Genomic DNA, 1153433 nt, shown 5'->3' with positions numbered 1-1153433 from the left:
TAAGCCAGTCAAAATCCAATGAGAGCTGCAGTCAGAAATTAACAAAGAGTGAAAAACTGAATAATTTAGAGAATGATGATGAGCCTGACATTAACACTGAATATACGGGTAAAGGTAAGGGCTTTTATATTAAAGCCAACTGTTATTTTTGTACAAATCAAATTTGAGGAATTTCGTTTTTAAGTCAGAAGTTTACAACAACAAATTGTACTTTTTTGCAACAGTACAGGATTGCGTTTTCATGGGGTTATAAAGTAATATTTGCTACATGGTTTACCTTTACCTTTGACTGTTAACCCAATCTCACTTCCTGTTACAAATAATGTTGATATAGGCATACAACTTGATGGAATAGAAACAGTATTAAAAACCAATGGAATATTAATTAGTGTAATGCCGTAATAACCAAGGTCAGTAAAGGCTTTAGAATTGCAGCTATTTACAGGATTTGAAAATATTTACTGAAGAAGGATTTTGTACTGAGGAAGCTGCCGGAAATGTAATCTTGCTTTGTGTAGACTCACAATTGATGGTTTATTTGCAATAGATTATTACTGCAACCAGAAATCCACTGACCCAATGCTTGATAAATTATTCTCGTTCCTGCCAACATATCAGATGCCTGTTCAAATCCAGTTGCACTTACTTAAATTTTGCTGCTTTGTCTTCAAATTGAAGGCCATTGGTTTAATAAAAGATAATGACAAATTTGGCCACTGTTTCCTACGCATCTATGATGCACATACAACATAGTTAATTTCCCACTAAAACTTACCAACTACTCTATTATTCTATCATACGGTTTGCTGCAATGTTTTGCAGTTGTAAATCCCCAAAGGACAACGTGATTAAGTTTGCAGTTTTGAAGAAAAAAGTCATGTGATCAGTCAATGCATAGCATGAACAAGATATGCAACAGGATTTTGTGATGTCTGGAAACATACAGCGTTGGACAAATCAAGTCCACATAGCTATCTGTCCTACAGACTTACAGTTAAGAGACTTGATAGTTCTTTGTGATAGAGCACTGAGTCACATTTTGCATCCTGAAGCCATTTCTTATCCTGTAGAAGTTTTGCAGCAATGTTATTTTACTGTATCTTCACAACGTTGCCTATGATTAAAATTAAAAATCTAATAACATGTCGTACTTAATGCATCTGCCAGAAATTCCATCCTGTGATATTTTCATCAAGTTATCAATTCATTTATATTAAACATTACACTGAAGTAACAAAGAAAGGAATTTCTGATGAGATGAGTTATACTTTTGTGCACTTTGTACCCCAAAAAGTAATTTCAGGACCATGTTATTTTGATGTACTTTTAAAACATATAGCAGATAGGACGAATAACATTAGCTGCAAATGTAAAATATTACTAAAGGTCCATTGTTTAAATACTATTTTGTTTAATTTCACAGTAACTTTTGATTGAAATCAAAGCTTCAAGAATTAGCCCACCCATTAACAGCAATTTATTTATAGCGAGGTGCCATTCTTGCAACTGTGTTGGGGACAGCAATGCATTTTGCTATCAGAAGTTCAACTCAATGTTTTGACAGCTGTCTCAGTAAATTTATAGGTTGAAAGATACATTTGTTACAATGAGAGGTAGGGAATAATAAATTCTGCCAAAATAGGTTTTTGACTGATCTATCCCTTTAAAAGGGCTCAGAATTAACAAATGTCTGTTAGATAGAAGCTAGTGAATTTGGCAATGGACCAGCGACAGTCGGAGTAGAACTGGCCCACTGGATCAGTGAATACATCCTAGCGCTGATCCACATTCAGTGCACTGGGCTTTTGCGTACAACAACAAGCTTCTTGTGTAGGCTTCAGTAGATAGCAGTGCGTTTAAAGGTGAGAAGTTTTTAGTTCTTACGATGTTGGCAGAATTGATTTTTGCTCTGGACCAGCACTTTTTGTGAGATGGTTGTCCTGAGATCGTAGTACATTAATAGTGTGCCATGAGTTCTCAGAATTCATTGAGTGATTGCAAAGAGTAAATATTGACTAAAGTTGTCATGCATTTATTGCCGGGCTAGATATTAGATATTCAAACTACATTGTTTTCAGTATGATTATGTAGCTTTGACATAATATATTTCAGTTATATTTTACAATATACTGCTTGGGAGGCAAACTAAACAGCTTCAACAAAATGATTTAATACATTACTGGTCCAAATTACTTTAACATCAAAGAACATTGGGCTTTGTGAAAATTCAACATAATAAGTAATAGCTGAAGGAATGGTTGTGCGGGCAGGAGAGGCAATTGGTGGGGACTGGGGGGGTGAGTGGAGGTAGACAGGACTTAACAGCTGGTATTAGTCAGGTACCAGGTTCTTCTGAAAACCGTAGCTATCATCAAATTGTTAATAATCTAAATTTTTGTACGTTCATGTTTAGGAACTAAGATTTTTTAAAGCGTGTCTAAACCCCTGAAACTTTTTCACAGGTGGTTCTCATGGCTATTATGTATTTTAATTGTTGCATGGAAGGCACTAAACACTCTGCCTTACAGAAAAAGACAAAGCAAATATAACGCTGAGGAATGTTGTCAGGTCAGCAGAATGTAAATCTAAGGCTGTCATGCTGGTCCTCTGGTTAGGCTGAACCTTAAGTGCTGCACTCAATTCTGGCTACTGAAGCCATGCAGTAAAGGGCAACAAGTCTGACCCTCAGTGCCAGAGAACTGAGAAAAGGGATAGAAAAATTCAACCACTTCATCCTTGAAAGGAGTTGAATCAGAGGGGACCTCAGGAAGATATTTAATGTACTAAATGGAAGGTTCATCGGGAATACGATTTCAAGTTAAACCACAATTACAAGACAAGGGGCATAATTAGTGAAAAGCAGAATCAGTCGGGAAGCACTTATCACAAAGAATTATCAATGCCAGGAATGAAGGCAATGAATTGCTTCATGTGGTGGTTAAACAAGTATTGGAGAGACCGTAGAAGCATGAAATAATATCTCACTTTATCATATCTCTTAGAAACTCCCAAAATGTTTCAAGGACTGTGAGTTACTTTACATTGCAGTCATGTTACATGCAACAAGCTCCAACAAACTGCATAAAAACATGAATGAGCTGATAGTCTATTTTTGATAGTATTAATTGAGAGAGATTTGGCAATAACAATAGGATTTCCTTGTTTTTCTTCAATTTGCCTTGATAAGTAACTTTAAAGACCACCTTAACCATGAGATAGATGAAACAGCTGCAGTTTGACAGCTAAGCTAAAGAATAATGGGTGCGATCCAATGGCCACACCGCACCTGAAAAGCTGCTCGCTGCAGTGCAGTGTGGCCGATAAGAGCTGAGACACCCCGCTCCCGGGATCTACCCGTCTGGCAACGCCCCACGAGATCAACGCGATCTCCTGAGACATTGTGATAGGCGGGATCACTTGTTAGCAAATCTGCATTTCAGAATGAGACAGTTAGTCTCACTCTAATGTGCAGATTTCGGAGGTACCTGAGGCTTTGGGATTCATCCCCTTTGCCTCGGAAACCTTGGACGAGCGCTGTTCAGAACTGGTCCCCATTTGTGGAATGGCACTTGTGGGGGTCTCCCAGGGGATCGGCGGCCCCAAGCTGCATGCTGTTTGAGCAGAGGGGTGTCCTGGCCTGCTGGTGCAATACTGGCACCCTGGCAGTGCCACCTGGGTGCCAGCCTGGCACTGTCAAGGTGTCACTGCCAGTTGTCAGGGGCACTGCCAGGTTGGCACTGTCAAGGTTCCAAGCTGGCACTTTTTGTGCATGCGCGATCGGCTGGGGGTGTCCTGCATGGGTGTTGAGGGAGTGCTGGGGACCCTCCCATTGTGCGTTTGGGCTGGGAGAGAGTTTGGGGATCGTTTCAAGGGCTTTGGAGATTAGACACCATTTTTAAATGGCATCCCAGTCTCTAGCTACACTGGGGGGTTTCCAGCGAGCAGAGCTCCCAGTGTACAAAACGGGGCTATGTGTGGCCTTTGCCGCACGTTCCCCGCTGAGGCCCCTTACACAATGCAAGTTGTGTTGAGTAGCCATGGAGCTGCCGGAGGTCACAAGGGGCCCCAATGATTGAGCTCCCCTTTTATCCTACGTTGGGAATGTAGCAGGTTGGCTACATTCCTTCCGCCGTTCCTCACCAACTTATTATGATGAAATGAAAATCGCTTATTGTCACAAGTAAGCTTCAAATTAAGTTACTGTGAAAAGCCCCTAGTCGCCACATTCCGGCGCCTGTTCGGGGAGGCTGGTACGGGAATTGAACCGTGCTGCTGGCTTGCCTTGGTCTGTTTTCAAAGCCAGCGATTTAGCCCTGTGCTAAACAGCCCCTCTAATGGTGGAGGATAATGGTGGAGGAATGAGGCCTTTGGTAACTTAAAGGCCTCGACAGGCTTAAGGGCAGGGGAGCTAGCTGACACCTTACCCATCTTCAAATCCCACTTTCAAATATGCCACACGGCTAAATGCGCTCACTATGGGACTTTGTTCCCATTTGGTTGAATCGAGCCCAACATCTGACAATGCAGCACCCCCTCAGGACAGCAATGAAGGGGGGGAAATTTACAACCTGCTCCACTGGTATATTTAAAAGTGGGATTTGAAGGTGGGTAAGGCCTGTTGAGGCCCTTAAGTTGCCAAAGGCCTCATTCCTCCACCATTATCATAATAAGTTGGTGGGGGGGGACGGAAGGAAAGTAGCCAACCTGCTACATATCCAACTCAGGATAAAAGGGGAGCTCAACTATTGGGGCCCCTTGTGACCATCGGGGACACCTTCCCCCAAAAGAAGGTGCCTTCACCCCTGGTCTCTCAAATCTGATCCCCACTGTAATATCCCGCATGGGACCTATGGGGAGGGAGTGCTTGCCTTTCCCATGCTCCTTGCTGAATTTGAGCTCCCTCACCAGGGCAGGGTATTTCAATTACACAGAGTATATAAGGCCGGCCAGTGAGGCACCAACCAAGCAGGAAACCGGTAGGTGTCTCCTGCACAGTGTATGTATCGTTTGTGTAAAGAAAACGTTGTTATTTGACTCGGTGTGGACTCCCCAGGTTCTTATTAAACCCCGTTCCCTCCCTTGCTAAGGTCTCTGATCCATTCCCGATCAAAAGTCACAGATTGTCATCTTGGGACTCCCCGTGTAGCCCCAGCAACAGCCACTACTGCGTTGTGGTGCTGTTGGGATGATTCGGCTCTCGAGGATGGGTTTCCTGTCCATGGTGCACGGCAATCCCACTCTCACCTTGTTAAGGCCACCCCTCGCATTAAAATGGACAGGTTTGGGACTGATTTTTCTACGGCGGGGTGGGGGGGCGGAGCAATACGCCCCTCCATAAATTTCACTTCAAAGTGTCAACCAAAGGTTTATACAGAAGGATAAGCCACTGAATGTTCTGTCATGTTTTGTGATTTTTTTGACTATCTTGCCTAGATAAATTTTAACTTATGTTTTATTAGGTTATTGCTATTCATTTAAAATAAAATCACACAGGATTAAATACATATGACGTACTCTGCTTCAAGGAATATGGATTAGATTCAGGTAGAGCATTTATCGAGGTTGCTTTCTTTCACAAACTGTATCAGTTCAAGACTGTGATGTTTATTAAGACATTCCAGTGACATTCACCTCTACATTTGTTGTCACCTGCCAGATTATTATTGAGTGGGGACAAATAGCAATCCCACAATCCTTAGTGAGTATGAGCTCCCTCAATGAGGAGGGCAGAGAAATCATTAGCAGAGTCACCTGCGTAAAGAGCTGGCCAGTGTGGAACCAGCTGGAGAGGAGTGAGCAGTGGTGGAGTACTGCTGTTGTCTATATGTAATTGTAAATAAATTTATTTCTTTTAGATTCTACAAATTCGTACAGGATTCTTTGTGGCCCTCACACAAATATTTAAATAGCTTTATTCCGGTTCTTGGTGGGGTGGGTGGGAGTGGAGGGAGGAATTCAAATTACCTTCCAGAAAAGCAATAGCAGACTTGATTGACTGTTCAACTGGCTAATCCTCAGGTATGGCGAGCTTAGTGAGGAAAAATGGGACTTTGGTGGCAGGCGTGTTGGAAGTGGAGTCTTTGCTTTCCTGTACAACAAAGACAAAAAGGACAGTCTGCAAAAACCTACAGTGGAAAACAGCCAGAGGAACATTCTCTTCCTGGTGGTAGGGCTCTCTAGCTTTTGGAGAATTTGCTCGTCTGTTAAGTTAATTTTAGCTCATTAATAGGAGAGATTGCACCATGCTTCGCTATTTTCTTTGTTATGAGTGATCTTAAGAAATTGATTTAAATTAACTGAAACTATAGTCTATTCATTCATCTATTTTGTGTAAACTAAACATGCTCATCAAACTACAATGCTTTCAGGATGGCAGAAGACATGCACATGATGACACATGCAAGATTTTAAAAATTCATTCATTGGATTTGGGTGTCATTGGCTAGGCAAATGTTTATCGCTCGTCCCTAATTGCTCTTGGGAAGGTGGTGGTGAGCCGGCTCCTTGAACTGCTGCTGTCCTAGTGTAGGTACATCCGTAGTACTGTTAGAGAGGGATTTGGACCCAGCGACAGTGAAGGAACGGCTTTCTAGGTTGCAGAGGTCATAGTTTTGGAAGGTGCAATCGAAGGAAGGTTACAGCATTCTTAAAATAAGGAGGGGTTGGCTTCATTGTTTTGGCGCCAGGATCAAACTGCCGTAAGATTAAATATTGGGAAATCAAGGTGAATTCCTGTTCATAGGGATGCAGAGGCTGTCCATGCTGCACTGCTTATGCTAAACACAAGACTATTTAATGCTGAAATTTGTAACAGTCTCCTTCTTTTGGACTTGACTTCTTTGACCTTCATGAAAATGTTCATTGTAGAAGTTTCTAACGGAAATAGCACAAAGATTGAAACAAAATGTATTGGGAGCCAGCTGCTAAAGCACTAAAGCCTAGAAGCTACTATTGACAATATTAGCATGTGAAGATTTAATGTATTTGAAACAAATAGGGTAAAACCTCTTTGAAATAGAAATGGAAAAATGCATTATGAATACATTATGAGGGGCTGGTTTAGCACAGGGCTAAATCGCTGGTTTTTAAAGCAGACCAAGTCAGGCCAGCAGCACGGTTAGGGAATGTGGCGACTAGGAGCTTTTCACAGTAATTTCATTTGACGCCTACATGTGACAATAAGCGATTTTCATTTCATTTCATTTTATTTCATTTTCATTAAGCATTTATACCTTAATATCTGAGAGAGTAGTTTCTAGATTTAAAACAGTTAGGGAGAAAGTTTTATAGTTTGTAGAAAAAGCTTTATGGCCCTGTTTAAAATTTCTCTATATGTTCCCAGTAGCATCCCTTGAGTTTATTTTGAACAGATTAATTATTAATCATGTGAACCTGCTATGCATTTGTTCACTAATGTGACCGACAGTAATTTTTAACATTGTCTTCATATTAAGTTACAAAAATCAGCTAATGCTTTGATTAATGTTTTTATTGCGTATTATGTTTTTATTTATGTCATAACTTTTTAATAATTGCTCCTGATTTAGGGCTTGGAATTTCAACTTTCTCTAATTCTCAGTAAATTTTCTGAGAGCATTGGTTTTCTGTAGGCAACTCGCTGCAAGCTGCAAAATCACCAAGACCCTGAAATGACACCAAGGGATACTAATGTGCAAATGATTAATGTCTGAAATCTCTCTCACCGGTATTTTAGTGGAGATGTTAACAGATGTATTTTAAACACATTAATGTTTCTGCTGAAATAGCAACCTAAAGAATTTCAGATGAACACAATCGGTATTCGTATATGTATATCTCACAGCATAATTTAAGACTGTTTTTATACAATTTTTGTGCAAAATCTGGCACATTGACAATTGTGCTAAAGTGAAGTATTAAATAGAATGGTAACACAATAACAATTTGCATTTATATAGCATTTCTTCAGGAGGACAAGTCAGTACATTAGAATGAGGAAGTGATACTGTGGACATTCAACATTCAGGAATGGGTGACACATGTAGAGGCTAGAAAAGGGAATCAAACCCTGAATGATTTGCAATGGTGTCTACCAAAAACTCAGCGACAGAGCGTGCTTTTCACAGTTCCAGAGTTGGTGAATAGCTTACACCTACCAATAATTCAGAAACACTAGGAACATTTTCTGAAAGAAAACTGGACCGGGATTCTCCCCTACCCGGCGAGGCGGGGGGTCCCGGCGGGATGGAGGGGCGTGAACCACTCCGGCATCGGGCCGCCCCAATTTCTCCGCACCTTTAGGGGCCAAGCCCTCACCTTGAGGGGCTAGGCCCGCACCGGAGTGGTTGGCGCGCCACCGACCTGCAGGAAAGGCCTTTAGCGCCACGGCAGCCGGGGCCGAAAGGACTCCGCCGGTCAGTGGAAATCCGCGCATGCGCGGGAGCGTCAGCGGCTGCTGATGTCATCCCCGCGCATGCGCAGGGGGGGTCACTTCTGCATCGGCCTTCGCGGAGGCTATGGCCGAGGCGGAAGGAAAAAAGTGCCCCCATGGCACAGGTCCGCCCGCGGATCGGTGGGCCCCGATCGCGGGCCGGGCCACCGTGGGGGCACCCCCCGGGGCCAGATCGCCCCGCACCCCCCCCAGGACCCCAGAGACCGCCCGTGCCACCAGTCCCGCCGGTAAGGTAGGTAGTTTGATTCATACCGGCGGGACTGGCATGACAGCAGCGGGTCTTTGGCCCATCGCGGGCCGGAGAATCGCCTGGGGGGCCCGACGACCGGTGCGGCTCGATTCCCGTCCCCGCCGAATTTTCGGTGCCGGAGAATTCAGCAACCAGCGGGGGCGGGATTCACGCTGCCCCCAGGCGACTCTCCGACCCGGTGGGGGGTTGGAGAATCCAGCCCCTGATTTTTACTGATTCACTGAGATCACCTGATTATGGAATCACCTCTTCACTTTCCGAGCACATATCTTTCACATTCTTAAATATATATGCTTCATCCAAAGTCTGTATTTACATTGTGTATTTATAGTGTGTCCTATGTTTTTCATGTATGGAACAATCTGCCTGGACTGTACACAGAACAATACATTTGTGACAATGTACCTTGTACAGTACACTGTACCTTGGTACATGTGACAATAAATCTAAATCTAAAAATCTAAACACTTGCATGAGCACTTCTATTTGGACAGCAACAAGGACCCTTGGTTCGTATATTAATTACGAGTGCTCTTTTTTGTCCCATTGGTTGAGAATGCCTCTGTGGAAAATAAGGGAGCAGGTCCGTTATTTGCTTTCTCAGCAAGAAAGGGAAAGTCAAGAATGCTCTCTTTTGATTGTTAATAGCATGTGGGGAACATTTTGACCTCCAAGCAAACTGCTCGCCCACATTCTAGGCAAAGGAAAAATAAAACTATGAACATGGTGTACCTCACCAGTTTAGATGTTTCCCAACATTAGTGCTTTCCAGGGCTGGAGTTGACGCCAGTGAACATTACATCCTGTAATGTTTCTTACAGGTATTTGTTGAAATTATCAAAACCCAAACTTTTCCTGTTGAAAATAAAGCTAAATTAAGAAGCATTCGCACCCAGTGATCGCTGGACTGAAGCATTGGCTGACCAAAAATGGGCTTTATCATTAGACAGATCTTTGTATTGGGAAGAAATTGTACTCTTGATATTTCCGGCTAATCATGCCTATGGTTAATTTTTCACTCATTGATATTCTCCAATGTCACATTAGAGTGGTAGTCAGTTATTAGCAGATCTCAAGTGAACAGTCTATAAATACTGACTTGTGTGCTGCAGGGTGAAGAAATTGCTGTGATAAATTCCCTCTTGCCCTGTTTTGGCAAGAATGTATTTGACTCCCTTGGGGATAAATACATGAATTGAGTCAAGGCATTAATCTGTAGTATTGTAAAAAGTCAGCAAACTCGATCGAGTTCTCGTGGACATGGCCTGTTCAGCAGAATCAATATCTGACAAGTTAAGTTAAAGAGTTGCAGCAGTTGCAGAACAAATAGACAAAATAACAAATCTGTGTCATTATTCTGAAGAGTGCAAAATTAACCTTGGACAATGATGCCAGCATGAATTAATACATGATTACATTAAATTACATGGAATGTACAGTACAGGAAAAGACCATTCGACCCAGCTGGCTTATGAGTATTTATGCTCCCCACAAATCTCCGCACACCACTCAGCATATCATTCTTTTACTATATCCCTCTATTTCTTTCCCTTACATTATAAATTTACTGGGGAAAACAAATTACTTGCATTTAAGTAGTGAATCCTCAATCTTTGAACAAAGGGATCTTCCACATATCATTCTTCCTAATTTTCTCATTTCTGGATTTGGGGCAGAGCGGTGGCACAGTGGTTAGCATTGCTGCCTCACGGCGCTGAGGTCCCAGGTTCGATCCCGGCTCTGGGTCACTGTCCATGTGGAGTTTGCACATTCTCCCCGTGTTTGCATGAGCTTCGCCCCCACAACACAAAAGATGTGCAGGGTTAGGTGGATTGGCCACGCTAAAGTGCCCGTTAATTGGAAAAAATGAATTGGGTATTCTAAATTTATAAAAAAATAAAAAGAATTCTGGATTTGCTGTTTGGGGTTTTCTCAAGTGTGCACAATTTCTGGATATGCTTATTAATTTATATATTTTTCAATAAGGATGATTTCCCTCTCCCAAACACAAAAGAGAAAAAATAAAATCTTGCAAACAAGGGCAACAAATCATGGACAATTCCAACAGGGAAGTATTTTAAGATACTTCCTGTAGTTAAAAGTTTTGAATAAGTTTTTTTGGATTTCTTTTAAAGCAATCAGAATCTGACCGATCTTCGTTTTGGATCAGTTATTTACCCCTTTTAAATATGGTGCAAACTTAGAAGAATGATTATTCTATTGAAAGGACTGTCATTTATTTTTTCACTTTAATGCTGGCCCCAAATTGTTGCCAAAGCAATACCTCTGCATCAGGGCAGCGATGTATTTTGAATAAATTAAGTGTGCAAGTGATTGCAGTTTTGTTGCTTTGTTGATAGCACTGAAACCACTAACAGCAATGGGCATTTACGAAGAGTTTCAAAGAGTCAACCGGCCTGTGCCGGTGTTTATCTCCACATGTGTCCTCCCACTCTTCTTCATAACTCTTTTAATATACCATTCAATTCCTTTCTCCCTCTTGTGCTTACCTCGCCTCCCCTTAAATGAATCATTTGATATTAAAAAGTCCCAAGTTGAAATACGGGCCGAAAACTCAGCAGTGAAAGGGAGGTGTAGGTTGCAAGCTCCACAATCTAACTGCCTTTTTCATCACTCCTCACGGGTCAGGAGGAGAAAATAAGGCTGTTCTTGAGCCCATGAAGGGAGACTTCAGTCTTCCCAGTCCTGATTGCAGAGCTGTCTCTCTAGCAGACATCCAGATTGCCAGAGACCTCCACAGGTTGCGATTCCTTCCACTTGCCAACCATTTGGCCAGTAGCTGAGCAGGAAAAGGAATTTAAAAATGTTACGGGGAACTGCCATTAAGGTTGCATCCCCAGGCTGAGCTCATTCAGCCTTGGCCACACTGTCCCCACATCCCCTTATATATTGGAACTTTTGAGTTCAAATAACATCACCACAGTTTGAGAATTTGTATTTGGTTGAATGAAGAGTTGGCGTCAATAGAAAAGTGATCATGATTGACCTTAAAACTCAACTGCTTCACTAAAGCTTTTCAAGGATGTAAACCTACTGTTCTCACCAAGTTGGGCTAAAAGTGACTCCGATCCCGCATCAACATGATTGAATCTTAACTACTTTCTGAAGTAGCCCAACAGGCCATTCAGTTGTATCAGATCTAGTGACTCGGAAGGACAATAAATCCAACCTTTCCAGTGATGTACATATCTCAAAATTTAAAAAAAGCTATTTCAAATCAAAGGGCGAAAGCTGGCTTTAAGATCAAGCCAATGAAAAAATTAGGCTTTCATTCCTGGTAGCATCCTAAGAAGCAAGGCTAGAACTGTAAAATTCAATCCTAACTAATTAAAGTAAGTTACTTTCTTTCTTGTCATATGATTGAAGATTTATTTCTGATATGACAACGTCAGTGATGGGAGTAGGACTAATAATTTTTAAATGTGGTCAGAAAACATAATGTAAGTCTGTGGTATTTCTGTGTTTATTGGTGCACAGAATCATAACACAAAGCAGTAATTGACTATTTGTTCCTTCAAGATTTTTCAATTTTCATTATGTGATTGTTTTTCCATGCTGTAACTCATATATTAACAAAGTGATCATATTGCAGATGTCATGCATAAATCGTAAAATTTATTTTCCCAAATGCCTACCAGAAACTTGATTATTCGATGCTTTAGTGCTTGCTTTATAATATTACTTGAGGGTATTAATTGATCTTATGCTGTAAGCCACTTGCATCTGAAAGCTTTCCTATAATAAATGTTTCAACTAAAGGAATTTTTGTTGTCTGTTCCCAAGCTGCCGACTCGACCCCTCTCCCTGGCAATAATGTAACATTGGGCCAGTCTGTTCGCAACCTTGGTGTCACGTTGGATCCCAAGATGGACTTCCAACCTAATTTTTGTGCCACCACTAAGGCTGCCTATTTCCACCTCCATAACATAGCCAACTTTGCCCCATCTCAGCTCATCCATATGTTGTTGACCAGGAGCCGTTTTAGGTCAGCAAGCACAGGGGTGACAGGGGAACTGAACCTGCTGCTAGTTAAGACATGGACAGCAGAGCTTTGGATGACCTCAAGTTATGGAGGGTAAAATGCAAGAGACCATCCAGGAGTGCATTGGAAAAGTCCAGTCTAGAGGTAACGAAGGTATTTGATTAAAAAATTCTCACCCTGATTTTCAAATTCCCCTCAATGGCCTTGTCCCTCCCTTTCTCTGTGATCTTCTTTAGCCACACAATCCTTCGAGTTATCTGCACTCCTCTAATTCTGGCCCCCTGAGCATTCCCAATTATAATTCCTCGTCCAATGGTATCTGTGCCTCCAGTTGCCAAGGTCGCAAGCTCTAGAATACTCTTCCACCTCCACCTCTCCATGTCCTTCCTTTGCTTTCATCTTTTAACACACACCTTAACACCTGTTTCATTGGCCAGCTTTAGGTAATCTGACCTATATATCTCCTCACATGGCTCGGTGTCTGTAATAATTCCAGGAGGCACGGAGTGAAAAGTCAAACTGGTTTATTTTAAACTGAAAATAAAGCCTCTGCCGTGGCACTCAAAAAGACCGTCCCGGCCCAGGACGATCAGGAACTGCCGGTCTGGGTGAGGAGCTTCATTTAATGATCCCGCAAATGAGCCCCACCTGGGTGGGCCTCTGCCAGCTCATCACAGGAAGTGGGATTCTACAAAAGCCTGTGGGGAGATCAATCAGCGATCTCTCATGGTCCTCCTGAGGGTTATCACAGTGTCATGCTTTGTAAAATACTCCTGTGAAATGCCTTGAGACATAAATATCGGTTGTCACTGTTGCTGCTAAGTATTTGAAATTATCCTCAAACTTTATAATAGGCAAAATATTCACAACAGGATTTAAAGGCTGGGTTGTATCATTGTTTCTGCCAGGAATTGGGCCTTTGGCCTGCGACTAAAACTTACAAAATGCCTGCATCAGATTTTATTTCATTATTATTTATAGCTTCATTGATCTTAGTTGGGTGAGGTACCAGTGACATCACATGGTCTGGCCAGCTACTATAACCTATTCGGCATCCTATTCTCTTCAGCAAATGTCCTCTTGGGTAAGGGCAATTATAATCTGCGCCTCCAACTGTCATACTGGACAGGATTGTACATTTGGGAGACAACAAGCGCGCTCTAACGGCCGCTACGCGCCGAACTCGGGGCACGTCACAGCCAATAAATCTCGAGAGAGAGGCCTTTTGGAGATTTATCCGGCTCATCATGCCTCGTGAGATTTAATGGGATCTTGGGAGACATCGCATTATGGATCCTGCCTGTATTTGGCAAATTTGCATATTAAAGTGAGCAGCTAGTCTCACTTTAATATGCACGCGCCAGATCTACCCAAAGTATTGGAATCGAATCCTGTCACCTCAGAGACCCCAGGCAGGAGCCGTTTAGCACTGGCTCGACAACCCCCTGAGAGGTGAGTTGGAGGGTCTGGGGATCGTCTTGTGGGTCTCGAGATTACGCGCCATTTTTAAATGCAACTAAGTGTGGTCTCAGCAGGGTGATCCCCACTGAGACCCCGAAATAAAACAAACTCCCGTTAGATAACGGGATCTTTCTCCATGCTCGCAGCACACAAAATGCGCTCGTCACGGGACCCTGTTTCATTTCCGCTAAATTGCAGCCTATGTGTTGCCGCCGGGACTGAATAGCGTGTAACTCGTGTTCCCATTGATGATGCTATTCGGAAAGAGAGTCAGGACATGCAAATGTGCCAGCATTCTGCTAGCGCGAATTAAGAGCAATTCACAGCCCAGCGGCATTCTAAATGCTGGGGCCGGAGTTCTCGCCAAAGAGCCTGGCAGCTGGAGCTCATTTTAAGCACTCCACTTAGCATAAATTCATGGCAGCCACCAAGATGCCTCACAGAACACCTGCCCCCTGAGGTTGGGAGTCTGATGTAAACCCACAGCTTTATGCCAGTGAGGAGCGGAAGGACACCCTCTTTCCCGGGTAGGCCGCAGACTCAGGCCTGCCCCCCCTGAACACCGTCTGGGAGGTGGTGGCAGAGGCAGTCCCTGCTGCCAATCTCATCAGGAGGAGACAGCTGGTAGTCCAGAGAGGTGGAGGTCTCTGGTGAGGCCAGGGAGGGTTCTAAAGGCCATGTTATAGGCGTCCTTTGTTTGGGGTGAACTCTGCTAATCCCCTTCTTCCTCTTGTCAAGTAAGGTATCAAGGGATATGGAAGCTAGATCTGTGGACCAAGAATTTAGTCCATGTAGCACTTGTTTTTTTGTGTGCTTCTCAGACTGTTAAAGGGCTTAAATGCATTGACTACCATATCGAGTAAGGCAAGACAATGTGCCCTTTCCTTATGCCTGAAACAGCAATTAAGTAATTTTTTAATGCAAATGCTTGCCTATTGATTTGATTGTGCTGAAGCAGCCAACCGGAAATTTAGGGATACCAGGCTGAGGGATCGTCTGCTGGCTCCAATCGAGGAGATAAGTGGCTCAACCTGATTGTGGATCCTTTATGTGCCTTTAGACATTTTAAGAACTTAAAGGTGCTGCATAAATACTAGTTGTTTTTGTAGGTGAACAGTGGCTTGCAGTGGCCCATGCTTTTAATGTGGACCTTCTCCTAATTTCATATTCAAGTAAATATATATTTTTAAAAGCTAATTTTTGCTGGCAGCCTGCACCCTTTAAAGACTTGATATGGAGATGCCGGCGTTGGACTGGGGTGAGCACAGTACGAAGTCTTACAACACCAGGTTAAAGTCCAACAGGTTTGTTTCGATGTCACTAGCTTTCGGAGCGCTGCTCCTTCCTCAGGTGAGGACTATTTAAAGACTATTAAGGGTGTAGATCTGGCATTCCTAATGGCCGCATTCAGGGCAAACCAATTTGGTTCAGGAGGTACCAAGTAGATGTTGGACCACTAACCTGTAGCTACAAGGAAACTAAAGTTAATGTCTGTATGAGCCACGTGGCCTGGATGCCTCTCCTATAGCCTATACCAATATGGCGGGTTGTGTACTTCTGGCTCAGAATGGGTGCCTTAGGCCGGATTCTCCGCGTTCGGCGCGATGGCCGGTGTCAAAAAAGGCGCGAACCACTCCACACTTCCCTGGGCTAGGCCAGCGCTGGACGGCTTGGCGCCAGCCGGCGGCGAAGGGACTGCGCGAGTTAGCACATGCGCAGAACCGCCGGCGTGGTTCCGCGCATGCGCAGACAAGCCGATGTATTCTGGCGCAGGGGGGGTGTCTTCTCCGTGCCAGCCATGGTGGAGCCCTAGAGGGGCCGGCGCGGAAGGAAGAAGTGCCCCCACGGCACAGGCCCGTCCACAGATCGGTGGGCCCCGATCGCGGGGGCCCCCCCCCGGGATCGGATCCCCCCGCGCCCCCCTCGAGGACCGCACCAGCCAACTTACCTGCCAGTCCCGCCGTGTGGGACCATGTCCAATCCACGCCGGCGGGACTGGCCAAAAACGGGCGGCCGCTCGGCCCATCGGGGCCTGGAGAATTGCCGGGGGGGCCACTGCCAATGGCCCCGAACCGGCGTGGCGTGAATCCCACCCACGCCCGAAAAGCGGCACCGGAGAATACGGCAGCCGGCGTTGGGGCGGCGGGATGGGATTCACGCCGCCCCGCGGGGTTTCTCTGACCTGCCAGGGGGGGTCGGAGAATCCCGCCCCTTAGCTCTCACTTTGCAACTATAAAACAGATGCCGCATCATTTAATTTCAAGGCCATAGTTTATGCCAGCATGTATTTTTCTGTCCAAAAACAGAAAGGCAGATTCTTAGAAAGTAAATGATTTTGTTCCCCTCACTCACAGAACTGTAGATACAAACCCTTAACAAAGCTTTTGGAACTCTAAATCTAAATAGCAGAGAGAGAAGTAGTTCCAATCAGTGTTTTTGTGCACATGCGTGTCTCACAGGAACAGGAGTAGACCATTTAGTCCTCAAGCCTGTTGCTTAACCTCTGGCCCAGATAGTCGCTGAATCAGAACAACTTGGGAGCTCTGTAAAAATTATGGGCAGAACCCAATTCTGGGATTTCCGCCACGCCTCCCCCACTCCAGCCCCACCCGCACAATTATTGTGGAGCCTAGCTCCTTCTCTGAGAACACATGGCTCACGCACTCAGAGGAGTCGTGAACCATGGGGGAACCCCAATCCCAAAAAGGGAACCAAAGAAACGTCAACTGCTCCTGGAATTCTTTAATTAACAAGACTCAAAATATAAAAAATAATGCCCTTTCAGTTTCAATAGTTAGAAGCTGTATTGTAAGTTAGATGTGTTTTTACTGCAGTGATTGATAATAAGGTTCACATCATGTAAGTGTTGGGATGCATTTGGGTACTCTTCCTATTTGGAAAAGTAATATTATGCACTCAAAATGGAAGAAAACAATGCCTGGGAACTCTGAGTGTCATGATCTGAAATGATATGAATGAGATTGAAAAAGACTGCTCTTCAGCTTTCCCTTGGAGGAAAAGGGCAGGTTGGTGGAGTGTTAGAGGGTCTTGATATTCATCACTACAACTAGGACAGTGCGACATTAAACAGAGCTGGATGCTCTGTCACATAGTCCCCTGTCTGGCCCCCGTCCCCCGTGGTGGCATGACATCATGTTGGTGTGGTTTGCAAAATGTTTTAAAAATGGGGAACTGCTGAACAGAACCCACTGGGGATGCACGGGTGAGTACAGCACCTGGGGCGGGGGGGGGGGGGGGGGGGGGGGGGGGGTTTGCCCCCTGACGCTGCTGGATGGCACGGCATTCTGACACTGCCCCAGCACTGCCCAGCAGTGCCAGGGAGGTTCTGTGCAGAAGATGCCAGGGGTTCTCTTTCCTAGGGGGCAGGGTCCATGTCCATGGTGGTGGAATGTATGTGTGGGGGAGGGGGATGTGTGACATGTATTTTTTTCATGTCAGGACACCCTTTAAAAAAGGTGCTCCAATCTCCCAAGAGCCAAGGTGGGGCAGACACATTCAGAGCCCACCCTGCCAGCGTGACATTGTGGCACCTGCCTCCTTGATTTTTTTGACTATGTGACAAAAATATGGCGGAAAAAGCCGTCCGTGCAGCTGGCAGCGTTTCCTGCCTCAGTTGACACTAAGTCAAAAAAAGGAGAAAATTCCTCCCCTTACCTCTAAACACATTTTTAATTCATCCTCCAGTTTCTATTCAAATTATTGTTTCAAAAAACAGCGACTGAAATGACGATTAAAGAAAATTGGTTTATCCACTTAGAAAAATAAATACAAGATTGCTTTGGGAGTCAAAGATAAGGGAAAGCGAGTGCAGATGCAGTTGGCACTGTTGCTGTACTATCTGTGTCTCTTTCTGTTTTCTTTCTCTCTGTTTCGCAAACAGCCTCAGAAATGCATTCGAAATTTGTTCTCAATTTTCTTCAAGGAATTTGAAAAGCTAAACATTGCTAGAGGGCAAAGGGAAAAATAATCCCAGCTGGGCTGACAAAATTCTATTGATGTTTGCACACACAGAATGCAGGATCTCCTTTCAGTTGACAAGGCTAAAGCTCTGGATCCAAAATGGTTAAATGGAGGAAGTGGAGTGACTTCCTTGTTCCTCCTCCTGGGCAGCAGAAGTACTGGGCACCTCATGAATTCATGATTCGATGGGCTGATATTGTGCCTGCCCGAATCCAGTGAGGTGTTAAGAGCAAGCAACTCACCTTATTTATGTTAATGAGACCCAGCACTTGAAATGGATCAGATATTCCGTCACAGTTCCTGCTTGCCTGGTCTGCTCATTCCACCAGCCTTCAAGTAGAACTTGACCAACAGCAGATTAAGGCATCTTTGGTAGAGATGCAAGAATGTTTCACTGTTTTTTTTGACACAACAAAATTTCTCCGCAAATAAATTATTCTGCGTATTCTTTGAGTGGCCACTTTAAAGAATGCCAGTTCAGTCACTTACAGCCCGCTGTAAAAAAAAACAGACTCAGGAGCACAAACTGTAAGAGTTATCCTTGCAGAATCTAATGCTGCAAATTTTTTGAGATCAAGAAATGCCTTTTCTTCCTGTGCAGAGATGTGCATAACGGTGTTTAAAGCCATTTGGTGAAATGAGAAAAGATCTTGGATTCAAATTATCCACCGAGAACAAGCAAATACAGTGTTCATTACTTGCTCGTGCTGCTATACTCCAAGAATAATGTAGAAGCTAACTTTCATTGGCTCATTTTAAATCTCATTCCATATTTATTTACTGAGATGCTGCAAGCAGTGCTTTAAAAATGCATTAGTAGTACCCTCAGATTACTTCAAAGGAATGAAGGTCATGGTGCAAATGCATTTACTTTGCTTTGTGCTTTGAAATACAATCGCACTGTGTACAAATTTAGTGTGAAAAATGGAAAATGGTTACCAAGACCCAGAGCTGGAAAACAAGGTGTCTTTGGCACATCTTCAGCTCTTGGCCAGTTAGTATTATCTCCGAAATAAATAGCCATGCACTGAACTAGCTGAATAATTGATGAGCTGGAAGAGCTAGGGTTTTTTTTTGCAGGAAGTGAGGATTTCAAGAACACTAGGGCCTTGTGTCACTGTCACAGCTGGCAGCTGTACTTTTACTGAGGTAATCTGCCTTGACTTTAGGTCCTTACACAAATTTGTGCATCCTTCTTCGTGTCTGACAAGTTATCACTTTGAATTTTCAACTAGTTTTTGAAACTTATCAAAGCAAGATAGATTGCTTTAGTGGGTCTACATCAGTGCTTTCTGTGTGTGTCAAAACTGCTGTGCACAACAATCTGTTTAAAGTTTATTGGCAATGCAGATAAATTAAGAAAACACTGTATAAGCATTCATAGTATGTTGGGTTTTGAATGGGGTGGTAAAAGTACCTACATTTAAATTCAGATGTGAATGGAATGTATTGTGTAATATGCTGCTACAGATAAAATGCAATGTATTTACAGATGAATGATAAAACAAAATTCTCTGCAATAGCTGGTGTAAAATTTCAATTGAATGGCATGATTGCTTAAAATAACTCAATGGATAAAGTATACGGAGAAGCCAGAGCAGCATTTCTAAAGAGCTGATAGGTGATGACTGTGTGAAGTTTAACTTAATGTACAGCACATTAAACAAAATATTCACAGTCTGTAGAATCTTTGTTACAATATCCCGCATGGGACCTATGGGGTAGGAATGATTATCTTCCCCATGGTCCTCGCAGAGTATGAGCTTCCCCGCTAGGGGTGAGAGAACTCTAATTAACCATTGTATAAAAGTAAGGTACCAACGAGAAAGAGACGATAGGGATATACTGGGAACTGTATTTTTCATATTGTAAATAAATCCAGTTCTTTACTTTACTCAGCGTGGACTCCCCATGTTCTTATTAAATTGGCGATGAGGAATAAACTGGTCTGCTGTTGACGCTGCAACCTACTTGGTTGAGCTACCTCCTCGATTTTATAGTCGCAGGTTGGAACAAATTATTTTGCCATGCCTCTTTTTGGGCAGTTAGCTGCATTTGACGCCGGTGTTGAAAACTGGAACCAATACGCAAAATGGATGTGTTACTTCTTCCAGGCCAACAACATCACGAAGAACGAGTGGCAGACGATCATACTGTTGAAAACATGTGGAGCACACACATCCAGGGTGATCCGGAGTCTCACATATCCAGCGGCTCCAGATGCGCATTCATTCAACCAACCCGTGGCACTTGTGGCGCAACACTAACCCAACCCCATCAGTGATCGTTCAGAGATTTTAATATAGCGGAGAGGACCCCGGTGAGTTCATCACCCAGTTCAAATCATGGCTATGAATGATAGCCGTGTTTTGTGAGTAAAGAACTGTTTTATTAGATATGCTCCTCAATCGTTTGGTTTGTGATATAAATAATATGGAAACAGATAAAAAACGTTTGGGCGAAACCCAATTATTTCAACAGGCACCACAGATCTCTTTGTCCCAAGAATGCGCGGAACGCAGCATCCAAGAGATACAAGGGACAGAGGTGAACATTTTGGGGCGTCGGCCCTCAAATGGTATACCCACGACTCAGACTGACCGCCTCTAGAAGAGCCAGCCGTCGAGACGCGGGTCATCCCCTGAATCAGCTAAAAGCAATTCCGGCCTGTGTGTGACGTACGGGTGCCGGTCTAGGCGTAACCGCAGGCAGCAGGAGGGCCAACCCAACAGGCGTCCCAGTCGAAGTAGGCGTCAGCCCCAGGGAAGGGCCTTGCATCTGGATGAGTCAGAAGAGGCTGAACTATTTGGCAGTGCCCCGTGTGGCCTCTATTCATGTCCCTATACAGGCCATATGCTCAAAATTCTGTGGTGTTGCAGAGCACCTTTGATCTTAACAAACTGGGTGTGCATACTTTGACTTTGACTAACACGGCGGCTTGTTTGGCCACTTATACAGGGGAACAACTGAATATTGTGGGCTCCATCTTTGCTCTGGTAGTTTATGGGCATCAATCTATTTGCCTTCCCCTCATTGTTGTACAAGGAAGCGGCCCTAACCTGTTCGGCCGTGATTGGCTGCAGCAGCTGCAGTTGGATTAGCAACATATCCTCCAAGTGGGATCTGGTGGTCTGTGGGCGGCACTGAACAAGTTCCCCGAGGTTTTCCAGCCTGGTTTGGGTACAATTAAAGGGGCCATAGCCAAGATCCAGGTGGACTCGGAAGCCCAGCCCTGGTATTTTCGTGCCCGCTCAGTTCTCTACTCTTCAGTGGAGAAAAACACGCCTGAACTTCATCGCTTGGAGAATTTGGATATCATTAGACCTGTGCGCTTCGCCTATTGGGTAGCGCCGGTGATCCCTGTCGTAAAGCCAGATAAGACAGTATGCCTCTGCGGAGACTATAAATTGACGGTGAACAGAGCATCAAGGTTAGACCGTTATCCTGTACCCCGTATTGAGGATCTTTATGCTACATTGGCTGGTGGCTGTACATTTACAAAATAGTAAATGAGAAATGCTGATCTGCAGCTGGATATCGACAAATCATCATGATCAATACGCACAAGGGACTATGAGTACACTCATCTTCCATTTGGAGTATCTTCAGCAGCGCAGTCTTTCAGTCCGTCTTGGGGAACATCCTGCACAGATTGCTGCACATTACAATTTATTTAGCCAATGTGTTCATCACAGGGACCATGGACCAAGAACATTTGCAGAACCTCAAGGTGGTGTTGAAGCGTTTTTCAGAGTATGGGGTCTGCCTGCACCTCGCATTGTGTGTGTTTTACGCGAAAGAAGTTGTATATTTGGGGTATCGGGTGGACCAAGACAGCTTGCACCTGCTGAGAAAGTGAGAGCCATCAAAATGGCCCCTGCCCCACAAGATGCCACGGAGCTTCGCTCTTTTCTTGGAATGGTCAATTAATATTGAAGAGCAAGTGAAGGGGGGGGCGGTTCATCCTGAATTTGCCGATTGTCCTGGCTCCCCTTGTTCTTCAAGAACCACCAGCCTTGGAAACGGAACATGGCCCAGGATGAGGCATTTAAGAAGGTGAAATGGCGGTTGTCCTCCTCGGGGGTGTTGACACATTTTGACCCTTTGAAACCTTTATTCCTCAAGTGCGATACATCACTGTATAGGATTGTGGCAGTCCTGTCTCTTTGCATGAGCGATGCCATGATTGTCTGCTAGCCTTTGCCTCCCGGACGCTGGCTGCGGCTGAGCGAGAATATGCTCAGATTCAGAAAGAAGGTCTAGATGTCGTATTTGCTGTAAAGCGGTTTCATCATGTCTATGGCCGCCATTTTGCTATCGTCACGGATCACAAGCTGCTACTGGTTCTCTTCCGCGAAGACAAGGCGATCCCGCCGATAGCTTCCACAAGGATTCAGCGCTGAGCCTTGTTATTGGCTGCCTATGAATATTCTTTCGACCACCACCCAGAGACCCAGATTGCACATGCTAATGCGTTGAGCGGTCTTCCACTGCAGACCGAATCTGCAGAGCCCCCTACGGTGGAAAAAGTGGTCACTGTCATAAATTTCATGGACTCCTCGCCCATCGCTGCATCGTGTATTTGTTACTGGACACTAACCGACTCCGTACTAGGCAAGGTGTGGCATCTGATGCTCTGCGATGGCCAGCATCTACAGCTACTAGGAGAGCTAAAGGCTTTCTCCTCAAAGTTCTCAGAGCTGACCGTAGGAAAAGGTGTCCTCCTGTGGGACAGGACGGTTGTTGTTCCAGTGAAGGGCCAGGCAATCGTGTTGAAGGACCTTCACAACGGGCACCACAGAGCGTCCAATATGAAGATGCTGGCTAAGGGCTACGTCTGGTGGCCAGGTTTGGATATGGCTATTGAGACGTTGGCCCAACAGTTCTCCATCTGTCAAGAGCATCAGAGGTTCCCACAGTGGCACGCCTACACCCTTGTGAGTGGCCAGGGAACCTTTGGGCTAGTGTACAGCTGATTTTTTCGCTGGTCCATTCCTGGGTTCGATGTTTCATGTCCTGGTGGATGCCCACTCAAAGTGACTGGAGGTCCACAAGATGGTGTCGAACACTTCCCAGGCGAGCAGCGAGCGATTGCACATTTCATTTTCCGCCCATGGGATCGCTAAGGTGCTCGTAACCAACAACGTGGCCTCTTTCATGAGCGAGGAACTTGCTGCTTTTGTCTAAAGCAACGGGATTCGGCATGTCCGCAATGCCCATACCATCCAGCATCGAATGGCTTGGCAGAGCGGGACATGCAGATGGTTAAGCAGGGCAAAAGAAACAAAGTCGATGGACACCAGGCTGCCATATGTTTTCTATTCTCATGTAGGACCATGCCGCACGCGGTGACTGGGGTGGCTCCCGCTGGCATGTTAATGGGTTGTAGGCTTCACACACGATTGAGTTTCATTTTCACGGACATCGACACAAAGGTGTGCCTTAACCAAGATTTGCAGGGATGTTGCCCAGTTCGATGTCAACCTCTTTGTCACCGCACCCGACGACGCAGTGTTCATTTTTAACTTCAACAACGGTGCTCACTGGCTCTGAGGGATTGTCGTCCATAAAACAGGACCAAGTTTGAGTCTCTTGCCAAGCTCGAGTCCAGGGGAAACTACTGGGTCGGCATTTGGATCACATTTGCTCAAGGGGCTTGCTCCCTCGTGAGGTTCATCAGAAGATACTTGTTCTGGATCCTCCGGCTCCATTGACGAACCAGCCTGCTGTGACGCATCCAGTCTCTCTCAGCGGCAACATGCCCGACATTGTATCTTCCGACTCTGAAATGGAGACGCAGACGTCTGCGGTCTCTGACACCGATTCGACAGTTCATCCGTCTCCTGCCGATCATCCACGACAGCGTTCCTGCCACAGGCGATGTTCGCCGGCGAGGTATAAGCCAACTGATCCGGAGCATCAGGTACATGACGATTTGTCGGAGCCGAAGGGAGTCCAAAGACCTCCACCTTCTTCTCCTCATCGGTCGTCGAGGGGATCTTCGGACTTTGAGGGGGAGGAATGTAATATCCCGCACGGGACCTACGGGGTGGAAATGATTATCTTTCCCGTGGTCCTCGCAGAGTACAAGCTCCCCCGTGGGAGTACTTTCATTATCCAATGTATAAAAGGCACTGACCAGAGAGGGACCCAGTAGGGATCTGCCGGGAACGGCACGTACCGTATTGTAAATAAATCTGGTTCTTTACTTTACTCAGTGTAGACTCCCCGTGTCCTTGCTAACTTTTGTGTTCCATTCTTTTTAAGACAACTGTTTTGCAGATGTTCTTGGAAATAGTACTATCTTTCACAACTTTACCTTAAGCTAATCTTTGAAATTCTTCACAATTTTTTATTCAGTGATATACATGAATATGCTGAGCTGTTAAAAAAAAATCATTCATTTTCTTTTCTGGAGTTTTCAAGGAAATATCTGGTGGCAATACAACTCAACTTGGCATTATGACAGGTTTAATACTTGGGAAGAAGTGACTCCCAATGGAATTTCTGCTCTGTCCTTTTTGTATCATTGACCTTGTAAGAGCCAGGTGCAGGTGCTAGCACTAAAAAGACAAGGGGCGAAATTCTCCGGAAACGGCGCGATGTCCGCCGACTGGCGCCCAAAACGGCACCAATCAGACGGGCATCGCGGAATGCTCCGCAACTTTGGGGGCCGAGCCCCAACATTGGGGGACTAGGCCGGCGCCGGACGAATCTCCGCCCCGCCAACTAGCGGAAACGGCCTTTGTTGCCCCGCCAGCTGGCGCGGAAATGACATCTCCAGGCGGCGCATGCGCGGGAGCGTCAGTGGCCGCTGACCGTTTCCCACGCATGCGCAGTGGAGGGAGTCTCTTCTACCTCCGCCATGGTGGAGACCGTGGCGGAGGCGGAAGGGAAAGAGTGCCCCCATGGCACAGGCCCGCCCGCGGATCGGTGGGCCCCGATCGCGGGCCAGGCCCCTGTGGGGGCACCCCCCGGGGTCAGATCGGCCCGCGCCCCCCCCAGGACCCCGGAGCCTGCCCGCGCCGCCTTGTCCCGCCGGTAAGGTAGGTGGTTTAATCTGCGCCGGCGGGACAGGCAATTTAGCGGCGGGACTTCGGCCCATCTGGGCCGGCGAATCGAGCGGGTGGGCCCGCCAACCGGCACGGCGCGATTCCCGCCCCCGCCGAATATCCGGTGCCGGAGACTTCGGCAACCGGCGGGGGCGGGATTCACGCCAGCCCCCGGCGATTCTCCGACCCGGCGGGGGGTCGGAGAATGTCGCCCAAGATGTGAACGTCCAGAGTCAGCAAGGCTCGAGCTGTCCTGCATCACTTTCAACACCCATGGACCTATATTCCACATATTATCTCCCTATATTATTAAAATACTTGTGTCCGTATGATTCCTGTGTCATTGTCTCGTAGAGGTTTTTCTCTTCCATCAGAAAGATTACAGAACCAGACACTCTTCGATTATTCACAGTCCAGAATTGAAAGAATCAGATCCTAAGGATCACTATCGCTTTAATCTCCCTTTTCAGCCAGCAAAAAGTTAGATCCGAAAACAAGTAGTAGGAAAAATATTTCCCTTGGCACACAGCTGCCAAGGTAATTGCTTATCCAATTTCTTCATACTCTTAAAGGTAATAGCTCAAACCATCCTCCTGAGGTCCACAGGATTCCCATCATAACTTCAAGGGAGTCCAGCTGATCATCCCAGAGATTAGCAGGAATCTGGATACACTGGGTTTGTTCTGACTCTGGAAGTCGACAGCTGCCAGTTTACTCCTCGTTGCCAGTTCGCTAAGGACACAGGGTGTGCACACTGAGTAAAATAAAGAGCTTTGATTTATTTACAAGTACGGAACATCCACTTCCCCATAGATCCCTCCCGGATGTCTTTCTGTTCAGTGCCTTAATGGTCGACGTTTTATACAATGTCAAATAGAGTTCCTCCACCCCACAATGGGGGAGCTCGTACTCCGCGAAATCCCGGGAAAGATAATCATTCTCACCCCGTAAGTCCCCTGCGGGTTATTACAGACCACACTCCCTTCAGCAGTTTAAGCAGGTAAAGTGTGAAAGATTACAGCCTGATAGAATGACAAGAGGCAAGAGACATTGAGGAGTCAATTTTCTGTCAGAGCAATGATGTTAAAGCAACTATCCACAACAAAGGAATTGTTGACAACCAACGAAACATTCTGGGGAAAATTATGGAGGGGGCAAAGTAATTGTTCGTCCACTGCAGAGTTCACAGGGACAGTGATGGGCGGGGTGAGTGGAATGGAAAGGTGATTCAGGAGTGAGCAGTCAGTGAAAAGAATGTTTCCAACTGTCATTTACAAAGGGGCAGAGATGGGAGAATGCTGAAAAAGGCACATAGTAGGCCAGATTTTCCGTTTCTGAGTCTTTGACATCGACGCAGAATTCGTGGAGTTCCACGACAGCAAAACTGGCGGCGCACCAGGACCGATTTAGCTTTTGTTAAGGGGCTAGCACGGCACCACGTCAAACACAATAGATTCAAATCATAAATGCTGCTGGATTCACCGGTTTCGCGATTGACACTCAAGAGGCTGACAAGCTGCGGCCGTACATACACACTCCACTCCCCACAAACACCATCACAGCCAACAAGATGGCAGCAAGATATGTGGCCCCACGCTTCATGGATGCAGAGCTGGAGACCCTCCTGGATGCGACGGAGGAGAGACGGATGACCCTGTACCCTGGCCCGGGAAGGAGGTTGTCAGGCCCTGCCATTCGCCGCGCCTGGGCGCAGGTGGCAGAAGCAGTGAGCGCCGTGGGCAACACCGTCTGGACCAGTCAGCAGTGCTGGAAAAAAACGCACAACCACCTCAGGGCAGCCATGGTGAGTAGGCAGCATTGTGCCTGATGCACTATCAATTACAAAGAGACGAGAGTAGAGAGTATTCGAGGCTTTATTACACAGAGATGTGTGGCCTCCTACAGCTGCTGCCGAAATGGCTGCAGTTTGGAGAGCACACACATTTATACTCCGCCTACTGGGCAGAGCCAGCAGGCAGGGATCTACCCCGTACCTGTAGTACAGAGTCCTCTTGGTGACTCCGGGAGCATGTCGACATCCTCTTCATCCCCAGGTGGGACCAAAAGGAGGACGGATTGTCCTGGAGTGGGGGCTGTGGTGGGGTGCACTGGGGGAAGGGAGGGCGGTGCTGGGGCAGAGTGGGGGGGTGTGGGGACCCAGCTGGTGCCAGGTCCCTGAGGGAGACTGCGTCTTGGCGGCCGTCGGGGTACGCTATGTAGGCGTACTGCGGGTTTGTGTGGAGCAACTATACCCTCTCAACCAACGGGTCCGCCTTGTGGAGCCGCACGTGCTTGCGGAGGAGAACAGGTCCTGGAGCTGCCAGCCACGTTGGGAGCGAAACCCCGGAGGTGGACTTCCTGGGGAAGACAAAGAGACGTTCATGGGGGGTTTCGTTAGTCGCCGTGCACAGGAGCGATCGAATGGAGTGAAGTGCGTCGGGGAGGACCTCCTGCCAACAGGAGGCCGGGAGATTTCTGGACCGTAGGGCCAGCTGGACGGCTTTCCAGTCCGTCCCATTCTCCCGCTCTACCTGCCCGTTTCCCCGGGGGTTGTAGCTGGTCATCCTGCTCGAGGCAATGCCCCTGTTGAGCAGATACTGGAGCAGCTCATCGCTCATAAATGAGGATCCCCGGTTGCTGTGGACGTAGGCGGGGAAACCGAATAGAGCAAAGATGATGTTGAGGGATTTGATGACGGTGACAGACGTCATATCGGGGCATGGGATGGCGAAGGGGAATCTGGAATATTCATCGACCACATGAGAAAATACGTGTTGTGGTCGGTGGAGGGGTGGGGCCCTTTGAAGTCCACGCTGAGGCATTCAAATGGGCGGGAGGCCTTCACCAGGCGCGCACTGTTTGGCCGGTAGAAGTGCGGTTTACACTCCGCGCAGACCTGGCAGTCTCTGGTGACAGCCCTGACATCCTCGATGGAGTAGGGCAGATTGCGGGCCTTAATGAAGTGATAAAAGCGGGTGACCCCTGGGTGACAGAGATCGTCGTGCAGGGTCTGGAGTCGGTCCATTTGTGCGCTGGCACATGTACCTCGGGTCAGGGCATCGGGGGGCTCGTTGAGCTTATCGGGGCGATTCAAAATCTCGTAATTAAAGGTGGAGAGCTCGATCCTCCACTGCAAGATCTTATCATTTTTGATCTTACCCCGCTGTGTGTTGTTAAACATGAAGGCAACCGACCATTGATCAGTGAGGAGAGTGAATCTCCTGCCGGCCAGGTAATGCCTCCAATGTCGCACAGCTTCAACGATAGCTTGGGCCTCCTTTTCGACGGAGGAGTGCCGAATTTCGGAGGCATGGAGGGTGCGGGAAAAGAATGCCATGGGCCTGCCTGCCTGGTTGAGGGTGGCGGCCAGAGCGACGTTTGATGCATCGCTCTCAATTTGGAAGGGAAGCGTCTCATTGACCGCGTGCATCGCGGCCTTGGCGATGTCTGCCTTGATACGGTTGAAGGCCTGGTGAGCCTCGGCCGTCAGTGGGAAACCGGTGGAGTGGCTGAGTGGGAGGGCCTTGTTCGCATAGTTAGGGACCCACTGGGCGTAGTGCGAAAAGAACCCCAGGCATCGTTTGAGGGCCTTGGGGCAGTCGGGAAGGGGGAGATCCATGAGGGGGCGCATTCGATCGGGGTCGGGCCCTAGAACTCCGTTCTGAACCACATAGCCAAGTATGGCTAATCGGTTCGTGCTGAACACACACTTCTCCTTGTAGGTTAGGTTGAGGAGTTTGGCAGTGTGGAGAAATTTGGAAAGGTTAGCGTTGTGTACCTGCTGGTCGTGGCCGCAGATGGCGACATTATCCAGGTATGGGAAAGTGGCCCGCAGTCCGTACCGGTCAACCATTCGGTCCATCTCCCGTTGGAAGACCAAGACCCCGTTAGTGATGCCGAAGGGAACCCTTAAGGAAATGGTAAAGGCGGTCGTCCGCTTCAAACGTGGTGTACGGGCGGTCCGCCTTGCGAATGGGGAGCTGGTGGTAGGCAGATTTCAGGTCCACTGTCGAGAAGACCCGGTACTGTGCAATCTGATTGACCATATCAGATATGTGTGGGAGGGGGTACGCGGTGAGCTGCGTGTAACGATTGATGGTCTGACTGTAGTCAACGACCATCCTGTTTTTCTCCCCCGTTTTCACCACGACCACTTAGGTTCTCCAGGGGCTGTTGTTGGCGTCGATGATACCTTCCCGCAGCAGCCGCTGGACCTCAGACCTGATGAAGATCCTGTCCTGGGCGCTGTACCATCTGCTCCTGGTGGCGACGGGTTTGCAATCCGGGGTGAGGTTTGCAAACAGAGAAGGCGGGTCGACCTTAAGGGTCGTGAGATCGCATACAGCAAGGGGTGGTAGGGGCCCGCCAAATTTCAGGGTTAGGCTCTGGAGGTTGCACTGGAAGTCCAGGCCGAGTAGCAAGGCAGTGCAGAGGTTGGGGAGGCCGTAGAGCCGGAAGCAGCTGAACTCTATGCCCTGGATGGTGAGGGTGGCGATGCAGTACCACCGGATCGCCATGGAGTGGGATCCGGAGGCCAAGGAGATTCTTTGGTAAATGGGGTGTACTGCGAGGGAGCAGCGCCTTACCGTAACAGGGTGGATGAAGCTCTCAGTGCTCCCGGAGTCCAGAAGGTAGGATATCTCATGCACGTCGACCTTCACCTTTGTCGATGCGGTCGCGAGGTTGTGCGGTCGGGACGGGTCGATCGTGACGGAGGCGTGACGCGGCTGGTCGTCGGCAGTTGCAGGCAATGAGCGGCCCGATGAGGTGCCCGAATGGCAAGGGTCCTGAGGCAGGGAAGATGGCGGCGCCCGCGGGCCGCACGTGTTCTGAGGCAGGTACGATGACGGTACCCTCAGGCCGCACGTGTCCTGGGGCAGGCAAGATGGCTCCGCCCATTGGTTGAGAGGCAAGCAAGATGGCGGCGCCCACGGGCCGCACGTGTTGTGAGGGGAGCAAGATGGCGGCACCCATGGGCCACACGTGGTCTGAGGCGAGGAAGATGGTGGTGCCCACTGGCCGCACGCGGGGGTGCATGGACAATAGCGGCGATTGAGCGGGCCTGGCACACTGCAGCGAAATACAGGCCTTGCAGAGCGCGCACCGTGCCGGGCAGCGCTGCCGGGGGTGTTTTGTCTGTCCACAGAAGTAGCACTTGGGTCCCCCGGGGTTAGTTGGCTGCCGCGGGCCCAGGCGTGGGGTTGGCTAGGGGCGGTCGCTGATGGGGTCCACGATGCGGTGGCCGCTGGCGGGGTCCACGATGCCCAGGAGGGGTGGGCCGTGCGGTCGGGGCATACGCCTGTATTTTGCGTGAGGCGACTGTGAGCAAGAGCGCTAGTTTCTTGGTTGCCGCGAGGTTAAGCGTAGCCCCTTCTTTTAAAAAAAAATTAATTTAGAGTACCCAATTCATTTTTTCCAATTAAGGGGCAATTTAGCGTCGTCAATCCACCTACTCTGCACATCTTTGGGTTGTGGGGGCGAAACCCACGCAAACATGGGGAGAATGTGCAAACTCCACACGGACAGTGACCCAGAGTCGGGATCGAACCTGGGACCTCGGCGCCGTGAGGCTGCAGGGCTAACCCACTGCACCACCGTGCTGCCCCAAGCATAGCCCCTTCTAAGAGGCGCTGGCGGATGTAGGCCGACCCTATGCCCGAAACGAACGCCTCTCTCATTACCAGGTTAGAATGTTCAGTGGCCGAAACGGCCCGGCAATCACAGTCTCTCACCAGGGCAAGCAGGGCACGCCAGAAATCTTCCACAGACTCACCGGGAGGTTTTTGCCGCGTGGACAGAAGGTGCCTGGAGTATATCTTGTTGGTCTGCTGAGCGTAGTTCTCCTTCAGTCGCGCCATGGCCTCTGCGTAGGTAGGCGCGTCCTGGATGAGGGGAAAGACACCGGAGCTCAGCCGCGTGTACAGAATCTGGAGCTTCTGTGCTTTTGGGATTGGGTCTGTCGCAGATCCGATGTATGCTTCAAAACAGGCTAGCCAATGTGCGAAGTCCTTTTTGGCGTTGTCTGCTTGAGGATGCAGCTGCAGGCGATCTGGATTGATGCGGAGATCCATCTTTGTAAAATCTCTGTGTAATAAATTGATGCTCCATCAATTAAGACGAGAATAGAGAGTAATCGAAGCTTTATTACACAGAGATGTGTGGCCTCCTACAGCTGCTGCCGAAATGGCTGCAGTTCGGAGAGCACACACATTTATACTCCGCCTACTGGGCGGAGCCAGCAGGCAGGGATCAACCCCCGTACCTGTAGTACAGGGGCCTTACCGTAATACCCTCGTCGTATGCAGTGCAATATATACAATATAATACAACAGTGGTGACTACCACAGTGCCCCTGGCACCAACCACCCCCCACCCCCACACGCACGTAACCCTACCCCCCCCATAACCCGGAGAGCAGCAGAACCCCCACCCTGCAACATACCAGCACCCATACTGGTCGCCATGACCACCAACTTCCCCCCCCCCCCCCTCGGCTGCATGCGTAGACTGTCTAACACTGTCATTTTCTGTTTGCCCCCACCACCGGCAGCGCCAGGTGCCCACAACTGCCAGGAGCAGCAGAGCACTGAAGGAGGACTTGCAGCCGCTAACCATGGCAGAGCAGAGGGCCCTGGATGTGGTTGACCGCCTGGAGGAAAGGGAGGTCGCCGGGGTGGACTTCGGCCGTGGGCGAGGAAGTGAGACCCTGCTGAGTTGCAGTTCCGTGTGGCAGGTGTGTCATACCCCCCACCAACACCACCCTAACCCCCACACAACCCTCACCCACATCACCCTCACCCCCCCCCCCCCCAACACCCCCACCCCGTGAGCCAAGCAGTGACGCTGAGAGCAGCCCAGACGCCAGCTCTCCACCCGAGGCACAGGACACCCTGAAGCCCAAGTCTGATGGTGACACTGACTTTGCGTCACAGCTGTCTCCAACACCCTCCACCATCCCAGTGGCGGCGGGTTTGGTGACAGGCAGGCATGGTAGACCTGGCGGGAGCCAAAAAGTCAGAAACCTGCCAGTGTAAAATCACATTTCAATTCTCCCAGTAGCGAGTCGCACTACCCACTGGCAGGTGCAACAAACACCATTTGCATTCATCTGTATCTCATGAATGCTCATTAAAACAGGGGAGGGAGTGTGGTGCGGAGTGGGGTTGACATCAATGGGGTCTTCAAGGACTTATATGAGGAATTGTATCAGTCCAAGCCCCCACTGGAGGAGGGAGGGATGGGCCGCTTTCTGGACCAATTGAGGTTTCCGAAGGTGGAGGAGGGACTGGTGGCGGGACTGGGGCCCCGATTGGGCTGGAGGAGCTGACCAAAGAGATAGGGAGCATGCAGACGGGGATCGCACCGGGGCCGGACGGTTTCCCGGTCGAATTCTATAAAAAATATATGGACCTGTTGGGCCCGCTGTTAGTCAGGACCTTCAATGAGGCAAGGGGTGGGGGGGATTTGCCCCCGACGATATCCCGGGCACTTATCTCCTTGATCCTGAAGCGGGACAAGGATCCCCTGCAGTGTGGGTCTTACAGGCCGATTTCGTTGCTAAACGTAGATGTCAAGGTGCTGGCGAAGGTCTTAGCCACGAGGATTGAGGATTGTGGTGCCGCAGGTCATCCACGAAGACCAGACGGGGTTTGTGAAGGGGAGGCAGTTGAACGCGAATGTGCAGAGGCTTCTGAACGTTATCATGATGCCGGCGGGGGAGGCGGAGATAGTGGGGGCGAAGGACGCTGAGAAAGCCTTCGGTAGGATAGAGTGGGAGTACCTGTGGGAGTTGCTGAAGAGGTTTGGGTTTGGGGAGGGGTTTGTCAGGTGGGTTAGGCTGTTGTATGAGGTCCCGATGGCGAGTGTGGCCACGAACAGGAGGAGGTCTGAGTACTTTCGGTTGCACCGAGGGACGAGGCAGGGGTGTCCCCTGTGCCCCCTGCTCTTCGCACTGGCGACTGAACCCTTGGCTATGGCACTGAGGGAGTCGAGGAACTGGAGGGGATTGGTGCGGGGTGGGGAGGAGCATAGGGTGTCGCTCTATGCGGACGACTTGCTGCTATATGTGGCGGACCCGGTGGGGGGAATGCCGGAGGTAATGAGGATCCTCAGGGAATTCGGGGATTTCTCGGAGCGCACGCTCAACATGGGGAAGAGCGAGCTGTTCGTGGTTCACCCAGGGGACCAGGAGAGAGGGATTGGCGAGATCCCACTAAAAAGGGCGGAGAGGAGCTTCATGTATTTGGGGGTCCAGGTGGCGAGGAGCTGGGGGGCCCTGCATAGGCTTAATTTCACAAGGCTGGTGGAGCAAATGGAGGAGGAGTTCAAGAGGTGGGACGCGATGCCGCTGTCCTTGGCGGGTAGGGTGCAGTCAGTCAAAATGACGGTGCTCCCAAGGTTTTTGTTCCTGTTCCAGTACCTCCCAGTGTTTATCCCGAAGGCCTTTTTTAGGCGGGTCAACAGGAGCATAATGGGGTTTGTGTGGGCACGAGGGACGCCGAGGGTGAGAAGGGTGTTCCTGGAGCGGAGTAGAGATGGAGGGGACTGGCGCTGCCCAACCTCTGTGGGTACTACTGGGCCGCCAATGCGACGATGGTGCGCAAGTGATGGTGATGGTGATGGAGGGGGAGGGGGCTGCATGGAAGAGGCTGGAGACGCCGTCTTGTGTGGGTATGAGTCTGGGGGCGCTGGCAACGGCGCCGCTGCCGCTCCCTCCAAGGAGGTATTCCACGAGCCCGGTAGTGGTGGCTGCCCTCAAAATCTGGGGGCAGTGGAGGCGGCACAGGGGGGAAGTTGGGGCCTTGGTGTGGACCCCAATACGGGGGAACCACCTGTTCGTCCCAGGGAGAACAGATGGAGGGTTTTTGGAGTGGCACAGGGCAGGGATACGAAGGTTGGGAGACCTGTTTGTGGACGGGAAGTTTGTGAGCCTGGGTGAATTGGAGGAGAAGTATGGGCTCCCCCCGGGGAACACCTTCAGGTACTTACAGGAAAGGGCGTTTGCCAGGCGGCAGGTGGTGGAATTCCCGCGACTGCTGCCACACACCGTACAGGGCAGGGTGCTCTCGGGGGGGTGGGTGGGAGTGGGGAAGATCTCTGAAACTTACCAGGTGATGCAGAAGGAGGAGGCCTCGGTCGTGGAGGTGAAAGGTAAGTGGGAGGAGGAGTTGGGAGAGGAGATCGAGGAAGGGACATGGGCAGATGCCCTAGGGAGGGTGAACTCTTCCTCTTTGTGCGCGAGACTCAACCTCATACAGTTTAAAGTGCTGCACAGGGCACACATGACCGGGACAAGGATGAGCCGGTTCTTTGGGGGCGAGGACAGGTGTGTTAGGTGCTTGGGGAGCCCAGCGAATCACACCCATATGTTCTGGGCATGCCCAGTGCTGGAGGAATTTTGGAGGGGTGTAGCGAGGACGGTGTCGAGGGTGGTAGGTTCCAAGGTCAAGCCGGGCTGGGGGCTCGCAATATTTGGGGTGGTGGAGGAGCCGGGAGTGCAGGAGGCGAAAGAGGCCGGTATTCTGGCCTTTGCGTCCCTGGTAGCCCGGCGGAGGATTCATCTTCAGTGGAAGGATGCGAGGCCCCCAAGCGTGGAATCCTGGATCAACGATATGGCGGGGTTTATTAAGTTGGAGAGGGTGAAATTCACTTGAGAGGGTCGGTACAAGGGTTCTTTAGGCGGTGGCAACCGTCCTTATATTTCCTGGCAGAACGGTAGACATTGGTCAATGACAGCAGCAACTCCGGGGCGGTAGGGGGGGGGGGTTACTTTATTTTTGTTTTTGTTTATTTACACTGGGGGGTCTGAGGGGGTGTATATATTTGCTATGTTTGCTTTGTGTTAAGTCGGGGTGTTAATTTATTATTTATGTACGGGGGGAGGGGGGTATGGAGGGTTGCTTTTTTGGACTGTGTTTTGTACTTAACCCTGTTGGGTTCCTTTTTCATTTTGTTACGGATATTCTGTGAAAACCTTAATAAAATTTATTTGAAAAAAAAAAAAAATGAATGCTCATTAAAACAGCTGCCCACCGGCATCCCGTCAGGCTTTTCAATCTTTCTTCACGTCAACGGGAATATACGTTGGCGTCAAACCCGATTGCTAATGAGTGGCATGCACAAGGCGGCCTTCAGTTGTCCAGAGACTTCAGTGTGAGTGCAACAATTTTGTGCCTCAGTGCTGCACTGCGCTGAGCCCCTCACCGGTGATGGGTTTGGGGGGAGGGTGGTTGAATCGAGGAACAGGCTTCTTGTCGAGGCTTGCTAACCTTTTTCCACTGGGTTGCTGACATCTTGCGTAGTCTGGTGAGGACAGTGGGGCTGGAGAGAGCGATATGAGTATGCTGGACTGGTATTTAAACATGGCGTCGGGACCTTCGAACCCGCCAGCTGAGGGTGGGCAGGTGAGTCAGCTGCCGGCCTGCCAGGAGAGTCGGAGGGAAACTCCCTCCCTCCCTTGGTACATAACCGATGAGCTTCCAAGCACAGAGTCTGACTTTGGATCCCGCTATTCTGATCAGCGGGACAGGCACCACCGGAGCCACCCGCTACTGCACTTAGTCACAAAATGGGAGGATTCTGCCCATTGATTCATTGAAGAGGAATGGATGGAAGCTGACCAGCACCTTCCCTGTGCATAGGGCTCTACGCTATGAAGAGAGGCAGGACTAGAATACATTTGAGAAGAGATTAATGTATTCAAGCATTTAAAGTGATGAGATGAGCAACCAGAGAAGCATTTTTCCACATTGTGCAGCAATTACTTTGGTGGGAAGGTAGAATCCCACTGCCAGCGAACGGCGCGTGGGGGGGACCAGAGAATCCAGGCCAAAATTTCTACATACTATTTCCTGTCCAGCGGAGAAATTACAAAACGTATCTTTCAAAGATACATGTTTAAGTTAATGATTTCCATTAGCAGAAGAGCTTTGACTACTCTTTCTCCCATTGTGAGTCTCTTGATGTTACTCAGGGGAGGATACATTCTGTAGGAATTTGAGACGGCCCACTGCTTTAGCCAATTCCCCTCACTTATGAGATCAAAATCCAGAGTCGACGCATGGCCAAAGAAAAAGAAAAATCAGGTCTACTATCATGCTAATCCTGTAAAATAGAATGAATTGATTTGCCCTAAAAGCATATATAATAACACAGTGGTCTCAGTGCTTCTCCCATGTGGTGCAGAAATAATCTTACTCTTCCTGCTGACAGAGTGTAACATCTTTAATTAAGTCGGACTGAGAGCCATGTAATGGTTTAGTGCCCTCAGACTGGTGACTATTGACCTTTAACCCTGACCCCTGTCCTTTTTCCAATCATGGCAACATTTTAACACCAGCAAACACAAAGTGAAATAGTCTTCTAGTGACCTTATAATACGTGCAACTTAGAATGTTTAAACCTAAAGGTCGACTTTTCAACTGGCAGCGAGCATCACCTGCCAGCAGCTCAATTCAGACGTTTGGGCACAAACTGGGAATGATATTCTGACCATAAAAATTCACAACAATCAACTGCACCTTTCTTCTGACAGCCATTATCCTGCAACAACATGGGCAAAATTCTCCCCAAACGGCGCGATGTCCGCCGACTGGCGCCCAAAACGGAGCCAATCAGACGGGCATCGCGCCGCCGCAAAGGTGCGGAATGCTCCGCATCTTTGGGGGCCGAGCCCCAACATTGAGGGGCTAGGCCGCGCCGGAGGGATTTCCGCCCCGCCAGCTGGTGGAAACGGCCTTTGTTACCCCGCCAGCTGGCGCGGAAATGACATGTCGGGGCGGCGCATGCGCGGGAGCGTCAGCGGCCGCTGACAGTTTCCCGTGCATGCGCAGTGGGGAGAGTCTCTTCCGCCTCCGCCATGGTGGAGACCGTTGCGGAGGCGGAAGGGAAAGAGTGCCCCCACGGCACAGGCCCGCCCGCGGATCGGTGGGCCCCGATCGCGGGCCAGGCCACCGTGGGGGCACCCCCCCGGGGTCAGACCGCCCCGCGCCCCCCCCAGGACGCCGGAGCCCGCCCACGCCGCCTTGTCCCGCCGGTAAATAGGTACTTTAATTTACGCTGGCGGGACAGGCAATTTATCGGCGGGACTTCGGCCCATCCAGGCCGGAGAATCGAGCGGGGGGGCCCGCCAACCGGCGCGGCCCGATTCCTGCCCCCGCCGAATCTCCAGTACCGGAGACTTCGGCAACCAGCGGGGGCGGGATTCACGGCGGCCAACGGCCTTTCTCCGACCCGCTGGGGGGTCGGAGAATGACGCCCCATTTCCTTTTACAGCATTAGCCATACTGAAGTAGAGGAAACACATGTACATGTAAACGGTGGTTCAGCTCAGTTGGCTGGGCAGCTGGTTTATGATGCAGAGTAGTTTAATTCTCATACCGGCTGAGGTTATTCATGAAGGCCCCACCATTCAACCTTGCCCCTCGCCTGAGGTGTGGTAATCCTCAGGTTAGATCACCACCAGTCAGCTCTTCCCCCTCAAAGGAGAAAGCAGCCTCTGGTCAACTGGGACTGTGGCGATTTTGCAGGAATATAACCTTGTTAAACATGCAACTAGCACGAATCACAGTAAATGCAGAAGTTCAGAGAAGTTGAGAGAGGAAGACATATTGAACACAAATAGAAAATGCAGAATAAACTAGGATAATCGTAAAGTAACAGAAATGATTTTTAGCGGAAAGAAAAATATCTTCAAAGGGTACAGATGGACTCAGAGAGGGATAGTGTAAACTAGGACAGATTATAAAATTCTTAATTTAAACATTTTGAGTTATTTATAGCAAACACCTTGGCAGGGATTCTCCCCTACCCAGCGGGGCGGGGGGTCCCGGGGGATTGGAGTGGCAGGAACCACTCCGGCGTCGGGCTGCCCCAAAGGTGTGGATTTCTCTGCACCTTTAGGGGCCAAGCCCTCACCTTGAGGGGCTAGGCCCGCGCCGTAGTGGTTGACATGCCACCGGCTGGCGGGAAAGGCCTTTGGCGCCACGCCAGCAGGGGCCGAAGGGACTCGGCCGGCCAGCGGAAGTCCGCACATGCGCGGGAGCGTCAGCGGCTGCTGACGTCATCCTGCGCAGGGGGGGGGGGGGGTCACTTCCGCATCGGCCATCGCGGAGGCTATGTCCGAGGCAGAAGGAAAAGAGTGCCCCCACGGCAGAGGCCCGCCCGCGGATCGGTGGACCCCGATCACGGGCCAGGCCACCCTGGGGCACCCTCCGGGGCCAGATCGTCCCGCGCCCCCCCCCCCAGGACCCCGGAGCCCGCCCCGCCGCCAGATCTGCCGGTAAGGTAGGTGGTTTGATTCATGCCGGCGGGACTCGCATGACAGCAGCGTGACTTCGGCCCATCGCGGGCGGGAGAATCGCCGAGAAGGGCCCGCCGACCGGCGCGGTGCGATTCCCACCCCCGCCGAATTTTCGGTGTTGGAGAATTCGGGGCCGGCGGGAGCGGGATTCACGCCGCCTCCCGCCGATTCTCCGACCTGGCGGATGGTCGGAGAATCCCGCCCCTTAACTTGGAATTGGTTTCACGTGGGCAATGAACAAAGAACAAAAAAAAGCACAGCACAGGAACAGGCCCTTCGGCCCTCCAAGCCTGCGCCGACCATGCTGTCCATCTAAACTAAAATCTTCTACACTTCTGGGATCCGTATCCCTCTATTCCCATCCTATTTATGTATTTGTCAAGATGCCCCTTGAACGTCACTATTGTCCCTGCTTCCACCACGCCCTCCGGCAGCGAGTTCCAGGCACCCAATACCCTCTGTGTAAAAAACATGCCTCGTACATCTCCTCTAAACCTTGCCCCTCGCACCTTAAACCTATGCCCCCTAGTAATTGATCTCTCTACCCTGGGAAAAAGTCTCGGACTATCCACTCTGTCTATGCCCCTCATAATTTTGTAGACCTCTATCAGGTTGCCCCTCAACCTCCATCGTTCCAGTGAGAACAAACCAAGTTTATTCAACCTCTCCTCATCGCTAATGCCCTCCATACCAGGCAACATCCTGGTAAATCTCTTCTGCACCCTCTCTAAAGCCTCATCCTTATGGTTGTGTGGCAACCAGAATTGAACACTATACTCTAAGTGTGGCCTAACTCGGGTTCTATACAGCTGCAACATGACTTGCCAATTTTTATACTCAATGCCCCGGCCAATGAAGGAAAGCATGCCGTATGCCTTCTTGACTACCTTCTCCACCTGTGTTGCCCCTTTCAGTGACCTGTGGACCTGTGCACCAAGATCTCTCTGACTGTCAATACTCTTGAGAGTTCTACCATTCACTGTATATTCCCTACCTGTATTAGACCTTCCAAAATGCATTACCTCACATTTGTCCGGATTAAACTCCATCTGCCATCTCGCCACCCAAGTCTCCAAACGATCTAAATCCTGCTGTATCCTCTGACAGTCCTCATCGCTATCCGCAATTTCACTAATCTTTGTGTCGTCCGCAAACTTACTAATCAGACCAGTTGCATTTTCCTCCAAATCATTGATATATACTATGAACAGCAATGATCCCAGCACTGATTCCTGCAGAACACCACTAGTCACAGCCCTCCAATCACAAAAGCATCTCTCCATTGCTATACTCTCTGCCTTCTATGACCTAGCCAGTTCTGTATTCATCTTGCCAGCTCACCTCTGATCCCGTGTGACTTCACCTTTTGTACCAGTCTGCCATGAGGGACCTTGTTAAAGGCCTTACTTAAGTCCATATAGACAACATCCACTGCCCTACCTGCATCAATCATCTTTGTGACCTCCTCAAAAAACTCTATCAAGTTAGTGAGACACAACCTCCCCTTCACAAAACCGTGCTGCCTCTTGCTAATACGACCCCTTGCTTCCAAATGGGAGTAGATCCTGTCTCGAAGAATTCTCTCTAGTAATTTCCCTACCACCAAAGTAAGGCTCACCGGCCTGTAGTTCCCTGGATTATCCTTGCTACACTTCTTTTAAAAAAGGAACAACATTGGCTATTCTCCAGTCCTCTGGGACATCACATGAAGACAGTGAGGATCCAAAGATTTATGTCAAAGCCTCAGCAATTTCCTCTCTTGCCTCCTTCAGTATTCTTGGGTAGATCCCATCAGGCCTTGGGGACTTATCCACCTTCATATTTTTCAAGACGCCCAACATCTCGTCTTTTTGGATCTCAATGTGACCCAGGCTATCTACACACCCTTCTCCAGACTCAACATCCACCAATTCCTTCTCTTTGGTGAATATTGATGCAAAGTATTCATTTAGTCATTTAGTACCTTGCCTATTTCCTCTGGCTCCACACATAGATTCCCTCGCCTGTCCTTCAGTGGGCTAACCCTTTCCCTGGCTACCCTCTTGCTTTTTATGTACGTGTAAAAAGCCTTGGGATTTTCCTTAACCCGATTTGCCAATAACTTTTCGTGACCCCTTTTAACCCTCCTGATTCCTTGCTTAAGTTCCTTCCTACTTTCCTTATATTCCACACAGGCTTTGTCTGTTCCCAGCCTTCTAGCCCTGATAAATGCCTCCTTTTTCTTTTTGACGAGGCCTACAATATCCCTCGTTATCCAAGGTTCCCGAAAATTGCAGTATTTATCCTTCTTCCGCACAGGAACATGCCGGTCCTGAATTCCTTTCAACTGACATTTGAAAGCCTCCCGCATGTCAGATGTCCTGAACAACACCCCTGTTTGCCTGCCCCCTCCCCATCACACCATTCCCCAACCTAGGTACCCTGAGGCCTGGGATATTTTAAACTGCTGAGGCTCATCTGCTTGCCACCATTCTATTGTTTCGCTGGCTGGTGGGCCAAAATGGAAATTTAAATAGGAGGGAGGCTTGCCAGCAAGAGGGTAATTCGTAGGGACAGCTTTTCAAGATAGTCTCCCAGGAGGTAAATGGGTATGGGGAGTCTGAGTCAGGAGAACTCAAAACCTTTCTAATGGAGCAAGGAAGAGCACTCCTGGTTCCTCCTACTCCAATAAGGAAAGTAAAAGTACTTATTTTAAATGGCCTCTTCACATCTGGAATCTTCTTTCCGTTCAGGCCAGGGTTAAAATCAGGGGCCAGGATTCAAAACTTGCCAGTTGGATGGAAAGAGGGAATCCACTCAGGGTCTCGCTTCTTTAGCTTCTCATTTACTTGTGCTCCGGCCTGCAGACAAATCCGGTGCTTCAATACACAAAGGGTTAGCTGTGTCGTCACATGAACCTCTCTTTCCAACTGCCCAGTGATCGAAATTTGGTCATATGTAGTGGATTCTGGTTGCCAGGCTTATATGGATTAAATTATGTCTGGGAACATTCCTTCCATGGCCAGTGTCAAATTGTCAAAGGGATTACATCTAGTGGTTTTTCTTCCCCAGTTGAGTAGCCGTCTCAATTTCAATTGTTTTGGAATGTAGAAGACATTGAGAAGCAAAGACAAAGTCACATAATCTATCAATTTAAGAACAGGTAAATTAGAAATAAAGAGAAAAACTCTTGCATTTCCATGGGGCTTTTCTAGATATCCAGACATTCTCAAGGTTTCACCACTGAATTAGTTTAGTATTATTATGTAGGTAAACATCTCAATATGAACTTATCAGGGTCCCGCATAGAGCAATGAGTTCAATCATCACCTATTTTGGGGATAAAAGCAAATTACTGCGGATGCTAGAATCTGAAACAAAAACAGAAAATACTGGACAATCTCAGCAGGTTTGACAGCATCTGTGGAGAGAGAAGGGTGCTAACGTTTTGAGTCTGGACGACTCTTTGTCTATTTTGGGGATATTGGTTGTGTTATGGGCCAGGGTTTAGAGAACCCCAAAGTGTATCATGGAGTTCACCTGACCCACAACGTTTAATAGATTGTGGTATGGGGAGCACACGGCCCACTCTACAGGTGCGGCACAGCAGAAATGGAAAAGTATTTTTTAAAAGCAAAACAACGTTTATTCTGTGAACTCGAAGTTAACCTTTTTAAAACATAGTGAACATCTTAGCAACCATCAATTCAAATACAACCCCCAAAGAATACAACACTAAGTAATCCTTAATAACTTCCCAAACAACATCCAGAAGACAAAAGAAACACCTTTTAACAGAAGCACATTAGGTTTACATTCACTACTGAGAACATTTATAATTCTGAATTCACCAAATGATCAAGAGATAGTATTTTCAAGGCAGAGAGATCAACCGTACACCTGCTCTGTCTGGCTTTAGCTCCAACACTGAAAAGGAAACCAAAAACACACCCTGCAGTAAACAGCCTAAAACGAAAGTAAAAAGCTGACAGACAGCCCAGCTCCACCCACACTCTGACATCACTGATAAACACCCAATTCTTAAAGGTACATTTCTTAAACACCCATTTCTTAAAGGTACTCTCACATGACAGTTGAGGGATAGATTTTGTCCAGGACACTTGAAGAATTCTCCTGCCCTTCTTGAAATAGTGCTTCTGGATGTTGTATGGATTGAATCTCGATTGAATCTACCATTCAAAAAAATTACACCTGCAGCTATCAGTACTTGTTAGTGTTACACTGAAATGCCACTTTAGATTCAGGTTCAAAGTTGTGCAGTGGGACTTGAAGCCACAACCTTCTTACTCAGGGGCAAGAGTCGCACCAAGTCACCATGTGTATAAGGAAATAATGATTAAAGGGTGATAAGGATAATATAGAGAGGAAAGTTAAATAAATTTCAACAAATAGAAATAGATAACCATCCCAGGACACTTGGCTCTACCTCTCCACCACATTTCCTGGCTTTACAATGACCTCTGTGCTGTTAAGTGGCCTGTCCAATATCAAATCATGGATAAATCAACACTTACTTTCATTATAAAAGCAATATTTTGCAAATGCTGAAGATCTGAAATAAAAACCTAAAGTTCTGGAAAAACAAGGCGGGTTTGACAGCATCTGTAGAGTCAGAAAAACAGTAAACATTTTGAGTCCAATGTGACTCTTTTTATAATAATTAGACATTGGAAGATCAAATCCATGGTTTCCTGTCCCTACTGTAAATTCTGTTCCCTTACCATCGACACCACCCTCCTGCCATTGTAGTTTAAGACTTGCTCAGGCTTAAATAGGGGCTGGTTTAGCACAGGGTTAAATCGCTGGCTTTGAAAGCAGACCAAGGCAGGCCAGCAACACGGTTCAATTCCTGTACCAGCCTCCCCGAACAGACGCCGGAATGTGGCGACTTGGGGCTTTTCACAGTAACTTCATTTGAAGCCTACTTGTGACAATAGGCGATTTTCATTTCATTTCATTTTTTCAAATAGATCACACAGAAAGCTGGTACCCTATTCTACCCACAGCTTAGCTTCAGATCCCACACAGCAAACACCATGGCCCCTAACTTTATCAAAATTATAATACATAAATACTGCCTTGTTACAAAGTCCACTTTCCCATTTTCGCTCTCTTTGCTGACCTACATCGACTCCGCCTCTCAGATGTATTCGATCTATAATACAGGTTCTCATCGTTGAATGTCACCATAGTTTCAACAGATTCCTCCAACCTAATATGCCCTCCTGAACTCTGCAGTCCTCCATCACACATATATCCTGCCCATCTTTCACCTCATATTGACCACTGAACCGTTAGTCCTACTCTTTGCCTAAAACCTTTCTTCTCATTTCTCTCTGCTTTGAAACCTTCTCAAAGCTCAATTTTGCAATCAAGCATTTAGAAGGCTATCCTAATTCTATTGAGATTGATTTTTTGAGGCAAATGAGGAATTGACTGAACGTGTGGGACCTGGAACTTGGAGACCTTTATATAGTTTGCAGATAACATCTGCCTCATTAATAAAAATATATGGATGAGATGCAAAAGAAGATAAACAAATTTGCAGATGCAGCTAGAAAAATTAGGTTAGACGTTAGTGGTGCTTAACGCATGCTGTGAAAGTTAATGTTGACTCTGAGAAAGAAATGCACCTGGTAGGTGAAGTGTTGCAAACTAGGCATTTTTACAGGAACTTGGGTCGTGCGTTGTAAGATAATGGAGATTGCACGTCAGATGTCAAAGTTCACATTAGAACAGCGAGTGTAATTGGAGAAAAAGCAGAGTTGAGAATTTTGAAGAGCAATGTGCTGACTGTATGTGGATCAGAAATACAGCAGTCTAACAAAGCCACCCAAAAGAAATTCAACTGCATCCAGTGTAGATGCCTGTCGCAGCTTGTTAATATCGGAGTGTTTAACAAAGTGACAAATGAAAATGTAATTCAATCAACACAGATGCCACTCCTATCTGTTGCAACTTCGAAGAGAAAGTGGACCCACATTTGTCATAGCCTCAGAATGACTCACACAAAGAACACTAAGCAAACATAGAAATGGATGCCACAAGAGGAAAAACATAGAGGCCGACCAAGGAGGTTTGGAAAGCTGAGTGGCACAGTTATTTCAGATGCCAAGCTCTGAAACCTGACTTGCCCAGCATTTCCTGCAGAGAATTCTCATGCACAGCACTCCTCACACCAACATATCTTGCAGCTACACTCATTCCTCTCTCTCTCTCCCAATAGGCACCACTTCACACCCCCATCTGAATAGTCAATAGTCACGTTCACCCTCAACTTTGTGCTAGCCCACAACCATGCCTTACAGTTACCCATTACAGATGGTGTCCTACCCTCCTCTCCACACAAACTATTTATAATTGTCTGTAAGAATTCTTATTTTTCACTTCCAAAAAGAATCAGTAATCCGGTTGATGATGTTCAAAAATACGACTTTATTGCTAGTTACTTCACTGGTATACACTTGAATAAGAACTGCAGAACTCAATAAAACTTGGCCCATGGGTGAGTACAAACTGAATAAAACTTAGAAATTAAAAATCAAACAATACATAATTATGTGAGGGCCACGAAGAATCCAGCACGAGTTTTAAGGATGCAAAGTAATAACATTTATTTACAATAACATATATGTATATAACAGCAGCAGCAACTTCCCTTGCTGCACACTCCTTCCTGCTGGTTCCAAACTGGCCAGCTTTAATTATACTTGGGGTTTACTAATGGTTTCTCTGCCCCCCTCATTGGGGAAGCTCATACTCCCACAGGATTGTGGGATTGTCATTAGTCCCCAGCCAATGGTAAGCAGGCAGGTTATAACATCCCTCCCCCCCCAAAGTCCAAGGAATCCACCGAAGACCCTGGCGAAGGAGGGCGTCGGACTCGTTTTGCCGCAGGCCGGACACCATTTGCACGCAGCGCTGGATCAGGCAGCGTGTAACGAGACGGAGACCGGCGCTTCCGTGATGAACGGCGCAACGGTTGTACATCCACGGCCCGTGGACCCGAGGATTCCCCCTCTGATGCGTCCTGTGTCTCCATCTCGGAGTCAGAGTCTGCTGCCTCCGTCATGTCAACGTCTCTATCTCCATTTGGTTCTGTAACGACCTGCGCAGGCATCGAGTGAAGCACCAGTGGAAGATTGTGAGGACTACCTTCCCTTGTCTCTGGTCTCTGCGGCTGTAGAAATGAGCTCCGGGGGCGGGGAATCTTTTGAGGGGATAGTCTTCTGGACCGAACGTGGTCTACATGTTTGCACTGGAGACGACCCAGGGCTTTCACCTGGTAGGATATAGGGCCCGTTTGGCGAAAGATTACGCCAGGAACCCACTGGGCACCACCAGCAAAATTCCGAACGAACACTGGGTCACCGGGCGCAAACTGCCGAACCGGCCGATGCCGAGAAAATCCCTGTCCCTGCCGTTCTTGTGTGCAGCGTACTTTTGCGCCAATGTCCGGGAAAACCATACTAAGGCGGGTGCGAAGTCTCCGGCCCATTAGGAGTTCTGCAGGAGCTACCCCAGTCACCGCATGGGGGGTGGTCCTATACGTAAACAAAAAGCGAGCCAGTCTCGTGTCCATTGATCCGGAAGACTGCTTCTTTAGGCCTCTTTTGAATGTCTGCACTGTGCGCTCTGCCAACCCATTTGAAGCCGGGTGGTAAGGGGCAGTGCGGATATGGCGTATGCCGTTCATCTTCATGAACCTCGCAAACTCCTCACTCGTGAATGGAGTGCCGTTATCCGTGACCAGCACCTCGGGGAGGCCATGCGTGCTAAAAGACAAACGCATCTTTTCAATTGTTGCGCAGGACGTTGTCCCCTGCACCTTATGCACCTCTAGCCATTTAGACTGGGCGTTGATTAATAGAAGGAACATGGATCCTTGAAAAGGGCCTGCGAAATCTGCATGCAAGCGCGCCCAAGGCCGCCCTGGCCATTCCCAGTGATGTAGGGGCGCGGCCGGCGGAAGCTTCTGATGCTCCTGACAAATGAAGCAGCTTTGGGCCACCTTCTCAATGTCGGTGTCGAGGCCTGGCCACCAGACATAACTCCGGGCCAACATTTTCATTTTGGTCACACCTGGATGCCCATTGTGCAAGTCTGTTAGTATCAGCTCCTGGCCTTTTTCCGGGACAATCACACACGTCCCCCACAAGAAAATGCCGTCTTCCACGCTGAATTCTGACAGCTTGGAGGAAAATGCCCGCAACTCGCCTGGGAGCTGTCCATGCTGCCCGCTACACAGGACTGTGCCGAACCTTTGACAGGACTGGCTCCGTCTGGATCCACTCACGGATCTGTGATGCCGTGACAGTCAAGGTGTCCATAAAATTTAGGGCTGCAACCACCTCACCGGTCGTGGGGGTCAACATGGGGCCGGTCGATAAAGACAATCGGCTCAGCGCGTCGACATTTGCTATCTGCGTTCCTGGTTTGTGCTCCAGAGAATACTCGTATGCAGCAAGCAACAAAGCCCAGCGCTAGATCCGTGCGGAAGCAGTGGGCGGTATTGGCTTATCCTCTCTGAAAAGTCCCAGCAGAGGCTTATGATCAGTCACGATAGTGAAATGGCGGCCATACACGTACTGGTGGAAGCATTTCACCGCAAAAACCACTGCCAGGCCCTCCTTCTCGATCTGCGCGTACTTTTTCTCCGCTGCAGTCAATGTGCGGGAGGCGAAAGCTATCGGTCGCTCGGCCCCATTCTCCACCTTGTGGGACCGGACGGCCCCAATACCATACGGGGATGCATCACATGTGACGAGCAAAGGCTTTCCAGGATCATAGTGGGTTAGTAACCCAGACGACGACAATTGTTGTTTTACCCGCCGGAAAGTGGTTTCTTGCGGCTGACCCCAAACCCAGGGGTGATTTTTCTTTAGCAGAAGGTGCAACGGGGCCAGCGTAGTTGCCAGATTGGGGAGGAACTTCCCTAATAGTTTACGAGACCGAGAAAAGAACGAAGATGCGAAGTGTCAGTCGGGGCGGGGGCCTGTTGGAATCGCACGCACCTTCTCTGCGATGGGGTGCAAACCTTCGCGGTCCACCCGAGAACCTAGGTAAACTACTTCCTTAGCCTGAAATACGCACTTTGTACGACGTAAACGGACTCCAGCCTCCGAAAAGCGTCGAAGGACAGCCTCCAGATTTTCCAAATGTTCCTGCTCCGACGTCCCTGTAATCAAAACGTCATCTAAGTAGACAGCAACACGTGGTAAACCTCTCAAAATGCCCTCCATAACACGTTGAAAAATTGCGCAGGCAGAGGATACTCCAAAGGGCAACCATGTATATTCATACAGGCCACGGTGTGTATTAATCGTTACGTATGGTCGGGAGGCAGGGTCCAGCTCCAACTGCAGGTAGGCGTGACTCATATCTAATTTTGTGAACGAGAGTCCACCTGCAAGCTTCGCGTAGAGATCCTCTATGCGAGGCATTGGATATCGGTCGAGTCGGGAAGCCGTATTCACTGTAAGTTTATAGTCGCCACACAAGCGAACTGTGGCATCTGGCTTCATTTCAGGTACAATTGGTGCTGCCCAGTCAGCAAAACGGACGGGCCTGATAATACCCAAACTCTCCAAACGAGTGAGCTCCCCTTCTACCTTCTCGAGCAAGGCGTAAGGCACCGGGCGCGCCCGGAAATAACGCGGCGTGGCTCCTGGTTCGACTTGGATACGGGCTACGACACCTTTTATTTTCCCCAAACCAGGCTGGAATACATCTGGGTATCGTCCTAGCACCTCAGTTTACCCTTCAGAAACTGTTTGGAGGATGTGCTGCCATTGCAACCGCAAATGGCGCAACCAGTCCCGACCCAACAGGCTGGGCCCCTGGCCGCGCACCACGATAAGTGGGAAACGCCCCTTCTGGCGTCCATAAACAACAGGGGTCATTGTAGTTCCTGCAATGTCCAGTGGTTCCCCCGTGTAGGTGGCCAACCTGGCCTGTGTGTCGGTTAATGTAAGGATCTGTATACCCTGCTTGATGCGGTCGAATGTCCTCTGGGCGATCACGGAGACCGCTGCGCCGGTGTCCAACTCCATCTCAAGCGGGTGACCATTGACCCGTACTGTCACCTTAATGGGGGCCACACGGGGAGCTGCCACACAATGCAGCTGCAGGCAGTCGTCCTCCGTCTCCACGTCCTCAGGAGTAGTCGCCGCAGGTTCATCTACATGGAAGGTACGACCCCTGGGCTGGTCCCAGTTTTGGTCGGAACAACGGCACCTCTGGCGCCCCCAGGACCGGCGTCTGCGACGGGGTCGGCGCCTACAAGTCTGACACGGACATGGCTCCTCATCCATTGGTTCTGGAGAAGGCTCCTTTCGGGGAGGAATGTCCGACGGCCACTGGCGTCGGTCCGGACGTCGCCTCGTCCAAGGTACCGCAGGAGTGCGGGAGGACGTTTTTGGACGGAAGGGGTTGCGCCCCAAGGCATGCACTTCCATTCCCTGTAGCTCCTGCACTCCTCGTTCTGCGCTCTCTCGGGACAATACTATTTGAATGGCCTGTTGAAAAGTCAATGTTGGCTCAGCTAACAACTTTCTCTGGGTGGCCGCATTGTTAATACCGCAAACCAAACGGTCGGGTAACATTTCTGACAAGGTCTCACCATAGTCACAGTACTCCGCAATCATGCGTAACCTGGATAGAAAATCGGCAAGGGATTCTCCAGGGGTCCTCTCAGCGGTATTAAACCGGTAATGCTGGACTATCGTGGACGGGGTTGGGTTAAAATGTTGCCCCACTATATTCACAAGTTCATCAAACGTTTTCGTGTCCGGCGCAGCTGGGTACGTAAGGCTCCTAATCACCCCAAACGTATGCGGGCCGCAGGCGGTGAGCAATATGACCACCTGGCGCTCGTTTTCGGTGATATTGTTTGCCCGGAAATAGTAACGCATCCGTTGTGTGTAGTGGTTCCAGCTTTCCAGCGCAGCATCAAAAAATCCAAACGTCCGTACAGAGGCATGGTATAATAGAAAACAACTTCCAACCTGTATCCAACAAAAACCCAGGGAGGTGGCTTCAGCAGTGTAGACAGCTATTCACTTTAACCCTCGTCGCCAGTTTTGTGAGGGCCACGAAGAATCCAGCACGAGTTTTAAGGATACAAAGTAATAACATTTATTTACAATAACATATATATATAACAGCAGCAGCAACTTCCCTTGCTGCACACACCTTCTTTCTGGTCCCAAACTGGCCAGCTTTATTTATACTTGGAGTTTACTAATGGTTTCTCCGCCTCCCTCATTGGGGAAGCTCATACCCCCACAGGATTGTGGGATTGTCATTAGTCCCCAGCCAATGGTAAGCAGGCAGGTTATAACACATAAAAAGTCAAGCACGTAATTAAATATCAAACAATACATAAAACGTCAAGCACGTGGCAAAAGAATAAGCACTAAAGAAATCACTAAAGACAAACAAACAGACGAATGGTTCAAGAATTCAAGAACAAAGAACTTGAATCACGAGGTCCTATTTTTAAGGGAATTCTTAATCTCTGGTTTAACCCCTCCTTTGCGTTCATTGGCTTCTAATTTTTAGTTGGGACCTCCCGGTTTGTTCAAATGAATGTCTGTTACTTGGAGAAAAACTTGGTAATCAAACATTTGACATTACTTGAGGTTGATTGGTGCCTATCAAAACTAGTGTAGTGTTTCCGTGCGCAGCCTTAGGAAAAATACTGAGTTACTATCAATGTATTTCTCACGATTTGTCATATTTCATAGCTTGGCGGAGATCTAACTAAAAATTGATTAGTTGATTACACAAGGAACACTGTTCTCAGTATTGAATACAATGGAATACAATGGTTAATTCATTATATGAAAAATTACTGGGTTCCCACAGTCAAGACACTCTTAATATTTTGCTTATTGGTTATATGCATTGAACTAGCCCCTATATGAATAAAACTAGACTCCATCATTGTCATATAATTGTCTTTCAGAAGAGGACAGTGCACAACTTCAGGGAGAGGCAAAGACCCAGGGGTGGAGGTGGAACACATGCCAACCTGGTGTGCGGGGAAGGAAGTCTTGTTCCAGGATGCTGCAGATGTCATCGGTGATCCACTGTGAAAACCTGAGCCTTGTGAGGAACTGGTGCTCAGACATGTCAAGAGAGCTGATCCTCTGTCTGCTTCTAGACTATGTTGGGCACATCGCCCCTTTTAAACTGCATCTTTGTGTCTGTTCCTCTGCCCTTTGGAGTGGCAAGTGCCTGAGAAGCAGGTGGCTGGACTGCTGTTGGTAGTGGCCTTGTTCCACATCAGAGGTGCAAGCAAAAAAAAAAGTAGAGGTGAACAAGTGATTCCTAAGCCATGGTGCAGACTGACACCAGGATAAAGGGCTGACAGACAGGGTAAACCAACTGATATTGAAGAAGTTGGCAATTGACTGTCAAGCAGCGAAAGCATACTCCCGGGAGAGGTGTTGTGAACAGCAGCCTTCTACTTGGCGTGGCTGAAGCTTTTCAGATTCATTGTCCAAAGCTTTCCAGCCTCCCAGTTGCACTGAAGAAGCACTCACTTGGTTGGCTCTGGGGTAGTGCTGACAGTTAAGGTGTGCTGGCTGTTAAGGCTGGAATGATTGGTTAAAACAATAGTTAAGTAGTTAAGGACCTACTTGCACATGACACTTGCTTACCTGACAGCTGCAAGCAGGCGACGCACTTGCCTGCAAAGCCATTTGAGTGAAACCTGGAGGTGGGCGGGATATGATCATGATCCTGACCCAATTTCACTCTTAAGGGATTTAACTCTGCCCCCCACCGTGCCAGTTAAAATCCTACCCGAAAAGTGATATTGCAGCTGTGAGGAAAGGTTTTTCGCCTGGCAGCTTGATGTAATTTATCACCTTTTTCTGTGGCCACAGTTTATTTTGAAGCTGTTAAAATGGAGAAACGATTTTTTTTAACAAGCTGAAATTTCAAAAGAAATTAGGTGACCTGTAGGGCGGAATTTTCCCATATTTTTCCGAGAGTATCATGCTCTGACTGAAAACTGGCATGTAGCACTCCAGCTGCATAGCCGAGTTTTTAGCCCAGATTTTCAGAAACTCTGAGGAAAAGAAATGAATGGGCAGGGCCTTATAGAGCCAGTAAGGTTGGCTCCACAAAAATCGGGGTGCCCTTTAGTTTACTTTCTGCGCACGGTCAGCAGAGAAAGTTAACTACCTCAGTGCCAGGTTGGCACTGCCCATGCTTGCCCCTCTCCCCCGGGGTTCTACTTACGTTGCACCTCTGGAGTTTTCCCCACGCCTGTTTCACACCTTTAAATAGCTGCTGTAAACCTCACCAACGTAACGTCACATTGACGAGGTATGAATATTCTTTTTGGGAGATCAAGTGGTGGGAGGGCTCACTAATTATATGGAAATGCATTAGACTGACATTCTCTCCCTTTGTGGGCAGAACCTCGTTATGCCATCGGCAAGGGGCTTGAAAACATGATTCACGCCAACGAAAGTCACGATATTTTGTGCCCCCACCGCCATTCTCATTGACGTCTTATGCGGAGTCAAAATCGCTCCATTAGTTTCATGTGAGATTGTGGTTTGATCTGTCCCGCATCAGCTGGCAAAGTGGATACTCTGATTAAGTATTCAGGTTTTCTTTAAAGATAGCCCAATACTTGTGGTGATATACATCACTGTAAGTACACAAAGGGTTAATGTACATACACTACACCTAGCTAGACACTAGAGGGAGCACCAGAGACATGACACACAGACATTCAACCAATAGGTCAGTAAGATGGGACACGACCAATGGGCATTCACGATACACACAGAGGTGACACTACCACAGGAGGGCATTACACCAACCCATATAAAAGGACATATCACACATGCTCAGTCTCTTTCCAGTGGAGACACTCAGTGAGTACAGACACAGGGTTGATTGAACATCACACCCACCACGTGGATTGTAGCAGACTGGTTCATCAGTCTGAGTAGCTATAAAAGGATTAACAGTAGCGTCGAATCCAAGTAGGAGAATTGTTAATAGTTTAATAAACATGTTAAAGCTATCTCCAAGTCTGAACCTTCATTTGTCAGAGAGCACATCAAGGAAGCAGCTTATGCTACGACAAGAGCATAACAAAACAATACCTTTCTCTGTTCTTTTCTGTCAAAACCTATTGTGCTAAGTGTACAATAATAATTGTAATTTTGTGTTCAGTGTGTATTTTTGCAGTCCACCAGTTCCACCATTACATTGGTCTCACATCCAGCTGACATAAGTGTAATGCTAAATAAAAAGTGGTAGGAATAACAGAGGGAAGTCAGTTATACTGTACTCCTAACAAGAGCACATTGAAGTTCTTATTTTAGTGTGTGAGGGATGGAGAAATGGGGCAGTGTACAATAGAAACTGCTCCAATTCTGCCACCTAGCGTATCTTTGATTTTAATTGTTCCGCCATTGGTGGCTGGGCCTTCAACTGCCTAGGTCCTGGCCTCTGGAATTTTTTACGGTCTCTCCACCTCTCTCTTCCTTTAAATCTACTGCTGACCAAGTTTTACTCATACCTGTCCTGATATCTCCATCTGTGATTCAGGGTCCAGCTTTGTTTGATAACTGTCCTGCGAAGGCACTTTGAATATTTTACTATGTTGAAGATACTGTATATCACAGAATTGTTATGGCGGAGAAGGAGGCCATTTGGCCCATTGGGTCTGCACCGGCTCTCCGTATGAGCAAATCACCTAGCACCATTCCCCTTACTCCTCCCTGTAATCCTGCACACGCTTCATTTTCAGATAATAATCTTATTCCCCTTTCAATGCTTCATTTGATCTTCCCTCTGACGCAATGCCAGGCAGTTGTTAAGAGCATGGCTGATGGTAAACACTGGGTTATTCCAAATCCCAGAAGGGAAACTTGAAACAACTGCCCTCAACTATATTTTGCAATTTGTTATAATGTGAGAGAAAAAAGCTGAAATCAAAACAATGATGTCCCAAAATTTCCCTTCTGGGATGCTTTTAAATAAAATAAAGAACAATAAAGTCAACTAGAAGTACACTAAACTAAAACAATAGTTATATACAGTATCACTGACTTTATCCAGTTCCAAACAGGGTGGGATTCTCCGAGCCTCTGCGCCGAAATCGCAACCAGCGCGGGGGCGGAGAATGGGCGTTCACGCCAAAATCCGGCGCAACGCTGCTCCTGCGATTCTCCGGTCCCCGGAGAATCACCGTTAATCAATCGCGTGCGCTCTACACAGCGCGGGTAGGGGGCCATTGACAGAGGCCCCCACGGTGATGGTGATTCTCCGACAATGGAGATTCCCAGACAACTGGCCGAGTTCCCGATGGCGTGGTTCTAACTACGTTTTGCCTGTCCACGGCCGTCCTGGCCGGGGGGTGGGGGGGGGGTGCGAGGGGATCCTTCACCGGGGGGTGGGGGGCCTCAAAGACAGCCAAGGGGGGACGATCGGGTGGCACCAATCCACAGACGTGTGTGATCTCACGGGTCCTACGTTTTTGGTGGCGCTCCGCAGTCCGAGTCTGCCATCACGTGATGCACAGTGCAGCCGCCACCGTGCATATGTGCGGACTCCCGACCGGAAGTGCAGGGCCTCATATCCACAGCCAGAGCTGCGAGAAGCACTCCGGGGCCCTGCTCGCCCCCTGCAGGTTGAAGAATCACTCTGGACTTTCTTAAGGAAAGTCCAGAGTGAAACACCCACGTTTTGGCGCTGGCGTGGGGACATAGCCCTATTATTGGAGAGTTCCGCCCCTGTATTTTATTACCTACAGAGCGAATTCTCCCCGAACATCCACAACATCTTATAGGTTTTTAAAAAGAATAAACATAATCCAATAACAGTTACCATACCAGGCAGTTATATCTCTTTATGGATTGCTTCTGCAGTAGAACAAAGCATCTGGGTTTTAAAGGCAGGATTTCTTCTCAGCCACGGCATGCTGGGAGTTCTGGGAGCTTGCTGGGTGGCACAGTAGCACAGTGGTTAGCATTGTTTCTTCACAGCGCCAGGATCCCATGTTCAATTCCCAGCTTGGGTCACAGCCTGTGCGGAGTCTGCATGATCTCCCCAGACATGGGTTTCCTCGGGTGCAAGCTAGCCTTGCATAGGTTGAAAGGGTCAGATATACAGTTTTCCCTTTTGATCTTCCCTAATCTGAACTAATCTCTTCAGAAATCAAACGTAATACCTTAATTTCCTGGGTCTACCTGTTAGAATGTAAATGCAAAATTCGTACATTGTTTACTCCTTTGAACCTCTAACAACATATTCCAACCATTTATGTTCCATTCCTCATTATTACCAGCCAGCCTGAGGTATATATCTTTTTGCAGTGTTACTAGGCTCATCAACACATCAAAGGCACTAGTGTCATTAACCTAACCAAACTGTCCCCTCCTCTAAGCAGCTTCTGTTTTTCAAAAGTTTTTTAATATATATAACCAGCAGAAAGCATTCCACAGAATCCCTAAAGTGCTGAAGGAGGCCATTTGGCTCAGTGTGTCTTCTGACAATTTGAAGATTTTAGGAAAATTGGATTATAAATGTATTGGACAATTTAAGGGGTAAAGCCTGGGGTTAGAATGTGTTAGACTGCAATGGTCATTTTTTTGTTCTGCCGGGTCTGAGTGGTTTTAGGAGCCAGCAGATGAAATTGATGATGGGATGTGTTTTTCATACTGGTGGTTTGCATAGTGGTTTGCATGGGGAAGTCCCTGGGAAGTTATTGTGCTTTTGCAGTACATGGAAAGTTAATTTGGTTTTTAGCTTGGGAAGATAAGGCCAGTTCTGAGTGGAGCCAGGGAAGGCAGAGAGACATTTTGAAAGCAGTAGAGAGACACTTTTGGAGAAAGGCTTTTAGATGTGAAGTCTGAGCTGGCAACACTTGTTTTTTTGAATCACAAGTAAAGGCAGTTTTCCTTCCTAATAGGAGAGTTACAAAAAGAGTAATAATATTTTTAAAACAGAGCAGTCTTGTCTGAAGACAAGAAGAGGTTGAAACAACCCAGTTGAAGCAGATATTTGAAGACATTCAGCCAGGGTGTGAAGGGGTTTTAACCAGAGCCAGAACCTGTTCTGTGCCGCAAGTATTACTCTTTTCCTGCTGATTTTTACGCTGCATTGAGAGCTGCATTTGTTTTCTTGTTTTTTAATGAAAAATTGAGTAGTAGTGTTAAGGGGTAAGCAATTCCTTTTTTGGATACAAAGCTTAAAACGTTTAATATGGAATTTATAATAAAGTTTTGTTTTAGAAATGCCACAGCCCTGTTTTTTTCATGCAATCACTCCTGAAACGAATCATTCTTTCTGCACAATCTTAAAATAAACTAAAATATTGGGGTTTGGTCCAGTGTTGGAGTCTGGTCTGGGATCCTAATAAAATTGGGGGCTCATCCAGGATCAGGATGGGAATCAGATTCTTAAGTATAATTCCTTGTTTGGTTTTGGGTTATTGAACTTAAAGACAGTGAGTGGGTGTGATTGCCTTCCTTCAGGTTTTGAAATTTAAACAGGCAGTGACTGAAGATGGCTCTTTCATTTGCAAAACTTTTCCTGGGTATGGAAGCAATTACTCGGGATGGTTTACAAACTTAGACTAAAGCAAGACTTATGGGTTTGGCGGAGAGGCTGCAGTTAAGCTTATCAAAAGAGGTGAGGAAAGTAAAGATAATACAAACCACGGCACAATATTTACATTTGTCAGAGACGCAGCCTAAATCATGAGAATTAGCTAGAATACAATTGCGAATGAAACAACTGGAAATTACGGAAAAAGAGAAAGAGATAGAAATAGAACTGAAGAAATTGGAATAAAAGGAAAAGGAGCGATTGGCAATGGCAGAATTAAGGGAAAAGGAGAAATTGGCAATAGCAGAAGAAAAGGAAAATGAGAAATTGGCAATGGCAGAGGCAAAAGAAAAAGAGAGGTTCAGAAAAGGAAAAAGAGAGAGCTTTTCAAAAGGAAATGGAAAGGAGGATGATTGAGGTCAAAATTCAAATTTTAGCAAAGTAAGATTGGGATAAGGAACGAGCAGGAGAATTTGAACTTTGGGAACTGACACTGCAAGGAGAACTTCAACTTAAAAGGTTGTAGTTAAAGGCAGAAACTGAGGAAGGTCTAGTAGAAGAAGACATACTTCCTAGTCAAAAGCTTAGTTGGGATATGTTTAAATATATTCTATCATTGCCAGGATTTGATGAGAAAGATGTGAAAGCCTTTTTCATTTCATTTGAGAAAGTGGCTAAACAGTTGAATTGGCCAAAGACCATGTGAGTAGTGCTGGTTCAAACAATGTTGGTAGGTAGAACTAGTGAAGTGTTTCCATCATTATCAGAGGAGGTATCTAGGTATTATGAAGAGGTGAGAAAACCCATATTGAGTGCATATGAACTAGTGCCAGAAGACAAAAGTTTAGAAATCTAAGGAAAGAACCAGGTCAGATATATACAGAATTAAAAGAATTAAACAAAATAATGTTGATAGGTGGAGAAGAGAATTAGAAATAGATCATCATATAACGCTTTTAGGGAAATGATTATTTTGGAGGAATTTAATTATTCACTTCCCACAGTAGTGAAAACTCTTGTGGAAGAACAAAGATTTCAAACTGCTAGACAGGCTGCAGAAATGGGCGATGATTTTAAATTGGTTCATAAAGCAAAGTTTAGTTTTCAACTTCAACATCAATTTCAATCTGCGATGGTTAGAAACTGGCGAAATGAGAAATTCATGGGTGGTCAATGCAAAAGAGGTTTAGTTAGTGATGTTAAAGAGAGTGTGCCTCAGAGTAAGAAGGGAACCTATGATAGCGGTAGAGTAGAGAGATAAGAAAACTTAATTCTAATAAAGTTGGACATGTGAAGTCGCAGTGTTGGTGTCTTAAGAAAAGTACTGGGAAAAAAGACTCAGTGAAACAGGATAAACCAGTAGGATTTATTAAAGTGGGAGGAAAAAACATTGCCCCAGTGGAAGAGATGCAACAGAGTGTACAGCCTGTTTAGAGATTAGTGCATAAGCAGGTACCAGAAGTGTTTCAAGATTTTATTTGTGAGGGTATGGTTTACTTATGTGTACAAGGTGGAGTAGGTAAGGAGATTAAGATCTTAAGGGAGACAGGAGCAAGTCAGTCTTTAATTGGGAGAGATAAGGAGATATGTAGTTTGGAAGGAGTATTGCCAGAGAAGGCGGTAATAAGTGGAATCAGTGGTGAGAGCCGTAATGTGCCACTATGTAAGGTAAGGTTAAAGGGTCTGGTGGACTTCCGGTTGCGGCTAGGCGGAGCTAAGCCGCACTATTCGGCAACGCCCGCGATTACGGACTTTCGGACTCGCTAAAGGAGCCCCAACGGAATTTGTTTTACAGACAACCCGTGGGGAAGAGGAGAGAGAGGTCCCCTACCGACTTTTATGGACCGGACCCGAAGTGCAACGGCCAAAAAAGCGGCATTGGAGCAGCGGGAGAAGCGAGGGAAAAAAAACAAAATGGCGGCGGCCGGGGACAAAGAGGAGATGCGGGAATTCATCAAGCGCTGCTTCGAGGAGCTGCGTAAGGAGATGCTGGTGCCTATGCTGGCAGTAATTGAAGGACTAGGGATAACCCAGAAGGACCACAAGGTGAAGATCCAGGAGGTCCAGAAAAGAGTGAGTGAGAATGAGGATGAGCTCTTGGGCCTGGCGTTGAGAGTGGAGCGGCACGAGGCGCTACACAAGAAGTGGGCGGGAAGACTCGAAGACCTGGAGAACAGGTCGAGGAGAAATAATCTGAGGATCCTGGGTCTCCCAGAAGGAGTGGAGGGGGCCGATGCCGCGGCATACGCGAGCACGATGATCGGGGCGATGATGGGCGCGGAGGCCCCTTCGAGGGCCCTGGAGCTGGACGGGGCGCACCAGGTGCTGGCAAGGAAGCCCAAGGCAACTGAGCCGCCAAGGGCGATGGTGGTGAGATTTCACCGGTTTACGGACAGAGAGAGGGTCCTTAAATGGGCCAAGAAGGAGCGGAGCAGCAAGTGGGACAATGCAGAGATCCGAATATACCCGGGCTGGAGCACGGAGGTTGCCAAGCGGAGAGCAGGTTTCAACCGGGCCAAAGCGGTGCTGCATCGGAAAGGAGTGAAATTTGGAATGCTGCAGCCAGCGCGACTGTGGGTTACATACAAGGACCAACATTACTACTTTGAAACGCCTGAAGAGGCGTGGACCTTTATACAAGCTGAAAAGTTGGACTCTAACTGAGGGTTTGTGAGGGTGGGGGGTGTTTAAGGGTTGAAGTATGATGGTTGTTGTATATAGGGGGTCAGTCATGCGCAGGAAATGTTATATGGGCTGGGGGAGAGAGACTAGGCAGCGACAGGAGCTGCGCCAGAGGGGGCGGGGCAGGCTTTGGAAAGCGCGTTTCTTTTTCCCGTGCGCGGAAAGAAAGGCGGGAAGGGGAACGAAGGATTGATTGGGAGATTCCCACACGGGGGGGTCAAAGGGACGGCGGGGGAAGCCGGGGTCAGCAGGTGTCAGCTGACTTACGGGAGTGATATGGGGGGAGCAAGAAAGCTAGACAGGGGTCTAGCGGGGGGAGGGGAGTGGGGGAGGGGGGGAAAGGGGGAATGGGACACAGAAGAGGTGGTCGGGGCGGAGGTCCCCCGGGGCGAGGGAGACGCGGACACGGGACTGGCCCAGAAAAGGTGATGGCTAGTCGGCGGGGGGGGGTGAGAGCCCCTCCAATCCGGCTGATAACGTGGAACGTGAGGGGCCTGAATGGGCCGGTGCAGAGGGCTCGAGTGTTCGCGCACTTGAAGGGACTGAAGGCAGACATGGCTATGCTCCAAGAGACACACCTGAAGGTGGCGGACCAGGTCAGGTTAAGAAGGGGATGGGTAGGACAGGTATTTCACTCGGGACTGGACACGAAAAATAGAGGGGTGGCAATTTTGGTGGGAAAGCATGTGTCATTTGAGGCCAAGACTATCGTAGTGGATGAGGGAGGGAGATATGTGATGGTGAGTGGTAGGCTGCAAGGGACGTGGGTGGTGTTGGTAAATGTATACGCCCCGAACTGGGATGATGCTGGATTCATGAAGCGCTTGTTGGGGCGCATTCCGGACCTGGAAGTAGGAGACCTGATAATGGGAGGGGACTTCAATACAGTGCTGGACCCAGCACTGGACCGCTCCAGATCAAGAACGGGAAAGAGGCCGGCGGCAGCCAAGGTGCTTAGGGGGTTTATGGACCAGATGGGGGGAGTGGACCCATGGAGGTTTGCAAGACCGCAGGCCAGGGAATTTTCTTTCTTCTCCCACGTGCACAAAGCCTACTCCCGGATAGATTTCTTTGTTCTGGGCAGGGCGCTCATCCCGAGGGTGGAGGGGACGGAGTATTCGGCCATAGCCGTTTCGGACCATGCCCCGCACTGGGTGGAAATGGGGCTGGGAGAGGAGAGGGACCAACGCCCGCTGTGGCGGCTGGATGTGGGACTGCTGGCAGATGAGGTGGTGTGTGGGAAGGTGAGGGGGTGTATCGAAAGGTACTTGGAGGCCAACGACAACGGGGAGGTGCGAGTGGGGGTGGTATGGGAGGCGTTGAAGGCGGTGATCAGGGGAGAGCTAATCTCCATCAGGGCTCATAGGGAGAGGACAGAGGGCATGGAAAGGGAGAGGTTAGTGGGGGAGATTTTGAGAGTGGACAGGAGATACGCAGAGGCCCCGGAGGAAAGATTACTTGGGGAAAGACGACGGCTCCAGACGGAGTTTGACCTGTTGACCACGGGGAAGGCGGAGGCACAGTGGAGGAAGGCGCAGGGGGCGACCTACGAGTACGGGGAAAAGGCTAGTCGGATGCTGGCACACCAGCTCCGTAAGAGGATGGCAGCAAGGGAAATAGGGGGAATCAAAGATGGAAGGGGAGCCACGGTTCGGAGTGTAACGAAAATAAACAAAGTATTCAAGGCCTTCTATGAAGAGCTGTACAGATCCCAGCCCCCAGGGGGGGAAGAGGGGATGAGACGATTCCTAGACCAACTGAGGTTCTCGAGGGTGGAGGAGCAAGAGGTGGCTGGTTTGGGGGCACCAATCGGGTTGGAGGAACTGAGCAAGGGTTTGGGGAGTATGCAGGCGGGGAAGGCCCCGGGGCCGGACGGGTTCCCGGTGGAGTTCTACAGAAAGTACGTAGATCTGTTGGCCCCGCTACTAGTGAGGACCTTTAACGAGGCAAGAGAGGAGGGGACGCTGCCCCCGACAATGTCGGAGGCGACAATTTCCTTGATTCTAAAGCGAGACAAGGACCCACTGCAATGTGGATCGTACAGGCCGATCTCGCTGCTCAATGTGGATGCAAAGTTGCTGGCAAAAGTGCTGGCCACGAGGATCGAGGACTGTGTCTCGGGGGTAATCCACGAGGACCAGGCGGGATTTGTAAAGGGCAGGCAACTAAACACCAATGTGCGGCGGCTCTTAAACGTGATAATGATGCCATCGGAGGAGGGAGAGGCGGAGATAGTGGCAGCTATGAACGCGGAAAAGGCCTTTGACCGAGCAGAGTGGGAGTACCTCTGGGAGGTGTTGCGTAGGTTTGGGTTCGTGGGAGGGTTTATCAGCTGGGTTAAGCTCCTTTACAGAGCCCCGGTGGCGAGTGTAGTGACGAACTGGCGGAGGTCGGAGTACTTTCGGCTGTACCGAGGAACGAGGCAGGGGTGCTCCCTGTCCCCCCTGTTGTTTGCATTGGCGATTGAACCCTTGGCCATATCACTGAGGGAGTCTAATAAATGGAGGGGGGTGGTCCGAGGGGGAGAAGAGCATCGGGTGTCGCTATACGCGGATGACCTGTTGCTGTACGTGGCGGACCCAATGGAGGGGATGGTGGAGGTCATGCAGACTCTTAGGGAGTTTGGGGAGTTCTCGGGCTATAAGCTCAATGTAGGGAAGAGTGAGCTCTTTGTATTACAGGCAGGGGACCAAGAAAGAGGGATAGGGGACCTACCGCTGAGGAGGGCGGTGGGGAGTTTTTGGTATCTGGGGATCCAGATAGCCAGGAGTTGGGGGGCCCTACATAAACTGAATCTGACGAGGTTAGTGGACCAAATGGAGGAGGACTTCAAAAGATGGGACATGTTACCGCTCTCGCTGGCGGATAGAGTGCAGTCGGTCAAAATGGTGGTCCTTCCGAGGTTTTTGTTTGTGTTTCAGTGCCTTCCCATCGTGATCACCAAGGGCTTTTTCAAGAGAGTAGGTAGGAGTATTATGGGGTTTGTGTGGGCGAATAAGACCCCGAGGGTAAGGAGAGGGTTCCTGGAACCCAAACCTGCCAAACCTAGGGAGCTACTACTGGGCAGCAAATGTGGCGATGATCCGCAAGTGGGTTATGGAGGGAGAGGGGGCGGCATGGAAGAGGATGGAGATGGCGTCCTGTAAAGGAACGAGCTTGGGGGCGTTGGTGACGGCACCGCTGCCGTTCTCGCCGTCAAAATATACCATGAGCCCGGTGGTGGCGGCAACGCTAAGGATCTGGGGCCAGTGGAGACGGCACAGGGGTGCAGTGGGAGCCTCGGTGTGGTCCCCGATCAGGGGTAACCACCGGTTTGTCCCGGGGAAGATGGACGGGGGGGTTCCAGGGCTGGCATCGGGTGGGGATTAGAAGAATGGGGGACCTGTTCATTGACGGGACATTTGCGAGCCTAGGGGCACTGGAGGAGAGGTTTGAGCTACCCTCGGGAAATGCATTTAGATATATGCAGGTGAGGGCTTTTGTGAGGCGACAGGTCAGGGAATTCCCGTTGCTCCCGGCACAAGAAATTCAAGACAGGGTGATCTCGGGTGTATTCGTCGGGGAGGGCAAGATTTTGGCAATACACCAAGAGATGAAAGAAGAGGGGGAAGCGCTGGCAGAAGAGTTGCAGGGTAAATGGGAGGAGGAGCTGGGGGAGGAGATCGAGGAAGGTTTGTGGGCTGATGCCCTGCGTAGGGTTAATTCCTCCTCCTCATGTGCCAGGCTCAGCCTGATACAATTTAAGATGGTTCACAGAGCGCACTTGACGGGGGCGAGGCTGAGTAGGTTCTTTGGGGTAGAGGACAGATGCGGAAGATGTTCAGGGAGTCCGGCGAACCATGTCCATATGTTTTGGTCATGCCCGGCACTGGAGGTGTTCTGGAGAGGAGTGGCGGGAGCAATATCTCAGGTGGTGAAAGTCCGGGTCAAGCCAAGCTGGGGGCTAGCAATATTTGGAGTAGTGGACGAGCCGGGAGTGCAGGAGGCGAAAGAGGCCGGCATTCTGGCCTTTGCGTCCCTAGTAGCCCGGCGAAGGATCTTGCTATTGTGGAAGGAGGCAAAGCCCCCTAGCGTGGAGGCCTGGATAAACGACATGGCTGGGTTCACAAAGCTGGAGAGGATTAAGTTTGCCTTAAGGGGGTCTGCGCAGGGGTTCTACAGGCGGTGGCAACCGTTCCTAGACTATCTCGCGGAGCGTTAGAGGAAGTTCGGTCAGCAGCAGCAGCAACCCTGGGGGAGGGGGGGGGTGGGAAATGGGGGATTGCTTGGGGGGTTGGAGGAGCAGGAGATAACATGAAGGGTGGGGGAAACTGGCACGGGCGGGAGAGAGCCAGTGTTTCAAGCTATGTAAATACACCATTTTGCCATGTATATATTTTGCTCAGTGCGTTTTCGTGTTATTTTATTACGGGGGGGGGGGGGGGGGTTATTGTTTGTAACGGGAAAACATTGTGTTGGTAAAAAACTTTAATAAATATATATAATTTTTAAAAAGGGTCTGGTGAAAAGTGTGAAGTGGTAGTAGGAGTAATAGAAAAAAATACCCTTTTCAGGAGTACAATTTATCCTGTGTAATGATATAGCTGGATCACAGGTGGAAGTGCAGCCTACTGTGGTTGAAAAGCCAGTGGAAAGTAAAACAACAGATGTTGCAAGAAGTATATCCGGGCGTGTTTCGTGTTTGTGTGGCCACCAGATCACAAATCCACAGGGTGAGACTGGAGAACTTGAGGAATGCCTATAGGGATGCTGAGGTTCAGTTGCCAGAAACCATGTGTAATCAGATAGTTAGTAAAGAACAAGAGAAGGTGTTGATGAAGTGGATATCTTTAGTTCCAGCAAGTTAGTTGAATTGCAACAGAAAAATTCAGAGATAAGGCAGTTGTATTAGAACGCCTATGCAGAAATGGAATCTGTGGGTATATCAAAGTGTTATTACATTCGAAGTAATATATTAATGAGAAAATGGAGTTCATTACATATTCAAGCAGATGAGAAATGGGCAGAAGTTCATCAAGTGGTATCACCAGTGGGTTATAGAAAGGAGATTTTGCAGGTAGCTCATGAGGTTCCAGTAGGGGGTCATTTAGGAGTAAGGAAAATTCAAACAAAAATACAAAAATATTTTTATTGGCCTCGACTGCATAAGGCTGCAGTTGAATTTTTCCAAACATGTCACACATGTTAGGTGATATGGAAACCTCAAACGATAATCAAACCAGCATCTTTAATACTCATTCCAGCATTTGAGGAATCTTTTACTAGAATCCTAATTGATTGCGTGGACCCCTGCCTAAAACCAAAAGTCGAAATCAATGTCTGTTGCCCACAATGATTGTGTCAACTAGATTTCCTGAGGCAATTCCATTAAGAAACATTACATCAAAGAGGGCTATTAAGGAGTTAACTACTTTTTTTTTACCAGATATGGACTGCCAAAAGAAATTCAATTCGATTAGAGATCCAATTGTATGTCAAAATTATTTTAACACAACGGCATATGAAAGATGGCAACAAACTCTTCAGACCAAGTTGAGGGCCTATAGTTAAGACTATCCAGAGGATTAGAATAAAAGAATTCCATTTGTATTATTTGCAATTAGGCATGCACCTAACAAATCAACTAAATTCTGCCCGTTCAAATTGTTTTTTGGTCTGGGCAGCACGGTGGTGCAGTGGTTAGCACTGCTGCCTCACGGTGTCGATGTCCCAGGTTCGATGCCAGCTCTGGGTCACTGTCCATGTGGAGTTTTCACATTCTCCCCGTGTTTGCGTGGGTTTCGCCCCCACAACCCAAAGATGTGCAGTATAGGTGGATTGGCCACGCTAAATTGCCCCTTAACTGGAAAACATTAATTGGGTACTCTAAATTTATTTTTAAAAATAGATTTTTGGTCATGAGGTGAAAGGGCCACTTAAATTGATAAAAGAGAAATTAGTGAGTCAGTGGTCAGAGTCGACATTGTTGGACTATGTATCAAACTTTAGGGAGAAATTAACTAGGACTGGTGATTTGGCTCAGAAACATTTAAAATGGTCACACCAAGTAATGAAAAAAGAGATAGATAAGAAATTTTCAAATTGTAGTTTTGTTAGTGGGGAGAAAGTACTAGTGTTGTTACCAATGGTAGGTAAACCATTAAAGGCAAAATCTAGTGGTCCTTATCAAATTGAAAGAAAATTGAATGAGGTGAATTTTTTGATAAGAATGCCAGATAGAAGGAAAGCTCACAGAGTGTGTCATGTTATATGCTCAAATGGTATTTTGATAGAGAAGGAAACAAGGATGTGTCAGTTGTAGCTCAGGGAGAAGAGATAAATCCAGACGATTCTGAATTTGACATTCCTCAATTAAATTGAATAATGAGGAAGTATTAAAAAGTTGGGATAAATTATTGAGTTACCTTCTGGAGAAAAATCAAAATGGCCTAAAAGAATTATCAAAGTTACATAGAGCTGTAAGTGGGAATAAATTGGGAAGTACGAAAGTAATTATGCATGATGTAGATATAGGAAATGCTATTCCCATTAAACAACATCCATACAGGCTCAATCCACTAAATTTAGCACGCGTACAAAGGAGATCAACAACATGCTGAAGGAGGATAGCATCGAAGTGAGTCGCAGCAATTGGAGCTCACTGAATGTCATGGTACCAAAACCAGATGGAACACATGATTTTCTGTGGACTAGAGAAATGTCAACTCAGTTACAAAGTCAGATTCATACCCTATTCCTCGTTTGGAAGACTGTGTTGAAAAAATGGGACAAGCACATTTTATTACCAAACTTGACTTACTTAAAGGATATTGGCAAGCACATTTATCAGACAGGGCAAAGGAAATTTTGGCTTTTGTGACCCCAAATGATCTGTATCAATTTAAGGTCATGCCATTTTGAATGAAGAATGCACCAACAACATTCCAAAGTTTAATCAACAAGGTCATCTTGGGCTAAACAATTATGCAGTATACATTGAGGATTTGGTGGTGTTAAGTGAAACATGGAAGGAACATTTGGAACATTTAAAACAATTGTTTGGACAATTAAAGGAAGCTGAATTGGTGGTAAATTTGGCAAAGAGTTAATTTGCAAAAGCTCAAGCCATCTTCTTAGTCCATACTGTTGGACATGGTTGGATAGCTCCACGGAATGTGAAGACAAAAGCTATTGGAGAAGTGGGTCAGTGCAGACTCGATGGGCTGAATGGCCTCCTTCTGCACTCTATGTTCTGTGTTCTGTGTTTTTTATGCAGAGGGTGGTGAGTGCCTGGAACGCATTGCCAGGGGACGTTGTGGAAGCAGATACATTAACGCCGTTCAAAAGGCATCTTGACAAGCACATGGATAGGATGGGTATAGAGGGATATGGCACAAGGAAGTGCTGAGGGTTTTGGCAAAAATTGGTATCATGACCGGTACAGGTTTGGAGGGCCAAAGGGCCTGTTTCTTTGCTGTATTGTTCTTTGTAATTCCCAATACCATTGACCAGGGGAGAAGTTCTGAGATTTCTTGGCATGAGTGGTTTCTTCCGGAAATTCGTGCCAAATTTCTGCAGCTCCAATGAACATCTAAAAAAAAACCACAAAATGTTTCAGTGGACGGCAGAATGTCAGGAGGTATTTGATAATCTGAAGACTGTGTTAACCACCGCACCAACGTTGATGCCATCTGATTATGCCAAGTAATTTAAGGTGGCAATTGATGTAAATGATGTGGGTGTTGGTGCTGGACTGCTGCAGGAAGATGATGAAGGAGTTGAAAGATAAATCAACATTCACCAAAATAAATATTCAACCATCAAGAAGGAAATCCTGAGTTTGGTATTGGCGGCACAACATTTTAATATCTATGTTGGTAACAATTCATCTGGCACATGTATACATGGATCATAATCCATTAAAATTCTTGGACAAATTTAAAACACAAAACACAAGACTATTCAGTTGGAGTTTATTATTACAACTGTTCGATTTACGAATTCTCCATGTGGCAGGAATGAAAATGTGATTGCTGATGCTTTATCATGACTAGAACGTGTGAGAAGACTAAACTGGACGCTATTCATGTTGATGTTTGCCTGTTTAAAAATGTAAAGTGATACATCTTATAGTGTATAGGTTGTTTGTAATATTTAGAAATGTTTAAAGTTACAATGGTTTTAAAAAATGAAACCATCTGTCAATATTGCTGGTTCATTATTTTTAAAGGGGGAGGTGTGATGAGTGGAAGCTTTCAGGAAAATTAGATTATAAATGTATTGGATAATTTAAGGGTTAAACACTGGGGTTAGAATGTGTTTGACTGTAATGGTCATGTTTTATTTTAAAGAGCTCTGATCTGCAAGGCCTGGTGATTTTAGCAGCCAGCAGGTGAAATTGATGAAGAAATGTGTTTCTCAGCCTGAGCTAATGCACAATGGTTTGCCTGGGAAGTCCCTGGGGAGGTAATGTGCTTTTGCAGTCCCTGGAAAGTCAATTTGTTTTTTTAGTTTGGGGAGATGAGGTCATTGCTGGGTGCAGCCAATTATAGAGACAGAGTTTTGGAGAAAGGCTTTTGGAAGTGAAGGTTGAGCTGGCAACTCTTGTTTTTTTTAGACCACAAGTAAAGGCAGTTTTCTTTCCGAGTAGAAAAGCTACAAAAAGAGTAATCATATTTTAAAAGCAAGGCAGTCTTGTCTGAGGCCAAGGAAGAGGCTGGAACAGCCCAGTTGTAGCAGCTATTTGAGGGCATCATCCAGAGATTCTAACCAAAGCCAAAAATTGTGCTGTGCCGCAAGTATTCCTCTATGCCCTGCTGATTTTTAAGCAGGATTAAGAGCTGTATGTCTATTTTCTTGTTGTTTGATGGGAAATTGAGTAATAATGTTCTGGAAAAATTGTAAACTGTTCTTTTTTGGGTGTGAAGTTAAAAAGTTTAATATTGTATTTAAAATAAAGTTTTATTTTAGAAATACCAAAGCCCTATTTTCTTCATGCAATCATTCCTGGAACGAATCATTCTTTCTGCACAGTTTTAAAATATTGGGGTTTCGGTCCAGTATCCTAGCCCACTGTTGGGGTTTGGTCTGGGATCATACTGTTCTGCACCAATCCTACCATGAGCACCCTACCTAGGCCCACTCCCCCACGCTATTCCCCTCTCCCCACCTAACCTGCACATGTTTGGGCACTAAAGGGCAATTTAGCATGGCCAATCCACCTAACCTGCACATTTGTGGACTGTGGGAAGAAACCAGAGCACCCAGAGGAAACTCACGCAGACACAGGGAGAACGTGCAAACTCCACACAGGCAATTACCCAAGGCCGGAATCGAACCTGGGTTCCTGGCGCTGTGCGGCAGCAGTGCTACCTCTCTGCCACCATGCCACCCCAGTTTATTGGATTTCCCTGATATTTTCATGTCATCGCTATTTTTCCTGACACAGTGCATTTCAAACCCAAACCACCCACTGTTTAAAACGTTTCTCCTCATATCAATTTTGCTTCTCTTATTAATTTATTTAAATTTGTGCCCTTTGGTTCTTGATCCTTTCACCCATGGGAATAATTTGTCCTTATCTATTCTGTCCTGATCCTTCATGATTTTGATTGCCCCCTTATCAAATTTTCTCTCAACCCTTTCTCAAAGGAAAACAACACTAACTTCTCCAACCTATCTTCATAACTCAAGTTCTTCATCCCTAGAACCATTCTCTAGTATCTTTTCTGCACCCTCTCGAATGTCTTCACATCCTTCTGTAGTTTTATTAACTGCTCTCTCAACCTGTACTGCCACCTAAATGCAAGAGCAGAGAACTTACAACACAGTAAAAAGCCATTTGGATCAATCATTCCCTGTCAGCAATTACCCTTTGCAGGAATTTGGACTCTTTCCTAAACCCGAGAGTAAGAAAATTCTAGTTGAGAAATAACCATATTGGAGGAAAAAAAGGACAATCACTCAATTAGAATGCAACCCAACAAAGTTTATTGGACAACAAAAATTGCTACTTAAGGTTTCATTAGTCAAGGCAGGGCATGATACACAACTTCGACAAGTTCAATCTTTCCCATGGATCCCAGGGGTGGAAATCTCCAAAGCCCCCACCAGTGGGTTCAATAGTGGGCGGGGCAGAGACTTTGACAGGATACCCAAAAATCAGTTTTATGCCGTCGCGAATTTCATCAACTGGCAATGCCTTATGCAAATGCTAAATTCCTAGAAAGTACCCTGGCAAATGCCCTTTCCTAAATCTGTCTCCCAACAAATGTCCTGTGACAGATACTAACCCTTGGCAAGTGAAAACATCTCAGTGATGCACCCCTATTTTCATGCCCTTTTTACAAGTTGCTTTGTAAAATGTAACCTAAGTATGTGCAGGTAGATTAACACAGCTAATCACTGCTAACCCAATATTTGCAACTGTTGACCAATGGGACTAGTGCCCCTAGCATCCCCACAATAACCTAACTTTTAATTGTTTCTCTAATCGGAGGTCCTCAGAGCATTCTGGACCCAAAACCGTTCTTCTAGCATCCAGCTTTACGGCTTTGACATCACTTCTAATTGCCAAATTATAACATGTATCATTGACCAGAAGTCCTAGAATATATATTCCCCAAGCCACTTTCCTGGCCAATTGGTATTGTAGCTTTGGCTTCATTTTGCTGCAAAGCTGGATTCACTGGAGTCCAAATCTGCAAATGTGCTGAGCTATCACTTCAGTTTACAAGGACCCACATGTTCTTCCTTAAAGTTACATCACAGTATTTGGCACTTAAAGAGATTCCAAATTAAAGAACTCTTAACAAATACCCCAAAATTCATAAATCATCCCAATAATGTATACAAATGATGACTGTTCATCACCACCAGGCTTATGTAACAGCACAGTTTGAAACTGTAATTCAACAAATTTGCCAACAAGGTGAAATCTAACACCTTTATTCACATAAATAATTCGAGTCACATTGCACCTTTCCTAAATCCCTTCAATGCATTTTTCTTTATCCATCTATACAGTCTAATCTTCAATGTTGACACGAATCAATCCGTAATATGCCTTGTTCTGATGAAACAAAGTTGTCAGAGTAAGTTTCACAAGTTTCACAAGGGGCAGCACGGTAGCACAAGTGGCTAGCACTGTGGCTTCACAGCGCCAGGGTCCCAGGTTCGATTCCCCGCTGGGTCACTGTCTGTGCGGAGTCTGCACGTTCTCCCCGTGTCTACGTGGGTTTCCTCCGGGTGCTCCGGTTTCCTCCCACAGTCCAAAGACGTGTAGGTTAGGTGGATTGGCCATGATAAATTGCCCTTAGTGACCAAAAAGATTAGGAGGGGTTATTGGGTTACAGGGATAGGGTGGAAGTGAGGGCTTAAGTGTATCGGTGCAGACTCGATGGGCCGAATGGCCTCCTTCTGCACTGTATGTTCTATGTCTAAGCTGCTGCAGTGCTTCCTTTGGATAGTATATATTTTACTCACCGGTCCTGGATGCTGTCGAGTATGTCTAAGAATTACCAGTTATACTCTACAAGATGCACCCCATTCAAAAATCTAATAAAAATTAGAAATTGCAGTTTAGTTCTTTCAGTTTACACTACTAGCAACATACAAGAAGTTGATTTTTAGTCAACAATCCTCAATATGTGCTGAGCAAATCTATAATATACTGGGATTTGTCGCACGCATTTGTGTCATGTTTAATAACAAGACGGGTAATAAACATAAGAGAGAACTAATCATTCCCTGGTACTTGCAGAGAAACCTATCCAACAACAGAAAATACCCTTTAATTGACCTCAGGAAATACCTATTTACCGCAATTAGACCAGCGATATGGCAGATTACATACAATTCCACTTTAGAAACAGCATAATCATTTATGCATTACATGGTGTTATGCTCCTGCTGCAACAAAATAATATGGTCTAGAAATTAGATCTGAAGGGCATGCAGCGTGCGTGATTTAATTCTGCACCAGGTATGGATCAGAAGCTATATTTATTAAAGTGCCTTTTAAAACCCAGAGTGCCTGCTTCAGGTCCATTCCCTCGGACAATCAGGGACCTAATGCCGATTTCTGATATTGATTGCCGTCGGCGGCACGTGTGCTGCAGTTTTCTCAGGTGAACAACGACCGAGCCATTGCTTTTTTAAAAATTTATTGGGGTTCACTGGTTGCGTTTTTGCGGGCTCCGGCTCTGCTCATCTTTTAATCCGTCTTTTCATCCTGTTGCACCTTTAATATCTGTCGATTCTTGGGGTGCATGGCTTGTGTTATGTCTCAAGAAGTGTTCGGTCGATGTTGTTGCAAGAAAGGGCCGAGACAAAATGCTAATGTCCTAATTTATCCTTGAAGGCAGGAGTAGGCTGGGCTGGGGCCCTGCTTTCAATGGGGCAGTTGCTATTGAGGTGCCGTTGCTATTGAGCAAGCTCTGGCCTTGGTAATGCTGTGTGCATCAAAATGATGATGACCAAAGGTCATTGGCCAAAAGTCTTGGCTGTGAGGTGCAGGTCATCAGGGCTCACTTCCAAGAACTGCGGGTTACCCTTACGGAGGCTTTAGAAGCGCATGAGGATGTTCTTGTACTTGATAGAGCACTTTCCCTGGTGGAAACCTGCCTCCGTTTTATCAAGTTCCTGCTGCATGGCTTGTCGTCCATCCTGGAGAGAGAAGGAGAGGGAGAGGGAGACCGGGAAGTGCACACCACTGTACCTGGTCCCTGGCGAGAGGTGGTGGAAAAGTTCTTGCGTGAGTTGAAAGATTGGCTTTCATGTTTCGGTAATCTTGAGTTTCTTGACTTGAAGACTGGGCATTTCAGATTGGATGGGGTACAGTGTATCTTGTCTTCAAAGCTGGAGATTGGCCTGGCCTACCAATTTCTGGTCCTGTAGAGTCCTATTCCTGATGCTCTTTGTGACAGGTTGGAGGAGGCCGCACCAGTTGAGTCACCCCGCCACGGCCTTGACTGCGGATGGCCAGGGTGTTGGTGGCATGGCATGGTGGAATTAATGGTGTCTCATGCTTAGAACGTTGGAATCCTTGGTAGATCCTGGAGAGTGCTCGTTGATCTTGCTTTATCTTTGGCATTTGCTTTCTTTGTGCGTTCGGGAAGATGTCTTTATTCTGAGGACTGCTGTACAATTCAGTTATTAACCTGGACATTGCTCCCTTTTGAAAATGTTGTTGTTTGCTTGATGCTGTCTCTTTTCCTGCAGGGGAGTGTAGATTATCGGTACGATGACCTGTACCTTTGGTTAGAGGTAGTGTATTGGGATGGATAGAAAACTGGTTGACAGACAGGAAACAAAGAGTAGGAATAAATGAGTCTTTTTCCAAATGGCAGGCGGTGACTTGTGTGGTACTACAGGGATCAGTGTTGGGACCCCATCTATTCACAGTATATATTAATGATTCAGATAATGTAATATCTCCAAATCTTCAGATGTCACAAAGCTGGGTGGGAGGGTGAGGAAGGTGCGAGTGAATGTCAAATGGAGTATAATTTGGATGAATGCGAGGTTATCCACTTTGGTAGCAAAAACAGGAAGGGAATGGCCAAAAATTAAGAGAGGGGAATGTGCAACAAGACCTAGATGTCCTCATATATCAGTCGCTGAAGATAAGCATGCAGGTACAGCATGCAGTAAAGGAGGCAAATGGTATGTTGACCTTCATAGCGAGAGGATTCGAGTACAGGTGCAGGGATGTCTTGCTGCAATTGTACAAGGCCTTCGCGAGGCCACACCTGGAGTATTGCGTACAGTTTTGGTCTCCTTATCTTTGGAAGGATGTTCTTGCTATAGAGGAAGTTTATCAGGCTGATTCCTGGAACGGCAGGATGGACGTATGAGGAGAGATTGAGTTGGTTAGGATTGTGTTCACTGGAGATCAGAAAATGTGGGGGGACCTCATAGAAACCTATTAAATTCGAACAGGACTAGACAGGTTAGATGCAAGAAGGATGTTCCTGATGGTGGGGGTGTCCAGAACCAAGAGTCACAGTCTGAGGATACGAGGTAGACTATTTAGGACTGAGATGAGGAAAATTCCTCACCCAGAGAGTGGTCAGCCTGAGGAATTGGCGACCACAAAAAAATTGAGGCCAAAACATTTTCAAGAAGCAGTTATGTGTGACACACGGTGCAAAGGGGGTCAAATAACGTAGGGGTTAAGGCAGGATCAGGCTACTGAGTTGGATGATCAGCCATGATCATAATAAATGGCAGAGCAGGCTCGAAGGGCCGAATGGCCTTCTCCTGCTCCTTATGTTTATGTTTCTTTGTTGTCCTGATTTAGCAAGTTCACGTTTAGTCGAATATGAAAATGGGATTTCTGCATACTTTTAATCTGAAAAATAATCATGCTTTGTAGACATCTGGGATGGCCACTTTTAGAACACAAAATGGACGCTCACAGAGAATGTAGGGAAATGTGGACAATGCTAGACAACAAGCAGGCACAGAGCCTGAATGTATATTTGGGAAGCAGTTACCAGACGGAATCGAAACTCTGGGTCGATTAACATATTGATGGCCCATCTCCGAGGAACAAAGGACTAACACTCAGGTAGTTGATACTGTCGCAGACATCCCGGCGCCAGTACCCCAATCGAAAGACACAACCAAAGCAAGGCCAACGGCCACCTAAGACATGCCCAGCCATCAGGGCACCTGCCCTTTTATTGGTTAAGATCGATAACAATGATCGAGAAGCTGCCCAATTAATTGGGACCAAGTTTAAGGCCCGCCTAAAAGCGCGCGAAGCCCCTCCAAGTAGAAGAAGGAACCCGTGAGAGATTCGCTCTCTTGGATTTGGCTCTCAAGCGGAGAGACCCATCCACCAGCATCACCGGAAGCAAGTAAGTTCAAGGTCAACGCTCGCTACCAGACGGGTGACCTTAGCTGTTCTCCTGTATCTCTTCGAACCCAACAGCCTCAGATTCAAGCAACGGCCATTGTTCCTCTGACTAAGTGGGCACCCGAAGTTAAGTATAGGCGTTAGCGTTAGAGATAGTTTCATTTGTAGTACTGTTGTGCATGAGTAGATCTTACTGTGTGTGTAAATAAATAGTATTGACTTTGAACTAACTAACTGGTGTATTGGCTCTTTGATCAGTATTCGGGTTTGAACCTTGTGGCGATATCGAGAGATAACTGGTGACTCTGAAAGTAAACATAATTAGGATTAAGGAAGGCGACCATATTGACCGCCATATTTATAACCAAATAAACAGAGCAACGTTACTGGCGGCATCTGACGGGACTCGACCTAGAAGTGGCTTTGTCACTCCGAGAGAACCCAAATTTGAATTAGAAGTCCAATTGGAAAAAAAGGAAAAACCACAAGCGTAAGACCAATATCGATCAAACCATCAAGATTCGGAAGTGTGTTATTTGCATGCGTACTAACAAGGGATACAAGTTAAACTTGATAGATTTTGTTGCGTAAAACTGTCGGGAGTTTTGTAGACCGGAAAATAGCGTAAGCCGTACCCGTGTTTACATCACCACTTTAGTCACCCCTGTTCCAAATTCGGTAGAAACCCAGAGATAGCAGTAGAAATGGCAATGAAAACAATGGAATGCCTTATGAACCCCCAGGAATTCGAGGTCGCAGCAACCAGTAGATCAGGGCAGTGTCCCGTATGGGATGAGGAAATTAGAAAATGTCTCAAAGGGAAAGGATGGCCCCTTTGGAGTGAATTTTGTGCAAACGATGAAACAGGTCCTGGAAGTATAGGGCATATTTGGTGGGAGAACCTGACCGAGATTCATAAGAAAAGCTCAGGAAAAGCTCGTAAGCCGATGGCAATCGTGTCCTGCTTGGCACAATTGCGAGGCACAGAGGAGGTCGTGAGGACGCTCTGCAGAGAGATTGAAGAGAGAGATAAGAATAGTGAGGGAGACGTTAGCGAGTACGAGAAAGTTAACAGACAACTTAGAGAGCAGTTAGCGGCGAAGGACAAGGAGATGGCTGATGTCAAAGGGGCACACCAATCTTGTCTCGCCCATTTAAGCAGCTTTCAGTAGCAATATGATAAGGCCTACCAAGACACGCAACGCGCGGTGTTGGTAAGAAAAGAAACAGAACACCAAGTCGAGCAATTACAGAAACAATGTAACAATTTAAAAGCAGCCCTACGAGCACTCCACAGTTCTACGACGGAACAAAGGCAGAGCTCGGTAGATCAGGCCAAATGCCGAAAGCAAATTGCAGACCTGCAATCCCTGCTTTCTGTACAAGATGGATTCCAGAATACACTTGACCCCGGTTAGACTAAGAAAATGGCCCCGATTGGCAGGAGTTAAATGAGACTGTCCATAGATATGTACATGGCACATGTACTCAGGACAAACCACAGAAAAGCACCCCCACCCCCGACTGCACAGGCAGAGCACAACCCTATGAACCCCGTCACCGCACAGCGCAGGGCCACAACCGACGGAGACCCAGATTTTCCGTCCACCACCCCATTAACCGTCACTCAATTAAGGGATGCGTGCGATAAGATAACACCTTTCCTACCCACATCAGACCCACACCATTAGTTCCCAAGAGTCAAACAACAGGTGACCATGTACGGCCTGGATGAAAAGGAGCAAGTGGAGCTCACAGTTTTGAGCCTCGACTCTTTAGTCGTGGCAGCCCTTCCCAACCCACAAAATGTCAGGGGAGGCACCCTCCAAGAAATGCATGCAGCGACCCTAGATGCGATCGGCTACAATAAGGGAGACCCCGTAGAAGGCCTAAATAAATGTAGGCAGAAAAAGACCGAGCACCCCACAGCGTTTGCTGGACGCCTGTGGATTCATTTCACAGCGGTATTCGGAGAGTTAGCCCGCGCCCATTTGACCCCAGACAATATGGCCAAATGGACTTGAATCCTAGTCTTTCACGCGACTGAAGCAGGACAGAGAGCTTGAGCAAATTACGACCCCTCAGACGAGGCCCACAATGAGAAATGGGTACTAAAGAGATTGTCCCGAGCTTGGGAACAGCCCATTCAGGGAAAATCAGCTAATGGTAAAGTAGAGGAAGAGCAGGCAGATGCTAACATGCATCCAGGTAGAATGCACCAGAACCCCGCATGGGTAAATGAGGGAAGAAACAGCCCAGCTCGCCGCAGCCGTTAGGCTTGGGACATGAAAGAAGCAAAGTAAAGTTTGTTTTGACAAAACAGTACATGCCACCGAATTTGTCGCAGGGCAGCAGGTCATGCTATCCCTATACAACCCCAGCTCATTCCTCTCCCTCAAATTTGCAGGACCCTACTCCATTTCCGATAAAGTCAGCCCCTCCATGTATAAGATCACCTATCCCAATGGCAAGTCTGGATGATTTCACATAAACCAGCTTAAGGCTTATGGCACACAGAACAACCACTCACACCACATCTCACTTGCAGCAGCAGACAAACACGTCCCGCCCACGGACGACCTATTCCTACCCTCCCCCAACCAGTCCAGCCCATCCTCAGACACTACTGTGACTCCACCCCCAGAGGCACGACTCCGCCTCTTCCTTCATTCAACCAGCACCAACAGCGATGGCGACAGCCCCATAGCACCGCGACACGATTACATTCCTGCACCAGGCCCCACCCCCAGCGACTCCGAACAAGATCCCAGCGACCCCTTTGAGACCACGTATATCAAAGCGACTGATCCAGACCCACCGCCCGACGACTATGGATTGCCCCCTACCACCTCCAACCTCAACACAAAACATTGGCACCGTGACAATTCGTATAGACTCATCCGGAATGATGAGATGGACCCCAATTCGCCCCAAGCAGCTTTGGCACGACTACTCCAGTCACGTGTATGGCGACCGGGAGAAGATGATGACTTAGAGCCTGACTCCCACCAGACGAGCCCCTTTGCGATTCTGTTCGCTATAGAGTAATGAGGTGTCCAGATGATGGTAAAAATGAACCGATGGAGATTTACGGTGTCCTTCTGATGGAGCCTGCACGATTTTGTTGTGTTAGTTTGTCACTTTAAATGTTTGTTACTGTAAATGTTAAATGTTGTTTGTTCACCTAAAGTTTATTCATGGCCCCATGCCACCACTCTTTTAACGCCCACTGGCAGTTAAAGAAACTAGTTTGTTGGCAGACAACCGATCGTAGCTACTCTTCTGATTCGAAGGTAATCACAAGAGGCAACATCCACGGCGAACATAAATCCTTTCCGTTCTTGTCCGGTCGCTCAGGCAGTGGAGTAACGGCACTGGTCCCCGCCCAGCCTAAGGACCCCAATCCGGTCAGCTATGCTCGGGTAGTGCACTTACGGCACTGGTCACCGTCCTACCCGGGGACTCCACCCATTCTTACCCGCCGCGGCCCATACGCACCCCATTCGGAACTTTTGGTTCAAAATTCTTTTGTTTGTTTTCCGGCGACCCTTAGGTTGCTCTCCCATATGCTATTTACATCCTCAAACACTTGGATGGAACACTTTGCTGCTGGACGGAGAGATTGTCCGCCCACTCACCGCATCACTCACATAGGCTGCGAGACTGCTCGCGCTGTGACAGTATTTTCTTCTCGGATGTCTTGTCCCAAAATATTTGGTTTCAAAAAAAAAAATGTTTTAAATGAGGGAGTCACATATGGTGACCAATGATAATGGGCAATTGTATTAAAAGGACAGACAGACAAACATATGAGACCTTAAGCAAGATAATAGCAGATATTATGCTTGTGTCCACAGGAAATTCAGGACAACAGAAGGCACAGGAAGACCAAGAAGGAAAAGAGACCATGAAGACAGACATCATGGTCTACATTTGGATCTTCGTGGGATCCCTACAATTGCGCGCGGACGCGACCCCCCGGACCCCTACCCCACAGGCCGTGAATGTTTCCCATCCCTGCCATACACCACACCCAGAGACAGCAACTGATGCACCAACCTGGTGTGACAAATCTATCACATGGTATTCCCTGTCCTACATTGTGGAAGCACTGTTAGTCATTGCAATACTCTGCAGTGTCATCCAGACACTGAGACTTAGGAAATGGCGAAGGAAAGCCTCCCGCACTCCGGTATATACCTTCAGACCCCCTATTTTCGGACTTCAGCAAACCCCCCACTCGACACGAAACATTAGCCTAATTCTGCTTCTATGTCTGATGGCCTTATGGCTCCCCCAGGCTCTGACCTTGGCAGTGCCACCATGGCACTGGGCACCCTGGCACCATGGCAGTGCAGAGCAGGATGATTGCTCTTTATAGGGAATACAATGGCGTTCCGCCCTCTACAAATAGCAATTTTCAAAGTGTGAAATAAATATATATGGTAGAGGTCCAAGGATTTTTTGTCATTGAGAGATGTCTACCACAGAAAATGAGGAGCCACACATAACGTTTCAATCCATATTGCTTCAATTTGCATAAATTGCAGATGCCAACAGATTTTGCTGTTGCAAGTTAGAATTTATTGACCAATGAATGAACAGTTTTCTCTAAATCCCGCAGGCTATTGTGATTCAAACCAGTGAGTAAGAAAAATAAATTCAGTAGGGAACGGAGTTGTTTTGAGTCTGGAGTTGCTGGACATCAGTGGCATAATGCAGGGGGAAAGCCAGCACAGCAGCACAATGGTTAGCACAGTTGCTTTACAGCTCCAGGGTCCCAGGTTCGATTCCCGGCTTGGGTCACTGTCTGTGCGGAGTCTGCACGTTCTCCCCGTTGATGTGTTGAGTGTTCTGGATTCGTGGAACCCATACAGGCAACACTTAAAATAGTGCAACACTATTTTATTAAGTCAGAAACTGTTGAACATACTTTCACTGTGGGTTAACACGATGTTAGATTAAACTAAAGACCTATGCCTGTCCTAACCAGTCTATGCACTCAGCACATGTTGAAGATCTGTGCTGTAAGCTGTAAGCTCTGTCCTTCAAGGAGGCTGCATCCCGAATGAGCGGGAACTCTGATGCCCCCCTGTCGTTATAGTGCGTGTGCTCTAACTGGTGATTGGCTGTGGTGTTGTGTGTGTTGATTGGTCCCGCTGTGTGTCCATCAGTGTGTGTGTATCTTCACCATGATATACTGGTGTATATTATGACATCCCCCCTTTTACAAAAGAATGTATGTGTGTGGCAATAAATAATATATAGTGAGAATGTTCCTAACTACGTGTGGGGTGCGAAGACATATTTACAGGACATATTTATGTTCATGAGAACTAAGCTATTTACATAGGAAGGTGCATGGTGCAGAGAAGCAGTATGCAACAAAAATAATGAGATCAACACTATATACAAACTAGGGAAACGATCAAACAAAGCAACAAAACAATTCAGAGAGTCTATAAGTCCGCAAAGTTCATAAATTAAGTCTCTGAGGTGGGCGACGAATTCTGGTTGACCGCCTCAAGGGTGGGTCGAGAGCCGCCGGTTCAGGAGCGGGCTGGACTGCATCAGAGTCAGGGGGATGCAGAGTGACAGAGAGCTCTGCATATTCCGTGGCAGGGTCAGCAGGAGGGCGAGGCGACAGTGGAGGATCACGTGGCGAGCGTGGAACGAGACGAAGGGCGCGTCGATTGCGGCGCAGAATAGAGCCATCCGGTAGACGGACCAGGAACGAGCGGGGGGCCACCTGCCGAAGGACAACAGCGGTTGCAGACCAGCCACCATCCGGAAGATGGACGCGGACGTTGTCATCTGGAGCCAGAGCAGGGAGATCAGCTGCACGGGAGTCATGAGCCGCCTTGTGCTGTGCACGAGACAGCTGCATCCGGAGAAGGGCCGGAACGTGGTCGAGGTCTGGGACATGAATGGACAGCACCGTCGTCCTCAGGGTACGACCCATGAGTAACTGGGCTGGCAACAGGCCAGTGGACAGTGGGGCGGAGCGATAGGCCAGCAAGGCAAGGTAGAAATCGGACCCAGCATCGGCAAGCTTGCATAGGAGCCGTCTGACTATATGTACTCCCTTCTCCGCTTTGCCATTGGACTGGGGGTACAGGGGACTGGATGTCACATGGGCAAAATTGTACCGCCTGGCAAAGTTGGACCATTCCTGGCTGGCGAAGCAGGGGCCATTGTCCGACATAACCGTGAGCGGGATGCCGTGTCGAGCAAAGGTTTCTTTACATGCACGAATGACTGCAGACGAGGTGATGTCATGCAACCGTATCACCTCCGGGTAATACGAAAAGTAGTCCCCGATCAGGACATAGTCTCTACCTAGCTCGTGGAACAGGTCGATGCCCACCTTGGTCCATGGTGACATGACCAACTCATGGGGCTGCAGGGTCTCATGTAGTTGGACCGGCTGGAAGCGCTGACAAGTGGGGCAGTTGAGCACTGTGTTGGCTATGTCCTCATTAATGCCGGGCCAGTACACTGCCTCTCGGGCCCGTCGGCGGCACTTTTCCACCCAAGGTGGCCCTTGTGTAGTTGTTCCAGGACAAGCTGGCGCATGCTATGCGGGATGACAATGCGGTCCAGTTTTAGAAGAACCCCGTCTACTACCGCCAGATCATCTCTGACATTATAGAACTGAGGGCATTGGCCCTTGAGCCACCCGTCCGTTAGGTGGCGCATGACACGCTGTAGCAAGGGGTCAGCCGCCGTCTCGCCGCAAATTTGGACGATGCGTTCATCCTTGGCAGGTAGATTGGAGGCCGCGAATGCCACATGGGCGTCAACCTGCCAGACAAATCCCGCTGGGTCACATAGAGTGCCCTGGAGAGAGCGTCAGCAATGATGAGGTCTTTGCCTGGGGTGTATACCAGCTGGAAGTCATATCGCCGGAACTTGAGATGAATACGCTGGAGGCGAGGCGTCATGTCGTTCAAGTCTTTCTGTATTATATTGACCAGCGGGCGATGGTCGGTCTTGACGGTGAATTGAGGAAGTCCGTAGACATAATCCTGAAACTTAACCACACCGATCAGAAGGCTCAGGCACTCCTTTTCTTTCTGCGCGTAGCGCTGCTCCATGGGGGTCATCGCACGTGACGCATATGCAACGGGGGCCCATGATGAGGCCTCATCACGTTGAAGGAGCACTGCCCCAATGCCGGATTGACTGGCATCGGTCAAAATTTTGGTCTCCTTTGCTGGATCAAGGAAAGTTTTGTTTTGAGTTCTCTCCATTCACGCTCGTGGGCAGGGAGCCATTGGAAGTCTGTCGTCTTCCTGACCAGGTTCCTGAGAGCCGTGGTATGAGAGGCGAGGTTAGGGATAAATTTCCCTAAAAAATTGACCATGCCCAAAAATCTGAGGACCGCCTTCTTGTCCTCTGGTGTTTTCATAGCTGTGATAGCAGCTACCTTGTCCGCATCCGGCTGCACACCCAATTGGGAGATGTGGTCCCCGAGCAACTTGAGTTCTATCTGACCAAAAGAGCATTTAGCTCTGTTGAGGCGGAGGCCATGCTCATGTATACGTCTGAATACGCGCTGGAGGCGACTAACATGCTCCTGCGGGGTGGTGGACCAAATGATTATGTCATCGACATAGATGCGAACACCTTCAATATCTTCCATCATTTGTTTCCATAATCCTATGGAACACGTCTGATGCAGATATGATCACAAACGGCATCCTGTTGTAACAATACCTGCCAAAGTGGATATTAAATGTGCAAAGTTTCCTGCTGGATTTATCGAGCTGGATTTGCCAGAATTCTTTTCAGGCGTTGAGTTTGGTGAAGAACTTGGCGCGAGCCAACTCACATGTGAGCTCTTCGCGCTTGGGAATTGCATAATGCTCCCTCATGATATTGCGATTTAGATCCTTGGGATCAATGCAAATTCTCAATTCGCCGGAAGGCTTTTTTACACATACCATGGAACTGACCCAGTCGGTTGGTTCCGTGACTTTGGAAATCACTCCTTGGTTCTGGAGGTCCTGCAGCTGCTGCTTGAGGCGGTCCTGAAGGGGTGCTGGGACCCTGCGAGGTGCGTGCACCACAAAGCGTGGCATTCGGTTTTAATAAAATCTTGTAGGTGTACGGGAGCGTGCCCATGCCCTCGAAGACGTCGTGGTACTGGTTGATAATGGCGTCGAGCTGCGCCCTGAAGTCGGTGTCCTGAAAGGCAGACACGTCAGCAGGAGAGAGAGAGTGAACTCTCTGAACTAGGTTCAACAGCTTGCATGCCTGCGTGCCAAGCAGGGAGGCTTTCGAGGAGCCCATGATTTCAAAGGGAAGGATGGCTTTGCGTGACCTGTGCGTCACTTCAAGTTGGCACGAGCCGCTGGCAGCAGTGGCATTGCCATTATAATCTAATAGCTGGCAGGCTGATGGGAGGATGGCTGGTTTGACACGAAGGCTTTGGAGGTCAGACCGTGCAATGAGATTGGCGGAGGCACCGGTGTCCAGGTGGAATCATATTTGGGACCGGTTGACCATCAGGGTGGCACACCACTCATCATCTGGATCGATGCTGTATACCGATAGAGGCTGGATTCTTTGCTTCGGGGACACCCTGTTTTTTGTAACGATACCGACTCGAAAAGGCGCCTTTGGGTCCTCGGTGTCAATATCGGGTAGTAGGTCCGCATCAGACTCGGTGACCGTGGGTTGAATGGCCCGGACATTCCTGCGAGGCTGGCTGGAGCGATATGAGTTGGCAGGCTGAGCTGATCTGCATAAAGCAGCATAGTGGCCAAGTTTGCCACATCTCAGGCATCGTCGGGATTTGGCAGGGCATTGCCGCTTTAAGTGGGCGGAGCCACAGTTGACGCACGTTGTAGCGTCAGTACGTTCGCTGCGCCACTGCGCATGCGCGGTGCGGTCGTATGTGGTGTGCGCCTGTGCAGTACGTTCGTCAACGTCGCCGTCCCCTCGTTCGGTGCGCACAAGCGAGGGAGTCCGCGAAATCGCCGCCCTCATCCAGGCTGAGGCCCTGGAGTTGCTCGATTGCTTGGACTCGTTCTGCCTCGTGGGGACCTTGCCGCGCCGTTTCAGCCGCTTGGATGTGGGAATACCGACTAGTGGTGTGTTCGTGTAGCACGCAGGTCTCGATGGCGGTCGCTAGGGTAAGCTGCTTTACCTTGAGGAGCTGCTGACGTAGGGGGTCCGACTGAACACCGAAAACGATCTGGTCGCGTATCATGGAGTCGGAGGTGGGCCCGTAATTACAGGACTGCGCAAGGATGCGGAGGCGGGTGAGAAAGGACTGGAAAGGTTCATCCTTACCCTGCAAACGCTGTTGGAATACATAGCGCTCGAAACTTTCATTCACCTCGATGCTGCAGTGAGTGTCAAACTTGAGGAGGACCGTCTTGAATTTTGATTTATCTTCATCATCAGCAAAGGTGAGAGAATTGAAAATGTGGATGGCATGTTCCCCGGCCGTGAATAAGAAGAGGGCGATCTTCCTGGTGTCTGAGGCAGCTTCCCGGTCTGTGGCTTCAAGGTAGAGCTGGAAGCGTTGTTTGAATATCTTCCAGTTGGCCCCTAGGTTACCGGTGATGCGGAGCGGCGGCGGCTGGCTGACGCTGTCCATTTTGCAGGATGACTGTATGCTGGTGGAAGGCAGATCACTTGCAGGTAGGTCTAAGAAGTTCTAATATCCCTCAACTCCTGGTATCATGATGTGTTGGGTGCTCTGGATCCGTGGAACACATACAGGCCACCAACACTTAAAATAGTGCAACACTATTTTATTAAGTTAGAAACTGTTGAACATACTTTCACTGTGGGTTTGCAATATGTTAGATTAAACTAAAGACCTATGCCTGTCCTAACCAGTCTCTGCACTCAGCACATGGTGAAGATCTGCGCTGTAAGCTGTAAGCTCTGTCCTTCTAGGAGGCTGCATCCCCAATGAGCGGGAACTCTGATGTCCCCTGTCTTTATAGTGAGTGTGCTCTAACTGGTGATTGGCTGCGGTGTTGTGTGTGTTGATTGGCCTTGCTGTGTGTCCATCAGTGTGTGTGTATCTGCACCATGATGTACTGGTGTATATTATGACACCCGTGTCTGCGTGAGTTTCCTCCGGGTGCTACCGTTTCCTCCCACAGTCCAAAGATATGCAGGTTAGGTGGATTGGCCATGATAAATTGCCCTCCGTGTCCAAAAAAAAAGAAAGTTTGATGGGGTTACTGGGTTACCGGGATAGAGTGGAGGCGATTGCTTATGTAGGGTGCTCTTTCCAAGAGCTGGTGCAGACTCGATGGGCCAAATGGCCTCCTTCTGCACTGTAAATGCTATGATTCCATGAGGTGACTTCCGCTGGAGTACTGTACCGTTTGTCTTTTTTCTTGGTACCATGGATTTTTTTTTCTTGAAAACCCACACAGTTAATGTATTATGGATATTCTTTGACTGAAAGGCCAGAAAAGACAGGGGAAGAAGGTGGAAAGCAGATGTTCGTCAACAGAGTCTGAGGCCTCTCTGAGTCCATTGACCGGTAAAATAGCGGAGTCAGTCTCTGGTGCTCCGGCCACCGCACTGGCGGCTGAGGTGCTTTCTAATACCTTGATGAAGGAGTTCGAAAAGCACCGACAGATTGTGCGGGTGGTCCTCCTGAAATCAATGGAAGAGGCCTTGGCCACCATTCGAGAGGTTCTGGGGAAAACCAATGAAACCTTAGAAGCCCATGGAGCTCAAGTTCGATCAAGTGGGTGCGGAGCTGGCAAAGAAGTGGGCTGCATTTAATAGAGCCAAGGCCACCCTGTATAAAGGTGGAGTCTGGTTTGGTGTGGTTTACCCTGCTCGGCTTAGAGTAACTTTCAAAGGAAAAGACTATTGCTTTGACGCACAGGGGAGGTGGACCATTTCCTTAAAATGCACAGGTTGGGCGAGGTGCAATTGGGTTTTGGGTTTTGAAGAAGAACATGTTGTATTGTTGGGGTTTCATGGGTGTTCCTGTTTCTTCTTAGTGCGGTTGAAATTGTATGGTTCTTGTTTAAATGTGAGGTTTAGTTTTGTGTGGGGTCCTGTTTGGTCTGATAATATATAGCTTCCATTTAGAACTCAATGTTCATGGGGTTTGAGTGTTTTGTTGGTATGTAACCATTTTGCTTATCTCCAGTCAGGAGCCTCCCTGCCATCCTCAGAGTTAGCAGTTTTGGGAGCAGTTTTGAAGGGTTGGATGCAGCTCATAACAGTCGTTTTTTTCTTGTTTTGTTTAGGTTTGCTAGCAGTAGATTTTAGTATTCTGCGTTTGCCTTGCCTCTATTTGTATTTGTATTTAGGTATGATTATATTCAAGGGTGGTTGTGTCACGGAAAGGGGTGGGGTGGGGGTAGTTTGCTGATGGTATCCACAGATTTCTCTTTGTTCAGTCTTTTGATTTGGTTGGGTGGCCATCTTGGGTGGGCCTGCTTGCTGGACCTTTTAAGTATACTTTGGGTCATTTCTCTTGATGGAAATGGCCGACTCCAGCTTGAGGGAGGGTGGGATATCCCTAATTTGTTTGGTTACTTGGAATGTTGGGGGAGTTGAATGGCTCGGTGAAAAGATTGAGGGTATTTGCTCACCTTAAGAGTTTAAACTCTGACACGGTGTTTGTGTAAGAGCCCCATTTGCGGGTCAGGGACCAAACCAAGCTGCAAAAGGGGTGGGTAGGACAGGTCCTACATTCGGGTTTTGAAGGGTGCAGCGGTTTTAATTAATAAAAGGGTTCAGTTCTCTGCCTCTAAGATTTTGGCTGACCGTAACGGCAGACAGGTTAATGTTTGTGGTTCTTTGGTGGGCACCCCGGTGATTATGGTTAATATTTACGCCCCGAACTGGGACGATACAAATTTTATTAATGCCCTGTTGCCCTCCGTCCCCGATTTAGACTCACAGCAGTTCATTTTGGGGTGGGGACCTGAACTGTGTCTTGGGCCCTAGTCTGGATCAGTCCAATCCCAAATGCCTTACTTCTCGAGGATGGTCAGGGCTTTGCTATCTTTCACGGAGCAGATGGGGGTAGCTCGGTGCTTGCTGCTTCTTGCCCCCAGATGATAAAGATTTTTCTTTTTTTTTTTGCATATTCAACAGGTATATTCATGGATTTCTTTGTGGTAGATAGGTCTCTCCTCCCTTCAGCACTGCCGGCTGAGTACTCATGATTGTTATTTTGGACCATGCCCCGCACTGTGTGGATTTGGCACTGGAGTCTGGTCCCACCCAACGTCCACCACAGAGGTTAAACACAACATTGTTCGCGGATAGGAAGTTTTGTGAGCGCATGTCGACTGCCATAGAGGACTATATAAAATTCAACAAAACTGAGTCACTCTCACCCTCCAAATTGTGGGAGGCCCTCAAGGTGGTCTTTCAGGGGGAAATTATCTCCTATAATGTGCAAATGGTGAGGACAGCGAGAGTGGAGCAGCAGAGGCTGGTAGACCCCATTCCTGAGGTGGACCACCAGTACTCATTTGACCCTACCCCAGAGTTGCTGGCAAGTAGGAAGAAGCTGCAGACGTAGTTCAAGCTATTGTCAACTGACAGGGAGAAGGCCAGTCATCTTTTGGCTCACCAGCTAAAATGGCACGCAGCCTCTCAGGAGATCATACAATTGCGTAGAGCAGGACTCTCCATCGGCCGCTGCCAGAATTGGTAAACTCTATTGGGCAGAGAATCACACATGAGACGAAAAGCATGGCCGGCGCCAGGCGCTCCGGTGCCTTGGCAACAGCGTCAATACAGTCTACTCCGCACGTACAGTAAATGCCATTGGCATATCATTAATGGGCCTGACCACCGCGGTATTCTCTGGGGCTCCCGCGATGCTCCACCTCCACCAGGAGGAATTACCGATGGTGAGTTTCACTTGTGGTTTTAAAAATCGGAAAACAGGCGCCATGGCAGATCAGGGGGAGCGAGGGGATACGGAAAGTGTCTAACATCGCTATAGTGTGCTGACAGGCGTGCTTTTGGCTGGGGGGGCTTCTGTCAGGGCCGGGAGGAGCAGCAGTGGGGGCGGGGGGGGGGGAGGGGGTGGGGGGAGGGGAGCCAAGAGGTGAGCCATGGGGTCAGGGTGAACAGGCATGGAACACCATTGCTGCAGCCTGCAAGGCAACCATGTGGCTGTGCATGCCAATGACTGCCCACTGTGAACTTCGTGCCACGGGTCTCATGGATGTCCCCCCAGGTCACCCCCTAGACATCCTCTGGCCCCAGCTGACCCATCAACGAGATGGGCACGCGTCAGCGCAACCAGCGCCATCTTGTTGGCTGGAACGAGTGTGTGTGGGGAGTGAAGTGTGTATATGCAGCTGCAGCTTGACAGCTTCCTGAGTGTCAATCATGGGCCCGGCGAATCCCGCACCATTTCTCATTGGAATTGATTGTGTTCCACATGGCGCCGGGCTAGCCCCTCCCCGGTTGCTGAATCAGTCCAGGTTCGGCGCCAGTTTTGCTGTTGTGAAAGTCCACGAATCCTGCCCCGGCGTCAACACTTAGTCTCAGGAACGGAGCATCCAGCCGAGTATTTTTGCCTATGTGACCAGCTTCTGTAACTGATGCAACTGTCTTCCCTTATTTAATGAACACAAAATTTAATACATCAAAGGCCATGGATTTAAATCTCAATAAGGTGATCACAAAGAGCTAGACTTCCTGCATATTGAACAAAAGTGAGTTAAAAATTTAACACAAATAATTGGGTCCAATTTTCCTGTGTATTGTTTGAGTGATTTCATATTTTCTGGGCATATGAAATAGGGGTGAAGACCTGTGATCTTGGTTCTCTACCCCTGATATTTCCAAGGATTGCCCAACTGGAGGGAGCAGCAACCCAGCATCTACAACAGATGCAGGCAAAGTGTGCCCATTTAAATGAGGCAGGAGCAGGTGGGGTTGATTGGCTGTGCAACCTAACTTTCCTAAAGGCTTGTTGGAAAAGTATGTTACGCAGGGGCATCTAAAGAAACTGGCATTTTTAGGCACCTTTCTCAGTTATTCCGATCTTTGGACCTCACTTCCTGATTTGTGTATCTAAGCTAGCAGAAAAGTAAAAGGAGGCCCTGAAAGGTAAGAATTGTATTTCTCCTCAAGCCTGGAGGCCTTCTAGGTACTGCTTTCCAAACAGACGCAGAAGTTCCTATGATCAGCGACCAGGCACGGAGCTGCACTTCTGGGCCGCGACTCAGACATCTCTGCCCGAATCTCAGATGTACTCCTGTCTAGCAACGTTCTGCATTGGGAGTTCTAATTGTATCCAATGTGTTCTCTCAGTGACCCAGCAGGCAGAGGATCTGTGCCACTTTTGTGGATTATAAGGCACGTTTTTGCATGAGAATTACCTATGAGCAATGCCACAGGAGATTGGCTAGTATAAATATGAAAAGGGTACATGAAATGTGAGTGCTAAATTCATAAATACTCCAGATGTGAGTGAGATTTTAGGCAACTGAGCAACCTTTTTTTCTGAAGCTGCGAGGTTCTATTCTCTATTCTTTTTCATTTTCAAAAAAAGGAATGTTGTACAGGTTGTATTTTATGCTAGCTAGTTACTGTTTTCAGATATAATTGCAAAGATATATTTCATGAATTTGTACTTCCGGCGCAGAACTTCGCACATAGCAGAAGTTTGGGTACATCCAGGAAGTCATGCAGGGTATGCCGACTTCTGCAGGCAAATTTCTGATATGCACTGCCAGCATATGAAGTTTGACACCAGCATTGTAAATTTAAAGTCTACTTTGTTTAATTGAATGATACAGGTGACGAGGCCATAGTCCTCCCTTTACCTCCTTTTACAAGAGATATACTAACTTCTCTGGGATCTGCATGTCAACTACCTTTTGGAAGTGAGTATTCCACCCCACCCCCCCCCCCCCCCCCCCACCACCATCCCCCCCACCCCCACACACACACATCCTCCTCAAATCTCTAATTAATCATGAGAATCATAAACCATTATGAAAAACTGCACTTTGGAATTCACAGCTACTGTATAAAAATTATTCAGTATTTTCCATATTTTTACTTCTCTTATTGGAACTAATTTTTCAAGTTTTTGCCTTTTTGTGCTAAATAAGGTGAGGAGGTTTGTGGTGGATGATGGAACTCTGTGGGATTCTCCGTCGGTGGGATCCTCCGCTTCACCAGCAGCGCACCCACGCCCGCTGGTTTCCCAACGGCGTGAGGGTGGCCACAATGGGAAACTCCATTGGCCGGCTGTGGGAACTGAGAATCCCACCCATTTTGAGGATCCAGTGTCAGCATTGCGCATTTATATAATTATATCACAGCCAGATGCCGAATAGAGTTCAATAAAACTTTGTCAATGGAGCAGTTTTGTGCCTCATGGAAACTAAATTGAGACTGACAAAAGTGCTACATTTGCAGCCTGAAGACAGAGGTGACTTCCACCCCATTTTAGATTTGAAAATAGGCCCCAAAGGGGATAGGTTACCCAGTTCAATTTCCTTCATAATTTCATAGTGTCATGATATCCACATCAGCAATCACACACACACTGATGGACAGGTAGTTGGACCAACCAACACACACACAACATCGCAGCCAATCACCAGTGAGAGCACACGCACTATAAAACAGGGAACACCACAGTTCCCGCTCATTCTACCAGGAGATAGCTCAGAGCACAGAGCTCACAGCGTGCCACTCAGACATACACCGTGTGCTGAGTGCCTCACCAAGATAGTGATAGGGCTGGGTCCACAGGTTACCTAGGTGAAGCACGGACCTCAGCCAGCAGTTAGTAGTTGTTATTGTTTAAGACAATAAAACAGAGTTGTACCATCTACAGCCGTGTTGGATCATGTGTGCATCGTGTTGCTCTTTCTAGCTTTAGTCTATTTGCTCTGTTTAGATCACCTTTGCTCATGAGTCGCCAGGTATCTTTATGATACCGCCACGTGGTTCAAGTTCAGGTTATGATTAATAACAGCACACCGCTTAGTAAGGATTAAAACGGTCATTTATTATATACAACAAGCAATATCAATACCCTGATACTACTATTTATATAATAAACCTATCACTACTGGCCAATACTTAACTTAGGAAGAGCCCACCAGGTCAGGGAAACAAATGGCTTGTCCAATCAAATCTGGCCCGCGGGATTCAAAAGGCTGCTACAGGTCGGTGGCTAGGTGTCTCTATCGGATAGCGATCGTTGGATTCACACTTACGGTGGCCGGTGGCTGGTCTTGTGAAGGTCTTGAGCAGGCGAAGATGAGAGAGAGAGAGATCTGAACTTGGGCCTTTACTTTTATAGGGCCCAGGGGCTTCCCGCCTCCCGGGGCGGTCCTTGACCCTGAGTCCCAAGTGATTGGATTCTGTCCCCAGTCTCTGGGGTCGATGTGTCCAATGGTGAGGCGATTCCTTGATCGGGGGGTGGTCGCTCACCTGTCTTTGTTTCGGCCACTGCAGGCGCCGACAGGTCTGGCCCGGTATTCAATTGCTAATATGTTGCAATTGTTCCCGGGGATAGCCGATTTAACTGTGGATGTCTGAGTTGATTAGGTGTAAATAGTCCTGAATGCAACTGCGGATACCTGGGTTGATGGGCTGTTGATAGCCCTGAGTATCGATCTGGGCTACGTTCCCAGAGCTGAAGCTGCAAACCTGTCTGCAGCTGCCTGCTTGTGTCTTTTTGGCTGCTTTTCCCAGCAGTCTTTCGGCTTAGCCATTTTAAACTGGGTTTTGGCCAGATTAATCGGAACGCAGCCATTTTACATGGCTACAATCGGAACATCCAACACGACATGATACCAGTAGTGGACGCTAACCAGCGACTGTGAGACCTACCTGCACCCTTTCAGAAATCCGCCATCCTGCTCCATGGAAAACGTCAGCCCGCTGCAGCCGCTCCGAATCGCTGGACATCTTGGCGTCAACTGGAAGCTGTTTAAACAGCGCTTCCAGCTCTTCCTAGAAGCCACAGACAGGGAGAATGCATCGGACACCAGGAAGATCGCCCTCCTCCTCTCCACGGTGGGGCAACACGCCATCCACATCTACAACTCCCCGGCATTCGCGGAAGGCGAGGACAAGACAAAATACAAGACGGTGTTTCTAAAGTTCGAGGAACACTTCAGCGTGGAAGTCAATGAGAGCTTCGAGAGGTACCTCTTCCAGCAGTGCCTGCAGGGTAAGGATGAGCCTTTTCAATCTTATTTGACACGCCTCCGTATCCTCACGCTGTCCTGCGGCTATGAGGCCACCTCCGACTCCATGATACGGGATCAGATAGTTTTTGGGGTTATCTCGGACACCCTGCGCCAGCAGCTCCTCAAAATAAAGCGCCTCACCCTAGCGACTGCCATCGAGACCTGTGTCCTCCACGAGAACGCGACCAGCCGGTACTCCCAAATCCAGGCGGCCGAATCGGCACGGCAGGGGTCCTAAGAGGCAGAGCGGGTCCTGTCGATCGAGTTCCTCCCGGCCCGCGGCCCGGACGAGAGCGGTCATTTTGCGCGCTTTCCGAGGCCTCCCGCGCTTGTACGTGCCAAAAGAGGGGACGTTGACGCAGAGGGACGTAATGCGCAGGCGCGCTCTACGCAGGACCACACCGTGCATGCACGGTGGCGCAATGAACGCCATGACATCACGACATGCGGCAACTGTGGCTCCGCCCACTTAAAGCGGCAATGTCCAGCCAAAGCGCGCAATGCCTCCGCTGTGGCAGGATGGGCCACTACGCTGCCTGCTGTCGGGCAGCTCAACCTGCCAACTCTCAACAATTCCGCCAGCCTCGCAGGGACGTGCGGGCTATTCAGCCCCCATACACTGAGTCATATACTGACAACATTCAGATCAGTGATACCAAAGACAGGGAACCCTTCCGCGTTGCGGTAATACACAAGAACCGGATGTCCCCAAGTCGGAACCACCAGCCACTGCCAGTGCACAGCATTGATCCGGGCGATGAGTGGTGTGCCACCCTAACGGTCAACTGATCACAGATCACATTTCGCTTGGACACTGGTGCCTCCGCCAATCTCCTTGCATGGTCAGCCTTCCAGACCTTGAAGGTTAAACCACCGATTCTGCCATCCCACTGTCAGCTTGACTATAAAGGAAACGTTATCCTGGCCACGGGTCCTGCCAGCTCGAGGTTACACACAACTCACATAAAGCCACATTGTCTTTTGAAATAGTTGGATCCTCGAAGGACTCTCTGTTAGGCGCACAGGCGTGCAAAATCCCCCACCTCGTTCAGCGGGTACACACTCTGTCTCCAGAAGGCGCGTCCGATTTCCCGGATGCAGACTTTAGGGCACAGCTCCACTCACTCCTCGCGCACAACCAGGACGTTTTCGAGGGCATGGGCACACTGCCCTACACGTACAGAATACGGCTCAAACCGGACGCCACCCCGGTCATTCACGCACCTCATAGAGTCCCAGCACCACTCAAGGACCGCCTCAAGCAGCAGCTGCAGGACCTGCAGGACCAAGGAGTGCTTTCCCGGGTCACGGAGCCAACGCCATGGGTCAGCTCCATGATGTGCGTCAAGAAGCCCTCCGGCGAGCTCCAGATCTGCATCGACCCAAAAGATTTGAACAACAACATTATGAGGGAACACTATCCCATACCCAAACGAGAAGAAATCACGAGCGAAATGGCTCGGGCAAAATTATTCACCAAGCTTGATGCCTCAAAGGGGTTTTGGAAGATTCAACTGGATCAGTCTAGCAGGAAGCTATGCACTTTCAACACTCCATTTGGCAGATACTGCTACAATAGGATGCCATTTGGCATCATCTCGGCCTCCGAGGCGTTCCATCGCATCATGGAACAGATGATGGAGGGTATCGAAGGGGTACGCGTCTATGTAGACGACGTTATCATCTGGTCCACCACACCACAGGAGCACATCAGTCGTCTCCAGCGTGTCTTTGTACGGATACGAGATCAGGGCTTGCGCCTCAACCGAGCCAAGTGCTCTTTTGGCCAGACTGAGCTAAAGTTTTTTGGGGACCACATATCCCGGTCAGGGGTGCGGCAGGATGCCGACAAAGTGGCAGCCATCGCAGCCATGCAGCAGCCGGCAGACAAGAAGGCAGTGCTGCGCTTTCTCAGGATGGTCAACTTCCTGGGGAAGTTTATTCCTAACTTTGCCTCGCACACGACGGCTCTTCGCCACCTGGTCAAAAGGTCAACGGAATTCCAGTGGCTGCCCGCACACTAGAGTGAATGGGAGGAGCTCAAGGTCAAGCTCACCACCGCCCCGGTACTGGCGTTTTTCGATACCACACGGGAAACAAAGATCTCAACTGACGCCAGCCAGTCCGGCATTGGGGCGGTACTCCTGCAACGGGACAACACCGCATCATGGGCTACGGTCGCCTATGCCTCGCGGGCCATGACCCCCACAGAACAGCGCTATGCGCAGATTGAAAAGGAGTGCCTAGGGTTGTTGACCGGCATCGACAAATTCCACGATTATGTGTATGGTCTTCTGCAGTTCACTGTGGAGACTGACCATCGCCCCCTGGTCGGCATCATTCAGAAGGACCTCAACGATATGAACTCTCGCCTCCAGCGCATTCTGCTCAAGCTCCGGAGGTACGACTTGCAACTTGTCTACACCCCGGGGAAGGACCTCATCATCGCAGATGCTCTGTCCAGGGCGGTTAACACACCGCCTGAATCGGAGGGGTTCGTTTGTCAGGTTGACGCACAAGTAGCCTTAACATCGGCCAATCTACCGGCCACTGACGCACGTCTGGCCCACATTCGCCGTGAGACTGTGGCTGACCCCCTTCTACAGCGTGTAATGCGCCACATGACGGAAGGTTGGCTCAAGGGGCAGTGTCCACAATTTTACAATGTCCGGGACAACTTGGCCATCATTGATGGTGTCCTCCTGAAGTTGGACCGGATTGTGATCCCACACAGCATGCACCGGCTTGTCCTCGAACAACTACACGAAGGCCATCTCGGAGTTGAAAAGTGCAGGCGGAGGGCCCGAGAGGCCGTGTACTGGCCGGGCATCAGCGACGACATCGGCAACATGGTGCTCAACTGCCCCACCTGCCAAAGGTTTCAGCTGCCGCAACCCGCTGAGACACTTCAGCCCCATGAGTTGGTCACGTCCCCCTGGGCGAAGGTGGGCGTCAACCTCTTTCATGCGCTCGGCAGGGACTACATCATTCTGATTGACTACTTCTCAAATTATCCGGAGGTCATACGCCTGCACGACATGACATCATCAGCTGTCATCCGGGCATGCAAAGAAACCTTTGCTCGCCATGGAATTCATGTCTGACAACGGGCCTTGCTTTGCGAGCCAAGAATGGTCTTCCTTTGTCACTTCATACAACTTCACGCATGTGACGTTCAGTCCCTTGCATCCCCAGTCGAATGGCAAGGCGGAAAAGGGCGTCCACATTGTGAAGCGGCTCCTCTGCAAGGCTGCTGATGCCAGATCGGACTTCTGTTTAGTCCTGCTGACCTATCGCTCGGCCCCACTGTCCACGGGCCTCTCGCCAGCACAACTGTTGATGGGCCGTACCCTCAGGACCACTGTCCCGTCCATTCATGTTCCTGGACCCGACCATGCTCCAGTACTGCGAAGGATGCAACAACAACGTGCTCAGCAGAAGGTGGCACATGATGCTCGGGCAACTGATCTTCCTGCCCTGGCGCTGGAGACAACGTCCGCATACACCTACCGGAGGGTGGCTGGTCGGCAACCGCCGAGGTTCTCCGCCACATGGCTCCCCGCTCGTTCCTAGTTCGCATGCCTGATGGCTCCATTCGCCGCTGTAATCGGCGGGCCGTTCGTCTGGTTCCGCGCTCGCTACGAGATCATGAACCGGTGCCACGCCCTCCTGTTGTCCCTGATGTCGACTTCATTGAGATTCCTGTCACTCTGCCTCTTCCTCTCTCACCCGTGGCCAGGCCCATTCCTCAGCCGGTGGATCCTGACCCACCCTTGAGGCGGTCAACTCGAATTCGTCGCCCACCTGATAGACTTGACTTATGAGCCTGCTCGCACATTGGACTCACTGAATTGTTTTACAGTACTGTTAATGTGTTTCTTTCTTGTCATTCCAGAAGTTCTCTCTCGTCGTTTGCTGATTGCTTTTGTTTTGTTATTGGTACAACCTCATTGCTCTGTTGCATCTGATACCTTCCTCTGTATATAGTTTAGCCTCATGTACATGTTGTAAATATTGCACACACATACTCAGATGCACTCAGTACACACGTATATTTATTAGCATGTAGGCACATATCCTTGTGAAAAGGGGGGATGTCATGATATCCACATCAGCATATCATGGTGCAATCACACACACACTGATGGACAGGTAGTTGGACCAACCAACACACACACAACATCGCAGCCAATCACCAGTGAGAGCACACTCACTATAAAACAGGGAACACCACAGTTCCCGCTCATTCTACCAGGAGATAGCTCAGAGCACAGAGCTCACGGCGTGCCACTCAGACATACACCATGTGCTGAGTGCCTCACCAAGATAGTGAAAGGGCTGGGTCCACAGGTTAGTTGGTGAAGCATGAACCTCAGCCAGCAGTTAGTAGTTGTTATTGTTTAAGACAATAAAACAGAGTTGTACCATCCACAGCCGTGTTGGATCATTTGTGCACCGGAACACCCAACACGACACATAGAACTTTTATTGGTGCGTTTCTTGAGTCTCGTGTCATTAAAAAGTGATTCATATGAGAAAAAAACATTGAAAAATTAAATTTAATTCTTGCGCTGAGAGAAAATTTGAACTATTTATGAATCCTTCCTTGGTTCTTATCATTCAGTGTATCGTTTGTGTTTTCGTTCCCCCACTGAAGAGCCTCGTGGAATTCAAATGACTGGAATGTACTGTACTGTAGATTATAATTGTATTTGCCACCTTAAATTAAATATTATTTACCATGACCTCTATGATTTGAAAATTATTAGAGATTTATTTCAGTGTATTAAAATTACAGCTGAATGTCTGCTCAGCACTAAACTCAAAAGAATCGTCAGGTTCATATTGTTTCTTTATGGCTGAGTGCACGCAAATGTATTCAATAAGTTTCTGTCCATATATAACTAGAAATAACTTTCTGTGCCTCTGATGCGGGATTCTAATTTTGCTTTTCAACTAAGTGAAATGATGGTTAAAAAAAATTACAGCCATAAAATCTGAATGATTCTGTTAACTTGAGAAAGTAATAACCTGTCATTAACAGTTATTGTTGGAAAATATTTTTTTCACTGTTTCAAACCCACCGCTTACAATACTCTAAAGTGGATTTTAAATGCTGTGTAAATCAATGTACAGTCACTTTTTTGTGATTGCTAAGCATTTGTTTGCTGTTCAGCTGGAATGTGACCAATGTTTTAAAAAACTGCTATTCGAGGTTAATGTCATTTCTTGGACAATATGCAGAGTTATTAGAGTGTGTTCATAAACCTTATAGTTTGTTCACATTCACTCTTATATGCAGTGATTTTTATGAAACATGTTGAAGAAACTGTCGGGTTGCTGTAGCTGCTCTATTTCCTTTTTACGAGTCTGTTCAAATAGACCATTGTGAAGAGTAAATAAATTACGCGCTGCTTTGTTGGCTTTTTGCAGCAGCAGGCATAGTTCCAAGCAGCTGCTTTATTATAGATGCAGACCCAGCCGAACACAAAACAGGCAGCAGGCCGCACACTTCAAGGTCAAAGGTTTACAAACTGATGGCCTCATGCATCATTGAAAAGTTTTGTTAGCTATACACCTACATGTCTTCTGTAGGAGTTTTGCTTGTCTGTCAGCAGCTCAGGCTCGACAGCTGAAATTCTTGGGGGCAAGTAAAGATAAAGAAAGAATAATCATGACCAAAAGAAAAAGTTTGTTTGCTTGTTCTAAAACCTACGTGTTCACTTGTGATGATTATTACTCGTGGAAACAAAGGCCCTTCGTGTGCAATTTGGTGGCAGGCCCTGGTTCACTTTTAGTGCAATGTGGCATTTGATAACATGACAGAGCAACCTATAGCACTGAACTGTATACAATTTAAGTGTGTGTTTGTGGTGCCTCTTTTCAAACTAAATGTTTACTTCAGAGAAATAACTCAACAAAGGCTTTTTTTTTTTAAATTCTGCATCTTTGATATCTGGCTGATTTTCTAACAATGGCATTAATTTCAACATTCAAAATAAAGTTTGGCATAGAAGTTCCCTGAAATCTTTCAGAATTTTATGGTGATGTAGTAGGAAAACAATGTTGCGAACCTATGACAGACAGTGTGAATACTTACATGTGGACTGACACTTAGAATTATTGTAGAATAATAAGCTTTCTGTTTAAAACAGTGATAGTGAACACAACAGCCTGGCAATACCAATGTACATCAAGCATTTAATACCTAATCCAAGTCTTCGCTATTTTAATAGTGCAGCAAGTCATTTAAAATAAACAGATTAACCCATCTTTTAAAATAGCACAGAATGAAATTTGATATGGGCAAATCAGAGTCCATAGAATGATCTCAACCACAAGGGGTAATCTTACAAGCCTGAGCTGCTGGCAGACAGGCACATCTGATGGCAGCATATAGACTCATAAAGTTACGCCTACTGCGTCAAGCAAAATGGTGAAGCAAATCATCTGTTGATAAAAAGTAATTAGTATTGAGTGCACTTCTAACAAAATTACTGGTTTCAGTGCAAGCTGCAACGAACTTTATCTAATTTTTATCACCTGCAAAAAAAAATGTTTCTCGCTTAATGTAGCAACTAAAACTGTTGCAACAAAGCTGTGGGATTTAATTTGGCAGTTCATCTACAATCTTTAGATAAAAGAGAACCAAGCCCAACCTAACTATCGTGCTCAGTAATGCAGGGCTGTCTTTACATTATTGTTCTCACTTACTAAAAACTAGATGCTGCACGCTTTGCTTTCAATGGAGCTAATAAACCAGGAGGTTAAACTAACAAACTTAGTATGATGTATGAAAAAAAATCCGTGAATTGAATTGTAAACAATACCAATGGCAGGTGCTGTCCCAAATTTGTTCCAGATGGAATTATTTGGTTTGTAGCTAAGTTTTTGAAACTTCTTTGTGTAAGTTAAGACTTTATTGTGCAAGCTAAATGAAAGCAACCCCAGGCAAAGTTTTCTGCAACAGGTGTTTTATAAGGCAATTAACACCTAATACTTTGATGTGATTGGTGAATGACAGCAGTCACCTGCAGAACAGGATGAAGAAAAAAAGTGTAAAACTTTGAGTGTTTCAAGAAGCTGTTTACAGTATCTATTCTACGATTTAGAGTAAATGAAGGGACACTGAGTACTAAAAGTACTGCACCTACTTAGGACTTCAGTTGAGTTTAGATATTCTTTCTCTTTATTGTCAGTGAAAACTTTTGAACAGTGCTAGAAGTTATACACTTTTGGGGAAAAATTCGACTAGGCCTATTTTTCTGGCAAGGGGAACGTGATTCACAATCTGCTCAGATCCCATTCCCTTTGAGACAGGCAGCATGCAAGCTTCATGCTGGCTTCTCAAATCCATGGGGCTGGATTCTCTATTCCTGCGTCTAAGGGCTGATGCCAACGGAGGATCCGTGGAGTACCACGATGGAAAAATCAGCACCATACCCGCACCAATTCTGCTACCGGTGAGGGGCTAGCACCGGTACCACGTGAAACACATGCAGAACACGTGAAAAACAGTGGGAGAATCGTCGGGTCCATGCTGGACACGCAGAGGGCTGACAAGCTGCAGCTGTGCATATACGTACACCCCGCACACACGCACCGATCATGCCCGAAAATATGCTGGCGGTTGCTGGATCACATACCCATCCACCACAACCCCACAGCGCACCTCCCAGCCACCCCCCATTACTCCCCCCAGACCTAGCAGAAGCCCCCCAGTCATTGGCACGACTGTCGGCGAAGTATGACAGTGCTGGATACTGTCCTTATGCCCTCTCTCTCTCCGTAACCACCACGCCAGGCCCACGACTGTTGAGACCACACGTGGCCCACATCATCGGGAACTCGGCCCATCGGAGGTGGAGCATCGCAGGTGGGCCCGATAATGAGATGCGAAAGCGGTTGCAACTGCGTGCGGTGCAATGACGCCGATTTGGAGAGAGCAGAGGATCGCGACTCGGTGTAAACTAGCGTCTGCCGCGACTTCAGCGTCGGGAGCTATTCTCTGCCCGATCGCCATTCCCGATTTCGGCATCGGGCAACGGAGAACCCCGCCCATGGTTTTTGCGTGACCCACGCTGCTAGCTGACTGGAGGCTACATCTGTTGCAGCTAGCCTCCAATGTTTAAAGGCAGTCTTCCTTTATTAAAGGTAAACTGCACTGATTCAAAGGAGGCAGCTACTGACTGCCAGTGCTCACTAATGGCACAAAGAGGCGGTCTTCCGGTCCAGCCGATGTCTCCGGTGCTTTACATGGCTTGCCTGTCCACCGCTAGGGAACCCACCACATGGATCGCCTTTGGCAGGACCAGCAGATCCTGCTGGCAGGAAGGGCCAGAAAATCCAACCCAAGGAGTTTTGTGCCAATGATTTGGCAGCAATGCTTGCAGAGGGTTAATAGCCTCAGGTAAGGGCAGCATGGTAGCATGGTGGTTAGCACAATTGCTTCACAGCTCCAGGGTCCCAGGTTCGATTCCCCGCTGGGTCACTGTCTGTGCGGAGTCTGCACGTTCTGTGGGGGTCTGCGTGGGTTTCCTCCGGGTGCTCCGGTTTCCTCCCACAGTCCAAAGATGTGCAGGTTAGGTGGATTGGCCAAGCTAAATTGCCCTTAGTGTCCAAAATTGCCCTTAGTGCTGGGTGGGGTTGCTGGGTTATGGGGATAGGGTGGAGGTATGGACTTGGGTGGGGTGCTCTTTCCAGGAGCTGGTGCAGACTCGATGGGCCAAATGGCCTCCTTCTGCACTGTAAATTCTATGTAATTCTATGTAGACGATCAATGTCAGTGAATAATCCTCGCATGAAATCTCACTCATCCCACAACACCAACTTCTCACCCTGCCCAATACACATCCTCACCTTCAGTCGTCCCTAGCACTCAGGACTCAGGCCTAACATTCAGATGCTTCAGCTCATCTTCACACACCTTCCGATGATGCCAGCCTCACACCCACCTCTCATTTCCTGCACATAATTAGCTATTCAGCCCTGTAAGCCACATCACCCAAATACATTGCAACTCACTAGTTGTACTTAGCTCTCTCTTACAAGATAATATGTGGGGTGAAATATAGGGGAGCACCAGAGAATCAGGTTGTGGGGCCAGGCATGCTTTCATCTCTGAGCCTGATGGAGGAGATTGTGCTCTGCATAATGGGACTCACTGACCAAGCCCATAGCATTCTGCATACCAAGGGCTTTTAGGATGATGGTGTATTCCTGTCTTATACTCCTTCTCAATTCCCAGCTCACCTTCATCCTGAGTGTCTGACATGATGTGCCATCAGCGTCATCCCATCACCACTGCCACCCTCTGCACCCCTTCTAATTTTATATTTGCAGAAATGCAGGAACTGCCAGCAGGCCAGCCGTAGCAAATAAAAGCATTGCACATACCTTAGAGGTAGCGTAGAGACTGGATCAGCTTGTGCTGAGATACTGGGTATTACTGGGCTGTGGCAAAGCAATTGGAAAGGATAGCACACTGGCGGACAAAATCCCAGACAAGTATTGAGATATGCAACTCACATAAGGAGTTCAGTGGGGCAGTATTAAGGAGAATGTTGATAATGAAGCACTCTGAGATGCTTGGGTGCACTGACTGGCTTGCCAGACAGCCTTCTGTCAACATCAAGGAGCACAGGGGAGTTCAATTCCAACATGGCAGTGGCTGTCAACTCCGTGACAAAACCAGCCGATCCAGATGTGATGCAATGTCTGTTAACTGCTGTCTTATCTTCCTACGCAATGCAGGAGGAGGCTATCCAATGTATCTGTGATCTATATGCTGTAATAGAAACTTAGACCGAGGTCATGACATTCATGGTGCTGCTAGGCAGACTCAGAATGCTGCTATCATGTCTGTAGGTCTCATTTCCAAAGCGGCGTACACGTTCTCAAATCCAGCAATCTGTGCTCCAACAGATTACTAGGATTGCTAAGGTGCCGCCCTGTGAGGACAGCACGTGTGGCACTGTGGAATATGATCCCTGAGCATGATAACCACCACTGCCTTGCTGTTGCCACTCAGTGAGCAATCCCAGAATACTGCTAACCATGCCAAGATGTGCATTCCGAAGTTGGGCCCTCAAGGCCCAGAGCTGCTTTCGCCTTATCTTTTACACTGATGTGCTGAGCTCCCCAGCTTTGTGAAGTTGGTATAAAGTTAAACATGCAATCTCATGTGGATTTGCTGCATTAACACAAGCAACATTGCTTATTCCTGAACTTAGATACACTGGGCGAAATTCTCCCGAAACAGCGCGATGTCCACCGACTGGTGCCCAAAACGGCGCCAATCAGACGGGCATCGTGCCGCCCCAAAGGTGCGGAATGCTCCGCATCTTTGGGGGCCGAGCCCCAACATTGAGGCGCTAGGCCGACGCCGGAGGAATTTCCGCCCCGCCAGCTGGCGGAAACGGCCTTTGGTGCCCCGCCAGCTGGCGCGGAAATAACATGTCGGGGCGGCGCTTGCGCGGGAGCGTCAGCGGCCGCTGAAAGTTTCCCACGCATGCGCAGTGGAGGGAGTCTCTTCCGCCTCCGCCATGGTGGAGACCGTGGCAGAGGTGGAAGGGAAAGAGTGCCTCCACGGCACAGGCCCGCCCGCGGATCGGTGGGCCCCGATCGCGGGCCAGGCCACCGTGGGGGCACCCCCCCGGGGTCAGACCGCCCCGCGCCCCCCCCAGGACGCCGGAGCCCGCCCACGCTGCCTTGTCCCGCCGGTAAATAGGTGCTTTAATTTACGCCGGCGGGACAGGCAATTTATCGCCGGGACTTCGGCCCATCCGGGCCGGAGAATCAAGCGGGGGGGGCCCGCCAACCGGCGCGGCGCGATTCCCGCCCCCGCCGAATCTCCGGTGCCGGAGACTTTGGCAACCAGCGGGGGCGGGATTCACGGCAGCCCCCGGCGATTCTCCGACCCAGCGGGGGTCGGAGAATGACGCCCACTGTAACTGAACTTATGATCCCACTAAAGAACTCGTGGATCAGCTGCCCAAAAACAACCAACCTGGGATTAGAATTGGAAGTGGGCATGCCATCAGTTTTGTGCTGTCAGCCACCATGCTGGTCTGGCACTACAGTCCTGACTCCAAGTTATTTTTGGACAGGCCAGGTTGGGGTTGTACTGGCTGCCGACCATCCAGTGGCAGGTAACTAATTAGGGTGAAATAAGGCCAATTTAGGGCCAATTATGGGTCGTATTAAGGCACTGTTCTGCCCTGACTGGGATTTCCAGTCAACAGTGTGGGTAATATACACCGGCCCTGACCATGGCCAGGAAGACATGGAGGTTTCACATCAAGAAAGTGGGGAGTCCATGATTAGTCCCATGAGGGACCCACTCTCTCCCTCCCCCCCCCCACCCCTCCATCCACCCCCCACCCACCCGCAACCATCCACACCGCCCCACCTGCATCACCCATGGCATCCAGACCACTGCTGCAGCCACTGGCATGCCTTGAAGTGGTTGTCTTTCCACAATCATGCCAGGCAGCTATGGCCATTTTAAATTAAAGAAGAACAGGCCTTATTCAGAGGGTACATCCCTGTTAAGGCTCTTTAATGAACAGGAAGCCGATGGTAGGAATAACAAAGGATTTATTTTACTTAACATAAAGGCTGCCCACGGCAATAACTACTTACACTTGTCCCTGTCGGGACAACCAACATGCCGGTCCCTGCTCGGGCTGGCTTTTATGTTCGATCCTACAAAACCCAACTGAGTGGCCACCGCTCACTACGGGGAGGCTCGTATTCCACAAGCCCCATGGGGAGACCAATTACCATTTCCCCATGGGCCTCATGGGGCTTATTACACCCTTCCAACCCCCCTCCGCTCCCAGGACGATATCTGATATCGTAATTGTAGGTGGAGAGTTCGATCCTCCACCTCAGGATTTTGTCATTTTTTATTTTGCCCGTTGTGCGTTGTCAAACATGAAGGCGACCGACCGCTGGTCGGTCACGAGGGTGAACCTCCTACCGGCTAGGTAGTGCCTCCAGTGCCGCACGGCTTCCACTATGGCTTGTGCTTCTTTCTCGACCGAGGAGTGTCGGATTTCGGAAGCGTGGAGGGTCCTAGAGAAGAATGCTACTGGTCTGCCCGCCTGGTTGAGGGTGGCGGCCAGGGCGACGTCTGTCGCATCGCTCTCTATCTGAAAGGGGATGGACTCGTCCACCGCGTGCATTGCGGCTTTGGTGATGTCGGCCTTGATGCGGCTGAAGGCCGAGCGGGCCTCATCCGTCAGGAGAAAACTGGTGGTTTGAATAAGTGGGCGGGCTTTGTCCGCATAGTTGGGGACCCACTGGGCGTAGTATGAGAACAGCCCCAGGCATCGTTTTTGGGCCTTGAGGCTGTGGGGAGGGGGGAGTTCTGTGAGAGGGCGCATATGGTCGGGGTCGAGCCCTAGTACTCCGTTCTCCACGACGTAGCCGAGGATGGCCCGTCGGGTAGTATGGAAGACACACTTTTCTTTGTTTTATGTAAGGTTGAGGGATTGGGCGGCCTGGAGGAACCTCTGGAGGTTGGCGTCATGGTCCTGCTGATCATGGGCGCAGATGGTCACATTGTCCAAGTACGGGTATGTAGCCCTCAAGCTGTACTGGTCCACCATTCGGTCCATCGTTCTCTGAAAGACTGAGACACCGTTAGTGACACCGAAGGGGACTCTGAGGAAGTGGAAGAGTCAGCCGGCTGCTTCAAAGGCAGTGTAGTGGTGCTCTTCCGGGCGGATTGGGAGCTGGTGGTAGGCCGACTTCAGATCGACCGTTGAGAACACACGGTACTGCACGATCTGGTTGACCATCTCCGCTATGCGGGGGAGGGGGTACGCATCCAGTTGCGTGAACCGGTTAATTGTCTGGCTGTAGTCCAGAACCATCCGATTCTTTTCCCCGGTCTGGACGACCACCACTTGCGCTCTCCAGGGGCTGTTGCTGGCCTCTATGACCCTTCACTCAACAGTTGCTGGACCTCCGACTTGATAATCGCCATGTCTAGCGAGTTGTACCGCCTGCTCCTGGTGGCGATGGGCTTACAGTCGGGAGTGAGGTTTGCAAAGATTGAAGGGGGGGAGACCTTGAGGGTCGCGAGGCTGCATACCGTGAGGGGGGGGGCAAGGGTCCACCGAACTGTAGGGTCAGGCTTCGGTGATTACATTGAAAGTCCAATCCGAGCAGTAGGGGGGGCGCAGAGGTGGGGGAGGACGTAGAGCTTAAAACGAGTATACTCTGCGCCCTGCATCGCGAGATTGGCAATACAGTACCCCCGGATCTGAACCGAATGGGATCCGGAGGCAAGGGAGATTGTTTGGGAGGCGGGGTAGGTGTGGAGGGAGCAGCGCCTTACCATGTCGGGGTGGACAAAGTTCTCCGTGCTCCGGGAGTCGAAAACGCAGGGGGTCTCGTGCCCGTTGACCCGGACGACCATCATGGAGTTCTTCAGCTGTTTCGGCTGCGACTGGTCGAGGGTCACTGCGCCCAGCTGTGGCTAGCCTGCGTGGGCGGTGGTGTCACAAGATGGCGGCCCCCATGAGTCGCATGTGTCGGGCTGGGTCGAAGATGGCGACCAAGATGGCCGCCCCCATTGGTCGCACGTGTGGGTCGGTGCCGGAGCCGGCGGCCAAGATGGTGGCCCCCATGAGTCGCACGTGTCGGTCGGTGTTGGGGCCGGCGACCAAGATGGTGGCCCCCACGATTCGCACAATGCCGATGACGCATCTGGAGGGGGCGTTCCGGGCAGGCACGCAGTCACATTGTGGGGTCTGCAGGGCTGCGAGTCCATTGATCGGGCCTGGTGCATTTTCAATTTCTGGGCCTTAGGTCGGCCCAGACAGACTCTAGCATAGTGCCCCTTTTTCCCACAGTCACTGCACGTCACTGTGTGGGCCGGGCAACGCTACCGGGGGTGTTCGCCCTGGCCGCAGAAGTAGCATTGCGGTTCCCCGCATTAAATATGTTTTAGAATATGTCCTTGGTATCAGACGCGCGGGCGTCGAGTTCGAGCCTGTCTGGCTTTAGAGCGGCATCCATGGTGCTGTCTACGATTAATAAATTGATATACCTTCAATTCACCGAGAGGCAGAGAGAGCGAGTGAACATTAGGCTTTATTAATCGTGAACTTGCCTAGCCAGAGTCGGTTGTACAGATGAGTGCCACCCACAGGTGGCCGATCTATACTTAGCCCCGGTGAGGGCGGAGCCATAGGCGGAGCCCTCCGGGGTTACAGTACAGTACCTGGAAGCAGCTCGTATCACCACTTCCAGGTCATAGGTTACAGTATCCTACATTAGGTGAATACCATGGTTACAGTGTCATGCATTAGGTGAATACATTCACCACAAGTTGGTGGTCTGTTTTTTTCCAGATGATCTCCGGAGGGCTATTGCTGGTATCTCGCCCCCGGACACAGCATCTCTGTCCATCTGTGCGGATGCCTCGGTGTCCGTTTCTGAACCAGAGTCGTCTTCGTCCCGATGGTCCGGGTGTTGGGCCATGGTTGGATACATGCCCTGGCTAGGTGGAGCTACCAACGTCCCTGGTCAGGCACCCTCTTGAGCAGGCTCTCGCTTCTTCAGGTGAGCCACTTGTTTATGTAGGGTCTTCCCTTGGACCTTAACCCTGCATGAGACAGGCCATGTTTTCTCCACGATGACCCTGGAAGTCAGAGTGCACCATCTTTGAAATTATGGGCATGAACTGTGGCACCCGGTTGGTAATTCCTGCCTTAACATTCATGTGGTCATGATATCGTTGCTACGAGTCTTGCTGCAACTTTACTTTCCTGTCCAGGTTTGAGAATTTTGTGAGGGCCACAAAGAGTCCAGCATGGGTTTGTAGGGTCAAACAGAAAGTAACTATTATTTACAACAATATTTACACAGCACCAGTACTTCGCTCCTGGTCCTCTCTCTCTAGCCGGTACCACGCTGGACAGCTCTATTTATACAACTGAAAGGTTAACGATTTCACCACCCCACTCATTGGGGGAGCTCATATTCCCCAAGAGTCTTGGAGTAACCAATTGTCCCCAGTCAATAGGATCTGGGCAGGTTATAACGGAGAAGATCAGGCTTAATCGGGTTCTGAGGCGCCAGCCCATCAGCAGCTCTGCTGGTGCCACCGCTGTTGTAACATGCAGCGCAGTCCTAGTTCCTCATGCTGCTGTGTGAGTCCGGATTTTCCTTTTTCGTCATTGCCAGTTTAATGACCAGGAAACCAGCGGTAGGAATAACAAAGGATTTATTTAACTTAACATAAAGTATGTCCATGGCAGTAACTATGGTTACTGTCACTTCACAGTCCCTGTTGGGACAACCAACATGCCGGTCCCTTCTTGGGGCCGGTTTTATCCTCGATCGTATGAGTGCCAGCCGAGTGGGCCTCCACCCACTACCAGGGAAGCTTGTACTGCATGAACCCAACAAGGAGATCAATTATGGTTTCCCCATGGGCGTCGTGGCAGTTATTACAGGCTCCATTACTCTCCCATCACAAGTCAGCGGCTCCCATTTTGACCTGTGGAGCTGCCAAGGTGTCAGTTCTGGAGGACCTGCTATTGATCACCAGCCTGGGAAACACAGGAATTGGTCATTAATTGGTCAAGCCCTTTAACAATCCATGCCAGGTACACACCATGGGGGGCCGTGACCCCAAAACTGGTCCCAACTTTGGGTTTCCAAATCCTGACTGAAAATCCAGCCCCTGGTATCTGCAGAACCCCGCCATCTTAGTTATGGTAACTCATCCAGCAGAGGGCAGTAGAGTGGAGCTGCTGATTGGCTGTTGCAGGGAAAATTTGCATCCGTGCATTGCGGTCACTGCATCCAGAACATGTACCTGAGCAAGACACCCTAGGTGTTCATGTCAAGGCAAGCATCCAGCAGAAGGCAGTAGAGCGGAGCTACTGATTGGCTGTTGCGGAGAAAATTTACATCCGTGCATTGCGGTCACTGCATCCAAAAGGTGGTTTGTGGAGGAGCTGTTGTCAAGTGACAGTTAAACCCAAAACACTTCTTCAGTGTTTCCCTCCCTACCTCCTCCTCCAAAAAAAAAAAGACAATCACTGTAAGGATCCCAGCCGAGTAAAGATCAAGAGGGAGACTCGAGGGCAGGTAGAAGTAGAAAGAAGTTGAACCGTGACATCACAGCCTGCAGGTAAGTGATTGGCTGTGACTGGTAAGTAGTTTTTCTTTTCCCTGAGGTGTTATCGTGCGGGGCGCAGTAGTTGCTAAGTGAGTGCTTGCTGAGAATGGGAGTAAATCTTTTTTTTTTAAACTTACTGTTGGGAGTGTAAAAATGGCAGGAGATCCCAGACCCGTGTTATGCTCCTCTTGCTCAATGTGGTAGTTCAGGGATGCGGCCGATGCCCCTAACTCCTTCATGTGCGGGAAGTGTGTCCAGCTGCAGCTCCTGTTGGACCGCATGACGGCTCTGGAGGTGCGGATGGCCTCACTTTGGAGCATCCGTGGTGCTGAGGAGGTCGTGGATAGCACGTTCAGTGAGTTGGTCACACCGCAAATTAGGATTGGTAAGGGAGACAGGGAATGGGTGACCAAAAGGCAGAGAAAGAGCAGGGAGGCAGTGCAGTTGTCCCCTGCGGTCATCTCCCTCCAAAACAGGTATACCGTTTTGGATATTGTTGGGGGAGATGACTCACCAGGTAAAGGCAGTAGTAGCCACACTCATGGCACCGTGGCTGGCTCTGCTGCACAGAAGGGCGGGAAAAAGTCTGGCAGGGCTATAGTCATAGGGGATTCAATCGTAAGGGGAGTAGACAGGCGTTTCTGTGGTCGAAAACGAGACTCCCGAATGGTATGTTGCCTCCTGGGTGCACGGGTCAGGGATGTCTCAGATCGGCTGCAGGACATACTGAAGGGGGAGGGTGAACAGCCAGTTGTCGTGGTGCATATAGGCACCGACGATATAGGTAAAAAACGGGATGAGATCCTACAATCAGAATTAAGGGAGTTAGGAGATAAGTTGAAAAGTAGGACCTCAAAGGTGGTAATCTCAGGATTGCTACCAGTACCACGAGACAATCAGAGTAGAAATTCAAGAATAGTCAGAATGAATACACGTGGCTTGAGAAATGGTGCAGGAGGGAGGGGTTCAGATTTTTGGGACATTGGAACCGGTTCTGGGGGCGATGGGACCATTACAAATCGGATGGTCTACACCTGGGCAGGACTGGAACCAATGTCCTAGGGGGTGCTTTTGCTCACACTGTTGGGGAGGTTTTAAACTAATGTGGCAGGGGGATGGGAACCAGATTAGGAAGTTAGAGGTCAGTAAAGAGGCAGCAACTAAAGCCAGTAAGGTACTAGATAATAAACTCAAAGTGACTAAGGGGAAGATTAGATAGGGAAGAGATGATGAACACAAAGGGACAGGTGGTCTGAGGTGCATTTGTTTCAATGCGAGAAGTGTAGCAGGTAAGGCAGATGAATTTAGGGCTTCATAGATTATCATAGAATTTGCAGTGCAGAAGGAGGCCATTCGGCCCATCGAGTCTGCAACGGCTCTTGGAAAGAGCACCCTACCCAAGGTCAACACCGCCACCCTATCCCCATAACCTAGTAACCCACCCAACACTAAGGGCAATTTTGGACACTAAGGGTAATTTATCATGGCCAATCCACCTAACCTGCATATCTTTGGACTGTGGGAGGAAACCGGAGCACCCAGAGGAAACCCACGCACACACGGGGAGGATGTGCAGACTCCGCACAGACAGTGACCCAAGCCGGAATCGAACCTGGGACCCTGGAGCTGTGAAGCAATTGTGCTATCCACAAGGCTACCGTGCTGCTTGGGTTAGTACCTGGGAATATGATGTTATTGGTATTACTGAGACTTGGTTGAGGGAAGGACAAGACTGGCAACTAAATATCCCAGGGTATAGATGCTTCAGGAGGGATAGAGAGGGAGGTAAAAGGGGTGGAGGAGTTGGATTACTGGTCAGAGATGATATCACAGCTGTGATTAAGGAGGGCACGATGGAGGATTCGAGCACTGAGGCAATATGGGTAGAGCTAAGAAATAGGAAGGGTGCAGTAACATTGTTAGGACTTTACTACAGGCCTCCCAAAAGCGAGCATGAAGTAGAGGTACAAATATGTAGACAGATTATAGAAAAATGTAGGAGCAATAGGGTGGTCGTGATGGGAGATTTTAACTTCCCCAACATTGAATGGGACTCATGTAGTGTTGGAGGCGTAGATGGAGCAGAATATGTATGGAGCATCCAGGAGAGTTTTTTAGAGCAGTATGTAAATAGTCCAACTCGGGAAGGGGCCATACTGGACCTGGTATTGGGGAATGATCCCGGCCAGGAGGTTGAAGTTTCTGTCGGTGATTACTTTGGGAATAGCGATCACAATTCCGTAAGTTTTAGAATACTCATGGACAAAGACGAGAGTGATCCTAAAGGAAGAGTGCTAAATTGGGGTAAGGCCAAGTATAACAAAATTCAGCAGGAGCTGGGGAATGTGGATTGGGAGCAGCTGTTTAAGGGTAAATCCACATTTGAAATGTGGGAGTCGTTTAAGGAAAGGTTGATTAGAGTGCAGGACAGACATGTCCCTGTGAAAATGAGGGATAGAAATGGCAAGATTAGGGAACCATGGATGACAGGTGGAATTGTGAGACTAGCTAAGATGAAAAAGGAAGCATACATAAGATCTCGGCGACTTAAAACTGATGAAGCTTTGGAGGAATATCGGGAAAGTAGGACAAATCTCAAACCCGCAATAAAGAGGGCTAAAAAGGGTCATGAAATATCTTTGGCTAACAGGGTTAAGGAAAATCCCAAAGCCTTTTATTCGTATATAAGGAACAAGAGGGTAACTAGAGAAAGGATTGGCCCACTCAAAGACAAAAGAGGGAGTTTATGCGTGGAGTCAGAGGAAATGGGTGAGATTCTTAATGAGTACTTTGCATCGGTATTCACCAAGGAGAGGGACTTGACGGATGTTGAGGCTAGAGATGGATGTTTAAATACTCTAGGTCAAGTTGGCATAAGGAAGGGGGAAGTTTGGGGTATTCTAAAAGGCATTAAGGTGGACAAGTCCCCAGGTCCGGATGGGATCTATCCCAGGTTACTGAGGGAAGCGAGGGACGAAATAGCTGGGGCCTTAACAGATATCTTTGCAGCATCCTTGAGCACGGGTGAGGTCCCGGAGGACTGGAGAATTGCTAATGTTGTCCCTTTGTTAAGAAGGGTAGCAGGGATAATCCAGTGAATTATAGGCCTGTGAGCTTGACATCAGTGGTAGGCAAACTGTTGGAGAAGATACTGAGGGATAGGATCTATTCACATTTGGAAGAAAATAGACTTATCAGTGATAGGCAGCATGGTTTTTTGCAGGGAAGGTCATGTCTTACAAACTTAATAGAATTCTTTGAGGAAGTGACAAAGTTAATTGATGAGGGAAGGGCTATAGATGTCATATACATGGACTTCAGTAAGGCGTTTGATAAAGTTTCCCATGGCAGGTTGATGGAAAAAGTGAAGTCGTATGGGGTTCAGGGTGTACTAGCTAGATGGATAAAGAACTGGCTGGGCAACAGGAGACAGAGAGTAGTGGTGGAAGGGAGTGTCTCACAGTGGAGAAAGGTGACTAGTGGTGTTCCACAGGGATCCGTGCTCGGACCACTGTTATTTGTGATATACATAAATTATCTGGACGAAGGTATAGGTGGTCTGATTAGCAAGTTTGCAGATGATACTAAGATTGGTGGAGATGCAGATAGCGAGGAGGACTGTCAGAGAATACAGCAAAATATAGATAGATTGGAGAGTTGGGCAGAGAAATGGCAGATGGAGTTCAATCCAGGCAAATGCGAGGTGATGCATTTTGGAAGATCTAATTCAAGAGCAGACTATACGGTCAATAGAAGAATCCTGGGGAAAATTGATGTACAGAGAGATCTGGGAGTTCAGGTCCATTGTATCCTGAAGGTGGCAACGCCGGTCGATAGAGTGGTCAAGAAGGCATACAGCATGCTTGCCTTCATCAGACGGGGTATTGGGTACAAGAGTCGGCAGGTCATGTTACAGTTGTATAGGACTTTGGTTCGGCCACATTTGGAATACTGTGTGCTGTTATGGTCGCCACATTACCAGAAGGATGTGGATGCTTTAGAGAGGGTGTAGAGGAGGTTCACCAGGATGTTGCCTGGTATGGGGGGTGCTAGCTATGAAGAAAGGTTGAGCAGATTAGGATTGTTTTCGTTGGAAAGACGGAGGTTGAGGGGGAACCTTATTGAGGTCTACAAAATTATGAGAGGTATGGACAGGGTGGATAGCAACAAGCTTTTTCCAAGAGTTAATTGCAAGCTTTTTCCAAGAGTCAATTACAAGGGGTCATGATTTCAAGGTGAGAGGGGGAACGTTTAAGGGAGATGTGCGTGGAAAGTTTTTTTACGTAGAGGATGGTGGGTGCCTGGAACGCCTTGCTAGCGAAGGTGGTAGAGGCGGGCACGATAGCATCATTTAAGATGCATCTAGACAGATATATGAACGGGCGGGGAACAGAGGGAAGTAGATCCTTAGAAAAAAGAAGACAGGTTTAGATAAAGGATCTGGATCGGCGCAGGCTGAGAGTGCCGAAGGGCCTGTTCCTGTGCTGTAATTTTCTTTGTTGTTCTTTGTTCTATCCCCGTTTGTCCTGGACCATCCACCTTCCTGCCTATTCCAAAATCCATTGCAATGGGAGAGGAAGGTCTGTCCTTCAAAGGCTCTTAGTTACATGTTAAAATCGCAAAGATTAAGATGTTGATTGTCAGGTAGAGAAGCTATTGGTCAACCCCAACTTCAAGCATGTGTTCCACTTTTTCTTAATTGCCTTCTGCTGGAAATTCTTACAAAGGCGATATTTTACGTAGCTTTAAATGTGACTATTTTGTTGGGAAAATGTAAGAGGATCAACACGTGCTGTCTAAAATGCAGGAATTAGAAAATGCCTGTAAAGACTACATTCACTGTTTGTTTAATATTGCGAGCCCAATGTGAGACTGCTAAGACTGGCCCAGTATAAGGCTCACTTTTTAAAAATGTGTCTGAGATGTAGCGCTATTTCTCACAGAGAATATTCTGCACGATGGAACTGATTGGAGGTCGATCAGTAAACCTAACATCTCCTTCCAGGATCACAGACACAATCTGGAAATTTCATAGCAATAGCACAAAGCTGGTTTTAATACATATGGAAGAAACTACCTACTACAATCAGACATGAGAAAGAAAGACTTCATTGTAAGAAAGAGTACTGTAATGTACCGTATTTTTTACCTGGTGTGAAAAGGGCGGCACAGTGGCACTGCTGCCTCACAGTGCCAGGGACCTGGGTTTGATTCTGGTCTTTGTGACTGTTTGTGAGGTTCTACCCGTGTCTGTGTGGGTTTCCTCCGGGTGCGCCAGCTTCCTCCCACATTCCAAAGATGTGCTAGGTTAGGTGGATTGGCTATGATCAATTGCCCCTTAGTGTCCAAAAAGGTTAGGTGGGGTTACGGGGTTATGGGCATGGCGCGGGGGAATGGGCCTAGTCAGGAGCTCTTTCGGAGGATTAGTGCAGACTTGATGGGCCAAATGGCCTCCATCTGCACTATAGGGATTCTATGATTCTATGAAAAGCATTCTCAGCTCAAGCCAGTTTTGCTATATTACCATGTCAGAAAGCCATTCTAAGTGTTCTGTTCACACTGTTATATAATCTGCTCAGAATAAGGCAGTGCTGTAACCTTCTGCAGCTCTGGGGAACCAGGCTCAGGTCCTCAAAAAGACTCATCATTATTCTGTTATTTGTTTTGGTGTATCATCTGAAGAAGAGTATCTGCTGAGGTCTTGGATGTGCCTAAGGTTTTGGGTGACAACAGCACCTTCACCAATCATTGCTCCTTGGACTAACGTCAATCCTCAGTCAGTATCTTCACAAATGTCAGTGAAATCTTGCATCTGTCCCTAAAGGCACAGGCAGTCTCGGCCCAATGAGCATTGGTCTTTCTAAAGAACCTGGAGAATTTCTAAACCAAATCCACAAGGATATTAGTTTTGCACAGATCACATCCTAGTATCTCCCAATGTACCTTGACTGGTTTGCTGACTTTCCCTCAAGCTTGTCAGTAATGGGAAGTCAGAGCAACTGTGTTGACGGGTTTCAAAGTAAGACAACATTTTGAGAGTCCTTGTGTCATAATTGTCGCACTAGCTTTTAGAAATGGAGGAGTAGCATAACAAAGATGAAGCAGTTAAGACCGCTGACTTACTATTGAATTAACAACCATTTTGGCAAACTTGTATGGTGGCAGCCAGAAATCTAAGCTGAAATGGCTCAAAAATATCTGTTCGACCTTGATGCCATTTTTGTCTCTTCCGTGTTACTGCCACTTAATGCACACCAGCCAGTCATTTCCAGTTATATTTAATCAGATAGTGACTTATCTTTGGAAATTTTGGTACAGAATTCTGAGAGATTTTTTTCCTTGGAACAGAAGGGTCGGCATGTGGCGCAGTGGATAGCACTGGGATTGCCGCGCTGAGGACCCAGGTTCGAATCCCGGCCCTGGGTCACTGTCCGTGTGGGGTTTGCACATTCTCCCCATGTCTGCGTGGGTTTCACCCCCACAACCCAAAAGATGTGCAGGTTAGGTGGATTGGCCATGCTAAATTTCCCCTTAATTGGAAAAAAAATAATTGGGTACTCTTTAAAAAAAAATTTAAAAACAGGGGAAAAAAAGAAATAGTTGATGTTTTTTGAAAAACAATTTTAAAATGCTTGTAGCTGCTGCTGGGTATTCTAATCTGTAAACGGGTGTCACACATTTCATTTCTTTCTTCATGGGAGTCCTTCTAGAAATTCCACTTTGGGAAGGAGAGCAGGAGGATAGAGAAAACAGATCTGCGGCCGGAGGGAGCAAATGGAAGAAGGTGTGCTTTCAGGAATGTTTACCCTCTCAATAGATCCTTAAATGCTCATTAAAAAGCCACCTTGCTGGAATTAAGTTCCCCTTCTTCCAAATTAAGTTCTCCTCCAGCAAGAAATTAGCACGTCCACTTTTTAAGACTGTACATAATTGGCGAGGTTGACTTCTTCCATGAGTAGCCATGATGTGGTGATGCCGGCGTTGGACTGGGGTGAGCACAGTAAGAAGTCTTACAACACCAGGTTAAAGTCCAACAGGTTTGTTTCAAACACTAGCTTTCGGAGCACTGCTCCTTCCTCAGGTGAGGAAGGAGCAGTGCTCCGAAAGCTAGTGTTTTAAACAAACCTGTTGGACTTTAACCTGGTGTTGTAAGACTACTTACTGTGCTCTTCCATGAGTGACAGTGAGTTGCAGTGCACTGTCCTCTTTGGGGAGCATCTGTAAATACCAGCCTGTGCTTCAGACCAGGTGCTGGCAGTGAAGGATGAGCAAAGGAGGGAGGAAGCGGTGTAGGCTCAATGGGGAAGGGTAGAGCAGTGACCAGGCAAAGGTGGACGGGATAGTGCAGGCTGTCTGGGGAGGGAGAGTGCAGAAGGGATAATACACAGACCAGGTCTAGGAGAGGCAGGTCGATCCGCTCAAGTGGGCATTAGTGATGCATTTGGTTGGGGGAGGGGCTGTCTGGGTGGAGGTGGTAGGAGAGGGAAGTGCCGAAAGGATAGGGCCATAGATGACGAGGTTTGTCTTGAGGGTTGAGGTACTGGGAGGCAGAGGGTATGGTGATAAGATGGGTGTTAGATCCAGGAGGGTGGTAGTGTCAGGATCACGGTCAGGTACTGTAGGGTTTCATGGGGGCGATCGTAAAATGTCAGAATAACAGTGACCTCAACGATGGGAGGGGTCAGAGTCAGAATGAGCATCTGCGCTTGGATGGTTGAGGGTTCAGGAGGAGAGCAGAGATAAAAGTATAAAGTATTAAAGGGTGAAGAGTAACAGGAGGAGGTGCAAGGCGAATGGAAGGAGATGAAGGATAATATGGCGAAGGAAGATAGCGGGAACGTAGTGGATGACAACGAGAGAGTAGAAGGTGATGGAACTTCATCAGTAGGAAATGCACACCATTGTTTAACTGGCAATGTTGCAGCACGGTCCCACACTAAGAGTCAGGACTCAAAGTGGGAGGAGGGTCTTCCTCGATGGGTGGAGTTACCTGGGTGCTTAGTGGGCCAACTAGATGGGCACCTGATAATCATTAGTGAGCAGGATTGAGAACCATGCTCAGGTGCATTCTCATCTCTATGGTCAAACCCACGAGTAGGCAGCATTCATCGATAACTCGTGGGTCTCATTGCAGCATCGTTCCAAGGCAGGGACAGATGTGGAAGAGGGAAGTGGAGTTTTGCAGGTTCCAGTTCTGGAATGACCCCATTGTGCCAGGTTGAAACCTTGAGTACGTGGGCATATAATGGCTGATAATTGGGTGGCAAGGACAGGAACTACCGGATGTGTCTCCAGGGTTTTGGAGGGGAGCTCAGTGGTGTCTGAGGGAGTGTGCGAGTGACATTGGCTTTCATAACCCTAATCCAGGCAGCATGTATCCAGGCACATGGATGTCCGAATGAGAGGAACACTCATATAATAATAACCTTTATCGTCATAAGTAGACTTACATTAACAATGCAATGAAGTTACTGTGAAAAGCCCCTAGTCGCCACATTCCGGCACCTGTTCGGGTACATGGAGGGAGAATTCAGAATGTCCAAATTACCTAACAGCACATCTTTCGGGACTTTTCGGAGGAAAGCATGGGCAGCACGGTAGCATTGTGGATAGCACAATTGCTTCACAGCTCCAGGGTCCCAGGTTCGATTCTGGCTTGGGTCACTGTCTGTGCGGAGTCTGCACATCCTCCCCGTATGTGCATGGGTTTCCTCCGGGTGCTCCGGTTTCCTCCCACAGTCCAAAGATGTGCAGGTTAGGTGGAGTGGCCATGATAAATTGCCCTCAGTGTCCAAAATTGCCGTTAGTGTTGGGTGGGGTTACTGGGTTATGGGGATAGGGTGGAGGTGTTGACCTTGGGTAGGGTGCTCTTTCCAAGAGCCGGTGCAGACTCGATGGGCCGAATGGCCTCCTTCTGCACTGAAAATTCTATGATGTCTTCTATGATGAAACCGGAGCACCCGGAGGAAACCCACACAGACACAGGGAGAACGTGCAGATTCCGCACATGCAGTGATCCAAGCCAGGAATCGAACCTAGGACCCTGGCGCTGTAAAGCAACAGTGCTAACCACTGTGCTACCATGCCTCCCAATTTGTGGCCCTCAAGTAGGGGCTTCACCATGCCGGGTATGTGTGTGTGTGCGGTGGGGGCATGGGTAGGGGTGGACGGAATGAAGGAGTATACCAATGCTAGTTACAGGCTCTCCGATTGGCTGAATTGATCAGGGGCTGAGGGAACGTTTCAGACAATGTGATGACTACAAGGATCACTGCGATGTGTTCACAGAGCATCTAAGGGATCTTCTGTTGATGGCTGAGGGCAATATTGCCATTTTGCTATTCCTGGTGTAACTGAGGAGAAACTAGCTCAGTATGATCCAACACTAGGAACAGCAACAGCCAGAGCAGCAAGAGGCAGTGGCTGTAGAGACTGCTCAGAAGGATCCTAATCAGTTCGCCTTTACATGTTGAGTGGCCAGATTCATACCAAGGCCTCAACATCAACAGTAAGGGTGCCACCTACACAGATCAGGAACCTTGCACAACAGATGATGCAAGACAATAAATGGTGATCAAATAGGCCCACGTCATCTGTGGTTGCTCAACAATGAAGTGCAATGGCCTTCAATGCACGCGATCATTTCAGCTACTAGCAGTATAATGAAAATGCCACAAGCATAAACATGGTACGATTATACATATATTTACAACTTTGATTAATATTTACAGTGATTATATGCGTGACACCTTTGTGCCCTTTAATGTTTCTTTATCTTTCTTTTCCTATTACTACATCTCGGTGCAGCCCAGACATCCACAGCTGAAGTAGAGGTAGCCTGCTGACTGCTATGCCCTGTCGACTGTGTAGACTTTGGCGGGCATCCTCTGGTGTCCCAAGGCCTTGTGGGCCCTAGCCTCCTGAGGGTCTCCTGCAAAGGTGCAAATGCACCTCCTCAGCCTGCTGGAGGTGATGGGGTCACTGACAAACGGGAGGTAGTACGGCACGGTGCTCTTGGATTGGGTCACTGTCTGTGTGGAGTCTGCACGTTCTCCCCGTGTCTGCATGGGTTTCCTCCGGGTGTTCCGGTTTCCTACCACAGTCCAAAGATGTGCAAGTTAGGTGGATTGGCCATGTTAAATTGCCCTTAGGTTTGGTGGGGTTACTGGTTTATGGGGATAGGGTGGAGGTGAGGGCTTAAGTGGGGTGCTCTTTCCAAGGGCCGGTGCAGACCCGATGGGCCGAACGGCCTCCTTCTGCACTGTAAATTGTATGATCTATGATTCTATGATTGTCCTTGGTTGAAACCCCTGGGATGCCTGGGTGACACTACTCCTCTCTGTGGATGCCCAATGCCCCCTCCCTAACTCCTTCAGAAGGGGCACCTGAAGGGAGAGTGAGGTGCCCTGTCCTTCTCTCAAATAGTCACTGCTGCACTACATCCATGGCTAGAATGCCGGAGTGCAGGTCTGAGCACATATCCGTTTGTTCCTGTGCTTTCTGCTGGAGCTGTGTCTCCAGGGTGGCTGCCACCCTCTCCTGCATGTCTGAACCATGACAGCAGACAGAATATGGACAGACTTCTCCCCAGCCTTTGGTCAATTCAACGCATGGCGTCTGGTATCTCTGATGTTCCCTTGCTGGTCTCTGCCTTACCATCAAGTTTCTAATGGCCGAGTTCAGAGGCTGGTCATTTGCATGGGCAGGGCAGGGGTCTGGACTCCAGCAATCCTTCAAGTGTCAGCAGTGGACCCGTGTTAGTGATGTGCTCACCAAATTGTGACCCTTAAGCCTACTCTGGAACTCCCACTCAACAAGATGAATGTTTGATTAGTAAGTTCGCAGACGACACAAAAATTGGTGGAGTTGCGAATAGTGAAGAGGATTGTCAGAGGGTAGAGCAGGATATAAACTGGTTGGAGTCTGGGGCGGAGAAATGGCAGTTGGAGTTTAATCCGGACAAGTGTGAGGCAATCCACTTTAGAAGGTCCAATGAATGTAGGAATTACACAGTAAATGGTAGAACTCTTCCGAGTATTGGCAGGCAGAGAGATCTAGACGTGCATGTCCACCGATCATTGAAAGTGGCAACGCATGTGGATAAGGTGGTCATGAAGGCATATGGCATGCTGGCCTTCATCGATCAGGGCATTAAATATAAAAATTGGCAAGTCATATTTCTGCTGTACAGGACTTTAGTTAGGCCTCATTTGGAATATTGTGTACAATTCTGGACGCCACACTACCAGAAGGATGTGGATGCTTTGGAGAGGGTACAGAAGCAGTTTACTAGGATGTTACCTGGTATGGAGAGCATTAGCTATGAGGAGAGGTTAGATAAATTGGGTCTGTTCTCTCTGGAACGACGGAGGTTGAGAGGCGACCTGATGGATGTCTACAAGATTAAGAGTGGTATGGACAGAGTGGATAATCAGATACTCTTTCCTAGGGTAGGAGAATCAAGTACTAGGGGACATGGGTTTAAAGTGCGCAGGGAATAATTTAGAACAGATGTGCGAGGCAAGTTTTTTTATACAGAGGGTGGTAAATATATGGAACGCGCTGACTAGGGAGCTGGTGGGAGCAGATACGATAGCGGCATTTTAGGGACATCTAGACAAATATATAGATCGAGTGGGAATGGAAGGATACGGACTCAGTACATGCTGACTGTTTTAATTTAGGTAGGCACCATGGTCGGCGCAGGCTTGGAGGGCCGAAGAGTCTGTTCCTGTGCTGTATTGGTCTTTGTTCTTTGTCTCTGCGCTGATGGACAATACAGGTGAATGGTGCATCCTCTGAGGATTCAGAGGCAACATCCTCAGGAATGTGGTTGGCGCTGGTTCAGTGGCTGGTCTCCCTTGTTGGTCTCCCCCTTGTTGGTACCTGGAGTAGAGAAAAGAGAGGTTTAATGATCGACTAACAGGCTCCTTAATTAAAGCACTGTCTCAATCTCTGAACACAGCTGACAACTGCAAACTGGAAGTATCTTCACTAACTTTCTGACAAAGTCCTATCACGCCTTCAACACAGGCACTATCCAGCTCCTTCCCGGCTAACTCAACAGGCTGCACATCATATAGAGTGAGGACTCTAATGTCCACAATTCCACCTCCAATCTTGGATCACTCCCGCTTATTGTGGGCCTTCTTGTCCAGCAGTAAGACAGAATGATTGAGTGCCATTTCAATGGTTGCATGAACAGTACAGGAGCATGCATGCCAGTGGCAGCGGCGGAGTCCTCCCCAGCAAATGACTCAGAAGTATCATGTCCTGTAACTGATAGAAGATTAAGAGCAGGAAGTGGCTCTTCTGCAACCCAAGCTCCTACCTGACATCCCTGTGCACACACACACACTTACACTGTCTGATGCCCTTGTGAGTATCTTTTTGTAATGAGAGTAGATGGTGCTTCTTACCCAACAGTGCATACCAGATCATTCACCTTCTCCTGACACTGCTGGCCATTTCTTTGGTGGGTCCCACAGATGCTGACTTCTGTGACATCCATCCAGGCTGCAGTGGCCAGACGGGAGTGAGTGTCTGGGAAATCCTGGGAAAAGAGCATCTCCTGCCTTTCCTGGACAGCCTGAAGAAGAGACTCCAGGGAAGCTTCGCTGAACTGTGGGGCCACATTTTGTTGTCTTCTGTGGGACAGTAAGGACAGCCAGACTGAAGCTTCTGGCCTGCAATGAGTGATTGGCTACTCATGTGTCCTTTACGTATGGCTCTCAGACCTTTGAGCCAATAAAGTAACAGTGGGGATGACAACTTCCCACCACAGAATTCGTTGTGCTCTGCATGGATGCATATGTAATGAGCTGAACAATGCAAGATTGTGCATGGTCAGCCGTCCCCTCACCCAATCACCCTCCCCGGCAGAAATCACTCCAACCTCCACACCCACCATCGAACTTAGACTCCAGAATGGAAGATTCCGCTCTTGTGTCTGCTAGGATGGTCTGGCCTATCCGGTTTACTAACACCAGTCATACATTGGTTCAGGGTGTATTTTTCTTGCGAAAGGTGCCATAATTTACATCTGCCTCTGTTACTAAGTTCCAGATCAGGAAAGCGTAGTCTTTGGGACATCCAAATGAAGGTACTATTCTTTTGATCCCAAGCCTGTCAAGACAGAGATATGTGAGTCAAGACCCTTGTATAAGTAAGCCTACAAGATACTATTAGTGGTGTTAAAGACACCTGCGGTGGGGAAACTCAGTTGCTGTATCCAGTGAAGTTGCTGCAAGCTACACGGTTGACTGCAAAATATCAATGCCATGTGCAAGAACCTCACACATATTGGTTAAGGACTCTGCCATACTTTGCTAAATGTTTCTGAAACTTCTTGGCAGGCAGACCAATGCATTCAGCAATCATTGGTGACCTGAAACCATCTTTCTTCTAAAGGCCAGGCCCACAAATTCTGCAATGTGTGCCCTGTTCAGCAGAGCTGACGGATGGTCTGCTCCTGGATTGTTCTTGATACCACTACCTGCTCCTATTGACTTGTGCTTGGTGAAACTCACTGTTCACATCCTTCTAACTCACTAAGGCACGCCAGCAATATCACCTTTCAGGAATGTTTGTACTGAGGGCACAAAGGCTCAACTCTCCCCTCAGCCTTTGACAGGCCGGGAGACTAAATGATTAAAGGCTTCTGTCTGATCACAGATACCCTGCAGCTCTGCTGATTGGCTTCCTCCTGTTGCATAACAGTTTTCCTGAAAGAATGGAAGTGGGTTAGTACATGAGGCCGGTTAACATAGTTTGCATGATGACAGGAAGAAGCAGCAAGTGAAGCCAAGCGGGAGAAATTGTTGTGAGATACGTAGGGTATTACTTCTCAAATAGACAGGAGGTAGAGCTTTGTTTTCCCTCTTGACGTATGGGAAGCAAGGAGTAAAACAAAGTATTAATAGTGCTGAGGCAAGTGTTTGGTTGCAGAGGATTGTAGAAATCCTGAGACATGTGAAGGGTTGTCTTATATTTGTTGCTCTAATCAGATCATTAAATTTCTTTTTCCATTGCAGCCATGTCCTGGTGACAATGTGGATTTCACCTCTCAATATGCCCGTTCACTAATTTGCGAGGGAACCCATCAAGCATCTGTGAGGATGATGGTGATGACTTGCTCTGTCAGCATCTCCAGTGCTATATCGGATAACCTCAGGATCCTATTAGAGCGCATATTTCCTGCTGCTTAGCTCTAGTCTTGATTTAATTCTCATCTATGTTTTCAGATCTCCCCCCTACGCCTCACCACTCCGATATGTCATTCTTCTTCCCGACCCCTCCAAGATATCTGAGCTCATCCAATTCTGGTCTCTTCTACATCCCTTATTTTAATTGCTCCACCATTGCCAACCATACCTTCAGCTGTCTGGACCCCAAACTCAAGAATTCACTTCCAATTCACTTCACCTTCCTCTCTTCCTTGTCCCTTTTGACCTGTCTGCAGGTTTAACATGGTTGACTGCACGATCATCCTCCATGCCGCTCTACCATTGTTCAGCTGGGTGGGACTGTAATTAACTGGTTCCATTCCTGTCTAATTGTAGACTGAGAACCATCTGTGATGGTTCCTCTTCCCCCCCTTCTCTCCATTACCTCTAGTGTTCCCCAAGGATTTATCCTCCTATTTCACATTCACATGCTGCCCTTGGATGATATAATCTGAAATCACAGTCGCAGCTTCACAGATACTCTGGCAACACCCTGTTCTATCTCACCACTACCTCTTTCGACTTTTCCACTGTCTCAAAGTTATTATATTCCTCATCTGACATGAGCAGAAATTCCCTATGATTAAATATTGGGAAAACTGAAACTATTGTCTTGGGTCCCTGCTACAAACACTTTTTCCTAGCTATACCATTCCTCGGCACCAACATACTTAAGCAGACTGTTACAGTTGAGTTCAGCTAAGCCTCCAACTATACATGTGCTCAATCACAAAAACTCACTATTTCCACTTTCATAACATTACTTGATTGAGCCCCTGCAGTAACTCATTTACTGATAAAACCCTCAATCATGTCTTTGTTACCTTTAGAATTGACTATTCCGATGCACTTCTGGCTGGTCTCCCATATTCTACCCTCAGTAAACTTGAGATCATCCAAAAGCTAAGCCCATATTCTTCTTCACAGCAAGTCCTGTTCACCGATTGCCTCTACGCTCACTGACCTAACCTGTTAAACAATGTCTTTATTTTAAACTACATGTCCTTGTTTTCAAATTTTCAAATCCTACAACGGCTTCACTTTCCCTATCCCTGTAATCTACTCCAGCACTACAAATTTCCGCAATATACTGTCCACTTCCTCTTGACAATCCCCAATTTTAATCGCTCCACAATTAGTTGCCGTGCCTTGTTGTCAAGGCCTTAGGCTCTGAGATTCCCTCCAGAAAATTTAGCACCTCTCTACATCTCTTTCCTTCTTTAATATGCTCTGTAACACCGACCCCTTTGAAGTTTTTGGTCATCTGCCTCAATACCTCCTTCTGTGTCTCTGTCAAAGTTTGCTTCATAATGTTCTTGTGAAGTGCCTTGGGATGTTTTATTACATTGAAGGCACTATATAAATGCAAGTTGTTTTTGTTTCTTCAGACCTTCCTTAAAACCTATCGCTTGTCCAGGATTTTGGTCACTTGTCCTAATATCTTCGTTTGTATCTTGATGGTTGACCACGCTGTTGTAAAGCAATAGTCCCACCCACCAGGTTGCCACGAGCACATGAAAATGCCCTCCAAATTCCTTAGGACTCATCGGAGATGTCTTACTTTCTGATCATAAAGAACTCATAAAGCTAGAATGCTTGGTATCATTGACGATTGTAGTGTCATATTAATAAATTGTTGGCTGTGACTTTATTCTAGATTGTTTTCAAAAGGCAGAGAAAGAGCCACATGCAAAATGAAAGATAATTCTGTACGCATTGTACTTGATATGCAAGATATGTTGAAGCATTTGCAGTACAATACATTACAACAAAACATTACTATCTCTACCTGGTTGCGAAGGAGAATATACATCTTACTTTAAGGCAGAATTTTGATTGCTTCAGCCTTCACTCCTGAACAGAGAAGCCCTTTTTCTCCTGAAACGGTATTGATTTAGGACAATTGCCCATGGTATTTCAAACAATGTTAAATAAATCACTTTTTGTACTGATAGTCTTCATTCCCAAGGTATGCAACAAATTTCCAATCCCCCCTTCCTTCCATTCCACAAATTACAGTTAACAATATTGATGGACTAACATTCAACACATCCTCTGCATTATTTTAACTTATTTATTTTAAATGAATTGATGCCTCTGCTAAAATATTGGAAAAAGAGACAATTTGTGTTTTTTAATATTGTAGTTATTTGGTGGTTTGGGAATTTTAAAGTTATTCTACACATGGATTGTTTATTTTGTTATCTATATTAATGTAATCTTTTGCAATCCAGGGGTTGAAATTGGTCAACATCAGGTAGACAGATTGTGATTCGGCTGCCATTTTGTACCACGCCAAATTTTCATTGGCCGTTGACTTCAATGGAAAAGGGAATCAGGTATGTTGTGAAATGGGCTACTGAGTCACCAGTTATGTCCTGCCACCGTTACATGTTACCAATTACATGTTCCCTCTGCCCTCGGATGTTTTTAAAAAGGTTTCATGCTGTCCATCATTGCTTTGAACCAAGTACTGGTGTGTTTGTTTCAAGATTAAAAAGTGGAACTTCTCTTGTGTACCAGCTAGCTTTACGTTATCTTGGATAACGGAAGTAAATTCTTGGATCTTATCAACACCTTTAGGGGTTCGCGAAAAAGCATTTCGCCCATCCTCTCAAGGGAAATCCAAAAGTTGTTTATTCCAACTTGGCACAAGAGTAGAAAAGGAACCATGGCCAAACCGTGGCTTATAAGGAAAGTTAGAGATAGTATTGGATTCAAAGAAGAGGCATACATGTTAGTAAGAAAAGAAAAGGGCAGCACGGTAGCATTGTGGATAGCACAATTGCTTCACAGCTCCAGGGTCCCAGGTTCGATTCCCGGCTTGGCTCACTGTCTGTGCGGAGTCTGCACATTCTCCCCGTGTGTGCGTGGGTTTCCTCCGGGTGCTCCGGTTTCCTCCCACAATCCAAACATGTGCGGGTTAGGTGGATTGGCCATGATAAATTGCCCTTAGTGTCCAAAATTGCCCTTAGTGTTGGGTGGGGTTACTGGGTTATGGAGATTAGGTGGGGATAGGGTGGAGGTGTGGACCTTGGGTAGGATGCTCTTTCCAAGAGCCGGTGCAGACTCGATGGGCTGAATGGCCTCCTTCTGCACTGTAAATTCTATGTTCTATGTAATTAGACCTGAGGATTAGGAACAGTGTAAAATTCAGCAAAGGCAGACCAAGGGATTGGTTAAGAAGGGGAAAATACAATATGAAAGTAAGCTAGCAGGGGGAACATAAAAACATAAAAATTGACTGTAAAAGTTTCTATGGGCATGTAAAAAGAAAGTGATTCATAAAAACTAATGTTGGCCCCTTACAGTCAGAAACGGGGTAATCATAACAGGTAACAAAGAAATGGCTGAGGAACTAAATTCGTACTTTGCTTCTGTCTTCACAAAGGAAGACATGAATAATGTACCGGAAGTTCTGAGAAACACAGAGCGGGATTCACTCAGCCCTCGCCGGGTCGGAGAATCTCCGGGGCGGCGCGAGAATCCCGCCACGCCGCTCCGACGGCGGGACGCGATTCTCTGCGAACCGGAGAATCGCCCGCCAGCCGTGCGCCGCGGTCCATGCGCCACTGGTTGAGGGCCGTTGTAAAAGCCCCCTGCGGCGATTCTCCGGCACTCGATGGGCCGAACTCCGACGAGTCCCGCCGGTGTGGTTCTAATCTGATACCACCCGGCGGGATCTCGGACTCGGGGCCATGGTGGCAGTCCTGGGGGCGGGGTTGGGGGGGGACCCTGGAGGAGGGCCTCAGCGGTGGGCAGGTCCACGATCGGGGGCTACCGATCGGCGGGCCATCGTGATCGGAGGAGGGCCTACCTTCCTCCGCGTGGCCCACCGTCTCCATCTGCCATGTCAGCGTCGCCTGCACCAAAGTGTGAAGCTGCGCGCATGCGCAGACCCGCTTGCGGAAGCCGCGCACATGCGCAGCCTGGGCAGCCGGCCCCGCTGGCAGCCAGAGCTGCGGGACGCAAGCCGGGACAGTGCTAGCCCCATGGAGAATGGAGAATCCCCCTGGACTTTCTAGGAAAAAGTCTGGAGTGATTCTAGCCCATTTTCCATGGATGTGGGGACTTAGTCCCCAAAAGGGAGAATCCCACCCACACATTTTAGTGAGGAGCTGAAGGAAATTAGTATTAGTAGAGAAATGTTTTTACGGGAAATTAATTGGATTTAAGGGGATAAATATCCAAGGCTTGATAATCTTCATCTCAGAGAATTTAAGAAAGTAGCCCTAGAATTAGTAGATCCATTGGCGGTCATTTTCCAAAATTCTTTGGACTCTGGAATGGTTCCTACAGATTGGAGGGTAGCTAATGTAATCGCACTATTCAAACAGGGAGGTAGAAAGAAAACAGGGAACTATAGACCAATGAGCCTAATGTCAGCAGGGAAGTTGCTAGAATCCATTCTCAAGGATTTCACAGTGCAGCATTTGGAAAGCAGTGGTATAATCAGACAGAGTCAGCATGGATTTACAATAGGAAAAACATGCTTGACAAATCCACTGGAATTCTTTGAAGATTTAACTAGCAGAGTTGACCAGGAAGAACCGGTGGATGTGGTTTATTTAGACTTTTAGAAGGCTTTCTACAAGGTCTCACATTGCAGATTACTATGTTAAGTTTAAGCGCATGGGATTGCAGATAGTTCTTGAGATAGGTAGAAAGCTGGTTAACAGACAGGAAGCAAAATGTTTTCCGACTGGCAGACAATGACTAGTGGGGTACTGCAGGGATCTGTACTGGAACCCCAACTGTTCACATTATGTATTAATAATTTGGAGAAGGGAACTAAATATAATATCTCCAAATTTGCAGATGATACAAAGATGGGTGAGAGGGTGGACAGTGACGAGGATGCAGAGATGCTTCAGTGGGATTTAGACAGCCTGAGTGAGTGGTAAGCATGGCAGATGCAGTATAACATGGATAAACGTGAGGTTATCCACTTTGGTAGTAAAAATAGGAAGGCATATTATTATTTGAATGGGTGTAAATTGAGAGAGGTGGATACTTGGCGAGACTTTGATGTCCTCGTGCATCAGTCACTGACAGTAAGCACGCAGGTACAGCAGGCAGGATAGAAGGCAAATGGTACGTTGGCCTTCATAGCAAGAGGATTCGAGTATAAGAATAGGGATGTTTTACTACAATTGTATAGGGCATTGGTGAGGCCGCACTTGAGGTATTATGTGCAATTTTGGTGTCCTTATCTGGGGAAGGATGCTCTTCCTATGGCGGGAGTGCAGCGAAGGTTTACCGGGCTGATTCCTGTGATGACAGGACTGTCCTATGAGGAGAAACTAAATTGGTTAGGATTATATTTATTGGAGTTTGGAAGAGCGAGAAGGAGCCTCATAGGAACTTATTTCTATCAGGATTAGAGGGTAGATTCAGAAAGAATGTTCCCAATGGTGGGGGAGTCCAGAACTGGGGATCATAGTTTGAGGATAAGGGGTAAACCTTTTCGGACTGAAGTGAGGTGAAATTTCTTTACCCAGAGAGTGGTGAATCGGTGGAATTCACTCCCACAAAAAGTAGTTGAGGCGAAAACATTTGGCGCAATTCTCCGGCCTCAATGCGCGCTCGCTCGAGCACAACAAGGCCAGTGAATAGTGGGAAAGACTGAAAATGAGAACCGCGCCGGGCGCCAAACCATTTACGATGCAACTGGCCCACTCCCATCGGCAAAACCGGGATTCCGCTGTGGCCTGGCAAGAAACCAATTATCACCACTTAAGCCCTATTTCCACACAATTGACGGGAGCCTCCCCACATCCAATGGCCTCCCGTGATTCAACGGACTCCCCAGCAAGTGGTGATGCTGGCGCTGATTAGTAGTCCTTTTGACAACCATGAACCTGGCGGATGGGTTGCTGGGGGGAGCAATGAGCTCGGGGGTGCTGGGCAGAATACCCCAGTGCTCGGGGGATGGGGGGGGAGCAACCGTGGGGGTGAAGCCCCAGTTGGGGGTGGGCCGCCATGGGGTGCTGGGGGTATCGAGGTTGGGGAGGGCTCTGCCTAGGGGGAGACCCACGTGCGCGGGTCCGCCATGCCAATCCCTGGACTGCTTGTTCCCATTCCGGTGGCAACCCTAGCCCCTGCCTGTCTGCCCACCGACCGTCCATAACTCCCACTGACTGCGGATACCTCTGGCTCTGCGGCTGAAGGCTATTGCTATATGGGAATTTGCACTCGTGGTTAAGTGCGCACTTCACACATCCCAAGTGGGTCCCCATGGGTGGGCTTGTCATGTTGCATGTGGGGCTCATTGCCCATCATCCTAATCACATCTTGATGCTTGGACACTGTGCTTGAACACTGCGGGAGGCAACACCACACACGCAACAGCCAACCTTTGATCACCCAGGGGATGGGCCCCAGGCACATGTCCGCGGCCAGGTGTGTGAGGGCGGGGTGTCTAAGGTGGGGGGGAGGTCTCCATGTCTGGGGCATGGGATTAGTGGTCCGCCAGCAGCATGGAACAAAGAGCCAGAGGCGTCACACTGGTTGTGGTGAGAGAATTTTAATGTTCCTCGTACAGGTGTATTTGTATTGTATTGTATTTGTTTTATTGTCACGTGTACCGAAGTACAGTGAAAAGTATTGTTATGCGTACCGTCCAGACAATCATTCCATACATGAAAAAAATTTAAGGGCATACAGAAATACACAATGTAACTACATCGGCACAGGAATCGGGTGATACATACAGGAGTGCAGTACTCCTCAATAGAAAAGATGTGTGAAGAGATCAGATTAGCCCATAAGAGGGTCATTGAGGAGCCTGGTAACAGCGGAGGAGAAGCTGTTTTTGAATCTGTTAGTGCGTGTTCTCAGACTTTTGTATCTCCTGCCCGATGGAAGAAGTTGGAAGAGTGAATAATCCGGGTGGGAGGGGTTTTTGATTATGCTGCCGGCTTTCCCAAGGCAGCGGGAGATGCAGTCAATGGATGAGAGGAGGGTTTGTGTGCTGGACTGGGCGGTGTTCACAACTCTCTATAGTTGCTTCGGGTCTTGGGCCGAGCAGTTACCATACTAGGCCGAGCAGTGCCATCTGATGCAGCCAGTTAGGATGTTTTCTATGCTGCATCTGTAAAAGTTGGCAAGAGCCAATGTGGACATGTTGAATTTCCTTAATTTCCTGAGGAAGTATAGGTGCTGTTGTGCTTTCTTGGTCGTAGCGTCAACGTGTTTGGACCAGGACAAATTGTTGATGATGTGCACACCGAGGAATTTTAAGGTGTCAACCATCTCCACCGCAGCACCATTGATGCAGACAGGGGTGTGTACGATACTTTGCTTCCTGAAGTCAATGACCAGCTCTTTAGTTTTGCTGACCTTGAAGGAGAGATTGTTGGCATTGCACCACTCCACTAGGTTCTCTATCTCCCTCCTGTTCTCTGACTCATCGTTGTTCGAGATCCGACCCACTATGGTTTAGTACTGATTAGTAAGTTTACAGACGCCACAAAGGTTGGTGGAATTGCAGATAGCGATGACGACTGTCAGAGGATACAGCAGGATTTAGATTGTTTGGAGACTTGGGCGGAGAGATGGGAGATGGAGTTTAATCCGGACAAATGTGAGGTAATGCATTTTGGAAGCTCTAATGCAGGTAGAGAATATACAGTGAATGGTAGAACCCTCAAGAGTATTGAAAGTCAGAGAGATCTAGGTGTACAGGTGTACATTGGAGTTTAGGAGGTTGAGGGGAGATCTAATAGAAACTTACAAGATAATGAATGGCTTAGATAGGGTGGATGTAGGGAAGTTGTTTCCATTAACAGGGGAGACTAGGACCCGGGGGCACAGCCTTAGAATAAAAGGGAGTCACTTTAGAACTGAGATGAGGAGAAATTTCTTTAGCCAGAGAGTGGTGGGTCTGTGGAATTCATTGCCACAGAGGGCGGTGGAGGCCGGGACGTTGAGTGTCTTTAAGACAGAAGTTGATAAATTCTTGATTTCTCGAGGAACTAAGGGCTATGGAGAGAGAGCGGGTAAATGGAGTTGAAATCAGCCATGATTGAATGGTGGAGTGGACTCGATGGGCCGAATGGCCTTACTTCCACTCCTATGTCTTATGGTCTTATGGTCTTTCAGGTCCACAGGTCACTGAAAGGGGCAACACAGGTGGAGAAGGTAGTCAAGAAGGCATACGGCATGCTTGCCTTCATTGGTCGGGGCATTGAGTCTAAAAATTGGCAAGTCATGTTGCAGCTGTATAGAACCTTAGTTAGGCCACACTTGGAGTATAGTGTTCAATTCTGGTCGCCACACTACCAGAAGGATGTGGAGGCTTTAGAGAGGGTGCAGAAGAGATTTACCAGGATGTTGCCTGGTATGGAGGGCATTAGCTATGAGGAGCGGTTGAATAAACTCTGCTTGTTCTCACTGGAACGACGGAGGTTGAGGGGCGACCTAATAGAGGTCTACAAGATTATGAGGTGCATAGACAGAGTGGATAGTCAGAGGCTTTTCCCCAGGATAGTGGGGTCAATTACTAGGGGGCATTGGTTTAAGGTGCGAGGGGCAAGGTTTAGAGTAGATGTACGAGGCAAGTTTTTTACACAGAGGGTAGTGGGTGCCTGGAACTCGCTGCCAGAGGAGGTGGTGGAAGCAGGGCCGATAGTGACATTTAAGGGGCATCTTGACAAATACATGAATGGGATGGGAATAGAGGGATACGGACCCAGGAAGTGTAGAAGATTGTAGTTTAGTCGGGCAGCATGGTCGGCACGGGCTTGGAGGGCCGAAGGGCCTGTTCCTGTGCTGTATTTTTCTTTGTTCTTTGTTCTTTGGTTGTGTCATCAGCAAACTTGTAGATGGAGTTGGAGCCACATTTTGCCACACAGTGGTGTGTGTATAGGGAGTGTAGCAGGGGGCTTAGTACGCAGCCTTGTGGTGCCCCGGTATTGAGGACTATCGTGGAGAAGGCGTTGTTGTTTGTCTTACTGATTGTGGTCTATGGGTCAGGAAGTCGAGGATCTACGCAAAGGAGGAGCCAAGTCCTATGTTTTAGAGCTTTGATATGAGCTTGGCTGGGGTTACGGTGTTGAAGGTGGAGCTGTAATTAATAAATAGGAGTCTGACGTAGGAGTCCTTGTTGTCGAGATGCTCCAGAGATGAGTGTAGGGCCAGGAAGTGGCATCTTCTGTGGACCGGTTGTGGCGGTATGCGAATTGCAGTGGATCTAGGAATTCTGGGAGTATGGAGTTGATGTGCCTCGTGACCACCTTCTCGAAGCACTTCATAATGATCGTTGTCAAGGCCAGATAGTAGTCGTTGTGGCACGTTGTCTGGTTCTTCTTTGGCACCAAAACGATGGTGGTTTTCTTGCAGCAGATGGGAACCTCTGCCCCACCACTGCCCCACTCTCCCGATGCTGCCATCCCACTATTCCCACCCTCCCTCCCACCTCTCTAAACCCCCCACAATGCTCCCTCCCCCAATGTATACTGCACTCCATCTCCCTCACCTACCCTCGCTCCCCCCTCGTACCCTCAGTGATCCGCAATGTGCTGAGCCTTGCTGACTCTACTGCTACATCTAGGTGTATCCCAGCATGCACATCCAATGAGCGAGCTACTAACCTCATCCCGTGGCCTTCGATACCCCTCTGGAGGCTCTGGGGCGAGAGGGCCCCACCGCACTTGTCGGCAGCACATGCACAGCCATGCCGTCCTGTTCCACATGCTGGCTGCGAGATGCGGCCCCATCAGACGGGTTGAACTCGGGGGAGAGCTGGTGGCCACTGTCACCAATCCATAGGATGGGTCCAGTTTGCCACCCAGCGCCCTTACTCCCGGTCAGTGCCCATAGGGCCCGGGAGTTCACCTCGAGATGGTGGGCCGCTGGATTGTACCCTGGCTGCCCCTCCGTCATCTGGCTCTGCCAGCCCTAGCGACTGCCCAGTTTCTGCACCATGGTGTTGATGCCCTTGGCAATGCTCCTCAGTGATTGAGCCATGCTGTGCAGTGACTCGGCAATATCCACCTGTGACTGGAACAAGCTCCGCAGCACCTTGGCCATTCCCATCTGAGACCAGGACATGTCCCGCAGCAACTGATCAAGGTCAGCCTGGTACTGGGTCATGTCTCCCATCGAGTCGAGGTCCTCAGTCATGGCCGTCATCGACTGCGTAACACCTTGGACACCTTCACTCATGCTGCTGACGTTGTGCACCAGTCTCTCCACAGTGGTCACCAACCGAGCAGTGTTGACCTCGGTGTCACACATTGCAGGCGACATCTCCCACGCCTCTGTAACTCCTCCAATCGGCCAAGGACCTGCTGGAGTGTCATTGACATCTCCCTCAGGACGTCCTGGCCGCTCCCTAACATCTCCATCAGCTGTGGGTAAATCTGTTCCAGAGGATCAGCATTGGGCTGGGACCCACCTGCGTCCTGGCATCCAGCAACCCTCCAACTGCTGTCTCGCCTGGGCGATACTGCCTCCACCTGATGTGCATCAGCGACTGCGGTGCTCACCAGATTGTGCCCCAGAAATGTGTCCAGTAACGTTGCCCACCGAGGTGTATGTATCCACTTCTTCCCAGGTGGCGCTGGCTGCCTTGTGGCTCACCCTTCAGGACCGTTGGGGAACAGGCCATCCCTCCTCGCCTCGACCGCATCAAGGAGCTTCCCCGGGTCCGCGTTTCCAAACCTTGGGACTGGTCGTATTGGCGCCATGCCTGTGAGCTGAGTGGGGTTGGCTATGCAAGTGCCGTTTAAGTGTTGCTGGACCTTGTTAGCTGGGGGGCCTGCCAAACACGGTGCTGGCGCATCAGCTGGTGAGCCTTCATTTGCAGCGTGATGCCCGTGGGGCCTCGTTCAGTGGACGAAGCAACGTTAAATTACAATGCCGGTCGAGCGTCAGCAAGCCCGCAGCAGTTCCTGCTCGCTACCACACTTAGAATTCTATCTGGAGAATTGCGCCCATTGTGTAATTTCAAGAAGCAATTAGATATAGGTCTTGTGAAAGTGATGTGGGGGGGAAGGCAGGATCAGGGTATTGATCTTGATGATCAGCCATGATCATAGTGAATAGCAGCGCAGGCCCAATGGCTGAATGGCCCCCTCCTGCTCCTATTTTCTATGTATATTTCTATGTAAGTCGTCAGGTTGCCATTAATTATGTTATCTAGCCTGCCCTGGTCTCAGAAATCTGAAGCTGACAAGGTGAGTTGGACTATCCTATGAAGCATGCGAGCAGGGAAACCAAATGGCACAAGATACGCTGGGGATTATTTTCCAAATGGCATTATTGAAAAATTAGCACTATCAACATAATTTTGTGTACATTCCAAACCACCATGACCAAGGATAAAATTCAGATACTAATATTGTTATAAACCTTTTGGAATATATATGTGGAGCATTCCATATTGATGAAATTTTCATAACGTAATCTATTAAAAACAAAGCGTTTGCAGCAGAAATGTTTTTGTAATTCTCTGAACACAGGGCTAACTCTTCAAAGGCCTCCTTAGAATTATTCATATCTGCACCACATCCGTGTTAGAATAATCAATTTTCCTACTCCAAACTACTATACGTTTCTTAATGCTGCACTAATTTTCTCTAAACTTTCCACTGTGAATTCTCACCAGCCCTCCAACCAGAAAACTTCTGGATCCTTTCACCCAAAACAATTCTAATAAGTGAAGCAAAAATTTGGCGGAACTTTCAATTGAGGGGTGAACAATGCAATGTCAGATCAAGCCCTGGATCAAGTTAATGCACCCACTCAAGATTTTACTTGAAAGAAGTTGAAACCCCCACAAGTTGAAAACATGTCTTATGCCCCCTGGCCGAGCCGGAAGTTCCAGTCTATGAGCATTGCAGATAATGTTGAAGTCATCTGGGCACATCATGGTGTCAGTGAAATAGGAGAGCATAACGTTCTTGCTTACAATCAAACACCATGAGCAAAAATGCCTTGAGGATAATGGGCTAATGATCACATTACTGAAGACTGATTCTTAATAGTAGTGTCACTTTGCAAGTTGCTTTAATGTGGTCAGTACAGATCAAGACCTCAGGTCTCAGGAAGTCCTGACAAAGGTTGTTTTTTAAACAGAAGGCACTCACTAGATCAGAGATATCGAAGCTCTGCCCTGTGAGTCCTATAGAGACCCTGAACAAGGCCTCATGATGAAAATAGTCAGCAAAGGTTAGGATGGGTGTCAAGCCTTAACCCTTAAAGGCTGGACAACTCACTTCTACTTGTACTAATATTCCTTGTTCCCTGGTTCAAGTCTGGAAAGGGCTGTTCTCTCATTTGTGGCAGCATGGTAGCACAGTTGTTAGCACTGTTGTTTCACAGTGCCAGGGACCCAGGTTCGATTCCCGGCTTGGGTCACTGTGTCTGTAGAGTCTGCACATTAATCCTGTGTCTGAGTGGGTTTTCTCCGGGTGCTCCGGTTTCCTCCCACAAGTCCCGAAAGACGTGCTCGTTAGGTGAATTAGACATTCTGAATTCTCCCTCTGTGAACCCGAACAGGCGCCACAGTGTGGCGACTAAGGGATTTTCAAAATTAACTTAATTGCAGTGTTAATGTAAGCCTATTTGTGACACTAATAAAGATTATTATTGAACAAATTCTAAATCAGGACAGTAATATCCTTTATTACTAGCAACTTGATGACTTCCCTTGAGTGGATGGTGTTATGGGCCAGTGTTTAGAGAACTCCAAAGTGTATCATGGAGTTCACCTGACCCACAACTTTTAATAGATTGTGGTATGGGGAGCACACGGCCCACTCTACAGGTGTGGTACAGCAGAAATGGAAAAGTATTTTTTAACCTTTTTAAAACATACAGTGAACATCTTAGCAACCATTAATTCAAATACAACCCCTAAAGACTACAATATTAAGCAATCCTTTAAGCTTTCCTTTTAACATCCATACGACTTAAAACACTTTTTACCAGATGCACATTAGGTTTACTTTCATGACTGAGAACATTTATAATTCTGAATTCACCAAATGATTAAGAGATAGTCTTTTGATGCAGAGAGAATAGCAGTACACCCGCTTGGTCTGGCTTCAGCTCCAACACTGAAAACAAAACTAACACACACCCTGCAGCCTGCTCAAAAACGAAAGTAAAAAGCTGACAGACAGCCCAGCTCCACCCACTCTCTGACATCACTGCGGTAGTAAACACCCATTTCTTAAAGGCACTCTCACTACAGATATTTATATACACACCCATTTATAAACACCCATTTCTTAAAGGTACTCTCACATGACACCTCTCCCCAAGAAAAAAAAATAAACCATCAACTTCAAGATGGTTTCATTTTTCACCTTTTCACTGTCCTTTAAGAAATGCACACAGTAAATATACTTTTTTTTTCAAAAAACAACACACGCAAACAGGTCCTTTTTTTTTTTGTTTTTCTTCCTCCAACTGAAATTGCTTCTGTTCATCACATTCGTGACAAAGCACGGCTATCATGTTTTCTCGTCCTGCCACATGTACTATTTTTAAATGAAATAAACAATAAACTGCAGCGAAACAGCCGTGCATTGTAATTCCGGAATCGCTCCAAAAACGTCACCGGATTATGATCAGTCTATATAACGGTGTCAGACGGGTTGCTGGTCACATAAATGTGAAAATTTTGCAAAGCCAACACCAAACTCAAAGTCTCCTTCTCAATCGTGGAATACTTTTTCTGGTGAGAAATCAATTTCTTTGAAAAATAACCAATAGGCCGCTCCAACCCTTCGTTGTCGTCTTGTAGAAGCACCGCACCTACACCCACATAACTCGCATCAATAGCCACTTTGAATGGTTTTGTATAATTTGGGATGGCTAACACAGGAGCAGTGGTTAACACAGCCTTCAAGAGGGGAGTTAATCTCTATTAGGTCCCACAGAGAGAAGAGGGAGAGGGCGGAGAGGGAGAGGCTGGTGGGAGAGATGCTTAGGGTAGACAGGAAGTACGCGGAGGCCCCCGAGGGGGGGCTGCTAAAGGAACACTGGAGATTACAGTGTTGGATTTGCTGACCACGGGGAACGGCGGAGGCACAGTTGAGGAAAGTGAAAGGGGCAGTCTACGAGTATGGGGAGAAAGCAAGTAGGATGCTGGCGCTCCAACTTCATAAGAGAGAGGCGGCCAGGGTGATCGGGGGAGTGAGGGATAAGGAAGGTAATACGGTGTTGAGCCCAGAGAGGATCAATGACGTCTTCAAGGAGTTTTATGGGAAGCTGTACGAGTCAGAACTCCCGAGGGGAGGGGAAGGGATGAAGCAATTTATGGATCGCTTGAGGTTCCCAAGGGTGGGCGAGGATCGGGTGGAGGGACTGGGGGCCCCGATTAAGTTGGAGGAGATAGTTAAAGGACTAGCAACTATGCAGTCGGGCAAGGCCCCGGGGCCGGACGGCTTCCCCGTAGAATTTGATAAGAAGTTCTCGGAGCTACTGAGCCCACTCCTGCTAAGAACCTTTAACGAGGCAAAGGAGAGAGGAACCCTCCCCCCGACGATGTCGCAGACATTGATCTCGCTCATTTTGAAGAGGGAGAAGGATCCGCTTCAATGTGGGTCCTACAGGCCGATATCGTTCCTGAATGTGGATGCCAAACTGCTGGCAAAAATTCTGGCTACCAGAATATAGGACTGTGTCCCGGGAGTGATCGAGGAGGACCAGACGGGTTTCGTCAAGGGCATGCAACTCAACACAAATGTGAGGAGGCGCCTGAATATTATTGTGATGCCCTCGGAGGGAGGGGACGCAGAAGTAGTGGCTGCAATGGATGCAGCGAAGGCCTTTGACAGGGTGGAGTGGGAGTGCCTGTGGGAAGTGCTAGGGAGGTTTGGATTCAGGGAGGGATTCATAGGGTGGGTCAAGCTACTGTATCAGGCCCCCGTAGCAAGTGTATCCACGAACCGGCTAAGGTTGGAGTATTTCAGGCTGCACCGAGGGACGAGGCAGGGGTGCCCCCTATCCCCGTTACTATTTGCCCTGGCAATTGAGCTGTTGGCCATAGCGCTGAGGACTTCGAGGAACTGGAAGGGGCTGGTCCGGGCGGGGGGAGGAGCACCAGGTTCCCCTCTACGCGGATGACCTGTTGTTGTATACTTTGGACCTGCTAGAGGGGATGGGGAGGTCATGCGGATCCTGGGGGACTTTGGGAGCTTCTCGGGATACAAGTTGAACATGGGGAAAAGTGAGCTGTTTGTAATCCACGCTAGGGGTCAAGAGGAGAGACTGGAAGAGCTCCCGCTCAAGATGGCGGGGAGGCTTTTATTATTTAGGTATACAGGTGGTTAGGAACTGGGACGCCCTGCACAGGCTCAATTTATCTTGGCTTGTAGACAGATGGAGGGAGACTTTAAAAGGTGGAACATGCTCCCGCTTTCCCTGGCGGGAAGAGTACAGACTGTGAAGATGACGGTTCTTCCCAGATTCCTGTTGGTTTTTCAGTGCCTCCCCATTTTCGTCCCCAAATCCTTCTTCAAGCGGGTGAACAGGATTATTACGGGATTTGTGTGGGCAAACAAGACCCCACGAGTCAAAAGACTGTTCTTGGAGCGTAGCCGGGGGAGGGGGGGTGGCGGGGAGGGTTGGCACTGCCGAACGTCTGCAGCTACTATTGGGCGGCTAATGTGGCCATTATTAGGAAATGGGTAATGGAGGAGGGGTCAGCATGGGAGCGGCTAGAGGCGGCGTCATGCAAAGGCACCAGCCTAGGGGCACTAGTAATGGCACTGCTGCCGTTCTCGCCGGCACGATACACCACAAGCCCGGTGGTGATGGCGGCACTGAGGGTCTGGGGTCAGTGGAGGAGGCACAGGAAGGAGGAGGGGGCCTCAGTTTGGACCCCGATACGGAACAACCATAGATTTGCTCCGGGCAAGATAGATGGGGGGTTTCAAGGCTGGTATAGGGCAGGCATTAGAAGGATGGGGGTCCTGTTTATAGAGGGGACTTTCCCTTGCTTGAAGGCGCTGGAGGAGAAGTTTGGCCTGCCCCCGGGAAATGCTTTTAGATCCCTCCACATCCGGGACTTCCTCAAAAAACAGGTGGGGACTTTTCCGCTGCTACCCCCTCGAAGGGTACAGGACAGGGTAGTGTCTGGCATCTGGGTAGGAGAGGGGAAGGTGTCAGACATATATCAGGAGCTGCAGAAGGCAGAGGAAGCCTCAGTGGAGGACCTGAAGGGCAAGTGGGAGGAGGAGCTGGGTGAGGAGCTAGATGAGGGCCTGTGGGCTGATGCCCTGGGCAGGGTGAATTCGTCCACATCATGTGCCAGACTCAGTTTAATTCAATTTAAGGTGGTACATCGGGCACACATGACGACGGCGAGAATAAGCAAGTTCTTTGGGGTGGAGGACAGCTGTGCGAGATGTGCGGGGACTCCGGCGAACCATGTCCATATGTTTTGGGCATGCCCGGCGCTTGAAGAATTCTGGCAGGGCTTCGCGAGGGCTATGTCCAGGATTTTGGACACGCGGGTGAAGTCGAGTCCAACAATAGCGGTATTTGGGGTGTCAGGAGGATCCGGGTGTGCAGGAAGCGAAAGAGGCCGAGGCGTTGGCCTTTGCCTCCCTGGTAGACCGGAAACGGATCTTGTTAATGTGGAGGGACTCAAAACCCCGGAGCGTGGAGACCTGGGTCAGTGATATGGCTGGGTTCCTCAGCCTGGAGCGAATAAAGTTTGCCTTGAGAGGGTCCTTGCTGGGGTTCTCCAGGCGGTGGTAACCTTTCCTTGACTTTCTAGGGGAGCGATAAAATGTCAGCAGCAGCAGCAACTGGGATAGGGAGGGTTGGGGGGGGGGGTTTGGGGGGGGGGAGGGGGACTCAGGTGGGGGGGGAATTGTCTAGTTAATGTGTATTTGCGTTTTGTATAATGATAACAACCACCTAGTTTTGTTAAATATTTTTTGTTTATTTTTCTGTGATGTAAAAATATTGGTTGAAAAAAGCTTTAATAAAAACAATTTTTAAAAATACACAGCCTTCAGGCCGTCAAATGCCTGTTGATACCGGACCGCTGTGCACTGGAATTTGATACACTTCTTGAGCAAGTTGTCAGTGGAGCGAGCACACTGCTAAAATTGGGTACAAATTTCCGGTAAAATCCACTCATACCAAGAAATCGCATTATTTCCCGTCGTGTCGAGGGTATCGGAAACTCCCCAATAACTTTTGTTTTCACAGCCCGTGGGACCAATCGACCCTATCCGATTGTATGGCCAAGGAAAGTGACATGGGCCTTTCCAAATTCACTTTTGGCTAGGTTTATCACCAAACAAGCCTCCTGAAGTCGATCGAATAACTCCATCAGATATTTCAAATGTTCTGTCCATGCCTGGCTGAAAATTACCTGATCGTCGATGTATACTGCACAATTGAGTAATCCTGAAACGACTTTGTTAGTTAACCGTTGAAATGTTGCTGGGGCGTTTTTCATGCCAAATGGCATAATTTTGAATTGCTATATACTATCTGGAGTCACAAAAGCTGAAATCTCCTTCGCCCTTTCGGATAAAGGTACCTGCCAGTAACCTTTAAGTAAATCCAGCTTGGAAATAAAAGCTGATTGTCACACTTTCTCAATGCAATCCTCCAAACGTGGGATAGGATAAGAGTTTGTTCTTGTAACTGGATTAACCTTTCTATAGTCCACACACAACTGTTGGGTACCGTCTGGTTTAGGTACCATCACTATGGGTGAGCTCCATTGGCTGCAACCCACTTCAATTATGCCATTTTTAAGCATACTCTCAATCTCTTTGTTAACCTGTGCCAATTTTAAAGGATTAAGTCTGTATGGATGTTGTTTGATTGGAACAGCATTTCCCACATCTACATCATGTATAGCCATTTTAGTACATCCCAATTTATCTCTACAAACTTGCCCATGTGATATCAAAAACTCTTTCAAGTCAGTTTTTTTTTCCTCTGGAAGGTAACTCAACAATTTATCCCAATTTTTAATAACATCCTCGTTTTCCAATTTAATTTGAAGTATTTCAAATTCACAGTCATCTGGATTTGGTTCGTCACTTTGAGTTAGAATCATTAAAACTTCCTCCTTTTTCTCTCCTTCCCTTTCAAAGTATTTTTTACGCATATTCACATGACACACTCGGTGAGGCTTCCTTCTATCTTGTGTTTTTACCACATAATTCACCTCACTTAATTTCCTTTCAATCTGATAAGGTCCACAAAAACTAGCTTTTAAAGGTTCACCTGCCACTGGTAACAATACTAAAACTTTATCTCCACAGGCAAAACTACGAACTTTGGATTTCTTGTCCTCTACCCGTTTCATCCCATTTTATGCAACCTTTAAATGTTGTCTAGCCAATTCACCTGCTCTATTTAATCGTTCCCTAAAATTTGACACATAATCCAATAATGTAATTTCCGATTTCTCTCTCACCAATTTTTCCTGAATCAATTTAAGTGGTCCTCTGACCACTTGTCAGTTGTCTGATTTTCCACAAGTTTATCAACCACAGTAGGCATCATTCCCACCTGCGATCCAGCTATATCATTACCCAAGATCAACTGTATTCCTGGACAAGATAGTTTCTCTATTACTCCTACTGCAACTTCACCACTCTTCACTGGACTTTCCAACCTTACCTTATTTAATGGAATACTTCTCCTCTCACCCTGAATTCCACATATCACCACCTTTTTTGGCACCATTCTTCCCAAGCTACATAACTCCTCATCTCTTACCATTAAAGCTTGACTAGCTCCTGTATCTCTTAAAATTGTGACTTATTTACCTGCTCCTCCTGATACACATGAGTAAACTTTACCCACGCAAGCAAATTCTTTAAAGAGATCTGACACCTTCTTATCAATCACCTCTTGATCAGGCTATACAATCGTTTGCTCCTCCTTCGCGTCACTTGGGCTTTCCTTTACCACTTTAACAAACCCTACTGTCTTATCCTGTTTTACCACATCAGCCTTCCCAGTGCTTTTCTTCAACCACCAACACTGTGACTTTACATGGCCTAGTTTATTATAGTGAAAACATTTGAAACTTTTCATTTCTTTTCTACCCTCCTGGATTTCTTTTTTTAATCTGAGGTACACTCGCCTTATTATCTCCCATCAGATGACCTTTACCTTTACCACTTGAGGCTTTCTCATGTCCCCAGTTTCTATCCCTCACAGGCTGAAACTGATGTCGGAAACCAAGCTTTAATTTATGAACTAATTCATAATCATCTGCCATTTCTACTGCTAATCTTGCAGTGTTAACCCTCTGCTCTTTCACATGAATTCTCACTACATCAGTAATTACATTTTTTAACTCCTCCAAAAGTATAATTTCTCTAAGAGCTTCATACGTTTGATCTATTTTCAAAGCCCTTATCCACCTATCAAAATTACTCTGTTTGATCCTTTCAAACTCCATGTATGTTTGACCAAATTCCTTCCTTAAATTTCTAAACCTTTGTCTGTAGGCTTCAGGCACAAGCTCATATGCACCAGAGATGGACTTTTTTCACCTCTTCATACGTCCCAGATACCCCCTCCGGTAGTGATGCAAACACTTTACTAGCCCTACCTACCAGTTTTGTTTGAATCTGTAATACCCACATGTCCTGTGGCCATTTCATTTGTTTAGCTACCTTCTCAAATGAAATGAAAATGGCTTCCACTTCCTTCTCGTCAAACCTTGGCAATGCTTGGACATATTTCCTTGATCCTCACCAAGCCTTCGACTATGACGCTCTTTCTCACTATCCTCGTCACTATCATCCAATTGTACGTTTCCCTTTATGCCTGCCAATTTTAACTGACTGTCATGTTTCATGGCCATTTTCTGAAGTTCAAACTCTCTCTCTTTATCTTTTTCCCTGATCTGTATCTCCCTTTCTCTTTCTTTTTCTTCTCTATCTCTTTTGTATTCAAGCTGCTTTAATTCTTTCTTATGTTCCATTTGTTTAATTTGCAACTGAATTTTTGCCATTTCCAATGAGTCAAACTGTATCTCAGGCAACTTTAAATGCTTAGCCACCGCCATAATTACCTCATCTTTTCGCATTTTCTCAGGTAATGTTAACTGCAATGTTTTTGCCAAATCTAACAGTCTGCTTTTAGTCTCTGTCCGTAAGGTACTGCGTGTGACCGTCTCCACCCCCAAAAACTTCAGAGCCTCTGAAAGAGCCATTGTCCACAACACACTCCCCACTGAAACTAGAATACCACTACTGATAAGCAACCACAATATGCTCACCCCCTCACTGTCTTTAAGTTCACTAAGCCAATCCAATAGTAGGGGCCAGGGTTTAGAGAACCCCAAAGTCTATCATGGAGTTCACCTGACCCACAACTCTTAATAGATTGTGGTATGGGGAGCACACGGCCCACTCTACAGGGTGGTACAGCAGGAATGGAAAAGTATTTTTTAATGCAAAACAATGTTTATTCTATGAACTCAAGTTAACCTTTTTAAAACATACAGTGAACATCTTAGCAACCATCAATTAAAATACAACCCCCAAAGACGACAACACTAAGTAATCCTTTAAGCTTTCCTTTTAACATCCATACGACTTAAAACACCTTTTACCAGAAGCACATTCGGTTTACATTCACGACTGAGAACATTTATAATTCTGAATTCACCAAATGATCGAGAGATAGTCTTTTGATGGCAGAGAGAACAGCAGTACACCTGCTTGGTCTGGCTTCAGCTCCAACACTGAAAACAAAACTAACACACACCCTGCAGCCTGCTCAAAAGCGAAAGTAAAAAGCTGACGGACTGCCCAGCTCCACCCATTCTCTGACGTCACTGCAGTAGTAAACACTCATTTTGTAAAGGTACTCTCGCTACAGATATTTATGTACACACCCATTTATAAACACCCATTTCTTAAAGGTACTCTCACATGACAATGGGCAAACAGCTTCGCCGCTCACCCCAAATGTGTTGATGGGGCCTGACAATCCATTCCCAATTACCTTTAGGTCTCTTAGGGGGTCGTTCTCTGGCCTTGTTGCATCTAGCGTAAATCCTACTTTGTCGAGGAATTGCGGGAGAGCCTCAAAATGGGATTTGCACCAGGTAATAATTAGTTTCCCATTCTCCCTGCCCGCTCCAGCATGCGTGATCAGGATCCCTCCCAAAAAAGGGAGAACCTGATCACAACTCATTTGCATTCACCTTAATCTCATCAGCGAGAATAAAGATGAATGCATCGGCCTCCCAGAATTCACTGGCAAGTCACCCGGGTGTGAATCATTACTAGGTCCCTCTCGAGCAGGAGCAAGAGAGTGAGTACCCTCTCTACACTTACCTCTAGGGTGATGAGGAGGGTCCTTTAGGGGAGGCGCGGTTGTAGGGGCTTGGGCTGGGCTGGAGGGGCTCAGGTCGGAACTCATTCCCGAAATAGGGATCGGGTGGCAAGTTTTCCCTCTGTCGCCTTGAAAACCTTTAAACTCTCTTTCAGTCTGTCAATTTAAAAGATTTGTCAAATTAAGGTAAATGTCTTCGCTCTGTAGCCGTTAAAATCTTTGATGTCTTTCCCAGCATGCCAATTTGAAAGATCTGTCAGATTAAGGTAAACCTCTTCCCTCTGCTGCATTGGAAACCTTTGGGGTGCTTTTGTCACATTAAATGTCATTCCCATTTAACTTTTTCTAGCCTCAGGGCTTTCTGAGAAGCCTAAAAGCTTTGAATTTTATTGTTTACATTCAATTGCACAGTCCATTACTAATTTACTAACCTCTTGATTGACTTGTCCAGTCTATTTCAAAGGAGGGATTAGCTTTGTTTGGTTTTATAGCTCTTCATGGCCCAGTAACTTTGAAGTGCTTCCTCTTTTGAGCAGGTGTTGTTTCTAACTTCAGTTTTTTAAAGAGGCCGTTTCTTTGTTCTGGGGTGTTTCCTAGAAAGGACAGGTGTTGTTTCTAACTCCAGTTTTTTTTCTGCTAGGGTTTCCTCTGTTCTGAAGTCCTTCCTAGACAGTACAGGTGCACTGCCTGAGTCTTTTTTTCACAGGATTTTTTTCAACCTCTGATGCCTGAACAGCATGCTTGTACTGGAGGAACTTTCCCAACATAGAGGCAGCTGGCACCACTCAGTCATTGAAGTGTAAGGATTCCTCAGAGGACCTTTTTGCAGCCAAATATTCTGTGGTTAGACATGATTACCACACCGGGTTGGGGGGGGGGGGGGAGGGTTGGGTGCGGGGGGGCTCATAGGCCTTTGTAGCCCCGCGTGGTCAGGGACATGGCTGGACATTGGCACCCTTGCAGTGCTATGGGGCGGGGCCTGAAGGGTGCCCTGAGGCAAACCCATAGAGGGGTGTCACTCACTTTGGCTAGAGGGGGGGGTTGCCAACACTTGGGGGGGATCTTGCCAGGAATTGGTGGCGGGGTGGGGGCAGTCCTTGTCGGCAATTGAGTGGGGGGGGGAGGGGGGGAAGCCTTGCTAGCAATTGTGATGGGGCGGTAGCCTTATTCTGAGTTCGGAGTGTCCCGATTTCTGAAGAAAAGCCTTGCCAGCTTCTTCGGTCCCACGGAGCGAATTACTTCTGGTTCCAAACCAACATCTAAGTGTGGGTGGAATGTGATCTGGATCGCACCGATCCACCCGGCGGCAATCACACGTTGTTTCCCACAAGAGACCACACTTACACATTTTTTGAGAGATTCCACCCTTAGTGTGGATACGCACTGTTCGTGAAAATGCCCGCAAAGAAACATTTACTCCTTGTTCGGGGCAATGAATGCTGACATAATTCCATTTGTGTTCTTCTCAAGCAACTGACAAATGACATTATGAGAATATACACATCACATCCATCAGCAACTATAAAGAGAAAAGACAGGTAAACATTTCAACTAAGTTCTGATGAAAAGTCTATACCCAAGTTGTTATTCTGTCTTTTCACATGCTGACAAACCTGCTCATTGTTTCCAACCTATTTTTTATTATTTTCTTTGAAATCTTCAACATATCTCTTTATTTTCATTTTCTACACTTATTTATCCCACTCCAAGCCGGGGTTTTCTGTGCAACCCATCACGTGTTTTGTGGTGGCGGTGGCAGCCCACCATTAGCCACCAGCAGGATCTTCTGGTCCTGCCATTGTCAACAGGGTTTCCCGTTGCATGCACCCCTCACTGCCGGGGAACCTGAGGCGGGGTGGTGCCATCGTTGGGACCGGAATATCCCGCCTGCCTAAATGGCCAGAAAATTCCAACCCAAATTCCTCAACACAGATTGTATTATCAGAATTGTGACATGATGCTAGAGTGAAGAAATATTGGCTGAATTCTCCCAAAAAGTGTCTAAGTGTGGTCATCAGCGGTAAATGAGGTGTAATTCCCGCCAGGTCGCGATTCAGAAAGCAATCTACCCATACTTCCAAACTGTTTGGGAGGGGGGGGCGGGTTTTGCACCAACACTGAGAGGGCTGGGGCTTAAACAAGTTGGCAAGTCCAGCTTCACTGAGATTGGAGCATCTTTTACAAAAGGGCACCCCGATCTCAAAGTGACAGGAAATGCACGGTCCCCAACAACCCCAGTATCAGGCTTCAGTGCCTCCCACGCCCCATCATTCCTGCCGACATTAACCCCCTCTACCCCCTCCAAGAATCACTGGCATCAGGGTCCCCATTGGGTCTACCTTCCTGCCGCCACAGGTTTTCCCCCACCACCCCATCATTGGTTCCAGGACCACCCACCCAGGTGAGCAACACTCCGCTATGGGACCCCTTGATTCATCCCTTTCAGGCCTCTCCCCTTTTTGCTTCAGCCCTTGGTAGTACCAATCTGACACTGCCCCGGCACCCTTCGCAGTGCCAAGTTGGCACTGCCAGGGTTCCAGTGGGCAGTGCCGGGGATCTGCTCTGCCATGTCCCTGACCACCCGGCCTCGAAGCCCTCCTGTGTGGTCATCATGTCTGATCTCCAATGGTGAAGACCAGTAGTGATTCCCATTGGCCCCAGTTGCATCGACCGGGGGTGGGGGGGGGGGGGCGGTTACAGCACTGGGAGCCAGGAGAATCCGGCTTTAAACTGATAACGCATATTTAAATACTTATTTAAATATAATACTTATTTAAATATGCTGATCTGGTTCACGCCCAGCAAGGGAGTGAACTAGATCACGACAACTGCAATGGGCCAGGCATATCGTGCTCCGTTCGACGCCCAGTGCAAACCCCGTTTAGCGATTTTCCTGTTATTCGGCTAGCATAGCAGGATGTGCAGCTGGCGCAGCAGGGGCAGAGAATTGTCCCCATTGTCAAGATTATGTAAAATTATAATTGTGCTTTTCATTCTCAGACCACAAAACGCCTTGACAGGAATGTGAAAATAAAGCACAAATTCTCCCATTTTGAGACTTAAGTGCCATGGTGGGGAGCAGGTACGTGGAGAGTTTCCCGCTGTGGTGGCTGGTGGGAAAAATAGGCCCAATCTTCCAGTCCTGACCTCATTAATTATGCACCTTGAGTGTTTCACACTTTATTCAGTGGTGGGGTAGTCTTAGACCACACGTAGTCTGCCATCGTGTCATTGAAAAGACAAAATGCAGATAGAGCTCCGTGAGCACTCTGAGACCAGAAGTGGACCACCTGAGAACAAAGATGGATCTCCAGGAACATTTTGAAGTTGGAGGGTAGACTCCTTCCAGGACACCCAATCTGGAAGGTCCACCTAAAGTTGCTTCCCCGAACCACTGCTGTGGTGTTCCAGAGCCTAGTATTGCAGGCGGCCTCTATCCTGAACTCCGGAGACAGCCCCAGTCATTATTCAGATGAGTCCTGACATCTGCAAGTTTTTCACGCTAGTGTGTCCGCATCCCAGAGAATATGGCATGGTGGTGGGGATCAGGCCTTCTTCGGTATCCCATTGACAGGATGCAAATGAGGTTCACGCTGACCACTGGCGGATATTCTGACCTGCCACGGCGGGCACCAGCATAAGATCCTGCTGCAAATTCATGCTTGCGTAAAACCAAATTCTGGGCCTTCCACCATATTCCCCCACCATGCCTGCCATTAACCACCGGGACTTGAGAGAATTCCGCCCTTTAGACCACAAAGTGCCTTGACAGGAGCGTCAGAATAAAAGGTTGGGTATCAGTGAACCTTTCGAAGACTCCCAAACATTAAAGCATTGTTGCCAAAAAAGAAATCTTGTCCCAAAAATATGTTTTGAAAAATCATAGTTTAAGTTAAAAACCATATACATTTTAGTTTAGTATCTTTACCTGATGGTAGTTAAAACAGCTTTACTTGTTCCAAAATTTAACTTTCATATTTTTTAATTTACTTCTGTGACTACTGAAATTGTTAGTTATGGTCTTAGGGGTATAAAACACTATTAAAGGAAAAAATATGTAGCTCTATCCTGAAAGTGCATTAGAACACAGCACTTTAGAGAAGAAACTGGCTTCAGTACAGTTGTGATGAATAATTCATGTTGTATTTTGAGTGCCTTCTGCTAAAATGGATAAAAGTGGTAGCTGCGTTTAAGAATTTGAATAAATTAGAGATCTGAAAAAGGAACAGTATAAAAATAAGACTCAGAAACAAAATGCTGGTCGAAGGAAAAGGGCTATCACTGTGGAACCAGAATGGTACTAATAACTTGAAAAGTACCATTGCATATAAAATACAGCAGAGAGAGTATAAGAGTACCGCAGAAACATCACACGCGAGAAAACTGTTGGAATACTAGCTTGGTATAGCACCTCTGCATAAAGTACTCTCACATCGAACTACAAGGCAGAATGTGATTTGCATACAGATGCCAAAATCTCTGGCTCAGTTAAAGTTGAGAGTTGCATGTGTGGCCACCTAAATCCCCTGTAGTACATGAGCGTGCTGACTCAGGGTGTCCAGGTGGCTGGACAATGACCATTCATTTGGAGCTATTATTTTCCCTGGGGTTCCCCCCTTGCTTGTAGTTGGTAATCCTAAAACCCAAGATGAACACATGGCGAGGCATTATGTTTTGGTCTGTGCTGATTGCTCTTGATTTTTATCGAGGGGTGTGGAGGGGAGGGTGGGGAGAATGGGTGGAAGGCGGTGGTTAGTAGGAAGGAGACGTTGTTGGAATAATTGTCATTGGCTCATAGGCTGACAGTCTTAATTCACTTTCTTCCATGACTGAAATTTGAAAGAATGCAATTTTCTTTCTCTGAAGTGTGCCACCATTACTTTAGGACATCTGCTAAGCTGATTTATGGGGCTTAACTGCAAGACTATCAAACAGATTATGTGTCACTACAACTAATACGGCAGCAATTTCATTCTTTTATATGGAGCAGGCAGCAAAGTTTGGTTCTTTCTGAGCACTGTAGTAATTTTATAAAAAATACAGTGCATTTACTCTGTTACAGAACAGCAATTTATTTGCCTTTGTACTGCTTGTTTCTTTTAAAATATCAAATATTCATTAAAAAGATAGACAAGCTCATCAAAGAAATAATTCCCACTACACTTAATTCAAAAAAAGTGAAGACGATTCAATGGGAACACACCATGAAAAATTTATCTCTTTTATAAATAACAATTAGATAAAATATTTGCTTCATTTTTCAATCATACAGATATGACTGCTATTCAAGTTTATTGAGCCTACTTGTCGCAGATATACAGCAAGTGACAGTTTCTGCCCATAGAGAGCCATGTTAAACTTGTACTGTGCTTTATATCCTAAAGTGGTGATTTGAGTAGTACCCTTGACCAACTAAATTTTCTTAGTCTCTTTTGATTTATCATTGGACACAATCGGTAAATTGTGCTCAATTCATTTGTTTTTGTATTAATTGCTCCCTTTCACTGGCTGTCCTTAAATCCACAGTCTGGATCATTTTGCTATTCTATAGTGACAGCTGGTAATGGAAGCCTCGGCTTCTGTAGAAAGCCTATTAAGTATGCCGCTCACTCAGTGGCCTGTGGTCCGGGATAGAGAGCTCCTCCCATAAGTGTGGCAGGCTTTTGTCATTGTAATTGGGCTCTGTTTGTAGAGTGCTGTCTGTATTTACTCTTTGCCAAGGCTCATATTTACACAGCCTGTTAGGGGGCTTGATGTCTCCCTGCCATGCCACAAATGCATGCAAATACTGTTACAATGCCTTTCGGCACTTCTGCTTTCTTGTAGATCTGCTAAGTTACTCTGTCAAAGGGTACAGTATGTGTGCAGTAGGGGTAAAAGGCCTAGAGGGGTTGGGGAAGTTAAAAGGTTAATGACCCTTAGACTTTGGGAATAATATTAAAGGTGCCTGGCATTATGGGATTTTAAAAAAGCTATCCAGATACATTAGCTGGCCATACCTCTTTCACTGAGCTCATTCATTCAGGAGGCAGAAAGCACAGAGCTAGCAAATTTAATAAGCGCTGCATCCATTACACATTTAGCTTCTGCCATAGCAACAGAGTCAGGGCCATTCAATCTCCTATGCTCAGCCATCATTATCTCCTGAGCCATCTGTTGTAGAGGAGTACAATTCCATCTTATTTAAATGAAGTGAAGCTAGCATCTATTTAGCAGGACATATGTCACAGAAAGCATGCAACTAGAAATATAGCTGCATAGATTTGGCTTGTCCTTTCTTTCGAAATGCTTGTATGCTATTGTGTTTTATCTGACAGACCAAGAAGAAATTCAGGAGTAACTCTATTACAGTAAGGTGTTCATATTCTGACGTAAAGTGGGATGTAAAATGAGTGTGTGGTGACTTTGCATTTAACTATGGTGTGTGTCATATCCTCGGGAGCTGCCGTGTGAGCCTTTGTAAACCTAAAATCAACAAACAGCATAATAGGAGAAGGGAAGTTTTTTACGTCTATGGTGAGGCTGAATGTAGTTTTTGTATTGTATTCTTCTTGAATGACAATTGTGTTGTGTACACAGCATTGCTGCAACATGATTGGCTCTTGTGTGTTGCATTGAATTTTAATTATGTGCAAAATTGGTTGTGATTGGTGCAGCTGTCAGGCTGTGCTGCCCCTTCAACTGATAAGTTGCATGCACTTGGCAGTAACTTTCCAGGAATGATACTCACTTCTATACTGATCTTCCAGATATACAGAGACCAGCAAGAATGAAGCTGTGTGGAACATTTCTTGGTTTGTACAAAACATAACTTATTTACTTTCCTTACAGCCGTTCCTCTTATAACACAGCTAATAATTCAGGGAGTTGATCAAATTGTGAGGATTAATTGTGGATTTGTTTGCAATTGCTAATTATAATTTATTTCATACAGTTCTGTGCAAACCAAAATATGTACTTTTGATCTATTTCTTACATTAAATATTTTGCAGTCTCTTAACGCTACGTTCCAGATTATATTTGTTTATTCTTTTTTCAGATTAGTTTGGAGTATATTAATTTACATTGGAGTGTTTAGAGTTTGTAATCCTGTGCAGTGGGGATATGCAAAATTTACTTTAAACTTTAGTTTTCTTCAAATTAATCCTCGTGTTGAAATTGAACAGGGATATTGTTCTTGGAATTTTGACAAAGAAGTTTTGTTTCTTCCGTGATTCTGATATGTCCCTGACAAGGATCATTAAGACAATGTTAGCCTGAAGGCTTATTAAAAGTTTCTGTATGCTGCTTCCATCTGCCAGGGTCTGCCACAGGCAGGTTTCACTCCAAATGTTCAGCTGTTACGTATACAATATTAATGCTGACCAGTTGCATCCAGCATACAACAGGACTGATTGTAGTCTGGTGAATTAGGGTTGCCCATCTGCATAGGTTCAAAATCTGTTGTGAGACCAAAATGAAAAATGAATTCAGTCCCAGCTGGTAATTGAAGGAGTTACCTTAATTAACTATACAAAAAGTTTAACTCAGAACTTGCTCAAAGTAAAAGCTCTATTTAGCAGTTATAGAACTGAAAATACTTCAGCCATGAGCAGTTCATTTTTTTCAATAAAATGTTTTAATATTTTTGATTAAAATAATGTTGTTTTTCTAGATGTATAAACTCATTTACAATTCCTATTACAATATTGTGTAAAATGTTCAGCTTCAGATACTTTATTGTGGAAAAGTTGGGGAAACCCAGACTGAGAAGTGGCACATTAGTGAGTATTGTTCAAAAGAGTATAATAATTTTGCTTTCCAAGAGAACTCCACGCCTGAACTATTCATTTAAAATGTATAAGCCTAAACAATACTACTGATAAAGTTATCGTATCAATGTTTAAAATACTCAAATCAAGTTGCTCTCTCTCTCTGTATTTTAACAGAAGTATTAACCCATTTATTGTAAATATTATTTAAAAGTATTGATATAATCGTAAAATAACTAGTAAAAATAGTGAAAGTTTTTGAAAAGTTTGGATTTGCATAGGAGCTCAACACATCTTCAGAAACTACTTTTACCAGTACTTTCAATATAACCTTTCAATGGATATTAATATTCATACTTTCTTTTTGACAATATTTCTGAAATTAAAGTCATGTGTACAGTAGGAAATTGAGGTTTGTGCCAGAAGTAGAAATCCCTGGAGCTGACTAAAGTGCTGAACCATGTTTTTGTCCTGTACTGATCATACAGACTGAAAGGAGCTGTCCAAGGTATCCACCTTGTAGAAAGTCTCTCATAGGGATCCTTGTTTTTTTTAAACAAAAACTTATACATAACCAGTCTAGTTAAGTTTATAAAATTAGAAAGTTTACTGATTTTGTTGTAAGTATTTTCATTTAATTTCACGACTCACTTCAGATTCCTTCCGAATGTGATATTGTGTGGAAATATGTGTACTTTGTCTCTCTGTGCTATTGTTCTAACCGTGGTTTGTGTAATTGTACAGTCAGTAGTATCAATCTGAGTTAAATGTATATTGTAGCAAACCAAAGTTTTCTTACATCTAGTAATGTCCTTTGGTTGAGGCTTGTTTCTGTGCTTAGTGGTCTCTGCTAGTTGTTTGTTTCTTTGTTATTCTTTTTAAAATGGCATGATACAGCTGATCCACACCAGACACTGCTGATTGATTTCAGCCATAATGCATAACAAAAGAAGTGCAATGTATAATACTGCCTGGTGCTTTGAGATAAGAATTTAATAGAATTTTGGCAAGAGGAGATTGGCTTGTAGAAGCTTACTATATGCACAACCTGGTAAAGTGAGATAGAAAATGACATTTGAATGCAAATCTCAAATGATCTTAATGAATGGCTGCTGTCCTTTGCCTCTAATAAGGTTTGAAGCCAACAAAGGAAGTAGCTTTGATAACCTAGGGCATCTGTCATATCCTGGGCCGCTTACAGTGTTTCTAATAGGAATCCTAGGACTCTACCACAAGTATGGTTAGAGCGGGGAGGTTGACAGTTGTGACATTAACAAGCTTTTGGTTCAAAGCATAAATTAAAGTAAATAATCTTACCCATTAAATTTTAATCAGACTGGGTCCGTTAGCCAGTTCTGTGTGGTGTTCCTTTTTGAAGCAGTAAGTACAGGAATATTTGAAACTCTAGTTCTGAAATGTTTAAATTTGAAGGCCCACCTATTAGATAGTATACAGTAAATTCATTTCTCCTCATAGAGTAAACAGATATATTGCAACCCCAAGGGTTTATGGGTAGTGTATTTACACAGAAAATGCATCAAGCCTTCTCTGCCATCTAACTAATGAGACTGGTCATTAAGTAAATGACACACAGCCTTTAGCAGGTTTATACGACACACTGGAGTATCAAATATTTAATTCAACCACCACATGCCTCATACTCCGTTGTGGACTGCCGTGGCCCAGCCCCTGCTGTAGATTTCATTATTGCTTTCCGTGATGTCATTTCACCGAGGTGGACAATAGCTGTGGGGAAAAGGTAAGTCAATATTAATGTTCTCCTCCTGACAAAGGAAGACAAAGCTTGTGTTCTTGCCCTCCGTTGAAGTCTGATAAATATAACTGAAACTGCTTGTCCTGCCTTGTTGGGAAAAACTATTTGTTTAACTGGGACAGCTTGGCGAGAGCTTAATTTACAGCTACATCCAGTATGTTGTTGGATCTCTTCTGTTCTCTAAGCTTTGTACGGCCACAGCTGATCTGTTTGTCAATAGAAGCCACTTCAGGTTGAATTTACATCACTTTAGCTGCATCTCGTGAATCTCCTTTTCCTCATCTGCTTCCTTTATCATCATCTTCCATATGGTCATCTTAATTTTGAAAACAATGACCAACACATACTTATTCCAGAATTACCCTTTCGATGAAGTTGATCTGTGCACTCTAAAGTAAAAAAAAAAGGATTGTGGTGCTGTTTTGACATGTCAGCTGTTTGTTTGAACTAACAGGCTCTTGGTGCTGCAAAAACTATATAACACGACGATAAGTTGCTTAGGTGCAGAATCAAGGCTTACTTTTTGTTGTTCTTCCTGTGAAAGACTTTTTGTATTTGATAAATTGGGTCCACCAGTAAGATTATTTTCCAAAGTAAGGCAGAGTAGTAGAGATCTCAGATAAACCTCGAGTCCCAGCGTTGGATTTACTCCTTAGTTCTCTGCATTTTCCACTTTGACTCCCTGCTCTTGGAGAAGTCGTTCTGTGCAATTTTTAAGCAGGATAGTAATATCTGTTCAAATAAGAATTCATTAAAATATTCTGCATTTCTGATGGAGTATTTCGAAATAAAAACTCCTTGTGAATTAACCTTGAATTTAGAAAAACGTTGATTCAACACACAAAAATGTAATTTAGTTGATGTAGGTTTCCTGCTTCAGAATATTGCAAAATTAATACACTTATTAATCAAATGTATTCTAACTTATTACAAGCTTAATTTAGCTACTCCAATTTTATTTTACTACCTTAAAGTTTCACTTTTCACATGAACTTTAAACAATATGTTATACTCTGATAAGCTGCAATCACAGTCTTTCAAACATGCAATACAAAATCATTAATTCCATCAGAAATTCACGGTTTCACTTGTAAGTTCCATTAATTTGCTGCTTCTTAACAAAGTGCAAATTTCTTGCTTAGGGCTATTATATTTTGTTCTAGTGTTAAAAAACAATAACTGCTTTTATTTGGAAGCCTTGCTCGATGTAAACTAGCTTGAATGCTTCCAATCTTCTAATTGTTTTGTATGTTAGTTCAAAGCTATTTGGCAGAATGTTTACGATGCTGACAGATAATTTGGTGGTAGGTGTTTTCTGGGACCAGCTTTGCACAGATTTGTTTGCATGATTTGTGAGAAAGTGCTGATTTCCATCATTGATTACACAGTGACAGGAACAGGTGACTTGCTAATAAAGACCTGGAAAAAAAGCAATTAGCTGTGAGAAAAGAACAGCTGTTTCAAGCAGCTCCTTGCTTCCCAGAGAACGTGGTCAATAATCGGTGAAAAAAATGCTTAACCTATAGAAAAAAATCCTATCATTGCAGCAAAGAGTAGTAGCCCTTTATTGCCATTCAGCCGCCTGTGCATGTGTTGTAAAACAATTAACAAATTTGTTTCTTAAAACCATCTGATTTGTGAATTTGCTTTTAGGAATTTTCACTTTTTTGGGGGGCTGTATGATAGAAAATCCTTCTTAAAACGATCGTGATACAGAATAAATGACTCACTAACAGTTGTGTACAAGTGCTGAAACTGCTTTTCACTTCAAACAAGCAACGAGTAACAAAGTTTTATCAAAGCTGTTTTGAGTATTCTTAAAGATTAGATCCTTCAGTTATAATATGAAATAATAATTTCACTGCCACTGTTTAAAAAAATTCAAGCACAGGGTGAAGTGTAAAACATGTGTTTTACTGTATATCCCCTGCAAGCTGTAAAGGAGCCATTTACATTTGTAAGAAAGGAATCACGTGGTTTCTGTAAGTGTAGTCAGCAGGAAGCCTTTGTTTAACCTCACCATACTTGTCACATTACAAATTGAAATCTGCCGAACATGAGAAGAGTCACAAAGGATTCATTTTTAAATGTGTATGCAATTGGTCATTTATTTTTAATTTGATCGAGTGATTTGTATATAAATGTTACTATTTTCAGCTGGTAAAAGTTTTTTCTTATATGTATTAAAACTTCAACCAGCTAAACATTATAACTTTTATATATATATATATATATATATATATATACACACACATATATACACATACACTGTGCACCACAGTGTAAATGGAACAATTTAGGGGACTACTATTTTGTACCATATAGCCATTTAAGAAACTTGATTTTATAGTTTTGTGCATTTTAATACTGGTCAGAGCAAACAAATTAGAATGTTTATCTCAAATTGAACAGACAATGTAAGATTATTTAAATCTTGACATAGTTTTGGTTGATCTCAGGATCACTTCCTCCGATTGTCACAGCATTTTAGATAAAACCAAACTGTAATATTTCCTGTTTTATAATGAATATTTTAAAGCTATTCACAGTATTTTCAAAATCAAGCATACAAAATTTAGCCCAGAACTTCCAAAATCAGAAACTAGGGGTGGAATATTTTGCCCTTCCCCCATCGTGACAGGGTAGCATTTCAGTGGAAAGGTGGCAGGTGGGTCCCATGGATGGTCTTCCTGCCCACCCATCATTAAAGCCCTTAAGTGGGCCCATTTAAGGACCTTATTCTACCACCACTGATATTACCCAGCAGCAGGAGAGGACTCGTAGGCAGGGAATCCAAAAAGCAAATCTGTCAGGGTTGCTTGCAGGCTCCGGGGTTTCTCGTTCAAAGCAGCTAGTGCATAACCAAAGGATCCAGCATCAGGAAGGTGGGGGAAGCGGTCTGGTGGTGGTGGTGAGGTCCCACTGAGCGCCATCCCCTGTCCTTGCTGCTGCCACTATCACTCACCTTGATCCAATGTCTTGTGTGGGTGTAGTACTGATAGAAGCCACCGCTGCCAAAGCCTCTGATTGGCTGGCAGCTCTTGGAAGGTGGGAATTTCACCCCCATGGCTCTTGTTCCTAAGGAAGGTAATTTTTTGGCCCTTCCTGGACAGCGCTGACATGGGAGTCTCACCTACCACCTCTATTAAATAACGTCCTAAGTTTATGGTTTGTTGCACTGACAAAGTTTTCCAATTTGTCAGGACAAATTTACTGATGTTGGCTACTAAAAGTGTTAAGCAGTGACTGTGGAGGATAAGAGAAAACAGACAACTTTGAAGAAAAACACCAAGTTAGATAAAGCTACTGTTAACAGTATTTCCATGTATTCACGCAGCATGTATTACCAAATTTCAATTTCCATTAACTAATCATTTGGCAGGAAAGCTATATTGGACGCAGTTTTGTATTTTGTAGTGTGCGCACTTTGGTTGTGAGTGTGGTATAATGCATTATGGTACAGCGGATTGTTAATTGGAGATGAGAGTTCAGTAAGTGGACTTCAGCTCAGTACAGATGTCTGAATTCCTAAATTCCCAAAATGTAAATCAATACATGCCAAAACCATGTTGCACAATGGAAGGTGAGATGAGAGGACATAACCATCCTCAGTACAGATCGGAACTCCAAAATGGTCATGGGCCGTCATTCTCCGACCCCCCACCGGGTTGGAGAATCGCCGGGGGCTGCCGTGAATCCCGCCCCCCCCCCGGTTGCCGAAGTCTCCAGTATCGGATATTCGGCGGGGGCGGGAATCGGGCCGCGCCGGTTGGCGGGCCCCCCCGCTCGATTCTCCGGCCCGGATGGGCCGAAGTCCCGCCGATAAATTGCCTGTCCCGCCGGCGTGGATTAAACCACCTTTTGAACGGCGGGACAAGGCGGCGTGGGCGGGCTCCGGGGTCCTGGGGGGGGCGCGGGGCGATCTGGCCCCGGGGGGTGCCCCCACGGTGGCCTGGCCCGCGATCGGGGCCCACCGATCCGCGGGCGGGCCTGTGCTGTGGGGGCACTCTTTCCCTTCCGCCTCCGCCACGGTCTCCACCATGGCGGAGGCGGAAGAGACTCCCTCCACTGCGCATGCGTGGGAAGCTGTCAGCGGCCGCTGACGCTCCCGCGCATGCACCGCCCCGAGATGTCATTTCCGCGCCAGCTGGCGGGGCAACAAAGGCCGTTTCCGCCAGCTGGCGGGGCGGAAATTCCTCCGGCGTCGGCCTAGCCCCTCAATGTTGGGGCTCGGCCCCCAAAGATGCGGAGCATTCTGCATCTTTGGGGCGGCGCGATGCCCTTCTGATTGGCGCCGTTTTGGGCGCCAGTCGGCGGACATCGCTCCGTTTTGGGAGAATTTCGCCCCAGTTGTTTATTGTTGCAGTGCCTGTAACTTAATGTGCTTAAAATACAACTAAAAAGCGGTGCAGACCTGACATACATGGTGACGTGTATTCAGTAAATAACAAATCAAAAACACTTTTTAAATCTGTTAAAATCAAGCTTAAAAATCTGGGTTACCTTTGCGCTGCGATTAAAAATACTGGATTGATTCAAATTGGAGAGTAAATTATATTAATAATAAGGATTAGGATGACCAAGTATGGAGTAGTCCATTGTTAATAATTAGTTTAAGATCTTAAGTTAATTGTTGAAATATCGGGTGAGGCATAACTTTTTAAATTGTTGTTGGTGCCACATTTGTGCAGGAGGTAGTTATCAGCTGTGTCCGACTCCTTTTTTGTTTTCTGGGGAAAAGAACAGATGGGGTTGCAGCCAAGATTACTGCTGCACCCAGAAAATTAACCAGATGCAGTGCATAAGAAATGATTTCTGGAAATGTGGTTTACCCTGGGGAGGAACAAGAAAAAAAAGTTGGTGGAGATGGGAAATAAGTAAAGAAAAAAAATATGTAATTATTTACACACAAAACATAGACCACTGAATATGCATGAAATGGAGGAGAAAATAGCAATCCACATTTTGTGGCTCATATACTGTTAATATGATAATGGTATGACAAATTACAACAATCTTCAAACAAATTGGATTATTTTTCGGCAAATGTCACATTTATACTGAGCGTCCCATATGCACAACTAATTGTTTTTAAGATATATCAGTTAACTGATTCTGCGTATAGAATTTCAATCAATTAAATGAAAAATGACCGTTCAAGTAATTACAATAATTTAAGAAAGGGTAAAGCATTCATATGTTTGCTGTTCACCAACACTCACTGATCTGTTGGTCTCACAACAAAATGAACAAAATCAAGGAATACTGCAAAAACACAACAAAAGTAATCCCTGAAATTGTTTTAACCCCATGTAAGAAAAACAGGTGTTTTTTCAGTCAGCATAAACCAATGGAACTAAATTCTTAACCTATGGAATCATGTATTGTGATCCCCAAACTGATAAATATCACACAATAAAAATAGAATTTAATGTCACTGAATGGAATAGTTGTCCTGGGTATCAACAAAGAAAGACAAAAACAAACTATCCTGCTAAAATAAAAGAGAAAGACATGTTCATTTTGCAATGCATCAAAACTTTGGTAACCCATTAAATTCTCTAGCTATTGTCCAGTCTTGCTGTTTTCCTAGTGAGAGTAGCACTTGTTAATTTTGGAAATCTGTACCTTGTTTTGAAGATTTATCATGAATAAACAGTTTCAGTAGTCATCCTGGGCTGAGATTTGAACTGATAGTGCCTAGGTAGGAGTGCAATGCTGCTATCAAGTGACCTCTCAGTTTAACTGTCTCTAACAAAATGCAAGTTCAAGTCCTGTATCAGTTACTTTGGAAGTACTTATTATTTGAAAAAATATTGGCAGTATGACTAGTAAACATTAATTTTAAACATTTTTTTCTTGCCAATTTAAGTGAGGGGCATGTGCAACGAGACCTGGGTGTCCTTGTACACCAGTCGCTGAAAGTAAGCATGCAGCTACAGCAGGCGGTAAAGAAGGCAAATGGTATGTAGGCCTTTATAGCGAGAGGATTCAAGTACCAGAGGAGGGAGGTCTTGCTGTAATTGTAAGGGCCTTGGTGAATATTGTGTGCAATTTTGGTCTCCTTATCTGAGGAAGGATACTCTTGCTATAGAGGGAGTGCACCGAAGGTTTACCAGATTGATTCCTGGAATGGCGGGACTGAAGAATGAGGAGAGATTGAACTAGTTAGGATTATATTCGCTTGAGTTTAGAAAAATGAGGGGGGAATCTTATAGAAACCTATAAAATTCTAACAGGACTGGACAGGGTAGATGCAGGAAGGATGTTCCCAATGGTGGGTGTGTCCAGAACTAGGGATCATAGTCTAAGGATATGTATTAAACCATTTAAGTCTGAGATGAGGAAAAATGTCTTCACTCAGAGAGCAGTGACCCTATGAAATTTACTACCACAGAAAACAGTTGAGGCCAAAACATTGTGGGCGTGATTCTCCCAAAGAGAACAAAGTCCCATAGCGAGCACGTTTAGCCGCGTGTTTCCTGGTGCTTGCAGTTCCGAGAAACACATGGCTACTCTATGCGACTTGCATTGTATAAGTGGCCTGAATGGGAAACATGCGGCCGAGGCCACACATAGCCCCATTTTGTATAGTAGGCAGTTCCGGCGAACAGTGTAGCGAAAGATAAGGACGTCATTTTTAAATGGCGTCCCGATCTCCAAGGCCCTCGAGGCAATCCTCAACCTCTCCCCCCCAGCCTGATCACACTGTAGGAGGGGCCCCAGTCCCTCCCCCCGCCACCCCCCCCCCCCAACTCCCAAGCAGGGCACCCCTGGCCCGATCGCGCACACACAAAAAATGCCAGCTTGGCACCTTGGCAATGCCAACCTGGCACCCTGGCAGTTCCCATGCCATCTTGGCAGTGCCATCTTGGTAGTGTCAGGCTGGTACCCAGGTTGCATAGCCAAGGTGCCAGGCTCATGTTGCCAGGGTACCCAGGTGGCGCCAGCAGTGTGAGGGCACCACCGTGCCCAAGAGGCCTGCAACTGGGGGCCTCCGATCCCCTGGGAGTCCCCCACAAATGCTGGTGGGACCAGTGATAATCAGTGCTCATCCGAGGTTTCGCTCTAATATGCAAACTTGCCAAAAAGTGATCCCGCCCACAATAAGTGGGATTTGCATCACAATATCCCGCGAGATCGCTTTGGACCTCGGGAAGTGTTGTGAGCTGGGTAGATCCCGGGAGTGGGGTCTCCTGGCTTTTATCAGCCACGCTGCGCAGCAGCGATTTTGCTTTTCCGGCGCAGCGTGGCTATTGGATCATGGGATTGTGCCATGTGCGTTTTCAAGAAGGAGGATAATAGAGCTCTTGGACGAAAGGAATCAAAAGGTATGTGGAGAAAGCGAGGACAGGTTACTGAATTTGATGGTCAGCCATGATCACGATAAATGGCTCGAAGAGCTGAATGGCCTGCTGCTCCTATTTTCTATGTTTCTAAGCAATATGTATTTATCTGATCACACTCAATTATAATTGCACTAAATGGACAAACTGATCAGCACTACATGAGACACAGCTACTGATATCTGAGTTATATCAGAGTTTAGGTCACGAGTACGGTTTCCATTTTGGGCAAGACCTTCTGGCTCTTCATGCAGGTGGCAGCTTCTGGCCCTGCCAACGGGGTGGAATCAATGGGAAACCCCATTGATAACAGCGAGACCAGAAGTCCTGCTGCCGGGCGACAATGGGCCACCTCCTGCCACTGAGAAACACGCTGTGTGAGGCCAGAGACCCCTGCCCAATATATTCATCAGAATTGGCTCATTGGGGAAAAAGGCAATATAAAACTAGAATATTGGACCTTTTCACGAGGGGGTTCAAAACTATCGGGCGGAATTTACCGGCTGTTCACGCCGGCGGGATATTCTGGTCCCACCAATGATGCAACACCGCCTCCAGTTCCCCGCTGACAATGGGTGCATTCAACTGGAAATGCCATTGACAACTGTGGAACCAGAAAATCCTGCTGGCGGGCTGCCTGCACGACCAAGAAACACACAGCGGATTGCTCGGTAAATCCTGCCAAACATTTTATTTTGTTTTTTCTTTAAAGCGGAAGAAAACATTGCAAATTAGTTCCCACTTACAACAGGAAGTGATTTATAACAACCACCAGTGTACCACTGCAAGTATTGGACAGACAAAAAACATTTGCTGAATTTTTTCCTTTGTCTGTCCAAACGTCTGTTGATGCTCAGTTTGTCACCTTGGCTCATGAAGAAAGTTAAGAAGCAAATCTGTCAGCAAGGGCTAAAAAGTGTAGAAGAACACTTTGAATTTCTTGTCTTTCTTTCAACTCAACTAAGCTTGCGGTGTATAGACACCTCCAAACAGTTGACCCTTATAGTTCAGAAGAAATAGATGTGAAATAGAAGAGTTTACTTGAAACGAAATTAAAATTCCAAGATCAACTGTGCCATGTATTTGAGTCCAAAGTGAAACAATTGTAGGGAAGGCAACAATCCTGGCCTCCCTGTCATTGAGTACTCTTGAGGAGGAGCCAGCCTCAGAGTGCACATGTCTCTTTGCCAAAGTCCCTCACTTGAGGACTTAGGTGAACCAGTTAGAGGTGAATATGCCTGGTATGTGGCCCTGAACTTGGAAATCAGGAACCATAAAGTTGACTGGTATGTCACAAGCTGCTCCTTGCATGGTACTCCACTGCACTGATGCAGTTGTCTGCCATATACCTTATGAAAAAACTCTCAGACTTGAGATGGTAATTGCTGGGAAGTGTTACCTACAGATATATGATTAGGCTAGACAAACAACTGCTGCCAAAGTTCCATATCTCCAACTCGTGAAACTTGTTCGATAAGTTATGGTATGTGTCCATGTTGTGCTAAGAAGGTGGCGGAAATGTGCGCTTAAATATTTTATGGCAGAACTACGGTGCTCATCAAGCCACTCTTAAGGAGGCCCGAGTGCAAGATAACCAGTTAGCAGGGCTCACACCTGTACTTATCAGTTGTCCTGTGATCAGTTCATGACTGTCCACGTTAAGAGGAAGAAGGAGGGATCTGTATGAGATTGCCGTGCCTCCAAGTAGATGTAACTGCCAGTGGAAGTTTAGAACTCTGTGGCAGATTCATTAATCCAGTACTTAACCTGGACATGTCTATGGTACTTAAGATACAGTTGATTGTCCTGACAAGCTGGTTCATTAATGAAACCTGGAAGGAGAGACTTATCACTGCGGCCTGAGATTCTTCCCATTTGTTTCCACAAACCCCGCAAGTCAGTGCCTTAATTGCTAAGGTGATCTTGCCATTGCTCCATGCTCGTAGAAATGTGATCTTAGCTTGTTAAACTGCAACAGCATCCTTGCAATTGTCCCTAAACCTTTGCTTTGTCAACTTGCATCAACATTTTCTGGATTTGCAAATGCGCTGTATGTCTACTGCAACAGAGCTGTTCTCAGGCAAATAGAAACTTATATGGATTTCTCAATAATTTGTATTTTAGAGTCTTAAGCATGGTACTAGATTTCTACACATGTTGGACATTCAACTGTCCAAAGGAAAGTGTCAAGTATGCTTTCTGACACCAGCAACTTGCAAAATCACTAGCACAGCAACAAATCTACGGATTTTATGGAGTTCCATGTAGCGAAGACAAAACTTCTGAAACTTTTCAGCCTAATCCAAATACATTTTGCAGTTTTTCCATCTCCATGACATTTTTACTCTGTATTACAACTGCCTTGCTTGTTGCAAGGTACAATTACAATAGACAGGTGTACTTTGTAGAATTTTGTCACACAACCGTCAAATCATGTGAGTAAGTTACTAGTAAATGTTATTGCTTGATATGGATTTAAGATGCTATTTCAATCATTTGTACAATGAGCTGGAAAAATAATTAAAAAGAGATAAGTGATCTCATTAATATTATGCAGGATTCATGGGGTAGCAGCTGTGCCATGATGGCCAAATAGATAGTTTGCATGTTACTCACCATACACTAAGCATGATTCTCGTATGAAGCTTGGCACGTTTTCAAAATGTGTTCAAATTGACTGTAAATTGTCTTTTGAGCAGTTATGTTGTGCTTTTTTTTAAAACATATATATCTTACTTTAAATCACACAGAAAATGAATTTAGAGGTGAGCTGCTGAATCAAACTTGGACTCAAGGAAGTACTGAAAAGCTCAGAACTTGTGAAACACCCAGTAACCTGCATAACAAACACACCAAGGTGACAAAAAGGTTTCCACTCTCTCAGTGAAACATTTGCTGTAGTCATGCTGTAAATAATAGTGGAGCTCTGCAATGGCCCCAACTGCTGCTGAGGCAATCAGGCATTTCAACACTACAAATAACATAATGTATATTGTACATATTGCATATAATATGCCTGGTTCCCAGAAAACCGCTGCACGTGCTTGCTTTAGAATTCTATTCAGAATAGCAATCTGAGAATTATTGCATCTGCATCTTTTCCTCCGGCACATAATGCAGAACCAGAGCACACTGAAAATTCGGAAAATTTAAATTCTGGGATGCTGATGCCCGACATCAATTTACGTATTATTTCCCATGGTCATTTGTTAATTTCCACATTATGTTTTTATTCTCTGTTTTCCCCCAGCCGCCCAAAGAAGGAAAGTCAGTAGAAGAATTAGATATGTAAGATAATTTAAGTGGGATGCTACAGCACTTTAAATCAATAGATCACTTCCTGCAAAGTACCGTAATTCAAAAGACCGAAGAGTGTCTATATCTAGAACGTCTGTGGCCTCATATTACATATAAACACTTAAAACCTATGGGGTGCTTCAATATAAAACCTTTATTAACAATCATCCTTCTCAAACCTTCTTTGCCTCTTTTCTGTTAATATTCAGGGAAGGAATACTGTCTTATTATTTGTTTCTGCCAGATCAACACATATATATAAATTTAACATATCGTGTGTACTACACATTAGAGTTTCATGTGGCATCTATTTTAATAATTTATTTGCTGAAAGCAGCAATTGCCAAGTCATCGTACATATAATTTGCATTGCTGCCAAATTTCAAATGTATGTGAATAAAATGCTAAACAGAGATTTAGCTGAACTTAGGCCTCCATAATGAAAAGTAATATGTCTATTGTGAAAAATGCCGCTGAGATCACGGAATTGCTGAAGTCCTCTATATTGAAAACCTAATAAATAGAATTGCAGCGTATCCCACACCTGCTCCACTGCAGTAAGTGCAAGGCATGTTACCAATGGGAATTTTGCACTAAAAATAGAAATTAATTGTGTTTTCTAGTATTGCTGATGTGATAATACAGTATTGCATCTTTCTGTCTTTAACATAACATATAGCATAAAATATGATAGTATGTCATGTCCACAAAAAGCAGGACAAATCCAACTTGGCCAATTACCACCCCGTCAGCCTACTCTTGATTATCAGCAAAGTGATAGAGGTGTGGTCGACAGAGCTATCAAGTGACACTTACTCAGCAATAACCTGCTCACTGACGCTCAGTTTAGGTTCCACCAGGGCCATTCAACTCCTGATTTCATTACGACCTTAGTTCATACATGGACAAAAGAGTTAAACTCAAGAAATAAAATGAGAATGACAGCCCTTGATATCAAGGGAGAATTTGACCATGTGTAGTAGTATCCAGGAATCTAAGCAAAACTGGAGTCAATGGGATCCGGAGAAAATCTCTGCTGGTTGGAGTCATACCGAGCACAGAGGAAGATAGTTGTGGTATTTGGAGGTCAGTCATCTCAATTCCAGGACATCTCTGGAGGCGTTCTTCAGGGTAACGTCCAAGGCCCAACCATTTTCAGCTGCTTCATCAATGACCTTTCCCCCATCATGGGGTCGGCACCAGGGATGTTGGATGATGATTGCACAATATTCACCACCATTCGTGACTCCTCAGATACTGAAGCATTTGTCCATATGTACATATGCAGCAAGAGCTGGACAATATTCAGGCGTGGGCTGATAAATAGCAAGCAACATTCACACCATGCAAGTGCCAGGCAATGACCATCTCCAACAAGAGAGAATCAAACCACCTCCCCTTGATATTCAATGGCATTAATAAGGTGACTGACCACCACTTTCTCAAGGGCAATTAGGGTTGGGAAATGTATGCTGGCCTAGCCAGTGATACACACATCCCATTAACAAATATTTTAAAAATTAACCAATCTTAAGTATATCAGTTACTTTGAAGAGTAACTTGCTCTGCAAAGTAAGTAAGCCCATAACTTACAATCAATGATGTTATCAGAAAAATATTTCGGTGCCAGTTGTTTAGATCTGAAGCCCCATAATTTCCTACATAAACACATCTGCTCCTCCAACTTCTTCTCCTTTTTGACTCTCATTAAAATCTACTGTTTGGCCCAAGCTTTTTTTTATCACTACTTCTAATGTATTTTTTGTGGCTGAAAACTCTTTTTTGCCTGATTACATCTCTGTGAAGTTCCTTGCGATATTATAGACAGTTGCCATTGTTTGTATCAAATTCCTCTTTCTGCTATTTTATCAGATAAATAGATTAAAATAAATCGGTTGATGGCTCCATTAAAATAGTGGAAAGAGGATTTTGGTATGAGTACCTTAAGCATTTATAACATAATAATTTAGAATAAATACTACAGTAATTCCTTTTTTATGTCTTTGGAAACCGATCTGATCATGCATAGTATAAGCTGCATGTATTTGAGGCAAATTAAATCTACAGTCCATTAACTGCAATTTTTTTGTTTCACAGATGAACCAAGATGTTGATGAAAAGAGGCTGCGCACCCGCTCAAAGGGAATCAGGAGTAAGTATAACTACCTTTCACTTTCTGTAATGTTTTGGTACACAATGGTAGCTACTGGAAGTTTTGCAATAATTTTACTGCAAATATTATGACTGCAAGTTTCACCAACCAATGCAGGTACAATGTAATTTAGTACGATTGACCTTAGAATACCCTATAAAACCTATATATACTGATGCTGCAATTTTCATCTTGCTTTGCAATGCAATATCCTATCGCAAAGATTTGTCCATCTATTTCAATGTTACTTTTATGGTACTATGTTTGAAACTTTATTGCATGATTAAATTTAAATGTCAGTTATATCACAATATATTGTATAATGGCTCATTAGCACTTATCTTTCATATCAAGCGCCTCTTAAAACTGAATTATAATTATTCACTCTTCTTTTTCATCAAATTGCCCAGTACCCGTGGAGCCTGTGGGACAGGATATAAGGTACGATGAATTCTTAATATTCAATTGGATGGTGCCAAGCTTCTTGAGTGTTGTTGTAGCTGCACACATCGAGGCATGTGGAGTGTATTACATCACACTCCTGACTTGTGCCTTGTAGATGGTGGACAGGTATTGGTAGGGGGGTGGGGGGGTGGGGGGGGGGGGGGTCAGAACATGAATTATTTGCTGCAGAATCCCCAACCTCTGACCTACTCTTGTAGCCACAGTATTTATATGACTGGTCCAGTTCAGTTTCTGGTTAATGGTCGCTCCCAGGATGTCAGTAGTGGGGATTTTCAAGGATGGTAATGCACTTAATTGTCATGGGGAGATGCTCAATGTTGTTTGCTCTCAGGATAAAAAGTCTGTTATACATATAAAGAAGTGCTGTACATTGGGAAGGATAAAAACTCAGAAACAATAGAAGTCCAGTGTCTCTAATAACACTTTTATGGGATGTTTGAATTCTGAAAAAGTTTTCTTGTTGGCATAGTTGCTCACCAAAATATAAATTCAAACCTTGATCTAGGTGGATGTAGTAATTTGGCAAGGGGAAGGAACCAAGGGACTATAATCTGTGAAGTGAGTGTGACCTCTTTTTTAAAAAGGTGAGCGTTGTCCCAATCTCAAAGGTAACCAATTTGGCTTGGAGCATTGGCTTTTTTATAGGTACAATTATAACAGCCAGGTAAAACATTGTTAGAGACAGGCTGTATAAAATGTCTCCAAATACTGTAGGGCATGTAAATAAGTTGTATCTGTGGGCAGTAATTCAAAACTGCAGGCCTACCGACACCCAAAACAGTGGCAGAATTGAAACTTGTGACATTTCTTGTGCATCAAGGTCCTAAGAATGAACAGTGCTCAACATTAAAAATGAAAGATTGAAAATGATTATTATTTTTCACACATTTTTGTAATGTAAGGCTAGAATGGGCACAGAAGTTGGAATTTCCATCTTATGCCTATCTCGCTTTTTTCATTAAAATTATTGACTGGAGTTTTGCCATCCCCAAAGCCAAGAAGAAGATTGCAATATTGTATTGTGCTCTAATTTACAAAAGTGTTGATCTTGTATTCACTTTATTGTTCAGCTGCCCTACTCCAGGATGTAATGGCTCAGGTCACGCTAGTGGAAAATATGCACGGCACAGAAGGTAAATATCTCTATTTTTCCAAAGTTAAGGACCATGGCCCTAAAATTGCATCATTGGATATGAGTATGTTCAAAATGGGATAGCAGAGAGCGGAGTTTAAATGCCTTATATCTCATGGTGTAATTTAGGGGCCTGGATTTGCTGACAATGTTCCTTCAATATTTAAAAACTTGGAATAGTTGAAGAATCTATTTAAAGCACGTTTACTCAAACTTTTATGTTTAAAAAAAGATGCCTTTCAATCAACTGTAAAATGATGGTCTTTTTATTATAAGTTCACAAGGCTGCCCTTTGGTCAAGAAAAGGAAAATACAAGACATCGATTCTGATCAACCCCTAACCAAAAGGAAATCCCACCCATTAAAACTCGCTTTGGATGAAGGTTATAATGGAGATAGCGATGGAGTAGTTGAATTGGACTTAAAGGAAGAGTCGGTTGTAGATGAATCAGAAGAAGCACTTGAGGTCGAAGACGAAATACAAGAAGAGGAGGAGGAAGAAGAAAAAAATATGGAAGAAATTGAAAGCACTGAATCAGTACCAGGTGCAGTACAAATTACAAAGATCTAGGGAAATATTACAATTAATTTTGAATCAATGCTATAACATCATAAAGTAATTTCCAGATCACCATGATAAATGCAGCAAGACCTTAGGGCATTTATAAGGCAGCACGGTAGCATAGTGGTTAGCACAAATGCTACACAGCTCCAGGGTCCCAGGTTCGATTCCCGGCTGGGTCACTGTCTGTGCGAAGTCTGCACGTTCTCCCCGTGTCTGCGTGGGTTTCCTCTGGGTGCTCTGGTTTCCTCCCACAGTCCAAAGATGTGTGGGTTAGGTGGATTGGCCATGCTAAAATGCCCTTAGTTTCCAAAAAATGTTAAATGGGGGTTACTGTGTTACAGGGATAGGGTAGATACATAGGATTCAGTAGGGTGCACTTTATAAGGGGTGGTGCAGACTTGATGTGCCAAATGGCCTCCTTCTGCACTGTAAATTCTATGATTCTATAACAGTTTGGTGAGCACCTGTTGCAGTCCATATGTTCCCATCGCTGTTTTTTTCTGAGCTAGAACCAATATTTTACAAGCACCTATTGTTACGTGGAATTTCTTAGTTAGACCTCTTCCTCTGTGGAGTACAGTAAGAAGTCTTACAACACCAGGTTAAAGTCCAACAGGTTTGTTTCGATGTCACTAGCTTTCGGAGCGCTGTTCCTTCCTCACCTGAGGAAGGAGCAGCACTCTGAAAGCTAGTGACATCGAAACAAACCTGTTGGACTTTAACCTGGTGTTGTAGGACTTCTTACTGTGCTGACCCCAGTCCAACGCCGGCATCTCCACATCTGTGGAGTATGTGAGCAATGGCCTTGAAGGGGCAAGCCAGTCTTAACAACATTCAACTTTAGCAGCTCCATGCTCCAGACCCCAAACAATCATTAGTAGTGCTGAGAGATCTTCTAGAATAATAACTCTGTGTAAATTTATGTGGGTAAATTGGATCTGATGACCATTTTGTGCAGGATTATAAAGATAAGTATGAGAGTCGTTAACATCTACCCATTTTGCACTGCAAAAAACATTCAAAAGATCAGTGTAATCCTCAGAAACTAAATCTTAAATCTGTTTATTAGCTTAATGTAGAATGATACCGTAGTGCATTTTGAAGACTGCTGCACTTTGGGCATCACACTGCAAAGTGCTAGAAGTGTGCATAAAGAAAGACTGTTATTTGATGCCAGTTTCTTCTGACCCAGAGCTAGGAATTTACAGATACCTGACAATCTGAAAACTTCATTCACCAACCTCTAATTTCTCGAACCAGCCTCAAGATTTTCAGCATGTACTCAATGTGGCTTTAAAGGGACAGGCCATTTTAAACAGTTTCATTTCAGTAACAAAGGTAACACATTGCATGGTTATCTGATATAACACTCCTATCATTATTAAATGGATATTATTTGACTTGCCATGAACAGTGTCACAGGTGATCAACTAGTATAAGTGCAGTAAAAGATTTAATGATACAGTTCTGGGATATTCTTCTGAAAGTACACAGTCATAATGGAAACTAAACATATATCATTTTCCTTTATTGCAGATGCCAGGCATAAAGGGAAAGATGATAGGCATTATTGGGAGGATGGAGCCAAGAATGTCAGTACTCGAAAGGACGATTTTGTTAACTATCAGGAATTAGTTGCCAAATCACTTTTAAATCTTGGCAAAATAGTAGACGATACTGCAATTCCTTCATTCTCTGATAAAAAGCCAAGTAACAGTGAGTCACAACCTCCAGAAACTTGCATTTATACAAAAGACAACACACATCAGGAGACAACGGAAGAAGAAAGTGATTCTGGGAAGGAAATTATCGAAAGTGAGACTGCAACTGAAGATTCTGAATGCGAAAAGGAAGTTGACCAGGACCATGACTCAATCGAAGAAAACACAATTGAAAATGTCCTTCCATCTACCGATGAAACAAATGAAGAACAGTGTAAAGAATTTAAGGACACAACTGATTCCTCTCACTGCAGTGAGCGGACAATTGTTTTCCACCAAGAGGTTGATGGAGCTGACAAGCAGGATATGGAGGAGAAGAAGTCCACTGATGTGCAATACAAGGACAGTGCTGAAGTAATAGTGCAGCTATCACAAGAGAAAGAACAGGACATTCATTGTGAAGGACAACTAAAGTCAGAAAGCTCAGCAATTGCAGAGGACAATCTGGAGGAATGCACTGATGAGAGCGAGAGTTTACCAAAGTCTGCAATCACTGAAGAGTTAGAAATTTATGACATGATGACAAAAGGAAATCTTGGACTACTAGAGCAGGCCATTGCTCTGAAAGCTGAGCAGGTGAAGATGAAGAGAGAAGATGTAAACAGAGAGCCCAGCAGGATATCAGGGGAACAAATGAGGCATATTCACATGGAAGACAAGCCAAATAAATCTTTGGATTCCATCAGGAAGAACCTTTATAGTAAAGGTAAGTGGCAGGTTGTTGCCTGGATGACAATTACTTGATTATTCTATGTACATGGATTTAATTTTCAGTGCAGTGTACATTGTTATTCCACCACATTGAGCATAAAACGTGCTGTACCGTATGCATAAAATAACTGATCACACACTGAGCAAATTACACAGGCTCTGCAGCTGTGCTAGTACTGAAGCCAGAGCTATTAAACACACTGAAATAATTCTTTGAATAATTCAACCTAATGCAGTATAAAAACACAAAATATTGTAAAAACAGCAATTGATTATAGCTTTTTGGTATTTTACATTTGTGAAAAGTGAAGCGAACTTAAAAGTGACTTATTATTTATGCATAACATATCCAGCTGGTAGTCCACAGGATGACTTACCGGCTAAGTGCATTTAGTGATGCTATGTAGATGAGGAAGGTCCAGTGTCTCTTCCGATCATGCAGTGATATGCAGGGCTGGTTTAGCTCAGTGGGCTAGACAGGTGGTTTGTAATGCAGAACAAGGCCAGCAGCGCGGGTTCAATTCGGCTTACCCGAACAGGCGCCCGAATGTGGTAACTTCATACTTGTGACAATAAAAGATTATTATATTAGGAAGGGTGCCAGTGAGGGAAGTCAGAGTTGGCCTCTGCACATGGGCAGTAGGGAGGGTGTGGAGCTACCAGATATTCTGATTTTGATCTCTTATCAAGCAACTTCAGTTGAAAGTCTAGCTGTAAACATTGGTCTGTACATGATTAAAAGGTCCTGCCGACACTTTTAGTGTCCAGGGTTATTCTGTAAGAAAAAAAATTCTCTCTCTTCGAGGTACAAATCGCTGTTGCTGCCAAAAGGGCCCCAACGTTTACCAGGCGAGAACAAATAGGGAGAAAAAATAAATCAAAGGCTTGTAAATTGAGATGGCTGGAATTCTCTGGTCTTTGCGATTTACTTTTCCCGTTGGCAGCGCATCCCCATCAGCGGGTTTTGCAGCGGCATGGGACGGTTGCAATGGGAAATCCCATTGACAAGCGGCAGGAAGATAAAATCCCGCCGCCAGCGAACGGCGCGCGGCCGAGAAACACATGGTTGGGGTTCCAGAGAATCTAGCCCAATGTATAGTCCAAACAATTTGTGTGCTTTTTTTCCTGTATTTCCTGACTCTACTATTTTGTGGAGTCAATCACCTGTTCAGGATCAATGGACAGTGCCTCTGCTGAAATAGCAGAGAAGAATGCAGACAAAGGCACTAAATGTTTATATGTTAGTGTCACGTTGTAATTTCAATATCAGAGATTCAATGCATAAAGAATAAGCCATTTGTGATTGTGGTTGGAACAATAAATTATTGCAGGGGGCTTTGATACAATTGGAAGAACATCAGTAACATAACAATGAATAATGCAGTAGTCTATTTATTCCACGTGTGATTTATTTTAAAGATTTAAATCCTTCTTGAAATGACCATTAAGTAACAATTTGCTGGAGTGAACTATATATATATATTTTAATTTCACATTACTGAATAGTGAAATTATAATTCACATCCTTGGAATAATGGACTTTTACCCTCGTTATTAACCATAATCAACTGCAACCCGTGTAATTTTCCATATTTAATTGAATTACATTTTGTTCAGTGAAGATTGTATGAAACAATTATCATTTAAAATGTATCTTCAAATGTTCATTAGCATACAGTTAGCTGAATGTTTTTATACTTGAATGAAACTTTTTAAAATTCACGAGCAAAAAATGTACCTATCTTTGTAGATGATTGAGGGGCTCTGTAGTTTTGTATAAGATAACAAACAGCAGATAAAAGGTCAATCCTGAACTCTACTTCAAATTAAACTCAGATAGTAGGACAAGGAGAAACAAAATCAAATTAATAAAAGATAAATTTCTGACTAACGTCAGGAAGTTCTTCACACAAAGAGTAATGGACATATGGAATCTGCTTCCAGGTAAAGAGGTGAAGGCAAAAAGCCTGCTTTTGCATGCTGCTGGGAGACCAGTAGGGGATTTCTGGATGGAGGAGATGGCCGGGTCACCTTCAGCATGTGAATCTACCTTGTGTTCTTCCCTTGGATTAAATTGTTGACTGGTTTAGTTTACTAACGAGAAAGAAAAAAAGGCCTGTACCAGCAAAGTAAATAGATGTTAGTATTTTATCCAAAGCAGGGTTGTGACAGGGTCTGCAGCTTGCACAAAATCATGCTTTACGAGCTCCCTGTGACCTTAGAGGACAAGCTAACGACAGGGAGCACACAAAGGAATTCTTAATGTTGGTGCTTTTATACACATGGTTGTATAGATCCCTCAAGGTCGGAGAAGAGGGAGATCAAGTGCCCAACGCCTGGCTGTGATGGCACCGGTCATGTGACAGGATTGTATCCACACCATCGTAGTCTTTCTGGATGTCCACACAAGGATAAAATACCTCCAGAAAGTGAGTATCTGCTTTTTGTGAGATTAAGCTGTTTAATTGAACTTCACAGCGCTGCAAAACAGGGTTTGATTTACCAATTAGTACTTCCAATCCAGAACTTCATAGATTTACCTAGGCGATCTTACATCTCTTATTTATAATGGACGGAAAAGCATGGGAGTTTTCACCCAAAGTTCCCAAATTCACTCCCAGAAGACAAAGCTGTGACGCAGGAGTACCAATTTGTAAACTTACCCTTGTGTGTCATTGACAGCAAAAATCATTGGCAGCAATTATATTGTACAAACAAATTATTTTCTCACATTAATTATCTCTCTGGTATTTTAAATGGAAGTGTGAACCCATTTAACATAAACGGGTGCATGCCTCCATTATAATACTGGAGGAGTTTGATATGACTATGCAAAGTATTTGTGCATTTATGTTTCTGACAACAATTGTTAGATCCAACTTAGTAATTTTCTGCTACTCATGGGTTTCGGGTTGATCATGATGAGTTATTATTTATAATTTTGCAATGCAAAATGTGTAAAGGTCAATATTGGTTCAGCTACTGATAATGAAGATCACTTTTAAATCAAATTAACTGTGTGAAAACAGCCTATTTTGTTCATAAAAAGTAGCCTTAAAGCAGTGAGTACATATTACATAGAATTACACAAAATATGCAGCACAGCAACAGGCTATTTGGCCCTACCAGTCGACACCAGCATTTATGCTTCACTCAGGCCTCCTCCTATTTTCCTCATCCAAATCTATTAATTGACCCTTTGGGCGGGAGTTTATGACCACATTGCCACATTGCGCTTGAGCGGGAGTGCGATGCGGCCGTTAGATCATGGGAGAGGCCGAAATCGGGAACCGCACAATCGGTTTACGGTCTAACCGGCCCGCACCCGTCGGTGAAATTGTGGCAAGAAACCAACAATCGCCATTTAAAGCCAATCTCCATACAATTAACGGGAACGCCACCCTATCTAATGGCCTCCCGTGACCTAACCTTCTCCCCAGAAAGTGGTCATGCGGGTGACGATTAGTACTCCTTTTTAAAGATGTGGAGAGTTGGAGGAATGGATGCTGTGGGGATCCGAGCCCGGGGGCACTGGGGTTGCTGCCCCAGTGCAAGCGGGAGGTGGTGGGAAGCCCCCGTAGTGGGCGGCCTCGGTCGTGTGGGGGGGGGGGGGGGGGGGGGGTTGGCCGCCATCAGTGGAGGGGAGGGACACCCCTGGGGTGGTGGGTGCCACAATCAGAATGTGAAGCCTGGATTGCAGGAAGAAGGCCACGGAAACAGCAGCCAACATCCGAAAAACCAGGGGCTGTGCCCCAGCACCGGGGACATTTCCATGGCCAGAGGGTGGGTGTGTGCACCGGGGAGGGGACCAGCGCCTGGTAACATTACATGCGGGTGTCTGGGACACAGGGTCTGGCAGTCTGATGACCAGAGGCCCCACTGCAGCCGCGGGTGTGTGGGCAGGGCCTGTTGAATGGCAAGGTGTGTCGGGTGGGGGTGGGAGGGGGGGATCCCGGGGTAGAAGACACCACTGGTTGTCAGTCTCTCACCCTCTCCAACTCCTTACAGATATTACACAGGGTGGATGATATCTTGGATCCGCGGAGGCTGCCTCGGAGGCGGTTCACTCGGGAAAGCTGGTGGCCGCCGTCGCCTCTTCGTAGGGTGGCTCCAGGTTGGCATCCAGCACTTCCTGCTGTTGGGCGGTGCCCGTTGGGCCCTGAGTGTCACCTCAGGATGGAGGGACAGCTGGATTGAGACCTGGTTGCCCCTGCATCTACTGGCTCTGCCAACGTTAGTGGCTCCTCAATGTCTGCACCAAGGCGTTGATGCCCTCGGCAGTGCTCCTCAGTGATTGGGATATGCTCTGGAGTGCCCCGGCAAGGTCCACCTGTGACCGGGACACTTCCTCCAGCGACCAGTACATGCTTTGGAGTGCCTCGGCAATGCCCACCTGAGACTGGGATATGCTCCTCAGCACCTCAGAAAGGTCCACCTGGGTCTAGGACACGTTCCCCAGCAAGTCAGACAAGCTACCAAGACCCTCAGCCATGGCTGTCACTGACTGAGCCACGCCTTGGACACCACCTCTCATGCTGCCGACGTAATGCACCAGGCTCTCCAATGCGGTCGCCACTCTAGCAGCGTTGGCCACAATGCTATGCATTGCCGGCATTATCTCCTGCACCCATATCCTCTGGGAATCCTTCCATCGACTATGGAGTCCCGCTGACATCCCCCTCTGAATATCATGGCCTCACCCTATCGACTGCATCAGCTCTGGATAAACCTGGTCCAGAGGCTCAGCATCTGACGGGGCTTCAGATGGTCCTGGAAGCCAGCTGATCTCCGACTGCTGGCTCGCCTGGGCGCTCCTGCCTCCACCTGATGTGCCTCAGCAACTGTGTGGTGCTCACCAGAATATGCCCCAGAAGCCTGACCACTACTATCACCCATTGAGGCGTGTGTCTCTGCACTGGTGGAGGGTGAAAATGACAGTGTACAGTTAATATAGTGGTCTCCTTGGAGCTCTCCTCCGAGGTGTTCTCTCGGGACGCGGGGAGAGGGGAGGGCACTCGAGTTGGGCCGGCACCGCCGGATGTTGGTCCTGCGGGATAATAGACATGTGGAAGGGAAGGATCGTTCTGTATGGTATTAACAACTCACGTGTGACCGGTCATCTGGGCGGTGGCCGGTGGATCCTCACCTCAGTTTAAGTGCTGCTCCCCCTTGTCGGCGACGAGCAGTGCCAGTGAATCAGCCGTTGGGACCATCATTTGTGGCATGAAGCCCATGGGCCTCGTTAAGTGGACCAATTAATGTTTGATACTGGTGACCGGCTCGCTGGGTCGAGTGTCGGGATGCTCACGGCAGTTCCCACTCGCTACGACTTAGAAACCTTTGCGTAAAATCAGGCCCTATATTTCATTCTTCTTCCAGGGTGGTGGTGACATATTGGTATTGTCACTGGACTAGTAAACCAGAGAACCAGGTGTAACACTCTGGGGGCCTGTCTAGTAATGGCCATGACACCATTGTCAATTGTCATAAAAACCCATCTAGTCTTACTATTGCCCTTTAGGGCAGAAAATCTGCCATCCTTACCCAGTCTGGCCTACATGTGACCCCAGACCCACCGCAATGTGGTTCGCTCTTAAACACCCTCTGAAATGGCTGAGCAAGCAACTCAGTTCAAGGGCGACTACGGCTGGGCAATAAATGCTGTCCTTTCCAGTAACACCCACATCCAATGAAAGAATATTACAAATGTGTTATCTAACTTTCCATTAAACAAATATACACTATTCATCTCAACTACGCACTCTGATACATGTATGATAATAGTGAAAAGTTCTGTATGAACTGAGCTATTTGATAAATAACAATAAACAAAATCAATACCACTGAGCTTACATTAACATAAATGCATTTGTCCCAGTGATGGAACTATTTGCATGGTATTATCAGTGAGCTCCTGTACCTTGATTAGTTGAAAACAGTGCCACTAATGACAGCCAAAGAGATATGGGGGGTGATTCTCCAATATGGAGCCCAAGTATTCGCGCCATCATGAACACCGTCGCGATTCAGAACGGTGCGAACCGGGCCCGAGTACGATCGATTCTGGTCCCCACAGGGGGCCAGCACGGCACTGGAGTGGTTCACGCCGCTCCAGCCTCTATTCCTGGCGCCAAATGGGCGCCGCGCCAACCCGCACATGCGCAGTTGGGCCACGCCAATCGGCGCATGCGCAGGGGACTTCTTTAGCGTGCCGGCCCCGACTCAACATGGCGTCGGTGCCGGCCACGCCACAAAGTAGGCCCGGGGGAGGGGGGAGAGGCCGGCCCGCCGATTGGTGGGCCCCGATCACGGGCCAGACCCCATCGGAGGCCCCCCCCCCCCCCCGGTGAAGGAGCTCCTCCCCCCCCCAACCTCCCCCCCCCCCCCGCCCACAGGCCGCCCCCCGACTGGTTGCGGCGCCGATTCTCCGGCTCGGCGCGGGGCTCGCAGAATCGCCCCCATGTTTCTCTTTTTGTTCACTTCTTGTGTTGTAAAATATTCATAATTTAAATTGGTGCTATTCACTGCCTCCGTGGTTTACTTGTATGTAAAATAAGCTTAGAGCTGAGTCATACAGACCCGTAGGTTCTAAGTCCCCTTGCTAGCCTGTGCTGAGTTCATAGTGGCTATAAGTGGTACAATTGGCCTCAGTATTCCTGAGCAAGGAAGAAGAAAATCATTCAGGGTTCCTATCCTTGATTGCTATCCAATGACCCCTGCTGGAAAACTCTGAGTGTGAATAGTGTGTGAGGATAGAATCAAATTCCCCCGTGATCCCCTCCTCCCAAGGTTAAATATCCTGCAACATTCACATATAAAGAATAGCCACTTACCTATCTAATGCTTCTGATTTGGTGCATGAAACGAAACCTCGAGCCAAAAATAAAACTGCCAAACAATTTACATTTTACAAGCTTCATCTGAATGCCAGCATGACGTAATGATACTACTTATAAAAAGGCAGTCAGTGTTTGATACTTTTTGTTTTGCAATTGCTCATTCAGTCCTTGCCATGCATGAAAATGTTTTGAAGTGTCCCACACCAGGCTGCACAGGACAAGGGCATGTCAACAGCAACCGAAATACACACAGGAGGTAGGGACGCTTTCTTCATTGAACTGATTCATTATACTTTGACATAACTTAGAGGTGAAAGATGCTGCAGAACAATTGTACAACAGTGTTTTAGAATGGATGTTAAATCTAGCTATTAAAATATTTGATTATTTTCAAAATCCTTTAGTTCTTTATTTAACTTTGGGAAAAGATGGCTTGTGTCAATTCTTTTGGATTTTCAAGGATTGAACAAATGATTTCCTAATTTAGAGAGCAGGCAAGTAGTTGGTATTGTACATTAATGCTTCAGTGCACTATACGGTGCAGTCATGGTTAGTCTGTCAGCAGGTGAAATGCTGGACAGTTCCCTCATGTAAGGGAGGAGAATCAAAACGTTACCAACAACTACCTAAAGGCAGAGACCTGCGGGCACATTGTCACCTGTTTCATTAGTACGATAATATCTGTGCTTTCTGAAACCAATTAACAGTAACATTAATTATGGTAAAATAGTTTTTAAAAAGAGACAGAACAAATTGCCTTCTTTCAGGACCTACTATCTTAGAACAGGTTTCTAGAAGCTATGCAAGACTGATCGGGTTAGAGTTCCCTGGAGGAACTTCTGCAACCTGAAGCCCCAGCCAACCTGGAACTCTCATTAGGTTGACACAATGCGACTCATTCACACTGTGCATGGCTCAATGCAAGTACTCAGTGAGGGGTTCAGCCATAGAGAGCCACAAGTTGCCATGTGCCACTCTCAGCCAGTGTTGACTTTGCGTATGTCCACCGGGGGGTACATTTAGACTCTGTCTTTGGTTTCGGACAGAGGGGGAAAATTTGCTGTTTCTGATCATTGTCCAGTACCTCCTGAATCACAACTGAACCTGATCTTGTCCTCACCTAACATTTGGGCACACATATGGAGCAGAAGCCATGGTTTCAGGCCTTGGTCAGCTGGTCCAATTGTCACACATTCACCTGCATGTCAGAAAGTCGTGGGTTCAGTTTCAGTAGTTTGCAGGACCTGAGGTGCATATGCCAGGGAAGTATTTTGGAGCATTCTGGAATCATGAAATGTGCTATATAAATACAATTTCCTTATTTTTTCTTTATCATTAAGTTTCTGCAATTAAATATAGAGTTAAGTGTACAGAATCTGGAAGGTAATTTAATAGTTACCTTGATGGATAAAAGGAAATACTGAAGTAAGTTTATTTATTTGCAGCATTCTAGAAATTAAGGAACATATTTCCTGTCTGGTATTTTTTCTGTGTGGCATGCTTATAATAAATGGGTTAATCCTTACATTCAAAAAATGACAGATGGATTAAGTACAAGATGTGAAGGACCATTGACACAATGTAGCCCAAAATAGTTTTAATGCAGTTTTTAAAATATATTTTTGATGCAAAGCAATCCTCAAAAGTGTAGCTAACTTAAATTGCTGCCTTCTTTGTCGCAGCCTTTCTGGATGTCCCATTGCTGCTGCTGAGAAGCTGGCAAAATGTCATGAGAAACAGCATAACACTGAATCTCCCAAGAGCAGCCAAAGTTCTGACAGAGTGTTGAGGTAGGTTTACTACACCAAAGGGCCAAAGGCAAATCAGTGAAAGATGCAAAGGCTTGAGGAAACACCTTCTGTGCGCCACTATTTAGTTAATCAAAAAATCAATACCAGATATCCTGTTTCCGTACACAGATCCTGAAATGGCATGGTCTGCAAATTATTCTTTACGTTGACTAATAATATATTTTTTGTGTTATTAATTTTAGCATGGAAACTTTGCACACAATTTTGCGAAAGCTGATTTTTAAAAAGCAATGTAAACAATATCTTTGAATATGCAAATACATCTGCATACGGGTATATTACAAATTCACACTCGCAGTACGTAGCTTTCCTAGCCCAGGAGCGCTTAACGGGAATATGGGCACAGAAATCAGCATATTCTGCAGGATTTTCCATCCATTGGAGAACAATCCAGCAGATTCACTGACCTTCATCCTTGAATTGAATTGCGGATATTCATTTCCATTGGGGAAGGTCAGCATCATGTGTACAAATTTGTAAAGTATCAGAACAGCGGATATTGCATTCATTTACATGTTTTCATTTGATAGAAACTCAAATAATAAATCTAATAAAATATGAATGGAGTGTATCAATCTCAGTAAAGTTTCCACATTTGGCATTCAGGTAGATTACTACAAGGTGCAGCCATGATAATACAAATTGGGACAGAAGAGCTATCTTATTCTTATGACAGTCTGAAAGTGAGCTGAGATCCAGAAATGTCCATTCTAGGAGAAACTGGCAGGCATTGTCAGCTTGATTAAGTTTAAAATTCTTCTTACATTTTTGCATGAACTAATAATGTTTGCACAAAATTAATAAAATTAAAGGTGGCTTTGCTCATTCAAAATGGCGGCCACGATTCTCCGGAGCTGCTAGCCTCAGGCGGGATTCACAGTGGCCTGTTGAATCGGGTGCAACCGCCAAAACTGGATTCTCGCTGGGCATCAAATCTGTCGCAGGTCTCCCAGCTGCTGCTCTTGGCCCGATCATTGGCCACAGCGGGCAAGAACCTGATTACACCTCATCTACATAAATTTAAATATAATTACCGGGTTTGAGGCCTGATGCACTGGCCTCCCGGTATGCAGCGCTCCTCCCCCCTTCCCAGCTGGATGTCCCGCAGGCACCAATCTCTCCTGGTCCTGATAAGCGGGGACCAAGCGCCATGCATTGCATGGGGGAGGGGAAAGAGGTGAGTACCCTCTCTACACTTGCCTCCAGGTTGCCAAGTGGAGTCCTTTTGGAGGTAGGGGCCAGGCTGTGTTGGACTGCAGGGGCTCAGGTCAGGGGTCTCTCCTTGAATAGGGTTTGTGTGGCAGGTCTTTCCTGTGTAGCTTTAAAAATCATTAAACTCTCTTTCAACATGTCAGGTTGTAGTTAAAAGTCTTCCCTCTGATGTGTTTGAATCCTCCGATGTCTCCTCCAGCATGTCAGTATTAATATGTCATATGAAGGTGAACGTCTTCCCTTTGATGTGTTTGAAACCTTTGAAGTGCTTTTTTCACAGTCAATTTCAATCCCCTTTAACTTCCTCAATCCTCTGAGAAACCTAAAAGCTTTAAACTTCATTTTTTACATTCAATTTCATGGTCCGTTACCTTTTACAAGCCAGGTTCAGATTGACAGGTCCAGGCTAGTTCAAAGGAGGCATACTGTCTGAGAATTATGGCAGCATTCTGTAAGAGTGCTGCTTCCACACTTGGTCTTTCTATGAAGCTCTTCAGAACAAGAAAACAGCCTATTTAAAATAATCGTGGTTAGAAGTAATACCTGCTCAAATTGGAAGCACCAGAGTTAATGAATATGATGAGCTATAAAAACAAACAAAGCTAATCCCTTCTTTGAAATAGCCTGGCCCTGTCAACCAAGGAGTTTGTAAAAGATAATGGGCCATGAAATCGAATGTAAACGATTCAGTTCAAGGTTTTTATGCTTCTCGGCATGCCCAGAGGCTTGAACAAGTTAAAAGGGAACGAAATTAATAATAATAATAATCGCTTATTGTCACAAGTAGGCTTCAATGAAGTTACTGTCAAAGCTCCTAATCATCACATTCCGGCGCCTGTTCGGGGAGGCTGGTACGGGAATTGAACCCGCGCTGCTGGTATTATTCTGCATTACAAGCCAGCTGTTTAGCCCACTGTGCTAAACGAGACCCTTGACTGTGAAAGAAGCACTTTAAAGGTTTCCAAGATATCAAAGGGAAAACTTACACCTTCATCTGACAGATCATTGAAATTGACATGTTGGGAGAGACATCAGAAAGTTTCAAGGCTGCAGGGAGAGCTTTTAACTACAACTTGACATGGTGAAAGACAGTTTAATGATTTTCAAAGCTACAAAGGGAAGACATGCCACTCGGGCCCCATCCCGGAAAAGACCGCTGACCTGAGCCCCTCCAGTCCCGTACAGCCCAAGCCCCCCTCCGACTGGGCAGCACGGTAGCACAGTGGTTAGCACAGTTGCTTCACAACTCTAGGGTCGCAGGTTCTATTCCCGGCTTGGGTCACTGTCTGTGCGGAGTCTGCACGTTCTCCCCGTGTCTGCGTGGGTTTCCTCTGGTGCTCCGGTTTCCTCCCACAGTTCAGAGACATGCAAGTTAGGTGGATTGTCCATGATAAATTGCCCTTAATGTCCAAAAGGGGTTACTGGGTTACGGGGATAGGGTGGAGGTGTGGGCTTAAGTAAGGTGCTCTTTCCAAGTGCCGATGCAGACTCGATGGGCCGAATGGCCTCCTGCAATTCTATGATTCTATCACCCCACCTCCCCTGCAGGACCCACCTTAGCACCCTGGAGGTTATTCCAGAGAGGGTGCTCACCACCTGGCCCACCCCACCCTTAATAATAATAATAATAATCTTTATTAGTGTCACAAGTAATCTTACATTAACACTGCAGTGAAATTACTGTGAAAATCCCCCAGTCACTACACTCCGGCGCCTGGTCGGGTATACAGAGGGAGAATTCAGAATATCCAAATTACCTAACAGCATGACTTTCGGGACTTGTGGGAGGGAACCAGAGCACCCGGACGAAACCCAAGCAGACATGGGAAGAACGTGCAGACTCCACACAGACCAGTGACCCAAGCCGGGAATCGAACCCGGGACCCTGGCACTGAGAAACAACAGTGTTAACCACTGTGCTACCAAGCCACCCTTGGAGAGAACAGCACAAGGTTGGCACTACCAAATCGCGGGTCCCGAACGGGGACTGGGAGGGGGTTGAAGGGGGCAGGGAATTTCGGAAGCCCATAGCAGGATGTCACTTACTTTGGGGGAAGGGGGTGGGGTGGGGTGGCTTGCCAACCGTTTAAAAAGGGTGCCCTTATTTCTGAGGAGCGGGTGGGATCTGTCAGCAAGTCTAAGCCCCACCCCTCTCAACACCAGCACTAAACCTGCCGCTGCCCACCAAGGTTACAAAAGTGAATTTGAATCCTACCTCAGCAGCGCCGCCAACAACAGTGGAAAGCACATCGGTTTTCCCGCTGGTGGCAGCACTTTGAAATGGATTCGGGAGAATCGCGGCTGACTACTCTAAATTAATGGAATGTGACATTGTTTGGACATTGTTTTGCAATTAAATTTTAACTCCTTATGACTTATAGGCCGATGTGCTTTGTGAAACAGTTGGAGATTCCACACTACAGCTACAGGCCTAATATGCTGCCAGTCACACCTCGTGCTAACCTAGCGAAGGAGTTGGAGAAGTACTCCAAGGTTACATTTGATTATGCTAGTTTTGATGCACAGGTATTTGGGAAACGTGTGATTGCTCCAAAACTTCAGGCATCTGAAAGCTCACCCAAAACGTTTAAATGTAAGTATGTATTTGGAAACCTAAAATGATCAAACATCAAGATTGAATGAAAGCTAGAAACCGCAGCCTCTGTCACTTGATATTAGGAATGGTAGAATAGCAATTTATTTCACACTTCAGATTAAGTACTATTGGATTGATTGTGTTATTAGCAATTTTAGCGTGAAAATTCTGACTAACAAAATGACAAAGCGGATTCTTAAAGGGCAACATAAATAGTATCTTAAATATCTGCATTTATGATTATTTCCAATTGTCAGCCACATATACCTGCATTATACCTGAAAAGGTTAACACTGTTCAGAATCTACATCTGCTGAAATCAGCTGTACTCTCAATATGATCCTTATCATTTTGTGAACCATGGAATTAATATTGAAATAATTTGAAATTGAATCTTGCTGACTTATTTAATACCCTACATTTTCCTGTACAGCAAAACCATTCCCAAAGGCCTCCTCACCCAGTCACAGTCTGTCTACTAACTATGTTAAAACCTCATCCTCATCTGGTGGCTATGACTATGCACATGATGCAGAAGCTGCACATATGGCTGCCACAGCGATCCTCAATCTATCTACACGTTGTTGGGAAATGCCAGAAAATCTAAGCACTAAGCATCAGGATCATCCCTCTAAGGTAAGCCACTGCATTCCGCTAACTATGTCGCTAGATGTGTTGCTTAAGACAGTGTTTTTCAAACTTTTTTCCCAAGACCCACTTTTGCCAACTGACCGCTCTTCACAACCCACGCCGGCCGACCTTTGCGACACATGACACGATCACGTATCTTTAATACAAAGGGGAAGCCTGCTTGGTCCTCATGATCACACTTGAATCAGGTTCAAAGGTGAAGAGGGCAGTGCGCATATCAGGTGCAGACTTCACCCAATTCTTTTGTGCCATAAATACAACCTCACACATCGTAAAGGGTAGTAGCGACAAAATGCTTGTTCTACTCAGCACTGGATACTCCTGGGAGATGCTACTCCAGAATGCTGACAACCTCATTGGCTTTTGATATGTTTTTAATGTGCTGTCACAAGTCAGGTACAGCAACGTAGTTTTTTAATTTGGAGTCAGCTATAAGTTAATAATTGATTGTGGGGTCTCAACCTCAAAAGGAATTTGCCACCCAGGACTACTCTTTCAAAATATGAAACTTCTCCTCTCATTTTCCAGTACTTCCCTGCATATAACACAGATACGCTTTGCATCCCTATTTGCATTGGCACAATTGACAAAACCATACCTCAAGAAATCATCTTTATACTGCTTTGTTCCCAAGTTAAGTTTCTTCTTTGTAGGCTGTTAACCAGTGGCCCTGGAGCTCTGTACAAAGCTAACACTAGCACTACTTTCTCCTGCCCGGGATTCTCCTGAGCAGCTCTCTCCAGCAGATTCTGTTGTGAGATCCTGCCCAGTAGGACAAGGCACACTGCCTATTTGTGTCTCTGCCTGTCTCTTACTTGTAAGAAAACAATCCATCCTCACAATCCTCTTGCCTTGCCTGCTCGCAGCTGGAAAACAAAAGCAGCTCTCCTCCATGACACAGCGCCAAAAGCACGTACATGCAGGGCATGTGACCTGCTCACTGCGGTCGCTTCTGGCCAGTAGACTGCAGACAGGCTCATTTATCTTTATTTAAAATGGGGCAACGGCCATCATTCTCAATGTACCAGCCGGTAGGGCCTTGGGTGCTTATCCTGCAATCGGGACCACCACTCGACACCCGCCCATGACCCAGCCGCGGGCTGCGACCTGCACTTTAAAAATCTCTGGTTTAGGACAAGGTAGGCAGAATTGAAGGAACATCTTAGAATTCTTCAGCGACAAACAAAACCAACAGTTAAAACTACCAAAATATGTGTATATTATTATCATCAGCTCACATATTTAACAGCAGTCTATGTACAGGAATGTTTTGAGACATGCCTGTCACAGTTGTCACCAATGCTAATTTTTATGTCACGTTATAAAAAGATAAACAAAAAAAGAGCTATCCTGAAAACCTGGTTACCTCTGAGCTGAGGAATGGCCAAGGATTTGCAAACTGTTGTTCCGTACAGAAACATACACTCCTTTAGTTAACCTCAGCATGAGGCTAGACATGTAATTCTGGCTTTGTGGCCTTAAAGGAGCGAAACAGTTTACACACAGCTCCATTGTATGACAGAAAAATGCATTGTATGAAATATTGTGTCACCCTCTTGCCTCATATAAAACAGCATACCCACCAATTTACCATGAGAAAATATATGTGGAGATCTCTTCATAATATCAAACTATGGCAAGAATTCTCTGGCCGTTCACACCGGTGGGATCCTCTGGCCCTGCCAGCAGCACACTCCCGTGCGGAATTTCCAGCGGCATGGGCTTACTTCAATGGGAATTCCCATTGACAGCAGCAGGAGCAGAGAATCCCAGTGATTGGCCCGCCGCCTCCCGCTGCCGAGAAACACAGACCTGGGAGGTCGGAGAATCCCGCCCATAACCACCGTGACCAAAATAACTAAACATACGGTTGAATTTTCAAAAATAGGAGAAAGAGGTTTCAGATGAAACCCTTATTATTTTTCAGAATATGGATATTGAGGTGGATGAAAATGGAACCCTGGATCTCAGCATGAATAAAAATCGTAAAAGGGAAAATGTATTTTCTGCAATCAGCTCGAATGTCAGGTCAGCAGACTTATCTTCCTCCTACCTTCATGGAAGCAACAGCACATGTAGCAGTGTAATGGGTTCTCCACAGTCCAGTCAAACTTCTAAACAGGATGAATATGATGGCCCTATTGACTACACAAAGCCAAGCAGACCAAGGGAAGAAGAGTGTGAAGAGGTGAGTTCTTGGACGGGTCACACTTGATTGACCACTCATGAGAAATGTGCTCTGTTTCCCACAAAATCAGTGACACCACTGAACCAAAACTACACAATTTAGTTTATGAACACATTCAGTTATCTGATAAATGATGCAACTGGACGGCATGGTAGCACAGTGGTTAGCACTGTTGCTTCACAGCGTCAGGGTCCCAGGTTCGATTCCCGGCTTTGGTCACTGTCTGTGCGAGTCTGACGGTTCTCCCCGTGTCTGCGTCGGTTTCCTCAGAGTGCCCGTGATGCCCAATGCGTCAGTTTCCTCCGCACACACACAGTTCCTCCGCATTCCTGGGGCCTCTGATTGGCTGGCTCGCTCACGCTAGCTTCTGTCCCCAGGATCTTGATTCCAGCAAAAGGCCAGCCAGTGACCTTACCAGTACCTGATTCGCTTGTGATGAGTGGGTCTTCCCAAAAAGGGACACCGTGGGTCTCTCGTCACCTCTCCAACTGCTGGAAAGACCCCAACACTGCAAAAGAATTCCGCCCCTCATTTCAATCGCACTTTCAGCGATTTCCCTTATCTCCTTTATTTTCCTATAAGTGATGACTAATTCATAAAGATGATCAAACGTTGACTCAATGTCCAATTTCTCTTTCCTGCCTTATGAGTCAGCTCAAATCTAGAACTATCCAAGCGGGAAATTTTAATTATTGTTATTCTTTGACTCAGTGCAAACATGTATAAGTGTCTTGGCATATTAGATCATCTTGAAATGTCTTATGTACAAAAAGAGGAAGCTTGATACACGTAACTGGGTCTTAACTATCTCCAATCCTGGTATTCATTTGTGACTGTCAGTGGGGAAATATGGAACATGAGCACAGTACGTGAACAGGTGCTCTAATTTCAGCTATTCTTTACTGTTCCTTCAGTGAAAACACCTGCCAAGCATGAAAATCTCGTTTTGCATTTAGACCCAGGCCACAGTGGGGGAAATTGGACCCCAGAGATTGTAACAGCTGGATAGAAGGTGTTTTATGGTGGCATTTACATTGTATGCTGATATAACTTAAATATCAAATCACAGCATTTTTCAACATGGAACATATGTGAATTAAAAATGTAATATTGAACTAAAGTAGTACCCCAAGGAACATTTCATTTGCAGTTAGCACCGAGTGTGGGCACGATCTAACTGAATTGCAACAGAGTGCCGTGTCGAGCGTGTTTAGCCAGGTGTTTCCGGCGCTCACAGCACCGAGAATGACCACACTATCGAATGGGGCTCTTTTGCAATCCAGGACCTCAGCGGGGAACACCCCGCTAAGGCTGCACTTAGTCTCATTTCCTGCACTGAGGAGCTCCACTTGGCAGAATTTCTCAGTGCAGGAGGAGATCGCGATGCTATTTTTAAATGGCGGGCCAATCCCTCGAATCCCCGAAAGTGACCCCCGGGCCACCCAAAGCCCCAACTCAGCTATAAGGGGGCCCTTGGGCCTCGCCGTACCCCACCTCACACGAGAAGGGCACCCCAGACCCGGTCCCTGGCACGTGCAGAATGCCAGCATGCCATCTTGGCACTGCCAGCACCACATGAGCACCTTGGCAATGCCGTTCCACCTGGTCCCCATTTGTGGGGACCAGTACTGAACAACATTTGCCTCAGGTCTCTGAGGCGAAGGGAGCGATCCCAAAGCCTTGGGTAGATCAGGAGAGCTGCATATTTGAGGGAGACCAGCCACTCACTCTAATATGCAGAGAAGCCAAATACTGAACCCACCCACAGTGGGCAGGATCCAGTACGCGATATCTCACAAGGTCCCATTGGATCTTGTGAGGCATGGCGAGCCGGGTAGATCCCGGAAGGGACCTCTCCCGGCATCTCGTCCTGTATCTACACCAGACCGCAACCTGTATCTACACTGGAGCAGTTCAAAGTGGTGACTGACCAACATCTTTTCGAGGACATTCAGGGATGGGCAGTAACATGTGGCCGAGATTTCACATAACTCGCTCGATGGTTCGTGGAGGCGGGCCGCCAATGGCCGGTGGCAGGATCTTCTTGTCCCACCATTGTCAACGTGCTTTCCCGTTCAATGCACCGCTCGCAGTCGGGAAACGCGGAATGGTGTTGCGCCATCAGTGGGACGGGAAGATCCCGCTGGCGTGACCACCCAGAACGTTCCGGCCTCTGGCTTTGCCAGCGGTGTCCACAAATGAACACAAAATACTTATAGGGAGGGTAGTGCATGGAATATGGCAGCCTTGTTTCAAAGTTTTATACTTGTTCTATAGTTCTGGGTACGTATACATCTATACAAAACAGTTCTGCATGCACAGTAACAAAAAAGTGGCAGCATTATTCCATAGCCCAGGACTCAATCTGACCCTGGACTGCAGCGAATAATAACTTCCCAGAAATCTAACTTTCACCACTTAGCCTGGTAACATGTGACACATATCAGAAGTGACAGGGGAAGCCAGGTTTCAGCATGGCATCCTGACCAACTGTACTGTCTCCACTTCACTGACCTGAAGTCTTTTAAATTATTATACAATGTACACATTGCGCACATCAACACGTGTTGTGCCTTCCACAAATGCCATGTTGAGAATGTACAGCAGTACAATATATGTTATATCGTTCTGTAAAAAAAAAATGTTTTTCCAAATTTATCATCTGAAAAGTGTTAATATCTGGGTCATTAATTGTTAAATAATTCCCTGCTTTTACTCATAATATATTTGTGTTCTTTAGGTTCTTAAAATAAAATATAGTAAAACAAAATACACTAAACACTCACTGCAGTTTTATAATTTTCAGAATGAAAATACACTCGCCTGCATTCTCAAATCTACCAGTCAGGGAGAAGAGCCTTATTCCACGTTAAATTATTATTGAAATAAAACCTCACTGCACCCTGTGTGATTTTTTTAGTGAAGAACCAACAGGTGATGCTGTTTGGACTTGGTTATGCGAGATTTCTGGTGCCTTGTTTAGACTGTTTCATAGGCTCCTAGCTCCCAGCTATCCCTGACCTTCTACTTTACTCCACCTGTGACACCGCCTGTTAAACAGTATAAAATCCATCACACTTCCCCCTCCCTTCTGCTCTGAAGAAGAGTCATATGGACTTGAAACATTAACTCTGCTTTGGCAGTATTTTCTGTTTTTATTACTGATGACAGAGTATTTGGAAGACAGGCTACAATCTAAATATGGTTTTGGCATCAACTTAAAATATGAAGTTTGCATACCAAATTCCCATTCCGTAATAAGGCTGTTATGTAGCTGTCACTCTAAGAGATTCAGAATTGAATGGATCATCATTTCTGACAAGAGGCAGCCAACTCGCGATCACCAGAGAACTTTGAGATAATGGAAAATAAGGGAATATAGCGACTTGTAGAGTACTTTTGAAAATAATTATATTCTGTGATCCTAGATGGAACCTGCCACCTCTTCATTCCCCTCATCGGAGGCAGGAGATTTGGAAGTGATGGATGAAAGTATGGAAGATAAAAAGTACCCAGGAGAGGTCACAAGCTCCAGCCTCAAACTGAAATTTTCATGCAAGGATGCCAAGAAAGAATTAATAACGTAAATAACTTCACTGCTTGAGAGCTTTGTTACCTGTAGACAGCGAATAAACAAGAAGGATTGGCACGCCTGAAATGTTGTTAAGTTTCTCTTAGTGCCACAGTGATAGAGTATCTGCTTCCAAAGCAAATTGTTATGTTTCTGAGGCACAGAACTGCTTGGTATTTTATCATACCTGTCTCTGAGACCAAATTTCTACATTCCTATTGTGTCACCAATGATACATGGATGTGTTATCATGAGGAAATTGAGATGGGCAGCTTACTGTATAGTAAACACCTTTTATCAAATCAGTCACAGATATCAGATTATTCGCTCATTCAAGCTGGTAGTAATAAGTAGCTAGTCCAGTGAGAGAAGATGGAGAAAGAAAAAGTACATTTTGTATCTGAAAAACATTTTGTTAAACGCAAATTAATTAGGTCAAGAGTGAAGACCCTAATGGATAAGTAAGCTTTATTTAGTTTGATTCAGACACATTTCTGTCACAGTTTCTGCAAGTAAAATAAACTGGTGCCATTCTAACTACTCGGTGTTCCTTCAATTTCCTCTCAGTTGCCCAACACCTGGATGTGATGGCAGTGGTCACATAACTGGAAATTACGCCTCGCATCGCAGGTATTTTTTGCGATTTATTTTTTCCATGGAATGACATGGAATTTTTACACTGCAGTAAAGATTTGGTAAATGACTCACTTGGTGTTTAAAAATACATTTTATTCAACCTATTGAATTCTTCTGTTGCAGTCTTTCTGGTTGTCCTTTAGCAGATAAAAGTCTAAGAAACCTCATGGCTGCCCACTCTTCAGAACTCAGGTAGGTTAGATTTTTATAATTCTTGCATTTCAGCCACATCACATCATTTCCTTACACTTACACCCGTTTGAACCATTTGCTGATATCCTGGAAAATATATTTTGCAACAACTCATGATGACTATATTATTCATTCATAAGTGAGATAGTCAAATTTGCTTCGGTGCAAATCTAAAAGAAGCAATTATTTTAACAAAGTCTGTGCTTTTTCAAAACTCTTATATGAAAGATTGTTGAACTATTAAGATCCAGAGGTCTTTTACAAGTATTTATATGATCTTTTATCTGTAAATGGCACTGTTGTTGAATCAGACACCTATTATAAAGTTTTGCTGAATTGTTAAATGCCTCCTTCTGCAATTTTCCCATAATTTGGCAGAAAAGGAAATAGCATTTCGCCAGATCAATAAATCTTCTGTGAGTTGAACATCAGTCGTTGCTGTTGTAGCTATTCTTGTGTGATTCAACTTCTAAGCAACTCTTTTGTCTGTCCTGCCTGATTACACGTAAAAGGATTCTACTAAATATGCTAAAGTAAGTTTCATTTCATTTTAAGGTGCCCAACTCCTGGTTGTGATGGGTCTGGTCATGTGACAGGGAACTATACTTCTCACAGAAGGTGAGGCCCAGAACACTGATCAGCTAGAGTGCTTTAATATTTGGTGGGTTGTCTCTTGGCCACAGATGCTAATGTAGTTCATCAGTTTTTAAAACCGGTGTCCGCAAACCCTATAGGATCCATCTTACCATGTGCCAGCAAGACTCAAGAACTCTGAATTCTATATTTGTTCTGTACTTGTTGATCCGCTTTTGTTGTTGTATACTAAGAAAATGTATTTCTACAACGAGAGCATTGGTGTCCTTTAGTTAGCTGACATTGGGTGGAACTGTCCCCTGTTTTATCAGAGTGTCAGGCTCCGACCGAAACCCGGCGTGTCACGATCCAGCTGCACAGCTGAGGTTTTAGTCAAGATCTTCAGCCTCTCTGAAAAGAAAATCATGGGGTGTGACTTACCACAGCTCTAAAGGGTGCCCCCATCAGCACAGAAAACATCCCCTCCCAGCGACCCCCTCCAACTCCACGGATATGGGGGACCAATCCCCGCCCCCATCACATGCATCAGGGAATGCCCCCCACCACCCCTCCCCCCACCACCACCATCAGCATCGGGGCTCTCAACCCCACCATCATCAGCTGTGGGGCCCTCACCCCCACCCCCCCAACCATCACCACAAGTATCAGCATCAGGGCTCGCAACCCCACTCACCCGCCCCCATCCACAAGCACCAGCATCGAGGGCTCACCCCCCCCCCCAACAAACGTAATGTGAACCCTACACTCAATGGGGCTCCCCAGAGTGTCTGCCCCGGCACATGTTGGCACTGCCAGGCTGGCACTGTGCCAGGGGTTTTGCCAGAGGGCAGTGCCAGGACACTGCCCAGTCATGTCCCCCCCCCCCCCTGGGGGCCTAGACCTACCTTTGCATCCTTGGGGGGCATCTCCTCGACTGGTTCACATGTTATTCCAAACCTGTTGTAAAGATTTGAATATTCAGTGAGGGGAACCATGTGGCAGGGGGGCTCGGTAATAAGATTAAAATGTATGTAAATCTGGCCTTTATGGGTGTGAATCACGTTACATCACCGAGGAGGGTGTGTGGTAAATCTGGTATCGAGATTTCACCGACGAGAATCCCGTTTCCCGATTCTTGCAAGATTTTGTACCCACGTCGCCATTCCCGTTGATGACGGACACGGGTGCAGATCCGCCCCTCCCCCACTGTCTTTTCCTGTGGTTAGCTGAAGGAATCTCAAAGTGTGTTTCAGTATTTTAAGGGATTCCCACATAAAAATGTTTTGAAATCACCGTGTAGGTTTGTTACCATGTTGCATACAGACCTGAACCTGACTATTATGTGCTGAACTGTTTAAAATTCAAGGGTGAATCAAGAAATAGAAAGAAACCTTCCATCTTTTTCAGAATGAACAAGGTATAGGGCTTCTGAGTGATGATTCTCCTTGAAAGTAGTGGTCAATTCTCATTTAAATTCTGTATATTTTTAAACTGTTTAAGTACAGGATGGTTTCATTATCTTAGCAGCCCCTAATCTGCCTTATGCCTAGATGTCTTGAATTCGTTATTCATTTTTAAATTAATGACGAGGCCTTAAAGTAGTTTGCAAAAAGACATCTCTTCTGTACAATCTAGGAATCAAAAGCTTAACAGGATGACCCCCTCCCCTGAAAGGCTTTGTGCTGTAACTATGGAGTGGAAATTACTGTTGGCAATAATAGCACATTAACACTTAACATTATTGTATGCTCATTATTTCAATGGAGATAGCCTGTTTAATTTAAATGGGTTTGTACACCTCTAAAAGAGCTGACAGAGTAATGGTACTCAGACCAATTGGGGCCAATTTTAATTTGCCCTACATGGCCTTAATGGGGCAATGGGCTACTAACACAGGTGCTCTGGTCAGCACATTTGTAAGGGAGCCTTCCATTGGGCAGCTATAAGACCCATCTGTTTCAGACCGTAGGCCTCTTTATTGTGCATATCAAAATACTATGACATAGTTAGGAGGCCGACTACAATTATCAGGGGGGCGTAGCTGAATTGGGTGTCACCCATGGATCCTGGCATTCAGCAACTATAAAGGCACTAATGCTGTCTGCTCAAAAGGTTTCTAGGTTAAAATTTTGCAGCAGCGAAAGGAGTGGGAGTGCTCGCACTGACGTCGCAACAAGACTGGGTCACTGCCGCATCTGCATTCACCTACCTGGACCTACCCATGGGCTAGAGTGACTGCCTGATATTCCACTGGCCCAGAGTCAGCAAGATGTAGCAGGACATATCCAGTACCTGTAGCTCGCCAGAGCCATGGACATGAAGCCCAGCCTTCTGAAGCACTCAGGCTTCCCGATAGCAGGAATGGGCAGAAATCCATTGTACACCACCAGTCAGCCAACCCGAAAGTTAACGTCCACTCCATTAAGTGTTCATAAGCTGTTATTGCAAACAGTTTTTACCCATATATCTTCTCAACTATCACACAGCGACCACAATTATTCATTTGTGTGAGATGCGTTGATATCAAGCAGCAGCAGTTCATACCCTACATTGTGAGTCAGTCCCATTCTGGTTGTTTTTACAGCTTGTCAGGGTGCCCACGAGCAAAGAAAAGTGGACAGAAATTAACACCGACCAAGGATGATAAAGAGGACCCTGAGCTTATGAAGTAAGTTTTGAACATATTGCTGGCTCTGCTCTCCTGTGGCAGAAGCTAATTCAGTTATGTTTCATAACTTGCCCCACTAGAAGCTGAAAAACTGCTAAAACTCTGAACTACCTACACATCCTGTAAATAGTTAGAGACCAGTTTGTTTTTCACTAATCATACTAGTGCTAGTTGCAGGTCAGTCAATAGTAGAGTGGCAACAACTTTAACTTATGATTCACCATTGACATAACAATATTTTCCAAGGCATTTTATAAAAATAATTTGGGAAATAAAGTGGGCTGAGTAGAGGTAGAGAAAGTAACCTCAAGGCTGCCGAGATGAATTGTAAAGGTACACTTGAAGGTGAGGAGAGATGGAGTGAGATGCAAGGAATTTACTGAGAAAATTCCAGAGTGCAAGGCTGTGGTGGTTCAAATTGTTGTTACTGCTAGGTGCACGGTGAGCTTGAGTTATAAGAACAGGGAATGTGAGTTAATTCCTATTATTAAGGAAATTGCAGAAGGTGGATGAAATGTGACTGTGGAGATTTTTAAATAAGGGTGCGGGTTTTGAAATCATTCTATTGGTTGAATGGTTGTCAGTAGCAGTTATTTAATGGTCTATAAAAATTATGATGGCAAAAGTTTGTTGAGGGGTGGGGAGGAGGTGAAAATGGAAAATGTTGTTAAGAATTGTCCAGGTACATAGAGCATAGGAGTACTTGATTTTAATAGGCACACCTCTTGATGAAGTCATTGAAGGCTCCAAACTAAAACTAAAAGTCTTTCGAAAACCGTCACCACATTATATCTTGAATCTTCTCCTAGCCCAGTTCCGGAAACCTCCCAGAGCTGGTAAGCTATGGATGGTGAACGAGATACACTTAGAGCATTATGTCTGCTGAAGGTTAACGGTGAGGTGGAGGTCAGGCACAAATGGTTGGGTTGCAATTATTGCTGAAACAAAGCTTTCTTAACCTCTGAGGTTTTAAATCAACGCTTCAAACCTTTGCCCCTTCAAGCATTTTCCCTTTGTGGACCACTGAGGTACATACTATAGATCCTTGCAAAATGCATCTACAGTTTAATCCATTTTCTCACTAACTTGCATTTCTATCCAACTCCGGAGATAGAAACTGAGTTGCTTGAGCATTGTGGGTCAAATTGACAGGAGCTCATGTCTACAAGAAATCTATGGGCCACAGTTTAAATGCCACATTTGTCTGTCTTTGGTAACAGATATACAGATTTTGAAATCTGTAAAACTCGGCTTTTTTTTGACCAAAATGTACCAAAATAAACATAGGTTTGTGTCAATAATGAAGGAAGAAGTTGAATTCCTTCGCACCTCCAGTATTAGGAGAGGCAGTAAAGGTAAAAAGAAGGCCAATTTGGAATGAGTGTGGGTTATAAATCATCACTCAGTGCCAGGGTATGGTAGCCGAATGGTTACGCTTCTAGACTAGCAACCCAGGGGTTCAAAATTCCCCATAGTAGGTTGTGAAATCGAGTTAGTAAATCGTGGCATGGTAGCACAGTGGTTAGCACTGTTGTTTCACAGCTCCAGATCTGGGTTCGATTGCCGGCTTGTATCACTGTCTGTACGGAGTCTGCATGTTCTCCCTGTGTCTGCATGGGTTTCTTCCGGGCGCTCCGGTTTCCTCCCACAAGTCCCAGAAGACATGCTTGTTAGGTGAATTGGACATTCTGAATTCTCCTTCAGTGTTCCCTAACAGGCGCCGGAATGTGGCGACTAGGGGATTTTCACAGTAACTTCATTGCAATGTTAATGTAAGCCTATTTGTGACACTAATAAAGATTGTTATTATTAGTCATTTTGAGCCTGGAAGTAGCTCGGAATGATTGAGAAAGGACCTGTGTAACTAGCATGTGCTACGTGTGACTCACATCCTATGTTAAATAGTGTCTCTTAATGTCCTCAGGGCAAGCAGGCATGTTTATCCACATGCCAAATGCAAATTTTAAAATAATTAAGCATTAATTTCAGAAAAGGATGAACAATATGCACTATCTATTGTAAAATGAACTGATGCAAGTTGTATCAAGGCCTTCCATTCACAATTTAGAAACAATAGTTGTTATAGACATAAATATGACATTAGAGGATTGAAACATTTCCTGGTGGTGATCACTGTCTTCTGAAACTGGTGCTACATTGTTGACTGCCTTTGCTGCTGACGTGTACAACATCCCTTCTAAAAATAAATCAGTATCATTCTATTCACCAATGTCAAATCTCAACATAACCAACATCCAAAAAAGAAACAATTGTCAGTTATTTCAGCTGCTTATATCTGCACAAAATCAGCAGTCATTTGCATGTGAAATACACACAGTACGTGCAAACTGTGGTCCACTAATTTTGAATATGAAAGTGAACTATTTGCAGTAAAACATTTTAATTAGTGATAATTTTTGCCTGAAGCATTAGAAAGGCCTTTTTCCAAAATTTCCTTTGAGATTATTTTCGGATGGGAAAAAATATCGTTTTTCTTTATAATGTTTGACTCAATTTGTAAAGTAAATGGTTTTGAAATACATGCGAGCTTAGAATGTGGTATTGTCAGTTGGAAGACTAATATTTAATCACAATGCACAGATAATAATTATTATTTTGATATTGCACAAGCAGCTGCTGGCTTATTCAAACCACTGAATGTTTCAATGTCCATTAATCCAGCTGTGAAGGATCCAGTTATTGTGTTAAAAATTGGACAAATGTTAGGGCAGCATGGTGGTGCAGTGGTTCGCATTGCTGCCTCACGGCGCCAAGGTCCCATGTTCGATCCCGACTCTGAGTCACTGTCCGTGTGGTGTTTGCACATTCTCCCCGTGTTTGTGTGGGGTTCGCCCCCACAACCCAAAGATGTGCAGGGTAGGTGGATTGGCCACGCTAAATTGCCCCTTAATTGGAAAAAATGAATTGGATACTCTAAATTAAATTTTTTTAAATTGAACAGAAGTTGAGAAACCTGAATTAATCTAGGGAGACTTTACATTTCCATATATAAAGGGGTTAAAACCTGTTTTAAGGGAAGACAAATATGTGGTCTCGCCCTTTATCAGTGCAGGCATCTTTCAACTGGTCTTGAAGCACACGATGCTGCTCCTCTAAACTGGCCCTTTTTAGATCCATTTTATACCCATAAAATGTATGTAATGGAATCAAATTCCTCATCCCCACCCTCCCACGTCACAAACTCTCATCAAATCAACACTCACAGAACCACCTGTTTAACAGGTAAGTTAGATTACTTCCACATTCAATATTTTTGTGGCAAGATTTGCCTGTTTTGCAGTACGACAGCAGCTTGCATATGTGTCTACACTTTTTAAAATGTTCTGTGGTTTGCATCCGTACAATTAACGATAATGAAATAGGAGTGCCATTAATGTGACCTTCACACCAACATTTTCCCAAATTAATGAAAGTGGTTAATAACTGATTCAAGGCTCCAACCCTGAACTCACTTCCACGCTCCTGATTGATGAAATTCATCATTAAAATTCAATTTTGAATTATACTGTTAGGAGTTACTAAACTGCATGACCAAACATTTCTGAGCAAATTATATTCTAAAGCAGGTTTATACAAGGTACAGGATAAAACTCCAAATTCAACTGATGTGTTATTAGAGACAATACTTTGGCTATACTATATCATGTGGTTTTACAAAGCAGAGTTCATTTTTAAGCTTATACCATGCAAATCTATTAAATCAAATGACCAGACTGACTGTCAGTTTCAAAGTAGTGTGTTTATGTGTTATTTATGAAGCTACTTTTTTTTTCACATGTTTGCAATCTTAAGTTATGGGTTTATTAGGATTTGTTTTTCTTTTGTAGAACAATGCCCGTTTCACAATTATATATCTTTATTTCCATTGTGAACCAAGCAATATTATGCCAGGCATTAATGCAACATGTTATGGTATCGCAGTGAGATGCTATAGTTAAGTCTCAGACTGAGCTAAAAGCAGCAACTTCTGTCTTCTGAGCCACAAACTGTTGCCACTTTCAGGGATTCTAGCCTCTCGCCAGCATATGGGCATTTCCTATTCACCTCGGTTACTGCAACAGTGTCATTTCAAAATCTTCCTCCTTGTTCAGGCTTGTTCTAGAGTTCTATGCAATGTTTGATTTAACGCAGCAGAATGCTATGTCTTAACAAGGCTAAAACCAACAATAAAATAGACACGTTGGAGTTTTACACCCTCCCCAAGGAGGAAGCCAGTTTGTGATGCTACTGCCCAAGACCAATTTCACCTCTTTTAACTCAAATTTGCATTATCCTTGTTTTATTTTCAGAATGAAGTAAATCCTAAAACCACTATCAAACAGATTTTGGTCTGCATTTTTACTGACACCAGACCCTTCTTTTATTCACATCTTTTTACAAACACTAACAAAGAGAAAGAAATCTTACCTGTGTTAATGAGGGCAGAATGGTACTTTAGGTAATGAACACAGTAGTACCATAATATCCGGCACAGTTATCTTAAGATAGATTACCTTGTACTATATGAGAGGGGCAAACATATGGATGAGAAATGTTTAACAGCCTCTTTCCCAGTTGCAACTCTCAGTGCATTTTATATCAAGGGACTGCTGTTTAATTAATCAATTATCTCTGTGCATGCTAAAGGAACAATTTACACCAGATGCTAAATATAACAAGTTTAGCTTTTCTAATTGCCATTAAAATGATGCTAGGTTTTCCATTAATTTCTACTATAGCTGCTATATATATCATAAAGCAAGTGTAGTCTTCACATGAAAGTGTTAGAAGATGATGTAAATAAACCAGGACACGTAATTAAACCCACATTTTAAAGTCATACATTCTGCCATTTTATTTCCATTATAAATGTTTATGTCCATATTCGGGAAATTATTTGCTGTAGTGAGTTTCTGATCCACAGTGGGTGCTGTCTTGGTTCTTGACAAAATTTTCACGTGTTTCTGGCCAATGCAGCAAATGCCATGACTTCTTATGCATATGTCCAGGGATATGTTTGAATAAAATCTTCTCAGTCCAACCATCCTGGTGGATCGGTATCTGTGAGATCTTCTGCAGTGTTGCATGTAAATCTAGCCTCCCTGGTTCCTTTAATGTTCCATAACCTCTCCATTCTCCAATGTATATAATAGTAAAGTGGGTAATCCCCATTGGGTAATCCATGCAGCACATTTTAGGGAAATTTTCCAACAACAAAAAAAATGTCTCGAGCGATTGTTCTAAACAAAACTAGAAGCTTCAGAAGTAGAGAGCAAAGAAATTTGACAAAAGACCAGCTGATAGTAGAATTAAGAGTAGGCAGTGATGTAAATCTATTTACCTAGTCCCCTCCTTTCCATTTTCTACATGTCTTCCTTGGGCAACTTCATCCTCAAGTATGTTGGCAACATCAAGCTCTTACCTCTCTACCACCTCCCTTGACCCCTGCACTGCTTCTGTGTTATAAGGCTGCGGACAGAGTCTTCCATTCTGGGGTATACGTGGGGTGGTGGGAGTGGAAATGAGAGCGATTTCCATTCGGAGGCTAAATGGGGCAGCCATTCAGCTTATTACTTTTGCATACGTAGGGAGCATGGAACATCTTGCGCTGGGCAGACAGGAAGTTGTCGTCCCTGCTTTTAGTTCATGGGGTCAGAAGTCCTCGATCCTTATTTAAAGGGAAAGGCATCCAGACAATCATCCATTCACTGAAAACCAGGAGCATCAGTCTGGCTATCGTTCCAGAGGGGGAGACTCACTGCAGATACCAGAATGTCACAGAGCAGACAACGTGTGGCCCCACAGTTCCACTTGCCTCCCTGCAGGACCTGCTCCAGGTCGTCCAGGAAAGGCGGGCGGTCCTGTTTCCAGCATCTGTTGGAGCCCACTCCAGAACCAGCTTGCAGTGCAGGAAAAGGGTGGACGATCTGCTGTGCTCTGCAAGTGTAAGTGGCACAGTGTACTCACTTCAAAGTGACATTCACAAGGACATTCACTGTATGAGTGCAGAGAGATGTCAGACAGTAGTTTGGATTGGCAAGGCTCAGCAGCAGATGGGATATGTACACTAAATGTGTGACAGTCACTTCATACTGTCAATGTTCTATCTGTTGCAGGCCATGCTGCTTGTTAAGCGCTTGTTGAGAAGGGCGCAGGTGCTGCATAGACATGAATGTTCCCAAACTGTGCATTAGCCCATCAGGATGGCACACAATCTTCCTGTCTGTCTCCAGGACAAAACCAATGCCAACAGGAGGGAGTGGGCAAAGACCGGTGGCAGACTGCCGGATATTTAAATCCTCACGACGCTTGAGGAGGAGGCTGCACAACTAGCCGGGAGGAACGGGACCGTGCCTGTGCCGAAGGTGAGACAGGACTTTCCCAAGAAGCCAGTGAGGATGCCTCCAGTCTGTAGTTGTCAGATGCACCCACAGAGTGAGACATTGTTTTAATAAGGCATCCACTAAATCCTTCTATTCTTCACTCCAAATACCAACAAGAAAAGGGGAGGAAAAGAAGATATCCTACCCACAGTTCCAACTGCACCTCCACCAGGGTGATGACTCAGGATGCAACGTCACGCATTGACCTGCACCTTCCACCAGCGCAGACATTCACCTTGATGATGCACGTTCTAGACTAGACTTGGGATCACTTCCTTGTAAGCACCACAGACTCGGGTCCACAGCTCACAATGGAAGTGACAGCTGAGGTCTCTGACTCTTGGGGGACGTCTGAAGACCCTGGATGCTCCTGAGTCACATGCAGATGAGAAACACCTGGACTTGGTCATAAAAGATGCAGTGGAGATACAGAGACAGGCAGGGGAACATCAGACAAATATGCCGGAGGCCATGTGCAAACTGGACTGAAGGTCCAGGAGTCAGGGAGTTGCCATCACACACTGACAGGGAGGAGGAGCACCAGCGAGGCACCCCGGGGGCTTCACCCCAGGACTCTCCAAGATTGTCCTGCCACCCAAACTACCCTTGCCACTGACCCAGCAGGTGTAGCCAAGGAGGGTGCCCCTGAACATGCGCAAGAGACCCTTAGCAGGCCTGCTAAGGGCCTCGGGCCACCAGAGGTAGACTTTGTCTCCCTGTAGCCCTGAAACCCTCTGATGTCTCTCACAGCATGTCAATATCAATGATCTGTCAGATGAAGGTGAAAATTTTCCCTTTTGATGTGTTCGAAACCTTTAAACCTTTAAAGTGGATGGCACGGTAGCACAGTGGTTAGCACTCCAGGGTCCCAGGTTCGATTCCCGGATTGGGTCACTGTGGAGTCTGCACGTTCTCCCTGTGTCTGCATGGGTTTCCTCCCACAAGTCCCGAAAGACGTGCTGTTAGGTAATTTGGATATTCTGAATTCTCCCTCCCTGTACCCGAACAGGCGCCGGAATGTGCCAAATAGTGGCTTTTCACAGTAACTTCATTGCAGTGTTAATGTAAGCCTACTTGTGACAATAAAAATTATTATTATGTATCAACTGCACTTTCAAAGAGTGGAAACATTTCCTGTTGATGAATGTGACTGGCTGATTCCTGAGAGCTCTTAACGTCACATGTACAATCAATAGCCCCTTGAATTTGTGAAAATCCTGTGATTGCTGCAAAACACACCTGGCCTGGGATCCAAGTGGAATTTGACAAATTGGTGTACTCTCCTGAAAAGGGCTTCTGTGACTTCCTGGATGCACTACTGACTGGGTGTGTCATCTGCACTGCCAGTGACATAGCCGTGTTTGGGCTGCTGCTCGCTGTCACACTGGCCGCTGGTCACCACTATCCTGACCTTCATGAGGCCTCACTGCCTCTTGCTGCTCTGACCATTTCTTCTCTTGGCCTTGAACTAACCTGCACCGGTTCCTCTTCATCTGGATCAGAGCTCGTAGAAAGGTATGGTTGCCTGCAGTCTGCATCATCTATGCCTGAGTGGATCTGTGAACAAATTGCAATGATCCATCTAGTCAGCATATCCTTTGTAAATTGGCCTTCAGCTCTGAGTCTTTAAGTGAATGCTATGGCATGTGCTGGAATTGATCTAGGTATGGCCTCCCTACCCCACTCCTTCATGGTAAAGGAGATCCAGGAGGACTACAGAAGAGTGTTCCTCCCATTCATACCTGGATGTGCATGGAGACATTGTGCCTTGACCAGGATATTGAACCGTCCCTCAGACATTGTTCAGTTTCTCCCCATTACTTTCGAAACTTTATGGAGAGACCATTGGCTTGGCAGCATAGAAGGACTTATCGCCCATGTGAGCCATGACCATTTACCTGGGAGACTGGAGGTTTGGAGCCTAACAGTTTAAATGGGGTACAGGGAGCTAGAAGGTACAGTGACAAAGGGAAAAATTGGATGAGGTAGGGGGAATAGATAGTGGATGATCTCATGGTCAGGGTTGTGTTAAGTTAGAGTAGGGGCGGCACAGTAGTCAGACTGTCGGGGCATGTTGGAAAGTGGTCTGGGGTACGAAGTCAGACTGTCAGGGCATGTTAGGAAGGTGTCTGGGGCAGGGCGTCAGACTGTCGGGGCATGTTAGGAAGGTGTATGGGGCAGGGCGTCAGACTGTCGGGGCATGTTAGGAAGGTGTCTGGGGCAGGGCGTCAGCCTGTCAGGGCACGTGAGGAAGGTGTCTGGGGCAGGCCGTCAGACTGTCGGGGCATGTTAGGAAGGTGTCTGGGGCAGGGCGTCAGACTGTCGGGGCATGTTAGGAAGGTGTCTGGGGCAGGGCGTCAGCCTGTCAGGGCACGAGAGGAAGGTGTCTGGGGCAGGCCGTCAGACTGTCGGGGCACGTTAGGAAGGTGTCTGGGGCAGGGCGTCAGACTGTCGGGGCACGTTAGGAAGGTGTCTGGGGCAGGGCGTCAGACTGTCGGGGCATGTTAGGAAGGTGTCTGGGGCAGGGCGTCAGCCTGTCAGGGCATGTGAGGAAGGTGTCTGGGGCAGGCCGTCAGACTGTCGGGGCATGTTAGGTAGGTGTCTGGGGCAGGACCGTCTGACTTCCTTCTCTGAACACCCTCCTGAACAGCTTTCGTGAATCTGGCATCCTTCCCCAGATACCCTCCTAACTTTCTCCAGCCACCCTTACACACCCGCGATGACCCTATTGCCCTTGCCCTGCGTCCACTCAACCCTTCCCCGCTGACCCTGCCTTTCTTGCTCAGCCTCTGCCTGTCCATCTCTGCTGACCCTGCCTCCCATACCCAGCCTTCATTCTGCCCGTCCCCGCTGACCCTGCCTCCCATGCTCAGCTTTCGCTTTGCCCTTCCCTGCTGACCCTGCCTTTCTTGCTCAGTCTCTGCCTGCCCATCCCCTCTGACCCTGCCTCCCATGCCCAACCTTCGCTTTGCCCTTCCCTGCTGACCTGCCTCTCTTGCTCAGTCTCTGCCTGCCCATCCCCTCTGACCCTGCCTCCCATGCCCAACCTTCGCTTTGCCCTTCCCTACTGACCCTGCCTTTCTTGCTCAGTCTCTGCCTGTCCATCTCTGCTGACCCTGCCTCCCATGCCCAGCCTTCATCCTGCCCCATCCCCACTGACCTTGCCTCCCATGCCCAGCCTTCGCTCTACCCTTCCCCGCTGACCCTGCCTCCCATGCCCAGCCTTCATTTTGCTCTTCCTTGCTGATCTCGGCCTCTCTTGCTCAGCCTCTGCCTGCACATCCCCACTGACCCTGCCTCCATGCCCAGCCTGAACTCTACCCTTCACCACTGATCCAATCGCCCTTGCCAGCCTGTGTTTCACTCTTCCCTGCTGACCCTGCCTCCCTTGCCCAGCATCCGCTCCACCCTTCCCCACTGACCCTGCCTCCCTTGCCCAGCTCGATGCAGCTTGGACTACTGGCAGGAGATCTCAAACAATAGGCTGTCCCTTACGAACAATCCCCAGGAAGGACAAAGCATTGTCTACTCACCCCAAAGTTCAGGAAGAAGATTACTACACCTGGGTGCATGCCACTTATGGGCAGTCATGAATCTGAACGCACAAATTTCTCGCTTGTGGGGAACTGAATTTGAAGGGGGCGCTTAATTCTGGTGATCTGTCGTTTTATTGGGCATGTATGATATGCAAATGCATACAAAACGGTTTCCTGATTGTGAAATGGATTGTTCTGCATACAGCTCAGACAAATCATTGCATACATGAAAAAACATAGGACATACATAAATACACAATGTAAATACATAGGCACAGGCAACGGGTGAGCATACAGAGTGCAGTACTTAATTGCCAAAGTTCAGAATACAGTTCAAGGTTCTGTGAAAATCATTTACACAATCACAAACGTAAAATCTTCCATGAATCAGTGCAATTGGCCAGTGTAATAGAACATAATTGTTTCATTTTTTCCCATTAAAAGGTATTCCATGATGGATTAATAATGGTAATTTGATGCAGTTTTATTTATACAGCTCAAAATGGATTCATTAGCTAAAATGAGCATTTTTAATTTGTGTGTCCAGTCCATCACGTTTGAATAACCTGATTTGAAATCACTGAAGTCGACTTACAAAAACGATTTGACAGATGCGCAGTGTTCACTAGTCATGTTTCTGCGTAAATTAAACAATTTGTGATGTGGGAAAGCTTTTTTAAAAGTGCTGATTGGTGCCGGTGCACTTCAGATAATGTAAGAGTCTTCCTGAACTAGCACAGTTGGCAGAACTCAACTTGGGGCATAGCCAGTTTTGTGGGCGAGGCCTGATCCAGGCAAATCGAGCATTAGATCAGCGTAAACGTTCATGGAACATGTGGGGGTAAGCAGTTTGGGGCATAACTCGCTTACGTAGATCATTTCTCGATATTCTGCAATGGTTTTGCCAACCAGCTGGGCACCCAAAAATCAAAATCAACCCCCAGCAGCCATTGCAGGCCGGGTCCTTAATCTGACCTGGAATTGTAAATTGGCAAGCAGCGGCAATCACCCAACTCCACCTGATTAGTCCATCTTACCACAGGGACTACTTGTGCAGCGATCTTGCAGAGACATATCAAATTAAACACAATTCCACCTGAGCACTAATCATCACAGCCTTGCCTGTCAGAAAAATCAGACATGCATACAAACAGACTGACAGTGTATTGCATCTTCTTGGGGGGAAAAGTATTTACATAAAGCTAAGTTATACATCTTATTTGCTTCAGGATCATATATATAAGTAGATTTGACTGTCCAGTCAACATTTGTTTAATGGAGTTCATTGTAACTGTTGAAGAAAATAATAGTCAGCACTTCGAGTTTTCGCGAAAGGTCCTTTATTTAACACGAAGTTCGTGGGGGGATTAGATAGACCAAAGTCATTCCAAATGTCCCCTCTCTACAGAGGTAAGGCAAGCAATTTATATGTTACAGTAAGCAATATCTCGGACAAAATGCATTCTTTGGATAAGCAGAAAGACAGAAAAAATGAGCAGGCCTTGAGTTCCTCGCCTAAGAAAAATAATAATTGTCTGCTGTCAGCAAAACAGTGTGCAGCTGTATGCTTATTTACATTGTATGACCTTCTGACTGTTTCGTACAGAACCTCTTGACTACAAAATAAGACAAAAGATCCATCATGCTTTGCCAAGTGCCTATTTCCATGAAATATAGTCAAGCAGCCGGTTAAAATGAATACAGAGTATTAAGGCAGCTAATCCGCCAACTAAAGTCCCTTCTACAGTAACTATAACATATTACCTACTTTTAATTATAAAGATTATTATCAGTTTATTTGTGTGTTAAAGATGTATAATAAAAGGTAATACAATAAAAGTAGCAATTTAGTTTTCCTAATCAGTATCTATAAGATGAATGAGAGCTGGAAATTTAGTTGTCATGGTACTTGTCAGAATTGTGAGAGCTTCATTAGCAACCAAATTCTCTTCAAATTAGAACATAATGAGACAGGCCCTGATTTCCTTGATTTTCTGCATAACTCTAAACTCTCCCATTTAGAAAGGCATTAAAGTACAGCTAGGGTGTAACTTGTTAAAGCAATGGAATGAAAATCGATGGGTTTTATAAAGTGATACATTCAGCTCCCTTTGATTATCATCCAGGCAGTGAAGGTGATATCTATCCCCTTTTCTAAAATAACATGACTGGAAATTTCCATTTGCAAGAAACGCTAATTGTGCCATTAAAAGTCAAACAACCAAATGCAGAACGCGCACTTAAAAATGGCTGAGAGAAATTCCAAATGAGTAAATATCTTCCAGTTCAGAAACACGGGTAGAAATCACACAGGTATTAATCCAGCACACAGACATCTGATACACTTTAAGGGTGCAAAGCCGTGCTTTAAAAAGAAAAGGTAATCCAGCTGTTGGTCCAGAGATTGAAGTTCAAGTGCAATTTACTAACTTATTTGGTTATAACTGAGCATGGATCTTAAGACCCCTGCCTGCTTTTCAGTTAAGCATCACAGCCATACACCAAACCCCATACTATCTGTGAGCAACACATGGTAGGTTCTCCTCTTTACTTTCGCATGTGCACTTTCATAATATTTAGAGTTTTTGTTTTGTCCCGAACAAGTTTCCTTTGATTTTTTTTGCGGCATTTCTGCTTCTAGTTTTGTTGGAGTTATTAGCACAATTAACCAGTATCAAATCTTTGTTTTTCTTTAGATGCCCTGTTCCTGGATGTGATGGGCTCGGGCATGTAAGTGGCAAGTATGCATCACATCGGAGTGCATCTGGCTGTCCTTTGGCCGCACGCAGACAAAAGGAAGGATTCCACAATGGGTCACCATTTACTTGGAAACCTGTGAAAGGAGATGGGCCAGCTTGTCCAACCCCAGGGTGTGATGGCTCAGGACATGCTAATGGCAGTTTTCTTACGCATCGAAGGTACATATCAATATCCTGAAAAGTCAACCAAACAATATTTAAAAATACAACATTCTACTGTTTAAAATAGGTGCGTAAATACCTCCACTGAACCGAATTTCAGACAAATGTGCTAAACATGAGGACCGAGATTTATTTTTCTCCTTTTGTCAGTTGACATCAAATATCTGCATGAAACTAATCTCCCAATGCTAACGTCGCAATATTAATGTTCTGATGGGTGAACACTATCAGTACAACTGGGAACAGCGTGCTGTCAGTAAACTAAACACATGGAAGAGAAGTCTGACAAACAATAATGAGGTAATAGTGCAGAATTAAACTTTAGAAGGAATAAGAAAAGCATTTATGAAGCACTGCAGCTTTATGGTCCGATTAAACAACCATCATCATATTGTCAGCAGCTCTGGATGATACGAGACTGGCCAATTGTTAAAAATAAATTAGCTCACAACATGTTGCTCTGAAATAAAGTTATAAATCTTTTCAAATCCCAAGGGTAACTTTATTACTGCAATATGAATCCGATACTATTAAGAATATACAACTGTTCATAATCTGAAGGAAAAGTAAAAGCCAGGGAATTAGTGTTGGCAATTTTGGTGAAAACCCGTGTCATCCCAAAAACTACTACTCTGTTAGAAATGTTAACCCGTGTATAAATAATTGGGTTATCATCTGCATTAGAAATTACAGACAGAAAAAGGCAAGGATTGCCTTATGTGTTCCACAGCCAATGAAGCCAAGCACATTTTCGAGGCTCAAATGGTTTAAAAACGTTGCTTCTGCTCTATTTGCATTTGAGAGGAAGAGAGGTGTTAGGAGAAAATTCCAGGCCTTAGGCCGTGGCGGCTGGAGGCATAGACGACAGTGGCAGAGTGAGTAAAATCAGGCATGCTCAAGCACAGATATCTTGGATGGTTGTAGGAGTGGAGGAAATTACAGAGATGGGGGAACGGGTGTGCAAGGCCATGGACTGATTTCAAAACAAAGGACGGGGATTTTTAAATCAAGGCATTGCTTAATCGGGAGCCAAATTAGATTAGCAAGAAAAGGGATGGTGGGTGAGCAGAGCTGACTGTGACTTATTAGGACACTGGCAACGGTTCTTTAGATAACCTCAAGTTTGCAGAGGGTAAAATATGGGAGGCCAGCTAGAAGTGCATTGGAATAGCCAAGTCTAGAGTAAACAGCGACATGAAGGAGGGTTTCAACAACCGATGAACTGAGACACGAGCAGACTGGGTGATGGTAAGGAATTGGTAATAAGCAGTCTTGTGATGTGTGATGTTAAACATGTGATTGGAAGCTCATCTCAGGGTCAAATGTGACACCTAGTTTGCAAACAGTCTGGTTCAGTCGAAGAGAGTTGCCAGGGAGAGGGATGCAGTCAGTGGCTAGGGAACAGAGTTCATAATGAGAACTGAAGGTTCAAAAGGCTTCTGTCTTCGGTCTTCGTAGTATTTAGTTGGAGATAATTTCTGTTCATCCAGTAGTGGACATTGGACAAGCAACCTGACAGTGCAAAAACAGTAGAAGTGTCAAAAGAGGTGGTGGTGAAGTAGACCTAGGTGTCATCAGTGTACATGTGGAAACTGACACTGTTTTTGGATGATGCCTCCAAGGTGCTGGAGAATAAAAGTAGGAAGGGGATCGAGGATGGATCCTCGCAGAACACCGCGGAGTTCATGCGGGAACTGGAAGAAAATTAAATCAATAAGATTAGATAGACATGGTGGTGTGTCGTGACTGCAACAGTGGGGATCTGTGGATCAATTTCAGTCCCAGAAAACAATATCTCGCATTGGTAGGCTGTGGATAGTGAGGATCAATACTTGGGGCCCAGCTACTTCACAACATATATCAATGATTTGGATGTGGGGACCAAATGTAATATTTCCAAGTTCGCGGGAATGTGTGTTGCAAGGAAAATGCAAAGCGGCTAAACGAGGATTTGGACAGACTTAGTGAGTGGACAAGAACATGGCAAATGGACTATAATATAGAAATATGTGACGTAATCCATTTTGGAAGAAGAAACAGATGTGCAGAGTATTTCCTAAGTGGTAAGAAATCAGAAAGGGACCTGGGTATCCTTGTCCATTAATCACTGAAATCTAGCATGCAGGTGCAGCAAGCTATGAGGAAGGCTCATGGAATGTTAGCCTTTATTGCAAGATGATGTGAGTACAGGAGTAGTGAGGTCCTGCTTCACATGTATCGAAACTTGGTTAAGTTGCACTTGGTGTACTGCCTGCAGTTTTAGTCCCATTACCTCAGAATGGATATTATTGCCATAGAGGGAATGCAAGAAAACTTCACCCGACTTGCTATGGGGATGGCGGCACAGTCTTAAGTGAGATTGGGAACCCTGGGCCTGTATTCTCTCGAGTTTTGAAGAATAAGAGGTGATCTCATTGAAACCTCCAAAATACTTAAAGGAATAGATGGGGTAGATGCAGGTAAGATGTTTCTCTTGAACCAGGGGGTCAATTTCAAAATAAGAGGGATACCACTTAGGACCCAGATGAGGAGATATTTCTTTACACAGAAGGTTCTGAATCTTTGGATGGACCTACCCCAGAAGGCTGTGGAAGCTCAGTCTAAAGATTGTTAGATTTCTGATTTATAAAAACGTAAAGGGTTACGAGGATGGTCGGTGTAAAAGACATTGAAGTGTCCCATCAGCTATGATCTTACTGAATGGCAGAGCAGGTTTGATGGGCTGAATGGCCTACTCCAGTTTCTATGTTCTTACGTCTATTCCTTTGTCCTAAGTGTTTGAAGCTTGAGAAACTTTGATTCAGAGTTGCTAGGGTCACATCCTAGGGCAGATCCCTTCCCATCCACCATCGAGCTTGCCCCCATATACAGTTGGTGGGAAGGTGCCAAAATTGGCAGCCCACCCACCATATTCAAATAAGCAATCAAGGATCAATTAGGCTCGTTACCAACCCTGACAATACGCTGCCGGTACCATAAAACATTTGGGGTGAGCTGCCAGGCGGGAGCAGGCAGCCCAATTTTTTAACAAAGTTCTTCAAGGGATGGAAAGAAAGGAGGCGGGTTCGATCTTCTGGGGATGCCCTAGGCCGATCAGGATATAGTCCTCGTAAGATCAAATTCGCACCCCCCCCCCCTTCCTACCTTCCTGCCTGAAGCCCTAACCCCCCCACCCCCTGCTTCCTCCCTGGTCTACCCAAATACTCCCTGCCCCAAATCCCTGACTTACCCGCTCCAGGGATCCATGGGCCTTCTCCCTTCTTCTGTATACCCAGAGCTGCCAGGAGTGATGGAGGGTGGGAAATGAGTAGCAGATTTTCATGCTGTCCGCACTGCCTCCACCCCCATATTATTCAGCCCATAGTTTTACAAACTGTATTTGACCAATCTATTAGAGTTTTTTGAGGAAGTAACTAATCGAGTAAACAAAGGGAAACCAGTATGTGTTGTACAAATGGATTTCCAAAAGGCATTCAATAAGTGCCACACAAAAGATTAATAGACAAGATAACGGCTCATGGAGTTGAGGTAATATATTATCATGTATAGAGGATTTGATATTAGAGAGGAAGGAAGAGTAGACACAAATGGGGCATTTTCAAGGTGGCAGGCTGTTACTAGTGAAGTGGCACAAGTGCTGAGGCCTCAGCTACTTACAATCTAAATTAATGATTTAGACCAGTGTTTTACACACTTATTTTCCCGGACCCACTTTTGCCAATCGACCGACCTTCGGGATCCACATCAGCTGACCTTCGCGACCCACGGCGGCCGACTTTCACGACCCACGCCACGTTCTCTTACCTTTAATGCGATGGGTGAGCCTGCTTGGTCTTCACGATCTCACTCCGATCAGTTTCAGAAGGAGAAGGCAATGTGCATAACAGGTGCAGAATTTAGCCGGTTCCTTTGTACCATCTTCACCTTTGTGAGAACGGAGAATCCAACCTCACATATGGAGGTCGTCATGCAGATCAATGGCAACAAAAATCATTACTCAGCAATGGACACTTCTGGGAGATGCTACTCCAGAATTCTGACAACCTCATGGACTTGTGGCTTATTTTTAATGTGCTGTCACAGGTCAGGTGTAGCAGTCCAAGCTCCACATTTGGAGTCAGCTGTAAGGTAATAACTGATCCTGGGGTCTCAAACCAGGGATTTTTCACCCACCTTTTTTCTTTCAAGATCTGAAACTTCTCCTCTTGAAAATCGCGACAAAAAACGTTAATCAGCACAGCCAGATGTGATTGAATAAGGCTTATCAGTTTATTGACAGTTCCCTTCCTAAGACTGTTTTCTTCCATGTGCTGTAGCAGTGTGGGGAACAGGTAGTAGTTTTGGTTTTGTACTCGCACTTGCCAAACTTTGAATGACTATTGGAAAGAACCTGGGCTGGATTCTTCGTCCCGCCGTGCCACATTTCAGTTTCAGCACGTCGGCGGGATGCTCCGTTATGCCGGCTGGTCAATGGGATTTCCCATTGTGGGGCATCCCCACGCTGTCGAGAAACCCCCGGGTTGCTGGCAAAATGGAGCATCCCGCCGGCAGGGAATCCAGCCCCCTATTTCTTCACAGTAACGAAAGTAATCATCATCCTTCCCTTACAATCTGAGGTTCAGTTCATTTAAAATTGAAATGATGTCTGCAAGATAAGGCATACGGGCAGGATCGAATGGCCCCGTCGTTCCCGACTCAGTGATGCAATGAGGACCATTAAATCTCGTTAAAAGACTCACAAAGTGAGATGCCTGGAACGTCTTACAATATCTAATGAGATCTCTTGAGGCGTCAAAATCTGGATCTCGCCCTCACTGGGCATGATCCTGATTTACATATTTAAGTGAGCAGTTAAGCTCACTTAATATGTCGGCACCCAATGCTCCCGAGGCCCGGGAACGAATGCCCGTCCCTGGGTGACCTAGCTATGGAGCCGTTTAGCACTGGTCCACACTCAAAGACCCCATAACAGGTGTACTGGGGCGTTCGGGAAGTCCAGAGGTCACGGCGAGGGGGGGGCGGGGGGGGGGGGGGGGTCGAGTGATTGGGATGGCATTTAAAAATGGCCTCCTCAGTGCAGGAACTGAAGGTAAGTGCGGCCTTGGCAGGGCATTCCTTGCCCGTTTTATAGGGGGGTTGTTCTCGGTGCTGCAGACGCCAAGAAACACCCCGCTAAACATGCCCAAAACAGGACTCTGTTTTTTCCTGTTAAATCGCTCCCATAGTTAGCATCCAACTTTCGTCATCAAACGAATCAGCCAGAGTAGACGATTTCTCAAGAAAGAAAGCGTGGATTTCATACCTCAGTTTGTACACTCGATAAGCACCCGACCCCTTGACAGCCAACATACCTCTGCGTGGAAGAATATGTGTGTGTATATCGGAATACAGAGCCTCAAAAACCCAGGTGTTGAGTGCGCTATGTTTAATGAAATCCACAACTTTCACAATTCCTTCCAATACCACTTCAAGATCAGAAAGAGTTCCTTTTGATGCCACTGCCTCACGGTGAATAAAACAGTGAGTCCAAACGATGTCCTGACCAGCTGGCTCCTTAATCCTTATTATAACTCTGCTGTTTTCACCCAGTCATGTTGGCTGCCTCATCACTCTGCAATGAACCCAGTTGAGCCTGCACTTTCCAATCACACAACTATTCAATGCTTCAAAGACCTGTGCACCAGTCATGCTGGTTGGTACCGTCAAGCAGCACAGCAAATCCTCAACAAATTCATTGTGCCAAATATACCTGGCATAAGCTAGCAAGGTTGCACAATCTGAAACATCTGTATTTTCATCCAATTGTATTGAGAACTCCTGTGCTGACTTTAAATGCGAAATAAGCTGCACTTCTAAATTCTCAGCAATATCACAAATTCAGAGAGCCATTGTGTTATCACTAAGCATGAAGCAATTATGTTTTTCAGCTGACCTCTCATATAAGATTGTGCAAGCCATGTCTAATGCTGTCGGGAGAATTAATCTCTCTGCAACTATGTAGGGCATTTTCTCTTTCGCTATTCTGTAAGCTATCATGTAAAAGAATAATTGTGCTTTGTCATTCAGTGTTACATTTCTGCTAAGGACTTTAGCGGATAACTTCAGTTCTCACTGCATCCTTTGAAAAAAAATCAAGAGGTTTGTTCTCCAGCTCCCCATGCTTAAGTCTCCAGATGCTTTGCAGTTATGAGGGTTTTAAACTCTCAATCGGCAGTACTTCCTTGCATGTAACACATGGGCATTGCATCCTGATTTGCACTGGTACAATTAACAGAACCATACCTCAAGAAATCACCTTTTATACTGGTTCATTCCCAATTTAAGTTTCTTCTCTGCAAGCTGTTCATCGGAAGCCTTGGAGCTCTGAACATTAACAAAGCTAACACTAGCACAGCTCTGTCCTGCCGTGAACTCTTCAGCTCCCTCCGGCAGATTCCGATGTGATACCCTGGCCAGTAGGCACACTCCCCTAACCGGCGGGGCGGGCTGTACCAGCGCCGAGGACTGGCGTGAACCACTCAGGCGTCGGGCCACCCGGATTCCGCACCTTCAGGGGCTAGGCCGGCGCCGGCAGGGTTGGCACAAGGGCTTGGCGCCACGGCAACCGGCGCCGAAGGGCCTCCTCTGGACGGCGCGAGTTGCCGCATGCGCGGGAGCGCCAGCGTGTGCTGGCGTCATCCCAGCGCATGCGCAGGGGGGTTCTTCTTCTCACCGGCCATGGCGGAGGTTGACAGCAGCCGGTGCGGAGGGAAAGAGTGCCCCCACGGCACAGGCCCGCCCGCGGATCGGTGGGCCCAGATCGTGGGTCAGGCCACCATGGGGGCACCCCCCCCGGAACTGGAAAATGAAAGGCGGTTGCCTCCGTGATTTTGCGCCTAAAGCACGTATGTACAGGGCTCTTGGCGCCAAGTGTACTTGCAGGGCACGCTGATCTGCTCACTGTTGCCTCTTATGGTTGGAAGACTGCACCGCTGATTATGCAACAGTTCTCATTTTAAATGTCATTAGCAGCTGATGAGCTGCAGCGAGAAGAAATTCTTCTTTCGGGATCACCGTGACCCTTAGCTCCACAATCCTTCCGACACCCGCCCACGACCCATCCTGACTTAGACAAGGAGACAGAGATTGTTTGCTAATAATACAAAGCTGAGTGGGAATGTGAGTTGTGAGGAGGACACAGAGGCTGCAAAGAGATTTAAATGAGTGGGTAACAAGATGGCAGATGGGGTATAATGTGAACAAGCTTTTAAGCTCACTTAACTCTACAAGTATGGATCCTGCCCATGTGGGCGCGATCTCGTTAGATCTCTACGTTAGAGGCTCAACGACCATCAGGAATTCTGGAAGAAGCCTCTCGCAGGATCTACTAGCCTCATCCCTTCCCCTTTCCGGCGGACACAGCCGTTAAATTGCGACCCATATTTAAGGTTGGGTCGATAGATTTTTGGTCTCTCAGGATATGGGGAGCGGGCAGGAAAGTAAGGTTGAAGCCCAAGATCTGTCCTGATCGTACTGACCAGCGGAGCAAGCTCAACTGGCCTGCTCCTGTCTCTTGTGCTGTTGAGTTCTTGCGAAAAGGGAGGTTAATCAGAGCATGAAATGTAATTGACATGTCATGGAATATAGCCGAGACCTGCATAGTTTTGAATCAATCCAGAAATATGTGTAACAAGCAAGTCGATCTGAATATCAAATCGTCGTCAGCACGTTAACCTATTCAGCCTGTATGAAGTTAGTGCAGACATAATGTAGCATAAAACTGTTAAGCATTCATATGTAGATTTTGTTGACTGACCTATTTTCTCATTTTGTCCAATACTTAAAAGTTTAACCCTTGCTGACAGCATTATAATGCTTTAATTCCAGTTTTGAGTTTTGATAAATGTGCTTCCCTAAACGTGCATACAAAATTCTTAGGCCTGAATTTTTCAGATTGTGGGTCTCGCTTCCCACCAATCGAAGAGCACATCCCGCCCGCTCCGAGTGCCCCGCAGCCATTTCACACTCAAAAGAGCGTTAAGTGACTGCAGGCAGGACTTCAACCCCCACTCAGGAGGAAGTCCTGCCTAATTGGCCGGCAGCTCTACAGTACCTGCAGCAACAGTGCTGCAATGGACAGAAGTAAAAATGTAGGAGGATGCCCAAGACTTCCGGGCACCGGAGGTCCAGGTAAGTTCAAGGAGTCCCAGGGCAGGGTGGTTAATGAAGGCCTAGTGGGGACACAAAGTGGGTGATCAGGGGAGAGGCCGGGAGAGGAGGGACGTCTTGAGATCACCACATCTTAAAGGGGGAGCACCCAATTTCTAATGGAGGCCCCCACTCTCCTTCCCACCGAGATTTTACTCTGTTGATTCTTGATTTTTCCCCACTCAAGTTCAATCCTCCCATCAGCCTAAGAAATTGAGGTTGGGTGGGAAACCAAATAAATTGGCCATTGGTTCCTGTCTGAGGCCTTGCCCACCCCAGCATGAAATCGCTTTGTGGTCGGGGTGGGGAGGGAATCCTGTGGTTTCAGTTTCACACTAGCCCCTCCACCCACCCCTCCTGCCCCCAGTTGAATACCCGTAGGTGAGGGAGTGTAAAATTCTGACCTTAGTCTACTTTCAAACTTACCTTCATGACTCATTCACTTTTGTAACTATTTTTTTTCTTTTTTTTTAAGTCTTTCTGGCTGTCCAAGGGCTACTTTGGCCATGAAGAAAGCAAAATTCTCAGGGGAGGATCTACTAACTACCAAATTTAGAGCTAGCGACGGTAAGAATTAAAATAAATTAAAAATCAATGCAATCTTCCATTGTACTGGTGAACAATGTAACTACAATTTGCAAGGTCACTGATTGGTGGCTTTCAAAGAAAATGGATGGAATCACAAGACTGATCCCCCTTCCCCCAATATTGGAAACATTTACATGAATTAAAAACAGAACATGAGTTACCAAGGTGATGTAAATGAGTGGTCTTGTATTACACAGGAACTTGAATGTTGTCTGCAATTGAAGATGTGCACAACAAATAACTTTTATCCATCTGAATCCAAGTAACTAAGTTCTCTTTAGCCCTGAACCATGAATGTACTAAGTAATAATAACTGTACTGTGGGATAAAGCAAGCAATGGAGTGATGCTACTGATTGCTGCAATGGGGGAAACAAATTGCTGAGAAGTACTCCCTGTGTGCATATGAGAATTGTACTCTCAGCAGTTTTTTTTAAATAGTCAATTTTGTGACCAATCTGGAAACCCTTCAACTTACCTTCTGCACTCAACCCTGTTGGTGATAGCCATCACCTCATCTCAAAGTGGCTCCATTGCATGGAGCTGAATAGGGAAGTCCAGATCGGCCTAAGAGCTGTAGCAAAGCTGACCAAACCCAGCATACAGGCAAAGAAACTTGTTATCAGAGTCAGCCAGCTCCAGAGAAGCTCCCAGTCAAATTGTCAGAAATCAAGCCACTTTACAATGCTTTCTACAATTGGCATCACTGGAGAGGCTGAGGAGAAAGGGAGGGAAGGGGATGCTGCTCATTGGTGCCACCAAATAAATGTTTTTTAAAATATCTGCTATGATAAAAAGGAGGGTATTTTGAAACAGAAGCACTTTTCCAACATTTCAGCACTTTTAATGACTGCATTTCCTATCCAGGGGCTAGAAATGAAAGTTAGCAATAGCACCAGGCAAGCACGTAAGTCTGCTTTCCCCTTTGAGGGGGGAGAGCTGACTAGTGGTGATTTAACCTGGGGATAGCCACGCCTCAGGCGAAGGATAAGGTTGAGAAGGCAGGGCCTTCATGAATAACCTCAGCTGGTGCAGGAATTGAACCTGTGCTGCTTGTCTCGCTCAACATCACAAACCAGCTGTCTAGCCAAGTGAGCTAAATCCGCCCCAGGTAATGCATTCTTATAAGTGGTTTTCTAAATAAAGGATTAATGTCTTCACTAAAAGAGTAGATGGTGGAATACATACAAACAGCCTTTTCTGGATTTTGATTACAAATAATGACGACTTCCTTAAATTCATTTTTTACTCACAGCAATTGAGAATGATGAAGAAATTAAACAACTTGACAAAGAGATCAGTGAACTAAATGAATCCAACACAGAGATGGAATCCAATATGGTGAAATTGCAGTCACAGGTACAATTATAGGACCCCGGTTATTTTAATACAGATGATTTTTGTCCAGTGTTGTTACAACAGAAATATGCCAATAAATTACTAACATCAAAACATATCAATTTCAATAGAACTGGACAAGTAATTTAAAGACAAGCAAAATAACGTGGATGCTGGAAATGTGAAATAATGAGCAATACAGTTAACGTTTCAGGTTGACATCCTTTCATTGGGAAGCAAACTCTTTAATATTTTAGCCTCTGAAATAGATAAGGAAATAACGCATAAAACTGTTCAGAACAGAGCTTGCCTGTGTAGGAAGAGATCAGGGATCCATTGAAAAATCTCGACCCCCAAAAGCCCCAACTTACCTACAACCAGCTCCTCGGGCCCCATGCACCCCACCTCACACAGGCAGGGAACCCCCGGGCCCGTTCCGCATCGCGGGAAAAATGCCAATCTGGTGCCTTGGCACTGCCAACCTGGCACCCCAGCAGTTCTGCCTGGGCATCTTGGCAGTGCCAGACTGGGGCCTCCAATCCCTCCCAATTGCCATTCCATCTGTCCTCCATTTGTGGGGACCAGTACTGAACGGTGCTCACCCAATGTCTCCGAGACGAAGGGTTTAGATCCCGGGCCTCAGTAGATCGGGCGAGCGCATATTAGAGTAAGACTAGCTGTAGAAATGAAATGCAAATGTCAAATTGTTATTGTGATTGGGTTGCCGATATTAAACCAATTGCTGGAGAAAATTCTAATTATAAATGTTCAATAGCGATTATTTGTTTCAGGTTTTATTTGTAAACATTTCTCGAATTCTGGAGCATCAGTATTGAAAGCCCTTTGATGTGGAGTTTAAACATATTTGTTACTTAACTAGCTGTCTCGCTTTAATATGCAGATTTGTCAGATAGTGACCCCGCCCACAATTGGCAGGATTCAGATTGCGACATCTCAAGAGATCACATTAGTTCTCGTGAGGCGTGGCGAGCCGTGTAGATCACGGAAGAGGGATCCCCAGTATCTACTAGCAGTGCCATGCCACCTTTCAGGTGCAATGCAGCCAGTAGATCGCGCCCCTTGAAAATGTTCCTATGTAAACCTTCCTGCTCCTTACAATATATGTACCTTTTTGCAGAGTAAAACTCTGTACTCAGCCTCAGAAGAACACCCTCTCCTGCAATGCTGTGACATTTGTTCTATTTCCTGCATCAGCCATGCTTGGACCTGTCCTGGTGACATTTCCAATTCATGGCAAATTTGTGTTCTAAACCATGGACGGGAATCTCCCCTAACCGGCGGGGTGGGCCGTACCGGTGCCGAGGAGTGTCGTGAACCACACCGGCGTCGGGCCGCCCGAAAGTTGCGGAATCCTCCGGACCTTCAGGGGCTAGGTTGGCGCATGCGCGGGAGCGCCAGCGTGTGAACATAGAACATAGAACAATACAGCGCAGTACAGGCCCTTCGGCCCACGATGTTGCACCGAAACAAAAGCCATCTAACCTACACTATGCCATTATAATCCATATGTTTATCCAATAAACTTTTAAATGCCCTCAATGTTGGCGAGTTCACTACTGTAGCAGGTAGGGCATTCCACGGCCTCACTACTCTTTGCGTAAAGAACCTACCTCTGACCTCTGTCCTATATCTATTACCCCTCAGTTTAAAGTTATGTCCCCTCGTGCCAGCCATATCCATCCGCGGGAGAAGGCTCTCACTGTCCACCCTATCCAACCCCCTGATCATTTTGTATGCTGGCGTCATCCCAGCGCATGTGCAGTGGGTTTCTTCTCTGCGCCAGCCATGGTGGACCGTTACACCGGCCGGCGTGGAGGGAAAGAGTGCCCCCACAGCACAGGCCTGCCCGTGGATCGGTGGGCCCCGATCGCGGGCCAGGTCACCGTGGGGGCCCCCCTCCCCGGGGCCAGATCCCCCCTTGCCACCCCCCGCGAGGACACCGCAGGCCGCCCGCAGAGCCAAGTCCCGCTGGTACAGACCTGGTCTAATTTAGGCCGGCGCGTCCGGCCGAAAACAGGCGGCCACTCGGCCCATCGCGGGGTGGAGAATCGCCGGGGGGCGTCGCTGCCAACGGCCCCTGACCGGCGCGCTTCCCGTCCCCGCCGAAAAACCGCCGCCGGAGAATCCGGCAGCCAGTGTCGGGGGGGGCGGGGCGGGATTCACACCGACCCCCGGCAATTCTCCGGCCCGGCGGGGGGTCGGAGAACCCGCCCCTTACCCTTGAAGCTGAATTGGGACTGTTCAAATTCATGTCACTCTGGACCATTGCAGGCACAAAATCGAGGAGACTTTTCTATTAATAATCTGGGCTGGATTTAAAACATTGAATGGACCAGCATGAAAGTCGGCGGATGGACCTGTACCTTAGGGTGCCGTACCATCGGCAGCTTGGTCGCCTCCAGCTCCACCTTGATCTTATGAGGAGTAAGGGATGTGTTGAGTGAGTTTCCCATCTGTGGCCCAATTGAACGGCCTTAAGTGGACAATCAATGTCAGATTAAGGTCCACAGCCTGCCACTGCTTTGATCATACACCCACCACTATTTCCAGTTAACCCAGCGGACTTCTGGCCAGTTAAAGGGGAGGGTTACCTCTTGCTGGGCCCCTGGAGTCAATCAGAGCCGTTCTCCACAGATTTGCTTCTCCTCATCCATCCTCCCCACCCCCCCATGCTGCAACGTCCACCCTACCCTCCCTTGACGGGACCTGTCAGCCTGTTCCCACTGAGATCCCAATGTACCTGAATGTCCAGGTCCATCACTGAAATCCATTTCCTCGGCATGCCTGCAGTACTGGCGCTGCCGGCAGGCAGAGTTGTTGACCTCTGATTGGCTGGCAGCTGGATGAGGTGGGATTTCCCCCTGGCGACAGCCTCAAGTTGCACTTCATACTAATTAAAGGTCTGTCACTGACATTAAAGCAGGGTGAGCCAGCTAACCTGAAGCCAGCTCACCCCATCATTTACGGTGAGGTGCAGGGGGCCCGTGCTCAGTGTATAAACCAGGCCAAAATCCCAGAAATGAAAAGCTCACTAATTATCCACTTGACCTAGAGATTGGTCTCCTAAGTATGCATTCCATGGTAAGCTGTCATATCCCTTTGGATTTATCAATTATAAATTTCTTTATGCAGTTACTCTCCCTTTACTTAGTCTCTTTATGTCACAAAAGGTGGTTGAAAATAATTTATTTAGGTTTTACTGCGTGGAATAATACTTTCCCATGGTGTAGAACTTTCAGGATTTGTCATTCCATTGATGTCACTCTGTTCTTATGTCAGTGTTTAGACGAATGTTTATTTTTGTGAGACACGTTATTCACACTGTACACTTCAACAGCCACATCATAATTGATAGTAAGAGCAGTATTTGTTGTTTTTAACATGTTTAATTTTCATTGGTCTGAAATAATGTTAGGAGAAATGAAACAGCGATTGGTACACGATTGAATGCATTAAGTAGCCAGGTTAGAATCAGAGTCAAAGGTGTGTTATGTTCACTGAACCACTGTGCTAAAATTCAGCACTGATGTTTTTAGATTTCCAACATGGAAAAGAATTTGAAAACAATCGAAGATGAAAACAAAGTGATTGAAGAACAAAATGAAGCCTTATTCAAAGAGCTGGCTGGGTTGAGTCAGGCGCTGATACGTAGCCTTGCAGACATAAAACTGCCTCAAATGGTAAGTAAGGTTGTTCTGCATTATATTCTCTTGCTATCTGTTTTTTGTCAAGGTGTTTCACAGCTGACTATTATTCTGGTGATACTGCGGAAAATGTTTGTTTGCTGGTGCATTATTTTGCCTGCTGTGAGCACATAATTGGGACTTTTAGCATGGAAATGAGTGTGCCCACAAGATTTTCTGTCAATAAGATTATTCATAGGATGTAAAATTTGTGAAATTTAACCTGCTTTTCCCTTCTTCAAGCTTCCAATAATAAGGGTCGAAATCCTGTGCCATATTTTGCAAAAAAAATGTTTTTCTATTGGTGTAAGGTGTCATTGGTTCAGTATTAGCATTTGAATCCAATTTTATCTGTATATTTATGATTTATGATTCCACAATTCAACTAACATTCCTTGGAGTTCAGAATAATCTTCAGAGTTTTTCCTCATCTTGTGGATTTAGCCTTGAGTCAAGATTTTTTAAACATTTATTTACAGGATGTGGGCTCCACTGGCTAGGCCAGCATTCATTGCCCATCTCTAATTGCCCTTGAGATGGTGGTGGTGAGCTGCCTTCTTGAATCACTGCAGTTCACGTGGTGTAAGTACACCCAGGGTGCTGTTAGGGAGTGAGTTATAGGATTTTGATACAGCAATCGTGAAGGAATAGTGATATATTTCCAAGTCAGGATGGTGCACGACTTGAAGGGGAACTCCCATGTAGTGTTGTTCCCATGTATCTGCTGCCCCCGTCCTACTAGATGGCAGCGATTGTGAGTTTGGAAGGTGCTGTCTAAGGAACCTTGGTGATTGCAAACAAGATAAAACATTTGCCTACAAGGCTGATCTCACAACCATTGCAGGCTCTTGTGTTTTCAATACCATGGTTGTTTAGTTCTATTTCGCCTTTTACTCATTTTGCAATTTGGCTGTGTGCCATTAACTCTGTGAAATATACTTGCTGTGCTTGCGTTGCAGCCAAGGTCTCAAGAATGCAAGCCAAGTCACTTTTCCCCATTACTGGACAGCCAGTCTTCCACTAAATCAGCTGCACTGAGCGACAAAGTGTTCTGTGTTCATGGAAGTCAGCCATGATAGTCTGGCTAGTGATTTCAGAGTTGATAACATCATGTTGATTTGTGATGACACCATGCTAAGGTAATGGAAGTAGTGTGTGACACAATGATTTACCTGTGCAATAGGGCCTTCTCAACCCCAGTAAGACTGGCAGCAGCCAAGAAAACACAGTGAAATATTGGCCTTTATTCTATTCACTCATGGGATGTAGGCATTGCTGGCAAGGCCATCATTTATTGTCCATTCCTATATGACCTTGAGAAGATAGGGGTGAGCCACCCTCTTGCACTGCTACATTTCACGTAGTGCAGATCACCCAAAGTGCTATTAAACACCAAGTTCCAGGATTTGACACAGCAAAAATAAAGAAACAGAGATAAATCACAATGATGTGGAACTTGGAGGTGGCGTATTTCCATGTCCCTTTCCTTCAAAGTGATAGAGGTCAGTTGCAAGTTTGGACGGTAGTGTCAAAGAAGCCTTGCCGATTTACTGCACTGCATCTAGTCACTGATGCACACTGCTGTCACTGTCTGCCAGAGGTGGATGGGGTGCCAATCAAATGGGCTGCTTTGCCTTAGATGGAGTTAAGCTTCATGGTTGTTGGAGCTACATTCATGCAGGCAAGTGGGGAATATTCCATCACATTCCAGGCTTGTACTTTGTAGATGGTGAACAGGCTTTGGAGAGGATAAAGACCCTGGTGGCCGGGTAGACAAGTAAACGCTAGTTTATTCACAGTCAAAGGAAACAGCCGCTACGCCAGGAGACACGCATAGTATAAGTCCCAATTGGAACTACAAACATGCCGGTCCCTGGGTACCAGCCTGGCACTGCCAAGGTACCCAGGTGGCACTGGCAGGGGCGCTGCCAGGGTGCCAGTCAGCATTTTTGCGCAGCGGTGACATGGCCGGAGTGTGCACTGCATGGGTGGGGAGTTGCGGGGGGGGGGGAGGAACCCTCTTATAGTGAGTTGGGGCTTGGGGGGGGGGATTCAGTAGTCACATTGGGGGCTCAAAAGATCGGGACGTCATTTGGAAATGACGTCCCGATCTCTTGCTGCACCGAGGAATTCCGCGAGTGGAGCTCCTCAGTGCAGAATACATGGCTAAGTGCGGTTTCGTCAGGGAGATCCCCGCTGAGGCCCCGTACCTATCTGGATGGGCGTTAGGTAGCGGGGTGTTTCTCGGCGCTCCGAGCGCTGGGAAACACTCGGCTACCTCCTGCGCTGCGAGGCTCTGTCCCCATTCGGGTAGATCATGGCCTTCAAATTTTTTTCACGACTGAAATTGCTGGTCAGACCGGTTCCTCAAAGATCTGCCATTTTGAAAGGGTGCACCGATCTCTAAGTGAGCTTGTGGGTCCCCTGTGCCCCCCCCCATCCATGGGAAATGTCATCCCACACACATGGGCATTACCCCACATCCCCCCAAGTGAGCACACCTTACTATAGGGTCCCTGGGGGCACCCCTCTACAGGCTCCCACCTCACCCCTTTAAAGGTACCCCTTCCAGGACATCCACATTCACCCTCCAACGTCTTAGTGGCTCCGTCTTACCTGCCCTGCACCACTTCCCCACCCTTCATACTCTCGCACCACCCTCCTTTCATAGGCATGGCCCCCTCAGGCCCTGACCCTTGGCAGTGCCATCCTGGCACCCGATGCCTTGCACTGCCACCCAGGCACTCTGGTAGTGCTCCTGTCTGCTTGGCAGTGCCATCTGGGCACCTTGGCAGTGCCAGGGTGGCACTGTCAGGATTACACTGCCTGGTGGCAGTGCCAATTTGCCAGACTGCCAGTGCCTTTGTGGCATTGGAGGTGCCCGGCTAACCTATTGCACCCCTCATTGGTCATACACCTGGCCAATGTTTGTGGCAATCAGTGCTAAACGGTGCCACAACGAGATCTCCCAGGCTCGTTCGTTCGATCCCTGATCCTGGGACACTCCGGCGCAGACTTATTTAAGTGAAGCTAACCACATTATGCCAATCTGGAGATCCATATCGCAATGTTAGATCTCGCGAGGCGCCCCGAGAGTCGTAAATCTTGCAAGAGGCCTCTCGCGAGATTTAATGGCCTCGTCGTATCACCGAGTGTTACTACAAAGCCGTTCGATCACACCCACAATATTCCCATTGAAATGGCAGGACTGGTAGTGTTCACCTTGTTTTGTTATGCTCTTGCCGTAGCATAAGCTGCTTCCTTGATGTGCACTCTGACAAAGGAAGGTTCAGACTTGGGAGATAGCTTTAACACATTTATTGAACTGTTAACTGTTCTCCTACTTGGACTCGACTCTCCTGTTAATCCCGCTATAGCTACTCAGACCAACTAACCAGTCTGCTACAATCCACGTGGTGGGTGTGATGTGTTTCAATCAACCCTGTCTGTACTCACTAAGCGTCTCCACTGGAAAGAGGAAGATCATGTGTGCTGTATCCTTATGTATGGGTTGGTGTAATGCCCCCCTGTGGTAGTGTCACGTCTGGGTGCGTCGTGACTGCCTATTAGTCGTGTCCTATCTTACTGACCTATTGGTTGAATGTCTGTTTGTTATGATGTCTCTGGTGCTCCCTCTACTGTCTAGCTAGGTGTAGTGTTAACCCCTTGTGTATTTACAGTGATGCCTATCACCGCATCCCCCCTTTTTCGTGTTACATATTTTCTGTACACGATTAAAGAAAATTGAACAAAATAGATAGATATATGATGATATGTACAAATCATGATGACAGTGATTATGAAACAATAAGTCCAAATCATGGGCGCGATTCTCCCCTACCCAACGGGGTGGGGGGTTTCGGCGTAATGGAGTGGCGGGAACCACTCCAGCATCGGGCCACCCCAAAGGTGTGGAAGTCTCCGCACCTTTAGGGGCCAAGCCCTCACCTTGAGAGGCTAGGCCCGCGCCGGAGTGGTTTCCGCTCCGCCGGCTGGCGGGAAAGGCCTTTGGCGCCATGCCAGCCGGCACCGAAAGGCCTTCGCCGGGGGACGCATGCGCGGGAGTGACAGCGGCTGCTGATGTCATCCCCGCGCATGCGCAGGGGAGGGGGTCTCTTCCGCCTCCGCCATTGTGAAGACCATGGCGAAGGCGGAAGAAAAAGAGTGCCCCCACGGCACAGGCCCGGCCGCGGATCGGTGGGCCCTGATCGCGGGCCAGGCCACCGTGGGGGCATTCCCTGGGGCCAGATCGTCCTGCGCCTCCCCAGGACCCCGGAGCCTGCCCGCGCCGCCTTGTCCCGCCGTTCAAAAGGTGGTTTAATCCATGCCGGCGGGAGAGGGTTGACAGCGGTGGGACTTTGGCCCATCTTGGGCCGGAGAATCGCCGGGGGTGGGCCCGCCGACTGGCGCGGCGCGATTCCCACCCCCGCCAAATCTCGGTGGGGGCGGGATTCACGCCAGCCCCCGGAAATTCTCCGACCCGGTGGGGGGTCGGAGAATCGCGTCCCAGATGTATGAGTCCAAAATTCATTAATTATTATGGTCGAGTGGCTTTCTTGTTTGGCTGGTGAGTTGGTGATGTTGATAGTGGCATTGCTTTGTAAACGCCGTCAGTGTCCCTGTGCTTACGGAACCAAGATGTGGTCAAATCACTTCGTTGTCTGATTAGGACTCTTGTTTTCTTTCGATGCTTGTGGTGGCGATGTATGCAATCTGTGTCGTCCTGCCATGGCATGTCATTGTACTGAGCTGAGCAGTAACAGTGTCCCTTATTTGCAGAGTTGTACCATGTCGTACCAGTCATAGTTCCATTGGTGTTGTTTTTGTCGTGCTTGTTGCCGACGTTGTTGCCTTTGGTACGCTTCTTGCTATTGTCTTTGATGTTGTTGTTGTGTTGGTTGGTTTTGTTGTTGTGTTTGCTGCGCGCAAGGACCACACTCTGTGGATAATACGAGTCCTTCACACAGTTACTCGTGTCAGCGTCCTTTGTGGCATCTGCTGTTTCACTGAGCATGCCATCCCTGATTCCACGGTGTTTCCCGTCTGGAGTCATGTCCAGCCATCTTGAATCAGCTTTGGCTTGTCGATGCTCCCCGTCTGGAGTCATTTCAGGTTCACTTGCATCTTCTGAGGTTTCTTGAATCTCCACGTCCGGAGTCAAAACGTTCAGGAATGTATTTGCTTGTGGAGAGGCTCGAGCGGATAAGGATTGAATTAACGTAGTGTCACCGGAGTCACCAGTAGTCTCACTGTGATTGTCGAGTGCCTATGTACACACTAGCTGAGGTCTGTCACGTTGCACATCTTCTATGGGCAGTGGGATGCCGTCGTCATACAGTGGGTAGAGTCGGAGAGAGAGAGTCGGAGGGCGGAGATCTAGTTAGTCCACACGGCAGCTATATTCTGTAAGAGGGGATGGAGACTAGGCCAGTTACATGCTCCTCCTGTAGGATGTGGGTGGTGAGGGATACCACCGGTGTCCCCACTGACTATACCTGCGGGAAGTGCACCCAACTTCAGCTCCTCAAAGACCGTGTTAGGGAACTGGAGCTGAAGCTGGATGAACTTCGGATCATCCGGGAGGCAGAGGGGGTGATTGAGAAGAGTTACAGGGAGGTAACCACACCCAAGGTACAGGACAAGAATAGCTGGGTTACAGTCAGGGGGAAAAAAACAAACAGGCAGACAGTGCAGGGATCCCTCGTGGCCGTTCCCCTTCAAAACAAATATACCGTTTTGGATGCTGTTGGGGGGGATGACCTACCGGGGGAAGGCCCTAGCGGCCAGGTCTCTGGCACTGAGTCTGGCTCTGGGGCTCAGAAGGGAAGGGGGGAGAATAGAAAAGCAATAGTTGTAGGAGATTCAATGGTTAGGGGAATAGATAGGAGATTCTGTGGTCGCGAGCGAGACTCCCGGAAGGTATGTTGCCTCCCGGGTGCCAGGGCCAGGGATGTCTCGGATCGTGTCTTCAGGATCCTTAAGGGGGAGGGGGAGCAGCCAGAAGTCGTGGTGCACATTGGTACCAACGACATAGGTAGGAAAAGGGGTGTGGAGGTAATAAACAAGTTTAGGGAGTTAGGCTGGAAGTTAAAAGCCAGGACAGACAGAGTTGTCATCTCTGGTTTGTTGCCGGTGCCACGTGATAGCGAGGCTCGGCATAGGGAGAGAGCGCAGTTGAACACGTGGCTGCAGGAATGGTGTAGGAGGGAGGGCTTCAGGTATTTGGATAATTGGAGCGCATTCTGGGAAGGTGGGACCTGTACAAGCAGGACGGGTTGCATCTGAACCAGAGGGACACCAATATCCTGGGAGGGAGGTTTTCTAGTACTCTTCGGGAGGGTTTAAACTAATTTGGCAGGGAAATGGGAACCGGATTTGTAGTCCAGCAACTAAGGTAGCCGATATTCAGGACGCCAAAGCGTGTAATGAGGCAGTGGGGAAGGGAACACTGACAAAGGAGAATACTTGCAGGCACGGAGATGGGTTGAAGTGTGTATACTTCAACGCAAGAAGCATCAGGAATAAGGTGGGTGAACTTAAGGCATGGATCGGTACTTGGGACTACGATGTGGTGGCCATCACGGAAACTTGGATAGAAGAGGGGCAGAAATGGTTGTTGGAGGTCCCTGGTTATAGATGTTTCAATAAGATTAGGGAGGGTGGTAAAAGAGGTGGCGGGGTGGCATTATTAATTAGAGATAGTATAACAGCTGCAGAAAGGCAGTTCGAGGAGTATCACCCTACTGAGGTAGTATGGGCTGAAGTCAGAAATAGGAAAGGAGCAGTCACCTTGTTAGGAGTTTTCTATAGGCCCCCCAATAGTAGCAGAGATGTGGAGGAACAGATTGGGAAACAGATTTTGGAAAGGTGCAGAAGTCATAGGGTAGTAGTCATGGGCGACTTTAACTTCCCAAATATTGAGTGGAAACTCTTTAGATCAAATAGTCTGGATGGGGTGGTGTTTGTGCAGTGAGTCCAGGAAGCTTTTCTAATACAGTATGTAGATTGTCCGACCAGAGGAGGGGCAATATTGGATTTAGTACTGGGTAATGAACCAGGGCAAGTGATAGATATGTTAGTGGGGGAGCATTTTGGAGATAGTGACCACAATTCTGTGAATTTCACTTTAGTAATGGAGAGGGATAGGTATGTGCAACAGGGCAAGGTTTACAATTGGGGGAAGGGTAAATACGATGTTGTCAGACAAGAATTGAAGTGCATAAGTTGGGAACATAGGCTGGCAGGGAAGGACACAAGTGAAATGTGGAACTTGTTCAAGGAACAGGTGCTACGTGTCCTTGATATGTATGTCCCTGTCAGGCAGGGAAGAGATGGTCGAGTGAGGGAACCATGGTTGACAAGAGAGGTTGAATGTCTTGTTAAGAGGAAAAAGGTGACTTATGTAAGGCTGAGGAAACAAGGTTCAGACAGGGCATTGGAGGGATACAAGATAGCCAGGAGGGAACTGAAGAAAGGGATTAGGAGAGCTAAGAGAGGGCATGAACAATCTTTGGCGGGTAGGATCAAGGAAAACCCCAAGGCCTTTTACACATATGTGAGAAATATGAGAATGACTAGAGCGAGGGTAGGTCCGATCAAGAACAGTAGCGGGAGATTGTGTATTGAGTCTGAAGAGATAGGAGAGGTCTTGAACGAGTACTTTTCTTCTGTATTTACAAATGAGAGGGGCAATATTGTTGGAGAGGACAGTGTGAAACAGATTGGTAAGCTCGAGGAAATACTTGTTAGGAAGGAAGATGTGTTGGGCATTTCGAAAAATTTGAGGATAGACAAGTCCCCCGGGCCTGAGGGGATATATCCAAGGATTCTATGGGAAGCAAGAGATGAAATTGCAGAGCCGTTGGCAATGATCTTTTCGTCCTCACTGTCAACAGGGGTGGTACCAGGGGATTGGAGAGTGGCGAATGTCGTGCCCCTGTTCAACAAAGGAACTAGGGATAACCCTAGGAATTACAGGCCAGTTAGTCTTACTTCGGTGGTAGGCAAAGTAATGGAAAGGGTACTGAAGGATAGGATTTCTGAGCATCTGGAAAGACACTGCTTGATTGGGGATAGTCAGCACGGATTTGTGAGGGGTAGGTCTTGCCTTACAAGTCTTATTGAATTCTTTGAGGAGGTGACCAAGCATGTGGATGAAGGTAAAGCAGTGGATGTAGTGTACATGGATTTTAGTAAGGCATTTGATAAAGTTCCCCATGGTAGGCTTATGCAGAAAGTAAGGAGGCATGGGATAGTGGGAAATTTGGCCAGTTGGATAACGAACTGGCTAACCGATAGAAGTCAGAGAGTGGTGGTGGATGGCAAATATTCAGCCTGGATCCCAATTACCAGTGGCGTACCGCAGGGATCAGTTCTGGGTCCTCTGCTGTTTGTGATTTTCATTAATGACTTGGATGAGGGACTTGAAGGGTGGGTCAGTAAATTTGCAGACGATACGAAGATTGGTGGAGTTGTGGATAGTGAGGAGGGCTGTTGTCAGCTGCAAAGAGACATAGATAGGATGCAGAGCTGGGCTGAGAAGTGGCAGATGGAGTTTAACCCTGAAAAGTGTGAGTTTGTCCATTTTGGAAGGACAAATATGAATGCGGAATACAGGGTTAACGGTAGAGTTCTTGGCAATGTGGAGGAGCAGAGAGATCTTGGGGTCTATGTTCGTACATCTTTGAAAGTTGCCACTCAAGTGGATAGAGCTGTGAAGAAGGCCTATGGTGTGCTCGCGTTCATTAACAGAGGGATTGAATTTAAGAGCCGTGAGGTGATGATGCAGCTGTACAAAACTTTGGTAAGGCCACATTTGGAGTACTGTGTACAGTTCTGGTCGCCTCATTTTAGGAAGGATGTGGAAGCTTTGGAAAAGGTGCAAAGGAGATTTACCAGGATGTTGCCTGGAATGGAGAGTAGGTCTTACGAGGAAAAGTTGAGGGTGCTAGGCCTTTTCTCATTCGAACGGAGAAGGATGAGGGGCGACTTGATAGAGGTTTATAAGATGATCAGGGGAATAGATAGAGTAGACAGTCAGAGACTTTTTCCCTGGGTGGAACAAACCATTACAAGGGGACATAAATTTAAGGTGAAAGGTGGAAGATATAGGAGGGATATCAGAGGTAGGTTCTTTACCCAGAGAGTAGTGGGGGCATGGAATGCACTGCCTGTGGAAGTAGTTGAGTCGGAAACATTAGGGACGTTCAAGCAGCTATTGGATAGGTACATGGATTACGGTAAAATGATATAGTGTAGATTTATTTGTTCTTAAGGGCAGCACGGTAGCATTGTGGATAGCACAATTGCTTCACAGCTCCAGGGTCCCAGTTTCGATTCCGGCTTGGGTCACTGTCTGTGCGGAGTCTGCACGTCCTCCCCGTGTCTGCGTGGGTTTCCTCCGGGTACTCCGGTTTCCTCCCACAGTCCAAAGATGTGCGGGTTAGGTGAATTGGCCAATGATAAATTGCCCTTAATGTCCAAATTGCCCTTGGTGTTGGGTGGAGGTGTTGAGTTTGGGTAGGGTGCTCTTTCCAAGAGACGGTGCAGACTCAAAGGGCCGAATGGCCTCCTTCTGCACTGTAAATTCAATGATAATCTATGATTAATCTAGTCAAAGGTTCGGCACAACATCGTGGGCCGAAGGGCCTGTTCTGTGCTGTATTTTCTATGTTCTATGTTCTATGTTCTTGTCGTTTAGTTGAGCCGGGTAGACTGCCAGAGTCTTCTTCTGGTGGCTCAAATAATCTGGGTGGACTGTCATTGTCGCTTTGTTGTTCACGTGAGCGTGGTAGACGGTCATAGTCTTCTTGATGTTCACTTGAGCGTGGCAGACTTGCATCATCTGCTGCTGGTTGCTCAGAGGAGGTTGCTGGACCCTCATGGTCTTGTTCATGCAAGGACTGCGCTCTGGAGTTTTCCGTTCCTTCCATCGTGGAGTCTGTCCCCAAGCTCACTGTGGAGGCTTGTGTCAACCTCTCTGTGGAGTCTTGCATTGGTCTCTCTGTGGCATCATCTTCTTCTTGGGTATTGGTGTCATTCAATGTATCGACGATCTGCCATGGCACCATGGTATTGGATTCATCTACCATGAGAAGAGTAGTGTTGAGCTTTTAAACTGTGTTGCTGATGCTGTGATCAGCATATCCAAATAACTCAGCCATGTCTGAGCAGCATTGTGCGTATTGTTCAATAGACAAATCATCACTTTTTGTTTCAGAGGTGTGATCGTTCTCTTTATGTTCTTTTACAAAAAATATATTTATTAAGATTTTTAACAAAATTTTTCACCCTTAAACAAGAGAAAGAAAACGCACATAGCAAGACATTAAACATGGTAAAGTGATATGTTACAGAGCTTTGTACATTGGATTCCTCCCGTACATGTCAGTTTTCCAGATCCTTCATGTATTTTCTTGCTCAAATACCCCCCAGACAGACCCCCCTTCCCCCTCCCCCCCCCCCCTCCCCGGGTTGCTGCTGCTGCTGACCGACCTTCAGCTAACGCTCCGCGAGATAGTCTAGGAACGGTTGCCACCGCCTGTCGAACCCCTGCGCAGACCCTCTCGAGGCAAACTTTATCCTCTCTAACTTGATATACCCTGCCATATCATTTATCCAGGCCTCCACGCTGGGGGGCTTCGCCTCCTTCCACATTAGCAAGATCCTTCGCCGGGCTACTAGGGATGCAAAGGCCAGAATGCCAGCCTCTTTCGCCTCCTGCAATCCCGGCTCGTCCACTACTCCAAATATTGCTAGCCCCCAGCTTGGCTTGACCCGGACTTTCACCACCTTAGATATTGTTCCCGCCACTCCGCTCCAGAACCCTTCCAGTGCCGGGTATGACCAAAACATATGGACATGGTTTGCCGGGCTTCCTGAGCACCTCCCACATCTGTCCTCCACCCCAAAGAACCTACTCAGCCTCGCCCCCGTCATGTGCACTCTATGAACCACCTTAAACTGTATCAGGCTAAGCCTCGCACACGAAGAAGAGGAATTAACCCTACTTAGGGCATCTGCCCATAGCCCCTCCTCAATCTCCTTCCCCAGCTCCTCCGCCCATTTACCCTTCAGCTCCTCTACCAGCGCCTCCCCCTCTTCTTTCATCTTCTGGTATATCGCCGACACCTTGCCCTCTCCGACCCATACACTCAAGATCACCCTGTCTTGAATTTCCTGTGCCGGGAGCAACGGGAATTCCCTCACCTGTCGCTTCACAAACGCCCTCACCTGCATGTATCTGAAAGCATTTCCCGGGGGTAGCCCAAACTTCTCCTCCAGTGCCCCTAGGCTCGCAAACGTCCCATCAATGAACAGGTCCCCCATTCTTCTAATCCCTGCTCGATGCCAGCTCTGAAACCCCCCGTCCATCCTCCCTGGGACAAACCGATGGTTACCCCTGATCGGGGACCACACCGAGGCTCCCATTGCACCCCTGTGCCATCGCCACAGGCCCCAGATCTTTAGTGTTGCCGCCACCACCGGACTCGTGGTGTACCTTGTTGGCGAGAGCGGCAGCGGTGGCGTCACCGGCACCCCTAGGCTCGTTCCTTTGCAGGACGCCATCTCCAACCTCTTCCATGCCGCCCACTCTCCCTCCATCACCCACTTACGGATCATCACCACAATTGCTGCCCAGTAGTAGCCACCCAGATTCGGCAGCGCCAACCCTCCTCGGTCCCTACTGCGCTCCAGAAACCCTCTCCTTACCCTCGGGGTCTTATTCGCCCATACAAAACCCATCATACTCCTGCCTACCCTCTTAAAAAAGGCCTTGGTGATTACAATTGGAAGGCACTGGAACACAAAAAGAAACCTCGGGAGGACCACCATTTTGACCGACTGCACTCTACCCGCTAGCGAGAGCCGCAACATGTCCCATCGTTTGAGTCCTCCTCCATCTGCTCCACCAGCCTCGTCAGATTCAGTTTATGTAGGGCCCCCCAACTCCTAGCTATTTGGATCCCCAGGTACCGAAAGCTCCTTTCCGCCCTCCTCAGCGGTAGATCGTCTATCCCCCTTTCCTGGTCTCCTGACTGTACTACAAAAAGCTCACTCTTCCCCACATTAAGCTTATAGCCCGAAAAATCCCCAAACTCCCTTAGAGTCTGCATGACCTCCACCATCCCCTCCACTGGATCCGCCACATACAGCAACAGGTCGTCTGCATAAAGCGACACTCGATGCTCCTCTCCCCCTCGGACCACCCCTCTCCATTTCCTAGGCTCCCTTAATGACATGGCCAAGGGTTCAATTGCTAATTCAAACAACAGGGGGGGACAGGGGGCACCCCTGCCTCGTCCCACGGTACAGCCGAAAATACTCCGACCTCCGCCGATTCATAACCACACTCGCCACCGGGGCTCTGTAAAGGAGCTTAACCCAACTAATAAACCCTCCCCCGAACCCAAACCTCCGCAGCACTTCCCAAAGGTACTCCCACTCTACTCGGTCAAAGGCCTTCTCCGCGTCCATAGCTGCCACTATCTCCGCCTCTCCCTCCACCGATGGCATCATTATCACGTTTAGGAGCCGCCGCACATTGGTGTTTAGCTGCCTACCCTTTACAAATCCCGTCTGGTCCTCGTGAATTACCCCCGGGACACAGTCGTCGATCCTCGTAGCCAGCACTTTTGCCAGAAACGTAGCATCCACGTTGAGGAGCGAGATCGGCCTGTAAGACCCACATTGCAGTGGGTCCTTGTCCTGCTTCAGGATCAAAGAGATCGTCGCCTCCGACATTGTCAGGGGCAGGGTCCCTCCCTCCCTTGCCTCATTAAAAGTCCTCATGAGCAGCGGGGCCAACAGGTCTACGTATTTCCTGTAGAATTCAACCGGGAACCCGTTCGGTCCCGGGGCCTTCCCTGCCTGCATACTCCTCAGACCTTTTCTCAGCTCCTCCAACCCAATTGGTGCCCCCAAACCAGCCACCTCCAGCTCCTCCACCCTCGGGAACCTCAGTTGGTCCAAGAATCGTCTCATCCCCCCTTCCCCCGCTGGGGGCTGGGATCTGTACAGCTCCTCATAGAAGGCCTTGAATGCCTCATTTACTTTCGTCGCACTCCGCACCGTAGCTCCCCTTCCATCCTTGGCTCCACCTATTTCCCTCGCAGCCATCCTCTTACGGAGCTGGTGTGCCAGCATCCGACTAGCCTTCTCCCCATACTCATACCTCGCCCCCTGCGCTTTCCTCCATTGTGCCTCTGCCTTCCCTGTGGTCAACAGGTCAAACTCCGTCTGGAGACGTCGCCTTTCGCCAAGTAATCCCTCTTCAGGGGCCTCTGCGTATCTCCTGTCCACTCTTAAAATCTCCCCCACAACCTCTCCCTTTCCATGCCCTCTATCATCTCCCTATGAGCCCTGATGGAGATTAGCTCTCCCCTGATCACCGCCTTCAGCGCCTCCCATACCACCCCCACCTGCACCTCCCCGTTGTCGTTGGCCTCCAAGTAACCTTTCGATACACCCCCTCACCCTCCCACACACCGCCTCATCTGCCAGCAGTCCCACATCCAACCGCCACAACGGGCGTTGGTCCCTCTCCTCTCCAAACTCCAATTCCACCCAGTGCAGGGCGTGATCTGAAATGGCTATGGCCGAATACTCCGTTCCCTCCACTTTCGGGATCAGTGCCCAGCCCAGAACAAAAAAATCTATCCGGGAGTAGGCTTTGTGCACGTGGGAGAAAAAAGAAAATTCCCTGGCCTGCGGCCTGGCAAACCTCCACGGGTCCACTCTCCCCATCTGATCCATAAACCTCCTAAGCACCTTGGCCGCCGCCGGCCTCTTTCCGGTCCTAGATCTGGAGCGATCCAGTGCTGGGTCCAACAACCGTATTAAAATCCCCACCCATTATCAAGCTTCCTACCTCCAGGTCCGGAATGCGCCCCAGCATGTGCTTCATGCATCCGGCATCATCCCAGTTCGGGGTGTATACATTTACCAATACCACCCACGTCCCCTGCAACTTACCGCTCCCATCAGTTATCGGCCTCCATTGTCCACTATGATATTCTTGGCCTCAAACGACACCCGCTTTCCCACCAATATTGCCACCCCTCTGATCTTCGCACCCAGCCCCGAATGGAATACCTGGCCTACCCATCCCTTTCTTAACCTGACCTGATCCGCCACCTTCAAATGTGTCTCCTGGAGCATGACCACGTCTGCCTTCAGTCCCTTTAAGTGCGCGAACACTCGGGCCCTCTTTACCGGCCCATTCAGGCCCCTCGCTTTGCACGTTATCAGCCGGATTGGGGGGCCTCCCACCACGTTATCAGCCGGATTGGGGGGCCTCCCACTCAGCCGAATTGGGGGACCTCCCACCCACCCTCACCGCCCCCCCCCCCCCCCCCCCCCCTCTGCCGACTAGCCATCTCCTTTTCTAGGCCAGTCCCGTGCCCGCGCCGCCCTCACCCTCCAGTCCCCCAGACGGGAGACCCCCGCCCCAACCACCTCTTCTGTGTCCCATTCCCCTTCGGCCAGTGCAGCAGCAACCCTATTTCCACCCCCCCTTCCCCCCCACACCTCGCTAGACCCATGTCTAGCTCTTTTGCTCCCCCCATAGCACTCCCGTAAGTCAGCTGACTCCTGCTGACCCCGGCTTCCCCCGCCGTCCCATTGACCCCCCCCCCCATGTGGGAATCTCCCAATTAGTGTGCGCTCCTCCATTCCCCCCCCTCCCTTCTTCCCTTGCGCAGGAAAAAGCCCGTGCTTTCCTGAGCCTGCCCCGCCCCCTCTGGCGCAGCTCCTGTCGTGGCCTTGTCTCATTTCCCCCATCCCCGAGCCTCCTCTCCCTCCAGCACCAGCGCCCACCTTCTCGTACGGTCTTCTCACCCGGTCCCTTTCCCCATCCCCATCCATCCCCTAGCCCGTGGAACATTACCTGCATGTGATTAACACCCTATGTACAACAAACATCAAACATCCCCCCCACCCTCACAAACCCTCAGTTTGAGTCCAACCTTTCAGTTTGAATAAAGGTCCAAGCCTCCTCAGGCGTTTCAAAATAGTGATGTTGATCCTTGAATGTGATCCACAATCGCGTTGGCTGCAACATTCCGAATCTCACTCCTTTCCGGTGCAGCATCGCCTTGGCCCGGTTGAAACCCGCTCTCCTCTTTGCTACCTCCGTGCTCCAGTCCGGGTATATTCAGATCTCCGCATTCTCCCAGTTGCTGCTCCACTCTTTCTTGGCCCATTTCAAGACCCTCTCTCTGTCCGTGAAACGGTGAAACCTCACCACAATCGCCCTTGGCGGCTCATTAGCCTTGGGCCTCCTCGCCAGCACCCGGTGTGCCCCATCCAGCTCCAAAGGCCTCGAAGGGGCCTCCACGCCCATCATCGACTCGAGCATCGTGCTCGCATATGCCCCGGCATCGGCCCCCTCCACTCCTTCAGGGAGACCCAGGATCCGAAGAGTCTTTCTCCTCGACCTGTTCTCCAGGTCTTCGAATCTTCCCGCCCACCTCTTGTGCAGCGCCTTGTGCTCCTCCACCCTCACCGCCAGGCCCAAAATCTCATCCTCGTTCTCATTAACTTTTTTCTGCACCTCCTGGATCTTTACCTCGTGGGCCTTCTGGGTCATCCCTAATCCTTCAATCGCCGACAGAATAGGCGCCAGCATCTCTTTCCGCAGCTCCTCAAAACAGCGCTGAATGAACTCTTGCAGCACCGGCCCACATTCCACTTTATCTCCGGCCGCCGCCATTTTGTTTTTCTTCCCTCGCTTCTCCCGCTGCTCCAATGCCGCGTTTTTGGCCGTTTCGCTTCTTGTCCGATCCATAAACGGTGAAGGGGACCTCACTCTCCCCTTCCCACACGGAACGTCTTCAAAAAAGTTTTGTTGGGGCTCATCTAGAGAGCCCGAAAGTCCGTGATCGCGGGAGCTGCCGAATCTTGCGGCTTAGCTCCGCATCGCGGCAACCGGAAGTCGGCTTCTCTTTATGTTCAATGAACAAATCATTTTCTTGTGTGGAGGCTGGGACCCTTCATGGTGCGTGGACCACTCTCTGTTTGTTGGCATCAGGCCGCAGTTTAGTCCGGCACTCACGAGTCGGGATGTCATATATGCTGGGCTGTAGATTCCCCAATCCGAAGAACTCATCGTCGGGGTCTTCACACCTCTACTTGCGGTTCGGATTTGGTACTGGGGTAGCCACGTCCAATGATGAAATCTTCATCTGTGTCGTAGTCTTCTAGGACCATATCATAATTTTCTGTGTCGGAGCTGGCATTGGGCTCGTGATGTCCAAAGAAGAAATCAAGGTCTGAGTCGTAGTCTTCAATGACTGTATCATCTCTTTGGGCGGTGCTAACTGCTTGTTGCAGGGTTCTGCGGAGGTTACTTTCAGCTACTGGTTGAAGTTCAGGCATTGTGCTGTCATTCCAGGTGAAAGAATCTTGTTTTGAGGCTTTACATTTTTTTTTTCTTGTTTTGGGACATTTCCCCTTTATGTTGGCGTGTTCCGGGGCCTCTGATCTAACGAAGCTTGTGACACAGAGTGTAGGAAGCGATTGCGCGTGCGCAGATCGCTGTTCCTTTACTTTGCGCCCTTCTCTCAACTGCGCATGTGCGGCACCTTTTCCAAGATGGCCACCGATCAAAATTGTCGTTCGTTGCTCGCCTACCTCAGGCCTCGTGGTTAGTATTAGCGCCTCTTTTACCGTTCTCTGGTTTTTTTTGTGTTTTCCTCGTAGTATTGTTGGAACTTGTCCAGGACTGTCTGGATGTCTTTCTTTTCTTGCCCTCTGGAGTACTTGAAGGTTTTGATGATTTGTTCTGCACTTGCACCCGCAATTGTGAGCAGAAGCTCTGGAAGCGATTCTCTGAAATGGAGACAAAGTCCCGACGCCGGAGTGAAAACCGGAGTGTTTCACTCCGGCATCGGAGCTCGCTCCCAGCCCCCTATTCTCCCGCCCCCGCTAGGAGCGGCATCGCGTATCTTATGGGCGCTGGGCCTTGTTGCCACGTAAAAAGCGGCGCCGCGTCAATGACGCGGCCGGCGTCGTGTAAATGACGTCACCTGCCCATCCGCCCCGCAAGAAGGTGGTGGATGGATCTTGCGGGGCGGCGGAGGAAAGGAGGGCCTCCTAAATAGAGGCCGGCCTGCCGATTGGTGGGCACGATCGCGGGCCAGACCCCATCGGAGGCCCCCCCCCCCCCGGTGCAGGAGCACCCCTCCACCCCCACAGCACCCCCCCCCCCCCCCCAGCGTTCCCGCGCAGTTCCCGCCGGCAGCGACCAGGTGTGGACGGTGCCGGCAGGAACCTGTCATGTTGGGGCGGCCACTCGGCCCATCCGGGCCGGAGAATCGCCGCTCGCCTTTTGCAAACGGCGAGTGGCGATTCTCCGAGCGGCCAAGCGTGATTACCGCGGCGCTGGTTTGGGAGGGGTGGGAGAATCGCGTGCGGGTGTCGGGGTGGCGTGGTGGGACTCGCGCGGCGCCCCAGTGATTCTCCCACCCGGCGTTGGGGGGGGAGAATTCCACCATCTGTCTTTTCAGCATCGGCCACGTCTTGGAGGTCGGCTGCGTCCCCCATCACCCTTATCCTAAGCACCAGCAGCTTGTCCAAAATTGAACTAATGAGGCCTGACAACTAATAATCCAAAGTGGCCTCCTCCCGGTTGGGGTATGGCTCACCGTGCCCTGCTGGTTATGGACCTGTGAGTGGACCAGAACCAATCCACCTCATGTGTTAGTTAATATTGTTTGAAAGAATTAAAGATGATGCCTAAAGGGGGGAATTAGGGGCTGGTTTAGCTCACTGGGCTAAATCGCTGGCTTTTAAAGCAGACCAAGGCAGGCCAGCAGCACGGTTCAATTCCTGTACCAGCCTCCCCGAACAGGCGCCGGATTGTGGCGACTTGCGGCTTTTCCCAGTAACTTCATTGAAGCCTACTCGTGACAATAAGCGATTTTCATTTCATTTCATTTCATTCATTATGGTGGAGCTCTGGAAGGTAATGTAGGTTCTGACTGAAGCATTTCTTCAAGATGTTACATTCAGACTAACCTGTGTGCAGTAGTGGCCTTGCGACCTCAGATGGGATGTGAGGCGTGTCTTTATTAAAATAATGACGTGAACTGCTTTTAGAAGAGAGTAATTAGCCACTTGCTAGAAAAATAAATTAGTTATGTTTATAATGGTAGGACAATGATGTAAGCTAATTAATGTAGTTATGATTGAATTTTTAATGAAGCATTCTTTGTAGTTTTTCATGTGAAAGTTCAGATAATAAAGCTCGATTATGTAGGCCCTATTGAAACTAGCAGAGTAAATATGGCAATAAGTGGGTCATGGAAGTCAATCATTTTTAACATTACAAGAATGAGCTTGCAGCTCTCCCAGCAGAAATTATTGCCAACTACTAAGCCTGCCATTTGGAGTATTGGCTTGGGTTAACCGCAATTTATAGGGAGCGGACTTTAATTTCCAGAGTGAAGATTACTCCACTCTGGATCAATAGCCAGTGTTTAGCAATCAAGACATCGCCAACCTTTTACTGTAGACTGTATTTGTGAAACAGGTAGTTTGTTGGAGTTGGTGTGTACTGTACCAGTGAGAGTCTGCAGTAGATACGTTGTGTAAGGTTGCTTGGAATTGCAGCGATGTTATTAAATATTTTCATGTTACAATTGATGCAATACAGGATTAATTTTCAACGGTATATCCTTTAAAATTCTGCAAATACAGGGGAAATAGTCCTAACTAAACATTTTAAATAACAATATCAGTTTTGCTTGAACCTATATTTAAAGTAGATAACTTTATCTTATCATATTGTTGATACTTATTGCATAGGAATCTGAATTATATATTGTGTTTAAGAATGTGTCATTTTTAGTCACATTTAACAAGTGTTCAGTCAGCCACGATACTATTAGTACTTTAGAAATGGATATTGTGGGATCAGCTCACCTCTTCACCTGTGTGATCGGTCAGTTCTCCCCAGTTCCTGTTCCCTATTCACAACATTGGATTGTTTCACTGCATTATAGGCACAATATAAGAGCACTTTGTTATTTAACATTTATTTTTCAAGTGTTACTACACACCTAAATTTTGTTACACCATTCACCTGTTTAGAAAATCCCAGCACTTGCATTCATAGTGTTCTTAAAATGTGGAAGGATTCCAAGATGGTTCCTTTTTTAAATTCATTTTTGCGAGATATGGGCTCAGCTGGCTAGGCCAGCATTTGTTGCCCATCATTAATTTCCTTTGAGAAGGTGGTGGTGAGCTGCCTTCTTGAACCACTGCAGTCCATCTGGTGAAGGTAGACCCACAGTGCTTTTGGGGAGGGAGTTTCAGGAATTTGACCCAGCGACAGTGAAGGAACAAGGATACTTTTCCAAGTCAGGATGGTGAGTGACTTGGGGAGGGAACTTCCAGGTGATGGTGTTCCCAGGTATATGCTGTCCTTGTCCTTCTAGATGGTAGTGGTTGTGGGTTTGAAAGGTATTGCATAAGGAGCCTTTGTGAGTTCCTGCAGTGCATCTTGTTGATGGTGCACTGCGGTCACTGTCCGTCGATGGCGGAGGGAGTGAACGTTTGTGGAAGGGGTGCCAATCAAGCGGGCTGCTTTGTCTTGGATGGTGTTGAGCTTCCTGAGTGTTGTTGGAGCTGAATTCACCCAGGCACGTGGGGAGTATTTCATCGCACTCCTGATTTGTGCCTTGTAGGTGGTGGGCAGGCCTTGGGGAGCTAGAAAATGAGTTACGTGTCACAGGATTCCGAGCCTCTGTCCTGTTCTTGTAGCCATGTATATGGCTATTCCAGTTCAGTTTCTGGTCAATGGTAACCCCATAATGCTGGTAGTGGGGGATTCAGTGATGGTAATGCCATTGAATGTCAAGGGGCGATGGTTTGATTCTCGCTTAATGGAGATGGTCATTACTTCGCACTTATGTGGCGCGACTGTTATTTGCCATTTGTCAGCCCAAGCCAGGATATTGTCCAAGTCTTGCTGCATTTTCACGTGGACTGCTTCAGTGTGTGAGGAGTCACGAATGGTGCTGAACATTGTGCAATCATCAGCGAACATCCCCACACCTGACCTCATGTTGGAAGGAAAATCATTGATGAAGCCGCTGAAAATGGTTGGGCCTCGGACACTACCCTGAGTGATGTCCCGGACTGAAATGACTGGCATCCAACAAATACAACCATCTTCCTTTGTGCTAGGTATGACTCCAACGAGTGGAGATTTTCCCCATTGACTCCAGTTTAGCTAGGACTCCTTGATGCCATACTCGGTCAAATGCTGCCAAACGGGCAGCACGGTAGCATTGTGGATAGCACAATTGCTTCACAGCTCCAGGGTCCCAGGTTCGATTCCCGGCTTGGCTCACTGTCTGTGCGGAGTCAGCACGTTCTCCCCGTGTGTGCGTGGGTTTCCTCCGGGTGCTCCGGTTTCCTCCCACAGTCCAAAGATGTGCAGGTTAGGTGGATTGGCCATGACAAATTGCCCTTAGTGTCCGAAATTGCCCTTAGTGTTGGGTGGGGTTACTGGGTTATGGGGATAGGGTGGAGGTGTTAACCTTGGGTAGGGTGCTCTTTCCAAGAGCCGGTGCAGACTCGATGGGCTGAATGGCCTCCTTCTGCACTGTAAATTCTATGATTAATATCAAGGGTTGTCACACTCACCTCACCTCTGGAGTTCAGCTGTTTTGTCCCTATTTGAGCCAAGGCTGTAATGAGATCACGAGTTGAGTGATCCTGGTGGAACCGAAATTGAGCATCAGTGAGCATGTTATTGCTAAGTACGTGATAGCGTTGTTGATGACTCCTTCCATTACTTTACTAATGATTGAGAGTAGACTGATAGGGCGGTAATTGGCTGGGTTGGATTTGTCCTCATACTTGTGTACAGCACATACCTGGGCAATTTTCCACATTGCTGGGTCGATGCCACTGTTTTAGCTGTTCTGAAGCAGCTTGGCAAGGTGTGCGGCAAGTTCTAGAGTACAAGTCTCCAGTACTATTGCTGGAATATTGTCAAGGCCCACAGCAGTATCCAGTGCCTTCACTTTTTGATATCACATGGAGTGAATCGAATTGGCTGAAGAATGGCATCTGTAATGCTGGAGATCTCTGGAGGAGATTGAAATGGATCATCCACTCGACACTTCTGGCTGAAGATTATTGCGAATGCCTCAGCCTTGTCTTTTTACTAATGTGAATGCCTCAGCCTTGTCTTTTTACTAATGTGCTGGGCTCCTCCATCATTTTTATTTAAATTTAGAATACCCAATTTTTTTTTTCCAATTAAGGGGCAATTTAATGTGGCCAATCCACCTATTCTGCACATCTTTAGATTGTGGGGATGAAACCAATGCAGACACGGGGAGAATGTGCAAACTCCACACAGAAAGTGACCCAGGGCTGGGATCGAACCCGGGTTCTCCGCACTGTAGATAGCAGTGCTAACCACTGGGCCACCATGCCGCCCTTGGGCTCCTCCATCATTGATTGTAGGGATATTTGTGGAGCCTCCTCCTCCAGTGAGTTATTTAATTGTCTACCACCATTCACAACTGGATTTGGCAGGCCTGCAGAGCTTAGATTGATCCATTGAATGTGGGATCGCTTAGCTCTGTCTATCACTTGCTGCATATATTGTTTGACATGCAAGTAGTCCTGTAATGTAGCTTCACCAGAGTTGACACCTCATTTTTATGTATGTCTGGTGTTGCTCCTGCCATGCCCTCCTGCATTCTTCATTGAACCAGGGTTGATCCCCTGGCTTTGAGGTAATGGTAGAGTGGGGGATATGCCGGGTCACGAGGTTGCAGATTGTGGCTGAATACAGTTCTGCTACTGGTGGTGGCCCATAGCATCTCAGAATGCCCAGTCTTGAGCTGCTAGACCTGTTCTGAGTTTATTCCATTTAGCACAATGGTAGTGCCACAAAACACGATGGAGGATATCCTCACTGTGAAGATGGGACTCTGATCCACATGGACTGTGTGGTGGTCACTCTGTCAAGGACAGATGCATTTAGCAGCTATGTCCTTTCAGACTTGGCTAGCCGAGACAATAGTGGTGCTACTGAGCCAGCTTGGTGATGGACATTGAAGTATTTCAATACCCACCCAGAGTATTTTCTGTGCCCTTGCCACTTAGAGAAATTAGGTGTCTAGGACGTTATCTTTAAGGTATGATTCCGTGAGTATGACTGTGTCAGGCTGTGAGACAGCTCTGTGAGACAACTCTCCCAATTTTGGCACAATCCCCCAGACGTTAGTCAGGAGGCCTTTGCAAGGTCAACAGGACTGAGTTTTCCATTGTCGTTTCCAGTGCCTAGATCAATATTGGGTGGTCCATCCATTTTCTTTCCTTTTTATTGACTTTGTGGTAGTTTGATACAACATACATAGAACATAGAACATAGAACAATACAGCGCAGTATAGGCCCTTCGGCCCACGATGTTGCACCGAAACAAAAGCCATCTAACCTACACTATGCCATTATCATCCATATGTTTATCCAATAAACTTTTAAATGCCCTCAATGTTGGCGAGTTCACTACTGTAGCAGGTAGGGCATTCCTCGGCCTCACTACTCTTTGCGTAAAGAACCTACCTCTGACCTCTGTCCTATATCTATTACCCCTCAGTTTAAAGTTATGTCCTCTCGTGCCAGCCATATCCATCCGTGGGAGAAGGCTCTCACTGTCCACCCTATCCAACCCCCTGATCATTTTGTATGCCTCTATTAAGTCTCCTCTTAACCTTCTTCTCTCCAACGAAAACAACCTCAAGTCCATCAGCCTTTCCTCATAAGATTTTCCCTCCATACCAGGCAACATCCTGGTAAATCTCCTCTGCACCCGCTCCAAAGCCTCCACGTCCTTCCTATAATGCGGTGACCAGAACTGTACGCAATACTCCAAATGCGGCCGTACCAGAGTTCTGTACAGCTGCAACATGACCTCCCGACTCCGGAACTCAATCCCTCTACCAATAAAGGCCAACACTCCATAGGCCTTCTTCACAACCCTATCAACCTGGGTGGCAACTTTCAGGGATCTATGTACATGGACACCTAGATCCCTCTGCTCATCCACACTTTCAAGAACTTTACCATTAGCCAAATATTCCGCATTCCTGTTATTCCTTCCAAAGTGAATCACCTCACACTTCTCTACATTAAACTCCATTTGTCACCTCTCAGCCCAGCTCTGCAGCTTATCTATATCCCTCTGTAACCTGCTACATCCTTCCACACTATCGACAACACCACCGGCTTTAGTATCATCTGCAAATTTACTCACCCACCCTTCTGCGCCTTCATCTAGGTCATTGATAAAAATGATAAACAGCAACGGCCCCAGAACAGATCCTTGTGGTACTCCACTTGTGACTGTACTCCATTCTGAACATTAACCATCAACCACCACCCTCTGTCTTCTTTCAGCTAGCCAATTTCTGATCCACATCTCTAAATCACCCTCAATCCCCAGCCTCCGTATTTTTTGCAATAGCCTACCGTGGGGAACCTTATCAAACGCTTTGCTGAAATCCATATACACCACATCAACTGCTCTACCCTCGTCTACCTGTTCAGTCACCTTCTCAAAGAACTCAATAAGGTTTGTGAGGCATGACCTACCCTTCACAAAGCCATGCTGACTATCCCTGATCATATTATTCCTATCTAGATGATTATAAATCTTGTCTCTTATAATCCCCTCCAAGACTTTACCCACTGCAGACGTGAGGCTCACCGGTCTATAGTTGCCGGGGTTGTCTCTGCTCCCCTTTTTGAACAAAGGGACCACATTTGCTGTCCTCCAGTCCTCTGGCACTATTCCTGTAGCCAATGATGACATAAAAATCAAAGCCAAAGGTCCAGCAATCTCTTCCCTGGCCTCCCAGAGAATCCTAGGATAAATCCCATCAGGTCCCGGGGACTTATCTATTTTCAGCCTGTCCAGAATTGCCAACACCTCTTCCCTACGTACCTCAATGCCATCTATTCTATTAGCCTGGGGCTCAGCATTCTCCTCCACAACATTATCTTTTTCCTGAGTGAATACTGACGAAAAATATTCATTTAGTATCTCGCCTATCTCTTCAGACTCCACACACAATTTCCCATCCCTGTCCTTGACTGGTCCTACTCTTTCCCTAGTCATTCGCTTATTCCTGACATACCTATAGAAAGCTTTTGGGTTTTCCTTGATCCTTCCTGCCAAATACTTCTCATGTCCCCTCCTTGCTCGTCTTAGCTCTCTCTTTAGATCCTTCCTCGCTACCTTGTAACTATCCATCGCCCCAACCGAAACTTCACACTTCATCTTCACATAGGCCTCCTTCTTCCTCTTAACAAGAGATTCCACTTCCTTGGTAAACCACGGTTCCCTTGCTCGACGCCTTCCTCCCTGTCTGACCGGTACATACTTATCAAGAACACGCAGTAGCTGATCCTTGAACAAGCCCCACTTATCCAGTGTGCCCAACACTTGCAGCCTACTTCTCCACCTTATCCCCCCCAAGTCACGTCTAATGGCATCATAATTGCCCACAACTGGGTGGCTTGCTTGACCATTTCACATTTTAACCACTTTGCTGTGGATCTGGAGTCACATGTAGGCCAGACCAGGTAATGATGGCAAGTTTCCTTCCCTGAAGAGCATTAGTGAACCAGCTGGAATTTTAATGACAATTGACTATGGTATCATGGTCATCATTAGACTTTTAATTCCAAATATTTATTGAATTCAATTTCCACCATCTGCCGTGGCAGGACTCGAACCCTGGGTCACCAGTCCAGTGGCAATACCGCTAGCCACCGCCTCCCCTTCACAGAGGGTATCACCATGCTACTATGCAAATTCAGAGAGATGACCAAAGGTTTGAGTTTGAATTTACAGAGGGTGGAACCTAGCAAAGTGGGTATTGAACTATTGTGGTAAAAAGAGTAGATAAGAGGATCCAGGGTGGTGGGAAAACCATAAGACATTTTCACACTTAGTAAAGATCATCCTGAAAACATCCAATTGTATAAAATTCAAATTCACAAAAAAATACAGTACAGAAGAGGCCATTCGACTCATCAAGCCTGCACCGATGCATGAAAAATACCTGGCCTACCTATCTAATCCCATTTGCCAGCACTTGGCCTTGAATGTTATGACGTGCCAAGAGCTCATGCAGGTACTTTTTAAAGGATGTGAGGCAACCTGCTGCAACCACCCTCCCAGACAGAGTATTCCAGCCCTTCACTGCCCTCTCAGTAAAAACGTTTTTTCTCACATCCACCCTAAACTTCCTGCCCCTCACTCAAACTTATGTTCCCTTGTGACTGACCCTTAAACGAAGGGGAAACGGTTGCTCCCTATCCATGTCGCTTCTGTCAGAACTGTAAGAATGTCATTCATGTTTTGACATTTTCTTTTCTTTATTGTTCAGCAGGAACCAATCAGCGAACAGAATTTTGATGCCTATGTTAATACCCTCACAGATATGTATACCAATATGGAATGCTACCAGAACCCAGAAAACAAAGCACTACTGGAGAGCATTAAACAAGCTGTAAAGGGCATTCAGGTCTAAAAAAAACACATTGTATATGAACTGTTCACCTATCCTGTAAATACAGTAAATTTGTGATTGATATTGATTTAGAAATATTTATAGCAATTACGAATATAGAAATTACACTTGTTTAGAACAAGTAGTCAGTAATCTTATTGTGTAAATTTTAAAATAACGTTTAAAATGAATCTGGAAAGCAAATATGTAAACTATTCTGAATTCTGTATGTTGACTCTACCTATTTATTTAATGTTTGTCTATTTATTTAGCTTTGTTTTTAATCCAGATAAAACTGAATTTTTAAAAAAAACAAGCTTCTGGAGTGCATGAAGGCAGTAATATTCCTTATGCTGCTCCACTACAAGCTCTTATGAATTTAATTAACACAAGTCAAGTTATTTTTGTATTGTATTATTTATTGCTTTATTAATGTGATTTATTCTCTTTTTATGTGGAGTGAGAATATTTTATAACTGACATGTTTTGATAATTTTTCAGAAAATGTTTTGATTTTGTTAATATTTTTTCCTATTCATGAAAATATTTTTCAGACATTTACCACTGCTAAAGCAAAATTATGTATTTACTACTATTTATTTGATATTTAAGCAAATTAATTTAAAGAGTCCTTACTGTAATACTTAAGAGCCATTTTTTGTGATTGATGTATATTTATTTTGTAAGTCAATGTGTCTGTTATGTGACATTGAGTTTGGAATCAGCATATTCTGCGAACTTAAATGTATTGTAGAGTGACGCATTTAGAATCCTTCCTCATTGAATAATTTGAACAGTTTCAAATAGGGATGTAATGATCAGAAATTTTAATATGGGATGTTTACAGTCTTTTTTGCAGCAGCGGCAGGTATACAGTTATATTGGGGCTCTATTGCATTAATTCTCCACTGGCCAAAATAAAACAGTTAATAATAGTCAATGGAGTAAAGCACTCATCATTTATAAGGCAGAGGTACAAAAGGAAAGAGCAATTTCAGACTTCTGTACAATGTACCGGAGTCCAACTATAGTTTAACACATTCCAGGTACTAAACTGTGTTTGAATTTGTTGAAGTCTCAGGTCATTAAAACTTGAGATCAGGGCATTAGTGGCGCTTTTGCCTCACTGAAAGATATGTAATTTATAAGTGATGTTTGTAAATCCGAAAAGAAAGCTGAACTTTGTTGCAGTGCCGAGTATTGTAATTATTTACGGAAATAAGCACTGTTCAGACACTGTTTTAGTGCAATTTTTGTTGTGATTGTGCATCCAAATGTATGTATCTATGTTAAAAGACAAAATTACTGTTTACTTGTTTAAATACGTACATCTTGTTGTTCCACCTACATAATGAAATAAAACAAAGCTGATAAAAAGAGTTATTTTGTGGAGCCTAATTGAGAATTGTGCTCCAAATGCAGTTTCAAGTACAATATCTTTTTATGATTTTTTTTTTTAATTCCCATCGGTAGGAGGTCTTGTGACACATTGGGTAATGTCCATGCCTCTGAGCCAAAAGCTCTGGGTTCAAGTCCCACTTCAGGACCTGATTGCCAAGGAAGGTGTGTTCACAGCGTAGCTAAACAGGCTGAATGTCAACCTGTAAATCCTTCCAACATACGCCAATGGCAGCTGGTAAAAGCAGGAGAAATTTAGCCATGTGGTCGAAAGAAATTTGAGCTTCTACCATCACTATCCAGGGCATCAGGTTACAACATGCATGTAAAAGTATTGGCCTTCGTGGTCAACATTTTCGAGCACGTTGTCTCCGAAACCTTGCACCTCATTCACTACAGCAAGCAGCACACCATCTCGGCCCAGTAGATCAAGAATGCCATCTGCCTCCTGCTGCCGGGGGATCTGGTCAAACACGCCGTCTCCAATGTCGTGAAAGTGGTCACCAAGTACAAGCAATTTTGTTTAAGGTAACCATACTGAAAGTGTATGTCACCACAGCAATCTGGACTCCTTGGGAGGGCTGGTTGGTTCAGTTGACTGGATAGCTGATGGGATTAGATTGGTGTCAACAGTATGGTGTTCTATCCCTGTTCTGGCTGGGGTGGATTTGAAATCTGTCTACTTGTCCTGTCTATAGTGGAGGTCATGGCACTCTGGGTCGTGCCCGTTTTATGCAGAGAACTCAAGAAGATGATTTCCATCTTTACTGGTATTTCGCCATGGCATTTCTCATACTGGCCAGACACTGAACTCAGATAATAATTACTTTATGACAAGATTGAAGCATACAATATTTTTCTGTTGCTGGAGTGCAGCTGCATTTAACCTCACCTATAAGGTGTTGGAAATACCAATAAACTGAGGTCATGTAGAACTTAAATGCTGTCGATGAGGGAAGTTTAAAGATTGACAGGTGCTTTAAACCAAGAAATGCAAAAATGTAAAATATACCAATGGACCTTCCATGGTTTGCTTGCAGTAAATCAGAAGATAAGTTGTTAATTCAGACAAGTTTTGCACTATGTAATGCTTCAAATATTCTTCTTTAACATGGATTTGTGTGCAAGATAGTCTGTTTCTTGAAATGCTAATTGCTGTAATAAGTACATCATGAGATCAATTAAAGACTGATTGTTTTTGGGTGACCATGAGGTCAAAGAAAGTACTTTCTGTAAGACTAAGTTGTATCTACAGATTTGCAGATGCTTGTAAATCCCAAACCTCTCTCTAATGTCCAAAGAAACCAACCGAATATACTTGTGATTATTTAATGTTTTTTTCCTAAGTATAGCACAAAGATGTGCAAATATAGTTCTAAAACAGTTGCATATGAAATGTTCTCCTTTGTTTTCTATGCTTTTATACTTATGACACCTTGAAATATGCTGGACTCAAACCTATATTGATGAAATTCCCATTGCTTTAAGTCAGATAAAAATGCATGATTAACTATTTGGCTCCGAAGATGGAACAGTGTCCCTTTAAAAAATAAACTTTTTTTTGCAAATAGATATCTGAATGAACATTTTAAACATTTCAAAATGGCCATCGCAGAAAGTTCAATAATATTCAAGTTTTCGACACTGATCATGTTTCATTCCGATGCTTCAATACAAACAAAAGAACATTTCAGACATTTCAAAATAATTATTACAAAGACTATTTAAGTTGTCCACATAAAATCCCCAAAATACCATGGTGTTAAGTAACCCCAGGTGTAGATCAATCTTTCTTTAGTTAGGAAGCTTTGGAGGTTGGAAAATCTTTGTCACTTTCAAGTTGTACATCAGAAGCAATAGGATTAACTTTCTCTGACTTGGCTCAAATCCCTCACTTTGTTTGCTTCAAAGCTGAGTTAGGTAAGAATTACTCATTATTAAGGGACCATTTTTCCCTCTATTTTGAAGCTTTCCATCTGCAACAAAATACAGGTGGTTATTGTCCTTCGTTTTTCACCTGTTCATATATATTTCTTTAATAGGAGAGCCAGGGAAACCCAGATAAGAAATGCTGCTAGAGGCAAGTTTGAAGCTGCTGCCTATGTCTATAGACACAGAACCTGTATAGGTTTATTAGGGGAAATGACATACACACACAACACAAATGGTGATGCAAAGGTTGTGGGCATCTCCACATTATTGCTGATGAGCTCAGCCACAGAAGGGTTGGAAACCTGCCATCTATCTATTTCCTAAGGTAATGGTTTGCAACTTTACCCTCAGCTGAAGACCCTTAGCTCATGGAGTAAGTACAGTATGATATTTTACTCTTGGTTACCTCTAGCGTCTTAATTAAAAAGATTTGGTATCAGCAACAAAAAGTTCCATATAGAGTCACAGGACATAACAAAAAGTTGTCTTGACAGCTCAAATGTACAGAAAGGTTAATAATAGCATTGTCAAAAAGATAGATGTAGTTATTACAGACTTCACCCCCTTGTACGGTCAGATGGGTGCTAATGCAATCTGACTTCAGTCAATTTTAAATGGTATGTAGTATCTAGGTTATTTGTGAGCAGAACTGAAGAATTAGCTTTAATTACAAACTGCCTCCAGTAACTCTCATCATACCTGTGTTAATAAGTAACAAGTGGCTTTCAGTTATCACTTTAGCATGTGAAATTTTCTATTTATCAATGTAACTGAGTCTTGAAAGTTACCCCTGTACACACATTTGTTAATTACTCGTATCCACAATGTCTTCAGACTCATTCAGGATTAGCAGACTGAATTTAGAGGTGATTTAGTACAATAAGTAACTGCATCCAAGGTGTGACTACTCACATGGTTACTCCAAAAATCCAGTGTAACTTTGTCACTGGCAATTATGGCAATGGAAAATGGTTAGCACTATTTGCCTGATTTAAATATATACATAGAGACGTACTCCGCCATTCATTACAATCATGGCTGATCATCAAGTTCAATACCCTGATCCCGCCTTCCCCCCATATTTCTTGATTCCTTTAGCCCCAAGACCTATATCTAATTCCTTCTTGAAATTACAAAAAGTTTTGTCCTCAACAACGTTCTGTGGTAGTAAATTCCACAGGTTCATCTCTAGGTGAAGATATTTCACCTCACCTCAGTTCTAAAACGTTTACCCCTTATCCTCAAACTATGGCCCATAGTTCTGGACTCCCCCACCATCAGGAACATTCTTTATGGATCTACCCTGTCTAATCCTGTTAGAATTTTATAAGTTTCTGAGATCCGCTCTCATTCTTACTGTGGTGAGCCACGTATGGCTGTTGTATATATTACTGTATTTACTCACTGTTACTGGTGTCGTGTTGATGTTGTTGTTGGCTCCGCCTGTGGCTCCACCCCTCTGAGAAGGTATATAACCCATCGATCCGGGACAGCCTCTCAGTGTGGGAGGAGCTACTGGTGGGCACATTCTAGCTGGTTAAAACCACAGTTCTTGTTAACTACCGTTTCGACTGGATTGATTGGTATCACTTACAAAATCGGAAGAATATAATCCTAACTGACTCGGTCTCTCATATGGCAGGCCCGCCATCCCAGGAATCAGCCTGGTAAACCTTTGTTACATTCCCTCGATAGCAGGAACATCCTTCGTCAGATGAGGACACCAAAACTGCACACAATACTCCAGGCGAGGCCTCACCAACTCCCTACACAATTTCAGTAAAACATCCCTATTCCTATACTCAAATACCTTCCTATTTTTGCTACCAAAGTGGATAACCTCACATTTATCTACATTATACTGCATCTGCCATGCATATGCCCACTCACTCAGCCTGTCCAAATCCTGCTGAAGCCTCTCTGCATCCTCCTCACAACTGACCCTCCCACCAACTTTGTATCATCTGCAAATTTGGAGTTCTTAGTTCTCTCGCCAAATCATTAAAATATGTGAACAGTTGGGTGCCTACTATGCGGTACCCCACTAGTCACTGCCTGCCAATCAGAAAAAGGCCCACTTATTACAACATTTGCGAACCAGCTTGTTATCCATCTCAAGACACGACCTCACTAAAACTTGTGTTTCTCAGGACTTCCGGTACATTATTCATGTGTTCCTTTGTGAAGACAGAAGCAAAGTACAAATTTAGTTCCTCAGCTATTTCTTTGTTCCCTGTTATGAATTCCCCCGTTTCTGACTGTAAAGGGCCGACATTCATTTTTATTAATCATTTTTTCTCTTTACATACCTGTAGAAACCTTTACAGTCAGCTTTTATGTTCCCCGCTAGCTTACTTTCATATGTTTGTCTCATTGAAATGTGGGCGGTTGAAAGGTTAAAATTGTAGAAGGTCAAAACCAGACTATGATTTTCAGAATTTATTTTATATGACAAAGGTCAATACCACCTTGGGCAAAAGGCCTGGGAGATTTGCGCTGTCTTAACATTGACAGTCTTCTATTGCTGCCTATTTTCAGCCAATGGCATTGAACCATAAAATGGAGTCTTTAATATAAATTGAAATCCAAACACAACTTCACGTAGAATTGATCCCCGAACGCCAGGAAAATATGTATACTTCAAAATTAAGTAAGATAAGCAGGAATATCCCAACAGAAACTTACTGAACACTATCCACATTGTGGTGTCTTTCCCATGCTGGTGGAAATTGGGTGATGACAGAGAAACTGTCAACTTTCGCCGTCATCGGACCACTGAAATTGACAGCAATTTCAGGATTCTGCACCAATGCCGAATACCCCTAAGATCCAGAAGTCACTGTCAGTCGATTCAGTACTCCTCTGGAGGTTGCACTATTAAAGCACCCTCAGTTCAATCCCTAAGCTATCAATGATTTGACAAAATCCTCCATTTTTATAATCTTCTCCTCACTGTGAAAACCCTTATAAAGGTTCCACCTTGTTGAATCTGGTTTAACGGGTTTTCTATTGTGATTGCTGATAAACAGCCTCACTGGCCCTAAGAAGCTAATTTTAGAATTGTGGAATGTCCCACTCCATAGAATTTACATTGCAGAAGGAGGCCATTCAGCCCATCGAGTCTGCACCAGCCCTTGGAAAGAACAGACCCGTCAAGTAACATACTCGAAGAGAGCATTGGCGGCCAGGAACTTTCTAATGATTTTGGATCAGACCCATAAGTTTTTGGTACGATCCAATAGGGACCAGTAACTTTTTATTTAAAATGCACAAAGATTAAGATCCAAGACACTTGCTCAGAAAGTAAAGCTGCAAAATTCCTTGGAATTTGAACAAACTATGAGATATTTTACACAGCAAGGTCAGAAAGATAAAATAATTGACAATAACTATCTTATTCTTTAACATTCAGGCTTAATATGAGGTCTCAATTAATCAACAAACTGTAGTTGAACTGACCACACTGCACAATCAATGGCAGATGTGACCAAGACAGAGTCCATGAATTTCTCAACAATCTACCCAACATTAATAATCATTGTGAGTCATTGGAACAATGTGTCTCTCATGAGGGAGTCCAGTCTTTACCTTCAAAGATCTAATCTTGGAATTCTTATCAAAGGTCATTTCAACTTGGACAGCCTTAACGGCGAATCATCTCACAGGGTTTCAACCTCATGGCCCGAGAATGTTCTCCCCGATTCTCGAGTCTGCATTCCAGCATCAAATCACAAGCACAATGTCAGTTCTTCAGCCATGCTGAGCAAAATACTACAGCCCAACAGCCCATAGTATGGAGTAACCAACATCCTGTTGTATCCTATGATCGCTAGGGCTTCTCCTGAGACCTCACCACTTAAAGTCTGCCATCACCAGCCCATTTTCTGCTCGGAGCGTCTTTCGCTGCTCCTTTATCTGCTTAACTTAACTGAGACTTCTCTCTGTCTCCTCTCTTGGTCCCTTCTCTGGGACTCCTCTCGACTATGGTGCTCTGCTCTTGGTCACATGACTGGCGCTTTTACACCATTTCTTCTTTATTCTCTTTTTCTACGGGTGCACCGCTGTCAGGATGGTCAAGCCCGTTACTGGATCGCGCACCTCCTTCCGTTCCTAGCCCACACATGAGCGAAGTTCCTCTCAGGACCCCACAAGGAAGTAAGTTTTATCCCATCACAACTTCCATTGGATTAGCCCATGATTATGCTTACCAACCTACTGCCATTGCCTTCTGCAGTGTGGCCGACCAGGAAACTCTCTTGCTCTTACCAGCTGCCATCAGGTATGTGCGAAGGATAGACAGGCCGATAACCAACTGGTCTGGGCACATTATGAATGCACCTTCTGTGGCCACCAAGTCTTGAAGTGGGACTTGAATCCAGAGCTCCTGGCCCGGAGGCAGCTGTGGCAGCCACTGCACCACGGGACCTCCCCTGGGGGATGTCAAATTTCTTCATTACGATAAAAATAAGCTTCACATTTTTAATTTTCTTTTATGGTTAGTTTATATTGTTAAATAAACTTCTATCTAAGCACAATCATCATCTTTTTCTTACCATCTGAAAATTTAACTTGAAAGTGAAAGATGAAGTACATTCCTGGTTAGCTGTCTGTGCCAATACTTCAGTCGAATTGGCTGCTAACCCTGCTTACGGACATTACTGCTGCTGCACATCTGGAGAGTCTCTTGACTTGGTTCTAGATTTAATCTGCCATTCGGTTCATCCTTAAAGATTATAAAGTATAATTGCTCTAAATAAATAAATAAAACTTGAGATCTCCCAGAGTTCAATTTCACTCAATTTTGAAATTGAAATATGTTAGTCAGTTGCAGGTTGCCTAACTGAAGCATCAATATTTAGAAGTGTTTCCTATTTATAACAGCGTGTGGGGTTTTCTGGAGTGTGACATCCGCACACAGTGACATATCATTTACTTATATTGCCAGGAGATCTCCCATGGTGATGCTCACAGTAAGTTGGATGAGATGCTGCTTTGTAAGCCTAAGGGTATTAGACCAGGTCATGTACCTTTGTACTGTTTCACTACGATACAGCTGTACCTGTTTAGGTTCAAAAAATCTCAGGTCAAATCACACTTGAATCATTCTAAAATTATTCAAAGGCCAAGTACTGCAGATGATGGGAATATCTAAAATACAAACAGAAAATGTTGGAAATATTCTGCAGGTCTAACCGAATCTGAGATAAAGTGTAAAAAACTCCAATACTTACCTTACGTTGGATTTCTGGGCTGGATTCTTCAGCCTCGCAAGCCACAAGAACGCCACAGGCGAGATGCCGACAATAGAAAATTCCATTGACCTCGGGCGGGATTCCCCGGTCATCGGGTGTCCCGGGAGCAGCACACAGGAGGGGGCGGGTTAGGGAGCAGGTCCCAAGCCAAGAAAAAGGTCCTACACCAGGGAGCGTGAAACAATGAGGTCCGAGAAGAAAGGCTTAAGCAGGGACAAAGACAGGGATCAGAGGTAGATCCCGTGGAGTCAAGATAAATCACAGGAGCAGAGAAAAAGACTCCAGAGCTGCAGCGAACAGACACGAAGCAGAGTGGGTGCAAGAGAATCCCAGAGGATCTGAGAGTGCAGCCGAAGTTTGGTGACTCCATGATGCAGACTGAAAGGGCAAAGGTGCCCTTTTGGAGCAGTGGTGTTCTGCTTGGCATAGCCAAAGATGCGAAACTGTCCCCGGAGATCCTGAGGAAAGGAATCTCAGAAGGTGAGAGTGAGACCCTAGAGGTAGATCCTTGTTGAAGTCACCCAAGTGGGAGCGATGTTTGGAGACAACTCCCAAGACAAGATCTTCAAACATGAGAAAGACGTAGGGCACAATCCAAGGCGTCACACTGCGCCGGAAAAGCAAGACGTTGCAAGGTGAATCTTGCCCACAATGGGCAGGACCACTTTTTGGCAAATCTGCATATTAGGGCAAGGCAGTAGCCTCACTCTAATGTGCAGATCCCCGAGGTACCTGAGACTTTGGGATTCAATCCCCTCCCCTCAGAGACCTCAGGCGAGCGCTGTTTGATACTGGTCAAAAGAAGACCGTGGAGGACGTTGGATGGTTCCCTGAGAAGACTGCCAGAGTCATCTGGCAGAACGCCTCATCACCAGAACTTTCAAACAAGCACCAAGACCTAGCTTGGCTGGTGGTGAGAAGGGCCCTCCCTGTCAGATTCTTCATGCACACCCAAAGGCTCTGCGCCAATGCACGCTGCCCTCGGAGTGGCTGTGGGGGAAATGAGATGGTCACACACCTCCTTGTGGAATGTGCCTTTGCAAAGAAGGTCTGGAAAGAGATGCAGTGGTATTTGTCAAGGTTTATCCCGAACAGATCTGTGACACAGGACTCTGTGCTCTACGGACTGTTTCCAGGGACACACACCGAGACAAATATCAACTGCTGCTGGAAGGTCATCAACTCGGTGAAAGACGCTCTTTGGCCTGCCTGAAACTTGCTGATCTTCCAGTGCAAAGAATTGTCCTCTACCGAGTGTTGCAGACTGGCACATTCCAAGGTCCAGGACTACGTGCTGAGGGACACACTCAAGCTTGGGGCAGCTGCCGCCAAGGCGCAATGGGGAAAGACCACAGTGTAAGGTCTTTCCAGCAAATGTACACCGAGGGGCGGGTAACAGTGTAAACCCCCCTCGGTCTGGGCCACCAACACTCCAATGTATAAAACAAACATGACAATGTAAATATTTAAGAAGGAATTGTAATGTAAAGAGTGATATGTGTATAATAATATCAAAATTGAATGGAAGAAAGTCAAGGCAATGTGTAGCTCTGATGGAAATGTACAGTCAAGACAATTCAAAATGCTCTGTAATGCTTATGATAAATTTTATGAACAAAGTATATTTTTTGAATTAAAAAAAAACTGGTCCCCACAAACGGGAGATCAGATGGGACTGCACTTGTGGGGGTCTCCAAAGAGATTAGAGGCCCCCAGCTACATGCTCTTTGGGCAGAGTGGTACCCTGGCACTGCTGGTGCCACCTGGGTACCCTGACAGTGCTAGCCGGGCACCTGGCAGTGCCACCTGGGTGCCAGACTGCCAAGGTATCGAGGTGGCACTGAAAGCTGGCATGGCCATTACCAGAGTGCCAGGTTGTCACTGCCAAGGTGCCTAGCTGGCATTTTCTGTGCATGCGTGATTGGGCCGGTGTTGCCCCGCGTGGGGATTGGGGGGGGGGGGGTAACTGTGCGGGCAGGAGGGGAGGTCGGGGATTGTTTTGGGGGTCGCAGCAATCAGAACACCATTTAAAAATGGCGTGTCAATCTCTCGCTACAATGGGGAATCGGTGAATGGAGCTCCCCATTGTATAAAACGGGACCGTGTGCGGCCTCAGCCCCATTCAGGCTCCTTTTCAAAGCGAGTCGCGTTGAATAGTCACGTGTTTCTCGGCACTGCGAGTGCTGCAAAACACAAAGCTAAACGTGCTTGCTAGGGGACTTTGTTGCCTTTTGGGAAGATCGCGACCAGAGTTTCAGTGAAATTGGGTGTATCCTGGTGTGACAAGTGTCTGGTCAGGAGGGGCAGCACGGTTGCGCCATGGTTAGTGCTGCTGCCTCACGGCGCCGAGGTCCCAGGTTCGATCCCGGCTCTGGGTCACTGCCCGTATGGAGTTTGCACATTCTTCCCGTGCCTGCGTGGGTTTTGCCCCCACAACCCAAAATATGTGCAGGGTAGGTGGATTAGCCATGCTAAACTGGCCCTTAATTGGAAAAAATTAATTGGGTACTCTAAATTTATTTTTAAAAACGTATCTGGGCAGTTTCTTGCGGCATCAGTAGAATATGCTTTGACCATATCTGTTACTTACTTTGGAGTGTGGTGTGTCTTTTTAAAATAAATTTAGAGTACCCAATTCATTTTTTTCCAATTAAGGGACAATTTTGTATGGCCACTCCACCTACCCAGCACATCTTTGGGTTGTGGGGGTGAGACCCACGCAGACACGGGGAGAATTTGCAAACTCCACACGGACACTGACCCGGGGCTGGGATCAAACCCGGGTCCTCAACGGCATGAGGCAGCAGTGCTAACCACTGCACCACCGTACCGCCGGAGTGTGGTGTGTCTGACCACAGTTCGCCAGTTGGTTCACACGGACCACGTACTTACCCTGAATATTAGAGTATAAGATAGATATGGGCCAGAATTTTATGCTGCCCCCCACCCCGGGTGGGTTCTGAGGATTCCATCCACTCCACCTCAGATGCACTTTTATGGTTGGGCAAGCAGGGCCTCGGGCAGGAAGCCTGCCCGTGCCTCTATTAAGGCCATTAACTGGCCACTTAAGGATTTTTCCATCCAGCCTCAATGTTCTGGCTGGTGGGTGCCCAATGACTGAAGGTGAGAAACTGTAAAAAGTTGTCACCCTCAACCTTGGGCAGGAAGGTTGTTAGGGGTTGCTGCTAATAAACATTCAATTGAGCATAAAGTGGCAGCAGGCTGGTCACAGTTAGCGGGGATGTGTGTCCCACCAACTCTCAGGATGACGGGTGTTGAGCACTCACTATCCTGAAATTTAAAGCTGTGGTAAATTGTTTTATCTTTCTGAATTTGTATGTGTCTACAAAAATATAGCTGGGGTGAAAGAATAGTGAATATTTGAATCATTTTCTTGTGTCTGTCTTGAGAGCTTTCCAACGTTTTTTGTCTGATGTAATATGATTCATTGTTCTTGTTTCATAAATGTTTTACCTTTTGTGTTAAACGTTCGTCAGCAGGCTCCTGTGAATTTGTTCAGTAACTTCCCTCCACGGTTTCAAAAAAATGAGTTAGGATCTATCAAGTCAGGTTTCCTTCTGGGATCTGACTTGTCCAGTAGTAACATCAGATCATAACAAGAGAAACAGAGTTAATGGGTGGTATTTTATCTGTGGCGCACCATTCCCGACAGCGGGCCAGAAGTAGGAGGCAGTTCCCACCCTATTACAATGAAAACTTCATGTGCTGGTAGCATGCACAGAAACCACATGTGATTACAGGGCAGGGCCATGTATTTATTCGGGGATCCTACTGTCAACCTGGGCTGGGGCCTCAAAAGGCTCTGGGAGCTGCAAGTTAGGAAAAATGCAAGAATCATGAGAGTTCCCTGGAAAACGAGCGCAGACATGCATGATTCTTTGCATGTGATTGCAGACCAGTTGCACATTCAAAGAGTAAAAACCTTGCAATTCACAAATTCCGCTGGCTGATCGCAGGGAGCTCGAATGGCCACATGAGTGCAGTGGATAAGCCCTTGCCCTCTAAGGAATAACAAGCAATGGCTGAGAAGTCCAAAGCCCTGGCAGCCTGCCAGTCCTCATCTGTGGAGTAAATGACAAATTCATTCACATGACTGAAGAGGGCATTGGTCATCTCCTTAATACACCTGTGTGTGGCACCATCTGTGTGGCACCCTGTGTGGCACCCTCTGTGTGACACCCTCTATATGGCACCCTCTGTGTGGCACCCTCTGTGTGGCAGCCTGTGTATAGCAGCCTGTGTGTGCCACACATGTCACCTGTGGAGCTCGAGAAAGCTCATGTGGTAAATAAATTGAGCACTGCAGTCACCTACAGGGCCATCGGCATGGCGATCCCACCAAATCCATGTGTCTGCAGGTCTTGCTGCTGAATCCCACATATTTCAACGATCACTTCTCAGGACAGCCTCAGTCATCTCTGGTATTTTCTCTCTGACATCTGTGTATAGTTATTTCTTGTCCTGAGGATGGAGTGACGTGCCAGTGCTTGAGTTTGATGATACATATCCTGAGCTGCTGCATCCTGACCAGCTTCCCCCTCTGGCGCTGCGCCCTCTGTTGCGAACTGGTAGGAACAATCCTTTCTCGCATCCTCTCCAACTGCTTCTGACCCCACCTTTCTTTCACTCCCCATGCCCCCGACTCCAGTCCACACCATCTTCCCGTTCCCCTCCCTTGTGCTGCAGATTTCAACAAAGAACACCACTGACCACAGACAGAACTGCACAAAGCTGGCTGTCGCACGCCACCTTGTAACAAACGTGAACTGGGTGCCACGAGATTCCCACTCGCCGCTCATCTAATCTTGAAGATAGGACATAATTACAAAAAGTTTTAATATGATGAGCATTCGTGGCCTACAAAGAGGACCCTGTCACAGAATGACGGGTCTCTACTACCGAGCAGCAATGCTGATTGAATCTCTGCATCTCAATCTGCTGTCAGGAAATTGATCCCGAGTTCATTTAGCCACCCCGTCTGCCTGTAACCTCTTACAGGTTCCATAAAATATCACCCAATATTTTGCGATTCTCCCAAAAGGGAACAAAGTCCCATAGCGAGCGCATTTAGCTGGGTGTTTCCTGATGCTCGCAGTGCCAAGAAACACATGGCTATGCAACGCAACATGCGTTGTAGAAGGGGCCTGAATGGCGAATGCACAGTCAAGGTCGCACATTGCCTCGTTTTGTACAGTGGAGTGCTCCGAGGCTCCGAAAATGACCCCCAACCTCTCCCCAGCCCAAACACACTTTGGGAAGGTCCCGGCACCCCCCCACCAACACTCACACAGGGAAACCCCGGCCCAATCGCATGCACAAAATGTCAGCTTTGCAGTGCCAATGCCAGCCAGCACTGCAAAGGTGCCCAGGTGGTACCAGCAGTGTGAGGGCACCACCCTGCCCAAAGGGCATGCAGCTCAGGGCCTCCAATTCCCTGGGAGGCCCTATGAGTGCCGTTCCATCTGGTCCCCGTTTGTGGGGACCAGTGCTGAACGGCGCTCACTCAAGGTCTGTGAGGCAAAGGGGATGAATTCCAAAGCCTCGGCTACCTCGGGAATCTGCACGTTAGAGTGAGACTAACTGTCTCAATCTAATATGCAGATTTGCCAAAACGTGATCCTGTCCACAATGGGTGGGATTTACATCGCAATGTCTCACAAAATAGCGTTGGATCTCGCGAGACATTGCAAGCCGGGTAGATCCCAGGAGCGGGGTTTCCCGGCTTTTATCGGCCACGTTGCACCGTGACGAGCTGCTATTCCGGCGCAGTGTGTCCATTGGATCACGCCCAATGTTTCAAGTTACAACCCTTCATCAAAACTGGGTCATCAAACTGGAGCATTGATAACTGTTCCCCTCTCTGTAATATAATTGTTGTTTGGTCAGGAGACTTTACAGACTGAAATGTGCTTGGCACTTTCATGCTGAAGATTAGAAGTGCATATCAGATGCAGGAGCATTTTAGGATCATTTGACCTTTTAGTAAAGTTCAAAGTCTGGAGTGTGATGTCTGCACTTGCTGGCACACCATTTTTAATATAGTATTGATAGATTATAACTTATTTACTGGAGATAAGTGGGAAAGGTCTGCATAACAAATTAGAAGATTAATCGCCAAATGACCTTCAAGCTCTAGATTTTGGGATAAAGCAAGCAAACATTCAAAACGGCTGTAATAATATTTTGCACCAAAACTAAAGATTTACATTGAGTATGAGTATGATGACCTGCCTATTTAGTTTCAAATTCTGTTCACAATATTAAAAGACAGAAATATACTGAATACATTTTTTTGCTGATTGCATGTTCCTTTCAGGGGACATTTCCAGTATAAGAATTCCTTTTGACCAGTTTGCCATACCAGTCCTGAGGATTATGTATGAGAAGCAATCCTCCCAGGCACCACCGATCTAGAGCTATAAGTGTTTGGGCACCAGGTTGCCTTGGTATTAGATAGTAACAGGCAGCAGTAAACTGTGCACATGTAGTGAATGCACACTCAACATCGTGTCACAATCCAGTCCACCAACAGCTGCAGCCAGTTGTTGAGGCAGCCTGTTAGAAAGCTAATTTTGTGAATAAGTCATTATTCTATTTTAAAGACGGGCCATTCGATCCGTGCTACTTATGTTGGCAGCTATTTTTCTTTGCATAATCCAGAAATTATTGTTGTCGATATTGGTGCACCAAAACTAAACATGTTACTATGACATTCCTCTGCTTGCTGATTTAATGGAGGTGTCAACCCATTTATTGTAACAGGCTACCCGCTTCGTTAAAGAACAGAAGGATGTTGTGCAGATGTGTTAAATTGTCTGGTCATGTTGTAACAGTAATTTCTAGCTTAGTGTAATTTTGTTTTCAGAACTGAAAACCACACTAAGCTTGTCGGCCTGTTAAAGCTGTTTACCATTAAGCAGACATTTTCATACATTGTTAAAAAAACACACCCTTAAACCTTGCGATCGCATTTTAAGTCTAGGCCCAAGTATAGAAGTGGCTACAGTTTACATATATTCCTTTTCAGCGATGCAAAAAATTCAAACCTCTCGCATTTTCTTCATTTGAATAAAATCCAGGATTTGCTGTTGGAAGTATTTTCATTGTTAAGTTTATATTTAAAGTTGAATCTTGATTGTACTTGTAATGACTTAGACAAGGCCTTTGAGATTGGCCAATTAAAATATGAGTTTCCTGATTAGTGGGCCAATCAGGGAACCTCTTCTTTGTATATAACAGGGAGTGTCAGGTCCTCTGCACTCGGTGTAGACAGCAAGCTGAGTTCACATGGTTGTACCGCTGTTGGTTTTGTTAATAAAAGGGAGTCTGGTGAAGGGACTTCTGCCTCCGTGGACTTATTACAGTATTACCCGGTTTATTTTAGTTTACTGTCTGGGGAAACACGATCAAGTTGCAAGCAATAAGTGCAATTAAAGGACAATGAGTCCTCTTTAAAAGGCATGACCAGTTGGAGAACTGGGTGACAGGGTAAAGTAGGCATTGGCCATCCTCTAGTGCCTGGGTTGAAATCCAGCCCAGACTGCTAAGATAAAAAATTCCTCTGGTGGGGGCTTTAAGTGAAATGATCTGGGGAAGTAATATAATACCGAATGGCTGCAGGGCAAAATTGTCCCTCATTTGGTTCTCAGTTGTAGTGTGATGGGTTAATAGAATAGATATGCTCACAAGTGATATAGATTAAAGTGTGCTCATGGCATCAGCAGTCATGTGCTCAAGATTATCTGTACATCAGGGGAGATGTGCCTACTCAGTAGCCCTCTTGGTATATATTGTAAATAGTGTAAATAAACCAGTTTGTGACTAACTATCTGACTACGGCTTTAATTACTCCTCATAAGATACATGAGCTAGCACATCCATGAAACACGGTAGCAGCAGTGGTGACACCAATTTAAGCAAGAGTTGGTGCCATTGACAGAACACCCACAGCCCACGATGGCAACGAACCCTCGTTGGACTGATACCCCACAAGTGTGCTTAAGTAAGAGGCTAACTGAAAAGGGTAGCGATGGTAGCACTCACCAAGCAATCTCTGCCTCTATCCACCCATTCAAAAGTCTCAAAGACCCATCCAGAGGCCAATGTTGGAAAATGTGGCACAATAACTTCCTGAAGCAACCTGAGGTCTCCTTACCAAAGAGCGGCAACTCCAAGTCAGTTCATTCCTTTACACCAAAGCCAAATACTGGGATATGGGATTAGAATAGTTAGGTGGTTGTTTTTGACCGGTGCAGACTCGATAGGCTGAAGGGCCTTTTCTGTGCTTCATGAATCTATGATTCTATGACTCTATGTAGGGCCAATTGTCAACCAAGCCCTTTTCAACCAGGGGCTTGATGAGACTTCGGTTTTAAAAGTATTTGAGTGTGATCGAGCGGCCTCGTCATGCCTGATTTGGTGACAAGGCTGTTAAAACTTGCAAGAGGCCTCTTGTGGGATTTGGGAGGTTCGGAATGCCTCAGAAGATCTAATGAGATCTCGCGAGACGTTGCGATCTGGATGAGGGCGAGATCCAGATTTACATATTTAAGTGAGTCATTAAGCTCATTTAAATATGTTGGTGTACGATTCTCCCAAGACCCAAGAATGAACACCTGCGCCTGGAAGACCCCACAATGGCGCCATTTTGAACCGGTCCACACAAACGTGGATCAGCCAAAAAAAAAGCCCCATTTGATAGCAGGGTCATTCTCAGCACTGCAGGTGCCAAGAGACACCCTGCTGTATGAGCCCAAAACAGGACTGTTTTTTGGGCAGTAATTCACGACAGAGTTTTTGGATACTGCTGCTGGCCAAACACACTTCAACCACAGGTCCCACAAAGACAGGAAAGGGTCAAATCACTTTGTGCACAAGAGCTAGTTCTCGTCAACATAAGTCGCGACAGATATTTCAGAGCACTAGTCAAGACAACCCAAGTATGTGAATTCAGACTATTTTCCTCTGACACACCGAGGTGTCAATTAGGTCCACTCGCTATTTAGTCCAAAAGGCGGTGGAGCCACCCACGCAGAAGCCTGCCAAACTGGTCAAAGAGGTAGGAAACCATACCACCAGTGGCTTGGACTATTTATGTTATGGCAGAAAGAGACAACGCAGAAGACAGGGGGTGCAGACTGCTTATGATGTGGGAGGACAGGACACTACCAATGGTTCTGCAGCGTACAACTCACCCATAATGTAGACCACAGCTCCAGTATTAGATACAATAAGGTACATGGGGTCACTTGACCTTGATGTCGAAGGTATTATCTGACCAGCTCATATAGGGAAATGTGATCCTGCATCCGCATTGGCATGAATGGTATTTGATCTCGTAGGAATGGACAGATAGTATGAAAGACCATTGATGGAGTCTATTTGCAGCCAATGAAGGGGCTTTGTGTGGCCCAAAAATAGCTGTTAAGGGCCTGTGGTCCATCAGCAATATGACGTGACGACCATACAGGTATTGCCGAAATTTCCAAACACCAAACATAATACTTAGTGCCTCCTTCTCCAACTGAGCATGGTTAGATTCTGCACTTAACATACGATTTACAAAAGCTATTGTTCTTTCTTCCCTGAAGGTGGTATATGTGTCACCACTGCTCCAACCCCGTACAGTGAAGAGCCGCAGGCAAGTTGTAATGGTAACTTTGGATTGAAATGTACGACACTTCTGACTTTTTCAATGTTTCTTTTGCTGATTGATGTGCTTTTCCGCATTCTGGTGTCCATTGCCCTTGCCTGTTTTGTGCACAGCACGGTATGCAATAGTTTCAATAGGGTTGTCAGATTCTGGACAAATTTTCCAAAGTAGTTGATTAATCCTAGGAATGCCCCAAATTGAGTGACATTCTTTGATTCTGGAGCTTCCATAATAGCTTCCATCTTTTTATGTGCTTTGTGTAGACCCTTACTGTCAATTACATTTCCTAGATATTGTGTGGATGTCTAAAAGAAATTCCACTTATCCTTCCTGACATGAAGCCCATGCATCTGAAAGCATTTCAGTGTAACTTCTACGTTTCGTAAGTGTTTTTGTTTATTTGTGCTGGTTATCAATATATAATCGCGGTAAGCTATGCCCCCTGTAAATCTCGAAGAATCAGGTCCATTGACTGTTGAAATAAAGCTGGTGCTGACATTATTCCATGTAGTGGAGTAGGCCTTTGTGAGTAATGCTGGTGAGCAGGTGTTGAGATTCAGTTTCCATGTTTATTTGAGGTAGGCCTGCGATAGGTCAGTCTTACTGAACTTCTGTCCTCCTGCTAGGCCTGAGAATAAATCTGCCATCAATGGCAAAGGGTATTGATCCGCGCATACAACCGAACTGATTAGAACATAGAAAAATACAGCACAGAACAGGCCCTTCGGCCCACGATGTTGTGCCAAATCTTTGTCCTAGATTAATCATAGATTATCATAGAATTTACAGTGCAGAAGGAGGCCATTAGGCCCATCAAGTCTGCACCGGCTCCTGGAAAGAGCACCCCACCCAAGGTCAACACCTCCACCCTATCCCCATAACCCAGTAACCCCACCCAACACTAAGGGCAATTTTGGGCATGAAGAGCAATTTATCATGGCCAATCCACCTAACCTGCACATCTTTGGACTGTGGGAGGAAACCGGAGCACCCGGAGGAAACCCACGCACACACGGGGAGGATGTGCAAACTCCGCACAGACAGTGACCCAAGCCAGAATCGAACCTGGGACCCTGGAGCTGTGAAGCAATTATGCTATCCACAATGCTACCGTGCTGCCCTTAAGAACAAATTAGCTACACTATATCATTCTACCGTAATCCATGTACCTATCCAATAGCTGCTTGAAGGTCCCTAATGTTTCCGACTCAACTACTTCCACAGGCAGTGCATTCCATGCCCCCACTACTCTCTGGGTAAAGAACCTACCTCTGACATCCTCCATATTCCTTCCACCATTCACCTTAAATTTATGTCCCCTTGTAATGGTTTGTTCCACCCGGGGAAAATGTCTCTGTCTGTCTACTCTATTCCCCTGATCATCTTATAAACCTCTATCAAGTCGCCCCTCATCCTTCTCCATTCTAATGAGAAAAGGCCTAGCACCCTCAACCTTTCCTCGTAAGACCTACTCTCCATTCCAGGCAACATCCTGGTAAATCTCCTTTGCACCTTTTACAAAGCTTCCACATCCTTCCTAAAATGAGGCAACCAGAACTGTACACAGTACTCCAAATGTGGCCGTACCAAGGTTTTGTACAGCTGCATCATCACCTCACAGCTCTTAAATTCAATCCCTCTGTTAATGAACGCTAACACACCATACGCCTTCTTCACAGCTCTATCCACTTGAGTGGCAACTTTCAAAGATGTATGAACATAGACCCCAAGATCTCTCTGCTCCTGAACATTGCCAAGAACCCTACCGTTAACCCGTTCCGCATTCATATTTGTCCTTCCAAAATGGACAACCTCACAGTTTTCAGGTTTAAACTCCATCTGCCACTTCTCAGCCCAGCTCTGCATCCTATCTATGTCTCATTGCAGCCGACAACAGCCCTCCTCACTATCCACAACTCCACCAATCTTTGTATCGTCTGCAAATTTACTGACCCACCCTTCAACTCCCTCATCCAAGTCATTAATGAAAATCACAAACAGTAGAGGACCCAGAACTGATCCCCGCGGTACGCCACTGGTAACTGGGATCCAGGCTGAATATTTGCCATCCACCACCACTCTCTGACTTCTATCGGTTAGCCAGTTTGTTATCCAACTGGCCAAATTTCCCACTATCCCATGCCTCCTTACTTTCTGCATAAGCCTACCATAGGGAACCTTATCAAATGCCTTACTAAAATCCATGTCCACTCCATCCACTGCTTTACCTTCATCCACATGCTTGGTCACCTCCGCTTTACCTTCATCCACATGCTTGGTCACCTCCTCAAAGAATTCAATAAGACTTGTAAGGCAAGACCTACCCCATACAAATCCGTGCTGACTATCCCTAATCAAGCAGTGTCTTTCCAGATGCTCAGAAATCCTATCCCTCAGTACCCTTTCCATTACTTTGCCTACATACTTTGCATACACGCAGGGCAGCATGGTAGCATTGTGGATAGCACAATTGCTTCACAGCTCCAGGGTCCCAGGTTCGATTCCGGCTTGGGTCACTCTGTGCGGAGTCTGCACATCCTCCCCGTGTGTGCGTGGGTTTCCTCCGGGTGCTCCGGTTTCCTCCCACAGTCCAAAGATGTGCAGGTTAGGTGAATTGGCCATGATAAATTGCCCTTCATGTCCAAAATTGCCCTTAGTGTTGGGTGGGGTTACTGGGTTATGGGGATAGGGTGGAGGTGTTTAATTTGGGTAGGGTGCTCTTTCCAAGAGCCGGTGCAGACTCAATGGGCCGAATGGCCTCCTTCTGCACTGTAAATTCTATGATGATAATCTACCACCGAAGTAAGACTAACTGGCCTGTAATTCCCAGGGTTATCCCTATTCCCGTTTTTGAACAGGGGCACGACATTCGCCACTCTCCAATCCCCTGGTACCACCCATGTTGACAGTGAGGACGAAAAGATCATTGCCAACGGCTCTGCAATTTCATCTCTTGCTTTCCATAGAATCCTTGGATATATCCCGTCAGGCCCGGGGGACTTGTCTATCCTCAAGTTTTTCAAAATGCCCAACACATCTTCCTTCCGAACAAGTATCTTCTCGAGCTTACCAGTCTGTTTCACACTGTCCTCTCCAACAATATGGCCCCTCTCATTTGTAAATACTGAAGGAAAGTACTCGTTCAAGACTTCTCATATCTCCTCAGACTCAATACAGTCTCCCGCTACTGTCCTTGATCGGACCTACCCTCGCTCTAGCCATTCTCATATTTCTCACATGTGTAAAAGGCCTTGGGGCTTTCCTTGATCCTACCTGCCAAAGATTGTTCATGCCCTCTCTTAGCTCTCCTAATCCCTTTCTTCAGTTCCCTCCTGGCTATCTTGTATCCCTCCAGCGCCCTGTCTGAACCTTGTTTCCTCAGCCTTACATAAGTATCCTTCTTCCTCTTAACAAGACATTCAACCTCTCTTGTCAACCATGGTTCCCTCATTCGACCATCTCTTCCCTGCCTGACAGGGACATGCATACCAAGGGCACGTAGTACCTGTTCCTTGAACAGGTTCCACATTTCACTTGTGTCCTTCCCTGACAGCCTATGTTCCCAACTTATGCACTTCAATTCTAGTCTGACAATATCGTATTTACCCTTCCCCCAATTGTAAACCTTGCTCTGTTGCACGCAACTATCCCTCTCCATTACTAAAGTGAAAGTCAAAGAATTGTGGTCACTATCTCCAAAATGCTCCCCCACTAACAAATCTATCACTTGCCCTGGTTCATTACAAAGTACCAAATCCAATATGGCCTCCCCTCTGGTCGGACAATCGACATACTGTGTTAGAAAAGCTTCCTGGACACACTGCACAAACACCACCGCATCCAAACTATTTGATCTAAAGAGTTTCCACTCAATGTTTGGGAAGTTGAAGTCACCCAGACTACTACCCTGTGACTTCTGCACCTTTCCAAAATCTGTTTCCCAATCTGTTCCTCCACATCTCTGCTACTATTGGGGGGCCTATAGAAAACTCACAACAAGGTGACTACTCCTTTCCTATTTCTGACTTCAACCCATACTACCTCAGTAGGCAGATACTCCTCGAACTGCCTTTCTGCAGCTGTTATACGATCTCTAATTAACAATGCCACCCCCTCCCCCCATCTCTTTTACCACCCTCCTTAATCTTATTGAAACATCTATAACCTGGGACCTCCAACAACCATTTCTGCCCCTCTTCTATCCAAGTTTCCGTGATGGCCACCACATCGTAGTCCCAAGTACCAATCCATGCCTTAAGTTCACCCATCTTATTCCTGATGCTTCTTGCGTTGAAGTATACACACTTCAACCCATCTCTGTGCCTGCAAGTACTCTCCTTTGTCAGTGTTCCTTTCCCCACTGCATCACTATACACTTTGGTGTCCTGAATATCGGCTACTTTAGTTGCTGGACTACAAATCCGGTTCCCATTCCCCTGACAAATTAGTTTAAACCCTCCCGAAGAGTACTAGAAAACCTCCCTCCCAGGATATTGGTGCCCCTCTGGTTCAGATGCAACCCACCTTCCCCAAAATGCGCTCCAATTATCCAAATACCTGAAGCCCTTCCTCCTACACCATTCCTGCAGCCATGTGTTCAACTGCACTCGCTCCCTATTCCTAGCCTCGCTATCACGTGGCACCGGCAACAAACCAGAGATGACAACTCTGTCTGTCCTGGCTTTTAACTTCTAGCCTAACTCCCTAAACTTGTTTATTACCTACACACCACTTTTCCTATCTACGTCGTTGGTACCAATGTGCACCACGACTTCTGGCTGCTCCCCCTCCCCCTGAAGGATCCTGAAGACACGATCTGAGACATCCCTGGCCCTGGCACCCGGGAGGCAACATACCTTCCGGGAGTCTCGCTCGCGACCACAGAATCTCCTATCTATTCCCCTAACCATTGAATTTCCTATTACTATTGCTTTTCTAATCTCCCCCCTTCCCTTTTGAGCCCCAGAGCCAGACTCTGTGCCAGAGACCTGGCCGCTAGGGCCTTCCCCCGGTAGGTCATCCCCCCATCAGCATCCAAAACGGTATACTTGTTTTGAAGGGGAACGGCCACGAGGGATCCCTGCACTGTCTGCCTGTTTGTTTTCTTTCCCCTGACTGTAACCCAGCTACTCTTGTCCAGTACCTTGGGTGTGGTTACCTCCCTGTAACTCTTCTCTATAACCCCCTCTGCTTCCCGGATGATCCGAAGTTCCTCCAGCTCCAGGTCCCTAACACAGTCTCTGAGGAGCTGGAGTTGGGTGCACTTCCCACAGGTATAGTCAGCGGGGACACCGGTGGTATCCCTCACCACCCACATCCTACAGGAGGAGCATGCAACTGGGCTAGCATCCATCCCCTCTTACCTTACAGAATATAGCTGCCCTGAGGACCAACTGGACTTCTGCCCTCAGACTCTGCTCCCAGTCAGCTGCACTCTCTGTAAACTCCTGGCTCCCTTCTCGCTCTTTGCAGAAATGTAGGAAACAAAATGAAAGGAGCACCTTACTCTCTCCTCAGCTAACTCCCTCAGTCACCAGACTCTCACTATAGCACTCAAATGCACCAAATTCAGCACACAATGTAGGTGGATCTCTTTTATACTGTGAATCTAGCTTCTGAAAACTGGCCTAATCCCATTAACTAATTAACAAGCTCCAGCTGCAAGTACCTACAAGTAGAACCTTTGTTTAAAGCTGATTGAAAATTCCCCTTCTTCTAAACCAAACAACTTGAAGGTGAATGCTGCACAGTCTCCTGCCTAATCCCCACCCGTTACCTGCCCTACCTTCTGTCCTCCCAGCCCTGTGCCTGTAGTGGAGTGGGACTACCTGAGGCCTGGTGCTGTAGGCCCCCTCCTGGGGTGAAGACCCTGCTGCCTGCCTCTGTCCTCCCACCCCCCTGCCTGAGGTGGGAGTGGGAACATACAGGGGCCTTTTGCTGCAGGCCCCCTCCTGGGGTGAAGGCCCTGCTGCCTGCCTCTGTCCTCCCACCCCTCTGCCTGAGGTGGGAGTGGTACCACCTGGGACTGCTGGCCCGGCCTTCTGTCCTCCCACCCCTCTGCCTGAGGTGGGAGTGGGACCATCCGGGCTGCAGGCCCAACCTTCTGTCCTCCCACCCCTCTGCGTGAGGTTGTTGCTAACTTTTCGGTTGGTTCAATTGCTCGGTTTTATTACCTTTGCTCTCGAGTCGCCAGGTATCTTTATGATACCGCCACGAGGTTCAAGTCCAAGTAATGATCAATAACTCAATACATTAGTAAGATTCAAATCAAAGCACATTTATTATACACAGTAATCGCTACTCATGCACAAATTCTAGTGGATGTAGTGTACATGGATTTTAGTAAGGCATTTGATAAAGTTCCCCATGGTAGACTTCTGCACAAAGTAAGGAGGCATGGGATAGTGGGAAATTTGGCTAGTTGGATAACGAACTGGCTAACCGATCGAAGTCAGAGAGTGGTGGTGGATGGCAAATATTCAGCCTGGATCCCAGTTACCAGTGGTGTACCGCAGGGATCAGTTCTGGGTCCTCTGCTGTTTGTGATTTTCATTAATGACTTGGATGAGGGAGTTGAAGGGTGGGTCAGTAAATTTGCAGACGATACGAGGATTGGTGGAGTTGTGGATAGTAAGGAGGGCTGTTGTCGGCTGCAAAGAGATATAGATAGGATGCAGAGCTGGGCTGAGAATTGGCAGATGGAGTTTAACCCTGAAAAGTGTGAGGTTGTCCATTTTGGAAGGACAAATATGAATGCGGAATACAGGGTTAACGGTAGAGTTCTTGGCAATGTGGAGGAGCAGAGAGATCTTGGGGTCTATGTTCATACATCTTTGAAAGTTGCCACTCAAGTGGATAGAGCTGTGAAGAAGGCCTATGGTGTGCTCGCGTTCATTAACAGAGGGATTGAATTTAAGAGCCGTGAGGTGATGGTGCAGCTGTACAAAACTTTGGTAAGGCCACATTTGGAGTACTGTGTACAGTTCTGGTCGCCTCATTTTAGGAAGGATGTGGAAGCTCTGGAAAAGGTGCAAAGAAGATTTACCAGGATGTTGCCTGGAATGGAGAGTAGGTCTTACGAGGAAAGGTTGAGGGTGCTAGGCCTTTTCTCATTAGAGCGGAGAAGGATGAGGGGCGACTTGATAGAGGTTTATAAGATGATCAGGGGAATAGATAGAGTAGACAGTCAGAGACTTTTTCCCCGGGTGGAACACACCATTACAAGGGGACATAAATTTAAGGTGGAAGATGGAAGATATAGGAGGGATATCAGAGATAGGTTCTTTACCCAGAGAGTAGTGGGGGCATGGAATGCACTGCCTGTGGAAGTAGTTGAGTCGGAAACATTAGGGACCTTCAAGCAGCTATTGGATAGGTACATGGATTACGGGAAAATGATATAGTGTAGATTTATTTGTTCTTAAGGGCAGCACGGTAGCATTGTGGATAGCACAATTGCTTCACAGCTCCATGGTCCCAGGTTCGATTCCGGCTTGGGTCATTGTCTGTGCGGAGTCTGCACGTGCTCCCCGTGTGTGCGTGGGTTTCCTCCGGGTGCTCCGGTTTCCTCCCACAGTCCAAAGATGTGCGGGTTAGGTGAATTGGCCAATGATAAATTGCCCTTAATGTCCAAATTGCCCTTGGTGTTGGGTGGAGGTGTTGAGTTTGGGTAGGGTGCTCTTTCCAAGAGCTGGTGCAGACTCAAAGGGCCGAATGGCCTCCTTCTGCACTGTAAATTCAATGATAATCTATGATTAATCTAGGACAAAGGTTCGGCACAACATCGTGGGCCGAAGGGCCTGTTCTGTGCTGTATTTTCTATGTTCTATGTTCTGAGCTATATTTCTAGAAGTAGAAGCTACTTCTACAACTAACAGTCCTAAACTTAACTTCGGACTGGCCCACCAGGTCAGGGGAACAAATGGCCTTTCATTCGGGTTCTGAGTCTGCGGGATTCGAAGTTGGTACGGATTGGTAGCTAGGAGCGCCTATCACGTAGCGAGAGTTGAATTAAGACTTACTTCTTTCGGTGGTCACTGCACCGGTCACGGTCAAGGTTGGTTCGCGTTGCTGGGTGACCCGGGCAGGACGAAGAGAGCGATTTGAACTTGGGGCTTAACTTTATAGTCCCCAGGGGCTTCCCGCCTTTCGGGGCGGACCCTGTACCTGGTTCTAGGTGATTGGACTTTGTTCCAATCGCTTGGTTCGATTTCTCCAATACTGGAGCGGTTCCCTGATTGATGGGCGGTCTTGAGGTGTTCGTTAACCTCTTTTGTGTTGGCTCCTGCTGGCGCCGGGGAGCCTGGCTTAGTTTTGAGTGTCCCAAATGTTGCTATTGTTCCCGGGGATTGCTCATCAGCATGTAGATGGCTGCTACATTGTTATGTTGATGGTCGCTGGTATTGATGCTGTCTGGGCTTTTGCAGGGTTAAATACACAGCAAACCTACACCTGCTGGTTTCTGCCTTTGTTGGCTGAATTTCCCATCAGCCTTTGCCGTTTGCCATTTTAAATCGGGAGTTGGCCAATTTAGGTGGCTACAAGGTGGGAGTGGGACCAGCTGGGGCCTGGTGCTGTGCCCACATCCTGGGGTGAAGACCCTGCTGCCAGCCTTCTGTCCTCCCACCTCTCTGCCTGATGTGGGAGTGGGACCACCTGGGGCTGCAACAAAAGACTTTGTTTTGGGACCCTGCAGGGCTGAAGAGCGTCATTTGCCAGCCTTATTACCACCTGTGGCGCGTGTGGGGCAGTTTTGGACATTACCTTGGGCCCCTCCAGGGCTGAAGAACGCTGCCCCACTGCTCTGCACCACATTCCCTTGTGGCACCAGTGCGTAAGGTGTCACGTCCCTACCTCCTTTCCCCTTTAATTGTTTTACGCACGGCCGGGTCATACCAGGGGTGGGCATGACCAGCACCTCTGGGGCATCCTCCACTCTGCCAGGGTCATGGCGGCCAAGCACTTATGCGGGGGCGGCAGCCTCTCGACCTTCCGCTGCCTCTGTGGCCCCCACGCCCTTCCACATACTAACCCAGCGACTGGGGGTAAAGTGCTATGCCCACCCCACAATGACCATCGAGGCGTGCACCCGTGTGATGGCTGCGGTTGTCAGCCCCTCAGCCATCGTAGCCGCCTCGCGGATGTATGGCATGGCCGTGTTTTTCCTGCGGGCCGAGCAGGCAGTCCACCGGGCCCTGGAAAGGGGGCTCACGGTGGGCGGGACACACGTGCCGGTGAACCCGCTGGAGGCCGCCGCCGAGCGTGTCGTTCTTTCAAACGTCCCACCCCTACCTTCCCACTGAGCTCCTCCTCCCCCACCTCAACCTACTGGGGGACGTCAGGTCCGGGGTGGCGCCGCTGACGCTCGGCCTTCGGGACCCCTCCCTCCGCCATGTATACTCCTTCCGGCGACAGGTTTTATCCGCCTGACCCGGGAGGAGGTCACCGAGGGAGGTTTTGTGGTCACCCACCAAGGGGAGGACCACAAGGTATTTTGGTCGGCGGACGGCATGGGGTGCCATGCCTGCAGAGGGCAGGGGGATATTCGCTGGAACTGCCCCACCCTAACGGCCGCCGCCAACACCACCTCCGCGGTGGCTGCCGCTGGCACTGCACCCCTCTCCTCTACCCCCTCATCATCAGCCGGCCCCCGATAACACTGCTGCTGGCGGGGGAGGGGAGAGAGGGAGCCTCCGCTAGACCAGAGGCAGTCCAAAAAGGCAACGGCGGTCGGAAAGGACCCATTCACTCCTTGGCCCCATTACGGGTACTGACTCCTTGCCCGTTTCAATCAATTCCAAGGCCACAGCCTCACCTCGGGTTACCGCCGCCTCACAACAACATGAGGGGCCCGGAGAGACCACCACACGGGCTCCGGAGGAGCGGTGGGGAGCCTGTGTTTGGCCCCGAGCTGGAGGCTGCACCGACCTCGCCACGGCCCTAGGAACTGGGCGATGCGGAGGGGGGCGATGCTGCCGAGGGCCCTCCAGCGGTGGAGGTCCTGCAGCAAGATGGGACTGTCCCGCGCAAGCGTCACCTGTCTGAGCCGGAGGAGGTGGTGGGTCTCGCTGCCCCCACCCCGGGCGAGCGGGGTTGGGTGTCTGCGGTGTTTATTCCCATCACCCTGACGCCCAGCCCCATTAAAAAGAAAGCTAGGGCGGTCTCCAAGGCCGTCATCCCCCGAGCAGGGAGACCTGGGGTCGGGCGGAAACGTGACCCCCCGAGGGCTCGTTCCGCCCGGTGGAGTTTTACTCCCCGGTCATCTCCTTGTGTACATCGCCGGGTGCCGGCGGCAGCCACCGGAGCCCCTATATATTCGGGTTGTGGGCGGACGACGGCGAGGAAGGCTCCCTGCTCACCACAACCATGCAAACGATGCCAGGGAGCCCAGGTTCCATCCCGGAGCTGTTCCCGGGGGTTTTCCCGGGTCTCTCCGAGGGCCCGGCATCGACGGTGGTGGCGGGGTCGGAGCCGCCGCCACCCAGGGACCCTGAGTCGCGGGGGGAACCTGCGAGGGACCCGGCTGAGGACGATCCTGGGGGTGGGATCGACTCGGGCCTAGGGCTAGCCGGTGGGCCCGTGTTGCCCGCCACACTCCCGGTGACAGGTGAGGAGGAGGATTTAGACACTCTCTGCAGCGAGGCAGAGGGCGCCCTCACACCCGGCACCGAGTCTCCACTCATTTCCTCAGGAGAACTCCGAGCATTTTTGAAAACACATCACGGTCACCAGGACTGTGTGCGGCTGGCCCTGGACAGCTGGGGAAGTCTGGGGCTGCTCCTCGAGTCCGCCCGCGTCTATGCCAGAGAGGCGCGCGATTTCGATCAGGACCAGGAGGAGCAGCGCCAAGCTGTTCTCTTCCTCGCGGTGCTCCTGAGGGAGTGGAGGGGGCCTTGAACCTCCACTCCCTCTGTGCACTGAGGTGATTGGTGACGGACAAACTACTACTGACATGGAGGTAACCATAGCCAGCCCCAACATCAACAGCAGCAAGGACGCACATCGCCGTTTCCAGTTCTTCTCTATCCTTCGGGACGGAAGGATGCTTCCTGCAGGAAACCCTCGCCATTCCGGGTGACGAAGCTCAGTGGACCCTGGAGTGGCAAGGAGGAGTCTTCATGAGTCACCTTGCCCCACGTACGGGCGGGGTGGCTATCTTGTTGGCTCCACATTTTCAGCCGGAGATCTTGGGGGTCAAGGAGCCAGTGCCAGGCGTCTGTTGCACTTAACAGTCCGCGACGGGGATGTGATGCTTCACTTTGTAAATGTCTACGCTACCCTGGTCGGGCCGCAGCAGGCGGATTTTTACGAAAAAGTGTCCACTCTTCTAGGCACCATCCCGGTGGGCGCGTGCATCATCCTGGGAGGGGATTTTAATTGCACCCTCCAGGACAAGGGCCGTCGCGGAGTCCAGCGCAGCTCAGCGGCTGTGGTGAAGTTGAGGGACCTGGTTAGGTCCTTCGACTTGGTGGATGTCCGGCGGACTCTCCATCCTGAATTGCGGGTGTTCACCTTTGTGCGCCCTCCTTTCAGAGCGTCGAGAATCGACCGTCTTTATATTTCCAAGACGTACTTGCCCAGCGTTCCGACGGACTTCATGGAGCAGGTGCCATGCTCGGACTACCACCTGGTGTGGGCGGGGCTAGTCCCATCCCGTGCTCAGACACGGTCCGCGTACTGGCATTAACAACCTGCTGCTGGAGGACGAGCGGCTCCTGGACTCGTTTCGCCGTTTCTGGGCCGGCCGAAGAAGGAAGCGGGGTGGCTTCCCCTCCTTGAGGCGATGGTGGGACGTGGGCAAGTCTCACGTCCGCGCCTTCTGTCAGGGGTACACGAAGGGGTCTACGGCAGGGCGGAACTCTACGATCGCCAAATGGGCTGAGGAACTCTTCGATCTGGAGTCACGTCTTGCTCAGCCCGATGAGGACCCGGCTCTGGGGCGGGTGTACAGAGAGAAGAAGGGCGCGCTGCGGGGCTTGCAACTTGCCGGGTCCCGCGGTGCGTACGTGTGGTTGCGGATCCATCTCCTGACAGACATGGACCGCGGCTCCGCCTTCTACTCACTAGAAAGAGGACGTGGGGCCCGTCGGCAGATTTCTATGCTGCTGGCCGACGACGGGTCCCTCGTCTCAGATCCGGAGGGGGTCAGGACCCTGATTAGGGACTTTTATTCCGACCTCTTCTCTCCGGATCCATCCAGCGAGGATGCTTGCCGAATTCTGGGGGAGGACCTGCCGCAGGTCGGCCCGGGGGACGCCGGGAGGCTCGATCAAATCATCAACCTCCAAGAGCTGACCGGCGCCCTAGACAGCTTGTCACGGGGCAAAACCCCAGGGCTGGACAGGCTGACCGTGGAGTGCTTCAGGGCGTGCTGGGACTTCCTGGGGAACAACTATGCGGGGGTCCTGGGGGAATGTATTGCAACCGGGAAGATACCCCTATTGTGGCGCAGGGCCGTCATTGCCTGCTGCCCAAGAAAGGGATCTCCGTCTGCTTAAAAACTGGCGACCGGTCTCTCCCCTCAGCACGGACTACAAAATCTTTGCCAAGGTGATGTCTTTACACCTTGGCCCCGTGCTGGACCACATGATTCACCCTGACCAGTGCTACACAGTCCCGGACCGAACCATTTACGATTACATCCATTTGGTCCGGGACGTTATTCATTTTACCCAGAGGACTGGTATGTCGAGCGCCTTCCTGTCTCTTAACCAGGAGAAGGCGTTCGACAGCGTGGGGTACGAGTGTTTACTCGGGACTCTGCGAGCTTTCGGGTTTGGGACGCACTTCGTCGCCCGGATCCGATTATTGTACGCCGCCTCATAGTGTGTGATTAAGGTTAATGGGTTCCTGACGGCGCCCCTTCGCTTTGGGAGAGGGGTGCGTCAGGGCTGCCCCTTGTCCGGCCAACTTTATTCTGTGTGCGTGGAGCCTTTCCTGCGCCTCCTGAGGAGGAGGTTGTTGGGCATGATTCTGCGTGAGCCGGACATGGCGGTGGTCCTCTCGGCTTACGCTGATGATGTGCTCCTCATGTTCACTGACCCCGGTGGACCTGCGGAGGATGCGAGAGTGCCAGGCTGTGTACTCCGCCGCATCCTCTGCTAGGATCAACTGGGCTAAATGTTCCAGACTCCTGGTCGGTCCGTGGCAGATGGACCCCCTCCCGGAAGAGCTCAGGCCCTTTAGCTGGAGTCGGACCAACATCCTCTACTTGGGAGTCCATCTTTGCCCGGCAGAGGAAGCCTGGCCGGCGAACTGGCAGGAGCTGGAGACCAAGGTCACCGCTCGCCTGGGACGCTGGACAGGACTGCTCCGAGTGCTGTCCCACAGAGGTCGAGTTCTCGTCATAAACCAGCTGATCGCCTCTATGCTGTGGCATCGGCTGGTCACATTGACTTCTCCCCCTGACTTTGTCACACGCATCCAGAGAACCCTGCTTCGGTTATTCTGGGACAAAGGATTGCACTGGGTCGCTGCGGGGGTCTTGAGTCTCCCGATTGCGGAGGGCGGTTTGGCGCTGGTGTGCCTTCGCACCCAGATCGCGACTTTCCGCCTTCAGACTCTGCAGCGATACCTGTACATTGAGCCTCCTCCACGATGGTGTGCCCTGGTGACGTATTTCTTCCGCCAGGTGCACGGCCTGAACTACGACGTGCAGCTCCTGTTCGTTGACCGGAATGGTCTTCGGAACTCTTTGTTGGCACTGCCCGTCTTGTACCGGGACCTTCTCAAAATCTGGAACACGGTCGCCACGCGCCGCAGCTCTCCCCCGTCAGGAGTAGTGGCTGTCGTAAGGGAGGCGCTGCTCAGGAATCCGCACCTCCGCCAAAATCCATTCAGGTGGCTGGCGGAGCGGAGGGCTGTGGATGCCGGGGTGACCAGGATCGGGGACGTGCTGGGTGGCGGAGGGGCGGGCTGGATGACACCCTACGAGCTTGCCAGGCGTGGAGCGGTGTCTGTCTGGTGCGCGGCCAATGCTATCCAAGTCCTCAAAACGGTTGTGCTCGGCCCCGTAAGCACACTTGGACTTGAGACGGCGCGGTTGTGCGGAGGTATCCCGTCTGAGCGGACCCCTGCTTGGACGGAATTCCACATTGGTCCCAAACCCCGGAACCATCCTCTGGTGCTGGTGCCCCACAGCCCCAGCCGCCTCGCGGAAATACCCTCCGTGCCCTTTCGCACTGCGCGGAGGGGTTTCCTGTACGGCCTGCAGTAGCACACTTTCCACCTCCTTGCCCTCGCACGCCGCCCGGACACACCTTGGCGTGTCTCGTTGCCGTCTGGCGGCGGTGGTCCCCACTGGAGGTCCCTCTACGGAGGTGTCCTCCCCATAAAACTAGGGGACCTGGGGTGGAGGGTGTTGCGCGTGGCAGTGTCGTGCAACTATCGCTTGAATCACTTCACGGCTCTGCCAGAGACCTGCCACTTTTGAGGCCTGGTGGAGACCGTGGAGCACGTTTATGTTGTCTGTCCTAGGCTGCACTCCCTTTTTGGTTTCTTGACAACGTTGTTGTCTTTGCACTTCAGCCCCACGCTCCTGATCTATGGGCATCCGGTGAGGAGGGGCGCAGGAAAGGCGGAGTACCTCCTCGTGAACCTGCTCCTGGGCCTGGCCAAACTTGCCATTTATAGGTCCAGGCAGCGGGCGACCGAGGGGGTTGTCCAGCCTGACTGTTTGCCCATCTTCCACGGCCTCGTTCGTGGCCGGGTGTCCCTGGAGCGGGAGCATGCAGTGTCCACGGGCACACTCGAGGCCTTCCGTGCTCGGTGGGCACCGCAGGGGTTGGATTGCCTTATCAACCCCGATTCTCACGCTTTCATTTGACGGGTTTTTGTTACGTTTTTGTTTCCTTTCTCTTTCTTTTTGGGCTGTGCTCCACTCGTTGTTTTGGGGCACTCCCCACTTTTGTTTTATCCATCAGTTCCTTTATGTTCTTTTCCTTGGTTTTCACACCCAGCATCCCGCCAGTGTCAGTGGCGGATGCTGACTTAACTCCTGTACGTGTAGATAAACGTGCATATCACAACAAAAGAAAATAATAATAAAATAACAAAACACATACAAAAAAATATATTTATATAAATTAGAGTAGTAAGACCCTATAAAACGTCTAAACCAAACAGCAACTTTTAAGTTAATTAACTCAATAAAAGAAAGACTAGACTTTAGATAGAAATGAACCCTTATACTCCCTCAGTCACCAAACCCTCACTGTAACACTCAAATGCACCAAATTCAGCACTCAGTGAAAACCAGAGATTGTTGTCTTAAAATCTTTGCAGATACAAATTGTACCACCCTGCTTCATGACTTGTACAATAGGGGTATACCAGATAGTGACAGGTTCTAAGACTCCAAGTCTCAGTTGTTCAGATTCTACCTTTGGACATATTGCAATCGAGCCTTGAGACATTTCAGCTGGCTATTTTGCTTAATCTTGAGGGGCACCTGTACTCCTTTCATGGACCCTAATAAGTCTTCAAAAACACTGCTGTATTTTTGCATTATGGTCTGGAAGTCAGACTTTGAATCAGCTAGGCTGTTTACAGCGTTCCAGTTCAGTTTACTCCTTTATAGCCAAGAGCAGCCAAAGAGAGAGGGAAAACCTCCTTGGACTACGTGGTGTGGTAGCTCTGCAGTTTGTCCACTTAGCTCAACCTTGACTGTGATGTAACCCCTCGGAGGCACTATTTCCTCAGTTTAGGTCCTCAAGATTACACCAGCTGGTTTCAAAGGCAGGTGATTAGGTTTCCGTTCATAGATGGTCTCAGGAATTAGGGAGATGGCAGCCCCTGTATCAATCTCCATTTTGATAGTTTGTCTATTCGGCTTTGGCGCTACCCAAAAACATGTGAACCACCCTGGATTGAGAGCATGTACAGTTTAAATTCTTAATCAGAATAAACTGCTATAGCTTCACTATGGTTTCACTTCTTTTCTTCCACATTGTGAATTTTTTTGTGTTGAATTTGTTTTGTTTCTTCCTTTAAATGAGTTCTGCGTCTCCCTTTGACTGTTTTCTCTGGAGAAGTTATTTTATTCCATCAAGCTCTTGCTGTGTGGCCAGTTCTGCCACAAAATTTACATTGGCTGTCTTTGCTCCAGCAATCAGCTTGTGAATGGCTCGTTTTTGCACAGTGATGACATGTCTGTTGCTGGGTAGACTTCTTTTGGGCGGCAGCCAGTCTATGGATCCTTCTGCTCGCTCCAAGTCGAGAAGCCTTCTTAACCACAAGCTCCATTGAAACAGCAATACCTACTGCTGTCTTCAGACTTAGATTTTGTGTCGTTAATAATCTTCTCTGAATGGCCTCATTTTTCAAACCACACGCCAAACAATCTCTAATTGTGTCATCTAACGAGTCACCAAATTTGCAAAGCTTTGCAAGTCACTTGAGGGTTGCAACAAACTGAACAATATTTTCCTCTTGATTCCTTCCAATCAAAGCCTCTCTGTGATAATTAACAGATCTGGTGCATAATATTTTAACCAATTATTGATATGTCCTATCCCTAGATTTCTCAGGCTGAACCAAGCTTCTTAACAAATTGAAAGTTTGCTTCCAATTGTACTGAGGAATACACGATTCTTAATATCTGAAATCTTACTAGCTCGGATATAATAATGGAATCTTTCTGATTATGATTTGCAATTCTCTGAGCCTTCATCGAATGAGCCCTGGCGCCACAATTTCCTGCCATTTTTAACGGTATTGGAATGTTCTCCAAACTTCCTTTAAATTAATGGTCTAGCTAAATACAGTTGAATTTCTAATTTCTAACAGCTTTAACTCGCATGACAAGCTGTGAGAATCTTTTGTCCTCTGTCCCACTCTGCCACCTCCATACTGCATTAGATATTGCTGTTTAAATGGAGCTTGGGGCTCAGAGGCTTCTCAACTCGCTACCCGAAAGCAGAGGGATCCATAAACTGGCTGCCGTCCAGAAGAAATCTACCCAGCAACAGGCGTGTTAGCGCTGTGCACAAACAGGCCATCCACAGGCTGATTGCTGGAGCAAGGATAGCCAATGTACCACTGTACTGTACATGGTGAGTTCTCCAGCCTGAACTCCTTGGAGTGCTGGTTTAAAATCAGTACCGGCCCTTCCTGGGGATGTTTGCCCCAAAAGATTTACCGGTTCCAATGCCAGATGCGATGTTTGACCTTCTATGAATCTGTTTGATCAATTGATCTGCTGAAGCAGCTCAACTCTTCTACCTTAGAACATACAGTGAAGAAGGAGGCCATTCGGCCCATCGAGTCTGCACCGACCCACTTAAGCCCACACTTGGATTGGATTTGTTTATTGTCACGTGTACCGAGGTACAGTGAAAAGTATTTTTCTGCGAGCAGCTCAACAGATCATTAAGTACATGAGAAGAAAAGGGAATAAAAGAAAATACATAATAGGGCAACACAACATATACAATGTAACTACATAAGCACTGGCATTGGATGAAGCACACAGGGTGTAGTGTTAATGAAATCAGTCCATAAGAGGGTCATTTAGGAGTCTGGTGACAGTGGGGAAGAAGCTGTTTTTGAGTCTGTTCGTGCGTGTTCTCAGACTTCTGTATCTCCTGCCCGATGGAAGAAGTTGGAAGAGTGAGTAAGCCGGGTGGGAGGGATCTTTGATTATACTGCCCGCTTTCCCCAGGCAGCGGGAGGTGTAGATGGAGTCAATGGATGGGAGACAGGTTTGTGTGATGGACTGGGCGGTGTTCACGACTCTCTGAAGTTTCTTGCGGTCCTGGGCCGAGCAGTTGCCATACCAGGCTGTGATGCAGCCTGATAGGATGCTTTCTATGGTGCATCTGTAAATGTTGGTAATAGTCAATGTGGACATGCCGAATTTCCTTAGTTTCCTGAGGAAGTATAGGCGCTGTTGTGCTTTCTTGGTGGTAGCGTCGACGTGGGTGGCCCAGGACAGATTTTTGGAGATGTGCACCCCTAGGAATTTGAAACTGCTAACCATCTCCATCTCGGCCCCATTGATGCTGACAGGGGTGTGTACAGTACTTTGCTTCCTGAAGTCAATTACCAGCTCTTCAGTTTTTCTGGCATTGAGGGAGAGATTGTTGTCACTACACCACTCCACTAGGTTCTCTATCTCCCTCCTGTATTCGGACTCATCGTTATTCGAGATCCGGCCCACTATGGTCGTATCGTCAGCAAACTTGTAGATGGAGTTGGAACCAAGTTTTGCCACGCAGTCGTGTGTGTACAGGGAGTAGAGTAGGGGGCTAAGTACGCAGCCTTGCGGGGCGCCAGTGTTGAGGACTATTGTGGAGGAGGTGTTGTTCTTCATCCTTACTGATTGTGGTCTGTTGGTCAGAAAATCGAAGATCCAGTTGCAGAGTGGGGAGCCAAGTCCTAGGTTTTGGAGCTTTGATATGAGCCTGGCTGGGATTATGGTGTTGAAGGCAGAGCTGTAGTCAATAAATCGGAGTCTAATGTAGGAATCCTTGTTTTCGAGATGCTCTAGGGATGAGTGTTGGGCCAGGGAAATGGTGTCTGATGTGGACCGGTTGCAGCGATATGCGAATTGCAGTGGATCAAGGCGTTCTGGGAGTATGGAGGTGATGCGCTTCATGATCAACCTTTCGAAGCACTTCATTACGACTGAAGTCAGGGCCACTGGTCGGTAGTCATTGAGGCACGTTGCCTGGTTATTCTTTGGTACCGGTATGATGGTGGTCTTCTTGAAGCAGGTGGGGACCTCGGAGTGGAGTAGGGACAGGTTAAAGATGTTCGTGAATACCTCTGCCAGCTGGTCCGCGCAGGCTCTGAGTGCACGACCAGGGATCCCGTCTGGGCCCGTCGCCTTCCGAGGGTTCACTTTCAGGAAGGCCAATCTGACTTCGGAAGCTGTGATGGTGGGTATGGGTGAATTATGGGCTGCTGGGGCACTCGCCAGCGGATTGTTGGTTACCTGCTCGAACCGAGCATAGAATGCATTGAGTTCATCAGGGAGGGGTGCGCTGCTGCCAGAGATACTGTTCGGCTTTGCTTTGTAGCCCGTTATGTTGTTTAGTCCTTGCCACAACCGCCGAGAGTCTGTGACTCTAAGCTTGGTTTGATATTCTCTCTTGGCATTCCGGATGGCTTTGCGGAGGTCTTCTTGTATAGGTCAGGGTCGTCTGCCTTGAACGCCTCAGATCTGTCCTTCAGTAGGGAGTCAATCTCGCGATTGAGCCATGGTTTCCGGTTGGGGAACGCACGTACTGCTTTCTTTGGCACGCAGTCGTCCACACATTTGCTGATGAAGTCTGTGACGGTGGTGGCATACTCATTTAAGTTGGTCGCTGAGTTCTTAAATATGGACCAGTCCACTGTCTCTAAGCAGTCACGTAAGAGCTCTTCTGTCTCCTCGGACCAGCACTGCACAACCTTCTTAGCTGGATTCTACCGCTTGAGTTTCTGCTTGTATGCCGGGAGAAGGAGCACCGTCTTATGGTCTGATTTCCCAAAGTGCGGTCGGGGGATGGAACGGTAGGCGCCCTTGATTTTTGAGTAGCAGTGGTCAAGAGTGTTGTCGCCCCTGGTGGGACAGGAGATGTGCTGGTGGAATTTTGGCAGTACACTCTTGAGGTTGGCCTTGTTGAAGTCTCCGGCCACGATGAACAGGGCCTCCGGGTGTTCTGTTTGTTTCGTAGTTGTTTATTACTGTGTATAGTTCGTCCAGCGCCTTCCTCACTACTGCCTGGGGTGGGATGTAGACCGCTGTGATAATGGCTGAAGTGAACTCAGGTGAAAGATAATATGGGCGGCACTTCACGGTCAGGTATTCCAGGTCTGGGAGCAGTAGGTCGCCAGAGTCGCCACATCCAAACACCAGGAGGAGTTGAAGAGGAGGCAAACCCCTCCACCCTTCGCTTTGCCTGATGATGCCGTGCGGTCCGCCCGGTGAATTGAGAAGCCTTCAGGTTGTATGGCACAGTCCGGTGAGGCAGGGGTGAGCCATGTCTCTGTGAAACAGAGCTCACAGCAGTCTCTTACTTCCCTCTGAGAGGTAAGTCTGGCGTTAAGTTCATCCAGCTTGTTTTCGATCGCTTGGACGTTTGCTAGGAGTATGCTGGGGAGAGGGGTCTTGAAACCGCGTTGCTTCAGTCTAACCTGCAGACCGCCCGCCGCCTTTCCCTCGCTTCCTCGGTCGGCGGCTGCTGCTGGATGATCCTGGGATCCGATGGCCGATGTCAGCTCTTGTGGAAGGTAGGTGGTCGCGTCTGGCGGGGTCCAGGGCACTGGTTGAGGTAGAGGGGTTGCTAGGGGGCATGTTTGCAGTCCGGATGGGTCCCGGCGTTCTGCGGGCACGGGAATACCTTGCAGCGCGTTCGGGTCCTCATGCGTGGTCTCCGCCATTTCGGGGTTCCTGGGTCGTGGGCAGGGGCATCCTGAGGCAGGTTGGGCTGGATCCCGTGGTCTGTTCCCTCCCTGGGCGCTCCTGGGGTCGGATTCTTGAAGTAGGCCCGGTCGAGCCTCCACGCCGATTTTTCTTTCTACCATCACCAGGTAGGTCGGGTTGTTGGGCGGGCCTCTCGGGGTCGGGTCGCTGGGCGGGTCTCTCGGGGTCGCGTTGGGCCGGGTCTTGCCGTCGGGGGTCGGGTCGGGAGCTCCGGGGACTGGGCAAGGTGATCCGGGGGCTGGCGTCGGTAGTTAGGCCGAGTTTGGAGCTCCGAGGTCCGGGTCGGCTCCAAATTGAGGTTGGGGCGTCACTTCCGGTTCACTTCCACCCTATCCCCGTAACCCAATAACTCCTCCTAACCTTTTTGGTCACTAAGGGCAATTTTTCATAGCCAATCCACCTAACCTGCACGTCTTTGGACTGTGGGAGGAAACCGGAGCACCCAGAGGAAACCCACGCAGACACGGGGAGAACGTGCAGACTCCACACAGACAGTGACCCAGCCGGGAATCGAACCTGGGACCCTGGCGCTGTGAAGCCACAATACTATCCACTGATGATCCCGTGCTGCCCTTGATGGTCATACTTCAGCTTTTTCTTTCTTCTGAAAAATATTTTTTTTCTCTGATCCATTCCTTGTCGCCAGCTTTGTTTTTGTAAACTGTTGTATCTATGGACGAACAGTACAAAATAAATAGATTGCTGATACACGTGGTTGGGGCTGGTTTAGCACAGGGCTAAATCGCTGGCTTTGAAAGCAGACCAAGGCAGGCCAGCAGCACAGTTCAATTCCCGTACAAGCCTCCCCGAACAGGCGCCGGAATGTGGCGACTAGGGGCTTTTCACAGTAACTTCATTTGAAGCCTACTTGTGACAATAAGCGATTTTCATTTCATTTCATTTGAATGCAAGATCAACAAGGTTTTATGAGATAGGTTTGACAAAGAGTCATTGGACTCGAAACGTTAGCTCTTTTCTCTCCCTAAAAATGCTGCCAGACCTGCTGAGATTTTACAACATTTTCTCGTTCGTTTATTCGATAGGTCTTCACTGTACTAGGGTTGGTGCGAGACTAAGAGCAAGAGTCCGCAATGTAGCCGATGATGTCACACCTAACACATGACTCCCTTCTTAAAGAGACATTGCACACAACTACAATAACCCACATATACAACACATCCGACAGAGAATAATTTGCGGGATCACAAATGACTTTCTGAGAAATGTAGATCTACTGTTGGAGGAAGCATTACATATGCATAGAGTAGCAGAGACAACAAAATGTCAGGTTAAACAGATAACAGAAGATGATAAGCCGCAGATGGAATTCCGGGTGGAATAAGTCCTGTTGTCTGGTGGAAGGTTCTCATCTACTTTCTGCAGCATGCCCAGTTGTATACAGATATTCTTGCTGAGGAAAAAGATGCAGGGTGGCACAGTGGTTAACACTGCTGCCTCACAGCTCCAGGGACCCGTGTTCAATTCAGGTGACTGTCTGTGCGGAGTTTGCACTTTCTCCCCATGTCTGCGTGGGTTTCCTCAGGGTGCTCCGGTTTCCTCCCACAGTCCAAAGATATGCAGGTTAGGTGGATTGGCCATGATAAATTGCCCCTTAGTCTCCAAAATGGTTAGGTGGGGTTACTGGGTAACGGGGATAGGGTGGAGGCATGGGCTTAAGTAGGGTGCTCTTTCAAGGGCCGGTGTAGACTTGATGGGCCGAATGGCCTCCTTCTGCACTGTAAATTCTATGATTAAATGGCATATAGAAAGTCTTGCACTTCTCCCAGGAATTCTGCGGTGGAATTTGGCGGTTTGGCCTACATTCCCACATCGGAAGCACTCTGTACCCCCTGCTATGCCGTCTCTCGCTATTTGTGTTGTCTCTTTGCACCACAGCATAAGCACTATAAGACGAAGGCAGTATGCTTTCTTGCCTTTTTGGCCAGTTTGGCGGGTTTCTGCATGCGCGGGGCTACCACCTTTTTGGCCTAAATAGTCAGGGGACAGTCAACGATGCCTTGGTGAGGCAGAGAGAAATTAGCTGAAATCACATAGTTGGGTTGATTTTGTTCTGTTTTTATGTTGCAGGATGACCAACAACATTGCTGTGAACTAACTTTCTAAGAAACACATTTTCAGTACATGAACACACAACTGCAAGGCATCTGCAGCCTTGTTACAACCTTCTCTTTCATGTGCTACCTGACCTTTGACCCCCAGGTCAGGGAGCCCCATAAAGTACAACATGTGCTTTCTATCTAATACAGAACCAGGACAATTATTATCACGACATAGATAGAACCTTAGTTAGGCCACACTTGGAGTATAGTGTTCAATTCTGGTCGCCACACTACCAGAAGGATGTGGAGGCTTTAGAGAGGGTGCAGAAGAGATTTACCAGAATGTTGCCTGGTATGGAGGGCATAAGCTATGAGGAGCGATTGAATAAACTCGGTTTGTTCTCACTGGAACGAAGGAGGTTGAGGGGCGACCTGATAGAGGTATACAAAATTATGAGGGGCATAGACAGAGTGGATAGTCAGAGGCTTTTCCCCAGGGTAGAGGGGTCAATTACTAGGGGGCATAGGTTTAAGGTGAGAGGGGCAAAGTTTAGAGTAGATGTACGAGGCAAGTTTTTTACGCAGAGGGTAGTGGGTGCCTGGAACTCACTACCGGAGGAGGTAGTGGAGGCAGGGACGATAGGGACATTTAAGGGGCATCTTGACAAATATATGAATAGGATGGGAATAGAAGGATACGGACCCAGGAAGTGTAGGAGATTGTAGTTTAGTCGGGCAGTATGGTCGGCACGGGCTTGGAGGGCCGAAGGGCCTGTTCCTGTGCTGTACATTTCTTTGTTCTTTGTTCTTTGACATTTCTCTTATTTTTAAACAAAACGTTTCAGACGAGTTTCTGTTAGAACAAAATAGATGGTGAGTATAGCCTGCTCAAGAATGCAAAACCTCTTATCTATTCTTTTGCACTCTGTTTTGATCAGTCTGTTTTTCCTTTTACTCATCTCTGTATCTCTATGGTTTTTTACTTTCCTGGATGTTCTGAATGGCGACAGAAATGATTTTGAAGGGGCGTCCACCAGTTTTGTGCCACTTTCACTCCTTTGCTATTTTTCAGGATTCTTAAGCTGTGTCTGGTTATCAATTACTTCACTGGTAGATCTTGGTTCTTGATCTTCAGTTACATTTTCTGTTTCAGAGCAGAGTCGCGTTTCATTTGTTTTCCATAAGAATTTCCGGTTTCTCCTGTACTGTTGTCTGTGTGGAATATGCACGATATAAGACCTTGGTTCTCCTGTGACAACAGTAAGATTCCAGATCCCTAGCTCAGTTTCTCCCCCACGTTTAGAACAAACAAAGAACAAAGAAATGTACAGCACAGGAACAGGCCCTTCGGCCCTCCAAGCCCATGCCGACCATGCTGCCTGACTAAACTACAATCTTCTACACGTCCTGGGTCCGTATCCCTCTATTCCCATCCTATTCACGTATTTGTCAAGATGCCCCTTAAATGTCACTATCGTCCCTGCTTCCACCACCTCCTCCGGTAGCGAGTTCCAGGCACCCACTACCCTCTGTGTAAAAAAACTTGCCTCGTACATCAACTCTAAACCTTGCCCCTCTCACCTTAAACCTATGCCCCCTAGTAATTGACCCCTCTACCCTGGGGATAAGCCTCTGACTATCCACTCTGTCTATGCCCCTCATAGTTTTGTAGACCTCTACCAGGTCGCCCCTCAACCTCCGTCGTTCCAGTGAGAACAAACCAAGTTTATTCAACCGCTCCTCATAGCTAATGCCCTCCATACCAGGCAACATTCTGGTAAATCTCTTCTGCACCCTCTCTAAAGCCTCCACATCCTTCTGGTAGTGTGGCGACCAGAATTGAACACTATACTCCAAGTGTGGCCTAACTAAGGTTCTATACAGCTGCAACATGACTTGCCAATTCTTATACTCAGTGCCCCGGCCAATGAAGGCAAGCATGCCGTATGCCTTCTTGACTACCTTCTCCACCTGTGTTGCCCCTTTCAGTGACCTGTGGACCTGTACTCCTAGATCTCTCTGACTTTCAATACTCTTGAGGGTTCTACCACTCACTGTATATTCCCTACCTGCATTAGACCTGCCAAAATGCATTACCTCACATTTGTCCGGATTAAACTCCATCTGCCATCTCTCCGCCCAAGTCTCCAAACAATCTAAATCCTGCTGTATCCTCTGACAGTCCTCATCGCTATCCGCAATTCCACCAACCTTTGTGTCGTCTGCAAACTTACTAATCAGAACAGTTACATTTTCCTCCAAACCATTTATATATACTACAAACAGCAAAGGTCCCAGCACTGATCCCTGTGGAACACCACTGGTCACAGCCCTCCAATTAGAAAAGCATCCTTCCATTGCTACTCTCTGCCTTCTATGTCCTAGCCAGTTCTGTATCCACCTTGCCAGCTCACCCCTGATCCCGTGTGACTTCACCTTTTGTACTAGTCTACCATGAGGGACCTTGTCAAAGGCCTTACTGAAGTCCATATAGACAACATCCGCTGCCCTACCTGCATCAATCATCTTTGTGACCTCCTCGAAAAACTCTATCAAGTTAGTGAGACACGACCTCCCCTTCACAAAACCATGCTGCCTCTCACTAATATGTCCATTTGCTTCCAAATGGGAGTAGATCCTGTCTCGAAGAATTCTCTCCAGTAATTTCCCTACCACTGAAGTATGGCTCACCGGCCTGTAGTTCCCTGGATTATCTTTGCTACCCTTCTTAAACAGAGGAACAACATTGGCTATTCTCCAGTCCTCCGGGACATCACCTGAAGACAGTGAGGATCCAAAGATTTCTGTCAAGGCCTCAGCAATTTCCTCTCCAGCCTCCTTCAGTATTCTGGGGTAGATCCCATCAGGCCCTGGGAACTTATCTACCTTAATATTTTTTAAGACGCCCAACACCTCGTCTTTTTGGATCTCAATGTGACCCAGGCTATCTACACACCCTTCTCCAGACTCAACATCTACCAATTCCTTGTCTTTGGTGAATACTGATGCAAAGTATTCATTTAGTACCTCGCCCATTTCCTCTGGCTCCACACATAGATTCCCTTGCCTATCCTTCAGTGGGCCAACACTTTCCCTGGCTACCCTCTTGCTTTTTATGTACGTGTAAAAAGCCTTGGGATTTTCCTTAACCCTATTTGCCAATGACTTTTCGTGACCCCTTCTAGCCCTCCTGACTCCTTGCTTAAGTTCCTTCCTACTTTCCTTATATTCCACACAGGCTTCATCTGTTCCCAGCCTTTTAGCCGACAAATGCCTCCTTTTTCTTTTTGACGATGCCTACAATAGTTCAGACAGAGGCCGGACAAAGTACTGTTTCTGCTCCTGCTGTCCTAGTTTGAGCAGGTCCTACGCGTTGTAGCTCACTGACTGTGGAAATGGCAGTTGGGACGCAGTTGGAAGCTTAGTCTTCGTCCGATCAGGAGCAGTGCTGGAGATGATCCAATGCCCTCTACTGGAGTATTCCTGAAATTCAGCAGGGTCTGGTATGGGTGTCTTCCATCCATCTTCGCCAACTTCAACTGGTGGTTTAAGGTCAGCACGGTACATTCCACCATTCCATTGGGTTGTGGATATTTGGACTGTCGTTTGGCAAAACTACCGGTCCTGTGCAAGCTTGTGAAAGTCAGTGCCTGAGAATTGTGGACCGTTGTCTGAGGTGAGCACTTCAGGTATGGTGAACAAAAATTGATTTCAAATGATTTATTCCAGTGTCATTGTTACTTTCCATTCTCAGCAACACAGACTCAAAAGACTTTGAGCTACTACTGTGAACAAGACTACTCCAATTTTCTGCCAAGGTCTCTCCGAAACACGATGTGGTTGAAGTGTTTTTTTTTGTTGTGATTTACTGTACATTTGGCACACGGCACACACATTCACCGTTTCCCCAATTAGTGCTCCCATTCATGACCAATACATTACATCTTGAGCTCTTTTCCTGCATGTTTCTATGCCGAAGTGACTTTCATTTGTGCATTGCAGCGTTTCTTTGCTCAGTGTTGCAGGAATGATCTTTTCTCCCTTGAAAAGCTTTCTCTCTGCTTTTGTTGATGACTTTTTAAGACCCATTTGCATTTATTTACCCCCCCCCCCCCCCCGGCACGTATCGTGGACCTTGTTCGCGCTCACAACGGTGGGTCGGAGAATCACGTTCGGGTCGGCGGCCGGCGCCGATTCCGATTTTCCCCCGACGCCTGATTCTCCGTCCCTTCGGAAAACACGTTCCGGGAGTCTTGGGATGGAGAATCCCACCTATAGGGTTCTTAAGGGCCTTGGCAGGGAAAATGCTGGGAGTATATTTCCGCTCAGGACTAAAAGGCATATTCTCCGAATAAAGGGGTGCAAATTTATGACTGAGATGAGGAAGAATTTCCTCTCTCAAAGAGTAGTGAGTCTTTGGAACTCCTTGCTGCAGAGAGCTGTGGGGCAGAGTCCTTGTGTATGTTTAAGGCTCAGTAGGGAAATTAAGGGTTATGGGGAAAGGGCAGGAAGGTGGACATGATGGCTGGATCTGCCATGATACTATTGAATGGCAGAGAAGGCTCGAGGGGCCGAACGGCCTACTGTTCCTATTTCTTATGGTCTTATGGAACCCCTTGTGTGATCCAGTTTTCTCACCAACTTTGGCAGAAATTGGGGCTCAATGTCTTTGATAATCAAGGCAAGACATGCTTCGTTGCTATAAATTATTACTCTAGATGGCTGGAAGTAGTCAGATTCCATGCCACTACAGCGGAGTAATGATCAGCGTCCTGCAGGCTGTCTTCTATACACATGGCTTCCTCAATGAAATCATCTCAGATAAGAGGTCCCAATTTACTAATGACAACTTTGGGATATTAATTATCGAAAATGGGATCACCCACATCACTAACTCCCCTCTTCACCCTCAAACTAATGGGGAGGATGAATGAGCAGTCTAATAAATCCTGACTGGCATTCAGCCCTGCTGCATTATTGAGCCAGTCCTCTAGCTAATTAATTCTCTCCAGCCATATTGCTCAAGGGACCGTTAACTAAAGGCTTACGTTCTTCTACTGCCAAAAGAACCTTCCACCTAATGCTACCCCTGCTGACCCCAAGAGGGCGAGCAGCAGAGTGACCACCCTCCATGAGAAAGAATAACAAGCGTACAATTCCAGATATAGGACAAAGACCTCCCACCCCTACCTCCAGGCCAGAGAGATTGGATCTGTGATCTTAAGGCATAATGGAACACCCACGTTCCGACCCGGTCCAGGCGCTGTCTGGTACTTTCTGACACAACAGAAGAGCTCTGATTTTACTGGTACCCATGAGACCACAGATGTTTGATTACCATGTGATGTGCGGTGAACTCCAAGAATACTTTGAATGGCTTGTGAGATACAGACCCACCCCAGGGCCCACTTCAAGATCACCAGCCCCACATAGCAATCACAACACGGTCCGGGAGAGTTTTGAAGACTTCACAGAGACTTAACCTCCAACTGGTGGACTCTTGCACAGAGGAGGTGGCATAGCCAACATAATGTATTATTAGTGTCACAAGCAGGCTTACATTAACATTGCAATTAACTTACTGTGAAAATCCCCTGGTCGCCACACTCTGGCACCTGTTTGGGTACACTGAGGGAGAATTTAGAATGTCCAATTCACCTAACAAGCACGTCTTTTGGGACTTGTGGGAGAAAACCGGAACATCGGGAGGAAACCCACGCAGACACGGGGAGAACGGGAAGACTCTACACAGACCGTGACCCAAGCTGGGAATCGAACCCGGTCCTTGGCGCTGTGAAGCAACAGTGCTAATCACTGTGCTACCGTGCCACCCCAATGTTATCAGCAATTTGAGCATAGTTAACACTGTTAATAAAAAAGTAGATAGGATGCGAGTAGGTAGGTGAAGTGTAATGGGTTAATAAAATAGATATGCTCATGAGTGATGTTGACTATAATGTTCTTGTGACATCAACAGTCACGTGCTAGAGACTCCACAGCAGACAGGCTGCACTCAGCAGAGTTGCGCCTACTCAGCAACCCACCTTGTTGTACATAGTGCAAACTGGTTTATTTATGCTAACTATCCAAGTCCAGCTACAGTCGCTTCTCATAAGATACACAACGTAACATGTCATGAAACGTTAGTGAGCAGATCACAAGACGGCTGGTGAAGGAAATAAAAAATAAGTTACTGATTGTCTGTTGGGAGTGTTCATTGAGGCATTGAAGCTCAATAGGTTGAGCATTTCTGTCCATATTGTTGTACTGGATGTCAATGTTGCAACTCCAATTGTAACTGTCGCCAGGGAGGAAATCAGGGAGCGGGAGCAGTTAAAATAAAGCCAGTCACTCACCCAATCTTATCACCCTCCTAGCCATGTCCTGATCTTAATCTCTTTTGATCAGGCCAGCAATGTTTTAATAGGAAGGAAGCAGAGTTCTACTTTAGATATTCAGGCCAGCTCCAATTACATTACGAGGACCTTATTTTAGCACTGATGGCCTCCAAGTCCCTGACCTTGCCGGAATTGTCACCCACTACTAGACTCAGGTGCTCCCTTTCTACACCAGCTGACCTACTTTGTGCCTATTCCAAATCTACCAACCTAAGCATGGCTGGCTTCCAAGTCAGGAACGTCATTGAGCAGGTTATGATAAAGGTGCTTGATACTGTTTCTTTGTTGTCATCAGATGGAACTGTTCAGGTGTGGCACTATTTATTTTCCAAACATTAGTGTGCTGGAACATGTTACAGAATGAGACAGGAATCTCAATGAATCAATGTCATCTTTAGCAATTGCGTAGTAAAGTTAACTATTATTTTATGATTTGTGTTATTGGATATCTACTGGGGTCCTTCAGGTCATCCTAGGTTTTAGATACAATGGAATTTTTTGGGCATGAGTTACCTAATAGCTCGGAATAAGCTAAGATGTGCTTTACTCCTTTTCATGTTTGAGTTTGCTTTCAAGTGGGCAGTTCCGAGGAGGGGCAGCATGGTAGCACAAGTTGATAGCACTGTGGCTTCACAGGGTCCCAGGTTCGATTCCCTGCTGGGTCACTGTCTGTGCGGAGTCTGCATGTTCTCCCCGTGTCTGCGTGGGTTTCCTCCAGGTGCTCCGGTTTCCTCCCACAGTCCAAAGATGTGCAGGTTAGGTGGATTGGCCATGATAAATTGCCCTTAGTGACCAAAAAGGTAAGGAGGGGTTATTGGGTTGCGGGGATAGGGTGGAAGTGAGGGCTTAAGTGGGTCGGTGCAGACTCGATGGTCCGAATGGCCTCCTTCTGCACTGTATGTTCTATGAGGAATAAACTAACAAACGCCAAAGCTCTTGATAAATGCATCAAATGCTAAAACCTGAAGCAGCTGATCACAGTGCACTTTTTATTGCACAAATGCATTGGGCAGCACGGTAACATTGTGGTTAGCACAATTGCTTCACAGCTCCAGGGTCCCAGGTTCAATTCCAGCTTGGGTCACTGTCTGTGCGGAGTCTGCACATCCTCCCCGTGTGTGCGTGGGTTTCCTCCGGGTGCTCCGGTTTCCTCCCACAGTCCAAAGATGTGCAGGTTAGGTGGATTGGCCATGCTAAATTGCCCTTAGTATCCAAAATTGCCCTTAGTGTTGGGTGGGGTTGCTGGGTTATGGGGATAGGGTGGAGGTGTGGGCTTGGGTAGGGTGCTCTTTCCAAGAGCCGGTGCAGACTCGATGGGCCGAATGGCCTTCTGCACCGTAAATTCTATGATGTTGTGGAACATAACCACAGAAGTCGGAGAGGTTTAACTTAGCTGAGTTAGCTAAAATGTTAGCCAGCAGGGCAATGTGACAATGGTCCCCAGTGTCCCTGCATAAGGAATGGAAAAAAATAAACTAGTGATCTTGTTTCTAATTCCCTGATTCCTGCCCAGTGACACTAACAGAGAGTGTTTGTAGGTCAATTGTAGGAAAGCATCATAAAGCATATGAATTATAATCATTTGGAGAATTATTTAGTTATTACGGATTCCTAATAAGGCTCCAGGAATAGTAAAATCTTTCTTTATTAACCTGGGACATTTCTATGCGAAAGTGCTTTGCATAGTAAAATGGCAGATGGGTTGATACGACATACCTTAGGGTAATGTTTCCATTAATAACATGTGTTCAATCCAGAAGGAAGCAGCTGATGCAGCCATAAAATTGGAACATTTTAAATTTAAGTGACTTATGTTCAAAACCATTTGGTGAAAGCTTCCTACCTTTTGCTGGTTTATAATTCAATTTGCCAGAACATGCCTCACCCACAAGGACTTATCCTGCCACAATTTTAAAATTTCACGGATTGGACTGATTCAGGAAGGTTCTTCATATTTTGTTCATTTTTGTAAGCATGCAGGCACTGGTAGGAATGCTTTAGAAGTGTTCTCATAACTAAAAATACTTAGTTTACAAATAAACTAACAAGGCAGCACGATGGCACAGTGGATAATATTGCTGCCTCACAGCACCAGGGACCCAGGTTCGATTCCGACCTTAGGTGACTGTCTGTGTAGAATTTGCATGTTCTCCCCCTGTCTGCGTGGGTTTTCTCTGGGTGCTCTGGTTTCCTCCCACAGTCCAAAGATGTGTAGTTTAGGTGGATTGGCCATGCTAAATTGCCCCTCGTGGGGTTATGGGAATAGGGTGTGGGTTGGCCCTATGTAGGGTGCTCCTTCAGAGGGCCGTGCAGACTCAATGGGCCTAATAGCCTCCTTCTACACTGTAGGGACATTGATGAAAGGAGGACTGACAGACACCCTGCTTAAACCCATTTCCAACTGTATTCATACTCCATATACTCGGGGAAGTGGTGGCACAGAGATGTTGTCGCTCGACTAGTATTCCAGAGACCCAGAATAATCTCCATTCGAATCCCACCAAGGCAGATGGTGAAATTTAAATTCAATAAATCATCTGGAATTAATAGTCTAAAGGTGGTCGATTGTTGTAAAAACCCAACTGATTCACTAATGAAGGGAACCTGCCATCCTCAGCTGGTCTGACCTACATGTGACTCCAAACCCAAAGCAATGTGGTTGACTCTTAAATGGCTCAGCAAATCACTCAATTCTATTCCCCTATTCTAGGTGTTGGCTTATTTTGGTTGGGTTTTACTTGTGCCAGACCCACCAGGGTCCAAGGTCATGTACCAGGGGCGTCATTCTCCAACCCCCCGCCGGGTCGGAGAATGGGCGTTGGCCGTCGTGAATCCCGCCCCCTCCCCCGCCGAAGTCTCCGGTACCGGAGATTGGGCGGGGGCGGGAATCGGGCCGCGCCGGTTGGCGGGACCCCCCGCTCAATTCTCCGGCCCGGATGAGCCAAAGTCCCGCCCAGAAATTGCCTGTCCCGCCGGCGTAAATCAAAGCTGGTATTTACCGGCGGGACCAGGCGGCGTGGGCGGGTTCCGGGGTCCTGGGGGGGGCGCGGGGCAATCTGACCCCGGGGGGTGCCCCCACGGTGGCCTGGCCCGCGATCGGGGCCCACCGATCCGCGGGCGGGCCTGTGCCGTGGGGGCACTCTTTCCCTTCCGCCTCCGCCACGGCCTCCACCATGGCGGAGGCGGAAGAGACTCTCCCCACTGCGCATGCGCGGGAAACTGTCGGCGGCCGCTGACGCTCCCGCGCATGCGCCGCATTTCCGCGCCAGCTGGCAGGGCACCAAACGCCATTTCCGCCAGCTGGCGGGGCGGAAATCCCTCCGGCGCCGGCCTAGCCCCTCAATGTTGGGGCTCGGCCCCCAAAGATGCGGAGCATTCCGCACCTTTGGGCCGGCGCGATGCCCGTCTGATCCGCGCCGTATTTGGCGCCAGTCGGCGGACATCGCGCCGTTGGGGGAGAATTTTGCCCCTGGTTCAGTTTCGTTGCCGGTTAGAATAGACTTCTCTGCCTGGGGTGGGGGAGTGGGGAGGGGGGGTTGACACTCCTCCCCGTACCGGGTGGTACGGCCTTGGCCAGTCCCCATTCTGACCTGGGGCCCTTCGTCCCTGCTGCAGGACCCTGTCTGTGTGGACTTGGTCTTGGCCCCGTTGACTATTCTTGCTGGTCCCGTCCCCTCTCCCTACCCTTCCCATCTCTCCTTTCCTACCTCCTCCTATTTTGTGGTGCCTCAGTGGCCCCTATGCACCCCCCCCCCCCCCCCCCCCCACCACCACCACCACCCGCCCCTCACACTCTCCTCGCTCTATTGGCTTTCGGTTTAAAACAGGTCTGGGAACAAGTTGGTGAATGGCTTCCATGTCTTGTGGAAGCCGTCTTCCGACCCTTGGATGTAGAAATTCTGACAGGTCAGCCAGCCAGTCTGCAGCTTTGGGTGGTGCTGCTAAATGCCAGCCGAACAGGATTCTTCAGCCTGTGATTAGGGAGGAAAAGGCAAGAGCGTCGGCCCCCTTGCTCATAAATAGTTCTGGCTGGTCCGATTGGGCTTGGATCCATCCTCATCTCCACAACCTTGAACATTGTTTCAGAGAAAGCTGTCCAGAACCTGACCAGCAAGCCCAGAACATGTGGGTGTGGTTGGTCGGGCCTCCCTGGCACCGTTCACATTTGTCCTCCACCTCCGAGAAGAACCTGCTCATTCGGGTTCTGGTCAGGTGTGCTCTGTGCACCACTTTCAGTTGCTTGAGGCTTCGCCTTGCCCAAATGGAGGTGGAGTTGGCCCTGTTCAGTGCTTCGCTCCAGACTCCCCACCCTATTTCTATCCCTAATTCTTTCTCCCATTTTTCCCATGCCTTGTCCAGTGAGCAGCGTGCCCCTTCTAGTAGTCATCCATACAGGTCCCGCAGTGCCCCCCTCCCAGATTGCTCGCGTCCAATAGTTCCTCTAACATTGAATGTCTCAGGATCCATGGGTATGATGTTGTCTCCTTGCGGAGGAAGTTTTTTATCTGTAGGTGTCACAATTCATTCCCGTTGGGTAGTTGTAGTTTTTCTATCAATTCCTCTAACATCGCTAGTCTGTCCTCTGTTTAGAAGTCCCGAACAGTCAGCGTCCCCCACCCTGTCTCTGCTTCTTAAAGGTGGTGTCTAGCACAGCTGGCACAAACCGGTGGTTGTCGCCAATGGGGGCCATAGTGGACATTTCGGTTAGACCGAAGTGCTGTCTCATTTGGTTCCAGGTTTGGAGTGTGGCTACCACCACTGAGCTTGTTGAGTGCTTGGCTGGCAGGTAGCGGAGTGCCACCGTGGCGAGGGCTCGGTTCCGGTTCTTTCACCCATCCCCCTCACCCTTTCTGCTGTGGCTGCCCACTGGTAGTATTGTAGGTTTGGGAAGGTCAGGCCCCTCAAACTTATTTTTATCTGTCGGAGCTTTTTGCGGATCCTTGGGCAGGATTCTCTGATCCTGAGGCTAAATGTTGACGCCGTTGGAAACGCCGTCGCGTCAACATGGCCCCAGGATCAGCAATTCTGGTCCCTACAGGGGGCCAGCATGGCACTGGAGCGGCCCATATCGCTCCAGCTGCTGATACCGGAGTCAACTGGGCGCTGTGGGGTCCGCGCATGTGCAGTGGCACCGCCGCCAATCCACACATGCGCAGTGGCACCGGCGCCAACGTACGCCTGCGCAGTGGCTCCCTTCTCCGCGCCAGCCCCAACGCAACATGGCATCGGGCTACAGGGGCCAGTGCGGAGGAAAGGAGGCCCCCAGTCCGAGAGGCCGGCCCGCCAATTGGTGGGCCCCGATCGCGGGCCAGGCCACAACGGAGGCCCCCCCCCACCCCCCGGGGTCGATCCCTCCTCCCACGCCACAGGCTGCCCCCTGGTTCGTTCTACGCCGAGGTCCCACTGGCTGAGAGCAGATTAGAATGCCGCCTGCGGGACTTGGCCCATTCCGGGCCACGAATTGCCAGGGGGGCCGAGTAGAGCGGCCCCCGACCGGCGCCGCGCCGACCACGCCGGCGCCGGTGGCTCCACAGAGCGAAGAACCGCATCCCGTCGTCGGGGCGGCGTGGCAAAATTCGCGCCAGTCGCCGCGATTCCCCGGCCCGTCCCCGGACTGAGAGAATCCCATCCCTGGTGTTCATCCGCTTCCCCCCCCACCACCACCACCGCCTCCCACGCAAACGCCATAATCATTACGTCGACTGAGTTAAAGAAGGCCTCGGGAATGAGATCAGTGTGGATCTGAACAAGAAGAGGAACCTGGGCAGCACGTTCACCTTGATCGTGTGCACCCTCCCTGATGGGGGAGCAGGGATGCGTTACATCTCTGCAGGTCCTTTTTAACTTCCTCTGCCAGACTGGTCAGGTTCTATTTGTGGATCCGTGTCCAGTCGTGGACAATCTGGATCCTCAGATAGCAGAATTTGCATCGGGCTTGTTTGAATGGCAACCCATCCAGCTCTGCCCCTCCCTCTTGCGGGTTCACAGAGAAAACTTCACTCTTGCTCAGGTTGAGCATGTAGCCCGAGAAGGCTCCAAACTCTTCCAGGAGCTTCATGATCTCTTCCATGCTGCTTTGTGGGTCCGAGATGCAGAGTGAGACTCTGTGTTCTCTGTCTCCTCTTCGGATTCCCTTCCAGTTGATCACCACTCTGAGGATGATCGCCAATGGCTCGATTGCCAGGACGAATAGGAGTGGGGACAGCGGGCACCCCTGCCTTGTGCCTCTGTGCAGCTGGAAGTGTTCAGAGCTGGTGGTGTTTGCCGTATGCTCGCCATAGGGGCATTGTACAGGAGTTTCACCCATGAGGTGAACCCTGTCCTGAGCCCAAACTGCTCTAGTACCTCAAAGAGATACCTCCACCCAACATAGGATTTTGCTTTCCCAGTCCTGGTACCGGTGTAGCTTGGTGATAATCATTCCCGGTTGCTCCCCGGCCTTGGGTTTTTGCGGGAGCGACCTATGGGCCCTGTCGATCTTTGGTGGGTTGGGGAAGCTTCCTTTCTCTACGAGGTTACCCAGCATTTGGGCCACATTGTCTATTGGGTCCCTGTCCTCGGTTCCTTCTGGCAGGCTGATAATTCTGACGTACTGGCGTCTCGACCAGTTTTCCTGATCCTCCAACTTCCCCTTTAGATTCCCCTGAGTCGCCACCAACCTGCAAACTCTTTATTTCGGCTTCCAGGGCGATGATTCGGTCGCTTTGGTCCGCCGAGACTTTCTCCAGTTCTTTGATTCCTGGACCTCTAGTCACTTTCCCATTTTATTGAGGGCCACCTGCATGGTGACCAGCGTCTCTGCTGCTGCCACCTTGACCGCCGCCCTGATTTTGATTTTTATCTCCTCTTTTAGTTCCTTCAGTTTCCTGATGAGGGATATCTTCCGACCATCCTCCATTGGGGGAGGGGGTATTGTTTTACGGGTTGCTGGTGTCCCTTTCTTGGGAGTAGCCGGCGCCCCCTCCCCCCCCCCACCTCGTGGGTCCGCTGAACCGCTCGCTCATCGCTCCTGTTCTTTACTGCCATTTTTAGTTTCTCTGCTGCTTTTGCTTCCCGGCATCTCTGTTGCTCCTTGTGTTGTTGAGGGTGAGGGGATGTTTTAGTCCGGTTTTTGCAGGCTAATTTCGACTAAAAGTGCTTATTTTCTTGCCCTTTGGAGGAGAGCCACCTTATCATAGAAATCATACAAACCATGGAATTTACAGTGCAGAAGGAGGCCATTCGGCCGATCAAGTCTACACAGGCCCTTGAAAGAGCACCCTACCTAAGCCCATACCTCCACCGTATCCCCATAACCCCACCTAACATTTTTTTAAACATGACGGGGCAATTTAGCGTGGCCAATCCACCTAACCCACACATCTTTGGACTGTGAGAGAAAACTGGAGCACCCGGAGGAAACCCACGCAGACACAGAGAGAACGTGCAGACTCCGCACCGACAGTGACCCAAGCCGGGAATCAAACCTGGGACCCTATCGTGCACATCTCCGTCACTGGAAGTTGCCTGACCAATGTAATTTCAAGTGAATTACAGCCGCACTTTCCTGACTGCACACAATGTGGAAGTTCTACTCCTTTGAGTTCAACAAGTCTTTGATCAAATGATAAGTAGAAGGCTGTTGCAAATTATTTTGGGTAGAATGTGTGCGTGATGCGGCTGGTAGATGCCGGGAGAAGCCTCCCAGGGGCTTCCTGGCAGCAAGTATGCCTCGCAAGATCTCCCCGTACCTCGCGGGGTGTGACCAAGCCACGCTACTTAAGTTGGTTTTAAGTATTCACCCGGGATCTACCGGCCTCTTGGCATCTAATGTCTATCCAGCCTGGTGCCGTTCAGTATTGAGCCACCAAAACGTGGAGCGGGCAGAATGACACACAGAAGGTCTCCCGGGCCATCAGAGGCCCCTGGCTGGTCACGGACAGTGCAGGTGGCCTATTGGCACATTGGCAATGCTGCCCTGGCACCTTGGTGGGCACCCTGACACTGCTAAGGTGCCCAGGTGGCCCCACAAAGCCGGCGGTAGCACTGTCAGGGTGGCAGTGCCAGAATGCCCAGATGCCAGGGTGGCACTGCTAAGGGTCAGGGCCTGAGGATGCCAGAAAAGGAGGGTGAACGGGGGGTATGTAGGGTGGGGGGTGAAGGGTGGGTATGAAGGGTCCTTTGGATGATGGGCGGGGCGTCCTGGAAGAGGGGACCCAAAAGGGGGGGTAGGAAGGCCTGAAAAGGGGGAGCCCACAGTGATCCCATTGCGGGTTGTCATCACTTGGGGGCGATGCAAGGTAATGCCCATATGCGTGGGGGGGGTGACGTTTCCAATGGGTGGGGGTGTGGAGGACTAGTAGGTTCACTTAGACATCAGGGCACCCTTTCAAATTGGTCACCTGGTCACTGAGGAGCCGGTCTGACCAGTGAGTTCAGCTCCCCAATGACAAAAATAATTCAAAGTGAGGATTAACCAGTGAGAAGCCCCCCAGAGTCCAAAAAAGTGACTGTGGCCGCGATTTAACCAAAAGGTTTCTAAGTGTGATAGCCAGCGGGAACTCCCCGAGCTTCCTGACGCTTGGACTGGCGAGGCCATCGTCGCTATAAAACTCTAATTCGTCAACTTAACGAGGCCCCATGGGCCTCACACCGCAAATGATGGTCTCGCCGGCTGATTCGCCCGGACCGCGTTGGCCAGCCTCCAATAACAAGGGAGAGCAGTACTTAATCTGCTCCACACAGCCAACCCCACTCAGCTCGTATTCATGCTGCCAAGAACATCAGCCACATGATTGGGGGATGCCACCCTGGGCAGATTACTGGATGTGGTAGAGGCCAGATGGGATGCCCTAAACCACCCCCCTGCCAGGGTCTCAGAGGGTCAGCCTCACGGCAGCCAGTGCCGCCTGGGAGGAAGTGGCAGCGGCCGTCAGATCGGGGAGTGTGACCAGGAGGACCGGCACCCTGTGCCACAAGAAGATCAACGACCTGTACCGGGTCGCACTGGTGAGTTGGTATCAGACCTCCGATAGCTCTTCCCCCGATGGGTATGCGTCTGGAGCCGCCCGCGCCCAATACCATTGCGTGCTCTGGTCCACCCATGCTCAGCAGTGTCGCCCACGCCACCCCCCCCCCCCTCACATATTTACCATCACCCCCCATATGGGCCATCTCCCCAATCCCCTGCCGAATGCTCCCCGAGCCCCAAGCAGCCCCACGAGTCCCGGGCCCCCCACCCCGAGACCCCACCCCCATGATGAACAATGCGAGCAGCTATTAATGGCCCTCTGTGTCCCTGCAGGAGAAGTTGGCCCACAACAGACTGGAGAGGGCCCAGACCGACAGCGGCGCGCCAGACATTAGAGTCCTTACCCCCTATGAGTAACGGGCCCTGGGAGTCGCAGGGGTGGCTGAGGACAGATCTGTAACCAACCTAGAGGTTGACATAAGGCACAGCAGCCTGTAAGCAAGCTGTATGTTTAACTCAAAACAGCAGGATCCAAAAGACTGTGCTGACCTAAACTGGTGATTGTCGATTGCCAGTGTCAGTAATGACTCGGTTTGAGTGATTTGGCTGGTGGCAATGACTGGGCCCAAAAGCCTGTGCTCTGCCCAGTAACAGGCGGTGATTGGATCTGATCCCACTGGAATGTTCTTAGAGTCACGAGATTCCAGTCTCGTTTCACTTTTGATTCTGCAGATTGGATGAAGGGTTCTAATTAATTCTCTCCAAACAGACCTGACAATCCTCTCCATAAGCTCCGTTGGGGCTGTTTAGCACAGGGCTAAATCGCTGGCTTTGAAAGCAGGCCAGCAGCACGGTTCAATTCCCGTAACAGCCTCCCCGAACAGGTGCCGGAATGTGGTGACTAGGGGCTTTTCACAGTAACTTAATTGAAGCCTACTTGTGACAATAAGCGATTTTCATTTCATTTTTCATTTCATTTCAAGTCCTTTGTGAGGCTGTTGCTCTCTCCAGTAAGTCTGTGTGTCATTCTCTCGAGACTGCAAAGGCTTGAAGTCAGACCGTAAGCTGGAATCCGGGTTTGATATGAGTTAAGGTGTCTCAAGAAAGAAGTAGGCTTGATTGTGCACCTCAAATTGAAGACCCGATTTGATAAGAACTAAAGTGAATCTCCAGCAGGCCTGCTGCCTGTGATTACTGTGTTGAATGAATAACTCTGCAAAGAAGACCATTACCAGCTGTGAACCTAATACTTTGATCAACCAATGTGTTGTGAGGAAAGCCTGCTACCACTGGAAGCAAAGTGTCATCTTTTAACCTTCATCCTTATTATTGTCATCCCTTTCCTCCCCCTCTGTGTTTGTCTGTCTTGTGTGGGTGGGTAGAGGGTGGGACAGTAAAAGGGGTTGTAGGTTAGCTTGCTTGTTATTCATTTGCATTTACTACATGTTTCATCATTATTTGTGTTATAAGTAAATAGTAATTCTGTTTCTACTTACACACCTGGTGACTGTAATTATTGGGCCGCCAGGGGCCAAAGCCTTCGGAAATTTTTCTAACAATTATTGGTTAATTCACTTGTGTTGTAACTCCAGGGCTGGAATTGACTGTGCACTTGCCCAGGGTGTCATAACACATTTGGTAGTACAGAACTTGAGTATTGCTGAAAAGAGAGACATCTTTTGTCAAAGATTTTTGTCTTGCACACATCAGGGCAATTTGCAATAATATCAGTGTAAAGGGAACAATCATTTATTGAGAAGAGAATGCTGATTGGTTGGAAAGTAGACTCTGTTTGTTAGAGGTGTTGCCATGGTGATTGCACCAGTTGATGGTGACTGACAGTTAATTGCAAAACAATGTTTTAAAGTTTAAACATAGAACATATAGAACAATACAGCGCAGTACAGGCCCTTCGGCCCACGATGTTGCACCAAAACAAAAGCCATCTAACCTACACTATGCTATTATCATCCATATGTTTATCCAATAAACTTTTAAATGCCCTCAATGTTGGCGAGTTCACTACTGTAGCAGGTAGGGCATTCCACGGCCTCACTACTCTTTGCGTAAAGAACCTACCTCTGACCTCTGTCCTATATCTATTACCCCTCAGTTTAAAGTTATGTCCCCTCGTGCCAGCCATATCCATCCGCGGGAGAAGGCTCTCACTGTCCACCCTATCCAACCCCCTGATAATTTTGTATGCCTCTATTAAGTCTCCTCTTAACCTTCTTCTCTCCAACGAAAACAACCTCAAGTCCATCAGTCTTTCCTCATAAGATTTTCCCTCCATACCAGGCAACATCCTGGTAAATCTCCTCTGCACCCGCTCCAACGCCTCCACGTCCTTCCTATAATGCGGTGACCAGAACTGTACGCAATACTCCAAATGCGGCCGTACCAGAGTTCTGTACAGCTGCAACATGACCTCCCGACTCCGGAACTCAATCCCTCTACCAATAAAGGCCAACACTCCCATAGGCCTTCTTCACAACCCTATCAACCTGGGTGGCAACTTTCAGGGATCTATGTACATGGACACCTAGATCCCTCTGCTCATCCACACTTTCAAGAACTTTACCATTAGCCAAATATTCCGCATTCCTGTTATTCCTTCCAAAGTGAATCACCTCACACTTCTCTACATTAAACTCCATTTGCCACCTCTCAGCCCAGCTCTGCAGCTTATCTATATCCCTCTGTAACCTGCTACATCCTTCCACACTATCGACAACACCACCGACTTTAGTATCGTCTGCAAATTTACTCACCCACCCTTCTGCGCCTTCCTCTAGGTCATTGATAAAAATGACAAACAGCAACGGCCCCAGAACAGATCCTTGTGGTACTCCACTTGTGACTGTACTCCATTCTGAACATTTCCCATCAACCACCACCCTCTGTCTTCTTTCAGCTAGCCAATTTCTGATCCACATCTCTAAATCACCCTCAATCCCCAGCCTCCGTATTTTCTGCAATAGCCTACCGTGGGGAACATAGAACATAGAAAATACAGCACAGAACAGGCCCTTCGGCCCACGATGTTGTGCCGAACCTTATCAAACGCTTTGCTGAAATCCATATACACCACATCAACTGCTCTACCCTCGTCTACCTGTTCAGTCACCTTCTCAAAGAACTTAATAAGGTTTGTGAGGCATGACCTACCCTTCACAAAGCCATGCTGACTATCCCTGATCATATTATTCCTATCTAGATGATTATAAATCTTGTCTCTTATAATCCCCTCCAAGACTTTACCCACTACAGACGTGAGGCTCACCAGTCTATAGTTGCCGGGGTTGTCTCTGCTCCCCACCAGGCAGGCAGTTTAATTCTGATTGGTTAAAGCACTGCCCTGAGGAATGAACCAGAAAATGGCTGTCACTTATTTTGTTTAGCTGAAACACGTACAATATATATACATGATCATGGAGACAAGAGGAAGAGAGAGGGAGAAAGTTTGGAGACTGGTGAGGGGGGAGGGGGGGGAGGGGGGAGATAATTGAGACCCTGAGACTGGGGAAGGTGGGGAAGATAAAGTTTAGACCCTGAGATTGGGGTGGGGGAGTGGGATGGTGGAGATGTGGGAAGTATAGACTCTGAGGCTAAAATGAATTAAGTACTGATGGGAATCTGGTCAAAGTCAGGGAGAGAAATCAAGGACCTGATGCTTCCCCTCTTTCTGGTTCCTTCATTCATTACCTAGCACCCCCACCCCCCACCTCCACCCCTCACATATCTCTGTTCAATACAACTTTTAATAGACCAGAGGACAAAGACTGAATAGTTCACAATTATATCCGTCTTTTCTTGATCAGCAAGTTGAACACTTTGCTGCTAGCTGCTTCTTACTACAATATATTTTCATCACAAAAACAGAAAACACTGGATAATTTCAGCAGGTCTGACAGCATCTGTGGAGAGAGAATGGAGCTAACGTTTTGAATCTGGGTGACTCTTTGTCAAAGTCAAAACAAATATATTTTCAATATCTACTATGCTGCAAAACATTAGCACAACATTTATTTCCTCAAAAATCTAATGCAAAGCACTAAGATAGAGTGGAATAATAAATAAGTAGACAAAGGACATGAGTGGCAGCACAGTGGCATGGCAGCACAGTGGTTCCCACTGTTGCTTCACAGCTCCAGGGTCCCAGGTTCGATTCCTGGCTTGGGTCACTGTCTGTGTGGAGTCTGCATGTTCTCCCTGTGTCTGCATGGGTTTCCCCCGGGTGCTACAGTTTCCTTCCAAAATCCCGAAAGACGTGCTATTAGGTGAATTGGACGTTGTGAATTCTCCCTCTGTGTACCCGAACATGTGCTGGAATGTAGCGACTAGGGGCTTTTCACAGTAACTTCATTGGAGTGTTAATATAAGCCTACTTGTGACAATAAAGATTATCATAATTATATTATATTATAGAGTTAAGTCAATGGAAAGGATCATTAAGAATCATGTGGACAGCGTGGTGGCACAATGGATAGCACTGCTGCCTCACAGTACTGGGGACCCGGGTTCAATTCTGGCCTTGTATGACTGTGTGGAGTTTGCACGTTCTCCCCGTGCCTGCGTGGGCTTCCTCCGGGTGCTCCGGTTTCTTCCCAAAGACCAAAGGTGGGCAGGTTAAGTGGATTGGCACTGCAAAATTGCCCCTTAGTGTCCAAAGATGTGCAGGTTAAGTGGATTGGCGATGATGAAATTACCCCTTAGTGTCCAAAGATGTGCAGGTTAGGTGGGGTCACAGGGTTGTGGGGAGAGGATAGGGGGGTGGGCGTAGGTGGAGTGCTCTTTCAGAAGGTCAGTGCAGATTCAGTGGGCTGAATGGCCTTCTTCTGCACTGAAGGGATTCAATGGATTCTAGAATAAAACGGGTTACCGATTCAATAATGATAATCTTTATTAGTGTTGCAAGTCGGCTTACAGTAACACTGCAATTAAGTTACTGTGAAAATCCCCGAGTTGCCACACTCTGGTACCTGTTCGGGTACACTGAGCAAGAATTCAGAATGTCCAATTCACCTAACAAGCACATCTTTCAGGACTTTTGGGATGAAACCGGAGCACCCGGAGGAAACCAACGCAGACATGGGGAGAATGTCCAGACTCCGCACAGATACTGACCCAAGCCGAGAACTGAGCCCGGGTCCCTGGAGCTGTGAAGCAACAGTGCTAACCACTATGCTACCTTGCCCATTATACATTCTTGTCATGGCAATTTCACCCCGCAAAGCCCGCTCACAGTAATCCTCCATTTGCAACAAAATAAACAGAACTCCAGCCATGATTCCACCCGCTGTTCATGAGATAATTGATCACAAAGGCCATGTAGCCCAGCTCACCTCATCCATCTAGAATGACATACAAACATACATTTTAAGCCAGTTGGCCATTCACATCTGCTCAAAGGTACTTAAATTGTCTTTAAAGCAATTTGAAACATCATGAAAGGTGCTGTCTTTCCTTCATCGAACCTGCATGCAGTCCGCAGAGTGACTGTAGCCATGATGAAATTGAAGGCCCATTGCTAATTCTCTAAGAATAATTGATCACAGAGCAATCAAGTGATGTCATGAAAATAGCTACAAATAAATCACTATATTTACAAAACAATTTACCTCTGTAGCTAATACAACCTTACCATTCTGAGGCCTTGACACCAATCCACAATATACCATGAATGGCATCTGCTCATTTTATGCTAATGACACTATCACCACGATTTCCCAATCCAAAATCTACCAGCATCTTAGGAAAAATGTATGGTAGATTGAATTGCTGATCTGAATTTTTCAGAGAAGAATGATACAAGGTGCATACATTCAGTACAGCCTTGACTCAAGAACTGGAATGTTACTCCTTCTTAAAGAAACCATCATAGAAATTGTGTTGTACACTGTGAATTTGCAGACCAGTAAATATGAAACTCCAACAGCAAAAATAAAATGACACCCCACCACACCCCTGTCACCCAGAACCCAACCTCCCCCACACCATCCCTGCCACGCCAACCCTCCAACACCACCCAACTTCCCCACTCCAACAACCCAAATTCACACCCACACTTCCAACACCTCCCAACCATCCCACTCCTTAACAGCTCCCAACTTCCCACTCATGCATCTGCAACACCCTCAAGCTCCCCCCTCAACACACCTACCTTTGCTTCTTCCCACCAAAAGCCCAACCTACTCCTGTAATGATATGTATAATATCATTTGTTTATAATTTAGTAACCAAACTGTAAGTTAGGATAGGTGCCGTATGCATAGACTGAGATCCTAGCATCCGACCACCGGTGGCGTGGTGACAGGAGTAGGTCCGTAGAAGAGAGGCATCATGGAGATACGAGGTAATCTCCTGCACAATAGAGACAAGTAATCTGGACAACAAGCACAGAGCACAGTCGCAAATCGAGCAGCTCCTGAGTTGACAGTGATTAATAAAAGTTAACCATAGTTATTTGTATTTAGCCGTCATATCCAACTGCAATCTTACATCATAGAAAGCCTTTCGTGATTTAGTTAATTAATAAACAGTTTTTTCATTTACAAAGCCGCATGTTCTCTGAGCACTTCAGCTACAAAGATCTCGCTATCCGTGCGTGCGGAGAACATTACACCTCCCACCCCTCCAACATCATACAACCTACCCCAAACCCTTCGAGAGCCCGAGCCAACCCCCATCCCTCCAACACCCCCCAACCTATCCCCCCAGCCATCTGCCCACAGTGTCCCCCCACATCCATTTGACCCTAAAATAGGCTCTAAAAGTTGGCTCATTATTTTTCAAGCAATAACTCTTTCAGTTGCTGCATTGGTGTTTCCAACCAACCTTTGGACGGTTTTGAGGTTTTCTGGCAGGCTTTTCAAAAAAAGAGCACAACAATGGAGTTGCCTGAAGATCAAAGCCACATTGCAGCAATTCAGTGAAATTAACGAACACCGACAGACCAAGTTTGTAAAGCACTGGATCTCCGCTTGAAAGTTCCCACATTTTTTGAAGTCAGTCTGGAGCTCTGCCTCTGGCTGCTCAGGCTGGGGGACAACAAGGAACTCTGTTTAGACCAATGAATCTAGGCCTGACTAGCTCTGGGCCCTGGTGTTTGGTACCGTCTGCACCCCCTCTCCCAGACCCTGGCTCTGGTTTTGCTTTCGAGCATGTACTGTATAGTGGAAAGACATTTTGGACTTTCAAAATGAACAAAACTGACTAAATTCAGATATTATTTTAGTAATTAACTTCCTTGTATTTTTCAATGCAACTTGCTGAGCACACTTGCCATCTTTGAATGCGTTTGATAATTTAAAGCGTATTTGATAGTTTGGAGTGTAATTGAAAGCTTTGAACACACTTGATGCCTTTGAACACCTTTTGCTATTTGATCACATTTGATGCCAAAGATAGCAAAATGCATGCAAAACTCATTCCAAATTAGAACATTTGATGTCAAACGATCACTGATCATTTTTGAGCACATTTGAATGCAAAGGTGATGTCAACATTTTCAGGTAGGGCTGCACATACCACCTCCCACAGCTAAGAACAGTATGTTCTCACTGTATAGAGAATCACAGGCATGAACCAACATCCCATTAGGTAGTGGCATGCCGCATTAAAGCTCACCAAGACTTGAGGTTACATGGCCTTTTAGAAAATGTCTCTAAACAAACGTTGACGAGCAGTCACACTTGAGTCCTCGATTTACCAACTGTTTAAGCAAAAGTCTGGTTCTGTGATGTTTGTAACCGATATAACTGGAAAAATACTTCTTGTCAAAAGCTCTTAATATTCAGTCCCACCTGGTTCTTTGTTGTGCTTGTTTGTCTGTGGACTTTCAATATGATATTGAAAATTTAAATCTCTAATTTGTCCAATCAATCACAGATTTCAGTAAGTTTGCCTTATTAATCTCCATGGTTTATTTAAAACACCAATGCAAAAAAACCTTGCGTTCTGAAACTAAGATCTCCAGGTCAATCAAAATAGTTTGAACGCATTCATCCGTTGTGGTTGACAGATGGCAGATGATGTCAAGTTTTCATGAGAAAAGCTTTGAACAGCAGTAGCACCAGCCTTCTCACTTACACCTAATTTGTTAATGTGCATAACTGTTTATAAGTTGTAACTAAGGTTAACACAACATTCCTTAACAATATGTTTTAGATTAGATTCAGATTGGGAATTAATACCAAATTTAATAAGAATGCTGAGGACGAAAACAATGTCTGCCCTCAATCAACAAAGTAAAGGCAATTTGTTTAACTGTCACTATTTCATGAAAGTTTTGAGCATTAAAACAAAATAATTTATTTGCCTCGCACCCTGTTGTGTCTTCAGGCCATCTTTATGCGCTTCATAGCGAATGAATTACTTTTGAAATGCAGTCACTGTTGTTAAATGGAAAGGCAGGGCAGCTGATGGTACACAGATAGGTTCTACAAGCATCAACTAGAATGGTTGGCTATTATTTTGTTTTTGTTGGTGTTTTTGAACGATTGTTGGGTTTGGACCGGGCACATTCCACTCTCCTCCTCGAATAGTGTATCAGGTCCTTCATGCCAATCTAAACCACAGGAATAGGCAGGTGGGAGTCTCAGTATAATGTCTCATCTCTCATATTGCAGCACTCCCTCAGAACTCCACCTGTAGGGCAGTGCGGTGGCGCAGTGATTAGCATTGCTGCCTCACGGCGCCAAGGTCCCAGATTCAATCCCGGCTCTGGGTCACTGTCCGTGTGGAGTTTGCACATTCTCCCCGTGTTTGCGTGGGTTTCACTCCCACAACCCAAAAGATGTGCAGGGTAGGTGGATTGGCCACGCTAAATTTCCCCTTCATTGGAAAAAATGAATTGGGTACTCTAAATTTTTTTTAAAGAACTCTACCAGTGGATCAGCCTAGATTATATGATGAAGTACTTGGAAGAATTTGTATATTTATAGATGCACTGGGCGAACCATAATGAACAGCAACTCTTCCTAGCTTTATATATTGTTTCTGCAAGTGGAAAATATCTAACAAAAAACTATTTTTTATCTAATCAATCGTTTCTTGAGAAAACGCCAAAATTTATTTTAAATGAAATGACAAAGGCTAGAGGAGAAAGGACTCTCCTGCGTTTACCTGGACTGTGGGTCACCACTTCCCTCCAATGTTATGATTTGATTTTGTATTATAATAATAATCTTTATTGTCACAAGTAGGCATACATTAACACTTCAATGAAGTTACTGGGAAAAGCCCCTAGTCGCCCCATTCCGGCGCCTGTTCGGGTCCACTGGGAGAATTCAGAATGTCCAAATGATCTAACAGCAAGTCTTTCGGGAATTGTGGGAGGAAACCAGTGCACCTCGAGGAAACCCATGCAGACACGGGGAGAACGTGCAGACTCCGCTCAGGGACCCAAGCTGGGAATAGAACCTGGGACCCTGGAGCTGTAAAGCAACAGTGCTACTCACTGTGCTACCGTGCTGTCCAGTTTGTAGACCCAGTTTCGGGAGATTGGTTGCTCCCTCATATTAAAATCCGAATAGTACTGTCACTATCCCTTTAAAACCAGGTGCAAAGTGGGTCCTGGTGTTTTTCATGTGTGCTGACTGGCAATAGCAATGTGTAAAATATTGGCACCATGATAACTGTAGCTGAAAGTGAAAGCAGTGGGCATGGATAAAAGCTGACGTCATGACTGGAATCAGAGCAATATGTAAGAAGAGGGAGCTCCTTTATCCTAAGAAGGTCAGCAGCATTAAAAACAGGTATTCAGGGCCAGCAGTCCTTAAGAAAATCTGTCACGCTTAGCATTTGATCGTTACCAGTTCTGTAATTCTTATGGATTGACAACTAACGAACATGAACATCATACAAACAGATGTATGACTCTTTGGGCCCTGTTTTAACTGTGCAAGTGGATGGATTTTGATTGGGTTAAAACTCGCCTTATAATTCTATTCTAAGATTCTATTTTGCTCATGGTTACATGTGATTTTTATATTTGATGCAACACATTCAACCTGATGTTGCACTCATGAAATGGGCCCATACATGTGGTAAGCATGCATCATGGAAAAGAGGGTGACTCTGTCCCCAGCCCCAACACCCTGCCACAAAGGTATTGGATGCTTTCTGCCCCCCCCCCCCAGCCTGGAAATGCCACCCTGTGCTGGGGGCAGTGTCAGGCGGCAGTGCCCAGGCATGCGATTGTTACCCCCCCCCCACCCCCAACCCGGGGACTAGAGTGACCTTGGCGCCCCCGGCAGGGATCCCTCTACTGGCTCCCATCTTTGTAAAGCTGTTGCAAACCTCGCCAATGTGATATCACAGGGCGATAGGTAAAAGTGAGTGAGGAGAGCAGATGACTTTCGAGAAATTCTCAATGAAAAAACTTTGCGAGGATTGGAGAGGAGAATTCAAGGTGGACAAGGGTTCTGAAGACGGGGAAAAGGGTCCACTGTGTGGGGGTGGACTCCAGGTCCACTGAAGATTTCCAGTACTTTATTTTATGTCAGGTTTCCCAGCTTTTACTTTTGAAGCAAAGGTGTACAGTGTGATGCCTAGTGTGCCCTGTTATTTTGTAGTGGTTTCAGCAGTCGCTGGGTAAGGCATTTGCAGTCAGTGACCATTCTGGTTGTCTTGGTGGTATCCAGGTACAGGAGTCTGCTTCTCCCCCTTTCAGCACACTCCAGTTGTTTGAATTGTAATTATTCTACTTTTATTATGCCCTGCGACCTTTGAGGCACAGATGGTTCTTGTGCATTCAACATTTTTTACAAGTCCAATAAAAATATTCTAAGACTTGCAGTGAGTCTCTTGGGGCCTGAAATGAAAGTACCAAGAAGTGTTGCTCCATTATCTACATGTCTCCTCAGTTAGTCCTGGATTGAAGCTGAATTCTTTTTAAATGCTGCACAGAGGTTTCCAGGTAGTTCAGCCATGACATTTTGTTATTCTTTCATGGCATGTGGGCATCATTGGTAAGGCCAAAATTTATTCCCCATTTATTTGCTGCGTCTCTCTCCACAGGTGCTGCAAACTTGCTGAGTTTTCCAGCATTTTCTGGTTTTATTTCGGATTTCCAGTACCTGCAGTATTTTGCTTCTTGAGCTGCCACAGTCCACGTGGTGTCGGTAGATCACAGTGCTGCTCGGGAGGGAGTTCCAGTAACAGTGACAGAAAAGCAATGTCACTCCTTCAGTGAGATGGTGGCTTGCAGGAGAAACTGCAGGTGATGGTGTTCCCATATACCTGTTGGCCTTGTCTCTTTTGATGGTCGTGTTCATCCTGGGTGAGCAGGTGCAACTACTGTCCATTGGTCATGGATGGAGTGAATGTTGAAGGTGGTAGATAGGGTGACGAACCAGCGGAATGCTGTATCCTGGATGATGTTGAGCTTCTTGAGCATGATGGAGCAACATACCATGCTACCGTAGGGCAGCACGGTAGCACAAGAGATTAGCACTGTGGCTTCACAGCGCCAGGGTCCCAGGTTCGATTCCCTGCTGGGTCACTGTGCGGAGTCTGCACGTTCTCCCCGTGTCTGCGTGGGTTTCCTCCGGGTGCTCCGGTTTCCTCCCACAGTCCAAAAGATGTGCAGATTAGGTGGATTGCCCATGATAAATTGCCCTTAGTGAGCAAAAAAGATTAGGAGGGGTTAGTGGATTACCAGGATAGGGTGGGTGAGGATTTAAGGGTGCAGACTCGATGGGCCGAATGGCCTCCTTCTGCACTGTATGTTCTATGTCTATGTTCTAACATTCCTCTGGGCTCGTGGGGAGTATTCCATCATACCTCTGACTTGTGCCTTGTAGATGGTGGAATCAGGAATTGAGTTATCACAAAATTCCCAGTGTCTGACCTGCCCTAGCAGATTATATGGCTGGTCCAGTTAAGTTTTAGGTTAATGGTAACCTCCATGAGGTTGACGGTGGGGTTTTCTGAGATGGTAATGCTATTGAATGTCATGAGTAGATGCTTAGATACGCTCCTGTTGGAGAAAGTCATTGTGTGGTTCGAATGTTATTTGCCACTTGTCAGCCCAAGCCTGAATGTTGTCCAGCTGCATGTGGGTATGCACTGCTTCAGTAGCTGAAGGATCGTGAATGAGCGTGCAATGATCAAACATCCATCCCCATTTCTGACCTTGTGGTGGAGGGAACGTCATTGATGAATCAGCTGACGATGGTTGGGCCTAGGACACTACCCTGGCCAACAACAATATGAATGCAAATAAGCAGACCCTGTAAACATGTGTGTATCTCCCTCTGGAGGCCATCAGTAGATACCACACATTTTATAAAAGTGCAACAGCTTTAAAAGTCATTTTGGGGTAATTCTGGGCCAATGTTTTTGGAAAGCTGAGTGTGTTGTTTGTTTGGACTTCTTGTTTTCCCGGTGTCTACTTTGTTGTTCCCAACATATTTTCATTGGTTTAGGACTCTATTTACAAATCTCAAGGGCACAAATCTCAGCCTTCGACGCTGCCAACGCAAACTGCAACCTGGCGGAGAATCCCGGGCATCTGACCAGAATCGAGGTCCGCGCCTGGCACCGACTCAGCCGCCATGCTCCGATTCCTCACGGGTGGCGAAAACGAATAGTGGCATGCAAAACCATAATTTGCCTGCATTTAAATGTGATTCGCGGGTTGAACACCGTATGCTCCGACCTTCCGTGATACTCCGCTCCTCTCAGGCGGACGTCTCACGGGGGTGAATTACTACAAGTATTTGCAAAAACATGGACTGGGCGCCATGGAGGGGGAGCTGGAGACTTAAGAAACATCAAAAAACCGTGGAAGACTGTTGGGCTTCCTGGGGGATGGTCGACCGGGACGGGAGTAGTAGCAGCACACCCATCATCCCCATCCTCCACCAGCGCAGATACACACACCTCGGTGGGAAATGTTAGTGGTCAGGCTTCTGGGGCACAATCTGGTGAGCACGACACTGTTGCTGATGTGGTGCTCACCAGATTGTGGAGGCAGGAACCCCCAGGTGAGACAGCAGATGGTGGTCTGCTGGATCCCAGGACCCATCTGCGTCCCAGCCTGATGCTGAGCCTGTGGAACAGGGTTACCCAGGGTTGACAGCTATGCCGCGACTATTTGGTATCTTCCTCGGAGCTCTCCTCCGAGGTGGTTTCCTGGGAGGCTGGAGAGGGTGCCCCCTGGGATGGGCCGGCGCCGCCGGCTGGAGGACCTGCGGGAGAATGGACATGTGGCCAGTGGGAGGGATTGGTCAGTCAGTAAGGCAATAACAATTCCCGTTTGAAAGGTCCTCCGGTTGGGCACCGGTGCTTCCTCACCTCTGCGACGTCCACCATCCTCCGCGTTGGTGACTGCTCTGCCCTCAGCCACCGCAGTCACCACCAGGGCACGCTCCTCGAAAGTGCTGAGGATTCTTATGTCTGGCATGCCACTGCCAGTCTGGGCCCTCTCCCAGCTACTGTGGAAGACGCTTTCCGAGGAGACATAGAAGGCATCATTAGCTCCATGCACGGTTCACAGTGGTGGGAGAGGGTGTGTGAAGGAGGGGCTGGGAGATTTTGAAGTGGGAGGGGTGGAGGAAGGTTTGGGGGGGTTGAAGGGGGTGGGGATAGACGCTCCCGTGGGGATGGAAAGATCTCGGGGTGTGGGGGGCGGGACATTGGTGTCTACTCACTCATGCTGCCCGGTTTAGGTAATTGACCTTCTTCCTGCACTAGAGGCCAGTCCTCCTGGACACACTCCCTGAGCTCACTGCTGCTGCCACTTCGACCCAGGCAGCACTGGCTGCCCAATGGCTAACCCTCCTGGGGACCAGGACTTTCCTCCTGGCCTCCACTGCATCTAACAACCTCCCCAGGTCAGCATCCCCGCATCTTGGGGGTGGTCTCCTCGGTGCCATTTCTGCGAGCTGGCTGGGGTTGGCTTGACCTTGTTAGCGGGGTGTTGGTGAGCGCAGTCCCAGCGAATCAGCAGGGGAGCCTTCATTTGCAGCGAGAAGCCTGTGAGGCCTTGTTAAGTGGACCAATTAATGTTGAATAGCGTTTCCGGCTTCGCTGGGCTGAGCGCTGGGATGTTTGTGGCAATTTTCGCGCGCTACAGCACTCAGAAACCTTTACGGAGAATCGTGCCCTATATTTCTTAAAAGGAGAATTTCACCCCAAGTCTCAGCTTTGTTGCCCTCAACAGTTGCCAACTTTGCCGGAATCTTCTGCTCTCACTGGTGGTGAGCTTGGATGCGGGAAGGGCATTGTTTTGGAGGGTTAACGGTGTACCTGAAGCCTGCCACCATCCCACTTCCTTAGGATTAGGTTCTGGGTGGGAAGGCGCATGGTTGACCTCCCCATCCAGATGCCACGGAGGCCCTTAACTGGATAATTAATGACCACTTAAGGCCTCATCCCGTTGCTGCTAGTATTAACCCAGCTGCAGGAGGGTATGTCACCATGAGGCATGCACAGCAGGTGAAATCTGTGCAGCCAGCTTGTCACCCCCAGGGGTTGGACCCTCGACGAAAGGGATTCAGTGCCTGACTGAGAGACTAGATATCAGGAAGGGGGGGTCACACTGAGAACCCACAACCCCACCCTCTCTTGCTGCGAATACCATGACCCTTCTGCCCGCGTTCCCCCTCCCATGAAACCCCCATCCCCCGGACATTAATTACATGTGGTGTGGGTCACTCCACAATCCTTGGACTCCGCCGCATCCCCAATGGTACTACTGAGCACAACATCTACCAGCTTCCGATTGTCAAGCAGCTCTAGGTAGGTGCATCATCCACCCCTGAGGTCACGCTTCCAGGGGAAGTCCTCACATTGCCTGGCTTGTTGTTTGGCAGGCCTTCCCCAAAAGAAGGAGCGCCTACTCTCCAGAAAGCAGGTTCAACCCCCAACGCCGCAACCAGATTGTGCCCCTCAGTTCTACAACCAGCCTGTTGAACAAGGTTGTGACGTTGAACCTGCCAAGGTCTGTCTTCAATTTGTAAGAAGGAAAGGATTTGGTTAAAAGGGGAGGAAGAGTAGACATTCCTCTATCACAGGCATCTGGCAATCACTTTAATCTGCCCAGAAACTACATTTCCTGGCTCAGGCACACTTGCTCTGCCATGTCCGAGGTAAACTGTCTTCCCCATAACCACTTCACAAGGGATACTGAGAGTTTTACAAACAACACACTTCAGATCCTAGGAATTTAAAAACAAAATCAGGAAGTGGTAGGAACAATCAGCAGGTTAGGCACAGCATCGGTGGAGAGACGTGACCAGTGACAAACAAGATGAGCTGTAAAGCGATTAAATAGAGAACAGTGAAGTACGTAAATGAGCTGCTCTCATTTCCCATGATCATTGAACCACTAATTTAAATATAGCTAGCCAACAATTAGCCTCAATGTCAACAGGCACCACTGGAGAGGAGAGAAATAGCCACGCTTCCTACTCCTGATTGCTAAGTGGCAATTCCTTCTGAAAAACTGCACACATGAACACTGGATGACTGGTTCAGCACAGCTATAAATGTCACTCAATGGGCAGCACGATGGCGCAGTGGTTAGCACTGCCGCCTCACACCGCCATGTCCCAGGTTCGATCCCGGCTCTGGGTCACTGTCTGGAGTTTTGCACATTCTCCCCATGTTTGCATGGGTTCCACCCCCACAACCCAAAGATGTACAGGGTAGGTGGATTACCCATGCGAAATTGGCCCTTAATTGGAAAAAATAAATTGGGCACTGTAAATTTGAAAAAAACGTTCCTCAATGTCAGCTAGCCTGAGAGCACGTACTGTCCAGATTCATGGGCGTCATTCTCCGACCCCCCGCCGGGTTGGAGAATCGCCGGGGGCTGCCGTGAATCCCGCCCCCGCCGGCTGCCGAAGTCTCCGGTACCGGATATTCGGCGGGGGCGGGAATCGGGCCACGCCGGTTGGCGGGCCCCCCCCCCGCTGGATTCTCCGGCCCGGATGGGCCGAAGTCTCGCCGATAAATTGCCTGTACCGCCGGCGTGGATTAAACCACCTTTTGAACGGCGGGACAAGGCGGCGTGGGTGGGCTCCGGGGTCCTGGGGGGGGCCCACCGATCCGCGGGCGGGCCTGTGCCGTGGGGGCACTCTTTCCCTTCCGCCTCCGCCACGGTCTCCACCATGGCGGAGGCGGAAGAGACTCCCTCCACTGCGCATGCGTGGGAAACTGTCAGAGGCCGCTGACGCTCCCGCGCATGTACTGCCCGGGGATGTCATTTCCGCGCCAGCTGGCGGGGCAACAAAGGCCGTTTCTGCCAGCTGGCGGGGCGGAATTCCTCCGGCGTCAGCCTAGCCCCTCAATGTTGGGGCACGGCCCCCAAAGATGCGGAGCATTCCGCACCTTTGGGGGGGCGCGATGCCCATCTGATTGGCGCCGTTTTGGGCGCCAGTCAGCGGACATCGCGCCGTTTCGGGAGAATGTCGCCCCATATCTGAAAAGTGACCATTTGGATAAAGTGCTGAGGGAAGGGAGGAGACTGGGATGTTTGATAGCCATGCTAATTGCCAAAACAGTAAAGGACGAGGTATCAACACATAGTTAGAAGCCAAGATACCATAGAACCATTGAAAAGTTGCAGCACAAAAGGATGACGTTCGGCCCATCTTGTTCATGCCAGCGCGAAGACACCTAGGTGCCCTTTCTAATCCCACCTTCCTGCACCCAGTCCACAGCCCTGTAGTTTACAGCACTTAACATGAGGATCCAGGTACTTTTTTTTTTTAAAGAGTTTAGACTCTCTGCCTCCACCACCAACTCGGGCAGTGAATTCCCAACACTCACTACCCTCTGCGTAAAAAGGTTCTTCCTCATGTCCCCTCTACGCCTTCTGCCACTTATTTTGAATCTATGTCCCCTGGTTCTAGAATTCTCCACCAAGGGAAACAATTTTATTCTGTCCACTCTATGATGCATTATCAATTACGACGAGATGAGAGTAGAGAGTAATCGAGCCTTTATAACGCAGAGATGTGTGGCCTCCTATAGCTGCTGCCGAAATGGTTGCAGTTCGGAGAGCACACACATTTATACTCCGGCTACTGGGCGGAGCCAGCAGGCAGGGATCTACTCCCGTACCTGTAGTACAGAGGCCTTACCGTACTACCCTCGTATGCAGTGCAGTATATACAATATAATACAACAGTGGTGACTACCATATTCACCCCTGTTAAAAATGAGTCCAGCGGGGGTGGTGGAAAACTATTTACATCCAGGTTGTCATTAAAATTTCAGAGAAGGTTATAAATTTAGACGGTCGGGCGCCTTGATCCGTCGTTGAGAGCACCGCAGTGCTGGTGGCGAGTCAGGAGTCGGCTCGGTCGTCGGTGACTCCGGGAGCGTGTCAACATCCTCTTCATCCCCGGGTGGGACCAAGGGGAGGACGGATTGTCCTGGAGCGGGGGCTGTGGTGGGGTGTGCTGGGGGAAGGGAGGGTGGCGCTGGGGCATAGGGGGGAGGGGTGGTGTGGGGACCCAGCTGGTGCCAGGTCCCTGAGGGAGACTGTGTCTTGGCGGCCATCAGGGTACGCTACGTAGGCGTACTGCGGGTTTGCGTGGAGTAGCTGTACCCTCTCAACCAACGGGTCCGCCTTGTGGAGCCGCACGTGCTTGCGGAGGAGAACAGGTCCTGGAGCTGCCAGCCACTTTGGGAGCGAAACCCCGGAGGTGGACATCCTGGGGAAGGCAAAGAGAAGTTCATGGGGGGTTTCGTTAGTCGCCGTGCACAGGAGCGACCGAATGGAGTGAAGTGCGTCGGGAAGGACCTCCTTCCTGCCAGCGGGAGGCCAGGAGATTTCTGGACCGTAGGGCCAGCTGGACGGCCCTCCAGACCGTCCTATTCTCCCGCTCCACCTGCCCCTTTCCCCGGGGGTTGTAGCTGGTCGTACTGCTCGAGGCAATGCCCTTGTTGAGCAGGTACTGGCGCAGCTCGTCGCTCAAATGACGATCCCCGGTCGCTGCGGACGTAGGCGGGGAAACCGAACAAAGGCAAGATGGTGTTGAGGGCTTTGATGATGGTGGCAGACGTCATATCGGGGCATAGGATGGCGAAGGGGAATCTGGAGTATTCGTCGACCACATTGAGAAAATACGTGTTGCGGTCGATGGAGGGGAGGGGCCCTTTGAAGTGCACGCTGAGGCGTTCAAAGGAGCGGGAGGGCGCGCATGGTCTGGCCGGTAGAAGTGCGGCTTACACTCCGCGCAGACCTGGCAGTCTCTGGTGACAGCCCTGACTTCCTCGATGGAGTAGGGCAGATTGCGGGCCTTAATGAAGTGATAAATGCGGGTGATGCCTGGGTGACAGAGATCGTCGTGCAGAGTCCAGAGTCGGTCCACTTGTGCACTGGCACATGTACCTCGGGACAGGGCATCGGGGGGCTCATTGAGCTTACCGGGGCGAGACAAAATCTCGTAATTAAAGGTGGAGAGCTCGATCCTCCACCACAAGATCTTATCGTTTTTGATCTTACCCCGCTGTGTGTTGTTAAACATGAAGGCAACCGACCATTGGTCTGTGAGGAGAGTGAATCTCCTGCTGGCCAGGTAATGCCTCCAGTGCCGCACAGCTTCAACGATAGCTTGGGCCTCGTCACCACTGTTGTATTATATTGTAGATACTGCACTGCATACGAGGGTATTACGGTAAGGCCCCTGTACTACAGGTACGGGGATAGATCCCTGCCTGCTGGCTCCGCCCAGTAGACGGAGTATAAATGTGTGTGCTCTCCGAACTGCAGCCATTTTGGCAGCAGCTGTAGGAGGCCACAAATCTCTGTGTAATAAAGCCTCGATTACTGTCTACTCTCGTCTTGTCGTAATTGATAGTGCATCAATTTATTACACAGAGATGTGTGGCCTCCTAAAGCTGCTGCCGAAATGTCCTTTCTTGCCGCAGGCCTTGCAGAGCGCGCTGCGCGTCAGCCAGCGCTGCCGGGGGTGTTTTGTCTGTCCGCAGAAGTAGCACTTGGGTCCCCCGGGGTTGGTTGGCTGTCGCGCAGCGCAGGCGTGGGGTTGGCTGGGGGCGGTCGCTGATGGGGTCCACGATGGGGTGGATGCTGGCGGGGTCCACGATGCCCAGGAGGGGTGGGCCATGCAGTCGGGGGCATATGCCTGTATGTTGCGTGAGGCAACTGTGAGCGAGAGCGCTAGTTTTTTGGTCGCCACGAGGTCAAGCATAGCCCCTTCTAAGAGGCGCTGGCGGATGTCGGCCGACCCTATGCCTGTAATGAATGCGTCTCTCATTAGCAGGTTAGAATGTTCAGCATCCGAAATGGCCTGGCAATCACAGTCTCTCACCAGGGCGAGCAGGGCACGCCAGAAATATTCCACTGACTCACCGGGAAGTTAGTGCCGCGTGGACAGGAGGTGCCTGGCATAGATCTTGTTGATATGCTGAGCGTAGTTTTCCTTCAGTAGCGCCATGGCCTCTGCGTAGCTGGACGCATCCTGGATGAGGGGAAAGACATCAGAGCTCAGCCGCGTGTACAGAATCTGGAGCTTCTGTGCTTCTGGGATTGGGTCTGTCACACATCCGATGTATGCTTCAAAGCAAGCTAGCCAATGTACAAAGTCCTTTTTGGTGTTATCTGCTTGAGGATGCAGCTACAGGCGATCCGGCTTGATGTGGAGATCCATCTTTGTAAAATCTCTGTGTAATAAATTGATGCTCCATCAATTACGATGAGACGAGAGTAGAGAGTAATCGAGGCTTTATTACACAGAGATGTGTGGCCTCCTGCAGCTGCTGCCGAAATGGCTGCAGTTCGGAGAGCACACACATTTATACTCTGCCTACTGGGCGGAGCCAGCAGTCTGGGATCTACCCCCGTACCTGTACTACAGGGGCCTTACCGTAATACCCTCGTATGCAGTGCAATGTATACAATATAATACAACAGTGGTGACTACCACACTCTATCTCTTCCCCTCATAATTCTGTACACTTCAATCAAATCACCCCTCAGCCTTCTTTGTTCCAAGGAAAATAACCCCAACCTATCCAATCTTTCCTCATAGCTACACTTTTCTAGCTCTGGCAACATTCGTGTAAACCTCTTCTGTACTCTCTCCAGAGCAATTACGCACTTCCCGTAATGTGGTGGCCAGGACTGCACACAATACTCCAGTTGTGGCCTCACCAGTGTTTTCTACAATTCCAGCATTACATCCTTACTTTTATAGTATATACCTTTGCCAATAAAGGAGAGTATTCCATAACCAAAAGAGAAAATGCTGGAAAATCTCAGCAGGTCTGGCAGCAGCTGTAGGGAGAGAAAAGAGCCAAAGTTTCGAATCCAGATGACAAGAACAAGAACAAAGAAAAGTACAGCACAGGAACAGGCCCTTCGGCCCTCCAAGCCTGCGCCGACCATGCTGCTTGACTAAACTAAAATCTTCTACATTTCCGGGGTCCATATCCCTCTATTCCCATCCTATTCATGTATTTGACTAGATGCCCCTTAAACGTCACTATCGTCCCGGCTTCCACCACCTCCTCCGGCAGCGAGTTCCAGGCACCCACTACCCTCTGTGTAAAAAACTTACCTGGTACATCTCCTTTAAACCTTGCCCCTCGCACCTTAAACCTATGCCCTCTAGTAATTAACCCCTCTACACTCAGAAAATGTCTCTGACTATCCACTCTGTCTATGCCCCTCATAATTTTGTAGACCTTTTGTCAAAGCTCTAGAATCGAACCCAGGTTCACCATGTGCTAACCACTGTGCCACCATGTTACCAATGAAAACAGAAAATGATGGAAATAAGCAACAAACCTGACATTATCGACAGAGAGGCAAACGTTTCAGGTCAGTGACCTTTCGCCAGAACTTTGAATATTTCCAGCTTTTTCGCTTTATTTCAAATTTCCAGCAAACATGGTTTTTTGCTTTTTCACAAATAGGAGATTGGCTATCTTCTGCACAAAGGAACACAAAAGAGGAATTAAAATTCTTGAAACTCAGCAAGTCTGATAGCATTGTAGTAACAAGATCTATGTTATTGTTTGAGGTGCGAAATCCTCATCAGATGGACAGTACTTAAAAGGAATAAAACATAGATACACTTACACATATATATGCACACACACAGATATGAACACACACATACACACACATGCATACACGCACAGATACGCACACGCATATACACATACATACACACACACATACATGCACACACACATGAACACACACACAAAAATACCCATACACATATAAATACACACAAGCACATATTGACACCCACCCACATATTGTGGTATATTTAAAGTACAGGCTTGCAGGTCATGAAGATGCAAAAGAAACAAGAGTTTTATTATGCTTTCTGATGGGTTTCAGAACGCATTTTGTCAGGGACAGCTGCTATTCAAGAAGGCGACTCACCGCCACCTTCGGAAGGGCAATTCGGGATGGGCAATAAGTGCCTGCCTAACATCCCAGAAATTATTTTTTTTAAATTAAATCTCCCACGCATCTCACTATCGTCCTGTTAGGCTGCTCAATACACCACATCCCAATGAATCTCATCAGCAATCAGGACGTATGCCTTACATGCAGATGCTCTGCCTCACCCCTACATGTTTGTAAATACTCATCCACGTGTCTCCAGCTATTCATCTATGGAAGGCACATCATCAGAGTACTTAGCACACTCACAGATATTTTTCCCTATTCCCAGACTCCTATTTATTGACTACAGCTCCACCTTCAACACCATAATCCCAGCCAAACTCATATCAAAGCTCCAAAACCTAGGACTTGGCTCCTCATTCTGCAACTGGATCCTCGACTTTCTAATCCACAGACCACAATCAGTAAGAATAAACAACACCTCCTCCACAATAGTCCTCAATACCGGGGCCCCACAAGGTTGCGTACTTAGCGCCCTACTATACTCCCTATACACACACGATTGCGTGGCAAAATTTGGTTCCAACTTCATCTACAGGTTTGCTGGCGATACGACCATAGTGGGCCGGATCTCAAATAATAACGAGTCAGAATACAGAAGAGAGATTGAGAACCTAGTGGAATGGTGCAGTGATAACAATCTGTCCCTCAATGCCGGCAAAACTAAAGAGCTGGTCATTGACTTCAGGAAGCAAAGTACTGTACACACCCCTGTCAGCATCAACGGGGCCGAGGTGGAGATGATTAGCAGTTTCAAATTCCTAGGGCTACACATCTGCAAAAATCTGTCCTGGTCCACACACATCGATGCTACCACCAAGAAAGCACAACAGCGCCTATACTTCCTCAGGAAACTAAGGAAATTTGTCATGTACACATTAACTCTTATCAACTTTTACAGATGCACCATAGAAAGCATCCTATCTGGCTTCATCACAGCCTGGTATGGCAACTGCTTGGCCCAAGACCGCAAGAAACTTCAGAGAGTCGTGAACACAGCCCAGTCCATCACACAAACCCGCCTCTCATCCATTGACTCCATCTACACCTCCCGCTGCCTGGGGAAAGCGGGCAGTATAATCAAAGATCCCTCCCACCCGGCTTACTCACTCTTCCAACTTCTTCCATCGGGCAGGAGATACAAAAGTCTGAAAACAGGCATGAACAGACTCCAAACCAGCTTCTTCCCCACTGTTACCAGACTCCTAAATGATCCTCTTATGGACTGACCCCATTAACACTACACCCCTGTATGCTTCACCTGATGCCGGTTTTATGTAGTTACATTGTGTACCTTGTGTTGCCCTATTATGTATTTTCTTTTATTTCCTTTTCTTTTCATGTACTTAATGATCTGTTGAGCTGCTCGCAGAAATACTTTTCACTGTACCTTTGGACGCGTGACAATAAACAAAATCCAATCCAAATCCCTGCCTCTTGCAGGATGAGGTTAGACACCTTAGGGAGTAATAGAGAAGTGGCAAGGAACAGGCATGCGTCCATCAGCTGAACCCCCTGTGGTAGTCACCACTAGTGGTATATTGTGTGCATTACGGCACTGCCCGTATATTACTGGTACGACGGTAAATCCCTACCTGCTGGCTCCGCCCAGTAGGCGGCGTATAAAAGTGTGTGCTCTCCTGCGCTGCAGCCATTCTGGTTCCAGCTACAGGAGGCACAACATCTTGTTCAATAAAGCCTCGATTGTTCCACCATTCTCATCTCGTGATAACTGACGGTACATCACCCCCAAAATAGATGGTGCCACATATCATATGGCCAAAGGTGACTGAGCCCATCGCATCTGAAGTCACTGAGAACATTGATGCTGAATGTATGTTTCAGTATTATGGCCGGTCTCAAAATCCCGCTTCACCCTCATCCTATTACATGAAATTCATTCTTCAGATGGTGTGACCATGGACCTCTTGCTTTCAATCCCTCACCATTTCCTCACCTCAACCCTCCCCCCTGGCATATTTCCTTTCAGATACCCGAGGTTGGCAACCTGGACTGCCAGTGAACTGAGAAGGGAGCGGGCACACCCCAGAGCACTGAAACTTACAGCCATTAGCACTGTTACTGGCACTGCTCATAATTTAGAAGGTATTATGGAGTTGGAATCACACATGTTGGGTCACTGGGCTTGACTGAGCCACAGCCAGGCTAGAAGGAAATTATAAAGAATATTCAAGCTCAACAGAGAGCAAGTAACAATTGGGGTCTGCTGCAGAGGAATTCAATGGGCCTTGTAGAGGAGAATGTTTTTTTTAATAAACATTTTATTGAGGTATTTATGGTTTTATAACACAACAGAAGAAACAGTGTACATACAAATATAAACATAGTGCAAAAGCCGTCTTCCTCCCTCACAGGTCCCACCTTTTCTAACACCCCACTCTAAACTAAACTAAACCCCAGATTTCCCACCCCTCCTTTCTGCTGACGGTTAATTTTCCGCGAAGAAGTCAACGAACGGCTGCCATCTCTGGACGAACCCTAACATTGACCCTCTCAGGGCGAACTTGATTTTCTCCAGACAGAGAAAGCTCGCCATGTCAGTTAGCCAGGTCTTCGACTTCGGAGGCTTTGAGTCCCTCCATGCTAATAGTATCCGTCTCCGGGCTACCAGGGAGGCAAAGGCCAGAATGTCTGCCTCTCTCCTCCTGGATTCCCGGGTCTTCCGCCACTCCGAAAAATCGCCACCTCTGGATTCGGTGGCACCCTTGTTTTGAACACCTTGACATGGCATCCGCAAACCCCTGCCAGAATCCCCTAAGCTTCGGGCATGCCCAGAACACATGGACATGGTTCGCTGGCCCTCCCGCACACCTTGCGCACCTATCCTCTACCACAAAGAACCTGCTCATCCGGGCCACTGTCATGTGGGCCCGGTGAACGACCTTAAACTGTATCAGGCTGAGCCTGGCACATGTTGTGGACGCGTTGACTCTACTCAATGCGTCCTCCCTGAGACCATCCTCTTTCTCTCCTCCTAATTCCTCTTCCCATTTGCGTTTCAGCTCCTCAGTCTGCGTTTCCTCTGACCCCATGAGTTCTTTATAAATGTCCGAAGCCCTCCCCTCTCCCACCCACGTTCTAGAAACTACCCTGTCCTGTATTCTCCTTGGTGGTAGGAACGGGAAGGTTGGGACCTGCGTGCGTAGGAAGTCCCGCTCCTGTAAGTACCTAAACACATACCCTCTCGTCAATTCAAATTTCCCCTCCAACTCCCTCGGGCTGGAAAAGCTCCCCTCTATAAACATATCTCCCATCCTCTCGATCCCTGCTCTCTGCCATCTCTGGAACCCTCCATCTAGCCTCCCCGGGGCAAACCGGTGATTATTGCAGATTGGAGACCAGACCGATGCTCCGATGTTAACCTGTTCGTCCGTACGCTCGCCACGGGAACCTGATACAGCAGTCCGACCCAGTCGATAAAGCCCCATCCAAATCAAAACCGCCCCAGCACTTCTCACAGATATTCCCATTCCACCCGATCAAATGCCTTCTCTGCATCCATTGCGACCACTACTTCCACGTCCCTACCCTCTGGGGGCATCATGATCACATTCAACAACCTTCTTACGTTGGCCGCCAACTGCCTACCCCTAACGAATCCCGTCTGGTCCTCCCCAATCACGTCCGGAATGCAGTCTTCAATCCTAGTGGACAAGATTTTGGCCAACAGTTTGGCATCTACATTTAGTAGGGAGATTGGTCTGTAGAACCCACATAGCTCCGGGTCCTTGCCCGCTTCAGGATCAATGAGATAGTGGCCTGTGACATCGTCGGGGGAAGCACCCCTCTCTCCCATGCCTCATTAAATGTCTTCATCAACAGCGACCCCAGTATCCCAGAGAATTTTTTATAAAACCTCACTGGGTACCCGTCCGGCCCCAGGGCTTTACCCAACTGCATGGCCTTCAGTCCTTCTGCTATTTCCTCCAACCCGATCTGAGCCCCTAGCCCTTTTACCAACCCCCTGTCCACCTTCAGGAACCTCAGCCCCTCTAAGAATTGCCTCATCCCCTCCAGCCCAGCTGGGGGTTCCGACTCATACAACCTGCTGTAAAACTCCTTAAACGCCTTATTAACCCCAGCTGGATCTCCAACCAGGTTCCGACCCCCACCCCTTGCTTTCCCAATCTCCCTGGCTGCCTCCCTCTTTCTGAGTTGCTGCGCAAGCATTCTGCTGGCCTTCTCTCCATATTCATAAATCGCCCCCCTCGCCTTCCTCAGCTGCTCCACCACTTTTCCTGTAGTTAACAAGCCAAACTCCGCCTGAAGCCTCCGTCATTCCATTAAAAGCCCTGCCTCTGGGGTATCCGCATAACTCCTGTCGACTTGTAGTATTTCCCTTTTCAATTGGTCCGTTTCTGCTCTGTATGCCTTCTCCCCGTGGGCCCATATCGAGATCAGCTTCCCTCTAACCACCGCCTTCAGCGCCTCCCAGACCATTGCAGCCGAGACTTTCCCTGTGTCATTAACTTCAAGGTAGTTCTGGATATATTTCCTCAGTCGCCCACACACCTCCTCATCCGCTAAATGTCCAACATCCAGTCTCCAGTGCGGGCGTTGGCCACCCTCCTTGCTCACCTGTAAGTCAACCCAGTGCGGGGCATGGTCCGCTGAATACCCAGTGTCCACTACCCCTGTCAGTAAAGCCCTGTTCAGGATAAAAAAGCCAATCCGGGAGTACACTTTATGCACATGTGAGTAGAAAGACAACTCCTTCACTCTCAGTCGCCCAAATCTCCATGGGTGCAGCCTGGTTGGGGGGCTTCTCCCCTCTCCCCCCGCTCCACCGATCAGCCATCATCTTCCTTGGGCCAGTCTCCAGCCCCCGCCCCATGCATCCATAGGCCTGACCCCAGGCAGCCTCCGCCCCCGACCTCCTTTTTGTCCCACAGCAAAAGTCCCTACCCCGTCAGCAGAACATTTCCTCCCCCTCCCCTCCCTAGTAACAGCACTATCCAAACAACCCCCTTTAACAAGCATAACATCTTCTCACCCCCACTGCGCTTCCGTGAGCTAGCCCACCCAGCTAGCTTGATGACCCCCGCCCATTTTCCCACCTATTGTTCCCTCCCCCCCACTCAGACACACATATGCAAAAGAAAAACAATCCCAACACAATTGCCCAAAAGAAAAACAAAAAAAACAGAAGATCCAACATCTAACATTCACACCTCCATCCCCCATCAGTGCAAATGCAAACTTTAACTCACACAGCTCTGCAGCAGGCCCCAAATCAATACAGAAGGCATTACCAATAACGTTCAAAAAATAAGAAACTTTTTTAACTTGAGCGCTGCTGTTCAAAGACCTCAGTTTGCCACTAGCCCTTTCCTTCAACAAAGTCCAGCGCTTCTTCGAGCGACTCAAAGTAAAAATGTTGCTCCTCATATGTGACCCAAAGACGGGCCGGATAGAGCAGTCCAAACTTAACGTTTTTCTTGAAATGGGTTAATTTTATGTGGTTGAACCCTGCTCTTCTCCTGGCCACATCCGCACTCAGATCATGGTATATACGCAGGATGCTATTCTCCCATTTACAGCTCCGTGTCTGCCTGGCCCACCGCAAAATACGCTCCTTGTCCAGGTACCTGTGGAATCTGACCACCATTGCCCTCGGGGGGTCCCCCACACACGGCTTCCTCTCGAGCGCTCTGTGAGCCCTGCCCACCTCCAAGGGTCGGGAGAACGTCCCATCCCCCAGTAACTTCTCGAACATGCCCGCTATGTATGCCCCAGCGTCCGCTTCTTCGGACCCCTCCGGGAGACCAACGATTTTCAAGTTCTGCCGGCGAGACGTATTCTCTAAGTCCTCCACCTTCTCAAGGATCCTTTTCTGCTGGTCTCTCAGCATCCCCACCTCCAACTCCACTGCTGTTTGGTGTCCCTCCTGCTCAGTCAGTGCCTTCTCCACTTTCTGGATCGCACAATCTTGAACATCCTGTCCAGTCACGCAATCGATTCCTTAATCGGGTCCATGCATTCCTGTTTCTGCTTGGCGAAGCCCTCCTGTATGAACTGCATCAGCTGCTCTGTCGACCGCTGGGTCATCAAGCCAGGACCCTGGTCGTCCGCCATGCTTTCTCCCGCTGCAGCTTCAGCCCAAGCCTTCTCTGTTCGCCTATTTCTTCCTTTGCGAGCACTTCTGGTCCGCCTCTCCATGCACTGATGTAGGATTCCTCTTCACAATTGCCTCCACCATCAATTTTCCGAATCAAATCCGACAACAAATCGGGGGAAATATCCAAAGGTCCGACCCAAGCAGGAGCCACCAAATGTGCGCCCTACTCCTTCATAGCCACCACTGGAAGTCTGTAGAGGAGAATGTTGATGGACATTCACACTGAAATACTTGGTGCATTGGCAGACCTACCAGGGAGCATGTTCCCACTGTCAAAGAGCATGGCGAATTCCAGCTCCAACTTGGCACAGGAAGAATTCATAGCCCAATTTCGTGAGAGGGCGGTGGACCCAACCATGATGCAGAGTCTCGTGACTGAGAACTCAGCTTCCAAAGCAACGCATGCAGAAGTCCCCTAATGCAGCACGTGAAGCTCAGGTGGAGGTCGTGAGATCCAAGCTTATTTCCATGCGGGTTCAGGCTGCTACTACCATGACTGCAGATACCAGTGGTCAAATGGTCATGCAAGCACTCACACCAGTACAGTAATCTGTCCTCCAACAGGATTTCTGGGGCACCATCTCAGGGGGGTTGGTTGAGGCACTATGGAGCATAAATCTGGTTGGGTAATGTGGGGTTGGTGTTGACCCTCTGGTGTCAGCCACCTTGACTGACTCATGTCAATATCACTTCAAGCTCTTTTCACATTATGCTATTTCATTTCTTGTGTATGTGTGTTATGATTAAATTAGGGACCAGTAAAAGTTTGTCTAAAGGAAATGAAAGCCCAAAGAACTTTACTGAGTAAATAAAGTCACAAATTCCACAGTTTTAAACAAACAATATAAACTGTACAACGGCAGAAAACAATCTACAATAATCTAAACTAATCAAGACTGCTCACCACCAAATGTTTCAATATCTTCCCCTGAGACAGTATTCCACGGATTTACAAAACTGCACTTCCACCTCTAATTACCTGCACAATTTCAATTATTTTACTAAACATTAGCTTCCCTATGCTGGCACTGCCCCTGGGCTTGTTGGAACTCCAGTTTCCCAGCTACACGGAGATATAAATGGCTTCCAGGGCTTCTCTGAGCTCTACCTGCCTGACACTGAACCAATGACCTTCCACCACCTTCTCAGCTCCCCAGGAATTCCCTGAGCCTTAATTGCCTTGGGCCAGCTAACAGCGTCCAAGGCGTCACCGTGAGCTGTAAATCACACAAGACCCAAACTGAAACCAACCACCTCTCTCAACAAACACGCTAATCAATTGAAACCAGAGAACCTCCCTAAGTTCCACCATCTCTAGGAAGACTTCGCCTTTTGGGGTTCACTGAATACTTTTAAACTAATTAAGTTCTAACTCCCAAAAGAAAACATTTCTCTAGACTGCACTTTCTTGCAAGCAGTGTAGACATAGCCGGGATTCTCCGGTATCCGGCGGGGCAGGCCGTACCGGCGCCAAAGGGTGGCGTGAACCACGCCGGCGTCGGGCCGCCCGGAAGGTGCGGAATCCTCCGAACCTTCGGGGGCTAAGCCGGCGCTGGAGTGATTGGCACCGTGCCAACAACCGGCGAAGGGCCTCTGCCGGTCGCCACAAGTTGGCGCATGCACAGGTGCGCCAGCGTGTTCATAGAACCGCTGGAGTGATTCCTGCGCCTGTGCAGGGGGTTTCTTCTCCGCGCCGGCCATGGTGGTGCTTTACACAGGCCGGCGCGGAGTGAAAGAGTGCCCCCATGGCACAGGCCCGCCCGCAGATCGGTGGGCTGCTCGGGCCATCGGGGACCGGAGAATTGCCATCCCAGGAGCCTCAATGCCTCCCAACACCCCTTGTCCTCATCCTAGAGGCTGACCGTCCTGCTTTGTTTCTGGTGACATGAGTGTGGTGGTATGTATTAGGGGTAGTACGGTACCTGTGAAGCCGAGAGGCTATTGGCTGACAGGTCCCGGGTCCTGGTTGGATCTGCCGCCTGCTGGCTCTGCCCAGAAAGGCGGAGTATAAGAGCCCGAGTTCTCCCAGCAGCCGCATTCTGTAACTGAGCTGCTGGGGAACAAGTCTTGCTCAATAAAGCCTTGATTGGCTTCATCACTTCTCGACTTGAGTGAGTAATTGTTGCGCTACAATTTATTAAGCAAGACTTGTTCCCCAGCAGCTCAGTTACAGAAATGTATTAAGCAAGCTTACAAAGACTATGGGGCTCCGGATCACCCCGGAGTGTCTGCGAATCAGCCCCCATGCAGCAAACTCGGCGCCCGTGTTTAAACATTGGCGAGCATGTTTCGAAGGTTACCTTCGAACAGCCCCCGGCCGGACCACGGAATATCAGAAAATGCAGGTCCTGCATTCCAGGGTGAGCCCAGAGATCTACACGCTCATCGAAGACGTGGAGGATTTCCCAACGGCGCTCGCCATGCTGAAAGGAGTCTACATTCTGCCCATAAACTAGGTCTACGCACGCCACCAACTCGCGACGAGACGGCAAATCCCCGGAGAATCGCTCGACGAGTTCTACAGCGCACTGTTGATTTTGGGAAGGAACTGCAACTGCCCGTCGGTGAGCGCAAACGAGCACACGGAGCTCCTGATCAGGGATGCTTTTGTAGCAGGTATGACTTCTTCTCAAATTCACCAAAGACTGTTAGAGCGAGACTTGTTAGGACTCAGAGGCACGGGCCCTTGCGGCCTCCCTCGACGTGGCCTCACAAAATGCCCGCGCCTACAGCCCCGACCGCGCGGCAGCCCCTTGGGCTCCGTGGAGCCCCGTTGTGACCGAGTCTGCGTGGCTAGAGCACCAGACCATCCCGGTGGGCCCTGCTACTATTTTTGCAGGCAGGCGAAACACCCCCGGCAACGCTGCCCGGCCCGCTCAGCTATTTGTAAGAGCTGCGGCAAAAAGGGGCATTACGCAGCGGTGTGCCAGAAGGGCTTTATGTCCTTCCCCAACTCTGCCCTCCCACTCTCTTAGGGTTAGATTTCCAGTGTAACCTCCAGAGCCTAACGTTCCAATTCGGCGGCCCAATACCCCACTCACTATCTGCAGCCTCGCGACCCTCAAGGTTGAACCGCCTTCCTTGTTTGCGAACCTCACCCCGGATTGCAATCCCGTCGCCACTAGGAGCAGACGATACAGCGCCCAGGATCAGATGTTTATCCGGTCTGAAGTCCAGCGGCTGCTGAAGGAAGGCATAATCCAGGCCAGCAATAGTCCCTGGAGAGCCCAGGTGGTAGTTGTGAAGACCGGGGAGAAGCAGAGGATGGTCGTAGACTATAGTCAGACCATCAGTAGGTACACGCAGCTCGATGCGTACCCTCTCCCCCGCATATCTGACATGGTCAATCGGATTGCACAATACAAGGTCTTTTCCACCGTGAACCTCAAGTCCGCATACCACCAGCTCCCCATCCACCTGAGTGACCGCAAGTACATGGCCTTCGAGGCAGACGGGCGGCTCTACCACTTCTTAAGGGTCCCATTCGGCGTCACAAACGGGGTCTCGGTCTTCCAACAGGAGATGGACCGAATGGTTGATCAGCACGGGTTGCGGGCCACATTCCCATACCTCGAAAATGTAACCATCTGTGGCCATGACCAGCAGGACCACGACGCAAACCTCCGCAAATTCCTCCAAACCGCTAACGCCCTGAACCTCACCTATAACGAGGAAAAATGCGTTTTTAGCACCAACCGTCTGGCCATCCTGGGATACGTAGTGCGCAATGGAGTGATAGGCCCCTCCCCCACTTCTCCAAAGCCCTGAAACGCTGCCTGGGCTTCTTTTCATATTACGCCCAGTGGGTTCCCCAGTACGCAGACAAGGCCCGCCCGTTAATCCAGTCCACTACCTTCCCCCTGTCGACAGAGGCCCGCCAGGCCTTCAGCCGCATCAAAGCGGATATCGCAAAGGCCACGATGCACGCAATCGACGAGTCCCTCCCCTTCCAAGTCGAGAGCGACGCATCCGATGTAGCTCTGGCAGCCACTCTCAACCAAGCGGGCAGACCCGTGGCCGTTTTCTCCCGGACCCTCCACGCCTCAGAAATCCGCCACTCCTCAGTGGAAAAGGAAGCCCAAGCCATAGTGGAAGCTGTGCGACATTGGAGGCATTACCTGGCTGGCAGGAGATTCACTCTCCTCATTGACCAACGGTCGGTAGCCTTTATGTTCGATAATGCACAGCGGGGCAAAATCAAGAATGACAAGATCTTGAGGTGGAGGATTGAGCTCTCCACCTATAACTATGAGATCTTGTATCGTCCCGGAAAGCTGAACGAGCCGTCCGATGCCCTATCTCACGGCACATGTGCCAACGCACAAGTAGACCGCCTCCAAGCCCTCCATGAGGACCTCTGCCACCTGGGGGTCACTCGATTCTACCATTTTACAAAGTCCCGCAACCTCCCCTACTCTGTTGAGGAAGTCCGTACAGCCACCAGGAACTGCCAAATCTGCGCTGAGTGCAAACCGCACTTTTTCAGGCCAGATAGAGCGCACCTGATAAAGGCTTCCCGTCCCTTTGAACGCCTCAGTTTGGATTTCAAAGGCCCCCTCCCCACCACCGACCGCAACGCATACTTCCTAAACGTGGTGGATGAGTACTCCCGTTTCCCCTTCGCCATCCCCTGCCCCGACATGACAGCGGCCACAGTCATTAAAGCCCTCGGCACCATCTTTACACTGTTCGGTTTCCCCGCATACATCGATAGCGACAGGGGGTCCTCCTTCATGAGCGACGAACTGCGTCTGTTCCTGCTCAGCAAGGGCATTGACTCGAGCAGGACGACCAGCTACAACCCTTGGGGGAACGGTCAGGTAGAGAGGGAGAACGGTACGGTCTGGAAGACCATCCTACTGGCCCTACAGTCCAGAAATCTTCCAGTTTCCCGGTGGCAGGAAGTCCTCCCGGATGCCCTCCACTCCATCCGGTCGATGCTGTGTACCACCACTAACCAAACGCCTCACGAGCGCCTCCTTGTCTTCCCTAGGAAGTCCTCCTCCGGAACGTCACTGCCGACCTGGCTAGCAGCCCCAGGACCCATCTTGCTCCGAAAGCATGTGCGGGCGCACAAATCGGACCCGTTGGTCAAGAGGGTTCACCTTCTCCACGCAAACCCTCAGTACGCCTACGTGGCGTACCCTGACGACCGACAGGACACGGTCACCCTGCGGGACCTGGCGCCCGCCGGAAACACACACACACTCCAAACACCAATCACCCCCCCCTCCCACCGGCCCACCCCACTACCGCTCCCTTCCCGGGTGGATCAGTCCTCCTCCCGTGCCCGCCCAGGAGTAAAGAAACAGGGACGAACAGCGCGACGCTGCCAGAGACGACAGTGCCCGTGCCAGCACCTGCTCCACCACCGGGGCTGAGGCGATTGAGAAGGACGACCAGGGCACCCGCTCGACTCGTGGAATCTGCGTGACAAAAATCTGTAAATAATTCTGACAAAACCTGTACATAGTTAACTGTTGGGCTAAATGCATAGCCACTGTACGAAATTAGTTCCAGGACCAGCCTTGTAAACCCCTACCACCATGCGAACCACCACCCCGCCGGGTTCTTTTTTAACAAGGGGTGAATGTGGTGGTATGTATTAGGGGTAATACGGTACCTGTGAAGCCGAGAGGCTATTGGCTGACAGGTCCCGGGTCCTGGTTGGATCTGCTGCCTGCTGGCTCCGCCCAGAAAGGCGGAGTACAAGAGCCCTAGTTCTCCCAGCAGCCGCATTCTGTAACTGAGCTGCTGGGGAACAAGTCTTGCTTAATATAGCCTCGATTGACTTCATCACTTCTCGACTTGAGTGAGTAATTGTTGCGCTACAATCAGCCACCTCAATTAGCTGTTGGCCATAACATATCATTGCCGCAATGGCCATGAGCGCTGCCAGTGCCACCTCATAGTCGCCAACAGCCTCTCATCCAGTTTTTCTCCGCCCCCACATCAGCTGCATGGATCTTTCCTCTACTACGGCTCATGGACGACAAAATGAGGCATGATGACTCCTGGATCCCCGAGTCCAGTTGGGTTGTTACTGCTGCAAGGTGCCGGCTTACCCCTTCCAATGCCCAGCCCTCAACCTTCAACCCTTGATAAATAAACATTCCACCACCAACTCTGATTTGGAGGGTGAGGCAGCTGAGAGTGGTGATGGATATATGACGATGGCCAAGTGGTTGGACGAGCATGACGTGCAGGAATGTGCAAGGGCACAAGTCCTTTCAGAGGCAGACAAGGGCCAGACCAATATGCACCATGGATACTCCAGCTTGCACATCTCACTATTTTATTGCTGTCATGCTATAATATTCAGTGCACCTGGGCGGGCAATACATGACCTGTGACTTAAAACCCAAAGGAGAGTCAAATATTGCCCACCTTCGCGTCTCTTTACATGACTGTCCCGCTTTCTCTCTCTGAGTGACATGCTTGGGATGGCAGCTTTCAGTCTTTAGACTCCCTCTTGTCCAGATCTGGAGCGCTGGCCTTCCAGGTCTTTGGCAGCAACATGTGGCAGATTGTGCTCAACTCCCATACGCTCATGTAGAAATAACAGTGGCTGTGAGAAGGCCCTCATTGAGGAACCCTTGCACTATGATTTCTGAGTGAATGCACTTGCTTATATGGTGAAAACTAGCTTCCAGGAAAGGCATGCAGTTCAGATATTAGAGATAGTAAAAAAAACACTCATTTAAAATATAATGCTGCTCTCCCACCTCCTTGTAAGGTGAAAACAAACTTCCAGGAAAGACATATGCTGTTCAGACGAGATTGAAAAAATCCCCTTCTAAAAATAATGAGCTTTGTCATAACAGATGCGCATTTTAGGAAGTACTTCAGAGTTCATGGAGCGTGATGTGCTGTGTTAATATATGAAATGCTCCTTTGATTGAGACAATAGCTATCAGACCTGATGCGTGTTAATTGTGCACGCAATGGCATGTCAGCAAAAAACCTCAGAGCCTTTAAAGCTGACAGAGAGCAGAATAGCCATTGCAACCTGACTGGGCTTTGAAATTGACCTCAAATGAAATACTTCAAAGATTTTTCAGCAAGCAGAAAGAAGATTGACCAGGCAACCATCCCGACGGAGACCCCAACTTGAAGCCCTCCAGCCTAGCCTGAGCTCTGCCCAAGCCCTAGCTACCTTGAAGGCACTCCCTCCCCCGCACTGTGGCAGCAGCTGACCTGCCCTTTTTTTCCCAGAAAATATACTTTATTCATAAAATCTATCATAAACATTACAGAACATTTTGAATTGTCTTGACTGTACATTTCCATCAGAGTTACACATTCCCTTGACTTTCTTCCATTCAATTTTGATAATCTTACACACATATCGACCTGCCCTTGTACACCCTGGACGTAAGTGCTGAGCGTTACTGACCTCCTAGCTTCTCCTCGGAGTCCATGGTACCTGGTCCCCACTTTTAAGGTCCAGTAGCCGGAAAATCTGGCATTAAACTGACTAATCCTATGTAAATGTGTGCAGATGCATGCTAATCAGCATCCCGCCCTTTCTGGGCGAGGAAGGGCCTGGGAAGATCGCAAACCAAAATCCCATTTTTGGGCTCTCCCGAAATTTTCACGACATAGTGGAATTCACAATGCGGCTGGAAAATCACCGCTCAGACATTAGTTTGACTCCAAAAAGCTCACCACTTTCTTTTAAAACACTGACACCTTGTGGTTATTATCTTATAGGTTCAGTATTTTCTGGAAATGAATTACCCAATCAATATAGAAGAAGTTTGGCAACAAGGCGAATCACCAGGAACAATGAAACTCAAATTGGAATTTCAGACGAAATCTCCTTGGGAACAGCTATGGTGTGAACCGCAAAGTCTGATGAGAAACAAAACTCCATAAAGCAAGAAGTAGAGGTTTAGACAGGGGTTTTAAAATTCTGTTGGTTGTAGAAGGAAGGAAGATTAAGGAAATTGCACAAACATTTAAACAATTTAACAACAGTAGTAGCAATTTATCATTTGGGGCAAATCTCAGATATGATTCAAATGGCAATAGATGCCATATTAAAACTAAATTAAGTGCAGAAGACAAGTTGGTCATGACATTTCCTTGACATTTCCTGCGGTGCATATGTTTTTTTTTAATAAATATTTTATTGAAAATTTTTGGTCAACCAACACAGTACATTGTGCATCCTTTACACAACATTATAACAATACAGATAATAATGACCTTTTTTTATATAAACAAAAAACAACAAATAAATAAATATTAAATAACAAAAATGAAAACTAGCCCTAATTGGCAACTGCCTTGTCACAGGCTATACCCCCCCCACCCACCCCACCCCATCCCCCCCCCAAGTCCTGGGCTGCTGCTGCTGCCTTCTTTTTTCCCCCATCTATCTTTCCGCAAGATATTCGACGAACGGTTGCCACCGCCTGGTGAACCCTTGAGCCGACCCCCTTAGGACGAACTTAATCCGCTCTAGCTTTATGAACCCCGCCATATCATTTATCCAGGTCTCCACCCCCGGGGGCTTGGCTTCTTTCCACATTAGCAATATCCTGCGCCGGGCTACTAGGGACGCAAAGGCCAAAACATCGGCCTCTCTCGCCTCCTGCACTCCCGGCTCTTGTGCAACCCCAAATATAGCCAACCCCCAGCTTGGTTCGACCCGGACTCCTACTACTTTTGAAAGCGCCTTTGTCACCCCCACCCAAAACCCCTGTAGTGCCGGGCATGACCAAAACATATGGGTATGATTCGCTGGGCTTCTCGAGCACCTCGCACACCTATCCTCCACCCCAAAAAATTTACTGAGCCGTGTTCCAGTCATATGTGCCCTGTGTAATACCTTAAACTGAATCAGGCTTAGCCTGGCGCACGAGGACGACGAGTTTACCCTGTTTAGGGCATCTGCCCACAGCCCCTCCTCGATCTCCTCCCCTAGCTCTTCTTCCCATTTCCTTTTTAGTTCGTCCACCATAGTCTCCCCTTCGTCCCTCATTTCCCTATATATATCCGACACCTTACCATCCCCCACCCATTTCTTTGAGATGACTCTGTCCTGCACCTCTTGTGTCGGGAGCTGCGGGAATTCCCTCACCTGTTGCCTCGCAAAAGCCCTCAATTGCATGTACCTGAATGCATTCCCTTGGGGCAACCCATATTTCTCGGTCAGCGCTCCCAGACTTGCGAACTTCCCGTCCACAAATAGATCTTTCAGTTGCGTTATTCCTGCTCTTTGCCACATTCCATATCCCCCATCCATTCCCCCCGGGGCAAACCTATGGTTGTTTCTTATCGGGGACCCCCCCAATGCTCCGGTCTTTCCCCTATGTCGTCTCCACTGTCCCCAAATCTTCAGTGTAGCTACCACCACCGGGCTCGTGGTGTAGTTCCTCGGTGAGAACGGCAATGGGGCTGTCACCATAGCCTGCAGGCTGGTCCCCCTACAGGACGCCCTCTCTAATCTCTTCCACGCCGCTCCCTCCTCCTCTCCCATCCACTTACTCACCATTGAAATATTAGCGGCCCAATAATACTCACTTAGGCTCGGTAATGCCAGCCCCCCCCCTATCCCTACTACGCTGTAGGAATCCCTTCCTCACTCTCGGAGTCTTCCCGGCCCAAACAAAACCCATGATGCTCTTTTCTATCCTTTTAAAAAAAGCCTTCGTGATCACCACCGGGAGGCACTGAAACACAAAGAGGAATCTCGGGAGGACCATCTTAACCGCCTGCACCCTCCCTGCCATTGACAGTGCTACCATATCCCATCTCTTGAAATCTTCCTCCATCTGTTCCACCAACCGCGTTAAATTTAGCCTGTGCAATGTGCCCCAATTCTTAGCTATCTGGATCCCCAGGTAACGAAAGTCTCTTGTTACCTTCCTCAACGGTAGGTCTTCTATTTCTCTACTCTGCTCCCCTGGATGCACCACAAACAGCTCACTCTTCCCCATGTTCAATTTATACCCTGAAAAATCCCCAAACTCCCCAAGTATCCGCATTATTTCTGGCATCCCCTCCGCCGGATCCGCCACATATAGTAGCAGATCATCCGCATATAAAGATACCCGGTGTTCTTCTCCTCCCCTAAGTATTCCCCTCCATCTCTTGGAACCTCTCAGCGCTATCGCCAGGGGCTCAATCGCCAGTGCAAACAGTAATGGGGACAGAGGACATCCCTGCCTTGTCCCTCTATGGAGCCGAAAATATGCCGATCCCCGTCCATTCGTGACCACACTCGCCACTGGGGCCCTATACAACAGCTGCACCCATCTAACATACCCCTCTCCAAAACCAAATCTCCTCAACACCTCCCACAGATAATCCCATTCCACTCTATCAAATGCTTTCTCGGCATCCATCGCCACTACTATCTCCGTTTCACCCTCTGGTGGGGCCATCATCATTACCCCTAACAGCCTCCGTATATTCGTGTTCAGCTGTCTCCCCTTCACAAACCCAGTTTGGTCCTCGTGAACCACCCCCGGGACACATTCCTCTATTCTCATTGCCATTACCTTGGCCAGGACCTTGGCATCCACATTTAGGAGGGAAATTGGTCTGTAGGCCCCGCATTGTAGCGGATCCTTTTCCTTCTTTAAGAGAAGCGATATCGTTGCTTCAGACATAGTCGGGGGCAGTTGTCCCCTTTCCTTTGCCTCGTTAAAGGTCCTCGTCAGTACCGGGGCGAGCAAGTCCAAATACTTTCTGTAAAATTCAACTGGGAATCCGTCCGGTCCCGGGGCCTTTCCCGTCTGCATGTTCCTAATTCCTTTCACCACTTCTTCTACCGTAATCTGTGCTCCCAGTCCCACCCTTTCCTGCTCTTCCACCTTGGGAATTTCCAGCCGATCCAAAAAATCCATCATTCTCTCCCTCCCATCTGGGGGTTGAGCTTCATACAATTTTTTATAAAATGTCTTGAACACTTCATTCACTCTCTCCGCCCCCCGCTCCATCTCTCCTTCCTCATCCCTCACTCCCCCTATTTCCCTCGCTGCTCCCCTTTTCCTCAATTGGTGTGCCAGCAATCTGCTCGCCTTCTCCCCATATTCATACTGTACACCCTGCGCCTTCCTCCATTGTGCCTCTGCAGTGCCTGTAGTCAGCAAGTCAAATTCCACATGCAGCCTTTGCCTTTCCCTGTACAGTCCCTCCTCTGGTGCTTCCGCATATTGTCTGTCCACCCTCAAAAGTTCTTGCAGCAACCGCTCCCGTTCCTTACTCTCCTGCTTCCCTTTATGTGCCCTTATTGATATCAGCTCCCCCCTAACCACCGCCTTCAACGCCTCCCAGACCACTCCCACCTGAACCTCCCCATTGTCATTGAGTTCCAAGTACTTTTCAATACATCCCCTCACCCTTAGGCACACCCCCTCATCCGCCATTAGTCCCATGTCCATTCTCCAGGGTGGGCGCCCTCCTGTTTCCTCCCCTATCTCCAAGTCTACCCAGTGTGGGGCATGATCCGAAATGGCTATAGCCGTATATTCCGTTCCCCTCACCTTCGGGATCAACGCCCTACCCAACACAAAAAAGTCTATGCGCGAATAGACTTTATGGACATAGGAGAAAAACGAGAACTCCTTACTCCTAGGTCTACTGAATCTCCACGGGTCCACACCCCCCATCTGCTCCATAAAATCCTTAAGCACCTTGGCTGCTGCCGGCCTCCTACCAGTCCTGGACTTCAACCTATCCAGCCTTGGTTCCAACACCGTGTTAAAGTCTCCCCCCATTATCAGCTTTCCCGTCTCTAGGTCCGGGATGCGTCCTAGCATTCGCCTCATAAAGTTGGCATCATCCCAGTTCGGGGCATACACGTTTACCAAAACCACCATCTCTCCCTGTAATTTGCCACTCACCATCACGTATCTGCCCCCGTTATCCACCACTATAGTCTTTGCCTCGAACATTACCCGCTTCCCCACTAATATAGCCACCCCCCTGTTTTTCCCATCCAGCCCCGAATGGAACACCTGCCCCACCCATCCTTTACGCAGCCTAACCTGGTCTATCAGTTTCAGGTGCGTTTCCTGTAACATAACCACATCTGCTTTAAGTTTCTTAAGGTGTGCGAGTACTCGTGCCCTCTTTATCGGCCCGTTGAGCCCTCTCACGTTCCACGTGATCAGCCGAGTTGGGGGGCTTCCCACCCCCCCCCCCCCCCCCCCCTTGCCGGTTAGCCATCATCTTTTTCCAGCTTCTCACCCAGTTCCCACGCAGCTGTATCACCCCCAGGCGGTGCCCCCCCGCCCATCCTCTCCCGTACCCACTCCCCCCTTTCCCCAGCAGCAGCAACCCAGTAATTCCCCCCTCCCACCCCCCCCCGCTAGACCCCCCGCTAGCGTAATTACTCCCCCCATGTTGCTCCCAGAAGTCAGCAAACTCTGGCTGACCTCGGCTTCCCCCCGTGACCACGGCTCGCACCGTGCGACGCCCCCTCCTTCCTGCTTCTCTATTCCCGCCATAATTATCATAGCGCGGGAACCAAGCCCGCGCCTCTCCCTCGGCCCCACCTCCCATGGCCAACGCCCCATCTCCTCTCCCTCCCCACCTCCCCCCATCACCACCTGTGGGAGAAAGAAAAGTTACCATACCGCAGGATTAGAACATAAAACCTCTCTTCGCCCCCCCCATTCGCCCCACCACTTTGTCCAAACGTTCTTTTTCATACTCCACTCATTCCAGTTTTTCTTCTACAATAAAAGTCCACGCTTCATCCGCCGTCTCAAAGTAGTGGTGCCTCCCTTGATATGTGACCCACAGTCTTGCCGGTTGCAGCATTCCAAATTTTATCTTCCTTTTGTGAAGTACCGCCTTGGCCCGATTAAAGCTCGCCCTCCTTCTCGCCACCTCCGCACTCCAGTCTTGATAAACGCGGATCACCGCGTTCTCCCATTTACTGCACCGAGTTTTCTTCGCCCATCTAAGGACCATTTCTCTATCCTTAAAACGGAGGAATCTCACCACTATGGCTCTGGGAGTTTCTCCTGCTCTCGATCCTCGCGCCATCACTCGGTACGTTCCCTCCACCTCCAACGGACCCGTCGGGGCCTCCGCTCCCATTAACGAATGCAGCATCGTGCTCACATATGCCCCGACGTCCGGCCCCTCCACACCTTCAGGAAGGCCAAGAATCCTCAGGTTGTTCCTCCTTGCGTTGTTTTCCAGTGCCTCCAACCTCTCCACACATCGTTTCTGGTGTGCCTCCTGTATCTCCGACTTCACCACCAGGCCCTGTATATCGTTCTCATTCTCGGCTGCTTTCGCCTTCACGACCCGAAGCTCCTGCTCCTGGGTCTTTTGTCCCTCCTTTAGCCCTTCGATCGCCTGTAGTATCGGGGCCAACAACTCTTTCTTCATTTCCTTTTTTATCTCCTCCACGCAGCATTTCAAGAACTCTTGTTGTTCAGGGCCCCATATGAAACTGCCACCTTCCGACGCCATCTTGGTTTTTGCTTGCCTTCCTTGCCGTTGTTCCATAGGATCCGCTGCAATCCGGCCACTTTCCTCTCCTTTTTCCATCCGTGTCCAGGGGGAACACCCTCCTGGTTTACCGCACGGTGTTTTTAGCCGTTAAAATTGCCGTTGGGGCTCCTATCAAGAGCCCAAAAGTCCGTTTCACAGGGAGCTGCCGAAACGTGCGACTCAGCTGGTCATCGCCGCACCCGGAAGTCCTGCGGTGCATATGTTTAAAGCTATCTATAGCTCAAACTCAGATGACACATCTTTCATGGGATTCTCGTCTTTTCTCAAACAATATTGCAGGATTTACTATTGTTTTATATAATTATGCTTGATCATTTTAGTTCGTACTGCTTGCATACCCCAAGGCCTAGAGCTTATTTGTAATATTTAGCTGCTAGCCTGACCTAGCCCATTAAGGACACTCCCCAGGATCAGTGGTTAAATGGTCAAAATAGGCCTTAAGATCAATTTAGGTTTAATTACAGTTTGGTGAGGGCAGTTTGTGAATTGCGTGTACATTTCTGGCTGCTAGTCAAAAAGTATATAGTTTAGCTTTTTGTGTCTTGTTTTGTACATTGACACTTTGAAGTTTGACACCTGATACTTGATATCCTGTGGCGCCTTTGTCTGATCCCTACTAAAATTTGAGCTGGGGTCCAGTGGAGCCCACGTGAAAAAATCAACAACAACTTAAATTTATACAGCATCTTTAATTTAACAAAATGTCCCAAGATGCTTCACAGGAGCGTTATAAAACAAAATATGATATTGAGCCACATAAGCTGATATTAGGTCACGTGACAGAAAGCCTGGTCAAAGCGGTGGGTTTTAACGAATGATTTCAAAGAGGAAAGTGGAGCGGCGAGGTGGTGAAGGGTTGGGAGGGTATTCTAGAGCTTGGGGCCTAGGAAATTAAGGGATGGCCACCAATGGTAGAGCAACTAAAACTGGGGATGCACAAAGGCCAGAATGAGTGCGGATATCTTGCAGGGTTGTGGGGCTGAAGGAGCGATGAGGCCATGGAGGGATTGAAAAACAAGGACGAAAATTTTTTAATCAAGATGTTGCTTGGCCAGGAACCAAGGTCAGTCAACAAGCACAGGAAACAGAATGTGCAGTGATCTTGTTGCATTGTGTTTGTGCCATTGCTGGATTTTTGAACCAGCTTGTAAATGGCAGAATCGGCATTCAGCCCTTTCAGAGGATGGAGGTTCCATGCACTAGGAGTTCTCCCTCCCCATGTTCAGTCAGAATTGAAGGCAAAGTCAATCAGGATAAAATCAGGCAGGGTGGCAAGCAAGTGGCTGATCCAATCTTGCCGATTTCTTTCCCGAGGATTAGGTGAAAAAATTCCCTTCACAGACCTCCAATAGACCTCTGCTAGGTTTCCCAGCGGCGAGGGTTGCATTCAACGGGAAACTCCGTTGACAATGGCGGGACCAGGCAATCCCGCAGCCCATCAATGGGGGCCACCGCCATCGCGGAAAAACATGCGGCGGGTTGTGTGGAAAGTTCCGCCCCTGGTCTGTGCATTTGTTCAACAAAACAGTTCAACAGACATCATTATATTTGTATCCTGTATCTGGTGAGACCAAAAGCAGGTTAGGTGATCACTTTGCTGAACACCTCCGTTCAGCTTGCAAGCCGAAATCTCAGCTACTGATTACCTGAAATTATAATTCTCCTTCACGCTCCCACTCTGACATGTCTGTCCTTGGCCTCCTACACTGTTCTAATGAAGCTCAATGGAAACTTGAGGAACAACAATTTGTTGTAATATGCCGTTAAGGGATATCAAGCATGGGATCACTAGAAGGGAAGAATGCCATGCGATCCAGTCTTAGTTTCACTTTTGCATTTGAGCAGAGCACACAGAAACAGCTTTTCTGCTGGTGTCTTGCAGCTTTCTACCTGTGTATAAATGTTTCAATATGCCTAGAATAAATAATTTAAACCGCAACGTATTTACCCAGTCCCTTATGAAAACTTGGTGCCTTTATATGATTATAAAACACAACACAACGCGTCTTTTGATTAAAATAAAAGCTCTGAAGAAGAACCATGCGGACGCTAAATGTTAACTCTGTTTCTGTCCCCACAGAAGCTGCCAGACCTGCTGAGTTTTTCCAGCATTTTCTGTTTTATTTCATCTTTCCGTTAGGCACTTTATAACATTCTGATCACAACATCCAATGCAACAATTCCAGTTCTTAACCTGAGCTTCCATGTTTTGGGCAGCCATTGTAGGCTGTTGCCATTTTGCTATTCACACCTCCTCTGGACACAAATTTTGTTTCTTTACTTGTTCCATTACCACTCCCTTTTATCATTCAATCTCTCCTACCTTCTATTCTATCACAGCCCTTTCCCTTTGTCCTTTCCTCCCTCCCTCTTCTTCTGTCTCTGCACTTGCTTATAATTTGTTACATTTTTAACTTTTCCAGTTCCATTCGCCTGAAATCTTTAACTCTCTTTATTTTTCCACAAATACTGACGGATTTATCGAATATTTCAAGCATTTCTGGGTTTTCTTTTTAGATTTCCAGCATCCACGATATTTTAGTTTGGTTTCACCTTTAAATTAGTATTCACTTCCTTCTGATGGGGCCTATTAGCTTTGGGGCCAGTTTAGCTCACTTGGCTAGACAGCTGGTTCATGATGTAGAGCAAGACCAGCAGCACAGGTACAATTCCCATACCAGCTGAGGTTATTCGTGAAGGTCCTAGCTTCTTAACCTTGCTCCTTGAGGTGATCTTCAGGTTTAAATCACCACCAGTCAGCTCTTCCTCAAAGGGGAAAGTAGCCAATAGTCATCTGGGACTATGACAACCTTTTGCTTCCCTCTGAATGTGTTTAATTTATCTCATTCTCAATACACCATCAAAGTCAAAACGCTTCATTAACTTTCCAGGAACAACACCGTCGGTGTGCTCTACTGCCTTCCTGGACATCTTCAATTTTCATTCCCCAGATGTGGGTGTCGCCGGATAAGAAAATTGATCAAGCAAGTGGATGAGCTTGCAGAGTTATTTTTTATGTTTTGCTTGAACACTTAGCTTTTTCACCTTCATGGGAATGGACGCTTTGCTAGCAGACCCCTCAAACATCTTGTCAAACGCTTCAGTTATTACCAACGCCCATCAGTTGAGAAAGTGGAGAGAAGATCCTGAAGGTGCAGTAATCAAATAGCCAAATTAATAAGGATAACTAAGGGGAAGTGGCCCAACTGAGTCGCTGCTGGAGACCATCTCTCTGTAGACAGCTTTCCCTTTCTTTCCCTCTCCATCCCCTAATAGATGCAGTCCTGTTGCAATATTAATTTAATATGAAAAAGATGGTGTTCTGTAAACTGTATCCATTAATATTTTATCATAGCATTTAACAGAAGTGTAAGCAGAAATAATGAAACACATGGAAGAAAACCCAGGTTTTGGTCATTTCATATCTTTTAGTTCTGATCTATGTTTATGGCAAATCAGAAAGCAAAAGGCAGGTGATTCAACTATATATACTGCTCCTTGTCCTTGAATTGAAAGTATATTCCTCTTATCGTGTAAAGCTACTCTGTTTAGAGAATTCAGGCAAGAAACAGGTGGTCAAGTCCAAAATTTGAAGATTCAAGCAAATTTAGAGGTTTTCTTCCCATGAGGAATTCATTCATTCATTCAGTGTCATTTAGCATCTTTAACAATGAAAATGGGTCACTATCTTTTGAGAAGCAGAATTCTGGCAACAACATGAACACTAATTGATTTTGGCTTGTCAGGAGACACCAGGCTTGCAGCCACACCTTGTTTCCCTCTTTTAAGATACTGCTTAAAACCTTTCATTTAGACCCAGCATTTAATCCCAGTTGTAAAGTCTCCCCCATGGGCTCGGTGTCAATTTTTGACTTATTATACTCCTTGAAGTCCATGATAGGGTGTTCATACATGTCTCCATATGGAGTGGACTTGATAGGCCTTTCCTCTGAAACTTCCTGTGCTTCTATTATTTACCTTCCAAGAATATATTAGTGTGCCCTCCCTCACCACCATTGGACTATCTTCAATTTTTTTTAAACTACAGATGGGATCTAACAGGAAGTATGGATTCTCTGCCCTGTAACGTTAGCAACTCAGATCACGATCTGGCGGAGAATCGGGCGTCTGGCCAAAATCGAGGTTCGCACTGGGCACCGAACCAACACTATGTTCCAGTCCCCTGCTAGCGGCAGGATTGGGTTTTGCGTGCCAGCGGGAGAATGCGAAAGACCCATTTGCACCCACTTTGCGGGCCCGGCACCACATTCTCCAGACCCTCACGATTCTCCAGTCCCGGGTGGGAACCACGTGGGTGCGGATCACTTACCGGCATTTAGCAGCGTGGGCCTGGCATTGTGGATCTCATCATGGGCCAAGGGGGTAACCATGTAAGAGCGGTGCCTCCAAAGTCCACCCTGGGGAGTCACGCTCACATCAAAATGCACGATTTGCCCGCCCCTCCCCTAGCAGACCCTCTCACTGTCCCCGAAAGAGACCCCCCCCTAAAATGGGAGACAACCACAGAGACTCCCTAGAAAGGGAGCCTGCCCCCCAGAGAGCTTCTAGATAGGGAGACTCCCCAGAGACCCCCTTTGACAGGGAGACCCCCCCCCCCCACCAGAGACCACTAGATATGGAGACACCCAGAGACTCCCTAGATTGTGAGACCCCCCACAGGGGGTCTAAATAAAGAAACCCCCCCAGAGACTCTCTAACTAAAGGAACCCCTCCTCAGACCCCCCAGGAAAGAGACACCAGTGGAAGTTAGAGAGCAATCCAGACAGCGGCAGTGAACAAAACTACTGTTGTAACACTCACCTTGGCATATACCTGTTGACTCAGACAGAGGAAGCACCATGTATCAATTCCTGGAAAGAGAAAAACATTGACCTCTCAGATTCTGCAAGCCATTCATTCATTTCTCTTAGTGGGCTGTGATTGACAGCTTCCACAAACACAGGTGTCAGCCTTGCTTCATTCATCTTCCTTCATGGATCAGTAATTCTAAGTGCTCTAACCACAATGTTTACAGACATCAACCCATCAAAGGGAGTTAAGTGCATTTCAATCACCCCCTTCATGCTTGAATGAATTTGAAAGGCAGAGCTAGACATTGACAGCACTTAACTCTCTTTGAAGTGGTTCATGTTTGGAAACATTATGGTTGCACCACTTAGAGTTTAAGGAACATCTGTGTCCAGTGAGTGATGGGGCTTGAAGTCCAGGATATCCATTGGTGTGGGTTTCCTGTGCTCTCACCTGTGCTGTTCCATGGGGGGCCTGTAGCAGGAGGTGACTCCAGATGGGGAGAGAGACCCACCCTGTTGTAAAAATTAAAACAACAGGGGCATTACATGTTTCAGTTGTGAAATGTTTTACTGCTTAACATATTAATGTGAAAATTATCCATTCCTCCTAACTACGAATACTGATCTCACCAATGCCCACTTAGAGTTCCTAAAACATCTTGATCTCCAAGGTCTACTGCTCCATCGAGGTGTGTCCTCAGGATGCATATTAGAGGTGGAGGCAGCCTGCTGCCTTCCACGCCTTGTGGGCTTTGATGTACTTGCCGGTCCTCTGGAGGGCCTGGAGCCGGTGTGCCCGAGCCCGACTTTCCAATGTCACAGTTGGCGCCGTGCCAGCCTGTTCTGCCCGCTGCCTTTGAGATGCGCCGGTGTCATGAGGGGGGGATTCATAAGGACTGCAGACCACCCTTGTCTCCTTGATGGAAGGCCCCGGAGTGGGCAACCAGCGCTTCCTCCACCCTGAGGGTGCCCATAGGACCCAGAATGGCTTTATGAGTCAGAAGGGCAGCTGGGGAGAGCTCAAGATGCCTCTATTGCTATTGCCTTCCAATTCCACGTTCAAAAGCTCAAAAAAGTCGGGGGAAAAGGTCCAAAAGTCCGACCGAAATGGGAGCCACCAAATGTGTGACCTACTCCCTCATAGCCGCCACCGGAAGTCCAGCTCAAGGTGCCTCTGAGTCACCTGATGCTGCGACTCCTGGAGGCTCCCCTTTGTCTTAGGTATGCACTGGTGCCCTACATGTAAACCTTCGACCAACTAGTAACTCTAGGGGACAGCACTTTAACCCAACTCCATCCGTTATCATACAGCGGTGTTGTTTTAATACCGCGGAGTGGACCCCGGGTGAGTCCATCACCGAGTATTTGTCACAGTTATGAAAGATTGCAGAGTTTTGTGAATACGGCACTGTCCTGCAAGAAAGGCTGCAAAACTATTTAGTATGTGGCGTTAATAATGCCGCCACCTAAAATAAACTACTGGCCAAACCTTCCCTCAATCTACAGCAAGCTATACAGATTTTGCTGTCTGAGAAAAGTTCAGAGGGAGGGGTACGGGAAGCACAAGGCATGGAAGTAAACCCCTTAGGTGTGCCCCTGCTGGTGGGGAAACCTTCCCCTGACGGCTATCCTGCACTGGACTCAGTGCCATAAAGGCCCGAACTGTTGGCCGTAGGCTGAGTTGTCCTGACGAGAAACCTCCCCGGAATCCGCTGGTGGTGAGCCAGGTTATTGTGGGGCGTGTGGTCGCCGGCCTTGGTGAGAGTGCAGACCGCAGAGCAACCAGAGATCCAGACACCCCGGTCCGGGAGGTAGGCATCAACCTAGAGCCCATACCTTCCACTTGGAAGAACCTGACGAAGTTGACTGCATGCAGTTAAATTGCCTGGCGGCGCCCTGGGTGGTATCGAGAAGGATCATGGTGTAGGTAAACGGGCATTCGCTGGACATAGAACTGGACACTGCGCGGTGTTTTCTGTTGTGGGGTTAAAAACGTTGGACCTTATTCGACAGGGCAGACAGGACTTGGGCCTCTCCGATATCAAGGCTAGGTTGGCCACTGTAATGAAAAATGGATAAATGTGGCATTTGGGCCATGAGTGTTGTCCTGGGAGGACTTAAGGTTTTTGTTTGAAAAACCAATGTTGGACGAAGGGAGCAGATGACCAACTTGAGCTGGTGTCTTTAGAGGAACGGAATGTCACCAGTCAGTGCCTTGAAGCTCATCTGCCTGCCATTCAATTAAAAATCATGTCAAGTCTTTGACCATGTTGCGGGGGAGAAATAAAGATGGTTGGCCATTATTTTTGTATGCTGGTGTGTGTGGAGTCGACCCCAGTGGGAGTTTTTGTTGTTTATGTGAAAAACAAAAACAATTATTGGAAAGGGGCATGCGCTCGGACTCACGGGGGCCGTTGCTGTTTGAAGAAAGGTGGCGGTTGGGAGCGCGAGCGGGAGGCACGTGCTGGTGCTCGCGGCGGCCGTTATTTTTTTAAATAACGGCAGTTAAGAGCAGTTGAGGCAGTTGAAAGCAGTTAAGTTGGAAAAGGCAGCCGGAAAGGAAGGCAGCCGAAGACTGGAACAGAAGAAAAAAGCCAACGGCATGCGGAGGCTGGGCGAACGGCTCCGCAAAGCGAACAAAGTGCCAGCGGCTATAAAGAACAAGGTCATAAAGAAAGAAATAAAGAGCAGGAGGAAGAAAGAAGAAAAGGTTGTGAGGCTCGCGTTAAAAAAAAAAGAAAAACCAAGTAGCCCAGAAAATACATTGGAAGACCCAAGACTAAAAGAATAATGATTGACAAGGAAGACCTGAAGGTCTTACTACTGGCCCAAAACATCGAAAGAAAAAGAACTGTTATATCCTTTTTTTAAAAATGGTTTTAATCTTTTAATTTTGAAAATAAATTTAATTTAAGTTAATAACCTGAAAGAATTGTTATTAATTCCAATTGTAAAGTTTACTTATTCTACTTAGAAAGCCTGACCCGTGAGTAGAGCTATTAAGTGATGGGTAAATGAAATCTTCTAGGAAGATATGGGTTATACCAGTGATTAACTTGAAAAATTAGTTTGATCCGAATAGCACCCACCTAAGTCTGTCTAGGGGTCAGGGACACAAGGGAGTCCCTGTTCACCACATAGAATTTCTCGACCCTTTTTGGTGTAGTGGGAGATTTCTTGTTGATTTCTCGACCCTTTGTGGTTTAGGGGGAGATCTTTTGGTGATCTCTCGACCCTTTGTGGTTTAGGGGACGAATTCTTGGTGGTTTTAACTTCACCACCTAAAATGGTGAGCCATTGGACACTGCAGATAACACCATGACTCAGGTGGTTTATGGTCACCTGTTGGCTCGTCTCCCATTTAATGTGATCAGAGGGCAGCTTGTTGGCCTGTGATTGGTTGCACCATTTGCAATGCATCCTCCAGATGGGGCCGGGGGCTTAAGCGAAGTGTTGGGCAAGTACCCTGAAGTATTTCAACACGGACTGGGGAAGATCAAAGAGACTGTAGCTCGCATTCATGTCGATTCGGGAGCCCAACCTCGGCATTTCTGGTCAGTCAACTAGAAAATCTGGGTATCAAGGTTGGATCACAACCCCATGCCTCACATTGAGGATCTTTACGCAAAGTTGGAGGGTGGATGTTTATTCATTAAACTTTATATGATCCACGTGTATTTACAATTTGAGTTGAACCCGGCCTCCTGCAAATATGTTACAGTGAATACACACAGAGGACTTTACGAGTATACCCAATGCCTTTTGGGGTGTCCTCTTCCTGTGCTATATTTCAATGAGTAATGGAGAACATCCTGAGGGGGTTACCACATGTGGCGGTCTATTTAGATGATGTGCTGATCACGGGAACAACCGAAAAAGAGCACCTGGAGAACCTTGAGGCAGTACTGAAGCATTTCTCTGAGTTTGGTATCCGCTCATGGTGTGTTATGGGTCCGGGTTTACAGAACCCTAAAGTGTTTCATGGAGTTCCCACAACTTTTAATAGATTGTGGTATGGGAAGCACACGGCATACTCTCCAGGTGTGATACAGCAGAAATGGACAAGTGGTTTTTAAAACAAAACAATGTTTATCCTATGAACTCAAGTTAACCTTTTGAAAAAAACATTGAATATCTTAACACCCATTGGCCTTTGCGTCCCTGGTAGCCCGGCGAAGGATTCTCCTTCAGTGGAAAGATACGAGGTCCCCAAGCGTGGAATCCTGGATCAGCGATATGGCAGGGTTCATTAAATTGGAGTGGGTGAAATTCGCCTTGAGAGGGTCGGTACAAGGGTTCTTTAGGCGGTGGCAACCGTTCTTAGACTTCCTGGCAGAACGATAGACATTGGTCAATGGCAGCAGCAGCTCGGGGGGGGGGGGGGGGGGGGGTTTACTTTATTTTTGTTTATGTTATTTACACTGGAAGGGTCTGAGGGGTGTATACACCCGTTGTCTTAAGTCGGGGTGTTAATGTTAATTTATTATTTAAGTACGGGGGGGGAGGGGTTTGGGGGGTTGCTTTTTTAGATTGTGTTTTGTACTTAACCCTGTTGGGTTCTTTTTTCTTTCTCATTTTGTTATTGATATTTTATGAAAACCTTTAATTAAAAAATTTTTTTAAAAAAAATTGTTATGGGTCCGGGTTTACAGACCCTCAAAGTGTTTAATGGAGTACAACCGACCCACAACTTTTAATAGATTGTGGTGTGGGAAGCACACGGCGTACTCTCCAGGTGTGATACAGCAGAAATGGACAAGTGGTTTTTAAATCAAAACAATGTTTCTTCTATGAACTCAAGTTAACCTTTTAAAACAAACATTGAATATCTTAACACCCATTACTTCAAAGATAACCCCAAAAGACTACAACAATAAATAATCCTTCAAACTGTTCCTTTAAACATCCAAAAGACTTCAAACCTTCAAAAATAGGAGCACATTAGGTTACATTAAATATATTTATAGTCTTTGGATTGCAGAAATCAACAGACCAGCTCTGTGTTTCTTCCTGCAGCTCACAGCAAAACACACAGACACACCCAGCTGCGTTCTCAAACTGAAACTGAAAAAGCAGAAGCGAGCTCAGCTCCTCCTCTAACATCACTTCAGTAATATGATCAGCTCCATTTCTTAAAGGTACTCTCACATGACAGGTGGTTGAAATGTGTCTTCAATGCTGGGGAGGTGGTCTACCTCAGTTACCAGATGGAACGCGAAGACTTACACCCCGAAAGGCATTGGGTGTACACATACCCCGACGGATGCTTCAGAGCTTTGTTTATTTTTAGGACTTCTTAACTATTACGGCAAGTTCATCCCGAACCTTGCAGCCATGTTGGCCCCCTTACACCTTCCTTTGAAGAAAAATCAAGGGCGAGCGTGGAGGAAACTGCAGGAAACGATTTCTCTGCAGGTTAAGAGACAGTTATCGTCTTCGGGGTTACTGATCCACTACCAGCCCGCCAAACCCTTACTTGTCACATAGAACATAGAACATACAGTGCAGAAGGAGGCCATTCGGCCCATCGAGTCTGCACCGACCCACATTAAGCCCTCACTTCCACCCTAACCCCATAACCCAATAACCCCTCCTAACCTTTTTGGACACTAAGGGCAATTTTGCATGGCCAATCCACCTAACCTGCACGTCTTTGGACTGTGGGAGGAAACCGGAGCACCTGGAGGAAACCCACGCAGACACGGGGAGAACGTGCAGACTCCGCACAGACAGTGACCCAGCGGGGAATCGAACCTGGGACCCTGGCGCTGTGAAGTCACAGTGCTATCCACTTATGCTACCGTGCTGCCCTATGTATTGGGTCCGTCGTGCCGCATCGGAAGGAGAATGGCAGAGAACGGGTGATTGCTTTTGCCTCTTGGATGATGGCTGTGGCAGAACAAAAATATGCACAGATGGAAAAGGAGGGTCTGGCGGTGGTCTACGCAGTGAACAAATTTCACCAGTACATTTACGGCCGTCAATTTACTATTATTATGGACCACAAGCCTTTACTCTGTCTTTTTAAAGAGGACAAGGTGATCCCGCCTATTGCCTCCGCGAGGATCCAGTGCTGGGTGCTGCTATTGGCCGCCTACAAATATTCTTCCGAGCATTGGCCGGGGACCCAGATAGCAAACGCCGAGGCACTGGGCCATTTGCCTTTGCCACTTAATCCCACATCGCCCCCTCAGGGTGGACCATGTGTTCGCAACTCTAAGCTTATGGATTCTTTGCCTGTCACGGCATCTCGGATCTGTGAATGGACTCAGTCAGACCTGTTTCGAGCAAAGGTACGACACACTGTTTTCTGCAGGTCAGCATCGCAGCCACCCCATGAGTTATGGGCGTTTCCACCCAAAATGTCTGAATTTAGTGTGAAGGACAGTATACTGCTTTGGGGTACTGCGTTGTCATTCCTGACAAAGGCCTCCTTACTAACAACTGGAGGCTTGTGCCAAAGTTGGGATGGCTGTCTCACAGATTAGTCAGGCAACAGCCTGACACCATCATACTCACAGAATCAGACTTTACAGACAATGTCCCTGACACCACTCTCACCATTCCTGGATATGTCCTGACTCACCGGCCAGACAGACCCAGCAGAGGTGGCGGGCACCGTGGTAAAAGGTTAGGAGGAAATTGCCCGGGGAGTCCTCAACATCAACTCTGGACCGCGTGAAGTCTCATGGCTTCAGGTTAAACATGGCGAAGGAAACCTCTTGCTGCTGATTACCACGTACCATCCACCATCAGCTGATGAATCAGTACTCCTCCATGTTGAAAACCACTTGGAAGCACTGAGGGACTGTAGCAGGTAGTGAGGGAACGAACAAGAGGGAAAACATTACTCAACTTCATCTTCACCAACCTGCCTGCTGCAGATGAATCTGTCCACGACAGTATAATTACCACCCCATAGTCCTTGTGGAGACAAAGTCCCGTCTTCACACTGAGGATACCCTCCATCGCGTTGTGTGGCACTACCACTGTGCTAAACGTGATAGACTTCGAACAGATCGAGCAACTCAAGACTGGGCATCCATGAGGTGCTGTGGGCCATCAGCAGCAGCAGAATTGTACTCAACCACAATCTGCAACCTCATGGCCTGGCATATCCCCCACTCTAACATTACCACCAAGCCAAGCGATCAACCCTGGTTCCATGAAGGGTGCAGAAGGGAATGCCAGGAGTAATACCAGGCACACCTAAAAATGAGGTGGCAACCTGGTAAAGTTGCAATGCAGGACTACTTTTGCGCCAAACAGCATAACCAGCAAGAAATAGACACAGCTAAGCAGTTCCACAATGAACGGATCAGAACTACGCCCTGCTGCCCTGCCACATCTAACCGTGAATGGTGGTGGACAAGTAAACAACTCACTGGAGGAGGCTCCAAAAATATCCCCATCATCAATGATGGAGGGGCCCAGCACATCTACATTAGACAATGCTGAAGCATTTGCAACAATCTTCAGCCAGATGTGCCGAGTGGATAATCCATCGCAATGTCCTCTGGAGGCCCCAGCATCACAGATGTCAGTCTTCAGGCACGACAATTCATAGAATCATAATATCAGAATAGAATTTACTGTGCAGAAGGAGGCGATCCGGCCCATCGAGTCTGCACTGGCCCGTGGAAAGAGCACCGTACTTAAGCACATCCCTCCACCCTATCCTCGCATCCCAGTAACCCCACCTAACCTTTTTAGACACTAAGGGCAATTTAGCATGGCCAATCCACCTAACCTGCACATCTTTGGACTGTGGGAGGAAACGGGAGCACCCGGAGGAAACCCACGCAGACACGAGGAGAATGTGCAGACAGTGACCCAAGCCGGGAATCGAACCCAGGCGCTATCATAGAATTTACAGTGCAGAAGGAGGCCATTCGGCCCATCGAGTCTGCACCGGCTCTTGGAAAGAGCACCCTACCCAAGGTCAACACCCCCACCCTATCCCCATAACCCAGTAACCCCATAACCCAGTAACCCCACCCAACACTAAGGGCAATTTTGGACACTAAGGGCAATTTATCATGGCCAATCCACCTAACCTGCACATCTTTGGACTGTGGGAGGAAACCGGAGCACCCGGAGGAAACCCACGCACACACGGGGAGGATGTGCAGACTCCGCACAGACTGACCTAAGCCAGATTCGAACCTGGGACCTTGGAGCTATGAAGCAACTGTGCTAACCACTGTGCTACCGTGGTGCCCACATTCGCTCCACATGACATCAAGAAATGGCTGAAGGCACCGGATACTGCCCTGACAATATTCTGGCAAGACTTGTGCTGTAGAACATGCCACACCCCTAACCAAGCTGTCCCAGTACAGCTACAACACTGGCATGTGGAAAGTTGCTCAGGTGTGTCCAGTACACAAGAAACAGGACAAATCCAACCCAACCAATTATCGACCTATTAGTCTACTCTCCATCAGCAAAGTGATGGAAGGAGTCATCAACAGTGCTATCAAACAGCACTTACTCATCAATAACCAGCTCACGAACGCTCAGTTGGGGTTTTGTCAGCTCCTGACCTCGTTACAGCCTTGGTTCAGACATGGACAAAAGAGCTGAAAGCCAGAGGTGAGGTGAGAGTGACTGCCCTTCCCAGAGGAAACCCACGCAATCACGGGAGAAAGTGTAAATTCCATGCATGTCGCCCAAGTTCGGATTTGAATCCGGGTCCCTGGTGCTGTGAGGCAGCAGTGCTAGCCACTGTGCCACCGTGTCACCCCGAGATGCTGAGAACCAAGATGAGGAGAAACCTTTTTACACAGAGGGTTGCGAATCTTTGGAACTCTCTACCACAGAGGGCTGTGGAAGCTCAGTCATTTTGTATGTTCTGGGGTGATCCTGAGAGATTTCTGATTGACAATATTGTTCAGGGTTATGGGGATGTTGGAGGGATCTTGCCATAATTTGTCAGCGTGTCAGTTTCAGTAGGAAAACCGGCGTGTAGCTCTCCAGCTGCACAGCTGCGTTTTCTCTCCAGATTCTCTGGCACTGTGCATAGAACATCAGGGGGCATAGCTTGTGCCATCACTCTGACAGGATGGGAGCTGATAGAGCTGGCAAGGTCAACTCCACAGAGATCGGGGTGCCATCTTAAACCCTTTCCCCAAAGAAGCATCAGGGTAACTCCCTCCTCCCCCCCCCCCCCCCCCCCCCCCCCACCCCCACGCATGAGGGTATCCCTTCCAAATGGGGCTCCTGTGGTGATCTCTATGTGTGCATGTACACAAGGGGTCAATGTGTCATCAGTAGCACCACATGATCACGAGAGGGCCGGACCAACAGGGGTATAAAAGGCAGCCACATTGAGTCTCTCTCGCTCTCTTGCACTGGGATCAGAGCAACAGCAGACTAGTTTAGATGGCCAGTGGAGTTACGTATAGTTACCATAGTTAGATCTTGTTTACCTTATGTTCAGCAGGGAGGGTCAAAGCGCAGAAGAGCAATAGTCATAGAGGACTCTATAGTCAGGGGCACAGATAGGCGCTTCTGTGGACATGAATGAGACTCCAGGATGGTATGCTGCCTCCCTGGCGCCAGGGTTCAGGATGTCTCAAAACGGGTAGCGGGCATCCTGAAGGTGGAGGGCAAACAGGCAGAGGTCGTTGTACATATTGGTGCTAACGACACAGGCAGGAAGGGGCATGAGGTCCTGCAGCAAGAGGTCAGGGAGCTAGGCAGAAAGTTAAAAGACAGGACCTCTAGGGTTGTAATTTCGGGATTACTCCCTGTGCCACGTGCCAGTGAGGCTAGAAATAGGAAGATAGAGCAGCTAAACACGTGGCTAAACAGCTGGTGTAGGAGGGAGGGTTTCCGTTATCTGGACCACTGGGAGCTCTTCCAGGGCAGGTCTGACCTGTAAAAGAAGGACGGGTTGCATCTAAGCTGGAGAGCCATAAATATCCTGGCCGCGAGGTTTGCTAGTGTCTCACGGGAGGGTTTAAACTAGTATGGCAGGGGGGTGGGTACCGGAGCAATAGGTAAGAAGGTGAAAGCATTGAGGGAGAACTAGGGAACAGGTCCAGTATGGCTCTGAGGAAGAGCAGACAGGGAGATGTTGCTGAAAACAGCAGGTCTGGGGGCCTGAAGTGCATATGTTTTAATGCAAGAAGTATTACGGGTAACTTAGAGCTTGGATTAGTACTTGGAACTATGATGTTGTTGCCATTACTGAGACCTGGTTGAGGGAAGGACTGGATTGGCATCTAAACATTCCAGGATTTAGCTGTTTCAGGCAGGATAGAGGGGGATGTAAAAGGGATGGCGGAGTTGCGCTACTGGTTAGGGAGAATATCACAGCTGTACTACGGGAGGACACCTCAGAGGGCAACGAGGCGATATGGGTAGAGATCAGGAATAAGAAGGGTGCAGTCACAATGTTGGGGGTTTACTACAGGCTTCCCAACAGCAGGCAGGAGATAGAGGAGCAGATAGGTAGACAGATTTTGGAAACGAGTAAAAACAACAGGGTTGTTGTGATGGGAGACTTCAACTTCCCCAATATTGACTGGGACTCACTTAGTGCTAGGGGCTTAGACGGGGCAGAGTTTGTAAGGAGCATCCAGGAGGGCTTTTTAAAACAATATGTAGATAGTCCAACTAGGGAAGGGGCTGTACTGGACCTGGTATTGGGGAATGAGCCCAGCCAGGTGGTAGAAGTTTCAGTAGGGGAGCATTTCGGGAACAGTGACCACAACTCAGTAAGTTTTAAAGTGCTGGTGGACAAGGATAAGAGTGGTCCTAGGGTGAATGTGCTAAATTGGGGGAATGCTAATTATAACAATATTAGGCGGGAAATGAAGAACCTAGATTGTTGGCTGATGTTTGAGGGTAAATCAACATCTGACATGTGGGAGGCTTTCAAATGTCAGTTGAAAGGAATTCAGGACCGGCATGTTCCTGTGCGGAAGAAGGATAAATACGGCAAATTTTGGGAACCTTGGATAACAAGAGATATTGTAGGCCTAGTCAAAAATAAAAAGGAGGCATTTGTCAGGGCTAGAAGGCTGGGAACAGACGAAACCTGTGTGGAATATAAGGAAAGCAGGAAGGAACTTAAGCAAGGAGTCAGGAAGGCTAGAAGGGGTCATGAAAAGTCATTGGCAAATAGGGTTACGGAAAATCCCAAGGCTTTCTACACGTACATAAAAAGCAAGAGGGTAGCCAGGGAAAGGGTTGGCCCACTGAAGGATAGGCAAGGGAATCTATGCATGGAGCCAGAGCAAATGGCGAGGTACTAAATGAATACTTTGCATCAGAATTCACCAAAGAGAAGGAATTGGTGGATGTTGAGTCTGGGGAAGGGTTTGTAGATAGCCTGGGTCACATTGAGATCCAAAAAGACGAGGTGTTGGGCATCTTGAAAAATATTAAGGTAGATAAGTCCCCAGGGTCTGATGGGATCTACCCCAGACTACTGAAGGAGGATAGAGAGGAAATTGCTGAAGCCTTGATAGAAATCTTTGGATCCTCGCTGCCTTCAGGTGATGTCCCCAACTCCAAATCATCTATGTAAATTGTGAACAGTTGTGGGCCCAACACTGATCCCTGAGGGACACCACTAGCTACTGATTGCCAACCAGAGAACAAAGTGAGTTAAGGATTTGATATGGTGCTTGAATGAAGCTTTCCTTGCTATATGTCACAGGAAAGAGTTGCTTTCAAAAATGTTCTTTGTTTCATGTCTCATTTTGTTTTCCACAATGTATGGGCATTATACTGGACTTTAATGAAGGCCAGCTCCCACATTAAGAAGGTGAAGATGTTAAGGATCAATACAATCAAGCAGCAACTCAGCATCAGACGCTGATTGCTTTGAAGTGAGAAAGTGTGTTTATATCATATGTAACTTTTGTGAGGGCCTCGAAGAATCCAGCACGTGTTTGTGGAGTCAAACAGAAAGTAACTTTATCTACAATATATACACAGGACCAGCCATCCACTACCGGTTCCCTCTCCAGCCAGTACCACACTGGCCAGCTCTATTTATACAGCTGCTGCTAATGATTGCCCCACCCCCACCCCTCATTGAGGGAGCTCACATGGGGTAACCAATTGTCCTCAGCCAATAGGATCCGGGCAGGTTATAACAGTAACCTAATGCACTGCAGTGAGCTTACTTTATGTGATATCGCGTGTCACATGTTCTGGGCATTGAACTATGTTTAAATGCACTTCACTTGGAAGCAATAAGTGTAGAAGCAGTATGTTTTTGAGGATTCACTGGCACACAATCTTTAGCTGCTTCTCTGACTAAAGGCCGCAACTTCATCTTCCTCAGCTTATTGGAAGCATTTGGTGCTAAATGTACATCTGATGAAAGAAATTAGTTTAGAAGCTATATGTCCTTGCGAATTTGATGGCACACAATCTTTGTCTAATTCTTTTACTAAAGGCCCAATGGATTTATCAAGAAATAGCTGTGCTATTCACCCACGATAAAAATCATGTTAAAGAGCATCTTGTGTATGCCCTGCTCATGGCAATGGCCCAGTGATCAAACGTTTGGTCAAAGTGGTAGGCTTTAAGAGAGTGATGAGGTAGTGAAAGATTTAAACACAAGATGAGGAGTTTAAATTTAAGACATTGAGGAAGCCAATGTAAATCAGCATGTACAAGGTGTTGGTGATTGGAACTTGGTGCAGGATAAGAAATGGGTAGAAGAGTTTTGGGGGAATTCGAGTTTGCAAAGGAGAGGGTGGAGGAATGGTGGCTGACCAGGAATTGTCCAGTCTGAAGGTAACAAAGGGATGGATGACAATTTAAGGGGCTGAGTTAAAGGCTGAGGCTTGTGATGTAATGGATATTCTTGTGATAGAGTATCTGAGGCGCGATTCAGCGGACACACGGTAAAGTCCACTGAATGCCGTGTTTAGTGGTGTATTTCTCAGTGGCTGCAGCACCAAGAAACACCCCGCTATCCAATGACACTTTGCTGGTTTTTTTGGTCTCGGGAGTTTCTGCCCGCTGAGGCTGCGCTGAGAGGGATTTCAGGAAAGGCTCTTTGCAGATCGGGGTGCCATTTTGGAAGGCTGCCCGATCTTCCCTCTGCCCTTCCTTTTAGGCTCCCCTCACTATTGTGACCCCCCAACACTGGGAAGGCCTCTGGAAACCCCCTTAACCCTCCTCCACCTGACTAGGCCCACCCCCCTTTGGGCCTGAATCCTGGCAATGCCAAACTTTAAAAACTGTCAATCAAACTGCGTACACAACTTCCTGCTGAACTATATGATGAAACAAACCCTGAAATTCCAGACAATGGAGCCTATCGAAACAGAAAAACCAGGTAGTGATTTTTTTTTAATACTGTCAATCAAAGGAATGCCACAGGTGGCTAAATCTTTTTCTACATTTTAGCAGCAGGGCAAAATATTTCTAAGTTGAAGAACTCTGGATATTTAAATCCATGCCATGACAATTGGCTTCACAAGTACATCTTTGTGCAGTTTTGAATTCATTAAGGCACATTTTGCAATGGGAAAAGTACTCTAATGCATCTTAACGCTGAAACAATGTTAGTCAATGTAATGGTTAACTTACCTTCACAGAACAGAGCCTATGATTAATCACTGCAGTTACAACCTTATAATACAGTCTTGCCATGTGAGAGTACCTTTAAGAAATGGGTGTTTATCAAATAGCTGTGTGGATGTACCTTTAAGAAATGGGTGTTTATCAAATAGCTGCAGTGATGTCAGAGTGTGGGTGGAGCTGGGTGGCTGTCTGCTTTTACTTGCGCTTTGAACAAAAGCTGGTGTGTATCTGTGTTTGGTTTCATTTTGCATATTTGGAGCTGCATCCAGGAAAACAAGGTGGAATTCAGGTCTCTCTGTATGAAAAGAATGCCTTCAGATCACTTGCTGATTTAACAATGATAACTGCTCCCAGTAGAGAATTTAAACCTGCAGTCTTTCTGTAAAAAGGGTCTTTTGTCTTCTGGATGTTGCAAGGAAAGATTAAGGGTTATTTATAGAAAACTGTATTCTTTGTGGGGGGGGGGGGGGTGGAGAGTATTTTAGTTGATAGTTGCTAAGATGTTTACTGTGTGTGTTTAAAAATGTTAACTGGACTCATAGAATAAACATTGTTTTTGTTTAAACCTACTTTAGCTCTCTGTTGCACCACGCCTGTAAAGTGGGCCCTTGTGCTCCCCATAACCAAAATCTATTTAAAGTTATGGGTCAGGTGAACTCCATGATATACTTTGGAGTTCTCTAAACCCTTGCCTATAATAGTATCTGACAGTGAACTTGGAAGTTGTCAAAACAAAGCACACTTACCTATAAGAATCCTCAATAGGCTTCCCCCAATATTTACAAAATATTTACAATATTTACAAACCATAGAAAGCATCCTCTCAGGCTGCATCACAGCCTGGTATGGCAACTGCTCGGCCCAGGACCGCAAGAAACTTCAGAGAGTCGTGAACACCGCCCAGTCCATCACACAAACCTGTCTCCTATCCATTGACTCCATCTACACCTCCCGCTGCCTGGGGAAAGCGGGCAGTATAATCAAAGATCCCTCCCACCCGGCTTACTCACTCTTCCAACTTCTTCCATCGGGCAGGAGATACAGAAGTCTGAGAACACGCACGAACAGACTCAAAAACAGCTTCTTCCCCACTGTTACCAGACTCCTAAATGACCCTCTTATGGACTGACCTCATTAACACTACACCCTGTATGCTTCATCCGATGCCAGTGCTTATGTAGTTACATTGTATATGTTGTGTTGCCCTATTATGTATTTTCTTTTATTTCCTTTTCTTCTCATGTACTTAATGATCTGTTGAGCTGCTCGCAGAAAAATACTTTTCACTGTACCTCGGTACACGTGACAATAAACAAATCCAATCCAATCCAATCCAATCCAAACTCGCAAACAAGGGGTTTCAAAAGATTCGAAAATCAACCCAACCTGATAAATATACTTGGGGCATTAAATTTTCGCTAGGGCTGTGAATGGCGACATCAACGTCAGATGGTGTGCGTGCAAGGCTGCAATCTGACCCTCTTTCTGCCTATAGGAAGGTTTTGTGGGTCCACTTTCATATGGGGAATTTAAATTTGTTCTAAACAAAAACAGATATTTTGCGGTTCTGGACCCAATTCACAATTCAAGGAGGACACAAATATCTGGCCCTGAGTCTCACTTGAGGCTTATTATTTTGAAACCTGCCGATTTATAATCCTGTGCTTACACTGCAAGTCATAGAATCTTATCAACCTAGATGCTCCCCATTTCCTTTTCTCCAATGAGAATAAAGTAATTATTTGAGCCTCCCTTCATAATACAGAGGGAGGACCGTGCTCTGTGAGTTATATATGTAACAAATTCATTAATCAGTTTACGAATTGGATTTAAAACTTTTGTATACATTATGCAAAATGATACCATCCCTTCAGCATTATACTTTGCTAGTCCCTCAATTATCTTTGTTGCACTTTGAATTAAGCAGATTATTTGAATACATATGCTTGGACTTTTGAATCGTAATGGAGGATCGAATTGGGTTGCAAAACACTGAACTTATTTTTTTTATTGTTGGAGAAACAATTTCCCTCTTCTTAGCTTCACTCCATTTTTGTGCAGCTTTTTCACAGGTCAGAAAGGCTTTGGGTGAAAAACGCACATGCATCTCTTCCAAGGTTAAGATCACCACTGTAAAGACCACAGGAAAATGTATTTTCTTGCTACTTACAATTCACAATTCCAATGTGCTAGTTGTGACATTATGTATAATGTCTAGCACATTAAGGGTTAATGCAATACTCTAACCGACCACTAGATGGAACTGGAGAGCAGACCTATAAAAAGGAATGCCTCTCAGGCTTCTAGGAGAGTGTGTGAGGAAAGTGTAGAGAGCTAGAGAGAATAGGAGCAGAGCTGAGAACAATTTAAGGTAGAGTGCATGAGACAGGTGTTAGTATAGTGTAGATTGTAGTTCAGTTATAATATTACTTGTTTTAAGAATAGTGATCGAACTGTATAATAAGTAGTGTAATAAATTTAGTTTTGTTTATCAGACTTAGCTTTTTGTGGGCTTTGTGTACATTACAAAATCCATCCTGCCTAATAGCAGCACAAAGAACATCACACAGGTACGGATTTTGGAAGCCCTCAAAAACTGTACTGTCTTGGAAGAGTTCACAATCATTGGGAGAAGGCTGCTGAGGAGTCAGGAATGTTCTGAAAGTTAAATGTAAAATGTTTTTAACATCTTCAAATGTAACTACTAGATGCTTGATTGTAATGTAAATCTGTTTTTGATGCAATGATTCATCATAGAGATCTGTCCCGCAAAGGTAAGTTAACTCTTACATTGATGACCATTGTGTAAGTGTTAAAATGCATTTCAGAACTTTGTCCAGTGAAAAAAGTATCATAAAACAATACACATCAAAACAAAAACAATGTTCTGACAGACTCTGCTGTCATCTTTTGTCCTGCAATTTAATTCAATTGACAGCTCTGGCTGTTAACAATAAACTGTGTTTTTGAAAGTTGCAAAAAATCTCTGCACCTAGTTGGTTGAGAGGCACTCAGCTTTGCAATGGAAATGGAATACCATTCTGTTCTGTCCATATCAAGCAATGTAGCTGGAAGCCTTTTTTAAATTGCAACTGTAAACATTCTAAATGCTTGGCTGAGTTTCAAAATCTTCAGCTTAGCAGGTAGTCTATTGATCCAAGAATGATTGTCACTTTTACAAAGCCAAAATAACAGAATATGCCTTTGATGTGTTTTCTTGTTTTTTACAAACCTAATAGGCTCTTGGAGGATTACATTTTTTCTATACTGAAGTAGAGTTTGTTCCCATATCAATGATAGTGGGTTTGAATTAAAGGTTTTATTGGATTGTTAGAGGTTTAACTTTTTTCCAATGATTTTAAAATAATTCCCATTGCATGGGAAGTGCATGGCTCTGATGACTGTACATACTGGATACTGGATGAAGGTCTATGAGGGAGCATGTGCGCATAGAGATGGCATGGGAGATTTAAGGGGATAGCATGTGTGGTTGGTAGGTGAGGGGTCATGGAGTGGTATGAGAGATCTGAGGGGACAGTGTGCCATGGGAAGTCTGAGGGGGAAAGGGATTTCCATGGGGTGAGGCTGAGGGGGCCTGTAGATGATGCTGGGAACTAGGCTGCTATGTTGGATGTTGGAGAACCCACATTCTTCACATCATACTGTCCACCATCTACAAGGCACAAGTCAGGAGTTTAATGAAATACTCTCCACTTACCTGGTTGAGTGCAGCTCCAACAACACTCAAGAAGCTCAACACCATCCAGGACAAAGAAGACTGCTTGATTGCTCAACAAACATTCCTTCCACAAACATTCAAACCCTCCAACGTGGTCGAACAGTGGCAGCCATGTGTACCACCTACAAGATGCACTGCAGTAACTCACAAAGGTTCCTTAGACAGCACCTTCCAATCTCACGACCACTATCATCCAGAAGGACAAGAGCAGCAGATACCTGGGAACCGTCCAAGTCACTCACCACCCTGGTATATCACCATTCCTTCACAGTCATTGGGGCAACATCCTGGGACTCCCTCCCTAACAGCACCATGGGTGTACCTACACCTCAAGGACTGCAGCTGTTCAAGAAGGCAACTCATCACCTAGGGTAACTAGGGATGGACAATAAATGCTGGCCTAACCAGCGACGCCCACAACCTGTAATTGAATTTAAAATAAATTCCATCACAACTTGCAAAATGCACTGCAAATCCTAGCCTTGTGTGAAAAGACAAAATCCAAGGCAATCCACTATTCCCCTACATCATCGCAACCGTCTCTTCCTGCATTTCTGCTTTCAGATACTTAAGAACTTCCACATCATCAGCCAATGCGGCCTCAGCATGAAGGACCAGAATTTATCCAGACCATTCATGAAAAAACATGGTCACTTGACCTGACGCTCTCAGCCATTAGCTCAGGCGCTAGAATTGTGCAAGCTTTAGAAAGTAGTCTGGATTCCAGAGGATCTCGGCAATATGCACCTGAGACTTGGACATGCTCCGCAGTGCCTCATAAAGGTCCACCTGGAACTGGGACACATTCCCCAGCAAGTTGGACATGATGTCAAAGCACTCAGCCATGGCCATCACTGACTGAGCCACATCTTGGACACCTCTACTCACGATGCTGATGTTGTGCACCAGACTCTCCACTGCACTCGCCACCCCAGCAAGTGTTGGCCTCATAGCACCGGCAATGCGTGGCAATCTCCTGCACCCGTAGCCTCTGGGACCTGCTGGAGTGTCACTGACATCCATTTCCGAATATCACGGCCATACCCCATCGACTGGATCATCTCTGGGTAAACCTCATCCAAAGGCTCAGCATGTGTCTGGGATCCAACAGACCTCCGACTGCTGTCTCGCCTGGGCTTTCCTGCCTCCGCCTTATGCGCATCAGCAACTGTGAGGTGCTCAACAGAACGTGCCCCAGAAGCCTGTCCACCACTGTTGCCATCGAGGTGTGTGTCTCTGCGTGGTGGAGGGTGGGGATGACAGCTGTGTCTCAAATACGGTGGTCTCCTTGGAGCTCCCCTTCGAGGTGTTCTCATTGGAGGCAGGCGGGGATCCACACCGGAAGGGCCGGCACCGTCGGATGGAGATCCTGCAGGATAATGGACATGTGGTCAGTGGGAGGAATGGGTCAGTCTGTATGGCATTAATAACTCACATGTGATAGGTCCTCTGGGTAGAGGCCGGTGCAGAATATGCCAACCTCTACATTGGTGACTGGTCTGTTTTGGGCCACCCCCACGACACCCAGGGACTGTTCCTCGTAGGGGATGAGGACTCTGACAACCAGCACCCTTCCCTGCATTTGGGCCCTCTCTTGTCTGTTGTGGGCCAACTTATCCTGCGCGTCACAGAGGGGGTATCGTGAGCTGCACAGATCGTTCATCGTGCCCGGGGGGAGGGTGCGTGGGGGAGCATGGGGGCCGGTGTGTAAGGCACTACTGTACATGGGTGGGCCAGGGCACGTTTGGTGCTGGGCGGGGGTGATACCAGGGGGGCTAGTGCCAAACCAGATGTGCAGTCCAGTGGAGGACGTTGATCAGCTTACAGCACTGGGTGCCGCACTCCTGTTGACGCTCCCCCAGCTGGCGGCCGCTGGTACTTCATTCCAGGCGACACTGGCTGCCTGTGGTTGACCTCCAAGTGCCTTGGGGAGCAGGGCATCCCGTCTGCATGACTGCGTCCAACAAACTGGCCAGGTCGGCATCCTCGAATCGTCGGGGGCATTCTCAGTGGCATGGCTGCGAGCTCTGTGGGGTTTGCTCTGCAGGATTGGTTTAAGTTCTGCTCCCCCTTGTTGGCTGGGAGCTGCAGTCCCGGAGAATCAGCCTGAGGGACCATATTTTGCCGTGAGAAGCCCGTGGGGCCTCGTTGAGTGGACCAATTAACCTTACCGGTGACGGCCTCGTCGGATTGAGCATTGGGAAGCTTGCGGCAGTTTCCGATCGCTGCCACAGTTAGAACCTTTTCCATTAAATCGCACCCATAATCATGAAGGACAAGCTCCAAGGGCCAAATGACCTCCAGCTTCCACTTGTTATATTCTCTGTTGCATGAACAGCTGTGAGATGTGAAATGTCAAAAAGGTCTGACTGGATTCTCCGATTTGAAGACTAAGTACTGACGCCAGCGTGGGAACAGTGGCGCTTTCCGCCCTAAAAAACAGTGTAAAAGCTGCACAGATCCTCTGGCTGGTGGGGGGCTAGCAGGCACGCAGCAGAAAGCCCCCGGCTCTAGCTGCGGATACGGTCGGAGAATTGCCGGGTCCGTGGCCGGCAGTGGCCGCGCAGTGCAACATGGCGCCGGTCGTGCGCGGACCCTGCCTGCCAAAAACTGCCTCCCTCTGACCAGGCTCGCCACCCCGGACCATCCACTAGTGCACCCTGCACCCGACAAAGCCCCACCTGCCCGCGGAACAGCTTGCAGCTGGACTCAGTCTGCAGCCGCTACGCCGGGTTGACGAAAATAAATAGCATGCGTGACCCACGCTGTCGTGAACTCGACCCATCGGGGAGGGCCTCAGGTGACATCCTGAGCCGTCCATACGGCATGCACCGTACTCTGCGAAAATGCCGTTTTGGAGGGGGCGGAGCATCGCAAAAGCGGCGCCACCCCCAATTTCAGCGCAAACGGGGATTCTCCAGCCGATTGCCGAACGCGATTTTGGCGTTGGAGACCGGAGAATCCCGCCCCTCATGTGCTCCACTGGAAGGATACATTGGCACAGACATCAAAGAACAGTTATCTGAATGATCACAGCCAGTGCTGACCTCACCCTGTTGTACTGCTGCTGGGGTTGGCACAATTGAGTGTCCATCTTCTTGGTGAAATATAGTTTCCTCAAACATTGCTCAAGGCTGAAATGGACACAGGACAAATACTCTCTCAAGACCTTTGGTGGATTCAGCCTTCTATTGAGAGCCCTCCTCCTCCCCCCACAGCATCCAGCTCCGGCGCCTCTGGTGCCTGTCCACCATCTCCAAGCTGAGCTGCAACACAAGGAACTGCAAATATAGTGCCCATTATTAAAATTGGCTTTCTCCTGACTCCGCCTTTAGACTCTCCTGATTGGCCTTTAGACTCCCTTGACCGCTTTGTCGAAATGGGTTTAAAACCCACTTAGGCGTGCTGACCCGGGATCTATTGAGCTTCCGGCATCTATCGGCCTACCCAGAGAGACCCCAGCCTAGCGCTGTTTGGTACTGGTCCACACAAACGTGGACCAGGCAGAATGGCACCCGGGGAGTTTCCCAAGCCATTGGAGGCCTCTGGGTGGTGAGGGACAACTCAGAGTGGCCCCCTGTTCCTCCCCTTGAAGATGGGCACTTTGGCACTGCCGAGATGCCCGGATGGCAGTGCAAAGCCGGCAAGAGCACTGCCAGGGTTCCAAGCTGGCAGTGCCAGGGTGCACAGGTGCTAGGGTGGCACAGCCAGAGGCTAAGCGGGCCGTGCCCATGAAAGAGGGGGTATGAAAGGTGGAGGGGTGCAGGGTGGGGGTCCAGAAAGGGGGCAGCCCAAAAGGGGGTGTGGGAAGGCCTGAAAAAGGTGGGCCTTCAGTGACCCCATAGCGGGGTGTCATCACTTAGGGGGTGCGGTGGCCTAATGCCCTTGTGTATGGGGGGTGACACTGCTAGTGGGTGGGGGATGTGGGGGATCCTCAAGCCCACTTAGCGATCATGCCACCCCTTCACAATGTTGGCCCGATCTCTGAGGAGGCTGCCTGGCCAGCGAGCTCAGCTGCCCAGTGGTGAAACTATTTCGAAGTATGGGCTAGCCCAGATAAAATCTCCCTCGGGCCCAAAGAAATGAATCAGCGCGGGATGTGACCAACCCGCGCGTGTTTTTCGGTGTCGGAGGTGACCCACCAGCGTGATTTTCTGGTTCTGCCTTTGTCAACGACATTTCCCATTGACTGTACCTCTCATCGTCGGGAAACCTGTGCGCCGTCGGTGGAACTGAAATATCCCGCTGGCGTAATCATCCGGTACATTCCGCTCTAAGTGTGGTGAGGTAGCAGTGGGGAACTCGCCGACTGAGCCGAGGAGAAACTCCCAGCAAAATCCACCACAATGACACTTATATACTTTTCCCATAGATTGCGTCTTACGTTTTCAGATCCAGTCCCTAACTCCTTTTCTTTTGACCCTCTTGCTTAATGTCCACGTTCTCCAACTTTGTGCAAGGTTTCCGAACATGTAATTTGAAGGCAGGAATGGTGTATAAAACCTAATTGAAGTTAACAAATTAGTCATTTGCAGTTCTGAGAAACACAAGATTTCAATAAACATTTCACCTTTTTAAAATCCCTCAGTGCTAGGCAGGGATTTAGGCATTGGTGTTAAGGATTTATGTTCTGCCCCATTTATTAGTAGAGGAAATTAAACAAATGATATGCATTTATCACATCACAGAAAAGGTTCAAAGCACTTCAAAAATCAGTCTTACAGCACAGTAAATGTTATGTAATCAAACTAAAATTAGAATATGTTTATGCTGGAGGGAGATTGGCAGTGATGAAGACAGTCATCAACCTTCATAAAGACTGAGTATTTTCCCACAACAAGTTCCACTTTAACCATTGACAATCAGATACAGATTTAAGTGTCCTCAGAAAGTTTCACAGACAGTTAGCATGCAAGGACAACTTGCTACAATTGTACAGGACTGAGCGGTGGCAGAGTGGTTAGCACAGCTGCCTCACAGCTCCATGGACCCGGGTTTGATTCCAGCCTTGGGTGACTGCCTGTGTGTGGTTTGCACATGTTCCCCGTGCCTGTGTGGGTTTCCTCCGGGTGCCCCTGTTTCCTCCCACAATCCAAAAATGTGCAGGTTAGGTGGATTGGCCATGCTGAATTGCCCCCTAGTGTCCAAAGGTTAGGTGTTGTTACAGGGATAGGACGGGAGAGTGGGCCTAGTAAGGTGCAATCTTTCGGGGGGTCAGTGCAGACTCAATGGGCTGAATGGCCTCCTTCTGCATTGTGGGGATTCTACGATTCAATGGTGAGACCACACCTGCCGTACTTTGCACAGTTTTAGGTTTCCTTATTTAAGGATGGATATTTTTGCATTCGAGGCAGTGTAATGAAAGTTCACTAGTTTGATTGCTGAGGTGAGAGGGTTGTCCTGTGATGGGAGATTATGCAGGATAGTCCTTTACTCCTGGGTGCTTAGAAGGAGAGGTGATCTCATTGAGACATAAGATTCAGAGAGGGCGATGAGGACAATGGCGAACATTGTGCCATGAGGCATAATGGTAAAAGAGGATAACAGTGAGGCACGATGGAAAAAGACTTGTGTGAAAAACGATAGCTCGGCAAAATGAATTTCGTGGGAACAGATAGAACGACGATTTGCAACTGAACTTTCCACTGATAACACTTAGTTTTGAAACAGCGAAAACAAGGCTCTCTCAAGGACGAATAGGGCCTAATGTGCTGCAGGATTGTTTATATGAATGAACGATAAACTAAGAACTAAAATCTTATAAAAAGCAGGGACTTCTGAAATTTCAGCAGCGATAACCCTAGGATCAACATTCGCAAGACAAAACCCTGAGTTTGCAAACACACAGCGCACACCCTCCAGAGCGAATCTGGCCAAGTTCTCTATTGTTAGTTCAAGTTGTGAGTCTTGGAACTCATAACTGTTTCAATAAGCACAAATTAAAGCCTTAGTGAGTTAAATATTAAATCAAGCTTGTTGTGAGGACTGATTTGTCTGTTTTGTCAGTAGAGGGCAGCAACAAGGGCTTGACATGATAGACATTGAGAGGTTGTGAGGCAGCTAAATCTCTTGGTCCTATGACTTCATAGAACCATGGAGTGCTACAGTAGAAAATGTGACTATTTAAACCTTTCTACCTGTTCTAACTCTTTGACGCAGGTGTCCAGCTAATGCCACTTGCTTGATCTCTCCCCATAACCTTGTATATTTCTGCACTTCTTGAGGAGTTGCAGAATTTGCATGAATATAATTTGGGTTAAGTTTGTTTTTCTCATATATCACAAACAGAAGGGTGATTATAATTTCATATGATTTATATCATTTTGCCTGGAATGGTGCACCATCAAAACAATCCTAAAGGTTGTGGAGCACGCTTAAGGGGTTGAAAGGCCTACACCTACTCCTATATCCCGTCACAGGGGCTGGTTTAGCACAGGGCTAAACAGCTGGCTTTTAGAGCAGACCAAGGCAGACCAGCAGCACGGTTCAATTCCCGTACCAGCCTCCCCGAACAGGCGCCGGAATGTGGCGACTAGGGGCTTTTCACAGTAACTTCATTTGAAGCCTACTTGTGACAATAAGCGATTTATTTCATTTTCTTTGTTTTTGAAAAATACCCTTCTCAATTTAAACTGAAATTTCCCTGAGAAGCATGGGGAGGGGGGAAGAGGAGTTATTTTCAAATATATTAAACAAGAATCAATGTAAGCCTGCACTAATTAGGTGACATTGGATAATGATAGATTGCCTATAACCTATAACCAATGCAGCACGGTAGCATTGTGGATAGCACAATTGCTTCACAGCTCCAGGGTCCCAGGTTCGATTCCGGCTTGGGTCACTGTCTGTGCGGAGTCTGCACATCCTCCCCGTGTGTGTGTGGGTTTCCTCCGGGTGCTCCGGTTTCCTCCCACAGTCCAAAGATGTGCAGGTTAGGTGGATTGGCCACGCTAAATTGCCCTTAGTGTCCAAAATTGCCCTTAGAGTAGGGTGGGGTTACTGGGTTATGGGGATAGGGTGGAGGTGTGGGCTTGGGTAGCGTGCTCTTTCCAGGAGCCGGTGCAGACTCGATGGGCCGAATGGCCTCCTTCTGCACTGTAAATTCTATGATAACCTCCTTTTTGGTAAATTTCCCGATACATGTGGTTTGATTTTCCTCAGAGTTGTTGTTCTTAACATTATTACAATTTTGGGCATTTCTAGCTGTCGTTGATATCAGTTGCAGTGTCTGAGATTATGCTGATGGTTGACTATCAGTAGCCAAACAATCGGAGAATTTAGAACAAAGAATGCTGGAAAAACCCAGCAGGTCTGGAGCATCTCGACAAGGACTCCTACATCAGACTCTTATTTATTGAATATAGCTCTGCCTTCAACACCATAATCCCAGCCAAGCTCATATCAAAGCTCCAAAACCTAGGACTTGGCTCCTCACTCTGCAACTGGATCCTGGACCATCTGACCCACAGACCACAGTCAGTAAGGATGAACAACAACACCTCCTCCACGATAGTCCTCAACACCAGGGCCCCACAAGGCTGCGTACTTAGCCCCCTACTATACGCCCTGTACACACACGACTGCGTGGCAAAATTTGGCTCCAACTCCATCTACAAGTTCGCTGACGACACGACTGTAGTGGGTCGGATCTCGAACAACAACGAGTCAGAATATAGGAGGGAGATAGTGAACCGAATGGAGTAGTGTAACGACAACAATCTCTCCCTCAGTGCCAGCAAAACTAAAGAGCTGGTGCACCATAGAAAGCATCCAATAAGGCTGCATCACAGCCTGATATGGCAACTGCTCAGCCCAAGACCTCAAGAAACTTCAGAGAGTTGTGAACACAGCCTAGTCCATCCCACAAACCCACCTCCCATCCATTGACTCTATCTACATCTCCCACTGCCTTGGGAAACCGGGCAGCATAATCAAAGACCCCTCCCACCCAGCTTACTCACTCTTCCAATTTCTTCCAGCGGACAGGAGATACTGAGAACACGCACGAACAGATTCAAAACAGCTTCTCCCCCACTGTTACCAGACTCCAAAATGACCCTCTTATGGACTGATCTGTTTCTGTATGCTTCACCCGATGTTGGTGTCTATGTATTCATATTGTATACCTTGTGTTACCCTATTACGTATCTTTTTTTCATGTACTAAATGATCTGTTTGAGCTGCACGCAGGAAAATACTTTTTATTGTACCTCGGTACACGTGACAATAAACAAATCCAAATCCAAATATGTAGGGAGAGAAAGCAGACTTAATGGACTCAAAACGCTAACTTGGTTTTTCTCTCTACAGATGCTGCCAGACCTGTTGTGTTTTTCCAGCATTCTTGTTTCAGATTCCAGCATCTGCAGCATTTTTCTTGTTTTAATTGGAGAATTTATCCTTGCTTTTAGACCTCAGTCAGATATTGGTAACGTACCCAAGAATCAAACAGAAAACCATGTTTGATACTTGCTTTCGCAATTTATTTTACTTTGATCCGCATCTTTGTTTTTGAATGTGACACCGTGTCATATCAGATCTTGTTTCAGGTTTAAAATATCGAGCAAATTTATTTTGTAAAAGATGAAGAAGTACAATTGTAACAGTCACAACACAAATCTATAATTACAGTCGACAACCTTCCACATAACTCCTCAAATAGACAAAATAATAAGCAGATTGCAGCTCTATGAACCTGCTAATTCTTTGTAATTAACTTTTAAATATAGACAGAATTGTTCATTTCTTTCAAGAATATCAAACTGCTGGTCTTTTTCCAATTGGCTCCCAATTGCTTCTCTGAGACTTAAATTGTTTCTCTCACAGCTTTTTGCAAACATAGTCTTGCTTCAGAGATCAGACTTGTACATTCCGGAGAAAAGTCACTGGAGTTTCTTTGATTTTGAAGATTTGTCCCACAAATTCAAAATCAAGTGCAAACTAAGGAGTAACATTATATTGATTATATTTGAATTATTCCATTTTCCAATCTACCCCAGCAAAACTTATGGCATTGTACTGGGAGAGGTTTAGTGCAACATTATGGCTTACGGGTTTGAATGACACCTTAGGCCAAAATTGCTTGGCTCTTTCTTTGGACTCTGAATATAATTCCGGTGGGAGCACAACAGAAACGCACAACACACTCACTCAGGCTTTCACACACAAAATCACACTCATTCACTCTCTCACATGCCGAAGCACACTCACTCACTCTCTCACACACAGAAACACACTCATTCACTCCCTCACACGCACAAGCACACTAATTCTCACTCACACACACACTCATACACAAACTAACTCACTCTCTCACACGCTTACACACTTTCACTCACACACACGATCACTCTTTCACTCACTCACTCTCTCACATACACACACTCACTCGCTCTCACATGACTCACTCACTCACACACACATACTCACCCTCACACACAGATAGGCTCACTCCCTCTCACATACCCTCACAAACTCTCTCTCACACACACATGCACACACTCACTCAAGCACACTCTCACTCTCTTTCACACACACTCATTCTCTCAGACACACACTCACTTCCTCTGACATGCACTCACTCACTCCTTTCCCAACAAGCTATCCACACCCCACTCAGGGAGAGGAGAAAAACCCAGACTGAAAGGCAACCCACTTATGACCCTCACTTTTGTATGTACCCTGCCAAAGCAAGCTTGGGGTATGCACCAACAAAGGCGAATGCAAAGTCCGTGTTGGTTAAACCCAGTTCCTTAGTTTATCCTTGGTCCCCCTCCCCCTTCCCTGGTGATGAACTTGGGCATAGTCTGTCTTCCTCTAACTCTGCCTCTTTAAGATGTGGAGATGCTGGCGTTGGGTGGGCACAGTAAGAAGTTTGACAACACCAGGTTAAAGTCCAACAGGTTTGTTTTGAATCACCAGCTTTCGGAGCGCAGCCTGAGGAATGAGCTGCGCTCCGAAAGCTAGTGATTCGAAACAAACCTGTTGGACTTTAACCTGGTGTTGTCAGACTTCTTACTCTGCCTCTTTAGTGACAAAGGTTTTGTTAGCAATGCTGATTTGCACTTTTTAATGTCAATTTTCTATTAAGTAGATTACGCCAGGGACCCACTGGGCACCACCAGCAAAATTGTGAGCGAACACTGGGTCACCGGGCGCAAACTGCGGGTGCGAAGTCTCCGGCCCATTAGGAGTTCTGCGGGAGCTACCCCAGTCACCGCATGGGGGGTGGTCCTATACGAAAACAAAAAGCAAGCCAGTCTCGTGTCCATTGACCGGAAGACGGCTTTTGGGCCTCGTTTGAATGTCTGCACTGCGCGCTCCGCCGACCCATTTGAAGCCGGGTGGTAAGGGGCAGTGCAGATATGGCGTATGCCGTTCATCTTCATGAACCTCGCAAACTCCTCACTGGTGAATGGAGTGCCATTATCCGTGACCAACACCTCGGGGAGGCCATGTGTACTAAAAGATAAACGCATCTTCTCAATTGTTGCGCAGGACGTTGTGCCTAGCATCTTATGCACCTCTAGCCATTTAGACTGGGCGTCGATTAATGAAAGGAACATGGATCCTTGACAAGGGCCGGCGAAATCCGCATGCAAGCGCGCCAAAGGCCGCCCTGGCCATTCCCAGTGATGTAGGGGCGCGGCCGGCGGAAGCTTCTGATGCTCCTGACAAATGGAGCAGTTTTGGGCCACCTTCTCAATGTCGGCGTCGAGGCCTGGCCACCAGACATAACTCCGGGCCAACATTTTCATTTGTCACACCTGGATGCCCATTGTGCAAGTCTGTTAGTATCAGCTCCTGGCCTTTCTCCGGGACAATCACACGCGTCCCCCACAAGAGGAGACCGTCTTCCACGCTGAATTCTGACAGCTTGGAGGAAAATGCCCGCAACTCGCCTGGGAGCGGTCTAGGCTGCCCGCATCCAGGACTATGTGTCGAACCTTTGACAAGACTGGCACCGTCTGGGTCCACTCACGGATCTGTGATGCCGTGACAGGCAAGGTGTCCATAAAATTTAGCGTTGCAACCACCTCACCGGTCGTGGGGGTCGACATGGGGCCGGTCGATAAAGGCAATCGGCTCAGTGTGTCGGGATTCGCTATCTGCGTTCCTGGTTTGTGCTCCAGAGAATACTCGTATGCAGCGAGCAACAAAGCCCAGCGCTGAATCCGTGCGGAAGCAATGGGCGGTATTGGCTTATCCTCTCTGAAAAGTCCCAGCAGAGGCTTATGATTAGTCACGATAGTGAAGTGGCGGCCATACACGTATTGGTGGAAACGTTTCACGTCAAAGACCACTTCCAGGCCCTCCTTCTCGATCTGCGCGTACTTTTTTTCCCGCTGCAGTCAATGTGCGGGCGGCGAAAGCTATCGGCCGCTCGGCCCCGTTCTCCATCTTGTGGGACAGGACGGCCCCAACACCATACGGGGATGCATCACATGTGACGAGCAAAGACTTTCCAGGATCATAGTGGGTTAGTAACCCAGACGACGACAATTGTTGTTTTACCTGCCTGAAAGCGGTTTCTTGCGGCTGACCCCAAGCCCAGGTGTGATTTTTCTTTAGCAGAAGATGCAACGGGGCCAGCGTATTTGCCAGATTGGGGAGGAACTTCCCGTAATAGTTGACGAGGCCGAGAAAAGAACGAAGATGCGAAGTGTTATCGGGGCGGGGGCCTGTTGAATCGCGCGCACCTTCTCTGCGACGGGGTGCAAACGTTCGCGGTCCACCCGATAACCCAAGTAGACTACTTCCTTCGTCTGAAAGACGCACTTTGTGCGACGTAAACGGCCTCCAGCCTCCAAAAAGCGTCTAAGGACAGCCTCCAGATGTTCCAAATGTTCCTGCTCCGACGTCCCTGTGATCAAAACGTCATGTAGGTAGACAGCGACACACGGTAAACCTCTCAAAATGCCCTCCATAGCGCGTTGAAAAATAGTTCAGGCAGAGGATACTCCAAAGGGCAAACGTGTATATTCATACAGGCCCCGGTGTGTATTAATCGTTACATATGGTCGGCAGGCAGGGTCCAGCTCCAACTGTAGGTAGGAGTGACTCATATCTAATTTTGTGAACGAGAGTCCACTTGCAAGCTTTGCGTAGGGATCCTCTATGCGAGTCATTGGATATCGGTCGAGTCGGGAAGCCGTATTCACTGTAAGTTTATAGTTGCCACACAAGCAAACTGTGGCATTTGGCTTCATTACAGGTACAATTGGTGCTGCCCAGTCAGCGAAACGGACGGGCCTGATAATACCCAATGTTTCCAAATGAGTGAGCTCCCCTTCTACCTTCTCGAGCAAGGCGTAAGGCACCGGGCGTGCCCGGAAATAGCACGGCGTGGCTCCTGGTTCGACTTGGATACGGGCTACGGCCCCTTTTATTTTCCCCAAACCGGGCTGGAATACATCTGGGTATCGTCCTTGCACCTCAGTCAACCCTCCAGAAACTGTTTGGAGGATGTGCTGCCATTGCAACCGCAAATGGCGCAACCAGTCCCGACCCAACAGGCTGGGCCCATGGCCGCGCACTACGATAAGTTGGAAACGCCCCTCCTGGCGTCCATAAACAACAGGGGTCATCGTAGTTCCTGCAATGTCCAATGGTTCCCCCGTGTAGGTGGCCAACCTGGCCTGTGAGTCGGTTAATGTAAGGGTCTGCATACCCTGCTTGATGCGGTCGAATGTCCTCTGGGCGATCACGGAGACCGCTGCGCCAGTGTCCAATTCCATCTCAAGCGGGTGACCATTGACCCATACTGTCACCTTAATGGGGGCCACACGGGGAGCTGCCACACAATGCAGCTACAGGCAGTCATCCTCCGTCTCCACGTCCTCAGGAGTAGTCTCCGCAGGTTCATCCACATGGAAGGTACGGCCCCTGGGCTGGTCCCAGTTTCGGTCGGAACGACGGCGCCTCTGGCGCCCCCAGGACCGGCGCCCGCGACGGGGTCGGCGCCTACAAGTCTGACACGGACATGGCTCCTCATCCATTGGTTCTGGAGAAGACTCCCTTCGGGGAGAAATGTCCGACGGCCACTGGCGTCGATCCGGATGTCGTCTCGCGCAAGGTACCACAGGAGTGCGGGGGGACGTTTTCGGACGGAAGGGGTTGCGCCCCAAGGCATGCACTTCCATTCCCTGTATCTCCTGCACCCCTCGTTCTGCGCACTCTCGGGACAATACTATTTGAATGGCCTGTTGAAAAGTCAATGTTGGCTGAGCTAACAACTTTCTCTGGGTGGCTGCATTGTTAATACCGCAAACCAAATGGTCACGTAACATTTCTGACAAGTCTCACCATCGTCACAGTACTCCGCAATCCTGCATAGCCTGGATAGAAAATCGGCAAGGGATTCTCCTGGGGTCCTCTCAGCGGTAATGTTGGACTATCTGGACGGGGTTGGGTTAAAATGCTGCCCCACTAAATTCACAAGTTCATCAAACGTTTTGGTGTCCGGCACAGCTGGGTACGTAAGGCTCCTAATCACCCCAAACATATGCGGGCCGCAGGCGGTGAGCAATATGACCACCTGGCGCTTGTTTTCGGTGATATTGTTTGCCCGGAAATAGTAACGCATCCGTTGTGCATACTGGTTCCAGCTTTCCAGCGCAGCATCAAAAACATCCAAACATCCGAACAGAGGCATGGTATAATAGAAAACAACATCCAACCTGTATCCAACAAAAATCCAGGGAGGTGGCTTCAGCAGTGTAAACAGCTATTCACTTTAACCCTCGTCACCAGTTTTGTGAGGGCCATGAAGAATCCAGCACGAGTTTCAAGGATACAACAAAATAACATTTATTTACAATAACATATATACGCAGCAAGCTGCTTACTCCTTCCTGCTGGTTCCAAACTGGCCAGCTTTATTTATACAGGGAGTCTGCTAATGATTTCTCCACCCCCCTCATTGGGGAAGCTCATACTCCCACAGGATTGTGGGATTGTCATTAGTCCCCAGCCAATGGTAAGCAGGCAGGTTATAACAGTCACATGATCTTCTCAATAGATCACCCCATAAAGGAGACAAACACCACATTTTGGTAGCCCTCCAAAAAGCAATCGGACTTCTTGTGAGCCTTTCATTCCCCTTTCAGCAAGAAACCCAGCAGCAGCTACATGAGATTTGGTTGGACAACATTAAACATGATAAAAAAGTTAATTTATGAAGAAACCAGGAACAGCTTGCTGAACAAAAAAAAAGTCAGAGCAATAAATTGATAATTTAAGAAAGACTACTTAATAAAAAATTGACATTAAAAAGTGCAAATCAGCGTTGCTAACAAAACCTTTGTCACTAAAGAGAAATAGGCTTGTTATTGAACCAATTGGCCCTGATAATATGCAGCCCACGCCATAAAATGTTTGGCATGAGCAGTTGGGTGGAAATGGACAGCCCGTTTTTTTCATTTTCCTGTTTAAAAGGTGGGAAGAAAGTGCGGGGGTCGTTCCTTGGGGGCTGCTCTTTGCCGATCACAGGGCGGTTCCCCTAAGTTTGAAACCCATCTTCCTACTCTCTCCCTCCCTTAAACCCACCTCTTCCCTCTCATTCTTAAACTCTGCTGGTCCAAGACCTGCTCTGAGGATTCCCGGCTGCAGAATATTTCCAGCATTTTCTCTTTACAGTTCAGATTTTCAGCATCTGCTTTATTTTGCTCCCTTATTATATGCTCCGTGCTGACCATTTGCATATGTGGTTATTTTCAATTTTAAATGGGAAATTATCACCATCCTCCTCATTGTTGGAAGGGGTGCTGTCGGTGATGGGGCTGGAGGAGGGGGCCATCTTGGCAATCAATGGGAGGATTTTGGAGAACGATATGGCATCTCAGGAGGGGGTTAAAGCCAAGTGAGAGGGGGAGCTGGGGATGGTGCTGGAGGAGGGGATGTGGTGTGAGGAGCTGCGGAGGGTGAATGCCTCAACCTCTTGCGTGAGGCTGGGGTCGAAACATCTAAAGGTAGTATATAGAGCGCACCTGATGCTGATTGTTTGAAGGCATGGAGGATACTCGTGAGCAGTGTGGGAGGGACTCGGCCGATCACACGCGTATGTCCTGCTCCTGCCCTAAGTTGGAGAGATTTTGGAGGGTGTCCGGTCTTGCATGGGGGCCATATTTGGGATGTCGGACTTGCCGGAGCTGCAGATGGGAACAGAGGCAGATGTTTTAGCTTTCACCTCTGTGATCGCTCGCAGGCGGGTCTTGTTGGGGTGGAGATCTGTCACTCTACCCTGTGCCTTGGTGTGGCTGGGGGATCTGATGGAGTTTTTGTATGTGGAAAAGATGAAATTTGCTTTGAGGGGGGCAAGTGAGGGGTTCCACAAGAGATGGGGTTGGTTTGTACTACATTTCAAGGAGCTGGTTACCGTCAGCCGTTAAGGGATGGGGGAGACAAAGAAGGGTGATTGGTTGAGGTTACTGGAGGGGTGTTGGATGTTTGTTGTTTTTCTTTGCTGTGTTGTGTGTTTGAAAATGTGAAAGTATCAAACATTTGAATGAAAATACTTTCAAATAAATAAATCAAATGGGAAATTATGTTTCACTCAATGGAAAGTTTAATTTTGCTGTTAATAATAATCTTTATTTTTTAAAATAAATTTAGAGTACCCAATTCATTTTTTCCAATAAAGGGCCAATTTAGCGTGACCAATCCACCTACTTGCACATCTTTGGGTTGCAGGGGCAAAACCCACGCAAACACGGGGACATTGTGTAAACTCCACACGGACAGTGACCCAGGGCCAGGATCAAATGTGGCACCTTGGCGCCGTGAGGCAGCACTGCTAACCACTGCACCACCGTGCTGCTCTTAATAATCTTTATTATTGTCGCCACAATCCTGCGCCTGTTCGGATATATTGAGGGAGAATTCAGAATGTCCAATTCACCGAACAAGCACAAATTTTGGGACTTGTGGGAGGAAACCGGAGCACCTGGAGGAAACCCACGCACACGCGGAGAGAACGTGCAGACTCCGCACAGTGACCCAAGCGGGAATCGAACCTGGTACCCTGGCACTGTGAAGCAACTGTTCTAACCACTGTGAAACCCATGTGTGTGAATAGGAATACCACATTATTGCAACTGAGTTGGTTGGTGCTAATTTATTAAAGAGTTTGCGATTTTTAAATTTGGAAGTGAAACCAGAAGTCATGCATCAATAGAATATGTCACTCTGAGTTCAAGATATTCTCGTTTATACATTGGACAGTTGTTGGAGGTGCTTGTGAGGCTCCAGTCTTTTGAATGTTGCTGTCCAGATGTTGCATAAGGCCCGGTTCAAAGCGGAAACTGGTTACATAGATACATTGAAGATAGGAGCCTGCTCCGCCATTTAACATGATCATGGCTGATCATCCACCTCAATAGCCTAACCTGTTTCCCCCCCCATTGTCTTTGATTCCATTCTCCCCAAGTGCTAGATCTAGCCGCCTCGTTAATATATTCAATGTTTTAGCATCAACTACTGCCTGTGGTAATGAATTCCACAGGCTCACCAGACTTTGGGTGAAGAAATGTCTCCTCATCTCTGTCTGAAATGGTTTACCTTGAATCCTCAGACTGTGACCCCTGGTTCTGTGCACACCCATCTTTGGGAACATCTTCCCTGCATCTACCCTGTCGAGTCGTGTTAGAATTTTGTAAGTCTCTATGGGATCCCCCCTCATTCTTCTGAACTCCAGCGAGAACGATCCTAACCTAGTCAATCTCTCCTCATATAACAGTCCCGCTATCCCTGGAATCAGTCTGGTAAACTTCGCTGCACTCCCTCGAGAGCAAGAACATCCTTCCTCAGAAAAGGAGAACAAATCTGCACACACTATTCTAGGTGTGGCTTCACCAAGGCCCTGTACAATTGCAGCAACACATCCCTGCTCCTGTACTCGAAACCTCTCGCAATGAAGGCCAACTTACCATTGGCCTTTACCGCCTGCTGCACCTGCATGCTTACCTTCAGCGACTGGTGCGCAAGGACACCCAGGTCCCGCTGCACACTCCCCTCTCCCAATTTACAACCATTCAGGGAGTAATCTGTCTTCCTATTTTTGCTTTCAAAGTGAATAACCTCACACTTATCCAAATTATACTGCATCTGCTGCCATTGATTTGCCCACTCGCCCAACCTGTCCAGGTCATGCTGTAGGATCCATAATATGTAGGTTGCATAATATGAATGGCCAAATTTGTGTGCAATTGGCTAACATAGCCATGGTTGTAAAGTTTGTCATGCTGAAACCTGAGCTTTCAATGGGCTTTATGTATAAAAGGCATAGAGCAAGAAATCCAGTAAGTTTTTCTAAACCTATGTGAAACAGGTTAACCCCATTGTGACTATGGTTTCCAATTCCGAGAACTCGAGGGATGTGAAGTGACTGGAGGGGGGGAGGGGGGGAAATAGGTGGCCTGGAAACAAGAGAAGCACAAGGGCCTGTGAATTCTCTCCCTTCTCTGTTTGCCACTGAACTGAAGGTTTATTATGAAGTTGCTTTTACATAACATGGACACTTTTGTCCAAGCATACGCCACAGCTAGCAAGGTTTTATTGGACATCTTCTTACCTTACTTTGTTTTAGAATAATCTTTATTAGTATCACAAGTAGGCTTACATGAAGTTACTGTGAACATTCCCTGGTCACCACACTCCGGCACCTGTTCGGGTACACTGAGGGAGAATTGAGATTATCCAATTCACCTAACAAGCACGTCATTTGGGACTTGTGGGAGGCCACCGAAGCACCCGGAGGAAAACCACGCAAACACAGGGAGAACGTGCAGACTCCGCACAGACAGTGGCCCAAGCCAGGAATTGAACATGGGCCCCTGGCGCTGTGAAGCAACAGTGCTAACCACTGTGCTACCATAGTAGGACAAGATCACAAACAATGTAGTGCTGGAATATGCATGCAGCAATAACACTCAGCCACATTAGGATGTACAAATAACAAATACAAATGAGCTGGTTTCTGAATTTTAAAAAATGTTGCCACAGCACCAGAGGACCATAGGCTGCTCTCCCCTTTGCGAGAGAGCTGACTGGTGGTAATTTAACCTGAGGGTCACCCCAGGGGCAAGGTTGAGGTGAGGCCTTCATGAATAGACTCAGCCACTATGGGAATTGAACCCGTGCCGTTGGCGTCGCTCTGCATCACGAACCAACCATCCAGCCAACAGAGCTAACCAACCCCCCCCCACAAAGAAAATATGGAACGCTTCACAAATTTGCGTGTCACCCTTCTGGTTAACTGGTAGATAGAAAAAGAAAGTGGGACTGACAACGAGGGCACACTGAAGATTCACTTGAAGAATTGCAGGAAATCACTGGCACCCGGTAGATGACAATGATGACTGAAATTAAAGAAACTTTGAAGGACTTGTGCCAGTATGTGTGCAGGCTCTGGGAGCAGCAGTGTCAGAGGGATCAATGGGAGAACTCACCAGGAATGTCATGGCTATTTGTGGTAGACAATGTCTATCACATACCGACTTGCATATTCACCAACACATGTGGTTACTATAAAATTATACGTCCTTCACTGTTTTCATAAGGGGGAGACCATAATCTGGGTTATTAGCATTTAGATTTGTATGAACATATCATTGATACAAACGCACCAGAAGCTTGTAAATACAATGTTAATAAATGAGATAACCAGTGCCATAAAAACCTGTTGAAAAAAATCCTATAAAATCATGTAATACGCACCATTTATTCAGTTGCCAAATATTAACGAGCCCTGAATATAACCTAACCGAACTGCAGAAAATATCACAGAAAAAGCATGAGTAAAAATCCCAGGGCCCCCCTCAATCAAAAGTTGTGAAAAGCAATGCAAGTTGCTTTCTATCTCAACAGGGTGAAATATGTCAGAAATAACATTGGAAATATTTAAATGTCCCTTGGGGTAAATTGACTCCCAGGGTCTGATAGCTTTGTGTGGTTGAGGAGGGCACACACAGTCCAACAAGTCACATTGTCCATCAAGCAGCCTGCTCTTCTGGCCGGGCCGCACTGCGCAGGCGAACCCCCCGTGTTCATTTGCATGCGATTTGCATGCGCCTGACGCACTTCCGGCAGCGTCACCGCTTAGTGTTTACATGGTGAAGTGAGCGGAGTGCCGAACGGCAGTTTGACAAAAACACAGCTCAGACAGCGCGACTCGGTAAGCGGCGACCCTGCGCCCGCCCTCTGCTCAGCAAACGCGATGCGACACGAAGAGTAAATGATGGTGACAATAAACAAAAGGAGGATTTAAAACCTTGACGGCCCCCGGCTCCGGGAGGGGGAGAGGAGGGTGGAGAGAATGAAATGTCGTTGCGGCGGCCCCGGCTGTGTCGCGCGGGGGGGGAGGGGGGTGTTATAGAGGCAGGCTCGAGACAAGCGAGACGCAGCGCCACCGGCAGGCCAGACAGAGAACAGCGGGTAGACTGCAACAATAACAACATCATCATCACATTGACAACAGCATGGGGGTTAGAATCATTTACGAACTGTACCCTGGGAGAGCAAAAATATCCTGATTGAAGACAGTCCAGAAAAGGGATTCACCAAACTTGATTGTGGCGTTGTAGGCGTCTTAGCTGTCTGGTGAGGTTGACCAACCTGGTGTTGGTTACTTAAAACAGTTCTTAAGTAAATTGGCCTCAGTGGTATGTTTTGAGATGGCCACGAACTGTAGATCTTGGAGCCAACTTCAGGAGAAAGGAGCTGTATCAGGTATTTAGATTTAGCCACTTGCCCCACATGGTGATGAAAGTGGAGGATGGCATTGTCCCTGGAGGCACATACATCTTGTACAACGTTTTAAAAGAGACTTAATTGTCATTTGAGCAGGTGAATGGTTTGAAAGTACTGATTTTGGGACTGACTGGATAGACAGCAGAGTCTTTTCGGTTTCTGTACTGTCCTGTGTTGTATAATGTAATGTCAATGTTGGGAATCGGAGTGCTGTGGATATTTTTCATGTAGCTTTCTAGTTCAAGAAAAAGTAAAGGCAAAAGCAGAACACACTTCAGAAAAAAGAATGAGCAGTATTACAGAGACTCCTGTATTTGATTTTCTCATTCACGTGATGTGGTTTTAGCTGCTGATATAAATAAGTATTTAATCGTGACTTTAATACTGTTACACTGAAGGTTATTCTGGCCCATATATTTCTTTGTATAGAGGGTTATGTGCGGAAGTCAAATACGATGTTGAGGCTTACATCCTGATACTGCAGTTTTGAGGTCAGGATGGCTTTAAAGTTGCTGAAATCTGCATTCCGGTGTGTAGCATAATAGTTGCAAACCTAAGCAAAACAGAATCAACAGAATCCAAGCCTGTTAGTTTCCACCTAATTTGCTCATAAACTGCCATAAAGCTCCTTTTGTTTGAAAATGAAAGCAATCCAAGTTTTGAGCCATGTAACTAAAAGATTCCTAGTAACTTCAGAAGGCTATATAGTCTTTGCTAAAAGCCTTTGTTTGTGTTGCTGACTGAATAGTTTAGCAGTTGACGGATTAAAGCTTTTCTGTTGGTGACTTTTTCGGCCAGTCGCATGGAACTTAGCTTCAGTAGAAATACCTGACAGTGGTTTATTTTAGTAGGAGAGATTAGTACCTTTTTATCACTTCCCACTGCCTTGGTGAATGTGATCTTAATTATGGTGTAAATGTGCGGATGCAGATACAAATGGATGCTTGGTGATTGGCATATTCAGGTAGACAAATTGTGATTGAACCATTCTTGCATATCCTCCAATGGCCTGGGACTGGGTGACTTGCATAAGTTTCAGGTACATTGATGTTGAGGGATGGTTGGGGGGAGAGGAGATGGGTGCCAGGTCAGAGGGGGTGGGGCAGAGAGGGTCGTTAATTGTTTTCTACTCCAACAAATAATGGTGTAAATTACATAACCAGTTAAAATGGAGAAGATAGCCAGCCTTTAAGTCAGCTTACTGGCATATCAGATCATACATTTCAAATATTTGCTTCCAACTGATTTGATATACTTCTAAAATTTAAGATGTTCCATTCCATGTGCTGAGTATTGCACTGTTCATGACTTACAATTCCTGCAGTGCAAAAGGAGGCCATTCGACCCATCGAGTCAGCACTGAGGCTCATTCCCCTGCCCTATCCCTGTAACCCCACCTAACCGTTAGATATTAAGGGGCAATTTATCATGGCCAATCCACTTAACCTGCACATCTTTGGACTGTGGGAAGAAACCGGAGCCTTCACGTGATTCTTCGCAGGTTATTCCCAAGTCCCAATTACGTGGCAAACCGTCCTGCAGTTTTTTGTAATGTTTTGGCAGGCACAAGTGAAACTGGGTGTAAATATTTCAGTTGTTTGTAATGTGACCATCTACTTGCTTGGAAGTTATCCTGTGTTGAAAGCTTTTTGGATTGATTTGTTTATCAAGAATGCTGTTACTTTATTTTTCATTGCTGCTGGATCAGATTAAATATTTAAACTAACCAGGCCCCTGTGTAGATAGGTTGTTGAAAATAAACACAAGAAATAATGCAGAAATAGAGTATGGATGAGCTGAAATAGTACAATGTGACTTGTAGTATTTTAGCAACAATGTGACAGAACAAACATTAGAGACATAGTGTGGAAGGAAGATGTTGGGTATAAGCCAGGAAATCTGAGTGGCCAATACTGAAGTGAAATGATGAAGTAACAGACCATATTCTTACAATAAAGCATTGAGCAGACAATGTCAGTCATATGGCTAAAGATCAGTATTTTTGCAAGTTGACAGAATGAGTTTGGTTGGAAAATTACCACAAGGAACATGGCAAGAATGTGTTTTAGAAGACCCTGATCTGAATGGACGAGTCACCGACATGAGCTGGAGGAAAGGAGAGTGCTGTGGCAGCTTCTTTTCTTCTACGGCCAGCTTGGTATGGCGACTGACCGACTAGCAACAATCTAAACAAAAGTTACAAGTAGAACTGCTTCAGCCTCTGTATGTCTATTTTAGTCGACACAGCATTTCTATTTTTAATTTTGTCCTTTCTCCTCAAGGGAACTGACTGGTGTTGTCCCACGAGCACATTCAGGTGTGAACTGAAACAGCAAGTATTGGCAGGTGTTTGTCTGTGAAAGGTATCATAGTTTAGCCTGATGCTGTTGAACAAACCCACAACTTTCTAGTTGGGGGGTCACTGAATAATAAACAAGAGCTGAAGCCCTGGCCAATTTTCTCCCATTTCTTGAGGCCTGCTGACTCTGCGTATAGTGGGAATTGAACCTAAGATCCTCTGTTTTTATATGGAGTATTACTGCATTGAGTGGTGTTCTTGCCCGTTAAACTGCTCAGCAGCAGAAATTATAGTTTGAAGTATATTATCTGCTGCTGTAAGTAGCAGTCAAAACAGCAAAACAAATATAATAGACCAGGGACATTAGTTATTAAAATAAAAGATGGTACTTGCCTATGTAAATCCTGTGGTACAAAAAAAACTGAGTTGCATTACTGGTGAGGTTATGTAAGATGGGAATCGTGGGTCAGTGACAATGGGTTCTCTGGTGCTGATAGTTGATCCATTGCTAGATCATAGGTTATCAATCTATTTTTACAGCTATCACTTATACTTTATGAATATGAAGCAGTTTGGGGAAATATTTGCATTTCAAGAGCACTGCTTTCCATGAATGGAGGTCTGTGGCACAGTGGTGCACAGTGGTAGAGTCCCTACCCGTGGACAAGAAGCTATAGTTTCAAGTCCACCGCCAGGACTTGTTGGTGGAAGGAGCATCCATAATGCAGTTCAAAAGGCTGATAATCAGCTGGGAAATCCTTCCACCACTTTCCCACTAATCTCTAAAGGGAAAAATAGTGCGCGAAGATACACCCCAAAAAAACTGCTTCCATTTCTAATGTTAATCAAAAACCCGGTTTACATATTCTAAATAGTTTGAAAATTGCAGTATCCAAAATATGTGGGTTATTTATGACAATAGCAAGCATTCTGAGATATTTCTTGACACTGATATGTTTCCAGCTATGGCAGCATTCACAATAGTGCAGTTTTAAGCCATTTAGTGGCTCTAGATTTCAATTTGCTGGCAATCAGCTGTAAATATAATCAGTCTCTTAAGAACTAGATGTAAAGCACAGTGGTTAGCACCATTGCTTCACGGCATCAGGGTCCCAGGTTCTGATTCCCGCTTGGGTCACTGTCTGTACGGAGTTTGCACATTCTCCCAGTGTCTGCCTGGGTTTCCTCCGGGTACTCCGTTTCCTCCCACACGTCCTGAAAGACGTGCTGTTAGGTAATTTGGACATTCTGAATTCTCCCTCTGTGTACCCAAACAGGTGCCGGAATGTGGAGACTAGGGGATTTTCACAGTAACTTAATTGCAATGTTAATGTAAGTCTACTTGTGACAATAATAATGATTATTATTATTAAAGAAGGTTGTCTAAAGCCTGCCTTATGAGAGTGTTAAAAACTGTAAATTTTGGTAATATGAATTTTAAGTTAGCATAGCAGATAATATAATGTAAGAATACAGCAAAATATTTTAACCTGCTTGCCACTATTCTGTTTTACTAGAATTCATATACAGGTTAAAATGTTTCACATGGTACAGTAAAACCTTCATGTCTGCTTCCTAATGGAAACAGAGTCACAGAGTTTTTTGTCTATATAATTGTAACTTCCTGTAATTTGATGGGACTATAATTTAAATGTAGTTACATTTATGAATATTGCTTATTAGAAATTTATTTCTTAACATTCATGTAATGGTGTATCATTGAATAATAATGAGATGCTGTCTTCTTTGTCTTGTATAATATCTCACGTTTCTTAACTTTAATGTGCAGTTCTAACAGTTGAGAAAGATGGGAGGTGCTGTGAGTGCTGGTGAAGACAATGATGATTTAATTGACAATCTAAAAGAAGCACACTATATCCGAACAGAGGTGGTAGAGCAAGCTTTCCGAGCCATAGATCGCGCTGATTATTACTTGGAAATTTTCAAAGATAGTGCCTATAAAGACTTGGCTTGGAAAAATGGTAATATCCATTTGTCTGCACCCTGCATTTACTCTGAGGTAATGGAAGCACTGGACCTACAGCCGGGATTGTCCTTCTTGAACCTTGGAAGTGGCACTGGCTATTTGAGTACAATGGTTGGCTTAATTTTAGGTGAGCCAATAAGTTAAGACAGTTACAGTTTGTTGAAGTTTTCCACTAAGTCCAGTGACATACCTTGAAAGCTATGTGCAATATGAAGAAAACATACTGTAATTTGTTACAACACTTTAAAGGGGAACAATTGATCTCGCTAAGCAGTTTATGGTTAACATTTTATGCAGGGTATAAAAGCGTGTGCACAACGTAAACTTATTCAAAACTCTGCTGCTCATATGCTTACACACACAAGTTCCTGTTCATCTATCACTCTTGTGCTTGATCTGGTGATAACATGCTTATAATTCAAATGCCCCCATGGCTTTTCCCCCTCCCGATCTCCATTACCACCTCCAGCCCTACAACACTAATATCTCTGTGCTTCTCCAATTCTAACTATTTGTACCTCCTCAATTTTAACCCCTCCAACATTGGCAGTGTGCCTTCCGTTACCTTGGCCCTAAGCTCTGGCGTTCACTTCCTAAACCCCCCCCCCCCCCCAACACCTCTTGTGCTCCACTCTTCTTTAAGACTTGATCTGACCTCATTGAGCAAGCTGCTGGTCATCTGTCCAAGTGTTTTCTTATGTGGCTCAGTCATATTTTGTTTGATAACATTCCTGTGAAGCACCTTGGGAACTTTACTATGTTAACGCTGCGATGTAAAAACAAGTTATTCTTCAAATCTATGGTAATTTTTCATTCCTATATTGTCAACTGTAGGTACTGTGTAATGCATGACGTTTGGGTGTTTTGCACCAACAATCACAAAAGTACATCTGTTTTTTGTAAATGCAAGACAGGGATGGTGATGATTTGAACTTGCCTAAAACCAGTATTTAACATAGACCTAATATAATCAGTACTGTGTGTTAATTTTTGCTGTAATCTTTGTGCCACTTGGATTTTTGCTTACTATGCATATCAAAATGCTGTTAGATTAAATAACAAAATGATAATATAAACAATTAAAAGTTGAAATTGGTTGTATTATGGCTGGTATGTAGTTTTTCATATTGCATTGTGTTTTTAAATTATACATTTTCTTAATTCTAAAACTTATCACAGGAATTGTTTTAGTCATGCAATTCATGTGTGCGTTGTATTTTGTACCTTATTTTCTATGCTAGTCTCGTCATTTGATATAACTTGTATCATGGAATACATTTTAAAGCATCTTAAGTCAGCTTGACCTGAGAAAAAATATCATTAAGTGCTTTCAACTTTAGCAATTATAAATTTAAATGCAGATTAGATTTCCTCTGCTGGGTGCAGTTACTTTCATTAACTATTAACCTTTTGTTTGCAGGCCCCTTTGGAGTAAATCATGGAATAGAACTACATGTTGATGTTGTGGAATATGCCAACCAAAAACTTGAGAACTTCATCAAGACAAGTGACAGCTTTGATAAGTGAGTACTCTAGACCTCGAGCTAAATGTTTGTGTTTGAGTGGAGGCTGACAAAGAAAACACGGCCTTTCCCATTCAGGCAAAAAAATATCAAACCCAAATTTGCTTGGCCAGAAGCAATTAAAATTTCACAAATGCAGACTACAGACAGTGTGGTGTTGAAATTACATATTGTGCTTGGAGCGACCTGTTAATTGCACAAGATGCCCATCCATGTCCTCCTCCCAACTCCTTGCATCTTTATGCACTCAACATAAATAGTATTTATATGTAAGCACAAAGGTCATTGGACAATTGCTACCATTTTTACGATTCATGATATAAATTCTCAACTTTACAGTGCAAGCAATTGTGTGCTTTTTACAAAATGTTGAGGTGTTTTTGTGATGGTCATTCTGAGAACAAGCAAACCTATATCCATTATTCATTATACAGTATTTCATGTTATGCCTGTATAGACATCGGCAGTATTCCTAGATTGGAATCGAAGAATTCCCTATAGACTATTGAACATGCTGTCTTTTTTCCATATGTAATCACACCAGGGAAATGCACCGATAAGTATCCTAAATCGTCAAGTTTATAGCAGCAAAACCCATCTGTTTACATATTTTTCATCATACCTTTGTTTTTTGCATTCACTGCCTTTAAATAAAACTTCTTTCATTGACAGTCCGAAGATTTGTGTATGTACATTCTATGATCTCAGTTTTTCCCATTCAGAATTTACATTTTAGATTTATTTTTATTCCATGTTATTTTTCCAAAAATATTTTCCCATCTTTTTTCACTGAATTTTGTTTCTTGCACCTCTGCCCACTCCCTATAACCTTTATGTGACCAGTGTATCCTGCAGTTATACACCCCATTTATGCTCCCTACTTTGGTGTCCTTTTAATTATAGTTCAGCATTACTCATGTGACTTGTGCATGGAGAACAAAGAAGTCCCAACAAATCAGCACATGACGAGCTTCACCTTGTGAATCTAAGAACTATTGATTTATTATAGTGGTCTATAATAAATCTTTATTATAGAACTAAGAAACTATTCTTCATACTTTCCGTATGATTTTGTAAACTTAGGTTTGAATTCTGCGAGCCATCATTTGTGGTGGGTAATTGTCTGGAGATTGCTTCAGATAGTCATCAGTACGACCGAGTCTACTGTGGGGCAGGAGTTCAGAAGGATCACGAAGAGTACATGAGAAATTTGATTAAAGTTGGTGGAATCCTCGTCATGCCGTTGGAAGAGAAGGTAAGTTTAAAAGCAGACTAATTTCAGATAACCAATGATATGCCTTCAGCGTTTGAGGTATAAATCATCATGTTCAACTATGCCATCTAATGTGACCCTTCAAGTGCATCATGGATGAGGTATCCCTGATCGCTCTTTTGTACCTTCACCCATCGCATCACTCTTATCTTCTTCGAACCTCACTTTTTGCATTTGCTCCTGGAGAAAAATTATTTTCCGCCCCCTCAATTTATATGTCTCTTACAACTGCACTTTCAAACTGCCAGTTGTTTAAACCTTTGGCTCTCTATTCTTCATGATACCTCTCCAGCCGTTAATCTATTCCATCTCACTCACGCCTTAATATATGCTTTGGTGTGCTTTATTCTTTCCCAGCAGCTTGTTTCTCCTGGTGTGGCCCATTTTCACTCTTACAGGTTCAAGGAATACATATTTGAATGTATCTAGCAAACAACTGGTTTAATCAAACGGATCTAGCTGGACCACAGTAAGCACTCAAGAGCCTGATTATCTTCTACCAAAACTGTTCACCACTCAGACTAACCCTGGATTGTGTTGCTATCTCCTAGCAGGTTTTCTTTACTATGAATGTCCTTTCGGGAAGGAAACCTATTGTCCTTATCTGGTCTGGCCTACATGTGACGCCAGACCCACAAAAATGTGGTTGACTCTTAAATGGCCTCGCAAGCCACTCAGTTGTATTCAATCGCTACAAAGGAAATGAAACCGGACGGACTACCCAGCATTGACCTAGGCACCTGAAACAACAACATCAAACCCAGCCTTGTCGACACTGCAATGTCCTCCTTATGAACATCTGGTGGTATGTGCCAAAATTAGGAGGGGTGTCTCACAAATTAGTAAAGCAACAGTCTGACATAGGTATTCTCACGGAATCATACAGATAACGTCCCAGCTTGGCTCAGGGGATGGTGGATTCGGCACAATCACCATTCCTGGGTATGTCCTGTCCCACTGGCAGAACAGACCCAGCAGAGGTGGCAGCACAGTGGAACGCAGTCAGGAGGGAATTGCCCTGGGGTCCTGAACATTCCCAGCATCATAGATGTCAGTCTTCAGCCAATTCAATTCACTGCGCGTTATATCAAGAAACGGCTGACTGCACTGATCGCTGCAAAGGCTGCGTGCTCTGACAATATTCCAGCAACAGCGCTGAAGACGTACTCTAGGACCTGCCGTGCCCCTAGCCAAGCTGTTCCAGTCCAGTACAGCTAAAATACTGGCATCTACCCGACAATGTGGAAAACTGCACAGGTATGTCTGCATACAAAAAACAGGACAAATCCAACCCGGCCAATTGCTGCTCCAGCAGTCTACTCTTGGTCATCAGTAAAGTGTTGGAAGGGGTCAGCAGCAGCACTAACTCAGCAATAACCTGCTTACAGATGCTCAGTCTGGGTTCTGACAGGGTCACTCAGTTCCTGACCTCATTACAGTCTTGGTTCAAGCATGGACAAAAGAGCTGACTCCAGAGTTAAGAGTGAGTGCCCTTGATGTCAAGGCACCATTTGACCATGTAAGGCATCAAGGAGCCCTAGCAAAACTGTTGTCTATGGGAATCGGGGAAAACCCGCTACTGATTTGAGTCATACCTGGCACAAAGGAAGATGGTTGTGCTGGTTGGATGTCAATCATCTCCGCTCCAGAATATCACTGCAGGAGTTTCTCACGGTAGTTTCCAAGGCACCACCATCTTCAGCTGCTTCATCAGTGACCTTCCATCATGAGGTCAGAAGTGGTGATGATCATTGTAGACTGCACATTGTTCAGAACCATTCGCGACTCCTTAGATACATGTCCAAATGCAACAAGACCTGGACAAGATCCAGGCTTGACTGACCAGTGGCAAGTAACATCCACGCTACACAAGTGTCAGGCAATGACCATCTCCAAAAAGAGACCATCTAACTATCACCCCTTTGAAATTCAATAACATTACCATTGCTGAATCCCCCACTGGGGGTTACCATTGACCAGAAACTGAACTAACCATATAAATACAGTGGCTACCAGAGCAGGTCAAAGGTTAGGAATCCCCACCTCCAGAGTCCCCAAAGCTTGTCCACCATTTCTCAGCACACGTCAGGAGTGTGATGGAATATTCTCCACTTTCCCGATGAGTGCAGCTCCAACAATATTCAAGAATCTCAGCACCATCCAGGACAAAGCAGCCCGCTTGATTGCTGCCCTTTCCACCAAACGTTCAATCCCTCCACCACTTACGAACAGTGGAAGCCATATGTAACATACAAGATGCACTGCAGGAACTCACCAAGGTTCCTTAGGCTGCACCTTCCAAAGCCATGGCCAGGACCATCTAGAAGGACAAGAACAACAGATGCCTGGGAACACCATCGCCTGGAGGTTTCCCTCCAAGTCACTTGCCATCCTGACTTAGAAATATATTGTCATTCCTTCACTATTGCTAGGTCAAATCCTGGAATTCCCTCCCTAACAGCACTGTGGCTGTATTTGCACCTCAGGGACTGCAGCAGTTCAAGAAGGCAGCTCACCACCACCTACTCAAGGGCAATTAGGGATGGGCAGTAAATGCAGGCCTAGCCAACGAAGTCCACATCCCATAAACTAATTGAAAAAAGAAAGAATCAAACTAAACCCTCGCCCCATCTACCCTCAAAACAATTTGGATGAGCTTATGGACTTATTTGTCAATAACATTGAATGTTCCTGCCACACCACTTCCCTACCAAGCCAGAATTCCCCCAGGCGGTAGCGTAGTGGTATTGTCACTGGACCAGTAAACCAGCACCCCAAAGTAATGCTGAGTAAGCGATGGTGGTATAATGGTGAGCATAGCTGCCTTCCAAGAAGTTGGCCCGGGTTTGATTCCCGGCCATCGCAGTGACAATTTATTTTCGGTGACAGTCATTAACGCTGTTGCTTCACAGCGTCAGGGTCCCAGGTTCGATACCTGGCTTGGATCACTGTCTGTGCGGAGTCTGTACGTTCTCCCGTTGTCTGCTTCGGTTTCCTACGGGCGCTCTGGTTTCCTCCCACAAGTCCCGAAAGACGTGCTGTTAGGTAATTTGGACATTCTGAATTCTCCCTCCGTGTACCTGAACAGGCGCCGGAATGTGGAGACTAGGAGCTTTTCACAGTAACTTCATTGCACTGTTAATGTAAGCCTACTTGTGACAATAAAGGTTATTATTACTTCTCCCTGCCCTACCCTCAACTTGTATCTTTCTTTAGCTTCTTTCTTATCTCTCCTCCAAACTCATCTTGCCGATAAGATCCACCTCCTGCTCTTTTGGTCACATTCTCACTAAACCACTAATCATTCACCTTCCCAATCTTCCTTCGCTGGGGTATGCACCTGAATTTTCCGTTATGTACTCCCCCTTTGTATTCCTTCGATAAGTCGAGATATTGTGATCAATTCACATGAAGCTTGAGTATTGATGCACTAATAGCATAGAAATTGAATTCAAAATAATTTCCATTAAAGTAGATAGTTTACCTCCGTGAAAACCCTCTAAAAAGAAAAGTGTAATTATAATGAAACTGAGGTGGCCATTATTTTATTTTCTGGGATTTTGTGGGTACGCAATGTTTGCGAAAGAAATAGTCAGCAATCAGGGTCCAAAACGTTGTTAAAAACCACCTGTAGAATATGTTGGAAATTTCAGTTCCGTTTGTTACCGAGTAAATGTTTTTTTTTTTAAATTTAGAGTACCCAATTCATTTTTTCCAATGAAGGCAGCAATTTAGTGTGTTCAATCCACCTACCTTGCACATCTTTGGGTTGTGGGGGGTGAAACCCACGCAAACACGGGGAGAATGTGCAAACTCCACATGGACAGTGACCCAGAGCAGGGATCGAAGCTGGAACCTCGGCGCCGTGAGACAGCAGTGCTACCACTGCGCCACCGTGCTGCCCAGTTACCGAGTAAAAGTTGCTGAGATGTCTGATCTCTGTCCCAGCTTTGCTGTTCCTCTTTCATGATTTCATTACAACAAGTGACATAGCAGGTACCTAGGTGCTTCATCCCTGTGCTGTATCTTTTGCATTGTGTTCTTATTAGCATACAAATTAATATTTTGGAATTCATCAAATATTTTAATCGCATTTTTAAATGTATTTTATTCCAAGCATAGTCCAAAATACAAAAACATAAATAACCTGGGGGACATTCTCCCCAACTCACAATTTTCCAGTCTGTACAAGTACCCCCCTTTATCCCCCCACCCCACCCCCCACCCCAGTGCGGCGAACAATTCCTCAAACATGGCATGAACAATCCCCACTGTGACTCAAAGCCCTCCGCTGATCTCCTCAATTCAAACTTAATCATCTCCAACCGAAGGATGTCGTACAGGTCCCTTAGTCAGCCCGTCACCCCTAGCACCGTTGTTCACCGCCATTCCGGCAAAGTTCTTCGCCGGGCAACCAGAGAGGCTAAGGCCACGACATCAGCCTTCCTCCCCTCCAACAGCTCCGGCATTTCCGATACCCCAAAAATCGCCACCATAGAGTCTGGCCCGGCCTCTACCCGCACAATCTTTGCTACCGTCCTGAACACTCCCGCCCAGTATCTCCCCAACGTCTCACACCTAGAACCTACGCGCGAGGTTTGCTGGTCCTCGCCCACACTTCTCACACTTGTCTTCCATCCCCTGGATGAACCCACTCATCCTCGCCTGAGTCATGTGCACCCTGTTTATCACCTTAAACTGTATCAAACTCTTCCTCGCACTCGAGGAGGTGCGCAGTGCCTCACTCCCCATCCTATCTTTTCCCCCCCCCCCCCCCTCAACTGCTCCCATTTCTCCTTGATCCTCACCACTTGCGCTCCCCCCTGCTCCCCCAGCCACCTGTATATGTCCACAATCCTACCCTCCCCTTTCACGTCCGGAAGCAGCACCCGTTCCAATAGGGCGTACTTCAGAGGGCATACTTCGGCAGTCTGGGAAACCCTTTTCATGCCTTCCGTGCAACGTCCCTCACTTGTCTATACCTAAATTCACTTCCCTTTGGGAGCTCTACCCTCTCCCGCAGCTCTTCCAGACTTGTGAACTTTTCCAAATATAATTCCCTCACACTCACCAGCCCCACCTTTCTCCGCCTCTTGTACATGCCACCCGTCTCCCCCGGCTTGAACCCATGGTTCTCACACAACAATGTTAACACTGACATCCCCTCTGCCCTAAAGTGCTTCCTCAGCTGGTTCCACACCCTAATCGTGGACTGTACAAACGGGCTCTCGGTATATCTCTTCAGTGCCAGCGGTAGCGCCGCCGCTATCATGGCCCTCAGGCTGGACCTCCTACAGGATTTTTCCTCCATCCTAACCCATTCTAACCCTCCCTTTCCCACCACCATCTCACTTTATCCACATTCGCTGCCCAATAGTAGTGCAGCAGGTTCAGTAACACCAACCCCATTCTCTGCCTCTGTAGCAGGGCCCTCTTTACACTTGGTATCTTCCCCGCCCATATAAACTCCGAAATCACTGCGTTCTGCTTCTGGATAAAGGCCTTCGAAATAAAGATCTGGAGTGTCTGGAATATGAATAGGAACCTTGGCAGGGCATTCATTTTCACCACATGGATCCTCCCCGTCAGCGTCAGATGTAGCGTATCCCACCTCCTATAGTCCTCCTTTATCTCCTCCACCAACTTTGTTAAATTCCATTTGTGTAATATCGCCTACTCTCCCGTTGCCTGGATCCCCAGATACCTAAACCTATCCCTCAACTATCTCATCTAATAATCGTCCACACTCTTCTCTCCTCTTCCTGTCTCCATGCGCCTTGAATGAGACAATCGTCCCCCCCGAACCACCACCTTCCATGCCTCCCAGAATGTGGCCACCGATACCTCCCCATTTTAGTTCAGCTCCACTTAATCACCGACCGCACCTTATCGTAATAGCCCCGAGTCTAGCCTCCATCATGGCCTCTATTCCTGCCTTCAAGCTAAGTCGAACTACCAGCCAGTGCGGCATGTGGTCCGAAATTACGATTCCCACATAGGCTGCCCCCACCACTCCCACAATCACCTCTCGGCTCGCCACACACAAAAAAAATCAATTCTGGAGTATACTTTGAACACATGCAAGAAGAAGAAGTACTCCCTCTCACTTGGGTTCCTAAACTCCATGGGTCCACCATAACCATCCTTTCCATTATTCCTCCCAGCTCCTTCGCTATCTGCACCCTTCATATTGACCTGGGACTCGACCTGTGTGCACTCAGTTCCAGCACACAATTAAAGTCCCTTTCCATAATCAACTGATGTGTGGCCAAGTTTGGAATCACTCCCAGCAAGCCCCTCACGAACCCCACGTCGTCCCAGTTCGGTGCATATACATTCACTAACACCACCGGTGTCCCCTCCAACACCCCGCTCACTTGTCCAGCGCCCCTTCAGCCGCCAGCATCCTCGAGATGTATCTCGTGGCACTCATGCCTTCCACACCTACAGGCAGGCCGATGATACGCATGTTCAGCCTTTTAAATCCATTCTCCTGCTCCTCAGTCTTTGCTCTTAATGACTTGCAAAGATCCCCCAGGAGCCCCATCTCTGCCTCCAATGCCACCACCTGATCACTGTGGTCAGACATCACCCTCTCCGTCTCCCGGATCTGCCACCCCTGTGCCTTTCAGGGGTGCAACTGTTCCTTTGAGTCTTCCTGCATCTCATTTCTTTGTTGGCAGAACTCCTCTCTGATAAACACCATCAGCTGTTCCATCTGGGGGTTTTCCAACATGCGAACAACCCCCCTCATCTTTCCAATCAATACTGCACCAGAGGTCTGTTCCAGTTCCTTGGCCATGTCTTTAACCTCCTTCTGCTGGGTCTAATAACCAGCAGACATGCAACTCCCAGAGGGGAACTTCTCCTCCACACCTTCAGCTATCCTGTCAATTCTCCCGCTTTTGAATAAAAAGAGCTCAAATCCATGCCTTGGAACCGGTGTGTCCTGTGTGCAACCACTCACTCTATGGCAGCCACTGGAATTCTTAATAGCATTAAAACAATGTAGCTCAATGTCCCAAATGAAATATTCAAATGTTTTGAAATTGCTCCGAGCACTGAGCTTCACCTTCCAGGAGCGCTTACCTGGAATTTGGGCTTCATTTCCCCAAGATTTTTCCATCTGTTAGTAAAACTTTGTAAAATAATATTATAAATGTATAGATGGTTAGCACTGTTGCTTCACAGTGCCAGGGTCCCAGGTTCGATTCCCGGCTTGGGTCACTGTCTGTGCGGAGTCTGCACATTCTCCCTGTGTCTGTGTGGGTTTCCTCCGGGTGCTCCGGTTTCCTCCCCACACATCCAGAAATATGTGCTGTTCGCTGAATTGGATATTCTGAATTCTCTCTCTGTACCCGAACAGGCGTCGGAATGTGGTGACCAGCAGCTTTTCACCGTAACCTCATTGCAATGTTAATGTAAGCCTACTTGTGACAATAAAGATTATTATTGTATTATTATTATTTATTTCATTTCAATAATTGGGATTGTGTCGCATTTTGTCAACTCCAGTTTTAATAATTGTTATTCCTACTTGCAACTTAATATTCCTTTGAATTATTTGATGCAGCTCACTAAAATAACGCGTACAGGATTAAATACTTGGGAAACTGAAAAAATCTTGGCTGTCTCCTTTGCTCCTTTAATCCAACCCTGCAGCACAGATGTTGTGAAAGTCCGAACAGTCCAATTACGTGAGTTTTATTAATATGATTACTTTAACAGAAGCTTAGTATACTAAACGAGAATTTAATTTTTAGCAAATGTAGTAGTGAATTCAACAATCTGCTTTCCAGTTGCTTGTCTATAAGCATATTCCCCAGTGGTGAATGTCTAGCATTTAGATAAATCTGTGTTGTAATATTGTAAATATAAACACACGTTTACATAATTCTAATATTGATGTGTGCGTCAGATTTTTGCATCATACTAAACCCCAACGGCTTTTAATTCAAATAATCTTTCTACTTTAGATTTATTAATTACACAAATGTTCTCTATGAATAATATTTATGTAGATTTACAAGATTTTGTCATGCAGATTAACGCGCTAATATATCAGCAAATGGAGCAGTGAATTCAATAATCTGCTTGCCTATCTCGGGGAGTACCTTGGGTTTTACAGTAATAGTGATTAAACTTTACAGATAGTTTATTATATTTCTCATAGGTTGAAAAGTACAATAATTCAACTTGCCTTTCACTGATTACATTATTCGATTAAATAAGAAATAGAGTTGCATGTTTGTGCCATTAGACACAGCTGTTGCATTTATTTCTGAATGTATTATATTTTTCTTTGTTTTGACAGAATTAGCTGTGAGATCAGGATAGTAACTCATTCAAGTCTGATCGATGAACATGTTTATGGTTTAAGTTTACAGAGTAGAGGACATGGAGTGAGGAAGATTACATATGTTCTGATTTACCAAATCTATATATTTTCCTTGTAGTGGAATAAGCTTCATATTTCATCTATCCCCTTTTCTATACTGCTTCTGTGTTTTTCTCCCAAATAATAACCCTTGCAAGTAGATATTTTGACATTGGTATCATTTTAACTTATGAAATAAGATGAAGATCCTGAAATTATGCCATGGAATACTAATGTGTGAATACTTAACAGTTGGTCTGAAATTACTGTCTGCGTTATTTTAGTGAAGGTGTTCTTTTGAATGAATTAGTGACTCTGCTGGAATAGATTAATTTCAAAACAAATGCATTGGGTTTGTATCCCATGACTCAATTATGTTACAAATCTTTGTATAGTACAGTATCTAGCCATTAAGGAATTGTCTCAAGTAATATTTATCCATTGAGGTAGTGAGCCAGCAGACCAGAAAATTCTTAGTTTGAGGTGCAGATTGAGCTAAAGGATCTTAGCTGGGTACAAGTAAAGATGCTGATCTAGTCTCCATACTTGTACGGTCGAACCTATTGAAATTCCAACCCTGATCACAACTCAAAAATCCCTGCTACAAGTGCATATTTCTGAGAATCAGATAACAAGATCTGGACTAACTGTGACATTCCCTTCAATAGAAAGCTTGCTGACACTGTCATGGTTGACACATATATAATATACATTTGAATGGTGTCATGGAGTGTGCCTGGCTTGCAGTGAACCTTGCCCAGTAGATCCCACACCTTCAAGAATGAATGGACAAATAAAAAAATCAACTTTTAACCCTTCTTCCTCTCGAAAGATGTGCATTTAGGCAATTTGGACATTCTGAATTCTCCCTCAGTGTACTCGAACAGGCGCCGGAGTGTCGTGACTAGAGGATTTTCATTGCAGTGTTAATGTAAGCCTACTTGTGACAATAATAAAGATTATTATTATTCCTGAATGGGATGACACTTGTTGGTGATTTTGTGGACGTGAACAACTTTCATTAAAGCATTCATTATTCAGATGCTGCCAGATCTGCTGAGTATTCCCAACATTTTCAGACTTTATTTCAGATTTCCCAGCATCCACAGTATTTTGCTCTTGAATCATATTTGATTCTGAAGAGCATTACAGTGGAGTCAAATCCTGGCTGACATTTTTTCTATCCTTCACCTAGGAATGCAGAATTCAATTAGAATGCCTCAAGTGAGACCATTGATGCGACCATCAATTCACACGAGCCGATTAGTAGAAGTGAACAGTGGTTTTAATAATATAGATCTGTGCCTGCCTGCGACTGCTCTGTACTGAGTGTCGCCTACAGGCTGCAGGTTTATATACCACCCCCGAGTGGGCGGAGCCACAGGCGGAGCCCACAGGGGCATCAATATAGTACAGTACAATACAGTGGTGAATTGCAGTAGCCATACGTTCACCACATTCACCCCCTGTTAAAAATTGAAGTCCAGTGGGGGTGAAGTGGGCTCACATATCGAGTCTGTCCGGAGCCTTAATCGTTCTCTGTGATCACCTGAGCTCCGGCTTCGCTGCGGGCAGGGGTGTTGGACTCGTTGACTCCGGGAGCGTGTCGTCTGGAGCTTCATCACGGTGTGTCGGCGATGGGGGAAGGGGGGGGGGGGGTGTAGGCCGTGTCAGGGCGGGGGCGGTGTTCAGGATCCCCAGGGGGGCAGCTGGTAGCCCGCCGTGAGGGATTCGGTTGGTGGTGATAGGCTGTGTAGGGAGGGGCGCGTTGGTGATGGTCGCTGGGGAACCGGCGGGTGTCAGATCCCGGAGGGAAATTGTATATCCTGTCGTCCGTTGCGTTGCGCCGCATAGGCATACTGAGGGTTGGCATGTAGGAGCTGGACCCTCTCGACCAGGGGGTCGGACTTAAGGCTCCTCAAGTGCTTCCGGAGGAGGACAGGCCCCGGTGTTGTCAGCCAGGACGGAAGCGAGACCCCGGAGATGGACTTCCTGGGGAAGACAAATAGATGATCGTGTGGGATCTCGTTCGTGGCTGTGCAGAGGAGCGCCCGAATGGAGTGGAGCGCGTCGGGGAGTGGAGCGCGTCGGGGAGGACCTCCTGCCAGCGGGAAACTGGGAGACTTCTAGACCGAAGGGTCAGAAGGACGGCCTTCCATACCGCCGCGTTCTCCCTCTCCACCTGTCCATTTCCCCGGGGGTTGTAGCTTGTAGTCCTGCTCGAGGCAATGCCCTTACCGAGCAGGTATTGACGCAACTCATCGCTCATAAAAGAGGAGCTCCGGTCACTGTGGACGTAAGTGGGGAAACCGAACAGGGTGAAGATGCTGTGCAGGGCTTTAATGACAGTGGCCACAGTCATGTCGGGACATGGGACGGCGAAGGGGAAACGGGAGTACTCGTCAATGACGTTGCGATCAGTGGAGGGAAGGGGCCCTTTGAAATCGACGCTGAGGCGCTCAAAGGGGCGGGAGGCTTTCACCAGGTGGGCCTTGTCTGGCCGATAGAAGTGCAGCTTGCACTCCGCGCAGACTTGGCAGTCCCTGGTCATGGCCCTGACCTCCTCGGTGGAGTAGGGAAGGTTGCGGGCCTTGATGAAGTGGAGAAGCCGGGTGACCCCCGGGTGACAGAGCTCATTGTGGATGACCCAAAGTCGGTCATCTTGCACGCTGGCGCATATGCCGCGGGACAGGGCATGTGGGGGCTCATTGAGCTTCCCAGGATGACACAATATCGTAATTATAGGTGGAGAGTTCGATTCTCCACCTCAAGATCTTATCATTCTTGATCTTGCCCCGCTGTGTGTTGAACATAAAGGCTACGAACCGTTGGTCGGTGACGAGGGTGAACCTCCCACCAGCCAGGTAGTGCCTCCAATGTCGCACAGCTTCCACAAAAGCTTGAGCTTCCTTTTCGACAGATGAGTGTCGAATCTCGGAGGCGTTGAGGGTACGGGAAACGAAGGCCACGAGCCTGCCTGCCTGGTTAAGGGTAGCGGCAGGGCGAGGTCTGACGCATCGCTCTCCACCTGGAAGGGGATGGACTCGTCCACCGCGTGCATCGCGGCCTTGGTAATGTCTGCCTTGATGCGGCTGAAGGCCAGGCGTGCCTCAGTCGTCAAGGGAAAGATGATGGCTTTGATAAGTGGGCGGGCTTTGTCGGCATTGTTGGGGACCCACTGCGCATAATATGAGAAGAACCCCAGGCATCTCTTCAGGGCCTTGGGTCAGTGGGGAAGGGGGAGTTGCAGGAGGGGGCGCATGGGGTCGGGCCCTAGGACTCCGTTTTCCACGACAGCCGTGGATGGCTAGTCGGGTTGTGCAGAAAACGCATTTCTCTTTGTTGTAGGTGAGATTAAGGGATTGGGCGGTTTGGAGGAACTTCTGAAGGTTAGCGTCGTGGTCCTGCTGATCATGGTCGCAGGTGGTGACATTATCCAAGTACGGGAACGTGGCCCGCAGCCCATGCTGGTCAACCATTCGGTCCATCATTCTTTGGAAGACTGAGTCCCCATTGGTGACGCCGAAGGGTACCCTGAGGAAGTGGAAGAGGCGGCCGTCTGCCTCAAAGACAGTGTAGTGGCGGTCTTCCGGGTGGCTCGGAAGCTGGTGGTATGCGGACTTCAGATCTACCTTGGAGAAAACCCGGTAGTGTGCAATCTGATTAACCATATCCGCTCTGCGGGGAAGGTGGTACGCATCGAGTTGCGTGTACCGATTTATGGTCTGGCTGTAGTCTACAACCATTCAGTTCTTTTTCCCGGTCCTGACGACCACCACTTGGGCTCTCCAGGGGCTATTACTGGCCTTGATGATCCGCTCCCTCAAGAGCCGCTGGACCTCCGACTTGATAAAAGTCCTGTCCTGGGCACTGTACCGCCTGCTCCTGGTGACGACGGGTTTACAGTCGGAGGTGAGGTTCGCGAAGAGTGAGGGAGTGGCGACCTTAAGGGTTGCGAGGCTACATACGATGAGAGGGGGTAGGGATCCGCCGAACTTCAGGGTCAGGCTTCTGAGGTTGCACTGGAAATCCAGTCCTAACGAATGGAATGCAGAGATGGGGAAGGACATAGAGTTTAAAATTGGCGTACTCGACGCCCTGTATCGTGGACAGTACCCCCGGATCTGCACTGAATGTGATCCGGAAGCAAGGGAGATTGTTTGAAACACGGGGGAAACCTGGAAGGAGCAGCGCCTTACCGTGTCCGGATGGTTGAAGCTCTCGGAGTCGAACAGACAGGGCGTTTTGTGCCCATCGACCCGGACGGTCATCATGGAGTTCTTGAGGTGCTTGGGCCGTGACTGGTCGAGAGTGACCGCGCCGAGCTGCGGGTTGCCGGCGTGGTCGATGGTAGCGATGGGGGTCCCAAGATGGCGGCCCCCATCGGTCGCATGTGTTGGGCGGCGTTGAAGATGGCGGGCCCCATGAGTCGCACATGGCGGGCTGGGTTGAAGATGGCGGCCCCCATGAGTCGCACGTGTAGGGCAGAGTTAAAGATGGCGGCATCCACGGATAGCTCGAGACGGATGACGCGTCAGAAGGGGGCGTTACCGGCAGGCACGCAGCCACGCTGCGGGGTCTGCGGGCCTGTGAGTCGAGCCTGCGATTTTGGAACTTTTGGGTCGGGCCAAGCAGACTTTGGCAAAATGTCCTTTCTTGCCGCAGTCGCTGCAGGTCGTGTTCCGAGCTGGGCAACGCTGCCTCGGGTGCTGGTTCTGACCGCAGAAATAGCAAGGCGGCCCCCCGGGTTGGGCGGGCAGCCGTGCGGCACAGGCCTGGGACATTCGGCCTCTGGTCGGGTGAAGGCCGCGTATCCGGCGCCCACAAGGAAATCGCGTGGTCGAAGGGGAAAGCATTTAGGCTCTGGGAGGCTACCTCTAATGGGGTGGATAGTTTTACCGTCTCTTCTAGGTCGAAGGCGCCCTTTTCGAGCAGGCGCTGTCTGACATAGCTGGACCGGACTCCAGCCACATCGGTGTCCCGGATGACGAGTTCCATGTGCTGCGAGGCCGTGACATCCTTGTAGTTACAGTTCCGAGCGAGTACCCTCCGGCCGCGTAGATATTCCTCCAGCGGTTCCCCAGGGCGTTGACAACGTGTGGTGAGGAGATGCCGCGTGAACACTTCGTTCACCGGCCTCACGTAATGTCTTCCGGATCGCGACCGCGTCTGCGTACGTTTGACGCGTCCCCGATTAGTAAAAAGATTCTGTGGCGCACCCGGGCGTTGAGACTCAGCTTGTGTGCCTCGGTGACGGCAGGCGAGGGCGAGGAGGCGTGGTAGGTCTCAAAGCAGCGGAGCCAATGTGAGAAGATTCCTTTGGCTTCAGCTGCCTGTGTGCAAGTTCCAGTCGATCAGATTTGAGGGTGGCTTCCATTGCGATATCTTAGCTTATTAAATTTATGCGACCATCAATTCACACGAGACGATTAGTAGAAGTGAACAGTGGTTTTAATAAGCTAGATCTGTGCCTGCCTGCGAATGCTCTGTACTGAGTGCCGCCTACAGGCTGCAGGTTTATATACCACACCCGAGGGGACGGAGCCACAGGCGGAGCCCACAGGGGCATCAACATAGTACAGTACAATAAAGTGGTGAATTGCAGTAGCAATACGTTCACCACAACCATCTAACAGCACTCTTGAGAATCAAATAAGAACTTCTGGTCTCTTATCAATTTGTAGCAACTGACAGTGTTTTTAGCCATTAGTCTGTTGGGGAATCAGGACTATCTATTTTGAGGAAAAACGTAATGGAGAAAAAAAATGTTTTTAAGAGATTGCTTTCATTAAGCAGGACATTGGGGTAGAGAGAAATAGAGAGAGAGGCTCAATTACCTCATTCTCTTCAGATCCTGTAGCAAAGTTCTGAGAAGACACCGATCACAACCCAGATGCAAGGGGACCTGTAGAGAATGCCGTCATGCCTTCAGGTTTAACAGTTCTTGGAGCGACTCGCTTTGGAAACCACAGGATCTGTATAAATGAAGATCAGAAGATAGGAAGGGACTAGACAGAAAATAAAGTGCCTGTTTTAACAACTAGAATATATTTTTGGGTTGGAAACGTAATTGATTTGATCCTAATAATTTGTTTTAAAAGAAGAAAAACTGTTAAGAGGATATCAGTTTTGTTGCATTTTCACAAAATGGCAGCATATTTGATTTTAAATCTAGCAGTAAAATGCCAGACCTAAGAAAAGTGACACAATCTTTACTGACGTTGATAAAAGTTGTAAACCAAATGCATGGGTCAGAAAGCTTGATGAAATTTGCACAGCAATTGTTTCTTTAAAGTAGTACTCTACATTTAAGCACTGCAGGTTCAACTCTCCATTTTAGAATCAAGGTGACAGTGTAATCGCAGTTTGGTGCTTGTTATCACTTGGGAAAGAGCAACAAAGCTGCTGATATTCTGGAAGTTGCATCTTGGCTCCTCTAATGGCTTTGGTTTTGCAGTGAGTCACAACAACAACTTGAAACTTGGATTTCTAGAACGTTTTCAAGAAAAAACATATATCTAGGCACTGCAAAGAGATCTACCTGGGATGGGGGGGGGGGTGTCAGTGGGTGCACACCAAGCTAAAGCAGGAGGAGTGATCAGAAAGTGAATTAAGCTTTAGGTTTTATGCAGAATTCTAAAAGAGAGGGAAGGAGCTTAAGCAGGAATTTTCAGAGAGTGTGGCCCAGGCAGCTGAGGATGTAACTGCCAGTGTTGAATTGATGGGTTTGGAGGTGGGATTTGGACTGGAGATGGAGAGGGATGAGGCTACTTTAAAGCACTTTTAAACATAAAGATGAGAACTTTAAATTTGAGATGTTGGGAGAAATTGGGGATGTGGCTGGGGGGAGGGGGTAGCTGCTGAGAGTGGGAGCTGTATCAACAAGGCTGGAGGTGATAGATGAGCGGGAAACCCATCAAAAGGATGAAAACGTTACATACGGGAGCATCCAATGGTTAAATAATCAGACCATTGTATTTTTCTGTGTCCTGAAAATGGTTTTCCTAGTAATAAGGAATAGTGTGCACCTAACCTCAGGCTTCAAAATGCTACAGTCAATCATCTGAGAACCTTGGTTTACACATGCATCAGCAACCTGTGTTATCATTATAGTCCAATTCCTCACTGTCTCATGCTTTTTGTTTCTCCGTTTGTTAACTGGAATACTTTCAGGACTTTTGCAATTTTAATTTACCACTGTTGAGCTTTTTGTATTTTTTAAGGATTTGTTTCCTTTAGTATTACAGATCATAAAATCGTAAAAATGTTAGTTCACAGGAGGTGGTGTGGCTCTGTGAAAACTAAACTTAGATCGATTACCCTATCATTTTCTCACAATTCTTTGATTTTTTTTCCCAATTATTTATCCACATCTTCCCTAAAAATGTAATGGCCGCAATTCTCTGGCCTCGTTTTGCTCGAGCAAGAGTACAACGAGGCTCATGAATAGCGGGAGAGGCCAAAAACGAGAACCGCGCCGGGAGCCAAACCGTTTGTGATGCAATCGGCCTGCTCCCGTAGACAAAATTGGCCGTAGCGTGGCAAGAAGTCAATTATCACCACTTAAGCCCTATTTCCATACAATTAGAATCATAGAATCATAGAAGTTTACAGCATGGAAACAGGCCCTTCGGCCCAACCAGTCCATGCCGCCCAGTTTTTTACCATTAAGCTAGTCCCAGTTGCCCGCACTTGGCCCATAACCCTCTATACCCATCTTACCCATGTAACCATCTAAATGCTTTTTGAAAGACACAATTGTACCCGCTTCTACTACTACCTCTGGCAGCCCATTCCAGACACTCACTACCCTCTGAGTGAAGAAATTGCCCCTCTGGGCCCTTCTGAATCTCTCCCCTCTCACCTTAAACCTATGCCCTCTAGTTTTAGACTCCCCTACCTTTGGGAAAAGATGTTGACTATCTACCTTATCTATGCCCCTCATTATTTTATAGACCTCTATAAGATCACCCCTAAGCCTCCTACGCTCCAGGGAAAAAAGTCCCAGTCTATCCAGCCTCTCCTTATAACTCAAACCATCAAGTCCCGGCAACATCCTAGTAAATCTTTTCTGCACTCTTTCTAGTTTAATAATATCCTTTCTATAATAGGGTGACCAGAACTGCACACAGTATTCCAAGTGTGGCCGTACCAATGTCTTGTACAACTTCAACAAGACGTCCCAACTCCTATATTCAATGTTCTGACCAATGAAACCAAGCATGCCGAATGCCTTCTTCACCACCCTGTCCACCTGCGACTCCACCTTCAAGGAGCTATGAACCTGTACTCCTAGATCTCTTTGTTCTATAACTCTCCCCAACGCCATACCATTAACTGAGTAGGTCCTGGCCTGATTCGATCTGCCAAAATGCATCACCTCACATTTATCTAAATTAAACTCCATCTGCCATTCGTCGGCCCACTGGCCTAATTGATCAAGATCCCGTTGCAATCCTAGATAACCTTCTTCACTATCCACTGTGCCACCAATCTTGGTGTCATCTGCAAACTTACTAACCATGCCTCCTAAATTCTCATCCAAATCATTAATATAAATCACAAATAACAGTGGACCCAGCACCGATCCCTGAGGCACACCACTGGTCACAGGCCTCCAGTTTGAAAAACAACCCTCTACAACCACCCTCTGCCTTCTGTCGTCCAGCCAATTTTGAATCCAATTGGCAACCTCACCCTGGATCCCGTGAGCTTTAACCTTCTGCAACAACCTACCATACGGTACCTTGTCAAAGGCTTTGCTAAAGTCCATGTAGACAACGTCTACTGCACTACCCTCATCTACCTTCTTGGTCACTCCCTCAAAAAACTCAATCAAATTTGTGAGACATGATTTTCCACGCACAAAGCCATGCTGACTGCCCCGAATCAGTCCTTGCCTCTCTAAATGCTTGTAGATCCTGTCTCTCAGAATACCTTCTAGCAACTTACCTACTACAGACGTTAGGCTCACCGGTCTGTAGTTCCCAGGCTTTTCCCTGCTGCCCTTCTTAAACAAGGGCACAACATTCGCCACTCTCCAATCTTCAGGCACCTCACCTGTGGCTGCCGATGATTCAAATATCTCGGTTAGGGGACCCGCAATTTCCTCCCTAGCCTCCCACAACATCCTGGGATACATTTCATCAGGTCCCGGGGATTTATCTACCTTGATGCGCTTTAAGACTTCCAGCACCTCCTCCTCTGTAATATGCACACTTCTCAAGACATCACTATTTATTTCCCTTAGTTTCCTAACATCCATGCCTTTCTCCACCGTGAATACCGATGAGAAATATTCATTCAGGATCTCACCCAACTCTTGTGGCTCTGCACATAGATGCCCTTGTTGATCCTTAAGAGGCCCTACTCTGTCCCTAGTTACTCTTTTCCCCTTTATGTATCTGTAGAATCTCTTTGGATTCTCCCTTGCATTATTTGCCAAAGCAATTTCATGTCCCCTTTTTGCCCTCCTGATTTCCCTCTTAACTCTATTTCGACAATCTCTATACTCTTCAAGGGATCTACTTGATCCCAGTTGCTTATGTACGTCATATGCCTCCTTCTTCTTTTTGACCAGAGTCTCAATATCTCGAGTCATCCAGGGTTCCCTACTTCTACCAGCCTTGCCCTTCACTCTAAAGGGAATGTGCTTACCCTGCACCCTGGTTAACACATTTTTAAAAGCCTCCCATTTACCAGCCGTCCCTTTGTCTGCCAATAGTCTCCCCCAATCTACCTCTGCAAGTTCCTGTCTGATACCATCAAAATTGGCCTTGCCCCAATTAAGAATTTTAACTCTAGGGCCAGACCTATCATTCTCCATAGCTATCTTAAAACTAATGGAATTATGGTCACTTGTCCCAAAGTGATCCCTCACTAGCACTTCTATCACTTGCCCTTCCTTATTTCCCAAGACGAGGTCAAGTTTTGCCCCCTCTCTAGTCGGTCCATCCACATACTGAATGAGAAATTCCTCCTGAATACACTCAACAAATTTCCCTCCATCCAAGCCCCTAATGCTATGGCTGTCCCAGTCAATGTTGGGAAAGTTAAAGTCCCCTACTACTACCACCCTATTATTCTTGCAGCTATCTGTAATCTCCTTACATATTTGCTCCTCAATTTCCCGCTGACTATTTGGGGGCCTGTAGTACAGTCCTACCAAGGTGATCTCTCCCTTCTTATTTTTCAGTTCCACCCATATAGACTCAGTGGGCGAAGGGTCTACCGTACGTGGGTCTTCCACACCAAACCCTGAAGCGTGCGCTCCCGTTCTGGGGGCAGCCCTAGTCCCTGCCTGTTGTCCCAACCATATGGTTATCACCCATAACTCCCACTGACCGTGAGGCCTGTGGCTGTGCGGCTGAAGGCTGCAGCTAATGGGAATTGCCAATCGTGTTTAAGTGAACACTTCACACATCCCAAGTGGGTGGGCGTGCCACGTAGCATGTGAGGCCCAATACCTAGCATCCCAGGCACACCTTGATGCGTGGCTTCTGTGCTTGAAACTGCAGGAGGCGACACCATGGATGCAGCGGCCAACTTTCGATCAACTAGGGGATGGGCCCCAGTCCTGGGCGCATATCTGTGGCCAGGTTTGCGTAGGCAGGACGTGTCTGGGATGGGGGGGGAAGGGGCACGGGGCACGGAATTGGTGGTCAGACCGCATCGCGGAACAAAGTGCCAGAGGCATCACACTTGTTGTGGCGATGGTATTTTAATGTTCATTGAACAAGTGTACACCACAGCCCCGCTCTACCTGTGGTGCCACCCCACTATCTTCTCCCCCCCCCCCCCCCCAACCCCAACAACACACACCATTCCTCTCTCCCCCCAGTGATCCTCGATGCTTTGCCTTCTTTGCTCTACCGCTACGTCTAAGTGTATCCCCAGGATGCACATAAGAGGTGGAGGCAGCCGGCTGCTTACCTCATACCATGGCCTTCGATGCCTCTGGCAGGCGTCCTCTGAGGCCGGAGTACCCTGGCGCATTTGGTGGCACATGAACGACTGTGCCACCCTATCCCAGGTGCTGGCTGCAAGATGAGGCCTTATCAGAGGGGTGGAACTCAGTGGAGCTGGTGGCCACCATTGCTAGTCCATAGGATGGTTCCACGTTGCCACCCTGCGCCCCTTCCGGTCGGTGTCCAGAGGGCCCTGGGGTTCACCTCGATGCAGGGGCAGCTGGATTGAGACCTGGCTAACCCTGCGTCATCTGGCGACTCCCCAGTGTCTGCACCATGGTGTTCACTCCCTCGACAATGCTCCTCCGTGATTGGGTCTTGCTCTGCAGTGCCTCGGCAATGTCCACCTGTGACTGGGACAAGGTCCGCAACGCCTCAGCCATTCCAATCTAAGACTGGGACATGTCCCTCAGCGCCTCATCAAGGTCAGCCTGGTACTGGATCAGGTCCCCCAGCGAGTCTGACATTCTGATGAGACCCTCAGCCATGGTCGTCACGAACTATGCCATGCCTTGGGCACCACTAATGCTGCTGACGTTTTATACCAGGCTCACCACTGAGGTTGCCAACCTCGCAGTGTTGGCCTTAGTGCCATGCATTGCTGGTGACATCTCCTGCGCATGTATCCTCTGAGATTCCTCCAATCGGCTCTGGACCTGCTGAGTGTCGCTGCCATGGCCCTCTGAATGTCCCGGCCGCTCTGTAACGCCTCCATCTGCTCCGGGATAGCATGTTCCATAGGCTCAGCATATGGCTGGGGCCCAGCTGGGTCCTGGGATCCAGCAGACCTCCGACTGCTGTCTACCTGATGTGCATCAGCGACTGTGTGGTGCTCAGATTGTGCCCCAGAAGCCTGTCCACCGGGGTGCATGTCTCTGCACAGGTGGAGGGTGACAGCTGTGATGCATCGATTGTGGCATCCTCGGAGTTATCTTTCAATGTGGTCTCATGGGAACGGGAGTGGGCCACACCGGGTGGGCTGCGCCGTCAGCTGGAGAACCTGCGGGAGAAAGAACACGTGGTCAATGGGGGGGATAGTTCAGTCTGTATAGCATTAACAACTCACATTTGACAGGTCCTCCGGGCTGGGCCCCCTGGCATGCACCAACCTCCGCATTGCTAACCGCTCTGTCCTCATCCACTCCCGTAACCTCCAGGGCCCATTCCTTGAATATCATGAGGATTCTTATGGCCGGTCTGGGCCCTCACCCAACTTGTGGGACAGCTTCTCCTGCGGAGAGAAAGAAGGAATCGTTAGCCGCTTGTGCAGTTCACATTTTATGGGCGGGGGTAGCGGGGTGGTAGGTATGAAAGAAGGTCTGGGAGGAGTGTGCGAAAGGTGGGTTGGGAGTGAAGGGAGTGTGGTTGGGGAGGGGGGGGGCGTGCTGATCGTGTGGTGGTGGGAAGGTTTTGGCGGGGGGCGGGAAGAGAGAGGGTGGTGTCAACTCATGCATGCAGCCCGGTCAAGGTTGTTGATCTTGCGGCACAAGAGGCCAGTCCTAGTCACGCTTCCCGAACTGATGAGCACTGCCACTTCATTCCAGGCGGCACTGTCTGCCCTGTAGCTCACCCTCGGGGTATAGGAGATCCCTCCTGGCCTCGACTGCATCTTGGAGCCTCCCCAGGTCCGCGTCTCCTAAACCTTGGGGCCGGTCATCTCGGTGCCATGGTTATGAGCTGAGTGGGGTTGGCTGTGGAAGTGCTGTTTAAGCGCTTCTACACCTTGTTAGCTGGGGGCTGGTGAGTGTGTTTCTGGCGAATCGGCTGATGAGCCTTCATTTGCGGTGTGAAGCCGGAGGGGCCTCCTTAAGTGGACCAATTAACATATTGTCATGCTGGCCGCGCCGGGAAGCTTGCAGCAGTTCCCGCTCGCTCCCACAATAAGAAATCTTTCTGGAGAATCATGTCCAACAATTCCGCTTCTATCGTCATTTTCTGCTGGAACGTTTCTTGTCCTGACAATTATATGCACTAACGATAATTTTCCTAACTTCCCCCTTTGTTCTTTTGCTGCTGATCTTGAATTTGATGCCCTTGGATAGCAATTCATTGGCCTCGCTTTATTGAAGCCCCTCAATTTTGAACACCTGTGATAGATCATGTTATTCTGAATTTTTAAAAAAGTTTGCTTACTTATCAAACAGAAAAAACCTCACTGTTCTGTAACTTGAATGTTTAGTTGCTGACTTATTTGTGCAACCCTTCCTATCATTGTGTGCAAGAAATATTCATCAGTTAGGTGAGGTGAACCAAATCAAATGAAAGATACAGTAAATTAAAAAATGTTAATTTCTTCTCTTTATCCCCTTAAAGTAATCTATTTCCATTGCAATAGTTTTGGTGAAGCGTTGTGTAGAGTATATATTCATGCAAAATTGGTAATTTTTTGCTAAATAATTTACATGGTAAAGAAATAGACATATGCATTACTTTTAAATTTGTGATTCTGCAGCTTCAGTTAGCATTGGAACTCTCCAAGATTTAACACGGATCTGCATTCGTCGGACTCTTAAAAATACAATAAATCAGGACAAGTCAAATGGTGGTGTTCCTCCAAAGACTCTTTCTAGATTTAAAAGAAGGCGGATCCGCAGGCGACGCATGGATGCAATTGTTCTTGTTGATAAGCAGGTTTTTGCAAGTCGAATTTCAAATCCTTTTGATAACAACAATAATAATGGTGAGGACATGGAAGATGTTAGGAGAGATGATGATGAAAAGGAGTACAACGACTTTAAACCTGAACCTCCATTAAATCTGCTTCGAGAAAAAATCCTCAGTTTGCCTTTACCTGAGCCATTAAAATTATACCTACTGTATTACAGAGATAAATAAGTCTAGGAAATGACTACTGGTAATAACTGTAATATATTGCACATAAGCTAAAGTTTCAAAAATATAGGGGGACATATACTGCAATGAAAAAAATAAGTGAGCACTTTTACAGTCTTGGTTGATTAGCAATTTCCTATTAATAGTTAACTAAATTGACTAGTTTCATTTAAAAAAAGATTCTAGCATTATCCATGTAGAGTATTTGCAAAACTTTATGCTTGGCTCTGCTGTACATTACTGCATCATTTATGGCACTTCTTTAAAACTACATCCAAGATGAATAGAAAAATGTAATATGACTATCCCTGTAAAACTGTTTCCAGTTGCTTGTATCTTGTCCGTATAACAAAATATTGTAATTTGTATTAACTTACTAGTTGAATATTTAATACTGTTTAGTTAAAGATGGTAGATTTTAAGTACAGTTCTGTGCTTTATATGCCAAAATTGTTTTTAATGCAATTGTTAAGATATAACTTTAGAAATTCTTTTCAGATTAGCTTCTTAATTTAAAAAAATGTTTTTAAAAATATATAATTTGTTACTGCTCTAATATTTTCATATTTTTGCAGATTGCTTGGTAGATGAACTGGTGTACACAAGTACTTGTTTAGACATTTCTCTGCAATAAATAAAACAATAAAAGTTGGTACACAGGTAACCTGTTGTCTTATCAATGTTAAACATTTTTAAAATGCACACTTTAGACCAGGAGTGTGCAAACGGTAGCATTGGGGCAGCACGGTAGCATTGTGGATAGCACAAATGCTTCACAGCTCCAGGGTCCCAGGTTCGATTCCAGCTTGGGTCACTGTCTGTGCGGAGTCTGCACATCCTCCCCGTGTGTGCGTGGGTTTCCTCCGGGTGCTCCGGTTTCCTCCCACAGTCCAAAGATGTGCGGGTTAGGTGGATTGGCCGTGATAAATTGCCCATAGTGTCCAAAATTGCCCTTAGTGTTGGGTGGGGTTACTGGGTTATGGGGATAGGGTGGAGGTGTAGACCTTGGGTAGAGTGCTCTTTCCAAGAGCCGGTGCAGACTCGATGGGCCGAATGGCCTCCTTCTGCACTGTAAATTCTATGATTCTATGAAACTGACTTTGCAGCCTGTTCCACCATATCCAGAAACTCTGTTATATTTGTATTTGCTGATTTACCTTAGTTCAAGTTCATTAGGATTCTTGGTTCTTCTGCCTCATTAGTTAATAAGTCACAAATCGACAAGAATATGTTGGTGTTCACTACTTCAATATACATGCAAGTTAGGAGGAACATTGATTTATACTTCATATGCAACCTGTGCAGGTTTAATATACATACCCAAGCAACCACAAAGTCAGCAGGTTTGAACATATCTACTTTAGACTTTATTTTCTATCCCTCTTTTGCTGATTTCTTTTTCTTTGATAAGATTTTTCTTTGGGCAGCACGGCAGGACATAAGGATAGCACTGTGGTTTCACAGCGCCAGGGTCCCAGGTTCACTGTCTGTGGGAAGTCTGCACGTTCATCCCATGTCTGCGTGGGTTTCCTCCGGGTGCTCCGGTTTCCTCCCACAGTCCAAAGACGTGCAGGTTAGGTGGATTGGCCATGATAAATTGCCTTAGTGACCAAAAAGGTTAGGAAGGGTTATTGGGATACGGGATAGGGTGGAATGGCCTCCTTCTGCACTATATGTTTCTATATTCTATAAAACTAAAGCAGAAATTTGGCCAGGAACTGGGATTAAGACCAATTCTGGATTCCTGTCCATCTTTACAGCTGCTTGAGTTCCACCAAAGATGACAGGTGAAGTACAATAGATTGATTCCCATTGAGGTAGACATGATATGTAAAGAATGAAAATGCATAAGCAGATGTAATTTCAAAGGTTTGTGCTACAGCGACTCTGAGGCGCTTGCTTGTCGCTGACATCCAGATTTTTTTGGCAAAGCAGACAGGATTTAAAGTTTAATTGGTAAAAATGTATTCTTAAAACAATTTGTCATTTAATGTTGGCAGCACAGAAACAGTTGGTCACACTATGTACTGGCAATTTTTTGAGTGTACAGCTTATTTGCGTCTTCCCTACCATTCATTTCCTTGAGGCCAAAGAACCTGCTAAAATGAATCAATTTATCTAACTGGAAATTTGTTCCGGCTCAGGTTTGCATCATTATGTGTGAATGTTATGACATGCTGTATTTGTTGATAAGAACTAAACTTGCCATGTTCATTTCAGTCTAAGTGCACTATGGTGATACGTGAGTGCCAATTTAAACAGTCAACCCCAACGGTGAAAATTAACTATTACCTGTGCAGAGTCTCATTCCTTCAGCTTTTAATGATTTAAAATTTTGAATGTAATATTTTACGTTTTGGTCTAAGTTTCACTTTGCCTTCTCCTTTCTTTCCTTCCCATTATTTCTTTCTTTTGACATTGGGTTCACCCACTTCAGTCTCCCTGCTCGTCAATTCACAATATTTCAATCTGATTGGTTGAAGAGACACATGGTGCTTGTGTTGTTCACTCGGGTCTCAGATGCCCTATTTCCCTTGCTGCAACATTACCAACTTGCAATTTCAGCAGTTTGCGTACAAAAAAAAGCTAAATGCATTTCATAAGGTCACGACGGAGTCCACAGCGAGTCGTTCAAAGAAACTTTGTTTATTTCCAATAACTGTTATATACATCACACGGTATATCCCAATTGAATATGCCTTGCCAGTGCCTAACTGGCTGGCTTTATATACAGTGCAACTATACATTGTTTAGAGAACCCCCGTCCCTTTAAAGGGGGAGCTCATATTCTGGAATTTTAACGGGGAATTTAGCATCATGTCCGTTTTTGTTTTCCTACGGTGGCTGCTCCATATTTGGGATTATATAAAATGTGCTGGACCTGTTCTGGCCCTCTTGGTAGGGGTGGAATCGTTTTCTCGGTTTCCTCCGTGTTGGAGCGGCCTTTCTGCTGGGCTGGGCTGGGCTGGTGGTAAGCATTTCCACTGATGTGGGGAGAGGGTGTTCTTGGTGTCAAGTGATTGGTGCCCTCAATGTATTGTCTTGTATTTTGATATTGGACCCATTGTATTGTCCTTTGTATTTTGATACTGTTAATAAATCAAAATATTCACGGGGAAGTTAACTGTTTTCTCCCCGTCAGATACTTGCGGTTTATAACAATGCAATACAACAAGAAAAACATGCTAGATAAAAACAGAAAATGTTGGAAAAACTCAGCGGATCTGGTAGCATCCGTTGAGAGATGTGCAGAGTTAACGTTTGGCAGTAGGTGCCCTACCACAGCAAATTTGGCCCAAAACATTGACACTTGAGGTGCCACATTGTCAGTACTAATTTTAAAAGAAACGTTACTTTGAACGTTTCCACTACCCTTTTGAGTAAACTGCTTCCTAACACCCCTGATAGACTTAACTCTAATTTTAAGATTGTGCTGTCTTGTGCTGGGCTTCACAGAAAGAAACCCTTTCTTTGGAACTGCACTATTAATTCCTTTAATCACCTTAAAACACTTCAATTAGATCATTCGGTAGATAATTCTTTTGATGTTTTGGCAAAAATTCTTCCCTCAACCAACATCACAAGAAATAGATTGATGTTTAGAATTCTTTGTATGCATAACACTTCAACGTGCCAGAGGATACAAAAACAATTACGTCTGTGGTATCTTATGACGGATTTTTACAAAACATGAATCTTGTACACCTTAAAATTGTAACATACTGAAACATTGATTTTAAGTATATTTGCAGTAACCATTTCATGCTTACATTCAGTTCTGTGGGCCACTGATTTTAGATCATTTAGCGATAACAAGATCTTTTTTAAAAAATCTAACCTTCAGCGAGCATCTTAAATTTTTTGAGGGGCAGAAACATTTTGACCACTAGGCGGCTCCTATAAGCAAACAACACGCCAAGTTGTTAAAATTAACAGCAAATTTAAAGTAAAACAAGGAATACATTATCATCTGCGCGGACAAATCAATGTGCCTAATGCACTAATTTGTAAAGTTTGCGTTTTCTGAAGACTATGACATTTTCAAATAAAATAGTCACAAATATTGTAAGTTATATTTGGCATTTAAAATAGCGTAATGTATTTACATATGAATAGTATTAGTGATTATTCCCTATGCCTATAATAGTGCATTCGTTCAATAATTCTCAAGAGACTGCATTGTGTGGGACTGGCGTCTTGAAATGACCGGGTTGAAACTGACTGGTTTGATAGGGTACACGTGCCTCCCACAGGCTCTGCCTGGAACTTTAGTTGGGTTTGAATCTGACCACTGGCGCTTGGGTGGAAAGTACGCTGGGCGCCCCTTCATCATGCTGGCAAAAGGTTTCGTGTTTTTAGTCCACGTTATTCTGTTTTCTTCACCCATGTGCTCGTCTTGCCCAAGCCGGTGCCTTTGCTTTCGGACGACGGTGCGGTGCATGCATTTAATGCTGGAAAATGTCCCTGAGATTTCTGCACAGACAACTATCTTGTAAGTAGCCTGTTGTGCTCCATGCAGCCTGTTTTTTTTTTTTGCTCATTGGATTTCGGATCAGCGGCAGATCCCGAATTTCGTGAATCAATTAAAAAAGCATTCAAAGTACATGTTTTTGTTAATAAGGCATTGTCACGGATTTCGGCTAGTTTCAGTTTAACGATTCGGGCTGGGTCGATTTAAGTGCAATCTTTAAAATTTGACCGTGGGTAGTGGAACTTAGGAGATGTGAGAGGAGAAGTTAAACACTGGAGAAACTTAAAACAAAGATTTACCAAAATGAAAAAGTATTTCTTCAAAAGGTATGCCTACATTCGAAATACTAAGTGGCGCGTTCTCTGTTTAGCATCCAGGACGTTAAAAAAAAAGCTGGTTTTCCATGAACACAATAGTTACTTAAGCAGTACTGGGAAAAATGTTGGGAGCGTTTTATTTCTTCACATTTTGTTTTGGATTTTTTTTCCATTGAGGTTTACCAGATGTGTACCTTTCCCCTCTTGAGGGATGATCCATTAGAATTCTATTTCAATTTTGTTGGGATGTAGCTGCAATCACTGATTACCTAACATGCCCAGAAATTCAATTGCAAATTCAATGCCTGCGAAAAGTTCGTGTCACACATTTGTGTTTTTTAGCTACGGGACTGAATGTTTCTCGGGTCCATGCATGACTAGTTTCATGAAATGTGCTGCTAAGAGATCACATTGGTAGTAATAAGGCTGTAATTTTCATTCATTCAGACATTTATTACTGATTTTGGGGATTAAATGAAGCCTGGTAATTCCGAAAATAGACATTTAAGATCTGAGCTTGGTACAAAAATCAGCTTCCCTTGACTATCAGGAAGCAAAAATTAGCCTTCCACCCAAAGTACGATGCCAGGTCAGTGAGCAGCATTTCACTGTTGGGTTTTTAGTGGAAAGCGCATGGGTGGCACAGTAACACAGTGGTTAGCACAGTTGCTTCACAGCTGCAGGGTCACAGGTTCGATTCCCGGCTTGGGCCACTGTCTGCAGAGTCTGCACGTTCTCCCCGTGTCTGCGTGAGTTTCCTCTGGGTGCTCCAGCTTCCTCCCACAGAACAAAGATGTGCAGGTTAGGTAAATTGACCATGCTAAATTGCCCTTGGTGTCCAAAAAGGTTAGGTGGGGTTACTGGGTTAGGGAATAGGGTGGAGGTGTGGGGTGCTCTTTCCAAGGGTCCGGCGCAGACTCGATGGATCGAATGGCTTCCTTCTGCACTGTAAATTCCATGTGTCTATGTATAGGATACCAGCATGTACTCTGGTATTTTCAATTGGTTCACAAGTAGTGAATAGTGGTTACAACATTGAATTTCATAGTTTTAAAGAGAAAAAGTTATCCAGAAGTTCAAAATTACACCAGTGGATTCTAGATTTCACTACTTAACTTTATTCCATCAGTTCAGTAGTAAGCAATAGAAAATTGAATGTCCCTGCAGTATTCTTCACTAACTTTGATTTTGGATGTGTGACGACAATATTCCAAATGGGGTCTGACCAGAGTCTTGTACAACCTCAGCAGTATATCCCTGTTCTTGTATTCTAACCCTCTTGACATGAATGCTGACATTGCATTTGCCTTCCTAACTGCCAGCTGAACCTGCATGTTAACTTCAGAGATACCTGAACCAAGACCCCTAACTCCCTTTGTGCTTCAGATTTCTGAAGCCTTTCCCCATTTAGAAAATAATCTGTGCCTCTATTCTTCCTACCAACGTACATAACCTCACACTTTTCCACATTGTATTCCATCAGCCACTTCTTGGCCCACTGTTCTGGCCTGTCCAAATCCTTCTGCAGCCTCCCCGCTTCCTCAACACTACCTGTCCCTCGACATATCATTGTATCATCTGCAAACTTAGCAACAGTGCCCCCAGTTCCTTCTTCCAGATCTTTAATGCATAACGAGAATAGCTGTGGTTCCAACACTGACCCCTGTGGAACACCACTATTCACTGGCTGCCATCCTGAAAAAGACCCCTTTATCCTCACTCTCTCTGCCTTCTGCCAGCCAGCCAATCCTCTATCCATGTTGGTACCTTGCCCCTAACACCATGAGCTCTTATCTTATTTAGCAGCCTCCTGTATGGCACCTTGTGAAAGGCCTTCTGGAAATCCAAATAGATCACGTCCACTGGTTCTCCTTTGTCTAACTTCCTCGTTACCTCCTCAAAGAAGCAGTTCAGAGGAAGATTCAAAATGAAAGGTTACAATTAATCAGTGCCTCCAATTAAAATAGATTTCAGGTGTGACTTCAAATCCAGATAAGTGGTGTGTATACCAAGGCAAAACAAAACTGCAAGAGGAAAGAGAGGGTACATATAGTTGCAAATATCGTTGACTTAAGTACAGACAACCTGGTGATACACATTCAGTACTTCCTTCACAGTGTTTCTAATTGTTAAATAATCAACATACAAAGACAGCAGAAACTCTTAGCCAGCTTCCACAGTTATGGTAGAATCTCTTAAAATATGTATTAAATCAAGATTCTTAGATGCTCTATGGGTCTAATCTCTGGTTGTAATAAACATTAGGGACTGGAGTCTCCGTTGCTCGACGTCAAAATCTGGAATGGTGATCGGGCGGAGGATAGCTCCTGATGCCGAAATCGCGGCAGATGTTGGTTGGATGACAAATCATGATGCTCCGCCCCCTCAAACGGCGTCATTGCGTCGCATGCTGCACACAGTTGCAACGCATTCGCATCTCATTCGTGGGCCCACCCATGAATGCACCGCCTCCGATGGGCCGAGTTCCCACTGGCGGGGTCCACGTGTGCTCTCAACGGTCGTGAACCTGGGGTGGTGGCTGCAGAGAGAGAGAGAGGGTGTACGGACAGTGTTCAGCACCGTCATACTTCGCCAACATTCATGCTGCTGGCCGGGGTCTTCTGCCAGGGCTGCGGGGAGTAGTGGTTGGTGGCCAGGAAGTGGGCTGTTGGGTCGGGGTGGATGGAGATTTGGCCCAGCAGAGCCAGGGCCATCTTTTTGTGTGGTGTGGGTGTATGGGGGGGGGGGGTGTATACTCTATGCACGCTGCAGCTTGTCAGCCGTGCACGTGTCCATCACGAACCGGGTGATTTCCCCCACCATTTTTCGGGTGTTCCACGCGGCTCCGGTGCTAGCCCCTCACCGGTAGTGGGTGAGGGTGTGGCGCTGATTTTACTGACTTCGAACTCCACGGCTCCTCCGTTGGCGTCAGCACTTAGACTCAGGAACGGAGAATCCAACCCTAGGTGTTTTATGGCAGAGGTGCCTAAAATGGGTATCATAGTTGTACCATGAAGCCTTGGTAGAACCCCATTTAACATAGATGCAGCATCTCGTGAAATTACATAAAAGGTATGGCACAGAAACAGGCCGTCAGCCTAAGCAGTCCCTGCCAGTGCTCATGCTTCACTTGAGCCCCTTCCCACCTTTTCTTATCCAAATCTATTGTCATAAACATCTATTCCTCCCTCTCTTACATGTTTGTCTAGCTTCCTCTCCAAATATACCTATACTGTTTGATTCAGCCACTCTGTGGTTTGACAAAGAGTCAATGGACTCGAAACGTTAACTCTTTTCTCTCCCTACAGATGCTGCCAAACCCGCTGAGATTTTCCAGCATTTTTTCTTTCAGTCCCTATTGTGGTCAGCTCCACATTCTTATGACTCCCATTGGACTTCTTGTTGAATATCTTGTATTAGTTTGTATATATATCTCAGTTAAGCTGCTGATGGTTAAGTGGACCAACATGCTTAAAAGAATACTTCGTGAATTTTCAGTCCCACAAGTTCAAAAAGGAAAATAAATGAAAGTACAATGAAGACAAGAGTCATTTCGACTTTGGTCAAATAGTTAGAGTTTTTAGGGGGTGGGGGGGGGGGGGGGGCACACATCTACAGCCGCTGAATTGACACATTTATGGTGTTTTTAAGCTGTGGTCCTGGCCCCTCTGTCATGAGATTTCTGGGAGTTTTCTGTATGTGTTGAGCCACAAGTGTGTTATTTCTGATAATCCAGGCAATTTTTAAGAAAAGAATCTTGCCATGTTATTGTTTTCTTTTGGGTTGCTGTGTTATGAAGGATAGATTCATGTCGGAATGTTTGTTCCAACATTGATGATTTGACTCAATGTTTTGGAGATATGAGGGGAAAACGTCCAATTATGACAGATCTCATCCTCAAATAGAACTCAAAAATCTCATTGAACCAAGATTCCAAACCTTTCAAAAAAAGTAGCGTTTAGGAAATTTTAGAGAGTTCACAAAAATCAATGAAACTGGAATTGACATGATCCTGTTATCTATTGTGGTTATGGCTTGCACCAGGAAGTGGTATTTTACAATAATCATTTGGAATAAGTAGGCATTTTTGAGGGAAGAGAGTCATGTACTGTACTGAGCTGGTGATGTAGGTGACGAAAATATAACAATCTTGCCAATTTCCTCCCCACTCAATTCATCCCCCCCCCCCCCCCCCCCCCCCCCTCTCCTTAGAGCTGACCCCATGGACTCTTACAGCGGATCAGCTGTCACCAGCCCTCTCTGCAACTCCCTCCAGAATATCCGTCTACTTGTGAAATGTTACAGCTGGTCCCCCAATTTGTTATGGTTCCGGATGAGATACCCCAAAATTGTTATGTTCCAAGGTGAGAAGCGATAAACTGGCACCCCTTCTTTATTCAACCCTCTCAGTTGGTCGCACAAGCTTAATTTAAGAATGCTGACTTTCCTCATGGATATCTTTTCCCAGTCCAAATGTACTTAATGTTTTAAAAGGAACCAATTTAACCAGGCTTGCTTGAAATAAAGGGAGTGAATTTATTAATTATTAAAATGTAAGAAAAAATAATAAGATGCAACACACGTATACACAGATTAGAACTGAGAAGTGAGTCCAAAGATAAACATTTTAAAAGATATATGAACCAGTCTTTGGCTTGTTCGTGAGTAGATGGTAAAATGCTGTAGCCGTTAAGTTGGGTGATTCTGATAGCGCTGACTTTGGCAGTTGAGCAATTGGTTTGGAGATTCTTGGCTCTGCAAGTTGGCTGAAAGGAGTTGTTCCTTTTCGAATGTGGCTTTCTTCTTTTCTTTTGTGTCCTGTTCCCCATCTATCCTGAATTTCCAATCCCTCTCTGGCCTCACTTCAACCTATTGCTATAACCTCCTCCAGCTCTAGAACCCTCTGAAAAGAAAATTTTGCTCTTTCAATTGCGGCCTCATGTCCAGCCCGATTCTCGCTGCCTCAACATTGGCAGCCATGCCCTTAGCTGTCTGGAGCTGTAACCAATGTTCCCTCTGCTGGACACAGCCTGCTTGTTGCACTATGTGACCATACATGCACATCTGTCTCACATCAGAGATTTGAGCATACAAAACCAGGCAGATACTCCAATGCAGTACTGCACTGCCAAGGGATGAGATGTTGTTCACTCTCTCAAAGATTGAAACGATCCCATGGCACAATTTTCGAGGAGATTAGGGTAGTTATTCCTAGGCCCCTGGCTAATATTTATCTCTCAATCAATATTGCTAAAAGACAGTTAATTGCCATGTTGCTGTACAGGGGCTTGTTAGCAAATTGGCTGCTGCATTTCATACGCTACAACAGTAACTATACATCATAAATACGCTACAACATTGACTATACATCATATACATAATTTTACAGTGCGGAAGGAGGCCATTCGGCCCATCGAGTCTGCACCGGCCCTTGGAAAGAGCACCCTACCTAAGCCCACACCTCCACCCTATCTCTGTAATCCAACCTAACCTTTCTGGACACTAAGGGCAATTTACCATGGCCAATTCACCTAACCTGCACATCTTTGGACTGTGGGAGGAAACCGGAGCACCCGGAGGAAACCCACGCAGACATGGGGAGAACGTGCAGACTCCGCACAGACAGTGACCCAAACCGGCATTTGAACCTGGGACCCTGGAGCTGTGAAGCAACTGTGCTAACCACTGCACTACCATGCCGCCCCGAAGTAGTACTTTATTGTAAGAATACATCTTAGCGATAACCTGCTCACTGATGCTCAGTTTGAGTTCCGCCAGGATCACTCAGCTTCTGACCTCATCGCATCCTTGGTTCAAACATAGGCAAAAGAGATGAATTCCTGAGTGGTCCCAGGTTCGATCTCGGCTCTGGGTCACTGTCCGTGTGGTGTTTGCACATTCTCCCCGTGTTTGCGTGAGTTTCGCCCCCACAACCCAAAGGTGTGCAGGGTAGGTGGATTGGCCACGTTAACATTGCCCCTTAATTGGAAAAAATGAATTGGGTACTCCAAATGTTTTTTTTTAAATTTCTGTTCCAGGACATCGCTGTAGGAGTTCCACAGGGTAGTGTCCTTGGCCCAACCATCTTCAGTTGCTTCATCAATGACCGTCCCTCCATCATAAGGTCAGAGGGGGGATATTCACTGGTGGTTGTACAATCCCTGCACCAATCACAACTCCTCAGACATTGAAGCAGGCAGTGTCCAAATACAGCAAGACTTGGACAGCTTGGGTTTGCATTTACGCCTCACAGGTGTCAAGGCAATAACCATCTCCAACAAGAGAGAATCTAACTAGCACCTCTTGATATTCAATGACATTACCGCCACTGAATCCCCCATTATTCTGGGGTCTATCAGTGACAAGAATCTGACATATAAATACTGTGGTTACAAGATCACATCAGAGGAGTCTGAGAAGCCTCTTCAGAATCTTTATATTTCAATGAGATGCCCTCTTTCATTCTTCTAACCTCCATAGAAAATAGACACAGTTTGCTCAGTCGCGCATCATAAGACAATCCCTTCAGCGAGGGGCCAATTTAGTGAAGCTTCGCTGTACTGCCTCCAATGGAACAATATCCTTTCTTAAACGTGGAGACCAAAACTGCACACAGTATTCCAGGTGTGATCTCACCAAAACCCTGCACAAATGTAGCAAGACCTATTTATTCCTGTAGTCCAAACCCCTTGCAATAAACACTAACATGCTATTTAGGGGTCTTCCTAATTGCTTGCTATGCCTGTATGTTAAGTTTTTGCATTCCTTGCATGAGAATACCCAAGTTTCTGTGAACAACCACATTTACAAGTTACTCACCTTATTTTTAAAAAATCAGCTCTTCTATTCTTTTGACCAAAGTAAATATTATAATCACATTATAATCCATCTGCCATCTTGTTGCCCATTCACTTAACCTGTCTATATCGTTTTGCAACCTTTTTGTTTCCTCCCCACACATTACCTTTCCACTTAGCTTGGTATCACCAGTAAACATAGATGCATTGTTCTCTGCCTCTTCAGCTAAGTCATTAATATAGATTGTAAATAGCTGAGGCCCCAGCACTGATCCTTGTGGTACTCCACTATTCAATGTCAACTTGAAAATGTCCCAGTTAGGCCCATTCTGCGCTTCCTATCCATTAACCAATCCTCCATCCATGCTAATGTAGTACCTCCAACTCCATGAACTTACCTTGTCAATTAGCCTTTTGTGGCTCCCTATCAAAATCATTTTCGAAATACACCTATTGACTCCCTTTTATAGAATCTCTGCGGTGCAGAAGGAGGCCATTTGGCCCATCAAGTCTACACTAACTCTCTGAAAATGCACCCTATCAAGGCCATTTCCCCGCTCTAACCATGTAGCCCCATAACCCCACCTAACCTTTTGGACACTAAGGGACAATTTAGAAAGGCCAATCCACCTAACTTGTACATCTTTGGACTGTGGGAGGAAACCAGAACACCCGGAGGAAACCCACACAGATACGGGGAGAATGTGCAAACTTCACACTATAAAGTTGGAATTGAACCCGTGTGCCTGGCGCTGTGAGGCAACAGTGGCACCGTGCTGCCCCCCTTATTACCTTAATAGTTACAAAGAAACAAAATTCCTCAAACTCCAATAAATTTGTTAAACAGGACCATACTATGTATTTCCAAGTACATTGCGAGCACTTATTCCATAACGGATTCCAGCATTTTCCCAACAACTGATGTTAGACCAATTGACCTCTAGTTCACTGCTTTCTCTTGCCTTCCTTTTATGAAAAGCAAAGTAACATTTGCAAAGTATCATTTGCCAACTTCCAATCTGATGGAAACGTTCCTGAATCCAATGAATTATAGAAAATCATAGCCAGCACATCTATAATCTCTGCAGCTATTTTCTTTAGAACACTAGGGTATAGCACGTTAGGCCCTTGGGTTCTGTCACATTTTCGTCCAAGTTTCTCCAATATTTGTTTTCTCTCAATTTCCTTTCAGCTCCCTTTTTGTCATGTATTTCTGGAATGAAACTTGTGAAGACAGACACAAAATACTTGTTCAATGCCGCTGCCATTTTCTTATTTCCCATGATAATTTCTCCTGTCTCTGATTCGTCAATTTATAACTTTAGCTACTCTCTTCCTTTTTTATATAATTATATAAGCTCTTGTATTTCGGCTTTTATATTATTGCTAGTTTACTCTAATCTATATTTTTCCATTTTATCAACTTTTTGGTTGATCTTTGTTAGTTTCTAAAACGCTGCGAAGCATCAAACTTTTTTTGTTAAAACATTGTAAGTTTCATCTTTTAATTTAATACAATCCTCAACTTGCTGAGTGAGCCACACAGATGGGTATTTTTTGCTGAGTTTTTGTTTTTCCATGGAATGTATTTTTATTAGACATTTTGAATTGTTTGATAAATGTTTTCCACTCCTTAATCACAATGTTTGTGTCATCTTTCTCTTCTGTAAAGACAGATACAAAATATTCATTAAGAAACATGTCCATGAGCAGCTGTTTCCAGTCCACTTTTGGCAAATCACATTTTGGCTTAGTAAAATTAGCATTTCCCCAACTGAAGCTTTTCCGCCTGGCCTGTCTTTGTCCTTTTACCGTAAGTTGGCTAAATTTTACTGAATTATGATCACTACCACTAAAGTACCCTCCCACTGATACCAATCCACCTGTTCAACTTCATTTCCTAAAACTAAGCCAGGAATTGCCCTCCTCTTGTTATACAGGCAAAAGGGTTATTGCTGCATTTTGTGAATTCTGCCCCTCAATACCATTTATATTGCTTTTTATCCCAATTAATATTCGGGTAATTGAAATCCCCAGTATTCCATCCGTTTGGTTTCTGCATTTTTCAGCAATTTACTAAAACATGCACTCTTCTATCTCCCTCTTTATGGGAATCAATAACATTCTACCAGCGATGTGATTTGTCATATTTTTTTCTTCTTCAGTTCAACCTATACGGTCACATTTGTTAATCGTTGCATATCCCTCACTACGGTGATTGTTTGTTTAACTGATATTGTAATTTTTTGAAAATCCTACTCTATCCTGTCTGAAAACCCTGTCACCAGGAGGTTTTGTCCTCTTTTCAGCCCTGTTTCAGGGAGAGCTATGATATCATACTTCCAGTACACCCAACACATCAGCCTTAGCCACTTGATTCCTTGCATTGAGATGGATACCATTGAGCACTGAGCAACTTTGGCTTGGTAGCTACCATTTTGTCTGGTCGCACCTTCAGGAGTGTTTCACTACAACAGTATTGTATTAATACAAGTTGTTGATTATCTCAATTGCAAGAGCATCAAGGAGCCTTTGCCTTATATAAAGGTGGCAGATAAATGGGGCGAGATTCTCCGACCCCCTGCCGGGGGCTGGCGTGAATCCCGCCCCCGCCGGTTGCCGAATTCTCCGGCACCGGATATTCGGCGGGTGCAGGAATCGCGCCACGCCGGTAGGTGGGCCCCCGCCCGCGATTCTCCAGCCCGGATGGGCTGAAGTCCCGCCGCTAAAATGCCTGTCCCGCCGGCGCAGATTAAACCACCTACCTTACCGGCGGGACAAGGCGGCGCGGGCCGGCTCCGGGGTCCTGGGGGGGGGGGGCGGGGCGATCTGGCCCCGGGGGGTGCCCCCACGGTGGCATGGCCCGCTTCGGGGCCCACTGATCTGCGGGTGGGCCTGTGTCGTGGGGGCACTCTTTCCCTTCCGCCTTCACCACGGTCTCCACCATGGCGGAGGCGGAAGAGACTCCCTCCACTGCGCATGCGCGGGAATGCCGTCAGCGGCCGCTAACGCTCCCGCGCATGCGCCGCCCGGAGATGTCATTTCCGCGCCAGCTGGCGGGGCACCAAAGGCCTTTTCCGCCAGCTGGCGGGGCGGAAATTCGTCCGGCGCGGGCCTAGCCCCTTAAGTTTGGGGCTCGGCCCCCCAAGATGCGGAGCATTCTGCACCTTTGGGGCGGCGCGATGCCCGACTGATTTGCGCCATTTTGGGCGCCAGTCGGCGGACATCGCGCCGATACCGGAGAATTTCGCCCATGATGTGAGCACTTACCAGAGGATTTAAAGGAATGTGAAATCTGTGTTTAATCTGCTCATTTGAATGTGGCGCAGGGGAGAGATGAATGGAAAAATTATGGTTTTTCTGGAAGATCATTTTTATGATAATTTGATCTAAAAAATCAGACAGGATCAGTTTTCCTTGATTGGTGGTTAACATGCAACCAGTCGGAAACAGTCTGACTCTGGTTTCCATGTTGCCACAGAACTTGACAGATTGGGCTTGCTTTACGCATTTCAGTAGAAGCAGCATCTGTACTTTGTACATCACAGTACTTTGAACTGACTGGGTTTGGTTGATTAATCATCTTAAAAGGGAAATTGATGGGCAAACTATCCCAATCTACTCTTTCAGATTTGTCTGCAAAAATTGGACTTGGTTGCGCTCCCCCCCCCCCCCCTCCTCCCCCTCACTGACTGACTGACGGGACTGGAAAATTCCAGCCATTGAGGAAGGGGCTTGGATTTTAAAGTTTGCTTAAGGATTCTATGAATGGTTTGGAAAGAATATAAGATCCTCTCTGCTTTTGCTCGAGTTATGCTTGACCCAGGGATGCTTGATGAAAATATTAAACTATCAATTTTTCAATAGGCATAATTTTGAATGGGGTGCATTTATTTTATTTTTTTAACAAACAATTTTTAATGAGGTATTTTTGGCATAACAAACAACCTCAGTACAAAAACAATAGAGTACAAAGAACAGTAATCAAAAAGCAACCACCGACATCCGTCCCTCCAAGGCCCGCCTATTTAACCCCCTACTCTATACTACCCTAACCCCCCCCTGCTGACGATTAATTCTCCACAAAGAAGTCAATAAATGGTTGCCACCTCCGGGCGAACCCTGACACCGACCCTCTCAAGGCGAACTTGATCTTTTCCAGGCCGAGAGAGCTCGCCATGTCGGTTAACCAGGCCTCCAGCTTTGGAGGCCTAGACTCCCTCCAAGCCAGTAATATCCGTCGCCGGGCTACCAAGGAGGAAAAGGCCAGAACATCAGCCTCTCTCTCCTCCTGAACACCCGGGTCTTCCAACACCCCAAAGATCGCTACCCCTGGACTAATTTCCACCCTTGTCTTCAATACCCTGGACATGACATCCGCGAACCCCTGCCAATATCCCCTAATATTTTGGCATGCCCAGAACATGTGGACATGGTTCGCTGGTCCACCCGCACACCTGACACACTTGTTTTCCACCCCAAAAAATCTACTCATCCGGGCCGCTGTCATGTGCGCTCGGTGTACCACCTTAAATTGGATCAAGCTGAGCCTTGCGCATGTAGTGGTCGCGTGGACCCTGCTCAGCGCCTCCGCCCATAGGCCGTCTTCCATCTTGCCCCCCAGATCCTCTTCCCACTTACGCTTCAGCTCTTCTATATGCGTCTCCTCCGCCCCATTAATTCTTTGTAGTTGTCCGAGACGCTCCCCTCCCCCACCCCTACCCCAGACACTACCCTATCTTGAATCCCTCTTAGTGGCAGGAGTGGGAAGGATGATACCTGCCTGCGCAGAAAGTCCCGCACCTGAAGATATCTAAAATCATTCCCTGCTGCCAACCCAAACTTCTCCTCCAGCGCCCTCAAGCTAGGGAAGCTCCCCTCCAGGAACAGGTCCCCCATCTTCTCAATTCCCGCCCTTTGCCATACCCGAAATCCCCCGTCTAGGCTCCCAGGAGCGAACCGATGGTTGTCACATATTGGGGACGAAACCGATGTACCCACTGCACCAACGTACCTCCTCCACTGACCCCAGATCTTCAGGGCCGCCACCACCACGGGACTGGCAGAATATCTCGCCGTCGGGAACGGCAACGGTGCCATTATCTGCGCCCCCAAGCTGGTGCCCCTGCATGAGGCTGCCTCCATCCGCTCCCAAGCTGCCCTCGTCCCCACCACCCACTTCCTTATCATTGCAATATTGGCCGCCCAGTAATAATTACTAAACTTTGGCAGGGCCAGCCCCCCCTCCCCCCGATTCCTCTCGAGCAGCGCGTTCTTCACCCGCGGGGACTTACACGCCCAGACAAAGCCCAAAATGATTTTGTTGATCCTCTTAAAAAAGGACCGCGGGATGAAAATCGGGAGGCATTGGAACACAAATAAAAATCTCGGCAATATCGTCATCTTAACCGCCTGCACCCTCCCCGCCAGGGGAAACTCGCCCCTCATCTGCTAAACCACCCGGGACAAGTTCAACTTGTGTAACCGGCCCCAGTTGCGCGCCACTTGTATCCCCAGATATCTAAAATTGTCTCCCACTAACCTGAACGGTAAATCCCCCAGCTGGCCCTCCTGACCCATCGCCTGGACTACAAACATCTCACTCTTCATAATATTCAATTTGTATTCCGAAAACCGGCTGAATTCCCCCAGAATCACCATAATCTCCTTCATCCCTGCCCCTGGATCTACTACATATAGGAGTAAGTCATCCGCATACAGCAATACCCTATGCTCCACCACCCCCCCCCAAACCTCCCTAACCAGCCCTTTCCAGCGGCTCTATGGCTAACACAAACAGCAGTGGGGAGAGGGGACATCCCTGTCTTGTCCCCCTGTGCAGCCTAAAATAGTCCGAGGTCGTCTTATTTGTCCTTACACTGGCTTCTGGGGCCTGGTACAACAGCCTGACCCAGTCGACAAAGCCCCAACCAAACCCAAACCGTCCCATAGATAGTCCCACTCTACCCGGTCAAACGCCTTCTCTGCGTCCATGGCCACAACTACCTCAACTTCCCTTCTCTCTGGGGGCATCATAATCACATTAAGCAGCCTTCTTATATTGGCCACCAACCGCCTACCCTTGACAAATCCGGTTTGATCCTCCATAATCACCTTCGGCACACAATCTTCAATCCTGGAGGCCAACACCTTGGCCAGCAACTTAGCGTCCACATTAAGCAACGAGATCGACCTATAGGACCCACATAGCTCCGGGTTCTTGTTCCGCTTCAATATTAACAAAATGGTGGCCTGTGACATCGTCGGGGGCAGCACCCCTCTATCCCTCGCCTCGTTAAAAACCTTAACCAACAATGGCCCTAATATCCCCGAAAATTTCTTGTAAAATTCCACCGGGAACCCGTCTAGCCCCGGAGCTTTACCCGACTGCATCGCCTTCAAGCCCTCAGATGTTTCTTCGGCGCTAATCGGAGCCCCCAACCCGCCCACCAGCTCCCTACCCACCCTTGGGAAAGTCGACCCATCCAGAAAGCGTTTCATCTCCTCGGGGCCCCGTAGGGAGTTCCGAGCAATACAGTCCGCTATAAAAGTCCCTAAATGTCCTTTTTAGCCCAGCCGAGTCCCCTACCAGGTTCCCATCTCCGTCGACCACCGTATCAATTCCTCTGGCCGCCTCCCTCTTCCTCAACTGCTGTGCCAACATTCTGCTGGCCTTTTCTCCATATTCATACAGCGTCCCCCTCGCCTTTCTAAGCTGCTCTACTGCCTTGCCCGTGGACAGTACCCCAAACTCAGCCTGCAGCCTCCGGCGCTCCTTTAACAGTTCCGCCCCTGGGGTCACCGCATACCTCCTATCTACCCTTAGGATCTCCTTGATCAGTCGATCCATCTCTGCCCTGCCCGTCCTGTCCCTATGAGCTCGGATTGAAATCAACCCCCCTCTCACCTCTGCCTTCAGCGCCACCCAGACCATCGCTGCTGAGACTTTCCCTGTGTCGTTGACCTGCAGGTAGTTCTGCATGCACTTCCCTACTCTCGCACACCGCCTCGTTCGCCAACAAGCCCACGTCCAATTGCCACTACGGGCATTGGAAGCTCTCCTCACTGGCCTGCAGTTCCACCCAGTGTGGGGCATGGTCCGAAATAGTGATGGCCGAGTAACCCGTGTCCACCACCCCCGCCAACAGACCCCTACTCAAAATGAAAAAATCGATCCGGGAATACACTATGTACATGCGAGTAGAAAGAAAACTCCCTAGCCGCCGGCTGCCTAAACCTCCATGGGTCGATCCCCCCTATCTGCACCATGAACCCTACCAGTTCCTTTGCCATCGCTGGCACCCTCCCCATTTTCGAGCATGACCGGTCCAGGCCGGGGTCGATGACTGTATTAAAATCCCCTCCCATCACCAGCTTGTGGGAGTCCAGATCCGGTATCTTCCCCAGCACCTTCTTGATGAATCCAACATCGTCCCAGTTCGGCGCATAGACATTAACCAATACCACATTCCTCCCCTCCGGCTTACCGCTCACCATAAAATAACGCCCCCCCCTCCCCGTCCGAAACTGTACTGCCCGCCTGGAATTGCACCCGCTTATTAATTAAAATCGCCACCCCTCTTGTCTTGGTATCCAGCCCCGAATGAAAGACCTGACTGACCCAGCGCTTCCTCAGCCTAACTTGATCCGCCACTCTCAGGTGTGTCTCTGCAACATCACCACATCCGCCTTCAGAGCCCTCAGGTGCGGGAACACACGGGTCCCCTTGACCGGCCTATTCAGCCCTCTAACGTTCCAGGTGATCAACCTGGTCGGGGGGCACCTCGCCCCTCCCCCCCCGCCGATCATCCCCCTTTCTGGGCCCACCCCCCACCCATGCGCCGCACCGCCGTCTGCCTGCCTCCAGGTAGCCCTCACCCCCGACCTCCCCTCCGTCCCTGAACCCAGGTCCCTCCCTCGTCCGATCCTGGGCATCCAGCCTACGTTCCATCGATTGACTGACTCCTTTATTGGGTCGAGACAATCTCGTTTCTGTCTGGTGAAACCCCCTTGGATGACCTGCATCAGCTACTCCATCGATGGCTGAGCCGTCGCAGCAGGCGGGGGTGCATTTATTTTAAATGGATTAGTGCCAGTGTTAAAATTATACCAATGGAACATTTAAGCCGAGTCTTCGTTGAGCACAAAAGAATTATAACATTTTAAAAATATTGTCTGGTCAACTTGTTCATATTTTATACCATCAATTTAAGATAAGAGTTCTTGTTTATTTTAAATCTGTTCAGGAACAAAGAATATATTATCGTGAACATAATTAACTGGAGTATAACATACAGTTCTTATTGCTCCATTGTTGGAAGGATATTCAAGCTTTGGAAAGGGAATGATGAAAATTCCTGGAACATGATGAGGAATTAGAGGTTTTAGTTACAAAGTCAGATTCAAACAACTGTGTCTATTCTTCCTGTATCAGCAAAATTAAAGGCAGAAGGCTGGATTCTCCCTAGCCCGACACCAAATTTGTGATCTGCGGAGAATGGATTTTCGCGCCGAAATCAGGGTGGTGCCGGTTTGAAGTCAGTCCATCATGCTCCACCCCCTCAACTGGCAGCATCGTGACGCGCACTGCACGCCGTTTCAATGGCGTTAGTGCGTCATCGGCTGTCATACCCGCGATGCCCTCCCCCGATGGGCCGAGTTCCTAACAGCGCAGGCCACGTGGGGCCCCAACCAAGCGGGAACGCGATGTGATGGCTGCGGACAATGTCTAACGCCGCCACACTTGGCCGGGATCTGTGCTGGTGGCTGGGGGGAGCTTATGCAAGGATTGGTGGGGGTGGCCAGGGAGTGGGCTATGGGGGTCACGTTTGGTGGGTTTGGGTCGCGCACGGTTGGCGCCATGTTGTACGACGCGACCGTTACAGGTTGTCAGCCGTGCGCATGCTCGGCCCAGGACCTTTGCCCTTCTCCGGCCATTTTTGGCGTGGGCGGCGGGAGTTTCAGTCAGCGCCGGTGCTAGCCCCTCACTGGTACAGGAATCGGTGAGGGGTCGGCGCCGAATTTCCTGTCGTGAAAGTCGACACATACTACGCTGGCCTCAGTACTTAGTCTCCAGAACGGAAAATCCAGTCCAGAATTTTTAATCGAGGTCTTAAAAATGGTGAACATTTCAAAAGTAAATAGTGAAAGTTGGTAACTGGTTAGTTAATTGGTAATAAATTCAAAAATAACACTAAAAGCACAAAAGAGAAAATTTGGGAGACATTTCACACCGAGTATTATCATAACAAAGCTCAGTAGTTGCTTATGATGAAGCTGGAGACTATGAAATAATTTAAGAAGAGAACTGAATAAATATTTAAAAAGGAATAATATAAAAGGGTAGGGATATTGAATTGGGATGGATAGCTCCAGTTTTAAAAGCTAGCACAGGCCCCTGCTGTACTGTGCTTTTTGTAATTAAAGTGGACTCTTAACAGCTTCTGAAATGTCAAGCTATGAAAAGCGGGTTAATGATTGGTGTGATAGTTCTACTCATTATTGTTCATCTATTATTTAAAGAGTGCCAATTTTCTATTGCTAAAGCTGGTACATTTATTAAGCAATGTACAGTGTTTTAGATCTTACTTGCGTTAACTGTCCATTCCTGTTTTAATGACTACATTATAGCTAAGCTATAAAGCATTGATTTAAAACAGGATTAGAGTTAATGCAAATAAGATCTAAATTGTTTAAACTGTACTTCCAGCCTCAGTCACACTCCCTAAATATTTGGCCTTAATCAAGAATGAACATTTTAAATTATTTCCCTTTTTCTTCAGTACCTCACTTATAAATCGCTGGAGAGTTATTAGACCACTGGTGGCCCACAAACCTGTGTGTGTATCTGAGCTGGAGGTTGAACAGAGGGAGCGCACCCAGTTTCTGGATCTCCCTTTCAACCTAATGAAGTTGTTCAAGAAGATAACAAACTTTGTTAACATTGGATAATCAGTGGCTGTGTTATATTTAAATCTCATCTAGGCTTTGACACTGTCATGCAAGATGAGAAGGCAAGTTTAGAGAGGTGTGTGCATTTTTGTTAACTCCTCCACGGAATGGGCATCGCTAATGAGACCAGCATTTGTTGTCCATCCCGAATTGCCCTTGAGAAGGTGGTGGTGAGCCACCTTTTGAATCGCTGCAGTCCATGTGATGTAAGGGATGGAGTTTCAGGATTTTGTCTTCATGACAGTGAAGGACCAGCAATATAGTTCCAAGTCAGAATGGTGTGTTACGTGGAGGGGAACTGCAGGTGGTATTCCTGTGCTCCAGCTCTAACCCTTGGACCGTCCTGGGGACAAAAATTGCAGGATTGGCAGGTGCTGTTGTAGAAGCTTTGGCGAGTTCCTCCAGTACGTTTGCAGATGGTATGCACTGCTGCCACTGTTACCATTGGTGGATGGAGAGCCAAAATGGGCTGATGTTGAGCTTCTTGAATGATGTTGGAGCTGCACTCATCGAAGCAAGTGAAAAGTATTCCATCACATTCCTGACTTGTGCTTCATAGATGGTGGAAATGCTTTGGTAATTCAAGAAATTAGTTCCAGCTGCAGAGTTCCCAGTCTTGGATCAACCACAGTGTTTATATAGCTGGTTCAGTAAGTGTCTTGTCAAAGGCAATCCTCTGGGTGTTGATGGTAACGGATTCAATGATGGTGGTCGAAGATTCATTGATGGTAATGCCACAATGTTGTTGGGAGGTGGTTAGGTTCTCTGTTATTGGAGATGGCCATTGCCTGGCACTTCTGTGGTGCGAATGTTACTTGCCATTTATTAGCCCAAGCCTGGATGTTGTCCCGGTCATGCTGTATGTGGGCATGAACTGCTTATCTGAGGAATTGCAAATGGAACAGAACACTGTGCAATCATCAGTGATCATCTCCAATTCTGACCTTTATGATGGCAGGTCGAAGGTCAGTGATGAAGAAGCTGAAGATGATTGGGCCTAAGACACTCCCCTGAGGAAATCCTGCTGCTAGTCTTGGTGCTATGTCCTGGGACTGAGGTGATTTTCCTGCAACAACCAAAACCATCTTACTTTGTGCTAGGGTATAACTCCAACTGGTGGAAAGTTTTCCTCCTGATTTCCATTGATTTTCAATTTTACTAAACCTCTTTTGATGCCACATTCGGTCAAATGTTGCTTCAAGGTCAAGCACAGCGACTCCTGTTGCCAATTTAATGGAATACTATCCCATGAGCGTCACCAATAATGTTGCTCTTTAGAGTCGTCAATATGATACTGAGGCTCTTTTTGTGATATGATGTTATGTCCCAACAGCGTCGCCAATACTGTGGGTGTTTCTGTTTCTCTTACTGAACCACACGGCTTTCCCGTATATCGGTCAAATGACCACACAACCAGTTAGTCAGTTCAAGTTCAAAGATGGTTTATTTACACACAAGGGTTACTTCGACATGCAAGCACAATGTACTACAAGTTAACTACACCTGTCAATTACAATAACCTATACTTAACCTCAGGCGACCGGCACTGTGCAAGTGGATAAGGCTTTTACCTTGATCTCACGTGGCTGGTTTGAAGAAGTGGCTCTGTCTCTGCTGGGCTCAACCGTCAGGTAGCGATCATTGGTCTTGAACTTGGCGGCCTGGTTGCTATGCTGCAGTTGGGCTGGCACAAGCCGTTCAAAGGAGGCTGGCACAGGCCGAGCCTAAAAGAGGCTGGCACAGGCCGGGTCCAAAAGAGACAGAAAACATGGCTGTGTCCTCTTTTAGCCCTCTGGGATTTTGTGCTCTTTGGGGCGGTCCTTATCCTTGGACCCAATAGTTCAACTGGGCTCTGATCACTGTCTTCGATTTCGGCCAATAAAGGGGCAGGTGCCTTGGTAGCTGGGCGGGTCCTTAGCGGTCATTGACCTTGGCAGTTGGGCTCTTTGAGTAATGGGAGTGGCGCCGATCAGTCTGTGGCTGTATCGGTTTCTTGATTGGAGTCCCATTGTCCTGGGAAACGGGCCATTAAGAACGCAAACAAGCGGGGGATTCGATCAGGTCTAGCTACCTGTGTTTCAAATACACAGAAGCTCTGCATCTGTCTGAGTCCTGGGTTGGCCATAATTCCCATGGTCCTTTGCAGGTGGCCATCTCAGATGGCCACATCCCGTCCTCTTGATCCTGAATGTGAAGCGTTGTGGATCACGCTGTTTGTTGATCCCTATCACCCTTGGTGTGCCGGTCACCCTTGGTTAAGTACAGGTTCTACACTACTCTGTCCTATATTTTGGGGCATTTACCTAATTCTATTAACACATCACAAATTACTAATTTCTAACGGGTCACTACAAAACATTTCACTATTAAACATTTAACTTATTATTGACTTCCAGTGGTGGCTATGAAGGAGTAATTCGCACATTTGGTGGCTCATGTCTGGTCGGACTTTTGGATCGTTTCCCCCGATCTTTTAACGGACTTGAATTGTAGAACGGATGTCAGTGGTAATTCTCTACTGAATTCCCACTTCGGTGCATGGAGAAAAGGACTAGAAGTGTTCATAAGGGCAGAAATAAAAAGACAGAGAAGACTTAGGCTGTAGTTGCAAGAGGGGACAGCTAGGCGGAGGGGCGAACCTCTGGCTTGTCGACCCAGCAGTCTATGGAGCAGCTGATGCAAGTCATCCAGGAGGGCTTTGCGACACAGAAACGGGTCTGCTTGGTCCTGATAAAAGCGTCAATTGAGCGGCTGGATCTCAGGTTGGACGCCAAGGATCGGGCGATCCAGAAGGTGAAGAAGGCGCTGGCTGAGCAGGAGGAGCATCAGACTGCGGTGGAGCTGGAGGTGGGGATGCTGAGGGACCAGCAAAAGAAGCTTCTGGAGAAGGTGGAGGACCTAGTGAATAGGTCCCACCGGAAGAACCTAAGAATTGTCGGGCTCCCGGAGGGGTCCGAAGGAACGGACGCTGGGGCATACGTCGCAGGCATGTTTGAGAAGCTGCTGGGGAATGGGGCATTCTCCCAGCCCTTGGAGGTGGATAGGGCTCACAGAGCACTCGCGAGGAAGCCGCGAATGGGAGATCCCCCGAGGGCTATGGTAGTGAGATTCCACAGGTTCTCGGATAACGAGCATATTCTGCAGTGGGCCAAGCAGACACGGAGCTGTAAGTGGGACAATAGCATCCTGCGGGTTTACCAAGACCTGAGCATGGAAGTGGCCAGGAGGAGAGCAGGCTTCAATCTGATCAGGGCGATCCTTTTCAAGAAAAAGATAAAGTTTGGACTGTTATACCCAGCCCGTCTCTGGGTCACACATGAGGATCAGAACTTTTACTTTGAGTCGCCTGAGGACGCGTTGGACTTTGCAAGAAAGAAAGGGCTGACAAAGGACTGAGAACTTTTGAACTTGGCTGAAACGTTCGTGTTTCTGTTTTCTCTGTTTTGTTTCTCTGTTTGTAAAAAGTTTCTCGTTTTGCTTGGAACCAGCAGTAGAGCTGGGTGAATTTGGGTTTTCATTTGCACTGTTGGGGGATAGTGGTGTGCTAGTTTTGATCTTGGTGTTTTTCTGTTGGGCAATTGTGTGGGGATTGTTTGATGTTGGAGTTTGTTTGCATGAACGGCGAGGAGGGAACAATAGGTGGGAGACTATCTGGCGCCGGGGATGGGGCCACCAAGCTAGCTGGGTGAGCTAGCTCTCGGAAGCGCAGTGGGGGGTGTGCATATGTTTGGTTTAGGAAAGGGATTGGGTTACAGGGTGTTGTTGCTAGGGAGGAGGGGGGTGAATGTTCTGTTGGCGAGGGAGGGACTTGGACTGAGAGACAGAGAGGAGATCGGGGGCGGGGGCTGCCTGGGGATGGACCGGTGGAGGCACGAATCACGGGCTGGTGGCAGGCTTATAAAAGGGGGTGACTGACCGGCGGAGGGGGGGGGGGCAATGAGCCCCCCAACTATGCTGATCACCTGGAATGTTTGAGGGTTAAATGGGCCAGTCAAAAGGGCACATGTGTTCGCGCATCTTAGGGGATTGAAGGTAGATGTGGTGATGTTGCAGGAGATGCACCTTAAGGTAATGGACCAGGTTAGACTGAAGAAAGGCTGGGTCAGCCAGGTGTTTCATTCGGGACTAGACTCAAAGACTAGAGGGGTCGCGATCCTGATCAATAAGCGGGTGGTGTTTGAGGCGGGTAGAATAGTTCAGATGTGGGAGGTCGGTACATTATGGTCAGTGGGAAACTGGAGGGGGTGCAGGTGGTATTAGTGAATGTATATGCACCAAATTGGGATGATGTGGAGTTTATAAAGAGGATGCTGGGGAAGATACCGAACCTGGACTTGCACAGGTTGGTCATGGGAGGGGACTTCAACAACAATTATGGACCCGGGTGTCGACCGGTCAAGCTCGAAAATGGGCAGGGTGCCAGCAATAGCAAAGGAACTAAAAGGGTTCGTGGAGATGATGGGGGGTGTGGATCCATGCAGGTTTGGGCAGCCGAGGGCGAACAAGTTCTCCTTCTACTCGCACGTGCATAAAGTGTACTCCCGGATTGATTTCTTTATTTTGAGCAGGGTCTTTCTGGCTGGGGTAGTGGACATGGGGCATTCGGCGATCACAATCTCAGACCATTCACCGCACTGGGTTGACCTGCAGGTTAGTGAAGACAGTAATCAGCGCCCGCACTGGTGGTTAGATGTGGGACGTTTGGCGGATGAAGGGGTGTGCGAGCGGCTGAGGAAATGCATTCAGAACTACCTGCAGGTCAATGACACGGGGGAAACCTCAGCAGCGGTGGTTTGGGATGCACTGAAGGCGGTGGTAAGGGGGGAGCTGATCTCGATCCGGGCTCATAGGGAGAAGGTTGACAAGTCAGAGACGGACAGACTGCTAAAAGGGATAGTACAGATCGATAGGAGGTATGCGGAGACCCCAGAGGCAAAGTTCCTGAGGGAACGGCGGAGGCTGCAGGCGGAGTTTAGCTTGCTGACCACAGGGAGGGCGGTGGAGCAGCTGAGAAAGGCGAGGGGGGCGATTTATGAACATGGGGAGAAGGCCAGCAGAATGCTTGCACAGTAGCTTAGGAAGAAGGAGGGAGATAGGGAGGTAGGGAAAGTGAAGGACGGTGAGGGGAACTTGGTTGGTGATTTGGTAGGGGTGAATAATGCGTTTAGAGATTTTTACAGCAGGCTGTACAGGTCGGAACCCCCTGCGGGGCCGGAGGGGATGAGGCCATTCTTGGAGGGGCTGAATTTCCCAAAGGTGGACGGGGAGTGGGTAGAAGGGCTGGGGTCCCCAATCGGGCTGGATGAGATAGTGGAGGGCTAGAAGGCCATGCAGGCGGGTAAGGCCCCGGGTCCAGAGGGGTACCCAGTGGAGTTTTATAAAACGTTCCAGGGGATATTGGGGCCAGTGTTGTTGAGGATGTTCAATGAGGCAAGGGAAAGAGGGTTGCTGCCCCGACAATGTCACAGGCAATGATTTCGCTGATTCTTAAGCGGGACAAGAACCCGGAGCTGTGTGGGTCCTAAAGAGCGATCTCCCTGCTGCATGTGGATGCCAAGTTGCTGGCCAAAGCCTTGTCCTCCAGGATTGAGGGCTGTGTTCCCGACGTTATTGGGGAAGACCAGACAGGGTTTGTTAAGGGCAGGCAGTTGGTGGCCAATGTAAGAAGGCTGTTAAATGTGATCATGATGCCCCTGGAAGGTAGGGAGGTTGAGGTAATGATCGCAATGGATGCAGAAAAGGCTTTTGATCGGGTAGAATCGGACTATCTATGGGAGGTATTGGGATGGTTCAGATTTGGGCGGGGCTTTATTGACTGGGTCAGGTTACTGTATCAGGCTCCGGTGGCAAGTGTGCGGACGAATAGGACAATTTCGGACTACTTTAGACTGCACCGGGGTCGAGACAGGGATGCCCCCTCTCCCCACTGTTGTTTGCGCTGGCTCTAGAGCCATTGGCAATTGCTCTGAGAGCTTCAAGGGGCTGGAGGGGACTGGTCCCGGGGGGTGGGGGGGGGGGGGTAGAGCACAGGGTTTTGCTCTATGCGGATGAACTGCTTGTGTACGTTTCGGACCCGGTAGAAGGGATAGAGGAAATCATGAAGATTTTCGGGGAACTCGGCCGGTTTTAGGGGTATAAGCTAAACATGGGTAAGAGTGAGATGTTTGTGGTTCAGGCGAGGGGACAGGAGGGGCGACTGGGGGAGCTGCCGTTTAGGTCAGTAGGGGGTAGTTTTAGGTACCTGGGCATCCAAGTGGCACGGGAATGGGACTGGCTGCATAAATTGAATCTGGCCCGGCTGGCGGACCAAGTGAAGGATGATTTCCGGAGATGGGACGCGCTCCAGTTGTCGCTGGCTGGGGGGTAAAAACGGTGAAAATGACAGTCCTCCCGAGGTTCCTATTTGTATTTCAATGTCTCCCCATTTTTATTCTGCGGTTCTTTTTTAAGCGGGTCAACAGGGTGATCACGGGCTTCGTCTGGGTGAGCAAGATCCCACGGGTAAGGAAGGTAATGCTCAAGCGGAGCCGGGGAGAGGGCGGGCAGGCGCTGCCAAATTTTAGCAACTATTACTGGGCGGCTAACATAGCCATGATCAGGAATTGGGTAGTGGGGGGGGGGGGGGGGTCGGCATGGGTGCGTATGGAGGCGGCTTCTTGCAAGGGCACCAGTCTGGGGGTGCTGGTAACGGCGCCTCTGCCGCTCCCGCCGGCCCGGTACTCCACCAGCCCCGTGGTGGTGGCGGCCCTGAGAGTTTGGGGCCAGTGGAGGCGGCATGTGGGAGCAGTGGGAGCATCGGTCTGGGCCCCAATTTGTGATAACCACTGGTTTGCCCCGGGGAGTATGGATGGGGGGGTTCCGGGTATGGTGGATAGCGGGGATTGAGAGGATGGGGGATGTGTTCATAGAGGGGAGCTTTCCTAGTAAGAGGCTGCTGTGTGCTCTGTTTCACAGAGCCATGGCTCACCCCTGCCTCACTGGACTGTGCCATCCAACCGGAAGGCTTCTCAATTCACCGGGCGGACCGCACCGCGTCATCAGGCAAAGTGAAGGTTGGAGGGGTTTGCCTCCTCATCAACCCCTCCTGGTGCTTGGATGAGGTGACCCTGGCGACCTACTGCTCCCCGGACCTGGAATACCTGACGGTGAAGTGCCACCCTTACTATCTTCCACGTGAGTTCACTTCAGCCATTATCACAGCGGTCAACATCCCACCCCAGGCAGAAGTGAGGAAGGCCCTGGACGAACTGTATACAGTTATAAATAACTACGAAACAGAACACCCAGAGGCCTTGTTCATCGTGGCCGGAGACTTCAACAAGGCCAACATCAAAAGTGTACTGCCAAAATTCCACCAGCACATCTCCTGCCCCACCAGGGGCGACAACACTCTTGACCACTGCTACTCAAAAATCAAGGGCGCCTACTGTTCCATCCCCCGACTGCACTTTGGGAAATCAGATGATAAGACGGTGCTCCTTCTCCCGGCATACAAGCAGAAACTCAAGCGGGAGAATCCAGCTAAGAAGGTTGTGCAGTGCTGGGCCGAGGAAACAGAAGAGCTCTTACGTGACTGCTTAGAGACACTGGACTGGTCCATATTTAAGAACTCAGTGACCAACTTAAATGAGTTAGCCACCACCGTCACAGACTTCATCAGCAAATGTGTGGACGACTGCGTGCCAAAGAAAGCAGTACGTGCGTTCCCCAACCGGAAACCATGGCTCGAGATTGACTCCCTACTGAAGGACAGATCTGAGGCGTTCAAGTCAGACGACCCTGACCTATACAAGAAATCCAGGTACGACCTCCGCAAAGCCACCCAAAATGCCAAGAGAGAATATCAAACCAAGCTAGAGTCACAGACAGACTCTCGGTGATAGTGGCAAGGACTAAACAACATAACGGGCTACAAAGCGAAGTTGAGCAGTATCTCCGGCAGCAGCACACCCCTCCCCGATGAACTCAATGCATTCTATGCTCGGTTCGAGCAGGTAGCCAACAATCCGCTGTCGAGTGCCCCAGCAGCCCATAACTCACCCATACCCACCATCACAGCTTCCAAAGTCAGATCGGCCTTCCTAAAAGTGAACCCTCAGAAGACGACGGGCCCGGACGGGATCCCTGGTCGTGCACTCAGAGCCTGCTCGGAACAGCTGGCAGAGGTATTCGCGGACATCTTTAACCGGTCCCCACTACACTTTGATGTGCCCACCTGCTTCAAAAAGACCACCATTATACCGGTGCCAAAGACATCTTTAACCGGTCCCTTCTCCAGTTTGAGGTCCCCACCTGCTTCAAAAAGACCACCATTATACCGGTGCCAAGGAAGAACCAGGCAACCTGCCTCAATGACTACCGTCCGGTGGCCCTGACTTCAGTCGTAATGAAGTGCTTCGAGAGGTTGATCATGAAGCGCATCACCTCCATACTCCCAGAACGCCTTGATCCACTGCAATTTGCATACCGCTGCAACCGGTCCACATCAGACACTATTTCCCTGGCCCTACACTCATCCCTAGAGCATCTCGACAACAAGGACTCCTACATCAGACTCCTATTTATTAACTACAGCTCCGCCTTCAACACCATAATCCCAGCCAAGCTTATATCAAAGCTCCAAAACCTAGGACTTGGCTCCCACTCTGCAACTGGATCCTCGATTTTCTGACGAACAGACTACAATCAGTAAGAATGAACAACAACACCTCCTCCACAATAGTCCTCAACACCGGGGCCCGCAAGGCTGCGTACTTAACCCCCTACTCTACTCCCTGTACATACACGACTGCGTGGCAAAATTTGGTTCCAACTCCATGTACAAGTTTGCTGACGATACGACCATAGTGGGCCGGATCTCGAATAACGACGAGTCAGAATACAGGAGGAAGATAGAGAACCTAGTGGAGTGGTGCAGCGACAACAATCTATCCCTCAATGCCAGCAAAACTAAAGAGCTGGTCATTGACTTCAGGAAGCAAAGTACTGTACACACCCCTGTCAGCATCAACGGGGCCGAGGTGGAGATGATTAGCAGTTTCAAATTCCTAGGGGTGCACATCTCCAAAAGTCTGTCTTGGTCCACCCACGTCGACGCTACCACCAAAAAAGCACAACAGCGCCTATACTTGCTCAGGAAACTAAGGAAATGCGGCATGTCCACATTAACCCTCACCAACATTTACAGAAGCACCATAGAAAGCATCCTATCAGGCTGCATCACAGCCTGGTATGGCAACTGCTCGGCCCAGGACCGCAAGAAACTTCAGAGAGTCGTGAACACCGCCCAGTCCATCACACAAGTCCATTGACTCCATTTACACCTCCCGCTGCCTGGGGAAAGCGGGCAGCATAATCAAAGACCTCTCCCACCTGGCTTACTCACTCTTCCAACTTCTTCCATTGGGCAGAAGATACAGAAGTCTGAGAACACGCACAAACAGACTCAAAAACAGCTTCTTCCCCACTGTTACCAGACTCCTAAATGACCCTCTTATGGACTGACCTCATAACACTACACCCTGTATGCTTCATCCGATGCCGGTGCTTATGTAGTTACATTGTATACCTTGTGTTGCCCTATTATGTATTTTCTTTTATTCCCTTTTCTTCCCATGTACTTAATGATCTGTTGAGCTGCTCGCAGAAAAATACTTTTCACTGTACCTCAGTACACGTGATAATAAACAAATCCAATCCAATCCAATGCAGTATGAGGGTGCTGGAGGAAAAGTTTGGGCTGGCGAGGGGAAACAAATTAGATACTTGCAGGTGCGGGACTTCCTTCGTAAACAGGTGGCAACCATCCCGCTCCTACCGCTGAGGGTGATTCAGGACAGGGTAATTTCTAGAGGGTGGGTAGGGGAGGGGAGTGTTTCGGACATCTATAAGGAGCTTATGGGGTCGTAGGAGACTCCGACCGAGGAGCTGAAGCGTAAGTGGGAGGAGGAGCTGGGAGGTGAGATAGAGGATGGTCTATGGGCCGACGCATTGAGTAGAGTCAACGCGTCTACAACATGTGCCAGGCTCAGCCTGATACAATTTTAAGGCTGTTCACCGGGTTCACATAACAGTGGCCCGGATGAGCAGATTCTTTGGGGTAGAGGACAGGTGCACAAAATGCGCCGGAGGACCGGCGAACCATGTCCATATGTTTTGGACATGTCCAAAGCTTCGGGGATTTTGGCAGGGGTTTGCGGACGTCATGTCCAAGGTTTTAAAAACAAGAGTGGCGTTGAGTCCAGAGGTGGCGGTTTTCGGGGTGTCGGAAGATCCGGGAATCCAGGAGGAGAAAGAGGCAGATGTTCTGGCCTTTGCTTCCCTGGTAGCCCGGAGATGGATACTATTGGCATGGAGGGACCCAAAGCCCCCGAAGTCGGGGACCTGACAATCGGACATGGCTAGCTTTCTCTGTTTGGAGAAAATTAAGTTCGCCTTGAGAGGTTCGCCGTTAGGATTCGCCCGGTGGTGGCAACCGTTCGTCGACTTCTTTGCGGAAAATTAATCGTCAGCAGACCGGGGGACGGGGGGTGGGGTGGGGAGTAGTTTTGGTTAGATTAGGGGGGTAATAAGGGTGGGACCTGTACGAAAGGTAAATGGTTTTTGCACTATGTTTATGGTTTAATGTATCTTGTCAATTTTGTTGTTGTTTCTATACCAAAAATACCTCAATAAAATATTTATTTTTTAAAAAATGTAACTTATCTGCACAATTGAATCTCTAACTAACACTATCTAAACTACTCTTATGCTGCTGGCGAATATCAAAAGGGAACTTATGTACAGTACAAAAATTTTAAAACAGCAGCATTACATTTCTACTTAAGCCAGCAAAGTTTACAGAGGTACATGGTTATAATTCTTACAGCAGTTAAAATGTTTGTTCAGTTTGTTGAATTCCAAAGAAGGGGGCTCGGAGTGTATATATCGGGGAGCGGGAGGCTCTTGCTCGTCATTTATGGAGTCGAAGTGTCTGAATGACACTGCAGATTATTGCAATTACCAGAAGGGCCTCTACTGTGTATGAAAGGGGGTACCATTTGACAATGTTTTCGCACCAAGTGGGTGTTTCAGTGTCTATCTCTATGTGTGGTGTGGTGTCCGGGCTAGGGGTGTCATGTTGTGTGGTGGTGTTCGGGGCTGGTGTGGGGTACATTAAAATAGTCCGTTGCGCGCACAGTTGCAGGAGTCCAGCGAAGAGCAAAACGAATGTCAGCAGTCCTTGCTTCATCTTATCTTCTTCCGTGTTCTGTGTATTCCTGGGGGTGCAAGCATAGTACCTGTTATTATCTTCGGTTAATATCTCGTTTTACTTGTCTTTCTCTCCTAAATCCAATTTCCCATTATGATCATCACCATGTGTGACTCCCTCATTTTGTTTTTGAAATAACTTTTTGAGAGACAAGAAACACCAATTTTTGAAGTACAGAGATTCTCGCAGCTTGTGGTTGATGCGGGGAGTGGGCGGACAATTTCTCCGACCAGTCTTTTGTTTACATGCGATCAGTGGTGGTTGAGGTTCATCTTAACTCGCTGAATTTTAGGGCGGCCAGTTTTATAAAGTTTCTTCATCCCAGGGTCCAGAGGTAGTTCGCGTGTAGCAGCATATGTGGCAACCAAGTGTGTCTTTTGTGTAAAAAGCAGGTGGGGAGCGACCAGAGGGTCGTGGAAGGTAAAGGGATGAGTGTACAGACTGTGGCAAAGGGCATTCTTTAAACCACAATAAAGGACAGAGAAGGGGAAACTAAGACCTACCAAAGACAGTGAAAAGTGTAAAGAACCATCCCAGAGTACTCAAAGTGACGGGAACATGAGGTGCGTGTGGGCCGCGGCAAGGCAAGAAAGGGTGGAATCCCCGGGTAGGGCGGTGATCAGTGCCGTTGCTCCACTACCCGAGCGTAACTGACCGGATGCATTTGGGGTCCTCAGGTAGGGCGGGGATTAGTGCCGTTACTCCCTACCTGGGTGACCAAAACTAGCGGAAAGAATTTGTAGTCATATGAGATCCAACAATTGTACCTTTAACAGCCATTGGTCAGTAAATTGTGCCTGTGTCTCTGTGAGAAGAGTAACTATGAGTGTATCAAGAAATTGGATGTCAGGCCGACATCAATTAAAACCATGTATTGAGAAGAAAAGAAGAAGGAAAAAGTAGAAGACGGGCAGGCTCTATCAGAAATGAGGACACCTTAATACGTAGGCATTGTCTCTTTTTCATCATCTGGACACCTCAGGGTTCTGTACCAAACAGCATTGTAAGCATTACCGAAATGAGAGACAGTATCTGAATCATGATCTCCCAGTTGCCAGACTCACGTCTGCCGTTTTTGTGCCATGGCCGCGTGGGCCGTCGTAGGATCTGAATCGTCATGTCTTACCAGTCTACAAGAATTATCACAGTGCCAAAGGGGGGTTCGTTTGTCGTGAGGCATAGGGGCGGTGGCAGTGAAAGGCAAGTTACTGTCGTCGGGCGGTGGCTGTGGAAGGGCATATGGAGGGCCAAAGACATCTAAGTCATGGTACCGGGGCCTGGGGTGACTGGGGGCAGAGAGATCGTACCATTGGTCAGGGATAGCAATCAAATCGGGGAGGTTGTTGCTGTCGTCGGAGTCAAGCTCAAGGTGGAAGTCTGTACCTGTGGGCGGAGACAAGGGTCGGGTCTGTGGGCATGGATGTGCTGGCTTGGCTGGGGGAGGGTTGAACTAGGTTGTTGATGGGCGGGGCGGAATCATTTCCTATTGCCAGAGAGATGTGGTGGGAGTGGCTACATTGGGTTCCATAGACTTTGAGTTGATTGATGTGGAACCAACCAGTTTTACCATTGGGGTACGTTATCTTGTACACTGAGGGGCTCACTTTGTCCGAGATGGAGTAGGGTCCTGCAAATTTGGGGGAGAGGAAAGAACTGGGGTTGTAAAGGGAAACCATTACTTGCTGACCGACTATACTCTACGGGGTGGATGGTTTTGTCAAAGCAGGCTTTACTCTGTTTCCTTCTAGCGCCTAGTCGGACAGCTGTAGCGAGCTGTGCTGCTTTAATATTCTCTGTGACTTGTTGGACTGTTTTTTCATGGGTGAGGGCAGTGACTGTGGGGCTTGCCAAATCGAGACCTAATAAATATTCAATTCCTGTGACTGTAGTTTCTCTATTTGTTGTCTGCATTTTGCGTGGTCTACTGTGCTCTGTCTCTGTTCTTTCGTGGAGCTGTGGAGAACTCGCAAATCTGCTTTAAATCCGCGCATTGACTCGTTAACTGTGCTACCCACTGTTCTGTCTCTTCTCTTACCAGAGACTGCGCACTGTGTATCTTGGCAGGCTTTATCATACTGGGTCTGAAAGCTGCTAAGGTGAACTAAACAAGGGCAGCACGGTAGCCTTGTGGATAGCACAATTGCTTCACAGCTCCAGGGTGCCAGGTTCGATTCCAGCTTGGGTCACTGTCTGTGCGGAGTCTGCACATCCTCCCCGTGTGTGCGTGGGTTTCCTCCGGGTGCTCCGGTTTCCTCCCACAGTCCAAAGATGTGCGGGTTAGGTGGATTTGCCATGATAAATTGCCCTTAGTGTCCAAAATTGCCCTTAGTGTTGGGTGGGGTTACTGGGTTATGGGGATAGGGTGGCGGTGTTGACCTTGGGTAGGGTGCTCTTTCCAAGAGCCGGTGCAGACCCGATGGGCCGAATGGCCTCCTTCTGCATAGTAAATTCTATGATAATCTATGATAAGATTGGTATGCACATTTCACATCAGCCATCTCTTTATCTTTAGCTGCTAACTGTTCCTGGAGTTGCTCAATAATCTTTTCACTTTCACTATTGTTTCCCTCATTCTTCTCGTCATTCTCAACTAACTGCCTGCGGAGCGTCCTCACGACCTCCTCTGTGTCTCGCAACTGTGCCAAACAGGACACTATTGCCATCGGCTTTCGGACCTTTGCTACATTTTTCTTATGGACCTCAGTTAGGTTGTCCCACCAAGTTTGTCCTATGCTTCCTGGACCTGACTCATCATTCGCACAAAAATTGGACCTAAGGGGCCATCCTTTCCCCTTTAAATACTTCCTCAACTCTTCCTCCCATATGGGGCATTGCTCTGCTCTGTTGGTCGCTGCGACCTCGGGTTCTTGTGGGTTCATTAAACGTTCCATCGCTTTTGTGGCCATTGTTTCTAATATCTCTATTTTAATGTCTCTTTTCTCTCGTTTCCTACCGTTAATCTCTGTTTCGTATTGTTAATTTGGGACAGGGGGATAAGGGGGCGATTTGAACTGCAGGTATGGCCTAAGCTATTTTCCGATTCACAATTCCCTCGATAGTTTTGACACAATCTAACGAGTTTACCTTATATCCCTGTTAGTACGCATGCAGGTTAGTACACACTTCTGAAATTCGGTGATTTGGTCGATATCGGCTTGCACTTGTGGTTCTTTCTTTCTCTCGCAATTGGACTTCAAAGTTTTGTGGGTTCTCTCGGAGTGACAAAATCACTTCTAATCGAGTCCCGTCAGAGGTCGCCAATAATGTTGCACTTTAGAGTCACCAATATGATACTGAGGCTCTTTTTATGATATGATGTTATGTCCCAACAGCGTCGCCAATCTGTGGGTGTTTCTGTTTCTCTTACTGAACCACAAGACTTTCCTGTATATCGGTCAAATGACCACACAGCCAGTTAGTCAGTTAAAGTTCAAAGATGGTTTATTTACACACAAGGGTTACTTTGACATGCAAGAACAATGCATTACAAGTTAAACTATGCCTATTAACTACAATAACCTTGACTTAACTTCAGACGACTGGCACTGTGCAAGTGGATAAGGCCTTTATCTTGATCTCACGTGGCTGGTTTGAAGAAGTGGCTCTGTCTCTGCTGGGCTCATCCGTCAGGTAGCGACCGTTGGTCTTGAACTTGGCTGTCTGGTCGTTATGCTGCAGTTGGGCTGGCACAGGCCGGATTCAAAGGATGCTGGCACAGGCCAGGTCCAAAAGAGACAGAACACATGGCTGTGTCCACTTTTATCCCTCTGGGATTTCAGGCTCTTTGGGGCGGTCTTTAACCTTGGACCCAATAGTTCGATACGGCTCTGATCACTGTCTTCGATTTCGGCCAATAAAGGGGCGGGTGCCTTGGTAGCTGGGCGGGTCCTTAGCGGTCATTGACCTTGGCAGTTGGGCTTTCTGAGCAAGGGGAGTGGCGCTGATCAGTCTGTGGCTGTATCGGTTTCTTGATTGGAGTCCTATTGTTCTGGGGAAACGGGCCATTAAGAATGCAAACGAGCGGGGGTTTCGATCAGGTCTAGCTACCTGTGTTTCAAATACACAGAAGCTCTGTATCTGTCTGAGTCCTGGGTTGGCCATAATCCCCATGGTCCTTTGCAGGTGGCCATCTCAGATGGCTAAACTCCCACCTCACCACTGAAATTCAGTTCTTTTGTTTATAATTGGGGCTGTGCATTCTGGAGTTGACTGGCCCTTGCAGAACCTAAAGTGATTATTGGTAAATGCAGCTTGTCTGCACTGTCGACAGCACCTTTCTTCACTTTGCTAAGGATTGAATGTACGTGGGTTTGGTGCCATATTTGTCAGATAGGATTTGTCCTTCTTGGAGTATTTTTGAAGCACATAGCCTTTTCTGCACCCAGTGCACTCAGCCGCTGCTTGATATCACATGGAGTGAATTGAGTTGGCTGAAAACTGGCATCTGTGATACTTTAGTCGAATGATCCCTTTAATCTGTGCAGGTACAAGGCTGCACAACCATCACAAACAGACCTCACACAGCTGGCATTCCCTTGAGAATGTACATATGCTTGGATAAGATAATACCACAAGCTGGCAGTGCGCAGCAAACCAAAGTTAGAGGGAGCATTGGAAACCTTGGGAGAGGGCTGAAATAGATCATCCGCTCAGCACTTCTGGTTGAAAATGGTTGCCAATGCATTAGTGTTGTCTTTTGCACTGATGTACGAGGCACCACAATTATTGAGAATGAGGGTGCTTGTGGAGTCCCTTCCTGCCAATAAATGTTTAATAGTCTACCATTGTTGATTACTGGATATGGTAGGACTGTGGAGTTTAGTTCTGAACTGTTGGTTGTGGGAATCACTTAGCTGTTTATAACATGCTGTTCAGCATGCAAGTAGTCCCATGTTGTCACATCAAAAGGCTGGCACCTCATTTATTAGCTATGCCTGGTTCTGCTCCTTGCATGCCCTCCTGAGCTTCTCATTAAATCAGGGTTGCTCCTCTGCCTTGAAGGTAATTGTAGAGTGAGGGATATTACGAGCTATGAGGTTACAGGTTGTGACTGAATACAATTTTGTTGCTGATTGCCCATAGCGCCTCATGGATGCCCAGTTTTGGACTGCCAGATCTGGGGCGAAATTATCCGGTATCGGCGCCATGTCCGCCGACCGGCGCCAAAAACGGTGCAAATCAGTCGGGCATCGCGCCGCCCCAAAGGTGCGGAATCCTCCGCATCTTGGTGGACCGAGCCCTAACCTTGAGGGGCTAGGCCCGCGCCGGACTAATTTCCGCCCCGCCAGCTGGCGGAAGTGCCCCGCCAGCTGGCGCGGAAATGACATTGCCGGGCGCGCATGCGCGGGAGCGTTAGCGGCCGCTCACGGCATCCCCGCGCATGCGCTGTGGAGGGAGTCTCTTCCGCCTCCGCCATGGTGGAGACCGTGGCGAAGGCGGAAGGAAAAGAGTGCCCCCACGGCACAGGCCCGCCCGCGTATCGGTGGGCCCCATTCGCGGGCCACGCCACCGTGGGGGCACCCCCCCTCCCGGGGCCAGATCGCCTCAGGACCCCGGAGCCCGCCCGCGCCGCCTTGTCCCGCCGGTAAGGTAGGTGGTTTAATCCACGGTGGCGGGACAGGCATTCTAGCAGCAGGACTTCGGCCCACTCGGGCCGGAGAATCGCAGGGGGGGGGGGCCGCCAACCGGTGCGGCGCGATTCCCGCCCCCGCCGAATATCCGGTGCCGGAGAATTCGGCAACCGGCGGGGGCGGGATTCACGCCAGCCCCCGGCGATTATCTCGCCCCTGTTCTCAATCTATCCCATTTAGCACAGTAATACTGGCTCGTAACATTTCGGAGGGTGTTCTCAGTGTGAAGATGGTTGAACTGAAATATGGTCACTCCGAACAATACTGTCATGGGTAGATGCACCTTCAGCTATATTTGTGATGATGAGATTGAGTCGGTTTTCCCCTCTTGTTTGTCCTCTCACCACCTGAGGTGTCTTTCAGGACTCTGCTGTCAAGCCATTCTTAGTGATGGGTGTTAAATCCCCACTTTAGTTTATTCTGTGCCTTTGCTACCCTCCGCTACTTCTTTCAATTGGCATTCAACATGGGGGAGCACTGATTCATCAGTTGTGAGAGGCCAGTGGGTGGCAATCAGTAGGAGGCTTCCTTGCAGTGTTTTAGCTGATGTCTTGAGGCTTTATGGATGTCAGTGTTAATGCTGAAGACTCCCAGGCCTCTGCCTCCCGACTGTAAAACATTGTGCCGGCGTCAACTCTGATTGGTCTGCAAGTGTTATACCCAGCGATGGTGATGGAGGAGAAGATGACTATTCTAGGCTACTCCTTGACCAATTTATGGGACTGCTCTCCCAATTTTACCACATGTCCCCAGGTGTTGTTGAGAAGGTCTCTTTAGGGTCAACTGGGCTGGATGTGCATTTGGGTTGTACCCGGTGCTAAGGTCACTCACTGCCAGGTGGTTTGACTAGTTTTCTTATTTGACATTTTTGAGCTGTTTGATGCCCTGTGACTTGTTAGGTCATTTCAGAGGGCCGTTCAAGTCAAGCACATTGCTGTGGGCCTGAACCATGAAGGCCAGACTGGATAAGGATGGCATATTTCCTAACCTAAAGGATCTTTGTGAACCAGATGCGTTTATTTAAATGACAATCCACTAATTTCATGGTCATGGTTACTGAGACAAGCTATTTATTCCAAATGTATTTAATTGAATGTAAATTCCAGGGGGGGGGGTTTGAACCTCATGGCTCTAGAGCATTTGTCCAGCCTTTGGTACACTGTGGTAACATAACCACTGTGCTACTATTCCGAAGTTTAAGATGGCACAGCCTCCACCTAGTGTTTGTCTGTGAAACCGGAAACAAAGTCAACCAAACAGAGCTGTTTAAGTTGGCAGAAGACACCAGGTTGGATGGGGGAGGGAAAGGCGCAGAGTCAGTCCAATCACCTAGGTGAACGAGGTTGTTGCCTGGGCGTTTTTTAAAAAGTCGGCTGGAAATCCATGAAGCTCGGCTTCAATCTTCCAGTGACAGAAGAAAGCATTCCAAGAGATTGCAAAACTGTTTTCAATAAATCGATCCCATCATTTGCAATCAGAGGCGTTGTCACGTGGTGACATCACATTCAGCGCATCGCCACATAATCAAATTCAGACTTCCTTAAACTGAAGAAAAAAGCAAGGAGGACGCCGGTTGGCTGGGATTTGGGATGGCTGCGATGGGGTTTGAATTTCATCGAGGGGTTGGGCATGAGCAGTGGCACGGTAGCATAGTGGCTAGCACTTTGGCTTCACAACACTAGGGACCCGGGTTCTATTCTCGGCTTGGGTCACTGTCTATGCGGAGTCTGTACGTTCACCCCGTGTCTGCGTGGGTTTCCTCCGGGTGCTCCAGTTTCCTCCCACAAGTCCTGAAAGATGATTTGGATATTCTGCATTCTCCCTCCGTGTACCCGAACAGGCTCCAGAGTGTGGCGACTAGGGGCTTTTCACAGTAACCTCATTGCAGTGCTTATGTAAGCCTACTTGTGACAATAAAGATTATTATTATCAGCTGCAGAGGTGATATCTGAATGTATTAGTGAATAGCTAATTGAAACCAACAACACAGTTTGGAACCACGGTAAGGCAGACTAACTGTGTTTAACATTATAATTAGGGTATATAGCATCACATCTGGCTATGGTTGGCTGTGTGTGTAATGGGATACCCCAAAAAGATAATTAGAGAAGAAGAATTTGGAGTTTGGGAATTAGCGATATTAAATTTAGGACCAGATGAACTGCAAATATTTTTTTCCCTGGTTCAGTTCAATGTTTGTTCAAGAATTCCGGCTTGGGCAAAGACTAACACAAAGATGTTTTGGTTTCTGTGCGGGCAGGACTGCTGTGGTGTTGGGAGGAAATTAGTTATTTGGGGACATGGAGGAGTGGGAGGAGACCAGTGCCTTGAAAACAAGTATGGAAATTACAGAGAAAGAGACATCAAAGCTGTCGGGATAATATGATACCAGTGGGCAAAGAGTAAGAAAGAGTTGTCGGGACATATGGAGAGAAGTTTGAGGTGGTTGAGGAGCATCATGTAGCAGCTAAATGTAATGAAAGTTCAAAGATGTGCGGGTTAGGTGGATTGGCTAAACTAAATTGCCCCAAGGTGGGTTTATGGGGATTGGGCCTAGTGGGGTGCTCTTTCAGAAGGTCGGTGCAGGTTCGATGGGCTGAATGGCCTCCTTCTGCATTGTAGGGATTCCTTGATTCTCTGAAACATCACGAGGTGCTTCACCAGAGCAATTAAGAAAATATATACTGAGCCACAATGCGAAAAATTCAAAGCCTCAAGAGAGCAAACCGAAGCAAGTCTGAGCTGTGAAAATTATGGAGGAAAACCCAAGCGCCATTCACAAAATTAATGGAAAGTGTTTCTGTTGTTTATGATTACTTATGTTTGTTTGTGTCATCTACCTTCTGAACCATAACTTCCATGGCAGCTTCGAGGCTATTCATTCAAATTGTCAGTGTTCAATCCATTCATTAATTGGTGGGAGAAAATGGAATGCTTTCCTGAAGTTTACAATAGAAATGTTGTTCACTCCACTACCCATGACTGACTTTTAAAAAAAACTTTTACTGATGTTGGAAAAATTCTGGAGTTGAATACTGACCTGACAATCAAATGTGATAGAAATTCTGGAATTCAGTGTAATTATCTTGAACATTAACTACAGAGTGTAACCTCATTAACAAATAAAATATAAATGCCTTTTTTTAGCAGTTGGGTGAGGTACAAAGTGAGCGGAAGAATTACTGAAAATTGTGGAAATCGGAAACAAAAATAGAAAATGCTAGAAAGAGTCAATGCATAAGGCAGCATCTGCACTGTAAATTCTATGATCTATGATCTATGATCCGTAAGGCACGAAGAAAACAGCGATGCTTTAAACATAAGAATGGGCAATATGGTTTATAAAAAAGCTCATAAGAACGGAAAACGTGTAGATTAGTGGGTGAAGAAACACTGAGGTCTGAAGTTTCTAATGTCAATGTTAAGGCCAGGTGGCTGAAAAGTGCCTTGTAGAAATGTGAGACGTTATTCATCAAGCTTATGCTGAGATTCACTGGGGAATTGTAAAAGATCAAGGACAAAGCTGTCAGAGTGGGGGTGCGATGGAGAATTGAAGTGACAAGAGACAGGGTCCAGAGGGTCATGCATGTAGATAGAACAGAGGTATTGACCGGTGATCACTTAATCTCTGGTTGAGACCGCATTATTGGGAGCAGCAAATGCAGTAAACTAGGTTGAAGGAAGTGCATGTAGTGTTGCTCCTGGGAAGAAGTGTTTGTGGGTTGTGGAAATTGATTGGTTTGTGACCAGTGGCATCGAAGGGCAAGAGGTGGACAAGGTGAAATGAAAATCGCTTATTGTCACAAGTAGGCTTCAATTAAGTTACTGTGAAAAGCCCCGAGTCGCCACATTCCGGCGCCTGTTCGGGGAGGCTGTTACAGGAATCGAACCATGCTGCTGGCCTGCCTTGGTCTGCTTTCAAAGCCAGCGATTTGGCCCTGTGCTAAACAGCCCCTAAAAGACAAGGAAAGGGTGGACATTTGAAGCAACACTGAAATTCTTCAGCGTAGAATGCATCGGGGAATTGAATGTGGTGTGATAAATGTTAGGATTTTGCTTGCGAGCTGGAGTGTTGCTTTGTTTTCACCTATCGAGTAACTTGATAAGGTAACTTGCTCCTGACTGCTTAATGATTAATTTTACAGCCCTTCTGTGTGTAAGCAATAGTCTGACTTCTCCACAAGCAAAGATACATAGAGTCTATGGGAAACCATTTGGGTATTTAAATAATTTCTGAAAAATCTAGGATGTTGTCAAATGAATAATGCGGTTCATTGGCAGTGCAGTGAAACTTGTCATGATATTCAAACACACACATCATGATAGACACACCAACAGACAAATCAGCACCCACAACACGACAACCAATCATAGACAAGGACAGAGACAGTATAAGAGAAGAAACACGACACCTGGTGGCCAGTAGATCTGGAGACCAGGACAAGGACAGGACCTGATTAACATCACACACAGGGAGTCACCACGTGCAGAGTATCAAGACAGAACTGTAAATAACAAGTTGAAATAAAACAGCGTTGTACCAAATACAACCGTGTTGGTTCATCTGTACATCAGAACACCCAACACTACATGGTACAGGAGTGGATCGATACCTGCCGGCAAACCTGCCATCCTGAGATATGGACATCACACACGTAACATCCAGCCCTCTACATCCACAGTCAAATGGAAAGGCGGAAAAGGGCGTTCACATTGCCAAGCGGCTCCTCTGCAAGGCTGCTGCTGCCGGATCGGACTTTCACCTCGCCCTGCTGGCCTATCGATCGGCCCCGCTAGCCACGGGTCTCTCGCCAGGACAGCTACTGATGGGTCGCACCCTCAGGACAACTGTGCCTTCCATCCTGACACCAACAACGGACCATGCTAAGGTACTGCACAAGATGCAACTGCAGCGTGAATGCCAGAAGAGTCTGTACGATACAAGGGCGACTGATCTTCCCCCCCTGTCCTCCGGGGATAAAGTCCGCATTCATCTGCCAAATGGTGGCTGGTCAGCACCTGCCGAAGTTCTCCGACGTGTGGCTCCCCGCTCGTTCCTGGTACGCATGCCGGATGGATCAGTGCATCGCCGCAATCGGCGAGCCCTTCGTCGCCTTCCACGCTCGCAACCGAACAGTGCACACACGCCGGGTCCTCCACTGGTTCCCGAGGATGACTTTGTGGAGCTGCCACAGATCATTCCCCTTCCATCGCCACCCGTGGCCAGGCTCGCACCTCAGCCGGTGGTTCTCGACCCACCCTTAAGACGGTCAACCCGAATTTGTCGCACACCTACTAGATTGGACTTACGAGACTGTTCACACGTTAAAGTTGAAACACTATTGTATTGTAACATGTTACTGTTTTATCATTCCAGATATCGTTTGACCGGACCACACTTCAAAGTTTTTCGTCATCCTGTTTTGTTATGGTACAACCTCGTTAGCATGACACACCCGACATCGCCCCATGTATATAGTTAAGCCACATGCACCTGCTGTAAATATCACGCACACACACTTTTAGATGCACTCATGACACATTCGTATTTATAACCACGTAGGCACATAATTTTGTAAAAAAGGGGGATGTCATGATATTCAAACACACACATCATGAAAGACACACCAACAGACAAATCAGCACACACAACACCACAACCAATCATAGACAAGGACAGAGACAGTATAAGAGAAGAAACACGACACCTGGTGGCCAGTAGATCTGGAGACCAGGACAAGGACAGGACCTGATTAACATCACACTCAGGGAGTCACCACGTGCAGAGTATCAAGACAGAACTGTAAATAACAAGTTGAAATAAAACAGCGTTGTACCAAATACAACCGTGTTGGTTCACCTGTACATCAGAACACCCAAAACTACAAAACTGACTAGTGTTACCTTTTTTTAAACTAGCTGGTCTTGGGAATTTTTTCATGATTATATTCCAAGTTACAGCCAGTTTACATCATGAGATCTTCCCCCTGGGACTTGGCAATGCGAGTGTGGGTCTTGCGTAGTACAAAAACTACTGAACTGCAGGGAGTACCAGTGTATTTGAAGGTGTGCTGGCCTATGATTGCTCTGATTGATGGTACGAAGTCCGGATAACTGTTTGCATAAACTTTGTGAACATTTAAATAACTTAGAATTCAATGAAATTCATTTCAGAGTGCCTGACTGTTGCTTTTTTAAAAAAAAAATAGTTTTTTTAAGTGCAAGAATCAGCAGGAATGCACAACAAGCTGTGAATCCCTGAAACAAACCTTCGCAGCAACTGTAACTAGCTTCATGGTGGCTAGTATCACAAGGAAAGCTTACTGTTTTTTTAATCTTAATGAGCCATGGTAGCTTGAAAATCTTTTCATCAATGAATGCCACTGCCAACCCCAAAGTCAAGACTTTTGCAGGGGTCTGGTTCTTTTGATGCTATGGCCCTTTGATAGCTCAACCAGTTTTCTTTTTTTAAGACTGTACCTTCTCAGCAGGCCACAGAGCAGTGAAGGACATCACAGCTGAGCTGAGTATGGTCCTCGACTGATTTGGGTTTTCTCCCTCGCCAATACAGCAGCCCTAGGCCCAACCAGCTTCAGCTGCTTCATCAATTATCTTCCTTCCATCATGTAGTCAGAAGTGGGGGTGTTTGCTGATGATTGCACCATGTTCTTCACCATTCACAATTCTCTACACCCTAGGTATGACTGTAACATTACATTCTGCAGCCTCTCCTTCCTTCCCTATGTACAGAATGCGTTGTCTGTATAGCATGCAAGAAACAATACTTTTCACTGGAGACTAATACATGTGACAATAATAAATCAAATCAAATCAAATCCTTGAACACTGAAGCGGTCCATGTCCAAATGCTGTAAGACCTGGCCAATATCCAGGCTTGAGCTGTCAAGTGGCTAGTAACATTTACGCCGCACAAATGCCAGGCAATGAGCATCTCCAATAAGAAAGAATCAAACGATTGCCCCTTGACATTCAATGGCATTACCATCACTGAATCCCCCACTATCAACATCCTGGGGTTACCATTGACCAGAAACTGAACTGGACTAGCCACATTAATACTGTGGCTACCAGAGCATGTCAGAGGCTAGGAATCCTACGGCGAGTAACTCCCCTCCCAACTCCCCACAAGTCTGTCCACCATCTGCATGGCACAAGTCAGGAGTGTAATGGAATACTCTCCACTTGCCTGTATAAGTGCAACTCCAACAACATTCAAGAAGGTTGACACTGTCCAGGACAAAGCAGCATGCTTGATTGGCACACTTTCCACAAACATTCACTCCCACCATTACTGACATGGCGGCAGCTGTGTGTACTGTCTATACTACATACTGTAGCAACTCAGCAAGGCTCCTTGGGCAGCACCTTCCAAACCCACAGCCACTACCATCAAGAAGGACAAGGGCAGCTGACACATCGGAACACCACCACCTGGAAGTTCCCCTCAAAGTCACTCACTATCCTGACTTGGAAATATATCACCGTTCCTTCACTGTCGCTGGGTCAAAATCCTGGAACTTACACTCTTAACAGCACTGTGGGTGTACCTACATCACATGGTCTTCAGCAATTAAAGAAAACAGCTCACCACCACTTTTTCAAGGACAATTAGTAACATGCAATAAATTCTGGCTAGCCAATGACACCCACATCCCGTAATTGAATTGTAAAAAAATGAACAGAATTCCCAGGAGTCCAGTTCAACAGTTGACGATGAAGATGGAAATGAGTTAAGAGTTACAGTGGATTTGAAGATCAAAATGCCTTGTCACTGCAGATCAGCATTCAACAAACCACACTGAATGCTGCCTTATATCATTTAGGATTGTAGAGCATTAGTCAGGAGAAGCCTTGCTCAAAGGCTTCACCTTGTATATTGTGTCCAGTATAGATGATTATCATTTTGTGGGCGCGATCTACCGGCTGTTCACCACCAGTGGGATATTGCGGTCCCACGCCTGCGCACCGGTTTCTCGATGATGAGGGGTGCAGTCACCGTTAAATCCCGTTGACAACGGCGGGGTTGGTAAATCTTGCTGAAGGGCCGCCTCCGCCACCGAAAAACACACGGCAGGTTGGTCAGTAAATCCCGCGCTGTATCTTAAATACTGTCCAGTTGTGGTCTCCAAGAGTGAAATTAGAGTGCTGCAGAAAGGAGTGTTGGAGATTGAGGAGAGACTGAATAGGCTGGTGCTTTTTGGTTTAGAGGAATTGTGTCTGAGGAGCGATCGTACAGATGTGTATATGTGTTATATAGAAAAAGGTAATATCATTAAACCATGGAAGAGGAAAGGGTTCAGACTTCAAATAAATAATTTTAGACTGATATCAGGAAATTCTTCATACAAAGTGTGATCAGCATGTGGAATAAATTTGCAGCTGGCAGAGAGAAAGCAAAAACCTTAGAATATTTTTCGAAATGCTTTCGATGCTACATTTGGGGTGGGGAGGTAAGATCTCTCTGTAGATAGATGATGAAGATGGGCTGAAAGGCCTTCCTCCTATCTTGTGAACCTGGTTTGTCCCTTTTTGAAGATCATTATTCAGGTACGCCCTATGGTAAAATGGTTCAGATAGGCACATCAGGAGGTAGTTTGGAGGCTAATTGCCATGGAGAATCTCTGCAGATTGCGAACTGCAGATTCTATCATGGGGAAATGAAATGAAATGAAAATCGCTTATTGTCACAAGTAGGCTTCAAATGAACTTACTGTGAAAAGCCCCTAGTCGCCACATTCCGGCGCCTGTTCAGGGAGGCTGATACGGGAATTGAACCGTGCTGCTGGCCTGCCTTGGTCTGCTTTCAAAGCCAGCGAAAGTGACAAGAGTATCTCGGTCAGAACAGCAGGATTGCTTGTGCATTTTTGAAAAGTATTTCGAGGCACTTTAAATTGTGATAAAACGTTTTTAGAGACGAAACATATAAACGTAATGAAACAAATGCATGTTATATGATATAATTGCAGATCTGTTACCCTGATGGCTGCACAAGGAACTCTGTTTTTGCCTTGTCTATTCAATTGAAGCATTGATGGTTTTGCTCCAGGTTTACACAGACCAACGCCAAGTCCATTCATTTGCTGGGGGATATTCAATTACCAACTGAACTCAATGGCAGATTTGTATCTGACATGTCATATATACTAGAAAATCTGTTTCTGATGTCTGGAATGTAAAGACAAAGGGTTGAGTTTTTAAGGGGAAAATCCGAATGTGATTTAAAAAAATAAAAATTTCTTCAATGTATCTTGTTACCATACAATTCTTAACCTGCTATACGTACTTAGATTAAACTTATTAACTGCATCTTACCCTTTGGTAAATGTAGTGCTCAATATGGTATTGAACAATACAAGTCCAAAGGTCCCACATCTGGTAGGCGACTCATGTTGAGCCAAATGTAAAAGATCCCATGTAATATTTGAAGAATAATCCCATGTAATATTTGAAGATGTCCTAAGGTGTGATAAGGAGCGAAATGTCTCTGTCTCTTTCTCTCATGCATGAGAGATGATAATTGAAATGAGGTCTCTGAGGACCGTTGAACAGAACCCAGTAAGAAGAAGAGAGAATATAGGGCTGGAGATGAAGCAAACAGTTGGATTTGGGTCAGGTTGGACGTAAAAACGTAAAACAAAATCTCAAACCTGAACTCCATTCTCCTTGACCCTGCCATCTTACATTTAATGGAGACTGGGTGGGACAAAAGTGACTGGAAGTGACCAACTCTGCTGCCAGGAAGTACTTCACTCGACTAAATGTTTTAATCAGGCTGTGTGCCTCAGATTTGTTTCTATCCCAGTTTTAACACTGGCCAGTTGAGTTTCTTTGCACTTTACAAAACCTGGTAGCTAAAGGGAGGCGAGGGCTATTGCATGAAATGGGTGAGTTAGCTGCTTGAGGGACAGAAGGAGCAGGGGTGCTCCTCCTACCAACCCAGTCTGCCCCTATTCCTCCATAGGGCTCCATGATCCTCCATCCCCCAAATCTTGACAGCCCCTCTCCGATATTCCCAAACCCCCTTTCTACCCTGCCCCTTCTTTGCTCCCTCAACTATGACCTAGTATCACAAGCCAGCCAACCACATAAAAATCGTAATCCTATTCTGTCATTAAATTCAACAGATGTTGAATTCCAAAACTGCTCCCCCCCCCCCCCACCCCCACCCCCCCCCCCCCCACCCCCCACCCCACCGCGCAACCCTTTGAAAACATCAGAGCCTTTTTTCTGATCAATTCATAATCAACATACCCTTTGTTCTAAATAAAACACGTTGGCTCAATAATATTCCATCAATGCTTCATTTCAGTACAGAAGCAATAAACATCCCGGCATTGCACACTTTTCTCCACTTCACCAAAATAACAAAGCTGGCCTCTCTCAACAATTGTGCCTTTTGGTTCAATTTCCAATCCTACAGCTCTTTGTCCCCCACCCCCAACACTATAACTCCTATGCTTATGAAAACTCTGCAAAAGCAAATTAAGGTTACACATAATTTTAGAAGGCATCAAGATTCATTAAAAATATCTTTCAATTTTTGTGAGGCACTGATACTAAACTTGCTTAAACAGTCCAACTAACATTCACTTATGATGCACTGCTCCATGCTGAACCAGAATTCCATTTCTCCACAAAGCTCTAGATTGTTGATTCAATCATGAGACATTTTGTTCATACAGCGGTTATGCAATTGTATTTGAGTTATTCATTTCTAAAATGTAAGGAATATCATATGGTTCTGCTTTAATAGACATACCCTGGCTGACAATTATTATTCTTACAAACATTAAGGGAGGCAGTGGCGTAGTGGGATAGTCACTTGACCAGTAATCTAGAGACCCAGGGTAACCCTCTGGGTTCTGGGGTTCGAATCCCACTATGGCAGGTGGTGAAATTTGAATTCAATAAAAGTCTAATGATGACCATGAAACCATTGTCAATTATCATAAAAACCCATCTAATTCACTTATGGTCCTCATGGAAGGAAATCTGTCATCCTTACCTAGTCTGGCCTAAGTGTGACTCCAGATCCACAACAATGTGGTTGACTCTTAATTGCCCTAAGAGCATTTAAAAAACATGCATTTTTAAAAAAATGTTTTAAAATTATCCATTTTTAATTTTTTTTTCTGAATCACAATCCATTTATTGGCACTCAAAACCAAATTTGAGCCTTACTCATGAGAAAAACGTAATCAATAAATCTCCTCTAGGCTGCATCCCAAACTGTAACTTTGTACTTGAACTGCACAGCCTGTACTTAAGTATGACATTCATCTATTATCCAGACTTTAATATTTACTTATTGTGTAACTTTAATTTTAACAAGGACGTTAGTTATTTATTGGTCTCAGAAAATATATATTCTCTTCAATTCAATAGTTCAGGAAACTGAATTTGCGTATTTAATTTGCGAAATGGCCTGTAATATGTTTGGATTATAGGTTGTTTATTTATGTTATATTTTTAACAAGTGCAAGATAGAAAAGGTCACTCCACTGGGAAAATTGAATTGAGAATTAGTTTGAGAATCTAACTCTTGGACTGCACCATTGGAATTGTAAAACGTGTCTTGGCAGTACTCCATCAGCTTGACTTAACTATAAGCTGCAGTGCAAGATTTTGGATTTGGCAGGGCATTCTAACAAAATCCAAAGTTAATTATTTCAGAATACTTCTACAAAATTGCTGCACACTGTTCTTGGTTGGAAAAGTTCCTAGATTTGCGTTTCAGTTTGGCAGATGTCCACCAAGAAAGCAGAAGATGCTGTCGCTTGAGAGACTTATTCATATTTGAATACTGTGAAACGTGTAAACAATACTGCAGGAAACTTTGCACTTAACGAGGCTTCATGACTGACATTAAGTGACAATAAGAATAGGAGTTAATGAAGCTATTAGTACATGTGCTGTTTCTCATAACTGTTTATGAGTCAACCATTTTGTGAAAGTTTCCACCCTGAAGGACGATGTTAATCAGCAGTGTTATGTGTTAAGATCCCAGTTGATGTTCTAACTGGGTGGGAAAATCCCCGAATGGACCCCTGGCTCAAAAGATTGTAACTTTTACTTTATCAAATGTGGAGGAACAGAGTCGCAAGACCGTAATTAGTTTTAACAACAAGAAAAATCAATTAAGCATGAAAAAATGTAATTATAATGTGATACTCCTTTACTCCCCCTTAGGTTACCAAATATCCACAAGTTTGAGGATTAACATGATTACAAAATATATTTTAAGGTATAATGGTCTCACTAACACACAAAGTCCTTTTTAAGCACACAAGGTGATTGTGGTAAGACATACTCCTCTCTGAACCCAAGTGAATGTCTATAGATTTCTCCTCAAAATCCCCCACATCATTCTTTTATCGTGAGACACCTTGGCCGGGATTCTCCGGTATCCGGCGGGGCGGGCCGTACTGGCACCGAGGAGTGGCGTGAGCCACTCCGGCATCGGGCCGCCCAGAAGATGCGGAATCCTCCGCACCTTCGGGGGCTACGCCGGCGCCGGTGGGGTTGACACTGTGCCAACTGCCGCCGAAGGGCCTCCGCCAGCCAGCATGAGTTGGCGCATGCGCGGGAGCACCAGCGTGTTCTGGCACATGCGCAGAACCGCTGGCATGATCCCTGCGCATGCGCAGGAGGTTTCTTCTCCGCGCTGGCCATGGCAGAGCTTTACAGCGGCTGGCGTGGAGGGAAAGAGTGCCCCCACGGCACAGGCCCTCCCGCAGATCGGTAGGCCCCGACCGTGGGCCAGGCCACCATGTGGGCCCCCCCAGGGCCGGATCCCCCCCCCCCCCCGAGGACTCTGCAAGCCGTCCGCAGTGCCAGGTCCCGCCGGTATGGGTCTGGTCTAATCCACGCCGACGTACCTGGCCGAAAACAGGCGGCCGCCGGGGGGGGCCACGGTAGGGCCTGCCCGCTGGATACCGGAGAATCCCAGCCAGTGTCTCCCAAACTGTAGTAATTTCTCTCAAATCTTAGCACTACTGCAGATATCTTTCTGGCCTCTCACAATCCAATGCCTTTTCAATTTTGTGACTTACTGAACAGTAATCTGTTCTAGTTCCATTTCCTCTGTTCTGTTAACTCCCGACTTCTTGGAAACATCTCTTCATTTCTCTAGTTTCCTTAACTAATTGGACTTTAGGGGCGGGATTCTCAGATACGGCGCCGGGCTTTTGGCGGGGACGGGAATTGTGTCACACCGGTCAGGGGCCGTTGGCAGCGGCCCCCCTGGCGATTCTCCGGCCTGCGATGGGCCGAGTGGCCACCTGTTTTCGGCAAATCCCGCCGGCGTATATTACACCAGGTCCGTACAGGCAGGACCTGGCTCTGCAGGCGGACTGTGGAATCCTCTAGGAGGGGCGCGGGGGGATCTGGCCCCAGGGGGGGACCCCCCGCGGTGGCCTGGATCGCGATCGGGGCCCACCGATCCGCAGGCGGGCCTGTGCCGTGGGGGCACTCTTTCCATCCGCTCCGGCCGGTGTAACGGTCCGCCATGGCCGGCACGGAGAAGAACCCCCCCTGCGCATGCGCTGGGATGCCAGTACACGCTGGTGCTCCGGTGCATGCGCCAACTCGCGCCGGCCAGCGGAGGCCCCTCGGCACCAGTTGGCGCGGCGCCAAGCCCTTCGGTGCCGGCTGGAGTGGCGCCAACCCCACCTGCGCCAGCCGAGCCCCTGAAGGTGTCACTCCTCGGCGCTGGTACGGCCCGCCCTGCCGGATAGCGGAGAATCCCGCCCTAGGTTTTTGGCATCTGTTTTCTTAACCATTATTATATTATATGTCATTTCTTCTAGCAATGCTGAGCGGGTTGCTTCCTCTTTGGCCTCTAAAACCAGTTACTTCCAGCAGAGTGGGGAGAGCTGCCTTCTCTCTCATAATCTCTCCCCAACTGCAACCAAATTATGCGAAACTAAAACTTCAAATCTTCTCTACCTTTCAAGGCCCTCGTGGCTTAGAAACCACTGCTGGTTTATTTACTCCTCACACATGGCCTTCTTTAAGCACAATAGAACCACAATTGGAAGTGAAACCAACTTCCACACACACCTTTGTGCAGTATGAATCTGACTGTAGGTTTTACCTTTCTAGGTACAGAAACATGAAATTAAACTCACTTAAAACTATACCTTATTACCAATACAAATATAAATCCCTTCAAACTGTCTTTGTTTTTCTAACCAATGCTGGTTGAGGGGTACTCTGCAAGAATGTCAGTCTTGTTGATGATGATGTAAAAGCTGCTTCCTTTACACTGCTGCACTTAAATTGATGACCATTGGGTGGCACAGTGAATTTGCACGACACTCCATGGACTCAAGGTCTCCTTTCAAACATTAGCCGTGGCTGAGGTTCATACCCTGGCTTTATCCCAGATGATGAGTTGCTGATCTTGTTGAGCACAGATCTGAGCAGGATCAAGAGTGTGTGCCCAATGGAAAAGGGGTGACCTTGGCAGGGGTTTGAGTACTGGTCACACTTCAGTCACCACTAGGTGGCTACACAACAGCATTGGCAAAGGCTGTGGTCAGAGCTCCTTCTGGATGCAAGCCCAGAAGCTATGAAAAGGATAAAATGGAGCATTCTATGAAAATGTGTTGCATTGGGAGAGGGGTAGGGAAACAGAAGATTCCAGCACTGATGAGCTGAGTGTTTCATTCTTTATAAGTGCCGTAGGTGACAACATTTATTTTGAGAGTACATTCAACCTGGAATCTGTCTGTTAGACTCAAATTGTACACATTAATTTATTTTATCAACTCTGCAACTATGTTTCTGTTTGTGCTGAAGACACTTGGGACATATTTGGAATGAGCAGCAAACCCTGAACTTTAATTTTATTTGGACCTATTAGAAACTATTATTCTTTCATATCTGCCCAGTACAGAACAGTTGTTCCCTGCAAACTATGCTATTTATTCTTAGGCCAAGGCATTCTATCCCATTGCCAGTTGAATGACAGCACTGATAGAGATCAGAGAGGGAGTCACTTTACTGCCTTTCAAAATGTTGCAGGCCGATTTAAGAGAACATTTTACTGGCTTTTTAAAAAATGTTGAAAGTGCATAGTCTTTCCAGATAAGTATTTGGGCTTCAAAATTAATACAACGTCGATCAGATTCCATTTGATTTTTGATGAATACTTGAGTCATAGAGATCAGACAAGTCATGAATTTAATCCCTGACCCCTGCCAGGTGGAATGTTTACTGATGTCAGTAAACCTGGGCTGGAAAGAAAAGGGGAAAGTTAGCTTTGAGTTCCTGATGCTTATTGTGCTGTGACTCCTGAGATTGTGAACATTGGGTGAGGACGAGGTCAGGTTCAGCAGTGATTTCCCTCGGGATCAAGTAGCCTGTTGACATTCACTTCAAACCTCGACATGAAGAATGCCTTTTGGATCCTGCGTCTGATATTCCTGGAACCTGATTCCAGCAAGAATCTGTTGTGTTTGGGGGAGGGGATGGAGGAGAACTAGTTGTGTGCTAAATTGAGAGCAGTGTAAAAACTAGTGAAAACAATGACCCATACTTGGAACTGAAATGTGGTGGATGCAGTTGGAGTGAGTAGCAAGCAGGACTTTTCACAAGGTGCTCCTGAGTGTGTGTATGTGTGTGGCGGTGCCCGTTATGTTTTTTTTTGCTGGATTCTTCTGAACAGGATTGTGATGGCTATTGTTTGTCTATTGCATAAGTAAAAGATTTGAATGAAAAATTACAATGTATTGTCATTCGTTAAAGGGGTGAGGGCGAATTGACTTTTTCCAATATAGATATGTGCAGTCAAAGTCTTGTATGCAACGTGCGCTATTGTGAGTGTAACACTGCTGTATATTTTCAGTCATGTTTCTCAATCATACTTATCCATCCATCTTATCAATTTCTCCTGCTTTGTATCTGAATGACTGACTGATTTTTCATACACAGCCAAGCAGTCTTCCCAGCCCCAAGCACATCAAACTCTAGTGTCACATCAAGAGACAACAACCTTTGAATTTAAAAAAAATCATAATTTCAAAAATCTTTCAGAAACTACTTTAAAAAGGCAATGGGCCCAACAGCTGAGAGTATTGCCTCTCTCATTGCCATGAGACTCTTCCTTTGACTTGTTGGTGTTTTTTTTACCTCTTCTCCTCCCACTATTCTTTCTTTCAGCCTCCATCATTCTTTTGACACTCGTGATTACTTTGACCCCACATCCATCTGCCACCTGTTATTTGTCATTTAGCTCCTATACCTTGTGGCTCACCGGACACCATTAGATCTGTCTTCTACTTCAAGCAACCTCTTTCTTGCAACCACAACCCTGAGCAAAAACACAGGATTTTGAGAAGAAATTCCTGCCTGAAGCTGCTATGACATTGCACAGAGACCTGTGTCTTCGGCTTCCTGTGATCATGTCTGTGCAGCTAATTGTATATTGAATGTGCAGAGGTTTGCTAAAATGGGTATCTGACAAGATCTCCTGTTCCACATGCAACACAACATTACTGGGCCTCGTGCAGTTTAAAAATAACTATTGAACAATCCTATTTCCATTCATTCACATATTTAGGAGCTTGAGATAGTGTACAGGTCAAGTGTTAGGTAAGGTGAAGTCACCATTGTCCCAGATGACCTTTTTGAGGGGGAGAGCTGACTGGTGGTGATTTAACTTGAGGGTCACCACACCTCAGGCGAGGGACATGGTCAGCCAGTGGGAATTGAACCCACGCTGTTAGCCTCACTCGCATCATGAACCAGCTGTCTAGCCAATTGAGCGAAACTGGTCAAGTATATTGGAGTGAAGAATTGCTTTTTGGTGATGTGTGTTCATTGGAAGTATGTTCTGAGTCTGAAAGCCCCACTGCTGAGAGGCCAGAAGAACAAGAGATCGGACCTCTGACTGCCTCCATTGCTCATTTTGTTGTCCTTTGGACTTGGGACTGATGTCATTAATTGAGGCCATCTGTAGAAAGCAATTATTAGAGTTACTGAATAGCCAAGAGGCTTTATTAGGTCACACCAATGGGCTGCTTTTCACCTTAAATTCCTGTTTCTAATGGCACAGGAAATGTAATTAACCCTAGAACTGCTGGTCGCAGAATTCGTTACACAAATGAGGCGGCATTTTATTTTTTGCAGCATCCTTTAGGAACAGAAAATATGCTCATGTTTGCAGTGCTCTAACAGGGTTTTAATATGCTTGCTGTTAAACCGTCTCTTTTCATAGTTCACAAACAAATGTTTGACATGTTTCAAGATTTGTGCCTCAAATGGTTATCAAAATCAGTGGTTTAGATTTAGAAAATTAAATTTTTGTGCGGATTTTCACAGGACGATGAAACTTCACTGGATAGTGAAACTGGGATCAAAAAGCAGGATAGGGGGATTTAGTGGCAGTGAAATGATGCTGTGTATCTGTCATGTGCAACACTAATCTATTTGACACTTTCAGTTATCTATATTTTTTCCTCAATTTTCAGTTTTGTTTAGAGGTCAGGCAGTTCCCCCCCACAGTCATGGATTGCATTTCTCCTTCAATGCACACCAACACCAGAATATCTGTCTCACTCATCTGACTGTTGTTTATGAGAATTTACTGTCCCAACCCCAACCAAATATTTCATGCACTTGCCAAGCCTCTAACCACGCTGTTCCTGTACAATACAGCTGGCATCTACCCGGCTATGTGAAAAACTGCCAGGCGATGTCCCAAACACATACAAGGCAGGATAAATCCAGCCCGGCCAATTACCACCACTTCCGTTTACTCTCGATCATCAGTGAAGTAAGGAAGGGCTCATCAACAAACAGTGCTATAAAGCGGCACTTGATTAGCAATAACCTTCTCACTGAAACCCAGCTTGGGTTCCACCAGGGTCACTCCTGACCTCATTACAACCTTCATTCAAACATGGGCAAAAGAGCTGAACTCCAGAGGGGAGGTGAATATGACTGCCTTTGACATCAAGTCAGCATTTGACCGAGTACGGCATCAAGGAGTCCTGGCAAAACTGGAGTCGATGGCAATCAGGGGGGAAACTCTGCTGGCTGGTGGTTGATCATCTCCATTCCAGGACATCACTGCAGGTGTTCCTCAGGGTAGTGTCCTAGGCCCAATCATCTTCATCATTGACCTTCCTTCCATCATAACGTCAGAAGTGGAGATGTTTGCTGATGACTACACAATGTTCAGCACCATTCGTGACGACTCAGATACTGAAGCAGTCCATGTCCAATTGCGGCAAGACCTGAATAATATCAAGGCTTGGGCTAACGAGTGGCAGGTGCGAGGCAATGACCGCCTCCAACAAAAGAGAATCTAACCATCTCTGCTTGACAGTCAATGGCATTATCATCGCTGAATCCCCACGATCAACATCTTGCAGGTTACCGTTGACCAAAAACTGAACTGGGCTAACCATATAAATACTATGACTATAAGAGCAGGTCAGAGGCTAGGTATCTGCAATGAGTAACTCACCTCCTGACATCCCAAACCCCGTCCACCATCTACAAGGCACAAGTCAGGTGTGTGATGTAATACTCTCCACTTGCCTGGATGAATACAGCTCCAACAACACTCAAGAATCTTCACACCGCCCTGCCCACTTGCTTGGCACCCCTTCTAGAAACATTCACTTCCTTCACCACCAACAAATTGGCAGTAGTGTGTACCATCTACAAGATGCACTGCAAGAACTCACCATGGTTCATTAGACAGTACCTTCCAAACCTGTGGCTGCTACTATCTAGAAGAACAAAGGCAGAAAACACATGGGAACCCTATCACCTGGAAGTCATTCACCATCCTGACTTGGAAATATATCGCCGTTCCTTCAATGTTGCTGGGTCAAAATCCTGGAACTCTCTCCTTAATAGCACCATGGGTGTACGTACATCACATGGACTGCAGTGTTTAAGAAAGCAGCTCACCACAACCTTCTCAAGAACAATTAGGGATGGGCAATGAATGCTGGCCTAGCCAATGGAGCCCACATCCCATGAATGAATAATAAACAAAAATCTTTATGTTTTTGCTTTACATAATTTCAGTCTTGGCTCAGTGGTGACATTCCTATTGAGTTGAAAAGTAGTGGATTCAAGCCGCACTCAACAGCACATAATCTGGACTGAGCCAGGGTCGTATTTCAGGGCAATATTAAGGGAGCGCTGCACTGTAGGATGTGCCCCTTTCAAAGAGATGTTAAAGTGATCTTCCTCCCCCCCCCCCCCCCCGCCCTCCTTTATTAAAATTAAGGGGCAATTCAGTGTGGCCAATTCACCGACCCTGCACATCTTTGGGTGTGGGGGCGAAACCCACGCAATCAGGGGGAGAATGTGCAAACTCCACACGGACAGTGACCCAGAGCCGGGATCGAACCTGGGACCTCGGCGCCGTGAGGCAGCAGTGCTAGCCATCGCGTCACCATGTTGCCCGCTTGCCTACATTTCAATGGTAACTACATTTCAAAAGGTTTTTACTGGTTGCAAAAAACACCTATGGACATCCATGGATCAGGTCATGAAAAGGCATTTGTTTTTTTAAATTGTGCACTCTTTTATACTTTGTGTAAAATTCATAACTGTTACCTTTTTAGTATATCCCAATAAATCAGCAAAGACAATGCAGTCTTTTTCGATGGCTAATTCTAATTAACAAATGAAACTGTTCAGGTTTGTTTGTGTTTCTGTAGTTCAGCACAGAGGGTTGCATCTAATTGCAACACGATAACACAGTCATTAGCACCGTTGCTTCACAGCACCAGGGATCCAGGTTTGATTCCCGACTTGGGTCACTGTCTGTCCAGAGTCTACACATTCTGCCCGTGTCTGCGTGGGTTTCCTCCGGGTGCTCCGGTTATTTCCCACAACTCCAAAACGACGTGCTTGTTAGGTGAATTGGACATTCTGAATTCTCCCTCAGTGTACCCGAACAGGCGCCGGAATGTGGCGGCTAGGGGATTTTCACACTAACTTCATTGCAGCGTTAATGTAAGCCTACTTGTGACACTAATAAAAATTATTATTGTCATATCGGTCCTGTGAATTGGAAATGAAGACAGTTGCAATTCACACTGTAGCAAATTAAATTTGTTGAACTGCAGCAATAGGCCACAGAAAATGAAACTTGTTTCTGAGCTTTTACAAGTTTTTCATTTGACAAGTTGCAATGTAGGCTGACACTTCTGTTCAATCATCATGATTCGAACATCACCTTTTTTATTTAAAACAACATGTTTCAAAAGGCACATGCTCCAGCATGAAAGACTGAGTTGATGGGAATAACGCCCCCGCTGAAACAAACCCACCTCCCTCCCCCCACCGTTTATCTTGAAGATGGATTGGAACTGAACAAAATTGCTGCCTTACATAGGTTTCTTGGATTTCTGAAGAGCAATAATTGTTAACAGCTTTGACAAGCTGCATCTCATTTTTCAGATTGCTTTTTTCAATCTGTTTTCCATATTGTGGAGCTGGTATGAAGGTTTTCAGAACCATCTAATTTAGGCCAACTATTTTGCGGTTGTTAGTGTGTGTGTGTGTATATATATATTATATATATAAAAGTCATAGCCTTCTATTGCTGGTGGGTTACAGGTAAATGTTGCCTTAGAATCATAGAATTTACAGTGCAGAAGGAGACCATTTGGACCATCGAGTCTGCACCGGCCCTTGGAAAGTGCAGCCCCTCCCAAGCCCACACCTCCACCCTATCCCTGTAACCCAGTAACCCCACCCAACCTTTTTGGACACAAGGAAAATTTAGCATGGCCAATCCACCTAACCTGCACATCTTTGGGCCGTGGGAGGAAACCAAAGCACCCGGAGGAGACCCACGCAGACATGGGGAGAACGTGCAGACTCCGCACAGATATTGACCGAAGCCGGGAATCAAACCTGGGACCCTGGAGCTGTGAAGCAACAGTGCTAACCACTGTGCTGCCATGCCTCTGTTTTAAATGCATCTTATTTTCAAAAATTCTGCAGGAATGAAACTCACTTTTGAGATATTTACTAATCGTCTTTTTAGAAGAACAAATATATCATTAAACCTTTTGATCCCAATTTTAAAGTTGCATTGATGTGCAGAATCTGTGAGTTGAGTTTTAAGCTCCACAAGAGGATCATGACAAGACTACTGATTTTATCTTGTGCAATATTGATTACATTTGACCTGACCGACTGGAAACTTGAGTTCTTTACTAAGCCAGCATTCTAGGCTCTCCCAATTTAACATGCAGCTTACCCAAAACTCCTTCACACTCTGATTGACTGAGACCATAACAACACTTCACTATTATCCTCTCCTCTACTAAGTCCTCATGTATCACACCTGCCCCTACCAGCAACCTCTGGGTTCCCACCCCTAGCACATTGAATTTTCACTTTTGACGTTGTCTACAAACCACTGCATTGCCTTGATCCACTCGCCTTCTGCAACTTCCTCCAGTTTTATGACCCAGCTTTATACTCTGCGCTCTTGATTTTGTTCCCAGGTCCTTGCCCCCTCCTTCCTGCATCCTGTCGGGACAGACCGTTCAGCTAACTGAGCCTGCAGTTTTCTTCCTACGCCATCCATGGTACTGTCTTAGCTTCAAAAAAAAACCTTTAAAACTTTTAACCTCTTTCAAGTACAGAAGTTTATGTTCCAAGAAATGTGTTTTGCCTCCCCTACCCCTGCAACCATGACTTATTGTCCAGATTAGTTTTCTCTTGTTAAAGCACCTAGTGAAACACCCAAGGGCCATATATAAATGTTACATAAATTAAATGCGGAGAAGTTGACCATATCAATTGTGCGTTACTTTAATGAATACATTTTGTTCTATCTATTTCTAAGTTATTTACACTTCATGGTGTTGACCAATTTCAGTACAATGGAGTTTGTACTTGTAAACTTGACCCTTGCTTTAAAGCCTGGGTTCTTGCCAATTTCAAAGCTGCAAAATCTGGGACAGTGAAAGGACATCCAAAAATCAACTGCAATAATATTATCGCTTATAGGAAGGCAGGGGCCAGGGCAACAGGATATATTTGGCTCCTGTAGTTGTCTAAGTTTAATTGATGGATCAGCTGTGATACTCATCAACTTTAAATGCATCCATCCGATTTCAGCTTTGTCTCATATGTAAATGAATGTTATCACTGGGCTACTTCAGTATACTTGATACTAACAATAAGCTTCACTTGAATATTTTGCAATGTTTGTCCTTTTGTGTGAGTTTTAATTCATCCCTTAGCCAGTGACTTTCAGTACCTCATTATAGCATTACAGAAATCATGCTTGTCTGAGCTCTCATGCATATTGTCGCAGTTCTGAGGTTTATAAGATTTATGTTTTGTCAGAGAGGGTCATATCACCTGTTCTGAAGTCTGCTTAACAGACATTGGGTGTGATGTGTTGGGTGTTCTGGGTCACAAACAGGTCACCAACACTGGAAGTGGTGCAACTCTATTTTATTATGAGGTTAACTATATTAATATACTTGAACTGTGGGTAAATGCAATACCAGCTTTAACTGTTGACCCTTGCCTAGTCCTAACCAGGTGATGCACTCAGCACATAGTGAATGTCTGTGTTGCAGGCTGTGAGCTCTGAGCTCCGAGCTGATTGCTACTAGAATGAGCGGGAACTCTCCTGTCCCCTGTCTTTATAGTGCGTGTGCTCTCACTGATGATTGGCTGCGGTGTTGTGTATGCTGATTGGTCCCACTGCATGTCCATCAGTGTGTGAATGTGTGTGTCTGCACCATAATATACTGGTGTATATTATGATAGCCCCCCTTTTATATAAAGAACATGTGCCTGCGTGACAATAAATATCGTGCAGTGAATGTACCTGACTATGTGTGTACGTGTTATTTACATGACTACATGAGGCTAATCTATTTACACGGGAAGGTGCCTGGTGCAGAGAAATAGGGTGTCACGCCGACAACAAAATGAACATTATATACAAACTACTGGAACAATGAAACAGGATAACAGAACAGATCAAAGAGTTCAACATTGTAAAACTCATAAGTCAAGTCTCTGAGGTGGGCGATGAATTCTGGTTGACCGCCTCAAGGGTGGGTCATGAGCCACCAGCTGAGGAATGGGCTGGGCCATGGCAGGGTGAGGAGGATTCAGAGTATTCGGAATCTCCACATAGTCCAGGTTGGGGACAACAGGAGGGCGTGGCACCGGTGGAGGATCACGTAGCGAGCGTGGAACGAGCCGAAGGGCACGCCGATTGCAGCGGCGAATGGATCCATCTGGCAGACGAAACAGGAAGGACGGGGAGACACCCGCCAAAGAACCACAGCAGTTGCAGACCAGCCACCCTCTGGAAGATGGATGCGGACGTTGTCATCCGGCACCAGAGCAGGGAGATCAGTCGCCCGAGCGTCATGCGCTGCCTTGTGTTGTGCACGAGACTGTTGCATCCGTTGAAGGACCGGAACGTGGTCGAGGTCTGGGACGTGAATGGACAGCACCGTGGTCCTGAGGGTGCGACCCATGAGCAGCTGGCCTGGCGACAGGCCCGTGGAGAGTGGGGCCGAACAGTAGGCCAGCAAGGCGAGATAGAAGTCGGATCCTGCATCGGCAGCTTTGCAGAGGAGCAGTTTGACGATGTGGACGCCCTTTTCCGCTTTGCCATTGGATTGGGGGTGCAGGGGACTGGATGTCCCATGCATAAAGTTTTCCCTGCTGGCAAAGTTGGACCATTCCTGGCTCGCGAAGCAGGGGCCATTGAACGACATCACAGTGAGTGGGATGCCGTGACGAGCAAAGGTCTCCTTGCAGACACGGATGACCGCCGATGATGTGATGTCGTGCAGGCGTATGACCTCCGGGTAGTTCGAAAAATAGTCAACAATCAGAACATAGTCTCTGCCGAGCGCATGGAACCGGTCAATACCTACCTTAGACCAAGGGGACGTAACCAACTCATGGGGCTGTAGGGTTTCACATACTTGGGCCGGCTGGAACCGCTGACAGGTGGGGCAGTTGAGCACTGTGTTGGCGATGTCCTCATTGATGCCTGGCCAGTACACAGCCTCTCGCGCCCTCCGTCGGCACTTCTCCACGCCAAGATGGCCCTCGTGTAGCTGTTCCAAAACAAGTTGGCGCATGCTGTGTGGGATCACGATGCGGTCCAGCTTCAGGAGGACACCATCGACTACTGCCAGATCGTCTCTGATATTGTAGAACTGCGGGCATTGGCCCTTGAGCCACCCATCCGTCATGTGGCGCATGACACACTGTAGTAGGGGGGCAGCCACAGTCTCGCGGCGAATGTGGATAAGGCGTTCATCCGTGGCCGGCAGATTGGAGGCCGTGAAGGCCACATGGGCGTCAACCTGGCAGACGAACCCCTCTGGGTCACACGGGGTGTTGACTGCCCTGGACAGAGTGTCGGCTATGATCAGGTCCTTGCCCGGGGTGTATAGGAGCTGGAAATCATACCGCCGGAGTTTAAGCAGAATGCGCTGGAGGCGAGGGGTCATATCATTCAGGTCTTTTTGTATAATGTTGACCAGCAGGCGATGGTCGGTCTCAACAGTGAATTGGGGGAGGCCGTACACGTAATCATGAAATTTGTCGACCCCAGTCAACAGACCCAGGCACTCCTTTTCGATCTGCACACAGCGCTGTTCCGTGGGGGTCATGGCACGTGACGCATATGCAACGGGGGCCCATGATGAGGCCTCATCGCGTTGCAGGCGCACCGCCCCAATGCCGGATTGGCTGGCATCCATTGAAATTTTTGTTTTTTTCGTGGGATCAAAAAATGCCAATATTGGGGCCGTGGTAAGCTTGGTCTTAAGCTCCTCCCATTCGCGATCGTGGGCGGGAAGCCATTGGAAGTCTATCGTCTTCCTGACCAGGTTCCGGAGAGCTGTGGTATGGGATTGGGGATGAACTTCCCCAGGAAGTTGACCATGCCCAAAAATCGGAGGACCGCCTTCTCATCCGCTGGCTTCTGCATGGCCGTGATGGCTGCCACCTTGTCCGCATCCGGCCGCACACCCAACCGGGAGATGTGGTCCCCTAGGAACTTGAGTTCCGTCTGGCCGAAGGAACATTTGGCTCTGTTGAGGCCTTGCCACGCTGTTTCAGCCGCCTGTATGTGGGAGTACCGGCTGGTGGCATTTTCATGCAGGACACAGGCCTCAATGGCAGTCGCTAGGGTGAGTTGCTTAATTTTGAGGAGCTGCTGACGCAGGGGGTCCGACAGAACACCAAATACGATCTGGTCGCGTATCATGGATCACAAACAGGTCACCAACACTGGAAGTGGTGCAACTCTATTTTCATAGATCATAGATCATAGAATTTACAGTGCAGAAGGAGGCCATTCGGCCCATCGAGTCTGCACCGGCTCTTGGAAAGAGCACCCTACCCAAGGTCAACACCTCCACCCTATCTCCATAACCCAGCAACCCCACCCAACACTAAGGACAATTTTGGACACTAAGGGCAATTTACCATGGCCGATCCACCTAACCGGCACATCTTTGGACTGTGGGAGGAAACCGGAGCACCCGGAGGAAACCCACGCACACACGGGGAGGATGTGCAGGCTCCGCACAGACAGTGACCCAAGCCAGAATCGAACCTGGGACCCTGGAGCTGTGAAGCAATTGTGCTATCCACAATGCTACCGTGCTGCCTTATTTTATTATAAGGTTAACTATATTAATATACTTGAACTGAGTGTAAATGCAACACCAGCTTTATAAGTTGACCCTTGCCTAGTCCGAACCAGGTGATGCACTTAGCACATGGTGAATGTCTGTGTTGCAGGCTGTGAGCTTTGTGCTCCGAGCTGGATCCTACTAGAATGAGCGGGAACTCTCCTGTCCCTGGTCTTTATAGTGCGTGTGCTCTCACCGGTGATTGGCTGTGGTGTTGTGTATGCTGATTGGTCCCACTGCATGTCCACCAGTGTGTGTGTGTCTGCACCATAATACACTGGTGTATATTATGACAGGGTGGTTAAAGATCAATAGGGAGGCCAAGGGTTTGTTACTGCGACAATGGTATAAGTTGGTTATGTTTATAGACAATAGCAGCCATCTCTGAATTCACAGTGGGTAGACTCTTGAGTCTTCTAAAGTCCCAGAAAGGTGTTAAAAATATGGGACGGGATTCTCCGACCCCCCGCCAGGTCGGAGAATCGCCGGGGGCTGGCGTGAATCCCGCCCCCGCCGTGTCCCGAATCCTCCGCCACCAGAGATTTGGCGGGGGCGGGAATCGCGCCGCGTCGGTCGGCGGGGGCGGGAATCGCGCCGCGCCGCTCAGCGGGCCCACCCCCGCCGATTCTCCGGCCAGCGATGGGCCTGATGTCCCGCTGTTGGAATGCCTGTCCCGCCAGCGTGGATTAAACCACCTTTTGAACGGCAGGACAAGGCGGCGCGGGCGGGCTCCGGGGTCCTGGGGGGGGGGGGGGGGCGGGGGTGATCTGGCCCCGGGGGTGCCCCCACGGTGGCCTGGCTCGCGATCGGGGCCCACCGATCTGCGGGCGGGCCTGTGCCATGGGGCATTCTTTTTCTTCCGCCTTCGCCATGGTCTTCACTATGGCGGAGGTGGCAGAGACCCCCTCCACTGCGCATGCGCGGGGATGACATCAGCAGCCGCTGACGCTCCCGCGTATGCGCGGACCCGCGTCGTTCGGCGAAGACCTTTCGGCCCCGGCTGGCATGGCGCCAAAGGCCTTTCCCGCCAGCCGGTGGAACAGAAACCGCTCCGGCGCGGGCCTAGCCCCTCAAGGTGAGGGTTTGGCCCCTAAAGGTACGGAGACTTCCGCACCTTTGGGTCGGCCCGATGCCAGAGTAGTTCCCGCCACTCCATCACACCGGGACCCCCCGCCCCGCCGGGTAGGGGAGAATCCCACCCCAGGTTGTAAACTGCTGTGCTGTAAAGTGTCCATTTACTTCTAAGATGAAAGAGTAACCAGTCAACATTTTTACCTAGAGGCGAGGCTAATATGTTTCAGGTTGCCATGGGAAAGGGTGAAGAGGAAGCTATTTTGTGAACAGGCTACAAACCTCCTTACAAATCAATGAATAGCACAGGCAGGCAGTAGTTTTGTGTGATTAGCAGAGAGAGCAGGTTACTTGACTTTGTAAACAATCACAGTCTGACATGGGAAGGATGTCTCTAGTCAAGGAGCCTCATCCCACAGCCAAACAAGGATTCTTGCAAGTTTGTCCGGCATAGGCTTGTAAAAAAAAACATTTTGAGTACCCAATTGTTTATTTTCCAATTAAGGAGCAATTTAGCGTGGCCAATCCATGTAACCTGCACATCTTTGGATTGTGGGGTGAAACCCACGCAGACACGGGGAGAATGTGCAAACTCCACACGGACAGTGACCTCGGGCCAGAATCGAACCCAGGTCCTCAGTGCAGTAGGCAGCAGTGCTAACCATTGCGCCACCGTACTACCCTATCCTGGCTATCGGTTTTACAGCTGGCAATGGATTTGGGAAACTCTCTGGAAACTAAGGGAAGTGTCTGGAGACATTTGCTCAAAGTTACTACTCTGTGAAACAGGGGGAGATGAAACCAGTTGAAGCTGGGAGCAACTGGAGATTGTCATGAGGTCTGTAATTCTGTGGAGAGTGTGATGCGTGATAACATGTTTCTTTCTGCAGTTTAACCTACAAGTTGCCTCCAAAAATAAAATAGGGTTTAGCCAATTGTGAGGTTTTTTTAATCATTTGCTCGAGTAAATGTTTTAAAATGTGAAATCTTCTATCATTCTTTCAGCTATTAACCAGAAGTAAATTTTTTTTCTTTTAAGTTACTGGTCTCTACAGAAATGGTATTCCACAGCACTTTCCATGCTTTTATGCTGCTCAGGATTTCTAGCTAGGTCTTCTAACACAAATTCTCCAGAAATGTGGAGTGCAGTGTCAAAGGGCTCCATGGCATGGAGGGAAGATCCGACATGCCTCCTTTATAAGCACTAGCTGCCCTATGGTAAGCTTAAGGTTCCAATGTGAATGGTAGTGAGTGGATGAATAAGTGGCGTAGCAGGTGGGTCATAGAGGACAAGAGAAAGATAACCTGAGGGCTATGATCGTGAACCAAGATGAGGTCAAAGAGGAGGATTTTGAAAGCTGGGGCATCACAAGAAAGGAGGAACTGGGAGTGTGTTTGATGAGATAAGAATGTACTGGCTTAGTCAGTGGCTTGTAATGGTAAACTGGACATAGTGCGGAGAAATCCAAGGTTAGAGGAATGGAGAGTGCTATGTGGAGCTCTGTCTCACAACATCGATCATTGTCAACAAAAACTAATGTGCGGTTTGAATCAAATAATAATGGTCGATATCTTTTGAGTCAGCTAGCTAAATGTATTTTCATGAATAAGGAAGACCTGGATGGCTGGGAAATAGGACCATATTACAGCATCTTAGTGTGTAATTCGTCATTGAATTGAACAAAGCAAAGAACTGTAGACACGGCACATTAGCCATTGATTGGGAAGTTTTTTTAAAAATATGTTTATTAAGAATTTTTCAACAAAATTTTCAACCATACAAACAAACCCCCCCCGTTTGAATAAAGGTCCAAGCCTCTTCTGGCATTTCAAAATAATGGTGTCGGTCCTGATAAGTGACCCACAGTCGCGCAGGCTGCAGCACGCCGAACCTGACTCTTTTTTTGTGCAGCACCGCCTTGGCCCGGTTGAAGCCACCTCCGCGCTCCAATCCTGGTAAACTCGGATCACCGCATTCTCCCATCTGCTGTTCCGCACCTTCTTGGCCCATCTCAGAACACTTTCTTTGTCCGCGAAGCGATGGAACCTTGCCACTGTCGCCCTTGGCAGCTCATCAGCCTTGGGTCTCCTCGCCAGGACCCGGTGAGCCCCTTCCAGCTCCAGGGGGCTCGGAGAGGCCTCCGCACCCATCAGCGAATGGAGCATCGTACTCACATACGCCCCGGCATCAGCTCCCTCCACTCCTTCGGGCAGACCCAGAATCCGGAGGTTCTTCCTCCTCGACCTGTTCTCCAGGACCTCAATTCTCTCGGCCCACCTCCTGTGCACCGCCTCGTGCGCCTCCATTTTTACCGCCAGGCCCAGGATCTTGTCCTCGTTCTCATTCGTTTTATCTCTCACCTCGGGAAGCTCCACCGCCTGGGCCTTCTGGGTCTCCTTCAGCCCCTCGATCGCCAACAGCATTGGCGCCAGCACCTCCTTTTTAAGCTCCTCCACACAGCGCTTAAGGAACTCCTGCTGGTCCGGCCCCCATGCTGCTCGATCTCCGCCATCTTGTTTTTCCCCCCTCGTTTTTGCCGCTCCTCCAGAGCCTCTTTCTCCGATGCTCCACCGCTAATCTCCGCCATACAACGTAAGGGGGGACCTTACTTCACCTTCCCACATGGGATTAAATCAAAAAAGTTCCGTTGGGGCTCCTCTGGAGAGCCCAAAAGTCCGTTATAGCGGGAGCTGCCGAAATGTGCGGCTTAGCTCCGCATCGCCGCAACCGGAAGTTGTGCCATTGGGAAGTTGATTGCCAAGTAGCGCAATGTTGTTTTCCACGTCACTTTGACAGGCCCAAGAATGATTGATTGGCGTGGAAGTGGAAAACTGCCACACTGTGGTACTTTTGAGGTTACTGAGTGAGTTTATTCCATTTTGGGATATGAGATAGGTGACCAGGGAATACTTGCTATTTTCTCAGAGTCCTGGGAGATGTGCTTCACACCATAAACATCCCTCGTTTGGAAAACACAATAAAGCTTCTCTTTTAAAAAAATGTATATTTCTCTGCAATATTATTGTAGACAGTAACACATTTATTTTAAACAGATAATGCTATCATTAATCTTGGACAGTGCGTATGATAGGAATGTGGTCATCATTTATCTGCTAATGTTGTTGACACTTGTGTCTCATTTAAAATGGCTGTTTCCTCAGATGAAAGAATAGGTTTGACCATTTGTCATTTTTTAAACAAACCCAGATGGTGCATGTTCTTTCCTGGTGACCAGGTGTCGTCAATCAGTCCACCCTGCCCTCTGCATTTATTTTCAAAAAACACTTTGCCTTGATCCTACTCCACCTAATGTCAAAACACTCTTTAAAGATAATCTTCAACTGTGCCCAGTGTTATGATCCCAATTGGGGTTATAACTGGACATGAATATCCCAGAATGGAATCCTGGCTGAAAAGGCCATAACCCGTACATTTTTAAAACAAAATGTTTCCGGGCAGCTCGACGCCGGAGTGGTTCACGCCACTCCTCGGTGCTGGTAGGTCCCGCCACGCCAGGTAGGGGAGAATCCCACCCTAACTTTTGTCTGTGATGCAGTGACGAACTTGCTTTTCTCTAAATAGATCTGCAGATTTATTTTGGAGTTCATGGCAAAAATGAGTTTCTTGACACTTCCAGGTACTCACTGTTGACTGCAGGTTGGTTCCAGATATTGGACTGTTGTCAATTCCATTGGCTCATGTGATTTTCATCACTTTTTTTTTTAAACCAAAGGAATTTGAGTAAATCAGATGTGCCTGGAAAACTGGCACAAGGAGACTTGTGTCTCAAAGAAAGCCGACCTCTCCAACAGCTCTGATTGTAGGGTTTTAACAGGAAATGGGGCACCGGTTTGTTGTGAAATAAGCCCTAAGGGTATTCAACATTGTGTCACTTGTATTGCAGGAAAAATAACAAAGCAAATAAACGACAACTTGCAGGAGTGGCAGACTAATTAATTTCTCAAAGGGACTGAGAGTCCTAATATTTTTCATACTTTCTATTTATCCATTTTCAGGAGACAAGAGATGAATTATTTAATGCAAACTGTTATTTAGCATTATTTGCATACGTAGGCTAATTGAGAAAGGGAACATTTTGCTAAGTGATGTACGATTGTTGGTATTGGGTGTTTGTTCCCTTGCATTTCAAGCTTGAATAGACAAAATTAGCATGAATGTAGATCAAAACTCAGTATGCAAAAAAGTCAGGTAAATGACTTAAAACATATGTACATTGTCCCCCAAAGCTTTCCATGTCATCCTGGAATGCTGCACCATTACCTGGCCCAAAGTACTAAGATTATATCCTTTTTTTATAGACTGGAGGAGACTTCTGTCATCATTTTTGCAAAGAATTATTACCTTTCAAAGATCATCACCCTCTTCCCTTCCAAAATATAATTGATCATCAGTCATCTTGATAGACTAAGATTGCAAAGCAATCTGGAACCTGCCCAACTTTTCCTTATCCCTCTGGCACCTGCAGCAAACCTATAGGGAAATGATTTGAGAAAATATGGACCAATTGTGAGGCTTACAACTCATCATCTTCATTTTGTTTTGTCAACCATCACCATTTTAAAAGGAAAAAATACCTGTCGGTTGTTCACTTTTTTTTTCTGGTATAATTAATCTACTAAAGCTGTTGTAAATTCAGATTGGCCTATATTGTGTAGCTCACACCTGACTGGCGTGGCCTCTTCCACCGAACATGGCATCCACAAGGTATGGCAATGCTTGTGTGAAATAACGGAAACAATGACTCCTGGAGCAATTTGTGAGTGCATCCACCTAGATCTTCATCAGAAAATGTAGATCAGCAATTGTTTATCAGTATGTCGCCTGTCTATAAAATGACTGGTTGGGATGTACATAACTACTGATGCAATCAAAAATATGAAAGTTTCATGTGTCTGATGCCAAGTATTGGCACATCTACTGAAATATATTTCTACTGGATTTAACATCACCCTATCTACTGCATTAAATAAAATTCCCCACTTGTGTGAGATCTCGATCTCTCTCTCACCACAATACACAGAAAAAGTAAGTTATGTTGGCTCATTGAGTAGAATGTTTACATTTTGATTTATTTTTAACTCCCACAGAAATGGGCTTTTAACATACATTCCATGCTATGAGTATGGGGTTTGCTCAAGGGTTTTAACTTTTTCTCTTGCATAATATCCCCACCCACCAGCCAAAATATTTTTCCCAGTTTCCCAAAGCTGCTTGATTGTGATCAAACCATGGCTTGGATCTGAGAGGGTGGATAGCTGGGGAGCCAGCAACCTTTGCCAAGTTTTATGTGAATTAGGAGATCCATGTGATTTATCTGCCCATGTCTACTGCTTCAGGTGTCCAACATGTGAGGAAACTATTCGCACAACCTGGATACTTCCCTAATATGATGTGATCTGGAACAGGCATATTGATCTCTTCCTCTACTGTATCGTTCTATGTTCAGGAACCATTTTACTTCCAAGAGCCATTAACATCACTCCAGTAGAGCCCACTTTTCGTGACGAGATAGTGAGATACATCTGTATTTTAGCTATTTGTGAAGGATCTGCACTATTGGAGTGCTGACGTTTTTTCTAAGTACTGCAGAGATCGTGCTCATGAGGAAGTTGTATCATTTCCCAATTAACATGGAGCAGCTTTGAAGATGGCTGTGGAAAATTCTGAAGGCCATTGGCCATTCGGTCGCTCATTGTCACCGTTGCCTTAGTGGGGCGGTTGATATTGTCTTGCTTCTTCGCTGGCTTTCTTCAAGCCTCCCTCAGTCTACCTCTCAATGTTATCTACTCATCCGATTTTTCTTTCTTTATTCTCGATTTCTCCTTCAGTAGTTGCAGGTACAAGGCTGTACGCTCTCTAAGAAAGCGTGGCAGTAGGAATACAATGAGTTGAGAGGAAACTAGTACAGGAAATAAATAAACAATGAGTACGATGCAACAAATGGCCTGACTTTTAAACTAATGTGCCTGGGGAATGTTCCTGGCATAACCATGTTGAGCTCTCAACATCAGGAATGTCTGTTATGCAGAAATATTTTGTTTTAAACTTGAACATCTGGAGCTATGTCTAATGTTTTGGCCACTTGAAGTTTAGAAGAAAAACAGTTGTAAATTATTGTCCAAAAGTTTTGTGTGAAGCTTATTTTGAAATAAATTTTTAGTAGCCAAGATCTTTTGAAATGTGAAGAAACTTATTGCATTTGGTGTAGTCTTATGGTAGGCACTTGACAAAAGTGAAAACGAATAAAGTGCAAATTAAATACCTCTGTGTGCTATTAACATTTTCATGTCAAAAATTATTGTATGCCGTTATTTTAAACTGTAAAGATTTCTATCCTCGTGAATACAAAAGCTCACAGGCCGGGGGTTTCTCCCCACCCAGCGTGTTTTCTGGCAGCGGAGCGAGCTTGCCATTGTCCACTGGTGGGATCTTCCAGTCCTGCCGAGGCCTATGGTGTTTTGGATGGCTTGCCCACTCCGCCGCTGGGGAACCCGCTGCATGGGGTCACCTTAAGCAGGTTTGGAAGATCCCGCCGGCGCGATTTAGCTGACTTGCTGGCAGTTGCAGTCAGGACACCAGGGAGAGAACAGGCGGGATTCTGTGATCCTGAGGCTAAGTGTTGATGCCGTTGCGTTTCTCAACACCGTCAACACGGCCTCAGGATCAGCAATTCTGGCCCCTACAGGGGGCCAGCATGGCACTGGTGCGGTTCATGCCGCTCCAGCTGCTAATCCCGGCGTCAACTGGGCGCCGCGGGATCTGCGCATGCGCAGTAGCACCGGCGCCAACGTGCACATGCGCAGTGGCACCAGCGCCAACGTTTTTACGACGCCGCTCGGTCCATCCACGGGCGGCGTGGCGCGATTCGTGCCGGTCGCGGGGATTCTCCAGCCCAGCCCCGGGCTGAGAGAATCCCGCCCAGCATCTCTCAAATCTGCTCGGAGAAGATGAACAGGATAGGAACTGCAAACAGGCTGGCTTCCAGAACCATTTACTGTGCAGATAGCCAGGGAATTGAGACAGAAAGAATGTCTTGAGATGACTAATGTTAAGAGAACAGAAGCAAACGCACTGTTCAGAAGGATTCAAGGAAGAGTAAATAAAGTGTTCTGAGTTAAAGAGACAATTGCAGTAACCTGATTAAAAGTGGGAAAACAGACTTCAGGGATAAATCAAAAAGTTTCATGCCATTTTAATAGAGACTGGGAATCCACAGTTAAAGTAATTGTGAGCAGTTTGTGTAGCAGTCAAGACAAAGAAACCGTCAATGGGTGGTGTAAAACCTGGACTGGATTTCCTGCTAAAAGTGGAGTGGAAGCGTCACTTAAAAGAGTCACTTGGAACATCTGGACTGGATTTCGGAATGCAAACCGCTAATGGAAAGCAGTGTTGTGAGAGAAGGATTTAAAGCCCGTTTTGGGAGTGAAGTTTGGAAACTCTGACATGACAATCATCCGGGGGAATTCTGAGGAGAGGTTCAGACACTAACTTGGGTTCAGAGCGGAATGTGTGTATTTGACAACAACCAATCTGAGTGCTTAAAAGGGATGTTGTGTGAATGAGACCCTTGTAATTTAAGATGTGCTGTACTTTGTAATCCATGTTAATCTTAAAATCTGTGTATTTGTTAAGATATGGGGAAGTAACGGAGTATTGTAGCATCATCCATTGTTCATGTTTAATGTTTTTTTCTTATTAGAACTGATTAGCAGTCCTGTGATTCTTTTCCTCCAAGTTTTGTTTAATAAAGTAAATGTTACGGTCTTTTGAGCCAGGGTTCCATTCTGGAATCTTGCCGTCCAATTATAACATCGACTGGGATTGTAACACTTGTCTCTGAAACAATTACCTTTCCAGGCTGCACTCTGCCTCTTAATATCCTTTGTAATGTATTTTTATGTGATTCCATTTAAATGAGTCCCTTCTCTTTTCTTGTTGCAGGATATGTAGAGATCACTTTCCTCTTTATTTCACTTTAAATGGATTGCCAAATAACTGAAGATCCGTGGGTGCTTAGTCTACATTTGTTGATCTTGAATATTCAATTTTAAGGTGGTGGCTTTTTCCTTTTCCTAAAATGTTGCTAAAAGTTTCCCTCCACTTCATTTATTTTTAAATTACTTATCTCGTTTAAAGTTTTAACCTTTCTCAGGGTCTCGAGTTTACTTTCCAGTCACACACACAACTTCTTCAGTCTGTTGTCACTATCCTCAAGGAGTGCCATGATTTCCAATTCCTGTATGTTGTCTTTAGTCATTAACCATGTCACGATGAACACTGACTTTGTGTTGATTTATATATAAAATTTACCAACTATAATCCTCGACCACGTGGGTTTTCTCAGTTTATGTTGGGTTGAATGAAATCGCCCTTTACAATAAATTGCTCCTTCTCTCTCTCTCATCCTTCTTGTGCTGATTTGGTGATCTATAACACATGCCTCGTGTTTGCTTGGACATTTTCCATATTTGTGATTTTTATGTTACAATGTACTATTCAAGAGGCAAAATGGACTCCTTTGCCATGACCCCACTTCAGTGAAGTGCTTCAATAAATTACAAAAATAAGTCACTTTTAGAAACCTTACAATAAATAAATTCCACTGCAGTGAATTTTTAAAAAACAAGTTCCTTCTCAATTCTGACCCTTATAAATAAATGCACCAATTGATTGGAAAGTATAAAGCAGGAATTTGTACTGCGCTTTCTGCCTATTGCTTCTGTAATTGTGGATTTATCTCTGGAATTCATTAGCTTCTTACTCTAAATGAGATCTTGCTGGAGGCAATGTTGCTTTTTGTTCAAAAACATTTATTTACATGCCCACTATTTAGTCAAGACATAGCAGGAGCTATTCTGCAAAATGCTTCATACTCCTCCCATCTCTCAATGAGTGTCATCACTATGACATAGCTCTTTACCCACTTGCTCTTTCACTACCATTAGAGTTAACCCTTTACATTGCTGTGTACGCAAGAAAAATTTGTCTCTTTGATTTTACCACATACGCATTTTTGACGAGAAGAAAATTCTTGGATGAAGACAACAGATTTTTGCTGACTTGGCACTGACTTGAAACCAAATAATGCTGAAAGAATAGTGAGGATTTCTGAGTAGTGGCACTAAGTAATGAGACACATTAGAGCCTTCGGGGCTTAACATTGAGTTTAACAACTTCAGACTGAGAACTCTCTCCTCCACCTTCACCCCATTTTTATTTCTATCAATTTATTTTCATTTCTTCCATTGATGTGTTTCTCCCTCACCACTGTTTCCCCCTCCCCCCACTCTACGTGGGCCAACTATTTCTAGTTGCCCACAACACACTGCTCATCTTTGTTCTGCCATTCACACATTCTAATCTCTTTGTGTGCCACTATCAGTCCCCTTCTTAGCCTTAATCACCCCCATTTTCCTTCTTTTTGTCTTCTGTCCACAACATCTTTGTCAATCTCCACCTATCTCTGGCTCCCTATCCAGCCCCACCGCTCCACCCCCCCCCCCCCCCCCCCTCCCACTACAGTCTAAATCTGACCCCATTTCCAGTTCTCTCCAGCTTTGATAAAGAGTCACCCAGACTCGAAACATTAGTTCCCTTCTCTCTCCACAGATGCTGTCAGACCTGCTGGGAATGTCCAGTACTTTCTGATTTTGTGGCACTAAGTAATAGTTTACTGCAATGTCTATAATCTAAATAAAATCAGAATAGAATGTATTTAAAATTAAATACTAGCTAAAAGGTGACCAGACATTTGATAATGTGTGCAACTATTTAACAATTATTTTATTATTTTTTGTAAGAGTCCATCAGATATGATTTGGCAATATCTCTTACCAGATAGCCCCAGAATGGTCTGCATCTTGAGTAAAGAGTGTTCGAAGTGCGGAATGTTCAGTATCCTATTTTCAGTGTGATAGTTTTAATGTGTGTAATAATAGTGTTTTTATGCAGTACTTTGCATTACATTTTTTTAAAAGGCCAGTCATTTGTCTCTAATGTACCTCAGGATGACCAATAGGCAGCAGTTAGGCATTGTGGCCATAAAGGTACAAGTCAGAAATGTTGCAGATCTCTCTTAGCAGCTGTTATACAAGTATAGTTCCTAAATTACTGTGGAACAATATATTGTTTCATGCGCATATGTGTATACCCAGAATGTAACATCACTCATTATTTCACTGCAGCCTGTGTACCAAACACACAATGTTATCGTTGTGCCACACATGCCGATGTGAGAAAATCTCGACTATGTAAGCTTCAATATCAGTGTCAGAAAATGTGACTATTTCAGACTTCTGGGAACCACAAGACATAAGAGGAGTGGAGAGTTGATTAGGCGTTATGTGATCCAGCATTCCAATCCTTAATAATCAGCAAATTCTTGGCTTCCTCCACCAATACCTTGGGAGATCCACTAGTAATTTACTGGTGTGATCATATTCAATTTTGTGAAAATAATACATGTGCTATTTTTCCCTTCATTTTGTCAATTCAGCAAGTTTGGTTTTAATTATTTTAATGTTAATTTCACGTCCAACACACCCGCCAAGTATCTCCAAGGATTTTGTCGGGACTGAACCGTTAAAGGGATGATTTGAAAGTGCGTCAGAACGATTCTGATGAAATTAAAGGGGAAGAAGTAGTAAGATCAAAGAAGTGAGTTTCATTGGTACCAACATAGGAGAAGACTCTGCGATTGATAATGGAGCGGATGGAGGAGAGGATAGTAAGAAGGTTCAAACTTGAGGACCAATAGGTACAAGCCAGGATGTAGGCCTGGAGGAAGCTGCAGTGATAAATTGTGGGGAGCAATTTTTAAATAAGGCTGAGGTAAACTCACCACAGAAAGGAGTGCTGATCTCCTTAGATGATAATGATGAGATGAGCAGCCAGGTTGGATTTATCCATTCTGTTTGGTTGAGGGGAGCTGTTGAGTTGGGGTAGATGGCCAGCTCCTCCGTATGAATAAGAGGGCAGCACGGTAGCACAGTGGTTAGCACAGTTGCGTCACAGCTCCAGGGTCCCAGGTTCGAGTCCCGGTTTGGGTCACTGTCTGTACCTTCTCACCGTGTCTGCGGGGTTTCCTCCGGGTGCTCCCGTTTCCTCCCACAATCCAAAGATGTGCAGGTTAGGTGGATTGGCCATGCTAAATTGCCCTTCGTGTCTAAAAAGATAGGGAGGGGTTACTGGGTTACGGGGATAGGGTACAGGTGTGGGCTTAGGTAGGGTGCTCTTTCCAAAGGCTGGTGCAGACTTGATGGGCCGAATGGCCTCCTTCCGCACTGTAAATTCTATGAAGTGGGATGATCGGGACAGAAGGAAAAAGGTTACAAGCAAAGTTTCAACAGCCATCTTTAACACACCTCTTAGGTCGTGGCCCAGTTATTTTGGCAGATGCTCACGATTGAGCTGCTCCACCACGCCAGGTTTGCGTGAAAGAAAACCAAGGTGGACGGGGCTGGAGGCATTGGGGAAAGAAAAGTGAAATTCGGAACAAAATTTGAGCTGTGATTACAAAATGTTCAGACATTGTGCGCTGCAGATAAAAGTGTAAGTATTCTGTCTGGCAATTTTGTGTCTCCATTGATTTAAATGGCGCCAGCTGCAGGATGTTCCCATCTTGTTGTCAATCAAAACAGGTTTTTTAAAAATCCAAACTACTTTGGATATGAAGTCTTCTTGCATTTAATTTTTGATAATTCTAAAAAGAATTGCTCTAAACTTCATAATTATGAGCCTCAGCAACACAACATGGAGTGTATGTATTGCTTGCAGGATCCAAACATATCTCTGCATTCCATTCCCCTGATGAATTCAAGCAACCACAAGCAGCACCATTACCATTAGCTTGTGACAGCCAGAGCCCTTCTCCAGGGCCATTTGACTGCATTTTATATATTGGTTAGGGAAATTAAAACAAGGGGTGGGGGGGACCTGATGAGTAATTCAGGGAATATGCACATAATGAAATATGATAGATTCGTTCCTGTCATTTATTTTTTATTTTTTTTATACGATCGCGTTCAAATAGCAGACGATGTTCTGTTGCAAAAACCAGCTGGGGCTGCAAAACCTATAGGAGAGGGTTATAAATTACAGCAGCGCTCAGCTGTCATGGCAGTAACTGTGTGTGCCTCTGACCTAATAAAACCCCTACATCTCTGCAAGCTGCAAGAGTGCATACTATTCCTGTTCAGTAAATAGCCAGCACATTATGTAATGCTTAAAGATTTTAAAGGATTTAATATTGAAAAGAATGATTGGTCCTTCACTTTCTGTATGTAAAAACTAAAATGCACTGTTTAAATATATGAAGAGAATAGCAATCCACAATTCTCAGTCAAGCCTGATGTTGGTTTTTGAAGTAATATGACAATGTTTAACCACAAGCTTACTATTTAGTTGAGATTAAACTGTTGACCAGCAGATCTACCATGTCACATTGGGCGGGATTCTCCGCCCCGTCGTGCCACATTTCTGCCCCGACCCGCCGGCGGGATTCTCCGTTACGCCAGCCGGTCAATGTGGTTTCCCATTGTGGAGCAGTCCCCCAGGCCGTCGGGAAACCCCCAGGCGCTGGCAAAACGGAGAATCATGCCGGCGGAGAATCCCGCCCAATGTATTGGTCTACAGCACAGTTATCATATTTATCTGCAACCTCTCTTTCTATTCTCATGTCTTTATCTCTTTTCCATCCCTCTTCTGTCCTCCCTCCCCACCTCTCTCTTTCTCCTCACCGATCTAGATGATCTCAGCATGGATGACAGTGTAGTGATCTGCATATCTGTATGTATATGAAGGGTTAATACATAGAAGTAACAGCTAAGTAATCACTAGATGGCAGCACCAGAGATGGGTATAAAAGACAGACTCAAGCTGAGTTCCCGCCTCTTCATGTGTGTAGTGACTAGTAACCAGAGGTAGAGAGAGATAGGTCAGAGTGCAGGTGTTGTTAATCATAGTTAATATATACTTAATCTTGTTAATTTAATCTCTAGTTTAGTTGTTGAAGAGAGAACAAACTCACAGTTTATTTGTTAACGTTACTCAATAAACAGTTTGCTTTAATTGGAGACTTTGAGTGTTAATGAACATCGAGTACAGAATCATCTTGGAAAGAAGCAAATGAGTAATAAGGTATTACACAAGATAATATAACATGGTACCAGGTTATTGACTTCAAGAAAATTTACGAGATTAGAATCAGCGAGAAAAAAGAAAACTTCGTACCGACTGTACTAGTTAATATAACAGACAGTACCTGTGCTGCATGTGACTTTCTTGTTCTGGGTGAAGGAGGGTAAATTATTCAAAATTGTATCCTTGAAATTATCCTGCTCCCTATTGGCAAATTCTACTGGAAGTTACCACATATAGATACTAGATGAGGAAAAGATGGAGCTTGAAAATTGTGTTCTACCCTTTTCAAAACATAAGGAATTCATTATGCATCAGAAGCTCCAAACCTTCAGGCAAGGAAAGGAACTCTGATGTGAAATCTAGTGGACTGAATTATATTCTTTCTGAAAGAAGAAAATAAATACCTGGTGTGAAGAGGTGCACCTTTTGTAGAAGTTTTTGTGGCCTGTGAACCGGATATCTAGAGGTGAAATGTGTTCTTGAACAGCAGATTCACTGTTAGGCAAACTGTAACTGTCCGTTTGAGGAAAGAATCACTACCCTCTATTTCTCCGCTTCTACCTCGATCGTTATGACTCTCCTCTAAAGATACCCATTTGACCAAGATTTTGATGACCTCCTCCAATATCTCTTCCTTTGACGGTATTTATTTTGATTACACCTCTGTAGTGCCTTAAGGTTTTGTTCAAACTTAGAGGCAGTATATAAATGCAAGTTGTTGATGTTTTAAGAGAGTACAGTTTAAAATGAAAACATTATTTTCATTTTGCTTTTGGTAGGAAATGCTTACCTACAACAGACTTGTCATATATAAGGAGCAAGAGGGTAGCCAGGGAGCGGGTTGACCCACTCAAGGACAGGGGAGGGAATCTATGTGTGGAACCAGAGGAAATGGGTGCGGTATTAATTGAGCACTTTGCATTGTATTCACCAAAGAGAAGGACTTGGTGGATGTTAACTCTGGGGAGGGTGTGTAGATAGTTTGGGTCATGTTGAGATCAAAAAGGAGGAGGTATTGGGGCTCTTGAAAAACATTAAGGTAGTCAAGTCCCCAGGGCCTGATGGGATATACCTCAGAATACTGAGAGAGGCAGGGGAGGAAATTGCTGGGGGGGTTGAGATAAATCTTTGTATCCTCACTGGTGACAGGGGAGGTCCCAGAGGATTGGAGAATAGTCAATATTGTTCCTTTGTTTAAGAAGGTAGCAAGGATAATCCAGGTAATTACAGGCCGGTGAGCCTTACATCAGTTTTACGGAAATTATTGGAGAGGGTTCTTTTAGTCAGGATTTACTCCCTCATGGCAGACTGTACAGAAGGTGAAGTCGCACAGGATCAGAGGTGAGCCGGTAAGATGGATACAGATCTGGTTTGGTCATAGAAGACAAAGGGTGCGTTTCTGAATGGAGGGCTGTGACTAGTGGCATTCCTCAGGGGTCAGTGCTGGGACCCTTGCGGTCTGTAATATATATAAATGATTTGCAGGAAAATGTAGAAATGATTTGCAGGAAAATGTAACGGGTTTGATTAGTAAGTTTGCGGATGACCCAAAGGTTAGTGGAATTGTGGATAGCGATGAGGACCATCAGAGGATACAGCAGGATACAGATCAGTTGGAGACTTGGGCGGAGATGGAGTTTAATCCAGACAAATGTGAGGTAATTTTGGACGGTTTAATACAGGTGGGATATATAGTAAATGGCAGAACCCTTAAGAGGCAGAAAGATCTGGGTGTACAGGTACACAGGTCACTGAAAGTGGCAACGCAGGCGGAGAAGGTAGTCAAGAAGGCATAAGGCATGCTTGCCTTCATCAGCTGTGGAATTTAGTTTAAAAATTGGCAAGTCATGTTGCAGCTTTATAGAACCTTAGTTAGGCCACACTTGGAATATAATGTTCAGTTCTGGTTGCCACACTACCAGAAGGATGTGGAGGCTTTGGGGAGGATACAGAAAAGATTTATATGGAGGACATTAGTGATGAGGAGAGGTTGGAGAAACTTGGTTTGTTCTCACTGGAACGACGGAGGTTGAGAGCTGACCTGATAGAATGTACAAGATTATGAGGGGCATGGACAAAGTGGATAGTCAGAAGCTTTTTCCCAGGATGGAAGAGTCAATTACTAGGGGGCACATGTTTAAGGTGTGAGGGGCAAAGTGTATAGGAGATGTACGAGGCAGGGGTTTTACACAGAGAGTGGTGGGAGCTTGGAACTCGATGCCGGGGGAGGTAGTGGAAGCAGATATGATAGTGACGTTTAAGGGGTGTCTTGACAAATATATGAATAGGAGGGAATAGAGGGATAGAGTCCCTGGGAGGGTAAGGAATTCTGGTTGGTGCAGGCCTGGAGGGCTGAAGGGCCTGTGCTGTAATTTTCTTTGTTCTTTGAAACCCAGTGACCACAACAGATTGAAATAATTATTTTAAAAAGTCTGCAGAATGAACTGATCACAGGGGCCTTTTACAAAATGTCCCACTTGGGATAAAGTTCTTACTTTGAAGTTGTTTTCAAGATTAAATGGAGAGGAGTAACTCTGGTAAGATTTGAAACAACTTCACACATAGCAGCTTTCAACCTTCAACAAACACTCATCCCACACCAAAAGAGAAAATGCTGGAAAATCTCAGCACGTCTGGCAGCATCTGTAAGGAGAGAAAAGAGCTAATGTTTTGAGTCCAGATGACCCTGTGTCAGAGCTTTTACAAAGGGTCACCTGGACTCAAAACGTTAGCACTTTTCTCTCCTTACAGATGCTGCCAGATGTGCTGAGGTTTTCCAGCATTTTCTCTTTTGGTTTCAGATTCCAGCATCTGCAGTAATTTGCACTTATCCCACACCGGCAGCCTGTTGCCTTGAAATCCATTGGCTAGCTGATATATCACAATTAATATGGGATACAGGAAAATTGCCTGTCCGGGTACAAAATTGGCTGGCCGAAAAAAGACAGCGAGTGGAAGTGGATGGAAAGTTTTCTGCCTGGAGGTAGGTGACCAGTGGTGTCCCGCAGGGATCTGTTCTGGGTCCTCTGCTCTTTGTGGTTTTTATAAATGACTTGGATGAAGAAGTGGAAGGGTGGGTTTGTAAGTTTGCCGATGACACGAAGGTTGGTGGAGTTGTAGATAGTGTCGAGGACTGTTGCAGGTTACAACAGGATGCAGAGCTGGGCTGAGAAGTGGCAGATGGAGTTCAACCTAGATAAATGTGAAGTGATTAATTTTGGAAGGTCGAATTTAAATGCTGAATACAGAGTTAAAGGCAGGATTCTTGGAAGTGTGGAGGAACAGAGGGATCTTGGAGTCCACGTACATAGATCCCTCAAAGTTGCCACCCAGGTTGATAGGGTTGTTAAGAAGGCGTATGGTGGGTTGGCTTTCATTAACAGGGGGATTGAGTTTAAGAACCACGAGGTTTTGTTGCTTTATAAAACCCTGGTTAGGCCACAGTTGGAATATTGTGTCCTTTTCTGGTCACCTCATTATAGGAAGGATGTGGATGCTTTGGAGAAGGTGCAGAGGAGATTTACCAGGATGCTGCTGGACTGGAGGGCATGTCTTATGAAGAAAGGTTGAGGGAGCTAGGGCTTTTCTCACTGGAGCAAAGAAGGAAGAGAGGTGATATGATGGAGAGGTGTACAAGGTGATGAGAGGCATGGATCGAATGGATAGCCAGGGACTTTTCCCCAGGGCGGAAATGGCTGTCACGAGGGAACATAATTTGAAGGTGAGAGGAGGAAGTTATAGGGGAGATGTCAGAGGTAGGTTCTTTACACAGAGAGTGTTGGGTGCGTGGAATGTACTGCCACCGGAGGTGGTGGAGTCAGAGTCATTAGGGACATTTAAGCGACTCTTGGACAAGCACACATCATGGGTCGAAAGGCCTGGACTGTGCTGTAATGTCCTATATTCTAATATCTCTAAGTTATACATTCAAATTGAGGGGAAAATACTGACATTAAATTATATTTGCGGAAAAGATGATTCCTGGAGTGCGTGGAGGCAGGGTCAGTGAGAATTTTTAAGGCAGAGGCAGGTTAACATTTGGCTCCCTTGTTAGTGAAGAATCTATCGGGGATAGGCAGAATGTGGAGTTGAGGCCACAATTGGATCAGCTGTGATCTAACTGAATGGCTGAGCAAGCTTGAGGGGCCAAATGGTCCACCCCTCCTAATTCATATGTTTTTTAAAATAAAACATAAATGAACGAATAACGGGTAATCTGTTTTGGTGGGTTTTGTTTCCTGTGAGAAACATTTCACTCGACCACAGGAGAATTGTCCATTATTTGCACATCCTTTGCATTTGTCTGAGCAAGCAGACTCAGTTTAACATCTCGTCCAAATCCCACAAGCTTCTGATCCACCCCCAGTTCTACAAACTGAACCATGCTGAGATATTAACAGCTCAGCATCTCCTTTGACAGATGTAAATCTTGTGTGCAGGAATAGTTTTTTTTAACAATGTCATGTCGCATATTTATTTTACCGCAGCGCAGTGCACGTTTTAAAAAGGCCACATTTCAATTCCAAAGTTTCTAACCAAGTCACTATAATTCTGTCCAAATGTGGTTTAGTTGAGTGCAGAGTATTTCTTTTGGACTATGTTGTTTGTACAGTAACAGAAGAAACTGTTTCACAAGGTAACAATTCGAAGCTAATAGCGGAGTAGCTGGTTCCAAATGAATTATAGCAGTAATTGCATCCAGCTTTGAAATGCCTTCATCTCACAGTGGTATGTGTTTGTGAATATGGGATCAAGTAATTAGATCCTTTTTTTAAAAGAATCTCCATTCTCACTGTTGAATGTTTCCATTTGATTGGATGGGCCGTATTGTAACACCCCTACTGTTAACCTTCAATACATTAATTAGTTCCCAGAGGAAACTGGTAGAATTTGTTGCCCTATCAGATTTTATATATATACATATATTTTTTTTAAGTAACCAACTTCTTTGTAGCAGCTGCTTTTCTTTTTTTTTAAATTGAGTATCCAATTATTTTTTTTCCAAATAATGCAGTAATTTAGCGTGGCCAATCCACCTACCCTGCACATCTTTTGGGTCATGGGGGTGAGACGCACGCAGTCACGAGGAGATCAGACTAGATGACTGTCTCGCATTAATGTCTAGTATGGTTAGGATTAAAGAGGCAAACTCTTCCACAGGTTTCATGGATGTTAATAGGCTGTTATCGCTTTCCTCAAAGGGGAATAGTGCGTTGGTGACTATACCAATGTGCCATGATGACTAGACACTTCTCCTATCATCCATTCGCCTCGTCCTCGTCTGCAACCAGGGCGAGGCAATAAAACCCTGTGCCAATAAGTGGGGGGAGAGGGATCCCTCTAGTAAATTCATCTCCAACCCCTTCTGGCAGTCAAAACCAATTAAGTTGATCACACTGACCGCGTGTACATTAACTGTTAATCCACTTACTTTCTATAGTATGCACTGCCTGGAATTGTGCTGGAGACAGCTGCAATTGAGGCATTCAAGAGGGCGTTAGATGATTACTTAATGTACAGGGGTACAGGGTGGCATGGTAGCACAGTGGTTAGCACTGTTGCTTCACAGCCCCAGTGTCCCAGGTTCAATTCCCGGCTTGGGTCACTGTCTGCAGAGCCTGCACGTTCACCCTGTGTCTGTGTGGGTTTCCTCCCGGTGCTTCAATTTCCTCTCACAAGTCCCGAAAGACATGCTGTTAAGTAATTTGGACATTCTGAATTCGCCCTCTGTGTACCCAAACAGGCGCCAGAATGTGACGACTAGGGGCTTTTCACAGTAACTTCATTGCAGTGTTGATGTAAGCCGACTTGTGACAATAAAAGATTATTATTATTAAAAGGCAGGAAATGGCATTAAGCTATAATACTCGCTGGGAGAGATGGTTCAGACATGATGGGCCACCTCCTGCGCCGTAACAATTCTGTGATTCTGAGAATGTGACTTTTGGCCCATCATGTCTGAACCATCTCTCCAAGCGAGTATTATGGCTCAGTGACTTTTGGCTCTTGAAAAGCTCCTGGAGAATCCAAAGGCGTCAGCTGGTGATGCATTCCCAAGGCTCACCGTGCTCTGAGAAAAGGAGAAACACTCAACATCTGGCCCATTCAATGGTTTGAATGTATGTCCCCTGTTTCTTCCAATCTGTCAATTGAAATAATTTAACAATATGTGCAGTATTGCTGTAAGTGTTTTAACTGTTCTTTCATCATTTTTGTTAATGTAATTGGCCACAAAGTCCAGCTAACCCCTGCGGAACACATTAAGTTTCTGGGACCCACTTTATTTTTAGTAATGTTTAGCTGAGGGGGAGGTTATTGTATCTCCGGAACACAGCCCCTTGTTAGAATGTCTTCCTGAAGATAAAAAGACCTGAATTATGGACTCGGCACCAATTTGGATGACTGAAGCTTTTCAACTCACTGATTGGTAGATAAGATTAGACAGGGCTTGTGGCGATCTTCCGAAAGGGAACACAGGGCAGCCTCAGTTATTGAAGTTTTGGAAACTTCTGCGTTTAATTGGTTGCCTTTGGCAGATCTTTCAGCAAGGATTAAGATGACATAGTGGAAAATGGAACATTTCCTGTATATGGTACAAGAAAACATGCCTGCCAGACTGTATTAAAATGCGGTTCTGAATGTTTACAAGGACTTAGAATGTTTGATAGTTGCTCCGAACAACATTAACAAGCCATTTGGTGGTTGGGGAGGGGGGGGGGGGGGGGGGGAGAGAAACACATTTCTGCAGCTCTGGAAAATTTTACTGCAGCTATTTACACAAAATCAGCACCTGATTAAAAAGAAGCAAATTGGCTCATTCGGCAACACTGCCCTGGAATTACAAGATTTATTCTTCATCGATATGGATTATATCCATGCACTATTCCTTTCCTCAGAAAATAAAAAAGCAGGAATTTATGCTTCTTATTCAGCGGAGTACTAGGATCGATTTTTCAAACCCGCCCCACATGGTGAAAAACAGAGTGCGCGACAGTTAAGATGGAGTAGGGTGGGATGGGGGAGAATGTGGTGTTTACCCATTTCATGCCAATTGGCAACTGCAGTTTTAAATTGGAGGCAGCAAGGGAACCCACCAGACCCCAAAGGATACCTTCTTTAAATATACTCTAGTGACAGCTCCAATTACATCAATCAGCCCGATTGCGATTTTTAACTGAGACCTACCTAAATGGACAATTGGTGGTGGTTTCTTTACAAAACCAGAACAGCAGTGCTCCTTTGTGATTCTGCCCTGGACTTCTTATCCTATCCCTCTCCTGACCATGATTGCCCTGCCAGGTCCCTCCAAACCACTTACCTTCTGCTGGAGGCTTCTCCTGTGGATCCCTGGCAGTAATCTCTTTGGCTGCTCATCCAACTTCAATGCCAGGGCAGCTGCCTCTTATTGACTTCTTGGCCGTTTTGGTCAGGAGGTCAGCAAGCAGCATCCTCGTGAAACGCAGTCTCCCTGCTACCATTCTCCGTGTAGAAGCACTGGGTTGCAATAACTGCTGACCAGGAACTATAAACAATAAAGGTTTGTTGATGATACTGAGAAACTCTTTCATGCTGTAGGACAGAATTCCCGCACCACTGACCAGTGAGCTCTTGGGCACGATTTAACATGCAAAAAACAGGGTAGTTTTTTGCGCATGTGAGGTGTTTCTTGCCTCCTGTAGCACCAAGAACGACCCTGTTGCCTGACTGGAATCTGCCATTTTTTTGACCTCGGCGAGGAATGCCCCACCGAGGCTGCACTTCTCATTTCCTGCACTGAAAAGCTCAGATCGTCAGTGCAGGAAGAAGACTCGTGGATCGGGCGCCATTTTTAAATGCCGCCCGATCTTTCGACCCCTCCTCCACTGCACCCTCAGGACCTCTCCCACTGTTCCATCTAAACTCATAGGGGTTCCTCGAGCCCACCCTCACCCAAGCTCTTTAAGGGCAGGACAACCCCAGGCCCGACCACTGGCACCTGGGCACCTTGGCACTGGCACCCTGGCAGTGCATTTGCAGCTTGACAGTGCCACCTGGACACTCTGGTAGTGCCAGTGTGGCATTGCCTGGGTGCCAGCAGGAGTGCCAGGGCACCACCATGTCCAGAGATAACCACCCGGGGTCCTCCAATGGAGGATCCCCCCCCCCCCACCCCCCACCCCCACCTCTGGGTGCCTGTGAGAATCTGGCGTAGACATATTAAATAAGCCTAATGGTTTATTTAAATATGACGTCTCACAAAATCTCATTAGATCTCGTAATAATAATCGCTTATTGTCACAATAGGCTTCAATTAAGTTATTGTGAAAAGACCCTAGTCGCCACATTCCGCCGCCTGTTCGGGGAGGCTAGTACGGGAATTGAACCCGCGCTGCTGGCACGGTTCTGCATTACAAGCCAGCTGTTTAGCCCACTGTGCAGGCATTCCATGCGTCGCGAATCTCGCAACATTTAATGGCCTCGCTGCATCAACAAGTTAGGGGCAATGAAATGATTAGATCGTGCCCCTTTTGTACTCTTGTCATCCCAGCGCCCACATGATCAACAGGTGTAGTAGACTGCTGGTGATCATCTATGAATGGGCCAAGTTCTCACCTGAAAGTAAAAGTTAACCCCACTATATGGGGGGAAAAAATCACTCTAAATACTTATTTTACTCCTTGCACATTTTTACATCTCCTAAAGACATGCATACATATTTTGGTGGGCACACAGATGACATGCTCTATCAGTTTCCTCTTCATCCATCATCAAAGAAGTACACAAGGATAGTCTTGAATATATTTATACTGAGCCTTTTTTAATGTGGTAAACTGCTTGTTGTTTTAAAGAGAAGAATCATCGAACAGTACTGGGAGGGATGAATGGATAATTGCTTAAAAATAAAGATTTGTGAAGTCTTTCAAAGGAAGAGAGGGGCGTGGCAAAGTAAAGGGATTTCGGGAAATTAGAGTTCTGAAGAGTTGCCAGAGATAAATGAAGGCTGCTTTATAGTTTGTTTTTCCTTTTCAACTCGGTTTCCTTACTTGAGTTCTGTGTCTTCTCAATCCCTGCTGAAGGTTTTAAAAGTAACTGGCATAGGTCGGCACGTGGCATAGTCGTTAGCATTGCTGCCTATGGCGCTGAGGACCCGGGTTCGAATCTCAGCCCTGGGTCACTGTCCGTGTGGAGTTTGCACAGTCTCCCCGTGCCTGCGTGGGTTTCACCCCCACAACCCAAAAGATGTGCAGGTTAGGTGGATTGGCCACGCTAAATTGCCCCTTAATTGGAAAAAATAATAATTGGGTACTCTAAATTTATATTTAAAAAGTAACTGGCATGCTGCCAATCTTTTTCAACAAATGATTTTGGCTTTGTAAGGTAAATCTATGCCCAGTTCTTTTGCAAGTTCTTCTGCTCCAGGGTCATGAAGTAGTTTCTAAACTCAAATTATTGTTCGCATTATAGCACAAGTGTATTCGGACATTTCGGATGAGTTATGTATTATGACCGAAGGTTCCCTTTATTTACAATCTCACTGCAGGTGATCAGTCTATTGCTGAATATCGTCAGCCAGTTGATCAAGCTGCTGTTTCAGTCCTGTCAACCATGAGGGCTAGCACTATTTTTATGCTCCTGGTTTCATATCTTTGGTGGGGTGTGCTGAAATGCAGCGGTTCCAACCCCTCACACTTCAGAATTATTTTGTTGTCTCTCATCGGAATAGGTGTCCACAGTACATGTATTGCAAACCAAGTGTAACTATTTTGCTAATCAGCAGTTTGATCCTGCGGGCAAATGCGTTGTACTGATCACAGGGTTGGGTTGATTGACTTATTGTCTCCACAGAATGCGCTCTATGCTGTTAGCCGTGGAATGTCCACACCAGACTTCCTTGCAATGCCTGCTGGATCTTTGTGGTCAAATCATGCCCGGCTTCGATTGGTCAGTGGCCCTCGCAAGCTTTGGCCAACTGAATTTGATGCGGCAGAAACTTTGCAGCCTCTCCAGTGAATTCCCGGATAAATAGTGTATTATTGAACTGTGTCAGCTGGAATAGTTCAATCCCACACCCATGGTGAATAAACAAATTTCAACCAGCGAAGCAATAGAGTTATTATAGTGTCCCTGTGTTAGAGGGGAAGAATTACGCAGCATTCCAGCTCCTGTCTGTTCCTGAAAAGTGCCTGTGAATATGGGCGAGGACGGCAAAATTGTTTCCTGATGTTCTCTACCTGTGATTGCATTATGCAACATTAACGTGACCAAACTTCGAGTTGTCACAAATGTAACATGTGTAGTTCAAATCACAGGAAAAACCTCTAGCCAAATACCCCAAGTTTATATGCTCTTTGCCCTTGTTGATGCTTAGACCAACCTAATGTTTTAGTTGATTTGGCATGTAATAGATCATAGCCCTTATAATAGGATGGTATGAGAAGTGAATACCTTTTAAGGGTACTATTAGTTTTCACAACAGGTGATGATACAATATGGATCACATCCAATTACATGTCACATATCCTGATTAGTTTACAGTTGTGGATAACATTTATTTTATGTCCTAGGAAATCTCCGGTGGCATTTCCCACAATAAATCAGATGGAGCATGACAATCCCTTGTAAAATTATGTATTATTCTACTGCTAAGAAATGTGTGTAATCTAGCTTGTACCTTTTAAGGATACAAAGGCTAATTTTAATTAGGACATTGAGTCAAAGAGAGTTCAGCTGTGTTTAGTGAGCAAAGGAGGCAGATTAAAATGTGTTTATCAATATCGGGTTGCAGCTCAGAAGGGCTCAGCGGTTGTGCTAGGTGTATGTGTTTACATTGTAGACCTTCTGTAATATTGCTGACAGAAAATTGGATAACATGCAGTTTTACAAGGAGAAGAATGCCATGCCGTGTTATAAAAAACCGTTATTTTGCTAATTATCTTGCTATCTTATGTTTCTGTGTCAATTGTTTGATGGTAAGAAACTGTTAGATGCCAGGTTATAGAGGAACTGTGGAACCTGTCTGGATTGGATTAGGTATGGTGAATTAAGTAGTCTGACTCATTGGAACCTGTGATGAGAGGTCATCTCCAGGATTAAAGCAAAATGCACACATGTTTAAAACTGTATCCCTCCAAAGTTTGTTTTACTTATTTTAAGTTCGAACAAATTCCTCAAAATAGCAAATTAGCTTTTGTTTTGTCATAAAAATATTTCTTTCAGATTAACTGAACAACTACTTCACTAATTGTAGGCAGGTTGCTTTTCTTTTATTAATGATTCAATATAACGTCTGACTTAGCAGAGTAATGTTACAGAAAACCTGTGAAACACAGGGTATAAATATGATCGCTCGCACACAAACATTGACTGCACTTCAATACCATACTTGATTACAAATGGAACACAACTTACAATAGGAAGCATGTGTACTCTTGATGGGTGGACTGGTGGGACAGAACTTGCCAAGTAAGAGGTTGAAAGAGGCCAGGGATGTTGACTGCTTTATTAACCATTGATCACTAGATGTCTAAAAGCAGAGAAAATTAATTCAGAGGCTGGGTTATATGAAACTCTGATGAACTCCAGTAGACCTTACTTTTTAAAGACTAATTCAAAACATGTGGATGATGCTGGCATTTATACATTTTTAGCCCATCCCTCGTTGCCTTGAGGAGGTGTTGGATTGTCACCTTTTTCGAACCTGGTGCTCTCTCAATAATAATAATAATCTTTATTGTGACAAGTAGGCTTACATTAACACTGCAATGAAGTTACTGTGAAAAGCCCCTGGTCGCCACATTCCGGTACACAGAGGGAGAATTCAGAATGTCCAAATGACCTAACAGCATGTCTTCCGGGACTTGTGGGAGGAAATCGAAGCACTGGGAGGAAACCCACACAGACACGGGGTGAACATGCAGACGCCGCACAGGTGGTGACCCAAGCCGGGAATCGAACCTGGGACCCTGGAGCTGTGAAGCAACAGTGCTACCCACAGTGCTACTGTGCTGCCCACTGAGTAGGAAATCCCAGCATATTGATTCAGCAATAATGAAGGACGGGTGATGTATGTTTGCCAGTGACATGTAGCCCCATCATAGGGGTTGGTTAGCTCAGTTGGCTGGACTACTGGCCGCCAGTGTGGGTTCAATTCTTCTACGGGCTGAGGTTATTCATGAAGGCCCGTCTTCTCAACCTTGCCCCTCGCCTGAGTTTGATGGCCCTCAGGTTAAACCACCACCACCCAGCTCTCCCCCTCAAAAGGGGAGAGCAACCTATGGTCCTCTGGGACTTTGGCAACATTTACATTCTCATGGGGCTGGATTTCTCGCTTCCCCGTCGGCATGTTTGATGGCGAGGGCATATGTAAAATTGAACGTGTGGCCTTCCCGTCGCCTATCCCCTTCCCCTGACCTGTCTGAAATGTTATGGTGGGATGGAGGAGATGGTGGTCCTCAATCATCCTTGGACATTGAGGCCCAGAAGTGGCTAATTATTGTCCCCACCCTACCAATATTTTACCTGCAAAGCGGGCAGCACGGTAGCCTTGTGGATAGCACAATTGCTTCACAGCTCCAGGGTCCCAGGTTCGATTCCGGCTTGGGTCACTGTCTGTGCGGAGTCTGCACGTCCTCCCCGTGTGTGCGTGGGTTTCCTCCGGGTGCTCCGGTTTCCTCCCACAGTCCAAAGATGTGCAGGTTAGGTGGATTGGCCATGATAAATTGCCCTTAGTGTCCAAAATTGCCCTTAGTGTTGGGTGGGGTTACTGGGTTATGGGGGTAGGGTGGAGGTGTTGACTTTGGGTGGGGTGCTCTTTCCAAGAGCCGGTGCAGACTCGATGGGCCGAATGGCCTCCTTCTGCACTGTAAATTCTATGATAATCTATGATAATCTATGAGGGGAGACCCACAACATGAGGGAAGCCAGACAGTTTTAGCTGTGCAGGTTGTGGAATCACTGGGTTCATCAGAGGCCCCTTGCTGAGACCGCCAACTCTGGATTCCTCAGTGTGGTGGCATTGCCTGTAGTCCCAGGAGTGGACACCATGCCCAGCTGATGCTGTTGGGCCAATAGAGCTGCCAGCCAATCTGATTTGCCGGCTGCTCTTTAAGGTGGGACTTCCTCCTGAGAAATGGGAGGCAATTTCACCTTAATGCTGCCCCCAGTGTCAAATGGCTGCAAGGACCAGCCCCCCTCCAGTCCTTCGGAACCCCATAAAATCTAGTCTCCCTAAGTAATCAGACTGGGAAATCCTGTTGAAGTAGATTCATTGAGTTGTTGCAGTGAATTCTGTAGATGATGCTGTCAGGTGCATTGATGGTAGATATTGAGTTCCGTGTGGGAGCACTGATCAAGTGAACTGATAGGTCCTGAAATGATGTGGAATTTATTCAGCATCAAATCTGCACCCATCGATGTCCCCTCTAATTTTTCTGTTGTGTGCATCCTATTCATTTAAATTCTTGGAACCATGAAAGGTCTTTTTGTGTGGCAGTCCACAGGCCCTAATTAAAGGGGTGGTCTTGTCCTCAGCCTGCATGGGAACTTCTGGATTGCTGTGTTACTGCGCAGTTTAGAAGGAACCAGTCCAGTTAAATGATGAGTTTAATCATATTCCTGGGAGGGGCTGCAGGTAAATGGCGAGTTTTAATCATACTCCTTATATGGGAGGGGCTTTGTGAAGGGGCTTTCAGAGGTCAGGAGCTGAACCACTCATTGGACCGTCTACAGCCTCCGTCCTGCCCTTGAACGCATGATATTGATGACATAGCTGGTCCAACTGGGTTCTGCCAAACTCAATTCTTGGATACATGGCTCCACAAATAAATTATAATTGCTGTATGTTTTGTATTTGGTGTTTGCATATGTCTGAATCTGAGATAATTTCAAGCTTCTACTACGAATGATTCTTTTTAAAACAATAGCCCTGTATACATTCAGCAATTTGCCATTCTTCTTACGTGAGGCTTGAGGTTGATTGTTGAGCAGAGGTCAAGGGATATCACAGCTCAGTTCAAGTCTGATTGTCACTTAATTACCTCTGCTGTAAATAGGGTAGACGAGGAAACTTTGTCCATTATTTTATTTTTCCTCCAGCCCCTATCCCTGCTCCATGCACACTCTCCATGCACTGTTGAAACCACTTATTATGGTATACCCGATTAGCTGATATCAGTTATCTTCGGTACAGTCAGTGGATTCAACATGGGGTCTTCAGCAACTCATTAGATAAACATAACTTGGTGAACTATTATGGTTGTTATTTCATTATTTGTTTCATCTTGTGAATAAATCTACCAACTGGACCAACAAAACAACATTTTGTCATGTGTTTCCAGTTGTTTAACCCTCATGGGATAAATAGAATATTGCAGCATAAAGTATTTGTGAAATTTGATACTTCTGAAAGAACATTTTCAAATCAGACCCTGTCACTGGTGCAATAGGATCTTTCTCTGCTGGTAATCTTTATGGCGCGAGTTCAGAAACGCCAAGGGGCAAAAAGCATTTGTAGGGATGGTATACAGATGACCAAACTGTAGTGGTAATGTTGGGAATAGCATTAGACAGGAATCAGAGATGCATCTGTGATTATGGGTGACTTTAATTGCTTATAGATTGAGTGAGTCAAATAAGTCACAGTACAATAGAGGAAGAATTTCTGGAGTGTTTACAGAATGGTTTTCTGGACCAATACGTTGTGGAATCAACAAGGGAACAGGCCATCTTAGAATGGGTATTGTGCAATGAGAAAGGATTAGTTGGCAATCTAGTTGTGAGAGAACCCTTGAGGATGAATGACCATAATATGATAGAATTCTTATCAAGGTGTATAGTGAGGTAGTTGATTCTGAGGCCAGGGTCCTGAATCTCAATAAAGGTAACTATGATGGTGTGAGGCATGAATTGGCTATGATGGACTGGGAAACATTACTGAAAGGAAGGACAGTGGACAGGCAATGGCAGGTATTCAAGGAACGAATAGGTGAACTCCAAAAGTTGTTTATTCCCATTTGGCACAAAAGTAGAAAGAGAACTGTGGCTAAACCATGGCTTACCAGAGAAATTAGAGATAGCATTGGATTCAAAGAAGCGGCATACAAATTGGCAAGAAAAAGCAATAGACCTGAGGATTGGGAACAGTTTAAAATTCAGCAAAGGCAGACTAAGGGATTGATTATGAAGAGGAAAATACAATATGAAAGTAATCTAGCAGGGAACATAAAACCTGATTGTAATCTCTATAGGATGTAAAAAGATTGACAAAAATGAATGTTATAGCTAAAAACGGGGGATTTCATAATGGGGAACAAAGAAATGGCTGAGGAACTAAATTTGTACTTTGCTTCTGGAAGACTTGAATAATGTACCGGAAGTTCTGAGAAACACAAGTTTCTGTGAGGAGCTGAAGGAAAGCAGTATTAGTAGAGAAACTTTCGGGAAATTAATGGGATTGAAGGCGGATAAATCTCCGGGGCCTGATAATCTTCAGAGTACTTAAGGAAGTGGCTATAGAAATAATAAATCCATTGGATTGGATTTGATTTGATTTATTGTTTCGTGTACCAATGTACAGTGAAAAGTATTGTTCTGCGTACAGTCCAGACATATCATTCTATACATGAAAAAACATAGGACACACATAAATACACAATGTAAATACATAGACACAGGTATTGGGTGAAGCATACGGAGTGTAATACTACTCAGTAGAGAAGATGTGTGAAGAGATCAGTTCAGTCCATAAGTGGGTCATTCAGGTGTCTGGTACCAGCAGGGAAGAAGCTGTTTTTGAATCTGTTAGTGCGTGTTCTCAGACTTTTGTATCTCCTGCCCGATAGAAGAGGTTGGAAGAGAGAATAACCCGGGTGGAAGGGGTGTTTGATTATGCTGCCTGCTTTGCCAAGGCAGTGGGAGATGTAGACAGAGTCAATGGATGGGAGAGGTGGTGGACGAGGCTATGTTCACGACTCTGTAGTTTCTTACGGTCTTGGGCCGAGCAGTTGCCATTCCAAGCTGTGATGCAGCCAGATAGGATGCTTTCTATGGTGCATCCGTAAGAATTGGTAAGAGTCAATGTGGACATGCCAAATTTCCTTAATTTCCTGAGGAAGTATAGGGGCTGTGATGCTTTCTTGGTCGTAGTGGTGACGTGGGTGGACCAGGACAGATTGTTGATGTGCACACCTAGAAATTTGGAGCTGTCAACCATCTCCACCGTGGCACCATTGATGCAGACAGGGGTGTGTACGATACTTCCTGAAGTCAATGACCAGCTCCTTAGTTTTGCTGATGTTGAGGGAGAAATGGTTGCTGTAACACCACGCCACTAGGCTCTCTATCTCCCTCCTGGATTCTGACTCATCGTTGTTCAAGATCCGACCCACTACGGTCGTGACATCAGGAAATCTATAGATGGAGTTGGAGCCAAGTTTTGCTGCACAGTCGTGTATATTCTCTAAGTACTCAGCCTTGCAGAGCCCCAGTATTGAGGACTATCGTGGAGGAGGTTTTATTTATTCTTACTGATATTGGTCTATGGGTCAGGAAGTCGAGCACATATTTGCAGAGGGAGGAGACAAGTCCTAGGATTTGGAGTTTTGATATGAGCTTGGCTGAAATTATGGTGTTGAAGGCGGAGCTATGGTCAATGAATAGGAGTCTGATGTAGGAGTCCTTGTTGTCGAGATGCTCCAGGGATGAGTGTGGGGCTAGGGAGATGGTGTCTCCTTCGTTGCGGCGGTATGCGAATTGCAGTGCATCAAGGCTTTCTGGGAGTATGGAGTTAATGTGTCTCATTGACTTCCGGTTGCGGCTATGCGGAACTAAGCCGCACGATTCGGCAGCTCCCTCTATTACGGACTTTCGGGCTCATTGGAGGAGCCCCAACCAAATTTTTTCGAAAACAACCCATGGGGAAGGGAAGAGAGAGGTCCCCCTCCAACTTTTATGGACCGGACCAGAAGTGCAACGGCCAAAAAAGCGGCATTGGAGCAGCGGGAGAAGCGAGGGGAAAAAATCAAAATGGCGGCGGCCGGGGACAAAGCGGAGTGCGGGCCGGAGCTGCAGGAGTTCATCAAGCGCTGCTTCGAGGAGCTGCGGAAGGAGATGCTGGTGCCTATTCTGGCGGTAATTGAAGGACTAGGGATAACACAGAAGGCCCACGAGGTAAAGATTCAGGAGGTACAGAAAAGAGTCAGTGAGAATGAGGACGAGCTCTTGGGCCTGGCGGTGAGAGTGGAGCAGCACGAGGCGCTACACAAGAGGTGGGCGGGAAGACTCGAAGACCTGGAGAACACGTCGAGGAGAAAGAACCTGTGGATCCTGAGTCTCCCAGAAGGAGTGGAGGGGGCCGATGCTGTGGCATACGCGGGCACGATGATCGGGACGATGATGGGCGCGGAGGCCCCTTCGAGGTCGCTGGAGCTGGACAGGGCACACCGGGTGCTGGCGAGGAAGCCCAAGGCAAATGAGCCGCCAAGGGCGATGGTGGTGAGATTTCACCGGTTCACGGACAGAGAGAGGGTCCTGAAATGGGCCAAGAAGGAGCGGAGCAGTAAGTGGGACAATGCAGAGATCCGAATATACCCAGGCTGGAGCACGGAGGTTGCAAAGCGGAGAGTGGGTTTCAACCAGGCCAAAGCGGTGTTGCACCAGAAAGGAGTGAAATTCGGAATGCTGCAGCCAGTGCGACTGTGGGTCACATACAAGGACCAACACTGTTACTTCGAAACGCCTGAAGAGGTGTGGACCTTCATACAAACCGAAAAGTTGGACTCTAACTGAGGGTTTGAGAGGGTGGGGGGGATGTTTGAGGTTTGATGTGTGATGGTTGTTGTATATAGGGGGTCAATCACGTGCAGGAAATGTTACACGGGCTGGGGGAGAGAGACAAGGCCGCGACAGAGGGGGCGGGGCAGGCTTTGGAAAGCGCGGGGTTTTTTCCCGCGTGCGGGAAGAAAGGCAGGAAGGGGAACGAAGGAATGCATATTGATTGGGAGATTCCCACACGGGGAGGTCAAAGGGATGGCGGGGGAAGCTGGGGTCAGCAGGTGTCATCTGACTTACGGGAGTGATATGGGGGGAGCAAAAAAGCTAGACAGGGGTCTAGCGGGGGGGAGGGGAGGGGGGAAGGGGGGGGGGGAGGGTTGCTGCACTGGCCGAAAGGGAATGGGACACAGAAGAGGTGGTCGGGACGGGGGTCCCCCGGCTGGGGGACTGGAGGGTGAGGGAGACGAGAGCCCCTCCAATCCGGCTGATAACGTGGAACGTGAGGGGCCTGAATGGGCCGGTGAAGAGGGCTCAAGTGTTTGCGCACTTAACCACGTCTGCCTTCAGTCCCTTTATGCTCCAAGAGACACACCTGAAGGTGGCGGACCAGGTCAGGTTAAGAAAGGGATGGGTAGGACAGGTATTACACTCGGGACTGGACGCGAAGAATAGAGGGGTGGCAATATTGGTGGGAAAGCGTGTGTCATTTGAGGCCAAGACTATCGTAGTGGATAATGGAGGGAGATATGTGATGGTGAGTGGTAGGTTGCAAGGGACGTGGGTGGTGTTGGTAAATGTATACGCCCCGAACTGGGATGATGCTGGATTCATGAAGCGCATGTTGGGGCGGATTCCAGATCTGGAGGTAGGAGGCCTGATAATGGGAGGGGACTTCAATACAGTGTTGGACCCAGCACTGGATCACTCCAGATCAAGGACGGGAAAGAGGCCGGCGGCGGCCAAGGTGCTTAGGGGGTTGAGGATCAGATGGGGCGAGTGGACCCATGGAGGTTTGCAAGACCGCAGGCCAGGGAATTTTCTTTCTTCTCCCATGTGCACAAAGCCTACTCCCGGATAGATTTTTTTGTTCTGGGCAGGGCGCTCATCCCGAGGGTGGAGGGGACGGAGTATTCGGCCATAGCCGTTTCGGATCACGCCCCGCACTGGGTGGAACTGGGTCTGGGAGAGGAGAGGGACCAACGCCCGCTGTGGCGGCTGGATGTGGGACTGCTGGCAGATGAGGTGGTGTGTGGGAAGGTGAGGGGGTGTATCGAAAGGTACTTGGAGGCCAACGACAACGGGGAGGGGCGGGTGGGGGTGGTATGGGAGGCGTTGAAGGCGGTGATCAGGGGAGAGCTAATCTCCATCAGGGCTCATAGGGAGAAGACAGAGGGCATGGAAAGGGAGAGGTTGGTGGGGGAGATTTTGAGAGTGGACAGGAGATACGCAGAGGCCCCGGAGGAGAGATTACTTGGGGAAAGACGACGGCTCCAGGCGGAGTTTGACCTGTTGACCACAGGGAAGGCGGAGGTACAGTGGAGGAAGGCGCAGGGGGCGACCTACGAGTATGGGGAAAAGGCTAGTCGGATGCTGGCACACCAGCTCCGTGAGAGGACGGCAGCGAGGGAAATAGGGGGAGTCAAAGATGGAAGGGGAGCCACGGTTCGGAGTGCGACGAAAATAAACGAGATATTTAAGGCCTTTTATGAAGAGCTGTACAGATCCCAGCCCCTAGCGGGGGAAGAGGGGATGTGACGATTCCGAGACCAACTGAGATTCCCGAGGGTGGAGGAGCAAGAGGTGGCTGGTTTGGGGGCACCAATTGGGTTGGAGGAGCTGAGCAAGGGTTTGAGGAGTATGCAGACGGGGAAGGCCCCGTGACTGGACGGGTTCCCGGTGGAGTTCTACAGGAAGTACGTCGACCTGTTGGCCCCGCTACTAGTGAGGACCTTTAATGAGGCAAGAGAGGAGGGGACCCTGCCCCCGACAATGTCGGAAGCGACAATTTCTTTGATCCTAAAGCGGGACAAGGACCCACTGCAATGTGGATCGTACAGGCCGATCTCGCTCATCAATGTGGATGCTAAGTTGTTGGCAACAGTGCTGGCTACGAGGATCGAGGACTGTGTCCCGGGGGTAATCCACGAGGACCAGACGGGATTTGTAAAGGGCAGGCAACTAAACACCAATGAGCGGCGGCTCTTAAACGTGATAATGTTGCCATCGGAGGAGGGAGAGGCGGAGATAGTGGCAGTTATGGACGCGGAGAAGGCCTTTGACCGAGTAGAGTGGGAGTACTTCTGGGAGGTGCTGCGTAGGTTTGGGTTTGGGGGAGGGTTTATCAGTTGGGTTAAGCTCCTTTACAGAGTCCCGGTGGCGAGTGTAGTGACGAACCGGCGGAGGCCGGAGTACTATCGACTGTACCGAGGGACGAGGCAGGGGTGCCCCCTGTCCCCCCTGTTGTTTGCATTGGCGATCGAACCCTTGGCCATGTCATTGAGGGAGTCTAATAAATGGAGGGGGGTGGTCCGAGGGGCAGAAGAGCATCGGGTGTCGCTATATGCGGATGACCTGTTGTTGTACGTGGCGGATCCAATGGAGGGGATGGTAGAGGTCATGCAGACTCTAAGGGAGTTTGGGGAGTTTTCGGGCTATAAGCTCAATGTAGGGAAGAGTGAGCTCTTTGTATTGCAGGCAGGGGACCAAGAAAGAGGGATAGGGGACCTACCGCTGAGGAGGGCGGAGGGGAGCTTTCGGTATCTGGGGATCCAGATAGCCAGGAGTTGATAAACTGAATCTGACGAGGTTGGTGGAGCAAATGGAGGAGGACTTCAAAAGATGGGACATATTACCGCTCTCGCTGGCGGGTAGAGTGCAGTCGGTCAAAATGGTGGTCCTCCCGAGGTTTCTGTTTGTGTTTCAGTGCCTTCCCATCGTGATCACCAAGGCCTTTTTCAAGAGAGTAGGTAGGAGTATAATGGGGTTTGTGTGGGCGAATAGGACCCCGAAGGTAAGGACAGGGTTCCTGGAATGCAGTAGGGACTGAGGAGGGTTGGTGCTGCCAAACCTAGGGAGCTACTACTGGGCAGCAAATGTGGCGATGATCCGCAAGTGGGTGATGGAGGGAGCGAGGGCGGCATGGAAGAGGATGGAGATGGCATCCTGTAAAGGAACGAGCCTGGGGGCGTTGGTGACGGCACCGCTGCCGCTCTCGCCGACAAGGTACACCACGAGTCCGATGGTGGCGGCAACGCTAAGGATCTGGGGTCAGTGGAGACGGCACAGGGGTGCAATGGGAGCCTCGGTGTGGTCCCCGATCAGGGGTAACCACCGGTTTGTCCCGGGGAGGATGGACCGGGGGTTCCAGAGCTGGCATCGGGCGGGGAATAGAAGAATGGGGGACCTGTTCATTGACGTGACGTTTGCGAGCCTAGGGGCACTGGAGGAGAAGTTTGTGATACCCCCAGGAAATGCTTTTAGATATATGCAGGTGAGGGCGTTTGTGAGGCGACAGGTGAGGGAATTCCCGTTGCTCCCGGTACAAGAAATTCAAGATAGGGTGATCTCGGGTGTATGGGTCGGGGAGGGCAAGGTGTCGGCAACATACCAGGAGGTGAAAGAAGAGGGGGAAGCGCTGGTAGAGGAGCTGAAGGGTAAATGGGAGGAGGAGCTGGGGGAGGAGATTGAGGAAGGTCTGTGGGCTGATGCCCTAGGTAGGGTTAATTCCTTCTCCTCGTGTGCCAGGCTCAGCCTGATACAATTTAAGGTTGTCCACAGAGCGCACTTGACGGGGGCGAGGTTGAGTAGGTTCTTTGGGGTAGAGGACAGATGTGGAAGGTGCTCAGGGAGCCCGGCGAACCATGTCCATATGTTTTGGTCATGCCCGGCACTGGAGGGGTTCTGGAGAGGAGTGGCGGGAGCAATATCTCAGGTAGTGAAAGTCCGGGTCAAGCCAAGCTGGGGGCGAGCAATATTTGGAGTAGTGGACGAGCCGGGAGTGCAGGAGGCGAAAGAGGCCGGCATTCTGGCCTTTGCGTCCCTAGTAGCCCGGAGAAGGATCTTGCTAATGTGGAAGGAGGTGAAGCCCCCTAGCGTGGAGGCCTGGATAAACGACATGGCTGGGTTCATAAAGCTGGAGAGGATTATGTTTGCCTTGAGAGGGTCTGCGCAGGGGTTCTACAGGCAGTGGCAACCGTTCCTAGACTATCTCGCGGAGCGTTAGAGGAAGGTAGGTCAGCAGCAGCAGCAACCCGGGTGGGGGGGGGGGGCGTCCTGGGAAGGTGGGGGGAGGGGGGGAAATGGGGGATTGCTTGGGGGGTGGATGAGCAAGAGATAACATGAAGGGTTGGGGAAACTGGCACGTGCGGGAGAGAGCCAGTGTACAAAGCTATGTAAATATACCATTTTGCCATGTATATATCTTGCTCAGTGCGATTTCTTGTTATTTTGTTATGGTGGTGGGGTGGTTATTGTTTGTAAGGGAGAAAAATTGTGTTAAAAAACTTTAATAAATATATATTTTTTAACAAGTTAATGTGTCTCATTACCAACCTCTTGAAGCACTTCATAATGATAGATGTCAAGGCCACCGGACGGTAGTCATTGAGGCACGTTGCCTGGTTCTTCTTTAGCAACAGAGAAGTATAGACCAATGAGCCGAAGGTTGATATTAAGGAAGTTCCTAGAGCCCATTAACAAGAATTTCATTGTGTAGCATTTGGACAGCAGTGGTATAATCAGACAAAGTCAGCATGGATTTACAAAAGGGAAATTATGCTTGGCAAATACTGGAATTCTTTGAAGATGTAACTAGTAGAGTTGACCAGGGAGAACCCGTGGATGTGATTTATTTAGACTTTCAGAAGGCTCTTGACAAGGTCTCACATAGCAGATCACTATGTAAAGTTAAAGAGCATGGGATTGCGGATACTGTCTTGAGATGGATAGAAAGCTGGTTAGCAGGTAGGAAGCAAAGAGTTGGAATAAATGGGTCTTTGTCCGATTGGCAGGCAGTGACTAGTGGGGTAACTCAGGGATCTGTGCTAGGACCCCAACTGTTCACATTATATATTAATGATTTGGATGATGGAACTAAATGTATTAGCTTCAAATTAAAATTGGGTGGGAGGGTGAGCTGTGAGGAGGGTGCTTAAATGCTTCAGCGTGACTTAGAGAGGCAGAGTGAGGGCATAGGCATGACAGATACAGAATAATGCGGAGGTTATCGACTTCAGTAGCAAAAATAGGAAGGCAGATTATTATCTGAATGGGTGTAAATTGAGTGAAGTGGACCTCCAGGTGCCCACGTGCATCAGTTGCTGAATGTAAGCGCACAGGTAGTAAAGAAGACAAATGTTATGTTGGCCTTCATGGCGAGAGAATTTGAGTATAGGAATAGGGTTGTTTTACTGCAATTGTATAGGGTATTGGTGAGGTCACACCTGGAGTATTGTGTGCAGTTTTGGTGTCCTTTGTTAAGTAATGGGTTAAGAGACATTGCAATTAGTTGTCTCATTTATGTTAAGTATCCATTAATTGACACTGATATGTAAAGGGGCTTCAGGTGGCCTCTGTCAGGTGATGTATAGTTAGAGTTTTGTGCAAAGGCTGTTGGAATGAAATAAATGTGTGTTTGTGGAAAAGGAGCAGAACTTTAGACTCTTCATATCACAGCAACTAAAACGTCTAACATCCTTATCTGAGGAAGGATGTTCTTGCTATGGAGGGAGTGCAACAAAGGCTTACCAGGCTGATTCCTGTGATGGCGGGACTGTCATAGGAGGAGAGACTAAATTGGTTAGGATTATATTCATTGAAGTTTAGAAGAGTGAGAGGGGATCTCATAGAAACTTATAAAATTCTAACAGGATTAGTAGACAGGGTAGATTCAGAAAGAATGTTCCCGATGGTGGGGGAGTCCAGAACTAGGTTTCATAGTTTGAGGATAAGGGATAAACCTTTTCGACTGAGGTGAGGAGAAATTTATTTACCCAGAGAGTGGTGAATCTGTGGCATTCACTACCACAGGAAGTAGTGAGGCCAAACCATTGTGTAAGTTCAAGAAGGAATTAGAGGCTAAAAAGATCAAGGGCTAGGGGGGAAGGCGGGATCAGGGTATTGAATTTAATGGATCAGCCGTGATCATAATGAATGGCGGAGCAAGCTCAAAGGGCCGAATGGTCTCCTCCTGTTTCTATTTTCGATGTATATCATCTCTAATAAGAGCCAGATGCCTGTTTAGTGTGTTGGGAAATTCTTCCCCTCATTTGCTAACTGCCTACACATTCACTTAAATCCTTGTCCTCATCTGCAAATCCCTCCATGGTCTTGGTCTAGTCTACCTCTACAACAGTGGTGGGCAGCCTGCAGCCCAGGTGCCACATGCAGCGCACCTGGGTTCTCAGTGCAGCCCATGAGACATGTTGTTGCCCACACGCAGGGTTACCACATTCTGCTGATTTCCATCCACGTAGCTTTTTCCCTACCAGTATGACTGAAGTGATACACAGGGCAAGTGAAATGAGGTGCGTGCTGATTGCTCACAACATTGACTGAGACAGTCGTGTGCTCCCTCTGCGTCCAAAGTGTAAATATTTATTTTGTTTTTACCATTTGAAGTTCTATTAATATATATAAAAATTAAGATTTTCCAAAACTCGTTATAAAGTATTAGGTGTGTAGTGAATGTATTTCATCTTATTCATGGGGTCATGTTTGGTGAGCAAGCCTGATTTCAATCTTGCAGCCTGCTGAGCTGAAGGAAGGCCACTCACTCACTAACTAACCTAGGTTGCTTATCACTGATCTCCAACCTCATTCAGCCCCATGAGTGTGTTCTCCACTCATTTGATTTATGGATTCCTTTGTGTATTCCCTCTCATGGCAGTGCCTTTTGCTGCACAACCCGCTGCTAGTTGGTGCCAGTACTCTAAAGTCCTCTGATCTGTTTTGCAGTCATCTCGCTGAAAGAGCGTTCATTCTATCTAATCCCACTCCCCTGCCTTATCCCCGTAACCTCACACTTTGTTCTTTTCAGATACAGTCCAATTTCCTTTTGAATTCTTTGATCGAACCTGTCTCCACTATTCTCTCAAAGTTTGTTCCAGACTCCAACTACCCTCTGGGTGAAAACATTTTCTTCACATCACTTTTACTCCAATTACCCATGATTTTGAACCTGTGCCCTCTAGTTCTTGGATGTGGGTTTGTGAGGTGTGTATGGGTGTATATGGGCACAAATATCCTGGACTCAGGGTCTAGCTCCACCTATGAATAGGCGTGACTCATGTCAAGATTCATGAAAGAACATCCTCCAGTCAGTTTTGTGTACAAATTCTTCATTCTTGGCATCGGCTGCCGGTCCAGGCGTGAAGCTCTGTTCACTGTGAGCTTAAAATCTCCGCAGAGTTGGGCAGATTTGTCGGGCTTCATTATCGGCACCATGGATGTGGCACATTCCACAAACTGCACCAGGAGTATGACCCCCAGATCCTTCAGGTTCCATGAAAACTTTGTCAAGCAATGGATAGGGGACAGGCCTCGCTATAAAATGCCGGGGTGAGCATTAGGATACTCTTAAATAAAGGCCTTGGCCCTTTTACCCTGCCCAGACCTTCCTGGAACACTTTGGGGTATTTGCCCAGTATGTCGTGCAGGTTCCCAGTGCCCATCTGAAAACTCTGTTGCCAGATGAAATGGAGGACTTGCAACCAGTCACGGCCCAGCAAATTGGGCCCTGGTCCTCGTGCCATAACCAGGGGAAGACGGACCGACTGATGCCCATGGGTTACCTTAGCGACGGTGATCCCCACGATGTTCAAAGGCTCTCTGGTGTAAGTCGGCAACCTTGCTTTGGTGTTGCAGTGGCATGGTCCCTCTGCAGAGTCGCCAAAATGTCCGATGGTCCACGATGGAGATGGCAGCTCCAGTGTCCATTTCAATTACCAGGGGGTGACCATTGACTTGTAATGCAACTCGGATCGCTGCTACCATCAGAACCATGACACTATTCAGCTGCATCAAACAGCTTTCCTCATCCGGGGAGCCCACATGCAAGGCACTGCTTCATGGTGATCTCTGCGGCTCTGGCCTTCATGAGTCCTTCGACCACACATTTGGCAATGTGGCTAACTCTCCCTTTCATCCTCTGGGGAGGTATCCCGTTGGTGAGTGGTAGCTCCCGAAAGCCTGACCCGGCTATGAAATTGCCTCTGGGGCTGCCCTTCCGGAGGTGATCTGGCCAGATCAGCATTGCCCCGTGATGCAGTGGGAGTTTGAAATGGAGGGTGGGCTAAACTATGGACGCCATAGTCCATGGACCCCTTGCAGCTCCTGTACTCCTTTCTCTGTGTGCTCTCTGATCAGGGAATGCTTAATGGCCCGTTTCAAATCCAATGTGGGCTCCACCAATAGCTTCCTCTGAGTGGCCACATTGTTTACGCCACACACTAGCCTATTCCTCAACATTTCGGAGAGGGACAGCAACTCTCAAATCTCAGCTAGGCGCCTTTGGTGGTTACGAAATCAGTGGCCCATTCACCTGGAGACCGCATTGCCGTATTAAACCTGTACCGCTGCATGATCAGAGAAGGCTTAGGCTCATAATGTACAGCAACCAAAGCAACCAGCTCATCAAATGATCTGTAGTCTGGTGCAGCTGGGTAAGTTGGACCTTTACGATCCCAAATGTCAGGGCCCAGCAGACGGTCAGGAGGGTGACTTTGAAGTTCTTCCCCAAACTCCTGTTAGTCTGGAAGAAATACCTCATGCGCTCAGCATTCTGGCTCCAGTCTTCCAGGCCTGTATCGTCTTCCTGATTCCTGAATCGTGGCATCTGAACTGTTATGTCTCCACATTCTTGGATAGTAAGTGACCAGCCAGCTAGGCAGTCTAACAAATGAGTCCGGAGTTTCCTTTTGCCCTCGTTTTCCAGTTTAGTAACTTGAGGAAGCCAGCGGTAGTAGAACAGAAATGTACTTAACGATATACAATATTCTACTCGAGGCAGTAACGCGCTCCCACTTCGGTCCGTGCTGGGAGAGGTAACCTCACCAGGCCCTGCTTTGTAAGTCTGTAATAAGCTCCAGCAGGGCGGCCTCCGCCCCCTAGCTGGGAAGCTTGTACTCTCCTACGGGAGATCGACAATGGCTTCCCCGTGGTCCTCATTGGGGTTATAACAGTAAGATACAAAACAATTGTTTCATTCATGAGCAATGTTGAGGGAGATGAATGCACACAGCTTATTACTCCATTCGCTATGTATAGCTAAGTTTAAAAACACATGTTTTGAATATACTGCTGATGTCACTGGCATTCACAATATGATCAGTAATATGCCTTTTGCCACATGATAAATAATAGGTGACCGTTTGATATTTATTAAAATGCCTTGTGCTTTATCTGTTTGGTGGATTTCTCCAGCTAACAATGTTCACTCATTCGGCCAACGTGAAATACAATTGGCCTCTTCTAGAATGATGCAGTTGATTCACTGATTTTACTAACCGTGTTTTACATATGGTACTAATAATGAACTTTTCAGTGTGACAACATTTTGGTCTAGTTTAAGAAGAATTGTAACTAATGATTGTGCCAGTCATGGCTGAGCTGGTAGACATTTTGCCTCTGAATCACTCCCACTCCAGGGGCGTCATTCTCCGACCCCCCGCCGGGTTGGAGAATCGCTGGGGGCTGCCGTGAATCCCGCCCCCGCTGGTTGCTGAAGTCTCCGGTACCGGATATTTGGTGGGGGCGGGAATCGGGCCGCGCCGGTTGGCGGGCCCCCCCGCTCGATTCTCCGGCCCGAATGGGCCGAAGTCCCGCCGATAAATTGCCTGTCCCGCCGGCGTGGATTAAACCACCTTAAGAACGGCGGGACAAGGCGGCGTGGGCGGGCTCCGGGGTCCTGGGGGGGGCGCGGGGTGATCTGGCCCCGGGGGGTGCCCCCACGGTGGCCTGGCCTGCGATCGGGGCCCACCGATCCGCGGGTGGGCCTGTGCCGTGGGGGCACTCTTTCCCTTCCGCCTCCGCCACGGTCTCCACCATGGCGGAGGCAGAAGAGACTCCCTCCACTGCGCATGCGTGGGAAACTGTCAGCTGACGCTCCCGCGCATGCGCGCCCGGGGATGTCATTTCCGCGCCAGCTGGCGGGGCAACAAAGGCCGTTTCCGGCAGCTGGCAGGGCGGAAATTCCTCCGGCGTCGGCCTAGCCCCTCAATGTTGGGGCTCGGCCCCCAAAGATGCGGAGCATTCCGCACTTTTGGGGCGGCGCGATGCCCGTCTGATTGGCGCCGTTTTGGGCGCCAGTCGGCGGACATCGCGCCGTTTCTGGAGAATTTCGCCCCAGGACTTGAGCACAAAAATCAAGGCTGATGCTCCCTGATGTACTGCATTTAAAATGAAAAAACAGGATTCAATAGTGCAGTTAGAGGGGTCAACTTTAACTCCCAGCTCCACCATTTAAAATGAAATGTTAAATTGAGGTCCCACCTGCCCCTTCAAGTGGAACTAAAAGATCTCCAGGTGTTATTTCGAAGCAAGTGAATTACCCCAGGAATCTTGGCCAATATCTATCGATAGACGGTTCTGTGGCAGTGAAGGAGACTCACGGATGATATGTTGCCTCCCGGGTGCCAGGGTCCGTGACGTCTCGGACCATGTTTTCAGAATCCTTAAAGGGGAGGGGGAGCAGTCACAAGTCGTGGTACACATCGGTACCAACAACATAGGTAAGAGAAGGGACGGGGATTTAAAACAGGGATTTCGGGAGCTAGGGTGGAAGCTGAGAGCCAGGACAAACCATGTGTCATCTCTGGTTTGTTGCCGGTGCCACGTGCTAGTGAGGTGAGGAACAGGGAGAGAGTGCAGATAAACACGTGGCTGCAGGGATGGTGTAGGAGGGAGGGTTTCAGGTACGTGGATAATTGGAGCACATTCTGGGGAAGGTGGGACCTGTACAGACAGGACGGTTTGCACCTGAACCAGAGGGGCACCAATATCCTGGGAGGGAAATTTGCTCCGGCTCTCAGGGGGGTTTAAACTGATTTGTCAGGGGCTGGGAAAACGAGTTGTGTTCCAAAAGCCAGTGTCGAGAGTATTGAGGTACTGAGGGGGGTATCAAGGTCGCAGGAGTGTACCGGCAGACAGAAAGGTGGGTTGAAGTATGTCTACTTCAATGCAAGGAGCATCCGGAATAAGGTAGGTGAACTTGGAGCGTGGATTGGTACTTGGGACTACGATGTTGTGACCATTACGGAGACATGGTTAGAACAGAGACAGGCCCCGATAAGAAACAACCATAGGTTTGCCCCGGGGGGAATGGATGGGGGATATGGAATGTGGCAAAGAGCAGGAATAACGCAGCTGAAAGATCTGTTTGTGGATGGGAAGTTCGCGAGTCTGGGAGCACTGACCGAGAAATATGGGTTGCCCCAAGGGAATGCATTCAGGTATATGCAACTGAGGGCTTTTGCAAGGCAACAGGTGAGGGAATTCCCGCAGCTCCCGACACAAAAGGTGCAGGACAGAGTGATCTCAAAGACATGGGTGGGGGATGGTAAGGTGTCAGATATATATAGGGAAATGAGGGACGAAGGGGAGACTATGGTAGATGAACTAAAAGGGAAATGGGAAGAAGAGCTGGTGGAGGAGATCGAGGATGGGCTGTGGGCAGATGCCCTAAGCAGGGTAAATCGTCGTCCTCGTGTGCCAGGCTAAGCCTGATTCAGTTTAAGGTACTACACAGGGCGCATATGACTGGAGCACGGCTCAGTAAATTTTTGGGGGTGGAGGATAGGTGTGCGAGGTGCTCGAGAAGCCCAGCGAATCATACCCATATGTTTTGGTCATGCCCGTCACTACAGGGGTTTTGGATGGGGGTGACAAAGGTGCTTTCAAAAGTAGTGGGGGTCCGTGTCGAACCAAGCTGGGGGTTGGCTATGTTTGGGGTTGCACAAGAGCCGGGAGTGCAGGAGGCGAGAGAGGCTGATGTTTTGGCCTTTGCGTCCCTAGTAGCCCGGCGCAGGATATTGTTCATGTGGAAAGAAGCCAAGCCCCCGGGGGTGGAGACCTGGATAAATGACATGGCAGGGTTTATAAAGCTAGAGCGGATTAAGTTCGTTCTAAGGGGGTCGGCTCAAGGGTTCACTAGGCGGTGGCAACCGTTCGTCGAATACCTCGCAGAAAGATAGATGGAATGGAAAAAAGAAGGCAGCAGCAGCCCAGGATCGGGGGGGGGGGGGGGGGGGGGAGGAACCAGAAGGACTCTCAGGGTTGTTAATATATACTGTATAATATGTATAGGTCGTTGCGACAGATAATTATATATTGGACTGTTAAATTATATTTTTGGAGAGTGTTACTTGTGATAAGGCAGTTGCCAATTAGGGTTAGTTTTCATTTTTGTTATTTATTATTTATTCATTTTTTGTTTATAAAATAGACCATTGTTATTTGTGTTGTTATAATATTGTGTAAAGGATGCACAATGTACTGTGTTGGTTGACCAAAAATTTTCAATAAAATATTTATATAAAAAAAAGAGAACAGAGACAGGAATAGTTGTTGGAAGTTCCGCGGTATAGGTGTAAGAGTAGGGAAGGTGGTAAAAGAGGTGGAGTAGTAGCATTGTTAATCAAGGATAGTTTAACGGCTGCAGAAAGGCAGTTTGAAGGGGATCTGCCTACTGAGGTAATATGGGCCGAAGTTAGAAATAGGAAAGGAGCGGTCACATTGTTAGGAGTTTTCTATAGGCCCCCAAATAGTAATAGAGATGTGGAGGAAGAAATTGCAAAACAGATTATGGATAGGTGTGGAGGTCTCAGGGTAGTTGTCATGGGTGACTTTAACTTTCCAAATATTGATTGGAACCTCTCTAGGTCGAACAGTTCGGATGGGGCAGTTTTTGTACAGTGTGTGCAGGAGGGTTTCCTGACACAATATGTGGATAGACAGGCAAGAGAGGGGGCCACATTGGATTTGGTACTGGGTAATGAACCGGGCCAAGTGTTAGATTTGTTTGTGGGAGAGCACTTTGGAGATAGTGACCACAATTCAGTGTCTTTCACTATTGCAATGGAGAGGGATAGGGCCATACGGCAGGGCAAGGTTTATAATTGGGGGAGGGGTAATTATGATGCGATTAGGCAATAATTAGGGAGCATAAGATGGGAACAGAAACTGTCAGGGAAAGGCACAAATGAAAAGTGGAGCTTGTTCAAGGAACAAATACTGCGAGTCCTTGATAGGCATGTCCCAGTCAGGCAGGGAGGAAATGGCCGTGTGAGGGAACCATGGCTCACAAAAGAGGTTGAATGTCTTGTCAAGAGGAAAAAGGAAGAGTATGTAAGGATGAGAAACCAAGGTTCAGTAGGGTCGCTTGAGGGTTACAAGGTAGCAAGGAATGAGTTGAAAAAAGGGCTTAGGAGAGCCTGGAGGCGGCATGAGAAGTCCTTGGCGGGTCGGATCAAGGAAAACCCCAAGGCTTTTTACTCTTATGTGAGAAATAAAAGAATGACCAGGGTGAGGGTAGGGCCGGTCCAGGACAGTAGTGGGAACTTGTGCATGGAGTCAGAAGAAATAGGAGAGGTGTTGAATGAATACTTTTCTTCAGTGTTCACAAAGGAGAGGGGCCATGTTTTTGAGGATGAGAGTGTGATTCAGGCGGGAAGGCTGGAGGAAGTAGATGTTCTGAGGAAGGAAGTATTAGCAATTTTGAAAAACTTGAGGGTCGACAAGTCCCCTGGGCCAGATGGGATATACCCAAGGATTCTTTGGGAGGCAAGGGATGAGATTGCAGAGCCTTTGGCTTTGATCTTTGGGTCCTTGCTGTCCATGGGGATAATGCCAGAGGACTGGAGAGTGGCGAATGTTGTTCCTCTGTTCAAGAAAGGGACTAGGAATGACTCTGGTAATTATTGGCCAGTTAGTCTTACTTCGGTGGTAGGGAAGATAATGGAAAAGGTCCTGAAGGATAGGATTTATGACCATTTGGATAGATGCAGCTTAATCCGGGATAGTCAACACGGATTTGTGAAGGGTAGTGGGGTGGGGGGGGGTGCAGATTAACTGGGTTGCTGCTGCTGAGGGTAAGGGGGAGCTGATACGGGATGGGATGGTCGGGACGGGAGGGCGCCGTCTGGGGGACAAACGGGTGCGTGGGACCCAGGTGAGGAGCTGGTTTAAAAAAGGGGATGGCTAGTCGACGATGGGGGGGGGGGATAAAGGGCCCCCCAATCCAGTTGATCACGTGGAACGTGAGAGGGCTGAATGGGCCGATTAAGAGGGCAAGGGTATTTGCGCACCTAAAGAGACTGAAGGCGGATGTGGATATGCTTCAGGAGACGCACCTGAAATTGGCGGATCAGGTCAGATTAAGGAAAGGATGGGTGGGACAGGTTTTCCACTCAGGCTTAGATACGAAAAATAGAGGGGTGGCAATACTGGGGGAAAGGGGTATCGCTTGAGGCTAAGACCATAGTGGTGGACAGTGGGGGCAGGTACTTGATGGTGAGTGGCAGATTGCAAGGTGAGGTGGTGGTGCTGGTGAACGTATATGCCCCGAACTGGGATGACGTGGGTTTTATGAAGCATATGTTGGGGCGCATCCCGGACCTAGAGATGGGAAATTTGGTAATGGGGGGGGACTTCAACACGGTGCTGGACCCAGGGCTGGATCGGTCCAGATCTAGGACCGGGAGGAGGCCGGCAGCGGCCAAGGTGCTTAAGGGGTTTATGGAGCAGATGGGAGGAGTAGATCCCTGGAGATTTGCTAGACCGAGAAGTAAAGAGTTTTCCTTCTTCTCCCACGTCCATAAAGTATACTCCTGGATAGACTTTTTTGTCCTAGGAAAAGCGCTGATCCCGAAAGTGGTAGGAACGGAATATTCGGCTATAGCCGTTTCAGATCACGCCCCACATTGGGTGGATCTGGATCTAGGAGAGGAGAAGGAGCAGCGCCCACTTTGGAGATTAGACATGGGACTGTTGGCGGACGAGGGTGTATTTGAAAGGATGAGGGGATGTATTGAAAGATACCTGGAGGTCAATGATGATGGAGGGGTCCAGGTGGGAGTAGTATGGGAGGCGCTGAAGGCGGTGGCTAGGGGGGAGCTGATTTCCATAAGAGCCCACAGGGGGAAACAAGAGGGTAAAGAAATGGAGAGACTGATTGGGGAGATTCTGAGGGTGGATAGGCAGTATGCGGAGGCCCCGGATGAAGGGCTATACAGGGAAAGACGGAGACTACAGACGGAGTTTGACCTGCTGACCACGGGTTAGGCGGAGACGCAGTGGAGGAAGGCACAGGGAATACAATACGAGTATGGGGAAAAGGCGACCCGATTGCTGGCCCAACAACTTAGGAAGAGGGGGGCGGCAAGAGAGATCGGAGGAGTTAGGGATGGGGAGGGAAGAATGGAGCAGAGAGCGGGGAGGGTGAACGGGGTGTTTAAGTCATTTTATGAGAGGCTGTATAAGTCCCAACCCCCGGAGGGGAAAGAGGGAATGATACACTTCCTGGACCAGCTGGAGTTCCCGATGGTTGAGGAGCAGGAGGTGGCAGGTTTGGGAGCACAGATTGAGGTGGAAGAGGTGATTAAAAGAATTGGGAACATGCAGGCAGGAAAGACCCCAGGACCAGATGTTTTCCCGGTGGAATTTTACAGGAAATATGTGGACCTACTGGCCCCACTCCTGACGAGAACCTTCAATGAGGCTAAGGAAAGGGGGACACTACCCCCGACAATGTCGGAGGCGACGATATCGTTGATCCTGAAACGAGACAAAGACCCGCTGCAGTGCGGGTCATACAGGCCCATCTCCCTCCTAAATGTAGATGCCAAGTTACTGGCCAAAGTGATGGCGACAAGGATAGAGGACTGTGTCCCATGGGTGGTACATGACGACCAGACAGGGTTTGTTAAAGGGAGGCAATTGAATGCCAATATACAAAGTTTGCTGGGGGTGATGATGATGCCCCCACCGGAGGGGGAGGCGGAGATAGTGGTGGCGATGGATGCAGAGAAGGCATTTGATAGAGTGGAGTGGGACTACCTGTGGGAGGTACTGAAGAGATTTGGATTTGGAGAGGGGTTCATCAGATGGGTTCAGCTCCTGTATGGGGCCCCGGTGGCAAGCGTGGTTACAAACAGGCAACGATCCGAATATTTCCGATTACATAGGGGCACAAGACAGGGGTGCCCCCTGTCCCCGTTACTGTTCGCGTTGGCAATCAAGCCATTGGCCATAGCGCTGAGGGGCTCTAAGAAGTGGAGGGGGGTGCTCAGAGGAGGAGAGGAACATCGGGTGTCATTATATGCAGATGATTTGCTGCTATATGTGGCGGACCCAGTGGAGGAGATGCCAGAGATAATGCAGATACTCAGGGAGTTTGGAGAGTTCTCGGGATATAAATTGAATATGGGAAAGAGTGAACTTTTTGTGATGCACCCCGGGGAACAGGGCAGGGGGATAGATGATCTGCCGCTGAGGAGAGTAGCAAGGGATTTTCGATATCTAGGGATCCAGGTGGCCAGGAACTGGGTAACCTTGCATAAACTTAACTTGACGAGACTGGTAGAGCAGATGGAGGAGAACTTTAAGAGGTGGGACATGGTGCCCCTGTCATTGGCGGGCAGAGTACAGGCGGTTAAAATGGTGGTCCTCCCGAGGTTTCTTTTCGTGTTTCAATGCCTCCCCATACTGATTACAAAGGCCTTTTTCAAGAAAGTGGACAGGAGTATTATGAGCTTTGTGTGGGCTGGAAAGACCCCAAGGGTAAAGAGGGGGTTCCTGCAGCGCAGTAGGGACAGAGGGGGATTGGCACTGCCGAGTCTGAGTGACTATTATTGGGCCGCCAACGCGTCTATGATATGTAAGTGGATGAGGGAAGAAGAAGGGGTGGCGTGGAAAAGGCTGGAGATGGCATCCTGTAAGGGAACCAGTTTAAAAGCACTGGCGACGGCGCCGTTACCGTTCCCCCGAAAAAATACACCACAAACCCAGTAGTGGTGGCGACTTTGAAGATTTGGGGGCAGTGGAGACGACATAGGGGAGTGACGGGTGCCTCGGTGTGGTCCCTGATAAGGAACAATCACAGGTTCGTCCCGGGGAGGATAGATGGGGGATTCCAATCTTGGCAGCGAGCAGGAATTGGGAAGTTGAAGGACTTGTTCTTGGACGGGACGTTCGCGAGTTTGGGAGCATTGGTAGAAAAATACGGGTTGCCACCTGGGAATGCCTTCCGATATATGCAAGTGAGGGCATTTGCGAGGCAACAGGTGAGGGAATTTCCGCAGCTCCCGGCGCAAGGGATCCAGGACAGAGTGATTTCGGGGGCATGGGTTGGTGAAGGTAAAGTGTCCGATATATACAGGGAAATGAGAGACGAGGGGGAGACGATGGTAGAGGAGCTGAAGGGTAAATGGGAGGAGGAGCTGGGGGAAGAGATTGAGGAGGGGCTGTGGGCAGATGCCCTAAGTAGGGTAAATTCCTCGTCCTCGTGTGCCATGCTTAGCCTGATCCAATTCAAGGTTCTACACAGGGCGCATATGACGGGAGCAAGGCTGAGCAGATTTTTTGGAGTGGAGGATAGGTGCGGGAGGTGCGCGGGAAGCCCGGCGAACCACACACACATGTTTTGGTCATGTCCGGTATTGCATGGGTTCTGGGTGGGTGTGGCAAGAGTGATCTCAAAGGTGGTGAGGGTCCGGGTCGAACCGAGCTGGGGGTCAGCTATATTTGGGGTTGCAGAAGAGCCGGGAGTGCAGGAGGCGAGAGAGGCCGATGTTTTGGCCTTTGCGTCCCTAGTAGCCCGGCGAAGGATTCTACTTCTGTGGAAAGAAGCCAAACCCCCGGGCGTGGAGGCCTGGATAAACGACATGGCAGGGTTTATAAAATTGGAGCGAATAAAATACGCACTAAGAGGTTCGGCTCAAGGGTTCACCAGGCGGTGGCAACTGTTCCTTGACTATCACGCAGAGCGATAAGGCAAAACAGGAAAGACAGCAGCAGCAACCCAGGGGGGAGGGGGGGGGGGGGGGGCGGTTGGGTGTATTCGGTGTTTGGGGGTTTTCTTTTCTTTTTTTTACTTTCTTTCTCTCCATGCTAGTTGTTTATATTTATTTTTTCAGTATTATTATTTATTTTTTCTTGTTCTTTTTCTGCACTTGTTGTTAGTTTAATATTTATTTAAATAACGGTCAATGTACATTTTGTTACTAAGTTGTAAAAATGGAAAATTCTTTTTGATCAAAAATCTTTAATAAAATATATTTTTTAAAAACATTGGAAAAGCAGCTTATCTGGCTAATATCCCCATGCTGTTTGTGGGACCTTCTGTGCAAATTGGCTGCCCCATTTCCAATATTAGAGCGGGGAAGTGGTGGTGTAGTGGTGTTGTCACTATACTTGTAATCCAAAGGGCCACAGTAAAAGTTTTGGGAACTTTTTCATCGGATTTCAAATCCCACCACAGCAGATGGTGAAAATTGGAATTCAATGCAAATCTGGAATTAAAAGTTTTCTGATGACCATGAAACCTTTTCCAGCATCCCCAGTCTTTTGCTTTTGATTGAAACCATTGTCGCCTGTCATAAAAACCCACTGGTTCACTAATATCCTTTAGGGAAGGAAATCTGCTGTCCTTACCTGGTCTGGCCTATATGTGACTCCAGACCCAAACCAATTTGGTTGACTGATAACTACTCCCTGTTAATGGCTTAGCAAACCACTCAGTTCAAGGGCAATTAAGGATTGGTAATAAATGCTGGTCCACATCCCACGAATGAGTATAAAATAACAGCAGCTGCACTTCAGAAATATTTCATTGGCTTTAAATACTTTGGGATGTCTGGTGGTCATTACGGGCATAGTATAATTCAAATCTATCTTCTTTTACAATATAGGAACAAGAGACAGCCATTTACCCCCTCGAGTCTGTTCTGTCATCCAATGAGACCATGGTTGACCTGCATCCCAACTCCATTTATCCTCCAATAATTTATATGCCTTGATGTCTGTAGCTAATAATTAAAACTGCTGATCTGAATCATGAAAATTTGAATTCACTGCATTTTGAACACCATCTATCCATTACTCTGTGCCAGAAAGAAATTAATCCTGCTTTCACATTGAATGCCTCGCTCTAATTTTAAGATTGTGCCCACACATTCTGCATTCTCCCACCTGAGGGAATAGTGGCCGGGATTCTCCGAAACGGCGGCTAAGTGTTGACGCCGGCGTAAACACCGGAGCGTTTCACGCTGGCTTCAACGGGCCCCTTGGCCCAGCGATTCACTTACCTGAAGGGGCCAGCAGGGCGGCGGAGTGCTCCGCGCAGCTCCGGCTGCCGATACGGGGCCCTGCACTTCGGCCGCGGGTCCACGCAGGCGCACGGAGGGCCCGCGCAGCAAGCCAGCCCCAACAAAATAGGCCTCCTCCCCAGATCGCGGCGCCCGCCGATCGGTGGCCCCCAATCGGTGGCCTGGCTGCCGTGGAGCCCCCCCCCCCCCCCCCGCGGTGACGGATCCCCCCCCGCCCCCCCCCCCCCACCAGGACGGCCACCGCAGCCGCGTCTCCGAGCTCCCGCCGGGTGGAACCAAACGTGAATCACGTCGGTGGGAACTCGGCCGGTCGTCCACGGAGAATCACCACGGGGCCTCTTTCAATGGTCCCCGACCGGCGCCGCATCGACCGCGCGCGCGACTGCCACCGATTCTCCGGTTGCCGGAGAATCGCGGGAAGGCGTCGCGGGTCCGACGCCCCATTCTCCGCCCCCGTGGCGGGTGCGATTACAGCGCGGAGGCGCGGAGAATCCCGGCCAGTGTCTCTGGGCTCAGGTGGGGACAACAGGAACAGTGATAGAAACTAGATGGCGCCAGAGATCTAAGGAATGGTTCTTGGCTTGCGTTATGTACATCCAGGGCCTGGGGTGGTGGAGAGAGGGGAATTGGGGGTGAAGTTGCCAAATCTGTGACGATCAGGAGAAAGAGAAGGAAAGTCAGCGCAAGGGTAACCAAGGGCCCTCTGCAGAGCCCAGGAAAACATTTGTGGATCACATGGCTTGTAACATTCCGCATAAAAATAAAACTTGTTAACTTATCTAGACCTTTAACTAAAGTTGGCTAGTGAACGGAGGTGAGAGGAGGGCTGCGGACATTGGAGCCTGGTTGGAGAAGGTGGTGGCAGATCAGGGGGTAGATATGTGATTGTGACAGGGGTGCTGGAGGGGAGGTTAGTGGTGCTGTTTAGTGTATACGGTCTTTGGTGAGGGCCACGAAGAATCCAACACGGGTTTCAAGGATACAAAGAAATACCATTTATTTACAATCACATATATATACACAACAACAGCAGCAACTCACTTGCTGCTTACTCCTTCCTGCTGGTTCCAAACTGGCCAGCTTTATTTATACAGGGAGTCTGCTAATGATTTCTCCGCCCCCCTCATTGGGGAAGATCATACTCCCACAGGATTGTGGAATTGTCATTAGTCCCCAGCCAATGTTAAGCAGGCAGGTTATAACACGGTCCCAATTGGGACGATGTGGGATTCGCAAAGAAGGTGTTTGGGTCCATCCCCGACTTGGATACACACAAACTGATAGTGGGGGGGGACTGGAACTTGGTGCAGGAGCCAAGGTTGGACAGGTCATGGCCGCGCTCGCTGGTCCCAGCAGGGGGGGCCGAAGACGTTGGGTGGGCTAATGGTGGAAATGGGAGGGGTGAACCCTTGGAGGTTTCTGCACCCGAGGGAACGGGAGCACTCGTTTTTCTCAGCAGTCCATAAGGTATACTCACGGATCCACTTTTTCGTGGTGGGGAAGGCTTTGCTGGCTGGGGTTAAGGGGTCGGAATACTCGGCAATTACAGTGTCAGATCATGCTCCGCATTGGGTGGATATGGTGCTGGAAAAGGGGGTAGCGCAGAGGCCGGGGTGGAAATTAGATGTGGGACTTTTGGGGGACTAAGGGTTCTGTGACAAAATTGAAAAGGTATTTGAGGAATATGTAGGTTTCAACTGTACGGGTGAGGTCTCAAAGTCAGCTCTAAAGGCGGTGGTGAGGGGTGAGGTGATTTTCTTTAAGGCCAGGGTGGACAAAGAGGAGAGGTTGGAGCGGCAGAGAGTAATAGATGAGATGTTGGAGGCAGATAGGAGTTATGCAGAAGATGGGGACCCAGCGAAGCTGGAAAAGAGGAAGGAACTACAGGCGAGCTTTGACCGATCTACCAGGAAGGCGGTGCGCCAATTGAGACGAGCAAGAAGTGCAGTTTACGAACATGGAAATAAGGTAGGGCGTATGTTAGCAGGTCAGCTCCAGAGGGAGGCAGCGGTAAGGGAAATTGTTCAGGTGAGGGATAGGGCAGGGAAGTTGGTGGTGGCTCCGGATCTGAGTAACAAGGTTTTTGAGGAATTTTATGAGAGGTTGTACACGTCAGAGCCACCTGGGGGAGACTGTGAGATGCAGGAATTTCTAGATGGGTTGGAGTACCCGAGGTTAGGGGAGGGGGACAGGGCTACATTAGAAGGAGCGATAGTGGAGCAGGAGATAAAGGATGCGATTGGGAGGATGCAGTCGAGGAAGGTGGCAGGGCCGGATGGGTTTCTGATGGAATATTATAAAAAATTCAAGGATAAGCTGGTACCGCTGCTGGTGGGGATGTTTGAAGAGGCGATAGGGAAGGGTGTGTTGCCACAAACTTTGGGGCAGGCATCGATTTCCCTTTTGCTAAAAAAAGATAAGGATCCGATGGAGTGTGGGTCGTTTGGGCCCATATCACTTTTGAATGTGGACGCAAAAGTATTGGCGAAGGTACTGGCGGGCAGGCTGGAGGAGTGCCTCCCGAAGGTGATAGGTCAAGATCAGACGGGGTTCGTGAGAGGGAGGCAGCTCTTTTCAAACTTTAGAAGGATATTGAACGTCGTTATGGCACCGGCAGAGGGGAAGAAAACAGAGGTGGTTGTGGCATTGGACGCTGAGAAGGCATTTGACCGGGTAGAATGGGGGTACTTGATGGCAGTTCTGGAGCGGTTTGGGATTAGACCAAGATTTATCAACTGGGTAAAGCTATTATATAAGGAGCCGAGGGCGAGTGTCCGCACAAACAACATCAGCTCGAGATACTTTCCTCTCCACTGTGGGACTAGGCAGGGATGTCCTATGTCCTCCCTTCTGTTTGCCCTCGCGATTGAGCCATTGGCCATCGCATTAAGAGGTTCGGGGGTATGGAAAGGAATAGTGCGGGGGGGATAGAGCATAGGGTGTCATTATATGCCAATGACTTGTTGTTATACGTGTCGGAACCGAGTGTGTCGATAGGGGGAAGCTGCTTCGAGTGTTTGGGTCTTTCTCGGGGTACAAACTAAATCTAGACAAGAGTGAATATTTTGTGGTGTCTCAGCCGGGGGAGGGGGAGGGGGCAGGGGTGCCATTCCGTAGGGCAGGGAATCACTTTCGGTACCTGGGGGTGCAGATTGCCCGGGAGTGGGGGGGGGGGCATCGCAGGTACAACATCTCTAGTTTGGTGGGGAGAGTGAAAGCCGATCTGGCAAGGTGGGATGGTCTCCCTCTGTCACTGGCGGGTTGGGTACAGGCGGTTAAAATGAACGTGTTGCCGTGATTTCTGTTTATTTTTCAATGCCTGCCGATTTTCCTGCCAACGGCTTTTTTCAGAGAGATTGAGGGAAGGATTACTTCGTTCATATGGGGAGGGAAGGTGGCCAGAGTTAGAAAGGTGCTGCTACAGAGGGGAAGGCAGGCGGGGGATTTGGGTCTTCCGAACCTGATGTATTACTACTGGGCGGCGAATGTGGAGAAGGTGCGGAGCTGGGTCAGAGGGGTTGATTCCCAGTGGGTCAGAATGGAGGAGAGTTTGTGCAGGGGTCGGGATTGAAATCACTCGCAACAGCGCCGCTCCCGACAGCTCCGGGGAAATACTCAGGGAGTCCGGTAATAATAGCTTCATTGAGAATTTGGAGGCAGTTTTGCCGACACTTCGGGTTGGGGGCAGGGTCAAGGGAAATGTCGATTCGGGGGAACCACAGATGTGAGCCAGAGAAGTGGGATGGAAATTTTCAGAAATGGGAGGAGAAGGGGATTAAGACACTAAAAGATTTGTTTCTTAGGGGGCGGTTTGCAGGATTGAAGGAGCTGGGAGTATGGGCTGGAGCAGGGGGAATGTTTAGATACATGCAGGTTCGAGATTTTGCCAGAAAGGAGATACAGAGCTTCCCGGTGGAGCCGGCCTCCACATTGCTGGAGGAGGTGCTGACGACAGGGGGACTGGAGAAGCGCGTACTGTCGGTGGTTTAGGGAGCTATTTTGGAAGAGGAGAAGGCACCACTGGAAAGGATCAAAGCAAAGCGGGAGGAAGAGTTGGGAGAGGATATGGAGGAGTGGTTCTGGTGTGAGGTGCTCCGGAGAGTGAATGCCTCCACCTTGTGTGTGAGGTTAGGGCTGATACAGCTGAAGGTGGTATACAGAGCACACCTCACAAGGGCGAGGATTAGCTGGTTCTTTGAAGGAATAGAAGATGTGTGTGAACGTTGCGGGGGTGGAAGGCGGGGGTGGGGGGGTGGAGGGGGGGGGGGGGGTGGCGCTAATCCCGTTCATATGTTTTGGTCCTGTCCAAAGCTAGAGGATTACTGGAAGGAGGTTTTTAGTGTAATTTCTAAAGTGGTGCATGTGAAACTGGACCCGGGCCCCCGGGAGGCCATATTCGGGGCGTCGGACCAGCCAGGGTTGGAAACGGGTGCGGAGGCAGATGTTGTAGCCTTCACCTCGTTGACCGTCCGAAGGCAAATCCTGATAGATTGGAGAGCAACCTCTCCACCCTGTGCCCTGGCGTGGCGGGGGGACCTGTTGGAATTCTTGACTCTTGAGAAGGTTATGTTTGAACTGAGGGGAGGTGTAGCCATCTAAGATGTCCACCTGTAAAGGACTATGGGAATTATGGCCAACCCAGGACTCAAGACAGCTACAGAGCCTACGTGTATCTGACACAAGTAACCAGGCCTGATCGAAACCCCCGCTCGTTTGCATTTTAATGGCCCATTTTCCCAGGACAATAGAACCCCAATCAAGCAACCGGTACAGCCACAGACTGATCGGCGCCACTCCCTTTACTCAGAAAGCCCAACTGCCAAGGTCAATGACCGCTAAGGACCCGCCCAGCTACCAAGGCACCCGGCCCTTTATTGGCCGAAATCGAAGACAGTGATCAGAGCCCTGTCGAACTATTGGGTCCAAGGTTAAGGACCGCCCCAAAGAGCGCAAAATCCCATCGGGATAAAAGAGAGCACAGCCATGTGTTTTGTCTCTTTTGGATTCGGCCTGTGCCAGCCCAATTGCAGCAGCAACATCCAGCTAAGTTCAAGACCAACGATTGCTACCTGACGGATGAGCCCAGCAGAGACAGAGCCACCTTCTTCGAACCAGCCAAGTGAAATCCAGACAAAGGCCTTATCCATTTGCACAGTGCCAGTCGCCCTGCAGTTAAGTATAGGTTATTGTAGCTGATAGGTGTAGTTTAACTCGTAGTAGATATTGTGTTTGCATGTCGACATAACCCTTGTGTATGTAAATAAACTATCTTTTGAACTAACTAACTGGTTGTGTGGTCATTTGATCAATATAAGGGAAGGCTTGTGGTTCACCAACATCATTAATATTAGCAACAGTGTTGGCGACGCTGTTGGGATCGAAACAGGCAACATTATTGGCGACCTCTGATGGGACTCGATTAGATGTGACTTTGTCACTCCGAGAGAACCCACAAACTTTGAATCCAATTGCGAGAAAGAGAAAGAACCACAAGTGCAAGTCCCATATCGACCAATTAACCAAATTTCGGAAGTGTGTACTAACCCGCATGCGTATCTAACAGGAAGAGTAAGGTAAACTCGTTAGAATTGTGTACAACTATCAAGGAATTGTGAGCCGGAAAATAGCGTAGGCCATACTCGCTGTTCAAATCGCCGCTTTATTCCCCGTCCCAAATTAGAAGTAGAGAAAGAGATAAGAGAAGTAATGGCCACTAAAGCAATGGAAAGATTGATGACTCCACAGGAACCTGAGGTCGCAGCGACCAGCAGAGCAATGCCCAATATGGGAGGAAGAGTTAAGGGAATACTTAAAGGGGAAAGGATGGCCCCTTTGGTCGAATTTTTGGGCTAATGATGAGTCAGGTCCAGGAAAGATAGGACAAACTTGGTGGGAGAACCTAAGCGAGGTCCACAAGAAAAATGTAGGAAAATTCAGAAAGCCGATGGCAGTAGTGTCCTGTGAATGAGTGGGCGCTAGGTGCAATAAAGATTTCAGGTCCAGATCCAAAGCCGCAAAAGCAATACGGTTTCCCACAGCAAGCCAAGGGTGAGATTTCGAAGGTTTTTTAAAAAAAATATGTTTTATTGAATTTTTTTTCCCAAACAACAATTTTTCCCCTCTTACAAAGCAAACGCAACAATAATAATACAGAAATTTTTAACAATACACAAGTAACAAAACCCCATTATCTTTGACCTAAACTAAACTAAACCCCCCACCTCCCTCTCCCCCCCTCCCCCCCCCCCCCCTTCCCCCTGGGTTGCTGCTGCTGGTCATCTGTCTTCCCTCTAACGTTCCCCTAGGTAGTCGAGAAATGGCTGCCACCGCTTGGTGAACCCTCTCAGGGCAAACTTTATCTGCTCCAGTTTAATGAACCCCGCCATATCATTTACCCAGGCCTCCAGTCCGGGGGGTTTCGCCTCCTTCCACATGAGTAGGATCCTGCGCCGGGCTACTAGGGATGCAAAGGCCACAACGTCGGCCTCTTTCGCCTCCTGCACTCCCGGCTCTTCCGCAACTCCAAATAGAGCTAACCCCCAGCCTGGTTTGACCCGGGCCTTCACCACCCGCGAAATCACTCCCGTCACTCCCTTCCATTACCCTTCCAGTGCCGGGCACGCCCAAAACATATGTACGTGGTTTGCCGGGCTCCCGCCACACCTCCCACATTTGTTCTCCACTCCAAAGAACCTGCTCAATCTTGCCCCCATTATGTGTGCTCTATGTAGCACCTTAAATTGAATCAGGCTAAGCCTGGCGCATGAGGAAGAGGAATTTACCCTGCTTAGGGCATCAGCCCACATACCCTCCTCTATCTCCTCCCCTAGTTCTTCTTCCCACTTTCCTTTTAGTTCGCCCACCGACTCCTCCCCCTCTTCCCTCATCTCTCGGTAAATCTCTGACACCTTGCCCTCTCCGACCCACACCCCTGAAAGCATCCTGTCCTGTATCCCCTGTGTCGGGAGCAATGGAAATTCCCTCACCTGTTGTCTAGTAAACGCCCTCACCTGCATATATCTCAAGAAATTTCCCCGGGGCAACTTATACTTTTCCTCCAATGCTCCCAAGCTCGCAAAAGTCCCATCTATAAATAAATCTCCCACCCTCCTAATTCCCAACTGGTACCAGCTCTGAAATCCTCCAACCATTCTTCCTGGGGCGAACCTATGGTTGTTCCTGATTGGGGACCCCACCAGGGCTCCCCGCACCCCTCTCTGTCGCCTCCACTGTCCCCAGATATTCAATGTTGCCGCCACCACCGGGTTCGTGGTAAACTTTTTAGGTGAGATCGGTAGCGGCGCCGTCACCAGCGCCTCTAAACTCGTCCCTTTACAGGACTTTCTCTCCAGTCCTTTCCACGCCGCTCCCTCACCCTCCATCATCCATTTACGTATCATTGCCACATTGGCGGCCCAATAGTAATCGCCCAAGTTCGGTAGTGCCAATCCTCCTCTGTCCCTACTACGCTGAAGGAACCCCCTCCTTACTCTCGGAACTTTCCCTGCCCACACGAAGCTCGTGATGCTCCTGTCGATTTTATTAAAAAAGGTCTTGGTGATTAGTATAGGGAGACATTGAAATACAAATAAGAACCTCGGGAGGACCATCATCTTAATTGCTTGCACCCTGCCCGCCAGCGATAGAGGCTGCATGTCCCACCTCTTGAAGTCCTCCTCCATTTGTTCTACCAACCGTGTCAGATTAAGTCTGTGCAAGGTTCCCCAGCTCCTAGCGATCTGAATCCCCAGGTATCGGAAGTTTCTTTCCACTTTCCTTTGAGGCAAGCCTTCTATCTCTCTACTCTGGTCCCCTGGATGTATCGCAAATAATTCACTCTTCCCCATGTTTAGCCTATACCCCGAGAAATCCCGAACCCCCTCAAAATTCGCATAACCTCTATCACCCCCCCCCCCGCTGGGTCCGACACGTATAACAATAGGTCATCCGCGTATAACGAGACTCGGTGTTCTTATCCCCCTCTAATCACCCCTCTCCATTTCCTGGAGTCTCTCAACGCCATGGCCAGAGGTTCAATTGCTAACGCGAACAACAATGGAGACAGCGGGCATCCCTGTCTTGTTCCCCTATATAGTCGGAAATACTCCGATCTATGTCGACCTGTAACTACGCTTGCCGTTGGAGCCCCATAAAGAAGTCTAACCCAGCTAATAAACCCGTTCCCAAACCCAAACCTCCTTAACACTTCCCATAAATACTCCCACTCCACCCTATCAAATGCCTTCTCTGCGTCCATTGCCGCCACTATCTCTGCCTCCCCCTCCACTGGGGGCATCATTATCACCCCTAATAGTCGTCGCACGTTAACATTCAATTGTCTCCCTTTTACGAACCCTGTCTGGTCTTCGTGCACCACCCCGGGACACAGTCCTCTATCCTCGATGCCAGTACCTTTGCCAACAATTTGGCGTCCACGTTCAATAATGAAATGGGTCTATAGGACCCGCACTGCAACGGATCTTTATCCCTCTTCAAAATTAACGATATCGTCGCCTCCGACATCGTCGGGGGTAGAGTCCCCCCTTCCCTGGCCTCATTGAACGTCCTCATCATCAACGGGGCCAACAAGTCCACATATTTTCTGTAATATTCCACCGGGAACCCGTCTGGTCCCGGGGCCTTCCCTGCTTGCATGCTTCCCAGTCCCTTAATAACCTCGTCCACCCCAATCGGTGCCCCCAGGCCTACCACCCCCCGCTCCTCCACTTTCGGGAACCTCAATTGGTCCAGGAACTGCCGCATCCCCTCCTCTCCCTCTGGGGGTTCAGACCTATACAGTTTCTCATAGAAGGTCTTGAACACCTCATTTATCTTTCCTGCCCTTCGCACCGTGCCTCCCCTTTCGTCTCTAATTCCTCCTATCTCCCTCGCTGCTGCCCTCGTTCGCAATTGATGAGCCAACAGGCGACTAGCCTTTTCCCCATATTCATACCTCCTCCCCTGTGCCTTCCTCCACAGTACCTCCGCGTTTCTGGTGGTCAGAAAGTCAAATTCCGTCTGGAGTCGTCTCCTCTCCCTGTACAATTCCTCCTCCGGGGTCTCTGCAAATTCCCTATCCACCCTTAAAATCTCCCCCAGTAATCTTTCCCTTTCCTTGGCCTCTGTTTTCCTTTTGTGGGCCCCAATGGAGATCAGCTCTCCTCTGACCACCGCTTTTAGTGCTTCCCATACCACTCCCACAGGGACCTCGCCGTCGTCATTGACCTCCAGGTATCTCTCAATACACCTCCACACTCTTGCACACACTCCCTCATCCGCCATCAGTCCCACATCTAATCTCCAGAGTGTTCTCTGCTCCCTTTCCTCTCCTAATTCCAGGTCCACCCAATGTGGGGCATGATCCGCTATGGCTGAGTACTCAGCTTCTTCCACCCTAGAGATCAACGACCTTCCCAAAACAAAAAAATCTATCCGGGAGTACACTTTATGGACATGGGAGAAGAAGGAAAACTCCCTAGCCCTAGGTCTAAGAAATCGCCATGGATCCACTCCCCCCATTTGTTCCATAAACCCCTTAAGTACCTTGGCTGCTGCCGGCCTTCTTCCGGTCCTTGAGCTGGATCTATCTAGCCCCGGGTCCAGCACCGTATTAAAGTCCCCTCCTAAAATCAAGTTTCCTACCTCCAGGTCCGGTATACGCCCCAGCATCCGTCTCATAAATCCCGCATCGTCCCAGTTTGGGGCATACACATTAACCAACACGACCTCCATTCCCTCCAGCCTGCCATTCACCATTACATATCTACCTCCGCTATCTGCTACAATGTTCTTTGCTTCAAATGCTACCCGTTTCCCCACCAAAATGGCCACCCCTCTATTCTTTGCGTCCAGTCCTGAGTGGAACACTTGTCCCACCCATCCTTTCCTTAACCTAACTTGGTCCGCCACCTTTAGGTGCGTCTCTTGGAGCATAACCACGTCTGCCCTTAGTCCTTTCAAATGCGCGAGCACTCGGGCCCTTTTTATCGGTCCGTTCAGGCCTCTCACGTTCCACGTGATCAGCCTCACTAGGGGGCTACCTGCCCCCCTCCCGTGTCGACTAGCCATTACCTTGAGATTTCGAAGGTTATTAACAGTTTGTTAGACCAAGGAGTTATTCGACCCATAGCGTCCACAAATAATGCCCCTATTTGGCGTGTAAAAAAGCCCGATGGTCCATGGCGACTAGCGATCGACTACCGAGAACTTAATAAGGTAACCCCTTTAGTAGCCCCCACTGTTGCCACGAGTCCCGAGACCATGCTCAAACAGGGAGTACAGGCAAAGTACTTCACAGTGCTGGACATCAGCAATGGCTTTTGGTCCATCCCGTTCGACGAGGCCTGCCATATAAGTTCACGTTTACGTTTCAACGGCAACAGTACACTTGGACATGCCTCCCACAAGGATTCCATAACTCCCCCTCCATTTTCCACTGACAATTGGCCAACGGACTTTCTAAATTTTCCTGACCTGAATGCATAACACAATATGTAGACGATCTGCTCTTGCAAACGGACACAAAAGAGGAACACGTAGAGCTTTTACCGGAATTACTAGGCCTACTGCAATCCATCGGATGCAAGGTCAACCCCAAAAAGGCCCAGATTTTAAAGGAAAAGGTGCTTTATTTAGGCACAATTGAGAAATTGAGCAAAAACGGATCGAGTCCATCGTTAAATTGCCCCTGCCCCAAAATGTCACTGCACTCTGGTCATTCCTAAGTTTTGTAGGATATTGCAGAAATCATATAGATGGTTTTGCCACCAAAGCAGCCCCACTCACAGAACTCCTTAAAAAGAACGCCCCATGGGAATGGCTTCCGCGGCACACAGACGCCATTGATGATTTAAAACGCGCCCTAGGCACAGCCCCCGCTTTACAAGTTCCAGACCCAGACTTGCCCTATGCCATATAAGTAGCAACCACCGACCGAACCCTATCAGCAGTGTTGCTGCAAGAACGACACGTAGCCTATGCCTAGAGTAAGTATTCTCAGCCTGTGAACGACACTTGCTTGCAGTCTTTTGGCCAGTACAGTACTTTGCGTACATCACAGGCCTTAACCCAGTCACGATCTTAACCAAGCACACCCCCACGCAACTATTACTAGAAGGTAGTTTAAAGGACGGTTCAGTCAGCCAAATCAGAGCAACTCGCTGGACACTACTATTACAAGGCAGGGACATTACGGTAAAATGCACCAAGACCAACACATTTCTGGCCGATAATCTCCAATATGCAGGGACCCCACATGAGTGCCAGATCATAGCAGCCCACCACCACACATGACCCTTTATCCCAAAGTCACTACACCCACGAGCAGGCAGTAAGACACAGGATTCCCAAACCACAGGGAATGCTTTAAAAATTTATGTAGACGGTTCCTCCACAATCGATAATGGAGTTAGAATTACTGGTTGTGGGATTCATGTGGAAGACGCGCAGGGACGCCCACTAGAAGAGATCTCTTTAAAATTGCCCAGCCACCTAGGTTCACAAGCAGCAGAACTCAGTCATAGCCTCTGTAATTCAGCACCCCGACTCTTTTCCAACCCCCGCAGACATACACTCGGACAGCCTATATGTGTGCAACAGCTCAACAGAATTCCTGCCCCTGTGGAATCTCAAGGTTTTGTTTCAGCCGATGGAAAACCCCTACCCTCTGCCCCGTTGTTAAAGCACATTCTCAAGACAGCCTCAGATCGCACATACGGTACTATTAAAGTAAGAAGCCATCACCGCTTGTCCCCACCCGGTAATGTAAAGGCAGACGCCTTAGCCGAAGCAGGATCACACCATGGTTACTTCTGGCAGCCACCTGAAAGCGAACCAATACACTCAGCCCAGGTTTCCCAGACCAATATTGAGGGTCTATCCCCAGCCCAAAAAGCAGACGACACCCTCAAACAGGTTTTGGGCGGCAACTTCCCAGCCCCTATGATAACTGGAAGGACGCGCTGACTGTACAGGACGGCATAGTTTTTAAAAATACAATTTATGTCCCCACCCAGGACAGAAACCAGCTCATTTACCAATTTCATGACGGACACGGACATCAGGCGATAGACAATACCATTGCCCATTTAAGACCTTTGTGTTGGTGGCCCGATTTAAAAAGCGATGTAACCCATTATGTCGAGAATTGCCTTATCTGTGCTCAGAACAATCCTGAACGTTACTCAAAGAAAGGACAATTACGTCACACCCGATCTGTGAATGGCCCTTGGACAAATTTGCAACTCGACTACATTGGCCTTCTCCCTTGCAGAAATGGTTTCAAGTACGTGCTGGTTGTAATCAACACCTTTACTAAATGGGTAGAAGCATTTCCCTCACGGACAAACACAGCAAAGGCCACTGCTTAGATATTCACAGTACGAAGTCTTACAACACCAGGTTAAAGTCCAACAGGTTTGTTAGAACCAAACCTGTTGGACTTTAACCTGGTGTTGTAAGACTTCGTACTGTGCTCACCCCAGTCCAACGCCGGCATCTCCACATCATAGATATTCACACGCTGGGGTCTCCCCCGCAGCATTGAGTCTGACCAAGGCTCCCACTTCACCGGCAGAGTCATGCAAAATGTTTTAACAATTTTTGGAATCAGGCAGAAATTCCATATAGCATATCACCCCCAATCCAGTGGCATTGTTGAGAGAATGAATCGCACTATAAAAGCGACCATTAGGAAGATGGTGCAACAGAACAATACCACGTGGGACACAGTCTCATGTTTATTCGGAACACCGTTTCCAGTTCCACAGGTATCACCCCACACACTCTCATGACCGAAAGGCCCATGAAGGGTATTGAATATTTATTCGGCCTTGATTTGGCAAGCCCTACAGTAACCGCCCTCACCACCGAAAAAGCAGTCCAACAGGTTACAAATAACATTAAAGCGGCACAACTTGCTGCAACTGTCTGATTAGGCACTGGAAGGCAGCAGAGTAAAACCTGCTTTGACAAAACCGCCCACCCCGTAGAGTACACAGTCAGTCAGCAAGTAATGGTTTCACTTTAAAACCTTAGTTCTTTCCTCTCCCCCAAATTTGCAGGACCCTACTCCATTTCCGACAAAGTGAGTCCCTCCGTGTACAAGATAACGTACCCAACGGTAAAACTGGTTGGTTCCACATCAACCAAATCAAAGTCTACAGATCCCAATGTAGCCACTCCCACCACATCTCTCTGGCAATAGGAAACGATTACGCCCCGCCCATCAACAACCTAGTCCGACCCCTACGCCAACCCTCCCCCAGCCATGCCGGCATTTATTCCTTGTCCACGCCCACAGACCCGAACTTGTCTCCGCCCACAGGTACAGACTTTCACCTTGAACTTGACTCCGACGACAGCGAGAGCCTCCTGGATTTGATTACTATCCCTGAACACTAGCACGATCTCTCTGCCCCCAGTCGCCCCAGCCCCCGGAACCACGACTTAGATATCTTTGACCCCCTATATGCCGTCCCCCAGCCACCGCCCAACCACAGTAACTTGCCCTCCACTCCCACCACCCCTACGTCTCACAACAAACAAGCCCCTTTTCCGCACCGCGACAAACCTTGCAGACTAGTAAGGCATGACAATTCGAATTATCCGACAGCTCACGCGGCCAAGGCACAGAAACGGCAGACACGAGTCTGGCAACCGGGAGATGGTGATGGTTCAGATACTGACTCTCGTTTTGGTAATGCACTTACAACACTGTTTGGTACAGAACCCTGAGGTGTCCAGATGATGAGAAAAAGTATACTTGTATTAAGGTGTCCAAGTTCTGATGGAGCCTGCCCGCCTTTTTCCTTCTTCTTTTTTATACTACATGGTTTTAATTCATGTCGCCCGACACACAATTACTCTTCTGATTCAAGGGTACGATGCCCTATGACAGTTAAAGGCACAAGTTTGTCGGGAAACAAATCACTGTTCTCCCAGTCTTTATGACAAGTTTCCACACGACTACAAACTCTTACCGTCCACCCGGGTCACCCAGGTAGGGAGTAATGGCACTGGTCCCCACCCTACCTGAGGACCCCAAATTCATCCGGTCAGTTAAACTCGGGTAACGGAGTAACGGCACTAACCCCCGCCCTAGAACATAGAACATAGAACATAGAAAATACAGCACAGAACGGGCCCTTCGGCCCACGATGTTGTGCCGAACCTTTGTCCTAGATTAATCATAGATTATCATTGAATTTACAGTGCAGAAGGAGGCCATTCGGCCCTTTAAGTCTGCACCGGCTCTTGGAAAGAGCACCATACCCAAACTCAACACCTCCACCCAACACCAAGGGCAATTTGGACATTAAGGGCAATTTATCATTGGCCAATTCACCTAACCCGCACATCTTTGGACTGTGGGAGGAAACCGGAGCACCCGGAGGAAACCCACGCAGACACGGGGAGGACGTGCAGACTCCGCACAGACAATGACCCAAGCCGGAATCGAACCTGGGACCATGGAGCTGTGAAGCAATTGCGCTATCCACAATGCTACCGTGCTGCCCTTAAGAACAAATAAATCTACACTATATCATTTTACCGTCATCCATGTACCTATCCAATAGCTGCTTGAAGGTCCCTAATGTTTCCGACTCAACTACTTCCACAGGCAGTGCATTCCATGCCCCCACTACTCTCTGGGTAAAGAACCTACCTCTGATATCCCTCCTATATCTTCCACCTTTCACCTTAAATTTATGTCCCCTTGTAATGGTGTGTTCCACCCGGGGAAAAAGTCTCTGACTGTCTACTCTATCTATTCCCCTGATCATCTTATAAACCTCTATCAAGTCGCCCCTCATCCTTCTCCACTCTAATGAGAAAAGGCCTAGCACCCTCAACCTTTCCTCGTAAGACCTACTCTCCATTCCAGGCAACATCCTGGTAAATCTTCTTTGCACCTTTTCCAGAGCTTCCACATCCTTCCTAAAATGAGGCGACCAGAACTGTACACAGTACTCCAAATGTGGCCTTACCAAAGTTTTGTACAGCTGCATCATCACCTCACGGCTCTTAAATTCAATCCCTCTGTTAATGAACGCGAGCACACCATAGGCCTTCTTCACAGCTCTATCCACTTGAGTGGCAACTTTCAAAGATGTATGAACATAGACCCCAAGATCTCTCTGCTCCTCCACATTGCCAAGAACTCTACCGTTAACCCTATATTCCGCATTCATATTTGTCCTTCCAAAATGGACAACCTCACACTTTTCAGGGTTAAACTCCATCTGCCACTTCTCAGCCCAGCTCTGCATCCTATCTATGTCTCTTTGCAGCCGACAACAGCCCTCCTTACTATCCACAACTCCACCAATCTTCGTATCATCTGCAAATTTACTGACCCACCCTTCAACTCCCTCATCCAAGTCATTAATGAAAATCACAAACAGCAGAGGACCCAGAACTGATCCCTGCGGTACGCCACTGGTAACTGGGATCCAGGCTGAATATTTGCCATCCACCACCACTCTCTGACTTCTATCGGTTAGCCAGTTCGTTATCCAACTGGCCAAATTTCCCACTATCCCATGCCTCCTTACTTTCTGCACAAGCCTACCATGGGGAACTTTATCAAATGCCTTACTAAAATCCATGTACACTACATCCACTGCTTTACCTTCATCCACATGCTTGGTCACCTCCTCAAAGAATTCAATAAGATTTGTAAGGCAAGACCTACCCCTCACAAATCCGTGCTGACTATCCCTAATCAAGCAGTGTCTTTCCAGATGCTCAGAAATCCTATCCTTCAGTACCCTTTCCATTACTTTGCCTACCACCGAAGTAAGACCAACTGGCCTGTAATTCCCAGGGTTATCCCTAGTTCCTTTTTTGAACAGGGGCACGACATTCGCCACTCTCCAATCCCCTGGTACCACCCCTGTTGACAGTGAGGACGAAAAGATCATTGCCAACGGCTCTGCAATTTCATCTCTTGCTTCCCATAGAATCCTTGGATATATCCCGTCAGGCCCGGGGGACTTGTCTATCCTCAAGTTTTTCAAAATGCCCAACACATCTTCCTTCCTGACAAGTATTTCCTCGAGCTTACCAATCTGTTTCACACTGTCCTCTCCAACAATATCGCCCCTCTCATTTGTAAATACAGAAGAAAAATACTCATTCAAGACCTCTCCTATCTCTTCAGACTCAATACACAATCTCCCGCTACTGTCCTTGATCGGACCTACCCTCGCTCTAGTCATTCTCATATTTCTCACATATGTGTAAAAGGCCTTGGGGTTTTCCTTGATCCTACCCGCCAAAGATTGTTCATGCCCTCTCTTAGCTCCCCTAATCCCTTTCTTCAGTTCCCTCCTGGCTATCTTGTATCCCTCCAATGCCCTGTCTGAACCTTGTTTCCTCAGCCTTACATAAGTCACCTTTTTCCTTTTAACAAGACATTCAACCTCTCTTGTCAACCATGGTTCCCTCACTCGACCATCTCTTCCCTGCCTGACAGGGACATACATATCAAGGACACGTAGCACCTGTTCCTTGAACAAGTTCCACATTTCACTTGTGTCCTTCCCTGCCAGCCTATGTTCCCAACTTATGCACTTCAATTCTTGTCTGACAACATCGTATTTACCCTTCCCCCAATTGTAAACCTTGCCCTGTTGCACGTACCTATCCCTCTCCATTACTAAAGTGAAAGTCACAGAATTGTGGTCACTATCTCCAAAATGCTCCCCCACTAACAAATCTATCACTTGCCCTGGTTCATTACCCAGTACTAAATCCAATATTGCCCCTCCTCTGGTTGGACAATCTACATACTGTGTTAGAAAAGCTTCCTGGACACACTGCACAAACACCACCCCATCCAAACTATTTGATCTAAAGAGTTTCCACTCAATATTTGGGAAGTTAAAGTCACCCATGACTACTACCCTATGACTTCTGCACCTTTCCAAAATCTGTTTCCCAATCTGTTCCTCCACATCTCTGTTACTATTGGGGGGCCTATAGAAAACTCCTAACAAGGTGACTGCTCCTTTCCTATTTCTGACTTCAACCCATACTACCTCAATAGGGTGATACTCCTCGAACTGCCTTTCTGCAGCTGTTATACTATCTCTAATTAATAATGCCACCCCCCCACCTCTTTTACCACCCTCCCTAATCTTATTGAAACATCTATAACCAGGGACCTCCAACAACCATTTCTGCCCCTCTTCTATCCAAGTTTCCGTGATGGCCACCACATCGTAGTCCCAAGTACTGATCCATGCCTTAAGTTCACCCACCTTATTCCTGATGCTTCTTGCGTTGAAGTATACACACTTCAACCCATCTCCGTGCCTGCAAATACTCTCCTTTGTCAGTCCTACCTGAGGACCCCAAATTCATCCGGTCAGTTAAACTCGGGTAACGGAGTAACGGCACTAACCCCCGCCCTACCCGGGGATTCCACCCATTCTTATCCTGCAGCGACCCACACACACCTCATGTTCCCGTCACTTCATACGCTCTGGAATGGTTCTCTATACTCTGCGTTGCCTTTGGCAGGCCTTAGTTTCACCTTCTCTACTTTCCCTTTGGTTATGGGATAAAGAATGCATTTTGCCACGGTCTGTATGCTCACTCCTTCTTTCCTTTACCTTCCGCGACCCCCTGGTCGCTCCCCACCTGCTATTTACACATATGACGCAATTGGTTGCTATACACACTGCTACACGCGAACTACCTCCCGGGACGAACTGGGACGAAACTCTATAAAACTGGCCGCCCTGAAATTCGGCTGGTTAAGATAAGCCTCAACCACCACTGGTTGCAAGTAAAAAAAAGACTGGTCAGAGAAATTGTCCGCTCACTCCCCGCATCGACCACAAGCTGCGAGAGTCTGTGTACTTAAAAAAAAAAACAATTTTTGCATTTCTTGTCTCTCAAAATGGTATTTAAAAAAAAAAAAAGAGGGAGTCGCACATGGTGACAATCATAACGGGTAATTGGAGTAAGGAGAGAAATTACTAATAAAACGAGATATTAACCGAAGATAATAACAGATACTATACTTGCACCCCCAGGATTAGCCGGAAAACAGAAAACACAGGATGAAGCAAGGACTGCTGACACGCGTTTGGATCATCGCTGGGCTTCTGCAACTGCACGCACAACGGATTGTTTTAACAAACACTACACCAGCCCCGAACACTACCACACAACAGGCCACCACCAGCCCGGACACTATACCACACATAAAGGCAGACGTCGAACCCCCACTTGGTGCGAAAACATTGCCAACTGGAACCCCCTTTCATACTTAGTACAGGCCCTTTTAGTAATTGCAATAATCTGCACTGTCATTCAGACACTCTGATTCCGTAAATGGCGAGCAAAAGCCTCCCGCTCCCCGATACATACGGTCCGATCCCCCTTCTTTGGAATTCAACAAAATTAAACGCATGTACTAACCGCTGCTAAGAATAAACCATGTACCTCTTTAACTTTATTAGGATTAAGTAGAAATGTGATGCTGCTGTTTTAAATTTTGTGCTGTATATAAATTCTTTGACATTCACCAGCAGCATGAGAATAGCTGAGATAGTGTTAGCTAGAGATCAACTGTGCGGATAAATTAAATGTTTTATAGTGACCTGAATTATAATGACCATTAGAGATGAATTAATTTATGAATGTATTAATGAAATATTAGGTAAATATCCCAAACCATAAGATAGAGTAGAGTAGAACCTTGCCTTGACCAAGGGTGACTGGTCCACCAAGGATAAACAGGGATCGATAGTGAGAGCCACCACGCTTCGCGTTCGGGATCAAGAGGACGGGATGTAGCCATCTAAGATGGCCACCTGTAAAGGACCATGGGAATTATGGCCGACCCAGGACTCAGACAGATACAGAGCCTATGTGTATCTGAAACACAGGTAACCATGCCTGATCGACACCCGCGCTCGTTTGCATTTCAATGGCGCATTTCCCTGGGACAATAGAACTCCAGTCAAGCAACCGGTACAGCCACGGACTGATCGGCACCACTCCCTTTACTCAGAAAGCCCAACTGCCAAGGTCAATGACCGCTAAGGACCCGCCCAGCTACCAAGGCACCCGGCCCTTTATTGGCCGAAATCGAAGACAGTGATCAGAGCCCTGTCGAACTATTGGGTCCAAGGTTAAGGACCGTCCCAAAGAGCGCAAAATCTCAGAGGGATAAAAGAGGACACAGCCATGTGTTCTGTCTCTTTTGGATCTGGCCTGTACCAGCCCGATTGCAGCAGGAACAGCCAGCTAAGTTCAAGACCAACGATCGCTACCTGACAGCTGAGCCCAGCAGAGACAGAGCCACCTTCTTCGAACCAGCCAGGTGAAATTCAGATAAAGGCCTTATCCATTTGCACAGCGCCGGTCGCCCTGAAGTTAAGTATAGGTTTTTGTAGCTGATAGGTGTAGTTTAACTCATAGTAGATATTGTGTTTGCATGTCGACATAACCCTTGTGTATGTAAATAAACCAGCTTTTGAACAAACGAACTGGTTGTGTGGTTATTTGATCGATATAAGGGAAGGCTTGTGGTTCACCAACATCAGTATTGGCGACACTGTTGGGATTGAAACAGGCAACAGAAGGATGGAGGGGTTCTACAATTCATGGGCATTATTCATTATGCACTTTCAAGAACTGGATAACATTGAACATTAGTTAGGGCAAGTTGATGGGAGGGTTGGGGGGAGGGGGGCTGTGTGTGTTGATGGTGACTATGGGTGATCCCTAATTCCTTTTTGTCATTTGTTTGTGTGAACATGCGGGCTAATGTTTGGGGTTTGGTGGGAGGATGGGATCGTTGTTATTAATATGGGGATTGACATATTTGTTATTGATTATTGTTTATTGATGGTGGGTGTAAATTTGGGAGAAAATGTGAAAAGGGAGGAGAATAAAAAATATTTTTAAAAAAACTTATCTTGGCCTCTCCAGAACTTCTGCACGGTTCAGCGTTTGGGATTTGTGCCATGCAGATTTTCAAAGCTAAAATCCTGTTGCAGCATCAAAGATGTCATCAGGGCAACAACTTGGGCCCCTGCTTACATCAGAAATCATTGAAGATGAAATGTTGCCAGGCAGGAAGTTACAACCTCGGGCTAGTGAGAGGACTCGGATGATTTTAAGCCCTTCCAGCTCAGTTCCCAATGGTGGAGCTGGGAGTTAAAGTCAACCCTTCTAACTGCACTATTGAATCCTGTTATTTTATTGGTTAGATTACCCCTCAATCTGCTAACCTCATGGAAATACAAGACATGTTTATGTAATCTGTTCTCATAATGTAACCCTTTAAACCCGGGTATGCTGCTGGATCTGCACTGCACTCCAATACCACTGTATCCTGTGGTGCCTTCAACTAAACAGAGGGTCTGACCAAACCTCTGCACAACTGAAGCAAAACTTTCTGCCTTTGGAGATAAAGGCCAACAGTTTTTCAACTTCATATATATTTTTTTGTACCCGTGCACAAACTTTTAGCAAGATACGTACCAGGGGTGAGATTCTCCGACCCCCCGCCGGGTCGGAGAATCGCCGGGGGCTGACGTGAATCCCACCCCCGCCGGTTGCCGAATTCTCCGGCACCGGATATTCGGCGGGGGCAGGAATCGCGCCGCGCCGGTTGGCGCCACCCCCCCCCCCCCGCGATTCTCCAGCCCGGATGGGCCGAAGCCCCGCTTGCTAGGATGCCTGTCCCGCCGGCGTAGAATAAACCACCTACTTTACCGGCGGGACAAGGCGGCGTGGGTGGGCTCCGGGGTCCTGGGGGGGCGCGGGGCGATCTGGCCCCGGGGGGTGCCCCTACGGTGGCCTGGCCCGCGATCGGGGCCCACCAATTCGCGGGCGGGCCTGTGCCGTGGGGGCACTCTTTCCCTTCCGCCTCCGCCACGGTCTCCACCATGGGGGAGGCGGAAGAGACTCCCTCCACAGCGCATGCGTGGGGATGCCGTGAGCGGGCGCTAACGCTCCCATGCATGCGCCGCCCGGAGATGTCATTTCCGCGCCAGCTGGCGAGGCACCAAAGGCGTTTTCCGCCAGCTGGCGGGGCGAAAATTAGTCCGGCGCGTGCCTAGCCCCTTAAGGTTGGGGATCGGCCCCCCAAGATGCGGAGGATTCCGCACCTTTGTGGCGGCACGATGCCTGACTGATTTGCGCCGTTTTGGGTGCCGGTCAGCGGACATCACGCCGATACCGGAGAATTTCGCCCCTGGACACTGAAATTCCTTTTTTCATCTACAAGTCTCTAGGCTTGAACCCATATTACGATTTCTCTTTCTAGGATCCAGCATGGAACTCTTGTGTGCCAAAGGTTTTCCGACTCACTTAGTCAATCAAGTCCCTTTGCAACTTCCTTTCCCATCCACACAATTTTCTGTGCCGGCTTGAGTTCTGCAAACCTGGATAGACGGGCTCTCTATTGCTTCATCCAAGTCTATAAATGTATATATATTGAAAACCTGAGGTTTCTGAACAGATTCCTGGAAGCACTGTATGTCACATCCTATTAATCATAATCCACTTGTCTGTATCTTACCTTCCAACCAATTACCAAACCATATCTCCACTACCTCCAATGTTGTGTGCTTTCACTTTTGCTAATATTCTCTTTGCCAAAATGTGGTGGATTTGTGGCTAATGACGTTCTTTTAAAGGCATGTGTTTATCACATATGTGATGTAAAAAATGTGCTTTTTATATATTGCAGGGATTTACGATTCAATCGTATTAAGGAAATTCGACCAGCCGCATTCAGGAGACTGAGGAATCTGAACACATTGTGAGTACAATATAGCTTTATTTTCCAGAACCATTTTATTCTGTCCGTGTAGGCTTACATAAGTTTGGAACATGTTGACAATTAAACCATCCAGAGTGTTTTGTGTACTTGGGGTTGGTTCCAAGATCTACACAATGCAGAAATCATTGTGTGGCATTTAATGTTCTGCTGGATTTTGGATTCCCTCCTAACTAGTGAGGGTGGATCTTTTATTGGTAGCAGTTGTGCAGATGGCAAAAAGTCTGGGCGGCTTGAAAAGGTTAATTGGGTTATAAATGCTGTTCATTTTTTGACAAGTTTTGTACAAAGAATTTGAGTTGAATTAGCTGGCTTTATTGATGTAGCTATTATTATCTCTGTGGCCTTTTTGAAGCTGATATTACTGCAGATATCAATAGACTCAAGGCAGCTATAAACAGTCTTGTATGAAATGTTGGGTCATAACCCCTTTGGCTTAAAGGGTTGAATGAATATGTCGATGGTTAGACTTTCTGCTGTGTTGCGTTATTTCTATCGTTGCTTCGCTTGGAAACCATTGTAATTGGCAATTCTACAAGTGCAGAGACTTTTACATAACTTGATGCTTTTAGTCCTTCTCCAAAGAATGCTGCTGTTTGTCAAGTCTGATGTTTGTATTTCCAGTGAAATGGTAACAGTTGAACCATCCTGAGCTGACCAGGTGATGATTGATGATGGGCTTGTGGGAATAAAAACAATGAAGCGTTTTTTTCTCCCTCTTTCTTCCTCACAGCTGTGTGTGTTCACTCAGGCTGTTTGACCAATGTCACTGATTACACTTCATTTTAAGTCACTGTATATTTGTTATGGTCTGAAATATCTCTTGCTCCCCATTACTGTTCCTCCTTGGGCCTTTTATCTTGGGCTAGTTGCTAGGGAGCTTGCAACCGTCGTCCCACAATGTTGCCGTAACCTCCAGATCTCACCACAGCCAAACTCAGGGACCTGATCAAATAGAGGGAACTAGACCTACCTTCCAGATTCCATAGCAACACATCAACTGCTCGTCTTTAGAAAGAAAATTCGTAGCATTAAATATTTTTTATATTTTCAAAATGTAAAAAAACTTGAGGGTGAACAGATGGTTCCAGTGTGCTAACGTTTTAAACAGTTATTGAAATTTAAAATGAAAGGGTAAATTTATGAATGTGCTCTCTTCCAATGCAGAACCTCACCTGCCAGAAGCACATCAGTAATTTTTTGTGTGCTCACATATGTTTTTCAGTCTGTTAAAATAAATTGATGTAAAATCACTGGTCGGGGCAAGGTTGAATGATTTCCTGTTTGGCGTTACTGGCACAGTGGCTCCATGTCAAGAGTCGTCATTTCTTATAATATGCCATGAAGGATAAACATTGACTAACTCTTAGCTTAAAACGTCAGCGTTGAAGGTCTTAAGTACTTGAATCAAAGACAGCTGGACCAATCCCGAGCAAAAGCTGCTATGCCAGGAATATTTTACATTTTTTTTTTCAAATAGTTTATTTGTTTTTTCACTTCCCTTTGATTTTTACATTGCACTGCAGTCCTTTTACTCACCCCCTCTAAAGTCGATGAACCCTTCAATTGATCTTCATCAGTGTCACTCTTTATGGGGTTACTTCAGTGTTTGAGTGGGAGATAGATTGGTACACTCTCTACTCGTTTTGCTGCCTGTCCCATGGGTTTTCCAATGCAAAATAGTGCAGGAGTTATGATCCTGTTTTCCAGTTTTACTTGTTGTCACCTTAGAGCTTTTCCCTTGAAACTGGCTACTTTTATGTAGAGTAACTGGTAAAATGGCGCAGTATATGGAAAGGCATTGGAAGAGTAACTAAAACCTTAATCATAGAATCTAGGGTGGGATTCTCTGATCCTGAGGCTGTTGGTGCCATCGGAAACGCCGTCGCATTTCCCAGCGGTGTCAACACAGCCCCAGGATCAGCAATTCTGGCCCCAGGGCGCTGGAGTGGTTCACGCCGCTCCAGCTGCTGATCCGGCCGTGGAATGGGCGCCAGGGGATGCGCGCATGTGTAGTGGGTCCGGCACGAACCCGCACATGTGCAGTCACCCCGGCGCGATTTCTGCGCATGCGCGGTGTCTCCCTTGTATGCGCCAGCCCCGACCCAACATGGCGCAGGAGTACAGGGGCTGGCTCAGAGCAGGTTAGAACGGCGCCGGCGGGACTCTTTTTTTTTTTACGGCCACTTGGCCCATCCGGGCCAGAGAATCACGGGGGGGCCGCATAGAGCAGCCGCCGACCACGCCGGCCCCAATGGCGCTGCTCTGTGTAGAATCACGTCAGGGCGGCGTGGCGCAATTCGCGCAGCCTGCCAGCGATTCTCCGACCCGGCGTGGGGTCGGAGAATCCCGCCCACAATCCCTACAGTGCAGAAAGAGACCATTCAGCCCATCGGGTCAGCACCGACCCTCTGAAAGAGCACCCTACCTATGACTACGGCCCCACTCTATCTCCAAAAACCAACTAGCCTTTGGAAACGAAGTGACAATTTAACATGGCCGATCCATCATAACCTGCACATCTTTGGACTGTGGGAGGAAACCGGAGCGCCCGGAGGGAACGCTACAGACGGAGGTCAAACGTCCAAACTCCACACAGTCACCCAAAGTCAGAATCAAACCCGGGTCCCTGGCAGCAGTGATAACCACTGTGTCACAGTGCCGCCCTTGGGTGAAGTCCCTTCCATTTGGCTGGTTGCTGTTGAATAGCTACTCTGGGCCAATGTGGAATTGTTCTTCCACTGGCTTTACATCCAAATGTTGTTTAGTTATGAATAGGGACAGCTTCAGACAGGATTTGCAGGAGAGCATCAACAATAACTTGCAGTTAAGTAGCACTCTTAGCATAGCAAAACCCAAGATGCTTCAGAGGAGAGTAATCAGACAAAATCTGATACCAAGTAAAAGATGATATTGGAAGAGGTGACTATAAACCTGTTCAAAGAGTTATATTAAGCAGAGTATTGAAGGTAGAGAGAGCTATGAAGAGGCAGAGAGATTTAAGGAGGGAATTTTAGAGCCAAGGGCCTCGATGGCTAAAGATGTGGCCACTAGTGTTAGAATGAAAGCAATGGGCAATACGTCTATGATCAGATTAAGAAGAATACAGAGTTCTCAGAGGGTTTGTATGGCTATAATAATAATAATCTTTATTATTGTCGCAAGTAGGCTTACATTAACGCTACAATGAAGTTACTGTGAAACCCCCTAGTCGCCACACTCCGGCGCCTGTTCGGGTACACAGAGGGAGAATTCAGAATGTCCAATTCACCTAACAAGCACGTCTTTCGAGACTTATGGGAGAAAACCCACACAGACACAGGGAGAACGTGCAGACATTGCACAGGCCGTGACCCAAGCCAAGAATCGAACCTGGGACCCTGGCGCTGTGAAGCAACAGTGCTAACCACTGTGCTACCATGCCGCCCGATCGAAGAGGTTACAGAAGTGGGAAGTGGTGATGCCATGTTTGGATTGAAACAAATGGTTGAGAATTTTAAGTGTTGAGGTGTTAGTGAAACTGGTGTAGGTCAGTGAGCTTAGGAGAGAACAAGATTTGATGCAGGTTAGTACATGGGTAGCAGAGTTTTCAATGAGCTGAAGTTTGGAGCGGGTGGAAGGTTAGAGGCCAACCAGGAAGGCATTAGGAGCTGGAAGTCTTGGTGGTGGGGAGGATGTCATGGTCAGACATCTGGCTCTGGGTCAAAGTTTTCAAACACCTGGTTCAGCCTGAGACAGTGTGGGGCTGGAATTGGTGGAGAGAAAATGGAGTTATCAGTGGGCACGGGCTAAGACAATGATCTTCCCAGTGTTTATAATGGAGGAAATTGCAGCATATGCAGCACTGGATGTCAGATAAGCAGTATAACAACTGGGACAGCATTGGACAGTGAAGTCAGCCTGGGTGTTGTGCAGTATTGAAGTAGTGCACAATCTGAGGTTCCGGCTTTCAGATGAGGCATTAAACTGAGCTCCTGCCTGTGTTTTTAAGGAATGTAAAAGATCCCATATCACAACTTGCAAAGAGTAGCAGGGCAATTATCCCCAATGCCCTAACTAATTTTATCCCCAATCACAGCCATTAAATCAGGTTATCTGGTCACTATCACGTTGGTGTTCGTGGGATGTTGCTGTGCATCGATTGGCTGCCATGTTTCCTCCATTACAACAGTGACTATACTTTACATTGCCTGGATGTTTCATTGGCTGTAAAGCACTTTGGGAAGTGTTGTGGTCATGAAAGGCACTGTATAAATACCAGCCTGTCCTTTTCTGGGAGGCAGCATGCAGATGAGAAATAGTAGTCAGCCGTAGCTAGATGCTTGGGGAATTCAATAAATGGGGTGGGGGCAGGGTGGTAGTGTGGGAAAAGAAGCCATCGCAGGAGAATCTCCCTGACCATGACTGAATTGTTAAGACTGGAACCAAGCGCATATTGGTTATTAGATATTCAGCTTTTCTGGGCGGGATTCTCCGGCTATTCCGCCCGGCGACCGGAGAGTCCCTCCCGAGGTCAAAGGAATTCTCCATTGTCCGCCTCTCCCCCGTGGTGTTCTTGCAGCAGGTGGGGTAGAAGAATCCAGCCCTGTGTGTGTGGTGGTCCCACAGTAGCTTTAGTTATAGGGCACTTAGTTTCCTTTTCTCACAGCTTAAGAAGCCAGTCCTGCTCTGTATTGGACCTGAATTTGTGTTTCAAATCATATTGGCCCATACCTTCCTGGATCCTCAGCGCCACGTTTAAGGGGTACCCCAATGATGCACTGGGGAATCGCTCCAGAAAGTTCCCACTTAAGAGTATACCTGGCAATTGTCCAGAAGTGCTAAGTTCATCTGGACAGTTGCGCTGGGCTGGAAACCATCCGACAGAAGTGATTTAATTCTCTAACTTCAGAAGGTTGTGTCAGTTTTTTCCTGATACTCTGAAAGAGTTGGAAGAAAAAAATCACTTCTAACTCCAGAGTAACTATTCAAAAAACCCAGACCCAGCCACGCACAGGATCGTCCACCTTTAATCACCTCCTTTATGGCAGCTGGTGGTGTAAAAAGGGGGCGTTTCTTACCTCTCTGCACCCCAGTTGTGCTATGCTGATGTAGCCGGGGGCTCACTTCACTTCTCCTGTTTCATAAATTCATAGAATCCCTACAGTGCAGAAAGAGTCCATTCAGGCCCATTGAGTCTGCACCGAACCTCCGAAACCGTACCCTAAGCCCACTCTCCCGCCCTATTCCCATAACTCCACCTCACCATTGGACCAAATAAGGGACAATTTAGTGTGGCCAATCTACCTAACCTGCACATCTTTGCACTGTGGGAGGAAACCGGATCACTCAGAGGAAGCCCACGCTGACACGGGGAGAAAGTGCAAACTCCACACAATCGCCCGAGGTCGGATTTGAACTCGGGTCCCGGGCACTGTGAGGCAGCAGTATTAACCACTGTGCCACCGTGCCACTCACCTAGCCTGAGTGAGGAAGGTTGGGCGATTCAGGGGCTTTGGAATCCCAGAGTGGGTAAATCCATCGAGAGTGGCAATCTGCCGGAGATTGTCACTCTGAATAAGTTATGGGCCTTGGTAGTAGCATCCTAAGTCGCTCACTTTTCACTTCTTGAGTCCACCAGAGCTAGACAGCGGAGCAGATGTTTTAGTGGTGGATAGCATGGTTAACTGTGTTAAAGTCTAGAGGGGTTGAGAACAATGAGGAAGGACAGTGCACCCCATACACAGCTATGAGGTGTCATTTACATCTTTGATTTGGATAAATGGATTCAACACTTAATTTTTAGCAGATTCAGTACTGTTAATATTACTATAGTTAACATTTTGCAGCAGCGCGGACACACAACTCCATCTTGCTATGTTTTTACTTACTTAAACTGAATTCTTGTTGGAATAAAATCAAAAACTTTGATTTAGATGTTGATTTAGCAGTTCAAGTTTCCATTTCTCGTGTGCCAGACCCATCTGAATCAGTTGTATTGGTTCATTCTCTGAAATCTCTCAACGCCCTTTGTTTTGACATGCAGTAGGGCTCCAATTAAGAAGGAAATTCATGTTTTAAGAAGGAAGCTATCCAGCAGTATCTTGTGCAAACTTGACAAATGGGCCGTCTCTTAACACACACAGATTTCGCTGCAGTCCAATATCCAATAGAGTAGTGTATAATTTAGGCATTAATTTTGCCCTGGGATTATGCGTGATACTTGATATATATTGCTATTTCAAAAGAAACACAAGTATTTTCTTTAGCAGTTAGCTGTTTTGATGGTACTTTAAAAAACTTGCAGCCTCTTAACAGAGGTGGGGTATGAGGTGGATGAACTGTTACAAATTTCATGACTGTGTATTTAATTTAGGGTAAAATGGAGGAATTAAAGGGTCATGTGACCTATTCTGAATTCTGCTGCCAGCAAGCCTGTATGGCTTGGGTGATAAAGATTACACAAAACTAAAACGTTTGCCAAGCTTTGGACAGAGGGAGGATTCTCAAGGGTAGCTGTAAAAGTTTGGGGATTAGATGTCTATTTGTAACAGGTGGAAGGTGCTGTCTAAAGGAGCCTTGGTGAGTTCCTGCTGTGCATCTTGTAGATGGTACACACTGCTGCCACGGTGCGTTGGTAATGGAGGGAGTGAATATTTGTGGATGAGGCACCAATCAGACTGGCTGCTTTGTCCTGGATGGTGACAAGCTTCAAGAGTGTTGTTGGAGCTTCAATCATCCTTGTAAATGGTGAGTATTCCATCACATTCATGACTTGTGCCTTGTAGGTGGTGGACAGGCTTTGGGAGGGGAGGTGAGTACTCACTGAAGGATTTGTAGCTTCTGACCTGCACTTGTAGCCGCAGTATTTATATGACCATTCTAGTTCAGTTTCTGGTCAATGGTAGCCCCAGGAGGATTTGCCAATGGTAGTTTTTAAAAATTCAATTACAGAATGTGGGTGTCACTGTCTGGGCCAGCATTCATTGCCCATCCCATATTGCCTTACAACTGAATTTCAGAGGGCCATTTCAGAGGGCATTTTTAAGAGTCCACCATATTGCTGTGGATTTGGAATCGCATTCAGGCCAGGTCAGGCAAGGTTGGAATAATTTCCTTACTTACAGGACATTAGTGAACCAGATGGATTTTTATGACAAGCAACAATGGATTCATGGTCGTCATTAGTCTTTTAATTCCAGATACTTTAATTGAATTCAAATTTCACCATCTGCTTTCTGGTGAATCTCCCAGGGAAGTAAGCCGATTTGGGAAAGTTGCCTTTTCGCTTGGCCAGGTCCAGCTTTCATTATCTAGGAGTCCCATGATTGGGCATTGCTACAGAAATCAATTTCAGGGACCCGGTTAAAGTAGTGAAGACTGACCTAAAGAAGTGGGATAACCTTCCGCTGACTTTGGTGGGGAGGGCTCAGTCGGTCAAAATTAATATCCTCCCAGGTTTTCCTTCCGAAATCTTTCTTCGTGTGAGACAATAACATGGTCTTGTCTTTTGTTTGGCAGGGGCAGTACACCTCGGGTCCATAAGGGTTTATTTGCAAAGGGATAGGCAGTCAGGAGCCTAGTGTTGCCCAACTTGTTATACTACTATTGGAGGGATTGATTTGATTTGATTTATTCTCACATGTACCGAACTACAGTGAAAAGTATTTTTCTGCGGCCGAGGAACGTACACAGTAGGTACATAGTAGACACAAGAATAATCAACAGAGAACATTGACAAATGGTACATCGACAAAACAATGATTGGTTACAGTGCGGAACAAGGGGCCAAACAAAACAAACAAGGCAAATACATGAGCAAGAGCAGCATAATGCATCATGAATAGTGTTCTTACAGGGAACAGATCAGTCCGATGGGGAGTCGTTGAGGAGGCTTGTAGCTGTGGGGAAGAAGCTGTTCCTATGTCCGGATGTGAGAGTCTTCAGACTTCAGTACCTTCTGCCTGATGGTAGGGTCTGGAAGAAGGCAATGCCTGGTGTTGCTAATTGTGTTCTCTCTTAATTTGGCTCTGTTAAATTACGTTTGCTCAACAGTCGCCAGGTATCTTTCGATACCGCTACAAGGTTCAAAACTGAATACTGATTAAAGATTCGATACACCAGTCAGTAAGTTCAAACTCAATGCTCATTTATTTACACACACAGTCAAATATACTCATGCATAAAACTCTACAATCTAAACTATCACTACTACTAAAAGCCTATACTTAGCTTCGGGTGCCCACTCAGTCAGAGGAACAATGGCCGTTGCTCGGTTCTGAGGCTGCTGGGTTGAGCTGTTTACAAGACAGCAACTAGGAGCGTCTATCTCGTTGCGTGCATTGACTTGGAACTTACTTGGTCTGGAGCAGCTTTGGCAGGTCTCTCCTCGCTGAGAGCCAAGGCCAAGACAGCGATTCCCTCTTGGGGAGTCCTTTTTATACTCGAAAGGGCTTCGCGCGCTTTTGGGCAGGCCTTGAACTTGGCCCCAATTAATTGGGCCGTTTCCCAATCGTTCTTATCGATTTTCCTCCAATAGGGGGGTGGGTTCCCTGATTGCTGGGCGTGTCCTGGGTGGCCGTTGGTTTGCTTTGTTTTAGTCTCCTCTGGCACCGGGGTGTCTGTCTTAGCATTGTTTACCTAAATGTTACCCTTTTGTCCCCGGAGATGACTCATTAGTTTGTAGATGGTTCTGCAGTCTCGGTCTTGTCTGGGAGCTATAGCTCCAATCAACAGACAAACCTTGCACCTACTTACTTTCTCGGTATTGTCCAATTTTCGCTGCATTCTTTGCAAAGTGTCCATTTTGTAATCGGGACGTGTCTATCCCAGATGGCTACAGACCCTCCTTGTGATCCTCAACGCAAAGCATGAAGGATCACATTACTGCGTCGTCTTCGTTCTCTGACCAAACGGGGCACCCATAATCAGGCTCTACTCTGTCCTAAGATATGAAACACAATTTTACCTAAATCATTTTAAATACATCCATTATTATAAAACTCTACTGGGCGCTATGACAGTAATGCATGCATTACAGAAAAATAAAACTGGAACCTCTAACTATCCTCAATAAACTATTCTCACTCAAACAATCCCCAAAATAATCAATAACATCTTAAACTGTACAAAATAGCAGCACACAAATTTCTCTGGCCTGGCAGTCAGGCACAGATGTTTACATTTCTTTATTTAATAGAATACATAAAGAGAAACAGATGCACTTTAATTCATGTCAAGGGGTTCGGGGGTTTGGTGGAATCTGAAAATGGGGGACCTAAACCTGTATACTGGGGTGCCAGAGCGGTAGGCTCTCTTTCGCCATTTCCTAACTCTAAGTGTCTGCACGACACTGCAAAGTATCACCAGTACTAAGAGGGCTTCTACTACATACGATAGTGAGTACCAGGTGATAAGCTTATCACACCAGGTCGGGGTATTGTTAGCTGTCGCGGGGCTAGCTATCTCGGGGTTCTGTGTATTGCAGGGGTGGGAATCATTTACGGCTTGTGTGGTAGGGGTCAGGGGGGTAGCGTCCGTGCGCAACTGAAGGGATCCCGCTAAGATCCAGGTGAGCATGAAGGTTGTCTTCATCTTTCTTCTTTCTGCCTTCTTTTTCTTCCTCTAGGGTTCCTGAGGTTCCGGAGTTCTGTGAACACAAGCATAATATCTGTTATTATCTTGCTTAAGATCTCGTATGCCTGTTTGTCTGTCCTTTGTTTCCAATTTCCCTTTATAATTGGTCACCATCTGTGACTCCCTCATTTAAAAAAAAAAAACAAATATTTGGGACAAGACATCCGAGAAAATACTGACATAGTGCGAGCTGTCTTGCAGCCTGTGTTTCTACCATCCTAGTGTTTTAGGATGTAAATAGCATACGGAAGCAACCTAAGGGTTGCCAAAACCAAACAAAAGAATTTTGAAATGTAACGAGCCAAAATGGGGTGTGTATGGGCCGCGGGTAGGGCGGTGATCAATGCGGTTTGTGCTCTACCCGAGCGTAGCTGACCAAAGGGGAGGTCCTCAGGCAGGGCGGGGACCAGTGCCGTGTCTCCACTGCCTGAGCAACCGGCAAGAACGGGTAAGAATGTGGTCATCGTGGGGGTTGCCTTGTTGTCTGCTGACAAACTTGTACCTCTAAACTGGTTTCTGTTGACAAACTAGTTCCTCTGAACTGGTCTCTGTTGACAAACTAGTTCCTTTGAACGATTGTCTAGGGACAAACTTGTTCCATTAACTGCCAGGGGGCGTTAAAGGAGTGGTGACGTGGGGTCGTGAAAAATTTTCAAGTTTACAAACAACACTTAACATTAACACTAATGAACAAACATACAACAAACATGGTGCAGGTTCCATCAGAAAGGACACCGTATCTCTCCATCGGTTCCTTTTTTCTCCATCGTCTGGACACCTCACTGCTCAATAGCGAACAGGGTCGCAAAGGGATTTGTTTGGTGGGAGTCAGACTCGATGTCATCATCTTCTCCCAGCTGCCAAACTCTTGACTGTAGTAACAGTGCTAAAGCTGCTTGGGGCGAATTGGGGTCCATCTCATCCTTCCGGATGAGCCTGAACGAATTGTCTCGGTGCCAGAATCGTGTGTCGAGGTTGGAGCTACTAAGTTTCAATCCGTAATCGTCGGCCGGTGGGTCTGGGTCAGGGGCTTTGATATATGTAATCTCAAAGGGGTCAGTGGAATCATGCTCGAATTCGCTGGGAGTGGGGCCTGGTACAGGGGGATAATCATAACGTGGTGTGCTGTGGCAATCGTCACCGTGATCGCTATCACTGTCGCCATCGCTGCTGGTTGAAGGAAGGGAGAGGCGGAGTCGTGCCTCTGGGGGCGGAGTTGAAGTCGTGTCTGAGGATGGGCTGGACTGGTTGGGGGAGGGTAGGAAAACGTCATCAGTGGGCGGGGCGTCCTCGTCTGCTGCTGCAAGCAGGATGTGGTGTGTGTGGTTATTCTGCTAGCCATAAGCCTTGAACTGGTTTACGTGAAACCACGCAAAATTGCCATTGGGATATGTAATCTTGTATACCAAGGGGTTGACTTTGTCCGAAATGGAGTACGGTCTGGAGAATTTAGGGGAAAGGAATGAACTGGGGTTGTATAGAGAAAGCATCATTTGCTGCCCTACTGCAAACTCAGTGGCGTGTACTGTTTTGTCGAAACAAGCCTTGCTCTGTTTCTTCCTGGTCCCAAGTCTCACAGCTGCTGCGAGTTGGGCTGCCCTTATGTTCTCTATCAATTGTTGTACAGCATTTTCATGCATTAGGGCTGTGATTGCAGGGCAGGCCAAATCCAGCCCTAATAAATACTCTGTCCCTTTCATGGGGCGTCCGGTCATGAGAGTGTGGGGGGTGTACCCTGTGGACGTGGATACCGTGTTCCTTAGAAACATTGAAGCAAATGGGAGAACTGAATCCCAGTTATTCTGCTGTACCATTTCCTGAGGGTGGCTTTTAATGTCCTGTTCATCCGCTCTACAATACCACTTGACTGGGGGTAGTATGCTATGTCAAACTTTTGTCGAATGCCGAAAATCGTGAGGATATTTTTCATTACACGTCCTGTGAAATGGGAGCCTTGATCGTATTCTATACTGTGGGGGAGGCCCCATCTTGTCAAGATGTGCTGTGTTAGTCTTTTAGCTGTTGTCTTGGCCGTATTAGTTCTCGATGGAAATGCTTCCACCCATTTTGTGAAAATCGTGAGGATATTTTTCATTACACGTCCTGTGAAATGGGAGCCTTGATCATATTCTATACTGTGGGGGAGGCCCCATCTTGTCAAGATGTGCTGTGTTAGTCTTTTAGCTGTTGTCTTGGCCGTATTAGTTCTCGATGGAAATGCTTCCACCCATTTTGTGAAGGTGTCTATGACCACCAACACATACTTATAACCATTTCTGCAAGGGGGTAGGAGTCCTATATAGTCTATCTGTAGATTTGTCCAGGGTCCATTAACAGGGCGGGTATGACTAAGCTGAGCCTTTTTCGCATATCTATCCGGATTGTTCTGGGAAGAGATCAAGCAATTCTCTATGTAGTGGGTAACATCGGCTTTTAAATCAGGCCACCAGCAGAGTGGTCTGAGGTGAGCTAGAGTGGGTTCAATAACTTGGTGTCCATGGCTGTCATGGAACTGACAAACGATCTGGTTCCTGTCCTGGCTGGGAAGTATATAAATGCCATCCTTTAAAATCACACCATCATGTGTGGTTATTGCATTCTTGTATTTATCATACGGGGCTGGGAAGGTACCCTTTAAAACTTCTCTGAGTTTCTCGTCCTCTTTCTGTGCCTTCGCTAGATCCTGAATATTGGTCTGTGAGACCTGAACTGCGTGTACTGGGGTGCTTTCGGGGGGGGGTGTTCCAAAAATAACCATGCCTGGTACCTGCCTACGCTAGGGCGTCTGATTTAACGTGACCAGGGAGGGAAGAACGGTGATGACTGCGAACCTTAATTATTCCGTATTTCCTATCCTTCACTGTCTCTAAGATATGGCGGAGTAATGGGGCTGAGGGTAGGGGTTTACCGTCCACGGAAACAAATCCTCTCGTTTCCCACAGGGGTAGGAATTCCGTCAAACTATTGCAGACATACAAGCTGTCCGAATAGATGTCTGCTGGGGTCGGGAACGAGTCGGGGTGGTCTACAATGTAAGCGATTACTGCCATTTCTGCTGCCTGCGAGCCTAAGTGTCCTGGCAACTTTAGTGAAATCTCATCTAGGGCGCGTCCTCTACGTAAATACCGCAACCGGTGATTCTCTTTCTATTTAACACTGGAGAAGCCATCCACATAAATCTTCAGGGGAGCGCACGTGTCTGGGGGCTGGGGTCTCTGGGGTGTACTACCTGCTTTCCTGGGAGGTGTTTTGGGAATAAATGGGCCTGTGTTCTGTTTAGCGGTGATGATCTCACACTCATGAGGGGTGCCTGGATACTGCAAATTATCGGCAAGGAAGGTGTGGGTCTTGGTTCTTTTTACTGTAATGTCCCGTCCCTGTAAAAGAAGGGTCCAACGAGTTGCGCGGATTTGGCTGACTGTGCCATCCTTAAGTTGGCCGTCTAACAATAGCTGTGTTGGGGTGTGTTCTGTGAGAATGGTGATGGGGCTGAGTCCTGTAATGTAGGCGAAGTACTGTACTGCCCAAAAAACTGCGAGCAGGTGCCTTTCACAGGCAGAAAATCCTTGCTCTACTTCGCTCACGTCTACCTCACTACTTTTGTCTCTCTCCTCTATCTCTCTACGAGCGTCCGAACGACCACCTCTGTGCCTCGCAATTGTGCCAAACAGGACACGATTGCCATCGGCTTGCGAGCTTTCCCTAATCTCTTTTTGTGGATCTCTGACAGGTTCTCCCACCAAGTATGTCCTATACTCCCGGGACCTGTTTCGTCATTGGCGCAGAATTCACTCCAAAGGGGCCATCCTTTCCCTTTGAGATATTTCCTGATCTCATCTTCCCAAATGGGACACTGTCCTACTCTACTGGTCGCTGCAACCTCGAATTCCTGGAGGTACATAAGGCGTTCCATTGCCTTCATTGCCATTTTGTCTATCTAGGTTCTCTCCTGAATTTGGAACAGGGGGTGATAAAGTGGTGATGTAAACACTGGTATGGCTTACGCTAATTTCCAGCCTACAAAACTCCCGACAGTTTTACGCAACAAAATCTCTCAGGTTTACCTTATATCCCTGTTAGTACGCATGCATTAACACACTTCCGAATCTCGGAGACTTGATCAGTACTGTTCTTACGCTTGTGGTTTTTCTGTTTTCAATTGGATTCTCAATTCAAATTTGGGTTCTCTCGGACTGGTTAGGCCACTTCTAAGTCGAGTCCCATCAGATGTCGCCAGTAAATGTTGCTAATTGTGTTCTCTCTTAATTTGGCTCTGTTTAATTACGATTGCTCAACAGTCGCCAGGTATCTTTCGATACCGCCACAAGGTTCAAAACCGAATAGTGATCAAAGACTCGATACACCAGTTAGTAAGTTCAAAATCAATGCTCATTTATTTACACACAGTCAAATCTACTCATGCATAAAACTCTACAACCTAAACTATCACTATTACTAAAAGCCTACACTTAGCTTCGGGTGCCCACTCAGTCAGAGGAACAATGGCCGTTGCTCGGTTCTGAGGCTGCTGGGTTGAGCTCTTCTACAGGATAGCAACTAAAAGCGTCTATCTCGTAGCGTGCGTTGACTTAGAACTTACTTGGTCTGGAGCAGCTTTGGCAGGTCCCACCTCGCTGAGAGCCAAGGCCAAGAGAGCGATTCTCTCTTGGGGAGTCCTTTTTATACTCGAAAGGGCTTTGCGCGCTTTTGGGCAGGCCTTGAACATGGCCCCAATTAATTGGGCGATTTCCCAATCGTTCTTATCGATTTTCCTCCAATAGGGGGCTGAGTTCCCTGATTGCTGGGCGTGTCCTAGGTGGCTGTTGGTCTGCTTTGTTTTTGTCTCCTCTGGCGCCGGGGTGTCTGTCTTAGGATTGTTTACCTACATGTTACCCTTTTGTCCCCAGAGATGGCTCATTAGTATGTGGATGGTTCTGCAGTCTCAGTCTTGTCTGGGAGCTATAGCTCCAATCAGCAGACAAACCTTGCACCTGCTTGCTTGCTCAGTATTGTCCAATTTTCCCTGCATTCTTTGCAAAGTGTCCATTTTGTAATCGGGAAGTGGCCATCCCAGATGGCTACATTGGGTGGGAGGGGGCCTCTGATAATGCTGTCTGCCTTCCTGAGGCAGCAAGAGGTGTATACAGAATCAACTTGGGGGTCGCAAGCATGTATGATGCGTTGGGCTGAGTTCACCACAGTTTTCAGTTTCTTGCGATCTTGGATCGAACAGTTACCATACCAGGCTGTGATGCAGCCGGATAGGATGCTCTCTATCACACATCTGTAGAGGTTTGTGAGAGTCGATGCAGACATGCCAAATTTCTTTAGCTTCCGTAGGAAGTAGAGACGTTGTTGGGCTTTCTTGACTGTTGCCTCAACATGTGTGGACCAGGTGATTGTGACCCCCAGTATTGGTGATCCCCAGGAACTTAAAGCTATCAACCATCTCCACTTCGGAGCCATTGATGCAGACGGGAGTGTGTGTTGTGTTGCGTTTCCTGAAGTCGATGATCTGTTCCTTGGTCTTTCGAACATTTGGAGAAAGGTTGTTTTTGGTACACCATGCAACCAAGATATTTATCTCCCTCCTGTAGTCTGATTCATCGTTGTTTGAGATGCGGCCCACCACAGTCTGGTAAATATTGAAAAGGTGCGTGGGTGACACAGAGGGATGGAGTCCATGAGGGGTGGATGCAGTTTGAGAGCATTGGCTATGGATCCCCATCTGTTTTCCTCGCTAAAATATACTGTCAACCCAGTGGTGGCGGCTACCTTGAGAATATGGGGACAGTTTAGGCGGCATTTTAAAACGAGTGCTATGACAGTGTTGGCTCCAATTTGTGAAAACCATTGTCTTGTGCTGCCTGTTTTGGACTCGTCCTTTGGGGCTTGGAGGGGCTTGTACTGTCAACCCAAGGCGAATATTCCTGCCTCCGCTTCCTTAATAGCCCATAGGTGAGTTCTGTGTGGTTGGAAGTCCTCAGCCCCTCCCAGTGCAGTGGCATGGTTAAGTAACCTGATGGAAGTTTTGTACTTGGAAAAAAATCGAGTATGTAATGAGCGGATTGGCTGAAAGTTCCTACCTGAGGTGGTAGCCGTTTATTTCCTCTTTCAGGGAGTTGGTCACAGTCCGATGCTAGTGGGGGAATAGGGGAATGGTTATTGTTTCTTTTGGGTTGGAGGATTGGAAGGGTTGAAATATTGAAAACTATTATACATATTATAGATGTAACGGTATTATATTGAAAATTTGTTAATATAAATATTTTTAAGGAACAGAATATTGTGCAGGTCTTGCTGCATTTGGATATAGACTGCTTCAGTATCTGAGGAGTTGCGAATGGTGCTGTATATTGGGCAATCATCAACGAACATCACGACGTCTGACTTATAATAGAAGGATGGTTATTGCTGAAGCAGCTGAAGATGGTTGGGCCTAATTTGTGAGGATTTAAATGAGATTGGCAGGTTCGCCTACCTTTGGCCAGAGGGAGAAATCTCCAAGGTATTGCTCACTGTACAAACCAGCTTGGGGATTCAAAATTATCTTCCTGGATAAGGAAAGGAAGGCGAGCAGGTCACCGGGCGCTAAAAGTTGCTTTGGACTGGTTCTGGGAAAATAGAGTGACTACTTAAGGGACATAGTAAAGTATAACCATGGATGGAGATGTTCAGTTGCGTTAAAGCATTAATGAGGATATTTTTCTGTAGTCAGAGTATAAAATGCCTACAAAGTAGTGTTTAATCAATACTGTTTTTAGTTCCTTTGCAGTAAAAATCTTTAAACTTGAATTCTTGTCAGGCGATCCTTTCCCTCAGTCACTGGAAGTTTAAATCTTTTTGAAAGTTATCAATCTTTATGGAAATTGTACATAACCAACTTGCTCTCAGTAAGTAGGTTGTTGACTAAAACCTTTTAAACGGGAGGCACATGGCATCCTTAACTCGAGATGTATTTTTACACCTCCAAGCCAGATTCACAGACCTTGGGAATACTGGCAAATGAAAGGAGGTGGAAAGAGCCAGATCCAAGAGGTAGGTGCCTTTATTACATTGCTAGTTGGCCAGCCAGGAGGAGCAGAAACATTAGCCCACTAAGCTTACATTTTAAACACCACATAATGGGACCCCCACCCCATCATCTCATGTGATGTCTGATTTCTCTCACTACCTCAACCCCCTTTTTCTGGCTCCCATATATGTTTTTTTTAAATTCTCTTACCATGCCTTCTTTACCCCCTGCTAATATCACTTCTGCCATTTAACCATCAACTGTTGTCCGTTCCGGTATTCACAAGCCATTTTGTTTCTTTTCCTGCATGCAATAGTTTCCCCGCCAGCCCCCACCCCCAACCCTTATTCTGTTCCTTTTCACGTTTGGTCAACTGTGATATCTTCCTGTCTTGATAATGGGCCTAGGAGCTGAAATATCGACTTCAGATTCTCTACAGATGCTGCCTGACCAACTGAGTATTTTCTGCATTTTTTTTCTCTCAAATTTATCCGCTAATGTAAATGTAGAATGGAACACTTTCCCATTTCAGGCATCCACTGACAGAATTAGCCATTCCCAGCATCCATGTTAAACAGATATAGACTTGAAGCCCCTTTTTTGCTGTAACAGTGTGTTTCAGCCCATCCCTGGCACCCATGCAGCACCAGTCTGATGCCATCCTCTCCCACGCTCCCCTGCTCTCCTGTGAGTCGTTGGGCCTATCTTACTGCCATGAAATGTCTTTGACCTAGATTGAGACAATTCAAACCGGTTTCACATTGGGAACCATGTTGAGAGACAAAATCAACCCGAATTACATTTGAACTTGAGTAATAAGAGGTGAAAGGCCAGTGTATGTCTTACTGTGCCACCCAGTTGCCAGATGTATGTTTTTATTATATATTATTCAATTTTTAATTTCTGGGTGTTGGATCTGCAGGAAGGCAGTTGTTGCTTACTGAGTAATGAAATGTTAATGCAGAGGCCTCTTAAAGGTTACATTATGATTTTAACATTATTTGATCTCACTGGGATGTTATTCCGCAATCTGTTCCAAAGAATTGTTTCATGTATTCTGGGACTTTGACCATCATGTAGCATCTGCAGCAACTTTCTTTTCGTGTTTTTGTTCTCACAAACAATCCATTTCTATTACTTATTCCCTTTCTGGCCCCTTCACATCAGTCCAGTGTAGGGCTTTCTTTTTGTTGTGACTCCAAAAGCAGGAGGTTGTTTTCCCAGAGAGATTCAACAAATCTCTCCCGGTTTCTCGTTTTTAAAAACCAAGTGCTTCTTTCATCGTTTGGAAAATATGTATTTAAAGTTTCACTTCGCTCTCCTGTGGAGACTCGTGACTTGCGTTCTCTTCCCGCATCAGCCATTCCACGGTGTTTAATGAGAATGGCCAGTCTCCCCACATGACTCCATTCACCTTGATGGAAGTCGGTGCCAGTCTGTTTTTTGACCATCACAATCACAGGCCAAGAGCGTATTTAAATGAGTCATTCATTGATCAACTTCCAGCACCATCAGCGTGAGGGGTGGGTGGGGAGGCTGTAAGAGCTGATGGGCCTACATGCTGCCAACTAAGGATACAATGTGCGATTTCTCTAAATGGCAAGCAGCATACATGCAAATTTTAAATAAAGTGTGCAGGAGAAAAGCACTGGTTTCCTCCTGACGGAATGTGGGCTGAGGTTTAATGTATTTTATGCTCTTTTGTCTATTAATAAAGTGATTTGTTTTTGTTTTCAGCGCTTAAGCAGATACAAGTTTAAAAAAATACTCAGCAGATCCAATATAGGCACTGTGAGCAATTTACATAGGAACATAGGAATTAGGAGCAGGAGTAGGCAATTCAGCCCTTTAAGCCTGCCCCACCGTTCAATCAGATAATGGCTGATCTCTTTGTGGCCTCAAATCCACCTCCCCACCTGTTGCCCACATCCCTTCAACTCATTTTTATCAAAAATATATCTCTCTCACTGCGATACAGCAGCCTGTAATGACGCCTCTGTGAAAATGGTCAAGAGAAAGAAAAAAGTGGAGTGGGGATGAAACTAAGTGGAATGGGGGAAGAATGGTTGAGGAAAACGAAAACAATGAAGAGAGGAGGGGCAGGAGTAAGAGGAGGGGCATGGCGAGTAAGAGGAAGGGCAACAATTAGATCAGCTAAAGACAAAGAGATGAAGAGGGGAATTGGTTGGGAGTGGAGACCCTGTACAACAAGGGGAGAAATAACATAGAACAGAAACTGGTAGTTGCACAGGACTGGAGATTATGTCAAACCCAGCTTGGGTATTCTATCACAAACTTGTTTATTTATTTACAAATATAAACAGTGACTGCATATGTCAATTTTTTAAAAGATATTTACATTCGGGAATTTGCATAAACAATCGAAAAACAAACAAAAGCAGAAGGAAAGTTATACAGTACAATAAATAATCAACACCGACACCTCCCACCCCACCATGCCCCCTCCTCCTGTCCTGCCTTCCTCAGTCGATCGAGTTCCTCCCGGCCCGCGGCCCGGACGAGGGCGGCCATTTTGCGCGCTTTCCGAGGCCTCCCGCTTGTACGCGGGATGGGACGCGCAGAGGGATGGGACGGGCAGGCGCGACTACGCAAGACTGCACCACGCATGCACGGTGGCGCAACGAACGCCATGACGTCACGACGTGCGGTAATTGTGGATCCGCACAGTTAAAGCGGCAATGTCCGGCCATGGCGCGACAATGCCTCCGCTGTGGCAGGATGGGCCACTACGCTGCCTGCTGTCGAGCAGCTCAACCTGCCAACTCTCCGCAATTGCGCCAGCCTTGCAGGGACGTGCAGGCCATTCAGCCCCCATACACCGAGTCATACCCTGACGACGTGCTGACCGGTGATACCGATGACCGGGAACCCTTCCGCGTTGCGGTAATAAACAAGAACCGGATGTCCCCAAGTCAGACCCACCAGCCGATGTGAGTGCACAGCATTAATCCAGGCGATGAATGGTGTGCCACTCTAACGGTCAACCGTTCACCAATCACATTCCGCTTAGACACTGGTGTCTCCCCCAATCTCATTGCATAGTCAGCCTTCCACACCTGTCAGGTTAAACCACCGATTTGCCATCCCACTGTCAGCTGGTTGATTATAACGGAAACGTTATCTCAGCCATGGGGTCTTGCCAGCTCGAGGTTGCACACAATTCACATACAACCACACTGTCTTTTGAGATAGTTGGATCCTCCCAGCGGGGGGGATGATCGAGGTTATGCGAATTTTGAGGGGGTTCGGGGATTTCTCGGGGTATAGGCTAAACATGGGGAAGAGTGAATTATTTGTGATACATCCAGGGGACCAGAGTAGAGAGATAGAAGGCTTGCCTCTAAGGAAAGTGGAAAGAAACTTCCGATACCTGGGGATTCAGATCGCTAGGAGCTGGGGAACCTTGCACAGACTTAATCTGACACGGTTGGTAGAACAAATGGAGGAGGACTTCAAGAGGTGGGACATGCAGCCTCTATCGCTGGCGGGCAGGGTGCAAGCAATTAAGATGATGGTCCTCCCGAGGTTCTTATTTGTATTTCAATGTCTCCCTATACTAATCACCAAGACCTTTTTTAATAAAATAGACAGGAGCATCACGAGCTTCGTGTGGGCAGGGAAAGTTCTGAGAGTAAGGAGGGGGTTCCTTCAGCGTAGTAGGGACAGAGGAGGATTGGCACTACCGAACTTGGGCGATTACTATTGGGCCGCCAATGTGGCAATGATACGTAAATGGATGATGGAGGGTGAGGGAGCGGCGTGGAAAAGACTGGAGAGAAAGTCCTGTAAAGGGACGAGTTTAGAGGCGCTGGTGACGGCGCCGCTACCGATCTCACCTAAAAAGTTTACCACAAACCCGGTGGTGGCGGCAACATTGAATATCTGGGGACAGTGGAGGCGACAGAGAGGGGTGCGGGGAGCCCTGGTGGGGTCCCCAATCAGGAACAACCATAGGTTCGCCCCAGGAAGAATGGATGGAGGATTTCAGAGCTGGTACCAGTTGGGAATTAGGAGGGTGGGAGATTTATTTATAGATGGGACTTTTGCGAGCTTGGGAGCATTGGAGGAAAAGTATAAGTTGCCCCGGGGAAATTTCTTGAGATATATGCAGGTGAGGGCATTTACTAGACAACAGGTGAGGGAATTTCCGTTGCTCCCGACACAGGGGATACAGGACAGGGTGCTTTCAGGGGTGTGGGTCGGAGAGGGCAAGGTGTCAAGAGATTTACCGAGAGATGAGGGAAGAGGGGGAGGAGTCGGTGGGCGAACTAAAAGGAAAGTGGGAAGAAGAACTAGGGGAGGAGATAGAGGAGGGTATGTGGGCTGATGCCCTAAGCAGGGTAAATTCCTCTTCCTCATGCGCCAGGCTTAGCCTGATTCAATTTAAGGTGCTACATAGAGCACACATAACGGGAGCAAGATTGAGCAGGTTCTTTGGAGTGGAGGACAAATTTGGGAGGTGTGGTGGGAGCCCGGCAAACCACGCACATATGTTTTGGGCGTGCCCGGCACTGGAAGGGTATTGGAAGGGAGTGACGGGAGTGATTTCGCGGGTGGTGAAGGCCCGGGTCAAACCAGGCTGGGGGTTAGCTCTATTTGGAGTTGCGGAAGAGCCGGGAGTGCAGGAGGCGAAAGAGGCCGACGTTGTGGCCTTTGCGTCCCTAGTAGCCCGGCGCAGGATCCTACTCATGTGGAAGGAGGCAAACCCCCCCCGGACTGGAGGCCTAGGTAAATGATATGGCGGGGTTCATTAAACTGGAGCAGATAAAGTTTGCCCTGAGAGGATCGGCTCAAGGGTTCACCAGGCGGTGGCAGCCATTTCTCGACTACCTAGGGGAACGTTAGAGGGAAGACAGATGACCAGCAGCAGCAACCCAGGGGGAAGGGGGGGGGGGGGGGGGGGGCGGGGGGAGGGGGGGGGCGGTTTAGTTTAGTTTAGGTCAAAGATAAAGGGGTTTTGTTACTTGTGTATTGTTAAAAATTTCTGTATTGTTATTGTTGCGTTTGCTTTGTAAGAGGGGAAAAATTGTTGTTTGGGAAAAAAATTTCAATAAAACATATTTTAAAAAAAAAGAGATAGTTGGATCCTCAAAGGACTCTCTGTTAGGCGCACAGGCGTGCAAGATCCTCCACCTCGTTCAGCGGGTACACACTTTGTCTCCAGAAGGCACGTCCGATTTCCCGGATGCAGACTTCAGGGGGTAGCTCCACTCGCTCCTCGCCCACAACCAGGAGGTTTTCGAGGGCATGAGCACACTGCCCTACACTTACAGAATACGACTCAGACCAGATGCCACCCCGGTCATTCACGCACCTCGTAGAGTCCCAGCACCACTCAGGGACTGCCTCAAGTGGCAGCTGCAGGACCTGCAGGACCAAGGAGTGCTTTCCCGGGTCACGGAGCCAACGCCATGGGTCAGCTCCATGGTGTGCATAAAAAAGCCCTCCGGCGAGCTCCGGATCTGCATCGACCCGAAAGACCTGAACAACAACATCATGAGGGAACACTACCCCATACCCAAACGGGAAGAGATCACGAGCGAAATGGCCCGGGCTAAAATTTTCACCAAGCTTGATGCCTCAAAGGGTTTTTGGCAGATTCAACTGGATCAGTCCAGCGGGAAGCTGTGCACCTTCAACACGCCTTTTGGCAGATACTGCTACAATAGGATGCCGTTTGGCATCATCTCGGCATCTGAGGTGTTTCACCGCATCATGGAACAGATGATGGAGGGCATCGAAGGGGTACGCGTCTATGTAGACGACGTTATCATCTGGTCCACCACACCACAGGAGCACATCAGTCGCCTACAGTGTGTCTTTGCACGGATACGAGATAAGGGCCTGCGTCTCAACCGAGCCAAGTGCTCTTTTGGCCAAACTGAGCTAAAGTTTCTGGCGGACCACATATCCCGGTCAGGGGTGCGGCCGGATGCCGACAAAGTGGCAGGTATTGCAGCCATGCCGCAGCTGGCAGACAAGAAGGCAGTGTTACGCATTCTTGGGATGGTCAACTTCCTGGGGAAGTTCATTCCCAACCTTGCCTCACACACAACGGCTCTTTGCCACCTGGTCAAGAGACAATGGAATTCCAGTGGCTGCCCGCACACCAGAAGGAATGGGAGGAGCTGAAGATCAAGCTCACCACCGCCCCGGTATTGGCGTTCTTCGACACCACTCGGGACACAAAGATCTCGACTGATGCCAGCCAGTCCGGCATTGGGGCGGTACTCCTGCAATGGAACAACACCGCATCATGGGCCCCGGTCGCCTATGCCTCGCGGCCATGACCCCCACAGAACAGCGCTATGCGCAGATTGAAATGGAGTGCCTGGGTTTGTTGACCGGCATCGACAAATTCCATGATTATGTGTATGGTCTTCCGCAGTTCACTGTGGAGACCGACCATCGCCCCCTGGTCGACATCATTCAGAAGGACCTCAACGATATGGCCCCTCGCCTCCAGCGCATCCTGCTCAAGCTCCGGAGGTACGACTTCCAACTTGTCTACACCCCGGGGAAGGACCTCATCATCGCGGAGGCCCTGTCCAGAGCAGTGAGCACACCGCACGAATCGGAGGGCTTCGTTTGTCAGGTCGACGCACAAGTGGCCTTCACATCAGCCAGTCTGCCGGCTACTGATGCACGCCTGGCCCACATTCGCCGTGAGACTACGGCTGACCCCCTTCTACAACGTGTGATGCGCCACATGACGGAAGGGTGGCTCAAGGGGCAGTGCCCACAATTCTACAATGTCCGGGATGACTTGGCCGTCGTTGATGGTGTCCTCCTAAAGTTGGACAGGATTGTGATCCCACACAGCATGCACTGGCTTGTCCTCGAACAACTGCACGAAGGCCATCTCGGAGTTGAAAAGTGCAGGCGGAGGGCCCGAGAAGCTGGGCATCAGCGACAACATCGCTAACATGATGCTCAACTGCCCCACCTGCCAAAGGTTTCAGCCGGCGCAACCCCCTGAGACACTTCAGCCCCATGAGTTGATCATGTCCCCCTGAGCAAAGGTGGGTGTGGACCTCTTTCATGCGCTCGGCAGGGACTACGTCATTATAATTGACTATTTTTCAAATTATCCGGAGGTCATACGCCTGCACGACACAATGTCATCAGCTGTCATCAGAGCATGCAAAGAAACCTTCGCTCGCCATGGCATTCCGCTTACCGTCATGTCGGACAATGGGCCCTGTTTTGTGAGCCAAGAATGGTCTTCTTTTGCCGCTTCATACGACTTCACACATGTGACGTCCAGCCCTTTGCATCCCCAGTCGAATGGCAAGGTGGAAAAGGGCGTCCATATCGTGAAGCGGCTCCTCTGCAAGGCTGCTGATGCCGAATCTGACTTCTGTTTAGCCCTGCTGGCCTATCGCTCGGCCCCACTGTCCACGGGCCTCGCGCCAGCCCAGCTGTTGATGGGTCGCACCCTCGGGACCACTGTGCCGTCCATTCATGTTCCTAAACCCGACCATGCTCCAGTACTGCAAAGGATGCGACAGCAGCGTGCTCAGCAGAAGGTGGCACATGCTGCTCGGGCAACTGATCTTCCTGCCCTGGCGCCTGGAGACAACGTCCGCATACACCTACCGGAGGGTGGCTGGTCGGCAACCGCCGAGGTTCTCCATCGCGTGGCTCCCCGCTCGTTCCTGGTTCGCCTGCCTGATGACTCCATTCGCCGGCGCAATCGGCGGGCCCTTCTGCTGCTTCCGCGCTTGCTACGTGATCATGCACCGGTGCCACGCCCTCCTGTTGTCCCTGATGTCAACTTTGTTGAGCTTCCTGCCACTCTGCCTATTCCTCGCTCGCCCGTGGCCAGGCCCATTCCTCAGCCGGTGGATCCTGACCCACCCTTGAGGTGGTCAACCCGAATTTGTCGCCCACCTAATAGACTGGACTTATGAGCCTGTTATCACATTGGACTCACTGAATTGTTTTACATACTGTTAACGTGTTTCTTTCTTGTCGTTCCAGAAGTTCTCTTTTGATGTTTGCTGTTTGCACTTGTTTTGTTCGTGGTACAACCTCGTTGCTCTGTTGCACCTGATACCTTCCTATGTATATAGTTTAGCCTCATGTACATGTTGTAAATATTGCACACACATACTCAGATGCACTCAGTACACACCAATATTTATTAGCATGTAGGCACATATTTTTGTGAAAAGGGGGGATGTCATGATATCCACATTAACATATCATGGTTCAATCGCACACACACTGATGGACAGGTAGTTGGACCAACCAACACACACACAACATCACAGCCAATCACCAGTGAGAGCACATGCACTATAAAACAGGGAACACTACAGTTCCCGCTCATTTTCTACCAGGAGATAGCTCAGAGCACAGAGCTCACAGCATGCCACTCAGACATACACCATGTGCTGAGTGCCTCACTAAGATAGTGCTAGGGCTGGGTCCACAAGTTAGCTGGTGAAGCACGAACCACAGCCAGAAGTTAATAGTTATTATTGTACAGAATAATAAAACAGAGTTGTACCATCTACAACCGTGTTGGTTTGTTTGTGTTTCGGAACACCCAACACGACAGGCCTCTCTCACCCCTAGGACTCCCGGGCCTTCCGACACGCCAAATATCATTACCTCTGGACTCGGGGCCACCTTCGTCCCCAGCACCTTGGACATTACGTCAACAAATCTCTGCCCGAAGCCCTTTAGCTTTGGACACGCCCTGAACATGTGGACATAATTCGCAGCCCCCCCCCCCCCCCCGCTTTGCCCACACCTGTCCTCTACTCCCTAAAATAATCAACTCCATGCAGCCGTCACATGAGCCCTGTGGATTACTTTAAATTAAACTAGACTTAGCCTCGCACACGGCGAGGATGCAGGGCCTCCTCCCACATCCAGGCCTCCACCCACCACCCCCCAGCTCCTCCTCCCACTTCCGCTTTATGGCCCGCGTCGGACCCCCCTCCCAATCCATCAGCTCCTTGTAGCCTCAGACACCTTCCCCTCCCCTATCTCTGACTTGTCAAATTTTTATACATGTCCTGTAGCTTGGGTGGAAAAGTTGGCCTGCAAACTTCTTCTACAATGTGACTGGATCTGAGGAATAACATTGTACGGCTCAGTAAATATTTAATTTAAGGGTCTCACTGTCTCTGTTTTGGCCATGGTAAGCAAATTGGAGAGCTGGTAATATATTAGAGAGCGAGCTTCTAGCATTTTGGGATCAATATGCCGGGGTATTCACTGGACACCAGCTGAACATAAAAAAGATGTGTTTTGGGTATCGTCCACCCCTGTGAGTATCTTAATAGTTTGAATATTTATAGACCTAGTGGAGAAATCATTGCCCGGTGGGAACAACAATCGTTCAGTGCCCATAAGAATTGTTAACTTCTCAATATAAAGTCATCAACTCAGACCAGAGGGTAAGACAGACTTTGAACTAATCATGCTGGCATATTGTCAGACTAGGCATTCAATGATTGAGAAACCCTGACAGCATTGATTTTCATTGAAAGCAAATATTATTATTCAATGAATCTATTATTCAATTAATGGAAGTAAGTAGAGTGAAAGATTTGACACAATTCCTTTGACTTTCCCACAGTGTGGACCTGGGGAGCCGCCTAGATGCAGTGGAGGCCCGAAGGTCCTGGAGGGTGAGCTACAGGGCAGCCAGTGCTGCCTGTGACGAGGTGGCGCCAGTTGTAAGCTCCGGGAGTTTGAACAGGTGGACTGGCCGCCAGTGCCGTAACAAGATCAACTACCTACACTGGCAACATGAATGAGTAGACACCATCGCCCCCCCCAACTCTCCATGCGGCCCCCAAACCTTCTTTCACCCCCCAACTCCCCCCCACAACCACTGTGAACCACGTGTGTGGCTAACAATGCCCTCTCAGTCTCCTCAGGATAAGCTCTCGCACAACTGTCAGGAGATGACCCAGACTGGCGGAGGCGTGCTGCACTTTGGAATCCTCAGCTCCTTCGGGGAGCAGGCCCTGGAGGTGACTGGGATGACCGAGGACAGGGCGGTCCCCAATGCGGAGGTTGGCGGAAGCCACAGACGTGCGGAACCACCGGGCCCCACCCGGAGGACCTGTCAAGCGTGAGTTGTTACTCCATTACTGACTGACCCATCCCTCCCACTGACCTCGGGCGGGATTTTCCGTAATCGGCGTGATGTCCGCCTACCGGCGCCAAAAACGGCGCAAATCAGTCCGGCATCACGCCGCCCCAAAGGTGCGGAATTCTCCACATCTTGAGGGGCCGAGCCCTCACCTTGAGGGGCTAGGCCCACGCCGGTCTGATTTCCGCCCCGCCAGATGGCGGGAAAGGCCTTTGGTGCCCCGCCAGCCGGCGCGTAACTGACTTTGCCGGGCAGCACATGCGTGGGAGCGTCAGCGGCCACTCACGGCAGCCCCGTGCATGCGCAGTGGAGGGGGTCTCTTCCGCCTCCGCCATAGTGGAGACCATGGCGAAGGCGGAAGGAAAAGAGTGCCCCCACGGCACAGGCCCGCCCACAGATCGGTGGGCCCCGATCGCGGGCCAGGCCACCGTGGGGACACCCCCCAGGGCCAGATCGCCCCACACTCCCCCCCCCCCCCCCCCAGGACCTTGGAGCCCTCCCGCGCCGCCGTGTCCCGCCGTCCCAAAGGTGGTTCAATCCACGCCGGCTGGCATGGGTTGACAGCGGCAGGACTTCGGCCCATCGCGGACCGGAGAATTGCCGGGGGATTCCCGCCGACCGGCGCGGCGCGATTCCCGCCCCCACTGAATCACCGGTGGCGGAGAATTCACGACACGGCGGGGGCGGGATTCACGCCGGCCCCCAGCGATTCTCCGACCTGGTGGGGGGTCGGAGAATCGCGCCCCACATGTCCATTCTCCCGCAGGTCCTCCAGTCGATCGCGACAGCCCATTGCCGGTGGCCCCTCACATGCCTCCCAGGAGAAGACCTCGGAGGGGAGCTCTGAGGAAGATACGATCGAGGCATCACAGCTGTCATCCCCACCCTCCACCAGCACTGATCCACGCGCCTCGGTAGGAAACGTTAACAGTCAGGCCTCTGGGGCACAATCTGAACACTGCGGCTGATGTACATCAGGTGGAAGCAGGAACCCCCAGGTGAGACAGGAGTCAGAGGTCTGCTAGATCCCAGGACCCAGCTGGGTCCCAGCCTGATGCTGAGCCTATGGAAGTGGTATACCTGGAGCGAATGGAAATGATGGGGAGCGGCTGGGACATTCAGACGGAGATGTCAGCGACACTCCAGAAGAACCTTGGCCGATTGAAGGAGTCCCAGAGGCTACAGGAGCAGGAGATGCCACCAGCAATTCTTGGCACCGAGGCCAACACCGCTAAGATGACGACCGCAGTGAAGAGTCTGGTGCACAATGTTGGCACCATTAGTGGAGGTGTCCAAGGAGGTGTTGTGCAGTTGGTGACGGCTTTGGCTGAGGGTCTTGGCAGAATGTCCGACTCGCTGGGGGATGTCACCCAGCACCAGGCTGACCTTGAGATTCTGAACATATCCCATTCTCAGATGGGAATGGCTGAGATGCTGCGGAGCTTGTCCCAGTCGCAGGTCGGCATTGCTGAGGCGCTGATGTGCATGTACCAGTCACTGAGGAGCATCGCTGAGGATGTTGAAAAGATTGTGCGGGCCATGGGGAACCGGCAGGGCTGACAGAGCCAGCAGATGCAGGGACTGCTGGGGCTTGAACCAGGTGCCGCTCCATCCCGAAGTGATCCCCGGGGTCCAATAGTCACCGAACGGGAGGCGCTGGGTGCCAGCCTGGACGCGTCCCATGGACTGGATACGGTGGCCACCATCTCCCCCGACTACCACACCTCTGTTGAGGCCGCGTCTCGCAGGCAGCACACGGGACAAGGCGGCACAGCTGCGCATGCACTGTCGACAAGTGCACTGGGGACCTCCGCGGTGTGAGTAGGGGCGGCACGTGTGGTGTCCCCGCCCCGATTGCCCCAGCTCCATTGCCTCCTGACCTGTGGCGGCCCACACCTGCGGAAGGTCCCCCACTCCCAGCCGGGGTTCTCCACCCCCCACCCCCCACAAAAAAACCCCAGCCGAGGGTCCCCCACCCCTTGCTGAGCACTGGGGTGGCAAGCCCAGTGCCCCTGGGCTCTCTTTGCCTGTAGACAAAGATGGCTATTCGCCACCTCGGCTCCCCACAGAAACCCTTCCATTAGGTTCACGTTTTTCAAAAGGAATACTAATCGGCGCCAGCTTGACCTCTTGCTGGGGAGGTCGCTGAATGACAGGAGGCGGTTGGATATGGGGTGGCTCTCGTTAATTATATGGAAATAGGGCTTAGGTGGTGATAATTGGTTTCTCGCCACGCCACGGTGAGATCCCGATTTTGCCTACGGGAGCGGGTCGGTTGCATCGCGAACTGTTCAGCGCCTGGTGCAGTTCGTGTTTTCTGCCTCTCTCGCCATTCACCGACCTCGTTTCACTCAAGCAAGAGGGGAACGAGGCTGGAGAATTGCTCCCATTAATTTGTTGACCTTAATAAAACAAAAGTATTTGATGAGAAAAATGGGGAGACACTGAAAGAGAAATAAAAATCTCAAGAGTATGTTCACTTTAATAGTCTGGACCTTACCTGCCAGATTGCATCAATCCAAAACATACTAAAGATTTCATCAGGGTGTAACGGGAATTCTAACTCATTGCTCCTCTTCACCTCAATAGTTGTCCAAAAAGTCAGACATAATCGATCCATCCGCAGATCTGACCGATAGAGATTACGCTAAAAATATTGAAAAGCCACATTAACCTGAGATGGGGCAGAAACAAGGTTACCACTCGAATTGTGCACCTGTGTGATCTCTCGGGAGGCTGCCTGCCTTTTCAGCTGGTGAGCCAAAAGATGACTGGCCTTCTCTCCGTATTCATAGAACATACACCCTGAACGTCGCAATTGGCTTACCGCCCTGTGAGTTGATAATAGTTTGAATTATGGTTGCAGATTTTTCCTACTTGTCAGCAACTCTGGGGCAGGATCAAGCGAGCACTGGTGATCTACCTCAAGAATGAAGTCCACCAACCTCTGCTGCTCTACCCTCGCTGCCTTCACCAAACATGCTCTGTAGGATATAATCCCCCCCCCCCCCCCCAAACATACACACACACACACACACACTCTAGGGACCACCTTAAAAGCTTTCCACAGCATGGAAGTTGAGACTGATTTGGTTTTGTTAAACTTTATGTTGTCCTCTAAGACATTGGACATAACGCTCACAAACCTTTTTACCCACAAATAATGTTGTGTCTAAACTCCATGGTTGACTTTGGGTGGGGCCAGACTCGAGGGACATATCAACAAAATGCATGGTGTGAAATAACGATCGCTGAATTGTTGTGTTTTTGTTGAAATTTGATGTTTGAAATTTTTTAAATTATAAATGCCTTCATAAAATATTTTCTAAAAAAAAAGTAACAATCGCTGAATATTCAGCCGCCACCACTGAAGGAGGAGAGACTTATCCAGAATACAAAAATCAGTCCGCGGGTATACTTGGATGTACAAAAGGTCTGCATAATGAAAGATGACGAATCTCTGGCCACGATGGTGTGAAAGATTTAGGCTTGGATCGATCTAGTCAAGGGTCCAAGCCACAATTCAGGTGCCCACTTAAATAGGCTGATGCGAGTCTAAATTGGGGAGAGTAGCCAGCAGAGTATAAATGACATTTGTATCATCCCAAATGGGGGCATAAATGTTAACCATAACCACCAGGGTGCCCACCAGGGAGCCACAGACAATGGTATCGACCATTGGGGTCAGCTTTACTCTGAGGCCGAAAACTGAACCCTTGTATTAATTAAGATCGACGCACCCCTGGCCCTACCATCAAACCTGATTGAAAGACCTACCCTACCCACCCTTGCGCAGCCTAGTTTGGTCTCTGACCCGTAAATAGGTCTCTTGTAAAAGTTTTAATCTTAAGATGAGCAAATGCCCTCTATTTTTTCATTGGGCCATTCAAACACCTAATGTTCCAGGTGAACAAATGAATTGGGGGTTTCCACTGCTTCTCAATCTGGAGTCAGCCATTTCCACCAAGAGAGATTACCCAGGAGATACTTAAAAGATGCAGCAAAGAAATCCACCCAAGATGGCCACCAAACCAAGTCAAAAGACTGGACAAAGAGCAATCTACAGATGCCATTAGCAAACGACACCCACCCCCTGCAGCGAACCTTTCAAAAACCGTGCCCGTTAACTAACTCTTTAGTTAGCAGGGTGGCCCCCGACTGGAGCAAAAGAAAAATCAAAGTAAGCAACAAAATATCAATACCCCATATACCTTACACACAGGAAGGAAGCTATACATTATCATGATCAACAAAACTCCACATAGAGTATAACCCCAAAACTAAACAAGAACTATAAGAACTCAACCTCAACAAGAACAAGGAAAATACAGAACCAGAACCAACATGAAACTTCAACAATATAATAATTCAACACGCCCGCCAACCGAACTGAATACCCCAATTACACTGTGCCCAATTTATGTCTTTTAACAAAAAGGTCCGCCTCTCCTTTGCCCATCGCAAAACCTTCTCCTTGAAACTGGAACCTCCCTTTCACCTCTTCAGGACTTGGCTGCTGCCAAAGTATGCAATTGGCTCGGTCCAACCCAGGAGAGAATGTGAATCCACCTTCACCCACCATCTTGCCGAACATGCCCAAAAAGTACTCATCGGTGTTGGGCCCTCCATCCCCATCTGCGAAGCCCACAACCTGAATATTTTCCTTCCTGGACCTATTTTCCAGGTCATTCATCTTGGCTCTCAACGATCAATTCGTTTTGATCACTGAAGACAATTCCAGGTCCATCGAGGCAATCCGATCATGGTAGCCCGACACGGCTGCCTCCATATATTTGATCATGGTGCCCTGGGCTTCAGTGGTCTGATTAGCTTTCGCCAGAGCCGCTCAAATGGGGGCCAAAGCCTCTTCAATTTATTTCTTGAGGTCTTCCGACCAATTCGTTGGTGCTTTTCATCAGGATTCAGCCTGATCGGGTCAACATAGATTGATAGGTTCTGTCTCAAAAATCTACAAGCTTTTAAATCATGGATTCAATCACATAATGGACTGAGAAAATCCAAAACCAAAACTATTTTGCAGTGTGCAATACTATGTAAAACAACTAATATTTATCAATATTAGTAGAGAAATGGTGTTGGGAAAACTGACGGGATTGAAGGCGGATAAATCCCCAGTGCCTGATAATCTGCACCCTAGAGTGCTTAAGGAGGTGGCTCTGGAAATCATGGATGCATTGGTGGTCATCTTCCGGGATTCTATAGACTCTGGAAAAGTCCCTGCAGATTGGAGGGCAGCTAATGTCACTCCAATATTCAAAAAGGGAGGTATAGAGAAAACAGGGAATTATAGACCAGTAAGCCTAATATCGGTCGTGGGGGAAATTCTTGAATCCATTATCAAGGACTTAAAGCGGAACATTTAGAAAGCAGTGGCAGGATCAGTCAGAGTCAGCATGGATTTATGAAGGGGAAATCATGCTTGACAAATCTGTTGGAATTCTTTGAAGATGTAACTAGTATAGTTGACAAGGAGGAGCCAGTCGACGTGGTACATTTGGACTTTCAGAAGGTGTTTGACAAAGTCCCGCATAAGAGATTATTGGACAATATTAAAGCTCATGGGATTGGGGGAAGTGTATAGAGGTGGATAGAAAACTGGTTGGCAGAGAGGAAACAAAGAGTAGGGATTAATGGGTACTTTTCAAATTGGCAGGCAGTAACTAATGGGGTGCCACAGGGATCGGTGCTGGGGCTCCAGCTATTCACATTATTTATTAATGGTTTGAATGAAAGAACAACCTATAACAGCACAAAGTTTGCAGATGATACCAAATTGGGTGGGAGGGAGAACTGTGACGAGGATGCAGAGATCCTACAGCATGATCTGGACAGGTTGGGCAGGTGGACAAATCAATGGCAGATGCAGTATAATTTAGATAAGTGTGAGGTTATTCACTTTGAAAGCAAAAACAGGAAGGCAGATTACTACCTGAACGGTTGCAAATTGGGAGAGGGGAGTGTGCAGAAGGACCTGGGTGTCCTTGTGCACCAGTCGCCGAAGGTAAGCATGCAGGTGCAGCAGGCGGTAAAGAAGGCAAATGGTATGTTTCGAGTACAGGAGCAGGGATGTATTGCAATTATACAGGGCCTTGGCGAGGCCACACCTAGAATATTGTGTGCAGTTTTGGTCTCCTTTTCTGAGGAAGGATGTTCTTGCTCTCGAGGGAGTGCTGCGAAGGTTTACCAGACTGAGTCCAGGGATGGCGGGACTGTCATATGAGGAGAGATTGACTAGGTTAGGATTGTTCTCACTGGAGTTCAGAAGAATGAGGAGGGGATCTCATAGAGACTTATAAAATTCTAACAGGACTAGACAGGGCAGATGCAGGGAAGATGTTCCCGATGGTGGGTGGATCCAGAACCAGGGGTCACAGTCTGAGGATTCAGGATAAACCATTTCAGACAGAGATGAGGAGACATTTCTTCACCCAAAGACTGGTGAGCATGTGGAATTCCTTACCACAGGAAGCAGTTCATGCTAAACATTGAATATGTTCAAGAGGCGGCTAGATATAGCACTTGGGGTGAATGGGATCAAATGTTACGGGGAGAAAGCAGGATTATGCTATTAAGTTAGATGATCAACCATGATCGAGATAAATGGCAGAGCAGGTTCGAAGGCCAAAAGACCTCCTCCTGCTCCTATCTTCTATGTATCTATGTCGAGCATCACCTTGACATTTCATTTTGTAAATTTGAAGAAGTTCAGCTGCGATGAAAACACTTTGACATACACAGGATAATAAACTTTGTCAACTTACCCAATCTTAAGCACCAGCAGTTTTATTCCAATCAGTAGCTGCTAAACTTGTTTTCTGTATGTTAAGTTCAAGCAATTTACTATTTGAAGATACTGGACAGGGAGATATATTAATTTAGAAAGTAACTTTCAGTGGAGGATATGTAGAAAGGATGGGAAATTGGGATAAAAATGAATCCTGCCAAGACCAACAAAGCTGCTGGGTCCAAGAGGATTATTTCTGTTCCTATGTTCCTTATGATGATTTTAGTGACACTGGGATGTGGTATCAGAGTCATGTTATGTTATTGGATTTATAATCTAGAGAAGCTGAGTTGAAATTCCGTCAGTTTAAGAATTCGAATTTGGTTTAATAAATTTGGAAATAAAAAGCTGATACCAGCAAAAGTGACTGTGAAGCTGTTAAATGATTTTAATCTGCCCTTTAGAGAAGGAGGTTTGCTGTCTGGCCAATATGTGACTCCAAGTCCGCATCATTGTTTGTGACTCATAGCAAGTCACTTGGTAGTCCCAAACCATTTGTAATGTATCAGAAAGAAGGACAACTGCTACCTTTTGAGGATGGACAGTAAATATGCCATTCTTGTTAGCACCTCCCATGTCCTGAGTATGAATAGCAAGAATATTTTAAAATATTGTCACAAATTCTACAATTAGAATTAGATTGTCAAGGATTATATGGTACCTATAAACTAGGCATCAATAGATTTTTTTCCAAGGCCTCTGTATTTATTACCCACCATGAGAGGGAATCAACACTATTCAACAATATTTCACAGCAAGGTGAACATAGAACTTAGGAGGAGGTCATTTGGCCCTTCAAACCTGCTCCGTCATTCGATAAGATCATGGCTGATCTATTTATGGTCTCAATCTCACTTGTTTGCCTGTCCCCAAGGCCTAATTAAGGTCTTATATGGTGCTTCATGTTCATATTGAATTGTCTTAACAATATGTTAAGAACCCAGCTGCTAATTGCTGGTGTATTCCAAATTCCAAAAGTGAAAATTGAAATGCCAGTTCCTAATTGCATTTTTCTGTAATTTGGTACAATGTGATGAAAGATGTGAAGAAAAATGAGGACAAGTACAATATTGTTGTAATAATTAAACAAAATAAATGTTCATTAAACAGTAAAAATACAAGAAAGGTAACCAGAAAAAATACACTTAACTACAGTAACGGCTACATGCACTATCATTAAATTGACCTAGGTCCAATCTCTATTTTCCTAAACTCAGAGTTAAACCTCCCCAAACAACATCCCATAGGTTTTTAAACCATCCAGCAATAGTTACCACACTCAGCACTGTTATGGGCGAGGCGTTTTCAGAATCCCAAAATGTATCATGGAGTTCAACCATTTAACCTTTAATCGATTTGTTGCTGTTCCGAGCACACGGCTTTTTCCCTAGGTGTGGGATTACAATTATGGACACGTGGGATTTTAAACACAAAACACTGTTTATTCCACGAACACATCTTAAATAAACATTGGATCTCTTACCACCCCTTACTTCAAAGTTAACTCAGAAAATATTGCAACAGTAAATAACTCCTTAAAATGTTCCTTCAAACTTCCAAGAGACTTAACACCTCTAAACAGTATCACATCAGGTTAAAGGATATATATATTTTCTGTAGCTTGGCTGGCTTCAGCTCCAGCACCTTGCTTTTTCCTTCCTGCAGCTCTCTGGACACACACAGACACACACAAACTGCTTTTTCTAACTGCAAAACCAAACTGCAAAATGGCTGACCTGACCTCAGCTCCACCCACTCTCTGACATCACTGTTTTCTTAAAGGTACATTGCTTAAACATCCATGTCGTAAAGGTACCCTCACATGACACCTCCCCCCAAGAAAAAAAAACCCATCAACTTCAAGATGGTTTCATTTTTCACTTTTGCACTATCCACTAAGAAATGCATACAGTAAAAATACTTTTACGTTTCACAAAAAAAAACCACACGCAAACAGACATAATAATATAGTCAATTTTTCTTTGCTCTTCTTCCTCCAACTGAAATCTTTCTCAATTAACAGTCTCTTTGAACAAAGTCTCTGCACGATCCACCATTCCTCTACTCCTCGGCATTTCTCTTTAGAATCAGATACTTTAGTTCAATCTGACCACAGAGTCCCTTGCAATTCTCCAATACAGGAACATTGGTGATCACAATTTTCAGGCAGTCAAATGCCTGGTGAAAGTCCGCTGTCCATTGAAATTTTTTAGGTTTCTTTATCAATTCCATCAGTGGAGTACTCACGCCACAAAACTTTTGCACAGCTGTTCGATCAAATTCATTCATGTTAAGAGATCGTATTGCCTCCCTTCGTCTTGAGGGTATCGGAAACTCCTCAAGGAAAGTGATTTGAGCTTCTCCAAATTCACTTTTGGCTAGGTTCATGACCAAACTCGCCTCCTGAAGTCGATTGAAGAACTCCATACGATGTTTTAAAGGTTCTTTCCATGTCTGGAAGTTGGAAATAAAAGCAGGTTGTCCCACTTTCTCCATGCAATCCTTCAATGGTGGGACAGGATAAGAGTCCGTTCTTGTAACTGCATTCACCTTTCTGTAGACCACACACAACCATTGGGTACCGTCTGGTTTAGGTACCATCAGTCTGGGTGAGCTCCATTGGCTGCAACCCACTTCCATTATGCCATTCTTCAGCATACTCTCAATCTCACTGTTAACCTGTGCCAATTTTTAAAGGATTAAGTCGAGATGGATGTTGCTTGATAGGAACAGCATTTCCCACATCTACATCATGTATAGCCATTTTAGTACTTCCCAATTTATCTCTATAAACTTGCCCATGTGATATCAGTAACTCTTTCAGGTCAGTTTGTTTTTCCTCTGGAAGGTAACTTAACAATTCATCCCAATTTTTAAGAACATTCTCATTTTTCAATTTAATTTGAGGTATGTCAAATTCACAGTGATCTGGATTTGGTTCGTAACTTTGAGTTGGAATCATTAAAACCTCCTTTTTCTCTCCTTCCCTTTCAAAGTACCTTTTAAGCATATTCACATGACACACTCGATGAGTCTTCCTTCTATCTGGTGTTTTAACCACATAATTCACCTCACTTAATTTCCTTTCAATCTGATACTGTCCACAAAACCTAGATTTTAAAGGCTCACCTACCACTGGTAACAACACTAAAACTTTATTCCCACTGGCGAAACTACGAACTTTGGATTTCATGTCCGCTACCCGTATCATCACATTTTGTGCAACATTCAAATGTTGTCTAGCCAATTCACCTGCTCTAATTAATCGTTCCCTAAAATTTGACACGTAACCCAATAGTGTAATTTCCAATTTCTCACCCACCAATTTTTCCTTAATCAATTTAAGCGGTCCTCTTACCTCATGACCAAATATTAGTTCAAAAGGACTAAATTTGGTAAACTCATTAGGTGCATCCCTAATTGCAAATAATACGAATGGGATTCCTTTATCCCAATCCTCTGGATAATCTTGACAATACGCCCTCAACATTGTCTTTCATGTCTGATGTCCCTGCGATTCTGGATGGTACGCAGTTGATTTAAATTGTTTTATTCCTAAGATATCCATACCTTCTTTGAATAACTTTGAAGTAAAATTCGTTCCTTGATCCGATTGAATTTCTGTGGGTAGTCCATATCTAGTAAAGAATTTAAGTAACTCCTCCACAATCCTTGTAGCTGTAATATTACGTACTGGAATGGCCTCTGGAAACCTAGTAGATACATCCATTACAGTCAAAAGATATTGATTCCCACTTTTTGTTTTAGGAAGCGGTCCTACACAATCGATTAGGACCCTTGTAAAAGGTTCCTCAAATGCTGGAATGGGTATTAAGGGTGCTGGTTTTATCACTGCTTGAGGTTTCCCTATCACTTGGCATGTGTGACATGGTTGACAAAATTTAACTACATCTTTATGTAGTCCAGGCCAATAAAAATGTTTCTGGATTTTAGCTTGAGTTTTCCTTATTCCCAAATGACCTCCCGCTGGTACCTCATGTGCAACTCGCAACACCTCCTTTCGATACGCTACCGGCAATACTACTTGATGAACTTCTGCCCACTTTTCATCCGCCTGCATATGTACAGGTCTCCATTTTCTCAACAAGACATCATTTTTACGGTAATAACACTCTGGTATATTCTCAGATTCCTCTTCCTTATATGCTTTCTGATATATCCGTTTTATTTCTACATCTTTCTGTTGTAACTCTGCCAATTTTCCTGAACTAAAAATATCCGCCTCATCCTCCACGTGTTCTTGTTCTTTTTCAACCACCTGATCAAAAATTGTTTCTGATAATTGCACTTCAACTTCATCTTCACTCTTTGATTTCTCCTCTTGTCTTAACCTGTAACGTTGTGACCTTGTTACTACACAATCCGGAAAAATCCCAGGATATTTGTCCTTCAACACTTCAGTTGTCTGATTTTCCACTGGCTTATCAACCACAGTAGGCATCACTCCCACCTGCGATCCAGCTATATCATTACCCAAGATAAACTGTATTCCTGGACAAGATAGTTTCTCTATTACTCCTACTACCACTTCACCACTCTTCACTGGACTTTCCAACCTTACCTTATGTAATGGAACGCTACTCCTCTCACCCTGAATTCCACATATCATCACCTTTTCTGGCAACATTCTTCCCAAACTACATAATTCCTCATCTCTTACCATTAAAGATTGACTAGCCCTTGTATCTCTTAAAATTGTGACTTCTTTACCTGCTCCTCCTGATACACATGAGTAAACTTTACCCACACAAGTAAATTCTTTAAAGAGATCTGGCACCTTCTTATCAATCACCGCTTGATCAGGCTGTACAATCGTTTGCACCTCCTTCGCTTCCCTTTGGCTTTCCTTTCCCACTTTAACAAACCCCACTGTCTTATCCTGTTTTACCACATCAGCCTTCCCAGTGCTTTTCTTCAACCACCAACACTGACTTTACATGACCTAGTTTATTACAGTGAAAACATTTGAAACTTCATTTCTTTTCCACCCTCCTGCATTTCTTTTTTAATCTGAGGAACACTCTCCTTGTTATCTCCCATCAGATCACCTTTACCTTTACCACTTGAGTATTTCTCATGTCCCCAGTTTCTATCCCTCACCGGCTGAAACTGATGTCGGAAACCAATCTTTGATTTATGAACTAATTCATCTGCCATTTCAGCTGATAATCTCGCAGTTTTAACCCTCTATTCTTCCACATGAGTTCTCACTACATCAGGAATTGAATTTTTAAACTCCTCCAAAAGTATAATTTCTCTGCGAGCTTCATACGTTTGGTCTATTTTCAAAGCCCTTATCCACCTATCAAAATTACTCTGAGCCTTTCAAACTTCATGTATGTTTGACCAAATTCTTTCCTTAAATTTCTAAACCTTTGTCTGTAAGCTTCAGGCACTAGCTCATATGCACTTAAGATGGATTTCTTCACCTCCTCATACGTTCCAGATATCTCCTCCGGTAGTGATGCAAACACTTCACTCGCTCTACCTACCAGCTTTGTTTGAATCAGTAACACCCACATGTCCTGTGGCCATTTCATTTGTTTAGCTACCTTCTCAAATGAAATGAAAAGGCTTCCACTTCCTTCTCGTCAAACCTTGGCAATGCTTGGCCATATTTAAATAGATCCTCACCACGTCTTCGACTATGATGCTCTGTCTCATTATCCTCATCCATCTCCTCCAACTGTACGTGTCCCTTTACGTCTGCCAATTTTAACTGATTGTCATGTTTCATGGCCATTTTATGATGTTCAAACTTCCTCTCTTTATCTTTTTCCATGATCTGTATCTCCCTTTCTTTTTCTTTTTGTTCTGCTAGGGCTATTCTTTCTTTTCTCCTTTCTTCTCTCTCCTTTTCTTTTTCCTCTCTCTCTCTTTCTCTTTCTTTTTCTTCTCTCTCACTCTCCTATGCCAGCCACTTTAATTCTTTCTCATGCTCCATTTGTTTAATTTGCAACTGAATTTTGCCATTTCCAACTTTAAATGCTTAACCACCGCCATAATTACCTAATCTTTTTGCATTTTGACAGGTAATGTTTCATAGAATTTCATAGAATTTACAGTGCAGAAGGAGGCCATTCGGCCCATCGAGTCTGCACCGGCTCTTGGAAAGAGCACCCTACCGAGGCCCACACCTCCACCCTATCCCCTTAACCCAGTAACCACACCCAACACTAAGGGCAATTTTGGACACTAAGGACAATTTAACATGGCCAATCCACCTAACCTGCACATCTTTGGACTGTGGGAGGAAACCGGAGCACCCGGAGGAAACCCACGCACACACGGGGAGGACGTGCAGACTCCGCACAGACAGTGACCCAAACCAGGAATCGAACCTGGGACCCTGGAGCTGTGAAGCAATCGTGCTATCCACTATGCTACCGTGCTGCCCTGTTAAATGTTAACTGCAATGTTCTTGCCAAATCTAACAGTCTGCGTTTCGTTTCTGTCCGTAAAGTACTACGTGTGACCTTCTCCACCCCCAAAAACTTCTGAGCCTCTGAAAGAGCCATTGTTCACAACACTCTCCCTACCTAAACTAAAATACCACACTGGAAAAGCAACAATCCTTCACTGTCTTTAAGTTCACAAAAGCCAATCCAATAGATAGACTTTTATCCCCCTCGAGCCCCCAATTGTTATGGGCGAGGCGTTTTCCAGAACCCCAAAATGTATCATGGGGTTCAACCAACCTCTCCCTTTAATGGATTTGTTGCTTTTCCTAGCACATGGTTTTTCCCCTAGATGTGGGATTACAATTATGGACACGTGGGTTTTTAAACACAAAAGACTGTTTATTCCATGAACTCAACTTAACATCTTCAATAAACATTGGATCTCTTAACACCCCTTACTTCAAAGATAACTCAGAAAATATTGCAACAGTAAATAACTCCTTAAAATGTTCCTTCAAACTTCCAAGAGACTTAGCACCTTTAAATAATATCACATCAGGTTAAAGGATATATATATTTTCTGTAAAATGGCAGAGATATATTAGCTTGGTTGACTTCAGCTCCAGCACCTTGCTTGTTCCTTCCTGCAGCTCTCTGGACACACACAGACACACACAAACTGCTTTTTCCAACTGCAAAACCAAACTGCAAAATGGCTGACCTGACCTCAGCTCCACCCACTCTCTGACATCACTGTTTTCTCAAAGGTACATTGCTTAAACATCCATGTCTTAAAGGTACCCTCACATGACAGCACCTATATTTCTTCTGGGATTATCTTCTAGTTTAGAATAGACACAACTAGCGGTTCAAACAGGATTTCCAAGGCACTGGCTTGTTCAGAGTGAACACCACTTCCTGCTGTGTATGGCTGTGATCTTCAGACCAGTTCTGCCCAGCTCAACTCACTGTGAACCCTGCCATTAATATATTGGATTCTTAATTTTCATTTTATCAGAACTCCTTGACAATTGATTTCCCCCTCCATTTAAAGCTGTCTCTTCAATTTCCCCCTCCAACTCCACGTCATGCTGGCACACCTTTTTCCATCCCTCAGGGAAGTCTGCTCATCTTCCCACAATTAGCTCTATGTCCCTTTATTCCAGAAGAATCACTTACTCTTCATTTTCATTTATTCCCCTGGTTCCTCTGCCCTGCAATGCCATTCACTCCTCCCAATGGTACTTGTGCGCAAGTGTTGCCATTGCTAATCAACGGAATTGCAACTACCGCAAAAGTAGTTGGGAACTCCTGTTCTCATGAAATTTCCTGCTGACTATAGTGCACCGTATTACAGTAATAGCGATCTCCTCCATTAGTGGCAGAGTTTCTCTTGGGGATAGCACAGAGGAATGGGACCTGATCTGCACTGTTTTTTGTAAGGAAGCACTGACCTTCTGGCTAAGCCCCCCAGAGCATTGTCACTGAATGTGTGCATTCCATCACAATCTTTTTTGAAATAATGGCAACTTGGGCGGGATTCTCCGTCCCCCCACCGGGTCGGAGAATCGCCGGGGGCTGGCATGAATCCCGCCCCCACCGTGTCCCGAAGTCTCCGCCACCAGAGATTCGGTGGGGGCGGGAATCGCACCTCGCCGGTCGGCGGGCCCACCCCCGCCGATTCTCCGGCCTGCGATGGGCCGAAGTCCCACTGCTGGCATGCCTGTCCCGCCAGCGTGGATTAAACCATCTTTTGAATGGCGGGACAAGGCGGCGCAGGTAGGCTCCGGGGTCCTGGGAGGGGCGGGGCGATCTGGCCCCAGATGGTGCCCTACGGTGGCCTGGCCCACGATCGGGGCCCACCGATCCGCGGGCGGGCCTGTGCCGTGGGGGCACTCTTTTTCTTCCGCCTTCGCCACGGTATTCAGTATGGCAGAGACGGAAGAGACCCCCTCCCCTGCGCATGCGCGGGGATGACGTCAGCAGCCGCTGACGCTCCTGCGTATGCGCTGACCCGCGTCGCCCAGCGAAGACCTTTTGGCCCCAGCTGGCGTGGCGCCAAAGGCCTTTCCCACCAGCCAGTGGAGCGGAAACCGCTCCGGCGCGGGCCTAGCCCCTCAAGGTGGGGCGGCCTGACGCCGGAGGGGTTCCTGCCACTCCATTACGCCGGAACCCCCCGCCCCGCGGGGTAGGGGAGAATCCCACCCCTGGTTCTACTTGTTCTAGGATGTAATTGATAAGCTATTAAAAGTTACTGAGAGACTAGAAATGTTTGAATGTTAGTGAAAATCTAGCTTTTTTGAGGCAACTTAACAGTAGAACTTAAAGGAAACACAAGTGTCCTTCCTGAAGGGTGCTCTGCCTGTATAGCAGCCGTTTTCCCTCGAGATTCGAGCTCTTATGCCATCACCACTGAAAATACGCTAGTTTTATTGTTGGCCATGGCTCGGAACCCTGAGCGTGGGACCTTACCTAGACCTGGGGTGACTCCCAAAGGACAGCAACGACCATCCACTGAAGTTTAAATAAATCTGCTACCCTGAAACCTCAATAGTGGCTTGCTTAATCTCGAACAGGTCGCAACTCCTTACAGATCTACATCAGTGCATCTGAAAATGCTTCTCAAAAGAGTTTTTAAAATGCTGTCCGTTATCAATTGTGCATTATCAACAGACTGAGGGTGTTGTGTTTACCGGGCTTGTATCTCTGGTTTGCGGAGTTGGTAAATTGGGAAACCTTTCTGTGGGAGCATTCTTCTTTGATTGACAGCTTTATAGTCAAAATGTTCCCAAAAATAGGTATGATATGTTTTTGCTCGTTCAGTAAAGTTCTTCTCACGGTATTGCTTTGGGGTTTATTAATGCCCTTCAGTCAAACTTTAAAATAAAAGAGCAGACCTGGTGTGAACAACCCAGAATTTAAAAAGATTTGAAACTCCGTCTCTTGCAGCCAGGCTTCTGACTGTGCAGGGGAGGGGGTTGTGACCTGGCGAATAGGAACACAAGATTCTAAATTTGTCTCCTGAACGGGGCCTGTCAACACCAATGATTTAGAGCATTCTCTGCCCCTGTACCACGGCCATGTTCAACAGTGCACTGAACAGCTTCACGTAACAACGTAAATTGAGTAGTGCATGTGCTTCACAGAGTTAATCAAGTAGCCGCTGAGACTGAGACTACAGGAGTGGTAGTTGCCTGGCTGTGGGCCCAGAAATGGCAGTCTCTCAGTAAGTGGGCAAGTTGGCATCAGGTTTGTTGTAGGGCTGTGCGTATCGGTCTGTCCTTTTCAGCTACTTCAGGCTCTGGTAGGAGCATTCTCCCTGGGTCTGGGCCAACATTTATCCCGCAGCAAACATCTAAAACAGGCCATCTGAACATTTAGTCTATTACGTTTCTAGAAGCTTGCTGCGTGCAAGTTGGCTACTATATTGTCTACAACAGTGACTATACTTGAAGGACTTCATTGGCTACAAAGTGCTTCAGGGCATCCTGAGGTTGTGAAAGGTGCAAAATGTATTTTTTTTGTGTAATAACTATTGATATATTCTTTGTTGTAGCCGCAAAGAGAGAGAATCAGAGGTGGTACACGTCGAGTTTGTATAGCAAAGTGCAAGATGCTGCTCAAACAGGGTACAGTGGTAAACTCCACAAAACCCACAAAAAAACACTCCATGATGTCATTGCGCAACACCTGACATTCCACCAGCCAATGGTGTTACTCTGATACATAACACCAGTTAAATCATTATGAAAATGGTACAAATCCATCAAACTAGCCCAAAAAGAGGGCTGCAACAGGAAAAGTATTGTTCTTCAAAGAAAACGGGAACAGAAGCCAGCAAAAAGAGACTTGTATTTTTGATAAAACTTTGCAAGGAAGTTAGAACATATAATGCCCAATGCAGCAATATGATAAGGCAGGAGTGGTTGTCTCTTTCTTTATTTCTATTTCTGCTGGAGGCCAAGTCTCAAAAATTGCACTGTCCCCATTTTGATTGTGCAAGCAAACTCCTGCAGTCTTTACGTGGACTAAATTATGATTCTGAAGATGCTCGCTGCTTACTGCCATTCTGTGCCTCTGCTGCTGTTTGCAACTGGCACTCACTGGAAACATTGTTCACATCGGTCAGTCTTCCACATACAAGTGCTTCTCACAAATCTGAGCTGATGCAGGATAGCGTGCAAATACATCTACATCTATTTGATTAGTCATCAGCAACAGTAAATAAACGAGTTGACTGATCTTGTGCTTAATTGAGCAGAACATTAATGTGGTATTCTTTGTGTTGCTTATTTCAGGATGACGTGGAGATGCCGGCTTTGGACTGGGGTAGGCACAGTAAAAAGTCTTACAACACCAGGTTAAAGTCCAACAGGTTTGTTTGGAATCATTGGCTTTCAGAGCACAGCTCCTTCATCGATGAAGGAACTGTGCTCCGAAAGCTAGTGACTCCAAACAAACCTGTTAGACTTGTTGTAAGACTTCTTATTTCAGGATGGTTGGCGTAGTGTTCACAAAGACCACAAAATAGCTTGAAATTAAACAAAGCTAGAAATTTATTAACACTACTAACTTGGATTCGACACGGACTCCTAAAGAATACACAGTTGATTAATAACATTTGAACTATACTCATCTACAACTAATCACACTATTGATACAAACTATGATCTGCACTCACTTACACTATCTGTACTTCTGACTCTCCAGCTAACTCCTGCACACACACTCAATGATGATTTCTCTCCTATCGCCTCGAAGTCGATAGGTATCTCGATGTTCCCATTCTGTACATGACAGCAGGACCCTCATGTGACTATCGTGTTACCGTTGTACTCTGTGAGCCTACAAGTGGATTGCGTTATCAGTGGTTTCTTATAAGCGTGTCTTAAAGATCATTCTTTGATGATATTTGCATGTACTCCTGTGTCAATTGTAAATTATATGTGTTTGCCATTTATTTATAATGAGACAGTCCACTCCTTAATTATCTTTGAGAGCTGGGGTCTCATCACAGTTCAGTAAATTAATCCTAGTGAAATCAATCGTGAAAGTATCTGAAAGTGACTATGGTGAGCAATCCTTACTATCTGCTACGATGTTGGATTTTGTTTCTTTACTCTTAACACTTTGGATCCGTCTGAAATCTCTAGCGGACTTTTTAAATTTGATTACTGGAGAAGTTGCTGATAAACGACACTGTGCTGCAAAGTGGTTCAACTTACAACAATTGGAACATTGTTTGCCTTTTGCCGGACATTTTTTACTGTGGGCACGGCCACAGCTTGTACACACCACCACGTTCGTGCCGTCACTCTCAAAATGGCCACCAGCCATTGTACGCAGTTTTCGTAGCTGCGACACAGCATTAATGGCGTCAGCTACGTTTCCCATTTCGCGCTCTTTTCTTTTGCCACAAACTCTGCATATTCAGTCAATGCCTGTTCGTTGGCCTTGCACAAATTAATCGCGTCATCAAGCGGTAAAACCGGCCGTCTTAGCACTTTCTCGCGCAAACGTTCATCATTTATCCCAAACACAACTTGATCACGCAGCTTAGAATCGGAGACTGAGGAAAACTTACAGGACTGTGCTCGCAACTTTAAAACTGTTATGAAAGAATCTACCAACTCCTCTCTTAACTGCAGCCGTTTTCTGAACATGTACCGCTCATTGGTCTCATTCACTTACTTCTTGCAGTGTGTATCAAACTCTTGTAGCACCATGTTGTATTTAGTTTCATCCTCAACAGCACTGAATTCAAACAAATTGAAAGGTTCTAATGCTTGTGGTCCAGTAAATTTATTAGGAGTGCTATTTTCCTTTGGTCTGAGGTACTTTCAAGCACAGAGGCAGAAAGGAAAACTTCAAACTGATGTTTAAAGAAAGCCCAGTTCTGGCATAGTATACCATGTGTCCTGAAGTGGTCAGGCTTCTTGAGATCCTCCATTTTCCGATTAGTCTTCTTCATAGATTTTCTGAGTTCTGCAACTTCTGTATTGTTTCTCCAATCTCCTCATGCTATTCTTTCCTAATCTAACTGTTGTTTACTAATAGAAATAGACTCCTGGTACCATGTGGTGTTCTTTGTGTTGCTTATTTCAGGATGGTTGGTGTAGTGTTCATAAAGACCACAAAATAGCTTGAACTTAAACAAAGCTATAAATTTATTAACAGTACTAACTTGGATTCAACACATACTCCTAAAGGATACACAGTTGATTAATAACATTTAAACTACACTCATCTACAGCTAATATCACTACTGATATAAACTATGACCTTCACTCGCTTACACTATCTGTACTTCTGACTCTCTCTTGGTAACTCCTGCACACACTCTCCCACAAGGCTTAGCATCATTGCCTTATATAGTTGTATCTGTAGCTCCCTCTAGTGACTACTCTAGACACTTCATTAACCCTTGCAGTTCTTACAGTTATGATAATACCGCAATTAAGAAATGGTTTATTGTACAGAAATGTCCCAATGGATATTATGGTGGTCTGATGATTCTGAAAATAAACTTAACAATTATGGTTGAGCTTCTGCAGATACGACGTACATACTGCTCTCCAGATTGTAAAACACCTTTTTGTGATGTACAAAAATATTGGGCCTGAAAATCCAGGGTCCTACTCATGTACAAGTGCAGCAGAGCAGAACCCTGATCTGCCCACAGACCTAATCCAAAATCGCAGAGCAGAGTGAGGTTCCAAAAGATTCGGGCAGGAATCCTGGAAATTCTTATTTCCCCAATTACTATAGAGCTTTGACTGCATGATGTGCATGCTTTTATTGAAAAAGATCTCAGTCCATAAACCAGGCTTATTGGCCGGCCTAGCTCCCTGTCGGACTGTGAATGTTGCAAAATAGGCCTTGGTTCAAGAGCAAGTGTGCAGCAGGGGCAGAGGCGATTGGGGATTGAGGATGGGGTGCAGGGTAGCTAATAGGGGGATGCAGAGTACCTTGTAGAGTTGAGGGAGTGATCATGGTGTGGTCTGATTGTGGGGAGGAAAGCAGGTTAGCTTTGAGGTTCTGGGTTAGAGCCCCCTGCTCTTGCCCCAGTAGCAGTGCTGGAAAAGCACTAACCTCTTTCTCCCTTTAGCTGCCAAGATGGCCGATGCCCAAGAAACCTGGCTAATCAGGGTTGAATTTAAGACTCAGGTAAAAACTGAGCTTTGCAGCCTCGTTAAATAATTCAAATGATCAATTCACCGCCGGGGTGTGTTGGTTGTATCTTTTTCACCTCTCTCCATCCTGTCTCCACCCCAGTCCCTACTCTGTTACATCTGGAAGTGAGCAGCTTGGCTTTGGATTTGAGATTTATTATATACATCTCACCCATTGATTTGTAGTAAAAATGCCCCTCAAGGCCATTGCCACAGATAGGATAGACCATTATTGCCTGGAAGAAGGTTAGGACGATCAGTCCACAGTCACTGCCCTTAGTTTCTTGCACCACAATGGCTCATCCTGAAGAAAATATTGCCTTTATTAAAATAACTTTTATACTCAAAGGGAAGCCATTTTCAGGCACGATCTCCTCTTTGCCTGCTTAAGGTAGGGACTCGCAACAGTTCTGCTGTGGAATTCCCAGAGTAACCTGTAAACGTACCTCCTCCTCACCCTCTCCTCTGGACATTCACACTTGCAGTGAAAGAGTTCTGTGTTTACTCCAGTCCCCTCATCTCTGCATGCCCCCCCCCCCATACCCCCTCTACCCATCCTTTCCCCTCCCTCCAACTAGCATCAAACGGTGGTTGGGGGAAAAACAAGGCAGAATGCTGGTGAAACCTGGTTCTGTATCAAGTTCTAGTAATGGCTGACAAGCTACGAGCTCACTGTACCTGACTCAAGGAGGGAATTCTGAGCCAATGAAATTTAATAGAAATTTGTACATGAGAAGTGTAAAGAAATGTGTCACAGATGGAATGTTCAAAATTTGGTTAGCACTATTGGGTCTTCTTAATAGTCCCGAAATGGGGGAGGAGTTCCTAAATGTAAATGACATGGAGTAGTGAAATAGTCAGGATCCATTCTTGATTCTCGTGTCCCACCTATGCTATTTGGTATTAATGGGTCCAAGATGTTCCTGGTTTTAATCCAAAACCCAATTACAACAGATTCTTCAAGTCACCAATTGTTGCTGGTTTTGGCGAATCTATTCAGTGAACTGTCTTTGTTGTTCACCTAGACGTTTATGAACTGGAGCTTCCTGACGAGGAATTGCTCAGTTATGTCGACGATTTAAATAGAATGGACTTCTAGCTCCAGGATTATTTTCATCAAAACTGAGATTTATGGAAGGCATTATGAACCGGAAACCAATGTTGCCAACTGGCCCCAGGCTCAGAAATTATGTCCAAGATTCGCCTTTTTGTATCTTTAACAGGAATCCAACCCATGCAAATTTGATGCGACTTAATTTAAATGAAAAGATAAATTTAAATTTAAATAGTTGATACAGCAAAGCTACGTTTTACACAACCACGAGCACCCACATCACAGCCCGCACAAATGTGGCACCACATGCAATCTCACACTCTTTTGATTAGCCCTCGAGACAGGAATATTCCATCTGAGGACCCAGATACAGTTAACATAGATGAGGTGTACGCCTACGAATCCCTTTCCACTCTATCCACATCAGTCTTAATGGTGTGGCTTCCCAGGGTTCCTTTTCAACTCACACACTTACTGATCCTCAGAGACAAACCCCCAGTTCTTTTGCATACCTGATCTATTTGCCCCACTTTTTCAAATTTACTCCCTTCTCAGCTCACTTGTACTTCACTCTCCCAAGAGCTTCTAGAATTCTATTTTTTCTGAATTTTTCATAGAGAGCTTTCCTGGCTTCACCACATTTCTGTGTTCCTCTTTCTGTCTCTGTTTTTTCTCTGTGCCTGCATCTGTGTGCAGAATCATGTCTGTCTGCAGCTCGCTCATGTGCCTGCCCATGCATGCCTTCTGTACATTTACTTTCTTCCAATTGTTACTACTTCCAGTTCAAGGATGATCAGGTTATATGGATCACTGTTTCTTAAAATCCAAGAAAATTGCAATTGATTCCTTTACAATAGGTGCAAACTCTCACTAGTCTGTTAACAATTAGATTCTAGAGACATTTGAAGGAAATTACAAATTTTCCTAACTGTGCTACTTCCGGGTCATAGGTCATCACAGAGGTTAATGATTATTTAAGTTTAATAATTCACTTACAAAGAACGCAAACAGCAAATTATAAAAACCATGCAAATACACAAACTTTTTGTCCATTGTATCAAACATGGCACACTGGCAATTGCTTGTTCAAAAAAGCCCTTCAATAACAGGAAACACCTTGACCACAATACTATCGTCTCCTGATTGAATTGCATATGAACTTGCAGAGTGTTAAAGTGTTTATTTTGCACTTGTAAAAATGTGTATACCTGCATTGTACAGTAGCAGCAGAGTGATCCATTGCATTTTACACAGCATGAGGTTCTTGACTTCTAAAGCAGCATATCCTCTGACTACAGAGAGTAGAACAATACATTCCACAAAGTGTTCTCAAATGAAGACGTGAAAAATATCTTCTTTTCAAAAATATATCACAACAATATTCCAAATTGATATGTAACATAGTCCTAGACCAGTGTTGGTCCCATTCGTAATTCCTCAAGAACTGAAGCAGTCCATGTCCACATGCAACAAACCTGGACAACATTCAGACTAGGACTGATAAGTGGCAAATAACATTTGCACCAGTCAAGTGTTAGGCAATGGCCATTTCCAAGAAGAGAGAATCTAACCATCTCCCCATGACATTCGATGGGATTAAAATCACTGAATCCTCCATCATGAACATCCTGGAGGTTACTACTGGTCAGAAGCTGAACAGGACCAGCCATATGAATACTATGGCTAAATGTAGGTCAGAGCGTAACACATCTCCTGGCTCCCCAAGGCTTGTCCATTATTTGTAAGGCCCCGGTAAGGAGTGTGATGGAATATTCTGCACCTGCTTAGATGAGTTCAGTTCCAACAACACTCAATGAGCTCGGCATCATCCAGGATAAAACAGCCTGCCTGATTGGCACTCCATCCACCAACCTCAACATTCACTCCCTCTATTACCAATGCCTGTAGCAACCGTGTGTACCATCTACAAAATACACTCAGCAACTCACCAAGGCTCCTTTGACAGCATCTTTTCAAACCTACAGCCTTGACCACCTAGAAGGACAAAGGAAACAGATGCTTTGTAGCACCACCACCTGCACATTACCTTCCTAAGTTGCACATCATCCTAGACTAGAAAAATATCGCCTTTCCTTCACTACCATTGGGTGAAAGTCCTGAGACTCCCTCCCTAACAGCAGGGGAGAAACGGGACCTATTAACCTAGCAAGGAGACACTTGAAAGTGACCATATGACAGGATATAAAATATTTAAGCAAACAGAAAAAATAGATTTGGAATATTAGCTACACTTAAGCTGAGGATTGGACAAGGAAAGCAGTTTCAAACTGATGAAAGGTAAACACTTAAATCAGAAGTTATTCTTCATGTTGTGATCAATATGCAGAACAGACTTGCCGGCAGAGGGGTTGAGGCAAAAACACTGCCATCGTTTGAGAAACTAATAGGTGCAGAAATGGGGGTACTATCGGATCATTTTAAATTAAGTTATTTTTATGTTAATGACACAACAGCTGTTAGTTCTGGATGGATTTTCTGCCAGTGAGTAATTTACACCACTCCAAAACAAAAGTCCTAAAATGTGCAGGTTAGGTGCATTGGCCATGCTAATTTGCCCCTTGGCGTCCAAAGGCTAGGTGAGGTTACGGGGATTGGGCCTAGGTGACGTGCTCTTTCGGAGGGTCGGTGAAGACTCGATGGGCCAAATGGCCTCCTTCTGTACTGTAGAGATTCTGCGATTCTATAATAGAGCACCATTTATAAGATTTAACAAGCGTTAAATGAAAATAATGGCGGCGAGTTTCTAGCTGCGTTGCACCTGGTACACATCCCGCTATGCCGGGCGAAAAGTGGGGGGGCCTCGAAACAGACGATGCTCTCAGCCCACTGCAGGTGACAAAATCTGATTCATGCTCTCGCTGGGCATAAACCAGATCAGCATATTTAAATATTAAAATGAGCATTTAAATATGCTGCGTCTGCTTAAAGCTAGATTCTCCTGGCTCCCAGTATTCTCTCTCCGTCCAGACTCTTTCCCCTTCTCTTCGCCTCTCCCTCTCCCCATCCCCCTCCCACACCGGTCCAGATGCAGTTGTGGGCAGGGATTTAAAGCCCAATGTGGCGTTGGTTCAGGAAGGCAACATGATTCTAATCACTTCTGGATTTAACCCAGATGGGGTTGTAGGCGAGTGGGAAACTCTTGACCAGCTGTTGGGCAAGTGATTAGAATATTTAAATCCCCAGTTTACTCGGGATTTAACCCTGAATTCTGGCTTTAATGTGCACAGGTTCCCCGAACTGTGTGGAACATGCCTCGGTCAACCAGGTGAGAGCGCAGCAGGGAAAATGCCACTTCAATGAGACTGACAGGCTGGGAAGTCTTCAAACAGTGAAACTGAAGAACTGCAGACATCCCCAAGTGAAAAGTTGCTGACCCCAGACTTCTGTGCTCTTAATGCTTGACAAGTGATTGTCAGCATCTGGAGGTCTGTTCAACTGTCTTGGACATAATGCCCCTTATTCTGCACTCCCTGCTGTCAGCCTTTTTTGTGGCATGGAAGTAGATCATGCAGCTCTTCCTTGTTCCTGTGAGGAACAAGAGGATGAGTAGCTGCTTTCCCTTTCAGCCACGCGCAGCTCTATGGGACAAACAGGATGGACTCTGAGATGGAGCTTAAATGAGGTCTACAGGCAGAACATCAGTTCTTTCTATGTGTAAGTACCAGTGTCCCAAGGGTCTCAGGATTTCATAATATATGCATTGCTGCTTTCTGTAGCCTCCTGGAACAACATCCGCCCCAATGGACCAGGTAGGCGCACATTGCCAATGGCCATCAAGATGGCCATTACTAGACTACATCCCCGCCCCTATGTCTCGAACCTCCTTGACCTGAGGTTCTCCTGCATGCGATTATCAAGAGTTGTGAGGGGGACAGATGCAGCCTTTGCCAAGTTAATCTCTCCAGATAATCCATCTCATAATGTCCAGGCATCTCTGTCCTATTTCAGTTGATGTATTTTATTCACTCGTTTGTTTTTGAATTTTGGAATTTCTGCTCTGAACACATGTCCCCAACGATGGCAAAAGCTTGAATCAGAACAGAAGACTTTTACTATCGGTAGTACGAGACAGGGCAAATTATTGTGCACAACTAAGTGATCACTGTGGCAAAAGCTTGGAAGTTCAAGGTTTAGCAGTGTGAGAGGTGGAATTCCCCCAACTCCCTGTTTTATCTACAAACAATGCAATCTTTATAATATATCCAAATCAATGTTACTTTTTAATTTATTTACTGAACCTTTTTGTTTCTGCAGGCTGCTCAACAATAACCAGATTAAGAGAATTCCACGGAGGGCCTTTGAGGAGTTGGGAAATCTGAAATATCTGTGAGTTTACATTAAAAGCACCTGGAAATACTTGCTGTGGGTTGCACCTTCTATTAGAAGGAAGGCATGATTCAGTTCTCTATGATCTTGTTTCACTATCGCAATATCGCTGTATAATTTGAATGCATGAAGGATCTTGTTTAGTGGGATACATTTACGAAATGCTTATTTGCTGTAAGATAATATTGATCGCTATGTAACTCATACCTCAAGTATTTGTGTCACAGACATGGTATCCTTGTACTTATTAAATGTGGATAATACAAAACAGCTACATCATTGGGTGGCCAAATCACTAGACATGACACAGAAGTGTATCTTTTTGATAAATGTTGCCAGACATGTTGCAATCTTCAGATGGATATTTTATTCTCCACAAACTTCCAAAGTGTTTGTGTGCGTAAGGAATGTTCATGACCAGATTGTGGGCTGAGTCCCAACTCAGCACAAAGCGTAACTGATCATTTGTGTTAACAGGTCTATTCTATATCTTGGCACTGATACAAGCTGTCTCAATATTCACACGCATGCTGTAAAAACAGCAGAGAGCTAGAAACTAGCCCGTGTATGTAAGTGCACATGGACTGGACCTTCAGCGCAATATTTTCCCCCTTCGCAATTCATATTGATCAGGCTTTCAGAACTCGGATAGCAAGGCAGTGAAAGATGGAACACTGCCTAGTCTGTCCACTTCTAAGCTTTTATTTACAGAGACAGCCATTCCATATCACGCACCTCCAAATAACAAGCCTGTTCCTATACATATTTCATGTCCACCACTTAAATACAATTAATACCCAATTGATATGCAATTAACATAAGGCAGGCATATAGATACATTGGGAAGGGAATGATGAGAAGTAGGCCAGTGGGAATTGAGGTTGAAGGGGGAAAAGATTAACATTAACATTAACACTTCAATGAAGTTCCTGTGAAAATCCCCTCGTTGCCACACTCCGGCGTCTGTTCAGGTACACTGAATGAGAATTCAGAATGTCCAATTCACCTAACAAGTGGAACAGTGCTAACTACTGTGCTACCGTGCCGCCCATTTTCTTTGATCCCCATCACCCCAAGTGTTATGTCTAACTGCTTCTTGAAAACATGCAATGTTTTGGCCTCAATTACTTTTTGTATTAATGTATTCCATGGGCTCACCACTCTCTGGGTGAAGAAATTTCTCACCTCGGTCCTAAATAGTCTACCCCGTATCCTCAGACTGTGACCCCTGGTTCTGGACACCCCCACCAACGAGAACATCCTTCTTGCATCTACCTTGTCTAGTCCTGTTCGATTGTTATAGGTTTCCATGCGATTCCGCCCCCCCCCCCCTTCCCCCCCCCCCATTCTTCTGAACTCCAGTGAATACAATCCTAACTAATTAAATCTCTCCTCATACGTCAGTCCCGCATCCCAGGAATCAGTCTGGTAAACCTTTGCTACACTCCCTCTATAGCAAGAACACCCTTCTTCAGATAAGGAGACCAAAACTGCCCACAATATTCCAGGTGTGGCCTCACCAAGGTCCTGTATCATTGCATCAAGGCATCCCTGTTCCTGTACTCAAATCCTCTCACAATGAAGGCCAGCATACCATTTCCCTCCTTTACCGCCTGCTGTACCTGCATGCTTACCTTCAGTGACTGGTGTACGGGTACACCCAGGTCTCGTTGCACATTACCCTCTCCTAATTTATGGCTGTTCAGTTAAATAGTCTGCCTTTCCGTTTTTGCTACCAAAGTGGATAACCTCCCATTTAACCAAATGATACTGCATCTGCCGTTCATTTGCCCACTCACTCAACTTGTCCAAATCACACTGAAGGATCTCTGCATCCTCCTCATAGCTCAGCCTCCCACTCAGCTTTGTGTCATCGGCAAATTTGAAGATATAACATTTTGTTCTGTCATCCAAATCATTAATCCCTGTGGTACCCTACCAGTTACTGCCTGCCAATTTGAAAAAGACCCATTAATTCCTACTCTTTGTTTCCTGTCTGCCAACCAGTTTTCTATCCTTCTCAGTACACGACCCCTAATTCTATGCACTTTAATTTTACACATTAGTCTCATTTGTGGGACTTTGTTGGGGGTTTGTTTCAGGAATTCATGCCCATGGCTTGTGTCAGTTACTGCAAGGATCAAAACTTGGTGAGGGAAGAATTGGAGAAGAACAATGCCAATGGGAAGTGGGGTGGGGCGGAATTAAGGATGTATTATCAGTATTAACTGTGGGGACAAGAATTAGAAATATCAGTGTGAATGATGTAGATTTAGAGGAGGGAATGCCTCTTTGTTATTTTGACAGCATTGGTGTAATTTAAAACAACTTACCGCATTTAGGAGCAGAATATAAGTAAATAACCACAATGGTGTCCAATTTCTCCCCAAAGAATGAAGAAAAATCATCCACGTTTCTGACACAAATGGCGTGACAGGTGTTCCTGCTGCTTACGTTGGAATGAGCCGAGCACTTCTGCACCCGCAATACAGCAAATGAAACTTTTGCGGCCATCGGGTTTTGCTGATTTTCTAACTTGACCTTTATGTACTTAGAAGTTAAGACGCAGGGTGTCGAGAAGTGACTCTGACAAGGACGCAGAGGAAGATATGAATGAGACGGCCATATAAATGTTTGAAACCGCAATCCGAAATAAGAATGGGAGTTTACGGAACTCTCCCCAGTGCTCTAGATATAGAGTGTTATCCAGATCAAATATATGTTATCCAGGTAAACTGTGGGGTGAATTTCAATGGGAATTCCACTTTTTTTCAGATTTCCCTGGCTCTACTCAAAGTTAAAGCGTGAGTGGCAGATTTCCCCTCAGAAATTCATTTTTCGCTATTTGTTTGTTTCTACATCAGGCCTACAATAAGTATGATACATGACTTGATAATGCATTACTTAAAATGAATTATTGTCTTACAAGCTCTCTTTCTTTTTTTAAAGCTACCTTTACAAAAATGAAATCCAGACAATTCAGGCACAAGCATTTAAGGGATTGGTTTCCCTGGAACAGCTGTGAGTTTACAAATTATACTTTTCTTCATTGATTCATGGGGTGGGGGCATCGATGTCAAGGCCAGAATTTATTGCGCATTCTGGACTAGCTTGCTCGGCTATTTCAGAAGGCAATTAAGAATCAATTACATAGCTAGCTTCTGGAGTCCCATGTAAGCCAGACCATATAAACACAGCAGATTTCCTTCCCTTATAGACATTGGTGAATCAGGTGGAGTTTGTTGACAATCCAGTAGTTTCATGACTAACCTTTTACTCCAAATTTATTTTGTTACCTGACTTAAATTTCTGAGTTGTCATTGTGGGATTTGAACTCGTGTCCTCGGGACCCTGGATCACTAGACCCAGAAGATAACAATGCTACCTTCCCCTCTTGAGATAAAGACTGTCACATAATTTGAAAGGTAATTGGATAAATATTTGTCAAGAAAGGTTATGAAAGAATAGCTGGAAAAGGCAGGAAAGTGGGATGAGATTGGATATTTTCAGTTGAAGAGCTCACTGAACCTATTTTTGGCTGTAGTTTCTATAATCAAATTTTCTTTATGCTCAACAGGTACCTTCACTTCAATAATATAGAAGTGTTAGAATCTGAAATTTTTAGTGATCTTCCTAAACTTGAAAGACTGTGAGTACAGCTTTTTGGTACAAATCACTTTTGCCGATTTACTTTTTCTTCTCCAAAATGACCATTTTGAATCAGCACAGTGCAAACAGCTTAATTTAACATTTCTGATATACTTCTGACTTCGACCAAACACATTGGTCTCTAAATTACACCCCAGGATTCACCGGTGTGGAAATACACAGCACATTCTTTTAAAAACTTTCTCTTTGTTATTTTCTTGTTGCCGTTAAAATAAATAATGGCCGGAATTTTCCAACCCTCGGAATTCACTCTGCCCGCCAGCAGGGCACCCCACCCGCGGGTTTCCCGACGGTGTGGGGTGGCTTCAATGGGAAATTGCATTGACTAGCGGTGGGAGTATAGAAACCCGCTGTCAGCGAACGGCGCCTCGTCGAGAAACACACGACGGGGAGACCGGAGATTCCAACCCAATATGTTGGGTAAAATGGTGGAAGGTGGAAGTTCTGATTTAAATCTGTTTTTATATTGGTATTCAACAATTATTTGTTTGCCTTTTTGCCTAAGAGTGCTGCTGGGAATGTTCTAACTAAATCTAGAGCACTACAGCTGCCTGGAATAAGGGATGAGATTCTCCGACCCCCCGCCGGGTCGGAGAATTGCCGGGGGCTGGCGTGAATCCCGCCCCCGCCGGTTGCCGAATTCTCCACCACCGGATATTCGGCAGGGGCGGGAATCGCGCCGCGCCGGTTGGCGGGCCCCCCCCCCACGATTCTCCGGCCCGGATGGGCCGAAGTCCCACCGCTAAAATGCCTGTCCCGCCGGCGTAGGTTACACCACCTACCTTACCGGCGGGACAAGGCTGCGCGGGCGGGCTCCGGGGTCCTGGGGGCGCGGGGCTATCTGGCCCCGGGGGGTGCCCCCACGGTGGCCTGGCCCGCGATCGGGGCCCACCAATCTGCGGGCGGGCCTGTGCCGTGGGGGCACTCTTTCCCTTCCACCTTCGCCACGGTCTCCACCATGGCGGAGGCGAAAGAGACTCCCTCCACTGCGCATGCGCGGGAATGCCGTCAGCGGCCGCTGACGCTCCCGCGCATGCGCCGCACGGAGATGTCATTTCCGCGCCAGCTGGCAGGGCACCAAAGGCCTTTTCCGCCAGCTGGCATTCCACACCTTTGGGGCAGCGCAATGCCCGACTGATTTGCACCGTTTTGGGTGCCAGTCGGCGGACATCGCGCCGTTTCCGGAGAATTTCGCCCATCATCTGATTTCTTCTGAGCTGAACATGTATAGGGTGGTTTGTCTCAAAATAACTGGCACTTCTCTTTAAATCAATATGTTCTATTTCATTTTGCAGGTTCTTGCACAATAATAAACTATCAAGAATACATCCAGGAACCTTCCACCAACTTGAATCATTGAAAAGACTGTAAGTAACAATATTGGTTACGAGCTATTGTGAATTTCTGAGTGTATTTGTATTCACTTGTCTTCCTGAATGGGTCCACTATTTGCCAAGGTGAAGTAGTTGAAAACTACCCTCCTTACCTTGCCCAATTTTCAGAATGGCAGCGCCAAGGGAGAAACAAATGCAGGCTATTTGGAAATTGGGGTTGAATGCTTATACAGAGCGATTCAACAACTGCATAGCTGACCCCCATGGGTGGAGCAAGAGGGAAGTCCAGCTTCAGTCAAAAACATTTGTAACTAGTGTGACACTAAAGCAAAGTGGCACAGTAAATGCAGTCACTGCTGTGGTGATGGACACTTATCCCCTTATCGGCTACTGTGGGTTGTTGAGATGACAATGGAAGGTGTTTGGAAAGAGATTTGGCGAGGAATTGCCTTGTGTCCTTCGTCAGCACCTTCCCAACATCTCCTCCCATCTAAAAGAACAAGATCATCAGATCACCTGCAATTTCCCCACAAAGTCACACATCCTTCTGACTTGAAACTACATTGGTCCTTTTTTTCAAAATAAATTTAGAGTACCCAATTCATTTTATCCAATTAAGGGGCAATTTAGCGTGGCCAATCCACCTAGCCTGCACATCTTTGGGTTGTGGGGGTGAAACCCATGCAAACACGGGGAGAATGTGTAAACTCCACACGGACAGTGACCCAGAGCGAGGATCGAAGCTGGGACCTCGGCGCCGTGAGACAGCAGGGCTAACCCACTGAGCCACCGTGCTGCTCCCACTACATCGTTCCTTAACTGTCACTGGGTCAGAATCCTAGGTCTCGCTCCCTAAGAATATGATGGGTGTACCTGCATCAGATGTACTGCTGCAGTTCACCACCACCTTCTCGAGGGCAATTGGGGGTGGGCATTAAATGTTCTCCTTCTCAGCAGCACCTACATCGCGAGAGGAAGAAAACAAAATTATGAAGAGATCGTTATTTCCTCCCACCCTTAAACTACAGTGCTAATGGAGAAAGGGCTGGATTTCTGCAATATTTCGTTTGCTGATTGAACCATGCAGGGTAGGATATCCACAGGATTTGCTGTCCCATTGACCAATGATTGGTGGAAACTGCAGAGTAACTATATCAATGCAGTTTCTCCAAGATTTCTGCTATTGGGCTAAGGTTAATGGAGAAGTTAGGTGAAAATCTCTTTCAGAAATTCTGATTAGTGGGCATTATCTTCAAAAAGAAAATGGTATACTTGCCTTTATTAGCCCAGGCATAGCGTTTAAGAGCAGGGCGGTTATGCTGGAACTGGATAAAACATTGGTTAGGCCACAGCTAGAGTATTGTGTGTTGAAAGTACGGTGTTGCTTTTGAAAGTTGCCCCATACTACATGTGGGCAATAAAGATTAGGCTTTTCCCACTACAGTGATCCAAAGTAGTAGAGCTGAGTATTCCAAGATCCATTGACATTCCAGGTGATGGTCTATTGCTGCCAGTATATCAGCATTTATTTTGACTGGAATTTGGAAAAACAGTTGACTACATGCCAACCACTTAAATAGCTTTTATGTTTCTCCTTTTTCTTGAGTCCGATTCCAGGAGCCTGGCACCCATGAACCATTTCCTGGTGTTTATGCTCTTAAATTCAGCTTCTGTGAACCATTGATGATTTGCAGGCTCAGTTTTACTTGGGTTTACACATCTGCCACTGTTTTATGTTTTTTGTGTGGCCAGCCTTAGCAAAACCAGTAAGTTTACTTTGGTTGACTGCCATGCAAACTGTCTGTCAGGAGCCAGCAGCACTAACACTGCGGTACTGTAACAGAAAAACAGCATGAAGTGGAGTAGAAATCTCTTAATGGGAACATAACCATGGTGTGTCCCTTTGCTTAATCATTTCCCCGAAGAAAACTCTATTGTCAGTCAACCCAGTTGGCACGAATGTGTTCAGTAAGTGCCCCAAAATTGAAGTCATTAATCTGCCTTTAGCAACAGATTTAGATATGGGTGAAAGAACAATATAAGTATTTCCTGCCGAGTTGTTTTGGGAATTGATCTATTATCTGTCACTGTGACGGGAGGGCTTGTAAAATCGACTCAGTCAGTCACACTGACTAATTATCACATCTCATCCGTTGCTGGAAAACTAATTGTTTATCAATCATCACAGAAAATTGAGAAACTCGGTTAACTGTGTAAATGAAGAATTACACCTTTTTTTCTAATCTAATACAGCCATCTATTAATCTAACAAATCAATTTGAAGTAGGATGGATGGGTATTTATATTTATGATGAAGCGGATTCTGCTCATCATGGGCTAGAATTGACAGGTAGGCAGTGGGCCCCATCCTCCAGCTCCAAACTTGGAGGTGAACCAGCCTCCACCAGACATAATGTGCACGCGATCTCTGGGAGATGCACTGATGACGAATTCCTGATTTGCCAACCTAAACTGGGTAATTTAATCGGAGTAAATAGAATTACTTTATGTTGGGTTTGAGTTGAAACTGAATTTTGGAAATGAACAGCTCTCCCTAAATAGGCACAGTCTAGGATCCATGTGTGTAATTGTGGTGATGAATTTAAATGGAATGTGTGAGCCCTCCTGTTAGTATCCAAACCACTCTAAGTTTTTTAAAGTTCATTTACAAGATGTGGGCATCCCTGGTTAGGCCAGCATTTACTGCCCATCCCCAGTTGCCCTTCTGAGGGTGGTGGGGAGCTGCCGTTTTTAACCACTGAGGTTCCTGAGGTGTAGGTGCACCCACAGTGCTGTTAGGGAGGGAGTGCCAGGATTTTGCCCCAGCGACAGTGAAGGTATGGTGATATATTTCACAAGATTTCTTCACATGATTTCTCAAATGTAAGTCATATTATTTTTTTTTTAAATAATGTAATGCATTGTCCCGTGAATGGATAAACACTCTTTGTTTCAATGCTTTTTCAATCATTAAACTCATGACCCTGAGGGGGCATATCAAAGATCAGCCTTGACAGATAACAGGTTATATGGTCATCATACCAAAGTCATAACAGCAGAGAAGAAGGCCAATTTGGCCTATTAGTCAGCTTACCCAGTAGAGTAATCGCCTCACATATCCCCTCTGTCCACTCACATATTACCCTCTTTGTCCTCATAACCCTACAGCTTTAATGCCCTCAAATTCCCATCCAATTTCCTTTTGATATCATTGATTGCCTCTGCTTTCACCATCCTCGGAGGCAGTGAGTTACATTCTCTGTGTATAAAAAGTTCTTCATCACCACCACCTCCCCTCCCCAACCCCCGGGATGATGGGTAACGGATGAGCAGAACGTGGTGCGGGTTAGGACACAGGCAACAATGTTGGGTACAGCCAAGAAAGCAATGGAATAGTAAAATCTGGCGGTGCGAATGGTTTTTGGTATTCTGATTCAGGATTAATCCATCAAATAGCTAAAAATGCCAAGAGTGCCTCGAGGCATTTAAACGGGCAAGCAAACATGAAATATACTTGGTAGAAGAACCAGCTTCTGAGCTGTTACATGTGACTCACAAGCAGATTAAATATCCCTTGTTGATAGGAATACATCTTCCAGGATGCTGAATAAAATGAAGCTCACACTCCCTAACCAGTTGAGCTGTGTACTCTGAACTGGTCCGGCATTGAGTTTACAACATTTCTATTATAACTTTATTTTACAGTCGCTTGGATTCCAATTCACTGATCTGTGATTGTGAATTAATGTGGCTGGCAGAACTGCTGAAGAAATATGCTGAACACGGTAACGCCCAGACAGCTGCTACCTGTGAGCATCCCAGAAGGCTGCAGGGACGGTCTATTGTAACAGTTACAGTACAAGAGTTTAATTGTGGTAAGTTGGCTCAATTATTTTATTCTTGTTCACTAGTTGATGCACGGTAGTGGGCGTTGAGAGGGAGTGTGACAAATGAAAGACTTCAAGGGGAGCAAAGCAGTCAGGGAGTGAATGTAACATTGAGCGAGTGTATGTATCTGCTGGGCGGAGTTAGGAGTAAGAGTGGGGATGGAGCAGAGAATGAGGCTCGCGTTCATGCAGCAATGGAGGGACGTTCATTTCCCATACTTTGCAACCTGGAGCAGCAAAATCTTAGGCGGAGGCCAGGAATGGAACCATTTTAAAAGCTAAGGCCATGGGTGAGGGCAGAAGTCACCTCCCAGTCAGAATTGCATCTGTTCTGAGGCTGAGAGTAGTCATTTTCTCAGACTGAGTCTGAGACTGAGTCCGGTGAGAGTTGCACGGTTGGGTTCAACATAACGAACATAAAAATTGTTGGACCATTGTTTGTTATAAATCACATAGTTAACTCTACACTTGGAGTCAAAGTTACATCAGGGCTTAAAAGTTCAAGCTGTTATTTTCACAAAGGGAAATAAATTGGAGTTTACCTTAAAGGAGAAGTTACTTGTGCTCCAATAAGCTTCCCTAGGTATTTATTTGGCGTTCCATAATCGTTATTATTGTCACAATTAGGCTTACATTGACACTGCAATGAGGTTACTGTGAAAATTCCCTAGTCGTCACACTCCAGCGCCTGTTCAGGTACAATGAGGGACAATTCAGAATATCCAATTCACCTAACAGCACGTCTTTTGGGACTTGTGGAAGGAAACCGGAGGAAACTCATGCAGCACAGGGAGAACGAGCAGTCTCCGCACAGACAGTGACCCAAGCTGGGAATTGAACCTAGGACCCTGGCGCTGTGAAGCAGCAGTGCTAACCACTGTGCTACGGTGCCTCCGTAGCCGTATTCCTGCCACAAGAATGCATTCCCAGTGGCACTGATGCATTCTGGGAGCTGTCATCTGCTGCCGGAATGAGGCTTGCCTGCTGTCATGTGATACTGTGGGAAGCCTATCAACTGAATTCCGAGATACATGAGAGAGATTCTGGATGTAAATATATCTGGAAATTTTTCAAACACAAAACAAGCAACTGAATTGGTTAAGTTTTTCTCTCTCACAATTTTGTTGTGAATATGGAATTTCTTTAGGTTTTTATGTGCTTGGTTTACTGCCAAAGCAAGATGGCTGCCAAAAAGCTTTTCAAATATTATCTTTCCGCATTTTAAGTGGAATGTTGAATAAAGGAATTGTACCAAAATACTGCAGAGAAGCAAATACAGTACCAATTTATAAAAAAGATCAAAGGATAACCTAGGGAATTCTAGACATCGGGGTGGTTAAAATAGTAGAAATTATTCTGAAAGGGGACAAGTGAAATATGATAACTAATAAGCCTAGCTCTATAATTAACAGATCCTGCATGGCAACTAATTTTTTTATATTTAGAGTACCCAATTCTTTTTTTTTTCCCAATTAAGGGACAATTTAGAATGGCCAATCCACCTACCCTACACATCTTTGGGTTGTGGGGGTGAGACCCACGCAGACATGGGGGGGAAAGTGAAAACTCCGCACAGACAGGGACCCAGGGCCAGGTTCGAACCCGGATCCTCAGCGCTGTGAGACAGCAGGGTTAACCACTGCTCCACCGTGCCACCCCTGCATGACAACTAATTTGACCAGACAGACGCAGCAGAACAAAGTACCGAACAATTAGTAATACCAATTGATGCAGCAGCATCACGTAGATTATTTTGTGGTAGCTAGGTTGGAAATGGGAGGAATCTTTATGAACTGACTCAGTTGGTAAGTCAACTGTAGTTAAGTCTAGAGGAGTGCCAATTGGATCAGTTGTGGGATTATTATTGTTTTCATTGTTGTGTGCATTAATGATTTGGAGGCTATGATGTAACTCTTCAACTTTGCCAATTATGTAAAATTTGGTGGGGTAATATATTGTCGGGAAGAAGTAGGCCAGGGGCAGAGGGATCTGGGAGGGAGATTTCAGCAAAATGCGTGGGATGTTGTTTGGTGTAGATAAAAATGAAATCCAAGATGCAAGGAAACGGAATCTTGGGGATCTTAAGATGAAGGAACCCTTAGGGTGCAGTGACCACAATATGATAGAATTTACCCTGCAGTTTGAGAGGGAGAAGCTGGAATCCGATGTAATGGTATTACAATTAAATAAGGGTAACTACAAATACATGAGGGAGTTGTTAGGAAAAGGAGACCAGCAGGGAAGACAGTGGAACAGCAATGGCATGAGTTTTGGGGGTTATTCGGGAGGCACAGCAGAAATTCATCCCAAGGAGGAGGAAACATGCTAAGGGGAGGACAAGGCATCCATGGTTGATGAGGGAAGTTGAAGACAGCATAAAAGCAAAAGAAAAAGTATACAAAGTGGCGAGGATTAGTGAGAAACTAGAAGATTGGGAAGCCTTTAAATGCGAGCAGAGGACAACTAAAAAAGCAAAAGGGGAGAGAAGATGAAATATGAGTGCAAGCTAGCTAGTAATATAAAAGAAGATAGGAAGAGTTTTGTTCAATATATAAAAGGTAAGAGAGAGGCAAAAATAAACATTGGACCACTGGAAAATGTGGCTGGAGAAGTAATAATAGGAAGCAAAGAAATGGCAGACAAACTGAATAATTACTTTGCATCAGTCTTCACGGTGGAAGACACCAGTGGGATGCCAGAGCTCCAAGAGAATCAAGGGCCAGAGGTGAGTGCAGTGTCCATCACTAAGGAGAAGGTTCATGGGAAACTGAAAGGTCTGAAGATGGATAAGTCACCTGGACAGGGGGGACTACACCCCAGGGTTCTAAAAGAGATAGCTGAGGAGATTGTGGAGGCATTGGTGGTGATCTTTCAGGAATCACTGGAGGCAGGAAGGGTCCCAGAGGACTGGAAAATGAAGGATCTAACACCACTGTTTAAGAAGGGAGGGAGGCAGAAGACGGGAAATTATAGGCTTGTTAGCCTGACTTTGGGCATTGGTAAGATTTTAGAGTCCGTTATTAAAGATGAGATCGCGGAGTACTTTGAAGTGCATGATAAAATAGGACTGAGTCAGCACGGCTTTGTCAAAGGGAGGTCATGTCTGACTAATCGGTTAGAGTTCTTTGAGGAGGTAACAAGGAAGTTAGACAAAGGAGAATCAGTGGACGTGATTTATTTAGATATCCAGAAGGCCTTGATAAGGTGCCGCATAGGAGATTGTTAACTATGTTAAGAGCCCATGGTGTTAAGGGTAAGATCCTGGCATGGATAGAGGATTGGCTGATGGGCAGAAGACAGAGAGTGGGGATAAAGAGGTTTTTTTCAGGATGGCAGCCAGTGACTAGTGGTGTGCCTCAGGGGTCTGTGCTGGGACCACAGCTATTCACAATGTACATTAATGATCTGGAAGAAGGAACTGAAGGCACTGTTGCCAAGTTTGCAGATGATACAAAGATCTGTAGAGGGACAGGTAGTTTTGAGGAAGAAAGGGGGCTGCAGAAGGATTTGAACAGGCTAGGAGAGTGGGCAAAGAAGTGGCAGATGAAATATAATGTGGAAAAGTGTGAGGTTATGCACTTTGGAAGGAGGAATTTAGACATAGACTATTTTCTAAATGTGCATCTTACACAAAGGGTCTTGTTCACGATTCTCTTATAGTTAACATGCAGGTTCAGTCAGCAGTTAGGAAGACAAATGCAATGTTAGCATTCATGTCAAGAAAGCTAGAATACAAGACCAGGGATGTACTTCTGAGGCTGTATAAGGCTCTGGTCAGATCCCATTTGGAGTATTGTGAGCAGTTTTGAGCCGTGTATCTAAGGAAAGATGTGCTGGCTTTGGAAAGGGTCCAGAGGAGGTTCCCAAGAATGATCCCTGGAATGAACAGCTTGTCATATGAGGAACGGTTGAGGACTCTGGGTCTGTACTCCTTGGAGTTTAGAAGGGGCAGGTGGGGAGATCCTATTGAAACTTACAAGATACCCCGAGGCCTGGATAGAATGCACGTGGATAGGATGTTTCCATTTGTAGGAAAAACTAGAACCAGCGGACACAATCTCAGACAAAAGGCACAATCTTTTAAAACAGAGATGAGGAGGAATTCCTTCAGCCAGAGGGTGGTGAATCTGTGGAACTCTTTGCCGCAGAAAGCTGGGGAGGCCAAATCACTGAGTGTCTTTAAGACAGATAGATAGGGACTTCCGGTTGCGGCTATGCGGAGCTAAATCGTACGTTCGGCAGCTCCCGCTAGAAACGGACTTTTGGGCTCTTTTTAGTGCCCATAACAGCGCTTGTTCAACGTTTCCTGGTGTGGGAAAGGGACAGCAACATTCCCCCGATAGTGTATGGAGTGGACCAGGAGTGGGGCGATTAGAAAAGTGACATTGAAGCAAAGAAATGTGCGAGAGAGGAGGACCAAGATGGCGGCGTGCGGAGACCAGGCAGCGTGGAGGCAGTGGGCGCAAGAGCAGCAGGAGCTTCTCCAGCGCTGTTTTAAGGAACTGAAAGCAGAGCTGCTGGAACCAATGAAGGCTTCAATCGATAAGCTGCTGGAGACCCAGACGGTCCAAGGGGCGGCGATCCGGGAGGTCCGGCAGAAGGTCTCAGAGAATGAGGACGAGATCCTGGGCCTGGCGGTGAAGGTGGAGACACACGAGGCGCTCCACAAGAAATGGCAGGCGAGGTTCGAGGAGATGGAGAACTGGTCGAGGCGGAAAAACCTGCGGATCCTGGGTCTCCCGGAGGGGCTGGAGGGATCGGACGTGGGGGCCCACGTGGTCACCATGCTGAATTCGCTGATGGGAGCGGGGGCCTTTCAGGGCCCCTTGGAGCTGGAGGGGGCCCACCGAGTGCTGGCGAGGAGGCCCAAGCCCAGTGAGCCGCCGCGGGCGATGCTGATGCGGTTCCACCGGTTTGCTGATCGAGAGTGTGTGTTAAGGTGGGCCAAGAAGCAGGTGGGAGAACGCGGAGGTCCGGATCTACCAGGATTGGAGCGCGGAGGTGGTGAAGAAGAGGGCCGGTTACAACCGGGTGAAGGCAGTGCTGCACAGGAAGGGGGTGAAGTTCGGTATGCTGCAGCCGGCGCGTCTGTGGGTCACCTATAAGGATCGACACTACTATTTTGAGTCCCCGGAGGAGGCGTGGGCCTTTGTTCAGGCCGAAAAACTGGACTCAGACTAAGGGTCGGGGAAGAGGGGTTGCGGTGGAGGGATGGTTGGGGATTGTTGGATTGGGTTTTGAGGGGGGGGGGGTTGTTTTTTGGGGGTTGATTGGGCATTGTTTTAATTAGGTCCGCCGGGCGGGCTCGTGGGGGGGGGGGGTGGTGTAGGCAAACTGCTTGGGGGGTTGATGGTCGGTAGGGGAGATGGGGCCCCGCGGGGGGGGGGGGCCTGAGTTGGGGGTAGTAGGACCGGGCCTGGAAAGGGTACTCTGCCAGGGGAGGCGGGGACGGGCGAGTGGAAAGCACGGGCTTTTTTTCCCTCGTTAGGGCTGAAGGGGCAGGGCCGGAGCTGGGAAGCGCGGGCTTTTTCTCCCGCGTTGGGAATGGAATGGACGAGATCCCGCTGGTGGACAGGGTGGGGGGAGGAGAAGCTCCACACTGGGGCGGGTCGATGGAGTGGCGGGAGTGGCCAGGGTCAGCAGGAGTCAGCTGACTTACGGGAGATCAATGGGGGGAGCAATGCAGCTAGGGGGGGACCTAGCTGGGGCGGGGGGGTGGGGACCGGATTGCTGCTGGAATGGCCAAGGGGGAGCTGGAGTTGGTAGAGGAGGTCGGGGCAGGGGTCTGCCGCTGTGGAGAACAGGCCGTGGGGGGGGGTTGCAGGCACATGGTTGGCCTAGGAAGGGATATGGCTAGTCGGCGGGGGAGAGGGATAAGTAGCCCCCTGATCCGGCTCATAACCTGGAATGTAAGGGGACTGAATGGGTCGGTCAAGCGGACGGATGTGGCCATGCTTCAGGAGACGCACCTGAGGGTGGCGGATCAGGTAAGGTTGAGAAAGGGGTGTGTAGGGCAGGTGTTTCATTCGGGTTTGGATGCAAAAAAATCGGGGGGTGGCGATTTTGGTAGGGAAGAGAGTGTCGTTCGAGGCGTCGAGCATTGTGGCAGACAATGGCGGTAGGTAAGCTGCAGGGGGAGCAGGTGGTGTTCATCAGTGTATATGCCCCGAATTGGGATGACGCGGGGTTCATGCGGCGCATGCTGGTCCGGATTCCGGACCTGGAGACAGGGGGCCTGATAATGGGGGGGGATTTCAACACGGTGCTGGATCCGACATTGGATCGCTCTAGGTCTAGGACGGGCAGGAGGCCGGCGGTGGCCAATGTGCTGAGGGGGTGCATGGACCAGATGGGAGGGGTGGATCCATGGAGGTTTGCAAGGCCGGAGGCCAGGGAATTTTCATTCTTCTCCCATGTTCACAAGGCCTATTCCCGGATTGACTTTTTTGTCATGAGCAGGGCGCTGATTCCGAAGGTGGAGGATACAGAGTACTCGGCGATAGCCATTTCTGATCATGCTCCGCACTGGGTGGACCTCGAGTTGGGGGAGGAGAGGGACCAGCGCCCGCTGTGGCGCCTAGAGGTGGGGTTGTTGGCGGACGAGGAAGTGAGCGGGCGGGTCCGGAAGTGTATAGAGACGTACCTGGTGGCTAATGACAATGGGGAGATGCAAGTATGGGTGGTCTGGGAGGCGCTGAAGGCGGTGGTCAGAGGAGAGCTGATCTCCATTAGGGCACACAAGGAGAGGGGGGAGAGGAGAGAGAGGGAGAGGTTGGTGGGGGAGATGGTGAGGGTGGATAGGAGGTACGCGGAGGCCCCGGAGGAGGGATTGCTGAGGGAGCAGCGTAGCCTCCAGGCTGAGTTCGATTTGTTGACCACCAAGAAGGCGGAGGCACAGTGGAGGAAGGCGCAGGGGCGGTATATAAATACGGAGAAAAGGCGAGCCGTATGCTGGCGCACCAGCTTCAGAAGCGAGAGGCAGCTAGGGAGATCGGGGGAGTTAGGGATGGAGGATGGAGCATGGTGCGAAGTGCGGTGGGTATCAATGGGGTCTTCAGGGACTTCTACGAGGAACTGTACCAGTCTGAGCCCCCACTGGAAGAGGGAGGGATGGGTCGCTTCCTGCACCGGCTGAGGTTTCCGAGGGTGGAGGAGGGGCAGGTGGCGGGGTTGGGGGCACCGGTTGGGTTGGAGGAGTTGGTCAAAGGGATAGGGAACATGCAGGCGGGGAAAGCACCGGGGCCGGATGGGTTCCCGGTTGAATTTTACAAGAAGTATGCGGACCTGCTGGGCCCGCTGTTGGTAAGGACCTTTAACGAGGCAAGGGAAGGGGGGCTCTGCCCCCGACGATGTCTAGAGCACTGATTTCCCTGATCCTGAAGCGGGACAAGGAACCCCTACAGTGTGGGTCATACAGGCCGATCTCACTCTTAAATGTAGACGCAAAGTTGCTGGCAAAGCTTTTGGCCATGAGGATAGAGGACTGTGTGCCGCAGGTCATACCGAAGATCAGATGGGGTTCTTGAAAGGGAGGCAGTTGAATACCAACGTACGGAGGCTCTTGAATGTTATAATGATGCCGGCGATGGATGCGGAGAAGGCCTTTGATAGGGTGGAGTGGGGGTACCTGTGGGAGGTGTTGGAAAGGTTCGGGTTCGGGGAGGGGTTCGTCAGGTGGGTGAGGCTGCTGTATGAGGCCCCGGTGGCGAGTGTGGCCACAAACAGAAGGAGATCAAAGTATTTCCGGCTACACCGGGGGATGAGGCAGGTGTGTCCCCTGTCCCCCCAGCTCTTTGCACTGGCGATTGAACCCCTGGCCATGGGGTTGAGGGAGTCGAGGAACTGGAGGGGGCTGGTGCGGGGTGGGGAGGAGCATCGGGTGTCGCTCGATGCGGATGATTTGCTGCTATATGTGGGGGACCCGGTGGGGGGAATGCCGGAGGTGATGAGGATCCTTAGGGAGTTTAGAGATTTCTCCGGGTACAAGCTTAACATGGGGATGAGTGAATTGTTCGTAGTGCACCCGGGGGACCAGGAGAGGGGGATTGGTGAGCTCCAGCTAAAAAGGGTGGAGAGGAGTTTCAGGTACCTGGGGTCCAGGTGGCTAGGAGCTGGGTGGCCCTGCATAGGCTTAACTTCACGAGGCTGGTGGAGCAGATGGAGGAGGAGTTTAAGAGGTGGGATGTGCTGCCACTCTCCCTGGAGGGTAGAGTGCAGTCAGTTAAAATGACGTTGCTCCCGAGGTTTTTGTTCCTGTTCCAATGCCTCCCCATCCTGATCCCTAGGGCCTTCTTCAGGCGGGTTAACAGGAGCGTTATGGGGTTTGTATGGGTGCAAAAGACCCCGAGGATGAGAAGGGTTTCTGAGCTGGCACAGGGGAGGTATTAGAAGGATGGGGGACCTGTTTGTGGACGGACAGTTCGCGAGCCTGGGTGAGCTGGAGGAGAAATTTGGGCTCCCCCCGGGGATCACCTTCAGATATATGCAGGTAAGGGCGTTTGTTCGGCGGCAGGTGGTGGAGTTCCCACTGCTGCCGCCACGCGGGGTCCAGGACAGGGTGTTGTCGGGGGGGTGCGTTGGAGAGGGAAGGATCTCGGCAACATATCAGGTGATGCAGGAGGAGGAGGAGGCCTCGGTGGAGGAGCTAAAGGGTAAGTGGGAGGAGGAGTTGGGTGAGGAGATTGATGAGGGGATGTGGGCAGATGCCCTGGGGAGAGTGAACTCTTCCGCCTCTTGCGCGAGGCTCAGCCTCATACAATTTAAGGTGCTGCATAGGGCTCACATGACCGGGGCAAGGATAAGTCGGTTCTTTGGGTGCGAGGACAGGTGTGCTAGGTGCTCAGGGAGCCCAGCAAATCACACACACATGTCCTGGGCCTGCCCAGCGCTGGAGGACCTTTGGAAGGGTGTAGCGAGGACGGTGTCGAAGGTGGTAGGTTCCAGGGTCAAGCCGGGCTGGGGGCTCGCAATATTTGGGGTTGCAGGGGAGCCGGGAGTGCAGGGGGTGAAAGAGGCCGGTATTCTGGCCTTTGCGTCCCTGGTAGCCCGGCGAAGGATTCTTCTTCAGTGGAAGGATGCGAGGCCCCCAAGCGTGGAATCCTGGATCAGCGATATGGAAGGGTTTATTAAGTTGGAGAAGGTGAAATTTGCCTTAAGGGGATCAGTACAAGGGTTCTTCAGGCGGTGGCAACTGTTCCTAGACTTCCTGGCAGAACTTTAGAAGATGGTCAGCAGCGGCAGCAACCTGGGGCGGGGGGGCGGGCGGGTTCTTGAGTGGGCGTGTATTTTTGCCTTTGTGTTGATGAAGGTTGTTAATTTATTATTTATGTATATGGGGGGGGGGGGGGGGGTTGTTCTTTTCTTTCTGTATTTTATTGTTGATATTTTGTGAAAATTTGAATAAAAATTCTTTTTTTTAAAGATAGATGGATAGGTTCTTGATTAATAAGGGGATCAGGGGTTATGGGGAGAAGGCAGGAGAATGGGGATGAGAAATATATCAGACATGATTGAATGGCGGAGCAGACTCAATGCGCAGAGTGGTCTAATTCTGCTTCTATGTCTTATGGTCTTATGGAAACGAACAATGACGGTGTAAAAAATAAATGCAAATAGTCTACAGGAAGCAACACAGGAGAGGAATCAGAGGTAAAGTCTGTGCAGCAATAATAAAAAAGCAAAAGGCATGATGTGTGGCTTGGGGAATAGAGTACAAGCCTCAGGGAATGATAATTAGTCTTTATAAAGGCCTGGTCTATATCATCTTTAGTATAGTGTGCATTACTGTTACAAAGGATGACATTCTTGTCTTGAGTGAATTCAGAGAAGTGCAGCGAAGTTGAAAAATGGGTAAGGCACCTGAGCGAGGAGGAAAAGCTAATGTTACTAATTATTGATAGTTTATATAATAAATAGGAGCAGATGTAGGCCATATGGCCCCTCGAGCCTGCTTTGTCATTCTATTAAATCATTGCGGATCCGTGACTTTGAGTCCACTTTCTCACTTGATCGCCATATGCTTTTGTTAAGGTCTTGGGTGTAGTTCGGTAGATCTTAAAGTATTTGTAATCTTGGGTTGTTCAACACTAAGAATTAATTGACGGCTAGAAACTTTATACAATGGTACAGTAAACATAGAAAATAGGAGCAAGAGTAGGCCCGGCCCTACACGCTTGCTCCGCCATTAATAATAACAATAATGACTGAGTATAGTACCGCCCAGACAATAATGATTCATTATGATCATGGCTGATCATCCAATTCAATAGCCTAATCCCACCTCTCCAGCACCCCCCCCCCCCCCCCCCCCCCCCCAAATATCCTGTCATCCCCTTTTTCCCAAGTGCTATATCTAACTGCTCTTTGAAAGCTTGCAATGTTTTGGCCTCAACTACATTCCACAGGCCCACCACTCTCTGGGTGAAGAAATTTCTCCACATCTCTGTCCTAAATGGCCCACCCCGTATCCTCAGACTGTGACCCCTGGCTCTGGACACCCCCACCATCAGGAACATCCTTTCTGCATCTACCCTGTCTTGTCCTGTTAGATTTTATAGGTTAGCCCCCTCCTCATTCTTCTGAACACCAGCGAATACAATGCTAACCGACTCAATCTCTCCTCACACGTCCATCCTGCCATTCCAGGAATCAGTCTGGTAAACCTTCGCTGCACTCCCTCGAGAGCAAGACTCTGGATCCAAGCTGGGAGCTGTCTCCATACTTACTTCTACATATGTCTCTGTCTAACACTAGACTGACCCCTAGATGTGTGCCATGTGTTCTTTTACATCACTGTCTGGGCGGTACTGTACTCAGTCCCACATTAACCCTTTTATGTGTCACCCTTATACCACACTTTTGGTTCCCCTCGAGTCCAAAGATCACTTAACATAGCCTTGAATATACTCATCAACTGAGAATGCACAGTCCTCTGTGGCTGAGAATTACAAAGATTCACAATACTCAGAATGAAGCAATTTTTCCTCATCCGAGTTGTGAATGATTGAGCCCCTTACTCTGCCTGAGACTATGCCCCCTACTTCTAGACTCTTGAGCCAGGCGAAATAATTTCTGCAGCTACCTTGTCAAGCCCTCTCAGAATCTGAATATTTCAATGAGACCACCTCTCAATCTTCTAAACTCCCGAGAATAGGGCACCCGTTAAATCTCTGGAGTCAATCTAGTGAACATTCATTGCACTAAGACAAGTTTAGCCCTTCCTTGGGTACAGAGACCAAACGTGTACAGTTCTCTTGCCATGGTCTCACTAAAGCCCAACATAGTTGTGGCAAGACGTTCTCATTCTTGAACTTTAAACGCCTTGCCACAAAGACCAACATATCAGTATTTGCTGTACCTGTGTGTTGACTCTGTTTTCTGTATAAGGACATTGGAATTCCATTGAACGTCAAAATGTAATAATTTATCACTTTTTATTCTCTTTTTCTCTTCTTCCTACCAAAGTTAACAGCCCGCAATGCCCTATATTATCCATCTGCATTCTCTTGCCAACTCAATTGACTTGTTTATATCCGTTTGAAAACTCCTTGGGCATTTGACCTTTCTTTAAACCCTTCATGGCGAGGCCAATATTTGTTACCTATCCCTTGAGAAGGTGGTGGTAAACCACCTTCTTGAACCCACTGCAGTCCATCTGGTATAGGTGCATTCAGAGAGCTGTTAGAAAGGGAGTTCCAGGATTCTGATCCAGGCGGACCAGTGAAATAGTTTGAAGTTTGGATGTTGCGTGACTTGGAAGGGAGCTTTCAGATGATGGTCTTCCCATGCATCTGCTGCCTTGTCCTTCTATCATAGAGGTCACAGGTTTTGAAGGTGCTGTCAAAGGGCCTTGGTGCAATGCTGCAATGCATCTTGTACATAATACACACTATGCAACGGTGGTGAAGGGAGTAAATCCTAAGTTGGTGACAAGGATACCTGTCAACCGGGCTGCTGCATCCTGGACATTGTTGAGCTTTTTGAATGTTTTTGGTGCTGCATCCATCCAGGCAAGTAGATAATATTCCATCACACTCCTGACTTAATGCCTTGTGGATGGGAGACATGGCGTGCGGAGTCAGGAGGTGAGTTACTCATCACAAAGTTCTCAATCTCTGACCTGCTCTTGTAGCCACAGCATTTTTATGGCTAGTCCAGTTCAGTTTCTTGTCAGTGGGAAGTTCCAGGATGTTAATAGTGTGAGATTCAGTGAAGGTAATTCCATTCCATGTCAAAGGGCGGTGGTACAATTCTCTCTTGTTGTAGATTGGTCATTACCTACCACCTTTGTGGTGCAGTCATTACTTGCCACCTATCAGCACAAGCCTGAATGTTGTCCAGATCTTGCTGAATATGGGCACAGGCTGCTTCAATATCTGAGGCATTCCGAATGGTACAGAGCATTGTGCAGTCATCAGTAAACGTCCCATTTCTGCCCTTATGATGGAAGGAAGCTGCTGGAGATGGCTGGGCCCAGGACACTCCCCTGAAGAACTCCTGCAGTGACGTTCTGGGACTGAGATGACTATGAACCTGTTCAGAGCAGCGGAGGTCAGCAGTGGGCTGGAACCCTCAGAAAGTTCAGGGAAAAGGCTTTGCTTTGGCTCTTTAACTTGGCTTCATCATTAATGACCTGTTTCCACATTTGGATCTGTTAGGGCCTGAAATGGAAATGTTTGGTTTTTATTTAATAGGTGGCTGGTAAAGGGAGGAAAATAAGAGGCAAAATACATTCTGGGTCAGGAGATTAACCAGTTTAAGACCCTAAAATATGAAACAATACTTTCTTTCAGATCCTCTCCCCATCGGGGGTCTGCTAATGGCCACTCAATAACTGAACCATACAAGCTAGATACGGTTCCTGTTTTAATTTTTAGATCGTGTTGAATTTAGTGAATTATTTCCCCTCTCGCAGTTATTTTTTTCCTCTATTAACTTCTCCTCCTCCAGCAGCGAATGGTCATACATCAGCAATGTGTGGCTGACTCCAATTCCCTCTCATGAGTCACAATGGCACACCCTTCATCTTCCTTATTCCAGTTTAAACAAACTGTTCATTATATTTCATTACATAAATATGATGTGAACAAAGAACGGAGGTTAAAATAAGTTCAACCTATTTCACATGACATTAAATTTACCCTGCTGGAAATAGTCGGAAAATCTTGCCCCATCAGAATATCTATAAATGTCAATTGTGTAATTTGTCCGGTAGGACTGTGGAAGTTTAATTCCCTTTTCCCTGACCTTTTCTAGAGTAATATTGTTGTAATATGCAACGCGAGAAACACTGATGTTTCCTTTAAGATAGAATTAAGCATTAATATAAATAGTATTAAACATCTTCTAACACAATCAAACCAAGTTTTAAAAAAAATATTAAATATTCCGAATTCATTATTTAAAGTAGAGTGTACACTGTTGAACTCCATAAGACGTAGGAGCAGAAGTAGGCCATTCAGCCCAACAACTCTTCTCCACCATTTAATGAGATCATGCGGATCTGATATAATCCACTTTCCCATCTTAACCTCAAACCCTTGATTCCCTTATTGCTTAAAAATCTATCTATCTCAGCCTTGAACACACTTAAAGAACCAGCATCCATAGCACTCTGCCGTAGAGAATTCCACAGATTCACTATCCTCTGAAAGAAGAAGTTCATCCTCATCTCTGTCTTAAATGGGCAACCCCTTATTCTGAGATTATGACCTCTGGCCCTAGACACCCCCACAAGGGGAAACAACCTCTCAGCATCTCCTGCTGTCAAGACCCCTGAGAATCCTATGTCTCAATAAGGGCGGCACAGTAGCACAGTGGTTAGCACTGTTGCTTCACAGCACCAGGTACCTGGGATCGATTCCCGGCTTGGGTCACTGTCTGTGCGGAGTCTGCACGTTCCCCCCGTGTCTGCCCACGATTTCCTCCAGGTGCTCCGGTTTCCTCCCACAAGTTCCGAGAAGACGTGCGTGTCAGTTGAATTGGACATTCTGAATTCTCCCTCAGTGTACCCGAACAGGCGGCGGAATGTGGCGACTGGAGGATTTTCACAGGAACGTCATTGCAGTGTTAATGTAAGCCTACTTGTGACACTAATAAAGATTATTATAATTTTTATAAATTTGGAGTGCCTAAATCTTTTTTTCCAATAAAGGGGCTAAATTGCGTGGCCAATCCACCCAACCTGCACATCTTTAGACTATGGGAGGAAACCGGAGAACCTGGATGAAACCCACTTAACATTTAATCTAAAGACTGCCACTTAAGTCAATGTGATATATTCAAAAATTAGCAAACGTGGAATTCTCGATTGAGTTAGAATGCTGATTTGGAGCGTGGGGATATGACCTTCTGACTCAAATGTGAGGTTGCTATCAACTGAGCCCAGCTGGTACATGCTCCAAAGCTTTCCAAAGTGGTCTTACACTCTTGTGTAGTGTCGGATATGGAAGGAAGGAGGAATCGAGGACAGTGTGTTTAGAGTAATTGGGTAATAATAATTTTGAATAGGAGGCATTCATGAGTTTCAGATGCCGACCAAGTGCTCGCCCAGCAGCACTGCAAGAACAAATTTCAACCTTTGCAATTATCGTTTTGGCTTTTCCTGATCCAAAGAAAGCAATTTGAACTCAACACAAATCCTGCTTTCTTATAGAAAGACCTCGTATCACTTCAGAGCCACAGGATGTGGATGTTACTCTGGGAAATACCGTTTACTTCACCTGTCGGGCGGAGGGCAACCCTAAGCCCAACATCATCTGGCTACACAATAAGTGAGTATCAGAGAAGGCACAAGGTGAAAACCTAAGTGGAGCCACTCAAAGTGGTGGTTGGTAATCAGAAACGACTTCAGTAAAGACTGCAGAAAAAATAGTAACTGCACTACATGAGCTCTGTGTGATGGGTGCAAAATTGCTTGATGTTATCATACTGCCCACTTGTGGGTCCTTTAAGCTGTATAATTACATTTTGAAGTCCCGGTGCCCTTTACCTTGCAATTTAAAGTGCTCATCGAGCACAAATATCCTTCCAGAATGACAAAGGCTAAGCTTCCTTTGGGTAACTCTTTTATATTTCACAGTGGCTAATTATAGCAAGATGCAAGGAAACCACTCTAAATAAACATATGAAAATAATTGTAACATGAGAAAATGGGCAATTTCAGCAGACAATAACTGGTAGACCAGAGGAAGGTGTGATAATAGAATGGATGTAAAGAGATTAGCTATCAATCACAATAATTGGGAGCAGCAACAATCTCATAGAATCATAGAATTTACAGTGCAGAAGGAGGCTATTCGGCTCATCGAGTCTGCACCGTCCCTTGGAAAGAGGACCCTAACCAAGCCCACACCTCAACCCTACCTTCGTAACCCAGTAACCCCACCCCACCTTTTTGGACACTAAGGGCAATTTAGCATAGCCAATCCACCGAACTTACACATCTTTGGACTGTGGGAGGAAACCGGAGCACCCGGAGGAAACCCACGCAGACATGGGAAGAACGTGCAGACTCTGCACAGTGTCCCAAGCCGGGTATCGAACCTGGACCCTGGAGCTGCGAAACAACTGTGCTAACCATTGTGCTACCGTACTGCCCTGTCTGTTTCCTGTAATAAAAGAGCCCTTTATGGGGAAGAAGCTACTGACACCAAACAGGAATCAAAGGACTTAGCACAGGTGGCTCAGGGATTGTTGAAGAGATAGATTCTGAAGATGTTTTAGAAGCTGGGAAAAAAATAAGGGGCGTGATTCTCCGATCCCCCGCCGGATCGGAGAATCACCGGGGGGGGGGTGGCGTGAATCCCGCCCCCGCCGTCTGCCGAATTCTCCGGCGCCGGGGATTTGGCAGGGGTGGGATTCGCGCCGGTCGGCGGCCACTAACAGCGCCACCCCCCCGGTGATTCTCTGGCCCGCGATGGGCCGAGCGGCCGCCCGTTTTCGGACGGTCCCGCCGGCGTGAATTACAACAGGTACTTACTGGTGGGACCTGGCTCAGCGGGCGGCCTCCGGGGTCCTCGGGGGGGCGCGGGGGATCTGGACCCGGGAGGTGCCCCCACGGTGGCCTGGCCCGCGATCAGAGCCCACCGATCTACGGGCTGGCCAGTGCCGTGGGGGCACTCTATTCCTCCGCGTCGGCCGCTGTAACAGTCCGCAATGGCCGATGCAGAGATGAACCCCCCTGTGCATGCACTGGGATGACGCCAGCACACGCTGGTGCTCCTGCGCATGCACCAACTCGTGCCGGCCGACGCGGCGCAAACCACTCCGACGCTGGCCTAGCCCCCTCCGCGCCGGCCAGCGCGGCGCAAACCACTCCGACGCCGGCCTAGCCCCCTCCGCGCCGGCCAGCGCGGCGCAAACTACTCTGACGCCGGACTAGCCCCTGAAGGTGCGGAGGATTCTGCACCTTCGAGGTGGCCCGATGCCGGAGTGGTTCACGCCACTCCTTCACGTCGGAGTTGCCCACCCTGCCGGTTCGTGAAGAATCCCGCCCAAGGTCAGGTGTCATTGTTTTGCAAGATTGTTCTAGAGTTTAATAATGGAGCAAAACACATAGAAAGCTGGTGTCAGAATATCGGATTGCAAATGGGGATTTGAGAAGGTTGATGGATGAGGAGGGATGGAAGAGTGACTTGGGCATGGAAGTGAACAGTGTTACACAAGTGAAGAAGGTGGTTTTACTGATGGCCATGACGTGAACTTTGCGGCACAGTTTGTAGTCAAATAGGGCAATGTGGGCATGTAGTGTAGTGTCTGCCTTCAATAAGCAGACAACAGGTAGTTAGAAGCAACCGGTTGATTGCAGTATTTTTCGCTAGAGTCAAACTGGTTAACTGGGTTGTTAAGTATGTTCAAAGCTGTGATTGACATTTTTAATCAGTAAGAGAATGGTTATGGGGATAAGGCGGGAATGTCGGGTTGAGGATTAGCAGATCAGATCAGTGATGAGCTCATTGAATGGCAGAGCAGACTCGATGGGTCAAATACTTCTGCTTCTATATCTTACAAACTCTTACAAATCTTAAATTGGAGGATGTTCCAGTTCATTCACAATTACAGGCAGTAAGTAGCTGTTATTATGCAATGATGCTAAAAAAGTGTTAAATCTTGTTTTAAACAATGTTCTTAGGGACCTCCCGAAGGTACTGGTGTAACAGCTCATTTGTTATGGTTGTGTATTCCCAGGATTTTTTCATTTGAATTGTAAAGTTTCTTCAAACTATAGATACCATGCTGACTTGTTCCTATTAACTGGCGTACCTTGTGTAAATTTTGGCTGAATGATTCCATTATTACAGATTACATGAGCTGCAAATTGATAAACAACACATTTCATTATCTCTGTTACTGTTTCCAGTTGGAAAGGTAATCTAATTTTTGCTGTTTTAAAAAAAAATATTGCTGCCGTGACTTTGCCCAAAAAGTAACCCTGCTTCCTCTTTAATTGGACGTCAATTGCTTTGGGGCGCCCAAAGAGACACAAAATACTACATAAAAATAAATCCAGGAAAGCAAGGCAGTAAGCAACACCTGTGGCCCAATTTTTTTGATCCTTATCTTTTTCAGCCACTTAGTTGCCTCAAAACTGCATGCTACAGATCAGTAGTTGATTGTTTCTGGTGAGCCAGCACGAGAACACATGCCAATGCATAATGTTACAAAGAAAGAAAGAACTCGGATTTATGTAGTGCCTTTCAAAATCTAAAACAAAATCCCCAAGCACTTTACAGTTAATTAAATACTATTGAAGTGCTGTCACCATTGTAATGTAGGGAAACACAGCAGCCAAATTGCACATAGCAAAATCACACAATAATTATAATAACCTTTTATTGTCACAAGTATGAAGTTACTGTGAAAAGCTCCTAGTTGAATGCTGTTGGCTGAAGGATAAATGTTGACCAGGACACCAAAGGTAATCTTCTGCTGATCTCTGAAAAAAAATATCATGAGGTCGTTTATATCCATCTGCACGGGTAGACAAGGGCCTCAGCGCACATTTGTAAAAGAAACTAGTATATCTCCTCTGTTACCTCTTTTTCTGTTACCTTGTGCTGATTTTTGGGGATCACACCAAGTCCGCCAAGGGTTTAACATGGTATAGATTCTTTCCCAAGGTTTCCCAAGATTCTAAACCAAGGTTTAGCACAGTGGGCTAAACAACTGGCTTGTAATGCAGATCAAGACGAGCAGCGCGGGTTCAATTCCCGTACTGGCCTGCCCGAACAGGCGTCGGAATGTGGCGACTAGAGGCTTTTCACAGTAACTTCGTTGAAGCCTACTAGTGACAATAAGCGATTATTAACATTATTACTTACACAATACCCCACTTATTGCCTTTTTGAATTTGTGGGTGGTCCTCCTTTGTCAACAGTCGCAGTAACATTTCTCCATAATGGAGCGTTCCATAATATCCAGAGGCTGTTTGGGAAAAGAAGCTATTTGAAGGTGGAAGTTGAGCATTTTCTCCACAATATTTCATGGATTACAATTTCACATTTCTTCACATTTATATTGCTTAAGGGTGATTCGTAGAGAGAACTATAGAACTAGATTTCTATCCATGTCAAAGCATTTGTTGCACTGCAAGAATATTTAGGGAACTTTCACTCTAACAGGGCTGTGGAACAGTGCAGCTGTGTGATACTCCATGCACTTTGGCTGTTGTGCAACCAGCAAATGCCTCAGAACAAGCAAGTGGAACAAACAAAAAGTGTTTCTAAACAAATTGTAGCATTGCTGCAATTTATGTAAGGCAATAATTATTTTATTCCCCTCTTACTCCCCTCCCTTGGCTAACCTCATTCAACCACCGCGTTGTGCCGGGCATGCCAGTTAAATAGCAGGAGAGGCAAAAGTCAGGATCCGCACCGGGCGCGAATCGGTTCGCTAACTAACCGGCCCGCTCCCAGTGGTGGGTTCCGGATCCCGCTGAAATGTGGCAAGAAGATCATTGACACCAATTAAGACCAGTCTCCATCTCATTAGCGGGATGGAAGTCCAATCTAACAGCCTCCCGGGAACTAACCGGCTCCCCAGCCAGAGATCACGCGGGCGCCATTTGGAACTCCTTTTTAAAAAGGTGAGGCTGCGCATTGGCTGCTGAGGGGAATCTGAGGAGGTGAGTAGCCATTTCCAATCCCTGACATGCAGCCCAGGGACACTGGAGCTGCTGCCCCAGGGCTCAGGGGTGTGAGGCTGGGCCTGGTCGGAGGGCTGGGAGTCATAGGTCGGGGGTTTCCGCTGGGCTGAGGGGTGGGGGGTGCGCAGTGAGGGGCTTAGCGTTTGCGGGGCCTACAAGCCACCTTCCAATATTGTGTATACCCATAACAGGGGCAACTACAGCTGCTGCCTGAATGTCCTACAAGATACTTCCAGGACTGAGCCCTGTTCTTGGTTATATGCTGAAGATCACTTTAGCTCCCTTTGGCTGTGAACAGCCTCTAGCTGTAAAAGTAAACGCTACTGCTTATGAGGAATTCGCATTGTTAATTATGTGAGCACTTCACAGCTGCTGGTTGTGTCTACTGATTGCTCCTGCTGGTGGCTGCAGATGCCTGGAGGCTGCTGTTGTTGTTTCCTTGATTTCAGTAGCCGGAGAGAAGGACAAATTTTTCTGAGGTACCTGGCTCCTGGAACACCGGGCTCAGGGGAACGTACAAGTCCAGAAGGCAATCTGGTTTGAAGCAAACAGCAGCAGTCCTCTTAGTGCTGGTGGCAGCCCGGGCGGCCAGATGCCAGAGAAGGCGGCAGCAGCGTCAAAGCAGGCTAGAGGCAGCATCTCATGTGCAGGGAGCCGCCACATACCCTGCAGACCTGGCCGCCCATCAGGCCGAGGAGGGACTCAGAGTGGGATACTGGCAAGGCCCAAGTTATCCAGGCATCTTTGGTCGTAAGAGGAGATGACGGGCAGCATGTGCCACCGGAGGTTCTGTCTCAACAAGGAGACGGTGTGGCACCTGTGTCCTCATTGACTTGGCACCCCATGGAGCAGGAGGATGCCCGTTCATGGTGGCTGTGAAAGTCACTGTAGCCCTGAACATTTACGCCACTGGATCAGAGCTTCCAGAACTTTAGCAGGGACTTGTGCAGCAAGTCCTATAGCTCACAAGTGCATCTGTGAGGTCATGGATGCCCTGTATGCCTGGGAAGTTGACTATATAAACTTTGAGCTGGACCAAACCCATCAAGATGCCTGGGCAGCAGGATTCTCCTCCATCGGCAAGATGGTCCAGGGGATAGTCGATGGCATGCATGTCACCTTGCACGCACTGGGGCAACAGGGAGTGCCCTTTATCAGGAAGGTGTTCCACTCGCTGAATGTGCAACTACCACCTCCCGATCATGAACCTTTGCACGCTTCCCAGAGAGAGTCCATGACAGCTGCATCCTGGGATACTCCGAGATCTCTGGCATCTTCGGGGACCACCCCAGGATGACGGGTTGGCCCTTGGGGGGGGATTTGGGATGCCCGCTGAGGTCTTTGCTGATGACGCTAGTACGGGGGTGGAGACCAATGCAGAGAGCCAGTATAACGAGGCCCATCTTGCCACCCGTTCTGTTATTAAGTGGTGCACTGGACTGCTGAAAATGCGGTTCCGGTGCCTCAACCGCTCTGGTGGTGCCCTGTAGCTTATCCTCCACCACCAAAGGGCCTCCTGCTTTGTGGTGATCTGCTGTGCCTTCCACAACCTGGCACAGCAGCAGGGCGACATGCTGGAGGAGGAGGGGGGACATGCAGCCCTGTCTGAGAAGGGTGAGGAGGGTCCGGAACAGGAGGGAATAGAGGATGACCTGGGAAAGACCTGCAGGAGGAGCCAGAGGATGGAGGACAGGTGGCAGCAGCAAGGGTCCGGCATATCCGGAGGGCCGGGAGGCCTTCGTCCTAACCCGCTTCCCATAGGGCGTGGCTTTGTCCGTCAGCAGACACCCTCACCCCCCCCATTCCCTCCTCATTCACCCCACTCTTCCCCCACCCCCCCATTGACCCCCTTCCCTGATTGACCACCCCATCGTTCCCAGCCATTTCTCAACCATCCTAAACTACTACCCCCCCCTGCCCCCATGCCTCCCCGACTCCCCTATTCCAGCCTCCCAGGGTCTGTGTGACATCACCTTGGGCTCTTGGGCCTGTGTCTGCACTGTCAGCAGGTCAGTATACAAGGCAGGAGAGTGACGATAACCCCCTGTGAGATTAGCTCTGGTGCTCCTGAGTTCCTACCATGGTCTGACTCCTGCCCTTCTGCTGACAGCGTGCTCACACCCATCACCTGAACAGGGTCTGCATCGGGGATGTTTGATCTTGGATCACTGTGGCCGGGGGACAGGGTGTGGGGGGGGGGGGGGGGGGAGCGGAGGGCAGCAGGGGATGGGGGTGCTGGCAGGCCCACTGTGAAGTAACCTGACCGAGGTTTCACATGTACCATGTTAGACGCTTAATGGTGAAACTTCCATTGTGCCTAGCTACGGATAGTGCCCCCCGTGCCGACTCAGTGATCCTCAATCTTCTAAATCTTCTGTGCTCTGCCGCTATGTCTAGGTGTGTCCCTAGGATGCACATCAGAGGTGGGGACGGCCTGCTGCTTCTCACGTCCTGTGGCCTTTGTTGCACTTGCCGGATGTCCTCTGGAGGGCCTGGAGCTGGACACCACCACTCCAGGCACCGACATTGTGCTCCAGGCTTTCCACTGCAGTCATCACACTAGCCTCGGTGCCATGCATCACCGGCGCCATCTCATGCCCCTGTAGCCTTTGAGATTCCTCCAATTGGCTATGCACCCACCGGAGTGTCACTGTCATCCCCCTCTGAATCTCATGCCTGTGCCCTAGCATCTGCAACAGCTCCAGGATAGCCTTGACCAGAGGCTCGGCATCTGACTGAGACTCAACTGAGCCCTGGAATCCAGCACATCCCCGACTGCTGACTCCCTTGGATATTCCTGCCGCCAACAGGCGTGCATCAGCATCTGCACGATGCTCACATGATTGTGCCCCAGAAGCCTGTCCACTAATGTCGCCCAGCAAGGTGTGTGTCCATGCTGGTGGAAGGTGGGGATGACAGCTGTGATGCCTCACTGGTGGTCTCATCTGAAGTGTTCTCTTGGGAAGCGGGGTGGTGGGGGTGACCCTGAATGGCCCAGCCCCATCGGGTGAAGATCCTGTGAGAGAAGGGATATGTGGTCAATGGGAGAGAAAGATCATTTAGTCTGATATGAACTATTCACTTGAGGCAGGCCAACTGGGTGAAGAGGCAGCAATCCTCACCTCTATGGTGCAGGCCAACCCTGGTGACTGCTCTCTCCTTGGACCACCCCGCCACCTCCAGGGCCCGTTCCTCACAGGTGTTGAGGACTCTGATATCTGGAACTCCACCGCCTGTCTGGGCGCACGCCTATTTTGGGCTAACTTCTCCTGCGGGACGGAGAGGGGGCATTGTGAGCCCACGCCTGGTGGAGGGTGGGGACATGGCAGGTGGCATGTGTGGGCATCACACCTGGATATGGAGGGGTTGTGCTGGTGGGTGCCAGGATGTGCTGGGGCACGAGAGCAGTGATCGGATGTGACGAGGTTATGTGGTGCCAGCCGCTGTTCTGTTTTGGGGGTGGGGGTTGTGGAGGTCGGTGTGGGGGGTGGAGGTCAGGGGAGTGGTGTTAACTTACCATTGCAGCTCGATGGAGGTAGTTGGTTGTCTTCCTGCACTGTAAATCGGTTCTCTTGGTCACGCCGCCTGAACTGACAGCCGCTGCCACTGCCCCCCATGCGGCATTGGTGGCACTGCATCTGGTCCTGTCTCACCTCCGCAGCTGCCAGAAGCCTAGCCAGGTCAGCATCTGTGGAGCATGGAGCAGGTCTACGTGGAGCCTTGCTCGTGTGCTGACTGGGAGTGAGTTGGAAGGGAGAGTTTAAAAGCAGCTCCTCCTTGTTAGCGGGGAGCTGCTGGGCATGGGTCTGGCGAATCAGCTGTGGGGGACAGCTAGTACCGGCATGGAGCTCGTGGGAATCATTTGCGGCACTAAGTGCCGTTTAAATACGGGCCGTGATCTCGCCGACTCGGCCATCGGGAAACATCCAGCGCCTGAAATGCACTGACTTGTTCCCCCATTAAATCATGCCCATGATCTTCAATCACTTCATTAATACTCTTCATTTGCACTAAAAATCTTACGCAAACATATAAAAATGCAGGACATGAAAAGACCAATTGGTTCAGCAAGCTTGTCCCACCCAGCATAAAGTAACTTTCATACACCATTGGCCTATTCCACCATCTCTTCCTCCCTATATTACGCTTTCCCAACCCCATCCGAAAATCTCCAAGAGGGGAAAAATGCACGGAAAAACCAGTGCCCAATTTAGGAAAAGACTCTCCGCAACCGCACTGACTAACTGGCACAGCTACCAGTGACCCAATTACCTTCTACATGTTTATTATTCTCAGGAACTTGCAGCAAATCTGCACCCACAGTCGCTCTGCTGAGGGCAAAACCTTGGTAGAAATATTTAAAAAAACAGCAAAAATTACATTACCTTTCTAACTCAATAGTAGACAGAATAGTCTAGGAGTAACATGAGTTATTGAACGGAGTAATCATAAAGTGAGAGGAAGTACTCAAAGGGTTGGAATCCTTGAAAGTTGCTAAGTTACCAGGGCCAGATGGATTGTTTCCGAGGCTGCTGAAGGAGGTCGGGGAGGAGATAGCAGATGCTCTGAGGATGATTTTCCAATCCTCACTAGCTTCAGGGGAGGTACAGAAGGGCTGGAAAAATGCAAAAATAGATCCATTGTTGAAAAAGGAAGCGAAGGAAATGCCAAACAATTACAGACCAGTAAGTCGTGTGTCGGGGATGGGCAAATTAATCGAGTCAATCCAGAGAGATAGAATTAACTATCACATAAGAACATAAGAACTAGGAGCAGGAGTAGGCCACCTGGCCCCTTGAGCCTGCTCCACCATTCAATGAGATCATGGCTGATCTTTTGTGGGCTCAGCTCCACTTTCCGGCCCGAACACAATAACCCTTAATCCCTTTATTCTTCAAAAAACTATCTATCTTTATCTTAAAAACATTTAATGAAGGAGCCTCAACTGCTTCACGGGGGCTTTCACATGCCTTTCATGTAGAAAGGCATGGGCTAGTCAGGGATAGTCAGCATGGATTTGTTAAAGTAATATCTTGCCTACAAATTTGATTGAATTCTTTGAGGAAGTCACAAGAAGGGTTGATGAAGGTAGTGCAGTGGATAATGTGTACATGGATTCTAGCAAAGTCCCCCATGGCAGATTGGTCAAAAATGTAAAAGCCCATGGGATACGGAGCAATGTGGCAAACTGGATAAAATATTGGTTTAGTAACAAGAAACAAAGGGTGATGGTCAATGGACGCCCTTGTGAATGGAAAGTTGTTTGAAGTGGTGTTCCACAAGGCTAGCTGTTGACATCCTTCCTGTTTGTGTTATATATTAATGATTTGGAAGTGAACATGAGAGGCACGATTAGGAAATTTGCAGATGACTCAAAGGTTGGCCGAGTGGTGGACAATGTAGAGGATAACTATAATCTCCAAAATGATATAGATGGGTTGGTGGAGTGGCAATAAAGTGGCAGATGGATTTTAACAGAGACATGTGAAGTCATGCATTTAGGGAGGTCAAACAGCTAGAGAGCGCATAATAAATGGGAATATACTAAGAGGGATAGATGAAGTGAGAGATCTTGGTGTACAAAGACACAGGTCCCTAAAGGCAGCAGTTCAAGGTTGTAAAAAAGGCTTATGGAATGATCTCCTTCATTGGCATAGGTATAGAATATAAAAGTAAATATATAACGTGGGGTTGTATAAAACACTGGTGAGGCCACAACTGGAGTATTGTGTGTGGTTCTGGTCACCACATTACTGGAAGGACGCACGTGCTCTGGAAAGAGAGCAGAGGCGGTTTACAAGAATGTTGCCAGGGCTAGAAAACTGTAGCTGCGAGGAGAGATTAGATAGGTTGGGGTTATTTTTCTTGGACAAAGAAGGCTGAGGAGTAACTTAATTGAGGTGTGCAAAATTATGAGGGGACGAGATAGAGTGGACAGGATATTGCCCTTGGTGGAGAATTCTAGAACTAGGGGACAGAGATTCAATACGAGTGGCAGAAGGTGTAGAGGGAACATGAGGAAGAATTGTTTTGCGTAGAGGGCAGTGGGAGTCTGGAATTCTCTGCCCAAGTTGGTGGTGAAGGCAGAGACCCTTATCTCTTTCAGAATGTAACTGGATCTGCACCAAGTGCTTTAAGCTACAGGGTTATGGGTGGATGCAGGAAGGTGGGATTAGAAAGGACACCTGGGCAGTGTCATCAGGTTGGCATGGACAAGATGGGCCGAATGCCTCCTTCTATGCTGTAACCTTTCTATGGTCTGTGCTGGCAACTTACTTTGGAAGCTGACGACTTTCTGCAAAATGAAGTACCTTATAGCATTTAACCTAGTTATCCGTCTCCATGCTAACCCCTGTAGCATGAGTAATCTATCCATTTCAGTTAAATTTAATCCTTTTGTTGTTTTCAAGACCCACTTGTAAATCAACACTTTTCCAAAGTAAAAATCCTCAGTCTAAATGTGTTCTGGTAACTAAAGACCCCTAATTCAATCAATTACTGCCCTCTTCTGTACCTTTTCCAAAGACTCCAAATTTGATGGTATTGAAACTGGATTGAAACATTGTATACCAGATGAGGCTTGACCAAGGGGAGGCCCTTTTTTTGTTTTATATTTAATTGTCCTGCCAATACATCCGAATAGCCTATGTTTTCATATTAGACTAATTAATGGCTCTCATCATGGACCTTCAACTGCTTATGCATTATAGCTCTGGACGTTCTCCTCCTCAGCTGCCTTCAGGTCACATATCTGCATGGTGTCCACATGTTTGGAGTCATTCCTAGCCAAGTGCACCAAGCCATAATTGCCTCTATTAAACCACATCTGCCAGACATGGGCCCATTCCTCCTTTGCAGTTGCCCCAATCCTTCATGCAGATTGATGATAAAGACAGTGAAGAGCAATGCCCTAACACCAATTATTTGTGTGCAGTGGTAGCTGCTTTATTTTCAGTTTAAAACAAACCAGTTTGGCCTTTTGCTCCGCACCTCCGAGAATGATTACAGAAAGCTTTTTTAAAAAAATGTTTTTTATTGGGTTTTTGAATAAAGTATATTTACCGTTATGTACACAAATAGAATACATATATATATACATAGAAGAGAAGGGAACACGCACAAAAAACAAAACAAACAACAACAACAAAAATGTTAGAATAAAATAATAGGTAGGGTATTATGTGCTAGCTCAACAACAGCAGCTCTGTACAATTGGCAGTATTGTTTTTAGCACGTAAGTAGGCATCTGTTTGTGGGGGGGGGGGGCGGAAACTGGGGGGGGTACATATACATTTGGGTGCCGGGGAAACAAATACAATTACAGAGGACAATACGCAAATGGATCTGGTGTTGGTGTTGTCATTGCTTCTCCCGGACGGTTTTCGCTGCCGTTGTCGTTTCGCGTTCACCTCCGCTTCAGCTGTTCGTCCCCCCCCCCCCCCAGTCTATCCCTCCCTCCGCTGCCTCGGCAACTTTCCCCTGATTCTTGGCTAGCTGGCTATTCTTCTGCTTGTTCGTTGGCCACAAACACGTCCTGGAACAATTGGGTAAATGGCTCCCACGTTCTGTGGAAGCCGTCGTCTGGCCCTCGGATGGTGAATTTGATTTTCTCCATTTGGAGTGATTCCGAGAGGTCGGACAGCCAGTCTGCAGCTTTGGGTGGTGCTGCTGACTGCCAGCCGAACAGGATTCTACGGCGGGCGATCAGGGAGGCAAAGGCAAGGGCGTCCGCCCTCCTCCCCAGGAATAGATCTGGCTGGTCTGATAACCCGAAGACCGCCATTTTCGGGCGTGGCTCCACCCTCATCCCCACCACTTTGGACATTACCTCGAAGAAGGCTGTCCTGCACCCCGCAAGTCTGGGGCAAGACCAGAACATGTGGGCATGGTTAGCCAATCCTCCTAGGCACCGTTCACATCTATCCTCCACCTCCGGGAAGAACCTACTCATATGAGTTCTTGTTAAGTGGGCTCTATGTACCACTTTTAGTTGCGTCAGGCTGAGCCTTGCGCACGTGGAGGTGGAGTTGACCCTATGCAGTGCATCGCTCCAGAGTCCCCACCCTATTTCAATCCCCAGGTCCTCCTCCCATTTCTTTCTTTCTTGTTACACCCAGTACGGTGTTAGCCCTTTCTCCGGGTCAGTCGTACATGTCGCTACAGTTTCCTTTGTCTAGTATGCTTGCGTCCAGTAACTCTTCCAGTAATGTTTGTCGTGGCGGTTGTGGATACGTCCTTGTCTCCTTTTGTAGGAGGTTTTTGAGTTGCAGGTACCTTAGCTCGTTCCGCCTGGCTAGCTGGAATTTTTCTGTCATTTCGTCCATTGTTGCGAGCCTGCCGTCCCTGTATAGGTCTCTGACTGTCGGTGTCCCTCCTTCCTGTTCCCACTTTTTTTTTAATAAACAATTTTAGTGAGGTATTTTTGGCATATAAAACAATGACATTGTATAGTATTGTACAAAAAAGAAAAGCAAATAGCGCATAGTACAAACCATTCTCGCAAAGACCTGCCTAAACCACCCCCTACTCTACTCTACCCTAGCCCCCCCCTTGCTGACGGTTAATTCTCCGCGAAGAAGTCGAACATAAGAATGGCTGCCACCTCCGGGCGAACCCTGATAGTGAACCTCTCAAGGCGAACTTAACTTTCTCTAGACCGAGAAAGCTCGCCCTGTCCGATATCCATACTTCGGTCTTTGGGGGCCTTGAGTCCCTCCATGCCAACAATATTCGTCGCCGGGCTACCAGGGAAGCAAAGGCCAAGACATCGGCCTCCTTCTCCTCCTGGACACCCAGGTCCTCCGACACCCCAAAGATTGCCACCTCAGGACTCATTACCACCCCAGTTTTCAAAACCCGGGACATGATGTCCGTGAATCCCTGCCAGTACTCCCTGAGTTTAGGGCACGACCAGAACATGTGCACGTGATTAGCCGGCCCACCGGCACATCTGGCACTCTTGTCCTCCAGCCCGAAGAATTTACACATCCGGGCCACCATCATTTGGGCCCGGTGCACGACCTTAAACTGGATCAGACTGAGCCTGGCGCATGTTGCGGTCGTATTTACTCTGCTCAGAGCTTCTGCCCAAATACTGTCCTCCATCTCCCCCCCGAGCTCCTCTTCCACTTAAGCTTCATGTCCTCAGTCTGTATATCCTCTGCTCCCATTAGTTCTTTGTAAATATCTGAGAATCTACCCTCACCTACCTCTCCCCTCGATCCTACCCTGTCCTGCCTCCCCTTTGGCGGGAGGCGTGGGAAGGACGGCACCAGCCTGCGCACGAAATCCCACACCTGCAAGTATCTAAAGTCATTCCCTCCCGCCAGCCCAAACTTCTCCAACGCCCTCATGCTCGGGAAGCTCCCTTCCAAGAACAGATCATCCACCCTTGCAATCCCCGCCCTCCGCCACAGTCGATACCCACTGTCCATGTTCCCCGGGGCAAATCGGTGATTGCCGCAGATTGGGGTCCACACCGATGCTCTCACTTCCCTTATATGCCTCCTCCACTGGCCCCAGATCCAAAGAGCCACTACCACTATAGGCTGGTGGGAGCGGCAGAGGCGCTGTAGCCAGGGCTGCCAAACTGGTGCCCCTGCACGAAGCAGCCTCCATCTGCTCCCAAACCGACCCCGTACCCACCATCCATTTCCTTATCATCACTATGTTGGCCACCCAGTAGTAGTTGCTGAAGTTCGGCAATGCCAGCCCCCCCTTCCCCTCTGTTCCTTTTGAGCATCACCTTCCTCACCCGCGGGGACTTCCCCGCCCAGACAAATCCCAGGATAATTTTATTCAGCCTCTTAAAGAAGGACCTCGGGATGGAAACGGGGAGACACTGAAATATGAACAAAAATCTCGGGGGAATCGTCATCTTAACAGTCTGCACCCTCCCCGCTAGTGACAGCGGGAGCGCATCCCAACTCCGAACCTCCTCCCTCACTCGTTCCACCAGTCGGGACAGGTTGAGCTCATGCAACTTGCCCCAGTCCCGTGCCACCTGTTCCCCCAAGTATCTGAAGCTATCTCCTACCAACCTGAACGGCAACCCCTTCAGCCTACTCTCCTGCCCCCTCGCCTGAATTACAAACAACTCGCTCTTAGCCACGTTCAGTTTATATCCTGAAAACCTGCCAAATTCCCTCAGGGTTTCCATGATACCGTCCATCCCCGCCATTGGATCCGATACGTATAACAGCAGGTTATCCGCGTATAACGAGACTTTATGTTCCACTCCCCTCCCGCCCCCCTGACCAGCCCTTTTCAGTCCCTTGAAGCTCTCAGAGCAATTGCCAGGGGCTCTATGGCCAGCACGAACAGCAGTGTGGAGAGAGGACAATCCTGTCTTGTCCCACGGTGCAGTCTGAAGTAATCTGATGTCGTCCTGTTCGTCCTTACACTAGCCTCTGGGGCCTGATATAACAGCCTAACCCAGTCAATGAACCCCTCCCTGAACCCAAACCGTCCCAGCACCTCCCACAGATAGTCCCATTCGACCCGGTCAAAAGCCTTTTCCGCATCCATAGCTACCAATATCTCTGCCTCCCTGCTCTCCGGGGGCATCATAATCACATTCAGCAGCCTTAGATTAGCCACCAGTTGCCTACCGTTACGAACCCGGTTTGGTCCTCCGCAATTACGTCCGGTACACAGTCCTCAATTCTAGTCGCCAAGATCTTGGCCAGTAATTTAGCGTCTACGTTGATCAAAGAGATTAGCCTGTAAGACCCACAAGCCTCCGGGTCTTTATCCCGTTTCAGAATAAGCGAAATAGTGGCCTGCGACATCGTTGGGGGTAGAACCCCTCTGTCTCTTGCCTCGTTAAAAACCCTGACCAGCACCAGCCCCACTAGCTCGGCAAACTTTTTATAAAACTCCACCAGATACCCGTCTGGCCCCGGGGCTTTACCCGACTGCATGACCTTCAGGCCTCCCAATACCTCTTCGATCCTGACCAGGGCCCCCAGTCCGTCTATCAACACCCTCCCCACTCTTGGGAAGGTCAGTCCGTTCAGGAATCGCCTCATCCCCTCCGGTCCCCTGGTGGGTTCCGAAGTGTACAGCTTACTATAAAAGTCCCTCGACACCTTGTTCAGCCCTGCCGGGTCCCCCACCAGATTTCCCTCCCCATCCGCTATCCTTCCTATCTCCCTAGCCACTTCTCTCTTCCTTAGTTGTTGCGCGAGCATTCTGCTGGCCTTCTCTCCATGCTCATATATCGCGCCTTTTGCCTTTCTAAGCTGCTCTACAGCCTTGCCTGTAGTCAGCACCCCAAACTCAGCCTGCAGCCTCTGTCATTTCCTGAGTAACCCTGGCCTCAGGGATCCCGCGTAGCTCCTGTCCGTCCGTAGAATTTCCTTAACCAGTCGGTTCGTTTCTGCCCTATCTGTCCTGTCCCTATGAGCCCGGATTGAGATCAGCTCCCCTCTCACCACTGCCTTCAGCGCCTCCCAGAGCACCGCTGCCGAGACTTCTCCGGTATCATTTACCTGCAGGTAATTCTGCATGCATCTCCTAGGTCTCTCACACACCGCCTCGTCCGCTAGCAATCCAACTTCCAGCCTCCATTGTGGGCGCTGAAAGCTATCCTTACAAACCTGTAGATTTACTCAGTGCAGAGCATGGTCCGATATGGCAATTGCCAAATATCTGCCCCCACCATCCCGGCCAGCAAGTCCCTACTCATGACAAAGAAATCAATTCGGAATACACCTTGTGTACGTGGGAGTAGTACGAAAACTCCCTCGCCGACGGCAGGCTAAATCTCCACGGGTCAACTCCCCCCATTTGCTCCATGAACCCTCTCAGTTCCTTTGCCATCGCTGGCAACCTGCCCGTTTCTGAAGGCTCGGGTCCAGGACTGTGTTAAAGTCCCCACCCATGATCAGTTTGCCCGAGTCCAAGTCGAGGATCTTCCCTAGCAACCTCCTAATAAAATCCACATCATCCCAATTAGGGGCATACACACTAACCAAGACTACTCTCACCTCTTCGAGCTTACCTCTAACCATAACAAATCTGCCGCCCCCATCCACAACTGTACCCTCCATCTCAAATTGAACCCTTTTATTAATCAGGATCGCAACCCCCCCTAGTCTTAGTGTCGAGCCCCGAATGAAAGACCTGACTAACCCAGCCCTTCCTGAGCCTAACCTGGTCTGCCACTTTCAGGTGCGTCTCCTGCAGTATGACTACATCCACCTTCAGAACCCGCAAATGCGCGAACACACGCGCCCTCTTCACTGGCCCGTTTAGCCCTCTAACATTCCAGGTGATCAACCTGGTTGGGGGGCACTTCGCCTCCCCCTTTGCCGTTCAGCCATCCCCTTTCCTTGGCCAGCCCCCCAGCCATGTGTCGCGCATCCTCTGGCCCTCCTCCTGGCCGGCTCCACCCATGACCTCCCCACTGTTGCCATGTCCAATTCCCATCCTCGTCAGCAGATCAACTCTCCCCCCCTCCACCCCCCTAGCCACACAATCCTACCACCTAACACCTGCTCTAATCTAACTATATGAACACCTGGCTTCCGTTGACTAGCCCACCCAGCTAGCCTGGTAGCTCCCAGCTTCGGCGCCAGCACGTCTCTCACCCATTGTTCCCTGGCTCCCCTCCCCCCGGCCCATCCATACCACTTCCCCAAACCAGTTCTGCTTAAACAAATACTCTATACAAGTCAGAAACATCCCCAACAATAGTGCAATTTAAATCAAACAAATAGAGATAAGAAGTACCAGGGACTCTCAGCCCTTCCCCTCCAAACACAGAAAAAGATTGCAAAAAATTCCCCCGAAACCCCCATCATAACCGCACTTTTTAAACTATTTTCTTCCCCCTACCAAAACTCCAACCAAACAAGTAACCTAGAAAGGAAACATTTAAGGAAACCATGAAAAAGAACAAGAAAAACACATCGCAACCAAAATACATCCAACTAAAAAGATCGAAAAAACGAAAAGAACAGCGGGAGAGAAACAAAATAGACTTAAAAGTTCTACCATGAGTCCAAGAGTCCTCAGCTCAGGGCCAGCCCTTGCTTCTTAACAAAGTCCATCGCCTCCTCGGGTTCCTCGAAATAGTGGTGCTGACTCTCATACGTAACCCACAGTCGCGCCGGAAAAAGCAGCCCGAATTTCACCTTGTTCTTAAACAAAATCTCCTTCACCTGCCTGTAGCCTCCCCTCCTTCTGGTCACCTCAGTACTCAGGTTTTGGTAAATACGCAGGGTGCTGTTGTCCCACATACAGTTTTGTGTGCTCTTGGCTCATTGCAGAACTCGCTCCTTGCCCAGGTACCTGTGGAATCGGGCCACCATCGCTTGTGCGGGACTCCCTCGTCGCGGCTGCCTCACCTGCACTCTGTGTGCCCCGTCCACCACCGGCGGGCGAGGGAACACCTCGTTCCCCAGCAGCTTCTGAAACATACCCGCCACATACGCGGCAGCATCCAGCCCCTCAACCCCCTCCGGGACGCCAACGATTCTTACATTCTGCCGGCGAGATCTGTTGTCCAGATCCTCCAGCCTTTCCAGGAGCATTTTTTGCTGATCCCTCAACCTCCGGATCTCCACGTGCGCCACTGTTTGAAAGTCGGCCTGCTCCTCCACCGTCTTCTCCAGCTTCTCGAGCTTCTCAGCCTCCAAGTTATCACGCTTCAGAGCTAAAAAGCCCTCCTGCATGGCCGGTAGCAGCCGCTCCATTGTAGGCTGGGCTGTCGGCGCCTTGCTCTGGACATCGGCCATATTGGTCTCTTTCACAGCCTCCACCGTGCCCTTGCTTGACCACTTCTTCTGCTGTTTACGGTCCCTCTGGCTTCTTAAGTCCATACAACTCTGTATGGGTTCAGTGCCTGAGTACTATTGCTTTCCAGTTCCGCGCTCAAAAGCGCAAAAACGTCAGGGGAACAGGTCCAAAAGTCCGACCGAAACGGGAGCCACCAAATGTGCGACCTACTCCCTCACTGCTGCCACCGGAAGTCCCTGCCCCACTTTTATTTTTTTTAAATAATTTTTATTAAAGGTTTTCATAAAATATCAATAACAAAATGAGAAAGAAAAAAGAACCCAACAGGGTTAAGTACAAAACACAATCTAAAAAAGCAACCCCCCAAACCTGCCCCACTTTTTAACGGTGGCGTCAGTCAGTGCTGGTGCGAACCTATGGTTGTTGCAGATGGGAGCTTTGTCCGACATTCTGGTCAGGCCAAATTGCTGCCGTAGTTGGTTCCAGGACTGGAGGGTGGCTTTCACCACCGGGCTGCTGGAGTGTTTATTGGGTGGGGGATGGGAGTGCCGCCGTGGCGAGGGCCCGGAGGGAGGTCCCCTTGCAGGAGGCTTCTGGTTCCTTGATCCATCCTTATTCGCTCGGCCGTCGCCGCCCACTGGTAGAATTGTAGGTTTGGGAGGGCTAGCCCCCCCCCCCCGCCCTGGATCTTGTTTTTTGTAGGACCTTCTTTGGGATCCTAGCATTCTTCCCCCCCCCCCATACGAACGCCATGATTAGTTTGTCTAGTGCTTTGAAAAACGCCTTGGGGATGTAGATCGGGATGGATCTAAGTAGGAAGAGGTACCTGGGCAGCACATTCATTTTGATCGTTTGGACTCTCCCCGCGAGAGAGAGTGGGAGTGTGTTCCATCTTTGCTGGTCCTTTTTTACTTCCTCTGTCAGACTGTGAGGTTCCATTTGTGGACCTCTTTCCAGTCATGAGCTATTTGGATCCCCAGGTAGCGGAATTTGTGAAGGGCTAGTTTAAACGGCAGTCCCGTTAGTGCTCCCCCCCCCCCCCCCCCCCCCCCCCCCCCCCCCCCCTCCTTGTGGGTGTACCGGGAAGATCTGCTTTTGCTCATGTTGAGTTTGTCACCCGAGAAGGCAGCATGGACGGAATCATCGCGCTCCTGAAAGAGTTTGGCCCGAGAAGGCGCCAAACTCTTTCAGGAGCGCGATGATTCCGTCCATGCTGCTTTGTGGGTCTGAAATGTAGAGGAGCAGGTCATTTGCATAGAGTGAGACTCTGTGCTCTCTGCCGCCCCTTTGGATCCCCCTCCAGCTTTTTGCTGCTCTGAGAGCAATTGCTAGTGGTTTGATCGCTCGAGCGAACAGCAGCGGGGACAGTGGGCATCCTTGTCTGGTGCCCCTATGCAGCTGGAAGTATCGGGAGTTGGTGTTGTTGGTCCATACGCTCGCCATGGAAGCGTTGTATAGGGGTTTTACCCAGGAGGTGAACCGCTCCAGTACCTCTATGAGGTATTTCCATTCGACCCTGTCGAAGGCCTTTTCTGCGTCTATGGAGATGATCACCTCTGGTTTTCTCTCCCCGGGTGGGGTCATTATCACGTTCAGCAGGCGCCTGCTGTTCGATGTTAGCTGCCTACCTTTGACAAAACCCGTCTGGTCCTCTGCGACCACTTCTGGTACGCAGTCTTCTCGCCGATTGGGTAGGATTTTGGCCAGTATTTTGGCATCTGCGTTATGATTACAGAAAGCTGATAGAATGTTATTGTTTAAAGCGAGGGGAATTGAATAAAAAAAAAGGAATGCAGTTTACAGCATTCGCCTTATTTAAGGAAGAATGTAAATGCTTCGGAAGCAGTTCGGATGATTTATGAGACTAATACCTGGGATGGGCCGCTTGTCTTATGAGGAAAGCCTTGACAGGCTAGGCTTGTATCTGCTGGAGTTTGGAAGGATAAGAGGTGACTTTTGATTGAAACATAAGATCTTGAGGGGTCTTGAAAAGGTGGGTATGGAAAGGATATTTTCTCCTGTGGGGCAATCCAGACTGGGATCACTGTTTGAAATGAAGCGTTGCTCATTTCAGACAGTGCGAGGAGAACTATTATTTTCTCAGAGGCTTACGAGTCTTTGGAACTCTTCCTGAAAGGTTGTGGAAGCAAAGTCTTTGATTATTTTTAAGGCAAAGGTTGCTAGATTCTTCATCAGCAAAGGTTATTGGGGTAGGTGGGAATGTGGAGTTGACGTTAAAAGCAGATCAGACATGATATTCTACGGCAGAGCAGGTCTGATGGGCTGAATGACCTACTCCTAATTAATTGATTGTGTGTAATAAATATTAGTTGAACTCTTGGTCCATAAAGTGTGTGTGGGGTGACAATGAAGTGACCAAGTTTGGGATAAATTTCCTACAGTAGTATACAAGGCCGAGGAAAGATTTTAATTCTGTTGTATTTTGTGGGGTCAGTGCCTTTGGTTGGCCATAACTTACAGCAGTCTTGTGCCGGACACTTGCAATCCTCTGGGGAGGTTTCCTTGGTTACTCGACCGTCTTTTGAGATGCCAGAATGTCCTCGCTGAATGTTTTGTTGGTGGTTGGTGAAGCATGTGGGAGGTTTTGCTGGGAAGGCTTGCTTTTCTATGTGACGATCTCCTCCACTCAGCCTGAGAACCCGACTGTCCATCATCCCTTGGAGTTCTTGTGCCCCTTTCCCACGGGTCTCCGGTTAGTGCCAACTCTATAGCACTTTTAAGATCTAGGGTGGATTCTGAGAACAATTTATTCTGTATCACAACATTATTGATCCCACACACTAGCTGGTCATGTACCATCTCTGCTGAGACAGTATTCAGCCAGCTTCTGTAACCTAGCCAGAAATTCTGGTAACCCAGGGGTCCTCCAAGCCATGTTGATTCGGCAGTGCTGGAGAATTATGGACGGCTTTGGGTCGTAACGGTTCTAGATTCAAAGCCCGTTGAACATTTTAGTGTTGGGGCAGCAGGATGAGTTAAACTCTTAATAATGCTGAACTTCAGGGCTCCATATGCTGTCAAAAGGATTGCTTTATGTCTGTCACCTCCTTCTATACTGTTGGTGCGGCAGACGTAGCGGAGCAGTTCGGCATACCGGAGCTGGTTCGGAAAACTGGGTTCAGTCTGCATTATAAGGCTTGAGCTTCGCAAACAAGGGCATTTCTCGGTTATTTTTTTTGCTTTGTTTCTTACCAGAGGTGTGGTCAGGGAGTTTTGAAAAGGCTGCTTAGAATCCTGGGCGCGATTCACCGCTCCCGCGGCTAAGTGCTCACGCCATTGTGAATGCCGTTGAGGTTCACGACGGCGCGAAACGGCCCCCGATCTCGACCCATTCAAGGCCCGAAAATGGGCTAGGATCGGGGCCGCGAGAAACTCGGGGGGCGTGACGCTAAAGCAGCGTAGTCAGCGTGCGCCGGGCATTGGCGCCGCATAAAAGATGCGCCGCGTCATCCGCCGGCTAACTTGCGTCACCCGCACATGCGCGTGTTGGCCAGCGCCAGCCGGCGCCAACCGGCGCATGCGTGGTTGCCGGACGCCCCGCAAGAAGATGTCGGATGGATCTTGCGGGGCGGCGGAGGAAAGGAGGTCCTACTTCAGAGAGGCCGGCCCGCTGATCAGTGGGCACGATCACAGGCCAGACCCCTTTTGAGTGCAACCCCGGTGAAAGAACCCCCCTCGCCCGCCCACAGGCCGCTCCCCCAGCATTCCCGCGCTGTTCCCGTCGGCAGCGACCAGGTGTGGATGGCGCCGGCAGGAAGCCGTCGCTTTGGGCAGGCCGCTCGGCCCATCCGGGCCGGAGAATAGCGGGTGTAGTGGAGAATCGTCATTTTGGGTGTCCCGGGCGATTCTCCGGCCTGCGCCGCGCAGAACTCGACAGGGCCGTTCCCGCCGCTTGGGTGCATCGCGTGAGGGTGTCGGACTGGCGTCGCGGGGGAAAAATGGCGCGCCAGGCGATTCTCCAAACCGGCGCGGGAGCGGAGAATCGCGCCCCTAGTGCTTGATCCTCGTCGCCAATGTAATAATCCCAGGAGGTGCGGAGTGAAAGGCCAAACTGGTTTATTTTCAACTGAAAATAAAGCTGCCACCGAGGCACTCAAAACAAATGTCCCAGCCCAGGACTATTGGGAACTCCTGGTCTGGGCATGGAGCTATATTTAAAGGTCCTGCTAATGAGCCTCAGCTGGCCGGGCCGCTGCCCATTCACCATGGGAACCCGTATTCTGCGAAGCCCATGGGGCGATCAATCAGCAAACGCTGCATGGTCCTAGTGAGGGTTATCACACTTTCCTAATTACTTGCTGTACCTCCACATTAACATTTTGCAATTCATGCTGTACAACACTCTGATCCCTCGGCATCTTAAAGCTCTTCATTCTGTCACCATTTAGATAATATACTTTTTTTCATACTTCCTGCCAGAATGGAGAATTTCACATTTGCCCATACTATTCTCCATTTGCCAGAGTTTTGCCCACTCGCTGAACCTATCTATATCCCTCTGTAGCTTCCTTATGTCCTCTTCACAATTTCTTTTGACCTATCTTTATGTCATCAGCAAACCTAGCAACCATAGTTTTGGTCCCTTCACCCAAGACATTTATATAAATTGTAAAAGGTTGTGGTCCAAGCACTGATCCCTGTGGCGCACCACTCATTAATCTTGCGAACCAGAAAAAGACCCATTTATGCCTACACTTTGCTTCCTGTTAACCAGCGAATGTTCTCTCCATGCCAGTAAGTTACCTACAGCATCATGATCTATGATTTTCCATGGGGCACCTTATCAATGCCGTCTGGAAACCGAAGTTCAGTTTATGCAGCAGAATTCCCCTTTATCCACAGCACATTATATTTCTTCAAAGAACTCCAATAAATTGGTGAAACATGGGGCAGGATTCTCCGAGCCCCCGCGTCGGAATTGCACTCGGCGCGGGGCGGAGAATGGGCGTCAAACCCGTGATCGGGTCTGACACCACTCCCGCGATTCTCCAGTCGGCGGAGAATCGGCGTGAATCGGGCGCGCGGACGACGTGGCGCCGGTCGGGGGACATTGAAAAAGACCCCCGCCACGATTCTCCAAAGTCAACTGGCATAGTTCCCGCCGACGTGGTTCTCTCATGGTTCCACCTGGCGGGCACTCAGCATGGCGGCTGCGGACACAGTCCACGGCCACCCTGGTGGGGGGCGGGGGATCCGTCGCCGGAGGGGGACCTCCAGGACGGCCAGGGTTTCCGATCAGGGACCACCGATCAGCGGCACGCGTGATCTGGGGGGGTGCCTGTGTTGTCAGCGCCGGTCCCGGAGTGTGGGTCGACCATGTCGTGCGGGGCGGCTGACCGAGGCTGCCACCGTGCGCATGCGCGGACCCCCAACCGAAAATGCAGGGTCCCATATCAGCAGCCGGAGCAGTGAGGACTACTCCAGGCCCTGGAAATCGCAGAATCACCCTGGACCTACTCCAGGTAAGTCCAGAGTGATTTGCGCCCGTTTTTTACTGGAGAATTCCGCCATGATTTCCGTTTCACAAAACTATGTTAACTCTGCTCGGTTACCTTGAATTTTTTTTTCAGTGCTCTGCTATAAAAGCGTCAGTAATAGTTTCTTTTAAAAAAAAATATATTATTCAAATTTTCAACAATTTTCAACAAAACACTCCAACCAGAAAAAATAAAGCACACAAGCAAAAATTAGACATGTCGGGCGTCATTCTCCGACCCCCCAGAGGGTCGGAGAATGGCCGTTGGCCGCCGTGAATCCCGCCCCCGCCGAAGTCTCCGAAGGGAGAAAAGTCGGCGGGGCGTTAATGGCGCCGCTGCCGTGGAGAATGGCACGGGTCTGCGCAAGGCAGCCGATTTTCGGCCTGCCGATATTCTCCCTCCCGGATGGGCCGAAGTCCGTCGACGTGATGACCGTTCACGTCGACGTGAATCAAAGCTCCTTTTCATCGGCGTGACCCGGTGCTCCAGGCTCACGCCGACCAGCGAGGAGGTGAGTGACGGCCTGGGGGGTTGGCTCTGGGCAGGAAATGGCGTGGCCGCAGACTGATTGCGTGAGGGAGAGGTGTGTCTCGGCTTGTGTGTGTGTGTGTGTGCGGCGGGGGGGGGTTAGTGTAGGCTGGGCTCCGGGGGTGTGCCGGGGAGGGGGACCATGCCGGGGTGGAGGTTGGGGGTTGGGGGGGGGTCCGTGCCGGGGTGGAGGTTGGGGGTTGGGGGGGGTCCGTGCTGGGGTGGAGGTTGGGGAGGGGGTCCGTGCTGGGGTGGAAGTTGGGGGTTGGGGGGGGGTCCGTGCTGGGGTGGAGGTTGGGGAGGGGGTCCGTGCTGGGGTGGAGGTTGGGGGTTGGGGGGGGTCCGTGCTGGGGTGGAGGTTGGGGGTTGGAGGGGGTCCGTGCTGGGGTGGAGGTTGGGGGTTGGGGGGGTCCGTGCTGGGGTGGAGGGTTGGGGAGGGGTCCGTGCTGGGGTGGAGGTTGGGGAGGGGGTCCGTGCTGGGGTGGAGGTTGGGGGTTGGGGGGGGTCCGTGCTGGGGTGGAGGTTGGGGAGGGGGTCCGTGCCGAGGAGGGTGATGGGAGGGCAAATGAGTTGGTCCACCTGGCCAGGTGCCAGCCTCCAACAGTTGGACCCATGCGGTCCATGCCACCTGGCTGGGGGGAGGAGGGGATATGGGCAATGATGACATGTCGTCGTTCCCCTCCCCCCCACCAGGCCGTCATGTTTTCAGATCATCCAGCGATGTTGGCCGCCGTGGTGGCAGCCGCTCATGTCTATGTTGCCCTGGATGAGGAGGAGGAGGAGCGTGCCAGAGAGGCGGCGCAGGCTGCCGCAGAGGGGCAGGCGGCAGCCGCCCAGGCTGGAGGACACCTGACCGACAGGACGAGGAGGGGGAGGAGGACGTCGCGGCCCCACGGCAACGGAGGCACCCGAGGGCGCCCCGTGTGTACGGCCCCGGCAGTCATACCAGGACCTCACGGACCGGGAATGCAGGAGGAGACTCCGGATGAGCCGGAAACCGTGGCACACATCTGCCACCTGTCACCGCGTGGCACTGGCGGGGGACACCCTCTCCCCGTGTCCGTCAAGGTTACGGTGGCCCTGAACTTTTATGCAACGGGGTCATTCAGGCACCGAGTGGGGACCTGTCCGGCATTTCGCAGACATCGGTGCACCGGTGCATCCGGGCAGTGACAGATGCCCTTTATGCCATGGCGCACCGCTACATCCGCTTCCCCGTGGGACCGGGCCAGCCATGATGCCCGGGCCGTGGGCTTCTCTGCCGTGGCCGGGTTCCCCATGGTCCAGGGCGCGATCGATGGGATGCAGGTCACCGTGCGGGCCACCTGCAGATAACAGGGCCGTGTTCACTAATAGGAAGGGGACCTATTCGATGAACGTACAGGTGGTCTGCGACCACCGCATGATGATCCTGCACGTCTGCGCCCGTCACCCAGGCAGTGTACACGACTCATTCGTGTTGTCGCGGTCATCCATCCCCGGCATGTACGAGGGACGCCATCCCCGGCTGAGGGGCTGGTTGCTGGGCGAACAGGGGCTACCCATTGCGATCGTGGCTGATGACGCCTATACGGAGGCCACGCAATGAGGCGGAGAACCGCTACAATGATGCCCATTGTAGCGACAAGGGGAGTGATCGAGAGGTGCTTTGGCGTGCTGAAGATGCGTTTCAGGTGCCTGACCTCTCTGGAGGCCGCCCTCCAGTATCGGTCAGGTAGGGTCGGCCCACATCATTGTGGTGTGCAGCGTCCTGCACAACATAGCGCAGCAGAGGGGCGATGTGCCGCAGGCAGAGGAGGGGCGGAGTGGAGGAGCAGCAGGAGAGGCACAGTCCTCCCCAGATGAGGGGGATGGGGGCAATGGTCAGGGCAGACGGGGGTAGACCGACAGGCGGGTGGCTGTCCACCGTTACCGGCTGGCCCAGCGGGCACGGGACAGACTGATAGCCGCCCGCTTCACTGACTAGATGGGCGTGGGAATCGGGTAGTATGGCCACAGACCGCACACCATGGCAACAGCCGACCACCCACACCCCACACCCATCCACCCACCCAGCACCCTCACCCCCCTCCCCAACCCCACCCACCCCACCCGCATGCACACCACCCCGCCCCCCCCCCCCCCCATTGCCGATCCACCGGCGGCACAACGGGCCGGGCTCACACAGTTGCGGGTGGACCGCGTGTCTATCGCAGGCCATGGAGGATGATGACAACCCGCCCTGCGATGAGCTCCTGGCTCTACATCGTTGGACTATGTCTGACCCATGGCCACAGTACCACCATCCACCCGGTACCATCCCTGCATGCGGCTGTGACACTGCAGCGCACGGTCCCGTCCTCTGCCCGGGGGGATGTTGATGGCGGCCCAGGGGGCAGACTCACCTGGGGCTGAGGTAAGACCACCCCTCACACACACACTTGCGCTCAACGTACATGACACGCCCGCACACTTTGGACAGAGCACAAAGGCAGCTTCGGTAGGTGTAACATTGACTTCAATAACCAAAGGAGTTCATGCACGTGCCCTAGCCCCTAAAACTCATCTGTGCCCTGCACCCGTGCCAACTTACTCAGTGTCTAATTGTTTGGCCTTACGGGCCCTTTGACTACGTCTACGTGGTTCCCCAGACGGTACAGCAGAACTGGAGGTGGACTCCTGTGATTCCTGCCTCTGACACTGGATCCCTTTGGCGGCCGTTTCCTGGGGCGTCCTGGCCTAGATGGGCCAGGCTGCGGCCCGGGCGACTGGGATGGCGAGCTGCCAGCCTGTCCTGCCTGTTGCCCACTGATGCACCTGTGACGGAAGGGGGGGAATCCGAGGTGTCGCAGTGTACCGGGACCTCCCCTACAGAGGGAGCCGGGACGGACCACACCACCTCCTCCTCCCTCGGGGTGCCCGGTGGCCCCCAGGCCGCTACATGGGTGGGGGATGCGAACGGACTGGCCATCCGACGCCCCCCCCGACATCTGGCGCTGCCAGTCCTGGAGGCCCGTGCTGGTATCGACAGGGGTCTGCAGGTTTGCAGCCATGGAGCCCAGGGTGTTCAAACCTGTCTGTGACAGTGCGACGCCGGCTCGCACATGGCCACTGGCGCCCGATTGCCCTCAGCGATGGCCTGCTGAGACTGGGCCATGGCCTGCAGAGACTGGGCCATGGCCTGCTGAGGACTGGGCCCATGGCCTGCAGAGACTGGGCTATGGCGTTGAGCGCCTCTGCCATCTGGCGCTGGCACTGCTCATGGCCTCCTGTGAGAGGGCAGCCATTTCCTGGGCCACAGACGCCCCTGCACGGAAGGCCCAGGCCTCGCAAACCGTTCCCCATGTCTGACACCGTCGCAACCATTGCCTCCACCGCGGACGCCACCCTGTGCGGTGTCAGCCTGGGTGGCACGCATGACCGGGACCACTCCCAGCTCCTGGACGCGGTGGACTCCTCCACCTGCGACCGCAGCCGCCGCAAGCCGCCCGTCACCCTCTTCAGCTCGTCTCCGGGTCGGTGGTTGCATCGGATCTATGGGTGGGTGTGGTAACTGCAGGAACCCGGGATCCATCTGGCGGCAAATGTTCGCTTGGCCTGGGCTGCCCTCCGACCGCCCGGTCCCTCTGCTGCTCCTACCCTCCACCTGCTGTACCGGGACGGCTGTGTTGTGCGCACCAGTGACATGTACCAGACGCCTCATCACTAAAGTGCCCAACCGTGGTGAGTGTTCTGCGATGGTGGAGGGTGTTGGTGACAGCAGTGGCGTTGGTGTCGTGCTCTTCGTCCCACTCTGACTCCATGGCACTTTGGGGTGGGGGTTCGTCTCCACCCATCCAACTCTGAGTCACTGTCCGGTATTTCGTCTCCCGGGTAGGGGTTGTCCTGGTAGTGCTGTCCCCGGGTAGGGGTGTCCTGGGGTAGTGCTGTCCCGGGTAGGGGTGTCCTGGGTAGTGGTGTCCTGGGTAGTGGTGTCCTGGGTAGTGGTGTCCTGGGTAGTGGTGTCCTGGCTCGGATGTGACGGGGGCCTGTGTCTGCCCCCCTCATCGCTGGGTGGTCGCTCCCGCACGTGACGGGGGTGTCGTCTCCCTGTTGCTCCAGGTCTCTCCGTCTCCCGTGAGTGTGCGAGGGGCATCCTGCGGGCGTCGCACGCTGGAGGGTCCGGGTCTCTCCGTCTCCCGTGGTCTCCGAGGGGCATCCTGCGGGCGTCGCATGCTGGAGGGTCCGGGTCTCTCCGTCTCTCCGTGGTCTCCGAGGGGCATCCTGCGGGCGTCGCATGCTGGAGGGTCCGGGTCTCTCCGTCTCCCGTGGTCTCCGAGGGGCATCCTGCGGGCGTCGCATGCTGGAGGGTGCGGGTCCTCTCCCGTCTCCTGTGGTCTCCGAGGGGCATCCTGCGGGCGTCGCATGCTGGAGGGTGCGGGTCTCTCCGTCTCCTGTGGTCTCCGAGGGGCATCCTGCGGGTGGTGTGCATCTGCGGGGATGGGTGCCTGGACGTTTGGTCCTGCGATACACAATGAAGCATGCATGGTTAGACATCAGGCAGGTGATCAGGTGATACGGGGGAGGGGGATATAGGGGAGGGGGGATATGGGGACGGGCTGTCGGTGGCTCACTTTGCTGGTGGGCCCCCGACCTCTGCATCAGCAACCTCCCGGTCCTCAGGTCCGCCAGCCAGTTCCATGGCCCTTTCCTCGTGTACGGTCAGTGGCCTCTCATCAGCGGGCCCTCCTCCAGTCCTCACATGCTCCCTATTGTTGTCGTGCGCGCTTCTCCTGTGGGGGGGGGGGGGGGCTGGGGGGTGGTGGCAGGGTAAAAGGCAACAGTGTTAGGCAGGTATATGAATGCACGCCATCGGTTTGCGCGTGCATTGCAGAGGTTAAGGTTAGGGCTGGATTCACTTGGGGATAAGGGGGATATGGGGGAGGGGGGATATGGGGGAGGGGGGATATGGGGGATATGGGGGAGGGGGGATATGGGGGAGGGGGGAAATGGGGAGGGGGATATGGGGGATATGGGGAGGGGGATATGGGGGTTATGGGGGGGAGGGGGGGATATGGGGGAGGGGGGATATGGGGGAGTGGGGGATATGGGAGGGGATATGGGGGATATGGGAGGGGGGATATGGGGGAGGGGGGATATGGTGGGAGGGGGGATATGGGGGAGGGTGGTATATGGGGGAGGGGGGATATGGGGGAGGGGGGATATGGGGAAGGGGGGATATGGGGAGGGGGGATATGGGGAGGGGGGGGATATGGGGGAGGGGGGATATGGGGGATATGGGGAGGGGGGATATGGGGAGGGGGATATGGGGAGGGGGGATATGGGGATATGGGGAGGGGGATATGGGGGAGGGGGGGATATGGGGGAGGGAGGATATTGGGGGGAGGGGGGTATATGGGGAGGCTCACCCTGCCTGCTCTGACGAGGTCGTTCACCTTCTTGTGGCCACTGGGTGCCTGTCCGTGGTGTCTGGGCCACAGCGGTGACGGCCTCTGCCACTTCCCTCCACAGATGCCGGCTGTGGCGTGGGGCAACTCTGCGGTCCGTGCCCGGGATACAGGGCGTCCCTCCTCTGCTCCACCGCGTCCAGGAGCGCCTCCACATCGCGTGACTCGAACCTCGGGGCTGAGCGACGGCCAGCCATCCAGTCGGGTGTTGCGGTCGGGTGTTTGCGGTCGGGTGGGGGGGAGCTGCGCGGCCTTATGAGCCGTCACGCCGTGCAGCGCGTATGACGCTGCACGGCGTGAACCACTGCGCAAGCGCATATCCCGTTACGTCGCTGCTAGCCCATTTCGGGCCGGAGACTATCGTCCCATTTTTATGACGTGACGCAAGTGGATTTGCGCCGTTTTTTGCGCCGATCGGCGGGACTTTCGCCGATAACGGGAGAATTTCGCCCGAGATTTCCAACAGAATAACGATAACCCCCATTTAACAAATAAACATGCCAGTAAGGAAAACACCCCACTCTAACCTAAACAAAACAGAAAAACCAAACGCCCCTCCCCCCCTCCCCCAGGTGCTGCTGCTATTGACCTCCACCTAACGTTCCGCGAGGAAGTCTAGGAACGGTTGCCACCGCCTGGAGAACCCATGCACAGACCCTCGCAAGGCAAACTTTATCCTTTCAGCTTGATGAACCCCTGCCATATTGTTAATCCAAGCTTCCATGCTTGGGGGCTTTGCATCCTTCCACATTACTAGGATCCTCCGCCAGGCTACCAGGGACGCAAAGGCCAGAACCCCGGCCTAGCGCCGGGCATGTCTAGAACATATGAGTGTGATTTGCTGGGCTCCCCGAGCACCTCACACACCTGTCCTCCACCCCAAAAAACCTACTCATCCTCGCCCCTGTCATATGCGCCCTATGGACAACTTTGAACTGTATTAGGCTGAGCCTGGTGCAAGAGAAGGAAGAATTAACCCTACTCGGGGCATCAGCCCACAGATCTTCATCCAGCTCCTGCCCCATCTCCTCCTCCTACTTACCCTTTAACTCCTCCACCGAGGCCTCCTCCGCCTCCTGCAGTTCCTGATAGATCGCCGAGGACCTTGCCTTCTCCAACCCATACACCCTAAATCACCCTGTCCTGAATCCTTTGTGCTGGGAGCAGCGGAAATTCCCTCAACTGCCGTCTCACAAACGCCCTCACTTGCATGTACCTAAAAGCATTCCAAGGAGGTAACCCAAATTTCTCTCTCGCACCCCTAGGCTCACAAATGTCCCATCGATGATAGGTCCCCCATTCTTTTAATCCCAGCCCGATGCCATCTCAGAAACCCCCCCATCCATCCTACCCGGAACAAATCTGTGGTTCTCTCGTATCGGGGACCAGACTGAGGGCCCCCACCTCGCCCCATGTTGCCTCCACTGCCCCCAGATCTCAGAGTCCGTCGCCACCACCGGACTCGTGGTGTACCTTGTCGGCGCAAGCGGCAACGGTACCGTCACCAGCGCCCCCAGACTCGTACCCCACACAAGACGCCATCTCTAGCCTCTTCCACGCCGCCCCCTCTCCGTCCATTACCCACTTACGGATCATCGCCACATTAGCTGGCCAATAATAGCCACATAGATTCGGCAGCGCCAGCCCCCCCCCCATGTCCCCTGCTACGCTCCAAAAACACCCTCTTCACCCTCGGGGTCTTATTCGCCATACGAATCCCATAATACTCCTGCTTACCCATTTTAAAAAAGCCTTGAGGATTAGGATGGGCAGGCACTGGAACACAAACAGGAACCACGGGAGGACCGCATCTTGACCGACTGCACCCTACCCGCCAGGGAGAGTGGCAGCATATCCCATCTCTTGAAGTCCTCCTCCATCTGTTCCACCAGGTGGATCCCCAGTATCGGAAGCTCCTCTCCACCCTCTTCAGCGGTAACTCGACTATCCCCCTTCCCTGGTCCCCTGCATGCACCACAAAGAGCTCACTCTTCCCACGTTGAGCTTATAGCCCCAGAAGTCCCAAACTCCCGAAGGATCCGCATAACCTCCGCTACCCCCTCCACTGGGTCTGCAACAGATAACAACAGGTCATCAGCATATAACGACACCCGGTGTCCCCCCCCCCCCCCCCCCCCCCCCCCCCCCACCCTCCCCCTCCCCCCCGGACCAATCCCCTCCAGTTCCTACACTCCCTCAGTGCCATGGCCAGCGGCTCAATTGCCAGTGCAAACAACAAGGGGGATAAGGGACACCCCTGCCTCGTCCCGCGGTCCAACCTAAAGTACTCTGACCTCCGCCGGTTCGTAGCCACACTCGCCACTGGGGCCCTATATAACAGCCTGACCCACATTATGAACCCTTCCGCGAACCCAAACCTCCCAAGCACTTCCTAGAGATACTCCCACTCCATCCAATCAAAAGCCGTGTTGGTAATAGTTTCTAACATATCTCTACAACAGTTCCCCTATTTTTCAGATTCGCAAGTTGCGGCTTGTACGAAAGCTGGACCATATTTAATTCATTGATAGCAGTAGGAATTATGTAAATGGAGTATACACTTAACTACAAGGACATTTTCCATCATTTAACTGTGAGTAACCTGCAGGGAACTAAAAACTGAGGCATCTTCACCATCTCTTTTAAAATATCACAAAAATGCCCAGGGCAAGAACAGTAAGAACATGATGGGTGTGCTTATTTTTTTAGGATTGCAATTATAATTCTTTGTTGTATTCTGGATGAGTTAATTATTTTGGTTTGGGTTCATGTATCACTTAATGCAAGCTCCATGCTCATCATCATACTTATTTATGTCCCTCAGTAATGAGATAGATATGAAGGATGACAATCGTGTGAACCTATTGGAAGATGGCACACTGATGATTCAGGACATAAAAGAGTCAGACCAAGGTGCCTACCAGTGCATGGCACAAACGTGGCAGGAGAGGTCAAGACGAATGAAGTCATCCTCCGGTATTTTGGAAGGACCATGTAAGGAACCAGAAATATGTTTGAACACTTGTGTTGTTATTCCATGTTTTATTTCCTGCTGCATAGGAGGGTTTGTCCTAGATCATAAGATAATAAGATTATAAGAAATAGGAGCAGGTGTAGGCCGCAGAAGATCATCCATCACATTTCCGTGCCAAGTGTTTTTCAACTCGTGTTTGCGCAACCCTTTCAGCTGTAATCGTCCCTATTCTTCATCTGATTCCCTTTTACAATCATCCCTGTCTATAGCCACTTGCGGTAGAGCATTTCATATTTCCATAAACCTTTGTGATTTTTAAAAATAATTCTTCCTTTGTGTTCTGTTATACTAAAGAAAAGGTTATGCTCTTATTGCATTTTAAACAAAACAAAGCTGGTGATATTATTTTGCAATATAGCTTTTTATTCTTTGACAGAAGATTTAATAAAGCTGATTCGTATTATAATAATCGCTTATTGTCACAAGTAGGCTTCAATGAAATTACTGTAAAAATCCCCTAGTCGCCAAATTCTGGGACCTGTTCGGGGAGGCCGGTACGGAAATTGAACCCACGCTGCTGGCATTGTTCTGCATTACAAGCCAGCTGTTTAGCCCACTGTGCTAAACCAGCCCCTACAGAATTTAGCATTGGAAAGATGATTGTAACATGATCTCTTTAAGCTGGTCAATCATTTTATTATTTTAAGATTATACGATTGGCGTTTTAGCGATAGAATTTTTTCTTTTCCGTCTTGCTGTTGGAATATTTTGTTTGGCTCAAACTGTGAAGCAGTATGGGATGCAAGTCACGAGTTTTTTTATCTTTACAATTAAATGTAATGATTGAAATTGTAAATTTCATAAAAGCTACTGCAAAAAAAATCATAATGCACTTTTTCGTTGTCAGACTATTAACTTGGTAAACTTCAGAGGATGGGCAAGTATGTAAACCATGCTCACAAACAGCGAATGATTGGAGATCAACTAACACACAAACATCAGAAATTGCATTCAACCAATCAGACTGGGTGAAAGACATCTCTTTCACACTTTCTCAATGTTAGTGGAGTATATTTTGACCTGCGGGAAACTGACCGGATTCAATTTTTACATTTTAAAAATGTGGGTTTTCATTTCTGTATGGCCAAAATGATCATCTGTTTCAACTACTCGACCATAATGTTCCCTCTACAATAGCTTTTTTGATCTGTAATCTTCAATACCAGAGTGCCTAATGTTGGCGAAGCAAGTGTGAAATTAGGCAGCTTGAATCTGCATTATGTAGTGGATATATAGCGTAGTAGAATTCAATAGAACATGTGCATAACATGTGGCCGAGATTCTCCGACCCCCCGCCGGGTCGGAGAATCGGCGGGGGCTGGCGTGAATCCCACCCCTGCCGGTTGCTGAATTTTCCGGCACCGGAGATTCGGCGGGGGTAGGAATTGCGCCGCGCCGGTTGGCGGCCCCCCCCCCGGCGATTCTCCGGCCCGGATGGGCCAAAGTCCCGCTGCTAGAATGCCTGTCCCGCCGGCGTGGATTAAACCACCTCTCTTACCTGTGGGACAAGGCGGCGCGGGCGGGCTCCGGGGTCATGGGGGGGGCGTGGGGCGATCTGGCCCCAGGGGGTGCCCCCACGGTGGCCTGGCTCGCGATCGGGGCCCACCAATCCGCGGGCGGGCCTGTGCAGTGGGGGCACTCTTTTCCTTCCGCCTTCGCCACGGTCTCCACCATACCGGAGGCAGAAGAGACCCCCTCCACTGCACATGCGCGGGGATGCTGTGAGCGGCCGCTGGCGCTCCCGCGCATGCGCCGCCCGACAATGTCATTTCCGCGCCAGCTGGCGGGGCACCAAAGGCCTTTCCCGCCAGCTGGTGGGGCGGAAATCATTCCGGCGCGGGCCTAGCTCCTCAAGGTTAGGGCTCAGCCGCTCAAGATGCAGAGACGTCCGCACCTTTAGGGCGGCGCGATGCCGGACCGATTTGCGCCGTATTTGGCACTGGTCGGCGGACATCGTGCTGATTATGGAGAATTTCGCCCATGGAAACTCAAAACCCTCATTTCACAATGCATTGAAAACTCCTAAGTTAAACACATCCCTCTGGAAAGTTGCATTGTAAAAGCGTCCACATCTATCTGTGTTCACTGTTAAGCCTGTAGGTGGTGCTGTGATAAGGGGTTTTGATTTGGAGTGTTGCTCACATTTGCACAACCTTGAACATTCCTGGAGGAATCGATCTTTGTGCAAAAATGAAAACCTATTGTCGTTGCTGATTGGCATCTGTATTTTTGGCAAAGCTTAAATATATCACAACCTCTTCGTTGTTTGCAAATTCGGAGTTTATTGATTGCTTGATAAATTGGAGCTTACTAAAGATAATATTCTCTGAAGTTTTACAAGAATCAGAACTTGTCTTGCAATAAAAAAATTAGTTGCAAATCAGGACGTGTCCCCCGCATGCTGAGATGTTCCAACACCCACCACCTTTGCGAATGTATATTTTCCCCATTCCTGCCCAATTTTGTCTTCCTTCCAGCCTCTTGCCAATTCCCACTTTCTCTTCCCACTTTCTCCAACCACGTCCTTTCCCTTTTCCTCACCACCAATCCAATTATCCCTCATCCACACCCCAAAGATGGGACTTGGTCTTGATGAGTCAGTGTGTGATATGCAATGATTGGCAGTTAACTTCACACTATTTGCAGAGGTTGGGCACAGTTCCATCAATTTAGTGAATTGTCTGATGCAAGAGGTTGTGGTTTTCACAATATAATGCTCTCTGGATAGAGTCATAAAGGTTTACAGCATGAAAACAGGCACTTCGGCCCAACTTGTCCAGGCCGCCCAGTTTTTACCAATAAACTAATCCTAATTTCCCGCATTAGGCCCATATCCCTCCATAACCATCTTTCCCATATAACTGTCTAAATGCTTTTTAAAAGATAAAATTGTACCCGCCTCTACTAGTGCCTCTGGCAGCTCATTCCAGATACTTACCACCCTCTGTGAACAAATTGCCTCTCTGGACCCTTGTGTGTCTCTCTCTTATCAACTTAAATCTATGTCCTCTAGTTTTAGGCTCCCTTACCTTTGGGAAAAGATGTTGACTATCTACCCTATCTATGCGCCTCGTTATTTTATAGACCTCTATAAGATCACCCCCAAAGTCTCATATGCTCCAGGGTAAAAAGTCCCAGTCTATCCAGCCTCTTATAACTGGTTTGTGTGGAAGATTAACTCTTACTATCCTAAGGTAGAATATTTTAAAAGGCTGTGCTTGACATTTACTTTTCCAGCAAAACCCACTTTTGTGATTCAGCCTCAAAATACGGAGGTATTGGTAGGGGAGAGCGTCACACTTGAATGCGGAGTCTCTGGCCATCCTCAACCCCGCATCATCTGGACAAAGGGTAATAACAACCCAATTCCTGACGACTTCAGGTACACCATCACTTCTTCTGGTGGGCTTTTCATGCAGAATGTCACCTTTGAGGATCAGGGACAGTACAACTGTAACGCGAGCAACACTGAAGGTTCCATCCAGGCTGTGGCCCACATCATCGTGCAAGGTACAGAATGAACTGCTACTGTTTTTCAGTTATTAATATTAATACTAAAAGCGCAATGCATCGATTAAATGATCAATAAGGCCAAATGAAATACTTTTTGTAAAAAGCTATTTCAAAAATTTTCAGGAAAGCTTAATTTCTGTTCTTTTATTACCTAGTTAAACTTTAGAAAATGGGTACATTTTAAAGTCATAACTGCACAAAAGCTCTGCAGTTGCCGAGTATTAATTTTTAAAAACCTCTTGATGAAGGCTGGAAATTCCTATTGTGATATTAGTGAATAGAAACATAGAAAATAGGAGCAGGAGGAGGCCACTCGGCCCTTTGAGTCTGTTCCAACATTCATTAAGTTCATGGCTGATAATCCAACTCAATAGCCGAATCCCGCTTTCCCCCCCATATCCTTTGAACCCCTTCACCTCAAGTGCTATATCTAACTGCTTCCTGAAACATGTATAGTTTTCCTTTGTGTGTTTTACAGGCATTAACTCATTTATTTAAATAGATTAATAAGTCCATTAAATTGTGGACAATAAAAGGTAATTTGCATTGAGTTTCTTGTTCATGTTCAGTCTTGTCAATCATAATTTTAATTCTCCTTTTGATTTAAATTTCCACTAAAGTGATTGAACAAAGGACTTGCACACAATATGAAAACAATTATGTATCATGCAATTATATTTGTATTTGAACCTAGTTTAACGTCTCCCATGAACTCAAAAAGACTTCTTTTTAAATACAGTGAAATTTGCCATGATATTGCTGTTGAATTTTCCTTTCAGTGCAGAAGATACTCTTCAACAGTTTGGGCGAGCGCGATCGAACAGCCTCATCACGGCCGGCTCGGTGATGCGGCAAGGCCGTCACATCTTGTGAGGGGGCTGGTTTAGCACAGGGCTAAATCGCTGGCTTTGAAAGCAGACCAAGGCAGGCCAGCAGCACAGTTCAATTCTCGTACCAGCCTCCCCGAACAGGCGCCAGAATGTGGCGACTAGGGGCTTTTCACAGTAACTTAATTTGAAGCCTACTTGTGACAATAAGCGATTTTCATTTAATTTCATTTTCACGTGTTTTGTGACGCTCGGAAAGCCTCGCGGGATCTACCGCAATCTCACGGGGCATTGTAATCTAATGCAATCTCACAAGACATTGTAATCTGGATCTCGCCCTCATTGGGTGAGATTCAGATTGACATATTTAAGTTAACCATTAGGCTCCTTTATATGTTGCCACCCGATCCTCCTGAGGCCCGGGAACAAACGGCTGTGCCTGGGAGACCTCACAAACGTGCACCAGACGTAGCGGCACCCCGGGGGGAGGGGGGGGGTTATTCCAGGCGATCGGAGGCCCCCCGTGATTGGACTCTGGGCATGGTGGTACACTAGCTCTAGGTAGTGCCACCCTGGCAGGATGGCACTGCCAGAGACACTACCAGAGTGTCAGGCTGGCGATGCCTGGGTGTCAGGGTTCAGGCCCGAAGGTGCCCTGCCCTTATGAGTTGGAGTGAGGGGGGGGCTCAAGGGCCACCTAAGAGGTAAGTTGGGGCACTAATGGGGTCTGGAAGCCACAGAGGGGAAATAGCACCCCAAGGCACCCCGATCCGCAAGTACTCTTAGGTAAGCGTGGCTTTGACAGGGAATTCCTCACAGAGGCCAGAAAAAACCATGGAGTGCTGTTTGATCGTGGGATCATTCTCAGCACTGCAGCGTCAAGACACCCCACCATACACAACCAAAATGGGACTCTGGGTGTTAAACGCATCCTAGAGCTATGTGTATTCACAGCACTTTTGTTTAAATCCTTGGTGATGGGCTGCAATGGATTGATAGAGATAGCTCTCTAACACTTAACCTGAGCCTCGCACCTCTGAACTGAGTGAACATGACTCAGTCCCAGACCTGATTATTGAGTTTCTCAGGTTCATTGCCCTGCCAAAGATGCCTATAGAGAGGAAGGAGTGGGTGTGGGGCTGCACTAGCCATGAATTTTCACCTGTACAAACAAGTTGATGCTTTTCTCCTCTCGGGTCAGACTCGTGTCCGAAACGATTAGCAACTTATGAAAATTTTAAGTAGTTCCCTCTGTCACATTCATTAATTTTTGACTCCCCTCAGCATTGAGTCCTATTTTTTCCCTGGACGATGAAACACTGAGACTTGGAACCAAAACATTTCCTGTGGATCAGTACAGCCAAATTGAAGAAGCGGAAGCTGGATCCAGGAGCTCGGAATAGGCAAAGACAGAAGTTGTGCAGCTGTTGAGTTACTTGAAGATACTATAAGTCATCCAGCGACCCCGGCAGTTGTAGGCAGAGTTGAGAGGATTCTGCAACGGGTACCATTTTTCTGAAGTGTGGTGATGTTAGGAAAATTGGATTATAATGTAGTGGGCAATTTAAGGGTTTAAAGCCTGTGTTAGAATGAAATAATTCTGTTCTACAGGGCCTGGGTGGGTTTAGCAGCCAGCAGGTGAAATTGATGGAGGAATGTGTTTTTCAGGCTGGGCTAATTTTTGTGAGGGCCACAAAGAATCCAGCATGAGTTTTAAGGATACAAAGTAATAACATTTATTTACAATAACATATATATATATAATATATATATAACAGCAGCAGCAGCAACTTCCCTTGCTGCACATTCCTTCCTACTGGTTCAAAACTGGCCAGCTTTATTTATACTTTACTAATGGTTTACTAATGGTTTCTCCGCCCCCCCCCCCCCCTCATTGGGAAGCTCATACTCCCACAGGATTGTGGGATTGTCATTAGTCCCCAGCCAATGGTAAGCAGGCAGGTTATAACATCCCTCCCCCCCCAAAGTCCAAGGAATCCACCGAAGACCCTGGCGAAGGAGGGCGTCGGACTCATTTTGCCGCAGGCCGGACACCATTTGCACGCGGCATTGGATCAGGCGGCGTGTAACGAGACAGAGACCGGCGTTTCCGTGATGAACGGCGTAACGGTTGTACATCCACGGCCCATGGACCCGAGGATTCCCCCTCTGATGCGTCCTGTGTCTCCATCTCGGAGTCAGAGTCTGCTGCCTCCGTCATGTCAGCGTCTCTATCTCCATTTGGTTCTGTAACGACCTGTGCAGGCTTTGAGTGAGGCACCAGTGGAAGATTGTGAGGACTACCTTCCCTTGTCTCTGGTCTCTGCGGCTGTAGAAATGAGCTCCGGGGGCGGGGAATCTTTGGAGGGGATAGTCTTCTGGACCGAACGTGGTCTACATGTTTGTGCTGGAGACGACCCTGGGCTTGCACCTGGTAAGATATAGGGCCCGTTTGGCGAAAGATTACGCCAGGAACCCACTGGGCACCACCAGCAAAATTCCGAACGAACACTGGGTCACCGGGCGCAAACTGCCGAATCGGCCGATGCCAAGAAAATCCCTGTCCCTGCCGTTCTTGTGTGCGGCGTACTTTTGCGCCAATGTCCAGGAAAACCATACTAAGGCGGGTGCGAAGTCTCCAGCCCATTAGGAGTTCTGCGGGAGCTACCCCAGTCACCGCATGGGGGATGGTCCTATACGTAAACAAAAAGCGAGCCAGTCTCGTGTCCATTGATCCGGAAGACTGCTTCTTTAGGCCTCTTTTGAATGTCTGCACTGCGCGCTCTGCCAACCCATTTGAAGCCGGGTGGTAAGGGGCAGTGCGGATATGGCGTATGCCGTTCATCTTCATGAACCTCGCAAACTCCTCACTCGTGAATGGAGTGCCGTTATCCATGACCAGCACCTCGGGGAGACCATGCGTACTAAAAGACAAACGCATCTTTTCAATTGTTGCGCAGACGTAATAGTTTACGAGACCGAGAAAAGAACGAAGATGCGAAGTGTCAGTCGGGGCGGGGGCCTGTTGAATTGCACGCACCTTCTCTGCGACATGGTGCAAACCTTCGCGGTCCACCCGATAACCTAGGTAGACTACTTCCTTTGCCTGAAATACGCACTTTGTGCAACGTAAACGGACTCCAGCCTCCGAAAAGCGTCTACGGACAGCCTCCAGATTTTCCAAATGTTCCTGCTCCGACGTTCCTGTAATCAAAACGTCATCTAAGTAGACAGCAACACGTGGTAAACCTCTCAAAATGCCAACCGTGTATATTCATACAGGCCCCGGTGTGTATTAATCGTTACATATGGTCGGGAGGCAAGGTCCAGCTCCAACTGTAGGTAGGCGTGACTCATATCTAATTTTGTGAAGGAGTGTCCGCCTGCAAGCTTCGCGTAGAGATCCTCTATGCGAGGCATTGGATATCGGTCGAGTCGGGAAGCCGTATTCACTGTAAGTTTATAGTTGCCACACAAGCAAACTGTGGCATCTGGCTTCATTACAGGTACAATTGGTGCTGCCCAGTCAGCAAAACGGACGGGCCTGATAATACCCAAACTCTCCAAACGAGTGAGCTCCCCTTCTACCTTCTCGAGCAAGGGGTAAGGCACCGGGCCCACCCGGAAATAGCGTGGCTCCTGGTTCGACTTGGATATGGGCTACGGCCCCTTTTATTTTCCCCAAACCAGGCTGGAATACATCTGGGTATCGTCCTAGCACCTCAGTCAACCCTTCAGAAACTGTTTGGAGGATGTGCTGCCATTGCAACTGCAAATGGCGCAACCAGTCCCGACCCAACAGGCTGGGCCCATGGCCGCGCACCACGATAAATGGGAAACGCCCCTTCTGGCGTCCATAAACAACAGGGGTCATTGTAGTTCCTGCAATGTCCAGTGGTTCCCCCGTGTAGGTGGCCAACCTGGCCTGTGAGTCGGTTAATGTAAGAGTCTGTATACCCTGCTTGATGCGGTCGAATGTCCTCTGGGCGATCACGGAGACCGCTGCGCCAGTGTCCAACTCCATCTCAAGCGGGTGACCATTGACCCGTACTGTCACCTTAATGGGGGCCACACGGGGAGCTGCCACACAATGCAGCTGCAGGCAGTCGTTCTCCGTCTCCACGTCCTCAGGAGTAGTCGCCGCAGGTTCATCCACATGGAAGGTACGGCCCCTGGGCTGGTCCCAGTTTCAGTCGGAACGACAGCGCCTATGGCGCCCCCAGGACCGGCGTCCGCGACGGGGTCAGCGCCTACAAGTCTGACACGGACATGGCTCCTCATCCATTGGTTCTGGAGAAGGCTCTCTTCGGGGAGGAATGTCCGACGGCCACTGGCGTCGGTCCAGACGTCGCCTCGCTCAAGGTATCGCAGGAGTGCGGGGGGACGTTTTCGGACGGAAGGGGTTGTGCCTTCGGAAGGGGCATGCACTTCCATTCCCTGTAGCTCCTGCCCTCCTCGTTCTGCGCTCTCTCGGGACAATACTATTTGAATGGCCTGTTGAAAAGTCAATGATGGCTCAGCTAACAACTTTCTCTGGGTGGCCGCATTGTTAATACCGCAAACCAAACGGTCGCGTAACATTTCTGACAAGGTCTCACCATAGTCACAGCACTCCGCAATCCTGCGTAGCCTGGATAGAAAATCGGCAAGGGATTCTCCAGGGGTCCTCTCAGCGGTATTAAACCGGTAACGCTGGACTATCGTGGACGGGGTTGGGTTAAAATGTTGCCCCACTATATTCACAAGTCCATCAAACGTTTTGGTGTCCGGCGCAGCTGGGTACGTAAGGCTCCTAATCACCCCAAACGTATGCGGGCCGCAGGCGGTGAGCAATATGACCACCTGGCGCTCGTTTTCGGTGATATTGTTTGCCCAGAAATAGTAATGCATCCGTTGTGTGTACTGGTTCCAGCTTTCCAGCGCAGCATCAAAAACATCCAAACGTCCGTACAGAGGCATGGTATAATAGAAAACAACTTCCAACCTGTATCCAACAAAAATCCATGGAGGTGGCTTCAGCAGTCTAGACAGCTATTCACTTTAACCCTCGTCGCCAGTTTTATGAGAGCCACGAAGAATCCAGCACGAGTTTTAAGGATACAAAGTAATAACATTTATTAACAATAACATATATATATATACAGCAGCAGCAACTTCCCTTACTGCACACTCCTTCCTGTTGGTTCCAAACTGGCCAGCTTTATTTATACTTGGAGTTTACTAATGGTTTCTCCGCCCCCCTCATTGGGGAAGCTCATACTCACACAGGATTGTGGGATTGTCATTAGTCCCCAGCCAATGGTAAGCAGGCAGGTTATAACACTAATGCACAGTGGTTTGCCCGGGGAAGTCCCAGGGGAGTTATTGTGCTTTGTAACTTGCAGAGATACGTTGTTTTTCAGCTTGGGAAATGAGGTCATTGCTGGGTGGAGCCAAGGAAGGCAGAGAGACATTTTGAAAGCAGTAGAGAGGGAGTTAGTAGAGAAACTTTGGAGAGAGGTGTTGCCTTCTGATCTGCTTGATGCTGAGTCCCCAATTCTCTCACAGTAAAATAGATTGCGATCTGTATATTTATTTTCTTGTTGTTTAATGGGAAATTGTATAGTTGTGTTAAGGTGCAAATTGTAAACTGTTACTTTTGGCCATGAAGTTAAAACGTTTAATACAATAGTTATAATAAAAGTTTTGGTTTAAAAATAACCAAGCCCCATTCTTCATGCAATGGCTCCTGGAGCGAATCATTCTTTCCATTAAGTCATTCAAATAAACTAAAATATTAGGATTTCGGTCCGGTATCCTGGCCACTGTTGGGGTCTTCTCTGGCCTTGTAATGTGCCCGTGGAATTCAAGTTGGTTGTACACTGCTGTTGGCTGGGAATCGGGCTAAATCACCTGAAGAAGGAGCTGCTCTCCGAAAGCTAGTGATTCGAAACAAACCTGTTGGACTTTAACCTGGTGTTGTAAGACTTCTTACTGTGCTCACCCCAGTCCAACACCGGCATCTCCAGATCAAGGCTAAATCCTGGAAGAGGAGGAACTGGAATTCTCTGTGATTAAGACAGGGTTTTGAAGGATTTTGTGACTTGAGATTATTGGCATAATACTTATTACACTGCTGAGTAAATTCGTAACATGAGTCTTTGTTTATTTTTTCAGAACAATTAAATAAAATAAACCGCACCTGAAACCAAACAGTAACCCCCCCCCCCAGTCACTGTCTGAGTGGTGTTTGCACATTCTCTCTGTGTTTGTGTGGGTTTCAACTCCACAATCTAAAGATGTGCAGTTTAGGTGGATTGGCCATACTAAATTGCCCCTTAATTGGAAAAAAAGTAATTGGGTACTCAACATTTATTTTTTTTAAAAGATGTGGAGATGCCGGCGTTGGACTGAGGTGAGCACAGTCTTACAACACCAGGTTAAAGTCCAGCAGGTTTGTTTCGAATCACTAGCTTTCGGAGTGCAGCTCCTTCCTCAGGTGAAACCTTCTTTAAAAAAAAGAACTGTTGCAGATGTTTAAATCTACACCTGTGTTATTGCTAATAATTTTTAGGGCTTCTAGATTTTCCCCATTTGTTTTCTTAGGACCTTATGATTAAAAAGACCAGTTGACGTACGAAGCAGCAGCAGGTTCTGTGGACGTGTGAGGTTTACATTACCGAGGGCGTTGGAGCCCTTTTACCTACATTGATTTTTCAGTAATTCATATGTTAGTGGGCAAAGCAATTCAAAAGTTTTAAGATTTGTGGTTTTCTGTTTAAACTCAGTTTCAGCTAACATAATAAACACTTTATATACAGCGAACGTCACTGTTGATTTAATAGGAAGGGCATACTGATGAGATGAGGATTACATTCCAAAAGTTTGAAACCTATCTCTTCAAATATTAGTGCATGAATGCTTGACATAATTGCATGACATTTTCTTCTCTGCCATTTAGTGGAGGTATGAATCTGTTTATTTTGAAAATGTCAAGCGAACGTGTTAATATACTTGTAGCACACTGAATTATTTCTGAGCTAAAAAATTTTGGTGAGGTAGCCATGAGCCACTGTTTAGTTTCATGAAGACGGAAGTTCATCTTGTGGCGTTAAATTCATTTTTCGAAGTTTTGCAATAAAATGTGCGCGCTGCCTTGTGGCTGTGAAACCGGCAATAAAACAATGTCATTGTAACAAAACCAGAGGCGGCCGGCTTTGCCGTGGTATCATGGGTCCTGTCTCTTTGCCATCTCGCCACCCCCCCCTTCCTGCCAACCTAAAAAGTGCGTGGGTGAAAGGGCTCGTTTTTTTTGCCCCTTTCTTGGAAGCAAGTACCACCTTAAGGGAACTGCCGGCCATGAGCAGTGGCCACTGCCAGAACTACAGGTAGTTGCACTACTGAGGAATCGAGGTAAGTCTGCGGGAGGGGGGGGGGGGGGGGGTCTGCTTGAGCGAAAGGGGGGATGCTGGGAGGGCATGGCAGAGCTAAAAGGGGAGGGGGATGACCTTGAATAGTGAGGGTGGGATGCCTCTGATGGGTGCAGGGGACCCACAGAGGAAATTTCCATGTCGCTTTTGGGTAATGAGCTTGCCACATGGTCTGGGCTTCCCCCCGCTATGGGTAAAATACCAGCAGCAGTGGAATAAAGACGTTAATTGGCCCAGAAGTGGATGGGCCATCTTGTGTTTCCCTGCTCCATCCCTTTCCACCACCAGTAAAATTTCAAATGTCATGGGTGGGCGGATAGGCAACAAGTAAGCTACCCTCTGGATGTTACTTGCTTCCCTTCGGCCTTCAGATCAGCCATTGGAGAAATGCAAACTCCAATCTGAGGACAGCTTCATTATTGCATCCAACTAAATTCAGCCCAGCACCCAAGATTATTTCCTAAAACTAACTTTCCAATAGCAGTTTCACCTTCCTTCGGCCAATAATTTTCCTAATTTGAATAGGATTTTCTGGCACCATATGAAAATTAACCCTTCAGGAAAGTTGGATGGAAGCTCAAAGTGGAGAAGCTGAAGTAATTTTCAACACAATTTTTCCATAAGTGTGATCCAGGAAATTCCTTCTCCATAACATTTACTTTCTGTGATTGTGGTCATAATAACATAGGGGGGAATTTTACACCACCCCACCCCAATCAGCACATTTGAAGGTGGGGGGGGGGGGGGTGACAATATGTGTATTGTAAGAATAATGAAGGGTTAACAATTTACTGTAACTGCATCCAGCCACTAGATGGTGATCAAATGCATCCACGTGGATCATGTGATACGCTTGATTCGGCGAGAAGGAGAAGGTGAGGTAGAGAATAGTCGTGTTATCAGGAACTCTGTAATTAGATTCCTAGTTTTAGTGAATCTGTAATCTTTTACATCTTAGCAAGCAAGTCGAATTTATTTGGTTGTAGTGTAAATAAATTAGCTTTGTTCAAAACTTAGCTTGATGTTATTTGTGAGACACTACACTTCAAAGCCATTCTCATTCAGAAAGCAAAAAACATCAAAGGGGGCTTATAAAATAAAACGGGTGGCCTGCCCATTGTAGTCCCGCCACCTCCCCAGCCAACCCACTGCTCCGCAGCTGGGGTCTGTGAAGTCTGTCAGGCCAGCCCATGTGCTTTCTTCTCCAGTGACTACTTATTGTCCCAGCAGTGGCCACAGCTCGATCCTGATGCTGCTGAAACCAGAGCCTGCCACCAATCGGATTAGCCAGCAGATCTCTGGGGCAGGGTTTCCTCCCAGCTGGGGACAGAAGTCCCACTCTAAACCAGTTAAAACTGTCGGGCTGGCCATAATGGAAAACCCCATTGGCTGACTGCGGGAACGGAGAATCTCGCTGCCGGCGGGGGCACGCCACCCGGGAAAACGGGGCTGGCTGGAAGGAGAATCCCACCCATGGCTTTTGAAGAAGACATGCTTCCTCTCTTTCCCTCTTGTCTTTGCCTACTTAGTTCACCCAAAGGTTTTTTCTTTTGCATATTTTAGTTGAGCTGCAAAAGAAAATGTACAGGGTACAAAAGAAAATGTACAGAAAACTGGGATCATGGACTTTGTAAGTTTTTTCATAGAGTTTATCATAGAATTTACAGTGCAGAAGGAGGCCATTCAGCCCATCGAGTCTGCACTGGCTCTTGGAAAGAGCACTCTACCCAAGGTCAACACCTCCACCCTATCCCCATAACCCAGTAACCTCACCCAACACTAAGGGCAATTTTGGACACTAAGGGCAATTTATCATGGCCAATCCACCTAACCTGCACATCTTTGGACTGTGGGAGGAAACCGGAGCACCCGGAGGAAACCCACGCACACACGGGGAGGATGTGCAGACTCCGCACAGACAGTGACCCAAGCCGGAATCGAACCTGGGACCCTGGAGCTGTGAAGCAATTGTGCTATCCACAATGCTACCGTGCTGCCCTTTTGGGGGAGAATACATGACTGCCAGGCCATTGAGCCTGAGAGGACTGCTCACACGTGGCTCTACAATCACTAACACAAACAGAGACAGATGTACTTGAATTTGTTCTACGCACACTGTGCTTCAGTGAGCAGACAGTGCCTTGAGTTCGGCCTCATGCTGCATTCTGACCAACAACCAAATTCCAATCGCAGTAGCATAGCAGTTCAGCCTTTACACCTGGAAAATGTTTTCCAGATTGACGTTTTTAAAAAGGCAACCCGTTTTTCACCCATTGATACATCTTAATGTGCACTTTGCTGCCACATGATGGGGCTGCCACATGATGGGGGTTAAGTGCGGGGCTGCAACATCATTTACCTTGATTCTACATTATGCCGTCACCTTGGATTTCCTTTCAACATTTTACCTGCACATTTCAGATGCTATGCTTGAACCTTGTTACACTGGAGCTACAGGATTATATCAAGATCTTTGATTCCGACCTAACTATAGAGTAACTTTCTAAATGTGATGAGGTACAATTATATAATTAGGCAAAGTTCAGTATCAAAATAATGCAACATTATGTTCACCTAGCAGCATCCACACACTCTAATGTTTCACTGGGGTTTGTCCTGCTTTTTGTTTCTCCAGATGGTCCTAGATTCTCTGTGCTTCCCAGCAATCAGGTTGCGGTGGAAGGAACTGCTGTGGATTTTTACTGCCTAGCGGTGGGAACCCCAGCCCCAGTAATTGCCTGGACTAAAGCAGGTCTCCAATATGTTTACTTTTGAGTCCAATGGATGTTGACTCCGAACTTTAACTTATCCATTTTTTGTATAGAAAATCAAAGAGTTAACCAATAAAACAATATAAATAATTGAAGTACAGAACAAAAGTTGATATTTTGCATATTATTAGTCCTATTAAATAAGAACACAAGGGGTACTGGACTACCTCATATAGATTGGCTAGTAAATAATTGTCAGAATGACCTGCCATTTATAATGGCTCCTATTTATTTCAAAGAAGCAATTCTGAAATTGGTGATGTATGGAGCTCCTCAGCTTGTGAAAGAAAGATTTGCATTTATATAGCATCTGTCATGATCTCAGGACATCCAAAAGGACATTTCTGCCAATGAATAGTAGTGTGTGTGAAGTGTAGTACTGTTTTAATGCAGGAATGTTTGACCCCAGCCTATTTGATCCCTGCATGTTACATTTTGCACTGTCTCACAGCCATGCACACAGTCTGCTTTGAGGGAACATTGGTGTAATTGGAGAATAACAATTTATGTAGTCAATTTCCAATATTAGTGAGGTTATAAGAAGGTGTAATAGAATAAATTCACAAGAATATACTTCAGATAGAAACAGACATGGAAACATAGAAAATAGGAGCAGGAGTAGGCTATTTGGCCCTTTGAGGCAGCTCCGCCGTTCAATATGATCATGGCTGATCATCCAACTCCGTAACCTGTTCCCACATTCCCACCATATCCTTGGATCCCTTTAGCCCCAAGAGCTATATCTAACTTCTTTTTGAAAACATAGTGTTTTGGCCTCCACAGCTTCCAGTGGTAGTGAATTCCATAGGCCAACCACTCTCTGGGTGAAGAGATTTCTCCTAATCTCGGTCCTAAAAGATTTACCCCGTATCCTTAACTATGACCCCTGTTTCTGGGTACCCCCACCATCGGGAACATCCTTCCTGTGACTCCCCTGTCTAGCCCTGTTAGAATTTTATAGGTTTCTATGAGATCCCCCTCACTCTTCAAAACTCCAGCAAACATATTCCTAACCGACTCAAGCTCTCCTCATATGTCAGTCCTGCTGTCCCAGGAATCTGTCTGGTAAACCTTCTCTGCACTCCCTCTGTAACAAGAACATCCTTCCTCAGATAAGGAGACCAAAACTGCACACACTGATTTGTAATAAATTGACTATTTAAGAAGTATTTTCTTTAAGCTATGATTTTATAGAAAACTAAACTACCTGCAATTCTCAAGTATTTTTGACTGTCACACAGATTGTACTGTAGAGGGATTGTTGGCTCCCTTCCCACTGCAATATTAATATTGAATTTCCCTGCTGTACAGAATTACATGGAGAAAACAAGTAAACTGCTTTTCAATTCACTATCTTCTAAGTATTTACCTTTCTGAGTCATCTCTGCACTTTGAAAGCTTTATTTCTTCCTCGCCCCCCTTTTTTTCCATTAATTTGTTTCCAATTCCTCCTTTTATTGGCTTCCCGCCGGTTACTAGTTTAATATTTGTTGATCACCCTCCAGCTTCAATGCCTGTATAGTCATTCTTCGTACATGACCCCAAACAACTGATTGCCAGATAATTTGGCCATAGAGGACATCACAGGCAAGCTTCATCCTGTCTGCTTGATGTTTAAACACTTCTGGTAGATGTTGGTGGACAGCGATCAGAAGTGAGAACTCCTAATTCCGAGTGCATTGGGAATAAATCTGGAGCCAGGAATTCAACCCAACCAGAGCTCAGCTAACTCAGCAAAGACTAAACAGCAAACCTGTTATGGTGCCTGAGCTTTATTCACTATCTTGATCAGTTCCGCCCTTGCGAAAGTCCAACTTGTTAATACCTCTTGGCTTTCAGTAAACTATTTTTTCAACTAAAAGCAATGTTACTCTCTGTTCCCATTTATTTCAGGTGGTCAGTTGCCTAATGACCGAAGACACACTGTTTTATCTACTGGAACACTGCGTATTGTGAGAGTTGCTGCCCATGATCAGGGCCAGTATGAATGTCATGCAATTAGTGTCGTAGGGGCAAGACATGTGCCAGTACAACTGACTGTTGAATCACTAGGTGAGACCCAAAACTTTTATCGTTAATCTTCAGAGCTATAATGCAAAGAATCATTCTCCACTAACACAACCTATAAGGATCTTCATGGTCTCCAGAACCAATTCAATTGCTCCATGAAAGTGTTAATCAATTGCAAATAGAGCCATAAAATTCTATGGATTTTTCTAGAATGCTAGAATCCCTACAGTGCAGAAGGGAGGCCATTTGACCCATCAAGTCTGCACCTACCCTCCAAAAGAGCACCCTACCCAGGCCCACGCCTCCACCGTATCCCTGTAACCTCACCTAACCTTTTGGACACTAAAGGGCAATGAAAGGGTTTGATACGGCCTCGGTTCACTGTCCGTGTGGAGTTTGCAAATTCTCCCTGTGTCTGCATGGGTCTCACCCCCACAAGATGTGCAGGCTAGCCCTGTTGCCTCACGGCGCCGAGGTCCCAGGTTCAATCTCGGCTCTGGGTCACTGTCCGTGTGGAGTTTGCACATTCTCCCCGTGTTTGCATGGGTTTCGCCCCCACAACCCAAAGATGAGCAAGGTAGGTGGATTGAACACGCTAAAACTGCCCCTTAAATTGGAAAAAAATGAATTGGGTACACTAAAAAAAAATTTTTTTAAGATGTGCAGGCCAGGTGAACTGGCCACGCTAAATTGCCCCTGAATTGGGCTTCAATTTTAAAAAAGAAAAAATAATGTCAAATGGTGTGGAGCAATGTAGACAAAAAAGAGAATTGAACCTGATTCAAATTCAGTTCTGACTTGTGCTTTCTCTCTGGACAGTAACACCTGTGTTTATTCACACACCACCCGACACCACAGCAGAAACTGGGCAGGATGTGAAAATTCCATGTTCTGCGCAAGGAGAACCTCACCCCATCATTACCTGGACCAAGGTATGGATTAGGTCTTCTTTGGAAAAATATTGGAGTAATATTCCTGTCTTAATCTGAGCGAAGAAGTAAATTATTCTTGGATTTACTTTTTCCCTAAAATCCGCAAACACACAGTTTATCCCAATCTTAGTACAGTGTTCATCAGCCACAAGCTCAGATTGATGGCGGGCATGTTCGCCCATACTTCTTCATCGGAATTTTCTAATCGCACTTGCGTCACTGTAAGGGTAAATAATATTAGAGGACAGGTGGCTTTCTTACAGAGTGGAAACGTTGCTTAAAGCTGTTACATCATAACTTCCAGCAAACTATTGTGGAAGGGGAGCTGAAAGACCTGTGAACAGGTCACTTGCTGACCTCATCATTTGGAGATGGGCTTTGTAACTTGGAAACAATGGAAGGCAAGGAATTACCTCACTCAAGCTATCAATAATGCCAGTTAAGTTGCTGGTGAGGGAAAAAAACAATTCTAAATCTGATACTAAGCATATCTTCTCCATTTTCGGTGATACGATGAGAAAGATAATGTAATAATAATCTTTATTGTCACAAGTAGGCTTACATTAATACTGCATTGAAGTTACTGTTAAAAGCCTCTCGTTGCCACATTCCGGCGCCTGTTCGGGTACACAGAGGGAGAATTCGGAATGTCCAAATTACCTAACAGTCTTTTGGGGCTTGAGGGAGGAAACCGGAGCACCCGGAGAAAACGCACGCATCACGGGGAGAACGTGCAGACTCCACGCAGACAGTGACCCAAGCCGGGAATCGAACCTGGGACCCTGGCGCTGTGAAGCCATAGTGCTAACCACTATGTTACCATTGCTTCCCACAATAGTCCATGTCCATGCTTTGCAGTTGAATGGTCATTAAAGAATCAATTAGAATTGCCCAGCTTGCCCAAGAATTCCCACATCCCAGAATTTTAAAAATGTATTCTTTCATGGGCTGTGAATGTCGCTGGCAAACCCATCCCCATTTGCCCTTGAACTGAGTGGCTTGCCCTTCAGAGGGCAGTGAAGAGTCTATGGATTGCTGCGGATCTGGAGTCACATGTAGGCCAGACCAGGTAATGGTGGCAGGTTTTCGTACTAGATGACTTTAATGATGTTTTTTTTTACAGCAATTGGTGTTAGCGTCATGGTAGCCATTACTGAGATTAGTTTCTCAACTCCAGATTTTATTAATTGAATTTAAATTCCGCCAGCTGCCCCTGTGGTAGGATTTGAACCCGTGCCCCAAAAGCATTAATCTGGGCCTCCAGATTACTAATCCATTGACATTACCACTACTCTACCGTCTCCCCTAAATTGGCATTTGCCCAACTGACATTCAATCGTGTACCTCCACAGCCTTGTAACTTCTTGTAATACCTTTATTCTTTCTGCCGATTAAATGTCTGATTTTGGCAAATATGCTGGGGCAAAACTTGTATTGTTATAGCCCCCCCCCTCGGCCTGCTACAGCCTGGAAATGGAGGCCAACAAACTCTCCAGGGTTACGTTAGCATTGCAACTTTGTCCAGCCTTCAGAAGACCTAGGATGAAACCAAGGTCTGATCTCAGCAGGCACACAAAACTGCTGACCTTAAAACTGTTCTTAATGGAAATCCGGGGGTAACCTGAGGCATAGAACCACAGAATTCCTCCACTGCAGAAGGAGGCCATTCGGCCCATCAGGTCTGCACTGACACTCGGAAAGAGCACCCTGCCTAGCTCCATCCCCGTGACCCCACATCTTTGGACACTAAAGGGCAATTTAGCATGGCCAATCCACCTAATCTGCACATCTTTGGACTGTGGGAGGAAGCCGGAGCACCCGGTGGAAACCCCCGCAGGCACTGGGGAGAATGTGCAGACTCCGCACAGACAGTCTCCAAGGAATTGAACTCGGGTCTCTGGAGCTGTGAGGCGCAGTGCTAACCACTGTGACATCTTGCGCAAAACCTGGGAATGCGATCAGGCACCTATTCGCGCCAAACTCCCAATGGGATGTAGGGAAGGAAAGTGGTATATTAATGATCTGCTCCCTTTCAGAATTGCTGACTGTGGACATATGGGACTGAAAGGTGGCAGATCTGGATTCCAGTCTCCATTTCTGCTACGAAAGCCCCCTCACCTCTCCACAATATATAAAGTGATTCACCCCAAATTATATCCTCCCCAGTGCAGAAATTCAGCCAATGTGTTCCTAGGATTTGCAAATTTCTGACACTAGCTACATGGTTCTCAGAACACCAGAGCTAACTGGTGCAGCCCTAATTCTCACCTTGAGCCCCAAAATTAATAATTTAACAACATAAAATAATGATGGAATTGTGCCGTGAGTTGGATTTATGTGGCTCAGCACCAATAAATGATGGGTCAGACATTAATTACTAAAGGAGAAGTGATTCAGCAAGATTTGGTCACCGTGTCTATTCCCAGAGAAAGGAAAGGGCAGAAGTTCATAGATGGAAGTAGATTAAATATTTATGTGCCCAAAGCCGGTTTACTTTATCTCTCTCTTTGTAAACAGGATGGTGTACAGATCACAGACAGTGGAAAGTTCTTTGTCACGCCAGAGGGAGCTCTGATTATTCGAGATGTTGGAGAAGCAGATCAGGGACGATATGAATGCATTGCCCGTAATGCATTTGGTTTTATCTCCAGTAATATGTTGTTAACTGTCACTGGTATGTCACTGCAATTATCATATTTTAGTCTGTTACGGACACAGCGTTGTTTCTCAGCAGTATAGGCGGTACAGAATTGGGAACGGTTACATTGATTTTTGTCTCTTGGCACAAATATAGTAATGTGTTTTAAAATGATGTGAGGAGGAGGATTGGTAATGAGCCACCTGTGATCAGATGAACTCCCGCCTAATCTCTCCTTGGCAAAATAAGCAGCATTTACCACCATTTCCTCGGTTAAGAATCACTGTTGATCGTAATAGCCATCTGTCATCGCTACTTTAAAGAAACCCTTAACCGTTTTAAATTGATGAGTTAATATCTTTGACTGAGGCATCTGACACAAAAGCATCAAGTGTTTATCCAGAAAGATTGGCAATATAACTTCCAGCCTCTTATACAAGCTCCCATTTGATTTATTATCAAGGCTTTGCCTTTCAATTGTAAGGACGTTGTGCATAGGTCATTGAAAGTGGAAGGACAGGTAGAGAGTGTACTTAACAAAGTATATAGTAATCCGGGCTATATTAATAGGGGCATAGAGTACAAGAACAAGGAGATTACAGTGAAAGCATAAAAGACTGGTTAGACCTCAGCTGGAATATGGGGCGAGATTCTCCGACCCCCCACCGGGTCGGAGAATCGCCGGGGGCTGGCGTGAATCCCGCCCCCGCCGGTTGCCGAATTCTCCGGCACCGGAGATTCGGCGGGTGCGGGAATCGCGCCGTGCAAGTTGGCGGGCCCCCACCCCCCGCGATTCTCCGGCCCGGATGGGCCGAAGTCCCGCTGCTAGAATGCCTGTCCTGCCGGCGTGGATTAAACCACCTCTCTTACCGGCGGGACAAGGCGGCGCGGGCGGGCTCCGGGGTCCTGGGGGGGGTTGCGGGGCGATCTGGCCCCAGGGGGTGCCCCCACGGTGGCCTGGCCCGCGATCGGGGCCCACTGATCCGTGGGCAGGCCTGTGCCGTGAGGGCACTCTTTTAATTCCGCCTTCGCCACGGTCTCCACCATGGCGGAGGCGGAAGAGACTCCCTCCACAGCGCATGCGCGGGGATGCCGTGAGCGGCCGCATGCGCCGCCCGGCAATGTCATTTCCGCGCCAGCTGGCGGGGCACCAAAGGTCTTTTCCGCCAGCTGGCGGGGCGGAAGTCAGTCCTGCGCGGGCCTAGCCCCTCAAGGTTAGGGCACAGCCCCCCAAGATGCGGAGGATTCCGCACCTTTGGGGCGGCGCGATGCCGGACTGATTAGCGCCGTTTTTGGCTCCGGTCGGCGGACATCGTGCCGATACCGGAGAATTTCGCCCATGGTGTGCAATTCTGGGAGCCACACTATATGAAGGATGTGAACGCATTGGAGACAGTGCAGAAGAGGTTTAGAGGAATAGTTAAAGTTATGAGGGTAGATTGGAGAGGTTGGGACGGGCAGCACGGTAGCATTGTGGATAGCACAATTGCTTCACAGCTCCAGGGTCCCAGGTTCGATTCTGGCTTGGGTCACTGGCTGTGCGGAGTCTGCACATCCTCCCCGTGTGTGCATGGGTTTCCTCCTACAGTCCAAAGATGTGCAGGTTAGGTGGATTGGCCATGATAAATTGCCCTTAGTGTCCAAAATTGCCCTTAGTGTTGGGTGGGGTTACTGGGTTTTGGGGACGGGGTGGAGGTGTTGACCTTGGGTAGGGTGCTCTTTCCAAGAGCCGGTGCAGACTCGATGGGCCGAATGGCCTCCTTCTGCACTGTAAATTCTATGATAATCTCCTTGGAGAGCAGACGGCTAAGAGGCAAATTGAAAAAGTTGTTCAAATTCACGAGGGTGTTGAACGGAGTGAATGGGGAGAAATTGTTCCTGGCACGATGGGCCGAATGGTCTCCTTCTGCGCGATAACAGTTTTGTGATTCTGTGATTGCCTCGAATGTTTTAACTGTCAGATTTCTAATTGCTCCACTAATTTTCATGAACCTGGGCCCCATGAACTGAAACATTTGACAAACTGCTGAAAGGCTGGTGTGTTGAGCTATGTGACATCTGCTCTGTAGCACTGCAGTTAATGCTGATGTCCTTTGCAATGTTTTTTTTATACGGACAGAAACTAAATTGAAATGTCTTTGTATGTATGTATCTTTGATGCTTTGGCTTTCAGCCCTGGAGGGTGGGCGAACTGGCGATACCTTTGTTGAAGAGTCTCTCCAGGAAGCTATTAACAGCATCGACAGTGCAATTAATTCAACGCGAAGGGATTTGTTTGACAAGTAAGTATGCAATAATCTCGAAATCTCTTTCCAACTCAGTCCAATAGATAAATTCTTTCATGTGTGAAAAATGTGGAGATTCTTTATGATTCCAAATACTGTGGATTCACATCATTATGAGTGTCAGTGCCATGTTAATGCCATACCTCAGCCGTGCCGTTTTCCCCAAATGCGTGATGGCCCTATTTTTCTTACATGTTTGAGCCACGCGCAGAACATGTTAATGTGACGAGCACTGCCATTGTTTATTCAGCTGTGAGGCATTTTCACATGAATTTTATTTAAATGCAATTCCACCATTTACATGTCTGAATAGAAACCCCATGGATCCCCTCAGTTTTATCTGAGCCAAAGGCCTTTGAAGCCACGGCACTAATGGAAGATTTGGGGCAGGCAATGAAAAGTGTGCACTCAGAATGTGACAGTGGCAATGAGATAATGTTTTACAAGTGGATCGGGCTACGTTTGTGCATTTCACCAGAATGATACCTGGGCTAAGAGCTAAATTATCAGGATTCATTGCACCGAAAGGGCCTACATTCCCTTCCGTGAAAAATTAAAGGATAATATAATTGAGGTGTTTCAGGTAATAAAAGTAGTTGATTAGGTAGGTCAAGAGAATCCACTTCCTCTGATGGGAGAGTCCAGACGAAAGGAACTAGGCCAATCAGCAGTGATGTGAGGAAGCACTTCTTCGTACAAAGTGTAGTGGGAAACTGGGAATCTCGGGCCCCTCAGAAAACTGTTAATCTAATTGAATGGTGAAACAGGCTCGAGGAGCTTATGGCCTCCCCCTGTTCTGATGAAGTTGATGTATTAAAAAGGTCTTGGATGCTAAACAGTGATTTTCTGCAGGTTCAAAATTCAGGTCCAGAAGGCCGATAAACAACAATTAAAAACTTTGAGAAACCAAATTATCTGGACTTGCTGAAGTTATGATCCCGGTTGCTGTTATAACTGGAGGGAAGATCCCACAATGGAACCCTGCCTCGGAAAACCATGGGCTGGATTCTCCGATCTGAAAACGAAATGCTGAAGCTGGCGTGGGAACAGTGGCGTTTTATGCCAGGAAAAATGGAGCAAAGGCTGCACCGATCCTCCGTCTGGTGGGGGGGCTAGCAGGCACGCAGCCTAAAGCCCCCAGCTTTACCTGCGGATACGGCCGGACAAGTGACGGGTCCTTGGCCTGCAGTAGCCGCACCATGCAACATGGCGGGAGCCGCGCGCGGACCCAGCCTGCCACATACTGTCCCCCAGTATCCCCCCTCGCCACTCCTGGAACCCCCCCTTGCCAGTGCCCCCAGCCGCTGCCAAAACCCTCCCTGCCCACGGAACGGCTCCCCCCCACCCCCGACTGCTGCGCCGCTGGACTCAGCCTGCAGCCACCACGCCGGGTTTACGAAAAACATAGCCATGAGTGACCCCCACCGTCGGGAACTCGGCCCATTGGGGGCGAAGCATCCGGTGAGAGCCTCAGGTGACATCCTGAGGCCGTCCTGACGGTGTGCGGCATACTCTTCTAGTACGCCGTTTTTGAGGGGGCGGAGCATCACAAAAGCGGCACCGCCCCCTATTTCGGCGCAAACGGGGATTCTCCGGCCGATCACCGAACGTGAATTTGCCAGAAACCTGTCTCTTCTCCCTGTCCCGGGTTCTTCTTGGGTGCATTCTCTTCCCCCGCCCCCCACCTTCCTTATTCTATGACTTGTGCTGTGTTCCAAACCCCCCCCCCCCCCCTCCCCCCCTCCGCTTTATTGGTTGCTGGCCATGAACAGGTGTTGAAACAAGTTGGCGAATGGCTTCCACGTCCTGTGAAAACCTTCTTCTGACCCATGGATAGCGAACTTTATCTCCTCCAGCCTGGGAAATCCCGCCAGGTTGGAAAGCCAGTCTGCAGCCTTGGGCAGTGCTGCCAATTGCCAGTCCAACAGGAGTCTCTGGTGGGCGATCAGGGAGGCAAACGTTAGGGCATCTGCTCCCCCCCCCCTTCCTGGGAAGAGCTCAGGCTGCTCAGATATCCCAAAGACTGCCACTAGTGGGCATAGCACCACCCTTACTCTCACAATCCTGGACATGGCCTCAAAGAAGGCTGCCCAGTAACCAACAAGTCTGGGGCAGGACCAGAACATGTGGATGTGGTGGGCCAGGTCTCCCTGGCATCATTCACATTTGTCCTCCACCTCCGGGAAGATCCCGCTCATGCAAGGGAGAGTGGAAGTGAGCTCCACCTCTGCAGGTCCATTTTTACTTCCTCCATCAGACTCGTCAGGTTCCACTTGTGGATTCGTGTCCAGTTGTGGGCTATTTGGATCCCCAGGTAGCGGAATTTGGTCTGGGTTAGTTTGAACAGCAGTCCCCCGAGCTCCTTTCCTCCCCTTGCAGGTTTAAAGGGCTTTTTCGCTCTTACTCAGGTTATGTTTGTAACCTGAGAAAGCTCCGAACTCCTTCAGGCGTTTCATTACTCCTTCCATGCTGGCTAGGGTGTTCGAGATGTAGAGGAGCAGGTAATCTGAATAGAGCAAGACTATGTTCTCTGTCTCCCCCTTGAATACCTCTCAACCCCTTTGCCGCTCAGAGGGCGATCGCCAGTGGCTCGATTGCCAGGGCAAACAGCAGTGGGGATAAGGGACATCCCTGCCTCGTGCCTCTGTGCAGCCAGAAGTATTCAGGGTTTGTGGTGTTTGTCCTTATGCTCGCCATGGGAACAGGTGAATCCTGGCCCAAACTCAAACTGTTCCAGCACATCTATGAGAAACTTCCATTTGACCCTGTCAAAGGTTTTTTTCTGTGTCCAGTGAGATGATCACTTCTGGTGTTCTTTCCCTGCATGGGAGTCATGATCATGTTCAGCTGGCGCCTGATGTTCACTGTTAGCTGCTTGCCCTTGCCCACTTCCACGGCTACCTCTGGCACACAGCTCTCCAGTCGCCTTGCCAGGGCCTTCGCCGGGATCTTTGTATCGGTGTTAAGGAGTGAGATGGGTCTGTATGATCCACATTCTGCCAAGTCTTTGTCTTTTTGGGGATCAGTGATATTGACGACTGAGCCAACATTGGTGGCAGGGCTCCCCTTGCAAGCGAGTCTGTGAACTTCTCCTGCAAGTGTGGGGCCAGTGCTGGCATGGTATTTTTAAAGAAGTCCGCTGGGAATCCGGTGTACCGGAATCTGGCCCCGGTGACTTCCCCGCCTGCATGGAGTTAATGCTCTCCATGACTTCCCTCAGTTATATTGATGCTTTCTGGTTCCATCACCTATCGTCCCCCACAACTGGCATTTCCTGTCCGTCGAGGAACTGCTTCATCTTAGAGTCCCCTCCAGGGGCTTGGAGGTGTACAATTCTCGTTAGAAGGTTGCAAAAGCTTCGTTTTGGTGCTGCAACTGTTTTGCCGCTCCTTTCCTTCTACCTGGGCTATTTCCCTCCTGGCTGCCTGCTTGCATAGCTGGTGAGCCAACAGGTGGCCGGCTTTGTCTCCACGCTTATAAAAGGTCCCCCATGTCTGGCGGAGTTGATGCACGACTTTCCTGTGGAGAGCAGGTCAAAGTCCATTTGTAGCTTTTTCCTCTCCGCCAGTACTTCCACTGGTCAGGGCCATGGTGTACCACCCATCCACCTCCAGTATGAAGCCGAACAGCGGTTGCCTGGCCGCCCTCTCCTCCCTGTTTTTCCATGCCTTGTTTGCAATAATCTGCCACCTTATCACCTTCAGTGCGTCCCAGAATGTAAAGGGTGAGACTTCCTCATTTTAGTTGTTGGTAATGTACCCGTCAATGGCTTGTGATATTTGGTCGCAGAGTGCCTTATCGGCGAGGAGGGCCACGTCCAGCCTCCATGAGGGGGCATTGTGCCCAGCCCATCTCCAACCTTACACCTACATAGTGTGGAGCATGGTCAGAGATTACAATTGTGGACTATGCCACTCCCACTATCCGTGAATGCACCGATTTCCCCAATTACCTGGGGCATATTTTTAGTTGCCAAGTCATAATTTCCCTACAACCACCTTCCAGAAGGGGCAAACGGGCTTTTATAGAAGAGGAAGTCAGCCAACAATAATGATCTGCCTCAGACAGTCAACCCAACCAACAGAGCCATTGGTATAGCCTAACCCAACAACAGAGCCATTGGTATAGCCTGGATCCCTTCCACATCAAAGTTCCAAGGATGAAAAACAAATAAATTAATTCAACGTCTAAACTGGCATCACTCTCCATTCAAACAGCTCAAGAACCTTCAATGTACCAATTTACACCCCCTACAAGAAGTTATGTTTTAGGAATAGAAGGATAGAAATGGAGCGAACCTTTACACGTTTTTATATTTATTTCCAGAGTCTCACATTCCAAGCGTACGCCATCTAACTCAACAACCACAGTTTCATTCTCTGAATATTTATAGGGGGCTCAAGTTAATGCCCACCAATTAAACAAATGAATATACAAGTCGAGTAGCCTTTATCCGTGCATCCGAAAACTGAACACTTCCAAAAATCAAACCTTTTTTGAATGGGCCCTGACATGAGCCGGAAAGAGCCTCATTGATCGTTTTCCCTACATCCTCCTTCCAGAAGGGGAAAGTGGGCCCTGTGACCTGAGCTGATAAAAACCTCGTTGACCATGCCCGACCTTTAGGGTGGGAAGTTTAGTTCTTTGCGTGAACTGCTTTTTATGGTTTTTGACCATGTCAGTAAGGCCATCAGATACTCATGGGTAACAATGAGAAAAGGAAAACGAAGCATAATTCATTATCAATTACTGACAAAGTAGAGTTGTTGCAGGAACTTGACCATGGTGTGCCTGTGAGGCAACTGAGTGAGGAGGAGGGGATGGGTATCGCCACCTAGTAGAAATCTCAATTATTCAAATTGGTATTTCAACCTAATATTTGTAGACTGTAGCCAGTCTAGGCTTAGGCTAGTGTAATGTAAGTAGACCTAGGCCAACCATACAGCAGGCATATCACATCCGAAAACCAAAAATATCTGAATGCTGAAACACAATCTGCCCCCAGGATTTCAGGTGCAGGATACTTGACCTGCACAACTAACACACTCCCTTGTGACTGTTTAAATAAAAATTACAGTAAATATGCACAACCAATTTTAAAGCTAGTTAAATAAAAAAACATTCACATTCTCTATAAATCAGAATATTTTGAGATGCCCCTTCTTCCAGGACTTCTAACAATTTCTTCATTCATTTTTTTTAAACAATGAGACAATTTATGACTTCCATTCACCCATTTAATATAGTTGTTGCTCTCTCGCTGGCATTTGTTTCAAAACAGCGTCAATCTGTAACCTTTTCTCGCTCACTTTTCATAGAATGGACATTATTCCGCAAAGAAGCATGGCCAGCATAATGTTTAATAATGTGCCCTTGTGTAGAATCTCACCAATAGAATCCAATATTCAGTGCCTCAGAAGGGCCAGTGTTTCAACAGCTAAATTACTTTTAACAACCATTTTTAATTTCTTAGCTGCCCGAGCTAAAGAACAATATTTCTCACCCATCAGATTTTTCCTTCTTGGGCTGTCCCTCTGTGTCGAGGGTGACTTGCTTCCACACCGGGGAGGTGTGTGGCTGAATAGTCCAATCCTAGATCCGCAGACTTTGCTGCAGGTTTGGCAGGTGGTGTTTGATCAGGTGGGTGGGTGGGATGCTCTGGACTCTGCGCTCTCCTTCCGCTGTTTACGTTTGGCCTCACGTGCTCCATCCCACAGCGCTCGATATGATTGACGCCTTCGCTGATGCTTCTTCTCCAGTTTATGCGTTCTAAGGCAAGCAATTCCCATGTGTTGATGGGGATGTTGCATTTATTTAGGGAGGCTTTCAGAGTGTTCCTGTAGCATTTCCTCTGCCCAGCAGTGATCATTTGCCATTAGAACAATTGCCAGTAGAGCACTTGTTTCAGGGGTCTTGTGTTGGGCACGTGGGCGATGTGGCCCGCCCATTGCAGCTGGTCGAGTGTGACCAGTGCCTCGGTACAGGGGATATTAGCCTGGGAGAGGTCGCTCACGTTGCAGTCAGCATCGCCATGATGCAGTCTGGGAACGGTGTCCTGCAGTCAGTTCTAGGTGAAAAAAAATTAACTGTGAAGTACCAGGGATAAGTGAAGGTCAGAGTCAGCATAATAAAGGAAAGTGATAAGTAATTTTAATCAGTAATACAAGTATACATAGGCCGAAATAGAATTAGACGAGGAGACTAAGTTAAAGCAAGGAGGAGTGTGTTTTAAGACTAATTCATTTGAAAAGTCAGCAAGTAAGACAAAGTACGTGTACATGGCAAGTGAGGTCGGTGAGTGGAATGTGTGACCTGTCGTATGTGGGAAGTCATGGCCCATACCGGCATCCTAGATGACCATGTGCAGGAAGTGCTCCAAACTGTTTCGGAGCTCAAGCAGCAGCTGGAGACACAGTGGCTCATCTGCGAGGCTAAGAATTATGTGGATAGCATGTTTAGAGAGGTGGTCACACCACAGCTCAATGGATTGGAGGAAAGAAGGCAGTCCAAGAGAAACAGGCAGGTAGTGCAGGAGGCTCTCTGAGGTCTCCAGTGAATGCAGTCAGAGCCAAGCGTCTGGCCCTACAAATGGCCTGACTGTACATGAGTGAAGGAAGGAGGAGAGATATTTATAGGAGATTCATTAGTTATGGGAACAGACAGGCATTTCTGCAGTCAAAGACATGACTCCAGGATGGTGTGTTGCCTCCCTGGGGCCAGGGTCGGGGATACTACTAAACTGCTGCTGGACCTAAAAGGGGGAGGGTGATAAGCCAGGGGTTGTGGGTACACGTTGGTACCAACAATTTAGGTAAAATGAAGAACGGGGTCATGCATCAAGAATTCATGGGGCTAGGCAGCAGATTTAAAAAGCAAGACCTCAAAGGGTGGGTGTGTCCAGAACCAGGGGCACAGTCTGAGGATATGGGGTAGACTTTTTAGGACAGAGATGAGAAATTTCTTCACCCAGAGAGTGGTGAGCATGTGGAATTTGATACCACAGGAAGCAGTTGAGTCCAACACATTGTATGGTTTCAAGAAGCAGTTAGATATAGCACTTAGGGCAAAAGGAATCAAAGGATATGGGGGAAAGCGGGATTAGGCTATTGAGTTGGATGATCAGCCATGATCATAATGAATGGTGGAGCGGCTTCGAAGGACCGATTGGCCTCCTCCTGCTCCTATTTTTTCTATGGTTTTCCTAATCTCTGGATTACTCCCAGTGCCACATGCTAGCGAGTACAGAAATAGAATAGGGCAGATGAATGTGTGGCTCATGTGTTGGAAGGGGAGGCATGTGTTGGAAGGGGAGGTTAAGATTCCTGAATCACTGGGACCATTTCTGGGGAAGGTGAGACCTATACAGGAGGGACGGTCTCTGCACCTGAACGTCCTTGTGGGTGGATTTGCAAATACTGTTGGGAGGAGTTTAAACAGAATGACAGCAATCTGAGCATGCTCACATTTTCCTTGGAGAATTGTAAGAAACTCTGGTCTGTTTCGTGTTACTCGTTTAATGCCTATCCTGCTGGCTGGTTTTAAAATCACAGACTTTTGGTTTTGAACTGAACCACTTTCTCCCCCCACCCCCCTGCTGCAATCTGTTATGTGGACTAATGCAGTAGATCTGATTCAGTATGCTATGTGGCATAGCCCGTGATGTCATGTTGATGGACTTGGTAAGCAGCCAATTGGCTCGTTTGCAATCTGGGCCTTGGATAAATTCTCATTTGGAATTGATGGAGCTTTTCAGAAACTTCTGGAAAAGGAGAAGCAAGCCCCATTTTGTCAGTTCTGTGAAAGATTCAGGCATGAAGCAGCTTTAGGTCTCACTCTGCCAGGCGATTAAAGAGGCTCCCAGCCAGACCTAAGGAAGGCACTCTTATTTAAAAGATTGCAGGCAGTAGTCAGACCTGTGAAGGGAATTACTGGTTTGAAAGGCTGTGAATAGATTCTCCCACCAGGACTTTAACGATCTTATCCTCTGTCCGAATGCCTGAGAAAAGCCCAGTCTGAGAACTCTCCACACGATACAGCTAGAATCTCCGCACAGAGATCAGACCAGCATTTGAACAGCAGAGTGGATGTAAATTCCACTGTAAACTCTCAGGTAGAAAACTCCAGCAATATCTCGGGGAGACTGAGATTCCATCTGGTGGTTACACGATAGAATTGCACAGGAAAATTTGGGTTGCTTCTGAGTGAGCAAAGCAAAATATGCAGACCCTAGAGGCAGTCATGATCAGGTCACTGTACCTCTGCACCCCTGGAACGACTGAAGTAGAGTAACTTGTTCCAAAAATATTATCCACTTAATATAGATATTTTTTCCTCTGGAAAGCAATGGCCGTGTGTATATATGGGGAATAGTTGATTGATATTGGGCTAGACTAAGTAGGGTTGATAAAGCGCAAAAGTTTGTTTCACCTAGGTTTTTAAAACATCTGCATTCACGTCTTGCAGTTAGAAAGCCCAGGCACTTACTTTGCGCACACAATACTCTGTGCTTAATTAACTTCACCGGTGTCCTACTTTTCTTGCTAATTTTGTTACTAAGGAGTGAAGCGAGAGATTTAAACATTGCTGAGCTTAAAGGCATCGGAGCAGCTGTTTGGGTGCTGGGGAGGCGGGAGAAGAGAAGTAGTAGGAAAATCAAATTCATAAGAAAGGAATTGTGTCATGAACCACCAGATTTTCAATACAGAGGGTTATAGGATCCAACGAGCCCCTCTAATTTCCTGATCCGAAAGTCTAGAGGTTTTGTAGTGCGGGTGGAACATAAGATCAAACAGTAATTCTAACAATGACTGCAGATTTCTTTCTGCAGCAATTTGTTAGTTTTAACTGCAGTTGTGCCGTGATCGTCTGATTGGCTTCGTAAATAAATTGGCACACTTTACATTCAACAAATTTGTCTCGCTTGGGCTTCCATTTATGGTATTAATTCCGAGCTTAATTTCAAAACCTGCTTCAGATATCACTAAACCCTCCATATTCTGAATTGAACTGGTTGCCAAAATCTTGTAGGGATGCAGTACATTTAACCACAAATAAAACATTTCTAAATCGACATATGAAGAATAGCACCAGTTTGGACTTGGGATTACACTTGTGTAGCGTTCATAACCCGCAGCATAAACTAAAAGCACAGATACGTGAGAAACATGCCTTTCCAAATCCTTAATTTAATTCCTTCATGGATACATTACGTACGGTTAACTAACGCTGAAAAGGAAAAGAACATGATCAGACTATCTTGCGTATGGCCAAGGCCTAGCAAAGAGCTGTTGTAATACACCAGTGCTGTGAGGTTATGAGCAAGTGTGACCTGCTGGTCCTGGAGTTTTTGTGCTGCGCTTTTTTTTTTGAACAATTTGGTTCTCACACCGACACTGAAACATTTCTGCCTGAATTAGCCATTTTTCAACATTATTTTTCCCTTTTCTCCCACTTTTGTCTTGTTGCAACTTTGTTATCGAACCCCGCACCAATATACTTCTTAGCCTGTAACCCCCTTGATCCTGAGCGTTTCCTAAAAGATGGTGTAGCCACCTAAATTGGCCAACTCCCGATTTAAAATGGCGAACGGCAAAGGCTGATGGGAAAGTCAGCCAACATAGACAGAAACCAGCAGCTGCAGGTTTGCTGTGTATTTACCTCTGCAAAGGCCAGACAACATCGATACCAGCGACCATCAGCATAACAATGCAGCAGCCATCTGCATACTGATGAGCAATACCCGGGAACAATAAGTAACATTTTGGACACACAAAGCAAAGTCAGATTCTTCGGCGCCAGCAGGAGCCAACACAAAGGAGGTGAACGAGCACCTCAAGACCGCCCATCGATCAGGGAACCGCTCCAGTATTGGAGAAATCGAACCAAGCGATTGGGACAAAGTCCAATCACTTGGGACCAGGTACAGGGTCCGCCCCGAAAGGAGGGAAGCCCCTGGGGACTATAAGAGTTAAGCCCCAAGTTTAAATCGCTCTCTTCAGCTCTCTTCACCTCTTCGTCCTGCCCGGGTCGCCCAGCAACACGAACCAACATTGACCGTGACCAGTGCAGTGACCATCGAACGAAGTAAGTCTTAATTCAACGCTCGCTACGAGATAGGCGCTCCTAGCTACCAATCCGTACCAACTTCGAATCCCGCAGACTCAGAACCCGAACGAAAGGCCATTTGTTCCCCTGACCTGGTGGGCCGGTCCGAAGTTAAGTATCGGCCTGTTAGTTGTAGAAGTAGCTTAGACGTAGAATTTGTGCATGAGTAACGATTACTGTATATAATAAATGTGCTTTGATTTAAATCTTACTAATTGGTGTATTGGGTTATTGATCATTACTCGGACGTGAACCTCGTGGCGGTATCATAAAGATACATAGAATTTACAGCGCAGAAGGAGGCCATTCGGCCCATCCTGGCGACTCGAGAGCAAAGTTAATAAAACAGAGCAATTGAACCAAGGAGAAAGTTAGCAACAATGGGCTTCACGGTAGCACAGTGGTTAGCACAGTTGCTTCACAGCTCCAGGCTTCCAGGTTTGATTCCCGGCGTGGGTGACTGTCTGTGCGGAGTTTGCACGTTCTCCCCGTATCTGCGTGGGTTTGCTCCGGGTGCTCCGGTTTCCTCCCACAGTCCAAGGATATGCAGGTTAGGTGGATTGGCCATGCTAAATTGTCCTTCGTATCCAAACAATAAGGTTAGGTGGGGTTACTGGGTTACGGGGATAGGGTGGAGGTGTGGGCTTAAGTAGGGTGCTCCAGTGGCCGGTGCAGACTCGATGGGCTGAATGGCCTCCTTCTGCACTGTAAATTCTATGACTATGAACCTACTGTGTGAAGGTGATTCCCCAATGAAAGACCTATAGTCTGGGAGTTCTAATGGATGGTAGACCTTCCAAGATCCGAACTCACTGATGGTTTGCAATGCCACGCATTCTGAAAAGATCACCACTTACAAGGACCTCAACCTCAGCAGCAAAGATCCTCAAATCTCTTACACCCTTTCAATCCCTGTTATTATTAATCCTTCCCCTACCGTATGTTTGTCTTGTGTGTGCCTGGGTGGAGGGTGGGATGTGGTTTTGAGAATAGGTAGATGAGTAGACGATTGTTCCATTATTTCCATTATATGTTCATCAAACAGTTTGTTTGATGGAACAGTTGGGGGGCGTTGACCCATGGAGGTTCGCTCGGCGAAGGAGTTTTCTTTTTTCTCCCACGATCACAAAGTTTATTCTCATATAGATTTTTTTGTTGTGAGCAGGGCGTTAATCCCAAGGGTGGAGGGGACGGAATATTCGGCCATTGCAGTCTCTGACCATGCTCCGCACTGGGTGGACTTGCGACTTGGTGAAGAGAGAGGGCAGCGCTCACTCTGGAGGCTAGATGTGGGGCTGCTAGCGGATGACGAGGTTTGTGGGTGGATAAATAGGAATATCCAAAACTACTTGGAAACAAACGTTACAGGAGAGGTAACAATGACTACGGTTTGGGAGGCTCTGAAGGCAGATATTAGAGGGGAGTTAATTTCTATCACATCCCATTGGGAGAAGAAATAAAGAGCGGAGAGAGAGAGGCTAGTAGAGGAGATACTCAGAGTAGACAGGAGTTACGAGGAGACCCCCGATACGGGGCTATTGAAGGAGCGCCGGAGACTGCAGGCGGAGTTTGATCTGCTGACCACAGGGAAAGTGGTAGCACAGCTGAGGAAGGTAAAAGGGGCAGTCTATGAATATGGGGAGAAAACGAGTAGAATGCTGGTGCACCAACTTCGTAGGAGGGAGGCGGTCAGGGAAATTGGGGGAGTTAGGGATAAGGAAGGTAACACGGTCTTGGACCCAGAGAAGGTGAACAAAGTCTTTAAGGAGTTTTATGGTAAACTGTACGAGTCAGAACCCCCGGCGGGAGGGGAAGGGATGAAGCAATTCATGGATCAATTGAGGTTTCCAAAAGTGGAAGAGGATATGGTGGAGGAACTGGGGGCCCCGGTAAAGTTGGAGGAGATTGTTAAGGGCCTAGAGAGTATGCAGTCGGGCAAGGCCCCGGGGCCAGACGTCTATCCTGTAGAATTCGACAAGAAATATTCGGAACTGTTGAGTCCACTCCTGCTAAGGACCTTTAACGAGGCTAAAGAGAGAGGGACCCTCCCCCAACTATGTCTCAATTTCACGCATTCTCAAACAGACGAAAGATCCGCTACAACGTGGGTCCTACAGATCGATATCACTCCTGAACGTGGATGCCAAATTGCTGGCCAAGATTTTGGCCACTAGAATAGAGGACTGTGTCCCGGGGTGATAGGGGAGGATCAGACAGGCTTTGTTAAGGGCAGGCAACTGAACCCCAATGTACAGAGGCTCCTAAACATTATTATGATCCCCTCAGAAGGAGGGGAGGCAGAAGTAGTGTTTGCGATGGATGCAGAGTAAGCCTTTGACCGGGTGGAATGGGAGTACCTGTGGGAAACGCTAAGAAGGTTTGGATTCGGTGAGGGATTCATAGGGTGGGTCAAACTACTTTATCAGGCCCCCGTAGCAAGTGTATGCACGGACAGGGTGAGGTCGGAGTATTTTAGGCTTCACCGAGGGACAAGGCAGGGGTGCCCCCTCTCCCCCTTACTATTTGCCCTTGCAATAGAGCCGTTGGCCATAGCGCTGAGGACTTCAAAGAACTGGCAGGGGTTGGTTCGGGGTGGGGGGGGAGAGGAGCAATGGGTCTCGCTCTATGCGGATGATCTGCTCCTGTATATTTCGGACCCACTGGAGGGGATGGGGAGGTCATGCAGATTCTGAGGGATTTCAGTAACTTTTCGGGGTACAAATTAAATGAGAGGAAAAGCAAGATGCTTGTGATCCAAGCTAAAGGCCAGGAGAAGAGACTGGGAGAGCTTCCGCTTAAGGTGGTAGAGAAGAGCTGTCGGTACCTAGGTATACAAGTGGCTCGAAACTGGGATGCCCTCCACAAGCTTAACTTATCCCGGCTGGCAGAGCAGATGGAGGGGGACTTTAAAAGGTGGGACATGCTCCCGCTTTCTCTAGCGGGGAGGGTGCAGACCGTTGAGATGACGGTCCTCCCCAGATTTCTGTTTGTCTTCCAGTGCCTTTCCATCTTCATCCCTAAGTTCTTCTTTAAGCGGGTGAACAAGATCATCTCGGGATTTGTATGGGCAAATAAGACCCTGCGAGCAAAGAGACTGTATCTAGAGCGCAGTGTGGGGGGGGGGTGGGGGGGGACTGGCAAATTTTTGCAGCTACGACTGGGCGGCTAATAGCCATGATTAGGAAATGGGTATTGGGGGAGGGGTCAACGTGGGAGCGGTTAGAGGCGGCCTCATGCAAATGCACCAGCTTAGAGGCACTCGTAACGGCACCTCTGCCGTTCTCGCCGGCGCGCTACTCCACAAGTCCGGTGGTGGCGGCGGCACTAAGGATCTGGGGTCAGTGGTGAAGACACAGAGGGGTGCAGGGAGCCTCAGTGTGGACCCCGATACGCAGCAATCACAGATTTGTCCCGGGCAAGATAGACGGAGGGTTTCAAAGCTGGCATAGGGCAGGTGTTAAAAGGATGGGGGACCTGTTCATAGACGGGACTTTTCCCAGCTTGAAGGCGCTGGAGGAGAAATGTAATCTGTCCCCTGGAAATGCCTTCAGATACCTTCAGGTACGCGCCTTTCTAAAAAAACAGGTGTTGACATTCCGTTGTTACCCCCACGTAAGGTACAGGATAGGGTGGTCTCTGGCACCTGGGTAGGGGAGAGGAAGGTGTCGGACATCTACCAAGAACTACAGGAGGCAGAGGAAGCCCCAGTGGGGGAACTTAAGGGCAAGTGGGAGGAGGAGCTAGGCGGGGAGCTGGATGCGGGCCTGTGGGCTGATGCCCTAAGCAGGTTAATTCCTCCTCATCATGTGCCAGGCATAGCTTAATTCAGTTTAAGGTGGTCCATCGGGCACACATGACGGCAGCGAAAATGTGCAAGTTCTTTGGGGTTGAGGATAGATGTGCGAGGTGTACGGGAAGTCCAGCAAACCATGTCCATATGTTCTGGGCATGTCCGGCTCTCAAAGGATTCTGGCAGGGATTCGCTAAAGCAATGTCCAAAATCCTGAACACCCGGGTGGTGCCCAGTCCAGAAATAGCGATCTTTGGTGTGTCGGACGGTCCGGCTGTTCAGGAATCGAAAGAGGCCGAGGTTTTGGCCTTTGCCTCCCTGGTAGCCCGGAGACGGATCCTTTTAATGTGGAGGGACTCGAAATTCCCGAGTGTGGAGACCTGGGTTGGTGACATGGCTGGGTTTCTCGGTCTTGAGAAAGTAAAGTTTGCCTTGAGAGGGTCCATGACGGGGTTCTCTCAGAGGTGGCAGCCGTTCCTCAACTTTCTAGAAGACCATTAAAATGTCAGCAGCAGCAGCAATCCTGGGGGTGGGGGGGTGGGGGGAGGGAATGTTCATTCACTGCATATTCTTGATTTTTTCTTTATATAATGTTAACGTTCACCTAGTTTTGTTAAATGTTATTAATGGTTATATAAAAAATTTTGTTTTGATAAAAATCTGAATACAAATAGTTTTTTAAAAAAGGATGGCTCGGACCCGCCCACACGCAGTCATACTGAAAGAGAAGTCTTGGGGCTGAAACGATCCCAATCTATTCTCAAACCTTTTAGATAGTGCTGAAAATCTGTCTGCACACTTTGAACTGGTATGTAAGAAACGTGATTAACGACTTTCTAGTTTTGTTACAAATAACTAGCATTCCAGTCATCAGAGATTTCAGAACTCGAGTTCTACCTTGTCGTTGACAGGCGCCCACGCACCCCAAATGACCTACTGGCCCTATTCCGTTACCCACGTGACCCCTATACTGTGGAAGCAGCAAGAGCAGGTGAAATCTTTGAGCGAACGCTACAACTGATTCAGGAGCATGTTCAGCAAGGCCTAACTGTGAACCTTAACAATACAAGTATGTGACAACTTTAGTATAAAACAAATCTGTGGTCGTGGCAGTGTCTGTGCCACTTTATTATTTGTATCTTAACCTAAATAATATCACCTGATGCATCATGTCTGATGTGCAGGAATGGTTTTGGAGTCTTACCAAAACTGAGTTACAATAACAATAGTATGAAAACAGTCTCTTTGTTCTGCCATTCTCCAGCCAGTTTAGAAATCTTGCTGCAGGCCATAAGGGAAATTGAAATTGGTAACAATGCTGGAAATGTGCAAGAGGATTCTCATTACCCGCAAAGTGAACAGGTCATCTTTTCAGATCATCAGTTGTAACTTGAAGCTAAGTGATATCCTTAACAGGACTGAACAAAATGAAGAGGGGAGTGGAAACAGATCATGTATAAGTCATGAGACTGACAAACCTGTCACTCAGCAGTGTTAAGAGGTCGAATGGCTGTAAGAATGTTTTCAGAAAAATTTGAAAGGGGTTTAAAATAAATGGTGACATTGCAAAGACCATCTGAATACGGCAAAGGAAATACATCAAAAGAACTGCTTCCAGCAATCGGGAATGCCGTGATTCATGGCCCCATGAGCGCCTCGACACCTGCCCACAACCCACCAATGGGTCGCGACCGCAACTTTGAAAATGGCTGCTTTACACTATGACTATCCCAATTAATATTTGGGAAGTTGAAATCCCCTAGTATAATTACCTATTACTATTATTTTTACACACCCCAATTACACAATTGTCTACATTGCTGCTCCTCTATTGCCCGCTGACTATTTGGGGGAAGCCTATAATTCACTCTCAGCAACGTGACTGATCTCCAGCTTTCTTAGTATTTTGCTTTTGCTTTACCTCCTATGGTTACTTGCTTATACTAATTATTACATATTGAACTGTCTTTGTCAGCTGTTGGCTCCGAGGTCCTTGCTAAATGATACTAATATTTCACAAGATAAATGTCGATGAGAAAGACAACTTAACCTCCCTCAGGTCATCCATTGCGGAAGAAAACACTGAGCTAATATTTTATTAGCTCCATTCCACAATATAACAGGCTGTTCGAAACATTGCTGTCTTCCTGGTTCCTTGTTTTCTGAATTGATCTCTTACAGTTTTAACATACACTTTTGTGATCTGTCTCAGTTTATATTGAAGGAGTGAACTCATCTATACTAATTGTTACCTTGTGTGCATTCTTACACCCCCCCCCCCTTTTAGCTGCCTTCTTTGAAGATAGAAGAACCCCAGTTTTGCCAGTTTATTTCATGCATCTTAATCCCCTGAGGCACAGATCAATGCTGAATATATAAATTAAAAAGAATAGTAGACCCCAAACTAATTCCTGGGCACCCTCTATTCTGTACTATTACAGCACCATATCCACCTCCCAGACCACACTCCCTTTCCCACCCTTACCTTCAACAGCCCCAGTGAACAATTCTGTTTCACGCAATTATCTTTTGAGATCAGGAAGTAAATATTCCTGGAAGTTTACCAGTACTTATCTATCCACCCTGCAAATTAAGAGATGTTCAAAATGATAAATTAATGCATGGTGCATAGACCCAGTCGATGGTGCATGTTTTATGCGCTGAATCGGCTTATTTTATTTCCATCCTTGTGTTTGCACAGGGTAACTGCACATCAGGTATTGTTCCTTGAATTTAACATTAATGGTTGAGGCAAATTAAGAATATCCACATAAATAGATAGGGTAATGCCTTGGCTCAATCATCCCCCTTTTATACAGTTACTGAAAGCAACAGTTATCTATCTGATTTATAATGGTGCAGGGAGTAAACAGAACTATTTCTTCTGATATGCTGGTGAACCATCACTGACAGCACCCGAGTACGTGCTTAATTTCCAGCAAATGTACTTCAAAACTAAGAAGAAACCAAACAATATACAAAACACAATTGGTCTAACTCCTGTTAAAAAAAATGAAGAATCAGTAGAAGCTTGCGTGGTAGTGTTACCCAAGATTTTGAGGATGACTGGATCTCCCAGGTGTTTGTTGTGGGTGTGTTTGTGTAGGGGTGGGGGTGAGAGTGTGTGGGGGGTGGTGTGGGGGTGGGGGGTATTGTGTGTGGGAGGGTATTTGTGTGGGGGGGATTGTGTGTGTGGGGGGGATTGTGTGTGGGGGGGATTGTGTGTGTGGGGGGATTGTGTGTGTGGGGGATTGTATGCGTGTGTGGGGGTTTGTGTGTGTGGGGGGGATTGTGTGTGTGTGTGGGGGGGATGGTGTGTGTGGGGGGCATGGTGTGTGTGGGGGGATGGTGTGTGTGTGGGGGGGATTGTGTGGGGGGGAAGGTGTGTGTGGGGGGATTGTGTGGGGGGGGGGGATTGTGTGTGGGGGGGGATTGTGTGTGGGAGGGGGGGATTGTGTGTGGGGGGGATGTGTGTGGGGGGGATTGTGTGGGGGGGGTTGTGTGTGGGGGGGATTGTGTGTGAGGGGATTGTGTGTGTGGGGGATTGTGTGTGGGGGGGATGGTGTGTGTTGTGGGGATTGTGTGTGGGGGGGGGGGGGGTGTGTGTGGGGGGTTGGTGTGTGTGGGGGGGATTGTGTGTGGGGGGGATTGTGTGTGTGTGGGGGGGTTGTGTGTGTGGGGGGGGCTGTGGGGGGGATTGTGTGTGTGGGGGATGGTGTGTGTGGGGGGATGGTGTGTGTGAGGGGGGAAATGGTGTGTGTGTGGGGGGATGGTGTGTGTGGGGGGGGGGGAATGGTGTGTGTGTGTGGGGAATTGTGTGTGTGTGGGCGGAATTGTGTGTGGGGGGGATTGTGTGTGTGGGGAGGGGATTGTGTGTGTGGGGGGATTGTGTGTAGGGGGGGATTGTGTGTGGGGAGGATGGTGCTTGGATGGGGGGGATGGTGTGTGTGTGGGGGGGATGGTGTGTGTGTGGGGGGGATTGTGTGTGTAGGGGGGATTGTGTGTGTGGGGGATTGTGTGTGGGGAGGGATTGTGTGTGGGGGGGATGGTGTGTGTGGTGGGTATTTTGTGTGTGGGGGGGATTGTGTGTGTGGGGGGATTGTGTGTGTGGGGGGGTTGTGTGTGTGGGGGGGTTGTGTGTGTGTAGGGGGGGTTGTGTGTGGGGGGGGGGGGGGTGTGTGTGTGTGTGTGGGGAGGGTGTGTGTGTGGGGGAGGGTGTTTGTGGGGGGAGAGGAGGGTGTGTGTGTGGGGGGGGGAAGGTGTGTGTGAGGGGGTTGAGTTGGATGTGTGTGTGTGGGGGGGGTATGGTAGGTGTGTGAATGGAGATGGGTTGATGTGTGTGGAGGTGGGTGTGTGGAGGTGTGTGTGTGTGTGGAGGTGGGTGTGTGTGTGGAGGTGGGTGTGTGTGTGGAGGTGTGTGTGTGTGTGTGGAGGTGGGTGTGTGTGTGGAGGTGTGTGTGTGTGTGTGGAGGTGGGTGTGTGTGTGGAGGTGTGTGTGTGTGTGGAGGTGGGTGTGTGTGTGGAGGTGGGTGTGTGTGTGGAGGTGGGTGTGTGTGTGGAGGTGGGTGGGTTTGTGGAGGTGGGTGTGTGTGTGGAGGTGGGTGGGTTTGTGGAGGTGGGTGTGTGTGTGGAGGTGTGTGTGTTTGTGGAGGTGGGTGGGTGTGTGGAGGTGTGTGTGTGTGTGGAGGTGTGTGTGTGTGTGTTTGTGGAGGTGGGTGTGTGTGTGGAGGTGTGTGTGTTTGTGGAGGTGGGTGGGTGTGTGTGGAGTGGGGGTTGGTTCCGTGTGAAGGGAGTTTGGGGGTTGTTGGAGAATTGGCAAATAAGGGTGCGAGTATCTTCAGCGACCAAACCTTATGGGGTGGAGGGGGCGGGAGTGGCGGGTGGAGGTGGCGGGAGTGACGGAAGGAGGGGGTGGGAGTGACGGGAGGAGGGGGCGGGAGTGGCGGGAGGAGGGGACGGAAGGGCCGGGAGTGGCAGGAGGAGGGGGCAGGAGTGACGGGAGGAGGGGGCGGGAATGATGGGAGGCTGGGGCGGGGGTGGCGTGAGGAGGGGGCAGGAGTGGTGAGTGGAGGGGGCGGGAGTGGCGGGAGGAGGGGGCGGGTGTGGCACTGCGCCCAATGTTAAATGGAGGCTGCTGTTGGAGTTGACCGCTTAAGGGCCTCAGTTGAGGCTGGCTTGCCTGTCCACGCATAAAATTGTCCAGAGGTCAGTGCAAGCGGGAACTCAATGGGAAGGTGCTGGGAGAAATTGTACACTCACCTTCCACCTACACGTCCACCGGCATGTAAAGGTAAAGTCCTGCCCCATTGTGAGAGATTTCCATGTACCTAGAATCATTTAAAACGCTGCATGTGATAAGTTACTACATTTGGTTCTGATTTTGTTTGATTTGACACTTCATTTTAGGTTATCGCTATAATGATCTGGTTTCTCCCAGATACCTTAACATGATTGCTAATATTTCGGGATGTACTACTCACAGACGTTCCCCTGACTGTATAGACATTTGTTTTCACCAAAAGTATAGAACACATGATGGCACTTGTAATAACCTGCAGCATCCAATGTGGGGAGCATCGCTTACTGCTTTTGAAAGACTTCTAAAACCTGTGTACGAAAATGGATTTAACCTTCCCAGGGGCTCCAATCCAAACCAGGAGGACAGTAGGCGTCCTCTTCCATTGCCTCGTCTGGTTTCCACAACAGTTATCGGTACTGAAACAATCACTCCTGATGACCATTATACACACCTCCTAATGCAATGGGGCCAATTTCTAGATCATGACTTGGATTTAACAGTGGCTGCACTGAGTATGTCTCGGTTTTCTGATGGAGAGCCATGCAACAGGTTCTGCACCAACGATCCTCCATGTTTTCCAATTTTGATCCCAGATGATGATCCGCGTGTGAGGAATGGCCGATGTATGTTCTTTGTCCGCTCTAGTCCTGTTTGCGGTAGCGGGATGACCTCCTTGTTAATGAATTCTGTTTACCCAAGAGAACAGATTAACCACTTGACTTCCTACATCGACGCATCTAATGTTTATGGAAGTACAAAGCACGAGTCACAGGAGTTGAGGGATCTAACCAACCAACGTGGCCTATTAAAAGCCGGTCAGGTTGTGCCTACATCTGGCAAACATTTGTTGCCTTTTGCAACAGGCCCACCGACAGAGTGCATGAGGGATACAAATGAGAGTCCTATTCCGTGCTTCCTTGCAGGTGATCACAGATCCAATGAGCACATTGCATTGACGGCGATACACACACTGTGGTTCCGTGAACACAACCGAATTGCAACCGAGCTACTGAAACTCAATCCACATTGGGATGGCGATACCATCTATCACGAAGCTCGCAAAATAGTTGCTGCAGAAATGCAACACATCACGTATTCACACTGGCTATCCAAAATCCTAGGGGATGTCGGTATGAAAGTGCTAGGTGACTACAAGGGCTACAATCCAAATATCAATGCAGGTATTGTCAACGTGTTTGCCACAGCTGGTTTTCGCTTTGGTCACACGCTCATCAATCCAATTCTGTATCGACTGAATGAATCTTTCCAGCCAATTCCAGAAGGACACCTTCCATTGCATAAAGCCTTCTTCTCACCATTCAGACTCATCCAGGAGGGTGGCATCGATCCACTTCTTCGTGGCCTTTTCGGTGTCCCTGGGAAAATGAGACTTCCGACGGAACTATTGAACTTGGAGCTCACGGAAAAGTTGTTTTCCATGGTGCATGCTGTTTCCCTGGATTTAGCAGCGATGAATATCCAGCGTGGGCGTGACCATGGAATACCTCCCTACAATGACTACAGGGTTTTTTGCAACCTCACATCTGCTCGCGATTTTGAGGATTTGAAAAATGAGATCAAGAATCCAGAAATTCGAAAAAAGCTAGAAAGGTAAGCAAGACAATAAAATATAAGTGCACCTCTTCGAACATAATTTGTGGGGCCATATCCCAATTCTACTAAAATAAACAAACCAAGTGAATTTGACTTTACCTTGGTGTACTAAGATTGGAGGTAGCATTCCCCTATATGGGTCAGAGATAATTTGGAGTTCTCCATTTTTATATTACTGCAAACAAAATACCTCAAATGAGTGTCTTTCCTTTTCCCATCAGGGTTATTTTAATTGTGATGCTGTGCAACTGGAGAAAATTATTGGCAGCTAGTTTGCTACTGACCAATGTTGAGCAGGTATTGGAGCTTCACTGTCTAAATCTGTTCCAGTTTGGACAATGGAGCCTTCTATTCAGCTAAGTACAACAGTGAAAGAGCAATTATCAGAAGATGCTCTGTCCATCTTGTCCTTTCGGTCAATATTCAGCCGGCCCCCAGGTAGCCAATTTAAACAGTAACAAACCTGTGCAAATCATTAAAATAAAATCAGAATAATGTGGATGCTGGAAATCTGCAATCAAAACAGAAAACTCAGCAGGTCTCGAAAGCATCTGTGGAGAGAGAAACAGAGGAGTTAACGTTTTGAGCCCGTATGACTCATCTTCCGATAGAATCATTGCCCTGTAAAGACCAGGGATGGGATTCTCCGTCCCTCCAGCCTCGTTTTCCGGCGTGGCGGGCATCTGGCCAATGGGGTTTCCCATTGTGGCCACCCCACGATCGCAGGTTTCCCGAGGGCGTGGGTGCGCTGCTGGTGAAGTAGAGGATCCCGCCGACGGAGAATCCCACAGCAGGTGTCCTGCACAATCATAGTGCAACTTGAGCTTCAACTTGCTGTTCTTCCCAGGTCCACAGGCCTCACCAATTCCTGGGAGTGGGAAAAGCTGCAAACAGAATTTTAGTCATGTTGAAAATGTATCCAAGGATAGAATTATGGCCAGAGTAAGCAGGAGAATGATAATAGACACTGGATGCTTTACAGATTTGGCGATTATTGAGAAAGAATTTTTGTGTTAAGCTGCCTCTTCACATACAAATTTTATTTTCTGTTTAGGTAGATTTCTCCACAAGTCTGTGCCCTTGTGCTTATGTGTAAAGAGAGAAGACAGGCTTGTTTTGTGTATTGATTCTTCTTCAGAGTTCTGGCTGACCATGCATTCACATAATGGGGTTCATTTTAATTTATCCGGTGATAATGCAGTCGTTAAAGCCTCAAATGGGTAGTAATGTAATCTAATTGACCCCAATCATGTGACCTGCTCAACAGGGCCCCGTGACGTAAATCGGGCCGATTGCCACTTGAATTCTGACAGAGAAAGAGATGCTTTGCCGAAGCTCAGCTGAGCTCGAATTTTTGATGGAGTCATTTCCCTGAAATGTTTACTCCATTTCTCTCCACGGATGCTACCAGACCTGCTGAGTATTTCTGACATTTTCTGCTTTTATTTCAGATTTTCAGCACCTGCAGCATTCTGGTATTTGAAATTCATTAAGGTGGGCCAGTAGGGAATGAATCTCGAGCCTTCCAATTATTTGGAGTCAGAGGGGATAGTGAAAAGATTAGAGGATCACAGTTGCATTTAGTTGTGAAAATATTATTTTCCGTTGAAATTTGTGGATTTGTATAACGGAAAAATATAAAATGGTATCTTTTAAAAAAAAATTTTAGAGTACCCAATTCATTTTTTCCAATTAAGGGGCAGTTTAGCGTGGCCAATCCACCTACCCTGCACATCTTTGGGTTGTGGGGGCGAAACCCACATAAACACGGGCAGAATGTGCAAACTCCACACGGACAGTGCCCCAGAGCCGGGATCGAACCTGGGACCTCGGCACCGTGAGACAGCTGTGCTAACCACTGTGTTACCGCACTGCCTGCATGAAGTGGTATCTTTGAAGTTGGATAAACAGCCACACAACCTGCACTAATAAAATAAAAGCAAAATAATGCTGGAAATCTGCAATAAAAACAGAAAATGCTGGGAAATCTCAGCATGTCTGGCAACATCTATTAGAAGAGAAATAGCGTTAATGTTTGGAGTTCAATATGACTTCTTTGGAACCAAATATTTCCAGCGTTTTTTGTTTTTATTAAGTTCTGCAACAATTATATAGGGTGAAGACCAGTTAATTGCAGAAATTTGGTAGAATAAGCAAAATACTGCGTTTTGCAATGCGGTCACCAGTCTGCGTGTAGTCTCCCCATTGTAGAGGAGACATTCTTTCACTGTCGCTGGGTCAAAATCCTGGAAACCCTCCCTAACAGCAGGCCATCTTGTCTTTTGTTCTTAAAGTTGATACTTTTTGTTGCAATTTCTACTGTTCTAACACATTCTCCCTCCCTTCTGTTCTGATGAAGATTCTTAAAGTCTTTAAATGTTAACCCTGTTTCTCTCCTCGTAGAAATTTAGGTGTTGCGACTGTAGGCATTAACGAATATGGGGTTTAGATTTAGAAGGTAGGGGGTGGGGTAACAACAATACAGGTTCTAGAGAAATTTCCATAGTGGGGGCTAAAATAGGGAAGGGTGGAATGGAGAGTGATGTGTTATGTACTCTGGGATAACACAGGCTGCAACTGGATGCAGTTTTAATCAAAAGATACTCCAGACCTTGAAGTGAGTTCAATCTGATTTATTGAACCAGTAGCACAGTGAGCACAGTTCTCTATGAGTTCGACTCTCTGCTAACCGAAGTGTGGTTACTCTGTCTGACTGAACCAGACTAGCTCTTAGCTACGTGCTGGAGGTGTGATACTGTACATACACCCTGACTCACTCTGTAGATGTTCATCAATGGAAAAAGGTGGAGTGTGAGTGCCTTTTACAGTGAGATACCACCCCTGAGTGTCCTGCCTGCTCATTGGTCATGTCATGTTCTCTGTGTTCATTAGCTGCCTGTCTGTGCCTTTCTGTATATCATTATCTGCATGTCTGCATATCATGACAGAGAGGACAAGAGATGCAAAGGTGGAGACAGTTGGAAGATTGGGGCTAGCACTGGGGTGTGGGTGTTGGGCAGGGTAAGGCCATCGGTGGAATTTGTAATTGAGGCTAAGGATTGTGATTTCAGTATTTGGGGTTGGGGACCAATGAGGGTAATGAGGAGCACTTTGGAATTTAGGTAGTGGAATTTTCGATGAGTTGAAGTAGATTGAAGAGATCTTTGGATGCCTGACGCAAAGATAATTGAGAGTTGGTCCAAGAAGTGACACAATGTGGTTGACACTTTCAGGAGTGGTGACACGAAGTAAGGCCAGATGTGAGCAATTTTACAAATGAAGCTTGGCAGGCTTCTTGTGAGAAAGAATATGGGGCTTGAAACTCAACTCTCAGTGAGATGAACTAATGCTTTGTATGCACTGCACTGCCCCTTAATCAACAACAACAACAAAGTCAGACATGTTTGATGAACAATGGTCTGGATTTTCTGAGGGGGGCAATCACCATTTGGTTGCCACTCCACTCCAACATTCCCTGACTCGACACAGCATTTCTTGCCGAGTCTTCTCTTTTTTAAAGAAAAATATGTTTATCAAGAATTTTTTAACAAACTTTTCAACCATACAAACAACCCCCCCCCCGGCCACAAAAGAAAAGAAAACTCGCACAGCAAGACATAAACATGGCAAATCAATATGATACAGAACTTTGTACATTGGATTCCTCCCGTACATATCAGTTTTCCGGATCATTTATGTATTTTCTTGCTCAGATGCCCCCCAGAAAAAAAAACCTCCCCCCCACTCCCTCTTTCCACCCCCCCCCCCCCCCCCCCCCCCCCAGGTTGCTGCTGCTGTCGACCGAACTTCATCTCACGCTCCGCGAGATAGTCTAGGAACGGTTGCCACCGCCTGGAGAACCCCTGCGCAGACCCTCTCAGGGCAAACTTTATCCTCTCTAACTTGATAAACCCTGCCATGTCATTTATCCAGGCCTCCACACTGGGGAGCTTCGCATCTTTCCACACTAACAAGATCCTTCGCCGGGCTACCAGGGACGCAAAGGCCAGAATGCCGGCCTCTTTCGCCTCCTGCACTCCCGGCTCGTCCACTACTCCAAATAATGCTAGCCCCCAACTTGGCTTGACCTGGACTTTCACCACCTTAGATATAGTTTTCGCAACTCCCCTCCAGAACCCATCCAGTGCCGGGCACGACCAAAACATATGGACATGGTTTGCCGGACTTCCTGAGCACCTCCCACATCTGTCCTCCACCCCAAAGAACCTACTCAGCCTCGCCCACGTCCTATGCGCTCTGTGAACAACCTTACATTGTATCAGGCTAAGCCTGGCACACGAGGAAGAGGAATTAACCCTACTTAGGGCATCAGCCCACAGACCCTCCTCAATCTCCTCCCCCAGCTCCTCTTCCCATTTACCTTTCAGCTCCTCTACCAGAGCCTCCCCCTCTTCTTTCATCTCCTGGTATATCGCCGACATCTTGCCCTCTCCGACCCATACGCCCGAAAGCACCCTGTCTTGAATCCCCTGTGCCGGGAGCAGCGGGAATCCCCTCACCTGCCGCCTCACAAACGCTCTCACTTGCATGTACCTGAAAGCATTTCCCGGGGGTAGTCCAAACTTCTCCTCCAGCGCCCCTAAGCTCGCAAACGTCCCATCGATGAACAGGTCCCCCATTCTTCTAATCCCTGCCCGATGCCAGCTCTGAAACCCCCCCGTCCATCCTTCCTGGGACAAACTGATGGTCATCACTGATCGGGGACCACACCGAGGCTCCCATCGCACCCCTGTGCCGTCTCCACTGCCCCCAGATCTTTAGCGTTGCTGCCACCACCGGACTCGTGGTGTACCTTGTCGGCGAGAGCGGCAGCGGTGCCGTCACCAGCGCCCCCAGGCTCATTCCTTTGCAGGACGCCATCTCCAACCTCTTCCATGCCGCCCTCTCTCCCTCCATCACCCACTTACGGATCATCGCCACGTTGGCTGCCCAGTAGTAGCCACCCAGATTCGGCAACGCCAGTCCTCCTCTATCTCTACTACCCTCCAGGAACCCCCTCCTCACCCTCGGGGTCTTACTCGCCCACACAAAACCCATAATACTCCTGCCGACCCTCTTAAAAAAGGCTTTGGTGATCACAATTGGAAGGCATTGGAATACAAAAAGAAACCTCGGGAGGACCATCATTTTAATCGACTGTACCCTGCCCGCTAGCGAGAGTGGCAACATGTCCCACCGTTTAAAGTCCTCCTCCATTTGCTCCACTAGCCGTGTCAAATTAAGTTTGTGCAGGGCCCCCCAGCTCCTAGCTACATGGATCCCCAAGTATCGAAAGCTTCTTTCCGCCCTCCTCAACGGTAGGTCGTCTATCCCTCTTCCCTGATCCCCCGGATGCACCACAAAGAGCTCACTCTTCCCTACAATGAGCTTGTAGCCCGAGAAGTCCCCAAACTCCCTTAGGATCTGCATGACCTCCACCATCCCCTCCACTGGGTCCGCCACATACAGCAACAGGTCGTCTGCGTACAGCGACACTCGATGCTCCTCTCCCCCTCGAACCACCCCCCCTCCATTTCCTGGACTCCCTTAATGCCATGGCCAAAGGTTCAATTGCTAATGCAAACAACAGGGGGGACAGGGGGCACCCCTGCCTCATCCCTTGATACAGCCGGAAGTACTCCGACCTCCGCCGATTCATAACCACACTCGCCACTGGGGCTCTATATAGGAGCTTAACCCAGCTAACAAACCCTTGCCCGAACCCAAACCTCCACAACACTTCCCAGAGATACTCGCACTCTACTCAGTCAAAGGCCTTCTCCGCGTCCATAGCTGCCACTGTCTCCGCCTCTCCCTCCACCGATGGCATCATAATCACACATTTAGGAGCCTCCGCACATTGGTATTTAACTGCCTGCCCTTTACAAATCCCGTCTGGTCCTCGTGAATCACCCCCCGTGACACAGTCCTCAATCCTCGTAGCCAACACTTTTGCCAGCAACTTAGCATATACGTTGAGGAGCGAGATCGGCCTATACGACCCGCATTGCAGTGGGTCCTTATCCCGCTTCAGGATCAAAGAGATCGTCGCCTCTGACATTGTCGGGGGCAGGATCCCTCCTCCCTTGCCTCATTGAAAGTCCTTACCAGCAACGGGGCTAACAGGTCTACATACTTCCTATAGAACTCCACCGGGAATCCATCCGGTCCAGGGGCCTTCCCTGCCTGCATGCTCCCCAGTCCTTTAACCAGCTCCTCCACCCCAATTAGCGCCCCCAAACCAGCCACCTCCTGCCCCTCCACCCTCGGGAACCTCAGTTGGTCCAAGAATCGTCGCATCCCCTCTTTTCCCCCTGGGGGCTGGGACCTATACAGCTCCTCGTAGAAGGCCTTGAATGCCTCATTCACTTTCACCGCACTCCGCACCGTAGTTCCCCTTCCATCCTTGACTCCACCTATTTCCCTCGCTGCCACCTTCTTACGGAGCTGATGTGCCAGCATCCGGCTCGCCTTCTCCCCATATTCATACATCGCCCCCTGTGCCTTCCTCCACTGTGCTTCTGCCTTCCCTGTGGTCAACAGGTCGAACTCCGTCTGGAGACTTCGCCTCTCCATGAATAGTCCCTCATCAGGGGCCTCTGCATATCTCCTGCCACTCTTAAAATCTCCCCCACTAACCTCTCCCGTTCCCTGCCCTCTCTCTTCTCCCTATGAGCCCTGATGGAGATTAACTCTCCCCTGACCACCGCCTTCAGCGCCTCCCATACTACTCCCACCTGCACCTCCCCATTGTCGTTGGCCTCCAGATACCTTTCAATACACCCCCGCACCCTCCCGCTCACCTCCTCGTCTGCCAGCAGTCCCACATCCAACCGCCACAGCGGGCGTTGGTCCCTCTCCTCCCCCAGCTCTAGTTACACCCAGTACGGGGCGTGGTCCGAAACGGCTATGGCCGAATACTCCGTTCCCTCCACTTTCGGGATCAATGCCCTGCCCAGAACAAAAAAATCTATCCGGGAGTAGGCCTTGTGTACATGGGAGAAAAAAGAAAATTCTCTGGCCAAAGGCCTGGCAAATCTCCACGGATCTACTCCCCCCATATGATCTATAAACCCCCTGAGCACCTTGGCCGCAGCCGGCCTCTTTCCAGACCTAGATCTGGAGCGATCCAGTGCTGGGTCCAACACCGTGTTGAAATCCCCACCCATTATCAAGCTTCCTACCTCCAAGTCCGGAATACGCCCCAACATCCGTTTCATGAATCCAGCATTGTCCCAATTCGGGACGTATACATTTACCAAGACCACCCCCGCCCCCTGCAACCTACCGCTCACCATCACGTATCGGCCTCCATTGTCCGCTACTATGTTCTTGGCCTCAAACCTGCTTCCCCGCCAGTATTGCTACCCCTCTATTCTTCGCATCCAGCCCCGAATGGAACACCTGTCCTACCCATCCCTTCCTTAACCTGACCTGATCTGCCACCTTCAAATGTGTCTCCTGAAGCATGACCACGTCTGCCTTCTGTCCCTTTAAGTGCACGAACACTCGGGCCCTCTTAACCGGCCCATTTAGGCCTCTCACATTCCACGTGATCAGCCGGATTGGGGGGCTACCCACCCCCACCCCCTGCCGACTAGCCATCTCCTATTTTAGGCCAGTCCCGTGCCCGCGTCCCCCGCACCCTCCAGTCCCCCAGACGGGGAACCCCCGCCCCGACCACCTCTTCCATTTTCAGTTCCCCCTCGGCCAGTGCAGCAGCAACCCTGTTGTCCCCTCCCCCCTCCCCGCTAGATCCAAATCTAGCTCTTTTGCTCCCCCCATAATGCTTCTGTAAGTCAGCTGACTCCTGCTGACCCCGACTTCCCCCGCCTTCCCGTTGACCCCCCCCCGTGTGCAAATCCCTCCTCCTCCTTGCGATCCTCCATCCCCCCACCTCCCTAACACGGGAAAAAGCCCGCGCTTTCCTGAGTCAGCCCCACCCCCTGTGGCGCAGCTCCTGTTGCGGCCTTATCCCAATTCCCCCATCCAGGAGTCTCACCTCCCTCCAGCACCGACGCCCACATTCCTCACTGTCCCCCCCATCAAAAACTCTTTCCCCATCCCCATCCATCGTCCCACCCGTGAAACATTCTTTACCCATATTTACAACCCTGTATACAGTCAGCATCTCCCCCACAACCACAGTCCCTCAGTTCAAGTCCAATTTTTCCGTTTGGATAAAGGTCCAAGCCTCTTCTGGCGTTTCGAAATAGTGGTGTCGGTCCTGATACGTGACCCACAGTCGCGCTGGCTGCAGCATTCCGAATCTCACCCTTTTTTTATGCAGCACCGCCTTGGCCCGGTTGAAGCCAGCTCTCCTCTTTGCCACCTCCGAGCTCCAGTCCTGGTAGACTCGGATCACCGCATTCTCCCATCTACTGCTCCGCTCCTTCTTGGCCCATCTCAGGACACTCTCTCTGTCCGTGAAACGATGGAACCTCGCCACTATCGCCCTTGGCGGCTCGCCAGCCTTAGGTCTCCTCGCCAGGACCCGGTGAGCCCCTTCTAGCTCCAGGGGGCTCGTAGAGGCCTCCGCACCCATCAGCGAATGGAGCATCGTACTCACATACACCCCGGCATCAGCCCCCTCCACTCCTTCGGGGAGACCCAGAATCCGGAGATTCTTCCTCCTCGACCTGTTCTCCAGGACCTCAAATCTCTCGGCCCACCTCTTGTGCAGCGCCTCGTGCGCCTCCATCTTCACCGCCAGGCCCACGATCTCGACCTCGTTCTCGTTAGTTTTGTCCTTCACCTCTCGGAGCTCTACCGCCTGGGCCTTCTGGGTCTCCTTCAGCCCCTCGATTGCCAACAGCATTGGCGCCAGAACCTCCTTTTTAAGCTCCTCCACGCAGCGCCTGAGAAACTCCTGCTGGTCTGGCCCCCACGCTGCTCGATCTCCGCCCTCCGCCATCTTGTTTTTTCCCCCTCGTTTCTGCCGCTGCTCCAAAGCCTCTTTTTCCGCCGCTCCACTTCTCGTCCCCTCCATACACGACGGAAGGGGGACCTTGCTTCAACTTCCCACACGGGATTTGGTCAAAAGAGTTCTGTTGGGGCTCCTCCGGAGAGCCCAAAAGTCCGTTCTAGTGGGAGCTGCTGAAATGTGTGGCTTAGCTCCACATCGCCGCAACCGGAAGTCCTTGCTGAGTCTTCTCAACCTGCCTTTACTACAAATGCAGCATCAGTCCGAGAGTTTCCATCACAGCAGAGTAGAGTCAGTGGGAGAACAGGACATGCCCCCTTTTTACTGCACCATTTTCCTTTTGGTAAGTTTAAAAGTCCAGTGTGAATTTAATGAATGGATGAATGTGGGTGAGTGGATGAATGAATGATTGAATGGGTTGTGCGGAGGATGGGAAAGAGGGTGGTGGACGGAGTAGGTGGCAAGGAGTTGAAGTGGGGAGGTGCATTGGGACCCGTGGGGTTGGATAGTGAGGTGGTGGGAGGGTGGTGTGGTTGGGAGGGGTAGTTGGGTCGGACCAGGGGCAATTGAGGGTAAGAGAAGTGCGATCAGTCTGAAATAGACAGGGGGTGGGGGACTAGTAGGGCCGAGTCAGTTCTGGGAGTAATCAGGATATCCCTGGTCAGAGAGTTAATCAGGTGATAGCTGGGTCGGGATGATAGTCATAGGGTCAGCAGGGATAGTGAGGGGAATTGATGGGTCAGTGAGTTCTTGAGGGGCCGATTCTGGATAAAATTCCCCATAAGTCCCACAGAACTGCCCAAAGTTTCCGACTCCATCTCCAAATCAGAATATACTCCACAGCAGGGAATTACTCAGAGGAAGCTGAAACTTAGAACCATAGAATTGCTACAGTGCAGATGGAGGCGAGTCAGCCCATCGAGTCTGCACGGATCCTCTGAAAGAACACCCTACTTAGGCCCACTCCCCCTCCCTATCCCCATAACCCCACCTAATCTGCACATCATTGAACACTAAGGGGACATTCTGCAAGGTCAATCTACCTAACCTGAACATCTTTGGATGGTGGGAGGAAACCAGAGCGCCCGGCGGAAACCCACGCAGACACGGGGAGAATGTACTAACCCCACATAGTCACCCCAAGACTGGAATTGAACCTGCCCGTGAGGCAGCCGTGTTAACCTCTGTGCGACCATTTCCAGGACTTCTCACAGAAGTCAGCACATTGGGACTTCCGCAGGGTCCTGTCACAAATCTTCGGTCATTTCTGTCTCGAGATGATTTACCCCTTTTATCTTTCATTAATAATTTGCCTAACTTGGTTTGTAAGTAGCCATACCGACTACGACAGAAGTCTTTACTTATCTTATCAATAGCTAACCTTACTACTGTTCTAGGTTGTATGGCTCTCCACGGAATTTGGACCTTTGGCCTGCACTGATGGTAGAAGATTTGATACCTGGCACAAGAGTGGGACCTGTGCTACTATGCCTGCTTAGTACTCAGTTCCGTAGACTAAGAGATGGAGACAGGTAAATATCCAGATCATTGTCATAATGCCTAATCAACTGATAAAGGATATAATTTACATGAGTTAGGCACCCAGAAGCTGCTTTCAGATGGATTTTGCATACCATTAATCATTTTTGACTGGAATAGTTTTTGTAAAACAGTCAATTGGATGGTTCTCGGGCTATGGGGACACCGTAGCTCCATTATAACATGTTGGTTTGTCAATCCCAGTTAATGCTATCCGGCTTCAGTGTGTCTGCTACATTTTGCATTTTTATGTTGTCTGTCGAATCTATGATTGTCTGTCGAAGGATATTGAAGTGGTCAAAAAACAAGTTGCAAAAATATGGGATTACATTACACAAGTGACAAAGAACGACTTGGAAAAAACTGACAGAAATACACGCTGAGGAATTACAGGCATTTCTCCAAGCCTGTGATGATCTAAGAAGTCTGAAGCTCTGTGAAACCACTTGGTGCATCCTGAAATAATTGCAAACCATTATAAAACTAGTTAACAAATTTCAAAGGGTGGCTTTAACCTCACAAATTTTTAATTTTAACTGTAAAAAAGAAATTTACAGTGGGGCTGCTGGTAGCCCTCCAGTATCTCGCTCAAATACCTATTCTGAACAATGAGTGTTAACCACAAGCTTAATGCAGATAACAAATGCAGCTCAGTCCATAGTAACTCATCTATCCATCATCTGTTTTTCTACTATTTACATTAACAATATTGCCTCTTTTCATTCCCCAGGGAATTAAATCCTTTAAACAAACTTAATGTCTCGCACCACATTTACAATTTCTATTCCCATGTTCTCCCCAATCTCATCCCCAAATTCCATCTCTCTGATGCTGCATCCACTTGTTTTTTTTTAATGATTTTTATTGAATTCTTTGACATGGACAAAATGAGAATCATGTCCAAATCTGATTCTGTACTCACTGAGAGCTCCCTTGCATAACTACTTCCAGGAGGCCTTGTGAGATACTGATCAGGCACACGTACCCAAGAGTGCTGAGGAAACGTTTAGCACAGACCATAACCAACCAGATGTTGCTGGGTCTGTGAAATTCAGTGTTGCACTGTGTGGTCCATTCAAGGAAGATTTGTATATGTACAGCACTTTTCACAACTTTAACATGTACCAAAGTATTTTGCAGCCAAAAGGCTACCTTTTTAAGTTATCACTGAAAGAACCCTTAGAACAGTTGTTGTGAAATAGGTCATTGTTATTTGTGTTGTTATAATATTGTATAAAGGATGCACAATGTACTGTGTTGGTTGACCAAAAATTTTCAATAAAATATTTTTTTTTAAAAAGAACAGTTGTTGTGAACAGCTGAAGCTGGAGGCTTCCATGTTCTGTCAAATAGTCCAAGCTGATATATCATATGGGGTTGATGTCATCTTACACCAGCAAATGAGTCTTATCAGAACCATTTAGTGTTACAATAAACATGTTGTAATCTTTTATCTAGGTGAGTTTTGTTTAATAACTTTTATTAGTGTCACAAGTAGACTTACATTAACACTGCAATGAAGTTACTGTGAAAATCCCCTAGTTGCCACACTCTGGCGCCTGTTTAGGTACACTGAGGGAGAATTCAGAATGTCCAATTCACCGAACAAGCACGTCTTTCGGGACTTGTGGAAGGAAACCAGAGCACCCGGAGAAAACCCACGCAGACACTTGGAGAACGTGCAGACTCTGCACACACGGTGACCCAAGCTGGAAATCGAACCCTGGCACTGTGAAGCAACAGTGCCAACCACTGTGCTACCGTGCCACCCTCTTTGGCAAAACTACTTATTGATGAGATTAATATATCGATTTAAATCTGTCAGCATAAATTACTCATCGTAGCAATAGTACCAGCAGTTGATTGTAAATGAGGTGAATGGTTAATTGCTGTGATTCTTCCACTCTGAGCAAAAGCTGGTCAATCCAACAATGTCAGCTATCTTTTCGTGTTGCGAGAGCTATTCAGACAACGGGGACATTTTTTACATTTTCTCAGATTCTGGTATGAAAATCCAGGAGTCTTCACCCCAACCCAGTTAACTCAGATTAAACAAGCCTCACTTGCACGAGTTATGTGTGACAATGGAGACAGCATTCAGCAGCTTCAGCCAGATGTCTTCAGAGTGGCAAATTATCCTCAGGGGTTTGTCAGCTGCAGGGAAATTCCACAGATTGACCTCCGGATGTGGCAAGACTGCTGTGAAGGTAAGACTCAATAAAGTGAGCTCTTCTTCATTAGTGGCTCATTCACCTGTAGTTAGTACCTGTGTGTGGGTTTTTTTAATGTAGCTTTAAAGCAATGCTATAAATCGGCTGCATGTTCTGCTGATAGGCATCATCACAAAGTGGCTGGCTGTCAGCAAATCATGGGTGGATCCTTCTGTCGACCATTAGAAAGTGATTGAATAGAGGCTAAAACATCATGGCTGATTTTGCGTTCAATGGAAGAGGCATCAGGTTGACTCAGTTCAGCATGGGTGTTCCAGTGAAGAAATGGAAAATCATTTTTAAATGATGAGGTGAATATTGGGCAAGAGCAGGCCACATTTTAATGCCTGGATCAATGGTCGATAGATTGCGAAAAGGCCTTTCTTTCTGTGGCCACAGTTTTATGTTGTAGTGCTGGAAACTCTGACCATTTAGGTCAATAAGTGTAAGTGAGGCACATTAACTAGCGCTGCTTCACTGAGGCAGATTATACTGCTTGTCACAGGACGATATCCCCAGGAATAGGCCATTCACCCACTTGAGCCGGTTCTCCAATCATTTGGATCATGTTTGATCTGTGCCTCCAACTCCAAGTTCGTGTCTTTTCTTCATTCCCTTGATACTTGCCTAACCAAAAATTTGTCAGCCTCCGTCTTGAAAGTTTGGGTCTGCTCACACACTGAATTCCTTAACAATATTAGCCGACTAGTTTTTAAAAAAATTTAGAGTACCCAATTCATTTTTGTCCAATTAAGGGGCAATTTAGCGTGGCCAATCCACCTAGCTTGCACATCTTTTGGGTTGTGGGGGCGAAACCCACGCAAACATGGGGAGAATGTGCATCCTCCACATGGACAGTGACCCAGAGTCGGGCTCGAACCTGGGATCTCGGCGCAGTGAGGCCGCATGGCTAACACACTGCGCCACTGTGCTGCCCCAGCCGACTAGTTTAAAGAAGAGAAAACTCAGATCAATAAGTATATAGCTTGCAATGTTTACATTGTGTATTGTGACCTTATTTTGGCAATTTATATTCTGGTTTCCTGGGAAACAGGAATTGCACAGCACCTCCCCAGTGTCTGATTATCTCCCACCGTGGTCCTGCCGGAGTTATCGCACGGCAGTAAAACTCAGTTGGTGTATTCAAAATGTCATGTTTAATTTACATTAACAAAATGTAGCATAAAAATCCAAGTACTTTCAGCATTGAACTTATGTAATTGTTCCACCCTTTTATCCATTCTAAAGTATATTTTTTTGCTTAATGTGATGATATGGACTTACATTTTCGGAATATTTCGCTTACATTTGTACTTTATCATTTACTGCAGTCAGAATTCTCAGTGTTAACAGAATTCTACATACTTTGGGAATACAGCAACAAAACCGGATAATATTTTAGGAACATGAGCAGACCATTCAACCCTTCAAGCCTGCTCCACCATTCAATAAGATCATGGCTGGTCTGAATATGATCTCAATACCATTTTGTCATTTGGCACCCCGCCCCACGTCCCCAAATAACACTTGGCTCGCTTCTCTATCAAAAATGAGCAGAGAAGGGCAGTACACTGGCACAGTGGTTAGCACTGCTGCCTCATAGCGCCAGGGACCTGGGTTCAATTCCAGCCTTGGGTAACTGTGTGGAGCTTGCGCGTTCTTCCTGTAACTGCGTGGGTTTCCTCCAGGTGCTCCCGTTTCCTCCCACAGTCCAAAGATGTACAGCTTAGGTGGATTGACCATGCTAAATTGCTCCTTAGTGTCTGGCGACGTGCAGGTTGGGTTATGAGGATGGATGGGTGAGTGGGCATGGGTAGTGTGCTCATTCGAAGGGTCAGTGCAGAGTCATTGGGCTGAATGGCCTCCTTCTGCACTGTAGGGATTCTATAAGGCTCACGGTCATTCCTAGGTTGAGGGACTTCTCTAATGAAGAAAGATTGAGCAGGTTGTTCCTGTACCCATTGGAATTTAGAAGAATGAGAGCCATTGCAACATGTAAGATCATGAGGGGATCTGGTAGGGTCGAGACCGCAAGGATATTTCCATTTGCGGGAGAGACAAGAACGAGAGGACACAGTTGAAGAATGAAGTCTGCCCTTTAAGAGAGAGAAGAGGAGAAACCTTGGGCTGGATTCTCCGCAGCCCCGCGGCGAAATCGCGTTTGGCGCGGGGGTGGAGAATCCCAGTTTGTGCGGAAATCGTAGCCGGCGGCGCTCACGCGATTCTCCGGTCCCTGGAGAATCGCTCGAGCGCGAATTACGGGGCGAGGCTAGGGGGCCTTTGACGATTCTTAGGGCAAAACTGGCCGAGTTCCTGACGGCGTGGCTCTAACCACATATTGGCCGTCGGGAACCTCGGGTGGCGGCTGTGGACTGAGTCCGCAGCCGCCTTGGTGGGAGGCGGGGGGTGATAGAGCACCATGGGGGGCCTCATGGGCGGCCAGGGCAGCGATCGGGCGGCTCGGATCCACGGGCGCGTGCCATCTCGCGGGGGCCTACATTCTCGATGTCAGTCCACGGTCCAAGTCCCCCATTGCGCACGGCGCGGCCGCTGCAGGCTGCCGCCATGCGCATGTGCGGAGTCCAGACCGGAAGTGCGGGGGCCCGTATCCGCAGCCAGAGCTGGCACTCCCTGCCAGCAGGTAAGAGAATCGCTCTTAACTTTTTTAAGGAAAGTCAAGAGTGAAACGCCAGCATAAAAACACTGGTGTAGGGACATAGCCCCATTTTTGGAGAATCCAGCCCCATTTCTGTCAAACGTTTTGTGGAATTCTCTTCCCTGGAAAGCAGTGAACGCTGGATCATTGAATTTATTCAAGGCAGAATTAGGCAGATTTTTTTATAGACAAGAGAGCTCAAGGATTATGGAGGGCAGATGGCAAAGTGGAGTTGAGACTACAACCAGGTCAGCCATGATCTCATTGAATGGTGGAGCAGGTTGGAAGGGCCGAATGGCCTATTCCTGCTGCTAAGTCCTATGTTCCTATAATATTACCCAGTGCTGTTGCTTCATTCACAAAGTATGTCGAATCCCATTAACACTGAGGATTCTGACTGCAGTAAATGATAAAGTACAAATAATAGTTTGTTAGTTAAAACATAATGACCATTTGCAATAATTGTTGGAAAGCACATTCCATCACCTATTAAACTGACAACCGCATGGGTGGCAAAAGTTAAACCATACAGCAGCTCATGTGTTCTTGTGAATATGTTTCCTTTTAATATACAGCTTCCAGTGCTGACAGTGTTACATTACCAAGAAACATTTCTGACTTTAATGGAATAACCTGAAGGAATGTTGGGAGTAATACTTGATTATACCATAAAAATGTTGGCTTGACAAGCTTTAAATTAAAACATTGTGTCAAGCTACAATTCCCAGTTTTAAATGTGCACATGATTTTGGACAAAGTGTCAGCTGTTGGCTGGTTTTGTGGGACGGAAGCCAGTTGGAACGTAAAGCAGATCCAGCTCGGTGACAGTTTTGCTTCCATCTAGTGGCTGGAGCGCTGACAGACTCGAGCGCTCTCTTGAAAGTTAACTATTTAAGACCATAAGACGTAGGAGCAGAAGTAGGCCCATCAAGCCTGTTCCACCATTCAATGAGATGGTGAGTGATCTGAAATGATAACCCTCCACTCCACATTACCGCCTGAACCCCAAAACCCTCGGTTCCCTTACCGATTAAAAATCTGTCTATCTCAACCCTGAACATACCTAATGGCTCAGCCTCTACGGTTCTCTGCAGTAAAGAATTCCGCAGATTCATTTCCATCTTCACAAAGTAATTCCTCCTGATCTTGGTTTTAAATGGCTGACCCCTTACTCTGAGATTATGGCCTCTGGTCTTAGACTCTCCCACAAGGGGAAACAACCTTTCAGTATCTACCCTGTCAAAAACCCTTTTACCAGACTGCTTTGTCAGATGACACGTTGGTGCAAATTGAGATGGAAAGTAATATTGTGTTTTCACTTGGTGTGAGCTATTACTTTGTCCCACTTTTCTCCCTTTCCAACAAAAACAACGGGCACGATTTAACAGAAAAGTTCATTTCGGGCATGCTGCCGAGATTACGGCCCGTATTTAACGGCACTTAAATGAGCATGATGAAGTTCTCGCCAGTACTGACCCGCGCCTCAGCGTCTCACTACTAACAAGAGGATCAGCTTTTAAGCATTCGCTCACCACTCACTCCCAGTCAGCACACAAGCATGGCAACACCCCTGCACATGGGGTGCCGCCTTCCACCTGCATCAATGCTGCTGCCTTCTCCAGGGTCTGGCCACCTGGGCTGACACCAGCACTGCGAGACCATCCTCTGCAGGATCGACAACACCAGCCATTCTGGTGTCTGTAAGGAATTGGAGAAGGAGAGAGACCGACAATCAGTTCGGGCTTCCAACACGGGACACTCAGATCTCCCAAGCCCCTTCCGCCCTTGCGTGTCCCACCTTCTCTCAGAGTACCATCCAGCAAGCCAGTTGTGCTGAAGAACCTCGCTCTGCACACTCACCCCGGCCACAGCAGCAGACCCTAGACCCCAGACCCCGGGAACATTAGGGAGACCATGTTCAGGTGCCCTCCCCTGATCCACACATACACACACACTATTTATCACGAGGATATCCCCAGTGCTGAAGCCCAACTCTTGATTGTTTTGATTGTTAGCTGCTGCCTCTGTGGTGCTAACACTCCTAGAGTTCAGGCAGAGTGTTCAGGCTTCAAGGTTTGATTGAAATGCAATGTAATAATCATCGTCTGAGACATAGCATGTGTACCCATGGGAATGCACGTGAGAATATTTTGTTCATTAAACCGTCAACAATACCTGTATATAAAAAGATCAAAACCCAACTACTTAACAGTCCATATAACACACAAGCCATTGATTAACAAGGAAGTTCCAGTGCCCTTGAGCTACATGCCTGAACATGGAAATGGCTACTCACCTCCTCGGTTCACCTCGGCAGCCATTGTGCCAGCTTCACGTTTTTAAATTGGTGCTTATTGGGATTAATGATATGCTCGCCATATTTGGGCGCGATCCAGAACTTGCCATCGGGAACGGGCCGGTTCGATGGTAAGCTGATTCGCGCCCAGCGCGGATCTCGATTTCAGCCTTTCCGACTATTTGACCGGCCCGCCCAGATCCGCGCTGGGCTCAACGCTGTGGTTAAATCGCACCCAATGTATATCTCTTAAACAACCAATAATGATTTTGCTGTGATAACAACATCATGTATTGCATCACATCTTTAATGTAGTACAACCTTCCAAGACACTTTACAGGAATATTAGAATTTGACACTTGAGTCACACGAGGAGATATTTGGGAAGAGTGACCAAATGTTTAGTGTGAGAAGTAAGTTTTAAGGAGCACCTTAAAAGTGGACAAGCAGCCCATCAATGGAGGCGAGGAGAGGTGATAGCGAATTCTCCATCCAACATTGGAATTACTCTACTCCTTTGTCCAGCTCGGTGGAATGCTCATACTTAGTTATCTATTCTGTCTTAGCCAAATATCTACAGCAATGGTTCTCTTTCCTTATCTCTGGAATCGCCCAAGAATCTATCCGTAGGCCTCTCCTTACCTTTGTGCTTACCCTTGGGTGACATTGTCTCTAGATTTGGGGTCAACTAAAATCAACTCTGTCTCTCCATTACTCTAGAACCCCCTCCCCACAGCTGTTTGTGCTGTCAAACTGCTTATAAAATATCCAACCTTAAAGGAGCTACAATTTCCTTCACTTGCTCCTTGGGGAGATCTTAGTCATCACCTTTCTGCCCATTGCAAAATCCTTACCCTCACCACCAAATTGACCCTTCTCTTTGGTCACCATCTTGAGTGGAAAAAGACTGTTTGCAGACTGTTCAACCTTAAGCTGAGTTCCTGAATCCATATCGTCTCCATCACAAAGCCTTCCTACTTTCATCTCTATAACATTGCCATCATCTTCTCCATCCGCCCATCTTTGATGAAACGCTTATTCATGACAATGTCACCGCCAGACCTGTATTTGCCAATACTCTCCTAATCAACTTACCATTCTGCACCCTACCATTGTTCAGCTCGTCCACAATAATTCCTGCTTCTGTCCTGTCATGAACCAAGTCCTCCTCACCCATCACCCCAGCCGTCACTTACCTAAACGAGTGACTGATTCTCATCAAGTTTAAATCTCTTCTTGAGCTTCTTCCAGAAGTAACTATCCCTCAGACTCTGGTCTCTCATATCCAATTGTTCCTTCAAATTCCTACTGTGTCTTCAGTTACCTCGGCCCAACATACTGGAATTTCCTCAGTAAACCACTCCATCTCTCTCACCTCCTTGAAGACCACCTTCAGTCCAGGTTTATGGTCGCCCATACAAATATCTCTTTCTTTGTCTTGGTGTCTGTTCTTTGATTACTCCCCTGAAGCACCTTGGGATGCTAAATAAATGCAAGTTCTTCTCAGAATGCAAGGGGAAATTAGTAAATATAAGTCACACACTTCTTCATAAACAGTGAATAGAAATAAAGAAGCGTAAATGAAGCGGTAAAATCACTCTTTACCACAGAACTACAAGGCATATGTTTGCAAGATTCATTACGTACCAAGTCATGCATCTCAGCAACGTTGAGTGTCACTGGGTGGGAAGCTGAGTGGCTTCAAACGGACAAAAGGAGAGGGTAAGAAAGAAAGTTGCTCTTGAACTGCAATCATATGACATTGAGCATCCTGTTCGAGAATCCCAGATTCAGTCTCCTGGCCTTCGGTCACGTAAGAATGGAAAAATATTTACAATTTGGGAAATGTCTTCCTTATGAATTGGCGGGAGCAGAGTGAAACCCCAGATGTACAAAGTTGCCAACAATATTTCACAGCATTGAGTCACAATGAGGAAGATGCAGCCTAAGTGTCAGGAAAATGGGTGAATCTCTAAATTAAATATGCACTTTGAAAGGATGTGATTTTTGACTTTCCTGAATAAAAACCTTGAAGGGAATGAAGGGCATCATCTTTTTCAGAACTGGCACTGCTACGCGCTGATGGTAATGCAGTGTAATGTTTTGATTTATCTAGACTGCAGAACTCGGGGACAATTCAATATCCTGTCACAAAGATTCCACAGCAAGCGTTCAGAGGAGTTTAGTTTCCCAGAAGACAAGTCTGCAAATTACAACCGGGTGACCAAACAAAGTGAGAGGTAACTATTTCTGAGCCAAAACTTTCTGGAAGAGAATTTAGCTCCACAGTTCTGGGCACACCATGATGCCAATGCTATGTGAGTGAGTAATTAAATTAACTTTGTGCCAGCTACAACAAACAATTCAATTTATGTTAATATTTTATTGCTTGCTCTTTGCATTGAGGCATATTTGTTGTATATTGTCATTTAGTTATGTTTAATTTCTTCTTTCCCCCCATTACAACTTTCCAGTGGCCTTGGTCCGTCATCGTTTCTTTCAGTTTTCCTTCAATTTATCCTGATGTTTTGAGATATATTTATTACTATGAAACATTTAGCAATGCTCCCCTTCCCAGTTGGAGCTACAGGCTAAAGGAATGGAGTGTTGAAAGTTGGCACTACGGTGTTTTCGCCCTACTTCCAATTCCCGTTTCCTGATGGGAGCATGCAAACTGTGAATTCGCCAATGTGGTTTCAAACTAAATGGAAGTCATTGTTTAGCATGTTGCATAATAAAACGGAATAATTACTGTGTTACTTGTTGCAGGTCAGACCACAAACATTGACACAAGCAAATTAGCTGCAATTTGTTCATAACTTTTTATTGCCTCACTGAAATACAGATCAATTAATTTTCATAGAATTACTTAACATATTCAGTATAGGAGCAGGCCATTCAGCCCAACCAGTCCATGCTGGCATTTATGCTCCATTCGCATATCCTTCCTTATCCTATAATCCTTTATTCCCTTCTCCCTGATCTGTTCAGCTAGCTTCTCCTTAAGTGGCCATTCGCTCAGCCACTTCCTGTGGTAGCGAGCTCCATATTCCCATCACTCTTTGGTTAACAAGTTCCTTTTGAAATCCTTGTTAGATTTCTTGGTCACTATTTTATATTGATGACCTCTAAATTTACTCTTCCCCAAAGTGCGTTGGTTTCCTCTGGGTGCTCCGGTTTCCTCCCACAGTCCAAAGATGTGCGGGTTAAGTGGATTGACCGTGCTAAATTGCCCCTTAGTGTCTAAAGGTGTGCAGGTCAGGTGGGGCTATAGGGATATGGTGGGAGAGTGGGCCTAGGTAGGGTACTCTTTCAGAGGAACAGTGCAGACTCAATGGGCTGAATTACCTCCTTCTGCACTGTAGCAATTCGATGGCTATATTCTATGGTTTTATCTTCTTACTTTATCCCCTATTTGTTTGTATGGATGTTGCATTGTGGAGACATTGTACCGTGTGTTTTCTGTAAATTATCAGACACTTGGACCAGTTTATTATGAAAACCTTTTCCCCAGGTGCCCTTACTGCGAGGTGAACAAATGACAGACTCAGGTTCACCATTCAACCCAAATTTATTCACAAGCACAATAAAACAGTTACTTTCCCATATTATCCCTAATATTATCTGCCCAAGGTTCTAATACCATCCGTGCCGAAGAACTCGATCGAGCTGAGGGTCCAAGCATTTGAGTCGCCGTCATCTCAGAGCCTTCGTCTGCAATGGTGGTTCTCGTACACCTCTTCCACCCGTCTCTGATTCACTGCCGAGTCTGATCCATCGTCTCCGTGTCGGGTCTTCGCTGTGGAGGCTCTCTAATTGTCCCTTCTTATCCCCCTCTTCGCGCTTTTCCAGATGTTTCTCTGGTCCTCAGCCTATTAAGTCACTGGACGGGGGTCACAATATCTAATGGAGTTCCCGACTTCAACTCTGCCGGACACCCAAGAACTCCCTCCAGGGTCCATCCCCAGGTGCGTTGTCCACACATAACCTTATCCCAAATAAGGTAACGGTGGGAAATCAAGGTACCAGAAAGTCTGGCTGCATCTGAACAAGCCCCAATAATCAATCTGTCTGAATAGGGCCGATTTATCTCCAATCTCCTGTTTACAGGACTAATCCAGGCTTGCCCTGGCTTGCCTGACTCTGATCAGTGTATTCGAACTTGCCTGTTTGGCTTCTCATCAGGCTTGTATGTGGTTCTGACTGTGGTTTAATTTAAAGTGTCCAATTCTGTGTTGGGCCTATGATTCAGGCCGTTGGCCATTTTACCACACGTGGCTATTCATATCCCTGCAACAGGTATAATCTAACTGAATAGAGTCTTCCAAACCCACTGCACCCTCTATTTTCTAGCCTGACTTAGCTGAAAAATGTATGACATGTATGTTGCAAATTATATTATAACTTGCATGTAAAATGAAACTGAGAGCAGTATGCCTGAGATAGAATCTGTCAGCAGTATAAGAATAAAGTAGGGCCAGTCTTATTCTTCAGCCAGATTTTGTGACTTGTGAACCACACCACTGGACGTTTACACCTGTTGTACCCTCAATAACGACGCCGAGAGAGTAAACGGTAAAGAAGGCTTTAATAAGCTAAGAACTAGCCTGGTGCCGAGACGGGTGCTAACTGGGTGCCGCCCACAAGGCGGCCCCTTATATGCGACTCCCAGGTGGACAGAGCCGGAGTCGGAGTCCCCCAAGGTTCCAAGCCTGGTTTTAAAGGGGGCATCACCTTACATGATGATAAGGGTACAGTAATACAGTAACCGTTCATCACATTCACCCCCTGTTTTTAAAAAAAGTCCGGCGGTGGTGAAGTGCCATCATAAGTCCATTCGTTTCGGCAATCTGATCGTCCTCATCGACCTCCTCAGCTCGGGCAGTGGTGCGGCGTCTTAGTTGAGGGTACGTCCGGGAGCATGGTGGTCGAAGCCTTGGCCCGGGTCGGGGTAGGGGATAGGGCTACAGGGGGAATAATTGGGGCTCGGGGTAGCGGTGCTGGCGCCGGTGGGGTATGTCGAGGGGGGGCGCGTGCGGTAGATGCCCACCAACGGGGAGTGGGGCCGGGAGGGGGTGTTGTAGTGGGGCCGGGAAGAGGGTGTTGTAGTGGGTGCCGGATCCTGCAGGGGAACTGCCAGGGAGGGGGCGTCTGTAGTGGGGGAACCAGTGGGTGCCAGACCCCGGAGGGAAACCGTATCTTGCCTGCCGTCGGGGTACTCGACGTAGGCGTAACTGAGGTTTGCGTGTAGTAATCGGACCTTCTTGACCAGGGAGTCCGTTTTATGGCTTCTCGCGTGCCTCCGGAGAAGAACAGGTCCCAGAGCCATCAGCCAAGGTGGAAGCGACACCCCGGAGGTAGACTTCCTGGGGAAGACAAACAATCGGTTGTGAGGGGTCTCATTCGAGGCCATTCAGAGGAGCGACCTAATGGAGTGTAGGGCGTCGGATAGGACCTCCTGCCAGCGGGTAGTTGGGAGACTTCTCGACCATAGGGCCAGAAGGACAGCCTTCCAAACTGTCGCGTTCTCCCTCTCCACCTGCCCGTTTCCCCGCGGGTTATAACTGGTCGTTCTGCTCGAGGCGATGCCTTTGCTGAGCAGATACTGACGCAGTTCATCGCTCATGAACGATGTACCCCGGTCGCTGTGGATATAAGCGGGAAACCAAACAGGGTGAAGATGCTGTGCAGTGCCTTTATCAAGGTGGCTGAGGTCATGTCGGGGCAGGGGATGGCGAATGGGAACCGGGAGAACTCATCGATAGCGGTGAGGAAATAGGCATTGCGGTTGGTGGACGGGAGGGGGCCCTTGAAGTCCACGCTTAGTCGCTCAAAGGGCCCCGAGGCCTTCATGAGCCGAGCCTTGACTGGCCAGTAGAAGTGCGGTTTGCACTCCGCACAGATCTGGCAGGCCCTGGTCATGGCCTTGACCTCCTTGGTTGAGTAAGGTAGGTTGCGAGACTTGATAAAGTGGACGAGCTGGGTAACCCCCGGGTGACAGAGGTCATTATGGATGGCTTGCAGGCGGTCCTCCTGCGCGTTGGCGCACATGCCGCGGGACAGGGCATCTGGGGGCTCAACGAGCCCCCCTGGACGATACTTGATATCGTACGTGTAGGTGGAGAGTTCGATCCTCCACCTCAAAATTTTATCGTTTTTTATTTTGCCCCTTTGTGCGTTATCGAACATAAAGGCGACCGACTGTTGGTCGGTGATGAGGGTGAACCTCCTACTGGCTAGGTAATGCCTCCAGTGCCGTACAGCTCCAGAATGGCTTGTGCCTCCTTCTCGACTGCAGTGTGCCGAATCCCGGAGGCGGTGAGGGTCCGCAGAAGAACGCTACTGGTCTGCCTACCTGGTTGAGGGTAGCAGCCAGGGCGATGTCTGATGCATCGCTCTCTACCTGGAAGGGGATAGTTTCGTCCACCGCACGCATAGCGGCCTTGGTGATGTCGGCCTTGATGCGGTTGAAGGTCGATTGAGCCTGAGCCGATGGGGGAAATATCGTGGTCTTTATGAGTGGGCGGGCTTTGCATATTTGGGGACCCACTGGGCGTAATAGGAGAAGAGCCCCAAGCACCGTTTGAGGGCCTTGAGGCTGAGGGGGAGTTCCTTTAGGGGGCATGCAGTCGGGATCGGGACCTAGGATCCGGTTTTCCATGACATAGCCGAGGATGGCTAGCCGGGTTGTATGGAAAACGCATTTTTCCTCGTTATAGGTCAGGTTGAGGGCTCGGGCGGTCTGGAGGAACTTTTCGAGGTTCGCGTCATGATCCTGCTGGTCATGGCCGCAGATGGTGACATTGTCCAGGTACGGGTATGTAGCCCGCAAACCGTACTGGTCCATCGCCCTTTGGAAGACGGAGACCCCATTTGTGACGCCGAAAGTGACCCTGAGGAAGTGGAAGAGCCGGCCGGCTGCTTCGAAGGCAGTATAAGGGCGGTCTTTCGGTCGGATGGGGAGCTGGTAGGCGGATTTGAGATCGACCGTGGAAAATACTCAGTATTGGGCGATCCGATTTACCATTTCTGCTATGCGCTGGAGTGGGTACGCATCGAGCTGCGTGAAGCGGTTTATGGTTTGGCTATAATCCACGACCATCTGTTTCTTTTTCCCGGACCGGACTACCACCACTTGTGCTCTCAAGGGGATGTTGCTAGCCTCAATGACCCCCTCTCCCAGTAAACGCTGGACCTCTGACTTGATAAAAGTCATGTCTTGGGCACTGTACCGCCGGCTCCTGGTGGCGACGGGCTTACAGTCGGGAGTGAGGTTCGCGAATAGAGAGGGGGGTGCGACTTTCAGTGCCGCAAGGCTGCATACCGTGAGGGGGGGGCAAGGATCCGCCGAACTTCAGTGTCAGGCTTCGGTGGCTGCACTGGAAATCCAGTCCGAGCAGCAGGGGGGCGCAGAGGTGAGGGAGGATATCAGTTTGAAACAAGTGTATTCGGCGCACTGGATCGAGAGATCCGTGATACATTACCCCTTGATTTGTACCGAGTGGGACCCAGATGCGAGGGCTATGATTTGGGACGTGGGATGGGTGCGCAAGGAGCAGCGCCTTATCGTTTCTGGATGAATAAAGCTCTCCATGTTCCCGGAGTTGAAGAGGCATGGAGTGTCGCGCCCATTGACCTGGACCTTCATCATCGAGTTCTGCAGATGTTTTGACTGCGTTTGGTCGAGGGTGATCGCTCCCAATCGCGGGTAGTCCATGTCCTCAGTCCGAGTTGGATTCGTAAAATGGCCGCCGCCGTCGGTCGCATGTGTCGGGTCGAGAAGATGGTTGATGACAAGATGGCCGCCCCCATGAATCGCACGAGGCGGGTGATGCGTCAGAAGGGGGCGTGTCGGGTCGATGCGCAGCCGCATTGCGAGGCCTGCGGGCCTGTGAACCTGATTTTCGGGCCTGTTGTTCTTTGTGTTTCTGGCCCTTGGGCCTGGCCAGGCAGACCCTCGCAAAATGCCCCTTCTTCCCGCAGTCGCTGCAGATGGCGGAACGGGCTGGGCAACGTGGGCGTGGATGCTGGCCCTGCCCACAGAAGTAGTACGGTGTGCCCCCAGTCTGAGGGGGTCGCCGCGCGGCGCAGGCCCATAACGTGGCCGAGTCTGAGGAAGTCCGAGGGGGCTCGCGGGGTACGTGCCCAAATTATGTCGGGCCACTTCCAGCGAGGAAGCGAGCGTTAGCGTGTCCTGGAGCTCTCTTGCTCCGTTTCCGAGTAGCCGCTGCCGGATGTAGATCGAGCGGATGCCGGACATGAAAGCGTCTCTGCTGTGCAGGTTCATATGGATTTCCCCTGTCACATCCTGATGGTCACAGTCCCTGGCAAGCGCGGTGAGTTTTTCTACAAATCCGTCTAGCGATTCCCCCGAGCGCTGCCGGCAGGTAGAGAGCAGGTGCCGGGCATGTACCTCGTTGATGGGTTTGACGAACCGCTTGCGTAGTAACTCGACCGCCTCTTCATTGGTAGTCGCCTTTTCGAGCGTGGCGGAAATTCTGTGACTCAACCGGGCGTGGAGTAGGCACAGCTTGCATAGCCCCAGGATGGGAGTCTCTGAGGAGCCAGTATTTAAAAATTTATTTTGCCTCCGGTTTGCTTCCAGATTGAGCTTCTCTGGTTTTAGGCCTGCGTTCATCCTGATGTAGTTTAGCTTATTAAATTGTTGTACCCTCAATAACGACGCTTAAAGAGTAAACGGTAAAGAAGGCTTTAATAAGCTTCGAACTAGCCTGGTATTGAGACGGGTGCTAACTGGGTGCCGCCCACAAGGCGGCCCCATATATACGACTCCCAGGTGGGCGGAGCTGGAGGCGGAGTCCCCCAGGGTTCCAAGCCCTGTCTTAAAGGTGATATCACCTTACATGATGATAAGGGTACAGTAATACAGTAACCATTCATCACAACACCTATCTAATTCAGCGACCGTGACTGTTAGATAATGTTCGCAGTCGTGTTTTTCAGTGTGCCTGGTCCCAGAACAGGGCAGAATCTGACGCTATTTATCATATTGGTTACATTGAATTTACAGCACAGAAACCGGTCACCTGGCTTAACTGGCCCATGTCAGTATTTAGGCTCCACACCAGTCTCCTTCCACCCCTTTTTATCTAACTCTGTCAGAATGCCTTTCTACTCCTTTTGCCCTCACGCAATTATCTAGTTTTCCCTGAGTGCCCGAACTACCCCTTATGGTAGCAAGTTCCACATCCTAATAACGTTCTGGTTAAAGGCATTTCTCTTGAATTCCTTTTCAATTTGATCTTATATTTATGGGCGCTAGTGTTATGGGCCAGATTTTAGAGAACCCCAAAGTGTATCATGGAGTTCACCTGACCCACAACTTTTAATAGATTGTGGTATGGGGAGCACACGACCCACTCTACAGGTGTGGTAGAGCAGAAATGGAAACGGATTTTTTTAAAGCAAAACAATGTTCATTCTATAAACTCAAGTTACCCTTTTTAAAACATACAGTGATCATCTTAGCAACCATCAATTCAAACACAACCCCCAAAGAATACAACATTAAGTAATCCTTGAGCTTTCCTTTTAACATCTATAAGACTTAAAACAAAACCTTCAACAGAAGCACCTCAGGTTTAACTTCACTACTGAGAACAGTTACCACGTTGAAATCAGCAAATGGACATTCATAAGCTTGCAGAGATTCACACACATCCTGCTGTGATTGCAGCTTCTCCAAAACTAAAGTGAAACCAAACCCACCCTGCAGCAAAAAGCCTAAAGCAAAAGTAAAAAGCTGACAGACAGCCCAGCTCCACTCACTCTCTGACATCGCTGCAGTAATAAACACCCATTTCTTAAAGGTACTCTCACATGACACTAGTTTTGGTCTCCCACCAAGTGGAAATGTTTATTTTACATCGACTCCATGAAACCTTTTCATAATCTAAACGACCTTTAGCAGGTTAACTTCTCTTTTCTAGTGGAAAGTGGTGCTCTGCAGCTTTACCTGATTGTTATAAACTCTCAATTTTGATATAATTCTTAAAATCCATATTTTCCTGCTTTCCCCAGAGCCATCTTTATACTTTTTTTTTAAAGTGTGGTCTGACCAAGGTTCTTTATAATCTTAACATAACTTTGCTGCTTTTCAGTTCTATCCTTCCAGAAATGGAGGGTTTTGTGTTAAATGGTCTTGTTAACCTGTCAGGACTTTTAGTGATAACAACAAAAGGCGGCGATCTGAAATAAGAACAGAAAATGCTCATCAGGCCTGGCCCAGCGAGAGTTAAAAGCAGAATTTAATGCAGCTCACTGGAACAAACATGGTGGGCGGGGCCGGGGCTGGAAGAATTGGGCGATAGTACCCACATAGGATTCCCATTGTCAGGAAAACTGTTCCTAATTAAGTTAGGGTTGGGAAAGGTCTTATGCATGAACCCTAGGATATCAAATAAGCTCATTAATTAGCCAATTGATGCCAATTATCCCTACTTCCATGATTATATGACTCTAGTGCAATTTAATGGTGGCTCTGGAATTAAATGGTAGCTCCTGCACAGCTCTCCCCTACCTTCTGAAGGCCACCCAGCAACACCTCGTCAAGTTTGCTTGTAGGTGAGATAAGTGTGGTGGAGGTTGGGGATGGGGGAGTGCTCCTTTCTCTGTGCCTGATCGAAGACAGCTTCAGGAAGAAGTGGTGCATAAAGCTACCTCTCTGTTCCTCCGACCCGACTTCCTGGGGCCACCCCCATTACACCCTCCCTCACCTTTGGCATTGATGGCATTGAAGAGTTTCCGTCCTCTGATTGGCTGTCAGTTCTCGGCAGCCATGTTTTCTGTCCCTGTGGTCCACAATCTTGGGGAAGGTCTGACGGTAGCCAGTTAATATCTGGTGGATAATAATTCCGTTGGGCCTTCTCTTTCTCCCAACTGGTGCACACAATCCTCATCAGGCCCATTAAATCCCACCCATATTTTAAGGTCAGTGGCCTTTCATCATAACTGGGAAAGGTTAGGTATGTATGATGATGCAGAGGAGGCTGACAACGTAAAGTAGATTTATTTACCAGTATTTACAATGGTCTGCATAGCACAGCATTTCACTTCCAGTGCAATCCTAGCTGGGAAGGCTTATTACACCAGGCCCTGATCTGTGCCTGCTTTTAACCTTCGCTCATAATGAGCCCCAGGTTGTCGATTCCCACGGGGAGTACAATAAAGATTTCCTCATGGGAGTTATGATCGTATGTAATAGGTTTTGAACAAGTGAAAGGGGGACAGGTTGAGGACAAATAATGGTAGAAAAATCTTGCCAAGTTTCAAAGACTTTTGTAAAGCATTTATTTCTTCACAGTGCGAAAAGCAATCATCGTCCTTCCTTTGAACTTTGAGGTTCAGTTCATTTAGAATTTAGAAGATGTAAGCAAGGTACGACATAGTTAGCATCCAACTCTCATTTGCCAGTACTTCCCTGCATGTAACACACATGTACTTTGCATCTTGATTTGCACTGGCACAATTAACAAAGCCATGCCTCAAGAAATAATCTTTATACTGCTTTGTACCCAATTTCACTTTATTCTTAATGGGTTAGTCACCAGAGACCCTGGAGCTTTGTATACAGCTCACACTGTTTTGTCCAGCCGAGATTTTCCTGAGCAGTTCTCTCCAGCAGATTCAGTTGCGAGATCCTGGCCTGTTTGTGTTTCTGGTCCTTTCCTCCTTATAACAAAATGATCCAGTTCTTCACAGTCCTAGTGCTGGCAGCTACAAAATGGAGGAATCTCTCATCTATGATTTTGCACCCAAAGTAAAGGGTGTGTGATTATCATAGAATTTACAGTGCAGAAGGAGGCCATTCGGCCCGTCGAGTCTGCACCGGCTCTTGGAAAGAGCACCCCACCCAAGGTCAACACCTCCACCCTATCCCCAAAACCCAGGAACCTCACCCAACACGAAGGGCAATTTATCATGACCAATCCACCTAACATGCACATCTTTGGACTGTGGGAGGAAACCGGAGCACCCGGAGGAAACCCACGCACACACGGGGAGGATGTGCAGACTCCGCACAGACAGTGACCCAAGCCGGAATCGAATCTGGGACCCTGGAGCTGTGAAGCAATTGTGCTATCCACAATGCTACCTGGGTGCATGACCTGCTCTCTGTTGCCGCTTCTAGCAGGAAGACTGCAATATTCGTACTTAAAGGCCGGTCATGGCCGGCATTCTCATCTTAAAAGCTGGTCGCAGCTGGCATTCTTAAAAGCCTTTCACGGTCGTTGGGCGCTTCTCCCGCGATCAGGGAAGCCGAGATCGATCGCTCCGCGGCCCTGCCGACGCCCGCCTGTGACCCACCCATGGGTTGCAACCCGCAGTTTGAAACACCCTGACCGACACTACACTGAGTACAGCGGTTCAAGAGGTCAGCTCAAACACCACCTTCTCAAGTACAATTAGGGATGGGTGATAAATGCTGGCCTATCCAGTGATGTCACCATCCCAAGAATGTATAAAGACAAACTTAATACTGTTGCTTTTTGTACCATTGCCTGTTTCTTCAACTTTTTTGTCAGACTAATTGTATCCTTTAATTTTTAATGTTAGTTGTTTTTCTACTTTAAAGAAGAAACAGACTTTATTCCCCATAACAGAAATGGTCTCATCCTCATCTTTTTTATTATAGCATTGAAAAAGATGAGAAAAATGATTGAAGCTTGGCAGAATTTTCAGATCCCACAAATTACGAAATACATTGTATAATGGTACCAATGCTGGCTGGTATTGTGTTGGGGAGTTAATTGTGAGTGCCAGTGCTTGTGCAGTGGAAGTAGATTTCAAGTTCCACAACCCTGCTAGGCAATGAAATAAAACTATCTCGTCATTTGTTTTTATATTTTTCCAATTAAGTGGCGTAGACAATCCACCTACCCTGCACATCTTTGGGTTGTGGGGGTCCCATGCACACACGGGAAAAATATGCAAACTCCACACAGACAGTGACCTGGGGCCGGTATCAAACCCGGGTCCTCAGCTCCGTGAGATAACAGTGCTAACCGTCGTCATTTAACACAAGTGAAATGAAATTTAAAATGCATTTGGGTGCATTTAAGCTCAGCTGCAGAATACTCCACTTCATTGAGATCATCTTGACATAGCTGTTCCAAATTAACCCAGCTCCTGAAAGGTGAAACTGATTTTGAAAGCAGCAGTAATGAAAGGAATCATGGGTTCAAATCTGGCCGTTAAAAGAGAAACAGACTGAACACAGCATTCATCTGAGGAAAGATCACAAAGCGGATTTGTTAGGATATTGGAGAAAAAAGTCAGATATTAGTAGATCCATGTTCATATTCCTGTGCAATTTAATGCAAAGACTGATCTTATTTCAAAGGAGTTAATCCCTCCACTAAAATAGTCAATAGAGAATTGCTGTATAAAACCATTAAATTTGATCTACAACAACACCAACACTAGACTATAGTGGCCATGCAGTATAAATGTGTGTAATTGATTAGGAACAAGATTGCTTAAGGTGCGTACCATTCCATTTCACAATACAGTTGTAAAATATATAAATTGTGCAATATTATTTGATATTCAGTTGGCATTGGGTCCAATTTTTCTTATTTGTATTATGCTTCTGATACGTTTTCAGCGTTTAGAGATATTTTTATATGGTCATTTCCTTTAGAGATGGGGAAGTTCAGGAAAAGGTTTCCAACTCCTCCAAACAGCTCGACAACTGTGCAGCTGAATTGGGAAACCTGAGGAGAAAGGTAGGAATTTTTCAGATATTCGGTAAACTATATTATTGTTTGGGTATTACTCGTTAAGATCTGAAGCTATGTTGCACATTAAAGGTAGCTTCTTATTTATTTGCACTTTATATTACACCAACCATTTAGCTTATAAATTATTTTTGTTGATTGCCAAAGTGAGCGATATTTTGATACCACAAATCAGCACCAAGCACTAACAGGTAGAGCATAATAACTCACCATGAAGCTCCCCTGCTCTGCCTCCCATTACAATCCCTGTAAAAACTGATAACTTTTTTTTAAAATGTTTGGATTTTCAGTTACTGACTGAAAGGAATTTGCCTGATTTCAAGTTTTAAAACTTCTACTGCAACAAGCAAACTAAAAGCAACAGTAGCTAAACATTATCTTGTGCTTACGAACATACAGATCAGGAGTAGGACACCCAGCTCTTCGAGCCTACTCTGTCATTCAATAAGATCACGGCTGATCTGATTACAACCTCTCATCTATCCCTGATAACTTTTCATCCCCTTGTTAATCAAGAATCTATCTACCTCGCCTTAAAAATATTCAAAGACTGATTCCACTGCCTTTTGCGGAAGGGCATGCCAAAGAGTCACTACCCTTAGGATCTTAAAGGGTTTCAATCAAGCCATCAATACTCAAAACTCAGAAAAGATAACCCTTATTAATATTTTAAAGTTATAAAGCACTACTTTACATGGATGAGCATAACACCAATACTCTATTTTACCTTGAAGTAAAGAGACAGTTCAAAACATAATCATCTTGTGAAACGTCGTATTTGAAACGCTCCACAATTTCCCTTAACGGGAACCCTGGCAGAATGTACTTTACTCACCAGTTATGTTTCCCCCATTTCCAGCAACTTGTAGACACTTCTGAATGAGAATACTGATTTAGTTGTATCTATATGTGTCATAAATTAGTTGAAGTTGTAGCACTCAATTTAAGAACATTAAATCAATAGAGAGTAAGACTGTTTTAGCAATAGTCTGTACTGGAATGAAATGGAGGCAAAAGAACATTGGCGTTTACACCAGGTTATGATGGTTTCTCCAGCGCAATTCACCACAAATTGACCAAAGCAGTGCAAAAGTTCAGGAATTTCAAGTGCGAATTCCATCTAGTGCTAATTGATTTTTGATGATATTTTTACACTGGATTAAATAACATTGCATAAGAAACTGACCACGCCCACAAAACTGGCAACCTCCCAGATCACATAATCACCATTGAAAGTTTCTGCTAATTGCGTCTGTTTGTGGATCTTTGAGGAGGCTCTTAAAATTAAGCACATCTTAGGCACATCTATAGGCATGTCATTAAAGTATTATTATTTTTTCTTTCAACTTACTAAGAAATTGACGAATGTGTCCAGTAAACAGTTTTGTATAGTCTTTTTTTTAAGTCATTTTCCGTCACGGGTTACTTAAAGGTGGTGGATTAGACACTGGAGTTAAAATGTTTTAAGTTTTGTGATCACCCCATTTTCAGCTGTATTTATCAAGCTGCACCAGGTTACCACTCTCAAATATAGAGAGGAATATTGAAACAGTGCAAAAATATATTCCGTAAATTACATTCTATTCATGGCAGACTTTACATTCGGTAAACTTTCAGCAGAAACTTCAGAACAAGGCTCTTCTCAAAACTTGTAACTTTGAGCACAATTTGCAACTGAATTGCCAATGACGCCCAAAATGGAAACTCCTGTCCATTATGTTAATTGCCTATGTGTACCTGCTTTCCTCTGCCAAGTTGATTTCAAACACAAACTATGTTCCGGTACTTTCAAAGTTTACCCAGAATCTTTACATTAGGACCACATTACTTCATGGAATACACACCCTCACCTATACTTTAAACTTGTTCTGACTTCTCTCAAAGCAGCAAGCTACAGCTTGTTGTGCTACAGTTGCAGTCATTCTTCTGTTTTTTATTTCAAATGTACGTAACTGAAGTCACTAGAATTAAATGAGTGTGCCTGCAGCACAGAAAGGTATTTAACCCGCAGTAACTATAAGGGAACACTCAGCTGTTTCACACTGGTCTTTTATGCTCCTTTATTCCCTACATATACCTGACAATTACACAACTCTTAAGTGACTCTTCAAGAAGACCTCTACTCATCATATCCCATTCTAGAGTAGGGTGGGGTTTTGGAGTACCTGCACAGTACTGTGCATTCAATTTTATTTGCATTTCAATAATATCAACATTTACGTTGAAAAGTATGGGGCGGGATTCTCCGACCCCCCGCCGGGTCGGAGAAATGGCGGGGGGCGGCGCGATTCCCGCCCCCACCAAATCGCCGGCGCCGGAGAATTCGGCAGCCGGCGGGAATCGCGCCGTGCCGGTCGGCGGCCACTAACAGCGCCCCCCCCAGCGATTCTCCAGCCCGCGATGGGCCGAGTGGCCACCAGTTTTCGGCCGGTCCCACCGGCGTATGTTACGACAGATACTTACCGACGGGACCTGGCTCCGTGGGCGGCCTCTGGGGTCCGCGGGGGGATCTGGCCCCGGGCGGTGCCCCCATGGTGGCCTGGCCCATGATCGGAGCCCACCGATCCGCCGGCGGGCCTGTGCCGTGGGGGCACTCTATTCCTCCACGCCGGCTGATGTAACGGTCCGCTATGGCCGGCGCGGAGATTAACCCCCCCCCTGCCCATGAGCTGGGATGACACCAGCACACGCTGGCACTCCCGCGCATGCGCCAACTCGCGCCAACCGGCGGAGGCCCTTCGGCGCCAGTTGGCATGGCGCAAAGCCCCTTCCATGCCAGCCGGCACAGCGCAAACCACTCCGGCGCTGGCCTAGCCCCTGAAGGTGCGGAGGATTCCGCACCTTCGGGGCGGCCCGACGGTGGAGTGGTTCACGCCACTCCTTCGCGCCAGAGTTGCCCGCCCCGCCGGTTTCCAAAGAACCCCGCCCATGGTGTTTTCATTTTAAGCTCAAATTGAGTTTCCTTCCATCAATGCATACACACAGCCGTAATGTGATGCCATAATGGGGGCCGGTTTAGCTCAGTAGGCTGGACAGCTGGTTTGTGTAAGGCCGGCAGTGTGGGTTCAATCCCCATATCGGCTGAAGTTATTCATGAAGGACCCACCTTCTCAACCGTGCCCTTGCCTGAGATGTGGCGATCCTCGGGTTAAATCACCGCCAGTCAGCTCTCCCCCTCATAGGGGAAAGCAGCCTCTGGTCATCTGGGACTATGGCAACTTTATTTTTAATGTGATGCTGAACGTAGCTAGCTATACAGATCAGGAAGTTCCCAGGTTCAGAACCTTCGGTTTTTGCCTGATTGAGCCAGTCTAATTTGCAATAACGATGAATCATAGAATTTACAGTGCAGAAGGAGCTCATTCAGCCCATCGAGCTTACACCAGCCCCTGAAAGAATGCCCAAACCTCCACCCTCCAACCCCGTAACCCAGCAACCCCACCTAACATTTTGAACACTACAGGACAATTTAGCGTGACCAATCCACCTAACCTGCACATCTTTGGACTGTGGGAGGAAACCGGAGGACCCAGAGGAAACCCACGCAGACACGGGGAGAATGTGCAGACTGTGCACTGACAGTGACCCAAGCCGGGAATCGAACCCGGGCCTCTGGCACTGTGAAGCAACAGTGCTAACCGCTGTGCTACAGTGCCTCCCCATAGGCGGAGAGAATAATCCTAGGTTCTTGGAATGATAACTTAGGGTGGGATTTCCTAGCCCCACCCGCCACCGGGATTGTCTGGTCCCCCTGAAAGTCGGTGGACATTTGGCTGGGCCACCGAATCTCCCAGACCGGTTCCGCCACCACGAGGCTGCAAAATCCCAGTGTTAATCTCTGCGTTGACGATGGGGTGAAACCAAAAAATTTGTGCTTCTAAAAATCATTCATATGGGAAAATTCAAGACAAAAAGCAAAATGTTTGTTGTCAACCTTAAACATCACCTTTTTTCAAAATAAATAATACAGATAGAAAAGCTTGAAGCTCACTTGAAATTAACAGGCTGCATTGACAAGGATGGGCATATAAGACGTGAAGATGAACATTGGCAGAAAGATCCATGCACGTTATGTCTCTGTAAGGTAGGAAATAAATCTCTGAAAGTTGTTAATTGCCAGTTATTTTGTAAACATCACTCGAGAATAACACCATTGTACATGGATTTAAATAATCTAGCTGTGTTCTCAAGGGGATGGAAATGTTACTTTGTGCGGAGAGAAATTGGCCACTGTGTGTAAAGGGCGGTCAATTTGCTACCAGTGTTCCCACCAAAATTGCGTTTCACCCACATGATGAGTTAACGCAGCACAAATATACTTAAGACATAAGTTAACTCAGTACTGTAGAACAAGGGAACATACTACCTCCAGAGGAACTAATAAACTAGGAAATTTAAAAGAGATAATGGGCGCGATCCAATGGTCACACTGCGCTGGATAAGCACCACTGCGTGGTGCAGCATGGCCGATAAAAGCCAGGAGACCCCGCTCCCGGGATCTATCCGGCTCACAATGCCTCACAAGATTCAACACGAACTCGCGAGACGTTGCGATGTAAATCCCGCCCATTGTGGGGGGGAAATCACTTTTTGGCGAATCTGCATATTAGAGCGAGACAGTTAGTCTCACTCTAATGTGTAGATTCCCAAGGTACCTGAGGCTTTGGGATTCAAACCTGTTGGACTTTAACCTGGTGTTGTAAGACTTCTTACTGTGCTCACCCCAGTCCAACGCCGGCATCTCCCCATTTGGTTGAATCAGCCCCATGGATTTCCTGATCTCTAGATTCACCCATAAATACATATGAAAAATAGTGTTCGCTTCACAGATGTATTTCTGATGCTGGTTTTGGTAATAATAACTGAGGGATAGGGCCATCTAAAATTCCATGTCGTTTCCATTTGATAAACCTTTTACCTAAATTAATTTTGAATATAGATATGGCAGTGTAGTAGTTCTGTTACTGGACTTGGAATCTGGAGGCCTGAGCTAATAATCCAGAGAATGTAAAATCAATTTCTGCTTTGGGAGTCTGAATCTGGAAACAAAATGCAATTATTAACTACTCTCTGATGTGGCCAAGCAAACAAACACATTTATCTCGGGCTGAATAATAAAAACTGGCCTTGCCAGAGATGCTACACCTAGATAATGATTAAAAACCAATTTTGAAGGCAAGTATGCTCTGAATCCTTTACAAAATCTATTTAACCCGTCACTGCTATTCGAAGGTTTGCACTTAGGGCATCCAAAATGGAAATTGTTTTGTGACACCTTTTGAAAATAGTGTCAAAGTAAGAGAAAATTTGCAGTCCCAACAGCTGAGGGGGCTGTTTTGGTAGGATGCAGACAGTGAACAACAAGGGCATCATTTCCTCTAAGCTGCATAGCCACACAGCATTCCAGAACTTTTGGCGCAGGGGACCAGCAGGCCGCACACCAGAAGCAGTCTCTTTAAAATGTTCAGCCAAACGGCAATCTTAAAGGGACCACATGGTGCAACAAAATGGCCGCTGATGAGATGTGCTGCAGCTGTGGCCCAGCGACCGTACGGCACTTAATTGAATCTTAATTAATCTAAATTGGCTACCTACCCACTGCTTGCTAGTGTGTAGCCAGTCCAAAGGCGAGTTGACCTCTTCCAAAATGCCATGGGGTCAGGATCATGGCGGGGAACAGGCACAGAGGCTGGTGGTGCTAAATTATGCACCCGCCTACCTCCAAACGTGATCTCAACCTTGATCCCTAACTTGTTTTTAAAAATACAGCCTTTGGTCTTAATCATTTTATTTACCACCTGATACTTACAGGATACAGAGGTCAAATGCGTGGTGACAACCTGCCCTCAGAGCTGCAACAACCCGGTGATGAAGCAAGGTGAATGTTGTCCTGTCTGTGAGGAGTGAACCGATAGAGACGACCAGTAAAAGTATAAATAAATAAAATCAACAGATTATATCACCTCTGTTGAATCCAGGCACTGAATGCATCTGTGATTGTTTGAATAATTTTACATTTTTGTAACAGTTCATCTCCTCTTCCCCTTTGTTCCGCTCCCCTCGCCACCATCTCGACCCATCAGAGACCTGGTTCAGCCAGTCAACACGGACATATTGACTGTTAGGCCGAAATGGTCCCAAGTGTTTAAATTTTTCTCACGTGTGCCAGTTACAATGTGCACTGTTTTAAAGAAACGGGTTCTCTTTATGGTGTATCATATTGGGAATTCTACAAACACAACTTTGTAACTGTACAAATGTCAAGGTGCTTCATGGTTACCTCAGAACAAAGATTTCTCAATACTGTGGTGCTACATATTTAGTTGTAATCAGTTAGAAAGATATTACATCTTGATTTTTATATTTTGTACCATTTTTTTTTGACTTGTTGGACTTGTCAGTTTGTAGACACTGTTACATTTTGCTCAGCCCTCAGTTGGCACTTCAATGAATTAATTCAAGGTACTGCTTGTTACACGAGGGTTAAGGTGAAAACTGTTAACTTTTTCCAGTAATGTTCTGGTGCGGGTCCATTTCTCGGAATAGACGAAGCATCATCAAACTGCTCACCCACTATGTCGTGAGTACTGATCTGCTTAGATTGGGTGCTTTAAATTTACAGGTACTGTATTACAGATTAGGTGAATTTTCTGTGGGCTCTTCACTCAACATGTTTGAAAAATCATGTGAATGCAAAGCCTTTATTTTCCCTCAGTTGAAATTGATGTCGGGGAAATCACAGGCTGAGCTAGTTATTTTCTTCAATTATGCTCCATTTACGCTGAGTGGAAAATGTATCCTTGTATGATATAAATGTATAAATAAGGGAATCGTTTGCTATGGTTCCAGGTCTAGGGGGCTATTTTCCAAGTTATGTGTTGCCAGCAGGTACTCCAGGCACACACTGGAAAACTGACAGCATTTGATTTCAGTGAAAGTCACAGCAGCGCATGGACTTGGAAGGTTACCTGTATGGCTTGTATCTGTTTTTACTGTTCACCGACTTGTAATTTCACTTGTGTATGAAGTGAAACTTGCTACATGATACTGTATGTACTCAGCCAGTCAGAAAGAAAACTTCAATTAAAAACACATGTATTTTTGCTGCTCTTGTTCTTCTCCCACTGTTGTGTTATCCGTTAAGGAAGTATTTGAATTGTGAACTTTTACAGAAAAAGCTAATTGTTTCATTTAAGTATTGTATCATTGTGCTATTTTTGTTGTTATGCTTTCCACTTTGAAACCTTCGACATGAAGAAACCGAGGCAGGTTCAAGCCACTGGCCACTCTAGGTACATTTGTATTTGAGCTGCCACTCTCTCCTTCAGCAAGTGGAGATGCTCGTGGTAATTTACAACTTGCCACCAGAAAGTAAAATCAGTGTTGCCCTTTGTGAAAAGCACGCACATGTTGCTTTGCATTGATCTGATGGAAAACCAGACATTTTTAATAACGGGCAGCCTACAAGACCGTTTTACATTCTGGTGTAAATTGGAAATCACCCCCACTGTATCCTGTGAGATTCATACCTAGTGACTGGGCAGTGAAGCTGAATATATCTCGGCAGTTTTATCATACTCCATGTTCACAATAGAGCTGCTGCTTTTACTGCGGTATGCAGTATAAGGTAACTTTACTTTTTAGGTCATATCTTCTAATGCTGCAGGGCTCCTGCAGAAAGCATTATAATGAAAATACAGCATGCAAAATACGATATAGTTCATGTTGATTTACTTTCTGAGTACAGTGCTCTTTTTATATTACAAATCTTGCAATGAAATCCTCGTCCACTTCAGGCTGAATTGAATGAATTGTGCGGATGTTACATTTAACCATGGTATTATTAGAGTAGACTGATTGCAGCTTCCGATTATTCTGTTGCAATCATAAGCATGCAATTTGTTATTGGGCATATTGTAGATTTTGCGATAACACTAAATCTAAATTACAAGTCAGATGATGAGTCAGTCACATGATTTATCTTTTACAGCGTGGCCTGTATAATAGTAATTTCTGGTGGCGCGAAAGTGCTTTATGAAAGACTGTCATTTTAAATTCAGCATTAACCAGCTATATTTTAACAGCAAAGATCATTTACAATGATCCACTGCTTAGCGTTGATGCAGTTTTGGGGCTAACGTTTATTTTTTAAAGATTTAGTGTTTCTGCACAGTTTTAAACCTCTGCGCAGGTTTACATTTTGATTGTTGCAAGCTATTAATAAACATATGGTGGGTAAAAATACATTTTAATATGAAGGGGGCACTGATGTCAAAGATCAAGAGAAAGGAATGCTGCTCCAGTGAATTATTTTTCATTAGAAGGATTGTCACTTCCAAATGGTACTGAGGATGATTTTAAAGTGGGTTCACAGAATATGAATAAATCAGCATTTTAGAAATTGAGCATGCAGAATGAGATGAACGTCGAAGGTAAGAGACCTCTTTTAAAAAGAAAATGAATGCTCTCAAAGATACTGGATGAGCACCATCACACGTTGCCAGTCTATATTGGTATTTGTGCTGCATGATTAGGGAGGAATCTTTGTGAAAATTTCCAAATGAAAGATACTTTATTCAAACCCCACCGTAACATTGCTTCCCAAAACACAGACAGAAGGGAGATAGAGGGACAAAAAAACCTCTATTTTCCACCACGGTCTCCAGCCTGTCACCATCATTCTGCTCCTTTCCGTTTATTTCAAACGAGGGTAGGTCGTTGGGCCTATCCTGAGCATTTTGATTAGCCAATGCATGCAGCAAAATGGGGCAGGAGCTTATCATTCCAAATGAATGCTTTGTGTTGATAAGAAAAAAACAAATATTTGACTTACTATTTAACTGAAAACATGTAGATGAACTGGTCTCCCTTTTACTGGCCAAGTATGCATATCTCTCTCAAAAGATGCATGGATTTTGATGCATTGGTTTGCAAAAGTCTGATTCAATTGCCATGGTCGCAGAGTAAATATAACATTTTACTTTGTTGCATCCATTGTTTTTCTAGTGATTTGGTTTTTTTTCACTCAGATGTGGAATGTTCTTTTAAAAAAGCTTTTATATTTGCACTTAATCTTGCTGATCACCTATTCCAGGCATGAATGAAAAGACTGCATAGGGAAATAACAATCCGATCTGGAGATCATTAATTTGGAATTGCAGGATCCATCCACCATTTTCAGTAGAAAAGTAATTTGAGGTCAAGATGACAGAAGACACTGACAGATATGGATACCTCGGATAGTCAGGGTGTGTTCTTTTAAAATCAATGGTTAATCCTGCAATTAACAATGTAGCAAATCTCCATCTCCTTAATTATCAGTGAAAGCTCTCTTTCTATATTTTTGTCATGATATACACCAGTATATCATGGTGCAGATACACACACACACTGATGGACACACAGCAAGACCAATCAACACACACAACACCGCAGTCAATCACCAGTTAGAGCACACTCACTATAAAGACAGGGGGCATCAGAGTTCCCGCTCATTCGGGATGCAGCCTCCTACAAGGACAGAGCTTACAGCTTACAGCACAGGTCCTCACCATGTGCTGAGTGCATAGACTGGTTCGGACAGGCATAGGTCTTTAGTTTAATCTAACATCGTGTTAACCCACAGTGAAAATATGTTCAACAGTTTCTAACTTAATAAAATAGTGTTGCACTATTTTAAGTGTTGGTGGCCTGTATGTGTTCCACGGATGCAGAACACCCAACACATCAATTTTATCTTTGAAAATTATGTTTCCAACATTTGTTTTCAAGTATAAATCAACTAACAGAGGGTACAGAGTGCACCAGATGGAACATTCAGTTTTCAATTGAGGTTCTCTGCTTGGAACTCTAATTCCAACCCTGAAGAATCACCTCTGATATCCAACGGCAAACACCGATGTGCTTCTTTATATTTTCCTCCTTCCTCATGAGATAAAATATGCTAAAGATAAGGTTACATTGGAATATTAGTAGCGAACATTTGTTTGGATCACTTGATGGATGTGCTAGGCTCCGCTGCTCTGTGAGTCCTTGCCAGCATATGCAAGCAAGCAACCTGAGGGCTGATGTGATGTATTTGCAGGAGACTCGTGTGTGGGTGAGGGGCCAGACCGGACTGCAAAAGGCGTGGGTGAGCCACTTCTTTCACTCGGGCTTCGACAGCAGGCTGCATGGGGCGGCGGTTTTAATGAATAAACTGGTTGTTTTTTCAGCGGACAAGGTTGTGGCGGACTCATACAGCAGGTTCGCCATGATCACTGGGTCTTTGGCAGGAATTTGATGGTATTAGTTAATGTATATGTCCCGAATTGGGATGATACAATATTTATTAGGAAGCTGCTGGCTTCCATTCCAGATTTGGATACACAGGAACAGATCTTTGGGGGCGATTTAAATTGCGTACTTGATCCAAAGTTGGATTGTCGTTGGCTTCTTCGGAGGTGACGAAGACACTTTAGCATTTACGAAACAGATGAGGGGGGGCAGATTCGTGACGGTTTATGCACACAAGGGGGAAAGGATTATCGTTGTTTTCTGCAGTCCACAAGGTTTGTTCCAGGATCAACTTTTTTCTGGAGGCTAGGTCTCCTCCCTTGGAGGAGGAGGGCAGAGTATTTGGCGATCGCCACCTTGGATCATGCCCCGCATCTGGTGAATTTGGTTTTGGAGTAGGGTCCCCGCTCAGTGCCCACCATGGAGGTTAGATGTGAGGTTATTGGCAGATATGGGGTTCTGTGAAAGCATGTCGGGGCACCCTATATGGTGATGATTTGCTGCGTAATGTTCCTGACCCGGTCCCCACTATGAAATAATGGAGATACTGAGGAGCTTTGGTTCATTTCAGAAGTTGAATCTGGAAAAGAGAGTACTTTCCGGTTAATCCCCGGGGAGGGGAGCCAATTTAAGGGTGCTGTCTTTCCGCCTGTCCAGCTCGAACTTCATGTATCTGGGTGTCCGGGTGGCCCACAATTGGGCCCCGCTCCATAAATAGAACTACACAAGTCTGTTAAGAATAAGTCCGATTTGCCAAAGTGGGACAACCTTCCCCTGTCCTTTGCGGGTAGAGTCCAGTCTATTAAAATGACTATTCTCCCAAGGTTTTTGTTTCTTTTTCAAGTCTTCCTGTTTTTCTCCCCAAATTGTTTTTGTGAGGGTTAATAGGTTGATCTCCTCCTTTACAAGGGTGGTCAGGAACAGAGGATCCGCAGGGCAGTTCTTCAAAGTACGAAGTCTTACAACACCAGGTTAAAGTCCAACAGGTTTGTTTCGATGTCACTAGCTTTCGGAGCGCTGCTCCTTCCTCAGGTGAATGAAGAGGTATGTTCCAGAAACAAATATATAGACAGATTCAAAGATGCCAAACAATGCTTGGAATGTGACAATTAGCAGGTGATTAAATCTTTACAGATCCAGAGATGGGGTAACCCCAGGTTAAAGAGGTGTGAATTGTGTCAAGCCAGGACAGTTGGTAGGATTTTGCAGGCCAGATGGTGGGGGATGAATGTAATGCGACATGAATCCCAGGTCCCGGTTGAGGCCGCACTCATGTGTGCGGAACTTGGCTATAAATTTCTGCTCGGCGATTCTGCGTTGTCACGCGTCCTGAAGGCCGCCTTGGAGAACGCTTACCCGGAGATCAGAGGCTGAATGCCCTTGACTGCTGAAGTGTTCCCTGACTGGAAGGGAACATTCCTGCCTGGTGATTGTTGCGCGATGTCCGTTCATTCGTTGTCGCAGCGTCTGCATGGTCTCGCCAATGTACCACGCTTCAGGACATCCTTTCCTGCAGCGTATGAGGTAGACAATGTTGGCCGAGTCGCACGAGTATGTACCACGTACCTGGTGGGTGGTGTTCTCACGTGTAATAGTGGTATCCATGTTGATGATCTGGCACGTCTTGCAGAGATTGCCATGGCAGGGTTGTGTGGTGTCGTGGTCACTTCTGAAGACTGGGTAGTTTGCTGCAAACAATGGTTTGTTTGAGGTTGCGCGGTTGTTTGAAGGCAAGTAGTGGGGGTGTGGGGATGACCTTGGCAAGATGTTCATCGTCATCAATGACGTGTTGAAGGCTGTGAAGAAGATGATGTAGTTTCTCCGCTCCGGGGAAGTACTGGACGACGAAGGGTATTCTGTCGGTTGTGTCCCATATGAAACTTGACATGGAAAATGATAAGGCCATCATATTTGAAAAAACTGTGGACATACAATTGTATCCCATTAATTAATCCTAATTTTTCTTGTCAAGAAATTAAGTACTGTTTGCATCAGGGAACATATATCTAGAAAACAAACAAATTGCTTGTGTTAAAGTTGCATTGTCAATTTGCCCAACCGTCTTAACAAAGATTAAAAATTTTGCTCAGGGTCAGGGAGAAAAGAGATGAAGAATATGCCAAACGTATAGAACAGATAAGCGATAGATGTGATATATGTAAGAATATAGAACACCATCGCGACCCATAGTGAGTATGCCTTTTGCAACAGATTTTAATGAAGCTGCGGCTATGGATCTTAAGGTGTGGGATAAAGAATAAAACATTTTCATTTTTTTCATTGGCAATGAGGTTTAGTCAGTCGCCGATTATACGTCATGAAGAAATTAAAATAATTGTGTAACAGATAATGGAAAAGTGGAACGGGTTCGGACTGGGGCCATTGGTAAAGTTCCTCACCGATAATGGTGGGGTGGAATTTGTTTTTGGGAAAAAATCACCAAATTCCTTGAGTCATAAATGATCATGCTCCAGCTTGGGAGAAGATTATGATTAGCTCTACGTTTTCTGAGCATTTAAATGTACTGCACGCGGGGCAGAAGAGCATTCCTTAAAGCAGAACTCGGACAGCTTTGAGGCACACTGTCCGGTCATAGAAACTATTTTCAAGCCAGGTGACAATGCATACTATAGAAGAGATGGATTTAAAGAGTGGAAAGGCTCTAGGTACAGATGGCAAAACATTCATTTTGCAGCATGGAAACCACACTGTTCAAGTACACACGGTGGCACTGCTGTCTCACAGCGCCAGGGGCCCATGTTTCATTCTGGTCTTGGGTGACTGTGTGGAGTTTGTACGTCCTCTCCCTGTCTTGCCTGGGTTTCTGCCGGGTACTCCGGTTTCCTCCCACAGTCGAACGATGTGCAGGTTAGGCAGATTGGCCATGCTAAATTGCCCCTTAATTGGAAAAAACAAATTGGGTACTCTAAATTTATTTTTATTTTTTTAAAAAGGAAGGGGAGATCATGTGTGGCATTCTGGAACAAGATATAAGGCAGGATAGAGGGCACAGCTTAACAAGGTCAAGAAATATGCTACAGGTTAGGAATGCTAGAAGGAGCAGAAGCCCACATGATCTAGAGGTTTTAATGGCTTCCAACAAAGTAGATGAATAATTAATAAAAGATGCAAAACAGCAAGAACTACAAAGTTGGAAAGAATTTGGGGTGTACATGGAGGTCCCAGATAGGGGACAATCAATCTCATAGATGGATATGCATGGGAAATGTGCTTCCTGATGGAACTTATAAGGTCAAAGCGAAGCTGGTTGCACGAAGTTTTGAAGCTCTTCTTGGTTCTGTTAGCCACAAATGCTTGGGAATGCAAGTTGGTATCTATTCAAGCTGCTTTCTTACAGTGACATCAGCTTCAAAGAGAATTTTTTTTTCATCCTCAGAGAGGCGCCAAACACAGAAAAGGGTACTCTGGAAGTTAAATAAATGTATACAGGTTGAATGACAACTCCGGAGTTTGGCATTTATCAAGGGGTTGGTTTTGTTAAAGTTAGGCTGTCTTCAGTTGAAAGCAGACACTGCAATGTTTTATTGGCAACATGGAGGGCAACCTTTGGGCTTTTTCATAAGATTTTTTATAGGGTGATAGTAGTGAATTTGAAAATGGTGTTTTGTTTTTTTAAAAATATATTTATTAAAGTTTTTAAACACAATTTTTCTCCCTTACAAACAATAACCCCCCCCCACCGTAACAAAAAAAAAAACGAAAAATCGCGCAGAGCAAGATATATACATGGCAAAATGATATATTTACACAGCTTTGTACACTGGCCCTCACCCGTACGGGCCAGTTTCCCCAACCCTTCATGTTATCTCTTGCTCATCCACCCTCCCAGGCAGTCCCCCCTTTCCCCCCCCCCCCCAGGAATTTCCTCCCCCCCCCCCCAAGGTTGCTGCTGCTGCTGACCGACCTTCCTCTAACGCTCCGCGAGATAGTCTAGGAACGGTTGCCACCGCCTGTAGAACCCCAGCGCAGACCCTCTCAAGGCGAACTTAATCCTCTCCAAAAAATGCTGTTATTAATGGGCTTAGAACAGAGTTCAAGATTGAAAGTCAGGCCTCTGGGGCATTCATATACATTGGGTTAGAAATCAGGCAGAGCGGTTTGCTTGTCACTCTACATCAGCAGCTTACTGGGAGAATATTAACCCCATAGCAATTACTCGTGGTAGGGCCTCACAAAAAGATACAGCGGCTCTTGAAATGGAAAAAGAGGAACTCTGAAGTTTAATTCGACAGCTGAATTGGCGAGCTCGACAAACAAGACCTGACACAGTTTTGATCTTAGAACTTATTACTAAAGTGAACAATCCTAAAGTTGAAGAAATTGTTTGAGCAAAGAAAAATTGGTGAAATTAAAATCGGAGAATTGTGTTTTGAAATTCCCATCTTTAGGAGATATTAGTCAACTGAAACTAATTGTTTATAATGAAACATCTTTTGCCAATCTTTGTGATGGGTTTTTGAGTGCAGGAGAATTTAGAATTTTTTTCCTAGGGAGAAAAGGAAATGTTGCCCTTTGTCCTGGGAAACTAAAAAGATGCGAAGAGTGGTAGACAGTACATTGGCAGCGGAGGCACTTGTCCTAGTGGAGGCAGTAGATATGCCATTTTTATATCCAAGATTCTGACTGAAATTTTAAATGGAAGAGGGTGTTTAGGAACAGTACCCAAGTGTGTCACACAGACAATATGCTCCTTTAGGAGAACGTCGACTTTACAAAATGCATCAATGAAAAGAGACTGTGGTTTGACAACGCGAGCGTAAAACAGATGCTAGACAAAAGGGAGATTCAAAAGATCAAGTAGGTTGATAGCAGTTCCCAATTATTTCATTGTTTGACAAAAAGAGGGGCTAGCTCAAAGAAATTATCAAAAGAGGGGTGAAAAGGGTGCATTTATTGCAGAAAAAAATGTGTTTGTGTTACAGTGTATTTTACCTCAAAATTAAAGATTCACTTTTTTCTTTAAGAGGCAAATCTGTTAGGATAGAGTTAAAAGTACTTAAGTTAGAATTGGGGTTTTAATTGTTTAATAGACTGCACTTATTGTTGAAAGACTCCACTGAATATAGTGGGGATACAGGCGGCACTGTGGTGTTTTGTTGGATATATGGGGCGTCATTCTCCGACCCCCCGCCGGGTTGGAGAATCGCCGGGGGCTGCCGTGAATCCCGCCCCCGCCGGTTGCCGAAGTCTCCGGTACCGGATATTCGGCGGGGGCGGGAATCGGGCCGCGTCGGTTGGCGGGCCCCCCCGCTGGATTCTCTGGCCCGGATGGGCCAAAGTCCCGCCGATAAATTGCCTGTCCCGCCGGCGTGGATTAAACCACCTTTTGAACGATGGGACAAGGCGGCGTGGGCGGGCTCCGGGGTCCTGGGGGGGGGCGCGGGGCGATCTGACCCCGGGGGTGCCCCCACGGTGGCCTGGCCCGCGATCGGGGCCCACCGATCCGCGGGCGGGCCTGTGCCGTGGGGGCACTCTTTCCCTCCCGCCTCCGCCACGGTCTCCACCATGGCGGAGGCGGAAAAGACTCCCTCCACTGCGCATGCGTGGGAAACTGTCAGCGGCCGGTGACGCTCCCGCGCATGCGCCGCCCGGGGATGTCATTTCCGCGCCAGCTGGCGGGGCAACAAAGGCCGTTTCCGCCAGCTGGCGGGGCGAAAATTCCTCCGGCGTCGGCCTAGCCCCTCAATGTTGGGGCTCGGCCCCCAAAGATGCAGAGCATTCCGCACCTTTGGGGCAGCGCGATGCCCATCTGATTGGCGCCGTTTTGGGCGCCTGTCGGCGGACATCGCGCCGTTTCGGGAGAATTTCGCCCAGGATTGCTGAACACAAACTTGGAGTCCAAGAAGTCAAGACCTGCTTTCTAGTTCTTCTTATGTAGTTACCATCAGAGCTAACCAGCACTAAAAAAGAAGCTTGATGCCATCCAGGACAAAATAGGCCACTTAATCAGTATCCAATTCACCACATTATACATTCACTTCCTTCACCATTGGCAAACTGTGGCAGCAGAGCGTACCATGACTGCAGCAGTCACCAAGACTCCCGCCGACAGCACCTTCCAAACCCGGAACATCTGTAACCTAGAAGAATGAGGACAGCATGTTCATTGGAAAACCCCCACCTTCAAATTCCTGATTAAACCATACATCCTGACTGTTAGACGTTTAGCTGCTGTTGTATAAAGAGTCAAAGGTTCTGCTCCTTTTACAAACACCTTTACTTCACTTTAACAGACTCTGCACAAAACTATATCTTCACATCACCTGACACAAAGGCCACCTGAAGCCTCTTCACATATCAGTGTCAATTATTGGATACTTAACATAAATGAGACAACTAATTGGAATGTCTCTTAACCCATTACTTAACAGTCTCCCCTTCCTTGGAGAAAAAAAATTAATTAGGTGAAAATAAAATTACAAGAACCTCAAAAACACACATGCAATTTCCCCCCCCCCTTTCTTTTTTTTTGGAAGAAAAAAAAACAGTCACAGAAACAGGCGTCCTTCATTAACAATATCCAAAATTTCTGTGAGCTAGCCCCTCATTTTGTAAAACAGTCTGACAATTGATAGCTACTGTCAACCCATTTAATTTTTGCTATTTCCCCTCTGTCCAACATGTGCTTCAAACTTGCAATATCTATCCTTAACCTTTTTTCATTGACCCTTTTTGTAGAGTGCACATTTTCCCACAGGGATTTATATTACCCAAATCCCCTAATCCCAAAATTTCTGTCAATATCTGAGATATATAAAAGGCCATATCCACCGCCTCTGCAAGGCTTAATGTCTCAGCAGCCAAAGTGCTTTTGACCACTCCTTATTTTCTTTGTTTCCCACACAAGAGGGCAACATTTACCATTGTTCCCCAAAAGGAAAATTATAAAACCTCCTGCGCTTGAAACCCCTTCACACAAATTTGCATTGGACGCATCACTATAAACTATGAGTTTCAAGTGCCTATGGTCACCTAAAACCGGGAACCTCAAAACACACTCCTGCATTTTTAGTTTGACCAACGCTTTATTTGCTCTTATTGCGTCTTCCACTTTGGGATCATTCATTTTTGTACTCAACTCTAAGACATCAAAATTCATGTCCGGTCTAGTCTGTCTACCAAACCAATTCAGTTGCCCAATTAAACTTCGCAGTTGCTCTTTTTCCAATTATTGAAACCATTGCGGCTTTTTGTGAAACCCGGCCACGACTAATTGCTATTGGGCTGATGCTTTCCAAATAAGATTGCTGACATAAAGTTGCCCCTAACTTAGACTGTCCGATTTCCAGTCCAATATATTTAAATGCACCGGAAGCCTAACTTCCAACCCTGAATTCTTTCCTCAAACCAGAGATTACAATAGCTTCAAAATCACTGTCCCACCCCACAAAAAATCAGCGACATGCATCATAAAAATGCCAGAAAGATTTCCTTTATAGTGCCAGTAAAACATTGCAGGATCTGCTTTCAACTGGCAACAGCCTAACTTTAACAAAACTGACCTTACCGAAAAGTACCAGACTCTAGACGCATCATTCAATCCATGTACACATTTGTTCAACTTCCAGAGTACCCCCTCTGTGTTAGCTGCCTCTTTAGGAGGAAGGAGAAAAATGTCTCTGTGGAGCTGATGCCCCTGCAAAAAGGCAGCTTTTATTTCTATAGATTTTCATTCCCATGCCTTTGTGGCTAATAGAGCCAAGAAGGTCTTTAAAATAACCTTTCCTGCCGTAGGTGAATCTACCCTTAAATCCTGATTTTCTAAATTTTCTTCAAATCCCGTTGCCACAAGCCTGGCATTTGCCTTATAAGTTCCATCCGGAAAAACCTTTTCTGTCCAAATCCATCTGTGGGATAGAGCTCTTTGTCCCCTATCTGGTACCTCCGTGTATACTCCAAATTCACTCCAACTATGCAGTTCTTGCTGTTTGGCATTTTTGATAACTTTCTCATCTAATTTATTGGAAGCCACCAAAATCTCACGTGCATGTGGGCTTCTACTCCTGTTAATATTTGTAGTCTTACTCATGTTCCGAGATCTTGATAAACTACGTCCCCTCTCCCGCCTGGTATGTCGTTCTGTATTGCTACTGCTTGATCTTTCCATTCTACTGTGAAATGTCCTTTCAATAGTTCTCGACCTTTTTCTGCAGACCGATTCACTATCCGATGTACTATCTAAACTGGCACTGCGTTTCTGTGCCCTCCATTTATGAACTTCATGTTCCCAATCCATTGTCTTGACTCCTTCCCCTGAATGCTGTACATTCAACCAATGTTTATACTTTCCAGTGGCCTTCCCTGCTCTAGTAATAACAGTTGCATCCTTCTAGGCACGTATGTCACTTTTGTACCAACTTTTTGCAGTTGTTCTTTTGGAAAAATGGCCTGTTCTAATTCATCAGAAGTGTTGTGTTCCTCTACAGAAACCCTGTCTATATCAGTTAACTGGTCCTCATAGTTCTGTAACACGTGTGTACCAGATATCTCTGGTTCCTCGTCATGTCTGTCTGCTCTGTCTAAATTTGAAAATTTGTAATCTGAACCCATTATCCTGAATATACCCTAACAGTTTGATTGCCATGGGGCAGCACAGTAGAATTGTGGATAGCACAATTGCTTCACAGCTCCAGGGTCCCAGGTTCGATTCCGGCTTGGGTCACTGTCTGTGCGGAGTCTGCACATCCTCCCCGTGTGTGCGTGGGTTTCCTCCGGGTGCTCCGGTTTCCTCCCACAGTCCAAAGATGTTCAGATTAGGTGGATTGGCCATGATAAATTGCCCTTAGTGTTCAAAATTGCCCTTGGTGTTGGATGGGGTTACTGGGTTATGGGGATAGGGTGGAAGTGTGGGCTTCGGTAGGGTGCTCTTTCCAAGAGCTGGTGCAGACTCGATGGGCCGAATGGCCTCCTTCTGCACTGTAAATTCTATGTTGCAAAATAATTGTTTTGCCATCTATGCCTATGATCTTCCCTGGGCCTTTCCATTCATTAAAATTGTCTCTCTTATAGTAAACTATGTCTCCTTGCTGAAAAACGGTATTTGATGGCCGTACATTATGTCTTAAAGCTCTGCGAATTCTTTCAGAGACTTGTGCTTCCAAAAAAGCTTTTCTACTGCTATGTAATGCATTAAATGCTCAGCAAAGGCAGAGCTAATTGTAGTCCCTTCCCAAGTTGGAGGCTGGTCCTCTAAAATGGATGGAATTTTAGGATTTCTACCAAACACTAATTTTGAGGGACTAAAGTCCCCAACCAACTGCAATGAATTCTTTGCATGTACCGCCCATGCTAAAGCTGAATTTAGCTTGCAGTTTGGTCTATCTGCCAAAATTTTCCGGAGCATGTCATCTATTACCGCATGGTTTCTTTCACACACACCATTACTAAATGGGCTTTCCGCAGCCGTATTCATAACTGTGATATTCACATTTTCACACATATCCCTAAAATCATCATTAGCAAACTCTCCCCCATTGTCCGTAAGGAATTTTGCTGGTGGGCCCATTTCTGGCCCTATCCATTTTTCCACGATTTGATCCAGAATTACTCTCTTTTCTTTACTTCGTACAATCGTTGATTGACTAAATCTGGTTGCTAAATCTACAAAATGCAAAATAAATATATTATTGGCTTTATCCCAGGTCTTAAGGTCCATGGTCACAATGTCATTAAAATCTCTGGCCAAAGGTAGGGTTACTAACGGTCGTGCTGGTGTCCTTCTGTACTTCCCACAAACTTCACAGCGATCAGTAACCTGTTCTATCAGTTTAGTATAGTCTTCATCCCTTACCCCTGCATCCTATAATACATTTTTCAGCCTCTGAGGAGACGGATGCGCAAATTGCCTATGCAGTTTTAATACAACAAGCTTTTTTATCAGCTAAAGTCCCATTTTCAACTGCCATTAACACATCCTTAATAACTGTACTTGAAATATTATTTGTCAGTAATGGAATACAATAGTGTTCCGGCTCTGTAAATTGTAAGTCCACCGTCTTTCCAAAAACTGTTGCGTTATCCTGTTCCATATCCAATTTCAGGTGTGCTTTCTTCATCGACGGTCTGCTCAGACGCAAAGGTATCTCACTTGATACAACAACCATGCGAATGAAATGATTCACTCCGGCAATATTGCAAGGGATCACCACTCTTTCAGCGACTTCAGAGTATTATCATCCCCAAACCTGAAACTTGTGGAACTTTCAAATTCCTTAACCGTGTTAAGATTTTCAGCATCCAAGGAATCCAGGTAACATTTTAACCAGTCAATTCCACACACAGTAGATGTGCAGCCACTGTCCAATACAGCACAATTAAAGGATTCTGCAACCAACACCCTCATTACTGGCGTAAAACTGCTTGTTAATAGGAAGATGCCTTCATTCTGGTCACTATCTTTTTCCTCTTCTGACTCTTCCGTGTCATGTGTTGCTTCAAACACTCTATTATAACATGTTGGACAGTTGAAAGCATAATGGTATTGAGAGTCATATCGAAAACATTGATTTATCATGCCCCGTGCATTTCTGGGGTTCATCTTCCGATTGTAGGTTCTAACTGGGTTTCTGTCTTCATAATTTCTGGATCCCGATCTCCTAGAGTCTTGGAACCTGTTTGTAGCTGTGCGATTTTGCCATCCTGTTAGTCGTGCATCTTCCATATTCTGCTTTACTGCAAGCTGATCTATTTGGATATCAGAGCCATCGGAATCTAATGTTTCCCCAGAAACTTTTTTTAAAGCTTCTGACATCTGGGGCGAAATTCTCCGTTATCGGGGGAAAGTCCGCCGATCGGCGCAAAAAACGGCGCAAATCTGAATTGCGTCACGCCGGAAAAATCGTCGCGAAGTCTCCGGCCCGAAATGGGCTAGCAGTGACGTGACGGAATCCGCGCTTGCTCACGTGGTTCACGCCGTGCAGCGTCATACACGCCGCACGGCGTGACGGCTCATAACGACGCGCTGCTCCCCCCCAACTGACCGGAACACCCGACCGGAACACCCGACTGGATGGCTGGCCGCCGCTCAGCCCCGAGGTTCCAGTCACGGGATGTGGAGGCGCCCCTGGACGCAGTGGAGCAGAGGAGGGAGGCCCTGTATCCCGGGCACGGCCGCAGAGTTGCCCCACACCACAGCCGGCGTCTGTGGAGGGAGGTGGCAGAGGCCGTCACCGCTGCGGCCCTGACACCACGGACAGGCACCCAGTGCCACAAGAAGGTGAACCACCTCGTCAGAGCAGGCAGGGTGAGCCTCCACCCCCGCCGCCCGATATCCATATCCCCCATCCCCCATATCCCCCCTCCCCCATATCCCCCCTCCCCCATGTCCCCCCTCCCCCATATCCCCCCTCCCCCATATCCCCCCTCCCCTATATCCCCCTCCCCATATCACCTGATCACTGCCTGCGTGTCTAACCATGCATGCTTCATTGTGTATCGCAGGAGCAAACGTCGAGGCACCCATCCCCGCAGATGCAGACCGCCCGCAGGATGCCCCTCGAAGGCCACAGGAGACGGAGAGACCCGGACCCTCCGGCATGCGACACCCGCAGGATGCCCCTCGCACACCACGGGAGACGGAGAGACCCGGACCCTCCGGCATGCGACGCCCGCGGGATGTCCCTCGCACACCACGGAAGACGGAGAGACCCGGACCCTCCGGCATGCGACGCCCGCGGGATGCCCCTCGCACACCACGGGAGACGGAGAGACCCGGACCCTCCGGCATGCGACGCCCGCAGGATGTCCCTTGGAGACCACGGGAGACGGAGAGACCTGGAGCAACAGGGAGTCGACGCCCCCGTCACGTGCGGGTGCGACGACGCAGGCGTATGCCACCCAGCGACGAGAGGGACAGCCACAGGCCCCCGTCACAGCCGAGCCAGGACACCACTACCCAGGACACCACTACCCAGGTCAGCACTACCCAGGACACCACTACCCAGGTCACCACTACCCAGGACACCACTACCCAGGACACCACTACCCGGGACACCTCTACCCGGGACACCCCTACCCGGGACAGCACTACCCAGGAAGATGAAATACTGGACAGTGACTCAAGAGTGGATGGGTGGAGACGAACCCCCACCCCAAAGTGCCATGGACTCAGAGTGGGACGAAGAGCACGACACAACGCCACTGCTGTCAGCAACACCCTTCACCATCGCAGAAACACTCACCTCGGTTGGGCACTTTAGTGATGAGGCGTCTGGTACACTCACTGGTGCGCACAACACAGCCGTCCCGGTACAGCAGGTGGAGGTAGGAGCAGCAGAGGGGCTGGGCGGTCGGAGGGCAGCCCAGCCCAAGCGAACATCTGCCGCCCAGGTGGATCCCGGGTTCCTGGAGTTACCACACCCACACATAGATCCGATGCAACCACCGACCCGGAGACGAGCGAAGAGGGTGACGGGCGGCTTGCGGCGGCTGCAGTCGCAGGTGGAGGAGTCCACCCATGTCCAGGAGCTGGGAGTGGTGCCGGTCATGCGTGCCACCCAGGCCGACACCACACGGGTGGCGTCCGCGGTGGAGGCAATGAGTGCGACGGTGTCAGACATGGAGAAAGGTTTGCGAGGCCTGGGGCTTTCCGTGCAGGCGGCGTCTGTGGCCCAGGACATGGCTGCCCTCTCACAGGAGGCCATGAGCCAGTGCCAGCGCCAGATGGCAGAGGCGCTCAATGCCATGGCCCAGTCTCAGCAGGCCATAGCCCAGTCTCTGCAGCCCATGGCCCAGTCTCTGCAGGCCATGGCCCAGTCTCAGCAGGCCATCGCTGAGGGCATCGGCGCCAGTGGCCATGTGCGAGCCGGCGTCGCACAGTCACAGACAGGGTTTGCCAACCCCCTGGGCTCCATGGCTGCAAACCTGCAGACCCCTGTCGATACCAGCATGGGCCTCCAGGACTGGCAGTGCCAGATGTCGGGGGGCGTCGGATGGCCAGTCCGTTCGCATCCCCCACCCATGTAGAGGCCTGGGGGCCATCGGGCACCCCGAGTGAGGAGGAGGTGGTGTGGTCCATCCCGGCTCCCTCTGTAGGGGAGGTCCCGGAACACCGCAACACCTCGGACTCCCCCCCTTCCGTCCCAGGTGCATCGGGTGGGCAACGGGCAGGACAGGCTGGCAGCTCGCCATCCCAGTCGCCCGGGCCGCAGCCTGGCCCATCTAGGCCAGGACGCCCCAGGAAACGGCCGCCAAAGGGATCCTGTGTCAGAGGGCAGGAATCACAGGAGTCCACCTCCAGTTCTGCTGTACCGTCTGGGGAACCACGTAGACGTAGTCAAAGGCCCGTAAGGCCAAACAATTAGACACTGAGTAAGTTGGCACGGGTGCAGGGCACAGATGAGTTTTAGGGGCTAGGGCACGTGCATGAACTCCTTTGGTTATTAAAGCCAATGTTACACCTACAGAAGCTGCCTTTGTGCTCTGTCCAAAGCGTGCTGGGGTGTCATGTACGTTGAGCGCAAGTGTGTGTGTGAGGGGTGGTCTTACCTCAGCCCCAGGTGAGTCTGCCCCCTTCCCCCTGGGCCGCCATCAACATCCCCCTGGGCAGAGGACGGGACCGTGCGCTGCAGTGTCACAGCCGCATGCAGGGATGGTCCGGGTGGATGGTGGTACTGTGGCCATGGGTCAGACATAGTCCAACGATGTGGAGCCAGGAGCTCATCGCAGGGCCGGTTATCATCATCCTCCATGGCCTGCAATAGACACGCGACCACCCGCAACTGTGTGAGCCCGGCCATTGTGCCGCAGGTGGATGGGCAATGGGGGGGGGGGGGTGTGCATGCAGGTGGGGTGGGTGGGGTTGGGGAGGGGGCTGAGGGTGCTTGGTGGGTGGATGGGTGGGGGGTGTGGGTGGTCGGCTGTTGCCATGGTGTGCGGTCTGTGGCCATACTACCTGATTCCGACGCCTATCTGGTCAGTGAAGCAGGCGGCTATCAGTCTGTCCCGTGCCCGCTGGGCCAGCCGGTAACGGTGGACAGCCACCCGCCTGTGTCTAGCCCGTCTGCCCTGACCATTGCCCCCATCCCCCTCATCTGGGGAGGACTGCGCCTCTTCCTGCTGCTCCTCCACTCCGCCCTCCTCTGCCTGCGGCACATCGCCCCTCTGTTGGGCTATGTTGTGCAGGACGCAGCACACCACAATGATGCGGCCGACCCTATCTGATCGATACTGGAGGGCGCCCCCAGAGAGGTCCAGGCACCTGAAACGCATCTTCAGCATGCCAAAGCACCTCTCTATCACTCCCCTTGTCGCTACATGGGCATCATTGTAGTGGTTCTCCGCCTCATTGCGTGGCCTCCGTATAGGCGTCATCAGCCACGATCGCAATGGGTAGCCCCTGTCGCCCAGCAACCAGCCCCTCAGCCGGGGATGGTGTCCCTCGTACATGCCGGGGATGGATGACCGCGACAACACGTATGAGTCGTGTACACTGCCTGGGTAACGGGCGCAGATGTGCAGGATCATCATGCGGTGGTCACAGACCACCTGTATGTTCATCGAATAGGTCCCCTTCCTATTGGTGAACACGGCCCTGTTATCTGCAGGTGGCCGCACGGCGACGTGCATCCCATCAATCGCGCCCTGGACCATGGGGAACCCGGCCACGGCAGAGAAGCCCATGGCCCGGGCATGTTGGCTGGCCCGGTCCACAGGGAAGCGGATGTAGCGGTGCGCCATGGCATATAGGGCATCTGTCACTGCCCGGATGCACCGATGCACCGATGTCTGCGATATGCCGGACAGGTCCCCACTCGGTGCCTGGAATGACCCCGTTGCATAAAAGTTCAGGGCCACCGTAACCTTGACGGACATGGGGAGAGGGTGTCCCCCGGCAGTGCCAGGCGGTGACAGGTGTGCCAGCAGGTGGCAGATGTGTGCCACGGTTTCCCGCCTCATCCGGAGTCTCCTCCTGCATCCCCGGTCCGTGAGGTCCTGGTATGACTGCCGGGGCCGGTACACACGGGGCGCCCTTGGGTGCCACCGTTGCCGTGGGGCCGCGACGTCCTCCTCCCCCTCCTCGTCCTGTCGGTCAGGTGTCCCTCCAGCCTGGGCGGCTGCTGCCTGCCCCTCTGCGGCAGCCTGCACTGCCTCTCTGGCACGCTCCTCCTCCTCATCCAGGGCAACATAGACATTAGCGGCTGCCGCCACGGCGGCCAACATCGCTGGATGATTAGAAAACATTACGGCCTGGGGGGGTGGGGGGGGACGACGACATGCCATCGTTGCCCATATCCCCTCCTTCCCCCCAGCCAGGTGGCATGGACCGCATGGGTCCAAATGTTGGAGGCTGGCACCTGGCCAGGTGGACCAACTCACTTGCCCTCGCATCCCCCTCCCCGGCACGGACCCCCCATCCTCCTCCCGGGCACGGGCCCCCCCCATCCCCCTCCCCGGCACGGGCCCCCCCCATCCCCCTCCCCGGCACGGACCCCCCCCCCCCAATCCCCCTCCCCGGCATGGGCCCCCCCCATCCCCCTCCCCGTCACGGACCCCCCCCCATCCCCCTCCCCGGCACGGGCCCCCCCCATCCCCCTCCCCGGCACGGACCCCCCCCCCCCCCACATCCCCCTCCCTGGCACGGACCTCCCATCCTCCTCCCGGGCACGGACCTCCCATCCTCCTCCCCGGCACGGACCCCCCATTCTCCTCCCCGGCACGGACCCCGTCCTCCTCCCCGGCACGGACCTCCCATCCCCCTCCCCGGCACGGACCCCCCATCCTTCTCCCCGGCACGGACCCCCCAATCCTCCTCCCCGGCACGGACCCCCCATCCCCCTCCCCGGCACGGACCCCCCATCCTCCTCCCCGGCACGGACCCCCCCATCCTCCTCCCCGGCACGGACCCCCCATCCACCTCCCCGGCACGGACCCCGCCCTTCTCCCCGGCACGGACCCCCCCATCCTCCTCCCCGGCTCGGACCCCCCATCCCCTCCCCGGCACGGATCCCCCCCCATCCCCCTCCCCGACACAGACCCCTCCATCCCCCTCCCCGGCACGGACCTCCCATCCTCCTCCCCGGCATGGGCCCCCCCCATCCCCCTCCCCGGCATGGACCCCCCCCCAATCCCCCTCCCCGGCATGGGCCCCCCCCATCCCCCTCCCCGGCACGGACCCCCCCCATCCCCCTCCCCGGCACGGACCCCCCCCCCCCCACATCCCCCTCCCCGGCACGGACCTCCCATCCTCCTCCCCGGCATGGGCCCCCCCCATCCCCCTCCCCGGCACGGACCCCCCCCCAATCCCCCTCCCCGGCATGGCCCCCCCCCATCCTCCTCCTCCCGGGCACGGACCCCGCATCCCCCTCCCCGGCACGGACCTCCCATCCTCCTCCCCGGCATGGGCCCCCCCCCATCCCCCTCCCCGGCGCGGACCCCCCCCATCCCCCTCCCCGGCACGGACCCCCCATCCCCCTCCCCGGCACGGACCCCTTCCTCCTCCCCGGCACAGACCCGCCTATCCTCCTCCCGGGCACGGACCCCCCATCCTCCTCTCCGGCACGGACCCCCCATCCCCCTCCCCGACACAGACCCCTCCATCCCCCTCTCCGGCACGGACCCCCCCCCCCATCCCCCTCCCCGGCACGGACCCCCCCCCCATCCTCCTCCCCGGCACGGACCTCCCATCCTCCTCCCCGGCACAGACCCGGTCCTCCTCCCCGGCACAGACTCCCCCTCCCCGGCACGGGCCCCCCCCCATCCCCCTCCCCGGCACGGGCCCCCCCCCCAGCCCCCTCCCCGGCACGGACCCCCCCCCCCAATCCCCCTCCCCGGCATCGGACCCCCATCCCCCTCCCCGGCACGGACCCCCCCCCATCCCCCTCCCCGGCACGGTCCCCCCCCATCCCCCTCCCCAGCACTGACCCCCCCCCATTCTCCTCCCCGGCACGGACCCCGTCCTCCTCCCCGGCACGGACCCCCCCCCCCAATCCCCCTCCCCGGCACGGACCCCCCATCCTCCTCCCCGGCACGGACCCCCCATCCCCCTCCCCGGCACGGGCCCCCCCCATCCCCCTCCCCGGCACGGACCCCCCCCCCCCACATCCCCCTCCCTGGCACGGACCTCCCATCCTCCTCCCCGGCACGGACCCCCCATCCTCCTCCCCGGCACGGACCCCGCCCTTCTCCCCGGCACGGACCCCCCCATCCTCCTCCCCGGCACAGACCCCCCATCCCCCTCCCCGGCACGGATCCCCCCCCATTCCCCTCCTCGGCATGGCCCCCCCCCATCCTCCTCCCCGGCACGGACCCCCCATCCTCCTCCCCGGCACGGACCCCCCATCCCCCTCCCCGGCACGGATCCCCCCCCCATTCCCCTCCTCGGCATGGCCCCCCCCCCATCCCCCTCCCCGACACAGACCCCTCCATCCCCCTCCCCGGCACGGACCTCCCATCCTCCTCCCCGGCATGGGCCCCCCCCATCCCCCTCCCCGGCACGGACCCCCCCCCCAAACCCCCTCCCCGGCATGGGCCCCCCCATCCCCCTCCCCGGCACGGACCCCCCCATCCCCCTCCCCGGCACAGACCCCCCCCCCCCCACATCCCCCTCCCCGGCACGGACCTCCCATCCTCCTCCCCGGCACGGACCTCCCATCCCCCTCCCCGGCACGGACCCCCCTCATCCCCCTCCCCGGCACGGACCCCCCCCCCCACATCCCCCTCCCCGGCACGGACCTCCCATCCTCCTCCCCGGCACGGACCCCGTCCTCCTCCCGGGCACGGACCCCCCATCCTCCTCCCCGGCACGGACCCCCCCCCAATCCCCCTCCCCGGCATGGGCCCCCCCATCCCCCTCCCCGGCACGGACGCCCCCCCATCCCCCTCTCCGGCACGGACCCCCCCCCCCCATCCCCCTCCCCGGCACGGACCCCCCCCCCCCATCCCCCTCCCCGGCACGGACCCCCCCCATCCTCCTCCCCGGCACGGACCTCCCATCCTCCTCCCCGGCACGGACCTCCCATCCTCCTCCCCGGCACGGACCCGGTCCTCCTCCCCGGCACGGACTCCCCCTCCCCGGCACGGGCCCCCCCCCATCCCCCGCCCCGGCACGGGCCCCCCCCCATCCCCCTCCCCGGCACGGACCCCCCCCAATCCCCCTCCCCGGCATGGGCCCCCCCCATCCCCCTCCCCGGCACGGACCCCCCCCCCATCCCCCTCCCCGGCACGGGTCCCCCCCCATCCCCATCCCCGGCACGGACCCCCCCCCCACATCCCCCTCCCCGGCACGGACCTCCCATCCTCCTCCCCGGCACGGACCCCCCATTCTCCTCCCCGGCACGGACCCCGTCCTCCTCCCCGGCACGGACGCCCCATCCTCCTCCCCGGCACGGACCCCGTCCTCCTACCCGGCACGGACCCCCCATCCTCCTCCCCGGCATGGCCCCCCCCCATCCCCCTCCCTGGCACGGACCCCCCATCCCCCTCCCCGGCACGGACCCCCCATCCTCCTCCCCGGCACGGACCCCGCCCTTCTCCCCGGCACGGACCCCCCCATCCTCCTCCCCGGCACGGACCCCCCATCCTCCTCCCCGGCACGGACCCCGCATCCCCCTCCCCGGCACGGACCCCCCCCCCCCCCCCATCCCCCTCCCCGGCATGGCCCCCCCCCCATCCCCATCCCCCTCCCCGGCACGGACCCCCCATCCCCCTCCCCGGCACGGACCTCCCATCCTCCTCCCCGGCACGGACCCCCCCATCCTCCTCCCCGGCACGGACCCCGCCCTTCTCCCCGGCACGGACCCCCCCATCCTCCTCCCCGGCACGGACCCCCCATCCCCCATCCCCGGCACGGGCCCCATCCCCCTTCCCGGCATGGACCCCCATCCCCCTCCCCGGCACGGACCCCTTCCTCCTCCCCGGCTCAGACCCGCCCATCCTCCTCCCCGGCACGGACCCCCCATCCTCCTCCCCGGCACGGACCCCGCATCCCCCTCCCCGGCACGGACCCCCCCCCATCCCCCTCCCCGGCATGGCCCCCCCCCCCCATCCCCATCCCCCTCCCCGACACAGACCCCTCCATCCCCCTCCCCGGCACGGACCTCCCATCCTCCTCCCCGGCATGGACCCCCCATCCTCCTCCCCGGCATGGGACCCCCCCCCCTATCTCCCTCCCCGGCACGGACCCCCATCCTCCTCCCCGGCACGGACCTCCCATCCTCCTCCCCGGCACGGACCCCGTCCTCCTCCCCGGCACGGTCCCCCCATCCCCCTCCCCGGCACGGTCCCCCCATCCCCTCCCCGGCACGGACCTCCCATCCTCCTCCCCGGCACGGACCCCGTCCTCCTCCCCGGCACGGACCCCGTCCTCCTCCCCGGCACGGACCCCCCAATCGTCCTCCCCAGCATGGACCCCCCATCCTCCTCCCCGGCACGGCCCCCCCATCCCCCTCCCCGGCACGGACCCCCCATCCCCCTCCCCGGCACGGACCCCGCCCTTCTCCCCGGCACGGACCCCCCCATCCTCCTCCCCGGCACGGACCCCCCATCCTCCTCCCCGGCACGGGCCCCCCCCCCCATCCCCCATCCCCGGCACGGGCCCCATCCCCCTCCCCGGCACGGACCCCCCATCCTCCTCCCCGGCACGGACCCCCCATCCTCCTCCCCGGCACGGACCCCGCCCTTCTCCCCGGCACGGACCCCCCCATCCTCCTCCCCGGCACGGATCCCCCATCCTCCTCCCCGGCACGGGCCCCCCCCATCCCCGGCACGGGCCCCATCCCCCTCCCCGGCACGGACCCCCCATCCCCCTCCCCGGCACGGACCCCTTCCTCCTCCCCGGCTCAGACCCGCCCATCCTCCTCCCCGGCACGGACCCCGCATCCCCCTTCCCGGCACGGACACCCCCCCATCCCCCTCCCCGGCACGGACCCCCCATCCCCCTCCCCGGCACGGACCCCTTCCTCCTCCCCGGCACAGACCCGCCTATCCTCCTCCCGGGCACGGACCCCCCCCCCCCCCCCCATCCCCCTCTCCGGCACGGACCCCCCCCCCCCCATCCCCCTCCCCGGCACGGACCACCCCCCCCATCCCCCTCCCCGGCACGGACCCCCCCCATCCTCCTCCCCGGCACGGACCTCCCATCCTCCTCCCCGGCACGGACCTCCCACCCTCCTCCCCGGCACGGACCCGGTCCTCCTCCCGGCACGGACTCCCCCTCCCCGGCACGGGCCCCCCCCCCATCCCCCGCCCCGGCACGGGCCCCCCCCCCATCCCCCTCCCCGGCACGGACCCCCCCCCAATCCCCCTCCCCGGCATGGGCCCCCCCATCCCCCTCCCCGGCACGGACCCCCCCCATCCCCCTCCCCGGCACGGACCTCCCATCCTCCTCCCCGGCATGGACCCCCCATCCTCCTCCCCGGCATGGGACCCCCCCCCCATCCCCCTCCCCGGCACGGACCCCCCATCCTCCTCCCCAGCACGGACCTCCCATTCTCCTCCCCGGCACGGACCCCGTCCTCCTCCCCGGCACGGACCCCCCATCCCCCTCCCCGGCACGGACCTCCCATCCTCCTCCCCGGCACGGACCCCGTCCTCCTCCCCGGCACGGACCCCGTCCTCCTCCCCGGCACGGACCCCACAATCGTCCTCCCCGGCATGGACCCCCCATCCTCCTCCCCGGCACGGCCCCCCCATCCCCCTCCCCGGCACGGACCCCCCATCCCCCTCCCCGGCACGGACCTCCCATCCTCCTCCCCGGCACGGACCCCCCATCCTCCTCCCCGGCACGGACCCCGCCCTTCTCCCCGGCACGGACCCCCCCATCCTCCTCCCCGGCACGGACCCCCCATCCTCCTCCCCGGCACGGGCCCCCCCCCTCCTCCCCGGCACGGGCCCCCCCCCATCCCCCATCCCCGGCACGGGCCCCATCCCCCTCCCCGGCACGGACCCCCCATCCTCCTCCCCGGCACGGACCCCCCATCCTCCTCCCCGGCACGGACCCCGCCCTTCTCCCCGGCACGGACCCCCCCATCCTCCTCCCCGGCACGGACCCCCCATCCTCCTCCCCGGCACGGGCCCCCCCCATCCCCCATCCCCGGCACGGGCCCCATCCCCCTCCCCGGCACGGACCCCCCATCCCCCTCCCCGGCATGGACCCCCCATCCTCCTCCCCGGCACGGCCCCCCCATCCCCCTCCCCGGCACGGACCCCCCATCCCCCTCCCCGGCACGGACCTCCCATCCTCCTCCCCGGCACGGACCCCCCATCCTCCTCCCCGGCACGGACCCCGCCCTTCTCCCCGGCACGGACCCCCCCATCCTCCTCCCCGGCACGGACCCCCCATCCTCCTCCCCGGCACGGGCCCCCCCCATCCCCCATCCCCGGCACGGGCCCCATCCCCCTCCCCGGCACGGACCCCCCATCCTCCTCCCCGGCACGGACCCCCCATCCTCCTCCCCGGCACGGACCCCGCCCTTCTCCCCGGCACGGACCCCCCCATCCTCCTCCCCGGCACGGACCCCCCATCCTCCTCCCCGGCACGGGCCCCCCCCCCATCCCCCATCCCCGGCACGGGCCCCATCCCCCTCCCCGGCACGGACCCCCCATCCCCCTCCCCGGCACGGACCCCTTCCTCCTCCCCGGCTCAGACCCGCCCATCCTCCTCCCCGGCACGGACCCCGCATCCCCCTCCCCGGCACGGACCCCCCCCCATCCCCCTCCCCGGCACGGACCCCCCATCCCCCTCCCCGGCACGGACCCCTTCCTCCTCCCCGGCACGGACCCGCCTATCCTCCTCCCGGGCATGGACCCCCCATCCTCCTCCCCGGCATGGGGCCCCCCCCATCCCCCTCCCCGGCACGGACCCCCCCCCAAGCCCCTCTCCGGCACGGACCCCCCCCCCATTCCCCCCCCCGGCACGGACCTCCCATCCCCCTCCCCGGCAGGGACCACCCCCCCCATCCCCCTCCTCGGCACGGACCCCCCATCCTCCTCCCCGGCACGGACCTCCCATCCTCCTCCCCGGCACGGACCCCCCATCCTCCTCCCCGACACAGACCCCCCTCCTGGCACTCCCCCGGAGCCCAGCCCACTCTAACCACCCCCCCCCCCCCCCCGCCGCACACACACACACACAACCCTAGACACACCTCTCCCCACACATTCAGACTGCGGCCACGCCATCGCCTGCCCAGCGGCCAACCCCCCAGGCCGTCACTCACCTCCACGCTGGTCGGCGTGAACCTGGAGCACAGGTTCACGCCGATTAAAAGGAGGTTTGATTTACGTCGACGTGACCGGTCATCACGTCGACGGGACTTCGGCCCATCCGGAAGGGAGAATATCGGCAGGCCCAAAATCGGCTGCGTTGCGCACACCCGTGCCATTCTCCGACGTCTGCGGCGCCATTAACGCCCCGCCGACTTTTCTCCCTTCGGAGACTTCGGCAACCGGCGGGGGTGGGATTCACGGCGGCCAACGGCCATTCTTCGACCCGCTGGGGGGTCAGAGAATGACGCCCCTGATCGAATAAGGTATCCTTATTCGCAAACTGAACTCCTGTCAAAACCAGGAGCCTATCATGTTGCTCACTCTAGCACAGCCAAGTAATTTAAAGGCCAACACAGACTGTGGAAATTCCTTGTTGTGTTTTTGCAGCCTTTTATATAGTCTGCCAAATTCCATTATATAGTCTTCAATGGGGAAATCCTCTGTTTTCCAGAACCTATTAAAATCCGACTATGCTTCATATGCACCTAACAAGTAATCCTTTTTATAAATCTTATCCATATAACGTAATAGAGTCACAGACCTTCTTCTGAGTCTAACTCTTCCAATTCCTGCTCAGAAAACACTTTGCTTCGGATTTTACTGCCATATGGTAGAGAAAGAGCCAATGCCATACCTTGTTTTCTCTTTCCCAAGGCGGTTACCTTAGTCCACATAACTACCGCACTTCTCCATTGGTCGTACGATCCCCTTTCAGAAAATGAGGGGGGGGGGGTAGACATATCCGGCCATCTTTATCCTAGGTGCAGCCATATATCTTCTTTTTTTTTCTCTTCTCACTCACTCCTTGGTTTGGTCTGGAAAAGTTGTATCTTTCAACCCTTCACATTTGCACAGTCACTATCTCTCTGCTACCATTTGTTCGACGCTTAGTTGCTGTTGTATAAAGAATCAAAGGTACTGTTCCTTTTTCGCGCTTAACGGAAAACTGCGAGTGTTACCGGACTCACGAGGACCAGCACAATCTGGATCTTGCCCTCACTGGCCAAGATCTAGAAATGCATATTTATCTGTTAACTGCTAGACATGAGCAAGATGAAGAAACGCCTGAGCTGTGGTACTCATACTCCCATCTCATTGTCCAGTGTTTTGTAAGACGCACATGGGCTGCAACCGCATAATGATCAATTGAGTTTTTGTGTGTAAGCTGTGTGAGTACATCCTTCCCATAATTAATATACAAAGTGTCCTTGAATGCTCATATGTAGACAGTCTGTGCTGTAGCAACTGCTTTCTCATCAGTAGTTTCTGTCTTTAAGAATTTACCAGCTAGCATTCAGCAGCCCTTGTGAGCCTGTTAGGTTTTTAATTTAAACCTATATGATTTTTAACTCTTTCACCTAATAAGATGAATAAGCAGTATCCCAGAAAGGTAAATTGTCAAACTGGAAAATAAATAAAAGTGAATAAAAGAAACTAACTGTCCCTCTCAAGCACTCCACTGTCCATTTCAAATAAGTTTCTTTAAAATATTGGAATGAAATGTCTAACACCATGGATAATTTTAATCCTTAGGGGCAGTGCAGTGGCAGAGTGGTTAGCACTGCTGCCTCACAGCGCCAAAGCCATAGGTCCGATTGTGACCTCAGGTGACTGTGTGGAGTTTGCACATTCTTCCTGTGTCTTTGTGGGTTTCCTCCGGATGCTCCAGTTTTCTCCCACAGTCCAAAAATATGCAGGTTAGGTTGATTGGACATGTTACATTGCCGCTAGATGGGGTTAGGGGGATAGGGTGGGGGATTGGGCCTAGGTAGGATGCTCTTTCAGAGGGTTGGTGCTGACTCAATGGGCCAAATGGCCTCCTTCTGCACTGTAGGGAGTCTATGATGTGGTCGTCCTCTTGGAGAACGTCTCGGTGAGAAAATGGCATTTGATTTGAGATACTTTTTAAATTAATATTCAAAGGGCTGATTTACCCCTCAATAATTACCAATCTAGTACATAATCTTTGTATGTTTTAAGACATGTTAAAGAATGACAATGACTCTTTCATGATTTCCATAAGCAAAGGGATGTATTCATTTAGGCTAAGTATCTCCAAGGTGATATTACCCGTAATTATTCACACCCTTTGTTGTAACAGAAAGGACATGCCCATACTGGCAAAATGAAAATGATATTCGGGTGTGGAACTAAATTGGTTGTAATAAAAAAAAGTTACAAAGATAGAATTGAGAAGCACCTGAGATTGTTGAAACAAACCATATTAATAGTTATAAAAGCAAATTACTGCGGATGCTGGAATCTGAAACCAAAACGAAAATACTGGAAATTCTCAGCAGGTCTGGCAGCATCTGTAGGAGAGAAAAGAGCTAACATTTTGAGTCCAGATGACCCTTTGTCAAAGCTAAAGACAGAGAAAGTGGGAAATATTTATACTGTGGAGTGAGAATGAAAGATGAGTCATAGCCACAGAAACCCAGGGAAACGGGGTGCTAATAGACATGGAAAGTAAGGGAAAAGAGTGCGAATGGCAGTCCCCAGAGAGAACAAAAGGTGTGAAAGGTCAAAAGTTCCCTCCGAGACAATCTAGTCCACTCCTCCACCATACCCAACACCTCTCCCATCACCCATGGGATCTTCCCATGCAATCGCAGAAGATGTAACACTTGCCCCTTTACCTCTTCCATGCTTAACATCCCAGGCCCAAAACACTCATTCCAGGATCAGCAGCGTTTCACTTGCACCTCTTCCAATTTGGTCTATTGCATTCGCTGCTCCCAATGTGGTCTCCTCTATATCGGAGAGACCAAACGCAGACTGGGTGATCACTTTGCTGCGCAACTTCGGTCTGTGCACATTCAGGACCCTGACCTTCCCGTTGCTTGCCATTTTAACACAAGACCCTGCTCCCATGCCCACATGTCTGTCCTTGGCCTGCTACAATGTTCCAGTGAAGCTCAACGCAAACTGGAGGAACAACATCTCATCTTCCGGTTACGTACACTACAGCCTTCCGGTCTCAATATCGAATTCAACAACTTCAGATGATTAGCTCTACCCCACCACAACCCATTTGTTTTCATCCCATTTCATTTTAACTGTTTTTTACCATTTCTTTCTCTCCTCTCTTTCTTTATCAATATTCACCCCCCCCCCCATCTTATCCACCTTTTGTTACCCTTTCTCCCCTTTGCTTCCCCCTTCCCCTCCCCCCCACATCTACAGCTGTCACAGTTTACCCTCTGATGTTAGTTTCTCTGCAGTTTGGCCTTTCACACCTTTTGTTCTCTCTGGGGACTGCCATTCGCAATATTTTCCTTTACTTTCCGTGTCTATTAGCACCCCGTTTCCCTGGCTTTCCGTGGCTATGACTCAGCTTTCTCACTCCACAGTATAAATATTTCCCACTTTCTTTGTCTTTAGCTTTGACAAAGGGTCATCTGGATTCGAAACATTAGCTCTTTTCTCTCCTACAGATGCTGCCAGACTTGCTGAGATTTTCCAGCATTTTCTTTTTGGATATGAATAGTTATGACAGGTACAATGTTTATGTCAGAATTGGATGCTATTTATCATGCAATTTAACTCTTTATCTGTATTGTGTTAAATATGATTTCTGAATCCACTGGATGGAAACCCAAATTGAACATTTTAAAACTAAAAACTAAAACTACATTCCAGTGATTTGCTGGGCGATATGGTGGAACAGTGGTTAGCACTGCTGCCTCGCATCGCCAGGATTTAGTTTCAACCTTGTCTGACTCTGTGGAGTTTGCACGTTCTCCGCAAGTCTGTGTGGGTTTCCTCTTGGTGCTCCATTTCCTCTCATGGTCCAAAGATGTGCAGGTTAGGTGGATTGACCATGCTAAATTTCCACTTAGTGTCCAAAGCGTAGGTTACTGGTTTAATGCGATAGGGCGGGGGAGTGGGCCGAGGTCTTGTGCTCTTTCAGAGGGTTGGTGCAGACCTGATGGGCTGAATGGCCTCATTCTGCTCTGCAGGAATTCTATGGCACTCACAGCTAAAGATGGCTAGAGGCGACATGAGAAAGCACTTTTTCACCCAGAGGGTGGTGGCATCTGGAATTCATTGCTTAAGCTGATCATTGAGATTAAACTGCCCAACTCAATTAAAAAGTATCTGGATCTACAACTGAAGTGTGTAACTTGCAAAGCAACGGAACAGGTGCTGGAGAATGGGATTAAAATGAGCGGCTAGTTTATTTTATTTTTTTATTGGTAGGTGCAGACACAATGGGTTGAATGGCCTCTTTCTGCACTGTAACGTTTCTATGGTTCTATGGCTACACAGTTGCATCATTGTACCTTTATACCACCACTGTGATGGTGACTCCATGTCTGCACAAACCATTCAAGGACAATGAACTCAGGGGACTATGAGTAAACCACATCTCCTGTCCCATTAGCAAAGCAGCAAGACAATCTGGGATACTCAACTGGGTGGAGGCAAACCACTGAACCTAACCACGTGGACATTGGGACCATGGCTAAGAAAGAGATTCCCAGGCATGATCTAATAGAGTTGCAAGTAGTATACACTAGGCACCACCATGTTTGAATAGGATTGGTCATGGGACCATCCAACAACTTTCTGGGTCTTCAACCCATACTTTCTTTTTAAATCCAAGCAACTGAGAGGCTGAGGGAACAAGACTTGAGTGAGTTCCTTTCCTTCTCTTTCCAACCCAACTTCAAACCATGCTTGCTGACTCTAATTATCCAGGTGCCAGACAGCAATTTCAGGATTCACCCCAGCATTACTGTCTCCAGAAGAACACATTTTCCATCTACATCTTTAAAATCGCCACATTGCCAGAAACCACTCAGAACCACTGAGGGAAGACAGCAGGACAACCGAAGTAACCCTAACCCTAACCATGTGACTCAAGGTCTCAATATTAACTGTTTCTCTCCACAGATACTGCCCAACCTGTTGAGTGTACCCAGCATTTCCTGTTTTTATTTCAGATTTCCAGCACCCGCAATGTTTTGGTTACATGGGGGACGGGTTACAAAGTAGCTATGGAATCCAATGTCAGTATGTTTGAGGTCTTCCTGAAAAAAAACTAATTGTACTTATAATTAAAGTGCACCACAAGTACAAAAGGATTTGGAGATACAGGCTTACTGGACTTTCAAGGCCGATAAGACCATTTAAAAAGAAAGACTAATGGAATTCTAGAGATCAGAATATTAAAAAATGCAGTGGTGAGCCTATATAATACTGTGATGAGTCTGTAGTTATAGTTTTTAAAATTTCTATTCATTCATGGAAGTCGATGGCTGGGTCATCATTTCCTGCCCATTCCTAATTGCCTTTGAATGGAGTGGCTTGCTGGGTGAAATTATGAAGGGAAATCATTTCCAGAGGCTGAGATCTGAGAAAATGCTACTAAAATACGATTAAATGTAAGTGAACAGGAAGCAGTGACGCTGTGAAATTCTCTCCCAGGATTCGTTGCTGAGATAGAAACTATGTGAACATTCAAGATTAGATCAGATAGGTGGATCAAAGGCAAGGAAATAAAGTTATTGTAGAGGGTGTGTAATTGCCATTTGAACTCTGTGCTCACTGACGTGATTGTTTGAGCCAAAATACTTTTTGTACTGTAAAGTCTATTTTTATACATTTATTAAAATAACAGACCACAAATATAATGCGAAGAGGACACTGATCAGAGTGCATACTTCCACCTTGCTGTGTTAACTCAATGTTATTCCAATTATGGAGCTCTGTACCTACAAAGCATCAAAAATAAATATTTTTATTGGGAGCTCCCATTGGCTTTAGACCAACCCATATACAACAACCTGCTCTGAAAACTCGGCTCACGGTGTGACAGCCATGGCGGATTCACCCACAGCACCTGTGGCAATCCACAACTTTCTAAAACAATCAACAACATCCTATACACATAAAAGTAAACTCGTCCTATCTCCCAATGTTAATGGATCCTTTAAGAAACATGGCAGAATCCGTATCCAGGTATGCATCTTTGCCAACAACCAATCCGTTCTTCCTTGGGTTCTACTGAAATCCGTCCGTTATTTTTTTTGAGTTATATTGTTTACAGTTCTATGGGACAAAAACATTATCTCTGCCCACTTTCAGCATTGTGAATGTGTCAAATGTTGTCACCAATTTGGAACGTGCTGAGTCAAGCAATATCGGTGAAGAGAATAGCAAAGTTCATGTTCAGGTATGGACCCTGCACTAGAACTGTAAAGTATGAGAGATGAGCAGTACTTTAAGAAGGAACAGGTAGAAAAGTGTGTGTTTGAGGGGGGAGGGGGGCGCAGAGAATGACATAGAAGATGCTTAATAAGAGCATGCCAAGTGATAACAGCACAAGGCACAATGGGAGAAATCAAAGAATGAAAAGGAGCATATCAGGAGGCACAGTGTGGATAGATCGACAGACATACAGAAAGAAAAGCATGAAGTACTGGGCAGAGTGGGGCTCCAGCAGCCTGGCAGAAAATCAAAGCAGATAAACATCAGGGATTCCGAGCACTTCACCTCAAGCACCGTGCCTGGCAGTTGTTACCGTTTAGATGTCCCGCCAGGTACAGTTGAGCAGAGTGTTTTTAATGTTGTTCTGCTCACCGAGTGCCAGCTCTGATTCTACCCACCCTGCCCCTGAACTAGGAGCTTTACTGTAAAACTGCTCTCTTATTTAATTGCGGGGTAGAATTCTAGTGCAAGCCGATACTATTTCACCTGAGGAAGGAGCAGCGCTACGAAAGCTAGTGACATCGAAACAAACCTGTTGGACTTTAACCTGGTGTTGTAAGACTTCGTACTGTGCTCACCCCAGTCCAACGCCGGCATCTCCACATCATTATTATTATACCGTTCGAGGTTTAACCTGATTCCAGTGGGCACAGCAAGAAGTCTTAACAGCACCAGGTTAAAGTCCAGCAGGTTTTATTTGAAATGACAAGTTCATCAGGTGAAGGAGCAGCGCCCCAAAAGCTAGTGATTTCCCAGAAAACGTGTTGGACTTTAACCTGTTGTTGTAAGACTTCTTACTGTGCCCACCCCAGTCCAGCACCGGAATCTCCACGTAGCTACCACAGATTGCGGTGGCTTGAGTGGATTTCCGCATACCTGCGGCTGAGATTTGAAAACTGGTTCCACCTGATCTGTATCTGCAGGAAGTGAACCCTTCCCCCTAGAGACTGAGCACAGGTAGGCAGAAGATGAACGTGAATGTGCTGCAAGGGTGAATCGAACCTAGGTTACTGGATCCCTGCTACCAAGCAGCGCCAGTAAACTCTGGAGCAGTTTCATAGAAATCGCAAATCCCATCAGCGAGTGAATGTGATGGAAAAGGGCTGTCGGAGCTGCCTGTCCTGTCTGCAGGAGCTGTGGGACCGCATTTGGCCCGTTCCTGCCTCTCCCCAGGCTTCCCCAAGTCGACCGGAGATCGCCGTCATCTCTTGTCCCCCCCTAGAGTCGAGACTGCCGCAGTTAACCCCAACTCCGTTGCTGGCTACCAAATCCAGACCCGTCTACGCCGCCCTGTACGACTTCCAGGCCAGGTCGCCAGAAGAGTTGTCGCTGAAGAAGGGGGAGAGGCTGAGAATCATCCGAGATGAGGGCGAATATTTATTTGCACAGAAAAGCGCCGGCTCCAAAGGGGCTGAGGGCTTGGTGCCCACCAATTATGTGCAAGTAATTGAGCAGCTTTCAAATGAACCGTAAGTAATTGTATTGGCAAATCCTGCACATGCTGTCCTTTCCTGCTGAACAGTGTATAAGTCAGCAAAATAAGTCAGTCAATACGAATACTCGGTTCTTTGGCAGACGAGATTCATATAGCTCCTGGAAAAAATATAGTCTGAAATTTCCTACATATTTACTTCTAAAAATATATTGGGCATCTGGTCGCAGGTCCAACAAGCGGTGGAAATGTGGGTAAACTGCCTCTTTGGTCAAATTTCTGTTCACCAAGCATTTATTTTGTGGCTTGATATCAAATGTGATCTAGTTATGCTCCTGCAAAACTTTCGGGGTGTTGTTGCTATGTTGAGGATGCTATATAAATTCATTTTGTTGTAAGTGCAATGTGCTCAAATCTCCTCACCTTTTATGATAATCTATTCACCCCTCTGCCCAAACACAACTCTGTCCATAGTAATGCCCCGACCTCGAATCCCTCCCGGTCCTTGCCCCTCCCTGTTTCAGTAACCTCTTCCAGCTCTACAGCTCTCTGAGCTATCTGCCTCCTCTAATTCTTGCCTACTCAGCAAGGTGCAGGAAGGATTGGTGGACAAGGTGTTGTGGACTGTGCTATCAAGCGGCACTTACCTACTCACTGCTCAGTTTGCGTTCCGCCAGGGCCAGTCAACCCCTGACCTCATTACAGCCTTGGTTCAAACATGGGGCAAAAGAGCTGCTCAAGGGGTGCAGCGAGTGCCTCTTGGGGTGCATCTTGACATTGTAGCGCACAAAGACTCCGAGAGACGAATAGAGTGAAGTCGATGAGGCTTTATTAAGCGTGTCTGTTCCCCCGCAGCTCGGTAGTAGACTGGCCTGCGGGGGAGGACTCCGGCTTCTTATACTCCGCCTTCAGGGCGGAGCTAGAGGTCAACGGCCAACCAGGACCCGGGATCTGTCAGCCAGTGACATTAGGGCTTCCAGTCCCACATGACCCCTAATACATACTACCACAGACATCAAGGCAACATTTGATCGGGTGTGGCACCGAGGAGTCCTGGCAAAAATGAGAGTCACTGGTGGAGTCGCACCTAGCATCAGGTCAGAAGTGGTTTGTTCGCTGACCATTGAACAATGTTCAGCACCATTCATAACTCCTCAGGTGCTGAAGCAATCCATATGCAAATGCAGCAGCATGCAAGCTTGGGCTGAAAAGTAGCAATAACACGCCACTCAAGTGCCAGCCAATGACTATCTACAACAAGAGAGGATCCAACCATCTCCCGTTGACAATCAGTAGCATTACAAAATTCTAATGGTTACGATTGACCAGAAATTGAACTGGGCCAGCCATATAAATACCATGGAGACAAGAGCACTTCAGAGGCTAGGAATCCTGCAGAGAGTAATTCTCCACCTGACTCCCCAAAGCCTACCTACCATCCAGAGGCTCAAATCAGGGGTGTGGTGGAATTCCTTCACTTGCCTGGATGAGTGCAGCTCCAACAACATGCAAGAAGCAGTCCACTCGATTGGCATTCTTTCCACCAACTTCAACCTCCATTTCTTTCACAACCGATGTATAGTGGCAGCAGTGTGTACCATCTAGAGGTTGGACTCACCAAGGCACCTTTGACAGCCGCTTCCAAACCCATGAACTCTACCACCTAGAACAACAAAGGCAGCAGATGCATGGGAACATCGTCACATGCAAGTTCCCCTTCAATCCACACACCATCCTGACTTTGAATTATATCACCCGCCGTTCCTTCACTGTCACTGGGCCAAAATCCTCAAACTCCTTTCCTAACAGCACATTGGAGTACCTACAACATATGGACTCCAGTGGTTTAAGAAGGTAACTCACCACCACTTTCTCGAGGGCAATTAGGAATAGGCAATAAAACTGCTGGTCCAGCCAGCGAAGCCCACATCCTGCGAAATAATTTTTTTTTAAACCATTGACTTCTCTGCTTTCTGCTAGTGAGCCCTGAAGCTCTGGAACACTCTCACAAAACCATTTCACCTCGCTTTCCTCTCTGCTTAAGATATTCCTTAAAGTATACCTGTTTGACCAAACATTTGTCATAATTTCCTTTTTGTAGCTTGGGGCGAAATTCTCCCGAAACGGCGCGATGTCCGCCGACTAGCGCCCAAAACGGCACCAATCAGACGGGCATCGCGCCGCCCCAAAGGTGCGGAATGCTCCGCATCTTTGGGGGCCGAGCCCCAACATTGAGGGGCTAGACCGACGCTGGAGGAATTTCCGCCCCGCCAGCTGGCGGAAAGGCCTTTGTTGCCCCGCCAGCTGGCGCGGAAATGACATCCCCGGGCGGCGCATGCGCGGGAGCGTCAGCGGCCGCTGACAGTTTCCCGCGCATGCGCAGTGGAGGGAGTCTCTTCCGCTTCCGCCATGGTGGAGACCGTGGCGGAGGCGGAAGGGAAAGAGTGCCCCCACGGCACAGGCCCGCCCGCGGATCAGTGGGCCCCGATCGCAGGCCAGGCCACCGTGGGGGCACCCCCCGGGGCCAGACCGCCCCGCGCCCCCCCCCCCAGGACCCCGGAGCTGGCCCACGCCGCCTTGTCCCGCCGTTCAAAAGGTGGTTTAATTTACGCTGGCGGGACAGGCAATTTATCGGCGGGACTTCGGCCCATCCGGGCCGGAGAATCGAGCGGGGGGGACCCGCCAACCGGCGCGGCCCGATTCCCGCCCCCGCCGAATATCCGGTACCGGAGATTTCGGCAACCGGCGGGGGCGGGATTCACGGCAGCCCCCGGCGATTCTCCAACCCGGCGGGGGGGGGGGTCGGAGAATGACGGCCATGGTGTCAAAGTCAATTTGGTGCACTCCTGTGAAGCACCTTGGGGCATTTACACCATTAACACTGTAAAATATAAGTTATTCTTGTTGTAACTGGGCCTCACACAAACGTTTCCAAAAATTGCACTTACCCAGAGACTCCCCTTCAAATTACAACCAGATTTTAGGCACAGAAATAAACAAATTTATTTCTGGTGTTTCATTGAAACGTTGGGTATTGTTTTTAAGATTTATCATCATTGAGACCTGCACTCTATTTTCTGATTTTATGAATGCATTTTTCATGGAAGAAGTATGTCACACTTCCTGATTGCAGCGTCTTCACCCTTTGGCTGTGCCTGATGTACATGAATGATTGTTAACTTAAATTTTCATATTTGGAAAATGATTATCTGGTGTATGTTTGGCGTTGGGTCTTGGCTGTTGCATTCAGTTTATTTCTGGGTATATTCTCATGAGATTTGCCAGAAATGTCAATGTAATTTAGCATTGTCAGAATAGGAGTGGAATGGTCACATATTTGTTCCTAACATTCAGATTGCACCCAAAGGTAAATTCCAGGCACTCTAAGCATACCATGCATATTACTATTGCAGTCACCAAGACATAAGCAAATGCAACAGTCAATGTGAGCACTGCAAAGCCTTTCAAATGTCTGAGATGTATGACCGGTGAATCATGTTGCTCAATAGAAGATTGTTGGATAGAATACAGGCAGAACTGGCTCTGCTGTACTGAGACTGGAAATTCACACCAAAGTTGTAATAAAATATCTGGACCAATACTACTATGACGACCTGATCTTGCGGAGAAATGTTGTGCTCTTTGGAATAAAGGGAGGTTAGACCTGTGTTTTCCGTTTTCCACACCAGCCCTCCTGGGTGAGATGGGGGAAATCGCTAGTTTTTGAGTTGTAGATCCAAACACAACAGTACAAATTGAAACTGCTCAATTCAAATACGACGCAGGAAACTACAAAAGGTCACAAATGTAGCCCAATCTTTCATGCAAACCAACCTCCCATCCATTGATTCTGTCTACAATTCCCATTGCCTCAGAAAGGCAACCAGCATAATTAAGGACCCTACACACCCCGGACATACTCTCTTCTAGTAATAATAATCGCTTATTGTCACGATTAGGCTTCAATGAAGTTACTGTGCAAAGCCCCTAGTCGCCACATTCCGGCACCTGTTCGGGGAGGCCGGTACGGGAATTGAACCCACGCTGCTGGCCTTGTTCTGCATTACAAGCCAGCTGTTTATCCCACTGTGTCTTCTTCCGGCAAGAAAAAGATACAAAGGTTTGAGGGCACGTACCAACCGACTCAGGAACAGCTTCTCCCCTGCTGCCATCAGACGTTTGAATGGACCTACCTCGTATTAAGTTGATCTTTTCTCTACACCTTAGCTATGACTGTAACATTACATTCTGCCGTCTCTCCTTCCTTCCCTATGTACGGTACGCGTTGTCTGTATAGCTTGTAAGAAACAATACTTTTCACTGTATACTAATATTTGTGACAATAATAAATGAAATGAAATCTTCCAGTCAACAGGCAGGAGATTGTCATCTTATTGGTCTGGGCTGAATTCAGACAAGATCCCATGGTTAAAAGACCTTTGGACTGGCCAACCGGTAGCTTAAATAAAATGAACTGCCAAAGATGAAGAAGGTATTGCAATACAAACATTACCCATTGTTCAACATGGCAGACATTACATTTATTTTTTATTGAGCCACCTGCTCCAGAAATGAAGTAATTTTATTTCCTCAAAATAACAATAATTCCCCGTTAAAATGCCCGGGTTTACTAATCAAGGGCACAAGATTTCATTTCAAAAATGATGTTTCCCGAGTATTGCAGACATACAACTGAACACTATATACAGGTGTCCCAGAAATATCTGTAGTACTGGTCGGATTCAAAGCATGAGGGGTGGAACTTGAGTTGAAGCAGTACTTCCACAAGGCATTCCTGGAAGTGAAATAGCAGTGAATTAAACACTAAAATAAGCAAAATACCGCTTAAATTGTTGTTCCATGCTTACAGCTTTATTTTCCAATGCTGGAGGAAAAGGAATTTCAATGTTTAAAAAAGAAACTAAGAGAGAAGTGATTCTTTTATATGTTCTGTCCTTCAACAAATACTCATTGTAACATTATATAATTTTAACAGGATTAGACAGGGTAGATTCAAATGCTCCTGATGGTGAGGGAGTCCAGAACTAGGGTCATAGTTTGAGGATAAGGGCTAAACTTTTAGGACTGATGTGACAAAACATTTCTTCACCCAGAGAGTGGTGAATCTGCGGAATTCACTATCATAGTAAGCAGTTGAGGCCAAAACGTTGTGTGATTTCAAGAAGGAATTAGATATAGCACTTGAGGCTAAAGGGATCAAGGGATATGGGGGGGGAAGGCGAGTTGGATGATCAGCCATGATCATAATGAATGGCGGAGCAGGCTCGAAGAGCCGAATAGCCTTCTCCTGCTTCTATGTATTATGTTTCTATGTATTAGAAAGCCTGCCTGACTAAGAAAGGTTAATGATGGTTACAAACAAGCTACCTTTTTGCGAGTAGTTGAATCACAATTAGTTTTTCAATTAGTAGCACCAATCTTTGAATCTTCCTTCATTTAAATTGCTAGCTTGCTTTAAATTGCACCATGTATTTTCAGATCAGTTAAAATATTGCCCGAGAGATCTGTTGTAATAGAATTTGCCTTCCCGAATGGATGTATGGATGACCTGTGTAGAGTAAAGGGTTAACACCAGAAGCACATGATGCTGATGTAATGAAGATGTAACACCAAATAATTGGGTAAAAGAGTTCTGGAGGGGGCAGAAGTTCAAGACTTGTGCAGAGTTCCAAACATGTGTACAGTAGTTGTAAATAAGGAGTAATGGTTTTAATAAACTACAGTCTCGCGCATCTTACTTTGGAAGAATCTTCTTCTTCGATGATCACTCGCTAACGAGTATTACTGTCCACCTAAGAAACTTTGCATTACTGGTCATGGATTCTGTGGGCCCTTGCGTGGTTGATGTCCGAGAGCCGCATCTTCGACCACACACACTTGGCAGGTGTTTCCAGGAGGTGGAATCGGTCCTTTGACTCTAAATCGCTGGTATCCCTTACTCAGGCTCTTTTTCTGGGCCTGTTCTTGCCGTCATGCATCCTCGAAGAATTGTGTCCCTTCAATCAGGAGCAGGAGTCTCCTAGGCACTGATGTCAATGTTGCATTTCTTGAGGTAAGCCTTCAGGGTGTCATTGAAGAGCTTCCTTGGTCCTCCACTTGTTTGGAAGCCTTCCTTGAGATGGGCAAAGAACCTTATGTACATCCTGAACAACACAATGAATCATGGAGGCCACAAACAGTAAGTAAAAGACCCAGAAAAATCCACAAAGTAGCTACAGACCTGGTAATTCAAGAGATCCTTGAAAGAAGGATTAAAGTGATAGATTAAAAACTCACCAGGAAGTTGGAGCATCGCGGGTGCGATAGGTACATGCTGAGACAAAGACTCAGAATCCAGATGACAGTGAGCAGCGACCAGAATCAACAAGCAACACCAGTAAGCAGCAACTGTTCCAGGGTGTGGTACAAGTATGGAATCAACAGCACCGCTCTCAAAGCAATCCTGGAGCACTGAAGGCAACAAGCTCTGTATTGGGACAACTGGAGATAGAGGTTTTCGAGATATAGAACCGCTTCTCGTTTGCACAAAGAAGTACAAAAGGATCGGGTCAGTAAATTACTTTGTGTGCATTTGAAGCTATTGCTGATGATGTAATAGTGAGGCAAGGTGTTAATGAAACTTCAAATTCTTACGAGGAATTCCCGCAAAAATTTAATTCATATTTTAGCAAACATTTAATTGTAGAAAGGGCAAAATCTAACAAAGGTAAAGACCAATCAAATTCATTAACAATCTATACAGGTTGGCAGATATATTGTGCTACAGAATATTGAGGGATGAATTGATTTGTGATCAAATAGTAGTTGGGGTCTCAGATGAAGCTCTATCAAACCTCTTGCAGCCAAGAGAAGATTTAACTCTAGTCAAGGTGGTACAAATTGCGAGATGAACTGAGCTCAGAAAAAAAAATAGAGCATTTGTTCATAGAGAAGGCAAGGTCCCATGGAAATGAATAAGTGAATCCATTCAATATGCAGGCCTTTAAAAAGGAAATGCATCAAAACAGATGTCTGCAAAATGGGGGAAAGCGCACCAGCCACCATCTTGAAACACTCTCAGTGTGGTGGGCAAAACCTGCCCAAGCGGGAGGAATGCCCAGGAGGGGAGAAGAGTGCCACAACCATGGGAAAATAGAACATTTGAACTGTCTCCTTACCAAAAACACTGACAACTTATAAAAAGAAGGAAAAATATTTCACATACAAGAAGGAGAAAAAAATCACAGAAAGGGAAATAACTTTCCTTGAGGAAGAAAATGAAACAGAAAATAAATACTGGGGTATTAAACTTGAAGCGGATGGACTCCCCACAGAGTTTAAGACCAGCCACAAAGGCAGGAATTTCAGTATTATGTGACAAAGTAAAACAGCTTCAGCACATTACACTGCAACCTTCATCTATCAAGTTGCAGAGTCTAGCCGGGACTACACAGAAAGTCAGAGGCCAACACAAAGCAAAATTGAAGTATGGAAATCATTGAACCTCTGTAGGTCGTCCAGAATCAAGAATCTTCTTCACTAAGCAGGTGGGTATTCTCAAAATTGAATCGAATTCAAAAGATTGATGAAGTTACTGGTGGACATTACAACAGTACAGACAGGAATGGATTTCCAAGATTATTTACAGGACTGGGAAAATTGAAGACCAAGTATCATATTACCCTAAGAGCTGATGCTCAACCAATTTGCCTCTTTATATCAAGAAAAGTCCCCCCCCCCCCCACCCCCCCCCCCCCCCCCCCCCGCCACAGCAAGGATTTATATCACGAGTAACCATGCCAACAAAATGGTGCTCAGGAATGGTCCTAGTTCCAAAACCAAATGACTCTATGAGGTTTGAGATGAATTTAACTCCACTAAACAAATCACTGGAAGATGAGGTCCACAAGACAGCCTCAGTGAATTACCAATTAGCCAATTAAATATTCAACAAATTAGATGCAAACAGCGAGTTTTGGCAGGTGTGTCTGGGCAAGGAATCCAGTCTGCTGACCACTTCTATAACACCATTCGGTTGGCATTGCTTCAATAAATTACCATTTGGAATTGCGTACGCTCCTGAAATTTTCCATAGAACAATGTCTTGAAACCTAAAAGACATGGAGGGAGTAATGTGCCATATAGATGTTGTACTTATACATAGCTCCATGAAAGAAGAGCATGACTGCAGTCCTGATGGACTTACATGGTGCAACCCAAACGCTGACTGAAAAATGTCAGTTAGCCAAACTGATGATTACATTTCTAGGTCACATTGTAGAAGCCTCTGGAACAAAAAGACCCACAAAGAACAAGGATGATCAAAGTGTATCCACAAATCAGGAACATTATTGAACTTCAGAGATTCCTTGAGATGATCAACCGAGTAGCCAATTTCCTACTAAATTTGGCAGAGGTCAATGAGCCTTTGAGGTAGGGTCATCCGTGGTGTTGGAATATGGACCAGGAAAATCCTTTTGAGAATATCAAAAATTAATTTCCTATGAAATTCTGGCACATTGTGACCCAGAAACACTGACCATAGTAGCAGATGCATTGTCTACAGGTGTGGATGCAGTATTATTTCAAGTGCAGACAGACACTAAATGTAGACCAGTTTACTACGCTTCAAGGTCACTCTCAGACACAGAGAAAAGACAAACTACAACTGAGGAGAAAGAATTGGCAGAAACATTGGCATGCAAAACATTCTCAGATTATGTGAAGGGATTGATGTTCAAAATTGAAACAGAACACTTAAGGCACGAGTCATTATTTTAAACATGAAAGAGATTGCAAAGAAGCCACCTAGAATCCAATGGTTCAGATTAAGATAAATGAGAGATTTCTCCCTAACAGAGTATGTTTAAGGTGTTACGGATGCCTGGTTAGAACGTAGAACAGTACAGCACAGTACAGGCCCTTCAGCCCACGATGTTGTGCCGACCATTTATCCTAATCTAAGATCAATCTAACCTACACCCTTTCAACTTACTGCTGTCCATGTGCCTGTCTAAGAGTTGTTTAAATGTCCCTAATGACTCTGACTCCACCACCTCTGCTGGCAGTGCATTCCACGCACCCACCACTCTCTGTGTAAAGAACTGACTCTGACATCTCCCCTATACCTTCCTTGAATCATCTTAAAATGATGTCCCCTCATGACAGTCATTACCGCCCTGGGGAAAAGTTTCTGGCTATCCACTCTATCCATGCCTCTCATCACCTTGTACACCCCTATCAAGTCACCTCTCTTCCTTCTTCGCTAGAGTGCGAAAAGCCCTAGCTCCCTCAACCTTTCTTCATATGACATGCCCTCCAGTCCAGGCAGCATCCTGGTAAATCTCCTCTGTACCCTCTCCAAAGCATCCACATCCTTCCTATAATGAGGCGACCAGAACTGGACACAATATTCCAAGTGAGGTCTAACTAGGGTTTTATAAAGCTGCAGCAAAACCTCGCAGCTCTTAAACTCAATCCCCCTGTTAATGAAAGCCAACACACCATACGCCTGCTTAACAACCCTATCAACCTGGGTGGCAACTTTGAGGGATCTATGTACGTGGAATCCAAGATCCCTCTGTTCCTCCACACTTCCAAGAATCCTGCCTTTAACCTTGTATTCAGCATTCAAATTCGACCTTCCAAAATGAATCACTTCACATTTATCAAGGTTGAACTCCATCTGCCACTTCTCAGCCCAGCTCTGCATCCTGTCAATGTCCTGATGGAACCTGCAACAGCCCTCAACACTACCTACAACTCCCCCAACCTTCGTGTCATCGGCAAACTTACTAACCCACCCTTCCACTTCCTTATCCAAGTCATTTATAAAAACCACAAAGAGCAGAGGTCCCAGAACAGATCCCTGCGGGACACCACTGGTCACCGACCTCCAGACGGAATACTTTCAATCCACTACCACTCGTTGTCTTCTTTCGGCCAGCCACTTCTGTGTCCAGACAGCCAGCTTTCCCTGTATCCTATGACTCCTAACTTTCTGAATGAGCCTACCATGAGGAACCTTATCAAATGCCTTACTGAAATCCATGTACACCACATCCACTGCCCGACCTTCATCAATGTATCTCATCACATCCTCAAAGAATTCAATGAGGCTTGTGAGGCATGACCTGCCCCTCACAAAGCCATGCTGGTTATCTTTAATCAAACTATGTTTTTCAAAACAATCATAAATCCTATCTCTCAGAATCCTTTCCAATATTTTGCTCATCACAGACGTAAGACTGATGTGTCTGTAATTCCTCGGGATTTCTCTATTCCCTTTCTTGAACAGGGGAACAACATTCACCCCCCTCCAATCATCCAGTACTACTCCAGTGGAGAGTGAGGACACAAAGATCATCGCCAACGGCGCAGCAATCTCCTCCCTGGCTTCCCGTAGTAACCTTGGTTATATCCCGTCAGGCCCAGGGGACTTATCTATCCTGATGCTTTTCAAAATTTCCAGCACATCCTCCTTCTTAATATCAACCTGTTCAAGTCTATTAACCTGGTTCACACTGTTCTCATGAGCAACAAGGTCCCTCTCTCTAGTGAATACTGAAGCAAAATATTCATTTAGCCCCCCCCCACCCATCTCCTCAGACTCTAGGCACAAGTTCTCTCCACTATCCCTGATCGACCCTACTCTCACTCTCATCATCCTCTTATTTCTCATATAAGTGTAGAACGCCTTGGGGTTTTACCTAATCCTTTCTGCCAGAGATTTTTCATGCCCCCTTCTTGTTCTTCTCAATCCATTTTTGAGTTTCTTCTTGGCTACCTTGTAACCCTCTAGAGCCGAGTCAGATCCTTGCTTCCTCAACCTTATGCAAGCTTCCTTCTTCCTCTTGACTAGAAGCTCCCCTTCTCTTGTCATCCAAGGCTCCTTCACCTTACCATTCCTTCCTTGTCTCAGTGGGACAAAACTATCCAGCACTTGAAGCAAGTGCTCCTTAAACAACCCCCAGATTACAGTTGTGCATTTCCCTGAGAACAGTTGTTCCCACTTTATGCTCCTCAACTCCTGTCTAATAGCAGTGTAATTTCCCCTCCCACAATTTAATACCTTCACATACTGTCTGTTCCTGTCCCTCTCTCCCTCTCCATGACTATGGTAAAGGTCAAGGAGTTGTGGTCACTGTCACCGAAATGCTCTCCCACCGAGACATCTGACAACTGGCCTGGTTTGTTGCCGAGCACCAAGTCCGATTATGGCCTCCCCCCTAGTTGGCCTATCTACATGTTGAGTCAGGAATCCTTCCTGTACACACCTAGCAAAATCTGCTCCATCCAAACCATTTGCACTAAGGAGGTTCCAATCAATACTAGGGAAGTTGAAATCACCCATGACAGCAACTCTGTTACTTCTGCACTTTTCCAAGATCTGCCGCCCAATCAGTTCCTCCACCTCTCTGCTGCTATTGGGGTGTCTATAGAAAGCTCCCAATAAAGTGAGTTTTAGCTCTCAACAGAGGCTAAAAGGCTGAACCAGAACCAGAACTTTTTAAAGTTTTAAGATGGTGCGGAAAGATCGATTTGTTCAAGGAGTAGAAGATTGTAGTTTAGTCGGGCAGCATGGTCGGCACGGGCTTGGAGGGCCGAAGGGCCTGTTCCTGTGCTGTACATTTCTTTGTTCTTTGTTCTTTGAGTAATAATATAAGAAATAGGGCTTGGTTATTTTATTTTTTAAAACATTATTAAAAGAAAACAATATTTAAACATTTAAACTTCAACCCTAATGATAGTAGATTACATGCTGTTTCTTATTGTTAACATACTAGTTCCCATTAAACAACACTGTAACAGAACATGTGACTCTCATGCCACTTTCACAGGCAGACAAAGGCAATACTTACATTTACAAAGTATTTTCCTTCTGGTGGGGACATTCGTTCTGAACCCTTTTTCCAAAGCCTGCCATGGTGGCAACATTCATGACCTTCTCAGTTGATATCCAGAACCTTCTCCCTTGTAACTGTTCAAAACAGCATTTTATAGCTCTCCTTCTCCCTCTCTCTCGGCTCAAACTAGCCGCTCAAACAAAGCTTCTCTGCTGGGATCTTCAGGCTTGAATCCATCAGCATTATCTTGGCTGTTTGATTGTCCACTCTCATTTATACAAAAGAACAGAGCCAGGCTATTGATATACATTGATGGACAAAGAGGCCATCAGACTCTGTAATGGACTAATAGCTGGTCAGACAGAGGTGTCCCGAAGAACGATGGATCTGCGGAATCCTGTGTATTCCCACTAACAAGTTTAAGTCTGTCTGGGAAAGTGTAACTCGGATAGATGTCGCCTATCCCTCTGACTCTGTGTTAGCAGGCTTTTTCCCCCTCGGTCTGTTTAACCCCTAAATTGCCTGCTATATTGGGGTCTCATTTCTGGACCCAATTTCCTAATATCTCCCTCACAAAGGGAAGTACCTGATGACAGCAGATGCACTAGCAAGGTTGCCAGTGAAGGAACCAATTTAGAGCATTTGCATTTCATCAAAGAGTTGGAATCCAACATGTCTCTCATTACTCAGCATCTACTGGTTACTAGAAAAAAGCTGTATGATGACAATGTGTCCTGTTAAGTGCTATCCAGAAGGATGGCCAGACTAGGCTAATAATCCAGTATGTTGAACAGAGAAAGAACCTCACAATCATAGATAATATCCTAGCTTTTAATAACATAATAGTCATTCCAAGAAAACATCAGTTTGAACACGGTAGCACAGTTTTGAGTACTGTTGCTTCACAGCGCCAGTGATACCGGTTCGGTACCCAGCTTGGATCACTGTCTGTGCACAGTCTGCACATTCTCCCGTGTCAGCATGGGTTTCCTCCAGATGCTCCGGTTTCCTCCCACACGTCCTGAAAGACGTGCTGAATTCTCCCTCAGTGTACCCGAACAGGTGCCGTGACTTGGGGATTTTCACAGTAACTTCATTGCAGTGTTAATGTTAGCCTTCTTGTGACACTAATAAAGATTATTATTATATCCCTGTGATGAATGTAGGAAATTGCTATATACTATACTTTATATTTGGTGCAGTAGTGCTGTTTTAAAGAAACGCTGGTTTAAGATACATACAGGCAGTATGTGAAGGTGTGATTAAGGGGTCGTAAAAGTGAGAAACTAATTGGTTTTAACCATTTACTTGTTTATAAATAGATGGCTATTGGAACATTGTTTTGATTTTGGAGGATCCCTGGGGTATAGATAATTTATGAAGGATAGCGTCTAGTGCTGGATAAACAGGTCATGGTACATACTTAGTGGGAGGAGACTGAAGAATGTAATTAAGGGGTAGAACCAGGTCTATTTATCATTTTGCAGTTTGCCCTAGGATTTTAGTCTGACAAGGCAGGGCTTCAGCTGGCTCTTGGAAGGTTCTCTCCCAGGTCTTTGCACAGAAAAAAACAAGTACCTGATTGTTAACTTTATTTCTAAGTGGTTTTTGAGCTTTATTGGTTTGCTTAATTGGAATATATATATAGTTGCAGGTGTAGGGAATAACACAGATTAACATAGAATTTACAGTACAGAAGGAGGCCATTCGGCCCATCGAGACTGCACCGGCTCTTGGAAAGAGCACCCTACCCAAGGTCAACATCTCCACCCGATTCCCATAACCCAGTAACCCCACCCAACACTAAGGGCAATTTTGGACACTAAGGGCAATTTAGCATGGCCAATCCACCTAAGTTAAAGTTTTTCCTTTTATTTAAGAACTGTTTGAACTACTGCTGTAAAGCTGTTACTTTGTTGCTAATGTGATTGATTCTGTGTTTAAATTAAAGTTAAATTTATGTTTAACATAAAAGGTACCTATTGGTCTCTGTTATGACTCCTAAGTGAAGTATCCGTTTCTCACAGTTTTACAAATTACAAATTGTTGAGTTTCTGTGCCAAGGTCACTGAGGCAAGTAAAATGTGAAATGAGAGCCCAGCAATCAGTCCGGTAGCCAGGCATTACTCATTCTATAGAAGAAATGATTTCTAATTATCTGCCTTGTATAGTGAACATCCAGGAGCAAAAGGAACCTTCTAATTTCCATCAAGGCCATGGGAGCATCCGGGAATTGATTTATTTGATTTTAAAGGCAATTGGTTCCCTTTTTCATTTATTACTACTCAAGGTGAATCAAAGTGAACAGATTGCACAGCATCATGGAGGAATCAGTCATTCATCCACTGAAGAGAATTTAGGCGACACATGGTATTCCAGGCATTGTGGTGTCAGACAATGGCCCGCAATTTACTCATGGATTATTCCAAAATTTTGCAAAGGAACGTGGATTCATTCACATAATCTGCTCATCTCATAAACCTCAAGCAAACAGAGAAGCTAAGATGAACTTTCAAAGACTTGAAGATGAATAAAAATCTTAATAAAGCTCTTCTGGGTTACCGAAACTGACAATGATTTCTCACCATCAGAGTTGTTAATGAGAAGGAGATGGAGAATCCAACTTCCAGCACAGCAATAGAAATTAAAACTTAATATTACCACGCATGACCACAAGATGGTGAAACAGTATGAGGAAGAACCGAGAAACAAACTAGCTTGTAACTTTAACTTCAGGCACAGAATAGGAGACTGTCTGAGGATACAGCAGGATTTAGATTGTCTGGAGACTTGGGCGGAGAGATGGCAGATGGAGTTTAACCTGGACAAATGTGAGGTAATGCATTTTGGAAGGGCTAATGCAGGTAGGGAATATACAGTGAATGGTAGAACCCTCAAGAGTATTGAAAGTCAAAGAGATCTAGGAGTACAGGTCCACAGGTCATTGAAAGGGGCAACACAGATGGAGAAGGTAGTCAAGAAGGCATACGGCATGCTTGCCTTCATTGGCCGGGGCATTGAGTATAAGAATTGGCAAGTCATGTTGCAGCTGTACAGAACCTTAGTTAGGCCACACTTGGAGTATAGTGTTCAATTCTGGTCGCCACACTACCAGAAGGATGTGGAGGCTTTAGAGAGGGTGCAGAAGAGATTTACCAGAATGTTGCCTGGTATGGAGGGCATAAGCTATGAGGAGCGATTGAATAAACTCGGTTTGTTCTCACTGGAACGAAGGAGGTTGAGGGGCGACCTGATAGAGGTATACAAAATTATGAGGGGCATAGACAGAGTGGATAGTCAGAGGCTTTTCCCCAGGGTAGAGGGGTCAATTACTAGGGGGCATAGGTTTAAGGTGAGAGGGGCAAAGTTTAGAGTAGATGTACGAGGCAAGTTTTTTACGCAGAGGGTAGTGGGTGCCTGGAACTCACTACCGGAGGAGGTAGTGGAGGCAGGGACGATAGGGACATTTAAGGGGCATCTTGACAAATATATGAATAGGATGGGAATAGAAGGATACGGACCCAGGAAGTGTAGAAGATTGTAGTTTAGTCGGGCAGTATGGTCGGCACGGGCTTGGAGGGCCGAAGGGCCTGTTCCTGTGCTGTACATTTCTTTGTTCTTTGTTCTTTGTTCTTTGTATTAGCGCTGAAGCTCAGAGAGAGAGTATGGATGTGAGACCAACAGCGGGGAGGCATCATAATCAAAAACCACAGCTGAGATACTACAGGATTGTGACAGACCAGGGAGCTGTAAATAGAAACCACCGTGTCTTAATATCCTTGGAAAGAAAAACAAAAGAAACTTGGGCTTCCAATTCGGATCCTGAAAAGAAAGTGAAAGTTCGAGGCAAAGCTCCACAGCCAGCCAGGAAAAGGACAATTACACTAAAGGGAGAGTGCAGAACGCCGTCTACCTCAGAAAGAGACCAGAATAAAATCAAGGCGATTGGTCAAGGCACCTCCCGTGAAATCTGAGACTTAACTGAGAGATATAGGAGGATGTGTATAATTAGGATAAAGACTTGGAGAGAGTTTCAGAGAATGTATTTAATTGGAATAAAGACTTTGGAGGAGTTGTACAGGAAAAGGTTATCAGAAGCACAAGATGCTGATGTAGTGATTATGTAACATCACATGATTGAGTAACAGAGATTTGGAGGGAACGGAATCCCCAATATGTATATCGAGTAATGGTTTTAACAAACTACAGTCTCAAGCAGCTTACTTTGGGAGAAGTGGCATACCCCAAAGAACCCGGTATAGACCCTGAATTCATGGCTTTACAACCTGTGTCAAGTTTTGTATTGTTCCTTCATTGATAGTTACTTTGGAATGTGTAGGCAATGTCTGCGTCCCAGTAATCTAGTTGAGTTTGGGAGCATTCCATGTGTGAACCACACACATAAAAAAAATCTTCTCATATCACAAATAAATGGCATAGAATGGCTCCAATCCAATTGCTTCAGTTTTACAAGGCTTGGATTGCAGGCTTCTCCATTGTGCAGGTTCCATTGACTGCATGGACATTGCATTGTGGGCACCTTATGTGATCTCTACTGTTTTCCTGGACCACAAGGGTTTTCACTTCCTCAGTTTGCAGCTGGTGCACGACCACAGCCAGTGCATCATGCTGGGGAATGTCTGTTATTCTGGTTCCTCAAACTCAGCAGCTGAAGGGAGGCGAGGACTGCTGCATGGAACAGGTAAAATGCTTTTCCAGCACTGTTTGGGAGCCAGATGGAGCATGAGTACTTCCCCAGCCTAACAAGCAAACCTGTCAACCTCTCCAGTGATCATACCCTCCCCTGCAACCTGATGCCCTCCTGATGTCTTCCACAACTTCCAATTTCCTTCCAGTCCCCCAGGTACTCCACCATCTATTCTTACCCCTCTGATTTCTTGTACACCCCTCTCCAAAACTCTCCTTCTCTGATCTCTCTTGGGGGCCCTCCACAATCTTCTTCCCTCTTTTATCAATCTCTCCGGCCCTCCTCTACGATCACAGGCTGGAGCCACAAGCCTGCCTGCCTAACAACCTTGACACGTTCAGAATCTTGCTGAGAACTGCCAGGAGACTGATTTCAAAAGTGATAATTGGGCCCTTTTCATTAACTTTTGGAAGGCCTGAGGAAGACCCATCCTTCGAGCTTTCTTAACTGCAAAACTACCTCTTAACCTCCCACGAGTATCAGGGACAATGTCTCTTTAAATATATTCCTGAGGGAAGGCACGTATTCATTTAGAATATGTTTGTTTTCTTTTCAATGACATTACAGAATTTTCTTGATTTTAAATATTTAGAGGATTATACTTCAAATTTCTCCAATTTCCGATGAATATAGCAGATCTGTGGCCTCGGGTGGGTATAGTAATTCCTCAATCAACTATTCTTCTTCAGTTTCAGTGATTTGATCATCGTTCCTACTCTCCATTTTCTCCTTTCTTTCCGACTAATTTTGGTTCATTTTGCTATTGCTGTCCTAATTCCACACTAGCTTCTCATAATCTTCCAAGTAATAGCTTGTCAAAGACTTTGCAACAGTTGATGTATCTTACATCCACTGTATTACCTCTAATTGTCATGTCTGAAACCTCCTTTAAAGAATTGCTGTGTTCCATACTGTATCATGTACCATTTTGCCATTTCCTGCACTAAAAATACTAATTAAAAGGTCAAACTCATTCTCCAATATGGTCATACCTTCCTCCATTGCATTTCTACACACATTCCAGACACTGCGCCCACTCTTAGACCTCAAGCAAGACTGAGTTGAGTTGGTGCCCATCGGACCACTTGAAGCAGTATTACAGGGTGCTCACAACTTCAGCCACTGAATCACAAGATATTTTCGACCTCGATTTCCAGCTTCCAGATGGTGTATTCTACACTTGACAAAGTCCTTGAGAATATTTCTTCAGGAAATTCACTACCAACCCACAATTCCTCCACTAGGACCTCCAGAATGCATAAATAAAATAAGCCCTCAAGTCTGCAGCCAACAAGTCTTCTAGAGTTGTTAATTTGAGAAATGCAAGAAGTGCCACCCTATTTTAAGTGGTGCATTCACATTTAAAATAAATTTGAGGGAGAGACTGGGAGTTGTGCACATCATGTGCGCAGACTGTCTACTTCTGCAGAATTAAGAGGGCAGTCTGAAAATATGCCAAATGCCCATTCTTTGTCCTGGATGGTGTCAAGTTTCTTGAGTTTTTTTGAAGCTGCGCTCGCCCAAGTAAATGGAGAGTATTCCATCACACTCCTGTGTTTTGCGTTGTAGATGGTGAACATGCCTTGGGAAGTCAAGAGTTGAGTTACACTTTGCAGAATTCCTAGCTGAACATTGTGCGATTTTCTGTGAGCATCCCCACTTGTGACCTTATGACGGAGGGAAGGTCATTGATGAAGCAGCTGAAAACAATTGGGCCTAGGACTCTACCCTGAGGAACTCCTGCAGCGATACATCGGATTGAGATGATGGACCTCCAACAATGACAATCGTCTTCCTTTGTGCTAGATATGACTCCAACCAGCAGAGAGCTTTCCTCCTGATTCCTATTGACTTCAGTTTTGCTGAGGCTACTTAATGTCACACTCAGTCAAATGTTGCCTTGATGTCAAGTGCAGTCACTTCCAGCTCACCTCTTGGGTTCAGCTGTTTTGTCCCTGTTTTCACCAAGGTGGTAATGAGGCCAGGAGCTGAGTGGCCCTTGAGTGAGCAAATTATTGCTGAGTAAGTGCTGCTTGATAGCACTGTCGACAACTCCTCCCAAAACTTTGTTGATAATTGAGAGTAGATTGATAGGGCAGTAATTGGCTGGGTTGGATTGTCCTGCTTCATGTGTGCAGGAAGTACCTGATGTTACAATAGTGAGATGTTAGGAAATGGGATTGAAGATATGTAGTGGGTAATTTAGAGGTTAAAAGACTGAGGGTAATGGAGGTGAGGTGAGAGGTGGGCTGCGGACATTGGAGCCGGGTTAGCAGATTTCGATGGGCCTACGAGGCGAGCTGGGGGGGGAAGGGATCAATGCTGGGAGATATTTTTCGAGAGGAAATGTAGGAGGGGGGATTTTGGGAGGGGGCGAAGGGGTTCAATGTTAATAATGGATAGGGGCGGGTCAGGCTCATGGTGCAGGGCACGGTGGTATGATGATGGTGGATAAGAAGGGTGGTGGGGGGGTGAGAGACCCCCAGTTAGGACAGTCACGTGGAACGTGAGGGGGTTAGGAGGTCCGGTCAAGCGGTCAAGGGTGCTTGCGCATCTTAGAAGTTTGAAAGCTGATGTAGCAATGCTGCAGGAGACTCACTTGAGGGTGAAGGACAAGGTGAGACTTAAAAAGGGCTGGGTTAGTCAGGTGTTTCACTCTGGATTGACGGAAGGGCTCGAAGGGCTCAGCAAAAGAGTACGTTTCCAGATGGAGAAGGTGGTGGCTGATCAGGGGGGTAGATATGTGATTGTGACAGGGGCAATGGAGGGGAAGTTAGTGGCACTGTTAAGTATATACGGTCTCAATTGGGACGATGTGGGATTTGCGAAGAAGGTGTTTGGGGCCATCCCCGACTTGGACATACATGAACTGATAGTAGGGGGGGACTGGAACTTGGTGCAGGAGCCAAGGTTGGACAGGTCACAGCCGGGCTCGCTGGTCCCATCAGGGGGGGCAAAGGCGTTGGCTGGGCTAATGGTGGAAATGGGACGGGTGGACCCTTGGAGGTTTCTGCACCCGAGGGAGCGGGAGTACTCATTTTTCTCGGCAGTCTATAAGGTATACTCACGGATTGACTTTTTTGTGGTGGGAAAAGCTTTCTTGGCTGGGGTTGGAATACTCGGCAATTGCAGTATCAGATCATGCTCCGCATTGGGTGGATATGGTACTGGAGAAGGGGATAGCGCAGTGGCCGGGGTGGAAATTAGATGTGGGACTGTTGGGGGACCGAGGGTTCTGTGACAAAATTTATAAGGTAATTGACAACTGCCTTCGACACCTCACCCGTACAGTTGAAATCTACATATTCCTGAAAATGAAATGAAATGAAATGAAAATCGCTTATTGTGACAATAAGCGATTTTCATTTCATTTCATTTCATTTTCAGGAATATGTAGGTTTCAACTGTACGGGTGAGGTGTCGAAGGCAGTTGTCTGGGAGGCTCTCCAGGCAGTGGTGAGGGGTGAGGTGATCTCGTTTAAGGCCAGGGTGGACAAAGATTAGAGGTTGGAGTGGCTGAGGGTAACAGATGAGATGTTGGAGGTAGATAGGAGTTATGCAGAAGATGGGGACCCAGCGAAGTTGGAAAAGAGGAAGGAACTATAGGCGAGCTTTGACCGACTATCTACCAGGAAGGCGGTGCGCCAACTGAGGCGGGCAAGGGGTGCAGTTTACGAGCATGGAGATAAGGAAGGTCATGTTAGCAGTTCAGCTTCGGAAGGAGGCAGCGGTAAGGGAAATTGTTCAGATGAGGGAAAGGGCAGGGTAGTTGGTGGTGGCTCCAGAACTGATTAACAAAGTCTTTGAGGAATTCTATGAGAGGTTGTACAGGTCAGGGCCACGTGGGGGAGACCGGGAGATGCAGAATTTCTTGATGGACTGGAGTACCCGAGGTTAGGAGAGGGGTACAGGGCTACATTAGAAGGAGCGATAGTGGAGTGGGAGATAAAAGATGCAATTGGAAGGATGCAGTCGGGGAAGGTGGCAGGGCCGGATGGGTTTCCGGTGGAATATTATAAAAAATTCAAGGATAAGCTGGCACCCCTGATGGTGGGGATGTTTGATGAGGCGATAGGGAAGGGGGTGTTGCCACAAACTTTGGGGCAGGCATCGATTTCCCTGTTCCTTAAAAAAGATAAGGGGCGAAATTCTCCGGAAACAGCGCGATGTCCGCCGACTGGCGCCCAAAACGGCGCCAATCAGACGGGCATCGCGCCGCCCCAAAGGTGCGGAATGCTCCGCATCTTTGGGGGCCGAGCCCCAACATTGAGGGGCTAGGCCGACGCCGGAGGAATTTCCGCCCCGCCAGCTGGCGGAAACAGCCTTTGTTGCCCCGCCAGCTGGCGCGGAAATGACATCTCCGGGCGGCGCATGCGCGGGAGCGTCAGCGGCCGCTGACAGTTTCCTACGCATGCGCAGTGGAGGGAGTCTCTTCCACCTCCGCCATGGTGGAGACCATGGCGGAGGCGGAAGGGAAAGAGTGCCCCCACGGCACAGGCCCGCCCGCGGATCGGTGTGCCCCGGTCGCGGGCCAGGCCACCGTGGGTTCACCCCCGGGGTCAGATCGCCCCGCGCCCCCCCCAGGACCCCGGAGCTCGCCCACGCCGCCTTGTCCCGCCGGTAAGGTAGGTGATTTAATTTACGCCGGCGGGACAGGCAATTTATCGGCGGGACTTCGGCCCATCCGGGCCGGAGAATCGAGCGGGGGGGCCCGCCAACCGGCGCGGCGCGATTCCCGCCCCCGCCGAATATCCAGTGCCTGAGACTTCGGCAACCGGCGGGGGCAGGATTCACGCCAGCCGCCAGCGATTCTCCGACCCGGCGGGGGGTCGGAGAATGTCGCCCAAGGATCCAACAGAGTGTGGGTCGTCTAGGCCCATATCACTTTTAAACATAGACGCAAAAGTATTGGCGAAGTTACTGACAGGTAGGCTGGAGGAGTTCCTCCCAAAGGTGATAGGTGAAGCTGAGATGGGGTTCGTGAGAGGGAGGCAGCTCTTTTCAAATGTTAGAAGGGTATTGAATGTAGTTATGGCACCGGCAGAGGGGAAGGAAACAGAGGTGGTTGTGGCATTGGACGCTGAAAAGGCATTTGACCGGGTAGAACAGGGGGTGCTTAATGGCAGTTCTGGAGCGGTTTGGGATTGGACCAAGATTTTTGGACTGGGTAAAGCTACTATATAAGGAACCGAGGGCAAGTGTCTGCACAAATAACATCAGCTCGAGATACTTTTCTCTCCACTGTGGGACTAGGCAAGGATGTCCTTTGTCCCCTCTGCTGTTTGCACTCGCGATTGAGCCGTTGGCCATTGCATTAAGAAGTTCGGGGGTATGGAAAGGAATAGTGCGGGTGGGACAAAGCATAGGGTGTCCTTATATGCCGATGACTTGCTGTTATACGTGTCAGAACCGAATGTCATAAGGGAAATATTGGAGCTGCTTTGGGTGTTTGGGTCTTTCTCGGGGTACAAACTAAATCGAGACAAGAGTGAGTATTTTGTGGTGCCTCAGCCGGGGGACTCACTTTAGATACCTGATGGCTCAGGTTGCCCGGGAGTGAGGTGGGGGGGGGGGGGGGGTATACATTTCTAGTTTGGTGGGGAGAGTGAAAGCCGATCTGGCAAGGTGGAATGGTCTCCCTCTGTCATTGGCGGGTCGGATATAGCGGTTAAAATGAACGTGTTGCCATGATTTCTGTTTATTTTTCAATGCCTGCCGATTTTCCTACCAAAGGCATTTTTCAGAGAGATTGATGGAAGGATTACTTCGTTCATATGGGGAGGGAAGGTGGTCAGAGTTAGAAAGGTGCTGCTACAGAGGGGAAGGCAGGCAGGGGATTTGGGTCTTCCGAACCTGATGTATTACTACTGGGCGGCGAATGTGGAGAAGGTGCGGAGCTGGGTCAGAGGGGTTGATTCCCAGTGGGTCAGAATGGAGGAGAGTTTGTGCAGGGGGTCGGGATTGAAGGCACTAGCAACAGCGCCACTCCCGATGGCCCCAGGGGAATACTCAGGGAGTCTGGTAATTATAGCTTCATTGAGAATTTGGAGGCAGTTTTGCCAACACTTCGGGTTGGGGGCAGGGTCAAGGGAAATGCCGATTCGGGAGAACCACAGATTTGAGCCAGGGAAGTGTGATGGAAATTTTTAGAAATGGGAGGAGAAGGGGATTAAGACACTAAAAGATTTGTTTCTTGGGGGTCGGTTTGCAGGATTGAAGGAGCTGGAAGTGAAGTATGGGCTGGAGCAGGGGGAAATGTTTAGATACATGCAGGTTCGAGATTTTGCCAGAAAGAAGATAGAGGTTTCTGGTGGAGTCGGCCTCCACATTGCTGGAGGAGGTGCTGACGACATGGGGACTGGAGAAGGGGGTAGCGTCGGCGGTTTACGGAGCTATTTTGGAAGAGGAGAAGGCACCATTGGAAGGGATCAAAGCAAAGTGGGAGGAAGAGTTGGGAGAGGGTATGGAGAAGGGTTCTGGTGTGAGGTGCTCCGGAGGGTGAACCCTCCACCTCGTGCGCGAGCTTGGGGCTAATACAGCTGAAGGTGGTATACAGAGCACACCTCACGATGGCGAGGATGAGACGATTCTTTGAAGGGGTGGAAGATATATGTGAACGTTGCGGGGGGGGGGGGGGGAGGTGGGGGGGGGGGGGGGTGGGGCGCAACTCCCGTTCGTATGTTTTGGTCCTGTCCAAAGCTAGAAGATTACTGGAAGGAGGTTTTTAGGTAATCTCTAAAGTGGTGCACGTGAAACGACCCAGGCCCTCGGGAGGCCATATTTGGGGTGTCGGACCAGCCGGGATTGGAAACGGGTGCGGAGGCAGATGTTGTAGCCTTCGCCTCATTGATCGCCCGAAGGTGGATCCTGATGGGATGGAGCACAACCTCTTCACCCTGTGCCCTGGCGCGGCGGGGGTCCTGTTGGAATTCTTGACACTTGAGAAGGTTAAGTTTGAACTGAGGGGAAGGATGGAGGGGCTCTACAATTCATGGGCATTATTCATTTTGCACTTTCAAGAACTGGATCACATCGAACATTAGTTGGGGGGGGGGGGGAGGGGGGCTGTGTGTGTTAATGGTGACTATGGGTGATTCCTGATTCCTTATTGTCATTTGTTTATGTGAACATGCGGGCTAATGTTTGGGGTTTTGTGGGAGGATGGGATCGTTGTTATTGGTATGGGGATTGACATATTTGTCACTGATTGTTGTTTATTGTTGGTGGGTGTAAATTTGAGAGAAAATGTGAAAAAGGAGGAGAATTAAAAAAAATGTTTTAAAAGATTGAGGGTAAAACTGTTAGCATTGAGCGAGAGGTATGTGCCCACACCTGGCCTGAGTTACATTGTCAGACTTAAACCCGTTAATACGAATAAACAGGGTACCCCTCTTCAGCCAGGGTGATTCACTGAAGATCCATTATCCTCCGGGACATTGTGATCGACCAGCCAGTAGCTCATTACAGAGTCTGATGGCCTCTTTTGTCTGTAAATTGGAGATTAGTTGCATATTCATAGAATGGCCCTGTTCTTTTGTGTAAATGGGAGTGGGCAATCAAAAGCCCAGATAGCGATGATGAGTTCAAGTCTGGACACTCCAGGACAGAACCATTGTTTGTGGTGGTGGACGGAGCTCAGAGAGAGAAGAAGATTTTTGTTCGAACAGGTGGGGCCGAAGGATTTGGAAAATTACCGTCAGAGGTCATGAAAAGCTGCCACAGAGATATGCTTTCAAAAAGGGGTCTCAAGGATCTGCACTAACAGCAGCAATATATTCTGTAAATGCAGGTATCATTGTTACCTGCCTGCATAAGTGGTGTTGAGTTAAAATGTTCATTTGACGTGCTGTTTAATTCATAGAATTCACAGTGCAGAAGGAGGCCATTCGGCCCATCGAGTCTGCACCGGCTCTTGGAAAGAGCACCCTACCCAACCGCACACCTCCACCCTATCCCCATAACCCAATAACCCCACCCAACACTAAGGGCAATTTTGGACACTAAGGGCAATTTAGCATGGCCAATCCACCTAACCTGCACATCTTTGGACTGAAGGAGGAAACCAGAGCACCCAGAGGAAACCCACGCACACACGGGGAGAACATGCAGACTCTGCACAGACAATGTCCCGTAGTGTGATAAAGCTACCTGTGAGGTAATTTGGGGTTTTGTCTGATACCATTCTGTGAAACGCCTTAGATGGTTTACTACATTGTAGCAGCTCTATAAATGCAAGTTGATGAGTCCAAATTGCAAAACTGCACACAATTTAACACTTTGTATGGAGTTTTAAGGGATTTATATTTGTATTGTTCCATATTAGAAATAAACTATAGTTTTTAGTGGGTTTAATTTAGTGTTTCTGTGTAAGAAAGGGTAAACCTATAGTTAGATTCATGTTGAACAAAGGTGTTTAATATATGTGGGTGTTTGGTCAGTTCAAATTGTGCTTAGAGAGGGTTACGGCGTGAAAAGTAAATACACTTGGAGAAGTTTAAATGCCGTTGCTTAGCAACAAGGGCACCTTTAGGGTAGTAAGGCATTTTGGGATTATGTGTTTTAGCTGTATTTATAGCAGGTGGTTGTAGCCAGCCACAGAGGGAACATCTTTCTCAGCTTTGCCAGAGTAATGGATAACAAATAAGTGCAGTAAAATAAAGAAATAGTTAAGGAAACTTAAAAAATGAAGAGAAGTTTCCAAAAATCTGAAGTTCAGGGAACAAAGAGAAAGGGGACTAGGGCCAGGCACTGTTGGAAAACCTGGAGCGGATTGTTAATGCAAACCACTGATGGAAGCATTGTTTGAAAGAAGATTTTGAAGCATGTCTTTTTGGGAGCGGAGTTTGAGAACACTCGTGACAATTATCTGAGGGGATTTTGAGAAGAAACCCAAGGAAGATCGGTTGAGTGGCATTGGCCAATTGGTTTCAGAGTAGGGTGCTATGTTTGAAAACTCTATACATTTGTGAAGCTGTGGGGTGAGTAAAGGCGTATTGTATTATAATTTAAAAATTTCATGTTTAATAAATATTTTTCCTTGTTGTTAAAAATGAATATCAGTCCTGTGATTCTGTTCCTCCCCATTTTCTAAAAAAAAGTAAAAGTTACAATTGTTTGAGCCAGGGTTTCATTGTGGAATTTTATCATTCAGTAGTAACACCAACTGGGATCGTAATAACTTTTAATAAATTGCATGGAAATATTTCTCAGCACTAACTTCTATGGTTTAAACAAAGCAGTCTTAACCAATGATTTTGGGGTTGCTCAAAAAAGAGGAATAAAAAGTATGAGTGAGCAAGCAAGAGTTTAGAATTCTATTGGATAGTTTACATGGAGAAAGAGCATCAGACGTGAATAACCACAGACCTGGGGCGTCATTCTCCGACCCCCCGCCAGGTCGGAGAATCGCCGGGGGCTGCTGTGAATCCCGCCCCCGCTGGTTGCCGAAGTCTCCGGCACCGGAGATTCAGCGGAGGCGGGAATCGCGCCGCGCCGGTTGGCGGGCCCCCCCGCTCGATTCTCCGGCCTGGGTGGGCCGAAGTCCCGGCGATAAATTGCCTGTCCCGCCGGCGTAAATTAAAGTACCTATTTACCGGCGGGACAAGGCAGCGCGGGCGGGCTCCGGGGTCCTGGGGGGGGGCGCGGGGCGATCTGACCCCGGGGGGTGCCCCTACGGTGGCCTGGCCCGCGATCAGGGCCCACCGTTCCGCGGGCGGGCCTGTGCCATGGGGGCACTCTTTCGGAAGAGACTCCCTCCACTGCGCATGCGCGGGAAACTGTCAGCGGCCGCTGACGCTCCCGCGCATGCGCCGTCCGGAGATGTCATTTCCGCGCCAGCTGGCGGGGCAACAAAGGCCGTTTCCGCCAGCTGGTGGGGCGGAAATTCTTCCGGTGCTGGCCTAGCCCCTCAATGTTGGGGCTCGGCACCCAAAGATGCGGAGTATTCCGCACCTTTGGGGCAGCGCGATGTCCGTCTGATTGGCGTCGTTTTGGGCGTCAGTCGGCGGACATCGCGCCGTTTCAGGAGAATTTCGCCCCTGTTTCTGTGATGTGAGATTCGGTAACTGTCGACACCTGAGTTGGCCAAGTCCCGATTTAAAATGGAGAACAGCAAAGGCTGAAGGGAAATTCAGCCAACACAGGCAGAAACCAGCAGGTGCAAGTTACTGTGGATTAAACTCTGAAAAAGCCCAGACAGCATCGATACCAACAGCCATCTGCATAATAATGTAGCAGCCATCTACATACTAATGCGCGATCCCCAGGAACAATCGCAACATTTGGGACAAACAAAGCTAAGCCAGACTCCCCGGCGCCACCAGGAGCCAATACAAAAGAGGTTAATGGATACCTCAAGACCGCCCATCGATCAGGGAACCGCTCCAGTATTGGGGAAATTGAACCAAGCGATTGGAACAAAGTCCAATCACCTAGAACCAGGTACAGGGTCCGCCCCAAAAAGCGGTAAGCCCCTGGGGACTATAAAGTTAAGCCCTCAAGTTCAAATCGTCCTTCTTGACCGGGTCACACAGCAACGTGAACTAACCTTGACCGTGACCGGTTCAACTGCCGCCAAGAAACCATAAGTCTTAAGTCAACGCTCGCTACGAGATAGGCGCTCCTAGCTACCAGTCCATACCAGCTTTGAATCCCGCAGTTTCAGAATCCGAACAAAAGGCCATTTGTTCCCCTGACCTGGTGGGCCAGTCCGAAGTTAAGTATAGGCCTGTTAGTTGTAGAAGTAGCTTAGAAGTAGAATTTGTGCATGAGTAGTGATTTACTGTGTATAATAAATGTGCTTTGACTTGAATCTTACTACTTGGTGTACTGAGTTATTGATCATTACTTGAACTTGAACCTCGTGGCGGTATCATAAAGATACCTGGTGACTCGAGAGCAAAGGTTATAGAACAGAGCCAATTGAACCAACCAAAAGTTAGCAACATAACTCAGCAGCAACTGTCGTCAGGAATAATGATGCTTTGTGTTCCTAGTAGCCCCAGGTGTCACATTCTTCATGAACCTGCCAATATTTCAAAAAAAATGTTGCTTTGTATGTGTATGTGTGCATGTGATATTTATAATATACAACACACACTTCCTATAAATGTGATAAAACTTTCCCTATTGCACTGATTTCACGGAACAGAATTTGATTTATTAAGACATCTTTATATGAAGTAGCATATCGTCCAACAGCTATGCCACAGGGAATCCCCTAGTAGAATAGAGTAAAAATCAGATTTTCTTTTAAAATCAGGTGGTATTTTGAAACCATATCAAGAGCCAATGCGGAAAAATTGCTTCAGGCTGCAGACAACGAAAATGGAACTTTCCTTGTCCGTAAAAGTGAGACTGGTGACAGTGACTATTCAATATCAGGTATGCGAAATATGGTTAAGTGAAAAGCAACGCTTCTTTGAAAGTTAAGTTGTAATAAATGTGTAATAAATGGTTTGATGGGTCAATACAGATGGAATGTGATACTGAGTTCAGGAGATCAGGTATTCTTGGATTTGATCCCAACTCTGTGATTGGTTACTCCATCTCAATCAAGCTAATGGTGAGAATTATGGGCTGATGTTTGAAAATATCAACCAAAATTCCTACTTCTGATTGCTGCTCGCTGACCCCTGCAGGGAGGTCTGTTTGGTTTACCTTAAGAGTAAATCAGGTGTTCTGTTGTTTTACTGAATGATCAAGTATGCATGCTCCTTCAAGCCCCAAGGGAATCTTCCCAAAGTGCACCTCAAGATATTAAAGATTATTATTAGATAAAAACAGAACTCAGCCTTCTTTCTGTATATTACAGCATAAAGAGAGATAGTTGGCGAAAAATCTTCATTGTGTTATGAGATTTTTAAAAAATATATTCTTATTCAGAAAAGATTTTCATTATAACAATAGTCACAACAATACTGCAAAGCCCAATAGGATACAAACTACACCCACCCAAACCCCTTCTCCCCCGAAAGCCATCCATAAAGAAAGCAAAACCTTTTCAATGTCAACATGATCCAGACTGTCCACACACCCTACACAAGAATCATCTTCCACTAAGTCCCTTTCTTTGGTGAACACTGATGCAAAGTACTCATTTAGCACCCCGCCCATTTCCTCTGGCTCAACACATAGATTCCACGCACTGTCCTGAAGTGGTCCAATCCTTTCCCTGGCCACCCTCTTGCTTTTTACCTATGAATAAAAAGCTCTGGTATTCACCTTAATCCTACTTGCCAAGGACTTTTCATGACCCCTCCTAACTGTTGTGGAAAAAACTAGCCAAAACTTCGAGGTTTCGCAAAGGTCTTTTATTATAACACGAAGTTCGTGGAGGGAGTTAGAGTGACCACCGTCCTTCTAATTGTCCCCACCTTACAAGAGTATAGCAGTACTTTATATGGTTTAATAAGCAATATTATGGAAAAACGAGGCATTCCTTTGATAAGCCCAGACACAGACAAGCGAGCAGATTTAAACAACAGGCCTTGAATTCCCAGCCTAAGGACAATAATAATCGTCTACTCTCAGCAAAATGTGCAGCTGTGCACTTGTTTACATAGTCTGACCTTCTGCCTATTACATGCAGAACTTCTTGACTGAAATAAAGCTAATATATCCATCATGCTTTGCCAAGTGCCCATTGCCATGAAATATAGCCAAGCAGCCAGTTAAGAAGGAATACAGGGTATTAAGGCAACTAATCCACCAACTAAAGTTCCTTCTACACTAACCCTCCTAATTTCCCGCTTCAGTACCTTCCTACTTTCTTTATACTCCTCAAGGGTTTTGATTGTCCCCATTCTTCGAGGCCCTACAAAAGTCTCTTTTTTCTTTTTGACAAGGTTCACAATATCCCTCATTATCCAAGGCTCCCTAAACTTCCCATACTTATCTTTCATTCTCTCAGGAACGTAGCTTTCCTGAATTCTGTCACTTGAAAGACTCCCACATGTCCAATGTTGATTTACTCTCCAACAGCCGCACCCAATCCAAAATCTTCAATTCCTGTCTAATGTTATCGTAATTTGTTATCAGTGATGACATGTTGTCACCTCATAGAGAACACTCCTGCAATTGATACCACTATTCAAAAAATTATAGCTGAAAATCCAATGGGGAAAAACACTTGTGTGCCTCCTAAAAATATTCATGCAAGCGTAAAGCAAATTAATTGTGTAAATTCACTCCTGTTCTGAGGTAGGTGGGGCTCGGGAAGAATGGCCATAAATTTAGGCCCCTCCTCTCTCGGGTAGCATGCCCAAAGAGAGTATTGGTGACCATAAGCCCATAAGATAAAGGGACTGATCTACCGGCCACATTGCGCTCCAGCGAGAGCGCAGCGTTGCTGGTAGATCCTGGGTGAGGCCTCCTGCGACCTTCCCGGCATGGTATATACCCAAGTACCACGAGCCATTGGAATCAGAATCCCACCCAAAAGGCAAAGACCAAACGGCATTACCTCCTCAAAGAATTCAAACAGATTTGTCAGCCATGACCATCCCTTGACGAAGCCGTGCTGAATCAGTCCTATTTTATCATGCATTTCCAACTACTCTGCAATTTCATCCTTAATAATGGACTCTAAAATCTTACCAAAGACCGACAGGCTAACCAGCCTATAACTTCCCATCTTCAAACTCTCGCCCTTCTTAAACAAGGGTGTTACATTAGCCAATTCCAGTCACCTGGAACCCTCCCTCACTCTAGTGATTCCTGCAAGGCCACCACCAATGCCTCCACAATCTCCTCAGCTATCTCCTTCAGAATCCTGCGGTGTAGTCGATCCAGTGCAGGTGATTTATCCACCTTCAGATCTTTCAGCTTCCCCAGCAGCTACTCCTTAACGATGGTCACTACACTCGCCTCTGCCCCCTGACTCTCTTGAAGTTCTGGTATGCCACAGGTGTCTTCCACCTTGAAGACTGATGCAAAGTACCTATTCAGTTCCTCTGTTGAATCTTGCTTCCCCATTACTACTTCTCCCTCATTTTTCAGTGGTCTAATGCCCATTCTTGCCTCTCTCTTACCTTTTATATGTCAAAAAGAATTCTTTCAATCTTCTTCTATATTACTAGCTAGCTTGCACTCATATTTCATTTTCTTCCCCTATTGCTTTTTTAATTGTCCTTTGCTTTCTTTCAAAGGCTTCCCCAATCCTCTGGCTTCCCACTAATCCTCACCACATTATATGCTTTTTCTTTTGCTTTTATGCTGTCCCTGACGTCCCTTGTCAGCCATAGTTGCCTCGTCCACCCCTTAGCATGTTTCCTTCTCCTTGGAATGAATTTGTGTTGCCTCCCAATTGTCCCCTAAAAACCACTGCCAGTGTTGTTCCAACGTCTTCCCCTTTAGGCTCCCTTTCCAATCAATTCTGGCCAGCTCCTCCCTCATGTCTTTGTAGTTACCTTTATTCAATTGTAATGCTATTACATCCAATTCCAGCTTCTCCCTCTCAAACTGCAGAGTGAATTCTATCATATTGTGGTCACTGCTCCCTCAGGGTCCCTTCACCTTCAGCTTCCTAATTAAGTCCGCCTCGTTACATATCGCCAAAGTCCAGAATTGGCTGTTCCCTAGTGGGTCCTACCACAAGCTGTTCCAAAAAACCATCTCGTAGACATTCCACAAATTCCTTTACTTGGGATTCGCTATCAACCTGATTTTCCCAGACCACCTGCATATTGGAGTCCTCCATGATTATTGCAATATTGCCGTTGTTATATGCCTTTTCTATCTCCAGATTTATTTTCTGCCCCACATCCTAACTACAGCTAGGGGGTCTGTACATAACTCCCATCAGGGTCTTTCTTCCTTTGAGATTCAACTCGACCCATACAGATTCTACGCCTTCTGACCTTATATCGCTTCTTGCTATCGATTTAATTTCTGACTAACAAGGCAACCCCACCCGCTGTGTGTGTCTGCCTGTCCTTTCAATAGGACACATATCCTTGGATATTTAGAATACAGCCCTGATCCACTTGCAGCCATATCTCTGTGATGCCCACAACATCATACCCACCAATTTCAATGAGCCCTACAAGCTCATGTATCTTATTTTGTATACAGCGATCATTTCGGTACAACACCCTCAGTCCTGCGTTGACCGCCCCTCCCCTCAAATCAAAACCTTTGATTTTCTAATTTTCCATACAACTGAACCTCCCCCACTATTTAATTTAAAGCGCTATCTACGGCCCTAGTTATCTGATTCGTCAGGACTCTGGTCCCAGCATGATTCAGGTGAAGACAATCCCATCGGAACAGCCCCCTCCTTCCTCAGTACTGGTGCCAATGTCCCATGAATTTGAACCCATTTCTCCCACACCAACCTTTGAGCCATGCATTTACTTTTTTAACCTCATTGATCCTGTGCCAATTTGCTGGTGGCTCAGGTAGTAATGCAGAGATTATTATCTTTTTGGTTCTGCTTTTTAATTTTGCCCCTAGCTGCTTATATTCCTTCAGCAGATCCTTGTTTTCCTTATTTCATTGGTACCTACATGGACCATGACAATTGGATCTTTACCCTCCCACTTCAAGTTCCTCTGCAGCCCAGGTGAGATATTCCAAACTCAAGGACCAGGTAGGCAAAACAACCTTCGGGACTCTTGTTCCTGGTCACAGAGAACAGTGTCAATGCCCCTAACTATAATCTCCCCGATTACAACTACATTTTTTTCCCCCGGCACGAATGGTGCCCTGTACCACGGTGCTGTGGTCAGTTTGCTCGTCCTCCCCACAGTCCCCCATCTCACCCACACAGGGAGCAAGAGTCTCAAACCTGTTGGACAAGGATAAGGGCTGAGGATCCTGCAACCATACATCCTGGATCCCTCTGCCTACCTCACTCATAGTCACACCCTTCTGTTCCTGACCACTGGCCGAATTCAAGGTAGTTTATCTGAGGGGTGTGACTGCCTCCTGAAGCACAACATCCAGGTAACTCTCTCCCTCTCTGATGTGTCGCAGCGTCTAAAACTCAGACTCCAGCTCATTAACTCTGAGTCGAAGTTCCTCAAGCAACCAACACAGGTGTGTCACTAGGAACCACAATGGGGTCCACCAGCTCCCACATCATTCAGGTGCAACACATCACCTGGCTCTTGTTTTTTTTTAAATTTCCAGCTGGACTTTCTAACTAAAATATTTCTCTTTTTATCTTTAATCTAAAGCAGTTTAGAATAGATAATGCAACTTAGCAGTTACTTGACCATGGAATTCCATTGGATTAGTCCATGGTTATGTTTGGCAAAGTGCTGCCTTCTGCAGCATGGCTGAACAGGAAAGTCTCCTGCTCTTACCACCTGCCATTGGGAAGGATTTGCAAGCTGATAATCAACCTGTTTGGCCTCAAACAAGTTGACCCTCAAGACCCAGAGTGGGAATTGAACCTTGGATGCTACCACTGCACAGCAAGATCGCTCTTAAAATTAGGCTAGCACAAATAAGACAGAATAATAGCGACATTACTGAGGTCTCCCAGGCTGCAAGTCACCTGGGCACAGCAGAGCAGAAAGGTGGCAGGGAAGTATGTCAAGTGGGTCAGGTCTACTGAAAGGCAGATGTGAAGCTAAGTCTGGGCTGTGACCCGTGTGGTGATGTGCATCAATGTAAATGCATGTAGGCTAGCTAGACACTAGAGGGAGCACCAGAAACATCACACACACACACTTAACCAATAGATCAGATAGATAGGACACGACCAATAGACATTCACGATACACAAGGAGGTGACACGACCACAGGGGGGCATTACACCAACCCATATATAAAGGACACCACACACATGATCAGCCTCTTTCCAGTGGAGACAGTCAGTGAGTACAGACACGGGGTTGATTCAATATTACACCCACCACTTGGATTGCAGCAGCTGGTTAGTCAGTCTGGGTAGCTGTAGTAGGATTAGCAGCAGTGTGGAACCCAAGTAATAGAAGTGTAAATAGTTTAATAAACGTGTTGAAGTTATCTCCACGTCTGAACCTTCCTTTGTTAAGTGCACCACAAGGAAGCCGCTTATGTTACACCTACAACATAACAAACCATGGTACCAGGACTGAACTGTTTCAATCCATATAGCCATACCTCAGCGTACAGTGACAACCAGCAACGATACCCAGGCAAGATGTTCGAGATCCGGGTTCCGCAGCAGCTCCAGTGCCACGGCGATCTCCGCGAAAATTGGCAGGCATTCCAGCAAAGGTTTGAAATCTTCCTGGTGGCAGTCGAACTAGAAGACCTGGCCGATGCTGAAAGGACAGAGCTTCGCCTCACCATAGTCGGGGCCAGAGCAGAAGAAATCTTTAAAAAATTCAAGTTCTCCAAAGGGCAAAACAGGAGCTAATTCCAGGCAGTCCTGGACAAATTCGGCAAATACTGTGAGGAAAACACACTCCAACCAGCAAGAAAAGGTGAGAAGCGCCAGTACTCACCCCGAGGCCGAGATCCCGGAGCAGAGAACAGTTTTGATCGATGGCCATCTTTCTAAAGGGTCTGCACTTGCGCAGTTGCCAGACGCCGCGTATGCACAATCACGAAAACGGCCATCGGTAAAGCAATCGCTTCCTACATGCTACGTCACATGCTTCATGATGTCAGAGGCCCGGACCACGCCCATTTAAAGAGGAAACGTCCCAAATCAAAGAAAAAATCGTTTAAAGCTGTAAAACAACCTTCCTTCACCTGGAATGACAGCACTATGCCTCAAATTGAACCAGGAACTGAAATTAACCTCCGACGAACCCTGCAACAAGCAGTTACCTATGCCCAAACTGATGATTCCGACCTTGAATACTTCAATACCGACTTTTACATTTTCTCTGGACCTCGCGAGCCCAATGCCAGCTCCGACGCAAACAGTGATGATATGGTCCTAGAAGACTACGACTCGAGCCGAACCTTTCACCTTGGGAGGCTACCCCAGTACCAAATCCGAACCGCAACTAGACATGTTGCACATTAGCGATCCCCATAGTGAATCTGACGCAGATGCGGATTCATTCTTCGGATTTGAGGATCTTCAGTCCAGCAGATATGACATCCCAACTCGTGAGTGCAGGATGATGCTGCAGCCTGAAACCAAGAGACAGAGAGCGGTACAAGCCCACAGAGAGCGGCCTGCTGCCACACAGAGTGTGGTCCACACACCGCTCAGGGTTCCCGACTCTGCGAAAGAAGACACGCAAGACTCCACACCGCAGTCCTTGCATGAACAAGAAGTGACTCCAGTGTCACAAGCCTCCATAGTGAGTTCGTGGACAGACTCCATGATAGAAGGAACGCAAGACTCCAGAGCGCAGTCCTTGCACACACAAGACATGGCTCCAATGTCACAAGCCTCCGCAGCGAGCTCATGGACAGCCTCCACAATAGAAGCAACGCAAGACTCTGACGCGCAGTCCTTGTAGGAACAAGACCATGAGGGTCTAGCAACCTCCTCTGACCAACTAGCGGCAGACGATGCAAGTCTGCCATGCTCAAGTAAACAGCAAGAAGACTACGACAGTCTACCACGCTCCAGTGCACAGCAGGACGACCATGACGGTCTATCATGCTACAGTGAAGAACAAAGCGACGATGACAGACCAAGCCCAAATGAAGGACAACAGCAAGACAATGACAGTCCACCCACATTGTTTGCACCACCAGATGAAGACTCTGACAATTTACCCAACCCAAGTGAACAACAAGCAGCTGCTGAGGATCTACCCACAGCATGTGAGACGAGTGACGACAGCATCCTACTTCCCATGCAAGATGTGCAAAGTGACAGACCTCAGCTAGTGTGTACAGAGGCACTCGACGATCACTGTGAGACAACTGGTGACACCATGATATTTCCACCCTCATTTGCTCGAACCTCTCCACAAGTCAATGCATTCCTGCATGTTTCAGACGTGCAGCTTCAAGAAATCTCAGCTGAGTCCAGTGAACCTGCTAAGACTCCGGATGGGGAGCATCCAACAAACTAACACCAACTCAGTTAAAACAGACCAGACTCCAGATGGGGAGCAACCAAACGCCGACTCTGATTCACGTAAGCCAGACTTTACTCCAGACAGGGAGTGCCGCAACCTCAGTGATGGCACACTCCGGGTGACAGCAGATGCCACAATGACAGGAGATGGATCACTTAACAATTACACTGCGTCAGTAATAACAAGCAGTGGCTACATTCCAAGAGGAATACACCAATATTCACCACAGCTATATCCACACATTTTCTCCACACCAGCAGTGCAGCCAATGACAGCTCATGCTGGACAAACCCAGTATTCAGGCATGCAGCAGCCAGCAGTCTAGGCAGCACATTCTCAAACAGGCCAGCACTACGGATTGCCCACTAATGGAATCAAGACTGAAGGAGGACTACCGCAAGCGCAATCTGCACTACAGACTGGATGCCTTAGTTACAACCCAGGATTTGCTGCACCCCAGCCTGGCCAGACGGCATATTCCTATCAGATGCAAGGTTCTAGTTTCACACCATCACCAGGTATTTAAGCGAGCAGCAATTCTGTTTCCAATTCGACAAGCTTCAACGGTTCTCAGCAGGATCACCCTTCCAGCACAGCATGTGGCCAGAACCAGTATGTACAGTCTCATCCAACTTCAACATATGGCACATCCATGACCTCGAATGATACTGTTGATGGTACCTCTTCAACGTCAACACCTTATCAGCTACAAGATGCCATCCGACAGCACCATCACAAACATCGAAAAAAGAAAGGGACTCCAAATCAGACAGCAAAGTGATTTGACCACTTCTTGGTTCCTGTGGCACAGGGACGTTGATGGCGTTCATAACCAAGAGAGACATTTGACCATGGTGATTTGATGGTTTTTGGACTCACACAAATGATTTGGACTTATTGTTTAATCACTGTTCCCGTGACTTGTATATACCTTACCTTAGCTACCTGTTCTTTGTTCAATTTTCTTAAAGTGTACAGAAAATATGAACATATAAAAAAGGGAGGATGTGGTGATGTGCATCAATGTAAATGCATGTAGGCTAGCTAGACACTAGAGGGAGCACCAGAAACATCACACACACACACACACTTAACCAATAGATCAGATAGATAGGACACGACCAATAGACATTCACGATACACAAGGAGGTGACACGACCACAGGGGGGCAATACACCAACCCATATATAAAAGACACCACACACATGATCTGTCTCTTTCCAGTGGAGACAGTCAGTGAGTACAGACACAGGGTTGATTCAATATTACACCCACCACGTGGATTGCAGCAACTGGTTAGTCAGTCTGGGTAGCTATAGTAGGATTAGCAGCAGTGTGGAACCCGAGTAATAGAAGTGTAAATAGTTTAATAAACGTGTTGAAGTTATCTCCACGTCTGAACCTTCCTTTGTTAAGTGCACCACAAGGAAGCCGCTTATGTTACACCTACAACATAACAAATCAACCCGGACCTCCAAGCATTTGGTAAGTTTTTGAAGGCTTTTAAAGCATTCGCTCTCTCACTTTGCCCTCATTCCCACCACTCCCCATCCTTCTTCATCCTTGAATTATCCATTTAACCTCTCTTTGCCAGCCAACCTTTTCTCATAAGTCGATTTCTTCCCCAGTTAATTTTTCATCTACTTTCCTCCTTTTCTCACTCTGCTTCCTTTAGATGGACTTGAAGGACGAGACTCAACTGAGTACAAACCATGTTAAAGCCACCTTGCCTAATTTAGCCTTTAATCCTGGTATAATTGTGGTAAATTTGTGTTGTGCCCCCTCGAAGGCCACTACATCTTTTCCGAGTTACAGTAGCTATATGGAGTCAAAGCTGAACACAGGAGTCCAGATGGACTCATGGGTACAGCAGAAACACCACTTCATTCACTTTGAATTCGAACCCCCTTGAGATAGTTTTTCTTTCCTGGGATGTGAGCATCCCCGCAAGGCAAGTATTTGGTGCTTATCCCCAAATAAATAAATTCCATGGCCCTTTTTGATTACTCATTGTACCTGTGTGATAGCTTTTAACTTAATTGACCAACTTGGCCCTCTTTTGGGTCTGCTGTCAGGAGTGCTGGATTTCCTTGACAACGCCTGCCTTCAGATCACAATAAATCTCTCGTCTGTCTGAGACAAGAACCTAGCATTTGAAATTTACCTGTTAAAATGGTATGTGCACACTAAAGTGTGGATCCGGGAAGCGTCGCCCTGGAATATTTTAACCCCACACGTGCCCTTTGTATAAGGGGTCAAAATCAAAGCTCACATTTTAATCGATTGAACATGGAATGATTTCTTTTTAAATTGAGGTCTGGTTATTGTAAGGAACATATTGATGGTCCCTGCAGTTTACAGATATTGAAATGAATATAATGCTTTTGTGTCACATGGTCATTCAAATGGTCAGCAGTTACTTGCAATGAACATGAGGGGCGGGATTCTCCGCAATTGGCGCAATGTCCGCCGACCGGCGCCAAAAACGGTGCGAATCAGTCCGGCATCGCGCCGCCCCAAAGGTGCGGCATTCTCCGCATCTTGAGGGGCCGAGCCCTCACCTTGAGGGGCTAGGCCCGCGCCGGACTGATTTCCGCCCCGCCAGCTGGCGGGAAAGGCCTTTGGTGCCCCGCCAGCTGGCGCGGAAATGACTTTGCCGTGCGGCGCATGCACGGGAGCGTCAGCGGCCACTCACGGCATCCCCGCGCATGCGCAGTGGAGGGGGTCTCTTCCGCCTCCGCCATAGTGGAGACCATGGCGAAGGCGGAAGGAAAAGAGTGCCCCCACGGCACAGGCCCGCCCGCGGATCGGTGGGCCCCCGATCGAAGGCCAGGCCACCGTGGGGCACCCCCTGGGGCCAGATCACCCCGTGCCGCCCCAGGACCCCGGAGCCCGCCCGCGCCGCCTTGTCCCGCCGGTAAGAGAGGTGGTTTGATTCTCGCTGGCGGGACAGGCATTCCAGCAGCGGGACTTTGGCCCATTGGGGGCCGGAGAATCGCCGGGATTCCAACCCCCGCCGAATATCCGGTGCCGGAGAATTCGGCAACCGGCGGGGGCGGGATTCACGTCAGCCCCTGGCGATTCTCCGACCCGGCGGGGGGTCGGAGAATCGCCGGGGGCTGTCGTGAACCCCGCCCCCGCTGGTTGCTGAATTCTCCGGATATTTGGCGGGAGTGGGAATTGCGCCGCGCCAGTTGCCGGGCCCCCCCCGGCGATTCTCCGGCCCACGATTGGCCGAATTCCCGCTGCTGGAATGCCTGTCCCGCCGGCGAGAATCAAACCACCTCTCTTACCGGTGGGACAAGGCGGCGCGGGCGGGCTCCGGGGTCCTGGGAGGGGCGCGGGGCGATCTGGCCCCGGGGGGTGCCCCCACGGTGGCTTGGCCCGCGATCGGGGCCCACCCATCCGCGGGCGGGCCTGTGCCGTGGGGGCACTCTTTTCCTTCCGCCTTCGCCATGGTCTCCACTATGGCGGAGGCGGAAGAGACCCCCTCCACTGCGCATGCGCGGGGATGCCGTGAGCTGACGCTCCCGCGCATGCGCCGCACGGCAAAGTCATTTCCGCGCCAGCTGGCGAGGCACCAAAGGCCTTTCCCGCCAGCTGGCGGGGCGTAAATCAGTCCGGCGCGGGCCTAGCCCCTCAAGGTGAGGGCTCGGCCCCTCAAGATGCGGAGAATGCCGCACCTTTGGGGCGGTGCAATGCCGGACTGATTCGCGCCGTTTTTGACGCCGGTCGGCGGCCATTGCGCCGATTGCAGAGAATCCCGCCCCAGAAGCTGGCTAAATTTGATCCATTCTCAACAAGAGGGCAGTGAACTGTTCTAGTCACTATGTAAAGCTACTGTGTACCCAGCATTTTACAATATTACCGCACAGACAAATGAGCCCATTGGAGGAAAATGGTACAACTTTTAGAGAGAAAAGGGATGAACCGATAACAAAATCGCACACCAGTGAATTTTACAGCACTGTTGCTGATGGTTACAGAGCAATCTTCAGTGCAGACGTTTCCGTCCCCTGCCAGTCTTTGTGCTGGTCCACTTATAAAGCATGAAACATGAGGCGCGGAATATATGTTTTCAGTTTTGAATGTTTGTTTTCATCTGCAGCTCTCAATGATAAAGTCCATCACTTTCGGATATTTACCTCACCAGAGGGAATGTTGTATCTTCATGAGAATAAAATGTTTCCGACAATTAGTGATCTTTTGGAATTCTACAAAAGGGATTGGAGGACCGTTGGGTTTCCAATAACAAACCCTTGTGCAAAGGTATGTATTGCAAGTTTGTGCTGCGTAAAAGAAAACTGTATGAAAAAGTTTGCGATGTACAACTTTATTACGTTCAGGGAGCCTTTTCCAAAATCTTCTGTGGGTAATTAAAAAGACAGAATGTGTTGTGGATTGCTTTATCTAAAGTGACATTATCGCCCGCATGTGATCTGGAAACCATGAAATGATTGTTTGAAATTTCCTGCTGACCTAATGATATTGCCTGGTTGATTTCATTGATTTCTAAAACTTCAACAACAGTTTCATCGTACATTTCATGGAGCAAGAAGTCTCAAGACGCTGAAAAAAATTAAACTTTGAAGTGGAGAAGCACAAAGATTTTGGTTGAACAACTTTTTCATATCTGTACATTAAAATACATTCTATTAACTCCCGGAGTGGACTCACTCACAACTTGGCTCTTCCTGGTCAGATTACCTGGTCAGCAGATCATCTGTGATCTATCAGGCTGTCACCGTATGCATAAGTCGCCAAATAACAAGACCTTCCACTCAACATAGTGCAGGAATTGTTTTGTACAGAACAGTGGGCGTCATTCTCCGACCCCCCGCCGGGTCGGAGAATGGCCGTTGGCCGCCGTGAATCCCGCCCCCGCCCCCGCCGAAGTCTCCGAAGGGAGAAAAGTCGGCGGGGCGTTAATGGCGCCGCTGCCGCGGAGAATGTCACGGGTCTGCGCAATGCAGCCGATTTTCGGCCTGCCGATATTCTCCCTTCCGGATGGGCCGAAGTCCCGTCGACGTGATGACCGTTCACGTCGACGTGAATCAAACCTCCTTTTCATCGGCGTGACCCGGTGCTCCAGGCTCACGCCGACCAGCGAGGAGGTGAGTGACGGCCTGGGGGGTTGGCTCTGGGCAGGAAATGGCGTGGCCGCAGACTGATTGCGTGAGGAGAGGTGTGTCTCGGCTTGTGTGTGTGTGTGTGCGGCGGGGGGGCGGGGGGGGGGGGGGTGGTTAGAGTAGGCTGGGCTCCGGGGGAGTGCCGGGAGGGGTCCGTGCCAGGGTGGAGGTTGGGGGTTGGGGAGAGGGTCCGTGCCGGGGTGGAGGTTGGGGGTTGGGGAGGGGGTCCGTGCCGGGGTGGAGTTTGGGGGTTGGGGGGGGGGTCCGTGCTGGGGTGGAGGTTGGGGAGGGGGTCCGTGCTGGGGTGGAGGTTGGGGGGGGGGGTCCGTGCCGGGGTGGAGGTTGGGGGTTGGGGGTTGGGGGGGGGGTCCGTGCTGGGGCGGAGGTTGGGGAGGGGGTCCGTGCTGGGGTGGAGGTTGGGGGGGGGTCCGTGCCGGGGTGGAGGTTGGGGGTGGGGGGGGGGTCCGTGCTGGGGTGGAGGTTGGGGGGGGGGGTCCGTGTCGGGGTGGAGGTTGGGGGTTGGGGGGGGGTCCGTGCTGGGGTGGAGGTTGGGGAGGGGGTCCGTGCTGGGGTGGAGGTTGGGGGGGGTCCGTGCCGGGGTGGAGGTTGGGGGTTGGGGGGGTCCGTGCTGGGGTGGAGGTTGGGGGTTGGGGGGGGTCCGGCTGGGGTGGAGGTTGGGGAGGGGGTCCGTGCTGGGGTGGAGGTTGGGGGGGGGTCCGTGCCGGGGTGGAGGTTGGGGGTTGGGGGTTGGGGGGGGTCCGTGCCGGGGTGGAGGTTGGGGGTTGGGGGGGGTCTGTGCTGGGGTGGAGGTTGGGGGTTGGGGGGGGGGTGTCCGTGCTGGGGTGGAGGTTGGGGAGGGGCTCCGTGCTGGGGTGGAGGTTGGGGTGGAGGTTGGGGGGGGTCCGTGCCGGGGTGGAGGTTGGGGGTTGGGGGGGGGTCCGTGCTGGGGTGGAGGTTGGGGAGGGGGTCCGTGCTGGGGTGGAGGTTGGGGGGGGGGTCCGTGCCGGGGTGGAGGTTGGGGGTTGGGGGGGGGGGGTCCGTGCTGGGGTGGAGGTTGGGGGTTGGGGGGGTCCGTGCCGGGGTGGAGGTTGGGGGTTGGGGGGGTCCGTGCCGGGGTGGAGGTTGGGGGTTGGGGAGGGGTCCATGCCGGGGTGGAGGTTGGGGGTTGGGGAGGAGGTCCGTGCCGAGGAGGGTGATGGGAGGGCAAATGAGTTGGTCCACCTGGCCAGGTGCCAGCCTCCAACAGTTGGACCCATGCGGTCCATGCCACCTGGCTGGGGGAAGGATGGGATATGGGCAATGATGACATGTCGTCGTTCCCCTTCCCCCCACCAGGCCGTCATGTTTTCAGACCATCCAGCGATGTTGGCCGCCGTGGTGGCAGCCGCTCATGTCTATGTTGCCCTGGATGAGGAGGAGGAGGAGGAGGAGGAGGAGGAGCGTGCCAGAGAGGCGGCGCAGGCTGCCGCAGAGGGGCAGGCGGCAGCCGCCCAGGCTGGAGGGACACCTGACCGACAGGATGAGGAGGGGGAGGAGGACGTCGCGGCCCCACGGCAACGGAGGCATCGAGGGCGCCCGGTGTGTACCGGCCCCGGCAGTCATACCAGGACCTCACGGACCGGGAATGCAGGAGGAGACTCCGGATGAGCCGGGAAACCGTGGCACACATCTGCCACCTGCTGGCACACCTGTCACCGCGTGGCACTGGCGGGGGACACCCTCTCCCCGTGTCCGTCAAGGTTACGGTGGCCCTGAACCTTTATGCAACGGGGTCATTCCAGGCACCGAGTGGGGACCTGTCCGGCATATCGCAGACATCGGTGCATCGGTGCATCCGGGCAGTGACAGATGCCCTTTATGCCATGGCGCACCGCTACATCCGCTTCCCCGTGGACCGGGCCAGTCAAGATGCCCGGGCCGTGGGCTTCTCTGCCGTTGCCGGGTTCCCCATGGTCCAGGGTGCGATCGATGGGATGCACGTCGCCGTGCGGCCACCTGCAGATAACAGGGCCGTGTTCACTAATAGGAAGGGGACCTATTCGATGAACGTACAGGTGGTCTGCGACCACCCCATGATGATCCTGCACGTCTGCGCCCGTCACCCAGGCAGTGTACACGACTCATTCGTGTTGTCGCGGTCATCCATCCCCGGCATGTACGAGGGACGCCATCCCCGGCTGAGGGGCTGGTTGCTGGGCGACAGGGGCTACCCATTGCGATCGTGGCTGATGACGCCTATAGGGAGGCCACGCAATGAGGCGGAGAACCGCTACAATGATGCCCATGTAGCGACAAGGGGAGTGATCGAGAGGTGCTTTGGCGTGCTGAAGATGCGTTTCAGGTGCCTGGACCTCTCTGGGGGCGCCCTCCAGTATCGGTCAGATAGGGTCGGCCGCATCATTGTGGTGTGCTGCGTCCTGCACAACAAAGCCCAGCAGAGGGGCGATGTGCCGCAGGCAGAGGAGGGCGGAGTGGAGGAGCAGCAGGAAGAGGCGCAGTCCTCCCCAGATGAGGCGGATGGGGGCAATGGTCAGGGCAGACGGGGTAGACACAGGCGGGTGGCTGTCCACCGTTACCGGCTGGCCCAGCGGGCACGGGACAGACTGATAGCCGCCCGCTTCACTGACTAGATGGGCGTGGGAATCGGGTAGTATGGCCACAGACCGCACACCATGGCAACAGCCGACCACCCACACCTCCCACCCATCCACCCACCCAGCACCCTCACCCCCCTCCCCAACCCCACACACCCCACCCGCATGAACACCACCCCCCCCCCCCCAATTGCCGATCCACCGGCGGCACAACGGGCCGGGCTCACCCAGTTGCGGGTGGACGCGTGTCTATCGCAGGCCATGGAGGATGATGACAACCCGCCCTGCGATGAGCTCCTGGCTCTACATCGTTGGACTATGTCTGACCCATGGCCACAGTACCACCATCCACCCGGACCATCCCTGCATGCGGCTGTGACACTGCAGCGCACGGTCCCGTCCTCTGCCCGGGGGATGTTGATGGCGGCCCGGGGGAAGGGGGCAGACTCACCTGGGGCTGAGGTAAGACCACCCGTCACACACACACTTGCGCTCAACGTACATGACACGCCCGCACACTTTGGACAGAGCACAAAGGCAGCTTCGGTAGGTGTAGCATTGACTTTAATAACCAAAGGAGTTCATGCACGTGCCCTAGCCCCTAAAACTCATCTGTGCCCTGCACCCGTGCCAACTTACTCAGTGTCTAATTGTTTGGCCTTACGGGCCCTTTGACTACGTCTACGTGGTTCCCCAGACGGTACAGCAGAACTGGAGGTGGACTCCTGTGATTCCTGCCCTCTGACACTGGATCCCTTTGGCGGCCGTTTCCTGGGGCGTCCTGGCCTAGATGGGCCAGGCTGCGGCCCGGGCAACTGCGATGGCGAGCTGCCAGCCTGTCCTGCCCATTGCCCACCCGATGCACCTGGGACGGAAGGGGGGGAGTCCGAGGTGTCGCGGTGTACCGGGACCTCCCCTACAGAGGGAGCCGGGACGGACCACACCACCCCCTCCTCCCTCGGGGTGCCCCATGGCCCCCAGGCCTCTACATGGGTGGGGGATGCGAACGGACTGGCCATCCGATGCGCCCCCGATATCTGGCGCTGCCAGTCCTGGAGGCCCGTGCTGGTATCGACAGGGGTCTGCAGGTTTGCAGCCATGGAGCCCAGGGGGTTGTCAAACCCTGTCTGTGACAGTGCGACGCCGGCTCGCACATGGCCACTGGCGCCGATGCCCTCAGCGATGGCCTGCTGAGACTGGGCCATGGCCTGCTGAGACTGGGCCATGGCCTGCAGAGACTGGGCCATGGCCTGCAGAGACTGGGCTATGGCCTGCTGAGACTGGGCCATGGCCTGCTGAGACTGGGCCATGGCCTGCTGAGACTGGGCTATGGCATTGAGCGCCTCTGCCATCTGGCGCTGGCACTGGCTCATGGCCTCCTGTGAGAGGGCAGCCATTTCCTGGGCCACAGACGCCGCCTGCACGGAAGGCCCCAGGCCTCGCAAACCGTTCCCCATGTCTGACACCGTCGCACCCATTGCCTCCACCGCGGACGCCACCCGTGCGGTGTCAGCCTGGGTGGCACGCAAGACCGGGACCACTCCCAGCTCCTGGACGCGGGTGGACTCCTCCACCTGCGACCGCAGCCACCGCAAGCTGACCGTCACCCTCTTCGCTCGTCTCCGGGTCGGTGGTTGCATCGGATCTATGTGTGGGTGTGGTAACTGCAGGAACCCGGGATCCATCTGGACGGCAGATGTTCGCTTGGCCTGGGCTGCCCTCCGACCGCCCGGTCCCTCTGCTGCTCCTACCTCCACCTGCTGTACCGGGACGGCTGTGTCGTGCGCACCAGTGAGTGTACCAGACGCCTCATCACTAAAGTGCCCAACCGTGGTGAGTGTTTCTGCGATGGTGGAGGGTGTTGGTGACAGCAGTGGCGTTGTGTCGTGCTCTTCGTCCCACTCTGACTCCATGGCACTTTGGGGTGGGGGTTCGTCTCCACCCATCCACTCTGAGTCACTGTCCGGTATTTCGTCTTCCCGGGTAGGGGTGTCCTGGGTAGTGCTGTCCCGGGTAGTGCTGTCCCGGGTAGTGCTGTCCCGGGTAGTGCTGTCCCGGGTAGGGGTGTCCCGGGTAGTGCTGTCCCGGGTAGGGGTGTCCCGGGTAGTGCTGTCCCGGGTAGGGGTGTCCTGGGTAGTGCTGTCCCGGGTAGGGGTGTCCCGGGTAGTGCTGTCCCGGGTAGGGGTGTCCTGGGTAGTGCTGTCCCGGGTAGTGCTGTCCCGGGTAGTGCTGTCCCGGGTAGTGCTATCCCGGGTAATGCTGTCCCGGGTAGGGGTGTCCCGGGTAGTGCTGTCCCGGGTAGGGGTGTCCTGGGTAGTGCTGTCCCGGGTAGTGGTGTCCCGGGTAGGGGTGTCCTGGATAGTGGTGTCCCGGGTAGTGCTGTCCCGGGTAGTGGTGTCCCGGGTAGGGGTGTCCTGGATAGTGGTGTCCTGGGTAGTGGTGTCCTGGCTCGGATGTGACGGGGGCCTGTGGCTGCCCCCCTCATCGCTGGGTGGTCGCTCCCGCACGTGACGGGGGTGTCGTATCCCTGTTACTCCAGGTCTCTCCGTCTCCCGTGGTGTGCGAGGGGCATCCTGCGGGCGTCGCAGGCTGGAGGGTCCGGGTCTCTCCGTCTCCCGTGGTCTCCGAGGGGCATCCTGCGGGCGTCGCATGCTGGAGGGTCCGGGTCTCTCCGTCTCCCGTGGTGTGCGAGGGGCATCCTGCGGGCGTCGCATGCTGGAGGGTCCGGGTCTCTCCGTCTCCCGTGGTCTCCGAGGGGCATCCTGCGGGCGTCGCATGCTGGAGGGTCCGGGTCTCTCCGTCTCCCGTGGTCTCCGAGGGGCATCCTGCGAGGGTCGCATGCTGGAGGGTGCGGGTCTCTCCGTCTCCTGTGGTCTCCGAGGGGCATCCTGCGGGCGGTCTGCATCTGCGGGGATGGGTGCCTGGACGTTTGGTCCTGCGATACACAATGAAGCATGCATGGTTAGACATCAGGCAGTGATCAGGTGATACGGGGGAGGGGGATATAGGGGAGGGGGGATATGGGGACGGGCTGTTGGTGGCTCACTTGCTCGTGGGCCCCCGACCTCTGCATCAGCAACTTCCCGGTCCTCAGGTCCGCCAGCCAGTTCCAGGGCCCTTTCCTCGTGTACGGTCAGTGGCCTCTCATCAGCGGGCCCTCCTCCAGTCCTCACATGCTCCCTATTGTTGTGTGCGCGCTTCTCCTGTGGGGGGGGTGGGTGGTGGCAGGGGTAAAAGGCAACAGTGTTAGGCAGGTATATGAATGCACGCCATCGGTTGCGCGTGCATTGCAGAGGTTAAGGTTAGGGCTGGATTCACTTGGGGATATGGGGGAGGGGGGATATGGGGGATATGGGGGAGGGGGGATATGGGGGAGGGGGGATATGGGGGATATGGGGAGGGGGGATATGGGGGAGGGGGGATATGGGGGAGGGGGGATATGGGGGAGGGGGGATATGGGGAGGGGGGATATGGGGGATATGGGGGAGGGGGGATATGGGGGAGGGGGGATATGGGGGATGGGGATATGGGGGAGGGGGGATATGGGGGAGGCTCACCCTGCCTGCTCTGACGAGGTTGTTCACCTTCTTGTGGCACTGGGTGCCTGTCCGTGGTGTCAGGGCCACAGCGGTGACGGCCTCTGCCACTTCCCTCCACAGACGCCGGCTGTGGCGTGGGGCAACTCTGCGGCCGTGCCCGGGATACAGGGCGTCCCTCCTCTGCTCCACCGCGTCCAGGAGCACCTCCACATCGCGTGACTCGAACCTCGGGGCTGAGCGACGGCCAGCCATCCAGTCGGGTGTTGCGGTCGGGTGTTCTGGTCGGGTGGGGGGGAGCTGCGCGGCCTTATGAGCCGTCACGCCGTGCAGCGCGTATGACGCTGCACGGCGTGAACCACTGCGCAAGCGCGGATCCCGTTACGTCGCTGCTAGCCCATTTCGGGCCGGAGACTATCGTCCCATTTTTATGACGTGACGCAAGTGGGATTTGCGCCGTTTTTTGCGCCGATCGGCGGACTTTCCGCCGATAACGGAGAATTTCGCCCAGTGTGTCTGATAATAAATAGGAACTGTGGTACAGGTCAGGAATATAACAGCACATAATCTTCAGCTCTCACCACATAGCCATTTGGGTTTTAATTTGCACACTCAGCTTACTTGAGGATCCTCGCTCCGTGTGGAAGTAGGTTACACCTCACAACAATGGGTATATTTTGAATTGTAGTTGCTGTTATTATAGCCCAATATGTTTGTGTATAGAAACATCTCTGAAACAGCAAACTAATGAATTACTAGGTAGTCTACTCTTTTGATGGTATTTGTTTAAGGGTGGCTAGGCGACACCGGAATTCTCTGCTTTTCTTCAGGGAACATAAGACCATAAGACATAGGAGTGGAAGTAAGGCCATTCGGCCCATCGAGTCCACTCCACCATTCAATCATGGCTGATTTCAACTCCATTTACCCGCTCTCTCTCCATAGCCCTTAATTCCTCGAGAAATCAAGGAACATCATGGGATATTTACTTCTCCCTGAGTAGGTAAGCGAGGTTGTCGATGTTAGGGCCATTTTTCTGTGTCCTGCACCTTATCCGACTCTACCCCTCCACCAACCCCTTGCTAGACTCCAGTGCTCTGGGCCTGAAAAGTCCACAGATCACCCATACCTTCTGCCCTGAATGCAGATCTGATGCAGACCTACCCCTCTGGCAGAACTTTGCACTTAAAGCTGGTAACAGAGCAGTAGTAGCCAATCTAAGAACTCTGCAGCTACACCCCTGGCAGCCGGCTGCTGGGAATGAAGGATTCAGAAGCTCATGAAAGAAGAGCATTGTCCCAGACATCTCCAATTGCACAGCTGTCCCTCACTACAGCACTGAAATATACCCAGAGATTACAAAGCCTATAGTGATGTCAAAACCCACCTCTGGAACCCAAATTCACTTATAAAAGAATCTAAATATTCTATTTCCCCATCTACAATTAGGTTTACCTTTCTTAAATGCGGGAATTCATAATGGTTTCCAGATATGATTAAATTGGAATCTACCTCAGTAAATATTCACGTCCTGGAGTTTGAATGTTGAATCGTACAGTGCCTGTCATATTATTCTTTCATGTTTTTTTGTTAAGTACATATTAAAAGTCTATTACTGTTTTGGCTTACTTGCAGCAGAATGTTTATATAGCTGATGAATGGGAAAGGCCCAAGGATGAATTTACGTTGCTGCGGAAACTGGGAGAAGGCCACTTTGGAGAAGTCTGGGAAGGTGTTTGGAAGGAAAATCAACATGTGGCAATCAAAATGCTTAAAAAGGGTTTGTGGCATGATGTGTTTATGAGATGGGATGTGTGATGTCCAGAAGGTGGGCTTGGGTGTAATCTGAACAAATGCACAAATTCACAATTAGTTTTGAAGAGAAAAGGCTAGCTGTAGATATGTAAAATTTGAAGATCCTTTAATTCCCTATGGGAAGTGAATAACCTGATTTAAGGGGCGAGATCTTCCGGCTGTTCACATCGGCAGGATCTTCCGGGTCACCCCCGCCGCAGGTTTTGGGGCGGAGTGGGTTGGATTTAATTGGAAATCCCATTCACAGCAGCGGGACCAGAAGATCCTGGTTACGGCCAACAGAGGGCTGCTTCCTTCCGCCGAAAAACACACTGCAGGAAGGCCAGTGAACCTCCTCCAAGATGTTATTCTGAATGAATGTAGTTGAAGTGGCAATAAGCCAGGATAGTTTTCTGATGTTCCACCCCCAGTGTAGAGCCCGTCTGGAGTCTTAAATACAAACAGAAAATGCTGAAAAAACTCAACCGGTCTGGTAGCATCTGTGGAGAGAGGAACAGCGAGTCTTGCCAGCCACAACGTAGGTCACACAATCAGCGTTATAGTACCAGAGGCCTATCTCCAACCCATGGTTCTGCTTCATGAGGCTCCCTGCCAAGAATTTCACCGTACAAAATTATTTCTTCATAAACTGTTCTTTAGAGTTCACATAAGCTATGAAAGGAGATCTTGCAGTTAATTAATTAGATAACCAAAAACTGTGTAGGTTAGAAACAGAATGAAATAATAGTGTTCCTGAAAAGCTCCTGTAAGGCACACATACAAAGTAAAAATTATTTCTCCTCCTAATCTGTTCTCTATGGCGTTAACATCACCCCCATGTGATGGTGTCAAAATGTTTTAAATGCGGTGCAACCAATATCAGTTAGTATTTTTATTCTCAGGATGTGGGCAACACTTCCAATTATTATCTGGCATGCTCAGGAAATGGGGGTACTAGTTAATCAAAAATGGCACGTAACTGAGAGTTGCATTACCCCAGACACAAGGCAAGGTGCAGCATTGTCTTTGAGGGGTTCAGGGGGAGGAGGGGGAAACAGTTGGAGGGCCCCATCACGGCAGGGCATCCCAGTAAAGATTCAGCTGGCAGTTACAGATGGACTTTTGAAAAAGAATTGTACTGTCAGTGTGGTATTTATAAAGGCTTGCAGACAACGAAGGTACAAACAACCAAAAACTTTATTGGAAAGGTGTTTAGTCTACAGACTGTTAGAATAGAGTGCCTGTTTGCCGTTTGCTAACGGCTGCTGATGTCATCAATACGTCATGTGATCGGACTCTTAACGTGACCTTGTTCCAACTAGGAACAAACATGAATGTACACTTTCTTCCCCCTTTACATTCGAGGTTCCTGCAATGAAACTCAATATAACATTAACAATCAAAATTTACAATATGAATAATTAATAAACACAACAGTCAATAAGTTAGGCCTTCCTGAGGACATCGCTTTCTGTGTGGTTGTCAGTGAACCTTGGGTTTCTGCTTATTCATGCCGACTGCAACCACTGGTGATTTTGGTCTAGTTTGGACGTCAACTGTAGTTGTTTTTGCCAGAGCCAACGTAGTGTTCGTAAGTTGACTCGGTGTTGAAGTATCCTCAATTGGGATACTGTCTTCCACAGTTATTTCTGGTATAGTCAGGTTTTCATGAATGTCTCGATCTTCATTTGGCACAGTTTCTTGGTTGCAGATTCTTGGTTGAATCTGTCTCCACAGAATATCATCCCAGGTTTGAACAATGTAGGAGACCAATTGGTCGGTGCGAAGAACGATGGCAGGTATCCACTTCTCACTGGTGGTATAGTTCCTTGCCAATATTGCCTGACCTTTCTGAAAAACATGGTATTTGGCCCTGTTCTCACATCGCAAAACCTGACTGCAGTTTCCTCTCAACAATTTCTCTTGTCTGAGACGGCTTCAGCAACTCAAACAGTGTGTGTAACTGACACTTTGCAATGAGTAAGGCCGTAGAACTCTGGGTTCTCGAATGTATTGTATTCCTGTCTGTCATCGGGAATTGGCTTAGACATTTAGACAATGATCCTTGCTCACGAGTTACCTGCAATTAATGCTTCATTGCCTGAACAAACCTTTCAGCCTGCCCATTTGTGGCAGGATGATATGAGCAGATCGGATGTGTTGGTTTCCATTCTCCTTTAGATGATTTGTGAATTTCTGTGAAATGAACTGGCCCATTGTTGCTGACAAGTTGTTCAGCATCTTGCAAAAATTTCACCCAGTCTTTCTATTGTTCACTCTGAGGACATAGTGTTTATAATGACAGCTTCAGGCCATTTCAATTGCAGGTCTACCACAATGAAAAACATTTGTCCTTCGAATATTCCGGCAAAATCTATGTGCACTCTTTGCCATGGCCCTTCTGGCCATTCCCATGGGTGTCATGGCGCCAATGGTGGCAAGTCCCAAATCTTTGCACAAGCTGAACAAGTGCCCGCCTCCTCAATTTCGTTATCGAAACCTGGCCCTCCAAATAGCTTCGGTTATCTCCTTCATTCGCACTATCCTACACTGACTTTCATGAAACTGGTTTAGGACACATTCCCTTAACAATGGCGGAATGATGGCCTTTATTCCCCAGAGGAGACAACCAACCTCAACGGATAGTTCAAGTCTTCAGGTAATATATGGCTTCAACTCTGGGTTTGCTCCCAGGGTCTTGCCACAAAGTACCCATGTCCATAACTTCTGACAGTAGTGGATTATTTCTGGTATACTTCTTAACTTGTCCTGCAGTTACAGAGTGTTATTGACTTTGTCAAAACAGAAAATATTACCGCTCAAACTATTAATTGACGACTCGTTAGGTAAATATAATCTAGAGCGTCCACCAGCCTTCCCATGGAGATTTGATTGACAATATTTTATCATGTATGTATCTACTGGCAATAGCAATGCCCATCTCTACATCCAGCTCGCTGCTAGAGATGGAATACAAGTGTGCAGTCCAAGTATCATTGTCAGTGTATTACAATCCCAGACCAGACCCCAACAGTGGTTAGGATACTGGACCGAACCCTAATATTTTAGTTTATTTTGTAAGACTCTGCGGAAAGACTACTTCGCTCCAGGAGTGATTGGATGAAGAAAGAGAGATTTGGTATTTTTAAACAAAACGTTATTATTAACACAATATTAAACTCTATCATCTCACCTCAATATAGCTTACAATTATCCTTAAACAATCCTACTAAATACAGGAAATACAATACCCTTAATTACTATCTCTATTCCTAATTAAACAAGAAATAAAAAACATACAGCTCTCAATCCATCCTACATCCCAAAAGCACAGAGTAATACTTGCTTTCAGAACACATTAGGCACCTGTTAGAACACTGGTTTGTAGTCACTCTAGAGATCCTTCACTAAGGTTGTGCTCTCCAACTCTTTGGCTAATAAACAATTGTTCTGTACCTAGTTCTCCTGAGATTATTTTATGTACATAATCTGCTCTGCAAGACCACTTTTTACCACAATTCCTGCATTTTGCATCTTTGCACCAGCAGTCTTTACACATTGGTGTCAATTTCAAACCTATGTCTGTGTTTGGGTCTCAGCAACATTTTATGGATTCTAGTGCTGACATTTAATTGGTGGGCTTCCTTAGCTGCTAATTTCATTGATGATTGCAACTTCTAAAGTCTTCTTTAGGTTTGAGTTGCTTTCTGTTCACAGCTTTTTTTGGATAGCTTCACTTCTTAACCCACACACCAGTCTGTCTCCAATGGTGTCGTTCAAGACATCTCCAAATTCACAGTATTCAGTTAACTTCTTCAATTAGCTACGAACTGTGTGATTGATTCAGCATCTTGTTGGTTATGTTTATGGAACCTGAACACACTGGTGATGACCAAAGATTTAGATGAGAAGTGGCCGAGCAATATCTCCACAATCTCATCGTAGGTTTTTTGAGTTTGTTTTTTCTGGCTGCAACAGACTTCGCAGGAGGTGGAATTTTGTCCCTCCGCCCCCCCCCCCCCCCCCCCCCCCCCCATATTGTACTCAGGAAAGTTGAGACTACAACATCTGCTTCAATTTTATTCACTTGGACAAAACAATTGAATCTTTCAGTATATGATCTCTACCGCTCAGTGTTCTCATCATACAGTCCCATGGACTCAAAATTGCCAGCCATTTTTCTTTTTAAAAAAATATGTTTTATTGAAATTTTGTTTCCCAAACAACAATTTTTCCCCCTCTTACAAAGCAAACGCAACAATAACAATACAGAAATTTTTAACAATACACAAGTAACAAAACCCCTTTATCTTTGACCTAAACTAAACTAAACCCCCCCCTCCCTCCTCCCCCCCTCCCCCCCTCCCCCCCCCCCTTCCCCCTGGGTTGCTGCTGCTGGTCATCTGTCTTCCCTCTAACGTTCCCCTAGGTAGTCGAGAAATGCTGCCACCGCCTGGTGAACCCTTGAGCCGATCCTCTCAGGGCAAACTTTATCTGCTCCAGTTTAATGAACCCCGCCATATAATTTACCCAGGCCTCCAGTCCGGGGGGGTTTCGCCTCCTTCCACATGAGTAGGATCCTGCGCCGGGCTACTAGAGACGCAAAGGCCACAACGTCGGCCTCTTTCGCCTCCTGCACTCCCGGCTCTTCCGCAACTCCAAATAGAGCTAACCCCCAGCCTGGTTTGACCCGGGCCTTCACCCACCCCGCGAAATCACTCCGTCACTCCCTTCCAATACCCTTCCAGTGCCGGGCACGCCCAAAACATATGTGCGTGGTTTGCCGGGCTCCTGCCACACCTCCCACATTTGTCCTCCACTCCAAAGAACCTGCTCAATCTTGCTCCCGTTATGTGTGCTCTATGTAGCACCTTAAATTGAATCAGGCTAAGCCTGGCGCATGAGGAAGAGGAATTTACCCTGCTTAGGGCATCAGCCCACATACCCTCCCTCTATCTCCTCCCCTAGTTCTTCTTCCCACTTTCCTTTTAGTTCGCCCACCGACTCCTCCCCCTCTTCCCTCATCTCTCGGTAAATCTCTGACACCTTGCCCTCTCCGACCCACACCCCTGAAAGCACCCTGTCCTGTATCCCCTGTGTCGGGAGCAACGGAAATTCCCTCACCTGTTGTCTAGTAAACGCCCTCACCTGCATATATCTCAAGAAATTGCCCCGGGGCAACTTATACTTTTCCTCCAATGCTCCCAAGCTCGCAAAAGTCCCCATCTATAAATAAATCTCCCCACCCTCCTAATTCCCAACTGGTACCAGCTCTGAAATCCTCCATCCATTCTTCCTGGGGCGAACCTATGGTTGTTCCTGATTGGGGACCCCACCAGGGCTCCCCGCACCCCTCTCTGTCGCCTCCACTGTCCCCAGATATTCAATGTTGCCGCCACCACCGGGTTCGTGGTAAACTTTTTAGGTGAGATCGGTAGCGGCGCCGTCACCAGCGCCTCTAAACTCGACCCTTTACAGGACTTTCTCTCCAGTCTTTTCCACGCCGCTCCCTCACCCTCCATCATCCATTTACGTATCATTGCCACATTGGCGGCCCAATAGTAATCGCCCAAGTTCGGTAGTGCCAATCCTCCTCTGTCCCTACTACGCTGAAGGAACCCCCTCCTTACTCTCGGAACTTTCCCTGCCCACAGGAAGCTCGTGATGCTCCTGTCTATTTTATTAAAAAAGGTCTTGGTGATTAGTATAGGGAGACATTGAAATACAAATAAGAACCTCGGGAGGACCATCATCTTAATTGCTTGCACCCTGCCGCCAGCGATAGAGGCTGCATGTCCCACCTCTTGAAGGTCCTCCTCCATTTGTTCTACCAACCGTGTCAGATTAAGTCTGTGCAAGGTTCCCCAGCTCCTAGCGATCTGAATCCCCAGGTATCGGAAGTTTCTTTCCACTTTCCTTAGAGGCAAGCCTTCTATCTCTCTACTCTGGTCCCCTGGATGTATCACAAATAATTCACTCTTCCCCATGTTTAGCCTATACCCCGAGAAATCCCCGAACCCCCTCAAAATTCGCAATAACCTCTATCATCCCCCCCGCTGGGTCCGACACGTCTAACAATAGGTCATCCGCGTATAACGAGACTCGGTGTTCTTCTCCCCCTCTAATCACCCCTCTCCATTTCCTGGAGTCTCTCAACGCCATGGCCAGAGGTTCAATTGCCAACGCGAACAACAATGGAGACAGCGGGCATCCCTGTCTTGTTCCCCTATATAGTCGGAAATACTCCGATCTATGTCGACCTGTAACTACGCTTGCCATTGGAGCCCCATAAAGAAGTCTAACCCAGCTAATAAACCCGTTCCCAAACCCAAACCTCCTTAACACTTCCCATAAATACTCCCACTCCACCCTATCAAATGCCTTCTCTGCGTCCATTGCCGCCACTATCTCTGCCTCCCCCTCCACTGGGGGCATCATTATCACCCCTAATAGTCGTCGCACGTTAACATTCAGTTGTCTCCCTTTTACGAATCCTGTCTGGTCTTCGTGCACCACTCCCGGGACACAGTCCTCTATCCTCGATGCCAGTACCTTTGCCAACAATTTGGCGTCCACGTTCAATAATGAAATGGGTCTATAGGACCCCTACTGCAACGGATCTTTATCCCTCTTCAAAATTAACGATATCGTCGCCTCCGACATCGCCGGGGGTAGAGTCCCCACTTTCCTGGCCTCATTGAACGTGCTCACCATCAACGGGGCCAACAAGTCCACATATTTTCTGTAATACTCCACCGGGAACCCGTCTGGTCCTGGGGCCTTCCCTGCTTGCATGCTTCCCAGTCCATTAATAACCTCGTCCACCCCAATCGGTGCCCCCAGGCCTACCACCCCCCTGCTCCTCCACTTTCGGGAACCTCAATTGGTCCAGGAACTGCCGCATCCCCTCCTTTCCCTCTGGGGGTTGAGACCTATACAGTTCCTCATAGAAGGTCTTGAACACCTCATTTATCTTTCCTGCCCTTCGCACCGCGTCTCCCCTTTCGTCTCTAATTCCTCCTATCTCCCTCGCTGCTGCCCTCTTTCGCAATTGATGAGCCAACAGGCGACTAGCCTTTTCCCCATATTCATACCTCCTCCCCTGTGCCTTCCTCCACAGTACCTCCGCCTTTCTGGTGGTCAGAAGGTCAAATTCCGTCTGGAGTCGTCTCCTCTCCCTGTATAATTCCTCCTCCGGGGTCTCTGCAAATTCCCTATCCACCCTTAAAATCTCCCCCAGTAATCTTTCCCTTTCCTTGGCCTCTGTTTTCCTTTTGTGGGCCCCAATGGAGATCAGCTCTCCTCTGACCACCGCTTTTAGTGCTTCCCATACCACTCCCACAGGGACCTCGCCGTCGTCATTGACCTCCAGGTATCTCTCAATACACGCCCGCACTCTTGCACACACTCCCTTATCCGCCATCAGTCCCACATCTAATCGCCAGAGTGTTCTCTGCTCCCTTTCCTCTCCTAATTCCAGGTCCACCCAATGTCGGGCATGATCCGAAACCGCTATGGCTGAGTACTCAGCTTCCTCCACCCTAGAGATCAACGACCTTCCCAAAACAAAAAAATCTATCCGGGAGTACACTTTATGGACATGGGAGAAGAAGGAAAACTCCCTAGCCCTAGGTCTAAGAAATCGCCATGGATCCACTCCCCCCATTTGGTCCATAAACCCCTCAAGTACCTTGGCCGCTGCCGGCCTTCTTCCGGTCCTTGAGCTGGATCTATCTAGCCCCGGGTCCAGCACCGTATTAAAGTCCCCTCCTAAAATCAAGTTTCCTACCTCCAGGTCCGGTATATGCCCCAGCATCCGTCTCATAAATCCCGCATCGTCCCAGTTTGGGGCATACACATTAACCAACACGACCTCCATTCCCTCCAGCCTGCCACTCACCATTACATATCTACCTCCGCTATCTGCTACGATGTTCTTTGCTTCAAATGCTACCCGTTTCCCCACCAAAATGGCCACCCCTCTATTCTTTGCGTCCAGTCCTGAGTGGAACACCTGTCCCACCCATCCTTTCCTTAGCCTAACTTGGTCCGCCACCTTTAGGTGCGTCTCTTGGAGCATAACCACGTCTGCCCTTAGTCCTTTCAAATGCGCGAGCACTCGGGCCCTTTTTATCGGTCCGTTCAGGCCTCTCACGTTCCACGTGATCAGCCTCACTAGGGGGCTACCTGCCCCCCTCCCGTGTCGACTAGCCATGACCTTCTCTAGGCCAGTCCCATATCCCGCCTCCGCGCTCCCGCTCGCTCCCCCAGCGCCGCACACCATCCCCGCCCACCCACTCTTTAGCCATTTCCTTTTGGATTTCCGCAGCAGCAACCCAGTTGTCCCCCCCCCCGCCCCTCCCCCTCCCTCCCCGCTAGATCTCTTTCTAGCGTGATTGCTCCCCCCATATTACTTCCGTAAGTCAGCTGACTTCAACTGACCCCGGCTACTCCTGCTCACTCCTCGACCCCCCCGTGTGGGGAACTCCCATCCGCCTTGCGCCTGTCTTCCCGCCTTATTCTTTCTGGCGCGGGAACATCCCTTTACCTGACCTGCCTCTTATGGCGCAGCTCCCTTTCCCCTCCCCCCTCCCCTTCCCCATTCTCCAACTATGTCCCGTCTTTACCCCCTCACCGGCGCCCACATTTCCCCAATGTCTCCCCCCTTCCCAATTTACTTCTCAATTAACTTCAACCATAACATTAACAATAACATTTCCTGCAGCATCAGTCCCTCAGTTCCGATCCAATTTCTCTTCTTTGATGAAGGTCCATGCTTCCTCCGCCGTCTCGAAATAATGGTGTCTCTCCTGATACATGACCCATAGTCTTGCCGGCTGCAGCATCCCGAACTTCACCATCCTTTTATGCAACACCTCTTTGGCTCGGTTGAAGCTCGCCCTCCTTCTCGCCACCTCCGCACTCCAATCCTGGTATACCCGTACCACTGCATTCTCCCATCTGCTACTCCGCACCTTTTTAGCCCATCTCAGGACCTCTTCTCTATCCTTAAGGCGGTAAAATCGCACGATTATCGCCCTGGGTGGTTCTCCCGCTTTTGGTCTTCTCGCCGGAATCCGATTTGCCCACTCCACCCCCAAGGGGCCCGTAGGGGCCTCAGCACCCATCAGTGAGCTCATCATCGTACTTGCGTACGCTCCACAGTCCACTCCTTCCACACCCTCAGGGAGACCCAGTATCCGAAGGTTCTTCCTTCGCGCTCCATTTTCGAGGGCTTCGAACCTTTCAGTACACTTTTTATGAAGTGCCTCGTGCGTCTGTGTCTTAACCGCCAGGCCCAGGATCTCGTCCTCAATATCTGTCACCTTCTGCTCCACCACGCGGAGCTCTGTCTCCTGGGTCTTTAATGTCTCCTTGAGCCCCTCAATTGCCTGTAGCAACGGGGTCAGCACCTCCCTCTTCAGCAGCTCCACGCACCGTCTCACAATTTCATCCTGCTCAGGCCCCCATGTCGCCTGCGCTTTCTCCGCCGCCATCTTGTACTTCTCTCTTTCTGACCCTTTGGTCGACGATTCCTCGCGCTGCAGCCGCCGCCGCCGGTTTTTTCCTCCTTCGTTTGGGGGGGACTGCCTTCTAACACGCCCCACACCGGGTTGCGTCGTCGAAAAATTCCCCATTGGGGCTCTTAAAAGAGCCCGAAGGTCCGTCGGAGCTGGAGCCGCCGAAGCGTGCGGCTAGCTAGGCATCACCGCAACCGGAAGTCCCTTCAGTGGCCTTGATGAGGTCTTTTCACAGTTGTTCCCTCTGCTGCTAGAATTCACCTTTGATACAGGCCCTCAGGTCAGCTTGCAGCTTTAAGCTTGCCCTTCCCCCGCCTGCATGCTGGAAGAGGCCCTGTTTATCCTGCAGTTGCAGCCAAATCTTTTACTGTTTCTGCCGTGTCTGGCAACCCAGAGACATACCCTTCCTGGGGGACACTGTCGGGGGAATACTGCAGCCTTCTTCCCACACCGGGAAATGTCAAACAAATGCCGTGGGGGCCCTGCAAAAGAGCCCAAAAGTCCGTTGCAAGCAGGAGCTGCCGAATATGCGACCTAGCTCTGCATAGCCGCACCCGGAAGTGCCAGCCATTTTTCTATGGAAAGGGCTTGCATAAACACAATCTGGCACAATATTTTTTAGCACTACCTCCTTCCTCTTTCAAACAAGGTATCCCTGAGCTCAGCGTTTTTCCTTCCAAATTTTGAAACACCCCAGCTCTAACTTATTGTTGGAGGGTACTTGCTGCTCACTGTGCTCCCTGTACTGTTCCAGATCTTTTTGGGCAGGACACATGGCAAGCTTCTTTCCGATGTTTCCTCCGAAATTTTGGTTCCTTCGATAGCTGCTGTAAATATTTACCATCACTCCAATTGGCAGCTTTGGTGTAGCAAAGGTTTTTAGCATCTTAATCCTTTTCTTTTTTTTTAATAAACATTTTATTGAGATATTTTTGGTATAGTAACAACAATAATCTAAACAATATACATGAAACCATAAACATAGTGCAGGTCCTACCCTTATTGACCCCCTACTCTAATCTAAACTCCTCTCCCCTCTTCCCCCCCCCCCCCCCCCCCCCCCCGTCTGCTGATGATTAATTTCCCGCAAAGAAGTCGACGAACAGTTGACACCTCCGGGTGAACCTTAACAATGACCCTCTCAAGGCGAACTTGATTTTCTCCAAACAGAGAAAGCTAGCCACGTCCGATAGCCAGGTCTCCGACTTCAGGGGCTTTGAGTCCCTCCATGCTAATAGTATCCGTCTCCGGGCTACCAGGGAAGCAAAGGCCAGAACGTCTGCCTCGTTCTCTTCCTGGATTCCCGGGTCTTCTGACACCCTGAAAATCGCCACCTCTGGACTCAGCGCCACCCTTGTTTTTAACACCATGGACATGACGTCCGCAAACCCCTGCCAAAATCCCCTAAGCTTTGGACATTTCCAAAACATGTGGACATGGTTCGCCGGTCCTCCAGCACATTCTGCGCACCTGTCTTCCACCCCAAAGAATCTGCTCATCCGGGCCACTGTCATGTGAGCCCGGTGAACAACCTTAAATTGTATCAGGCTGAGCCTGGCACATGTTGCAGGTGTGTTAACTCTACTCAACGCGTCTTTCTTAATCCTTTCCTGTGGACAAGTTTTTGATTTTCATTTTAGTTCTCCAGGGGTCTGCCAGCGAAATTCTGACCTCTATTGTAAGCATCTGAACAAAACTGGAGTACAAGAAGGATATTGGGACCAGAGCAGATATTTTGGGTGTGAAACAAGGTGATGTTGTCCATACCACTTTTATTGCCTCTCCTTGGTCGTTCTCAGAAAGTGATGATGGGCTGAAAAATCCTGCTTCTGCTGTGTTTGAATTTAAATGATTCTACTCGAATAGAATCATTACTGACTACGGTATACATGTGTACAATTATTTTCAGGTCTTTCTTTGCTGACAACTTTGCAAAGTGTCGGCACTCGCCCTCTAGACTCACATGAGAAGAATAGTTCCAAGGCAAGGAGGGCTATGAAACAACGTGAAAAGATGATGGTAGCGCTTTTTGATCAGCAAAATTTGTATTTAATTTTATTTTGAATATCTTAATACTGCAAAAAGAGCATGCACAGAACACAGTAAAAGAGCATTGAATGCTTGAATGTGAACTTGGCTGATTGGAAATGCTATAGTATATTCGTTAAGCAAAAGATAATTTCCAACGGTGTTTTCACTCATGTAATCGAAAGCTGTGGAGCCAATCTTATCAATAATGACACGGGTATGAAAATGAGTTGCAGATGGCGATAGAAAGATCTCGTCCCTGAAATGACAGTACGGGATGCTAGTGCATTTGATCTATTTGAAGTTCCCCTCTCTGCAATTTTAATGTTTCAGATAATAAGTAAGGTAGCAAATCTCAAATGAATGTGCTAAATATTACTTGTCCTACATTGATTTCAGGACCTTAAGGGTCCTGTTGGTAAAAACAATTCAGCAAACCGTGTCAGAATGTGGAATGGGACGCTACATTAGAATAAATTATGAGGTTTCCGAATGCATTTGTGAAATCGGAGAGAATTTACAAGCCACTTAGCTTTCCTCCTGCAGCTTTAAAATGTTATCCAGAGCATGCCATCCTCTCTCAGTCAGCTGTAGATCTTGCAGTGATCTTCAATTGTTTTGTTTTTTGGCCAAATGCACAAGATAATCCTGTTGAAAGAAAATGAATCCCCGCCTGTGAGGTGTGAGTGCTTGCTCCATGCTTCCAGGGTAGCTATTTGTTTGACGAGTACATCAGACTGAGAATCAGGCCTAGAGTGGTGGGGTTTTCCCCACTCTGCTTCTGTGTTGAGAGATCCTGTGAGAGTGCAGGAATACTGAATTTGCCATAAAGTGCCCTGTGGGGTGCGTAGTCTTCATATTCTAACTCGCGGCCAAGGTTTGCAAGTTGTTGCGTCCAATTCATGGACTGTATGGATCACTATTCTTCACAGTACAAAGCATAGTTGTACAATTGACAAAGGAAAACAGTTGAAATATTGAATAAGACATTTTATTTACACAGATGATATGATCGAGGATGAGTTTGTTAAAGAAGTAAAAGCTATGAAGAATATCAACCATCCAAAGATAATCAAGCTATTGGCTACCTGTTCGATTGAGGAACCTATTTACATTGTCACAGAGCTCATGACTAAAGGAAACTTACAAGACTACTTACGGGGTTAGTATTTAAAAAATGGAAAATGACAGGAAAATTAGATTAAGTGGAATTCCCCTCTCTGCAATTTTAATGTTGCACAATGGACTAAATGGTCCATTTTTGTATTGTAAGATTATAAATATGATTCAATGAACAAACTTGAAACCAAACATTTTGCTGCATGATAATGACCTTCTCTATCCTCTAAAGAAATAATAAGACCTTTTTTAAATCGGAAACTATATTTAAGCACAATTTTATTTGGATGAAGTACTAGGTACTTCATTGGGCTTTAAGCTAATATTAATTCTGACCTATTACAGTAAGTCTACATATAATTTGTTTTAAAATCCTAATCATCTGACCCAAAAACTGCCTGTCGCTTGTTGACAGATATTTTCAAAATCTAGTTTAGCTGGCTAGTAATGAGGGAAGGAGAACTTGGTGAGCAACATCAGGTGCCCATCGGATACCCCCATCAGATATCCCATCAAAGTCCCAGATCAAATGCCTCATCAGTAAACCCATTAGTCACCCCTGCCTGAAGCTGAAGAGCAATCCAGGCAGTACAGTGAAGCATCACAGCATTTTAATTTACCCTTCCCTAGCATCTATTGCCTCAGACAAATGTGTTTAAACAGCATCAATTACAAGTGTCAGAGGCTTCACTGAAAGCCACATACACTTGGAACGTTTTTAAATCCCCTGACTGCCTTTGAAATGGAAAACCCCCATTCAATTTCACAGCAATACATTGCACTAGCCAGTGATTGACAGTTTCATTACTCCAGAGACAGGTGCTTGGTGGATTGTTTATCTATCTTTCTCTTCACACTTGAATGCATCTCAAGTACCCTGCTTTGATGCTAACCACAATGTTTATCAACATTCCTGCTAGGATTGAAAGCTCCTCACCGCATCAAAAGGAGCGAAGTGGTTTCATTTCCTCTTATTCACAGCAAGAAGCATTTAACTTATTTTCTCCCGCTTTCAGGCTGGGGTGACTGAGGGAGGTCTCTGAGGTGGGGCTCTGACATATTCTCTGATGGCGGGATGAGGGGGTCGATGGGGGCATCACTGGGGGAGGGGTCAATCATAGAGTCATAGATAGAGTCATAGATGTTTACAGCATGGAAACAGGCCCTTTGGCCCAGCTTTTCCATGTTGCCCAGTTTCTATCACTAAGCTAGTCCCACTTGCCCATATCCCTCTATACCCACCCTGCCCATGTAACTGTCTAACTTTTTTAAAGGAAAAAATTGTACCTGCCTCTACCACTGTCTTTGGCAGCTCGTTCCAGATGCTCACCACCCTTTATGTGAAAGAATTTCCCCTCTGGCCTGTTTTGTGTCGTCCCCTCTCACCTTAAACCCATGTCCTCGAGTTCTAGACTCCTCTACCTTTGGGAAAAATGTTGAATATTTACCTTATCTATGCTCCTCATTATTTTATAGACCTCTATAAGATCACCCCTAAGCCTTCTACGCTCCACGGGAAAAAGTCCCAGCCGATCCAACCTCTCCTTATAGCTCAGACCATCAAGTCCTGGTAGCATCCTCGTAAATCTCTTCTGCACTCTTTCTAGTTTAACAATATCCTTCCTATAATAGGGTGACCAAACTGAACACAGTATTCCATGTGTGGGCTAACCAATGTCTTGCACAGCTTCAACAAGACGTCCTAACCCCTGTATTCAATATTCTGACTAATAAAACCTAGCATGCTGAATGACTTCTTCATCACCCTGTCCATCTACAACTCCACCTTCAAGGAGCTATGAACGTGTACCCCTCGATCTCTTTGTTCTGTAACTCTCCCCAACTCCACACCATTAACTGAATAGTCCTGCCCTAATTTGATCTACCAAAATGCATCACCTCACATTTATCCAAATTAAACTTCATCTGCCATTCATCGGCCCACTGGCCCAATTGATCAAGGTTCTGTTGCAATCTTATATGACGTCTTCATTATCCACTATGCCACCAATTTTGGTGTCATTTGCAAACTTACTAACCATTCCTCCTACATTCTCATTCAAATCATTAATATATATAACAAATAACAGTGGTCCCAGCACCGATCCCTGAGGCACACCGCTGGTCACAGGCCCCCAGTTTGAAAACAACCCTCCACAACCACCCTTTGGCTTTGGTCGCCAAGCCAATTTTGTATCCAATTGGCTACCTCACCCTGGATTCTGTGAGATTTAACCTTTTGCAACAATCTACCATGTGGTACCTTGTCAAAGGCCTTGCTAAAGTCCATGTAGACAACGTCGACTGCACTGCCCTCATCTACCTTCTCGGTTACCCCTTCAGAAAAGTCAATCAAATTCGTGAGACATGACTTTCCACTTACAAAGCCATGCTGACTTTCTCTAATTAGCCCTTTCCTGTCTTAATGCCTGTAGATCCTGTCCCTCAAAATACCTTCTGACAATTTACCCACTACAGAAGTAAGGCTAACCAGTCTGTAGTCCCCAGGCTCATCCCTACAGTCGTTCTTAAATAAGGGCACAACATTTGCTACCCTCCAATCTTCAGGCACCTCTCCTGTGGCTGTCAATGATTCAAATATCTCACCCACATGCGTGCATTATTCCCGTGGTTGAGGGGGGGGGGGGGGGGGGGGGGATAACGCTACCTGTCAGTGGGAGAGGGCAGGATTTGCATTGTTGAGGGGAGGGAGGCCTTCTGATTGACTTTGGAGGTACCTCAGTTATGCAAGGACCCCCTTGACCCACCACATCAGGGCCACACTTGGGAAGACCTTCATCAAAGCCTGCCTGGTGAATTTCCAATTATGAGGGGTGATGGTGAGTCCAGGTGTGGGGTGGGTATCATGCTGAGGCCACCCCGGGGGATCGGAACATCATAAAGGGTTTGGCAGCCAGGAATCCCGATTGTGGAATTAGGCAATGGAGAATCCTCACTGTGTTTAAATTGGTGATTATGACTGTCCTCGAGATTGCCTTCTGGAGCAGGCATTGATGATATATTGAGGGGATGTTAATGAGGTAAATATGAGCTTCATTATTTATGAAGCTCTCTGATCCTGGGCAATCACAGTTTGTCAGCAGACACTCAGCCATCCATAATATCCTGCCATCTCTCTGCTTCAAGAAAGCACCAGGCCAAGGAGACTGCCTGCTTATGTTAGCCAATCTGCTCCTGTACAGATGTATTTCTGCCCAAAATCATGCTGTTCACCAGCAATGGTTCCAACGCAGCGACATTCATCTCCTCGGCTGCGCACTCGCAGGTCCGATTCAAGCTGAAGAACTGACTCAGGAAAAGGGGTATAAGGGAGGTTAGCGATACATTTGGCATCCCCGAGTTGATGCAGCCAAGCCAAGCCAAGCCAGGCCACTCCAGCCCAACTGATCACTGCTACATCTCCCTGTCAACACAGTACCTTCTTTCAAACCATTGCCATCGTCACTTGTTTAATGGTTAATGCCAGAGTGAAAAATCCAAATTTTGCATCTGTAAAGAAACTTCCAAATAGACAAAGATCTGGGACATGATTTAACGGGGAACGCGTTTTGGGAACGTTTAGCAGGATGTTTCTCGGTGCCTGCAGCGGCGAGACTGATGCTGCTATTTAATGGGTGTTTGCTGTTTTTTTGGCCTCAATGAGGAACGCCCTGCCGAGATCGAACTTGCTTTCATTTCCTCCACAGACGAGCCCAATCTTTCGAACTCCTTCAGCCACCATTGCCTCTCGCCATTACTCCCACTGCACCCAACGTACCTCTTAGGGAGTCCTCGGGCCATCCCTCACCCAACGTCTTAAGGACAAGGCACCCCCGGGCCCGACCCCTGACATAAGCAACTTGGCACCAGGCACCTCGGCACTGCCAGCCAGGCACTCTGGCAGTGTCACCTCGGAATCCTGGCAATGCCTGGGTGGCACTGCCCAGGTGCCTGTGGTAGTGGCAGAGTACCACCCTTCCCAGTGCCCGACCACCCGGAGGTCCATCATGGCCTGTGAGACAGCCCCCCCCCACCAAGTGCCATTACATCTAGTCCACATTTGTGGAAACTGATGCTAAATGGCACATTGGCGAGTTCTCCCAGGCGAGGCTGTTAATTCCCGGGCTTCGGGAGAATCCAGTGCAGACCTATTTAAATGAACCTAATGTTAATCTGGCTCTCGCAAGATGTTTTAAGCGTCACAAATCTTGTGAGATGATTTGAGCATCGCGAATCTCGCGGGAGGCCTCTCGCATGATTCAATGGCTTTGGCGTGTCACCAAGTCCGGGTCAACAAAGCCATTAAATCACATCCCTGTTATTTTTACAAAAGAGAGAGGGAGGAAATATTGTTATGGACTGAAAAATTTGTCGGGTTGCACTGGATTCTCCCACGTTCAGGAACTAATGGCCGTGCCTGTGAAATCTCGCCAGGCTGCCATTTAGCCCTGCTTTCCACAAATGTGGACCAGTCGTAATGGCACCTTGGGGGTCTCTCAGGCCATTGGAGACCCTGGTGTGGTTGGGCATTGGGAAGGGTGGCACCCTGGCACTCCTGCTGACACCCGGTCACCTTGGCACTGCTAACCTGACACCTTGGCACTGCCGTCCAGGCACTACCTGAGTGCTAAGCAGGCACCGCCAGGTTGCAAGAGCCAGGTTTCCCATGCCAGGGTCAGGCCCGGGGTGCATTGCCCATAAAAGGTGCTGTGGGGGGGGGGGGGGCTCGAGGACCCCAAAAGAGGCAAGTTGCGTGCAGTGGGGGTGTCTGCTAGCCGTGTCTGCTTGGGTCACGGGGGGGGGGGGGGGGGGTCGAAAACTCTGAGCTTCTTGAGTCAGTGCAGGAAATTATGTAAGTGTGGCGTCGACAGGGCGTTCCTCACCGAGGCCAAAATGACAGCAAAGTGCTGTTGAATGGGGTCTTTCTCGATGCCAAACACCCCACTCAATGCAGCCGAAACAGTACTCTGTTTCTGTCCCGTTGAATTGCACCCATTGAATATAAAAAAGGAGAGCAGCTATTTTGCCTATAGGCAGCTCTGCATCACTTCAAGTGGATTGGGTCTCCTCCCTGATCAAATGACCGTTTTGTGGCGCATGAGTGCATTTCTGCAGGCCATCTGCCAAGCTTTCACTCAGCCTTCAACCAAATCAGTTAAGGATAAACGAAGGGCATCCAGGCCTTCTTCACACAGGAATCTTCAGTGGTGGGGGGTCAACAACTTTCCTGCATCTGGATTTCACTATAAGTGCTGTAGGCCTTTACCAGCTTATCCTCGGAAGGCAGTCTTGGGTTTATGATTTCTGTCTGCATATTGCCCAACTCACAGAGAAATACTACAGAGCAGGCAGCCACGGTCTTTCTTTTAACTAAATCTACTGCCCACTGGTCACCTGAGACTTATTTTCTGAGCACATCATTGGTGCTGGTTTACTGCAGTCTTCCACCAGTGTTCCCCAGCCCATGGACTTTTAGAAACTCTGTTTAATGTATCAAGGATAAATGATTATTACGGCGCCAATTACTTTTCAATTTTCTGTTCCCGAGTTCAATATCAGGCTTGAAAATTGGATGTGAAAATCTTCTTTAAGTACAGAATACCAACTCTTCATGGTCAAGAGAAGCATGGTTAAGAATGTGCTCGCAAACGCATTTGACAACAGAGAATGCAGTGGATTTTAATATAGATGGGAGATGAACATTAGTGGGAAAATGTTCTAGATTATCACAGAGCTAGTTTAATTTCTAGCCCAGTGGCTGGGGATATTGCAACATGTTATTACACCACAACTTTGCAGCTAAGTGCTAAAGAAGAGAGACAGATTTCCGGCTTCACTTCCCTATTTAACAAGTTGAGCAAGGAACTCCAATCCCTTTCTGTCACTGGGACGTGACAGTAAGACCATGTATTTTGCAGTGTGAAAATATTTGTATTATGTAATATTTCAATAAACATGAATAAGAAAATTTAAACTGGCTCATCCCACACAAGGTCCGGCCCTTCCCGTTGGCGGGATCTTCCTGTCGAGTCGAAGTCGACCACCCCCACCCCCACCTGCTGAGGATTCCCCGATAGTGGGGCGAGCGAGCCATGCAGAACCCCATTGATTTTGGTGAAACTGGAAGATCCCGCCGGCAGCCAAAGGCTCGTCACATCTGTCGCAGGAAAATCTGCCATGGTGGGGGTCCCGGAAAATTCTAATGTTGATAATAAGAGGCTATGATTAGGCATGCCTGGTGCCGATGATATGTTTTCTAAACCAGAGGTAGCCTGCTTTGAAGTCAAATCGACATCCTTACACCATGAGAGGAATAGTGTAATGAGAAACTAACTACATATCGTGCATGAAAAAATCACTTGAGAGTCCATCGCCATCTAGCATCTATTCCAAAAAACAATAACATCACAATTTCAACCCTATGTTAAGGATAAGGGGTGGCACGGTGGGGCCATGGTTAGCACTGCTGCCTCACAGCACCAAGGACCCGGACTCGATCCCGGCCCAGGGTCACTATCTGTGTGGATTTTGCACATTCGCCCTATGGTTTTATTTTGTGTTATATGTAATAATGAATGCACCTGTTAGTATGTTGTATAGTTTAATACTTACCAGTAATTGAAATCACAGAGGTAATTTTAGTTCTCCATCCCCCGACACTATACCTGATGAGAATGGGGTGTGGGTGGTGGATTAAAGTATAGAGAGTATCCTGCCCATTAATTTGTCACTGCCAATATGGGATGCTATTTAATTTCTGGGATGTGTACCAAGCCCACACTAGAGGTGAAAACCACATTAAATTGCAGAAGACAGGTTTTGATGATGTAAATGAACGGTCTGATACCTATTTTCAGCCTTCGGCCAAATCAGTTAAGGATAAACCAAGTACGTGCAGGCCTTCTTCACACAGGAATCTTCAGTGGTGAATGTTTAAACATTGTTGTTGTGAGACCCAGGAGGAGCTGCCTGTGAAAGCACACCAGGCACTGGCAGCTTGGTGAAATGTGGTAGACAAGGGGCGCGATTCTCCGCTCCCGCGACGAAGGGCCCACGCCGTCGAGGTTCACGACGGCGTGAAACGGCCCCGATCTCGACCGGTTCAGAGCCCGAAAATGAGCTCGGATCGGGGCCGCGAGAAACTTGGGGGGCAGCGTCGTCAGCGCGCGCCGGGCATTGGCACCGCATAAAAGCGGCGCCACGTCATCCGCCGCCGAACTGGCATCATCCGCGCATGCGTGGTTCTGTCCTCCCCAAGGCCGGCCCACAAGAAGATGTCGGATGGATCTTGCGGGGCGCGGAGGAAAGGAGGTCCTCCGTCAGAGAGACCGGCCCGCCAATGAGTGGGCACCGATCACGGGCCAGACCCCTTTTGAGTCCTACCCCGGTGAAAGAACCCCCCTCGCTCCCCCCACAGGCCGCCCCCCCCAGCATTCCCACACTGTTCCCGCCGGCAGCGACCAGGTGTGGGTGGCGCCGGTGGGAAGCCGTCGTTTTGTGCAGGCCACTCGGCCCATCCGGGCCTGAGAATAGCAGGGGTGGCGGAGAATCACCATTTTGGGTGCCTCGGGCGATTCACCGGACTGTGCCGCACAGAACTAGATAGTGCCGATCTCGCCGCTTGGGTGCATCGCGGGAGGGCGTCAGACCGGCGTCGCGTGAAAAAATGGCGCCCCAGGCGATTCTCCCAAACGGCGCGGCATCGGACAATCGCGCCCAAGATTCTTCGTTCTCGAAATGGTAGCCACGACACAGTTCATTCAAAACAATTTTGTCCCCGTTTGTAAGACATGGAATAAATCATCTGCAATTTTACAAGAATATAAATGTTTGTAGTCAGAATCGAATTGGAGCAAAATGGGCAAAGCACCTTAAATATACTCAGGGTAAAACATAGTCATTAAAACTGGCAACAGTGAATTCCTTTTCTGTCTTTTCTTTGGGAAAGTGCATTAGCTTCAGTGCAACTGTCCCGAAAGTGACAAAGGAGCATGCTCGAGTGGTGCAATTACAATTTTTAAGTGTGAGAAGCATTGAGAAATGTCATAGATTTAAATTTTTGTTTGAAATATCTCTATTTTCTCCCCCACTTCACATGAACTGTACTCGTTAAGGCAAAGGACATTAGGGATTCTTGCCCACTGGCAGCAGTTATCAGAAACTCAGACAAATGCTGCTTATGATTTTTCATAAAAAATGAACAATTGACAATTTTTCTGACCATTGTCCAACTGAATTTCCAACTTACATAGGAACATATACAAGATTTGTGAAGACCATTTTGGTCCCTTCTGGCAGATCCTGGAGTTCAAAAACACAACACTGACTACCTGTATCTTTCAATTGAATTACTTGTCAAATTCAAGCCCCAGCATTCTCATAAATTCACTGATGTTCTCAGCTTGATTGTTTGCTGTTTGAATGCCCCATCCAAAGCCGCACGCACTCGGTGTTCTTCCTGTTGCAGCTTTGAGTGCTATCAGAGGTCAGATGTAGCACTGCTTCAACACCTTGACCCCAAACCTGGAAACTGGGTTGACACCTCATTTAAAGATAGCACCCTTATGATCAACAGAGAAGATGATGCCATCAGTCCCAATTGAATTCTAACTAATTCCTATACTAACCTGTTGCATTACCTGCATGCACTCTTGTGAGTTGCCGACTTGATAAATTAAATTACCTTTGTAGATGTTATATTTGAACATTTTGTTTCCAGGTGATGAAGGTGAAACATTAACAGTGACTCATCACGTGTACATGGCTAGCCAAGTGGCTGATGGCATGGCTTATTTGGAACGGCATAAATTTGTCCATCGGGATTTGGCAGCAAGAAATGTTCTTGTTGGAGAAGAGCTCACCTGCAAAGTTGCAGACTTCGGATTAGCAAGATTAATCCGGGTAAGTGACAGACGAGCACTCCAATCCAGTAGGGAACTAGTTCTGAGAATCCAGTCTTCTGGTAGCTACATCTGTTTCTAAGATGAACTGTAAACACATGCTAAATATTATAGAACACAATTCTGTCTCCAATGCATGGACAGGATAGTCCTGAATGCTTCAGCTGCTTGCTCCAGGTAATAATTATTTTCTGTCAACAGAAAGGCTTCTTTATAATATAGAACTTTGGGTTTTAAGAACATAAGAACTAGGAGCAGGAGTAGGCCATTTGGCCCCTCGAGCCTGCTCCACCATTCAATGAGATCATGGCTGATCTTTTGTGGACTCAGCTCCACTTTCCAGCCCGAACACCATAACCCTTAATCCCTTTATTCTTCAAAAAACTGTCTATCTTTATCTTAAAAACATTTAATGAAGGAGCCTCTACTGCTTCACTGGGCAAGGAATTCCATAGATTCACAACCCTTTGGGTGAAGAAGTTCCTCCTAAACTCAGTCCTAAATCTACTTCCCCTTATTTTGAGGCTATGCCCCCTTGTCCTGCTTTCACCCGCCAGTGGAAACAACCTGCCCGCATCTATCCTGTCTATTCCCTTCATAATCTTATATGTTTCTATAAGATCCCCCCTCATCCTTCTAAATTCCAACGAATACAGTCCCAGTCTACTCAACCTCTCCTCGTAATCCAACCCCTTCAGTTCTGGGATTAACCTAGTGAATCTCCTCTGCACACCCTCCAGTGCCAGTACGTCCTTTCTCAAGTAAGGAGACCAAAACTGAACACAATACTCCAGGTGTGGCCTCACTAACACCTTATACAATTGCAGCAGAACCTCCCTAGTCTTAAACTCCATCCCTCTAGCAATGAAGGACAAAATTCCATTTGTCTTCTTAATCACCTGTTGCACCTGTAAACCAACTTTTTGCGACTCATGTACTAGCACACCCAGGTCTCTCTGCACAGCAGCATGTTTTAATATTTGATCATTTAAATAATAATCCCTTTTGCTGTTATTCCTACCAAAATGGATAACCTCACATTTGTCAACATTGTATTCCATCTGCCAGACCCTAGCCCATTCACTTAGCCTATCCAAATCCCTCTGCAGACTTCCAGTATCCTCTGCACTTTTTGCTTTACCACATATCTTAGTGTCGTCTGCAAACTTGGACACATTGCCCTTGGTCCCCAACTCCAAATCATCTATGTAAATTGTGAACAGTTGTAGGCCCAACACTAATCCCTGAGGGACACCACTAGCTACTGATTGCCAACCAGAGAAACACCCATTAATCCCCACTCTTTGCTTTCTATTAATTAACCAATCCTCTATCCATGCTACTACTTTCCCCTTAATGCCATGCATCTTTATCTTATGCAGCAACCTTTTGTGTGGCACCTTGTCAAAGGCTTTCTGGAAATCCAGATATACCACATCCATGGCTCCCCGTTATCTACCGCACTGTTAATGTCCTCAAAAAATTCCACTAAATTAGTTAGGCACGACCTGCCCTTTATGAACCCATGCTGCGTCTGCCCAATGGGACAATTTCCATCCAGATGCCTCGCTATTTCTTCCTTGATGATAGATTCCAGCATCTTCCCTACTACCGAAGTTAAGCTCACTGGCCTATAATAATTTTGGTTTAATTTGGGTTAATTTGGGTTTTGGGTTAAATCTTGTCCAAAAAATGAGATGTTCCCTCAATGCTGCATTGGAATCTCATTTTAGATTAGCATTGAAATCCTGGAGTGCATCTTTAACCCACAATATGACTTTAGAAGAGAAGGTTCTGACAGTGAACCAATCAAACTCTTTGCAAACTGTTGGGTAATTTTTGTCTTGTGTCCGACAGCCAGTCTGATATGCAGGACCCTTCATGCCTGCAGCTGTGTTTATGTCCTCAACCCTGTTTCTAAGCACAAAGAAGGGGGTGGACTTGCACGCACAATGTCATTGGATCAGACCAGCAAAATGGAGGGAGCAGAGCCCAAGTGAGGTTGCGGGGTAGAACACTTGGAATTGTAGGTTTCATGAGGGAGGGATCAGTCGATTGGGCAGAGGATTTGCGTGAGGGGTCACGGCGAACATTTCTGCTCTTTCCTGTACGTAAGCACTCCTATAAAAAACATATTCTTGCTTGATTGCGTTGCTCCGATATCCCCTTACCTGCTGGGTTTCCTAAGCCTTAGCAAACCCTCAGGGTAGTCAGGGAGTATAAATTACTATTCGAACTATGCTACCCTTGGTCTCCTGGAAGCTTGCTTTAAGTATTATGATGAAGAGGCCCACATTGCAAAATCGAATGCTGATATGCTACGCAGCCCACCACAATAAAATTGCAGCAGATATGGGTGTGGATGATTGGGATCACATTACATAATATTAATTATTTAATGCCAACTCAAATCACCCATCAAGGGAGGAGGGATTAAAATTTCCGCCACTTTATCGAAGGCAAGTACTGGATATTTTAGGTGTCCATTGGTTTACATAGGTTGAAGTAGAGTGTTAGCTTGGAATGATTGACATCTTTACGGAGGTTCTCTAATAAGGTACTCTTCCTTCAATCTGTTTTTTTAATGTCTGACATAACATTGTAAGAGCAGCAGTTTATTTTCAGATTTCTGAATGGATCATTTCTTTCATGGGCATTTTAAGACTTGCCATTGTATTATATGGTTCATTGAATCAGTACATAGTGAATACTTGGTGAGGCAGACATGGGACGTGGATGGGGAGAACGATGGATAAAGGCTCAAGGACCCAACAGCCTTTAATGGAACTGGGACAATGTTTCCAGAGAACCAATTCTAATGTGCTTACCTCAGCTTGCGTGGTCTACAGTCCAACCCAATCCAGCCCCACCTTCCCAGAATGAAAATAGTGCATTAGGTGGATTGGCTGTGCCCAATTACCCTTAGTGTCCAAAATGGTTAGGTGGTTTTACTGGGTTACGGGGATAGGGTGGAGGTGTGGGTGCTCTTTCCAAGGGCCAGTGCAGACTCAGTGAGCCGAATGGCCTCCTTCTGCACTATAAATTCTAGGAGACTAATATGCTGAGTTGGGAAAGTTCCTGACGCAAGCTCCCCCCTCATTAGTGAAAACCTGACGCGGCAAGTTAGAATAGGTGATGTATGTGTGTTCATTTAAACACCGTGAGAATATATGGTGAGAACGGCGTGTAGAATCAGTTATTTAGATCCTCATTGCAATGAGAGCAGAGTTGAGAAGGTCAGCTTCTTGAGAAGGGGGCACTTATCAGTCGGCACTTCAACACAGAGCCAAGGATTAGGAGCACTAATCTCGGGCAGGGTGCCATGGCCACTTTTCTAAGGGGATATAGTTTCTTGTCCAGTCAGAGAATGGTAGAGCCACATCATAGCAGTCTCAGAATTTGGAAGTCCGTGTGCCAAGCATGAAGTGCTGAGCTCAAGCTGAATGGCCTCAGCTGCAATAGGGTACTAATTATTGACATGCTTTTCCATTAGCCTTCCCTTGTCTACATCCCACTTCCTGAAGCCTCCCACTGCCCCTGTGATTGTGTGGAACCCTCAATCTGTGATGACAGCCCACCGCCCCCACGTCACAACTGCACTGAAGTTCCTGTCCTAGGTTTCCCTTCCCTCTGAGCAGTCCTTCCAAAATGGCACCAGAAGGCTGCCTCGAATATTCTGATGGTCAGACTTGCCGATGACACGCCCACTCACCCAGCCCCCTTCCACTACCCTGTCCCACCTCCACTCACCCCTGTCCCCCCAACTCACCTCTCTGTTGCTTCCGGCTCATCTCCTATTCCCCCGACTCGCCCCGTTCCCCCGACCCGCCCTCTTGTTCCCCCCAACTCACCCCCCGTTCCCCTCCTGACTCATCCCCTGTTCCCCCCGACTCGCCCCCGGTTCCCCCCGACACGCCCCCTGTTCCCCCAGACTCGCTTCCTGTTCCCCCCGACTCGCCCCGTTCCCCCCAACTCGCCCCCTATTCCCCCCAACTCATCCCGTTCCCCCCGACTCACTCCCTGTTCGCCCCCGACTCATCCCCTGTTCCCCCCGACCCGCCTCCTTTCCCCTCCGACCCGCCTCGTGTTCCCCCCGACTCACCCCCTGTTCCCCCAACTCGTCCCGTTCCCCCCCGACTCACCCCCTGTTCCCCCCCCAACTCTCATCCTGTCACCTTGACTCACCCTTGTTCCCCCAACTTTTCCTGTCGCCCCTGACTCACTCACTGTCCCTCCCGGCTCACACCCTTTTACCCTCTCTCCTGCCTGAAGACATGGAGAAGTTCTGCGAGAACTGTGCCAGCTTGAGCGCACTCACTCCTGAGCTACTCTCGAGTTCTGTTCACCAGGTGCACAGCTTTTAAAACCAGTTGTACATTGCGCCATTCTGACATCACATCGCTGTGGATGTATTATTTAATGTGGGAGTAAGATTCCAACATATGGGCTAATAATGATCTGTTACAATGATGTTCCCAACGTTGAATGGCAGGAAATTCAACCCACCGTGGACGGGAGGTGAGGGGACGATCACGTCCTGCATTTACATCGACATGGGACGTGACAAAGCCTTCTCGTGATATTTTCCGCTCTCGCCACCAAACCCGCCCGATGCGAACGGGAGCAGAAAATCCCAACCAACCTCTGTGTCTACCCTGTCAAGCCCTTTCAGAATCTTGTATGTTTCCACGAGATCACTTCTCATTCTTCAAACTCCAGAGAATATAGACCCAATTTATTCAGCTTCTCACCGTAGGTCAACTCCCTCATCCCAGGGACTAGTCTCGTGAACCTTCGCTCTGTTGTCTCCAATGGAAGTATATCCTCCCTTAATCATGGAGACCGAAACTGAACACAGTAGTCCAGCTGTGGTCTCACCAAAGTCCTTGTACAATTGTCGACTATGTTACTCTTGTACTGTAATCCCCAGAAATAATAGTTAACATGCCATTATTTCTTTCTAGTTGCTTGTTGTATCTGCATGCTAAGTTTTTGTGTTCCTTATGTGAGTACGCCCAAGTCTCTCTGAACATCAACATTTGCAAGTTTCACTGAGTTTGACCCCTGAGACAAGTCCATTCAAGAGGGCATATTATAGAGATCCATGGCCGCAGCATAGGGGCACAGGTATTTTACCCACTGGGAATCTGTATCAGAAAATTGGACGTGCATGTCCAATGACTTTCCATTTGATTACCTTAATTTTTAAAAATTTAGTTACGGGATGTGGGCATCGCTGGCTAGTTGCCTTCTTGAACTCTGCAGTCCTGTAGGTGTAGGTACACCCACAGTGCTTTAAGGGAGGGAGTTCCAGGATTTAGACCCAGCGACAGTGAAGGAACGGTGATATATTTCCAATTCAGGATGGTGAGTGACTTGGAGGAGAATCTCCAGGTGGTGGTGTTTCGATGTATCTGTGGCTTATCCTTCTATATGGTGGCGGTTGTGGATTTGGAAGGTTAAGGAATCTTGATGCGTTCCTGTGGATGGTACACACGGCTACCACTGTTCATCGATGGTGGAGGGATTGATGTTTGTGGTAGGGGGAGCAATCAAGCCGGATGCTTTATCCTGAATGGTGTCAAGCTTCCTGAGTATTGTTGGAGCTGAACTCATCCAGACAAGAGGAGAGTATTCCATCACACTTCTGACTTGCACCTTGTAGATGGTGGACAGGCTTTGGATAATCAGGAGGTGAGTTTCTCACCACATGATTCCTAGCCTTTGATCTGCTCTTGAAGCCACAGTGTTTAAATGACTAGTTCAGTTCCTGGTTATGGTAACCCCCAGGGTGTTGATAGTGGGGCTTCAGGGATGGCAATACCATTGAATGTCAAGGGTGATGTTTAGGTCCTCTCTTATTGGAGATTGTTATTGTCTGGCACTTGTATGGCACGAATGTAACTTGCCACTTGTCAGCCCAAGCTTGGATACTGTCCAGGTCTTGCTGATTTGGACATGGACTGCTTCATTATCTGAGGAGTTGTGAACGGTGCTGGACTTGTGCCACCATGAATATCATGTTTGTGACTATAACAAATTCCTTATTTTCATTGAGCAGGATGATGTGTATCATGTCCGTGCTGGGACTAAAATACCTGTAAAGTGGACAGCACCAGAAGCTGCAAACTACCAGAGATATTCAGTGAAGTCAGATGTATGGTCCTTTGGTATTCTTCTATATGAAATGGTGACTTATGGCGAAGAACCTTACAAGGGTAAGTAAATTGAATTTTATTTTAAATTTAGAGTACCCAATTCATTTTTTCCAATTAAGGGGCAATTTAACATGGCCAATCCACCTACCCTGCACATCTTTGGGCTGTGGGGGCAAAACCCACGCAAACACGGGCAGAATGTGCAAACTCCACACCGACAGTGCCCCAGAGCCAGGATGGAACCTGGGACCTCGGCGCCGTGAGGCAGCAGTGCTAACCACTGCACCACCGTGCTGCCCTGCAAATTGAAAATTCTGAGGTATTCTGCAAGCAGGACTTTATATTGTATTCATAATTTAATTTGATTTTGCAGGAATGACAAACAAGGAAGTCATGGATCGAGTAAACGATGGTTATAGAATGCCTTGTCCAGAAAACTGTTCCCAAGACATATATGGAATAATGCTTAGGTGCTGGAACGAGTCTGAGGAAAGCCGCCCACCCTTTAGTGCGCTGTTGGATGAACTTAATTCATTATATACTGCATATTATTACAAAAACCAAGACCAAGCTCAGTGAGGACACAATAATATTGCTGCTGCTGGTGCAATGCCAGATGGAACTGCACGTGAATCAGTTCTTAAAACAATACTTTGCAATAATAGTATTTTTTTCTTAACTTTTGTTGCAATAGCACACTTGGCAGTGAAATAATTGCCTCAAAATTATGGTGGGCAAAATTTATATATATTTTTTGTCCTGAGGCACAACCCATAACTATTTGATCCTGATGCGTATGATCTGCGTTATGTACCTGGAAGAAGCTGGTTAGATTTTGCCGATGGGAACCAAGTTAAGTCAAGAAAATCCTTGGTTGATTGAGGCAGTCGGAGTCGGCCGGAAGTGGCGCCCAGTTCGCAGTGGAGGTTTTGCTGGTAAATGGGCCTAGGCTTCGTCGATGCCATGGGCGTCAAGATGATGCCCATGGCATCGCCATTGTGAGTGAAGTTGTGGACCACAGTCTCAGCTTCCCACCACAAATTATTGGTGCTCACATTGATGAATTGCAAGATATCCTAAAGAGAATGGATGAAGAGGGAAGATAATCTGGTCAGTCGTTAGGGCAGTTTCCTTGGTGGGGGCTCACCTTCAGTCTGTAAAAATCCTGCCGCATGGCCTGTCGAACATCCTGGTTGATTCGGGGAGACAGGGCTGGAGAAGAACTTTACGTGGGGCCTGGACTGCTGAAGGGAGCTGGGAGTGAACTCTTGGCCGAATTTGAAATTGGCTGCCTTGCTTTCATAATCTAGATTTGAAGGGTCGCCGTTTTGAGTTTGATGGAGCACGTTGCATCCGGTCTTCGAGGCCTGGGGTCAGTTGGAGGCCCTGACCACTGGTCTTTCTTTGTCTTGTCCTCGGTGTTCATTGAGAGGGGTAAAGGTAGCTGGACACAACGGGTCTTCGGCCCCACTGGGGCCTAGGCGCCTCCTTACCCAGGCTCCAGAACGACGACACAGTGGAGGTGCAGAGGCTTTGTTTAAATTCTGGCTGGATCCTGGTTATTGTTCGATGATCTTGTCATGGCTTTGGCCTTTCCAAGCTCCATGGATGGTTATATTATCCTGCAGTTCATCACTAATCCTGAACTTTGTTCCCTTGTGATTTTACTCCTGTTTTCATGTTATCTTTTATCCTGACAAGGGTGTATGACATATGAACACAGATGAGTTTGTGACCTGTTATACTGTGAAAATCATGCTGTGATGGCTACATGACATGAGGGTTGTGCAGTTTTAAATTTTTTAATGTGCTGTAATCCATGTTCTTACACTGAGTGGGTACATTTATTTGGCACCATTCACTTTATAGATAAGATGAATGGCGCCACAGCAGGGTGGCAGATAGGTGGGTTGCTTTGGAGGTGGCTGGCACGATTCTATAAGTCCTTATTGTGGGTGAGGAAATCCCCCCATTAGACCTATTGGTGTCATGTTTTTCTTTTGTACTTTTGTTATTTTGAGAGTAGGAAATCATTGCTGGTCTCCTCTGAAGGTACAGACGGATCATGTAACTTGGAAAAGACTGGGTTCCTTCTTCTGTTTCTGTTGTTGGTGCCTTTGGTGTTACAGTAATGGGGGGAGTTATATGCTAGTACGTGCCCGGGCATGGTCGTTTCTAAGAGTGATGTGAGTATCCTTGGCTTGTCTGCCAATATTCTAAAATAGCTTCAGCCTAATTTAGCTCGGTTGAGTAGGTATGGGCAGTATTAACTAAGTGTATCTGGGTCAGGTGGAGGGTACGTTGACTGGAGGAATAGGCCACCCTCAACCAAGATATCCCTTTTCGAGCATTTCTGGACTTTTCTTCTTGAGATTTGGTTCCCCTGGGAATGTAGTATCGTATTGACTGTGGTGTCTGAGTGCGAATCTGAGTGCTTCGGCTCAGCATTGTTGAGTCTTCCTTCAGTTGGAGATTAGGCTGGATGGAGGAGTAGATTGTCCTCCTCCAAGTGATCTAATATAGGGACTTCTAGACTGTCCTATTCTTGAGGCTTGGTTTCCCTTGGGGGTGGGGGGTGGGGGGGCGGGGTGGCAGCATCCTCTTTCTTATAAGGTTACGCTGTTCTCATCCTTGTATCCTTTCTGCAGAAGTGTACATTGCCAGTCCATGTCGGACATCTATTGGCTAATCCTTATGTTCCTCCATCTCTGGGTCTTCTCTTTATTTGGGTAGGTGAGGAGCTGATTTGTTATGTTTATTCTTGGGGTGTGTCCCTTTTCTTTCCCTGAGATATCCTGTTGATGGGTGTCTTGACGATTCTTTATCTCCTTGACAGAGAGTGGTTTAAGCTTTCCGGTGCGAGCGTGGCCTGAACGTTGCATCTGATCTGGATGGAGAGGAGTGAGGTCTGTTATGTTGCAAGTCTTGGTATGGTGTTAAAATTCTTGGTTGCTTTATGGAGGAGGGTGTATACCACTGGGCCATGTTTTCATAGCTTTTTCCTAAGACTCCCCCACTCTTTTCAGTACCCTTTTATCCTTTCATTTTCCATATGAAGGGAGGCATCAACCACATCAATTACAAGCTGGACCAATTGTATGAATATTTGCTGGTCCTCTCTGTATATCGATGTGGAATAATGATCCCTCCGTACTGTACTAGATTTTGGGGGTTTGTTGCGTCTGATGGCTGTATGCAAGATATTGCCTTAGAACTAAGGTCTTCCGCAAATTCTTTCTGCATTTCTCTTTCTTTGTTTTGGGATTAAAGAATTGTTTACTGGATCCTGTAAGGGTACAGGCAGGTCTCTTATCCGAGAAAGGGACTTTATAATGTGTCACTGGTGCCACTAGTATAATGGAGTTCGGGGGGGAATGTTTTGGTGCACACCAGAACAGGGCATGAAAATCTCACCCTATATTCTCTTTGTCTGTATGAGCAATTGCTACATTTGAAGGTGGGCACCTTTTTTTAAACCATGTTTTCATGACTTCTTCTCTCCTCTTCTCCCTCATTTCCAGTTAACCGTTCACCGTTTTTCTTGTTATAAACGGAGGCACCAAGCTTAATCCTGTCTTTTTCTGTATTCAGGTACACATAGGTATTTATACTGGACAATACCAGTTTTGAGGGTTTGTTGCGTTATTTGTAAAAATGGAAAAACTCTAATAAAAATATATATTTTAAAAAGTAACAGAGGAGGCAATGTGACATAAATGCATTAAGTTTTGTTCACTAATGGGAACAAGAGTAAGTTTTAATCCACTGTTTGTAAATATTATTAGGCAACAAAAGGAAAGTAATTGAACAGCCAAACAATATAAAAGTACAACAATTTTACATCTACAATTTAAGGTGTTTTTGAATAAAGAGGATACAAGTTTAACCAACATGAATTACATTGTGAAACACGTTTGATCTATCTGTTTCAGAGCACAGCTAGTCTGGTACCATAAAAACACTTGTGGCTTTCATGCAGCAGGTCTAGTTCCTGAAAGTTATATTAGGCTAGAATTTACTGTTGGCAAAATTAATCAAACTATATGTGTGATTTTTCTTAGTCTGGTATCTTAGCACAGGTGGTACATGGTTTTTTAAAAATGGATCAGCACTTCTGCTAAAATAGAGGACCAAAGAATGTCATACAAGTAGCTTCCAAGGCTTTGACAACCTGACAATACTTTTATTTATAAAACTGAATGTAGCAGCGCCGTTCAAAGCTTTTAGAAAGCCTGAGGCCAGGATTTTCTCACCCCACCTTGATAGGGCCTGCCACAGGGGATGCAGTGGGCCAGCCAAAAATCCATTGACATTCTGCGGTATTGGAAAATGCTGTCCTCCATTCCTGGGTTTACCCGCAATTTAAACAACAAAAGAGGCCAAGCAGATTCCTGCAAGCAGAAGCTGAAGACGTGGAGACAAATTAAAAAAAGAAATTGGGATCCATTAATAAAACACTTTTTTTAAATGCAGCATTCTTCTTCTTTAAACATGTTTGCTGAGTTATAACTGTTGGCATAGAGAATGTTCCTTCTACATTTTACTGCATAAGCTAAACTCGTATGAAAAGGTGCATCAACATAAATTTTACATGCGGTTCCCAGCTTGCAGTCTCATTAGTCATAGATCATAGATTATCGTAGAATTTACAGTGCAGAAGGAGGCCATTCGGCCCATCGAGTCTGCACCGGCTCTTGGAAAGAGCACCCTACCCAAGGTCAACACCTCCACCCTATCCCCATAACCCAGTAACCCCACCCAACACTAAGGGAAATTTTGGACACTAAGGGCAATTTATCATGGCCAATCCAACTAACCTGCACATCTTTGGACTGTGGGAGGAAACCGGAGCACCCGGAGGAAACCCACGCACACACGGGGAGGATGTGCAGACTCCGCACAGACAGTGACCCAAGCCGGAATCGAACCTGGGACCCTGGAGCTGTGAAGCAATTGTGCTAACCACCATGCTACCGTGCTGCCCTTACTTCTAGGGCAAAGGCATGGGTTCAAGAAAGAGATAGAACATTAAAGAGCAAATTCTACATTTAGCACAGCTGATTTTCTACCTCAATGTCTTAGCTGGGCACCTCATTAAGGTTTGCGAATCCAACTCCTATCATAGGATATATCAAAAGATATACATCATGTATATCAAACTCTAATGCAATTTCCAGGTGGAGGCGGGTGGAGCTTGCATCATACCCACTCGTCACCCATTGGTACTTGGCATGGCGTTGCCTGTTAAGCAGACCCTGCAGGGGTTGCTGAAAATCATTCTGGAAACATATATATAGATTGCCAGAATGATTTGTTCTGTTGAGCCAGGAGGATGTTTTGTCCTTTTGACGCTCCACCCCCAACCGGTTTCCCCCCCCCCCCCCCCAACCCCCACTCCTCCGCATTGGATTTTCCACTGCTCTCCTGATAGGTCAGCTGCCTTTGAATGTTGTCTTGGCAATCGCTAATCAGCTGCAAACATGGCTTGACCACCAAGACCTCACACTGGGAACATCAGGTGATCACGGCATACATGGTATGCCCAATATCCACCAAAAGTGAAAATTAGTGCCAACATTATGATTTTTCGCCCTCCCCTACCACTTGCACCTCCCAGACCATTGCAGTGGTGGTAAGTTATATCACAAAACCCTCCTATTACTTACTCTTTTGCTTCTCCTTTAAGCATCTTGCCTTATTTCACCCCTCTCGCCTCCCATTTAGTATCCTCGCTCTTTATTGCCCTTAAGTTACCGGCAGGGAGTCTCACTTCAATAGGTGTGTGTTGCAAAACTGGGGCGTGCCTCTTCGTCTCCGATCTACTGTCCTGCTGGTACTGCAGATAATCAAATCCACCCTGACATTTCATTCAAAACAAGAAGAGAAAACAATATTCCTCCCCGCAACCCCCACACCAGCCTCTGCAAACCATACTTATAGTAAAATTGACTCAGTAGATAATCATAGAATTTACAGTGCAGAAGGAGGCCATTCAGCCCATCGAGTCTGCACCGGCTCTTGGAAAGACCACCCTACCCAAGGTCAACACCTCCACCCTATCCCCATAACCCAGTAACCCAACCCAACACTAAGGGCAATTTTGGACACTAAGGGCAATTTTAGCATAGCCAATCCACCTAGTAGTAAACCGTGTTCTGAAAAAAGAACTTAATTTGCTTTTTTATGATTTAATAGCTAACCATTTGCATGTTTTAAAGAGAAACAGCTTTGAAATTGTTGTTGGCTATGTTCGTGGGAAAATATTTAATTGATCTGTATGAAATTTCTCAAATTTGCTATTTTGACAGATGTTATCCCATTTATTTTTAACTGCATTGTTAAGAGGAGAATTTTAGCCCCCAAAATAGGTCAAGTTAGAAGTTAGTATTTTTAAAATGTCAAACCCACCTGTTTCTGGTTTTAACACAAATGGGACAGAAGTGGCTGGTGGGGCATGGGCAGCCAATCAGCTTTCAGCAGGCCGGCTGGTTGGTAATGGATTTTAAGGTTGCTGAATGCCTCCATTTTAACTTTTTATTTTCCACTTTTAACTAATAATGTTAACTGAGGTTCCCCAGTCTCATGGAACCTGATGGGTAAAAGGAGACAAGAATGGATGTAACCAAAAGGTACGTGCCTCTACAGCACTGCTTGTGGGCCAGATGGAGCACAAGTGTTTCTCCCATCACCCCACCCCACTAAGTTTACCTGCTTCTACCTCCATGGGTCACTGACTTCCCCTGACTGCCATCTTGTTACCCTCGACCTCCATCTCACTCCCCCTCCTGCCACCATACTTTCCTCGCCCCCCCCCCCCAATTGCCATCTCGCTACCTGCAATCTCTACCCCCTCCCTCCCATCACTATCGCCTGCCAATCGCAAAGTCTCATCTGCCCTCTGATTGGATGTGTCTTGTGCTGTAGGAATTGCCACCTGACAGCCAGCCAGCCAATCAATGAGGCTGGCTCTTGCGATTTTGTACAGTGAAAAACCACAGGGATTCCATGTTTCCCATCAATAGCCTATTTGTCTTCGTTCCAAAGACACAGTCCCATAAAAATGTTTGCGAAAATAGCAGACCTGAGAATTAGTTTTAAAATGTGAAAACTTTTCACCCCATAATATCACCAAGTTGAGACATTCAAATTTTAAACATAATTTTGTAATGTGGAATACAGGAGATTAGAAAATTTTGAGTCTGCTTACTTGTAAATTTATGAATAAAGAACAAGCCCGCTGCAGTCACCGTGAGAGATCTTTACTCAAGTGTTTCTGTACAATACGATTCTTCCTGTAGTTTCCATATTTTTGTTTCATTTGCCAGTATATTTTGTTTTTGATATACCTGAAAACAAATATAGAAGTGAAAGCCACTTACCTGCTAATGTTTGCCTGAGACACTGATTTTTTTTAATGCAGTCAGTGCCACTTATATTTACAGTAAAGTTGGAAGTCATTATGTTCTATATTGACCTTTAACACAGAGTCCCCAAACTCTGTAACTGCCTCAGCCATTGGCTATTTTGCTCATAGCGACTGAGCCATGCTGGTGTTACGACAGACAATTCCAGCCCCACTTGACCCGGAGTCACAACACAAGTGAATTAACCAATAATTCTTAGAAAAATATCCAAGTCTTTGGCCCTTGGCTGCCCAATAATTACAGTCACCAGGTTTGTAGGTTTAAACACAATTACTGTTTATTTACAACAAGAACTATAATGGAATATGCAGCAAAACAACTGGTCAACTATTATCTAAATCCCCACTTTAACTTGCCCCCACCCTCTACACACACAAGACAGAGAAACACAGAGGGGAATAAAAGGGGTTAAAAACTGGAGCCATCTGGGATGGCCACTTTCAGTATATAAAATGGACACTCGCAGAGCATACAGGGAAAAATGGACAATGCAAAGCAACAAGCAGGCACAGAGGCTGAATGTATATTTGGAAGGCAGTCTGCAGATGGAACCGAAACCCTGGGTCGATTTACATATTGATGGCCCATCTCCGGGAAACAACGAACTAGTGCTCAGGTAGCCAATCCTGTCCCAGACAGTCCGGCGCCACTACCCCAGCAAGAAGACACAAACAAAGCAAGGCCAATGGCCACTTAGGACACGCCTAGTCATCAAGGCACCCGCCCCTTTATTGGCTCAGATCGATGACAATGATCAAGAAGCTGCCCAATTAATTGGGACCAAGTTTAAGGCCCACCTAAAAGCGCGCGAAGCCCCTCCAAGTATAAGAAGGAACCCCCGCCAAAGGTTCACTCTCTTGGAATTGGCTCTCAACCGGAGAGACCCTTCCACCTGTACCACCAGAAGCAAGTAAGTTCAAGTTCAACGCTCGCTACCAGATGGACGACCTTAGCTGTACTCCTGTTACCTCTTCGAACCCACCAGCCTCAGACCCGAACAATGGCCATTGTTCCTCTGACCTAAGTGGGCACCCGAAGTAAAGTATAGGTGTTAGTGATAGATGTAGTTTAGCCTGTAGTGTTATTGTGCATGAGTAAATCATACTGTATGTAAAAATAGTAGTATTGACTTTGAACTAACTAACTGGTGTATTGGCTCTTTGATCGGTATTCGGTTGAACCTTGTGGCGGTATCGAGAGATACCTGGCGACTCTGAAAGCATACTCATAATTAGGATTAAGAAAGGCGACCTTATTAACGGCCATATTTATAGCAAGTAAGTATAGCAACATTACTGGCGGCATCTGACAGACTCGACCTAGAAGTGGCTTTGTCACTCCGAGAGAACCCAAATTTGTATTAGAAACCCAATTGTAAAAAGTAAAAACCACATGCGTAAGACCAATATCGATCAAACCTCCAAGATTCGGAAGTGTGTTAGTTGCATGTGTACTAACAAGGGATATAAGGGAACCTTGATAGATTTTGTTGCGTAAAACTGTCGGGGGTTTTGTAGACCGGAAAATAGCTTGAGCTGTACCCATATTTGCATCATCGCTTTATTCCCCCCAGTTCCAAATTTACGGTAGAAACCCAGAGATAACAGGAGAGATGGCAATGAAGGCAATGGAATGCCTTATGAACCCCCAGGAATTCAAGGTTGCAGCGACCAATAGAGCAGGGCAGTGTCCCGTATGGGAAGAGGAAATTCGGAAATATCTAAAAGGGAAAGGATGGCCCCTTTGGAGCGAATTTTGTGCAAATGAGGAAACAGGTCCCAGAAGTATAGGACATATTGGTGGGGTAACTTGACCGAGATTCAGAAGAAAAGCTTAGGAAAAGCTTGTAAGTGATGGCAATCGTGTCCTGCTTGGCACAATTGCGAGGCACAGAGGAGGTTGTGAAGACGCTCCGCAGAGAGATTCAGGACAGAGAGAAGAATAGTGAGGGAGACGTTAGCGAGTGCGAGAAAGTTAACAGGCAACTTAAAGAGCAGTTAGCGGCGAAGGACAAGGAGATGGCTGATGTCAAACGAGCACACCAATCTTGTCTCGCTCACCTAAGCAGCTTTCAGTCACAGTATGATAAGGCCTACCAAGACACACAACGCACGGTGTTGGTACGAGAAGAGACAGAACTTCAAGTTGAGCAATTAAAGAAACAATGTCAGGATTTAAAAGCGGCCCTACAAGCACTCCACAGTTCCACGACGGAACAAAGGCAGAGTTCGGAAGACCACGTCAAATGCCGAAAGCAAATTGCAGACCTGCAATCCCTGCTTTCAGTACAAAATGGTTTCCAAGATACATTTGGACCCCAGTTAGATTAGGAAAATGGCCCCGATTGGCAGGAGTTAAATGAAACTGCCCATCGCTATGTACATGAAACATGTACTCAGGATAAAACTCAGAAAAGGAAAGCACCCCCCACCCCCGACTGCACAGGCAGAGCACAATCCCATGAACCCTGTCACCACACAGCGCAGGGCCACAACAGAGGGAGACCCGATTTTCTGTCCACCACCCCATTAACCGTCACCCAATTAAGGGACGTGTATGACAAAATAACACCGTTCCAACCCACATCGGACCCGCACCATCATTTTGCGAAAGTCAAACAACAGGCGACCATGTACGGCCTGGACGAAAGAGAGCAAGTTATGCTCACAGTTTTGAGCCTCGACCCCTCAGTCGTGGCAGCCCTTCCCGACTCACAAAATGTAGGAGGACGCACCCTCCAAGAAATGCATGCAGCGATCCTAGATGCGATCGGCTACAATAAGGGAGATCCCGTAGAAGGACTCAATAAATGCAGGCAGAAAAAGACCGAGATCTCAACAGCGTTTGCTGGACGCCTGTGGACCCACTTCACAACAGTATTTGGAGAGTTAGCCCGCGCCCATTTGACACCAGAGAATATGGCCAAATGGATTTGAATCCTAGTCTCCCACGCGACCGAAGCAGGACAGAGAGCTTGCACCAATTATGATCCCTCAGACGAGACACACAATGAGAAATGGGTTTTAAAAAGATTATCCCGAGCTTGGGAACAGTCCCTTCAGGGAAAGTCAGGATGTGGAAAAGCAGATGAAGAGCAGGCAAATGCTACCATGCATCCAGTCAGGACACATTAAAACCCCGCATGGGTAAACGAGGGAAGAAACAGCCCACAGCAGCCTAAATCCCAAGAGTGCTACAATTGCGGACAGTTAGGACATTACGCCCGAGAGTGCAATGCCCCCCAGAAACAGCAGCTAAACCAACAGGCAAATACCCTAAATAAGAACAGAGCCAAGCCCATTCACAGTGTTAGCGCCCGTTTCGAGAACGCAAACATGAACAGCACCGATTGACGGTGTTCGGACTCCCCAACTTGGGTCTGTGACAACCTTTGGGACAAGTTCAGAAGACCGGTTGTAGCAGGCACAATCCGGGGACACCCCGTAGAATTTCTTTGGGACACAGGAGGGTCCCGTACCACGCTAAATTCCTCCACAATCACTTCCGGTGGTGCCCTCGAGGAAGCAGGTCGCAGGTCGGATCGCTCCTGCCCGCGATGGGCAAACGGACTTTTTAAATGGCCTTTTGCGGGACCTGGTGATCTGGTTAGGTTGAGGGGACGATAGGGAAGAGGCTTCCCCCCCCCCAGGGTATGAGCAGCTGGACCAGAAGTGGTCAGGTGGAACGTCAGGGCTCGAAGCGGGAGCAGCGGGGACCCCAGGCCAGGCGGCGAAACATGGCGGACGGCAGGGACCAGGGAGCGGAGGCTCACTGGCCAAGGGAGCAGCAGATGGAGTTTTTTAAGAACTGCTTCGCCGAATTGAAGAGGGACATGTTGGACCCGATGAGGGCGATAATGGACCGAATGGTCGAGGCGCAGGCGGTCCAGGAGAAGGCGCTCAGGGAGGTCAAGGTGAAGCTCTCCAGCCAGGCGGACACGGTGGCGGAGCTGGAGAACGAAGTGGAAGAGCTGAACTCCTGCCAGAGGAGGATGCAGGAGCAGCTTGAAGAGCTGGGGAACAGAGCCAGGAGGCAGAATTTGAGGATCGTTGGCCTCCCCGAGGGCTGCGAGTGGTCGGATGTGGGTGCATACGTGAAAGGTATGCTTGAGGCGCTGATGGGGCCGGAGGCCTTCCCCCGACCCCTGGAGTTGGATGGGGCGCATAGGGCCCCTGCAAGGAAGCCCAGGACGGGCGACCGACCGAGTGCCTTGGTGGTCCGCTTTCACCGGCTTGCTGACAGGGAACGTGTGCTGCGATGGGCCATGGCGGAGAGAAGCAGCAGATGGGAGAACTGCGAGGTGCGCATCTACCAGGACTTGGGAATGGAGCTGGCCAAGAGACGTGCAGGATTCATCAAGGTAAAGGCAGCCCTCTACAAAAAGGTGAGGTTTGGAATGCTGTATCCTGCGAAGCTTTGGGTTACGTTTGAGGAACTCCACCACTACTTTGAGACACCAGAACAGGTTTGGACTTTTATTAAAGAAAATAAACTGGACTTGAACTAACGGGCACTTAGTTTTCTCAGTGCTCTACAGTGGCGGTGGTCTGTTAACCTAATTTGCTCTGACTAGATGTGAACTTTTATTAAAAGAAGAAGCTGGACTTGAACTAAAGGACTCTGGGCTCTCAGAGCTTTCGTGTGGCGGCAGTTTGTTAAATTATCCTGTACTGTAATGTTCTATCCAAGATTGTTTTCAGCCGGGACAGAGAGCGGGGGCTGGAGGGCGCATTGTGTAGGGTGTTTTGGGGGGATAGCATCGAGGGGAGGGGTGGGGGGGTAGAGAGAGGGGCAAAGGGGCCCTGCACTTGGTACCTTTTGGCGGGAGATCGGGCCCTCAGAGAGGGGGATGGGCTAGGGGCTGGTTAAGGGACTTGAAAGGGCACGGGGAGATACAATCAGGTTAATGGGTCCTTGGTGTGTGGGGGGAGGGTCCGAACGCTCGGGTGTGAGACAGACAGGCGGCAAGGGCAGGGGTCAGCGTAGCTAGCGTAGGTCAGGGGACCCCAGGGAGAGTAGGAGGAGGGGCGGGCTAGGGCCAAGCGCAGGGCTGGCCTGGCAGGTCAGGCCTCGGGGGTAGTGGAGGTTGGGGGGGGGCAGCCGGGATGGAAAGCAGAGGAGACTTAAGTGGGCAAGGGGAGGGGGGGGGGGGGGGCGGTGTCAAGGGATCCCCCAGGGGAGAAGGTCGCTTGCGGACTCTCAGGAACCACCGCAGGAAACCAACAGCAGCAGCACCCGGGAGGGGAGGCGGGGGGAAGGGTTAGAACCACGTTAGTTTAGTTGAACACGTGGGGCAGGGCAAACAGAGCTGACAGGGGAAGTGCTTTATTAACATGTTTATTCTTTCCCACTGTTTGTTTTCACTATGTTAAGGCTCCTTGCATAGGGCCTGTTTTCTCCCTGGAAATGTTACAAATTTGTTTTGAATAAAACATTTTTTTTTTAAATTAAAAAAAAATTCCTTCACAATGTTCCAACGGGATACATGGCCCAGATACCATTACCCTCAGCGGCTTTACAGGACACATGCGACAGGGACACATTACAGCCCCTGTGGCGATTCAGATAGGCAACTTTAAAACCAAACACCCCGTCATGTTAGTAGATCTACCCCAGACAGCCGAACACATTTTGGGGATAGACTTTATAAGCTCCCACAATCTTTTGTTCATCCCGTCAATAAATGTGTGTGGAGAATGGCAAAGGCAGCACGAGCCCCCGCCACACTCACACTTGGCGACTACGCACACAGGATTAGCGCAGCAGGAGACTTCTGGTTTGATCCACAAACCATTAGTCAGGACAAAGACGTTATAGACGTTTTACAGAGACACAAAGCAGCTTTTTCCCAGCACAAGCACGACTGTAGCAAGATCACTGGCTTAGTCAACATTACAGGACCCAACCCCAAACTCCAAAAACAGTACGGTTTTCCCCAACAAACAGAGGGAGAAATTGCAAAGGTCATCCAAAGTTTACTTGACCAAGGCATACTTTGTTCAGTAGCCTCAACTAACAATGCCCCAATTTGGCCCATCAGGAAACCCGATGGCTCATGGCGACTGACCATCGATTATAGGGAACTAAACAACGTGACTCCATTAGCAGCCCCCACCGTAGCCATGAGTCCTGAGACAATGTTAAAACAGGGACCTCAATCAAAATTTTTCTTGGTTCTGGACATCAGCAACGGCTTTTGGTCCATTCCATTGGATAAAGCGTGCCAATACAAATTTGCTTTCACCTTCCAGGGACAGCAATACACGTGGACGTGCCTACCACAAGGCTTCCACAACTCCCCCTCCATTTTTCACCGACAGCTGGCAAATGGATTAGCTAAATTTTCCCGACCCGATTGTCTTGTCCAGTATGTAGACGACCTGCTTCTACAGACAGGCACTAAGGGAGAGCACATTTCGCTTCTCACCGAATTATTAGGACTCCTTCACAAAATCGGATGTAAGATAAACCCCAAAAAGGCCCAGATTCTCCAAGAAAAGGTCATTTATTTAGGCACAGTAATCACCCATGGCAAACGCGAGATCGAGCAGAAACGCATTGACTCCATTGTGAAATTACCCTTGCCCCATAATGTTACAACCCTCCGGTCATTTCTAGGACTAGTTGGCTATTGCAGGAACCACATAGAAGGTTTTGCCACAAAGGCAGCCCCTCTTTCCGAATTCCTAAAAAAGCAAGCCCCATGGGAATGGCTTCCACAGCACACGGATGCCGTGGATTCATTAAAACGAGCCCTCAGCACAGCTCCCGTATTACAGGTCCCAGACCCACTCTCCCCATATGCAATTGAAGTTGCAACCACCGACCGAACTCTTTCTGACTCCTCCAGGAAAGACACAACCGTTTAGGCCCCGTAGCATATGCCTCACAAGTTCTCGATCCAGTAGAGCAAGGATTTTCTACCTGCGAAAGGCACTTGCTCGCAGTTATTTGGGCTGTTCAGTACTTTGCGTACATAACAACAGGACTCAACCCCGTAACCATTTTGACAGAGCACACCCCAACCCAACTTCTACTAGACGGTAGACTAAAGGACAGCACAGTCAGCCAAATTCACGCAGCACGATGGACCCTACTCCCACAAGGACGGGACATTACGGTTAAAAGGACTAAGACACACACGTTTCTCACAGATAATTTACAGTACGCAGGCACCCCACATGAGTGTGAGATCATTACCACCAGGCACAATATAGGACCCTTTGTACCCAAATCAGCTCCCCCGAAACCAGGTACTCCACCCCAGAGACCCCAGCCCACAGACACAAACGCTCCTCTTAAGATTTATGTGGCTGGCTCCTCCACAGTTTTAAATAGTGAAAGAATCACTGGTTGTGGCATTTATGTAGAGGACGCGCAGGGACGCGCGTTAGAGGAAATATCACTGAAATTGCCTGGATATCTAGGTTTGCAGGCAGCAGAATTAGCAGCCGTAGCATACATTGTAGAGCACCCCGACTCGTTCCCGACCTCAACCGACATTTACTCCGACAGCCTATATGTCTGCAATAGTTTAACTGAGTTCCTACCCATGTGGGAATCTAGAGGTTTTGTTTCTGCGGATGGAAAGCCCCTACCCTCAGCCCCATTACTCCAGCATATTCTCAGGACAGCAAAAGATTGTAAATACGGCATCATTAAAGTTTGTAGCCACCATCGTTCTTCCCCCCCTGGTAACGGTAAGGCAGACGCCCTAGCAGGTTCCAGACATGGTCACTTCTGGAATCCCCCCGAGAGTGCCCCAGTACACGCGCTCCAGGTCTCACAGACCAATATTCAAATTTACAGATTGATTATATAGATCCCCTACCCCCCTGCAAGAATGGTTTTAAGTATGTGTTTGTAGTAATCGACACCTTCACGAAATGGGTGGAAGCTTTCCATCCAGAACTAACACGGCTAAGACGACAGCCAAGATTCTAACACAGCACATCTTCACGAGATGGGGCCTTCCCCGTAGTATAGACCAAGGCTCACATTTCACAGGACACGTCATGAAAAATGTCCTCACAATTTTCGGCATCCGACAAAAATTCCATATCGCTATCACCCCCAATCAAGCGGAATCATAGAACGAATTAATAGAACCCTCAACGCAACCCTCAGGAAAATGGTGCAACAGCACAATACCACATGGGACACAGTTCTCCCTTTTGAACTCATGTTCATGAGGAACACGGTATCAACTTCGACAGGATACACCCACCACACCCTCATGACCGGATGACCCATGAAGGGAACAGAATACTTGTTAGGGCTTGATTTGGCCAGCCCCACAGTCACCGCCCTCACCCATGAGAAAGCAGTACAGCAGGTCCTCGAAAATGTTAAAGCAGCCCAGCTCGCCGCAGCTGTTAGGCTTGGCACACGAAAAAAACAAAGTAAAGTATGTTTTGACAAAACGGTACACCCCACAGAATTTTCAGTAGGACAGCAAGTCATGCTCTCCCTGTACAACTCCAGTTCATTCCTTTCCCCCAAATTCACAGGACCCTATTCCATTTCAGATAAAGTCAGCCCCTCCGTTTATAAGATCACTTATCCCAATGGTAAGTCTGGATGGTTTCACATAAACTAGCTTAAGGCTTATGGCACACAGAGCAACCACTCACACCACATCTCACTTGCAGCAGCAGACGAACACGCCCCGCCCATGGACGACCTATTCCTACCCTCCCCCAACCAGTCCAGCCCATCCTCGGGCATCACTTCGACTCCACCCCCAGAGGCATGACTCCGCCTCTCCCTTAATTCGACCAGCACTGGCAGCAGCAGTGACAGCACTGATACATTAGACCCCATGGAACTGCCACACGATTTCAATTCTGCACCAGGCCCCACTCCCAACGACTCCAAACAGTATATGTTCCACCCCTTCAAGACCACTTACATAAAAGCCCCTGAACCGGACCCACCGCCCGATCATGATGGATTGCCCCGTACCGCCTCCAACCTAGACACTAAGCATTGGCAGCGCGACAATTCCTACAGACTCATCCGTAACTTTGAGATGGACACCACATCGCCTCAATCAGCCTTGGCACAGCTACTCCAGTCACGGGTTTGGCAACCGGGAGAAGATGATGACTCAAGTGTTTGACTCCCACCAGACGAGCCCCTTTGCGACTCTTTTCGCTATAGAACAATGAGGTGTCCAGATGATGGTTAAAAAGGAACCGATTGAGATTTACGGTGTCCTTTTTTCTGATGGAGCCTGCCCGATTTTGTTATTTTTGTTTGATATTTTAAATGTTGAATGTTTGTATTGTGTACGACCCTTTGATAAAGTTTATTCCATGGCCCCACGCCGCCTTTTGATACAGTCACAACTACTCTTTTGATGCCACATGGCAGTTAAAGGAACAAGTTTGTCGGCAGACACCCATTGATACAGTCATAACTACTCTTCCGATTCGACGGCACTCATAAGAGGCAGTTTTTCCACGACGAACACAAATTCTTCCCGTTCTTGTCCGGTCACCCAGGCAGTGGAGTAACGGCACTGGTCCCCGTCCTGCCTGAGGACCCCTATCTGGTCAGCTACGCTCGGGTAGTGCACCTACGGCACTGGTCACCGTCCTACCCGGGGATTCCACCCATTCTTGGCCCGCCGTGGCCCATACACAACCCATTCAGAGCTTTTGGTTCGAAACTCTTTTACTGTTTATTTAGTCTGTGGTTTAAAGAATGCTCTTTGCCACAAGTTTTGTTTGTTTTCCGGCGACCCTTAGGTCGCTATCCCACATGCTATTTACATCCTCAAACACTTGGATGAAACGCTTTGCTGCTGGGCGGAGAAATTGTCTGGCCACTCAGCGCATCGACCACACAGGCTGCGAGATTGTTCGCACTGTAACAGTATTTTCTTTTTCAGATGATTGTCCCCAAAAATATTTGGTTTTAAAAAAAAATGAGGGAGTCACATATGGTCACAATTCTAATGGACAATTGATAATAAAAGGAGAGACAGACAGACATATGAGATCGTAAACAAGATAATAACAGATATTATGCTTGTGTTCACAGGAAATCCAAAACACCAGAAGACAGAGGAAGACCAAGAAAAAAGAGAAAAATGAAACCGGACATCATGACCTACATTTGGATCTTCGTGGGATCGCTACAGTTGCGCCCGGACGCGACCCCCCAGACCTCTACCCCACAGGCCGTGAGTGTTTCCCATCCCTGCCACACACTACACCCAAAGACAGCCACTGACACAGCAACCTGGTGCGACAACCTTATAAAATGGTATTCCCTTTCATACTTCGCAGAAGCACTGTTAGTTATAGCAATACTCTGCAGTGTCATCCAGACACTGAGACTTCGGAAATGGCGAAGGAAAGCCTCCCGCACTCCGGTATATACAGTCAGACCCCCTATTTTCAGACTCCAGCCTTCCGCCAACTTTCTCTAAGTAAATAAAGTGCATCGACTAATTTTTGTTTGTTCTAATAAAGAAAGATGTGAAATTCTGTACTTGACCGCCAAGAGACAGAGAAATGTAATGCTGCTATTATATAGTTTATACTGTTTGTAAATTCTTTTGATTGATTAAAGATAGTTTAGAGAAGGATAGTTAGAGGTTCCCGTGTTTAAAAGAGAAAGAAATGTAATGCATGCTTGAATGTTAAAGTGCCCCTTAGAATCTTATAATGATGTGATATAAATAAAAGCAATTTAGGTAAAGGTTCCAATCCATAGGACAGAGTAGGATAGAACCTGTCCTTGATTGCGGGTGCTCGACTTGGGCAGAGAACAAAGAAGATGCAGTAATATGATCCTTCACGCTTCGCGTTGAGGATCACAAGGAGGGGGTGTAGCCATCTGGGATGGCCACTTTCAGTATATAAAATGGACACTCGCAGAGCATACAGGGAAAAATGGACAATGCAAAGCAACAGGCAGGCACAGAGCCTGAATGTATATTTGGAAGGCAGTCTGTAGACGGAACCGAAACCCTGGGTCGATTAACAAATTGATGGCCCATCTCCGGGAAACAAAGAACTAGTGCTCAGGTAGCCAATCCTGTCCTAGACAGTACGGCGCCGCTACCCCAGCAAGAAGACACAAACAAAGCAAGGCCAATGGCCACTTAGGACACGCCCAGCCATCAAGGCACCCGCCCCTTTATTGGCTCAGATCGATGACAATGATCAAGAAGCTGCCCAATTTATTGGGACCAAGTTTAAGGCCCGCCTAAAAGCGCGCGAAGCCCCTCCAAGTATAAGAAGGAACCCCCGCCAAAGGTTCACTCTCTTGGAATTGGCTCTCAACCGGAGAGACCCTTTCACCTGCACCACCAGAAGCAAGTAAGTTCAAGTTCAACGCTCGCTACCAGATGGACGACCTTAGCTGTACCCCTGTTACCTCTTCGAACCCACCAGCCTCAGACCCGAACAACGGCCATTGTTCCTCTGACCTAAGTGGGCACCCGAAGTAAAGTATAGGTGTTAGTGATAGATGTAGTTTAGCCTGTAGTGTTATTGTGCATGAGTAAATCATACTGTGTGCAAATAAAGTAGTATTGACTTTGAACTAACTAACTGGTGTATTGGCTCTTTGTTCGGTATTCGGTTGAACCTTGTGGCGGTATCGAGAGATACCTGGCTACTCTGAAAGTAGAAACATCAGTAGGATTAAGAAAGGCGTAACTGCCATATTTATAGCAAGTAAATATAGCAACAAAGCTTTAAAGAGAAAAAAAGAGACTTTGATCCAAATGGGTGTATCTTACTCCTCTTCAGATTTTGCGTTCATTTCGGGGTTTTGACTGGAGATTCATTCAGGTCTCTGTAGTTTCAGGAATACAGCGCTCACTGCATTTCTAGAGTGGGAGAGAGAGAGTGTTCTGGGGGCGTGATCTAACTGCAGCATTGCACCTGGCGCAGATCTGTGCAAGTCGGGAAAGGCCGAATTCAGGATCCATGCCGGGCGTTGATCGGTTTCCGATCTAACCGGCCCACTCCCGTTGGCGAGATTCAGATCCCGCCTAGAAGTGGTGAGAAACTAATCACCAGTTAAGGCTAATCTCCATTCCATTAACTGGAAGGACCCCCTATCAAATGGCCGCCCATGATTTAACTGCTTTAGCTCAGTGGGCTAGACAGCTGGTTTGTGATGCAGAACAAGGCCAGCAGCGCGAGTTCAATTCCCGTACCAGCTGAGAATACTGAATTCTCCCTCAGTGTACCCGAACAGGCGCTGGAATGTCGCGACTAGGGGCTTTTCACAGTAACTTCATTGCAGTGTTAATGTAAGCCTACTTGTGACAATAAAGATTATTTATCTTTATCCTTAACTGGCTCCCCAGCGAGCGACCACATAGGTGCCCTATAGCACATCTTTTTAAAAGCATGAAGCTAGAGCAACGGCTGCTGTGGGGATCAAAGAAGGTGAGTAGCCATCTTCAAAACCAGGCAATCAGCCCTGTGCTCGGGGCGGGTGGGGGAGCCCCCAGGAGGGACTGGCCTGGTTGGGGTGTCGGCCGCTATCGGTGGGGGGTCGCCCCGAAGCACGGGGGATGACAGCCCCCCCCCAAGACAGTGAAAACCCACCCATACCAGGGTTAACCAGCTGCTGCCTGTCTGTCCCACTGAACACCCATAGGACAGAGCCCCGTCTGGTAATTATGGTGAAGGTCACTTTTTATCTCCCTCTGACTGTGGCAGCATCTGTACAGCTGAAGGCTATCGCTAATAGGGAATACGCATTGCTAGTTACATGAGCACTTCACAGCTCACAAGTGGATTCCTGTGGGTAGACACGCCATGTCGAAGGCGAGTGTTGCTGCCTGGCATCCCAATCATTCTGTGGGGTCTTGTTACTTTGTCCGAATCCTGGAGGCGTCAACACCACAGAGGCAGCAGCCAACAATTAAACACCCAAGAGCTGGGCCACTGCACTGGGGATATCCATGCTCTTGCGTCGAGGGCCGGTCTCAGAGGTATAGTTCTTACGGTCCTCCTTTCTCTCTTCCGAATCAGTCAGGATGGATGAGAAGCCATTCGGCAGGATCACAACAGTGCAGAAGTGGGTCCCAACCAGGGACAGTGCTCTCTGTTGCAAGAACCTCCTCGTGCACCTCCATAAACGTACCCCCCTAACTCTTGAGATTGAGCCCTGATGATCTGTACGGCAGAGCCAAGATTTTCAGTCAAAACAATGGGTGGGATTTACTGACCAATCCACCGCATGGTTTTCATTGGAGGAGGCGGTCCGCCAACGGGATTTTCTGGTCCCACCGTTATCATCGGGAAACCCGTGCGCCATCATCCCACTGGCATGAACAGCCGATAAATTCCACCCAATATCTTAATTGGCAGCCATCATCCATCGAAGCAGACAGAAGTCCCAGGGTGGGAGCCCAGTCAATTACAACTGTGCCTCTGAAAGCAGGGCCGCACTCCAGCCGCCACATGAAAACAAGGATGTCAGCATTTTATCTCAGATGTTTCATGTAGAGAAACCAGCCAACCACTTATCGGGACATAGCACAAGCCATGCAAACCAAGAAAATACAAAATATGAAATGTGCACTAGGATGGAAAGACAGAGTAAATGATGAGCAGAGCCAGAGCTCGCAAAACCGCAGCTGCTGCCATGCTCACATCACATGGACCCCGTGAATTGAATTTTTTAAAACTGACTTCTGAAAAACTCCGAGACACAAGTGGTTTGAGCTCACAGCCCAAGGTGGCTAATCCTAATTTGCATTCCCATTGCGTTCCACATACAATTCATTAGAATGCAGTCAGCCTGTTTGCAACACCCATCAAAGGCAATGGGCTGGATTCTCCATTTGGGAGAGAACGTTCTCCCGCCGGAGCTGAATTGTAACCGGTTTGCGATCCGACTGAGAGCAAAACTAAATCGCAAACCGGTAAGCAATCCAGTGTTCCACACCATGCAAATTTATGCATGGCGTGGACTACGAGGGATTCCCAGGGAATCCTGCTATCGGGCCACCATCTTTGCCAGCCACTTCCCCACCCACCGCAAATTGGCCCCAAACCACCCATTCCCCACTGCATCACACAGCAGCCCCCCACCCCCGGATTGCCTGGGTGCTCCCCCACCCCCAAGTAAGACTAACCCTGCCCCTGTAATAGGAAGACCCCCACAGGGACCCTCTGCCTAAAGGGACCCCCCACGCAGACCGCCCCCATCCCCCACACAGAAATGAGACCCCTGTCTGGGTGCTAGAGAGCAGTCTAGATGGGGGCAGTGAGAAGCATTACAGCTGTAACATTTACCTTGCAGCACCAAAGAGAGCAGCTGTGACCTGTGTCTGGTTCCCACAGATCCATTAGCTGTAAGTCATTCATAGCTTTCTGTTGGTGGTCTATGATTAACAACTTCTACAAACCTTCTGCGCCTTTGATTCATTCATGATCAGCCATGATCTGAATGAATGGCGGAGCAAGTTCGAAGAGCTGAATACCTAATACCTATGTATCTATACATCTCCCTTCCTGGTTCAGTGGCCTATGTACTGATACTCCAATGTTTGTAAACATTGACCACATCAAAGTGACGTAAGTGCATTCTAAGCACTAAGTGCATTCCAATCACTGAAACATGAGATTTCAAGCTTAAGAAAGCAAACCAGAACCTAAACTGCCTGAAGGAGAAGTGCACCACAGTGTCCTTCCTATCAAACCATGAATTGCTCAGCAAGAATCAAATGGTGAGACAGGTATTGGGACAAAAGGATTTTGCAACCACAATAGGACCTTTACATATATTACATGGAGATTGAACAATGAACAGAGCTTTCTGCATCACTTTGACACATGGGGCGGGATTCTCCGACCTCCCGCCGGGTCAGAGAATCGCCAGGGGGCGGTGTGAATCCCACCCCCGCCGGCTGCCGAATTCTCCGGCGCCGGGGATTTGGCGGGGGCAGGAATCGCACCGCGCCGGTCAGGGGCCGTAGGCAGCAGCCCACCCGGCGATTATCTGGCCCGCGATGGGCCGAGTGGCCGCTCGTTTTAGGCCGGTCTCGCTGGCGTATGTTGCAAAAGGTACTTACCGGCGGGACCTGGCTCCGTGGGCGGCCTCCGCAGAATCGCCGAGCAGAAACTTATAGCCAAGTTCCGCACACATGAGTGCGGCCTCAACCGGGACCTGGGATTCATGTCGCATTGCATTCATCCCCCACCATCTGGCCTGGGCTTGCAAAATCCTACCAACTGTCCTGCCTTGAGACAATTCACACCTCTTTAACCTGGGGTTACCCCTATCTCTGGATCTGTAAACACTTAATTAACTGCAAATGCTCGCATTCTAAGCATTATCTTGCATCTTTGAATTTGTCTATATATATGTTTCTGGAACATAACTCTTCATTCACCTGAGGAAGGAGCAGCGCTCTGAAAGCTAGTGTTTGAAACAAACCTGTTGGACTTTAAGATTTAAGTTCAGGTTATATTGCATTTTAGTAAACTAACCTTTGAAATGATTGAACTGCACGCCAGGCATGACGCATATTATGGCTGCATTATTTTCCGAAAGCGAGAGTTTGAAACAAACCTGTTGGACTTTAACCTGGTGTTGTAAGACTTCTTACTGTAATTAATGAGAGCATGGATCTCTCTTGTAATTAATGAGACAGACTGCTTGGCATCAGTGTCCGGTTCCATCACAGTGAGGTTAAATTCAAACCAGTCCACATATTTCCCATATATTGAGAGTGAGGTATTGGAGATAGTGTCTCAAAGGTTGTTCCATTTCGCTTCTGTACTCCCATCTGAGAGTGCCGGAGAGTGGCTGTTCAACTGAGTAGTGGAACTGTTGGTTTTTATACGGGTACAAACAGGCAAATGACCAGCAAGAGTAATCTATTTGGTCCCTTGCACTGCTCCGTCATTCAATAAGATTATGGCTGATCTGATCGTGTTCAATTCCACATTCCCGCCTATCCCGATAGCCTTTGATTATCTTGTTAGTCAGGATTCTATCTATTTCTGCCTTTAAAACGTGGCTGGCACTGATACGAGGTTGACATTTCTGCTTTGAATGAGAAAGCTTCAAGGATTGTATCCTCAAAGAACAACAAAGAACAAAGAAATGTACAGCACAGGAACAGGCCCTTCGGCCCTCCAAGCCCGTGCCGACCATGCTGCCCGACTAAACTACAATCTTCTACACTTCCTGGGTCCGTATCCTTCTATTCCCATCCTATTCATATATTTGTCAAGGTGCCCCTCAAATGTCACTATCGTCCCTGCTTCCACTACCTCCTCCGGTAGCGAGTTCCAGGCACCCACTGCCCTCTGCGTAAAAAACTTGCCTCGTACATCTACTCTAAACCTTGCCCCTCTTACCTTAAATCTATGCCCCCTAGTAATTGACCCCTCTACCCTGGGGAAAAGCCTCTGACTATCCACTCTGTCTATGCCCCTCATAATTTTGTAGACCTCTATCAGGTCTCCCCTCAACCTCCTTCGTTCCAGTGAGAACAAACCGAGTTTATTCAATCGCTCCTCATAGCTAATGCCCTCCATACCAGGCAACATTCTGGTAAATCTCTTCTGCACCCTCTCTAAAGCCTCCACATCCTTCTGGTAGTGTGGCGACCAGAATTGAACACTATACTCCAAGTGTGGCCTAACTAAGGTTCTATACAGCTGCAACATGACTTGCCAATTCTTATACTCAATGCCCCGGCCAATGAAGGCAAGCATGCCGTATGCCTTCTTGACTACCTTCTCCACCTGTGTTGCCCCTTTCAATGACCTGTGGACCTGTACTCCTAGATCTCTTTGACTTTCAATACTCTTGAGGGTTCTACCATTCACTGTATATTCCCTACCTGCATTAGACCTTCCAAAATGCATTACCTCACATTTGTCCGGATTAAACTCCATCTGCCATCTCTCCGCCCAAGTCTCCAGACAATCTAAATCCTGCTGTATCCTCCGACAGTCCTCATCGCTATCCGCAATTCCACCAACGTTTGTGTCGTCTGCAAACTTACTAATCAGACCAGTTACATTTTCCTCCAAATCATTTATATATACTACAAAGAGCAAAGGTCCCAGCACTGATCTCTGTGGAACACCACTGGTCACAGCCCTCCAATTAGAAAAGCATCCTTCCATTGCTACTCTCTGCCTTCTATGACCTAGCCAGTTCTGTATCCACCTTGCCAGCTCACCCCTGATCCCGTGTGACTTCACCTTTTGTACTAGTCTACCATGAGGGACCTTGTCAAACGCCTTACTGAAGTCCATATAGACAACATCCACTGCCCTACCTGCATCAATCATCTGAGTGACTTCCTCGAAAAACTCTATCAAGTTAGTGAGACACGACCTCCCCTTCACAAAACCATGCTGCCTCTCACTAATACGTCCATTTGCTTCCAAATGGGAGTAGATCCTGTCTCGAAGAATTCTCTCCAGTAATTTCCCTACCACTGAAGTAAGGCTCACCGGCCTGTAGTTCCCGGGATTATCCTTGCTACCCTTCTTAAACAGAGGAACAACATTGGCTATTCTCCAGTCCTCCGGGACATCCCCTGAAGACAGCGAAGATCCAAAGATTTCTGTCAAGGCCTCAGCAATTTCCTCTCCAGCCTCCTTCAGTATTCTGGGGTAGATCCCATCAGGCCCTGGGGACTTATCTACCTTAATATTTTTTAAGACACCCAACACCTCGTCTTTTTGGATCACAATGTGACCCAGGCTATCTACACCCCCTTCTCCAGACTCAACATCTACCAATTCCTTCTCTTTGGTGAATACTGATGCAAAGTATTCATTTAGTACCTCGCCCATTTCCTCTGGCTCCACACATAGATTTCCTTGCCTATCCTTCAGTGGGCCAACCCTTTCCCTGGCTACCCTCTTGCTTTTTATGTACGTGTAAAAAGCCTTGGGATTTTCCTTAACCCTATTTGCCAATGACTTTTCGTGACCCCTTCTAGCCCTCCTGACTCCTTGCTTAAGTTCCTTCCTACTTTCCTTATATTCCACGCAGGCTTCGTCTGTTCCCAGCCTTTTAGCCCTGACAAATGCCTCCTTTTTCTTTTTGACGAGGCCTACAATATCACTCGTCATCCAAGGTTCCCGAAAATTGCCGTATTTATCTTTCTTCCTCACAGGAACATGCCAGTCCTGTATTCCTTTCAACTGCCACTTTAAAGCCTCCCACATGTCAGATGTTGATTTGCCCTCAAACATCCGCCCCCAATCTATGTTCTTCAGTTCCCGCCTAATATTGTTATAATTAGCCTTCCCCCAATTTAGCACATTCATCCTCGGACCACTCTTATCCTTGTCCACCAGTACTTTAAAACTTACTGAATTGTGGTCACTGTTACCGAAATGCTCCCCTACTGAAACATCTACCACCTGGCCGGGCTCATTCCCCAATACCAGGTCCAGTACCGCCCCTACCCAAGTTGGACTGTCTACATATTGTTTTAAGAAGCCCTCCTGGATGCTCCTTACAAACTCTGCCCTGTCTAAGCCCCTGGCACTAAGTGAGTCCCAGTCAATATTGGGGAAGTTGAAGTCTCCCATCACCACAACCCTGTTGTTTTTACTCTTTTCCAAAATCTGTCTACCTATCTGCTCCTCTATCTCCCGCTGGCTGTTGGGAGGCCTGTAGTATACCCCCAACATTGTGACTGCACCCTTCTTATTCCTGATCTCTACCCATATAGCCTCACTGCCCTCTGAGGTGTCCTCTCGCAGTACAGCTGTGATATTCTCCCGAACAAGTAGCGCAACTCCGCCTCCCCTTTTACATCCCCCTCTATCCCGCCTGAAACATCTAAATCCTGGAACGTTTAGCTGCCAACCCTGCCCTTCCCTCAACCAGGTCTCTGTAATGGCAACAACATCATAGTTCCAAGTACTAATCCAAGCTCTAAGTTCATCTGCCTTACCCGTAATGCTCCTTGCATTAAAACATATGCACTTCAGGCCACCAGACCCGCTGTGTTCAGCAACTTCTCCCCGTCTGCTCTGCCTCAGAGCCACACTGTCCCTATTCCCTAGTTCTCCCTCAATGCTCTCACCTTCTGACCTATTGCTCCCGTGCCCACCCCACTGCCATACTAGTTTAAACCCTCCCGTGTGACACTAGCAAACCTCGCGGCCAGGATATTTATGCCTCTCCGGTTTAGATGCAACCCGTCCTTCTTATACAGGTCACACCTGCCCCGGAAGAGCTCTCAGTGGTCCAGATAATGGAAACCCTCCCTCCTACACCAGCTGTTTAGCCACGTGTTTAGCTGCTCTATCTTCCTATTTCTAGCCTCACTGGCACGTGGCACAGGGAGTAATCCCGAGATTACAACCCTCGAGGTCCTGTCTTTTAACGTTCTGCCTAGCTCCCTGAACTCCTGCTGCAGGACCTCATGCCCCTTCCTGCCTATGTCGTTAGTACCAATATGTACAACGACCTCTGCCTGTTTGCCCTCCCCATTCAGGATTCTCTCTACCCGTTCGGAGACATCCTGGACCCTGGCACCAGGGAGGCAACATACCATCCTGGAGTCTCTTTCATGTCCACAGAAGCGCCTATCTGTGCCCCTGACTATAGAGTCCCCTATTACTATTACTCTTCTGCGCTTTGACCCTCCCTTCTGAACATCAGAGCCAGCCGTGGTGCCACTGCTCTGGCTGCTGTTGTTTTCCCCTGATAGGCTATCCCCCTCGACAGTATCCAAAGGGGTATATCTGTTCGAGAGGGGGACAACCACAGGGGATTCCTGCACTGACTGCCTGCCCTTTCTGGTGGTCACCCATTTCTCAACCTGCACCTTGGGTGTGACCACATTTACATAACTGCGATCTATGACTCTTTCCGCCACCTGCATGCTCCTAAGTGCATCCAATTGCTGCTCCAACCGAACCATGCAGTCTGTGAGGAGCTCCAGTTGGGTGCACTTTCTGCAGATGAAGCCATCCGGGACGCTGGAAGCCTCCCGGACCGGCCACATCTCACAGTCAGAGCACAGCACCCCTCTAACTGACATTGCGTCAATTAATTAAAATTAAAATTAAAATTTGTCTTTTTTTTAAAAAATTTATAAAAATTTCAAAGTTACTGTCAACTATCTGTTTCCTAGCACTAGATTTCTAATAGAAATGCGATAGCTAACTATAATACTCTCCGATCTCTGGCTTAGATATCCCTCTAAATTATAATTAAGTTATTATGTTTAATTAGTTACCAAATACTCAAATTTTTATTAAATTTAGGGCAGAATCCCAACCAGCCTCTCTGGCCACAGCTTTTCTGTGATGTCACTTCAGTTTCCCCCCGACACACACAATTTGAAAAAAGGTATAAAAGTAAAAATAAGTAAAAATCACTTACTTACCTTCTTACCTTCTGAGTGTCTTAGATGTTCTCAGGTTCTCTCGCTGACAGTGACTGCTCCTCCACCTCCGAACCTTGACCTGCACAATGCTAATAATATAATAATAATATAATATGGCACTTACCTTACACCAATGGGTCTTATTATTAGGTTAGAGGAGGAGGGCGGGTGGGAGACACTACACGTGTAGTGTCTCGGGTTTCCTCTCCACCAGAATTTATTGGTTGGGGTGGGGGGACTTCCCAGAGGTCTACGGGTCGAACTTCCGGTTCCCGCCTTATATAAAAACAAATAAAACAGAAAAGAAGAACAGACACGGGACCAGGTAAGGCTTGTTAAAGTAAGTACTCACCTCCCAGAGGGCCCCTGCGCACCGCTGCCGCCGAAATCCAAAGGGCTGCTCCTGTAAAGGCAAGGCTTTTTAAAGTAAGTACTCACCTCCCAGAGGGCCCCTGCGCACCGCTGCCGCCGAAATCCAAAGGGCTGCTCCTGTAAAGGTAAATGGTTTTAAAGTCGCTACTCACCTCCCAGAGGGCCCCTGCGCACCGCTACCGCCGAAATCCAAAGGGCTGCTCCTGTAAAGGCAAGGCTTTTTAAAGTAAGTACTCACCTCCCAGAGGGCCCCTGCGCACGCTGCCGCCAAAATCCAAAGGGCTGCTCCTGTAAAGGCAAGGCTTTTTAAAGTAAGTACTCACCTCCCAGAAGGCCCCTGCGCACCGCTGCCGCCGAAATCCAAAGGGCTGCTCCTGTAAAGGTAAGTGGTTTTAAAGTCGCTACTCACCTCCCAGAGGGCCCCTGTGCACAGCTGCCGCCGAAATCCAAAGGGCTGCTCCTGTAAAGGCAAGGCTTTTTAAAGCCTCATCCTACTCACACCAGGGAGTGATCTGCATCACAGTCAGTGCTGTGGTAGCTGCATATGTTGAGAATGCTGTTCAGAGAGTCACATCTGGTGATCAGATCCAGTTGGTCCCTGATCTTGGATGTGTTCAGGACACCCTGTGACATGGTGTGTTCTGAAAGGAGCTGTTAGTTACACAAACGTTCATGAGAGCAGCAACGCCCAAGTAGGCTGTGAGCGTTCTCATTTATCTTTCCCAGATCATAATATCTGAAGAAGGCCGAATGTGCCTCATGGTCCATGCCCACTCTCGCCTTGAAATCCTCCAATAGTTAAAGATTTTTTTTAAAAATGTTTTTATTCTCCATTTTCACATTTTCCTTCAAATTTTACACCCCACCCACAAACAGTAAACGGTAAGAAATACAAAATCAATCCCCTTAACAATACCAATGATCCCATCCTCCCACCACCCCAAACAACGGCCCACCTGTCAATATATGCATCCAGTAAAACAAACCCTCCCATGGTGGCAACAAAAAAACAAAGGAGAAAAAGAAAAAGGAGTCCGGGACCGCCCATGGTCACCATTGACCTTTAAAGTCCACTCCCCCTCTCTCCCCCCCCCCCCCCCTACACTCAACACCCTCCAACCTCTGAAAGAGTACAGTACATGATACCCAAGAGTTGTAACCCCTTCCCCCCCCCAGTCTCCAACTCCTCCCCTCCACTGCCTCTTGTAAAACTCCTCCCCCCAACCTCGGTTCCTTCCCCCGAACTTTCCACCCCAGCTAGACCACTCGGACCCTGTTCTGCCAGGCTCTGATGGCCGCAGCGCCTCCCCCCACCTCACTCCCATTCACTGGCCGGCTTAAACCGGCCAGTGTGGAGGCCCCCGCCCGAGTCCCTTTCCCCCTTGCCCAGCCCTAGGAAAGCCCAGAAATCCCCTTTTAGCACACAAAGCCCACATATCCACCTACACCCCAAAGAGCCCTCATTTCGAGTGAAAGTCCCATCACTTCCCTTGTCCAAATATATACAACATTGGCTCCTTTAGCCCATACACCCCCACGCAGTGAAACAAAAAAGAAGAAATACAGTAATGAGGTTACATCGGCACATGGCCATTTCTCAATTTCTCAGTTCTGCCACAGTCCTTCTGCCTTCGCAAACTCCTCCGCTGCTTCCGCTGTTCCAAAATAAAAGTCCCTGAGCTTGTAAGTCACCCTCAGCTTCGCTGGATATACAATGCCACACTGCACCTTGCTAATGTACAGTGCCCTCTTCACCCGGTTGAAGGCAGCCCGCCTCCTCGCCAGCTCCACCGTAAAGTCCTGGTATACACATATACCAGCTCCAGCTCACTGCCCCACCCGCTTCTGCTTGGCCCAGGTCAGGACATTCTCCTTCACACTGTACCTACGGAAGCACCGAGTCACTACCCTTGGCTACTCACTCGCCTTTGGTACAGGCCTCCACGACCGATGAGCCCGATCCAGTTCATATCGGGAGGGATCCTCCCCCTCCCCCAATAGTTTTGCCAGCATCGTGGCAAAATACTCAGTCGGCCTCGGTCCTTCAACTCCTTCGGGCAGCCCCACAATCCTCAAATTCTGTCGCCTGGATCTGTTTTCCAGGTCTTCCATTTTTCCTCGCAGATCCTTGTTAATGTCCATCACCTTCCGCATCTCTTTCCCCATCGAGGCAAGTTGATCACCGTGCTACAATAACGTCTCCTCCACTTCCTTCGGCGCTTCCCCTTGCTCTCGCACCTCCGCCACTGCGCTCGCCACCACCTTCGTCACCGGGGAAATCGCCTCCTCCACCAGCACATTCAAAACCTCTCTCATCTTCCTCATTGTCTCCATATATTTTGTAAACTGCCTTTCGAATTCCACAGCCATCACCTTAGTTATTTCTTCAGCCGTAAGCAATGCGGCCTCCCCTGGTGCTCCAGCCTCCATTTTCCTTGGTGACCCCGCAGTGACCTTTCCACTCCCCGGCGGACTTTCAGATGTTTTCCTTACGGACGTTCTTTTGCTCACCCTCGACATTTTTCTTCACTATGCCTTCACTCTGCCGCCTCTGTGCCTTCTCCCTGCTTTTGCCACCTCCGTGGACCCTGAGACCGGGCTTAAAGCCCCGAAAATGCCGTTCCCGAACGGGAGCCCTCCATTGTGCGGCCGCCTCCCACCCGCCGTCACCGGAAGTCTCCAATAGGTAAAAATGTTCTGACTTCGGGATTCTGTTGTTAGCAACGTCAACCTCCTTGTAGAACTTGATTCTCTGTTGTGGAAGCACACTATTGGAGCATAGACACACAGGGTTAACTGGCCCTATTTGTTTTGAGAGGTGGATGGAGGGAACACATGCTGCACCATTTGTGGGGGTTCTATCATCAGGAGTAATGAGTTTCCTGCAGCGAAACTACACCTTGCTCATGCATTTCCTCTGAACTTGCCAGATGGGCGGGCAGTGTTTTTCTTTCAGTGATCCACTCTGGCAGAACCTGGTCTCTTGTAGGGAAGCTATGTCAATGGTCAGTCTATCAAGTTTCATGTTGATCACAGCTGTCTTGTGCACGTGTTACCGAACAGCTCCAAATCATCTGTCAGCCCCATGCACATGATTTTGGCATTGCATCCTACCGGGTGCAATGGATTCCATCCAGTTGTTGAGCAAAAGCTCTCATCTCCAAGCAACCATTGAAGCAAATGGAATGTGGCAAATCAGCAACTTACTGGTCAGGGGTTGCCCAACTTTGAGGTGGGTGATGGCTGACCAGTGAGACACATTGGTCCCATCCACCAATTGGAGACAGCCCATAGCACCTGTCCTCTTTGCAATTGAATTGAGATTATCAAACTGCTCTCTCTCTCATGTTGTGCTCACACTCTGCAATGAACTGGACTATCCTCTGGGCAAAATTAATGGAGAGACTGGACTGCCCAAACTGTTCCTCTCTCAGCCACCTCGGTTGATGCCAAAGGAATGCAAAGCACATTTGGCACCAGTTGGTGGTAGGGGTTGCCAGAAAGGTGACATAGTTAGACTTTCAGTAGAGTCTAGAAATTTGAAAAATAAATCGAACACCCGGTAATTAACTGAAAGAGCTACGTCATAAGATTTCACATTTTGAACAAAAATGTTTACGTAAACAAATTAAGCACCAGTAACAACACTATGGGTGCGATCTACCCAAAGGGGACAGAGTCCAGTAGCGCGAGATTAGCAGGGTGTTTCTCGGAGCGCTGAGAAACACTCTGCTACTTCACGCCCATCCGGGTAGATCGGGAGCCTCAGCGGGAGAACTCCCTCATGAGTCCGCACTTAGCCCCGTTTACTGCACCGAGGGGCTCTGCTCGCCGGACCTTCTCAGTGCAGCGAGAGACCGGGACGCCATTTTTAAATGGTGTCCTGATCTCTCGACCCCCCAATGCAATGGCCAAATTCCACCCCCCCCCCCCCCCCCCCCAAGCCCCAACTCACTAAAAGGGGTCCCCCGCACCTTCCCACACAGGGCACAACCCGGTGCGATTTACACCATTAAAAAAAACTTGCCACCTTAGCTGTGCGGCCTGGCACTCTGGCAGTGCCCCTGCCAGCTAACAGTGCCACCTTGGCAGTGCCAGGCTGACATCCAGGTGGCACTGCCAGGCTGGTGATGTCAGGGTGCCAGGTTGGAGGTGCTAGGGTCCAACCTGCCCTGAGGGCATGCACCTGGGGGCCTCCAATCCCCTAGGAGACCCCCACGAGTTCCGTTCTGTCTTGTCCCCATTTGTGGAGACCACTACTAAACGGCGTTCACCCGAGGTCGCCAAGGCAAGGAAGTTATCCCACACCTTGGTTAGGTCTCGAGAACGCATATTATATTGAGACTAGCTGTCTCATTCTAAAATGCAGACTTGCCAGAAAGTGATCTCGCCCACAATGGGTGGGATTCACATCGCGACATCTTGCAAGATCGTGTTAGATCTCGCGTGGTGTGGCGAGCCGGGTAGATCCCAGAAGTGGAATCTCCTGGCATTTACTCGTTGCCTTGCATCACGCTGCTTTTCTGGCACAATGTGACTGGTAGATCCTGCCCTATATTTTGGAATAATTTATACTTTAAACACAAAAATCTCAATCTAACCACTGCGCCCCCATCGAGCAGCATGGTGGCGCAATGAGTAGCACTGCTGATTCATGGCGCTAAGGTCCCAAGTTCGATCCCGGCTCTGGGTCACTGTCCATGTGGAGTTTGCACATTCTCCCCGTGTTTGCATGGGTTTTGCCTCCACAACCCAAAGATGTGCACGGTAGGTGGATTGGCCACACTAAATTGCCCCTTAATTGGAAGAAATGAATTGGGTACTCTAAATTTATTGAAAAAAAGAAAATCTCAACACTACATAAACACTTCTACTTCCACCCAAGAGTTGCCTTGATACTCTAGAGGTTCATTCGCTTCTCCGGAGAGCAATTCAAGGTCTGCTACAGCACTCAGGAATTTACTTTGGTTTTTGTTGGTGTTCCAGCCATTCTAGCTATTCTGGCACAAGATTTTGGGGGGGGTCCTTCCACTAGCATCAGGCTAGGAGAGCCCTCTAACTATCCTACAATTCTGAACTCTACAGCTCAAGCATGGGCCGAACTGTATTCTTGTTGAGTGACTTTAAATCAGAAAGCACCCTTAGCCCTGATAGCTCTTTGCTACTGATTCTAGCAGGTTTAAAGGATCAACTGCTGGTAGGCTCCTCTCTTCTGACTTCAAAGGCCTCCAAACTACCAACTGCTGTCTGTGTGAAAAATCACCAAAATAAACCAAAAACAAAATGGTATCTCAATGCATAATCTATTTCCATGGCAATGTGACACACCTGGTATGTTCCATACAGAAAGTTCAATTCATTGCATCCAATTCCCAAATCTTTCCTTTATTCTGAGAAACCAGAGGAATAATTTGATCCCCTTATTGGGACAGCTATAGACACCCTACCTCACATCAAGAGACCCAGAAATTTTTTTTAACTTCCGAGAGTCTCATTATATCCTTCGTAAATAAATGCGGGCCACACTTTGATTTGTAATCACCCTAGGTTTGTCTGTCAGCCTCCCAAACCAAATGTTTTAATTTATTCTACAGTTTAAAAATGTCAATTTCCAAACTAAAAGTTATGGTCCTAAAACATATGAATCAGAAAATTAGATATTTGTGACAAGAAAAACAACAAACAAACCTTTGGGCTCGACTCCATATTATTTGTCAGGGTTCACTCCCTTTGCCTTCAAGGTTTACTCCCTTCATTCAAAACAAGGTTTCAACAGGGCATTGGAGCTATTTGCCCTTAGTTTGGTACATGAGTGCCAGAGCAAGTCCACATGCTGGTGGGCCTCGGAGTTATTCTGATTCTATGTGTCGTCACAAGGGGGCACAGCTGAGGACTTACCAATGGAGAGAGGCTGTGTACTGACAGAGAGAGATTTACACATCATAGAATCATAGAATCACTACAGTGCAGAAGAAGATCATTCGGGGAGGGGGAGGGGAGGGGGGAGGGGGAGGGGGGGAGAGGGGGGGCGAGGGGGGGGAGGAGGAGGAGGGGGGGCGGGGAGGGGGAGGGGGGAGGGGGGAGGGGGGCAGAGGTTGGAGTGTTGAGACGCAGTTCCATTCCTATGTCAATAAAACTACACCCTGCAGTGAATGGGTGCAGAAATGTTTATTGGATTAACTGTCCGATTTGCCTCAGTACAGGGGAGATACTGGACTAATAAACCAGAGTAATACTCTGAGGGCCCAGGTTCAAATCCCATCATGACAGATGATGAAATTTGAATTCATTAAAAGTCTGGAATTAAAAATCTAATGATGACCATGAATCATTGTTGTTAAAAAAAAACAATCTTGTTCACCCATGTCCCTTTTGGGGAAAGGAAATCTGCCGTCCTTACATAATAATAATCACTTAGTGTCGCAAGTAGGCTTCAGTGAAGTTACTGTGAAAAGCCCCTAGTCGCCACATGCCAGCACCTGTTCGGGGAGGCGGGTACAGGAATTGAACCCGCGCTGCTGGCATTGTTTTGCATTACAAGCCAGCTATTTAGCCCACTGTGCTGAACCAGCCTGGTCTAACTTCAGATCCACAGCAATGTGATTGACTCAGAGATGCACGAAGGCAGGCTCTTGTCCATTTCCAGAGCTGGTTATTCCAGGAAGAGGTCCATCCCAATGGGGTTTATGGCTTGAGAGGCGCCACTCCACAAGCACAGCTGACCACGCGTCTCTCATGACCTTACCAACCAGCCATTGGCACCTCGACTCAACTCATTAGCGATGGGCAATAAACCATAAGGCACCTTACAAATTACACCAAGATATGCAATCCCGTGTTCTCTGTTCTATTTTGTCTTCACACCAATTGGATTTAGACTCGGGATTATAGGTGGTTTCCGTATTGCCACAAAGAATGGACATGAGCCCGACAACGAGGCGTGGTTTAACCGGCACAGTCTTATTTTGCACAAAACTCACTCATCGATGAAAAGTAAGAAGGAAGTAAGATGGAAAAGTACTGAAAGTTTACATGTTGGGAATGTAACAAGTAAGTGAGAAAGGGGGAGAGGGAGCTGTGATTGTCACTTCCAGCACAGTCCTCATGGCCGGGACCTTGTGCAGTATTTGCCCCTGTTTGGGGAGGAACTCCGAGGGCGAGAGAGGGAAAGATTTACCCCGGCCCCGAAGCTCGCAGGTCGCCGACCCCCAGGAGAGGCGGCTCGCCCTGTACACGGCGCTGTATGATTTCAGCGCCCGAGCCAGGGAGGAACTGTCTTTTCGAGCTGGGGATCAATTTGAAATCCTTAACGATGACCATCGTTCTTCAGGAGCTTGGTGGTTCGCCAGGAAACTCACCCGTTCCAGTGGCGAGTGCACGGGATATATTCCTCATAATTATGTTGCTAAGAAAGAAAGTTTAGCCACAGAACTGTAAGTGATTTCAAATATTTTTCATAGGTTTTAACTTGTTAACATATTGTTGTGGAGGCATTGAAAACAAAGTGCTGTTAGTGGCTGAAATAAAAAGAGAGAATGCTGACTTCTTCACAGCTGAAACCCATGACTCTGTTCCTCTCTCCACAGATACTGCCAGATTTGGGTTTCCCCAGCATTTTCTATTTTTATTGTTATTCAGATTTCCAGCATCCCCCCCCCCCCTATTTGTTTTGATGTCTTTGACTGTTTTCTGTCCGGTTCATTGCCGCCTGTAACAGAGCAACTGTGGAGGTATATTTACAGGATGTGGGCATCCCTGGCTAGGCCAGCATTTATTCCCTCTCCCTAATTACCCTTGAGAAGGGCGAGCTGCCTTCTTGAGCCACTGCAGTCCATGAAATGTTGGTGCGCACACTGTTGTTGGGGAGGATTTTGACCCAGCAACAGTGAAGGAACGGTGGTATGTTGCTAAGTTAGGCAGCCGTTAGCAGCAGCCCTCCCGGCGATTCTCCTCCCCGCGATGGGCTGAGCGGCCGCCCGATTTCGGCTGGTCCCGCCAGCGTAAATCAACGGACCTGGCTCTGCAGGCGTACTCGGAGGGGCGCGGGGGGGATCTGGCCCGTGGGTGCCCCCACGGTGACCTGGCCCGCGATCGGGGCCCACCGATCCGCGGGCGGGCCTGTGCCGTGGGGGCACTCTTTCCCTCCGCACCGGCTGCTGTCAACCTCCGCCATGGCCGGTGCGGAGAAGAACCCCCCCTACGCATGCGCTGGGATGACGCCTGTACACGCTGGCGCGCCCACGCATGCGCCAACTCGCACCTTCCGGGCGGACCGATGCCGGAGTGGTTCAGGCCACTCCTCGGCGCCGGTACGGCCCGTCTCGCCGGGTAGCGGAGAATCCCGCCCATGAATTTGATTGTTAACTTTTAATAAAGCTTATCAATTCCTACGATACATCACTCCAGATTTGGTTTGTATGACATATGTGCGTGGTGCAACTTCACTCATCACCGTTGCAGTTTCCAACCAACCAGTATTGGGATTTTGTATCCTTATGATAGCTCCTTGGTTAATTGGAGGTAGTTCCTTTGCATGCAGATAGAGAGATAGATAGGAGATTCTGTGGGAACGAGAGAGACTCGCGGTTGGTGTGTTGCCTCCCAGGTGCCAGGGTGCGTGATGTCTCGGATCGTGTTTTCGGGATCCTTAAGGGGGAGGGGGAGCAGCCCCAGGTCGTGGTCCACATAGGTACCAACGACATAGGTAGGAAAAGGGATAGGGATGTAAGGCAGGAATTCAGAGAGCTAGGGTGGAAACTTAGATCTAGGCCAAACAGAGTTATTATCTCTGGGTTGTTACCCGTGCCACGTGATAGCGAGACGAGGAATAGGGAAAGAGAGGAGTTGAACGCGTGGCTACAGGGATGGTGCGGGAGGGAGGGTTTCAGATTCCTGGACAATTGGGGCTCATTCTGGGGTCGGTGGGACCTCTACAAACGGGATGGTCTACACCTGGACCAGAGGGGTACCAATATCCTGGGGGGGAAATTTGCTAATGCTCTTCGGGAGCAGGGGCTTGGGAACCTGAATTGTAGCTCCAGTATACAGGAGTTTGAGAGTAGTGAGGTCATGAGTAAGGTTTTAAAGTTGCAGGAGTGTACCGGCAGGCAGGTAGGTGGTTTACAGTGTGTCTTAAATGCCAGGAGCATCCGGAATAAGGTGGGTGAACTTGCGGCATGGGTTGGTACCTGGGACTTCGATGTTGTGGCCATTTCGGAGACATGGATAGAGCAAGGACAGGAATGGTTGTTGCAGGTGCCGGGGATTAGATATTTCAGTAAGCTCAGGGAAGGTGGTAAAAGAGGGGGAGAGGTGGCATTGTTAGTCAAGGACAGTATTATGGTGGCAGAAAGGAAGTTTGATGAGGACTCGTCGATTGAGGTAGTTTGGGCTGAGGTTAGAAACAGGAAAGGAGAGGTCACCCTGTTAGGGGTTTTCTATAGACCTCCGAAAAGTTCCAGAGATGTAGAGGAAAGGATTGCAAAGATGCTTCTGGATAGGAGCGAAAGCAACAGGGTAGTTGTTATGGGGGACTTTAACTTTCCAAATATTGACTGGAAATGCTATAGTTCGAGTACTTTAGATGGGTCCGGTTTTGTCCAATGTGTGCAGGAGGGTTTCCTGACACAGTATGTAGATAGGCCAATGAGAGGCAAGGCCGTATTGGATTTGGTACTGGGTAATGAACCAGGACAGGCGTTAGATTTGGAGGTAGGTGAGCACTTTGGTGATAGTGACCACAATTCGATTACGTTTACTTTAGTGATGGAAAGGGCAAGTGATATACCACAGGACAAGAGTTATATCTGGGGGAAAGGCAATTATGATGCGATGAGGCAAGACTTTGAATGCATCAGATGGAGAGGAAAACTGCAGGGGATGGGCACAATGGAAATGTGGAGCTTGTTCAAGGAACAGCTACTGCGTGTCCTTGATAAGTATGTACCTGGCAGGCAGGGAGGAAGTGGTCAAGCAAGGAAACCATGGTTTACTAAGGCAGTCGAAACACTTGTCAAGAGGAAGGAGGCTTATGTAAAGATGAGACATGAAGGTTCAGTAAGGGCGGTCGAGAGTTACAAGTTAGCTAGGAAGGACCTAAAGAGAGAGCTAAGAAGAGCCAGGAGGGGACATGAGAAGTCTTTGGCAGGTAGGATCAAGGATAACCCTAAAGCTTTCTATAGATATGTCAGGAATAAAAGAATGACTAGGGTAAGAGTAGGGCCAGTCAAGGACAGTAGTGGGCCGTTGTGCTTGGAGTCCGAGGAGATAGGTGCTAAATGAATATTTTTCGTCAGTATTCACACAGGAAAAAGACAGTGTTGTCGAGGAGAATACTGAGATTCAGGCTACTAGACTAGAAGGGCTTGAGGTTCATAAGGAGGAGGTGTTAACAATTCTGGAAAGTGTGAAAATAGATAAGTCCCCTGGGCCAGATGGGATTTATCCTAGGATTCTCTGGGAAGCTAGGGAGGAGATTGCTGAGCCTTTGGCTTTGATCTTTAAGTCATCTTTGTCTACAGGAATAGTGCCAGAAGACTGGACGATAGCAAATGTTGTCCCCTTGTTCAAGAAGGGGAGTAGAGACAACCCCGGTAACTATAGACCAGTGAGCCTTACTTCTGTTGTGGGCAAAATCTTGGAAAGGTTTATAAGAGATAGGGTGTATAATCATCTGGAAAGGAATAATTTGATTAGACATAGTCAACATGGTTTTGTGAAGGGTAGGTCGTGCCTCACAAACCTTATTGAGTTCTTTGAGAAGGTGACCAAACAGGTGGATGAGGGTAAAGCAGTTGATGTGGTGTATATGGATTTCAGTAAAGTGTTTGATAAGGTTCTCCACGGTAGGCTACTGCAGAAAATATGGAAGCATGGGATTCAGGGAGATTTAGCAGCTTGGATCAGAAATTGGCTAGCTGGAAGAAGACAAAGGGTGGTGGTTGGTGGGAAATGTTCAGACTGGAGTCCAGTTACTAGTGGTGTACCACAAGGATCTGTTTTGGGGCCACTGCTGTTTGTCATTTTTATAAATGACCTGGAGGAGGGCGTAGAAGGATGGGTGAGTAAATTTGCAGATGACACTAAAGTCGGTGGAGTTGTGGACAGTGCGGAAGGATGTTACAAGTTACAGAGGGACATAGATAAGTTACAGCGCTGGGCTGAGAGGTGACAAATGGAGTTTAATGCAGAAAAGTGTGAGGTGGTGATTCATTTTGGAAGGAATAACAGGAAGACAGAGTACTGGGCTAATGGTAAGATTCTTGGCAGTGTGGATGAGCAGAGAGATCTCGGTGCCCATGTACATAGATCCCTGAAAGTTGACACCCAGGTTGAGAGGGTTGTTAAGAAGGCGTACGGTGTGTTAGCTTTTATTGGTAGAGGGATTGAGTTTCAGAGCCATGAGGTCATGTTGCAGCTGTACAAAACTCTGGTGCGGCCGCATTTGGAGTATTGCGTGCAATTCTGGTCGCCGCATTATAGGAAGGATGTGGAAGCATTGGAAAGGGTGCAGAGGAGATTTATCAGAATGTTGCCTGGTATGGAGGGAAGATCTTATGAGGAAAGGCTGAGGGACTTGAGGCTGTTTTCGTTAGAGAGAAGAAGGTTAAGAGGTGACTTAATTGAGGCATAAAAGATGATCAGAGTATTGGATAGGGTGGACAGTGAGAGCCTTTTTTCTCGGATGGTGATGTCTAGCACGAGGGGACATACCTTTAACATGAGGGGAGATACATATAAGAGAGATGTCAGAGGTAGGTTCTTTACTCAGAGAGTAGCAAGGGTGTGGAATGCCCTGCCTGCAACAGTAGTGGACTCGCCAACACTAAGGGTATTCAAATGGTCATTGGATAGACATATGGACGATAAGGGAATAGTGTAGATGGACTTTAGAGTGGTTTCATAGGTCGGCGCAACATCGAGGGCCAAAGGGCCTATACTGCGCTGTTTTGTTCTATGTCTATCGCAGTAGGAACTTTGTTTGCTTTTTTGTTATCGCATTTTATCATGTATCATCTGTTCATCCAGATTCTGAACGGTTATACCTGGTAACGGAGTACGTAGCTCCCTTTCCATCAACATCTGGGCAGGCAACAAACCTGATGCCAAAGGAGTAGCTCTGTAGCTTAACAGTGCTAAAGAAAAATCCCTTTGATCATCATGCACCTTTTGAACAGTTTCTTTACTATTCTAACACCTTTCTCAGCTTTCCCATTTGACTGTGGGTACGGACTTGATGTGATGTGTTGGAAGTTGTAGCATTTGGCAAACGACAGCCATTCCCAACCACTAAAACAGGGACCATTATCAGTCATGACTTTTAGGAGTATGCCATGTGGTGCGAATACAGACTTCGCAGTTCTTATGACTGATTGAGCAGTCAAATCTGTTAGCATTATCACTTCTAGGTACTTAGAATAGTAATCTATGATTATCAGGTAATCATTTCCTCAAAATTAGAATAAGTCCATCCCAACTTTTAACCATGCAAATGTTTCTTTGCACTGGGACATTTGATGCGTTTGGCAGGCACTACAACCGCAACATCTTTATTGTTGCCTGGCTAATAGACTGATAGCCTAGCATGTCTTTTGCAATTCTCTATTCCTTGATGCCCTTCATGCATCCTTGCTAGGATACGTCTTCGGAGGCAGGATAGTATGACAGTTCTGTCACCTTTCAGCTAAAAACCATTGACAACGGTCAGGTCATCCTTGACACTTCTAAAACTGTCGCAGCAGCCATTGAGCCATCCTTCCATCAGATGTTTTATCACATGCTGAAGGATTGCATCGTTTGTTGTCTCTTCTCGAATTAAGCTTAGTTGTGCATCAGACACTGGTAACATGTCTGCTATGAATGTGTTGGCAGTATGAATTCTTTGCACCAAATTTAATTGTCTGCATGCATCCACACCTATTAATGATTTCGTAGAATCAACTATCTCAAACTCTAATGGTATGCACATGTAACAGCCTCCCCGAACAGGCGCCGGAATGTGGCGACTAGGGGCTTTTCACAGTAACTTCATTGAAGCCTACTTGTGACAATAAGCGATTTTCATTTCATTTCATTTCATTTTATGTCACAGTTCTTTGTGCAGCATGAACCTCACAGTAAACATTTGGACTTTTTAATCTTTGGAAACTTATTTACTACTTTCAGATCCACATCTGTTATCAAGTTTGCACCTGTATCAAGCTTAAATACAACATCTGAACCATTAATGTTCATCGTAACAGTCCACTTTCTGTTTAGATCTGTTAGTTGAAGTATTTCCTTTTCATCAGAGTCCAATTTATTTACCCTTGTAATCTCATCAGCCATGAAAGTGTCTTGCAGACTATATTTAGATGATTCTGAATTTGAGGTAAAACATTTTTATTCATCACCTTGTTTTTAACTCTGTACTTTCTTATATATGTTAAATTATTATTTTTAGTGATTCGCTGATGTACAACGGTATTGGGAGGCAAAACGATTTAGTTTACCGCATTGCGAGCATTTTTTTCCTTTTGCAGGACAATTTTTTCTAAGATGGGCAATCCGCAGCGTGTACACGGCATCATGCTGCTTGCGTCATGTTCAACATGGCCACCTTCAGTGGCATGCTGTCTTCTAAATTGCGTCACTGGAGTTAATGGCGTCGGCCAGGCTTCACAAATTCATGCCCTTTTCTTGAGCCCTAAACTCTGCATATTGATTTGTGGCTTGTTCGCTAGCCTTGCAGAGATTAATTGCTTCATCTCAAGGCAGAATTGGTTATCGAAGTAAACGCTCACGCAACCGCTCATCATATACACCAAAACTGATGTGATCACGAATTAGTGAATCTGTTACGGACAAAAAATTACAAGACGAAGCTCTGAGTCTGAGATCAGTAACAAATGAATCAATTGATTCTCCTTGTAGCTGCAGCCTTTATTAAAAACATGTAGCGCTCATAAGTTTAATTCACTTGTGCTTTACAATGAATGTTGAAACTATGGGTCACATTTGAAGGCCAGGAGGATTATTTCAAAACGCCAGAAGAGGCCAATGACTTCATAAGGGACCATAAACTGGCGGAGAACAGAGTTGGTGTGAGTTGGAGGAGTTATATCTGCAAAGGTTTGATACTATGGCTATTGTGTGATGCCGGAGGGTAGGGGTTCCGTCTTTTTCATTGGGGTGTTATAACTTTGTAAGGGGGTAATCACGCTGCCCCCCCCCCCCCCCCCCCTTGCTGTTTGTGTTTTTTTTTTCTTTTTGGAGGGGGTGATTTGCGATTTTAGGTCTTTCTCCTTTAACGGTAAGGGGTGTGTATGGTGGGGCCCGCTGTGTGGGGTTGCCAGTTGAGGGGCATTCAGGTGGGTAGGGGGGCTGTTTGCACAGGTTAAGGAGGTGGGGAAAGGGGCAGAGAGGTGTGTAGGGGGGGGTCGTAAAACGGGAGCTGCCACGTTGGCAGGTAATGCTGGTGAATGACGGAGAGGTGGGGGAGGAGGCCGCAAGAAGTGGCCAGGCTCCCGGGGGGGGGGGGGGGGGTCGTGACATGGCAGATTTGGAGACTGAGCGTGGTTATGGGTGGAGAGGGGGGCCATCTTGGATTGGCCAGCTTTAGGGTAACTTTCTCCAATTGGAAAAGACTAAATTTAAGTTGAGATCAGCGGAGGGCTTTGAGACATGGTGGTGGCTGTTTGTGACAATGTTTGGGGAACTGTTTGTCGTGGGAGAGGAGGAGGAGGTGGAATGGGTAAAAGGGGGAAAATTGTACAAACTGCAGACTGAGAGTTTGTGGAGTGTGTTTTTGTATATGTTGCTATTTTTTATACGTTTGGAATAAAATACATTTTTAATATTCCAAAGTCAGGATGGTGAGTGGCCGGAGGGGAACTTGCAGTGGTGCTCTTCTATCCTGGATTTGTTTGACAGAGCGACTATGTATTGGTTTAGTTGAGGTTTTGGATTTCATTCCACTTTACCTTTGGATTATTGCGGTTGGTGATATTGGTCCTGTGGTTAATAGTGAAGAGAAAACTGTTGGCCAGAGGATGGACTGAAGAAGTGGACCAACAAATGCCAAATGGAATTTTAATACCTTTTTTATTACTGTTTTATAATTTTTACAAATAATGCAACAAACTTTCAAAAACAAACTGGTACAGTACAGAACAACATAAAAAGACAGGAGAATCTCAGAATGGTACAGCAGTTCAACCAGAGAATGGGGGGTGGGGGTGGGGGGGGGGGGGGGGGGGGGGGAGGATAAAGCTATGATAGAACATGATGCACATCTTTATGCATAGTGAATTAAAGACTACATGGCTTATGAAAATCCTTGTCAGAGTAGGTCAGGCACAGCGGAGGCTATAAATTTGAGATGTGGTCCCATACTTTTTGGAATGTATCTGATTTAGAATGCAGTACAAATGTTTGGAACTCCATAGGGACACATTCCATAATTATTTTATGCCAATTTTGTATCGAAGGATACTTGTTCTGTTACTAATCCAGGAGTAGAGGGCATTTTTCCATGTTGCAAAAGTTAAGATATTATACAACCTTTTTTCATTAACGTCAATAATTCTCCTATCCGGGAGCCCCAGAATTAGGAGTATAGGATCAAATTTTAAGGCCGTGCTGGACATCTTATCCAGCTCTTTCACTCCACCAGACCAATAGGTTTTAATTTTGACACAGGACCATATGCAGTGTATATAGTCACCCTTAATTACCTGCCACTTTAGGCACATCGAGTACATAACAGGATCAAACCTGTGTCTCAAGCTTGGCGTGATATGCAGACAGTGCAATATTTTGAATTGAGCCTTCATTCTATCATCTATCGAATTTTAATGGCATATTCCCACATACTACCCCAAGTCTCTTCATTATTGATTGCCAATTTTCTTTCCCAAGACCGCAGAGTTCCCAATATACTCATTCAGATCCAGAACACAAAGTGTCATAAAATTTGTTAATTGACTATCAAGGTTCCGCAGAAGTTAGGATTTCTTCCACCAGAGATTGAAGCGCCAAGGTGCCTTGTTGTCTTATTATGGATAAAGTCTCTAAGTTGCAGATATTTTAACGTTGAGGTTCTCAAAATTGTTGGCATAACTGCTCAAAGGACGACAAGGAGATCTCTTTCTCTCTTCTCCTCTCTTCTCCTCTCGATCTCCCTTCTAATTGATGGACCATCCTCCATATGTTGGTAATTATAGGATTCTTAGCAGATGCAGTCCATGTACAACAACAGGGCCTGTAAATGATACAAAGACTGACCTGCTTAAATATCGAGCCAAATGGAGGAGGGGTTCTCTCTGACCTTATAAACCTAAAATGAGAAGCCAATTGGTATATTTTAATGTCCGACACCCCGATACCTCACTTGGAACCTGAGAGCTCCAACTTAGTCAACTTCAAGTGAGGTTTTATTTTCTCCATATAAACAAACCAATCTCCTTTTTAAGGGTTACAGCAACCTAAGTAACACAGTCATCTTTATCAATGCGATCCTACCCAGTCAAAATATCAGCGGGAGAACCAGTGGGTCAGGTACAACCTCATAGACCCAATCAACTGGTGGAAACTAACACCTTACAGTTGTTTGAAGAAGGTGATAATTACAACACTCCGATAAGTAAATCCCAAAGGGATCACTAAATGGAAAATTAGCAAAGGGGGGTGGTTTCCCCCTCAGCCCACTCACTGGCATAGCCTTAGACTTTATAAAATTGATTTTGTAAGACGTGCTGTTAGGTGAATTGGACATTCTGACTTCTCCCTCTGTGTGCCCGAACAGACGCCGGATTGTGGCAAATAGGGGCTTTTCACAGTAACTTTATTGCAGTGTTAATGTGAGCCTACTTGTGACAATAATAAAGATTATTATTATTAAATTGATAATAGCAGGAACCGAGACGTCCGGCTTGAGTACAAACAGCAACACATCGTCTCCATAAAACGTGATCCTATGCTGCTTCCTTCTACTATGTAGCCCAAAAATCAACGGTTCTGGCTAATTGCCTCTGCAGAGGAATCTATAGCTAATGTTATCAATAAAGGGGATAAGGGAAACCCCTGCCTAGTCTTTCGCTGGAGGGTAAAATTCTCAAATCTATAACCATTCATAAGCTCTGCCGCCAGAGGACTTTGATCCAGCACCTGTATCTACTTAACTTATTCCCTTCCCAACCCAAATCTCTGCAAAAACAAATAATTCCATTTCACCCAATCAAAAACTTTCTCTGCATCCAAGGAAATCAGTAACCAATCTAAGGCCAGAATATTATTCAGTAACCCTCAAACATTGTTGCAAGAATTCTGGCCAATTAATTTTTTAACTTCTATTTTATTCCACACTTAATCAATGATGCAAACAAAGCACAAACAAATATCAAGTTTCAAACAGTTTGTCATTTTCCCCTTTTTTCCCCCTAAACTACTCCAACATCCCCACCCTACCCACTGGCGACAAACAGATCCTCAAATAGAGACAGAAAGAGCCTCCACCGGCACATCCCTCTCTTTCCCCTTCCCCCCTTCTCCTACTACCTAACTGCTTTCCCTCCCACTCTGGCTACCCATCGCAGGCCCCTCCCCGACACTGCTTCTGTTAACTAGCATCTACTGCTAGCACAGCAACTCCCACCTGGAGATCTACACAAAGGACCCCACCCAAATCACCCCTCCCCCCCCCCCCTGTTTCTCCCACCTTCATTCTTCAAAAAGCTCCTACCAAGGCCCCCCAACATACCTGAACCACTCCAGCCCATCGTTCCAGCAGGAGAAAGAAACCCAAAACTCGGAACCATCCCCATATCAACTAAAACAAAAGCAAGACCAATATGCGCAAAAACAACGTAACACTGACAAAACGTGTATGTACAGATCGAGCCAAAATCAAGGGCGGGATTCTCCGTAGCTCGACGCCGAAATTAGGATCAGCGATCAGGGCAGAATGGCTTCCGATGCCGGAATCGGGGAAGTGCCAGTTTGAAGCCGGTTGGCAATGCTCCACCCCCTCCAAATCGGCGTCATCAGGATGCACGCTGCGTGCAGTCGCAACGACGTTGGCGAGCCATCAGCAGGCCCACCTGTGATGCTCCATCCCAATGGGCTGAGTTTCCGATGGCACGGGCTAAGTGTGGTCCCAGCGGTCAGGAACCTGGCGCGCCGGCAGCGAACAGTGTCCAGTATCGCCACTCAGCAGGGATCCGTGCCGTTGGTCGGGGCACTTCTGGGGGGAGTGGTAGGGGTGGGCTGTGGGGCCGAGGTGGCCGGGTGCATGGCCGGCATCATGTTTCCCGGCACAACCGGTGGGGGCGTAGGCGTGCGCGGCTGCAGCTTGTCAGCCCGGCGCATGCGCGGCTTGGGACCCAGCGATTCTCCACGCGATCCGCGGGTGCTCCAAGCTGCGCCTGTGCTAGCCCCTCACCGGAATCGGTGAGGGATTCGTGCTGATTTCCCCGTCGTGGAGCACCACGGACTCTCCATTGGTGCCGGCACTTACCACAGAAATGGAGAATCAATCCAGTCCAAAGAATTTCCCACCATTATCCCCCTCTTAAAAAACCCATGTTCCGTGACAAAGTCATTCGCCTCCTTTGGTGTCGTAAAATAATGTTCTTTGCCTTTTGAAAGTCATCCAGAGTTTGGCTCCAAAAGAGCGCTGCCTTGGCCTTGTAGAGATAGGAGCATTTAAGACCAACTGTTGAGTCTCTGAGACTGTGGGGAGCTTAAGGGAAGGAAAGAAGCACTTATTGAAGTGTCACTACAGCCCCAGACTAGCCTGCCTTGTATAATGACCAGGGGATACAGATTTAAGGTAAGGAGCAGGAGGAGGTTTAGAAGGGATGTGAGGAACTTTCACCCAGAGTGGAGTCTATGGGACACTGCCTGAAAGGGTGGTGGCGTTAGAGACCCTCATAACATCTAAGAAATATATAGAGGTACACTTGCAATTCCAAAGAATACAAGGATATGGGCCAAGTGCTGGAGAATGGGATTACGATAGGTGGTTGTTTTTGTCCCGCGCAGGTGGGATGGGCCAAAGGGTCTTTTCTGTCTTTAGACCTCTCTGACTGCATGACTCTATAACTCAGCAGAAAAACTCCTAATGCCTTGTCAATATCCTCTGTTTTAATCAATCTATTTCCTTTAGAATCTAGCACTGAGGGGATAGCCCGAGAAGTGTACCTCTTCCTAGTCCAGAAAGGCAACTATTAATTCAGCTTGTTCCCGAACTCATACAATTTTTGTTTTGCAAACTTTAAACTCATTTCAGCCCACTGAGTCCGCTAGGAATCAAGCCCCACCCAAACTGCGTAAATCTCCCTCGGCAACAGACAATTAGGGTTCCTACCGTAATACCTTTCTACTTCCAGCCGATGCTGATGTTCCAACATTCTACACCCTTTGTTGGCTGTGTACCAAATAACTAACCCCCTAGCGTAAGCCTTGCATGTTTCCCACAAACTTTGGTGTGCTGCCTGCACCAGAGGCAATGTTCCTATTTTCAAGGGGCTGTTGAATTTAGCTCCCATGAACTCGCAGCAGGAGTTACTGGATATCAAGCTGGCCAGGGGTCAAATTTTTTTTCTAGGGCTCTTGATATTTTCTCAAGGGCTACTTTTTGGTTTTGGAACAGAGGAACATGAGTAAGCCATTCAGCCCCTCAAGCCTGTCCTGCTTTTAAATGAGATTATGGCTGATCTGTGTCCTCAACCCATAGACTTGCCTTTGGCCCATATCCCTTGATATCTTTGCTTAACAAAAATCTACCTATCTCAGATTTAAAATTAACAATTGATTTAGCTTTAACTGCTGTTTGTGGGAGAGAGTTCCAAACCTTTACCACTCTCTGAGTGAAGAAGTTCTTCCTAACATCTCTCCTGAATGGTCTAACCCTATTTTCTAGACTATGCCCCCTAGTTTTAGAATCTCCAACCAGTGGAAATAGATCTACCCTGTCTTTCCCTGTTAATATCTTGAATACTTGGATCAGATCACCCCTTTCTAGCAAAAACAGGCCTAATTTGTGTAATCTCTCCTCGTAACTTAACCCCTGTAGTCCAGGTATCATTTTTGTAAACCTACATTGCACTCTCTCCAAGGCCAAAATATCCTTCCTAAAGTATGGTTTCCAGAACTGCTCACAGTACTCCCAAGTGGGGTCTAACCAGTGTTTTGTATTGTTGCAGCATAACCCCCATGTCTTTATACTCCAATCCTCTAGATATAAAGGCAAGCATTTCATTAGCCTTTTTGATTATTTTCTGCAATTGTTTGTGGCATTTTAAGGATCTATGCAGCTGAACACTCGAGTCTCTTTGGATCCATTGTAACTAACTGTCGTATTATCATACATGAAGGTAATGTAAGGGTTAATGAAATGTATACAGACAGCCACTCGAGGAAGCTAATCCTAAAAGTATATAAGGGATGATGCTGAGCCTTGTGGGACAGAAGGTTGGAGTAGGTGGTTGGAGCAGGAGCTGGCTAGGAAGACTGAAGATAGTGAGAGAGCAAGAGAGTAGTTTAACCTGTTGGTGAGTTAGAAGTAGATGAGTATAGTTTATGTGTGATGAATCAACTTTTTTCTTAGGGATAAGTGTTGAATCCAGTTAGTACTGTTTCATTAAATAGTTTTGTTGGTTTACAAGACTCGCTGTTCTCTGATCAACACTACACACCAAAGCCATTCTGATAGAGCAAGGCAGAGAATAACACATGGTACCAGGAGTTTGTCCCTAAAAACTAGAAATAGGTAGGTTAGCGACGACACCGTAAATGAAAAAAGATTGAATGAAGCATTCAAGCCTTTATGTCTAAAAGAACATCTGTGAAGCATGATGGAGAGTCTGCAGAAATCAGATCATCTCAGAACAGATGGGAAACTGTGTAAAAGTTGGGCATCCTTCAAACAGCAGTTTGAAATTTTTCTCTCTGCATTAGCGCTCGAAAATGCTTCAGATTCAAGAAAAATAGCGCTCCTCTTAAAACTGGCTGGAACGCAAGCTCTAAAGCTGTTTAACTCGTTTGAATTCGATGCGGATGAGGACAAAATGAAGTACAATATAGTTCTGCAGAGGTTTGATGCCCACTGCAAAATGCAAGTAAACAAAACGTATGAACGATATATGTTCAGGAAACGGCTGCAATATAGTGGGGAGTCAGTAGATGCTTTCATTACGGCGTTAAAATTGAGAGCGCAGTCATGTAATTTTGCCTCCGCATCTAACTCCATGATTCGAGATCAAGTAGTGTTTGGAATACAAAATGAGCGTCTGTGTGAAACAATGCTTAGAATATCGTTGCAAGAGGCGATAAATAATTGCAAGGCTAGTGGGCAGGCAACAACCGAATATTTTTTTTAAAAAAATTTAGAGTACCCAATTCATTTTTTCCAATTAAGAGGCAAGTAAAAAAATGGACTGTAGATCTCGATCTGAATGACATAGTAACACCATTTAGGATAGATACAGGTGCCTACGCGAATATAATTTTGTGGAAATCTTTTCTGCAAGCATATAGAATGCCAACCATAGTGAAGTCTCGGTGTTGACTGGTGGACTACAATGGGAACACGGTCGTCACGGAGGGTACATGTCATCTGTTGGTAAGACATGGAGAAATGGAAATGCCTCTAGACGAGGTGGTCAACGATGAGCATATATCGGTAGTAGATGTGCAAGCTTGTACAGCATTAGATGTGGTCCAGAGAGTATATGCAATAGATACGTCGATAGAAGCAGAAGAAGACTGGGAATGTCTATCATGTTTATTTGATGAGCCGGCAGAAGAAGACTGGAAACGTCTAACCACTGTAGGTTACAGCAGAGACACCGATGAAGAATCAGATGATGAGCCACGTGAAGAGGACCAGGAAAGTCTAGACACATTATTTGCGACTAGTGAAGTAGCAACGTCATGGAGGCCCTATATGACCAGGCGGATCAGTACATCTACTTCAATGTGGACCGAAACCACCAGGATGCCCGGGCAGCGGGGTTCGCAATCATCGGCGGGGTGCCCTGGGTCCAGGGGGTGGTCCCCCTACGAGCACCTGTGAATAACAGGCCACCGTACACAAACCGAAAGGGGTTCCACTTGATGAATGTGCAACTGGTGTGTGACCACTAGTTGCGCATCATACACACCTGTGCCCAGTACCCGGAGAGTGTGTGCACATCCTTCATCCTGGCACACTCAACAATTCCTGACATGTTCGAGACACCCCTGGCTGAGGGGCTTGCTCCTGGGTGACTGGGGCTATCCGCTGCGGTCATGGCTGATGACACCTGTACAAAGACCACAGACTGATGCGGAGACCTGCTACAACGACGCCCATTCAGCGATCAGTGGTGTGTTCGAGCGGTGCTTCGCCATCCTGAAGATGCGGTTCAGGTTCCTGGGCCGCTCTGGAGGGGCCCTGCAGTATGATGCTAAGAGGGTCGCACGAATTGTGGCGGCCTGCGGCGTCCTCCACATCATCACACAGCGGAGGAGCGATGTGTTGGAGGAAGAGGATGAAGGCCAGGCCTCGTCTGACTAGGAGGATGTGAGGGATGGTAAGGGCGGGCAGGACATTGAGCTCAGGCAGGCACGGAGGCCGCATGATGTATGCGCCAGGGCCAACGTGCACTGGATGCTCTGATCGCCTCCAGGTTCATGGAGTAGAGTGGGGGGACTGGCCAGGGGCACTGACACCGCACCCCACCCCCACCCCCACATCCCTGCCGCACTACGGGGTGTGGGCCCTGGGTTGGCATTAACACCGGTCTGGTTCATGGGATGGGGGATGATGGCAACCCGCTCTGCGATGAGCTCTGCTATTCTGCATCGTATGACAATGTCTGACTCCTGCCCATGGCAGCACTTCCCACCGTCCATCTGGGTGATCCCAGCATTCAAGCTGGGCATTCCATTCCATCACACGGTCCCATCGGATCCCTGGGTTGGTGGTGGTGGGAACAGTCGGGAGGAGAGTAGGGAGCACGGGCCACCCACAGGGTCTGCACCATTTCTCCCCCCCCCCCCACCTGTTCACCCATTTCCCCCAACCCGGCCAGCCTATAACAGCCCATCCCGCACACCCATCAGTCGGAGCACCGAGGCAGGTTGTAACAGTGGTAACAAGTATACTGGTTTGTGCCCCAGTCCCTATAACTGAACTGTGCCCTGCATCCGTGCCAACTTAACTGGTGTCTACCTTTCTGGCCTTACGGGCTCCAATGCTACGTCTAGGTGGCTTCCCAGATAGTACATCAGGAGTGGAGGTGGCCTGCTGTGATTCCTGCCCTGAAACCTGGCTTCTGGTTCGGGGCGTCTTGTCTTCTGGGGCGACCGGGCCTGGATGGGCCCAGCTGCACCTCGGGTGTCCCAAGTGGTGTGGTGTCACCCTGTTCTGCCCACCAGGGACAGGAGAGGAAGGGGTACGAGGTGCTGTGGGGGAGTCAGAGGTGCTGTGGTGTTCCGGCACCTTCCCTGCGGGGTCACCGGCACGTGCCTCATCACCTCCTCCTCCCTGGGGGTGCCCAATGGCCCCCGGGCTACTCCATGGGATAGGTGTGCAAGGGGAGCTACCCCCTGAGCCAGTCCTGGAAACCCACTCTGGTCTCGACCCAGGTCTGTACGCTCGTGGCCATGGAGCACAGGGAGTGGACCATCTCCGTCTGGGGCTGCACCACATCATGTGACTGCACCACATCACGCTCCCATCACTGCTCGGCTCAAGGGGGGGGCTCCGGCTGTGGCACTGGCTGGGGGTGAGGGACACCAGATGGAACCGCCCCATCCCCAGCAGGCCTGCAAGACAGTGGGTGCTGGCATGTGGGGCTTGGTGGGAGTTTGTCCAGGTCCGTGGGGGAGGGGGGTTACGGGTGTGTGGGGAGGGGTGGGTTTAGTGCCAGAGGCACAATGCTGCCTACTTACTCTGGCCACCGTGAGGAAGTCGTGCAGTTTCTTCCGGCACTGTTGGCCGGTCCGGGCGACGTTGCCCACGGCACTAACCACCTCTACGACCTGCGCCCAGGCACGATGAACGGCGGCAACTGGCAGTCTCCTTCCTGGGCCGGGGTACAGGGTCAACCGCCTCTCCTCCACAGCGTCCAAGAGGGTCTTCAGCTCTGCGTCCGCAAACCTTGGTACCGCTCTCCTTACTGCCATCTTGTTGGCTGAGATGGTGTGTGTGGGGGGAGAATTGTTATATGCAGCTGCAGCTTGTCAGCCTTTGAGTGTCAATCACGGACGCGGCGAATCCGGCACCGTTTCCCATTGGAATCGATTGTGTTCCAGGTGGTGCCGGTGCGAGCCCCTTAACGGTAGCTGAATCGCTCCAGGTGCCGCGCTGGTCTTTCTGTCATAAACGTCCACAGATTCTCCGTTGGCGTCAACACTTTAGTCTCAGAAACTGGGGAATCCCGCCCAGAATCGATGATTGGAGGAGCAGCTCCTCACAGATTCTGTCTGCATTTGCTGCTCCTCCAATCAAAATGCATGGAGGTGACCTTTCTTGAATTTTCGCCCTGGTCAGTGAGTTTTTAGGGACTATTTTGTGAGATTTCCAGGGCAAAGTTTCCTGTTGCCCCCATATACTTTGAACCCATGTCAGGCTTCATCTTCCCACCCCACTAAAAGACAGTGGGCTGGATTCTTCGATTTGTAGACTGTCCCCATGCCGGTGTGGGAACGCTGGAGGAAAACTGGTGCAAAACGGGCACCGATTCCCGGTTTTACTGGGGGCTAGCAGGAAGGCAGCGTAGAGCGCCGAGCTTTAACTGTCGATATGGCTTGGAGAATTGCCGGATACGTGGCCGTGCCTGCACACCGCGGCGGCTTGCAGCGGCCGTGCCGTGCTTCATGGCGAATGCCGCTCGCGGATCCGGCCCGCGAAATAATCCCCGTCTTTGGCCGGCTCACGTGCCCCGGATCGGCCCTCCCCCGACTGTGGCAGTGCTGGACTGAGTCCGCAGCCGCCATGCTGAGATCCTGACGGGTCAGACCATGAGAGACCCACGCCGTCGGGAACTCGGACGGTCGGGGGCGGAGCATTTGGAGGTGATCCTCCGGCAATGGCCAGGGACCATGGATACGTGGCGCGCCGTACTCTCCGATTATGCCGCTTGGGGGGGGGGGGTGCGGAGCATCGTGAAAGTGGCATGCCCCACAACTCTGTCGGCAATTTGGATTCTCCGGCCGTCGCCAAACGCGATTTCTGCTATCATCCAAGATTTTATAGCAGAGCACTTCGGAAATAGTGGCAGGATTGGAGAGTCAGCATGGATTCATGAAGGGGAAATCATGCTTGACAAATCTACTGAAATTCTTCGAAGATGTAACTAGCAGAGTTGACGAGGGGGAGCCTTTCAGAAGGCTTTTGACAAAGCCCTGCGGAAGAGATTAGTGTGTAAAATTAAAGCGCATGGGATTAGGGGTAGTGTATTGAGATGGATAGAAAACGGGTTGGCAGACAGGAAGCAAAGAGTCGGAATTGACGGATCTTTTTCAAATTGTCAGATAGTGACTAGTGTGGTACTGCAGGGTTCGGTGCTAGGACCCCAGCTATTCACAGTATATATATTAATGATTTAGATGTGGGAACAAAATGTAATATCTCCAAATTTGGAGATGCCACAAAGTTGGTTAGGAGGGTGAGTGAGCTGTGTGGAGCATGCAGAGATCCTTCAGTGTGATCTGGACAAGTTGAGTGAGTGGGCAAATGAATGGCAGATGCAGTATAATTTGAAGAAATGTGAGGTTATCCACTTTGGTAGCAAAAATACAGAAGGCAGGCTATTATCTGAATGGCCATCAATTAGGAGAGGTGAATGTGTCCTCGTACACCAGTCACTGAAGGTAAGCATGCAGGTACAGCAGGCGGTAAAGAAGGCAAAAGGTACGTTGGCTTCACAGCAAGAGGATTTGAATACAGGAGCAGGGATGTCTTCCTGCAATTATACAGGGCCTTGGTGAGGCCACACTTGAAATATTGTGTGCAGTTTTGGTCTCATTATCTGAGAAAGGGGGTTCTTTCTCTAGAGGGAGTGCAGCGAAGATTTGCCAGACTGATTCCTGGGATGGCAGGACTGACGTTTGAGGGGAGATTGAATCGGTTAGGATTGTATTTGCTGGAGTTCAGAAGAATGACAGGGGATCTCCTGGAAACCTACAAAATTTTAACAGGACGGAGATGCAGGAAGGATGTTCCCAATGGAGGGTGTGTCTAGAACCAGAGGTCACAGACTGAGGATACGGGGTAGACCACTTAGGACAAAAATTAGGAGAAATTTGTTGCCGAGAGAGTTGCCGCCCTATGGAATTCGTTGCCACAGGAAACAACATAGCAAATTAAATGTAGTGTGGTGAAGTGTGGAGTTATCCACTTTGATTGGGGGAGAAAAAAGGAATATTTTTTGGTTGGCGAGAGATTGGGAAATGTCTGCACTCTGAAGGGCATTGGGGTCCTTGTACATGAATTGTGGAAAGTTAAATGCTGGTCCAACAAGCAATTTGAAGAGCCGGTCAAAAAGGCCACATGACCTACTCCAGTTCCTATTTCTTAGTTGTCAGGGATTTCTTATTTTCTTGGGGATTCTAAGGGGGTATCTGATTGAAAGGTCTGATCTAACAGGAATATTTTTAATGGTACAGATTAATGTTCATAATTTTGGTTTCAGTCTAAGCATATACATCCTATTAACACCAGCCTATGTAACATCACACACATAGCGAAAAATAGGTTGAATTGTGTAAGAATGATTTAAAATATATCAGTTCTGAGCCTCACTTCACTGGAAATTCAAAGTTTGACCTGAGAAATGACTAACTTGAAAATCCCAGCATTACAAAGAGCACGGTGCAGGCATTTATTATCGCAAGTCAATGGCATCATGTTTAGCATGCTCAAGTTATCTTGCATTAAACCAATGCTAATAAAATAAATATTTCCCCAATAGTCTGAGTAAAATGCAAGGTACCACGCAGACACGGGGAGAAAGTGCAAATTCTGCAACAGTCGCCCAAGGCCAGAATTGAACCCTGGTCCCATGCCCTGTGAGGCAGCAGTGCTAACCACCATGCCACCCAAGGTGGAAACAATTTCATTCTAGACTTAACATTGATTGGGAAATTACCACCATCGCATGGTTATTTTCCAACCAGTGTCAATGTGATGAATTTACACTCCTGATGAGGAGCCTTGCTCACTCGAGTGCTTATTAGTAAATTGTATACATGCTGTCAGTTATCTGCAATCTGATGCGTTTTGTCCCTCCACTGGTCTTTATTTGCTTATCTTTTGTAGCTGGTATGCTGGAAAATTAAGTCGATCTGAAGCAAAAGTTACTCTTCTATCCACCCAAACTGTGACCGGGTCTTTCCTCATCCGTGAAAGTGAAAATCACGAAAATGGATATGCATTATCCGGTAAGCACTTCACACATAGTAAGCATCATTTTCCACCAACCCATGCATTAGATATTTTATTAGTTATGGTGAGAAATTTAGGAACTGCTGCGTGGATTATTTTGAGCTTTGTTGTGGGGAAATGGTTTGGGTTTCACAACCGCTGCTGATCATTTGCAACAGGACAGTCAAAACCGCATATCCAGTCCGTTTGTGGTTAAAACTGAATCAGATTTCCTGCCCGGGAACCTTCTACAATCAACATCTTCATTTCCTACCTCGATTTAAAACCAGGACCAAATTGTTTTATTTTTGTAAAGCATTATGCAGTGAGTCTGGCCTATAACGCAGGGACATATGTTGCTCCCACGGCCGATTCGAGCTGTCCAAGCCCAGTGAATTCAATCCTATTTGTCCTTATATTTCTAACTGGCTGGTTATGTGAAGGGCTGTTTGCACCATTGATGAGGAAATCATAAGGCAGAAAACCAAGATCCGTTCATGTGAGCAACTTGAGACATGCACTTTTATGTTAATATGTGGCTCCTGAGGTTCCATTGTACTTGCTGTGTGGTTCATGTAGACACATTCTCAAACACCCATGCCACAAATAATCTGGACCACTGCTATCCCAGATCCCACTCCTTCCACTTTCATGACCTTCCCCAACACCCCTGTGTCTTGCTACCTGACAGAAGCTCCGGCTTGTTTTCCTGTGATGGATCTGGCCAGCCATGTTGAGTTGCCTGTTTGAAATTCACGCACTGCCCTCATGAATGTAAGTCAGATCAGAGCCTCAAAATCACAAGGGCCTCTTTGTGTCAGTCGTGCCTGGAACACAGAAGTCTGGGCTGACACTCAAGTGCAGGGCTGAGAGAAAAGCTGCACTTTTTGCCGCCTTTCAAATGAGGCATTAAAACGAAGATCCCATCTGTTTCCACAGGCACATGTGAAAGATCCCTTGGCAATATTTCAAAGAAAAATGGGGTAGTTTTCCCAATATTCCTGGCCAATATGTATCCCTCAATCAACCTCACTAAAGAAGGGCCAAATAGCCTACTGCTATTCCTTATGTTTTTTATGTGAGGGAGTGGAAAGGGAACAGTTTACTTTAAAAAAGGATAGAATTAATGGCCGGAATCATTTGAGCAGTGGCAGAGTGCTGCCTGCATTGGTGAGGTGGGTGAAGATTCTCCCCACCTAATGCTATGTATTTCTCTCTTCCACACCCCCCCCCCCACCCCCATTTTATTGCACCAGCTGCCGTATTCTGTCTGGTAAGGTAAGTTTAAATGTCCAGTGTGGGTTAGTTAATGGTTGAGTAGGGAGATAAGTTGGTGATGGGGTAGGTGAGTGGGAAGGTGGGTGAATGGGGAGATGGGAGGTGGGTAAGTAGGAAGGTTGATAGGTGGGTTAATGGCTAGGTGGGTAAGTGGGTAGTTATGTGGGTAGTTGGTTGAGCGGATAGTTGGGTAAGTAGATAGATGGAGAAGTGGGTGAGTGGGTATGTAGATGTGTGGGTCGATGAGTCAGGTGGATAGGTGGGTGAGGGGTAGTCAATTTGGGTCGGAGGTAAGGGGGTAGTCAAATTGGTCGGTGGCAGTCTAGTGAGTGGGTTAGTTACATTAAGTCTGGGGGTAGGCAGTACTGGTGGAGGAGGGTGGTGGGTTGGGAGAGCTTGGAGGGATAGAACATATACATAGAACATAGAAAATACAGCACAGAACAGGCCCTTCGGCCCACAATGTTGTGCCGAACCTTTGTCCTAGATTAATCATAGATTATCATTGAATTTACAGTGCAGAAGGAGGCCATTCGGCCCCCTGAGTCTGCACCGGCTCTGGATGATGGTGGACAGGTCCAGTCGGGGAGGTGGTGTGGGCACGTTGGGGGGGGCTACTCAGGACTGGTGGGGGAGGGGTAGTGGGGTCGTGGGGGAGGCTAGCAAGTTTGGCAGGTCTGTTTGGAGGGTTGCTGGGTCAGGTTGCAAGGGTAATTGGGTGGGATAATTGGGGGTGGTGTGTTAGTTGTGGAGTTACCCAGGTACATAGACCAGTTTTTCGTTTGTCGAACATTTCCTGAGTAGTCATCCAGGCATGTCCTGCAGATCTGTCCCAAATCTCCGATTCTAACTCAGAGTCTGAGACCTTCATTGAAGGTCCCATGGAATTGTCCATCGGAAGTTTAAATTTTTCAGGCAATTCCCACTTCGGTCTGCGCATTAGGTCTTCACAGGGTCCTGACATGAATCCTCAGTCGGCCATGCAGTCTCTAATGATTCGGAGACCAGAAGATGTGAGCTGAAAGCTTGAAAAAAATAAAAGATGAAAGCCAGGATTTTACAGCCCCTTCCACTCGGTGGGATATTATGGTCCCGCTGAACTGAATAGAGATTTAAACGCCATGTTGCATCTCGCTGCATCCTCTGCGACGTGACTTTAAACTCCCAGCCAGTCACTGAGAATGAGAAGTAGTTGCATACCCATTAAAAACTTTTCTTTTTCTCTGTCCAAACCTTTCGCACCATTTCCCATCCAAATCTTTTCAACTGCTCAAAGATTGTTGCTGACTTCTTCAAAGTTACCAGTATCCTGTGTGACTGCAATGGAACCATAATATCTCTGAACCTCTTCAACCTCTCCATTATCTTCAACCCTGTTGCCCATACTCATGCGCTGTCTCTCTTCTGTACCTGTGATTCAAACCTTCCATGTTTTCATTCCTACATAACCCAATTAAGCCAATGAAAATGATTCCTCCTTTGGGCCTTGATGGCCATTTCCATTGTGGCTAACTTTAAAAATCTTCTATTCCTGACTTCATGCTGACTTTAACAACATCAATAAGCATGGAATCCGCTTCCGTTTGAATATTGACAATATTCAACTTGACCAATAATCTCTCCACCACCCACCAGATGCCATAGCATTGCCATCCCATTCAACGGCTTGTTCAGCATTAAGTCATGGGTGACCAGAACATCTTTCAGTTGAACATTGGTAAGCCCAGGTCAGCCCATCGCTGTTCAGTTGTCAAAAATAGTGCACATTTTCACCTATTCAACCCCCTCCCTGATTCAGATTATACTCGACAGTGCTCAGTTGTATAGATTTGACCGCATTTCTAAGCAAGCACTATGACTGCCTTCATTGGGTTCCCAAACATTGGCCATCTCCATCGATCCTTACTTCACCCCCAATTAAACATATGCCCATGCCTTTTTCACCGACAGGTTTAACTGCTCTAAAGCTCTCCTCATTGGCCTACATAAACTCTAGCTCACACAACCCATTCAATCCTGTTTTAGCTCCCATCATCCTTCATGCCTACCCTGACTTTGATTGGCTGTACATTATTTCAAAATCCTTCCAAGGTCACACCCTGTACCCAACCCTGCCCTTTCCCACCCTACCACCTCCTGTTTCTGCTATCTCTTGCAACCCAAAAACATTCTTTGTTTTTTTTACCATTTGTGTAGCCCACTGTGTTGCAAAATCTGCAGATGTTCACTTACAAATTCACCATTCAATTTTTTTCCCCACCTTTCAAAAGCCTCCTAATTTGATAATCTTCCAAAACTCTACTGTGCCAGGTTCAACTGTAACTTTGTCAAATGTTTGTGATATTTCACAATATTAAAGTTGCCTTATTGTGCATGTTATTGTTGATTCACGTGGATGCGACTTCTCAAGTTTTCTTTTTGAACATTTATCTTTCATTATTGGCTGTTGGTCCAATGATTCCATTCAGCGAATGAAGGCAGGGAAAAGGAGGGCTTTTGGAATTTGAATCGGGAGACTGCAGTGGCTCATGCCAAATGAAGGCTTTCATTTATTTTCATCTTTGGAGTTCCAATGAGTTCAGTTAAACTATATACCAGGCTCTTGCAACCTTCTTTGTCTTACTATGTCGTATAGAATTTCCATTTTACCCTTTCTTCTTCAGTACGAGACGGAGACGTTGTAAGGCATTATCGAATCATGCAAAATAAAACTGAGCGGTTTTCCCTCACTGCGCACAATGAATTTTCCAGTCTGAAAGTGCTGGTAGAATACTACAAATTAAATAATCTTCGGTCAGGTCTCCGATTGACTATACCTTGTCAGAAAGTAAGTGAATTTTAAGTTGGAAAAACTATCAATATTTAACCTTTTTATAAAACTCAAGCTGTTTTTTCAAAAAGAAGAACAATGGAAAGCTTTGTTTGTAAGTCAAAAAGTGGCAGAAGTCAATATGATGCGTATGCAAGCAAGTTGGCCTTTTCTTGATATCAAACATTTGCACTTCCTGATATTGTGGGTCAATTTTCTGATTTGCAGGTTCCCAGCATAGAGCCTCGTATATCAAGAAATCTCACAAGTATGGCCTGTCATTTTGCTTCTGACAGACGAGGTTCCATCCCAGGAATACATAAAATTTATCTTGGCATGTCAGTCCATCACACCATATTTAGTTTCAATTCCCCATTCTCCAATAGGTCCATGTATATAAGCAGACACACTGCACACAGCTGGACCTTCCAAACAGTAATGAAAGTTAGGTCGCTCTTATTTCAGTTGTGATATGAATGCTGGGTGAAAAATCTTTGTTCAATCTAAAAAAGCTCTTATTTGCAGTTGGTGTGACCTCTCTGTGAGTAGAATACTCTTCTTTGTATAGTGCCTTAGAATTTTTAAAGTCCACCTTAACTGACACTTGATATTAGCCTCTCCGCTGAAGGCAACACCTTCAACCTTTAGCTCAAGTTATATTCTCAAGACCTGGAGCGGGTTGAACCCAAAGCCTACAAATCGAAGGTTGAAGCTGCCGCCACCTGAACTGAGGTTCAATGAAATTGGAGTAAACATAAAGGCTACGGCCAATTGTACATCTCATATCCGTGTAGTATTTGATAACGTCTAAAGGTATTTCATTCATATTACTAAATCTGCAAAATGCCAATGTGGGCGACACGGTAGCACATTGGTTGGCACTGTTGCTTCACAGCGCCAGGGTCCCAAGTTTGATTCCCGGCTTGGCTCACTGTCTGTGCGGAGTCTGAGCGTTCTCCCCGTGGCTGCATGGGTTTCCTCCAGGTGCTCTGGTTTCCTCCCACAAGTCCCAAAAGACGTGCTGTTAGGTGAATTGGCCATTCGGAATTCTCCCGAACAGGCGCCAGAATGTGGCGACTAGGGGATTTTCACAGTAACTTCATTGCAGTGTTAATGTAAGCCTACTTGTGACAATAACGATTATTATTATTACTGAGTTATTCAAATGAGGTATTTGTGAAGATTTTCCAAACAAATCTATTCCTGTACGAACGGTTAATTTTAACATTTACATTTTGGGTGTTCAATCAGGAACAGCAGCAGACAGAAGATTAATCCCAATTAGCTCTCTGACAAAGCCATTTTTTGAGCAAGTGTTTATCCTTTTTCACTTTGACAATCAGTACATATGAACTTTTGAAGGAAATGTCCATTCATGTCTTTTGTGTATGTTATATTTGAAGCAACATCAGCCAGATATAAGCGATTTGTCCTACCTTACCGTGGATGCCTGGGAACGACCAAGGAAAGAGTTTACTTTTACGGAAAAGCTGGGTTCTGGACATTTTGGAGAAGTATATGCCGGATATTGGAACAAAACAGTTAAAGTAGCCATCAAAACAGTCCACGTTGGTAAGTGTCATGTGAGAGTACCTTTAAGAAATGGGTGTTTATCAGTGATGTCAGAGTGTGGGTGGAGCTGAGCTGTCTGTCAGCTTTTTACTTTTGTTTTAGGCTGTTTGCTGCAGGGTGTGTTTTAGTTTTGTTTTCCGTGTTGGAGCTGAAGCCAGACAAAGCAGATGTACTGTTGATCTCTCTGCCATGAAAAGACTATCTCTTGATCATTTGGTGCATTCAGAATTATAAACATTTTCAGTAATGAATACAAACCTGATGTGCTTCTGTTAAAAGGTGTTTCTTTTGTCTTCTGGATGTTGGTTGGGAAGTTATTAAGGATTACTTCGTGTTGTATTCCTTGGAGGTTGTATTTGAATTGATGGTTGCTAAGCTGTTCACTGTATGTTTTAAAAAGGTTAACTTGAGTTCATAGAATAAACATTGTTTTGCTTTAAAAAAATGCTTCTAAAAACTCAATTTCTGCTGTACCACACCTGTAGAGTGGGCCGTGTGCTCCCCATACCACAATCTATTAAAAGTTGTGGGTCAGGTGAACTCCATGATACACTTTGGGGTTCTCTAAACCCTGGCCCATAACAAATTGGGGGCTCAAGGGGGATAAAAGTCTATCTATTGGATTGGCTTAGTGACCTTAAAGACTGTGAGGGGTGAGCATATTGTGGTTGCTTATCAGGTGTGATATTCTAGTTTAAGTGGAGAGTGTGTTGTGGGCAATGGCTCTTTCAGAGGCTCTGAAGTTTTTGGGGGTGGAGACAGTCACACGCAGTACCTTACGGACAGAGACTAAAAGCAGACTGTTAGAGTTGGCAAAAAGATTGCAGTTAACATTACCTGACAAAATGCAAAAAGATGAGGTAATTATGGCGGTGGCTAAGCATTTAAAGTTGCCTGAGATAGTTTGACTCATTGGAAATGGCAAAAATTCATTTACAAATTAAACAAATGGAACATGAGAAAGAATTAAAGCAGCTTGAATACGAAAGAGAGAAAAAAGAATGAGAGAGAGAGGAAAAAGAAAAGGAGACAGGAGAAAAGAAAGAATAGCTCTAGCGGAACAAAAAGAAAGAGAAAGGGAGCTAAGATAAAGAGAGAGAGTTTGAACTTCTGAAAATGGCCATGAAACGTGACAGTCAGTTAAAATTGGCAGACGTAAAGGAAAACGTATAGTTGGATGATAGTGATGAGGATAGTGAGAAAGATTGTCAAAGTCGAAGGCTTGGTGGGGATCTATTTAAATATCTCCAAGCATTGCCAAGGTTTGATGAGAAGGAGGTAGAAGCCTTTTTCATTTCATTTGAGAAGGTGGCTAAACAAATGAAATGGTCACAGGACATGTGGGTATTACTGATTCAAATAAAGCTGATTGGTAGGGCTAGTGAAGTGTTTGCATCACTACCTGAGGAGGTATCTGGGACATATGAGGAGGTGAAAAAATCCATCTCGGGTGCATATGAACTAGTGCCTGAAGCCTACAGACAAAGGTTTAGAAATTTAAGGAAAGAATTTGGTCAAACATACATGGTGTTTGAAAGGCTCAAAAAGAGTAATTTTGATAGGTGGATAAGGGCTTTGAAAACGGACCAAACGTATGAAGCTCTCAGAGAAATTATGCTCTTGGAGGAGTTTTAAAATTCAATTCCTGATGTAGTGAGAACTCATGTGGACGAGCAGAGGGTTAAAACTGTGAGGTTAGCAGCAGAAATGGCAGATGATTATGAATTAGTTCAGAAATCAAAGCTTGGTTTCCGACATCAGTTTCAGCCTGTGAGGGATAGAAACTGGGGACATGAGAAATACTCAAGTGGTAAAGGTAAAGGTGATCTGATGGGAGATAATAAAGAGAGTGTATCTCAGATTAAAAAAGAAATCCAGGAGGGTGGAAAAGAAATGAAAAGTTTCAAATGTTTTCACTATAATAAACTAGCCCATGTAAAGTCACAGTGTTGGTGGTTGAAGAAAAGCACTGGGAAGGCTGATGTGGTAAGACAGGATAAGACAGTGGGGTTTGTTAAAGTGGTAAAGGAAAGCCCAAGTGAAGCGAAGGAGGTACCATAGATTGTACAGCCTGATCAAAAGGTGATTGATGAGAAGGTGCCAGACCTCTCTAAAGAATTTACTTGTGTGGGTAAAGTTTACTCATGTGTATCAGGAGGAGCAGGTAAAGAAGTCACAATTTTAAGAGCTACGGGAGCTAGTCAATCGTTAACGGTAAGAGATGAGGAGTTATGTAGTTTGGGAAGAATGTTGCCAGAAAATGTGGTAATACGTGGAATTCCGGGTGAGAGGAGTAGTGCTCCATTATATAAGGTAAGGTTGGAAAGTCCAGTGAAGAGCGGTGAAGTGGTAGTAGGCGTAATAGAGAAACTATCTTGTCCAGGAATACAGTTTATCTTGGGTAATGATATAGCTGGATCGCAGGTGGGAGTGATGCCTACTGTAGTTGATAAGCCAGTGGAAAATCAGACAACTGGAGTGTTGAAGGACGAATATCCTGGGGTTTTTCCGGATTGTGCAGTAACAAGGTCGCAAAGTCACAGGTTAAGACAAGAGTAGAAATCAAAGAGTGAAGATGAAGTTGAAGTGCAATTATCAGAAACAATTTTTGATCAGATGGTTGAAAAAGAACAAGAACAAGTGGATGATGAGATGGAAAATTCAGGAAAATTGGCGGAGTTACAACAGAAAGATGTAGAAATAAAACGGATGTATCAGAAAGCATACACGGAAAAGGAATCTGAGTATATACCAGAGTATTATTACCGTAAAAGTAATGTCTTGATGAGAAAATGGAGACCTTTACAGGTTTCCATTTTCCACTGAAAAGAGGGCCGAAGTTCATCAAGTAGTATTGACGGTAGGGTGTAGAAAGGAGGTGTTGCGAGTTGCACATGAGGTACCAGTGGGAGGTCATTTGGGAATAAGGAAAACTCAAGCTAAAATCCAGAAACATTTTTATTGGCCTGGACTACATAAAGATGTAGTTAAATTTTGTCAGTCATGCCACACATGTCAAGTGATAGGGAAACCTCAAGCAGTGATAAAACCAGCACCCTTAATACCCATTCCAGCATTTGAGGAACCTTTTACAAGGGTCCTAATTGATTGTGTAGGACCATTTCCTAAAATGAGGTGGGAATCAATATCTTTTGACGATAATGGATGTGTCTACTAGGTTTCCAGAGGCCATTCTAGTACATAATATTACAGCTAAAAAGATTGTGGAGGAGTTACTTAAATTCTTTTCTAGATATGGACTACCCACAGAAATACAATCGGATCAAGTTTCAAATTTTACCTCAAGGTTATTCAAAGAAGTTATGGATAGCTTAGGAATAAAACAATTTAAATCAACTGCGTACCATCCAGAATCGCAGGGAGTGTTAGAAATGTGGCATCAGACATTAAAGACAATGTTGAGGACTTATTGTCAAGATTATCCAGAGGATTGGGATAAAGGAATTCCATTCGTACTGTTTGCAATTAGGGATGCACCTAATGAGTCAACCAAACTTCGTCCTGTTGAACTAACTTTTGGTCATGAGGTAAGAGAACCACTTAAATTGATTAAGGAAAATTTGGTGAGTGAGAAATCGGAAACTACATGTACAGCCTGGGGAAACTACATGTACTACAATTTTAGAGAACGATTAAATAGAGCAGGTGAATTGGCTAGACAACATTTAAAAGTTGCACAAAATGTGATGAACTGGGTAGCGGACAAGAAATCCAAAGTTCGTAGTTTTGCCCGTGGCGATAAAGTTTTAGTATTGTTGCCAGTGGTAGGTGAACCTTTAAAAGCTAGGTTTTGTGGACCTTATCAGATTGAAAGGAAATTAAGTGAGGTGAATTATGTGGTAAAAACACCAGATAGAAGGAAAACTCACCGTGTGTGTCATGTGAATATGCTTAAACGGTACTTTGAAAGGGAAGGAGAGAAAAAGGAAGCGGTTTTAATTATTCTAACTCAAATCCAGATGACTGTGAACTTGACATACCTCAAATTAAATTGGAAAATGAGGATGTTCTTAAAAATTGGGATAAACTGTTGAGTTACCTTCCAGAGGACAAACAAACTGAACTGAAAGAGTTATTGATATCATGTGGGCATATTTGTAGAGATAAATTGGGAAGTACTAAAATGGCTATACATGATGTAAATGTGGGAAATGCTGTTCCACTCAAATAACATCTATATAGCACAGGTTAACAAAGAGATTGAGAGTATGCTTAAAAATGGCATAATTGAAGTGGGTTGCAGCCAATGGAGCTCACCCGTAGTGATGGTACCTAAACCAGATGGTACCCAAAGGTTGTGTGTGGACTATAGAAAGGTGAATGCAGTTACAAGAACGGACTCTTATCCTCTCCCACGTTTGGAGGATTGCATTGAGAAAGTGGGACAATCAGCTTTTATTTCCAAACTGGATTTACTTAAAGGTTATTGGCAGATACCTTTATCCGAAAGGGCGAAGGAGATTTCAGCTTTTGTGACTCCAGATGGTATATACCAATTCAAAGTTATGCCATTTGGCATGAAAAACGCCCCAGCCACATTTCAACGGTTAACTAACAAAGTCGTTTCAGGATTACCCAATTGTGCGGCATACATCGATGATCTGGTCATTTTCAGCCAGACACGGAAAGAACATTTAAAACATCTGATGGAGTTATTCTATTGACCTCAGGAGGCGGGTTTGGTGATAAACCTAGCCAAAAGTGAATTTGGAAAAGCCCAAGTCACTTTCCTTGGCCACACATTCAGACAGGATCGAATGGTCACACGGGATGTGAAACCAACAGTTATTGAGGGGTTTTCAATACCCTCAAGCCAAAGGGAAATAATGCGATATCTTGGCATGAGTGAATTTGATCGAACATTTGTGCAAATGTTTTGTAGCATGATTGCTCCACTGTTGGACTTGCTGAAGATCTGTCGAAAATTTCAATGAACAGCGGAGTTTCAACAGGCATTTGACTGCCTGAAAGCTGTGATAACCAATGCTCATGTGTTGGAGAATTACAAGGGACTCTTGTGATCAGATTGAACTGAAGTATTTGACTTTAAAGAGGCATGCTGAGGCGTAGAGAAATGGATGGATTGTGCAGAGACCTTCTTGTTCAAAGAGACTGTCAATCGAGAAGGATTCCAGTTGGAGGAAGAAGAAACAAAAATGGACTATGTTATTATACCTGTTTGCATGGGTTTATTTTTAAACAAAAAAGTATATTTACTGTGTGCATTTCTTAAAGGATAGTGAAAAGGTGAAAAAGGAAACCATCTTGAAGTTGATGGGGTTTTTTTTCTTGGGGGGGGGGAGATGTCATGTGAGAGTATCTTTAAGAAATGGGTGTTTAAGAAATGTACCTTTTAAGAAATGGGTGTTTATCAGTGATGTCAGAGTGTGGGTGGAGCAGGGCTGTCTGTCAGCTTTTTACTTTCGTTTTAGGCTGTTTGCTGCAGGGTGTGTATTAGTTTTGTTTTCAGTGTTGAAGCTGAAGCCAGTCAAAGCAGATGTACTGTTGATCTCTCTGCCATGAAAACACTATCTCTTGATCATTTGGTGCATTCAGAATTATAAACATTTTCAGTAATGAATACAAACCTGATGTGCTTCTGTTAAAAGGTGTTTCTTTTGTCTTCTGGATGTTGGTTGGGAAGTTATTAAGGATTACTTCGTGTTGTATTCCTTGGAGGTTGTATTTGAATTGATGGTTGCTAAGCTGTTCACTGTATGTTTTAAAAAGGTTAACTTTAGTTCATAGAATAAACATTGTTTTGCTTTAAAAAAATACTTCTAAAAAATCAATTTCTGTTGTACCACACCTGTAGAGTGGGCCGTGTGCTCCCCATACCACAATCTATTAAAAGTTGTTGGTCAGGTTAACTCCATGATTCACTTTGGGGTTCTCTAAACCCTGGCCCATAACAGTAAGGATGCACTGGATGCAAGATCTGATAGTACAAAAGCTTCAAGAATACAGTGGTAGGTTCAAGTATGGAAGGGGTATCCAACCTGCAGTCCCTGGGCCATAAGGCACCTCTTTAGCCTGGCAGTTCAATTCTTATAGTTAATGCAATGTTGGCTTCGGTAGGAACACAGAACCTGGGGCAGGAGTAGGCTATTCGGCCCTTCAAGCCTGCTCCGCCAATCAATAAGGTTGTGGCTGATTTGGTTGTTGTCTCAACTCCAGTTTCCTGTCTGCCCTGCGCCCCCGCACCCCAAAGAAACCCCTTTGACTCCTTTGTCCATCAACACGCTGTCTAACTCCCCCTTGGATAATTTCAATGCCCCAGCCTCCACTGCTCTCTGGAGAAAAGGATCCCACAGCCTAATGACGTTCTAAGAGAAAGAATTTCTCCTCATCTCAGTCTTAAAAGAGAGAGTTCTTAATCTTAAATCGTGTCCCCTATTTCTAATCTCCCCCACAATTGGAATCATCCTCCTGTTATCTCCCCTGTCAAATCCATTGTGTAGCTTATTTCTTGGTGTTTATGTTATTTGAATTATGTAGACCTGTTGCTTTAGAAAGCACTTTCTTGACATTATTGCCTTATTAGTATGTGTTAGTATCTGTTGTGACCCACAAAGCTATTTGGGCACTGTTAGCTGCCACAAGACCTTTGTTTAAAACTCCCATTTCAACAAACTTATGTATTTAAAAACGTATTGATTTTCAGTTAAGTATATTTGAAAGATAACAATCATTATTGTAATAATCTTCCCCCCCCACCCTCCCCTGCCCCCAGCCTCAGAAAGTTACTGTCCATCATCCCTTGGAGTTCACGGGCCCCTTTCTCGGCATTCTCCAATTCTATAGCCCCTTGAGGTCTAGGGCGGGTTCTGCCAACAATTTTATTTGTATCACGACACTATTGATCCCAAACACTAGCTAGTTGCATAGCATTTCGGTCAGGGATGGGACAACTCGCAATATTCGGCCAGCTTCCTTAACCTAGCCAAGTATTCTATTGTGGGTTCCCCAGGGGTCCTCCCCGCTGTATTGAATCGGTATAACTGGAGGATTTTGGACAGCTTTGGCCTGTAATGGCTCTTTACTAGATACACAAGCTCGTTGAATGTTTTAGTGTCAGAGTCTGCAGAATAAGTTAAACTCTTAATAATGCTGAATGTTGGGACTCCGCCGCTATTACCTTACATCTGTCATCCCCTTCTATGCCATTGGCGTGGAAGAAATTACACATGCGTTTGGCATACTGGGGCCAGCCCTCAACGTCTGCATCATTAGGTTCAAGCTTCCCAAACAAGGGCATTTCCGGGTTTTTTTCTTTGCTTTGTTTCTTACTGGGGTTGTCATCAGGGAGTTATGAAAAGGCTGCTCAGAATCCTGTGCTTAATCCTTGTCGCCAGTGTAATAATTCCAGGAGGTGCGGAGTGAAAGGCCAAACTGGTTTACCTTAAACTGAAAATAAAGCCGAACATCCCAGCCCAGGACTATGGGGAATTGCCGGTCCAGGTCTGGGAGCTACATTTAAAGGTCCTGCTAACGAGTCCCAGTTAGGTGGGTCTCCGCCCGCTCACCACGAGAACTCATATTCTATTAAGCTTGCAGGAAGATCAATCAGCGATTTTTTTTTTTTTTTTTTTTTTTTTTTTTTTTTTTTTTTTTTTTAATTTTTTTTCTCCCTCCCCCCCCCCCCCCCCCCCCCATGGCCCTCACAATTGTCTTGAAGAATTAGCCAAGTTTAAAGCAGTTTTGAAAGTGTGTATCTATATTCTAGTATCCTATACTCTGCGTTATCTTAAAGAAACCACTCTATTATTGCAATTTCATTTCATTTCCAATGAAATATTGTCATGGAAAACTTATCCATTAATGTTTTAATAAGGAAGTATTAACAACGCATATTTTGCTGAGAAGTGCGTGATCCCATTAGAAAGTGCCACCAGATTATTTCAGACCTGCTCGAACCATTCTTGTCCCTCCAGAAAGTGAGGAATAAAGATCGATGGAAACATTCCTGAAAGCTGATTTTGTTTCTTAATGCCTTGTTTAAAACCTCCGTGAGAGTTCCATAGTGCAATGGTTGAGTCTAGGCATGAACATTTTACTTTGTTATGGGGTTAATTGGCTGGAATTTGGCTAGGCGGCAGAATTCCCAATCAGCGAGCTGGCAGTTCAGCAATAACCATTGCTGAGGTTGCAGCACTAAAAAATAGGCCACCCCAATGGCATGGCTTGAAACATTGGAGCTTGGCAAGCAGGCCCAGAATTCTGGGGGAGGTGGAAAACCATGAGATCAAGTCAGTATTGTTGCCACAGGAATGGTCATTGCTGCTGGGGGGACTCTCCATGGGCCAGAGATTTCCTAATAAAGTGTCGCCCAACCCCACCCCATCTGGAGTTCAGTGAGAGGCCACAATGTTTCCCTGGACAGTCTTCCTATATGGCAGTGGCCTCCACTCCCCATTACTGGCAGAATTCCCACAGAGGTTGGAAGTGACCCATAATATGGGCGGCCAGGTAGCACAGTAGGGCTGCACAGTAGTACAATTGAACAGCACGGTAGCACAGTGGTGAGCACTGTTGCTTCACAGCACCAGGTTCAATTCCCGGCTTGGGCCATTGTCTGTGTGGAGTCTGCACATTTTCCCCGTGTCTGCGTGTGTTTCCTCCGCGTGCTTTGGTTTCTTCCCATAAGTCCTGAAAGACGTGTTTGTTAGGTTAATTGGAGATTCTGAATTATCCCTCTTTGTACCCGAACAGGTGTCTGAATGTGGCGACTAGAGGATTTTCATAATAACTTAATTACAATGTTAATGTAAGACTACTTGTGACAATAAAGATTATTATTATTAATAATAATGGGCCATTCACGTGGCTCAGTTGGGCTCCCAGCGGGCGACATGTTTGCCCAACTTTCCCATCACTAAAAAAATGGCATGGCTGTGGAAGACATCAGGCTTGACTCCCATGCCATTTTGCCATCCTTCCAGCCCATTGCCAACGAGCTGGTAAATTTACGACCAATAGAATTAATACATTGGCAATGAGGATCAAGCATGGGATTCCGAACAGCCTTTTCAAAACTCCCCGAAGACAATCACGGGAAGAAACAAATCAAAAAGAAAAACTCGGAAATGTCCTTGTTTGGGAAGCTCGAGCCTTGTGATGCGGAGATTAATTATTAAGTTTTGGAATTTCTGTCACAACAGTGAAAGAAGTGACTAATTCAGAACAGTTTTCTGCATGAAGATAATGGGTGTAACAGATAATGGCAGGTATATTTCGGAGTAACGAAGGGAGAGAAGGTGCTCGAGGGGCATGAGGGCAGAGAAGCCACATAACTACCCCAGGTACAAGGTACAGTGAGAATTCAGCTACCAGGGTATGAAAGGGAAGGAATGAGTAAAGAGACTGTGGTAGACCAGGAACACTATGACTGCTAAATGCCACTAGATCAGCAGTTCAGGGGCAGTCAGCAATTTGCAATGTGCTATCAGTAACTGTGTCACAGAGAACTTCCAGCTGGTCAATGGAATATCTCAGGACTCACTTAGTTTGGCTTTTGGACATCTTCCATTTTGCTTCCATACCATCAAAGAATGATTTCATTCAGTTGTGCAATGATCCTTGCGTGTGTTTAATGTGTTTAACTTTTGTGTGCCTGTTGATGTATCCTTCGGTGAAGGAGTAGGGTGCAGATGGTATCTTAGCAAAGCAACTTCAGCAGGAAATATTGAGCAGTTACTTTGTGGACCTGGGACTAACCCTACTATATCAGAATCAGTGACAGGGATCTCCTTTGTTGAAGGCACTCTGCCCATATTGATTTAAAAGGTGGTGCCTGCTACCACTTGATGGCACAGAACTATCGCTTCCTGGCTACTCCATAAGGCTACAGCTAATGCTTACTAACCTGTATGAATATGGACAGTGGTTGTGTATGAAGTCTGGAATCTTTTCTAATTTTTTGCCTGTAACCATTCTCCTTGGACCTAGTAGCAGTGGTAGTGAATTATTGAGGGATGGTCCCATTGTGCATCTGAAATCAATGACTTCATTGTAGATACCAGTGATGTTGCCATGCATTCAAAAATCAGTTTTAGCAATTAACAAACATGCAAGACCCAAAAGACATTCAGTACTCAACAGAGACATTCTGGGCTGTTTCATTTCAGCCGGTGGCAAAACATTTACTTGAGATATTTTTTCTTTCATTGCACTTCAGGGCTGTTGTGACTGGTTTACATTTGAGCATTGTTCCATTTTGTGAATCTGATTGCAGGTTAGCAATTGGGCATGTTAGCAATTTGGGCAGCACGGTAACATAGTGGTTAGCACAGTTGCATCACAGCTCCAGGGTCCCAGGTTCGATATTTCACTGGGTCCCTGTGTGTGCGGAGTCTGCACGTTCTCCCCGTGTCTGCGTGGGTTTCCTCCGGGTGCTCCGGTTTCCTTCCACAGTCCAAAGATGTGCAGGTTAGGTGGATTGGCCATACTAAATTGCCCTTAATGACCAAAAAATGTTAGGTGGGGCTTACTGGGTTACGGGGGTAGATATGTGGGCTTCAGTAGGATGCTCTTTGTAAGAGCCGGTGCAGACTCGATGGGCCGAATGGCCTCCTTCCGCACTGTAAATTCTATGATTCTATGAAATCAAGATGTGGAATACATAAATTCTAATCAACTAGTTGGAGAATGGTGAGATTGCATGCAACATATTCAAAATTGTTATTTCTGACTTGCAGGGAACCATTTAAATGTTAAGAACCCCGCTGATGATACCTGTGAGAGTGTCTCAAAACCCCAAAGGATAACTTGAAATTCTGGCTCTTGGTGGTGCATTTGTGTTTAGAATAATGTGAGGAACAATGTACAACCCAGTGAGGAAGCAGCCCAGTTGTTGTGTAAACAATTAGTAAAGAATATTTCTTAAAGTAAAAGTAAAGAAAAAACACACGACAAAAGACTAATATACACTATGACACTTAAGTATAAGAATAACTAAGCACAACATTGTATCTGAAGTTACCTCATGTTTCCAAAATGTACCCTCATTCCCCGAACTCACAGAGACCCTGGGCGGGATTCTCCGCGAACCGACGGGGCGGGTCACTCCGCGCCGAGGAGTGGCGTGAACCAGTCCGGCGTCGGGCCGCCCGAAAGGTGCGGAATCCGCCGCACCTTCAGGGGCTAGGCCAGTGCGGGAGTGTTTGGCGCCATGCCAGCTAGCGTGGAAGGGCTTGGCGCTGCGCCAGCCTGCACCGAAGGGCCTCCGCTGGCCGGCGTGAGTTGGCGCATGCGCGGGAGCGCCAGCATGTGCTGGTGTCATCCCAGCGCATGCGCAGGGGGGTTCTTCTCCACGCCGGCCATGGCGGAGGTTGACAGCGGCCGGTGCGGAGGGAAAGAGTGCCCACGTGGTGCAGGCCCGCCCGCGGATCGGTGGAACCCGATCGCGGGCCAGGCCACCGTGGGGCCACCCCCCGGGGCCAGATCCCCCTGCGCAAACCACCCCCCCCACGAGGACTCTGCAGGCCGCCCGTGGAGCCAGGTCCCGCCGGTAAGAACCTGTTGTGATTTATGCCGGTGGGACCTGCCGAAAACGGGCGGCCACTCGGCCCATCGTGGGCCGGAGAATCGCCGGCGGGGCCGCTGCCAGCAGCCGCTGACCGGCGCGCCGCGATTCCCGCCCCCGCCAAAACCCCGGCGCCGGAGATTTCGGCAGCTGGCGGGGGGATTCTCCGACCTGGCGGGGGGTCGGAGAATCCCGCCCTGTTTCCCAAGCAACATCCAACTTTTGTAATTATAGGTCAAATTCAGCTAATAATTACCACACCATACCCCTTTAGTGACCAAGTCTGGGAAACTGTCTCTTCCTGGTTCAGCGAAGGCGCAAACCTATGTCTTTCAGAGGAGAATATTTGTGATCTGCCATGGCTCTAAATGAGAGATAGTACAGGCCTCTGTGGCTCAGAACACAGATGGAACTGGTCCATTTGGCTGTTGATGGAGAACAAGCCTTTTTCCCAATGAGGTGCTAGCAGTTATAATGGTCCATATTTTTGATATTCCCTCTTATGGATTCTGCTGTCTACCTCGCTCAAATGCCTTACCTTTAGAGGTTATCATTTGTATAGCCCCACTAATCGCTGATTAAAAAATGTTTCTGATATAGCCATTTGCACCTCAATATCTCTAGACCCCTGCTAACTTTGTTACCAGGTGAATTTCATCTGGTGCCTGCAAGTGCTGTTACTTTTCAGTTATTTTCTTTTCTTCTCAAATTCACTGTTAATCTCATTAACTGTCCACATTCCTGACAATGCACTTTGGCTTGACTTTTTGATGTAAACAACCATCACATTAATTTTTAATGGCATGTGTCAGGAAGCAAGTGACTGCTCAAGGTTCATCTTTGTGGTAAAAATCCTCCATTGCAAGACAGGCCTATTCAGATCTGTACACCATTCAGGAGGATACTCAGATTTATGGAACACTGCCTTCTCTCTTTTTCTATGCAACTTTCTACTACCTCTTGTATACCGCTTGTTTGTATCTATTCTGGTATTTACTTCAAGTGTAAGTGGTAACATTTGGTCCTCAGGTTGGACGATGCACTCCAGATCAACGACTAGGTTCATCTCAAAGAGGGCGGCTGGCACAATGTGAACACATTAGACATCTATTTGGGTATTATGACAAACCCCTCCAATCTCCACAGTCCAGGCACTTCTTCCTGAATAACTTGATTACGGACATACATACGAACATATGAATGAGGACCAGGCATAGGCCAATTTGCCTCTCGAGCCTGCTCCACCATTCAATAAGATCATGGCTGATCTCATTGTAACCTCAATCCCACATTCCTGCCTATCCCTGATAAGCTCTCACCCCCTTGTTAATCAAGAATCTATCCAGCTCTGCCTTAAAATAGTCAAAGGCTCTGCTTGTATTGCCTTTTCAGGAAGAGAGTCCCAGAGACTCACTACCCTCTGAAATAAAATATTTCTCCTCATCTCTGTCTTAAATGAGCAACCCCTTATTGTTAAACAGTGACCCCTAATTCTAGATTCTCTGACAAGCCGAAACATCCTCTCCACATCCACCCTGTCAGTACCCCTCAGGATCTTAAAGGTTTTGATCAAGTCACGTCTTATTCTTCTAAACTCTAGTAGATACAAATCTAGCTTCTTCATAAGACTACTTGGCCATTCCTACAATAGTCTAATAAACCTTCTCTGAACTGTTTTCAATGCATTTACATCTTTCCTTGGATAAGGAGACCAGTACTGTACACAATACTCCAGATGTGGTCTCGCCAATGTCCTGGGCAACTGAAGTATAAACTCCTACTTTTGTATTCAATTCCCCTCACAATAAATGATAACATTCTATTAGCTTTCCTAATGACTTGCTGTACCTGTATACTAGCTTTTTGTGATTCATGCACTAGGACACCCAGATCCCTCTGCATATCAGAGCTCTGAAATTTCTCACCATTTAGATAATAAGCTATTTTTAAAATTCTTTCTGTCAAAAGGAAGGATTATTACTGGTTTGTGTTTCATTCATACGGTCGGCTATTTTTGTTATGTGCCACATTTCCCATTTAATATCCGAGCAGGAGAGATTGAGAGAGGTTTGGCTCATGGATAATGTTTCCTGCAATTAATTCTGTTTTCCATTAGGAAATGCGCAAAGTCATTTTTTTCACTCAGTTTGTCTTCCTTGTCGATCCTTACTGATGTACTTCCTTGTGTTACCGGAGCATTTTTTCCACATGTTTTAACAACTGCTATTTTTTCTTGTGCTGTTATATTGTGCGAACATTGGATAAACAAATTTAAAAAGCTTACAATGTGTGATGAACGGTTACTGCCTTATCATCATGTAAGGTGATGTCCCCTTTAAGACCAGGCTTGGAACCCTGGGGACTCCGCCTCTGGCTCCGCCCATCTGGGAGCCATACATAAAGGCCTGCCTCATGGTCTGTATAGCAGTCAGCTCTGGTCCAAATCTGTAGCATAGTTATTAGCCTAATAAAGCCTTCTTTACAGTTTAATCTCCAAGCATCATTATTGAGGGTACCTCACAATGAAATAGAACCATTACCACCCACTTCTGGGGAAAGTGTTAGACGTGTACATTTGGCTGGATTGAACTCTCAAAAATGATCTGGTTCAAATTATATTCACATTTACAATCCAAGCCCCGATATGGATCCATGTAAGCCACTGAGAGAGGGGGATATAACTTCTTGCCAAAATAATAGAAAACAAAATCAAACCATGAAATCCTGAATCAGCCTTCCCTTATTCATAATATGGTTAACAGCATTTGAATATCTGACATCAATAGTTTGCAAGGCACTGATAGATAACCTGACGGAATTAACATCTGAGGCTACAAAGATAATTTAATACACCACAATAATGTATCTTCGACTTTGCTCTCCTTGTTGGAAATTAATATTTTGCTTTGGATCCAAAGTTGACACTAAGTCATCAACATTAGTCCAGACTAAACTCTATGTCTAGTTCACAAGTTAACTCTGAATAGTAAGATTCTCACATATAACGCCCTACAGTAACATATTCTTTGCTTGTTGACTCATTAGTGCAATGGAGGTTGCCTTTCCACCCCACTGCAGAAATTAGATTGTCGGGTTCCATTGCAAAGTTCATTAGTCCTTGGAGGGATGGAGAAGTAACCAAGGGTAAATTACCCTGACTGATTTTTGCACTTGCCCTAGTAGTTGGTGACAAAGCAGAAAAAACAAAGAGAGTTGGGAGAGGATGGGAAAACCAGAAGAAGTAGAAAAGGGCAAAGTACAATGCCAGATTGCCGAAAGTGTAAGCTTTTAAAGGCAGCCAGCCTAGTGTGACAACCTTCTTGTGTCCACTCTCGCCACAAACTAGTGCCTTAGATTCATGCTATTTAGCTCCTCGGACAAACTATCCCCCTCAAGTAAGGATGTGCTGTACTGAATAAGGAGGTGGATGGAGACAGACAGGCCAAGCAATTACCCATAACTATGGCATATCATTAAATGGCAGGAAATAACCAACTGAAGATGAGGAAGATGTTCAGCTGTAATTACCCATATCCCTATACTTACTGAGATTATGTCTGATGAAATATGAAATAATAAAATTAATTTATGACCAGGACTCTTTCCGAAAAATCATTAGTGTATTTACAAAGATTTTGGACAAATTAGATATGGAGAATGTTTACCTAGATACAGTGCTGTCATTTTATGATTCAAATTTTACTTTTGGACTGCATGGATGGTGGTTCTTGTGTTTTTTTTCAGAGAGATGATAATCAGAATGACGGTTGTCAAAACTAGCGCAGGCTAATATGATACCTATTTGAACAATTCAAAAGAAATCCCTGCATTTTAAGTTTTTAACGATGAAGTAGCTATGCCTCAAAACCAACTGGAGGAACGTTTTTGTGAAAATATTGTAAAGAAAAAATGCTTCTTCAAACCTATCTTACAATTTTACATCTGTTTTTCTCTAGGTGTACGGAATCAGAACGATTTCCAGGCAGAGACACAGGTTATGAAGAAGCTACACCATCCGTATATAATGTCTCTGTACGCAGTCTGCACAACCACTGATCCTTTCTACATTGTAACTGAACTAATGAAAAATGGCAGCCTGCTAAATTATTTAAGAAGTTGAGTAGACATCCTATTTATTTTTACCTCTCCAGTATTTTGGTATTTTTCTTCAATGTGATGTAGGTATGCCTTTAGCGAGTGACTTAAGGGCCTTCTCCATATCTGCGCATATCAAATTGTGATCCAGGAGACTATTAACTCAGTGGTTTAGATGTTGGGGTAGTGAAGTGTTCTATAGTAATTGGGCCTTCTTTTGTTGAAATCCTGATTTTGATTTGATATTGATATCTCCAATGAGACATCAAGAATAATTACCTAAACTAATTGGGACACTGAAGCACAAAACCTTAAAGATAATGATCATTGTTTTTGCTGAAACCTCAATCACTGCAGAAGGAAGCCACTTGCACTTGTATCATCGGATGTTTATAGGATTCTGTTGCCAACAGAATAATGATGTGTTAAGTAAGTCGGTTCAACGTTGACTGCAACTGGATGCAGTGTAACTAGAAACAAGCTTCTGACACAGGAGATGGTCCAACACTGTTTGATTGAACTTCCTGATTGCTGTACATAGTCTGCTGTGAGTTGACACTCTATCAATCTAACTGATAACCTCCTCCTGGCTTGACCAGACTAACTGTCTACCTCATGGTGATAGTGCTCACTGGCTTGTGCACTCTTACTATCTCAGTAGCTGTGTCCTGTAGAGAGAGGGAGAGTCTTAATGCCCTGTGGGCTTTATAGTGGTGGTGTCCTGTCTGGTGATTGGTTGTTATGTGGTGTGTGTGTTCATTGGTTATCCTGTGTCAATCACTGCCTGTCTGCATCACATTACATACATGAGTGGATATTATGACAAATAAGTCCTCCGAAAGCATTTTGTTTGCAAAGATCAGCCTTTGAACTTTCGGATTACAGCTATGGCGTGGAAAATCAGGGCTTCCTCGCTGTCGTGTTGGGTGTTCCGATGCACAAATGATCCAACACGGCTGTAGATGGTACAACTCTGTTTTATTGTCTTAACAACGACAACTACTAACTGCTGGCTTGGGTATGTGCTTCACCAGCTAACCTGTGGACCCAGCCCTATCACTATCTTAGTGAGGCACTCAGCACATGGTCTATGTCTGAGTGGCACGCTGTGAGCTCTGTGCTCTGAGCTATCTCCTGGTAGAATGAGCGGGAACTGTGGTGTTCCCTGTTTTATAGTGCGTGTGCTCTCACTGGTGATTGGCTGCGATGTAATGTGTGTGCTGGTTGGTCCAACTTCCTGTCCATCAGTGTGTGTGTGATTGCACCATGATATGCTGATGTGGATATCATGACATCCCCCCCTTTCACAAGGATATGTGCCTACATGCTAATAAATAGAAATGTGTACTGAGTGCACCTGAGTATGTGTGTGCAATATTTACAACATGTACATGAGGCTAAACTATATACAGAGGAAGGTGTCAGGTGCAACAGAGCAACGAGGTTGTACCAATAACAGAACAAATGCAATCAGCAAACGACGAGAGAAAACTTCTGGAACAATGAACGACAAGAAAAGAAACTCGTTAACAGTACTGTAAAACAATTCAGTGAGTCCAATGTGCTAACAGGCTCATACGTCAAGTCTCTCAGGTGGGCAACGAATTCGGGTTGACCGTTAGGGTGGCACACCATTCATCGCCTGGATCAATGCTGTGCATTGGCAGCGGCTGGTGGTTCTGACTTGGGGGCATCCGGTTCTTGTGGATTACCGCAACGCGGAAGGGCTCCATGTCTTCGGTATCGCTGGTCTGCATGCTATCAGGATATGACTCAGTGTAGGGGGGCTGAATCGCCCGCACGTCGCTGCGAGGCTGGCGGAATTGTTGGGAGTTGGCAGGTTTGAGCTGCTCGACAGCAGGCAGCGTAGTGGCCCATCCTGCCACAGCGGAGGCATTGTCGCGCTTTGGCTGGACATTGCCGCTTTAAATGGGCGGAGCCACAGTTGCCGCACGTCGTGACATCATGGCGTTCGTTGCGCCACCGCGCATGCGCGGTGCAGTCCTGTGTAGAGCGCGTCTGCGCATCACGTCCCTCTGCGTCACCGTCCCTTCTTTTGCCGCGTACAAGCGCGGGCGGCCTCGGAAAGCACGCGAAATGGCCGCCCTCGTCCGGGCCATGGGCCGGGAGGAACTCAATCGACTGGACCCGCTCCGCCCGGTAGGACCCCTACCGTGCCATTTCGGCCGCCTGGATTTGGGAGTACCGGCTGGTCGCGTTCTCATGGAGGACGCAGGTCTCAATGGCAGTTGTTAGTGTGAGGCGCTTTATTTTTAGGAGCTGCTGACGTAGGGTGTCCAAGATGACCCCAGAAACTATCTGATCCCGTATCATGGAGTCGGAGGTGGCCTCATAGCCGCAGGACTGCGCGAGGATATGGAGGTGTGTCAAGTAAGATTGGAAAGGCTCATCCTTAGCCTGCAGGCGCTGCTGGAAGAGGTACCTCTCAAAGCTCTCATTGACTTCCACGCTGAAGTGTTCCTCGAACTTCAGAAGCACCGTCTTATATTTTGTCTTGTACTTGCCTTCCGCGAATGCCAGGGAGTTATAGATGTGGATGGCGTGTTGCCCCACCGTGGAGAGGAGGAGGGCGATCTTCCTGGTGTCCAATGCATTCTCCCTGTCTGTGGCTTCTAGGAAGAGCTGGAACCGCTGTTTAAACAGCTTCCAGTTTACGCCAAGATTTCCAGAGATTCAGAGCAGCTGCGGCGGGCTGATGTTTTCCATGGAGCAGGATGGCGGATTTCTGAAAGGGTGCAGGTAGGTCTCACAGTCGCTGGTTAGCTTCCACTACTGGCATCATGTCGAGTTGGCTGTTCCGATGCACAAATGATCCAACACTGCTGTAGATGGTACAACTCTGTTTTATTGTCTTAACAACGACAACTACTAACTGCTGGCTTGGGTACGTGCTCACCAGCTAACCTGTGGACCCAACCCTATCACTATCTTAGTGAGGCACTCAGCACACGGTCTATGTCTGAGTGGCACGCTGTGAGCTCTGTGCTCTGAGCTATCTCCTGTAGAATGAGCGGGAACTGTGGTGTTCCCTGTTTTATAGTGTGTGTGCTCTCACTGGTGATTGGCTGCGATGTTATGTGTGCTGGTTGGTCCAACTGCCTGTCCATCAGTGTGTGTGTGATTGCACCATGATATGCTGATGTGGATATCATGACACTCACCACAATAGAGAAGAGTAAAAATCTAACCAAAGGTTTTTCAAAATCCAGGCAGGTTATAAGAGGGTAAATAATGGGGCGTTGTTTATGTTTGTTAGTCGGTGACAGCCAGGGGCCGCATGATGGCATCATGGTTAGCAGGGCTGTCTCACAGCGCCAGGGACCCAGGTTCAATTCCAGCTTTGGATGACTCGGTGTGGAGTTTGCATATTCTCCCGTGTCTGCATTGGTTTCCTCTGGGTGCTCTGGTTTCCTCCCACAGTCCAAAGATGTGCAGGTTAGGTGGATTGGCCATTTTAAATTGCCCCTTCATGCCTAACGGTTAAGTGGGGTTACAGGGATGGGGTGGGGGATTGGGTCTGGGTAGGGTGCTTTTTCGGAGGACTGGTGCCGATTCGATGGGCCAAATGGCCTCCTCCTGGATTCTATGAAATGTGACCTCTAAAACAAAAGCAAAATAAGGCAGATGCTGTAAATCTGAAATAAGAACAGAAATTGCTGGAGCCCTCTGCCGACTAAGTAGCACCTATGGATAGAGAAACGAGTTAATCTTTTGGGTCCTTGATCTGTAGTGATTTGATCTGTTTTGTTACTTTCATGCAGATACTGCCTGATCTGCTAAGGGTTTCTCGCATTTTCTGTTTTTATTTCAGAAATTCAATCTAATGTACAAACTGAGTCATGTGGCAAAACCATCATAATATTGCCCAATACCACTTGAGAAATCGCATGCAAAACCAAATAACTCAACTGTAGGGCCGCCTCTAAACTTTGTGGGGTAAATACTCCGGGTGATCTCTCAACTTACCTCTGGCAAACCTCCTATTGCAACTCTGCCTCCTGCAAATGTAATACTCTCACTTACAACTCTTCTTGAGGTTATTATTAAACATGCAGGAATGCCTTGAGGAACCCGCCTAAATACATTAGAACAATGCCATTGTTAACCTTCCTGTCATCTTGTTCAATAATAATCTATTGCTGACTTCAATTGTTGAAACTATTGAGCTTTTGCTTTAATTAGACCTCCTTTGAGGGATCATAAAGACGATATTGCATTCCTTCCTTAACTCTGAAACTTAAGGACAGAAATCTATTGTCACAAAGACAATTTGTGTTTCTTGTAATCTTGTAATCATATGGAGACTAATTCAATAGCACTTCCAAATAGCTTGCAACGGCATAATGGACTGAATGACCTCCTTCTGTGCTTTTTTAACTCGAGTCCCTATTACAGTACAATATTACAGTTGAAGAGGGCCGCGTGGCTCAGCATTCTCAAGAAACACACCACGGACGTGTTTAGTTCTGACTTTCAATTGGTAAATTATAAGTGCGTCTGCTTTATTTTGATTTCTCAGAATGTGGCATTTCTTGAACTATGGGTGTTTTCTATAACAAGGATTTGGTAATAGACCTTTCCATGAGCAATGTTGTCTATAAATGCTTACCGCACCACACAAATGTGGTGCAAGTTCTCTGCCGTCACGCATAGCTGTGAAATACTAGTCCACAAAGGATTGTTATGTGAACGAGTAACACATTCAGATATGAAGATTCCAGATGGAAAAACTTTATCCAAGTCAAGGTACTTCAATAAAAGTTCAATTTTTTTTTTGCCTCAATCAATTTTTATGTTCTCTGCATCCTTACTTCTGTTCATTTTAAACTATTATCAGGCAAAGAAGGATTTTATTTGAGTTTGGAGCAACTACTTGACATGACAGTCCAAGTAGCTGAGGGGATGTCATATCTGGAATCCCAAAACTATATCCACCGGGATCTGGCTGCAAGAAATGTGCTTGTTGGAGATAATTGCACTTGCAAGATTGCTGACTTTGGACTAGCCAGAGTGGTAAAGGTAATGTTGCTTCCTTTTCATATCATATATGCATAATACTAAATTTGCTCATGCTAGAATGAGAACATTACACTTGTTGATCTCCTCTGGATTGGACTGTAAGGAACATGTGTAGACCAACACACCAGAAATGGCTAAAAATCTAATTGGGTTACATTCAAGCATACACATTAGAGTTGATCTTTGAGATCGGTTTCAAATATCCTTTTAGAATTCTGTGCTTGATCACAAGATACTTTTGCATGAGGAAAGTTGTTCATCCATCCAGCAATACCCGACAGTCACGATATTTCTACGTTTAATTAATTCTCAAGTGATTTCAGAGTTTTTGACCTAAACTTCATTCCAAGGGCGGGATTCTCCGTTGGCCGACGGCGAAATCGGGAAAGGCGATTGGGCGGAGAATAGGTTCTGATGGCAAAATCGCGGCGGGCGACGATTTGATGCCAAATCTCAATTCTCTGTCTTCTCGACAGCGGCGCCAATGCGTTCCGGAACGCACGCACAGCAAATACGTTTGCACCGCACTAGTGGGCTCGACCCGGTATTCTCCGGGGCCTCCGCGATTCTCTGCCTCCGATGGGCCGAGTTCCCAACGGCACGGTTCACTTGTGCTTTTAAAAATCGTGAAACTGGCATCGTGGCTGCTGAGGGAGAGAGAGAGGAAGTAGGACACCGAGAGGAGTGACTGCGGGCTGGCGACTGGTTGGGCTGGCTGGGGTTGGGGACCCTGTCAGGCCCGGGGGACGGGTAACGGGGGGGAACAGGCCGAGTGGTTGGAGCGTTCAGTCATGGACTGCTAATGCCATGGCTAGCAAAGTGACGGTCACCCTGAACTTTTACATCACGGGATCCTTCCAGGCGCCGAGTGGGGACCTGTCCAGAATCTCACAGACCTCGATGCAGAGGTGCATCCGTGCCGTCACGGAGACCCTATATTCCCAGGCGCCTCAGTACATTCATTTCAATGTGGACCGAGCCCACCAGGACCGATTCTGCTACTGTTAAGGGACTAGCACCGGCACCACGTGGAACACAATCGATTCGAATGAGGAACAGTGCCGGATTCGCGATTGACGTTCTGGAAGCTGACAAGCTGCAGCCGCATATACACACTTCACTCCCCACACACACCGTCCCCACCAACAAGATGGCAGCAAGGAGAGCAGCTCCATGCTTCACCGACGTCGAGATGGAGATCCTCTGGACGCCGTGGAGGAGAGACGGATAATCCTGTACCCCGGCCCGGCAAGGAGGCTGCCAGCTGCTGCCATTCATCGTGCCTGGGTGCAGGTGGCAGAGGCAGTTAGCGTCACCAGCAACATTGTCTGGACCGGCCAGCAGTGTCGGAAGAAACTGCACGACCTCCTCAGGGCGGCCAAGGTGAGTAGGCAGCACTGTGCCCCTGGCAACAACCCCCGTCCCTCACACCCGTAATCCTATCACCATCCCCAACCCAGAGGGCAGCCGAACCCCCACACTGCCCCACATGCCAATACCCATACCGGCCACAATGGCTGGGTGCCCTGGCCACTGAGGCCTCCAGCTACTACCCCCTGGGCTGCATGAGTCAGACTGTTTATCACTGTCATTTTCTGCCCCCCCCCCCCCCCCCCCCCCGCCCCCAAACCTCCACACCCAAACATCGACCCACACTCCTCCCAGCTCGTGGTCTAATCGTGCATCTTGCCTTGTGTCTTACAGGACTTGCTGGTGATGGGGTGTGGGTCCACCTGGCAGCCCCGCCCCCAGCCGGAGCCCCTCAGGGACTACATGGCGGCTGGCGGCGAGCATCCAGTACCTGCAGGTGCAGTCGGAGGAGTCCAACCGCGTGCAGCAGAAGGAGGTGGTGCCAACAATGCGTGGTACCCAGGCCAACACAGCGTGCGTGGCATCTGTGGTGGAGGCATTGGGGGCGACGGTTTTGGCTATGGATCAGCGTCCAAGGCCTGGAGCATTCTGTGCAGGTGCTGGCCAAGGCCCAGGACCGGGTTGCCGCCTCACAAACGACCATGTCCCGGAGCCACATGGAAATTGCAGCGGCGCTCCTGAGCATGGCCCAGTCACAGCAGGCCACGGCTGGGAATGTCACCGGCATTGCCCAGGCGCTGGCCGACGTGGCACTGACTTAGAGGAAGGAGGCCCAGTCCCAGAGGGAGATGGAGCAGTCACTGGCTGATGTGACACAAACCCAGAAGGTTGTGACACAGTCAATGGGTGATGTGACGCAGGCCCAGACGGAGATGGTCCACTCCCTGTGCTCCATGACCGTGAGCATGCAGAATTTGGTTGAGACCAGAAAGGGCCAGGTGGCGGGGGAACCTCAGGTAATAGCTCCCCTCGTACTCCCGCCCAATGGAGTAACCCAGGAGCCATCGGACACCCCGAGGGAGGAGGAGGTGATGGGGCCCATGCCGGTGACTCCTGCAAGGGTGGTGGCAGAACACTGCAGCACCTCAGATCCCCCCTCTCCCCCGCGCCGTCCCTGGCGTATCTGGTGGGCAGCGAGCAGGACGGGGCAGCACCACACCACCCGGGTCACCCGAGCAGCAGCCGCGCTCATTCAATCCTGGTCGCCAACATGGACCTAGGTCACAGGCCAAGAGTCACAGCAGGCCGCCTCCACTCCTGCTGTACCATCTGGCGAACCTCCTAGATGTAGCGTTAGGTCCCGTAAGGCAGGAAGTTAGACGCTAGTTAAGTTGGCATGGATGCATGTCACAGTTTAGTTATAGGGGCTAGGGCACAAATCATCTGTAAATATTCGTTCACATTAAATATCTGTTCACACTGTTACAACCTGTCTCGGCGTTCTGTCAGATGGGTATGAGGGATGGGCTCATCTGGGCTGGCAGGGGTTGAGAGGAGAATGGGTAGACCCTGTGAGTGGCCTGGGTACCCCATCCTCCGCGCCCCCACTACCATCGCCCCATGGATTCGATGGGACCGTGAGATGGAATCGCCAGCTCGCCTGCAGGGATCACCCAGGTGGATGGTGGAAAGTGCTACCGTGGGCAGGAAGCAGACATTGTCAAATGATGTGGAGCACTGGAGCTCATTGGAGAAAGGGCTGTCATCATCCTCCATCCCATGGACCGTACCCACTGTTACTGCCAACCCAGGGCCACACCCCATAGCGTGGCAGGTATGTATCACAGAGGGGGGTGCAGGCAGGGGGTGGCCGGGGGGAGGGGAGGGGGACTGAGGAAGTATGTGTTTGGGATGTGGTGCCTGTACCCCTAGCTAGTCCTGGCACCTCTGGACCCGGAACATCCCAGGGATGGCGGCAAACTCCGCTGCCCGGGGTCCCGGTGGGCTCGATCCACATTGACGTGGATGTATAGGGCCGGCTGGGCATTTAGGGCCTCCGTAACAGCGCAGATGCACCTGTGCACCTGACAGGTCCCCACCCGGCACCTGGAAGGACCCCGTCGTGTAAATGTCCCCTTGACGGCCATCAGGAGCGGGTGCCCTTCTCCATATTCCCGCGGTGCCAGGTGTGCCATCATCTGGAAGATATGTCTCTCTGCTCAGTCAGAGTCTTCGACGGCATGCCCGGTCCGGTGGGTCCTCGAATGACAGGCTGTGCCGGTATACATGAGGCGCCTCCTTGACACCTCCTCCTCCTCGGACTGTTCACCGGCCAGCTCTCCAACCTGGGTGGGTGCACCTATCCCTGTGCGGCACGCTGTACTGCTGCCCGCTCTGCTGCTGCCCGCTCTGTTGCTGCAGCTTCCTCCTCCTCCTCAAGCAGTGCCAGCTCGTACACCAGCAGGCCATCCCCCAGGGCTGCGGAGTCGAGGAGGAAAGTCACTATTGCTGCCTGAATTCCAAATTCCATTGTCTGCAGGGGGTGAAAGGCCGACATGTTGGCATGGTGCGTACCCCTGTGACCAAACAGGTCCAACGGGTTACATGGTGGCCCCAGTTGGTGCCGCGGGCTCTGCCCCCACATCCCTTTCCCCGTTGGTGCCTGGCACCATGGAGGCCTCTGGCCCTGGTGCCAGTCCCTGATGCCAGGGGTACTGTTGGCTGGCACTGCCCTCACCGGGGTATACACTGTGGCCCCCAGAGGGGCTACTGTGGGTGTTGCCCTGGTGGGCCGCCAGTGTATGGCGGCCAGGTGGGGGGGTGAAGCAGGGGACGTGGCAGAAGGTGTGTTGTGGGGGTGGGGGCACCCATACCGTGTCACTCTGCAGAACCAGGGGCTAAATGAGTGGTCAGTGGGTGCACAGCAAGATGGCCACCGTAATGGTGGTCCATGCCTGGGCATCGCCCCAGTCCCGTGGGGGGTCACTCTGGCCACTTGGCTGTTCAGCCCGCTTTCTTGTAATGCCCCCGCCGTGGCAGGGCTCATCCCACCAAAGCCAGCCCGGCCATTGTCCGATCCGGCAGCCCGCAATCGCTCCTCTCTGTGTCCTCCCTCCTCTCTCTCCCTCAGCATCCATCATGCCGGTTTCACAATTTTGGAAAGCACAAGTCAACCCCGCCGTCGGGAACTTGGTCCATCGGAGGAGGAGAATCATGGAGACCCAACTAGTATTGGTCAGACCCGCTAATGATATGCAAACGATGTTTACTGTACGTGCGTTCCAGACCGCATTGACTTCGCTGTCAAGGTGACGGAGAATCATGATTTTGGCGTCAAATCGGCATCCGCCATGATTTTGACATCGGAATCTATTCCCCGCCCAATCGCGATTTGCGATTTTGGCATCAGCAAACGGAGAATCCCGCCCAGCAAATCTGGGAATCTGATTGTAAGAAAGTTATGTTTTCAGTGACTAAAATTCAGTTATGACATTAGAGTCAGCTATTGGGACAAAATGCTCACTCGGGTTCATATGTAACATTCTCTTGTTTCATTTAAATCCAGGATGATGTGTATGTATCACAATCAGCTACAATGCCATATAAATGGACAGCCCCAGAAGCGATTGAATTTGGACGTTTCTCTGTGAAATCTGACGTGTGGTCTTTTGGCGTTCTTCTTTATGAGATAGTCACTCATGGTAAAACACCGTATCCAGGTAGGCTTTCAGCTTTGTTGTACAGTGTGTGCAGACTAAAAGATACGAGGGAAAAAAAATCCTTTAAGATCAATCTTTTTAACATCGATCATTTTGCTGCAGGTATGGAGAACAGAGAAGTAGTGAGCATGGTTTCTAAAGATTACCGAATGCCGTGTCCTGATGGATGTCCTGAAAAATTGTATGAAGTAATGCTTCGGTGCTGGAACAGCACAGCGCAAAATCGGCCGTCATTTAAGGCATTGGTACAAACACTGGTGTCTCTGAACCATTATGAAGGTGATATCTGTTTTTCTACCAAGATGAAATCTTTTTGTTAGAACTGGAAATAAAAACTTCCTTTAACATTCCTCCCACTGCATAACAACTGCCCAAAAATTGCACATGGGCTTTAAATATCTTTAATGCCGACTCGAACTTTGAGCAGTAAAGTCGCCATAGATGCAGATGACCATTGGCTGCTTTCCCCTTTGAAGGGGAGAGATGATTGGTGGTGATTTGGCCTGAAGATCATCATACTTGAGGCGAAGGGTAAAGTTGAGAAGGCAAGGTGTTCATGAATAACCTCCGCCAATACGGGAATTGAACCTGCACCGCTGGCCTTGCTCTGCATCACGAACCTGCAATCCAGCCAACTGAGCTATCCCCAGTCCAGGGCCAATAGATTTGTGGGTTAAATCTTTATGGCATGATTGTCATTTTACACAACTAATATAATTTCTTGTTATCTGTTGCCAATTTGCACCGGAGACACCAATGATGTTGCTCTTTTTAACTGGATACTGATATGTCAGTTATTAATGATGATATTGCTTTTCAGAGTCACCAGGTATCAAATGATACCACCACAAGATTTTACCGGATATCGATCAAAGATCAAACAACCAGTTAGTTAGTTCAAGTTCAATGATAGTTTATTTACACACAAGAACTACTTCGACATGCAACATAAAACACTACAAGCTAAATTACACCTAACACTACAACAACCTGTACTTAACTTCAGGCACCCGGCTTTATGCAGAGGAACAAGGCCTTTGTTCGGATCTTGCGTGGCTGGGTCTGGAGAAGTGGCTTCGTTTCTGCTGGGCTCATCCGTCTGGTAGCGATCGTTGGTCTTGAACTTGTCTTCTGATCGTGATGCTGCACTTGGTTTTAGGCGTAGGTCGGGGCCAAGAGAGACCGAGCGCCGGAGCCAAGAGAGACTGAACACATGGCAGTGTCTCTTTTTATCCTTCGGGGGTTTCGCGCTCTTTGGGGAGTCCTTAGCTTTGGACCCAATAATTCAGCAGGCTTCGAGGGCATCTGGAGCATTGGCTGGGCGCTGACTTACTTCAGCCAGTCACCGAGGACAATGTCACAGGCACAGCGGGGCAATGCTGAGGGCATCATGACCATGGTTCAGAAGAGGGTGGGCCTCCAGGACTGGCAGCGCCAGGACACAGTGGGGCCTCCAGAGCTCACTCTGCCCCTCCCTCCATCCCATGGAGTAGTCCGGGGCCAGCGAGTACCCCGAAGGAGGAGGAAGTGATGGAGCCCATGGCAGTGCCTCCCACAGGTGAGGTGTTGGAACACCTCACCCTTCCAAATCCCCCAACTTGACATTAGCACATCTCGTGGGCAGCAGGCAGAACAGGCTGAAACGCCATCACCTGTGACACCCAGAAGTCGGCCGGCTCATCCAGGCCCAGGCACTTTAGAGGACACCCACCAAAGGCATCACCGGGCAGAGGGCAAGACAGGCCACATTGTGTCTTGACTTATGATGTGCTGTCTGGGCTAACACCTAGAAGAGGCAGTGGGCCACGAAAGATAGATGTCACTTAAGTTGACATGGATGTAGTATAGAGCAGATAGTATGGGGGAAGGGTGCACATATTGTAAATACTCACCACTAAACACCTTTGAACCACCAGTCTGATCTGGCTCCAACCTCTGTCTCACTGGAGTGAAGGATGGGCTGGGACAGGGTGTTGTGCAGCGGCTGAGTTGGTGGTGGTGGGGGGGGTGGGTGGGGGGGGGGTGGGGGGGGCGGGGGGGGGGGGGGGGGAGCGCAGGGATCTTGGCACCCATGCCACATGATTGGCCCACATGATGACACCCTCACCAAGAAGTGGCAGGCCTGCCTAGTATAACCGCCATTCCCACTGAGTGAGCCCTAACCATTCACCATCTCCCGCAATACACCCCAAAGACATTTGGGCTCGTGAGAAGGAATTAGCAGCACACATGCAGGGATCACCCAGGTGGACAGTGGAATGTTATCTTAAAAGAGTCAAACTTTGTCAAACAATGAGGAGCAGCAGGGCTCATCTCACGGCGAGTTGTCATCATCCTCCATCCGCAGATAAGATCTGCTGATACTGCCAGCCCATGGCCAATACCTGTGGTGATGCAGGTCGGACCCTCGGAGAGGGAACTGCAGTAGTAGGAAGTGATGGAAGGCTAGAGGGAAGGTGGAGTGAAGGACTAAGGGAGAGGGAAGGGGTGAATGGACTAATGGAGATGGAAGTGTTGAGAGCTCCGGGGAAGGTGGATTTCATATGTGGGGGTGGGGGGGACAGTTTTTGAAGTGGGCGGAGGGGGAAAGAGGTGGGACAGGGTGGCAGAGCTCCTACTGGCCAGACACGCTAGTTGGTAAATCGGGAGGCGATGAACTGCGGCAGCCCTGGATCACAAGTTGGGCGGCCTGCCATGCCAGCTCAAGCTCCACGCCCAGGTCTTCCTGGAGACCATCCTTGTCCTCCTTGTCAGATGAGGCCTGCCGTTCTTCCTCCGCTTCCAGCATGTCGCCCCCCTGCTGTGCGATGCTATGAAGGTTGCAGCAAGCCACAACGATGCTCGAGACCCTCTGGGGGCTATATTGGAGCGAGACACCAGAGTGATCCAGGCATCAGAAGCACATGAGCATGCCAACGCACCGCTCGATGAAGCTCCTGGTTGCTGTGTAAACTCTCTTCATAACGGTTCTCCCCCTCAGTCTGAGGCCTCTGCACAGGCATCATTAACCATGACATCAGCGGGTAACCCTTGTTGCTCACTTGCCAACCCCTCACCCAAGGGAGTGCCTCGAAGGTGCTGGGAACTGACGAGTGCGTCAGGATGTATGCGTCGTGCACACTGCCTGCATATCTGGTGCTGATGTGCATGATGTGAAGCTGGTAGTCGCACTCCAACTATACATTCATGGAGTGGAAGCCCTTCTTATTGATGAAAGGAACCCCATGTCGAATTGGTGCTCGGAGGGTGACATGCGTACCATCGATCGCCCCCCTTGGACCTGGGGCATGGCAGCACATATTGCTGCCCCGGAATCTTGTTAGGTCTGGTCCAGGTTGATGGTGTTGTAGTCCGATGCCTGGGCGCATAGGGCATCCGGGACAACACTGGTGCACCTGTGCGCGAACGTTTGCGATATCCACACGGGTCCCATTCGAGCCCTGGAATGCGCTAGAGGCATAAGCGTTCAGGGAGACCATGACCTTGATGGCCACTGGGAACAGGTGTCCTCTCCATACCCCCGTGATGCCAGGTGCGCCACAGGCGGTACACAGTCTCCCTGGTGAGCCGGAGTCGGCGGCGGCACATGTTATCTAGCAGCTCCTCAAAGGCCAGGCGCTGACGGCATACACATGGCCTGGTGCAGCATCTCCTTCGCACATTGCAGCTTTAATGTAAGCTTACTTGTGACACTAATAAAGATTATCATTATGATAACATGCCCCCCCGGCCCCGTCAAGATGATGTCGTCCATACTGCACCCCTTTCACTATCAGTGAGTTGGCACCTGGCCAGTGATGTGGGGATCCTAACCACCCGTTGCTGCCAACAGGGGTGCCGGTGGCTGCTGCAATCGATGTTAGCGATAGGCTCTGTGGCTCCTGAATCTCCCAGTGTCGTCTGCAGTGGGTCTCCTCACTGGTTGAGACTTATCCCACCAGGACAGTGGCATCTGGTTGTATGGTGGAGACATTTATACTGTGCAGCCATTCATCTCCATGCTGAGAGCCTGGAGTGCGGGCAGGTCCTACAGATTGGGGTGAGTGAGGAATGTGTGTGTTTTGTGGGACTTTGTGTGATGTGGAGCCTGGGTCTTGCACACAGGCTGTGACAGGGAGCTTCTTGGGTTTCCTGGCCGGCGGCGGGATGGGTGGAATCAGGGGTGTGGTGGACAGGCAGGCTTTGCCAAGCCCATCCCCTTGATAATACTGCTGGGGTATGAGGGTTTCCAGATGGAATGGCTGGGTGGGTAGCCAGAAGCCCACAGAGCATTTGCAGGGTTCTGTGGGCAGTCAGCAGTCTCAACAACCAGGAGCCTGTACGTTGCAGCTAGTGGGGTCTCAGGCAGGGCCCTCAATACTTTCACCAATTCACTCCCATGGGATTCCCGACTGAGAGGGCTGGAACATCACAGGGGTGCGGAGATTCTAACTTCCAGTACATAACTCAGATGCAAATGGGTGCAAATCACCCAATGGTGCCACCAGCATGTCGCTCGCTGCTGTTGCCAACAGGTGACCAGAGCATTGGCTGATGCTCCAATCTATGCCAGATCAGAAAAACCGCTACCGGCGTCAGGCAATGGGGAATTCAGCCCAGTACCTCTTCAGGTGACTTAGCCAACATTTTCTTTGATAACACTGCTATGAAGTGCTTTGGGGGTGATTTTACTTTGTTACAGGTGCTACACAAAGGCACACTATTGTTGTTAACCAGAGTAACATTGCCAAAATTACAAGTGTTCAATTTGCATGCACACTAAAGTCAAAAAATCAACGTGAGCAGTGTCCTAACTAATTTGGCTGAGCCAGTAATGTTAACTGCTCGAATGTCATCCTTAGTTTTCAAATGGGTTTAGTCTTGTGGTTCTACAACTCCTTAAAAATGTTGATATTAATATATTCAAACTACTCAAATTCCATATCATCAAATTCTTTATAATGAAAACATTGTCAAGATATTGTTTGCTTGAAAATGATCCGGTAATCTTAGCGGATTTCTGAAAGAAACGTATAAATATTCTTTTCAAGTATTTTGCCACCTTATATTTTCTACCAAATAGCGTTCATTTTATTTTGTATTAAAAAATCATCAAATTAAAATGCTAACTCTCTCTCTCTCTTGTCTCCACAGATGCTGCCTGACCTGTTAAGTGTTTCCAGTATTTTCTGTTTTTGTTTCGGATTTTCAGCAGCCACTCCCTTCATATTTTATTTTAATTCATGTTTTTTTCTTCTGCCATTCCTGAAACATGCCATGTGTGATATTTCAGCCAAAGAGAGTAAACTTTGTTATGTTATCAGTTGGATTAACAATACTAATTTACACACAAACTGTTTCTAGTGACCATTCCAATCCAGAAAGTTTGGGACCATAGCGTTTCTGGATTTCCCAAATTCTAGAATAGCGTTACAATGTCCAACCACAAGTATGTGAACCAGATGTAACTATGTTCCTGAGACATAAAACTTGTTAAAACAAGTGTTAAGTTACAAAAGTACTCACTGGCAACTCCATGCATTTGAAAATATGATCTGTTATACTAACAGAAATGGGTCCAGAATAAAATTGAGCATCGCCAACAGCAAAGCAATACACTCCTGTTCTTTAAGGTTTGTATATCCCAATGCACTCAGTGTATGTTTGAAGACACTTGTAGTCATCTCAAAATCACCCCCAGTTTTGGTCTAGTTGCCAGAGTCTGCAAAGCAACAGAGGAGCCAGTCTGGGATATGGAGCCTAATTAGCAGGAAGACAGGAGCAGAAACACAACAAAGTTTGAAGCTACCACTTACCAACCCAACCTAGTACTGCTGGCTTTCCTGAACTCCAGGCACAAGTTAGTCAGTGACTGAGTTACACATGCCTGCCTCTGCCTATGTGCAAACATCCTGTGGGCCCGCTCAAAACTTGCAGTCAGAAGTGTTTTCTAAGCTTAAAGAGCATTTTGGACACATCGACCGCCCCTTGCCGTTCAGTGGCATTGATGCAGTGGATCCAGGGCTGGCGCAGTGCCACGGGTGACAAGTCTAAGTTGTGGGGCGTGCTGGAAAAAAATTCGGGACAATCCAGATTTTTCCGGATTTTAGAGTTCCAGACTGGAGAAATTACAATACAGTGGATTGGTTATTACTGCACATGTCCAAGAAAGCGCCCAGATAACTTACTTCCATTCGCTATGATTATTGCCCAGTCAGCCACTGGCAGAATATACAAACATGACCAGCAGTGATTTGCGAGAATGTTTTGTAATTCTCCTCTGTACATCCCCTTGAGTCTCTGCGATGTCAATTGCTGCAATATGCTGTCAACTGCCTTGTTTCTAAGTTCTGAAATTCCCTCTTTACCCACTTTTCTCCTTGAACGTCTTCCAATGTTTTTGGTCATCCACCCTAATGTGCCTTAGTTTCTAATTTTTCTTGTAATGGAATATCCCTCATTAGGAAAGTGTTATGTGGTGATTTTTAAACATTATTTCATGGGACGTGAGTGTCACTGGCAAGGCCAGCATTTATTGTCCACCCCAAGTTATTGTCGAGAGGGGGGGCTGGTGGCGAGTTGTCTTCTAACTGAGTGGCTTGCCAGGCCATATCAAGAGGTTAGTTACAAGCCAACCACACTCCTGACGGTCTGGAGTCACATGTAGACCACACCTGGTAAAGAGGGCAGATCTCTTTCCCTACAGGATATTGTAAAACAAACCTAGTAGTTTTGTAGTTGTCATTTCTGAGACTTTTGCTCCAGATTTATTAATTAATTGAATAGTAAACTCCGGCGGTATGGTAGTGCAGTGGTTAGCACTGCTGACTTATGGCGCCGAGGACCCGGGTTCGATCCTGGCCTGGGGTCACTGTCTGTGCGGAGTTTGCACATTCTCCCCATGTCTGCGTGCGTCTCACCCCCACAACCCAGAAAGTGGTGCAGGTTAGGTGGATTGGCCACACTAAATTGCCCCTTAATTGGAAAAAAAATAATTGGGTACTCCTAAATTAAAAAAAGAATATTAAACTCCACCTCGATTTAAACCGGTGCCTTCAGGGAATTAGTCCAAACCTCTGACTTACTCATGCAGTAACATTACCATTACACTACAGTCTCCCTGCGATTGACTGGACTTGTCTGTAAAACATCAGACACTTCCACCAGTTTATTCTCAAACGTTTTACCCGGTTGCCCTTATTTGCGAGATGAACAAAGGACAAATACACATTCAGACAAATTTATTATTAAACACAGTAAAACAGTTATCACCCTGAAATTATCATAACTAGTAATAATCCCAAGATTTTTTTTTTAAATATATTTTATTAAAATTTTTCAAACAAAAATTTTTCAGTTTTTACAACTCAACAAGGGATTATACATTAACTGGTAAATAACATTATTTAAATAATATAGTGAACTAACAACAACAACTAAAAAAGAAAACAAAAGAAGAAGAAAAAAAGAGGGAAAAAAAGAAAACAGCATAAACACAATAGTGCTCCCCCCCCTCCCCTCTGGGTTGCTGCTGCTGTCGTTTCTATCTTTTCATTATCGTTCCGCGAGATAGTCAAGGAACGGTTGCCACCGCCTGGAGAACCCCTGAGCCGATCCTCTCAACACAAATTTTATTCGTTCCAATCTTATGAACCCTGCCATGTCGTTTATCCAGGCCTCCACACCTGGGGATTTCGCTTCCTTCCACATGAGTAGAATCCTACGCCGGGCTACTAGGGACGCAAAGGCCAAACTATCGGCCTCTTTCGCCTCCTGTACTCCCGGCTCTTCCGCTACCCCAAATATAGCTAACCCCCAGCCTGGCTTGACCCGGACCTTCACCACCTTTGAAATTACCCTTGCCACGCCCCCCCAGAACTCATGCAGTGCCGGACACGACCAGAACATGTGTGTGTGGTCCGCCGAGCTTCCCGAGCACCTCCCACACCTGTCCTCCACCCCGAAAAACCTGCTCAGTCTTGCTCCCTTCATATGTGCTCTATGTAGAACCTTAAATTGAATCAGGCTAAGCCTGGCACACGAGGACGAGGAATTTACCCTACTTAGGGCATCAGCCCAGAGCCCCTCCTCAATCTCTTCCCCCAGCTCTTCTTCCCATTTTCCCTTCAGCTCCTCTATCATCGCCTCCCCCTCGTCACTCATCTCCCGGTATATTTCGGACACATTGCCCTCTCCGACCCATACCCCGGAAATCACTCTATCTTGGATCCCCTGTGTCGGGAGCTGCGGAAATTCCCTCACCTGTTGCCTCGCAAATGCCCTCACTTGCATATACCGGAAGGCGTTCCCCGGGGGCAACTTATATTTTTCTTCTAGCGCTCCCAGACTTGTAAACGTCTCGCCTATAATCAGGTCCCTCAACTTTCTAATTCCTGCTCGTTGCCAACACTGGAACCCCCCCATCCATCCTCCCTGTAACAAACCTGTGGTTATTCTTATCGGGGACCACACCGAGGCACCCGTCACTCCCCTGTGTCGCCTCCACTGCCCCCAGATCCTCAAGGTTGCCACCACCACTGGGTTTGTGGTGTACCTTTTCGGGGAGAAAGGCAGCGGCGCCGTCACCAGCGCTTTTAGGCTCATTCCCTTACAGGATGCCATCTCCAGCTTCTTCCATGCTGCTCCCTCATCCACTTACAGACCATCGACACATTGGCGGCCCAGTAGTAGTCGCTCAAACTCGGCAGCGCCAGTCCCCCTCTGTCCCTACTGTGCTGCAGGAACCCACTCTTTACTCTCAGGGTCTTTCCTGCCCACACAAAGCTCGTAATGCTCCTGTCTATTTTTTTTTAAAAGGCCTTTGTGATAAGAATGGGGAGGCACTGAAACACGAAAAGAAACCTCGGGAGGACCACCATTTTAACTGCCTGCACTCTGCCCGCCAGCGATAGCGACACCATATCCCACCTCTTAAAGTCCTCCTCCATCTGCTCCACCAGCCGCGGCAGGTTAAGTCTATGCAGGGTTCCCCAGTTCCTGGCCACCTGGATCCCCAGGTATCGGAAGTTCCTTTCCACTCTCCTCAGCGGCAGAGCATCTATCCCCCTTCCCTGTTCCCCGGGGTGCATTACAAAAAGCTCGCTCTTCCCCATATTTAGTTTGTATCCCGAGAACTCTCCAAACTCCCTAAGTATCTGCATTACTTCTGGCATCCCCTCTACCGGGTCCGCAACAGTAGTAGATCATCTGCGTAGAGCGACACTCGGTGCTCCTCTCCCCCTCTAAGCACCCCCCTCCACTTCTTAGAATCCCTCAGCGCTATGGCCAGTGGTTCAATTGCTAACACGAACAGGGACAGTGGACACCCTTTTCTTGTACCCCTATGTAGCCCAAAATACCCCGATCTTTGCCGGTTTGTGACTACGCTTGCCACCGGGGCCCCATATAAGAGTCTGACCCATCTAATAAACCCCTCACCGAACCCAAACCTCTTCAGCACCTCCCACAGATAGTCCCACTCCACCCTATCGACTGCCTTCTCTGCATCCATCGCCGCCACTATCTCTGCCTCCCCCTCCGGTGGGGGCGTCATCATCACCCCCAGCAACCTTCGTACATTAACATTCAGTTGTCTCCCCTTTACAAACCCTGTCTCGTCGTCATGCACCACCCCTGGGACGCAATCCTCTATCCTTGTCGCCATCACTTTTGCCAGCAGTTTGGCATCTACATTTAGGAGTGAGATAGGCCTGTATGACCCGCATTGCAGCGGGTCTTTATCTCGTTTCAGGATTAGCGAGATCGTCGCCTCCGACATTGTCGGGGGTAGCATCCCCCTTTCCTTAGCCTCATTAAAGGTTCTCGCCAAGAGCGGGGCCAACAGATCCACATACTTCCTGTAGAATTCCACCGGAAACCCGTCTGGTCCCGGGGCCTTCCCAGCCTGCATGTTCCCCAGTCTTTTAATCACCTCATCCACCTCGATTGGCGCCCCCAGACCTGCCACCTCCTGCCCCTTCAACTTCGGGAACCTTAGCTGGTCCAGAAAGTGTAACATTCCTTCTTTTCCCCCCGGGGGTTGGGGCTTATATAGCCTCGCATAAAAGGTCTTGAACACCTCGTTCACTTTCCCTGCTCTCTGCTCCATATTTCCCGTTTCGTCCCTAACTCCCCCGATCTCTCTCGCCGCTATCCTCTTCCGAAGTTGGTGGGCCAACTGCCGGCTCGCCTTTTCCCCATACTCATATTGCATCCCCTGTGCCTTCCTCCACTGTGCCTCTGCCTTTCCCGTGGTCAGCAGGCCAAACTCCGTCTGTAGTCTTCGTCTTTCTCTGTATAGCCCTTCGTCTGGGGCCTCCGCATATGTTTTATCCACCCTCAAAATTTCCCCCACTAATCTCTCTCTTTCTTTGCCCTCTTGTTTCTCCTTGTGGGCTCTGATGGAGATCAGCTCTCCTCTAACGACCGCCTTCAGCGCTTCCCATACTACACCCACCTGAACCTCCCCATCGTCGTTGACCTCCAGGTATCGCTCAATACACCCCCTCACCCTTCCGCAGACCCCCTCGTCCGCCAGTAGTCCCATACCTAGTTGCCAGAGTGGGCGCTGCTCCCTTTCCTCTCCTAGTTCCAAATCCACGCAATGCGGGGCGCGGTCTGAAATGGCTATGGCCGAGTACTCCGTTCCTGCCACTTTCGGGATCAGTGCCCTTCCCAAAACGAAAAAGTCTATCCGGGAGTATACCTTATGGACGTGGGAGAAGAAAGAGAACTCTTTAGCCATCGTCCTGGCGAATCTCCACGGATCCACTCCCCCCATTTGTTCCATAAATCCCTAAAGCACCTTGGCCGCTGCCGGCCTTCTCCCGGTCCTGGATCTGGACCGGTCTAGCCCTGGATCCAGCACTGTGTTAAAATCCCCCCCCCCCCCCCCCCCCCCCATTACCAAGCTTCCCACCTCCAGGTCCGGGATACGTCCCAGCATTTGCTTCATGAATTCCACGTCATCCCAGTTCGGGGCATATAGATTCACCAGCACAACCACCTCTCCCTGCAGTCTGCCACTCGCCATCACATATCTGCCCCCACTGTCCACCACTATATTCTTAGCCTCGAATGATTCACGTTTCCCCACCAATATTGCCACCCCTCTGTTTTTCGCGTCCAACCCTGAGTGGAATACCTGTTCCACCCATCCTTTTCTTAATCTAACCTGATCCGCCACCTTCAGGTGAGTCTCCTGGAGCATGACTACGTCCGCCTTCAGTCACTTTAAGTGCGCAAACACCCGTACCCTCTTAATCGGCCCATTTAAGCCTCTCGCATTCCATGTGATCAGCCGGATTGGGGGGCCATTTACCCCCCCCCCCCCCCCCTCGTCGACTAGCCATCCCCTTGTTTAGGCCATCTCCCCATCCAGGTCCCGCGCACCCGTCTGTCCCCCAGGCAGCGCCTTCCCGCCCCGGTCACCTCATCTCTTACCAGCTCCCCCTTGCACTCAGCAGCAGCAACCCAGTTAATCCCCCCCCCCCCCGCTAGATCCCCCTCTAGCTTGGTTACTCCCCCATATTGCTTCCGGAAGTCAGCTAACTCTCGCTGACCTCGGCTTCCCCCATTCACTCTTTGACCTCCCTGCGTGTGGGGCTCCCTTCCTTCCTGCGCCCGTTTTCCCGCTATAATTTCCATAGCGTGGGAAAATACCCGCGCTTTCCTCTCGGCCCCGCCCCCTATGGTGCAGTTCCCTCATTCCCCTTCCCTGTCCCTTTTTCCACCGGCGACCACATTTCTTCATGTCCCCCCCATCGGGGGGACAGAAATTCCCCGTCCAGCATTGCTGTACAATAGCCCTCCCCTTTCCCCACTTTACATTCCTGTACCACCACCTCGCTGCTTCTCTCCAAACATCAAACTCTCAAATCTAGTCCAGTTTCTCTTCTTGGATGAATGTCCATGCCTCATCCGCCGTCTTGAAGTAGTAGTGCTTGTCCTGATGCGTGACCCAGAATCGCGCCGGCTGCAGCATCCCAAATTTTATTTTCTTCCTATGGAGCACCGCCTTGTCCCGGTTAAAGCTTGCCCTCCTTCTCGCCACCTCCGCACTCCAGTCCTGATACACATGTATCACCGCATTCTCCCAATTGCTACTCCGTGCCTTCTTGGCCCAGCTCAGGACCATCTCTCTGTCCATGTAGCGATGGAACTTCACCACTATTGCACTTGGTGTTTCACCTGCCTTTGGTCTTCTCACGAGGACCCGGTACGCTCCCTCCACTTCCAGGGGGCCCGTTGGGGCCTCAGCTCCCATTAGCGTGTGGAGCATCGTACTCACATAAGCCCCAACATCAGCTCCCTCTGCTCCTTCGGGGAGACCGAGAATCCGTAGGTTTTTCCTCCTCGAGCTGTTCTCCAGGGCTTCCAGCCTTTCTATGCACCTCTTGTGTAGTGCCTCGTGTGTCTCCGTTTTTACCACCAGGCCCTGTATCTCATCTTCATTCTCGGCTGCCTTTGCCTTCATTCCACGGAGCTCCATCGCCTGGACCGTTTGTGTTTCCTTCAGTCCCTCGATTGCCAGTAGCATCGGCGCCAGCACCTCTTTCTTAAGCTCCTCCACACATTGTCGGAGAAACTCCTGCTGGTCCGGGCCCCATACCATCTGGGCTCCATCCGCCGCCATCTTGCTTCTCCCTTCTCTTCTCTGCCGCTGCTCCAAAGGATCCTTCGCAATCTGGCCACTACCACCGCTCCTTTCCGTACACACCTGGGTGGACTCCTTCCTTTGTCACCCCACACTGGGTTAGGTCCAAAAAAAATTCCGTTGGGGCTCCCGATAAGAGCCCAAAAGTTTGTTAGAACGGGAGCTGACGAAACGTGCGGCTTAGCAGTGCATCACCGCAACCGGAAGACAATCCCAAGATTCTTAATACTACCCGTGCCGATTATCTCAGTCGATCCACGGGTCCAATTGTCTGAGCCTTGGTTGTTTCAGGTCTTTCGACCACAAAAGTGGGTCTTGCACGCTGCTTGCTTCCTTCCATCCTCTGGTCTATGGTCGAAACTTCTCTGCTGCCTCGGTACCTCGCAAGGGAGAGTCCAGGGTGGTAGAACTTTATAGTCCTCTTCGTGCCTTTCCAGAAAATTCACTGACCCTCGAGCCAATGAGGTCTCGGGGTAGGGGTTGCAACACCCAATGGGGTTGTCAATTGGAACTCTGCAGGACACCAGGAACCCACCCCCAGGGATCAATCAGCATGTAACCTTACCCCATATAAGGTGATCTAGGTACTAGAGGGTTTGGCTTCATCTGGGCAATCCACAACAATTGATCTATTTGAATGGGACTGATTATCTTCCAATGTCTTGTTTACAGGGTAGGCCCTGACTTGCCCAGGTTTCTGTCTCTGTCCCATGTATTCAAACTGGCTGTTCAAATTCCCATCAGGCCTCTCTGTGGTTCTGAGGGTGGTTTAATTTAAAATGTCCAATTCTTAATTTAAAGTGTCCAAATTCAGGCTGCTGTTAATTTTACCACACTGGTGTGATCTTCCAGCTCAGCGATAGCAACATGCAGCCAGACGTGACTTGTATTAAGCTTTTAAATTGCCCTTAGTGTTGGGTGGGGTTACTGGGTTATGGGATAGAGTGGAGGTGTTGACCTTGGGTGGGGTGCTCTTTCCAAGAGCCGGTGCAGATTCGATGGGCCAAATGGCCTCCTTCTGCACTGTAAATTCTTATGATTAAATTAAACTGTGCAATATTTAATCTCTTTCAATGTAACAATACATCTATATGCTGGAATATAAATGCTTAATTGGACATGTTGGAATATCTTCTGTACCACTTTTAGTTGATTTTCTTAATGCAGCAGAAATTGCCTTGAATGAATGATTGCCGTGTTGTATACCTCATTAACTAATTTAGGTTTGTTATTAGTATTTAGTAATAAAGCATATAATAAAGTAAATGTATATAAAGCATCAATTCAGGATAAATGTTCTAATAGTGTAAGTTTTTTTAATTAATTGTGGTAATTCCCATAATAAAGGTGTGTTTAATTTCCATGCAATTGGTGATTCTAATAGAGTGAATGTTTGTTTCCATTATAGAAGGAAACTGTTCTTAATTTGGGAGTCATAGTAAAGGTGGTTGCAAATTTTGTAGCTTCAACCAGAAATCGCTCTTGTTTGCGAGACTACCGACTGAATGGTTTTACCTTCTTTATAAGTCTCACACGCAGCACCCTATTAATTGCCTTCTGAAAATTAAATTAAACTGGGTATGATGGACAAAATGGTTTATTTCAGTACTATATTTCTGACACATGTTTCTCGAGCTTGTTTATAAACACCTCTACAGCTTTGCTAATTCCCTAGGCTGTCACCTCTTCCAGCCCAACTTGCCAAATTGGCTCCTTTACAGTTCAGCTGTGACCTCTTTTGCATTACTCATTTCCTCTGCTGTGTCTTTAGTGGCAGAGCCTTCAATCACCTTTATGCAAGAATTAGGAACTAACTACAATCCCACAGTCAAAAGGTTGGATTTAATGGATGTAATTCAGTCTAGCATCACGTTATCTGTGAGGTCCTCCAAGCATTGGGCCCAGGCCCACGACTGTTCACCGACTTTATTACTGAACAGGCAGTGGTGTTGAGAGTGTGGTCAGTAGATTTACAAGATGACACCTAAATCATCTGAGATTAAGTACTTTTGCAGAGCCGCCAGTTCAATGGAGACGGCCTCTCTGTCCCAAACTGGGGGAGGGGTGATCAGAGACAGAGGCTCCATAGATGTAGGAGCAGAAATAGGCCATTTGACCTATTGAGTCTGCACCGGCATTCAGTGAGATTGTGATTAATCAACAAAGAGAACAAAGAACAAAGAAAAGTACAGCACAGGAACAGGCCCTTCGGCCCTCCAAGCCCGTGCCGACCATGCTGCCTGTCTAAACTAAAATCTTCTACACTTCCTGGGTCCGTATCCCTCTATTCCCATCCGATACATGTATTTGTCAAGATGCCCCTTAAATGTCACTATCGTCCCTGCTTCCACCACCTCCTCCGGCAGCGAGTTCCAGGCACCCACTACCCTCTGTGTAAAAAGCCTTGCCTCGTACATCTACTCTAAACCTTGCCCCTCGCACCTTAAACCTATGCCCCCTAGTAACTGACCCCTCTACCCTGGGGAAAAGCCTCTGACTATCCACTCTGTCTATGCCCCTCATAATCTTGTAGACCTCTTATCAGGTCGCCCCTCAACCTCCGTCGTTCCAGTGAGAACAAACCGAGTTTATTCAACAGCTCCTCAGAGCTAATGCCCTCCATACCAGGCAACATCCTGGTAAATCTCTTCTGCACCCTCTCTAAAGCCTCCACATCTTTCCGGTAGTGTGCCGACCAGAATTGAACACAGTACTCCAAATGTGGCCTAACTAAGGTTCTATACAGCTGCATCATGACTTGCCAATTCTTATACTCCATGCCCCAGCAAATGAAGGCAAGCATACCGTATGCCTTCTTGACTACCTTCTCCACCTGTGTTGCCCCTTTCAGTGACCTGTGGACCTGTACGCCTAGATCTCTCTGACTGTCGGTACTCTTGAGGGTTCTACCATTCAATGTATAATTACCTACCTGCATTAGACCTTCCAAAATGCATTATCTCACATTTGTCCGGATTAAACTCCATCTGCCATCTCTCCGCCCAAGTCTCCAAACGATCTAAATCCTGCTGTATCCTCTGACAGTCCTCGTCGCTATCCGCAATTCCACCAATCTTTGTGTTGTCTGCAAACTTACTAATCGGACCAGTTACATTTTCCTCCAAATCATTTATATATACTATGAACAGCAAAGGTCCCTGCACTGATCCCTGCGGAATACCACTAGTCACAGCCCTCCAATTAGAAAAGCACCCTTCCATTGCTACTCTCTGCCTTCTATGACCTAGCCAGTTCTGTATCCACCTTGCCAGCTCACCCCTGATCCCATGTTACTTCATCTTTGTACCAGTCTACCATGAGGGACCTTGTCGAAGGCCTTACTGAAGTCCATATAGACAACATCCCCTGCCCTACCTGCATCAATCATCTTTGTGACCTTCGAAAAACTCTATCAAGGTAGTGAGACACGACCACCCCTTCACAAAACCATGCTGCCTCTCACTAATACGTCCATTTGCTTCCAAATGGGAGTAGATCCTGTCTCGAAGAATTCTCTCCAGTAATTTCCCTACCACTGACATAAGGCTCACTGGCCTGTAGTTCCCTGGATTATCCTTGCTACCCTTCTTAAACAAAGGAAAAACATGGCTATTCACCAGTCCTCCGGGACATCACCTGAAGTCAGTGAGGATCCAAAGATTTCTATCAAGGCCTCAGCAATTTCCTCTCTAGCCTCCTTCAGTATTCTGGGGTAGATCCCATCAGGCCCTGGGGACTTATCTACCTTAATATTTTTCAAGACGCCCAACACCTCGTCTTTTTGGATCTCAATGTGACCCAGGCTATCTACGCACCCTTCTCAAGACTCAACATCCACCAATTCCTTCCCTTTGGCGAATACTAATGCAAAGTATTCATTTAGTACCTCACCCATTTCCTCTGGCTCCACACATAAATTCCCTTGCCCATCCTTCAGTGGGCCAACCCTTTCCCTGGCTACCCTCTTGCTTTTTATGTACGTGTAAAAAGCCTTGGGATTTTCCTTAACCCTATTTACCAATGACTTTTCATGACCCCTTCTAGCCCTCCTGACTCCTTGCTTAAGTTCTTTCCTACTTTCCTTATATTCCACACAGGCTTTGTCTGTTCCCAGCCTTCTAGCCCTGAAAAATGCCTCCTTTTTCTTTTTGACGAGGCCTACAATATCTCTCGTTATCCAAGGTTCCCGAAAATTTGCCGTATTTATCCTTCTTCCTCACAGGAACATGCCGGTCCTGAATTCCTTTCAACTGACACTTGAAAGCCTCCCACATGTCAGATGTTGATTTACCCTCAAACATCTGCCCCCAATCTAGGTTCTTCAGTTCCCACCTAATATTGTTATTATTAGCCTTCCCCGAATTTAGCACATTCACCTAGGACCACTCTTATCCTTGTCCACCGGCACTTTAAAATGTGGTCACTGTTTCCGAAATGCTCCCCTACTGAAACTTCTACCACCTGGCCGGGCTCATTCCCCAATACCGGGTCCAGTACAGCCCCTTCCCTAGTTGGACTGTCTATATATTGTTTTAAGAAGCCCTCCTGGATGCTCCTTACAACTCTACCCCGTCTAAGCCCCCGGCACTAAGTGAGTCCCAGTCAATATTGGGGAAGTTGAAGTCTCCCATCACAACAACCCTGTTGTTTTTACTCTTTTCCAAAATCTGTCTACCTATCTGCTCCTCTGTCTCCCGCTGGCTGTTGGGAGGCCTGTAGTAAACCCCCAACACTGTGACTGCATCCTTCTTATTCCTGATCTCTACCCATATAGCCTCACTGCCCTCTGAGGTGTCCTCCCACAGTACAGCTGTGATATTCTCCCTAACTAGTAGTGCAACTCCGCCACCTCTTTTGCATCCTCCTCTATCCCGCCTGAAACATCTAAATCCTGGAACATTTAGCTGCCAATCCTGTCCTTCCCTCAACCAGGTCTCTGTAATGGCAACAACATCATAGTTCCAAGTACTAATCCAAGCTCTAAGTTCATCTGCCTTACCCGTAATACTTCTTGCATTAAAACATATGCACTTCAGGCCACCAGACCCACTGCGTTCAGCAACTTCTCCCTGTCTGCTCTGCCTCAGAGCCATACTGGCCCTATTCCCTCATTCTCCCTCAATGCTTTCACTTTCTGACCTATTGCTTCGGTGCCCATCCCCCTGCCATACTAGTTTAAACCCTCCCATGTGACACTAGCAAACCTCACGGCCAGGATATTTATGCCTCTCCAGTTTAGATGCAACCCGTCCTTCTTGTACAGGTCACACCTGCCCTGGAAGAGCTCCCAGTGGTCCAGATAACGGAAACCCTCCCTCCTACACCAGCTGTTTAGCCACGTGTTTAGCTGCTCTATCTTCCTATTTCTAGCCTCACTGGCACGTGGCACAGGGAGTAATCCCGAGATTACAACCTTAGAGGTCATGCTTTTAACTTTCTGCCTAGCTCCCTGAACTCCTGCTGCAGGACCTCATGCCCCTTCCTGCCTATGTCATTAGTACCATGTACAATGACCTCTGCCTGTTTGCCCTCCCCCTTCAGGATGCCTGCTACCCGTTCGGAGCCATCCTGGACCCTGGCACCAGGGAGGCAACATACCATCCTGGAGTCTCTTTCACGTCCACAGAAGCGCCTATCTGTGCCCCTGACTATAGAGTCCCCTATTACTATTACTCTTCTGCGCTTTGACCCTCCTTTCTAAACATCAGAGCCAGCTGTGCTGTTTTCCCCTGATAGCCTATCCCCCCGACAGTATCCAAAGGGGTATACCTGTTCGAGAGGGGGACAACCACAGGGGATTCCTGTACTGACTGCCTGCCCTTTCTGGTGGTCACCCATTTCTCTGGCTGTAACTTGGTTGTGACCACATTTATATAACTGCTATCTATGACGCTTTCCGCCACCTGCATGCTCCTAAGTGCATCCAACTGCTGCTCCAACTGAACCATGCAGTCTGTGAGGAGCTCTAGTTGGGTGCACTTTCTGCAGATGAAGCCATCGGACACTGGAAGCCTCCCGGACCTGCCACATCTCATAGTCAGAGCACTGCACCCCTCTAATTGACATTGTGTCAATTAATTAGTAAATTAAATTTAAAAGTTAAAAAGAAAGTTACTGTTAACTATATGTTTGCGACTTCCGGTTGCGGCTATGCGGAGCTAAGTCGCACATTCGGCAGCTCCCGCTAAAAACGGACTTTTGGGCTCTTTTCAGGGTCCCCAACGGCATTTGTTCGACGTTTCCCGGTGTGGGAAGGAGATTGCAATAGTTCCCCGACAGTGTATGGCTTGGACCAGGAGCGGGGCGACTAAAAAAGCGGTGGTGAACACAAAGAAGGTGCGAGGGATGAAGAGCAAAATGGTGGCGGGCGGGGACCAGGCAGCGTGGATACAGTGGGAGCAGGAGCAGCAGGAGGTTATCCAGCGGCGCTTCAGGGAGATTAAAGCAGACCTACTGGAGCCGATGAAGGCTTCTATCGACAAGCTGCTGGAGACCCAGACGGCCCAGGGTTGGGCAATCCGCGAGGTCCGACAAAAGGCCTCCGACAACGAGGACGAGATCTTAGGCCTTGCGGTGAAGGTGGAGGCGCACGAGGTGCTCCACAAGAAATGGCAGGAACGGTTCGAGGAGATGGAGAATCGGTCGAGGTGGAAGAATTTGCGGATTCTGGGCCTCCCGGAGGGACTGGAGTGGTCACCATGCTAAACTCGCTGATGGGAGCAAAGGGGTCCTTCCAGGGGCCCCTGAAGCTGGAAGGGGCCCATAGAGTGCTGGCGAGGAGGCCCAAGGTTAACGAGCCGCCGCGGGCGGTGTTGGTGCGGTTTCATCGGTTTGCACATCGGGAATGCGTGCTCAGGTGGGCCAAGAGAGAGAGGAGCAGCAGGTGGGAGAACGCGGAGGTTCGAATATACCAGGACTGGAGTTCGGAGTTGGCGAAGAAGAGGGCCGGGTACAATCGGGTGAAGGCGGCGCTGCATAGGAAGGGGGTGAAGTTCGGCATGCTGCAGCCGGCGCGACTGTGGGTCACCTACAAGGACCGGCACCATTACTCTGAGTCTCCGGAGGAGGCGTGGGCCTTTGTCCAGGCCGAGAAACTGGACACAAACTGAGGCTCGGGATGGGTGGTCGGGGATTGCTGTTGGGGTGTTACACGTTGAGGGGGGGGTTCTTTGCTCTTATTTCTGTTTGGTTCGATGAGAGTGGTTAGGATGGGTTGGGCACTGTTTTGATTGGGTCTGTCATGTGGGCTCTTGGAGGGAGGTAAGTAAATGGAGTAGGGGTGGATGGCCGGTAGGGGGACGGGGCCCCGCGGGGGAGGGGGAGGCCCGAGTCGAGGGGAGGGGACTGGGTCTGTAAAAGGAGCGGCGACAGAGGTGGCGGTGCCGGGCAGGTGGAAAGCGCGGGCCTTTTCCCGCGCTGAAGGCTGGAGGGGGCGGGGCCGGGGCGGGGAAGTGAGGGTTGTTTCCCACGCTTAGGATGGAAGTAGGAGGCGGAGAGCCTGTGAATGGGTAATGGAGGAGGAAGGTATGTCCCACAATGGGAGGAGTCGAAGGAGAGGCGGGAGTAGCCGGGGTCAGCAGGAGTCAGCTGACTTGCGGGAGTGCAATGGGGGGAGTAAAGCAGCTAGGAGGAATCCTAGCTGGGCGGGGGGGGGGAGGAACTGGGGGAACCGGGTTGCTGCTGCTATGGTCAAGTGGGAGCTGGAGCAAGCAGAGGGGGTTGGGACGGGGGTCTGCCGCTGTGGGGAACAGGCCGGCCGTGGAGTGCGGGCGCGTGGCTGGCTAAGGAGGGGTTATGGCTAGTCGGCGGAGGAGGGGGGGCGGGTAGCCCTCCAATCCGGCTGATAACCTGGACTGTTAAGGGGACTGAACAGGCCGGCCAAGCGGGCCCAGGTGTTCACGCACCTGAAGGGGCTGAAGGCGGATGATGTCATGCTCCAGGAGACACACCTGAAGGTGGCAGACCAGGTAAGATTGAGGAAGCGGTGGGTAGGTCAGGTGTTTCACTCAGGGTTGGATGCCAAAAATCGGGGGGTGGCGATCTTGGTGGGAAAGAGGGTGTCGTTCGAGGTGTCGAGCATTGTGACAGACAATGGCTGCAGGTACGTAATGGTAAGTGGTAAGCTGCAAGGGGAGAGGGTGGTGCTGGTCAATGTGTACACCCTGAACTGGGACGATGCGGGTTTTATGCGGCGCATGTTGGGTCGGATCCCAGACTTGGAAGTGGGGGGCTGATAATGGGGGGGGGGGGGACTTTAACACGGTGTTGGAGCCGGCACTGGATCGCTCCAGGTCTAGGACGATGTCCTGGGCACTGATCTCCTTGATCCTGAAGCGGGACAAGGATCCCCTGCAGTGTGGGTCTTACAGACCAATTTTGTTGTTAAATGTAAATGCCAAGGTGCTGGCGAAGGTCTTAGCCATGAGAATGGAGGATTGTGTGCCGCAGGTAATCCACGAAGACCAGACGGGATTCGTGAAGGGGAGGCAGTAGAACGCGGATGAGCGGAGGCTCCTGAACGTTATCATGATGCCGGCGAGGGAGGGGGAGGCGGAGATAGTGGTGGCGATGGACGCTGAGAAGGCCTTCGATAGGGTAGAGTGGGGATACTTGTGGAAGGTGCTGAAGAGGTTTGGGTTTGGGGAGGGGTTTGTCAGGTGGGTTAGGTGGTTGTACGAGGTCCCGATGGCGAGTGTGGCCACGAACAAGAGGAGGTCTGAATACTTTCGGTTGCATCAAGGGACGAGGCAGGGGTGTCCCCTGTCCCCCCTGCTCTTCACACTGGCGATTGAGCCCCTGGCTATGGCACTGAGGGAGTCGAGGAACTGGAGGGGGTTGGTGCGGGGCGGGGAGGAGCATAGGGTGTCGCTCTATGCGGACGACCTGCTGCTGTATGTGGCGGACCCGGTGGGGGGAATGCCGGAGGTAATGAGGATCCACAGGGAGTTCGGGGATTTCACAGAGTACAAACTCAATATGGGGAAGAGCGAGTTGTTCGTGGTTCACCCAGGGGACCAGGAGAGGGGGATTGGCGAGCTCCCACTAAAAAGGGCGGAGAGGAGCTTCAGGTATTTGGGGTTCCAGGTGGCCAGGAGCTGGGGGGCCCTGCATAGACTTAATTTCACAAGGCTGGTGGAGCAAATGGAGGAGTTCAAGAGGTGCCGCTGTCCCTGGCGGGTAGTGAGCAGTCAGTTAAGATGACGGTGCTCCCGAGCTTTTTGTTCCGGTCCAAGTGCCTACCCATTCTTATCCCGAAGGCCTTCCTTAGGCGGGTCAATAGGAGCATAACGGGGTTTGTGTGGACGCGAGGGGCTCCGAGGGTGAGAAGGGTGGTCCTGGAGTGGAGTAAGGATGGGGTGGGGGCTGGCACTGCCCAACCTCTGTGGGTACTACTGGGCCGCCAATGCGGCGATGGTGCACAAGTGGGTGATGGAGGGGGAGGGGGCTGCATGGAAGAGGCTGGAGACGGTGTCTTGTGAGGGTACGGGTTTGGAGGCGCTGGCAACGGCGCCACTGCCGCTCCCTCCAATGAGGTCAACCACGAGCCCGGTGGTGGTGCCGGCCCTCAAAATCTGGGGGCAGTGCAGGCAGCACAGGGGGGAAATTGGGGCCTCGGTGTGGACCCCAATACGGGGGAACCACCGGTTTGTCCCAGGGAGAATAGATGGAGGGTTTCGGGGTGCTACATGGCAGGGATAAGAAGGTTGGGGAACCTGTTTGTGGACGGGATGTTTGCGAGCCTGGGTGAACTGGAGGAGAAGTACGGTCTCCCCCCGGGGCACACCTTCATATTCTTACAGGTCAGGGCGTAAGCCAGGCAGCAAGTGGTGGAATTCCCGCGGCTGCTGCCACACACAGTACAGGACAGAGTGCTTTCGGGGTGGTGGGTTGGAGTGGGGAAGATCTCGGAAACTTACCAGGTGATGCAGGAGGAAGAGGAGGCCTCAGTGGTGGAGTTGAAAGGTAAGTGGGAGGAGGAGTTGGGAGAGGAGATCGAAGAGGGGACATGGGCAGATGCCCTAGGGAGGGTGAACTCTTCCTCTTCATACAGTTTAAGGTGCTGCATAGGGCACACATGACCGGGACAAGGATGAGCCGGTTCTTTGGGGGGTGAGGACAGGTGTGTTAGGTGCTCAGGGAGCCCAGCAAATCACACCCATATGTTTTGGGCATGCCCAGCACAGGAGGAATTTTGGAAGTGCGTAGCGAGGACGGTGTCGGGGGTGGTAGGATCCAGGGTCAAGCCGGCCTGGGGGCTCGCAATATTTGGGGTTGCTGGGGAGCCGGGAGTGCAGGAGGCGAAAGAGGCCGGTATTCTGGGCTTTGCGTCCCTGGTAGCCCGGCGAAGGATTCTTCAGTGGAGGGATGCGAGGCCCCCAAGCGTGGAATCCTGGATCAATGATATGGCAGGGTTCATTAAATTGGAGAAGGTGAAATTCGCCTTAAGGGAATCGGTACAAGGGTTCTTCAGGCAGTGGTAACCGTTCTTGGACTTCCTGGCAGAACGGTAGACAATGGTCAGCAGCAGCAGCAACCCGCGGGGGGGGGGGGGTTCTATTCTATTTTTGTTTATTTGTCCTGGGGGATCTGAGGGGGTGTATATATTTGCTATTTATGTATGGGGGGAGGGGGGGCACGGGGGTTGTTTTACTTTGTTCTGTATTTAATTCTATTGGGTCTCTTTTTCATTCTGTTGTTATTTTGTGAAAACCCTAATAAAATTTTTTTTTTTAAACCATATGTTTCCTAGCACTAGAGTTCTACTATAAATGTGAAAGCTAAATACAGTACTCGCCGATCTCTGGCTTAGATACCCCTCTAAATTATAATTAAGTAAGAAGTAATTATGTTGAATTAGTTTAACAATGCTTAATTTTCTTAATTTAGTGTAGATTCCCAACCAGCCAATCAGGTCACAGCTTTACTGTGATGTCACTTCAGTCCCCCCCCCCCCCCCCCACACACACACACACAATTTGAAAAAGTAATAAAAGTAAAAATGAATAAAAATCACTTACTTACCTTCCGAGGGTCTCAGATGCTCTCTGGTTCTCTCCCTGCAGATTAAAAGTTACAGGCCAGAAGAAAGAGAGAGAACAAAACAGTAGGGAAAAAGCACCTTCTCCCACTCTGCACCGAATTACCTCACTGCACCAAATTACCAAATTCCAAATTCCCACTCTGGATGTGTCTCCTTGACTTGCGCAAAGCTGATCTCATACAAGAATCCTCAACTCTACTACCGTTGGAGCAGCATGGTGGTGCAGTGGTTAGCACAGCTGCCTCACGGCGCTGAAGTCCCAAGTTCGATCCCGGCTCTGGTTCACTGTCCGTGTGGAGTTTGCACATTCTCCCCGTGTTTGCATGGGTTTCACCCCCACAACCAAAAGATGTGCAGGGTAGTGGATTGGCGACGCTAAATTGCCCCTTAATTGGAAGAAATGAATTGGATACTCTAAAAAAAATGTTTTTAAATACTCTACTACCATGTCTTATTCCCACAACTCTGATTCCCTTACTGATTAAATATTTGTCTCTTTCAGCCTTGAACATATTTAACGGCCCAGTCTCTACAGCTCTCTGCAATAAAGAATTGCTCAGATTCAGTAACCTTGGAAATAAGAAATTTCTCCTCATCTCAGTCTTAAATGGCCTTACTCTGAGATTATGCCCTCTGGTCCAATACTGCCACACAAGGAGAAACATCCTCTCCGCACCTACCCTGTCAAACCTCCTGAGAATTTCAATTTGGCACCCTGGTAGTGCCATGGTGACAGCCTGGCAGTATCAAGGTGCCTTGGTGGCAGTAGGTGTGCCAGGGTACCCCTGCCCAGAGCCCCGCCACCGAGGGGCCTCGGAGGGCTTGGGAGACCTCACCCACAACTCCCGCCCAGGGTGTTGTTACGCCTGTCCCACATTTGTGTGGACCAGTGCTGAACAGCGCCATGGTGAGGTCTCCCAGACGTAGGTATTCATTCCCAGACCTCGCCCAGTGAGGGCGAGATCCAGATCATGACGTCTCGCAAGATTTAACAGTCTTGTTGCGTCACCAAGTTGCTCTTATCTGGACTCTGTCTTCTATTAGTTAGCCAATCCTCACTAATATAACCATCCCCAACACATGGGCTCTTATCGTATTAAGTAACCATGTGTGCAATACCTTATCGAATGCGTTTTGGAAATCTAAATATATTACATCTACTGGTTGCCTTTCATCTGTCCTGCTCATTACCACTTCAAAGAATTGTAATAAATTTGTCAGGCTTGATTTCTCCTTCAGGAAGCCATGCTGACTCTGCTTGATTATATTATGTATTTCGAAATACCTTGCTATCACACCCTTTAAAATGAACTCTAACATTTTCCCAATAACAGATGTTTTTTAAGAAAATATTTTTATCAAAGTTTTGCAAAATTTTTCATAATAAACAATAGTAATAATCCTAACACAACAAAATAGAGTGAACATTAACATAGTGCAGAAAGAGAATATACAATAGCAATTAACTAGACGTTACCCCACACGCCTCAGTCTTCCCACACCATCCCAACGGAACACTCACCCACCCACCCCCCACCCCCCACCCCCACCCACCCCTATGGTTTGCTGCTGCTGCTGACATTTTGATTTTCCCCGAGAAAGCAAATGAACGGTATTATGCACCCGCTCAACAGCAGCAATTCTGTACACTTGGCAAAAATTATTTACACACATAAGTAGGCATCTGTTTGTGGTGTTGTCCCTTGCTTCTCCCGGACGGATTTCGCTGCCGTTGTCGTCTCGTGCTCACTTCCGCTTCAGCGGCCCTCCCGTCTTCCCCGTTTTCTCTGTTCCTGTGGATGCCAAGTTTGTTAACAATCCCCTGCCTCCCCCTCCACCTCCCTGACTCTCTTCTATTGCTCCCTGTCTCTTCCCTCTACCCCCCCCTTTCCCCGCTTCTGCCCCCCTCCCCCCCCCCCCCCCTCCTGTGGTTCGCCGTTCCTTCCTCTTAGATTTAGCTGCCCCCCCCCCCCCCCCCCCCCCCCTATCTCTCCCTCTCATGCTTTGGCTACTTTCCCCTGATTCTTGGCTACCTGGCTATTCTTCTGCTTGTTCGTTGGCCACAAACAGGTCCCGGAACAATTGGGTGAATGGCTCCCACGTTCTGTGGAAGCCATTGTCTGGCCCTCGGATGGCGAATTTGATTTTCTCCATTTGGAGAGATTCCGAGAGGTCGGACAGCGAGTCTGCAGCTTTGGGTGGTGCTGCTGACCGCCAGCCGAACTGGATTCTACGGCGGGCGATCAGGGAGGCAAAGGCAAGGGCGTCCGCCCTCCTCCCCAGGAATAGATCTGGCTGGTCTGAAACCCCGAAAACCGCCATTTTCGGGCATGGCTCCACCCTCACCCCCACTACTTTGGACATCGCCTCGAAGAAGGCTGTCCAGTACCCCGCACGTCAGGGGCAGGACCAGAACATGTGGGCGTGGTTGGCCGGGCCTCCTTGGCACCGTTCACATCTATCCTCCACCTCCGGGAAGAACCTACTCATAAGGGTTCTTGTTAAGTGGGCTCTTTGTACCACTTTTAGTTGAGTCAGGCTGAGCCCTGCGCACGTGGAGGTGGAGTTAACTCTATGCAGTGCTTCACTCCAGAGTCCTCACCCTATTTCGATCCCCAGGTCCTCCTCCCACTTCATTCTTGTTGCGTCCAGTATGGTGTCGGCCCCTTCTACCAGTCGGTCATACATGTCGCTACAGTTTCCTTTATCTAGTATGCTTGCGTCCAGTAACTCTTCCAGTAGTGTCTGGCGTGGTGGTTGTGGGTATGTCCTTGTCTCCTTTCGTAGCAAGTTTTTTAGTTGCAGGTACCTTAGCTCATTCACCCTGGCTAGCTGGAATTCCAATAACAGATGTTAAGCTAACTGGCCTATAATTACCTTTTTTCTGTCTCCTTTTTGAATAAGAGTGCGACATTGGCAGTTTTCCAATCCTCTGGGACTATTCTAGAATGTATGGACACTTGTGCATCCATTATCTCTGCAAGTACTTCCTCTTGGCCTTTAGCCCAACCGTTTCCTTGTACCTTTTCTCTAGTGGCAGTGATCGTATTTATTTCCTCCCCCTTTTTGCCCCTTGATTATTTAGTAATTTTTAATGCTATTAATGTCTTCTACTGTAAAGACTGATGCAAATTATTCATTTAACTCCTCTGCCATTCCCTGGTTCCCCATTATTATTTCCTCAGTGACATTCTCTCAGGGGCCAATGTCCACTTTGGCCTCTCTCTTCCTTTTAACATATTTAAAGCTCTTACTGTCTGTTTTTATATTACTTGCAAGTTTATCCTCATAGTATCCTTTTATATTGGGCCATCTTCTCCTGAAGCAGAAAGAGTATTGTGAGCTGCACGCTTGATGGGTCAGTAGGGGCTATGCGTGGTGGCATGCGTGGGCAACTCTCCTAGATAGGGGGTTGTGCTGGTGGGTGCCGGGGGTTCTGAGGAACAAGCACGAAGATCAGATATTGGGAGGGTGCGCGGTGTCAGCCAGTGGATAGGGAGGAGGGGGGTGGTATTTGGGATATTGGAGTTGGCAGGCGGGACTGGTGCCAGGAGAGAGGTGGTAACTTATCCTTGCAGCTTGTAGGACGTCGTTCATCTTCTTTCTACACTGGACGTGGTCCTCCTGGTCATGTTGCCCAAACTGATAGCCGCTCCCACTGCCTTCCAGGAGGCATTGCTGGCCCTGCTGCTGGTTCTCTGACCCCCCCCCCCGTCTCTTATCCACGGCTTTGACAAACCTGGCGAGGTCAGAATTCCCAAAGCGTGAAGAGGGTCTGCGCACTGCCATCCTCGTTTCGTGACTGAGAGTGAGTGTAGTCAGGGAGCGTTTAAAAGCAGTGAGCAGCTGAGGGGCGAATCGGGTGAATCAGACGTCGAGGGAGCCACGCACGTCGAGATTCACGTGGGGGCTCATTTTTTGTGCTAAGTGCAAGAGAAAACGAGTCACAATCTGGTGATTACAGCCAGTGCGAATCACCCCGCCCAAAATGACACTTAGTCAATTTTTGAGGAGTCGTGCCCCTGGTTTCCATTGTTGGTGATCGGTGGTGATTCCCACTGGCCTCACGCTGCACAGTGGGAGAGAGAATGTCCACTCCGCCTAGTGCCTCGGCCTGGTTGGGTGACTGTATGGACGTTTTATACCTGGAAAAGGTCGAGTACACTGGCAGGGGATCGGTAGAGGGATTCTACCTGAGGTGGCGGCCATTTATCTCTCACTTCAAGGAGCTAATTACCATCAGCTGTTAGGGCGCAGGTTGGGCTTATGGGCGGGGTTAGAGGAGGAGATTTGGATGTAGCTCTTGTTGGGCATTTTTCTATATCTCTGATTTCCTCTGTTGTTAACGTGAGAATTATACCATTTTCGCAGTTGTGTTGTAGTTCAGTTTGCGTTTGTTAAATATGAAACCTTCAATAAAACGTTATTTTTTAAAAAGAAATGTGCAGAAGAGATTGTCATTGTGCACTTCTGCCACCAGGTGGCAATCTTATCAGGTTTATGTTCCCAGGTCACAAATGGAGGCTGGGCTGGGGATGGGAGTGAGAGACAGGCTGGCAGCCTTCATTTAATTGCCAAAGCTCACAGCATTGAGTCTTCAAATCAGGGACTCATATTACCTGAAAGGTGCTTAAAGAAAACTAACAAAACAGGAACCATTTCTCAGCAATAATTGGAGCAAAATACTTATTTACTTAATTTATTTTATTGGCTTGGAAATAAATGTTGGTGATATGAGCAGGTAAACACTTAATGCGGGGCTGGAGTCTCCGTTTGGGCGACTACAGGCTGGATTCTCCGTCGGCGGGATCCTCCGCTTCGCCGACAGCGCACACATACCCGTGGATTTCCTGACAGTGTGGGGGTGCCCACAATGGGAAACCCCTGTGGCCGGCTGGCAGGATGGGGAATCCTGCTGCCGGTGGGGGCTCGCCGCACCAGGAAAACGGGTGCAGTGGGACGGAGAATCCCACCCGAAGTGTTCCCACCGGAACTGAATCGCATGCAATTTGCATTCCCGCTGGGGGGGGGGGGGGGGGTGGCGCTGTTTAAACAAAAGAGGGGCTGGTTTAGCGCAGTGGGCTAAAACAGCTGGCTTGTAAAGCAGACCAAGGCCAGCAGCACGGTTCAATTCCCGTACCAGCCTCCCCGAACAGGCGTCGGAATGTGGCGACGAGGGGCTTTTCACAGTAACTTAATTTGAAGCCTACTTGTGACAATAAGCAATTTTCATTTCATTTCAAATGGACCAGCACTCTGTCCACGTGAATTAAAAACAATTCCCATCCCCGCTAGCATTTGATACACTGGGGGCGGAATTCGCATTAAAGAGCCTGACAAGCTGGAGCTGCTTATAAGTGCTCCCTTCACTACATACATTCCAGCTAAGAAAATGGCAGTGAGAAGACCTGCCCCCGATTTAGGAACTTCTCGATGCCATTGAGGGGAGGAGGAATATCCTCTTCCCCAGGATGGGATGCAGTCTCAAGCCTGCCCTTATGAGCAGGACCTGGGAGGAGGTGGCAGAGGCAATCAGTGCTGCCAGCCTCACCAAGAGGACCAGCACACAATGCCGCAAGGAGGTGAATGACCTCCATAGGGCAGCTCGGCTGAGTCACCACATGTGTGCCCCAGGCATCACTCCCGTCCCTCGCTCCGCATACCTGCCCCCAATCCCCCAGAGGCCAACAGCACCCCACTCGCCTGCATCTCACTTACAACCCATCCTCCATGGCACCCCCACACATGTATTGTCCTCTTTCGCCGTGAGCTTGCAGACACATGCCACCAGCTATAGACCCGCCGTAGAATCCGCCTCCCAACATCTCACTATGTCCTTTCTGTGACATGGCAGCCCATAATAGGCATGAGAGCCAATAGCCAGATGCCCCCGCATTCCAGACCTTTGGGGTCCACACCCCAGCTGAGGGGAGGGCCATGTGACTCGAGGGTGAGGCCGAGGAGAGGGCAGTGGCTGCGATGTAGGTTGGCATGTGCCAAACAAGCGAGATCCCAAAGCAATGCTGATGTCCCTCTTGTTGTGTTCTGTGACCTTGCCGTTGCAATGATGCACACAGAACTGCTGGTGACTTAATTAGAATGATGAGTTATTGATCAACACATGGTAAGATAACATTCAGAATGTTATACAGACTAAGTTACAATTAAAGTTTTGTGAACTCTCCTGGCACTACCCTATGTGCGACTGTCCTGTTGTACGCCTCACTGCCAACTGCTGAGAGGTGGATGTCACATGACCGAAGTGTGACGCCACCAGCTGATTGGAGGTTGCATTGCTAACTATGTACAATATTATTCACAGGCATGTCACCGTACCTATGGCAAGTGAGTCACCCCTCTCCCACAGACCAGTCCTTCCCAAGATCTCACTCCATGTCTTTTGTCTTGGAGGATCACCATCAGATGAGGCCGGGGCATCAGGGTCGCTGTCCCCCAGCCACATCCCCAGTACACCCCGGAGCACCAGTCCGGGAAAAACACCGACTTCTCATCACTGCTGCCACCTGCACCCTCCACTGTCGCAGAGACTATCACCTCGGTGGATATTTTAGTGAAAGGGCTCTTGGGTCACACTCTGGTGAGCACTATACACATGCTGCAGCATATCAGATGGAGGCAGGGACACCTGAGGAAGCAGGTGCACGGAGAGCTGCCTGATCCCAGGAAACAGCTGTAGTCCGGACAGGTGTTGTATTCCTGGAAAGTATGATCCAATCACTGGTACAGATGCAGAAGCAGAGACAGAATTTACAGGAGGGGGAATCAGCAACTTTCCAGCGCCTACATCCACGGAGTCCATCCACCTTCAGGTGCTGGAGATGGTGCTGGCAATGCGTGGTACCCAGGCCAACACTGAACGGGTGCCGCCCACAGTGGAAGGCTTGGGACAAGGAGTCAGAGCTTGGGACAAGGAGGTGAAGACTTCCAAGGCTTGGGACACTGTGTGGTCAATGGCTGAAGCAGAGGATGGGGGAACCCAGTCACAGGCAGACATGTCCCGGGCGTACATGGACATTGCAGTGCCGCTCCAGAGCTTGGCCCGGTCACAAAGGGTCATTGCTGAGGGCATCAAGAGCAGTGGCCAGGCACTGACTAACCTTGGCCAGTCACAGTGGGACATGTCACGTGCACTGAGGGACAAGAACGAGGCACTGAGGGACATGGCTGAGGCAGTGACGGACATGTCTCACTCGCTGAGGGACATCACCCAGTCTCAGTGCACCATGGCAGAGGGCATCTCAAGCATGGCTCAGATGAAGGCGGGCCTCCAGGAATGGCAGCACCAGAGGGTAGGGGGGTGGAGGATGGGGGCAGGGCCCCCATGACACATGAATGTCCCTTATGGCGACACCCTCAGCAAGAAATGACAGGGCATGGGGCAGCAGTGTGAGCCCGTCTTACGTGACAACATCCCCAGTGTGTGAGTCGAACCATTCACCATCTCCCGCAACCCCCCACCCAAGATAAATGGCCTGGTGCGAAGGATAGGCCAGCACACATACAGGGACCACCCGGGCAGATAGTGGAATGTGATCCTAAACGCAGGAGTCAGACTTTGTAAAATGGTAAGAAGCACCCAAGCTCATCTCACAGCGAGTCCCCTATCCCATGGACAAGACCAGCTGATACTGCCAACCCAGAGCCAACACCCTGTGGTGATGCTGGTAGGACCCTCGGAGGTTGGAGGGGAGCTGACATTGTGGAAAGGAATGGAAAGCTAGTGTGAAAGTGGAGTGAGGGACTGAGGGTGAGGGAATGTGGAGTGAAGGACTGAGGGAGAGGGAGGGGGCAAGAGGGAAGGGGTGAGAGGTTATGAGGAAGGGGAATTCCATTTCTGGGGGGGGCGGGGTGGACAGTTGGAACAGGGCAGCGGAGCTGGCGGTGTCCAGGTCCCCTAGTGTGTAAATTGAGAGGTAATGTGTGTGGGGTGGCACTGGTTCACATTGTTATGGGCCAGGGCTTAGAGAACCCCAAAGTGTATCATGGAGTTCACCTGACCCACAACTTTTACTAGATTGTGGTATGGGGAGCACACAGCCCACTCTACAGGTGTGGTGCAGCAGACATCTAACAGTATTTGTTAAAGCAAAACAATGTTTATTCTATGAACTCAAGTTAACCTTTTTAAAACATACAGTGAACATCTTAGCAACCATTAATTCAAATACAACCCCCAAAGAATAAAACACTTAAGTAATCCTTAAGCTTTCCTTTTAACATCCATAAGACTTTTAACAGAAGCACATCAGGTTTAAATTCACTACTGAGAACTGTTATCCCTCTGAATTCCCCAAATGATTGAGAGATAGTCTTTACATGGCAGAGAGAACAACATTACACCTCCTGCGGCTGACTGCAGCTCCAACACTGAAACAAAACCAAAAAAACAGACACACCCAAGCTCAAAGTGTAACTAAAAAGCAGAGCCAGAGCTCAGCTCCGCCCACACTCTGACATCACTGTAGTAACATGAGCAGCCAAACATTTCTTATAGTGACATTCTCATGACAACATGTAGCCAGGGTATCAGGCACAGACATGCAAGATGTGCAAAGGTCCAAAGATGTGCAGGTTAGGTGGATTGGCCATGATAAATTGCCCTTAGTGTCCAAAATTGCCCTTAGTGTTGGGTGGGGTTACTGGGTTATGGGGATCGGGTGGAGGTGTTGACCTTTGGTAGGGTGCTCTTTCCAAGAGCCGGTGCAATCTCGATGGGCCGAATGGCCTCCTTCTGCACTGTAAATTCTATGTCTATGTGCAGCTGGTGAGCTCGCACCAATTGCAGATTCAGGGAGTGGAATCCCTTCCTATTAATGGAGGGCACCCCATGTTCAATTGGTGCTCATAGTAGGACATGCGAGCTATTGGTCACCCCCTGGAGCTGGGGCGTGGAAGCAATGGCGGCGAATCCAGATGCCTAGGCATCCTGGTGGGCCTGCTCCAGGTTGAAGGTGATATAGTCCAATGACCGAATGCAGTGGACATCCGTCACAGCACAGATGCACTTATGTGCGGACATTTGGGAGATTCCACACAGGTCCCCGCTCAAGCCCTGGAATGAGCCAGAGGCGTAAAGATCCAGGGCGACTATCACCTTGGCGGCCACCAGGTGACCTCCTCCAAACCCCCAAAGTGCCAGGCGCGCCCCCATCTGGCACAGGTGGCGGACGATCTCCATGGTGAGCCTTAGTCGGCACAGGTGACCAGGTGGTTAGCGAGCATAGCTGGCTATACTCCAAAATGCATGTTTCTGCAGTGGGTGGGGGGGTCGAAGAGACAGAGAATGTCAGCAAGATGGTTATTCCCTTGACCAGCCAAAGCCACCAGGTTACATGGTGACCCTGAGTTGTACTGCTGCGCCACCCTTTACACGTCCCCACCCCATCCCCATCCCAACCCCACCCCTCACCCAACCCCTTCAATATGTTGTCGCCCACACTGCATCACTGTCCCCATCAGTGACTGGCACAGGGCCTTTGATGTGGGGTTCCTCTATCTTCATCACCCAGCCATGTCAACCCGGGGTACCGGCGACTGCCACAACCCGTGTCGGCGATAAGCTCTGCGGCCCCTGCCCTGTTTCCCCCAGTGGGGTCTACTGTGGGCCTTATGTTATGCCGCCAGCAGGGTGGAAACTGGTTGTGTGGTGGAGACGGTCAACATGTGCTGCCAGTCGCCTCCACACTTAGAGAGGCTGGTGTGTGGGCAGGTCCTCCAGATGGGCTGAGCGAGGGAAGTGTGGGTTTGCTGGGACCTGAGCTGCAATGTGATGTGGGGCCTGGGTGTGACACACAGGTTGTGACAGACAGCTGGCCAGGTCTCCTGGCTGGGGGCAGGATGGATGGAATCAGGGGCGCAATGGGTAGGCCGGGCTTGGAGACAACTGATGGTCCTGCGGAGTAGGCCAGCTGATAGTGTAGCCTGAGAGGGGCAGTGTGCCAAGGTGGGTGCCAAATGCCACAGTGCATGTGTCCTTTGTTTGGGGTGAGCTCTGCTGTTCCCCTGCAATTGGGCTGCACTTCTTTTTTATTTTTAGAAATTTTGAGTACCCAATTATTTTTTTTCCAATTAAGGGGCAATTTAGTGTGGCCAATTCACCTAACCTGCACATCTTTGGATTGTGGGGGTGAAACCCACGCAGACATGGGGAGAATGTGCAAACTCCACACGGACAGTGACCCAGGGCCACTGGATTCGAACCTGAGTCCTCAGCGCCGCAGTCCCAGTGCTACCCACTGCGCCACATGCTGCCAGGGCTGCACTTCTGATGGGGGGACTGAGGAGTGCCAGCGCCATATGTCACTGATTGAGCTTGGCCACACCCATCCTGTTGATGATGCAACTGGGGTCTGAGGGTTTCCAGAGGGGCGGCCTGGGAGGGCTCCCAAATGATCAGAGGGTCTCTGAGCATATACAGGATACAGTGAACAGTCAGCAGTGTGAACAGCCAGGGGACTGTAAATTGCACAAAATGTGTGCCTTTAAATAACATACTACTGCAATGGTGGTCTGAGCCAGGCCACCCCGATCCCAAGGGGGTTACCCTGAGTGCAGAGTGCACAGACATGTTACCAAGTTGTTCCCCGCTACTCCCTGCGAGCCAGGTAGCCCCTCCAACCCCCCGACAGGTTTTGAGAGTTTTCTTCCCTCAACAGCCATGGCGCCCGGGCCTGCTTGTAAATGAAATTAAAATTGCTTACTGTCACGAGTAGGCTTCAATGAAGTTACTGTGAAAAGCCCCTAGTCGCCACATTCCGGCACCTGTTCGGGGAGGCTGGTACAGGAATCGAACTGTGCTGCTGGCCTGCCTTGGTCTGCTTTAAAAGCCAGCGATTTAGCCCAGTGAGCTAAACCAGCCTTTAAATACTTTAACCAATTCACGCCCGTGGATGTGCATGGGGCTGCCGGAGTGGGGCACAAGCCTCACTACCACCGCCAGCGAGGGAACCAAAGCATCATGCCGGAATTGGCGCCGCGGGCAAATCCTGATTTTTGCTCCACCCGACCTTCTCTCCATCCGATCACAATTCTCGCTGGCGGCGTCGGGCAGCGGAGGGTCCAGCCCACAATCTTTGACCTTCTGTTCACTGTTTCAGCAGCTCACAGCAAGTCAGCCAGGGTTCACAATGTTTTAACATTGGGGGTGCGTCGACCCGTGAGGGATAGAATCATAGAATCATAGAAGTTTACAGCATGGAAACAGGCCCTTCGGCCCAACCAGTCCATGCCGCCCAGTTTTTACCATTAAGCTAGTCCCAGTTGCCCGCACTTGGCCCATAACCCTCTATACCCATCTTACCCATGTAACTATCTAAATGCTTTTTAAAAGACACAATTGTACCCACCTCTACTACTACCTCTGGCAGCCCATTCCAGGCACTCACTACCCTCTGAGTGAAGAAATTGCCCCTCTGGGCCCTTCTGAATCTCTCCCCTCTCACCTTAAACCTATGCCCTCTAGTTTTAGACTCCCCTACCTTTAGGAAAAGATGTTGACTATCTACCTTATCTATGCCCCTCATTATTTTATAGACCTCTATAAGATCACCCCTAAGCCTCCTACGCTCCAGGGAAAAAAGTCCCAGTCTATCCAGCCTCTCCTTATAACTCAAACCATCAAGTCCCGGCAACATCCTAGTAAATCTTTTCTGCACTCTTTCTAGTTTAATAATATCCTTTCTATAATAGGGTGACCAGAACTGCACACAGTATTCCAAGTGTGGCCGTACCAATGTCTTGTACAACTTCAACAAGACGTCCCAACTCCTGTATTCAATGTTCTGACCAATGAAACCAAGCATGCCGAATGCCTTCTTCACCACCCTGTCCACCTGCGACTCCACCTTCAAGGAGCTATGAACCTGTACTCCTAGATCTCTTTGTTCTATAACTCTCCCCAACGCCATACCATTAACTGAGTAGGTCCTGGCCTGATTCGATCTGCCAAAATGCATCACCTCACATTTATCTAAATTAACAGCATATGCAGGGAATCACAGTGTTCCATTTTGGTGAATACATTCTGGGATTTTTATTGGTGCTTTGAGAATTGAATTTCATGTCTGGGTGCATTCTTTGTCATTTCTTTTCATTCTGAGTGTCACTGTTGGCACTTATGGAAACTCTGCAGTGCAGGCCCAGCACTACAGACTTACAAAAGAACTTTCCTTTGTGAATATGAATACAGAATTCGTAACAAAAATATAAAAATTAACCCGAATGACCAATTTTAAAACAGAGACTGTGTTCTAACCTGGCATTTTGATCAGTTGAAGGTTACCATTGTTTTTCACAAGCTGTATTTCAAGGTCATGGGAAATCAAGCAGTGTGTTTAATGTTTTACTCCTGACCATCTGAAAAACAAACAGTAACAAGATGTACCGATTGGATTCAGGTGACTGCACGAGGAGGGTTCCACTGGTCCTCCTCTATAACTTTGTCAAGTCTTTTAAAAAGTACCTGGATGAGTATTTGGCATGCCATAACATTAAAGGTCCTGGGCCAAGTGCTGACAAATGGGATCAGGTAGGTCAGGTGTTTTTCACGTGTCGGTGCAGACTCGATGGGCTGAAGGGTCTCTTCTACTCTGTGCGATTCTGTGATTCAGTAGAAATCATGTATGTGTGGTGTATCTATGTATACCATCAGCTTCACTTCACTCCCATGTAAATACATTGGCAATCCCCTTGACCCAGATTTTCACCACCACAGAATGGTGGAACTCGCCAAAGCCTTAAGTCCCATCCCTGAACCGCTTTAATCAGCAACGGCCTCCACTCTAATTGGATTTGGGTAGCCTAGGAGTGTGAACAGTACAAAGAACAAAGAACAAAGAAATGTACAGCACAGCAACAGGCCCTTCGGCCCTCCAAGCCCGTGCCGATCATGCTGCCCGACTAAACTACAATCTTCTATACTTCCTGGGTCCGTATCCCTCTATTCCCATCCTATTCATGTATTTGTCAAGATGCCCCTTAAATGTCACTATCGTCCCTGCTTCCACCACCTCCTCCGGTAGCGAGTTCCAGGCACCCACTACCCTCTGTGTAAAAAACTTGCCTCGTACATCTACTCTAAACCTTGCCCCTCTCACCTTAAACCTATGCCCCCTAGTAATTGACCCCTCTACCCTGGGGAAAAGCCTCTGACTATCCAGTCTGTCTATGCCCCTCATAATTTTGTAGACCTCTATCAGGTCTCCCCTCAACCTCCTTCGTTCCAGTGAGAACAAACCGAGTTTATTCAACCGCTCCTCATAGCTAATGCCCTCCATACCAGGCAACATTCTGATAAATCTCTTCTGCACCCTCTCTAAAGACTCCACATCCTTCTGGTAGTGTGGCGACCAGAATTGAACACTATACTCCAAGTGTGGCCTAACTAAGGTTCTATACAGCTGCAACATGACTTGCCAATTCTTATACTCAATGCCCCGGCCAATGAAGGCAAGCATGCCGTATGCCTTCTTGACTACCTTCTCCACCTGTGTTGCCCCGTTCAATGACCTGTGGACCTGTACTCCTAGATCTCTTTGACTTTCAATACTCTTGAGGGTTCTACCATTCACTGTATATTCCCTACCTGCAATAGACCTTCCAAAATGCATTACCTCACATTTGTCCGGATTAAACTCCATCTGCCATCTCTCCGCCCAAGTCTCCAAACAATCTAAATCCTGCTGTATCCTCTGACAGTCCTCATCGCTATCCGCAATTCCACCAACCTTTGTGTCGTCTGCAAACTTACTAATCAGACCAGTTACATTTTCCTCCAAATCATTTATATATACTACAAAGAGCAAAGGTCCCAGCACTGATCCCTGTGGAACACCACTGGTCACAGCCCTCCAATTAGAAAAGCATCCTTCCATTGCTACTCTCTGCCTTCTATGACCTAGCCAGTTCTGTATCCACCTTGCCAGCTCACCCCTGATCCCGTGTGACTTCACCTTTTGTACTAGTCTACCATGAGGGACCTTGTCAAAGGCCTTACTGAAGTCCATATAGACAACATCCACTGCCCTACCTGCATCAATCATCTTAGTGACCTCCTCGAAAAACTCTATCAAGTTAGTGAGACACGACCTCCCCTTCACAAAACCATGCTGCCTCTCACTAATACGTCCATTTGCTTCCAAATGGGAGTAGATCCTGTCTCGAAGAATTCTCTCCAGTAATTTCCCTACCACTGAAGTAAGGCTCACCGGCCTGTAGTTCCCTGGATTATCCTTGCTACCCTTCTTAAACAGAGGAACAACATTGGCTATTCTCCAGTCCTCCGGGACATCCCCTGAAGACAGTGAGGATCCAAAGATTTCTGTCAAGGCCTCAGCAATTTCCTCTCCAGCCTCCTTCAGTATTCTGGGGTAGATCCCATCAGGCCCTGGGGACTTATCTACCTTAATATTTTTTAAGACACCCAATACCTCGTCTTTTTGGATCTCAATGTGACCCAGGCTATCTACACCCCCTTCTCCAGACACAACATCTACCAATTCCTTCTCTTTGGTGAATACTGATGCAAAGTATTCATTTAGTACCTCGCCCATTTCCTCTGGCTCCACACAGTAGACGTGGTAATAACAGGTCTGAACCTGGCAAATTACTTTCGATGGCCAGGGGGCACTTCAGAGAGGTGTCGGGGGCACATTGGAAATTATTTGAAACTTTATTCTGCCGAAAGGTGACAAAAACAGATTACAACACTGTTACTTAACCCAAGGCAGGAGGAGGGTGGGGCTCCCAATGCCTCATGCACCCAGCTGTCAGGAAGAACTTTGTGTTGGAGAATGGCCTGCAGTGCTTTGTGCGAAGGAGCAAAGAGATAGGTATCACACATAGAGGCCACAGAAACCTGTCACCATGAGCAGTCAGAGGCCAGAGCAAGGGCAGAAGTTCAGGATGAATAGGCTGCCGCACATGCACCAGGAAGGAGAAGTAGGACAACCAGGTACCACCCAGTGGGAAGAGCACAGGCCTAGGACACCATACGTCAGTATGAATTTTGGAAGATGCTGTCTAAGGATCCTTGGTGAGTTCCTGTAGATGATACACACGTCTGCTACTGTGTGTTGATGGTGGAGAGAGTGAACGTTTGTGGATCGTGTGCCAATCAAGCGGGCTATTTTGTCCTGAGTGGTGTTGAGTTTCCTGAGTGTTTTTGGAGCTGCACTCATCCCGGTAAGTGGAGAGTATTACATCACACTCCTGACTTGTGCCTTGTAGATGGTGGACAGACTTTGGGGAGTCAGGAGGTGAGTTACTTGCCACAAGATTCCTAACATTTGAGCTGCTCTTATAGTCACAACATTTATATGGTTGGTCCAGTTCAGTTTCTGGTCAATGATAACACCCAGGTTGTTAATAGAACATAGAACATAGAAAAATACAGCACAGAACAGGCCCTTCGGCCCACGATGTTGTGCCGAACCTTTGTCCTAGATTAATCATAGATTAACATTGAATTTACAGTGCAGAAGGAGGCCATTCGGCCCTTTGAGTCTGCACCGGCTCTTGGAAAGAGCACCCTACCCAAACTCAACACTTCCACCCAACACCAAGGGCAATTTGGACATTAAGGGCAATTTATCATTGGCCAATTCACCTAACCCGCACATCTTTGGACTGTGGGAGGAAACCGGAGCACCCGGAGGAAACCCACGCAGACACGGGGAGGACGTGCAACCCGAATATTGTGGGTTTCAGCACTCGTAATGTTATTGAATGCTGAGGGGTGATGTTTAGGGTCCCTCTTGTTGAAGATGGTCATTGCCTGGCACTTGTGTAGCATGAATATTACTTGTCACTTGTCAGCCCAAGTGTGAATATTGTCCAGGTCTTGCTGCATTTGGACATGGACTGCTTCAGTATCTAAGGAGTCAAAAATGGTGCTGAACATTGTGTAGTCATCAGCGAATATCGGCACGTCTGACCTTATGATGGAAGGAAGCTGAAGGTGGTTGGGCCTGGGACACTACCCTGAGGAACTCCTACTGTGATGTGCTGGAGCTGAGATGATTGACCTCCGACCACCCCAGCCATCCTTCCTTGTGCCAGGTATGACTCCAACCAACAGAGAGTGATTCCTCCTGTGTTTCCATAAAGCCCCCAACGCAACATCTTTATCAGTCAGCAGTCCTTCCACTGAAATCAATGTGCAGGTATTTTGTGACCACAACAAGGTCTTCCTTCAGCTATATGGACTCCCAGCTGCTCAGCCATTGGTGGCCTCCTCATCCTCATAGGTTTTGGAATCATCGGAATAGACAGGGGCTTCCTGCTCCCGCTCATCATACTCAACCGCCTCCTCCTCCTCAGAGGTTTGAGCTCATCTTATGGCCTCATCATCATTGATTTGTAATCCCCTCCACTGCACAATGCAGCGTGCCGCAAATCACCACTATTGATATTGCAGAACTCCCATGAGCGATCGAGGCACCTGAAGTGTATCTTTAAAATGACATTGGCATGCTCGATGGTGCTCCTCGTGATGACATGGCTGCTGTTTATAGTTCTGTTTGTGGGCTCCTAGAGGGGTCATTAGCCAGGTTCTTAATGGCAACTCCTCATGTACTTCATGGTATCTGCACTCAAACTCTGAGTGGTCTGATTCAGGCTATTAGGAAGGTTTGCACCCTTTCCTGTCTAAGATGCTGCTCTTGCATCCATTCTGAGTGCTGCAGTATGGATCTCTCCATCTTCTTGGCCAGTCTTCATGGTCTGAACTCATGCGATTGAGCTCCCGGGCAATGTGGAGCTTATGGCAGCGTTGAGCTCCTCCATTCACAGTCCAAGAGGACCCGCTGCCTCAGGGAACTCCTCCAGATATCCACACAACTGTTGCTAATTATCCAATACTGTGCCCCAAAAGGTGACTCCTGAGGCTCCACAGTCCTGCCCACTAGAGCAACATCATGACTTCCCTCCTTCTTCCAAGGCAGCCTGTTCACAGAGGTCTCTGACACTTCCTTCTGCATTCTGGTGCAATGTCCTTCACCCTGAGTCACCGACTCAATATGTGTGCTTCATCACTCTAAAGTGATTGTATCTGAGTTGGCAGAGTTTGGGCTAGTCTGATGTGATGCTGTCTCCTCGGTATCTTCCTTGTCTTCATGCCCGGGAGTTGATCTGGCGCAGAGGTTTGAGTGAGACAGCAGAGCTGGGACCTGTGTGAGGTCCTGTGTTTAGGTGTAGCCCTTCTCATTGTGAAAGCACTCCATGATGCCTTTAACCATGCTCTACTGCCTGTATGACGCAATCCCGTCTCGTCCTTGCACTCCCTCTCATGCCAGGTCCCATTGGGTTCAGCGAAGTGACTGCATGTCCTGCACTATTATCAAAATGTGCCAAAGTGATTTCAACACTGCCTTTATCACCAGTTAATGGTGATTCACCTTTGCCAACAGACTGCAATGCAGGCACTCGCAACCTCCATGGATATTCATTCAATGGATCATATTCACCTCAGGAAGGCTGACCTACCCTGGACCATCTCCACAGCATACTTCACCCTTTTGGTCTGCAACAGCGACATGATTTTATGTTAGCCTATTACATAGTGCATGGAGGGATGTTGTTGTTCACTGTGCCTGTGCATCACAGTGCTCATTCACATGTGTTTTGTGCATCCCTACATGATCTGTTTACACATACAAGCTTCAATGCTGAAGCAGAGGTATGTACTCTGTCCTGCACCTTAGCTGCAGGGTGCCGATATGACCCTTCCCTTGGAGCTCTGTGTGGATGAGCCAAGCTATTCACTTTGTCGGAACCCATTGAACCTTTTCTCACTCTAAATCCATGAATGCTGGTGGTCTCCTGCTGCCCACAGTGATGTGTTGGGTACTCTGGATCTGTGGAGACTGCGTTTACCTTAGCAGTAACATAGACAGGCTACCCATACTTGTAATAGTACAACTCTATTTTGTTTAACTAAGAGCTGTTAAACATACTTGCACTGTGGGTCGACACTATGTTAGATTGACTGAAGACCTATGCCTAACCTGACCAGCCTATACTGCTAGCACATGGTGGATGTTTGTGCTACTGACTGGGGGCTCTATCTGCCTCAGAGGCTGCATCCCGAATGAGCAGGAAAACTAGTGTCCTCTGACTTTATAGTGCCCGTGCCCTAACTGGTGATTGGCTGCTGTGTTATGTGTGTTGATTGGTCTTGCAGTGTGTCAGTCAGTGTATGTCCCTGCACCATCATATACTGATGTGTATATTATGACACACATCACAGCCGCTATTTTAACCCAGGCCTTCTTGGTTGTTGCAGGGACATTATGGTGTTCCAGGAGGGGCCTTCTCTAGATCTCTTCCACCAAAACGTGAAGGTACTGGTCAGAAAAACGTGGGCCAGCTTTTCCAGGGTTACTAACAATTGGGACAACATTTGGAGCTTCCAGACTTACCTGACATAGGTAATGGCATCTCCACTGAGGAACAGGGACTTCATTATTGATGACTTACCTCTCAAACGGATCTTTCTGAAGGCCTGTTTATAAATCTCTGCCCCAGTTGCTGAAGCCGTACCAGGCCCAACTCTAGCTCATTACTCTTTCCGGGTCATCCACCCTGACTCCTATTCTAGCTCCCCACACCACCCGCAAGCACCCCCCGTTCCTCCCCCCACCCTGCATCTGTCCCCCACACACACACTCCCCAGACTGAAAATTGGAAATTCAGGCAGCCATTTTGAAAGATTGGTTTTGCAGAGCCAGGAATTCTCCTCTCTCTGTGCACCCTGCCCAGATACAAAGATTTGGGCTGCTACCATCTGGGGCTTCCACCGCCTACATGAAGGTCTACCCGAAAATAAGAGCTGGGAGACATCCAGCAGTACCTCAGTGAGTTAAGTCTCCTACTCTCCACCTCTCCATAACATTGGCCCCAATACCCCATCCCACTTTCAGCCAGAAAAAACACCCAAAGTCTTTCTCTGAGCTTTCAAACCGTCCTCATATTTCATATTTGCAGTGACAACCATGGGTTAAAAAAAAATGTCAACCTCTTTATTTAAAAAATACTTACTGTAAAATGTATCTGAAGTTGTGAAGATTCTCCTCTTGCTTTTCTGAAAACAATTTTGAAAACGTTCCGAAGTAGAAACTGGTAGATTAGTCCAGCAAAGTCTGAATGGGACTTTTGTGTCTCGAGAAATAAAATGCATCGTACAGACACATGCCCTGCCAGCGTAAAGCCACAGCTCCAGGCAAAATCAGGCCCTCCAAGTTCCAGAGCTGTGTGCAGTTGTTGTGCAAGGCTTTCTGTGGTTTACCCCAGTGAAAGTCAGCAGTCTTTCACCACTCATGCTGCACCCATTGGAGGAATACTACATAGGTGCACAAGGCCAGACAATAGCACTAGTAAGACAGGCACGAAAGGAATGCACAAGGGTAAACAGTTCGCTTCTGTACACATTATTGGCAGTGTAGTTGGATCAAGTTGCCATGGTGTATTTTTGTATAGCGGTGACCTTTTGTTTCAGGATTTTGGCCAAGAGGACGCTGCGACTGGATTCAGTGGAATTATGCAGCAACAATGTTCTTGGGATATTTCCAGGGGAAATAGAGTTTGATGAGCTACTGAAATGGATACTGGGAAATTTTCTAAGGACTCCTTGATTTTAATAGCAACCACATGACTCACTCCAACAGATCCCAGATCCTGAGCACAGGTTTGTTCCAAGATTCCCCCTTTAGAGGAGTTATTGACTTTTAGAATTTTTCTTGCATGCTTTTTAAGGTACAAGTTTGAACCATGATCAGAAATGGAAAGTAATGAGCTGTTGGTTCAACTATTGGCTGGTAGCATACTTCAGGCTATGCCTTGTTGCACTAGGAAAATTTGACACGCACCTAACAATGTTCCTGGCAGCTCTTTGTAGCTTAGCTGTAGCTTTTATCCAACAAAACATTGCCTCATATTATCTCAAACTTTCAATCTCGTTATAACATGGATATAAAAAGGCATAAAGAGTTTTAGGTTATTACATGCAGCAAACCCACTCCCCACCCTGGCAAATTCAGGATAGTTACTGTTGTGTTATGTTACTTCGTGTAACATAAACTGCTACTGGATGTAGGCTTTACGAAAGGATGCTCCAGACTATGAAATGAGTTCAACATGTTTATTGAACTATTAACACAGTTCTTAAATGAGTTCGACACTCTGCTAATCTAGCTCTAGTAACTCAGTCTAACTATACCAGCTTGCTCTAAGCCACGTGCTAGGGTGTGATGCTGCTGCTGATCAACCCTGTCTAACTCTCTAGGTGTCTGTCTGTGGCAGAGACAGGGTGTGTGTGTCTTGTCCCTTTTATAGTGTTCGTGTCATGCCCTCTTATGGTGATGCCACCTCTGGGTGTCCTGATTACCCATTGGTTGTGTCCTATTCTGATTATCCATTGGTTGCATGTTTGCATACCATGACATCTCCCCTGTTTTTTTTGTGTATTTTTTTAGATGTATGTACATTTGAATGTGTCTGTCTAATGTGACTGACGGGAACCCACAGTGAACAGGAACACAGAACAAAACAAACAAAACAATTGTACAGAAGTCCAGTCTCTGGGGTTTCCGTCTGATCCTCGACGACCGCCGGAGAGGTGGTGGAGGGGATGACGGTGTCTTGACAGTCGAGTGGGAGGCACGACAGGTGGACTTGTGGTTCGAGGTGTCTGGAGGTGGCAATTCAACATGTGGAAATGGAGGGGAAAGTGGTTGCGGGCGTGATATTTTTCGCAGAGCCCTTCGATTCCTTCGCAATATGGTGCCATCAGACATTTGTATGACACAGGTTCTGGGCACAGCCTGTCGAATGACGACAGCCGGAGCAGACCACCCACCATCCGGTATCTTGATCCTGACAGCGTCTGCCGCGGATAGCACGTCCAGATCGGTGGCATGTGCGTCATAGCCCTGTTTCTGGCTGTTATGAAGCTGTTGCATCTTCTGCAGCACCGGGAGGTGATCAAGGTTGGGCAGGTGTATGGCTGGAAGCATCGTCCGCAGGTCCCTGTTCATCAGCAGTTGAGCTGGCGACATGCCAGCAGACAAGGGAGTCGCCCGGTACGCAAGTAGTGCAAGGTGTATGTCGGAAGCGGAGTCCGAGGCCTTGTGGATGAGCTGCTTAACGATGTGCACCCCTTTTTCGACTTTGCCATTGGACTGTGGGTAGAGCGGACTGGAGGTGACATGCCTGAAATTGTAGCTCTTGGCAAACGTGGACCATTCTCTACTGTGGAAGCACGGGCCATTGTCGCTCATGACGGTGTTCGGGATGCCATACCGCTAGAATGTCTCTTTACACGCTTTGATGACGGTCCGTGAGGTGAGGTCTGGCAGATTCAGCATCTCAGGATTGTTCGAAAAGTAATCAATGAATAGGATGTAGTCGCGACCTTTCGTGTGGAATAGGTCAATGCCCACCTTGGACCATGGAGAGGTTTCCAGGTCATGTGGTTGGAGCGTCTCCTTGCTCTGCGCTGGTTGGAACCTCTGACAGGTTTCGCAGTCCAGGACCATGTCCGTGATGTCCTGGTTGATGCCGGGCCAGTAGATAGCTTGTCGGGCCCTGCGTCTGCACTTTACGATGCCCAAGTGTCCCTCGTGAATCTGCCGCAGCACCATGCTCTGGAGATGCAGCGGGATCACTATCCTGTCCAGTTTGAGCAGGATGCCGTCGATCAGCGTCAGGTCGTCTTTGACGTTGTACAATTGAGGGCATTGCCCTTTCTGTCTGCCATTGTTGAGGTTCTGGATGACTCGCTGCAACAGGGGGTCTTTGGCCGTCTCTTCTCGGATGAGATCGAGCTTCTCGTCTGTCGCGGGGAGGTTGCTTGCACACAGTTGTACCTGCGATTCAATGTGCTGGATGATCTCCAGTGGCTCACTCGGTGAGGTGACGGAGCGGGACAATGCATCGGCGATGATGAGCTCCTTGCCAGGTGTGTACACCAGATTGAAATCGTACCTCCGGAGTTTGAGCAGAATTCTCTGCAAACGAGGCGTCATGTCGTTCAGGTCCTTTTGGATGATATGGCCAAGGTCTGTGATTCGTCTCAACGGTTAGTGTTGGCAAGCTGTAGACATAATCATGGAATTTGAGGATGCCAGTGAGAAGACCTAAACATTCCTTCTCAATCTGCGTGTACCTGGTCTCTGTTGGTGTCATTGCCCGCGACGCGTATGTTACTGGGACCCAGGATGCCGTATCGTCTTTTTGAAGCAACACCGCCCCAATGCCATCCTGACTCACATCTGTGGATATCTTGGTTGCTCAGTCTGCGTCGAAGAATGCAAGGACGGGTGCAGTGGTGAGCTTGGCTTTCAGCTCCAACCACTCTGTCTGGTGTTCCATCTTCCACTCGAAGGCGGTTGATTTCTTGACCAGTTTACGTAGGGCCGTCATGTGTGTGGCCAAATTCGGGATGAATTTGCCAAGGAAGTTAACCATTCCCAGGAAGCGCAGTGCTGCTTTCTTGTCCTCGGGGACTTTCATTGCCTCGATAGCTTTAATTTTGTCTGTGTCCGGGCGCACACCGTGTTTCGAAATCTTATCACCCAGGAACTTCAGCATGGATGTCCCAAAACAGCACTTGGACCTGTTTAGCTTGAGGCCATGTTCATGTATGCGTCGGAATACTTTCTTGAGTCATGACACATGTCCCTCTGGAGTTGTAGACCAGATTATGATATCGTCAGCGTAGACACAAACCCCTTCTATTCCCTCCATCATCTGTTCCATGATGCGATGGAATATCTCTGATGCCGAGATGATGCCAAATGGCATTCGGTTGTAGCAGAATCTGCCAAAAGGCGTGTTGAAGGTGCAGAGCCTTCTGCTGGATTCTCCAAATTGGATTTGCCAAAATCCTTGGGATGCGTCCACTTTTGTGAAGAAGCGCGCGTGTGCCATCTCTCTTGTGATTTCTTCCCGCTTTGGGATTGGGTAATGTTCCCGCATAATGTTTTTGTTTAGATCCTTGGGGTCAATGCAGATGCGTAGGTCTCCCGAAAGCTTCTTTACGCACACCATCGAACTGACCCAGTCGGTTGGTTCAGTGACCTTGGAGATGCGTCGTTGCACATGCGCGGTGTGGTTCCTGGCCGTTTGCACCTACGCAGTGCGGTTTTCGGCCGCTTCGTAATCCCGGTCGCATTGCGCATGCGTCGGGCAGTCGAAATGGCTGCCATCGGAGATATTGAGGCGCTGCATCCAGGAGATGGCCTGAACACTCTCCACTTCGTGGAAGGCTTGTTTTTCGCTCTCAGCCGTTTTGTATCGGGATGTGACGGCCGAGGAGCACATGAACCTACAGATCCGGGACACCTACGTGGCTGGGGTCCTATCGAACTACATCAGGCAGCGCCTGCTGGAAAACGGGACCACTGACCTGCGGGACACGGTAAAACTAGCCATCTCATTAGACGTAGCTTACCAGAGCCTCAGTGCGTTTCCCACGGACCCGGCGAACCCCTCGTGGACACCATCATCGTGGCTCCCATCGGACCCAACTACATCACAGGCCTGTGCCGCGCGGCTGCCCGTCCAGACCGGGGAACGCAGTGCTACTTCTGCGGCAAGGGTCAACACCCCCGGCAGCGTTGCCCAGCCCGCACAGCGACGTGCAGCGACTGCGGCACAAAGGGACACTTCACCAGAGTCTGTCTGGGCCGACTTAAAGCCCAGAAGTCGAAAACTCACCAGGCTCGACCCATGGGTTCACAGGCCCGCAGACCCCGCATTGTGGCTGCGTGCCAGCCGGGGCTGCCCCCTTCAGACGCGTTATCAGACTCGTGCGACTTGTGGGGGCCGCCATCTTGGCCGCCGGCTCCGGCACCGGCCGACACGTGCGACCGACGGGGGCAGCCATCTTGGTCGCCATCTTCGACCCAGCCCGACATGTGCGACTCATGGGGGCCGCCATTTTGCGGTACCACCAACCACACAGGCTACCCGCAGTTTGGCACAGTCAGCCTCGACCAGTCGCAGCCAAAGCACCTGAAAAATTCCATGATGGTCGTCCGGGTCAACGTGCACGAGACCCCCTGTCTTTTCGACTCCGGGATATTATTGGAAATATGGAAAGATGTGTAATTTGAAACATGGAAGTCTGGCAATATCTGGTCTGAAAGAAACATGAGAGGATACAGGGCAAGATCCCACAAAGGGTTAACAGCAGCTGTCCGGGAAGGATTGTAAAATGCAGATATCCTTGGTGAAGCAGACTTAGCAAACAAGACAAACAGGAAGCCAAAAACAATGGCTCACACCTTCATTGAAAGTAACTATCTCAGTAAGGATCTGGAAAAGAATGAATGAGGTTCAGTTGAATTTGGTGAGAATTCTAGGTGGGAAAATTTGTTAATATCAGGTAAATTAAAGAAAACTGGAGTCTATCAGTCTACGAGAAACATAATTCAAAGCCAAAATCAAAGTCAAAATTGAGCTGAGGACACAATTGGAAAATAAAACTATAGAAATGACAGGAATTAAAAGTAACACTTCTTGAAGTCAAAGCATTTTGAACATCACAAAGGAAACAATGTAATCAGATCTATGAGATGAAGTCATGTCAAAATGAATACTTAGTTGGATTAAAAGGTTTAGATCAAAGATACTTTTTACAATCAAAGAAAATAAGAGTTACTTTACAATAACGTCATAAAAACTTAACTGTTAGAAAGAGAATAAAAACCCGAAGAAAGGGGATAGCAGAAAGAAGCAGAACCAGAACTCAGAGGGAGAGAGAGGGGAGAAGCAGAGACAGATTACAGTCAGCTCGGCCATGGGAAAGAGACAGGGCAAAGCAGCCGAGCTAAAATAGCTAATACATCTAAGGAAGACTAGAATTTAAAAAGTAGGCAGAGTCAGCTCAGAGTCAGCTCTCACAGCTCTGTACATGGGAAAGATAGGACACAGCAACTGAGCTAACCAGCGAATACATCTAAAGAAGACCAGACTTTAAAGAAGATTGATTGTCAAGTTGGGCCTGAAGGTCCCTTCAACCAACCAGAAGGGTCCAGAAGCAAGATCTTTTTACTTTTCTGTAAAGACAGTGATTGCATCTTTTAAAAAGAGAAAAAAAATATATAACAATAAAATAGCTTAAAAGTTTTAACCTGAAACAGTGGTTATTAGTCTACTTTACTTACTTAGCAATGCGGGACCCAGGATCGATGCTACTAAGTGGTAAGTAGATGAAATCTTCGGTGAAGGTATGGGTTATTCGGGGGGATAACTTGAAAATATAGTTTGACCTGAATAGCACCCACTGAAGCCTGCATCAGAGTCGGGGAGTGAGAATCCCTGATCACCATTTAGAATGCCGGCCCTTTTTGGTATAGGGGGACGTCTAAGAATAGTCGTGAGTTTTCAAAAACAGGGAGCACTGAGAGCTTTGTTCACCCTGACACGGTAAGGCGCTGCTCTCTTCACAGCTACCCCGCATCCCAAATAATCTCCCTTGCCTCCGGATCCCATTCGGTTCAGAACCAGGGGTACTGTATCGCTAACCTAGCGATGCAGAGCGCCGAGTACGCTAGTTTTGAGCTGTATGTCCTCCCTCACCTCTGCGCCCCCGTACTGCATGGATTAGACTTCCAATGCAGTCACCGAAGCCTGACCCTCCAGTTCGGCGGACCCTTACCCCCCCTCACGGTATGCAGCCCCGCGACCCTCAAGGTCCCCCCTACCCTCTTTGCGAACCTCACTCCCGACTGTAAGCCCGTCGCCACCAGGAGCAGGCGGTACAGTTCCCAAGACATGATTTTTATCAAGTCAGAGGTCCAGCGACTGTTGAGGGAAGGGCTCATCGAGGCCAGCAACAGCCCCTGGAGAGCACAAGTGGTGGTCGTCCAGACCGGGGAAAAGAATCGGATGGTTGTGGACTACAGCCAGACCATTAACCGGTTCACGCAACTGGATGCGCACACCTTACCCCGCATAGCGGAGATGGTCAACCAGATCGCACAGTACCGGGTGTTCTCAACGGTCGATCTGAAGTCGGCCTACCACCAGCTCCCGATCCAGCTGGGAGAGCGCCACTACACTGCCTTTGAAGCAGCCAGCCGACTCTTCCACTTCCTCAGGGTCCCTTTCGGCGTCACTAACGGTGTCTCGGTTTTTCAGAGAATGATGGACCGAATGGTGGACCAGTACGGGTTGTGGGCTACATACCCATACTTGGATAATGTTACCATCTGCGGCCACAATCAGCAGGACCATGACACCAACCTTCAGAGGTTCCTCCAGGCCGCCCAATCCCTCAAAGTCACATATAACGAAGAGAAGTGGGTTTTCCGCACTACCCGACTAGCCATCCTCGTTACGTCGTGGAGAACGGAGTCCTAGGGCCCGACCCCAACCGCATGCGCCCTCTCATGGAACTTCCCCCTCCCCACAGCCTCAAGGCCCTCAAACGATGCCTGGGGCTGTTCTCCTACTATGCCCAGTGGGTCCCCAACTATGCGGACAAAGCCCACCCACTTATTCAAACCACCACATTTCCCCTGACAGCTGAGGCCCGCTCGGCCTTCAGCCGCATCAAGGCCGACATTTCTAAGGCCGCAATGCACGCGGTGGACGAGTCGTTCCCTTCCAGGTAGAGAGCGATGCGTCAGATGTCGCCCTGGCCGCCATACTCAACCAAGCGGGCAGACCAGTAGCCTTCTTCTCTAGAACCCTCCACACTTCCGAAATCCGACACTGCTCTATCGAGAAGGAAGCACAAGCCATAGTGGAAGCCGTGCGGCACTGGAGGCACTACCTAGCCGGTAGGAGGTTCACCCTCGTCACCGGCCAGTGGTCGGTTGCCTTTATGTTTGACAACGCACAACGGGGCAAGATTAAGAATGACAAAACCTTGAGGTGGAGGATCGAACTCTCCAGCTACAATTACGATATTAAGTATCGTCCTGGGAAGCTCCATGAGCCTCCAGATGCCCTGTCCCACGGCTCACGCGCCAGCTCGCAAGATAGCCGTCTTCGGGCTATCCATGATGACCTCTGTCACCCGGGGGTCACCCGGCTTACCCACTTTATTAAGGCCCGCAACCTGCCCTACTCCACTGAGGAGGTCATGGCCATGACAAGGGACTGCCAAGTCTGCGCGGAGTGCAAACCGCACTTCTACCGGCCAGACAAGGCCCACCTGGTAAAGGCCACCAGGCCCTTTGAGCACCTCAGTATTGAAGATCTCTATCGCATGGTCACCCGCAGTGGTGAGTAGAAGAGCTATCTTCCAAGCATCGGTCGCGCTATTTAGGTTGGATGCTTCCACGTATAGCTGGAACTTTTGCTTGAACGAACGCCAGTCAGCACTAAGATTACCGGTGGTCCTGAGTTGATAAGGAGCCTGAATCTTGTCCATCATGCCTGGATTCAGAAGCTGGTTGTCTTTGACCTTGCTGAGTTGAACTAGGTAGAGAGGACAGTCACTCCTGTACCGTGTTGTGTTATGTTACTTCGTGTAACATAACTGCTACTGGATATAGGCTTTACGAAAGGATGCTCCAGACTATGAAATGAGTTCAACGTGTTTATTGAACTAATAACACAGTTCTTAAATGAGTTTGACACTCTGCTAATCTAGTTCTAGTAACTATACCAGCTTGCTCTAAGCCACGTGCTAGGGTGTGATGCTGCTGCTGATCAACCCTGTCTAACTCTCTAGGTGTCTGTCTGTGGCAGAGACAGGGTGTGTGTGTCTTGTCCCTTTTATAGTGTTTATGTCATGCCCTCTTATGGTGATGCCACCTCTGGGTGTCCTGATTACCCATTGGTTGTGTCCTATTCTGATTATCCATTGGTTGCATGTTTGCATACCATGACAGTTACTTTACCTTTTTAACATAGCGTGTTGCTGCAGTAAGAAACATATGTTGCTGTTCAGGGTGCAATGGAGCATCTTTAGCTCCAAATTCCTGGTAGACGCTGATAATCTGACCTTCAGTTCCGATGCTCCCATTCCAGCTTCTCCTGGAAGCTGTGGAACCACACAATGACTGCACGTGGTTGTTCAGTTGGACGGGGCTTCTGACAGGAGTGTCCGACAGGCCCTGTCCGTCTCCGGAGGGGACGTGAATACACCCTCCCCCATCGTCTCCCAAATATCTGCAAAAAGTACTCAGTGAGAGTCGGGCTTTCCACAACCTCCAGCAACCCCACGATTCTGATGTTCTACCTCCTGGACCAGTTTTCGAGATACATAGATACATAGAAGATAGAAGATTACCCCTTTGAGCCTGATCAGCCATTTATCACAATCATGGCCGATCATCCAACTCAATAGCCTAATCCTGCTTTCTCCCCATAGCCTTTGATCCCATTCGCCCCAAGTGCTATATCCAGCCGCCTCTTGAATATATTCAATGTCTTAGCATCAACTACTTCCTGTGGTAATGAATTCGACAGGCTCACCACTCTTTGGGTGAAGAAATGTCTCCTCATCTCTGTCCAAAGTGGTTTACGCTGAATCCTCAGACTGTGACCCCTGGTCTGGACACACCCACCATCGGGAACATTTTCCCTGCATCTGCCCTGTCTAATCCTGTTAGAATTTTACAAGTTTCTATGAGATCCCCCCTCATTCTTCTGAACTCCAGCGAGAACTATCCTAACCTAGTCAACCTCTCCTCATATGACAGTCCCGCCATCCCTGGAATCAGTCTGGTAAACCTTCGCTGCACTCCCTCGAGAGCAATAACATGCTTCCTCAGAAAAGGAGACCAAAACTGCACACAATATTCTAGGTGTGGCCTCACCAAGGCCCTGCATAACACATCCCTGCTCCTGTACTCGAAACCTCTCGCAATGAAGACCAACATACCATTAGCCTTCTTTATCGCCTGCTGCATTTGCAAGCTTACCTTCAGTGACTGGTATACAAGGACACCCAGATCCCGCTGCACATTCTCCTCTCCCAATTCATCAACCTTATGCCTCAGCACCTTATTATTGCTGACCAGCAGAGCGCTCTCAGCCTCCAGTGAGGTAATTTGCTCACCGTGCTTCAACAAAGTTGTTTCTGCACCCTTAATCAACTCCATGCTCCTTTACCTTCTCAGAGGTTTTCTCCAGCTTTGACCATATGGGACCCAGGGAGACATTCGAGGGTCCTGAGATGTAACACTCCACTGCTTCTCGAATTGCATCGCTAGAGCACCAGCCAACATATCAGAGTCACAGGAGCAACCTCCTCCATTTTCTCCACCGAGGAGCCTCGCGAAGTCACTGAATCCGTTGACAAAGTTCTATCCGCAGGTTTCCTTCCTCTGGCCTTTCTTGGTATCTCTTTAATGTGGGCACCTTATATTATTGAGTAGATTGGATTTTTCGAAATAAAATAACCCCAGAACCTGGGCAAAAAAGGCCGAAAATCAATAACCCTGTTGGGAGCTACCTCGCGTGCGACCTCTCCCTACATGCCAGCACTGGAGGTCCGTGATGGAGCACCTTGAGAATAACACACCGTTGACTGCTCTGTTTTAACTCCTTGCAGCTATGAGCCAGATTTGAGAGAATGTTACTTACTAGCGAATAGTGGTGTTTAGGAGGTGGGGTGCTGGTCTAGAGGGGGAAGAAAATGCATACATTGCTAGGAATTATTTTCCCACAAGATCTTTCTCCTATAGGGACAAACTTAGGGAGTAAGAGATTAAAAAAAGAGAGGTGAAAATGAACACTGACACCGTTTTTGCTCATGTGTGCTAGAATTTTAATTTTCCTAATTTAAGGACAAAGGCTCTCGCCTATGTTCAGAAAGTTTGGGTGCAGGTTGATAAGAACAAAAATCGAGGGACCCTCAAGTGTATGCTGGATTACTGCTGTTGTCTAACCACGTTGAAACACAGAATAGCACCAGTAACCTCCCCACAACAAAGGCTTTCTCCCTGCCCATTGAGCCCCTGGTGGGTGAGGTAACCTGGAGCAAGGCAGGATGAACCCTAACTCCTCGGAGCAGATTTGCTCCCTGCATCATTCCACTGGTGAGCCAACTGGCTGGGGAATATCTTGTGGAGCATTGCAGTCTGGCCATGATCAGGTATTGATCGGATCACTGAGTCTGTCGCCGACTCGGACAATAGGGATGTGCACTCCTCCAATATTTACTGTATCCTGCCGATCCAATGTCTTCAGGAGCAGGGAGAGAAAGATCAGCGGGATCTGGGTTGGTAGTGGGATGATGGGTGGTTCCTGTGACCTACGAATGACACTTAGCCAGGATCAGATCATGGGAGTTTCACTTGGCTCCTCTTTGGGTTCAGAGAAGGTTAAGAAGAAATTTGATAAATGAAATAAGTGAGGTAGAGCTCCTGCTGAATAGACTTCACTTTACTTTACTTTGCTCGGAGTAAGATGAAGAGGACAAATATGTTTTTGGTTATTTTTGCATACTTTATTCAGACATTGGTGAGGAAAGAATGTTTATCCGCTTTTGCACAATAACTTGCCCTAAGGTGATCTTACCCTGAGGAAAACACATCCTTGTGCCAAAAAAGTATTTCTGTTTCCCATTTGGTCCATTGTACACTAAGTGGAGCAATTTCTGTACAGATTCATGCTCTGGACTTTTGCTCACTCGGATCGAGGTTGAAAGGCACTCCACTAATGCCAACCTCAGCAAGAAATGCTCTGTTCAGTATTAGCGGACCTACTATGCCCTAACCATTGCCCAAGAGAGAGATCAGTTCTTTTTTTCACTTACTTTAATGTGGAGCTAAGAGTGATGTGTTGGGTGTTCTGGATCATATTACAGGTCACCAACACTTGAAATAGTGCAACGCTATTTTATTGAACCGTTAACTGTTTAAACATACTCAGACTGTGGGTGAATACGATACTAGCTTTAACTAAAGACCTGTGCCTTGTCCTAACCAGTCAATGCACTCAGCACATGGTGAATGTCTGTGTTACAGGCTGTGAGCTCTGTCCTCCTAGCTAGCTGCAACTCGAATGAGCGGGAACTCTGATGCCCCCTGTCTTTATAGTGTGTGTGCTCTCTCTGGTGATTGGCTGCGGTGTTGTGTGTGTTGATTGGTCCCGCTGTGTGTCCATCAGTGTGTGTCTGCACCATGATATACTGGTGTATATTATGACATCCCCCCTTTTATAAAAAATGTACCTGCGTGGCAATAAATAGTGTATGGGGAATGTTCCTGACTACGTGTGTGCAAAATATTTACAGGACTATGTACATGAAAACTAAGCTATTTACATGGGAAGGTGCCTGGTGCAGAAAAACAGTGTGTCACAAGAATAATGAGATGAACACTATATATAACCACTTGAACGATTAAACGGAAGAACAGAACAAATCAGAAAGTCCATAAGTCCACAAAGTTCACAAATTAAGTCTCTGAGGTGGGCGACGAATTCTGGTTCACCGTCAGGGTGGCACACCACTCATCGTCTGGATCGATGCTGTATACCGACAGCGGCTGGTCTCTTTGCTTCGGGGTCAGCCTGTTTTTCGTTACGACACTGACTCGAAAAGGCGCCTTCGGGTCCTCAGTGTCACTGCTGTGTGGGAGGTCCGCATCGGACTCGGTGACCGTGGGTTGAATTGCCCGAACATTCCTGCGAAGCTCGCTGAAGCGATATGAATTGGCAGGCTGAGCTGCTGGCAGAAGGCAGCATAGTGGCCAAGTCTGCCACATCGTAGGCATTGTCGAGATTTTGCAGGGCATTGCCGCTTTAAATGGGCAGAGCCACAGTTGCCACACGTTGTGATGTCAGCACGTTCGCTGCGCCACCGCGCATGCGCGGTGCGGTCATGCGTGGTGCCCGCCTGCGCATTACGTTCCTCCACGTCGCCGTCCCCTCGTTTGGGGCGCACAAGAGCAGGAGTCTGCGAAATCGCCGCCCTCATTCAGGCTGAGGCCCTGGAGCTGCTCAATCGCTTGGACCCGTTCCGCCTCGTGGGGACCTTGCCGCGCCGTTTCAGCCGCTTGTATATGGGAATACCGACTCGTGGCATTTTCATGTAAGACACAGGTCTCGATGGCGGTCGCTAGGGTGAGTTGCTTTACTTTGAGGAACTGCTGACGTAGGGGGTCCGACTGAACACCGAAAACGATCTGGTTGCGTATCATGGAGTCGGAGGTGGGCCAGTAGCTGCAAGACTGCGCAAGGATGCGGAGGTGGGTGAGAAAGCATTGGAAAGGTTCATCCTTACCCTGCAAACGCTGCTGGAACACGTAGCGTTCGAAACTTTCATTCACCTCTACGCTGCAGTGAGTGTCAAACTTGAGGAGGACCGTCTTGAACTTTGTTTTATCTTCATCATCCGCAAAGGTGAGAGAGTTGAAAATGTGGATGGCATGGTCCCCGGCCGTGGAGAGGAGATGAGCAATCTTTCTGGTATCCGAGGCGCCCTCCCTGCCTGTGGCTTCGAGGAATAGCTGGAAACGTTGTTTGAAAATCTTCCAGTTGGCCCCGAGGTTGCCGGCGATGCGGAGCGGCGGCGGTCTGATGTTATCCATGTTGCAGGATGACGAAATGCTGGCAGAAGGCAGATCACTTGCAGGTAGGTCTAAGAAATGCTAATATCCCTCAACTCCTGGTATCATGATGTGTTGGGTGTTCTGGATCACATACAGGTCACCAACACTTGAAATAGTGCAACACTATTTTGTTGAATCATTAACTGTTTAAACATACTCAGACTGTGGGTGAATACGATACTAGCTTTAACTAAAGACCTTTGCCTTGTCCTAACCAGTCGATGCACTCAGCACATGGTGAATGTCTGTGTTACAGTCTGTGAGCTCTGTCCTCCTAGTTAGCTGCAACTCGAATGAGCGGGAACTCTGATGCCCCCTGTCCTTATAGTGCGTGTCCTCTCACTGGTGATTGGCTGCGGTGTTGTGTGTGTTGATTGGTCCCACTGTGTGTCCATCAGTGTGTGTCTGCACCATGATATACTGGTGTATATTATGATAAAGAGGATCAGAACCATTTTTCTTGGAATTGCAGCAGCCACATTGTGAATCACTGTTGGCCTTTCCTTGTCTCCTCCAGTTCACGTCCTGTTCCTGAAGCCTTACCTGAGGCCGGCGCAGAGTTGAAACAGGCCTATTTTGAGAAGGCAACGATAGCAAACTGTACGGAGGCAACCAGCTGCTGGCCCAGCTTGCTAGTATTATGAAGCTGAATCCTGAAGCCCCAATTTGGATCCGGAATCTAGCTTCTGTTTTTCGGTACGCACTCTCGATAAATGACTGATTTTATGCTGGTTCATAAACTTTATTTATGATTTATTGTTTTCCACGCTTATCTTGATATATTTACACGATCAGAAATATACAGGAATATGAACAGGGGTATACAGGAAAATTACAGAGAATATAATAGAGTATTGGAAAGGCCTGACCTTCAAGGACCAGAAAAAAGGTTTGTGGTATTTCAACAGCTGATGCTGTCACTGAAACTCATTCTCCCGGGCGTCAAGCCAGCAGTGCAGCTGGGCTGGATGGATAATGAGCAGTCTGCCTCTGAATCAAACGATTGTCACCATCACTGGTTCAATCGGTAGAGGAACAAAGGTAGCTTTTTAAAACTTCTGCCATATTTCAGCAGTCCACCCGAATCTGACTTGAGGAGTTATTCTGCTAGGACTGGATGAGGATGGGCGGGAGGGGGAGACTTGTGTAGAGGTTAAAACTGGCATAAACTGCTGTACACTCTATGTGACTGGGTGTATTTATTCAACAGTACTACGAATCCTTAACAGCCCTCAATTGACATAGCTAAAAGGGACTTTGCTATTATTGCCACAACATTCCACGACCTTCTTTTCCAATTCACTTTATCTGTTCAGATAACTTTTCTTGCCTTTAGTTTCAGATTGATACCTATCGTTGTTCTCATAGGAACTAATTGTTATGCTTGTAAAACCATTTCTGCTTAATTCTACCTTGTCTTTAAGCATGAACCATTTGCCAATGTGGCCAGCTTTCTATTGCATAAGAATGGTTTTCAGTTAGAACATAGAACATAGGGCAGCACGGTGGCACAGTGGTTAGCATTGTTGCCTATGGCACTGAGGACCCGGGTTCAAGTCCCGGCCCTGGGTCACTGCCCATGTGGAGTTTGCACATTCTCCCCATGTCTGCGTGGGTTTCGCCCCCACAACCCAAAAGATGTGCAGGATAGGTGGATTGGCCACACTAAATTGCCCCTTAATTGGAAAAAATAATTGGGTACGCTAAATTATTTTTTAAAAAAAGAACATAGAACATACAGTGCGAAAGTAGGCCATTCAGCCCATCAAGTCTGCACCAACCCACTTAAGCCCTCACTTCCACCCTGTCCCCGTCACCCAATAATCCCTCCTAACCTTTTTTGGACACTAAGGGCAATTTAGCATGGCCAATCCACCTAACCTGCATGTCTTTGGACTGTGGGAGGAAACCGAGCACCCGAAGGAAACCCACGCAGACACGGGGAGAATGTGCAGTCTACGCACAGTCAGTGACCCAAGCGGGAATCGAACCTGGGACCCTGGAGCTGTGAAGAAACTGTGCTACCCACTGTGCTACCATGCCACTTGGTTTACTTTCTGACCCTCCATTTTGATTTTTCACTGTATCATGATGATGGGAAATTGTGACTGAATGAGATCTACCTATGTCTTCACCAGCTAACAAAAGACACGTTGAACTGCTTAAAGAGAAACAATTTTATTAAAGAAACAACACTGGCCATAAATGGCTCCTACAAGTCACCTGATGTCTGGAGTGATAAGTTGACTTTTTCTGGGAAGTTTCTATATGGATTATACTGCTGACATATTGCTCATGGAATTCTACGCCTGACTCTGTCCAGGTCCACTTTAAAATGGAACTCTTGTAAGAATACCATTAAAAATGCAAAGTTCTGGATTTTAATCAACAGTAATTCTGTCCAGATAATGGGAACTACTAACTATATAGATACCCAACAAACATTCAAAACCACCTATGGAGGATGAATTAACCTCATTGCCCTTTGGTTTCTGCTATCTTGAAATGGGTCAAAGATTTCTGAGATGACAGATCAAATTTGCAATTACTTGTTTGACAACAATGATTGTAAGATATGTGAAGCCACAGTGCTATCCACTTGTGCTACCGTGCTGCCCGAAAATGTCACTGTTATCCCTGTCGAGTTCAAATCTTCATCGCAAATAACACAATCCTTCTTTGTAAATCCAGTCCTCTTGAAATCTGGTACTACAGGTAACGTTTTGGCAGCTTTAATTTGGTTGATCATCTCAACCTTATTATTTTAGTCGTTGTTGCCCCGGTGCTGTCCGCATGGAGATCTGATACCAGTTTATTCCTAAAATCTAGCTCCAGTGCCTGATTACTCCTAGTTTTTTCACTAGTATGTTATTTTGTTATATCACATTTACTATATCTACAAATATTTCACTGTCCTTCCCCTTCCGTTCGAGATGAATTCTCCATTGAATGCCTGGAAAATTAAAATACCCCATTACACAGTCACTATTTAATTAATCCTTATGTAGACTGGGTGACCTAGATACACCATCATGCCATGTTCACTGGTTTGCTTGAAGTGTTTTATCACTGATGGATATATCATCACCAATGAAAAATGAATCATGATTCACTCTTTTTAAAGTTCGATAGGCTGCTTCTATTAGTGGTGCTGTTCTCTTCAGGGTCGCATTTGTTGTGGTATTTTGTCCTGACGGCTTTCGGTTCATGTCCGAAGCCGTGCTGCTGTGCCAGCAACAACTATTCTCTGTTGTAATTACAGATTACAGAATGTTTCATCATAATGGGCCCCTTGCCCTGGTGGACAATAACAGGTGCCAATGTTCAACTGGAAGTGAGCCAGATAAGAAAATCAACCAAGAGAAAGAGGGCAACAGAAAAGAAGAAAGACTGCGAACTGCATTTGGAAATGAGCTAAGAAAAGGGAGGGGGAGAAAGTGACGGTCTGTATCTGAACCGAGCTGGGACCAGTCTTCTTGCGAACTACATAACTAGGGAAATAAAGAGGGTTTTAAACGAAATAGAGGGGTGAAAGAATCAAATGTGGAAAGATGTGGTACATCACAGAGCAGAGACAGCGGGCCTGATTTAAGGGAAATGAAACAGAGTTCCGTGTTGAGCGCATTTAGCTGGGTGTTTCCCAGCGCTGGCACTTAGACCCATTTCCCGCACTAACAAGCTCAGCTCGCCAGCGCAGGAAGAGAACGGGGCACCATTTGGTAATGCCGCCTTGATCTCCAGACTCCCATTGTGGCCAAGGAACCCCACCCCCCACCCCTCCCAACCTCCCCCAACCCCCCCCATCCCCCACCCCTCACCCCTCCCAACCTCCCCCCACCCCTCCCAACCTCCCCCAACCCCCCCCACCCCCCCACCCCTCACCCCTCCCAACCTCCCCCAAACCCCCACCCACCTATTTTGCTTCTATCTTCACCATAGAGGATACAAAAATCCTTTTGCAGTAATCTCGGTAAATTGGGAGGTGGAAGGGAGGGAGGAACTCGGTGAAATTACAATCATCCAATGGAACTGCGGCTCACAAATCTCATGGTCCAGATCAACATCATTCTAGGATTTTAAAAGGTGGCTAATGTGGTAGTAAATGCGTTGGTGTTAATTTTCCCAAATTCCCTAGGTTCTGGAAGGCTCCAGCAGGCTGGAAAGCAGTAAATGTAACCCCAATATGCAAGAAGGGAGAGATTGATAGGATGTGATGACTGAAATCCCACGGGGGTCTGCGCTGGAGCCTCAGATTTTCACAATTTACATCAATGACGTAGATGAGGGGAGAGAAGGCATGGTCGCTAACTTTACCAATGATTCAAAGATAGGTGAAGTATGCTGTGAAGGAATTTGCAGATGGATATAGATAGGTTGAGTGAGTGAGCAAAAACCAGGCAAATGGAGTATAATGTGGGAAAATGTGAAGTTGTTCACTTTTGCAGAAAGAATAAAAAAGCCGAGTGTTACTTAAACAACGAGTGAACGCAGAATTCTGAGGTGCAGAGGGATCTAGTTGTTCTTGGGCATGAGCCATAAAAAGTTAGCATGAAATCAAGAAGGCTAATGGAATACTATCCTTTATTAAGAGAGGAATTGAAGATAAAAGTAAGGATGTCATGCTTCAGTTATACAGGGCATTGGTGAGACCGCATCTCAAATGTTGTGTTAGATTCTTGTTGGGCAAGGGGGATCAGAGGTTATCCGGGATGGATGGGAATGTGGAACTTGAAACACAAACAGATGAGCCATGATCTTATTGAATGGCGGAGCAGGTTCAAGGGACTGAATAACCTACATCTTCTCTTATTTTGGATATTCATGACCCAGAAAACAAAATCATAGAATCCTTACAGTGAAGGAGGCCAAAAAATGTGAAAAGAAGAGTTTTACAATCAGGTGAGGACGGGTGATCTGGTTGATTTCCAACCCAAGTGTATTTACTTTTTAACAGGGAGCCAATCAGACCAGATTTGCTTAAGTAAAAGAAAATTGCATAAATGTCTTAGTTGCTAAACTTGAGAAAAAATAATACAAAATGTGATGACACATACACACAGATCTCAGAAGTAGGAAAATAATATGCGATTAAGTCCTTTGCTTGGTGCAGATTATTGAACATTGCAGCCATTTGAAGTTATCTGGTTTCCTTTAAAATCTTGAAGTTGAATTGAAGTTCAGGTATATGTACCTTGCTGGAGTCAATTTTAGATTGAGAGAGGGCGATCCCTCAGAGCACCCTTCACCTGTGCTTCCAGGTGACTTTTATTTTTCTCTTTTTTTGTGGCTTGGCAAAACCAGCTCTGTAAACCGCCCTGTCTAAATATTCCCTGAAGGAATTAGACTAACATATCTTACAATCATTGTTGTCAAACAAGTAATTGCAAATTTGATCTTTCATCTCAGAAACCTTTGACCCTTTTCAAGATAGCAGAAACCAAAGGGCAATGAGGTTAATTCATCCTCCATAGGTGGTTTTGAATGTTTGTTGGGTATCTAGATGGTTAGTAGTTCCCATTATCTGGACAGAATTACTGTTGATTAAAATCCAGAACTTTGCATTTTTAATGGCATTCTTACAAGAGTTCCATTTTAAAGTGGACCTGGACAGAGTCAGGCGTAGAATTCCATGAGCAATATGTCAGCAGTATAATCCATATAGAAACTTCCCAGAAAAAGTCAACTTATCACTCCAGACATCAGGTGACTTGTAGCAGCCATTTATGGCCAGTGTTGTTTCTTTAATAAAATTGTTTCTCTTTACGCAGTTCAACGTGTCTTTGGTTAGCTGGTGAAGGCATAGGTAGATCTCATTCAGTCACAATTTCCCATCATCATGACAAAATGAAAATCAAAATGGAGGGTCAGAAAGGAAACCAAATGGCATGGTAGCACAGTGGGTAGCACAGTTTCTTCACAGCTCCAGGGTCCCAGGTTAATTTCCTGCTTGGGTCACTGTCTGTGCGGAGTCTGCACGTTCTCCCCGTGTCTGCGTGGGTTTCCTCCGGGTGCTCCGGCTTCCTCCCACAGTCCAAAGATGTGCAGGTTAGGTGGATTGACCATGATAAATTGCCCTTAGGTTACATGGGGTTACTGGGATGGGGTGGAGGTGTGGGCTTAAATGAGGTGCTCTTTCCAGGAGCCGGTGCAGACTCGATGGGCCGAATGGCCTCCTTCTGCACTGTACATTCTATGATTTCTATGATTCAAGCATCAGAGAACAACTCAGATGGGAAAGAGGTAATAGTTAGGAAGGAACATACAAACACATGATAGAGAGATACACAAAGAAGGTGAGAGAGATAAGGGAAAGAACATCGAAAGAACAGGAAGGATGGAGTACATATTTCAAAATACAGCAAAGAGAAGGTATGCTTAACATCTGTCGTAGGGAAAATGCTAGAAGCTAATATTAAAGAAGTTATAGCAGGGCACTTGGCAAATCTCAAGGTAATCAAACAGTGTCAACATGGTTTCGTGAAAGGGAGATCATGGCCATAATTCTCCGGCCATTGGGATTCTCTGGTACCGCTGACAGTGCAACCCTGCACATGGGTCTCCCGGTGGCGTGGCGTGGTTTCAATGGGATGTCCCTTTGACAAGCGGCAGGAGTAGAGACTCCCGCCACCAGAGAACAGCATGCCACTGAGAAACACTTGGCTGGGGAACCGAAGAATCCCACTCATGTTTAACCAACTTATTGGAGTTCTTTGTCGAAGTAATAATAATAATAATCACTTATTGTCACAAGTAGGCTTCAATGAAGTTACTGTGAAAAGCCCCTAGTCGCCACATTCCAGCGCCTGTTCGGGGAGGCTGGAATGGGAATGGGAACCCACGCTGCTGGTCTTGTTCTGCATTACAAGCCAGCTGTCTTAGCCCACTGTGCTAAACCAGCCCCTAAGTAACATCGGATGTAGATAAAGAGGAACCAGTGGATGCACTGTACTTAGATTTCCAGGTGGCATTTGAAAAAGTGCATTTTATCAAAGGTTATTGCAGAAAATAAAAGCTCATGTTATAGGGGTAACATATTGGCATGGATAGAAGATTGTCTGGGCCGCACGGTAGCATTGTGGATAGCACAATTGCTTCACAGCTCCAGGGTCCCGGGTTCGATTCCGGCTTGGGTCACTGTCTGTGCGGAGTCTGCACATCCTCCCCGTGTGTACGTGGGTTTCCTCCGGGTGCTCCGGTTTCCTCCCACTGTCCAAAGATGTGCAGGTTAGGTGGATTGGCCATGACAAATTGCCCTTAGTGTCCAAAATTGTCCTTAGTGTAGGGTGGGGTTACTGGGTTATGGGGATAGGGTGGAGGTGTTGACCTTGGGTAGGGTGCTCTTTCCAAGAGCCGGTGCAGACTCAATGGGCTGAATGGCCTCCTTGTACACTGTAAATTCTATGATAATCTATGAACAAGAAGCAAAGAGTTGGCATGAATGGGTCTTTTTCAGGTTTGCTAGATGTAACCAGTGGTGTGCCACAGGGATCAGTATTGGAACCTCGAATGTTTACAATTTATATAAATGACGTGGATGAAGTGATTGAAAGGGTGGTTGCCAAATTTGCTGATGATACAAAGTAAGAGAGTTTGTTGTGCAGAGGACTAAAGGAAGATACAAAAAATATATAGATAGGTTAAGTGAGTGGGCAAAGATCTGGCAAATGGAGCATAATGTGGGAAAATGTGAAATTGTCCTTTTTAGCAGGAAGAATAAAAAAGTATATTATCGAAATGGTGCGAGATTGCAGAGTTGAGGTGCAGAAGGATCTAGGTGTCCTCGTTTATGAATCATAAAATGCAGGTACAGCAAGTAATTGGGAAAGCTAATAGAATGTTACCATTTATTGCAATGGGTTTTGAATACCAAAGTAGGGAGGTTTTGCTTCAGTGTACAGGGCATTGCTGAGACCACATCTGGAGTACTATGTACAGTATTGGTCACCTTATTTAAGGAAGGATGTAAATGGGTTGGAAGCAGTTCAGAGAAGATTTACCAGACTAATACCTGGAATGGGTGGATTGTCTTATGAGGAAAGGTTGGGCATTCTAGGCTTGTACCTGCTGGAGTTTAGAAGAGTAACAGGCAATTTGATTGAATCATAAACGATCCTGAGAGGTCTTGATAGAGTGGGTGTGGAAAGGATGTTTTCTTGTGGGAGATCCTCGAAATACAGGACACAGTTTAAAATGAGGGATTGTCCATTGCCATAGAATCCATTGAATCCCTACAGTGCAGAAGAAGGCCATTCGACCCATCGCGTCTGTGCCAACTCTCTGAAAGGGCACTCCATCTAGGTCCACTCTCTCACCCAATCCCCATAACCTCGTAACTTAACCTGCGCATCCCTGGACACTAAGGAGCAGTTTAGCATGGCCAATTCACCTAAAATGCACGACTTTGGAATAAAATGGAGATGAGGCGAAATTTGTTTCCCAACTCAGGAAGACAGGGTTCCTTCAAACAAAATGTACATTTTCTGGGAAATTGCTCAGAGCTGCCCCCACACAGCTTCCATAATTATGTCAGAACTGCAGCAGAAGCCTTATATACATATACAAATTGAGCTTCCACCACACTGACAGTGACAGAAAATAAATAGCTTCAAAGAAAATCCTAACGAAAGCACTGATTTCTGGTTTGTTGAACCTTTTGGTTTTAAAAACTGTTTTTAAAAATGAGGTCCTATTTTGCTTTAAGAATGAAGACACAAGCAATTCAGTTTTAGCTGTGTGTGCGTTGAGCACAGTGTAATCATGTTCTGCTTCCATTGTGTAAGCAATGTTTACTGGCACGAACCAGCCTGTCTTAACCCACTGAGCCTACACAATAGGAATGTAACTTGAAAACATCTCTGCTGATGGAAGTTCTATCTTTATAACTTCTTGAGCAATGCTGTGTTTTATGTAATTTGAGAATATTGGCACACATACAGGACGTCGTTCTTTGTAAATATGTCAATGCTTACTAAAGATCACAACATAACATTAATCCATGAGGAAGAAGGCACCAAAATAATTAGATGAGATTATGCTTCACTCTCTATTTCAGATAAGGTATTTTGGGAAGTGATTCTGGAGGTGCAGGAAGAATTGCTCATGTGTGGAAGCACTGACCAAAAATGGCACAATGTTTGTTTTCCTATTGTACAAGCGCTTGTCAAAAGTATTTGTTTAGTTACAGTCAGTGTGCCAGAAGAATTTGGAATGACGTTTGCCGGTAAGTCTTGTTTTTTATGTTTATCAGCTCCAATGTAAAGGTTTAAGTTTTATTTAGTTAATTGGGCATTGTAAACTTCAGGTTTAATGGGCGGGATTCTCCTATGCCGCGCCGTTTGGGAGAATCTCCGTTCGCGCCGATTTGTCGCGCGACGCCGGTCCGATGCCGTCCCGCCATTCTCCCAACTGGCAAGAACGGCGTCACCGAGGTCGGCGCCACACCTGCCGGAGAATCGCCCAAGGTGCTAAGTATGGCGATTCTCCGGGCCGCCATGTTAGGGGTGGAGGGGAGAGGAGGTGGGGGGAGGAGGAGGGGGTGGGGGAAGGAGGAGGGGTTAGGGGGAAGGATGATGCCGCCATGCTCGGGGGAGGGGGAGGAGGCTGGGGTGGGGAAAGGAGGAGGGGATGGGGGAAGGAGGAGGGATGGGGGAAGGAGGAGGTGGTGGGAGAAGGAGGAGGGTGTGGGGGAAGGAGAATGGTGTGGGGGAAGGAGGAGGGGATGGGGGAAGGAGGAGGGAATGGGGGAAGGAGGAGGGGATGGGGAAGGAGGAGTGGGTGGGGGTAGGAGGGGGGTGGGGGAAGGAGGAGGGGGTGGGGGAAGGAGGAGGGGGTGGGGGAAGGAGGAGGGGGTGGGGGAAGGAGGAGGGGGTGGGGGAAGGAGGGGGTGGCGGAAGGATGCCGCCATGCTCGGAGTGTGGGGAACGGATGCCGCCATGCTCGGAGGGGTGGGGAGGAGGGGGGGGAAGGATGTCGCCATGCTCAGGGGGGGGAGGAGGAGGAGGGGAAGGGAGGGAAGGATGCCGCCATGCTCGGAGGGGGGGGGGGAGGAGGAGGAGGGGAAGGGGGGGGAAGGATGCCGCCATGCTCGGAGGGGGGGGAGGAGGGGGGGAAGGGTGCAGTCATGTCCGGGGAAGAGGCGGGGCCGGGGCAGGGGCCTCCATGTTCCGGGGATGGCGGGGAGGGGGTGTGGGGAGGGTTTTCCCCAGGAGCGACATGCCAGCCGGCCTGCCATGGCAGGACGGTGGAGAAGGCACGCTTGCAAGTTGAGGTCATGCTGAGGGGCAAAGGCCACTGGTGCCGCCATCCTGCGCGGCCACACGCCTTGACCGTGGGTGCGCCCAGCCCCCCGCCCCCCCCCCCTCCCACACAGGAGCCGCAACACCCAGCCCCTGTTAGGGCATGGCCAGCCCACGGTGGCGAGACCAGGCAACCGGGGAACACATGTATCCCATGGCACCTGGCTGTCGAGGTGTCAATGCGCCATCGTTAAACATATTGTACCTCCTCCCCTCCCCTCCTGCAGATCTTCATGTTTGCGCACCAGCCAGCGCTGTTTGCCGCCGTGGCGGGAGCCGCTGCCCTGCAGATGGCCCTTCGGCAGCGTCGACGCAGGCGGCTCAGAGCAGCTGCGGCAGCGGGGAAACTCTTGGAGTACGTACCCTGGCAGCCCTCATGAGCTCGTGGAGCTGGCACTGGTCTCCAGAGCGGGGCGTATGCCCCACAGCGCTGACTGCGATGCCCACTTCACGCCAGCTGCGCTTGACCGTGCTGGCCGGGTACCGGTGGCCACGTCTTGGGCACAGGATCGCCCACCGCTCTTCAACTGCATGCAGCAATGCTGCCAGGTCATTGTCCCGGAACCTGGGAGCGGCACGGCGGGGCTCAGGCATCTCTCTCTGTCGGGACCTGTGCGTGGATTGCGCACATTAAATCACGCAACGCGGCGTCATCCGGGCGTCGCGCGATGAAGGCGCTGCTCTGGCGCCTCGCCCACCGTGTTTCTCACGGCCCCACTGCTGGCCCCTTTTCGGGGCCTGAATCGATGCTGCCGGCCCGTTCGTGCCGTCGTGAAGCGCGACGCGTTCACGGACACTCTGCCTCGCCATCGGAGAATCCCGCCCAAAGTGTTTGAAAGAGATTAAAATTTAACATGCAGTGCACTGAAAGCCCGTTGTGCTGGAGAGGCATTTACAGAATTAAGTCAGTCAGCCTACTCTCGTCCAACAATGATGCACTGTACATAGATTGCACATGTCTTGGATCGCTCTGGCTAAGAATTATTCAGCTAGAGCGGGGGGTTAGAAACATTCTCCCCTACCCGGCGAGGCAGGCCGTACTGGCGCCGAGGAGTGGCGTGAACCACTCAGGCGGCGGGCCGTCCGGAAGGTGCAGAACCCTCCGCACCTTCAGGGGCTAGGCCAGCGCCGGTGGGGTTGGCGCCACGCTAGCCGGCGCCGAAGGGCCTCCGCCGGCCGGCGCGAGTTGGCGCATGCGCAGGAGCGCCAGCGTGTGCTGGCGTCATCCCAGCGCATGCGCAGGGGGGTTCTTCTCCGCGCCGGCCATGGCGGAGGTTGTCAGCAGCCGGCGCGGAGGGAAAGAGGGCCCCCACGGCACAAGCCCGCCCGCGGATAGTGGGCCCCAATCGTGGGCCAGGCCACTGTGGGGGCATCCCTCGGGGCCAGATTCCCCCGCACCCCCCCAGGACTCCGCAGGCCGCCCGTAGAGCCAGGTCCTGCCGGTACGGACCTGGTATGATTTACTCCGGCCGAAAACGGGTGACAGCTCGGCTCATCGCAGGGCGAGGAATCGGCGGGGGGTCTGCTGCTAGCGGCCACCGACTGGCGCCGCGCGATTCCCGTCCCCGCCAAAACCCCGGCACCGGAGAATTCAGTAGCGGGCGGGATTCACGCCGCCCCCCCCCCCGGCGATTCTCCGCCCCGGCGGGGGGTTGGAGAATCCCACCCCAATGCCACATAGAGCAACACAGAGTGTGTAGCTGACAGTCAGCAAGGTAAGGGGAAATTAGCAGAGGCAGAGGAAGAATAACTACAGAAATTGTTCCAAACAAGTAGGAGGTGCTTGCTACATGGGGATAAGGGATTTTGGTATGTGACTCTGGTGGTGAAGGATAGCTGTGAGGAGCTATAATGTTAGCCAAGGCACCATGCAGCCTGGTGCAGTCCAGGGGAATGGTGTGGGCATAAGAAGAGCAGGATAGAAAGTTTGTAGTTGCAGGGAATTTGATCAACAGGACGATAAAGTCCATCTCCTGCAGCCATGATTGAGCTTAGAAAGGAATGTAAAAAGGGAGGGGGAAGAACCAGCTTTTTGACCCATGTCAGAAACTATGATGGAAGAAAGATCAGGGAGGGTTCCAGTCCAAGGATTCTCAGGGGCCAGACCCTAAATTAAAAAGTGAGGCATCAAGGGTGGTTTACCAGCTGGAGGGAAATACGGCAATCAGTGTAATGTAATGTGTTTGGATGATGTGCATGCCTGGTTGAATAGATGGCTGTCGACAAGCTTTAAGATGTGAGGCTTGCAGTAGTGCAGAAAAAAGCACTTGTCTTTGCAGGGGCAGGCCAGTCGATTTCGGCGGGAGAATCAGCTGGTGAGTCAGTTTCAGCGGGAGCATTGCGGAAGTGGCTGCTGGGAGGTAAGTCAACCTTTAAAAGCACTTGTCTTTGCAGGGGCAGGTCAGTCGATTTCGGCGGGAGAATCAGCTGGTGAGTCAGTTTCAGCGGGAGCATTGCGGAAGTGGCTGCTGGGAGGTAAGTCAACCTTTAAAAGCACTTGTCTTTGCAGGGGCAGGCCAGTCGATTTCGGCGGGAGTGGAGCTGGCTGGTTAGTCAATTTCAGCAGGAGCTGAGAATTTTTCTTTTTTTTTATTAGTTTTTTAGGCGGGAACAGGAAGTCGACCCGCGGACGTCTGGGAAGACCCTCACCAATAAATTCTGGTGGAGAGGAAACCCGAGACACTACACGTGTAGTGTCTCCCACCCGCCCTCCTCCTCTAACCTAATAATAAAACCCATTGGTCTGATGTAAGTACCATCTTTTATTATATTATTATTATTTTTTATAAAAATTTAATTTAGTTGTTAGCCAGATCTTGGTAGAAAGTAAGAGGAATGGCAGGGAAGGGAGTGCAATGTTCCTCCTGCAGGATGTTTGAGGTGAGGGATGCAGTTAGTGTCCCTGCTGATTTTACCTGCAGGAAGTGCTGCCATCTCCAGCTCCTCCAAGACCGAGTTAGGGAACTGGAGCTGGAGTTGGAAGAACTTCGGATCATTCGGGAGGCAGAAGGGGTCATAGATAGCAGCTTCAGGGAATTAGTTACACCAAAGATTGGAGATAGGTGGGTAACTGTAAGAGGGACTGGGAAAAAGCAGTCAGTGCAGGGATCCCCTGCGGTCGTTCCCCTGAGAAACAAGTATACCGCTTTGGATACTTGTGGGGGGGACGACTTACCAGGGGTAAGCCATGGGGTACGGGCCTCTGGCACGGAGTCTGTCCCTGTTGCTCAGAAGGGAAGGGGGGAGAGGAGCAGAGCATTAGTAATTGGGGACTCTATAGTCAGGGGCACAGATAGGAGATTTTGTGGGAGCGTGAGAGACTCACGTTTGGTATGTTGCCTCCCAGGTGCAAGGGTACGTGATGTCTCGGATCGTGTTTTCCGGGTCCTTAGGGGGAGGGGGAGCAGCCCCAAGTCGTGGTCCACATTGGCACTAACGACATAGGTAGGAAAGGGGACAAGGATGTCAGGCAGGCTTTCAGGGAGCTAGGATGGAAGCTCAGAACTAGAACAAACAGAGTTGTTATCTCTGGGTTGTTGCCCGTGCCACGTGATAGTGAGATGAGGAATAGGGAGAGAGAGCATTTAAACACGTGGCTACAGGGATGGTGCAGGCGGGAGGGATTCAGATTTCTGGATAACTGGGGCTCTTTCTGGGGAAGGTGGGACCTCTACAAACAGGATGGTCTACATCTGAACCTGAGGGGCACAAATATCCTGGGGGGGGAGATTTGTTAGTGCTCTTTGGGGGGGGGTTTAAACTAATGCAGCAGGGGCATGGGAACCTGGATTGTAGTTTTAGGGTAAGGGAGAATGAGAGTATAGAGGTCAGGAGCACAGATTTGACGTCGCAGGAGGGGGCCAGTGTTCAGGTAGGTGGTTTGAAGTGTGTCTACTTCAATGCCAGGAGTATACGAAACAAGGTAGGGGAACTGGCAGCATGGGTTGGTACCTGGGACTTCGATGTTGTGGCCATTTCGGAGACATGGATAGAGCAGGGACAGGAATGGATGTTGCAGGTTCCGGGGTTTAGGTGTTTTAGTAAGCTCAGAGAAGGAGGCAAAAGAGGGGGAGGTGTGGCGCTGCTAGTCAAGAGCAGTATTACGGTGGCGGAGAGGATGCTAGATGGGGACTCTTCTTCTGAGGTAGTATGGGCTGAAGTTAGAAACAGGAAAGGAGAGGTCACCCTGTTGGGAGTTTTTTATAGGCCTCCTAATAGTTCTAGGGATGTAGAGGAAAGGATGGCGAAGATGATTCTGGATATGAGCGAAAGTAACAGGGTAGTTATTATGGGAGACTTTAACTTTCCAAATATTGACTGGAAAAGGTATAGTTCGAGTACAATAGATGGGTCGTTTTTTGTACAGTGTGTGCAGGAGGGTACAATATGTTGACAGGCCAACAAGAGGCGAGGCCACGTTGGATTTGGTTTTGGGTAATGAACCAGGCCAGGTGTTGGATTTGGAGGTAGGAGAGCACTTTGGGGACAGTGACCACAATTCGGTGACGTTTACGTTAATGATGGAAAGGGATAAGTATACACCGCAGGGCAAGAGTTATAGCTGGGGGAAGGGCAATTATGATGCCAATAGACGTGACTTGGGGGGGATAAGGTGGAGAAGTAGGCTGCAAGTGTTGGGCACACTGGATAAGTGGGGCTTGTTCAAGGATCAGCTACTGCGTGTTCTTGATAAGTATGTACCGGTCAGACAGGGAGGAAGGCGTCGAGCGAGGGAACCGTGGTTTACCAAGGAAGTGGAATCTCTTGTTAAGAGGAAGAAGGAGGCCTATGTGAAGATGAAGTGTGAAGTTTCGGTTGGGGCGATGGATAGTTACAAGGTAGCGAGGAAGGATCTAAAGAGAGAGCTAAGACGAGCAAGGAGGGGACATGAGAAGTATTTCGCAGGAAGGATCAAGGAAAACCCAAAAGCTTTCTATAGGTATGTCAGAAATAAGCGAATGACTAGGGAAAGAGTAGGACCAGTCAAGGACAGGGATGGGAAATTGTGTGTGGAGTCTGAAGAGATAGGCGAGATACTAAATGAATATTTTTCGTCAGTATTCACTCAGGAAAAAGATAATGTTGTGGAGGAGAATGCTGAGCCCCAGGCTAATAGAATAGATGGCATTGAGGTACGTAGGGAAGAGGTGTTGGCAATTCTGGACAGGCTGAAAATAGATAAGTCCCCGGGACCTGATGGGATTTATCCTAGGATTCTCTGGGAGGCCAGGGAAGAGATTGCTGGACCTTTGGCTTTGATTTTTATGTCATCATTGGCTACAGGAATAGTGCCAGAGGACTGGAGGACAGCAAATGTGGTCCCTTTGTTCAAAAAGGGGAGCAGAGACAACCCCGGCAACTATAGACCGGTGAGCCTCACGTCTGTAGTGGGTAAAGTCTTGGAGGGGATTATAAGAGACAAGATTTATAATCATCTAGATAGGAATAATATGATCAGGGATAGTCAGCATGGCTTTGTGAAGGGTAGGTCATGCCTCACAAACCTTATTGAGTTCTTTGAGAAGGTGACTGAACAGGTAGACGAGGTAGACGAGGGTAGAGCAGTTGATGTGGTGTATATGGATTTCAGCAAAGCGTTTGATAAGGTTCCCCACGGTAGGCTATTGCAAAAAATACGGAGGCTGGGGATTGAGGGTGATTTAGAGATGTGGATCAGAAATTGGCGAGCTGAAAGAAGACAGAGGGTGGTGGTTGATGGGAAATGTTCAGAATGGAGTACAGTCACAAGTGGAGTACCACAAGGATCTGTTCTGGGACCGTTGCTGTTTGTCAATTTTATCAATGACCTAGAGGAAGGCGCAGAAGGGTGGGTGAGTAAATTTGCAGACGATACTAAAGTCGGTGGTGTTGTCGATAGTGTGGAAGGATGTAGCAGGTTACAGAGGGATATAGATAAGCTGCAGAGCTGGGCTGAGAGGTGGCAAATGGAGTTTAATGTAGAGAAGTGTGAGGTGATTCACTTTGGAAGGAATAACAGGAATGCGGAATATTTGGCTAATGGTAAAGTTCTTGAAAGTGTGGATGAGCAGAGGGATCTAGGTGTCCATGTACATAGATCCCTGAAAGTTGCCACCCAGGTTGATAGGGTTGTGAAGAAGGCCTATGGAGTGTTGGCCTTTATTGGTAGAGGGATTGAGTTCCGGAGTCAGGAGGTCATGTTGCAGCTGTACAGAACTCTGGTACGGCCGCATTTGGAGTATTGCGTACAGTTCTGGTCACCGCATTATAGGAAGGACGTGGAGGCTTTGGAGCGGGTGCAGAGGAGATTTACCAGGATGTTGCCTGGTATGGAGGGAAAATCTTATGAGGAAAGGCTGATGGACTTGAGGTTGTTTTCGTTGGAGAGAAGAAGGTTAAGAGGAGACTTAATAGAGGCATACAAAATGATCAGGGGGTTGGATAGGGTGGACAGTGAGAGCCTTCTCCCGCGGATGGAAATGGCTGGCACGAGGGGACATAACTTTAAACTGAGGGGTAATAGATATAGGACAGAGGTCAGAGGTAGGTTCTTTACGCAAAGAGTAGTGCGGCCGTGGAATGCCCTACCTGCTACAGTAGTGAACTCGCCAACATTGAGGGCATTTAAAAGTTTATTGGATAAACATATGGATGATAATGGCATAGTGTAGGTTAGATGGCTTTTGTTTCGGTGCAACATCGTGGGCCGAAGGGCCTGTACTGCGCTGTATTGTTCTATGTTCTATGTTCACACGGCCAGTGATCCAGAGCCGGGATCGAACCTGGGACCTTGGTGCCATGAGGCAGCAGTGCTAACCACTGTGCCACCGTGCTGCGCACATAACAGCACTGTTGAGTGTAGTTGCGGTTCACCACCATCTACTCAAGGGAAATTAGGGATGGGCAATAAATGCTGCCTTTACCAGTGATGTACACATCCCAAGAAATAATTTTTTTAAATCAATTCTTCCCATCATCGCGTCCTACTCAGGAAACAAACAAATCCATATGGATGAAAGATGAAAAGTGAAATGAATATAGAGATAGATTTTACAAATGAGGATAACAGAATAAAGAATTACTCACTTGGAGCAGTGAATGGAGTATTGGTCCAGACGTAGCACATCCTGTTGACTTCGTTATTTCTATGTGAACCACAAGTTGTTTCTTATATTGACCGAATGACCACACAACCAGTATATTAGTTCAAAAGACAATTTATTAACAAACACATTTGTTTTAAATGCAATGATTCACGCGGCTATGCACTAAACTAACCCTAATCACTAAGGTGACCTTTACTTAACTTCGGGGTGGCCGGCTCTGTGCGAGAGATAAGGCCTTTATCTGTGTTCACGTGGGTCAGTTAGAAGTCTTCAGGTTCGTCTCAGCTGGGCTCGTCCTTCAGGTAGCGATCGCGGTCCTTGAACTTGGCTGGTTGATATGCTGCAATTGGTCGCACACAGGCCGGTCCAAAAGAGGCCGATCCTCAGTGTGCAGGGCTTCTTATCCTTCTTCTCTTTCGCGCACTTTGGACGGTCCTAACTCCAGATCCAATGGATCACCCTCATTGATCCTGGCCAATTAAGGAGGGGATACCTCGGTGGCTGGGCGGGTCCTAGCTGTCATTGTCCCAGGCACGTAGGCCTTTCCAAATAAGGGGAGGTGGCGCCGGTTGGTCTGCTACTGTTGTCGTTCCTTGATTCAAACTCTATTGCCCTGGGAGAAATGGTGACTGACTTTTAACGGGTGCACGTTTCGGTCAGGTCTGGCTTCTTAGCACAATACACAGAGGCTGTGTACTAGTCTGTGTCCAAGTTGACCACAATTCCCATGGTGCTTTGGAGGTGGCCATTTTAGATGGCTACAATCCACTAATTTTAATGGCTGACGAATCAGGCAAGCTACAAAACGGGATCATTAATTTCCATGCCTGAAAACTTTGCACGTCCACTATGCAAATGTTAACACTGGGAGCTCTGATTGGCAAAATATATCGCTGTTTTGTATAAACTAAACTGATGATTAATCCACAGTACGATACAAGTAAACAGTGTTCGCCAAGAGCAACCTTATCCAGGAAAAACTAAGATCAGTTTTGCGGCTTTAACCCAATATCTCTGTCACACAGATACAGCATTATTTTGAAATAATTGGTTGGGTCTACATATTGAACTTGGAAACAACAATTGATTCAAAGGCCCTGAAACTCATCCAATTCGCACTGAAGGCGTATATTTACAAATTAGAAACAGAGCCTCAGTCAATTTGTGTTGGCATATCAGTGAGCCCTGGTTACGCAATAGCATATTCCCACATAAATGTTGTCCAAACATATATATTCCACAACATTGAGCATTTTCTTTCTCATTTAACAGCTTTTATCATTTGTCCTAAATAAGCCTATTGCTGCAGGAAATTTGGGGTGTTTCTAAGTAACTAACAATGGCAGATGTGTACGTTGGGTGCAGTGGGGGGGGGGGGGGGGGGGCTCCAGAGGCCATGGTGGAGTGGCTGAGGGGGTGGTTGAAAGATCGGGGCGGCATTTAAAAATGGCATCCCGTTCCGCGAATACTCTCCCTGCGTTGACAAGCTGAGTTTGTCGGTGCAGATAATGATGTCAGTACGGCCTAATTGGGACTTTCCTCGCTGAGGCCAAAAAGACGGCGAAGTGCCATGAAATAGCAGGCGCCGAGAAACACCCCACTAAACGTGCCAAAAGCGGAACTCTGGTTTCCTGTTTCTGCCCGCTAAATTGGGCCCATATAAATGCTTTATGTAATTTTATTCATCTAACAATCCATTCCAAGAAAACTAAATTCATTGAAATTCTCCCACTAAGCATGCAAATACATTCATCTGCAATTCTTCCAGCACTTTAGCAAAGATACTAATCTGTTTTTTTAAAGGAATTAGGTACACACCTGGAAAATTACAGGTTAGTTATTCAGTACAGTGAAGGCTCACTAGAATGGTTCCTGGATAGGCAGATTGTCCTATGATGAAAGGCGAAGTAAAATAGACCTAGATAATTTCTGGAGTTCAGAAGACTGAGACATTGAAACATGCAGGATTCTGGAAGAGTTTAACAGGTAAGACGCCGAAAGGATGGCCCAGATCTTCCAATTGAAGTGGCAGTGAACTTTGAAATTTTGCACGTCGGAACTCAGAGGCTGTCCCAATCAGCACATTAATTACACATAAAATGTAAACTTCCAATGGACAGAGATACTCTGCCTGGACCCCTGTGTGGATGCCTTCAACACTGATCCCACCATTGTAAACTTGGGCTAGGTGAGTTAAACTTGCTCAGAACTTTACTCCAGGATACTCATGCTGTTAATCACAGGCATATAACCTGTGTTGAAGCTTGACAGAAGTCATATGGGAAGACCTCAAATGTTTTTAAAAGTAAACTTGCTGAACAATTCAACCCCTAAGGCCCCAGTGCAACAAGCTAAGGACACTCTTTAATTGTGGTCAGCAGCGAGCAAATGTTTGGTCTCTCAGAGAATCAGCTGGTTGGGAAGTGGGGTTGAAGCAGGTCAGTCAGGATAGTATTGAATGGCAGAGCAGGCTTAGAGGCTGTATGGCATACTCTTGCTCCTCCTTATGTTATTTTCCAGTTTACTTAAGATTTGCAAAAGGTTTTCAAAGCTTCCTCATTCACAACCAATAGGAAGGTTAAAACTTATGAATTATATGACAAACTGGAAGAATTAGGAATTGGTTTAACAGAAGAGCAAAGAGAATGGAGATTACTCACTGTCCCCCAAAAAACAGTAATCATGTACCACAGAGACTTGTTTTGCAGTGCCTGTTTGCCCCTTCATTTGTGAATACTATGGAAAAGGTTAGGAAATACTAGCAGTAGTGATGTTGAATGTACCAATGTAGTCATTTTGCCAGTTAAGAAGTAAAAGACTAATGGACGGAATCTTACTGGCTTTGACATTTTCTGATGTCGTGACCAAATGCTGTTGGTTGGCCACATTGTGTCCTGATCTTATGTCTCAAATTGAGGATGGTGGAGAGGTTCTGTATAGGGCCCAAAAGCTCTGGATGGGTAGCGGTCCCACCAGGAGAGGTGAGCGCTGCTGAGGCAGGTGGGCTGGAGGGCGCTCATTGAAGTCTTCCGAGAATGTAACAATAAATAATGACCAGGGATGGCAGGCCATCACTGCTGAGAGGGCAGTCCTCCGCAGGCTGACCTAGGCCCTTCTCATGCTAGTGACTCCAAGTTGGATGGTGGTGGGGGGGGGATTGAGAGAGGGTGTTGATGGCCTCCTAACGTGTTGACAGAAGGCCATCTCTAGGTCTGCAGCCACAGCGGAGACAGCTGTCTGACTTTGGGAAGATCCCTGAGGCATCGGAAACCTGACCCCAATTGGTCCCTTCATTGGCCCAAATGGTTACTCGCTGCTTCTTGCTTTTCAAAATACCAGCCAGCATTTATTTTCCGTAAATTTCCCCTTCATCAGACGTTTTCTCTGGGATTGTTTTGCGTCATCTTGCCACAATGGTTAGAACTGCTGCCTCACAGCACCAGGGACCCTGGTTCAATTCTGGTCCCGGATGACTGTGCGGAGTTTGCATTCTCGCCGTGTCGGTGTGGGTTTCCTCCCACAGTCCAAAGATGTGCGGGTTAAATGGATTGGCCATGCTAAATTGCCCCTCAGTGTCCAGGGATGTATTGGTCCGGTTGCGGGGTTACGGGATAGCATGGGATGAAGGTATGGTTGGGGGGGTGGGGGTGATGTTGGTAGACCTGGGTAGAGTGCTCGATGGGCCAAATGGCCATCTTCTGCACTTGTCGTATGAGGAACGTTTGAGGACTCTGGGTCTGTACTCATTGGAGTTTAGAAGGATGAGAGGGGATCTTATTGAAACTTACAGGATACTGCGAGGCCTGGATAGAGTGGATGTGGAGAGGATGTTTCCATTTGTAGGAAAAACTAGAACCAGAAGACACCATCTCAGACTAAGGGACGATCCTTTAAAGCAGAGATGAGGAGGAATTTCTTCAGCCTGAGGGTGGTTAATCTGTGGAACTCTTTGCCGCAGAAGGCTGTGGCGGCCAAATCACTGAGTGTCTTTAGGACAGAGCTAGATAGGTTCTTGATTAATAAGGGGATCAGGGGTTATGGGGAGAAGGCAGGAGAATGGGGATGAGAAAATATCAGCCATGATTGAATGCTGGAGCAGACTCGATGGGCCGAGTAGCCTAATTCTGCTCCTATGTCTTATGGTCTTATGTAGAGATTCTATGATTTATAGCTTCCATAGAAAACAGCATTCAGTCCCAATAGAATTCCAGGAGTCACAAACAAATAAAATGGAATATAATGCATTATAGCAGTGACCTTGCTAATAGGGTTTTTTTTACTATCAATGCACTGAACCCAGCAAGCCCCAATTAGAAAAGAAACAAGGTACAATAAGACCAAAATACTGCAGATGCTCGAAATCGGAAATACTTAGGATATCGACCTTACTCTGCTTCTCATTGTGGCAATGAGTATCTTCAGCATCTTCTGTTTTTATTGTGCAAAATATAAGGGCCATTTACGTAGATCGTTTTTGAGAATTACAATATTGATTTAGGATTGGATAAAGCTCCGATTTTCGCAAATTGGTTTAGAAATGGAAGTACTGAAGTCACCTGGAAAATGAAAACGAGACAATCCTTCTTGTGGCATATACATACAGATGCAGAACAAAAGTGAGCAGCAATATATCTATCCCACGCGAGAATCTCCAATCTGTATAAAGCGAGAAAGCCTCGGAAAAACAGCTATGCTAGCTCGTCTACTTTTATGAAATCGGGTTCTTTGCTAGCATACAACCAGAAGGGTAGGACTGAAACCAGCAGCTCCAAACTGTGAAAAAAACGCAGAAATATCAATCTGATGGCCTCGTATTACAAAGAGGAGCCAATATTAGATACACACAAATACACTTTTTAACCCTCATGTAAATTCTTAACGACCAACCAAGGTTTCCATACATGAAACCCATTTAAAATTGGCAGTCGAAGTTCCCCCTCCCCCCTGTCTGTTTCTACATGCAAAGTAAACTTCTCCCTTCCCGTTTTTATGATTTCATTTTTGAGTATTTTTCAGTCTCAAAATGTCACTGAGTTTGTATCAAATCCAGCCTTCCCTGGTTGGGTTAAAGTACAGAGCTTGTCCCGAGCAGCCAATGGTTTGTGTGAAACTGCCCCAGCGACAAGCTGCTGCGGTTCCTCCATCCAGTGCTGTCCAATTTCTCTTCATTTCCACATTCACTGAGCAAACTGGTTTAAAGAACAGAGCACACTGGCGCTGTACATGCGCACAGCCAGCTGTTTACCAAAACACGAAATCTGGAACAAAGGTTACTGAGCGCAACGGGAGACTGGTGTGTGTGTGTATGTTGAAAGACGCGGTGGAATAACAAACGCATGAAAATTCTCATTTCAATGTCAGCTCATTGTTGCACTGGAATGGGCTGCTTCATACTGGTCACGATTGACTGTAGCCGCCCCCCCCCCCACCCCCAGTGGCCATTCAGTGTTAACCCTTTGATGCTTGCCAAACTGCCTGATCAGTAGGCACCCTTCCAAAATATGTACATTAATGAATCAAATGTGCAATCTTTCAAAAGTAAGTTTGAGGTTTCAAACTGTCGATAAGATGGGTGCCCTCACGGCCTGAGACAGAACTTAAAAAGGGCTTTACACGTATTCCAACCGTTCTGCAAAGCAGATTTGCTGCACACATTCTCAAATGGTGGTGACAATCTGGTACCTGAATGTTGTGTTCTAGTTTACTCCTGAAGAGATTTGTTGCCCCCCCCCCCCCAAAATAAAACTGTCTATTTTATCAGAATTGATAAGATTCAGGAGGGAAAAGAATCACCACATTTCTGAATGTTGGATTTTGCATTCTGACTCTTGCCTTGTTTACACTTGTTCACCTGGCATTTCTCTAAATTTAATTGACCGTTGGTTGTCAACCTCCTGTAATCTCTCCTTCTACCCCAATGGCATCTTTGTCCTTTCAATTGCTCATTTCAACAGATCTTTATTTGGAAGTTTCTGCTCTGTTCCAACTAACTAAATTACATTTCAACCCTAATTGGCAGTCATGCAGTGTTGTACTTCACTTGCATACCTCAGCTGTTTTATGATACCCACTAAATACCAGTTAAATAATACCAAGTTCCGGCCCCGGGTCACTGTCCGTGTGGAGTTTGCACATTTTCCCCATGTCTGCGTGGGTTTCACCCCCACAATCCAAAGATGTGCAAGTTAGGTGGATTGGCCACTCTTTGAGGTCCACCACCAAAACAGAAGAAAGGAAAACAAACTGAGGGACAAAGCAAAAAAGGGCCACTCCTGTTAGGGGCACTGCCCGAACATAACAAAGATCAATGGAAACTTAAGGTGGATTGGCTATGCTAAATTGCCCCTTATTTGTATTCTAAATTTATTTTAAAAAATGAATACCAAGTTCTCCAGTTGGTATTCCGTGTCATTAGATTCTGTTCTTCATTCAATCAGGGATGGGAGACAAATGGCCGTCTAGCGCGTAAACACCCATAATCAGACTTACCACTGCTACTTTAGCACAGTTCAGTATAGAGTTAAGTCTGTGATTGATTTGGCATGGGGTGAGTTGAAACAGTATTTAATACCATTGCTCTACACAACCTTTCCAAGTTCAGACTAATCAACCATGGAAGGTATCCCAAGTCCCATCCTGCGTTGGCAAAACAACATTTCCAGCAAAAGTACCTGGATAACAATCAGGATTTTTTAAAAACTTGGATAATATTCCCCTCCTTAATTCAGTGATGCATGGAACATTAAAGCACCTGGAATGCTGCTCCAGTTAGGATCAACCAATTCAGCATCAGGAAAAAGAATATACTTGGAATATAGTATACAATTCAGTACCAGGCCTAGCAATGCATCTTATCAAATTGTATTGCTATGCTACTGCCTTGGCATCAATGCCATTCAGTGTTAACCCAACGGCCAAGCACATGGAGGCAAAGATATCCCAAACGCTCTTAATAGTCTCACACTGATCAGTTTAATGAAAAACCAAATTTACAAATGTGCCAGACAGCTTAAAGAAGCAAATTTGTCAGTTATTTTGTGCAATTGAGATGAAGAAATTATTAGGCCAATCTTTGGTGGAATGGAATTGGGCAAGGAAAATTTGCTCTTCAAATAGTACCATGAGCTGGTTCATGCCTAACTGAACTGGCAAAACAAGCAGGAGGGCCTTCATTTATCATAGTCAGGATATGATGGAATATTCTCCACTTACTTAGCTCAGTGCAGCTCCAATAACATCAAGACCTTTACACCAGCCAGGACAAAGCCTTCTTGATTTGACACACATCGGCAGCAATGTATACCATATGCAGATATATTGCAGCAACTCACCCACATTCCTTCGACAACTCTTCCAAACCTGCACCTTCAACCGAGAAGGACACGCAGATATATGGGGATACCACTATGTCAGGTTCCCTCCAAGCCACACATCATTCTGACTTGGAACTGTATTGCTGTAGCTGGTTCAAATTTCTGGAACTCCCTACCTAACAGCACTGTGGATGTACCTACACCACATGGGCTGCAGCAGTTCAAAAAGGCAGCTCTCCGGGGCTATTAGGGATGGGCAGCAACTGCTGGCACAGCCAGTGATGTCCACATCCTGTGAAATAATGTTTTAAAAATCCCATCTCAAAGATGATTGTAGCCACCTAAAATGGCTGATTCCCTATTAATTTGGCCAAAACCCGATATAAAATGGCTAACCGAAAAGGCCGATGGGAAAAGCAGCCAACAGGACACAAACGGACAGCTGCAGACAGAATAGCATATTCGGCTCTGGGGAAGTCGGCCCAGGTCGATACCTACGACTATTAGCAGCACATCAACCCAGACATCTGCAGTTTAATCGGCTATCCCCGGGAACAATTGCAACATATTAGCAATTGAATGCCGGGCCAGACCTGTCGGCGCCTGCAGTGGCCGAAACAAAGACAGGTGAACGACCACCCCCCCGATCGAGGAATCGCCCCATTATTGGAGCATATCGAACCCAGTGATTGGGAACAAGTCCAATCACTTGGGACTCAGGGTCAAGGGCCCCCCTGAGAGGCGGGAAGCCCCTGGGCCCTATAAATTGAGGGGCCAAGTTCAGATCTCTCTTTCTCCCTTCTTCTCCTGCTCTCAACCTTCGCAAGAACATCGACCAGAAACTGTAAGTTTGACTCCAGCGATCGCTACCCGATAGAGACTCCTAGCCATCGACCCGTATCAGCCTTTTGGATCCCGCAGGCCAGATCCAATTCGATAAACCATTTGTTTCCCTGACCTGGTGGGCCATCCCCAAAAGTTAAGTATTGGCCAGTAGTGGTAGGTTTTGATATAGATAGTAGGATTATTGTGTAAGTATTTATTGCTGTACATAATAAATGACCGTTGATTTCAATCTTACTAAGCGGTGTGCTGACTTATTAATCATAACTCGAGCTTGAACCACGTGGCGGTATCCGAAAGATACCTAGCGACTCGTGAGCAAAGGTGACATAATCAGAGCTAATAAAACTAAGGCTAATAAGAGCAACATGATCTACCTGTGACAATGCACCATCTTCTGCTCCACATTGAAGTATCTGACTAATTTTACATGGTAAAGATCTGGGTTTGAGTTTGAACCCACAATCGTCTGACTCAAAAGAATGCTTTCAAGTTAGTTAACTTGCAACAATCAACTACAAATCACAGTGATCTACTGGTATTTTTCTTGATAAATTATACAGGTATAGTTAAATGATGGCACCGAGTTAACAATTTTCTTTCCAACTCCTCATATTGTTTACCAGCCAAGTGGTTGAATGATACAAGTTATTTCCAAGCCTCTGCTTAATGTTTCCTGTGGTGTTGGGTGCTCTGATGTACAGATGAGCCAACACGGTTGTACTTGGTACAACGCTGTTTTATTCTAACATGCTATTTACAGTTCTGTCTTGATACTCTGCACGTGGTGACTCCCTGAGTGTGATGTTAATCAGGTCCTGTCCTTGTCCTGGTCTCTAGATGGACTGGCCACCAGGTGTCGTGTTTCTTCTCTTATACTGTCTCTGTCCTTGTCTGTGATTGGCTGTCGTGTTGTGTGTGCTGATTTGTCTGTTGGTGTGTCTATCATGATGTGTGTGTTTGAATATCATGACAACTCACACTTAATCAATGTCTGGGACTAAACTATCATCCAAATATTCATTCCAGGCAATGTGTGGTATAAACATTAAGATGCTGCTAGTGAGGTACAAACATTAACATATGGTGTGGAAAAAACATGAACACGACAGCTTCATGCACAAGGTAGAAGCAAATTACTGTCGATTCTGAAATAAAAACAGAAAATGCTGGACAATCTCAGCATGTCTGACAGTATCTCTGAAGAGAAAACAGAGCTAATGTTTCGAGTTTGGATGACTCCGACAAAGCTTCATACATAACACTACATTGAACAACAGCACTATGCAACCGCACCACCACAGTATGGCCACCACCAACAGCTTAAATATGATAAATCAGTAATTCAGACATAATTTTTGCATTGAGGTGAAACAGGACCTGATAAGTTAATTCATACAATGACAGGGTGACTCGTATTTCCACAACTGAGACAGTATTGGGGAAATGCTCCAACAAGGAAAATGATCCTATGAAAGCAATGATCGAGAAAATAAGGCTTGCCAACATAGAGCTATATTGGTGGCACCTTTGTTTATATATATTCACAGCCTAGCCCTTTTTTCTCCAACTTTTCCCCAATTGAAATGGGAATCATAGAATGCCTACAATGCAGAAGGAGGCCATTGGATCTGCACTGACCCTCCGAAAGAGCACCTTACCTAGTCCCACTTCCCCTCCCTATTCCCATAACCTCACCCTAACCGTTGGACACTAAGGGACAATTTAGCATGACCAATCTATCTAGCCTGCACATCTTTGGTCTGTGGGCAGAAACCCACGCAGGCACAGGGAGAACATGCAAACTCCAGTCACCCAAGGTCAGAATCAAACCCAGGTCCCTGACACTGTGCCAGCCTAACTGCATAGAAACAGGGTGACTTTAAAATGGCACTAGTCTAAAGACAAAACGGCAGGCTAGCCAGAACAAACTCAACATTCAAGACCTAAAAAAGCTAAGATACTGGTGTGGTAGTATGTATTGGGGGTCATGTGGGACTGGAAGCCCTAATGTCATTGGCTGACAGATCCCGGGTCCTGGTTGGCCGTTGACCTCTAGCTCCGCCCTGAAGGCGGAGTATAAGAAGCCGGAGTCCTCCCCCGCAGGCCAGTCTACTATTGAGCTGCGGGGGAACAGACACGCTTAATAAAGCCTCATCGACTTCACTCTATTCGTCTCACGGAGTCTTTGTGCGCTACAATTTATTAAGCGTGCCTAAAAAGGACTATGGAGCTAAGGATCATTCCGGAATGCCTGAGGATCAGCCCCCACGCAGTGAACGCGGCAGCAGCCTTCAAGCACTGGCAGACTTGCTTCGAGGCCTACCTCAGAACGACCACCGGCCGGGTCACAGAAGACCAAAAACTACAGGTCCTGCACTCGAGGGTGAGCACGGAAATCTTCTCCCTCATCGAAGACTCGGACGATTTCCAGACGGCGTTCGCAGCACTGAAAAGTCTCTATGTCCGCCCAGTTAACCAAATCTATGCTCGCTACCAGCTCGCGACGAGACGGCAAGGTCCCGGACAATCGATCGACGAATTCTACGCCACGCTGCTGATTTTGGGAAGAGCCTGCAGCTGCCCTTCGGTGAACGCAAATGAACACACGGACATGTTAATGCGCGATGCTTTTGTGGCAGGTATGAATTCCTCCCAAATCCGCCAAAGACTTCTAGAAAGAGAGTCGCTAGGACTCTCAGAGGCCCGGGCCCTAGCAGCCTCCCTAGACGTGGCCGCGCGTAATACCCGCGCCTACGGCCCCGACCGCGCGGCAGCCCATTGGGCTCCGTACGTACCCGTCGCGACAAACCCACCCCCCCCCCCCCCGGACACCCCACAGGCTTGCGCGGTCCAAACGCCGAGTCGCACCGGGGGCGCCCGCTGTTATTTCTGCGGCCAGGCGAAACACCCCCGGCAGCGCTGCCCGGCCCGCGCAGCTATCTGCAAGAGCTGCGGGGAAAAGGGCCATTACGCGGTTGTGTGCCGGTCCCGCGAGGTCGCCGCTGTCCCGGGAGAACAGGGAGCTCTGCAAGCCGTTTACGCGCCCCAACCCCCCCAGCACGCCATGTACGACCCGCAGGCGCAGCCGCTCTGGGTCCCGACCACCGCGGTCCCGGGAGAACAGGGAGCCCTGCACACCACTTACGCTCCCCAACCCCCCTCCCCGTACCCCATGTATGACCCGCCGGCGCTACCGCTTTGGGTCCCGGCCACCACTCTCCACGGAGAAGAGGGAGTTTTGCGCGTCCCTAACGCCCCCCTAACCCCCACCCCGTGCCCCACGTCTGACCCGCCGGCGCCACCAACTTGGGTCCCGACCACCGCTGTCCCCAGTGAGGGAGCTCCGCGCGGTCCTAGCGCTCCCCAGCCCCCCCAGCGCCCCATGTGCGACTCGCAGACACCGCCATTTTGGGTCCTGGCCACCACGAGGGGAGGAAGGGCGCCGCCATCTTGGACCGCCCCCGACCTGTACGACGCGTGGGGGCGGCCATTTTGTCCACCCCACGTCGCCATCTTGTGACCCACCAGCCACGTGCGATGTATGGGGGCGGCCATTTTGTCCATCCCCGACGCCATCTTGGACGGCAACAACGGACCCCACTCCACTACTACAACCACGTCTCGCTTCAATTACGCTCGATCAAGCTCGGCCCCGGACACTCCAGACGACGACGACAACGGTGCTAATAAACGGCCACGAGACGCCATGCCTAGTCGACTCCGGGAGCACGGAGAGCTTTATCCACCCCGACACGGTAAGACGCTGTTCCTTGACCACCTATCCCAGCACACAAAAGATTTCCCTAGCTGCAGGATCCCACTCCGTACAGATCCAAGGATTCTGCATAGTTACCCTAACGGTGCAGGGGAGGGAGTTCAAAAACTACAAACTAAACGTCCTTCCCCAACTCTGTGCCCCCACCTTGCTGGGATTAGATTTCCAATGCAATCTACAGAGCCTTACGTTCAAATTCGGCGGCCCAATACCCCCACTCACTATCTGCGGCCTCGCAACCCTCAAGGTGCAACCCCCGTCCTTGTTTGCGAACCTCACCCCGGATTGCAAACCCGTCGCCACTAGGAGCAGACGGTACAGCGCCCAGGACCGGACCTTCATTCGGTCCGAAGTCCAGTGGCTACTAAAGGAGGGCATAATCCAGGCCAGCAATAGTCTCTGGAGAGCACAGGTGGTAGTAGTGAAGACAGGGGAGAAACAAAGGATGGTCATAGACTATAGCCAGACCATCAACAGGTACACACAATGAGACGCGTACCCTCTCCCCCGCATATCCGACATGGTCAATCGGATTGCCCAATATAAAGTCTTCTCCACCGTGGACCTCAAGTCCGCCTACCATCAGCTCCCCATCCGCCCAAGTGACCGCAAGTACACAGCCTTCGAGGCAGACGGGCGATTATACCATTTCCTAAGGGTCCCTTTTGGCGTCACAAACGGGGTCTCGGTGTTCCAACGGGAGATGGACCGAATGGTTGATCAACATGGGTTGCGGGCCACGTTCCCGTATCTCGACAATGTAACCATCTGCGGCCACGACCAGCAGGACCACGACGCCAACCTCCAAAAATTCCTCCAGACCGCCAAAGCCTTGAACCTCACGTACAACGAGGACAAGTGCGTTTTTATCACCAATCGGCTAGCCATTCTGGGCTACGTAGTGCGCAATGGGATAATAGGCCCCGACCCCGAACGTATGCGCGCCCTCATGGAATTTCCCCTCCCGCACTGCCCAAAAGCCCTGAAACGCTGCCTGGGGTTCTTTTCATACGCCCAGTGGGTCCCCCAGTACGCAGACAAGGCCCGCCCCCTAATACAGACCACGACCTTCCCTCTGTCGACAGAGGCTTGCCAGGCCTTCAGCCGCATCAAAACGGATATCGCAAAGGCCATGATGCGCGCCATCGACGAGTCCCTCCCCTTCCAGGTCGAGAGCGACGCCTCCGACGTAGCTCTAGCGGCCACCCTTAACCAAGCGGGCAGACCCGTGGCCTTTTTCTCCCGGACCCTCCACGCCTCAGAAATCCGCCACTCCTCAGTGGAAAAGGAAGCCCAAGCCATAGTGGAAGCTGTGCGACATTGGAGGCATTACCTGGCCGGCAGGAGATTCACTCTCCTCACGGACCAACGGTCGGTAGCCTTCATGTTCGATAATGCACAGCGGGGCAAAATCAAAAACGACAAGATCTTAAGGTGGAGGATCGAGCTCTCCACCTTCAACTATGAGATTTTGTATCGTCCCGGAAAGCTGAACGAGCCATCCGATGCCCTATCCCGCGGCACATGTGCCAACGCACAAATTAACCGCCTCCAAACCCTCCACGAGGACCTCTGCCACCCGGGGGTCACTCGGTTTTTCCACTTCATCAAGTCCCGCAATCTCCCATACTCTTTAGAGGAGGTCCGTACAGTCACAAGGGACTGCCACATCTGTGCGGAATGCAAACCGCATTTTTTCAGGCCGGATGGAGCGCACCTGATTAAGGCTTCCCGCCCCTTTGAACGCCTCAGTCTCGATTTCAAAGGGCCCCTCCCCTCCACCGACCGCAACGCATATTTTCTTAATGTGGTGGACGAATACTCCCGCTTCCCTTTTGCCATTCCCTGCTCTGACATGACCGTGGCCACAGTCATTAAAGCCCTGAACAGCATCTTCACACTGTTCGGTTACCCCGCATACGTCCACAGCGACAGGGGGTCCTCTTTCATGAGTGACGAGCTGCGCCAGTTCCTGCTCAGTAAGGGCATAGCCTCAAGCAGGACGACCAGCTACAACCCCTGGGGGAACGGGCAAGTAGAGAGGGAGAACGGCACGGTCTGGAAGGCCGTCCTACTGGCCCTACGGTCCAGGGACCTCCCAGTTTCACGGTGGCAGGAGGTCCACCCGGACGCTCTCCACTCCATCCGGTCGTTATTATGTACGAGCACTAATCAAACGCCTCATGAGCGTCTCCTTGTCTTCCCTAGGAGGTCCTCCTCTGGAACGTCGCTGCCGACCTGGCTGGCGGCCCCAGGACCCATCTTGCTCCGAAAGCATGTGCGGGCACATAAGGCGGACCCGTTGGTCGAAAGGGTTCACCTCCTCCACGCGAACCGGCAGTACGCTTACGTGGAGTACCCCGACGGCCGACAGGACACGGTCTCCCTGCGGGGTCTGGCGCCCGCCGGCAAAACACACACCCCCCCGACACCATTCACCCAACCCCCCCCTTCCTGCCACCGCCGCACCCCGCGACCGCCCCCTTCCCAGGAGGATCGGTTCCCCTCCCCTCAGGCCCGACCAAGAATAAAGCCCAAGCTGAAACCGTAAGGCTCCCGGAGACGACAACACCGGTACAAGCACCACCACCACCACCGGGGCCGAGGCGATCGACACGGACGACCAGACCGCCCGACCGACTCGTGGCGTCGATCTAAATCAAATATGGACTTTTTCACAAGAACATTTTGCTTTTCTCCCTATACCCTCTGTAAATAGTTGAAACAGGACAAAATTGTACAATACTGTATTGCCATGTGAATGTTTTTTTTCCTCCCAGGACCAGCTCTGTAAACCCTTACCACCATACGAAGCATCACCCCGCCGGGTTCATTTTTGACAAGGGGTGAATGTGGTAGTATGTATTGGGGGTCATGTGGGACTGGAAGCCCTAATGTCATTGGCTGACAGATCCCGGGTCCTGGTTGGCCGTTGACCTCTATCTCCGCCCTGAAGGCGGAGTATAAGAAGCCGGAGTCCTCCCCCGCAGGCCAGTCTACTATTGAGCTGCGGGGGAACAGACACGCTTAATAAAGCCTCATCGACTTCACTCTATTCGTCTCACGGAGTCTTTGTGCGCTACAACTAGGCTTATGAAAATAGAAGTTGTCTTAATATAACCCTAGTTTTAATTTCTAAACAGAATCAACAATTCTCTTTACCAACATAAGATTTTGCACCAAGCAGGAAATGTGTTTGTTTAAGCTACTCAGCCTACAGTAAAATAACTCCACTATATAAAAAAAATTGTGGTATTTCTGTTGTCCAGCAATACCATGTACAAGTAGACACATCATTTAGAATATGGATTTTTGACAACATTTAAACTGAAACATGCTATGAGCATGTTCTCCTTAACTCACAAATCACAGAATAGTTTCATTTACGTTGGCAAAAGATTGCTTTTGACAGCTTATCATGTCTACAAAGCCTCATAAGGAATAGGACATACTTTATGTTATGTGGGTAAATACAGAATTATGCACACAGATCCCACCAACATCAGTGACCAGTTAATTTGTTTGTGATTGTGTTGAGGTAGGAATGTTTGGCAGGAGACTGCATGCCCACCCTCAAATACTGCCGTGGAATCTTTTAAGATCTGACTGCACAGGCAGATAGGGGTTTCAGTTTGTCACAACCGAACAATTTCAAGCAATGCAGCACTCCATAAGACCATAAGACATAGGAGCGTAAGTAAGGCCATTCGGCCCATCGAGTCCACTCCACCATTCAATCATGGCTGATTTCAACTCCATTTACCCGTGAGTTGATTTTGACATCAATGTCATCACATTCAAAATGAGGAGCCATTGAACTGGATTTATGTGCTACAGGGTGTCCGACAGGTACCCCTGATGCGCATTTGATTGAGGTTGCCCTGGCTGCTACATAGGCAAGCTCAGGACGGTCAGGATAGCAGGGAGGCGTGTCCCAGGACAGCAGTGACCTTTGATTTTTGTAGCACTCAAGTCTCACAAAACTGATTTTCAACTTACCTTTGGGCATTTTCAATTTCGGTGCCTGTCTGATCAGAACCTGCACATTCCAACTAGTTCAACTGAAAATGGCAATTGGGCTCTTGTTTAAGGGCTGCTGTCTGAAGCAGATCCTTCAGACAGGAAGTCGCAGACCCTCTGAACAGGAGACTGCCACATAGTTTAACAAGTCATTCAGGAGACACATTATCATTGTTAATGCCAGGCAGAGTATGCCAAAAGCCAAGCCAGTCCAGCGTTACACTGACCTACAAGCTTTAGATACATTTTGAAATGACTTATATTAACATAATGCTTTTTTAAAAAAATAATTTTTATTAAAGGTTTTCATAAAATATCAATAACAAAATGAGAAAAAAAAGAACCCAACAGGGTTAAGTACAAAACACAATCTAGAAAAGCAACCCCCCATATCCCTCCCCCCGTACAAAAATAATAAATGAACATTAACACCCCGACTTAACAAAACAGGTGCATACATCTCCTCAGACCCTTCAGTGTAAATAACAAAAACAATAATAAAGAAAACCCCCTCCCCCACCCCCGAGCTGCTGCTGCCATTGGCCAATGTCTATCGTTCTGCCAGAAAGTCTAAGAACCCTTGTACCGACCCTCTCAAGGCGAATTTCACCCTCTCCAACTTAATGAACCCTGCCATATCACTGATCCAGGATTCCACGCTTGGGGGCCTCGCATCTTTCCACTGAAGAAGAATCCTTCGCCGGGCTACCAGGGACGCAAAGACCAGAATACAGGCCTCTTTCGCCTCCTGCATTCCCGGCTCCTCTGCCAGCCCAAATATTGCGAGCCCCCAGCCCGGTTTGACCCTGGATCCTACCACCCTCGACACCGTCCTCGCTACGCCCTTCCAAAATTCCTCCAGCGCTGGGCATGCCCAGAACATATGGGTGTGGATTGCTGGGCTCCCTGTAAGACCCACATTGCAGGAGATCCTTGTCCCGCTTCAGGATCAAGGAGATCAGTGCCCGGGACATCGTCGGGGGCAATGCCCCCCCCCTCCCTGCCCCCCCCCCCTCCCTTGCCTCATTAAAGGTCCTGACTAACAGCGGGCCCAACAGGTCCATATATTTTTTTATAGAATTCGACCGGGAAACCGTCCGGCCCCGGTGCCTTCCCCGCCTGCATGCTTCCTATCCCTTTGAGCAGCTCCTCCAGCCCAATTGGGGCCCCCAATCCCGCCACCAGTCCCTCTTCCACCTTTGGAAACCTCAATTGGTCCAGGAAGCGGCCCATCCCTCACTCCTCCTGTGGGGGCTCGGATCAGTACAATTCCTTGTAAAAGTTCCTGAAGACTCCATTGATGCCAACCCCACTCCGCACCACACTCCCTCCCCTGTCCTTAACTCCCCCGATCTCCCTAGCTGCGTCCCGCTTCCGAAGCTGATGCGCCAGCATCCGGCTTGCCTTTTCCCCATTCTCGTAGACCGCCCCCTGGGCCTTCCTCCACTGCACCTCCGCCTTCCTGGTGGTCACCAGGTCGAATTCGGCCTGGAGGCTATGCCTCTTCCTCAACAATCCTTCCTCAGGCTCCTCCGCATACCTCCTGTCTATCCTCACCATCTCGCCCACCAGCCTCTCCCTCTCCCCCCCGCTCCCTCCGCTCCTTGTGGGCCCTAATGGAGATCAGCTCTCCCCTCACCACCGCCTTCAGTGCCTCCCATACCATCCCCACTCGGACCTCCCCGTTGTTGTTGGTCTCCAAGTACCTCTCTATACTTCCTCGGACCCGCTTGCTCACCTCCTCGTCCGCCAACAGCCCCACCTCCAAGCGCCACAGCGGACGCTGGTCCCTCTCCTCCCCCATCTCCAAGTTCACCCAATGCGGGGCGTGGTCCGAAATGGCTATCGCCGAGCACTCAGTATCCTTTACTCTCACTATCAGCGCCCGAGTCAAAATGAAAAAGTCGATTCGGTAATAAGCCTTATGGATATGTGAGAAGAATGAAAATTCCCTAGCCTCCGGCCTTGCAAATCTCCAAGGGTCCACCCCTCCCATCTGGTCCATAAACCCCCTCAGCACTCTAGCCCGCCGCTAGACCTGGAGCGATCCAGTGCCGGATCCAGCACCGTGTTAAAGTCTCTCCCCATTATCAGGCCCCTCACTTCCAAGTCTGGGATCCGACCCAACATGCGCCGCATAAAACCCGCATCGTCCCAGTTCAGGGCATACACATTGACCAGTACCACCCTCTCTCCCTGCAACTTACCACTTACCATTATGTACCTACCGCCATTATCTGCCACAATGCTCGACGCCTCAAATGACACATTCTTTCCCACCAAGATCGCCACCCCTCGATTTTTGGCGTCCAGCCCCGAGTGAAACACCTGACCTACCCACCCTTTCCTCAATCTTACCTGGTCTGTCACCTTCAGGTGTGTCTCCTGAAGCATAACCACATCCACCTTGAGCCCCTTTAGGTGCGTGAACACGCGGGCCCATTCAGTCCCCTTACATTCCAGGTTATCAGCTGGATCAGGGGGCTACCCGCCCCCTCCCCCGCCCACTAGCTATGACCCCCTCCTCGGCCAGCCACGCGCCCGCACCCCACACCCGGCCCGTTCCCCACAGCGGCATGCCCCCATCTCGACCCCCCCCACTCGCTCCAGCTCCTCCTTGACCTTAGCAGCAGCAACTCGATTCCCCCCCCCCCCCACCCAAACCTCCCCCCCCCCCCCCCCCCCCCCCCCCCGGTTAGGACTCATCCTAGCTGATTTACTCCCCACATTGCACTTCCGCAAGTCAGCTGACTCCTGCTGACCCCGGCCACTCCTGCCTCTCCTTCGACTCCTCCCATTGTGTGGCACACCCTCCTCTCCCGTTCCCCATCCATAGGCTCTCTCCCTCCCCCTTCCGTTCTAAGCGTGGGAAACAACCCTCGCTTCCCCGCCCCGGCCCCGTCCCCTCCAGTCTTCAGCGTGGGAAAAAGCCCGCGCTTTCCACCTACCAAGCCCCACCACCTCTGATGCAGCTCCTTTTACAGGCCCGGTACCCCCCCACCGCCATCCACCCCCCCTCTTCCGTTTACCTACCCCCCTTCAAGAGCCCCCCCGACCAACCCAACCAAAACAGTGCCCAACCCGCCCCATCCACCCTCACCGACCCAAAAGAGAACACATAGAAAAAGAAACCCGGATCAATACAAAGGCCCCCCCCCCCCCTCCCTCGAATTTTTTTTTAAACATAACGTATCAACCGCAGTCCCCAATCGCCCACCTCGACCCTCAATCTGTGTCCAACTTCTCGGCCTGAACAAAGGCCCACGCCTCCTCCGGAGACTCAAAATAATGGTGCCGGTCCTTGTAGGTGACCCACAGTCGCGCCGGCTGCAACATGCCAAACTTCACCCCCTTCCTGTGCAGCACCGCCTTCGCTCGATTGTACCCGGCCCTCCTCTTCGCCACCTCCGCACTCCAGTCCTGATATATTTGAACCTCCGCGTTCTCCCACCTGCTGCTCCTCTAATTCTTGGCCCACCTGAGCACACACTCCCGATCGACGAACCGATGGAACCTCACCAGCACCGCCCGTGGAGGCTCGTTAGCCTTGGGCCTCCTCGCCAGCACTCACTGGGCCCCTTCCATCTCCAGGGGCCCCTGGAAGGACCCCACTCCCATCAGCGAGTTCAACATGGTGACCACATAGGCCCCCACATCCGGCCCCTCCGCCCCTCCGGGAGGCCCAGTACCTGCAGATTCTTCCGCCTCGACTGATTCTCCATCTCCTCGAACCGCTCCTGCCATTTCTTGTGGAGCACCTCGTGCGCCTCCACCTTTACAGCCAGGCCTAAGATCTCACCCTCATTGTCAGAGATCTTGTGTCGAGCCTCGCGGATCGCCACCCCCTGGGACGTCTGTGTCTCCTGTAGCTTATCAATAGAAGCCTTCATCGGCTCTAGCAGGTCCGTTTTAATCTCTCTGAAGCAACGCTGGATACCCTCCTGCTGCTCCTCCGGCCACTGCATCCATGCTGCCTGGTCTCCGCCATTTTGTTCTTCTTCGGGTCCACCACCACCTTTTTTGTCACCCTGCTCCTAGTTGAAGCCATATACTGACAGGGAGCTGTTATAAACTCCTTCCCACACTGGGAAACGTCGAAAAAGTCCCGTTGGGGGACCTGAAAAGAGCCAAAAGTCCATTTTTGCGGGAGCCGCCAAATGTGCGACTTAGCTGTGCATAGTCGCAACCGGAAGTCTACATAATGCTTTTAACATAATAAAGCATCAAGTTGCTTTACAGGAGTAGGATAAATGTAGCACCAAGCCACATAAGGAGATATTAAGTGAGATGATCAAAAGCAGTGTCATGACAGAGAATAGCAAAGTAGAGGCAAAGAGGAAATTCCAGAGCTTAAGCACCTCAGCAATTGAAATAATAAATTGGGAATGCTCAACAAGACCAGAATTAGATGAATGCATATAGAGTTTGAGGCGAGGAGATTAGAAATAGGGAGAAGACTTCCGGTTGCGGCGCTTAGCACGTTTCAGCAGCTCCCGTGACAACGGACTTTCGAGCTCTCTAGAGGAGCCCCAACGGAACTTTTTTTCGATTTAATCTCGTGTGGGAAGGTGCAGTGAGGCCCCCCCTCACAATATATGGCAGAGATCAGCGGTGGAACGACGAGGAAAGAGGTCCTGGAGCAGAGACCAAAACGAGGGGAAAAAGGCAAGATGGCGGAGAGCATGCAGCGTGGGGGCCAGACCAGCAGGAGTTCCTCAAGCGATGTGTGGAGGAGCTGAAAAAGGAGGTGCTGGCGCCAATGCTGTTGGCGATCGAGGGGCTGAAGGAGACCCAGAAAACCCAGGCGGTGGAGCTTCGTGAGGTGAATGATAAAGTGAATAGCAACGAGGACGAGATCCTGGGCCTGGCGGTAAAAATGGAGGCGCACGAGGCGGTGCACAGGAGGTGGGCCGAGAGAATTGAGGTCCTGGAGAACAGGTCGAGGAGGAAGAATCTCCGGATTCTGGGTCTTCCCGAAGGAGTGGAGGGAGCTGATGCCGGGGCGTACGTGAGTACGATGCTCCATTCGCTGATGGGTGCGGAGGCCTCTCCGACCCCCCTGGAGCTGGAAGGGTCTCATCGGGTCCTGGCGAGGAGACCCAAGGCTGATGAGCCGCCAAGGGCGATAGTGACAAGGTTCCATCGCTTCACGGACAAAGAAAGTGTGCTGAGATGGGCCAAGAAGGTGCGGAGCAGTAGATGGGCGAACGCGGTGATCCGAGTTTACCAGGATTGGAGCGCGGAGGTGGCAAGGAGGAGAGCTGGCTTCAACCGGGCCAAGGCGGTGCTGCATAAAAAAAGAGTCAGGCTCGGTGTGCTGCAGCCTGCGTGACTGTGGGTCACTTATCAGGACCGACACCATTATTTTGAAATGCCAGAAGAGGCTTGGACCTTTATTCAGATGGAAAAACTGGACTCGAACTGAGGGGATGTGGTTGTGGGGGGAGATGTTGGTTGTATATGGGGTTGTAAATATGGGTAAAGAATATTTAATGGGTGGGATGATGGATGGGGATGTGGGAAGAGTTCTGGTTAAAATTCCTAAAATTTCCTTTTTTTTTCTGTAGACAAGATGATGAGGATGGGGAATGTGGGTGTCGGTGCTGGAGGGAGGTGAGACTCAGGGATGAGGGAACTGGGATAATGACCGCAACAGGAGCTGCGCCATAGGGGGCGGGGCTGGTTTAGGAAAGCGCGGGCTTTTTCCCGCGCCAAAAGGGGGGGGGGGATGGAGGAAGGTAAGGAGGAGGAGAGACTCCCACACGGGGAGATCAACGGGAAGGCGGGGGAAACCGGGGTCAGCAGAAGTCAGCTGACTCACGGACGTAATATGGGGGGAGCAAAAGAGGTAGATGTGGATATGGCGGGGGGGGGGGGGGGCGAAGAGGGGGGGATTCTAGGGTTGCTGCTGCACTGTCCAAGGGGGAACTGAAAATGGAAGAGGTGGTCGGGGCGGGGGTTCCCCGCCTGGGGGACTGGAGGGTGCGAGAGGCGCGAGCACGGGACTGGCCTAAGATAGGAGATGGCTAGTCGGCGGGGGGGGAGAGGTAACCCCCCAATCCGGCTGATCACGTGGAATGTGAGAAGCCTAAATGGTTAAAAGGGCCCGAGTATTCCCACACCTAAAGGGACTGAAGGCAGACGTGGTCATGCTTCAGGAGACACATCTGAAGGTGGCAGATCAGGTCAGGTTAAGGAAGGGATGGGTGGGACAGGTGTTCCATTCGGGGCTGGATGCGAAGAATATAGGGGTGGCAATACTGGTGGGAAAGGGGGTGTCGTTTGAGGCCAAGAACATAGTAGCGGACAAGGGAGGCCGATATGTGATGGTGAGTGGTAGGTTGCAGGGGACGGAGGTGGTACTGGTGAATGTATATGCCCAAACTGGGATGATGCTGGATTCATGAAACGGATGTTGGGGCGTATTCCGGACCTGGAGGTAGGAAGTTTGATAATGGGTGGGGATTTTAACACGGTGCTGGACCCAGCATTAGATCGTTCCAGATCTAGGACGAGGAAGAGGCCGGCTGCGGCCAAGGTGCTTAGGGGGTTTATGGATCAGATGGGGGGAGCAGATCCGTGGAGATTTGTCAGGCCTTTGGCCAGAGAATTTTCTTTTTTCTCCCACGTGCATAAGGCCTACTCCCGGATAGATTTTTTTGTTCTGGGCAAGGCATTGATCCCGAAAGTGGAGGGAACGGAGTATTCGGCCATAGCCATTTCAGACCATGCCCCGCACTGTGTGGAGCTGGAGCTGGGGGAGGAGAGGGACCAACGCCCGTTGTGGAGGTTGGATGTGGGACTGCTGGCAGATGAGGAAGTGTGCGGGAGTGTATTGAAAGGTATCTGGAGGCTAACGACAACGGGGAGGTGCAGGTGGGCGTAGTATGGGAGGCGCTGAAGGCGGTGGTCAGGGGAGAGTTCATCTCCATCAGGGCTCACAGGGTGAAGAGAGAGGGCAGGGAAAGGGAGAGGTTAGTGGGGGAGATTTTAAGGGTGGACAGGAGCTATGCAGAGGCTCCTGATGAGGGACTACTCAGGGAGAGACAAAGTCTCCAGACGGAGTTTGACCTGTTGACCACAGGGAAGGCAGAGGCACAGTGGAGGAAGGCACAGGAGGCGATATATGAATATGGGGGAGAAGGCGAGCCGGATGCTGGCACACCAGCTCCGTAAGAGGATGGCAGCGAGGGAAATAGGTGGAGTCAAAGATAGCAGGGGAGCTACGGTGCGGAGTGCAGGGAAAGTGAATGAGGCTTTTAAGGCCTTTTACGAGGAACTGTATAGGTCCCAGCCCCCAGGGGGAAAAGAGGGGATGCAGCGATTCTTGGATCAGTGGAGGTTCCCAAGGGTGGAGGTGCAGGAGGTGGCTGGTTTGGGGGCGCCAATTGGGGTGGAGGAGCTGGTTAAAGGACTGGGGAGCATGCAGGCAGGGAAGGCCCCGAAGCCGGGTGGGTTCCCGGTGGAGTTCTACAGGAAGTATGTAGACCTGTTAGCCCCGTTGCTGGTAAGGACCTTCAATGAATCAAGGGAGGGGGGGACCCTGCCCCCGACAATGTCAGAGGCGATGATCTCTTTGATCTTGAAGCAGGATAAGGACCCACTGCAATGTGGGTCGTATAGACCGATCTCGCTCCTTAATGTAGACCCTAAGTTGCTGGCAAAAATGTTGGCCATGAGGATTGAGGACTGTGTCCCGGGGGTGATTCACGAGGACCAGACGGGATTCGTAAAGGGTAGGCAGTTAAATACTAATGTGCAAAGGCTCCTAAATGTGATAATGATGCCATCGGTGGAGGGAGAAGCGGAGATAGTGACAGCCATGGACGCGGAGAAGGCCTTCGATCGGGTATAGTGGGAGTATCTCTGGGAAGTGTTGAGGAGGTTTGGGTTCGGGAGAGGGTTTATCAGTTGGGTTAAGCTCCTGTATAAAGCCCCGGTGGCGAGTGTGGTCACAAACCGGCGTAGGTCGGAGTATTTCCGGCTGTATCGAGGGACGAGGCAGGGGTGCCCCCTGTCCCCTCTGCTGTTCGCATTAGCAATTGAACCTTTGGTCATGGCGTTAAGGGAGTCGGGAAAATGGAAGGGGGTGGTTCGAGGGGGAGAGGAACATAGAGTGTCGCTGTACGCAGACGACCTGTTGCTGTATGTGACGGATCCAGTGGAGGGGATGTTTGAGGTATTGCAGATCCTACGGGAGTTTGGAGACTTTTCAGGCTATAAGCTCAATGTGGGAAAGAGTGAGCTCTTTGTGATCCAGCCGGGGGACCAGGGAAGAGGGATAGATGACCTACCGTTGAGGAGGGCGGAAAGGAGCTTTCGATACTTAGGGATTCAGGTAGCTAGGAGCTGGGGGGCACTGCACAAACTTAATTTGTCGCGGTTGGTGGAACAGAAAAGGATTTTAAAAGGTGGGACATGTTGCCACTCTCGCTGGCGGGTAGGGTACAATCGGTCCTCCCGAGATTTCTTTTGTATTCCAATGCCCCCCAATTGTGATCACTAAGGCCTTTTTTAAGAGGGTAAGCAGGAGCATTACAGGATTTGTGTGGGCAAGACCCCGCGGGTAAGGAGGGGGTTCTTGGAGCATAGCAGAGATAGAGGAGGGTTGGCGTTGCCGAATTTGGGTGGTTATTATTGGGCAGCCAACGTGGCAATGATCCGTAAGTGGGTGATGGAGGGAGAGGGGGCGGCGTGGAAGAGGTTGGAGATGGCGTCCTGCAAAGGAACGAGCCTGGGGGCGCTGGTGACGGCACCGCTGCCGCTCTCGCCGACAAGGTACACCACGAGCCTGGTGGTGGCGGCAACGCTAAAGATCTGGGGCAGTGGAGACGGCACAGGGGTGCAACGGGAGCCTCGGTGTGGTCCCCGATTAGAGACAACCATCGGTTTGTCCCAGGAAGGATGGACGGGGGGTTTCAGAGCTGGCATCGGGCAGGGATTAGAAGAATGGGGGACCTGTTCATTGACGGGACGTTTGCGAGCTTAGGGGCGCTGGAGGAGAAGTTTGGGCTACCCCCGGGAAACGCTTTCAGGTACATGCAAATGAGGGCGTTCGTGAGGCGGCAGGTGAGAGAATTTCCGCTACTCCCGGCACAGGGGATTCAAGATAGGGTGATTTCGGGGGTATGGGTCGGAGAGGGCAAGGTGTCGCCGATATACCAGGAGATGAAAGAAGAGGGGGAGGCTTTGGTAGAAGAGCTGAAGGGTAAATGGGAAGAGGAGTTGGAGGAGATTGAGGATGGGCTATGGGCTGATGCCCTAAAGTAGGGTTAATTCCTCTTCCTCGTGTGCCAGGCTTAGCCTGATACAATTTAAGATGGTTCATAGAGCACATATGAGGGGGGCGAGGCGGAGTAGGTTCTTTGGGGTGGAGGACAGATGCGGGAGGTGCTCACGAAGTCCGGCGAACCATGTCCATATGTTTTGGTCATGCCCGGCACTGGAGGGGAGTTGCGGGAACAGTATCTAAGGTGGTGAAAGTCCGGGTCAAGCCAAGCTGGGGGCTAGCATTATTTGGAGTGGACGAGCCGGGAGTGCGGGAAGCTAAAGGGAGGCCGGCATTCTGGCCTTTGCGTCCCTCGTAGCCCGTCGAAGGATCTTGCTACTGTGGAAGGAGGCGAAGCCCCCCAGCGTGGAGGCCTGGCTAAATGATATGGCAGGGTTTATCACGTTGGAAAGGATAACGTTTGCCTTGAGGGGGTCTGCGCAGGGGTTCTACAGGCGGTGGCAACCGTTCCTAGACCATCTCGCAGAGTATTAGATGAAGGTCGAACAGCAGCAGCAGCCCAGGTGGTTGGGGGGGGGGGGGGAACATCGTTCGTGTGTGTGTGTGTGTGTGTGTGTGGGGGGGGGGGCATTTGAGCAAGAAAAAAAAAAACATGATCCGGAAACTGACATGTACGGGAAGAATCCAATGTACAAAGTTTTGTATCTTATTGACTTGCCATGTTCATGGCTTGCCACGCAAGTTCTTATTCTTTTCTTTGTTTGGGGGGGGGGGGGTGTTTGCAAGGTGGAAAATACTGTTATTGAAAAATTCTTAATAAAAACATATTTAAAAAAATATAGGGAGAAGTCCACGGAGGAATTATAGAACATTGGGCCGAATGGCCTCCTTCTGCACTTCGAGACTGCACCGATACACTAAGCCCTCACTTCCACCCTATCCCCATAACACGTCCTAACCTTTTTGATCACAAAGGACAATTTTTCATGGCCAATCCACCTATCCTGCACATCTTTGGACTGAGGGGGGAAACCGGGGACCCCTACAGACACAAGAACGTGCAGACTCTTCACAGACCTGACCCATGGGGGAATTAAACCTAGGACCCTGGTGCTGTGAAGCCACAGTGCTATCCTCTTGTGCTACCCAATCCACTTGTGCTACCATGCTGAACATGGAGAACAAGGATGAGAACTTAGTCTGGCAACCACTGGGGTGATACGGGTAGCAGAGTTTGACAGTTTCAAGTTTAGTGGAGAATGTGGGAGACCAGCCAAGACTGTGCTGAAGTAGTTAAATCTAGAGGTAACAAAGTTTTCAGTAGATGAGCTGATACAAGGGCAATGTTGAAATTGGTGATCTTAATGATGGTGTGAATACATGTTCAGATACTCAACTTGGGACATATGACATCAAATGTTACAAAGTTAAAGAAACCAAAGTGATACTTTGGATACACTGGATACAATTAATAAGGGAACCAGGCAAAAGCAGTTCCACCCAGCTGGATGATAGAAGAACGTTGGAGGGTAGTGCGGTTAACCATGTCAAAGGCTTCCAATGGGAAGAGGCAAAGTTTACCTTTGTCACAGACAAAGAATGTCATTTGTGACTTAGCCATTTCAGTACTGTTGGGAGCACGCGGGAGAGGGGGGGGGGGGGGGGGGGGGGTGAGTAGTTTTTGTACTAAAAATGCCATGTGGCTTTTACTAATTTATTCAACATTTTAAGTAAAGTGATAAAAGGATAAACCTGGTCCAGAAACCTCACTGAAACAACCAGAATACTTAGCCCTAATATACATTGCCACAGAATATTATGCTGCATGTTCCTGCAGTTAAGTGTTGCTGAAGGCGGTCAAAACTTCTCAAGCCTCCAACGGAGTGGCTTCTGGTACTCCTCACACTGACCTGGCAACAAATAGCAGGCAGAGCATTGTGCTCATTGAGATGGAAAAATCAGGGGCTATGCTTCATCCACCATAAAAAGCATTGAGACAGCAGCTAAATATTAATGCTGCTGTGCCCTCTGAAATTGCACATGTACAACAATTAGGAAAATAGCATCAGGGACAAGCAGATTGTGTATAAGCAGTGGTTCCTCTAAAGCAAATGTGCAGCAATCTTGAAGAGATTAATGTAACAAATGGGCTACGTACTGCAAAGGGAAATCTGAAGTAACATCACTGGTATCAAGCCACTATCCAGATGGACAGAACTGTGGAATACAGGCAAAGAACCAACATCTTACCATTGACTAAACATCAGAGACCCAGTGGACAGCACTCCAAATGGAATCTCTGCAGGGCATGAAGCAGCAAGTGGCTACATTCTAAAGTGGATGAGGGACAACCAAGAGTCCAATTACAGGCACCAGTTTGTTTATGGGTCACATCAAATACCATAATCTGTAATGATTGGAAGATCACTTTCCTATTTCAGACTTGTTCAATCCACTTGACATCATCTGGTCAGCTGCCTCATTGTTCCTTGCCCAAGTTAAATATTCCCCGATTTCCAAAATCTAGCCCCACATCACAAAAACCTTAGAGTCAATCAAAGTTGTGTGCCAACTCTTTTATTAGGTGCATTAGCCAATCACCTACCCACAGACTACAGCATCAGTAGCAGCCCTGTCTTGCACATCTAATGGTTCTCCTGCAGCTCACCTGGAGCACTTTAGACCTTACTGGATGATCAGGGTGAACCCAGTGTTATCACTCCCTAGCTTTATTCTACCTTTTCTGCATTGGCAGGTATAGACTGCTTGACACTCTGGTCTCTTTCAAAATTTTATTTTAAACAACTTATGTTTTCTTAAAAAAGCAACCAGTCATAAGAGTAGCCATATTGTTGAGAAACTTACTAACCATGTTCTAGCCTCATGAGGTATGGTACCATTACAGGCTTGGAGGGCCAAAAGGCCTGTTCCTGTGCTGTATTGTTCTGTTAGCAAGCAACTCAGTTCATCTAGAATTTGTTGATTGTTTGGCAAGGTGCCAGCAAAAGAAAAAAGTGAACTTAAAAACAGATAGGCTGCTTAAGTATTTCATTTATTAGATGTTCAAAGAATGCCAAATGGACATACACTTGCAACAATCCCCCAATGATTTAAAAACAAGGATTTATTAAAAAAGCATGACTAGAAACTAAAGCAGCCTTTATTTTAAAGATTAATATTTTAGAACGCCTGAAATTCCTAACGTCATCTTCAGAAGCCAAATCATTAAGATGAAGGTTTGCTGGGCTCACTGGCATGTCGTTTCCTCACCATCTCTTGAGGCAGGATACAGTTTATCTTGCCACTGAAAAAAATATTGCAGTATTTCTGTTATATACATGTAACATACTGTAACAAATTGATTAGGATTTCTTATTCTTTATTAGACAGTTTATACTTGGTTTATTAAACAGTGTTCCATTATCATTCAATCTGTTAAGAGGTCATTTGTTCCTCGTGCCACAAGCGTGCTAAACACTGGTTTATCTATTTTAACTATGACCAAGTCCAATGTGTTATGGATGTATACCTACATTCGCACATAATATTTACTTTCAAAAATCACTATGAAGTTACCTTGAGGTGAAGCCAAACAACAAAGTTCTATTCATGATCACACTGTGCAAATATACCTTACCTCTCAGAGGACTCCGACAGGGTTGTCATTACTGGATGGTTCTGAGTTTTCCCAAAGAAAAAACTGATCCACCATTGGCCCGCTGTAGACTTTGGTAATCCTGCAAATACAAAGGACAACCAATGGAACCTGCCATGTTCTTGATATAGACCAAACAATATGTCCATAAAAGAACAGGCTTTGTTGGAAGCTATGCCAAGTTTGGTTAATGACAGTGCACTAGTTACAATATTTTATAGACTTTACAGCAATAATACATGCCACATACAAGTTTAGACAAGCTTGCTTCCATGGCACAGGCTCAAGTAAAATGAGCACTGACCTGGTCTCGGGAGTACATTTCTGGATATGCAGGCTTATAATTCATGCAGCACAAGTTAACACAAATGCCCCCCCTCCTCCCATTACTAGATGATGTTTAACCACTCGTGTCCTTCAGTGAGAAACAGGAGATGCAAGTCTACGTATCAATCCAACATAACACCTGGACTGCAAACTTATTATAAACACCCAGACTGCAAACTTATTATAAACACCCATTCTAAAATGTAGCATGCTCCAAATATACTCCTGCTCCCAGAAACTGTCAGATTTGCTAAAATACATTGGAGCATAGATTTAACTAGTCCAATGCTCCAATAAATTTTAATTTCCAACTTTCAATCACAATTATAAATATGAAATTGACACATGCACAGCAAGGCTACATTTTCTAACGTCTGATTAACATATGACCACTTTGCACTATTGGTAGCATAATAATGTGTATTATTTGCAAATGGTTTCATTTATCAGAGATTGTCACAAGGACAAGGGCATGTACACACCAAGTGTTCATACAAAATCCTCTTACCTGGATGGTGTGGTTGGTGTGGAATCACTTCTCCAACGTGCTCAGAGCTACCACATGAACTATTACTGGAAGCAGAACCAAGGCGCCCTGGAATTAAAAATTTGTGCAAATCATACATAGTTTTTCTGCACACTGCTCCGGTAATTCAATTCCCAACCTGTAATATGGTAATTACCATAATGAATTACCATATTACAGGTTGGGCATTGAATTACCATATTACAGGTTGGGCATTGAATTACCATATTACAGGTTGGGCATTGAATTACCATATTACAGGTTGGGCATTGAATTACCATATTACAGGTTGGGCATTGAATTACCATATTACAGGTTGGGCATTGAATTACCATATTACAGGTTGGGCATTGAATTACCATATTACAGGTTGGGCATTGAATTACCATATTACAGGTTGGGCATTGAATTACCATATTACAGGTTGGGCATTGAATTACCATATTACAGGTTGGGCATTGAATGCTATGATAATCTATGAATTCAATTCCCAACCTGTAATATGGTAATTCAATTCCCAACCTGTAATATGGTAATTCAATTCCCAACCTGTAATATGGTAATTCAATTCCCAACCTGTAATATGGTAATTCAATTCTCAACCTGTAATATGGTAATTCAATTCCCAACCTGTAATATGTTGAAAACATGTTTTTCAACAAGCATGTATTCCTTCCTGGGGCAAAACACCATCCTTAAAAAGGGTCCATGAGTATAAAACACAATACAGAAAATGAGAAAGTGATCAACAGGTCAGCTTAGGCACTTCAGGATTTCCACAGCCATGGACCTTCTGGAGGGGTTTAAGGGGCCTTTGACGGAGCCATTATTTCAGTACAGTTTTCAAATTAAGGGTGACATTCCAGAAACATTAGCTCTGTTCTCTTTACAGTCAGAACAGCTGAGATGTTCCAGTATTTTCCATTTGTTTCAGATTCTAGCATCTACAGTAATTGGTTTTCATCAAAAACAACAAAAATAGTGTACATACTTGGAAAGATTACCCCCTTGTTAACACAAGAAATTTCAATGGGAAAAAGCACACTCAAATGTAACCACTAATCAGTTTCCAAACTTTTCTTGTAGGGTGACACTAAACAAGACTCTCAGAAGTCACTTTACCCTAGAGGTCTTAATGATTAAAAAGCAATTTAAAAAAAAGAGTTCAGCAAGAACAGGCTAAAATATCCCCTTGAACCCGTTTGAAACACATGCCTTGTGCATGGCTGTGATTTATATCCAGCTGCCAAAGCAAAAAATTGTTAACATTAAAAGCATTTTCTCGTTGCTGTTTATAGAACAGAATAACCTCAAATTTTACTGCAAGCAAGTTGTTATTCGGGTTTACAGCTGCTTCTGTTGGAAAAGAGCCCAAGTTGCAAGCCAGCCAATCAATCGTCGAATCAGTAATTTAATAGTACTTCAAATCTTAAAAGCTAATTTTCCAGTAGAATTACTTACTCCTGTAATAGTCATGAGTTGCTGCAAGGGAGCCAGTTGAAGGAATGGATGCCATTGCAATTTTTCAAACTACTATCTGGATGTCAACCCTGAAATAGCAACAGGAAACAAAGTACATTTAGGTGGATAGATTAGCATTCTAACAGGAAAGTCAACAGGTTAAGAAGCCCACAGCCGGAATTGGTCACATACCAGAACATATTGTAGGTCACCTTTATTAATAAAGAATTTTCTAAAGAGGCAATCTGACCTTCATACCAGTCTGCATTTTCTAGTAACAGGGTTTTGTCTTTTACATAGTCTAAAAGCTTCAGAACATTCAGCATAATTATGGCAAGTAACAAGTTTCAGAATATTCAGCATAATTATGACAAGTAACCGTGACAAATTTGTACCAAATATGGAGATGTTTGTACACTGAAAGGAGTTTAAATTAAAATATGTAAGACAGTTTTCAACCAGGTTATATTTGCACTCTTCTCTTCAACCCATTATACCTGAACAGTTGCCTTAAAATAGCAGGCTTGCTTAACAGTTAAGTGTTACAACGGGTCAAGGACCCAAATTATCTAGGATTAAGCTCAATTATTGAGTCAGCTGCAACAAGGTTTATTCAGAGAATGGAGGGAGAAAAACTGGCACTGAGGATTAATTGCAGTGAAAAGTTAACATACACTCTGATGGGACACGGGCATGAAAAAAGTTTATTTTTAAAAATCCTCAAGCTACTGATCAAGAAATCACCTCAAATTCAGCTGCAGATGTGAGCACAAAAGCCTGCAAGTTATTAACAGATTATTGGCCCAAGTAGCACTTCCATGAATCCTGGAGGCTGTCCAGCATCATTCAGAGTATAAAATTACTAGAAAGAGTGGAACCTACTTTCAGTCGAGTCACTACCAAATTAAAAAGATACCCGTGGTCACCAAAAGTGTTTGAACTGTCCCAAACTAGTGTAGAATGGTTATAACACAAGGGTGCACATTAGGAGAGTGGCACATTAGGGGAACAGCTGTCACCCTGCCCAAGGCTGAGGGAGGCTGGAAAAATAAAATTAAAAGTTGCTGAGTGGGTGGGTGCGAGGGGGAGGCAACTCATTCCAAACAGTGGAACGGGGGACCGCGCCCGCTGGCCTGACAAGAGGGGCCCCGAAGGCTGCCAAGGGTTCGGGGTACCGTTAGCCGCCGACCGAGGGTCCGCCAGCCCCGGCAGGACCCTCTCCCCCATCACTATCCCGCCGCCACACATACCTTTCAACACCAAATAGGAACCCAAGCGTGGTGACTGAAGAAAGTAAACGCTAGGTCACAGGGCCCATTTGAAACAAGCGCGGCGGCACAAAACACTCTTGCGAAGTCGCCCCCAAGATAAACACCAACGGCTATGGAGAAGATTCACCTAGCGCCTGTCGCTCCGCCCGCCTTTATATAGAGTCGGCTGACCCCGCCCTGGCGCGTCGGACAAAAGGCCATCATGACGCCCGGCCAATAGGCGATGGCCGCCGGTGGCTCCGCCCACCGCTTGCTCACGTCCCTCCCCCACCCATTAACAATCTGACGGCATCACGCTAAACAACCCTCCAGTAAATGGTAGCTCGCTAATCCGTCAGGTTCCCTGGTGGTCTAGTGGTTAGGATTCGGCGCTCTCACCGCCGCGGCCCGGGTTCGATTCCCGGTCAGGGAATGAGCGTTTTGTTTCTTAATTTCCAATCATTTATTTATTTAATTTATTTAATTTTATACACGTGCCAGGTGCGTTCCAGTAAAACGGTGAAAACAGCACATCATTGCAGATTCTGGCAGCCTGAAAGAAAAAGGATAATAAATCAGCTCTCTGAAGCAAAGTCCGCATCGATGAAGCAATGTTTTAATTGTTTCGCTGCCTTTTTTGGATTTGAGTGGGCAATCGCGCAAATTGTCAGAGCTTTGAAAGGAAACAATATTAAAAAAGTGACGTTCCCTGACCGGGAATCGAACCCGGGCCGCGGCGGTGAGAGCGCCGAATCCTAACCACTAGACCACCAGGGAGCTCTGAATGCAGCATGATAATGTTCATATTTGAGTGCTTCAAATCAAAGTTTCAATAGTCTATTGTGTTTTATATTTATTTTTTATTTTCTTACGGAAATTCATTTCCAGTACATTACTCATTCATTTAAAATATTGCACATCAATTAATAATAGCAATTGAAATAAAGAAAATTACCCTATTCGATCTGTAATAAAATACATGTTAAGCTCTTGCAATGTATTGAAATAACCAGTCAAGACTTTAGCCAACCACGCAGCATCCTTTTGACCTGTAGTATATATTTTTGTGATTGTTTGGGAAATTTGGCATTCTTCCGTCTGTCCTGATGAGTGCAAGAAGAAAAGCTTCAGCAACATGTCCGCCTTTTCAGCAATGGTTATGACCATTCCTTTGTCCCACACATTCCTCGACCAGCCGATGATGATATCAACATTATCATCCAGTGTTTCAAAATAAAACAGATTGCGCTGAAAGCAGTGGGTCCTGTAGCCTCTATGGAGACAGAAACACCTCCCCTTTCGACCTGACCAATCCCCCCCAACCCGAACCTCCACCTCCCCCGACCCACACCCCTCTCGACCCGACCCAAACCCACAACCTCTCCCCGCCAGCCCAATGCACTTCCTTGATGCGACCATCAATTCACTCAAGGACTCGTGTCGGAGTAAAACAGTGGTTTTAGTTAACTGTCAACTTGGCCTGCCTGCGACTGGTACATACTGAGGACAGTTCCACAGGCCAGCTACTCTTATACTCCTTCAAAGGGGCGGAGCCATGGGCGGAACCCGTACATGTTCCAACATCCTCCAACATCTCCCCCTGTGGGTGAAGCCATACAATGGCCCACAGATAAAACCCACAGTGTTAATAACATAGAACATAACTGGTGAATTAACTGTATTTACATTCACCACACTCCTCTTTCGGACTCTCTCCCTCCAGTCCGACCCCTCTCTCCTGGACTGACCACCACTCCCCTCCAGTTCGATCCCCACCCCTCCAGGTATGACAAATCTAACCCCTCCTTGACTACTTCCCCCCTCCATTAGTACCGCCCCTCCCCCCCCCATTCCAGACAGACCACCCACTCCAGTCCAAACCCTCCACCTTCCCAGACTGACCCCCTTCCATTTCAAACCCCCTCACGGACTGATTTCCCCCTGGTCTGACCCCAGCACCCACAACTGATCTTTTCCTTCGCTCTGAGCCCCCTCTCACAGACTGACCCGTCCCTCCCAGGCTGACCCCCCCTCGAGTCTGGCCCCTCCCCCTGAACTGACCCACTACTCTCCAGACTGGCCGCCCCCCAGCCTCACCACCCCCTCCCCCACCCCGGACCCAACCTCGCTCCCCCCGACCGATCACCCACCGCCCAACCTCCCTCCCTCCGGCATAACCCTTCCCCACCTTGCATCCAACTGGCCACTCCTCCCCAACCGCCCCCACTCTCTGACTTGACCCAAGCAACGCTGTGTCGTCGTCCCCCCCGTCTTCAGTCCGACCCAACTCCTTCCGGCCCCCCCCATCCAGTCCTGACTTACTTACCTATTGGGCTGCACAGTAGCACAGTGGTTAGCAATGTTCCTTCACAGCGCCAGAGTCCCAGGTTTGATTCCCGCTTGGATCACTGTCTGTGTCGAGTCTTCACATTCTCCCTGTGTCTGTGTGGGTTTCCTCTGGGTGCTCCGGTTTCCTCCCACAAGTTCCAAAATACGTACTGTTAGGTAATTTGGACATTCTGAATTCTCCCTCAGTGTACCCAAACATTGCAGTGTTAATGTAAGCCTACTTGTGACAATAAAGATTATTATTATTTTAATTGTTGCTTTAAACATCATCCTTCCAGCAGATAGTGCCCCGGTTATTGGGTGAGGAAGGTTGTGCAAGCCAAGGCCTTTGAAATTACAATCTGGATATGTCTGTCAAGGCTGGAAAGCTGCCAAAGATTGCACTGTGAGGAAGTTACGAATCATAATGTCCTAAAGCGATATTGTTGCAGCACCAGAATTTCAGATTAATAGCAAACAGTTATTTTATGAAATAACCAGAAATTACTCACTCTGCCTGGAACTAAAGTTTGCAATACGGAATGCCAGGAATATGTTTGCACTTCTAAAAACTGTTTTACTTTTATGGTCATTTTTTGCTTCAACTTTTCTAATTTCTTGGCCAGGTGCAATGATCTTGGCACTACACAGAGTTGACTTGAAAAGCTGATCAGCTCGTGCCACTTTAAGATGCATTATTTTTGCCAAAGTTTGTTTGCACTATGGTATAAGCAAAACATGGCCTTGAGATTTTGAGGCAGTGTTATCTGCTGATGTTAAGCAATGTAGGGAGTAACTTTTCCTAAACACTTTTCCCAATGACGCACCAGCTCCAGTTGTTAAACAGATGTTTAAGGGGGGATCCAAGATAGGGTAGTGTCTAGAGGATGGGTGGGGGAGGAAAGTGTCTCGGATATTTACAAGGAGCTCATGGGGGCAGGGGTGACGCAGACCAAGGAGCTGAACATAAATGGGAGGAGGAGTTGGGAGGGGAGATTGAGGAAGGCCTGTGGGCAGACGTGCTGAGTAGGGTCAATGGGACTGCAACATGTGCCAGGCGTGGCCTGGTTCAATTTAAGGTCGTCCATCGGGCCCACATGACAGTGTCCCGGATGAGCAGACTCTTCGGCATAGTGGACAGGTGTGTAAAGTGTCTGAGAGAACCGGCAGAGCATGTCCACATGTTTTGGGCTTGTCCAAAACTTAGGAGATACTGGCAAGGGTTCAAGGTCGTCATGTCTAGAGTACTGAACACGAGGGTGGCAATGAGTCCAGAGGTGGCGATTTTTGGGGCTTCAGAGGCCCCGGAAGTTAGCTTGGAGGGACTCAAAGCCCCTGAAGTTGGAAGCCTGGCTGTCAGACATGGCGAGTTCCCTGGGCTTAGAGAAAATCAAGATCGCCTTGACAGGGTCGTTGTTAGGGTTCGCCCGGAGGTGGCAACCATTCGTTGACTTCTTTGCAGATAATTAATCGTCAGCAGGGGTTGGGGGGGGGGAGTTAGGGGAATGTAGTATAGGGGGTCAATTAGGCAGATCTGGGTGGGGCGGGCTACGACAATTGCACTATGTACTTTGTTTACTGTACAGTCCTTTTGTTTTCTCGTTCTGTAATTGTACTGTTTACAATGCCAAAAAATACCGCATTAAAATTGTTTATTAAAAAAAAACAGATGTTTAAGGAACAAGGGGAGCAAAAGTTTTGTCATTTTGATTCATAAAAGGAGTACAACTCTATTCATTTACAATATATTTCCAAAGATATTAAGCAATGATTAGCAAAATTGCTTGATTTCAGTGAAGCATACATTTTTTTAAATTCCTTTCTCAGAGATACAAAGCCAGAGCTCAGAGTGGACAAGGGAAAACCCCTGATCCAGCCCCTTGCCTGCTCCAAAAACCAATTCAAATTGAATCCAGTTCATGGTCCCCACAAGAGAGACATACCAGATCCAGGCATTTCACCTGACCTCATGCTTATCTTAGCCAAAAGGCTGAGAAGCGATGATGCATACAACAAACCCCAAAAATCGCCACCTCTGGACTCATTGCCACCCTCGTGTTCAGTACTCTAGATTTTTTTTTAACATGTAATTAGTCATTCAATTAATTCCTTCATAGTTTCTCAGCTGTTAGATCAACTGTCATACTTAGTTATTGCAATGCACAGTGGTTCAGAGACCTCTCATGGCACAACTCTAAAACTGCTGGGACATTCACGTCATTTTCTATTTGTAACTAAAAGACAGCTGAAACAATGATAGGGAGAATCACTTGAATTAGAGGAGGTAATGCAGTGCTCAAGACACCGACTAATAGTCTGGGGACATAGTTTTGAATCCTAACATGGCAGCTGGTGAAATTGAAATTCAGTTAATGAAAAGCTAGTCTTGATAATAGTGATTAGGAAGCTGCCATTGATTGGTATAAAACCCCATCAGGTTCACTAATTTCCTGTAGGGAAGGAAATCTGCTGTCCTTAACTGGTCTGGCCTACATGTGACAATGAACCCTCCAAAATGTTTTTTTTATCAAATCGCTAGAAAGAGGAACGAAAATGGATGGAACACCTGGCATTGACCTAATACCAGAGACGACAATGGGAAACCCAATCTGTCAATGCTGAAAAGTGCTCATTACTGACATTACTTACTTATGCCCAGATCTGTCCCACAGACTATCAAGCAACAGTTTGACATAGTCACATTTATGGAATTTTACCTTTACAGACAATGTCCCTGACATCACCATCCCTAGGTATGTCCTGTAGGTCCACCATTCCTAAAGGATATAACTGCTAGACTGGATCTGCAGCAGGTGGTGAGGGAACCAACAAGAGGGAAAAAGCTACTTGGCCTTGTCCTCACCAATATATCTGTTGCAGATGCATATGTCAGTGTTAATCAGAGTGGCAACAGCATAGTCCTTGTGGAGATGAAGTCCTGGCTTCACATTGAGGATACCCTCCATCATGTTGTGTGGAACTATCACCGTTGTCATGCGAGTGTCCCTTTAAGAAATGTTTGTATTATCACATGGCTTCAGTGATATCATTGTGTGGGTGGAGCTGGGCTGTGGCTCTGGGTTTTACTTCCGCTTTGAGCTGGAGCTGGGCTATGGCTCTGAGTTTTACTTTCGGTTTGAGCTGGTTGTGGCTCCGAGTTATACTTGCGGTTTACACTGTTGGTAGCTGGATTCAGAAAAAGAAGACTTAGTCGCTCTGTCTCTCTCTGTATGTTAAAAGGTGTCCAGATCGTTGATAATTTAAAAGTGATAACTGTTTTCTGAAAAGAATTCAAACCTACTGTTTTGTTAAAAGGGTTTTCCTGGTTTTATTGGATGTTGTTATCAAGTTGAAACAGCAGAAAGGGAAGTTATTATGGATTATATATAGAGAGAGAACTGTAGCTGTGTGGGGAATGTATGTTTGTAGCTGATAAAAAATGCCTACTGAATTCGGAGAATAAACTTTGTTTTGTTTAAAATGTTTAATGCTTTCTGTTGAATAACATCTGAAAGGTAGGTCATTAAGCTCCTCATAATCAAAATCTATAAACAGTAGTGGGTCAGGTGAACTCCATGATATACTTTGGAGTTTTCTAAATCCTGGCCCATAACACCGTGCTAAATGGGATAGAATTTGAATAGATCTAGCAACTCAAAACTGGGCATCCATGAGGCAGTATAGGCTATCCACAGCACAGATCTATATAAAATCACAATCTGAAACTTCATGAGCCTGTCATATCCCCCCCCCCCCCCCCCCCGCCCCCCCGCCCCCCACTCTACCATTGCCATAAAACCAGAGGATCAACCCTGGTTTAATGAAGAGTGCAGGAGGTGTCAACCTGGTGAAGCTACATCAGTGCAAAAGAAGAACAATCTTCAGCCAAAAGTGCTGAGTGGATGATCCATCTCAGCATCCTCTAGAGGTCCCCAGCATCACAAAAGCTAGTCTTCAGCCAATTCGATTCACTCCACATGATATCAAGAAATGGTTGTAGGCACTGGACACTACAGAGACCATGAGCCTTGATAGCATTACAGCAATAGTACTACAGACTTGTGCTCCAGAACTAGCTGTGCCATTAACAATGCTGTTCCAGTATAGCTACAACCCAGCAATGTGGAAAATTGCCCAAGTGTGTCCTGTCCATAAAAGGCAAAACCAATCCAGCCAATTACAGGGCCATCAGTCTACTTTTGATCATCAGAAAAATGATGGAAGGGGTCATTAACAGTGCCACCAAGCAGCACTTACTCAGCAATAACCTGCTCACTGACATTCAATTTGGATGTTGCCAGGGCCACTTGAGTTCAGCTCTTTTGACCATGTTTGAACTAAGACTGCAATGAGATCAAGAGTTCAGCGACTCAAGAGGTGAGGTGAGAGTGACTGCCCTTGACATCAAGGCAGCATTTGACCGTGTATGGCATCAAGGAACCCTAGAAAAACTGGATTCAATGGGACTCAGCAGGAATGCCCTTAGCTGGTTAGGGTCCTACCTAGCATGAAGAAAGATGATTGTGGTTGTTGGAAGTCAATCAACTCAGTCCAGATGATATCCTAGGTCCTACCATCTTCAGCTGTTTCATCAATGACCAAATGCAGCACGACCTGGACAACATCAGGCTTGAGATGGTAAGTGGTAAGTAACATAGATACCACACAACCAGGCAATGATCTTCTCCAACAAGAGAGAATCCCAGCATCCCCCCTTGTTGAATCCCCAAATATCAATATCCTGGAGTTACTATTAGTCAGAAACTGGGTACTGGATCAGCCATATAAATACTGTGACTATAAGAGCAGGCCAGAGTCTGGGAATTCTTTGGAGAGTAACTCACTTCTTGACTCCCCAGAGTCTGTCCACCACCTACAAAGGACAAATCAGGTGTGTGATGGAATACTCCCCACTTGCCTAAACAAGTACAGCACCAATGACAGTCAAGAAGCTCGACACCATCCAGGGGAAAGCAGCCCACTTTGCCACCCCTTCCACAAACTTCAACATCCATTCCCTCCAACATCCATGCACAGTGTTAGTAGTATGCACCATCTCCAAGATGCACTGCAGGAATTCACAAAGGCTCCTTCCGAACCCTGACCTTTGCCACCTAAAAGGACAAGGGCAGCAGATGCATGGGAACACCAGCACCACCAGCAACACCCCCTCCAAGCTGTACATCATCCTGACTTGAAACTCTATTGCCATTCCTTCCCTGTCGCTGGGTCAAACCCATGGAACTCACTCCCTAACTCTATTGTGGGTGCATCTACACCACATGGACTCGAGTGGTTCAAAAAGCTAGCTCACCACCTTCTCAAGGGCAATTAGGAATGGATAGAAAATGCTGCCTTAGCCAGCAATGCCCGGGTCCTATGAAAAAGAATTTAAAAAAATGATAAAATAACAACACTGTCATCCTAATTCTCTGACTCATGTTCCAGTCTCGTGAGGCAGAGTCACTGAAAAAATCTACAATGTCCTCCTCAATGGTATCGGAATATAGCAATAAGTGATAATTTCACAAGGCAAAAACAGAAAATACCGGACAATCTCAGCAGGTCTGACAGGACTTGTAGGGAGAGCAGGGAGCTAATGTTTCGAGTCTGGGTGACTCTTTGTCAAAGCTGGAGAGAACTGTAAATAGCAGTCACCCAGTCTGCATTTAGTCTCTCAACTGTAGAGTAGGCCACATTGGAAGCAGCAAATGCAATAGGCCAGTTTGAAGGAGGTGCACGTGAAGACCTGCCTCAGCTGAATATACAAGCTTGCTACAAAGGACTGAGTGGTTATGACACTAGGGTCCAATTCCCTAAATCATATTCATTAGCAGCGGTGTCTTGCAAGATTACTCTTCTGGTCTTCAAACTTGGTGGCCTGTTCATTTAGAATTACTCTAAATGGGATTAAAACTGCTAAACCAGTCAATATTTTAACTCCAGGATGCTTTCAGTATGAATGATTCAAATATATTTGCTATATGCATGGTCTCCTCAAAATATTATATTTCGAATTAATTTCTGATATGCTGATACAAAAAGAGTTGTGAGGAGGTTCAAGTGAAACAGAATCACTGTCATAGGTTAGTTGGGCTGAATGGCCTATTTGCTGTAGGTGCTATGCAATACTATGCCCTTCAACGCATCTATTTAACAGGCAAATATTTTATCGTGGAAAGAATGGCAGGATATAAATGTGAACTATTGTAAAGATGCACTTTCACAGTCTTCATTAGTAAACACAAAAGGGATTGTAAACTGATGGGTATCTGTGAAGGCATCAGAAAAGCCTGATGGTTAAATAGGCTAACTCTGCATCAGCATTCGAATTGTGGGAGCAGAAAACCATATGATCAGCAGCAAAGAGCAGGATGTGCAGCCACGGAGTGAGCACGGCAGCTGATTGGGCAGTCAGCTCTTGCGAGCCATGGCTGTTACTATGCCTTGAGTGGACAGTGATTGAACACAGACCACTGTGGGTGGAAGTGCTCAGAAACACGACCTCCTGAGAGAAACACAACTTCCTGAGCAGTCGCAGCCTAAAGACAGTGATTGATCAGTGCCTGTCCTGTGAGTACGTGACTGAGAGCACGATCAGTGTCAGCAGGATCGGGATAAATGGGAGAGACAAAGGAACATCGGGAGCGACAACCTGCAGGGGCAACCATCGGCAAGCAGACTCCTGGGTCTGGGACTCAGAGAGGAATTCACCAAGAGGTAGACTGATCACCTCGCCTCTTAACAGGTGGTATTAAGGTCCGTGAGTTTTGATACCTTTTGGAGAACAGAATTGTGGTACTTTGTATAAGAGAGCTTTTGACACGATTTGTGTTGGAGCATTGATACCTTTGTGGTAACCTGGTACGGTAAAATAAAATAAATTGTTATACGATAATTTTAGAATTTGAATGTTTTGTCTGTAACACTAGTTAACCCGTATCCGAGTGCAACAGTACTTATTGATAAGAACTGTACAGCAGCCTGGGCCATGTGAGCCTTACTCTGCTGTCTTGCCCTTAATGGGTCAATCACCACAACAATCTATTCAATATATTCACTGTCCATTGAGAGGCAGCAAGGTGGCACAGTGGTTAGCACTGCTGTCTCACAGTGCCATCGACCTGGATTCAATTCCAAACTGGGTGACTGTGCGGAGTCTGCATGTTCTCCCCGTGTCTGCGTGCTCCGGTTTCCTCCCGCAGACCAAAGATGTGCAGCCTAGGTGGATTGGCCATGCTAAATTGTCCCTTCGTGTTCAAAAGGTTAAGTGGGGCTGTGGGGTTACGGGGATGGGGGGGGGGGGGGGGGGGGGGGGTGGACCTAGGTAGGGTGCTCTTTCAGAGGGTCGGTGTAGACTCATCTACACTACAGGGATCCTATGATTCCATGAATGTTATAATCCATCAGGAGACAGACAATTGTGTAATTACTGTTGTTATTGAAAATATGGAAAGATGAGTCATTTGAAACATGGAAGTCTGGCAATATCTGGTCTGAGAGAAACATGAGAGGATACAGGGAAAGATCCCACAAAGGGTTAACAGCAGCTGCAAAGAGCAGGATTGTAAAATGCCAATATCCTTGGTCAAGCAAACAAGACAAACAGGATTTTGAATGAAGCCAAAAACAATGGCTCACGCCTTCATTGAAAGTAACTATCTCAGTAAGCATCTGGAAAAGCATGGATGAGATTCAGTTGAATTTGATGACAATTCTAAGTGTGAAATTTTGCTAACACCAGGTAAATTAAAGAAAACTGGAGACTATCAGTCTACGAGAAACATAATTCAAAGCCAAAATCAAAGTCAAAATTATGAGCCGAGGACACAATTGGAAAATAAAACGATAGAAATGACAGGAACCAAACCTAAAGTAACACCTCTTGAAGTCAAAGCATTTTTGAATATCACAAAGGACACAATGTAATCAGATCTATGAGATGGGGTTATGTCAAAATGAATACTTAGTTGGATTAGAATGTTTCGATCAAAGGTACTTTTTACAATCAAAGAAAATCAAGAGTTACTTTACAATAAAGTCATAAAAACTAGATAATTGTTAGAAAAATATATAAACCCGAAGAAAAGGAACAGCCCGCAGAGCCAGCTCTCACAGCTCGATACATGGGAAAGATAGGTCACAGCAACCGAGCTCATCAGCGAATACATCGAAAGAAGACCAGATTTTAAAAAGAAGATTGATTGTCAAGTTGGGCCCGAAGGTCTCTCCAACCAACCAGAAGGATCCAGAAGCAAGATCTTTTTACTTTTCTGTAAAGACAGTGATTGCATCTTTTAAAAGGAAAATATATATAATAATAAAATAACTTTAAAATTTTAACCTGAAACAGTGGTTATTAGCCTACTTTACTTACTTAGCAATGCAGGACCCAGGATATCAATGCTACTGAGGGGTAAGTAGGTAAAATTCTTTGGTGAAGGTATGGGTTATACCGGGGAATAACTTGAAAATTTTGTTTGACCTGAATAGCACCCACTGAAGCCGGCATCGGAGTTGGGGAGTGAGAATTCCCGTTCACCATTTAGAATATCGATCCTTTTTTGGTATAGGGGGAATTCTAAGAATAGTGGTGAGTTTTTAACTTCATGGCGCCCAGCGTGGAGGCCTAGCATATAAGAAGTTTCTAGGTAAAGCGAGGCTAGAATATTAGAAGTTTCTGGTTAAGCAAAGTGGGGGCTAGAATATTAGAAGTTTCTAGTTCCCAAACAACGGTTGGAATATTAGAAGTTTCTAACCGGCACAAAGGCTAGAATATTAGAAGTTTCTAGTCTATGTGTGAGTCAAACTTTACCTGCCGAGTTTAGTTTGGAAAGTCATGTGTGATTGACTTTTGTAAGGATATTCTGTGGATCGAGGGGACATAAAACTCAGGTTGGGTGTAAAAATCAGTAGACTAGAAGATACTGACCCTGAGAAAAAATCTGCAAGACATCTTGGTGACAGCACTAAAAATCTTGCATCCATTACTGGTAAAAAGGAGGCCAAAAAATAAATCATCCTTAGAGTGAGGCAGATTGTGAGGAATCCTAGAGAAATAGGGCGCGCCTAGAAACCTTTAGAGACCAATAACCAATCGACCCTTAACTAAAACAGGAAGATAGTGCCTTAGTTAGCCTTGGATAGGGCCCAGAAAGGATACTTATCCTTAACTACAGAGTGCACCTGAAAGGGACAACCAGGAACAGAACTTAGAATTCCAAAAAATGGCAATTAGGGTAATTCTCTTGCCCTGGAATACAGTCAAGAGAGATGAAGCAATGAAACAAGAATGGAAGAAATTAAAAGAGCTAAAGAAATCCTGGTAGAAAGAGACATATCAAGACGGAGACATCTCCTTCTTTGTTAGAGTGCCTATAGACCTGCAATATAGAGATCCAGTCGGGATTCTTAAAGCACTTTGTAAATTTGTATTTGAAAAGCAAGCTGAATCACTAATTTTGTTCGGACACAGACAGAAGCATGCAGCTGCTCAAGTGGGCAAAGAGTGCTCTAAACTGGTTAAAATCATTGGCGAAGAAAACATGAAAGAAATAATACAGGTCTCTAGTGAACACAAAAGTAAGTCTGAAGTGGCAACCAAATATAGTAAACAGCTGCAGAAAAATGAAGCTTTAGAAATGGAAAATGACGAGGAATCTGTCCTAGAATCAGATAGCACAGTGAAAACAGTAGGGTTTGAAACAAATGCGCCAAGTAAAATGGAAGATGAATGGGAACAGACAAGACTTATTTTAAAAATGTACGTAGGAGGAAAGCAGATCCACTTAGTGGAAGGAGACTTTACAAATGCCCAAAAGGACGTACAAGTTAATCCTTCCAATAGAAAGGGGAAATTAGGGGCAGGAATTTCAGGGGTATTGGCTCATAGATACAATCCGGAGTTACAGCTAAAAATGGGTGAAGAGTTATTTCTAAGAGGAGAATTTAAAGAAGGGATAGCTAGAGCCACAACTCTGAGCCATGGGACAAAGATTATACAAGTGGTATCACTAAACAATTCCGGACAGCAGTATAGTATGATGGATGAGACAGAAGTAAATCAAGCAAACATGGAAGGAATCCTGAGACATAATGTAGGGAGAAATGTTGATATGACATTATTAGGAGACGGAATATTCGAAAATAACTCAAGGGAATCTTTGAGAGCGATAATAAAGACATGTGCATTAACCCCTCTGGCTAGGGCTGGTCAGATAATAAGGATTTGGCGAGAGCAATGGCCACAATTCCTTTTAGACACAGCAGGAACAAGACAGCAATCTGAATTTCAATTCAACCAAGTGCCAGCACCCCTGTCAGAGACAGAAAAAACACGTCCCAGAGCCCCAGATAACCCTTTGAAAATTTCCCAAAGGGATACCATTCTCAATACCCAGGTTTAAGTCCATTTCGGGAAGAAAATTGGCCTAGGCAATCTGCCACACATAAAGAAGGAGCTTTTATAGATTATTTCTTTGAAACACAAGAAAGTGAAGAGGAACAAAGCCTAGTTGGGATTATTGTGCCTCCTGCGCTGGGACAGGAAGAATCCTCATCCGAGAATGAGGAAATATTAAAACCAAGGAGAAGAAAAGGGAATAGAAAAAATTCTAAACCATTAGAAATAGGAGATTATAGCGATTACTGGAAACAACAACAACCTTCCACTTGTCGACCAATAAATAAGGATTTACCATATATGTATAATCCAAAGGCAAAAATGGTACACCACAGAGATCAGGAAGGATGGGAAAGAGAGGTTATATCTAGGGGACTTAAAATTGGAGAAATATTAGGGGGAAGTCAATAAATTGATCCTATAAAATTACTGGGATTACCAAACGTTACCCCCAAAGCTAAAATTCGGCAAATGAGCAACGGGTATCATAGTTTCGGAAGAGCCATGAGTAGAGTAAGGAACAGCACAGAAACACAAGGCCAGATAATAGCATCATTAAGACCACAAGAAAGGATACAGAATCTCCCAAGACCCCAAATAACTGCACCTACTCCCATAGATAGGGTAAGATTTGCTCCACGGGATAGCCAAGTACCAATTGCAATGTTCGATGAATACATAGAACCGGTGGAAGATTTTGTACAACAGGGTACCCCCTATCTTGAAGAAGAACCGGTACAACGACAAATACATTTCTCAGAATATAGGGAACCAGATAGAAGTGCCCCTTTAAGAACGCCGTGCCCCAGAAGTGAGAAAGTAGTTTGGTCATTTACACCAGGTCCAGAGGAAGGACAGGGAGGTATGGTACCGTATAAAATAGTAGAAGCAGTAATGAAGACAGCAGGCCCAAAGAAAGATGGGGAGAGTAGAATTGAGTATTCACAGAGGATAAAACAGTTAGCGAAGAAAATGGAGGCATCAGGAGAATCCACCAAATTGATTGATTTACTTACAGTGGGAGAAATAGTTACAGGCAAAGTCTCAGATTTAATAAATGAGTTAGATTTGGGAAATGAGAGAGCTAAATTAATGAAAGAAATGACAGAGGCAGCATATGCAGGGGAACACCTCACAACATATGTCGACTGAATATATGAGGTTAATAAGGAAGAGGGGGCCAATGTAGTCAGATTCCTGAGGGAATTAGGACCCAAGATTCCAGGAGGGAATAGCTTCTCAACAATACTGCTAACAACCCCCAGAAAAGAAATAGGAAGAGAACTGGTCAAAATTGATTTGGCAGGCAAAGCAATTAAGGATAAACAAACTAAAGGGGAACAAAGAAGAGCAGCAGCTGACCAAAATAATGTTTCAACACAAAATGCTCAGACCAGACCACCGAATCGACAGATACCCGACAAAACGGGACAAAATCTAGCCCAACCAGCAATGCCACAACACGGGTATAATCTGCGGTCACAAGGACCACCCCCACCACAAAATCTAAATTACTTACCAAGGGAACAATTCCTAGCCCTCAGTCGGGAGGAAAGAGACAGATTCATTGAGGATAGGAGAAGAAGAGCAGCTGGTCAGGGGAGGATTGAGCAAGGTAGGTATCAACCACCAGAGTGGTACTCGGGACCCTCGTGAGGGGGATTCCGAGGAAGAGGCAGAGGAGGCCCCGATATAAATTGAAGAGATTCAGCTTCTCCCCTTAAACAGGCTATCCAAAATCAAACAATAGAAACAGAAAAAGGGGAATTAGTAGTAGAATACAGGGGAAAGAGATTTATTGTGGACACAGGGGCTGAGGTATCAATGATAAGGGAAGAAGCTGGAAATCTTACAGGAAAAGAATACATAGTAGAAGGAGCATTAGGGAATAAGGATATTAGACCAGAAATTAGATTAGGAGAATTATTTGCAATATCAGGGAATGAGACTCTGATGGCAGGAAAAGATTTAATAAAAATAGATACAGGAAAAATAAGGATATTAAAACCAATTGATAACATGGAGGAAATAAAGAAACATAAAGAAAAAAGTATTTTAAATGACGAGGCTTGGAAGAAGATGGAAGAAATATTAATGGGAGCAAACCTAGCGATAGGAAAGAATGACACAGGTTTAATTAGCAAGAGGTTCCAACAAACAATACACGGAGGACAACACAGATCACAAAAACAGTATCCTTTGACCCGAGGAGCTAAGAGCGAGCTGGAGATAACAATCAAGGAATTAGAGCAGCAGGGGATTATTCAAGAGGTCACATATGCCTCGACAAATAGTCCAATTCAAGTAGTAAGTAAACTAGATGGTACATTTAGGATGGTAACAAATTACAAAGCTCTAAATAAAGTCACGAAAAAGGATAAGAGATATTCGATAAATCCACAAACTACCTTAGAGCAAGTCGCAGGAAAAACTTACTTAACTAGTATAGATCTGGCGAATGGATTCTGGAGTGTTCCATTAGACCCAGACAGCAAGGAGAAAACAGCATTCACCTTCGGCACTAAGCATTACGTATATTGTAGACTGCCAAAGGGATATGTTAATTCTCCAAATCATTTTCAGGCAATAGTCAGGGAATTGATTAAAGACGATTTGGCTTTAGTATATATCGATGATGTATTAATTGGAGATGATGATCAGGACAAACATGTGGAAAGAGTGGCCAGGATTATTAAGACACTTAGTGAAGCAGGCTTTAAAATAGGACTAAAGAAATGTCAAATTGGGAGAAGCGAAGTCAACTATTTAGGTTATTCAGTATCAAAGGAAGGTAGGGAGGCCAGCATTGAAATGAGGAAGAAGGTAGCTGAAATTACTGCGCCCGTCTCGAGAAAAGGGGTTCAAAAAATAATGGGAATATTGGGATATTTAAGGCCAGTAGTGAAGGACTTCAGTCTTTATGCTAAACCCATTTATGAAACGTTGAAAGGGGATTTTATTTGGACCAGCGAGGCCCAGAGGGGGTTAGATCAGTTAAAGACAGCAGTTGCAATATCGGGACCATTAGTTGGGAGGCAAGAAGAGGATGATTTAAGCATTAAATTAGACATATATAAAAATGGATATGGTATGGTGCTCGCTAATCATAGCAATCAGACACCTATCAAACATCTGACAGGTAACTAATAGCAGAGATAGAAAACTTGTCGGTTGGTAAGAAAATTTATGTCACAACTGAGTTTTTGGAATTAAAAGAGCTAACTAAGAGACAGATTTGCCAGCAAGGTGCAAATACAGCTTGATGGGAAAGATGGGAAACCATTCTTCTAAACCCTGACTTAATGTTTATTCATAACATTAAAAAGGGACAGAAACTTGATGAACCAGTTAATAAAACGGAGTTGGTGAATGCTTGGGTATTATATACTGATGGTAGTAAAGTCAAGGAGGACAAAGAACAAGCCAGATGGGCATTCATTTTTAAAAATTCAGGAAAGAAAGTAGTGGAGGAACAGGGAATAATCATTGGGTCAGCTCAGACAGCCGAGGTAGAGGGAGTATTGCAAGGGTTCAAGGAGTGTCAGCAGAGAAAGCTACAGGAAGTAACCAGTGTCACCGATAGCTATTTTGTGCAGCAAGGATTGGAGAAAGAATTGAAGTTTTGGAAACTAAACGGTTGGACGAATGGTAGAAATAAACTACTGGAACAGAAAGAACACTGAGAAGAGATAGATAAAATTTTAGCAGATATGGAAATCCAGACAATTCATCAAAAAGCACACACAAAAGGAACTGGGGAGGGGAATCAGGAAGTGGATGAATTAGTCAGACTTAGAACGATAATCTTGGGGACTCTTCGGAGCACAGCGGCCGACCTTCAAATGGTCATTAAGCAAATACATGAAGCCACAGGGCATGGAGGTCATGTTGTAGTCGCAAGGGAGTTGAAAAAGTTAGGAATTAAAATAGTCTATTGGAGACAACATTTAACAGCAGTCAGGAGAAAATGTGAAAGATGTATGGCCTGTGGAGGACAGAGAGTGAATAAAACATACGGGAGCATAAAAACTGAGAAACCAATGCAAGAATGGTCATTAGATTATGCAGGATCGCTTTTTCTTAGAAGCAGCAAAGGTAATTTGTACTTTTTAGTCAAAACTGATATCTGCATGGGAGAAATTGACCTCAGAGCAACCAGCAAAGCAAATGGAGCCACTACCAAAAAGGTATTGGCAGAAATGATGACCTCAACAGGTAGGCCAGAATCGATCCGGATGGACAATGCGTCGCACTTTAGAAATAATAATTTTGTGCTGTCAGAGGAATAGCAATCAATTGGGCCGTGAAATATGCGCCGGAGAGTAATGGAATGGCTGAGAAGTCTGTAAGAAAAGTAAAGGATTGGATAATAAAGGATCAGAATGATAAAGGCTGGGATAAAGACATTGAGAGAATAGTATTTGATCTTAATAGTAATCTCGGAACCTCTGTCGCTCAGGGACAAGGGGACCCAAGTGAATCTGGAAATTATCAAGTAGGAGAGGAAGTGTGGGTGAAGCTACCAACTAAGACTGCAGGGAAAATAATCAGTGAAGCTGTGAAATGTAAAGACAAGATAGTTCAGAATCTGGGTAAACATACAGTTGAATTAGAGAAGCATGGTGTCTGGAGCAAAAGACATTGTATCACAATTAAAACACATGACCCAATTGGTGGGGAGACAGTGAATTAAAACCCGTGAGCAGCATTGATTGGACAGATGATAAAGTTAAAATGTCATGTTTGGAACTTACCTTCATAAAAATCCGGTCGTAAACAAATTAAAATAATTAAAGTAAACGCAGTAGCAATATCAGGAATGTATCAGGGTAAGGCTTCGACCAGATTGGATCACTGAGTGCGCAAAAGAGGAGGAGTTTGAGATTCTTCGAATCTCACTCAGGGGTGCAATGAAAGAAGGAGGAGGTTTAACAGGTTTTAATTGTATGAAGGATATAAAGGATAAGGAAAATAAACCAGTTCAAAAAAAAAAGAAAGAAATGGTAGCAAAAGAAATCCAGATGTCCTGGAGAGGGCACGTCTGGAGTGTTCAAACGAAGATAGAAAGTACAAATTAAAGAATTGGGCCCTCTCCACCCTTGACCTGGTCATTTGATTTTTCAGATGGAAAAAATAAATAACAGGCAAATCAGTTCACAAGAAAGAAGAGAACTACACTCCAGAAAATAATGTTTTAGACAGGATTGGGGGGAAACTAATGATACAATTGGCTACATATTTGAGGGAATTAAATGACAGAGCCCGGAGGAAAACTTTACGGGTTAGAAACAAATCAAAATATCAAATTATTACTGAGCAGTGAAACCTCCGGTCAGACATCTCTAATTGGACATCAGCTGATGGATGATCTGTGGTCTCCACGGGGTATGTACTACGTGGTGGAGTTATTAAGGGTCTCAGCAGACAGCAGCGACTGACGAGGAACCCCAACATGATAAATGATAAAAGTTTAAGAATTTTTGTAGCTTGATGCCACGGTGGGAAAATTGTTACCAATGCAGCAAACAATATTGCATTGACGAGCTGTAAACATTATTAAGGAAGAAATGTCATGTAAATTGGTAGGCACTGTTATGTATGTATGACAATGGGGGTATGTGTGCCGTTCAAGAACTTGATCAGCATTTCTAAACTATGTGAATGTTTTAATAGAGGGGGAATAGTGGTAGTTTAGTGTGTTTTCTTGATTTAACTACATAGAACATCACAAATAATATTGATGTTGTTTACACACCATATTTAGTATATAATGACTATTGGTCCCAAAGCCACGAAGGGATGTGTCGATATTGTACTTTATTTTTAGTATTGGAATTGTGATAACAGTTGCACATATGTAAAGTTGTAACACAGTCTATTTGTGTGGTTTGGTGATGAGTAATGTGTTAAGATAAGACGTAATTTTTTAAAACTGTGTATTTAACAATAGGGAGAATTTATTTGGAAAAAGAAAAGTGACAGTTCGATGTGGTTTTGCGAATACTGTGGGCATATTATATTGCAAATGTTGAAATGGAAAATATACACTTTCATGTCGTAAGGGAAATGATGACAGACAAAAGGGATTTGAAGGAAGTTTGTCAGAAAGATATTCTCTCATGTACACCAGGGGCTGGCAGACATACATGGTTCAGGACAATATTAGACAATAATGTGGAGAAGTCAGGGATAGAAGCAGGATCAATTTAACCTTTTAAATTAATGAAACAAGGGAATCAGTGGGTGGTACATGATATCATAATTTACCATTCCAATAAGACATGGAAAGCAATTTGGATGATGGAAAAATGGGACACTTAACAGCCAGTGATGGACAAAAGACCTTTTTGGTTACTGATGGACTGAGTTGTGTGCTGTTTCGAAGGGACATGAGGAAGCTTCTACGGTGCTGCTACCCCAAGGAAGTAAAATGCTTTGGAGGTAGTAGAACACACGGATATAGCTATTGTGTTACCTTCCTGAGTGGCTGCGGCTATGGTTCCTGGTAATTGGACTTGAGGAAAGAACAAAAAAAGACACTGGTCTGTGATATGGATATATTTACGAATTGATTTTGGTGCACAATTTAAAATCAAAACATGCACATACAAATGAGAAAGATCGGGGATAAATATTAGTCAGTACAATTAGATGGGGGGATAATTGACGAAATGATATAGTTATGTTCCAAATGTCAAGACGGGGTGTTATTGAAAATATGGAAAGATGTGTCATTTGAACCATAGAAGTCTGGCAATATCTGGTCTGAGAGAAACATGAGAGAATACAGGGAAATATCCCACAAAGGGTTAACAGCAGCTGCAGCGAGCTGGATTGTAAAATGCAGATATCCTTGGTCAAGCAGGCTTAGCAAACAAGACAAACAGGATTTTGAATGAAGCCAAAAACAATGGCTCACACCTTCATTGAAAGTAACTATCTCAGTAAGCATCTGGAAAAGCATGGCTGAGGTTCAGTTGAATTTGGTGACAATTCTAAGTGTGAAACTTTGCTAATACCAGGTAAATTAAAGAACACTGGAGACTATCAGTCTATGAGAAATATAATTCAAAGCCAAAATCAAAGTCAAAATTATGAGCCAAGGACACAATTGGAAAATAAAACTATAAAAATGATAGGAACCAAACCAAAAATAACACCTCTTGAAGTCAAAGCATTTTTGAATATCACAAAGGACACAATGTAATCAGATCTATGAGATGAGGTTATGTCAAAATGAATACTTAGTTAGATTAGAATGTTTAGATCAAAGATACTTTTTACAATCAAAGAAAATCAAGAGTTACTCTACAATAAAGTCATAAAAACTAGATAACTGTTAGAAAAATATATAAACCCGAAGAAAGGGAACAGCCAGCAGAGCCAGCAGAGCCAGCTCTCACAGCTCGGTACATGGGAAAGTTAGGACACAGCAACCGAGCTCATCAGCGAATACATCTAAAGAAGACCAGATTTTAAAAAGAAGATTGATTGTCAAGTTGGGCCTGAAGGTCCCTTCAACCAACCAGAAGGATCCAGAAGCAAGATCTTTTTACTTTTCTGTAAAGACAGTGATTGCATCTTTTAAAAAGAAAAAATATGTAATAATAAAATAACTTTAAAATTTTAACCTGAAACAGTGGTTATTAGCCTACTTTACTTACTTAGCATTGCAGGACTCAGGATATCAATGCTACTGAGGGGTAAGTAGGTCAAATCCTTCGGTGAAGGTATGGGTTATACCGGGGGATAATGTGAAAATATAGTTTGACCTGAATAGCACCCACTGAAGCCTGCATCGGAGTCGGGGAGTGAGAATTCCTGTTCACCATTTAGAATATCGACCCTTTTTTGGTATAGGGGGAATTCTAAGAATAGTGGTGAGTTTTGAACTTCACTGTGAACATTAGATTAATATGTATGCAAAAATACTGCTCCATGTTATCTACTTGTTACGTAGAGAGATACAATCATGTCCATTCGAGACGTTTGTATGTTCTGATATTCAGTGCGCATGTAAATGGACTGTTTCTTCATGTAATCTTGAATGTGCTTCTGATGGATGCTATTACACATGGTTAAGCATCTGAGGTCCTAACCCCTTTTCCTGGTCTTCGTGTTGTACCTTGTGTCCATCCAACCCTGCTCCTTTCCACTCTCTGTGGTGCAGCAGCAACCCCATCACACTCCTTTGGGCTCTATGACATCGGCAACAGAGTGAAAGGTAGACGAGCAAACAGAGCAACACAGGTGAGGCAGAAATTAGGGAAACAAAAGTGAAGGACAGTGAACGAGAAGGAGCTGTTGAGGAGAGAGGAAGAGAAGCAGGAAGAAAGGGGGAGAAACAGAACTGTTCTCTGCACTTGCATAGAGTGAGATTCCGTGCTGGTAAAGGAGCCTCTCCATTCCTGCCCGCATGGATTGGATCATTTTAGCTATCCTGACCTATACCTCTCCAGCCTTATTTGGCTCTTGATTGGCCAAAAGACAGAACAGTTCTCTAGCTTGAGGCTGAGCAAAGAAAATAAATGCCTTCAAAAAAGTAAGGTTCTTGTACATGTTACCAGAAAAGTTGTATTTTCTTTGGCACTCAGTTTGCCAATGATAATCTAAAAAAATATTTATTGGTGGCATGGAGGCACAGTATAATTGCATACCATTGTGTGAGTGATAAGATATGAATAGAAAGAAATCTGCTTTTAATCTGGCAGCATACATTAACAGGTCTCAAGCAGGAGAAAATATTGGAGGTAATTCACTCTATGCCGGTATCACGTTTGTTTCAGTGGTCAATTGTGACGTGCAGTTTCTTTACATTTACAGAACTCTATCAGCAAACAGTTGATAAAAAAAGCTTTTTGTCCATTGCCGCAGCTGGAGGATAATGTGCAGTGTGTGGAAAAGGAACTACCTCAGCCAGGGTTTCCTGAACCTTTCGAGCCATGGAACATCTAGTGATCTCCCAAGTGCTGATTCCCATATCGGACACACATGCTGATGCGACCATCAATTCACTCAAGGACTCATGTTGGAGTAAAACAGTGGTTTTAGTTAACTGTCAACTTTGCCTGCCTGCGACTGGTACATACTGAGGACAGTCCCACAGGCCAGCTACTCTTATACTCCTTCAAAGGGGCGGGGCCATGGGCGGAGCCGGTACATGCTCCAACATCCTCCAACATCTCCCCCTGTGGGTGAAGCCATACAATGGCCCACAGATAAAACCCACAGGGTTAATAACATAGAACATAACTGGTGAATTAATTGTATTTACATTCACCATATTCACCCCCTGTAAAAAAATAAAGTCCGGTGGGGGTGATGGCTCACAAGTTCAGCCGGCCCGGTGCTCGGATTGTCCGCTGCGACCGCCAAAGCACTGGTGTTGCAACCGCTTCAGGTGGCTGGGGAAGTGGGTCCGGTGCAGCCCCAGGGGTGTACTCCGGGAACGGCTCTTACTGAGCTTCATTCCTGCGGACTGGTGTGCCGTGTGCAAGGGAGCGAGGGAGCCAAATGGGCGCAGGGGCGCTGGGCAATGGAGAATGAGCGGGGTACAGCGCGGAGGGTACTGTGGACGTAGTGGTGGCGGAGCCTGCGGGCGCAAGGTCTCGGAGAGAGACGGTATCCTGTAGACCATCGGGGTGCTCAACATATGCGTAGTGCGGGTTTGAGTGCAGGAGCTGGACCCTCTCAACCAGGGGATCAGTCTTATGGGTCCGAACGTGTTTCCGGAGGAGAACCGGACCCGGTGTCATCAGCCAGGGTGGGAGCGAGGCCCCTGAAGTAGTTCCCCTAGGGCAAACAAACAAGCGGTCATGAGGAGTCTGGTTTGTGGCCGTGCAAAGGAGGGACCTAATAGCATGGAGCGCATCGGGGAGGACTTCCTGCCAGTGGGAAACTGGGAGATTCCTGGACCGTAGCGTCAGTAGGACGGTCGTCCAGACCGTCGCGTACTCCCTCTCCACCTGTCCATTTCCCCGGGGGTTGTAACTGGTAGTCCTGCTCGAGGCGATGCCTTTACTGAGCAGGTACTGACGCAGTTCATCGCTCATGGACGACGAGCCCCTGTCGCTGTGGACGTAGTTGGGGAAACCAAACAGGGTGAAGACACTGTGCAGGGCTCTGGTAACAGTGGGGGTGGTCATATCAGGGCACGGGATGGCAAACGGGAAACGAGAGAACTCATCAATAATATTGAGAAAGTAGGTATTGCGATTATTCGAGGGGAGGGGCCCTTTGAAATCGATACTGAGGTGTTCAAAGGGCCAGGACGCCTTCACCAGGTGGGCCTTATCTGGTCGATAGAAGTGCGGTTTACACTCCGCTCAGATTTGGCAGTCCCTGGTTACAGTTTTGACCTCCTCGGTGGAGTAGGGCAGGTTGCGGGCTTTGATATAATGGGCGAGCCGGGTGACCCCCAGGTGGCAGAGGTCGTCGTGGATAGCCCGTAGTCGGTCCTCTTGCGCACTGGCGCATGTGCCGCGGGACAGGGCATCTGGGGACTCGTTGAGCTTGCCAGGACGATATACCATATCGTAATTATAGGTGGAGAGTTTGATTCTCCACCTCACGATCTTATCGTTCTTGATTTTGCCCCGCTGCGTATTGTCGAACATGAAGGCTAGCGATCGTTGGTTGGTGACGAGGGTAAACCTCCAACCAGCGAGGTAGTGCCTCCAGTGCTGCACGGCTTCCACGATGGCTTGAGCCCCTTTTTCGACCGAGGAGTGTCGAAGTTCAGAGGCGGTGAGGGTGTGTGAAAAAAACGCAACCGGCCTGCCTACTTGATTGTGAGTGGCGGCGAGAGCGACCTCTGAGGCATCGCACTCCACCTGAAAGGGGACGGACTTTGGCGATGTCCGCCTTGATGCAGTTGAAGACTGGCGGGCCTCGGCTGCCAGAGGGAAAAGGGTGGCCTTAAATAGTGGGCGGGCTTTGTCTGCATACTGGGGGACTCACTGGGCATAGTAGGAAAAAAATCCAAGGCACCTCTTGAAAGCCTTGGGATAGTGAGGGAAAGGGAGTTGCAGGAGGGGGCGCAGACGGTCAGGATCAGGCCCTAGGACTCCGTTTTCCATGACGTAGCCGAGGATGGCTAGCCTGGTGGTGCGGAAAACGCATTTCTCCTTATTATGGGTGAGATTAAGTTTTTGGGCGGTTTGGAGAAATCGGTGGAGGTTGGCATCGTGGTCCTGCTGATCATGGCCTCAGATGGTGACGTTGTCCAAGCACGGAAACGTGGCCCGCAGCCCGTACTGGTCCACCATTCGGTCCATTGCGCGTTGGAACACCGAAACCCCGTTCGTGACGCCAAAAGGGACCCGGAGGAAATGAAAAAGGCGGCCGTCTGCCTCAAACGCCGTGTAGTGGCGATCCTCCGGACAGATTGGGAGCTGGTGGTATGCAGACTTCAGATCCACGCAATCCGGGGAAGGGGGTACGCATCAAGATGCGTAAACCGGTTAATGGTCTGGCTGTAATCAACCACCATCCGGAGCTTCTCCCCGGTCTTGACGACCACCACCTGAGCTCTCCAGGGGCTATTGCTGGCCTCTATGACTCCTTCCCGCAAGAGACGCAGGACCTCAGACCTAATAAATATTCTGTCCTGCATGCTATATCGCCTGCTGCGAGTGGCTACTGGCTTGCAATCAGCAGTGAGATTAGCGAAGAGGGAAGGAGGGTCGACTTTCAGAGTGGCTAGGCTGCACACAGTGAGTGGGGGCAGGGGTCCGCCAAAGCTAAGCGTCAGGCTCTTGAGGAAGGCGCTGGACGAACTATCCACAGTAATAAACAACTACGAAACAGAACACCCAGAGGCCTTGTTCATCGTGGCCGGAGACTTCAACAAGGCCAACCTCAAGAGTGTACTGCCAAAATTCCACCAGCACATCTCCTGTCCCACCAGGGGTGACAACACTCTTGACCACTGCTACTCAAAAATCAAGGGCGCCTACCGTTCCATCCCCCGACCGCACTTTGGGAAATCAGACCTTCTCCCGGCGTACAAGCAGAAACTCAAGCGGGAGAATCCAGCTAAGAAGGTTGTGCAATGCTGGTCCGAGGAGACAGAAGAGCTCTTACGTGACTGCTTAGAGACAGTGGACTGGTCCATATTTAAGAACTCAGCGACCAACTTAAATGAGTATGCCACCACCGTCACAGACTTCATCAGCAAATGTGTGGACGACTGCGTGCCAAAGAAAGCAGTACGTGCGTTCCCCAACCGGAAACCATGGCTCAATCGCGAGATTGACTCCCTGCTGAAGGACAGATCTGAGGCGTTCAAGGCAGACGACCCTGACCTATACAAGAAATCCAGGTACGACCTCCGTAAAGTCATCCGGAATGCCAAGAGAGAATATCAAACCAAGCTAGAGTCACAGACAGACTCTCGGCGGTTGTGGCAATGACTAAACAACATAACGGGCTACAAAGCAAAGCCGAACAGTATCTCTGGCAGCAGCGCACCCCTCCCCGATTAACTCAATGCATTCTATGCTTGGTTCGAGCAGGTAACCAACAATCCGCTGGCAAGTGCCCCAGCAGCCCATAATTCACCCATACCCACCATCACAGCTTCCAAAGTCAGATTGGCCTTCCTGAAAGTGAACCCTCGGAAGGCGATGGGCCCAGACAGGATCCCTGGTCGTGCACTCAGAGCCTGCGCGGACCAGCTGGCAGAGGTATTCACGGACATCTTTAATCTGTCCCTACTCCACTCCGAGGTCCCCACCTGCTTCAAGAAGACCACCATCATACCGGTACCAAAGAAGAACCAGGCAACGTGCCTCAATCGCTACCGACCAGTGGCCCTGACTTCAGTCATAATGAAGTGCTTTGAGAGGTTGATCATGAAGCGCATCACCTCCATACTCCCAGAACGCCTTGATCCACTGCAATTCGCATACCGCTGCAACCGGTCCACATCGGACACCATTTCCCTGGCCCTACACTCATCCCTAGAGCATCTCGAAAACAAGGACTCCTACACTAGACTCCTATTTATTGACTACAGCTCTGCCTTCAACACCATAATCCCAGCCAAGCTCATATCAAAGCTCCAAAACCTAGGACTTGGCTCCCCACTCTGCAACTGGATCCTCGATTTTCTGTCCAACAGACCACAATCAGTAAGAATGAACAACAACACCTCCTCCACAATAGTCCTCAACACCGGCGCTCCGCAAGGCTGCGTACTTAGCCCCCTACTCTACTGCTTCCGCTGTGCCGCCCCCACACTGCCCCCTGCTCCGTCACCCTATCCCACCCAGCTTTCCCCGCCCCCGCTCTATCCTCTCACTCTGTCCCCCCTCTCTGCCATCTACCACACTCTGCCCCTGCCTCCCCAGTGAGGCCCAGCCCAATCTCCCCTCCAAGTTCTGTTCTGAAGCCCTCTCTTCCCATTGTTCTACTGTCCACGCTCCAGTTTGCCAGCCTCTGATTGGAGTAGCAGTTCTGCAGCATTTTACAAATTTTACAAATGTACCAGTCTTGCCACAGTCCCCTAGGAAGGCTCCCGTGGACCTCTGGATTCCAAGGACCCCAGTTTGGGAACCCTTGACCTAAGCTGTGCTGCGTCGTACCTGTGATGTTAACATGTTAGTATTGAATACAAAACCCGGTCCAATCCAAAAACTAACACCTCTCAAAATAATAAACAAATTACGCCACCCCTCACATAAGAATAAATTATCTAACTTCAATATTGTTGGTGCACAAGACAAATTATTTGATGTTAGTTCCATAGCATCGTGGGCACAAAGTGAACTAATATTGTTTTTGGAAATCAATCAAAGATTGGAGATGAATTAATAAAAGGCAACCCTCACAAAATAGGAAATAAAGTAAACAGGAGTGAAGTTTAAACCTGGGGGCATGCATGTTTAAAAGGGGGTAAAACTAGCAGAAATGGGAGCTCCAATCTCCTGACTTCCACAATTACCTTGGACGCGTTAGGCAGCTTACACACAGCTTCCTTGGGAGAGTTGGCTTGCTTGGTAACATATACAAACACCCAGAATGATATTTCAATACCAGAATCACAGAATAGAATCATAGAATTTCTACTATGCAGAAGGAGGCCATTTGGCCCATCAAGTCTGCACCGACCATCTGAGAGAGTACCCTACCTAGGCCCACTCGCCCCACCTTATCCCCATAACCCCATCTAACCTACAGATCTTTGGACACTAAGGGGCAATTTAGCATGGTCAATCCACCTAACCTGCACATCTATGGACTGTGGGAGGAAACCGGAGCACCGGAGGAAACCCTCGCAGACACGGGGAGGAAAAGCAAACTCGACACAGTCACCCAAGGCCGAATTGAACCTGGTACCTGGCGCTGTGAGGCAACAGTGCTAACCACTTTAACATAATTTCCATGGATTTCCCTGAAACTCACCAGTGAAAGCAATATGAGAACACAGAGGCAATTCAGGCAGCTGTTAAGTCTGGAAATGCTGCAATATAACACTTTGTACGCACAGCTGCTGCCAACTGGTGGGAAAGGGCGTGTTCACAGTAACTTTGCTGAGGGTTTACTTTCTACATTTCAGAGGTTTTCTGAGTCACATCAGGATGGGTGGCACCTTGGTTGCCTTGGATTGGACCTCAGCCAAGGAACATTAAGGCCAGCAGCAGCCACGCAAGAACCAGCAGTACCTGGCCGCTGCTGCGAGACTTTTAGCTGAATAGGGAAGAGCAGAGCAGCAGAGAGAGGTGCAGCTCACAGGAAGTACGAGCCACCAGGCAGGGGTAGGTTGAACGTCCTTGACTCGTTGAACAGCAGTGATTCACCAGATTCACATTATTGCATCAGGGAGTGGCAGACTTTTGACAACTTCTGGAGGAACACCCACTCCCTAGTGGACCTGGTGACCATTCATTCATTGCTTCCTTTGATTTCTCTTGCCACAGATCCATCCAGTGCTCTGACAGAGATATATCAAGGCTCTCCCAGTCAGCAACTGCATAAGACAGCTGTTATAATTCTTATAGAGCGCTATCTTTTTAAACGAGGTTAGAAATCCCAGTGGTCGACACAAAGGATCACACAACAAGATTTCACGTTTTAAGACTTTTACTCTAACAAACTAAAATCAGCATCAACGAAAGAATACTTAGTTAGCAACTAAGCTGAACTACAGGGAAGATAACTTATCTTAACTTCCTAACACAACTAAAACACCACTCTGCGTTTATACGTTACATCGTGACCCTACTCTCCACAGAATTGTAGTCTTTACAGGAACCAGTCCAAACTTACCTCCGGACCAGAGGCCTGTTTAGCTCACTTGCTAAACAGCTGGTTCATAATGCAGAGCAAGGCTAGCAGAGTGGGTTGTTCCCTGTACTGGCTGAGGTTATTCATGAAGTTCCCGCCTTTTCAACCTTGCCGCTCGCCTGAGGTGTGGTGATCCTTGTGGTAGTCACCACTGATGTGTATATTAGGTGCTTTGTGGTAAGACCCTGTACTACAGGTACGGGGGTAGTTCCCTGCCTGCTGGCTCCACCCAGTAGGCAGAGTATAAATATGTGTGCTCCTCGTATAGCAGCCATTTCGCCAGCTGCTGTAGGAGGCCACACATCTCAGTGTAATAAAGCCTCGATTGCATCCACCTCTCGTCTTTGTGTAATTGATCGTACATCAATTTATTACACTAAAGTTTTCAGAAGATGGACCTCCGCATCAAGCCGGATCGCCTGCAGCTGGATCCACAATCAGGCAGCGCCAAAAAGGACTTTGAACATTGGCTGGTCTGTTTCGAAGCTTACATTAGGTCTGCACCAGACCCAATTCTGGAAGCTCAGAAGATTCAGATCCTCTACACGCGGCTGACCTCCAACTTATCCAGGATGCGCCGACCTACGAAGATGCCATGGCGCTACTGAAGGAAAACTACGCTCAGCGGACTAACACGCTCTACGCCAGGCACCTCCTCTCCACTCGTAGTCAACTTCCTGGTGAGTCAGTGGAAGATTTCTGGCGTGCTCTAATTCCCCTAGTCAGAGACTGTGACTGTCAGGCCGTCACGGCCACGGAACACTCGAACTTGCTCATGAGAGACGCTTTTGTTACGGGGTTAGGGTCAGATTACATCTGCCAGCGCCTCTTAGAAGGGGCCACGCTCGGCCTCACGGCAACCAAAAAGCTACCGCTCTCGCTGACGGTCGCTTCGCGCAACTTCCAGGCCTGGATCCCGGCCGCGCGGCCCACCCCTCCTATGGATTGTGGACTCCGCAGACGACTGCCCCATCAGGGATCCCACTCAGCCAACCCCACGCCTGTGCCACGCGGCAGCCAACCAACCCCAGGGGCCCCAAATGTTACTACTGTGGGAAGCCAAAACACCCCCGACAATGCTGCCCGGCCCGGAGCACCCTTTGCAATGCCTGCGGCAAGAAGGGACACTTCGCTGCCGTGTGCCAGGCCCGCACGGTCGCCGCTATTGTTCCGAACCCCCCCCCCCCCACGTACAGACACTATCTTCCTCTCCCTGGACCACGTGCGGCCCATAGGCACCGCTATCTTTTTCAATCCCCACCACGTGCGGCCCGTGGGTGCCGCCATCTTGTCCTCCCCAGGATCATCAGGCACTGCCATCTTATTTCCCCCACGACACGTGCGGCCCGTGGGCGCCGCCATCGTACCAGGACCCATGCCCCCCTGGCACCTCATCGTCTGCCACCATCGACGACCAGCTGCATCTCGCCTCGGTCACGATTGACCAGTCCCGCCCACGCAACCTAGCAACGGCCTCTACCAACGTGAAAATCGATGGGCATGAGATCTCCTGCCTGTTGGACTCTGGGAGCACTGAGAGCTTCATCCATCCCGGTACGGTAAGGCGCTGCTCCCTCGCGGTACACCCCGCCAACCAGAGAATCTCTCTGGCCTCCGGGTCCCACTCCGTGGCGATCCAGGGGTACTGCATAGCCACTCTCACTGTCCAGGGCGTGGAGTTCAGCGGCTTCCACCTCTACGTCCTCCCCAACATCTGCACTGCCTTGCTACTCGGCCTGGACTTCCAGTGCAACCTCCAGAGCCTAACATTGAAATTCGGCGGGCCCCTACCTGTTTGCAGCCTCGCGACCCTAAAGGTCGATCCACCTTCCCTATTTGCAAACTTAACCCCAGATTGCAAACCCGTCGCCAGCAGGAGCAGAAGGTACAGCGCCGAGGACAGGACCTTCACCAGGTCCGAAGTCCAGCGACTGCTTCGGGAAGACATCATCGAGGCCAGCAACAGCCCCTGGAGAGCCCAAGTGGTAGTTGTGAAAACTGGGGAGAAACACAGAATGGTCGTGGACTACAATCAGTCCATCAATAGGTACACGCAGCTTGACGCGTACCCCCTCCCACGCATATCTGATATGGTCAATCAGATTGCACAGTACCGGGTCTTCTCAACTGTCGACCTAAAATCCGCCTACCACCAGCTCCCCATCCATAAGGCGGACCGCCTATACACTGCCTTCAAGGCAGATGGCCACCTTTACCACTTCCTTAGGGTTCCCTTTGGCGTCACCATCGGGGTCTCAGTTTTCCAATAGGAAATGGACCGAATGGTTGACCAGTACGGACTGGCCACTTTCCCGTACCTAGACAATGTTACCATCTGCGGCCACGATCAGCAGGACCATAACGCCAACCTTGCCAAATTTCTCCACACCGCCACTCTCCTCAACCTAACTTACAACAAGGAGAAGTGCACAAACCACTTAACCACCCTCGGCTATGTGATCCAGAATGGAGTTCTGGGGCCCGATCCCGACCGCATGCGCCCCCTCATGGAACTCCTACTCCCCCACTGCCCCAAGGCCCTCAAACGTTGCCTGGGGTTCTTTTCTTACTACGCCCAGTGGGTCCCAAATTATGCGGACAAGGCCCGCCCACTCATTCAATCCACTCTTTTTCCCCTAACGGCCGAGGCTCACCAGGCCTTCAACCATATTAAGGCTGACATCGCCAAGGCCGCGATGCACGCAGTCGACGAAACGTTACCATTTCAAGTCGAGAGCGACGCATCAGACGTCGCTCTAGCTGCCACCCTCAACTAGGCAGGCAGGCCCGTGGCATTCTTTTCACGAACCCTTCGTGCCTCCGAAATTCAGCATTGCTCCATCGAATAAGAGACCTAAACCATCGTTCAAGCTGTGCGGCAATGCAGGCATTACCTGGCCGGCAGGAGATTCACTCTCCTCACTGACCAACGGTTGGTAGCCTTTATGTCTAACAACACACAGCGGGGCAAGATCAAGAACAATAAAATCTTGAGGTGGAGGATCGAGCTCTCCACCTATAACTACCAGATTTTGTATCGCCCCGGTAAGCTCAACGAGCCCCGAGACGCCCTATACGGAGGTACATGTGCCAGCGCACAGGTGGACCGACTCCGGACTCTGCACGACAACCTTTGTCACCCGGGAGTCACACGTTTGTACCACTTCATCAAGGCCCGCAATCTGCCCTACTCCGTCGAGGAAGTCAGGGAAATCACCAGAGACTGCTAGGTCTGCGCGGAGTGCAAGCCACATTTCTACCAGCCAGACCATGCGTGCCTGGTGAAGGCCTCCCGCCCCTATGAACGCCTCAGCGTGGACTTCAAAGGGCCCCTCCCCTCCACCGACCGTAACACGTACTTCCTCAGTGTGGTCGATGAATATTCCAGATTCTCGTTTGCCATCCCGTGCCCCGACATGACGTCTGCCACAGTCAGCAAAGCCCTCAACACCATCTTCGCTCTGTTCGGCTTCCCCGCCTACGTCCACAGCGACCGGGGATCCTCATTCATGAGCGATGAGCTGCGTCAGTTCCTGCTCAACAAGGGTATCGCCTCGAGCAGGACGACCAGCTATAACCCCCGGGGAAACGGGCAGATGGAGAGGGAGAATGGGACGGTCTGGAGGGCCGTCTAGCTGGCCCTACGGTCCAGAAATCTCCCGGCCTCCTGCTGTCAGGAGGTCCTACCCGACACCCTGCACTCCATTCGGTCACTCCTGTGCACTGCGACTAATGACACACCCCATGAGCGTCTCTTTGCCTTCCCCAGGAAGTCCACCTCCGGGGTGTTGCTCCCGACGTGGCTCGCAGCTCCAGGACCCGTACTCCCCCAAAAGCACGTAAGACTCCACAAGGCGGACCCGTTGGTTGAGAGGGTACAGCTACTCCACGCCAACCCACATAGCGTACGTAGCGTACCCCGGCGGCCACCAAGATACTGTCTCCTTCAGGGACCTGGCACCAGCAGGTTCCCCACACACACACCCCTCCGGCCCGGCGCCACCCTCCCCTCCCCCGGCGCACACAGCCGCCACCCCCGCCCCAGGACAATCCGTCCTCCCCCTGCCCATGCCCGAGGATGAAGAGGATTTCGGCACGCTCCCGGAGTCACCGAAGACCAGACCGACACCGAAATTGCCGCCATCACTGCGGCGCTCCCAACGGCAGATCAAGGCTCCGGACCGACTGAACCTGTAACTTGATTGGGACTCTTTAAAAAAACACATCATCCTTCTGTATAACTCTCCTCCACCCCCACTGGACTCAATTTTTTTTTCTGTACTTTAAAACATCTACTTGTATATAGTTTTCCACCATCCCCGCCGGACTGAATTTTAACAGGGGGTGAATGTGGTAGTCACCACTGATGTATATATTAGGTGCTTTGTGGTAAGGCCCTGTACTACAGGTACGGGGGTAGTACCCTGCCTGCTGGCTCTGGTCAGTAGGCAGAGTATAAATATGTGTGCTCCTCGTACAGCAGCCAATTCACCAGCTGCTGCAGGAGGCCACACATCTTAGTGTAATAAAGCCTCGATTGCATCCAACTCTCGTCTTTGTGTAATTGATCGTGCATCAATCCTCAGGTTAAACTACCACCAGTCAGCTCTTCCCCTCAAAGGGGAAAGCAGCCTATGGTCATCAGGGACTGTGGCAACTTTATCTTTACCTTTAAATCCAGACTCCAATGATTTGCTTCTCCCTGTTTCACGGAGTCATAATGTCCAGTGTCCATCGAAGGTCATTTCCCTAAGACATTGAGAGTCCCTGAACCAACTTGTGGTAGCAAGGCCGACCCTGGAAACTTCTTCCTCAGCTATGCATTGTCCTTAAATCGCTACCATTCCTGTCTCTTCGACCAGAGAACGGTTTCCCACCAGCATCCGGCCTGGTGGCAAACAGAGAACAACCTGTTTTTCACAGCAGATACCATTTCCCTGTCTCTCTCTCTCTGGAACTCCTTCTTTGTGTCCTGAATCTGATTGCCTGGGAGTCTGTAATTTGCCTCTAGCAAAGCCAGCTGCTTCTTACTTAGTGTCCAGATGTGAAATCTGATACCTGGGTTTCAATAGGATTTGACCTGTGCCCCCCATTCTCCATGGTAACCAGGTCACATCGGCCTTTCATCAGACCGAATTAGGTGATCACATGCCCCTCTTAATATTCTATTTTTACCTTGAATTAAAAAGGCAGTTCGAAACATAACCATCTTGCAAAACCTTGCTCCCATAACATACATTCTGACAAACAATCAGCCAATCCTTTGCACGTTCCCCCATTGGTCTCTGTCAATTAATGTCTTCCCATTCATCATGAAGTTAGTTAAAAGGTATCTCATCACTCAGCAACCAAAACCGAGCAATATGGGTAAGTGGGGCAAAAGAATGAAATATATGTAATTCTATGAAAGCACAGATTCACAACATGACACTTTCCATTCATCCACATACCTATCTTTGTGTAACTACATTGGGCCATAACGTCGAAGCTCCCCAGGATCACATTTGGGGGAGACGCCAAAGATGCACAAAGGAATCCTTCTCAGAACCTCACAGATAATCGTTTGCACAGAAATTAGCCAGAAGCACAAAATTCTTGTGAGCAACTGTCCTGTGCTCGGAACCATCCAAAAATGTGATTTAAATCGCAAACGTCAGATAGTTCCGACAAGGTTACACTAAACATTACTCAGAAAAGGTTGATCTAGACACAGCCCCACAAGAGACCCACCCATGCGTGCAACCCAGCAGGGGACACCCCCTCAACCCCTCGGTATTCCCTGCCCCCTAACCCATCCATGAGATAACCCTCCCACACAGGTTTACCCCCTCCCCAATCCCGACACACCCATGCTTGACCCGACCCAACCTGACCCAGCCCAGGTACACCCCACCCGCTGCAGGCCTGACCCGACCCACCCCACCCGTGGTCCATTACCCCCACACCCTCCAAGGTATGACTCCCACCACAATTTCCATCTCCTCGCTCCAACGTCCAATACCCCAACCACTGTCCTCCGACACTCCTACCCCCCGATTGCCACTCTGTTATTTTCCTGTTCCTTGTCCTAGCACTCCCACATTGCTCCACATCTGTGGCTCCATCAAAGAAAGAGGTAGGCTGACAAGAGGGGAACTGAGCTCTTGGCTGATGGCTTCTGGGCTTTGGAGAAACTAAAGACACAACTAAAGTTAGTTCCACCAGCAACTATTCAGGGACAGGCTCAGCTATTGAGACACAAGGCAAGATGTCAGCTACTGACTGAGCTGGGGTGGGGGGGGGGGGGGGGTAATAGGTGAGAAATGGAAATTCCCTTTGCCTTCATTCCTCTCTTGGATCTGCACTGCTGCACAGCACTTTGGCACATATTAGAGCAGTTCAGGTAGCTATCATTGTATTAAAGGTGGCAGACATGCTATATCCTCTTTCGGTTTTCTTGAGGTTGGGGAGGCTGTGCACATACTCAGCTTAAAGTGAACATTGGTTGTGTGCCATCTGCTTATTTCACTGCACACTGATGTTCTCTCTAAGCTATATCACCATGTGGCCAATCTGCAATCCAAAAATCCCCATAGAAGCCATGCACAAGTGCTCCACACCCCTCTTAAAGTAATGTCCATACAGGATTGTGCAAATTCTTTAAGGGCCAACAGCACAAACAAATTAGAAGGCATTTTGATGCACAGTATTCCAGGTTGCTGCACAGCTTGAAGGGAGCATTGCAGATGTGTTGACTTCCAACTGCAGTTGACGTGTGTATGAACTCATTGGGTTGCAGTGTTTGAGCCTGGGAGTTGGCCACTCTGCCAATGCAAGAAGACATTCTCATAATGTCCAGCAATACCCATTCGTGCTTGAGGTGAACTCCTCGCTTCCCTTTGTAAACGTGGTCTATGTGCTTGGATGGCCTGCCAGCACACAATACATTCTCTTGTGTTGCTCAATGATTGTCCTTTTTAGCACTGGCTCTCAGGGATACAGCATGTGTGTCCAGCTGAACAGAACCTGCAGAGGGCTGCACTCTTATCAGCTGTCCCTGTCACCACCATCTCATAGGATCATAGAATCTCAACAGTGCAGAATGAGACCATTTGGCCCATCGAATCTGCACCCTTTGAAAGACCACCCCACCCAATCCTCCACCTCATCAGTATAACCCCACCCAACCTTTGTAAACAAGGGGCCATTCAGCATGGCCAATCCGCCTAACTGCACACCTGTGGGAGGAAACCGGAGCACCCAGATGAAACACACACACACATGTGGTGAATGTGCAAACTCCACACAGACAGCCACCCAAGGACAGAATTGAACCCTGGTCTCTGGCGCTGTGAGATAATAGTGCTAACCACTGTGCCACGGTGCCGCCCCCTATTCTTGTTCACTTATATGATATGTGAGTCACCAGGTGAAACCTTAAGTGTCTGTCTGACTGGCCCACTGCAATATAAGTACCTGTGCTGGTGAATGGTAAACAGGAGTCCTGTGATGGTACACCCTCAGAAGGATTCAGGGGCGGAATTGGGGAGGGTGCATGCCGGGGAGGAGAGTGGGGGGTTTGGGGAGGGTGCGTGCCGGGGAGCAGAGGGGGGTTTGGGGACGGTGTGTGCCAGGGATGAGAGGGGGGTTTGGGGGGGGGTGCGGGCCGGGGAGGAAAGGGGGAGGGTTGGGGAAGGGTGCGTGCCGGGGAGGAGAGTGGGGGGTTTGGGGAGGGTGCGTGCCGGGGGGCAGAGGGGGGTTTGGGGAGGGTGCGTGCCAAGGATGAGAGGGGGGTTTGGGGAGGGTGCGTGCCGGGGAGGAGAAGGGGGAGGGTTGGGGAAGGGTGCGTGCAGGGGAGGAGAGGGGGGTTCGTGGAGGGTGCGTGCCGGGGAGGAGAGTGGGGGGTTTGGGGAGGGTGTGTGCCGGGGAGGAGAGGGGAGTTTGGGGAGGGTGCGTGCCAGGGAGGAGAGTAGGGGGTTTGGGGAGGGTGCGTGCCAGGGATGAGAGGGGGGTTTGGGGAGGGTGCGAGCCGGGGAGGAGAAGGGGGAGGGTTGGGGAAGGGTGCATGCTGGGGAGGAGAGGGGGGGTTTGGGGAGGGTGCATGCCGACGAGGAGAGGGGGGGGTTTGGGGAGGGTGCGTGCCGGGGGGCAGAGGGGGGTTTGGGGAGAGTGCGTGCCAGGGATGAGAGGGGGGTTTGGGGGCCGGGGAGGAGAAGGGGGCAGGTTGGGGAAGGGTGCGTGCCGGGGAGGAGAGGGGGGGTTTGGGGAGGGTGCGTGCCGGGGAGGAGAGGGGGGGTTTGGGGAGGGTGCGTGATGGGGAGGAGAGGGGGGTTTGGGGAGGGTACGTGCCGGGGAGGAGAGGGGCGGGGGGGTTGGGGAGGGTGCGTGTCGGAGAGGAGAGGGGGGGTTTGGGGAGGGTGCGTGCCGGGGAGGAGACGGGGGTTTGGGGTGGGTGCGTGTCAGGGAGGAGAGGGGGGGTTGGGGAAGGGTGCGTGTCGGGGAGGAGAGGGGGGCATTTGGGGAGGGTGCGTGCTGGGGAGGAGAAGGGGGGGGGTTGGGGAGGGCGGGTGATGGAGAGGATGCGTGCCGCTATGTTTGGGCATCACCCAGCGCTGTTGGCCGCCGTGGCGGGAGCCGCACTTCTACATGTTGGCCTGGGAGAGCTGGAGCAGGAGTGTGCCAGGGAGGCGCCGGAGGCGGCCGCAGAAGAGCGTACCGCTGGGACCCTGGGACGCAGGTGGCACCCACCCAGGCTGGAGGGCCGCCCACACGACAGGACGAGGAGGAGGAGGAGGTGGTGCTGGTGCCACGGTGCCGGAGACGCCCGATGAGGCTCCGTTTGTACCGGCCCCGCTCGCCATACCAGGACCTCACGGACCGGGCATGCAGGAGGACACTCCAGATGAGCCGGGAAACTGTGGCACACATCTGCCACTTGATGGCACACCTGGCACCGCGTGGCACTGGGGGAGGACACCCTCTCCCCGTGGCCGTCAAGGTTACTGTGGCCCTGAACTTCTATGCCATGGGGTCATTCCAGGCGCCGACTGGGGACCTGTCCGGCATCTCGCAGACATCGGTGCACCGGTGCATCCGGGCAGTGACAGACGCCCTATATGCCATTGCAGACCACTACATCCAGTCCTCTGTGCACCTGGCCAGCCAGGCTGCCCAGGCAACGGGTTACGCTGAGGCGGCCAGGATGCCCATGGTCCAGGGGGCGATCGATGGGATGCACGCCGCCGTGCGGTCACCTGCGGATAACTGGGCCGTGTTCACGAATAGGAAGGGGACCATGACCATTCAGGTGGTCTACGACCACCACATGATGATCCTGCCCATGGAGTGTACATGACTCATTCGTATTGGCGCAATCTTTCATCCCCACCATGTTCGAGGGACGCCCCCCCCCCCAGGCTGAGGGGCTAGTTGCTGGGCGACAGCGGTTACCCGTTGTGGTCGTGGCTGATGACGCCTATACGGAGGCCGCCGACTGATGCGAGAACCGCTACAACGATGCCCATGCAGTGACCAGGGGTGTGATAGAGAGGTGCTTTGGGCTGCTAAAGATGCGTTCAGGTGCCTGGACCTCTCTGGAGGGGTCCTCCAGTATCGGTCTGATAGGGTCGGCCGCATCGTTGTGGTGTGCTGCGTCCTGCACAACATAGCCCAGCAGAGGGGCAATGTGCTGCAGGCAGAGGAGGGGGAAGGGGAGGAGCAGCAAGACGAGGCGCAGACCTCCCCAGATGAGGAGGATGGGGGCAATGGTCAGGACAGATGGGCTGGACACAGTCGGGAGGCTGCCCACCGTTACCGGCTGGGCCAGCGGGCACGGGACAGGCTGATAGCCGCCGCCCGATTCACAGACTAGGGAGGCGTGGGATTCGTCGAGTATGGGCACAGACTGCACACTACGGCACCAGCCTACCACCCTCACCCTACCCACCCAACACCAACAACCCTCACCCCACCCACCCAACACCAATCACCCTCACCCTGCCCACCCAACACCAACCACCCGCACCCCACCCGCATGCACACCACCCCTCCATTGCACATCCACCTGCGGTACAATGGGACGGGCTCACACGGTCGCCGGTGGAAGTGTGTCTATTGCAGGCCATGGAGGATGATGACAACCCGCTCTGCGATGAGCTCTGGGCTCTACATCGTTGGACAATGTCTCACTCAAGGCCACAGTACCACCCTCCACCCAGACCATCTCTGCATGCGGCCATGACACTGCAGCGCACGGTCCCGTCGTCTGCCCGGGGTATGGCGAGGGCGACTGGGCTGTGACGCGAGGTGAGGCACGATCAATTTGGCTGGAGACAAAGTCGAATTCAAACTGAGGCTTTATTAGTATCTGAAGTGTGGCCTCCTACAGCAGCTGACAAAAATGGCTGCAAGCTGAAGGCCACGCATATTTATAACCTGGCTCCTGGACGGAGCTAGCATGCAGGGGCCCAGGTGAACCTGTCGTGCAGGTTCTACCGTACAACCCTTAATATAGGAACACAGTGGTTTACCACACGAGGTGAGTGTGCTGAGTGAGGTTCACCAGCACAACTGGCTCACTGGATGACACTGTGAGAGAAGCGGGACACATAAGGATGGGGGAAGCTTGCAGGATTTAAAGGTCCTGGGGTGGAAGTCCTAATTGATTGCCAGCCTCCTTTTCCAATTACTTACAGATACCAAAATGGATGGTTGTATCGGTCCCACAGGGGATGGCCTTGTGGTGCTGGTGGCAGCCCAGGTGGCCTGACATCATAGAAGGCACCAGCATTGACACACGTTGGAGGCAGCACCCCATGTGCAGGGGGCCGCTGCAGACCCTGAAGACCCAGATACCCATCAGGTCGAGGAGGAACCCAAAGGGGGAGCCAGCAATGGCCCAAAGCGTACAGGCGTTGTTGGTCTTTAGAGGAGATGACGGACAGCATGTGCCGCAGGAAACTCCATCTCAACAAAGGGATAATGCAGCACCTGTGTCATGTCCTCGTGGACTTGAATGAAATTTAAGGGCAGCACGGTAGGATGGTGGTTAGCACAATTGCTTCACAGCTCCAGGGTCCCAGGTTCGATTCCGGATTGGGTCACTATCTGTGCGGAGTCTGCACATCCTCCCCGTGTGTGCGCCCCGTGTGTGCGTGGGTTTCCTCCGGGTGCTCCGGTTTCCTCCCACAGTCCAAAGATGTGCAGGTTAGGTGGATTGGCCATGATAAATTGCCCTTATTGTCCAAAATTGTCCTTAGTGTTGGGTGGGGTTACTGGGTTATGGGGATAGGGAGGAGGTGTTGACCTTGGGTAGGGTGCTCTTTCCAAGAGCCAGTGCAGACACGATGGGCCGAATGGCCTCCTTCTGCACTGTAAATTCTATGATTCTATGAAATGAAAATCGCTTATTGTCACAAGTAGGCTTCAAATGAAGTTACTGTGAAAAGCCCCTAGTCGCCACATTCTGGCACCTGTTCGGTGAGGCTGGTACGGGAATTGAACCGTGCTGCTGGCCTGCCTTGGTCTGCTTTCAAAGTCAGCGATTTAGCCCTGTGCTAAACCAGTCCCTAAACTTGGCACCCCGTGGAAGAGGAGGGCACCCGGTCACCAAAGCCCTGAACATTTATACAACCAGTTCATTCCAGGGCTGAGCAGGGATCTCTGTGACCTTTCACAAGTTACAGACCACAAGTGCATCCGTGATGAGACGGCCCAGGTCCAGGGAGTAATTGATTGCACTCATGACGTCTTGCACGCACCGGGGCATGGGAGAATGCCTTGTTGTCTGTTAAATTCAGAATCTTCGCTCAGTTTATCATTCAATATTTTACCCAGGTGCCCTTATTTGTGAAATGAACAAAGGACAAACACAAATTCACAATTCAACCCAAGTTTATTTTCAACCACAAAAAAAGTTATCCCCAAAATTATCCCAACTAGCATATGTCTAATGATCTTAATATTACCCGTGCCGATGGACTGGATCGAGCTGCGGGTCCAATCCTCTGAGTCTCAGTCGTCTCAAGGCCTTCGTCTGTGAAGGTGGGTCTCACACGCTGCTTCCTTCTGTCCTTTGATCCGCCGTACAGGCTTCTCCGCTGCCTCTGCGTCGAGTCTTCGCAGGGGAGGGTCTCTGGATGCCTCCTTCTTATCCCCCTCTTCACAACCTTCCAGAGGTTTCTCTGGCCGTCAGCCAATGAGGTCATTGAGTGGGCGTTGCACCATCCAATGGAGTTGCCAATTGCAACTCTGCAGGACACCAGCCACTCCCCCCAGAGATATGGGGCCGCAGGTCTTACGGTCCCCCTCCTGTCTTCTCCCGCTCCCAGCAGTTGTGTACAGCCTTCTTCTGGGGTGAGAGGGACAGACCACGACAGTGATAGACAGTCCAACGCATGCAGCCCAGGGATGATAGCTGGTGGCCTCAGTGGCCAGGTCCCCCGGCCATGGCGGCCGGTATGAGTAGCGCCATGTGGGGCAGGGTGGGGGTTTGGCCATCCTCCTGGTGGGGTGAGGTCAGGTTATGGGTGTGTGGGACGCAGGTTACTGCCAGAGGCACAGTGCTGCCTACTCACCCTGACCATCCTGAGGAGGCCATGAAGTTTTTCCAGCGTTGCTGGCCCGTCTAGATCATGTTGCCCACGACGCTCATGGCCTCTGCCACCTGCACCCCAGCACAGCGAACGGTGGCAGTTGGCAGCCTCCATCCCGGGCCGGGGTACAGGGTCAACCGCCGCTCCTCCACAGCGTCCAACAGTGTCTCCCGCATGGCATCAGTAAACCTCAAGGCTGCTCCCTTTGCTGCCATCTTGCTGGCTGGGATGGTGTGTGTGGGGAGTGAAGTGTGTCTATGCAGCTGCATCTTGTCAGCCTTTGAGTGTGAATCGTTAAACCGGCGAATCTGGCACCGTTTCTCATTCGAATCAATTGTGTTGCACGAGGCGCTGGTGTTAACCCGTTAGCTGTAATGGAATCGGTCCAGGTGCGGCGTCAGCTTTTCTGTCGTGAAAGTCCACGAATTCTGCATTGGCGTCAACACTTAGTCTCAGAAATGGTGAATCCCGCCATGATCTCGAAATCTGGGCTTTCTTGGGGTTGATTTTTAGGCCTATCCTGGTGAAGAGGTTCAGCAATTCCTTCAACAGTATAAGATGCTCCCCCCTGGTTTCAGTCTGGAGGAGGAGATTGTATACATACTGAAGCAAACATCCATAGAATCAGAAGGAGGCCATTCAAGCACATTGTGTCTGCATCAGCCCCTTTAAAGCCCACTTGCCCACCCTATCCATGTAACCCCACCGAACCTACACATCTTTGGACACTAAGGGCAATTGATCATGGCCAATCCACCTAACCTTCACATCTTTGGACTGTGGGGGAAACCGGAGCACCAGGAGCAAACCCTCGCAGACACGGGGAGAACGTGAAGACTCCAGGGCAGATGGTGGACTTTGAATTCAATTTTTTAAAATCTAGAATTAAAAGTCTAATAATGACCATAAAACCATTGTTGATTGTTGTAAAAACCCATCTGGCTCACTAATATCCTTTAGGGAAGGAAATCTACCATCCTTACCTGTCTGGCCTACATGTGACTCCAGACCCACAGCAATGTGGTTGACTCTTAAATGCCATCAGGGATGTGCAACAAATGCCAGCCAGCGACGCCTACATTCCATGAACGAATAAAGAAAAAAATTGATCTTTTCTTATCGGCCAATTCGAGGAATCATTGGTGGAGGCAGGACTCCTGCTGCAATGAACTGCTAATGACTTAGGTCACTACCCCCTCGGCTTTCTTGGGGAAGAAGTACTGTCTTTGGGGTTTTGGAGCGGGGCCTTCTAAAATGACTTCCCCTATCATCCAGACACAGCCATCTGTGTGGTTTGCGAATGGCTGTGTGTGCTTCGCAAGAATTCCTTGTGCCCTCGGGACATCTGTCACATGAGTGGGTTTTATCCATAACTCCCCGATAGTGGAAATCCTATCTTTGTAGTTCCCATGGCTACCTCTGTCGGTGGCTCACTTGTCTGGGCCATATGCAGCAATTCACCAGGTTGAAAGAGAGATTACATGAGGGCAGCATAGTGGCGCAGTGGTTAACACTGCTGCCTCCCGGCACCGAGGTCCCAGTTTCGATCCTGGCCATGGGCCACTGTCCGTGTGGAGTTTGCACACATTCTTTCTGTGCTTGCGTGGGTTTCACCCCCCACAACCCAAAGATGTGCAAGGTAGTTGGATTGGCCACACTAAATTGCCCCTTAATTGGAAAAAATTAATTGGGTACTGTAAATTTATTTTTAAAAAGGAAAAAAAACAGAGAGTGTCATGAGATGCAAACAATGAACACTCAGAATAGAACACAACCAATGGGCAGTCAGGACACTCAGAGGTGGCATCACCACAATGGGGCATGGCATAAACACGAAAAAAGGGATGAGATACTCACACCCTGCCTCTTTCCACAGACAGACATCTAGAGAGTTAGACAGGATTGATCTGCAGCATCACACCCCAGCACGTGGCTTAGAGCAAGCTGGTACAGTTAGACTGAGTTACTACAGTTAGATTAGCAGAGAGTCAAACTCATTTGAGAACTGTGTTAATAGTTCAATAAACACGTTGAACTCATTTCAGAGTCTGGAGCATCCTTTAGTTAAGACTGCATCAAGTAGCAGGCTGTGTTGTCCGGAGCCGCATAACAAAACATGGTACCAGGAGTGACTGTTCAATCTATTTAGTTCAACTCAGCAAGATCCGTGACAACTAGCTACTGAATACAGGCACAATGGACACGATTCACGCTCCTCAGGACCACCGGCAATCTTCATGCCAACTGCCGATCATTCAAGCAGAAATTTCAACTATACGTGGAAGCATCCGACCTCAATGGCGCGACCGATGCTCGGAAGATAGTTCTTATACTCACCACTGCGGGTGACCATGCGATAGAGATCTTCAACTCCTTTCATTTTTCTGAAGTGCAGGACAAAACGAAGTACCAAACCATCCTGGACAAATTCGACAGCCACTGACGAGGTGGACACCAACATAATCTTCAAGCGCTACATCTTTAAGCAGAGGATGCAAGGTAAAGACGAATCCTTCAACTCCTATCGACTGACCTGAGACTGCTAGCGCAATCCTGCAACTTCGGTGATATCACTGACTCCATGATCAGAGACCAAATCGTTTTTGGAGTCCACTCTGATCCTCTGCGAGAGCAATTGTTGAAAATTAAGCACATGACCCTGCACGTCGCGATTGAAACTTATACTGTGCATGAGCACTCTAAAAATCGCTATTCACAGTACAAAACGGCAGAAAGTGAAAAACACGCCTCCCACGAGGTGGAGAGTGTTCAGGCCATCTCCTGGATGCAGCGCCGCCACATTGACGAAAGCGGCCATTTTGCGCGCTCTTCCCGGGGCCCAACGCATGCGCAATGCGATCGGGAACGCAAAGCGGCCGAAAACTGCACTGCGCAGGTGCAGACATACAAGAACCGCACATGCGCAACGACGCACTGAGCGTCATGACGCATGACGTGTGCGAACTGCGGCACCGCTTATTTTTTTTTTAAAAAGCTTTGCAAGAGGCAAACGCTGTTTAAACTGTGGGAAACCAAACAACTATGCAGTCCTGTGCAGATCTGCACCACCAGTCAGGAGCCAGTGCTCCCAATTCCGACAGCGGCGCATCAGAAGTGTGCAACACCGATGACTCTGCTCCAGGCAGTGCGACGGATCCAGATGATGAATACCTGGACAACACTTACTGAGTGGGCATTATTACGAAGTGCGAATACACCACACCGGACACATCTCGAGTCCAATCAATCCTGGCCATGGATTCCGAGGACGAATGGCATGCAGTGATGAAGGTCAACCTCTGCCCCATCCAGTTCAAACTGGACACAGGTGCCTCCGCCAACCGGATTTCGCAGGTGGACTTCAGGAGAATCAAGAAGCCCCCCACAATCCTTCCAGCTGCCTGCAAACTCCTGGACCACAATGGAAACGCAATCAAAGCACTGGGGTCCTGCCATCTGCAGGTGTCCAGCCGACACACACATGCAAGCTTACGCTTCGAGATTGTTAAACCAGACAGGGCGTCCCTGCTAGGTGCGCACGCCTGCAAGCAACTGAACCTCATTCAAAGGGTCTACACCACGACACCGTCCCATTCGGATCTTCAGGCCAGGATCGACGACATCCTAACCCAGTACCCAGATGTATTTAGTGGGATGGGCATGATGCCGTTCGAGTACAAGATTCTACTGTGGCCTGATGCCAAGCCAGTGGTGCACGCACCACGACGGGTCCCCGCTCCACTGAGAGAGCACCTGAAGGCAGAGCTCACGAGTCTACAACAGAAAGGCATCATCTCCAAGGTCACCAAACCAACTGACTGGGTCAGCTCGATGGTGTGCGTAAAGAAGCCTTGGGGGGACCTACGCATCAGCATTGACCCCAAGGATCTAAACAAAAACATTATGCGGGAACATTATCCCATCCCGAAGAGGGAAGAAATCACGAGTGATATGGCACACACGCACTTCTTCCCAAAACTGGACACATCCCAAGGACTTTGGCAAATCCAACTTGAAGAATCCAGCAGAAGGCTCTGCACCTTCAACACGCCTTTTGGCAGATTTTGCTACAACCGAATGCCATTTGGCATCCTCTCGGCATCAGAGATTTTCCATCGCATCATGGAACAGATGATGGAGGGAATAGAAGGGGTTTGTGTCTACGTTGGCGATATGATAATCTGGTCCACAACCCCAGAGGAACACGTGTCGTGACTCAAGAAAGTATTCCGACGCATACATGAACATGGCCTCAAGCTAAACAGGTCCAAGTGCTGTTTTGGGACATCCATGCTGAAGTTCCTGGGCAATCAGATTTTGCAACATGGTGTGCGCCCGGACACAGACAAAATTAAAGCCATTGAGGCAATGAAAGTCCCCGAGGACAAGAAGGCAGTACTGCGCTTCCTGGGAATGGTCAATTTCCTTGGGAAGTTCGTCCAAAATTTGGCCACACACACCACGGCCCAACGCAACCTGGTGAAAAAATCAACCGCCTTTGAGCGGAAGGCGGAGCATCGAACAGAGTGGCTGGAGCTGAAAGCCAAGCTCACCACTGCACCCGTCCTTGCATTCTTTGACCCAGACCAAGAGACCAAGATATCTACAGATGCGAGTCAGGATGGCACTAGGACGGTGTTGCTTCAAAGAGACGACACATCATCCTGGGTACCAGTAGCATACGCGTCACGGGCAATGACACCCCCTGAGACCAGATATGCGCAGATTGAGAAGGAGTGCTTAGGTCTTCTCACCGGCATCCTCAAATTTCATGATTATGTCTACGGCTTGCCAACATTTACTGTTGAGACGGATCATAGGCCTCTGGTCCACATCATCCAAAAGGACCTGAACAACATGACGCCTCGTTTGCAAAGAATTCTGCTCAATCTCCGGAGGTATGATTTCAATTTAGTGTACACACCTGGCAAGGAGCTCATCATCGCCGATGCATTGTCCCGCTCCGTCAACTCACCCAGTGAACCACTGGAGATCATCCAGCACATTGAATTGCAGGTACAACTGTGTGCAAGCACGTTCCCGGCAACAGATGAGAAGATCATTCTCATCCGAGAAGAGACAGCCAAAGACCCCCTGTTGCAGCGAGTCATACACAATCTCAGCAATGGCTGGCAGAAAGGGCAATGCCCTCAATTCAACAACGCCAAGGATGACCTGACGCTGATCGATGGCATCCTGCTCAAGCTGGACAGGATAGTCCTGCTATGTCTCCAGAGCATGGTGTTGCGGCAGATTCATGAGGGACACCTGGGCGTAGAAAAGTGCAGACGCAGGGCCCGGCAAGCTGTCTACTGGCCCAGCATCAACCAGGACATCACGGACATGGTCCTGAACTGCGAAACCTGTCAGAGGTTCCAACCAGCGCAGAGCAACAAGACACTCCAACCACATGACCTAGAGACGTCTCCGTGGTCCAAGGTTGGCATTGACCTATTCCACACGAATGGTCGCGACTATATCTTAATCATCGATTACTTTTCAAACTATCCTGAGGTGCTGAAGCTGCCAGACCTCGCCTCACGGACCGTCATCAAAGCGTGTAAAGAGACATGCTCACGGCATGGCATCCCGAACATGATCATGAGCGACAATGGCCCATGCTTCCACAGTCGAGAATGGTCCACGTTTGCCAAGAGCTACAATTTCCGGCATGTCACCTCCAGTCCGCACTATCCGCAGTCCAATGGCAAAGTCGAAAAAGGGGTGCACATCGTTAAGCAGCTCATCCACAAGGCCTCGGACTCCGCTTCCGACATACACCTTGCACTACTTGCGTACCGGGCGACTCCCTTGTCCACTGGCATGTCGCCAGCTCAACTGCTGATGAAGAGGGACCTGCGGATGATGCTTCCAGCCAATCACATGCCCAACCTTGATCACCTCCCGGTGCTGCAGAAGATGCAGCAGCTTTGCGACAGCCAGAAGCAGGGCTATGACACACATGCCATCGATCTGGATGTGCTATCCCCAGCAGACACGGTCAGAATCAAGATACCGGATGGTGGGTGGTCTGCTCCGGCTGTCATTGTTCGACAGGCCGCGCCCAGATCCTATGTCATACGTATGGCTGATGGCTCCATTGTGCGAAGGAATCGAAGGGCACTGCGAAAAGCTGCTTGACCACAACCACTTTCCCCTCCATTTCCACATGTCGAATTGCCACCTCTAGACACCTCGAACCACGAGGCCACTAGTCGTGCCTCCCACTTGCCTGTCAAGACAGCGTCATCCCCTCCACCACCTCTCCAGCGGTCGACGAGGATCAGACGCAAGCCTCAGAGACTGGACTTATGAGCATTTGTTTTGTTTGTTCTGTTCTGTATTCCTCAGTCAGTCACATTAGACAGACATTCACATGTATATAAAAAAAAAGGGGGGAGATGTCATGATATGCAAACATGCAACCAATGAACACTCAGAATAGGACACAACCAATGGGCAATCAGGACACTCAGAGGCGGCATCACCACAAGGGGGGCATGACATAAACACTATAAAAGGGATGAGGCACTCACACCCTGTGCCTCTTTCCACAGACAGACATCTAGAGAGTTAGACAGGGTTGATCAGCAGCATCACACCCTGGCACGTGGCTCTAACTGAGTTACTACAGTTAGATTAGCAGAGTGTCAAACTCATTTGAGAACTGTGTTAATAGTTCAATAAACACGTTGAACTCATTTCAGAGTCTGGAGCATCCTTTAGTTAAGACTGCTTCAAATATCAGCCTGTGTTATCCGAAGCAGCATAACACAACAGAGAGATTACATTTCTACATGAAATTGGAACCTAGGATGTGTTCTGCTTCAGGGTGGAGGTTAACTAAGATGGCTGGGTGACAGCACACCACATTTCCCAATCTAAATTCTGATGGGTCTGTCTCGGACCCTTCCTATAAGTGTCCTGTAAAGCCATTTAACATGATCTTCCTGCGGCATGTATTAAGGGTAGCGCGGGATCCTCCTGTGGTCCCTCCTACTTCGCCTTGTATCAGGGGTCTTCTTACACTATCCCACTTGGTGTTACACATCCAATTTGATGAGGCAATCATGCCATCGGTTCTGTGTCTAGCTGGGTACAGGCTGCATGGATTGTCGGTTTCCTACACTGGGATTACCGTGGGTCTGTCAGGTGTGTCCCTCCAGTGGTATGGGTCGGGATCTTTGTTCTGGAATCCGCTGCTGTGTTTGTGGCTGCTGGCAGGGTGTCCTACACTCACTAACACAGTGGCCTGTCTGGCTGCAATTGTAACACCATCCCTGTGGAGGTGAATATCTGGGGTCCCCTCGTGACTGATCACTGCTTCTATTGTTGGGAGGAGTGGGGGTGGTATCCTCTGTAGTCACGTCCCCTGCAAATTTCCATCCCCCCCTAGCTACGGATCGTGACCTCACCAGTGTCCACTCTGTGCTCCTCAATCTTCTTGGTCTTCAGGGATTTACTGCTATATCTAGGTGCGTCCCCAGGATGTACATCAGTGGTGGAGGCAGCCGGCTGCTTTTCGTGCTCTGTGGTCTTTGATGCCCTTGGTGGATGTCCTCTCAAGGGCCTGAATCCAGGGCCAACTTACCAGTGTTACTGGCATCACCATGCCACCCTGTTCTGACCGCTGCCCTTGAGATGTGCTGGTGACCGGAGGGGGAGATTCGGAAGAACTCAAGACCTTTGCCATCTCCTTGGTGGCAGGCCCAGGGTTGACCTCCAGTGCTTTCTCCTCCATGACTGTGCCATTAAGGCCCTGGAGCCCTCCATATGATGGACGGGCAGCTGGAGTGAGCCCCAGAGGCCTCTGCGTCATCTAGCTCTGCCAGCCCTGGCGGCTCCCCATTGTCTGCACCATGATGTTGACATCCTCAGCGATGCTCCTCAGTGACTGGACCATGCTCTGCAGTGCCTCTGCAATGTCCACCAGTGTCTGGGACACGTCCCTCAGTGACTGGGACATGGTGTCGAGGCCTTCAGTCATAGTCGTCACGGACTGTGCCATGCCATTGGCACCACTCCTCAAGATCCTGACTTCCTGCTCCAGGCTTTCTATCTCCAGGTCGCCACCCTAGCAGCGTTGGCCTCAGTGCCACGCATTGTCGGCATCTCTTGCACCTGTAACCTCTGGGACTCCTCCAATCGGCTATGCACTCACTGGAATGTCGCTGACACACATCTTGAATCTCATGGCTGTAGCCTAACATCTGCACCAGCTCTAGGATAAACTTCTTCAGAGTCTTTGATCTGATTGGGATTCAAGGAAAAGTTCCCTCCTATCCACCATATCTATGCCCCTTGTAAATTTATACACTTCAATTAGGTTGTAAGCATTTGTTTTTGAATAGGTGCTAATCACCAGATGTAGGGCAATTAAATCATCACTGAGAACTTGGGAATAGTATAAAAGCAAGGAGGTCTGAGCAGAGCGGTTCTGAAACACAGTGGCATCTGAACAGAATGGTTTAACTGGGAATATGGAAACTGTGGGAAGTTCTGTTAAATATTGATATATAGGGGGCGGCATGTGGCGCAGTGGTTAGCACTGGGACTGCAGCGCTGAGGACCCGGATTCGAATCCCGGCCCTGGGTCATTGTCCGTGTGGAGTTTGCACATTCTCCCCATGTCTGCGTGGGTTTCACCCCCACAACCCAAAGATGTGCTGGTTAGGTGGATTGGCCATGCTAAATTGCCCCAAATTGGAAAAGAAAAATAATTGGCTACTCTAAAATTATTATTTTTTAAAATATTTATATATAAGTAGATCAGTACACAGAAATAGCAGAATACTTTAAAATGAATTTCCATTTATCTACATTCAATCTTTTTATCATATATAAATAAACCAGACTTTACACCAAGTATGACAGCAGATGAGTGACATCTAAATTGGATAAAGAATGTAAAATCTGTAAATGGTCCCGATTTTGATGTTAGCAATGAAGGAATGGTGCCTGCCATTGACCTTGAAAAAAGCTGCTGACAAAATTTTAGCATGGTCTATAGGGAACAGTATCCTCTATTCTGATATTAGTGTGAATTTGGCACCTTTCACCAAGGGTCTGTGGCATCCAGCAGGCAGTCTCATCAGCCAATCAGAATGAAGAATTCTCACAGATGGCAAAACAGAAAGTTAAAAAGTGGCGAATATAAATCACATAGGGATCATTACAAATATCATGATATGAAGATTGAGACACAAACTTGTTTCAAGAAAGAAACTTGAATATCAGAAGACAAATGTTAAAAGTTTTTAAATTCTGAAATTTTAAGTGTTCCGACAGAATGAGACTATGCATATATAAAATTAGATTTTCAGAGCTAGAGAAGTTGTTTGATAGTAATTATGAAATAGTACACAACTTAAAACTCCGTTTCTCCTTACTGAACAAATCTTAACATTTTCAATGGTCCTTGTAGTGAGAATAGCGAGTAAATAGTTCACATTCACAATAAATCAAAGATTTCTATTATGATCCAATTGAAAATGAAATGAAAATGAAAATCGCTTATTGTCACAAATAGGCTTCAAATGAAGTTACTATGAAAAGCCCCTAGCCGCCACATTCCGACGCCTGTTCGGGGAGGCTGGTACGGGAATTGAACCATGCTGCTGGTCTGCCTTGGTCTTCTTTCAAAGCTAGCAATTTAGCCCTGTGCTAAACCAGCCCCTCTAATTGGCTGCAACAGCAACCCTCCAAGACAGCAGGGCATCACTGATTGCTACTTGGATTTCTAAATGTAACTGCACACAAATGAATGCCATAAATTGCTGTTACTTTTGCACAGTAATTTGTTTTTTAAATTTTAGAATACCCAATTATTTTTTCCAATTAAGGGGCAATTTAGCGTGACCAATCTATCTACCCTGCACATCATTTTTGGGTTGTGGGTGAGACCCATACAGACATAGGTAGAATGTGCAAACTCCACATGGACAGTGACCCAGTGCCGGGATCGAACCTGGGTCTTCAGTGCCGTGAGGCAGCAGTGCTAAACTAGGCCACCGTGCCGCCCTTACTTTTGCATAGTAATAACAGTGAGTGTTAACAATTTATATTTTGCCATTATTACTATCATAATCTCAGCATAATAATAGTAATAATAATAATCTTTATTATTGTCAAAAGTAGGCTTACTTCAATGAGGTTACTGTGAAAACCCCTTAGTCGCCACATTCCAGCGCCTGTTGGGGTACACAGAGGGAGAATTCAGAATGAACAATTTACCTAACAAGCACATCTTTCGGGACTTCTGGGAGGAAACCGGAGCACCCGGAGGAAACCCACGCAGACATGGGGAGAATGTGCAGACTCCGCACAGACAGTGACCCAAGTAGGAAGCGAACCTGGGACCCTGGCACTGTGAGGCAACAGTGCTAACTACTGTGCTACCGTGCCGCCCACAATGATATTTACGTGGATATAAATAAATCTTCCTGAATGTTCAGGCAGGATTGTGTGTATTAATGTGCACTGAAAGGATAACTTCCAAGCTAAAAAGAACACAATCTTATAATAACTAAAAATATTAATTGAATTAAATAAGGCACAATATGACAAAGTCTGTCAAGAGTATTTTTATTCAGAAGAAAATGTTTCTTAAACATTCAAAAATAACCACCTGATAAATGTAGGCTGCTTCCAGGCATGTACCAGTAACACACAGTTGTAAAATTTAACCTACAAAATGAATATTAGTGTTGGACAGAAAATAGAACTTCTACTCATATACTTAATATGAACAGAAGTGGGATGCATTGATCAGCAAGTTATTCTTGAACAGCAGGCCAGAAATCATACATTTTGAACTGACATCTCCAGACTGTGGTGAAGTTTTGTTTTTGTGGGCAGTGTAGGTTAATACCAGAGCACATAATCCAAATATACTGACTTTACCTGGATACACTCATTTGGACTTATCCACAAAGAAGGCAGACAATTTCAAACCTCCAGATTCTCAGAATTCAAGCAACAAAACAAGTAATGACAGCATAAATAGAGGGCGGAATTCTCCCCCTCCACGCCGGGTGGGAGAATCGCCGGGGCGCCGCGCGAGTCCCGCCACGCCGCCCCGGCACCCGCACGCGATTCTCCCACCCCCCCCCCCCCCCCAAACCGACGTGGCGAGAATCACGGCTGGCCGCTCGGAGAATCGCCGCTCGCCGTTTGTAACGGGCGAGCGGCGATTCTCCGGCCTGGATGGACCGACCGGCCTGCCCAACACGACAGGTTCGCACCGGCGCCGTCCACACCTGGTCGCTGCCGCCGGGAACAGCGCGGGAATGCTTGGGGGTGGCCCGTGGGGGGAGGAGGGGGATTCCTGCACCGGGGGGGGGGGGGGGGGGGGGGGGGTGACTCAAAAGGGGTCTGGCCCGCGATCGGTCCCCACCGATCGGCGAGCCGGCCTCTCTGAAGGAGGACCTCCTTTCCTCCGCCGCCCCGCAAGATCCACCCGACATCTTCTTGCGGGGCGGCTGCGGGGAGGACAGCAACCGCGCATGCACGGATTGGCGCCGGTCAACCTGCGCATGCGCGGACGACGTCATTTACGCGGCGCCGGCCGCGTCATTTATGTGGCACCGCTTTTATGCGGCAGCAAGGCCCGGTGCACGTAAATGACGTGGCGCTGCTGCTAGCCCCCCGGGGACGGGAGAATAGGGGGCTGGGAGCGGCCTCCAACGCCGGAGTGAATCACTCCGGTTTTCACTCCGGCGTCGGGACTTAGTCTCCCGATGGGAGAATTGCGCCCAGAGTTCCTTCGGCTATGAAGGCCACATTGTTAGCACTGAAAGAGCACCTAGTGGGCATCTGAGGGAGTGCAATCCTTGATGTCATCAGGTTTCTACATTGGTTATCTAACAACAACTATTGCTGCACACCAATAAGAATATCTGACGTATCCAGCCATTCGCTGGTGGCGGGATTCTCTAGCCCTGCCAACAGCGCAACTCCACCGGCGGATTTCCCGGAGTGGGGTGGCTTCAATGGGAAATCCCATTGACAGCAGCGGGAGCTGAAAGTCCATACCATCAGCAAATGACGCACCACCTCCCGCCACAGAGGGGAGTTGGGGGGGGGGGGGGAGAGGGGGGAGGGATGCGGGAGGTCGGAGAATCCCGCCTGTAATGTTTTTCTTTGCCTAACTAACTCAAATATAACAAACAGCCCAGGAATCTGTCAGTATTTCCAGAATATCGTCAGACAATATTTGGGGGAATCCTGGAAAGATATCTGCATTTCCCGGGTGTCTCTGGGAGTCAATCAATATTTAGTGGGAGCATTTGAAAGTGTTTTTAAAAAAAAAATTTAGAGTACCCAATTATTTTTTTTTCCAATTAAGGGGCTATTTAGCGTGGCCAATCCACCTAACCTGCACATCTGTGGGTTGTGGGGGCGAAACCCAGGCAGAAACAGGGAGAATACGTACATAAAAAGCAAGAGGGTAGCCAGGGAAAGGGTTGGCCCACTGAAGGATAGGCAAGGGAATCTATGTGTGGAGCCAGAGGAAATGGGCGAGGTACTAAATGAATACTTTGCATCAGTATTCACCAAAGAGAAGGAATTGGTAGATGTTGAGTCTGGAGAAGGGTGTGTAGATAGCCTGGGTCACATTGAGATCCAAAAAGACGAGGTGTTGGGCGTCTTGAAAAATGTTAAGGTCGATAAGTCCCCAGGGCCTGATGGGGTCTACCTCAGAATACTGAAGGAAGCTAGAGAGGAAATTGCTGAGGCCTTGACAGAAATCTTTGGATCCTCACTGTCTACAGGTGATGTCCCGGAGGACTGGAGAATAGCCAATGTTGTTCCTCTGTTTAAGAAGGGTAGCAAGGATAATCCAGGGAATTACAGGCCGGTGAGCCTTACATCAGTGGTAGGGAAATTACTGGAGAGAATTCTTCGAGACAGGATCTACTCCCATTTGGAAGCAAATGGACGTATTAGTGGGAGGCAGCATGGTTTTGTGAAGGGGAGGTCGTGTCTCACTAACTTGATAGAGTTTTTCGAGGAGGTCACAAAGAGGATTGATGCAGGTAGGGCAGTGGATGTTGTCTATATGGACTTCAGTAAGGCCTTTGACAAGGTCCCTCATGGTAGACTAGTACAAAAGGTGAAATCACACGGGATCAGGGGTGAGCTGGCAAGGTGGATACAGAACTGGCTAGGTCATAGAAGGCAGAGAGTAGCAATGGAAGGATGCTTTTCTAATTGGATGGTTGTGACTAGTGGTGTTCCACAGGGATCAGTGCTGAGACCTTTGCTGTTTGTAGTATATATAAATGATTTGGAGGAAAATGTAACTGGTCTGATTAGTAAGTTTGCAGACGACACAAAGGTTGGTGGAATTGCGGATAGCGATAGGGACTGTCAGTGGATACAGCAGGATTTAGATTGTTTGGAGACTTGGGCAGAGAGATGGCAGATGGAGTTTAATCTGGACAAATGTGAGGTAATGCATTTTGGAAGGTCTAATGAAGGTAGGGAATATACAGTGAATGGTAGAACCCTCAAGAGTATTGAAAGTCAAAGAGATCTAGGAGTACAGGTCCACAGGTCATTGAAAGGGGCAACACAGGTGGAGAAGGTAGTCAAGAAGGCATACGGCATGCTTGCCTTCATTGGCCGGGGCATTGAGTATAAGAATTGGCAAGTCATGTTGCAGCTGTATAGAACCTTAGTTAGGCCACACTTGGAGTATAGTGTTCAATGCTGGTTGCCACACTACCAGAAGGATGTGGAGGCTTTAGAGAGGGTGCAGAAGAGATTTACCAGAATGTTGCCTGGTATGGAGGGCATTAGCTATGAGGAGCGGTTGAATAAACTCGGTTTGTTCTCACTGGAACAAAGGAGGTTGAAGGGAGACCTGATAGAGGTCTACAAAATTATGAGGGGCATAGACAAAGTGGATAGTCAGAGGCTTTTCCCCAGGGTAGAGGGGTCAATTACTAGGGGGCATAGGTTTAAGGTGAGAGGGGCAAGGTTTAGAGTAGATGTACGAGGCAAGTTTTTTACGCAGAGGGTAGTGGGTGCCTGGAACTCGCTACCGGAGGAGGTGGTGGAAGCAGGGACGATAGTGACATTTAAGGGGCATCTTGACAAATACATGAATAGGATGGGAATAGAGGGATACGGACCCAGGAAGTGTAGAAGATTGTAGTTTAGTCGGGCAGCATGGTCGGCACGGGCTTGGAGGGCCGAAGGGCCTGTTCCTGTGCTGTACATTTCTTTGTTCTTTGTTGTTAAATGTGAGGTAATGCATTTTGGAAGGTCTAATGCAGATAGGGAATATACAGTGAATGGTAGAACCCTCAAGAGTATTGAAAGTCAGAGAGATCTAGGTGTACAGATCCACAGGTCACTGAAAGGGGCAACACAGGTGGAGAAGGTAGTCAAGAAGGCATACAGCATGTTTGCCTTCATTGGCCGGGGCATTGAGTATAAGAATTGGCAAGTCATGTTGCAGCTGTATAGAACCTTAGTTAGGCCACACTTGGAGTAGAGTGTTCAATTCTGGTCACCACACTACCAGAAGGATGTGGAGGCTTTAGAGAGGGTGCAGAAGAGATTTACCAGAATGTTGCCTGGTATGGAGGGCATTAGCTATGAGGAGCTGTTGAATAAACTCGGTTCGTTCTCACTGGAATGACGGAGGTTGAGGGGCGACCTGATAGAGGTCTACAAAATTATGAGGGGCATCGACAGAGTGGATAGTCAGAGGCTTTTCCCCAGGGTAGAGGGGTCAATTACTAGGGGGCATAGGTTTAAGGTGCGAGGGGCAAGGCTTAGAGTAGATGTACGAGGCAAGTTTTTTACACAGAGGGTAGTGGGTGCCTGGAACTCGCTACCAGAGGAGGTGGTGGAAGCAGGGACGATAGTGACATTTAAGGGACATCTTGACAAATGCATGAATAGGATGGGAATAGAGGGATACGGACCCAGGAAGTGTAGAAGATTGTAGTTTAGTCGGGCAGCACGGTCGGCACGGGCTTGGAGGACCGAAGGGCCTGTTCCTGTGCTGTACTTTTCTTTGTTCTTTGCTGCCGTAGGCAGCAGTGCTAACCACTGTGGTACCATGCCGCCCATGAACATTTGAATGTGTGCCAACATTTACTTCATATATGTATCAATGTTGGTATTGGGAATGGAGAAATGAAATTTTCCCCATAAAACATATGAGTTATAATTTTGTGTGTGTGTATGCTGCTGTTATCCAGAGAGACGTGGCATGCATTAGGTCAAACTATCATTTTGTTTTTGAGTGTAAAGTACTATTTTGTGCCACTGAATTCGTTTTTCTTTAAATTCAGTCAATTGATGGACTGAAATGATCACGGCCGAGAACAAAATTGGCACCCCCATGCCACAGTAACAACAAAGAATTTACTTCCTCTCAAGTTCAAGGAGTTAACAATTTTTTTTTAAATTGACAAAGTTGGTCAGTGGGTTAGATACTGGGCTTTCACTTCCAGGATCTCTGGTTCCCGTACCAACCTCCCCGAACAGGCATCGGAATGTGGTGACTAGGGGCTTTTCACAGTAACTTCATTTGAAGCCTACTTGTGACAATAAGCGATTTTCATTTCATTTCATTTCTATCTGTTAGCTATAAAGATCCTGGGCGAGATTCTCCGTCCCGCCAGCCCCGTTTTCCTATGCAGCGCGCTCTCGCCGGCAGCGGGATTCTCCATTCCAATAGATTCTCCAATAGGGTTTCCTATTGTGGGCCACCCCATGCCGTCGGAAAGCACGGGAACGTGAGTGCGCAGCCGGCGGGGCGGAGAATCCCGCGGACGGAGAATCCCACAGCCTAAGTGGAATGAGATTGGGTGGTCTCAAACCAGTACTAAACTCGGAAAATGCTGGAACTACAATAAGGCAGGTTGGGCAGCACTTACGGAGAAAGCAATTCAGTCAACCTTTCAGGTTGATGATCTTTTATTTGAACTTTTAAAGCTCCGATGAGAAGTCATCAACTTGAAACATCGGGCGGAATTTTACGGCCCCTCCCACCGGCGGGAATTTCCAGTCCCACCTAAGTCGATGGACTTTTTTACAGCCCTGCCCCCCCCCCCCCCCCCCCCCCCCCCCCGCATCCATACAACATGTATGGAGCTCTCCACAGATGCTGGCAGACCTGCTGAGCTATTCCAGCATTTTCTGTTTCAATTTCAGTTTCTAGTGAATGTGGGCATGAAGCCTGATTGGTAATCTCATTCAGAGAGGTCGAACGGTGGTTAACGTGGGAAATGGAAAATAAAGCTGTTTTTCTGAGGTTGTGACTTAGAACACATTGCTTGATGGAAGCTTCACTTTACATCTGGTTGTGTTATTCCTGGGAATACTTGATCCTGAGACTGGGTCCCAGAAATGGGACGGCATGGTGGCGTAGTGGTTAGCATTGCTGCCTCACAGTGCCAGGGACCTGGGTTCGATTCCGACCTCAGGCAACTGTCTGTGTGGAGTTTGCACGTTCTCCCCATGTCTGCCTGGGTTTCGTCCGGGTGCTCCGGTTTCCTCCCACAGTCCAAAGATGTGAAGGTTAGGTGGATTGGCCATGATAAATTAGCCCTAGGTTGGGTTATGGGGATAATGTGCGGTTTGGGCCGAGGTAGGATGCTCTTTCAGAGGATCGGTGCAGACGCGATGGTCCGAATGGCTTCCTTCTGCACTGTAGGTATTCTACAATGGGATTGGATTCCATTCTATTAGCATTAGCATGCTACACATTGATCAGTATAAAGAAGATTGATATAATCTTTGGCCCAATTATTTGTACCCGTGTGCTTTTTCTTAGTCAATTTAAGAAATATAACTTTTAGATGTTAAAGATTTCACCCATATACCTCTAATTTAAGATAAACATTCTTTCAGCACACAGATGTGTATGAGAGATAAAATTTGAAGATATTTTTTAGTTACTGCACAATAGCATATGTGCTATGAAATCTAGCACTAACCCATTCTGTGGTTTCACAAAAGAAGTGTTATTCTTCCGGTTATACCATGGAGAGACATATTAGTTATTTAGCCATACCCCTACCAAATATCGACTGTTGCGGCAGTTAACTTTAGTTGTTAAAACACTGAAGGGAAGGGGGTTAACATTCATCATTATTATATAGTGATAATGAACTTTAATCAATGGGGACATGTTAATCACCAATCATTAAACCATTATGTACATTGGAGGTTAGTCTTGATCAAGAAGGAATTACATTTTCATAGCAAGCTCACAAAAAATAAATTCCATAACATGGTTGAGCTTAAACTTGTCGGAAGGCAGTAGAACACTAGAGGGTACTCTTGTCTCAAAGCCTGAATGATGGATACTCCTTGTTGAGATGTTGCATAGTTTGCAATGAGGATAGTAGAACCCCTGTAAGTATAATGTCAGATGGTAGGTATATTCAGCTCTCTGAACACAGTAATTATACCAGTCCAGGCAATTTGATTAACATCTGGTTGTAATTCTTCTTGCTTTTTTCCTTCTTGAAGGGAGCATTTCACAATAAGGAAATTCCATAGGAACCGGCAACCCTTCAGTACCTTACCCCGTGGCTATTACTCAGAGTTTGGAAACTGCTGGCTTTTCCCTTTCCTGGTTCAGGGACAGAAGGCCTAATGTGACTCAGCACAGACAGGAACCAAACCTGTTGCTTTGTGGTGGTTAGTATTAAACTGTACAGTGCAATTGCACATGGAGCTATTGGACACACTTAATCATAATTTTTATCAAACTCTAATACTTCATGAGTCATTGCTTCATGCAATAAAAAGTCTTTTTCAATCATATATAATAAATTACATACATTTGAAACTCATTATTGCTCATTTTTGCGACAATTAATGTTTCCCTGCTGTCAGCTGAGGCACTATTATAAGTCCTTAAAGTAAGCCAATGATTGATAAGATGATCCCAAATAAGAACTGCTTTCCTTTGCATAGAGTTTATAATAATGAGGTTTGACCTTAGCAGAGACGGAGTTACCATATCATGAAGTGTGCATGGAACAGTATGCATAATGCAAACTTTAATGTGATAGAAGGAAAATCTTGTCACTTGCCCTTCTAGAACTATAACCACACATTCAAATTAAAATGCCCCCACTTCTGTAGCCCAGAAGTGCTTTCCACTTTTTACAACTTGTATTGGATGTTGGGCTGCAGCCACTGGAAGTCGAGGCAGAGAATCAATAGAAAATGGGAACTGTATGGCTGTCAGAGGAGAAACTGGATATATTGAAGATGGCACATGTGCCACATTTGCCAGAATGGGGACCACACAGCCTGCAGGGGACAATTTATTTAACTGTTCGAGATGGATACTGCTGAGCATGGACTCTTTGTGATGACTCTGTTCTGCAGGAGGAAAGCTGTGAGCGGGAGCTTCAACGCCGCTGAAATGAGACAGAGAGGTCAGCGCAAGCTGGTGAGGGTATCCTGCACTCAGGAGCTGATGGCTATTCTCAACAGTTACAACTTCTCTCTGTGTTGCACAAGTGTGTAAATGTGACACCAGGCGAGCCTTCAAGGGATCACAATGATCTAATCCCTCAGCCACACTGAGATATCTGGCAACTTCAGATAAGCATTCCCGAAAACCCAGAATCCGATAATCCGTGGCAAATGCCGGAGTTTCAAAATAACCTGTTAATTCAAAACAGTGAAATTAGAAACTGTGTCAAACACCTTGCTGCAATAAAATCAATTACAGTGTGACAATGTTCTAACTTTGAAATGAACTACAAGATGATTTAAAACTATACCTGTCGATGACAAATTGCAATATGTACTCCACCCCTGAATTCACAGATTTATTTAGAGAATAATACAGGCCAATCCCAGGCATTTTAGGAGCAGCTACACTATAATTACCCTCAGGACCTCAAATTACAAAGCCATCTAATCACCCCAGCTGGCTTTTGGAGATATTGATTAAGGAGAAGCCCAGGCTTTGGTGTAATGATCAGTAGTCACAAAGTAGCCTGCAGACGCTCGCTGCCAAGATTCACATATAAACGATGAATGAAGTACTCGAGAGACTGGCATCTGTGGAATTGTATCTCAACATCCCATACCTGGGGTAATTTTGTGACTTCTCCGCAAAGAACAACACCTAAATTTGTATTATATTTTCCCAGTGGTCAAGTAAAAAGGCAAAAAAATGACCTATATAAACTACCTTGGAAACCAATGGGCCATTATCACGGTCTGTGCAATTTTTCAGTATATTATGAACGAGAGAGAGAGAGAGTAAACCATGAAACAGAGATAGGGAAGTATTAGAGTCTGATGCTGGAGGGAAAACTGAGCACAGCTTAAGGCTGTTAGGGAAAGGATCCCAAGATTCAAAACTGAGCTGGAGGAGGAGAAAGAATACTGTGGATCAAGGGCTAGTGGAAGGGAACATAAAGTCTGAAGTAGGGAGAAGAAATTTCTGACATGCAAGCTGGGAGTGAGAGGGACACAGTGCTGGAATTCAGGGGAAGATTAACCACATAACAGAGCAGGAGTGATATTAGTAAGGCTGAGACAGCGTGAGATCCATGAATGAAGAAAATGTAATTGAGAAGCAGTCAAGGCTGAGGTCGAGTACAGAGAATGGGGAATCGCCATGACAACTAGCTCCCATATAATTGTTCTTTTGTTGGAAGCTGATAGTTAATTTTCCGTTGAAAAAGAAAGTTGACTGGTAACAATACATATATTTGGCCATTGAAAATCAATATATCTATCTCAATATCGTACACACGCATACAGATACATTTCTAAAAATGCATTTTTTTAAAAATTGCTACCTTTGCTTGACAGTAAGCTTCAGCAAAATGTGAAAGTTTATTTCATGTTCGATAAACCCAACAATGAATTTGGTTACTGCTCATCATGAACATTATGTTCATCCCATAGAAATCACTGAACACAAGGAGACTATTCAAACCATTGTGCCTTTGTAAATGCTAACTCTTCAACTGGAGCTATCTTATCCAACCCCGTCTTCCTGCCCTTCCCCCAAATACTTTTCTATTTTACGTCTTTAAATACTTACCCATTTCCCTTCTAGTTTCTGCTTCAATTCCCATTTCTGCTAAAGCATCCTGTGGTATTGTACCACACTTTTTGAAACCATTTCTTCTAACTACACATTTAATTTGCTAACGATAATCTTCCATGATTCCTCTCTTTGATAATTCCAAAAAGATCTGTTTGGTTCTCTTTAAATTTCCTGTTTATATCAATAACAGTCCAGTTTCTTGGCCGGGATTCTCCCCTACCCGACGGGGCTGGGGTCCTGGTGGGATGGAGTGGCGGGAACCACTCCGGTGTCGGGCCGCCCAAAGGTGCGGATTTCTCCGCACCTTTAGGGGCCATGCCCTCACCTTGAGGGGCTAGGCCCGCGCCGGAGAGTTTGGCGTGCCGCCGGCTGGCGGGAAAGACCTTTGGTGCCACGCCAACCGGGGCCGAAGGGACTTCGCCGATCAGCGGCTGCTGATGTCATCTCCACACATGCGCAGGGGGGGGGTCACTTCCACATCGGCCATCGCGGAGGCTATGGCCGACGCGAAAGGAAAAGAGTGCCCCCATGGCACAGGCCCGCCCACGGATCGGTGGGCCCCGATCGCGGGCCAGGCCACCGTGGGGGCACTCCAGGACCCCGGAGCCCGCCCGCGCCGCCAGTCCCGCCGGTAAGGGAGGTGGTTTTATTCACGCCGGCGGGACTGGCATGACAGCAGCGGGACTTCAGCCCATCGGGGGCCAGAGAATCGCCAGGGGGGCGGCCCGCTGACCGACGCGGCGCGATTCCCGCCCCCGCCGAATTTCCGGTGCTGGAGAATTCGGCGGCTGGCGGGGGCGGGATTCACGCCGCCCCCCCAGCGATTCTCCGACCTGGCGGGGGATCGGAGAATCACGCCCCAGGAGTCTTTCTTCACAACTACACTCCCTCATTCTGGGTATTATTCCAGAAAAGGTTTGGTGTACACTTCCCATAGTCTCAATGGGGTGCTTGCATCTTCTTCATTTGCTGTATAATGTTCAACAAGTTGAAAGGCACGCTTACAATGCGTTTATAGAAGAACAGCAAATTTCATGGCACTTTAACAAGATATAAGCTGTTTATATTGAATCACAAGAGACCCCACACCACCCTGAGCCCAAATACTGCTATGCTAATAAAATTTGCATTGAAACTAACCTTACCCTGCCAGATCATCTCAAAGCTCTTCATTCACAAATTTTAAACTACAATCACTATTTTTAACAAGCAACATCCCATAAACAGAATGAGATGAACAATCAGTTGGTCTGTCTTTTGGTGATATTGGTTAAGGGAGGGATGTTGACCTTCAGCCCAGGTGGACTCCCTGTCCTTCTTCAAATAGTGTTTGGGTTCTTTAGTGACTACCAGAAGCAGCAGGACAGGAACATCCCGTCCAAGATCAACGGAGTTCGCCATTGTTTGCCTCTCGCCCGTGGCGTTCTTGTGGCGGGCGGGGCAGAAGAATCCAGCCCACTGTCATCACGTGAAATCAATGTTCAGACTATTGTAATATCCAAATCAACTTAGTCCAAATCAGTCCAGATGAGTCTGAATCCCAGTCAGAAGGTAAAGCTTGCTGGAGCGATATTCAAGCCACTTTGAGTCTGGCGCAAATACCGTTACGTCGAGAGAATTTAGGGCTAGGTCAAAAATGGGATTCGCACCGAGGCACAAAACAGCTTGCGATCTTCCTGGGCCATTCCCGCTGGCATGAATTGGATCTCGCCCAGAAAAGGGCAAGATGCTGATTTAAATTTACTTGAATAAATTTCAATCTCATTAACAAGATTTAAATCACATCAACCAGCTTCGTGCAATTCAGCCAGGCGTCAATTGTTACTGGTCCTTTGAAACGTGGACCACGTGCGGTGCACTCTGAGAAGGAGGAAGGAGGTGGGAACCCCTCCCCACTTACCTCCAGGGAGCAGAAGGGCACAGCCATCGCTAACAAGTGCTGGGGGTCCTTCAAGGGAGCTGGGGGTTAAGAGGCTCCGGCTGGAGGAGCCAGGCCAGGGGTCAACCCTAGGATGGGGTAGCGGTGAGTCTGTGAAGCCTTGAAGTCTGCTTTCTTTCATGTTTAACACTCCATAACAGTGTACAGCACTGTCTATCCTAGAATCCTCTCACAGGGCAGAAACATTCTGCAACTTGTCTCTTGGAGAAGCATTTCACTGTCCTTGAAATTTCAATGGGCTCTGTGGTTTCATTGTTGCAGTATACCTTCTTTTATCCCTTTGTACTTGCTTGTTTACATTCAATTTCATGCTCATTGACTTTTAGGAGCCTCGCGTTTAGCTGGCTGCTGCCTGCTTCATAATACCTATGGAGATTGTTTGTTTACATTGAATTTCACACCCAGTTAACATTCAAGAGTTCCCTCCATTGCAAACCCGGGGCCGGGTTGAACTCAACTTTTTTACAATGGTTTTTTTCCCCCACTCTTCATATAACAGAACTTGTGGCTTGCTTGAAAGCTTTCTTGAATGCACAGTTAGAGCCCACTGGGGCGTTTGGCAGCCATTGTTCCCCTGGGTGATTGGGAACATGGGCGGTATGGCCCCCGGAACCCTGGCAGTGCCAACCTGGAAGTGCCAATGGGTGGAGCGTGAAGGTGGTGGGGGCCTAAAGCGGAGGGCTCTGAAGGGGCATGGCCTGAATGGATGGAGCCTGAATGGGCATGGTCTAACTGGGGTGGGGGCAGGGCAGGGCCTATAGGAGACCCATTGGGAATGCCCGATGCCTGCGATCCTTGTGGGGTGATGGAGGTTAGGAGTTGATGCCAGTGATCCTTGGGGAGGAGGGGGTGGGTGCCAGTATTCCTTGGGAGCAAGGGTGGATGCCAGTGATCCTTGAGGGGAGGGGATGATGCAAGTGTTCCTTGGGCGGGGGGGGGGGGGAGCGGGGGGGTTGATGCTGCCGATAATTGAGGGGGGGGGTTCCAGTTGGTTGTGGTGGGTGGGTCTTTAACTTAATTTAGGGCCCGGGGAAATTTCTTGAGATATATGCAGGTGAGGGCATTTACTAGACAACAGGTGAGGGAATTTCCGTTGCTCCCGACACAGGGGATACAGGACAGGGTGCTTTCAGGGGTGTGGGTCAGAGAGGGCAAGGTGTCAGAGATTTACCGAGAGATGAGGGAAGAGGGGGAGGAGTAGGTGGGCGAACTAAAAGGAAAGTGGGAAGAAGAACTAGGGGAGGAGATAGAGGAGGGTATGTGGGCTGATGCCCTAAGCAGGGTAAATTCCTCTTCCTCATGCGCCAGGCTTAGCCTGATTCAATTTAAGGTGCTACATAGAGCACACATAACGGGAGCAAGATTGAGCAGGTTCTTTGGAGTGGAGGACAAATGTGGGAGGTGTGGCGGGAGCCCGGCAAACCACGCACATATGTTTTGGGCGTGCCCGGCACTGGAAGGGTATTGGAAGGGAGTGACGGGAGTGATTTCACGGGTGGTGAAGGCCCGGGTCAAACCAGGCTGGGGGTTAGCTCGATTTGGAGTTGCGGAAGAGCCGGGAGTGCAGGAGGCGAAAGAGGCCGACGTTGTGGCCTTTGCGTCCCTAGTAGCCCGGCGCAGGATCCTACTCATGTGGAAGGAGGCGAAACCCCCCGGACTGGAGGCCTGGGTAAATGATATGGCGGGGTTCATTAAACTGGAGCAGATAAAGTTTGCCCTGAGAGGATCGGCTCAAGGGTTCACCAGGCGGTGGCAGCCATTTCTCGACTACCTAGGGGAACGTTAGAGGGAAGACAGATAACCAGCAGCAGCAACCCAGGGGGAAGGGGGGGGGGAGGGGGGGGGGGGTTAGTTTAGTTTAGGTCAAAGATAAAGGGGTTTTGTTACTTGTGTATTGTTAAAAATTTCTGTATTGTTATTGTTGCGTTTGCTTTGTAAGAGGGGAAAAATTGTTGTTTGGGAAAAAAATTTCAATAAAACATATTTTTTTTTAAAAGACTTAATTTAGGGAACAGGGCAGCCATTACAAATCACGCCCGATCTCGGTTAAGCTGAGCCTGTTGGCATGTTTAGGCCCCACCCCTGACACTGCCGGTGCAAAACACGCCCCCTTCAAAAAAAATGGCAAAGTGTTGGATGATCTCATCGGGAAACCTGCCTATTTGTCTGGGGAGAAATTTGTTCACTGCCTGAACATTATAATTATCTCCAACAATTTTTAAACAAATTATTTCAAAGGATGAGAGTGGTTCTGGCAAGACCAGCATTTGTTGTGCATCCCTAATTGGCCTTGCCAAAGTGGGGGTGAGCCACCTTCTTGAAACGCTGCAGCCCATCTGGTGTAGGTAAATCTACAGTCATGTAAGGAAGGGAGTTCAAGAATTTTGAGCCAGTGAATGTGAAGGAATAGCGATATAGTTCCAGGTCAGGTTGGTACGTGGCTTGGTGATGTTCTCATGCAGCAACTGCCCTTGTCCTTCTATGTGTAGAGGTCTTGGGTTTGGAAGGTGCTGTCAAAGGAGCCATGGTGAGTTGCTATAGTGCATCTTGTAGATGGTGCACACTGCTGTCACTGTGCACCTCTGATGGAGGTAACAAATAGTTACGGTGGTGGATGGCGTGCTGGTCAAGTAGGCTGCTTTGTTCTGGATGAAAGCAAGCTTCATATGTTGGGCTTGTGCTCATCCAGCCAAGTGGGGAGTATTCAATCACACTCCCGACTTGTGCCTTGAAGGTGGTGGACAGGTTTTGGGGAAATCAGGAGGTGAATTACTCGCCACAGAATTCCCAGCCTCTGACATGCTCTCGTACTCAAAGTATTTATTTGGGAGGTCCAGTTTCTGGTCAATGGTGATCCCCAGAACATTAAAGGCAGGGGATTCAGTGAAGGTAATTCCATTGAATGTCAAGGGGAGATGGTTAGATTCTCTTTTGTTGGAGATGGTCATTGCCTGGCACTTGTGTGACACAAATGTTACTTGCCACTTATCAGCCCAAGCCTGAATATTAACCAGGTCTTGCAGTCTGGACTTGCAGGGCCCCGGAGTAATCCAAGCAGCTCCGGCTGCCGATGCGGGACCCTGCACTTCCGGCCGGAGGTCCGTGCATGCGCGCGGCGGCCCCACGCAGCATGGCGGACCCACACAGCGGGCCGGCCCCGACAAAATAGGCCCCCCCCCCCCAGATCGCACGCGCCCGCTGATCGGTGGCCCCCGATCACGAGCTTGGCCGTCCTGGAGGCCCCTCCCCAGTGACAGATCTCCCCGTCCCTCACCAGGGCGGCTGTGGACTGAGTCTGCAGCCGTCACTCCGAGCTCCCATCGGGTGGAACCATGAATGAACCACGGCGGCGGGAACTCGGCCAGTTGTCGGCAGAGAAACGCCGCGGGGGCCTCGATCAGTGGCCCCCAACCGGCGCCGCGTCAACCGCACGTGCGTGATTGGCAGCGATTTCCTGGAGAATCGCAGGAGCGGCGTCGGACCCGATTGCGGGCCTAACGCCCCATTCTCCGCCCCCGCGCCAAGCGTGATTGTGGCACAGAGGCTCGTAGAATCCGGCCTGGGACTCTGCTTTTTTTCCCATTGGATTATGCCCATTCTCTAATATAGATATACTTTATACTTTCAGATAGACTTAATATTATTTTACTTGTTTTGTACATCATATTAATGGGAAGCTGCTCATTTAACTGCCAAATATTAATCACAGAAATTACCATCAAATGGCGGACTGCATTCTTTGATGGATTTGCTCTTATTTTGTAATAATACTGCAGCTAACAATCTCAGACCACTGCACTTTGACGGGTGGCTACAATATTGGTTCCAATCTAGCGGTGGGTGCTATTTTTATGCTACTTGCTTCCAACAGCATTTTGACTTCTTCGAGAAATCAGGGGTCAGTTAGCTCAGTTGGCTGCATGACTGATTTGTGATGTGGTGCGACGCCAACAGCTGTTTTCCTGTACCGGCTGAGGTTATTCATGAAAGCCCCACCTTCTCAACCTTGCCCCTTACCTTAGGTGTGGTGACCCCAGGTTAAATTACCACCAACCAGCTCTCAAAGGGGAGAGCAGCCTATGATCCCCTGGGACTGTGGTGACATTTGCATTTTACAGGTAACAGCAGAGGAAGAGAAGAAAGACACATCAGCGCCGTGCTGGACAAAAGGAAGGGGCTCACCCTAGAATGGGGAAGGGGCAGTAGCGACCTCTTCAGAACCCAGAAGCTGAGGCTGACAGAGCCATTGATGCACCATAGAAAGCATCCTATCTGGCTGCATCACAACCTTTATGGCAACTGCTCGGCACAAGATTGTAAAAAACTACAGTGTCATGAACACAGCCCAGTCCATCACACGAACCCACCTCCCATCTACTGACTCTGTCTACATCTCCTGCTGCCTTGGGAAAACTGACAGCATAATCAAAGACCCCTCCCACCCAGGCTATTCTCTCTTCCAACCTCTTCAATCAGGCAGGAGAAACACACACTAATAGATTCCAAAACAGCTTCTTCCCCGCTGTTACCAGGCTCCTGAATGGCCCTCTTATGGACTGAACTGATCTCTCCATGCATCGTCTCCATTATGTAGCATTGCACTCCTTAAAGCTCACCCGATGTCTATGTATTTACATTGTGTATTTATCGTATGTCCTGTGTTTGTCATGTATGGAACGATCTGTCTGGACTGTACGCAGAAGAACACTTTTCACTGTACCTCGGTACACGTGGCAATAAATCAGATCATTGGGCGGAGGAATCTGGCTAAACTGAGGGTGTGCAGAAGATGCTTCTCATACTCAAGGTGAGTGCGAGACAGTTACTCCCTAGTCGTTTAGTGGTTAGGAGTCAGTGACCTTACCTCTGTGGCCCTGGTTTGATTCCCGGTCAGGGAAAAACAAATTTAGGAAATAGCTATCCTGTTGATTATATTTGTCGGTGAAGGACAATTGCTTAGGTGGCACAGTGGCTAACACTGCTGCCTCAAAGCATCAGGAACCGGGGTTTGATTCCGCCCTTGGGTGACTGTGTGGTGTTTGCACATTCACCCATGTCTGCATGGGTTTCCTCCAGATGCTTTGATTTCCTTCCACAGACGAAAGATGTGTAGGTTAGGTGAATTGGCCATGATCCATTACACTCCTGAATTGTGCTACATAGATGGCGGATATTTCAGCATCTACCTTAATCCCTTCAGAGCCATGGGAATTGAAGTGAGGACTTGTGTTACTCACCACAAATTCTCAGCTCCTGACCTACATAGATACTTAGAAGATAGGAGCAGGAGGAAGCCATTTGGCCTTTCGAACCTGCTCCATTATTCATCACGATCATGGATGATCATCCAACTCAATAGCCTAATCCAGCTTTCTCCCCTAACCTTTGATCGCATTCGCCCCAAGTGCTATATGAAGCCGCCTCTTGAATATATTCTTGTAGCCACATTATTTATGGGGCTGGACCAGTTACGTTATTGGTCAATGGATTCAAAGCTGTGAAAAGAAATACCTACACTCACTGAAACCGTTGTTTGATTCCAGGTGAACTTGAAAAAAATACCCAGATTTTTTCAGGTTTAATACGTACAAAAGGAGTAAAGTTCCATACAGTGTGAAACCCAAGCTGTGTGAGACTTGCTTTCTGCAGGAGATTTCATAGCAGTGGGTCCAAATGTCCGCTTGAGCCATAACTCCAGGATGTAGTTTACATGGCAAGGGTCTGGACTTTGTAGTCAGTCGCAAAGCAAGGGGGCACACGAATAATCTCAGAGAAAGCTGCCCAAGAACATATAGCAATCTGGTGGCGTGGATTTCCCCTTTCAGTCTGAATCTGGAGCCAAGTCAAGGGGATCTTCTGACATCTAACAACAGTGTCGTCGTCAAGCAGGGGCAGCAGCCAATCACGTTGAAATATTCACACAGGCTCCAAGCAGGAAGTGAAATGCACTGAATATTTCTAATTTAAAGACAATTTTAAAGATAGCAAAACAAATGATTGGACCATGCACATGGAATTAAGGTAGATGCTGAAATATTAAATCCGTATTCCTGGTGAATGAGCTGGCACAGCGGGCTAATTTAGGGGGGATGGTATTTATGGTAGCAAGGGATAGGTTTAGGTACTGGGGGATTCAGGTAGCGAGGGAATGGATGGGGCTCCATAAGTGGAACTTAACAAAGCTGGTGGAGGAGGCCAGGGAGGATCTTAAGAGGTGGGATACACTGCACTTAACGTTGGCGGGGAGGGTCCAAGTGATGAAAATGAACATTTTGCCGAGGTTCTTGTTTATCTTTCAGGCTCTCCCAATCTTTATACCAAAGGCCTTTTTTTGGAAAGTGGACACAATCATCTCTGACTTTGTATGGGCGGGGAAGGTGCCGAGGGTGGGGAGGACCCTGCTACAGAGGCAGAGGCAGCAGGGAGGGTTGGCGTTGCCAAACCTGCTTCATTATTATTGGGCAAATGTGGACATGGTGCGGCGGTGGTGGGAAGGAGAAGGGGTAGAGTGGGTTAGGTTGGAGGAGGAATCTTGTAAGGGGCGGGGAAGGTGCCGAGGGTGGGGAGGACCCTGCTACAGAGGCAGAAGGGAGGGTTGGCGTTGCCAAACCTGCTTCATTATTATTGGGCAAATGTGGACATGGTGCGGCGGTGGTGGGAAGGAGAAGGGGTAGAGTGGGTTAGGTTGGAGGAGGAATCTTGTAAGGGGTATAGTTTGAGGGCTATGGTGATGGCAGCATTGCCAATGGCTCCGTGTAGGTACTCAGGGAGCCCAGTGGTGCAGTCCACGGTGAAGATATGGAATCAGCTGAGGAGGCATTTTAAGGTGGAAGGGATGTCGGTGCTAACGCTGTTTTGCGAGAATCATGGGTTTGAGCCGGGGGGGGGGATAGTGTATACATGAGGTGGAGGGAAATGGGACTGGTCAAGGTGAGGGATTTGTATTTGGAGGAAGGGTTCACCAGTCTGGAGGAGCTAAGGGAGAGGGTAGAGCTGCCGAGAGGTAGTGAGTTCAGGTATCTACAGGTTAAGGACTTTGCACGAAAGGTCTGGAAGTGGTTCCCTAGATTGCCAGAATACATCCTGCTGGAGCGACTGCTGCTTCCGGATGTGGAAGGGGAGGGAAGAATTGGGAATATATATAAGTGTCTGGGGGAGCAGGGAGGCGAGCAGGTAGTGAAGATCAAGGAGAAATGGGAAGCGGAGTTGGGAATGGAGATCAATTGGGGAGTATGGAGTGAGGCACTGCGAAGGGTAAACGGGACCTCCTCTTGTGCAAGGATGAGCCTGATACAGTTTAAGGTGGTGCACAGGGTGCATATGACTCGGGCGAGAATGAGTGGGTTCTTTCAGGGGGTAGTAGATGAATGTGAGAGGTGTGGGCGGGGGCCAGTGAATCATGTGCACATGTTTTGGGGTTGTGAAAAATTGGGACGATTCTGGGCGGGGGTGTTCGGGGTCTTCGCCAGGATAGTGGAGGAGGAAGTGGACCCGGATCCATTGGTGGCAATATTTGGGGTTTCAGAGAAGCCGGAGCTCATGGAGAGGAGGAATGCCAATGTCTTGGCCTTCGCCTCTCTGATTGCACGGCGACAAATTTTGCTGGAGTGGCGGTCGGCATCGCCACCGGGGGTAGCAGCATGGTTGGGTGACCTGTATGACTTCCTGCGGTTAGAGAAGATAAAGTATGAGTTAAGGGGCTCAGCAGGGGAGTTTGAGAAAAGGTGGGGGATGTTTGTGGCATTGTTTGAGGAGCTGTTTGTCGCAGGGGGGTGGGTGATGGGGGGGGGGGGGGGGGTGAAAAAGGAGAAAAATCTGTACAAACTGTATTGTTGATTGTTGGGAAGAATGTTTCCCGGGGTGTTTATTTGCTGTAACCTACTTTGATACAAGTTTGAATAAAATGCATTTAAAAATTATAATAAAGAAATATTAAATCCATTTCTTAGAAACTATTTTAAAATAATGGAAAAATTAGACATTCCACAAAAATAAAATTAGTATTCTAAGGCCAACGAAGATGTTAGCAATGACTACAAACTTAGCATCTGGTTGAAAACCCAGTTACATTTCATTCACCAAGGTGTGACTTTTCCAAGGTTTTTAACAGTGAGATTAATAGTGACTTAAATGCTAAAAAGCACTCAAAGTTATGCTCACCTTTTCTGCCACTTGTATGTAACACTTTTAAATGATCAACTGTCATCTGCAGGATTTCAGCTTTTTCTAGTTTTGCTGATCCCTGTAAGACGAGTAAACATATAATGGCTGTTAGAGGACCGATGTACAAACTTTATAACTGTGCCATTGGATTTTTTTCTTCATCGTTTCCTCAAATAATTTAAAATTTCTCCTAATTTTTTCCCCATAGAGCAGGAATTAAATCTGCATTGAGCATTAAAGTATCAGTGTATCCTGTATTAAATGATTAGGATATTAAATTATCATTGTATCCTGTGTTAAACTATCAAGGTATTAAGATACAAGTGTATCCTGTATTGAGCAATCAATCAGTGTATTACACAATCTGTGGATTAAACTATGCGTGTATCCTGTGCTAACCTATGAGTGCATTGAACTATGCATGTGTGTCTAACTATCAAAGTATCATATTAAACTATGTGCCTAACTATCAAAGTATCATATTAAACTATGTGTCTGACTATCAAAGTATCATATTAAACTATGTTGATGTTTTTGAGACCATCTCTCCATCAGTGAGAAATTTGGCGCAGTCTCAAAATCCGGAGAGAATTGAAAAACGTGATTGACTTTTGGAATCTACCCCCCCCCCCCCACCCAATTCAATGGAGTAGTGCAAATTGTGCCAAGTGAACCGGGGAATGCTAATACATTAGCAAGTACACTCTCCAGACCTTCACCCGTCACTGAATATTCACTGGGTGCCAGTATGATGCAGTTTGCAGCAGATCTACAAAAGCGTGAACCTGGTGGCTTCACCTCCAAGTGGGATATCAGAGTTGAGCGGTCGGGCAGCCATGATTTCCCAGGCTCGTCACTGCTCAGGGTGCACCGGGGTGGATGTGGCGGACACAGATAAGCTCCACTCGGGGCTGAGGGTCGGGGGGAAGGGTCGCTAGCAGACCTTACCTTCCGTTCACTTTGGATAGCCCCTTGCTTTAAGAGGATCTGAAGGCTGGCATGTAGGCATTGCTTCTTGTGTCATTCTTACTGGGCTTGTGGCCAAATCACTGCTGAAGGAGTGCCCGTCTTTACTGGGAGCTGGAAAGTAGGCGGCAGGAGGAGAATACTGAGGGTCAGCACTGGGGGTGACCGTGAGGTAATTGGGTGGGGTTCTATGAGAAGCCAGGCTGCAAGGGCAGAGTCGGCAACTCAGGAAGGCATTCATTCAGGGGGGAACGCATGGTAGAGGTCCCAGAGGAGTAGAGGGCTGACAGATGGGACTCTGTCAGGAATCCTCACTGCTCACTTTGGTTTCCTTCTCTTTTCAGTGCATGATTCTGGAGAATCATGGAGCCTTTTGAGTTGTTGTTTCTATTGATAGCATTAGAGCAGCAGCAGAGACAGAGAGGTGCCGCTGCATGCAGCCAGGACCAGCGCCCTGCTGAGGAGGGGGAGCTTGGGCTGCTTAGCTGTACAGGGAGCAATACCACAGAAGGAACAGCCTCGTTTCAGACTATACCGGCAAGGGCCTTCTGATGTCATTCTCCCTATCTACAGATGTCGGAGCCACAGATGACTGCGCCTGTCCCTGGGATAGTGGACTACCTCTACCGAGTCCTGCAAGAGCTGACACCACATGGGATGGGAGGACACCCACTGCCTATGGCCCTTAAATTCATTGCCACTCTGAATGTCTATGTGAATGGCTCATTTCAGTGTAACACCGGTGATATGATTTCCATCTCCCAGTCAGCTGCACAAGAAGAGACAGGTACCCTTTATATGAGGGCCCACATGTTTGTTAACTTGGACCAGGACCAAGAGAGCCAAGACACCAGGTCATGGGCTTCGCCGGTATAGCAGGCATGCCCCAGGTGCAAGGTTTGATAGACTGCACCACGAGGCCCTGTGGTCTCCATTGTATAATCATGCGGCACCATTTATGTACCGCAAGGGGTTCTATTCCCTTAATGTCCTGATCGTCTGTGACCGAACAATGCAAATCATGCAGGTATGTGCCTGTTTCTCAGGGAGTGTCCATTATAGTTACATCTTGGGGCACTCGCAGGTCTTGGCCATCTTTGAGAGAGAGAAGCGTCTGGAGGGATGGCTCCTCGGGATCAAGGGTCACCCAATAAAGGAGGTGGCAGATGACATCAGTGCAGAGGCCACAAACTGAGATGGAGACTCGCTATATTGGGACTCATGCCTCAATGCATTTGCTGATGGAGCAGGCAATCTGACAGTTAAAGGTGTGGTTCCAGTGCCTGGACCGGTCGTGGGGTGCCCTTCCGTACAGCCCCCAGAGGGTATCCCACATTATTGTGGTCTGCTGCACTCTCCTCAACTTGGCACTGCAGAGGGGAGAACACCTGGACCCAGAGGCGATGGAGGAGTGACATATCCACTCGGGTGAGGAGGTCCTGTACTAAACTATCAGTAGATAAACTATCAGTGTATCCTGTATTAAACTAACAGTATCTTAAAATACCAGTGTATCCTGTATTAAACTATCAGTGTATTAAACTACCACTGTATTAAACTATCAGTATGTCCTGCATTAAACTGAGTGTATTAAACTATCAGTGTATTGAACTATCAGTGCATCCTGCATTAAACTATCAGTGTAAAACTATCAGTGTATTAAACTATCAATGTATCCTCTATTAAACTCAGTGTACCCTGTATTAAACTGTCAGTGTATTAAACTATCCGTGTGTCATGTATTAAACTATCAGTGTATCCTGCATTAAACTATCAGTGTATTAAACTATCAGTATATTAAACTATCAATGTATCCTGTATTGAACTATCAGTGTATCCTGTATTAAACTATTAGTGTGTCTTGTATTAAACTATCCTGTATAATCCTGTATAAAACTGTCAGTGTATGAAACTATCAGTGTGTTAAACCATCAGTGTATTAAACTATCAGTGTATGAAACTATCAATGTATCCTGTATTGAACTATCAGTGTATCCTGTATTAAACTATTAGTGTGTCTTGTATTAAACTATCAGTGTATCCTGTATTAAACTTTCAGTGTGTTAAACTATCAGTGTATTAAGCTATCTGTGCATTAAACTATCAGGTGTATTAAACTATTGTCTCTCCTGCATTAAACTATCAGTATCCTGTATTAAACTATCAGTGTATTAAACTATCCATGTGTTCTATATTAAACTATCAGTGTGTTAAACTATCAGTGTATCTTGTATTAAACTACCACTGATTCCTGCCTAGTCCTGTGCAGTAAGGTTAAATCCTCCTACTTGTTTCTCGCAGGCACTGGGAACGAGTCGGCGAAGTTCCGACAAACTGTTATTAATCCGATCTCTGCGGCGTTTCTCAACGATCTGCAAATAAAAAAGGTCAACTTCAGTCAATTTTCCAAATGTTCTCGACAATGTAGCCGGAAAGAAATAAGCGTGTTTTGTAGCAAAAATGTAAACGTACTCCTCGTCTTTTCTTTCGTGCCTGGTTCTGGGAGAAAGTCGATGGTAACACAGATTCTTTCATACTCCTGTTTAAAACAAGATTATATATCGTCAGGCAGATTGTTCAATAAAGCAGCCATTATCTGCCACTGACTATGAGGCGCCGCCTTTAATGATTAGTGATCTAAATTACAATTCACCGAATGAAGATTTAATTGACGATTTACCTGTGTTCTTCAATGTCCAGTTCACTGTCTGAGGAGCTGAATTCCAAAGATCTCTTCATGGTTTAGCCGCTCGCCTTCTTGTACAAAGCTCTTCTGCTCTGAGAGACGTGTTAGTTGGAAACGCGGGGCAGCTTTCCCACGGTATCAGTTTGTCAGCTCGACAGCAGCTCTCAGCCCTCCTGAGACCGCTTTGATTGACAGCTCGCCCGGGCCCCGGTTTTGTTTCACTCGTCGCTGGTTGGTAGAGCTGGGGCTTCCCTCTGATGAAGGGGTCTGGCAGTTGGTCTGGCGACAGCCCACTCCCTACAATGAATCATCGGTGCAGTGGTTATATCGAACTGCCCCCTCTCAAACTCAAGGTTACAGGATTGAAACTGTGCCTGCAATCCAGCTGCAACCAGCCACCTCACGATAGCATTGTGGATAGCACAATTGCTTCACAGCTCCAGGGTACCAGGTTTGATTCCGGCTTGGGTCACTGTCTGTGCGGAGTCTGCACATCCTCCCTGTGTGTGCGCCCCGTGTGTGCGTGGGTTTCCTCCGGGTGCTCCGGTTTCCTCCCACAGTCCAAAGATGTGCAGGTTAGGTGAATTGGCCATGCTTAATTGCCCTTAGTGTCCAAAATTGCCCTTAGTGTTGGGTGGGGTTACTGGGTTATGGGGATAGGGTGGAGGTGTTGACCTTGGGTAGGGTGCTCTTTCCAAGAGCCGGTGCAGACTCGATGGGCCGAATGGCCTCCTTCTGCACTGTAAATTCTATGAAACACAGAATCCAATTTGGACCCTTTGCGTTCAGGCACACTTTACCATTGAGGGGTGCACAACTGAAATCTTTAATAACTTGATAGGCTCTGATATCTCCTTCCATAGAGTAGACCCTCCATTCAACCGTTGAACCTCGGTGCACACTAATGTATATTGTAAATGTGCATATTGTGTGCATGTCAGCAGTGTGAAATATCAAACCAAGGGGAAATAATCCCGGAGACACAATGAATGTCTTCACACCTGTTGCTGCAATCTGACACTCAATACGGCAGGAACCAACAATTTAAGGGGTGAAATATTGTTTTAAAGAATTCTCCTTCTCACCTGAATTTGTCTTGATGTAGTATTCCCAAGGGTAATACATGCTGGCCTAACTAGCGATGCCCACATCCCGTAAATTAATTTTTTAAAAAAACATACAGAATACCCACTGGAATGGAGACAGCAAGTTTTAAGGTGTCAACTAATCTCAGAAAACACGTACAATATAGGGATCAAATGTGTTATTTAAACCCAATTCAGATGATTAGAAATGTTCAGAATGTTCTTGCAATTAATAATATGTGCTTCTGCCCCTTCTGTAAGATACATTAGTTACTCCAAAAAAAATATTTGTTTTTTTATGCCGCTAGTTTCCTTTGCCTCCGTGCATGTGGTCTTCTGACCTCACCAGCAAGGCAGCATAATCGAATCACACAGAGGCTCACAAAAAAATGCTCATGTATTTATGTTTTTTCATCAATCCATTTGCATTCTGTGGTGCTCTACAGCAGCCAAGTCTTCTGACCCTGACAAGGTTTCAGGCTCGGCTTTGCCAGCGTCCGTTTTATGCCGAAGCTACAAGTTGTGGGCGGCAAGTTGGAGTTTTTTCTTCAGGTTGGACCAATGATTATAAATGGAAGATAGACATTCCTCCGGAAAGTTTCTGCTCAGGCACCAATTCGGGAATAGTCATAAATACCCTAAGGGAACTAACTGCAATGGATTTCCAAACTGGCAACTGGTGAAATGAATCAGATCTGCCTTTGCAACATTTGAAATGTATTTGAACTGATCCGGTGACATGGCACGTTTTGAATTCCGACACCTGCAGAGTTTCATTTTTATTTTGTTGTTGTGGCTTGTGGACATCGCTGGCAAGATCAGCATTTATTCTCCAGTCCGAATTGCCCCTGAGAAGTTGGCGTGCCGCCTTCCTGAATCGCTGCAGTCTATGTGCTGTAGGTACACCCACAGTGCAGTTAGGGGGTGCCTGTCATTTGTTTCCTGTCACATTGCAGGTTTACAATACCATAGAATACATACAGTGCAGAAGGAGGCCATTCGACCCATCGTGTCTGCACTGACCCTCTGAAAGAACACCCTACCTAGGCCCAATCCCCCCTCCCCGCCCTATCAATGTAACTCCAGAACCCCATCTAACCTACCCAGCTTTGGACACGAAGGGGCAGTTTTTTTAGCATGGCCAATCCACCTAATCTGCGCATCTTTTGGTTTGACCTGCTTTGAGCAACATTTACTGTCTGATCAGATAATCTTGTTCCCTCTATGCCACTTTCTGGGCAGCGAAAATGGAAACAACCCACTAACATCTGGACAAAATGCTTTGCAAGTTGTGTAAACTTTGCCTCACACCAGCGCAAAACCAAAAGTTGTGCAAAACTCTTCCCCTAAGTCTGGAGTATAGCATTGTCTGCTGACGTTCAGTTGACTGCCCAGCTGAACTGAAGCATATGGTTCGTGTCAACGAGAAGCTCAATTTACTTTCGATCAATAAAAAAAGACATGAAGTTTGAGAGAGGAGCTGAACATCTCCACAGTTTGCACATTAATACTTTATCACACAAGACCCTACAAAAAAATCCCAGCCATGAATGTTGTCAACGTCATATAAATGCTTGACCATTTTATTTGCTATTTTGGGAATAGCGCAAACTCGGTTATTAACAATTTGTAAATGCCGCTTAATAAAATACTGGACAAAGGAGTCCTAAACAACATGCAACGTGTTCCCAAGTCTCGCCAATAGCCTGTTAACTTGTTGGGAGATTTTAACTTGGGCAGCAGCAGCAGCAGAGAGGTGGAGTTCACTGGTGGGGTGGAACATGAGACACAAGAGACGCCAGCTAGCCAGGCTGTGCGCCCCACGCGTGCGACATGGAGCAGCGTGGGAAGCTGCAGCAGCCGCCGGCATTCTGCACCCCAGCCTCGGCTGCTTGTTAAACAGGCGCCTGTTGGAGGGATTACTTTAGTGCCGGCGACAGGCCGTCTGTGCCCCAACGTGATCCGCAGTTTAAGAAAGTTTGACGTTTAAATCACTGCATTTGCCTGCCCAGTGTGCCAAGTCACCGGAACGCTCAATCCACTTCAGAAAATGGGCTGACGCCTGTCACGTTTCTTCTTGGCGATCGTTTTCAATAGACGTGCCAAATAAAGGAAAACAATGAAATATCACCTTTAAACATCTGCAGAAAAAAAACTCTAGGTGGTTATACTAATCGTGTTACTGCTGATTCAGCAGAAGACAGTATTTATTGGAAACAGGGCATTTATTTTAATATAACCATCGGATAATCGAGTTTACTGCAAATTCCCCCAGTCGTTAGAATTCACCAGTGGCATAAACGTGATAACAGAGCTCCCGTTTCAGACAACCCGGTATTCAGTTTTTCCATGTCACTACTGCTAACTTTTTTCAAAAATATTTTTCATGCATTTCAATAACAGGCAATCTAGCTGGCATGAACAGCTCCAATTTGGGTAAAATACAGCGGAATAGCCGTTTTATATAGCACGTCCATTTCAATTCTCGTATCGCCACTGGTTTAAAAGTTTGATAAATTTAAATATGCAGCTTCCATTGTAAATGTGGATTTGGAACTAATGATGGAAAGTTGACAACGAGAAGTTTTTTTTAATGCACTTCAGCAAAACCTAAGATATGGATCTACATTAATACATTAAGTGTCTTGCATGTCGCATGCACCTCCCGTTAGTGTCACAATTAATTCTTGCAGTGTTTGCTCCGTCACATTTTTGTTAATAACATCCCTATTGTTATTAACTAGTGTGTCCTTCGAGCAGTGTTACAGGATGTGTGCGTATGTGAGTGCAACTTGCCTCGAATCACACTTAGCACACTCCAGGCAAGAAAAGGGCTGGAAAAATAAAGGCATGGATTTTGCAGTAGTAATGATGGCAAAACTGATAGCTCCAGAAATTGCAGACATATTTTGAGTCCACACACAATTAAATCCAGAAGTTGTCAGTGATTCTAAACTTTCCAAAGGGCGCACTGTTGAAGTGCTTCCCCTTTACTCCTAACTGTAATCAAGTAAAAAGTGAACTTCTCAAAACCTGCCCTTTTATGCCATTTGTGTCACCGTAAAACCCCATGAAAAAGTTACATCTTATTGAATGTGGTGTGGTGTACCTAGATTTTACCAACGTACTAAGTGCATAATTACTTTGGAATGATCTCATTATCCCTGAAAAACTCATTTTATATTTGTGGAATGTCAATTTTCTCCATTATGATAAAAAAAACTGCACTTTTTTAATGGTTATGATATTTCATTTTCCACTTTACTCTCATGTATATGGCCCATTTAATTATTTCACTCTTTAAAATTCAGAGCATCTTACTTCCTCATTTGCTGCCTGTGAGAATACTTCTGTGTGATTGGTTGCTTATCTGACTTGATGACCTCACTGCTGCTGGAAATCCTCATGATGCCGCATTCAAACTGATGTCAAGAAAACGAAAATCTGTGCCTGAGAGACCACTAAATGTTTGGGTTGCTTTTGTTGAGGTCAGTGGAAGGAATGACCCTTAGCTGAAATCCAGGTCAAAATGTTGGAAAGATCCAGCAGTGGAAGCACAACATCATCACTTAATAGTTGGAAGGCTAAATATTATAAAAGTGTGCGATGCCCAATCTTGATGTAAAAGTCACAGAGGTTTGTAGCTCTAATTAATATATATCTATAATAGAAATAGAAAACTATATAAAAATTGTGATCAGAAAATAAAATCAATGTGCACAAGAAATGTGCAACTAAGATTTACATGAAGGGCCAAATAGGAGCCAATCAGGCCAACCATGTCCCAGACCACACAGATTGCTCATGGACACTGCCACAAGAGATTATAAAAATTTGGACATGAATTGGTCATATTTCAGGTGCCACGCTTTCACACACGTGCAAATATCTAATATAATAATAATAATTTTATTAGTGTTACAAGTAGGTTTACATTAACACTGCAATGAAGTTACCGGGAAAATCCCCTAGTCGCCACAGTCTGGCACCTGTTCGGGTCCACTAAGGGAGATTTCAGAATGTCCATTTCACCTAACAGCGCGTCTTTCGGGACTTGTGGGAGGAAACCGGAGCACCCGGAGGAAACCGGAGCACCGGGAGGAAACCAATACAGATACGGGGGGAACGTGTGGACTCCGCACAGACAGTGACCCTAGCTGGGAATCAAACCCAGGTCCTTATTATGCTTAGAGTTGTAGAAATGGAAAGAAACATGGTCATTACCCGATAGCTTCTGACCTTTTAAAGGGTGCCAAAGATTTATATGGGATCAGCAATTTCGAGAGAGATTTCTTCAGCAACAGAAATTGCCCTATAATTGTCACTCAAATCCACCGAAGAGCAATTAGCTTGTAATTGACCTCAGGTTATACATCTATAACAATTAGTCTTAAGAAGCTACACCAGTTACACACAGTAAAATCATATATTTTACATTACATGGAATAGCTAGTTTTTATGAGAGAAAGATGGTGGCCTACAAATAAGATACAACAAATAAGATAAATCAATTTGGTATTTGGCATATATTCAGAGTCATATGTCACTGGATAACTCGAACCGTTGAAAATGGGATTTGAGCTTATTACAAATGCTTCTACTAGTGCTTCTCTGAATCGCTGTATATATTTTTTGACTATGTTGCTAACCCTATTAAGTAGCAGCTACACAAGATAGTTTTCTAAGGCAGCAGAGATTTTATTTATGGGTGAAGTCGAGAGTTTAGTTCTTGGCAATCGTATCCAAAACGTTTGATCATGGCAGTACGAATAGCTGCTTAATCACCAACATAATTGCAATCTATTTAGCAATGTCTCCCAAGCCTTAGTTAATGGAGATCTTTCTCCCCGTAGAAATGCCAGGAGGGAGAGGAAATATTTTCCCACATCAGTGCAGAAACGACTGAAATTCAATCGCCGTGTGACTGCTGGCCTTTGCTGAAACCAGCTCTGCTGTTCTGCCTTTCATTACACACGCTTTGTGCACAGATTCCCTGTATAAATACAGCTGTGGGTTTGTCTTGTTGAGACGAGTAACAGCAGATTCCCTTTTCTATCCCTAACCTTAAGTGCATTTGTCTGCAGAGGATTTGATTTGGTGTTTCAGACTCTGTTGTTAACACAAGACAGCAACCAAACATGTTCTAACTTGTGAAATGAATGAAAGGACCAGAGCGCAGTGATACTTTGCTGACTTTTAAAAAATAAATTTAGAGTACCCAATTATTTTTTTTCCCAATTAAGGGGCAATTCAGCATGGCCAATCCACCTAACCTGCGCATCTTTGGGTTGTGGGGGTGAAACCCACGCAGACATGGGGAGAATGTGCAAACTCCACATGGACAGTGACCCAGGGCTGGGATTCAAACCCGGGTCCTCAGCGCCGCAGTCCCAGTGCTAACCACTGCGCCACATGCCCCCTCTTTCCTGATGTTTTTAAACACATACATAGAGAAAAGTTGGTTTCTCAGCTCGGAGATGTTTTTTATATTTAACCATGAGCCAAGAATAACATTTTGTTCAAGAGAAGGTAATGATGTTCAGGGTCAGGCGCTGGAGGAGAGAGGTAATAGTGGCTGAGAACCTTATGGGGAGGTTGGGGAGATAATGGTGGGGCCTAGGGGTGGGGCTATTATTGGTGGTTGGAGAGAAATAATGGTTATTGACAGCACGCACTTTCTTTGAATATAGAGTCAAGAGGAGGTGGCGAGCCTGTCTTCATCAAACATTGCTACTGACTGTGGTAGTCGAAGGGTTATGGTACCTGGTAATGCTGGAAACCATTGGTGGAGAATTTACTTGTTCCCATTGGTTAAGCCTGTATGTTAGCTCCGCCCTGCAAGGCGGGGTATAACAGCCCATGCCGCCCCAGCATCTTTCTTCTGTACCTGCGCTGCTGGGGGAAACATCTAGCGTATTAAAGCCTTCAATTGTCTCCAACCTCGCATCTGGAGTTATTGATCGTGCATCAATTTAATACGCTAGTTTTTAAAGGATGGAGCTCCGAATCAAGCCGGAGTGTCTGCAACTCAGTCCCCACGCGGCAAACTCAGCAGCAACCTTCAAGCACTGGCTGGCGTGCTTCAATGGATATCAATGGACGGCCGAAAACACACCCACGGGAGAACAGAAACTACAAGTTCTGCACTCGAGGGTGAGCCCAGAAATCTACACCCTCAGCGAGGGCGTGGACGATTTCGATGCCGCAATGGAGCTGCTGAAAGGACATTATATTCGCCCTGTAAACCAGGTCTATGCCCGACATCTACGAGCGACGAGGCGCCAAATCCCTGGGGAATCACTGGAAGAATTCTACCGTGCGCTCCTGGTGTTGGGAAGAAACTGCAGCTGCCCGCAAGTTTCGGCGAGTGACCACACAGAACGTTCGATCCGGGACGCTTTCGTTGCAGGTATGCTGTCCTCCCAAATCCGCCAGCGATCGCTGGACAAGGGGATACTAGGCCTCCAGGAGGCACAGCTCCCTGGGTGTAGCTCCCTGGGTGTAGCCTCCCGAAATGCCCGCGCTTACATCCCCGACCGCACGGCAGCCCCCTGGGCAGCGTGGAACCCGCCGCGGCCGACCCCGAGGCATCTCCCATCCCCCCACAAGCTTGTGCTGCAAGACGGCCTGGCAACCCCAGGGGGCCCCGCTGCAATTTTGCGGGCAAGCCAAGCACTCCCGACAGCGCTGTCTGGCCCGTTCGTTCATCTGCAAGGGATACGGCAAAAAGGACCACTTTGTGGCAGTATGCCAGGCCCAGGCGGTCGCTGCGGTCTCCGGAGGTGAATATGGACCGCCACCACAACCTTCTCCATGGACCCTTTGCGGCCAGCGATAACCGCCATCTTCCTCCTCCAGGACCACGTGTGGCCTCCAGGCGCCGCCATGTTGTCCCGCGGACGCCACGTGCGATGGATGGGCGCCACCATTTTGTGCACCCCCAGCCATGTACGGCCAGTGGGCGCCGCCATCTTGGATGGATTCCCAGGACCCCAGTTCGGCTGACCACACACCGCCCGAAGAGAACATCCAACTGCTGCCACGATTAGCCTCGGTGACCCTGGACCAGTCTCGGCCCTGAACACTCTTGACTGCTACGACGACGGTGCTTATCAACGGGCATGAAATGTCCTGCCTAATCGACTCTGGGAGCACGGAGATCTTCATACACTCCGACATGGTAAGACGCTGTTCTCTCCCCGTCCACCCCGTTAATCAAAAAATCTCCTGCCCTCCGGATCTCACTCAGTAGAGATCAAGGGGTTTTGTGTAGCTAACCTCACGGTCCAGGGAAGGGAGTTCAAAAACTACCGATTCTACGTCCTTCCCCACCTCTGCACGGCCACACTCCGAGGGTTGAACTTTCGGTGCAACCTCCAATGTCTAACTTTCAAATTTGGCGGCCCTATACCCCCCTCACTCTCTTCAGCCTCGTGACCCTCAAGGTCGATCCGCCTTCCCTGTTTACGAACCTCACCCCGGATTGCAAATAAGTCGCCACCAGGAGCAGATAGTACAGTGCCCAGGACCAGATCTTTATTAGGTCAGAGGTCTAACGGTTACTGAGGGAAGGTGTCATTGAGGCTAGCAACAGCCCCTGGAGAGCTCAAGTAGTGGTTGTAAAGACTGGGGAGAAGCATAGGATGGTCATCGACTGCAGTCAGACCATCAACAGGTTTACGCAGCTTGACGCGTACCCTCTCCCCCGCATATCCGACCTGGTCAACAGGATCATGCAATACAAGGTCTTTTCCACGGTGGATCTTAAGTCCGCCTACCACCAGCTCCCCATCCGCACTAGTGCCCGCAAATACACGGCTTTCGAAGCAGATGGGCGGCTCTACCACTTCTTAAGGGCTCCCTTCGGTGTCACTAATGGGGTCTCGGTCTTCCAATGAGAGATGGACCGAATGGTTGACCGGTAGTGTTTACGGGCCACATTCCCGTACCTCGATAATGTCACCATCTGTGGCCACAACCAGCAGGACCACGACACCTACCTCCGAAAATTCCTCCAAACCGCAAAAATCCTTAACCTCATGTATAACAAGGATAAATGCGTGTTCAACACCTACCGCCTAGCCATTCTCGGCTACGTAGTGCGAAATGGAGTTACAGGCCCCGACCCTGAACACATGCGCCCCCTTATGGAGTGCCCCCTCCCGCACTGCTCCAAGGCCCTGAAGCGCTGCCTCCGTTTTTTTTCCTACTATGCCCAGAGGGTCCCCAACTATGCGGACAAGGCCCGTCCACTGATCCAATCCACAGTTTTTCCCCTGTCGATAGAGGCCCGCCAGGCTTTCAGCCGCATCAAAATAGATATTGCAAAGGCCACGATGCACGCCATGGACGAGTCCCTCCCCTTCCAGGTCGAGAGCGATGCGTCCGACGTAGCTCTGGCGGCCACCCTTAACCAAGCGGGCAGGCCCGTGGCTTTCTTCTCACGCACCCTCCACGCCTCCGAAATCCGCCATTCCTCAGTCGCAAAGGAGGCCCAGGTCATAGTAGAAGCTGTGCGACATTGGAGGCATTAACTGGCCGGCAGGAGATTCACTCTCCTCACTGACCAACGGTCGGTTGCTTTCATGTTCGATAATGCACAGCGGGACAAGATAAAAAAAAGACAAGATCTTACGCTGGAGGATCGAACTCTCCACCTACAACTATGAGATCTTGTACCGTCCCGGGAAGCTAAATGAGCCTCCTGGTGCCCTATCCCGCGGCACATGTGCCAACACACAAGTGGACCGCCTCCGAGCCCTCCACGAGGACCTCTGCCACCCGGGGGTCACTCGATGTTTCCACTTCAAGACCCGCAACCTGCCCTACTCCATCGAGGAGGTCAGGACAGCCACCAGGAATTTCCAAATCTGCACGGAGTGCAAGCCGCACTTCTACCGGCCAGAGAAAGCGCACCTGATAAAGGCTTCCCGTCCCTTTGAACGCCTCAGTATGGATTTCAAAGGCTCCCTCCCCTCCACCGACCACAACACGTACTTCCTGAACGTGATTGACGAGTACTCCCGGTTCCCATTCGCCATCCCCTGCCCCGACATGACCGCAACCACCGTCATAAAAGCCCTCCATAGTATCTTTACGCTGTTCGGTTTCCCCGCCTACATACACAGTGATAGGGGGTCCTCCTTTATGAGCGACAAACTGCGTCAATTCCTGCTCAGCAAGAGAATTGCCTCGAGCAAGACGACCAGTTACAACCCCTGGGGAAACGGGCAGGTAGAGAGGGAGAACGGAATGGTCTGGAAGACCGTCCTACTGGCCCTGCGGTCCAGGAATCTCCCAGTCTCCCGCTGGTAGGAAGTCTTCCTGGATGCCCTCCACTCCATCCAGTCACTGCTCTGTACCACGACCAACCAAACACCTCACGAACGTCTCCTTGTCTTCCCCAGGAAGTCTTCCTCTGGGACCTCGCTCCCGACCTGGCTGGCAGCTCCCGGACCCATCCTGCTCTGAAAACACGTGCGGGCGCACAAATCGGACCCATTGGGCGAAAGGGTCCATCTCCTACACGCTAACCCTCAGTACGCCTACGTGGCGTTCCCCGACGGCCGACAGGATACGGTCTCCCTACAGGACTTGGCGCCCGCTGGATCCCCACACTCACTCACGCCACCAGTCCCACCCTCCCTCCCACCGGCGCACCCCACAGCCGCCCCCTTCCCAGGTGGATCGATTCTTCCACCGGCCCCATCTAGGCCCTCCCACCCACCGGCGTACCCCACAGCCGCCCCCTTCCCAGGTCAGTCGGTTCTTCCACCGGCCCCGTCTAGGGGTGATGAAGCTGCCACAGAAGCCAAAACCACGCTCCCGGAGTCACAGACGCCCGAACCTCCACCGGCATCACCACCAAAGCTACGACGATCGCAGAGGACGATCGACTAATTGCTGCATTTTCAAATGTACATTATTGTTGTAAATAGTTAAGATGTAATAAGGCAAAACGCTGTACGGAGGTATTACAGTACCTTCATAACTATAACTTCTACCATTTTAGCATATTGTAATACGAAGCTACCACCCCCGCCGGACTCTTTTTTAACAGGGGGTGAATGTGGTAGTCTGTGTTAGAAGGATTACGGTACCTGGTAATGCCGGAATACCATTGGTGGAGAATGTACTTGTTCCCATTGGTTAAGCCTGTATGTTAGCTCCGCCCTGCAAGGCGAGGTATAAGAGCCCGTGCCGCCCCAGCAGCTTTCTTCTGTACCTGCGCTGCTGGGGGAAACATCTAGCGTATTAAAGCCTTCAATTGTTTCCAATCTCGCTTCTGGAGTTATTGATTGTGCATCACTGACATTGAAGGGAACATAGCTAGGGGAGGAAACAATCATGCCAAGAATGTCTTGGGCACTTGGCTGGCCTTAGTGACACTGGATAGCTGAGTGTGTACCTCATTACAGCCTTGGTTCAAACATAGACAAAACAGCTGAACTCCAGAGGTGAGGTGAGAATGACTGCTGTTGATATCAAGGCAGAATTTGATCAAATATGGCATAAAAGAGCCTAACAAAACAGAATCAATGGGAATCAGGGGGAAAACGCTCCGCTGGTTGGAATCATACCTGGCACAAAGGAAGATGGTTGTAGTTATAGACATAGACATAGAACATACAGTGCAGAAGGAGGCCATTCGGCCCATCGAGTCTGTACCGACCCACTTAAGCCCTCACTTCCACCCAACCCTCATAACCCAATAACCCCTCCTAACCTTTTTGGTCCCTAAGGGCAATTTATCATGGCCAATCCACCTAACCTGCACGTCTTTGGACTGTGGGGGGAAACCGGAGGAAACCCACGAGACACGGGGAGAATGTGCAGACTCCGCACAGACAGTCACCCGAGGCCAGAATCTGATCTGGGTTCCTGACGGTGTGAGGCAGCAGAGCTAACCACTGTGCCACCATGCCGCCCTATTGAATGTTAATATTACAAATATGAATTCCTGGCTGTTAACTCATACTACAGGGTGTTAGAACATTTTGGGGGAACAGATTTTAATGACTTTCTGCTTTCCTGCCCTCTGCACATCCTTTGTCTCTCTCCAACTGTGGCCAAGACCAGTTGACAGGATCCTGGGTAGAATTCTGCCATCCCGCCCATGGGGGTTTGGTGGCGGGCAAGATCAGCGAATCTAGCAGCAACCAAAAAGTCGGATACCTGCTGGCGTAAAGTCACGTTGCAATTCTCTTACTGGTGGGTCACCCTTCCCGCTGGCTGGTGGCGCAAACACTATTTGCACTCATCACAATCTCATGAATGCTCTTTAAAACAGCTGACAGCTGGCATCACGTCAGGCTTTTCAATCTTATATCCTGGTCAAACCTGCTAATGAGTCCCTGGATATCACTGCAGGTCCACCATCTTCAGCTGCTTCATCAATGACCTTCCTTCCAACATAAAGTCAGGTGTGGGGTTGTTCGCTGATGGATGCACAATGTTCAGCTCCTTTCTTGACTCCTCAGATACTGAAGCAGGCTATGTGCAAATGTAACAATATCTGGACAATATCCAGGCTTGGGCTGACAAGTGGCAAGTAACATTCGTGCCACACAGTGCCAGGCAATGAACATCTCCAATAAGAGATAATCAAGCCATCGCCCCTTGACATTCAATGGGATTAACATTACTGAATCCCCCATTATCAACATCCTGGGGGTTACCATTGACCAAAAACTGAACTGGACTAGCCATATAAATACTGTGGCTGCAAGAGCAGGTCCGAGGCTAGGAATCCAGCAGCAAGTAACTCACCTCCTGATTCCCCAAAGCCTGTCCACCACCTACAAGGCAGAAGTCAGGAGTTTGTTGGAATACTCCACACTTGCCTGGATAAGTACAGCTTTAACAGCACTCAAGAAGCTCAACACCACCCAAGACAAAGCAGCCCCCTTGATTGGTACGCCTTCCACAAATATTCACTCCCTCCACCACCGACGCACTGTAGCAGAAGTGTGTACCATCTACAAGATGCACTGCAGGAACTTACGAAGGCTCCTTAGGTAGCACCTTCCAAATCCATGACCATCGCCATTTAGAAGGACAAGGGCAGCAGATACATGGGAACACCACAACCTCGAACTTCCCCTCCAAGTCGCTCATCATCCTCACTTGGAAATATATCGCCGTTCCTGGAACTCCCTCCCTAACAGCACTGTGGGTGTATCTACACCACTTGGACTGCAGCAGTTCAAGAAGGCAGCTCACCACCACCTTCTCAAGGGTAATCAGTGATGGGCAACAAATACTGGCCGAGCCAGCAAAGCCCACAAAAATGAATTTTAAAATAAATACCAGCCCACTTTGCAGTGTAGGTTAGGTCATGATAGCTGCTCCCTGGCCTACATCCCTAGAAGAAATGGTGTAGCTGTTGTCAGAAATTGGTTTTACAAAGGGATGATTAATCCTTCATAACTTGCCTCAGTATGAGGCTGCTGCATCTGCCCAGCACCACATCACCCATTCCAGCAGGCACAAACCAGGCTTATGCCAAGTAAGAAACCTCCCCCTTGAACCCAGATATTCTGATGCAGTTTCCCTGAGGACATATCCCAAAACTTTCTCCAGGAACAAATGTACTCAGATCTTCAGATCAAACATCTACGGATGGCCAACAGCACATTTATGGTTGTGTCAAAGTATATATAACAATTATCCAATAGTATTGATTAAAAAGCACATAAAGTACCACTAGAACTGAGTCAGAAGACCAATGTCCTTTGATGCAAAGTAATCTCCACTGAATTTTATTGATATATAGTTTTTTAATGTTATTTAATTCATAAAATCTTTCATTAAAAATTTGCTTTACGTTTTATTTTGCTAAAAGCTTATTCGATTTTTAAAATGTTAAAGGTAAAAAATGCTCCTGGTCTGAACTGAATCCTTTGACGCAATTGTTCTTATCCCTGATCAACAATGCGAGTTATTATGTAATGTGGATGAGAATTTGCAAATTTATATAGTTGCTTTGCAGAATTTGTTGCAGACAGACTAAAAAAATCAGCATATTTTGGGCTGCAGGAGTGAAATGACGATAAAAACTGCTGAATTATCATAACAACCCAACTGGCCACTCTCCCACTAGTGCCCACCAGGGAAGTAAATCGGCCACCTCTTCCAAGACTGACCTACAAGTGACCCGTCCCCCAACATAGATTTTGAGGTGCATACATAGGGGTCGTTGTCATTTTTCTTTAAAGCTTTCTTCAAATCCCATCTTGCATTTATTCTCCCCCTCTATACATTGCCTCACATCAAAAGACACACTGGCCTCCCTTTTGTGCCAGCTGCACCAATTTAATTTGATTGCAACCGGACACCTGCCTCTCTAACCCTGCAGAGTGCTTCAGGGTCAGCCTCAATCTATATTTTTTAGGGGGTCTGCAGTAGGGTTTGCATTTGCACCAGGAGCCCATGGGGGCAGAAGGCAGAGAACTTCTGTGGCTGTATAGCTCCAGCGCATTAGTATTGGAAAGGGCTGCACTCCTCCTTCAGGCCAGGGAGAAGCATATTGGTTTTAACAGCCCAGAGGCAATATGTTATTGGGGAAATGCAACTGAACTACCCCAGCATTAAATGTAATCCCCGTGGCAACTTGTTAACTTTTAAAATGCCTGCAGCAGCCCTGCATCAGTGAACAGTTGTAGATGTTCCATATGCCCAGTCTTGTTATGGTGGTGATGACTAAAAATGTGATCCATAATATCAGCCTATAAAACAAAGAACAAAGAAAAGTACAGCACAGGAACAGGCCCTTCGGCCCTCCAAGCCTGTGCCGACCATGCTGCCCGTCTAAACTAAAATCTTCTACACTTCCTGGGGCCGTATCCCTCTATTCCCATCCTATTCATGTATTTGTCAAGATGCCCCTTAAATGTCACTATCGTCCCTGCTTCCACCACCTCCTCCAGCAGCAAGTTCCAGGCACCCAATACCCTCTGTGTAAAAAACCTGCCTCACACATCTCCTCCAAACCTTGCCCCTCGCACCTTAAACCTATGCCCCCTAGTAATTGACCCCTCTACCCTGGGAAAAAGCCTCTGACTATCCACTCTGTCGATGCCCCTCATAATTTTGTAGATCTCTATCAGGTCGCCCCTCAACCTCCGTCGTTCCAGTGAGAACACACCGAGTTTATTCAACCGCTCCTCATAACTTATGCCCTCCATACCAGGCAACATCCTGGTAAATCTCTTCTGCACCCTCTCTAAAGCCTCCACATCCTTTTGGTAGTGTGGCAACCAGAATTGAACACTATGCTCCAAGTGTGGCCTAACTAAGGTTCTATACAGCTGCAACATGACTTGCCAATTCTTATACTCAATGCCCCAGCCAATGAAGGCAAGCATGCCGTATGCCTTCTTGGCTACCTTCTCCATCTGTGTTGCCCCTTTCAGTGACCTGTGGACCTGTACACCTAGATCTCTCTGACTTCCAATACTCTTGAGGGTTCTACCATTCACTGTATATTCCCTACCTGCATTAGACCTTTCAAAATGAATTACCTCACATTTGTCCAGATTAAACTCCATCTGCCATCTCTCCGCCCAAGTCTCCAAACAATCTAAATCCTGCTGTATCCTCTGACAGTCCTCATCGCTATCCACAATGCCACCAACCTTTGTGCTGTCTGCAAACTTACTAATGAGACCAGTTACATTTTCCTCGAAATCATTTATATATACTACGAACAGCAAAGGTCCCAGCACTGATCACTGCGGAACACAACTAGTCATAACCCTCCAATTAGAAAAGCACCCTTCCATTGCTACTCTCTGCCTTCTATGACCTAGCCAGTTCTGTATCCACCTTGCCAGCTCATCCCTGATCCCATGTGACTTCACCTTTTGTACCAGTCTACCATGAGGGACCTTGTCAAAGGCCTTACTGAAGTCCATATAGACACCATCCACTGCCCTACCTGCATCAATCATCTTTGTGACCTCTTCGAAAAACTCTATCAAGTTAGTGAGACACGACCTCCCCTTCACAAAAACATGCTGCCTCTCGCTAATATGTCCATTTGCTTCCAAATGGGAGTAGATCCTGTCTCGAAGAATTCTCTCCAGTAATTTCCCTACCACTGATGTAAGGCTCACCGGCCTGTAGTTCCCTGGATTATCCTTGCTACCCTTCTTAAACAAAGGAAAAACATTGGCTGTTCTCCAGTCCTCTGGGACATCACCTGAAGACAGTGAGGATCCAAAGATTTCTGTCAAAGCCTCAGCAATTTTCTCTCTAGCCTCCTTCGGTATTCTGGAATAGATCTCATCAGGCCCTGGGGACTTATCTACCTTAATATTTTTCCAGACGCCCAACACCTCGTCTTTTTGGATCTCAGTGTGACCCAGGCTATCTACACACCCTTCTCTAGACTCAACATCTACCAATTCCTTCTCTTTGGTGAATACTGATGCAAAGTATTCATTTAGTACCTCACCCATTTCCTCTGGCTCCACACATAGATTCCCTTGCCTATCCTTCAGTGGGCCAACCCTTTCCCTGGCTACCCTCTTGCTTTTTATGTACGTGTAGAAAGCCTTGGGATTTTCCTTAACCCTATTTGCCAATGACTTTTCATGACCCCTTCTAGCCCTCCTGACTCCTTGCTTAAGTTCCTTCCTACTTTCCTTATATTCCACACAGGCTTCGTCTGTTCCCAGCCTTCTAGCCCTGACAAATGCCTCCTTTTTCTTCTTGACGAGGCCTACAATATCTCTCGTTATCCAAGGTTCGAGAAATTTGCCATATTTATCCTTCTTCCACACAGGAACATGCCGGTCCTGAATTCCTTTCAACTGGCATTTGAAAGCCTCCCACATGTCAGATGTTGATTTACCCTCAAACATCAGCCAACAATCTAGGTTCTTCATTTCCCGCCTAATATTGTTATAATTAGCCTTCCCCGAATTTAGCACATTCACCCTAGGACCACTCTTATCCTTGTCCAACAGCACTTTAAAACTTACTGAATTGTGGTCACTGTTCCCGAAATGCTCCCCTGCTGAAACTTCTACCACCTGGCCGGGCTCATTCCCCAATACCAGGTCCAGTACAGCCCCTTCCATAGTTGGACTATCAACATGTTGTTTTAAGAAGCCCTCCTGGATGCTCCTTACAAACACTGCCCCGTCTAAGCCCCTAGCACTAAGTGAGTCCCAGTCAATATTGGGGAAGTTGAAGTTTCCCATCACAACAACCCTGTTGTTTTTACTCATTTCCAAAATCTGTCTACTTATCTGCTCCTCTATCTCCCGCTGGCTGTTGGGAGGCCTGTAGTAAACCCCCAACATTGTGACTGCACCCTTCTTATTCCTGATCTCTACCCATATAGCCTCGCTGCCCTTTGAGGTGTCTTCCCGTAGTACAGCTGTGATATTCTCCCTAACCAGTAGCGCAACTCCGCCACCCCCTCTATCCCGCCTGAAACATCTAAATCCTGGAACGTTTAGCTGTCAATCCTGTCTTTCTCTATCACGTTGCCATATATGATTTTTAAAAATCCTTTTTCAACAGGTACCTCCGGTGAAAGTGATCATACAGATCACGTTGGATCACGTTCATGTTGGAAAACCTGAGGAAAATTCAAGTCAGCACATTCCAGCTAAAAGCATGTGCAATTTTCCAATAATTGCCCAGAGTGCTGGATCAGGTGAGAAAAGCTGTGAGAAACTCGCCCGCTTCACAGGTGCATTTTCTCACCTGAGTTAGCAGCACTCTGTGCAATTTCAAAGTGCTGGCGAGGATCACACAGCCAGCCAAAGGAGCCAGGCCTAAACATGCCAGCAGCACCGGTAATCTGAGGGTGCCGCAATCTCAAAGTTACATTCAAGTTGCCCCGCCCATTGGATATTAGGGCCCCCCAACAGACAAGGGGGAAACCCCTCAACCCCTCCCACAGAAGAGGAACCCCCTCCCCTCATGGAGGAGGGTGACCCTTGCCAGGACTCCTGTATGTGTCTCCTTGGCAGTGCCACCTGCGTACTAAGGGGCACTGCCAGGGTACATGGGGCAATGTCCAGCCATGTCCCTCAACTCCTGATGCCTGCAGGCACTTCCACATCCCTGGCATGTTCATCACTGCTGGCATATGTTTTTGAAAACCAGTAGTGATTCGTGCTGGTGTGACATCACGACGATGGGAGCAGAACGCGTCATGAGTGGATGCTATGACATCAAGCCCTTTAATGAGGTTATAATTCATGTTAAAATATGTATATCAGGTTCACACCCTTTCTGGACATGAATCTGATCACTTCGCCGGCAGGGATGATTTCAAATTAATATCTCGGCGGCATTATCCCGTTTTTGGTTGCTTGCGAGATTTGGAGGCCATTACAGGATTTGCGCCTGTGGCTAATGGTGCTGCTACATCTTGGCCAATAGACATCTTTGCCTACATCACAACAATGATTGTGCTTCAAAAGTAATCCAAAGTGCTTCTGGTTGGCCCAAAGGCATACATAATGTTTTAGAAATGCAGGCTGTTCTGTGTAGCTTTAAGAAAGGAATTCGAAAGACGAGGCTGAAATGAGTGAAATTTCATCCATCAATGATGGGCAATAGAGGGCGACCTGCAAAATAGGCCAGAGTCAAGATGACTAACAGATATGGGAAGAAAGGAAGTCAAGAAGGGCTTTCATAGGTAACTGTGGACAAGTTTGAAGATGAGTATTAAATACTCATAGGAGGATAGGGGTCCAGTCCACAGGATGGGGTGATGGGTGAGTGGGGCTTAGTGTGGAGCACCATATGGACAGCTACAGTTTGGACAACTCAGCAAGCAAAAGGTTCGAATAATCAAGTCTGAAAGTTGCTTTCCAATAATGGATTCCCCAGAACCGCATTCACAGTGCCGCAACCTGTCTTGTATTCAACAATGCGTTCTTGCTTTTATATTCAATACATCTCGTATAAATTGCAAATTCCATTTATCTTTGAGTTTTATGGTTCATTTTGTGTTATCAATTTAGGACCACTTTGATTCAGTCGCCCAACAAATATATCATTAATGTAAATTCATAATAGTTTATAAAGCTGTGAAATATTGCTCATGTCTATTATGTGAGAAAGATAATGCAAAACAGTAGCTAAAATGGTTTAACCTTCATGGGTACAACATTCCTCATGAGGTAGGTCTTAATTTCTTGCTCCAAAAAACAAAATTCTAATTCATAGTGAATCCAATTCATGGTCCTCCACAAGAGAGACATAGAAGATCCAAGTTGACAAGAAAAGGCATTGCACCTCATCTTGGGCTTGATTTCAGCCAGAAGACCAAGAAATGATCCTTGATCATCGTTTCCACTCTGCAAGAAATATTGGCACATCTCCTTCTCTTCACAAGTTGTGCCGTTACAATACCAGGATAGCAGTGATAAAGCTTCCTCTTCTTGGAGCATTATTTACTTGCAGGTCATGGAGTCCATTTCAGGTGTTGCTGCTTTTAGAACATAATGATTTTATTTCCCCTTTCAATTGAAGGAAATAATAAATATTAATCTATCAGTTAGGTTGGAGTTAATAGATTGGTACGATGCTTACTAGAAATGGTGATCCAACACAATTCTCATGTTGATTCTTCATTTGCATTTGTACATAATTCCAATGAAAGGCTATTTGTTGTTGCCCTCTGTCTCACAAGTTAACAAAAGCAAACAAAACATTATACTTAAATTAAGATACTTGAGCTATAGGATGTGCTTGTCCTTGAGAAGAGAAGTTTCAAGAGAGAAGTTATTATAACATTTAAGATTCATATGGAAGGCAGCACGGTAGCACAGTGGTTAGCACTGTTGTTTCATGTACCAGGGCCCTGAGTTCGATTCCCGCTTGGGTCACTGTCTGTGTGGATTCTGCACGTTCTCCCCGTGCCTGCGTGTGTTTCTACCGGGTGCCCCGGTTTCCTTCCACAAGTCCCGAAAGACGTGCTTGTTAGGTGAACTGGACATTCTGAATTCTTCCTCTGTTAGCCCGAACAGGTACTGGAATGTTGCAACCAGGGGATTTTCACAGTAACTTCATTGAAGTGTTAATGTAAGCCTATTTGTGACACTAATAAAGGTTATTATTATTAAAATAGTTCAGCTGAACCCCAGTAAGATTGTATTCAAGTTTTCCACGCATTCAAAAATATTTCAAGTTTAGAAGATGAAAAGCGAAAAGGCCATTTGGATAACAAAAGAAGTTATTGGGCTGGTGAAACGGACTGTTCATGGAAGCAGATACAATGTTAAAATTAAGGGACAATTCAAAGAATATTTGAGAGAATGGACAATTGAGTGGTATCGGTTTTTTGAACTGACCAGAAAATGACAGTATAGTCTTTTTCAATCCAGCATCTATTTCTTCACAGTGCCAAAAGTAATGATCAATCTTCCCTTGCAATTTGAAGTTCTGTTAGTTTAGAATTGAAAAGATGTCTGTAAGATAAGACATGGTTAGCATCCAACTCTCATTTGCTGGTACTTCCCTGCATGTAAGACACATGGGCTTTGTATCCTGATTTGCATTGGCATAATTAATAAAGCCATACCTCAAGAAATCATCTTTATATTGCTTTGTTCCTGATTTCAGTTTATTCTTAATGGGTTGTTCACCAGAGGCCTTGGAGGTCTGTATACAGCTTACACCGGCACTGTTTTGTCCTGCCGGGACTCTCCTGACCAGCTCTTTGTATAAAATTCAGCTGTGAGATCCTGGTCTGTTTGTGTCTCTGGCCCTCTCTCCATTATAATAAAATGATCCATGTTCAGTTCTTCACAGTCCTGTTGCTTGCTTGCTGGCAGTTACAAAATGGAGGAATCTCTCCTCCGTGAATTTGCACGCAAAGCACGGATGTACAGGGCGTGACATCAGGCATTCTCAACTTAAAAGCTGGTTGCAGCCAGCATTCTTAAAAACTGGTCATGGCCGTTGGCTGCTTCACCCGCGATCGTGAACGGCGCAACTGTCCCAACACCCGCCACGACCCACCAGTGGGTCGGGACCCGCAATCTGAAAAACTCTGTCGTAGAATGTAATGTGCTAGCGGAGAACACATGGGGGTAGAAATTAGACCTGTTGCAACATGCCCAGATTATATCGAGCAGGCAGACTGTTTGCCTGCTGGTTGATGTGTATGATACAACTGAATTGTTACCTTCATAGCTGAACCAGGAATGAACACATTTCTATCCCATTTCATTTTGCCAAAGACATAAGCATTGCATCAGCAAAGATCTTACAAGTTCATGTTGATTGATCTGTTGAAGTCTTGTGATTCATTCATTGCCAGTTAAATTTGCTTTAATCTATTACAGCACATTTCAGAGAATGTGGACTCGTAATCTAATAAGCAAAGTAAATGGTTCATTCAATTATCAAGAATACATAGAAGGAAGAAAGCAGCTGCATGGTAAAATTTGGTCAATAGCTTGGAAAAAGTATGCTAACAAAAGTCAGTAATACAGATAGGCTGTAGATAGTTGCAGAGAACGTACACTATGAGGAAAAGTTAAGTGCGTTATATGATTTGCAAAAGGTCTGCCCAAGCATCATTATTACTTCTTAAAGACTCTTCTTAGGTTTCAGGGCCTTGAAATCGCAGTGTACATTAGTGTACAATGAGTTTATGTGAAATTTCTTTGTCTGTGTACTAGAATCTGAGCTCATAATCTAAGGCATCAATGTAATTCAGTACTGAGGAGCACTGTATAGTTGATGGTGCCATTTTATAAATCAGATGCTAAACCGACATCCTATAAGCCTGCCAAGATAGATAGAAGACCCCACAGCAACATTTGAAGAGGAATTTCAGCTAGTCTGGCAGAAGAAAAGAAGAAATAGCAGGAGAAGACCAGACGGCTCATTGAGCCTGCTCCATAATTTAGTGCAATTATGGCTGGCCTTTGGTTTCAAATCCATTTTCCTGCCTGCTCCCCATATCCCTTGATTTATTTAGAGACCAAAAATCTGTCCATCTTAGCCTTAAATACATTCAATGATGCTGCATCCACAACCTCTGGGTAAATATTCCAAAGATTTACAACACATTGAGCAAAGTAATTTCTCGCCATCTCTGTTGCAAATGATCAATTCCTTACCCTGTAACTGTGCCGCCTTGTTCTAGATTGCCCAGGCAGGAGAAACAATCTGACTATCTGACTATCTACCCCGCCAAGTCTTATAGAAACCTCACAGAATCCCGACAGTACAGAGGGAGGCTATTCAGCCCATCAAGTCTGCAACGACCCTTGGCGAGAACACCCAACCTAGTTTCACACATCTTAGAAGTATTTTGTTTTCCAATTTTATGTAGAAAGTGAATAACTGCACATTTCTCCTCATTATACTTCATCTGCCACCTTGATACCCATTCATTTAATCTGTCTTTATTTATTTTCTTAGAGAGTTGCTAGTCTTTGGAATTCACTTCCCCAGCATGAAGTGAAGGCTGGATCATTGAATATATTCAAGGTAGAGTTGACAGATTTTTGATTAACAAGGCAATCAAGGGTTTTGGGGCAGGCAGGAAAGTGGAGTTAACGCCACAGTCAATGGTGGAATAGGCTTGATGGGCCAAAAAAATGACTCCTATTCCTATTTCTTATGTCCTTAAGTTATCTGCAGCCTCTTTGTATCCTCCTCACACCTTACATTCCCAGCCAGCTCTGTCGCATCAGCAAACTTAGTTACATTACTCTCTTTTTCATTAATTTAGATTGTAAATAGAATGATGTACTGATCCTGGAGTAACACTCTACAAATCACTGCCTGCAAAGTTGAAAATTCCTGACTGGCCCTATTCACTGCTTCCTGTCTGTTATCCATTCCTCTATCCATGCTAAAATATAACCCTTTTGTCTGCCATCTTATGGAATGCATTTTGGAAGTCCACGTATACTACATCTACAGCGTTCCCATTATCTACCCTACCAGGTACATCATCAAAAACTCTAATACATTTGTCAAATTGGATTTCCCTTTTATAAAACCACATTGACTTGTTTCAACCATATAATGCTTTTCTAAGTGCATTGTTTTGGCATTTTCAGAATAGATTCCAGCACTTTGCCGATGACTGATATGTTATGGGCCAGGGTTTAGAGAACACCAAAGTGAATCATGGAGTTCACCTGACCCACAACTTTTAATAGATTGTGGTATGGGGAGCACATGGCCCACTCTACAGGTGTGGTACAGCAGAAATGGAAAAGTATTTTTTAAAGCAAAATAATGTTCATTACATGAACTCAAGGTAACCTTTTTAAAACATACAGTGAACATCTTAGCAACCATTAATTCAAATACAACCCCCAAAGAATACAACACTAAGTAATCCTTTAAGCTTTCCTTTTAACATCCATAAGACTTAAAACACCTATTACCAGAAGCACATTAGGTTTACATTCACTACTGAGAACATTTATAATTCTGAATTCACCAAGTGATCAAGAGATAGTCTTTTCATGGCAGAGAGATCAACAGTGCACTTGCTCTGTCTGGCTTCAGCTCCAATACTGAAAACAAAACTAAAACACACCCTGCAGCAAACAGCCTAAAACGAAAGTAAAAAGCTGACAGACAGCCCTGCTCCACCCACTCTCTGACATCACTGCAGTAGTAAACACCCATTTCTTAAAGGTACTCTCACTACAGATATTTACATACGTACCCATTTATAAACACCCATTTCTTAAAGGCACTCTCACATGATACCTCTCCCCAAGAAAAAAATCAACTTCAAGATGGTTTCATTTTTCACCTTTTCACTATCCTTTAAGAAATGCACACGGTAAATATACTTTTTTGTTTCAAAAAATCAACACACGCAAACAGGTATAATAATATAGTCCATTTTTTTTGTTCGTCTTCCTCCAACTAAAATCCATCTCGATTGACAGTCTCTTTGAATAAGGAGGTCTCTGCACGATCCATCCATTTCTCTACGCCTCGGCATTTCTCTTTAAAGTCAGATACTTTAGTTCAATCTGATCACAGAGTCCCTTGTAATTCTCCAACATAAGAGCATTGGTTATTACAGCTTTCAGGCAGTCAAATGCCTGTTAAAGGTCCGCTTTCCATTGAAATTTTCGATATTTCTTCAGCAAGCCCATCAGTGGAGCAATCACGTGACAAAATGTTTGCACAAATGTTCGATCAAATCCACTCATTCCAAGACATCGCATTATTTTCCTTCATCTTGAGGGTATTGAAAACTCCTCAATAACTGTTGGTTTCACATCCCATGTGGCCATTCGACCCTGTCCGATTGTATGGCCAAGGAAAGTGTCTTGGGCTTTTCCAAATTCACTTTGGGCTAGGTTTATCACCAAACCCGCCTCCTGAAGTCGATCGAATAACTCCATCAGATGTTTCAAATGGTCTTTTCACATCTGGCTGAAAATGAGCAGATTGTCGATGTACACAGCACAATTGGGTAATCCTGAAACAACTTTGTTAGTTAACCGTTGAAATGTGGCTGGGGCGTTTTACATGCCAAATGGCATAACTTTGAATTGGTATATACCATCTGGAGTCACAAAAGCTGAAATCTCCTTCACCCTTTCGGATAAAGGTACCTGCCAGTAACGTTTAAGTAAATCCAGTTTGGAAATAAAAGCTGATTGTCCCACTTTCTCAAGGCAATCCTCCAAACGTGGGATAGGATAAGAGTCCGTTCTTGTAACTGTATTAACCTCTCTATAGTCTACATACAACCGTTGGGTACCGTCTGGTTGAGGCACTATCACTGTGGGTGAGCTCCATTGGCTGAAACCCACTTCAATTATGCCATTTTTAAGCATACTCTCAATCTCTTTGTTAACCTGTGCTAATTTTAAAGGGTTAAGTCTATATGGATGTTGTTTGATTGGAACAGCCTTTCCCACATCTACATCATGTATAGCCATTTTAGTACTTCCCAATTTATCTCCACAAACTTGCTCATGTGATATCAATAACTCTTTCAGGTCAGTTCATTTTTCCTCTAGAAGGTAACTCAACAATTTATCCCAAATTTAAGAACATCCTCGTTTTCCAATTTAATTTGAGGTATGTCAAATTCACAGTGATCTGGATTTGGTTTGTCACTTTGAGTTGGAATCATTAAAACCTCCTCCTTTTTCTCTCCTTCCCTTTCAAAGTACCTTTTAAGCATATTCACATGACACACTCGGTGAGTCTTCCTTCTATCTGGTGTTTTTACCACATAATTCACCTCACTTAATTTCCTTTCAATCTGATAAGGTCCACAAAACCTAGCTTTTAAAGGTTTACCTGCCACTGGGAAGAACACTAAAACTTTATCTCCACTGGCAACACTACGAAATTTGGATTTCTTGTCCGCTACCCGTTTCATCACATTCTGTGCAACTTTTAACTGTTGTCTCGCCAATTCACCTGCTCTATTTAATCGTTCCCTAAAATTTGATACGTAATCCAATAATATAAGTTTGATTTCTCACTCACCAATTTTTCCTTAATCAATTTAAGTGGTCCTCTTACCTCATGACCAAAAATTAGTTCAAAAGGACTAAATTTGGTTGACTCATTAGGTGCATCCCTAATTGCAAACAGTACACATGGAATTTCTTTATCCCAATCCTCTGGATAATCTTGACAATAAGCCCTCAACATTGTCTCTAATGTCTGATGCCACCTTTCTAACGTTCCCTGCGATTCTGGATGGTACGCAGTTCATTTAAATTGTTTTATTCCTAAGCTATCCATAACTTCTTTGAATAACCTCGAGGTAAAATTTGATCCTTGATCCGATTGTATTTCTGTGGCTAGTCCATGTCTAGTAAAGAATTTAAGCAACTCCTCCACAATCTTTTTAGCTGTAATATTACGTACTGGAATGGCCTCTAGAAACCTAGTAGACACATCCATTATAGTCAAAAGATATTGATTCCCACTTTTCGTTTTAGGAAGCGGTCCTACGCAATCAATTAGGACCCTTGTAAAAGGTTCCTCAAATGCTGGAATGGGTATTAAAGGCGCAAGTTTTATCACTGCTTGAGGTCTCCCTATCACTTGACATGCGTGACATGATTGACAAAATTTAACTACATCTTTATGTAGTTCAGGCTAATAAAAATGTTTTTGTATTTTAGCTTGAGTTTTCCTTATTCCCAAATGACATCCCATTGGTACATCATGTGCAACTCGTAATACCTCCTTTCTATATTCTACCGGCAATACTACTTGATGAACTTCTGCCCACATTTCAGCCGCCTTCATATGTAAAGGTCCCCATTTTCTCATCAAGACATCACTTTTACGGTAATAACATTCTGGTATACACTCAGATTCCTCTTCCGTGTATGCTTTCTGATACATCCATTTTATTTCTATATCTTTTTGTTGTAACTCCGCCACTTTTCCTGAACTAAAAATATCCGCCTCATCCTCCACCTGTTCTTGTTCTTTTTCAACCATCTGATCAAAAGTAGTTTCTGATAATTGCACTTCAACTTCATCTTCGCTCTTTGATTTCTCCTCTTGTCTTAACCTATGACTTTGTGAACTTGTTACTACACAATCCGGAAAAATCCCAGGGTTTTCGTCCTTCAACACTTCAGTTGTCTGATTTTCCACTGGCTTATCAACCACAGTAGGCATTACTCACACCTGCGATCCAGCTGTATCATTACCCAACATAAACTGTATTCCTGGACAAGATAGTTTCTCTATTACTCCGACTACCACTTCACCACTCTTCACTGGACTTTCCAACCTTACCTTATATAATTGAACACTACTCCTCTCACCCTGAATTCCACATATTACCACCTTTTCTGGCAACATTCTTCCCAAACTACATAACTCCTCATCTCTTACCATTAAAGATTGACTAGCTCCCGTATCTCTTAAAATTGTGACTTCTTTACTTGCTCCTCCTGATACACGTGAGTAAACTTTACCCACACAAGTCAATTCTTTGAAGAGGTCTGGCACCTTCTTATCAATCAACTTTTGATCAGGCTGTAAAATGTTTTGCACCTCCTTCGCTTCACTTGGGCTTTCCTTTACCACTTTAACAAACCCCACTGTCTTATCCTGTTTTACCACATCAGCCTTGCCAGTGCTTTTCTTCAACCACCAACACTGTGACTGTACATGGCCTAGTTTATTCCAGTGAAAACATTTGAAACTTTTAATTTCTCTTCCACCCTCCTGGATTTCTTTTTAAATCTAAGGTACACTCTCCTTATTATCTCCCATCAGATCACCTTTACCTTTACCACTTGAGTAATTCTCATGTCACCAGTTTCTATCCCTCGCAGGCTGAAACTGATGTCGGAAACCAAGCTTTGATTTATGAACTAATTCATAATCACCTGCCATTTCTACTGCTAATCTCACAGTTTTAACCCTCTGCTCTTCCACATGAGTTCTCACTACATCAGGAATTGAATTTTTAAACTCCTCCAAAAGTATAATTTCTCTGAGAGCTTCATATTTTTGGTCTAATTTCAAATCCCTTATCCACCCATCAAAATTACTCTGTTTGAGCCTTTCAAACTCCATGTATGTTTGACCAAATTCTTTCCTTAAATTTCTAAACCTTTGTCTGTAGGCTTCAGGCATTAGTTCATATGCACCTAAGATGCATTTCTTCACCTCCTCATACGTCCCAGATACCTCCTCCGGTAGTGATGCAAACACTTCACTAGCTCTACCGACCAGCTTTGTTTGAATCAGTAACACCCTGTGGCCATTTCATTTGTTTAGCCACCTTCTCAAATGAAATGAAAAAGGCTTCCACCTCCTTCTCGTCAAACCTTGGCAATGCTTGGACATATTTAAATAGATTGTCACAAAGCCTTCAACTTTGACACTCTTTCTCACTATCCTCATCACTATCATCCAACTGTACGTTTCCCTTTACGTCTGCCAATTTTAACTGACTGTCATGTTTCATGGCCATTTTCTGAAGTTCAAACTCTCTCTCCTTATCTTTTTCCCGATCTGTATCTCCCTTTCTCTTTCTTTTTGTTCTACTAGGGCTATTCTTTCTTTTCTCTTTTCTTCTCTCTCCTTTTCTTTTTCCTCACTCTCTCTTTCTTTTTCCTCTCTCTCTCTTTCTTTTTCCTCTCTATCTCTTTCCCTCTCTCTTTCTTTTTCCTCTGTATCTCTTTCGTATTCAAACTGCTTTAATTCTTTCTCATGTTCCATTTGTTTAATTTGTAACTGCATTTTTGCCATTTCCAATGAGCCAAACTGTATCTCAGGCAACTTTAAATGCTTAGCCACCGCCATAATTACCTCACCTTTTCGCATTTTGTCAGGTAATGTTAACTGCAATGTTTTGGCCAAATCTAGCAGTCTGCTTTTAGTCTCTGTCCGTAAGGTACTGCGTGTGACCATCTCCACCCCAAAGATCTTCTGAGTCTCTGAAAGAGCCATTGTCCACAACACACTCCCTACTTAAACTAGAATATCACACCTGAAAAGCAACCACAATATGCTCACCCCTCACTGTCTTTAAGTTCACTAAGCCAATCCAATAGAAAGACTTTTATCCCGGACGAGCCCCCAATTTGTGATGGGCCAGGGTTTAGAGAACCCCAAAGTGTATCATGGAGTTCATCTGACACACAAGTTTTAATAGATTGTGGTATGGGGAGTACACGGCCCACTCGACAGGTGTGGTACAGCAGAAATGGAAAAGTATATTTTAAAGCAAAACAATGTTTATTCTATGAACTCAAGTTAACCTTTTTAAAACATACAATGAACATCTTAGCAACCATTAATTCAAATACAACCCCCAAATAATACAATATTAAGTAATCCTTTAAGCTTTGCTTTTAACATCCATAAGACTTAAAACACCTTTTACCAGAAGCACATTAGGTTTACATTCACTACTGAGAACATTTATAATTCTGAATTCACCAAATGATCAGGAGATAGTCTTTTCATGGCAGAGAGATCAACAGTGCACCTGCTTGGTCTGGCTTCAGCTCCAACACTGAAAACGAAACTAAAACACACCCTGCAGCAAACAGCATAAAACGAAAGTAAAAAGCTGACAGCCAGCACAACTCCACCCACTCTCTGACATCACTGCAGTAGTAAACACCAATTTCTTAAAGGTACCCTCACTACAGATATTTATATACAAACCCATTTATAAACACCCATTTCTTAAAGGTACTCTCACATGATAGATGTCAGGCTAACTGGCCTCTAGCTCTTTGTTTCATGAATACTGGTGTTATATGTTAAGCACTTGAAATGCCTTAGCATGCAAGGCTACAGAAGTGCTGGAAATTGGGATCAGAATAGATAGGTGCTCCATGGGCCAAAGGGCCTCTTTCTGTGCTGTAAAAATCTATGACTCTCTAATGTTACGACACCTTGGGCTAATGAGTGGTTGATTCCAGCCCCCAGACTCTGGAGACCCAACACATGTGAATTAACCAATAATTCATAAAGGTTTGCAGAATCTTTGGCCCCTTGACTGCTCAATAAGTTATAGCCACCAGGTTTGTAATTTGAACACAATAACTATTTACTTATAACAGGAACGTAGAACATAGAACAGTACAGCACAGAACAGGCCCTTCGGCCCACGATGTTGTGCCGAGCTTTGTTCGAAACCAAGATCAAGCTATCCCACTCCCTGTCATTCTGGTGTGCTCCATGTGCCTATCCAATAACCGCTTGAAAGTTCCTAAGGTATCCGACACCACTATCACAACAGGCAGTCCATTCCACACTCTAACCACTCTCTGAGTAAGGAACCTACTTCGGACATCCCTCCTATATCTCCCACCCCGAACCTTATAGTTATGCCTCCTTGTAAAAGCTACATCCACCCGAGGACATAGCCTCTGAACGTCCACTCTATCTATCCCCCTCATCATCTTATAAACCTCTATTAAGTTGGCTCTCATCCTCCTTCGCTCCAATGAGAAAAGCCCTAGCTCCCTCAACCTTTCCTCATAAGACCTACCCTCCAATCCAGGCAGCATCCTGGTAAATCTCCGTTGCACCCTTTCCAATGCTTCCACATCCTTCCTATAATGAGGTGACCAGAACTGCACACAATACTCCAAATGTGGTCTCACCAGGGTCCTGTTCAGTTACAGCATAACCCCACGGCTTTTAAACTCAAGCCCCCTGTTAATAAACGCTAACACATTATAGGCCTTCTTCACGGCTCTATCCACTTGAGTGGCAACCTTCAGAGATCTGTGGACATGAACACCAAGATCACTCTGTTCCGCCACATTCCTCAGAACCCTGTAATCCGCATTCAAATTTGTCCTACCAAAATGAATCACCTCGCACTTATCAGGGTTAAGCTTCATGTGTTATTTTTCGGCGCAGCTCTGCATCCTATCAATGTCTCTTTGCAGCCTACAACAGCCCTCCACCTCATCCACTACTCCACCAATCTTGGCGTCATCAGCAAATTTACTGACCCACCCTTCAGCCTCCTCCTCCAATCATTTATAAAAATCACAAATAGCAGAGGATCCAGCACTGATCCCTGCGGTACACCGCTGGTAATTGGTCTCCAGTCTGAACATTTTCAATCCACCACCACCCTCTGTCTTCTATGTGATAGCCAGTTACTTATCCAATTGGCCAAATTTCCCTCTATCTCACACCTCCTTACTTTCTTCATGAGCCGACCATGGGGAACTTTATCAAACGCCTTACTGACATCCAAGTATACAACATCAACTGCTCTACCTTCATCTACACACTTAGTTACCTCCTCAAAGAATTCAATCAAATTTGTGAGGCAAGACTTACCCTTCACAAATCCGTGTTGACTATCCCAGATTAAGCTGCATCTATCCAAATGGTCATTAATCCTATCCCTCAGGATCCTTTCCATTAACTTACTGACCACCGAAGTAAGACTAACCGACCTATAATTACTAGGGTCATTCCTATTCCCTTTCTTGAACAGAGGAACAACATTCGCCACTCTCCAGTCCTCTGGCACTATCCCCGTGGACAGTGAGGACCCAAAGATCAAAGCCAAAGGCTCTGCAATCTCATCCCTTGCCTCCCAAAGAATCCTAGGATATATCCCATCTCGCCCAGGGGACTTGTTGACCCTCAGGTTTTTCAGAATTGCTAATACATCTTCCCTCAGAACATCTACCTCCTCTAGCCTACCCGCCTGTATCACACTCTCATCCTCAAAAACATAGCCCCTCTGCTCGGTAAACACTGAAGAAAAGTATTAATTTAACGCCTCTCCTATCTCTTCTGACTCCATGCACAAGTTCCCACGACTGTCCTTGACCGGCCCTAACCTCACCCTGGTCAATCTTTTATTTCTCACATAAGAGTAAAAAGCCTTGGGGTTTTCCTTGATCTGACCCGCCAAGGACTTCTCATGCCCCCTCCTAGCTCTCCTAAGCCCTTTTTCAGCTCATTCCTTGCTACCTTGTAACCCTCAAGCGACCCAACTGAGCCTTGTTTTCTCATCCTTACATACGCTTACGTTTTCCTCTTGACAAGACATTCAACCTCTTTTGTGAACCATGGTTCCCTCACACGGCCACTTCCTCCTTGCCTGAGAGGGACATATCTATCAACGACACGCAGTATTTGTTCCTTGAACAAGCTCCACTTTTCATTTGTGCCTTTCCCAGACAGTTTCTGTTCCCATCTTGTGCTCCCTAATTCTTGCTGAATCGCATCATAATTACCCCTCCCCCAATTATAAACATTGCCCTGCCGTATGGACCTATCCCTCTCCATTGCAATAGTGAAAGAAACCAAATTGTGGTCACTATCTCCAAAGTGCTCTCCCACAAACAAATCTAACATTTGGCCCGGTTCATTACCCAGTATCAAATCCAATGTGGCCGCACCTCTTGTCGGCCTATCCACATATTGTGTCAGGAAACCCTCCTGCACGCACTGTACAAAAACTGCCCCGTCCGAACTGTTCGACCTATAGAGGTTCCAATCAACATTTGGAAAGTTAAAGTCACCCATGACAACTACCCTGAGATCTCCACACCTATCCATAATCTGCTTTGCAATTTCTTCCTCCACATCTCTATTACTATTTGGGGGCCTATCGAAAACTCCTAACAACGTGACCGCTCCTTTCCTATTTCTAACTTCAGCCCATATTACCTCAGTAGGCAGATTCCCCTCGAACTGCCTTTCTGTAGCCGTTAAACTATCCTTGATTAACAATGCTACTCCTCCACCTCTTTTACCACTTTCCCTACTCTTACTGAAACATCTGTACCCCGGAACTTCCAACAACCATTCCTGTCCCTGTTCTAACCATGTCTCTGTAATGGCCTCAACATCGTAGTCCCAAGTACCAATCCACGCTCCAAGTTCACCTACCTTATTCCAGATGCTCCTTGCATTAAAGTAGACACAATTCAACCCACCTTCCTGCCTGCCAGTATACTCCTGCGACCTTAGTACCCTCCTCAGTACCTCACTACTCTCAACACTGGCTTCTGGACTACAGCTCGTTTTCCCATCCCCCTGACAAATTAGTTTCAAACCCCCCAAAGAGCCGTAGCAAATTTTCCTCCCAGGATATTGGTGCCCCTCTGGTTCAGGTGCAAACCGTCCTGTTTGTACAGGTCCCACCTTCCCCAGAATGTGCTCCAATTATCCACGTAACTGAAACCCTCCCTCCGACACCATCCCTGCTGCCACGTGTTTATCTGCACTCTCTTCCTGTTCCTCACCTCGCTAGCACATGGCACCGGCAACAAACCAGAGATGACAACATGGTTTGTCCTGGCTCTCAGCTTCCACCCAAGCTCCCTAAATTTCTGTTTTAAATCCTCGTCCCAACTCTTACCTATGTTGTTGGTACCGATGTGTTCCACGACGTGTGACTGTTCCCCCTCCCCCTTAAGGATTCTGAAAACACGGTCCAAGACGTCACGGACCCTGGCACCCGGGAGGCAACATACCATCCGTGAGTCTCTTTTGTTGCACAGAACCGTTTATCTGTCCCTCTAACTATTGAGTCCCCAATAACTATTGCTCTCCTGCTCTCCCCCCTTCCCTTCTGAGCCACAGGGACAGACTCAGTACTAGAGATCCGGTTACCGTGGCTTTACCCCTTGTAAATCCCCCCCCCCACCAGTATCCAAAGCGATATACTTGTTACCAAGGGGAACCCTGTATTGACTGCTTCCTCCCAGCCCCTCTCACCGTCACCCATCTATCTTCATTCTTCGGAGTAACTACATCCCTGAAGCTACTATCTATGACCATCTCTGCCTCCCAAAGTTCATCCAACTCGAGCTCCAGTTCCCTAACGCGGTTTCTGAGGAGCTGGAGATGGGTGCACTTCCCACAGGTGAAATCAGCAGGGACACTGATGACGTCCCTCACCTCAAACATTCTGCAGGAGGAAAATTGCACTGCCTTCCCTACCCCCCCCCCCCCCTAGATAACTTGCAGTAAAAACAAGAAAAAGAAATGATGTGGAGATGCCGGCGTTGGACTGGGGTGAGCACAGTAAGAAGTCTTACAACACCAGGTTAAAGTCCAACAGGTTTGTTTCGATGTCACTAGCTTTCGGAGCGCTGCTCCTTCCTCAGGTGAATGAAGAGGTATGTTCCAGAAACAAATATAGAGACAAATTCAAAGATGCCAAACAATGCTTGGAATGCGACCATTAGCAGGTGATTAAATCTTTACAGATCCAGGGTAACTCAACCGGGACCTGGGATTCATGTCACATTACATTCATCCCCCACCATCTGGCCTGCGAAATCCTACCAACTGTCCTGGCTTGATGTAATTCACACCTCTTTAACCTGGGGTTACCCCATCTCTGGATCTGTAAAGATTTAATCACCTGCTAATGGTCGCATTCCAAGCATTGTTTGGCATCTTTGAATTTGTCTATGTATGTGTTTCTGGAACATACCTCTTCACTCACCTGAGGAAGGAGCAGCACTCCGAAAGCTAGTGACATCGAAACAAACCTGTTGGACTTTAACCTGGTGTTGTAAGACTTCTTACTAAGAAAAAGAAAGAAAGAGATTACCTGATATTCACTCACCCCTTAGGTTAGAGGAGGTGGAAGGGTGAGGGACACTACAAGTGTAGTGTCTCGGGATTAGCAACCGCCCAACTTAATACAGGTAAAAATAAAACACTTAACCAGCAAGCACTGCGTCTCTCGGCTGTCTCTCCTCTTGCGCTGTTTTCACTCCCCCAACTGTCTCTCCTCTCGCGCTGTTTTCAACGTCCAAAATTGAAATATGCAATAATTATAATAGAATAATGGCCAGCTAATCTACTACTCCCCTTTTTTATCGTCCTTCCCTCTACCCAAGACAGACACACACAGAGGGAGGGAAAGAGGTAAAATAATGAAAAGAGAGAGATGATTGTCCTTGTTTCTGGTATTGAGGTTGATGCAGCAGGCTGTCCTCCCAGGATATGGAGTGATTGAAATCACCAGTTGGATTGCTAACGAGGATCTTCTGGCAGTAGCATTCAGTCAGAACTCCCAGTCTGTAGGGCTTCCTCTAGTGGAACCACTTTAACCTTTAATACCCTGGACTTTCACTCAAAAGAACAGCCTCAGGCCAGTTTGATTCTTGAGACTCTCGGTCTCATCTTCCCCACAGATTCAGCCTGTGGTTTACACTTAACTGGTTTCCAGACTCACCAGAATATTTTCCAGCTTCACTGAGGAAAAACAGAGTATCAGAGAAGCAGCTTTCTTGAGAATTTAGAGAGGTCTGTTAACCGTTCAGGGAATGAAACACAAAGGGCTGGATTCTCCGATCGTTGACACCGAAATCGCGATCAGCGATCAGCCGGAGAATCCCTGTTTACCTTGGAATCGGGGGCAGCATCGTTTTTGCGATGCTCCGCCCCCTCAAAAAATGGAGTACTCGGGGAGTAAACCGCATGCCATATGGATGGCCTCAGGATGTTACCTGAAGCCCGCCCCCGACTAGCCAAGTTCCCGACGGCATGGGATACGTATGCTCACACCGTTCTGGGACCTCGCATGGCGACTGCAGACTGAGTCCAGCGCCGCCGCAGTCAGGGGTGAGCTGTTCCGCTGGCAGGGGGGTTTCAGCAGAGTCTAGGGGGACTGGTGGGGGGTGGTCCGGGGTGGCAAGGCTGGTTTCAGGGAGGCAGTTTTTGACAGGCCGTGTCCGCGCGCGGCCGCGCCATGTTGCACGGCGTGGTAGCGGCAGGCCGCCACCATGCACATGTGCGGCCACGATCCGGCCATTCTCTGGCCATATCTGCAGGTAAAGCCGGGAGCTATACGCTGTGCAGCTGCTAGCCCCCCACCGGAGAGAGGATTGGTGCAGGGGTGGCGCCAACTTTCTGGCCATAAGACCAGATGGATCCTGAGGACATAACCGCAGGGTCGGAGAATCCAGCCCAAAGAGTTCCCTCCACCTCTGCCTTCAGGAATTAAACACTCACAGGCTAGAAAGAGTGGAGAAGCCTGGCTGGATCCCTTTACCTGAAGAGAGCTCCAGCAGAGGTAGTGATCTGCTGCTGGATTTTTAAAACTGAAACCAAGATCAAACCTTCCTAGTTCTGCAGGACATTCCAGAATGGTCAGCACCCATCAGCATTGAGTGTCAGCTAAGGCCCAGCAATTTTAAAACTGCTCTTGGCTACCAGCCGAGTCCACCAAGAGCTCATCACTGATGTGAGACCAATCAGCACATCCTGCTGGGGATTTAAGTTTAACAAAATCAAAGCCAGTATATCGACTATCTCTACATCCTTGGAATTTGTGGGATTTTGGTCCCTTGAGTTCTCTCATTTTCTATGTTAATAGTGATTGCCTTAATTTCCTCACTCTTATTATCCCTTCGGATACCTTCTATTTCTGCTATGTAACTTGTGTCTTCCACTGTGAAGACATAAACAAAATATTTGTTTAGTGTTTGCCATTTCCTCATTCCCCTTGTTTCCGCTTCTAAGGGACCGCCTTTTACTTGAGCTACAAGTTTAAGATTCTTGTTTGTGATTGGAGTAAGAATTTAGTTTGAAGTAAATAAGAAACAAAACGTATACTGCACAGCTCTTGACTGCACACATGTGCACACAGTTGCACACACACATGCACACACCTGGCTCAACTTTCCAGTTGGCTTTTATTCCAGTCTTTGTATCTTCCTGGAAGGTGAAATCCACAAATCTGTCTGGAAATTATGCAGAGGTCATCTCTTGATGAGATAATACTCATCTCTCATTGTGTCCCATTGTCTCCACCAGAGATGGCAATTCATTTCT

General features: G+C 47.8%; 7 protein-coding genes, 1 long non-coding RNA gene and 3 other non-coding genes across 23 annotated transcripts; 7 read left to right on the top strand and 4 right to left on the bottom strand.

Moving 5' to 3' along the window:
- The first annotated feature begins 148732 nt into the window (after positions 1-148732).
- myt1b (myelin transcription factor 1b) lies at positions 148733-245862 on the top strand. 7 transcript variants are annotated; one of them, XM_072514943.1, is made up of 23 exons: positions 148733-148781; positions 162053-162159; positions 164697-164751; positions 165162-165192; positions 166287-166349; positions 166625-166893; positions 168450-169340; positions 171640-171774; positions 176350-176440; positions 177867-177974; positions 181589-181800; positions 182237-182439; positions 184382-184642; positions 188071-188225; positions 188781-188843; positions 188973-189041; positions 189597-189659; positions 192199-192282; positions 204898-205119; positions 213785-213876; positions 215152-215255; positions 218792-218935; positions 244361-245862. In XM_072514943.1, the coding sequence occupies exons 3-23, from the start codon at positions 164697-164699 to the stop codon at positions 244502-244504; spliced, it is 3459 nt and encodes a 1152-aa protein (XP_072371044.1). In that variant the 5' UTR covers positions 148733-148781; positions 162053-162159; the 3' UTR covers positions 244505-245862. The 7 variants fall into 7 exon arrangements, with proteins under 7 accessions (XP_072371044.1, XP_072371040.1, XP_072371039.1 ...); XM_072514939.1 differs by lacking the exon at positions 148733-148781 and adding an exon at positions 149110-149225 and having other exon boundaries at positions 244364-245862; XM_072514938.1 differs by lacking the exon at positions 148733-148781 and adding an exon at positions 149110-149225.
- Positions 245863-382762: 136900 nt separating this feature from the next.
- Positions 382763-413358, top strand: LOC140428456 (protein-L-isoaspartate O-methyltransferase domain-containing protein 2-like). Of its 5 annotated transcripts, none has more exons than XM_072514933.1 (7): positions 382766-382861; positions 385719-385753; positions 387525-387849; positions 389143-389245; positions 390329-390500; positions 398092-398215; positions 412315-413358. In XM_072514933.1, the coding sequence occupies exons 3-7, from the start codon at positions 387543-387545 to the stop codon at positions 412695-412697; spliced, it is 1089 nt and encodes a 362-aa protein (XP_072371034.1). In that variant the 5' UTR covers positions 382766-382861; positions 385719-385753; positions 387525-387542; the 3' UTR covers positions 412698-413358. The 5 variants fall into 5 exon arrangements, with proteins under 5 accessions (XP_072371035.1, XP_072371034.1, XP_072371037.1 ...); XM_072514936.1 differs by lacking the exon at positions 412315-413358 and adding an exon at positions 399770-399871; XM_072514937.1 differs by lacking the exon at positions 412315-413358 and adding an exon at positions 398833-399871.
- On the top strand, positions 393312-393383 carry trnag-ucc (transfer RNA glycine (anticodon UCC)). Its single transcript has one exon. It is a non-coding gene; the product is annotated as a tRNA-Gly (tRNA).
- Positions 413359-416953: 3595 nt separating the features above from the next.
- Positions 416954-740429, top strand: LOC140428455 (peroxidasin homolog). Its single transcript, XM_072514932.1, is given in 24 exon segments — positions 416954-417186; positions 549830-549901; positions 602416-602487; positions 605437-605508; positions 606065-606136; positions 607452-607523; positions 611196-611365; positions 626031-626148; positions 658541-658647; positions 658650-658704; positions 661983-662260; positions 673135-673251; positions 675164-675322; positions 676100-676212; positions 678730-678886; positions 681024-681132; positions 695941-696098; positions 700436-701939; positions 712263-712397; positions 714403-714611; positions 721683-721806; positions 733230-733314; positions 737297-737410; positions 739138-740429. Coding segments are annotated over 24 exon segments (4329 nt in total). The 5' UTR covers positions 416954-417025; the 3' UTR covers positions 739234-740429.
- Positions 740430-772993: 32564 nt separating this feature from the next.
- On the top strand, positions 772994-868747 carry LOC140428452 (tyrosine-protein kinase Srms-like). Of its 3 annotated transcripts, none has more exons than XM_072514929.1 (8): positions 772994-773510; positions 801288-801409; positions 813119-813279; positions 821905-822049; positions 834616-834774; positions 843451-843632; positions 849693-849849; positions 867261-868747. In XM_072514929.1, the coding sequence occupies exons 1-8, from the start codon at positions 773134-773136 to the stop codon at positions 867311-867313; spliced, it is 1356 nt and encodes a 451-aa protein (XP_072371030.1). In that variant the 5' UTR covers positions 772994-773133; the 3' UTR covers positions 867314-868747. The 3 variants fall into 3 exon arrangements, with proteins under 3 accessions (XP_072371030.1, XP_072371029.1, XP_072371028.1); XM_072514928.1 differs by lacking the exon at positions 867261-868747 and adding an exon at positions 850163-852352 and having other exon boundaries at positions 821908-822049; XM_072514927.1 differs by lacking the exon at positions 867261-868747 and adding an exon at positions 850163-852352.
- Positions 853560-979742, bottom strand: LOC140428454 (uncharacterized). The gene is made up of 6 exons (XR_011948786.1): positions 979439-979742; positions 916607-916731; positions 911256-911380; positions 856997-857135; positions 855456-855625; positions 853560-854193 (listed from the first exon to the last, which is right to left on the bottom strand). It is a non-coding gene; the product is annotated as an uncharacterized lncRNA (long non-coding RNA).
- Positions 884967-944057, top strand: LOC140428453 (protein-tyrosine kinase 6-like). Its single transcript, XM_072514931.1, has 9 exons — positions 884967-885380; positions 905234-905355; positions 909280-909443; positions 910829-910997; positions 926499-926657; positions 931496-931677; positions 936554-936707; positions 936810-936986; positions 941841-944057. The coding sequence occupies exons 1-9, from the start codon at positions 885052-885054 to the stop codon at positions 941849-941851; spliced, it is 1467 nt and encodes a 488-aa protein (XP_072371032.1). The 5' UTR covers positions 884967-885051; the 3' UTR covers positions 941852-944057.
- A 58770-nt stretch (positions 979743-1038512) lies between the features above and the next one.
- LOC140428451 (pancreatic progenitor cell differentiation and proliferation factor-like) lies at positions 1038513-1042877 on the bottom strand. Its single transcript, XM_072514926.1, has 5 exons — positions 1042699-1042877; positions 1041449-1041537; positions 1039970-1040056; positions 1039117-1039216; positions 1038513-1038783 (listed from the first exon to the last, which is right to left on the bottom strand). Exons 2-5 carry the CDS (start codon positions 1041501-1041503, stop codon positions 1038705-1038707), a joined length of 321 nt encoding a protein of 106 aa, XP_072371027.1. The 5' UTR covers positions 1041504-1041537; positions 1042699-1042877; the 3' UTR covers positions 1038513-1038704.
- A 182-nt stretch (positions 1042878-1043059) lies between these two features.
- On the top strand, positions 1043060-1043131 carry trnae-cuc (transfer RNA glutamic acid (anticodon CUC)). Its single transcript has one exon. It is a non-coding gene; the product is annotated as a tRNA-Glu (tRNA).
- Positions 1043132-1043403: 272 nt separating this feature from the next.
- trnae-cuc (transfer RNA glutamic acid (anticodon CUC)) lies at positions 1043404-1043475 on the bottom strand. The gene has a single exon. It is a non-coding gene; the product is annotated as a tRNA-Glu (tRNA).
- A 56928-nt stretch (positions 1043476-1100403) lies between these two features.
- LOC140428450 (hairy/enhancer-of-split related with YRPW motif protein 1-like) lies at positions 1100404-1119191 on the bottom strand. The gene is made up of 5 exons (XM_072514925.1): positions 1117093-1119191; positions 1116885-1116951; positions 1116701-1116784; positions 1113444-1113525; positions 1100404-1101939 (listed from the first exon to the last, which is right to left on the bottom strand). The coding sequence occupies exons 1-5, from the start codon at positions 1117149-1117151 to the stop codon at positions 1101386-1101388; spliced, it is 846 nt and encodes a 281-aa protein (XP_072371026.1). The 5' UTR covers positions 1117152-1119191; the 3' UTR covers positions 1100404-1101385.
- Between the last annotated feature and the right edge of the window lie 34242 nt (positions 1119192-1153433).

This window comes from Scyliorhinus torazame, chromosome 8, assembly GCF_047496885.1.
Source record: "Scyliorhinus torazame isolate Kashiwa2021f chromosome 8, sScyTor2.1, whole genome shotgun sequence".
NCBI classification, from domain to species: Eukaryota; Metazoa; Chordata; class Chondrichthyes; order Carcharhiniformes; family Scyliorhinidae; genus Scyliorhinus; species Scyliorhinus torazame.
Note: the sequence above shows the minus strand (reverse complement) of the source record. Positions and strands in the feature narration are given on the sequence as shown.

What these genes read in the sequence shown, in the direction of transcription:
- LOC140428453 (XM_072514931.1), top strand. Translation starts at nt 885,052, where the DNA reads ATGGCCGGGACCTTGTGCAGTATTTGCCCCTGTTTGGGGAGGAACTCC. An exon ending in CCTGCTAAATTATTTAAGAA is followed by an intron (nt 926,658 to 931,495) that starts GTTGAGTAGACA and finishes AACTATTATCAG; the next exon opens with GCAAAGAAGGATTTTATTTG. An exon ending in TGGTAAAACACCGTATCCAG is followed by an intron (nt 936,708 to 936,809) that starts GTAGGCTTTCAG and finishes ATTTTGCTGCAG; the next exon opens with GTATGGAGAACAGAGAAGTA.
- myt1b (XM_072514938.1), top strand. Translation starts at nt 149,201, where the DNA reads ATGAAGCTGTGTGGAACATTTCTTG. An exon ending in AGTTTTCTTACGCATCGAAG is followed by an intron (nt 205,120 to 213,784) that starts GTACATATCAAT and finishes TTTTTTTTTAAG; the next exon opens with TCTTTCTGGCTGTCCAAGGG. An exon ending in TGGTGAAATTGCAGTCACAG is followed by an intron (nt 215,256 to 218,791) that starts GTACAATTATAG and finishes TGATGTTTTTAG; the next exon opens with ATTTCCAACATGGAAAAGAA.
- LOC140428456 (XM_072514934.1), top strand. Translation starts at nt 387,543, where the DNA reads ATGGGAGGTGCTGTGAGTGCTGGTGAAGACAATGATGATTTAATTGAC. An exon ending in TCATGCCGTTGGAAGAGAAG is followed by an intron (nt 390,501 to 398,091) that starts GTAAGTTTAAAA and finishes TATTTGATGCAG; the next exon opens with CTCACTAAAATAACGCGTAC. An exon ending in AGTCCGAACAGTCCAATTAC is followed by an intron (nt 398,216 to 412,314) that starts GTGAGTTTTATT and finishes GTGATTCTGCAG; the next exon opens with CTTCAGTTAGCATTGGAACT.
- LOC140428451 (XM_072514926.1), bottom strand. Translation starts at nt 1,041,503, where the DNA reads ATGGCATCCATTCCTTCAACTGGCTCCCTTGCAGCAACTCATGACTAT. An exon ending in AACTCATGACTATTACAGGA is followed by an intron (nt 1,040,057 to 1,041,448) that starts GTAAGTAATTCT and finishes TTTTAATTCCAG; the next exon opens with GGCGCCTTGGTTCTGCTTCC. An exon ending in CTGTCGGAGTCCTCTGAGAG is followed by an intron (nt 1,038,784 to 1,039,116) that starts GTAAGGTATATT and finishes TATTTTTTTCAG; the next exon opens with TGGCAAGATAAACTGTATCC.
- LOC140428452 (XM_072514927.1), top strand. Translation starts at nt 773,134, where the DNA reads ATGGAAAAGGGCTGTCGGAGCTGCCTGTCCTGTCTGCAGGAGCTGTGG. An exon ending in TAACAAACCCTTGTGCAAAG is followed by an intron (nt 813,280 to 821,904) that starts GTATGTATTGCA and finishes GCTTACTTGCAG; the next exon opens with CAGAATGTTTATATAGCTGA. An exon ending in TGGCGAAGAACCTTACAAGG is followed by an intron (nt 849,850 to 850,162) that starts GTAAGTAAATTG and finishes TTGATTTTGCAG; the next exon opens with GAATGACAAACAAGGAAGTC.
- LOC140428450 (XM_072514925.1), bottom strand. Translation starts at nt 1,117,151, where the DNA reads ATGAAGAGATCTTTGGAATTCAGCTCCTCAGACAGTGAACTGGACATT. An exon ending in CCAGTGCCTGCGAGAAACAA is followed by an intron (nt 1,113,526 to 1,116,700) that starts GTAGGAGGATTT and finishes CTCGTCTTACAG; the next exon opens with GGATCAGCAAAACTAGAAAA. An exon ending in ACATACAAGTGGCAGAAAAG is followed by an intron (nt 1,101,940 to 1,113,443) that starts GTGAGCATAACT and finishes TTGAATTAACAG; the next exon opens with GTTATTTTGAAACTCCGGCA.